At 38.0% G+C, this 1,153,433-nt stretch overlaps 6 protein-coding genes, 1 long non-coding RNA gene and 5 pseudogenes across 24 annotated transcripts; 5 read left to right on the forward strand and 7 right to left on the reverse strand.

Moving 5' to 3' along the window:
* Window positions 1–6,914: 6,914 nt before the first annotated feature.
* On the reverse strand, window positions 6,915–56,156 carry SLC25A32 (solute carrier family 25 member 32). The gene is made up of 7 exons (XM_059995024.1): window positions 55,807–56,156; window positions 20,358–20,508; window positions 18,439–18,524; window positions 16,993–17,153; window positions 16,505–16,618; window positions 16,033–16,178; window positions 6,915–8,257 (listed from the first exon to the last, which is right to left on the reverse strand). The coding sequence occupies exons 1-7, from the start codon at window positions 55,958–55,960 to the stop codon at window positions 8,122–8,124; spliced, it is 948 nt and encodes a 315-aa protein (XP_059851007.1). The 5' UTR covers window positions 55,961–56,156; the 3' UTR covers window positions 6,915–8,121.
* LOC132440271 (HMG domain-containing protein 4-like) lies at window positions 25,365–27,595 on the forward strand (annotated as a pseudogene).
* A 236-nt stretch (window positions 56,157–56,392) lies between the features above and the next one.
* Window positions 56,393–81,691, forward strand: DCAF13 (DDB1 and CUL4 associated factor 13). Its single transcript, XM_059995026.1, has 11 exons — window positions 56,393–56,550; window positions 58,279–58,478; window positions 59,054–59,161; window positions 62,669–62,758; window positions 64,339–64,494; window positions 68,225–68,302; window positions 70,417–70,499; window positions 73,521–73,685; window positions 77,356–77,491; window positions 78,741–78,904; window positions 81,108–81,691. Exons 1-11 carry the CDS (start codon window positions 56,481–56,483, stop codon window positions 81,193–81,195), a joined length of 1,338 nt encoding a protein of 445 aa, XP_059851009.1. The 5' UTR covers window positions 56,393–56,480; the 3' UTR covers window positions 81,196–81,691.
* Window positions 81,692–90,423: 8,732 nt separating this feature from the next.
* RIMS2 (regulating synaptic membrane exocytosis 2) lies at window positions 90,424–700,369 on the forward strand. 11 transcript variants are annotated; one of them, XM_059995029.1, is made up of 37 exons: window positions 90,424–90,738; window positions 92,276–92,354; window positions 109,090–109,137; window positions 114,524–114,592; window positions 117,818–117,900; window positions 138,723–138,882; window positions 140,399–140,503; window positions 144,706–144,902; window positions 255,900–255,932; window positions 256,334–256,420; window positions 274,909–275,119; window positions 334,026–334,336; window positions 428,811–429,736; window positions 453,530–453,738; window positions 455,225–455,344; window positions 457,693–457,792; window positions 458,718–458,841; window positions 460,400–460,446; window positions 463,729–463,841; window positions 471,814–471,861; window positions 475,531–475,661; window positions 480,287–480,458; window positions 482,534–482,687; window positions 486,629–486,697; window positions 488,917–489,073; window positions 490,707–490,823; window positions 499,404–499,469; window positions 515,511–515,690; window positions 516,596–516,705; window positions 557,481–557,581; window positions 578,548–578,720; window positions 623,910–624,151; window positions 694,614–694,755; window positions 697,584–697,696; window positions 697,994–698,095; window positions 699,505–699,644; window positions 700,151–700,369. In XM_059995029.1, the coding sequence occupies exons 8-37, from the start codon at window positions 144,727–144,729 to the stop codon at window positions 700,367–700,369; spliced, it is 4,893 nt and encodes a 1,630-aa protein (XP_059851012.1). In that variant the 5' UTR covers window positions 90,424–90,738; window positions 92,276–92,354; window positions 109,090–109,137; window positions 114,524–114,592; window positions 117,818–117,900; window positions 138,723–138,882; window positions 140,399–140,503; window positions 144,706–144,726. The 11 variants fall into 11 exon arrangements, with proteins under 11 accessions (XP_059851012.1, XP_059851021.1, XP_059851022.1 ...); XM_059995038.1 differs by lacking the exons at window positions 90,424–90,738; window positions 92,276–92,354; window positions 109,090–109,137; ... (9 more) ...; window positions 453,530–453,738; window positions 471,814–471,861 and adding exons at window positions 368,446–368,999; window positions 453,341–453,408; window positions 517,525–517,557; window positions 539,173–539,202; XM_059995039.1 differs by lacking the exons at window positions 90,424–90,738; window positions 92,276–92,354; window positions 109,090–109,137; ... (10 more) ...; window positions 471,814–471,861; window positions 499,404–499,469 and adding exons at window positions 368,446–368,999; window positions 453,341–453,408; window positions 517,525–517,557.
* On the reverse strand, window positions 198,801–200,646 carry LOC132413202 (PC4 and SFRS1-interacting protein pseudogene; annotated as a pseudogene).
* On the reverse strand, window positions 244,762–251,299 carry LOC132413385 (actin-related protein 3 pseudogene; annotated as a pseudogene).
* On the reverse strand, window positions 507,863–508,137 carry LOC132413386 (ragulator complex protein LAMTOR5 pseudogene; annotated as a pseudogene).
* Window positions 697,958–762,732, reverse strand: LOC132413208 (uncharacterized). Its single transcript, XR_009516636.1, has 10 exons — window positions 760,122–762,732; window positions 757,688–758,706; window positions 754,453–756,224; window positions 752,317–752,467; window positions 740,443–740,576; window positions 704,331–704,390; window positions 702,323–702,905; window positions 700,607–700,960; window positions 699,672–699,829; window positions 697,958–698,088 (listed from the first exon to the last, which is right to left on the reverse strand). It is a non-coding gene; the product is annotated as an uncharacterized lncRNA (long non-coding RNA).
* On the forward strand, window positions 725,422–732,935 carry LOC132413203 (histone-lysine N-methyltransferase SETD2 pseudogene; annotated as a pseudogene).
* Window positions 762,733–766,228: 3,496 nt separating the features above from the next.
* DPYS (dihydropyrimidinase) lies at window positions 766,229–921,767 on the reverse strand. Of its 7 annotated transcripts, XR_009516635.1 has the most exons (13): window positions 921,462–921,767; window positions 907,514–907,672; window positions 902,350–902,529; window positions 900,899–901,088; window positions 887,870–888,026; window positions 886,479–886,620; window positions 876,845–876,987; window positions 845,969–846,176; window positions 820,685–820,818; window positions 779,178–779,343; window positions 771,585–771,707; window positions 770,228–770,714; window positions 766,238–766,269 (listed from the first exon to the last, which is right to left on the reverse strand). XR_009516635.1 is itself a non-coding variant. In XM_059995041.1 (10 exons), the coding sequence occupies exons 1-10, from the start codon at window positions 921,723–921,725 to the stop codon at window positions 766,243–766,245; spliced, it is 1,566 nt and encodes a 521-aa protein (XP_059851024.1). In that variant the 5' UTR covers window positions 921,726–921,767; the 3' UTR covers window positions 766,229–766,242. The 7 variants fall into 7 exon arrangements, 6 of the variants coding, with proteins under 6 accessions (XP_059851024.1, XP_059851029.1, XP_059851026.1 ...); XM_059995041.1 differs by lacking the exons at window positions 770,228–770,714; window positions 771,585–771,707; window positions 779,178–779,343 and having other exon boundaries at window positions 766,229–766,269; window positions 820,723–820,818; XM_059995043.1 differs by lacking the exons at window positions 766,238–766,269; window positions 770,228–770,714; window positions 771,585–771,707 and having other exon boundaries at window positions 779,320–779,343; window positions 820,723–820,818.
* DCSTAMP (dendrocyte expressed seven transmembrane protein) lies at window positions 796,674–803,739 on the forward strand. Its single transcript, XM_059995047.1, has 3 exons — window positions 796,674–798,134; window positions 802,033–802,341; window positions 803,488–803,739. The coding sequence occupies exons 1-3, from the start codon at window positions 797,106–797,108 to the stop codon at window positions 803,560–803,562; spliced, it is 1,413 nt and encodes a 470-aa protein (XP_059851030.1). The 5' UTR covers window positions 796,674–797,105; the 3' UTR covers window positions 803,563–803,739.
* Window positions 921,768–936,357: 14,590 nt separating the features above from the next.
* On the reverse strand, window positions 936,358–1,020,464 carry LRP12 (LDL receptor related protein 12). Of its 2 annotated transcripts, XM_059995049.1 has the most exons (7): window positions 1,020,188–1,020,463; window positions 981,220–981,276; window positions 955,653–955,788; window positions 946,892–947,094; window positions 944,289–945,393; window positions 942,892–943,024; window positions 936,358–938,660 (listed from the first exon to the last, which is right to left on the reverse strand). In XM_059995049.1, the coding sequence occupies exons 1-7, from the start codon at window positions 1,020,264–1,020,266 to the stop codon at window positions 937,794–937,796; spliced, it is 2,580 nt and encodes an 859-aa protein (XP_059851032.1). In that variant the 5' UTR covers window positions 1,020,267–1,020,463; the 3' UTR covers window positions 936,358–937,793. The 2 variants fall into 2 exon arrangements, with proteins under 2 accessions (XP_059851032.1, XP_059851033.1); XM_059995050.1 differs by lacking the exon at window positions 981,220–981,276 and having other exon boundaries at window positions 1,020,188–1,020,464.
* Between the last annotated feature and the right edge of the window lie 132,969 nt (window positions 1,020,465–1,153,433).

Consider the following 1,153,433-nt stretch of genomic DNA (forward strand, 5'->3'; position numbering starts at 1 on the left):
AACCACCCATGGCGGTTTTAGGCCATCATAGGGAGAAACCAAGCCACATAAAAGAAGTCGAACCCATCCAAGGATAACTCCTTGGGAAGCTAGACTCAGAGGCAGCACACATGTGATCCACCACACTGTCCTCAGAAAGTTGTTCAGATCATATCTCATATCTGAATTAGGCTACGAAATTAATACTGGGAAATTGTGCCCGTGCAAACAGCCACCTGTGGGAATACCAGCTGGGTTTATGTATTCTTGCAAGTACTCAGTTGGGCACTAAAGGAAATCGGGCCCTGAAATGGCCAAATTGGGGTCCTTTTGACACTCCAAAATGCTTTTGAGTGTGAAGTTAAAGCCGGCAGTCTTCTGGATCTGTGCCTGCAACGTTTACCGGAAACAACAGTGGTAATATTTTTCTAAAATTAGATTAGCAGGGGAAAATATTTGGAGGGCTAGCTCCATGGATCCTTTGGAGAAACATCCAAGTTGTTAAAATTTTAGAGAGCTCTTATCTTAAGCTGTTGTACCTATTCTAATTGGTATGTAGATGCCCCCAAAGGCTTCAAAATTCCAAAATAGCCTCATTGAAAGATTTGTTGTAGAAGGCTACTGAAAGTAATGATATAAAAGGTACCTCTATCCTTCTTTGAGTACTCATTCTAGTAATCTTCTGAATTGCCTTTCCAGTCTGAAGACACTATTAAGTGGTTACCTTTAGAAATGGGACCACATGAGGCTGTAGACAAGCCTCTTCATATCAAAGGCCAAACTGAGGTTCATAGTTAAACCCACGGGAGGATCCTCAAAAGTGTTTGTAAGTGGATTCCCAAAATGGGAGGCCACCAGTCTGACTGGTGGAGCCTGATAGGAATTGATTTTTTGGGGAGGGGCACTTCTCCCCTAAGCTAAATGAGGGAAAGTAAAACATTCTAACATAGATGAATGGGTGTGTCAGTCCTTTGATATCATTGAGGTGGCCACCCAATTCTTTGAGGAAAAAAAACTGTCCTTGTTTTACAAGCCTAGTCTTTACAGGACCAGAGGTGTGCATCCAGAAATAATCCAAAGCCTACCAATCCTTTTACCACTCCCCAAACCTCCCCTATTTATCATAAGAGGCTTGTAAGTGTTGAGGGAAAAAAATTGTTTTCTGGCCTTATGGGAACAAAGTCATCCTAGAAGGAGCTTGCCTTTCTCCTCCTATGCCTTTGAGATGCAAATGTTTTACCTGATTTTTTCCAGGAACGCTTATCTCTGCTATGTTTTTAAAATGCAAATTCCAGGAAACAGGGTAGGTAATTTGGAACTTATCAAGGACAAATAGAAATCTTAAGTGTCTTTTCCATAAATAGTAGTAAAAAGTGTTTAGCCATAGACAGGTGACCTTGATTTGTTCCATCTGCCGGAAACCCAGTGTGTATCCAACCTCTTTTGTAACTGATCGATTTTATATTGTTGTACCCGATTCATGACTGAAATTTTGGGATGGGAGCTATGAGGTCTCTGTTGAGTGTGTGTACGTAGCTATATGTGTGTTGCAGATGTGTGTTGCAGATGTGTGGTATTGCCAAAATTCATTTGTAAAAGAGCTCTACTTAATTGGCTTAAAGGAAATTAAGTGTTTACAAAAATACTTGGAAATATAAAAGAAACTGGCCAGAATGAACTTCAGGTTCATATGATCTGGAAAATGTTCAGTATTGAATTAATATCTGATATTAAAGTTAGCCTAAGCTTGTTGGTTTGATTAATACGGACACGTCTTTAGAGAAGATGTTGCAGGAAAGAGTGGGGCACGAAAGGATGGTCATGTCCCAGGTCTCGGGCGAGTCTCTGGAACGGCCACCAAGTGTGGGTTCTTGGCTTCACTCAGGAAAGAACTCAAGAGCGAGCCATGGTAAAGTGAAAGGTTTATTCAGGGAGATACACACTCCATAGACACAGTGTGGGCCATCTCAGAAGGCAAGAGGCCATGGGAGAAACACACTCCACAAACAGTGTGGGCATTCTTGGAAGGTGAGAGGTCCCAGGGTATATATAGGGCTGTCAGTTTCTATAGGGGTGGGTAATTTCATAGGCTAATTAATGGGAGGAGTATTCCATCTATTTTGGGGAAGAGGTGGGGACTTCCAGGAATTGAGCCACTGCCCACTTTTTTGACCTTTTATGTTTGGCCTTGGAACTGTCATGGCACCTGCGGATGTGTCATTTAGCGTGCTGATGTGTCACAGTGAGCATATACTGAGGCTCAAGTCGACTCGTCTGCCATCTTGGACCTAGTTGGTTCTAACCAGTTTATGATGCATCCTTGGGCTATGTCATTCTTTTAAATGTTGTGCCCTGCCCCTTTCCTGTCTGAGTCATCAATATTAAATATAATACTTTCACTGTACCTAGGTTTACTAGAAATCAAATAAGACCTTATTACTGTTAAAGTTTGTCAGCAAGAAAAATAATGGTATGAAAACGTTTTAAGTAAATAAAATAGAGGTAAATAAGAGCTTTAGGTAAACTCTTTAGGAATAACTGTTTTGGGAATGTCTACTTTAAGGATAATATCTCCAGATTTTGGTAACCGGAAACAAAACTAAGTTAAACTACGAGAATTTCTTCACTATCTGGGTCATTACAAGTAGGATAAAATACTAGAACATTAATTGCTGGTCAGGCCTAAGTTTACCTACTTTTGTCTTATGAGAAACTGAAGATGTTTATTAGATACATGTCTTGTATCACATTGAAGAAAGAAATTCTATAAGAAGGTGTATGTTTCTAGAGGTTATAAAATACGTTCATAATTGTCAATCAGGAAATGCTGGTATGACAGTTTATAATTACTTGCTTCTTGGTTTTTGCTAGAGATTAAGATTTTAAGGTTAAGAATTATAAGGGAAACATTTCAGTATGCAAGGAAAGTAGGATGTGTGTTTTCAGCCAAAAAAAGAGGAATGAAAATGTATTTTGTTAAAAAAAGGTCATTTTGTCCTAGAGCTGGTTGTTTCTAAATGGATACATAAAGTTGTCAAATGTTTGTGGAAAGGGAACACAGAGTTTTGTATATGAACAGGATTAGCCTAAATTAGATAAGATTGAACTTAATTAAGAAAGTGAATTTTAAAAGTAAAGTGGTACAAAACCTGAATTTGGTTCTCTGAAAGGACAAAGTTTTCTTAAAATATTGAACTGTTTTTGATAATTGTGAGTTTCTTTGTGTTTAAGTGATCTGTATTTGCTAGTGAGATCTTCTATTGTCACTTTAGTTAAGTGAATGGGTGTTGTTTCACAGTGACCTGTGATTCTATTTGACCAAGTGTTGTAAAACTTCTTGATATTTTTGACAAACTTCCCAAAGATAAAATCCTAAATGAAGCTCATCTGACCTCTAGCTAATTTTGAAGTTTTCCAAAGGGTCCCTAGAATACCTCAAAATATTTGTTTTCTCTCCATCTCAGAGAGAGGAATATTAAACTACTTAGGCTTCTTTGGTATGTTAAATTACATGGGAAGCATTGTCAAATAGGTGGTGATGAAACTTCTTAGATTGTACCCTATGGGTAAATGTTACCAACATACATATTCTAGAAATTATATGGAACTCCTAAAATTCTGGTAGGTCCTGGTAAAAATTATATCAGTCATAATTTTAGTAATTATCTTAAATTGTTGTGTGTCACAGCAGTAACCAAGTTTTCCAATTGCATTATAATCAGGTCTTTAACCTTGACTTTTTAAGTCTTTTGACGTTTATAGGCAGTTATCATTGTACTCTTTTTGCAAAATACTTCATCTTCAAGAAGATCCACAGAGAGTACTTTTTGACGTGAACAGATTTCTGATAATTTTCACATCATACTGCTGAACTGGGTAAGAAATTAGAATTCTAATCAACTGGATGGCTTCATGTAACTGTTACCAGAAGATTAAGATCAAGGACTAGTCACACAGGAGTGGGTGAACAGACTATGGTTATAATTTTTGGTTTTTGTCTGAAATATTACTGGGTTTTAATCTGTTTTCCAGATATAAGGAAACCTTTGAAATATACCTCTGTAAGTAGAACTGAAACGTTATCTTTTCTACCAGATGCCTCCAGAATTTGGAAACGCTTAGGTTCCCAGCAGCTTTATCAGGCCTGTAAGGAAGGCCACCTCCTAAAAGGTACAGGAAGCTCACTGTATTTTGGGGACCTCGAGAAGAGAGGAATTCGCCTAAATCCATCACCCAAATCTATAGATATCACAGGTTGAATGTATGACATACCTTTGGTATGGGTTTCCTAGCCCTGAGGTTTTTAAAGTTCAATCTGAGATTCTTTATGAAAAGTTCCAGCACAGCCAATTTAAAAGTCTATGTGGTCAATTACCCAGACTTATTTTGCAAACAAATAAGTCTTAATTTGGCTATATTTTGTAGAAATGAGGGTACTTTTAGAGAGAAAAAGATTGTTTCAGTGAATACAGAATTCTAGTTTTGTTAATTGATGTCTGTATTTACTGGCGAAGACTCACTTCCCAGATAACTCCTTGTTAATTTAGTCATTAAAAAGACACTGTTTCTGAAGTTCTTCACAGTAATCTAACTTTGGAAGAAGATCAAGATGCATCATGACCTGCAACCAGGTTATGCATACTGGAAAAGACATCAGATAAAGGACTCTTTTGGGCCACTTCGGAGGGGACCTTATCAGACCTCTACAACCGAATGAACTGCAACTCCAATTTCTGACACCTGACTTAGACTAAGACCAGCACTACCAGACCAGGATGAGAATATTACATCAGAAGTAGACAGCTGACCCAAGATGCCAGAGCAGGTCGGTATACTGATTACTTTGACAATTGCTCACACTTTTGCTAATGAACCAAATGTATTTCTTGGGCTCAATCCCATGCAAGTTTCAAAAAAAAAAAAAATCAATCCAATCGCTGGGTTTGTGGCCAATAACCAGTACTCCCAGGTTGCCTTGGTGGATTTCTCCTCTCCAAAGCTCTAACTGGATGGTTCTTAGACATTTTATTTCAAACGAAACTCTAGCACCATGCAAGCTAACATTGCCACCAATATCACTAACTGATACCCTCTTACCTGACCAACTAACGGTGCATGTTCTGAACCTGGCCATAATACTCCTTTTTTATTAGATGTTGAATATTGGGTAGCTCCTAACAGGACCCAATGGATTTACTGAACAAGTTTATGACCTTGGCTCTCCCCAGGTTGGTTAAGAAGATAAAAAACTGGTTTCCCTTGGGCTCAAGGTCACCTATGGCTACCGTGGAAACAGCCCCTGTCAATCTGTAATGTGAGTACTCTGGTTACTACCAGTTTTCCAAATGGCATGAACATTTATCCATGATATTTGTTTACTCATCTTATGACCCATGAAGTGTCAGATTTCTGCTCTGAACAATCCTCTTCCTAGTTTAGGGGAAATATTAGGAAAATGGTTTTGTTTAGGAGGATTTTGGCTTAAATCTTTGCTAATGATATTGCTACTACCACCAATTTAGTTTGTGGAACTTATAAGTTGATACTTTCCTGCCTTTCATGCTGTGTCACCTACTCGTACTAAGATAATGTCTAAATGACTTGAAACTATAGATCACATCTGTAGTTCTATATAAAATAATGGACATACCCCACACACATGTGAGGAAAATTGGCTTAAGTCTTACTGGACAACTTAGAATTGAATGTCAGTCCTTGCCAAACATCCTGCTAGTACAACTCCCCCGAAAGGAGAGAATCGGGCCATTAAGACCAGGCATCAAGGGACAGGCAAGCAGCCATCCTGGTTTTGAGGGACCGAATATCTGATCACCTAACACTTTCTACTGAAAGATTATTTCACAATTTCCCCCCATTGATCATTAAAGGTCATATTTTATGGCAAGACAAGAAAAACTTAAACTTTTCTCTGCCCTTTGGTGGCCTCTCTCCCCACTACTGTGCATTGTGTATCGCATTATGCATCGGCCAAACCTTCCCCATTGGCAGAGATACCTGCTCAACCACAGAGAGCAACACTCTCCTAGCATCAGAAAGACAACTCCTTAAAAGACAGTATTCCTTCTTGATCTTGTAAGGGGCCAAGATGATGCTTAGACTTGGATTGTGTAAACTATCAACAACACGTCATCTAAATGTATAGCCTTCTGTCTCAACAAACTTCTATAACTGTGTCTTTACTTCACTTCTCAGAGCTTTCTGAGATGCTCTTCCTGGGTTGTAATATCCAAATTTGGCTCGAATAACAGTTTCCATTCCTTAGGTTGACTGATTTTTGTCAACATCTCATAGTGGCTTGCTTCCTCCCATATGTCAAAATGTTTCAAATACTACCTCCTCAGAGACCTTTCCTGACCCCAGCTGTCCTACCTGGCATAGCAACACTATTCCCAACTCCTTAGTTTTACTTCTAGCATTTAATATTTGAAATTATATTATGCATATTTATGTTTTGTCACTTCACACTAAAATGAAAATTCCCTGAGGGCAGGAATGTTTTGTAGCTCATTTACTGCCATATCCTCAATGCTTGGTAACATACATGGCACAGCGCAGGAAGGAGTGCTGTAACCGTTGATCGAGTGGAATGAATTCTCTTCTCAGAACTCGTGCAGGGCTTGTAGAAATCTTCTTGCGTGTTCTTAATCTAGAACTGTAGTTATTTAATGCTTATTCATCCCACAAGCCTGCATGCTCTCAGAGGACAGGAATTATGGCTTATTAATTTAGGGGTACACAGGAGGCATTCAAATAATGGCACTACCTCTAAAACTCCAAATATCAACTGCAACTTGTCTTTCCATACAGGGACTATTATCAGGATTTCATGTGAATAATAGTATTATTCAGAAAGAGGAAAATACATCACATTTAATTTATAATGCATTCCTCTGCATGTAACGAGATACAGTAAATACAATTAGGTACTTATCTTTATTTTTAAAACAAAGCCATTTTCAAAATATTTAAAAAAATAGACCTCTTTTCAAAGAACCATCTAAATATGGCTTTGACAGCCACAGTATTTTATTTATAACAAATAGATGGTACTGCAAAAAGCATTCATACATGTTTACGTAAATAAAAATGTTAGTATCATTCTGGCACCTTTTTGGGGCAGGCCTTTATATTTATAGAAAAATTACCGTAACTCAAAAGTAAAATCAATAATGGCCTTTACTGTAATTTGTATTTAAACCTGAATTTGAGCAACCAGTGTAGACTGGTAACTTATTTGGGATCTGGACTCACATATCTGAAATCTGAAGTAGAAAGCTAAAGCTTCTCATTTCCATACAGTTTATCAACAAATGTACCCCAGTCATTCTAGTATCTATATAAGGTGATCTATTAGCAACACCAGTAAAGTGATTTATAGACAAATATGCTAAGTAAGGGCTGACACAGCTGGATCCTAGTTCAGATTTTATAAAAAGACACTAAGTACCTATGCCGAAAAATAATGTGATCCAGGATTACATTTTAAATGATGAAAGAGCTTCTGGGAAAAAAAATTAGTGATGGAGTGACAACAGATGTCAGGTACTTCTCAAATTAAGAGAAGTACATAACTGCATTCCAAATGAATTAAAACAAAAGCACATTTACAGTGGATTTTTTTCCCCCACCAAACTTTCCCGTTTCAAAAATGGTCAGGATTTGGGCAACTTCTTTCCCAGCAAACACTCGAAACAGCAATGACATCTTTTAAGAAGCCTTTTTTTTTTTTGCTATTGCACAGAGGTTGATTTTAAAGCCAATACAGACAAATGAGTTCAGAAAAAGGAGCGGTCTTCAAATCCATTCAGCAAATGCTGCAAATCAGCTTCTACGTGGACAATGAAATGGAGAAAATCTGTGAAACTCTCCATTTGGTGTCAGTTTTACTGTCGTGTTGCTGGCAACCATTTCAGGTAGAGGAAGCCAAGTCCCATATGTATGGGGAAAGCAAAAGCAGAAAAACATTGTGAAGGCTTAGCAGTTCTGTGACTTCTAATGATTATAGACCGAATTCAATTATGAGCCATGTTGCTGTGCAGTATTCTTCTGAGTTTCATGTCTCAAATACAAAGGAGCACATGGCTGCCTTGGGCAGATGTACTGGAATTATCTTCCTTTAGTTTACTTTTTCTTTTCTCTAAGGCCAAGTAAAAAATGTGAGATATTTTCATATACCACAAAGGTAATACAGCAGGCTGGAGTCACTCTAATCAAATTGGGGGCAATTCCTTTGTAAAATCCACCGATGCCTTCTTTCCTTTAGAGAGAGAAAAAAAGGATATATACAGATATATACATATATACACATATATACTTAATTTCCTACAGAGCTAGCCTGAAGATAAAATCATAAACATCTTTCAAATGCCCTTAGATGTGTGAACATGTAACAGTATTAGCTGATCTAATGCAGGCATTAAACATCTCAAAACTAATAAAAATGCTAGACAACACTAAACATAGCACACAAAAATAAAACTTTATTTTCTTAATGCCTAGAATTGGAATAAAGCCTTGAAACTTTTCACTTACTTTCTCAATATATATATTTACTAAAGTGAACTGAATTTAAATGTTTAAATACTCTGTTCTGGCCTTTTAGAATTAAAAAGAAACGTGGGGATGTATACCTATAACAACTTAAACATCCCCACACTGAAGACATGCATGTCTTCCATACATGGAAACAAGTGTTTGCGAAAGTTCTGCTACCAGTAGCAGATGTGGGGCCTTTTTTCCTTTTCTTTTTTTAAATTGGAGTATAATTGCTTCACAATGTTGTGTTAGTTTCTGCTATGCAATGAAGTGAATCAGCTATATGCATACATATACCCCTCACTCTTGGACCTCCCACACCCCCCCCCCCCACCCATCTACGTCAACACAGAGCAAGGAGCTGAGCTCCGTGAGCTATATAGCAGGGTCCCATGAGCTAGCTATTTTACACATGGTAGTGTATTTATGTCAAACCTAATTTCCCAATTCATTCCATCCTCCCCTTCCCCCCGCCAACATGTCCACACGTCCGTTCTCTACATCTGTGTCTCTATTCCTGCCCTGGAAATAGGTTCATCTATGATTCCACATGCACGCATTAATATACGATATCTGTTTTTCTCTGACTTCCTTCACTCTGTATGACAGACTCTAGGTCCATCCACATCTCTACAAATGACCCAATTTTGTTTCTTTTTATGGCTGAGTAATATTCCATAGTATATATGTACCACATCTTCTTTATCCATGCATCTGTCCATGGACATTTAGGTTGTTTCCATGAGCTGGCTATTTACAAATAGTGCTACAATGAACACTGGGTTACATGTGCCTTTTTGCATTGTGGTTTTCTCAGGGTATATGCCCAGTAGTAGAATTGCTGGGTCATAGGGTAGTTCTATTTTTAGTTTTTTAAGGAACCTCCAGACTTTTCTTCACAGTGGCTGTATCAATTCACATTCCCACCAACAGTGCAAGAGGGGTCCCTTTTCTCCACACCCTCTCCAGCATTTATTGTTTATAGATTTTTTGATGATGGCCATTCTGACTGGTGTAAGGTGATACCTCACTGTAGTTTTGATTTGCATTTCTCTAATGGTTAATGATGTTGAGCATGCTTTCATGTGCTTGTTGGCAATCTGTATATCTTCTTTGGAGAAATGTCTATTTAGGTCTTCTGCCCATTTTTTGATTGGATTTTTTGTTTTTTTGATATTGAGCTACATGAGCTGTTTGTGTATTTTGGAGACTAATCCTCTGTCAGTTGTTTCGTTGGCAAATATTTTCTCCCATTCTGAGGGTTACTCTTCGTCTTCTTTATGGTTTCCTTTGCTGTGCAAAAGTTTTAAATTTCATTAGGTCCCATTTGCTTATTTTATTTCTATTTTCATTACTCTAGGTGGTGGGTCATAAAAGATCTTGCTGTGATTTATGTCAAAGAGTGTTTTTCCTATGTTTTCCTCTAAGAGTTTTATAGTGTCTGGCCTTACATTTAGGTCTTTAATCCATTTTGAGTTTATTTTTGTGTATGGTGTTAAGGAGTGTTCTAATTTCATTCTTCTACATGTAGCTGTCCAGTTTTCCCAGCACCACTTACTGAAGAGGCTGTCTTTTCTCCACTGTATATTCTTGCCTCCTTTGTCATAGATTAGATGACCACAGGTGCGTGGGTTTATCTCTGGGCTTTCTATCCTGTTCCATTGATCTTTCTGTTTTTGTGCCAGTACCATACTGTCTTGATATTGCTCCAGCTCTGTTTTTCTTTCTCAAGATTGCTTTGGCTATTAGGGAACTTTTGTGTTTCTATACAAACTGTAAAACTTTTGGTTCTAATTCTGTGAAAAAAAAAAAAGCCATTGGTAGTTTGATAGGGATTACACTGAATCTGTAGATTGCTTTGGGTAGTATAGTCATTTTCACAATGTTGATTCTTCCAATCCAAGAACATGGTATATCTCCCCATCTGTTTGTATCATCTTTGATTTCTTTCATTAGTGTCTTTTTTTTGTTTGTTTTTAAGACTGTTTGGAATTTATTCTCTTAAATAAGAACAGTAACATTTGTTAAAAAAAATTAAAAGTACAACACCTTACTTTCACAGTAACGGAAAAACAAAGTTACGCAATTAAATAACAATACCACAGGTTAAAAACAGAGGCAAACACAAGGCTTCATGGCAGGAAGCATGGAGGTGGACAGGCGCACCGTTCTGGCACAGCTCTGGCCTCTGTACCACGCCTGGGGACCCGCCTGCCGCCCTCTACCCCAAGCTTAACGGACCAGGAAAAGTGGGGTGCAGAATCCCTTAATTCACTGGTCAGGCCTTCAAGGCCATGCTGAGGGCCGTTTCTGGAGAGACTAAGGATTCCACTGTCCTACAGACATACTAAACACCAAGAGACACCAGGGAGTTGTGGTAACAGACCTGGGGTGGGGGGAAGGGGTAAACACAGGCCTGAAAGCAAAGCAAACCTGGGGTTCCTGAGCAAGAGCCCTGCTCCCCTGGTTTGTCTAAGTCACCTTTCTGGGGTTGGGAGTGTGCACTGCTCACTTTCTGAGACACTTGCCCCTGCGGTCCCCACCTCCCCCAGGGTGCCTGGCTACTCTGATCTCCCCAAACCCCGACCGGAACACTAAGCCAGGTCAGTGGCACAGTCCCCAGTGTAAGCCAGAACCAAGGAACAAGAAGCTTGGGAAAAACCTTCCCTAGTATTATTATTATTTAGGGCACAATACATAAACGTGTACTTGTATATATGAAACTAAACCAGAGCAAACATATGTGTGTATATATATAAATGTTCACACAACACCATCTACTTTGACTCTTGGGGTAGGGTTGGGGAGGGAAGCTGGATTCGGATTCTCTTTGCTTTTCTAATAGGCTTTCCAGAAATGCCTATAAGAGAAGAGGGCTTGGGAAGCAGTGGGAAGATCTCGTAACTTCCTCCTGATGGCAGGAACCCAGGATCGTACCGCGTGGCTATTCTAGCTGGTGTGGGAAATGCCTGCATTTCCTAATGGCTCATTCAGCATCCAAACTATGGAACCCAAAGGTGACCATGCAGGTGACCACGGGCATGCACCAGCCACAGCGAGGCAGCCTTTTATGTTAAGATCCTCTTTCCACAAGACGACAGACAACGAAGCCTTTCTCCCATCCCATGTCTGTGACCTGTACTGGAAGCAATGCTCTTCTGTTCCCTATGATACCCCAAGCCGGTACACTTCAGTTTTGGTTACCCGCTATGTGAGGTGTAAAGGGGATTCCTCTGGATGAAAAGATCTAAAAACCTTCAACCGAGGGTCTTGTATTCAACGAGAAAACATCCCACTGGGGTTTTTCTTTCTCTGCCTGTTGTTATCCAAATGTTTCCTCAAGTCAGGGAAGGTACGATGAGGCCAGGGTAAGAAAATCTGTGCCAGGTCCACTGACCTGCAGCAGAAATATAAGAAGCTTTTGAAACAAAGCATTTACTGATTTTGAGAACAGAAAAGAGGGTTTCTACATTAAAAGATGCTAAACCAGGCAGCAGCTGGAGGCCAGGTTGCCAGAGACAGATGATGCTGGACTAGATTCTAACTCGCGGGTTGTGTTTGTGTTTTTGGCAACAGCAGTCATTTTGGTGTAAGAGGAGAAGAACATAAGGGAAAAGAGGGAAATGCCCATCAGTGTCTTAGTTTTCCGAGTATAGGTCTTTTTGTCTCCTTAGGTAGGTTAATTCCTAGGTATTTTATTCTTTTTGTTGCAATGGTAAATGCGACTGCTTCCTTAATTTCTCTTTCTGATCTTTCTTTGTTAGTGTATAGGAAATTCAAGAGATTTCTGTGCATTAATTTTGTATCCTGCAACCTTACCAAATTCATTGATTAGTTCTAGTAGTTTTCTGGTGGCATCTTTAGGATTATCTATGTATAGTATCATGTCATCTGCAAACAATGACAATTTCACTTCTTTTCCAATTTGTATTCCTTTTCTTTCTTTTTCTTCTCTGATTCCGTGGCTAGGACTTCCAATACTATGTTGAATAATAGTGGTGAGAGTGCACATCCTTGTCCTGTTCCTGAGTGTAGAGGAAATGCTTTGTTTTTCACCATTGAGAATGATGTCTGCTGTGGGTTTGTTGTATATGGCCTTTATTATGTTGAGGTAGGTTCCCTCCATGCCCACTTTCCGGAGAGTTTTTATCATAAATGGGTGTTGAATTTTGTCAGAAGCTTTTTCTGCATCTGTTGAGATGATCATATGGTTTCTACTCTTTAATCTGTTCATATGGTGTATCACAATGACTTGCTGATACTGAAAAATCCTTGTATCCCTGGGGTAAATCCCACTTGATTATGGTGTATGATCCTGTTAATGTACTGTTGGGTTTGAATTGCTAGTATTTTGTTGAGGATTTCTGCATCTATGTTCATCAGTGATACTGGTCTGTAATTTTCTTTCTTTGTGACATCTTTGTCTGGTTTTGGGATCAGGGTGATGGTGGACTCATTGAACGAGTTTGGGAGTGTTCCTCCCCCTGCAGTTTTTTGGAAGAGTTTGAGATGGATAGGTGTTAGCTCTTCTCTAAATGTTTGATAGAATTTGCCTGTGAAGCCATCTGGTCCTGGACTTTTGTTTGTTGGAAGATTTTTAATCACAGTTTCAATTTCATTACTTGTGATTGATCTGTTTGTATTTTCTAATTCTTCCTAGTTCAGTCTTGGAAAGTTGTACCTTTCCAAGAATTTGTCCATTTCTTCCAGGTTGTCCATTTTATTGGCATAGAGTTGCTTGTAATAGTTTCTTATGATCCTTTGTATTTCTGTGGTGTCTGTTGTAACTTCTCCCTTTTCATTTCTAATTTTATTGGTTTGAGTCCTCTCTCTTCTTTTCTTGATGAGTCTGGCTAAAGGTTTATCAATTTTGTTTATCTTCTCAAAGAACCAACTTTTAGTGTTATTGATCTTTGCTATGGTTTGCTACATTCCTATTTCATTTGTTTCTGCTCTAATCTTTATGATTTCTTTCCTTCTACTAACTGGGTTTTCTTTGTTCTTCTTTTTCTAGTTGCTTTGGGCATAAGGTTAGATTGAGATTTTTCTTGTTTCTTGATGTGAGACTGAATTGCTATAAACTTCCCTCTTAGAACTGCTTCTGCTGTGTCCCACAGGTTTTGGGTCGTCGTGTTTTCGTTGTCACTTCTTTCTAGGTATTATTAAATTTACTCTTTGATTTCTTCAGTGGTCTCTTGGTTATTTAGCAGCGCACTGTTTAGCCTCCATGTGTTTGTGTTTTTTACAGTTTTTTTCCTATAATCTAATCTCATAGCGTTGTGGTTGGAAAAGATGCTTGATACAACTTCAATTTTCTTAAATTTTCCGAGGATTGATTTGTGACACGAGATGTGATCTATCCTGGAGTGTGTTTTCATCCGCTTTCAGATGGAATGTCCTAGAAATATCAATTAAGTCTATCTGGTCTATCCTGTCATTTAAAGCTGTGTTTCCTTATTTATTTTCATTTTGGATGATCTGTCCATTGGTGAAAGTGGGGTGTTAAAGTCCCCTACTATGAATGTGTTACTGTTGATTTCTCATTTTATGGCTGTTAGTATTTGCCTTATGTATTGAGGTGCTCCTATGTTGGGTGCATATGTATTTATAATTGTTATATCTTCTTCTTGGATTAATCCCCTGATCATTATGTAGTGCCCTTCCTTATCTCTTATAAGAGTCTTTATTTTAAAGTCTATTTTATCTGAAACTAGTATTGCTACTCCAGTGATTTCCATTTGCATGGAATATTTTTTCCATCCACTGCCTTTCAGTCTGTATGTGTCCCTAGGTCTCAAGTGGGTCTCTTGTAAACAGTATATATATGGGTCTCCTTTTTGTATCCACTCAGCCAGTTTGTGTCTTTTGGTTGGAGCATTTAATTCATTTACATTCAAGGTGATTATCGACATGTATGTTCCTATTACCATTCTCTTAATTGATTTGGGTTTGTTTTTGCGGGTCTGCTTCTTCTTTTGTGTTTCCTGCCTAGAGAAGTTCCTTTAGCATTTGTTGTAAAGCTGGTTTGGTGGTGGTGAATTTTCTTTAGCTTTTGCTTGTCTGTAAAGCTTTTGATTTCTCCATCGAAGCTGAATGAGATCCTTGCTGGGTTGTAGGTTTTTCCCTTTCATCACTTTAAATGTATCCTGCCACTCTCTTCTGGCCTGCAGAACTTCTGCTGAAAAGTCTGCTGATAACCTTACAGGGATTCCCTTCTATGTTATTTGTTGCTTTTCCTCTGCTGCTTTTAATATTTGTTCTTTAATTTAATTTTTGTTAGTTTGATTACTGTGTCTTGGCGTGTTTCTCCCTGGGTTATCCTGCCTGGGACTCTCTGTGCTTCCTGGACTTGGGTGGCTATTTCCTTTCCCATGTTAGGGAAGTTTTCTACTATAATCTCTTCAAATATTTTCTCAGGTCCTTTCTCTCTCCCTTCTCCTTCTGGGACCTCTATAATGCGAATGTTGGTGCATTTAATGTTGTCCCAGAGGTCTCTTAGGTTGTTTTCATTTCTTTTCATTCTTTTTTCTTTATTCTGCTCCTTGGCAGTTATTTCCACCATTCTACCTTCCAGCTCACTTATTTGCTCTTCTGTCTCAGTTGTTCTGCTACTGATTCCTTCTAGTGTATTTTTCATTTCAGTTATTGTGTTGTTCATCACTGTTTGTTTGTCCTTTAGTTCTTCTAGGTCTTTGTTAAACATTTCTTGTACTTTCTCCATTCTATTTTGGAGATTTTGGATATCTTTACTCTCATTACTCTGAATTCTTTTTCAGGTAGGTCGCCTATTTCCTCTTCATTTATTTGGTCTTGTAGGTTTTTACTTTGCTCCTTCGTTCGTAACATTTTTTTGTTGTCTTGCCTTTTTTGATGGGTGGGGCCGTGTTCCTGCCTTACTGGTTGTTTGGCCTGAGGTGTCTAGTACTGGAGTTTGCAGGCAGTTGGTTAGAGCTGGGTCTTGGCGCCGAGATCAGGACCTCTGTGAGACCGCACCCTGATTAATATTCCCTGGGGTCTGGTTGCTCGGGGGCTCCTCTCATCCCCTTAGGTGTCTGTGGTCCCCCACCAGTGCCTGGTAGGTGTCCTAGTTGTGAGGAGTCACGAACTCCGCGTCCTCCTAGTCTGCCATCTTGACCCCGCCCCCCCCTTGGGGCCTTCTTAATTCTATTAAACTAGGTTTTTTATGACTTCCTATGTTCAATGCCATTCAAATATTCTATAATACCTAAATTTTAATTAATTTGTCAAGGTACTTTCACACATCTCATTTGATTTTTATAAACAACTCTGTCAACCTAGATAGTCAAATTTTATAGATGAAGAAGTCGAGGCTCATGGTTTTCTATGGAGTAAATGGGATATGGGGAGGAAGGGTCCATCAGCCATGTTTTCACCACAGACACTGGTCTTTGCTATAAAACTAATGATGTCAACTGGACGGTTTAAGATTTACAAGGTACCTCCTAAGAGCCACTTTGATATACCACATACTCTTACCTCCATGTCTTTGTGATTACATCCAATACACCATTGTAAAACATGTGTTGATCCTGCAGACGAGCTCTTACAACTTGGTATGGGTATGTTGCTGCCACAGCAAATATTTTGGATAATGCTGCAACTGATATATATTCTACCGTGCTCTAAAATGACAACAGAAAACATTTGTTTTTCTTTAGGTAGGGTTTCTTTAAAAATATAGAAGTAAAATTTACATAGGGAAACCAACACTGAAGTGGATCCACAAGTGAAAAATACTGTTTCCCCTCTTGAAACAAGGTCGTTCAATGGGGTTCTATTTTTTACAGTTGTGTGCCATTATCCTGTAAAGTATTTAACTATAAATTAAATTAGTGGCAGAATCAGTACTTATCATCATAGCAATACTACCAAAGTAAACGTGACAAAATTTCCATCTATTAAATGCCCATAAAAATAAATACCAGTGTTTTTTCAAGTATCACCTTACCAACTGTGCTTCTGGTAATCTATTGGTATGTTGGTTGTATTTCAATTTCAACAATTCATATGCCATAAACTGAAGGGCACCATGTGATGTTCCAAACAGCCCAGGAATAAACCCCTAGAAGGAACAAGTGAAGAAAAAAAAAAAAAAAAAGCTAAACTAAGCGAGTTTCCAAGGGACCACAGCTTCCGGGGAGGGGAGTAAGGAATGAGTGACCTCAATGTGTGACTTAGAGAAATGGTTACTCAACAAAGTTTTATTTTAGACAGTCCTTCACACACCCACCAGTGTCACAATGATACTTCTTATGGTAATGAGGATAAACAGTTTAAAGTACAATTTCAATACAGATTTCGGTTGTCATTAAATTGTTCCTTGCCTAAGTCTGGTTTCTTTTCAGGACTGAGTACAGGTCATTCTGAACTCAGACAATAGAGCCAAGGGAAATTACAATTGTCAGCTATTAAAATATATTGATAACGATTCATTACCTTATACAATCCACGCACACCTTCATACTTATATATTTTCAAAAGTGTATCAAACATTCCTTTATATTGCCGCTGTGAGGCATTAACAACACCATCGTACTGTAACATAAGGCGAGTTTTTGTTACCCATAATGGGTTGGTAATGCAGAGGGTCATGGCTCCTGAAATCAGATTTAAATAATATTACTCAGCATACAGGTACTTTCTCACTTCTGACAAGCTGAATTAAGAACAGTCCATTTATATAAAGAATGGGGCTGTACCTGCAACAGCAAGGTGTGGTCCCTGAGGCACAGACCTAGGGTTAATGGGTAGACATAGTTTTTGGTGGTCTTAAAAAGTTCCCCATGTGGTTAGTGAGAAATAAATTTAAAAGGTGATGAAAATGTGAAACACTTTCCCTTTGAGGTGTGAGAGTAGCAAAGATGTCCTGGCTCCTAAACAAAGTGGCCTAGTGTGGAGAACAGACCGAGGTCCTGGGAAGCAGATGCTGATAAGGAGATATATATACTTAGGAGGAGGACACAGTACAACCCAGAGGGGCTGAAGATTAGGGGAAAAGGACCAGCAATCCAGCACCTCAATCATCTGTGCATGTGCACACGTATACCCACCCCAACTTTATCACCTTCTTCCTCAAACCCACTCAAAGTAGCCACAACACCGCAAAAATTAAATAACTATGTAATATCAAAAGAAATATTTACATTCTTTACAGAGAGTGATGATTTTGTTAAAAAAAAATTCAAATGGTTAAGTTTCTCATTTGCCAAGTTTCCTAAGTAGTCCTTTATTCAACAAGTATTTATGGAGTCCTATTGTGAGTCAGGTCTCTGCTAGCAGCTAGGTATTCAAAATGAGCAAGATAATTCTTGCCTTAAAAAACAATCAGTAAACATTAAGAAACCAAGGTGGGGAATTCCCTGGCAGTCCAGTGGATTCAGCACTTTCTCTGCCGAGGACCTGGGTTCAATCCCTGGTTGGGAAACTAAGATCCCACAAGCCGTGCAGCATGGCCAAAAAGAAAAAAAAAAAACCACCAAGGTAACAAGGTATCAAAGTAGGAGTCAAAAGACTTAAGAGTCCTACTTTGTTTTTCCTTCTGAATATTACACATACATAAGGCAATTAAACAAGACTATTTAATTGTTTAATTTGAAAACTGAAATCATATTTTAATGGAAGAAACACTATACCAAATCATCTTAAATTAGAGAGTCGTAACCTTTCTAAATATTATACCCTTTGAGACAAGTAAAATTCTTGAAATCTATCCAGAGTAATCCATTAGAATACTTGCCTTCTAAGAAATTTCATGTGATAACTGATTAGTATAGTTAGATGAGCATATTTAAACTCAGGTGTTCATAGGAAAAAAAGCAAATAAAGAACAAAAGTGAAAATCAAGTTGGAAGTTGATGTTTTATATTTCACACACTACCTTACCAGCTTCAGCAGCTGAGATGAGATATTCTGTTGCCTCTAACCTTTCTGCTCTTCCTTCTGTCTTATATGATTTGATGGCATTGTAACTAAAAGAATTAAACATGAACAGGTGTATAAATATTTGAATGGGTGACATAAAGCAGTAAATTCTATTTTAAAGTGTGGGTAACTTAAAAATACCTCAAAAGTAGAAGTCAATACGTAATCCAACTACAAAACAAGACCTTTTTCAAATAATGGATTTACTGGAAATGGTTTACCGTAAGACTATACCATCTCTCCCCCCAGATATGTAGGCTGGCAATACATATGTAAAATATTTTCATCACATGTTCAACCATTAATAAAAACAGCAAACAGGAAAACTGGAAGGGGGAGGGTATACTGGTGCAGCAATTGGGCAGACAAAAAAAGGGCAGCTAACTATTACGTTCAGATACTGTGGTTGGCAATTCTGATACATAAAACACTCCACGGATCCCACCTAACAGATTAACAAGGACCATAGTGGCACACAAGAAATCATAACAAAAGATAAGACAAACAGTACCATGAGAGATTCAGGAACTATTACTGATATCAGAGAAGGCTTTGTGTAGGAGGCAACACGGAGCCAGGTAAGGAGAGACGGGTGCAGTTTCAATAGGGAAACACAAGCATGAGCAAAAGTTATAGGGGTGGATGGGAAGACAGGGCAAACTGAGCTACACTTGAGTGGCACACTGACATTTACGCTTTACTTGGCAGAAAACAGCCACAAAATGCTTCTGAGTAAGGGAGTTAAATCACCTTTTTTGTCAAACTCCAATTTCCACTTTCCTCCAGGAAGAAGGCTTCAACTAAATAAATCTTTCCAAACTTGACCAATCCATTCTATCATAAAACAAGTATACTGTTTTATGATAATTTCAACACATAAACCTTACATGGCTTGGCCTTAGAAACTCTCTTTAAAGAACCCACACAGCTCTGAAATTATTAACATAATAAATTTTATACATACGGTTTCGCCCATCTAGGAATGTCTTACAACTGAAAATAGGAAAAATATTTAAACAATATTAAGGCTGATTTATATTTTGATTTCACTTAGGAAATATTTTAAGGTTGGTTTGTATACTGCCATAAGATTATGAGAGATCAAGTAAAATGTCAGACACAAAAGAGAAGAAGGCAAATATACCAGGTACTGATGTTTTCCTAAAAATGCGCTGTATTAAAACAAAAGCCTCCCCATTCATGGATTCAGTTTCAGATATCAGAGGCAAGCTCAGAGCAGCACGCACTCCTCCACTGCGGTGTGATAATACTTTGTGTCCATGCCCTTGTACACTCAACAACTTGAATATGGCTGCCACAGGTACTTTCTGTGGCTTCTTCAGTAAGCATCCAATATCAGTGATTACAAACGGTAATGATACCTGACAGTGAAGGAGTGAGGAAATGAATGAGCTACAAAGATGAAGGAGCAGGTCAAATAGGAGGTAAGAAAGAACATGCCTCAGACTCTTTCAGTCATGCACTGGCTTTGGCTTTCTGTTCCCATAGGGCTATCCTGTGATACATGTTCTTATGAGGACTCCAAGATCTGTCCTCTTCTGCTTTTCCAACTTCATTATGAATCAATGTATTTTGGGAAGCCACCTTCCTGAATCCATCTCACAGAAATGGCTTCTGGAAGAGTGTTTCTCCATCTCATCCTTTTACCTTCTTATTAATAACTTTTTTCCAAACTAAATGCCTCTGATAATAGCTTACAGAGAATGAGACTAATATGCCATTCTGCTCTTTCTAGCCCTTCCAATGCAGAGAAACTGATTAAATGACTCACCTTGCTTCACCAACTGATTTTTAAAAAAATCATTAAAAACATAAATTCCTTTTTATTTACTACTGTAAAATCTCCCAGACCTACTCACAAGAAAAAGTAGAGTCCCCAGGATAAGCCTGCACCCCACACATTTGGGGTTACTCCTTGGTAAAGTCCCCGTAGTCCATCAAGTTTCCAAATGGTGGTCAAGCAATGCAAAACTCCTTTATATTTCGGTCTCAGTTCCAATCCATCACTCACTGCAGTAAAGGATACACAGAGTTAGGTGGGAGCAAAGTTCTAGCTCTGAATTATATATAAACATGTAGATATCATACAATCAATCACAGAAAGGAGGTAAATTCAAAAGAAAAAAATTTTAGGTAGATAAAATTATTTTCCAGGATTTGATATTTTTAAATTAATAAATTCATATATTTATCTAAGTTTTAAGTGTGTAGTATACCCTCAATAAAAACTTGGATAAAGATGTGAGGAGCGATAAAGCAAATGTAGAGAATGGGATAAACTTTCCTGGAATACTCTCAAAAGTTCTAAATTAATAAAACATGATAGGGTAGAACTAAAACTGATACTACACACATTCTGTGTTACTTAAATAAGGAGAATTCAAATCTGTTTTGGAAGTTTAAAAGATAATGCTTATTTTAAATAACTTCTATTTCATGAAAGACTCCACAAGCCAATAAGAGATTGAAAACAATTTGTAGTATAGGGTTAATATATCTAATTTACAAAAAGGATTCACAAATCAATAAGAAAATGACAAACAGCCTCTAAAAACCTTATAGGCAAATTACATAAACTATCAATTCACAGAAAATTACTATGTGTAATTACACATAGTAATTTTCTGTGGATGGAACAGAAATGGAACAGAATGGAGAGCCCAGAAATAAACCCACCCACTTATGGTCAATTAATCTATGACAAAGGAGGTAAGAATATACAATGGAGAAAAGACAGTCCCTTCAGTAAGTGTGCTGGGAAAACCGGACAGCTACATGTAAAAGAATGAAATTAGAACATTCTCTAACACCATATACAAAACTAAACTGAAAATGGATTAAAGAACTAAATGTAATACCAGATACCATAAAACTCCTAAAGGAAAACATAGGCAGAACACTCTTTGACATAAATTGTAGCAACATTTTTTTGAATCTTTCTCCTAAAACAAAGGAAATAAAAGCAAAAACAAACAAATGGGACCTAATTAAACTTAAAAGCTTTTGCACAGCAAAGGAAACCATTGATGAAACGAAAAGACAACCTACCAAATGCGAGAAAATATTTGCAAATGATATGACCGATAAGTGGTTAATATCCAACATGTACAAACAGCTCCTATCACTCAACATCAAAAAAACAAACAACCCATGGCACAGGGGCTGGGTGCTGAAACACGGGCTGCAGCGAACAAACTGGGCGAGAGGACTGGGGTTGGCTGTGCAGAGACTGCCCAAAGGGACTGAAGTGTGGTCTGGGCCACAACAGGGTGTGTGTAGGGTGCAGCCCAGATCTTCCATAAAAGCCCCATTGTTAACACACACACACACACACACACACACACACACACACACACACACACACACAGACACACACACACAGTGAGGGGTGGGGCCCAGCCATAGCAGCCTCATTCTCAGTGTGCTCACAGCAGGTGTGGCTCCGCTTCTAGGAGCTCTGGGGGTGCGCAAGTGCCCACACATAGAGATGAGACTAAAATCTGAGCAGATCCCTAGTGCTGGAGACTTCAGAAGCGGGGCTGAAATCTGAGCCATGTCCCAGCAGCTGTGTGGATTTATGCTGCTGGGGCTCTGAAGGTGTAGTGCCTGTGGGACATTGGAGCATATTACTGGCACTGGAGCAGGTCTGGTGTTAGCACTGGTGGGCTTTGTGGGCACCTGCATGCGGAGGTGGGGCTGGGGTCTGGGCTGATTCCATAGCTCCCATGGGCGGATCCCTGTGCTGGACTTCAGTGGCTCTGTGCTGGCGGCTTTGTGAGCACAGCACCTGAGGGACATCCCGGCCAATTGCCTGCATTCCCAAGGCTGAGGGCAGTGCCAACAACACTGTACTTTGCGAGCTCACACAGGTGACACCACAGAGTGCATTTCCTGGTGGACAGCCCCTGAGGAGGAATACTCAGCAGCTCCTATCCCAGCAGGAGCAATCCAGTCCCACCTACCTCACACTGTAGCTTAGAATCGAATATGGGGGCTTCTACTCCAACAACTGGGGAGCAGACCCTGCCCCTGACAGGCCTGTGACAACCACAGAACAAACATGAGGTCCCGTTCATGATCCAGTGCAGGCTCTGGTTACTGCCACAACAATCACACCCCCTCTCAAGGGGATAACAGCCAGCACACACTGAGAAAAAGCAGCAGCAGGCATCCATACTAAAAACAGCCCTTGCACCAAAAATATTAGACTCACGCAGGCAACACAGGGATGCTCCCACATAAAAACAGCCTTTCAAGACCACAGTAGATAACTGTTTTTCCTAAACTCATAGTCAGAGAAATATAAATAAAATGAAGAAACAAAGAAACCACTCGCAACTAAAAGATCAAGAGACTTCCCCTGAAAGAACAAACAATGAAATAGCCCTTGCCAGTCTACTAGACCCTGAGTTCAAAAAGGAGGTAATAAAAATACTGAAGGAATTAAGAAAGGATACCAACAGAAATGCAGATTACTGTAAAAATGACATAGAAACTATAAAGAGGAGCCAATTAAAATTAGAAAACTCATTTGCCAAGAAGAAAGCTGAACTAAAGGCAATAAATAGCAAACTGAATAATGCAAAAAACAAATAAGTGATCTGGAAGACAGAATAATGAAAATCACCCAATCAGAACAAAAGACAGAAAGACACATGAAAACAATATATGAGACCTATGGGATAACTTAAAGCATGGCAATCTATGCATAATAGGGATCCCAGAAAGAGAAGAAAGAGAAAAGGTGATCAAAAATGTATTTGAAGAAATTATGGCTGAAAACTTCCCAAACCTAAAGAAGGAAATAGATATCCAGGTACAGGAAGCACAGATGGTCCCAAACAAGATGAACCCAAACAGACCTACACCGAGACATATTATAATTAAAACAGCAAAAGTTAAAGATAAAGAGAGAATTCTAGAGGTAGAAAGAGAAAAAAAGTTGATTACAAGGGAACTCCTGTAAAGCTATCAGCTGATTTTTCTACAGAAATGCTGCAGGCCAGAAGGGAATGGCAAGATATATTCAAAGTCTTGAAAGGGAAAAACGTACAACCTAGGATACTCTACCCAGTGGGATTACTGTTAAAAATAGAAGGAAAGATAAACAATTTCCCAGACAAGCAAAAACTAAAAGAATACAGCAATACTAAACTTATGCTAAAAGAAATACTGAAAGGTCTTCTCTAAATAGAAAAAAAGCAATAATCTAAAGGAAAGAGAATCACAATTGGAAAGTAAATCATTTAAATAAGATAAATGTTTTTTGTGAAAGCAATTATAACTATAAACAGATAAACATGAAGATGTAAAAGAGGCCATCAAAATCATAAAATGTGGGGAAGGGGAGTAAGAAAACATAGATTTCATTTTTTTTAAGAATGTGTTTGAACTTATATGACTATGAGTCTAAAGCAGGTATATAGTAATGGGTTAATGTACTTGAAAACCAGGGAAACCACAAATCAAAAACAACAGATTCACAAAAACCAAAAAGAACTCGTGCATAATTTTTAAAAACCCATCAAACCAAAAAAGTAGAAAGAAAAAGAAACAGAAGAAATACAAAGTCAACTAGAAAACAAGGTTTAAAATTGGAATAAATCCCTATCTATCAATATTTACCTTAAATGTCTATGAACTAAATGCTCAAATCAAATGACAGAGTGGCAGATTGGATTAAAAACAACAAGAACCTCCAATATACTGCCCACTTTAGAGCGAAGGACACACATAGATTGAAAGTGAGGGGATAGGGACTTCCCTGGTGAGGCAGTGGTTAAGAATCCGCCTGTCAAAAAAAAAAAAAAAAAAAAGAATCCGCCTGTCAATGCAGGGGACATGGGTTCGATCCCTGGTCCGGGAAGATCCCGCATGTCACGGAGCAACTAAACCTGTGCACCACAACTACTGAGCCCATGCACCACAACTACTGAAGTCCACGCGCCTAGAGCCCGTGCTCCGCAACAAGAGGAGCCACTGTAATGAGAAGCCCACGCACCACAACAAAGAGTAGTCCCCACCTGCCACAACTAGAGAAAGCCTGCACGCAGCAACAAAGACCTGACACAGCCAAAAAAAAAAAAGGGGGGATAGAAAAAGATATTCATGCAAATGGAAATGACAAGAACAGTGTAGGAATACTCATATCAGACAAAATAGACTTTAAGACAAAGGCCACAAAGAAAGATAAAGAAGAACAGTATATAATGATAAAAGCATCAATACAAGAAGAGGATATTACACTCAATATATATGCAACCAATATGATCACCTAAATACATAAAACAAATACTAACAAAGAGAGAAATTGCTGAGAATACAATAACAGTAGGAAACTTTAACATCCCACTGACGTCAATGGACAAGATCTTCCAAATAGTAAATCAACAAGGCAACAGAGATACGAAATGATACAATAGAACAGGTAGACTTAATTGATATTTTCAGGACATTATATGCAAAAAAACCCCAGAATACACATTCTTTTCAAGCATGTGTATTTCGGAATACACACGAAACATTCCTTAGCATATACCACATACGAGGACACAAAACAAGCCTCAACAAATTTAAGAGTACAGAAATTATTTCAAGGTCTGCGCTCTGGGCTCGACTGAGGCTCCCTGGCCGCTTGCGCTTTCCGCTCCTTCTCCAAGATGTTGGCAGTCAGCGCACTGAGGCAGGATCTGGGCGAGCCTCGTGAAGATTGCTTTGATGGTGATCACAGCTTTGAGGACATAGGGCTAGCTGCTGGCCAAAGCCAAGAAGAAAAGAAACGTTCTTACAAAGATTTTTTAAGGGAAGAGGAGGAAATCACTGCTCAGGTAAGGAATTCTTCCAAGAAGAGGTTAAAGGACAGTGAACTTTACTTCTTGGGGATGGACAAGCACAAGAAGAGGAAGCACTCCTCTGATGATTACTACTATGGAGGACAGTGATTCTTGTTCTGAGTGCCGATAAACCAGGGTGAAGGACGAGAGAGGTGGAGGGCTGGCATTTTGGAAGATTCAGCATAGAAGAACAGTCTTCATTTGTGATACACCAGATATTTTGTCTTTGGAATTGTCACAGAAGAAAAAGTCCAGCCTGCAATCTGCTGACACAACTATGGACCTGTTGAAAGGGATCACTTCCCCTCTGGCAAAAGGCACCAACCCCCCCCCCCCCGCCAAAAGACAGGAGAAATGTCCTCCAGTTCTTCAAGCCATTCAGAGAGTAAAAAGGAACACCACAGGAAGAAAGTCAGCAGAAGCAGTGGGGAGCTGTCCCTGGAGGATGGTGGTTCCCACAAATCCAAAAAAATGAAACTGCTCTATGTGAACACTGAGACACAGACCCTTTGGGAGCCTGATGGGTTGAAGATGAAACTTATTCTCTCACCAAAGGAGAAGGGAAGCAGCTCAGTTGATGAGGAGTCTTTTCAGTACCCCTCTCAACAAGCAATTGTGAAAAAATCCTCTAAGACGTCAGCTTGAGATGAGCAAGGTGCTTTACTCCTAGGACACGAGTTACGGAGCTTTCTGAAAACAGCCTGGAGGAAGTACAAGTCATTCTCAGATTCACGTTCGTCTCCTGGCCCTGAAGGCTATGGGTCTGATGCCTCCCAGTTCCCAGAATCCCACAGTGCTAACCTTGATCTTTCAGGGCTTGAACCTATTCTAGTAGAATCAGGCTCCTCCTCTGGCAGGGAGCTGGAGGCTGGGGAGTTAGTGATTGATGATTCTTACTGGGCAATCAAGAAGAAAAAGAAGTCAAAGAACAGCAAAAAGAAGGACAAGGAGGGCTTCCCTGGTGGCGCAGTGGTTGAGAGTCCACCTGTCGATGCAGGGGACACGGGTTCGTGTCCCGGTCCGGGAAGATCCCACATGCCGTGGAGCGGCTGGGCCCGTGAGCCAGGGCTGCTGAGCCTGCGCGTCTGGAGCCTGTGCTCCGCAACGGGAGAGGCCACAACAGTGAGAGGGGCCCGCATACCGCAAAAAAAAAAAAAAAAAAAGGACAAGGAGAAGCATAAAGAGAAGCGACACTCCAAGTCCAAGAGAAGGTCGGGACTTCCTGCTGCACCAGCGGGAGAGGTCCCAGCGCCGCCCGGCCCTCCGCCCAGCATCCCGTACACTGGAGCAGCCGCCCCTCCCCCACCGTTTCCTGGCCTCCACACGGATAGGCACAGTGAGAAAAAAAAGAGAGAAGGACAAAGAAAGAGAGAAGAAAAGCCAAAAAAGAACATGTCGGCCTACCAGGTGTTCTTTAAGGAGTATCGTGTAACCTTTGTCTGACCATCTAGGCATAGATTTTGGGAAACTGAGTAAAAAACTGGCTGAGGGGCTTCCCTGGTGGCGCAGTGGTTGAGAGTCCACCTGTCGATGCAGGGGACACGGGTTCGTGCCCCGGTCTGGGAAGATCCCACATGCCGCGGAGCGGCTGGGCCCGTGAGCCATGGCCGCTGAGCCTGCGCGTCCGGAGCCTGTGCTCCGCAACGGGAGAGGCCACAATAGTGAGAGGCCCGCGTACCGCAAAAAAACCCCACAAAAAACCCCCCAAAACTGGCTGAGGTGTGGAAGCAACTGCCAGAAAAGGACAAACTGATTTGGAAGCAAAAACCTCAGCATCTGCAACACAAACAGAACAAAGCAGAAGCTACAACTGTGAAAAGAAAAGCATCCAGCTCAGAAGGTTCCATTAAAGTGAAAGCTTCCTCTGCAGGAGTACTGTCGCCCCGAAGAAATCCGCACCCACCAACATGCTATTATTACCCGCCTTGCCAGACAAAGCCCCCGAGACAGAGCCTGTCGACGTGGCCGCTCATCTCCAGCTGTTGGAAGAGTCCCTGAGCCTCACTGGACACCACCTGCAGGAAACCGAGGGCATGGTGGCGGTGTCTGGCAATCTGTCAGTGCTTCTGGATTCCATCATCTGTGTGCTTGGCCCCTTAGCGTGTGTGACCACACGACTACCTGAGTTGAATGGCTGTCCCAAACAGGTCTTGTCAAACACGCTGGACCACATTGCTTACATCATGCCTGGACCGTGACAGCAGACTCCTGGGACAGAAACCTTATCTTGCCTGTTGCTGACTTGTGTATATGTGACTGTTGCAGATCCCTTCACTGGCCTCTGGGTGTAGATTTTAAATTTTTATATATATGCATAATGTGTGTGTGTGTATATATATATATATATATGTATAATGTATAATATATACATAGAACTGTAACTACTTTGCTTTTAATAATTTTATGAAATGGCAAAGGTTTAGCCAAGAGGAAACCTTGGTATGAATTTGGGCTTGGGATTATTTCTTCTCCTGTGGTGGATAAATCTGCCTTAAAAAACAATGTAACTTGGGGGCTGAAGGCTTGTTCTGGATATCAAGTGCATCGCTTTAAGGTCAGCCAAAATGTGATTTTTTTCCAAACTCAGTTGTACCTCCAGACCCATCACTGACCATTTGCCTTACCTGTCTTACAGTCTGAAATGCAACGGGAAAGATTATGGGAAGACGTTAGTTAACTGAAAGTACAAAGCTTTTCAACTTGAAGTGACCTAGGTGGGAGATGATAACATCATTCCCATCTGAAAGTTGTTGCGATGGCTTAAGTGAACTTAGTAGGGGGCTTCATCCGAATTCCTGCTCTACCAGTGTCCATGTCTCAAAACTTATTGTAATCATTGGTACCATTGGCAGCCTCAGTCGGAGCCAAGGAGATTTGTGAGCCCTGGAGAGGGTAAGGCCGTTAATGCCACGAGCTGAATGGACTATATTGTGAGCTGACCCACAGCATTTGGTCTGCAGAGCTAAGAGCTGTTATCTTCCATTGGCAGCGTCAGCTTAGCTCACAGTTCTGCTGCTTAGTTGCTTGGTGGGTGTGGAAGGTGAGCTTTGCCCAGCCTGATTCCTGGGTTCATCTCATTGGCTCCCCTGTTGGGCAGATACACAGTGTTCTGCATTCCACACTTAAGCAAATTGCGAAAAAAGTACTCTATTCTCATGTAGGTTTGTTTATGTGCATGTGTGGATGTGTTTTAATTATGTGTATTTAACTCTTTAAACTCTCTTAGATTTTAATTTATCCTGTAAATTTCTGTATATATAATTTAAAAACAAGAGCCTCCACCAGCAACAGCATGTGGAAGATACAGATTTGTCATTTCTTCCTCCCCTCCTTCCTCTGGTCTCCTCTGCAAACTCCAAATCATCTACACGTTCAGGTACTGTGCCTCGGAAAGGAATCATATTGGGATTCTAGTTCTTTACAACTGAACAGTGTCAAGAAACTAAATAAAAAGGAAGGTTACCATTCCCAGCTGCCCTTATTTCCAAAGAACCAGATTTTTGCTTCCCAGTTCCAAAGAAAACAGTTGAGGGCTTCAGGGTTGTTTTTAAATTTGGTTTGGGAGTCCACGTCAAAACCAGACTCTGAGGTGACTGCTTTCTTCCCTTGGCCTGGATGGAGCACCGCAGTATCAAAGTAGATCTTTGAGGAAAGTGCCGCCATCCTGCATCCTATTTAATTCCTTCCTTTCTTCCCACCAGTGTGGTCACAGGGCTGTTTTTCTTAAAGGTATTCTGGCTGCTGAATGCCATTCTCACCTCAGAGCAGTTTTGAGATTTAACTGGGGAAACAGAAGGAAACAGGAATGTTTGGGAACCAAAATCACGAAGAGCAGAAATCCTGGTTTGAGTTTGTGTGTTAGCACCTGTCCCACGCCTCCTCTGTACCCATGTCAGTTTCCTGTTTGACATAGAGTATCAAGGAAGGGCCTCAGAGACATGGATTAGTACAGAAAGAAGTCAATCCTACCATTGTCATTTGTATACATTAATAAAGTTCTGATGAGGACCTGATTTTTGTTTGTTTTCCTTTAAAATCCAACGCTATTGTATTTGTATTTAAAATTTGTACACATTTGTATAATCTGTTCCTTGTGGTATTTAGTACTGTTAGAGGAAAACCTTTGGATTCAAACCTTCTTGCAGTTTTTATATCATTGTTTTATTTTGTCTTTTAAATAAATTCTAGCAGTTTGATCCAAATCCCATTACAGTTGTATAAAGAAATAAAATTTTGTACTTACATTATTAAAAATCACATTTTTAATATTTGTAAAGAAAAAAATTATTTCAAGCATCTTTTCTGACCACTATGGTATGAAATTAGAAATCAACCACAGAAAGAGTACTGAGAAGAGAAAAGAAAAAGAAAAAAACCCCACGATTATATAGAGATTATATAGAGATTAAGTAACATGCTACTAAAAACCCAATGGGTCAACGATGAAATCTAAGAGGAAATTTAAAAATACCTTGACAAAAATGACAATGAAAACACAACCATACAAAATCTATGGGATGCAGCAAAAGCAGTCCTAAGAGAGAAGCTCACAGCAATAGAGGTTGTCCTCAAAAAGCAAGAAAAATCTCAAATCACCTAAAAGAAAAAAGGACAAACAAAACCTAAAGTTGACAAAAGGAAGGAAGTAATAAAGATAAGAGAGGAAATAAATTCAGAGGTTAAAAAAACAATAGAAATAGTCAATAAAACCAAGAGTTGCTTTTTTGAAAGGATAAACAAAATCGACAAACTTCTGGCCAGGCTCACCAAGAAGAAAAGAGAGAGGACACAAATAAACAAATTAAGAAATGAAAGGAGAAATAACCAACACCACAGAAATACGAAAAGGCCATAAGACAATACTATGAACAATTATATGCCAACAAAGTGGACAACCTAGAAGAAGTGGACAAGTTTCTAGAAACATACAGCCCAACAAAAACTGAATCAAGAAATAATAAATACTCTGAACAGAATGATCACTAAAAGTGAAATACAAACTATATAGAAAAAAACCCAACCAAACAAAACCCATAAACCTCCCAGCAAACAGAAGTCCAGGACTGGTGGCTTCACTGGGGAATTCTATCAAACATACTAAGAACTTATACCAATCCCTCTCAAACTCTTCCAAAAGAAAAGATACACTTAATAAACAAAAGTCCAGGACCAGATGGCTTCACAGATGAATACTACGAAACATTTAGAGGAGAGTTAACACCTATCATTCTGAAATTGTTCCAAAAAACTGCAGAGGAAGTAACAGTTTCAAATTCATTAAATGAGGCCATCAACACCCTGATACCAAAAGCAGACAAAAGAAAATCGCTAAAAAGGAAAATGATAGGCGAGTATCACTGATGAACATAGATAGGAAAACCCTCAACAAAATACTAGCAAACCGAATTCAACAATACATTAAAACGATCATACACCATGATCAACTGGGATTTATCCCAGGGATACAAGGATTTTTCAATACCTGCAGATCAATGTGATACACAACATGAATAAATTGAAGAGTAAAAACCAAAAGATCATCTCAATAGATGCAGAAAAAGCTTTTAACAAAATTCAACACCCATTTATGATAAAAAAAAAAAACCTCTCCAGAAAGTGAACATAGAGGAGACATGCCTCAACATAATAAAGACCATATATGGCAAACCAACAGCTAACATCATAATAGTGAAAAGCTGAAAGCATTTCCTCTAAGATCAGAAACAAGACAAGGATGTCCATTCTCGCCACTTTTATCCAACATAGTTTTGGACGTCCCAGCCATGACAATCAGAGAGAAAAAAGAAATAAAAGAAATTCAAACTGGAAAAGAAGAAGTAAAGTTGTCACTGTTTGCAGATGACATAATACTACACATAGAAAATCCTGAAGATGCTGCGAGAAAACTGCTAGAGCTCATCCATGAATATGTGAAGTTGCTGGATACAAAATTAATATACAGAAATCTGTTGCATTTCTATACACTGATAATGAAATATCAGAAAGAGAAATTAACAAAACAATCCCATTTACCACTGCATCAAAAAGAAAAAAAATACCTACTAATAAACCTACCTAAGGAGGCAGGGGAACTGTTTTTGAAAACTATAAGATGTTGATGAAAGAAACTGAAGATGATACAAACACATGGAAAGATATACCAAGTTCTTCTTGGATTGGAAAAATCAATATTGTCAAAACAACTATATTACCCAAGACAATCTACAGATTCAATACAATCCCTCAAATTACCAATGGCATTTTTCACAGAACTAGAACAAAAATTTTGTAAATTTGTATGGAAACACAAAAGACCCCAAATAGCCAAAACAATTGAGAAAGAAGAACAGAGCTGGAGGAATCACACTTCCTGACTTCAGACCATATTACAAAGCTACGGTAATCAAAACGGTATGGTACTAGTACAAAAACAAACATATAGATACATGGAACAGGATAGAAAGCCCAGAAATAAACCTACGCACTTATGATCAATTAATTTATGACAAAGGAGGAAAGAATATACGATGGAGAAAAGACAGTCTCTTCAATAAGGAGTGCTGGGAAAATTGGACAGCTACATGTAAAAGAATGAAATTAGAACATTCTCTAACAAAACATACAAAAATAAACTCAAAATGTATTAAAGACCTAAGTGTAAGGCCTCTTACAGGAAAACATGGGCAGAACACTCTTTAAAATAAATCACAGCAATATTTTTTTGGGTCCATCTCTTAGAGTAATGAAAATAAAGATGAAAATAAACAAATGGGACCTAATTAAACTCAAAAGCTTTTGCACAGCAAAGGAAACCATAAACAAAATGAAAAGACAACCCACAGAATGGGAGAAAATATTTGCAGATGATGCAACCAACAAGGGATTAATTTCCAAAATATACAAACAGCTCATACAGCTTAATATCAAAAGAATAAACAACCCAATCAAAAAATGGGCAGAAGACCTACAGAGACATTTTTCCAAAGAAGACATCCAAATAGCCAACAGGCACATGAAAAGATGCTCAACACTCCTAATTATTAGAGAAATGCAAATCAAAACTACGGTGAGGTACTACCTCACACCAGTCGGAATGGCCATCATTAAAAAGTCTACAAATAATAAATGCTAGAGAGGGTGTGGAGAAAAGGGAGCCCTCCTACACTGTGGGAGGAATGTAAATTGGTACAGCCATTACAGAGAGCTGTATGGACGTTCCTTAAAAAAATAAAGTTATCTTATGATACTACAATCCCACTCCTGGGCACATACCTGGAGAAAGCTCTCATTTGAAAAGATACATGCACCCCAATGGTCATAACAGCACCATTTATAATAGCCAAGACATAGAAGCAACCTAAGTATCCATCAACAGATGAATGGAAGAAGGAGATGTGGTACATATATACAATGGAATATTACTTAGCCATAAAAAAGAATGAAGGAATGCCATCTGCAACAACATGGATGGACCTAGAGATTATCACACTAAGTGAAATAAGTCAGAGAAAGACAAACTTATGATATCACTTATATGTAGCATCCAAAAAAATGCTATCAATGAACTTATGTACAGAACAGAAATAGAATCACAGACATGGAAACAAACTTGAGGCTGCCAGAGGGGATAGTGGGGAGGGGGGTGGGGAGTTTGGGATTAATCTATACACACTACTATGTATAAAAGAGATAAACAGCAAGGACCTACTGTATAGCTCAGGTAACTATATTCAGTGTCTTGTAATAATGTGTAGTGGAAAAAAGTATATGAAAAAAATATATGTATCTGAATCATTTTTTAAATAAATAAAATATTTAGGAATAAACCTGATCAAGGAGATGAAAGACTTATACATTGAGAACTATAAAATATTGATAAAGCAAACTGAAGACGAAAAATGGAAAAATATCCTATGCTCTTGGGTTAGAAGAATCAATACTGTTAAAATGGCCATATCTACAAATTTAATGAGATCCCTATCAAATTACCCATGACATTTTTCACAGAACTAGAAAAAATAACTCTAAAATTTACCTGGAACCACAAAAGAACCAGAATTGTCAAAACAATCCCAAGGAAAAAGAACAAAGCTGGAGGCATAACTCTCCGAGACTTCAGACACTACTACAAAGCTACAGTAATCAAAACAGTGTGGTATGGGCACAAAAACAGACAGATGGGTCAACAGAACAGAATACAGAGTCCAGAAATAAACCCACACACCTACAGTCACTTAACCTTTGACAAAGGAGGCAAAAATATACAATGGAGAAAAGACAGTCTCTTCGGCAAGTGGTTTTGGGAAAGCTGGACAGCTGCATGTAAATCAATGAAGTTAAAACACTCACTAACACCATATACAATAATAAGCTGAAACTGGCTTAAAGTCTTAAATATAAAACATGCCACCATAAAACTACTAGAATACAACATAGGCAAAACATTCTCTGACATAAAATCATACCACTGTTTTCTTAGGTCAGTCTCCAAGGCAAAAGAAATAAAAGCAAAAATAAATAAATGGGTCCTAATCAAACTTACATGTTTTTGCACATCAAAGGAAATGATAAACAAAAGGAAAAGATAATCTATGGACTGGGAGAAAATATTTGCAAATTATGCAGCCAACAAGGGCTCAATTTCCAAAATATACAAAGACCTCATACAGTTCAACAACAAAAAAACCAAACACCCAATTAAAAAAATGGGCAGAAGACCTGAACAGACATTTTTCCAAATTGGAAATGCAGATGGCCAACAGGCACATGAAAAGATGCTCAACATCGCTAATCGTCAGGGAAATGCAAATCAAAGTCACAATGAGCGATTACCTAATACCCATCAGAATGGCAAGCATCAAAAGGAACACAAACAACAAATGTTGGGAAAGTTGTGGAGAGAAAGGAACCCTTTTACACTGTCAATGGGAAAGCAAATTGGTGCAGCCATTGTGGAAAACAGTATGGAGGTTTCTCAAAAAAAATAACAAAACTAAAAACAGAGCTACCATATGACCCAGGAATTCCACTCCTGGGTACATATCCAGGGGGAAAAAAATAAGAACAAAAACACTCACTAACTTGAAAAGATACAGGCACCCCAATGTTCATAGCAACATTATTTGCAATTGCCAAGACATGGAAGCAACCTAAGTGTCAATCAACAGGTGAATGGATAAAGAAGCTGTAATACAATATATCTGCAAAATGGAATACTCAGCTATAAAAAAAATTGAAATTTTGCTATTTGCAGCGACATGGATGGACTTGAAGGGCATCATGCTAAGTGAAATAAGTCAAAGACAAATACTGTATGATATCACTTATATGTGGAATCTAAAAAATACAACTAGTGACTATAACAAAAAAGCAGTAGACTCACAGATATAGAGAACAAACTAGCAGTTACCAGTGAGTAGAGGGAAGGGAGGAGGAGCAATATAAGGGTAGAGGATTAAAATGTACAAACTATCAGGTATAAGTTGTAAGAATATATTGTAGTTTGAGGGGCAGGGCCTTGGGGGACTCTGGATGGAGTGGGTGGTGGAGGCGGTAGGAAGCGGAGCCCAGAGTGCCAGGAAAAGCTTGGACACTTTTCTACCATGCTGATGGCATTCTAAATATATTTGTCAGTTTTCCCAAATTTTAACTGAAGAAAGCCTTAAGAATTTATGCTTAAGGACTAAAGCGTGACTGCCAATTATCAGGCTTTCAGGATGAATCTGGAAAACCTCAGCAAGCTGGAACTCCTAACACTATTGAGTATTATCAAAGGAGAGCTTGAAGCAGGGGACCTTGTTATAGAAGCTTTAAAGAATTAGCTGAAAGAGTCTTGAGGTCTTCTCTCTGCCATGGGTGCAGGGGCTGAGGGCACAGCCAGCAGGCAGTACACCATGGGCTCTGAGGCAGCCCGCTGAAAGTTAAAGAAATATTAATAGAAGATGGCAGAGTAGGACTTGAGTTCACCTCCTCTCACAAAAACATAAAATTTACGATTAACTGCTGAATATCCATGGACAAAAAAGACTGGAACCTACCAAAAAAGATATTCTACACCCAAAGACAAAGAAACAATGAGACAGTAGGAAGGGTGCATTCACGATACAATCAAATCCCATACCTGCTGGGTGGGTGACCCACAAACTGGAAAAAAACTGTATCGCAGAGGTTCTCCCACAGGAATGAAAGTTCTGAGCCCCACGTCAGGTTCCCCAGTTTGGGGGGTCAGGCATTGGGAGAGGCCCCCACAGAGCATTTGGCTTTAAAGACCAGCAGGGTTTCATCGCAGGAACTCCACTCTTGAAGAGCACAGAGAAGGTCTCATGCGCCCTGGGACCCAAGGAGGAAGAAGTGACTTCACAGAAGCCTGGGCCAGACCTACCTGCTGGTCTTGGAGGTCTCCAGGGGAAGCAGGGGGCAGTTGTGGCTCACTGTGGGGACAAGGACACTGGTGGAGGAGGTACCAGGGAGTACTCACTGACGTGAGCTCTCCTGGAGGCAGCCATCTTGACACCAAGACCTGACCCCACCCAGCAACCTGTAGGCTGCTGTGCTGGGATGTCTCACAGCAAACAACCAGCATGGTGGGAACACAGCCCCACCCATCAGCAGACAGGCTGCCTAAAGTCTTCTGGAGCCCACAGGCACCTCTAAACACACCCCTAGAAACGGTCATGCCCACCAGAGGGACAAGACTCAGCTCTACCAACCAGAGGGCAGGCTCCAGTTCCTCCCACCAGGAAGACCGCACAAGCCTCGTAGACCAGCTTCACCCACCAGGGGGCAGACACCAGAAGCAAGAAGAATTATAATCCTGCAGGCTGCAGAACAGAGAAAGTTAGACAAAATGAGATGGCAGAGGAATATGTTCCAGACGAAGGAAAAAGACAAAACCCCAGAAGAACAGCTAAGTGAAGAGGAGATAGGCAGTCTACCTGAAAAAGAATTTAGAGTTATGATAGTAAAGATGATCCAAGATCTCGGAAAAAGGATGGAGGTACAAACCAAGAAGATACAAGAAATGTTTAACAAAGAACCAGAACAGATAAAGAACAGAGTTGAACAATACAATAACTGAATTGAAAAATAAAGTAGAAAGAATCAATAGCAGAATAAATGAGGCAGAAAAATGAATAAGTGACCTGGAAGACAGAATGGTGGAAATCATCGCCACAGAAGAGAATAAAGAAAAAAGAACGAAAAGGTATGAAGACAGTTTAAAAGACCTCTGGGACAACTTTAAACGCACCAATATTCACATGATAGGGGTCCCAGAAGGCAAAGAGAGAAAGGATCTGAGAAAACATTTGAAGAGCTAATAGCTGAAAACTTCCCTAGGGGCTTCCATGGTGGTGCAGCAGTTGGGAGTCTGCCTGCCGGTGGGGGGGATGCGGTTTCAGGCCCTGGTCTGGGAGGATCCCATGTGCCGCGGAGCAACTGGGCCCATGCGCCGCTGCTGCTAAGCCTGCGCTCTGGGGCCCGAGAGCTACAACTGCTGAAGCCCACGTGCCATGACTACTGAGGCCTGCGTGCCGTACAGCCCGTGCTCTGCGGCAGGAGAGGCCGCCGCAGTGAGAGGCCCACGCACCGCGGCGGGGAGTGGCTCCTGCTTGCCGTGGCTGGTGGGGCCAGCGCAGCCAAAAATAAATAAATAAATAAAACAAAAACCAAAAAACAAAAACAAAAACTTCCCTAATATGGGAAAGGAAACAGTCACCCAATTACAAGAAGCACAGAGAGCGAGCGTCACACAGGATAAACCCAAGGAGGAAAACACCAAGACACATTAATCAAATTGACAAAAATTAAAGACAAAGAGGAAATATTAAAAGCAACAAGGGAAAAGCAACAAATAACATACAAGGGAATCCCCATAAGGTTATCGGCGGATTTTTCAGCAAAAACTCTGCAGGCCAGAAGGGAGCGGCACAATATATTTAAAGTGGTGAAAGGGAAAAACCTACAACCAAGAATACTCTGCTCAGCAAGAATCTCGTTCAGATTTGAAGAAGAAATCAAAAGCTTTACAGACAAGCAAAAGCTAAGAGAATTCAGCACCATCAAACCACCTTTGCAACAATGCTAAAGGACACTGTTGGTGGGAATGTAAATTTATACAGCCACTAATAGAGAACAGTATGGAGGTTCCTTAAAAAACTGAAAAAAAGAACTACCATACGACCCAGCAATCCCACTACTGGGCATATACCCCGAGAATACCATAATTCAAAAAGAGACATGTACCACAATGTTCACTGCAGCACTATTTACAAAAGCCAGGACATGGAAACAACCTAAATGTCCATGGACAGATGAATGGATAAAGAAGATGTGACACATATATACAATGGAATATTACTCAGCCATAAAAAGAAACGAAATGGAGTTATTTGTACTGAGGTGGATGGACCTAGAGACTGTCATACAGAGTGAAGTAAGTCAGAAAGAGAAAAACAAATACCATATGCTAACACATATATATGGAATCTAAAAAAAAAAAAAAAAGGTTCTAATGAACCTAGGGGCAGGACAGGAATAAAGATGCAGACATAGAGAATGGACTTGAGGACATGGGGAAGGGTAAGGGTAAACTGGGATGAAGTGAGAGAGTGGCATGGACATATATACACTACCAAGTGTAAAACAGATAGCTAGTGGGAAGCAGCCACATAGCACAGGGAGATCAGCTCGGTGCTTTGTGTCCACCTAGAGGCGTGGGATAGGGAGGGTGGGAGGGAGACGCAAGAGGGAGGAGATATGGGGATATATGTATATGTATAGTTGGTTCACTTTGTTATACAGCAAAAACTAACACAATATTGTAAAGCAACTACACTCCAATAAAGATGTTAAAAAAAAATGCTAAAGGAACTTGACTAGGCAGAAGAGAAAAGGCCACAACTAGAAACAAGAAAATTACGAATGGAAAGCTTACTAGTAGAGGAAAACATACAGTAAAGGTAGGAAATCACCCCCACACAAATATGATATCAAAACCAGCAACTGCGAGGAGAGAACAAATGAACAAATACTGGAAATCCATTTGAAATAAAGATAACAGCAACTTCAAACAATATTGTGTATATAAAGACTGCTATAGCAAAACCTCATGGTAAGCACAAACCAAAAATCTACAACAGATACTCAAAAAAAGAAAAAGGAATCCAAACACAACACTAAAGATAGTCTTCAAATCACACGAGAAGGGAACAAAAAAGGAAAGGAAGAAAAAAATACCTACAAAAACAAATCCAAAACAGTTAGCAAAATGGCAATAAGAACATACATATTGGTAACTACCTTAAATGTAAATGGATTAAATGCTCCAACCAAAAGACAAAGACTGGCTGAATGGATATAAAAAGAAGATCCGTATATATGCTGTCTACAAGAGACCCAATTCAGATCTAGGGACACATACAGAATGAACACAAGAGTATAGAAAAAGGTACTCCATGCAAATGGAAATCAAAAGAAAGCTGGAGTAGCAATAGTCACATGAGACAAAATAAACTGTAAAATAAAGACTGTTAGAAGAGACAAAGGACACTACATAACGATCGAAGAATCAATTCAAGAAGATATATATCATATATCATATATATATACACACACATCCAACATAGGAGCACCTCAATATATAACACAAATGTTAACAACCATAAAAAGAGAAATTGACAGTAACACAATAATAGTGGGGGGTTTTAACACCCCACTAACATCAGTGTACACATCATTTAGACAGAAAATCAATATGGAAACACAGGTTTAAATGACACATTAGGCCAGATGGAGTTACTTGATATTTATAGAGCATTCCATCTGAAAGTAGCAGAATACACATTCTTCTCAAGTGCACATAGAACATTTTCCAGGACTGACCACATGCTGGGCCACAAAGCAAGCCTCAGTAAATTTAAAAAAAATTGAAATTTATTGAATTTCACAACATTATGAGATTATAAATCAACTACAAGAAAAAAACGGTAAAAAACCCACAAACACGTGGAGGCTAAACAATATGCTACTAAACAACCACTGGATCACTGAAGAAATCAAAGACGAAATCAAAAAATACCTAGATACAAATGAAAACAAAAACACGATGATCTAAAACCTACAGGATGCAGCAAAAGCACTTCTAAGAAGTTTATAGCAATACAATCTTACCTCAGGAAACAAGAAAACTCCCAAATGAACAACCTAACCTTATACCTAAAGCAAATAGAGAAAAGAACAAACAAAACCCAAAGTTAGCAGAAGGAAAGAAATCATAAAGATCAGAGCAGAAATAAATGAAATAGAGATGAAGAATACAAAAGATCAATGAAACGTAAAGCTGGTTCTTTGAAAATATAAACAAAATTGATAAACCTTTAGCCAGAGTTATCAAGGAAAAAGGGGCGAAGGCTCAAACCAAAATTAGAAATGAAAAAGGAGAAGTTACAACAGACTCCACAGAAATACAAAGGATTATAAGAGACTATTACAAGCAACTATATGCCAATAAAATAGATAACCCAGAAGAAATGGACAAATTCCTAGAAAGGTACAATCTCCCAAAACTGAACCAGGAAGAAATAGAAAATATGAACAGACCAATCACAAGTGCCGAAATTGAAACTGTGATTTAAAAACTCCCAACAGGGCTTCCCTGGTGGCGCAGTGGATAAGAATTTGCCTGCCAATGCAGGGGACACAGGTTCGATCCCTGGTCTGGGAATATCCCACATGCCACGGAGCAACTAAGCCCCTGTGCCACAACTACTGAAGCCCGCGTGCCTAGAGCCCATGCTCTGCAACAAGAGAAGCCACCGCAATGAGAAGCCCGAGCACCACAATGAAGAGTAGCCCCCGCTCGCCACAACTAGAGAAAGCCTGCATGGAGCAATGAAGACCCAACACAGCCAAAAATAAATAAATAAATATTTAAAATTTAAAAACAAACAAAAACCTCCCAACAAACAAAATCCAAGACCAGATGGCTTCACAGGTGAATTCTATCAAACAGTTAGAGAAGAGTCAACACCTATCCTTCTGAAACTGTTTTAAAAAATTGCAGCAGTAGGAACACTCCCAAACTCATTCTATGAGGCCACCATCACCCTGATACCAAAACCAAAGATACCACAAAAAAAGAAAACTACAGGCCAATATCACTGATGAACATAGACGCAAAAATCCTCAACAAAATACTAGCAATCTGAGTCCAACAACACATTAAAAGGATCTACACCATGATCAAGGGGGATTTATCCCAGGGATGCAAGGATTTTTCAATATCTGCAAATTAATCAGTGTGATACTCCACAGTAACCAACTGAAAAGTAAAAACCATATGATCATCTCAATAAATGCAGAAAAAGCTTTTGATAAAATTCAACACCCAATTATAAAAACTCTCCAGAAAGTGGGCATAGAGGGAACATATCTCAACATAATAAAGGCCATATATGACAATCCCACAGCTAACGTGTGAAAAGCTAAAAGTATTTCCTCTAAGATCATGCACAAGACAAGAATGTCCACTCTTGCCACTTTTATTCAACATAGTTTTGCAAGTCCTAGCCATGGCAATCAGAGAAGAAAAAGAAATAAAAGGAATCCAAATGGGAAAAGAAGTAAAACTATCACTGTTTGCAGATGCCATGATACTATACATAGAAAATCCTAAAGACGCCACCAGAAAACTACTAGAGCTCATCGATGAATTTGGTAAAGTTGCAGGACACAAAATTAACACACAGAATTCTGTTGCATTTCTTTATGCTAACAATGAAAGATCAGAAATTGAGGAAACAATCCCATTTACCATCACATCAACAAGAATAAAATGTCTAGGAATAAACCTAAGGAGGCAAAAGACCGGTACACCAAAAACTATTAAGACATTGATGAAACATCAAAGATGACACAAAACAGATGAAAATATATACGATGTTCTTGGACTGGAAGAATTAATATTGTCAAAATAACTATACTACCCACGGCAATCTACAGATTCAATGCAATCCCTCAAATTACCAATGGCATTTTTGCAGATCTGGAACAAAAAAAAAAAAAATCCTAAAATTCGTATGGAAACACAAATTCTTGAGAAAGAAAAACAGAGCTGGAGGCTTCAGGCTCCCTGACTTCAGAGTATACTATAAAGCTACAGTAAACAAAACAGCATGGTATTGGCACAAAGACAGACTTACAGATCAATGGAACAGGATAGAAAGTCCACAAATAAACCAACACACTTATGGTCAATTATGTACGACAAAGGAGGAAAGAAAATACAATGGAGAAAAGACAGTCTCTTCAATAAGTGGCACTGGGAAAACTGGACAGCCACATGTAAAAGAATGAAATTAGAACACTCTCTAACACCATACACAAAACTAAACTCAAAATGGATTAAAGACCTAAATGTAAGAACAGATACTATAAAACTCTTAGAGGGAAACATAGGCAGAACGTTCTTTGACATAAATCGCAGCAACATCTTTTTGGATCAACCCCCCAAAGAAATAAAAATAAAAAGAAAATAAACAAAGAGGACCTTAATACACTTAAAAGCTTTTGTATAGAAATGGAAACCATAAATAAAATGAAAAGATAACCCACAGAATGGGAGAAAATATGTGCAAATGATGCAACCGACAAGGGATTAATCTCCAAAATATACCAGCTCACGCAACTCAACATTAAAAAACAAACAACCCAATCAAAAAAGGGGCAGAAGATCTAAATAGACATTTCTCCAGAGATGACATCCAGATGGCCGACAGGCACATGAAAAGATGCTCAGCATCACTAATTATCAGAGAAATGCAAATCAAAACTACAATGAGGTATCACTTCAAAGCGGTCAGAAAGGCCATCATCAAAAAGTCTACAAACAATAAATGCTGGAAAGGGTATAGAGAAAAGGGAAAACTCCTACACTGTTGGTGGGAATGTAAATTGGTACAGCCACTATGGAGAACATTATCAAGGGTCTGTAAAAAAATAAAAATAGAGCTACCGTATGATCCGGCAGTCCCATTCCTGGGCATATATCCGGAGAAAACTCTCATTTGAAAAGATACATGAACCCCAATGTTCACTGCAGCACTATTTACAACAGCCAAGACATGGAAGCAACCTAAACGTCCACTGACAGATGAATGGATAAAGAAGATGTGGTATACACACACACACACACACACACACACACACACAAGAAATACTACTCAGCCATAAAAAAGAATGAAATAATACCATTTGCAGCAATGTGGATGGATCTATCATACTAAGTGAAGTCAGACAGACAAATATCATATGATATCGCTTATATGTGGAATCTAAAAAAAATGATACCAATGAACTTATTTACAAAACAGAAACAGACTCAGAGATTTAGAAAACAAACTTATGGTTACCACAGAGGAAAGGTGGGGGGCAAGGGATAAATTAGGAGGTTGGGATTAACATATACACACTATTATATATAAAATAATCAACAAGGACCTACTGTATAGCACAGGAAACTCTACTCAATACTCTGTAATAACGTATATGGAAAAAGAATAGATATATGTATATGTATAATGAATCGCTTGCTGTACACCTGAAACTAACACAACGTTGTAAATCAACTATACTCTAATATAAAATAAAAAAATTTGTAAAAGAAATAGTAATATTAAAAAAATATATTGTACAACATGGGGAATAAAACAAATATTTTATAAGTATAAATGGAGTATAACCTCTAAACATTGTGAATCCCTACACTGTACACTGTAACATGTAATATTGTACATCAACTACTCAATACAAAAAAGAAGCACTGAAAAAGTTTTCAACCTCACCAATAAAATACGAATTAGACAAGGTAGCTTTTTTTTTTCCCCTCCAGACAGAAACCAATTTTAAGGTTTGTTAATTCCCAGTGTTGGTGTGGGTATTTGGAAATAGACACTTCCATGGCCTTTCTGAGAGCAGTTTAACACTAATAAAAATTCAAATGCAAATTATTCTTTGACTTAGCAGTTCCATTTCTAAAAATATATCCTATAGAAATATAGCCCCAAATCTACAAAGATACACATAGAACGATGTTCACTGAAGCGTCTTCTGCAACAGCAAAAGTGAGAGTAATTTCAACATCCACCAATAGGGAAATGTTTAAATAAATTATGATACATGTACACTGTGGACTACTCTGAATATTTAGAAAAATTGAGAGCTATGAAACTAATAGATTGAAACACTGCATATGGTTAATAGTAGCTATCTGCAGGGAACGAGACTGGCTGTGAGTGGTTGTAGGGGGAGAATGATAAAGAGAATTCAACAATACAAATTTCATAATGTAAAAAGTAAACAAAGATGACATATACCTTTTGTAATAAAATAAAACAGCAGCCCTAGGGAAATTTTTATTTCTGTTATCCTTCACTCAAGAATATTTTCAGATGCTTTATATCTGCAACTGAAATAGAGTAATTTTAAAACCTTTTCCATGTAATAAATATTAAACCAGCATACAATCATTAAAAATGGCTTTTTGAAAAGCAAAACGTGTATGCTGCAGAACATTTACAAAATATAGAAGGAATAAAGAAAATAAAATCACAATGCCACCACTCCAAGATGACTACCCTTATGGTGGTATATTTCCTCCCTTTCTTTTTTTGTCTGTGGATATAAATGCCAGTTCTCTATCCCTAGACCAGACCTTTTGCTTATCTTCAGATCTACATAGATAAATGCAACTAACAAAAGTTGCAGTTTGAACATATCCAAAATTGAACTAGTATTCCCTATCCCTATTGCAGCTGCTCTTATTCTGCTGATCCATATTGGTCAATAAACAGAACTACCATCTACACAGATGCTCCAGACAGAAACCTGGGGACCATCCATGAACACTCCTCCTTTTACAACCTCTTACCAATTAAGATGTCCTGTTGATTCTGTATCACAAGTCTCTCCTGGACCCATTCACATCTCTCAGTTCACACTGCCATCACCCTACTTCAGGACACCATTTCTCAACTAGAAACAGAATTTAAATTAGCCTTCTTATATCCAGTTTTGCTGCCCCGCCCCCATTAATTGCACTGTAGGTTAGGTAATCTTTCTAGAAACATGCATTTCAATAAGTCATTTATCCACTTAAAACTATTCTACACCCCAAACAATAAAGAACATATTCCTTAACATAGTACATAAGGCCCTCCATCACTCTTCTGCAACAAGCCCCAGTCTCCTCTTTATTCTCTCCCTGCATTCAGTGATGCTGCCTTACGGAACTTACTGCATAGTGCCTGGCTCATTGAAGTTTGCGCTTCAAAATGTGTGATGAAAATTGCTAGAATGTTCAACAACTTTCAGCTCTTATACAGTCTCTGACCTTAACACTTTGGCACACGCTACTCTGTCTACCATGAACATTCTCTTCTTACCTATTCCTTCACACAGTTAACTTTGATTCCTCTTTCAGGTCTCAGTTTAACAATCATTTCCTTTGGGGATCCTTTCCTACCCTCTAGATGGGGTCAAGTTTCTCTGTTCCCATGGCACACCATACTTTCCCTACCACAATAAAACACTCTTCACTGCAATTATTAGTTTTTTTGTTCAATTATCACGGCTTCTCAGTAGCAAGATGCTCTGTGAGGGCAGAGACTACTACTTCCTCATTGCAATATGCCTACTCCTATCATAGTGCTTGGTACATTGCAGGCTCTCAATATATATGTGTTCAATTAATAAAGCCTGAGTATCTTCTGTTTCCTTTCCAGATCCAGGGTCCACCTCTCTCAACCACGTTCTGCTCCAGAAGCCTGATCTTGCCTTCTAGCTTCTAGCTGAGTTGGGTTACTGGGGAGCCCTGGCAGATCAAAGGGATGGAAGAGAGCAGATACAGATATTTATTCTTGCAGGGGTTGCCTTGGGCACGCTGCATTCCTCTACTGAAGGTCACAGCTCCTCTCAAGGTGGCTCTCTCTCAACGACTCTTTCTCCCTGTCCTTTGGCCCTTCAGGTGACAGCAGCCCAAACTGTTTCTAGCCCCCAATACTACATTATTCCTTACGGTTTTCCTATGATCTGCTTACATCTTTGTAAACAATCCTTTTAGGCCCCCCCATGGCCCAGAGCTATACTATTTTGAATGTGCCTTCTGTTTCCTACAGGGAAATGGCATGGAAGAGAATGCCAAATTTATAATCTTAATTATGTTTTTTATAAAATTGGTGTATCGTAAAATAAGGTTTCCAGAAGACTCGAAAGAAAAAAAAAACGATTTCAACAATGACATGATGGTTTTGCCTCTCACAGATATCCCATCATTTGTACAAACAGCCCTCTAGTTGACATGTGAATTGTTTTTTCCTCTTTGCTATTATTAAAAGGTCTCTAAAGAAAATTCTGTTCAACAACTTTTTTTCTTATATCCTTAGAATGGGAATTAGAAGGGGTCAAAGAGTATAAATTTGTTCAAATACACATAGAAACTGCCCCCCAGAAAGTTTATACAAATTACAGTCCACTAGTCATACTCAGGCATGCCCAGTTCACCGTCCCCTTGCCACTACTTTACTGTGCATACTGCAGCCTGGCAAAGAACCACTGACTGTTTACCAATGCCAGGCAAAGGGGGAAAAGTCAATCTCTTTCATCATTAATCTGACAATGTTACACCATGAAATGAGATTAAAGTACACTAGGCTTTGTTAGAAGAACTGGGTTTGATATCTAACTTCTCTAATTAGCTACTGGTCTTTTCTTCCTGAGCTTTAGTGTCCTCTTTAAGTGGGGATAAATATTACCTACCTTGCAGGTTGTCGTGAGGTTTATAAAAGATAAGTTTAAAAGCAAATAGCAGAGTTACTGGTTCTCAAGAAATGTTTTGCTGTGTTCTTTATAATCTTTCTGATGCTTCCCTTGGATTTTATGGCTCTCATTCTCCTGTATAAATGTCTTCTAAGTAAATTTTCCTTTCATTAATAAGCTCACAACACAAGTTCTCTCTTGAGGTTAAAAAAAAGCAAACAAAAAAAAATACAAACCACAAAACACCATCTTTCCTTTTCACAGATATGAACCAATGATTTCTTTGTTTTAAGAAGTCAACCCTAGAAGTGTAGAGTACGAACTATCTCAGTAATAGGCAACAACATTCTGTACCCTATACTTCCTTAATACTATAATCTTATCTACTTTATCATATAGTTAGGATCAAATCTTTAATTTTGAAAGATGTCTGCTTGTTCACAGATAATTATTTATTTAAAAAAATTAAGAAAATGATTTATTGACTATCACTGCCAGGCAAAGAAGGAATATAAACCCAAGTAGGACACAAACCCTGACCCTGAGGAAGATATAATCTGCAAGGCAAAATGGACAAGCAATCTCATTACAAAGTTATGAGCACCATGGTAAGCCTATGAAGTGCTATAGGAATATAGAGGAAACACGATCAACACTTGTGTATGGAGGAACTGGGGGGATGTAGGAGGGTGACAGGGAAAGTGGGAGAGCAGATACTGGGTAGAGCCCTGAAGATTGATTAGAAACTTGTCTTTGGGAAAAGGAGAGAAAGTTTATCTCTAGACAAGTGGAACAGCTGGTACAAATACATGAAGTATCACAGCGCCTGGCACTGCTGGGGAGAATACTGGGGGCATGGTTCAGCTGAAGTAAACAGCTGTTAGAGGGAAAGGTTGGTAGGAAATCAGCCACTAAAGAAGGGTAAGGGCCTGTTTAAGGACTGAATTGTGTCCTTCCTCCAGTTCATATATTGAAGCCCAAACCCCCAATGTAACTGTATTTGGAGACAGGGCCTTTAAGGAGATAATTAAGATTAAATGGGGTCATAAGGGTGGGGCCTAATTCAATAGGACTGGTGGGTCCTTATAAAGAGGAAGACACACTAGGAGTGCATATGCCCAGAGAAAAGGTCACGTGAGGACACAGCCAGAAGGAAGTCATTTGTAAGCCAAGGAGAAAGGTCTCACCCAGAAAGAAATCAACCCTGCTGGTCCCTTGATCTTGAACTTCCAGCCCCCAGAACTATGAGAAAATCATTTACTGTTGTTTAAGCCACTCTGTGGTATTTTGTTATGGTAGCCCTAGCAGACTAAGATAGACTTAATTGCAAAGGTTCTTGAAAATCACAAAAGAGAGTCTGCCTATGATCTCAAAGTCCCATATTTCTCAAACTTGGGTTCAAGTGTGCCTAAGATAACCAAATATGTGTTTAGAAAGGAGACCCTGGCACCCTGGGGGGAATGAATTTGAAGGTGGAAAACCTGGAAGCAAGAAAACAAGAGGCCACTGCAAAGTTACTAAGATGAAGAGGATCTGAATTAGGGCCTCTCTAATGTAGAATTAAAATTGCTATGTAAATAAAATACAGTAAATCCCCTACATACGAACAAGGTCCATTCTGAGAGCGCATTTGTAAGTCCAATTTGTTCATAAGTCCAACACAGTTAGCCTAGGTACCCAACTAACACAATTGGCTATACAGTACTGTACTGTAATAGGTTTATAATACTTTTCACACAAATGATACGTAAAAAACAAACAAAAAATAAAGAAAACATTTTTAATCTTACAGTACCTTGAAAAGTACAGTAGTACAGTACAATAGCTGGCCTACAGGGGCTGGCATCGCGTGAACAGGCAAGAAGACTTACTGACTGAAGGAGGGAGAGGAGGTGGGAGATGGTAGAGCTGAAGGATCCTCAGCAATAGGAGACGGAGGGCAGGCTGCAATCTCACTCACGCCTGACGCTGATGGCACAGGTTCTGGTTCCTTGCTGGATTCAATTCTATCTACCCTCTTGAAAAAATGATCCAGTGATGTCTGGGTAGTAGCTCTTTTTCCCTTGTCATAGATGACACGGTAGCACTGCACTGCATTCTGAATGCCTGCTGCAACCTTCGTGTACTGTTCTACATTCAGGTCCTGTGCCTCAAAAACAAACAGTGCCTCCCCAAATAAAGAAAAGAAAATCCCCTTGCCATTTCCTGCATCGTGAATCTCTTTGGTTCTTCAGTTACTCTTTCTTCCTCTTGTCTCTTCATCCTTTCTCTGGGCCTCCAATTCCATCAGGTCTTTATTAGTAAGCTCCTCGTTTTACACAGCAAGGAGTTCAGTGAAGTCGTCCTCTTGCAGACCTAGCTCCAGCTTTTCGCTGAGAGTCATTACGTTGCTCTTTGGACTCCATCCACCTTCTCAAACCCATGAAAATCATCAACAAACTGCAGGCAAAGGTTCTTCCAAACCCCATTCATGGTGACAGCCGTAACCTCATGCCAAGAAAAGTCAATGTTTTTTATGGCCTTGTAGATGTTATAGTCCCTCCAAAATTGTTGCAAGGTTCTTCCCGATTCATCACTCGCCTTTACTGCCTAACGAAAAGTGTGATGTAAAAAATATTTTTTGAAAGTCACTATAACTCCCTGGTCCATAGGTTGGATAAGTGATGTACTATTTGGTGGCAGATGGCAGATACTTTGACTTTGGGATGAAAGTTGTCCATGAATGGAGGGTGGCCCGGAGCACTGTCAAGCAGCAAAAGAATGTTGAATGGGAGATCCTTCTCCACGCAGTATTTCTCTACCTCTGGGATAAAGTGGTGGAAAAACCAGTCCTGGAAAATGGCCCGTGTAACCCAGGCTTTGGGGTTATTCTTCCATACAAGAGAAGCCCTTGGCTATGTTTTTAAGGGTCTTGGGTTCTCTGAATGATAAACTAAGAGAGGCTTCAGCTTCACATCACCGGAAGCATTGCCACCAGACAGAGTCATCCTATCCTTTGGTGCCTTATAGCCTGGCATCAACTTTTCCTCCTTACTGTTGTAATGTCAGTCTGGCATCCTCTTCCAGTACAGTCCTGTCTCATCCACATTAAAAACCTGCTCAGGTAAACACATGCCTTCAATAATTTCTCAAAGCGTTTCATGAAATTCCCAGGGAGCTACCGTATCTGCACTCGCTGCCTCACCACTTACTTTTACGTTGTGAGGTTAGCTCTAGCCTTGAACCGATGAAACCAGCCATGGTTGGCGTTAAAAGATGAGCCCTCTGATTCTCTGCTGTTTCTTCTTCAAGTCTTCATAAAGGCTTTTAATTTTCTCTTGAATCAGCATTAAGCTGAGCGGGACTCGACGCTGATGCTGATCCTGCATCTACACACCGAGAAGTTTCTCCATCTCCTCCATCACTTTTCCACGCTTCTTTGATATTATTGTCAACATCATCGGCACAGCAGACTTCACAAATTCCGTGATCTTGCCCTTGTTCTTTAGAATCATGCCAATGGTTGAACAGTTCATGTTATAAGAACGAGCGACGTCTACCATCTTTTTGCCTCGCTCCACTCTCTCAATTATTCACTTCTGTTTCCATCGTTATTACTTGGCGCTTCTTAGCAGTACCAGCTACATCACCACTGCTTTTACACCTGCTTCCGGACATCATGGGCTTGAAATAAAGATACTATACTACTGTACTCTACACAGCACTGTAAAGTACACAAAAGCACAACCACTTGTAGAGGGTGCACGCACGTGACGATGTATGCCAGACACGTGAACTTACATGATTGGACATCGAACACACATTCGCATCTTTGAAAGTTCACGACTTGAAGGTTTGTATGTATGGGACTTACTGTACAGTGAATACTTTTGGCCTAAATGGCCTCATAATTGTCTTAAAAACACTTGCCACCGAAGATTTAGTAGGTGCATCTAAATACCTCCTGCGTAACTGTTACAATGGCCTACAATAGTACTAAAAGATGTCAACAGACACAATTGGAAGATAAAAGTTTGCTGTGCAGGAGGGAGGCAAGATAGGGGACACTAATTTTTACTACCCTATTACAACCTGTTTCATTTGTTGGGTATTAGTTTTACCCCTCCTTTCCTCTGTTACGCTGAAGAGTTGGTAAAACCAATCCCCTCCACCTGTACTCTATGTCAGCATTTTGAAACCTGCAGATGGGTCAAGAAATTGATTGAGGAGATCATTAAAACAAAACAAAACCCCAAACCAAAACAACAAAAAACCCGCACCAACAACAGACTGGAATAGAAGACAATATAAATGACATCACAAGTAGTAAGGATAACTATTACCGTAAGAAACTTGTTTCAGTAATATGTGTACATGTGTGCTCGCACCAGATAGCAAAGATAAAATTTATTTCCTACTGAGGGCTGTGGCCAAAAAGTTTAAAAGAGACTGCTCTAGATTCTGCTTAGAACCCCTTAGAATTCTCACTCATTAGCTTCCTGTCTCCATCTCCAATCTCTTTCTCACTTTTAGTTTTTTCCCATCAAAATGTAAACACTAAAGTATCTCCTGAGTGTCTCCTCTCAGATCCCAGTGCCTCCATGTCAGTTAAGCTTCTGGAAGAGATAACTACAATCTCAGCATGGACTTTCTCACCTCCATTGTTTCTCAATCCACTGCAAGCTGGTTTGGGCCTCCACCTGCTACTGCAGGTTAAAGACCTCCAAGTGCACTTTGGGATTCCTCTCTATTTAACCCTTGAGCAGCACCTGACATCGTTTACCTCCTAAAACACACTTCTTTGGGCTAGTTTCACTCTCTCCTGATTTTCCTCTTACTTCTTTGGCCACTAAATTTCCTTTGCAGCCTCCTTCTCTTCTGCCCATCCTTTAAATGCTGATTTTTTTAGGCAGTCTTTCCACTCAACAGGGGTAGTCTCTCAATCTTTAAGTAGCTTCAATTTCTATCCCTGCGCTATGGTTTCCACATCTCTAGTCCTGATTTCATTCCTAACATCCAGACCTGGCTTCCATTTTTACATGGCATAAAAGATGTGTCAATCCAGAAGCTTAACTTTCTGGAATAATTTTCATTTCAACCTTTAGCATTTTACCCTTTAGTTATACCAAACTACCCACTTATGGTTTCAGTCTAACAGCATATGCTTAGTTATACCAAACTACCCACTGATGGTTTCAGTCTAACAGCATATACTATGAAATCAGACTTCCTGGGTTTGAACCCCAATTCCAACACTTACTGTGTGACCCTGAGTAAGTTACTAGATTACTCTGTGCCTGAGTTTTCTCATCCACAAAATGGTAAAAATAACAGAACCTAACTTTAAAAGTTACAGAGAATTAAGTGAGTTAATACATATAAAGCTCCTAAAAGCATGCCTGGCACATAGCAAACATTCGGTAAGTATTACTTTATTTATGCTACTGGGTCTTCCAATACCACATACATACAAAACTTGACTGTATGCTATTCTTGTTATGGGCTCTACATTTTGGTTCCTTGATTAACCTACAGATTAGGATTTCAGGTTATTTTAGAAAATTACTACTTTTATACCTCACTCACATTCTTTGTTGGGGCTCCCTCTCATCAATCTTGATGACTTAAAGTGTCATCTTGAACACTTTAAGTCTTGAAGTTATAAGGGGCCTCAATAATCACCTCAAGTGACCTTTCCACCCAACACAATAATATTTTCTAACCTCTGTCATCCAACTGCTGAACCACTGCCCATCATTGCCAGTTTCACTTCTGAGCACCAGCACTTTGCCAGGCCAAAATCTGCTTCCCTGTAATTTCCACCCAACCTCTGTCTGACCTTCAGATCACCTTCAATAAGGCAGCTCCCTTTCTCACATGGCAGTTCTTATACCTTAAGTCCCTCCCACCCCCTAAGTTAAACTAGTTCCTCCAGTCATTTCTCGTATGAAATGATTTCTAATCCTTTGACTACTCTGGACACCTCTGAGTTCCAATCTGTACCTGAACTCATTGAAATATTGCAGGTTTGGTTTAATGGTCAAGACTAACACCCCCATCACTAGGTATTATAATTTTATTATAAGGGCTTAATTTTATGAAAGCATAAAAACTCTAGTACTAATGCTGGTGGCCAGGCAACTATTTTGATTTCAGTTATTCATCTTCCTAAGTTTTCTTCTTTCTTATCACCATTTCACAGCCACACTATGGGCTTGTTATTACAAAGTTCTGCTTCAACTCCTAGATCTTTAATTTTGTCCCCCAATCCTATCTCAATCACGTCAGCCCTACTGGCCTCCTAATACTCTCACCATTTCACCAAGACTACCAATATTCTCAGGTACCAAGAATTCCCTTTTCTCAGGCACAGTTTGCTTCACAGCACTGTCTTAAACTCATCAGGCCAACCACACTATTCCTCAATGATCACCTCAACCATCACCTCTTCTGCTCTTACATAAAATGCTGCAGAAGAGAAATACCAAGTCATATAGGCCTGCACCTGCACCCAAGTCCAGAATTCCTGCCTTCATGTTCAAGCCACAGTATACCAGGAATTCCTAGAGGTACTGGGGTAAGTCGTTAAGTGCCAGAGGGTACTTGAGTTAGCCTGCCTGGATTCAAATTCAGATCTATCTTTACAAACTTGTGACTTGGGCAAGTTAGTCAGCTTCGATTATTCTCACCTGTATAACAGGGATAATAAATTCACAGGGTTGTTCAGAGTAGTAAATGATATAATGCAAGTAAGGTTCTTAGTTCATTGCTCTTGCTGCAAGTAAATGCTCAATGAATGTTCCCTGTTGTCATAATTATTATTTGTGTGTGCATGGTAAACTATGGAAATTATATGCCTCTGTGGGTTTTCTTCTAGGGAGAACACTCCATAATTTCCACTGATTTTCAATGGCTTCTTGCCTCCTCTCCAGCTGTCAAAAATTTTAGTCCTTCTCTGGGGAACCTCAAGATCTAATGGAGGGCTTCCCTGGTGGCACAGTGGTTGAGAATCTGCCTGCCAATGCAGGGGACACGGATTCGAGCCCTGGTCTGGGAAGATCCCACATGCCGCGGAGCAACTAGGCCCGTGAGCCACAACTACTGAACCTGTGCTCCACAACAAAAGAGGCTGCGACAGTGAGAGGCCCGCGCACCGCAATTAAGAGGGGCCCCCGCTCGCCGCAAGTAGAGAAAGCCCTCGCACAGAAACGAAGACCCAACACACCCAAAAATAAATAAATAAATAAATTTATAATTAAAAAAAAGGATCTAATGGAACATTTACAGATACACATATATATCCGTGGTCATCACCAATCTACACTTTTCTTTTTTTTTTTTTTTTTTTTTTTTTTGCGGTACGCGGGCCTCTTACTGTTGTGGCCTCTCCCGTTGCGGAGCACAGGCTCCGGACGCACAGACTCAACGGCCATGGCTCACGGGACCAGCTGCTCCGCGGCATGTGGGATCTTCCCAGACCAGGCATGAACGCGCGTCCCCTGCATCGGCAGGCAGACTCTCAACCACTGCGCCACCAGGGAAGCCCTACACTTTTCTTAACAGTCTATCTCTACTCATGTTTTCGTATTTGGATTTATTCCATTTTGTCCTTAATTTTATGTTGTCTACAATTACTTTTTATTTGACTAAGTCTCAAACCTACCATTAGAATTTAAGTTTTCTGAGGGCAAGAACTTTAGGTGCTTCTGTATCCCATACAGCAGTCTACAAATGTTAAAAGACCAATATACACCAGGTGAACAGAATACAATTACCTAACTCTTTAAGATAATCGACTTCTGATCTAATTCTCATGGTAGAAATTAACTTGTAGTAATGAAATAGAGCAGGACCCTATGGTCCTTTCCCCCCCACATCCTCCGCCTGCCTTTTGCCTGTAGAAAAACTTTGGTCAGTGAATAAGTTTAGGGCTTCCCTGGTGGTGCAGTGGTTGAGAGTCCGCCTGCCGATGCAGGGGACACGGGTTCGTGCCCCGGTCCGGGAAGATCCCACATGCCACGGAACAGCTGGGCCCATGAGCCACGGCCGCTGAGCCTGCGCGTCTGGAGCCTGTGCTCCACAACGGGAGAGGCCACAACAGTGAGAGGCCCGCATACCGGAAAACAAACAAACAAACAAACAAACAAACAAAAAAAAGAGTAAGTTTAATTAGAGAACTGAGAAAATATGGAAGCAAAGGAAAACGGTCAAACAGGACCAAATAATAATAATTTACTCATTCAGCAAAGTCAAGGACCTTTAGTTCCTCTTCAAGGGCTGTAGATAATATTCTGAGCCATATACTTTGAGCTGTTTTGTAGATACTGAAATGCTCGCCAGGTGGAAGAAGTTAACTACATGATGACTAGATTAGCCATGACATAAGCTGCCACAATTCCAAGAACTGGCCTCAAAGAAATGGGAACAAACCGACCCTGGAACTGAAGACTAGCTGTACTTAAAACAATAAAGATTATGCTGCACGACCAATTTCAAGATGACTGTCAGAGCTGCTTGTGTTGTTTCTACATGTAGCCCCCTCCCTCCGCCTATAAAAGGTCTTACCGACTGACTGTCCGGGAAGGGGGTGTGGGAATCAGTCTTTGGACACGAGCGGCCCTCCCGCCCCCAGATGCCTGCCTCTGAAATAAAGCAAACTTTCCCTTCCACCAACTTTGCCTCTTTATTGGCTTTTGAATGGCGAGCAGCCGGACCCCACTTTTAGTAATAGTAATAAGAGAACAGAAATGACAGAAAATACTTTCCAAATAAAGTTATCAAAGATCTTCTTTGAAGCTATCTTTTCCAGAATTTAACGTTGAGTTTATCTGTTAAAGTACTTTGTTAATTGCAATATACTTAATTCACTTAACTCAATGAAATTAATTCAATAAAGCCAAATAAAGAATACTATTTGAATTCTAGCTAGTTATTCCTTCACAGGACATTCCTTCACAGGACACCGTAAACACCAAAACCAAACTTTCAAGAGAATTCTATCCCAACCTCATTCCTAACCCTCTGCTAAGGATTACTCCCTACTCCAAGCACTTGCATTTTCCCTCTCAGCCCTGCGGCCAAACACGTGACTATCCTTAGCTTTCAAAGTACAGGTTTCCCTGGCTATGCGAAAGTAAAGCATGAAAGCTTTAATAAGCCAAAACTGCATAAAGCGAAGAAGCAATTACCGTAACACACACCTTGCTAATGGATGCACAACATAAATCCAGATAAAGCACAGATGCTCACAGACACAGTTCAAAGTTATGGCGGCTTGATGCTGTAAAGCGAATTTTCGAAAAGCGGGAGAAACCTGTACCTCCAAGGGTGAATTATTTACACCTGTGAGGGTTAAGCCCTAAAATGTGATAAACCCTTTCTTATTTTATAAATCAGGCTTTGAGTCCCACGTTCTATACCAATGAGAACTTTTCTCATACTTTTATATCCATATTCCTCATTCCTCAGTATTAGGGAAAGGGGACGACGTTTGCCAGATCACTTTACCAAACTCCCCTCCCTCAAATCTGGCCCCAGGCGAGCCCGGACAAACAGCATCTTCTTCAACGCTCGCCTCACCTGCCTTGTGGAAGAGGCAGGAGAGGCCAATGCCTCCGACTGCGTCTTTTATCACTCAGTTCGGGGTGACAGCAAGGAGAAGCCCAGGGTCTGAGCGGTTTCTTACCGGCGAAGCGGATCTTCACGAGATCCAGCGGGTGCAGCGCGAGGTTGGAAAGGACCCCGCCGGTAACGCCCGCCACCAGATTCTCGTACCGGACGTGGCGGAATACTGTGCTCCACGCCGACGACCCGGACGCCGACTGGCCCTGGCCCGTCATGGGCTCAGGGCCCGGTGATGCCGTGGAAGTGGGACGAGATGCAGTGGCCGCCACCGTGGCGACGGTCGCCACGCTGGAGCAGAAACCGCAGGGCACGAGCCCACTTCCGGAACCCGCGCGTGTAGTCACACGCCTGGGCGCGGGACGAAGCCTAGAGACCCAGGAGCTAGGGGTACAGAAGTGCGCTGCCGCACGCCACGCCTACCCGGAGGAGAGCGAGAAGGGGGCGGGGCGCCTCCGCCAAGTTCCCGCCCCGCCTCGCCCACCTCGGCGGCTGGCTTAGGCCGAAGGGCGTGGATGGGAGAACACCACTGAAGCACCGCCCCCAGCCAACCTTTGTCCGCAAAACTACGGAGCACCGCAGGGCCCAGCGAAACCCGATTTCCGCTCCGTGGAAGTCACGTGACAGGAAGTAGTCTAGAAGAAGCGGAAGTGGTGTGTGTTCGTGGAGGAGGAGGAGGCGGCGGCAACAGCAACTTGAAGGGGAAGGCTCGTGGAGTCGGGAAGAACTAGGAGCAAGATGAAGGTGAAGATGTTGAGCCGGAACCCGGACAGCTATGTCCGCGAAACCAAACTGGACTTACAGAGAGGTGAGACAAGTTAGTCGGGAGTCCACCAGGCTTGGATCTGGCCTCGGTTTCCACCGAATAAAGCTGGAGGGGAGCCTGGTGTTCCACTCTCGTTCTTTTCCTGTTCCTTTTCGCCAGGGCATAAAGCCGTTCTGGTACTGGGTAGCAGAACCCTTGTTTTCAAGTACTTTTTCTAATAACTTTCTCTAGTGGTAAGAGGGAAAGTTAGTTATATGGGGAAATGATTCCACCTCCCCCTTTCCAGCTGCTGCTCCTTGATTGTTCTCAGGTTCCTGTTGAAGAAAAGAGGAACTTGAGTGAGCCAAACTCGTGGATTGAAGGATTTAACAATTGAGCAGACCTTTAAACTTTTCCCGTTGCTCTAACTTTTGGCTAATTTACTCCTTAAAATTACGTCCTTCTGGATGTGGGAAGAGATAAAGGTGAAACGTAAAGCCATCAGTTCTCTCTTAAAAACTTGTGGAGAAGTTTGATGTGGGAATGGCTAAAATGAAATTAATGAGCTTTATTTTTCTGTTACTGGGTGTCTTGTTCCCCCATTAACATGCTGACTGCTTATGAATTATAACTCGTGATACCTAAGTGACAAGGGACCATCCATGTATGAACAGACTATTCTAAGCGAAGAGAATAACAGGTGCAATGCCTTAAGGCAGGAATAAACTTAAGGCATAAAAAAAGGCCATGTCTTCGGAGTTTGAGTAAGGGGTTAAGCCGTAGAAGGTGAGGCTGGAACAATATTTCACTATCATTGAGTCGTGGAGAATATATATATATATATATATATAAAATGAGCAATGCTAACTAAATATATGGTCTCTGCTCTCAAAATGTTTACAGGTTAAGTAACAAAACAGTAATGCTTCTAAAATGCAAATTAGGTTGTGTCATTTGGACTTGACATCATCCCTATTCCTTGAACTTGGTCCCATCTTCCTCTTCAGTTTCACCAGTGATTACTTTTCCCACAACTAGCTTACATTTACTCTTGCCAGTCTGAGTGCATTTCAGTCATTCTCTTTGGGGCATCTTGTGTCACAAGCCCTTACCCAGTTTCTCTCCTAGCTCTGGGAAGTTTTCTCTGAACAATAGTCTTTCCAAACTTATCCCCTGCACATTTCCCCCCATCCTGTACACACTTAAGCACTCTCCTTCTATGTTTCTGTCACATATTTTTATACTAATATCAGAGTTTTTATTACATTGCCTCGTTATTATTGTGACTATCAGTCTTTCCCATCAGACTGAGCTTGCAGAGAGTGGTATAATCGTATTTGGTTCTATATCCTGTATTTAGACATCACCTGGTACCTAGGAGTTGCATTATTAATGTCTGAATGAAGGAATGAGTGAATGACTGGCTGGTCACAGAATCTTGAGGTTAGGAAGTTATTAGTTACCTGATCTTGTTATTAGGGATCTTATTTCTTTTAACATCTTCCTATTTCTTTATAGTTTCTGGATGGAAGTGTTAATAGATAACAAAATGGAAAGATTGAAGTATTGGAGCTCTGTGAAACATAAAATAAAGAAGACAATTCCATGATTTTCTGGTAATTTTGGAAAGGTTTTGGACAAAGGGTCTTCAACTTTTGTATTCTCCACAGTGCTAGGCACAGTGTCCCTGATAAACATTTTTTGAGTAACAAATAGAATGATTAGCTGAGGAAGACCACAGGAAATATTTAATGTGAATTATTTTATTAAGAGGAATCATTCTTATTTCAGTTCCAAGAAACTATGATCCTACCTTACATCCTTTTGAGGTCCCACGAGAATATGTAAGAGCTTTAAATGCCACCAAACTGGAACGGGTTTTTGCGAAACCGTTCCTTGCTTCCCTGGATGGTCACCGAGACGGAGTCAGTTGCTTGGCTAAACATCCGAAGAGTCTGGCTACTGTCCTTTCTGGGGCATGTGATGGAGAGGCAAGTGTCACTCTAAACGTTGATATTTTAAACTAAAAATAGTTATATTACAAACGTTCTTCCTTTAGTTGTGCGTTACTGTGGGTTTTAACTGTTTTGATTTTATTTTTCTATGTTCTGTTTTCTTTTAATTCTCAATAGTAAATTCTATTTGAATTGGTAATTTCAGTAGTTTCTTATCTAAACCTAAGATATTTAAAATGTATAACTTAAGGCTATTTGACAGTAAGTAATAAGGCATGTTTACAGTACAGATATTTAACTGTGAGTTTTTTTCCACAGAGAATGTTATTAACAGTTCAACACTTAATTTCCCCACTCTGGCAAAGAAAGAAAGCTTTGAAACACTTTAAACTAGAATCAACAGAGTATTTAACAGGTTCAGTTTTCTGCTTGTTGATATTCTTATCCATAGACATTGCATTATTTTAATCTAGAGGATTTTGTCTTTAGCTGTCTGGTAGAGTGATTTACAGCCTTTTCAGTGTTGAATTTATTTTTCTTGGAATGTACTCCTGTGCCTGAACGTTTTTAATTTATATGTCACTGAAATTTCCTAGTATGCTTTATTGTAGGTTAGAATTTGGAACTTAACTAAACGAAAATGTATTCGTGTGATACAAGCACATGAAGGTTTTGTACGAGGAATATGTACTCGCTTTTGTGGGACTTCCTTTTTTACTGTAAGTATAATGCAGTTAAATCATTAACTCTTTTCAACATGTATAAACTGATGTAATTGAATATTTTCTGAGTTCATTTTCATGGTCCAAGGCCCTTTCAGAGTTTCACAATGCAAAATAACTTACTAAAACTTGGAAAAGTCCTGGTTTTCTTTATGTAATCCAGCCTTTTCCATACTTTTTATACATAATTACTTAACATATTACTGAACTAATATTCTATAGGACACTCAGAAGTGGGATTAAAACAAGATGAGTAGGGACTTCCCTGGTGGCACACTGGTTAAGAATCCGTCTGCCAATGTAGGGGACACAGGTTTGATCCCTGGTCTGGGAAGATCCCACATGCTGCGGAGCAACTAAACCCGTGCGCCACAGCTACTGAGCCTGCGCTCTGGAGCCCGTGCTCCACAACAGGAGAAGCCACCGCAATGAGAAGCCCATGCACTAAGAGTGGCCCCCGCTCGCCGCAACTAGAGAAAGCCTGTGCGCAGCAACGAGGACCCAAGGCAGCCAAAAAAAAAAAAAAAAAAGCCACTTTAAAAAAAGAAAACAAAACAAGATGAGTAATTTGTACTCCTTTGTCTGTTATTAATACATCATTGAAGGATTTTTGTGTATGATAAAATACACATAACATAAAATTTACCATTCTAACCATTTTTAAGTGTACATTTCAGTGGCATTAAGTACATTCACATCATTGTACACCATCACCACTATCACCTTCGCAGACTGAAACTCTGTACCCATTAAATACTAACTCCACATCTCCCACGCCTACCTCCCACCCCCGAGCTACCGGTAATCACTGTTGGACTTTGTGTCTCTGTGTGTCTCATTTATTTCACTTAGTATAATGTCCTTAAGGCTCATCCATGTTGTAGCATGTATCAGAATTTCTTTCCTTTTTAAGGCTGAATAATATTCCATTATATGTATATAGCACATTTTGTTTATCCATTCATCCATCAATGGACGTTTGGGTTATTTCCAACTTTTGGCTTTTGTGAATAATGCTATCATATACAAATACGTGTTCAAGTTCATTGAAAGCTTTTTAATAGGGGAGTGACAGAATCTATGCTGAGCTTTGAGATTTTGACAGCAGTAAGTGATCAGTTTGGAGGCTGTTTTAATAGTCTGCATAAGCAATAATAGTCCTGGGGAGTGAAAACAGTTGAAAGTAATTGTTAGGTTTAGGAACATTTTTATTTTGGGGATTAGAAACGGTTTTATGGAGGTATAATTGACATATAGTACTGTGTAAGTTTAAGGTGTACAGCAATAATGATTTGACTTACATGCATCATGAAATGATTATCACAGTAAGTTGAGTGAACATCCATCATCTCATATAAATACAAAATTAAAGAAATAGAAAAAGGATTTTTTTTCTTGTGATGAGAACTCTTAGGATTTAGTCTCAACAACTTTCATATATAACATACAGCCATGTTAATTATATTTATCATGTTGTACATTACATCTCTAATATTTATCTTATAAATAAGTTTGTACCTTTCACTGCCTTCATCCAGTTTCCCCCTTCCACCTATGGTAACCACAAATCTCATCTCTTTTTCTATAAGTTTGTTTTTCTGTTTTTGAAGTATAATTGACCTACAGCACTGTTAGTTCTTGGTGTACAATATAGTGATTCAATATTTCTATGCATTTCAAAATGATCACCACAGTAAGTCTAGTTATGATGTCACCATATATATAGATACCCATAGTTATTGACTATATACACTGTACACTTATTTTGCAACTGGAAGTTCATACCTCTTAATCTCTCTCACCTATTTCTCTCATTCCCCCACCCCCTCCGGCAACCACCTTTTTGTGCTCTATATTGATAATTCTGTTTCCATTTTGTTATGTTTGTTCATTTGTTTTTTAGATTTCACATATAAGTGAAATCATACAGTGTTTATCTTTCTCTGTCTGACTTATTTCACTTAGCATTATACCCTCTAGGTCCATCGATGTTCTTGCAAATCACAAGATTTCATCCTTTTTTTATGGCTGAATTATATTCCATTGTATATATATATAATACATTTTCTTTATCCATTCATCTGTTGATGGGCACTTAGGTTGCTTCCCTGTCTTGTATTGTTAATAATGCTGCATTGAGCATAGGGGTGCTTGTATCTTTTCTGATTAGTGTTTTTGTTATCTTCCAATAAATACCTAGGAGTTGAATTGCTGGGTCATACGGTAGTTCTATTTTTAATTTTTTGAGGAATCTCCATGCTGTTTTCCATAGTGGCTACACCAATTTCCATCCCCACCAACAGTGCACAAAGGTTTCCTTTTCTCTGCATCCTCACCAACACTTGTTATTTGTTGGCTTTGATAATAACCATTCTCACAGGTGTAAGGTGATATCTGATTGTGGTTTTGATTTGCATTTGCCTGATGGTTAGTAATGTTGAGCATCTTTTCCTGTGTCTAATTTGCCATCTGTTTGTCTTCTTTAAAAAAAAGTCTATACAGACCCTCTGCCATTTTTTATTTGAGTTGTTTTTTTGATACTCAGTTGTATGAGTTCTTTGTATACTTTGGATATTAACCCGTTAATGGATATATCGTTTGCAAATATCGTTTGCCTTTTCATCTTGTTGATAGTTTTCTTTGCTGTACAAAAGTTTTTTAAGTTTGATGGAGTCCCATTTGTTTCCCTTGCCTGAGGAAACATTTCCAAAAAAAATTAGTAAAATCGATGTTTACCTACTATCTTGAACATATCTGCCACATACCAAAGTCTAATTTACCATAGATTGTTGCCTTGCTTTCATTTGGGCTAAGGCGGCAACAGTTCTACTCACCATTTCTTTCACCATCTGTGCAACTGTCAGCTTAGTGAAAAGACAAGCAATGCCTTTACTAACACGAAAATAGTCTCAACCTCCTGGACCCCTGAAAAATTCTCAGGGTCCTTCAGAAGTCTACACTTCACAGTTTGACAACCTCTGACTTAATAGTTTCTGGAGTTTTGTGTCATGAAGAGAAGGACTTTACCCATGCCAAGATTTAAAAATGCCTTCTCTCTAGTATTTTTTATGGGTTTTGTTGCATTTTTTACCTTTTAAATTACCTGGAATTTTATTTTTATATAAGATGTCAGATTGGTTCATACTTCTTAAATGACCGATCTGATCTCACAATACCATTTTATTGTAATTCATTTTTCTCCCTAATTTGAAAAGTCATCTTTATTACAATAATGCAGTTTTTGCCATGTTTATGACCTAACTTTGTTTCTACCCTACTCTTCTTTTGCTCTGCTCATGCTGTTTTAAATTTTATGTACTTCATGTGTTTGTCACAAATCTTTACTATAACAAGGTGGGACATAAATGCATCAATAAATACAGTACTGGAAAGAATATGGTATGTGTTATTTTTTGAACTGAGAGGTTTATAATTTGATGTATGTGTTGGCAAGTGTACAGTTTATAACTTGTTCATTATCATCATCATCATAAATATTTCTAGGTTGGTGATGACAAAACTGTGAAGCAGTGGAAAATGGATGGACCAAGCTATGGAGAAGAGGAGGAACCATTGCATACAATATTAGGAAAGGTACAAAAATAAATTGACCCATACTTGGGCTATTAGAATTCTTCTCTTTTACCTACAATTATTTCATAATTTTAATTTCAAAAAAGATATAAATAAGAAATCAGACACTTTAGGCTGCAATAATTGACCTGTTCTAAGCAACATTTAATGCAATGAATGTCCTTTGCAGTTCAAGAATTTGAACAGTTCTTCGGTGTTCATTGCAGTAGGGTTCAGTTTCTGTTTTTAGCTAGAAGATGCAGTGAAATATTTCCTATAGCAAGAACATGGGAGGAAATCTGTAAAGGTCAGAAAAAAGTGCTTCAACTTCTGATTTATATCATCATGGATCTTTCACAAAGCTCAGAATTTCTTACTTGAAAGAATTCTTTAGGAAATGAATAAATGCAATAGTGTGGTTTTTGTATAAATCTTACTTACATTTCTTAACATTCTGCAAATCAGATGATATAGTTTAGTTATAGCTTAATAATTCAGATAATTTGGCCTACCCATGTTTTTTAATGCTTACGTTTTGATACTAAGTGAAATTCTGAAATTAGAATTAATCTTTAAATATCGCATCTTTAAAATCTCTTTGTCATTTCAGTATTATATTTAGTATATACTTAGGTTCTGCTTTTCAGGTTTCAAGAAGTTCTAAATGTTCTTTCTTTAGATGAGGGGTCCAGCCCATGATCAGGGCCTTCCTGTGTTCTAATGGTCAATCTAAGTGTTCTTGAAGGGACGTGGAGGTGGGATATTAGTATGAAATGGAAATAATTTGCAGATGGTAAAAAATTAGTAATTCGTAAAACAAAATTGGTTTCATTCTTGTAAAATGTCTTTTCTCTAGGAGTTACAAAGATTTTTGAAACATTTAGTGTTACCCCTTCTCTGTGGTATTGGGGGTTAATTCTTATTATGGAAAAGTTTGTAGGACTTGCCTTCATGAATAGAAAATAATTCTAAATCTGTGGATGCTGATAAGAGTTCTTAAAAGCTTAAAGTATTGGCTAAATAGTTCCCTTTAATTTGCTTTGCAAACATTTTTTGCCATACGGTACGAAGGTAGACTTTAAGCTGGTCCTGAATAGATGAGTCGCATATTTTTAAGTAAATAATACCAAATTTATGAGATTTTATTGCTTTCAACAGTCTTAGCATCCACGCTCGCCAATTTTATTTCTCCCCATAAATTTTAATGCAGTTGTCTGTATCTGTGTTTCTGTCCTGGGAATCAGTACTTCATATGTTAAATGTGGAATTAAGTTTTTTAGAAATTACCTTTGTGTTTCATTAGTTGGTTCCAAGATCCTTCAATACCCAATGATGATTTAAAAATTACTTCACTGATATGTATTCAAACTTAATTAAATACATCCCATGTTAACATTTTTCTTTGTTCCCAGAATGTGTGATAAGAAACATCATTTCTTATGGTAGAGTTTTCTCCTTTCAGTGAGGGCTTCAAAGAAACTTCTTTGTGAACTGGGATTTTCTTAAACAAATGAGAGTGTAGAGAAATATATTTAAAATATTCTGTAGATTTGAAGTACTAATGAAAAGACTCATCTATAACAACATCTTTGCTTTAAAAGACAGTATATACAGGAATTGATCATCACTGGAAAGAAGCTGTTTTTGCCACATGTGGACAGCAAGTAGACATTTGGGATGAACAAAGAACCAGTCCTATATGTTCAATGACTTGGGGATTTGACAGTATAAGCAGTGTTAAATTTAACCCAATTGAGGTAATGTTCCTTTTTGAAATATGTTCTGCTTATTGTTTTCTTATTATCTAGTAATTTCAGCTCTGTTTAGGAAACTTTTGAATGTATGATACAAGAATTTTCTGAATTTTAATGGTGTTCTAGCATTTGGTCCATTTTCCAGATTATATCTGAGTTCTTATACCTTTGGTCAGGTCTTGACATGTTTGCCTACAGTTATAGTCCCAGATACTAGTGTTCACTGTTAAGAGGTGGGTGTGTGCATGTGCTCGTGGGGGTAAAATCCACGTACACACTGTCCTGTGAAACTCCAGTTTTATTTGTGCCTTCAACACTCGATGTTCCACAGATTAACATCTTTCTACCTTTAGGAAAATGTTAATTTTTCTTAACTCTCTTGGAGATCAGAAGAAGGAGTGTTGAGCATTGTTTTCTTTAATTATTTGTACATGGCAGGGGCACCAGTGCTTCAAAATAATATGCATGGTTATTTTTGTACTACATGATAATTAGTTACATTTTTCTTTGCTCAGAAGTCTGAACCGTGATTCCTAATTTCTTCCAGGTCTAAGGGAAGAGTTAGAGATTAGCCTACTTTTTTTTTTATAAATTTAGTTATTTTATTTTTGGCTGCATTGGGTCTTTGTCGCTGCATGTGGGCTTTCTCTAGTTGCGGCGAGCGGGGGCTACTCTTCGTTGCGGTGTGTGGGCTTCTCATTGTGTTGGCTTCTCTTGTGGAGCACGGGCTCTAGACGCATGGGCTTCAGTAGTTGTGGCACGTGGGCTCAGTAGTTGTGGCTCGCGGGTTCTAGAACGCAGGCTCAGTAGCTGTGGCACACGGGCTTAGTTGCTCCGTGGCATGTGGGATCTTCCCGGACCAGGGCTCGAACCCTTGTCCCCTGCATTGGCAGGCAGATTCTTAACTACTGCGCCACCAGGGAAGTTCCTACTTATTGTTTATTCAGGTCCGAATTTGGGAAAGGAGGTTTCCCTGAAGGCAAAGCTATCCCCTGGACTCCAGACTTTTCCCTGAGCTTTTCCTGAATACGTAACGATTGATGAACTCATTTTCCAGAAGACTCAGTAAAGATGGCTTTTCCTGCAGAAAGAAAAGGAAATCACTGCATGTGTAAGCTGATTTTAGAAATTATCAGGAGATTATCTTGTTAGATGGTATCAGAGAAAATCCTGATCTTCAAGTTTTACACTCTTAGAGACCCTAACTGATAAAAGGAGGGAAAAAGGTTAAGTCAGAGTAGCAGCGTATTAAGACTGAGGTGCTGTGGTGTGATGTGAACTTGGCTTTGAGGTGCTGCTGAGAAGTCAGTCAGAGGATGCCCTCCTGCCTCCAGCACACACCTGCATATACACTTCTGGGAGAGGCTGCAGGTCTAGAGCAGGGGTTGCCAAGCTATGGTCTATGAGCCCACTGCCTGTTTTTGTTAAAAAAAAAAAAAAAAGTTTTACTGAAACACAGCCGTGCTAATGCCCTTTTGCTCATTTATTGTTTGTAACGGCATTTGCACTACAAAGTAAAGAAAGCACTGCAGAAACCATATGGCCCACAAAGCCTAAAATACTTCCTTTCTGGCCCTTTACAGAAAATGTTTGCTGCTCGCTGGTGCAGGGTATCTGTCCCTACTATATCTTCCTCACTCCATCCTCTGTCTACCTTCCCTGTGTTCCCCTTGGTTGTAGAAGTGAGATATGGCATGAAGGGGCAAGCCAGCTTTGCAGAGCCAGCCCAAGGTGACACTAGGCAGAAGCAGGTTACAAACACAAGCAACTTGTGGGAACATTTTATGTCTTACTTGTGGTGGACCTAGTTTGGAACTGTATTTCCTGCCAGCATGCCTTTGCATTGACCTTATGCAAGTCACAGTTTTTCTCTGTATTTGTTTATTTTTAAAATGAGATTAATTATATCTTCCATTGTGCGTCATAGGTTTGTTGTAAGCGTAAAATGTGATAATATATGTGAATATTTTTAAAAGGTGCTCCCCAAATTTAAGATGGTGGTGTTACTGCTATTTAAAAAAAAAAATAAACAGGAGGAACAGACAGATACTGATTCCTAGTTCTCTAAAGGGTAAATGAGATCTTTTGTTTCTCTGTTTTGGTGAACACCTGTGTCAGAAGAGCTGATGGCCAATTCTAAAATCATAATTAATTATTAGTGATGACCTAGCAACCATGTTTTTCAAATTTGCCTGTATAAAAACTCTATTTGTTCAGCTGTGTGTGAATGCGTGTTTTATTAACCTACGAACTGACTTAGTGGTAAAAGCAAATGGTGTGCATGTCTCTTACCCTGTATTAAACTTAATGGAAAGGGCGTGTTGCTATGAACAAATGGAGTGTATTTGTCTCCTAATCATTAATAATTAATTTTCTGTTAAAATATTGAAGCCTAGAATTCTCATAAAGCCAAAAGTTTATGCTGAGCAGTGCTACATTTTACAGTATGAAAGTCAGCTTTCCGTCTAGGTAGAATTTTTTGCTTTGTTCAAATTAAAGTCTTTACTTTTAGAAACAGAACCTGGTCAGACTTTGGAGTGACATAATGAGAAACTAAGAAAGGTTGAGAGGAGTCACTAACTAGGGGAAAGGCTCAGAGAAGAAGTGGTTTAAGAAGGAGGGTTTTGGAAAGAACTGAGAAGAGATCGTGATGGTAGCATTGGCTTTATGAGTTTTATTTGAACTATATACACCCATGTAGTAGGAGCTAGCAGGCCATACAGCTGCTTAGTAAATGACTCTTCTAGTTCCTGTTAATGCCTGCAGTAGGAATAATAGAGGCAGAAGCCAAGAGTTGTGTCAGGAACCATGGGTGAGGAGGAATGGTACTACAAAGGGTGGGATTTGGGACTCCATTGGTAGGTAGATGGCTTATTTTCACTTATGCCAAGGATTATGTAAGCACTTAGCACATTTATAACTGACTTACAAATAAATATTTTAAACATCTTGGAACAGTTGGACAAGGGACACACCTAGTTTATACAGAGAGTTAATAAACATGAGGAAATGTTTAACTGCTAATAAAGCAGTAATTTATATAGTAGGCCCTCCACATCCGCGGGTTCTGTGTCTGTGGTTACAGAGGGCAAGGGACTCGTGCATCTGTGGATTTTGGTATCCGTGGGTGGTCCTGAAACCAGTCCCCCACAGATGCCAAAGGATGACAGTATATAGGAAATATTGCCATACAGATATTATTTTTAAATGGCACTACCTATTGCTGCCCAGTTGCAGTAAAATTAATATATTTCCACATTGTAATGTATATTGGTACAACTCTTTGGAAAACAATTACTCCTAAATATCAAAAGCGATAAAATTGTTCATACTTTTTGATTGAGTAACGCCACTACTAAAATCTTACCCTTAGAAAAAGAAGAGCTAAATGTATGCAAATGTTTTTTGAAGTGTTATTTATAATACTGAAGAACAGGAAACAGGTCTAAGTTGAAGCATGGATAAGTAAAATATGTTGTTTTAAAATAGAATGCAGAATTATCTGTACAGTATCATCACAGGCATCTAAAGTGGGGATTTAACAATGAAAATACTTGGCTTAGGTTGCTGAGATTATGAGTGATTCATTGTACCCTCTGAAAATGGACTTTAATGTTATAACTTCGTATCTTAAACATAAACATTGAGGGTAATTAAATCATTTGTTCACTGAATGGACATGGTTTGCTGCCAAGCCTAGCTTTTAACTGATGATTGTTATACTTATTTTTAGACATTTCTCTTGGGAAGTTGTGCTTCTGACAGGAATATAGTACTATATGATATGAGGCAAGCTACTCCTCTGAAAAAGGTGAGTTTCAGTTTGTCTTCTGCTTTATACAGTTCTTAATGCATCCCCCTGTAAGTGGAGTGACTGAAAATATGGAGCAAATGTTTTTTCAGAATTAAAAAACTCTTTAATAGAGGTGTCCTTAGAACCCAAAATGATCATAATGGCATTCTCTCAATTTCCTGTTGCTTGTTAGAGACCCTTAAGTTTCCATGAGGTACTGTATCCTAGTCTTTGTGTCTTTCATAATGCCAGCAGATTTTAGGCATCTAGTTTGTATTTACTGAATTGGAAGTTCTTTTTTTTTTTTTTTTTTTTTTTTGCGGTACGCAGGCCTCTCACTGTTGTGGCCTCTCCCGTTGTGGAGCACAGGCTCCGGACGTGCAGGCTCAGCGGCCATGGCTCACGGGCCCAGCCGCTCTGCGGCATGTGGGATCTTCCCGGACCTGGGCACGAACCCGCGTCCCCTGCATCGGCAGGTAGACTCTCAACCACTGCGCCACCAGGGAAGCCCAAATTGGAAGTTCTTAAAAAAGTATTGCATCCTGTTACATCAGGCCCTGTGATTATCATATGACACATATGGTATTTTATTCCAGAAAGTTTTATAACTAATTCACATAACTACCTTTATTTGTTTAGTTACATGCCAAGGGGGTTGACGTTTTATTTAGACAAGCTCTGTCCTGTTCAAGGTGTCAGATTTCCCAACAGTTCTAAAGCAGTCATTCCAGGACTTAGATATCAAAGTTAATACAACCTTAAGTTGATTCTAGAGAGGGAGAGAAATATTGTTGGTAAAGAGGGGAGTGCCATTATAAGTAAAAAGGTATAAAGTTGATTTCAGGTGCTAGAATTGAGAGAGAGCAAGAAGAGCTAGACCTTGTTCATGTGCCACAAGTCCGATGTCCACACGTAACAGAAATGTTTTTAATATTTTTGTTGTTTCCTAACAGGTAATAAATTCAGAAATATTAGGAGTAGAGTATATTCCTTAAAGTTTGAACTATATAAATAGGATAATCTTTCCAAAGTATACTACCACTCCAATCATTTCACTCATTCATGTGATATGGAGGGAAGATCCTGCATGAACTTTGGTGTTAGACTTTAAGCAGGTAACTTAACCTGTGTTTCTCCTGTGAAATGGTGGTATTAGTAGCTACCTTGCAGCCCAATGGTAAGAATAAAACAAGATACTTAAGCATTTAGCAGAATGCTAACAAGAAGTACTAGTTTAATAATAGTAATTTCTACCTCCTTCACTCCTCCATTCTCAGTTGTTAATAATAGTGCTTCATTACTTTGAGGTTGAAGAAAAGAACTGTAGCTCTCAAGCGGCTCCAAAATCTGGTCCCAAATTGTATTCCATTTATTTATTTGCTTTAGTCAGTAAGGGTTTGTTACATGTATGTCACGTTGATGGATGCAGACATGCTATTTTCTGTTATTTCTCTGTTCTACCTACTAGACTATCAATGTTTCTTCTATCTTTTCTCTCCTTAATGTAGCTGTTCTCATTCAGGGGTTGTACCACCCCACCAAGTATATTTTTGGAAGTGTGGGAGCGACATTTAAGAGACTGTTACTCGCATTTAATGGGCCGGCTCCCGAGAGGCTAAATATCCTCCAGTGGACAGTCACATACAACAAAAGATTATCCTGCCCAGAATGTTCCTTTTGAGAAACACGATAATATTTCTGGACCTTCACAGATCAGCTCAAATCATGCTTATCTTTTGAAACCTTTCTTCTCCACTTTAACCCTAAGCTCACCATTAATTTTGCCCCTGATTTGATACTTGATTATTTGCTGCTTCACTGTTTATATTTTAACTCTTCTTAATGTGTATCTCATTTTCCTGACTAAACTATAAGCTTTTTGAGGTCAAGGGACCATTTATTAAGCATTTTTATATTTTTCAGTATTTAGCACTCTGCCTGTGTGTTCAGTAAACAATTATTGGTTTTCTTTTCCTATTGCATTGAGCCAAGTACTGTGCACATAATAGGTATTTACTAAAGTACTTGCTTAAATCAATGAGAAAAGAAGGAAGGGAAATGAAGTGGGAATTTATCCATTTTAGAGGGACTTAATTTCATAGTAATGGGTTAGTGTATGCTTCTTTTCTTAGGTCATCTTAGATATGAGAACAAATACAATTTGCTGGAACCCTATGGAAGCATTCATTTTTACTGCAGCAAACGAAGATTACAAGTAAGTTTCCCTCTTTAAAACTTACTTAATTTCTATCAGAAATAACTCAGTTGTATGCCTTACTAATGAAACATGTTTTCCTAGGTAGTATTCCTTCATATACTCTAGAAAATTGCTGTTTGTTTTGCTAAAAAAAAAATATTTCCCAAATTAGAGAAGTGCTTCTTAAAAAGTATTCTCAGTTTTCAAAATGATACAGACCAAGGATGATAAACTGTGATCTGTGGACCAAATCCTGTCTGCTGCCTGTTTCTGTAAAGTTTTATTGGAGTATAGCCACATTTATTTCTGTATGGAATATGGCTGCTTTTGTGCTATAATGCCTGAGTTGAGTAGTTGCAACAGAGACCATATGACCCACAAAGCCAAAAATGTTTATTATTTGGCCCTTCACAGAAAAAATTAGCTGATCCCTGACATAGACCATATAAATAATGGCTGAATCATACATGTTTTAAGAAACTAAAAATATCTGCCTACAAAGTGTGTAGCTCTTCAGGTAGTTGATACTCATGTGGTCATGTTATCAGCTACCACTATTACTTCAGTAAGACAAAAGGAAAAATAAAGTTTCAACCTTTACCTTAATATCTGCAGATATATTATTCTGTGACTTCATGTAAAGGTGACGTAGAAGCCTTATGTTCTTGACCTAGATGGAATTTTATGATTTCTTATATGCTGCTTTAAAACTTGTTGAAGCATTTGTCATCAGCTAACTTATTTTATCTTTGCAGTATCCCTGTAAGGTGGATAGGACATGTATGTTATTCCCTTTTTACAGATGAGGCTATTGATGTAGGGAATTTAATCTCCTGATGAGGAAAGAGTGTCTTATTCATCTTTTTTTATCCAAGCATTTATTGTAGTGCTATGCATATGATGGATTTTTAATACATGTTTTTTGGGGAAGGTGGAAGTTTGTCATTAGATTGAACTTTAGATCGTCTGTATTTAAGTTCTTTGTTCTTTCCACTACTCTTATTTATGAAAGCATAAGTTAGCTCAGAAATAGGACTTACTACATGATGTTTTAGTGGTACCAACTGAAAACATCTCTTATGACTTTCCTATACTAAAAAGAAGCGCAGTTGGACTCTCATTAACTAGCAATACCAAACCACATTAATTGAAGCCCTTTTTAGCCTTTTTCTCATGTAGAAATTAAAATAGAATTTACTAAAAAACAAAATTTTCTAAAACAAACCTGGTTGAGAAACACTGCTTTAGATAGGGACTGTAAAGCAGTTGTCAACTCAGAAACTTAACCTCAAAGATCAGTATGACCTTGGCTGACAATCCTGTGGTATGTTTGAAGATTATGAAAGAGAACAATGACTTGTCTCTTGATGAGAATTTCATGATATTTGGAAATTTGTATCATTAGCATCAGTGACTTTTCATAATAATCGTATTTAAAAGTATTCTTTTTGAAGTGTTAGGTCTTTTTTGTTTTAATTTTTGTTTTGAAATAATTTTAGGCTTACTGAAAAGTTACACAAAAAGTACCAGTCAGCCAATTTCCCCAAATGTTAATGTCTTACATCCCCACAGTTCAATTAGCAAAACCAAGAAATTAAGATTGGTACACTACTGTAAGTACAGACTTTATCCCATCACCAGTCTTTCCACTAATGTTCTTTTACTGTTCTAGGATCCAGTGCAGGATCCCACATCGCATTTGATTGCCATGTCTCCTTAGCCTGCTCACTCTGTGACTTTCTCAGTCTTCCCTTTCTTTCACGGCCTTAGTACTTTTGAGAAGGACTTTCTTGTCAATTATATTGTAGACTGCCCTTAATTTGGGCTTAACTGGTGTTTTCTCATTATTTCATTGAGATTATGCATCTTTAGCAAGAATACCACAAAATTGATATGCCCTTCTTGGTGCATCAAATCAGGGGTACATAATGTCAGTGTATCTTATTATATTACTGGTGATGTTAACCTTGATCACTTAGTTAACGTACTGTCTGCCAGTTTTCTCCACTATAAAGTTACTATTTTTTCCTTTTGTAATTAATACATGTCTTTGGGGAGATACTTTGAAATTATGTGGATATCTTGTTTCTCCTCAAACTTAATCTTCACATCTGGAAGTATTTTGATGTTGGGAACTTGGTCACAGTAATGCTATATTACTACTCTCCGTCATCCATGTTGGCTCATTTGAAGCTGTTTTTTTAGCTGTTGATTAAGAATTTTTAAACCTCGAAAATCATGAAGTCATTGTTTTTGCCAATTGTGTGCGAAGTATAGTTTTCTAATTTTAATAGACCCTTTGAAAAGCTGTGCTCGCTCTGATATATCACTGATGGAGTATAAACTATTGCAACTTCATTGGAAATGATTTGTCAACTCAAAAGACTTAAAAATGCTCATGTCTTTTCTACTTGTAGGAATCTATTCAGATCTAATTGAATCTGCCCCATTCAATTAAAAATTAAATATGAAAAATTAAAATTTCATTTAAGAATTAATTATAGTAAAATGTTGGAAACTTTATTAATAAATAGATTTATTTAAACAAATTATTTTAACTCATATTTACATATGAAAATATTAAAATATTCTCAGATTATTTAATGGATAAATGTTCATAATATGCTACATGAAATATCAGGATATAGAGCTTTATACAGTATTACCTTAATTTTATTAAAAGGTACATAGTTAAATAGTATAGTGAAAAGATTAGAAATAATTACACTGTGCTAACTGACTTTCTCTGGGTGATGGAATTAAAGGTAAGTTTTGTACTCTTCATACTCTTTTGAAGTTTGCACATTTTCTACAATGAGATTTATGTTTATAAGGTTGAAAGTGTGTAAGTGTAATCTTAAGGAATAATAAAAACTGTTGATATTTTCCCCTATCCCTTACCTGCTGTGTAAAGAATTGAGCTATTTATTTAGATGTGCATTATTGAGCCAGCAGTCTTATTTTCACTAGTGTCTCTTAGTACTACATACGCTTTTTTTAATAGAAATTTGTATCAAATAATTTAAAATTCTTTTACAGCTTATATACTTTTGATATGCGTGCACTGGACACTCCTGTAATGATACATATGGATCACGTGTCTGCGGTGCTTGATGTGGATTACTCTCCTACTGGGAAAGACTTTGTGTCTGCTAGTTTTGATAAGTCTATTCGAATCTTTCCTGTGGACAAAAGTAGAAGCAGGTATGTTACTACCGATAAACATTTGTTTTTGTTTGATTTTTTTCCTTGTCTTGATCATTTATCTTTTTTGAAAGGTTATTTGGTTGTGTGTATATGATGGAGCTCACACCCAGGTGTTGTGACTTGGGGTACCAACTTCCACTGCATCACCTATGGGTAAAACATCAGCCTACTGGGCAGTTTCTTCATTGAACAGGATATTATCTTTATATAATTTCTTTATATGAAATCTTAGTGTTTGCCTTAGAACAAAACCTTTTATTTTAGAATTATTTTTAAGTGTTTTATAGTAATTTTTTAAAATAAAGACTTTATGTTTTTCGAGGAGTTTTAGGTTTACAACAAAATTGAGAGGAAGGTAGAGAGATTTTTCATATATTCCCAGCCCCTACACATGCAGAGCCTATCCCATTATCAACATTCCTTGTGGGGTGGTACTTTTGTTACCTCACCAGAATGTAAGATGAGCCTACATCATAATCATCCCAAATCCATAGTTTACCTAGGGTTCACTCTTGGTATTATATATTTTATGGGTTTGAATAAATGTATAATGACATGTCCATCATGATACTATCATAGTATTTTCACTGCCCTAAAATATAGTAAACTTAAAATTTTTTTTAATTTGATAATGAAGAACTTAGATAAGTTTTTCTCTAATACAGTTTAAGAGCAGTTAATAACAATAATACCTTACATTTGTTATTTCTTACTTATTTATTTTTTATTTTTATTTTTTTTTTGCGGTACGCGGGCCTCTCACACAGAGCCTCTTCTTTAGAGTCACACAGCTCTTTTTTTGGTCATAGCCAATCTGCTTGTCTAACTCTTTGGTATTTTTACTTGTGATAGTTGCATCTTTCTCCCCTCTAATTTGAGGAAACCATATTAATTCCTAAACCTTTTTGTATAATCATGAATTGCTAGCAAATAATTGTCAGCATCGTCATGTGTATGATTTAAAAAGTGCTTGAATTGGAATCAAAAGCATACTGAGTGAGTGGGTATTCTGGTGACTTTGATCTTCATTCCCTCATCTCCTGGGGTTGGTTCCTATATGGCTGTTACAACTAACTTGATATTCTCCAAACTGTCATGAATGGTTTGTTGGGAATTGTTCAGTCAGGCCCAAGGCAAGGCTGAGAGTTTCCATTCTTCTCACCTCTCTGGAAAATGCTAAGAATCAAGAGAGTGTGGCCCTCCATCATTTTTTGGCACCAGGACATCCAAAGGTAGTAAGTAGGACAATACTTTTCTAACATGATGTATAAACAGTCATAAAGAACAAAGGAAGAGGATGAGAAATGGGAATGTTTAGGCACCTATGATCCCAAGAGCCCTGCAGCTGAGCTCCAGCTGAATTGTTCTGCAGCCAGTGTGGGCAGTTAAATGCAAGTCTAGTTAAAAGCTCAGATTATTCCAAAACTGTATGAAGTGAGGAGTTCTTATACACCGTTTCCAGGGAATTGCCTCCTGATGTCATTTGGAGACTTTGTAATCACAATTTAATATGTGTTACTTCCTGTTGGGTTTAGTTATAAATGGTATTCCTTCTGACCTTTGTCTGCTTGAAAGCTGCTTCTGGTTTGTTTCTGTGGTCTGCTCTAGTTTCCTATCATTACAAACATCAAATAACACAGGCAATACTTTGAATGATACGTTTTTTTTGTGGTTACGCGGGCCTCTCACTGTTGTGGCCTCTCCCATTGCGGAGCACAGGCTCTGGATGTGCAGGCTCAGCGGCCATGGCTCACGGGCCCAGCCGCTCCGTGGCATGTGGGATCTTCCCGGACCAGGGCACAAACCCATGTCCCCTGCATCGGCAGGCGGACTCTCAACCACTGCGCCACCAGGGAAGCCCGATATGTATTTTTAAAATGTTTTCCTTTGAAAGATCTTAAAGTAGTTAAATTGTATTTTAAAAGTAAATTTTGAGTAGGTTTTCAAAAAGTACAGTTAAATGAATATTTGAAGGTAAGCTTCTGTTGGGATTTCATTCAGTATTTACTTAGCAAACAAGTAAATTCAGTTGCATTCACACAGAACAATTCATTTATCTTGACTACGTGTATAAAGAATTTAAGTTTTTAAATGTATTTATCCCCAAATAGTATAACTTATAATGAACTTTATGTATTTATTTTAAGTACAAGCATAAACATATCTAGAAGTTAAGAACTCTATGTAGTTTACCATTAAGGAGGATTCTAAGTTGGTTAAGTGACTAACCATTGGATTTGTCTGGTCTAATACATGAACTAATGTAATACATGACTAGGTTATTTTTAATGGTTACCAAAGCCTAATCGAATTTCCTAATATTTAAATTCAATACGTTGCTTTGGGAAAAAAGACATCTTAAATAGGTAGAGGTTATAAGAATTGAGTCTTGTAAAAGCAGAGCATTGAGAGAAGAAAAAGCAGTCAGTGTCTCATCTACTTTTCCTTTTAATAGGATGTTCTTTCTAACCATACTCTCTTTTAGAAATAAATTTCTTATGGTCTAGCTACATGGTCATTCAAGAGCTCAAAATGTATCTGTTAGAAGCAGTGTAATAGACTAGTTTTGTGAGTGTACTTCAGAGATGTTTTTATATATATGAAATCTATTTGATTTCATCATCACATACGGGTTTTCTTTTACTGTGCAGAATTTGCTGAGCGAGTTTCCTTTCTCTCAAGTAGTCTGCATTTTGAATCACTTAATCCAGATATGGAAACTTTACTTCTCTAGAACTCTCATCCTTTTATTTTTTCTGACCTTGTCTTTTACTTGCTTTTTAATGCTCTGCTTAACACTTCCTGATATAGTATCTTCTGTGAATTCACTTAGTATGTTTCACAGCCTTCCAAATAGGTATGATATTTGACATCTCCATTTATTAAATGATCCTTATCTCATCACTTCTATAGCCCTCCATTTCTTTTCACATAATGTAAATCATCAGCTCTCGCTTCAATTAATTGAGCTTTTTATTTATTTTATTTATTTATTTTTTTTTTGCGGTACGTGGGCCTCTCACTGCTGTGGCCTCTCCCGTTGCGGAGCACAGGCTCCGGACGCGCAGGCTCAGCGGCCATGGCTCACGGGCCCAGCCACTCTGCGGCATGTGGGATCCTCCCAGACCGGGGCACGAACCTGTGTCGCCTGCATAGGCAGGCGGACTCTCAACCACTGCGCCACCAGGGAAGCCCAATTGAGCTTTTTAAACAATTTGACCAAAACAGAAATCAGACATTAGGATCAACATATCAGGATGTGCTCTTAGAGTGCCATTGCATTTATTTTTCAATGAAAAGAAACCCCAAAAAAGTGTGGTGGTTGACCTTATTGTTACAAAATTACTCCAGCGTCAATATATTTTATTTGTGTTATATGCCCTCAGTTATTTTGTGATCTTTTCTGGGCATCTAGTTTTGCTTAGTTTGTTTATACTTATTTTTCTTACTGGATTATAACATCTCTGAGGGCAGGAATTTTTAATTCCCCAACACTTAGAATAGAATCTTGTTAGATTGGTCCCATAAAAATACATTTAAATGAATTTTAATTTCTCTTTTATACACTTTTAGGACTCAAAAATGTTATCCTGATACTTGATAGGCAGTGGTTAAAGAAAATCTGTACCAAAATCCTAAGAGTTTTAACTTAATTCCTCTTCTATAGGGAAGTCTATCACACAAAGAGAATGCAACATGTTATCTGTGTAAAATGGACTTCTGACAGCAAGTACATTATGTGTGGATCTGATGAAATGAACATTCGTCTATGGAAAGCTAATGCTTCTGAAAAGTTGGGTGTGGTAAGACCCCATTTTCTTTCATTGTCATAAAGCTAGTTTCTAGATTTATTGAATATCATTATATTATAAAGAGAATTTATTTGAAATGTGTTAGTTGTGATAAAAAACAGGGTTGTATTGAGGTTTACTTTTTTCATGTCAAAGGCACCTTCAGAGGCCTTTGTTTTTTGTTTGTTTGTTTGTTTTGTTGTTGGCCACGCCGCATGGCTTCTGGGGTCTTAGTTCCCCAACCAGGGATTGAAGCTGGGCCCTTGGTAGTGAAAGCGCTGAGTCCTAACCACTGGACCGCCAGGGAATTCCCCCAGAGGCTTTTGTTAATTAAAATGTTTGATCATATTTGAGCCTTCTTGTTTTTTTGTATTCTCCTTGAGGTGGGGAGAGAAGATGTAGGGACTAGAGGCTTAGAACTTAGAACGCCCATTTCTTCTGTTAAAGGAATAGTAATCAGGCAAGTCAAAGGCTGCAAGTCTCTGTGAGGTATTTTAATATCAAAGAGACAGTGAAACACTTTAAAAAAATACACAGCTTCAGACTTTTTAAAAAGACTCAGTGAAAATATAACAAATATTACCATTGGCTAGGCTACCTCTGGGTTGTAAGTAATGGTTGATTTTTGTTTGTTCTTAATGTTTTTCTAAATGTCTCATGTTTTCATACAGGGTATTTATAACTGAAACAAATATTAAGTTTAAGAAGGAAAGGTTAAGTGTGGGTTATTTTCTACTTAGCTCTGGAAGGAAAATCAAGATATGATAAGTAGTAATTAAAGATAGTTTTATTTTAGGTTTAATGATTACTAAGTACTACACTATGCCTAGGTTTCAGTTCATCATTAAATGTTCCTCTAAATCAGATCATCCTTAACAGTTGTTAGACGAAGGCTAGTTATTACGGCATCAGATGCTTTCTTTTCTGTTTCAGAAGTTACTTTTACAGAAAAAAGTTTTTTTGAGTGATTCATTTAAGTGCTTTTACTATGCCTAGAGTGGTCCACAGAGCCCAGCTCCCTTGGCACTGCTCTTTTTCACTTGGTGGCATCCATCTACATTGTAGGCATGCTGCCTAAAAGGAGGTTCAGTGCTCGCAAACCTGGTATCACTAACATAACCTTGTAAAGGGTATAGTTACATTAGCAATTGGTCGCACGTCATGAAAATTTAGTTTTTTGGGGAAACATTGCTCCTAACTTTGTTGTACTGAAGCAAAACAAGCACACCATTCATTAAAATATCAAAATGCATTTTTTCAGCTTACGTCACGAGAAAAAGCAGCCACAGATTATAACCAGAGATTAAAGGAGAAATTTCAACATCATCCTCACATAAAACGTATTTCTCGTCACCGACATCTACCAAAATCTATCTACAGTCAGATTCAGGAGCAGCGCATCATGAAAGAAGCTCGTCGACGAAAGTATGTTTTGGAGCATTTGACTCTCTCTCAGTACCCTTTTCTAACTCCCCGCCTTGCATCTCACCAAAAACAAACAAAAAAAACGTGCCTTTCAAGGGAATAGTTCATGTGCTGTTGTGCATCAGAGGTGTTTTTTTGTTTTTAATTGGGGTATAATTGATTTACAATGTTGTGTTAGTTTCAGGTGTACAGCAAAGTGAATCTGTTACACACACACACACACACACACACACACACACACACATATCTCTATATCTCTATCTCCACTCTTTTTTAGCTTCTTTTTCCATGTAGGCCATTACAGAGTATTGAGTAGAGTTCCCTGTGCTATACAGTTCGTCCTTATTAGTTATTTGTTTTATATAGTAGTGTGTATGTGTCAATCCCAATCTTCCAGTTTATCCCTACCCCCCATACCCCCCTGGTAACCATAAGTTTATTTTTAACATCTGTAACACTATTTCTGATTTGTAGAAGTTCATTTGTAGCCTTTTTTTAGATTCCACATACAAGCAATATCATGATATTTGTCTTCCTCTGACTTACTTCACTCAGTATGAGAATCTCTAGGTCCATCCATGTTGCTGCATATGCCATTATTTTGTTCTTTTATGGCTGAGCAATATTCCGTTGTATATATGTACCACATCTTTATCCATTCCTCTGTCGATGGACATTTAGGTTGTTTCCATGTCCTGGCTATTGTAAATAGTGCTGCAGTGAACATTGGGGTGCATATATCTTTTTGAATTATGGTTTTCTCAGGGTATATGTCCAGGAGTGGGATTGCTGGTTCATATGGTAGCTCTAGTTTCAGTTTTTTCAAGGAACCTCCATATTGTTCTCCATAGTGGATATACCAGTTTGCATTCCCACCAACAGTGTAGGAGGGTTTCCTTTTCTCCACACCCTCTCCAGCATGCATTGTTTGTAGATTTTTTGATGATGGCCATTCTGACTGTGTGAGGAGGTATCTCATTGTAGTTTTGATTTCCATTTCTCTAATAATTAGTGATGTTGAGCATCTTTTCCTGTGCTTTTTAACTATCTGTATGTCCTCTTTGGAGAAATGCCTAGTTAGATCTTCCACCATTTTTTGATTGGGTTGTCAAAGGTGTTTTTGAATACTTCTCTGGGCCTTTTTCCTTTTCCTGATAAAAGGGGGGGCAATAGTCATCTCACATGGTGAGAATTTTCATTAACTCTCTTTGAGCATATGTTTAAAGGGCAGACAATGTCAGTGACTTATATCAAAATAAGAAAATGCTTCTGCTCATGCTAAAAAACTATTATAAATGGAGAATGTTTGTAAAAAATAATTTCCAATGTAGCTGGAACTAAGAGGTATTTTCCAGCTTAAAGACTGCGAAGAGGGACTTCCCTCGTGGCGCAGTGGTTAAGAATCTGCCTGCCAAAGCAGGGGACACGGGTTCGAGCCCTGGTCCGGGAAGATCCCACATGCCACGGAGCAACTAAGTCCGTGCGCCACAACTACTGAGGCTGTGCTCTAGAGCCCGCGAGGCACAACTGCTGAAGCCCGCGCGCCTAGAGCCCGTGCTCCGCAACAAGAGAAGCCACTGCCATGAGAAACCCGTGCACCGCAAAACGAAGAGTAGCCCCTGCTCGCCGCAACTAGAGACCCAGTGCAGCCAAAAAATAAACTAATTAAAAAAAAAAAAAAAAAAAAAAGACTGCGAAGAACATTTGCTAGATAAAAATTTGTCTAATATGCTTCATCATAGCATTTGGAATCTAACATTTTGGCTCTAAAGCGTAGCATTCCACCATCACCACCATTTCCCCTGTGGAATATTCTTCTCCATGCAGTCTTTGAATTCATGTGAAGTATTATAGAAATTCTAAGACAGAGTTCTTTTTTTCTTTTAATTAGACTATTCAAATGATTATTTTGTTGTCTTTGGGTAGATGTTGGGGTTGAGTCACTTTTAAATATTTTAACAACTGCAGCAGGTTTTTAAAGTTAGTAAAGGGCGCCGATAGTAAGAGAAGAAGCTAATAAATAAGTTAACAAAACTTGATTTCTAGCTGCTTTTTACCTAATCTCACTGTGAAAACTTTTTTTTTAAATAGATGGTTTTCCAGTGAAAGAAAATGCCTTGTGATTTTTCTGAGGAAGTTTTCTTTGGTTAAGATGATTTCTAGTAAACTTGCTTATATTTTGTGTATTTTGTTTTATTTCTAGGGAACTGAATCGTATCAAACATAGCAAGCCTGGATCTGTGCAGAGGGTGTCAGAGAAGAAGAAACGCGTAGTGGCAGTTGTGAAATAATATTTGGTATTCCTACCAATACTGATGTATAAGTGTTTGTTATGTTTTCATTCGTGAACTCTACAAATAAAAGTACTGGCTCTAGTATAACAATGAATGTTATAGTTGTATGTGTAGAGCTTAATCGTTGCACATTTTTGCTATCCTGAGAAATTATTTTTAAATGTGACCTGGTCAATAAGACTATCCAACATTTTATTCCTGATCTTCTTTTTTATTGCATTAAAGAATACAGTATTTACAAACTAACTTATTTTTTGCTGTTAGAAATTGCAGATATACTTTCGCTTTGATTTGTTACTTTAGACACTCTACGTTTGAATTTACATTTAAGACCAAACATCTCTTTTGTTACCTTTTAATATTACTTTAGATAATTATTGCAGTGATTCTTCCTAGGATTTCATAAACACATAGAAGAATTATGTCAACTTTTTTCATTAGTATTTATTTTCTGTGCTTTATTTATATTTGGTTTTTTGAGACATTAAAGATATCAGCCCACATTTATATAACTTTTTTTTTAACATCTTTTTTGGATTATAATTGCTTTACAATGATGTGTTAGTTTCTGCTTTATAACAAAGTGAATCAGTTATACATATACATATGTTCCCAAATCTCTTCCCTCTTGCGTCTCCCTCCCTCCCACCCTCCCTATCCCACCCCTCTAGGTGGTCACAAGGCACCGAGCTGATCTCCCTGTGCGATGTGGCTGCTTCCCACTAGCTATCTATTTTACATTTGGTAGTGTATATATGTCCATGCCTCTCTCTCGCTTTGTCACAGCTTACCCTTCCCCCTCCCCATATCCTCAAGTCCATTTTCTAGTAGGTCTGTGTCTTTATTCCCATCTTGCCCCTACGTTCTTCATGACCTTTTTTTTTTTCTTAGATTCCATATATATGTATTAGCATACAGTATTTGTCTTTCTCTTTCTGACTTACTTCACTCTGTATGACAGACTCTAGGTCCATCCACCTCACTACAAATAACTCAATTTTGTTTCTTTTTATGACTGAGTAATATTCCATTGTATATATGTGCCACATCTTCTTTATCCATTCATCTGTTGCTGGACACTTAGGTTACTTCCATGTCCTGGCTATTGCAAATAGAGCTGCAATGAACATTTTGGTACATGACTCTTTTTGAATTATGGTTTTCTCAGCATATATGCCCAGTAGTGGGATTGCTGGGTCATATGGTAGTTCAGTTTTTAGTTTTTTAAGGAACCTCCATACTGTTCTCCATAGTGGCTCTATCAATTTATATTTCCACGAACAGTGCAAGAGTGTTCCCTTTTCTCCACACCCTCTCCAGCATTTATTTTCTAGATTTTTTGATGATGGCCATTCTGACTGGTGTGAGATGATATCTCATTGTAGTTTTGATTTGCATTTCTCTAATGATTAATGATGTTGAGCATTCTTTCATGTGTTTGTTGGCAATCTGTATATCTTCTTTGGAGAAATGTCTATTTAGGTCTTCTGCCCATTTTTGGATTGGGTTGTTTGTTTTTTTGATATTTAGCTGCATGAGCTGCTTGTAAATTTTGGAGATTAATCCTTTGTCAGTTGCTTCATTTGCAAATATTTTCTCCCATTCTGAGGATTGTCTTCTGGTCTTGTTTATAGTTTCCTTTGCTGTGCAAAAGCTTTGAAGTCAAATTAGGTCCCATTTGTTTATTTTTGTTTTCATTTCCATTTCTCTAGGAGGTGGGTCAAAAAGGATCTTGCTGTGATTTATGTCATAAAGTGTTCTGCCTGTGTTTTCCTCTAAGAGTTTGATACTGTCTGGCCTTACATTTAGGTCTTTAATCCATTTTGACTTTATTTTTGTGTATGGTGTTAGGGAGTGTTCTAATCTCATACTTTTACATGTACCTGTCCAGTTTTCCCAGCACCACTTATTGAAGAGGCTGTCTTTTCTCCACTGTATATTCTTGCCCCCTTTATCAAAGATAAGGGGACCATATGTGCGTGGGTTTATCTCTGGGCTTTCTATCCTGTTCCATTGGTCTATCTTTCTGTGTTTGTGCCAGTCCCATACTGTCTTGATTACTGTAGCTTTGTAGTATAGTCTGAAGTCAGGAAGCCTGATTCCTCCAGCTCCATTTTTCGTTCTCAAGATTGCTTTGGCGATTTGGGGTCTTTTGTGTTTCCATACAAATTGTGAACTTTTTTGTTCTAGTTCTGTGAAAAATGCCAGTGGTAGCTTGATAGGGATTGCATTAAATCAGTAGATTGCTTTGGGTAGTAGAGTCATTTTCACAATGTTGATTCTTCCAATCCAAGAACATGGTATATCTCTCCATCTATTTGTATCACCTTTAATTTCTTTCATCAGTGTCTTATAATTTTCTGCATACAGGTCTTTCGTCTCCTTAGGTAGGTTTAATCCTAGATATTTTATTCTTTTTGTTGCAATGGTAAATGGGAGTGTTTTCTTAATTTCACTTTCAGATTTTTCATCATTAGTGTCTAGGAATGCCAGAGATTTCTGTGCATTAATTTTGTATCCTGTTGCTTTACCAAATTCATTGATTAGCTCTAGTAGTTTTCTGGTAGGATCTTTAGGATTCTCTATGTATAGTATCATGTCATCTGCAAACAGTGACAGCTTTACTTCTTTTCCGATTTGGATTCCTTTTATTTCTTTTTCTTCTCTGATTACTGTGGCTAAAACTTCCAAAACTATGTTGAATAGAGTGGTGAGAGTGGGCAGCCTTGTCTTTTTTCTGATCTTAGTGGAAATGCTTTCAGATTTTCACCATTGAGGACGATGTTGGCTGTTGGTTTGTCATATATGGCCTTTATTATGTTGAGGAAAGTTCCCTCTCTGCCTACTTTCTGCAGGGTTTTTATCATAAATGGGTGTTGAATTTAGTCGAAAGCTTTCTCCGTATCTATTGAGATGATCATATGGTTTTTCTCCTTCAGTTGTTAATATGGTGTATCACGTTGACTGATTTGCGTATATTGAAGGATCCTTGCATTCATGGAATAAACCCCACTTGAGCATGGTGTATGATCTTTTTAATGTGCTGTTGGATTCTGTTTGCTAGTATTTTGTTGAGGATTTTTGCATCTGTGTTCATCAGTGATATTGGCCTGTAGTTTTCTTTCTTTGTGACATCGTTGTCTGGTTTTCGTATCAGGGTGATGGTGGCCTTGTAGAATGAGTTTGGGAGTGTTCCTCCCTCTGCTATATTTTGGAAGAGTTTGAGAAGGATAAGTGTTAGCTCTTTTCTAAATGTTTGATACATTCACCTGTGAAGACATCTGGTCCTGGGCTTTTGTTCGTTGGAAGATTTTTTTTTTTTAATATTTATTTATTTATTATTTATTTTTGGTTGCATTGGGTCTTGTGCTGAGCGTGGGCTTTCTCTAGTTGTGGCGAGCAGGGGCTACTCTTTGTTGCGGTGTGTAGGCCTCTCATTGCGGTGGCTTCTCTTGCTGTGGAGCACGGGCTCTAGGAGCATGGGTTTCAGTTGTTGTGGCACACGGACTCAGTAGTTGTGGCTCGCGGGCTCTAGAGCGCAGGCTCAGAAGTTGTGGCACACGGGCTTAGTTGCTCCGCGGTATGTGGGATCTTCCCAGACCAGGGCTCGAACCCGTGTTCCCTGCATTGGCAGGTGGGTTCCCAACCACTGCGCCACCAGGGAAGCCCTGTTGGAAGATTCTTAATCACAGTTTCAATTTCATTCCTTGTGATTGGTCTCTTCATATTTTCTGTTTCTTCCTGATTCAGTCTTGGCAGGTTGTGCATTTCTAAGAATTTGTCCATTTCTTCCAGGTTGTCCATTTTATTGGCAGAGAGTTGCTTGTAGTAATCTCTCATGATCCTTTGTATCTCTTCAGTGTCAGTTGTTACTTCTCCTTTTTCATTTCTAAATCTATTGATTTGAGTCTTCTCCCTTTTTTTCTTGATGAGTCTGGCTAATGGTTTATCAATTTTATCTTCTCAAAGAACCAGCTTTTAGTTTTATTGATCTTTGCTATCATTTCCTGCATTTCTTTTTCATTTATTTCTGATCTGATCTTTATGATTTCTTTCCTTCTGCTAACTTTGGGGTTTTTTTGTTCTTTCTCTAATTGCTTTAGGTACAAGGTTAAGTTGTTTATTCGAGATGTTTCCTGTTTCTTAAGGTAGGATTGTATTGCTCTAAACTTCCCTCTTAGAACTGCTTTTTCTGCATCCCATAGGTTTTGGGTCGTCGTGTCTCCATTGTCATTTGTTTCTAGGTATTTTTTGATTTCCTCTCTTTGATTTCTTCAGTGATCACTTCATTATTAAGTAGTGTATTGTTTAGCCTCCATGTGTTTGTAGTTTTTACAGATGTTTTCCTGTAATTGATATGTAGTCTCATAGCATTGTGGTCAGAAAAGATACTTGATACAATTTCAATTTTCTTAAATATACCAAGGCTTGATTTGTGACCCAAGATATGATCTATCCTGGAGAATGTTCCATGAGCACTTGAGAAAAATGTGTATCCTGTTGTTTTTGGATGGAATGTCCTATAAATATCAATTAAGTCCATCTTGTTTAATGTATCATTTAAAACTTGTGTTTCCTCATTAATTTTCATTTTGGATGATCTGTCCATTGGTGAAAGTGGGGTGTTAAAGTTCCCTACTATGAAAGTGTTTCTCTCAATTTCTCCTTTTATGCCTGTTAGTATTTGCCTTATGTATTGAGGTGCTCCTATGTTGGGTGCATAAATATTTACAATTGTTATATCTTCTTCTTGGATCGATCCCTTGATCGTTATGTAGTGTCCTTCTTTGTCTCTTCTAATAGTCTTTATTTTAAAGTCTATTTTGTCTGATATGAGAATTGCTACTCTAGCTTTCTTTTGATTTCCATTTGCATGGAATATCTTTTTCCATCCCCTTACTTTCAGTCTGTATGTGTCTCTAGGTCTGAAGTGGGTCTCTTGTAGACAGCATATTTACGGGTCTTGTTTTTGTATCCATTCAGCCTGTCTGTGTCTTTTGGTTGGGAGCGTTTAGTCCATTTACATTTAAGGTAATTATCGATATGTATGTTCCTATTCCCATTTTCTTAATTGTTTTGGATTTGTTATTGTAGGTCTTTTCCTTCTCTGTGTTTCTTGCCTAGAGAAGTTCCTTTAGCATTTGTTGTAAAGCTGGTTTGGTGGTGCTGAACTCTCTGTTTTGCTTGTCTGTAAAGGTTTTAATTTCTCCATCAAATCTGCATGAGATCCTTGCTGGGTAGAGTAATCTTGGTTGTAGGTTTCTCTCCTTCATCCCTTTAAATGTGTCCTGCCAGTCCCTTCTGGCTTGCAGAGTTTCTGCTGACAGATCAGCTCTTAACCTTATGGGGATTCCCTTGTGTGTTATTTGTTGTTTTTCCCTTGCTGCTTTTAATATGTTTTCTTTGTATTTAATTTTTGACAGTTTGATTAATATGTGTCTTGGTGTATTTCTCCTTGAATTTATCCTGTATGGGACTCTCTGTGCTTCCTGGACTTGACTAATTATTTCCTTTCCCATATTAGGGAAGTTTTCAACTATAATCTCTTCCAATATTTTCTCAGTCCCTTTCTTTTTCTCTTCGTCTTCCGGAACCCCTATAATTCGAATGTTGGTGCGTTTATTGTTGTCCCAGAGGTCTCTGAGACTGTCCTCAGTTCTTTTCATTCTTTTTTCTTTATTCTGCTCTGCAGTAGTTATTTCCAGTATTTTATCTTCCAGGTCACTTATCTGTTCTTCTGCCTCAGTTATTCTGCTATTGATCCCATCTAGAGTATTTTTAATTTCATTTATTGTGTTGTTCATCGTTGTTTGTTTCATCTTTAGTTCTTCTAGGTCCTTGTTAAATGTTTCTTGCATTTTGTCTATTCTATTTCCAAGATTTTGGATCATCTTTACTATCATTATTCTGAATTCTTTTTCAGGTAGACTGCCTATTTCCTCTTCATTTCTTAGGTCTGGTGGGTTTTTACCTTGCTTCTTCATCTGCTGTGTGTTTTTCTGTCTTCTCATTTTGCTTAACTTACTGTGTTTGGGGTCTCCTTTTCTAGGGCTGCAGGTTCGTAGTTCCTGTTGTTTTTGGTGTCTGTCCCCAGTCACTAAGGTTGGTTCAGTGGGTTGTGTAGGCTTCCTGGTGGAGGAGACTAGTGCCTGTGTTCTGGTGGATGAGGCTGGATCTTGTCTTTCTGGTGGGCAGGTCCACCTCTGGTGGTGTGTTTTGGGGTGTCTGTGCCCTTATTATGATTTTAGGCAGCCTCTCTGCTAATGACTTGGGTTGTGTTCCTGTCTTGCTGGTTGTTTGGCATAGGGTGTCCAGCACTGTAGCTTGTTGGTCGTTGAGTGAAGCTGGGTCTTGGCTTTGAGATGGAGATCTGTGGGAGATTTTTGCCGTTTGATATTACGTGGAGCTTTGAGGCCTCTTGTGGACCAGTGTCCTGAAGTTGGCTCTCCCATCTCAGAGGCACAGCACTGACTCCTGGCTGCAGCACCAAGAGCCTTTCATTCACATGGCTTTTGTGCCGCCCTAGTCTAGAAGCTTATATATAACTTTTATAAACAATAATTTATAACATATGGTCAAGTCAAGATAATAAAACATCCTTTTTCTCAGCATTGTGACTTTGATCCATTTCTGCTAAATAATTTCACTTTAATCTCACTGAATTGTAAATAGTTCTGTGTACAAAGGTTCGTTTTTTTTTTAGTCATCAGTTTAATAAATTGTATTATAAATACATATAAGTCTAATTTTTAGGAAATTATAAGTTAAAAAGAAATTAAAAATCCAAAGCAAAAATATGTTGTTTAAGAATTCATATATTTAGGGACATCCCTGGCTGTCCAGTGGTTAAGACTCTTTGCTCCCAATGCAGGGGGCAAGGGTTCAATCCCTGGTTGGGGAGCTAATATCCTGCATGCTGCATAGCACAGCCCCAAAAAAACAACATGTATTTGTAGTAAAAATATTATAATATGCACAATGATGATAAGAGCAAAATCTGGAGAGTGGGAGAAGGGTACAGTCAGAGTGGGATACACAGGAGATTTCAACTCTTTTAATAAGGTTTGTTTTTATATATATAAATTTATTTTATTTTTGGTTGTTTTGGGTCTTCATGGCTGCACGCAGGCCTTCTCTAGTTGGCGTTGAGCAGGGGCTACTCTTCGTTGCGGTGCACTGGTTTCTCCCTGGGGTGGCTTCTCTTGTTGCAGAGCACAGGCTCTAGGTGCGCGGGCTTCAGTGGTTGTGGCACGTGGGCTCAGTAGTTGTGTCACGCGGGCTCTAGAGCACAGGCTCAGTAGTTGTGGCGCACAGGCTTAGTTGCTCCGCGACATGTGGGATCTTCCCTGGACCAGGGCTCGAACCCGTGTCCCCTACATTGACAGGTGGATTCTTAACCACTGCACCACAAGGGAAGTCCCGATAAGGTTTCTTTTTTAAGCTGTGTGTTCATTCTGTTGTTTTTTATGCTTTCTTGGATGTCTTAAATATTTCATCATGTTTTTCTCAAGGCTGATAATATCACCCATTTCCCTTTTAATCCTTAGGAGCTATTGTAGGCCTCGAATTACTTGATTGACAAGGTGAACAAAGTTCTCTGGGGCATCTGTACTGCTCTTAGTTTGGGTGTGGTTTCAAAGAAATAATGCAAATACTGGTCTGTAAATCTGAGCTTCTGTATCAGTTTGATTCCATCAAGAAGCAGATGCCTATGGAAGATACGTCGCGAGAGATTCATTGGAGGGAAGTGTCTTTGAAGCATAAAGAGGAGGTGCGGGAGGAGGCAGGCGGAGCCTTCCATCTGTACTGTAGGCTTGACTCCTGGGACAGGAGAGCAGGAAGGAAGGAGCACCGGCTAGGAAGAGCCTCAGACTGCAGTGCAGTTCTGAAAAGGGTTGGCCCAGGCTGTTGGGGTGTCCTCGAGCGCACGCTGCTTGTCAGAAGAGTCCCATGTTGTGCAAGAGCGGGCCAGCACTGGTACCCTCTCTGCGCTCAGTCAGTGGCAGGGAGCAGCCCTGGGGAAGCCTGGCCTTGCAGCGAATGCGGCGGTGAATCCAGAGCGGTGGTGGCCAGGACCCCTCAGCGGGGACTCAGTCAGCTATGCTTCCTGCAGCCAATTCTCTTGAAGGAATTCTGAATGGAGCATTCCTATAGCTGCACCCCTTGCACCCCACAGACCCACTTCTTGCAGGATTGGGGAGCAACTCCGTGATTTCTATGTACTTTGCTTAAGGAGGAGTTGAGTTGGATCATCAGTATCCCCTGTCACTGAAGGGCCACATCTAGTATTCATCCTGTCTTCCATCATCCATTTTAAATGTTCCTCATCCACAGCTGTCACCTTAGCAGGTTTTGGTGGCTTACCTAATGGTGTGACCTAAACCTTCATTCCTGAGGGGTTCCAACCTTTGCTAATCACACCCTTATCAGGCTGGGGTTGTTACACATATCCATTTACAACTGCAGTGGAGCGAGGGAATACCAGTAGGCACCAAATGGGTCACCTGTGTTCTGCACATAGTTCTCCCATCCCCCCGACTCCCGCTGAGCAACATCAGTGACCCCTGCCAGAAGGGTGACTGCTCTTCTAGCTTGCTGGTCCCTGGACATAGGAAGTCCAAAGTACCTTGGTGACAGTAATGGCATGTAGTTCAGTAGGACTTTTGCTGTGTACCCTAGTAAGAGTGTACCCCCTTTGGTGACCAATTCTTGCAACCCTGAAGAGCCCAGAGTTTTAGGAATGGTAAGCAGAGTCCTCCAGTGGGTCACTGGAAGTGATGGTAATTGGAGCCATCACTTGTATCCGAGAGATTTGATGCATATACTGCATCCTGAAGCGTGGTACCCCATCCTTTCAGCATGTTGCCTCTGAGCTGGTGCTTACGTTGTGTCTTCAGTAGGCCACTCCAGTGATCTGTGAGACTGCAGATTGTGTTTATGTGATATGATCAGTGGGTTCTGTGGTTGGGCCCACTCTCACTCCTTTGCTGAAATAGATCCCCTGGATAAAAACTGTTTTGGGGTGGGATTCATGCCTGTGAATTAGGCATTCTATTAACACCCAAATAGTGGTGCTGGCTGAGACTTTGTAACTCTGGTATCTGGCGATATCAGAATAGGTATCCCTGTGAAGTTGAATTGCTGGCCTTTCTAGAATCAAAAGGATCCAGTGTAGTCTAGATGACACTAAGTGGTCTGTTGTTCTCCTAAAGGTGAAGCACCATATCGGCATAGCATTAGTCTCTGTTGCCGACAGATCGGACAGTCAGAAACACAATAGCTAGATCGGCTTTGGTAAGTGGGAGTTCATCTGTTGGGCTCAATCATAGCCTCTCTCTTTGCCTCAAGCAATTCTATCCATGTGCCCATTTTGCCTCTTCTAGGGTGGCCAGTGTCAAATGATGGGATCATTTTATCTACTTGGTTGTTGATGAAAGTGCCTCTTCTATGGTGGATGCCCATACCCTCCCCAGAGGGCCAGCCATTGACCACTGCCCAGGAATCTCACCTAAGGCCACTTCTACATAAAACTATGAGCAGGTACCTTGCTCCCAGATTTTCTTTCACTACTGTCTTTCAAGGCCCACCCCTTTATATGTCTCTAATGCAGCCATGGTCCGTTTGTGTCTCATACCCACAGCTTGAGCCAAGCCAACCCACTGGTATTGGGCATCATCCTCCTTCAGCTGGTTGTACCCCACCTCCCCATATGGCCATAGGTACAAATGGGGAAAACAGCATTAATGCAGCTGTGATTGACATGTAGGTCTGAGCTACCTGCTCATTCGTCTTACTTGTACCCTCTGGTCTTGCTTGGGCTCAATCACATATGTACCACTTTTGTCTTCTGAGGGGCTGCTGCTGAGTTCATATAACTTTATATATCTTGGTGGGTCTGACTAAACTCATAACAGGCAGTTCTGGACACACAGTTACTTGGTGTTCATGGTCAAGCATGCTGTGTCTACCAGAGCTCAGCAATATTTTAGGAGCTATTTCTCAAATGGCTTAATTCGCTGCAGATGACACGGCTTTGCTCTGGAATCCTAGAGTCTTGTGTTGTGATTCTGCTGCTGGGGCTTGTCATAAACTCCACACTGCATCTCTCCCACCAGTGATGCTTCCTATACCGGAAGGTCTGCTGGATCTTATGGCCCAAGTTTCAGGGTTGCTTGCACCACAGCCTCCTGCAGCACTGTTTCCTGCCCTGGGCCCCATGCAAAGCTGGTAGGCTTCCATGTTACCCAACATATGAGCCAGAGCATAAATACTCCTAGATGTGGAGTATGTTACCTGCACAACTCAAAGGGGCCTGCCAGGCACAGTGCTTCCTTCCAATGCAATATTTTGGAAGCGATACCATGGCATGCCCCTGACCGCTAGACCTCTAAAAAGTCACTGAAGTGGCAGATCGCTGAACTTGCATAGGATTAATTTTTCACCCTCTTGACTGCATATGTCTTACCGAGGCTTCAAGGGTACTAGTCACTTCTGGCTTGTCCTGTCCAATCAGCAGAATGTCATCAATGTAATGGATACATGTAATGTTCTGTGGGATGTCCAGTCAGTCCAGATCTCTCTGGACTATGAGAGAGTGCAGGAGAGTTAACAGCCCAAGGGCAGAATTAAATGAATAGTATTCATTCCATGTGAATGTGAACTGTTGCTGGTCCTCTTTTTAAACTGAAATAGAAAATGCATTTGCCAGATCAATAACCGCATACCATGTACCTGAGGCCTAGCAACACGTTTGCTCTAGCAACGGTACTATGTCCATCACAGCAGTTGTGAGTGGGCCTGCTTGCATTGACATTACAGTCATTCTCCAGAATCCACCTGATTTGTGCAGGGGTCAGACTGACAAATTAAACAGAGATATGAAAGAAACCACACCTGCTCCTCTTCCTGCCCCCCCGCCCCCATATTTTAAGTCCTTAATGATGGCACTAATCTTCCCTATCCTCCCCACCCCCAGTGCAGTATTGTTTTTTATTTGCTAGATTTACCTTGGTTGGGAGGATGGGGTGAAATTTAAGAAGTTTTTTTACTTGTTTTTCCTTACCCTCTTACCTTACAGGGCAAGGATTCAATGTGGTGTTTACTCCAACTACATCATTCCCATTTATGCATTTGGGAACTGAGGAAACGACAACTGGGTGAGTCCTTGGACTTATAACTTACCCAGTCTATAAGTTAGACTTTAGATAGATCTTCATTTATTAAATGGCCCTCATGAGCTTCCATTCTAACAGGATCATGATGACTCTTTAGGTCTTTGGGAATCAAACTCTGGGTCCAAAAGTCCTTGCAATATCTAGCTATTCCCCCTTTCTCACAGTTCCCTGAGTAAACGGTCATAGGTCCTTTTGAGAAACCACTGTTGCGTATACTTGCTGTGGTTTTGCAAGGTCCTTCCTCCTAGGGACCCAGCCACCTCTCTAGTCAGTGGTTCCAGATATGAAAGCCGGCTCAGGTCTGGTAACTGAGCAAGAGCTTGCGCTTGTTACTGTGACTACACTTGGCCCCCCTACTCCTACAGTCTTGCCTTTTTCTGGTTGTAGGCATCAAGGAGTACCCTCATTGGATGCCCATCTGTTTTGCCTAAAGGACACCATGCTTTGTTTTCACAGTTCCCTGCAGATTAAGACTATTTGGCTGTCCCTCAGCCTTGCTGATCATTACAGCTTCCTGGCTTCTAATGGTGAAGCACCACCCCCTGACCTCTATTACTGGTACATATTTGGGGGCAAAGGTATGGTCACCGTAGATTTTAATGAGCCCAGCTCTGGCCTGCAGAGGAGAGCCAGCAACGAACATTTTGGTGATGCTGGTGCTCCTCTCACCAGCACATTCCTGTTGACCTTGGTGAATGTTGTGTCTTCTAGGCTTTCCCATGGAACATAATCGGTTTTAGCCTAACATAATAATATATGCATCCAGCATGCCAACTTCCTTCAGCTCTTCATTTCTTTGTTTATAGGCTACCAAAGCAACACAGGTGTTTCCACTTTGCTCAACATTGGCTATCACTTTCTCTAGGCTTCTAAGAGCCACACTTGTTTGCCCCGTCTCCTGAGTCCTTGCCAGGGTGGTAAATCCCATGAATTAAGAAAGTGCCCCCAGTTCAATGCATTCTTCCTTTTTCAGTGTTATGTTCCTGCCCCCTTGATCAAGCCCCCTTAGAATCCAATCCCAGCAGCACTCCCCTGGCTCCTGCCAGTGTACACATGGCTCCTTTGATGTGTAAACTCTTTCCTCTCTTGTCAAGGCCAACGTATCCCCAGACAAGAAATGCTGGAATTTAACTTTAGTTATTGGGCTGGCAGCATGCAGTGTAGATGGGGAGAGCTCCATACCTGCTGCGTTGCAAGGGAGAAGCCTCTGCAGTATCTTCCCATATGGGGAAGTGCTAGCCCTTGGGTGGACCACCTCTCCAAGTTCTAGGGATTCAGGGAGGTTTGCAGTGCCCCAATCCTTGGGACATCCTTAGAGATCTCCCACCCCATATTTCAAATTCCTGTTTTCTCTACCAGAGCCCTGTCCTCAGCATAACAGACCTACACTGGCTGAGCATTTAAATGTCTCAGGAGCTCTACAACTCTCATTAGCAAATCCTTTGTCTGCTTCTCAGCTTTGTCTGCACTCTTACTGCAGCAGCTGAGGGCCTCTTTGGAAGCTAGCAAAGCCTCTAGTCTCTGGCTCTCACACTTACATTTAATTGTTAATGGCCCTCTTTGTTGCTCTGCAGGGCACCAATGCAATTTAATTACCAGTGACTCTGCAATCCTTACAGGCTTTTTGCCCCTCCTATCTTTCAGATGCTTGAATCATCACACCTGCAATGGTAGTTTCCTTCATCAGGATATTTTTCTAGGTCATCACCACTGAAATCTTCAGCAGTTGGGCCAGAGGATAGTTCTTATCAGCCAGGCAGTGAGTGAGCCTATTTCCAAACTCCATCTTACTGTCTATGTGTTTTCTTTAATCACTCTCCGTATCACCTGGGTCTGTTCAGGTTGTCTGAGAAACAGACACCAATCAGGGTTAGACAAGCAGGAGATTTATCGGAGGGAACTGTGTGTGAAGGATAAAGGGGAGGGAACAGGAGTAGGCGGCAAGAGCCTTCCACCTGTGTTGAAGGCTTGACACCTGTGACAGGAGGTGGAAAGAAGGTCTGAGTAGGAAGCGCCTCAGACTGCAATGCAGCTCTAGGAGGCCTTTAGCCAAGCCAGTGGGGAGTCCTTGAGACAGAGTTGCCTGTCAGAGAAGCCCTGAGCCCCTTGATGACAGGCCAGCACTAAGACCCCTGCTGTGCTAAGTCACTGGCTGGGAACAGCCCAGGAAAGTGTAGCTCGACAGGAGCCTGGTGGTGGATCCAGAGGCTTTGCAGCTGGGGTTCTTAGGAAACGACGCTCCCCACTGCCAGTTCTCTTGAAGGAGATCTGAGTGGCACATTTCCTGTGGCTGCTACAGCCACCCACTTTCATTCCCATTGTCATTATGATTTCATACCGATTCGTATTTCTGTATAGGAGATCTCAGGTCACTGTTTAGTGCACAGTAATTTTTTTACTTATCCTGAAATTAATGTAAGTGAAAGTGCAGTTCATTTGTAAGGTGCTATTTAAATATTTGTCTTAAGTGATATTCACTTAAGTGATATTAATTTAATATTGGTTTTAAGTGAAAGTAACTGTTACATGATTGGGAGTGACCATGGGAGAGAAAGCAGCCAAGCTCAACACTTAGCACTTGGCATATAGTGGGTGCTCAGTGAGTGTTTGTTGACATAAAATAAAACCCAGACTTGGGTCCCTGGCAGAATATTTGCTTATGATTTTAGTTATGTATTTTCATGACTTAGCTCTTTTTCCTTAATGCCTTTGTCCTCCATAAGCCAAGGAATGCAGAATGTCCCTATGTAAGGAGAATGCTGCCTTAAAATATATTTTGTCCTGAAATAGTAAAAAAAAAAAAAAATTGTCCACATGCATGAATAAAAAAATGTGGCTCAATTTTTTGATGGTTCTAATAATAAAAATTAGATTTGATACAACAAAAAGTTGATTAAATTAATTGAACTATGCATTATAGCTGGTTACATTCTTTTTTTTAATCAATGTAAGTTGTGTTTTAACATTTTATTTATTTCTTTATTTTATTTTTTGGCTACACCGTGTGTTAGTTGCGGCACACAGGATCTTTCGTTGCGGTACGTGGGCTTCTCTCTAGTGTGGCGCACAAGCTCAGTAGTTGTGGTGCGCGGGCTTAGTTGCCACGTGGCATGTGGGATCTTAGTTCCCCAACCAGGGATCGAACCCGTGTCCCCTGCATTGGAAGGTGGATTCTTTACCACTGGACCACCAGGGAAGTCCCTGGTTAAACTCATTTTGATGAAAATATTCAAGGTATTTTTTGTCACCCATACCACACCTCAATTTGAATAAATTAATTGAAATAATTGATTAAAATTATTGAAAATATATCCATATACCAAAATTCAATCACATATTTAAAGTTAGGCCAAATAGATGTTTACAGGATACCTTTCTGATGTTATTGTTCTGTTGAAGAGTAATCACAGTAACTGAAACAGGACCCAGCCGTTACTCTTAAGGGACAGGGGATGAGAGTGCATATATCCGGTCATGTAGTTAAAAAACAAAGCCCCAGTTTTCCCTTTTGCTTGATTTCTTTTTAACTGTGCTATATTTTTTCTTAAATTTTACAAAACATAAAGGAGGACCACAGATTTTTTTGCTTATTGAAGGTGATGGGCAAGGGTATTCAGTGATGGAAACCCTAGTACTAGTACAGTGTTCTGGCCTATCCACAAGCCATTTGATCACTTTTGAAAATTTCCATGTTTGCCATCTTTCTTTCTCATGTTTACTTGAGGGCAGTGTAGAGGGAAATGATGGAGGGTGAATGGTCACAGAGCTTACTCTCAAGTATGATGATGGAGTTCTCAACTTGAAGTCAAAGAGAGAGGTCGATAAAATGAATGGACAGAAGCATTTTCTAAAAAACAGTGTAAAGTAATTATATATAGTATATATATATTATACTTGGCACATATATTGCAAATGTCTAGGGAGGGGGAAAACTTTATTCCTTTATTCCTCTGGCACTGAAGCTTAAAGTTCAATTTAAAAAACTTTTTTCCTCAAAAATGTTAAAGAAGAGTCTGGATTCACAGCTCCCAGACACCTGGGAGCAAGGCGTTTTACCTTTGGACCTGTGGTTCTCAACTGGGGGCAGTTGTGTTGCCCTGGGGACATCTGACAATGTCTAGAGACATTTTTTATTGTTACAACCAACTGGGTAGGGGTAGAAGTTTGTTGTAATAGGGGCGGGGCAGGTGCCACCGATAGCGGTCCTGCTCAGCCATTGGTTGGCACCGCGGTGGGCCTCTCCCCCTCCCCTTCCTCTGTATAAAAGGAGCCCGAATTCGGACTGAGGCAAGACGGTGTTTTGAAGTCTGCCATTTTCTCCGTCTGCTGGCTTTCCGATTCAAGGCGTTATTCCTTGCCCCCAACAACTCGTCTCCCGATTTATTGGCCTGTAATGTGGTGAGCAGAGCGAGCTTGGGCTGGGTAATACTGTCACTGGCATCTGGTAAGTAGAAGCCAGAGATGGATGCTGCTAACATCCTGCAAGGCACAAGACAGAACCCTCACAAGGAAGAATTATCTGGTCCAAAATGTCAATAGTGCCATCGTCAAGAGAGCCTGTTAGCCAAGCTGCTACCAAAATGCCACCAGGGATCCTTCTTTTTTAAATTAAAATGCAAAACTGCAAATTTTTAACAGTTTATATTTCATTAAGAAAAAAAAAAAAAGATTCCAGGCAACAAAGCTGATGATCATCGAGCAATATCTTATCCTTGCAGGTCATAAGAATGAGCCTAACAGGAAAGCGCATCCTTCCCTTACAGCTTCCCCTGAGTAATCAGTTTCAGTCACTGAGGCCAACCTTCAAGTGATTGACAAAGCTGAGTAGAATGGAAGTTTACTCTTTTTTTTCTCTCTCTCTTTCACCACTTGACTCTGATCTTTCTCTCTTGCTGTTTTTCCTGCTGGTGTTTTGGCTCATCTAAAATTTGGTTACACCTGAGCCCAGTGAAGGTCAGTGTGTATACCACCTAAAAAATGCAACACCCACAGTGTGCTGTTTGCTTGGCATCTTGTCGGGGCACTGGCTACTATTGACTTGAAGGGAAGTACCACCTGCTGAGTCACTGGATTGACCTCCTGCTACCACCTGTGGTTTCCATAGTGACCGTCTCAGTGAATTGCTCTCAACGGAACCTGACTGGTTAAAGACGAGCAATTTCCTGTAATTTGAGCCTTTTACTAATCTTGAAATGGAAACATGCTTTCACCATTCTGAAGAGTAGATTTTCCAGTCAAAATCTTTTGGAATAAAATGCACAGAGATGTTTGAAGAAGTGAGGTTATTAGGGTAGAACGCTGAGGGAGAAAATAAGAACGGTGGTGATATGAAAGTGTTGCTTAAGGAGATAGAGAAATGTTAGTAAATACAAAGGGTTTCCAGTAGCTCCTCAGGAAAGAAAAGTTGCCCCAAATACCTTGTTATTAAGTCTTGCCACTTAGTCACTGCCAGAACACTTACCTGATAGAACCAGAGGAAGCAGATTGTTATTCAACCTATTTTTTAAAATAATCTCCACTCCTCTTATTTTCAGAAAAAAGAAAGGGAAAAGAACAATCGATTCCCCTCACCTGCCACCCACTTGGCGATGTGAACATAAAACAGTCTTTTTGTCTTTTTCTTCTTTCCTTCCTTCTTCCTCCGTTCTCTTTTGCACCTCCTCCCCTTCCTCCTCCTCGTTCTTCATTTGCTTCTATGTTTTACAGTTACAGAGCAGATTAGGGAGAATTTTTCATTCTCCCTGGTATGTAGATGGTGTGACATCTACATCCCAGGGAGACTTAAGGACTAGTTATAGGTAAGGAGGGATAATGAAGAAATCAGGCATCTTAAGTCCTTAGAGAACATTCGTGGTCAGTTTGGATGTTTGAACAATGAATCCAAAATTGGTTGCTGCCCAGGGAACATTGATTATTTATACAGGGCCTTAAAGCCCCATATTAGAAGGTACTAAATAAATATTTAATTATTTGGTGAAAGAAATTTTAAAACATATAATCAGTGTTCTTCAGTTTTTTGGTATTATAACGTTCATAATAGTGCTAATGGTATATACAATTTAAAATAAGCATTACGTTTACTTTGATCCTGTTCCTTAAAGCTGTTGAACAGCTAGGGTTAAATCAGGGCCAAGAACTCGTTTATTGAACGAATGAATGAATGAGCATTCTCTCATTTAGTCAACATTTATTGAGTCCCGACAATGGGAGTGTGTGTTTTTAAGTTAGCCTCATGCTTGGGTCTCTTCATAAGCATTGAAGCTAATGTCCCCAAATGAACTCATTATTTTGCTCCAACTCCCAAGTTTTATCTCCTTTTTAGTTCCCTATTTCTTAATGGCACATCACCCACAGGGATACCCAGACAGAAAGCTAGGTGGAAGGAAGCAGATTTTATTAATAATAATCGTAATAGTAACAATAGCTGCTAATGTTTATGGAATTCTCACAACACTGCAAATGCTTTGCATGTACTTAATTTAAATTCATTTACTTTCCATTCTCCTAAGAACCCCCAAAAGAAGGCCCTTTGTAATCCATATTTAGTCTCTGTACTCTGTGCTCAATGTATGAAAGATTCTGAAAGGAGCACCATCTTTTTTTTTGGCTGCGTTGGGTCTTCGTTGCTGCACGTGGGCTTTCTCTAGTTGTGGCGAGCGAGGGCTACTCTTCAGTTGCGGTGTGTGGGCTTCTCGTTGCAGGGGCTTCTCTTGTTGTGGGAGCATGGGCTCTAGGCGTGGGCTTCAGTAGTTGTGGTGTGTGGGCTCAGTAGTTATGGCTCGTGGGCTCTAGAGCACAGGCTCAGTAGTTGTGGCGCATGGGCTTAGTTGCTCCGCGGCATGTGGGATCTTCCCGGACCAGGGATCGAACCCATGTCCTGCACTGGCAGGCGGATTCTTATCCACTGTGCCACCAGGAAAGCCCAGAAGCACAGTCTTAAAGGAGATGGACTTGTGAAAACAAGACATTGCAGTACATTTTGATGCCTTAGAGGTTACTACAGCTTCTCCCAAGAGAAAGGGGCTAGCTTCCTGCTGGGGAGGAAAAGAAGCCTCCAGAGGTGAATGATGACCACCCGAAGCCGCTGGTTCTGGCATGTTGCCTGGGTGAGTAGAAACACAGCAGGACTGTTTTCAAAATAAATCTGTGATCCCTCATTCAGATGTGTCACTATGAATGACAGAAACTGTTACAGCAATGCTTATCAGAAACCTATTACCTAGGTCAAATAATATATAAGGTTTAGGCTAATATTCTCTAGGGAGATAAGAGAGTTGAGGATAGGCATTTCACTAGGCACTAAAGATTAAGGGATCAGAAAGCACAAAAATTATATTGAGGGATCTTAGGGCAAGTGGTAGGTAAATATAAAGGTGGGTGTGAGCAGCAGAGGCGCCGAGCCAGAGTAGGGTGCGCTGCAGGTCCCGGTGGGTGACCCATGGCAAGCTCAGCCACCGGCCGGTGCACACACACGTGCCCATGTGTGCGAAGGAGCAGGGAGAAGGCTGGCCGCAGTGAAAAGGGAAGACGTCTTCCGATCTTTATGCCCATAACTCATCCAAACAAAGGAGGGAGGCAGGTTAACTTTTAGGGCCAGCTTCAAAAATAGGCCTGAATGATTTTGTGGTTCCCTCTGTCCTGCTCCCACTAAATAAACCATCTCGTTATTACAACTAAACACAAAGATTGAAAATACAGGGATTGGTTAATACATTGATCTTTTTTTGTTCTGTTGTGTATAGATTGAGGGTCATTTTGTTACAAGGAACAGTATTTTCCCCAAGGCAATTCAAGAAATTTGTGGGGAGGAATCTCACAGAAACCCAAGGACAGGACCCCCAGTACAGCTGAGCCAGATGGCCAGGACTCTGGAGCTGGGTGTTGGAGAGCCACAAGGAAACGAGACTCCTGCATCTGCTCTGCCTGTTCTCTACCAACTGGCGGCTTCTCCTTGCTTGTAATTGCTGCTTTTTTTGTAACTTCAACTCTTCAAGTCCACAGACGGCTGCCCCAGCCTGATTCAGCATGGCTTTCTTGACCCGTCAATTGGCTCCTTACCTCTATGTCTTTCAACTTCAATTCCTGAGAGAGGGAAATCCCTTAGTTGGGAATCACTTACTCGGGGGCAGAGTCCTTTGTGGCAGAGTCACGTCAGAGGCCCTGGCCAGCAGATCTGCCCTTGACCACTCGCATAGCATGAGCTAGAGGTGGGACGTCTTCAGAATGAGCTCTGGGGATGCAAGTCCCCCAAATGCTTAGTATGGTTCATTTAACCATCAAAACAAATAGCACTCAGTATTTTGCAATCATATCAGCAATCATATCAAAATAAACCCCATCAGTATTTCGATATGGGCAAGGAGGTGAAGAAAGTAGGAAGGACTTGGGAGTCCACAGTATGGGACAGGTCACTCCTGAGTTGACAGAAGGGCACAGAGAGAGGAGATTGATGTCAACCTTAGCTCACTTTGACTGCCTCTGCTTTCCTAGCTCCTCTACTCCAGGTCTCCTGATGCTCACCCAAAACATATCCCAGTCTTGCCTCTGCTGTATCTAAGTGAGGTAGGAAGTACAAGGGAGGCTTGGAATTCAGTTAGACTCCCTAGACCCTCAATGTCTCCCTGCGTCTGGTTGTAGATCCCAATCCTCCTTTCTCTCTCTGGTCACCCTGAGCCCTGGTGGTGAGTAATGGCACGGAACTCTAACTACTTCCTACTAAATTGGCCTCCCACGTGGCTGGATCCTGCTGGCCAGGCCCTACTTTCCGGTGTAATGGATGCTTTGGTATGTGTCTTGTCTGGTTCCTACACTGAACCACCACTCAGAAACCCTCCCTCCATGCTCTGACCAACCACTAATAAGCCCCTGAATGCTGCTCGAGCTTGCTAAACCACAGCACCTCTGAGAGCACTGGAGAATTACCAGCATCCACAGCCCCTGTGTTGCCAGGCCAGACCTTATTGTTGCTGCTGAGGTCCCAGCATGCCTTGCACCTGAGAACAAATTTTGCAGACTTCATAATTACCTCAAAGGGAATTTTATCTTCACCTTAGCAGGAATAAAATAGAAACTCTGTACAGAGGTGGTGTTGTCCTGCTAACACGTTCAGGAAGCCTTGCTTTGCATGATTTATGAAGCTTTTTGTTGGCTTTAACACCTTGAACTTCCTCATGAAGAAACGTTTCCCCAAGGATTCCTTAATCAAAACTTTACAATGTTAGACTTGCGAAAAAGTTCCCTTCAACAATTAGAATTTGTAGGGAATTTAAGCCCAAATATTGAGTTTGGCATGATGGTAGTACACATTCCTCAAAGCTATTGTTCTCAATATCCATAATTTTAATTTAAAAATTCATTTGAACTTACTTGTGTTATCACTGTACTGTACATAGAATCCCAAATATAAAAGTTTCAAACTCAAACACAACAACTAACTAGAACAAATATATTTGAGTCTAGTTTCAATTCTTTAAGGAAATAGGTCAGAAATGAATTTATAAAAAGCAGTCTTGTTAATTAGATTCTTGCCAGGTGAAATGCAAAGCTTTGAATAGCATTATCTATTCTGATTTATAATTAATGGACTCAATTTCTATTGTAACGAAGAAATTTCCTATTCATCCATCAGGGACTTTCAAATCACTATCATTCATTTTATGAAGAAAAAATGTGAAATAATCCTAGAGGAAATATATATTTTAAAAATAATGTTACAGGGGCTTCCCTGGTGGCGCAGTGGTTAAGAATCCGCCTGCCAATGCAGGGGCCGTAGGTTCGAGCCCTGGTGCGGGAAGATCCCACATGCTGTGGAGCAACTAAGCCCGTGCACCACAACTACTGAAGCCCGCGCGCTTAGAGCCTGTGCTCCGCAACAAGAGAAGCCACCGCAGTGAGAAGCCCGCGCACCACAACGAAGAGTAACCCCCGCTTGCTGCAACTAGAGAAAGCCCGCGTGCAGCAACGAAGACCCAACGCAGCCAAAAATAAATAAATTAATTAATAAAAATAATTAAAAAAAATAATTTTACTAGTCATGTTTTACTTAAATTGGAGTAAATAAGGTAGAAGAAATTAATTACTCCAAATCTGTTTATAATAACCATAATAACCAGTTAGGCCTATAGTACATGATTATAGGCAAAACACTATCCTCTCTGAGACTCAGTCATGTCATATGTAAAATGGGTATATAAAATGGATATACCTACACCTTCAGAGAGCTGAGGGTTTCTAATGAGACAGTGCCACAAGTAGACAAATGGCAGTCTTGACAAAGATGTGTGCTTCAAGATCTAAGAATCAAAGTCAAATGTAGACCTGGGTGGTGCTTATTATTTGAGTCAGCCAGTGAAAGTAACCGTTAGGCAGAATTTCTTTGCTGCCCTTGCAAATGCTTTTGAAATCCTTGGCTGAAATTCTACCCTTTCATTAAAAGAACACTTTAGTAAATTATCAGAAGCAGGGTGCAGTGGGCATTTGTCCTCTTTGTGGCTGCCCAGTATCTACTCTGATGGAATCCATTCTGTGTGATTATTGGAAGTGATGGAGCCAGACGTTCCCTTTCCCCATTCCCTTATGGGAAAAGCCAATTAGATGTTTCTGCCCAGCGCTTTGAATCTGGGGCTAGTGAAACTATCACACAGGGACAGTTTTGAATTCACACATGGAGGTGCATCCAGCAGCAGCAGAAGGCAAACATGGCTGTCATGTCCATTGAGACATCACAAACAGACGATTCTTGCAGTGGGAATTTGGCCTGCTCCCTAATTTTCCCTGGCTCCTCTCAAATTTCCAGCCTTGGAGTCTAGCCTTCCTGTCAATCTATGACCTATCCTCTACCTTTCCAACAAATTCCTTTTCTGCTGAAGTTAGCAATAGTCAGTTTCTGTTTTTTTAAGAACAAGCATATAGCTCTGAGCCAATTAATTCATTAGGAAATTACCATTTGGTAGTTACATTAGAAATAACTCTATTAATTTTTCTTAAGTAAATCTTGCCTTTCAGAGAATTAATTTTCTTTAAAAAAAGAAAAACAGTTGAGTAAGAATCCTACAAAGAATGGTAAGCCCTGTATTAATTTGGGTATCTTGCATATGAACTGCCTCTTCTGATTTCAATGGGGACTCTTTTTTGTTCCTGTTGGGAATGTATCTTTCCCTTTCTCTTCCCATTTGTAAGTCTGTCTTGCTTTTCTCAAGACTATTTTTTTGGGACTTTCGTGGTGGTGCAGTGGTTAAGAATCCACCTGCCAATGCAGGAGACCCAGGTTCGAGCCCTGGTCTGGGAAGATCCCACATGCCACGGAGCAACTAAGCCCCTGTGCCACAGCTACTGAGCCTACGTGCCACAGCTACTGAAGCCCACGCGCCTAGAGCCTTTGCTCTGCAACAAGAGAAGCCACTGCAATGAGAAGCCTGCGCACCGCAACAAAGAGTAGCCCCCGCTCGCCACAGCTAGAGAAAGCCTGCGGGCACCAACGAAGACCCAATGCAGCCAAAAAGAAATTAATTAATTTTTTAAAAAAAGACTATTTTTTTCTCATTGTTCAATCCCTGCCCTACTCCACATTCCTGCCACTGATCCACAGATTAGCCCCAGTTGGTCAAGGAAGAGAGATTCCATAGAGAGAGCACAAAGGAAGGGAATCTGCGGCAGCATCTGGGAAGGGGAGAAGGGGCAGGAAGGAAAGCCTATCACATTTCTACTTTAGTAAACTTCACTTTCCTACATTCCCTGGGCAGTTTCTGCTTTCCACTCTTGGGGTAGAGAAATGAGAAAGGGGTAAAGGTAGAAGAGGAAAGAAAACCTTGTTGCCATAACTCCTATCCTCAGCCCCTTATTTCCAACTAGACTGCAAAGACCTTTGTATTGTTTGTTGTTGATTTCTCAGCACATAAACAATCTAACATGCTAGACTGAGCTTGCTGAATAAATGTGATTGATCACTTCAACATGATTTATATAGATTCTTATTCTAGCTATATTAAGGCTTAAAATAAATTTTTATGAACTGGTTTGGGAAGTCATTCATGATTTGTAACTTATTCTATTAGAAATTATATTCCAAGAGTCAAATAGTAGTCTTACAAATAAACTTCTATAAGGCAAGTTCGGGTAGACTAGACACTGCCTTTCCAGTACTAATGTTGCCAATGATGATTTAGTAGGTAAAGGAGACTTCAGCTCAAAGTTGATTTGTGTTGATGAAGAAAATATTAACAGGATCTTAATATATGAATTGGCTAATAACTTTTCTCCATTTAAAAATTATCTGCTCGGGCTTCCCTAGTGGCGCAGTGGTTGAGAGTCCGCCTGCCGATGCAGGGGACACGGGTTCGTGCCCCGGTCCGGGAGGATCCCACGTGCCGTGGAGCGGCTGGGCCCGTGAGCCACGGCCGCTGGGCCTGCGCGTCCGGAGCCTGTGCTCCGCAACGGGAGAGTCCACAACAGTGAGAGGCCCGCGTACCGCAAAAAAAATATATATATATCAGCTCAAATTTTACCTTCATCAGTAAATCTGCACCAGAGAGCTAAAGTGAATTTTAGTAAAATATTTAAGAAGTGGTTTTGAAAGTGGCAAAGAAACCTCAGGAGCCTCCCTCCCCACAACCACCCACATTCCTCTTCCTACTGTCATCCTAGGCATCAATCCCTGCCTTCTCCTCCAGCTACCATACCAGCATCCTACACGCAACCTCCGGCTTCTTCTGTCTGCCCTGCAACTTGCTAGCATTGCTCCACTAATTAGTTTGATAATTACCCAGACGCTAGATTTCTACCTTTGGATGTCCCGGGCTCTTCCCTGTCTTTCCATTAGTAATTAAGTCCTAAGTACCTTCTAATTATCTTCGAGTCTTCCCTCTCCTCTCCATCCCTACTGTCAACACCCCACCAATCTAGCCTTCCACCAAACTTCACTCAAAGTACAATTAGGAAGCAAAGTCTTCCTAATAGGTCTTTTTACATAAATTTCTCCCTCTTCTAATTTGTTTTCTACCGTTTGGCCAAAGTAATCTTTTTAAAAAAGCAAATTTCACCATGACTCTCCTGTGTTGAAAAGCTTTTCCATAGCTGACTGTTGCCATTAGAATGAAGTCCAGGGTTCTCAACACGGTCTGCTCTCTCAATTAACATCACACCTCCACCTTGTGCCACACTCCTCCTCCATCTCTGCGTTCACCTAACTGAACTTCTCTCAGTTCTTTGATCACATTGTGCGTTCTCCTGCCTCAAAACTTCCACAGTGTGTTCCTTCTGCCCTCAGGGCTTGTCCCAAATTCTTCAGATTTTCTCAAGCACCATTTCCTAAGAGAAAACTTTCTGGACCCCATAGGGCAGGAAGTTCCCTCATTCCGAAATCTCTGGGCACGCTTCTCTGAGAGCTCAAAGGGGAAACAGACCATGTCTTATCCTCAGCTGTATTCTCAGCTCCCTGACTTGCTTTGTCACATCCCTGAAAAAACCCCTCTTCCCAATATCCTGAGTAGATGTTATTTCTTTCATTCTTTTCTCATTCGGACTCTCTCTAAGCGAAAGGTATTCAACAGTTAACCGACAGGCCTGGCAGTCAATGAGAGAGGTCTCTAATCAACCTATTTCAATAAGTAATTTTAGAGAGAAAGAATAGCACAGTAGTAACATCGTGGTCCCTCAAGTTAGACTGCTTGGGTTCAAATCCTGACTTTGCCAATCACAAGGAGTATAACCCTGGGTAAATTACTCAGCCTCTCATCCTGACTGAGTTTCTTCATCTGTAAAGTGGTAGGGATGTTGGGAGAATTAAGTGAAATAACATATGTCAAACACTTAGTGCCTGGCATAAAACACATGCTATGCAAGTATTAGCTATTACTTCTTAACCATGGACTCTGCACCACATTAGACTAACAAAGTTAGGCCTGCGAGGGGAGGGCTTATGCTGGTCTTGTTTAGTTTGGTTTTCCCAATCACTTGCCCAGTACCTAGCACTAAGCAGTTGTCCACTAAATACTTACAGCATGAAATCAAGTATGACCAAGTGAATGACTATCATTTGTTATACATCATCATAGTGGAGAATAGCAGAGAAGGGATCTAACTTTTACTGAGCAATTTCCCTAAGCCTCCTCTCCATATCTGAAAATGGTGGTAATATCTTCTTCACAGGAATCTTGTGAGATTTCAGTGACAATTGAGTATGTAAAATACTTATTCCAGTGCCCAGCACTCTTAGCTCACCACTTATGGGCTAGCTATTACTATTCTCCAAGTTTGGAAGCTAGTAGGTCTAACTCTTTCTTTCTCTCAGTTCCAATATTAGATTCTCACGTCTGCAACTTTGGCTGTCCTTCTTCATTATGGCATTTGTGACAAGATGATTTTCTGTCTTCTCAGCCTCTGATCGTTGTTGTAAAATGTCTATGAAAGGTCAGCAGACTCTTCTGCCTTCAATATTAGCCAACGCTTTCCGCGTCTGGAGCTTACTCCATCCTTATGGGTATTGGGAAGATAAATGGAAATGATTAAGATGTACTTTCCAAAATATAAAACATTGTACTATAAGAGTTTGCCAAAGGGAATTAATATAACCAGATATCTGTAGAAGAACTTTATGAAGACCCTGTGTATCTCTCAACCTTAATATCTAAGATTGTAGATACGATAGTCTGTAAACAGCATGTAAAAGCAAATTTATTAAAGTCTGGGACAACTGCATTACCAAGCTGTACACAGCATGTTCTTTCTTCAGACGCTGAGATAAATGAAAAAAAATGGTTGCCATAGAGATAGTTAAACTATGCCCTTTGGCTAGCAGATTAGAAGTCCATTTCAACCTGGGAGAAGAGAATGTATTTTGCCTTTCCAGTGATATTTACAGATTATTCCTATCACAATTGCAACCAAGTTATTAAAGCTCAAAGGCTAAACCTCTAAACATTGCACTTTATGAAGACTTTTGTTCTTTTGCTAAAACTTATTTTTCCATTAATGTGCAAACCTTAAAGCTACTATCTTTTTTTCTCGGAAAATGTATTTTTGAAGTTCTTCCCCCTAAGATGTTATTAAACTCTTCCTTGAAATCTATTCTGCCACACAGTTGGCTTCATTTCCTTTGAAGCTCATATTTTATTTTTGAATCATTTGTCAGAGGCAATATGTAGTATCACAAAGGATGCGCCAGCACAGGAAATGCTTATGAAGCATGGAAAACCCACTTAATAATAACTCATACTAATCAGTTAGCAGGAAGATTTGTGGGTGGTCATATTCAGATCCTTTTGTAGTCAGTTAGTCTGTTCTTCAAAATTAAGAAAGTCATTACAAATCCGTAGCTGGGAAAATCTGCCAGCTGACGCAAGCATTTCCTGCAGGGCGGCAGTTTGTCAAGGTTAAGCTTACTTTGCCTGGTTGGGTAAGATAGGTTCTGTGGATAACAAAGAGGAAGCTGGATTTGTTTTGGAAATTGAATGTATTTTATGTCATCATAAATCTGACCACTGTTCCCTAAAATATTGCTGCATAAATCCATTTCTCAGGTGTGATAACTTCAAAGAGATTTGTATTCCCTAGGGAAAAAATAATTTCCCTCCTTTCCTGGCATTGGGTATTCAGTCACAGCCTTCCATTGCCCAGGCCAAGGTTTAGGTAATTTCTTCCTTCGCTTATGCTGGTGGTGACTATTTATAATCTGTGTGTGTGTGTGTGTGTGTAAGTGTATGTGTTTAATTGGGCATTTACAGGGAGGAAGAATAGTAGGGACAAAATACTTGGCTAAAATAGCCTGAACTCCAAACCAGGACCCCTTAAATTTCTAAATTTGGGTGAGTAAATGATCATGTGCCTCGTTTCTCATCTTCCCCTCATCCCCAATCTCCACTGTCTTTCTCTTAAATGTAGGAAAACCAAACGAGTCAATATGCATGAAGATATTTTAGGACCTGAAAAGGAAGGCCACAGACCATTTAAAGTAGATCAGTTTTCCTTTTTTCTGAAATGAAGTGGAAACAAGCATCTTCACACTTTCTAGATTAAGAGAGTTGGAAAAGGAGTCATACATTGTCCATGTTCTTGTTATTATCCATAAAATCGGTTATTTTACTTCTCCATCTAAGAATCTTTTTAATGTTTGTACAAGGAAAAGTGTGGCAAACAATGAAATAAGACCAGCCTAAACCCATTCCCCGCCCTCTTCCCCATTCCCAACCTTCCACTAGGGAGGCTAGAAATGCTAAATATTTTCTTTCTACCAGGCTTACAGTTAGGTCTGGCCCTGTGACCTGTTCTGGTCAATATGGCATAAGCAGAGATCTACTGTGAGCCGTCCAGGAAAGCTTTTTTTTTCCTAAAAAGGGGCAGATGTGGCTGATGCCACCTTCTTCCTTCCAGCACTTATCCATCTTTCATTATGTCTTAAATGTGAACGTATCTGGTATGGTGGTAGCCATATTGTGACCATGAGTCCAAAGTATGAGGCTAAGTAGGATGGAATAGAAAGATAGAAAAGGCCAGGGTCATTGATGGCATCATTCAGCAGGAAATCTGACCTCCTGTCATCTAATTCTGTGAGACAAATAAATCCCTACTGGTTTAAGCTACTGTTAGTTTGATTTTCTGAATACTTACAGCCGAGAAAACATCTTAACTGATACCAGACTTGGTTTGAGTTTCAGTCTAACCACCTCCCACCCTACCCCAAAGGATAAACGTAACTTTTCATTTTATTTCTTGTCTATTTTAGGTGAGATTGTTCCATCTGTAGTGATCATTATAAGCTTTTTTCAATTCGGTAAGTAAACTCGACTTTTCCAAAGGATGGAAGAGAGGTGATAGTTTAGTGTTATGGAAACATTTGCACATTATCAAGCTGTGCATGTAACACAGTTCAAGAATCATCCTTAGGGTGGTAATAATTTTTAACCAGCTTGGGAAATGAGGCCAGTTACAGAAAAGAGCAAATTTGAAGTTAATTCCTTTTAATCAGAGGTTCAGGTGGCTCATATCAAAGCATTTCTTTGTGTGTAAGTTAATAAAACTGACTTCCATACAGTAGAAAGCACATCTTCCCTGTAAGGATTCTTCGTTTTTCTACCCCAAATCTGTATCCCTGGGAATAGAACCTGCTCTCCTGGCAGATTCACCTGCTTTTAGTAGAGTGATGTACAACTCTTCTAAAGCACTTCTCCTATTGATTTCCCCTGGTCCTAATTAGTACTCCTCAGAATAGTAGATGTACTTCTATAGTTTCTAAGCTGTCAGCTGCAGTGCCATGTATCTATCAGCTTCATCACCTGACACTATCAAGTTCCCCAGGATCTCCTAGTCACTTTGGATAGCCAGTCGTGTTCAAATTAATGTCACTTGTTCTGAACCAATTCTCCATCAGTTATGGGGAAACAGTGCTAAATAATTTATACTGCTATTTAACAGATATCAGCTAAACTTTGAGCACACACACTCATAAAAAGGATTCCCCTGAAAAGATAGCCTTTTATGGTTCTTTAGAAAATTATTCCAATTCAATGGGCTGTATACTCCATCAGAAGTCATGGCTATAACAATGGGGCATTCTGTTGATTCTGGCTTCACACTTGCATGTCAGATCATTAAGTAACAATCATCAACTGCTTTTGGTTTTAAACTGAGGTTAAATTCACATAACATAAAATCGACCAGTTTGAAGTGTACAATTCATCGGCATTTAGTATATTCACGTTGCTGTGCAACCACCACCTCTATCAAGTTCCAAAACATTTTCATCACCCCAAAAGAAAACCCATACCCATGAAGCGGTCACTCGCCATTACCTCCCTTCAGTCTGGAGCAAGCGCCAATATGCTTTTTGTCTTTGTGGATTTACCTATTCTGGATATTTAATATAAATGGAATCATTCAATATGTGACCTTTTGTGTCTGGCTTCCTTCAACTAGCATCATGTTTTTGAGGTTTATCTACATCATAGCAGGTATTGGTACTCTATTTCTTTTATCACTGTATTCATATACTACATTTTGTTTATCCACTTATTCATTGATGAACATTTGGGTTGTTTTCACCTTTGGGCTATTGTGAATAGTACTGCCATAGACATTTATGTGAGAGTGTTTGTTTGAGTACCTGTTTTAAATTCTTTTGGCTACATACATTGAAGTGGATCTGCTAGTCATATGATAATTTTGTTTAGCTTTTTGAGGAACCACCACACGATTTTCCACAGCAGCTGCACCATTTTAGTTATCCCTCAGCAAGGTACAGGAGTTCCAATTTGTTCACATCCTTACCGACACTTGTTTTCCTTTTTAAAAATTATATCCATCCTACGGACTTCCCTGATGGCACAGTGGTTAAGAATCCGCCTGCCAATGCAGGGGACACGGGTTCGAGCCCGGGTCTGGGAAGATCCCACATGCCGTGGAGCAACTAAGCCCATGTGCCACAACTATGAGCCTGCGTGCCACAACTACTGAAGCCCACGCGCCTAGAGCCCATGCTCCCAACAAGAGAAGCCTCCGCAATGAGAAGACCCGCGCACCGCAACGAAGAGTAGCCCCCGCTCGCCACAACTAGAGAAAAGCCCGCATGCAGCAGCGAAGACCCAACACAGCCAAAAATAAATAAATAAATTTACTTAAAAAAAAAAATTATATCCATCCTAGTGGATGTAAAGTGGCATCTCATTGTGGTTTTGACTTGCATTTCCCTAATGATTAATGAAGTTGAGCATCTTTTCATGTGCTTGTAGGCTATTTGAATGTCTTCTTTGGAGAAAAGTCTATATAGATCTTCCTCGACTTCTGGTGGGGCTATGTCCCAATAAACCCACTGTAAAGTGAAAATATCATAAGTCAAAAATGCATTTAATATACCTAACCTACTGAACATGATTCAGCCTAGCTTACCTTAAACATACTGAGAACAATTACATTGACTTACAGTTAGGCAAAACCATCTAACACAAAGCCTATCTTATAATAAACTGCTGAATATCTCATGTAACTTATTGAATACTCTACTGAAGATGAAAAACAGAATGGTTGTATGGGTACAAAATGGTTGGAAGTGTATCGATTGTTTACCCTCATGATCTCGTGGCTGACTGGGAGCTGTACCTCACTGCCAGTGCCCAGCATTGTGAAAGTATCCTACTGCATATTGCTAGCTAGCCCCAGGAAAAGAATAAAATTCAAAGTACGGTTTCTATTGAATGTGTATCATAAAGTCGAAAAATCACCATAAGTTAGGGATCATCTGTACATCTCTTTGCCCATTTTTTAATTGGTCTATTTATTTTTCTGTTATTGAGTTGTAAGAGTTCTTTATATTTTCTGGGTACAAGTCCCCTCTTGGATATGTGATTTGCAAATTTTCTCTCCAGTTATGTGTATTTTTTCAGTTTTTGACAATGTCCTTTGATGCACAAAAGTTTTAAATTTTTTTAAAAAATAAATTTATTTATTTATTTATTTATTTATTTTTGGCTGTGTTGGGTCTTCGTTTCTGTACGAGGGCTTTCTCCAGTTGTGGCAAGCGGGGGCCACCCCTCACCGCGGTGCGCGGGCCTCTCACCGCTGCGGCCTCTCCTGCTGCGGAGCACAGGCTCCAGACGCGCAGGCTCAGTAGTTGTGGCTCACGGGCCCAGCCGCTCTGCGGCACATGGGATCCTCCCAGACCAGGGCTCGAACCCGCATCCCCTGCACTGGCAGGCAGACTCTCAACTACTGTGCCACCAGGGAAGCCCCAAAAGTTTTAAATTTTGATGAAGTTCAATTTATCTATTTTTTTCCTCTATTGCTCATGCTTTTGGTGTCATAGCTAAGAAGCCATTGACAAACCCAAGGTCATGAAGATTTACCACTGTGTTTTCTTCTAAGACTTTTATAGCAATAACTACTTTTGTGAAGTTAGCCCAGCGTGACCACTTAAAAGAAAAGTAAAAATAAAGTTTATGTACTAACCTGCTCCAGACAGAGCTTATTTAGTGATAAAGACTTTGTTTTCAGTACTGTATAATTAGAAGTTGGTTCTGGATTTTGCTACCTAGCTACCTAGACATCACCTTGTTCTCTTAGCATCTAATTAACAGAGTTTGTTAACTGATGAGCTAAGTGGGCAAAAGACAGTTTAACAAGAAGATCAGCATAGCCCATGGAAGACAGGCAGATGGTTTGGTGACAAGAAGCCAGTCTCACCAAATGAAGGCTTCTAGCACAAACCAGTCTTTGCTATGTTTCAAAATACTCTACCTACCACATAAACTCATTTCATTTCTTAAAATACTCCATTAGTGAATATCTTTCATTGAATATCAAGGCAGAGCCTCCATTAGTAAGATGTTAGATGTAGCTTTGAGATGAGTAATAGGAACCCCTCAGAATGCTATCCAACGAGCAGAGCCAGCCTTTGGAAAACTGGACCAGAGATTAAGTTTGTCTTTAGTACCCGTTTACCTACTGAGGTTTCAAAGAAAGATAGGCTAGCCTTCTGATCAACCTGGGCCCCAACTATGAATGATTTTCTTAGTAGCGCCTCCACAGATGTTCAGCCTTGCAGGTTGAAAAATTATTTTTTTACTTCTTAAAAAATTGTTCAAGTCTAGGGGCAACTCATTCATTCTAACTTAACTCAGAAGAGGCTGATTTATAAGTTAGGATGCCAATTTCAGAATTTACAGAATTTATGTATATCCAGATGCCAACATTGGCTATTTGCTTCAACTTCTCTCTCTTAGTGGTAAATCCAATTGGGAGACAAAATGTTGGTGCTACATTTTGGTAGAAACTCAATAAGGATGTGTGCAGTGGGTCCAAGTAGGCTGGATCTTTACCTGTTCTTCATAGTATGTGGGTACTTGAATATAAATGTTAGTTGATTTTCTCCAAAGAGGGTCTGTCTTTCAACAGGTACACTGTTCATTCCCATCCACAGCTTTTCTTTATGGTGTGTTGTAGCCTGAATAAAAGCATATTCAGTGTATCCAGGAGCAATCAATCACTCCATCTACCTCTCTACATACACTTCCTTCCATACCAGGGGAGAGCTTGCTCTTCTATTAATCTAAAGCCCTCTTACAAATGGCTACCCACCCTGGCTTACACTTTGAGTAATCAGTGGTTTCAATAACTTAAAAATAAGTCCCTGAGCCACCCAAGTAGGAGGGAATTAATGATGCTATATTTTTCCTCCTTTTTCCTCTCAAAAGGGAAGGAACCTGAAGAAAAAGTTCTAAGTGCATTTAGTACTTACTTTCTTACACACCAAACCACAACATTACTGTAGACAAACAATATATTGATATACCTTAGGGTTTCTCAGAATGGGATCTGTGTATCACCAGTTGTACAATACACAGGTTGATTTATTCTGTCACACAGATGAAGAACTTTTAAGGTTATACATTTACGTTAATATATGTTAGAAAAAGATGTAACTAGCTTATCAAACTCATGGGGTCATAGATACTATTGTTTAGGATGAAGCTAAAGTGTGAAAAAAATTAATTGTTTTAAAGAATTACATTAAACAGAGTATAAGTGGTATGAGGATATGGCCAAGATGATAAAGGTAGTTCCCAAAGACTAAAATTGGGGAAACCCTGAACTTATTTCGTATATTAAGTAACAGTTCTAGCAGCATTTATGTAATCTGTCTTCATAGCTGATTTAATACATCCAACTAATCAAATGCTATTCCCTATCTTCTACTTAGGTTCTAAATGCTTACCCCTCAATTGCTTGACGTTACAAAGTATCAACTTCATTGGGAAAAAAAATGCTTGCTATATATAGCAAGCTCCACATGGGACGTCTTCTCCCAATTTTCCTCTTCATGCAGGCATTTAGATTCAGGTGTTATCTATAAATGCACTCCCTTGTGATTATGCCTCATCCTAACTTTCTCTTATCAGTAGGTCAGCCTTGCCTTTCTCTGAGTCTTTCTTTCTGTTCACCCACTCCTGAGCTGCATCTCTTGTGAAACTTCCATTTAGCAATTTATTTTCCTATCTGGCCATAAATGTACATCATTTTCCTCATCCGTGACATTCATATCCGCTCCTCTTCCTAGTTCTCTCTGCCTACTGCAACACTTGTTGAAAATAATAACAACAAAAATAGTTAGATGTAATTACTGGCTATTTTTATAAAATTAAGTGTACCTTGCCCCTGTTCTATTCTAGGTATAGTTTAACTAAATAATTGACATTGGTCCTCTGAAGCCAAAGTGTCCTGCCATCTGGGGATGCTGGGTAAGTCTAATATCAGCTTGCTCTCTTGCCTTCCTTTTCTCAGGTCTGAGGCCGACTTCCAATCCTCCTGTTATGACAGCACAACAAGAATCTGAGGCATTTGACAATATCACTGAGTGGACTAGTTTTTTGAGAAACCCAGTGACTTTCTTAATTGGACTAAGAGACAATAGCTCCATTCGGGACATGTTTTTAAATCACTGAAAGTGAGTCATTTTTGCAGATGCAGTCCTATCCAAATTTTTTAGTTTGAATATCAGAAGCTAACCTTTCCTTGACCTCTTCCCCAAATTTTGGAGCTGTATCCTTTCTGGAGCCTTGATGAATTACTGTAATCTCCCATGTGTTTCCTAACCATCTCTGCATCCAGGTCCTAGGCTATGCCCTACGATAGGGTCTTCCTGTCTTAATCAGGTGCCAAATGTAAAGCAGTCTTGGCTAACAAGATTTTTGATGATTAAACTTGTGACTGAAAAAAAGATAACCCTTCCCCAGTGAATGTGTGGATTTAAGGATCTAGTGCTCTTGTTCACATGGAAGCAAGAGTAACTGAAATGTAAATGGGCTTTATGTTTTATCAGGAGGGATAGGATGGGGGTAAGACAGGAATAAAGACACAGACCTACTAGAGAATGGACTTGAGGATATGGGGAGGGGGAAGGGTAAGCTGTGACAAAGCGAGAGAGAGGCATGGACATATATACGCTACCAAATGTAAGGTAGATAGCTAGTGGGAAGCAGCCACATAGCACAGGGAGATCAGCTCAGTGCTTTGTGACCACCTAGAGGGGTGGGATAGGGAGGGTGGGAGGGAGATGCAAGAGGGAAGAGATATGGGAACATATGTATATGTATAATTGATTCACTTTGTTATAAAGCAGAAACTAACACACCATTGTAAAGCGATTATACTCCAATAAAGATGTAAAAAAAATATAATTATCCATTTCAAAAAAAAAAAAAAGAGGGATAGGATGAAGGTTCTGGAAGTCCTGGAGGTAAAACTATGAGAGGAAAAGATGGATAAAATGAAAGGTAGAAGTTACTTAAAGAGACACTTGGGGAAAGTTCCAGAGGCATGAGGAACCAGAGCAGGAAGGACACTAGGAGAGTCCAGTGCGAGAAGTACATTAGCTTTATACAGATAAGTTGTCTAGAAAAGGCTTAGAAGGAGGAAGAAGCAGTTTAAATCACTTCACCTGAATAGGCCTAGGGCTCCTGAGATTAGAAATTTGATAAAGAGGTTTAAGATAGAATCCAAAGAGAACTGTTCAAGCAGTATCCAGAAGTTGCAGAGAGAAAGCTGTTTTCATTTGGGACCAAGGGCAGTGCATAGTGGCTAGAACTGAGCTGAATCACCAACTGACGAGGCAGTGAATTTTGAGTAACAGTCTGTTAAACTTGGGTTTAATGAGTTAAGAAGCATCAAACTGGTTTAAGTAGCCAGACTGTACTCCTATCACTCTGGATAATTTATATCCTGAAATTTTTGCACTGCAGAACAAAGCCATGCTGAAATGTAAGTGACTGACTGCCTGAGATGAGATAACAAGACTCAGAAAGGAGGGGAAATTAGAGACAAAAATTAATTAATTAATTAATTAATTAAAAGCAAAGCCACAGTCCATATGACAGGTGATGATGCCAAAACTTACCAGTCAGGGAATTCTAGGAAGATACTCTCTGGGGGTTATTCTGATACATTTTTGTCCCAAGGTATAAAAAAGATTATTTTGGGGTATGAGATCTTTCTAGTTCCCTCCAAATCATGTCTAGTCCTGAGAATGAACTGGAATGGGTCAAAATGTACCTTTTTCCCCAGCGCGCACTGAAATCCAATGTGTGACTGCAGCCTAGTGAAAAACGTTTTACATACATTTTCCTTCAAATCAGATTTTCCCTATGTCTGAGGTTAAACCAAAGAAACATGTTCCAATTCTTTATTCTCTTTCTACCGCAATTGCTCCATTCTTCCCTACAGGTAGAGGTTCATGTAGCCATATAGGTTTGGTGAGCAATGATATGTTTTTGATTAGTTGTAATTCAAATGACTTTTAAATTATTTTGTTGGCGGTGTGATTAAACTCCAAACACATTTTTCTTAGAGCTCCTCTTCCCCAAAGACCAATTCTGTTTTAGCATAGAGGATTTTTGTAGCCTTGTTTTTAAAACAAAGCTGCTGATTGAGTCCAGTGGTTAACACAAGCAACACAAAATTTTGACTTTAGAATGTGGAAAAGGTTTGGAAGTTATTAAAAGGAAGTGACTTGGGTGGTAGAAACAGCTCTCTAAGTGAACAAAAGAAAACAGGGCATATGACACTGTGCTATCTCAGAAATGGGAGACCCATACCCGTGTCCAGTGTCAGTAAAAGATGGCATCTGGTTCAGAGACAGCCATCAGCCAGATAAGGCAAACCTGGGGATACTCTCCTGGGCTCTTATTTAGTGCCCTGCCCTCACTCACTGTGGTGGGAGAAAACCCCAAGGGGCAGTCAGACAAGGGAAAAAGAGATGGTCCATATTGCAGGTAATAAGAACTTTGTAAACATACCCTTGGCAGCAGAAGTGCAGGCAGAAATTGACATGTAAGCCTAAGGAAGCAAGTGGAGTGGGTAGGGGTGATGGATAAGGCTGTTTTTGAGAAGGGAACAGCCACATAGAAAAGCTGCTACACTTTGTCTTTCATCTCAACCGTTTCTCAGTCTTTTTAAAAATTATTTATTTATTTATTTGGTTGTGTCGGGTCTTAGTTGCTGCTGCAAGTGGGCTCCTTAGTTGCGGCTCTCAGACTCCTTAGTTCCGGCATGTGAACTCTTAGTTGCGGCATGCATGTGGGATCTAGTTTCCTGACCAGGGATGGAACCCGGGCCCCCTGCATTGGGAGCGCAGAGTCTTAACCACTGCGTCACCAGAGAAGTCCCCCCCGTTTCTCAGTCTTGATTTCACACTGTTTTCTCTACATCTTCCCATAATGGTACTAATAACTGCCAAGCCTCATGATAGGAAATTGTTGGAAAAAAGCCACACTATAGTTGATACCTAAAACCTTTCATCTCCAAGGCAAATTGAGAACTCCTGTACCCCTCCTGCCTCCTCCAATTTCCTTCCCAAACATAAACACATATGTGCGCATGATATTCAAGCTGTTTGTAGTCCTTTGTGACTTTTTTCCCCCACCATGGTTTCACTGATGTTCATCTGTAAATGTTTTCTGTCCCTATAGAATGGCCCTGTTCAGACACCATGTACTCTCCATTACGCATATATTGATACAGTCAGTGGATATTCATGGAGAATAACCTGCAGGTGGGTGTGATCTCCCTCTGTGTCTGCAGCTCCCAGGGTTTCTAAACTCTCTCACTAGCCCACACTCAGCCTTTAACAATTCATTACAAAATTAGTTGTAGCCTTCTTACCTGCTTGTGCTGCACCTGGAGTTTCTCCCTTTTGTGCTCTGCCACGAGTGAGCCTGTGTTCTTGACCTCTCTCTCCTTGGAAGTTTCTGTCTTTCTTTGGATTTCAATGTACTTTTTTTGCCCTGTGATATCAGCTGTTTGATGGGCTTAAGAAAAGGTATGATTATGTTGATCGACCTGCTTTTCTTTTTATTAAGGTGGAAACAATATTCTTTTCAGCTCTCTCCATCCTAGATAGAAGTGGAATTATGTTTACTTTTAAATATATTTGATTTGGGCTGATGGCAAGATAAACATGCAGATATTTCTAAGAAGTAGTTACAAATGTGAGACATAAGACATGAAAATTCAGGTGTCACCTATAGATGTGGTCATCAGAACTGATAGAATAGATATTTTTTTAAAATTTATTTATTTTATTTATTCATTTTTGGCTATGTTTGGTCCCCGTTGCTGCACGTGGGCCCTCTCCAGCCGTGGCAAGCGGGGGCTACTCTTCGTTGCAGTGCGTGGGCTTCTCATCGCGGTGGCTTCTCTTGTTGGAGAGCACGGGCTCTAGGCGCGTGGGCCTCGGTATCTGTGGCTCATGGGCTCAGTAGTGGTGGCTCGTGGTCTCAGTAGTTGCGGCTTGCAGGCTCAGTAGCTCCGCGGCATGTGGGATCTTCTGGGACCAGGGCTTGAATCTGTGTCCCCTGCATTGGCAGGCGGATTCCCAGCCACTGCACCACCAGGGAAGCCCTAGAATAGATGATATTTTAGGGGAAGAACAAACTGGAAAAAAAAGCTAATGGTTGGAGAGACAGAATGAAATCATTAAACTCACTGTAAAAAGAATAATGTTTTGTATATTTGATGGCAGGTGGATGGTTGAACAAAATAATAATTATACTTTATAGTCTGCCATTCCAGTTTTATATCTGGTTTCCTGCTATCTGAGCCTTTTAGTTAAGCAGAACTGTTCCTAGAAAATCATCTGAAAGTTTTTCCTCTCTTCTTTCACAGCTAGTTAATATTGATACATCCTGGCTTTATCAGCAAAGAAAGAAATCACTAATTCTTTTTTTTCAAATTTCATTAATTATTTAAAATGGTGCTGCTCCAAATAGCTAAAGACTAACAAGAAAAACCAATGGTGATTCATTCATTTCCTCTGCCAGCCCAAGGGCTCATGATGGCAGCAGCATGAGGTTAATTCTGGAATCACAGGCTGCTTGCCTGAGAATTGTTAGTTTTACTGCTCTTCTCTTCTGGGTGGGGAGTTCCCACTGATTGCATATGCAGAATGGTAGATAAGAATTAGGCTTTCTAATTGGGAGTTAGGTATCTTGAGCAAAATTAGGGATGGTGTAGGTAGGGTGGATTAGGTTGAAATGACAAACCCTCAACACAGCCCTTAAAATATACACACATACTAGATAACAAAGCCAGTATCCACCCTCAAGAACAAGGTAAATCACCAAAAATCTGCAATGTCCTACTAGTTTTCTGGCAATAGCAGCATAGTATGATAATTAAAGTAATTAAGGCTCTGGACTCTGGGTCTAAATACTGGTTGCATCACCCGCTAGCTGTGTAACCTTGAAAAGTTATTTTGACCTCCCCAAGTTTCAGTTTCCTCTCATGTTATATAGGGGTTAATAAGCATAACAAACATGCATCAAATATATGCTATGTACAGTGTCTACTCACTTATTTTTTTATTTTGAGAGTGCATAGAATTCTTTATTTAGACAACAAAGTATATGTAAATATTTATTTTTGATTTAACAAACTGCAAGAAGGGTCAGAACAAAGTATTCTGACTTAAGCTCCAAAAGGGATAAAAAAGACAAAAAAGAGAGGCAAAGATAAATGGGACACAGTGAATAGGTTTAACACATGTAGCTGGAGTCCCAGGAGGTGAGAGAGAAGGGGGGAGAAGTTTATATTGCCAGACCCTTCTCTAAGCACTTTACAGATATAACCAATTTAATCCTCATAAAACCTCTATGAGGTAGGTACTCTTCTGGCCACATTCATTTTACAGAGGAGGAATCCGAGGCACTGATAAGTTAGGTAACTTGCCCAGGGCCACTTAGCTCCTAAGTAATGGAGCTGAGATGTAAACCCAAGCAGCCTGTTTTCACAGCCCACATTCTAAACCAGTCCAAACCTGAGGACATTATATGTATTAACTCATGAAATGCTCACCCAAAAGCCCTATAAGATAAGTACTATCATTATCCTCATTCTCTGGGTGAGAGAGGTTAGGTAATTTGCCCAAGATGACACAGCCAGCTAATTGATGGGGCCAGGATACAATCCCAGGCAAATCTACCTCTAAAGCCCACCGTCAAAATCATCATGCAGTATCCCCTCTCAGTAACAGTACCTACATCATAGCGTTCTTGTTCTTGTGAGAATTAAATTAAGTATTTAAAGCACTTAGCCCATTGCCTGGCACACACTCAGATGTTATGCCTACTACTACCACTGCTACTACTGTTACTGGTTACCCTCTGATGGCTTGTGGCACAAGGAGCCATTGCAGTGAGGCAGGAATAGCATCAATGTATAAGACCATACCTGATATGACACCCTTGCTCTCTTGCTTTCTCTTCCTAAGAAGAGGGTCTTTGCTGGAGAATCTTTGTATCCCTCTTCATTTACCTTCAACACCTAACTGCAATATAGCAGGCGACTGGATACCAGAAAAATTTTAGGAAAAGAGAAAGGGTCATAAATCTTTTGCTGGGAGTTTTTAAAATTTGATAGAATTCCAGTCTATCTTAACTGACAGCAAGCTAACACAGAATACCACATCCCACTTCCCAAATGATGCCAAGGCATTTATAACAGCAAGAAGTTTTGTATAATCTTTACTCTGTGCCAAGTACTTTTCTAAGTGCATGTATGTTAATTTACATATTCCTCAGAAGAGCCTTATGCGGTGAGTGCTATTATTCTGTCCATTTTATAGAAGAGGTTCCCAAGACCATACAGTCGTTAAGTGGTAGAGCTGGAATTTGAACCCAGTTTGGCTCCAGAATCCAGGCTCTTATGTTCCTCTTACATTGGTACTAGATTTAACACTCTTCCCATATTACTGACTACTGACATATCTTATAAAGGAAACAAAAGATTAAATATATAATTTAAAATACAAAGTAGGCATTTTTTATGAAGTTGTTTTTGGGTCCTCCCAAATTAAGGATGCCTCCCATCTCTGTCCATTAAATTGCATTTTGATTCTTTTACCTATAATGCTTTCAACCTTTCACCAAAGGTGAGATTCTTGATTTGTTCTGGATCCATTTGGGTGGGCTTTCTTGGCTATGGAATGGATAGAGGTATCTTCTTTCATCCACAGCCAAGCCTGTGGAGATAATCAGATGGGAGGTGCTGGGATGTTGTCCTCCTCTGCTTTTTTTTTTTGGGGGGCTCGCCACTCGGCTTGTGGGATCTTAGTTCCACAGCAGTGAAAGCGCTGAGTCCTAACCACTGGACTGCCAGGGAATTACCACCCCCCTGCCTTTTATTACTTTGCCTAGGGTAGAAATTGTTGGCATATACTAGCAATCAATGACAACCTCATTTCACCTTATTTGGGATCGTAAGAGATCAATTTCTCCTAATTTATTTATGAAGAAATATTTATAATACATATGTATTGTATTTATATAATAACATGATATAAATATCAATACATAATATATAATGCATATATTATTCTATATATATTATGTAGATTGTATATAATATAAAAATATGTGTATATATCTCAAAAGACCAAGCAGGGCTTCCCTGGTGGTGCAGTGGTTAAGAATCCGCCTGCCAATGCAGGGGACATGGGTTCGAGCCCTGGTCCGGGAAGATCCCACACGCGGAGGAGCAGCTAAGCCTGTGTGCCACAGCTACTAAGCCTGTGCTCTAGAGCCTGCGAACCACAACTACCGAGCCCGCGTGCCACAGCTACTGAAGCCTGCGTGCCTAGAGCCCGTGCTCCGCAACAAGAGAAGCCACCGTAATGAGAAGCCCGTGCACCGCAATGAAGAGTAGCCCCCGCTCACTGCAACTAGAGAAAGCCCGTGCGCAGCAACGAAGACCCAACGCAGCCAAAAATAAATAAATAAAATAAATTTATTGAAAGAAAAAAGAAAGAAATGAAACCACGATAATGCCAATGAGAAAATGGATACATTTTTGAAAATACTTTTAGAAATGAGAGGGCCTTTAGTATGGTACAAAGTACAGACTACATAGCAAAAGAATGATAATAAAGTTGACAACATAAAAAATTGAAACAGCAATATGAGAAAAATGCACCGTAAAAATATTCAAAAGAAAAAAGGCAAACTGGAAAATATGTTCTCAACACATAAGACAACAAAAGACCAATTTTCCTCATGTGCAATTAAGTTTAGAAATCAGTAAGAAAAAGACAAAAAAGGAAAAGCAAAGACATTTTGCAGTAACTCTCCACAAATGGCCAATAAACGTTTGTCATTCATAATTAAAGAAATAAGTATTAAAATAGCAGGAAGGTATTATTTTTCATCTATTAGACTGACAAAGATTAAAGAGAATTGTAGTACCCAGTGCTGCTGAGGGTGTAGGGAAACAAGCATTCCTGCACAGTTGGTGGGAGAATAAGTTTGTGCAACCTTTGTTAGAAGACAGCATTGGCAATTATTTAAAAATGTAACAGGGAATTCCCTGGCCATCCAGTGGTTAGGACTTGGTGCTTTTACTTCCCGGCCTGGGTTTGATCCCTGGTCAGGGAACTGAGATCCTGCAAGCTGAGAGGTGAAGCCAAAGAAAAAAAAAAAAAGTAACATACATCTACCATTTGACCTAGGAATTTCTTTTCTACATACCCTTGCATGAGTACACAAAAATGTGCAAAAAAATGTTAATTGTAGCTTTGTTTGTAATAGCAAGAAAACTGGAAATAACTTTAATGCTCATCAATAGAGGGTTGGTTCAATAAATTATGGAGCTCTGCTATAAATGGAAAACTATGCAAAATATTAAGGATGATGGAATCATACAGTACTAATATGGAAAGGGTTCCAAGGTATATTTTTAATTAAAAATGCAAATTGGTAGAACAGTATGTAAATTATGATCTCATTTGCCTTAAGTACATGCATATGCATAGACATGTTCTGAATGATTTTGGCAGAATCCGTTAATACTGGCTACCTCTCTAGAGTGGAACTGGGGATAGTGTGACTGGGGCTAAAGAGGAAAACTTTTGAATTTTCTTTTGCCATGAGTATAGTTTATTTTTAAGAAGCTACTTAATATAAATAGTAAAAACTTATACCACACCAATACTGTATACATTTCTAAATTTGTACAAATTCCTAAAAATTTTTCCTAAATCATAATCTTCAAATTTAAATTTCAGTTTTTCTGTGAGTCAAAGCATTAAGAATAAACAAAGGCCCAACTCATTTTATACAACACTGGAGAAAAAGTTAAAAACATGGCCCCAAGTAGCTTATAACCTTCCTAGTAAAGCTTTAAAGAAAGAAATATTTCTTACTTGCCCTAACTCTAAGGAGAGAATGATTTCAGAAATAGGACGCATCCGTGTTGTTACAGCCAGAGTAACTGAAAAAGGCCTCTTTCTGGCAGTGGGACTTGAACTGAACTTTGAAAATGAGACAATTTAGTGAACAGGGCAGCAGCAAGGTCCTTTCAGCAATACACTGGCACTTGCACAGTCAGTAAAGCAAGAATGGGCTTGGCATTGTGGGAGAAGTGCTTAGATAGATGTCCCTGTCTGAAATGAGTATATGTTTTAGGCGGTATTAGAAATTAAAATTTATACAAGGAGGGTGAATTTGGATGGTGGAGGGCTCTTATTTCTCCAAAAGAGAAGCTTGGCCTTGATACTCTAGGCAATGTAGATTCTTGAGAGGATGAATGGTGACATGATGGAAATAATTATTAGGAATATTAATCTGCTGGCCTTAATACAAGACAGATTGAAGTCTGGTGAAGTGGCAGTTGAGAAGGCAAGAAAAAAGTAAGAGTAGAGAAAATGGTTAAAGTAGAAAGAATTTAGTGACAGTATAGATATAGGGGACTCAGTGGAGGAGTCAAAGGTAGTTCGCATTTCTTCTAGTCTACAAGCCTAGAAAAATTGATTAAAATGCTCTAGGCTCTAGTCTACAAGCCTAGAAAAATTGATTAAAATGTTAATTGGTTTATTGAAGCTAATGAGGACCATATTTCTCCATCCTCTATGTACCTCCTGGGTATAATTTCTTCCCTTCAAATTCAGGAATATATATAGATAAAGATTTTTTTTCCCCAGCCATTTCTTCTGCCATTTTTTTCTCAGTTATATTTGTAAAGATCCAACCCACAATTCCCCCTGATTTCAATGCTATTTCTCTTTTATTTTAACTCCTCTAAACTTTCCTCTAACTGAATTTTATATCTTCTTTTACTATCTCTCAATATTATTTCAACTCTATTAAATCTCATGCTCCCAATTATTACTACATATTTGAAGCCATTAGGGACTTATCTTTTGTACCAGCCTAGCACAGCATCAAGTGCAGTAGAAGGTAATCATCAGGCACCATGGGGCTCTATAATTAAATTGATGGTGATGGTACTAGGCAAAGATGTCCCCATGTCTTTAGTCTTGTTTTGCTGAGATTTTCCTCACTATTTTTCTACCTCCTTCTCTTAGGGAAATTACATGAGTTAAGAGTGCTTAACTCATGCTTAAGAATGATCTTATAAACTTTGTAAAAATATGATGTGTCACGATGCTGTGTCACAACGCTTTTCTTGTAAAAGCTGAAACACAAAACCCTCTGAAGTTCTTTCAGTGAAAATTCTGGAAGGAAAATCTCTAGGAGGAGAAGCCAAGCAAATGACCCTAATTATTTCACCTCCATTTTCATCTTCCCTTGGGAAGATTTGTGCTGTCCCAATTTGAATTATGCTGGGTACCAAACTCTGGTCCAAATGTGAACAATATTTCCTTCCTTGGTTCTCCTTAGGACAGAATAAATAAGTGGTCATTTTGAAAACTTCACTAAATATTAAGATAGAACAAAAAATTAAAGGAAATAGCAAAAAAAAAACCCCACCTCAAGCATAAAAGATGTTTTTTTTTTAATTTATTTTTTGTCTGTGTTGGGTCTTCGTTTCTGTGCAAGGGCTTTCTCTAGTTGTGGCAAGCGGGGGCCACTCTTCATCGCGGTGCGCGGGCCTCTCACTGTTGCGGCCTCTCTTGTTGCAGAGCACAGGCTCCCAGACGCGCAAGCTCAGTAGTTGTGGCTCACGGGCCTAGTTGCTCTGTGGCATGTGGGATCTTCCCAGACCAGGGCTCGAACCCGTGTCCCCTGCATCGGCAGGCAGATTCTCAACCACTGTGCCACCAGGGAAGCCCAAAAGATGTGTTTTTGATTATGAAATAATTATAACCATACAGAAACCTTAAAGGATTAGATCAATTTTGCAAGCACGGTTTCCTTGCCTTTCATCTCCCTGCCTCTATATGACAAGGCATCTCAGTACCATCACACGAGAAGTGTTTTCATCACATACTGACTCATTCTTGGACTAAGGTTTAGGAGACTGGCTTAAATGTCTCAGATTAATTGGGGTCTTCTTACGCAGTTCAGGTTTCTAGCCTGAGGTGTATACCTTATCCATAGTGGATTATCAGAATTATAATATCTAAATATATTATTATAATATCTAAACCTTTCTGGCTGAGGTTAACAGATTTGCCAACTTCTTGAGCATTCTGTGAGGAAGTGGTCTAAAGGGTCATCATCATCATCACAAAGTGACTTAAATCATATCCCTATAACACATACACAGTAACAAAAGAATAGTCCTTTCATAGAAACACATGGGAATGAAGAAGGAAAAAACATCAGCAATCCTGCAGCAGAAAATTATGACCTCCTACACTCAGCATTAAAAAAGAGTTTAGGGGGCTTCCCTGGTGGCGCAGTGGTTGAGAGTCCGCCTGCCCATGCAGGGGACACGGGTTCGTGCCCGGTCTGGGAAGATCCCACATGCAGCGGAGCGGCTGGGCCTGTGAGCCATGGCCGCTGAGCCTGCGCGTCTGGAGCCTGTGCTCTGAAATGGGAGAGGCCACAACGGTGAGAGGCCCGCGTACCACAAAAAAAAAAAAAAAAAAGAGTTTAGTCATTTTTCTTCTTTTTCTAAAAAAGTAAAATTAAATTAAAAGGTAAATTAAAACTAAAATGAAGATGATCTAGGATTTGAAAATGTGAAGTGATGTTTTATCATTAACCAGATATATTTACTTTTTTTCAATACTTAGGTTAACAATAAAGGCTAAAAGCAAAAGGAAAAAAATAAAACCTCAGCATTTTAAATGAGGAAAATCACATTCCTATGCTTAGATGTTTTTCTTTCAAGTGTCAGGATTTTAGAGTCAAAATATTTCCTATTAATTGCTGGTTTATTAGCAGGGCTTATTGATTTTTAATTAGATTTAATAAATATTCAGTGGTATAGAAAGCACTATGCTAGAGGATAAGTGAATAATAAGAATAAGGCATTACACATACCTTCAGGAGTTCAAAATTCAGTGGGGAAGACAGAACAATTATTGGAACCATTACCTAAAAATGCATTTTTTAAGGTTTGAGAAAGAGAAACTGCAGTAGTTATTTGCATACTTATTGTTTATTGAAACTGTTTTTAGAAATGAGTTTTTTTTTTCATAACATGTTAATAATTCTCACCTCTATACTTTGCTATGTTGTTCTGGTGAATCTGACTTTATATAAAGAGGCTTCATTTGATTAGCATTATTAGGAGAATATTTAATAGAAAGAAAGCATTAATGATGTGCTAATGATCTCAATTTCTAAATAAAAGGTTGCCTCACAACTAGACAGCTGGATTTGCTTTCTTCTTTTGAAATGCAATGATTCAAGGAGAATTTTTCTAATTATTTCAGATCAGTCATATTTAAATTAAAAATGTAAATTAAAAGTTAAAATGCCAGCCAGCTGCAAATCTACAAGCAACAGTTGTACTGTGAAGCCTTTATTATTAGAGACATTAGATACACAAATTTCAAGTCATAACACTTCAATATAACATACTGTGTGGTTTCCATTAATAAAATATTTTGTATAGAAATAGCAAAATATTTTTATACAAAGCAGTGGGTCTGTCATCACTTCCATTTGCAAAAGATGAAGACTGTCAATAATTAGTCCTGTTTGCAAGAGCATCTTGGGTTCTAATGGTCAGGGGAGCAATAGAGAGGTCAAGGGAGCAGTTATGAAGTAAATGAACAGAATATGTTTTCCCTGATACCACGTGAGGAGAAACACTTTGCGAGATCCAAAGGAAATAAGAAACTTGAATTGAGATTATCAAGGCTAAGAAAGCCACTTGTGGAGGCGTAAATATAATCATCAAACAGAGCTATTAGAAAATCATATTGGCCTCAAATCTGAAAGTAGAAATGGGATTCCTATCACTCCCCTAATCCTATTTTGGGGAGCGACACTTCCTGAGTTATTTTACCCAGTGATCCATTACCTAGGTTGTTCCTCTCCCCCAGAATTGTTCTAAGAGCTGTGATACTCTTTTCTACCCACCCCACTTCTTTCAACCACTTAGTTCCACTTTCCAAATACATAGCACTGAATCCAACATTCAACTATTTTATCCCTCAAGGAGCTCTCTCTATATGTGCTTAGTGCTGAGTAGGAATATAGTGTCCCTGACTTCAGGAATTTATAATCTACTGAGAGAGGCAAGACATATACATAGTATAAAGCAAGTCAAAGCAGTGTTTATAGAAACTAACATCGTCAAAGAGATAGTCTTTAATTGGGCCTTAGGGATGGTGGAGTGGACATGCTTGGCTCCATAACCAATATTCATTATTTGCTTTCTCACTGTTAACAGCATTCAGACTTTAGCTTGGATAATGTCTTCTACCATAAGCTCAAGTATTTGGAGGGAACCTGATCCCACCTCAAGTTTCAGGGGGATTTGTGGTTGGTTTAATATAATCACTGGCACATTCCATTTCCCCTGGTCACATCATTGTTTGGTTGGGGCTGAGGATGGGGGATGGGAAGAGGAGACTATGACCCAATCAAGGTGAATTTCAGGACTCTTACTTGGAATACTGGGAAGAATTTCTCTCTTCCTCAAACAACAGGGTGCATGAATATGAAGCCTGGAACAACTAGAGCCATTGTTTTCCAGGTAGTAAGTCAGCCAGAGGGTCAAGGAAACATACAGACAAGGGCACTGCCAAGAGAACTGCAGAGAAACAGAGGTGGAGCCACTGGATCCAGCCAATCTAAAACCTGCCTTGGGACTTCCCTGGTGGTCCAGTGGTTAAGGCTCCGTGATCCCAATGCAGGGGGCCTGGGTTTGGTCCCTGGTCAGGGAACTAGATCCCGCATGCTGCAACTAAAGATCCCGCATGCTGCAGCATGCTGCAATGAAGATCCTGCGTGCTGCAACTAAGACCCAGCACAGTCAAATAAATAAATATTAAACAAATAAAATAAAACCTGCCTTGCCACCAGGCCAAACATTTCCTTATTGTTTAACCTAGTTTAAGGTTTTTGTTTGTCCGTTTGTTTTACATGTAGCTGAAAGCCTTTTGATTTCAAATAAGTAGACAAAAGAGGCTGACGTGTTCTAGGCATAAGTGGCATTGAAGAGATGCAAATAAGTCAGAAAGCCCTTGAAGATAAAGAGTAGACCAACATGTTTGGGAGGGAGGGTCTATAGAATGTAACAGTAAAGACAAGTGTAAAAAAAGTGGTTCAGAGGTAGATGCAGAAAAAGTTAAAACTCTGGCTACAGATTTTGGACTTGTTTTGTAGGCAGGATGAGTTGTTGGATTTTGATTGGGTAATGTAAGAATAATAAACATTTATTGAGCACTTAACAATGTGCCAGGCATATATATGTATTACCTCATTTAATTTTGAGCTCTTTAATGAGGTGCTGTCTGTTTCCCTGTTCAACAGATGAGGAACATGCTTTGTAACATGGTTGATAAGTGGTAGAGCTGAGGTTAGAATCCTTGCCTTCTGACCTTAGAGCTGGCACTCTGAACTGTTGCTTTACTCTGCCTCCTACATGTCATAGTAAAAGGGGTGTTTTTAAAGGTTGATCTGATAGCAGTGTACTGAATGATTTGGAGGGGAAAAGTAGAAGAGACTGAAGCAAGGGGAAATAGTTCTGGCACAAAATTTTAGAACTGAAGAGAACATAGTGACAACCTTGTCCTGTCCATTTTATCTTTTTAATTTTTGGCCGTACCACACACATGCCATGCAGGATCTTATTTCCTGGACCAGGGATGGAACCTGCACCCACTGCATTGGAAGAGCAGAGTCTTAACCACTGGACCGCCAGGGAAGTCCTAGCCCTATTCATTTTATAGAGGAGTTTGGGGCTCAAAGATTGTGATACCTAAAAGGACATAACTAATTGGTGGTATACAGAGTCCAAGTCCAGTGATCTTTCTCCGACTAGGATATTGCAATTATTTGAGTGGGATGTGATAATAACCTAGGTTAGAGTGGTGGCAATGAGAATAGTTTATGGGATATCTCTGAGATATGATAAAGAAATAATTGATAGTATGCAGGGGCTGATTACATATAAGAAAAAACATAAGGAGTAATTACAGATGTTTTTGACATTCCTGCCACAGAAGATTTGGGGCTGGGGGGTGGGAGTGGGAATAATGATTCCAATGACAGAAAAATAGAAGTTGGAAAAGGAACTTTTTGTTGTTGCTGGGGAAGGGATAGTGGATAAATTCTGTTTTAGGCATATTAAGTTGGAGGTGGTAGTGGAATCCTCAAGTATAAATACTTCATAGACAGCTGAGAATGAAGAAGTGAAATGAGAGACAGTTTTAGATATTAGTTTCATTGAGGTAGACGTTGAAACCAAAATTTTGTCATTAAACATCAAATGAGAGTAAAACAAAGTGTGGGCATTATTATTACTATTATTATTATTTTTAACCTCCTGCATCCACCTAGGGTCCTTTTAGTTACTTGAAAAAAACATTAGGGGAATAAACTTTCAGTTATTTTGATAAAACTTTTGAAATGTTTCTACTGGATTTGAATAAAAATCTTCCAATCAACAGTGGAGAAAGGTAAGCAATAACTTGCTTAAGGTTGTACCTTATCATGGTCATCAATTCAATACGTATTTGTATATTAGAAACTCTATTTATAAGGTAATTAATTCCTATGTGTGTATATTTTAACAGTAGGGTGGCCAAAGTCATTCCACTTTACTTTTGGTACTGCTTGCATTTTATGAAAGATTCTCATCTATAGTTTTAGAGTAAAATCTGAATATATCCCAATTATCCTTATACCATCAATTCTTTTTGAACCTATTTCCCTCACTTTTTGTGGCTGCAGTAAAAAGTAAAATTACCTTCATGCCACCATTTTCTTCCTCGTGCTTTCTCTAATGTGATCTTTATCTGTGAACTTGAAACATCATTTGCTCATTTTCACATTTCACAGTGTTTTATCAAGAAAAAATGGCTTGGAATGTAAGGATTTAAAAAAATAAGTTGATATAAATGAGAACTAAAAAATTATCTTCTTTTTCTGCTGACATTGTAAATATTATGGTTATTTCCCCAACATCTATTTCAGTCTTCCCCTTTTATGTGGTAACCACGTGGTTTGGGTAGGCCAAGCCTCTTGCTACGATGATGGATTCAGGTTAGTCACAGCTAAGTTAGCAGAGCATGGACTGCCCTGGCCCCAGGGATGAATGAGAAGTGCTCTAATCAGTGCACAGTTTAGAACTTCTGTTGAAGGGATATGGGAGCAGACTAGCTTAGGTATGAAGAGGCCCTGATTATTTTTGTCAGCCATATTATGTCAGTGAAAGTAATCATTGTTAAAATAAAGTCAACACCATGTACAGATTTAGAATGAAACCGAGTCCTTGATAAAACATAGCTAGACTGCTAGACCAATCAATTCTGAAACCTTATCCACTTCTGGATTTTCTAGGTAAATGAGCCAATAACTTTCCTTATTTGTCAGTTTGTGTCGAATTTTTCTGTATATATCACTGAAAGCATCCCATGAGGTAAAGCATTCTTTCTCTGTTGGTAAGCTTACTGTTGTTACGGGGAAAAGTCCTGGAATAGACTCTTTCTTTAAACCTCTATACTCAGTTTTTTATTCTTGACTAAACTACTCATGACAATTGCACAAGGCTTTAAAATTGAACCTTATTTACTTATTGCTTACATATGGGGAATAATGTATCTTTTATCAGTCTCACAGACTTACTTAAAAATGAGCTCATTTTCTCAAGGGTGTTATGATCTTGAGACGTCTTCTGGAATTTTCAAACCTTGGTGTTGTTTCTCAAAAGAAAACAATGTTGTTGAGTCTGCCAAGATCTCCTCACCTTCAAACATTCCTGTTTCTTTCTTTCTTTCTTTTTTAATGTCTTTTCAGATCTTCTGCCCATTTTTATTATTTTTTTCAATTTGAATTTCTTTAAAAAAATTAATTAATATTTTATTTTTGGCTGTGTTGGGTCTTCATTGTTGCACGCAGTCTTTCTCTAGTTGTGGCGAGCAGGGGCTACTCTGTTGTGGTGTGTGGGCTTCTCATTGTGGTGGCTTCTCTTCTCTAGGTGCGTGGGCTTCAGTAGTTGTGGCAGATGGGCTCAGTAGTTGTGGCTCGCGGGCTCTAGAGCACAGTCTCAGTAGTTATGGCACAGGGGCTTTGTTGCTCTGTGGCATGTGGGATCTTCCCGGACCAGGAATCAAACCCGTGTTCCTTGTATTGGCAGGCGGATTCTTAACCATTCTGCCACTAGGGAAGTCCTGTTCCCGTTTCTTAATTCATTGTCACACTTAAAAAAAAAATACTAAACTATCTTACAAATAAACAAAGAATAAAGATAATGGAATGCTTTTCCTAATGTTGACTCCTTGCAATACAGATGCCTAGATGATCCTCTATTAGTGCTGTCCAATAGATATTTCTTCTGAGATGAAAATGTTCTATATTGATGCTGTGCAAAATGGTAACCATTAGCCACATACAGTTATTGAGCACTTGAAATGTAACTAGTGTAACTGAAGAGTTGAATTTTTAAAAAATTTTTATTGAAATATAGTTGATTTACAACGTTGTGTTAGTTTCAGGTGCACAGCAAAGTGATTCCGTTATATATATATATATATATATATATATATATATATATATATATATACAGATATCCTTTTTTTGATTCTTTTTCATTATAGGTTATTACAAGATATTGAGTATAGTTCCCTGTGCTATAGTCGGTCCTTGTTGGTTAGCTATTTTATATACAGTAGTGTGTATATTTTAATCCTAAACTCCTAATTTATCCCTTCCCCCCTTTCCCCTCTGGTAACCATAAGTTTGTTTTCAATGTCAGTAAGTCTGTTTCTGTTTTATAAATAAGTTAATTTGTATTATTCTTTTTAGATTCCACGTGTAAGTAGATATGATATTTGTCTTTCTTTGTCTGACTTACTTCACTTAGTATGATAATCTCTAGGTCCATCCATGTTGCTGCAGATGGCATTATTTCATTCTTTTTTTATGGCCAAATAATATTGCATTGTGTATATATACCACATATTCTTTATCCATTCATCTGTTGATGGACATTTAGGTTGTTTCCATGTCTTGGCTGTTGTAAACAGTGCTGCTGTGAACACTGGGGTGCATGTATCTTTTCGAATTTTAGTTTTCTCCAGATATATGCCCAGGAGTGGGATCGCTGGATCATATGAAGAACTTATTTTTTCTTTTTTGGTTGTGCCATGTGGCATGCAGGATCTTAGTTCCCCAACCAGGGATTGAACCCATGCCCTCTGCATTGGGAGCATGGAGTCTTAACCACTGGACTGCCAGGGAAGTCCCCAAGAATTGAATTTTTAATGTTACTTAATTTTAAGTAATTTAGTAATAAATTAATATAAATTTAAATTTACTAGCCACCTGTGGCTAGTGTGGCTATGGCTAGTGGCTACCATATCAGACAACACAGCTCTAGATCAACCTTAGACTATTACAGAGTTAAATAGAAAAAAATGGCAGAAGATTGTTGTAGCCAAACAAGTGTAGTTTTTTTGGCTGCGCTGCATGGCTTGTGGGATCTTAGTTCCCTGACCAGGGGTCAAACCCATGCCCCCTGCAATGAAAGCACAGAGTCCTAACCACTGGACTGCCAGGGAATTCCCCAAACAAGTGTACTTTTACAGTCTTTTATTATCTTTGGGATGAAGTTCAACATTGATTTAATGAGATTTTATTCATTTAAATCAAATTAAGTGATAGAAATTCCCTGGCGGTCCAGTGGTTAGGACTCGGTGCTTTCACTGCCATGGGCTCCGGTTTGATCCCTGGTTGGGAAATTAAGATCCCGTAAGCCATGCAGTGCAGTGAAACAAAACAAAACAAACAGACAAAACAAAAACAACAAAAAAAAACCTAAACACCAAATTAAATGAGTTTACTGGATTCTTTTGTGGACTCTTCTCTCTCCCTCACCTGTCCCAGCTGATTGGTCACTAAGTCCTATTCTTCCTACATCTTCAGAATATCTTAAAGATATCACCTCCTTTCCATCTGCATTACCACTGTTCAGGTCCTATCTGACCTTTATTATCTTAACAGCTTCTCAATTTTTCTTTTTACTACCATGCTTGTTTCTCTCCATTTCACTTCCTACCTTTTTATAGAGTAACCTTTCCTAAAAACAATCTCACCATATCACTTCCATTCTTTAGAATACACTTCACACTTAAAATGTGGTCCATGGATCAGCAGTATAGGAGGCATTGCCTGGAGCTCATTGGAAATGCAGAATCTCAGTCTCCAGCCAAACTAACTGAATCAGAATCTGTATTTTAATGAAATATACAAAGGTGATTTTTATGCATATTCAAGTTTGAGAAGCACTGTTATAGGATGAAGTCCAAACTCTTTAACATATCATAGAGGTTCTGGTCTAGCTCAGTTTCTGGCATCATCTCCAGCAACTGCCCCTTTCCAATCTCTTAAAACCCATATTCAATGTTGTACAAAATAATTTGTAATTCTGAGTATTCACCTTTGTTCCACTTCCTAAAAAACTTTTTTGCCCTGATCTTCAATACCCATTTGAAAATTTTCTTTCTATGGTTTCTCATAAGAGTTAGGTGTATCTTCTTTGTACTCTACAGAATTTTATAGATACCTCTCTTACAGCATGTATCAAATGGATTCTAAGTACTTGTGTGTCTCTCGTACTACACTGTGAACTTTGATGTAGACATTATTTTTCATATAGCCATGCTGTTCTCAATAGTTCCCGATCCATGCTTGCTGTTTGAATGATATGTTTCAGAAGAGAGTATTAGATAACGGCAGTATTTCATACAATGGCTACATTCAAAAGGTAGAAAGAATCCTTATAGAGGATTTTTATTTTACAAGAGGAAAACTGAAGCCCCCAAAGTTGAATGACTTTCTCCAAGTTATTGGCATGGTGACATTCTTCTCTGCATATACTAGGCACCCCACAAAGTATCCAGCCAATAAATATGATAAACTTATTTTTCTCTCTCTGGTTTTTGGATGAACTAAATTTCCCTTGACTAAGTAAGGTAAAGACTCTAATAAACTTGGATTATTCTCTATCTCTTCTGCTTATCTTTTCCTCACCTTTCCCTTGTGGGAAATGACAGGACTCTTTTCTATCTCCTCTTCTCTTTAGTGTTATATGATGCTAATCAGAAAGATAGTGAAGTAATTAGGGATACAGTACCATCAGTACACAGCTGATAGTAAGCTTTGCATCTCCTTTCATCAGATCTAAGATGCGGTTTCTTGAATTTCACAGTGTCTGGCGGAGTAAAGGACATGGACGAAAGCAGTTGGATCAGGCACCATCTTGATAAGACCAAAGCAATCCTCATAGGTAGAGGGAGACATTTGAAGTATACAGCAGTCAGTTTACATTGCAAAGGATAAACCCACCCCTTGTCTCTGAAAGCCACAGTATTGTGGGAAATCTTGGATTGCAGGCTATTCCTACATGATTAGATTTTGGCCAGATTTCTACAGTCCCTTCCTACATGCTATCAAATAAAAAACATTATCTTTTCTTCTAGTTGGGAAGCCTCCTTTGACTTTATCTTCTTGCACTGTATTTCAGCCTATGTTGATGACTTGTATATCAATTATTTATTATGCTTGGCTTACAAATCCTAGGCAGTTTGATTCATTTTGCCATGATTCTTTGTTAAAAGATGGGCTCTGTTTTCCTGGTATTCCTTTTAGCTATTTCTGGATTCCAGCTGGGGTAAAAATCTTGTCCTAGGGGAGAATATAACTTAATTAGAGTGATTTACTTTTTAAAAATTTACTCTTTTGTAATGGAGAACTCACTAACTATATTTCAACCAAATTTATTAAATGTCTACCATATAGTGTGTTAATTACAGGATGGTTATGACATAGACCTTTCTTCTGGGAAATACTGTTTGAATTTTATAGAAATTTCTATACCCATTACGTATTGTACACCTGAGCCTAATTCATATTACACTAAGTATAGCATGACTGTAAAATTTGAGGTGCAAACTGTGATACTTTGAAAGGAGTTGCAACTAATAATTACACCTGATCAACAGATTAAACAAGGACTGTCCTGGGCAAACTGGGATAGTGTCGGGCAAACTGGGATAATGTCAGGCAAACTGGAACATTAACAAAACATTTGTTTCTGTTATAGTATTTTTTTTTGCATTTTAAGTATTATAGTTATTAGGGAGCATGTTGGGTTAAATATAACTATTTTATGATGCCTATTACACGCCAGACACTACAGTAAAGTATACTCAGATTTTAGTCAGGGAAACAGAATATATACGTATAGCTATATTAAACAATTGTGTATAGTGGCATGAATACTGGATAGAAAGTCAGGATACCTAGATTGAAAATTTGCCTTGAAATTGAATCTCTTCCTTTGGTCGAATCACTAAACCTCTCAGGCTGTCTTCTTACTTATAAAATGGAATGATACTTATTCTTTGTAGGATGGTGTGAGAAGGTGGTAAAAAAATGTGAAAGCAGCTAACATACTATCTATCCAACAAATAATGAATGCTTGACAATGAATGTCGATTTTGTTGATTTTCTTGTTTAATGAAAGGCAGCTAGAGTGGAAGTTAGAGACTCTTTTTTTCTTTCCAAAAACTTTTATTACAAAGAATTTTTTACTATCATCTTCCACGGCCAATTTCGCCCCATGCACACCCCGATCCATATTATTTTGAAGCAAACTCAGATATCACATAATTTCATCTATAGGTATTTTAGTATGTATCACTAAGGATTCTTTACTGTTTTAAAACATCATCACAATATCATTATTAACCAAAGAAAGCAACAATAATTCCCCATTATCATCAGGTACCTAGTTACTGTCCAAATTTTCAGTTCTCTTATAAAAGATTTTTTACTCTTTTTTTTTTAAAATCAAGGTCCAAATGAGGTCCACAAATCCTTGCACTTTGTTGATGTCTTTTAAGTTCCATTTAAAATATAGATTCCCCCCTCCATCTCTTTTTAATTTTTTTTCCTTGCAATATATTTGCTGAAAAAACTGGGTTTTAGGGAATTCCCTGGTGGTCCAGTTGTTAGGACTCTGCACTTCCGCTGCTGGGGGCCCAGGTTTGATTCCCTGGTCGGGGAACTAGGATCCCGCAGGTCGTGCAGCACGGCCAAAAAAAAAAAAAAGAAAGAAAAAAGAAAAAAAACAACAGTTGGGAAAAAACAAAAAAACCCCAAAAAAAACAACAGTTGGGTTTTGCCCTGTAAAATATTCTATAGAGTGTTCCACAGATTGCAATCCCATAGTGCAGTTTAATCATGTAAAAAATTTTATTTGCTATTAATACAAGTCTTGTCCAAGTAAGCTCTGTCATTAACATGCACATTTGTATGGCTTGTATGGTATCTCATATATTGGGTCTACTTGCAATTTTCAAAGATTCCTATGGTATTCCTACAATGTGCCTGAGTGGGATAGAAGCACTGTGTTTAAGAGAGCAGAGACTAGAATTGAGACACTTCATTGTGAATTCTGGTTCCACCACTCACTAGTTGTCTGAAGTAAGCCTCCCTTTTTAGGTTTCTAAAATGGGGTTAATATCTCAGTGGGTCATTGTTAAGATTAGGTAAGTGAAGCGCTTAGCATGCTATCTGACACACAGGATGGCTCTTAAGTGTTATAAATATTTTTTACAATGAGGATAGTAAAATTTGGCCTTGAATTTACAATGAAGTTGGGGAGATGGAACGGATACAAAAATTAAATAAGTATAAATAAATATAGTCAAAGTGGTCATGGAAACTGAGACTTAAAATGGAACTTGATGGAGGAATAGCTCTGAGAAGAGAGTTTTATTATATACCTGCTACTCTGCATGATGCTGTAAGCCCAGTTGTTCAGTCCTCACAACCACACTATGAGGGAACATTTCTTACCAGGTCATGCGTGAGAAGTCTGAGGCTCCAGGAGGTCACTATCTTGTTCCAGGTCACCAGTTAGTGGGGGACCATGGTGTAGTTTAATACGTTCCTCTGTTCTCAGTATTTCCTGTAAATTGGTAGTTGGATCTAGAAGATGTTGTGAATTCAGGATTGATTTTTTTTTTTTTTTTTTTTTGCCAGACAACTTCACAGGTTGTATAGTTTTTCCATCAGGAAGCACATAATGCCTGGTTGATTATCTTTTATGATGTTAACAGCTGTTGCTACTTAATTGATATTAAATGCCTAGATGTATTTTTTCATAAGGGTTTTATATTTATTTCTGATCTTATAAAATTCATTTGTTTTTTTTACTTCTGAAAATGGTCAGCATTGTAATTAAGATGAAGATATAATTAAGAGAATATTTATATCAGTTACGCCTATATGTCCCAACCTCCAATACTGTCCTATTTCACTTTAAAGATGTGCTCATTGATTGCTAGGAGGGAATAAAAATAGAAATAACTTTATAATGCTATAAGTGAAAGATGATTAGAATATGATTTTCCCAGACCTTTTTAATATAAATGGCTCTATGGGTTTTATGACATAATAATTAAGTAATAACCTCCTATATTGCTAGATACACAAAAAGTAATTAATAAAACTTATCTACACTAACATCCTTGAAATTTTTCATTACTTCTTGGCTTCAAATACCAATAATTAAACTGTACTAATCTGTAGCTTCTTTTCTAGGAACAAACAATGTATTCTTTCTCTGATGCTGTGCTCTTTTGTTAATCACCAATTTAATATTCTTATTTTTATTTAAAATTACAGTATGGTCCTATAGTCACAGTTAAGCCCTTTGAGTTACTTTTCCAATAATGCTGATTAATTTTTGATGAACCAGTCATATCCTTCCACCCAGCTCCTTGTCAAGAAATAACATGTTGTCATCTGACAACTGGCAAAGATTAACAGTCAGCTGTGGCCACTGCACTGACTGACTCACCCAGGAATTTAAACCATGACCTTGGCCTCATTATCATGCTGTTATAATCTACTGAGCAAAATAGCCAGAAAAATAAATTCTGAAGACAGGACGTAAAAAATTCTATTTGTATCTCCAAACCTAAACCACTGCACATCTGTGTCCTTTCAGCGATTCTCTTAGCAGGTGTTTTGGAAATGGATGAAGAATTGAAGGCAGGATATTCTCCTGAAAATCAAAGCTGATCATGTCAGTTCTCTGGCTACAGAAACCGCCACTGCCTGCCGAATGCCTATAGGACAAGTTCAAATTCTTCAGCAGAGCATATAAGGTTGTAGCATAATCTTGCCACAGCCTATTTTCCTAGCTTTATCTCTTGCTGCAACTCCCTGCTTCCCTCTCTTCATACTCTAGTAACAGTGATTTTTCTCATTGTTTTGTGACTGCTCATGTAATTGTGCATATATTCATCGAGTCTTTGTAATATATGAGACAGTTTGATAGGCCCTAGGGAAACTGGAGTGAAAGTCATATTCCTTGCCCTTAAAGAATTCATGGTCTAGTTGAGGAGGCAGACAGGGAAATAAATGGCTCCAACAGTGTGTGACAAGTGCTATCTGTGAGCAGGGTATGTGCAGTGCTAAGAGATCCTGGAGCAAACAGGAGGAAGGAAGAAAAAAGGCAGGCATGAGCACATGGTGGAGAAGACAAAGAAGTTAACTGACAGAGAGGGAGGTTATGGGAGAGGGGGTAGAAAGGGTGGTCCTAGTTGAGGGAATAGAAAGTCCCAAAGACGAGAAAGTACATATTCAGTAAAGTGCAAGTCAGTTGTCACGGCTGAAGAGGGGTGCACGTTCGTAGGCTGGGTTGGAGATAAGGCTACAGAGGTAGGCAGTAGCTGAATCCTAAAGGAACCTCTATTTACCTTGACAAAGAGTTTACATCTTACTTCTCTGCACCTGTGTTTCCCTCTTTCGAGGCCGCTTTTTCCTTTTTGCCCACCCAACTTAAACCAGTCATGGCAAATTCTCTCCCCAGAAATTCATTCAACAAGTATTTGTTGGAATACTTACTATATGCCATGTATTGTTCTAGGTGCTTGAGATACATGAGTAAAAATCCTACTCTGTCCCTGTGCTTATATTCTAGTAGGGGAAGTTAAAGGTTAATGATAAACGTAATAAGCTGGGATATTATTCAACTTAGAGTAAAAGTAAAGTTGGAGAGTGGCAAGTGTTATGGAAAAAAGAAAAAGTAGGGTAAGGTAAAGGAGACTGGAGTGACCGGGGGGCAGGTTGGGCAGGCTAGAGTATTAAATAGGATGGATAACTAAGCAGAAATATGCAGGAGAAGAGGAGTCAGCCAAGTGGATATCTTGGTGAATAGTGTTTTGGGCAGAAGGAACAGCTAGAGGAAAGCCTACAAGGGAGTAGTAGATGAGGTCAGAGAGGTTATGTGGGACTTGCAGGCCATTTAATGAGTTTAGTTCTGACGCAGTCAAGTGGGGAGCCACCACAGGGTTATGATCAGTGTAGTGATGTGGTCTGACTACCATTTTAGGAGGCTTTCTCTTTATGCTGTGTTGAAAAAAGACTGTAAAGCCACAAGGATAGAAGCAGGGAGATCTACTAGGAGAAAGTGAGATGATTCCAAGCATTGTGAGGCAGCCAGATCTCTTCGCAGAGTACTGACTCCTCAGTAAATTCTAGTGATTATTTCAGTTTATGATTTTAGTTTAGATATGCCTCCTATAAATTATTTAGTAGATTACAAGTAATTAGCCCTTACTCACATGTAAAAATGGAAGTCCACAGGCTTACAGTCTTCACAAAATTATGCTTCTATAGGAACTGAAGAAAGGGCTTACGTTTTGGAGTTAGTTTGTGGCCTGTCAAGAAGACCTTGAGAACTCAGTGAAGGATGAAGATGAAGATGGCTAGTTACTTCTAAAGGTAAATAAGAACAATGCACTTTCAACTCAACTTCAAATGTGTTCATATATTTGAGGGACATGCCCAAGTAAAACATAATGCCATACAAGATATAATGAGATGTGATAAAACATTTTAGGTAAAACACTAAACTGGAACAGAGAAAACAAAACACTTCTAAGATCCATATTGTAGTAAAATCGAGAGACCTTTGGAAGGTATTTCAGTTCTCAGCAGAGCAATCTTACTTTAAATTGGGCCTACTACTTTGAAAAGTAGCCCATTTGAAATTCTATAGGATTCTATCTATATGTTATATAAATACTGTGACAAATTTTTATTTTGAAAAGGTGTATGAGTCAGGATGGAAGATGATTTTAAGATGCTTCCACTGCTAAGGATTCCCTTTTTAAAAAAATTAATTAATTAATTAATTATTTTTGGCTGTGTTGGGTCTTTGTTTCTGTGCGTGGGCTTTCTCTAGTTGTGGCAAGTGGGGGCCACTCTTCATCGCGGTGCGCGGGCCTCTCACTGTCGCGGCCTCTCTTGTTGCCGAGCACAAGCTCCAGACGCGCAGGCTCAGTAGTTGTGGCTCACGGGCCTAGTTGCTCCACGGCATGTGGGATCCTCCCAGACCAGGGCTCGAACCCAAGCCCCCGGCATTGGCAGGCAGACTCCCAACCACTGTGCCACCAGGGAAGCCCTAAGGATTCCCTTTAATAGGAAAAACACATGTAGTTGTTTGTAGTAAAGAAATGTAAAAAGGAAACACACTTCTGCTTTATTAAATCCTGTAAGAAGTCAGGTGTCCCAGTGATACCAGCTCATGCACACTGAGTTTTATATGCTAGCACTGTCTCCAGGCAGGTAAGAGGCAGTGTGGGTTCTGAGAGACAGCTGCAGGCACCCAGCGCGCTTTGTGTCTGGTAGAAAACAGTCCCTGGCCCAGGGTGTGACCCTACTGTAAAGGAAGACAAAATCGTCCAATTTGGACAACCTGTTTTAGGCTCACATTTTATGTACTCAAAATAAGTATGCTATTTTAGCCTCAGGGTAGTCTGTTTCTGCTTGGGTTGATAGCTGGCTGGGGAGTGGAGGTGGTGTTACTTCAAACCTGGCTCAGAAACAGTTGAGTAAGGTAGAGCGTTCCACCCATCCTTTTTGTTTTTAGTTCTGTTCTCCTTTCTTTTAAAGGAGCTTTTAGTGTATTTCAGTGGCAGTGAGGGTTTCGAAGGCAAAGGTCACAGCTACATGTATTTACTGGTACCTGTCATTGCATATGAGTGGAAAGGAAAGTGTGGATGTTATTTAAAAACATTTAAATTTTAGGTAAAAAGAAAAATCAGTCTCTCTAGACGTGTTCTCTTTGTTTTCCACTTTCCAGTTTCTCCTCCATTATCTTTTATTGTAATGCACATAGTGTAATTCCCAACCTTTACTATATATCAGTCACTTGGGGAATTTTCAAAATATACCCATGACCAGGGTCCTAACCCCAGAGCCTGATTCATTTGCTCTAGGGTTACACTCAGCTGATATTTGAAAAAAGTGACCCAGGTAATTTTAATGTGCAGCCAGCGTTTAAAACCACTACGATTTCAAACAGGAGTAAAAGTATCTAGGTTCTAGTTGCAGTGCTGCCATTTACTAGCTGGCTGATCTTGGTCTTCTATTTCCCATAGGATAATGAGGTTGGATTAGAGATATATAAAAATTCTCTAACTCTACAACAAAATTACATAAATTGAGATTCATATGATCTCATCAAACTAGCTCCAAAGAGATGGAAACGGAATTATTTAGAGTGTGAGAGTTTGATTTGAAGTAGGTAATATACATACATACATACATACATACATAAAAGCACTTAAGTAAACTTTTCCTTCTTCCCAATTACAAGGGGTGGGAGAAAAGAAACATAAAACATTAATGTTTAGAAATCACAAGAGACTTATAGGGCTGCTGTGTCTATCCCCAGCTCTCTTAAGTTGGGAGCTAGTCAGGTGGTACGTGGGGAACAGAGGGAGGAGAGAGTTTGCTACACACCAAGAAGATACATATAATACAAACCCCAAAGGGCTTAACACAACTCATCAGAGCATAATCTGGTCCGGTACTAAACAGAGCTAGCGTGGAACGTGGGGTAGGGGTGTGTACATATACGTAGACACACACCTGCGCACGCGCGCACACACACCCCAACTCAGTCATGCACAGTGCTAGCCGAGAGCAGGCAGAAGGGCTGATCCCTGGCAACCCGCCCCCAGGCCTCAACCCCACCCCTCTCCACCAGCTCCCTGTCCCGCCCGCACCCAGAGGGTTGTGGGCCGGGCCCAGCCCCACCAATAACGGAAGGCAGCGGCAGCCACGGCCATCCTCCAGGAGCGGGTTTTCTGTCCACTCTCAACCTCTTTCATCTTACCCGTCCCTGTGCTCGGAAAACCGGACTCTGACACTAACCCCATACCCTGGCTTCCCTGCCAGTTTTCTCTAGACTAGGCCCTCCAAATAGAACCAAATAGAACCGAAGCCCTTGGCCCAGCAGCGGCTCATCCTCACCCTCCGGTTGATCCTTAATCCTTTCGCGCTCCCACTCGCAGCCTCTTGTCTCGTCCTCATCCTCACACCTGTCCCAGACAAACCCTATCTTCCCCAATCTCACCTCCCCGCTTCTCCAGGCTCTCCTACGCCCTCGGCTCAGCAGCTCTCCGAGCATTCTTTGCCATGGGGACCCCACGCCACGCTTACACTCTCCCTCCTTCCAGGACCCCTCCCACGACATCTCGAGAGTCCCTCCACGCGCTCACACTCTTTCACCTGCAGCCAGACACCATGCCCACCCCCCGCCCTCCCGTTCCAAAACCCTGGGAGCCCTCACTCCCGATCACACCCTCTCTCCGGACGCGACACGCCCCGCCGCCAGTGCCCACACTCCTAGTCTTCTGCCTCTCCAGCTGACCCACAGGGCGCCCCAACCACCTCGGCTCTCCCTCTTTCCTCTCTCCCGACGCAGGCTCGCACGCTCACATTCGCCACACCCCCGCCCTTGAAACTCCCGCTCCCCGCCTCCGCCCGGCTCACACTCTTAGCCTCACAACATCTCCCCGCCCGGCCCCAGTCCACAGATCGCGTTCGGGAGGGGTGGCCGCCGCCCGCTGGGCGTCCGCGGTGCCCGGGCCTCAGCGGCCGGGAGGTGACGCGGCCCGCGGGAGGAGCCCGGGAGGCGGAGGGGCGGAGGAGGTGCGGCGGCGGCATCGAGCGGCGGAGGCGGCGGCAGCAGCGGCGTAGAGAGCGGGCCCACCGCACCCACTCTACGGACCCTAGGGCGGCGGCGGCGGCGGCGGCTGCGGCTGAGGGACCCTGGGCGGGCGCGTGATGAGGAAGGACCGGCGACCGACCCTGCTGCGCGTCGGAGCTCGCTTGGATGCGGTCGTTGGCAGCCGCGTAGCCCTGGCCCCGGGACTCTCCGCCGCTAGCCCTTGTCATCTCTTCTCCGCTTTCGCTTACCCGCTCTAGCCCGGAGGGGTCTCTGGCGGCCATCCCCTGCCCCGCGGCCCTCTCCTCGTCGTGGCTAGAGGGGGGTCCTCCCTCCGCGGCGCCGGGAGCCCTGTGACGCGTCAGCCGGCTGTACGGCTCAGCTGCTTCTCTGGGAAATTAGACCCTGCTTCCTCCCTCCCCGCTCTTGCGCCCCTCCGGCTCGCGGGACGCTGCCTCTGGGCGCTCGGAGCGAGTTCCCCGGACTCCCCCGGGGGGCTGGGTCGCGCAGCCTCCTCTTTCTCCTCTCGAGCGGTGCGCGCACCCCCCGCCCCCGCCGCGGCCGTACACACTCGCGCCCCGGCCGGCGCGCCGCCCTCCTGCCCGCTCCCTCCAGTCACCCCACCCTTAGTCGTCCCCGCCACCTTACTCCACCACCCTCCCCTGCCGCTCCGCTCACTCCGCGTCCCGGCCCGGCCTCCCGCTCCTCGCTCCCTCAAACCGCTCACTTGCCAGCCCTTCGCCCCCGGGAAGAAGAAACATTTCTCGGAGCGCACTCATCAGCTCTCCCTTCCCCCGCGCTCGCCCTCCCCTCCCCCGCTCTTTCTATCTTGGAGGAGGGGGGCTGTCGCCTAGGATTGAAGGCCATTGATTTGTATGTATTTGTCCCAGCGCCGGAGGCTGCCCCAGCCGCCCGCGCCGGTGCCGCCGCCGCCGCCTCCAGTGGAGTTGCCTCCCTTCTTCCCTAGGGTGGTTAGACTCCACCAAATATGTCGGCTCCTGTCGGGCCGCGGGGCCGCCCGGCTCCCACCCCGGCGGCCTCTCAGCCGCCTCTGCAGCCCGAGATGCCCGACCTCAGCCACCTCACGGAGGAGGAGAGGAAAATCATCCTGGCGGTCATGGATAGGCAGAAGAAAGAAGAGGAGAAGGAGCAGTCGGTGCTCAAGTAAGGACCTGGCTCCATCTTCCCGCCTCCCTCCCTGCCCTCCGCCCCCTCAGTCGCTGCCCTGCGGCCGCCTGCGCGCCCCGGGTCGCCGCCCTCCCTCTCGCCGGCGGCGCCCGGGCCATGAGGGTTGCGGCTGGTGGCGGCCGCCGGGGCTGCTTTCTGGGTGTCAGAGCGCGGGGGTGTGTGTCGGGGAAGGAGGGCGCCGAGGCCGGCTGAGGTGAGGGTCGCGAGCCTTTGGGCGTTGTAATTTTCCCGGGCGTCCTGCTGGCTTTCCCCGCGGGCCAGTTCGGCTCCGTGGCCCCGGAGGGGTTGGGGCTGAACCCAGGCTCCGCGCGTCCCTTCTCCCTTCCCGCCGCCCCCGCGCGGAGGCAGTGACTGGGGCAAGGAATCCAATATGGCCGTGCACAGGTGCTCCCCGGCCGGGACCCCGGCAAAGGCGCGCCGGCCGGGGATGAGGGCGCCGCCGGGGCCGTCTCGTCGCCGCCTCCGCAGGGCGGCTCGGAGAGCAGAGCTGCCCACTGTCGTAGCGGGCAGGAGGGAGGCCGTGCGGGCGAGGGGCCTAAGCTCTGTCGCGTTTCGGGTGGGTGTGCGGCCGCCGCCATCTTCCACCCCCTCCCCCTCGGCGGGTTCTAACACCCTGCACTCTGCTGCTCTTCCTGTTTGCAACTAGTAAATCTGTTTAATCCTGAAGGGACTCTGAAGAGACCCTAGTTCCTCCCATTACTGCGCTTTGGGATGCTTCCTACCTTGTGAAGTTCTACTATTTGTGCTGATAGGCTAGGCAGCCGGGGTCTTGCCGAGGGTGGGACGGTAAAAGCAGCACCCAGTCGCCCGCGCAGTTTAGCGGCTGTGTAACTTCAGCACCAGGGAACTGTCCGGACAGATATCTGTAGCTTTGAGACTCCTTTTCTTGTCAGTCTGGCAAAGAGATTTGTTTCTGCACGTTTGCTTTTAAATGTTTTACGGTTATTTGATTTCTCAGTTACTACGTGAAAGAGAGTGCGCAGAAGATGTGTAACCCTTCTGATATTTTTCCAACTCAACTCTTTCATTTTTGCTTGAAATGCATTATTCATTAAGATATTAATTTGTACAGTTTATATGCCGAAGGTGCGACAGTTATTTTCTGTGTTATCAAATATACTTTTCCCATATTCTCCACAGAAACACATAGTTGAAAGTGTAAGAGTTCCTCTAGGAGGGAACTAACACACTGACCTCTGATCATTAACTTTTAAAAACAGGTTGTTGCATTCAGTATTCTTTAGCACTTACAAAGAAACAATTCTGTCTATACATACATATTTGCATATTTTAATGAAAAATATTCCTTTAAATAATATAATAACAAATGTATCAAATATATTTACATGTCCAAGAAAAATACTAGTTCTCAAAAATATTGAAGCACTAAGAGAGCAAATGTGCTCCTAACATATTAACTGAAATAAAGAAGAATTGCTTCTTCGAAACTGATTTCTGGGTTTGAATACTTGTTTGGGAGTGTGATTCATTAGTAGCCTCGAGAAATGAAAAAGGTTAAGAAATTTCAGTAGCTTATTTCAACTAATAATGAATTAAACATTATTTTGAAAAGTTTTTTGAGCATACTTCTAATTTTGCTCAACTTTACTATATATACTAACAATGCCAAGCTTTTTGATGACTTAGATTTGATATTTAGATATATGAATCTGTATTTTTCACTATAATTGCTACAAAATAAGTATTTTCAAAATGATGCTCAAATTAAATGTGGTTTTATTTCTTTGACTCACATATTTAGATGTAGAATGTGTTTTTATTTTTTTATGGTATGCTAAATCATGGTACTTACTGGCTAGTTCAGTATAGTTCCAAATCTATTTATTGTTCTAATATATAGAAATTTAAATGAAGTTTTGAGTACTGAATTAAGAATTACTCAAAATGAACTATATGTTATATAGTGTGAAAGGGTTTTCCAGGTAGGTACATGTGAATATATTACATTTCTATGTAAACCTACATACTGTGCAAATCATATAAAGTTTGTGCATTCATATTTGCATAGTTTAGGTAGAAACAAGCATTCTCTACACATATAGTGATACAGTATATGAAATTTCATTGATGAAAAATCTGTTCATATTTATTTAAAATATCTATTTGCATTTTTACCTAACTGAGACTTGGAAGGAGTCATACCTCAAAATGATCTACATGGTTTCGGAATTGTTTCTGTATTCATTTTAACAAGAAGCTATTTGGAAGTTAAAGCATAATATATTTGAAACTTTAATTTTTAATGTTCTTTAAAAATACTTTTGGCTTTTGTAATAAGCTAAGAGTAGGCAAAGAAAATGAGGAAAAGAATAGATAGACTTTATAATAGAATGATAATAGTGAAAGACATTGTTTTGAAGAATTTGACAATTTACTAAGTAATATATTTTCAATGTTGTTTATTAAGTTCAAATGCTATTTATAAGAAAAAAATAATACTAATATTCTTCAATGATTACTATTTCCCATTAAGTTTTAGGGGCCATTTATCTGGTCATGACTACACTTTGTTTCTCTTTAGTGATGTCCATTTAATTGCATGTTAACATTTATTCTGAGAGAAGGTCATGGGCAGAGAGAAATAAACTGAAATTCAAATTCATTTCTGCTGCCTTTTAACAACTATGTTAAAAAATAAGTTTGCTGTGTGAAAAATTGACACTGTTGCATGGAAATATTTTTGCATGATCTGTGAGTTTCAATATTCATGTTAAGTATTCATACAAAGTGGAGTGTGCCTACCCAAGGGCATCATAAGATGATGTATTGGATTACAGGAAGAAAATAATAAAACATATTTACATTTCTATTTGAAAAAGAAATTAAGCTTTACTAATACTTAATATATAGATTGACAGTGTGAAGATGCATATAATTTATAAATAAATATACATATTTTAAGAAGTTCATGCCTGAGATATTTTTAGTGAGAGAGGTGAGCGATCAAAACTGATTGAGACCACTACAGTAATCTCTCTTCTAAGGAGCCTGAATAATTAAAAACTATTTATATTTATTTAATCATTAGCAATTTCTTCAAAGTCTAGCTGAATATCCACATACTCTGGAAGTCTTTGGTCACCATCAAATAATACCATTTTACGTGTGAGTGAGATATTAGGCCTTTGGAAGCATTTTTATATTTCAGTAGATCAATAATTACTTTTTTTATCCTTATGTAAATTCCTTTAACAGTTTTAGTTTGGATAACGCAATCTATCAGTAAAATCTGTAATGTCCTTTTATTGATTAAAGTTTTTAAACCTTGTCTTTCAAGACTAAACTTCTTGAGGGCAAGAATAAAAACTTACCCTTCTTTTCTTCGGAGTTTGTATTTTGCAGCATCCTTAACACCTGCACGTGGTAGGTACCTAGTAAGCAATGTTGATTTAAATTGTAGTAATGTTCATTAACAAGTAGTTTACCAAACTTGTTGGGAAAATGAAATTTTTGGGACAAAAGTACATAATTTATTAAAAGTTTATATTTTTCAGGGAGTTTTTGTTGTGATATTGTGAAAAAAATGTATGAGGAAAGCAAACCTACTGAAATCAACAGAAAAGTATTCATTCAGTAAATACTTATTGAGTTTCTACTATCTGCATATAATAGTCTTTCAGATGAGGTGTTTTTGCAACAAATTAGAAATTATGTGCTTCTTGACGTGTAAATTATCTTTTCATTCTCAGTTTAGATTTTCTGTTAATGTCAAAGGGATAATTTGCTCCCCCAATAAAAGAAGATGATAAGTAAAAATTTCCATGATAGATCAAGTAATAATTTAGCATATATTTAAAACATAGGTAAGCAGTTCTAATTTCTTTTTAATAATTCAATTTTAAAAGTACTTTCCAAAGTCAATTTATAAACTCCTTTATTTAATAGGTAACACATAACATAATGTATAAAATTTCTTAGCTACCTATTTCCCCTAGCCAGAGGCAACTGCTGTTGTCAGCGTATTGTATACTCTTTCAGAAATATTCTATGCATGAGAGTAGATATGTGTGTATATCAAATACTGTGTGTCTGTATATGTAGGTATGTGTGTGCACACACGTGTGGGTTTATATTTGTAAACATAAAGAAACACAATGTGTCCTGCAGTTTACTTCTTAGGAGATCAATTCCATACCTGTGAATATATGTGCCTAATTCATTTTAATGGCTGTGTAATATCCCATTTTATGAATGTTCTGTAACTTCTTTAACTAGTTTCATATTCTTAGGTATTTAAGTTGTTTCTAATTATTTTGCCATTAGAAATAACGCTGTGATAAATATCTTTGTACATATGTCATTTCCCACATGTGTGAATATGTCTCTGGAATAAATTCCTAGAAATGGGATTGTTTAGTCAAAAGGTCATAAAATATAACTTTTATATTTTTTATAACTTATATAAAATAAAAATTTTAAATTTTAATAAATATTAAAAATAATAAATATTAAATTTCACAAAGGAAGTATGCATAAGTGACATATAATAGGGAGATTTTCACACATCCTTGTTCACTCAGTATGTGATAGTCCTTGCCAATGTTTTGATGAAAAATATGCCATTCTAGATTTAATTGCAGTTTTCTTACTATCAGGGAGGTTGAGAACCATTTGTATTTCTTTTTCTGTTTGTCATTTTTAATGATTTGTTGAATCTCTTTATTGTCACCTGTTTTATGACCTTGTTTATACCTTTTTACTAGTCAGGGTTTTTAATAATGTATTTAAATTTATTACTTTTTATTTTATGGCTTTTGGGTTTTGTGATATGCTTAGAATGATCTTCCTCATTCTAATATTTAAAATACTACCATATTTTTTCTTATAGCCTAATGAAATTTTAAGAGTCAGATAAATGATGTAACAATCATGAAGACTTAAATAAAAATCGTTATTGTACTTGTAAATAACCATGCTCATTGCCAAAACTTGAAACTCTATAGATTTTAAGGATTCAAAATGCATTCTAAAAAATGGATTGGCATTTTATGAGAGAGTACCTAGTAAATTCTTTATGTATATTCTATATTTTAAAGTAACTAGGACAATTAAATAATATCTTGTTGGCAATACATATTGATAAAAAATTGATTGTACAGTGTGATGAAGAGAGAGGTAGTGGAGGCAAGTGTGCTGGGCTAGATGGATTTCGACTTGAAACTTTATTTTACTAATTAATAACTGTAAGTTCTTGCTTACATTATTAAACTCTCTGAGCCCGTGTTTCCTCATCTGTATTATCTGAGTAATAACATCTACCTTGAAGGATTGTTGTAATCAATATAGACTAGTTAAGTGTCCTGGCACAAATAGGTGTGAAATAAATAGTTGTTATTAACTGATTATAGACAGGAGTCTCTAAGCCTTAATATTATAGCATTCCTGGGTGAAATTTGTCCCCCCTCCCCTTTTTTTGAGAGATTCTTTTCCTTGTCTACTGGGAAGTCAAAATATGCCTGGAGGACTTTTAGGTGACTTCATTATTTGTCTAGAAGGCTAAGAATGAGGAGAGGGAAGGTGATGAATTGGAAGCAGTTTCCTCAGCAAAAACCATTAATAAGGAGTCTGCTAACTAAGGTGTAGCAGTGAAAATAATACTGGCACCATGTTATTGGTTATTGCCAAGATACTGATTGTCCTAGGTGAATGTGAGGGAACTAATTTGTGGACATTACATTGTGGTGTTTCTTAGATTTGCCTGGATCAATTTTTCACTCTATTAGTAAATCAAAAATATGTATTTACTTATTTGTCTTATTCATATTATATATGAGGACTCAGAATCTTATCAGGTTAATCTAATTCTGAAGCATGGTTTTTAGAGTTTAGAATGCTCATCTCCTTTCCTTTGCCCCTTAAATACACACAATTTTTGTATGCCTTCCTCTTTCTCATCCTTCTGGACTTAGCTTCAAATTTGTCTCCTTATCTGAGCACTTTCCTGCCCATGCTTAGAAAGCATGGGCAGGAAAGCGCTTTCTTTTATCCTTCATCACATCTTTAATATTTCCCCAATTATTCTTATCAAAATTTACATTGGAATCTTTGTTTATAATCTGTGTACCCTGCTGGATTATAAACTCCCAGAGAACAGGCACCATGTCTGTCTCGTTTATCATTTCAGCCTCAGCTTCTAATCTAACACACTGCCTTACACATTGTAGCACTCAAAAATATTAGTTGGGGGGCTTCCCTGGTGGCGCAGTGGTTGAGAGTCCTCCTACTGATGCAGGGGACACGGGTTCGTGCCCCGGTCCGGGAAGATCCCACATGCCGCGGAGCAGCTGGGCCCGTGAGCCATGGCTACTGAGCCTGCGCATGTGGAGCCTGTGCTCCGCAACGGGAGAGGCCGCAACGGGAGAGACCACAACGTTGAGAGGCCCGCGTACCGCAAAAAAAAAAAAAAAAATTAGTTGGGGGAATGAATGAAACATTGGGAATTAAATGTTCACTTAGAAATTAAATGTTCATTTAGAAATTAAATGTTCATTTAGATAGTGCTTCCTTTCAAGGTAAAATTCAGTAATCTGAAAGAAAAAGGTTTGCTTAGGTAGTAGTGCCCTTGTTTTTGAAATGAAATGTTAAGTTTTAAACATACGTCCAGTTTTGCTTATTTTACTGGAAGCAAACTTATGGTATTTTTGTATGATTGCAGCTCATCTTTCTTTTGGACTAAGAGCATATCTGTTCTGACTAGAAACCAGAAGAATATTGTGATACATCATTTTCCATTTAAGGAATATTGCAAATTAAGGAATATTTTACTTTAAAAATGATTACTTTACTTTTAAAGCATTTGCAAATTTCCAGTATGTTTAACAGAGCTGAATGGTAAGGAACATACAGAATGTGTTGGTTAGAAATAATTCATTTCCTCCAGGAGTGGGCAATCCAAGGCCAAGCATAATCATATGAACACATAAAGATGTAAAGTGCCGTGAAAAAACACTGTAAAGTTGTTTTTAGCACATTATAACCATAGCAGAAAATATGTTAGATAATCCAGTGAGTAGTTTGTTGTCTCTTTGGTATTGTTTGAGGGTGTCAGACACTTTATTCTTTTAAAATTTCTAGAAATTTCACTCCTAGATATTAAAGATAGTAGAGACTAGAGATATCAATACTTTTGTATTCTCTAGTCATGTAAGGAAATGCAGACATCTCTGGGTGTTAAAAACACTTTTAACCATTATCAGCTAATCCTTGAGGAACTCACTGTAAGAACCATGATAAACCACAATTAAACTATTGCATAATAAGTGCTAGTAGACCACTGAGCACAGTATATCGTGGCTATATTCATACAAGAGGAGTGCCTGATCCAGTCTTGGGGAGATAGTATCTAGGCTGAGTCTCAGAGGATGAGTAGATGTTAGCTGGGCAGAGGAAGATGTTGCGAACAAAAATACTAAAACTCCCACATCTCTCTCCCCCAAAACTTTACCTTTCATTTGTAAAAGAGAGGCAGGGAATGGTGGAGAAACTCACTTGAAGTGGTTCAGAAGGTCTGGAGCACAGGGTTTAAATGGAGGTGTGTTAGTAGAAGAGACTGGAGAGATGGCAAGGTTCAGAGTTGAAAAGATTTTACATGCTATTCTTTGGATTTGGATTTAATCCTGAAGGCAGTAGGGAGTCCAGGAAGGATTTTAAGCACTGGCGCAATATAATCAGACTTTTGTTGTCAAACTACCTCCCCCTACCAGTTTTACAAGTACAATGGGTTGATGAGAATACGTAATGCTAGAGACAAGGGCAGTAGTTGGGAGACTCTTACAGTAATTTGGGTGATAAATGATGAAGATATGAAATAAGGCAGTCATGGTCGAGGTGGAGAGGCAGGACAGATTTTGAAAAATTTAGGAGCCAAATGGCCACGATTTGACAACTGTGTGTAAAGGGTGAAGTAAGCTCTTACGATGCCTGACTTGCTCAACTGACTGCTGTATACATAATACCTATTTGTCTTTGTCTGCTTATGTCACTGACTGTCAGCTCTCTGAACTCATCTAGTTTCAGGACCAGTGTTCTCTTGAGAGGGTGGTGGGGAAGTGGCTTCTTTTATTGTTTTAGTTATTTTAAAGAGCTTATAACATGAATATGAGTACTAGAAGTGACTACAACTTGGAATGTAGTGGGGGTAGGATGGGAAATAATAGAGCAGTAATAAAAAAGGGAGAAAGGAAAGAAGGCAAAGAAAAAGGGGAGAACAAGGTCAGGACTATTTGAATCCATTCCTAATAGGAAGGAATCCTAATAAATATCTTTGCTTATAATACTTTTTCCTGCTGGATATACTAACGCCGTGTAATCTTTTCCAGGTCTGTCTTCCTTTTATTGAACATTCCTTGCTCCCATTGACAATTTAGTCTCAGTGAATTTCTCACCAACTGGTTTTGTTTAATCCTTTGGGTGTTTAAAACTATTATGCAGTCTTTGTTGTATATGTTAGATTTAATTCGGGCAAACTTCCTTTTTTTGTATATCTTCCTATACCACTTCTGAGGAAATTTTGGAAATGCGGGTGTATTTTAGGAAAATATAGAGAGGAGATTAGCTGTGGAGATGACATGTTGCAGTTGATGACGATTCTTTTCCTCTTTATATGAGCTTACTGAATTATTGCAGAATTTATAAGTTTTGTTGGATTTTGTGATGGGAAGTTCTAGAAATAGGATTAGAGCTAGGATTATAGAAAGGGAAAAGTTGAGAACAGGTTTAGACCCAGGAGTGATATAATACTGTTTCACCTACTCTCTCTCTATAATTGTTACCAAAAAACTGGTGGGCAACTACATAGTATAAATTAAGCTAAGAATGAACAACTTTTATATAGTTTATATATTATGAACATGTATTATATCTATATTATATATACATGTCAAAAAGCTCTAATTTATATTTCCCATACAACATCCTGCAACTAGGCTTCTGGGATGCTAAAACTGGGGAAAAAGTATACACTAAATACTATAGCTAGATAGCAGAATAACCACAATGGTGTTTATTGGTATTTGATGCTTTGGTATTGTTCAGTTGACAGATGGAGATGATGCTCACATCCATCTTGTTTTGTTGGCGTATAAGGTGTCTATTACAATTGTAATGGTTTGCTTCTCAGGCACATACATGAAAAACCTGTTTAATCACATATCACATCACACATAATTCCTTTTGACTGAAAGCTGAAATAATTAATTAATGCTTTTATTGGCACAACATTTTTTTTTGTCGAAAATGAACTTTGTGGTGGAGGTAGCTAGGTGTTCATCAAAGATTTATATTCCTCTTTCATAGAGTTGTTGCTATGCAGTAGCTGTCTAGCCCTGGACTACCTTTTCCGGCTCCTCTTGTGTCTAGGTGGGTGCATGTAATAGAGCTCTGGCTGATGATTATCCTCCCCCTCTGCCCCCCAACCCTGCATTAGATTTTACGTGAATAAGAGATATACTCCTGTGTTAAGTCATTGTGATTTTGGAGGCATATCTTTTACTGTGGCTAATATCACCTAATCTAATACAAATTCTCTTATGATTACTGCCTGTTATTTATTTAATTTTGGAAAAGCTTTAAAGTTCACATTTGCACTGGTCGAATCCAGAAGTACTTCCATGGTACTGAATTTTACCATCACAGGCTGATCTCTCTTCAACGATTGTCTGGTCTAACCTAACCTAAGTTTTAACTCAGTCATTGATTCTTGAATACAGAATTTATCAGGAAGTGTCTTTTCCACCTGTCTGGTGACAATTGGGCTGTGTCCCAACTGAGGATTTGTCGTTGAAGTTTCGGGAAAGTACTTACACTGTATCTTAACAGAGATACTTGCTCTGGAAGCCAACATAGCATATAGACTTAATGATGAGAAAGAAAAATTCACAACGCTAAGGATCCATTTTAGAACAAATTGAAGCTTCATGTTAAAAGTTTTGCAGGTTGAAGGCTAATGGTTAAACTCCATCTCCAAACTCTTAAGGTTAGGAAGATTTACAAAACTGGGAGGTGAATTTTATAAGACCAGAGGGAGATATAGTTGAATGTTGTTGAACTTTACCACTGCATTTTACGTATTTTTCCATTCACTGCTCCAGATCTACTCCATATTTTTTTCCCACTTTGCTTTGTACTATAGGAGACTGACCTCTGTGGATTGCACCAGCAGGCTCCCTTGTTCTCTGACCTCCAGGTGGGTTCTGTTGATGTGAGATGTTGGCAGATTGGATGGAAGGAGAATGAGGTCAGGTTATTTGTTCCCAAGTTTCCTCCATACCGGTCTGGTGGCCCTCTTAGTATAGCTATTTTTCTTCTGGTTCTGGAAATTCCTTCCCACTGTTGCTAGCCCCCATACTGCACTGTCCCTTGTTGGTTTCCTTAAACCCTGCCCACACCTTTGTAAAACAGTCCCTTTATTAAACTCTCTTTAGTTACTCTGTTTGAATATCTGTTTCATCTGTTTCATCTGTTTCATCTGCCATCTGTTTCCTGCCAGGACCCAGACTGATACACCAGAGTTCAGTAAAAATTTATTGGGATTATGAATGTGAATGGACCGTGACTTTAGGTATTCACAACCCACTTCCTTCTATGTAATCATAGTAATCTTTTTACAAATCCCTCTCTGTGTCATGTTCTTTAACTCTTTGATTATGCACATCCTCTTACATTACCTGATATGCCGTTTTGTGCCTAGCTCCATTGCTGTGAAGAGATACATCTCTCTGATGTATTTCCGCCAGTTGGGTATCTCTCCTTTCAATTTCCATAGCACTTTGTAAATAATTATTTTATAATGTTTCAGATTTTCAATATCAGTTACTAATCTCTATGTTCTTCTTAGTATAACAGGTTTCTTTGATGTCATGGACCAAGTTTTAATCATCTTTTTATGCCCAAGGTAGTACTAGGCACGTAGTTGTGAGTCAATAAACATTTGTTAATAAAAGCTGGAGGTCATGGGAGTCATTCTAATTTCCTCCCTCTTCCTCAGCCCTCAAATATAATCAGTTACCAAATCCTGTCATTATTATCTCCCAAATATCTTTGAAATCTCTTTCTCTCCATCTTCATTGTCACTGCATTGTTTCATGCCTTTACTATATTTTCCTTAATTATTCATTTCTAAACACGGATCTTTTCTTTAGGCTCACTTTCTGTAATCCAACCTCTATAATAGTATAACTCTCTAACATACAAATTTAATGTTCTTAATATTCTTCAGTACCTCCCCATTGCATTTATGATATAGTCCAAACTTCTAGGTATATCATAGAAGTCCCTTTATGATGTTTTATCAACCTTTATATCCTGGCAGTCTTTCATGAGCACTGCCTGTTTTGACGGTATCAAAATATTTGAAGTGAGTTCCCTATTTTTTTTTTTTTTCCATCTTCTGTTGTAGTTTAGCATATACTGTTCTCTATGACTAGAAAGCCCTAGCCACTTTTCTCTGGCTAAGTCCTCCTAGGTCTTAACTGAGATTCATCTCAGGTTTCCAACCTTTTGGAAACTGGGTTAGATGACTCTCGTTTGTGCTCTTACAAACTCTTGTTATAGACTTCTATTATATACATTAATACTACATTAATGCTCAATAGCCAACATTTATTGAATTCTTACTGTGCTGTTGCTATGCTCTATTATATATGCATTATCTGATTCAGCCGCTACAACAATCTTATGAGATAGTTATTATTTTCCCCAGTTTTACAGATAAAAAAAAAATGAAGACTCCAGTTATATGCTCAGAGTTTTCAGTAGGGGGCGAGGATTTAAGCCCAAGCAGTCATATTCCAGAATTTGTACTCCTAATAACCACACCTTATTATGTTATAGTTGTTGACTTCTTCCTATTTTCTGATAGATTGTAGAAAAAGGACAGTGTTCCTAGTGGGTGGTCCATTGTAAGTGGATATAAATTTTTTTTGAATGAATGATTAAATCTGGCACTACCTAACTGACAGAGTGGATAGCTGCTAATACGTCAAGAAATGATTATCTTTAGGATTTAGTGGTCGCATTTGTAAGAAGTTTATTGTTACTTCTCTTGGACATGAGAACTATTGGTTATGGTGCATGATATTAAACTAACAATCAAGTAGTGGGCAGCAGATGAAAACAGTTGCGAACAAAATACATTTAATAAGTATTATTTTTTACATTTAAAAAACTTTTCATTTAATAAACATTTATTCAAGGATGTGAGAGATTAAGCCACCTTATGCTGGTGCACCAGTAGACACAGTTTTTTTGCTATAGTGTAGAGTATTTTTCTATTTGAAATAGTAGTTAGCATTTTAGAGAATTCCACCAACAAAAAAAATTCTCTGGACAATAATAATGGTGGTATCACAGGGGTAGGAAGCTTTGAGGACAAAACATCTTTGTTAAGACCAGGTTCAATGTCTAGAATATGAGGTGATGAAGTTGATTTCTAGATGATAAAGAATATTAGCATATGGTCAGTGACCAGTCTTCAAATATGTTAACAAGAATAAGGTAACATGGTAACAAACTTGAGCCAAAGAAATGAACCAGAAGGTGTGTGTAATAGCTGCTTCATTTGAGGTGATCTATGGCTAAGATTTCCTTAAAGAGGCTTTACCCTACCTATACCTCATGTTTAATTTCTTAAAAAATTTCCCCCTTACTTTGTAATTATGTTCTTAATGGTAAAATTCCAGTATATTTTTGTTGATATGATAGTGAGAGCTTAGAGTACTCCTAGAGATGTGTTGCTGTGGTACCATTGGTTGTCTTAGCTGAGATCTGAAGAGGAATGTGTAAAATTGAGGAAAGAGAAGTGGAAATTCAAGAGTATGAGACTAGTGTTCACTTTTTATCTTAAGCCTCTTCCATAGAGGGTTTTCTCTGAATTTGAATATATCTCTAGACTTGTAGCAGGAATTGAAGGAGGGAATTAATATTTCTTCAGTGTCTACTATGTACTAGGATCCAGGTTACAAAGCTTATGAGTAACAGAACACAGATCTGTACCTAGATCTTTCTAACTCCAAAACCCAGTCTCTTTCCATCACATTGCTGTTTAGTCTTATGGAAAGTAGTTAAGAGCCTAGTGCTGAAACACTTGGACTCTGGAGTCAGACAAGCTTGGGTTTGAATCCCAGCTCCGTTACTTGGTAGTTGGGCACCTCAGTGTCTTTATCTGTGAAACGGGGATAATAATACCTACTTTATAAGCTGTTATGAGGATTGAGTTTACATTTATAAAGCTCTTAGAAGAGTTCCTAGCACATAATAAACATCATGTGTGTGTTAAATAAATAAATTAGCTGAAAGAGGAAAGCATTGATAACTGTGGAGAATATCAATCCAGTTTATCTTCAATAAATACTTTTATGAATCCCCAATATTTTAATACCTGTTGAAAAGACATTGCTACTTCCTTTAATAAAGTATGACCTAGATCTTCCAAGGTTATAAGTAGTATCCCTTGTATTAACTAGTTTTCTACTACTAGCAAACTTAGTGGCTTAAAACAATACAAATGTATTATCATACGGTTCTGTTAAGTCAGAAGTCTGACATGGGTCTTACTGGACAAAATCAAAGAACTGGCTGTGTTTCTTTCTGGAAGCTAGCAGGGGGTGTTTCCTTGCTCATTTGGGTTGTTGAAAGAATTCAGTTCCTTGATGTTATAGGACTGAGATCCCCATTTCCTTCTTGGCTGTCAGCTGAATTGTGTTTTGACCTCCTAGAGACCTCTCTCCAGTGTTGCACATAGCTTCCTACATCTCAGAACCATCAGTGGGGCATTCAGTTCTCAAGATGCCATCTCTTTGACCGTTCTTCTGTCACTGCCTCTCTCTCTGTCCACAGCTGGGAAAGATTTTTCTCTTTTAAGGATTCATATGATTAGATTGGGCACACCCAGATATTGCAGAATAATCTTCCCATCTTAATCACATCTCTAAAATCTCTTTTACCATGTAAGGATACATATATTCACGTTCCTGGGATTAGAACGTGAACATCTTTGGGCAACCATTATTTTCCTTACATTCCTGTAGTAAGTGCCACTAGATATTAAGTTTGGATATATGTTTTTATAAAGGAGACATTGAGCTACTCTTATTTTTAAAAATGTATTTTGTATTCAGAGACACAAATTCTAGAATGGTATCTTTGAAATAATATTTTACAATAGGTTTTTTAACCTATTTTTTACCTATTTTACAATAGGTACTTTTCCATAGGTTTATTATACTTTATTGCCCTCAAATTATTGCCAATCTGCTCTTCACTTTTCATTTATTTAAGTTCCCTCTTGAATTAAAATACTGGTCAAATGGGAAGTGGGCTTGGGGGGTTGGGGGCAAGCAGTGAGAATTGTTCTTAGCTCTGCACATAAAGAACACTTAAGTGCTCTTCCTGAGTAGTCTTTTCCGTTAATAATTGGATTTATTTTTATAGATTGAGGAATAAATAAATTTATCATATGACTAACATAGTGAAGAGTTACTGAAACCTTTCCAAATGCAACATTTTCATTATCTGATGGCCATTTTAAAAGACTCAGTATAAACTTTATATTATAGTATGAGTAAATAAAGATTGGGATTTAATCTTTTGATGAGAATGTAGTTTCTCTTGGCATGTTTGGTTGAAGAGCCATTTCTTACCCCACAATAAATGTGCTTTCATATATTATTTTTATTTCTTATAATTTTTAGCCAAGAAGTCTGATTTAATGAAAAGATATAGTATGTAGTATGACTTAAATTTTATGTCTGGTTAAAATATAATCTATTGTTTTCACTTTAGTACATAAAATATTAAAAGTAGCTATGAAATAGCTAGAAAAAGAAAATAACCAAGGCTGTCCTTCAAAACTACTAACACAAATTCATGTTTCAGCATTTTTTTTTTAATATATGTTAGTAATTACCATTCTTTTTTTTGGGCTGTGTTCGGTGTTCGTTGCTGCGTGCGGGCTTTCTCTAGTTGTGGCGAGCAGGGTCTACTCTGTTGCGGTGCGAGGGCTTCTCATTGTGGTGGCTTCTCTTGTTGCGGAGCACGGGCTCTAGGCACGTGGGCTTCAGTAGTTGCAGAACACATGCTCAGAGGTTGCGTCATGTGGGCCCTAGAATGCATGGGCTTCAGTAGTTGTGACGCACGGGCTCTGTGGTTGCGGCTCATGGGCTGTAGAGTGCAGGCTCAGTAGTTGTGGTGCACGGGCTTAGTTGCTCCACAGCATGTAGGATCTTCCTGGACCAGGGATTGAACCCGTGTCCCCTGCATTGGCAGGCAGATTCTTAACCACTGCGCCACCAGGGAAGTCCAGCATATAGTTTTATATGTTGGAGTAGACTAGATAACAGAGTCCAGTCAGGAGACAGAAACTACAATAGTAATTTGAACAGGGAAATTTTAATATAAAGGTTTGTTAACTTGTAGCAGAGAACAGCCACCTCCTTTAGGGCTGAGGCTGAGTACTCAAGGAAGGAACAAACTTGGAAGAGGTCCCTTCCCCCATAACTAAGGCTGAAATTCAGCCCTTTTTGGAGGTCGTGGCAGTGTCCCATTGCGCTGCCACCAGCTGAGGCAAGCAGGCAGGAAATCATCTGTGGGGATGTTGGCTGCTGAGAAGATGGCTGGAGTGCTCAGGAAAGTCCCTCACTGGGGAGGCACCCATGGGTGTCCATGAAACTTGTTGGGATACTGCCTGCTGGGATGCTGCTGAAATTTCTGGAACGATGCCTGTTGGGGTGCTGTTGAAAAGTGCTAGGAGAGTGAGTGCCACTGGGTATCCTGTAAGCTCCTGGCAGCCAAGCATCGCAGGAAACACTACAGAACTCCCAGAACCAAAAAGAAAAGCCCCTTCTTCCTTTTGCTCTGGCTCCCTCTACTGACAAAACTTAACATTGTGCCAAGTGGTAAAGGAGAAATGGTCATAGAGTCCAGATCCAGTATCACCAAGTGGGACAAAGAAGGATGGATTAGGAGCTGAGAGGCAATACATGTATAAATTTATGGTAGGCTATGCTATCCTCAAATATCAGTAGCTTAAAACAATATAGGCTTATTTCTTTTTCATGCTATATGGTTTTTCTGGCTCAATTGGGGTCTTCACTCTATTGTCAACCCTGAGAGCAGATGAAGAGAGAGACTGGTGAATTGCAAGTTGTCTCTTAAAGTTTCCTCTCAGAAATATGTATATAACTTCTGCTCACATTTCATTGGCCATACATAGCAAGTTACATGATCATGCCTAACTCAGTGTAGAAAAGTGTAATCCTACCATGGATAGAAGCAGAATCAGAAATATTTGTTGAAAAATATAACTACCACAGGATTGGTATTAGAAAGTTTGTCAATCCCTAGGATAATTATTTATAATTCTGCCTTTAAAAATTGTTTAATTTGCTTTGTAGTTTTTAGGAATTTTAGTGAAAAATAGTATCAACGTAAAAATTGATGGTGCTCTTAACTTCTGGGTCAATGACCTCAAATCTGACAGTGACCTAACTCATTTGTGTAAAATAGTGAGGGTGAAACATATTTAAGCAGCAGGAAATATATTTTTTGAAGGTTAAGTACAGACTTTAAAATTTTGCATTTAAAATTTTTATATTAACTTATGCTTACATGATATTACATGAAATATGAAATGTGTCTTTTTATGCAGAAAAAGGTTTTTTCATTTATGGTCAGTCTTGGATAAGGAATAAAAAACAAGATTTGGGTATCTGGATTAGAGTCCTGGCACCATCATTTACAAGCTATGTTATCTTGAAGAAGTCACTTCAACTCCCTAAGCTCTGTAAATGGAGATCAAAAACACAGGTCCAAAATTCCTTAACTGAAACTTGTTTTGCCAGCTGTGTTTTATAATGCAGCTATTTTGGATTTTAGAAATGTAAAGGTGCATATGCCACGGAAATGTGTAACTCTTAGCGGGTCAGGACAGCAGCCCCTAAGCGAACACATTTATATTTCTCCAGTGAAACATGAATATTTACAAGTAGGTTAAATAAAGACTATATAAAGCCTCATGCTAATTCATTCAGATCAAGAATTTTGGCACAGACTCACAAAAAAAGCTCTGTTTTCAGAGCTTTTGGATTTTGGAATCATGGGTAAGGAATTAGGGTCTGTAGTATCTTTCTCATAGGGTTAAGGTGACACTGTAAATGAAAGTGCCTGTGAGCTATAAATTGCTATAACATGTTAATTGTCATAATCACAGTGGCCATTGATGTTATAACTGTCACCAGCCATTTAAAATATTCCTATATTGCTAGGTGCCTGAAAGATGGGAGGAAGGGGTGGAGTGGTAGAAGCTAGTTGGCAGGGGTCAGTTGTACAGGACGTTGTATGAAGGACTGGTGTTCAACTGATGTGTACCAGTACAGAGATACTAGTTATTAAAATATTGAATCACTTTAACCCAGATTGGTAACTTTTATTGGAGAATGTTACCTAATGATGTTGTCCAGTGCAATCTGTAGTGGTGAATGACATGTCCTCGTAACATTGCTGGTGTGGATTAATGTGGTCCTTGGAAGGCACATAGTGACTGGAGCTGGAGCTTTAGTGCCTGCCTAATACTTCAGCATTTCCTGTTGTTGGAGGTAATGGAACAGGCTGCAGTGCAGGTAGTTTCTGTGGCACCATTTTTTGGGGGAATGTCCTGAGGCACAGGGGTTTCGTGGGAAACACTAGCATCCATATGCTATGTGACAGTGACATGCAGGCAGCATGCCCAGTTGCCTTACAGCTGCAGCAAAGTGCTACTGGGTACCAGGGACTAATGACTGTCATTTTAATGAGAAAGATGTTGGGAAAAGCTTGGTATGGTTCTAAATATCAAATCACGGCCCCTTTAAAGAGATTAAATCAACACTTCTAAAACTTAACAAATGATTTGGAAATTATTTAAGTGACTATGTGTATAATTTATGGTACAACTCTTATTACAGTAGTCCCTTAATCAGCTGGGGATATGTTCCACAGCCCCCAGGGGATGCTTGAAACTGTGGATAGTACTGAACCCCATATGTGCTGTTTTTTCCTGTATGTAAGTACCTATGATAAAGTTTAATTTATAAATTAGGCACAGTAAGAGATTAACAATAACTAAAAATAACATAGAACAATTATAACAATATACTGTAATAAAGGTTATGTGAATGTGCTCTCTCAAAATATTGTACAAATTTAATGCTTTTTCCATCTTAACTTATCATTCAAATGGCCATAACTTTTGAAGTTTGAGGTGCGACAGCAAAACGAGTGCAAATTTCTTTTTCCTTCTTCACAATTTCACAGACAGAGAATTTGATCTTACAGTAAATCTTAGCAACCTCAGCATACAATTTTTTTCTTTCATTATTAAGTTGAGAACTTTCACCTTTTCACTTAAAGGAAACATATTATGGCTTCTCTTTGGCATTTACCAATTGCCAGCGTCGCTAGTCTTGTGCTCTGGGACCATTATTAAGTAAAATAAGGACTATTTGAACAGAAGCACTGTGATACTGTGAGAGTTGATCTGATAACCAAGAAGGCTACTAGGTGACAAATAGGCAGGATGAGCTGGGAAAGGGATGATTCACATCCTGGGTGGGACAGAGCGGGACAGCTTAAGATTTCATCACACAGTTCAGAATGATGTGCAATTTAAAACTTATGAATTGTTTATTTCTGAAATAAACATTTTCCCTTTAATATTTTTTGACTGCTGTTGACTGCGGATCACTGAAGCTGCAGTAAGCAAAACCGCAGATAAGGAGGGACTACTGTACACAGTAAACATCTATAGCTTATTTGGAAAAAAGAAATTTATTTATTTATTTTAAAATTTATTTATAATTTTTAAAAAACTTTATACAGTTTTTAAAAGTTAATTTCCATTTATAGTCATTTCAAAATATTGACTGTATTCCCCATGTTGTACAACACATCCTTGATCCTATCTTACACCCAATAGAAATTTACTTTAAATGTTAATTTATATATTTATTTGTATATTAATTTTATATGGTTGTATCAGTTGTTAAATATTTAGAACCATCTATGCTTGTATGCCATGTTAAGAAATTTGAATTTATATCACTGGCATGTTTGATTGCCATGAAAGATTTTGAAATAAGAGCATGTTAGGGCCTGTATATTCATAAATTCCATTGATTTAGTGTCAGAAAATCTAGCTAGTGTGAGAATTCTCACCAGTGTGTTTCCACCAGTATTGCCACTGTCTCGTATTCTGAGATCTTGTGTTTCTATCCTGGATTTGTCCTCTGTATAGTTTCAAAGTACTGTCTTAAAAACCAAATTTAAATCATTCATTCCCTAGCTTAAAGACCTCTTTAGCCTTCCTCTTGCTTTGGATAAAATTCAGACTCCTTACTTTTGTACACAAGTTCCTTCACAGTCTCTCCCCAAACTATCTTTCCAGCTCATCATCCACCTTTTCCTTTCATAGATCTTTTCTTTTAGGCATAAGATTTTCACTGTTCCTGGAGCACTGAAGTAGGGACCCTCTTATAAGGGGAGCATATATGGAATATATGATTTAGTGAATTAATATATCATATATACTATGTATCTTAAATATTTGAGATTGGGAACAAATCAGTGGTGCTTTCATTTAAAAAGTTATGCTAAAACTATCTTTTTTCTTTTTTTAATTAATTATTTGGCTGCACTGGGCCTTAGTTGCGGCACGTGGTATCTTTGTTGCTGTGTGCGGGATCTTCACTTGCGGAGTGTGGGATTTTTAGTTGAGGGAAAAAGATGTGAGATCTTTAGTTGCGACACGCGGGATGTTTAGTTGCAGCGTGCGTGATCTTTAGTTGTGGCATGTGGGATCTAGTTCCCTGACCGGGGATTGAACCCAGGTCCCCTGCACTGGGAGCACAGAGTCTTAGCCGCTGGACCACCAGGGAAGTCCCTAAAACCATCTTTGGAAGAGACTCACATACCACTAAGGACATAAAACTCTCATTACTCATTTTCTTCAACTTCAATAGGAAATCTTATGGAATTGTTTTGGAACACATGCTTCCAATCTGCCACCAGATTTTGCAGCAGGAATTTATATAACCATGCCATAGCTCAAACTGTCGTGAGACAGTTTACCATATGTTTCAATATTTCCAATGTTTTCAAACACTCTCCTCTTTCCCACCCTTTCCAGTTCACATTTCTCAGCTCTGTCCCGGCTTTTACCCTATAGTTCTCATTCATTTCTGTGATTCATGAATAATCTCTGTTATAGCCTTCCAGTTGAGAGTCAGTTCTCTACTGTTTCTCTTTTCCTGGACCCTTTTCTAGGCTATTAACATAAGCAATGCTTTATCCTAAGCTAGCACTCTTGATTCCTGCTCTAGGTTCAGCAGTCTAATCTCAGTCCTTTATGGCTTTGCTACTTGTCTTTTACCTCTGTTTAAAGTAATTAGAGTCAGAAACATTATAATTTAGAGCTGGCTGGTTCCTTTAACAATATAAGATGGAGTTCTAGTAAAAATTTCCCTCTTATGGATCCTGTTTTTGTCTGGTTAGAATTTAGGGGAATTTATATAGTCTAAGTCAATTCAGATAGCTTATATAAGTAGCCGGATTTTTATGATTGCAAATATTGATTTTTATTCTTATTTTCCTCCTTATTCTATATTTCCTTAGCTGGTTTCAAGGAGTTAAAGCAGTGCAGTGTGTAAGCAGCATAACGGGAAGGCTTTGGCATTAGTCAACTCTGGGTCATATCCTAGTTTGCCAGTTACTAGTTGTGTGACCTTGGGCAAGTCACTTAATCTTTTGGATTCTCTGTTCCTTTAACTATAAATTGAGGACAATAACACCTGTTTCATAGGGTTGTGGTGAGATGCAAGTACCTGTGTACCAGGTACACAGAAGGTTTATGATAAACATTAATAGGAAAAAATAAGTGCTATGCATTTTAGGTTACTTTTTCTGCTACCAATCTTGTGCTTGCCATCCCTATATGAAGTTAGATTCATTCGTTTATATGAAGGTCAATCTTGAGATTAGAAGATGAGACTAGAGTGAGAGGAAGTGAGAAGAACCTCGGTGAAATTCATCTGGGTATTTGTCCTTGAACATTTTCTTCACTAAAAGATCCTTTAGATTGAGTGTAGCAGATGGCCCTCTTGAGTCTGAAAGGTGGTTTTTTAAAATTTTTTAAATAAACAACATGCTGAAAATAGTTAATCAGAATCTCAGCTTTGCTCTATTCTTGTCATTAGTAACCTGACAATTGTATCTTAAAGTTTTTTTGTAACTAATTAAAAAGTAAGGGCTTACCTGGTGGTGCAGTGGTTGAGAGTCCACCTGCCGATGCAGGGGACACGGATTTGTGCCCCGGTCCGGGAAGATCCCACATGCCGTGGAGCAGCTGGGCCCGTGAGCCATGGCCGCTGAGCCTGCACGTCCGCAACTGGAGAGCCCACAACAGTGAGAGGCCCGCGTACCGCAAACAAAACAAAACAAACAAACAAAAGTATTAGTATTAAAACAGTTGTTTTTTAAAATTCTGCAAATAGCTCATCCAAATGTAAGCCCTGCTATGGACTTAGTACGTAGTTTGACAAGTGTGTATTTCAAAGATGTTCATAACTTTTTCAAATTGACCAGATAGTGTACTTCTAAATTTATATTAATTCTTTTTGGGAGAATGGATTCTCCTCCATTCTTGTTTTTAATACCTGCAGAACATTTAATTGCAATTACAGCAAAAAAAGTTCAGCATTCCAGTATTCATTTTTGCTGTATGTTTTGCCTTTTTCTCTGCCCTGGAGTCAAGCCAAATGTGGAACACAGCTTTATTTCCTGGATTTTAAAATTTTACTCATATCAGACAGCCGTGTTCATAGAATTTCTCTGGAGATTTAGGGATAATGATGATAGGGTTTCCACATAGTGGATAATTCAAAGTTGAATTAGACTCTCCCATTCTTAAAATGTCTCTGAGCCTTTTTCTGCCTATTTGGGTTCCAGTTTATGGCATATTGTTAGCCCTTCCTTCTTTTTGCTTTCCCTTTCTTTTCTCCTCCATTTGCTGCCCACTCACCTCCTCCCCACTCTCCAATTTCTATTACTGATAATTTATATATATATCAGGTTAGCTATGTTTTTTTGCTTTTGGTCATGCCACGTTGTTTGTGGGATCTTATTTCCCCACCAGGGATTTAACCTGGGCCCTGGGCCGTGAAAGCACCGAGTCTTAACCACTGGACTGACATGGAATTCCCAGGTTAGCCATGTTTTTTTCTTTCAGTCTATTCCCTTGAAGTTCCCCTGGATAAGCTACTGTGAAGTAGCTTATCCAGATATTTTCCTATTTTTTCTCTATTCTGTTGCAAACATTTTTCTGTAAATTGCTGTTTAGTTGCTCTTGGTTGTTTTTTTTTTTGCGGTACGGGGGCCTCTCACTGTTGTGGTCTCTCCCGTTGTGGAGCACAGGCTCTGTGCCCATGGCTCACGGGCCCAGCCGCTCCATGGCATGTGGGATCTTCCCGACCGGGGCACAAACCCGTGTCCCCTGCATCGGCAGGCAGACTCTCAACCACTGCGCCACCAGGGAAGCCCATCTTGGTTGGTTTTTAGGGGATTCCTTCAGACTACATGTTCACTTGGACCTGAATAATACTAAAATGTGGGTAAGAGTTTTACAGCATCTACTTAAGAGAAAGGTTAAGGAACACTAGATGAATTATAATTAAATTTCACCAATATTTTCCTTAGGTTTATATGGAGTAGAGTGATAACCTTGATTAATAAATCCTCTGAGGACATAGCTCTTAGTAAAATAGAAAAAAAATCATTAGTCTTGTGAAACAGGATTGTTGTGATTCTTGTGACCCAAAGACCATGTTTCTAATGACAATGCAGTTTCTATTTATCTGCCCAAGTTTGATGATAAAGAGGACTGGGCCACGGTACGATAGAGAACTTGTTGGAACCTGATCTCGGGTGGCCTTGGCCTGCAGCGGCTTGAAGCAGGATTTCAGTTCCTGGCCAGCGATTGAAGTCAGGCTGAGGCAGTGAGAGAACTGAATCCTACCATTAGACCCCCAGGGGCCAGTGGCCAGTGACAAGGCCCTGGCCCATCAGCTTTGTAGAAATAAATTTCCACAAAGAGATGGAGAGCAGTGAAACAACTAAGGTGTTTATTAGGAGGAAAAAGAATACGTGTGAATAGGCACACATGGGCGGGCTCAGAGAGAGAGCCGTGCCTTTGTGGTAGTTTGAATCACTTATATGGGGCATTTCTTCCAGGTTTCCTTTGGCCAATCATCTTGCTTTGCCTGGTTCTGAGTCTGTATTTGGTTTATCTCAGGGCCCTCCCATGTGTGTGCGCATCTCGTAGCTAAGATGGATTCCAGCGAAGAGGCCTATGGGTAGGTTGACATCACTCCGTTTTTGACCTCCAAAGAGCCTCTCTGCGCTTGTATAGTCGGGAAGGTCTCCTTGACCTCGAGAATGGGAAATATGTGGTCTCTGTCTGTTATCTGGGCAGGGCTCAGCTTGTCTCTTGCTCCTGCTATTTTGGAGAATCTGTCCACAGGGACAAACTCCACATGCTCAGCCTGGGGCCCATCTATCTCCTGCCTCAGAACCTATCTTGCATTCTTCCTAGTTTTCCCATTTGATACATTTTCCCTATTTGCAAATGACTTCTTTGGGCATTTACTGCCATCCTATTCTTTAATCTTCTCAATCTCTACCACTTAGAAAAAGAGTGATCAATCATTTATATTTTCTCAAATGGAAAATAATAAAAAAAGTAAAATTTCCAAGTGGCTAATAATAAAGTTATAACCTTAAGCAGATATGTATTTATAGGTTCAGCCAGTTATTAGTAAGTTATATGTATGAGAAGACAGGGCAAGAATTGTGTATGATGTATCACTGTATTCCTTTTTGAGGTTAGTTAGCATAATGCCTGACACATAGTAGGTGTTCAGTAATAAGTTAATGAAGGAATTAAAGACACCTTGTTTAAAGAGTTTCACGGTACTGATAGAAGATATGAAGGGGTATGGTGACAGGGAACTTTAGAGTAGCATTAGAAATACTCTAAAAGCTGACTCTGAAGGTAAACCTGAATTAATCATTTTGGTATAGCCATTAATGAGGATGTAGGGTGTGTGTGTGTGTGTGTGTGTGTGTGTGTGTGTGTGTGTGTATGTATGTGTGTGTGTGTGTGTGTATGTGCGTGTGTGTGTGTGTGAGAGAGAGAGAGAGAGAGAGAGACAAATGCAGAGACATACACACATGCATAGATACATATGGGGGAAGCACATGAGAAATGGTTTACTCTTCACCATAGAGGAGTAAGTGTGAAGGTCTTGAATCTTCAGTATCGATTCTGTGTTAATGGATTTCCTGCCAAACTGTACAGAGTATTTCTAATACTATAAAATTCCCTGTCACTGTACCCCTTCATTTCCTGCCAAACTGCCACCTTCAATTTTGGATTGAGCATCAACTTACTTGCCATCTATTATTTGCCTAAAAAAGATATGATTGACTTTGATTCTATCTGCTTTTCTGGATGCCTTAGGAGTAAAGGTGAATTAGAAGTAGAATGATCTACTTATAAAATAAAACCCAGTTTAGAATCATCCATATCATTGATTAGATTAATGATTTTCCAGGATTGTAAGTGACTCTAACCAATTGTTAAAACAAATATAAATCCTCTCTGGAGGAAGATAACATCATCCTAGGCCTCAGATAATTTCTATAGTTTTTACATAAAGTGTTTTGCATGCACACCAAAAATAACCAGTCATACAGGAGACAAGATCATATGACTGCAACTAAGAGAAACAAAGACCATAGCAACGGGCTCACAAGGGATTCAAATAATGGAGTTCTCAAGATAGTCAATAGATCAAGTAGACAAAAGATTAATAGTAACATAGAATATGTGAACAAAATGATTAATGTGCTGTACCTTATGACATATTAGAGCACTGCACCCAACAACTGCAGAATACATACTCTTTTCAAATGCACATGGAATACCAAAATTGACTATATGCTGAATCATAAAGCAATTCCCAACAAAAATCAGACAATTGAAATATACAGAGTATGTTCTCTGACCACAGTGCTGGAAATCAATAAAAAATTGATAATTAGAAAATTCGCATGTATTTAGAAATCAAGAAATCCACTTCCAAAAAATCCAAGGATTAAAGAAGAAAGCAAAAGAAACATTTAAAGATATTTTTACATGAATGATATTGAAACCACAACTTGTCAAAATTTGTATGATGCAGTGAGGGTCCTTTGAAGGTAATTAATAGCTTTAAGGGCATATATCATGAAATAAGAATGGGCGAATATTTATGATCTAAGCATTTATCTCAAGAGATTAAGAACAGAATCTCCAGCAAATTAAACCCAAAGAAAGCAGAATGAAGTAGATAATAAAGACAAGAGAGAAATTATTGAAAGGAAAAGCAAACCTAAAAGAGAGAATATCAACAAAGAAAAGGTTAATAAAAGTTAAAAAAAAGTATTACTGATAACACTGTTAAAAAAAAGTAAAGAGAGAAAATATGGAACTAACTAATACCAGGAATGAAAAAGAGTACATCACTGTAGACCCTATAGACATTAAGAAAACTAATTAAAGGCTATTATGATCTATCTTATGATGATACAGTTAAAATTCATCGATATGGACAAATTCCTAGAAAAAGCAACTTACTAAAAGCTTACTAAAATTACTACAAGAAGAAACAGAAAACTTGAACTATCCTATAACTCTTAATGAAATTGAATCTGTAACTTAGGGACTTTCTCACAAGGAAAACTTTAAGACCAGATGGCTTACTAGACATATAAGAAGGAAATAATACTTATCTTAAACTCAGACAATAGGAAAAATGAGAATAATTAAAAATTCATTTTATGAGGTCAGCAAAACTTTGATACCCAAACCTGACATTACTATAAAGGAATAGTACAGGTCAAATTTTTCTCAGGAATGTAGATGTAAAAAGCATAAAAAAATATAAATCTATCAGGAAATAAAAAAGATAATAGAACATGATTAAATTGTGTATATTCTGGGAATGTAAGGTTGAAAATCAACGTGATTCACAACATTAGCAGAATAAAGGAGAAAAAAACTGTGATAATGTCATTAGATGTAGAAGATGTATTTGATAAGATACATTATCCTTTTTTTTTTTTTTTCGGTATGCAGGCCTCTCACTGTTGTGGCCTCTCCCTTTGCGGAGCACAGGCTCCGGACGCACAGGCTCAGCAGCCATGGCTTACGGGCCTAGCCGCTCCATGGCATGTGGGATCTTCCCGGACCGGGGCACAAACCCATGTCCCCTGCATCGGCAGGCGGACTCTCAACCACTGCACCACCAGGGAAGCCCCACATTATCCATTTTTGATAAAAAGTCAGCAAATTAGGAATTGTTAGGAATATTATTAATCTGATAAAAATATTACAAGACTCTGTAGCAGATACCCTACTTATGTTAATATGTTGGAACATTCTCTTTGAGATAGGCAATGAGAAAAGGATGCCCACTCTCACCATTTCTGTTGAGTCCTAATGAGTACAATAAGGTAAGAAAAAGAAATACATTGTATAGGGATTGGGGAGAAAAAAAAAGCCTTTATTACTTGTAGTTGTTGGTATGGAGAGAATTTTAAAAAAAACAACTAAAAATATACTTTTAGAATTAATAAGGATTTTAGTAAGATTTCTGGATACAAAGTTCATATACAGGAATCAAGTGTATTTCTGTATAAACACAGCACCAGAAAATAAATCTAAAATATAATGATTTACATCAAATAACTAGAAATAAATCCAAGAAAAGATAATGCAGGGCCCTCATGCTGAAAACTATGAAACATTCTTTAGATAAATTCAATAGGATTAAATAATGTTGATTAAGTTGGAAAGCTCAATGTTCTTAAAATGTTAATTCTCCCCCAATTGATCTCAGTGTAATCCCAATGAAAATTACAGCAGTTTATTTTTTAAGTAAACTGATAGGCTAATTCTAAAATTTATGTGGAAATGCAAAGAACCAAGAACAGTCAAAGACACTCTTTTAGAAGAATAAAGTGAAAGCAGTTGCTATACTAGATATTAAGAATGCTTATGCTACCATAATTAAGATTTTGAGTTAATGGTGCAAAGGTTGACAAATACATCAATGTAACAGAATAGAGAATCCAGAAACAAAACCATAGATGTGTGGACACTTGGATTTAGAAAGGCACAGCAAAGCAGTGGGGAGAGACTGTCTTTTCAATGAATGGTACAAGGTCAATTGTGATATGCTGGTGGAAAAAATATTTATATTTTCCTCATACCTTACACTATTCCCAGATATCAATACCAGATCTAAAGGTGAAAGCATAAAAATAAAGTTTCTAAAAGATAATTTGGGAAAATAATCTTCATGACTTGGAATGTGAAAAGAATTCTTAATAGGAGAAAACAGTAACGATATAGCAAATGATCAGTAAATTGTATTATATTGATAAGAACTTGTGTTCATCAGAAAATACCTCCTAAAGAGTACAAAGCAAGTCAGAGAGTAAAAGGTATTTGAAAATTTGGGTGAAAATCATAACATGACTGGAAATACAGTCATAGTATCTCTTAAATATAGATATAGTACACATTATGTCAGATATTTTGTCTACTGACCTATTTCTTATATTCATTAGTACAGTTGCTCAGATGTGATCTTATGAAGTTCTTTTTTGCTGGTAAAGGACCTACTTTATTTAAGCATTATATTAAATAACAATATATTTAGTTCAAAGGGACTGTGCCTTTTTCTATTTTCTACTTATGACACTATAATAAAATGATCTGTATGTGTCTGTCTCTTCACTAGATCCTGAGCTACTAAAGATATTTGCTCTGTTTTATTTATTACTTAGCTTGAACTCATTATTGTTTGATACATAAATGAATAATACTGATTTAGGTTGGCAATGATAACCACTAGTGGCAAACTATAAACATGATTATTTTAAAGTCACAACTCAGGGCCATTTCTGGTTAGCCAAACTCAATTTACTCACATACTGGAAAGTCAGTTTTTATACCTTTATGTAGAAAATAGTGAAGCGTTCACACAGTCTCCTCTGAGAATTATGATTGTAAATAAAGAATAGAAGTAAGCATTGTGCTAGGAATCAGGTCATCTGGGCTCTAGTCCTACCTCTTCCATCCATTAGTTCTGTGGCCTTTCATACTTTCATTTGTAAATTTAAGAGGCTGGGTTAGATTATCTCTATGATGTTTTCCCCACTTTTAATGTGCTATAATTCTATCAATAGAAAAATATTTAATTTTTTACCCACTTATTGTATTATGAAGCTAATGAATTTTACTTTAGGTTTTTTATGATTATTGAAATATAGAACTTTTAAGAGTTTGAACAGTACATATCCAATTTCTGTTAATTCTTGTAACATTCACTGTTCTATGGTTATGACTTTAAAATTGTATCTGATACAGAAGATACATTTAGTATCAATACTTAATGTTATTTAAAATTATTTAAAAACTCTAAGAAATAAATTGGTCACGCTTTGAACAACAGAACATTTACTATAATGTTGATTGGCTTTATTGGATTCAGGAAACAGCATAGGTTTTAGAAGCAGACAAAGCTGGTATGGAATATTTCTTCTGCCATCTATCAGTTTGGCGTTTAATAAGTTATTTACCCGGAGGGACTGTAATTTAAGGTAATAGTATCTACCCAGGGCTGGGAGGAGTGATGAAACATACGAAGTACCAAATACAGTGGGTAGCCATAGTATTTACAGTTAATGATTATTTATTTTCTCTTCTGTTCTAGTCTCAATGCCCCAGGGGCTCGCTACCTGAGGCTACATAAAGACCAGAGAAATATTTAGAAATGACACACTATGCAATGTTCAATAATTAAGGTTAATTTAGGTATAAATATGTACAGTAAAGTACAATAATATGCAGATATAACTATTGTGTGCTTCTAGTGTTAATTTCCGATTATTCCCCATTAAGTTACGGAGAAATGCTCAGCCAGGTGAGGCTGAAGGAAATTGCTTTGTTATGGTCCCTATCAGATCGTCTTCTTTCATAGTTTGGGTCTTTATTGTCCACAAATATGATCCTCTGTTTCATTCAAATTACATCACAGAATTATGATTCATTATGTCTAAAATGTGGTCCTAAGAGTGAAGGAAAAACTTCCCTAGGACATTCTGATTTTTAAATCTCTCACTCCATTGATGGGTTTTGGCTAGGGGTTAGCAATTTACTGCCTATGAGCCAAATCTAATTCACTCTCATTTTGTATGACCTGTGAGAATGATTTTTACATTTTTAAGTGTTTAAAAAAATCAAAAGAATATTTTATGACTCCTGAAAACTGTATGGAATTCAAATTCCAGTGTTTATAAATAGAGTTCCTTTGGAACACAATCATGCTCATTTGTTTGTCTTGTTTATGGCTGTTTTGCACTTGTATGTCAAAGTTGAGTAGTTGAGACAGTGACTGTATGTGGCGCTCTCTTCACTTTGCATTCCTGGTTGTTCCATTCCAAATTGCAGTGTTGCAGTTAAAACTCAACAGTATTTTGAGTGCTATGTGTACTGCTGTACTGTAATATTTAGTTCTATTTACTTTTTACTGACCAGTGCATACCCATCATGTCAATACAATAAGAGAAGAAAAAAGTGACTTCAAATGTTGTACTTTTAAAGCATAGTAGAGTGGGTGGATTATTTTGTTATCAAGTTAGTTGACAAAACATTGTGTTTATTATGTGTTGATGCTATAGTTGTGCTAAAAGAATACAGTATATGTAGATATTACGTTACTAAGCACCTATCACAATATTCCCATCTAGGGAGAATTAGAAAATTTAAAAAATGAAGATGAGACTTGAGTCAAAAAGTTTCTGAATGGCTAATTTATTAGCCAGTCCATTTACCATGGTGAGTTAATTAAATCACATTTGATTGCAGCAACTGAAAAAAATGTACCCAGAGAAAATAAATTTGTTTAAGACTGTTAACGCTTTCAATGAGAACAGATTCTCAAAGAGTTGAGGGCATTAGAAGCAACATCTTATGGTGAATTGATAAACAAGACAAATGATTTTGAGTGCTTTTTCTTGGCTCTTGCCAAGTTGACAGGTTGTTACCGATACTGCTCTGTTTATTTGAAAAGTCAGTACTGTTTGAAGTGACTGAAGAATAAGCCTATATGAACAGTCAATGTGGAACAACAAGAGGCAACAACATTTTCAAAAAATTTGAGAAAACACTAATTCAGTATGACCTGAAGTGAAATCTGCTAAGATGTGTTAAAAATGGTGATGATAAAAATAAGTATAGGTTGAAAAAGGCTAAGTTGGACAGATTTACAAAGACTGTGAAAATATAAGCTGTTTAAAGCCCGTGGTTATTTACTGTGCTATTTATAAGTAGGTACTTTGCAGAAAATATTTGAATCATCATGGATTATTGAAGCAGTAGTGTCAACGGTGAAACTTCATTCCCACTTGAACCATTAGTTCTGTGCATTTTTGTCAGAAATAGAAATTGACTATCATGACTTGCTCTATCACATAGAAGTTTAATGGCTTAGAAGTGCTAAAATTTTATTACCATTTTTTGAGCTTAGGGCTCACATTTGAACTGTTTCTGCATGAGAAAAACACCCTTATCCACTGTTATTGAACACTGAATGGCTCTGGAAATTTGCTTTTGCTGCAGAATTGATAAAGTTTCTGAGTTCAAACTATAATTACAAGGCAGAACTGTGCTTATATGTGGAACGTATACTGTTGTAAAGTCATATCAGTGACAACTAATATTTATCACAAATAATTTCAATTGCTTTATATGCTTCCCATGCTGCCAAAAGTTAAAACAAGTAGGAAGCTCTCCATTCCCACACAAGTTTCCGGTGGATCTATTTTCTCAGCTCAAACTTTGATTCCAACAGCATTTTTCAGACTTTGATGCAAGTGCAAAAAATTTACATATTTAAAGCTTCATTTAACTATGCAATTGAAGAGCTACCACTCAAACTTAATCTGCAATGTAATGATGTGCTAAATGGCAAATATCAAGAGAAGAATCTAATTCAATTCCCTGCATCCTCTTAGTGAAGAATATAGTCAATTGAATCATATTCTCATGGATATGGATATCAGTACTTGATATTTCTTATCTGTGTCAAAAGACGTTTTTAAGATGAAATATGTAAAATTATATTCTAGATCAGCATTAACAGAAGAACATTTGCAATTGATTTGGATGATTTGGAGGACTAACTTTGAATCCCAACTAAGTAAAGTGTTATTCTCCCCACAAAAGAATTCTGTATATTCTCATTAATAGACCTATATTATTGCACTCAGTTGTTTGAATTTTGTCAATAGGAATTCTGTGGAAATGTGTTTATTCTCTTGTTATATTAGTAGTACATATTATCCCCAATTTTGTCCTTTGACCCCAAAGCCTAAAATATTTACTATCTGACCCTTTAAAGAAAAAGTTTGTTGACCTTTGATTTAGGCCAATAAATACTAGTAGATACTAATCTGAAGTCTGTACACTGTGTTGGCTTTCTTCTTTGAGTAATCAAGGGGAATCTTAAGCTTGAAATTTCCAGTTTGCTGTTGCCTCTTTCTTGCTAAAAGAAATTTTTTTGAGGAAACTTTGAATATAAATTGTTATTTACAACTTCAGAATATAATTATATATGGTTGGTCTCAACATTATCATGTCCTTTTTTGCATCATTTACAAAGTGTGGACTAACCAGAAACAACTTTAACTGTGGACAGAACTAGAACAACTATCTTCATCATCAGCTCTGAAAGTCAGAGCTCCTTTCTCCCAATGAAATTATATCCTAGCCTTGTCAGAATTAGCTCTAGTAGAGATTAGGCTAGTGGGAGTAGAGTAGGTATGGAGGGTTAGTATAAGTCCTTCTTCCTCCCTTGCTATGCAGCCTATCAGTTCGCCCTTAATTACTTCTAAATAGTCTAGCAATGAGCTATACTGCTAGAAAAGCCTTATCTACACCCATATTCTAAGCTTTGGATTCTGATATTAGAAACTACCAAGAGCCTTGTTCGTAAATGTGATTATTCATTCCATAAATGGCATATCAGCCTCAAATATATCTCCAGGATTTTAATATTATAATGTTTAACCCCATCATTGAGGTGATCACAGCCAAAAGAACTGCTTAGAATACCTGCAGAGCTTTGTCAGAGTTCTATGTTAGCTTTTGACTAGCTTCCAAGAGCCAGTAGTGAACCTTGGCCATATGGTCTGCTTCTGCACTTTTAGTTCTTGTCGAAAGGTGAGGCAAAAAATTGGGTTGATGATAGGCTTAGCAAAGGGTGATGAATTAGGCTTTCAGGTAGCTAAATGTGACAAGATGAGTAGGACTCAACTTTGACAATCTTCTGAATAAGCTTAGAGTGAAGGAGAGAAGGTGAAAAGGCATAAGGAGCAAAGTTAAGGAAGGGACAAAAATTTAGAGTGGCAGACACTGTGCTAGGTGCTCTACATGTATCATTTTATTAAATTACAGCAAAAAATCTGAGAGTGAGGCAATACCATGCTTTTTAAATTTTTATTTATTTATTTATTTATTTTGCGGTACGCGGGCCTCCCACTGCTGCGGCCTCTCCCGTTGTGGAGCATAGGCCCTGGACGCGCAGGCTCAGTGGCCACGGCTCACGGGCCCAGCCGCTCTGCGGCATGTGAGATCCTCCCGGACCGGGGCACGAACCCGTGTCCCCAGCATCGGCAGGTGGACTCCCAACCACTGCGCCACCAAGGAAGCCCCATCATATTTTGTTTTATTGGGAAGTCCAATTGTGTTTGATCCAAACTTTTTTCCTGGGGATGGAACTGCAGAGAATATTCTGATCTCTATTTTTGTTGTTAAACTTTAGGAGGAAGCTCTTTTGACTTTGCCTTAGTAGAAACACATAAGGGCACTTCTGTGGGTATGGGATTGAAGACAGATTTTACATAAGAAAAAATTTTTAAGTTTATTCATATATTTTTGTAGATGTGCTACATGTATAGAGGAGGCTTAAAGAGTTTCCATGGACCTATGAAAAAGCAATAAGAATGAATTAATGAGAAAATATTAATATGGTGTGTAGAAATAGTGAAAAAAATCTCAAGATATACACTGGTCAGACTGACTGAATAATGTCTATTTTTGAATTGTAAAGTTTAGAAAAGATAGAAGAAGGAAAGCCTCAGATGTTGTCAATAGTCTGTAAAACAAAAACAAACTAACAATTGATTAATTCACTGATCTATTCATCTAACTTTTATCTCCAGCATGCAATAGCATCTTTGCTAGGTGCTGGGGAATATAAAAATGAACAAGACATGGTCTTTGTCGTAATCTATCTAAGTCATGGTTTTCTCTTGCATTAAATTAGTTTATAATACTTAACTTTAAAGGATTTTTCTGTGAGTTTTACATAAGAGAATATATTAAAGTTTTTATAAAGCATTTGGCCACATAATAGAGATTCAGTTAATACCATAGTCTAGTAAAGGAGACCAAGAAGTGAACAATGATTGTAATTGTAATTGAGATATGTACAAACGGTATGGGTATAACTCCTCAGAGCAGATGGCAATGAATTCTGAAGAAGGCTGAACACAATTGGGAAACTGAGTTTTGGAAATGAAAACTTATAATAGTTCAAAAGGTGTCTCACAATGTACTTCCTTGGTGGTCCAGTGGGTAAGACTCTGTGCTCCCAATGCAGGGGACCTGGGTTCAATCCCTGTTCGGGGAACTAGATCCTGCATGCATGCTGCAACTAAGAGTTCACATGCTGCAACTAACAGTCTGCACGTCACAACTAAGAGTCCGCATGCTGCAACTAAAAGCCCTCATGCTGCAACTGAAAAAGATCCCGCATGCCACAACAAAAGATCCCGCATACAAAAACTAAAGATCCCACATGCCACAACGAAGATCCCGAGTGCTGCAACTAAGACCCGGTGCAGCCTAAAGAAGTAAATAAATAAATTTTAAGGTGACTCACAAACTGGAGAACACTTATACCACAGAAGTTCACCCACTGGAGTGAAGTTTCTGAGCCCCATGTCAGGCTTCCCAACCTGGGAGTCCGGCAATGGGAGGAGGAAGTCTTAGAGAATCAGATTTTGAGGCTAGCGGGGTTTGACTGCAGGACTTGGACAGGACTGGGGGAAACAGAGACTCCACTCTTGGAGGGCACACACGAAGTAGTGTGCGCATCAGGACCCATGGGAAGGAGCAGTGACCCCATAGGATACTGAACCAAACCTGCCTGCTAGTGTTGGAGGGTCACCAGGAGAGGCGGGGGGTGGCTCTCTCTCACTGTGAGGACAGGGACACCGGCAGCAGAAGTTCTGGGAAGTACTTCTTCGTGTGAGCTCTCCCAGAGTCCTCCAATAGCCCCACCAAAGAGTGCAGGTAGGCTCCAGTGTTGGGTCGCCTCAGACCAAACAACCAAAAGTGAGGGAACCCAGTCCCACCCATCAGCAGACAAGTGGATTAAAGTTTTACTGAGCTCTGCCCACCAGAGCAACAGCCAGCTCTACCCACAATCAGTCCCTCCCATCAGGAAAATTGCACAAGCCTTTTAGATAGCCTCATCCACCAGAGGGCAGACAGCAGAAGCAAGAACTACAACCCTGCAGCCTGTGGAACAAAAACCACATTCACAGAAAGACAGACAAGATGAAAAGGCAGAGGGCTACGTACCAGATGAAGGAATAAGATAAAACCCCAGAAAAACAGCTAAATGAAGTGGAGATAAGTCATCTTCCAGAAAAAGAATTCAGAGTAATGATACTGAAGATGATCCAGGACATTGGAAAAAGAATGGAGGCAAAGATCGAGAAGATGCAAGAAATGTTTAACAAAGATCTGGAAGAATTAAAGAACAAACAAACAGAGATGAACAATACAATAACTGAAATGAAAACTACACTAGAAGGAATCAATAGCAGAATAACTGAGGCAGAACGGATAAGTGACCTGGAAGACAGAATGTTGGAATTCACTGCTGCAGAACAGAATAAAGAAAAAAGAATGAAAAGAAATGAAGACAGACTAACAGACCTCTGGGACAACATTAAATGCAACAACATTTGCATTATAGGGGTCTCAGAAGGAGAAGAGAGAGAGAAAGGACCCAAGAAAATATTTGAAGAGATTATAGTCGAAAACTTCCCTAACATGGGAAAGGAAATAGCCACCCAAGTCCAGGAAGCACAGAGAGTTCCATACAGGATAAACCCAAGGAGAAACACGACAAGATACATAGTAATCAAATTAGCAAAAATTAAAGATAAAGAAAAACTATTGAAAGCGGCAAGGGAAAAATGACAAATAACATACAAGGGAACTCCCATAAGGTTAACAGCTGATTTCTCAGCAGAAACTCTACAAGCCAGAAGGGAGTGGCATGATAAAGTGATGAAAGGGAAGAACCTACAACTAAGATTACTCTAACCAGCAAGTATCTCATGCAGATTCGATGGAGAAATCAAAAGCTTTACAGACAAGCAAAAGCTAAGAGAATTCAGCACCACCAAACCAGCTCTACAACAAAGATAAAGGAACTTCTCTAAGTGGGAAACACAAGAGAAGAAAAGGACCTACAGAAACAAACCCAAAACAATTAAGAACAGGGTCATAGGAACATACATATCGATAATTACCTTAAATGTGAATGGATTAAATGCTCCAACCAAAAGACACAGGCTTGCTGAATGGATACAAAACCAAGACCCATATATAAGTTGTCTACAAGAGACCCACTTCAGACCTAGGGACACATAAAGACTGAAAGTGAGGAGATGGAAAAAGTTATTCCATGCAAATGGAAGTCAAAAGAAAGCTGGAGTGGCAATACTCATATCAGATAAAATAGATCTTAAAAGAAAGAATGTTACAAGAGACAAGGAAGGACACTACATAATGATCAAGGGATCAATCCAAGAAGAAGATGTAACAATTATCAATATATATGCACCCAACATAGGAGCACCTCAATACATAAGGCAACTGCTAACAGCTATAAAAGAGGAAATCGACAGTAACACAATAATAGTGGGGGACTTTAACACCTCACTTACACCAACGGACAGATCATCCAAACAGAAAATTAGTAAGGAAACAGAAGGTTTAAATGACACAATAGACCAGTTGATTTAATTGATATTTATAGGACATTCCATCCAAAAACAGATTACAATTTCTTCTCAAGTGCGCACGGAACATTGTCCAGGATAGATCATATCTTGCATCACAAATCAAGCCTCAGTGAATTTAAGAAAATTGAAATCATATGAAGCACCTTTTCTGACCACAATGCTATGAGATTAGCAATCAGTTATAGGGAAAAAAAATGTAAAAAACAGAAACACATGTAAAAAACAGTAACACAATACGTTACTAAATAACCAAGAGATCACTGAAGAAATCAAAGAGGAAATCAAAAAATACCTAGAGACAAATGACAATGAAAACACGACGATCCAAAACCTATGGGATGCAGAAAAAGCAGTTCTAAGAGGGAAGTTTATAGCTATACAAGCCTCCCTCAAGAAACAAGAAAAATCTCAAGTAAACAATCTAAGCTTACACCTAAAGGAACTAGAGAAAGAAGAACAAACAAAACCCAAAGTTAGCAGAAGGAAAGAAATCATAAAGATCAGAGCAGAAATAAATGAAATAGAAACAAAGAAAACAATAGCAAAGATCAATAAAACTAAAACTTGGTCCTTGAGAAGATAAACAAAGTTGATAAACCATTAGCCAGACTCATCAAGAAAAAGATGGAGAGGACTCAAATCAATAAAATTAGAAATGAAAAAGGTGAAGTTACAACAGACACAGCAGAAACACAAAGCATCCTAAGAGACTACTACAAGCAACTCTATGCCAATAAAATGGACAACCTGGAAGAAACACACAAATTCTTAGAAAGGTATAACCTTCCAAGACTGAACCAGGAAGAAATAGAAAATAATAACAGACCAATCACAAGTAATGAAATTGAAACTGTGATTAAAAATCTTCCAACTGGGACTTCCCTGGTGGCACAGTGGTTAAGAATCCACCTGCCAATGCAGGGGACACGGGTTTGAGCCCTGGTCTGGGAAGATCCCGCATGCCGGGGAGCAACTAAGCGTGTGCGCCACAACTACTGAGCTTGTGCTCTAGAGCCCTCGAGCCACAACTACTGAGCCCGTGTGCAATAACTACTGAAGCCTGCGGGCATGTAGAGCCTGTGCTCCACAACAAGAGAAGCCACCACAATGAGAAGCCTGCACACCGCAATGAAGAGTAGCCCCTGCTCACCACAACTAGAGAAAGCCCATGCGCAGCAATGAAGACCCAACACAGTCAAAAATAAATAAATAAATACATTTATAAAGAAAGAAAGAAAGAACATGTATATGATCCTAAGAAGGAAGGCTAAAGACAAACCCTTACCGTATACCAAATGCTATCCTAAACGTTTAAAAAAAAAAAATCTTCCAACAAACAAAAGTCCAGTACCAGATGGCTTCACAGGTGAATTCTGTCAAACATTTAGAGAAGAACTAACACCCATCCTTCTCAAACTCTTCCAAAAAATTGCAGAGGAAGGAACACTCCCAAACTCATTCTATGAGACCACCATCACCCTGATACCAAAACCAGACAAAGATACTACAAAAAAAGAAAATTACAGACCAATATCACTGATGAATATAGATGCAAAAATGCTAGCAAACAGAATCCCACAACACATTAAAAGGATCATACACCATGATCAAGTGGGATTTATCCCAGGGATGCAAGGATTCTTCAATATACTCAAATCAATCAATGTGATACACCATATTAATAAATTGAAGAAGAAAAACCATATCATTATCTCAATAGGTTCAGAAAAAGCTTTTGACAGAATTCAACACCCATTTATCATAAAGAATCTCCAGAAAGTGGGCATAGAGGGAACCTACCTCAACATAATAAAGGCCATATACTAGAAACCCACAGCAAACATCATTCTCAATGGTGAAAAACTGAAACCATTTCCTCGAAGATCAGGAACAAGACAAGGATGTCCACTCTCACAACTAGTATACAACATAGTTTTGGACATCCTAGCCGTGGCAATCAGAGAAGAAAAAGGAATAAAAGGAAAACAAATTGGAAAAGAAGAAGTAAAACTGTCACTGTTTGCAGATGACATGATACTATACATAGAGAATCCTAAAGATGCCACCAGAAAACTACTAGAGCTAATCAATGAATTTGGTAAAGTTGCAGGATACAAAATTAATGCACAGAAATCTCTGGCATTCCTATACACTAATGATGAAAAATCTGAAAAAGAAATTAAGGAAATACTCCCACTTACTATTGCAACAAAAAGAATAAAATACCTAGTAATAAACCTACCTAGGGAGACAAAAGACCTGTATGCAGAAAACTGTAAGACACTGATGAAAGAAATTAAAGATGATACCAACAGATGGAGAGATATACCATGTTCTTGGGTAGGAAAAATCAATATTGTGAAAATGACTGTACGACCCAAAGCAATCTACAGATTCAATGCAATCCCTATAAATTACTATTGACATTTTTTTACAGAACTCGAACGAAAAATCTTAAAATTTGTATGGAGACACAAAATACCCCGAATAGCCAAAGCAATCTTGAGGGGAAAAAAACGGAGCTGGAGGCATCAGGCTCCCTGACTTCAGTCTATACTACAAAGCTACAGTAATCAAGACATTATGGTACTGGCATAAAAAGAGAAATATAGATCAATGGAACAGGATAGAAAGCCCAGAGATAAACGCATGCACCTACGGTCAACTAATCTATGACAAAAGAGGCAAGTATATACAATGGAGAAAAGACAGTCTCTTCAATAAGTGGTGCTGGGAAAACTGGACAGCTACATGTAAAAGAATGAAATTAGAACACTCCCTAACGCCAAACACAAAAATAAACGCAAAATGGAATAGATACCTAAATGTAAGACCGGACACTATCAAACTCTTAGAGGAAAACATAGGAAGAACACTGTTTGATATAAATGACAGCAAGATCTTTTTGTTGTTGTTGTTTTTGTTTTGCGGTACGCGGGCCTCTCACTGTTGTGGCCTTTTCCCGTTGTGGAGCACAGGCTCCGGATGCGCAGGCTCAGCGGCCATGGCTCACGGGCCCAGCCACTCCGCGGCATGTGGGATCTTCCCGGACCGGGGCACGAACCCATGTCCCCTGCATTGGCAGGTGGACTCTCAACCACTGCGCCACCAGGCAAGCCCGAAGATCTTTTTTGATCCACCTCCTAGAGTAATGGAAATAACAAAAATAAACAAATGGGACCTAATGAAACTGCAAAGCTTTTGCACGGCAAAGGAAACCAGAAACAAGATGAGAGGACAATCCTTAGAATGGGAGAAAATTGCAAACGAATCGATGGACAAAGGATTAATCTCCAAAATATATAAACAGCTCATGCAGCTCCATATTAAAAAAACAAACAACCCAATCCAAAAATGGGCAGAAGACCTAAATAGACTTTTCTCCAAAGAAGACATACTGATGGCCAAGAAGCACATGAAAAGCTGCTTAACATCACTAAGTTTTAGAGAAATGCATATCAAAACTACAATGAGGTATCACCTGACATCAGTCAGAATGGGCATCATCAGAAAATCTACAAACAACAAATGCTGGAGAGGATGTGGAGAAAAGGGAACCCTCCTGCACTGTTGGTGGGAATGTAAATTGATACAGCCACTATGGAGAACAGTATGGAGGTTCCTTAAAAAATAAAAGTAGAAGTACCATATGACCCAGCAATCCCATGACTGGACATATGCACAGAGAAAACCGTAATTTAAAAAGACACATGCACCCCAGTGTTCATTGCAGCACTATTTACAATAGCCAGGTCATGGAAGCAACCTAAATGCCCATCGAGAGATGAATGGATAAAGAAGATGTGGTATGTATATACAATGGATTATTACTCAGCCATGAAAAAGAACGAAATTGGGTCATTTGTAGAGAAGTGGATGGATCTAGAGACTGTCATACAGAATGAAGTAAGTCAGAAAGAGAAAAACAAATATTATATATTAACACATGTATGTGCAACCTTGAAAAATGGTACAGATGAACCGGTTTGCAGGGCAGAAATTGAGACAGATGTAGAGAACAAACGTATGGACACCAAGGGGAGAAAGTGGTGGTGGTGGTGGTGATGGTGTGATGAATTTGGAGATTGGGATTGTCATGTATATACTGATGTGTATAAAATGCATGACTAATAAGAACCTGCTGTATAAAATATAAATAAAAGAAAAAGAATATTAAAAAAAAATTGAAATTCTTAAGAAAAAAGGAAGAAAAAAAACCAGCAACAGCAACAACAAAAAGTGTCTCACAAAAGTCCTACTTTATTTAGAGGTATTTTTGAGGATGTGACAGTTTTGGTAAGTCCTGATATATATATATATATATATATATTTTTTTTTTTTTTTTTGGCGGTACGTGGGCCTCTCACTGTTGTGGCCTCTCCCGTTGCGGAGCACAGGCTCCAGACGCGCAGGCTCAGCGGCCACGGCTCACGGGCCTAGCCGCTATAAAATAGGCATGATGGTACTTACTTCGTAAGGTAGTATTTACATGTCTGAAGTGGTAAGCAGTCAGTAAAGGGAAAGTATAATTTTTAATACTGTAGTACTTAGCAGTAGCCTAATAGTCCCTGATTTCTGGTTAATTATAGTTTTTGCCATCATCTTTTTCTTTAACCTTTCAACTAATGGGGAAATGCAAGTGTTAGTCTTCTGTGGCATATTTTTTTCTGTCAAATGGGGATGGGAGCTGTTTAGCTATATGGAAGTAACCCTGTGGCTCTCTGTTTGGCTCTGTGTTATATTTTGGTTATTTGCAAAAAAAGAAAAAAAAAAGGTAACTGTAGAGGTTTATGGCCAATGAGGTCAATTTCTGTTGTATAGAGAACATGTGGAATTAGCCTTATTGTAGTCCCCTAAAGCAGGAAAAATAATATTATTCTTATTTTACAGCTGAGGAAAGTGAGACTTAAGTTAGGTGACATCCAGAGTCATACTGGGAGAGCCAGGACTTGATCTAGGTTTTTTTGAGTTTACATCTGCCTCTCCTTCATGGGAAATTTTATATATTAGCTCAGCCAGCACATGCTATGTCCAGATCAAGTTACCCATAAAACTCAATATTCTGCAAGTTATCTTATTTCTTTTATGTTGTTGACAATCCATTACCTGGCATTTGGACATGTTCTCAGTGTTTCTGTGTTTCCGTCATATACCAGATATATATTTCTACAGGAAAAAAATGTTATTGATAAAAGTTAGGAGAACCAAAAAAACCACAAAAAACAAAAACTTACCTAACAAATAATGTGACGTGTTTAGCAGGGTTTCCTACTCTCATTCATTGCAACCTTATAGTATTCAGCTATAGTTTAGTTTTTGTTAGTAGACCTAGGGACCTAAAGATACTTCTATGGGAATATGCATTCTAGGTTACAAACAGCCAATTTAAGAAAGATAATTCTGGAGTATAATCTATTTGGAAGTTGGAGACAGTTTGCACAAATAGAGTTTGGATCAGTGGTACTGGAAATGCAAATCAAGATAGAAACCTTACCTTTATAGGATTGGTGAGAATAAAATGAAATAATATTATATATATATTATTATATAAAGTACCTAACATAGTGCTTGCCTCTGTAATTGCTAGTAGATTCTCAAAAAATGATAGCTCCTTTTTCCCTTTCACCCATAATACTGATCCTCAATGATTACCAACAGTACTTAATATAATCTCCATTCTGTCTCTGAACTAGGACAGAACAACCTTATCTTAACACCAGACTGCTAGCCAGTGTCTTGTCAAAGCCTTTCAAGGCTCTTCTTTTTATTTTTTTTTTACATCTTTATTGGAGTATAATTGCTTTACAATGGTCTGTTAGTTTCTGCTTTGTAACAAAGTGAATCAGCCATACATATACATATGTACCCATATCTCTTCCCTCTTGCGTCTCCCTCCCTCCCACCCTCCCCATCCCACCCCTCCAGGCGGTCACAAAGCACCAAGCTCTTCTTAACTGCCAGCATCAAATGGTTCATTCACTTTGAATAGACTGTTAACTCCTGAGAGTGTCGTATCCTTATTTTTCTTTCTTGGCATTCTCGGGAAAAATGTCCATGTGTATTCCTTCTGATTTTCTTATTCTTCCCCACCTTCAGGCAAAATGAAAAGAGTAAACATAGTTATATATTGGTGTTAGATGTGATATTTTAAAAATAAACTTATTTATTTTTGGCTGTGTTGAGCCTTCGTTGCTGCATGCGGGCTTTCTCTAGTTGCAGTGAGCAGGGGCCACTCTTCGTTGTGGTGTACGGGCTTCTTATTGCGGCGGCTTCTCTTGTTGCAGAGCACAGGCTCTAGGCACGTGAGCTTAAGTAGTTGTGGAACGCGGGCTTAGTTACTCCTCACCATGTGGGATCTTCCCGGACCAGGGCTCGAACCCGTGTCCCCTGCGTTGGCAGGCAGATTCTCAACCACTGCGCCGCCAGGGAAGCCCAGGAGCACAGTCTTAAAGGAGATGCACTTGTGGAAACAAGACACTGCAATATATTTTGATGCTTGAGAGGATACCGCAGCGGCTCCCAAGAGGAAGGGCCTAGCTTCCTTCTGGGGAGGAAGAAGCCTCCAGAGGTGAATGATGACCACCAGAAGCCGCTGGTTCTGGTGCGTTGCCTGGGTGATAATTTTAAAGCAACATGGTTTACATATCACTTAGCAAGCATTTATCACCTACTATGTTCTAGGCATTGTTCTAGAACTGTGGGACGCAGCAATGAATGAAACCATCAAATAAACCTATCGATAATTTCTACCCCTGTGGACTTTACATTGTATATCAGTGTTATTTCCGTAAGTAATGACAGTAACAATTTTCTGGCTCCATACATTTTTGCTTTTTTCTACACTCTTTCAGGTATAATTCAGGCCTAACAGGCCACAATTTTGAAAGTGTATGTAAGTTAAGCACAACAAAATAGTTTTATATGTATTTGTATGTATATTATATTTAGGTATTGTAGAAGGAGTATTGAAAGTGGGTAATCTGTGCTCTAGTTCTAACTCTCCTCTAACTAAATGTGCAGCTTGGCAGGTTATATAAACTCCTCCAACCATGTGTAAAATTGGAAGGAACTCTAAGTTTCCTTCAGCTCTAAGAAATTTTTGTGATTTTAAAGTTTTAAAAAAGGTATATAAAAAGTAGCTTCTCTATAGAATGTGTTATTATTCTAATGATAGTGTTATCTTAGTGCAGATCCAGAATTCAAACCTTATTCTTTATAAGTTAAAACTGTATCACCTACACCAACTATACTGAATGAGAAGCAAGGAGACTAGGTAAGAAGACTACTGATAAACCAAAATCCTTACCTCTTTGCAGTTTCTATACTTCAGCGTTTCTACTTAAAAATTTCCCATCCTGGTTATGGGTAAGGATTTACCCAAAGATCTGAATATGGAACATTCTCTTTTATGATAAATTCCCAACAACCTCAATATTGGTTAAATAGGTATGGTAAAAGCATATAGAACAAAAGATAATTTTTGGTAGAGAAGCACAATTTTAAATGATGCTACACATTCTTTAGCTTTTAGGTTTAAAGAAATCCCTTTCTCTGTTGCTGGCCACTTTTGCATGTTTTCAAGAATAGGTGAGGAGTGTGAATAGGAATTTAAAAAAACAACCCCATATCACCTAGCATAGTGCTAAGTACATGGAAGATATTCGATAAGTGCTTACTGATACTGATTCATTAGATTGTCAAGAACTGTGAAAAGTCTGAGATTTTACTCTACTTACAAGTTAGCCTGCCACAGTTTCATGGATGCTGGTAGAAGATATGAGACTCTGGATCAGAGAGCAAGGACAGTTTATTACTCACAGCAATAGCAGTAGCCAGAGCGTGATCATTTCTGTCAATCTCTGAACACCTATTCCCACATGGTGACATGAAGAGGGCCAGATAATACCTGCACGTGCAGTGGGTTGAGTTATAGCAGAGGAGCTCTGAGCCTCAGAACCTCAAATCTTTTATAACGTGGAATGAGCATGCTTGCCCTTTGCTCTGGAAGGAGACATCTTTTTCTTCTAAGGCTCTAACCATATCTGCCCTTGCCTTTAGAGGCACATCTTATCTTCCAGGTCTGTTTTCTATACCAGGAGTCTCCAACCCCTTAGACGTGGACTGGTAGCGGTCCACAGCCTGTTATGAACCAGGCAGTACAGCAGGAAGTGAGCTGCGGGCGAGTGAGTGAAGCTTCATCTGCCGCTCCCCATCGCTCCCCATTGCTCGCATTACTGCCTGAACCATCCACCCCCCCATTCCCCCCGCCCAGAAGGTTGGAGGCCGCTGTTCTATACAGACATCCTTGAGAAGACACTACAAAAGAATCAGAAGTCAGTGCCTCTGTTCACAAGATAGGCTGAAAAGAGAGACTCATGGAGAATTGTCTCCCAACATAAATTCTTTACTAGAGTTATTGTTATATTAAAGGATGAAAAGGCAAATTTAGATTTCATCTTCTTTATCTCTATTCACTAAAATACTAGAAACTGATAAACATGTGACATTTATTTAAAAATCTTCAGAGAAGAGTACACTCTGAAAGTAGTATTTAAGTAAATTCTTGAATGTTGTTGAATGCACACATCAAACATTTGACTATATTTACATTTTGAATCAAGGGGGATGGAAAGGGAGCTTATATAACAATTCAAGTGCTTTACATATAAAGTAATGAGACTGCATGTCAATGTCCAGGGATTTAGAGAGTGTTCAAAAACACAAGCTGAACATATTGTACAACCATGACATTTAAGATGTTTTAAATTAAAAAAGTTTAATTCAAGACTTTCATTCACTTTTTCAAATACCTTAATGAAATGAAACCCCAGATACTATGTTTATGTTCTTCTGAGGGTCTGTTAATGAATATAGATGTACCCCTTACATTAAGTTGGAATTGGTTAGCCACTTGACTAGTATTGTTTGCAAACAAACCAATAAACAAACAACAACAACATAAAACCCCGCAAACCAAAGACCAATGAAAACGAACCAGCAACCAAAATTACTGCCTGTATCTTTAAATTCTTATATGTGTTTTGGAATTTGTTTGACAAAGTTAAGTTGGTTTTAAAATTTAGCACAGTGACTCAGTTGCAGCTGTTCCAAATAATTGGTCATGAGCTTTTTATACTATCTGGCTTAATTTAACAGAGTACAGCTTCCTGCCATTTTTTCTTCTCTGTGATCCAGAATCTGAAATATACACATCTTAAGGGATTATATCAATTGTTCATATTTAAGAATAACAATCTAGCATTGGCTTTACGAAGAGCAGTTTTTATATACTTTTTATTTTAGATACTTTCATCTGGATAGACAAAATATAATAGGAATTGCAATGTATTTTTAAAATAAGAAACCTGTGCTCATTGTATGAATTTAGAAAACTCAGGCATATAAAGAAGTAATCCTTACACTTAGAGATAGCTACTTAAACATTTGGCATATGACCCAATAACTACGTCTTGACATCTGATTTACTAGTTTTGCAATGATTAAAACTATTTATATATTATTGTGGTGGAAGTCAATACATACATAAACAAATCACCAGTCCTGATTCAGTGAGAACCATTTCCCTTAAAAAAATATATATATATACTTCCTTACTCACATTAGCAACAACAGTACAACCACAGCAACAAAACAAAAAGATGTGCTCCTAATATATCTTAACAATAAACATTAGCTACTTGACAACCATAAAGAGGAGTTAGCACCTACCTGACCGGGTTACTCAAGACCTTTATATAGGCAGGTGTTTTCCCTCGGACTGTTTTCGTGTCCTCAAAGCACAGTTTATACTGTGGCACTGCAATGTTTAAGTCTGTTGCACATTTTTGGTCCTAATTCTCCTGTATAGAAGAGGAACATAACAGTTGTAACACATGCACTGAAGTTTATTTCTCTGTTCAACTCTTAACTCATGTATTTATTTGAAATATGATTATAGGGAAAAATGAGCTGGTTTTTAATAAACATATCAGATCCTATACCTTTGAATGGATATTTATTCCTTTAAAGTAGTCATCTTGGGAGACTATAGGTTTATTCCAACTATTCTGTCATTACTGTTTACATTTCTTAGGGATTAGGCATGGGCATCTTTTGTAAGAGTGAAAGCATGAAAGAGAGAGTAAAAGAACCGAAGGAGCAAGAGCATCAGCAGGAGAGTCCCACTGTTGTGTCCATCTTCATATTTTCAGCCAAACATTTAGAGAAGCCTCGTACTGGGGACTCTGGCTGGATCCTATTTAGACTCTCAACTGAGACTTGATGGACATATGGGCTAAAGACATGTATGTGTATAGAAGTTGATTATCTCTGATTAAGATTTACACCTAGCATCAGAATACATAGCATCGGTGCGTTGATTAGGGACAGAATATCCCAGGTACATTTTCACAAAGCTACCTTCCAGCAGCTCTCTTTAGTTCCAGTGGTTTTTGTTAAGATGTAGAGGTGCTAAAGTGAAGGAGGGAGAGAGAGGAAATCTTGGTTCTGATTTTGTGATATTATTTAGTTTTTCAGCAAATGTTGGCAATGTTAACGGAAAACCCGAACGAACTTTTTGGCCAACCCAATATTTTTGCCTCCTATAGAATTGTATTAATATGATTACTTAAATCTAAAAAATAGAAAATTGAGAAGACTGAAAGATAGAATTTTACTAAGGGTGAAAAAAGGTCAAGACTAGTGCTGTAGTCTTAGAGTGCCAGAAAGCAAGAAGAGGGCTCTCTTTCCCAGTTCTTTCAGGGATACTCCCAAACTTTATCATTCTCTTTGAATTTTCACCTCCTTTCCCATATTCTTCACTCTCAATTGGCGACCTGAATTCCTACTTCATTGGGAAAATGGAGTCCATAACACATGAACTCTCTCATTTTTATACATTCTACTGAATATTTGCTTGTATATATTGATTTACTTGTATTTATATTTTGTGGTGAACATTTGTTGGTTATTTCCCCCAGAATATTTTCCTATTCCTCCTAACAGTATCCGGTCTCCTAGTCTTACAGTTTAGGTGGTAGCTACTCTGGAACAGGATGTAGGGAATGTTCAAGAGCAGTGGTGATCTTGTTCTATATTCTTTCCCATATCCTCATTCTATATGTTGTTTTAATTATTCCTATTTTATACTAACCCTTCATTTTCTTGGCTAAATTCTTAATTGGTTCTCTCTCTCTGCCACTCTCTCTTTCTCCAGCTTTATTGAAATATAATTCATGTATACAAATCACTCTTTCAAAGTGTACAATTTAATATTTTTTAGTATATTCACAGTGTTGAGCCATCACCATGATCTAATTGTAGAACGTTTTTCTCTCCCTAAAAAAATCCCTGTACCCATTAGCACTCATTAACCCCTTTCCCCATCCTAAGCAACCATAACCTACTTTCTATCTGTGTGGATTTGCCTGTTTTGGACATTTTGTATAAATAGGATCATACAATATGTTGTCTTTGTGACTGGTTTCTTTCACTCAGTATAACTTTTTCAAGGGTCATCCATGCTGTAACATGTATCAGTACATCATTTCTTTTTTTTTTTCTGATTGGGATAAAATACACATAACAAAATCTATCATTTTAATCATTTTAAAATGTACAATTCAGTGACATGTAGTACATTCACGATGTTGTGTAACTGTCACAACTACCTAGTTCCAGAACATTTTCATCACCTAAAAAAGAAACCCTGTACCTATTAAAGTCACTCCCCATCACCCCCTCCCCCAGCCTCTAATTTGGCAGCCACTAATTTGGCAACCACTAATCTGCTTTTGGATTTGCTTCTTCTGGATATTTCATATAAATTAAATCATGTAAGGTGAAGTCTTTTGTGTCTGGTTTCTTATTTTCTTAAATTTATTTTATTGAAGTATAGTTGATTTACAGTGTTGTGTTAATTTCTGCTGTACAGCAAATTGATTCAGTTATATATATATATACACATTCTTTTTCATATTTCTTCCATTATGGTTTACCATAGGATATTGAATATAGTTCCCTGTGCTGTATACTGTAGGACGTTGTTGTTTATCCATTCTATGTATAATAGTTTGTATCTGCTAATCCAAAACTCCTAATCCATCCCTTCCCCAACCCCCCTTGACAATCACAAGTCTGTTCTCTATGTCTGTGAGTCTGTTTCTGTTTCATAGATAAATTCATTTGTGTCGTATTTTAGATTCCACATACAAGTAATATCATGGTATTTGTCTTTCTCTTTCTGATTTACTTCACTGCATATGATAATCTCTAGGTCTATCCAAGTTGCTGCAAATGGCATTATTACATTCCTCTTTATGGCTGATTAGTATTCCATTGTATGTATATATACATATACCACATCTTCTTTATCCATTCATCTGTCGATGGACATTTAGGTTGTTTCCATGTCTTGGCTATTGTAAATAGTGTTGCAATGAACATTGGGGTGCATGTATCTTTTTGAATTATGTTTTTCTCTGGGTATATGCCCAGCAGTGGAATTGCAGGATCATGTGGCAACTCTACTTTTAGTTTTTTGAGGAAATTTCATACTGTTTTCCACAGTGGCTGCACCAACTTACATTCCCACCAATAGTTTAGGAGGGTTCCTTTTTCCCCACACCCTCTGCAGAATTTATTATTTATAGACTTTTTAATGATGGCTATTCTGTGTGTGTAAAGTGGTACCTCATTGTAGTTTTTTTTTTTTTTTTTTGGCGGTACGCAGGCCTCTCACTGTGGTGGCCTCTCCCGTTGCGGAGCACAGGCTCCGGACGCGCAGGCTCAGCAGCCATGGCTCACGGGACCAGCCGCTCCGCGGCATGTGGGATCTTCCCGGACCGGGGCACGAACCTGTGTCCCCTGCATCGGCAGGCGGACTCTCAACCACTGCGCCACCAGGAAAGCCCCTCATTGTAGTTTTGATTTCTACTTCTCAAATAATTAACAATGTTGAGCATCTTTTCATGGGCCTGTTGGCACTCTGTATGTCTTCTCTAGAGAAATGTCTATTTAGATCTTCTGCCCAGTTTTTCGATTTCTTTTTGTTGTTATTGAGTTGTGTGAGCTGTTTGTATATTTTGGAAATTAAGCTCTTGTTGGTTGCATCATTTGCAAATACTTTCTCCCAGTCCATAGGTTGTCTTCTCATTTTGTTTATTGTTTCCTTTGCTGTACAAAATGTGTCTGGCTTCTTTTATTTAGCATAATGTTTTCAAGGTTCACCCAGGTCATAACATTTATTTTATTTCATTATTCTTAAATGAGAGGAGAATAGTCCAGTTAATGGATATACTAAATTTTATTTATTCATTAATCAGTTTTTATTATTAACATTAAAAAATTGATGTATAATTGACTTACAGTATTATATATTAATTTCAGGTGTATAACATGGTGATTCAGTATTTTTATACATTACAAAATGATTGCCATGATAAGTCTAGTTGCTATCTGTCACCATACAAAATTATTACAATATTACTGACTATATTGCCTATGCTGTACATTACATCCATGTGGCTTATTTATTTAGTAACTAGAAGTTTGTACCTCTTAATCTCCCTCACCTATTTCATTCATCCCTTCCACTCTCCCTCCCCTCTGGCAACCACAGGTTTGATCTCATTAGCTATGAGTCTGTTTCTGTTTTGTTATATTTGTTCTATTGTTTCAATTTTTATTTTCCATGTATATGCGAAATCATATGGTATTTGTCTTTCTCTGTTGGACTTATTTCACTTAGCAGAATACTCTCTAGGTTCATCCATGTTGCTGCAAATGGCAAGATTTTATTCTTTTTTATGGCAGAGTAATATTCCATTGTATACATATATCACATCTTTATCCATTCATCTATTGATGAGCATTTAGATTGCTTCCATACCTTGGCTCTTGTAAATAATGTTCTAATGAACATAGGAGTGCATATATCTTTCCAAATTGTTTTTCTCTTTGTTTTTTTGGGAAAAATAACCAGAAGTGGAATTGCTAGCTTATATGATAGTTCTATTTTTAATTTTTTTTGAGGAATCTCCATACTGTTTCTGTAGTGGATGCACCTATTTACATTCCCACCAACAGTTAACTAGGGTTCCCTTTTCTGCACATCCTCAATAACTCTAGTTACTTGTTGTCTTTTTGATAACAGCAATTCTGACAGGTGTGAGTTGATATCTCATTGTGGTTTTGATTTGCATTTCCCTGATGATTAGTGATGTTGAGCATCTTTTCATGTACCTGTTGGCCATCTGTGTGTCTTCTTTGGGAAAATGTCTAGTCACATCCTCTGCTCATTTTTAAATCAGGTTGTATGTTTTTTTGATGTTGAGTTGTATGAATTTTTTGTATATTTTTGATATTAACCCCTTATCTGGTATATTGTTTGCAAATATCTTCTCACATTCACTAGGCTACCTTTTCATTTTGTTGGTAGTTTTCTTTCTTTTTTTTTTAACATCTTTATTGGAGTATAATTGCTTTACAATGGTGTGTTAGTTTCTGCTTTATAACAAAGTGAATCAGTTATACATATACATATGTTCCCATATCTCTTCCCTCTTGCGTCTCCCTCCCTCCAACCCTCCCTATCCCCCCCCTCTAGGTGGTCACAAAGCACCGAGCTGATCTCCCTGTGCTATGTGGCTGCTTCCCACTAGCTATCTGTTTTACGTTTGGTAGTGTATATATTTTGTTGGTAGTTTTCTTGGCTCTGCAAAAGCTTTTCAGCTTGATGTAGACCCATTTGTTTATTTTTTCTTTTGTTTAACTTCCTTGAGAAGACATATCCCAAAAAAATTGCTAAGACTGATGTCAAAGAGCATACTGTGTTTTCTTCTAAGAGTGTTATGGTTTCATGTCTTAGATTTAAGTCCATAATCTATATTAAGCTCATTTTTGTACACTGTGTGAAAAAGTACGAAAATACTCCAGTTTCATTCTTTTGCATTTAGCTTCCCAGATTTTCCAACACCATTTATTGAAGAGACTATTTTTTCCCCATTGTATATTCTTGCCTCATTTGTCATAGATTAGTTGCCCATACAAGTGTGGGTTTATTTTTAGGATCTTTATTCTGCTCCATTGATCTATGTGTCTGTTTTTGTGCCAGTACCATAATGTTTTTTTTCTTTTAGTATTAGTTGTTCTTTCTGTTTGTTTGTGTTTTTATACTGCAGGTTCTTATTAGTCATCAATTTTATATGCATCAGTGTATACATGTCAATCCCAATCGCCCAGTTTAGCACACCACCATCCCCACCCCACTGTGGTTTTCTCCCCTTGGTGTTCATACGTTTGTTCTCTACATCTGTGTCTCAACTTCTGCCCTGCAAACCGGTTCATCTGTACCATTTTTCTAGGTTCCACATACATGCATTAATATACGATATTTATTTTTCTCTTTCTGACTTACTTCACTCTGTATGACAGTCTTTAGATCCATCCACGTCTCAACAAATGACTCAGCTTCTTTCCTTTTTAAGGCTGAGTAATATTCTATTGTATATATGTACCACAACTTCTTTATCCATTCATCTGTCTATGGGCATTTACATGGCTTCCATGACCTGGCTATTGTAAATAGTGCTGCAGTGAACATTGGGGTGCATGTGTCTTTTTGAATTATGGTTTTCTCTGGGTATATGCCCAGTAGTGGGATTGCTGGATCATATGGTAATTCTATTTTTAGTTTTTTAAGGAGCCTTCATACTGTTCTCCATAGTGGCTGTATCAATTTACATTCCCACCAGCAGTGCAAAGTGTTCCCTTTTCTCCACACCCTCTCCAGCATTTATTGTTTCTAGATTTTCTGATGATGCCCATTCTAACTACTTATTGTAGTTTTGATTTGCATTTCTCTAATAATTAGTGATGTTGAGCAACTTTTCATGTGCTTCCTGGCCATCTGTATATCTTCTTTGGAGAAATGTCTGTTTAGGTCTTCTGCCCATTTTTGGATTGGTTGTTTGTTTCTTTAATATTGAGCTGCATGAGCTGTTTATATATTTTGGAGATTAATCCTTTGTCTGTTGATTCATTTGCAAATATTTTCTCCCATTCTGAGGGTTGTCTTTTCGTCTTGTTTATGGTTTCTTTGCTGTGCAAAAGCTTTGAATTTTCATTAGGTCCCATTTGTTTATTTTTGTTTTTATTTCCGTTACTCTAGGAGGTGGATCAAAAAAGATCTTGCTGTGATTTTTGTCAAAGAGTGTTCTTCGTATGTTTTCCTCTGAGAGTTTTATAGTGTCTGCTCTTACATTTAGGTCTGAAACCCATTTTGAGTTTATTTTTGTGTATGGTGTTAGGGAGTGTTCTAATTTCATTCTTTTACATGTAGCTGTCCAGTTTTCCCAGCACCACTTATTGAAGAGACTGTCTTTTCTCCATTGTATATCTTTGCCTCCTTTGTCATAGATTAGTTGACCATAGGTGCGTGGGTTTATCTCTGGGCTTTCTATCTTGTTCCACTGATCTGTGTTTCTGTTTATGTGCCAGTACCATATTGTCTTGATTACTGTAGCTTTGTAGTATAGTCTGAAGTCAGGGAGTCTGATTCCTCCAGCTCGTTTTTTTCCCTCAAGACTGCTTTGGCTACTTGGGGTCTTTTGTGTCTCCATACGAATTTTAAGATGATTTGTTCTAGTTCTGTAAAAAATGCCGTTGGTACTTTGATAGGGGTTGCATTGAATCTGTAGATTGCTTGTGTAGTATAGTCATTTTCACAATATTGAGTCTTCCAATCCAAGAGCATGGTATATCTCTCCATCTGTTGGTATCATCTTTAATTCCTTTCATTAGTGTCTTATTATTTTCTGCATACAGGTCTTTTGTCTCCCTAGGTAGGTTTATTCCTAGGTATTTTATTCATTTTGTTGCAGTGGTAAATGGGAGTGTTTCCATAATTTCTCTTTCACATTTTTCATCATTAGTGTATAGGAATGCCAGAGATTTCTGTGCATTAATTTTGTATCCTGCACCTTTACCAAATTCATTGATTAGCTCTAGTAGTTTTCTGGTGGCATTTTTAGGATTCTCAGTATCATGTCATGTGCAAACAGTGACAGTTTTACTTCTTATTTTCCAATTTGTATTCCTTTTATTTAGTTTTCTTCTCTGATTGCCGTGGCTAGGACCTCCAAAACTATTTTGAATAATAGTGGTGAGAGTGGACAACCTTGTCTCGTTCCTGATCTTCGAGGAAATGTTTCAGTTTTTCACCATTGAGAATGATGTTTGCTGTGGGTTTCTAGTATATGGCCTTTATTATGTTGAGGTAGGTTCCCTCTATGCCCACTTTCAGGAGAGTCTTTATGATAAATGGGTGTTGAATTTTGTCAAAAGCTTTTTCTGCATCTGTTGAGATGATGATATGTTTTTTCTTCTTCAATTTGTTAATATGGTGTATCACATTGATTGATTTGCATATATTGAAGAATCCTTGCATCTCTGGGATAAATCCCACTTGATCATAGTGTATGATCCTTTTAATGTGCTGTTGGATTCTGTTTGCTAGTATTTTGTTGAGGATTTCTGCATCTATATTCATCAGTGATATTGGTCTGTAATTTTCTTTTTTTTTTTTTTTTTTTAAAAAACTTTATTTTAAAATTTTGGTTACAGTTTCATTTTTGTTTTCTTAACAAGTCTACTGTTTAATCTCTCAGGATTAAAAAACAATGATTAATCTTCTAAAGAACTGAACAACAAAGGAATGTCAAGGGGAAGGGCACAACTGCCCCATTCTCTGGGGGTATAGTAGCTACTCCAGTTTAACACCTAGCTTCAAAACAAAATGAATTTTTATATTTTCTAAATGAAATAATGTACAACCACCATCTTCATCTGAGCTTATTATAACTTTCAAACACAAAGCTTCATTTTAAGCTTGGTAAAAAACTTTTTTAACAGGAATGATGGCCGACCTTAGTATGTAGTGTGTATCTTACAGGAAATGTTTTTTAACAATCATTAACACAGTAATAATGCCATTAATGAAGTCCTCAATTTAGAATCTGGAACATTCTTCCATCAAGGGGGGGGAGGGGGAAATTCAGTCCAATGAGTCTGTCTCAAGATCTTCATCTCTTGTTTGCTCCACTTGTATTCTCTTTTCAGTAACTGGATTAATGCTTTGAGCCCAAAATGAGATATATTTTTTATTACTGTAGATTACATGTTGTTTGGTGCTCAGTTTCCATTTGTTCCTCTTGCTTGCGTTTTCTTTCTGCTGTTTCTTTCTCATGTTGGCCTTTCAGCATATTCCTTCTATGAGCAGTTTGAAAGTTTCTTCCACCTTTTCTCTTCTTTTCACCTTCTTGATCATCCCCTTCCTCTTCAGAATCAGAGGTTGATGTAAGCCCTGTTTTAGCTAAATTTTTCCTTTTTGATTCAACTTCTTTTTTCCCCTCTTTTTTATCTGGCTCTTTTCTTGGCTTATCTTCTTCCTTCTGGCCCTCTTCATCCTTTTTAAGCTGCTTTTTAGGTTGTTTTTCCTCTTGCCCCTTTTTCTTACTTTTGTCTTCTTCAGTTACCATGTCACTCTCCGAAGGACAGGGCTGTTTTACCATTTTGGGTCTGCCTCTTGGTTTTGGAATCTTGACTTCTGTAGCTGCAGGTCGTCCTCTTTTAGGACTCACTTTTAGATTAACAGATGCTGTTGCTGTAGTCACTACTCCTGCCTCCTCGGTTTCTACTTGTTTTTCTGCCTTTCTCTTTCTCCCTCTTCTGGCAGCTTTTGGAGTGGTTATGTCAACTGCTTTAGTCACATCCTCGTTGCTGGCTTTTTCTTCATGGTCAGTATCTTCCTTTGAAACACTAGTTTCTTTTTCTTCAACTTCAACATCAGATGACGCATTTGATTGTTTAGTTGATGCCTGTTGACTTGAAAATTTCACTTTCGGATTGTTATCTATCTCCCATAAACCTTCATTAAAGCCTTTTCGTTTATTTGGTTTGCCGTACTTTTCCTTATTTTCTGAGTAAGGAAATATGTCCTTTGGGCCTAAAAAAGCAGTCTCATGAGTTCCAAAAAAGAAAATGGGTAGTTTGTTTGTGGGTGGTTTTACAGCTCCATCAGGAACTTCATCTACTCGAGCTGGCCAATGAGGGTAACCTTTCATCTTGGCGAAGATGAGGTCCCCAGGTTTGAAATCGCGAGTCATGTTTCGGGGCCGAGGCCGGGGGTCCGAGCACAGGGAGGAGGTGTGACGGTGCGGACTGCGAGGGGATGCGGGAAGGCGGACGGCAGCCGAGGCTCCCGCGGCGGCGGGAGGGGGAGGATGCCTCGGGGTGTCCCGACGCGCCTGCCGGGGCCGCGGGCGCTGAGGCTGCGGTGGCGGGCCGGCCGCCTCTGCCCGCGTCCACGCAAGCCACCTGCGCCACCAGCTGCCGCAGAGGCGTCTCAACGTCTCCGAATAGCAACCGCGCCGCCGCTGCCGCCGCCGTCGCTGAGCTGCTCCCGCGCGGCTCCCCTGTAATTTTCTTTTTTTGTAGTATCTTTGTCTGGTTTTGGTATCAGGGTGATGGTGGCCTCGTAGAATGAGTTTGGGAGTGTTCCTCCCTGTGTAATTTTTTGGAAGAGTTTGAGAAGGATGGGTGTTAGCTCTTCTCTAAATGTTTGATAGAATTCACCTGTGAAGCCATCTGGTCCTGGACTTTTGTTTGTTGGAAGATTTTTAGTCTCAGTTTCAATTTCATTCCTTGTGATTGGTCTGCTAATATTTTCTGTTTCTTCCTGGTTCAGTCTTAGAAGGTTATACCTTTGTAAGAATTGGTCCATTTCTGCCAGGTTGTCCATTTTATTGGCATAGAGCTGCTTGTGGTAGTCTCCTAGGATGTTTTTTATTTCTGCGGTGTCTGTTGTAACTTCACCTTTTTCATTTCTAATTTTATTGATTTGAGTCCTCTCCATCTTTTTCTTGATGAGTCTGGCTAATGGTTTATCATCTTTGTCTTCTCAAGGACCAAGTTTTAGTTTTATTGATATTTGCTATTGTTTTCTTTGTTTCTATTTCATTTATTTCTGCTCTGATCTTTATGATTTCTTTCCTTCTGCTAACTTTGGGTTTTGTTTGTTCTTCTTTCTCTAGTTCCTTTAGGTGTAAGCTTAGATTGTTTACTTGAGATTTTTCTTGTTTCTTGAGGGAGGCTTGTATAGCTATAAACTTCCCTCTTAGAACTGCTTTTTCTGCATCCCATAGGTTTTGGATCGTCGTGTTTTCATTGTCATTTGTCTCTAGGTATTTTTTGATTTCCTCTTTGATTTCTTCAGTGATCTCTTGGTTATTTAATAACATATTGTTTAGCCTCCATGTGTTTGTGTTTCTTACGTTTTTTCCCCTGTAATTCATTTCTAATCTCATAGTGTTGTGGTCAGAAAAGGTGCTTCATATGATTTCAATTTTCTTAAATTTACTGAGGCTTGATTTGTGATGCAAGATGTGATCTATCCTGGAGAATGTTCCGTGTACACTTGAGAAGAAAGTGTAACCTGCTATTTTGGGATGGAATGTCCTATAAATATCAATTAAATCTATCTGGTCTATTGTGTCATTTAAAGCTTCTGTTTCCTTATTTATTTTCATTTTGGATAATCTGTCCGTTGGTGTAAGTGAGGTGTTAAAGTTCCCCACTATTATTTTGTTACTGTCAATTTCCTCTTTTGCAGCTGTTAGCAATTGCCTTATGTATTGAACTGCTCCTATGTTGGGTGCATATATATTGATAATTGTTATATCTTCTTCTTGGATTGATCCCTTGATCATTATGTAGTGTCCTTCCTTGTCTCTTGTAACATTCTTTATTTTAAAGTGTATTATATCTGATATGAGTATAGCTACGCCAGCTTTCTTTTGATTTCCATTTGCATGGAATATCTTTTTCCATCCCCTCACTTTAAGTCTGTATGTGCCCCTAGGTCTGAAGTGGGTCTCTTGTAGACAGCATATATATGGGTCTTGGTTTTGTATCCATTCAGCAAGCCTGTGTCTTTTGGTTGGAGCCTTTAGTCCATTCACGTTTAAGGTAATTATTGATATGTATGTCCCTATGACCCTGTTCTTAATTGTTTTGGGTTTGTTTCTGTAGGTCCTTTTCTTCTCTTGTGTTTCCCACTTAGAGAAGTTCCTTTAGCATTTGTTGTAGAGCTGGTTTGGTGGTACTGAATTCTCTTAGTTTTGCTTGTCTGTAAAGCTTTTGATTTCTCCATCGAATCTGTATGAGATCTTTGCTGGGTAGAGTAATCTTAGTTGTAGGTTCTTCCCTTTCATCACTTTAAGTATATCATGCCACTCCCTTTTGGCTTGTAGAGTTTCTGCTGGGAAATCATCTGTTAACCTTATGGGAGTTCCCTTCTATGTTATTTGTCATTTTTCCCTTGCTGCTTTCAATAATTTTTCTTTGTCTTTATGTTTTGTCAGTTTGATTATTATGTGTCTTGGCATGTTTCTCCTTGGGTTTATCCTGTATGGGACTTGCTGCGCTTCCTGGACTTGGGTGGCTATTTCCTTTCCCATGTTAGGGAAGTTTTCAACTATTACCTCTTCAAATATTTTCTCTGGTCCTTTCTCTCTCTCTTCTCCTTCTGGGACCCCTATAATGCGAATGTTGTTGCGTTTAATGTTGTCCCAGAGGTCTCTTAGGCTGTCTTCATTTCTTTTCATTCTTTTTCTTATTCTGTTCCGCAGTAGTGAATTCCACCATTCTGTCTTCCGGGTCACCTATCTGTTCTGCCTCAGTTATTCTGCTATTGATTCCCTCTAGTGTAGTTTTTATTCCAGTTTTTCTATTGTTCATCTCTGTTTGTTTGTTCTTTAATTCTTCTAGGTCTTTGTTAAACATTTCTTGCATCTTCTTGATCTTTGCCTCCATTCTTTTTCCAAGGTCCTGGATCATCTTCACTATCATTATTCTGAATTCTTTTTCTGGAAGGTTGCCTATCTCCACTTCATTTAGTTGTTTTTCTGGGTTTTTATCTTGTTCCTTCATCTGGTATATATCCCTCTGCCTTTTCATCTTGTCTATCTTTCTGTGAATGTGTTTTTTTTTCCCCCAGGCTGCAGGATTGTAGTTCTTCTTGCTTCTGCAGTCTGCGCTCTGGTGGGTGAGGCTATCTAAGAGGCTTTATGGGAGGGACTGTTGGTGGGCAGAGCTGGCTGTTGCTCTGGTGGGCAGAGCTCAGTAAAACTTTAATCCACTTGACTGTTGATGGGTGGGGCTGTGTTCCCTCCCTGTTGGTTGTTTGATCTGAGGCGACCCAACACTGCAGCCTACCTGGGCTCTTTGGTGGGGCTAATGACGGATTCTGGGAGGGTGCACGCCAAGGAGTACTTCCAGAACTTCTGCTGCCAGTGTCCTTGTCCCCATGGTGAAGCAGAGGAACCCTTTTCCTCTGCAGGAGACCGTCCAACACTAGCAGGTAGGTCTGGTTCAGTCTCTCCCCGGGGTCACTGCTCCTTCCCCTGGGTCCTGATGCGCACACTACTTTGTGTGTTCCCTCCAAGAGTGGAGTCTCTCTTTACCCCAATCCTGTCGAAGTCCTGCAAACAAATCCTGCTGGCCTTCAAAGTCCAATTCTCTGGGGATTCCTTCTCCCATTGCTGCACCCCCTGGTTGTGAAGCCTGATTTGGGGCTCAGAACCTTCACTCCAGTGGGTGGACTTCTGTGGTATAATTGTTCTGTTTGTGAGTCGCCCACCCAGCAGTTATGGGATTTGATTTTATTGTGATTGCGCCCCTCCTACTGTCTCATTGCAGGTTCTCCTTTGTCTTCTGATGTGGGGTATATATTTTGGTGATTTCCAGTGTCTTCTTGTTGATGATTGTTCAGCAGTTAGTTGTGATTCTGGTGCTTTCACACGAGGGAGTGAGCACACGTCCTACTCCACCATCTTGAACCAATCTGTGTTTTATTCTTTTTGATGCAATTGTAAATTGGATTGCTTTCTTAATTTCTCTTTCTGATAGTTTGTTGTTCATGTATAGAAGTGCCACAGATTTCTGTATACTGATTTTGTATTCTGCCACTTTACTGAACTCATTGCTGAGTTTTCATAGTCTTTTGGTGGTGTCTTTAGGATTTTCTATATATGGTATCATGCCATCTGCAAACAGTGACAATTTTATTCCTTCCTTTCTAATTTGGGTTCCTTTTATTTCTTTTTCTCTTCTGACTGCTGTGACTAAGACTTCCAATACTATGTTAAATAAAAGTGATGAGAGGGGGCATCCTTGTCTTGTTCCTAATCTTAGAGTAAAATGCTTTCAGGTTGTTATCATTGAGTATGGTGTGTTGAGGTATGTTCCCTCTATGTCCATTTTGTTGAGAGGTTTTATCATAAATGGGTGCTGAATTTTGTCAAAAGTTATTTCTGCAGCTATTCAGATGATCGTGATTTTTATTCTTTTATTCTTTAGTTTGTTAATGTGTTAGGTGTATCACATTGATTGATTTTGCAGACATTGAACCATCATTGCATCCCTGGGATAAATTGCACTTGATCATGATGTATGATCCTCGTATTGTGTTGTTGAATTCAGTTTGCTAGTATGTTGTTAATGATTTTTGCATTTATGTTTATCAGTGATATTGGCCTGTAGTTTTGTTTTCTTGTGGTGTCTTTGTCTGGTTTTCATATCAGGGTGATGCTGGCTTGGTAGAATGGCTTTGGAAGTGTTCCTTCCTCTTTGACTTTTTGGAATAGTTTGAGAAGGATAGGTGTTAACTCTCCTTCAAATGTTTGGTAGAATTCACCCGTGAAGCCGTCTGGTCCTGGGCTTTTGTTTGTTGGAAGTTTTAAAATTACTGATTCAAGTTCATTACTTGTAATTGGTCTCTCTGTTTTCTATTTCTTCTTGATTCAGTCTTGGGTGATTGTATGTTTCTAGAAATTTATCCATTCATTCCAAGTTGTCCAATTCATTGGTGTATAGTTGTTTGTAGTAATCTCTTATGGCCCTTTGCTTTATGATTTTAGGTGTTCCTATGTTGGTTGTGTTTATATTACAATTATATCTTCTTGTTGGATTTTGTAATGTTTTTCTTTGTCTTTTGTTACATTCTTTGTTTTGGAGTCTATTTTGATATGTATATGTATATATATTCCCCTGGTTTTATTTTCATTTCCATTTGCATGGAATAACTTTTTCCATCCCCTCACTTTTAGTCTGTATGTGTCTTTAGGTCTGAAGTAAGCATCTTATAGGCAGCAGTTTTCTTTTTTCTTTTTTTGAGTTTGAATTTTTTATTTTTTCAAACAATTATTATTATTATTATTTTACATCTTTATTGGAGTATAATTGCTTTACATTCTTGTGTTAGTTGCTACTGTATAGCAAAGTAAATCAGCTATATGTATACATATATCCCCCTATCCGCTCCCTCTTGCACCTCCCTCCCACCCTCATATCCCACCCCTATAGGTGGTCACAGAGCACTGAGCTGATCTCCCTGTGCTATGCAGCTGCTTCCCACTAGCTATCTATTTTACATTTGGTAGTGTATATATGTCAGTGCTACTCTCTCACTTAGTTCCAGCTTCCCTTTCCCCCCTCCCCTGTGTCCTCAAGTCTATTCTCTACATCTTCGTCTTTATTCCTGTCCTACCCCTAGGTTCATCAGAACCATTTTTTAAAATTTAGACTCCATATATGTGTTAGAATACAGTATTGTTTTTCTCTTTCTGACTTACTTCACTCTGTATGACAGACTTTAGATCCATCCACCTCACTACAAATAACTCAATTTCATTTCTGTTTATGGCTGAGTAATATTCCATTGTATATATGTGCCACATCTTCTTTATCCACTCATCTGTCGATGGACACTTAGGTTGCTTCCATGTCCTGGCTATTGTAAATAGCTCTGCAGTAAACACTGTGGTACATGTCTCTTTTTGAATTTTCGTTTTCTCAAGGTATATGCCTAGTAGTGGAATTGCTGGATCATGTGGTATTTCAATTTTAATTTTTTAAGGAACCTCCATAGTGTTTTCCATGGTGGCTGTATCCATTTACATTCCCACCAATAGTGCAAGAAGGTTCCCTTTTCTCCACACCCTCTCCGGCATTTATTGTTTGTAGATTTTTTGATGATGGCTGTGGTGACTGGTGTGAGGTGATACCTCATTGTCATTTTGATTTGCATTTCTCTAATGATTAGTGATATTGAGCATCCTTTCATGTGTTTGTTGGCAATCTGTATAACTTCTTCGGAGAAATGTGTATTTAGGTCTTTCACCCATTTTTGGGTTGGGTTGTTTGTTTTTTTGATATTGAGCTGCATGAGCTGCTTGTATATTTTGGAGATTAATCCTTTGTCAGTTGTTTCATTTGCAAATGTTTTCTCCCATTCCGAGAGTTGTCTTTCTGTCTTGTTTATGCTTTCCTTTGCTGTGCAAAAGCTTTTAAGTTTCATTAGGTCCCATTTGTATATTTTTGTTTTTATTTCCATTACTCTAGGAGGTGGGTCAAAAAGGATCTTGTTGTGATTTATGTCATAAAGTGTTCTGCCTATATTTTTCTCTAAGAGTTTTATAGTGTCTGGCCTTACATTTAGGTCTTTAATCCATTTTGATTTATTATTTTTGTGTATGGTGTTAGGAAGTGTTCTAATTTCACTCTTTTGCATGTAGCTGTCCAGTTTTCCCAGCACCACTTATTGAGGAGGCTGTCTTTTCTTCATTGTATATTCTTGTCTCCTTTGTCGAAGATAAGGTGACCATATGTGCATGGGTTTATCTCTGGGCTTTCTCTCCTGTTCCAGTGATCTATACTTATGTTCTTGTTCCAGCACCATACTGTCTTGATTACTGTAGCGTTGTAGTATAGTCTGAAGTTAGGGAGTCTGATTCCTCCCGCTCCGTTTTTCTTTCTCAATTGCTTTGGCTATTCGGGGTCTTTTGTGTTTGCATAGAAATTGTGAAATTTTTTGTTCTAGTTCTGTGAAAAATGCCAGTGGTAGTTTGATAGGAATTGCCTTGAATCTGTAGATTGCTTTGGGTAGTAGAGTCATTTTCACGATGTTGATTCTTCCAATCCAAGAACATGGTATATCTCTCCATCTATTTGTATCATCTTTAATTTCTTTCATCAGTGTCTTATAATTTTCTGCATACAGGTCTTTTGTCTCCTTAGGTAGGTTTATTCCTAGATATTCTATTCCTTTGTTGCAATGGTAAATTGGACTGTTTTCTTAATTCCATTTTCAGATTTTTCATCATTAGTGTATAGGAATGCCAGAGATTTCTGTGCATTAATTTTGTATCCTGCTACTTTATCAAATTCATTGATTAGCTCTAGTAGTTTTCTGGTAGCATCTTTAGGATTCTCTATATATAGTATCCTGTCATCTGAAAACAGTGACAGCTTTACTTCTTCTTTTCTAATTTGAATTCCTTTTATTTCTTTTTCTTCTCTGATTGCTGTGGCTAAAACTTCCAAAACTATGTTGAATAAGAGTGGTGAGAGTGGGCAACCTTGTCTTGTTCCTGATCTTAGTGGAAATGGTTTCAGTTTTTCACCATTGAGGATGATGTTGGATGTGGGTTTGTCATATATGGCTTTTATTATGTTGAGGAACGTTCTTTCTATGCCTACCTTCTGGAGGGTTTTTATCATAAATGGGTGTTGAATTTTGTCAAAAGCTTTCTCTGCATCTATTGAGATGACCATATGGTTTTTCTCCTTCAGTTTGTTAATATGGTATATCACGTTGCTTGATTTGTGAATATTGAAGAATCCTTGCATTCCTGGGATAAACCCCACTTGATCATAGTGTATGATCCTTTTAATGTGCTGTTGGATTCTGTTTGCTAGTATGTTGTTGAGGATTTTTGCATCTATATTCATCAGTGTTATTGGTCTGTAATTTTCTTTTTTTTGTAGTATCTTTGTCTGGTTTTGGTATCAGGGTCATGGTGGCCTCATAGCATGAGTTTAGGAGTGTTCCTTCCTCTGCAAATTTTTGGAAGAGTTTGAGAAGGATGGGTGTTAGCTCTTCTCTAAATGTTTGATAGAATTCACCTGTGAAGCCAGCTGGTCCTGGACTTCCGTTTGTTGGAAGATTTTTAATCCCAGTTTCAATATCATTACTTGTGTTTGGTCTGTTCATATTTTCTGTTTCTTCCTGGTTCAGTCTTAGAAAGTTATACCTTTCTAAGAATTTGTCCATTTCTTCCATGTTGTCCATTTTATTGGCATATAGTTGCTTTTAGTAATCTCATGATCCTTTGCATTTCTGCAGTGTCAGTTGTTACTTCTGCTTTTTCATTACTAATTCTATTGATTTGAGTCTTCTTCCTTTTTTTCTTGTTGAGTCTGGCTAATGGTTTATCAATTTTGTTTAACTTCTCAAAGAACCAGCTTTTAGTTTTATTGATCTTTGCTATTGTTTCCTTCATTTCTTTTTCATTTATTTCTGATCTGATATTTATGGTGTCTTTCCTTCTGCTAACTTTGGGTTATTTTTGTTCTTCTTTCTCTAATTCCTTTATGTGTAAGATTAGGTCGTTTATTTGAGATGTTTCCTGTTTCTTAAGGTAGACTTGTATAGCTATTAACTTCCCTCTTAGAATTGCTTTTGCTGCATCCCATAGGTTTTGGGACGTTGTGTTTTCATTGTCATTTGTTTCTAGGTATTTTTTGATTTCTTCTTTGATTTCTTCAGTCTTCTTTGATTTCTTCAGTCATCTCTTATTAAGTAGTGTGTAGTTTAGCCTCCATGTGTTTTTATTTCTTACAGAATTTTTCCTGTAATTGATATCTAGTTTCATAGTGTTGTGGTCAGAAAAGATACTTGATATGATTTCAATTTTCTTAAATTTGCCAAGGCTTGATTTGTGACCCTAGATATGATCTATCCTGGAGAATGTTTCATGAGTACTTGAGAATGATGTGTATTCTGTTGTTTTTGGATGGAATGTTCTATAAATGTCAAGTCCATCTTGTTTAATGTATCATTTTAAGCTTGTGTTTCCTTGTTTATTTTCATTTTGGATGATCTGTCCATTGGTGAAAGTGGGGTGTTAACGTCTCCTACTATGATTGTGTTACTGTCGACTTCCCAATTTGTGGCTGTTAGCATTTGCCTTTAGTATTGAGGTGCTCCTATCATGGGTGCATAAACATCTACAATTATTATATCTTCTTGCTGGATTGATTCCTTGATCATTATGTAGTGTTCCTCTTTGTCTCTTGTCATAGTCTTTATTTTAAAGTCTATTTTTTCTGGTATGAGAATTGCTACTCCAGCTTTCTTTTGATTTCCATTTGCATGGAATATCTTTTTCCATCCCTTCACTTTCAGTCTGTATATGTCCCTAGGTGTGAAGTAGATCTCTTGTAGACAGCATATGTATGGGTCTTGTTTTTGTATCTATTCATCCAGTCCGTGTCTTTTGGTTGGAGCATTTAATCCATTTACATTTAAGGTAAGTATCGATATGTATGTTTCTATTACCATTTTCTTAGTTGTTTCGTGTTTGTTATTGTAGGTCTTTTCCTTCTCTTGTGTTTCCTGCCTAGAGAAGTTACTTTAGCATTTGTTATAAAGCTGGTTTGGTGGTGCTGAATTCTCTTAGCTTTCCCTTGTGTATAAAGGTTTTAATTCCTCCGTTGAATCTGAATGAGATCCTTGTTGGGTAGAGTAACCTTGGTTATAGATTTCCCCCTTTCATCACTTTAAATATGTCCTGCCACTTCCTTCTGTCTCGCAGAGTTTCTGCTGAAATATCAGCTGTTACCCTTATGGGAGTTCCCTTGTATGTTATTTGTTGTTTTTTCCTTGCTGTTTTTAATATTTTTTCTTTGTACTTAATTTTTGATAGTTTGATTAATATGTGTCTTTGCATGTTTCTCCTTGGATTTATCCTGTATGGGACTCTCTGTACTTCCTGGACGTGATTGACTATTTCCTTTCCCATATTAGGGAAGTTGTCAACTATAATCTCTTCAAATATTTTCTCAGTCCCTTTCTTTTTCTTTTCTTCTTCTGGGATCCCTATAATTCAAATGTTGGTGCTTTTAATGTTCTCCCAGAAGTCTCTAAGAGCGTCCTCTATTCTTTTCATTCTTTTTTCTTTTTTCTGCTCTTCAGTAGTTATTTCCACTATTTTATCTTCCAGGTCCCTTATCTGTTCTTCTTCCTCAGTTATTCTGGTATTGATCCCTTCTAGAGACTTTTTAATTTCAGTTATTGTTTTGTTCATCATTGTTTGTTTGCTGTTTAGTTCTTCTAGGTCCTTGTTAAACATTTCTTGTATTTTCTCCATTCTATTTCCAAGATTTTGGCATATATTTACTATCATTACTCTGAATTCTTTTTCAGGTAGACTGACTATTTCCTCTTCATTTGTTTGGTCTGGTGGGTTTTTACCTTGCTCCTTCATGTGCTGTGTATTTCCCTGTCTTCTCATTTAGCTTAACTTACTGTGTTTGGGGTCTCCTTTTCACAGGCTGCAGGTTTGTAATTCCCGTTGCTTTTGGTGTTTTCCCCCAGTGGCTAAGGTTGGTTCAATGTTTTTTTTTTTTTTTTTTTTGCGGTACACGGGCCTCTCACCGTTGCGGCCTCTCCCGTTGCGGAGCACAGGCTCCGGACGGGCAGGCTCAGCGGCCATGGCTCACGGGCCCAGCGGCTCCGCGGCATGTGGGATCCTCCCGGACCGGGTCACGAACCCGTGTCCTCTCCACCGGCAGGCAGACTCTCAACCACTGCGCCACCAGGGAAGCCCTGGTTCAATGTTTTGTGTAGGCTTAGTGGTGGAGGGAACTAGTGCCTGTGTTTTGGTGGGTGAGGCTGGATATTGTCTTTGTGGAAGTTAGCAGGACCATGTCTGGTTGTGTGTTTTGGGGTGTCTGTGATCTTATTATGATTTTTGGCAGCCTCTCTGCTAATGGGTGGAGTTGTGTTCCTTTCTTGCTAGTTGTTTGGCATAGGGTGTCAAGCACTGTAGCTTGCTGGTCGTTGAGTGCAGCTGGGTCTTGGCGTTGAGATGGAGATCTCTGGGAGAGCTTTCGCGGTTTGATATTACATGGAGCCGGGAGGTCTCTGGTGGACCAATGTCCTGAGCTTGGCTCTCCTACCTCAGAGACACAGGCCTGACACCCAGCTGGAGCACCAAGACCCTGTCAGGAATACAGCTCAGAAGAAAAGGGAGAAAAAAGAAAGAAAGAAAGAAAAAAGAAAATAAAGTTTTTAAAATTAAAAATAAAAAAATTATTAACAACAGAAAAATGAAAAAGTAATTTAAAAAAGAAAAAAAAGCAAGCAAGAAAGAAGGGAGCGTCCAAACCAGAACCAAGTCTACCAATGATAACAAACGCTAAGAAGTATACTAAAAAGAAAAAAAAGAAAAAATGGACAGACCGAACCCTAGGACAAATGGTAAAAGCAAAGCTATACAGACAAAATCACACAAAGAAGCATACATATACACACTGACAAAAAGAGAAAAAAAATGAGAGCAACCAAATCAATAAACAAATCTACCAGTGATAAACTCTAAATACTAAAGTAAGATAAACATAAAACCAGAAAGAAATTAGATGCAGAAAGCAAACCCCAAGTCTACAGTTGCTCCCAAAGTCCACCACCTCAATTTTGGGATGATTCGTTGTCTCTTCAGGTATTCCAGAGATACATCAGGTTGTATCTGATACAGGTTGCATCCAGGGTACATCAGGTTGATTGTGGAAGTTTAATCCACTGCTCCTGAGGCTGCTGGGGGAAATTTCCCTTTCTCTTCTTTGTTCGCACAGCTCTTGGGGTTCAGCTTTGGATTTGGCGCCGCCTCTCCATGTAGGTTACCCTCTGGCATCTGTTGTTTGCTCAGACAGGACGGGGTTAAAGGAGCAGCTGATTAGGGGGCTCTGGCTCACTCAGGCCTGGGGGTGGGAGGGCTACAGAATGCGGGGCAAGCCTGTGGTGGCAGAGGCCAGCGTGTCATTGCAATAGACTGAGGTGCGCCGTGTGTTCTCCTGGGGAAGTTGTTCCTGGATCACAGGACCCTGGCAGTGGTGGGCTGCACAGGCTCCCGGGAGGGGAGGTGTGGATAGTGACCTGTGCTTGTACACAGGCTTCTTGTTGGCTGCAGCAGCAGCCTTAGCATTTCATGTCCATGTGTGGTGTCGATGCTGATAGCCACTGCTCGTGCCCATCTCTGGAGCTCATTTAGGCGGTGCTCTGAGTCCTCTCTCCTTGCGCACCATGAAACAATGGTCTCTTGCCATTTAGGCAGTTCCAGCCTTTTTCCCGGACTCTCTACTTGCTAGCTGTGGTGCATTAGCCACCTTCAGGCTGTGTTCATGCACCCAGCCCCAGTCCTCTCCCTGGGATCTGACATCTGGAGCTGGAGCCTCAGCTCCCAGCCCCGCCCTCCCTGGTAGGTGAGCAGACAATCCTCTCAGGCTAGTGAGTGCTGGTCGACCCTGATCCTCTGTGCTAGAATCTCTCTGCTTTGACCTCTGCACCCCTGTTGCTGCGCTCTTCTTGTGATTCTGAAGCTTCTCCCTGCCCACACCCCTGTCTCTGCCAGTGAAGGGGCTTCCTAGTATGTGGAAACTTTTCCTCCTTCACAGCTCCCTCCCACCAGTGCAGGTCCCGTCCCTATTCTTTTGTCTCTGTTTATTCTTTTTTCTTTTGCCCTACCCAGGTACATGGGGAGTTTCTTGCCTTTTGGGAAGTCTGAGGTCTTCTGCCAGCATTCAGTAGGTGTTCTGTAGGAGTTGTTCCACATGTAGATGTATTTTTGATGTATGTGTGGGGAGGAAGGTAATCTCCACGTCTTACTCTTCTGCCATCTTGAAGGTCTCTAAGTCTAATACTTCTTTTGGTAAATTTTTACCTAAATATTTTACTCTTCTTGATGGTATTTTTAAATGCCGTTGTTTTCCTAGTTTCCATTTTTGGAATGTTCATTGCTGGTATAAAGAAATACAATTGATTTTTGCATATTGGTCTTGTATCTTGCAATTAGTTCTAATTTACTCAGTTCTTAATATTCTTTGCAAATGTCATCTCTGGGAAGTATTCATAGTCCCTTCTGGAGTGAATTAGTCCATAACTCTTCTTTATGTTGCTATTAATCCCTACATGTCCGCTCGTTATACAATACACTATAATATTTTGTTATTGTAGCTTTATTTCTAGACCTCTCAGGTAAACCATTAGATTGGCTTTCTGTCCTGCTATTGTAACATACCTGTGTGCCACCGTTAGTGAGAAAGTTTGTCTCAAATATTTCTTACTAACAGTAGTTTGAAATACTGAAATTTGTGAATGCTTTACTTACTACTTAATCATAGCTAATGTTGAAACTCTGTGAATTCTAATTGTAACAACAAAATAAGGTTCATTTTTCTGTCTTTCAATGGCACTTATTCCCTCATCTTATTTATAATACCTATAGAATGGAGTTTTGCGGAAAAAAAGGTCAGCTTTGAAAAAATAGAGTTCAGGATTTAAAAAATTATCAGTCTTATTTCCTTTCTGTCATTGCTTATCTATCCCTGGTAAAATGACAAGTTTTGTTCTTTAAATGAGTTTACTGCATACACATGCATATCAAATGTTTTTATGAAAAAGTCTCTCCTACTCCATTCATTTTCAGATGCTTTACTTCCGTGGACATTTTTTTTCCAGGAAAAAATTTTGACGGGAGTGAAAATGTGTTTAAAGATGGAAAAGTTTAAGAATACTCCAGCAGACTGAGTTTTTTTTTTTTTTTTTTTTTGCGGTATGCGGTCCTCTCACTGTTGTGGCCTCTCCCGTTGCAGAGCACAGGTTCCAGACGCGCAGGCTCAGCGGCCATGGCTCAGCGGCCTAGCCGTTCCACGGCATGTGGGATCTTCCTGGACTGGGGCACGAATCCCTGTCCCCAGCATCGGCAGGCGGACTCTCAACCACTGCGCCACCAGGGAAGCCCCAGACTGAGTGTTTTAAGGGCAAGGAATTGTGTTTTATTTATTGTTAGCACAGTACCTGACACATAATATTTATCAATAAATTCATAGTTAAATCAGTGCTTCTACCTGAAAATCTTATATAGTTTTTTTCAAAAAATAACACATTTAATTGAGTACCTACTAAAGGCCAGATGCTATTGTAGATCCTGGGTTTCAATAGTGATTGGAACTTTCATGGAAGTTATGTTCTGGTAGGAAGAACTTGGATTCAGAATTTTAAGATCAAGTTCATTGTATTTGTTGACAAAACCTATTGCTTTTTCTGTTTTTATGAAGCCAATTACTCAAAATAGGTATTTTGGAGTCATTTTTGACTACTGTCATAGTATCCTAGTGACTCATGTCTACTTCTGATTTTTCCTTTTTTTTCTTTTTTAATCTGTCTGTATCTATTCTCACCCATTTTTTTATCCATCCTTTTCAGTGTTACCTTTAAAGAACATAGATGTGATCACATTATTATAAATTCCACTAAAGCAGCTCTCATGTATATTTATGCTCTGATATAGCTCCTGGCACATAGTAGGTGCTCAGTAAGTATTTACTGAATGAGTAAGTGAATGTCACTTATCTTCTTAAAAACTTCATGGATCCCTATTTTTGACAGAATAAAAGTTAAATTCCTTAACATGACATATGACATCCCTGATAACCTGATCAATTTACCTTTACAATCTTATCTGCATTATTCCCCTTTTCTCACCATATGCACACCAATTTGCTTGCGGTTTCTTGAAAATACTGTGAGAGGATATTAATGGAAACAGGTTATTAGAAGATTTGGTCAAGATTCTATGGTAACAAGACATTACCACTCGATTGTATTCAGCTCTTTATCATCTGTGTATATGGAGTAAAGCTGCTTTCCTTTTGTGTGTGTGTTTGTATGTGTGTGTATATATATATTGCAGCAACAAATAATTAAACCCAATTATTTGATATGTGTGTTTGTGTACATTTTCATTCATTTGTGACTTCTAGACATAAGATGTTGTAATAGTCAGTACTTTTTTCTTTGAATTAAAAACTTAAGTTAGGGGCTTCCCCGGTGGCGCAGTGGTTGAGAGTCAGCCTGCCGATGCAGGGGACACGGGTTCGTGCCCCAGTCTGGGAAGATCCCACACGCCGCGGAGCGGCTGGGCCTGTGAGCCATGGCCACTGAGCCTGCGCGTCTGGAGCCTGTGCTCCGCAACGGGAGAGGCCACAACAGCGAGAGGCCCGTGTACCGCAAAAAAAAAAACAAAAAAAAAAAACCCCAAAAAACTTAAGTTAGCATAAGGAAAAAAAAATATTGCAAGTCCTGTAAGTGATCGGATCTGGGGCTTCAAAGAATGTCTTTAGGACTCTCTTCTCCTCTATTCTCTTGGTTCTGCTTCCTTTTATTTGTTGGCTTCAAAAAATTTTTTTTCTATCTGCTCTGCAACTGACAGTGAGAGACTTCTGGCATATTTAGGCCACATTTTCCAAACTTGGCAATCTTACCATGTGTTTATAACACCAATAACAATAGTAATAGTAATGGTATTAGTAGTTAATAATAAAATGTATTTAATTCTTTTTATATGCCAGTTACTATGCTAAGTTCTTTATGTGTTTTACAGTATTTATCTTCATCTTAGCTCTGTGAGGAAAGTGTTATTAGTAGCTACATTTTAAAGATTAGGAAATTAAGAGATAGACCATTGTAATCATTCAGCTAGTCAGTGATAGAGCCATGAAATCCAGGCAGACTCTATGTGCTTACCACTATGCTATACTCTCTGCCCCGTATCAGCTCAGGGAAGAACTCATTGTCTTTGCTTTTGTAACATGCCCATTCTCAGCCCAGTTTCTCTGTGTAAAGAAATAATGGTCCCATATTTACTCAGAGCTGAGTTATCTACCTGGCCCCACTGACAGCCTTATTAGAACCCCATAGTGTGGGGTAGGGTCATTCCCTAAGAAAAGTGATCTGGGACACATAAAAAAAACCCACATATGTCCACTAAACGAACATTTTATTTACCATGCTGCTTAGCAACAGAGAGTTCCATATTAAACATTGAATGATCAATTGCAACTGTCAGAGGCCAACAGTATTATCAGTTTTGATTATAAACTTCTTAAATGTGTTTTTTTTTTTAAGTGAGGCCATTTGATAGTAGTACATTATTTGAGTGGTTAAATTATGAAAATCTTAGACTACTGAAAATTTTAAAACAAATCAGTTTTCACAGTTTCAAAATGCTTTAAAACTATCTGTATTTTACAAGAAATTTGATTTATGATAACCTTAAGTTTTAGATGGAAAAAAGGAAGATGAAGCAGATAAAATGATGACAAAAGATACTTTTCAAAATATTATTTATACTTCTTTAAAAAATATTGAAATCCAGTGTAGGTAAAACAAAGCTTGTTAAAGCAAGTGACTAGAATAACATGTGATTCACACAGAATTTGTCTTTTACCTCTACACAGATTTCTTTTAGATACTTATATTATTTTCAACTGGTATGTCAATATTGTGTTTACTTGTTTCAGGTTTCTGCATCTTTCCCATGATTTTCCTCAATTGGCCATTGATTCCAGTAAGCTTTTTTTTTTTTTCTTATTAAAGTCTTTCCTCTGGCTAGTATATGTAGACTTCATTCTTTTGTGAGGTCAACTGCTCACTTTTATTGTAATCTGTTTGAGACTATTGAAGAGACAGCACTTATTGGATGCTATTCACAGAAAAATTAGAGATTATATTTGTCCTAAGCTTCCCCAGTTTATTAAATATAAAGATATTTGGACCAAAGGTATTTCTAAAAACCACAATAATTCTGGTGTGGAATGCTTTTGTTATTTTTCTTACAGGAGTGAACCTTCAGTCCATAATTCCTTACACTAGTCTTTCCTTGTACATTTTTCAGTAACCCTTTATCACATAAGAACAGGTATCTCTCAATGTAATGTTGTTCATAGCCTTATCCTGAACTCTTGGCCCAGTTTACTATGATTGACTTGTTCCTATTTCCAGAGATTCATTTTCCTTTTTATTTCTTCACTTTACTCCTCTGATATGTAACTATAGTACTTTGATAACATTGTTAATGTTTGCATTCACTGCAGTTTCATTCTCTCTTTATAAGATGTCTTTGATTACCCTGTAAAAATATGCTTTTTGGTCCTGCCTGGTTCCTGGGACTTCCTAGTACTTGGCCTGGTATGTACACTTGCTTGAGCTTTAGTAATTGGCTAGTTACCAGGAAGCCCTTACTTTGGAAGATAAATGAATTGTTTACCTTAGGGGACTCTTTTATTTATATGCATACTTAGTGTACACTAAATGTATACTTAGTGCCTAGGATCTTCAGAGGATACAAAGGAGATAGGAGATATTTTTAGCCCCTGCTCTGAAGTACCTTTTAATCTAGACTGTTAGCCATATTACATTTAATGTTTATGATAAAATAATCATAATGTCAGCATTGTAGCTTTCTCAGTTTTTTATAAGGAAAAATCCCCAGTAGAGCCATGAGAATGCTTCCTTTTTTACTCTAAAAAGGTTCTAATTTATGTGACATTGGACTCATCCAGAATGTATAAACAACTCACACAAATCAACAAAACAACAAACCACCCAATTCAAATGTGGGTAAGGTATTTATGAAAATAATGGATAAAAGAGGTTATACAAGTGGCTAATAAACTTGTGAAAGGTGTTTAACATCATTAGTCACAATGGAAATACAGATTAAAAGCACAACAAAATCTACTGCGTACCCATCAGAGTGGCTGAAATAATATGACAATACCAAGCGTTGCAAGGATATTGAATAATAGTAATTCAGATACAGTGCTTTTGGAAGTTTAAATGAATTCAAATGCTTTTGAAAAATGAAAAAAAAAACCCCGACTAAAATGGGACATGTGATACTCCATGACCCAGCAGTTTCATTCCCAGGTATATATGGAACAGAAATGAGTGCATGAATACACTAAAAGAAAAGGCAAGAATGTCCATAGCTGCATTATTTGTAATGCTCCTATGTTAGTATCCCATTGTTGCTGTAATAAATTACCACTAACTTAGTGACTTTTTAAAGCAACACAAATTTCTTTTAGAGTTCTTGATGTCAAAAGTTCAGAATGGGTCTCACAGAGCTAAAATCAAAGTGTTGTCAGGTTTCTTCTTTTTGGAGTCTCTAGAGAAGAATCCCTTTGCAGCTTCTACAGGCTGTCCTTATACCTTGGTTTGTAATCCCATATTTCACTGCCTTTTCTCTTTTTGCTCCTGTTGTCACATTGCCTTCTTCTCTGACTTTCTTGCATCCCTCTTATAAAGATTACATCTGGCCCACACAGATAGTCTAGGATTATGTTCTCATCTAAATATCCTTAACTTAATCATATCAGTTCCTTTTCCCACATAAGATTACATATTCTCAGGGTCTGAAGATTAGGATGTGGACATCTTTGAAGGGTCATTATTTGGCCTACCTCAATCCCCAAACTGGAAACAACTTAAAAGTTCATTGAGAATAGAATGGATAAATGCACAGTGGTGTATTCGTACAATTGAATGCTGAACAGTAATGCAAATGAAAGAACTAATACTAAACCCAGAAATGTGGATAAATCTTTCACAAACATAACGTTTACAAAAGAAGGCAGATACAAAAAGAATATATACTTTGTGATTCTCTTTCTATAAATTTCAAAAACAGGTAGAAAGAACCTATAGCTATTGAAGTCAGCAAAGTGGTTAACTTTGGGAAGTCTTAATGACTGAGAGCACAAAGAGACCTTTTGGAGTGCTGGTAATAATCTAATGATTTTGGTTCTGATTACATAGGTGTAATCAGTTTGTAAAACGTAATTGATATGTACACATATGATTTGTGCACTTTTATATTATACTCCAGTAAAGGAACTCTGAGTAACTATGACTTCAGTTTATAAGTGTTTGATTAGGGGAATTACCAACTCTTTTCCAGTCAAATTTATGGAGTTAAATGCCACTGATGAGGGGGCAAGGGAGTGAGTTATACAGAGTAGAGAAATGAAATTAGATGAAAATGATGTTCAGGAAGAAAACATAGTTATGATTCAAGTAGAAAAACCAATTTTGGTGCAATAGTGACAGAATAACTAGAGAAGAGCAGTGAAAGAATATCTTAGGTTGAGTTACCGAGGAAGCAGATTCTGAGATAGAGATTTGCCTCCAGAAGTTTATTGGAGAGTGCCCTTGGTAATACCAGGGAGGGAGTGAAGGAAGCAGAACTAAGGAGAAGGAGAATTTGAACTGTGATGCAGTTGTAACAAGGCCCTTAACTGAGTCCGGGGGAGTTCTGGAGGTGGAATGGCCCTTCAGGGTTGCCCTGACTTGAGGCAAAGTTGCCGGGCATTTGCATGTCCTTATCCCTGGGTCATTGGTTGTGAGCTGCCCTTGGGAAGCTAATAAACTTGGATGAGGAAGTTCCCTTCAGCTGAGGGAAGTTTCTGGGGAGGCATTCCATTGTAAGCTATCAGCAGGCAATACTCTTGAAAGCACTGGCATATCACATGACTTTATCCTGAAAGGGTATCTGAACAGTGCACCACAGCATCCACCACAAAAAGGTACAGGTCTGCTTGATTAACAGGCAGTTTGACAGTTCTGGTGAAATACAAGCATTAAAAGAATCATATAACAATAAGAGGGAATAAATTAGGAAAATTATGTAATGGAAATATCAGATCTGGAACTGACTAAATTTCAGAAATCAGGTATAGTGAAGAAGTTGGGTGTATGTTGATATCCTCTATTGCGGTTTGGGAAGGAAAGGGAGAATTAGAATCCTAAAGTTGTGAAAGGAGCACCTAAGTATCTAAAGCAAATATAAATAGACCTGAAGGGAGAAATAGACAGCAATACAACAATGGTAGGGGACTTCAGTTCCCCACTTTCAATAATAAACAAATCATCCAGACAGAAAATTAATAAGGAAACACTGGACTTAAACTACACATTAGACCAGATGAACCTAACAAACATTTACAGTACATGATCAATACACAAAAATCAGTTGTGTTTCTATACACTAATAATGAACTAGAAAGAGAAATTAAGAAAACAACCTCACTTACAATTGCATCAAAAATAATAAAATACCTAGGATTAAATTTAACCAAACTGGTGAAATATCTGTACACTGAAAACTATAAGACATTGATGAAAGAAATTGAAGGCAACACATATAAATGGGAAGGTAGTCTGTGCTCATGTGTTGGAAACATTAATATTGTTAAATGTCTATACTACCCAGAGTCATCTATAGAGTCACAGCAATCCCTACCAAAATTCCAATGACATTTTTCACAGAAATAGAACAAACAATTCTAAAATTTGTATGGAACCATAAAAATAGCCAAGTAGGGCTTCCCTGGTGGCGCAGTGGTTGAGAGTCCGCCTGCTGATGCAGGGGACACGGGTTTGTGCCCCGGTCCGGGAGGATCCCGCATGCGTGGAGCGGCTGGGCCCATGAGCCGTGGCTGCTGGGCCTGCGCATCCAGAGCCTGTGCTCTGCAACGGAAGAAGCCACAACAGTGAGAGGCCTGCATACTGCAAAAAAAAAAAAAAAAAAAAAAAGCCAAGTAATTGTGAGAAAGAACAAAATTGGAGGCATCACATTTCCTGATTTCAAACTATATTACAAAGCTATAGTAATCAAAAGACTATGGTATTGGCATAAAAACAGACACATAGATCAGTGGAACAGAAGAGAGAGCCCAGAATAAACCCATGCATAAATATTGTCAATTAACTTATGACAGAGGAGCCAAAAATGTGCAATGGGGAAAGGATAGTCTGTTCAATAAATGGTGTTAGAAAAGCTGGACAGCCATATGCAAAAGAATGAAATTAGTCTTCTCTCATACTGTGTACAAAAACCAACTCAAAATGGCTTAAATACTTGAGCATCAGACCTGAAACCATAAAACTCCTAGAAGAAAACATAGGGGGTAAGCTCCTTGACATTGGTCTTGGCAATGATTTTTTTGGATATGACACCAAAAGCACAAGCAACAAATGCAAAAACAAACAAGCTGGCACTGTATCAAACTAAAAAGCTGCACAGCAAAAGAAACAGTCAATAAGAGGAAAAGGCAACCTATGGAATGGAAGAAAATATTTGCACATGATATATTGGATAAGGTATTAATATCCAAAATATTAAAGAACTCATACAAGTCAATAACAAAAGTACAAACAATCCAGTTAAAAAATGGGCAGAGGAATTGAATAGACATTTTTCCAAAGAAGACATACAAATGGCCAACAGATCGATGAAAAGACGCTCAACATCACTAATCATCAGGGAAATACAAATCAAAACCACAATGAGATATTACCTCACATCTGTTAAAATAGCTATCATCAGAAAGACAAGAGGTAACAAGTGTTGGCATGGATGTGTAGAAAAGGGAACCCTTGTGCACTGTTAGTGGGAATGTAACTTGGTACAGCCACTATGGGAAACAGTATGGAGGTTCCTCAAAAAAACTAAAAGTAGAACTACTATATGATTCAGCAATTCTACTTCTGGATAAATAGCCAAAGGACATGAAAACAGGATATCAGATATGTGCACTCCCAATTTTTTAAAAAAATTAATTTTATTGGAGTATAGTTGATTTACAATGTTGTGTTAGTTTCAGGTGTACAGCAAAGTGATTCACTTATACATATACATATATTCATTCTTTTTAAGATTCTTTTCTTATGTAGGTTATCCCAGAATACTGAGTAGAGTTTTCTGTGCTTTACAGTAGGTCCTTGTTGGTTATCTATCTTATATATAGTAGTGTGTGTATATTCATCCCAAGCTCCTGATTTATCCCTCCCCCCGCAGCATTTCCCCTTTGGTAACCATTAGTTTGTTTTTGATGTCTGTAAATCTGATTCTGTCTTGTAAATAAGTTCATTTGTTTCATTTTAAAAAAAAATTAGATTCCACACATGAGTGATATCATATGATATTTGTCTTTCTTCGTCTGACTTACTTCATTTAGTATGGTAATCTGTAGGTCCACCCATGTTGCTGCAAACGGATTTTTTCATTCTTTTTTATGTCTGAGTAATAGTCCATTGTATATATGTACTACATCTTCTTTATCCATTCCTCTGTCGATGGACATTTAGGTTGCTTCCATGTCTTGGCTATAGTAAGTAGTGCTGCAATGAACACTGGGGTCTGCACTCCCTATTTTATTGCACCATTATTCACAACGACCAAGATGTGGAAACATCCTATGTCTCCATCAATGGATGGGTGGATAAAGAGAATGGGATCACACACACACAGACACAGACACACACATACACAGACACAGACACACACACACGCACACAATGGAGTAGGAAATCCTGCCTTTTGTGACAACATGGATGGACCTTGAGGGCATTATGCTAAGTGAGATAAGTCAGACAGATAAGAAAGACAAATATGATATCACTTATATGTGGAATCTAAAAAAGCCAAGCTCAAATAGAATGGTAATTACCTGTGGGTGTGGGTATTGGGGAAGTGTTAAAGGGTACAAACTTACAGCTAGAAGATGAATAAGTTATGGAGAGCTAATGCACAATATAATGATTATGGTCAACAGTATCATATACTTCAAAGTTGCTAAGAGACTGGATCTTAATTTTCTCACCACACACGCGTGTGCACACACACACATAAAAGATAATTATGTGATGTGATAGAGGTGTTAGCTAATGTTAAGGTTGCACTCATATTGCAGTATATAAATGTATAAAATCAACATGTACATCTTAAACTTTCACAATGTTATATATATAAATATATCTCAATAAAAAACCCAAACCAAAACAAATAAATGAATAAAAATAATGAAATGGTTATTTTTGGTAACCTATCTCCTACTACTAGGTTATTTTATTTTTTTTAGCTTATTTTTAATATTTCTTTCCTACAAACCATGTGGCAGTGAACATGCTTGTACATTCTTGGATTGTAGGGTATTTGCACTTTTGCTCCTTTAAATTTTTCTAAATTGCTCTTTTGAAACTTTTCTTTGATAAAAACTTTTTTTTTGGTAAAAGTTTTTGTAATTTCCTACTTAATAAGTCAATTGATTAGGGACAATTTCTAAATTTTAAAATTGTTGATATTACTAGTGCTATATACATTTTATTTTATATAATATTTAATTATCTAAAATTGGTATTTGTTTTTATTCTGTTAGCTTGTTACTGAAATTTAGCTGTGAATAATTCTTTGCCAATTAATTTAGGTGTTCATCAATTAATATGATAGCTAATATCACATAGGCCTTTTAAAAAATTTGTTTGTGGCACATTTGCCTAATGATGAACTTGATTGAATAGGTTTTGGTGAATTTTACTAGGTGGTGAATTAGTTCTTCTCATAAATGTAAATGTCTGATTCTGATAAATTTAAATTTGACCTCAGTTTGAACGTTCCCTTAATTTGTTACATAATTGCTGATTCTTGTTCTTTTCTAAGAAATAAAAAAAAGCAAAAAGCCAAAAAACAAAACAAAAAACCTATCCAGTTATTTTTCAAAGACACAGCTTAAATATTGCCAAATGGTGATCACTTTGTAGCAACTGCATCAGTAATTTATTGAATTCTCTTGCAAATAGTTTTTTATTAGTAAAGACTAAGAAAAAGATAAATAAAAAAATTAGTTCCTTGTCATATAAATCTTAAAGTATTTTTCCAGTAAAACAGCATAGGTATTTTTATAACATAATTATATGCATGAAGTATTAAAGAAACTGGGAAACTGGATCTGTAAAGAATGTAAAACAATGTGGCAGAAATTAAATTTGATTCTAAATTCTGGCAGTCAAAAATTATCAAATAGAGGAAGAACATATGTTTATTTAGTCAGTTGAGCATTTCAGTTAAAATGGGTCAAAATTACTGACAGGAAAGAGATGCTAATTAATAGAGCATAATAAACCAAGACCGTATTTTTTAACTATACTGAGTTTTAACTGCATATAAAGTTCTAGTTCTCTGATAGCCTGAGAGAACACACATAATAGCACAGTTCCATGCCTTTCTGCTCTCATGCATGAGGCAGCCAAATGCCATCAGCCTTTTTTCCTTTCTGGCATAGCACATTATTTTCTGTTGGCCTTGTTTCCGCTTGTGTGCCTGCTTTTGCTTTCCCTTTTGGCTCTGGCTCCATTTAGCCTCCTGCTTCAGGTTCTACTTTTTTTTTCCTGGCTCTGTTTATCTTCCATTCTCTGCTTCCTTTGTCAGCCCAGTGGGTCCTACACCTCCTGCCTCTCTGCCTACTTAATTTTTATTTCCTTTTCTCCGCTCAGTGCTTATGCCTACCTTATGGCCCTAGTAAACCCTCCTCTTGTGACTTACCCTCCTCTGCACTCCTTTACATGGAGAATTACAATGATTTAAACCTATTGGGGGACCCAACAGCCTATCATATCTGCATGTGTAATAGGTGATTATAAAGGCACCTCGTGTTATTTGGCTATTTTTGAGTCTTAACCTGCTCTCCTAAACTCTAGGAATATTCTGAAGGTCATGAGGAACTCCAAAGATATGGATTTGGCCTGAGGTTATAAGGTATAATCTACATGTATTTACTGTAGGGGAGTGTTTTTCAAACTGTGGCTCATGAAATCAACTTAGCAGAAGTACAACTAGCAATTAAAAGAAACAGTAAATTGAAAAGAACAGACAATATCATTGTGTATTACACTTAGTAAGTATTTTGTCATGGAGTTTTATTATATGCACTTATATAAATGTATATACTATGTGTAAAATATATTTCTTACTGTGGGTCACGTTAAAAAATGTTTGAATGTCATTGAGTAGAAAATTTACTTTTGGTCTGGCTGCTTTCAGATGATATTTATTCAAAGAGATCATCCATATTGAAAGAGTGGGTTTGAACTAGATTTACAGTAGAAGCCCTTGAATTCTATCACAAAGCTTTGCATGAGCCCCAGAACAACATTACTGTATCTGAGATGCCTGACTCAGCACTTAATTTGGTGAAGCCACCATGGAAACTGGGATTGCAAAGTAATTCAGCAGCATGTGAAGCTCTGTTGCAGCTCCTTTCATTCTGTGCTACATTTAGAAGTGACCAGGTTAATAAAAGTGGGCTGAAAGATGTGCAGATATTGAAGTCCTTATTCATCTTCCTATTCATAGCTTACAAAATTAAATTCATTGAGATAATGAGTTTTTTGTCAGAAAAATATGCAGTAGGGGGATTGTGTACTATGTTAGGACCAGAAATTTGGCTGACTTAAGTGGTAGCAAATTTCCAACAAATAAGAACATAGCACAGGGAGATCAGCTCGGTGCTTTGTGACCACCTAGAGGGGTGGGATAGGGAGGGTGGGAGGGAGGGAGATGCAAGAGGGAAGACATATGGGGACATATGTATATGTATAACTGATTCACTTTGTTATAAAGCAGAAACTAACACACCATTGTAAGCAATTATACTCCAATAAAGATGTTAAAAAAAAAAAAGAACAAATAGTGTTAGAAGCAAATCCTTGTCCGTATGCTCTGTTCTGGTACCAGGACATTATTTATCACTTGCCTGAATGGGGAGTGTTCTTCGAACCTTATGCTATCATGAACATGGTTTTCAGCAGTAAGTCCTATTTTCAAAATATTTCAGACCAAGAGCATCTCTTCCATGGTCTAAGGTACAGAAATCTGAGGTTTCAGCTAAATACTTGCTCAAAAACTTGAGATAGGGACTTCCCTGGTGGCACAAAGGTTAAGAATCCACCTGCCAATGCAGGGGACACGGGTTCGAGCCCTGGTCCGGGAAGATACCACATGCCACGGAGCAACTAAGCCCGTGCACCACAACTACTGAGCCTGCGCTCTGGAGCCTGCGAGCCACAACTACTGAGCCCACGAGCCACAACTACTGAAGCCTGCATGCCTAGAGCCCGTATTCTGCAACAAGAGAAGCTACTGCAATGAGAAGCCCACACACTGCAATGAAGAGTAGACCCCCCGCTTGCCGCAACTAGAGAAAGCCCGAGCACAGTGACAAAGACCCAACGCAACCAAAAACAAAACAAAACAAAAAGAACTTGAGATAGAACTGCTGCTGCTTTTTTTTTTTTTTTTAAAGTTCTGGCTTTGCATGGAAGCAACCTAAGTGTCCATCGACAGATGAATGGATAAAGAAGATGTGGCACATATATACAATGGAATATTACTCAGCCATAAAAAGAAATGAAATTGAGTTATTTGTAGTGAGGTGGATGGACCTAGAGTCTGTCACACAGAGTGAAGTAAGTCAGAAAGAGAAAAACAAATGCCGTATGCTAACACATATATATGGAATCTAAAAAAAAATGGTTCTGAAGAACCTAGGAGCAGGACAGGAATAAAGATGCAGACGTAGAGAATGGACTTGAGGACACAGGGAGGGGGAAGGGTAAACTGGGACGAAGTGAGAGAGTAGCATTGACATATATACACTACCAAATGTAAAATAGATAGCTAGTGGGAAACAGTGACGCAAGAGGGAGGGGATATGGGGATATATGTATATGTATAGCTGATTCACTTTGTTATACAGCAGCAACTAACACAACAAGGTAAAGCAATTATACTCCAATAAAGATGTTAAAAAAATAAAATAAAATAACAACAACAAAAAAGTCCTGGCTTTGACCACATATAGTTCTATAGTCTGCTTCTATGCAGAAATAGCATGTCCAATGTAGGATCTTTTTTTTTTTTTTTTAAAATACATTACTGTCTTTACCATCTGTGTATCTTCTAGTTAAAATGTATTGCTCTTTCAGTTAACTTGAAGACCTACTCTTAGCCACCATAGCCTTGAATATTTTGTTCTCTCAGTTTTTGCCAAGGGCTAGAGAGAGACAGCTGATATGAAAGAGTTGTCTAAAAAGCATATTAAAAGTTTTCTTCTCCTTCTCCTCCTCTTTATTTTCTCAACAAGTACTACTACTACCAATTGTCGAGCACTTAATATGTGGACTAGGACATTCTATATGTTTCGTCTGTATTTTATTCAAATGTCAAATTGTGAAGTAGATATTGTTTTTAATCCCCATTTTTACAAATGAGGAAACTCAGGCTCAGAGAGAGAAGGGAATTGTTCAAAGTATCACAGGTTGCAGTGAAATCAAGATATAAACCTAGTGTGCCTGACTCCAGAGTTTATATTCTTAAAATTATGGTGATTGCAGCCACTCCCTTTTCTTCTCAAGCTTCCACAATTGTTCTCTATGTGAAAGATCAGCAGAAAGCTGTATAAATATCTAAGTATATCTTTGTACTGCCTACAAAGCTGATTCAATATTATGTTTTCGAAAATGGCCCAAGTCCCCCAGAATTAACAGCTGTGTCACTTCTACATGCTTTGGAATAATGTTATTGAGGATGTTGTTTAATATTTTGAACTATGTATCTCATTACATTTCTCTTTCATTTCCAATTACTAATTAGCTCTTTTATGTTTTTATCTTTTGTTTTGCTTATATCTTTCTGGATAATAGCTATTGTAACAAAACTCTGGCTTGTTATATCCTAGGTACTGTGCTAAATACTTTTCATGCGTTATTTAACTTAATTCTCACAACAACCTCAGGTATTATCCCTGTTTTTAAGATGGTAAGATCCCTGAGTCTTAGAGACGTTAAGTAACTTGCCCCAGTGACCTAGAAATAGCAGAGACTGGCTTAGAATTCAGCTTTTTGACTCCTAATCCTATGTTTTTGACACAATACTAGAATACTTAACCATGTTTTATTCTTTGCAACCACCTCACAAGGACAATATTATTTACCTGTATTTCAAAGGTAAAAGAGTTAAAATTTTCCACACAGCTAGAAAGTGTTGGAGCTAGGCTTCTGAGAACTAAGTGACCCCAAATCCTATACTCTTTTCGTTAAATTTATTGTAAACCACTTCGGAGTACTTTTATTTTAAGCCAATTCAATACCTTTTTGAAACAGGTGGAGGCATAAGTAAATTAATACATATAGAGCAGACAAATGAGGTATATATGGAAACACTTTCATGTGTGCCTAAAGAATGCTTGTTTGGTTGATTGGAAAAGGTAATATTGGTTTTTTCTTTTGTGAAGTATAGAAGAGCATAAAATGTGGCCATGGGGTACTAGACATTTCACTCTGCCTCCATTAAGGTGCTTTCTCCCTGAGTGTAGGCATCATTAGATTTATTATGATTTTTAAAGTAATAATTTAAAATATTATTGTGGCACGTTGATGGTCCTAATACAGCTGATATTATAAACCTAGGCTTATATCTGTTCTTTAAATTAGCTTACAATGATTTAGAGGTCTAGGGAGCTCTAATCTAATTTTCCACTATTACCCAGATGTCTGTGAATCAGACGTCACTGGTAAAATAAGCTTCAGTCAGGGAGACAACTTACTGCTTAGCTGTATCTATTAGGCTTGGTCATGTAGTAGCCAAGAGTCTTACTGCTTTTTAACCGATGTTAGAAGAATAGAATTACAGAAAGAGTGGTTACTAGACTCACTTGCTCATGTGTTATAATTTCTTCATTTCTTTCAATTTACATGAAGCACCGTGGAAATACTCATTTGTGTGTGCGTTCCTCCGTTGGTTAGTATTTAAGAAAAACAGACTTGCCGTGTTGAGTCAGTTCCATCTCTTTTGAGCCTAAAACATTGTTTTTAACAGTGATATCCTTGGATGATTCATTGGAACTCAGACTTATCCTTCGTAATGCTAGTCTCAAAATATACGGGATGTTACCCCACCCAGCTCCCCAGTACCCCGTCACTAACATTTCTTAGAAGGCATTCCTTGTTTTTATATTTTCATTGTATTTAGAAGGTGGAGTACCTGTGTTTTGTCTTGACAAACTTATTCTCACTTGAAAACCCAAAATCCGTCTGTAATATGGAGAATCCTGCTAAAAATCATCATGCTGTGACAGGGCAGTCAGTGCCTATTATTTGTTATTTTTAAACCTTCTGATATAAGGCAGTAATACCTCTTCGTGCCTATTCTCAACTTATCTCCTTAAACTTGATTAGAAGTCCCTTGTCCTCTGTTAACTATGTTCATTCTTTATTTAGGTTTTAGTTCTATCTCCATTCAGCCTCATTTTTTTCAGACTGAATTTTAAAAATCTGACCTGATTTCAGCTCCATTCCCTCAGAGATATCAATTGATCTTGCCTTGGATCTTTTATAACTACATATAATGTCTTTCTTGGGATAGAATGACTTAAAGAACATAATGTAAAATGTTGGTTTCAGTTTAGAAAAGAAAAGATACCATAATTCCTTTTGTTCGTGTCAAGTGCATTGATGATATTGTATTCTCGTGCTGATTCTGGCTGTAATAGAACACTGAGCTTTTCTGAATGATAGAGACCTTAGATGTGGAGAGATTTAAATTAATCCATCTAGTATTATATTACATATGATAGTTATATGTAATAATATATCTGGTATTCCAGTTGAGTGATTTTTCTAGATTTTATATTTCCTCAGGCATAGTTGCTATAGATTGCTTTCTTTCCTGTGTGTGGGCCGTACTTCTTTGTTTCTTTGCATATCTCCTAGTTTTTTGATGAAAACTGGACATAATACATTGTGATAGTTTTGGAATAAGATTCTCCCCCTTCCCCAGGGTTTGTTTTTGCTGTTTACTGTTGTTTGTTTGATGACTTTTCTGAACTAATTCTGTAAAGTCTGTTTTTTTTGTCATGGATGATCACTGAAATCTCTACTTGATTAGCTTGGTGGTCAGCTAATGATTGGACAGAGATTTCCTTAAATGCCGGCAACAATTTTTGCCAAGCGTCTCTGTGTGGGTGTTGAGGCATGCCTTCAACATTCAGCCAGGCAGGTTGACAACTCTGCCTTTGCCTTCACTTCCTGCTTGCATTGTCCCAAAAGTCAGCCAGAGGTGAGAGCTTAGAGCCTTCTCCTGTTTTCCTGAGCAGAGGCACAGTCCTATGCACGTGTGTGGCCTTCTAGAATCCCAGGAATATGTTCGAGCTTTCAAAGCCCCTATGAACATGTCATTCCTTTTAAACTTTTTGGTTAGTCTATTTTTTGCTCCGGTTGTTATCCACTGCCTCTAATTGTTTTTGACAAAGTCCTCCAGGGAAAAGGTTTTTTTTGTATTGGGCGGGCTCCAAGTCAGGTAAAATAAAGACAGCCTTGCAAATGGGGCTCTTCCAGGGTACCACCAGACAGGTCAAATAACGACACTTCTTTGGGAAGGAGGCTTTGAAGGCCCTCCAACCCTATTCTGCCCCTTCTTCCTGTTTTTTATTTTAGTGTGTATTCAACCTGTTTAGGTTAAATATGCACATCGTGGCCCACTTTTTTTGGTTATGGTTAAAATGGCAGTTTAGTTTTTGAAACCTTTCCAGTGTTCTTCTGCTTTGCCTTACTTATGTGTTATCCAGAGGCCAATGTGGAAGCTGGGTGGTATTTCACACTGTAGTTCTCAAACCTTTTGCTGTGTTAATTTTGGTTAGCTTTATGCACTGGCTGCCCATAGATCTGCTGAAGACTTCCTATGCAGATTTAGAAAATCCTTTCCTCTAATCCCTTCCTCTTGATAATCTTCCCTCAACTCTCCGGTTGGGAGGAAATGGTGTTCTGCCTCATGATTACATCATGGAGATGGAGGACAGGGCACTTATCTTCCTGCAGCACCCAGAGTGGGGAGAAAGGGGTACCATTTCATTATTGCAGGGCAAGGATGCAAGACAGGCTCTGCTCAGAGTCTGTAGCTGGGAGAGGGACCTATTTCCTTATTACAGGATGAGGATAGAAGACTGGGCTCTTCTTATAGTCCCCACAGCTGGGGAGGGGGTACTGTGGAGATGCTAGACAGGGCTCTTCTCATAATCTCTGCAGTTGTAGGGCTTAGTGGAGAGTGGAGAGAAGTAATCTATCTTTTTTCATGCTGTTTGCCTGGAGTAGGGCAGGTACTGTAAATGTTCTGCTGGACTGCTTTTTTCCTGATCCTTTGGCTAGAGATATCAGGCTTTTCTTGGGACTTTTGTTGTTGTTGTGCCTGCTGGTGTTTCTGGGTTGTGGATCTCTTTAGTGCTTATGTTAGGATATATAGGACATGGGGGGGAAAAAAAAGGCCTCAGGTATCTCATTCCCAGAGGTTTTCCTTGAGTCTCAAGGTTCTTATCCAGTCCACGTTCTTTTCTTTGTCTTCTAGTGTCTTCTGTCAGTTGCTTTTTGAATTTTATTGGGAGTTTAAAGATTGTAATTAGTAAGAGAAATCGGATGGTGTGTGTCTACTCCGTCTTGTCTGGAATTAGGCATAGTTACTTTTCGTTCTCCTAGTCTTTTGTTTTCTCACTGTATTTGTTTACCCCAGTGCATTTCCATTCCTTATATAATTTGGCAATAATATTACATTAATTACAAAGAAGTTACAGATAATACTGGATTATGAAATTGTTAGATGGGTCTAGTTAATATGTATCCAGGCTCTCTGTAACTTTGGAGAACCAGTAGCCATAAAAAGAGTTGCAAATTAGGTACCCAGTTATATAAAGAAGCAGGTGCATTTAGTTTTTTCAAAGGCACTAGATTAGCATAAATTTGAAGCAACTGAAGTATGCTTTATCTAAACGTAAAGCATAAAAAATGATTACTTTCTACTCTGAATAAAATGATCTCAACTCATTACTATTTTCTATTTTGATTTGACTATCATTATCTTACAGTGAGAGAACTCAGTTGTTCTCCACTGTAAAATTGAGAACTTTTTATTTTTTTGATGAACTTCTTAATTGTTATAATTTTTAGCTGATGTCCACATTTTTGTGGTTGCAGTCCTTTATTTGCCCTTACTTATGGACTTCTTTGTTATTATTACTATTATTATTGTTCTTTTCTTTCTTGGCTTCTGCTAGCGTATTACTTCTTCAGTGACTGCCCTATTAAGTTTCTATATAGATCAAAGAAGAATTGGCAGGAGCGAATGATTGTGATCAGTTAGTAATAGAAGAGGGTGACAGCTTAATAATCATGCTTTATTATGAATTGATTATCCTCAATCTATGAATCAAAATTCAAGTATTAAACTTAACAATTATCTTAATAGAAATATCTGAAAGAGACATCCTCATGAGAGTTAATCATAAATTTAAATCTATCCCCTATGTTTCTGATAATGTACCATCTGAAGTATTAAAATGTAGGGAAATTCATAATTCACTCATTCATTTAACATTTATTTTACACTTATTATATGACGGACATTGTGTTAGGTTTTGGAGTCACAAAAAAGAGTAAGACATGTTCCCTGTTCTTAAGGAGTTCATACTCTATTGAGGAATATAAATATTAAGAAATATTTATATTCCTGGTAGTGTGTATCCATGTGTGTATGTATGTGTTTGTATATGTATATATTTAAATGTATATATATTTATAAAATAGTATTAATATATAATATATAAAAAAGTATGTACATATATACATACATATATATATGAGTAGAATCATAGTAGAAGGCCAGCAGGTATGCAGTCTATGTATTTTATCAGTGTACAACTATAAATGTTAATGTCAGACCTGTGTACACTCAATAAATATTTGAAATGTTAACTGAATTAACATAGATGATATTTACTCATTTTGCTTTTTCTTAAAAATCATTATACCCATTATTAAAACTGTGATCTTGAAGATATCATTTAAACTATATGATCTTTAGTTATCAATATGTTAAGTTAGGCTTTGTTAGAAATAATTCTGCCTCTGTATGTTGTTGTACGAAATTAATGCATGGGAGAGCATTTTATAAACTCTAAGGTACTATGTTAGTTAATATAAAGAATCCTATACTTGACTTTGTGTATGAATACAAAGCCAAACAAAAGCAAAGTGTTCTATTTAAAATCCATTTTCTCATTTCTACCTTTGCAGTACTCTGACCTAGAATATAGCTCTCAAACTAGAATTTGAGTTCTTTGAGTAGCACCTACTCTAGTTCTAGACAGTAAGTAGTTCTAGGCAGTAAGTAGTTCAAGGCAGTAAGGATAGAGTAGTAACCAAGACAGATAATGACATATTCTGAGTCTTTATCTGTCTTGATTACTACTTTATCCTTACTGCCTAGAACTATGCCTGATATAGTAGGTGCTTAAAAAATATTTGTTGATGGACAGCTTTGCTTTGTAGTTAGAAGGTTTCATTATGCTCTGAAACAAACAAAACCCCTCAGCTCTTTACATACCTGTCCCTTCCCCCCCCCAAAAAAACATTGTATATGTTAATAGAAGAATGAACAGGAAAGGTAGCCAGTGGAAGCAGGAAACATTAATTATATAAAAAAGTGTGACAAAACATAAACTCGAGTTCTGTAGGTATTGCATTTGAATCCTGTACTTTCCTTGACCCCTTCACATTCCTCCCCCTAAAAAGGGAACGTTTTTCTGTACACTATTTTATTAATTTTTGTGTGGATATGTAGGTATAAATATGTGTTGCTTAAAAATTAGAAAATAAAGATAAGTATAAAGATGAAAACCACTCATAAGACTCATCTTTAAAATGAGGATAATAATAGTACTTCTTTTAGAGTTAAGAGGATTAAATGAGTTAATGTTAGTAAATTACTTAGAACAATGCCTAGTACATAGTGAATCACTATGTAGTTGTTTGTGTACTAAAATAGAATAAAATCCCAACAAGTGAATAACTTCCACTATTCAGATTATGCACATACACATATACGCCAGAGGTTAGATTATTTCTTTAAGAATTTTCACAGTGACAGTAAGGGAAAGAAATTCTGATAATGAACCTCGTTAAACAGCAAAGCAGAAACATGATCTTCCCCTTGGTTTTCTGAGAGTAAATGGCATCAACCAGTATTCAAATATAATTGGATTTCCTTTCTTTTTCTTATTGATTTGTAAGAATTCTTTGAATATTCTAGACATTAATGCCTTTTTAATGTTGCAGATATTTTCTGCCAGTGTGTTACCTTCCTGTTACGGTAGACGTCCCATGATGTCCTTCATTAAACAGACATCTTTAATTTTTATGTAGTCAGATGTATAATTTTTTACTTCATTGTCATATTAAGAAATCTTTATTCACTACAAGATGTTAATAAGATGTTTTCTCTATTTTCTTATTTTAGTTTTAAAGTTTTATCTTTCTCATTTAGTACTTTATAATCAATTTGGAATTTTTTTTTCTTTTAATGGTGTGAAGCAGGGCTTATCAAACTACAGCCCCCAGTCCAAGTCTGGCTCAAATCTGGCTGAATTTTTGTACAGCCCATGAGTAAAGAATGGTTTTATATTTTTAAATGTTTAAAAAATCAAAGAATAGTAACACTTTGTGATATGTGAAAATTATATGAAATTCAGTTTTTGGTATTTCATAAATAAAGCTTTATTGGAACACAGCCATGTTCTTTCATTTATGTATTGTCTATGGCTGCTTTTCTGCTAAAATGGCAGTGTTGAGTAGTTGCAACAGGGACTGTAAAGCCTGCAAAGCATAAAGTATTTACACTCTGGCCCTATAGAATAATTTGCTGACCCCTGGTATAAAGGTATACATAATTTCACTTTTCCTCTTATAGTGAGTTTCTATGATATTATCAACCAAGACATTGCATTTTTTTCTTCCATTCATTTGTGATACTGCCTATTTTACGGATTTTGTTTTCTTTAATCACTATGGCTTTGTGTTTTAGCCATTTAAACTGTAGGGGTCCTTAAAAGCGGGTTCCTTTTTACAATCAGCATCAACTTTTTCTTTTCTGGATTTAATTGATCAATATTTTCCTATTTGTGGTCCTTTTCTCTTAGGCATTAAGAACAGTCCCTCTTACACCCTTGTGCTGAAAGTCATCAGATGATGTTTATTTAATGTGATAAATCTGCCTAGAGGTAGAGGTCTGAACTTGGTGACCTCCTTTAGTCCCTTCCTTTTTTTCATTTCTTTTTTTTTTAAACTAAAAAGCACTCTGGTTTAATTCTTATGTGTGTAACAAGGAAGTGAGTCAACATTTATTGAGAGTCCATTATGTGCCACGCAATGAACCACATGTTTTTATAATATTCCAAACATATAGAAACGTTTAGAGTAATAAACATGTGCCATGTATTTTCATCCATTATTTTATTTAATTCTAACTACCACTCTATGAGGTAGCTAGCTATTTTAGTTCCCATTTCTACAAGTGGATTATAAAATGGTTAAGTAACTTCCCAGGTAGTGAACATTGGAGCCAATATTCAAACCTCAGTCTGCTTGACCCCAAAGCCCATACTCTTCCATATAAAAACTGAAAAATTAGATTGGAAGATCATGTTATCACCCTCTAATATGTCAGAACAAAGTCCTCATCATCCTCATTGTCTTTGAGAGTATCTTGTGGATAGGGTCAGACACTTAGTGTCTTTCTTTATTCCTTTTAAGTTTTTTTTTTCTGAAAAACCTCATTATTTTAATTGCTCTCATATGTTGTGACAGCAGGTTCCTTTGTCAGCCATATCCTGTTCAGAATAAATAACCTGTGCTATGCCAGCATGATTTATTGCTGCTACTTCCTTTCTTTATGTTTTGAGTCATTTTATCCTAAAAGGATATAAAGTGTTTTAGACATGTGCAAATGCCTGAGTGACTAGAGCAGTTCACCTGGCTGCTTGGCTACCTGCCTGTGGACAGTGCTTCATTTGATAGCAGAGATGGTAGGAGAACAAATTAGGATTTTTAAACAGGACCAGTATACTGAATCCTATCACCATTTCTCCTCTAACTACCTCCACAGAGAATTTACGGGTTTCAAAGGATCAGAGCACATATACGTACAATGCTTCGAGCAATCTAAGTCACCGTGATGAGGACAGAAAGAGCAGGTTCCCTTGCTGAACAGGTGTTGCTAATTGTAAATCCCTTTTCTTGGGTACTTTGAAAATGGATTTTACATATCTATGTGTAAGATTAATCTTTAAACTGCCTATAAGCATAGGGTACACTGGATGGTTTCTTCTTTTTTAAACCAGGTGATATCTTAAAAATATTATATATATTTTATTATGAGAAAATAGAATTACATTAGAGAAGATTTGGAAAACAGAGGCAGGAATCTACCCACAATCTTGCTACTCTAATAAAAACAGTAATGATATTTTGATGTATTTCATGCTTGTCTTTAAAAAAATCTTATGCATTAAAAAAACAAAAAACTTAGAGCTAATCTTGCAGATAATATCTTAATGTCTCTTTTGGACCCAAGGCTGTATGATTTATAATGATGATGCCAAGGATTTTCAAAATGTGTATGTTTGTGTCATGGACTCATTTGTTGCCTTGTCCACTCTGAATTATTAATTCTTATAATTTACTATGGAAAAACAATTTTTCATTCTTCATGATTTATTTGGTTTTCTCAGTTATAAAAAGTAATGACCTTATTGTGAGCAATTTTTAGATTTTTGAGAAATGTGTTTTTCTCTATAAATCTCTAAAAATTAATGATAGTTTTTAAAAAATGTTTGATGCTATGGCAAATTACCATGTATTTTGGATTGTTTCTCTATATACAGACACTAAATGTATCATTTGTGGAATCAATTATTTTTGGTTTCCCTGATAGCACAATTAAGTCGTACTCATATTTTATTATGTAATTTAGGAAGCTAGAAACTGTAGAGAGCCATTTTCAGTCTTATTTTTGCTACCATATATATATGACCAAAATGTACATAGAGGTCTCAACCATGCATCCACTCCTTCTGATATTTTTGAATGTTTACTGTGTGCCTAGCATTGTTTAAAATTCTTGTCCCAAAGATGAATAAGACATAATCTCTGCTTTCAGGGGGCTCACTTACATAAAATCATTAGGACTTTATGTGCTACATTTAGTTAAAATAAATGTTTTGGATATATTGGTTTACTATTTTATTGATTTATTTTCAGTACATATACATAATATAATACAATGCAATATAATACAAAAGTTATAAAAATATGTTGTGAAAAGTTTCTTTTCCAAAACTTTTCCCCATTTATCTGTTGTTCTTTGGTAAGGAGAATATATTCATAGAAATGAAATGTAAATAATTTAAAGGCAGAGATACTTGAAAAAGTTTGAATTTAGTTTTGAAAAGGAAATTCAATTTTGAAAAGTGTACTTCCGTTTATTGAGTAACCACTATATGCCAGGCACTTTCCAAATATCTTAATTAATCGATCTAGTCTTGTCACAATTTTATTAATTACAAATGGAGGTTCAATGAAATAAAGTAAGTTACTCATGATCACATGAATATCAAGTAACATAGCTAAGAAATAGAAACTAGTTCTGTCTAAATTCTCCTGAGCCCATTCTCTTTGTTCATCAGCTATCTTACACAAATTAATGCTTTGGAATTTCAATTGAGTTTACATTAAAATGTTGTTGTTTTTCCCTCAGAAAATGGTTAGGAAATAGATTTTTACACTAAACTGATAATGATAAACTTGAGTAACTAGTGAAAGAAATTTGGGAAAAAATGTATGAAGAAAAGATTATAGTTTTTAAATGATACAGTCAATATTTCATTGCTTGTGTTAACATAAAAGAATAAATAAAAATCATTTTGTCTTGAATTTACATTCCATTATAGATTTACTGTCATCTATATATTTAACTTACAAAAACATTTACGTTTGCATTCCCTGAGTAAATACTGTGTGGCAGTGGGGGAACATCTTTTGGTGTTAGGAGGAGAACAATTTGGCACTGAAAAGTTGTCACATATATAGTCCAGATTAATTATGTAACTTTTGTCCACTAAATTTAATATGGAAAGGACTTCAGCATTCATTGACCATCACTTCATTGACTAACAGCTTGACAAACGTTCTTTTCCATTATTCATAAGCATAGTGGCTCATTTTTACAGACAAAGGTAGCAATAGCTAAGGTTCTGGAACCATCATTTCTAAAGCACTGATTTGTTTGCTGTGAGTAACATGCAAAAAAATTGGCCCATTTATAGGTGTATACAAATGTTAAAATGTTTGGCATTATATAGGGAGTTATGTGGTTATTAATGGAAATGTTCATATTTTTCCCCTGAATATGTCCAGATATTTTCATAGATCTTGTGGCAGAAAGTGCCTGGCCCATTTTAGGAACTGAAAGAAAGCCAGAGTGACTGAAGTACAGATTAAATGGGGATCATGGAGAGATGTGGGCAGATGGTGTAGCAGCTTTAAGTGCTGATGCAGAGGTAGAGGCAGAGGCAGCAAGAAAGTTTTTGGTCTCTATTCTGTCTTATTTCATTTTGTTTACATTTATATTAGAGAGTAGAAGTCTTTCACTATGTGGTCTCTTTTCTTTGCCCCTTCTCCCTTTTTTGTAATTCTGGTATTATAAATATTTGGTGGCTTGAGTTTTATTTTAATATCGTTTCATAATATCCTTAGCCTCCTCTTTCTTTAGACATTGGTTCCCTTCTAAGGTCAGTGATATAGCTGGGCTGCTTCCTTGAATTAGATTTCCCAGAGCAGGATCTTCCAGACTTTATGCTAGAGGACATATGCTTGGCTGCTAGTACCATGTTGTTAAGTTAGAGTCTGAACATTCATTATATAAGATTTTACTTATTTTCTCTGTGTTCAGTATATTGCTTTTGCCCTCATCTCTTCTGGTATCCCCTAGTTAATCCCTCTCTGTTTTACCCTCTCCAGAGAAGATGCTGTTAAGCTTCTGCTGAGGCTGGGGAGAGGCATGGAGTGAGTGCAGGAATTTGGGTCCTAATTTTGTTCTTAAAGAGACTTTCAACTTGATTTTAGTCCCCTTTTTACTCTTCACTTCTAGAGATAGCTGGTGTAGCCAATTTTTGTGACTAATGGGGTTCCAGGACGTTAATTTGCTTCTTTGCTTTCTTCACTGCTACTTTAAGATTCGGCTTTGTTGGGCCTGCTGAAGTCAGTTACCACTTGTCTGTCTGCTTTGCAGCTCAGTAAATTTTGCTACCATTGGATCTGTTAGAGTCCAGGGCAGGCTGCCCCAAAATATGCCTCAATGCATATTGATTATTTTGAATTAAAGTGACGTGAGAAACAGCTGGTGAGAAAAAAAAATGATGTTTAAAAAAATACTCTGAGCTGCCTCTTTCCCCCTAAAAGCAGGAAATAAACCTCCCATGTGAAGGTATCCTCGCTATACCAGGAGGGTAGAAAGAAAGCATCCTTATCAACAGTTAGGGAATTCAAGGCTAAGAGACCTGTATAAACAAATTTTATTACGTCTTCATGAGCCTGCAACTCCAAGCACAAGTCCTTTTGTTTTATTAAATCTTCGCAAATAATTGTTTCTTTGTCTAAAAATGATAAATACACAGCCTGCTTTCGTTACTTCAGAGGAACCATTTCTATGGGACCTTCATGCATATGAATTAAATAGTTTTTTTTCCTCCTGTTAATCTGTCTTATGTCAATTTAATTATTAGGCCATCCAAAAGAACTCAAGAGGAGTAGGGGGGAAATTTCCTCTCCTCCCTGACAGATCCTAACCCATTCCATTGATAAACAAACAAAACACTATTATTGTTTCTTTGGGATAGTTTTTGGGAGAGAATGAAACCAAATGCTTGTGTTCATAACTCCACTCTTGGTTAATCTAATAATTTGAGCATAATAACTCTGGTTTATTAATTATATTCTATCTATCTACCTATTATCATCATTGTCTTTATTCTTCTCTCCCTCCCTCTTTCCTTCTATCTATCTCTCTATCATCTATTTTTGTCTACTTGTTTTAGCAGTTTCTGAGATGGCTGTGTTTACATTTTCAGTTATAATTGCTGATTTTTCTGTTTATTCCTGTAGATCTGTTTATTGCTTGATGTATTTGGGTACATATATGAGTATGATGGATATATTTTATTTTGTTGTTTGTTTTATAGATACAGATAAGTAATTCTTTGTCCCCGTAACTGTTTGGTCAGCTATCAGTCAGGGTCCAGTCAGGAGATACAAAAATTTCAAAAGGGAAGTTTTCATATAACAAGTGAACTATTTACAGGGAATTAAGTGCTAAACAGGGATAAAAGAGAATGCCCTAGGACAGAAGGAGTACTCAAGGAAAGAATAAACTTGGAAGCCAGGGTCCCTCCTCAAGGCTGGATTCAGAACTTGTTGGAGAGGACGGAGTTGTAGCCCATTGGATAGTGGAGAGGGGTTTGTTAGGTTGCCCTGGGCCAGAGCTGGCCACTGTCAGTAGGAAGGATGGTGGGAGGAGAACCACAGTCTGGGGCTGGCAGGTTGAAAGCTTTCCACTTGGGTGCTTGGCAGGATGAGGGTGGTGGGCAGGTTACCAAGGGCCAGCACATTTGTAGGTGGGAAACCCTCAACTGGAGGCTATTGGGAGTGAAACTGCTTTCTGGGGTATTGATGAAGTTCACCAAAAATCTGCTTTGGGGGAGTACTGTTGAACTTTATGGGAAGTGGGCTGGGGTACTGGCTGACTTCGTAGAAAGCTGCTAGCAAGTCACCTGTGGAATGTGCTATTGAATTCTATGGGAAACTGGATGAACAGCCTCAGAAATCACTGGATATCCACTCTTGGGGGTCTCTGCTGAACTCACCACTGAGAAGCCAGTTGGGATTCCCATGGACCTTATTGGAAAGCTGCCCATGCAGTGCTGCTGACCTCTAGTTTTGTTCTTAGAGTGTTTGCCATTATCTTGAGACCCATAGTCATGCTTACTTACACACCCAAATATAGTGCAGAGCTTTGCTCTTCTTTGAAAGCATGAACAGACAGTACAAAGAAAAGGAAACACATAGTAAAATAAGTGCAAATTAAAATTTCAATAGAATTGATAAAGATTAAAAAGTTGGATACATTGTCTTGTTGAGGCTGTGGGAACGACATTCTCATACACTGTTAGTGGAAATAGAAATTAATACAACTTTAGAGAGGGCAATTTGGAATATTGAACAAAATTTGAAGTGTTCCTCAATTCTACCACAAGGAAATTATCCTAAAGTTATACTTGCACATATGCAATGTGACATGTACAAAAATATGTTTATAATAGCAGAAGTTTAGCTATAATCTGGTTAAATAAGTTGTGGCATATCCATAGAAAGTAATAATGAATTCATTAATATAAATGTGATAATTCTATATGCACCAATACAGAAAAAAATCCAAGATATATAAGTAAGATAAAATTAAGGTACAGACCATTTGTGTAAAAATCATATGTCTATATGATATCTGTCAGAATATATAGAAGAAAATGTTGCTAACAAGAACATGAAGCAGGAGGAAAGCAAACAGAAAGCACACATTGTGAAAAAACAGGAAAGTACACGTTCTTTCTCTTCCAGTCTTGTAGTCTCGCACTAGCACCTCCTAATGGTAGAGCCTACTATACGGCCAGCTGACAAAGCAGAAGTGGGTGGTGGGTGATATCATAGCATCAGAATCAGAGTCAAGTGTAGAGGGTAGGTTTGGAGCTGAGAAATAATAACTCAATAACTGGCACATCTTATCTGTTTCAGAACTCCGATCAGATGGTACATGTTTTCTAGTTTGTTGTTCTGCTTTTTAAGTTGTAGGCCACAGTAGATTCAGCCTGCCACAGTCATGATATATTATCCTTTTTATATTTTGCTGGATTCAGTTTGCTGATCGATTAAGGATTTTTGCATCTGTGCTTATAGAGGATGTTAGTCAGTAGTTCTCTTTTCTTGAATTGACTTTTCCTAGTTTTGGTATCAGAGTAATAATGCTGGCTTTACAAAACAAGACGGAAAGTGTTCTCTCTTCTGTTTTTGAAAGGTGTGATTTTGTGAAAGATCAATATCTGTGAAAGAATTTTTTTTTTTTTTTTTCGGTACGCAGGCGTCTCACTGTTGTGGCCTCTCCCGTTGCGGAGCACAGGCTCCAGATGCGCAGGCTCAGCAGCCATGGCTCACGGGCCCAGCCACTCCGCGGCATGTGGGATCTTCCCAGACCGGGGCACAAACCCATGTCCCCTGCAAAGGCAGGCGGACTCTCAACCACAGCGCCACCAGGGAAGCCCGACTCTAGCTATTTAGTAGTTTAGTAGTAGATTTAGTAGTTTTCTGGTAGTGTTTTTAGGGCTTTCTATGTATAGTATCATGTCATCTGCAAACAGTGACAGTTTAACTTCTTTTCCAATTTGGATTCCTTTTATTCTTTTTCTTCTCTGATTGCCATAGCTAGGACTTCCAAAACTATGTTGAATAAAAGTGGTGACATATGCACGTCTTTAGACTAATATTTTTGACTCTCAACTCAGCACTGCAGGCAGGGTCCATTCTAGCCTCCTCTCCTTGGTTATTTGTAACTTCTTTCTCTGATAGTGAGAAATCTGGGACTCATTATCAGCCATTCATTTACTTACTGTTCAACCCTGGCAAACATGTAGATACTATCAGAATTGCTAACCTGTGCAATGTGAAACAACTTTGCCAATTAGATTGCAGAATTTATATATAGTTCTTTTTTTGTCTTTAGCGTTACAGTTTTCTAAACTGTCCTTTCCTAATGTTACTTAGGACAGCAACTTCCCCCCCATCCCTGTCAGTGAGGTTATGTTATAAATTTTCCATACAGAGATTCATTTGTCACATTCTGCATTCCATCCTAGGATTCTCCTGTCCTTCTGATTGACATTTTAGAAATTTATATATATTAAGGTTTACTCTTTGTAACTTTTTTTTGTGTTTTTTTTTTTTCCTGTGGGTTTCGCAGTCATGTATACAGCAACACAGTATCATACAGAATAGTTTCAACAGTTTCCCTAAAAATTCTTCTGTACCTCTTTGTTGTTAACTCCTCCTGGATCTTAAGGGAAAAGCTTTTAGTTTCTCATCATTCAGTCTGATGTTAGCTGAAGGTTTTTTTGTTATCAAATTGAGGACATTTCCTCAATTCCTTATGTGTTAAGAGTTTTTATCGTGAATGGTTCTTGGATTTTGTCAAATGCGTTTTCTGCATCTGTTGATGTAGTCATATGATTTTTCTTCTTTAGCCTGTTGATGTGATAGATTACATGAACTGATTTTCGAATATTGAACCAGTGTACCTGGGATAAACCCAGCCTGGTCATGGCATGCAATTGTTTTTATACATTGTTGGATTCAATTTGCTAATATGTTGTTGAATATATTAGCATTTGATCATGAGAGATGTCATAATTTTCATTTATTTTAATGTCTTTGCCTAGTTTTCATATAAAGGTGATGCTGCTCTAAGAGAATGAGTTTTAAAAGTGTTCCCTTGACTTCCTTTTCTGGGAAATTGTAGAGGATTGGTATCATTTCCTCTTTAAATGTTTGGTAGAATTCACAGATGGAACTGTCTGGAACCTGGTGATTTCTGCTTTGCAAGGTTATTAGCTATCGATTCAATTTCTTTAGTAGATGTAGACCTATTCAGATTATCTGTTTCTCCCTGTGTGAACTTTTGTAGATTGTATCTTCCAAGAAAATGGTCCATTTCATCAAAGTTATTAAATTTCTGGGTATAGAATTCTTCTTAACATTTTAAAAATCAGTTTTAATGTCATGGAATCAGTAGTGATGGACTGTCTTTCATTTCTGTTATTAGTAATTTGTGGCTTCTCTCTTTTACTTGACTAATCTAGATAAGGGTTTATCATTTTATTGGTCTTTACAAAGAGGGAACTTTTGGTTTTGTTGATTTTTATCTGTTGATTTCATATTTTAAATTTCACTGATGTCTGCTCTAATTTTTTTTTTTGAAGAAAATAGGCTTATTAACTTAAAAGAACTTGAAACAAGTATTCGAAAGAAATTTGTGCCTTTATTAGAATGGCGTTAGGCTTTAAAAATGACTAATTTTGGTAATCAAATGATTCATTTTTTTGAATAAGAAATGACACTAGAACTGCAATACTGGTCCAACAGTCTTATTTTTACTTTTCCTTTAAAGCAAGAAACAGAATGAGAGTTAAACAGAAAGTACTGGCAGGCATCAGTTAATCCAAGATAATAGCTTCTTAGTTCCAAAAGCACTTGCAAAGAAAACCATGGGGGGACACAAGGTATGAAAGCAATTCATAATAACTGGAATCCCTTGAGCGGGTGTCTTCACCAAGTGTCATAGGCTACTTTTTGAATTTGTCCTTTACTTGGTCACTTTTTTCCCTCAAATACTAACTTGCCTGTGACTTTTCCCTGAAAGTGTAAAAAGTATGAAATACAAACAAGCTCTTGCATTGTACACTTAGAAGTGTACAATTCAAGCATTACAGAGCTATCTACATACCCTCAAATCTTGGCTAATTCAATAGTATAGAACCTATCAGGGCACAGAAAGAACTAACACCTGCTTCTTTTTGTTACACATACAATTCAAATATTGAATCTGAAGAAAAACATTTAATCATTTTGTCTCTCCTCTACATTCCCATGTTGATAAACTTACTAAAATATTCCTGTGTAATTTAGTTTGGTCTTATTATTTCAAGTCAGGGTTAAAACCTCAAAACCAGCCATCCAGACAAAAAAGGCAATCAGAAAGATTATTTCTTCCTCACTTCCCTAACCCCAGTGACTGTGAAGTTAATTTTATGACTTAACTCCAAACACTGGATAGTGATGACAAATGCTAGGCCCAATTTCTTCATAATCCTTTTTGGCGTGGCATACATGGTAGAATTCAGGCGTAGAAGCCAGCATGGATCCTCCAAACCACATTGCATGTGACTGCATTTTGGGTGTGATGACTTGTACATCAATAGGTTTTTGTGTCAGTCTACCACCACTCAGTTCCTCACTTAATTTCAGCCTGGCATCTCCAGTTCTTTTCAAATCTCTTTGCAAGTGATGTCCAAAGTCCCTGATCCAAAGTCCCTGAACATGGTTGAATATCCAGAGAGGACAATATTCTTGTTGAGAGGATCTATGACATCAGTAGGACAATTGTGATTATTTACTTCATCTACAACTTCTGAGATAGGTTGAGTAAAGCCTGGATTAGCAAACTCTAGATGAAAAAAATGTCACGTTCCAAGAATCTCTCAATAACCAACCCCAATGGAGAATTCTTTCTTTGAGATAACATTGATTCCAGTATACTGTTTAATCCACTTTGCTCCATCTGTGTCATACTTGTTAAATTCTTTGACCAAATCTGGGCAGGCATAACTATAGTGCTCCTTTAACGTTCCCAAGGATTTCTCTGATGGATTCTTACTTTTCCATCTCTCAGCAATTGTTGAATAAAATATGTTATATTACATACATGTAAAATATGTTATATTACATCCTGTGTTATATACACAGCTGTTATATTACAGCTGTGCTTAATACAGCTGTCAATTACATACCCTTCAGCCACAGGGATGACATGGGTGACACTGTCTCCACTGTCTATTACTGTATTGCTCTAATTTTTATTATTTCTTTTCTTCTGCTTGTTTTAGATTTAATTTACTCTTTTCCCCCCCAGTTTCCTAAGGTGGAAGTTTATTTTATAGATTTTAGATCTTTCTTTTTTCCCTAACATATGCATCCAATGCTAGAAATTTCCATCAAAGCACATATTTAGCTGCATCTTGCAAATTTTGATACATTTTTATTTTCACTTCAGGTGAAATACATTCATAATATTTCAAATTTCTTTTGAGAATTCTTTGACCCTTGTGTTATTTAGAAATGTATTGTTTAATCTCCAGATATTTTTGGATTTCCTACTACTGTTCCGTAATTGATTTCTAGTTTAATTTGACTGTGAACTCAAAGCGTACTTTGTATAATTTGTATTCTTTTAAGTTTGTTGAAGAGTGTATTATGGCTTAGAATGTGGTCTGTCTTGGTGAATATTCCATATGAGTTTGAGAATAATGTGTATTCTGCTGTTATTGGATGAAGTACTATAGAATGTCAGTTAGATCTGTTTTATTGATGATGCTATTCAGTTCAGCTATATCCTTGCTGATTTTCTGCCTACTGGATTTGTCAGTTACTGATAGAAGTGTGATGTCTTTAACTGTAATAAAGGATTTGTATATTTCTTGTGCCTCTTGTATTTTGACATTTTTTTTCCTCTTGTATTTTGATATTCTATTGTTAGGCTCTGCAAATTAAGGATTATTATGTGTTCTTGGGAAACTCACCCCTTTATCATTATGGAGTGCCCCTCTTTATCTTTGATAATTTTCCTTGCTCTGAAGGTCACTGTCTGAAATTAATGTAGATTCTCCAGCTCTCTTTTTATTAGTGTTAGCATGGTATATCTTTCTTCATGACTTTACTGTGTCTTTCTATTTAAAGTGGTTTCTTGTAGAAAACACATTGTTGGTGCTCTCTCTCTCTTTATTTTTTTGTGTACTTTGACAGTTTCTACCTTTTAATTGGTCAATTTAGATCATTCACATTTAAAATGATGATTGATATAATTGGATTAATAGCTATCATATTTGTAACTGTTCCAATCATTGCCTTTGTTCTTTGTTTACTTTAGAGTTCAGCATTTTATATGATTTGATTCCATTTTCTCTCCTCACTTTGCATATGAATTATACTTCCTTTTTTAAAAATAGTATGTTTTAGTGGTTGCTGAAGAGTTTGCAACTGATTCAATAATTTATAACTAATCCAAGCCCTACTTTCAGATAACACTATACCACCTCAGGGGTAGTATAAGTACTTTATAAAAGAGTATTCCTAATTTTCCCCTCTTGTACGTTGAAAGTTGGTATCATTCATTTCACTTATCCCTAAGCTATAATCATCAAATGCAATGTTACTACTATTATTTTGAACAAACTTAGATCAATTAAGAATAAGAAAAAGAAAAGATTTTATTTTGCCCTCATTTATTCCTTCACTAATGCTCTTCCTATTTTTTATATAGATGTTTCCAACTTATATCATTTTCTTCTGCCTTTTTTTACACTCTTTGCAAGGCAGGTCTATTGATGACAAACTCCCTCAATTTTTCTTTGTCTGAGTAGGTATATTTCTCCTTCACTTTTGAAGTGAATAATTGCACTGGACACAGAATTCTAGGTTGGTGGGGTTTTTTTCTTTCAACAATTCAGATATTTTATTCCACTTTCTTTTTGCTTGCATGGTTTCTGAAGAGAAGTCCAAAGTAATTCTTATGTTTGTTTCTCTGTAGGTAAGGTGTTTGTCTTCTTTCTGGCTTCTGTCAGAATTTCCTCTTTGTCTTTGGTTTTCTGCAGTTTGAATAGGATTTGCGTAGGTGTAAAAGATTTTTTTTATATTAATTCTGCTTGGTGTTCCTCATGCTTCCTAGATCTGTGGCTTGGAGTCTGTCATTAATTTTGGAAAATTCTCAGTCATTATTACTTCAAGTTTCTTCTGTTCCTTTCTTTCTTCTCCTTCCAGCATTCCCATTGCATGTATATTATACCTTTTTGTAATTATCCCACAGTTCTTGGTCATTCTGTTCCATCTTTTTCTTTCTTTTCTCTCTGTGCCTTTCAGTTTTAGAAGTTTTTATTGACATATCTTCAAGTTCATCTATTCTTTCTCAGCTGAGTGTAGTCTACTGATGAGTCCATCACAGGCATTCTTCATTTTTGTTACAGTGTTATTTATCTCTAGAGCTTCCTTTTGATTCTTTCTTAAACAATTTATTTCTCTGCTCACAGTACCCATCTGTTCTTGCATGTTGTACACTTTTTCCATTAGCATCTTTAACATATTAACTGTATTTATTTTGCCCAATTCCAGTTCTCTGCCTTATCTGAGTCTGTTTCTGATATGTGCTTTGTCTCTTCAGACTGTTTTTTCTTGCCTTTAGAATGCCTTGTATTTTTTGTTGAAAGCTAGACAAGGTTTATTGGATAAAAGGAATGTAGTTAGATAGCCCAGTAGATAGTCCTTTAGTGTGGCAGATTTTATATTTATCTGGCAGTGTTTAGTAATTGGTGTAGCTGTGGTGTCAGAGGCTAAAAATTTCCTCTATTGTCCTTAAATTTTTTCCAATTTTTTTTTTGTGGTAAGGTATACAAACATAAAATATTCCATCTTAACCACTTTTAAGTGTATAGTTCAGTTTCACTAAATACATTCATAATGTATTTATGCATTAATGCATTACTACCAACCATCTCAAGAATGCTTTCATGTTGTAAATGTGTCATACACCATGACCAAGTGGGAATTATCCCAGTGATACAAGGATGGCTCAATTAGCTGTGAATCAGTGTGATCACATAAATCAATGTGATACACCACGTTAACAAATTGAAGAATAAAAATCATATGATAATTTTACTAGATGCAGAAAAAGCTTTCAACAAAATTCAGCATCCATTTATGATAAAAACTCTCAACCATGTGGGTATAGAGGGAAGATACTGCAAGATAATAACTGCTATATATGACAAACCCACAGCTAACACATCATACTCAGTGATGAAAAGTTGAAATCATTTTCCTCTAAGATCAAGAACAAGACAAGGACGCCTACTCTCACTACTTTATTCAACATAGTATTGGAAGTCCTAGCCACCGCAATCAGACAAGAAAAAGAAATAAAAGAAAATCCAGATCGGAAAGGAAGAAGTAAAACTATCACTGTTTGCAAATGACATGATACTATATATAGAAAATCCTAAAGATGTCACCAGAAAACTATTAAAACTCATCATTGAATTCAGTAATGTTGCAGGGTACAAAATTAATATATAGAAATCTGTCATGTTTCTATACACTAACAAAGAACTATCAGGGAAATTAAGAAAACAATCCCATTTACAATTGTATCAAAATGAATAAAATAGCTAGGAATAAGTCTAACCAAGGACATAAAAGACCTGTACTAAGAAAACTATGACATTGATGGAAAAAATTGAAGATGACACAAACAAATGGAAAGACATACTTGCTCATGTATTGGAAGAATATTGTTAAAATGACCATACTACTCAAGGCAATCTACAGATTCAGTACAGTTCTCATCAAAATACCAATGACATTTTTAACAGAACTAGAATAAATAATTCTAATTTTTGTATGGAAACACCAAAAACTCCAAATAGTCAAAACAATGTTGAGAAAGAAGAACAAAGCTGGAGATATCACAGTCCCTGATTTCTTCTAAGAATTTTACAGTTTTAAGTATTAAATTTAGGTCTTTGATTGATTTTGAGTTAATATTTACATATGATATTAAGCAAGGATCTAACTTCATTCTTTTTCATGTGGATAACCAAATTTTCCAGCACCATTGTTGAAAAGCCTGTCCTTTCCTCATGGAATGGTCTTGGCACACTTGTCAAAATCCAGTTGACTTTATGTATATATGGCATTTATTTCTGGGCTCTCTATTGTATTCCGTTGGTCTATGTCTGTCTTAATGCCAGTACCACACTGATTACTGTACCTTTGTTGTAAGTTTTGGAATCAGGAAGTGTGATTCCTGTAGCTTTGTTCTTACTTTTCAAGATTATTTTGGCTATTTGGGCTCCCTTGAGATTCCATATGAATTAAGGATGACTTTTTGTATTTTGGCAAAAACATCATTGGGATTTTGATAAGGACTGCATTGAATCTATAGATTGCTTTGTGTAGTATTTAGATATTGATCTGTGGTTTTCTTTTCATGTAGCATCTTTGTGTAGCTTTGGTATTATGGTATTGGTGATCTCAAACAATGTGTTAGGGAGTGTACCTTCCTCTTAAATTTTTGGGAAAGTTAGAGAAGGATTGGTATTAGTTCATTTCTGGTATTAGTTCATGCTTGGTAGAATTCACCAGTGAAGGCATCAGGTCTAGAGCTTTTCTTTGTTGAGATTTTTGATTAATGATTCAATCTTTTTACTAGTTAGAGGCCTATTCAGATTTTCTATTTCTTTGTGATTTCCTGGTATGTTTTGTGTTTGTAGGAATTTGTTCATTTCATCTAGGCTGTCCAATTTGTTGGCATAAAGTTGTTATAGTACTCTCATATTCCTTTTTATTTCTGTAGAACAGTAGTAGTGTTATCACTTCCATTTATGATTTTAGTAATTTGGTTCTTTTCTCCTTTTTTCTTAGGCCATCTAACAAAATTTTTCGTTTTGTTAATCTTTTCAAAGAACTAACTTTTAGTTTCATTGAGTTTCTCTATTGTATTTTTTCTATTTCATTTATCTCTGCTGTAATTTTTATTATTCCTTTCTTCTGGTGGCTTTGGGTTAATTTGTGTTTCTTTTTCTAGTTTCATAAGTGCAAAATTAGGCTTTAGCTTTAAGGTCTTTCTTGTTTTTTAATGTATGGATTGGCCAAAGAGTTTCTTCAGGTTTTTTTTGTATCACCTTACGGAAAACCCCAAATGAACTTTTTGGCCAAGCCAGTAATTGTTTATAGCTATAAATTTCTTGCTTTGCACTGCTTAACCACATCCCATAAATTTTGGTACATTTTTTTGTTTTGTTTTGTTTTCATTTGTCTCTGAGTATTTTCTAATTTCCCTTGTATTTTCTTTTACCCATTGTTTTTAAAGTATATGTTGTTTAATTTCTACAAATTTGTGATTTCTCTAGTTTTCCATTTCTCACATTATCCTGTTGTGTTTGAAGAACATATTATGGTGGCCAAAAATTTCATTCGGGTTTTTCCATACAATCATATGGAAACACCCGAATGAACCTTTGGCCACTCCAGTACTTTATGTGATGTCTACATTTTAAAGTCTACTGAGACTTAATTAGTGGCCTGACATATGGTCTCTCCTGGAAGGTGTCCCATTTCCACTCGAGAAGAATGTGTTTCCTGTTCTTGTTGGGTATTGTATTCTATATGTTTGTTTGACTTAGTTGGTTTATTGTGTCTTGGTGTGGGTCTCTTTGATTTCATCTTTTGGGGAATTTGTTCATTGTCTTTAATGTTTATATTAATGTATTTCATCAAATTTCAGAAAATTTCAGCCATTATTTCTTCAAATATTCTTTCTCCTCCTCTGGAATTCCCACATCAAACCAATGTCTGCTTAGTGGTGTCCCACAAGTCCCTTAGACTGTCTTTTCTTCAATCTGTTTTCTTTCTGTTCTTCAGATTCAGTACTTTTCATTGTTTCATCATCAAGTTCACTGATTATTTCTCTTCCCTCCTCAAATCTGCCTCTGCATCCTTCTAGTGAATTTTTCATGTCCGTTTTTGTACTTTTTTGGGAAGGGGGAAACTTTTCTGGTCTAATAATTGACACAAGGCAGATTAACAGAAAAAAAAATTAATTTGTATGCACAGAGGTCTCATAGAAATGGAACACCTGAAGTGACCAAGGCAGGCTGTTTATAAAAAAAAAATTAATTTTAGATAAAGAAACAATCATTTGTGAAGATTTAACAAAGGGGCTTGTACTTGTGGTAACAGACTAATGAAGAAGTCACACAGATTTTTTAATACAGCTTTCTTAGCCTTGAACTTCTTAATTCTGTTGATAAGGATGCTTTCTGTACTTTGGGTATGGGGGGATACTTTCACACTGGAGATTTCTTTCTTGCTTTCAGGGGGAAAGAGAAGGATCAGAGTGTTGTTTTCTTTTAAGTATTGTTTTTTTATCTTCTCACCGACTGATCTCAAGTAACTTTAATTCAAAATAATCTATATGCCATTGTGGCGTGTCTTGGGGTAGCCTACTCTCAGTCCCAACAACTTTCAGTCCAGAATCCTTTTTGGGTTCTTTTTAGGTTTTCTGTCTCTTTATTGGTATTTCCATTTTGTTCACACATTGTTTTCTTGACTTTCTCTACATTGTCAGTTCTTTGAGCATTTTGAAGATGATAGTTTTATTTTTTATTTTAAATTTTTTAAAATTAATTTTTATTGGAGTATAGTTGCTTTACAATGTTGTGTTAGTTTCCACTGTACAGCAAAATGAATCAGCTATACATATACATATATCTCCTCTTTTTTGGATTTCCTTCCCATTTAGGTCACTATAGTGCATTAAGTAGAGTTCCTTGTGCTATATAGTATGTTCTCATTAATTACCTATTTTATATATAGTATCAATAGTGTATATGTGTCAATTCCAATCTCCCAATTCCTCCCCCCAACCCCACCAATGTTCTTTTAAAGTCTTTGTCTAATAGATATGCCAGGTGTTTTTCAGGGACAGTTTTTGTTGTTCCTTTTTTTCCTTTGAGTGGCCCATACTTTCTGTTTCTCAGTATGCCTTGTGACTTTTTTGTTGGAAACTGGACATTTGAATCTAAATATGTGGTAACTCTGGAGATCAGATTCTCACCTTTCACTAAGTTTTATTATTTTCTGTTATTGTTTTTATTTTATTTTATTCTTTTGTGTTGTAGGCTGTCTCTGTGCTGAGGATCAGGTTGTGTTATAAACTTAAGGTCTTTTCTGAACCTGTTCCTTTCCCTGGGCAAATATGGTGACTTTCTGTTTTCTCTCATATACGCAGTTGCTTTTAAATGTTTCAGTCTTTAATGTCTGGCTTCTAAAAGGAGAAAAATAGAAAAACAAAGGTTGGTGGGGGGGAAATGCCCAGGCTCTTTAAAAATATCCTGGAAGTCACCTTAGCCAAAGGGGGAGGGGCTTGCAACAATGGGGGGATTGCAACAACAATGGTCACTTACCTCTTTGTAGGGACCTCTGAGATGAGAAGCAGTAATCAGGGATCAGAGCACAAATACGATATTTGGAGGACAGTGTCTTTTTTACCCACTCTTGCTCCTGCAAACTGTGTATAGGTTGCTCCGAGAACAGGTAAACAGCTACCTTCCATGGAGCAGGGTGGTAGGGGATGGGTAACTGCCACTATGCTAAGAGCGCAAATTGACTGAAATTAACAGCAAGGTACAGTCCAAGCCTTCTTCTGAAGTTGAAAGCCTCCAGTAGACTCCAGATTTCCAAATTAGTTATGTCAGACAGATTGTGTAGGTTGGGGGGGCAGATTTCTGTTGCTTTCTACTTTGTCATCTTCCAAAATCCTCTCTTCTATTGTCTTTACTTTTGTCTTTCTTTCTGTTTTGTGTTTGCCTAGAGACTTCTTACTAAATAGTGTTTAAAGCTTGCAGTTGTTATAGTTGTAATCCTGTTATTATTCAGGAACTCTAATGATTTGGTGGGAAGGTGTTGCTACAGGACAAGCATTCAACAGTCCTATAATTAGGTCTTATTCTTCTAGTGTGCCTGAGTTAGGTATTTGCCTTCCGCCATGCTGAAGGCTGGAGGGAGCTGTAGTTTGGTATTGTCCTTCTCCCACATAAAAGGCTAGAGGGTGATATAATAGGTAATTACCTTCCACAGGCTTGTTTGGTTTTGGTAAAATGCCAGTTGGTTAGGCTCTGGTAAAATATTTCCCCTTGAGTTTAGGATTGTTAAAAAGAGCAGAGGGCTCTGGGAGTATTTCAAAATGGTTTCTTTCCCTTCCTCCTGCTTGATGGAGGAGGAAATTTTTCTCCGATCTTCACAGTGAGCAACTGGTATGGCTTTTGGAGATAAAATTTATGGAAGTATGGTAGTATGCCCCAAACTGGGACTCCTTGGAATTTTAAACTCTCAATCTAGTCCACAGTGAGTCTCCAGCTATTGGCCAATTATAGTTAAAAGTATTCCAACAGACAATGGCCCCAGGTGTGGGCTTCTGCTCCTGGGCCTGTACTCTTGGTAAACTGTGATAGTCTGGATCCACTTGTTTGTTTCTCTAGTTTTCATGGCAACAGTTTGCCTGCTCTATGACCTAAATTCTTTGATGACTCTAAGAAGAGCTATTGATTTTCGGTTTGTTCAGCTTTTTTCTTGTAAGGGTGGGAGTGATGATTTCCAAGCGTTTTATGTATCTTATTGGAAACTGGAAGCCCCTCGTACACTTTCTGGAATGCAGGAATGTAGGAGTTCATTGTCAATAATGTTAATGTATTGTCAAAAAAATATATAATTACTTTTTAATATTACCAGTTCTTTTTTTTTTTTTTTTTACCAGTTCTTAAATTATTATCTCAACATGAATTTTAATTATGGTCTGATACTTTGAGGTTTGATTTTATCTAACATATTGGACAAAAGAAGAAAATTTTTATACTCTTGATTTAAAGACAAGATAAATATTTTTACCACCGTATTTATGACACATATTTTATTTGGGAAGCTGATGTAAATGTTTGTATATTTCACATATAGATATTTTACAAAGCCCAGAAATAATTTCTGAACTGGTAATTTAAATTTTTATGTCTATTAATATTTTCAAGTACAGATTTTGAAATTAGAAACTGACTTATGATTAATATAAATTTGTTTATGGTAAAAACTTTTGTCACTAATTAAGAGCAAATATGATTCCTTGTCGAGAATCACCCAGGACTTCTTTAACAAATATCTTCTCCTCTTTTATGTATTCATTTAAATATTTTTGTTTATCATGCATATTATTTGGTGAAGGATACTCTTGAATTGTTCTCCATTTTGATGAGCTGGTATGGTAATTTTTCTTTGTCATTATCTATATGGGTACTGTTTTGTTCTAAAACGTTAAGAGATTTTTGTATCTTATTCTCAAAGAAATAACATGATAAGTTTTCTAGGTAGAATCCATTGTCACTATAGTTTGCTTGTATTTGTGTGTTTCTATATTTGGTGCTAAATATAATATTTTACTATTAATCCCTTATATCTCTATTTAAATACTAAATGATGCGGCTTTAGCTCTAGGTCAAAACTATTGTACTTTTTGAAGTTTATGCAGAGAACATGGGATATTCTTTTTTAGTTAATATAGAGAAATATAAATACCAATTATATTCATTGGGACACAAAAATGTATAAGGGTATACATTTTCATTTATTGCTTATATCATTTAAAATAATAACACACTGAAAAAATCAATTTAATCTAAAGAGAATTTAATTTACAATGTTAATATAATTCCCTAATGAAAGTCCTAGATTTTGGTGACTCATTTTAGTTACCAATTCTTAGTCTTTCTTTGGGAAAGTAAAAGCTAATCAACTGATCACTGAGTCATAAGTTTATCTCTCAGGACCAGTCCCAGGCAAAGTGTGGGAAGCCACATTTCAGAGGCATCACCATCCTTGTGTTTTATCTTTCTCCACCTTTTAAATATCCAGTGCTATTTCAGTGAAACACCGAGTTGATTATAGGTTAAATGCATTTTTAGTCTGTTATAGTTATATGAATAATTTACTTTAGCTTATGAATATTTTAAATTTAGTATACATAATTATTTTAGTAGCTATTTTTAGGTATTAGATGCATAATCCCCCAATTCCTTTATCTGTTCCTTTGTGAAGTAAATGAATCCATTTGTAAGGCTTTTAAAATACATTTATAAAACCCTACATTTTATTTAAAATATTTATGCCTTTACTTCAATTTATATTAAGGAAGAAATTTTAAAAATAAAGAAGAAATCTGTTTATCTTCTGTAGACCAAATGTAACTGTGTTTAATATAATACTTTAAAATAATTATTTTAAATGCTTCAATATCAATATTAATGCAAATATGCAGAAAACTTGAGGACCAAATCATGGAATCATTAGGACAGGAGTAGAATTTTAATATCAGCCCTCTATTAAGAACAAATAATTCAACTTTTCCTTTTTGTGTCAAATTAATTCAAATGTATAATTCCAATTTATAGCAAAACATTAAGCTTTTCTATGTAACAAACCTCATTTTTCATTTTTATATGACCACAGATCTGTAGATAGAAATTTCTTCCTAGTACAGTGCACTCAGTTGTGCAAACTTATCTTTTTAGGGTCAAAGAAGAGCACAAACCACAACTGACACAGTAAGTAAATGTATTAAGAGTTCAGTAGGCTTGACTTCTGTACCTTTGCCACATTCTGCTTTCTGCACCTTGGATGGTATTAGCTTACACTAATACTGGATAGGCTGCAGCTAGTGTGTCTTCTGCTTTTTGACTCTCTGGCTTGTAAGAGAGCTGCCTGCAGCTTCTTACTTCATCTACATACTGACTAGATGTAGTTTTTTGCTGCCTGCTTGTGGACTGGTTAAGTATTCAAACTTAATTTCCCTATATTCTGACTGCCTGGATGATAATTGGAGCTCATATTTCCATTGGCTGTAGCTTTTGTGCCTGTGTATTTTTATTAGTATGGATAAGAAAACATTTGACCATTTGTTTTATTCATTTGGTTATTCAGTCACATTATTTGCTTATTTAAACAGGTGGTTTCCCTTTAGTGGGATCACTGAACTGGTAAATAACGTTCTCCAGCCCCAGCAAAAACAACAAAATGAAAAGGAGCCCCAGACGTAAGTAAGCTGATCTGTACAGACTAAATATTATCTCTAATAGCATAACATACTGAAGAGTATGTATTAAAATACTGCCCTTGGAATAACATTCCTCAGAAATGAAAATTGTTAGGTTATGAGTTTGATATTTTCACCTTTGATACTTCATATCCCATGGAAATATTAAAAGAAAACAAGGATAATTTATAGGGTAGTAAGAACGAAGAGGTAATTCTCCCCCCAACTTTAGTATAAATTATATAAACTGTATTTATCCAGTAAAATATCTTTCTCCAATATGCAGTATATTCCAAAGTATATTTCTTTCAAAAATAATTCCAGAAGACATTAAGAGGTATTTACCCCCCAATTCAATCTTTGGTCAAGTAGTTTTGGAAGGGTTCTTTTAAAAAAGGTTAAGAAGGTTTCTTTATTGTTATACTTCTGAGTGTCTAAATATGCTCCAAGGTATTAGAACATACAATATTAACTAAATTTATGTGACTATTGAATCCTGTTTTCACTGAATATTTCATTAGGTTATGAAACATAATTTGGGAAATCCAGCAATTTATTATCACATTGGTCTGAAACATTAAAAAATGTCAATTCCATTTATTTCAGTTATTAGTAGATTAAAATACACTCTTTAAGAAGTTGTTCATACTTGTATCTTTTTATCTTTGTGCAAGAAATATTATTTATGTTGTAAAGTGCAAGTTTCTTTGAGAATGTGAGAAAGATTGCATAGATTTAAATTCCACACTCCCCATGATAACTGCCGTCTTACTCAGAAATGCTCTTACCAGTCAGCCTCTGCACTTCATAAAAGTAGGAATTATGTCTATGGAGTAGATAGTTTGGTTGTATGAATGGGTAGATTGAAAAGTGACATGAGCTCTAGGAGAGAACAAGAATAACTGCCAGGAGCCTTAAGATGAAACATTCAGAAAAACATTCACATTTTGCCTTTAATGAAAATAGAAGATAATGTCTTTTTGTTTTGTTATTATTGAGGGTAATCCCTCATCCATTTTATGTTACCTTGTATGCATTTTATTTTAAATTTGGTCAGTGTTTCATTTTCAACTGAAGTAAAACTGTATTGTGATATGCTTCTCCTACTAGCTGATAATGTATTTCTACGGTTGGAATTGTTGCTGTATTTAAGCCAGTTGAAGTCAAGACCCGTATTTGTCTTGTCTACATTCTATCCTTGACATGTAGCAGAGTGACTGATCCATGGTAGGAACTCAATAAATGCGTCTTCACAACTGATTTTACATGTTTTACGCTTTTATGATGTAAGAATACTGTGTCCCAAGGAATAGAAATAAATTCAATAATCTTTCTCTAATCAGCAAAAATTGTATTAAAATTGCACACAATGTCATTGTTTTGCTGATTTTTCTCTAAGGCACTGAAACATAATAAGGTAGTAAAATCAATAGCAAAATATAACTAGATGCGACTTTGTCTCAATTTTAAATGATGTCAGTTATGTATCTTGTTTGTAGGTTTTAGAAAATAATCAGGATTGTTATGTTATTTAGTAGATTACAGTGGACATTAAATAAAATAGATGTTTTGTTAGTAACTTTAAAAAGCGATCACTGATTATTGAAACAAAATGACATTTGACTGGGATAAACAAAGATCAAGGCAAATTTGAAAAGCAATAGCTTTATTTCAATAATAAATATAATATAGTTTGCCTTGATTTTCGGCTAGGAAGATTGTAGGAGAAAAGACTAGTACTTTCCGATATTTTAAAAATTAATTCCAAATTAATAACTATTATTTCCATTAATGTTTCTTGGACAACTAATTCATTCTTCTTGTTCTGTGATTTATACAATTAAAAAAATCAGAACTAATAAGTTCTCTTAATAGCTACTTTCTTCATCTTACAATCTTATTGTGCTGAAGATTTTCTGATATATAATTTTCTAGGAGCTTTCCTTTTATCTTTCTGATCCACAGGTCGGGGTACTTCTGAATCTTCTCCTTTAATTCATCTTCTCTTTGATCAGAGTCTAGGACTTCTTATTTCTGAATCACCTCATTTGTTTCTCTCTTTGACTACCATTTGAGAAAGATAACATCCTATCTGCTTACTTTCTATTCACTCACCTATTAAATTATTTTGGAGAGTTGAATTCTAGGTATTCATTTTAATTTATAAATGTTAAAAAGTAGGACTTATGCTTTTCATATTCTGTATGAACGTTTTCACAGTAGAATAACTAAGTAAATATTCTGTCAGATAGTATTTAAAAATCTAATATTTCCTGAACAGTAGTTTCATTTTAATGAATTTCTATAAATCCCATGTTGTGATTTTCAAAGCTTTAATAATGTAGGTTCTTTGAGGTCTGTATTTTTGGAATTTGTTTATTTCATAGTTTTTTTTAAATGTAACAGGAATGTAATTTTGAACTTTGAATGTAATGTAATTTTGATTTCAGTAATTTATGTAAAAATATAGGTATACGTAGAACAAAGTATCCCATTTTGACTTTCCATAAGTACTGAGGCATAGAAAATGGATTGAGCCGATTTTCAGTTGTCAGTTCATTCATCTTTGCAGAAATTGCTTAATATACAAATTAAATAATTTTAAATTCTTTTCTTTCTTTCACTATTTTTTCACATTAATATTAAAATGAGGGAAAATTGTCTATAAAGATAATATAATATAGGTTATATGTAGGGTGTAAATGAGTCTTTGGGTAATTAAAATGGGCATATTAGGAAAAAATGATAAATGCTATTTAATGCAACTGTTATTTTAACTTGGTGTTGCCAATATGTAGCATAACATCAAAGGTAAGTTTTTTTAATACAGATTAATTAAACCAATCAATTGGATTAGTTTGATTTTGAATTTTCATGTAATAACTGTTTTATTCATGTTGTGACATGTTAAATAATAAATGTACTTTTGAGGGCTTCCCTGGTGGCGCAGTGGTTGAGAATCCACCTGCCGATGCAGGGGACATGAGTTCGTGCCCCGGTCCGGGAAGATCCCACATGCCGCAGAATGGCTGGGCCTGTGAGCCATGGCCGCTAAGCCTGCGTGTCCGGAGCCTGTGCTCCGCAACGGGAAAGGCCACAACAGTGAGAGGCCCGCATACCTCCCCTCCCCAAAAAATGTACTTTTGAAATATTAGGAAAATCTAAAATTTGAAATATTGGAATGAGATGGCCACTAATATAGTAATCCTCTGATAATGAGGTATTTTAATAGGAAAACGATGCTAAGGGGAAGCGTGTTAGCATAGACAAATCATAGGTGAAAGTTTTTAGGTAGCAAAGGGTTTGAGAGACACAAAGAAGACTAGTGTGGCTGTAATATAGTGGACAAGAGGGAGTGCGACAGGCAGTGAGGTTCTGAAGGTAGGACTCAGACAGGACATTGTTTCTCTAGAGAGTGAGAAGGAGTTTGGATCTGAATGTCAGTATAAAGGGAAGATACTGAAAAGTTTTAAACATGGGAGTCACATAATTTAATTTATGTATAAAAATCTGGCTGTTCTATGAGTAGAGTGAGTGAGGATGGAGGTTGCGAGAGTAATGAGGAGGCTTTTGTGAAGGACTTGGCTAGAGATTATGATGACTTGGACCAGGCTGATGATACTGAAGATGGAGGGAAGTGGATTGGGGATATATTTGGAGGTTGAAATGACATGATTTGTTAGTGGAGTAGATTTAGAAGAAGTTAGTAAGGAGGATGAGAGAACCAAAGAGGACTGCCAGAATTCTGATTGGAAGAACTCATTGGGTGGTGATACCATTAACTATGATCAAGAAGGGGAAAGGATGAACAGATTAGAGGTAGAAACTAAAACTGAAGTTTTAAATTTTTAAAGTTTAAGATGCTAATAAGTTAACCAGCTTTGAAGGAGAGATATGGATTAGCTGCAGATATAACTTTCAGAGTTGTCAGTATAATGCATAAAACTAGAAGAGGAGACAAGATGATGTAGGGAGAGAGTATGTGATGAAGAGCAGATAAGAAGGTCCAAGACTTAGCCCTGAAAATTCTCACACTGTGCATGGTACTAGGCATCCAGAGATAAAAGGACTATGGTTCCTGCTCTCAAATATTTCATATTCAAGAGGGAAAACATGCTGATAAGTAATTAAAAACAATGTGGTGGAGACTTCTGGTTTCCTTTTTGACATAGAGTTTGGAAGCTGTCACTCCCATCCTTACAATGAGAAAAATGCTGAACAAACTGAAAATCAACAACTCTTCTTAGATCCCAGAAAATTGAGGACACAGGACAAATCAATGCCCTGACAACTGAAAGAAGAGGTGAATAAAGAGAATCACAGCTTCCTGGGAGCAGAAACCACCGGAGCTAGGAGCTGGTAGGAAATTGAGGAAATACTGAAGGCTGAGTGTGGACTAACTTGAGTTAAAAATTCTTGGAAATCCACCTTTAGGGGATCCCCCACCCCAGTTTTATAAGCTTTACCCCCATGAACTCTACCAAGTTCTCAAGGTAAAGATCAGTGAAAAATTCCCTCATACTTTCACCGGGGGGATGGGAAAATTAACCATTTTGACATACTCCCAGAGATTTTCATTCTCAAAGGAAACTACTTTACCAGAGCCTAACCAACATGAGAGTAGAGAAATACCCAATTATTGTCCCCCTAACCTTCCTGTCTCTCCAAAACAGGAAAAGAAGCTGAGAAGCACTTGTGACAGTCACAGCCCAGGGGCACTAGCCCATGAAAAGACTAAGACTTATTTATAGGATTATAGAATGCTTCTCTTCCAAGTGTCAGTTTAGGGATCTAGGCTGCTTCCATCTTGTTGGCAAGCCAATTAGAACACATAGCTACCAGGACTGCTGCATCAGAGGAAGAGAGAGAGAATGGAAAACTCACATTTATTCTTTTTTTTTTTGAAGAAATAGAGACATTTTAAATTATTGTCAGTGATTACAAAATCTATCTCTTAATAATTGATAGAACAAGTAGACAGAAAAATCAGTAAGTATACAGAAGACCTGAACAATACTATCAACCAACTGAATGGAATGAATTTTTTTAGAACATTTCTACTCAACAACAGCAGAATACTCATTCTCTTAAAGTACACACAGAAATTTTACAAAATAGAACATATTCTATGAGCCATAAAACGTCTCAATAAATTTAAAAGAATTCAACCATAAAACTATGTGCTATGACCAAAATTATATTAGTTATTAATAACAGAAAGGTATCTTAAAACTTCTCAAATGTTTGGAAACTATTATGTAATCCATGTTTCAAAGGAAAAAAAAAGGAAATTCGTATATATTTTGAACAGAAATAAATGAAAATACAGCATATTAATATTTGGGAGATGAAGCTGAGGCAATACTTACAGGGAAATTTATATGATGAAAGACTTACACACATTTATTCTTTTTTTTTTTTTTTTTTTTTGCTATGCGGGACTCTCACTGTTGTGGCCTCTCCCGTTGCGGAGCACAGGCTCCGGTCGCGCAGGTTCAGCGGCCATGGCTCATGGGCCCAGCCGCTCCGCTGCATGTGGGATCTTCCTGGACCGGGGCACGAACCCATGTCCCCTGCATCGGCAGGTGGACTCTCAACCACTGTGCCACCAGGGAAGCCCTCACACATTTATTCTTAATTGTGTAAGACAGGAAGTGACATAGGTCACTTTTACTCATAGCCATTGCCCAGAACTTGTCACAAGGCTCTTAACTAACTGCAAGGAAGTCTAGAAACTCCATGTCCTCATGAAGAGAGGGAACTCTATATAGTGAGCACTAGTAACATCTAGTACAGTTAGTTTACATTTGATTCTTATTTATTGCAATGAGATGGATATTTCAGGATGCCAAAAGATAAAGACATGCCAAAAGAAAGCTGTAGTAGCAAAGATAACTCCAGTATTAGTCCACATTCTTGGTACTGTTGGTTCTTCTGAAACTGCTGTAAGTAATGACTTGAGATCAAGATCTAATTTTTACAATACTGAAGGATAAGGTTAATAATATGAAGAAAATTCAAATACAGAAGTATCCTCTCAAAGGAAGGAAATTTGCTGTATGTAGTGTTTCAAGGAATACCAATTCAATTTTGTCAGTGGGATTACAGGGAGATTTCTTTGTATTCTCTTAGGTGGCAGTGAAAGGAGATTAAAAATAGGTTGACAGTGAAAATATTATGAAAGCATACTGAGAAACCCTTAGTTGAACATTAGAGATTACAAAGTACAATAATAAATAGGATAAAGAGTAAACAAAATAATTTTTAAAGGGAGGAGCGAGATATCAGAAAATCATTCTTCTGTTCTTGGATGGAAGCTGTCTACTTTGGTTTGTCATCTGTTTGATCCAAGAGTCGTTGGTTAGCTCTTTCTCTCCAAAGACCATTTGTTTCTGGGGATTCTTAAGACTCTTTTATTTAAGGTCTCCTGATGGAGCAGATTTCCAACAGTCCATGCAAAATTGTTTGTGTCTTTTTAGTTGTGAAACGTAAGTCCAAAGATCAACATTTTGAGGCTTTTCTTGAAGTGCTAATTGTTAACATGACTTATTAACAGTCTTTTCCATCATAATCCTGAGGTAGTTTTTCCGTCCTATCTCTTCCAGAAGACTAAATCTGTAGGTTTCAGGTCATAGAGTGTTCCTTAGAAGGATGTTTTGGAAATCCTGCTTGTACCTGTTGATGTTAAGACTAAGTGTATCACGTGATTCCTTTGCTGTGCTTAATCATGTTAACTTGCGATAACGCTGACTCTGGGGTCAGAAGTGAAATACTAAATGCCTGGGCAGCCTATTATTAACTTATAAGGGAAAGCTGATAGATCTCCCCAAAAGTTGATTTTATTGTTTTGAAGGCTAATGACAATTGAAATTGAAGGGTCATTGAGAATATTGTTAATTTTACTTAAAAAATTCCACTTGTTTTTTTTCTACTTTTTCTTAAGCTTGAGGATGATATGGACAAAGATGTTTTCTTGTAAGCTACGTACTTCTTCTTGGCGCTTGACTGGTCAAAGCAGTTGATATGGACTTGTGAAATAGTGAAGGCAGTTCCTGCACATAAATATGTTTCCAGGTCCAACATAGATAGTCTTCAACCTGAGTGGTCTAAAATTGACTGCATTTGTCATGTATCTTAGAACCACCTTAAATTCCTTTTGGCTCAAAAAAGGGATTAATAAATAAAGAAAAATTAGGATGATAGATTGCTTGTTCAGAAAATGCATTTAGAAAAATTGATAAAATTACCAAAGTGTTTATTGCCAAGTAAAGTTTTTATTAAAACATAACATATGTAGTGAAAAGTGGACAATTTGAAAATATACAGCTCATTGAATTGTCAGACAGTGAATATACCTGGAAATCATCACTGAAAGCAAGAAGCAGAGCATTACCAGCCCTTCAGGATCTCTTCCTTATGCTTCCTTCCAGGGAGGACTGTCTACCACCCCAGGGGGTGGCTTTTATCTTGAATTTTTTCTAGCACCACATATTATTTTTGCCTACTTATATTTAGACTTCATACAAATAGAATCATATGGTATATTGTGTCTATATTATTTTGCTTAATGTGTTTGTGAGATCCATTCATATGATTGCATGTAGTTGTATTTCATTCATTCTCATGATTGTATGGTACTCTAGTATCTGAAAATACTACAATTCATTTATGTTTTACTATTTCTGTACATTGCAGTTGTTTCCAGTTTTTGGCTATGAATAGTGCTGTGATATACATTCTGATGCCATTATTTTTTCCTACTACTTTGGAAAATTTTGTAGGTATTTGTGAAAGTGAAGTACTTCAGCTATTTAAAAATATTTTCAAACGTTAAATCTAGTTACTATGTCAGGGTGTCTATGTCTCTAGTTTCCCATTTATTTATTTGATAATGCTATAGATACCGTTTCTTGAGCATGCCCTACTGTTTGATGTTTTGGTGCCTCTGCATCTGGCCAAGGAAGGGAGAAAAGGCATTCCAGGGAGAGGAACAGGGTGATATGATCAGATTTGTATTTTAGAAAACCAGTAGAGTTGTAATAGTCACTTAGGCAGCTATTTAGAAGTTCAGAGGAGAGACCTGCTCTGTGACTGGGGTGGCCATCTATATGACATATGTTTATTCTTTTTTTTTTTTGTGGTACACGGGCCTCTCACTGTTGTGGCCTCTCCAGTTGCGGAGCACAGGCTCCAGACGCGCAGGCCCAGCGGCCATGGCTCACGGGCCCAGCCGCTCAGCGGCATGTGGGATCTTCCCGGACCGGGGCACGAACCTGTGTCCCCTGCATCGGCAGGCTGACTCTCAACCACTGCGCCACCAGGGAAGCCCTATTCTTTTTTTAATAAAAGGACATTAGTCCGTTCTGTCAGCGGATTAGTAAAGCAGTGACTTTTATACTTTTTAAAAAAACTTCCATCCATAAAAAGAAATATATTTTGCACTATAACCCAGTATACACATACCTACATAGAAATATACATATATATGTGTAATAGAAACAAGATTTATATGAAATCTTACTTGCACTCTTTCCAATGCTATGATCTATTCTATTTCATTAAAAATCATGAGTCTTGGCCTGCTAAATTGATTTTATGTCCTTATATTGGGTGGTACTCTGCAGTTTGAAAAGCACTCTATAATGTGTGTGACTGCATTTAATGATCACATTTTATAACTGCATGCCATGAACTTGTAGAAAGCACAACTTCAAACTCATCATCTAATGAAAGTCAGTGTTATGGAAATCATGAAAGTACACTTGTAAGATGTATGGGAAAACAACAACAGCAACAAAAAGCTATGTGGCTGGGCATAAAATTACCAGGCACAGCAGGATTACTAGGAGCTAACAGATTGAAAAATTTCTGTTTTCTTAAAGAACTCAGAAGTGAAGAAATTTTACTTTGGAAAACAGTTCAATGAGTTGCTTTGGTGAGGATGGAGAAAATAGACATGAAAAAGTTGGATAAAACAGCTTTTTGAAATAAGAAAGTGGAAAAAGCAATATTTCTAAATTGATAAATTATTGTATATGTCTTTTAAATATTTATTTGTCATAAAAGTTTTAACTTAAATGTGAGTACATCTTTGACTCTTTTATCTGTATCAGGGATCTGCAAAATATGGCCTGTGGGTCAAATCCTGCCTGCTGCCAGTTTTTGTAAATAAACTTTTATTGGAACACAGTCAAGCTCATTTATTTGTTTATCTATGGCTAGTCTCACATCCCTTTGGCAAAACTGAGTAGCTGTGACAGAGACCCTATGATCCACAAGGCTTATAATATTTACTATCTGGACCTTTGCAGAAAAAGTTTGCTTACCTCTGATTTACATCACTGGAAACTTATGTATTTACCTTTATATTTATATTTATAAACTTAAATGTATAAGCTTATATATTTAAGATTGTTTAGACCTTTCATTGTATTTGGAGTTTGGTTCTGACAATGTTGTTTTGGAGTGGAACAAACAAAAAACCCAATGAAATAGAATGCAGAGTCCATAAATAGACATTTGCACATGTGAGAACTAAGTATATGATAGATTGCTATCACAAATCAGTGGAAGAAAGGATGGTCTTTTTAGTGGTGCTGGGAAAATAGAGTATACGCAAAAACTTAAAATTAAGTTCTTGCATCACATCACATATAAAAATAAACTTTAGATCGATTAAAAGCCTAAATGTGAGAGGCAAAATTATAAAGCTATTAGAAGAAACTGTAGAATTTTTTGTGACTGACTCAGGGGTAAGTAAGGATTTTTATTATAGCCAGCCACCAAAACCACGAACCATGCAGGGAGAAGCTGATGTATTAGAATGCAACAAAATTAAAGAATTCTGCTGAACAAAGAACAGAATTAGCCATCATTTGTCAGACTAGGACATTTGCTATGCTCAGCTTATAAAGAATTAACATACAGGCTTTACAGGGTTCTTTTGCAAATCAGCAAAAACAAATAAACAACCCCATAACCCCCCCACCCCGCCCCTGCCCCACCAGGAAAACCAATAGAGTTTTGGTAAAGGATGGCAGGAATAGATAGTTCACAGGTAGGGCAGTTCAACTGGCTGAACTTCATTAGGAGTCAGAAAAATGTGAACTTAAAAAAATAAAACATCAGTTCATATCTACCCAAGCTGCAAAATTTAAAAAATTGAATAATATCATGTATAGGCAAGGATAAGAGGAAACTGGAGCCTTCATACCCTGCTTGCAGGTGTGCTAACTGGGTTAAGCCATTTGGAGGGAACTTCAGAACTATTTAGTGAACTTGAGTATGTCTATTATATTTCTGTATACATATCTCAGAGAAAAACATATGTGTTTATAAATATCTCATTACAGAAATATTACAATTTATTGGAAATATACAGTAATGAATTATAAAGGGCCAACTTGTTTATTTACTAATTCTTTTTTTAAATTGAAGTATAGTTGATTTACAATATCGTGTTAGTTTCAGGTGTACAGCACAGTGATTCAGTTATATATATAAATCTATTCTTTTTCAGAATAAAGTGCCAACTTTTAAAAAATAAAGGGATGAATAAAATGTAAATAGGGAACATTATACAGCCATTAAAATGTGTAAACTTATAGTTGTTGGAGCTTGGATTCTGCAGCAACATTGAATTTGTATCTGGCTTTACTTACTAGCAGTGTGACTGTAAGTAAAAATAGCTTCTCTGTAGAATAGAATAATAGTAGAATATTTATAATAGTACCTATCTACCTGATACACAATAAGCACCATATGCATTAGCTATTGTTTATTCTATTTAGATTTTAATATAAAAATGTAAAGACTGGTTCCTGAGGGAAGGGAAGTCACATCGGGGAAGGGAAAATAGTTAATTAAAAAGGGAGCCAAGCATGGATCAGTGCAACCAAGCTCATGATCAACTCTATTTTGGATACCTACGGTTTAAAAATAGAGAAAGAAAATTTAAAAAAAGGTGTGCATTGTAATCTATCCTAGGAGGAAGCGAGAGCATGTATAAAATATAAATGCCCTGTAATGGATGCACCATAGTGAGTCTAAAGGGTGAGTGGCTTTAGCTGAAAGAGGGGAAAGAAGCAGTGCAAAAAATGAGGTTGAAGGGGTGAATGTGTGCGAGAACATTCAAGGCTTTGTATGTCTTCATAAGATTTTTCTTCTTCTTAAAAACAATCAGAAGCCATTAGCGTATTTTAAGCAGTGAGATAACAAGATAATTTTTCTGTAGTACGCAGAAGGGGAGAAGTGTGGATGTGAGTAGCCTAGCCAGGAGGCTAGGTGGGTATTGATGGTAACAAGGCCTATGGTATTGACAATGGATTCAGAGACAAGCAGAAGGATTCAAGACATATTTAAGAAGTAAAATTGAAAGGACTTAGATTAATTATGCATTTGAAGGAGGGAGATATTTCTAGAATAATTCTAGATTTCAGGCCTGCGTAATTAAATGGTGGCACAATTCACTGAAATTGTGCACTGGCAGGAACACTGGCAGGGAATTTAGTTTAATAGGAAAATTAGGAGTTCGCTTTGATACGCACTGAATTCCAACTGGCACTGAGACTTCCAAATAGAGATGTCAAGTAGGCAATTGAATATTGAAGCTCAGAGGAGAAGTTTGAGCTGAGCATTTACATTTATAAGTAATTTATATATAGGTGGAAATTGAAGTCTTAGGTGTGGGTATGATTGCCTAAGAAGACATAGAATGAAAAGAGAAGAGGGGCCTGAGTCTTGACCTTCAAAGGAGAGAGAAAATGAAAGGCAGTTACAGGAAGAAAACCAGGAGAGTGTAATGAAAGCCCAGTGGGCATGTGAACATAATTTCAAGTATTGTTGAGAACTCAGTAAGATGGAGACTAAAAAATTTGTCCATTAGTTTTAGATACAGGGAGATCCTTGGTAAACTTTGTGAGAATTAAGAAGTAGACTGGAAATTAGATTAGATTGATTGAAGAGTGACTGGGGTGAGGAAGCAGAGATAGAATTTGGCATATTTATAAATGGGAAGGGAAGAAATGCTCTTTTTGGCAAGGAATATAATTTAGCTCCCGAATCTGCCTGTACACCACCACTTCTACATATGGTAGTTTCTCGTTTTATAGGACTGGAAGGATGAATACACAAAATCTCTGTATAAGTCCTCTCTTATCGCCCCAAGCTGTTGTAGTCTAGTCCTATCTGAATTTCGGCTTCTCTCTCTCCCTTTGCTGCCTACAGCTGGGAAGATTTGATCCCATCCTACAGCCCTAATAATGCTGTAGTCTCTGGGATTACTACAGTTGTTATGTAAAAGAGTTTTAAATAGCTCTAATCTAGCACTTTGGGATACATAATTACTAATTTTTCTGCTAATGTGATTGGCCTTCTCCCTGTTTGTGAAATGGGGTTTCTACTTCCCTTGAGGCACTATTTTGTACAACAATTGACTTAACTAGATTTCTGCTTTTTGTTCCAATGTGTCTTGGTAACTTGCCTAATACTCCAGTGCCTCTAGAACTAAAACAAAACATTACTCTAATTTTCTTCTTCTTTCTCTGTTTCCCAGTGGGGTTCAGCCATGTGCTGAAAGATATGCCAGAGATCATAAGTGTGTACACAGGTATACAGTAGAAATGTATAATATACCTCACATATAGAAAGATAGTTCTTCTAAATGGTTGAGAGAAGCTATGATGCAGAGTTCATTCAGTGGTCCACTTAAAATCATGCTTGCTCTGGTACATGTTTATGAGCTTGGGTTTCCTGTAGTGGTGCTTATTTTGTGTTAACAGAGATTCACTTAAACCTGGTGGGAGATCATCAGGGAAAAACAGTATGTTGTCTGAAGTTATAGAAAAAAATTGAGAAAACTGGCACGGCTATTTGAATTTACTAATATTAGGTGTGAAAAAGGAAGTCTGCTTTTGTGGTTAAGTAGGTAAAAGGACTTACATAGGTCTATTTTTAATTTACCTACTGACTTTAGGTTAGCACTTTGAAACTAACTTTTTTAAAAGTCAGGCTTATTTGAGGTATAGTTTATTTGCAGTAAAATTCACCTTTAAGACATACACTTCACTGAATTCTGGAAAACATACATAGTTAAATATCTACCACCATAATCAAGACAGACTATTTCCTTCACCTCCAAACGTTCCTTGTGTCCATTTGTAGTTAATCCTCTTGCTCTACTCCAGCTCCTAGCAACCATTGTTCTGATTTCTGTCCTAATAATTTGCCTCTTTCTGAATGTTATATAAATGAAATCATATCATATAAAAGTGGGCAATCTGCGACTCATAGGCCAAATCTGGCCCACTGCCTGTTTTCAGTGTCCATAAATAATACTTTATTGGAACACAGCTATGCTCATTCATTTATATATTGCCATTGGTTGCTTTCTGGTTCATGCTTTTTAGATTTTATTGAAGGTATGCTTGTCTAATCTAGCTAAGTAGTCTTTGTTTAACCCAAGGCCTCACTTTTTGTCAATGTTTCCATCTAGAAGTTTTATAGTTATTGTCATTTTATTTAGTTCTGTAATCTATTGTTTACGGTTCTGTAATACATTTAGTTAATTTTTGTATAGGTGTGAGGTATGAGTTGAGGTTCATTTTTTTACACATGGATTTCCAGTTACTTTTTTTACACATGAATTTTCCGTTGCTTTAAAGGGTTATTCTTTATCATTGAATTACCTTGGTATCTTTTTAAAAAAGTAATGACCATTTAAGTGTTGGACTATTCTGGACTCTGTTAGATTCTGTTCTATTGTATGCGTGTTTATCCTTTGCCAATATTTGATTACTTCTGTAACTTTTCTAGTTAAGTCTTAAAATCAGGTAATGTGAGTCCTTCAATCTTTTTGTTTTTCAAAATATTCTGCCTATTCTGAGAGTTTTGCTTTTCCATACAAATTTTAGATTGAGCTTGTCGATTTGTTTAAAAAATTCTTTCCGAGATTGTGACTGAGATGACATTGAATCAATAGATCAATTTGTAGAGAATTGATATCTTAACAATATTGAGACTTCTCATTGATGAATACAGTATATTTCTACTATTAATTAGATCTCTCTTTTGATTCTTTTTATTAGTGTTTTATAGTTCTTACGAAAGATAGCCTGCACATATTTTGTTAGATTTATACCTTAGTCTTTTATTTTTTTTGATGCCATTGCAGATTACTTTTTAAAATTTTGATTTCCAACTGTCTATTGCTAGTATATAAAAATACAATTTTTTTTTGTATATTGAGCTTGTATCTTGTGAACTTGCTAAACTCATTTATTTATTATAGGAGATTTTTTTATAGTTTCTTTGGGATTTTATACATAGACAATTATGCCATCTGTGCAGTTTAAAAATTTTCCTTTCCAATCTCTATGGCTTTAATTTTTATTGTTTTTTCTGGCTTTGATGCATTAGCCAGGATTTCCAGTCCAGTGTTGGTTAGGAGTAGTGAGAGAGGAGACGTTGTTTTGTTCCTGATTTCAGGGGGAAAGCACTCAATTTTTCAAATACAATATGATGTTAGCTGTAGAGTCTTTTGTGGATACTGTTATTGCATTAAGGAAGTTTCTGTCTATTCCTAGTTTGCTGATTCAGCTGCTTTCTCAGCATATTTTGACATAATCATATGTTTCTTTCCCCTTAATCTGTTAATGTGGTAAATTATATTGCTTGAATTTAGAATGTGGAACCAACCTTGCATTCCCAGGATAAACATCACCTGTTTGTGATGTATTATTCTTTAACATATTTCTGGATTTGGCTTGCTAATGTTGGGTTGAGGATTTTTGCACCTTCTCATGAGGAATATTGGTCTATACTTTTCTTTTCTTATTATATTTTTGTATGGTTTTGGTATCAGAGTAATGTTGGCCTTAGGAAATTAGTTAAATGTTTCTTTCACTTTTACTTTCTGAAAGGGATTATGTAGAATTGGTATTGTTTCTTCCTTAAATATTTTGCAGGATTCATCAATAAAGCCATGGAGAACTGGAGTTTTATTTTTGAAAGGTTTTTAAACTATGAGTTAAATTTCTTTAATAGCTTTAGGACTTGTCAGGCTATCTAGTTCTTCTTGAGTGAGGTGTACTTATTTCTGTCTTTCAAGAAGATGTTCTGTTTCTCATGTAAGTTGTAGAATTTTGGGCATAGAGTTGTTTGTAATATTCTCTTATAATCTTTTACATTTAATTTTGTTTAACTGTGGAGTCTGTAGTGATGTTAACCTCTATCATTGTTGTAGGTAATTTGCATCTTCTCTCTTTCTTTCTCTCTCTCTCGATCATTCTGGCTGGAGGTTTATCAATTCTATTGTTTCTATTTTAAAAAGAATCAGTTTTTGGTTTCATTGATTTCTTCTCTAATCTTTTAAAATTTCCTTCCTTCTACTTTCTTTGGGTTTAACTTTCCTTTTTCTTTTTTTGAAACTGATTTGAGACTTTTTTCTTTTTGACATAAGCATTTATTTCTATGTCTGGGTCTGGTTTTCCATAAGATACTTCCAAGGAGTATCATACTCCTGAAGAACTTACTTCAAATCCCTTGCAGTTAAGGTCTTTAACATTTCTTTGCCTGAAACAGCCTTTATTTTGTCTTCATTTTTTTAAGCATAATTTCACTGCATATAGGATCTTGGGTTGATAGGTTTTTTTTGTTGTTGTTGTTACTTCCTGTCTGTGCTTTATAAAGATGTCATTCCAAAGTCTTCTAACTTGCATGGTTTCTGAAGAATAATCTTCTGTAATTCTTATCATTGGTTCTTTGTAAATAATATGTTATTTTCTCTGGCTGCTTTTATAGTTTTCTCTTTATGTTTGGTTTTTAGCAGTTTGACTATGATGTGTGTAAAAGTGTGTGTGTGTGTGTGTGGTATTTGTTCTACAAAGGATTCTCTGAAGTTCACGTGTTTGTGATTTGCTGCCTTTCATTAGTTTTGAAAAATTCATGGCCGTTATCCCTTCAAGTATTTCCTCTGTTCTGTTTGTTCTGTTTTCTCTTTCTTCATCTTCTGGGACTCCAGTTTTACATGTTAGATCATTTTAGCTCTTGAATGCTCTCTCTCTTTTTTTTTTTTTTCTTTTTGGCTACAGCACACAGCATGCAGGATCAGATCCCTGACTAGGGATCGAACCCATGCCCCCTGCATGGAAGCATGGAGTCTTAACCACTGGAACACCAGGGAAGTCCCTTGGATGTTCTTTTTTTCCTACACTTTTTTTTTCTGTTTTAATGTGGATAATTTTTATTGACTTATTCTCAAGCTTACTGTTCTTTTCCTTAGTTCTTTCAAGCCTACTCATGAGACCATCAAAGGAATTCTTCATCTCTGAGGACATATTTTTTATTTCCAGTATTTCCATTTGACTCTTACAGTTTCCATCTTTCTGCTTCAGTACCCTATTTGTTCACGTCTGTTGTCCACTTTTTTTCTCTATATCTTTTACCTAAATAATTTTAATCATTTTAAAGTCTGTGTCTGATAATCTTATCATCTTTGTCATCTCTGAATCTACTTGTAGTGATTATCTCTTGACAACGGGTTGTTTATTCCTTGTGTTTTTTTTCCTGAGTCTCATGCTTTTGAGTTGTATTTATGCCTTAAAGTTGGCATGCCTTTTCTGTCAGACTGTCAGTATTGGGGATTAAATCACCAATCAAGTCAGGGGTTCAGACAGGTTTGGATTTTGCTGTTGCCATCATTATCTTTAGTGCACTACTATCTTCAAATTCCTCTAACGTGAGCCACTGTTGCTTTTTGCTTGGGGTGGATGCAGGAGTACTGTAAGTTTTGTTTTGTTTTTATTGTTTTGCTACCCCTTCAGCCATTCCTATCCACTTATGTCACAGAGGGAGGGGGTCTCTCCCCATGTTCTTGCCCATTCCCCAGAGGTAGACAACTGGTGCGTATTTCTTGATCCTAGGCTTGTGATAGGGGCGGGGTGTTCTGTTGTGTGTGTTCTATCTTCCATCTTTGAACAGGCTTTGTCAACCTAGGCCTCAGGGATGAGGCTTGCTCAAGGTTTTTACTCCCTCCTTCCTGTGGAAGCAAATGTGCCTTATATCTCTGAATGGTTTGGGGCAGGAGTTTCCACCCCTCCCTTAGTGATAAAAGGCCTTTAATTTGTGGATAAGATCTTGGTTGAAGATGGTTTTTGTCCCTCTTTCATGGGAAGAGGGTTTTTTTTCAAGCTTTTCCCTAGCTGCAATGGATCTTTACCTTTGCCCTGGGGATGACAGAGTTTACTCCCTTTTCCTGTGGCTTATAGCTTTGGCTTTTTTAGGAGAAATAGTCTGGGAAAATGTGCCTGTGTCCTAGCAGCCACTAGTTAGTCACTTCTGTTATACCTGCATGTGCACCCCCAAAGGATTCTTTTTGTTCTCATGCCCTGCTCTCAATATGCCTGATGAATAACCAGTGGAGGTATGTGGAAGAGTGCTTGGGAGTGAGTGTGAACTTCCCTTGAGTCTGGGCCCCTAGCTATTCCAAACTGTCATGTTAGCCCACACTTGGCCTTTACAATTTGTTAAAGTTTTAATGAATTTCCTCTTACCTAATTGTAAGAGGAAACACCTCTTTCCCCTGTGTTCTGCCAAAAGAGAAACAGTGTGGCCCATTGCTCTTTGGAAGGGCTTGTTGCTCTTTGGAGTTTAGATTATTTGGTTGCCTTATAGCCTCAACTCTGTGAAGGGCTCAAAACAAGTTATGATATTTTAGATTATTTAGCCTTTTGTCCTTTCTAGGATGGGAGTGACATTATGTACAGCTTTGTAAATCCTAAACATTAGTTCTGATTAGGAACTTTGATTTATAAATCCAAATTATAGTTCTAAATATTTTAAATTATCCTTTATAAAGACAATGGAAGTGAGAAGTTTTATCACTATTTATTTTTAACTAGAAAAAATAAAGGCCTTACTTTTATTTGTACAGCCTTATTTGGTAGGCTTCTAATATTTCATAGTGTCTTTGCAGCCAACTAATGTCGAGACTATTGAATAGATTTAAACAGTTAGTGAGACCACTCATCCAATGTTCTCCCCTCTGTTTGGATTCTTAAGATCATTCCAATTGAGAGTCTGTCTCAATGATTTGAAGTTCATAGGTTTTGGTTTCACTGTGTAAGTCAAATCAGTCTTTTTGTGAAGCTAAACTGTTGAAAAATAACATTGTAAATATTTTACAGTATATGATTGAAAATATATTGCAAATGGTTGGTAGAAATTCTACAATTACAGTTCAAAGAAGTATCTTAATTGTATTGTTTCTTAAATTAGCATGTATATCAGAAGGCAGAAGGCAGAACTAGTTACAACACTTTTGTGATGTGATGTGCCATAAAAGATGTTATTCTATAAACAGAAAATTAAATTTTTATTCTGTATTCTCCTATGGATTTTTTTGGGTATAAAAGTGTGTCCACAGATTGTGGTAATTATTTTTTTTTTGAGACATCAGGAAACCAAATTTTTCTTATCTGTGTTCTCTGCAGAAAACTTCATCAGCAGTTTGAAATGTATAAGGAGCAGGTAAAGAAGATGGGAGAAGAATCACAGCAACAGCAAGAACAGAAAGGTGATGCTCCAACCTGTGGTATCTGCCACAAAACAAAGTTTGCTGATGGATGTGGCCATAACTGTTCATATTGCCAAACAAAGTTCTGTGCTCGTTGTGGAGGTCGAGTGTCATTACGCTCAAACAAGGTACAGAATGAAAATTACACTTCATAATTCTCTTATACTTAAGCTTATCTTGAATAAACTGGACAGCTGAAATTAATATTCAGGTTAATCAATGAATAAGAACCTTCCCTAGTGTCTTCAATTCAGATAAAATAATTAAAAAAATTTTTCCTCTGAATTAAAAAGGTATTTGTCTCATTGTTTATGTTCTTTAGCTTATGATTTTGTTTAGAATCATAGGGTCTTAGACTTTCAAAGATGAAGTGAATTTAGAGATCAATTGGCCTAACTCCTTATTTTATAGGTGTAGAAAACTCAGACCCAGAGACACTAAAATTCATCTTAAAGTCACACGACTGATTAATGTTTGGGTTGTGTCACAGCTTTTTCGATTACTTCACATAATTTTATAAACTTGGTAGATCTGCTCTTCCTTTGGCCTCTGTTTTCTTTCTTTTTGAAAGAGGCTCTTTAGCTTTGAGAGTCTGTGTTTCATAATTTTATAATTTTATAGCTTTTGAGGCTACTTTACTCTTTATTTTTGTTTTAACATTAATGAAATAAACATTAGATTATGGATTTAAAGAAGAAATGTTAAGGCTGTGTTTCACACCTGTACTAGATTTTTGTAGTTTATCCATCCACTTTAGGGAATATATTAATATTTCCCAAAGAATGCTATGTTGAAATAAGTAAAAGCAGTATTTTATATTGTTGTCTAAGTTCTTTATAATTTGTATTTATCCTCTTCGTAGTATTTTATCACTCAGTTCTTAGGTAGCTCAAAAATATGAAGCTGATGTCTTTACATACATTACTTAGACACAATTATGGGAATTTGTTCCCCTTTGTGATTTCATTTCTCCATTGTCTCATTGTTTCCCTTTTCTCATTGTTTTGTTTTGCCCAGAACTAATAACTTTTCTTTATTTTTCCTTATCTTTCTCCCTGGTTTACCTGATTATTTTTCTTTTCCTTGACTAGTTGCATTGGCTAGAAACTCCAGTGTAATTCTGATTGGAAATGATGAGAGAAGCTATCCCTATTTTGTTCTTATCTTGGAGAGAAAGCATTCAGTCTTTCACTATTAAGTATTATGTTAGCTATCAGCTCTTCATAGATGTTGTCTATTATTAATTTGCTGAGAGTTTTTGTTTGTTTGTTTGTTTACCTCAGGAATAGATGTTGGATTTTGTGAAATACTTTTTCTCCATCCATTGAGATTGATTATATGTTTTTTGTTAATATGGTGAACTACATTGATTGATTTTGAAATGTTAAACCAACTCTGTATTCCTGGAATAAAACCCATTTGGTTATGATGGATTATATCTTTTACATATTAATGGGTTTGATTAGATAAAATTTTGTTTACAATTTTTGCTTCTGTGTTCATGAGGGTTGATATCTATAGTTTTCTTTTCTTGCAGTGTCTTTCTTTGATTTTGGTATTAGAGTAATGCTGGCTGGATAGAATGAGTTGGGCAGTATTTCCTCCTCTCCAATGTTTTAGTAGAGTTTCTGCAGAATTAGTATAATTTATCCCTTAATATTTTGAAACCATCTGGGCATACAGTTTTATTTTGGGGGGAAAGTTTTTAAGTACAGTTTTAATTTCTTTAGTAGATATAGAGTTATTCAGGTTATCTATTTTTTTCTTGAATGAGCTTTGGTAATTTGTATCTTTCAAGGAATTTGTTCAGTTCCTCATAAGTTATTGAATTTATTAGCATCTTGTTCACAGTATTCCATTCTCATTCTTTTAATATCTGTATAATCTGTAGTGATGCTAACTCTTTCATTCCTGATATTGGTAATTTACATCTTCTGTCTTTTTCCCTGCTTAGTCTGACAGATATTTATCAATTTTATTGATCTTATCAAAGAACCAGCTTTTTGTTTTATTGATTTTTTAAATTGTTGATTTCATCTTTGATCTTTATTATTTCTTTTCTTTTGCTAACTGTAATTAATTGTCTCTTGTTTTTCTGGTTTCTTACGGTGGAAGCTGAGGTCATTGCTTTGAGATGTTCCTTCTTTTCTAATATAGGCATCATGTGCTGTCAATTTCCCCTAAGTACTGCTTCAGTGACATCCCCAAAATTCTGATATGCTGTCTTTTCATTTTCATTCAGTTGAAATACTTCCTAATTTTACTTTTCATCTTTGACCAATGAATAACTTAGAAGTATGTTATTTATTTTTTAAATACTGGGGGTGGATTCCAGAGATCTTTCTGTTAATGATTTTTAATTTAATTCGGTTGTGGTCCTAGATATACTTTGTATGCCTTGAATCCTTTGAAATGTACTGAAACTTATTTTATGGCCCAGAATATGGTTTATTTTGACAAATGTTCTGTGTGTACTTGAAGAAGGTGTATATTCTGCTATTTTTTGACAGTGTTTTTAAATGTCCAATAGGTCAAGTTGTTTAATAGAGTTGTTCAAGTCTACTATATTCTTGTTGATTTTCTACCTATTCTATCAATTATTGAGAGGGGTATGGAAATATATATCTATACTTGGATTTGTCCATTTCTTTTTACAGTTTTATTGGCTGTTGCTTTATGTATTTTAAAGTTCTATTTTTAGGTGCATAAACATTTAGCAGTATTACATCCTATTAAATAATTGACCCCTTTATAATTATTAAGTGACTTTATTCCTGGTAATATTCTTTGCTCTGAAATCTGTTTTGTCTAATCTTACTATAATCATTCCAACTTTCTATTGGGTAGTAGTAACATTGTTTATGTTTCCTGTTCTTTTACTTTAAACTAATTTGTGTCTTCATATTTGAAGTACTTTTCTTATAGGCAGCATATAATTGGGTATTGCTTTGTTAGCCAATCTGACAATCCCTGCTTTTCAATTGGGTGTTTAGATAATTTATATTTAATGTGATTACTGATATGGTTAAGTTTGATTATATCATTTTGCTCTTTTTCTACTTTTACCATCTGATCTTTATTTCTTTTTTAGTCTCCTTTTGGATTAATCAAGTACTTTTTTGATTCAGTTTTATCTGCTTTGTTAGCTCATTAGCTTTGTTGACTCTTTGTTTTGTAGCTTCGTTGGCTCTTTGTTTTATTATTTTATTAATTGCTTAAGGAGTTGTAATATACATCTTTAAATGATCACAGTCAACCTGAACTGATATTATACCATTTGGTGTATAGTATAGTATAAGAATTTACAATAGTGTACTTCCATTTCTACCCTTCTGGACTTATATTATTGGTATCATATAGCTTACTTTTACCTGTTTTATAAATCCCACAATACACTGTTTGTTTTTTGTTTAAAAGGCTTATGTTTTAAGGAGTTTTAAATGATAAAGAAATATTATGTATTTACTTGTGTTGTTACCATTTCTGGTAGTGTTCATTTCTTTTTGTAGATCTATATTTCTGTCTGGTATCATATTTCATCTGCCTGAAAGATTTCCTTCAATATTTGCTATAGTACGAGTCTGCTAGTGATGAATGCTTTCAACTTTTTATGCTAAAATTTTTGCCCTTGTTTTTTTTAAAAGATATTTTTGCTTGGTATAGAATTCTAGTTTAACAGTTATTTGCTTTCAATATTTTAAATATTTTTGCTTCACTGCCTTCTCCCTTTCACTGTTTCCAATTAGAATTGTAATACCATTCTCATCTTTATCTCTCTGTATATAAAATGTGTCTTTTTTGTCTGATTGCTTTTAAGATATCCTTTTGATCACTGGTTACGTGCAATTTAATTATGATGTTTCTTTGTTAATTTTCTTCATGTTTGTTGTGTTTGGAGTGTTTTTGAGCTTTTTGGATCTATGTGTTTATAGTTTTCATAGGCTGTATAGAATGTTGTCAATTTTTTCTTCATATATTTTTACTGGCCCATCCTCTCTCTCTTCTCCTTCAGGGAGTCCTGTTACCCATACACTAGGCTGCTTGAAGTTGTCCTACAGCTCACTTATGTTCTTTTTTATTAAATCAAATTTTAATTTTCTCCATTTTCATTTTGTTTATGTTTTATTTCTATGCCTCAGGTTTACTAATCTTTTCTTCTACAGTGTCAAATCTGCTGTTAATACCATTCAGTGTATTTTTTCACCTCAGACATTATAGTTTTCATGTCTAGAATTTCAATTTTAGATATTTTTATATCTTCCACAGTCTGGTTAACTTTTTGAACGTGTAGAATACACACTCTCTAATAATTGTTTTGAAGTTCTCCTATGCTAATTTTAACATCTTTGTCAGTGTTGGGTTAGTTTTGATTGATTATTCTCATTATGGTATGTGTTTTCCTGACTCTTTACATGCCTAGTATCTTATGTTGAATGTCAGGCATTGAAAATTTTACTTTGTTGGGTGCTATATATTTTTTCATTCCTATAACTCCTTGAGCTTTGTTCTGGAATGCAGTTAAGTTACATGGAAACAATTTAACTTTTGTATCTTGCTTTTGTGATTTGTTAGGTGGATCTGGAACAGTGCTCAGTTTAGCGCTAATTATTCTCTTCTACAGAGGCAAGGCTTTCCTGAGTACTTTAACCAATACCCCATGATTATGAGTTTTTCTTTTCTAGCTGGTAGGAACATCTACTGTTTTCTCTAATCCTTTCAGATGATTTTTTTCCCCCACTCCTGGGTATTTAATCACATTCATGCTCACTGATCATTACTAAGTTGAACACTTGAAGGGTCTCTCTGTAGATCTCTGGAGTTTTCTTTCTCTGTTCACCTTTCTCTTCACTGATAACTTGTTCAACGAAAGCTAGCTGTGCTGGCCTCCTCAGGCTTAGTTTGTTCTCTTCAACTTAGGATGTCTGCCAAAGTGAGTTTCAGCTGCTCTGTATTACTCTGCTGCCTGGAAAGCCTCTCAAAACAGTAACCTGGGGCAATTTTAGAGCTTATCTTGTTTGTTTCCCATATTTCAGCTGGCCTTTTTTGCCTGATGTCCATTGTCTTGAATACCATTCGTCATACATTTTGCCTATTTTTTGTTTGTTTGCTTGTTTCAGGCAGATGAAGGAATCTAGCCCTTGCTACCCCATTTAGGCCACAAGCAGAAGTCTGTAATGACGTCTGAATATAGTTTGCTTAAAAATATTTTTTCTGGTTTCTAACATATGGTCTCTTTATGCTGAGCAAAGTTCTAGTCAGTAAGTTAAGTACAGTGAAAAACTGGAACACCCCTTGAACATTTTTTGTATTGTAATCAACTATAAAACTCTATATATTGTGGATTAACGTGATGTGGATGATTTATGGAAGAAGAAAGGAAGCAGAGAGAGTAACCCCCACATTTCTCATATTTTTTCTTAGATCTGAGGGAAATGTTAGGGACTAAACATAAAAAATAATTTTCATTCATAATTTACTTGGGAAAGCATTCCTTTTATATGTGTGTGTATATATATATATATATATATATATATATATATATATATATATATGGCCTATATTCTAAATGGAAAGAATAATGAGTTTAATTTCTCTTTTCAAATTGGATCTTCCTACGTATACTCAGTTGCCTTATGTACTAGAAGGCTTTTGCTCACAATAGATACTGAACACATTTTTTTAAAAATTTAATTTAATTTTTTTATACAGTAGGTCCTTATTAGTTATCTGTTTTATACATATTAGTGTATATATGTCAATCCCAATCTCCCAGTTCATCCCACCCCCCCCACCCCCACTTTCCCCCCTTGGTGTCCATACATTTGCTGAACACAGTTTTTGATTTATCATAGCTCCAAAGGATTAAGCTCAGTGCATTTTGGTAAGATTATTTTTATGAAGTAGAATAATGACAATATAAATATTTTATAGCTTAAAATTTAATTATAAAGCAATTTAAAAATTATTTTAGTAATCTCCTAAAAGAACAAGATAAAATAATCTTTTGTTTTAATTTTAAGGTCTTTCACGTGCAGCCATCCTTAACAATTAATTAACTCTTCTGAGGTGTATTTAGGATACAGAGAGAATAAATGAAGTGCAGGACTATGGAGTACCAGTATAATAAGATTTTATGAAATACTGCTTTCATTTAGTTTCTTAAGATGATACTCCTTAATAAATTAAAGCTATATATTTAGTTAAATTGAAAAATAATGACTTTCTAAGGGAGATATTATTTTGTAATCATGGAATAGAGACTCTAGTGGTAAAGACATTAAAAGTAATTTACAGTCAGGATTATTTTAAGCTTCAAAGTGTGGCAACATTAATTTTTTGTTTCTTTTACTTTTTGGGAAAAATAGATTACCATCTCTCAATGGATAATCTAATTTTGAAAAAATAAAGAATATACTTTTTTTAGAATTATAGTGTTTAATTTGCAAATGTAACAGATATGGATTCTTTCACTATAAATTATCAGATTTGAAGCAGAATGAATGATACCTTTAGTATGGTTGTAAAAGAAAGTGATTCTTAAGAAAGTCCCTTAAAATATATTGATATATGTGTGTTCAGTATATCAGATGGTAAGTCTTTTAAAAAAAAATTCAAGTCACTGTAATTACCGGCAAGTCTGTAGTTAGTGTGCTTGTGTAATATATAATCAGTTCCCATACCCCAAATCAAACATATCATGTATGGATTTTCTGTTAGATTTTTATGAAATCACTGCATTCCAGTATATTGGTAAAAATTTGACATTCTCTAGGAACAGGGTGACTTAAGTTGAGACAACTAGGAGAACCAAGTTTTGTTCCTGCCCTGGTGTTACATGACTCTTGTTGACATATCACTTCATGTATTATTGCTTCTGTTTTAAAATCTGTAAAATGACAGCATCAATTTAAATGATTCCTAAGGTCTCTTCTGGGCTTAACATTTTATGATTTTTAAATTAATACTAGATTATTCATGTAATCCTTGAAAAGGAATATAGTCAGATATTTCTACTGCTTAAAGAATTTATAAAAGGAATTGAGACGCTTCATTAATTCTGTTATGTCAGTATGTCTAGTATATTGTGTGTTAAGCTTTGGCAGTGGTCTTGAAAGTGTACCTGATGTGGAAGGAAGGTTTTTTGGAGAGGAGACGAGTGCTAATAACTTCAAGGGCACATATTTCCATATGTATTTTCATTTTTTTCTTAAAATTGATCTACCTGAAAACACTTTTCTGTTTTGTAAATTTTTCTTTCCAACTCACTTTTATAAGTGGGTGGCTTCTACTCTTCAAAATAAAAGCATGCTCCTCAACCATACCTAATCTGAATTTTGGTCTTTATATAATATATTGCCTCAGGATGTAAAATTCTCTGGGGCACCAGGCAAAGTGACAAGGAGAGTTGCCGCTGGAGGAGAGTTGTCTTGAAGGAGAGATTCATGAGGGCAAAGCAGTGAGAAGTTTGTAAGAAACATGGAACGAGGCAGCACGTTATTTCATTCAGGCAACAGACTTTTGGCGAGACTCTGGTGCCTCATCTCTCTTTTTCAGAATTGGAATTTTGAGATGATTATCATGGTGACCCATAATAACACATTTATATGAATTTAAAAATGAAGTTGGACTCTTTTTGATATAAAGTCAGATTTGTGTGATGGTTTGGCAATGTGGACTAGTTTGCCAAATAGGTTATAAAGTAGACATTTTCTGTATATTGAATGAGATAAATCTGCAGCTCCAAGCTTTGATAAAAATATAATTAAATCACACCTACAATACACAATATATCTGAAAATGTATCCTTTCCAACTATTTAAACTTAAAATTTAAATGCTATCTTAAAAATGTGCGAGGGGTACCTGGTTTTAGAGATTTGAGAGAAGAGAAAAAATATTTGTAGACTATTGCTATATAACAGGTGCAAGGTATTCTTGGTTATTGGCAGACGTGCTTTTGAGAGTTGTCTTTGGTATCTCTTTGCTCCTAAACTCTTGGTGGAAAGTATACTGCTCAGTACCTAATGTCCTCATCAATAGATAAAGTGAGCTCCTTATCATTAGACAAGATGAGCACCAAGTTAAATAGATTTTACTTAGTATATATGGAGAAGATTAGTAATAGCATCTGAAATGAGTTCTGATCATAATAGGAGACTATATAGAGTTTAATAAATAAAGGAATTCAGGATATCACCAGAACTTTAGGATGGTAAAGCAGACACTAGATAGTGGAGCACAGTGGAAATAGAATCGCAGGTAATTGTGAGAGGACAGTTAGACATAGTCATGAATTTCTCTTTCCTCACCCAATAAATCTCATCTAATTTATTTTAAAGCATCCCCAACAAAAATACTTAACTTCAAACATAAGCAAAAACAAATGAAGTCCTATCTGAAGCAATTTTTTTTTAAGTTAAAAATAATTCTGGGGCTTCCCTGGTGGCGCAGTGGTTGAGAGTCCACCTGCCGATGCAGGGGACACGGGTTCGTGCCCCGGTCTGGGAAGATCCCACATGCCGCGGAGCAGCTGGGCCCGTGAGCCATGGCCGCTGAGCCTGCGCGTCCGGAGCCTGTGCTCCACAACGGGAGAGGCCACAACAGTGAGAGGCCCGCGTACCGCAAAAAAAAAAAAAAAAATTCTGATCCATGAAAAGAACATGAGGGGACTCAAGGAAAATTTTGGAGGTGACAGATATGTCTGTTATTTGATTGTGGTGATGGTTTCATGGATATATTCATAAGTTCAAACTCATCAAATTGTATACAAAAATATATGCAGTTTTAATATATCTATCTAAATAAATAAATAGTTCAATTAAAAAAAAAGGACATAAGCTTCTTCTTTTTAAGTCTTGTCTTTTAAACTCCCTTTCAATAAATATATTAAAATGCCACTGACTCTCACTTAGGCCAGAACAGACTATGCACTTCCTATTGCTGGAACAACGCCCTGATCTACTTCTGTAATTTTCAGCTTTTTGAATGGCACCACTATATGCTATATCACCTAAACTAGAAGGCCAGGAATCATCTCAGGTTTCTGTCCTTCACCATTCTTTCCCCACAAATTTTGCATTTTATTCTTTCCTCTCTGTCTACATAGACTACTAACTGCTCTCTTATTTGGGCTCTCATCCTCCATCACTTGGACTAATGTTAGTTTCCTAACTGGTCTCTTTGCTCCCATCTGGATTCCTCAGACACATCCTTCACATGCTGCTATGCTGATATCTGTAAAATGCAGATCTGATTATTTTACCTTCTGCTTAAAAGCTATTTAGTGACGCCTCATCTCTTCAGTGAAGTTTCTAATGGCATAAAGAGCCCTCTCCCTATGGTTTATTCCCTGCCTAACTCAAAGAATAAGCTTCACTGCATTCAATATACCCCGACTAAACTACACTGCAGTCCTCCCTTGATGTCCCATGTCCTTTGGGGATTGGTTCCAGGACTGGCCCCCCCACCCCATGCATAGCAAAATACACGGATGCTCAAGTTCCTTATGTAAAATGGCATAGTATTTGCATATATAACCTATGCACATCCTCCCGTATACTTTAAACCATCTCTAGATTGCTTATAATTCCTAATACGATATAAATGCTATATAAATAGTGGTAAATAGAGTGTAAATGTTATGTAAATAGTTACCAGTGTCGCATATTCAAGTTTTGTTTTTTGGAACTATTGACACAAATAAGCAATAAACAGTCTATAATAGGAATAGGAAAGAGTTTTCTTTGAGACACACTGAGGACTATAGCCTAGGAGACACAGATTCAAGAAGGACTTGAATTGTGTTCAGTCAGACTAAAAAATGGGGGAGGCTTATATATGGAAAAACTGCAAAGTTACATAAATCGCTTGTCAAGAATTAGGATTGGATCTGGCAAGAAGTAAGAGTGCTTACTAAGCAAGGATTGATTGGGGTCTGAAATGGTTGCATGGTTACAAAGGGAGACCTTGAGACCATAAGGTTGAAGCTGGTAACTGCTGGAAGATCTTGCTTTGAGAATGGCTGGTGGTGTCCTTGAGTTTGATACAATTCAGAAAATTCAGGGTCTCAGTGATGCAGGAACGTATCTGAAACCACATCCACAATAGTCACCCAGCTCTGATTTGAATGCCTGAACCAGTCACTTCGTTTTGATTTTTAATGGCTTTTCTTTAATGGCTAAAGCAGATGTACAATGCATGTTTGACAGGCCCTAAGACAGGCTGTTCTAGTTAGCATAAAGTTCAAGCCAAATCATGTGTAAGCCAGAATGACTTACCCATACCTCAGTATGTGAAAATTTCGTCTATCAGAGCTTTCTGAAATGTTTTTTCCCCAAATATTTTCTATACATGGTTGCTTGAATCCAAGGAAGCAGAAACCATGGATATACTTGTACTTCTCTTAAATTACCACTGTCTTTTATGTCTTTTGCTTTTGCTTACCCTGCTACTGTAATCTGAAATAATCTCTCTGCTTCCCCCCGGACCCCACTCCACCCACGACCCTTACCCACTTCATGAACAATTACTCATCTTTCTGGATTTAAGCATCATCTCCATGATGTTTTCTTTGGGTATCCCTTGTGAATTAACCACTCACTCTTTTGTGCCTCAATGAATTCTACAGACTTCTAATGTATTACTCTTAACATTTTATTATTATTGATTGATTAAATACTTGTTGAGTGAATGAATGGAGGAAAGAAATTGGGTGTACTTATCATGGGCATGTTATTTTGGGATAAGCTTTGTCTTTTGATCCAGCTTCTTGCTGCAGCTCAGCACTGCGATGATGTTTTCTTGAAGATGGTGGTCCAAACTTGTGGATGAATAAAAAGATAAACTTATACTGCCTATACAGCAGTGTGTAATTCTTGCAATTCTTGAAAAAAACAGTCCAGGCTTGAGAGAGAAGATGGAATATTACTGTAGTGGTGTGAAAGAGAGGTGGTTTTGGATTGATTATATAAGGTAGGCAAGAAGAGAGAGACAGGTGATGGTGGTATAACTCTGGAGAATGTACAACATTGATATATAGAGAGGGATATATCATTTTGGCAATACAGATGAGCAAGTAGTAGGAGAAAGACTGAATATCTAGAGAAGGAATCTGAGGGGAGCTGACATTAGTTTCCGAGGTGACTGGGGAACTAATGAAAAGTTGCACAAAGAATAGTTGTTGGCAGATGAAATTGCCGTATTTAGTCTGAAATGGTACTGTGACTACCAAGAGGAAATATCAGAGAGGAAAGAGAACGATAGAGCCAGTGATAGAAGGTAGATTAATACTTAAAGTACATTGATCTCGGGAAGAGGCAATGTGATTGCTTATCAGCAGAAGTGGTAAGACAGTAAGGATGGCCATAGGGAGAGTTGATTATGAGGAAAAAATGCTAAGTATAAAATTCTTTTAGAATATAAAATACAATTTTTAATAACTAAAGGAAATTAATAAATATAATTTGTACCATTAAAATTTTAATAAATGCTTTTGGACATACTCTAAGTTATTATTAGAGTTTTCATGTCTAGTAATTATGACCTAGAATCATTAATTCATCAATTAAATTATAGAAAAGATACATAAAGCCAACAGAGGACACTGGCATTATATAGAGGCAACACTGTGTGGAGGCTTCAGCTCAAGTTCTGAAGTGAGACTAAGCGTAAATCCCAGCTTTATCATTTACCAGCTATGTGACCTTGTATAAGATGCTTTGTCTCTCTGCCTCAGTTTCTTCATCTATAAGTAATAGAAGTAATAATAGTACATATCTTACAAGGCTATTGTGAGAATAAAATGAATTAATACTTGTGAAGCACTTAAACATGTACCTGGCACACAGTGGGTGCTTTAAAAGTGTTTTGCAATAATTTCTATGCTATTAGATTTCTTCTTACCTAACATATATATCAGGTACCATGCAAGATGCTTTCACATACTCTTATTCAATTAGATAATCATATTTGTAGATTGGATTAGTATATTCCTTACTGTATACCTAAACTGAGTATGTCATTATGAATATGTATGTAAATATATATACCTTATTTTAATCTTTAATCTTTGAATTGACCATTTAGTCTTTTCTTTTTTTAAACACAGACTAAGCGTAAAGCTGAAGTAAATATCCAAATGATTCAACTGAAGATTCACTTTTAACCATTTAAAAATATCCAGGTTTTCCATATGTTTAAAATTAAACTACTCCTCCACAGCAAGTTATTTTTTTATGTTTCACAGGAGATTTTAATCAGTCTTTGTCTTAAGGACCTTGATAATATTTTATATTTATACATTACCTTTGTTTTTCAACCAACTCAATTCCAGTTTGATTACTGATGAGATTAAAATCACTTTTGACAAATACAGTGAAACTTCTGACTTAAATTGTATTACTAAAATCTGATTAGAAGAGATTACTAGTCCTTTCACTTTGAATTTCTTTTCTTTGGAGGCCTGCCAGCTCAAAGAGAAGAACCATTTTGATTATGGGTCATCTTCCTCATTTTTCTTTTTTCCTTTAACAATTTCCTTGGGAGATTTTATTCACTTTCATAGCTTCAGATTCTGTATATATGCTGATGATTTATTGGTATGATTTCACTAGCCGGATTATTCTTTTGAGCTCCAGATCCACCTCTGTAGCTGCCTACTGAAAAATCTCTGCTTGGATATATTAATGGGCACCTCAGATTCACCTTGTCTATACTTGAAGTCATTATTTCCTCCCAAATCTGCTTTTCCATGTATTTTTTTCTTTCAAGGAATTGTCTTCTTATCCTCCTGGTTGCTTAAACCAGACTCTGGGAGTCCTTCTCTACTTCTTCCTCTTCCTCAATCAAGTCTTAAGGGGCCTTACTTCTTAGTATCTCCTAAACCAGTTTACTTCTCTCCTTTCCTCTTGCTACTACTATAGTTTATACTGCTATCGCATTTGTTTCTTACCCCAAATATTGCAAAAACTTCCTAACTGGTCTCTCTGCTTCCAGACTTATCTTCTTCCAGTCTGTCTGCACATTTTAGCAAAGTAAACACTTTATAAGTAGTAGCGAATAATGTTATGCCTTATTTATAAATCATATGGTAGATTTTGTATTTATTTTTTATCCTTATTGAAAGATAGTAAAGATATAATGGCAGAGTAATATTCATGTGTATATTGTAGCTAAGTTTTTCATGTGTATAACTAAAATTGAACCTGTATTATCTGCTAAGAGGGATTGACTATTAGCAAATTCATTAGTTATGACTTCATTTTTTCCCTTCTTTTTTAAAAAACTTCTGCAATGTGAGTTATTTTGTGAAGTATTGTGCTTCTAAGCTTTTGCCAGATATTAATATAGTTATTAATATAATTAATATAATATTAATATATATAATATATATATTAATATTAATATAATTAATATAGATATTAATATAACCATGGAGACTTTAGTTCAAACATGTCAGTTATAATTTAGTCATTTCCAGCTACTTGTGTCCAAATATGCCAAGCATGTTTGTGCTTCTGTGCTTCTTGCATATCCCATGTTCTTTGTATAAAATGTTCTCCCTCACTAGTCTTGCCGACATTCTCTTTATTACTTTAAAGGCCTGCTTACATCTCAGAAACTTTCTCTTATTTCTTTTTCCAAGTCTTGCTATCTCCTCAATCATTTGTGTTTCCACAGTGCTTTGTTATTCCCTTGCTTTCAGACATCTCTCTGTTCCACAGTAATTTGTTCATTTCCCTCTCACTACATTTAATTCCTTGATGGCAGAAACTGTCTTACTCATTTTTAATGTTTCATAAATCTAGTGTAGTGCCTGATACATAAATATGAGTGTTCCATAAATGATTTTTGTTGGACTAAATGGTTAGCAATAATTTTCCTTGACTGTGTACAATAGCTTTTATGTGATCTTTTGTAACAAATGAATCAGTCAAGAACACAGTATTGTAAAGGATGCAATGCTATTCCTTTGTACACAGTATCCTATGTTTTAATCAGCTAGAATATCAGATATAGAACTGTGTGTCAGACACTGTATTGAGAGCTTTTCATGTTGTTTAACTCTGAAAAAACCATATAAAGTAAATATTAATTTCCTGTTTTGCAGATAAGGAAGTAAAGGCCTAGAAAGCTTAAGAAAATTGCATAAGATATACAGCTAGAAATGTTTCAGACAGTGATGCCTAAAAACATATGATTTTAATTTGTAACTTATATAAGTTCTTATAATATATCAGGTCATTATTATTACATTATTAATTTACTATTATTATCATTATTTTATATTTAAATAAAGAGGAATGCAACATTTTTAAACTTTACCATATTTAAATATGTTCTCTTGACCAAATCATGTATCTTATTTATTTATTTAATATTCTTTTCCATTATGGTTTATTATGGGATACTGAATATAGTCCCTTGTGCTATATAGTAGGACCTTGTTGTTTATCCATTCTATATATAATAGTTTTCATCTGCTAATACCAAACTCTCACTCCATCCCTCCTTCATCTCCCCCTCCCTTGGCAACCACAAGTCTGTTCTCTATGTCTGTGAGTCAGTTTCTGTTTCGTAGATAAGTTCATTGCTGTCATATTTTAGATTCTACATATAAGTGATACCATATGGTATATATCTTTCTCTTTCTGGCTTACTTCACTTAGTGTGATAATCTCTAGGTCCATCCATGTTGCTGCAAATGGCATTATTTCATGCCTTTTTATGATTGAGTAGTATTCCATCGTATATATGTACCATGTCTTTTTTTTTTTTAATTGGAGTATAGTTGATTTACAATGTTGTGTTAGTTTCAGGTGTACAGCAAAGTGATTCAGTTATACAAAGTGATTCAGTTATACATATACACATATTCTTTATTTTTTAGATTCTTTTCTCAGAAGTCATGTACCTTATGTGTTATTTTATTTTCTATATTTATGATGTTGGGGAACTATGACCCCAAGTTACCAATTGTAATCAATAATATTTTATCTTTAATGACCGTTTCTACTTATTTATTCTTTTAAGTTATAAAGTTTAGAAGACCTAAATTAATGGAACAAAAAAACTTTTAGAAGCAGTATGCATAATTCATATAGAATTACATTTTGTCTGCTTTTGATAGTATATGATGAAATTGAAGATAAACAGTGATACTGTGTTTTATTGTCTTTGTACATAAAAGCTTTATTCCTTAACGTTTTTCAGTTTCTTTCTTTGAGTTAATTGAGTGTTTAATTAGGATTTTATTTGTCAAAAGAGCATTCTCCTTTCTCTGATGTTTGGGTATTTACTTGCTTTTATAGAAATTATTCTGTTTATATATCTTAATATATTCTAGTATATAACATGTTCTTGCTTGAAATGTATGGAAAAATTTTCCTCTTATAATATTTATATTTCAGTCAAAATGTAATTTAGACTTTTTCAGAAGTTTAATTTCACTATGAAATGAACTCTTAAAAAGTCTTATTCATTTTAAGAATGGGATTAATTATTTCTTTTTTGTTTTGTCTTTTCTGTCCTTTCTAACTTGCTTTCGTGGATATTCACACCAGGAGGACAAAGTGGTTAGAGTCTTTTTTCTGTCTGATATTATTTTTTTTCTTATTGTTATTATTACTAATTTTAATTTTGTAGTTACATTTAATTTATATATACTTTTAAGTGTTTTGTTACAGTTGTAGTGCATGATAATTGCTAAACATTAAGATATATTTTAAGCATGCTATCTGAATTTACTGAAAAACACATTTTATTATAGATGAAATTTTGATTATTTTACTTGATTTTTAAAGAGGCTTGCCTTTTTAAAATTTAATATGTTTTTAAAAGAGATCTTATAACATTCCTCATTGTGATAAGAATTCCTTTAATCTTATTATGTTCCCTAAACTAATCGTAGTACTGGTCAGAGTTTTTAAAATAAGGTTCTGAGTTAGTATAAAGATTCAATTTTTGTAATGAGTCACAATAACATTGAACATGGGTTTTCTGAAGTTTATATTTATAGTTGATTTAAGTATTTAGTATATCTTAATTTTTCTTAACAATATGTTTTAGAGATTGGTAAAATGGTAAAAATGGTAAGAAGATTGGTAAAATCTTATATCCTCATGTTGAATATTAGATATAATTAAAATTTAAATATAGGAATATAAAATTTGACAATACACTAGATTATAATAATTTGCTAATGTCTGCCTTTAGAAGTCTGATTTGAATTTGGATCTGCTCTGGAGCCTGGTGACTTCCTGCGAACAAAGATAAAATCTTTCTATTCTGATTCTTTACGATGAATCAGACTAAAACTTGAGGTCTTTTCAAACTTTCCAAATTCAAACTGGCATAAAACCCAAAGAGAGCATCCTTTAGCTGAGGTCTTCTAAACAGTGCCTTCTTTTTTGTCAGTTGGAGCCTTTTCATTCTCTTCTGTCTTCAGTTACTAGGTTGGAGATAATGTAGACATTAGCAAATATTAATGTAAGTTTAGAATGAACTCTCTGAGCAGAAGAAAAGATACTGTGCCTCATCCTCAACCCAGAGCAGGTCCTCTAGAAGACCTGCCAGCTTTCTACCAGTCAACTTTATTAGCTGACTCTCAAATAGTACAATTTAGGCAATTCAAAGCCTTTTAAAATCTCTGGTGCGACTTTTGTGTCCAGAGTTAACACAGGATATATGATGGTTTGATTATTGTCTGTAGTTTTCACAATGAATTCTGACATCTATCCCAACAATGAGACATAGTGATAGCTAAGCTACAGAAATGACTTCCATGTACTGACACAATTTCATAATGTAACAGTCTATATTTTAAGCCATGGATTGACTAACAGATAATACTAATTTTATGTGGATTTGGAACATTGCGGTTAAAATTTAACAGGCCTTTCAATGATACTCTTTCTGTAGCACTGTTCACCAATGATGAAGATGTTTTATACCTTTACTGTAATACTGTAGCCTCTAGTCACATGCAGCTATTGAACACTTGAAATGTGGCCAGCGTGACTGAGGAATTGAACTTTCAATTTAATTTTAATCAGATTTGAATTGTCATAAGTGGCTAGTGGCTAAAGGAAGCCGAAGTCCGGATAGCAAACATTGTATGACTATTCAATCTCTAAGGCAATTCCCTGCACACATAGTAGCAGTATGATGTGTATACTATCAGTGGAGATAAAACTGGACAGAACACAAGAAGGGTACACTGTCAATGCCAACCTCGTATATAGTCAAGAAGGATAATGGACAAGGGACATCCTTTCAAAGGGCAGAACAAGGGAATCTGGATGACAACAGTCAAGGGAGAACCTCCTAGATTGCTAAATCAGGACTTGCCAGATAGAATAACCAAGGAAATTTAGGTGTTGTTTGTGTAGGGATTGCTGTGTGCTATGGACAATTGGCTATGGTATATTTCTCATTCTTCCTGTTTTTGAATGAGAGTTTTTATTGCTTTTATATCATGTTGTATTGGGTGTGTTGAGAACAGATAACTTGTGAATTACAGTGATTTACAATATCAGTTGTTTATAATAATCTGCACTTGACCGTGATGGAAGGATTTGTTCTCCTTCACAGATCTTAGATTTAGAGCTAGGTTTTATAACTAAATGCAAGTTGGTAATTATCTCCCTTAGGGAGGGGGAATGTGTTACATGTAAACTATATGTATGGAAATTGTGAGTAGTTGAAAGCAGACTGTTCTAGACCCTGTTCAATCACTATCCTAACAGACATTTTCAACTTCCTTCTCTCTTGAAATCCCCAATAGAGGGACTTGAAAAATACAAAATCGTTTAGCTTTCCTTGCAACTGGGAATGGCTATGTGACATAGTTCTAGCAAATGAGTTGTAAGAAAATTTATGAGGGCTTCTAGGAAGTCATAAAAAAAATAAAGATATAGGTGGCGCTACTTTTTAATGAAAAAGTGGTGTTCTGAGCTTCACCAGCAACTTGTGAAGATGAGGGAAAAGCCAAGAGTATTTGAGTCATAAGTTATGACATTGTTGAGCGACTGATCCAACACCATCAGACACTTTTCCCGAATGTGAGAAAAATACCCATCCCCAATTTGTTTCCGCCATCAATAGTCAGATTTTCTGTTCCTTATAGCCAAAAGCATTTCTAAGGAAACATTACTGGAGATGCAGTATACAGCAGGGAAACCATATGAACATTTAGGGTTGTGCTTCAGAAATACAGAAGTAGAATAAAGAAGTATGTGTTGATCATTGCCCAGATGTATCTACTTTTGCCTCTATAAGTGTTTGAAGAAGCAGGATCACTTAACACATCTGCTCATATATAACACAGAACTTACCTCAGGTTGCAAACAGTAAATTAGTATGAATATTTTGTTCTTAGATATTGAATATTTCATTAATATGAATTTATTCTATTTCATATATAGAATCAAAGTAAAGGGCATTGAATTTTAAAAAAATATATAATTTAGATGTTTCTCAGATTTTTTAGGATGTGTGGAAATAAACTTTCATGGTGAATTATTTTCCATAAGTTAGGACATATACCTAACTGTTCATCTTTAAATAAATACTGATCTACTCATGTCTAGTAAGAGCATATAGTGAAATTATAGTTTTGGGAACAAAATGGTGCTCATTTCACTGTCTAGAGACATTATTATCTGTTTATATAGAGACCATTTTAATGAGGATCTTAAATAATTCCTCTTTCTCTTTTTACAAGTTATTAGTTCTAAGATATCAGTATCTCTTGAGACAACATTATTGACAGGTTATTGAGCTTTACTGTAAAAAATAATGTTATTAATTATATTGTTATTGAAATGAAGGGTGTGGAAGGATGATGTATGATCTATAGTATTTCTCACATTTCAGAAGTATAAAGGTTATCTGTTGGGCTGCAGCTGCAACTATGATATTCAGAGCAAGTTGCTCTTTGTTTTTACTGCAACCTGATACTTTTTCTGATTTAAGCACATTATTCAGGCTTCCATACCCTATGTGTTTATGTAGCTGCCCATTGTTATTCTCATATGGAGTTGCAATTTAGCATATACTTAAAAGTACTTTTCAAGTTATAGTATGTTTGATTATTCCATTTCAATCTGGGCAATAGCTAGGGAGCTGCATTCCAGTAAATACTGCCTTAACAGTGGTAGATTAATTTATTTACTTCTGCATTTCTATTTAATTACAATATAACATGTATAGGACCTTAATAAAATTGTTCTAGATATTGAATATAATAGCTCTGTCAGGGCCAACTCTTATAATAAAATTACCGGTTTAAATACTACTACTACTATTCTGCCTCTTTTACTGTTAGCCTGACAAAGACCAGAATTCTTACATGTGTAAGTGAACTATGAAAATCTTAGTCTCTTATAAAAAGGAATTAAAAACTTTACACTGTGAAAATCCTGTGAAATGAAATATCCCACAAGAAAATTATAAAAAACATATGATAAGTTAAAATACTGGTACAGATAACATGCTGAAGTCTTATAGAAGTTGATGTTTCTAATAAGAACTGATCTAAAGTGACACTCAGTTTGGCTCTGATAGAGTTCAGAGGATGTTGGAGGACTACAAAGTATTTACAATTGCAGCATAGATAACTTCTCGAGAGAAGGGGTAGATCATACGTTTTGATTATGTATTGTGCTACTTTTCAGTCTCTTGGATAACTTTTGCTCTGATCATGTTATTCCAATCATGTATACCATTCCATCCAATCTATAACTGAAAATGAGACCTATTTCTTTATCCTTTGTGGGAGTCCCATCACTACTAAGTGCTGTGAATGAGAGTTTTTGAGCTCCCGAAACAGAAGAGTGCCAGTGGCTGTATGATGTGATGGATTTGAGAGCTGAGAGTTAAAACTGAGAATTGGTGGTTGAATAAAGAGCCAGGATGACAACCAGGTTTTTTGCATTGAATGAGGATATTTGTGCTGAAGCCAGTAAGTATATAAAGGATGGAGGGCATATTTGAGGCAGGGAGGGAAGGCACAATGAGTTTAATTATGGAGATAGTGAGTTTGAAGAGCTTTTACAAAACCAAGCAAGAGATGTTTATTAATAATGACAGCTAACATTTATTAGACAATCATGTGTAAAGAGTACTATAGTAAACTTTTTAACATGTATGAGTTCATTTAATTCTCATGACAATTTTCATCTAACAGTGAGCTGTAGGAGAAGGCCTAATAGGGGCTGAGGTGCGATGCAACATAGTAAAGAACACAGACTCTAGTCTCAGAATTCCTGAGTTTAAAACCAGGTTCTATCACTTTGCTAACTATAGTATTTGGGCCAATCACTTTATCACTTTAAGCCTCATTTTCCTCATCTCTAAAATGGAGGTAATTTAACAATTAACAGTGCCTAACTCGTAGGGATATTGTGTTTGATCATTATTTTCTTCCCCAGGACTCTGAGGACCCTCTTTCCTAAGTGCAAAAAGGAAAGTAAAACCCACCATCATGTCCCAAAAATAAAAAGGAGGATTTATTATATTTTAACAGAAAAGATGAAATAGAACAAATATATGGTATTGGCTTGGTGATTGTCCTGTGATATTCTTAGTCATTGGGTCCAATGGTGATCTACCAGGTCCTGGAGGTATTCTTCCCCTATTGGCTCTGCTTGGTTTCTCCAAGGCTTTGGTTTAATTCATCTGACCAGGACAGAACCAGGAGAAAACTTGTTATGGGCTAGTTCTTCTTAGTATGGAGTTGCTTGTGAGTCCACTTCCCTGGCAGAATAAACTCATTTCTTATTTTCATGATCTTCTCCATTTTCTTCTTCCTTTTTAGCAGTCTCTGCTCTCAAATGCCCCTCCACCTGAATGGCACTTTCAGTCCCTTAATTCTTTCCTCTGGTCCCATCCTATCCTCCATTTCCTATGTCTCTCTAGAATCTGGTTCTTCACCACTGCCATGTTAGAGTATATACAAAATATTTATGCTTATTTTAAAGAAAATTATTTGTATTTGGATAAGTAATATTGGGATATGGTACAAAATTCAAAAGATACAAAAGTATATATAGTGAAAACTAAGTTTCTTTTCCATCCCTGGCCCTCAATTCCCCAGTTTCCCAGTCCCTCAGTTCTTTTCCCCATAGGCAACCGGTTATCGTTGTCTTCTGTATATTCTGACAGATATTATATAGACATATGGCTTTTACACAACTGTTCTGCACCTTAATTTTATCTCTTACTTGTACATCTTGGATTTTTTCTATTGGTGTGTATAGAATTATCACATTTATGTAAATGAATTCATTATTACTTTGTATGGCTGTCCCACAATTTATTTAACTGGATTATAGCTAATCTTTTGCTATTATAAACATATTTTTGTACATGTCACATTGCCTATGTGTAAGTATACCTGTAGGATAAGTTCCTTGAAGTGGAATTGTAGAACATTTTGAATTTTGTTCAGTATTCCAAATTGCCCTCTCTAAAGTTGTATTAATTTCTCTTTCCACTAACAGCATATGAGAATGCTCGTTCCCACAACCTTGACAACACAATGTATCCAGCTTTTTAATCTTCACCAATTTTATTGTAATTTTACTTTGCATTTATTTTACTATGAGTGATATGGAGCATCTTTTCATGTTTAGAAGCCATTTGTGTTTTCTTTTCTTTGTACTGTCTGTTCATGCTTTCAAAGAAGAGCAAGGCTCTGCAATGTGTTTAGGTTTTGAAATCATCAAAAGTACCTTTATTATTACTATGTACTCATATTGGATGAAGATGCTTTTTTTAAAAAAATTTACTTATTTTATTTATTTATTTTAGGCTGCATTGGGTCTTCATTGCTGGGCGCGGGCTTTTTCTAGTTGCAGAGAGTGGGGGCTACTCTTCGTTGCGGTACGCGGGTTTCTCATTGTGGTGGCTTCTCTTGTTGCAGAGCACAGTCTCTAAGTGCGGGCTTCAGTAGTTATGGCTCACAGGCTCAGTACTTGTGGCTTGCGGGATATAGAGCGCAGGCTCAGTAGCTGTGGCGCTACTCAGTACTGTGACGGAATTAGTTGCTCCGCGGCATGTGGGATCTTCCCTGACCGGGGTTTGAACCCATGTCCCCTGCATTGGCAGGCAGATTCTTAACCACTGTGCCACCAGGGAAGCCCAAAGATGCTTTATCAAACACTAGATGTTTCACTATGTTTTTTTTTTTTTTTTTTTTTTTTTTTATGGTACGCGGGCCTCTCACTGTTGTGGCCTCTCTCGTTGCGGAGCACAGGCTCCGGACGCACAGGCTCCGGACGCGCAGGCTCAGCGGCCATGGCTCACGGGCCCAGCCGCTCCGCGGCATGTGGGATCTTCCCATACCGGGGCACGAACCCGTGTCCCCTGCATCGGCAGGCGGACTCTCAACCACTGCGCCACCAGGGAAGCCCTGTTTTTAAATATAGGGTTGAAGAACAAAGGGGCTAGAATAAGGTAGAAAAAAATACAGTTCCACTCTGTTTTCAAAAATTTTATGATAATTTTCATGTTTTTTTCCCTCATGACCATTGAGAAACAATTTGTCTAGCAAGCTCATTGCAAAAGTAATTTATGTCTTAAATAAGTGCAATTTATGAACCATTACTATTAGCCATTTTAACTGTGTTTTATGACTTCCTGCATTTATTTTTAAAATGTTTCAAATATTTTGAAAACTTAAAATATATATAAATGTAGAGATGGGATTTATATTTTTAAAGATTAAAGGCAGGTTCTGTAGTACATCTGAAAGCTGTTTTCTTCTTTGATACTAAGTGTCAGGAAACATAAGGGAGATAAAACCCATGATGGGAGGTAGGTTATACAAAAATCCCTGTTGAACTGACACATTTGATTTTAGTCTAAGGAGTTCAAATAATGGGTATTTGTAACTAAGGAGGCATTTACTAATAAGTCCCTTTAATCAAAATCCTATTCCTTTAGTAGAGGGAGACTAGTTCTGATTTCATATTTTTCTTATCATGTAGGGGCTTGCATTTTTCTTATTCTTTACTATTCTTTGCTCATTTGTATTAGTTTTTTGTTTTTGAATGAGTCCTTTTTATGTTAAATAACGTAATTCTTTATGACATATGCTGCAAATATCCCAGTTGTTCCTTTTTCTTTTTCTTTTGTTTGTTTATATGTAAGAATGTTTAATTGCCTTGTAGTCAAGTTTATCTTCTTTTTTTTAGAATATGGATTTTATATCACACATAGTAAAACCTTCTCTATGCCAAGATTCCAAAAACAAATTCTCCCATATTCTGTCATGGCTTGTTTTTTGTCAGGGGGAGGTATTCAATTTTTTTAAATATTGAGGACTTCAACTTACTCAGAATTCATTTTGGTGTAGGTTATATGGTATAGATCAACTTTATTTCATATTGTGACCCATTTGTCATAATGTTATTTATTGAGTGATTCATTTTTTATCCCTTAGTATACATAGCCACCTTTTTCACATATGAAATTCCCATATGATTATGGTCCGTTTCTAGTCTCTTTAATCTGCACATTGATTTTTCTATTCTTGAGCCAGTACCAAGTACAACATGGTTTAATGACTGTACCTTTTCAATATGTGTTACTAAAACCTTGTAGCCTTTGTCCAGTGGCATGTAGGGAGTGGTGGGAGTGGGCCACCCTGGCCACAGGCAGTATGAGGTGGGGGGAGTGTTGTCTGTAGAGAATATTAAAAACAAAATAAGAAAGCTAATAATAATGGGCCTGCTTATTATTATCTCCATATTCAGGCAATTCTAAACCATTTAGTAATAAAATAATCCTTCCCTCTGGGGCAGATTACTTAAAATCCTTAAACCCCTTCCACTGGAGCTAGGTTCTTTACAATACTCTTCTTTTCTTTTCAAAAATTTCTTGGCTATTCTCTATTATTTTTTTCTTTTTAAAGAAAATGAAGTGTAACTTACAATTAAATGCACAGGATTTAAGTACAGTTTGATGAGTTACGAAAAGTATGTATATTCCTCTGTAACCATTGCCCTCACCAAGATGTATATTATTCCCATCCTCCTAGGAAGTTCACCCCCCTCTCCCAACAGGCAATCACCTTTCTGACTTCTATTACCATAGATAGCTTTGCTTGTTCTTGAACTTAATATAAATAGAATCATATGGTATGTACTCTCTTCTTTCTCTCAATTCAAAGTCTAGCGACGCATGTCATTGCCTGTAGCAATAGTTTGTTCCTTTTTATTGTGTGAATTGTGTGGATATACCACAATATGTCTAACCACTCTCCGGCTGAGGACATGGGGATTGTTTCTCTCCACCTTTTTTGGCTATAATTAATAAAGCTGCTATAAATTTTTGTGTTACGGGTCTTTTTGTGGGCATATATTTTTATTTCTCTTTGATAAACACCTAGAAGTAGAATTGCTGGGACAAGAAGTTAGATGTATGTTTAACTTTTATTACAGACAGTTTTCCAGAGTTCTTGTGTAATTTTACACTTCAATCAGCAATATAAGAAAGTTCTAGTTTCTCTACAACCTTGCCAGCATTTGGTGTTGTCAGTCTTTTCATTTAATTTATTCTACTGAGTATGAAGTGGTTTGGCTCTTATTTCCATTTCCCTAGTGACTAATGATTTGAGCATCATTAGTGTCTGTTGGCCAGTCATATTACTTAGCTTGTGAAATGTCCGCTTAACTGTTTGCCTGTTTGAAAAGTTCATTTTTTCTATTTATTATAGATTTGCAGGCATTCTCCTTATATATGTTTTGAATACAAGTATCAGATATATGTATTGAGAATGTTTCTACCAGTCCATGGCTTGTCTTTTCATTTCTTAATGGCATATTTTTGAGAATAGAAAATTTTTTATAATTGAAGTATAGTTGATTTACAATGTTGTGTTAGTTTCAGGTGTACAGCAAAGTGATTTCAGTTTTATGTACTTTTTCACATTCTTTTCCATTATAGGTTATTACAAGATATTGAATATAGTTCCCTGTGCTATATAGTAGGTCCTTGTTGTTTATCTCTTTTATATATAGTAGTGTGTATCTGTTAATCCCAAACTCCTAATTTATCCCCTCCCCCCATTTCCCCTTTGGAAACCATAAGTTTGTTTTCTATGTCTGGGAGTCCGTTTCTGTTTTGTAATTAAATTCATTTGTATCATTTTTTAAGATCTCATGCATAAGTGATATATTATATTTGTCTTTGATTTATTTCACTTAGTATAATAATCTCTAGATCCATCAGTGTTGCTGCAAATGACATTATTTCAGAGAATAGAAAATTTTAACTTCTGTGAAGCCCAATTTACTAACCTTTTCTTTCATGGTTAGTGCTTTTTGCGGCCTAAGGTATCTTTGCCTACCCCAGAGTTGCAAAGGTATGCCCTTGGCTATACTTGCTTATTTATTTTTCCTTCTATATATTAGAATTAATTTGTTTAGTCCTAAATAAATCATATAGGTATTTTTTTTACTGAGACCACATTTAATAATGGAAAACGTAGGAAAGAATTGTCATTTTTATGGTGTTAAGTCTTCATATTCAAAATTAGAATATGATTTTTGATTTATTCATCTTCCCATGTATCTCTCAGTAGCATTATTTATATTAATTTTGCATATTTCTCAATAGTTTATTTTAGAATTATAAGTGAAATAGTCCTTTTTTTAATCTTTATTAGAGTATAATTGCTTTACAATGGTGTGTTAGTTTCTGCTTTATAACAAAATGAATCAGTTATACATATACATATTTTCCCATATCTCTTCCCTCTTGCGTCTCCCTCCCTCCCCCCCCCCATCCCACCCCTCCAGGCGGTCACAAAGCACGGAGCTGATCTCCCTGTGCTATGCGGCTGCTTCCCACTAGCTATCTACCTTACGTTTGGTAGTGTATATATGTCCATGCCTCTCTCTCGCTTTGTCACAGCTTACCCTTCCCCCTCCCCATATCCTCAAGTCCATTCTCTAGTAGGTCTGTGTCTTTATTCCTGTCTTACCGGTGTAACTATGTTCTTCATGACATTTTTTTTTCTTAAATTCCATATATATGTGTTAGCATATGGTATTTGTCTTTCTCTTTCTGACTTACTTCACTCTGTATGACAGACTCTAGGTCTATCCACCTCATTACAAATAGCTCCATTTCATTTCCTTTTATGGCTGAGTAATATTCCATTGTATATATGTGCCACATCTTCTTTATCCATTCATCCGATGATGGAAACTTAGGTTGTTTCCATCTATGGGCTATTGTAAATAGAGCTGCAATGAACATTTTGGTACATGACTCTTTTTGAATTATGGTTTTCTCAGGGTATATGCCCAGTAGTGGGATTGCTGGGTCATATGGTAGTTCTATTTGTAGTTTTTTAAGGAACCTCCATACTGTTCTCCACAGTGGCTGTATCAATTAACATTCCCACCAACAGTGCAAGAGGGTTCCCTTTTCTCCACACCCTCTCCAGCATTTATTGTTCCTAGATTTTTTGATCATGGCCATTCTGACCGGTGTGAGATGATATCTCATTGTAGTTTTGATTTGCATTTGTCTAATGATTAATGAAGTTGAACATTCTTTCATGTGTTTGTTGGCAGTGTATATCTTCTTTGGAGAAATGTCTATTTAGGTCTTCTGCCCATTTTTGGATTGGGTTGTTTGTTTTTTTGTTATTGAGCTGCATGAGCTGCTTATAAATTTTGGAGATTAATCCTTTGTCAGTTGCTTCATTTGCAAATATTTTCTCCCATTCTGAGGGCTGTCTTTTCGTCTTGTTTATGGTTTCCTTTGCTGTGCAAAAGCTTTGAAGTTTCATTAGGTCCCATTTGTTTATTTTTGTTTTTATTTCCATTTCTCTAGGAGGTGGGTCAAAAGGGATCTTGTTGTGATTTATGTCATAGATTGTTTTGTCTATGTTTTCCTCTAAGAGTTTGATAGTTTTGGCCTTACATTTAGGTCTTTAATCCATTTTGAGCTTATTTTTGTGTATGGTGTTAGGGAGTGATCTAATCTCATACTTTTACATGTACCTGTCCAGTTTTCCCAGCACCACTTATTGAAGAGGCTGTCTTTCTCCACTGTACATTCCTGCCTCCTTTATCAAAGATTAGGTGACCACATGTGCATGTGTTTATCTATGGGCTCTCTATCCTGTTCCATTGATCTATCTTTTTGTTTTTGTGCCAGCACCATACTGTCTTGATTACTGTAGCTTTGTAGCATAGTCTGAAGTCAGGGACCCTGATTCCTCCAGGTCCGTTTTTCATTCTCAAGATTGCTTTGGCTGTTCGGGGTCTTTTGTGTTTCCATACAAATTGTGAAATTTTTTTTCTAGTTCTGTGAAAAATACCAGTGGTAGTTTGATAGGGATTGCACTGAATCTGTAGATTGCTTTGGGTAGTAGAGTCATTTTCACAATGTTGATTCTTCCAATCCAAGAACATGGTATATCTCTCCATCTATTTGTGTTATCTTTAATTTCTTTAAACAGTGTCTTATAATTTTCTGCATACAGGTCTTTTGTCTCCTTAGGTAGGTTTTTTCCTAGATATTTTATTCTTTTTTTTGTATTGGTAAATGGGAGTGTTTTCCTGATTTCACTTTCAGATTTTTCATCATTAGTGTCTAGGAATGCCAGAGATTTCTGTGCATTAATTTTGTATCCTGCTACTTTACCAAATTCATTGATTAGCTCTAGTAGTTTTCTGGTAGCATCTTTAGGATTCTCTGTGTATAGTATCATGTCATCTGCAAACAGTGACAGCTTTACTTCTTCTTTTCCAATTTGGATTCCTTTTATCTCCTTTTCTTCCCTGATTGCTGTGGCTAAAACTTCCAAAACTATGTTGAATAAGAGTGGTGAGAGTGGACAACCTTGTCTTGTTCCTGATCTTAGTGGAAATGCTTTCAGTTTTTCACCATTGAGGACAATGTTGGCTGTGGGTCTGTCATATACTGCCTTTATTATGTTGAGGAAAGTTCCCTCTGTGCCTACTTTCTGGAGGGTTTTTATCATAAATGGGTGTTGAATTTTGTCAAAAGCTTTCTCTGCATCTATTGAGATGATCATATGGTTTTTCTCCTTCAATTTGTTAATATGGTGTATCACGTTGATTGGTTTGCGTATATGGAAGAATCGTTACATTCCTGGAATAAACCCCACTTGATCATGGTGTATGATCCTTTTAATGTTCTGTTGGATTCTGTTTGCTAGTATTTTGTTGAGGATTTTTGCATCTATATTCATCAGTGATATTGGCCTGTAGTTTTCTTTCTTTGTGACATCCTTGTCTGGTTTTGGTATCAAGGTGATGGTGGCCTCGTAGAATGAGTTTGGGAGTGTTCCTCCCTCTGCTATACTTTGGAAGAGGTTGAGAAGGATAGGTGTTAGCTCTTTTCTAAATGTTTGATAGAATTCGCCCGTGAAGACATCTGGTCCTGGGCTTTTGTTTGTTGGAAGATTTTTAATCACAGTTTCAATTTCAGTGCTTGTGATTGGTCTGTTCATATTTTCTGTTTCTTCCTGATTCAGTCTTGGCAGGTTGTGTATTTCTAAGAATTTGTCTATTTCTTCCAGGTTGTCCATTTTATTGGCATAGAGTTGCTTGTAGTAATCTCTCATGATGTTTTGTATTTCTGCAGTGTCAGTTGTTACTTCTCCTTTTTCATTTCTAAATCTATTGATTTGAGTCTTCTCCCTTTTTTTCTTAATGAGTCTGGCTAATGGTTTATCAATTTTGTTTATCTTCTCAAAGAACCAGCTTTTAGTTTTATTGATCTTTGCTATCGTTTCCTTCATTTCTTGTTCATTTATTTCTGATCTGATTTTTATGATTTCTTTCCTTCTGCTAAGTTTGGGGATTTTTTGTTCTTCTTTCTCTAATTGCTTTAGGTGCAAGGTTAGGTTGTTTATTCGAGATGTTTCCTGTTTCTTAAGGTAGGTTGTATTGCTATAATCTTCCCTCTTAGAACTGCTTTTGCTGCATCCCATCGATTTTGGGTCGTCGTGTCTCCATTGTCATTTGTTTCTAGGTATTTTTTTATTTCCTCTTTGATTTCTTCAGTGATCACTTCGTTATTAAGTAGTGTATTGTTTAGCCTCCATGTGTTTGTATTTTTTACAGGTCTCTTCCTATAATTGATATCTAGTCTCATAGCATTGTGGTCGTAAAAGATACTTGACACAATTTCAATTTTCTTAAATTTACCAAGGCTTGATTTGTGACCCAAGATATGATCTATCCTGGAGAATGTTCCATGAGCACTTGAGAAAAATATGTATTCTGTTGTTTTTGAATGGAATATCCTATAAATATCAATTAAATCCATCTTGTTTAATGTATCATTTAAAGCTTGTGTTTCCTTATTTATTTTCATTTTGGATGATCTGTCCATTGGTGAAAGTGGGGTGTTAAAGTCCCCTACTATGAATGTGTTACTGTCGATTTCCCCTCTTATGGTTGTTAGTATTTGCCTTATGTATTGAGGTGCTCCTATGTTGGGTGCATAAACATTTACAATTGTTATATCTTCTTCTTGGATCGATCCCTTGATCATTATGTGGTGTCCTTCTTTGTCTCTTCTAATATTCTTTATTTTAAAGTCTATTTTTCTGATATGAGAATTGCTACTCCAGCTTTCTTTTGGTTTCCATTTGCATGAAATATCTTTTTCCATCCCCTTACTTTCAGTCTCTAGGTCTGAAGTGGGTCTCTTGTAGACAGCAAATATATGGGTCTTGTTTTTGTATTCATTCAACTAATCTGTGTCTTTTGGTGGGAGCATTTAGTCCATTTACATTTAAGGTAATTATCCATTTGTATGTTCCTATTCCCATTTTCTTAATTATTTTGGGTTTGTTATTGTAGGTCTTTTCCTTCTCTTGTGTTTCTTGCCTAGAGAAGTTCCTTTAGCAGTTGTTGTAAAGCTGGTTTGGTGGTGCTGAACTCTCGCAGCTTTTGGTTCTCTGTAAAGGTTTTAATTTCTCCATCAAATCTAAATGAGATCCTTGCTGGATAGAGTAATTTTGGTTGCAGGTTTTTCTCCTTCATCACTGTAAATATGTCCTGCCAGTCCCTTCTGGCTTGCAGAGTTTCTGCTGAAAGATCAGCTGTTAACCTTATGAGGATTCCCTTGTGTGTCATTTGTTGTTTTTCCCTTGCTGCTTTTAATATGCTTTCTTTGTATTTAATTTTTGATAGTTTTATTAATATGTGTCTTGGCGTGTTTCTCCTTGGATTTATCCGGTTTGGGACTCTCTGTGCTTCCTGAACTTGATTAACTATCTCCTTTCCCATATTAGGGAAGTTTTCAACTATAATCTCTTCAAGTATTTTCTCAGTCCCTGTCTTTTTCTCTTCTTCTTCTGGAACCCCTATAATTTGAATGTTGGTGCATTTAATTGTTGTCCCAGAGGTCTCTGAGACTGTCCTCAGTTCTTTCCATTGTTTTTTCTTTATTCTGCTCTGCAGTAGTTATTTCCACTATTTTATCTTCCAGGTCACTTATCCGTTCTTCTGCCTCAGTTATTCTGCTATTGATCCCATCTAGAGTATTTTTAATTTCATTTATTGTGCTGTTCATTGTTGTTTGTTTCATCTTTAGTTCTTCTAGGTCCTTGTTAAATGTTTCTTGCATTTTGTCTATTCTATTTCCAAGATTTTGGATCATCTTTACTATTAGTATTCTGAATTCTTTTTCAGGTAGACTGCCTATTTCCTCTTCATTTGTTAGGTCTGCTGGGTTTTTATCTTGCTCCTTCATCTGCTGTGTGTTTTTCTGTCTTCTCATTTTGCTTATCTTACTGTGTTTGGGGTCTCCTTTTTGCAGGCTGCAGGTTCGTAGTTGCCGTTGTTTAGGGTATCTGTCCCCAGTGCTAAGGTTGGTTCAGTGGGTTGTGTAAGCTTCCTGGTGGAGGGGACTAGTGTCTGTGTTCTTTTGGATGAGGTTGGATCTTGTCTTTCTGGTGGGCAGGTCCACGTTTGGTGGTGTGTTTTTGGGTGTCTGTGGCCTTATTATGATTTTAGGCAGCTTCTCTGCTAATAGGTGGGGTTGTGTTCCTGTCTTGCTTGTTGTTTGGCATAGGATGTCCAGCACTGTAGCTTGCTGGTCGTTGAGTGAAGCTGGGTGCTGGTGTTGAGATGGAGATCTCTGGGAGATATTCGCCATTTGATATTATGTGGAGCTGGGAGGTTTCTTGTGGACCAGTGTCCTGCAGTTGGCTCTCCCACGTCAGAGGCACAGCACTGACTCCTGGCTGCAGCACCAAGAGCCTTTCATCCACCCGGCTCAGAATAAAAGGGAGAAAAAGTAGAAAGAAAGAATTAGTAGAAGTAGAAAGAAAGAAAGAAAGAAGGAAGGAAAGAAAGAAAGAAGGGAGGGAGGAAGGAAGGAAGGAGGGGAGGAAGGAAAAAAGAAAGAAAGAAGATCAAGTAAAATAAAATAAAGTATGATAAAATATAATAAAGTTATTAAAATAAAAAATAATTATTAAGAGAAAGAAAAAATTAAAAAGAAAACAAAACAAAAAAAATGGACAGATAGAACCCTAGGACAAATGGTGGAAGCAAAGCTATACAGAGAAAATCTCACACAGAAGCATACACATACTCACAAAAAGAGGAAAAAGGGAAAAAATCATAAATCTTGCTCTCAAAGTCCACTTCCTCAATTTGGGATGATTCGTTGTCTATTCATGTATTCCACAGATGCAGAGTACATCAAGTTGATTGTGGAGCTTTAATCCGCTGATGCTGCTGGGAGAGATTTCCCTTTTTCTTCTTTGTTCTCACAGCCTTGGATTTGGCCCCGCCTCTGCGTGTAGGTCGCTGGAGGGCATCTGTTCCTCGCTCAGACAGGACGAGGTTAAAGGAGCCGCTGACTCGGGGGCTCTAGGTCACTCAGGCCGCGGGGGAGGGAGGGGTGCGGATGCGGGGCGAGCCTGCGGCGGCAGAGGCCGACGTGATGTTACACCAGCCTGAGGCGCGCCGTGCGTTCTCCCGGGTGAGTTGTTCCTGGATCACGGGACCCTGGCAGTGGCGGGCTGCACAGGCTCCCCGGAAGGGGGTTGCGGATAGTAACCTGTGTTCACACACAGGCTTCTTGGTGGCGGCAGCGGCAGCCTTAGCGTCTCATGCCGGTTTCTGGGGTCCGTGCTTTTAGCCGTGGCTCACGCCCGCCTTTGGAGCTCCTTTAAGCAGCGCTCTTAATCCCCTCTCGCGCACCAGGAGACAAAGAGGGAAGAAAAAGTCTCTTGCCTCTTCAGCAGGTCCAGACTTTTTGCCGCCAACCCCAGTTCTCTCCCAGCGCTCCGACAGAAGCCGGAGCCTCAGGGCCAGCCCCGCCCACCCCGGCAGGTGAGCAGACAAGCCTCTCGGGCTGGTGAGTGCTGGTTGGCACCGATCCTCTGTGTGGCAATCTCTCCCCGCTGTGCCCTCCGCATCCTTCTTGCTGTGCTCTCCTCCGCGGCTCCGAAGCTTGCCCCCCTCCGCCACCCGCAGTCTCTACCCGCGAAGGGGCTTCCTAGTGTGTGGAAATCTTTCCTCCTTCACAGCTCACTCCCACTGGTGCCGGTCTCGTCCCTATCCTTTTGTCTCTGTTTATTCTTTTTTCTTTTGCCCTACCCAGGTACGTGGGGGGGTTTCTTGCCTTTTGGGAGGTCTGAGGTCTTCTGCCAGCGTTCAATAGGTGTTCTGTAGGAGTTGTTCCACGTGTAGATGTATTTCTGGTGTATCTGTGGGGAGGAAGGTGATCTCCGCGTCTTACTCTTCTGCCATCTTCCCAGAAGCTCTGAAATAGTCCTTTTTTAAACTTATTTTTACATAGGAATATATTGATCTTTGTATGTTCACAGCCACCTTTCTAAATTATATTGTTTATTAGAGTTTTTCAGTTGTTTCTTTTGAGTTTTAACAGTACAAAACCATATGACTTGAAAATAATTATTTACCTCCTCCTTTCTCATTTCTTTCTTTTTTAATTGTATTAACCAGAGCCTTCAAAACAATTTGAAATAAAAATATATTCACATATGTAATTAGAGTAATCTATATAAGTTGTCATTTTGTTGCTTTTTAAAATTTACAATTGTATAATTACTTTCAAGTTCTCCCCCTGCACTCACTGCCCCTGTGCAAACATGTTTTCCATTTCCAGTGCAGAGTTTTTCCAGTTTTGTTTAGAGGTTTCTTGATGTACCAGTTTGCTACTTCATGGTCTTCTAAGGGTTATAAACCATCCAACTCTCTTTCTTGTCTTTTGCTAAGTTTTGGCCAGCTCCAATTCTACGGACAGTCACTGAGACATGTTTGTTGTAAGAATTTTGGGCCACTTACTGAGGAAGTGGTTCAGATGGGGTGGGGTGTATGGAGATAAAAAGGCAGATTTTTGTTTTTAACCTGATGTAAAATTCATACAAAGGCCAAGGAGGACACTGAAAAGAAATCATAAAATATTTTTCTTATTGATTTTGTCTTTATTTAGGATTTTTTTCTTCATCTATTGATATCTTCACATGATTTTTCTCCTTGAATCTGTTATGTGGTAAATTAAAATTCTTGGTTTTCATAAGTATCTTTGCATCCTTAGGGTAAAATTCACTTGGTTATGATATAATATTTAAAAAAAATATTTGGATTTTATTTGCTAGTAGTTTGTTAAGGATTTCTCTGTTTATGTTCGTGAAGGATATTGGTGTGTAATCTTCTGTTCTTCTCTGTTCTTTTCTGGTTTTGGTTTTAAGATTATGATGATTTCATAAAATGAATGGTTTTATTTCTCCTCTATTTCTCTGAAAGAGTTTGTATTATTTCTTCCTTAAGTGTATGATAGAATTCACCAGTGAGGCTGACTGAGTATAGAGTTCTCTGTGCAGAATTTCTAAAATTATATGTTCGATTTTTTAAAAGACATATAAAGCCATTCAGATTATTTCTTGTATGTTTCTGTTAAGTTTTGTTTTTGAGAGAATTTGTCCATTTTATCTAAGTTGTTGAATTTATTGCCTTTAAGCTGTTTGTTATAACCTCTTGTTAACCATTAATGTTGACATGATCTGTAGAGATGTCCCTTTTTCATGCTTGGTAGTGATAATTGGTGTTTTCTTTCTCTCTGTTTCTGTCTGTCTCCACAATCAGCCATGTAGTGGTGAATCAATTTTGGTTTTACTTATTAATTTTTTGTGTTGTTTTGTTTACTTTTTATTCAGTTCTTTTCTATTCTTATCTTCATTATTTCCTTTTTTCTACTTGCTTTGGGTTTATTTTGTTTCTTTTTCTATGATTTTAAAGTAGAATCATACCTTATTAATTTTATTCTGTTCTTTTCTAACATAGGCATTTAAAACTATAAATTTCTGACTAAGAACTGCTTTAGCACATACATTTTGATATGTGTGCTTACATTTTGTCATCAGGTAAAATATTAAAATTTCTTTCCTTACTGATTTTTTAATTTGATCTGTAGGTTATTTTAAAATATGTTGCTTTATTTCCAAGTATTTGGGTACTTTTTAGATATCTTACTGAGTTCTAGTTTTGTGCCATTGCAGTCAGAGAACACCTCTGTGAGGTTCTGATCCTTTAGGATTTACTGAGACAACATGTGTTGTTCCTTGGTGAATGCTCCATGTGTACTGGAGAAGAATGTGATTTCAGAGGACCTCAATCTATGGGCACCTTGTAGCCATTGTTGATCGTATAGCTCTCAAGCAGTTAAATTTCTTTTTCCAAGTTTTATTGTAAAATTTCTGTCCTGGCATCAACTTTCTTGATAATTTCTGGGTTTGTGTGTTCCTGGATCATGCTACAAATTACAAAGCTATGTGAAGTGCAGGACAACTTTTTCAATTCTCAAGGGAGACTTTCTTGTTAGTCCATCGTATAAGCAGAGATATACTTCCTTGTGCAGTAACTTCCTAATTATTCTCTGCTTCCTTTCTCCAACCCAGTCTCTATACATCTGCTTGGGTGATCTTTTTCAAAAATGCAACCAGATTATGTCATTCTTCTGCTTAAGTGCTTTCTCACACAGCTTCTTTCTGGGGCCTGCAGGGAAGGTGATTTGTGATCTGGCTTCTATCTCTTTAACATCATCTCCTACTGTTCTCCCCCTCATTGCATTTTATCCCAGGCATTTCTGTCCCTGAAGCCACAAAGCTCTTTCCTACCTATAGACATTTACATATGTTGTTTCTTCTACATGGAATGCATTTCACCAGCTTTTCACATGGAAGGCTCATCTCAGTTCACCTGTCATCACTTCAGAGAGGCCTTCTCTGACCTATGCTTTGTAGGGTATTATTCCCATTCAATACCACTTTCTGTCTATCATATCACTCTATTAATTTTCTCCAAAGCACACATGTATAGTTACCTTGTTTATTTTTTCCTACTTTATTTAATTTACTTATTTATTAACATCTTTATTGGAGTATAATTGCTTTACAATGATGTGTTAGTTTCTGCTTTATAACAAAGTGAATCAGCTATACATATACATATATCCCCTTATCTCCTCCCTCTTGCGTCTCCCTCCCACCCTGCCTTTCCGACCCCTCTAGGTGGTCACAAAGCAGCGAGCTGATCTCCCTGTGCTATGCGGCTGCTTCCCACTAGCTATCTGTTTTACATTTGGTAGTGTATATATGTCCATGCCACTTTCTCACTTCGTCCCAGCTTACCCTTCCCCCTCCCCATGTCCTCAAGTCCATTCTCTATGTCTGCGTCTTTATTCCTGTCCTGCCCCTAGGTTCTTCAGAACCATTTTTTTTTTCTTTTTAGATTCCATATATATGTGTTAGCATACGGTATTTGTTTTTCTCTTTCTGACTTACTTCACTGTGTATGACAGACTCTAGGTCCATCCACCTCACCACAAATAACTCAATTTTGTTTCTTTTTATGGCTGAGCAATATTCTATTGTATATATGTGCCACATCTTCTTTATCCATTCATCTGTCGACGGACACTTAGGTTGCTTCCACGTCCTGGCTATTGTAAATAGAGCTGCAATGAACATTGTGAATTATGGTTTTTTTTGAATTATGGTTTTCTCAGGGTATATGCCCAGTAGTGGGATTGCTGGGTCGTATGGTAGTTCTATTTGTAGTTTTTTAAGTTACCTTGCTTATATGTTCATTTACTTGTCTGTCTCCCCCACTAGACTGTAAGCCCCATGAGAAAAGAACTTGTCTGTTTCTTTATCACTGTGTCTCTAATAAGCAGCATAGGGCTTGGCACATAGTAGGGAGTATTCAATAACTTTGTGAATCTATGAATTATTAAGTGATTGGATGAAAGAGATATTTCCTGATATCTCTAAATTTTCCCTGCCCTCAATCCAAAATGAGCAGATGAAATAATAAAAAAGACATAAAATTAGATAATTATTTTATTATTTTTAAGAAATAACAGCATCATAAAGCCAATTGAAGTGGAAAGATTTTAAATTTCAATTACTTTGATTTAAGCTCCAGTATTATTTCAAATTTTAAAAAGTGATCAGGCATAACAAGTGAGCCTAGGTGAAACTGGGTGCATCAGTCCTGGTGATTCTTCTTCTGTTAATACCAGTTTTCTAATTTTTGGTTCAGTCATCATTCCAAGCAATTTTTAAAATCTGTGTTTCAGGGACTGGTAGTCTCTAGGAACAAAATATACTACTTACCTTAAGTCTAATCATAGATTAGGTCTTTTAAGTGCTATAGTCATGTATCTTAGAGTCTGTTCCACTTTTGAGGGTTGTACTTTTTATATTGCATAGAGGAACTGAACTGAAGCAGTCATAGATGAGAAAGGTATGTTCTGGTCTGCAGCCCTCGAGTACTTCATTGCAAGAGACTCTGGATCCAGACTTCCTGCAAGCCCACCAGAGTGTAATCAACTTGGGAGCTGACCAAATTCGAACTCTAAGAATAGCTCTGCATTAGCTCTAGCCAGCCACAGAGTAACTGAACTGGGCTTTCAGTGAATAGGCAGTGATCCCTCAGGGACTTGTGTCTGCTAGGGAGGATGAGCATTGGTAGCTGGCTTAACATTTTGTCCAGAATTTATTTTTAGGTATTTATCAGAAGAGAATTTGCTGAGTTGTTTGTGTGTGCCTTTTAAAAATGCCAGCGCGTTACGGCTCTTGGAATTGAGGGTACACTTATTTAGTTGAAGATGGCACCAAGTGAGGCTAGTGTTAACCTAATAGTATACAGAACTTATTGTGATGTTGAAAAAGCAGGGAAGTGGCCAATTAAAAGTTAGATAATGTTCACTAGGAATGCACCAAAAGTAGCCCATACAAGAGCCAGACAGAGTCCAAGAACCACTGATTTGATTAAATATATTTAGTTTGAGGAGAGGACAGGGTCAAGAGGAAGCTAATAATTGCTAATGGGATTTAGCTGTAATGGTCAATAAGACCTTTCATCAATAGGATTTTTTTCCCGGTTCTGTCCCTCTTTTTAACAAAACTTTTTTTTTTTAATGTAGTAAAATACAAAAACAAAATTTACCATCTTAACCATTTCAAAATGTACAGTTCAGTGGTATTAAACACACTCATAATGTTGTACAACCATAGGCATCGTTCATCTCTATAACTCCTTTTACCTTTTAAAACTGTAATTCTGTATGTATTAAACAATAACTACCCTCCACCCCCCACCCCAGCCCTTGGAAACCACAATTCTACTTTCTGTCTCTGATTTTGACTTCTCTAAGTAACTCACGTAAGTGGAATCATACAGTATTTGTCTTTTTGTGACTGGCTTATTTCACTTAGCATAATGTCATCAAGGTTCATCCATGTTATAGCATATGTCAGAAGTTCCTTCCTTTTTAAGGCTGAATAATATTCACTTGTATGTATATACCACATTTTGCTTATCCACTCATTTGTTAATGGACCCTTGAGTTGTGTCCACATTTTAGCTATTGTAAGTAAGGCTGCTATGAACATGAGTGTACAAATATCTCCTCAAGGCCTTGCTTTCAATTCTTTTGGGTATATACCCAAAAGTGGAATTGCTGGATCATCTGATAATTCTATTTTTAATTTTTGTAGGAAATGTCATACTGTTTTTCACAGTGACTGTACCATTTTACATTTCTACCAACAGTGTACTAAGCTTCCAGTTCCTCCACATCCTTGTCAACACTTGTCATTTTCTGTTTTGTTGATAGTAGCCATCCTAATGAGTGTGAATGGTATCATACAATAGTTATGATTTACATTTCCCTAATGATTAATGAGGCTGAGCATGTTTTCATGTGCTTCTTGGATATTTATATATCTTCTTTGGAGAAATGTCTATTCAAGTCCTTTCCCCATTTTGAATTGTTTTTTTTTTGTTGTTGTTGTTGTTGAGTTTTAGGAGTTCTCTACATATTCTGGATGTTAATCACTTATCAGATATATGATTTGCAAACATTTTCTCCCATTCTGTGGGCTCCCTTTTTACTCTGTTTTTTGATGGACAAAATTTTAAATTTTAATGAAGTTGCACTTGTGTTTTTTTTCTTTCATAGCTTGTCTTTTGATGTCATATTCCAAAAATCATAGTCAAATCCAATGCTGTACAGGTTTGTCCTATGTTATCTTCTAAGAATTTTATAGTTTTAGGTCTAGCATTTAGGTCTTTGATTTTTAGTAAATTTTTGCATGTGGTATTGAGTAAGGATCCAACTTCATTCTTTGCATATGGATATCTAATATTCTCAGAACTATTTGTTGAAAAAACTGTACTTCCCCCATGGAATGGTCTTGGCACCCTTGTCCAGAACCATTTGGCTATATATGTAAAGTATTATTTCTGGGCTCTCTCTTCTATTCCATTTGTCCATGTCTGTCTTTATGCCAGTATTGTACTGTTTGACTACATATTGTGCTTTGTAGTAATTTTTGAAATCAGGAAGTATGAGTCCTCCAATTTAGTTTTTTTTCAAGATTGTTCTGGCTATTTAGGGTCCCTTGAGATTCTGTATAAATTTTAGGAAGGGTTTTTGTATTTCTGCAAAAAATGTCATCAGGATATTGTTAGGAATTGCATTGACTCTGTAGGTCTCTTTGGGTAGTATTGGGATTTTTAAAATTAACATCTTTATTGGAGTATAATTGCTTTACAATGTTGTGTTAGTTTCTCCTGTATAACAAAGTGAATCAGCTATATGTATACATATATCCCCATATCCCCTCCCTCTTGTGCCTCGCTCCCACCCCCCCTATCCCACCCCTCTAGGTGGTCACAAAGCACCAAGCTGATCTCCCTGTGTTATGCAGCTGCTTCCCACTAGCTATCTATTTTACATTTGGAAGTATATATATGTCAGTGTTACTCTCTCACTTCGTCCCTGCTTCCCTTCCCCCCCTCACCTGTGTCCTCAAGTCCATTCTCTACATCTGCATCTTTATTCCTATCCTGCCCCTAGGTTCATCAGACTTTTTTTTTTTTTTAGATTCCATATATATATGTTAGCATATGGTATTTGTTTTTCTCTTTCTGACTTACTTCACTCTGTATGACAGACTCTAGGTCCATCCACCTCACTAAAATAACTCAATTTCATTTCTTTTTTATGGCTCAGTAATATTCCATTGTATATATACGCCACATCTTCTTTATCTATTCATCTGTCGATGAACACTTAGGTTGCTTCCATGTCCTGGCTGTTGTAAATAGTGCTGCAATGAACATTGTGGTACATCTCTCTTTTTGAATTATGGTTTTCTCAGGGTATGCCCACTAGTGGGATTGCTGGGTCATATGGTAATTCTATTTTTAGTTTTTAAAGGAAACTCCATAGTGTTCTCCATAGTGGCTGTATCAATTTACATTCCCACCAACAGTGCAAGAGGGTTCCCTTTACTCCACACCCTCTTTGGTATTAATTGTTTGTAGATTTTATGATGATGGCCATTCTGACCCATGTAAGGTGATACCTCATTGTAGTTTTGATTTGCATTTCTCTAATGATTAGTGATGTTGACCATCCTTTCATGTGTTTGTTGGCAATCTATATATCTTCTTTGGAGAAATGTCTATTTAGGTCTGCTGCCCATTTTTAGGTTGGGTGTTTGTTTTTTTGAAATTGAGCTGCATGAGCTGCTTGTGTATTTTGGAGATTAATCCTTTGTCAGTTGCTTCACTGGCAAATATTTTCTCCCATAATGTGGGTTGTCTTTTCATCTTGTTTATGGTTTCCTTTGCTGTGCAAAAGCTTTTAAGTTTCATTAGGTCCCATTTGTTTATTTTTATTTTTATTTCCATTTCTTTAGGAGGTGGGTCAAAAAGGATCTTGTTGTGATTTATGTCGTAGAGTGTTCTGCCTATGTTTTCCTCTAAGAGTTTTATAGTGTCTGGCCTTACATTTAGGTCTTTAATCCATTTTGAGTTTATTTTAGTGTATGGTTTTAGAAAGTGTTCTAATTTCATTCTCTTATATGTAGCTGTCCAGTTTTCCCAGCACCACTTATTGAAGAGGCTGTCTTTTCTCCATTGTATGTTATTGCCTCCTTTGTCAAAGACAAGGTGACCATATGTGGGGGTTTATCTTGGGCTTTCTATCCTGTTCCATTGATCTATGTTTTTGTGCCATACTGTCTTGATTGCTATGCCTTTGTTGTATAGTCTGAAGTTCAGGAGCCTGATTCCTCCAGCTCCGTTTTTCTGTTTTTGTGGTACGCGGGCCTCTCCCTGTTGTGGCCTCTCCCGTTGTGGAGCACAGGCTCTGGACGCGCAGGCTCAGCGGCCATGGCTCACGGGCCCAGCCGCTCCGCGGCATGTGGGATCTTCCCAGACCAGGGCATGACCCGTGTCCCCTGCATCGGCAGGCAGACTCTCAACCATTGCGCCACCAGGGAAGCCCAAGATTTTCTGTTTCTCTGTTATTTCTTTGTTTTGTTAGGTATATTTTTCGGGATTTGTCTGTTTTATCTAGGTTGTCCAATTTGTTGACATACAATTATTCATTTTACTCTCTCATAATCATATTTATTTCTGTAGAATCAGTAATGTCCCTTCTTTCATTTATGATTTTAATAATTTGAGTTTTCTCTCTTTTTAAAGAGACACAAATCTCTTTAATGTTTCTGTTCCTTTTTACACATTATTTTCTCTGTCTAGAGTCTCCTTCTCTATTTTGTCCATTTAACAAACTCACACAGATTCTTCCAAATCCAGCCTAGATATTTCTTCTTTCTTAAACCCTAATAGGATTTATCAGTCTTTGCTCAGTATCTTATGAATGTTATTACCATCCTTATCAGGTTGTACTCTAATTTATTCATTTACCTATATATCTCGCCTGTTGTTTTCCTGAGGGCAAAGATTGAATTTTGTTAATTTCTTTATCCTAAGCATTTAATACAATTACTAACAGATAGGCGATACTTACACAGTTGATATTCAAATTATTTTAAATCAGCAGGTCCTTTGACACAAACCAATCAGAATATATAACTGACTAGTCAGAATAGACAATGGCTATTATTCCATACTTTCATATACTGTCTGGGTATTAGTCCTGGCTGCTTAGTCAGTGCCTCTAGAGTGAATGAAATGGGCAAGAGCTTTTTTCCTTTTCCCCCCTTTTTAGGTAGTGATTGTTGTCCCTCCCGTATAATTAAAAGATATTCTTACTCTTCCCTAATACTGTTTTAAAATTAATAGAAAAGAAGAAGCTGAGAGAAAGAATTTTCTTTACTTCTATGGAAAACATTTTAATTTCTCAATTTCTTACTTTTCTTTGTATATACTTACTTTTTAATAAATTATTGTGCTCTGTAGGAGCTGTGAGGGAAAGAGGTTTAATGTTTTCATCCTTATTTTAACTCAAATGTAATTAAAGTCATCTCATACAATTAAGAAACAGAATAAATACACAACTGACTCATTATGCCCAATAGATAGCCAACTCTTGAGGTGAAAGCCTGGCCTCACTTGAGCTTGAGACTTTTCTTAGAACTGGGATATGTCAAGAATGAAAGGTGATGTGAGGAAGCTATGTTATTTTCTGGTTTATCCATAAACTTATGACTTCATCTCTGCATTAAACATTACCACCAAAATTCATTTCATATGGATGCAATTTGATTTTTTATGTCTTTTTATGGCAACAAATTCTTGCTTAGTAGAGGCAATTTAGAATTATTGATAAAAAATGAAAATTTAAGTGTATTCTGTATTATATTAAAAATAGTATTAATACCAAATCTACTTTTTCAAATTGCATACCACATGTACCTCTGAAAAGATAAAAAAGGATAGTCTTGAAAAACTATCTCTAAAGCAAAATTACGTATATTGAATCATTTTCGAGTGGTTTTCATTAAAAATGAAAGATGTATTTCCATTCTTAGAGTTCCTAAATACTGTAGCTATTGTAGTCAATACTACCACAGCCTTCTTGTTTATATTAACATGGTTGCTGTACTTGTGTGCCAGTTGGTAAGCATTGACAGGTGAGCATCAGAGAAACAAATTTTTTAATTGAGAACTTTTTGCTATGTATTTAAAATATATTCCATGAATTTTAAATTCCCAAACAGTATGCAGATATTCCTTAATAGAAAGAATAGATTGAATTTTCTTGCATTTAATGATTCTGAAATATGCAATATATCAACAACACTTATTTAGAAGCTACAAATGACCAGATACTGTGCCCAGGGATTATACAACTGGATAAGACACAGTCTTTCTTTTTCATGAGCTCAATTATCTGCATTTTTAAAAAAATCTAGAAGACAGAGCCTCAAATGGATTAAGTAATTTGCCCAGAGTTCCCCAACTAAGACAAGTGTCAGATCTAGGATGATTTATCTCAGGAGTTCCCTAATGCTTATCCTTTGATTGGTTTTATCAGAATTATCTTGGGAAGCTTTAAAAAAAATTACACATTTCCACACACACTGGACTGACCAAATTAGACTAGCTAAGGGTGATCCCCAGGATGTTTATTTTTATGATATTTCTCAGATGATTCTAATGCATAGTCAAGATTAGACAACACTGATTTATCTGACTCTAAAGATCATACCTTTTAAAACTTGAAGCACTGCCTTTCTTTCAGTATTAATACACTCAGAAATCAGTATGTCATGAATCCTAGATTTCCAAAGATAGAATATGTGTGAAGAATAAAATTGTATACAGAGAGCCTGTGGATGAAACCTCTAAGCAAGAAATGATTCATAAATATGAACTTTGTTCCTGGCCTGGAGAGCCTATTTGCTCTTTGTACCTTAACTCAGAATGGCTGGGAAATGATTGAGTTAGATACTGTTTGGTTTTTTTTTTTTTTGGTCAAAAATGTCAAGTTTATGGGCTTCCCTGGTGGCGCAGTGGTTGAGAATCTGCCTGCTAATGCAGGGGACACGGGTTCGAGCCCTGGTCTGGGAGGATCCCACATGCCCCGGAGCAACTAGGCCCGTGAGCCACAACTACTGAGCCTGCGTGTCTGGAGCCTGTGGTCCGCAACAAGAGAGGCCGCGATAGTGAGAGCCCCGCGCACCGCGATGAAGAGTGGTCCCCGCTTGCCACAACTAGAGAAAGCCCTCGCACACAAACGAAGACCCAGCACAGCCAAAATAAATAAATAAATTAAAATTTTTAAAAAAATGTCAAGTTTACATTCTCTTTACATGTTCAGGAATATGCTTACATGAGCAGTTTACATGTTCAGGAATATGTAGCTTTTCATCTCTTTTCATAATAATCACTACTATTAGGATTGTGGGGCAGTAAAGGGAAGGAGGGGAAGAATATATATTCTTTACATACCAAGTTGGAACTCACAATTTATTGATATTTTCTTGTAGAAACAATTTTATAGTGGTGATTAAATAGAATCTTAGTGGGTATTATTGCATAAGCCATGCTGACTTAACCTAGATTCCTGCTGGCTTCTTAGTAGTCAGCTGGTGGGGAAGGGAAGGAAGACCTCAATAGGCAAAGCCTGGGTTATAAGGGCTTGTTGTAGAGGATGGTCACCTACAGTCTACAGGACTCTGTTCAGAAAATATTGTGCATTTTAGCTCAATAGAAGATAACTATGGATTGGAGAACTTGATTAGTCTGAAGTTTGGGAGTGGAGGAGGCTGAATATTATAAGCAGTAGCTGAGACTGTAGTTCAGACATTGATCTTGAAATGTGTTTATATCAAGTCCCCAACTTAATTTTTTAAAACTTTTTACCTCATCACATATTTTTTTAAGATGACATCTAACATTTTCATTGTATGTTTAATTGGTTGCAGAGTATAATTTCTAGCATATTACTAATACCGACACATCATAGTAAAACAGTTATAGCTTCTTTAAAAGTATTTTCAAAATCATGTATCAGTTTGACAGCTTCCATTATTCTTAAAAAATCAAACAATGAACAAAGTCATTTGTAACAATTGAAAGTTTTCCTTCCTTGTTTTTCCTTGAAAATGTATTTACATTCCACTTCCCTCACAATATTTTATCCCCATATATTTTTCACTAGAAATCTTTTTAAAAAATCACCTTTTTATACTTTGTTCCAATAAAAACTATATATTAAATTAAATATTTAAAATATTTCAGTGACCATAAGGCTTAAAGTTTTGAAAAATTTCTAATGAATTGAGTTTATGATAATTACCAATAGTAAATATAATAATAAACTGTCATAAAAATTATTTTAAGTTATATGTCAGCTGACCACTTATTTAGTCTATTATTAATTCAGTTGGTTAAAATAACATTAATATAAAGTTTGATTAAAAATTATTAAATAGAAATAAAATTTACTAGAAATTTATTTCTTAATGAAATGGATGGAACTGGTTTTCTTTTAAAATAAATCCATATGTGAATATTACTTATTACAGACTGAGACAGAATGCAGCATCAATTCAATTTATATTTCTTTTATTTTTATAGATGCAAGTACTGAAGAAATTTGTTCACATTGACGACTAGAGTACATGACAAGAAATTTGTTCACATTAATGTGAATAGAGGTTTAGTTATAATGATTCATTCAATTCTTGGAACTCTTTCCAAATTATGTGACAAAAAATCTAGCTATCTACCATCAAAAGTTATTTTGAGTTATATAAGAACTGACCATTCATTTAGGTTTTTTCTTCAGTTTGTTCAAAGCAAGGAGTTGAAAACACCAGGCTTGCAAAATGATTTGTTACCCAGTTAGTGATTCAGTCTGTCAGTTTCTGGGAGTTATACTAAAAAGGCTTTACCAAAACTTATTAATGACTATTTATTCTTATTACTTTTTCACTTAGAGGCATCTTGTTTAAACCAGTATACTAAAAATGATTTGGAAAATGTTAATTTTAGTACCTACCAATTACAATTTACAGTGATAAATTTATTTTGCCTTTGCTTTAAATTATTTTTATAAATATCTTAGAACTGCATATTTAGCTTAGTTTATGGAAAATATGTAACATATGAGCTACTAGGTAAAGCTAGTCCTTGTCGTCAAACCAATTAGGCAAATGAAATTTTTTGAAAAATCTCACTTTATTTTTCAATTAAAAAAAGTTAATATTCTTGAATAATTTTAATGTGATTTCTTAAATGTGACAAAAGCTGTTTATGAGTAGACTACATTTACTCGTGTCACTTGAAAAAAAATTGAATGTTATATATTAATATTACAGTAATATTTCCCATTTTAATAATAGCATCTGATACTGAAATAGGGACTCAACTTTTGGCGGACAGTTTCTTTATGAATAGAAATGTTCTCAGTGAAGGGTTTAAAGTTACAGGTATTATCCATAATGCTATTTCTTGGGATTACTCACTGAATCACCTCCATTCATGGAGATCCTACGTTGCCAACTAAGCCCCAAACAGCCTGAATATTGGTATTCACAGTTTTGAAATCTCATCACCATTTGATTCCTGGGCAAGTTGCTGTGTGTTATAATTTCATCAGTTATGTTGTTTTTAGTAAAACTGGGAATGATTGGAAACATCTATAGATTAATCAGTGTGTAAGTAACATCTTCTGTCTACCACAGTTATTGTCACAATCTGCTTGCTGAAAAATGCCTCCTGAAATTTTATGACCTCTACAAAGTATGGCGGTATCTATAAAGGTTTAATAAAATTGTGCTGATGGACTTACCAGCTATCATCTTTTTAGCTATTCATTTGTGGAGCAGAATAATAACTTTTTTTTTTTTGATCATATGGGACCTTCTAGTTTTAACTGTGAGCAATATTAATTTGTAAAAGTTTTCCAAAGTCAGTCTTGATTTCTACTTGTAAATTTCTAATACCTTGAGTATTCTTCTTCTAACATTAACAGCTTTCTTTAAGGTTTGAATGTTTTGCAAATAAAGGATGTGTAGCAAGAGAGATGGTTTCATGCTGTTGTTTTACAATAATGTATCAAAAGCAGTCTCTCTTATGGTCTTTCTGGAGCAGTGCATTCTGTCACAGTTTGGAGTCACTTTCCCAGAAGGGGTATATATCCGAGGACATTTTCTTATATATTCTCATAACTCCCTTCTTAACTCTGAATGGATTTTAACAAATTGCAGGTTATTAAATGGCATTAGTTTATTTTTGGGTAGCATATCACAGGCTTTATAAGATATGATCTACTTTATTAGCAATTAAAATATTTTTATAAAGAACAGTGGCAATTAAAAATGATAATGTCAGTTGCTTCTTATCCTTAAATTGTATTTTTTAGTATTATTGCAATCAGAATTAGATTCTTGCTATGGCTTTTTTCAAAGTTTGTTCAGCCAGTACCGTCGTTAGTCATGGATGTATAACTAGCATCCCTAATGTTCTCTGAACACAGAAGAAAACTCTATGCATATATGCAAGTATTGGCATTAGCTGTTGACACAACTCCATTTATATCAATATCTCATCTACAAGTATATTGTTTGTATTATGAATATATGACAGGAAGTAGCCACATATTTCCTTCTTCTCAAGCTATTTGTCAGTTATCTATAATAAATAACTGCTATATTGAGAAACTAAGTTAAGAAAATCATGATTTCATGTATAATAAGACTGCTAGGTGAATTTGCTCATCTGCAGTTTCTATTCCATTGAGGTGATGCTAGTGTTGATTTGAAAATCTTCTCTTAGAATTGGTAACTCCAGATTATTGTCATGACAAAAAAACACATTACACTATAGTTTATTTACAACTTATCCAGTTAACAAGTTCATTAACAATATGACACAACTGGAGCCTCATTTCTGTCATCTCCTGTAAACAATAAGGATCTATATTTCAGATTCTTCTGGCTACTTTTATCTTGCAAACATAGACTACTTTATGCTCTAAGGAAGTATGGGAGAAAACGAAGTTTTATTTGGTCAGAGGGATCTAAAACTTCTCCATTAAGTGTAACCTTTGCTGAGGGTTTTTGATATATAATTTTTACCAACTTAAGGAAATGCCCTTTTATTCCTACTTTGATTTTCAAGGTAAAGAGATACTAGTTTTCCTAGGAGTTAATTTAGTATTCCTAGTTTTCTAAGTTACTTTAAACCATAAAATGGTATTGAATTTTATTAAATGCTTTTCTTCATTGATTGAGATAATCATATGATTTTTCTTCTTTAATCTGTTATATTGATTGCTTAACTAGATTTTCTGCTTTTGCACTATCCTTACATTCCTGGGGTTAAATTGTGGTTGATAGTGATATAACATGTTTTTTTGTTTGTTTGTTTGTCTTGGATTTTGTCATTTAAGTTTTAGTTTATGTTTTGACTCTACCTATATGTGAATGAAATTGGTCTGTGCTTTTCTTGTCTTATGTCATAATTAATTTGCTTCGTAAAATGAGTTATATGAGTTTTGTTCTTCTTTAAATTTAGTTTTGTGATACAATTTATATAGGATATGAATTAATGGTCCTTTAAAAGTGTGGTAAAATTCACCTGTAAAATTGTAGCAATTGCTCTAGGTAACCTTCTGATAAGCCTTCAACCCACCCCAGATGACACCTACAAATTGTTCCTGAACATACCAGTAGCTTCCTGCATCTCTCTGCCTAAGGGCATTTTATGGCCAAAGAAATAGGCTTAACATGAAGGAGAGGCATAGAAGTGCCAATGAGCTAGTAGATAATACCCAGCCTCCTTGCCTCTTAGTGGGATGATTCTAAGAGGGTTCCATCAAGACTAAGCTCCATTTGCCTCCAGAAATAATGTACTCTTTAATTGACTGTTTATTAGTTTTTTTTCCTTCCATGTTTTACTTCCCCACTCTTTCACTGTACTTCTTGGTATCATTTTTCAAGTAAACAAACTACTTTGCATTCAAATCTTTGGCTCAGGATCTGATTGTGGAGAAACCCAAAACAGGAAAAACCATTTTGGCCTGAGATTTTCTGCAGAAGTATTAAAATTATTTAAATTGAGCTATAATTCATATAACATAACATTCACCATTTTCAAGTGGCTTTTTGTATATTCACATGTTGTGCAACTATCACCATTACCTAATTCCAGAACATTTTCATCACCCTGAAAAGAAGCCCTGCGTCCATTAGCAATCACTCCCATCTCACCCAACACCCAGGAAACCAGTAATCTACTTTTTTTCCTCTATAGATTTGCCTATTCTGGACATTGTATATAAATGGATTTATGCAATATGTGGCCTTTTGTGTCTGGCTTCTTTCACTTAGTATGATGCCTTTAAGGTATCTGTGCTGTAGCAAGAATTAGTACTTCATTCCTCTTTATGCTTTAATAATATCCCATGGCATGGATTTATCATATGTTGTACATTTGCTCACCAACTGATGGACATCTAGGTTGTTTATACTTTTGGGGTATTATGAATAATGCTGTTAGGACCATATACTTACAAATTATGTGAACACATATTTTCAATTATCTTGGGTATTACTTAGTAATGAAATTGCTAGGTCATATGGTAATTCTATTTTTTAAGTTTTAAAGAACTGCCAAACTTTTCCACAGAGACTGTACCATTTTTTATGTGTAACATGAATGTACAAAGGTTACAATATTTCTAGACCTTCACCAGCACTTATTATTTTCTGTTTTAAAAAAACATTATATCTATTACAGAGTGTGTGAAGTTCTTTTGAGTTCATTTGCTACCACCACTGTCCACTGTAGACATGGCTGAAATCAGATGTGAACCAAGGAGTGCTAAAATAATCTGAAACATGAGACTTAGGATGGACTTCATGCAAAAAAATCTAATGTCCTAGGTCACAAACGGCTGGGGTTTGAATTCTGGCTGTATTACTTATCGGCTGGAAGACCTTTTCTATGTGACTTAACCTTTTCAATCTTCAGTTTCTTCATCCATAACTAAGGTGTAGATTAAATGAGATAACAAATATGCAAGAATTGGACGAGTGTCTAGAACATAGTGAGAACTGAGAAAGTTCTGTTCTTTGTTGTTGTTGTTAGTAGCGTCGCAATGGCAGTGGTAGTGGTTGTGGTGGTGGTGTTATTAGTAGTAGTACCAGGGTTGTGGCTAGAGCCTAGAGTTTGACTCACAGTCCAGTCTGTGCAAAGTGTGGTCTGCAGACCAGGAGAAGGAGCATCACCTGGGATGTTGTTAAAAATTCAGAATCCTTACCTCTCTGCCTCCAGGAATCAGAACCTGCATTTTACAAGTTCCCCTTGGTGATTGGAATGCACATTACAGTTTGAGAAGCATGGGTCTAGTACATCATTTTGCTATTCTCAACTTATCCGATGCAGTTCCCACAATTTTGTTTTTAATTTTTGTAACAGCTTTTTTGCAGGACAATTGTTATACAAAAAACTGCACATATTTAATGTATACAATTTGATGGCTTTGAACATATGCATACACCTGTGAAATCATCACCTCGATTGAGGTGATAAACATATCCATCACCTCCAAAACAAACAAACAAACACACACACATAATTAAATGTGATCTCTCCCTCACCCACAATAAAAACCCGAGTAGTATTCTGAAATCAGTTGGGTTAGATCAAAAGTAGGACATTGATTAAACAAGTCTGGAAACCTCTGAGGTAAGCTATACATATTTTACTTTCGTTTAAATATTTAAACAATTTTAATACATGTAAAATAATCTTAAAATACTTCGTGCATTTTGACTTTTGATTAGAAAAAATATATTTCATAATAATACTTGTATTTGGGAAATTCTTAAATGTTATTTTATTTTTTCCTTAAAGACAATTTCATGAGGTCCATGGTATTTGGATTATAGAAGTTTGCTAGGCAAACAGATTTTTTTTTTTGCAGTACGCGGGCCTCTCACTGTTGTGGCCTCTCCCGTTGCGGAGCATAGGCTCTGGACGCGCAGGCTCAGCGGCCATGGCTCACGGGCCCAGCCGCTCTGCGGCATGTGGGATCTTCCCGGACCGGGGCACGAACCCGTGTCCCCTGCATCGGCAGGCAGACTCTCAACCACTGCGCCACCAGGGAAGCCCATAGACAAACAGATTTTAAAGAAAGTAATGTATTTACATACTTATTGTTAATATATTAATTTACTCATTCATTGAACATGTCTTGGTGTTTTCTAGGTACTTGGGATATAGCAGTGAACTAAAATAGACAAACACCTCTTATCTTTCTGGGAAGTGTATTCTAATTAGGAGATGCACACAACAAATGAGATAAATAAATATTAGAAGGTTTAAGTGCCCTGGAGAAAATGAAAATCTAGATACTTAATTTTGGGTGATGTTGGAATTTTAATTTGGATGGTCTTGAAAAATGACAGTTGAGCAGCAACTTGAAAAACTTGAAAAAGATGAGGGAGCGAGCATTGCCGATATTTAGGGGAAAAGCAGTTTAGACTGAGGTAATAGCGAATACAAAGGTCCTGTGGTAGGGGCATGCTTGACATGTTGGAAGAATAGCAAGGAAGTCAGTGTGGCTGGAGCAGAACAAGTGGGTGAGAATAGTGAGACACAAAGTTAGTGAGATTGCAGAGGACCTTCTGTAAGGACTTTGGCATTTATTCTGAGCAAAATGGGGAGTATGAAAAGATTCTGACCAAAAAAGTGACATGACGTGACTTAACATTTTAAAACATTTTGAAGGTTTTGTTGTGGGATAGATTAATGAGAGTGAGAAAAGAGTGGCATCTAGGAGAACAGTTATGAGGATATTGCAATAATTTAGGCAGGCAATGGTGGTGACTTAGATTAGGGTGGTTTTGCTGAAGGTGGTGAGATGTCATCTCTGTAGATATATTTTAAAAGTAGAATCAAAACGATTTTCTAGTTGAATGTATGTGGGGTATGAGAGAAAAAGATTATTCCAAGATTTTTGGCCCGAGGCAAAATGGGAGGATGGGGAATTGCCTTTAACTGCTATGAGTAAGACTGTGGATGGAGCAGTTTGGGGGTGAAGGTCTGGAATTCAGTTTTGGCTTCGTTAAGTTTGAGATGAATCAAAATACAAATGCACTGAAACTAGATAAAAGTCAGTGCTTTTAATTTTGTGCTGTGATAGAGGTATGATACAGTTTATCTTTCACAGAATAGTAAATCTCCCTTGGGTGGGCCAAGTTTGACTTCCCTTACATTGAACTGTGTTTTGAAGTAGATCAGATGACTGTATGATTAGTGATGTTATTGCCTTTTAGCAGTTACAGGAGCAAGAAGCACAATTTGCAAAAGGAAGTTCATATAGTAGTGCATGGCTTCTGGAAATTTACTTGCAAGGATCTCATATAGTTTTATCCATTAATCTTAAAGTTTTAAAGAACTTTTCTTCTCTGAATTAATGCCCCTTCCTTAAAAATTTCTCTTTCCCAAGAGTGTTCTAGTGATTTCCATGCCACCATGTTTTGTTAGTGATTTGTTACTATTTCCTCTAGTTTTACACCTCTGATTCTTTTCAATTTGGATAAAGCATTATTTTCTAACCTTCATGTAATTATGTTCTGGCCTCTCCCTTTATAAGATGTCCCCTTCAGAAATTATGTCCTGTTCTCCATTTTAAATGAAACCTAGGTGAATATGCTTTATATTTTAGGAAAAATTAAACTTGCTTTCCTCCAATTTAAGCCATAATTTTACTTTAAATTTATTGAAATGATTTTATAGTTCTATAATTTATGAGCATAACTTTTAAGTTATATATGTTGGAAAAGGAAACTGTCAACTGATAGTACGTTTGTACTCTATTGAATTTTTGAGTAAGTTAACATGCAATGGAAAATAATTATTCTAATTCATACCATCACATTTTATAATGTAGAATAATGATACTCTTTCAACTCGCTTTTTAATTTTATTAAAGTTACTATATTTTTAACTGAAATTTATTTTTAGGGAAAAAAGTAGGTTAACAATGTAGTGCTAATATGCAAAGAAGCCAGTAGTCCAGATTGAACAAAGTGCTATAGCACAGACTAGTGGGAAAACTTAATAACTGCAGAAATGTTTACTTCCCTTAGAATTGCTGGATATACCTACTGCTTTAAGAATTGTCTTTTCTTTTAAAAACACTTAGAGAAATTTAAATTTAAAATGCAGTTGTAATTAAAATAAGATTTAAAAGTCAAGTATTTATTATGAAGGCAGCAGCTACTTATTCTGATAATAATCAATGTACAATTAAATTCTCCTCAATGACTAATTTACTTTGACAATCACTTCCCTAGTTTTTTGGATAAAATTTAATTTAGAACAGGGAGTTTATAAAATGAATCAAGTGCTTTGATGAAAAGAAAAACTAGAAACAACACTACAAAACATGTACAGCTAACTGGTTACCTTTTATGTAATCTGACTCCTTCACTCACACCTCTCCATAAAAAACAAAACAAAACAAAACCCTGGAAGTAAGCTGTATTGTATTTTAAAAATTATATTTGTATGCAAATTCATTAATTAGTTCTCAGTTAACTAATATATTTATGGTAAATACACATTTCCTTTTAGCGTGATTATGAGTATCAGTAAATGTTTTCACTAGTCCAATTAACCTTAACTGGTTCTCTCTTTTTTATTTTGAAATATTTCAAACATGTCGGGAAGTTTAGAGACTGCCGAGCAGTTATACAAATCTTAACATTTTGCCATCTTTTTAGTATTTTTCTTTGTTTTTTTTAGAGATAGAGCAGTTATCTCGAATACTTATCATTCTACATGCTTTTTTATTTGTAGTTTAGCTTAATATCTAAATACTGCTAAACCATATATAGTATTATTTTACAAGGTTTTAAACTTTATATTATGGATCATACTGTATATATTTTTCTGAAACTTGCTTTCTTTAACTCTGTATTTTGAGAGTTATCTCAAAATTTAGGTTCATCTAAATCTAATTCACTCATTTGCTGAATATAATTCTTCTGCATGAATATGTTAGTTTATCCACTGATTTAGGTTATCTAATATTTTTTCCTAGTAGAGGTGGTGCTCAATGAACATCCCTGTTCATGTCTTCTTGTAATTTCTCTAGGGTAGAAGTAACATTTCTGGATCATAGAGTATATAAGTAGCCATTTTCAGTTTCACTAGATATTGCACAATGGATCTCCAAACTGTTTTGCAGTCCTGGGAGGAATGTTTCTGAGTACTGGCTCCTCTACTTCCTCTGAAATGCTTGGTGTTGTCAGACTTTTAAATGTTGTCAAACTAATGGGAGTGAAATAGTAACTAATTTTTTAAAATTTGTAATTTTTCACTGATAAGATTAAGCTCCTTTTTATTTGTTTATTGGCCAGTTGGGGTTCTCTATGGAATTGTATATTCATTTCTTGACCTATTATTCTGCTGTAATGTTTGTCTTTTTCTTATTGAGCTATGGAAGATCCTCATATATTCTGAATGCATATCCAGTATAAACTGTATACATTGCAGTAAAACCTCTCTCAGATTGTGGTTTCTTCTTTTACTTTATCTTATTATATTACTATTCAAAAATGTTTAAACATTTTAATATAGTAAAGTTTAGTTTGTGCTTTTTGTATTTGAGTTAAAAATATTTTGCTTCTTGACATTTGTTCTAAAAGTTTGGAAGTTTTGTCTTTCATGTTTCAGTGTTTAATCCATTTGGAACAGATTTTTGTATATGGTGTGAGGTGTGAATCTATTTTTTCCCCCATTATGGACAACCAGTTGTCTTGGCTATATTAATAGTGTGTCCTTTCTCCACTGATTTGTAATGTGATCACTGGTATATGTGAGAGTCTGTTTCTAGAGCCTCTAGTATGCTCCATGTTCTATTTAGCACTTCTCTACTAATACCACACTGTCTTAATTTCTGTCACTTTATAATAAGTAGAGCAAGTCCACCTTAAATTGTTACTTATCTTCAGAATTATCTAGATTTTCTTATCTTTGGCTCTTCCATATTCATTTCAGAATTAGCTTGATAAATTCTGTGAAAAACATGGTAGGAGTCTGATTAAAATTGCACTGAACGTCATAGATTTAATTCGGGAGACTGACATCCTGGTGGTATTTGGTCTTCTTATTGCAACTGAGTATATCTTTCCATTTATGTAAGTCTTCTTTTAGACTCTTGTATACTAATTTTCTTTGAAACAGGTATCTTTAAACTTTTTTTATTAAATGTTTATGATTGGTTATTAGTGGTGTACTGAAATGCTGTTTATCTTTGTCCATCTTTGATCTAGGAAACTTACGGAGCTCTCTTATTACTTCTAATATGTTGTCTGTAGATTTTCTTGGATTTTTATGTCATAATCAAATGGTATTCACAATCATATAGTGTTTAGATAAGGACAGTTTTATTTCATCCTTCTTCTTGTCTCATGTGTGTGAGATTTACTAATAAGCTAGTGCCTTCAGGACAGTGTTGAATAGAAGTGATGATACTTGGAATCCTTAGCTCATTCCTGACTTTAAGGGAAATGCTCTTACTTTTCATCTTTAAGTATAAAATAGGATATAAGTTTTTGTAGATACCCTTTATCAGGCTTAAGCATTGCTTTTCTATTTGCTAGATTTTATTTTCACATGAATGAGTCTTACATTTTATGAACGCTGAATGGTTTTTCCGTATCAATATGACCACTTTTTTTCTATTTTAATCTATTAATGTGGTGAATTACATTGGTATATTTTCTAATATTAAACTATTCTTGTTATAATCTTCCCTTTGCCATGATAGGTTCTTTTTGTTCTTTATCATATATATTTGCTGTATGAAATTTAACATTTGATTTTAAGATCAATGCATCCATTTTTATTTGTGCTGTTGGCCTATAATTCTATTTTTATATTGTCTGTGGTAGGCTGAAAATGGCCCCTCAAAAAAATATCCATGCCCTAATCCCTGAACCTGTGAGTAACCTTATATAGCAAAACAAACAAACAAACAAACAATCTGTGCAGATGTCATTATGTAAGAATCTTGAGATGGGGAGATTATCTGCCTGGGCCCTTAATATAATCATTTGTATCCTTATAAGAGGGAGATTACACACACAGTGAAGATGTAGCAGAGAGAGATCTGAAGATGCTGTCCCTGAAGATTGGATTGACATGGCCACAAGCCAAAGAATGCTTGTAGCCATCAGAAGCTGACTGCCAGAAGAGGCAAAGAACTGATTTCCCCTAGAGCCTCTTGAATGAGCATGACCCTGTTGATACCTTGATTTTGGCCCATTGATACTGAATTTGAATTCAGACTTTGGTCTTCAGCATTGTGAGAGAATATATTTCTGTTGTTTTAGACCACCAGTTTGTGGTAATTTGTTACAGCAACCATAGGAAACTAATTACTGCCCTTTTCTGATTTTGCCATTAAAATCTTTCTAGTCTTATAAATTGCATTGGGGACCTTACCTTTTTTTCCCCCCCTTTCTATAATAGTTTGAAAAAGTTTGGGATTATCTGTTTTTTCAGTGTTTAGTAGGAGTCAAATGTAAAACCATTTAGACGCATTGCATTGTGTCTTCGTGGCTGCACGCGGGCTTCCTCTAGTTGCAGCAAGCTGGGGCTACTCTTTGTTGCGGTGCGCAGGTGTCTCATTGCAGTGCTTCTCTTCTTGCGGAGCGTGGGCTCTAGGCGCACGGGCTTCACTAGTTGTGGCACGCGGGCTAAATAGTTGTGGCTCACAGGCTTTGTTGCTCTGCAACATGTGCGATCTTCCTGGACGAGGGCTTGAACCCATGTTCCCTGCATTGGCAGGTGGATTCTTAACCACTGTGCCACCAGGGAAGCCCTGTGGACCAATTTTTTTCAAGTCCTTATTGAATTTGTTACAATATTGCTTCTGTTTTATGTTTTGGTTTTTTGGCTGCGAGGCATGTGGGATCTTAGCTCCTCGACCAGGGATCAAACCCTCACCCCCTGCATTGGAAGGCGAAGTCCTAACCACTGGACCACCAGGGAAGTCCCAAATATTGGCATATTTAGAACTGAAAATAATAATACCTTATAATTTTGAATCCTCTATGTCTTTGTATTCTTGGGGCCTAGATGTTTTTTGATAAATGATGACCAGCCACACTAATAGGCTCTAACCATGGTGATTTACAGGCATGTATATTTCTAAGATATTTTTAACAGCATTCATCATAAGATACATTTGCTGGTTAACTTAATTGGTTAAAGGGTTCCATTAACAAAAGTCCTGCTATTATATTCCCAAATTAGTTAAATTATTTTCCATGGACACAGACTTTACCTCTAATAGATGCTAATTATTTCACAGCCAACTAGTAAAAAGTCATCTCATAGCATGTGTATGTGTTTGTAAGGCATCCTGCAGTATCATCAATTTGCAAGGTGCAATGTGTGTAAAGGTTTTCAGCTGAAAGTGTCAGTCCCTGTAGTAATTTAAGTGAGTGAATTTAGGCTTCCTAAGCTTTAAAGATTAATAAGCTCTTAATCCAAGAGTAGGAGGAGATAGTAAGAGAAGGGTAATTTGTTGTTAGGATATAAGGATTACTAGAAGCCAGCAGTTTAGGAGGGCACATAGGATCTAGTCTGAAAAAGAGCAACCAATGTAGATAGCTCAGAGAGTATGGGAAAGGTATTAATACACAGAGAGTCAGACATCATCCTTCACACTTACAGTCATTTATCTTATATTAATATCTATTAGGTGTTAACAGATGAGGAAAACTAAGCCCATAATGCTTCCAAGTCTTTTTTTCATTTTGTGCTATATGGAAATGATGCTTTTGTACAATGAGTAATTTGTTTAAAATAAAGCAGAAAAGTTGAAATTCAAATTTAATTTATTTTAACAATATTTTCTGGTTCTATATTTAGTGCGCCTTTCACTTTTAAAAGATATCTGCAATACCTATAATTGCCACAAGATGGCATTGAAAGGCTGAAGATCTTGGTTGAAATTTGATTTTTGAGACGATTGATGAGTTAGATATATTTATATTTTGTATGTATTCAAACCAAAAGAAATTTGGACTATGATGTATTTTTTTAAAATTTGAGTGAGATTTTGGTATTTTAATATCAAAAATACTTTCTTATTTACTTTTAAAAATAAGATAGTCACAGAAATTGATGTTATTGCTGACTAATTCTTTTGGAAATGGATGAAACATAAATCTTAGTGTAATAGTATAAAAAATTTTATTATAATACATCCCCCAGAAAGACTTCAAAAGAATTCAAGTTAGCAAACATTTAGAGGGTCTTACTGTTCTATAATTTATAAGGTCTTATTATGCAAATAGAAGATATAGACCTTGCCCCCAGTGAGCTTTCAATTTAGTTGGAGAAAAGAGAAATGTATATACAATTTGAAGGGAGAACAAAATAAAAAAATGATCAAGTACAGTGTTGTATGATATAAACTATACAATGTGAACTGGGAATAATGAGAAGTTAAGCAAAAATTTTAAATGGTATTTTACAAAAGCATTCTTGTATCAGTTGAAAATACCATGTTGAAGTTTTCTTTTACTGCGATTATCTATATTATAATTTATTTAAACTATGAGGAAATGTTTAGCAATCTGGAGAGCTGTGTAAGATTCAATATTTGACATAAAACATAGAAAACACTTGAAATATTAACTTACCTTTTATTTCATGAATGTATGATTTTTTTTCTAATTGAAAAATATTTTTCAGAAGAAGGCGAAGGTTTTCTGGTCAAACAGATGTTAGTTTTAATATTCTTAGATTCCTGGAGTCTGAAAAACATATCTATTAAAAAATCAAGTGTAGAATGGTGGTTACTAGGGGATGGGGGGAGGGAGAAAAGGGAATTTGCTGTTTAATGGATATAGACTTTGAATTTTGCAAGATGAACATTTTGTAGATCTGTTTCACAGCAATGTGAATATACTTAATATTACTGAACTATGCACTTAAAAATGGTTAAAATGGTACATTTTATGTTAAGTGTCCTACTAAAGTTATGAGCAATTAACAGGTTTCTATTGAGGATCAGCAATGTTCCTAGCTTTATTTTAGTCATTAGGAGCTACTCAAAAGAAATATTTTAGTCATTAGGAGCTACTAAAAGAAATTAGGAGCTACCCCTTCAAGAAACTGTAATATAGTTGATGGTAGAAGATTAACCTAATATTAGTAGGTAATCTATTGAAGTCCAACATATACCAGGCATTGTGCCAGACGTTTTATATAAATTATTTCAATCCTCAAAACAATATAGGGGATGAATATTATTATACCTATTTCTCTATTTTATCGTTAAAGAAACTAAGTTTTATAGCTATGAAGGTTCAGTACCTTGTTGAAGGTTGCCAAGTTTCCAGTCTTGCAGTTGGTATTTAAACCCAAGTTTTTCTAACCTCAAAATCCATTTTCTTTGTATTATACTATGCCCCTATTTAAATACAAAGCAATTAAAGAATATAAATAAACAACTAGTAATTTCACATTCTAGTTTGGTGTTTCTACTGCCAGTAGATATTGTCAGCTTTGTCTGTTGACAAAATTAAGATATGTGATTTAATTAACAATAGCAGTTGATCAGGATTACATTTTAACTTCAGAAAGGATAACCATGTACTTTTTTTGTTAGCTTGAGTTGTTGTCTCTATTTTTATTTGCTTTTAACTTTTGGAAACACTAATTTCTTTTCCCTGTATATTCGTGTGCAGGTTATGTGGGTATGTAATTTGTGCCGAAAACAACAAGAAATCCTCACTAAATCAGGAGCATGGTTTTATAATAGTGGATCTAATACACCACAGCAACCTGATCAAAAGGTTCTCCGAGGACTGCGGAATGAGGAGGCACCTCAGGAGAAGAAAGCAAAACTGCATGAGCAGGCCCCGTTCCAAGGACCCTCAGGTGACTTATCTGTACCTGCAGTGGAGAAAAGTCGATCTCATGGGCTCACAAGACAGGATTCTATTAAAAATGGGTCAGGAGTGAAGCACCAAATTGCCAGTGACGTAGCTTCAGACAGGTAAACATTTTGCTTAATCTTTAGGTAAACATTATTTTTAATCTTCATTCCAAACAGAAATAAAAATACATGAAATGTTTAGGCAACAAATGTGTTGTCTAAATGTAATGTAAATGTCCATATGTTTTATAGAAATGCTGAAAGTGATGTTCAGGACTTGAGCTATTATAGGTTTGAACAGTCTTAGGTTTGATGTGGGAGTGTCAGGTTTTTCCAGAATAAAGAAGTGAAATGAAACAGGGAACCTAGATAGGTTATGGTCACAGGAAAGACAAACTGGCATAAGAGCAAGGGGAATGCAGAAATGTTTTTTTTAAGACACTTCGGAGAGGTTCAACTGATGGGACTAACTGGGAGAGGAATTAAGAGAATGGGGAAGACTAAGGATGCCTCCAAAGGTTCTACCTTGGGTTGACAGATGAAGTGGTCTTCCAAGCAGGTAAATATTGATGAAAGGGTTTCGTGAGTTTGATTTTTCCATGGGCTAACTCTGCTATTTACTCTTGGCTCAGTTCTGTGGGCTTCTCCATGTTCAAAGGGTTAGACTTTTTAAAACAGTGTTTATTGTTCTTAGAGTTCCTACTTTTGGAAGGGGGAGAATGAAAAGTTTTCTTGGGAAGATTATTTTTCTATACCACGTTCCTCTGTTTAAATTAAAAACAAAATCTGGTTTACACTATGTTTGTTATCTAGAATTGGCAGATACATTTACATGTGAACAAGTAGAAAGTCATGCATTTTGTGGAAAAACAAATCTAAACTGTACTTATAGGATGGTGGGTCCTGAGCGTTATCGAATGCAAGTCTGTGTGCCCGACGCACAGTGAGGCCAAAAAATACCAAAACGTCAGTTTGGAGCGGAGAAAGGTATATTGCAGGGTCATGCAAGGAGACGGGTGGCTCAGGCCCCCCAGACCCCAAACTCCCCGTAAGCTTTCAGCAAAACCCTTTTTTAGGAAATGTGAGGGAGGGGTGTAGTTAGTTGTCAAACTTCCTGGTGTCAGAACCTTTGTTCTTGAGGTCAGGTCATGGTCAGGTAACAATGTTCCTATAAACCTCCACCAAAATGAATGTTCTTCCCGTTCTGACAAGAAAGGGCAAAGTCCCAAGGCTCAAGTTTCTTCCTCCAGAGTCCAGGCCCTGGCTAAGAGGAGGGGGTCCCTGCGCGGGCTGTTACCCTGCCTGGGAGCGTTCATCCAGCACCCAGTCTGGGTCCTCCTGCCAGTGCCCAGGCCTGGCTGAAGAGGCAGATCTCAGCTGGTGGTGCCCTCAGGGCCGGGTTATCAGACCCTGCCCAGCCATCATCACTGAGGGAGCCAAGTGCCCAGGACCCAGCTGGCTCTCAGGCTTTTCACTTAAACTGGAGCGAATCACTTGTAGCAAATACCTGTCAGGTGAATTCCCAGCTCGCAACAATTGTCCTTCTTTGAGAAGAGCCCCAGCCACAGAGGTGGACCTGAACTAATGATGTGCAGTGTTCTTGCAACTTACCCTCCGGCCACCTCTTAGGGGGTTAGACAACTGATCTAAGCTGTACCAATTTTCAAAACTTGAATGGACAGACTGAAGCTGATTGAAGCTGTTACCTTAGTGGCAGTATCCACGTAATCCAGGTGCTGAGGCCTCCATTGACTGGGACCCATGGAGACTGCCGCCGCCATTAGGTCAAGGCCTGGGCCCAGCCAGTGGGCGGCCATGGCAAGGGCTCTGGAACTTTGCAGGGCACAGCCCTCAGCCTGTCCTGGGCCCCCCAGCTCACCCACCAGCGTGGCGGCTGGAGGGCCTCGAGCCGTGGGGAGAAGGCCACGATCCACCGCTCACGGCACTTTCTGCCCGGAGGATCACTGTGAGACTGACTGCTGGCAGAGCGGGACCTCTAACCGCTGTTCTAAGGCCTCGTGACGGCCACGCGCTGGCCAGGTATTAAGGGTGGAATGCTAAGGGCTGCCTGCCCGCCCCGCCCCGATTACAATTTGAAGGCGAAGAACAAATCTCTCCTTCAAAGTTAACATCAGATTTTCCTCAACACGAGTCCCGTAGTAACAAAAGTTGAGTTAGGTTTTGTGATGTAGACTCTCCTCCAACTTGAGGGCAACTGACCCCCGCCCATTTACACAGCGACAGCCCTTACCTGCCTTTCTTCGGAGCCTGGACTCTGGCTGCTGGCCTGAGGTCCGGCGCTGGGCGGGGTGGTGCTGCCCTCCAGCCGCTGTTGGCCACTTGATCAGGCTTCCCTGGCCCAACACCCTGCCAGGTGCTGGGGATGGAAAAGCTCAAGCCCCAAACCCAAACGAGGGGAGTGTTGGCCAAGAACTGGAGGGCTGTGAGCCTTCAGGTACGCAGGGTTGGGAGAGGGGCTCAGCTGAGCCCGAAGAACCTGAGCGAGGCCAGCTACCGACTGGACCGCGCCCCTGCGTCCGTGCCCCACCCCACACCAGCGTCCCAGCCTCTCCTGTGCGCGGCTTGGTGCGAGGCATACCCGCTCCTATTACGTGAGCACTCAGTTATGACAGGTAAGGTAACTGGGAGTCACTTTAGAGGGTGGCTAAAGCCATCACTCTGGTGTGTTGCTATGTCTTGGGAGAATAATAAAATGATGGCTGTGCCAGATCTTTTGAAAACTAGCAAAAGTGAAACAATGTAATCCTACCTTTGGGCAAAACAGTTGGTGATTTCATGGCTGGTGTGCTATGAACTCGTCTCAGTGCAAAATCTCAGGAACCCAGGAATTTTAAGGTTAGCGGACCATCTTAGATTGAGGACCACCTTAAGCACACAAAGATTTGAGAGCGGGTAGTTTATATGGAAGGCAATCCCAGGCACTTACCTGTAGGGAAGTGGGAAATGATCCAGTTAAGAGAAAGAATACAACACTGGATGCATTCAAGAGCAGGTAACCTCTTTCAGCAGCTGTGTCTTAATCTTACCGGGACTTTTGGGAGACCCGGTATCACGACCTCAAAGTTATCCCATATAATGGGCAAGGAGGCTGGGGATATTTATCCATAACTTTCCTTTGCTATTGGTCTAGGGCTGTTCCTGGGGTTGTTAACTCTCTAGAACTCATTGCTCAAGCATACTCCTGTGCCAGAGAAAGCACTCAGGCAGAATATTAAAAATACAGTAAGCAAACATTGCTATGTGGGGAACAGTGAAGGATACAGCAACGTGGGTTAAGACAGTAGCAGTGTCTGCTACACAAGGACTTTAGAAATCAAGAAAACTTGTAAAATGGCAAGTGAAATGGTCAAGGTATATGAGCTTGGGTGAAAAAAATAGATGATAACCAGTGGAGATAGGATTTTAAATGCATGAATGACAATAAAATGGATAATGGGAACAGACTCCTTCAAAAACTAGATAGCTGCATGAGATAGTTTCCTTTGGACTTTAGAGAGGTAAGTTTGGGAAGAAAAAAGGAAATACTAAAACACTGAATCACATAATCAATTAGTAAGTTTTGGAGTGCATATTGTCAGGAGGTTACGGATGTTAGAAATAAATACAACAAATTTTCGAGTAATTAATTCATCACTGTAGGGAAGCTAGAAGCATATCTCTAATCTTTGAAGAAGGTGGTAATAAGAACAAATATATTTCTTTCAATATTATCTCTTAATGGTTCTTTCAATGACAAACTACTAGCCTGAATAAACAGTAGAATCTGGAAGCAAGGTGTAGTAGTTCCTTTTTTTCTTTTGCCTTGTGCCTTTGACAGCTGTAACTAGTAAATGCACACTTTCATGACTCCTTGCTTTCTGAACCTAATACAAGTCAGACCAATAGCTTCTTTTGTTAATAAGAATTACTTTTAGTCAGGGAAGAAGTTAGAGCTTAATATCAGATTTGGTAGTTATGCCTAGAAAATGTAACTGGTTATAATTGTATAAAGTTTTATTTGGAAAGTACTTTCTCTTCAAGACTAATTTAATTCCCCTTATCATCAGCAAGAAAGAGCCTATGGTTTATTATTTTTTAAATGCAGATTCTATATTAATTTATTAGGCCTGTATCTTTGAACCTTTTGAATTGTTTCCCCTAGAGCAAGGGATCAGCAAACTACATCCCTGGCACCAAATCTGTGCCATCTGTCTTTTGTAAATAAAGTTTTATTGGAACACAGTCACATCTATTAGTTTACTTATTATCTATGGCTGCTTTCAGCTACCATTGTAGTTATAAGAGTTGAGTAGCTGCAAGAGACCATGTTATATGGTCTTCGTAGCCTAAAATATTTACTTTATGACCCTTTACAAAAAAATTTGCCTTTTCTTGCCCAAGAGAGTAAGTAGTTAGTTCTCTTAGTGGTGTTGAAATTTCTCCTTTCTTTGCTCATTTTCTTTTGTTACTATTTAAATTACTTCAGTTAAGCCTTTTTTCTTGTTAGCCTTACCTCCCGCTCCTCTCTCTCTCTTTCTCTCTCTCTGTCTTTGTCTCTCTCTCCCCATGTTTTTCTCCTTTCTTACCACAATGGGTCTTTCAGCAGTATTTGACTTGGACAGTAAAATGGAGCATCTCATAAAAAATATAACTTCCAGTTTAAAGTATTATTAGTAATTTGTTCTTCAGTACCATTCAGAAACCAGTGGCCTCAAAAAGAGAAACTTTGCTTTAATTAAATTTAAATCTATGAACCTAGAAGTATGTTTGAGAGAAGAGTGTGTTACATTTCCTTCTTTTTAGGAGCTTTAGTTTAATCTTTAACTATATACTGCAGTGGTTTTGACCTGTTTTATGACTTTTTACTTCTCTCATAGAAGTAAAGCACAGTGCTTTACACATAGACCTTTAGTATTTACTGAGTGAATGAATACCAAGTTGGCTCTAGACCTTAGCTTTGAGTTAATGAGTATTTACTTAATTCATTTATTCATAAAAATGACAAATGTTTATTATCAACTTAGGTACAAAATATTGTTAGAGATTTTCAAATATGTTTTTTTTAATTTCAAAATACGTATTGAAATAACCACTTTTTTTGTTATGTGCAGTTTGTTTACCCTCTCCCTTACTATGTGCCCCAGGAGTGCCCAGTGGTTTCTCAGCCTTTAATTTACATCCATATAACCTGACGATCTTATTAAAATATAGATTTGAATTTGATAGGTCTGAGGTAGTACCCGAGAATCTGTGTTTTTAACAAACTGCCAAGTGATGCCAATACTACTTACTAGTGGAGACCAGTAGCAAAGCACAAAGGCATCTAGAGATATATTAGGGAGGGAAGCACCAGTGTCCTTTAATAGCTCAGTGGCAGTTGTCCTTTGTAGCTCCGTCACTAAGAGGCATAACACTTAGTGGACCTTTGTGGTTCTTAGAGGCAACATCATTCCACATTTGAGTATACTGTTTTGACACATTTACTGAGTGGGGCACAGGTTGACCACATCCATGTAGGTGTAAGTATCTGACTCCTTTATTATGACATCTTGGGTTGTTGTGCCTGAGCATTTACTTATTTAAATATATTTTATTTTTTATAAATTATTTATTTTTCCTTTTATTATAGAGTTAGGAATATATATATGTCTTAAAAATTATGTGAATTCTTAGGACATTTTTTCCTCTGGATTTCCTTTTCAGGGTAGTAAAGGGGATGTTACAAAGAATTTGTTTTACAAAGAGGCTTTGGCCTGGAAGAGGGCTGTGAACCACTGGGTTAGAGGATCTAAGATGGGATTTAGAGGAGGGTGGGTGAAATAGCCATTTTTAAAACAATATTATTTTGTTAAAAAATTACAGAAAAACCAAAGTAAAACTGTTCTGCAACATTGAGTTGATGTTTTATACATTTGGAATTATTTAAAAGTTGGATGCTCGGGGCTTCCCCGGTGGCGCAGTGGTTGAGAGTCTGCCTGCCGATGCAGGGGACACGGGTTCGTGCCCCGGTCCGGGAAGATCCCACGTGCCGCGGAGCGGCTAGGCCGACGAGCTATGGCCGCTGAGCCTGCGCGTCCGGAGCCTGTGCTCCGCAACGGGAGAGGCCACAACAGAGAGGCCCGCATACCGCAAAAAAAAAAAAAAAAAAAAAAAGTTGGATGCTCATATTTTCCAAAGTTGAAAATTAATGAAATTTAGGAAACAGCTATTTGTTTTTTTCTTTCATGTAACATTTTACTATTTATTTATTTAGCACTTCCTAGAATGTTGGGAGAAGTTAAAAAGTAAGAAATATTATGACTAATTTGTATGGTGGAAGAGATACAAAAACTGGAAGTTAGAAGATATAGGTCCTGTTCTAACTTCTTCCCTTTACTGTTAGCATTTGTAGATGTATATCTTTTCTTTGTGTTTACTTTTCGATCTCTGAAATAGGAAAGGTGTTCTCCAAGATCTTGAAAAGACCTCCAGGTCTAAAATTATTTATGTTGTATTTTAAGGTCTTCTGCCATGGTATAAACTTGGAAGCATTCTCTTCCATTTTTTTCTTCCTCTCCTATAATTGATAGTCTTGTGTTCTATTAGTAGAGGATTGTACTCATTCATATTAAACTCATTATTATAATTAGTTTATTCAACAAATATTTATTGAATTTCGGTATAGATATTACTTGTTACCACATGGCCAAATAATTTCACCATGATTCATATTTATAATTGAATATATTGGCAATATTAGGTTAAATCTTCACTAAGAACATTTTCACTGTGATCTTATAACTGTATTACTGTGTAATATTTCTTATGCTATTTTCCCTACTTCCTTATTCTATTGTGAAACAAAAGTTTAAAAGTGATAGGAAAAAGTAACAGAGTTACCTGCTGTTAATGGACTATGAAGCATTTTTAAGAAGCATCACTACAAAGAAACAATATTTTATAGGCATTACAGATTCTTAAGTATTTATTTCTGCATTTTACTGCTTAAATAATGACACAATGAAAGTACTGAGAGACTACATTATGATTTTGTCTGGAATTTTAATTAGACAAGAGTGAAAAACAAAAAAGTCATATGACTAAATTACATCTCAGTGCATTTTGTTAGATGGTGAAAAATGCTACCAGGTGTAAGTGATGACAAGAGAGTAATACAATATAAACCGATTATCTTAGATCGAAAGTGTAAAGCTTTAAAGCAAGTTAAAACTTGTATAATGAATAGTTAACAGTTTGGTAATAACCATCATTTCTTTATTCTCTGTTACTGTTGACCTTCCAGGTATCTTTGTGAGCATTTGATTATTTTAAAGTAAAAGTAATAATTAAAATATATGTTCAAGACTTCTGCTATATGTATAGATGGAATAATAGGGCCTCGATTTACCTTTTTGCCCAAAACATCTGTAAAAATAGACAAACTATTTGAAACAATGGTTTTTAAGAAATTGGGCGTCAGGCAACAGAGGAGAATAATACCTGAGAAATGGGAAATAAAGCGAGCCTTATGATTGCCTTAGCATACTGCTTTGAGAGTTTCCAGGATGTTGCAAGGGAGAGGAGTATAGGCAGAGCCCAGAGGTCTTCCTGAGTTGAGGAGACAGTTCTGAGGTTATGGGGAGACCAAGGCAGCTGGAGTTTTCTAGAAAGAGTACCAGAGAGGAAAGAGCTGAACAGCAAGATATCCTGGAGATCTACAGATAATTCTTGTGTATTCAGTGGAGGAATGATTGGGACATGCATGTGAAGAAACTACTTGAGGCCAGGGAAAGAATCATCCAAAATGATTAGAGAAACACTGGCCTGCATTCACACAGGACCAAGAATAGTGTCTGTTCCCAGCAGCCAGACTAGAAAACCTCAAGATTCCTGGAACTCTGGGTAGAGTATTTTGGAAAGTCTTGCCTCAGCAGTGGGGAATAATCAATGCTAAACTGGGTACTGCTCTCAGACAGAATAACAAATCATAAAAACAAGACCTGAAAGGATCAGCCTGTTTCCAAGTAACTTAATTGCCTCCCAGAACAAAGTTCAAGAAGATTTATAGGAATACAAAAATATCCAGCACCCAACAAGATAAAAGTCGCAGTGTTTGGCATTCAGTCAAAAATAACCAGGCAAAACAGCCCGAAAGCACAATCAATAGTTAGAAAGTAATCAGACACTGGACATCAATCCAGAAGTGACACAGATATTAGAATGAGCAGGCAAGAACGTTAAAAAAGTTACTATAATTGTATTCCATATAATTTTAAAAGTTAAGTAGAAATATGTAATATATGAAAATAAATGCTAAAATGATCTAATGCTAAAATGAGATGAGAATTATAATATTGGAAATGAAAAATGCACTTGATGGGGATAATGGAAGTTTAGGTATTGAAGAAGAAAAGATTAGTGGATTTGAAAACAAACCAATAGAAATGATCCAAATTGAAACACAGAATTAAAAAATGAATAAAATAATTTAAAAAGTGAAAGAGAATCATCAACTAAGGGACAATATCAAGCAGTTAATATACATGTCCTTGAAGGGGGAGGAGAGCATGCAGAGTACAAAGAAAAATGTAAAGAAATGATTGCCAGAATATTTTCAGATTTCATAAAACTACAAATCTTTAGCTCTGAGAAGGTCTACAAACTCCAAATACAAGAAACATGAAGAAAGCTACACTAAGGCATATCATAATCCAGTTTCATAAAATAAGTAATAGAGAAGCAATCTTAAAATCAGTCAGAGAAAAAAGACATGTTTATATGTATAGACATGCTTACAAAGATAAAGATGACAGCAGATTTCTTGTTGGGAACAATGTAAGAGAGATGAGAATGAAACAAATGTCTTTAAAGTACTAAGAGATTTAAAAACAATAAATAAGCCATCAACTAGTATTTTATAGCAGTGAAAATCTTTGAAAAATGAAGGCAAAAATACCTTTTCAGATATACAAATGCTGAAAAAATTCATCACCAGCGTAACTGCATTGTAGGAAATGATAAACAGAGTCCTCTAGGCAGAAGGAAAATTATACCAGATAGATATATGTATCTACACAAGAAATGAAGAACAATGGCAGTGATAAATACATGGGTAAATATATAATCCTTTTTTCTTGTTACTTAAAAATGCTTAGAAGATAATAGAAGACAATGGAGAGTCTGTAATATGTACCCACTCATACTGACAACTAATTTTCAACAAAGGTACAACGGCAATTAAACAGAGAAAGGACAGAAAGGAGAAGAAGACTGAAAGCAGATTGTACTGTAACAATGAATATCCATTTAAAAAATGAAATTTGAAGCTTGCTTTTTTACCATTAAAAAACCCCCAAAATGGATCATAGCTATAAATATAAAAATTAAAAGTATAAAACTTCTAGAAGAAAATATAGAAGAAAATTGTTGTGACCTTGCTTTGGGCTAAAACTATAAAGCTGCTAGGAGGAGCCAGAGGAGACTATCTTCATGACGTAGGCAAGAATTTTGAGATAAACACAAGAAGTGCTAATTATAAAAGGCAAAAAAATGACAAAATAGACATCATCAAAATTAAAACTTTGTTCATCAAAGATACTAAGAAAATGTATAACCAAATTATACTTCAAGAAATTTCAGGAGAAAATATTTGCAATACATGTAGCTTAAAAAGAATATAAAGAGCACTTACATTTAAATAATAGAAATAAAAAATAACCCTAAAAAGTGCAAAAGTATTTTCTCCACAACAGAAATACACAAATGGCTAATAAACAAAGGAAAAATGTCCTATGTCTTTAGTCATTTGGGAGATGCAAAGCATGATAACCATGAGATACTTTGATGCACTCACTTGGAAAATTACAATTAAAAAAAAACAATGAAAAACCTGATATCACTTAACATCTGTGAAGATTTGGAGCTACTGGATCTCTAATACTTTGCTGGTGAGAGTTTAAAACATGTAAAATGGTACAGGTGTTTTGGAAAAGTGTTTGACAGTTTCTTATAAAATTAAATATACACTTGTCTTGTGCCCCAGTAATTCTATTTTTAGGTATTTACCTAAGAAAAATGGAATCATATGTGTACAAAAATACTTGTGTATTAAGGTTTATCGCAGCTTTGTTCTTAGTAGCCCCCAAATGGAAACTTCCCACATGTCCACCAATCAGGTGAATGGATAAACAGATTTTGGTAAATTCAAATAAAAGTATTGTTCATTAATAAAACTAGAGAACTATTTACATGCACAGAAACACGGATGTCTCAAAACCATTGTGCTGAGTGAGAGAATCTAGACATTAAAGAGTATATAATATACGATTCCATGTATATTAAGGTCAACAAGAGACAAAACAAATCTTCAGTGTAAGAAATCATAACAATGCTTTTGTTGGGGAAACTTCCTGGAGTGATGGAAATGTTCTGTGTCTTGAGAGGGATATGGATTACTAGTTGTATATATTTGTCAATAGCTATTGTAGTGTTGCACTTAAGATTTGTATACTTTTTACTGAATGTAAATTATATTTCAATAAAAAATTAAAAGGGAATTATGTGCATAATTGCTACATTAAATTGTTTAAATTAAAAACTTCCCAATTTTATTGAAATATAATTGATGTGCAACATTGCATTAATTTGTGTGCAATGTGATTTGATATATGTATATACTGCAAAATGATTTCCACAATAAGTTTGGTTAACACCCATCACCTCACTTGGTTATACATTTTTTTTCTTGTGATGAGAACCTTTAAGATCTTCTCTCTTATGTTTCCTACATTTTAAGATTGCTAGTTTCATTGAAATTTTATTGGTATTAAATACTTAAGATTTGTTGTGAAATTGCATCAGAAGTGGATGATTTTTCTTCATAATCTTTCAACAATGGCTCTTTTTAATAGATTCAGAGATGTCCATATTTATAGAATGCTGATAGTAGACCTAGAATCAAACCAATTATATTTAGAGTTTACTAAGTGTGGATTACATATGATGTACAGACTATGTGGATTGTTTCTATGAGCTGTCCGATGAAACGGTGACATAATTCTTATGAATCTTATTCAAAATGGTTATATGGGGTATGTGGCGAGGGAAAACTAACATGAAGATTAGAGGAGGTAGATAAAGAGATGTAAAGGGAAATAATTTTTAAAAGGAAACGACGTATAGTTAAGAAAGAGATTAGACTATAAATAGCCAAGGAACTAGAAAAGGTAAAATTCCGATGGTTGCCTTAGGAGAAAAAGAATCTTAATAACATGGAAGCCAGTGGCCTTATAACCTTTATTCCTAGATATTCCTTCTATAATTTTTAGAATATCAGATGAAACAACAAGGCAACAAAGATGACTAGATATTGGGTGGCACTTCCAGTAATTTATGCACATTCAATAAATGGTTGGTGCAGATGCTGAATGAGTGCAAACTGTAATACTAATGGCTTTGACGTGACCAGTGTCATTTCTGTAGCATCTTTGTCTTTTATTGGCAGAACGATCAATCAGTAGACATGAAGATATATAATGGCATGTTCTCATATAGCGAACACTGAAGAGATGTCTTTATTTTTAAGAATATGATATGAGTACCTGAAGACAAACTATGACTTTTTTTAAAAAGGATGTTTAACATATGAGAATTGGTTTGACTGTGTAGAAGTCAGATAGGCTGTTCACTCGGAATAAGTAATTTTAATAGTTTTAATGTCAATATTTAGGTGAAAGAAGAGAGTATTCCAGTTTCCATTGAATTAAGCTTGAACCATTGTCAAGTTTCTTTCATTTAAGTGACCTATAAGTAGAATTGCAATGCATGCCAGTTTGCCCAGGACAGTCCAGTTTACACCTGCTCTCCTGGCAGCCTGCATAGGTTGGCATTTGTCCTGGATTTTTTTATATGAAATATTTTATTAAGCGTTGCATTATAAGCTGGGTTGAGTTTGATAGGTCTCCACCTGGTACTTATAGCTTCTGACATGACTTCATTCTGTGTGGGATTCATGTGCAGTGAACAGAGTTCTCATCTGAAATACAGCCAGCAATAATCTATCTTTTCCCCAACTTTTCGGATACAAGGTAATGAACATTTCTCTTTTAAGGACAGGACGCACAGTGCTCGCTGACAAAATGAAGTGTGATTGAAAGGTCTCTGGTGGTGGTGTGAGAGGTATTTGACATTGCTGCCCCACTTACCCTTTGGCGTATAGGCCAGCTTTGTCATGGCTCATTCTTTAGCATTTGAGATGCAGGAATCAAGGTTTGTGTGAGACTTTAGAAAATTTAGATAGGTGCGTATGAAATATGTGCAAGAAATAGAGGCTGAACAATCTTGTACAATGTATGGAAAGTAGTCTGGATGTTTTTTTCTACAGTGGTATTGTCATTTATTGCATAGTGTAAACATAGAACTATTTATGTATTTTATTATTCGGTAATTTAAAAAACTTTTGCAATAAATATTTCATCAGCAAGGTGCTATAAAATGAAAATGTGTTTTAACTGATTATGTGTAACCTGTACAAAATTTTTGTTTCATTTGCCATCTACTAGGGGGCTCATAGTCACTGAATACGTGAATTCAAAAAAGAAAATAATATCTGGTAAAAAAGCAACATCTATTTCAAAAGTTAGTATAGTTATTTTAAGAAGAACCAAAAATGACAGAATAATACAGATACAGAGGTATATTTTATATGTCATGCTGTGAAGCATGACTTTTCTTTTACATGAAATGACTGTGCTTTAAAATTAATTTTAGTCATTTTGAATTCCAAGTTTCTTTGTGCACTCAAGAAGTAAATTATTGGCTTCATTAACAGAAGAACGCCATTGCACTGGTAAATGTTGACCTTTTAAAAAGCATTTTAAAAGTGGTGGTTAACAACTATAAGACATTGAAAATTTTCTCTACAAAAGTAAGGGAGGAATTGAACAAATTAAACAAATTTCATGATGCAAGAGTCATGTGTATCTTCTTCATCAATGTATTCCTAGCACCTCACATAGAAATTGATACGTAGTGTGCTCAGTGAACAGTTGTTGAAAAACTGAATGAATGGAATAATAAAATAGCTTAAGGAAAAGGGGGGATGAATTATAAGGATATTGGGATGTCTGACAGAAAGAACCCCAGGAAAAGAATGAGGATAGACTTTATGAATAATTAGAGTTATGGATTCAAATACTACAAACTGTATCTCAGCATCTTTTTTTCTATTTCTCAGCCTATCTATTCTATTCTTTGGCCTCTCCAAAATGGTTTTCACTATTCAGCTGTTCTACATGGTGGGAAAGATGACCACCAGTAGAAATTTGTTGAATAAATGAATGAAAGGAGTATTGTAGTAGCCTTCATATTGAAAATCAGTATATTATTGGCATATGTATTGTACGTAATGCTTGGGAATTTATATGATAAGTTAACTTAAAGAAAAGCGATATAGACAGATTGATTAGTTAAGAAACAAAACTTTGCTATGAAAATGCAGTTAAAGTCTGAGATAACACATAGTTGAACTAGGATTTATGCTACTTAGGGTTGAGATAGAGCATGAGTATAAACTCTTGCTATTTGAAGCCTATTAAAATGTCCCACCATTTTACTATATAAGAGTATTTTATATAGTGCATTGTGGTGTGACATTCAATATCAAAATTGTTCTTGCCAGTGGACCATAAAAAAATTACCTGGTCTAAAAAAGGATATAAATAGAATTTTATGTTTCATGCCTCTTAAACTGGGTGCAAAGTCAAGAGCAGCAACTTCTGAATTCATTCATAGCCTATAATTTTTTTTTTTTTTTGCGGTATGCGGGCCTCTCACTGTTGTGGCCTCTCCCGTTGCGGAGCACAGGCTCCGGACACGCAGGCTCCGGACGCACAGGCTCAGCAGGCATGGCTCATGGGCCTAGCCGCTCCGCGGCACGCGGGATCCTCCCGGACCGGGGCACGAACCTGTGTCCCCTGCATCGGCAGGCGGACTCTCAACCACTGCGCCACCAGTGAAGCCCTATAATTTTTAGTAAAATTAGATTAATTTATTTTTTCTTTATCAGCAAGTGTTAGGAGTTATTTTCTCCTAAATGACTTAGTATTATTCTGTATTCTTAGTATTATTCTATAGAGATAGCTTTGATAGCTACTTGAAAAATAACTATGGTAATTTGAAATATGGTTTAAGATCTTATTCCATAATTACTCACATTTTAGATTCGCATCTTCTTTTGAATTCTTGTTTTTTGAGTAAATTTTAAGACTTTCGAGATCATACGGAAGGATTGTCTTATGCTTCAAAGTGTATTTCTTCTTCTGTGTATTATCTCCCTCTTCTATATACCTATCCATACCCTAGCCACTCAGTTTCTTTTTCTTCTACAAACACTGTTACTATTTTTGTTAGTATTTTTATAGTTATTCTTGGCAAATATGAGAATATATTTTTACATATATAAATATTTACATATGTAAATATACAAATATTTTATATATAAAATATATGTACATATGTGTTCCTTTAAAGTGATAGCATATATATAGTATCCTGTTATTTTTTTTTTCATTTAATAACATATGTTTACCAGTACATAATGATTGTTCTTCATCATTATTTTTAATAGATGCGTCAAAATTATTTAGTCCCTAATGATTGACACTTAGGTTATTGCCAAATTTTTTTGCTATTACAAACACTGTTGTAATAAATAGTCTCACGTATATATGGATACATATATATGTTTATACTAAAATATTTTGTATAAGAGTAAATCTGTAAGATAAACTAAAATTTCCGGAAGTGGAATCACTTGGTCAAAAATTATGTGCAGTTTAATTTTTTTGTTGGACAAATTGTTTACTATAGAGAATGTACCAATTTATACTTCTATCCACAATTATTAGGAATCCTGTTTTCTAATTCTTTAGCCAATGCAATGTTATAAAACTTTTAATCTTTACCAGTCTGCATTATACTCTTAATCTTGCCTTCTTATATCATAAATAAGTCAAGTTGAGCATTTATGTATATGAACGTATAGATTTCTTTTTTCTCTTTGAACACTCTCTTCATATATCTTGCCCATTTTTCTGTTGAGTTGTTAGTCTTTATCTAAATGGATTTTTAGCATCTCCATTTGTATTATGGAAAATGACCCTTTGTGAAATGGATTGTATATTAATTTTCTAATGCTGTGTAACAAATTACCACAAACCTGGTGGCCTAAAACAACATAAATTTATTATCTCAGTTTCTGTGGGTCAAGATCAGGCTACAGGTTATTCTGGATCCTCGGCTCAGAGTCTCACTAGGCTGAAATCAAGGAGTTGGCTGGGGCTGCGATCTCATCTGATGCTCAGGGTCCTTTTCCAATCTCACTGATCGTTGGCAGAATTCAGTGCCTTGCAGTTGTATGACTGAGGGCCTCAGCTCTTAGAGTCCACCCACAGTTCCCTGCCAAGTGTCCCTCCCCGCAGCATGACGGTTATTCTTTAAAACCAACAAGAGAATCCCTGTGCTGCTCTGAGTCTCTCTGACTTCTCTCTCTGACCTCTATAAACTATCTTTTAACTTACTTGATCAGGCTTACGTTCCATAATTTACCTTTTGATTAATTTAAAGTCAGCGGAGTAGGTATCTTAATTATATCTAAAAATCACCTTACTTTTGTCATATAATGTAACCTGATCATGGAAGTTAAATCCCATCATATCCACAGGTTCTGCCCACACTCCAGGGAAGGGGATAACACAAGGTGTGTACACTGGGTGGTGGGAATCTTGGGGGTTATTTTAGAAGTCTGCTTACCTCAGATTGCAAATACTTTTTCCCAGTTTGTTATTATCTTTTGACTTTGCTTATATTGTTCTTTTTCCAGTGTATAAACATAAGTACACCTTTTACTGTAGTAGAATATTTTTTCTTATACGACTCTCCATATTTTAAAAAAATAGAGATATAATTCATTTGCAAAAAAATTCACCCCTTTAAAGTATAAAATTCAGTGGATTTTATACTTTAAAGGGGTGAATTTGTGCAACCATTACAACTATCTAATTCCAGAACATTTCCATCATCCCCCAAAGAAACTCTATACCCATTAACGGTTACTCCCCATACTCCCCTGCCATCAGCTCCCTGACACCACTGATCTACTTTATATCTCTATGGTTTTGCCTGTTCTGGACATTTCATAAAAATAGAATCATACAATATGTGGCCTTTTGTGTCTGGCTTCTTTCACTTAGCACAGTGTTTTCAAGTTTCATGCATGTTGTAGCATACATCAGTAGTTTGTTCATTTTATGGCTGAGTAATATTTAATTGTACGGATATACCACATTTTGCCTATCCATTCGTCAATTCATGGACATTTGAGTTGTTTCCACTTTTTTTGTCTATTATGAATAATGCTGTTATGCAGGTTTTTGTGTGGACATATGTTTTAGATTCTTCTGTCTTGTCTTTTTGATTATAGTCATCCTACTGAGTGTGAAGTTTTATCTCATTGTGGTTTTTAATTTGCATTTCCCTAATGATTCATGATGTTTATCATCTTTTCTTGTGCTTATTGATCATTTATTTATCTTCAATGGAGAAGTGTCTAATCCTTTGTTGTGGCCCTCTTCTCACTAGGATTAAAAAATATTGCTATGATTTCCTCTAATACCATTATGATTTTACTTTTACATTGTAAAAGAGTGAGCTGTCTGAAATTTACTAAAGTATGGTGTGAGATGCAGATCCAACCTTACTTTATTTTGCACATGATTACCCCTTTGGCTACTATATTTATTGAATGGTCAATCTGTTCTTCCCACTGATTTGAGATGCCATTTTATCACATATTGAATTATATGCTAGAGTTATATTTATAGGTGTTCTGTACTGTTCTATTGATCAGTTTGTTCAAAGCATGTATCTAGTTTCAAAAACCATTTTATTCCTTAAACAATCCAAACTATTAGTTGTTGAAAGCAAGAAACTTGGCAACATGAGCTTTAGTAATACCCTTAATTTCATAGTTATTTAACTGTCTTGTGGTGTATATTGGACTATGCAATGAGTGAATTACGAAGCAGTGGGAAAGTCCTGGAGAGCTGAAAGGTTATGTTTTTACCAATGCTTCTTCCAGTTATATAATTTGAATGTGTTAGTGGCCAGAGTAAAAATGAGAAGAGAAATAGCAGTTATGATAGAAATGAAGAATGAAAGTACTTTCCATGTAATATATTGCTGGAAATGCTATTGATAAGCCAAATGACAAGTAAGGGATCATCTCAGCTTTTGAATGATTAAAAATTAACCTGTATTTATAATTTTTGCCACCAGGTGGTGAAAGTACTTCTCAAAAGCAAGACAAGTTAATTCTGTGATTATTCCACCTGAACTAGATACAGAGTCGGTTGTAGACTAATACGTGGATTAAGCTGGCATTTGAGATTGTGAGATACAGTACTTCTTGTGTATCATTGCCTTTCATATTCAAATATGATATTTATCCCCAAAATGTTTATCTCTAGTTCTGAGGTCTTCATGTACCAGCCTTGTATTTTCAACTGCAGGTTGTGCAGTCTTCCCTTTTGTTCCACAAATATGTCAGAATCAAAGTGTTCTGCATCTTGTGTCTCTTTCCTTCCAAAGTAGCAGCTTTCTTGTCATTCTCTAGCCCTGCTGGTTGCACCACCAGTCATCCTGCTGCCCAAGTTAAGATACCTAGGTATTATTTCCTAATCCTCTTCCTCTTGATTTTCATATAAAGTTTTTGGGCAATTCCACTTTTGTTACTGCTCTGTTTAGGCATTAACTGTGTCTTGCTTTCTTTCTGACTTCCTGCTTCTCAGTTTATTTGCTTTTCTACATATTCTACTTTGTTTCCAGAATTGTGCTTTTTAAGTAGAGATATGATGAAGTCATTTATTTGCTCACTTTTGATGTCTTCCCATTTTGTACTTAAAGTTCCAATCCTTAGTTTTCTAAGGGAAATTAACATTTATTGAGTACCTACTCTGTTCTAGGCTCTGTGAAAAAAGTTAAGGCATTGAATTTTAATTTCCATAATGATGTTGTAAGGTGGGATTTAAGAGACTCCTTTTTATACTGCAATGATTTCTCAAGATTCCAAAATTAGAAGTAGAATTTCAATTGAAACATTGGTTTTTCTGGCTCAAAACCCTAGCATTCTACTTTTTTGTACGCGGGCCTCTCACTGTTGTGGTTTCACCCATTGCGGAGCACAGGCTCCGGATGCGCAGGCTCAGCAGCCATGGCTCACAGGCCCAGCCGCTCCGCGGCATGCGGGATCTTCCCAGACCGGGGCACGAACCCATGTCCCCTGCATCGGCAGGCGGACTCTCAACCACTGCGCCACCAGGGAAGCCCTCATTCTACTTTTTGAGGCTCACTATCATCTGTCCTTTCTGACCTCATCACTCACTTTTCTCTCCCCTCATCAACCTACAGCTACAGCAGATAACTAATGAATTAAAAAAATCCTTCATTCTTAAAATTATAAGTGTTTGCTCATGCTATTCCTCTTATTTAGAATTCTGTTCTCTCTCTAGATTTACACTAATTCAACAAATATTTATTGAGTGTTGATTGTGTGAGAGACAGATTTCTAGGTGCTGAGGGTATAGCAATGAACAAAATATCTCACAGAGATTGCTGTTCAGTTGGGGAAGACAAAAGAATAGGAAGTAACTAGTATACTGGCTAGCAGTACAGCTTGAGGCCTGTGCATTCGACTTCACGGGCTATGCAGAGAAGAACGCTAGAGGGAGCCATTCACGTAGATGTGAGTGGCACACCCTGTCGCTGGCACCTCCCAGGCCCTGCTACGGAGGAAAATAATACGGGGGGCGGGGGAGGAGGGATGGGGATTTCTGAGGGGGATGGTTAACAATTTTTCATTAGAGGTGAGGGAAGGCCTTAACATTGAGTTAAGACTTGAGGGAGGTGAAGGAGTAAGTCATGTAGATATCTGGGGGAGGAACACTCCAGGCAGAAAAATTGCAAGGGCCAAGATCCTTAAGTAAGGGTGTGTCTTGGTGTGTCTGCCTAAATCTTACTTTTTCTTCAAAGTCAAGGCCCCGTCTCTACTTACATGAAGCTTTCTTTTATTTTTTTCCCAGTAAGAATTATAGTTTTTGCTTAAACCTTTGTATATATGGTACCTTTATATATGTGTGTGTATACATAGACACACATATATATGTATATGTACACACACACACATATATATATATACATCTATACTTTGTATATTTTAGCACTTACCACTGTCTGACCTTTAGTGTACTTGTTATCAATGTTTTTTTTTCCTCTTTGTTTTGAACAACTTGAGGGCGTACTTTCTTTCATATCTTTGCATCCATGCATGTCTAGTTTAGGTTCTAGAAATTGTAGGCACTCATTGAATATCAGTTGAATTGGAATGAAGTGAAATAAATTGAATCATTGAAAAGACAAGCAGATAGCTATCTTTCCCATAACTTTTACCTGTTGCAATTATCCTGTGTTTAAAAACATTAAATTTACTTATGGAATCAAGTACTGCATTTTTCTGTCTCTTAGACTCTTTTTTTTTTTTTTTGGTAATATCTTTGTAAAAATATGTTAACCTGTATAAGAGAACTAACTATTGGTTGTTACATGTAAGATTGATCTCTAGAATTCTGTTGTTTCTTAGATACCTGCAATGATGATGGGGAATTTTAAGGGCTTTAATATATTTTAAAAGAAATTCTATGTCTGTTTGCTTTGACCGGTCACATTCTAACTTCACTTTAAAGAATTTGATTTAATGTATTGCTGTTTTCCATGTTATTCAATATATTTTTGAGTAGGGTGACCTATGTCCCATTTTGTCAGGGCCTATTCTGGCTTATACCTTTTTTCAAGCATAATTATTAAGAGCACCCATTTCACTTTCAAAAGTATCCTTGTGTGGAGGATAAATTACATGATCTCACTATTCTTCTTGGAGGATTTCCAGGTGATATCTAATGAAAACACTGCATAGTACTTAGACTTATGGAAAGTTCCCCATGGAACTATATTGTAACAAATATTACTTCAGGTACTTAGCCTACAATATTTATTGAGTATATACTTTATTTATAACACTAGTTTATACGGAGACAAAGACAGTAAAAGATGCACTGTGCCATAAGAATTTATTATCTAATAAGTAAGTCAGGATTAATGATGTAGTTATATAAACATAACTATTTGAAACTGGTAAAAACATGTAACAAAATATAACTTAGAAATGTATGGAAGTAGTCAGAGAATTAAATGAACAAATCTAAATGATGGAACAAAATAGAGCAGTTTAGGGGAAGTTTTGTAAATTTGTTAGAACTTCAACAGAATTTTAATGAAGGAATTTTAAAGACAGAAGAAGATAACAGCATGATATAAAAATAGTAGGAAAGCAAATTTGTGTAGTGTAGCTATTCCTAGATCATCAGTGTCAGTTCTGCCACTCTTTGTTTTATTTTGGTTCTCAGATGTAGTGAGTTTTGGTTATCCTACAGATCAGTTTATGGCACTTCAGTGATCTGTATAAGGCTTCTGTTGTGTTTCTTCACCTAAATATGTATCTTTGAATAATAAAAAGTGTTGCATTGTGTATGTATGTGTTTAAATTACATAAATGATATGGTGCTTTAGATCTTGCATTTTAAAAGATTGATACATGTAGGAATGTTAATTCATTGCTCCAGACTGCTGCATTATCTTCTGTGGTAGACAGAATGGTGGTCTCCGAAGATGTCTAGGTCCTGATCCCTGGGAACCTGTGAATATATTAGTCTGTGTGGCCAAAGGGACTTTGCAGATGTGATTAAGGTTATGGACCTTAAAATGGGGAGATTATCCTGGATTGTCTAGGTGGGTCCAGTCTAATCAGATGGAGAACCTCTCCTGACTAGGTCAAAGAGAAGAGATGGAAGAAGGAGAAGTAGAGATTCAAAACACATACCACTGGTTTTTGGTACCACTTCTGTTTATAACATGTTCCTGAATACAGTTGGGCCATTTTTGAGTTCTCTCTTCTGTCCTGTTAGTCTAATTACCTATCCCGTGACAGTACCACACTCTTTTTCTAAAAACTTTCTTTTGTGTTTTTTACATAGATGATTATGTTACCTGTAAAAAAGATAGCTTTATTTCTTACTTTTCAATTTGTAAGCTGTGTCTTTCCATCTTTTATACTGTTTGGTTAGTGCTTCCACTTCAATGTTAAATAGATGTAGTCAGAATGACGTCTTTGTCTTATTCTCAGTGTTAGGGTGAATCCTTTGAGTCTTTCACAATCAAATATGATGTTAATTATAGGTTTTTCATAGATGTTCTTTATGTCCTTCTATACTATTATTAGTTTGCTGAGAATTTTTTTTATTGTGAATGGCTGTGGAATTTTGTCAATTGCTTTTTTTCAGCCTCTATTGAGATGATAATATGATTTTTCTTCTTTGGTTTGTTTGTAGAATGAAATGACACTGATTGTTTTCAAATGTTGTACCAATCTTGTGTTCCTGGGATACTCCTTTTGGTCATGATGGTGTTACTCGATTTATTTATTGGTGGATTTGACTTACTAATATTTTGTTAGAGATTTTTCAGTTTATGTTCATGAAGGATATTGGTGTGTAGTGCCTTTTCCTTGTAATGTCATTGGTTTTGGTATCAAGGGAATGCTGGCCTCAGCAGTTAGGAAGTGGTTTTCTGTCTTCAATTTTCTGCAAATTTGTGTAGAAAGAACTTTGTATAGAGTTTGTGTAGAACTGTCATTATTTCTTCTCTAAATGTTTGGTAGAATTTGTCTCTGATGCCAAGGACCTGGGGTTTTTGTGTGGCTAGGTTTTTAAAACTATGAATTCAGTTTCTTCAATAGGTATAGAACTGTTCAGATTACTTATTTATTCTTGAGCATATGGGTATTTTTACAGTCTGGTTTTATAAGCCATGGCAGCTGTATTCATTATGGGAATGTCTCACTAATCATTTGAAAATCATTCTATCGTCTTCCTTTTAAAATACTGTAGACAGAATACTGTAGACAGAATAAGACCTTGTGGTAGGATACTTCTTTCCATTTTAACCTTTTCCATGTTCCCTACTGATCTACATCTTAGAACTATATTTATTCCAATTTCAACTCACCTTTATATACGCTGGTATCCTTGGGATAATTTCAGTGACCACTCCTCTGTGTCTCTGGCTGGATTTGGTGACTTTTTACTTTATATGTAATGACATTCAGTCATAATTACTTTGCCTTATAGAAGTTTTGCCTTTTAGTCTACTGTCTACTTGTTTTGTTCTTATTTTAAGTCTAGGGAAGTTGTTACTTTCTTTAGAGTATGACTTGACTATACTGGTCACTTTTGAAGTAGTTGCTTTTCAGTCATACTTGAAATATTATAAGCCAATATCCATTCTCCTAATCAGTGACATTTAATTGACTGAGACTCTACTTATTACTTACTCTTTCTTGAAAGTGTCTATAAATTCATTTTTAACAAGTTTCTTTTTTTTTTTTTTTGTGGTACATGGGCCTCTCACTGCTGTGGCCTCTCCCGTTGCGGAGCACAGGCTCCGGACGCGCAGGCTCAGTGGCCATGGCTCACGGGCCCAGCCGCTCCGCGGCATGTGGGATCTTCCCGGACCGGGGCACGAACCCGTGTCTCCTGCATCGGCAGGCGGACTCTCAACCACTGCGCCACCAGGGAAGCCCCTAACAAGTTTCTTTTGAGTGCCTTTTATTCACTTCCAAAATATAGCTCTATTTTGGTTTTGATAATGATATCAAGGAAAATGCTTTGTAGTAAAGTTAGAAGGAGAGAATAGCTAGTTAGACATTAAGATGGGGGGTAATTTATTAGGTATTGGTGGTGGTTTTGTTAGCAGCAGCACTTTTTTTTAAGCTGTTGCTGAGAAAATGATTGGTTAACACCAAAATGACCATTTTTGAGACTGTTTTTTCATTCCAACAATAATATGTATCTTGAATTACTTGGGTCACTCATGCAGTAAACATATAAAATTTCATAAATTGTAACAATTTTTAAGCTAATATTAGCATAAATGTTCATATAATCCTTTTACACAGATTTTTTTTTTTTTTACAGATATATTGGCAGTAGAAATGTATGTGTGAATCTGCACAGTGAGCTGTGGGAGTATATTGCTTCCAGCTTGGCGCTTATGACAATATTAATGTTATGTACTTACTTCTAGGGGGTTTCACCACCTCTCCCTTTACTCTTTGGCTCTCCTGATATACATCAAGTAAAGCAGTTCTGATGTTGGTCAAGGATGTGATAGATAAGGGCTATGAAATTGGACTGCCATATTGAGGTGGGCAAGGGTGAGTGTTGGTGAGTGTAGAAGTGTTTCTCAGATCTTTTAGTAAAGTGAGTAAAGTGGTAATCAATGAAAGTGCTTTGAGGTAAATGCCTGCTTCCATTTTTTGCACTGTATATTTTCATCTCTTATAGCTGATGTGATAAGACAGGCCTGAGATGAAACAATTGGGAAGTACCCTTTGGAAAAAGGGGAAGAAGAGTGAGACTAAGGAGCCAGCCACTGTAATTGTCTTATCTAGTACTGAAACTTAAGGAGCAAGAATAGTCTTTTCAAGGCTCATATAAAGGCTAGCATATCTCACTAGAGTTAAAAAATAGGGATTTGGAGTCCAAGCTTTAAATAAAAATAAAGATACATTTTCCTATTTGATATCTTTAATTGTTCAGGGATTCAGGCATCTAAATTCATCAATCCATAATAACATGAATAATAGTAGTCAGCATCATGGTGAGGTCTTTGAATTCTTTTGTACTCATTTACACTGAAATATCTGTGCTCATATTCTCTAACTTCTTGCATTTTACTATAGATAAACAATCCCTGTTCCAGTTATGCCTAGAACCTACATGTTTTTATCTACTCAAGAAGATTGCTCCTACAATTCCCTGAAATTGTGAGAGTATGGGATTGGATGGGGAATATTTAAACATTTGTAAAAATAAATGATTATAGTTCAGATTTTCAAGCTAAATATGATATGGAAAGCTAAATAACTTGAGTCATTTCCTCAATTTAAAATTTCATTTTATATTGGGAGCATGACTACTGCTTGTTTCTTTTAAAATAGAAACACTACTTGCAGAAAGTAAGTTTTCATATCTTTTTTTTTTTGGCTGCGCCTCACAGCTTGTGGCATCTTAGTTCCTCGACCAAGGATTGAACCTGTGCCCATGGCAGTGAAAGCACAGAGTCTTAACCACTGGACCATCAGGGAATTCCCTTGTTTTCTTATCTTTTATCATGTGTCAAATATAAGAGGCAGCAAATATAAGAGGCAGCTTAGATTAGAGCAATGATTCTCAAACATTTTGGTCTTGAGATCTCTTTACAATCTTAAAAATGATTGAGGACCTCAAAGAGCGTTTGTTTATATGGATTATATTTATTGATGTTTATCATATTAGGAATAAAAACTGAGAAAAAATTAAAATATATCTTTATTAATTAATTTAAAAATAACAGTAAACCCACTGCATATGGAGTAGATAGAATTCTAAGTTGAGCTGTGAAGAGTTTACCCTTCCTTTGGGTACGTATGGACCTTGTGACTTGTTTCTATCTAATAGAGTATGGCAAAAATGATGGGATAGTCACTTCTGTGCTTATATTACATTATGCAAGACTATGTCTTAGACTGAAGTAAGAGATTCTTCTGCTTGCTTTGAAGAAGTAAGCTACCATGTTGTGAAGGAGCTATGAGAGGATCACATGGCAGGCATATGTGGTGGAGTCTCTAGGAGCTGAGAGCATCCCCTGGCTGACAGCCAGCAAGAAAATGGGGCCTCAATCTTAGAGCCACAAGGAACTGAATTCTGCCATCATATGGGCTTGGAAAAGGACCCTGAGCTTCAGAAAGAAATGTGGCCTGGCCAGCCCCTTGATTACACCATTTAAACCATGCTTGAGTTCCTGACCTATAGAAACTGTAAGATAATAAATACATGTTTTGTTAAGCCACCACCAAGTGTGTGATGATGTGTTCTGCAGTAATATAAAACAAATATTTCAATATTTTAAATGAAAATGTAAATAAAAACTAACATTTCAAGTATTTCAAAAAGAAAAGAAAAATTTAGTGAGAAAATTGGCATTATTTTACATTTTTGCATATCCCTTTAATGTCTGATTTAGTGGAAGACAGCTGGACTCTTTTATCTCCTTGTGTATTTATTATCTTGAGATGTCACACATAAGGTAGCCTCTGGAAAACTCCACTGTACACCCATGAGAAAATGAAAGTCCAAAAGGCAAATAACATTTTAGTACTATTATGAATATAGTTTGACCCTGCAGATTCTCCGAAAGAGTCTTGGGGACCCCACTAAGGTCACTAGACTACACTTTCAAGATTTGCTAGACTGGAGATTAAATTTTTAGTAGTCTCCTGCTTCATCACCAACAGAGTATTTAAATATATACAGACAGGATTATAAAAGATAACCTAAAGTATATGAAACTCTCTGGTTTTGTCCTTGAGTTTGTCTATGCTCTGCTCCTCCTGATAAGTAAGTGCAAAAGATCTTCGCTGACTTTAGTTTCTAGCAGGAGTGGTAGGAATATGTTTAATATGTAGTGGATTGGGACAGGGGTTTTTCTTGAAGTGATCCTGGCATCTTTTGACTGTAGCCTCTACCTGCAAAGTTGCTGCAGCCATTGAGAAATTTGGTTTAAAACTCAGGAGCAGTTTTCAAATTGTATTTTTAAATTTGTAAGCAGTTTACAGAAATTCTCATTTTTATTTTTAATTATGTATGTCCATTCTTGTGTGTGTGTGTACAGTATTTAATAATGGTACTAGTGTGTATTTCTCTTAAGTGTTTTTGTTTTAATTTTGTGTGATCTCTTTTATCCCTAGGAATCCTAAAGAATGAATTAGTCTCATGCATCTCAAGATAGCTCAATACATGATAAATTGCTGTTGTCCTAAGATTTGGGATACAGTTTGCTGTTAGGAATATTAATATAGAATCTTGTGGATTTCTTCTTTAGTAATCTATGGCTACTCTAGTTTTTTCAAGCAAATAATGCAACAAAAATAAATAGTGTAGAGAATCAAAATTTTTATTACCTATAATCAACTATTTCTATGTCCGTGATATATACCTGAGAGAGGCTTATATATGTTATTTGACAGAGTTGGAAGTTCTGAGATATGATTTGGAGCTCTTTGTCTGGAAAGGTCTTTCAAGGTTTGTTTGAAGGTTATTGGTGAAACAGTTCACACTGTGCTTACCTAATTACACAGTGCTTGAACTGGAAAATTAAACTTAAGGGTGACCTCCCCTCTCTACTGATGCAACCCCCAGCCATTTTTTTCTTTTCAGTTCTTTCTTTTATTACATTTCCACCCGAGCATTCTTTTGTTTGTCTATTCTTATGTGTTAGTTCTGAACTTATTTTTTCTCAGTAGTATTTTCAAATTTGTATTGAGTTTTCCGTTTATCCAATCTTTAAAACTATTTTAGTCTTCCTTTTCTCTGTGTGAGAGTTGATTTGTGTTCATAGAGCAGGATTGACAAATTTTAGTTACATCTCTCAGAAAAAGTTTATATTTTTTCAAACAGCCAAGACTGTAAGACTACAGAATATATGAACTCAAAATTGTTGTGATGTAAAAATAACTTTTTCACTTCAGTGGTATATATCTGAAATTCATTTGTATAAATTATTTGACATGGTTGAAAGTTTTGAGGTTGATTTAATACTTCTGTCTGGAAAGTGGTAAGAAACCCATTTCTTCTGGTTGAGTTTGCTTAATAAGAATTAGAGTCATGTGAATGGGGAGAATTATGAATATTTGATTTTTTCATTGCAGTATTTCCCCCTCCTGCCTAAATATATTTTGATCCAGTGCTTCAGTGCATCTTTGTGTTTTATTCTCTCAAAAAATGTGAGATTTGGGGGTTATGTTTATGTCCAGGACCTACATTGGTTTTCACATAATCCTTTCTTTTTTACATTCTGGGAACAATTACAAACTGTAAAAGTAGCTTACATTTTACTTTATTTATTTTAAATTTATTTATTTATTTATTTATGGCTGCGTTGGGTCTTCCTTGCTGCCTGCGGGCTTTCTTTAGTTGAGGTGGGCAAGGGATACTCTTTGTTGTGATGTGCAGGCTTCTCATTGCGGTGGCTTCTCTTGTTGCGGAGCATGGACTCTAGGCGTGCGGGCTTCAGTAGTTGTGGTACGCGGGCTCAGTAGTTGTGGCTCGTGGACTCAAGAGTGCAGGCTCCGTAGTTGTGGTGCACGGGCTTAGCTGCTCCGTGGCATGTGGGTCTTCCCAGAACACGGCTCGAACCCGTGTCCCCTGTCTTGGAAGGCGGATTCTTAACCACTGGACCACCTGGGAAGTCCAATCATACCATTCTTCTTAAAACATTGTCTTTTATTAAGGCTTAGAGACCACCACACTTTCCTGATTTCCTCCTACCTCTGTGGCTTCTCCTCTTCTTTCTTCTTTATGCTTCTTCTTTACCTGATGACAATGTGGAACTTAGTTCCCTGGTATACCGTCTTAGACTTTTTTTTTCCACCTTGAACTTTCGCTCTGGGTGATCTCATCTAATCATTACTAACATGCTGATGCTTCCTGAATTTATATCTTTAGCTGAGAACTCTTTTCTGAACTCCATAGTGACATATCCAATTGCTTACTTATCTGGCTTTCTAGCTATCTTACATGCTCCTTAAATTCAACAACTCATCATCTTTCCCTTCCTTTTCCCTCAATCTGCTCCTCCTTTAGTGTTCTCTTTCTCAGCAAATTTTAAGATTATCTGCTTGATTACTTAAGAAAGAAATCTGAGAGTCATTTTTTATTCCTCTCTTGACCTTCATATACTACCTCCCACCCCTGTGGCAAATCAATCATTGTGTCTTGGTTGATTCAACATCTACCTTTTTAGTCTTTTTTTTGTCTCCATTTTACTGTGATCATTTTAATTCAAGCCAACTAATATCTTGGTTTGACTATCGTATCAACTTTCTAATTGATGTCCTTTCATCCACATGTGGTGAGATAATTTTTTGGTGTATTTATGATGTCTCCACTCCTCCCTTTTTTCATGATGTAACGAGTAGGAGGAAATTGCGTGAAAGAAAGGAATTGTGTATATTGTGTATATTCAATATCAATGTCCCATAATAAACCATAATGGAAAAGGATAAAAAAAGAAAGCAAGGAAAGAAAGAAGAAAGAAAGAAAGAAAGGGATTGTGGATGGGAACTCTTGGAGGCCACTATTATTGCACAGTATTTCATTTGTTCTCATATTTTGCTAAAACACACTTATAGTTGTGCTAATGATTATCATTTTTCATTTTCATATAATGACAATGTGCAGTCAGTATTTCTTTCCTGAAGAATCTAGGGATACTTGGAATTTACTAGGTAGTAGAGGTGCCTTCTGGAGGCAGTTTGCAAGCTTAAGTTGAGTGCTTGGAGTCCCAAGGCTATAAATATTTCCATACCGTCGTTCCTGGACGGTGGCGCTATTAGAGATGGAGTTGGATCTTATTCATATGGATATTGTTCCCTGAAATTGTAGTGTTGCTTCCAGTCATTCTCTTGATAATTATCAAGGGAATAATTACTTGGAACTAGCAGTCCTAATACTGGAGGGACTTACCAGAATGTATTTTCAGAGGTCTTGGTTCTCTTTCCTCTAACAGATAGAAGAACCTCTAGGTGTCAGAGCATATAATCACTCTGGATATTTTCATTCTAGAGTTTAACTCTAGGATTAGCACTCTACAGCCTGATTCTTGAGTCTGATAGGAAAGGTATTCCTGCTGCCAGCTTGTAGGTGTGGGGACTGCTCTGGTAAGAGCTGCTCTGGACTGTTGAAGCAGCTCTGTAATACTTCTAATAATGCAGCTTGATTCAAAGCACAGTAGGATTAGCCCTCATATATCTGGCCTAGAAAGAGGAGTTGGGGAGATGATAATGATGGTGGGACTTCATACATTTGTGGAGGCTTTCACTGTTTTCCCTTTCCTTTCGGAATTAGATGGTAGAAACTGTGGAGGCTGTTCTGCCTCACTGGTCAAAACTAGGGAGATAGATACAGAGTTCAAGCCCTGGGAAATGCTACAGAATTTTTTTGGTACATCAGAAAATAACTGAGGATCAACACATTTAAAAAAACTTACTGGGCTTCCCTGGTGGCGCAGTGGTTGAGAGTCCGCCTGACGATGCAGGGGACACGGGTTCGTGCCCCGGTCCGGGAAGATCCCACATGCCGCGGAGCGGCTGGCCCGTGAGCCATGGCCGCTGAGCCTGCGCGTCCGGAGCCTGTGCTCCGCAACGGGAGAGGCCACAGCAGTGAGAGGCCCGCGTACCGCAAAATAAATAAAATAAAATAAAAATAAAAATAAAAAAGATTAGAAAACACTGATTTGGGAGACAGAGTGGAAAAGGATAAAGCAATGGAACTGCCATAATTATCAAATTATGGCTTGGGAGGTGAGCAAGACGAACAGCTTCTATTGGCGAGGAGACAGTTTGGAAAACCTCAACACATTTTAACAGCCAGATATCTCCGTGTGAGATATGAAGAAGCACCTTCTCCTCTTACAGCAGGCCTGATGTAAAGAAGTTAGTACTAAGTTTTCTCATCTCATTTGGATGTTTCATAGTACTAATTAAATAATTTGACTTATTACAGGATTTTAGGAACTTATCGATAAAGAAGAGAATAGATACCAGTGCTAATGGGTATAGCCAATCATGGGAAAACTAATAATCTAGTATTTGATTTACTTGAGCATTGCTAAGCAAAAGTTTATGGGCTAACATCATATTTAATATATTATGGTTAATGAATGACTTCATTGTAATTGTAGAAGTCTCCACATTACGTAGGTTAAATTTTGGCTTTTCTTGTGGGTACTGTACCAAAAACTACAGCATAATGGAAAAAAAATTCTGTGATGTTTTCACCCAGAGATCATCAATATTAACATTTTGGTGTTTATGCTCCTAGTGTTCTCTCAGAATTTGAACATTTTAAAAGTTTTTACTACATACTACTAAATATTTCTCAAAAAGGTTCTATCAGTATACACTGCTGCCAGTAAATATGGTTTAAGAGTGCCCATTCTCTGACCTTCTGGGCAATACTTTGCCAGTTTAATAGGCAAAATAAATTATGTTTTTATTTTTATATGAAATTTGGGGATTACTTTTAGGTTGAACTTTTTAAAGCGTTGATTGACTTTTTTGCTATCATCTTTAATGAAATTGCCTCTGCTGCTCAAAGTTTCTTAACATCTCTTCTTCCTTGGGAACTCTAGTTAGCATTGTCATTTCCATTGAGGAGCTAAAGATTCTAATAGAACAGTCATAGAGAAAACAATTGCCAACAGCTACACCATTTGTGAGAGTTAATGCCTCTCTGCAGGACTAGATATAAGTATGGAGCTGACCTTACTTGAAGGACATTCTGAATTTATCTCATTTTTGCAGAAAGGTGTAAGCATAAGCATTGCATCCCTTCATTCAGCATCTAACGAACAGGGATATAGAAACTTACCCAAAGAAATTCTATAAATATTTTTTGCATGAATAAATATGATAAGTAAAAGATACCTAACATTATTGTTAGAATCCTGGTTCCAATAATTTGATTCCTTAGATAGTTCATAGTGAGGTTACTTCCAAGTACTATATACTTTATAGTTTATAAAATACATTTATATATATTACATGTTTTCATATAATAATTTTATGAAATAAGTGATGTAGCTTATTTTACATTTGAAGAAACCATAGTTCGGATATATAAAGTGAACATCCTGAAGTATTAGGGCTAGATAGTATTAGGGGTCAGTACTTAAATCCAGGCCATTTGACCTCAAGTGCCATGTTCTTTCTGTCCTTATAGAAGCCGCTGATATTTAAGTTACTTGTGAGCCTTCAGTATGTAGAAAATTTAAAACAAATATTAGCTATAAACATTCTTTATAATATTTAGGATATTTATAACAAATTACAAAGTCCATCCAATGAACAATGTTTTTGGTTGCAAATATTGGTCTTTCTTCTATTTATTAAGCCTTATAACATGATGTGGTAGGCTAAAACAAACAAACAAACAAACACAGAAGCTAAGAACCAAATTAAGCCCTGAGCAGTTTCCTGTCCTACTTATGGGATGTGAATAAAAAATAATTAAGTTTTCCATAAAATTTAGGCTTCTTATTTATTAAGCACCTACTCTATACTAGGCACTGTGGTAAACAAATAAATGTGGGCCTTAATCTCATGGAACTGAGGGTGAAAGACATTAAACATTCTTTTTCAAGTAAATATGTAGTTATACTTTTATCAAATGCTATGAAGAAAAAGTATAGGGTACAATGAGAGTGCATAACGGGAGACCTAATCCAGGTCAAAGAAAGTTTTTTTGAGAAAGTGACATTTGAGCCCTTAAGGATGAGTAGGAGAAGGTGAAAGGTGATAATGAGGTGGGAAAGTGGAAGAAATCTCCTCTGAGATATTGAAGGAACTGTGAGTAAGCCAACCAGAAGTGTGTGTTGTACAGTGACAGCTGGAAAATAAGGCTCTGAGGAAGGTCGTTGCTATATTGTTTACTTCAGAGAAACCATTTTGAGGCTCATTCGAGTAGTCTTTCTATTGCTTAGACCATTTTTGAAACTCTTGCTGTGAGCTTGCCTTCAAAGAAACTTTTTTTAACGACAGAGAGTGTTTTGCAGTGTAATCACCTTCTTATTTAATAGAGTTGCTTTAAATTGGCTTTTGATTATTTATAAAAATTGAATCTACCCACAAGGGGGAAAACTGTATATATATATATGTATATCACAGATGGTATAAACTTTGAAAGTAAGAATTTAAAAATGCATGTTTCCACTTATGGAAACTGACCTTTCGTAGATGTGAAAATCAACCTTGTAATCAGAGGCTTAAAAATTTGAAGCACATCAGGTTGCTTCTGTTTGAGTTAAATGGAAGAAACCCATTTAAAGTTACTTGTGAGCTGAAAAATTTGAGATGTTTGCTCTAACTGAAATATACTTGACTGGGTCACTGGAGGGTAGGTTTCCTGTTCATCTATGGAGACTGATCTGTTTACAAATAGATGTGCATATATGTCTGTATATGTGTATGTGTGTGCGCCCACGTGTGCACGTGTATAGAAGATAGAATGACAGGGAAGGAGCATGTGAAGTGGAGTCTGAAGCAAAGACCTTCATTCAGATACTCTATCTTTTACAAGCTGTGTGATCTTTAATCCCTTAACACCTAAGTTTCTTTTCATCTATAAAACGATAGCAACATTATCACTTACTCATAATGTTTTCTAGATATTAAAAAAATTTAGAAGTACTTTATAAGCCAAAAAATACTTTATGACTATTATGTGTATATTTCATAAATAGATTAGTGTGCACCTATAAAATTCTAAAATAATAAGCAAAATAGGAACACTCTTAGTTGAGGACAAATCCATAATTGAAGACCTTAGTTTATAAAAGAAGTAAATGATTTGTTTAAAAGTTTATATTATTACATGTTTACTTTGTATCATTTAAAAATTTATATTATTGTTTATTTTGTGTTATTTCGTGACATGTTTATTCATGTCAAAAAAGAATTCACCACTTCTAAAAAAACTTCTTAGTGTATTTAAGTGCATATTTATTGATAGTGGTATGTGTGTGAAAGGGGATAGAGGAGGTTAAGGCTAAAAGTTGAGGGAAAAAGGGCTAAAAGGGATGTATCTGTTAAAGAAATGTCATGATTTAGGAACAATTAGAGATCAATAAATATATTAATCATCTCTATAAGTGAGTTGATTTTTAAAATTTGGTTTTAAATTCACCAGAGCTACACCAGAGCATCTGTTGTAGAAAGATGGATGATTCTGGATATAGATTAACCTAAGATTTTATCTAAACCAGAATTACTCATTAAGAATGGATGGTGATCTGGGGTACTCTAAGACCACTGGGGCTGTCAGGAAATATCCTTCTGAAAAATACTGTGACCACCATTATTGAAATAAATTAATAATAGTTGATAAAGTCTCTCTGGCCTTCGTTGTGTTTTTTGATTTGTGAGAAAGTTCATATTTTATGTGTGCTGTTTAAGTGAGTTTTAATTGATAAGGTATAATTTTTTTCTAACATTACATAAATATCATGTAGTCACTATGTATGGCCTTTAGAAAGGACCCAGATTGAACATTGTTTACTTTCCTTTCATTGTTCATTTTCCTTTAAAAATAAATAGATGAAGACTTTTTTGTTTTGTTTTGTTTTGTTTTGTTTGCGGTACGCGGGCCTCTCACTGTTGTGGCCTCTTCTGCTGCGGAGCACAGGCTCCGGACGTGCAGGCCCAGCGGCCATGGCTCACGGGCCCAGTCGCTCCACAGCATGTGGGATCCTCCCGGACCGGGGCACGAACCCTTGTCCCCTGAATCGGCAGGCGGACTCTCAGCCACTGTGCCACCAGGGAAGCCCGATGAAGACGTTTTAAAATTAAACAAGAATTAAGACAACTAAGTACATGTTTTCCAAATGTCTCTTGAGAATTATGGCATTATAAATGCAGGCAATAAAAGCCCTATTGTCTGTTATATTTTTATTGCTTCATGATATCAAAAGAAGGATATACTACTTTTTTTTTCAAGTATTTTTTAAAAACTTATTTAATTTATTTATTTTTGGCTGTGTTGGGTCTTCGTTGCTGTGTGCGGGCTTTCTCTAGTTGTGGCGAGCGGGGGCTACTCTTCGTTGCGGTGCACGGGCTTCTCATTGCGGTGGCTTCTCTTGTTGCAGAGCATGGGCTCTAGGCACACAGGCTTCAGTACTTGTGGTTTGGGGGCTCTAGAGCGCAGGCTCAGTAGTTATGGCACGTGGGCTTAGTTGCTCCGCAGCATGTGGGATCTTCCCGGACCAGGGCTCGAACCCTTGTCTGCTGCGTTGGCAGGCGGATTCCTAGCCATTGTGCCACCAGGGAAGCCTACTACTTATTTTTTGAGTGTTCTGGTCCTATGCAGCAACCTGTACATTGATGAGACCTATATACTCTGTTGCTGGAGTTATTCATTTTTCAGGGAAAGAGAAAAGGGTTGGGAAATTTATAGTTTCTCTCCCTCTTACCTAGTAGTAACATTGAGAAGATACCTTGCCCCATTTTTATTACTTCTGAGATTTTATTGCTGGTAGCCAGATGTGCTGAAACTCCTGATGACAGCATCTATTCATTGCGTGTTTTTAATAGGCTGAGAGAAATATGAGTAGAGTACATGAAAGCAGCTCAGCTTCGCACTTCAGCTGGGAATGCCCAAAAAGCTTACTGCTGTTTAGAATTCTTGCTACAGTCAGGAGAAAGCCGAAAGCCGCACGGGTACTGAATCTTCTACGACTGAATTAGAAGAATAATGACTGTACAATTAACTATCAACCTCTGCTCATTTAAGCGCAGTTTTTACAGAGCTCAGGAGAAATATGGAACTTGATTGGCATGTTTTTATTTGATGGTGTCTGCAAATAGATGACTTTAAAGACAGGTGGTAAGGAAAAATAAGAGAAGGAAGAAAAAAGGAAGGAAAATGCAATTTGAGACATTGCGCCAGGTCTGCAATTCTGTTTTATCTCATTTTCATGGGGTTTTTTCATCCCCACCAAATATTTTACAAAATGAGCTTTTTGGACAAACACTGAACAATACAAGGTGGGTAAAGCTAAACTATATATTCCTCTAGTATTGATATTTTCAGAATAATAATCTTATATGTCTGTAAAATTGTTCAGTATTGAAATATTAGTAGTATAAGGGTGTTGTCTTTTTAATCATAAATATAAAATTTTATGTAGTTCTTAATTGATTTTAAGAAGGAAAATAAGCTTACCTCAAAGCACAAAAAGCATCTTAAATTTAACTAGCTTGACCTCTGAAACATAATACAGGCTGTTTCATGATTTCATTTTCTAATAAAATGATTAACTTAAAATGTCTGATAGACATTTTTCCTTTGTGATCACGCCAGTGATTACATTGCATATATAAGGATGGGGATATATAATCATATGTGATTTGTTGGAACATCTGAATTAGCAATCATGCATGCTCTTTATGAAACATGTGGAAGATGTTTTCTAGGTCTAAGACATTTCTCTATGCAGGGTAGATCAATAATCACTTTAAAACAAGCTATATTATGGAACTGCTAATAACGCTTTGTATTAGGTCAGCTAGTTTGGAAGGATGCTTTGTTATAAATTCCTATTGCTTTTTCAACCTGATCTTTTTTTGGGGTGTGTGTGTGTGTGTGTGTGTGTGTGTGTGTGTGTGTGGTGAAGGTTGTTAAATTATGGACATATGTTTTAGATGGTTTCTCTGGCTTACACTAAGAGAGATAGCCTATTAAAGAATGCTTTTAAAATGCTGTTTTATCACCCAGTTCTCCCCTCATTTAAGTTGTTTGCGTTTTGAGAATTTCTAATGTTATATACCTAGTGTAGAAAAGACCCCATTTAAACTAAATATATGTGGTGAAAGACTGAGAAGGAAATTCTGTGAACATGATAATGCACTGAAACCTTCTGGAAATTGAGGGAGAACTAAGAGTGCATAGAATATTGAATGGTTTTTGCTGGTCTCTTCCTTTTAGGGTCTCTGAACAATGTGAGGCAGCCTATTTTAGAGATTTAAAAAATACCTATTACACAGTATATGTTTTGATTTAGCAAATGAAAAGGAGGCTTTTAGAATTTGTTGACATTTAAAATGTTTACTGATGATAAATATATCTATGACCTTTTCATGGAATATAGAATAACGTATCTTTTTTTATAAAATTTCACTTCTTTCCCCATACAGTTCTCTTCAATTAACTAATTTGATTGTTTTTTACGTTTAGTTTTTGGACTAATTTAAAATATGTGAGTTATGAAATTCTGTGATATTCTAAAATAGGCTATCTATATTTTAAGATTTTTTTTTAGTTTAGTAATACATTGCTTGAGTATCTGTAATGATAAAAATAATCTGTATTGCATTTTACATTTACATGAAAGAGGCAGTATGGCTTTCTTAAAATTTCCATGATCTGAAGCTATCAGACTTTTAGGATTGGTACTCATCCTTTATACATCTATTCCTTGTTTGATTTCTGTTTCTTTTTTTTATGCCAAGAATTTATGTGTTAAAAATATTAATATTTCGGCTGGGTATACATTCACTTTAGAAGTGGTGCTATTAACAGCATGGTATGGAATTAGTTTTAAAGTATATGTTAGTAGTTTTAAAATATGAGAATATCTATTTTTTGAGGGAATCGTGTGCATCCCTATTACTATTCTTTTCCTTGGCCTCAAGTTTCTATTATTGTTGGCATGCTTATAATTGCAATGCTCTCATTATTAAAAAACCTGGAATTTTATGTTGCTGCAGTTAAACATTAAATTGTGAAGTTTCTAATGCTTCTGTGAGGCCAGTCTTATTTAACTTTTTTGATTTTTTATCTAAAATTATCTGAAACTACCAGTTAATCAATAAAGATTTATTCTGTTTTAGGAGGAATAAATCCCCTGCCTTTATATATTTTTGACTTCTTAGTCTTCAGAAAACATGAAATTTTTTCACATGTAGCTCTACTGATCTTCATAAATGCAAACTACTTGATTTACTTTTAATCAAGCAAAACCAGTTATACAAAGAGTTATTATTTTAGAAGTATCAAAGGTGAAAATAAGTTTATATGAACTTATAATTAATATTGCCACATATTCTAATGTCTTGGTTACTTTGGGTTCAGATCAGATACAGTGGACTTTTAAAATTCTTATTCTGCTTGGACACTGAATCAGAAAAGTAAGATGTCGACTAAAAATACCATTCTTGAAAAAATTATGCAACAAAGATGATATGAGTATGTCATCAGATGATGTGCTCTTACAACAACTTTAAAAATGTTTCTAAATAACAGGCCTTTCAACTTTGTGGACTGGACATAATAAAGGTCTTAAAGTTGAAGCATCAGTTCTATAACTGTCACTCTGGAAGAGCAGTGTTGGTTGTTATTACATTAATAATAATTGTTTAATTGGATTAGTTGAAATGGAATATTCAGTCATTGTATTGTGACATTAAGTATGATCTTTAAAGTGACAGAAACATAACATCGTAGATATGGACAATTGCATTATATTTTATTCTGAATTGCTTTCTAGGAGAAATTACTAGAATAGTACTATGTGTTAGTAGTAGACAATCTATTATCGAAAGGGAACTCTGTCAACTAGTTTTCTTGAGACTTTTTCTAGGTAACTAATCTTGTCCCTAAATTTGCAACTCAACTTTCATCAGATTTTCAGGTGGTAGGGCAGTTTACTTCTATGACATACAAGCAATAAAAGGTTAAAAATGAAAATCTCCCATAATAATTATTCCAAAAGCATTTCCAGGTTCAACTTGTCAAAGAAGCAAAGATTTTCAATACACAATAATATTTATGCATCAAAAGTCACTAAACTGGAGGTAACTATAGATTGTTAAAATATTTTGTTATCTAATGAATAATTGAAATATATTTATGAGTGAAAAAAATCAAAATATTTTAGATGGGCTTTTTGTTGGAAACCATATATAATGACCCTTATGTTTCAAACTGAAAGTTCTTAGCTGATTCTCTTATCATTGTGCTTCTTGAGTACCATTTTTGTGCATAAAGGAAGTGGAAGGATATTATCTTCTTTTACAGCTAAAATAAAACAACCGAAGGTCCAACAAGAAAAAAAAATTTGTGTTGGCATCCAATGTAAATCCACTTGATAGGTTTTGATAAAATGACACTTTAAATTCTTATTATCAAATTTTCTTACTGTAAACTCATTTTTCCCCAAATTAAATTATTTAATCAGGATACAAAGATAATTGCTTTTGTTACCAGCAAAAAGTTCTCAAGTACTAAATTCATTATAAAATCTAAATTTTGTGATCTTGTCTTTGGAAGCAAACAAAAATGTTGGGATGCTAGAAGGTATATTTTTAAGTGTTCAGGGCCTTGAGTAATCAATTGCTTTGAGCAGTATTTAAATAACGTAATAATGATGACTATCTTTTGTGATAATATTTGTGGAAAAAATGTACTTAATAAGTTTTTCCATTTTCAGATTTTTAGTAACATTTCTTGTATTTTCCTACAAACCTGTAATTATTTCTCTATCGCTAAATGTATGACAGTGAATTTGCTGTGATTGCTGGCCACACAGGGGCATAACAGGACTGCAATTTATTCAAAATAGATAATAAAATAGAGACAGTCTTTCTCTCCTTTCCATCTACATATAATGAGTTATGCAGGCTTTAATATTTAAAAGTAAGATTTAAAAAACCTACTAGATCAAAGAAGATTTGGATTTGTTGTTGTTTTCAATTACAAGTAAGGTAACCATATTATCTGATTTGCCTGGACTGGTCCCAGTTTATGCCTGCTGTCCCCCACTGATTATTATTAGTACTGCTTTTCTCTCTCAAAAGTGTTATTATTTGACAATAAATTACAGAGCCACTCTAATTATAAAACTGAAATGTAAAGCTTGAATTCACCTAGTGTAAACGGGCTCTTTTCCTCTGAAACATTCCCACAGTTCTAAAGCATTAATATTATTTTAAATAAAATTTGATTTTGCAAAGGAAATAATTATTTCATCTGGTAGTGTTTTTGGTCAGAAATATTTAGTCCTTTACATAGCATTTACTATTGATTTGGTTTATAATGAAGCCATCAATTTATGCTCAGGGTTTTTGGCACAGACACCTGTTATTCATCATGGCACATTAACGACTACTTTGACATTGAAAGAACAGCATGCTTACTTTTTATAGTTCTGGGAGTGCAGTCTGCACAGTGTGCATTGTTTGGAGTTGTTATGATCACAGCACAATCGATTTTCCATTATAGGAACATATTTCATGAACAGTCTGTATTCTGAAAGATAAAGCACCCAAGAGTCTGGTGTGAATGCGCACATGTGCATGCACATACCTACACACACATATATGTACATGTATAAACCTTGTTAAATATATAATTATTATGATAATAGTTATAGACATAAAGGTTTATTTTAACAATTGTCTCTTTATATTTCTGATCAGAGTGACTTTTGATTCCTAGATGTGTACCATTAATATTTTTACCAGAATGTTTATTGTGAATCTTAACCATATACCACAATTATTAGTATAGATACTTAATCTGATACTGATGTGCAGTCTCTAAGTACAATTTTCTCTAGTCAAAGAACTTTTTATAAAGTTACTGCTTTTGTTGATGACTGACATGTAAAAGTTAGCTATACTTTTTTATTATCAGCTTCTATATGATTGTAAGGAATCTGAGAAAACTCAAAGAAGATAATTACTGGTAAACTTATTTTGTTTAATTCTGGCATTATGCACTGAATAGTAAAGTGAATTCACTTCATATATGCTATGAGCTGTCTTCATATCCATTTATGAATTACTGACAAAGATTCATGTACCCAAGCAAAGAATTCCTAGGGCTGATCTAGGAACTTAGGTTCTGAATTTGAGAAGTTTTAAGGATCTCAGAAATGTTTGTGAGCACTATTTTGGGGGCAAAATGAAAAAAGCCATTGCACGTTAAAATTGTGGCATCTTAAACTATGAGGGATCTTTATTTTGTCTAGTGTTTTTCAAGCCATGGTTTTTGTTTGCCTTTTGATTTTGGCAGAGAACACTTCCTTTAAAATCTAACTCAATATGTAAAGCAGTTAAAAGTGGAGCAGCTCTGGTTTAGAAAGTGAGACGTGGGACCCAGATTAGGCTATAAGGAACACGATTTTCAGCTGCTTAAACTCAGGACTTCTTAGTTGAGTTCCTTTAAACTTTCCATTTCATTGGATGACCTTTGAAATGTCAGATATAGAGGTAAAGGAAAACCTCAAGGAGAGCTGCCATGTTTAGTCAGCAGTTGATTTGTGCCTGACTTTTCTACATATATTGTGGTAGCTTTACATTGTGCAGTGAACACAGGAATTATGTTCACATCTTGGGTCTGCTACTTGCTGGCTATGTGATATTGGTGAAGTCACTATACTGTGAGCCTCTTGAATTAGGGGCTATATATTTATTAACCTCTGAATTCCCACACTTATATCCCTCATGATTCTTTACGCTCAATACTGGCTCCCCTCAGCCTCCAGAACCAAATATTGTTCTGATTTTTTTTTCTTAGTATAGATTGTTTTGTCTCTTCTAGAAGTTCATGTAATTGAAACCATGTAGGTGATACTCTTTTATAAAAGTCTTTTAATCAGCATAATTAAAAAAAAATTCATCCATGTTGTTGCATATTGAGTAGTTTTTTCTTTCCCTAGGAGTAGTATTCTATTTTATGAATATTCTACACTCTAATATTAATCTCCTTGTGGACATATATTTTTATTTCTCTTGGATGAATACCTAGAAGAGGAATCCTTGGGTGATAGGATAGGTCTATATTTAGTTTTATAATGCCAGATCATTTTAAAAAAATAATTAAACTCTCACCAAATATGTTTGGTGGTTTCACACACTTTGCAACATTTGATGATATACATCTTTTTAATTTTTTGTCATTCTGGTGAGTTTATAATAGCAACTCCCTTTGATAGTGTTTGCCTAATGACTAACAATGTCAGGCACTTTTTTATATGCTCATTGGCCATTTGTATATCTTCCTTTGTGAAGTGTCTGTTCAAAATTTTAGAAAATATCTTCCTTTGTGAAGTGTCTGGTTTTTTAAAATGTAGGTTGTTTTTATTAATGAGTTGCAAAAGTTCTTTATTCTAGATATCAGTCATTTGTCAGATACATGCTCTGTGAATATATCTTGCAGTCTGTTGTTTGCCTGTTTATTTTCTTAGTAATTCCTTTAGATGAGCAGAAGTTTTAATTTTGATAAAATCTAATTTATCAGTGTTTTTCTTTTAAAGTTTTTGTTTTCTGTGTGCTGTCAAACAATTCTTTGCCAATCCCTAAGTCATCAAACTATCCTCCTATATATCTTTCAAAAGATTTATAGAGTTTTCGCTTTTTAATTTAGGTATACAATGCATCACATTAATTTTTGTGTGTATGGTGTGAAGTAGGGGTCAAGATTCATATTTTTCCTGGTTGATATCCAGTGTTTTACCACCATTTGCTGAAAAGACTTAAAGACTTTCTACTCTCTACTGGATTGCTTTGTCACCTTTGTAGAGGATTAAATAATTGTATAAATATGATTCAATTTCAGGGCTATCTATTTTGTTCCATTGATCTATTTGTCTATCTTTCTGCAGTATCCTAATGTCTTACCTTTATAGTAATCTTGAAGTCAGGTAGTGTAAGTTCTCCACCTTTATTCTTTTTCAAGATAAGCTGGATATTCTAGGTCCTTTGCATTTTCATATACATTTTATAATCAATTTGTTAATTTTGATTTAAAAGTTTGCTAGGATTGAGTCTAGGATTGTGTTGTATTTCTGTACATTGATTTAGGGAGAATTAACATCTAAAAACATTGATTTTTCCCTTTGGATATTTCTTCATTTATTTAGGTCTTCTTTAATTTATCTAAGAATGTTTTGTAGTTTTAAGGGTAGAGGTCTTGAATGACTTTTTTTCATAAGTATATAAAGTATTTGATCATACTATAAATGGAATTATTTTAAAAATTTCAGTTTCTAGTTGTTTTCTGCTTTTATGTAAATAATTTATTTTCAATATTAACATTGTATCTTTTGACCTTGCCAAATTTACTTATTAGTTTAATAATTGTTTTACAGATTTGTTATATACCCTATGTAAACATTCAAGTCATCTGCAAATAGATACAGTTCTACTTTTTTTTCCAGTATTTATGCTTTTTGTTTATTTTACTTGTCTTATTAGGACAAATAGTACAATGTTAAATACAAGTTGTGATAGTCCATTAGTTTATTAACAGTTTAAAAAAAGTTACAAATTTTGTAATTTTCCTTTATTATCTTTTTAATATCTATGGAATTGATAGTGATAACCCTTCTTTTATTTTTGGTATTGGTATTTTGTAATTCATGAAATTCGTCCTTTTACTTGATCGGTTTATTTTTTATTTTAGCTTTGTTGATTTTCTCTCTTGTTTGTCTACTATTTTGCTGATCAGTGTTTTTATCTTAACTTTCTTTTCATTCTGATTTTCCAATTTTGGTATTTTAGACCATTTAGAAGTCATCCCAGATATTTCATAATTAAAATTTTTTTCTCTCTTTTTCAGATTTTGTAATTTTCAAGATTCTTTCATAATCTCTATCAGATGAAAAGCTCATCTAGTGAATTTTTAATTTCAGAAATTTTATGTTTTGTTCTAAAATTTCCATTTGGTTATTTCTTATAGTCACTGTTTCTCTGTTGAGATTTCCCATCTTTTCACTCATATGAGCATATTGTCTTTACTTCCTTTAACATAGTTACTACAGTAGCTTTAACATCCTTTTCTGCTAATTTTAACATCCAGGTTTGCTCTCAGTCTCTGTTTATTGTTTTTTCTCTTAAGGATCATGATTTTCTATTTCTTAATATATCAAGTAAATTTTATTTATATCTTGGACATGATTAACAATACTTTATAGATAAAGACTCTGAAATCTGTTCTGAGTGCTGATTATTTTTAAAGCAGGAAGTTAATATGGCAGAGATTGAGCTACATACTTTGTTTTCCCCTGAGGTACAACAGCTGAAATTTTGGTTTAATTATTTTAATTTTAACTGAACTGTTTGAATTCTTCCTCTGCATGCATGAGATTTGGGCAGTGTTTATTATACACAGAATTTAATTTTTTCTTTCTTTAGCTTTCTTTTTGTCATTCTGTCCTCATTTTCTACTTGCTATATTTGCTCAAACTCTTTCCTTTGGTTTTTTGAGATAGTAAGACTGAGTTTTCTAATATGGATTTAGCCTTTAGGTATTGATTGGATTTGGCTAAAAGCCATAAAAATGGGAAACTCATCCAGTGTCATTCTCTTTTTCCAAATGTCAATTGCACCCCAGTGTCTGTCTTCTTTTTGTTACTCTCTAGGGCCTTCAAATAACTTTTTGTTCATATTTTGCCCAGAACTTATTATCTTTGGGATGGTTCATTTGATGGGAGCTGTTTGGCCATTATCAAAAGAGGAATCTGTTCTTTAGTATTTTTAATTGCATTTGTTAAACGCTATGCTGGCAGAAATTATATCTGTAGCTACTTTTGTAATCTCATCTTCATTCTCTGTAATTTGTTGTGATTTTTCCAAGTATCATGGGACAGTGACTGATTACGAACCTCATGTTTTAGTTAAATTATCATTGTATCATCAGAATATAGAGAGAATATGTAACTTTTAAATAGTCTTTCTTTTTTGAAATTAATTTTATTTTACTAAAATTTTTTTAATAACTATTTTTTCTTTGAGTATAGTTGATTTACAGTGTTGTGCTAGTTTCTACTGTACAGCAAAGTGAATCAGTTATACATATACATATATCCACTCATTTTTAGATTCTATTCCCATATGGGTCATTACCAAGTATTGAGTAGAGTTCCCTGGAAATTAATTTTAATAATATATTTTATTTAACTCAGTATATCCAAAGAATTGCCATTTCAACACATAATCAATATAAAATGATAAATGAAATGTTTTAAATTATGCTTTTTTGGTAAAAGGTCTTCAAAATCGGGTATGTATTTCACACTTGCAGAACAACTTGATTTGGACCAGCCATGTTTCAGATGCTTAGCATATATGACTGGTGGCTTAAAGTCTTTCTTTACTACTTTCCTTCATCCATATTCTAATGACTATCGCTAGTGGTAAAATATGAGCAATGTATGGATAGGCTTTCTTTATAGAAAGCATAAGATTGATATAACTGATCTAATTATAAGAGAAAATGATCAGATGTAATGAGGACACAAAAGCCATCATATTTCAATGATAATTTCGATAGGGAATTTTTAAAGGAAATTTGATGACGTTTGTGATGACAATGAGTAGGCTAAAGATGAAGCTCCTCTTTGTGAGAGTAGTCACCAGTTGATTCTTCAACTGGTGTCAATCACAATATAAAAAATAAAAATCGTGTGCTGAAAATTTGATAATTATTTGTAATCATGGCCCATTTTTTAAATTAATAATTTTTCCAATGCCACAGTGTATTTTTTGCATTGAACATTTTTCTGAACATTACTTCTTTGGGTCTGCTGAGTTGTATCTTAATTTTGAAACAAAACTTGGTGAACATAAAAATGGGATACATTACCTTTTCTCAAGAAATGGAAGTTTTTTATAAAACTATTTGCACACAATGTAAATCTGACGATGAAAATACACTTAGAGCAATGTGTGTTTCAAAGAATATTACCATATTTTCCATGAAGCCCACAGAGCTAGAGAAAATGGTCATTATATCCTTTGTCACTGACATTACAACAAATATATAGATGAGCAATATTAATGAAAAATAGTACCACAATTTGATAATACTGTCCAAAGATTATATGGAATTCATCACCTACATGAGCATATGAATCTTTTAATTCTCTCATTTTAGTTATTTTTATTCATGTTGGCTTATATAAAGAAGGTTCATTACTATATAAAACACTTAATATGGGTATTAGCTCTATATTACCACAAGATTAGTAGGTTAAAACAATACCCTTTTATTATTTGCAGCTCTGTAGGTTGGAAGTCCAGGTGGGCTCTGACTTCTCTATTTAGGGTTTCACAAGGCTGAAGATGTTGGCTAGCCTGGGCTCTTATCTAGAAGATCATGGGAGGAATCTATTTCCAAGTTCATTAAGTTTGTTGGCAGAACCCAGTTCTTTAGTTAACATCCATCACCACGCAGTTGCAATTTTTAAATCTTGTGATGAGAACTTTTCAGATTTACTTTCTTAGCAACTCTCAAATATAAAATACAGTATTGTTAACTATAGTCTCCATGCTGTACATTACATCCCCAGGACTTATTTATCTCATAACTGGAAGTTGGTACCTTTTAACTACCTTCCATTCTCTCTCCCGCTCCCCCCCGACCCCAACTGGCACCCACCCATTTCTTCTCAAATCTATGAATTCATTTTTAGATTCCACATATAAGTGAGATCATATAGTATTTATGTTTCTCTGTCTGACTTATTTCACTTAGCGTAATGCCCTCAAGGTCCATCCATGTTGCAAATGGCAGGATTTCCTTCTTTTATGGCTAAATAATATTCCATTGTGTTTATATAACACCTTTTCCTTATCTATCCATCGATGGACACTTAAGTTGTTTCTATGTTTTGGCTGCTGTAAATAATGCTGCAGTGAACATGGGGGTGCATATATCCTTTCAAGTTAGTGTTTTCATTTACTTTGCATAAGTACTGGAGAGTGGAATTGCTGATTCATATGATAGCTCTATTTTTAATTTTTTGAGGCATCTCTATACTGTTTTCTGCAGTGGCTGAAACAAGTGACATTCTTGCTAACAGCACTGAAAGGTTCCTTTTTTTCCACATTTATGCCACCACTTGTTATTTCTTGTCTTTTTGATAATAGCCATTCTAACAGGTGATATCTCTTTGTGGTTTTGATTTGCATTTCCTGATGATGAGCGATGTTGAGCACAGTTTCATGGACCTGTTGGTCATTTGCTGTCATCTTTGGAAAATATCTATTCAGATCCTCTGTCCATGTTTTAATTGGATTTTTCCCCATTGAGTTGTTTGAGTTCTTTGTATATTTTGGATATTAACTTCTTTTCAGACGTATGATTTGCAAATATTTTCTCCCATTCCACATGTTGCCTTCTCATTTTCTTGATGATTTCCTTTGCTGTACAAAAACCTTTTAGTTTGATGTAGCCCCACTTGTTTACTTTTGCTTTTTTTGCCTTTGCTTTTGTGGTCAAATTCAAAAAATCATTGCCAAAACCGATGTCAAGGAGCTTATCCTCTGTGTTTTTTGTTTTTGTTTTTGTTTTTGTTTTTTTTGCGGTACGCGGGCCTCTCACTGTTGTTGCCTCTCCCGTTGTGGAGCACAGGCTCCGGACGCACAGGCTCAGCGGCCATGGCTCACAGGCGCAGCCGCTCCGCGGCATATGGGATCTTCCCGGATCGGGGCACGAACCCGTGTGTCCTGCATCGGCAGGCAGACTCCAAACCGCTGTGCCACCAGGGAAGTCCATCCTCTGTGTTATTTTCCAGAAGTTTTATGGTTTCATATCTTACATGCAAGTCTTTAGTCCATTTGGAGTTGATTTTTGTGTATTGTGTAAGATAGTGGTCCAGTTTCATTCTTTTGTATGTGGCTGTCTAGTCTTCCCAGTGCCATTTATTGAAGAGACCATCATTTCTCCAATATATATCATGGCTCCTTTGTCATAAATTAATTGACCACATATGTGTGGGTTTGTTTCTGGGCTTTCTGTTCTATTCCTTTGAACTATATGTCTGGTTTACGCCAGTATTCTGTTTTGATTACCATAGCTTTATAATATAGTTTGAAATCAGGAAGTGTGATGCCTCCAGCTTTGTTCTTCTTTCTCAAGATTGCTTTGGCTATTCGGGGTCTTTTGTGTTTCCATACAAATATTAGGATTGTTTCTTCTTATTCTGTGAGAAATGCCATTGGAATTTTGATAGGAATTGCATTGAATCTGTAGGTTGCTTGTATGGACATTTAAAATGTCCATACTAAAATGCAGTATGGACATTTTAGCTATATTAATTCTTCCATCCCATGAGCATGGAATATCTTTCCATTTATTTGTGTATGCTTCAATTTCTTTTTTTTCTTTCTTCTCTTTTTTTGGCTTCAATTTTTTCATCAGTGTTTTTATAGTTTTCAGTGTACAGGCCTTTCACCTCCTTGATCAAATTTGTTCCTAGGTTTTTTTTTTTTTCCATGCAGTTGTAAATGAGATTGTTTTCTTATTTCTTAATTTCTCTTCCTGATAGTTTGTTATTAGTGTATACAAGTGCAATTGATTTTTGTATACTGATTTTCTTTGCTGAAGCTTTACTGAATTTGTTTATTAGTTCTAACAATTTTTTTGGTAGAGCTTCATATATATATATATATACACACACACACACATACATACACACACGCACACATATATGATATCATGTCATCTGCAAATAGAGACAGTTTTTCTTCTTTCTGCTTTGGATGCCTTTTCATTCTTTTTCTTGACTAATTACTCTGACTAGGACTTATAGTACTATGTTGAATAAAAGTGGCAAGGAAAAGCACCTTATCTTGTTCTGATCTTAGAGTATAATGTTAGCTGTAGGCTTGTCATATATGGCCTTTATTATGTTGAGGTGTGTTTTCTCTGTACCCACTTTGTTGAGAGTTTTTTTCATGAATGGGTGTTGTATTTTGTCAGATGCATTTCCCATGTCTGTTAGAATGATCAAGTAATTTTTTCCCTTCATTTTGTTAATTGCTGTATCATCAATTTTGTTAAATGGTGTATCACTTTGATTGATCATGGTATATGATTCTTTTAATGTATTGTTGAAGTCATATTGCTAATATTTTTGAGGATTTTGCATGTATGTTCATCAGGTGTATGGCCCGTTATTTTCTTTTCTTGTGGCTTCACATTTTCTATATCCTTACTAATTTTTTGTCCGCTTTCCATCATTTACCGAGAAAAGAGTGTTAAAACTTCCAACTATGATTGCATATTTGTCTATTTCTTATAGTAGTATATAATTCTTGCTTCATGTATTTTATTTTTCTGTTATTGAATATAGCAATACTTAGAGTTATTATGCTTTTTTAAAAGAATATATCCTTTATTGCTGTGAAATCTTCCTCTTTAACTCAGGTAATATTTTTTCTTAGATTATATTTTGTCTGATATTATTGAGCTGCATTGACTTTTTTATGGTGAGTGTGTGTGTGGAATATCTTTTCCCATTCTTTTAACCTATTGGCTTCCTATATTGTGTGTGTGTGTGTGTGTGTGTGTGTGTGTGTGTGTATGTGAGACAGAGAGAGATGGAGACAGAGAGAGAAACAGCATATGAGTGGATCCTGATTTTTCTCCAGTCGCACTTTTTTCATTGGATTGCTTAGTCTATTTACATTTCATATAATTACTAATGTAGTTGGACTTAATCTATCAGCTTGCTATTTTCTTTGTATTTCTTCTGTTGTTGTTTTTTCTCCTTTTTTAAAAATCCTTTTGTTTGATTTATTAATAAGTTTTTGGTATTCCATATTGTCTCCTCTAATATGTTTTTAACTATAACTTTTTAGAAGTGTTGATCTTAGAATTATAATATGCGTTCTTAGTTTATAATTCTACCATGAATTAATATTGTAACATTTTTATGCCATATATGAACCTTATAAAAGAATAATTTCATTTTTACCTCCATTGTACTTTTGCTATTGTCATTATATATTTTACTGTACACAAATATTAGAAACTTTACCATATATTACTAATTTTTCATTAAATTATCAACATTTTTTATTTTAAAAAATAATTTTTTTATAATTACCCACATATTTACTGTTTTTGGTTATCTTCATTCTTCTCTCCAGATACGGGCCTCTTTCTGGTATCATTTTTGTTCTACCTGAAGAACTTCTGTTAGTATTTCATGTTGTATGGGTGATCTTCTTTCAGCCTTTTTAGATTTAAAAAAAAATCTTTATTTTTGCCTTCAATTTTTAGAAGGGTGTTTAATTACAGATTAGATACAGATTTAGGTGAATTTTTTCTTTCTCTCTCAAGATATATCATTCTAAACATATGTCATTCTTAGCTTGTCATGTGATGTATCTTGAGGCTTGTCATTCAATTGTGTTTTGGCCTTCATTGTTCATGGAGAGAAGTCAGCTGTGATTTCATTATTTTTTTTCTCTATTGGTATTGTGTCCTTTTTCTCTGGTTGCTTTTAAGATAGCACTTTGTCTTCAACAGTTTGAAGTATTTAGGTGTGTTTTTCTTTACATTCTCATTGTGATTCACTGAGCTGCTTGGATGTATGGAATGATTTCAGTCATCAATTTTTAAAAACGTTGGTCATTATCTCCTTAAGTATTTCCTCTACTCCATCTGTTTCCCCTTTCCCTCTATGACTCCAATAATATATGTGTTTTACTGTTTGATACTGTCCTACCAATCTCACATGCTTTTCTGTTTTCATTTTTTTTCTGTTTCTGTGCTCAGTCTTTATGTTCTAGTAATTTGTTTTGAGTTCACTCTGTGCTGTTTTTATTCCATTCTACTGTTAAGCACGTGTAATGTATTCTATACTTCTCTTGTTGCATGTTTCAGTCTAGATTTGACACTTGGTTTCTTTTCAAGCTTCTATCAATCTGCTGAAATTCTGTTTCCCTACTGTATTCACCTCTGCATTAAATTCTTTGATGTATTCATTGTAGTTATTTTGAGGTCCTTGTCTGTTAATTGCAACATTCTGGCCATGTTTAGGACTCTTTCTGTTGATTTTTTGTTCTCTTGATTATGGATTCATCTTCTTGCCTCCTTGCATGTCTCTTAAAACTTCACTGTATGCTGAACATTGTAAATGATGCATTTTAGAGATTCTACATTATGTTTTCATCTAAAGAATACTTTTTAAAAAAATCTTGTCAGGGAGTAAAATTAAAGAGGATCACCTTGGTCTTGTCAAAGCTCAGTTTTTGGCTTTGGACAGTACTCATTCCTTTTTTCTTTGTCATGGGGTACTGCTCTTACTTCTAGGGTATGGTTTCTTACTCTTAATACCTGAATTTTCTGGTGTCTCAACTGGATGCCTTGGGTTCATCTCTCAGCCCTTAATAGGTGTGATCTCCCAGGCTCCTGAAAGCCTGCTTAAAGTACAGTTTAGGATTTGGGTAGGAACCTGAGTAAAAACTCTGTTTCTAGAGTTTCTTCTCTTAGCTCCCTTCTCTCTAGTAACCTACATCACGAATTACCACTGCATTAGTAAGCCTGATATCTCTGTTTTTAACACCAGATTGTTTCATATGCTTAGTAAGTACTGTGCTCTATGCCTGGGCTTCAATTCCTCATGCTCTAGTTGTGGAATTGTTTCCAGCCAGAAAGCTAGACTGAAGCTTACCTTAAATGGTTTTCCTTTCTTAGAATTTCAATCTGTGTCATGTCCAGTGCCCTAAAGTGATTGTGTAATCTATTCTGCCCAGTTATACAGTTTATGGCAAGAAGGAAAACCTTACACTAGCTACTCAGGAATCTGTTAATTATTTTATAATAATTTAATAAGCACCCATGAACCTTCCATCTCAAACAAGAGCTGGAACCTTGGCAATAATTTAAATCTAACCTTATCTTTATCTCATCCCATTTCCTTGACTTCTTAGGTTTGTGGCAGTTATTATATAGAACCCATGTTCATCATTCCTTAGGTTTCTTTTTAAATAGATTTCATATATATCTATAGATAGATTAATATGTATGTATTCTTAAAAAGCATTAGTGTTTTTTTCATCATATAAAGGTATTTTTTTCATGTAATTTTACATTGCATCATACTAATATGGGTTGTGGTAGTTCATTTATTTTGACTGCTGTATGATATTTCATAGTGTTACTTTATCACAATTTTTAACTCACTCTTCCACTGATGGGTATTTGGATTGTTTCTAAACTTCGCTATTGTGAAAAACGCTGCTATGAACATCTCTTGTAGTACGTGTGTAGGAGTTTCTCTTTTTTTCTTTTTTTTCTTTATATATATATTACATCATTATTGAAGTATAATTGCTTTACAATGGTGTGTTAGTTTCTGCTTTATAACAAAGTGAATCAGTTATACATATACATATGTTCCCATATCTCTTCCCTCTTGCGTCTCCCTCCCTCCCACCCTCCCTATTCCACCCATCTTGGTGGTCACAAAGCACCGAACTGATCTCCCTGTGCTATGCGGCTGCTTCCCACTAGCTATCTATTTTACGTTTGGTACTGTATATATGTCCATGCCTCTCTCTCACTTTGTCACAGCTTACCCTTGCCCCTCCCCATATCCTCAAGTCCATTCTCTAGTAGGTCTGTGTCTTTATTCCCGTCTTACCCCTAGGTTCTTCATGACATTTTTTTCCCTTAGATTCCATATATATGTGTTAGCATACGGTATTTGTCTTTCTCTTTATAACTTACTTCACTCTGTATGACAGACTCTAGGTCCATCCACCTCACTACAAATAACTCAATTTCTTTTCTTTTTATGGTTGAGTAATAGTCCATTGTATATATGTGCCACATCTTCTTTATCCATTGATCCGATGATGGACACTTAGGTTGTTTCCATCTCCTGGCTATTGTAAATAGAGAGGCAATGAACATTTTGGTACATGACTGTTTTTGAATTATGGTTTTCTCACGGTATATGCCCAGTAGTGGGATTGCTGTGTCATATGGTAGTTCTATTTGTAGTTTTTTAAGGAACCTCCATATTGTTCTCCATAGTAGCTGTACCAATTCACATTCCCACCAGCAGTGCAAGAGTGTTCCCTTTTCTCGACATCCTCTCCAGCATTTATTGTTTCTAGACTTTTTGATGATGGCCACTCTGACCGGTGTGAGATGATATCTCACTGTAGTTTTGACTTGCATTTGTCTAATGATTAATGATGTTGAGCATTCTTTCATGTGTTTGTTGGCAATCTGTATATCTTCTTTGGAGAAATGTCTATTTATGTCTTCTGCCCATTTTTGCATTGGGTTGTTTGTTTTTCTGTTATTGAGCTGCATGAGCTGCTTGTAAATTTTGGAGATTAATCCTTTGTCAGTTGCTTCATTTGCAAATATTTTCTCCCATTCTGAGGATTGTCTTCTGGTCTTGTTTATAGTTTCCTTTGCTGTGCAAAAGCTTTGAAGTTTCATTAGGTCCCATTTGTTTATTTTTGTTTTTATTTCCATCTCTCTAGGAGGTGGGTCAAAAAGGATCTTGCTGTGATTTATGTCATAGAGTGTTCTGCCTATGTTTTCCTCTAAGAGTGTGATAGTTTCTGGCCTTACATTTAGGTCTTTAATCCATTTTGAGCTTATTTTTGTGTATGGTGTTAGGGAGTGTTCTAATCTCATACTTTTACATGTACCTGTACAGTTTTCCCAGCACCACTTATTGAAGAGGCTGTCCTTTCTCCACTGTACATTCCTGCCTCCTTTATCAAAGATAAGGTGACCATATGTGTGTGGGTTTATCTCTGGGCTTTCTATCCTGTTCCATTGATCTATCTTTCTGTTTTTGTGCCAGTACCATACTGTCTTGATTACTGTAGCTTTGTAGTATAGTCTGAAGTCAAGGAGCCTGATTCCTCCAGCTCCATTTTTCGTTCTCAAGATTGCTTTGGCTATTCGGGGTCTTTTGTGTTTCCATACAAATTGTGAAATTTTTTGTTCTAGTTCTGTGAAAAATGCCAGGGGTAGTTTGATAGGGATTGCATTGAATCTGTAGATTGGTTTGGGTAGTAGAGTCATTTTCACAGTGTTGATTCTTCCAATCTGAGAACATGGTATATCTCTCCATCTATTTGTATCATCTTTAATTTCTTTCATCAGTGTCTTATAATTTTCTGCATACGGGTCTTTTGTCTCCTTAGGTAGGTTTATTCCTAGGTATTTTATTCTTTTTGTTGCAATGGAAAATGGGAGTGTTTTCTTGATTTCACTTTCAGATTTTTCGTCATTAGTGTATAGGGATGCCAGAGATTTCTGTGCATTAATTTTGTATCCTGCTACTTTACAAAATTCTTTGATTACCTCTAGTAGTTTTTTGGTAGCATCTTTAGGATTCTCTGTGTATAGTATCATGTCATCTGCAAACAGTGACAGTTTTACTTCTTCTTTTCCGATTTGGATTCCTTTTATTTCCTTTTCTTCTCTGATTGCTGTGGCTAAAACTTCCAAAACTATGTTGAATAAGAGTGGTGAGAGTGGGCAACCTTGTCTTGTTCCTGATCTTAGTGGAAGTGCTTTCAGTTTTTCACCATTGAGGACAATGTTGGCTGTGGGCTTGTCATATACTGCCTTTATTATGTTGAGGAAAGTTCCCTCTGTGCGTACTTTCTGCAGGGTTTTTATCATAAATGGGTGTTGAATTTTGTCAAAAGCTTTCTCTGCATCTATTGAGATGATCATATGGTTTTTCTCCTTCAACTTGTTAATATGGTTTATCACATTGATTGATTTGCATATATTATAGAATCCTTGCATTCCTGGAATAAACCCCACTTGATCATGGTGTATGATCCTTTTAATGTGCTGTTGGATTCTGTTTGCTAGTATTTTGTTGAGGATTTTTGCATCTATGTTCATCAGTGATATTGGCCTGTAGTTTTCTTTCTCTGTGACATCCTTGTCTGGTTTTGGTATCAAGGTGATGGTGGCCTCGTAGAATGAGTTTGGGAGTGTTCCTCCCTCTGCTATACTTTGGAAGAGGTTGAGAAGGATAGGTGTTAGCTCTTTTCTAAATGTTTGATAGAATTCGCACGTGAAGACATCTGGTCCTGGGCTTTTGTTTGTTGGAAGATTTTTAATCACAGTTTCAGTTTCAGTGCTTGTGATTGGTCTGTTCATATTTTCTATTTCTTCCTGATTCAGTCTTGGCAGGTTGTACATTTCTAAGAATTTGTCCATTTCTTCCAGGTTGTCCATTTTATTGGCATAGAGTTGCTTGTAGTAATCTCTCATGATGTTTTGTATTTCTGCAGTGTCAGTTGTTACTTCTCCTTTTTCATTTCTAAATCTATTGATTTGAATCTTCTCCCTTTTTTTCTTAATGAGTCTGGCTAATGGTTTATCAATTTTGTTTATCTTCTCAAAGAACCAGCTTTTAGTTTTATTGATCTTTGCTATCGTTTCCTTCATTTCTTGTTCATTTATTTCTGATCTGATTTTTATGATTTCTTTCCTTCTGCTAAGTTTGGGGATTTTTTGTTCTTCTTTCTCTAATTGCTTTAGGTGCAAGGTTAGGTTGTTTATTCGAGATGTTTCCTGTTTCTTAAGGTAGGATTGTATTGCTATAAACTTCCCTGTTAGAACTGCTTTTGCTGCATCCCATACGTTTTGGATCGTCGTGTCTCCATTGTCATTTGTTTCTAGGTAATTTTTGATTTCCTCTTTGATTTCTTCAGTGATCACTTCGTTATTAAGTAGTGTATTGTTTAGCCTCCATGTGTTTGTATTTTTTACAGATCTTTTCATGTAATTGATACCTAGTCTCATAGCGTTGTTTTCGGAAAAGATACTTGATACAGTTTCAATTTTCTTAAATTTACCAAGGCTTGATTTGTGACCCAAGATATGATCTATCCTGGAGAATGTTCTATGAGCATTTGAGAAAAATGTGTATTCTGTTGTTTTCGGATGGAATGTCCTATAAATATCAATTAAGTCCATCTTGTTTAATGTATCATTTAAAGCTTGTGTTTCCTTATTTATTTTCATTTTGGATGATCTGTCCATTGGTGAAAGTGGGGTATTAAAGTCCCCTAGTATGAATGTGTTACTGTCGATTTCCCCTTTTATGGATGTTTGTATTCGTTATGTATTGAGGTGCTCCTATGTTGGGTGCATAAATATTTACAATTGTTATATCTTCTTCTTGGATCGATCCCTTGATCATTATGTAGTGTCCTTTTTGTCTCTTGTAATAGTCTTTATTTTAAAGTCTATTTTGTCTGATAAGTGAATTGCTACTCCAGCTTTCTTTTGGTTTCCATTTGCATGAGATATTTTTCCATCCCCTTACTTTCAGTCTGTATGTGTCTCTAGGTGTGAAGTGGGTCTCTTGTAGACAGCAAATACATGGGTCTTGTTTTTGTATCCATTCAGCCAGTCTGTGTCTTTTGGTGGGAGCATTTAATCCACTTACATTTAAGGTGATTATTGATATGTATGTTCCTATTCCCATTTTCTTAATTGTTTTGGGTTTGTTATTGTAGGTCTCTTCCTTCTCTTGTGTTGTTGCCTAGAGAAGTTCCTTTAGCATTTGTTGTAAAGCTGGTTTGGTGGTGCTGAACTCTCTCAGCTTTTGTTTATCTGTAAAGGTTTTAATTTCTCCATCAAATCTGAATGAGATCCTTGCTGGGTAGAGTAATTTTGGTTGTAGGTTTTTCTCCTTCATCACTTTAAATGTGTCCTGCCAGTCCCTTCTGGCTTGCAGAGTTTCTGCTGAAAGATCAGCTGTTAACCATATGGGGTTTCCCTTGTGTGTTATGTGTTGTTTTTCCCTTGCTGCTTTTAATATGTTTTCTTTGTATTTAAGTTTTGACAGTTTGATTAATATGCGTCTTGGCGTATTTCTCCTTGGATTTATCCTGTATGGGACTCTCTGTTCTTCCTGGACTTGATTAACTATTTCCTTTCCCATATTAGGGAAGTTTTCAACTATAATCTTTTCAAATATTTTCTCCGTCCCTTTCTTTTTCTCTTCTTCTTCTGGAACCCCTATAATTCGAATGTTGGTGTGTTTAATGTTGTCCCAGAGGTCTCTGAGACTGTCCTCAGTTCTTTTCATTCTTTTTTCTTTATTCTGCTCTGCAGCAGTTATTTCCCCTATTTTATCTTCCAGGTCACTTATCTGTTCTTCTGCCTCAGTTATTCTGCTATTGATCCCTTCTAGAGTTTTTTTAAGTTCATTTATTGTGTTGTTCATCATTGATTGTTTCATCTTTAGTTCTTCTAGGTCCTTGTTAAATGTTTCTTGCATTTTGTCTATTCTATTTCCAAGGTTTTGGATCATCTTTACTATCATTATTCTCAATTCTTTTTCAGGTAGACTGCCTATTTCCTCTTCATTTGTTAGGTCTGCTGGGTTTTTATCTTGCTCCTTCATCTGCTGTGTGTTTTTCTGTCTTCTCATTTTGCTTATCTTACTGTGTTTGGGGTCTCCTTTTTGCAGGCTGCAGGTTCGTAGTTCCCATTGTTTTTGGTGTCTGTCCCCAGTGGCTAAAGTTGTTTCAGTGGGTTGTGTAGGCTTCCTGGTGGAGGGGACTAGTGCCTGTGTCCTGGTGGAAGAGGCTGGATTTTGTCTTTCTGGTGGGCAGGTCCACATTTGGTGGTGTGTTTTTGGGTGTCTGTGGACTTATTATGATTTTAGGCAGCCTCTCTGCTGATGGGTGGGGTTTTGTTCCTGTCTTGCTAGTTGTTTGGCATGGGGTGTCCAGCACTGTAGCTTGCTGGTCGTTGAGTGAAGCTGGGTGCTGGTGTCGAGATGGAGATCTCTGGGAGATTTTCGCCGTTTGATATTATGTGGAGCTGGGAGGTCTCTTGTGGACCAGTGTCCTGAAGTTGGCTCTCCCACGTCAGAGGCACAGCACTGACTCCAGGCTGCAGCACCAAGAGCCTTTCATCCACCCGGCTCAGAATAAAAGGGAGAAAAAGTAGAAAGAAAGGGGGGGGGGGGGAGAGAGAGAGAAACGGTAAAATAAAGTAAGAGAAAATAAAGTTATTAAAATAAAAAATAATTATTAAGGAAAAAAATTTTTTTAAGTAAAAAAAAAAACACGGACGGATGGGACCCTAGGACAAATGGTGAAAGCAAAGCTATACAGACAAAATCTCACACAGAAGCATACACATACACACTCACAAAAAGAGGAAAAGGGGAAAAAATCATAAATCTTGCTCTCAAAGTCCACCTCCTCAATTTGGGATGATTCATTGTCTATTCAGGTATTCCACAGAATCAGGGTACAGCAAGTTGATTGTGGACATTTAATCCGCTGCTTCTGAGGCTGCTGGGAGAAATTCCCCTTTCTCTTCTTTGTTTGCACAGCTCCCGGGGGCTCCAACTTTGGATTTGGCCCCGCCTCTGCGTGTAGGTCGCCAGAGGGCGTCTGTTCTTCGCTCAGACAGGACGGGGTTAAAGGAGCCGCTGACTCGGGGGCTCTAGGTCACTCAGGCCGGGGGGAGGGAGGGGTGCGGATGCGGGGCGAGCCTGCGGCGGCAGAGGCCCGCATGATGTTGCACCAGCCTGAGGCTTGCCGTGCGTTCTCCCGGGGAACTTGTTCCTGGATCCCGGGACCCTGGCATTGGCGGGCTGCACAGGCTCCCCGGAAGAGGAGTGTGGATAGTGACCTGTGCTCGCACACAGGCTTCTTGGTGGCGGCAGCAGCAGCCTTAGCGTCTCATGCCGGTCTCTGGGGTCCGCTTTTAGCCACGGCTCGCGCGCGTCTCTGGAGCTCCTTTAAGCAGCGCTCTTAGTCCCCTCTCCTCGCGCACCAGGAAACAAAGAGGGAAGAAAAAGTCTCTTGCCCCTTCGGCAGGTCCAGAGTTTTCCCTGGACTCCCTCCCGGCTAGCCGTGTCACACTAACCCTTTCAGGCTGTGCTCACGCCGCCAGCCCCAGTCCTCTCCCTGCGCTCTGAACCAAAGACCGAGCCTCAGCTCGCAGCCCCGCCCGCCCCGGCGAGTGAGCAGACAAGCCTCTCGGACTGGTGAGTGCCGGTAGGCACCGATCCTCTGTGCGGGAATCTCTATGCTTTGCCCTCTACTCCCCTGTTGCTGTGCTCTCCTCCGTGGCTCCGAAGCTTCCCCCTTCTGCCACCCGCAGTCTCCGTCCGCGAAGGGGCTTCCTAGTATGTGGATACCTTTCCTCCTTCATAGCTCCCTCCCACTGGTGCAGGTCCCGTCCCTATTCTTTTGTCTCTGTTTATTCTTTTTTCTTTTGCCCTACCCAGGTACGTGGGGAGTTTCTTGCCTTTTGGGAGGTCTGAGGTCTTTTGCTAGCGTTCAGTAGGTGTTCTGTAGGAGTTGTTCCACGTGTAGATGTATTTCTGGTGTATCTGTGGGGAGGAAGGTGATCTCCGCATCTTACTCTTCCGCCATCTTCTCCCTCTCCCTCAGGAGTGTCTCTTAGATATATTGCATTTTTATGTTCAACTTTGAGGTAATACCAAAGTGTTTTCTTACAAGTTTTTTAGACAATGATAGTTCAATGCATTCATAAGTGGGAACGAAACAATTCAAGAGTAAAACTTTAATAGAAAAAGTTGAACAATTTTAAACATAGCTATCTCCAGGAGGTGCACTTGTTAATTTGAGGAAAACAGTCATAGAATTAATGTATTTTAAATGAGTGTGCACATACTAGAAGTTTTCTTCCTCCCCCCATCCATTTCTTCCTTCCTCCCTCCCTCCCTTCTTCCTTCCCCTTCCTTCTTTCTTTTTTTCTACCAAAGCAAGTATAAAACTTTCCTACATCAGTAAGAGAAGACCTTTGAAATTGGAAGCAGCAGTGGGTGTAGAGCAGGCCTTAAAGAAAAAAAAGTTCTAGCATTTTTATGGATAAAGTCTCCAGATTGCTGAGAAAAACTGTGTTGTCAGTAGCATTATTAAATGAAGCTCATCTAGGTCCTTAATGCTGTCGCTTGGGAATTATTTAATTTATTCTCAATTAATTAGTTATCACAATTTCCCTCTCCTCTGCACACACCTCTATTGGGAAATGGATTTCTTCTGGATTTTTATCTTATTTTTATCTGAAGCAATAAATGCTAAATCTGTAAAACTTGTTTCCACATTTGAAATTGCTGCCTTCTTTCTTATTACCTCTGAAGAATAGGTTTTATTTTAAAACTTCTTTCTCTCCTACCTGATGTTACTTTATGAATTATCTTTTTTTATTTGGATGTTTATTGTAAAACACTGTAAAAAACTAGACTTGTCAGTTTTCTGTCAGTGTGCATGTCCATTATCAGCAATAAGATGCAAGCAAATGAATCAGAGTAAGATTTTCAGTCCTCACAGCCTGGCAGTGCCCTATCTCATTGTCGCTAGTGCAGAAACGCAGGTGAGCCTTGTTAAGCTAGTCAGCTGGTATCTTCCTCCATCGAATCTTACAGATGGTTCGGATGTTTCTTAGCATCTGTTTAAAATTCTCAAACTGCTTTCACCAAATTTGTTTGAATCCTATTTGTGGTTACACTTGATTATACATCTGTAGACATTTGAGGATTGGCATTAAGAAATAACTTTATGTCTGATACTTATCCGATACTAGCATTACTTCTAGTGCAGCTATAATTGAAGTGAAAAAATAAACAAAAACAAAGCTAAAAATGTATGAAATTAGGGTATTCAAAGAAATAAAGCTTAACTTCATTTTGTGTGGGTTCGTAAAATCTTGCACAAAAAGCAAACTCCCAGTTTTCTGTTGACTTCCTTTATACTTTCAGTGATTTAGTAACAGAATAATGCTTTTTGACTTCACCCATGTCAAATGAAAAAAGAATATAGATGTGGTTTTTGTTTTTGTTTTACAAATAAGAAAAAAGCATAGAAAAAACAAATGAAGAAAATATACCAAAATATTAACAGCAAATGCTTTGGGTTTTATAATTTAAAATATAACTAAAAAATAAACAAGATGACAAATTTTATGAAAATTAAATGAGCTAAAATATGTAAAGCATTTAGAACATGGCCTGGCAAATAATAAACACTAAGTAAATAATAATAGTAATGGTAATTATTATTATTTTTAAATTTATTTTATTTATTTATTTTTGGCTGCATTGGGTCTTCATTGCTGCGTGTGGGCTTTCTCTAGTTACAGCAAGCAGGGGCTACTCTTTGTTGTGGTGCACGGGCTTCTTAGTGTGGTGACTTCTCTTGTTGCAGAGCACGGGCTCTAGGTGCATGGGCTTCAGTAGTTGTGGCGAGCAGGCTCAGTAGTTGTGGCTTGTGGGCTCTAGAGCACAGGCTCAGTAGTTGTAGCACATGGGTTTAGTTGCTCTGCGGCATGTGGGATCTTCCCGGACCAGGGTTCGAACTCGTGTCCCCTGCATTGGCAGGCGGATTCCTAACCACTGTGCTACCAGGGAAGCCCATGTTAATTATTATTATTAATTACACCTTTTTCTCTATTCAGGATTTCACTCTGAAAGATTCCCTGAAGTCCAATTACTGGGTGAAAAGCTATCAACTTTTCTTAAGACTCCTCTTACTGCTGAATTGCTTTCCTAAAAGGTTAAGCTAATTACATTTCCAAATGAACATATAAAATTGCTTTTCATAATTGGCTTTGGTTGCTTTTATATTGTCCTACTTTTAATTTCATTGGTTATTAAATAGATTTTTAAAATACTAAAAATACCCGTGTACACATCTACATTAGTTTGCTAGGCCTGCCATAACAAAGTACCACAGACTGAGTGGCTTAAAAAACAGACATTTTTTTCTCACAGTCTGGAGGCTAGAAGTCCAAGATCAAGGTGTCTGTAGGTTTGGTTTCTCCTGAGGCCTCCTTCCTGGGCTTGCAGATGGCCACTTTCTTGCTGTGACCTCACATTGTCTTTCCTCTGTGAGCATGCATTCCTGGTGTCTCTTGGTGTGTCCAGATTTCTTTTAAAAAGACTCCAGTCAGATTGGATTAAGACACTGTTCCTAATTCAGACATTTCTACTATGGCATGCACTCATATGCTGCTAGCATGTTGTTATCAGTGGAATAATTCTGGCCAGAAAGAAACATAATGGTTAGTTAAGTAAAAGAGGAATAGGTAGATAATTCCAATCTGAATATACAGACTGCAGAATAAAACAAATGCAAGAAAGAGCAAGAGAGGTCATAGAAAGGAATTCATAGCCTTTGCAAGGATGTTTGATAATCATTTTCCAGGTTTTAACTGGATTGAGACATCCCTGGGCCCCAAATATGGTTCCATTATAGCAGGAGTAGTAGAAGGATTTGATCAAATCAAGTGAGATAAATGTTACCTGCCCTTCATCTCAAAGTTTTTATGTTTTTGATGCTTTCTCAGTAGTTTATCATCTACTGATTTGCTTCTTTTCCTGTTTTTCCTAATTTGGTGTCTTATGCACTGTTAGAAATGTTACCTGGCTTTTTTCTTCCACAACCTTTTCTGTGCAGATTCTTTTTTCTCTGCTTTTCTACCTTTGTGGAGATTTGCACAACCTTAGACAAAACTTAGCCATATTCTTTAATTTTAATCTGGAACCTTGACCCTGCTATCGGTATTAACTTTTGCTAAGTCCTTTTCTGGGGCACCAGGTATTCATAATTTTCTCCCTCCAACAAGGTAAAAAGCATCTGTTTTAAACAAAGGCAGCTATCAAGTACTTCATTTTACTGATATTTCTTAAGTACCTACAATTTTCCAAGTGCCCTATAGGCACTGGGGGGGAAGTTGGTGAAAAAGACAGTAACCAAGGCCTCTATCCTTGGAGAACTTACACTGTGACATGTTAACGCACTACAAGGAAAACGTATGTTTAAAAGAACCATTCTTACACTAGGCTTTTGGTTCCACCTTGATTCTGCTCTAACTGAAAAGTCACTTGCAGATGACTGACTCTCTCACTTCCTTTTTTAGTTTGTATGGAATCTGGGGCTTGAGGACTAGAAGTCAGAATATTGGTATTTAATTAATATTAATCTTGAAGTCTACTTTCTTCTTGCTGTCTTGCATGTAAAAAGTCCAGTTCAGTAGAATTTATGCCAAGAGTTAGAAAACGAAAAAGAGGATATCTTGGTGCAAGTTGTCTAGAAACAGAGCCTGACAGGAATGCAGGTGCATAGACTTTATTGAGTGAGGTTCTTTAAGAAAAAAACTATAAGGGAATGAGTGAAGTGGGATGGGGCAGAACTAGTCAAGGATGTGGTCTCAGGTTAAGTCTAGCCATTGGGGTGGGGGTCTCTTGAGCATGAATCATTCCTCAGAGTTGTTCCTCCTATCTACGTACTCCTCTCTCAGTCCCTCATTGGTTGAGTGCTATCTCTTGGATGAGGGTACCCTCCTGGGTGAGATGGCTGTCATCATTTGGGGGCATTTCTTTGGTGAGCAAGGGTAGCTGTGAGCTGTTAGCTGCCAACACTCAACAGCAGCTGGAAGATGGGTGCACTGACCTGACAAAGGGGATTTGGGCAAGCCACCAACAATGTGTACTTTATTGTATCCCTTTCACCATTTGGAGACAATTGCCTCTGACAATTAAGTTTAGTCCATTCAGGCACAAGTCCTCCAGGAATCTGTATTCACAGTTTCTGTAAAAATTTATAGGAGGGCTCTATCCTACCACTGCAGTTGACCCTATGGCCATAATTGATACTTATCAACTCCCCTTTTCCCCCCACTTCTTTTGGTCTAAGTGACTTGCCTGCTACATAGACTGACTTTCATAGTACAGTGGTACTTGCTGAGGCATTTTGGGCAGGAAAGGCAAACCCATACCTGAATGCCTGTTTGAACGAATTATAGGCCCTTATAGGGTGTAAAGTGTCCAGTGCGGCCAATTTATTACCAAACGTCCAGTTGTTCTCTTTGAAGAATGGAATCATATTGCAGGCATTCTGTCCTTGACAGGTCAGACATTCAGCAGATGAAGGAGTTTTATCAATCATGGTAAGAATGGAATATGCTGTTGGGTACATGCATAGCTTACATATCTGCCACCATGCCTTTATTTCACTTATGGAGTTGGGTGGGGTTGGTGAGGACAGAGGCTGGCCAATTCGTTGGTCTACTTGGTTATTTAATGCGTCTTTTGTAGCAGTTTTTCTCTGGTACATGTAATGTGCAGTACAAAGGTCCAGATACCTTTAGCTCACTCTCATAGTTCCATCTACATATCTCTTTATTGGAACTCCTTGTCTCACATCTTTCAGTCTTGCTTCTGTTCTGGCCCCTGATCCATCAGCTAAGCTATTCACCACTATCCATCAGTCCATCTGTTTTCTTCTCATCACACAAAGTGGATAAGCTCTGCCTGTTGAGAGGATTGCCCCTCATCACTGCTCTTCGGGGCAACCTTGAATCTGAGGTCCAGCAGCACTCCATTTTTAGCTTATACTCACGTACAGAGCTGGCCCATTCGTTATCCAAGCTCAGCCTTTTTCTTTCCTCTTCAGCTGATTGTAAGTGGATATGAACTTCAGGGGAAGCATTGACGCTTGGTAGCCTGGGCCACCTGTTTGGGCAACTTACTTGTTCCCTCTGGACCTGCTCAACCCTAATCCGAGATGAATTGCTTTCATTTTTTTATGGGATGCTGCTGAGCCTGTCGGACTTTATGGTTTGCTGGTCTCATGATGGGCTCTTCTGGATGTACGGTCACTTGATACCCCAAGGTCAGATGTTCCATCTCCTCTGGGACCCAGTAGCATGACAGAAGCAGTTTTTTGAGTGGTTCTCTGCTTTGATAGCATGGCCTTATTCTAGAATCCTGTGTGTTTGTGTTGCAGTTCTCCTATCGGGACTTCCAGAGACTCCACATGGCTTCTTTTTCGACCACAGGTATCTCTAGTACCATGGGTTCTATGGGATTGTATAGCAGCCTGGATCCACTGCAGATCTTTTTTTTTTTTTGCTCTGGGCCCTACTCACACTAAGCAGCCCTTTTTTTCTCTGCCAGAAAGGGTCAGAGCAGTATTCTCAAGTACAGAAAATGCCACCTTCAAAACTCAAAGGGTTCTAACAAATTTTAGACTTTTTTCTTAGTGTTTGGAGGTCCAAGGTGCAATCAACATTCCTTTATGTTGGAGATGTTCTGGAATGTTCCATACCCTTGAAATCCTAAAAACTTAAACTTTTGAGGTTTCTCTGTCACCTCCTCTTCTGGAATGCATGTACATTACCCTCAGGTTGCTGTTCTGGTCCAGTTAACATGGTGTTATCAAAGTAGTTGGCCAAAGTGATTTCTGTGGAACATGTATTTAGTTAGTAAGTTTCCTTCTGACTATATTATATCAGAGAGAAGGAGAATTAACATAACCTTGGGGTAAGTCTGAATATATACAGTTGTTTGGCCTATGTGCATGTGAATTGCATCTAATCCTTCTTTCTGATGGTGGAAAAATAGTTTCACCAAATGAATAACAACACATCACTTATTCAATATTGTGTTCATCAATTCTGGTAAAGATACCATGGTTGGCACAGCATGGTTGCATCTGGGGCTACTGCTTGGTGATGTTTACAGCAGTATATCATCATCTTCCATGGTCCATTTGGATTAGCAAAGGCCAGACTGGTAAGCTAAATGGGCAGATTACCGGGACCACCAATGAATCACCATTTACATCTTTGAGACTGGCCCTAGTCACTGACATTTCCCTCAGAATGCAAATTGTTTTTCACTTACTATCTTGACGGTGGTGGTGAGGTTACAGGTGCTCTCCAGGTTAAAAAACCAATCTTATGTTTCTGCCAATTGCTGAGTATATCCATTCTGATGATACATTTGGGAATCAGGTAAATAACCCCCGGCTGGGTCCACTGTGAGGCAGACATGGGCTGGGACTTCATTTATTATCTGACACTACATGCCCCTTCTCTAATTGGTGGGGGGTGGGTTATGATGGTGCTTTAGGTCCCTGGATATTAGTGTCCATGTGGATCATGTATCCACCCCTCAAAAGGTCTGGATATTCCCCTTTCCCATCATCCCCATTGACACTAGGGAGCCCAGTTTTCTAATAGCACCTTCTACTCTTAGCCTGGGCCTGTAGAGGATGGCCACCACTAGCTCATCAGCTATGTTCATGTCCCCCTTACCAGTGTATTTTTGTACCAAGTTGGTAAGTGGAATGTTCTCCAAGTTCTCCTGAGGAACATAGTCAGCCAGTACATTTTCCAGTCTTATATAGTAGAACTATTCCATCATACACACTTCACTAAGTTTTTTGCTCCCTCCCTCAACAATTTTCCAGGGCAGTACTGGCATCTCTATTTCATTTAATGTAAATCATCACTTTTAAGCTTTCAGGAGCAATCTAGTTGCATATTAATACCATCTGCTGTGGCCATTGCCAGAGTTAAAATCCTGTCTTATCTAAATTCTCTTATCTAGCTTTATATTTTACCCTCTTTGACTCTGCACTTCTAGGATTCACTGCCAGTCGTACTCTCCCAGTTCCTATTGGAATGTGTTAGCTAGGTTTGGTTTTGAGGTATAATCTCTTTTTATCCTTAGCAAGGCCAGCACTTTCTCAGTTGGGTTCTATTAAAATCTGACCCTTTCTGATCAGGTGGCAGATCCCGAGGGAAGCCAGCACAGTGCTGGAAGGCCCCTACCTCACTTGAGGCTTCTGCATAGTCTTCAATCAAGGGGGTGCTCCATCTTCCAGTAAGTGGAGGTGGGGAGGGTAGGTCACTTCCATAGGCCTAAAGGATTCAGGGAATCTGAGTTTCAGCGACCTCTTGTGAAACTACTTAGGGAGTCCCAGCTCAAGTCTCATGTTCCCATTGCTGCCCTGTCAGGGCCCTCACTTTGACATAGACAATTTGCCTAGGCTGAGAATTTAGACTTTTCTGAAATTCTTGCACTCTTGTAATTAAATTCTGAGCTAGTCTTCAGTTCTGTCTTTCTTCTGGCTTTAATGGAAGAGGACCCTTTAAATGAGGCTGGGGAGGCCCTCTGACTCTCACACTTTGCTTTATATTGGTGACTGGCTGCCCTGAGCTTGTCATTTTTTATTTTCAATGCATCTGACTGGCATTCAGCACTAGCCATCCAATTTCATTCCTTACAATTACTCTTTCTCTCATACTCCTCAAATGACAGAGATATTGCACGATCCAATGTATCCCCTTCTACCTATAATCCATTCCAATTCACTACAGGTGAAAATCTTTACAACTTCATTACCATTGCATGTCGGGGACCATCAGTATTGCACTTACACCAATAATAGGTTACTCATTTCCCGTTAGCCAGCGAGTGAGCCAAATCCAGAATCTTTCTTAGAGTCTCTCCTAGGTTCACTCCTGGTATTAATTGTCTTAGGTCAAGTTTATTAGAAGCAGAGACTGAGATAGGGATTTCTGTGTGTATGATATATTAAGGAACTGTTCTTCCAGAAAAACCTTTAAGGAGGTGATAGAAGCAGGCTAGGGAAGGGAAAAGAGCTGAAGAGGGCTGTGGTCTCAGGTAAAGCCTTGTCTTGGCCTAGCCTTCCTTAGCCTGGTTATGTGTATGCATGGGAAGGTGTATGTTTGGGGGCTTGGATCTTGAGTTAATCACAAGACAGTGTTTTCTCCTTTGAGGCAAGAGTGGCAGACTTTGGTATCTCCATCTCAGTAGGGGATTGGCTCTGGGCTATACCTGGGGAGGAAATGGCCATGCTACTTTCCAGAGGAGGTGACTCGTGTTAGTTGAGGAGGGCAGTTTTCTGAAGCGGGGGAGTGCATGTCATTATAGCAGCCAACACAGCAGCTGCAGGGAGGATTCATCAGCCTGGCGAAGGGGAGCTGGGAAGGACACTAACAGTGTCTGCCATAAGGAGAAAGAAAAATTATGTGCACTTCTTGGAATAAAGAGACTTAAGGATTGATTTCAGTGTTTTACCCTTTCATATAGAATTGGCTGTTTTGGCTAGAGAAGGAGGAATCTATATATTTCATAGAGTAATTAGTGAGAAAAAGTGTTGAGAGGAAAAATGATCTAAATATGTGTTTACATATAACTTGGGTAAAGAGGATGAATGTAGAAAACCTCAAATATTGAATGGATTTCATACTGCAAAGATAGCAATAGTTTAAAATTGGGAAATTTTTCAGTATCTTATCTAATAAAGTATTAACATTGTTTTTCACTCACTTTTCCAGAAATTTTTCTTTGTACTTGAAGATAATATTACTGATGGAATACTCACTGTTTAAATGTAGTTATTTAATCACATGATTACATATGAAAAATCTCCAAGATGTGCATCTGTAACTTGTTTGCAGAGGAAGAGAATAAAATACTATCCCATTTTAAGAAAACATTTTAATGAAATGGATATTTAATTTTAAAATGTAATATAAACTTTGTAGTGATAACAAATTGTCAATCAAATTCTCATTCCCTGACACTCGAGGTCCCTAAGTCATTGATGGCTCAGTAACTTCCTCTGGTGTGTGTGCCATTTGGAGTCCTGTTACAGAGACTGCTATCTGGGAGGAAGGATCATCTTCCTGTGTAGCTCCTTGGTGCCTCTTTAGCTCTCCAATGAATGCCAAAGACCAAATGCTCTGGTTTTTGGTGGAGGGTGAAGAAACTGGAGGCACCGTCATTCTGATCTTTTTATCTTTTGTAGCTGCCTATTCTTTCTGCATGACTATGACTTTCTAATTTTACTTTGCACTAAGGGAGCAGAGCTAAGAAAGTAGACTTGGGGTTTAGTAGGTAAGTCATGTATTTTTAATACGAATGATTAAAATATATTGGATCTGCCCTGTTGCACATGATCTTCTTATTGGAAGTATATTTAGAATCCTGCATTCTTTCTTATCCAGTACCTGCTACTGGATAAGACAGCTAATTCTTGAGTATAAAGTGCATTAACTATATTATTTTCTATATTAAATCTGCCATGTCTTTGAGTGGGGCAAGCTTCTGGTAACTTTTATATAAATGTTAAAGAACATCCTAGGCATTTATTCACTTTGTCAGAGTTTTGGAAAATTAATTTTAAACTCTCATTATACTTTATAGTTTCATATTATAAATTATTTACTGTCATACCTGATGTGAATTTTTACATTCAGGCATGAACAGCATTGCATAGTGAACAACTCTTTTAATATTCATTTAAAGTTTTCTTCTTTATGAAGTAATACGGTAGATCAAAAGGGAAATAAAAAGTTCAGAGTTATAGTCAAATAGTTATATATCATTTTTCTTACTGATATTTTTTAGAGCCAGGAAAATTGTTAAAATGGTTGTGAATTTTCTATTGGTATATTTTTGATAAGAATTATGGGCTAGTTGTTATTATGTTTTGCTAGTTATTTGTAAAGTTGCCCTATAATTTTGATAATTTAATAATATTTGTAATGTCCATAAAATATGAAAAAAGTCTGATAATGTTATAGGGAGGAGTCCTTGAAATGAGTGGAATAAGAAATCTAAGAAAAAGAATGTAAATAAAAAAGTTGTATTCTACATAGGTAGAACAATTAGCTTTCAAATATGTGACTAACAGTTGTGTATATTTTTTTCATTTTCTTCATGCTCAGAAAATAGTTTGACTTCAATATTCTTAAAATTGCTAGCTGCAGGCTGATTGTGTATGTATATGTGTGTATACCTGTGTGTATTATATGTACACACATACACATGTGTCCAGCCCAAAAGCTGAAGATTAAAAAGATGACATAGTTTGGTCTTAAATAAATAAAGCCAAAGAAATTATTTACAGTGATGTCAAAAATGGGACAGAATATATATTATGACTTCATTTTCTGTTTATATTCTTGATTGTACTGTAAGGGTAAATAAAACATGAAAATGTAATTGTACTTTTAGAAAAATCGTTAATTATTTTATGATTTATCACTGTAAAGAGCCAAGAAAAGAGCAGAGACATGTGAATTGTAGCTCCCTATCCTCTCCTGTGTAGATGCTGCAGGTGATATTGAGGCAGATGGATATTTAGTCTTCTACTGTAGTTTCTGTATCCTTTCCCTTACTCTAAGATAGGACGGATACTAATGACTTTTTCTCCCCGAAACACAATATTAGAGAATGAAGAGGCTACTTCGATGGTAAAACTATGGTAAAACATTTGATGGTAAACATTTGATGGTAAAACATTTTCTAGTTTGAATCATGCATCTTACAGAGAAGGGAGAGTAGAGGCCCCTTAGATGGATATTTTTGTCATTTATACATGGGTATAAATGGATTCAATCTGAGTGGTTCTTTATAACATACAGTTGAAATAGATAATTGTGGCTTGAAGAAATTTTCAGTGTTGAATAAGCTTAAATTAGTACTAAAAATGCTAGCTTGCGATAACGTAAGACACTAAAGTGGGTCTTTTCCTGTTGCTTTGGAATTAGAGACTGAACCTAATGTTGAACAAAAAAGCATTAAATACCCCATCATTAAACAAAAGTCCCGCCAGTTAACTGGGACCCAACACTTCTCTCAGGGTTTTCCAATATTAGATAAACTGGCAGCTACCTTGAGCCATCACCCCCAGGGGAATCTTCACTTTGCATAATAAGAAAGAGACCAGGAAGAGGGAAGTAGGAAGAAAGCAACTCGAAGAATGAATCTGGAGCCTAGTTGGGGAGTGCGGTGACCTTCTCCTCCCCTTTCTACCACTTTGGGAAGGAATATACTATCCCTCTCTACCAAAAACCAAGTGAAGGGAATCTCTGAGTTATTTGTAGCGATTAGAGGTTCTAATCAGGAAGGGGATAGATAGCATTCTATTCTCTGGTTAGCTAAGTACTTAGGTAGTTGAGTTATTGATCTATCTAACCTGTGCTTATTTCATCAGAGGAAAAGGGAATTGGAAAGGGAGTGGGAGTAGGGGGCATGGTCAGAGAACAGCCTGTATTTCCAAGTGAGGTAGAAGGGAATGTGTAAGAGTATTATTCATGATGGGCAAAGTTATGTAGCAGTAACAAGCAACTCTAAAATATCAATGCTTAACATAGAAAAATGTTTACTTCTTGGTCTTGTGTAGTATGGTATAGTGTGGTACTCTGAATAAGGGTGACTTTCCAGAGGAATTTCTTCACATGTGGTTCAGCCATACCAACTCCGTCATCTTGCAGCTGTTACTATCTAGTATCTGGGCAGAAGAAGAGACATTGGAGAATTGGGCATGGGCTTTTTTTTTTTTTTTTTTTACCACCTCAGCCCAGAAATGATACATTTTCCGTCAAAGCTCATTGGACAGGATCAATCACTTGGCCTCTCCCGTTGCAAAAGGGAGATAAGTACAGTCATCTGTGTGCTCAGAAGGGGAGGATACTTTGGTATCACAGGACTCTAGTAGTATCTACGACAGTGAATTTCCTGTAGGTCAGATCAACATCATTGAAGGTGGCTATACTTGAGCTATTCTAGATGTCATTATGGAATGAGAAAGGTAGATTCAACAGAACATAGTTGAATGCACTGATTGGAGAAAAATAATAACATTTTCATATTTATTCCCTGGCAAGCTGAGACAACTCACTAAATTGCACACGTAAAGGAATGGAGTGTCTTAAGACTACAGGTTCTGGAGTAAAACAAACTGGGCTCAAATTCAGGCTCTGTCACTCCCTCATTGTTTTCTTTTACTTAATCTGTCTGAGTTTTACTTATTTGCACAAAGGGTATTATAATAGAACTTTCTTCATAGGGTTGTTTGTTAGAAGTAAATGAGATGGTATAGTGAATTGCTATGCATAGAATTTAGCAGATAAGTATTCAATAAATGTTAATGGCCATCGTTGTTAGGCCTTTGGGAGCTTAAGGAAAGGGTAAACTAGGTGTAGAGTAAAAGATGTGAGAGAGGACTTCCCTGGTGGTGCAGTGGTTGAGAGTCTGCCTGCCGACGCAGGGGACACAGGTTCGTGCCCATGCCGTGGAGCGGCTGGGCCCGTGAGCCATGGCTGCTGAGCCTGTGCGTCCGACAGGCTCCGCAATGGGAGAGGCTACAACAGTGAGAGGCCCGCGTGCCGCAAAAAAAAAAAAAAAAAAGATGTGAGAGAATATGTTTCACAAATTAAAAAAAATTCAACATTTCTTTTAGGTTCAAGTAAAGATAGAAAATTTGCTTTTTATACTATGTAATCTCTGCATTCCCAGTGAGAAGAAACATCCAAAAACAATGCCTTTCATCACTGAGTACTTACTGTATGCTAGGCATTGTGTTAAGCACTGAATATATATTATCTCATTTAACTTTTTTAAAAGAGCTAGGTTTAAAACTGACTCTGCCTATTATTTTGTTAAACTGTGATCATATTTCATTTTTTATAAGCAATGAAATGTGAATGTAGTATATAGTTCCCTTGTGGAATAAGACAGAAAAAAATCTAATGAAATATATAACATCCCATGCATCATTATTAATTAGGCATATAGGTTAAACATTTAACTGCAAGTGCTTATTATTTTAAATCAAATCCATTAGTTTTTAGTTTTCATTTTATTTGTTAGTTTTGCCAGCTATTCAATTGGCTTCAAGAGTGACAGTTTCCCTGATACCATGTATCTTTCATGTGTGAGGGGTGTTCACATACAGCATAGTGTTTAATGCAGAAGCCCTAGAGCCTGAAGAGCTAGTGTTGTCCACTAACCAAAGACAACCAGGAACAGATCTCTAGTCAAAGAAAGTTGGGTCTTACTATTTGCTGCACAAGGAAGACCACACACCTTGTGAAATTGTGAGGTATCTTTGCCAGAAGGGGTCAAGGGAAGCTTGTTACAGGATTTGGGTTTGTATTAGGTGGTTTGGGAGAGCATTCAAAGAAATGGGGATCTATGTTGAATTGGATGCTTGTTAGAAAACAGGGGCAGTTTGAATATCTTAATTTTTATTTAGGAGGTGGGAGGAACAGAACCGTGCTAGCACTACTACTGGAGAAGAGCAGTAGTCACTTTGCAGCTAAGAGAGGGGAATGTTTGCTCATTTTGATTGCACAGTGTCTTTGGTTTTATCTCTGTTCAGATCTGACTGTGGAGTGGTATTGCTTTTGCCTTGTTCCATAATAGTCACAGAAAGCTCTTGTCTGATGGTGATATTCTATGAAATTGTTTACATTTACTGGGGGCATACAAGCCTAACCAATAGCAACTAGGCCAGCTACAAGCTGATGGCTGTAAGGGAAACTTTTTCTTTTACTAGTTTCAAATTCTTCCTGTACCATTTTCCAGCAGTGTGATTTTAGGCAAGGTAAATCACTCTGTGCTCCGTTTACACATCAGAAAAATGGGGATGATGATAATGGTACCTTCTTCACAGGATTATCTTGAAAGTGGATACGTATAAAATTACCTGGTACACAGTCAGTGCTCAGTTTGGCTAAACAACCACCACTACCACATAATGATAAAATCAATAATTTGATTGATTATAAAATATAATCTACCAAGTAGACAAAAGTGCTCATGTTGGCTAGTTAGGATATCTTCTCCTCTGTTCAGTGATGGAGGAACACTGCCAGATTCTTACTGTGCAATGTCATTTATGAAATACATTTACTCATTGGATAAAAGAATATGTATTTTTCCTACAAACTTTTTCCTTTTCTTCTGCTCTAAATCTTATTTATTCAGTCCCTCAAGAAATAAAATTCATAGACAGCTTTTGTTTCTTTTTTCTTACCTCCTGCATCAAATCTGTCAAAATCTTTCACAGATTTAGCCTCTTAAATATATTTTGTTTCATTCCTCCTTCCACTGCCTTAGTTAAGGACCTCATAATTTCTTACCAGAATCATTGGAATAATCCAATTGATCTCCCTGCCATTAGACTTGCTTCTGTCCCTCGGTTTAACCAGATTATTGCTTGAGTTAACTTGCTAACACAAAACATCTGATGACCTCCCCTTTGCCTACAGGATAAAAGCCTCAAAATGCTTAGCATGGTACACGAACCTTCTAAATCTTCACCCAGCTTTCATTTCTGGCCTCTTGTGCCACTCCTGAGTTTGATTCTGATTTTCTGTTTCTACTTAACTTTTTTCTGTATTTTACTTTTTGTGCCATTTAAAATTTTTTGTGCCAAGAATTACACATACATAACTCCAATAAATAAAAGAATGTAAAGGGATTTTGCATAATGTAAAAATCTAGAATAATGAAAAAATGAGAATAGTTCTTTATTGTATCTCAAGATGTAGATTCGGTTGTATAATATAGTGCCATCTAGTGGTAACTACTTTCAGTTTTCTCTATATAACTCGAGAACTTTAAATGCTCTTTGACACCCTCTTTCCCTGTCTGCTGTCATTACACTGACCACTGGATCTTTGGACATCATGCTTACTAAGGTTTTTTTAAGCTCTAACATGTTTTGATTTTATAAATACACTTAAACTCTGTCGCAACATGCAATTCAAACAAAAGAGTGTAGGATTGGGAGTGGAATGCCATATTCAAAGAATTGCAGAGATTTTCAGGTATCATTAAATTAAAACCTGAGGAGTTTGTTTTCCTATTTTTAGTTCTTTTGAAAAGTCAAATTAACTCTATAGTTATCAATGACTGAGAAAGAATTCTTTTATTCTCCCTTCTTCTCTTCCTTTCTCAAACAGTGACTGAACTGCTAAATGTCAGGCTCTCTATTATATATTCTTTGCACTAATGAAGGCTCAGATGAATAGTGGTAGCTCTTTGGCTAACCATTGCACTTTTTTCTAGGTTCTTGTTTAGCTGAGCAGTGGGGTATAACTAGTGGGGTGCTGGTAAATATTTGACAATCAGCTTTCCACAGGGAAAAATAAAAACCCCGGTTTGTAGCATTTGCCGATTTTCATGATGTAAATATTGCCAGCATGCCTGATTTTAAGCTGCCATTGTGACTTCACTGAACACAGAGTTGGGAGGAAATGTTTACAATGGGCTCTTGGCTCCAGTGCACCACTGGATAAGGAATTAAAATCTGCACTATACTATTCTGCCTCTGTCATTTGAAATCATTCTCCCCTTGGCTTATATTCATTAGATAACCTGCACCTATTTTCTGTTCCTAGACCTTTTCACCTATGGTAGCCTCTTATTTACTTGTTTATTTTCCACTGAAATGAGCCAAGTAGCTAATGACTCCGGATGCCTTACACTTCTTCCTAGAGACAAGTCTCTCTCTGGCCTCAGTTAGCGTTGTGTTTAGCTATACGTAACACAAATATCGTAAGTACAATGCTTAAATAAAGGAGTTTATGTTTTTCTCATGTAAAAACAAGACTGGAGATAGACTGCTCAAGGAAATCAACAGAGACCTATACTCTGTTTTTTTCTTTTCTTTCTTTTTGCCCTGCTACCCACAGTGTGTGGCTTTCAAACTTATGATTAAAAGAGGGCTGAGTTATAGGAAGTAGGACAACATTCCAGTCATAAAGGAGGAAGGGCAAAGTATGAAATGTATATGCCAGTTGGGTCTATCTCTTACTTAGGAATAATTAGCTTTGTAGAAGCTGTACTTAGTAAACGTCTATCTAAATATTATTTGCCTGAACTATGTCACATAACCACCCCTAGCCACAAGAGCGCCTGGAAAATAGTTTTTTTAGACTAAGCACATTGTTGATCTGAATAAGATTATGATTCTATTTGTAAGAAAGAAAAGACACAACCAACTGTGTCTGCTACATTCTCTTTTGCCTTTTGTCCTGGTTCACCCCTATGAACTTTATAAAGCTAATTCCCTACTATTGTCTCATCAACTAACAGTTTAAGCAAAGTGTATTTGGAACCCTAAATTATGAAGTCCTGTGTTCAGTAGAGCTGCTTTAACTTAACACAGTTCTAGACTTAAATGTTCCAGGGTTTTAGTAGATAGGATACCCTTTTTACTTATTCCTATGGTTCCTTCTACATGGAGAATGCTGCTCTAGAATACTATTCCTGGCTTCCCTCCACTTGCTATTCTACTTTGCCCTTGGGGATAAGGAATTGATTGAGTGTAAGTAGCACTTTCTGTTTCTTTCCTGCTTCTCTTGGGAACAAGTTGCTCACAGCATGCATTCTCTTCTGTTCCTGCCTTGAGTTTTACAGGGACAGGCTATAAAATAAATAGTCTTAGGGGTTTCCCTGGCGGCATAGTTGTTGAGAGTCCTCCTGCCGGTGCAGGGGACACAGGTTTGTGCCCTGGTCCAGGAAAATCCCACATGCTGCAGAGCGCCTGGGCCCCTGAGTCATAGCCGCTGAGCCTGCGCGTCCAGAGCCTGTGCTCTGCAACGGGAGAGGCCACAACAGTGAGAGGCCCGAGTACCGCAAAAAAAAAAAGCAGCTTGTTACCGTTGCTTGAGACTTGTCGGGGTGTGATTTGTTTTTATTGCTTTCTGGGCTTAAGTAGAATCAGTCTACTATCATAATTACCAAATGAAATGTAATATTAAACATTCAGTCTTGCGATTTTTGATCCCAGGAAAGATTTTGATCTCACTAAATGACTGTTTTTAGTGTAAAACTACTTTAAAGAAACCACATGACTACAGGGCACATGAGTCCCACTGTGCTGGCTTTTCACAAAGGAAAAACCAATTTTCATAGAAACAGAGTTCATAAGAATCATGACAGCTGATGAGAAGTAATATATAGACTTTAGAGTCTGTATTACAGATTGTGTGCCAGACAGGAAGATTTTAGTTGCAAGTAATAGAAAACTCAACTGAGACTGGTTTAGGAAATAAAGGGAATTTATTGGTTTACCTGAATCAAAACTCTGGAGGTACATGTTGCTTCAGGTGAGGGTTGATCCTGAATCTCATAGAATGTGACTTAGGATGCAATTTCTTTCTTTCTATTTATTTTTATTTTTGTCTTCTAGTTTTATTGACATATAACTGACATACAGCACTGTATAAGTTTAAGGTATACAGCATAATGATTTGACTTACATACATCATGAAATGATTATCACAATAAATTTACTGAACATCCATCAATTCATATAGATACAAAATTAAAGAAATAGAAAAGAATATTTTTCCTGTGATGAGAACTCTTGGGATTTGCTCTCTTAACAACTTTCATATATAACACACAGCAGTGGTAATTATACTTATCATTTTGTGCATTACATCTCTGGTGCTTATTTATCTTACAACTAGAAGTTTGTAACTTTTTTTAAAGCACATACTCATTTTTTATGATTAGCAATGTTTTTTAAACTACCTACACAAAGCATGAATACATCTACAAATCTCTGACGTTTTCATCTCCTACCAGAAGCAGGTCCAGATTTGTGGGCCCTGAAGCTAACCAAATTTGTGTGACCCTCTTGAAGAAAAGAAATCAAACTCACAAATTCAAAATTAAGTACAAAAGTCAATATGTATTTAGAAAGGGAAAATAAATCACAGAAATCACAAATTTGGAAGTCTGGCAAATACCACACACATCATAAAATCCAGAAAAAATAGCACAGTATTTTAAGTAATTGCCTGACATATTCTTTAATCATGGAAGTTTGTAATTTTTGACTGCCTTCATCCAATTCCCGATACCCCATTCCCCACCACAAATCTGATCTCTTTTTCTCTCAGTTTGTTTGTTTTTTTTTTTGCGGTACTTGGGCCTCTCACTGTTGTGGCCTCTCGCATTGCGGAGCACAGGCTCCGGACGCACAGGCTCAGCGGCCATGGCTCACGGGCTCAGCCACTCCGCGGCATGTGGGATCTTCCCGGACCGGGGCACGAACCCGTGTCCCCTGCATCGGCAGGCGGACTCTCAACCACCGCGCCACCAGGGAAGCCCTGAATTTGTTTGTTTTTGAAGTATAGTTGGCTTACAACTCTGTTAGTTCTTTCTTTCTATTTTTAATTGTCACTAAGTGGATACTGACTCCATTTTGAGAAGACTCCCCCAACTCATGACCCAAAATTGACTTCAGTAGCTCTGAGAGTTACATGACTTCTCAATCATAAAACAGGAAACCTGTGTCACCGCTGACAGGCAAATGTCCTTAAGAATCATTGTGATTGGACCAGCTTAGGTGGGATGATAAAATACATGATTTATCTGGAGGAATTTGTATTACAAAACATGTCTGCATTCAAAAGGAAGTCCTAACTCCAAGTGTCTAATCTGGTGACTCATCATCCTCATGGGTTTATCCCTCTTTTAATGTGGTGTTTAAAAGAGGACATCACATGTTTCAAATATTATAAAACCACAGAAAAACACTTGAAATTTAACAGACTTCTTTCACAAAGCTCAGCCCCACCAGTGGCTTCCATTGCATTCTGTTTCATCTCCTCTGGGGCCTAGCTCCAGCAAGCATCATACTTTTTTTTCCCCTGGCTGTAATGCATCATTGACAGAGGGAATTTGTAGAAGAGTGTGGGGGACAAGTTGATAAGAAGCTAAGAGAGCTTTATTGATGGGAGAATTACTTCAAGGAAAGAGCAGAATTATTAAAAAGAGGATGTTTTATGGAAGTTTGCTCTATTGGGTGCAATACTATCTTCTTCACCTCCTCAGTAAACCTTCCTTAAAATTTCCATCATGTTTTAATATTAAACCCATGTAGATATGTGGGTTTTGGGTAGACTTTCTGAGACTGGGAATGGAGTGAAAAGAATGCTGCCCCAAGATAAAATTATATACTACTTTCAACCACTTTTGAAGACAATCTGCTAAAGATTCCATTTGATGGTCTTTTACTGGTCTTGAAGAATTAAGGAATCAAGAGTATCTATTTCCAGAGAATATACTGCATATGTAAACAGTAGTGCTGATTGATGCATAATTTGAAGCAATGCAATATTTGATAACCATAACAAAGGAGCTCCAACATATCATGCTAGCATGCAGATGTTAGGTGCTGTTTTCTCTTTTTGAGAAAGAACATTCTGTTAACTGGAAAATAAATCTGGTTTCTTTAATAAATCTGATTGAGTCAGATCTGAATGTGCAGATCATTTAGAAATATTTTGTGTCAGTTCCTTCAGCTTTGTATCAAGATATATAACATGCTATGTGAGTATTGGTACATTAAAAATACAGGAATAATTCATGAAAAATTCGATTTCCACAAAAGTTGGTATAATGAAGTTTCCCACATTTAAATACAATATATTATTATTTTGTTTATTTGTTTTTGTTTTGTCATGGCAGTTACTCCAAACAGTACGGTGTTGATTTGGTTATCTTATCATGAATTCTCTTCCAGGAAAAATCTTGTTCAGAAAATGCTTTCTATGTACGTGCCACATTCTAAAATAAGTTGATTGTGTGGTATTCTCATGCAGATTAGTGGCAGGCTATTTGATAGAACTAGCTCTATTTTCAAATATTCTTTCTTTCTGCTATCAAGAAACAGCTTTTCTTTAACTCCTCACCTCTCCCTACCTCAGCAATGCAGTTTTCTCCACATTTCTGAAAAAGTCACTTGAATTTTTAAATCACTCTTAAAAATCAACAAAATTGGACAAAAAGATTCAATAGCTGGGAAAGTGAAGAGGTCAGTATTCTCAAAATTCATGCATCGGAGGCACATCTTTTGCTTGTTCACCTGAGAGTACTATTTTGAGTAATTTGTCAGTGTATTTTTCAAGGTAAAATGCAAAAAAGAAAACAAATCTTGTGAGTTTTGGCTAATCCTATTAAGTTTATATTGTAGATAGGTTGGGAAAGTTGGGTGGATGACATTTATTTTCATCATAGTGTAAAAAATACCTTGCTTGGGTAGCTTTATTTACTTATTCAATAAATATATATCGAGTACCTACTGTATGCCACGTATTTGGGATAAAGTGACCAAAACAATGATCCCTGCCTGTAAAACTTACACATGAGGAAGCAGACAGAAAACATGACACATAAAAAATATATCATAGAGAGGGCAGACAGCAGAAGCAAGAAGAACTACAATCCTGCAGAAGAACTACAATCCTGCAGTTCCAATTTTGTGGAACAAAAACCACACTCATAGAAAGATAGACAAGATGAAAAGGCAGAGGGCTATGTACTAGATGAAATAACAGGATAAAACCCAGAAAAACAACTAAATGAAGTGGAGATAGGCAACCTTCCAGAAAAAGAATTCAGAATAATGATAGTGAAGACGATACAAGACCTCAGGAAAAGAATGGAGGCAATGATCAAGAAGATGCAAGAATGGACATATATACACTACCAAGTGTAAATTAGATAGCTAATGGGAAGCAGCCACATAGCACAGGGAGATCAGCTCAGTGCTTTGTGACCACCTAGAAGGGTGGGATAGGGAGGGTGGGAGGGAGGGAGACACAAGAGGGAAGAGATATGGGAACATATGTATATGTATAACTGATTCACTTTGTTATAAAGCAGAAACTAATACACCATTGTAAAGCAATTATACTCCAATAAAGATGATAAAAAAATAAGTTTAGGGATGTTAAGTCACAGACATTCCTTTTCAAAGGGAGAACATGGCCTTAGATCTGAACTTATGAGTTGTTGTTCACTATACCTTCAGCCTCCCAAGGATTATAATCATCACATGAGAAAATAGGCAATTAAAAAAATATATATACAGCTTTTAAGCACAAAATTGAAACAGAGTGGGTATTATCATTAAAATGTCTACAATTGATTTCTGCTAGAATTGAGTTACCTGTATAGTTCATGCTGTAATACTGCAGAATAATTGAAGCATTACTATTATAATACCATTCATTCCATATAGAATGAGTGCTGACTGAATGCCAAGTCCTATACAAGGTGCTGCGTGCACAGTGGTGATCAGTCTCTGCATTTCAGCGGTAATCTCTGTACTTAGGTTTCAGTGGTCCTAAGCACTAAACATTGATCGTTTACTAGGATACTCACTATAGTGTAAAATGGCAGGCTGAAAACCCAGACCCAGAGCAGACAGAACAACAACAACAAAAAGATGCAAGAAATGTTTAACAAAGACCTGAAGAGTTAAAGAACAAACAAACAGAGATGAACAATACAATAACTGAAATGAAAAATACACTTGAAGGAATCAATAGCAGAATAACTGAGGCAGAAGAACGGATAAGTGACCTGGAAGACAGAATGGTGGAATTCACTGCTGCAGAACAGAATAAAGAAAAAAGAATGAAAAGAAATTAAGACAGCCTAGGAGACCTCTGGGACAACATTAAATGCAACAACATTCGCATTATAGGGGCCCCAGAAGGAGAAGAGAGAGAGAAAGGACCTGAGAAAATATTTGAAGGGATTATAGTCGTAAACTTCCCGAACATGGGAAAAGGAAATAGCCACCCAGGTCCAGGAAGTGCAGCAAGTCCCAGGCAGGATAAACCCAAGGAGAAACACACCGAGACACAGTAATCAAATTGACAAAACATAAAGACAAAGAAAAATTATTAAAATCAACAAGGGAAAAATGACAAATAACATACAAGGGAACTCCCATAAGGTTAACAGCTGATTTCTCAGCAGAAACTCTACAAGCCAGAAGTGAATGGCATGATAATATTTAAAGTGATGAAAGGGAAGAACCTACAACCAAGATTACTCTACCCGGCAAGGATCTCATTCAGATTTGATGGAGAAATCAAAAGCTTTACAGACAAGCAAAAGCCAAGAGAATTCAGCACCACCAAACCAGCTCTACAACAAATGCTAAAGGAACTTCTCTAAGTAGGAAACACAAGAGAGTAAAAGGATCTACAAAAACAAACCCATAACAATTAAGAAAATGGTAATAAGAACATATATATCAATAATTACTGTAAACATGAATGGATTAAATGCTCCAAACAAAAGACACAGTTTCGCTGAATGGATACAAAAACAAGACCCATCTATATGCTGTCTATAAGAGACCCACTTCAGACCTAGGGACACATACAGACTGAAAGAGAGGGGATGGAAAAGTATATTCCATGCAAATGGAAATCAAAAGAAAGCTGGAGTAGCAATACTCATATCAGATAAAATAGACTTTAAAATAAAGAATGTTACAAGAGACAAGGAAGGACACTATATAATGATCAAGGGATCAATCCAAGAAGATATAACAATTATAAATATATATGCAACCTACATAGGAGCACCTCAATATATAAGACAACTGCTAACAGCTATAAAAGAGGAAATCGACAGTAACACAATAATACTGGGGGACTTTAACACCTCACTTACACCAATGGACAGATCATCCAAACAGAAAATTAATAAGGAAACACAAGCTTTAAATGACACAATAGAACAGATAGATTTAATTGATATTTGTAGGGCATTCCATCCAAAAACATCAGATTACACTTTCTTCTCAAGTGCACACGGAACATTCTCCAGGATAGATCACATCTTGGGTCACAAATCAAGCCTCAGTAAATTTAAGAAAACTGAAATCATATCAAGCATCTTTTCTGACCACAAGACTATGAGATTAGAAATCAATTACGGGAAAAAAAGTAAAAAACACAAACACATGGAGGCTAAACAATACGTTACTAAAACCCAAGAGATCACAGAAGAAATCAAAGAGGAAATCAAAAAATACCTAGAGACAAATGACAATGAAAACACAATAACTCAAAACTTATGGGATGCAGCAAAAACAGTTTTAAGAGGGAAGTTTATAGTAATACAAGCCTACCTCAAGAAACAAGAAAAATCTCAAATAAACAATCTAACTTTACACCTAAAGGAACTAGGGAAAGAAGAACAAACAAAACCCAAAGTTAGCAGAAGGACAGAAATCATAAAGATCAGAGCAGAAATAAATGAAATAGGAACAAAGAAAACAATAGCAAAGATCAATAAAACTAAAAGCTGGTTCTTTGAGAAGATTAACAAAATTGATAAACCATTAGCCAGACTCATCAAGAAAAAGAGGGAGAGGACTCAAATCAATAAAATTAGATATGAAAAAGGAGAAGTTACGAGAAACACCGCAGAAATATAAAGCATCCTAAGAGACTACTACAAGCAACTGTATGCCAATAAAATCGACAACCTGGAAGAAATGGACAAATTCTTAGAAAGGTATAACCTTCCAAGACGGAACCAGGAAGAAATAGAAAATATGAACAGACCAATCACAAGTAATGAAATTAAAACTGTGATTAAATATCTTCCAACAAACAAAAGTCCAGGACCAGCTGACTTCACAGGTGAATTCTTTCAAACATTCAGAGAAGAGCTAACGCTCATCCTTCTCAAACTCTTCCAACCAATTGCAGAGGAAGGAACACTCCAAAACTCATTCTGTGAGGCCACCATCACCCTGATATTAAAACCAGACAAAGATACTACAAGAAAAGAAAATTACAGACCAGTATCATTGATGAATATAGATGCAAAAATCCTCAATAAACTACTAGCACACAGAATCCAAGAACACATTAAAAGGATCATACACCATTATCAAGTGGGATTTATCCCAGGTATGCAAGTATTCTTCAATATACACAAATCAATCAATGTGATACACCATATTAACAAATTGAAGAAGAAAAACCATATGATCATCTCAATAGATTCAGAAAAAGCTTTTGACAAAATTCAACACCCATTTATGAAAAAAACTCTCCAGAAAGTGGGATGGAGGGAACCTACCTCAACATAAGAAAGGCCATATATGACAAAACCACAGCAAACGTCATCCTCAGTGTGTTAAAACTGAAAGCATTTCCTCTAAGATCAGGAAAAGGACAAGGATGTCGACTTTCGCCACTATTATTCAACATAGTTTTGGAAGTCCAAGCCACAGCAATCAGATGAAAAAAAGAAATAAAAGGAATACAAATTGGAAAAGAAGAAGTAAAACTGTCACTGTTTGCAGATGACATGACACTATACATAGAGAATCCTAAAGATGCCACCAGAAAACTACTAGAGCTAATCAATGAATTTAGTAAAGTTGCAGGATACAAAATTAATGCACAGAAATCTCTTGCATTCCTATACACTAATGATGGAAAACCTGAAAGAGAAATTAAGGAAACACTTCCATTTACCATTGCAACAAAAAGAATTACGAAAAGAATTACCTAGGAATAATCCTACCTAGGGAGACGAAAGACCTGTACTCAGAAAACTGTAATACATTGATGAAAGAAATTAAAATGATACAAACAGATGGAGAGATATACCATGTTCTTGGATTGGAAGAATCACTATTGTGAAAATGACTGTACCACCCAAAGCAATCTACAGATCCAATGCAATCCCTATGAAGCTACCAATGGCATTTTTCACAGAACCGGAACAAAATCTTAAAATCTGTATGGAGACACAAAAGACCCCGAATAGCTAAAGCAGTCGTGAGGGAAAAAATGGATCTGGAGGAATCAGACTTCCTGACTTCTGACTATACTACAAAGCTACAGTAATCAACACAATATGGTACTGGCAGAAAAACAGAAATATAGATCAATGGAACAGCAGAGAAAGCCCAGAGATAAACCCACGCACCTATGGTCAACTTATCTATGACAAAGGAGGCAAGGATATACAATGGAGAAAAGACAGTCTCTGCAATAAGTGGTGTTGGGAAAACTGGACAGCAACATGTAAAAGAATGAAGTTAGAACACTCCCTAACACCATACACAAAAATAAACTCAAAATGGATTAGAGACCTAAATTTAAGACTGGAGACTATAAAACTCTTTGAGGAGAACATAGGAAGAACACTCTTTGAATTAAATCACAGCAAGATCTTTTTGATCCACCTCCTAGAGGAATAGAAATAAAAACAAAAATAAACAAATGGGACCTAATGAAACTTAAAAGCTTTTGCCAAGCAAAGGAAACTACAAACAAGACGAAAAGACAACCCTCAGAATGGGAGAAAATATTTGCAAATGAATCAACGGACAAAGGATTAATCTCCAAAATATATAAACAGCTCATGCAGCTGAATATTAAATAAACAAACAACCCAATCCGAAAATGGGCAGAAGACCTAAATAGAGATTTCTCCAAAGATGACATACAGGTGGCCAAGAAGCACATGAAAAGCTGCTCAACATGACTGATTATCAGAGAAATGCAAATCAAAGCTACAATGAGGTATCACCTCACACCAGTTAGAATGGGAATCATCAGAAAATCTACAAACAACAAATGCTGGAGAGGGTGTGGAGAAAAGGGAACCCTCTTGCACTGTTGGTGGGAATGTAAATTGATACAGCCACTATGGAGAACAGTATGGAGGTTCCTTAGAAAACTAAAAATAGAATTATCATATGACCCAGCAATCCCACTACTGGTCATATACCCACAGTAAACCATAATTCAAAAAGTTACATTTACCCCAGTGTTCATTGCAACACTATTTACAATAGCCAGGTAATAGAAGCAACCTAAATGCCCATCAACAGACGAATGAATAAAGAAGTTGTGGTACATATGTACAGTGGAATATTACTCAGCCATAAAGAGGAATGAAATTGAGTTATTTGTAGTGAGGTGGATGGATCTAGAGACTGTCATACAAAGTGAAGTAAGTGAAAGAGAAAAACAAATATCGTATATTAACACATATATGTGGAACCTATAAAAATTGTACAGATCAACCAGTTTGCAGGGCAGAAATAGAGACACAGATGTAGAGAACAAACGTATGGACACCAAGGGGGGAAAGTGGCAGGGGTGTGGTGGTGGTGGTATGAATTGGGAGATTGGGATTGACATGTATACACTAATATGTATAAAGTGGATAACTAATAAGAACCTGCTGTATAAAAAAATAAGTAAAATTAAATTCAAAATTTCAAAAAAATCCAGGGAATAAAAAGTGGGATAAAAAATGTATCATAATTAGAAGGTGATAAATGTTATGAAAAAGTTTAAAAAGTAAGGCAGGTTAATGGGATTGGGATTTGGCGGGTGGCGGTGGAGACAGAGATTGAAGTATTCAGTAGGGTGGCCAGGGTAGGCCTCCTTGAGACCACATTTCACTTTGAGAAAGTGAGATATGAGGGAAGAATTGAGGAAGCTCTCTCCTGACTAGCCGACTAGATATGTCTAGTGATATCTGGAGGAACAGCATTCCAGGCAGAGGGAGCTGCCAGAGCAATGGTCTTAAGTGAAAACATGCAGGGAAGCCAGCGTGGCTGGATCTGAGTGAGTAGCTGTTGAGAAGTACAGGGAGCAGTGGGTGCCGGATCCTATAGGCCTTGTAAGCAAAATAGGGAGTTGCTGAAGTGTTTCAAGCGTGGTAATGATATGATCTGACGTACATTATTGCTGCTGTGTTGAGACTGATCTGAAGGGGGATAGAATAGAAGCAGGGAGACCAGTTAGGAAGTTTTTCAGTAATTCACACCAGAAATACTGGTTAAATCAGGCTTGTACTGGTGGAGTTGGTGAGAAGTGTTTGGGTTCTGGATATATTCTGAAGGTAGACGCAGCAGAATTTCCTCATGGATTGGATGAATAACTAGAAGGAAAGAATAACGATTAACTGAGACAGAAAATGCCGCTTCTCCTTAAAACCACTGACCTGTATTTTCTATATTTTAAAACACTGTATGATTCTTTTTCTCAATAAGGAAATAAACCCTTAAGATGAAAATTAATTATATGCATGATTGATTTGCAGATAAACAGCATCTCTTTTTAAATTCGATATACACTTCTAGATATGTTTGTTTCATTTTACAGGAAAATATTTCTCTTCTCTGAATACCTATAGTTGCAGGCCCTAACCAAAAATCTGTTGCCTCTTTGGAGCAAATAGAAATAGGAGGAGAGAATGGAACAAGTGTATGAAACCAATAATTGAAGTTCAGTAGAGGGGCAGTAATATTAAAAGAATATAAATTTTTCAGTGGAAAATAGAACAAAATAACTCTAGGACCTTTCTCTGATGATTATGGAAGTTTAGATAAACTTATTTATTCTTTTTTTCCCTCTTTTATGTCTTCTATGTTGCTCATTGTACTTCTTTGTATTGATTCCAGTGAATCTTTATTGTAGGATTGTTTTTAAGACTGCCATAGACTTCGATAGAGCACATTAAAGAAGGGAAATAAAATTACTACAGGTTCAAATTACCTTCTAGTATAGAATGGTTCCTAGTCTTTGTGTCTCTTTTTGACATAGCAATTTTGGGAGGGGTAGTGGGGAAAGGGGAGTGGCCCAATGTGTTACTATAAGGGAGCATCATTTGTGCACCATTTTCTAGAGATTTGCATGTACTAGGTCTTCATCTTTCAAATATAAGTTGAAAATATTATCATGAATAAAATAAAATTAATTTAAGCTGGTATCTGATTCACAGAATCTTTTTGTTATTTTGTATTTCTGAAGTGGTCAATGGATACTAAAATTATAATATTCTCATGAAAACTTTTTAAACCCCGAATTGGACCTTCATAAATTTGAATGCATAAGAAGTACTTATCTAGGGAATAATTGAAAAAAAAAAAGTCAAAGTAAAGAGTTTGAAAAAGGACAAGATATTGGGTTGGCCAAAAAGTTCGTTCGGGTTTTTTCCATAAGATGTTATGGAAAACCCGAAGTTTTTGGCCAACTCAATAACTCTCAAAGGGGGAAGAAGAAATTGGAGCATAGAACAATCTGTAGAGAGTAAAGAGAAAGCAGCAGTGGTGCTAGAAATGATACGAAAGACAGTCTGAGGTGGACAGTCTGAGAGGAGCTAGAAGCAAGGTTAATGGGAGAGAGGAAGGGCAGCAGAGTGTGCATTACCATTGGGAACACATTGCCAAGAGCTCACTGAAGGGGTAAAAGTGAATGGAAGGAAAAGTAAAGAAGACAGTTCGCTATCATAGCATCACCTGTAATATTGTTTCTGAAATCTTCTGGACTTACCAGCTTGGAAGAATCAAAATACTATGTGGATTTTTTTTTTTTCAGTTTGAAATGAACACTGGGGTCTAAGTGGTTGAATTTTATTATTGGTTAATATTTCTGTAAAAATGAATTAACTTGCATTTCTAATTTTTATTGCATTTCTGTTTGAATAGTCTACAAGTCTGTATTAGGAATCTCAGAGGGTAAAAATGACTTTATCTGTCCCTATTCCCCACACCCTGCCTCCGCCTGCCCACCCCTTGTGCCCAATGTCTCCAAGGTCTACATTTTAGGAGAGAATTCTGTAGATGAATACTGCATAAGTAGTTGAATGGTGCTACAACATATTCCTAAACCCTCATTTAAACTTGAAATTTGGGAGACCAAAACACAGCATACTACTTTCGCATCTCTCCCTACTCTTCAAACACGGACTTTTTCTCAGTTTTATATAAGTTTATTTGGAATCACTTAAACATAATTCTCAGAAGTATAACATTAACATCTAGGTAATTGGCTTTTGGTAGAAAGGAATCCATGGTGTTATCTTTTTTTCCTATTTTTTAGTTTTTTGCATGACTGAATAGAGGCGTTGAAGTAATAAAGTGAGCAAAGCTTGATTTAAACTCAGTGTCTAACCAATTCTTAGCTCATGGAACACATTTTCAATTAAATTTTTATAGAAACTGCTACTTCCTGTTTTGTTACGCCTTTAGGGGAGCATTCTCTTTTTAGTAAAGATTAGGAAACTTCTTACTGAATAATTGAAAAGAAATGATAGAGTAGACCTGTTAAACCATCTCCATCTTTTACTATCACTCTACATTTTATAGTGAAAGCAGTGTGGTAGACATCAATAGCAAACACAACAAATCCTTTTATTTTAGAAATACTGTAATTCATATAGGAGAATGTGGTTTACAATTTTTGAATATGTCCGTTTTAAGTATAGTGCCCAGAAATGCCTTGGATGTAGGATGCATCTGGTGTTCAGTATTGTGAGGCTCTAATCAGCTAAGTACCATAATCCTTCTTACAGGGTACATTCTTACTTGACCTGAGCTATATACAGCCACATAGTAACGGCATTAAGGAATAACCTTTTTCTTAACAGTCCCATCACTAGAGGATTTTATGACTCCATCCGTGAATGAGTTTTGTTTTATGTGTAACTTTTTTGGTAATTGAGTTTTGAAATAAAATGATTGTGAGCAAGTAGAGACTTTCAAATCATCTGATTAAGGATGGCTCCTATGATTTTGCTAGAGATAGAAGGATTAAATGAAAGCACTGCCCGGCATAGTGCCGATGTATTTTTGTCAACATGATGCTTCATGCTCGACAGATGTGCATTGGTTGAGCGAAAGGTAAAAATATAAAAATGTGTTGAATACTGTGAAATGTAAAAAAAGATTGTTTTTTTTACATGTTTTATGATGAATATAAATTGTTTGATTTGTAAAAATTCCTTTTTGTAGGAATTATAGGAATAGAACCTACATATTTTATGTTTTACAGGATCGTATGCTTCTGTTAAATCCTTGATTTAATGTGTCTCAACAGCTTCAAATTTCAGAATTTGATTGCAATGTTATGTTTAAACTGTATGGCTAGCATTTTGTAATTGAATTAATGAAGTATTTCAATTTATTTAGCAACATCATGCCTTATTAAGCTTTTAAAAAGTTGGAGGTTTTTTCAGATTATTGACTCTTCAAATGTCATTTCTATTCTTTTATATATAAAATGACAATTATTTAATAATCTCTACTAATTAAACAAGAGTAAGAGATTTTCATATAGGTAGTGCTTAATTGTAATAACATAGATTTGAATTTACAGAAATTCGTAATCTTCAAATTCTTCACTCTTCTCTCATTGTCATTATGATTCTTAAAAATTGCATAAGTCTTAAGAGTTAAAAATATATGAATATTAAAACTTAAGTTTCCACGTAACCTTTCACTGTCCTTGTAAATGTTTTCAAATGTTTACTGGATTATATTTTCAGAAACTTGATGATTATTTTATAGTATATATGGTCAGTATTCTAGGTAGTATAATAACACAAACACATAGGATGTTAAAGATTGTAAATATTAAAATAGAAACTAATATTAAAAACATCATGAATTAGTATACAGTATATAAATTGAGACTGCCTTTGGGAAATTGTCAAAAGTGGCTTTAATTGGGAAAGAATCTTTTAATTTGGAGTTTCTCTATCAGTCAATATGATTTTTAGACATGGAATTTTAAAGAGACTAATTGGTAGAGTTTTTTGCTCAACCTATTATGCCTAATCAGACATTTATAATGGAGTGGGTGTGAATATACAGCTAGAATATTTAGAAATAGATTGAATAATTAGTCCATATGACAAAAAACTTATAAGCAGTGAACAAGAAATGCTACTGATTAAAGAAGATTTAGGGGCTTCCCTGGTGGGGCAGTGGTTAAGAATCTGCCTGCCAACGCAGGGGACACGGGTTCGAGCCCTGGTTGGGGAAGACCCCACGTGCGGCGAAGCCACTAAGCCCATGCACCACAACTACTAAGTCTGCGCTCTAGAGCCCACAAGCCACAACTACTGGAGCCTGTGCACCTAGAGCCTGTGCTCTGCAAGAAGAGAAGCCACCGCAATGAGAAGCCCGCTCACTGCAACTAAAGAAAGCTCGCGGACAGCAACAAAGACCCAACACAGCCAAAAGTAAAAATAATAATAATAGATTTAGGACATTTCTTTATGTGATTTTTCTATAAACTAGTTCCAGTTAAGACCACTATAATATGGTGAAAGAGAAAATAATTGTAGCAACCTAGGTTTTAATAAAGAGAAGTAAGATGAACAGATATTAGGTAAATACAAAGTGAATATAATACTGATATTGTTATATATTAGAACTAGAGATTGATGAATAGGAGTGAAAATTAAGGCACTACATAATGTCACAAATACATTTTATTCTAAAAAAAGTCATAATTCTGGATTCTGCCTTTTAATTTCTAAGGGTCTTTGAAGGATTAAGTGAAGTATAACATCTTAGATGAATTGCTACATTCTTCTGAATTAAAATTTATGGGTTAAATACTGTTAAATGCTTTATGATTGTCCAGAGAAGTGTACAGATTCTCACTATATTCTTCTTCATATTAAATGTTTTCCATTTGATAATAATAAATGCTAGGGCCTGCTTATAAAGGCCAGTAGGGAAAATAAAGGTTAGAGATATAGTACTTATATTTTCATGGATTTTCTTCAGTTTCTGAAATAATATAGTGTCTAAGATATATAGCAATTTTAAGTTTAAGAAAGTATATATGAAATAATTAATGATATGACTGGTAAAAATTGTTTTGATGAGTATTTGAATATTTTAGAATAACTGATAGCAGATTCATCATTGTTTGGTAAGAGTATTCTTAGAATAAAATCTTGCCTTGCTTCTAACATGGCTTTAATAAATATACTATCAAGTACTCTACCTGAAAGCATAGAGTTAAGTAACAGTGACAATAGTCATCCCAATTTCAGAAATTATGTTAAGGAACAGTGACAATAGTCATCCCAATTTCAGAAATCATGACCAGTGTTCTATTTTTACTTAAATCCAGTACAAATCAGCATCTACAGTCTGATTCACATGCTTCAGGCAAATTTTATAATCTCTAGAACAAAGTGATTGCTGGATTTAATATTGGATTCAGTTTTCCTAAGGTATGATCTTTAAAAAGCACTTAAATAGCTTGCTAAGGTCTAATTAATAATAGAATTTCTTTTAGAATTGAACTGTATAATGAATATTTTTATTTATCAATACAATGGAATATATATTTCCTGTGTTATAAAGGTTCACTATATTCACTTTTACCCTATTTACTTTCAAAAATTTATGTTAATTCCTCAGGAATGAAGTGTTGCTTTTTTTCTCCCCATTTCTGTCCATACCCAGCATGATGTTAAATGTATTACTAGAAATCCCTAATTTACAAAGAGATTTTTTTCTAACTGTTTAGTTCTAAAGGGATTGACACTCAAATTTTTGCCAAAGAAGTCATTTTATAAACAATAGTCTGAAGTTCAACAAAAGCCAAATTAACATACAATAGAGATAAATTACACTACTAATAATAGTAGTTTCTTCATTGCACTTAAGGCCCTATTACTGCCATGGGAGTAGTAGGGGAAAGAGAAGATCTAGACTATTTTAGCACATCAGTGGGTTTGAGTCAGAAAAAGAGAGCAAGCCATGAAAAGTAGAGATAATCTAAGGGAGAATTAATCGGTCGGTTCTTTAATTCAGAAGATTGAGCACCTACTATCTGCCATCCTCCTTAGACCCAGGTTGCCTGTTCTCTTGAAACTTAACATTTAAGGAGTATTATAGACATTTCTGGATAGAAATGGGTCAGATTACCTAGGGAAGAAGTGCAGTGAGGAAGAAGGCCATCATTAAGTTGACCGTCCTTCAAAATATCCAATTTTTCCCTGAACATTTTCTGAAATTTTTTACTTCACTTTCTTGTATGGCTTTAAGTTCCACATTTTAGAGATTAATTTGTATTAACAATCTTAGGCATGTAAGTATTTTTGATAATATTGTAAAACCAGTGTCCATTCATTCTGATTTAGTCTGCTTGTTTTTCTTTTGACTTTCAACTGAAATAAAATATAATGAAGTATTTACCAAATATGGTAAATTACAGTTTACTCATTTGGGAGCATGAAATCTTTTGAAAGGGAGGAGCATGTGAAAAAGGCTTAGTGGACTGCTTTTAGATGGGTTCTAGAGATGAACTACCCTGGAAAATCCTAGATTCAATAAAATAACAATTAAGAATTCAGTAAATTTATATTTTATAAAACAGCTTTGAGTAAAAAAAAATAATAATAAGGGAAAGAAAAGAAAAGAATAGCAATTTAATGAGAATACCCAAAACTTCTCCAGCAAAGCTGTATGTTTTATATAAATGGGCTACATATCATGTAACTATGCTCTTCAGGTCTTAGTTCAAATGTACTTTTTTAGAAAGAACTTCCTTATTGAAAGTAGCTTCACTCAGTCACTTTTTGTAATTCTACCCTGTTTCAGTTTTCTTCTATAGGACTTATTACTATATGAAATTACCTTAATTTGTTTATATGCTTACTGTCTGTCTTCCCTACTAGAAAGAACTTCTTGAGGGCTGAGACCTTATGTGTCATTTTTCTGTTGCATTTCCAGCAACCAGAATCATACCTGGCCCATAGTAAGCACTAAATAAATATTCGTTGAGTGACTGAATAAATACTGGAGGTACAAAGGTGTGTTAGACATAGCCCTTTCTGGTTCAAAATTTGAAGTCTAGTGGACAGTACAGAACACTAGTTAGGTAATTGTCTGTAGGATGAGTAGTAATATGCTGGGGAAACACAAAGGCACAAAAGTGAGCTCTAGCTGATGAGCTGCTCTTACTGGCCTATTGTAATGAAATAATACTGCTTTCATTTAGCAAATCACATTTTACTTCCTTTTTTATTATGTTTCCAAAATTCATATGCTTATATATAGCTATAAAATTTCCTATTCAGTCCACACTGAATTTTAAGGAAATTAAAATTTATTTTATTAAGCAATCGCTAAATGAGATTTAAAAAATTCTTTTCTTATGTACATATAAATCTGAGAAACACTAGCCTTACTCTTGAAACAGTATCAATTTGTTTATATTAAATTAGATTTATGAATAACACAGTTTTAGAGAAAATAAATTTATTAACTTAGATTGAAAAAACTTGTTATATTATTTTAAACATACTGAAATGAATTTGGATTCCTAACATAAATTCTACATCTAATCTAATGGATGTTAGATGGTCAGTTTGAGAAGGAACTAATTTAATTGCTTATTCTTTAGAGTTCCCTAGAGAAATTCTCACTTATCTCAGTTAGTATATATATTTTTAGTATAGTTAGTACTAAGTAGCTAGTTAATGAGATGTGAGTATATTGAAAATTGGCACTAGTCAGTTAATTACATCTTGATAAGAGCATCCTTATTTTTTGCGATGCTTTAAGCTTTCATTTAGGCATATTAACTGGATGAAGTTGTGGTATCAATATTATAAGATCATAATCTCTAAGAAATGAAAGAAGGTTTTAGAATCATTCAGCTTCTTATAAGGGTCATCTCTTAATCATTCCTGTATTCCTAATCTATATTATAGTGTGCGGCATTTAGTTCTTACCTAATACATATTTGTTAAAATAATATTTGAGTTAATGTGTATAATCTATGTCTCTCACTTTAAAACACAGACTCTCAAAGATTAAATGGCTTTATAGGTTCAAGTAACTGGTTAATAGCAGAAGTAGGACTAAGAAACCCAGATCCCTTAACTCTAGTGTTCTTTTCATGATACATTGCTACCATACTAGAGTATTTTTTCTTTATTCATATGTATAAAAATAATGACAAAAAGTAAAATGAATTATGCATGACAGACACATAAATAGGATATTATGTAGGTTAATACTGTATAATTTATTTTGAGTGCTCTGTTTTGATTGTATATTTTAAACTGTAGGAATCTATGGTATTATGTAACAATTGGAACCTAAAAGATTTGTAATTAAGTCCTAAATGTTTTATATGTAAATGTAAAAAAAAGCGCATACACTTGCTTAATCATAAAACATTTAAGGGAACAGGCCAGCTCCTTCATTTACTGCAGTACTTTTCCCTTTATGGCTCTAGGTTAGAGTCAACCCTAGCAATGCACATGTGTGAGATTTGAAAGGTAGAAGAGTTATAGAAACCATAATTGTCAAGCAGAGTTGTTGGCAGGCAGATAGGCAGATGTGAAAGTCTTAGTGGCTCCTAGATGAAACTCCTTTTAATTGACCACCCTAATGCTGTAGGCAGCTGAGGTAATTGGTGGCAAATTCCTCAAGGCTTTTCGAATTCACAGCAGTTTCCTAATGACCATTTTGAGAACCCTGTCTTTGGTTCTCCAGGCTAAGAACAGCATTATCTTCTCTGACCTTCATTCCTTAGCAGGTTCAACAGTTGTGTAGTTTTGATTTCTATATTGAAACGCTGACTCCCTGGAAAACCTAGAGTGACTTTTGTTTCTGTTAAGGAACCCTAACTGATGCATTAGCAGACTGCATTCCAGATATGGGGGAAAGGGACTAGGTGATACAAAAGAGGATTGAGAGAATGATGCTGCTGCTGGGTTGGGTCACTCCATGTGTATCCTTTCTCTGCTCTTTCTTTTGGAATCAAGAAAATATTGTCTAAGAAATTCTCAACTGAGCTATCTAATCTTGGTCATCTTTAACTTCATCTGACCCCACTATTTCATTTGTCCTGGCAAAATCTCTGTAACAGTTATTCGAAACCTTTTCTGTCATCTTCAGGATTCCAGTTCCATTGCTTCTCGTGGCTAGTGATTGCCATTATCTGAGTTTGTGCCAGAGAAGAGGACAGCGTGAATATTTTGTTGGCAAAGAGTATGATGTGTGATTGCAAGTTCTACCAGATTGTACTGGTGTTAGAGGGGCAGGTTGAAAACTTAACAAACACTCTTCTTCTGGGTCTGTAAGGACATATTAGGAGTCAGCTGTGAAGACAGAGAAGTGTCGTGGAGCTGGCCTTAATTTAATGAAAATGGAATAAAAATAGCAGATCTTTCTGACTTCTTTTTTAAATGAACAAATCATTATAGTTGGTATTTATTTAAATTGATTATCTCAAGTTAGAGCAGTAAAGGATTGGAGATATAATGATAAGATGAAGATTTAGATGAACTGATACTAGGAGTGATCTAGGTAGATGTTGAATGAAAAATGATTTTTAAGAGCCAGCCCTTAGTTTCAGTTGAAAGCATTCAACTCTTGAGCTGGATCAGTTTGGCTTCATCAGGTTTTCAAGTGACTATGAAATCAAGGTGTCAGGAATAGAGAGAAAGGAAGATGGAATTTTTCTAAGCTTCTGAATAACAATTGGGAGATAGCTTCAGTGTATTGAGCCAAGCAAAGAAATTAGAATAAAAGTTCTTTTGCTGCAGTAGAGTATGATGTTGATTATCTAATTTCAGGACCAATGTATATTCCATATGGGCGTGCCAGGCATTTAAGAAGCATATTAAAAGTACCTTTTAAATTTCCTATTTGAACTGAATAAAATGAATATTAGTAAAACTTTTGTTATGGTCTGATTTTTAAATGAAATTTTTAAAAAAGGAGCAAAAGAAGTATTTGAATTTATCCATCAACCTGCCAGTGAATCAGTAAAATGTGAAATTGCCTAAATTCTGCTCTTTTCCTCATTCTTTTTCTTTGGTTACTTAGGAAACGAAGTCCATCAGTGTCCAGAGATCAGAATAGAAGATACGACCAAAGGGAAGAAAGAGAAGAATATTCACAGTATGCTACTTCGGACAGCGCGATGCCTAGATCTCCATCAGATTATGCTGATAGGAGGTCTCAACGTGAACCTCAGTTTTATGAAGAGTCTGATCATATAAATTATAGGGACTCCAACAGGAGAAGTCATAGACATTCCAAAGAATATATTGTAGATGATGAGGATGCAGAGAGCAGAGATGAATATGAAAGACAAAGGAGAGAGGAGGAATACCAGGCACGCTATCGAAGTGATCCGAATTTGGCCCGTTATCCAGTAAAGCCACAGCCCTATGAAGAACAAATGCGTATCCATGCTGAAGTGTCACGAGCCAGGCATGAGAGAAGGCACAGTGATGTTTCTTTAGCAAATGCTGAACTGGAAGACTCCAGGATTTCTATGCTAAGGATGGAACGACCATCAAGGCAAAGATCTGTATCTGAACGTAGAGCTGCCATGGAAAATCAGCGATCTTATTCAATGGAAAGAACTCGAGAGGCTCAGGGACCAAGTTCTTATCCACAAAGGACCACAAACCATAGTCCTCCTACCCCCCGGAGGAGTCCAATACCCATTGATAGACCAGACATGAGACGTACTGACTCGCTAAGGAAACAACAGCACTTAGATCCTAGCTCTGCTGTAAGGAAAACAAAACGTGAAAAAATGGAAACAATGTTAAGGAATGATTCTCTCAGTTCTGACCAGTCAGAGTCAGTGAGACCTCCACCACCAAAGCCTCATAAATCAAAGAAAGGAGGTAAAATGCGCCAGGTTTCATTGAGCAGTTCAGAGGAGGAATTAGCTTCTACACCGGAATATACAAGTTGCGATGATGTTGAGATTGAAAGTGAAAGTGTAAGTGAAAAAGGTAAGCACTATATTCTAATCACACATTTTCCTGTAATTCATTAGATAAGGATTTTCTTTTTAGGTTGTATTTCTGAGTAGACATTTAATTGTTAGACATTTCTACTTTTACTTTTAAGTTCTTTAATGATGCTGGTTATGTGAAGAAAATTTCAAGTTATAAAAAGTGAATATTTTCAGTAATTCATGTAGTAGAAAAGTCTATTGACATTTTTAAGAATTGGTTTTTGCTTTGTTTCTGAAAATGTTCTTGTATCACTTGATGGCATATTTAAAAATACCTATTAGCTATAGTTGTAAAAATACCATTTTTTGTGTGTTTCCGTTTAAAAGGAGCAATATGTTTACTATAGAACATCTGAAAAATTGCTCAGTGTAAAGAATGAAATACAAGCTATCCACAATCCTTTCCCCCATATATAGCTATTGCTAATATTTTGTTGTATTTTCTTCCCTTTTTCCAATGCATGTGTATTTTACAAATCTACAAAATTGGTATCATACTATATAATTTTGTATTCTGATTTTTTTCAGTTGATATCATACAATTAACTTTTCTCCAAGCCTTTAGATGTTCTTCAGAAATGTTTTAAATGGCTGCACTGATGTTCTATCATAAGGCTGTACCACAAACTATTCATCTATCTGGGGTCATTGCAGTTGCTTCCAGTGGCTGGTATAAATAATATTATAATGGCTATCTTTATACATAATTTTTTGCCTGTTTTCTGAGTATTTCACAAATACATATTTGTGCTTTGATTCTTTTAAACTTTTAATTCAGATTACCAACCTGCTCTCCAGAAAGATTATAACACTCCATTCTCCTGTCAGATGTGCTTGAGTTTTCAGTCTTGATAAACCACATTTTTGCCATTTGAATAGACCACAAAAAATAGTATCTGTCGGGCTTCCCTGGTGGCACAGTGGTTGAGAGTCCACCTGCCGATGCAGGGGACACGGGTTCGTGCCCCGGTCTGGGAAGATCCCACATGCCGCAGAGCGGCTGGGCCCGTGAGCCATGGCCACTGAGCCTACGCATCCGGAGCCTGTGCTCCGCAATGGGAGAGGCCACAACAGTGAGAGGCCTGCGTACCGCAAAAAAAAAAAAATAGTATCTGTCATTTTAATTTGAATTTTATTGTGAAGATGAATGTTTTGTATGTTTATTGGTGTTTGATATATTCTTCTATGAATTGTCTTGTTCATTGCTTTTATTTCTTCTACCCATTGTCCTATTGGGTATTAATTAGTTTTGCTCTTATTGGTTTATAAGATATTTTTGTATGGTTAGAATTTAACCCATTTAACTGTCATCTGTTCCAAATGTATTTCCCATTTTGATGTTTAGCTACTAATTTTCTTTGGTCATTTGGAAATACTGAATTTAGTATAGCTAAGTCTTTGCATATTTGGTGATTTTTTCCCATTCCTTTTAACCCTAGAAACTCTTTATTCATCCCCAAATCAGTTGAATATTTAACTGTATACTTCGCATGTTTTTATTTATTTTTTTTAACTTTATAATATTTCTGTAATTTATTTTGGTGAATACCACAATACACCTGATAGATATCTAAGCATATTAAGAAGCTAAACTAACTCAAAATTAATTTGTAAGTGCATAGCCAGAAGGTAGATTTACAAATAGGAATAAAGGAGAGTTTTTTGTTTCTTGATAAATTGCAACATGTAAAATGTTTAAGATAGTAATTCCTTGTAGTTGCAAAAATATTTCCTTGTTAATTATGGATAAAACACTATGTTAAGCATTTGCCTAAAGAAAAAGGATTGAGAGAGAGTCATGGACATATACACACTAACAAACGTAGTAAGGTAGATAGCTAGTGGGAAGCAGCCGCATGGCACAGGGATATTGGCTCGGTGCTTTGTGACAGCCTGGAGGGGTGGGATAGGGAGGGTGGGAGGGAGGGAGACGCAAGAGGGAAGACATATGGGAACATATGTATATGTATAACTGATTCACTTTGTTATAAAGCAGAAACTAACACACCATCGTAAAGCAATTATACCCCAATAAAGATGTTAAAAAAATAAAAAATAAAAAAATAGAAATAAAAAAGAAAAAAGATTGTTTTTAATGGAAAACTTAGTATCCAAGAAACATATCTAGTATATATCAAGGGAAAAATATTTCAGATTTCAGTTTGTGGGATATTTGAGAGGGTGTTTAGCTAGCTGCATGAAAAATTAAAAGCAGAATTAAATTATAGACTAGTTGTTGAAGTTAGTATGGTAAATAGGAAACGTTAACCTTTAACTTACATTGAAGTCTCTGTTAAATTGAACTAGAATATAGTAGATGATGCCTAGATATTGCTATTTAGAATAGCTTTAAAATTTTAATGATGAAATTGGTTCAATGTATAGAAAAATACAAAGCTTTGTGAAGGACATATTGCTATTAATTGGTAAGAGGCATATCAGAGCAAATACCCTAATGGTGTTACAAATGTTTTACAAACCAATTTTATTTGACTTACAAAAGCATTGAAATAGCATAAAAGTTGGGTCTAAGTCTATTTCAGTATTTTGAGAAGTATACAGTAGATTCATTCATTCTTTATATCATTCAACTAAAAGATATTAAATATCAATAATTATAGTACTAGAGTATGAAACATGAACTATGAAAGCATTTCCTATCACCCTAGAATTGCAGCTTTGTGGAACAGGAGTAAGAACTGTGCTGAAAATTTGACTGCATTTATGCTAGCTGACTCATCCAAGAAAATTGTACATAGGATGGAATTTTGTTTTTGTTAGCTTGAACTTGGAGCTGTCTGTTTTCCTTTCTAGGATGTATCCATGAGAAGGACTTCTTGAGGAATTACTTGGGATATGGGGAGATGTGTTTCAAAGCAAAAGGGCAGCTCAAATTATTGCCATCCTTAACCCCATTCTCCCTGGTACTGCTTATCTGCCTCTTTTTGTAGGGCTTAGGTTGGTAAAGATCTCTTTCAGGAGCAAATAAAGTCAGCCTGACACAATAAGCATGGAATCCTAGAGTGCAAGAATGTTGTTAACTCTTTCAACAGAGGATCTAATTAAAAATAAGTGAAGGTTTCATTTCATAGGGATCTAAGATGCTCCTGATACTTTTGTCCAAGTCTTGAAATATATAATTACCTTAATTCATGGAATGGATTGTTGAATAAAATAGTAAGATCATGAAAACTGTGAACTTTAATGAATGATCAAGATGATAAGAAAAGTTAGACTGTATGTAAGATGAAGGACATCAAAAAAAGGAAACTAAAAGAGAACAAAAAGATGCTAAAATTCTAGGTTTAGAATAAATGAGTATGAATGGAATACATTTCAGTCTCTTCAAACCAAATGCATTTTAGATATGATTATATATGTAGAACCTAGAAAAATGGTACAGATGAACCGGTTTGCAGGGCAGAAATAGAGACACAGATGTAGAGAACAAACATATGGACACCAAGGGGGGAAAGTGGCGGGGGGGGTTGGTGGGATGCATTGGGAGATTGGGATTGACATGTATACACTGATGTGTATAAAATGGATAACTAATAAGAACCTGCTGTAAAAAAAATAAATTTAATTTAAAAATTTTAAAAAATAGATATGATTATATCTTATACAGTAGTACACATATTTAAAAGTGTGTGTGTGCATGCGTGAATGTGCACACAATGTTCAAAGAGTCAGCAGTTCAATCAAGTTTAAATTTTTTTCTTACAGGTGATTGTAAAAGCCACTTTATATCAGCATATCCTACTCTATACATGTTGAGAATTTTTTAAAGAAAAATTTTATTTCCCATGGGACCATTGCCCTTTGCTTTGTTATTAAGGATACCTAGGTTTTGATTAACCTAGAATTTGGGCCTCATATCCTATTCTTGAGATAGTAGAGGGGGCAAGTCTCCAAATTTTACTGAGGAAACAGGAAATATGTGTTTCTAATTTTAAACTTTATTTTTTTCAAAGAAATAATAAGTGACAATAAATTATATCTTTTTATATATTTGATTCAGCAAATTTAAGGAGCCAGTTCCAGCCACTAAGCTAGGTACTTGGATCCTGTGGTATAAAAGACATATGCCTATTTTTGTTTTGCTTTAATCTGGGAAAGTTTTAAAATTTCACCTTTATTTTTGGAGAATAATTTCTTCGGATATAGGATTCTTGGTTGACAGAGTTTTTCCCCCTCTCTCAGTACTTTGCATATGTCATTGCAGTTTTTTCTGGTGGTAAGAGGCTTACCTTCCGATGGGCTGCTGCTGTGTCTGCATAGTCTAATTGCCAGCTAGAGATTTGGACAGAAATTGTGATCAAATATTCTCAGCTTTTAAGGCTTTCACCCTCTGCTAATCAATCTGTGTGTAGTGTTGGGGACACATTCGGAGTTCAGCTAGTTTTCAAGTCACTTGCTTGGATTTTACTTTTTACCGGAGTATCTCAGGATCTACCCTGAACATGGTATAATTTCCTAGTCAGTATGATATGTGTGGAGAGTTTATCAAGTTTTCTTTCTGTGGGTTTCTCATTTCCAGGGCTTCCCTGTCAAATTCTGGCTGGTCTGCTATTCACCGTATGTGCGACTGCAATCTGAGGCTAGCTAAGCTGCTGGTTCTCTCTTTCTTTCCTATTGGGTTTGCTTCTTCTAGCTGACAGAGCCATGGATTTTCACCCCACCCCAAGTCAAGTAGCAAAGCTGCTGGTTTTCCCAGCCAGCCTTGTGCTGCTGAAACTATTGATCCTTTATGTATGTATACCAGAAGGGGGCTGTGGGAGCAGCTCCAGGTAAGAAGGTAACAGACTTCTGTTGTTATTTTCTGAAACTCTAGCATTTTTCTCAATTTTTTAATGTAGCTTTGTTTGATTTCCACAGCCATGCAATTGTTGTTCTTGACAATTTCATCCAAGCTTCTGCTTGGTTTTTTGTACCAAGAACTAGTTGACACTACAAGCCACTGAGCCAGAAGTTCTTCCTTTATCATGATTTTGTGAGTCTGGAACTCAGGCGGGGTTCAGTTGTGTAATTTTCTTCTTCATAGAGTGTTATGTGGAATATAGTCAAAAATACTGTAATAATTTTGTATGGTGACAGATGGTAATGAGACTTACTGTGTTGATCATTTTGTAATATATAAAAATATTGAATCACTATGTTGTACACCTGAAACTAATACAATATTGCAAGTCAATTATACTTCAATAAAATATAAAATGAAATAAAACAGGGATGTAATGTGTTAAATAAAAAATAAGGATGCAGGATGATGCATCCTTATTTTTTATTTAATCTTTACCAGTTGGGGAGGGTATTTTCAGAGGTTTCCAGTTGGCCCATTACGATAGTTTTTGTTTATTTGTTTGTTTTTTAGGCCCGCGGCATGCGGGATCTTAGTTCCCCGACCAGGGATTGAACCCGTGCTCCCTGCAGTGGAAGTGTGGAGTCCTAACCACTGGACCGCCAGGGTAGTCCCCATTATGATAGTCCTTAATCCCACAGGCCGAGGAATATTAGTTCTTCCAAATGCCAAATCTGTCTGTTTGGGGACTACTGTAATTACCACTGTTAGAACTTGATAAATTAGTAACAACACCTGTGAGGGAATAAGGGCAGAAAGACTTTGAAGAGGAAGTTAAATTGTGAACAGATACCTCAACCAATCCCACAGGAGTTTGAAGCTGGTGTAGATCTTCAGAGATGACCTAACTGAGGCAGGGGCCAGGAGGGCTCCATATGGCTGCCCCCTGGGGAGGGAGCATAACTTCTTGGGTAAAGGACTCAGCTATGAGCACTGAGCATGCAACACTTGGGGGCAGCTTGAGGAATTAGTGCAGTTCTGAGGGGTTCATACGGGTGGTATACAACAACATCCACTAAGATTTTGTTCTGAGTATTGTCCCCTTGTGTTTACAAGAGGGATATAACAATTTTAAGCATCCTGTACTCAAATACCCATTTGAAACTGAGAGAAACTTTTCTAGAAGCCTCTTCTGTATACTTCTTCATGTGTTTTTTGGGCCATAATTGTTACTCATGCCAGTTCCTAACTAATCGCTAGCAATGGAGTTAGAATTATCAAGATTGGCTTAGAGTTCATAGTTCTAAGGGGATAGGAAGTAATTGTTGGGTAGAGAACCAATTATGCCTGCCAAAAGTGTTCATTGTAAGGGTTATAATAGTGCAAAACTGGAGAAGTCTATTTGAAGTTTTGATAATTATGGAGGCTATGGTAGCAAGGAAGATTATCCAGGCTATAATGTAAACTTATTTTAGAAGCTGAATTAAAAGTTATATCTGCTATGTTAAAATGAGATATGCATATGGAACTAGAAAGAAATAAGGATAAATTAGAAGTTTGGGGGGCAACAGTTTGTAAAAAAAATTTTTAAGTAGAATTTCATTAGTATGGCCATAATGTTTATGTAATAAAAATGATAAAAGGAAACTGTTAACTAAGTTGTCTTAACTGTATTCCATCTTTAGTGATCATCTGCCATGCACTCTCAGAGTACGTATCAAAAAATATTGTGAATATAATCTTATGCATTAGGTAGGTCATGCTTAATGCCTAAAAAATGTGAAAAAAACCCTTTATTTACTTTATAACAACATTCATTTCCCCATAACATTTTCCTCACAACACCATCAAATTTTCTAAGGTGTTGACTTTTTTTATGCTTTATGCTTCATCTTTATATTTGCATTAAAATTCAAATAAAATTAAACTAGTCATTCATTTACTATCTCCTTTTGATATGCATACCTTACCCAGATCACATAGCCTCCCAGAATCTTTACAAGCTGGAAATAAGCATTTAACTTGTAACAGTCCTTTCAGGAAGTTTCTCAAGACTAACATTTTAATGGAATCTAATAGGACAATTCATTACTTGAGAAAACTTTTGACAGGCTACTTAAGTGATTACTATATCCAATAGATGCAAAACATTTTTTAAAAATGTTGATATCAAAATATAGCAAGAAGTCTCCTAGTTGATTTACCTTTATTTTCTGTCATATGCAATGCTACTCTGCACAAAAGAGGGATTCCATTATAGTGTAAAATGGCCACTAGCGCAAAATAAAAATTTCAAAAGGAAACTTTTCGTCTCCAAAATATCAGTAACATTAATGAATTAAGATCTCTGATTCACATATTCGTTTGCAAATATTATATAAAATAATAAATGCTTTTTAAGGTATGCTGTATAAAATTTTTCCCTTTTCTGCTTATTTATTAAAAACTGAAATGAATGCACTTGTGGTGTTGATATTACCAAACTGCTATATTGGAATACATTTATTTGTAGTGAAAATGTGTACCATCTTTAAATAAGACAACTTTGATTTTGAATTACAGGCCAAGCAAGTATATTCAAATGTAGGTATCAATAGTATATTCTGACCATTGGTTAACTTCTATTGATTGAGAAGTTTGACATTCACTTTGACAGATTTATTTGAATGAAATAGTAAACAAAAATAAACTAAATGCTGGCTAAATAGTCTTCATCTAATTTATTTTGAGACAACTGCAGTTGTTTCTGTGATCCAATTATACTTACCTGTATTTGGAAAAATTACTTGTCATTGCACTTTGCTTCTTTTATTACCCTTTTGCTGAGCTGGTTCATATGCCCCCACCATGTGCTCTGTCTCCCTCTCTGTCCTTCCTCTTTTTCTCTGTATCTCTCTGCTTCCCACTGAGGCTTTCCTGTTCCCCATCTCTTTCTCTTTTGCTCCTCTGTTATCTACCCCCACTTCATGCACTTGACACTTTTGTGTGGTGCCTTCAGTCAAGATTTGTTATATTTCAGGTAGTCTCGTAAATTGTGTATCCTTTTCTTTTAATCCAACCCACCTTTATAATATAAATCTATTTTGTTCAAATCACATATCGAGGAACAGATTCTATTAATTAAATACTTCTAACGCTAGAAAATTAGAAGGGCTAGTGTAGGTACTTTTTGTTTAATAGTAGGCTACCTTGAGAACTCACAGAAAAGGAAAATATGTTGTACAACCAAATGCCCATTCCCCTTCACCCCCTCCCCTGCAGATTCCCTTTTGGTAGACTTTATATGAAATTAAGATTGTATTTAAGTGTGAATTTCCCCATGACGCAAGACTTTTAATATCAGCTTGATTACCGCACACAATTTGAATTATATTAAGTAAGTAGTATTAGAAGTACATAATGCCACCATTCTATGTTTGAATTTACATGCTATTTATTAATAGTAGCCTTGACTGCTTTAGGTGTTGGAAAGCTTTTAAATTTGTTCAGAAAAAAGTATAACATAGTTATTTAGTTTTATGAATTATAACTGATAGAGCCCATTAAAACTCGTTGTCTTATTATGAAAATATATTGATTTAGGAAAGCATGCTTACCATTTGCTAATATTTTTTCCTGATTTTATTCTATTTTGTAGTGGTTTCCAGTAGTTAAAAATTGTATAAACATGATTTTAAAAATATTTGTAAGAGTGAAGACCCAAATCAAATGATTGATATTCAAATTATAAATGCTAAGTAAAGATTAGCAGAAGAGAAATGAAAATTAGAATTAATTAATAATGCAAAAGTCATTAAAGAGAAATAACTGTTAGGTTTCAGATATGATGAGTTTGGTAAGAATCTAGCTTAACTCATGAAACATGGTGATGTGAAAGAAAGCATATTTCTGCTTAAACTTCCATAAGATACAGATTATAATACCGATATTTTCTCAAACCTCACTCTCAAATTCTGTTTAATCAGTAGGAAAAAAATGTATTTCATGCCTATTGTGTGCCTTATGCTGTGCTAAGTGTTATGTGTAAGATGAGCACAGCGTGATCTCTGCTCGAGAGAGATGCATGTAAGCAAACAAGAGGAATACAATATGTTAGATATGAAATAATTTAATACGAGACATCGATGTAATTTAGAGAAGGTATCGATAATTCTACCTTGACTTATCAGGAAGGACTTTACAGAGGAGTTGCTATGTGCATTGAGTTTTGAAGGTTGAATAGAATTTTCCAGGAGAACAAAGCAGGTATCGGATGGGGATAGGTGGTCATTCTACACATTGGTGTATAACAATTATGTCAGTAAGAACAGTTTTTATGGAGAACTGACTGTTTGCCAGTCACTGCTTGACATTGGAGGGGGGCAAAGATGAAGAAAGACATTTCCTTTCCTTAAAAAATTAGTAAGCCTTTGAGGAGCTAATGTGGTTGATAGTTTATTAATTATCCTTTTTTAGAGAGAAGCAATATGGTATATTAGAGCGATGGGTTGAAAATACACACACCAGGTTCTTTTCAAGGCTTTGCCAGTGATCCCATTGTAATCTTAGGAAGGTTATTTAACTTTCTGGTCTTTAATTTCCTCTCAAAAATAAAGAAAATAGACTCAATGTGTTAAAAACTATGCCAAATGGAGCACCAGATTTCTTTTTCTTTGTTTTGAATTTTATTTTATTTATTTTTTATACAGCAGTTTCTTATTAGTTATCTTTTATACATATTAGTGTATACATGTCAATCCCAATCTCCCAATTCATACCACCACCACCACCACCACCACCCACCCCCAGCTTTCCCCCCTTGGTGTCCATACATTTGTTCTCTACATATGTGTCTCTATTTCTGCCCTGCAAACTGGTTCATCTGTACCACTTTTCTAGGTTCCACATACATGCGTTAATATACGATATTTGTTTTTCTCTTTCTGACTTCACTCTGTATGACAGTCTCTAGATCCATCCACCTCACTACAAGTAACTCAATTTTGTTCCTTTTTGTGGCTGAGTAATATTCCATTGTATATATTTACCACATCTTCTTTATCCATTCATCTGTCTATGGGCGTTTAGGTTGCTTCCATGACCTGGCTATTGTAAATAGTGCTGCAATGAACATTGGGGTGCATGTGTCTTTTTGAATTATGGTTTCCTCTGGGTGTATGCCCAGTAGTGGGATTGCTGGGTCATATGGTAATTCTATTTTTAGTTTTTTAAGGAATCTCCATACTGTTCTCCATAGTGGCTGTATCAATTTACATTCTCACCAACAGTGCAAGAGGGTTCCCTTTTCTCCACACCCTCTCCAGCATTTGTTGTTTGTAGATTTTCTGATGATGCCCATTCTAACTGGTGTGAGGTGATACCTCATTGTAGTTTTGATTTGCATTTCTCTAATAATTAGTGATGTTGAGCAGCTTTTCATGTGCTTCTTGGGCACCTGTATGTCTTCTTTGGAGAAATGTCTGTTTAGGTCTTCTGCCCATTTCTTGATTGGGTTGTATATTGAGCTGCATTAGCTGTTTATATATTTTGGAGATTAATCCTTTGTCCGTTGATTCATTTGCAAATATTTTCTCCCATTCTGACATTGTCTTTTCATCTTGTTTGTAGTTTCCTTTGCTGTGCAAAGCTTTGAAGTTTCATTAGGTCCCATTTGTTTATTTTTGTTTTTATTTCTATTCCTCTAGGAGGTGGATCAAAAAAAATCTTGCTGTGATTTATGTCAAAGAGTGTTCTTCCTATGTTTTTCTCTAAGAGTTTTATTGTGTCTGGTCTTACGTTTAGGTCTTTAATCCATTTTGAGTTTATTTTTATGTATGGTGTTAGGGAGTGTTCTAATTTCATTCTTTTACAGGTAATTGTCCAGTTTTCTCAGCACCACTTATTGCAGAGACTGTCTTTTCTCCATTGTATATTCTTGCCTCCTTTGTCATAGATTAGTTTTGACCATAGCTGCGTGGGTTTACCTCTGAGCTTTCTATCCTGTTCCATTGTTCTATATTTCTGTTTTTGTGCCAGTACCATATTGTCTTGATTACTGTAGCTTTGTAGTATAGTCTGAAGTCAGGGAGTCTGATTCCTCCAGCTCTGTTTTTTTCCCTCAAGACTGCTTTGGCTATTCAGTGTCTTCTGTGTCTCCATACAAATTTTAAGATTTTCTATTCTAGTTCTGTAAAAAATGCCACTGGTAATTTGATAGGGATTGCATTGAATCTGTAGATTGCTTTGGGTAGTATAGACATTTTCACAATATTGATGCTTCCAATCCAACAACATGGTATATCTCTCCATCTGTTTGTATCATCTTTAATTTCTTTCATCAGTGTCTTACAGTTTTCTGAGTACAGGTCTTTTACCTTCTTAGGTAGGTTTATTCCTAGGTATTTTATTCTTTTTATTGCAATGGTGAATGGGATTGTTTCCTTAATTTCTCTTTCTGATCTTTCCTTGTTAGTGTATAGGAATGCAAGAGATTTCTGTGCATTAATTTTGTATCTTGCAATTTTACCAAATTCATTGATTATCTCTAGTAGTTTTCTGGTGGCATCTTTAGGATTCTCTATGTATAGTATCATGTCATCTGCAAACAGTGACAGTTTAACTTCTTCTTTTCCGATTTATATTCCTTTTATTTCTTTTTCTTCTCTGATTTCTGTGGCTAGGACTTCCAAAACTGTGTTGAATAATAGTGGCAAGAGTGGACATCCTTGTCCTTTTCCTGATCTTAGAGGAAATGCTTTCAGTTTTTCACCATTGAGAATGATGTTTGCTGTGGGTTTGTCATATATGGCCTTTATTATGTTTAGTTAGGTTCCCTCTGTTTCCACTTTCTGGAGAGTTTTTATCATAAATGGGTGTTGAATTTTGTCAAAAGCTTTTTCTGAATCTATTGAGATGATCATATGGCTTTTCTTCTTCAATTTGTTAATATGGTGTATCACATTGATTGATTTACGTATATTGAAGAATCTTTGCATCCCTGGGATAAGTCCCACTTGATCATGGTGTGTGATCCTTTTAATGTGTTGTTGGATTCTGTTTGCTAGTATTTTGTTGGGGATTTTTGCATCTATATTCATCGGTGATATTGGTCTGTAATTTACAATGGACACCGCAGAAATACAAAGCATCATAAGAGACTACTACAAGCAACTCTGTGCCAATAAAATGGACAACCAGGAAGAAATGGACAAATTCTTAGAAAGGTATAACCTTCCAAGACTGAACCAGGAAGAAATAGAAAATATGAGTAAACCAATCACAAGTAATGAAATTGTGATTAAAAATCTTCCAACAAACAAAAGTCCAGGACCAGATGGCTTCACAGGTGAATTCTATCAAACATTTACAGAAGAGCTAACACCAATCCTTCTCAAACTCTTCCAAACAATTGCAGAGGAAGGAACACTCCCAAACTCATTCTATGAGGCCACCATCACCCTGATACCAAAACCAGAGCATCAGATTTCTGTGGTAATGTTTCAGGAACTGCTGAAGAAGGTCAGAGAGCATGGGTGACTATCAGGGATCTTCCACTTTGTTTCAACCAAATTTTGCTCTTAATCACTTTTATATTAGGGAGTTCTGTTAGGAAAGAGACTCCACTGCATAAAGAAGTGTGAAAATGACGACTTGATATTTTAGTTCATCAACAAATTTATTCAATTAATTTTTGTGTTCCAGGCACTTCTATGTGTGCCAGAGGCTACAACAGTTAAACAAACAAACAAACAAAAAATAGGCAAATTTCCTGAGGTCAAAGAAGTAGTAAGACGCCAGATCATGTAGGGCTTTGTAAGTCATTGCAAGAACTTTGGCTTTCATTCTAAATGAGATGAGAAACCAGATGACTTCATCTCATTTACCTTTTGAGGAGTACTCTTAATGCTGTGTTGAAAACAGATTTGAGAGGGGCAAAGATGAATTCAGGGAGACCAGTTATGTGGCTAATCCAATACCTAATGAGAGACGATGGTTGTTTGTACCAACTTGGTAGTAGTGGAAGTGAAGGGAGGTAGTCAGATTTTGGATATATTTTGGAAGTACAGGCAGCAGAATTTTCTGATGGTTTAGAGATGGGTGTGACAGTAAGAGAGGAGTAAGTTAAGGATTACTGCAAAGATTTTTGCCTAAGCAAATTGAAGCAAAGAGTCGCCATTAATTAACAAGGAAATTGTGGCAGACACAGATTTTTGGGAGAGTGCAGGGAGGATCAGCCATTCAGTTTCGTACATATTGTTCAATTTTCCTATTAGATATCTAGTGGAGGTGGTGAGTAACCTAGCAGATATACTAATCTGGAGCTCACTGGCATGGTTAGGTTTGGATACATACATTTGGAAGTCATCAATATATGTATGATATTTAAAGCCAGGCAGCTGGAAGAGATTACTAGGGGAGTATGTTTCTAGGAAAAAGAAGAGATTGCAGGATTAACCTGGGGAATACTCCCACAATTAGAAGAGGATGAGAAAAAGCCAGCCAAAGAAATTGAGACTAACTGGCCAGTGAAGTAGGGGGAAAACCAGAAGGAAAGTGATATCCCAGAATCCAACTAAAGAAAGGATTTCAAGGGGAGATCAGCTCGGTGCTTTGTGACCACCTAGAGGGGTGGGATAGGCAGGGTGGGAGGGAGACGCAAGATGGAGGGGATATGGGGAAATATGTATACATATGGTTGATTCACTTTGTTATACAGCAGGAACTAACACACCATTGTAAAGCACTTATACTCCAATAAAGATGTTAAAAAAAGAAGTATTGATTGTGTCAGTTGTTGCTTAGGAGTCAGATTCGATGTGGATTGATTGATCATTAACCACTAGATTTAGCAATGCAGGAACAGATTGCTCGTGTTGGTCACCTTGACAGGAGCACTTTTAGTGTAGTGGTGGAGTTGGAAGTCTGAAGTGGGCTCAAGAAATAAAGGAAAGGAAGGAATCGGAAATAGTACAGACAGCTCTTTTGGGGAGTTTTGCTGTAGAGAGGAACAACAACAAAAAAGGAATTGATGGCTAGAGAGAGGGATTTTTAAAAGATAGGAGATAAGACAGCATGTCTGTGTTCTCATAGCAGTGATAGCAAGGGGAAATTTGTTGATGCTGGAGAGAGAGAGGACAGTTGTTTGAACCTTATCCTTAAGTAATGAAAGATGATAGGATTTAGTGCATTAGTAGGTGGGATGACTTGCTAAAGGGACAGGAGCAGTGTGTTTATAATAATAGGAAGGAAGGCAGAAAATAAGAAAACAGATGCATGTTGTTTGATAAATATGGTTGGTTCTAAACCATATTTAGCGTGGAATGTCTCATCTAATTTTTTTCTTTTTTTCTGGAAATGGAAAAGGTTGCAGGACCATTATCTGAGAATCAGGATCAGGGGAGGAGGTTAAAGTTCTATGGATAGAAAAAATATGAAATTCTTTTCTAGGAGAATGGAGATGATAATGAATTAAGGAAATGTAGTACAATTACCTGGAAGCAATAAGAACTGACCTGGAATTGGTGGTTATAAATTTTCATGGCGACTAGTTAGTGTGGTTTTGTGTTTTTCTCTAGATATGTGTATATGTGTATATGTGTATTTCTTACTCATAGATTCACAGCTCCCAAGGTATGTGTCCTGAGAGAGACTGAGGAAGAAACCATGCTGTCCTTTTAAACCTAGCCTCAGAAGACAGAAGTGTTACTTCTACCACACTCTGTTGGTCCTAGATCTTCCTGGGTTCAAGGAGAGGGAATATAGACATTGTCCTCTCAGTAGAGGGATGTCATTGTCACATTTTAAGAAGAACATGTGGAATGGGGTATGTAATGGTGTAGCCACCTTTGGAAAATACAATCCACTCAAGTGTTTATCCCAATTCCTGGCACAGAGTAAGTACTCAATAAGTGTCATTATTATTATTAAATAAAACCTGAAATGGCCTCAATTCTGGATAAGTACCTCAGGGTGGTAGTGGTACCATAGCAGGTTATCATGTATAGTTATTCAATCAGTCTTTTATTCACTAATCACACTGTATTAGAAGGGAAAGGATCTTTGCAAAATGGTTCGCTTTGTAAAATGATTGGCTTCAGGTCATAATCCAGTTCATGGCCTGGATTTTGATTCTTGTCTTCTGATTCATAATTCTCTTTGAGTAGCTCTTGGGATTAAGTATAGTATTTCATCAAATCTACACATTTTCCCCACAGTTTTATCATCTCCGAAATTAGGACAGAATTGCAGCATTTTATTTTGTTCCCTTGGTAATACATAAAGCAATCAATGTTGTCTTACATCTGATGAAATTAGTTATGTGAATTGATAATAAAGATCAACAATTCCCAAAAATTTTTTACAATATGAAACATAATTCATACTCAGGCCTTAATGCTTTCCTACTGATGGACAATTTCTAATTTCTTTTGGTAGTTTTACTCCTTTCCTTTCCCTCTTACTTAAGACATTAACTGAGATTTACATTAATATAGATGCAAAGTTGAAATTATTCTAATTTAAGATTTACTCTATTTTAAAAATTGGTTTGTAAACTATGTTACTTTATCAGTAGTAGCATTACTTGTGACACACTTTACAACTGTGTTACAACATAGTGGTTGAGAACTACTGATCCAGATCATGAAACAATATCCAATTACAGATCTAGGAAAAGGTTACTTGTTAATAATCTACTATCTGCCATTTCCCAAATATATTATATATATTCATATTGGCAGCAGTAGTTTGATATATTCTCTTTTCTCTGCCAGGATTGTCCAGTTGTTTTCCTCTAAAAAAGTAAAATCCTCCAATAAGTAAAATCTTACTGCATCTCTCAAGGTACAGTTTAAATATCACCTCTATAGTGAAGCATTTCTTAAGTTTTAAAAAATCTCTCCCCTTTCTGAATAATCAACATTTTTCATGAAATGCCATAGTTTTTTCATACTAAGAAGCAAATTTTTTTCACATTATAACATTTTGAAAATATAAATTCTTTTTGCCATCAAATGCTTGGCATCGTTTAATGGTAGCATTTTTTCCTTTCTAGTGATATATAAAATAATTGTGCATATTTTAATTGATAGCAACTTAGCTGTAATGAAATAGGATAGCATGGATATATATTAAGGTATGTTACACTAAGCTGTGCTGTCGTATATTTTACCTGTCTGTCTACCTTTCTTGAATGTAAGTTTCTTGAGGTCCTATTTGCACCCACAGATCCTAAAACAGTTTCACACTGTGTAATCATTAAAATGAATTCTGATGTGTGTAATCTATACAATCATTTAATCAGTCACTTGTTATTAAAGAAGAATACATTGGTGATACCAAAGGAGCAAGATGTTTAAAAAATAAGCTAGTTATGGAGAATAATTTACCTTCCTATTTCAAATATTGCATTTTAGCTAGCTTTGGTTTTGTTTTGGAACTTGAGAGTTGGTTGAAGCGTATCTGGCCCCTTAGATCTACTGACTTTTATGGTTTGGTCCCTATCTTTAAAATCTGCTGCTTTCAGAGCTGGCAATGCATTAAGAGCACATTACCACAAACTTAGTGGCTTAAAACAACACATTTTACCACCTTACAATTTCTGTTGTTCAGGAGTCTCAGCATGGCTTCACTGAGTATTCTGTTTAGGATCTCAAGCTACAATTAGGTTGTTGCCTGGGCTGTGTTTCTGGAGGCTTGATGGGGGAAGAATCTAATTTCAGGTTCAATCAGATTGTTGGCAGAATTCATATCTTTGTGATTGGATGCAACTTGAAGTTCCTAGATGGTGCCCATCGTTCCTGAAGACTGCCTGCTCTTCCTTGCCACGTGGGCTGCTTACTTCATCAAGCAGGCAAAGGAGGCTTAGAGCAAGTTCACTAGCTAGGGTGGATATTTTAACAGTATCATGAGAGTGAGATTCCATCACTATGCCATTCCACCACCTTGATTAGGAGCAAGTCACAGATCCTTTACAAAGGCATAAACACTATGAGGTGGGGATTATGGGCATCATTTTAGACTCAGTTCTCCACACTCACCCCAATAGTTGTCTCTGAAGCAACTCCATGGAACACAGTTTGAAAACCATTGCCTTTGATAATATTCCCAATGTATAACTTTTTTTTTTTTTAACTTGGGCTATTAGTCTCCCTTAATACTGAATATTTTCCTTGAAGGACTTAAGCCTTATGATCAGTTTTAATGGCTTTCTTAGGGAAAATGACCCTCCAGGAAGGTTTCAGCATTATGTATCAAAGTATAGTTCTTGGAACACTTGTCCTATGGGAAAGGTTAGTGTTCCAAATAAGTTTGTGGAAACTGTAGATTACATAATTCTTGTACAGAAGCATATTGTCATTACTATAGGAAAAATTCTGCACTCAAGAAATCTATTTATTGCATTTAATCCAGAGTTTTCTAAGCTTATTTGACTAGAGGACCTTTATATCACTCAAGCCTATTAACATTTTGCAGAAGCAGTGTTTCCTGTTGGAAAATGCCAACACAAATAGCCTGACAAGCTGAGGAAGAAAGTAAAATACCAAGAAGAAAAATGAGAGGAAAAATAAAAGGGCCATAGATAAATTTTCCCTATCTATTTAGAATGAAATTATGATTATTTTACTTTAATAATGATGAAGATGGTCATGATACCATCAACATTGGCATGACTCTATAATTTGCCAAACACTTTCATGACCATTATCTTACTTAAGCCTCTCAACAATCTGTGATATCACGATTAATCTCTTTTTATGTAAATGAGGCCTAATGTATTATGTGATTTGCCCAAGTCATAAAATTAGTAAGGAGTGGAGCCAATACTTTAACATAGGTTTTGTGGCTTCAGCTATAAAACTCTTTCTGTTGCAACATGCTGTGACTTTATAAACATGATTAAGTTAAAAATAAAGATGTTGAAGAATACCTTTGTATACTATGTGATTTAATTGAAAACATTTATTAACCTAAACAAATGAGAAACTGTGACATAAAACAGTTTATAAATTCTTGCATTCATTTAATGACTGTAGGGAAAATGTTATAAATAGAATATCTGAACTTTTTTTCCTCTGTGCATCAAACACAACATGACACAGACACACGTACTATTGGGTTAGTTTATATTTTGCAGTAGAGATAAGTGAAGGAGAAAATCTTAGCCTAAGATGTGAATCTTTTCATTATTTTTAACCAGGTTTTATATTTAAATGTGTTTAATTCAAACTAATAGAATCACTGAATATCAGAGATCGGTAGGATTTAGTGATCTTTTAATGTAACTTTATTACACTGATTGTTCACTATATCATGCTAACAAGTGGTACTCCAGCTTTTCTTTGAACACTTCCAGTGATGGGATTATCAATACCTATGAAGGCAGCAACACATTATTTTTAACTTTTAATTTCAGAATAATTATAAATTTGCAGGAAATTGCAAAGATAGTACATAGAGATCCCATGTGCCCTTTACCTAGTTTCCCCCAATGGTTATATCTTGTTTAACTATAGAACAATATCAAAACCAGGAAATTGACATTGGAACAATGTGTTTGTTTAGGTTTGTGACATCACATATATGGATTCATATAAGTACCACTGTTACAAAGATACAGAGCTGTACCATCACAGAGATCTTCCTTATGCTGCCACTTTATATTTAGTAACACCTTCGTCCCTCCCCACCCTGTCCCTAACCTCTGCTAACCACTAATTTATTCTCTATTTCTATAATTTTATTATTTATACTATATAAATGAAATCATGTGGTATGTGATATTTTGTTATTTTCTTTTTCATTCAGCATATTACCCTTGAGGTGCATCTATGTTGTACGTATCAATAGTTTTTTCCTTTTTATTAGTGAGTATTATTCCATGGTATGGATATAACACAGTTTGTTTAGCCATTTGCCTATTAAAGGACATTTTGTTTGTTTCCACTTTTTGGCTGTTACAAATAAAGATATCCTTTTTTGTGAGAATTCTCATCACATAAAGCATTTTGCCTTTTGTCTTAAGTATGATCTTAACTAGGTTTTTGGTTGATGTCCTTTATTTATTTGAGCAAGTTCTCATTCCTTGCTTTCTATGAGTTGTATTTTTTATTTTAAATCATGAATTTTTTCTGCGTCAATGAATAGGATTATGATATTTTTTCTTTTGTAACTTGTGAATGTGATAGCTTACATTGATTTTTTTTTTTTTTTTTTTTTTTTTTTTGCGGTATGCGGGCCTCTCACTGTTGTGGCCTCTCCCATTGCGGAGCACAGGCTCCGAATGCGCAGGCTCAGCGGCCATGGCTCACGGGCCCAGCCGCTCTGCGGCATGTGGGATCCTCCCGGATCGGGGCACGAACCCGTGTCCGCTGCATTGGCAGGCGGACTCTCAACCACTGCACCACCAGGGAAGCCCTACATTGATTTTTAATATTCAACCAGCCTTGCATTCTAGCAATAAACCCCATTTGGTCAGAGTGTATAATTCTTTTTATATATTGCTGAATTATATTTGCTAATATTCTGTTAAGGATTTATGTGTCTGTATTTATGAGGGAGTTGGTCTGCATTTTTCTTGTTTGCCATTTTCTTTTTTGTTTTCTGTTCCGTTTTTTATTTTTGCTTTCTTTTTCTTGCCTTTCTATAGGTTATTTGAACTTTTTTAAAACAATTGCATTTTGATTCATCTGTAGTGTTTTTGAGTGTATTTCTTTGCAAAGATTTTTTTCTAGTGGTTGCTCTAAGTACTGTGTATACATATGTATAACTTATCACATCCTGCTGGTGTTGATATTTTACTAGTTAGACAGATGTAGAAACTTACATACTTTAAGTTCTTTTATCTTTCCCTGTTTATAAGGTAATTATCTTAAATATTTCTTCTATGTATGTTGAAAGGCATATCAGACAATGTATACTTTTTGCTTCAAACATCAACATAATTTAGAAAACTGAAGAGGAGGAGGAAAGCCTATTGTATTCACCCATATTTTTACTTACCATGTTCTTTATTCCTTCTTGATATTTTCAGGTTCCTTCTTTTTTTGTTTCAATTCAGGGTTGACATTTCTTTTATTTCAGCAATTGAAAAATATTGTGCCATTTCTTTCTGGCCTCCAAGGTTTCTGATGAGAAATTTTATCACTGTCATTGGAATTGTCTTTCCCCTTTAGATCAGTTGTTGTTTCTTTCTTGCCTCTTTCAAAACAGTTTGTCTTTAGTTTTTAGGTTGATTATGATGTGTCTTGGCACAGATTTCTTTGTGTAATTCTTGTTTGGGGGCTTATGTAGTTTCTTGAATCAGTAGGCTTACATGTTTTGCAAATCTGGGAAATTTTGTCATTATTTCTTCAAATACTTTTTCTGACCCCATCTTTCTCCTCTCCTGGAACTACAATGACATGAATCTTCTATTATTTTAATTATATATTATAATCACCAAAGTCCCTGAGGCTCTGTTTATTTTATTATTTATCTATTGTCTCTCTGTTTTTCAGATTGGGTTATTTCTGCTCTATTTTCAAGTACATTGTTGTTCCTCTGTCCTTTCCATTCTGTTCTTGAACCCATCCATTTGCTTTTAAAATTTCAGTCATTTTTCAAAATCTAAAATTTCCATTTTGTTCTTTTTGTCTTCCATTTCTTGTTCTAGAACTGGAAAGTTCAGCAGTACATTCTTGACTGCTACTAAAGGAAAAACATCTTAGTTCTGCCCTTTGAAGCTATGTAAAATAAGAATACTAAGTGATAAGTATTATTATCTAAATATTAGCAGTCCTGATAGTTCAGGACTACTTTCTATATATTTTCTATATGTATTGTATATGTTCTGATTACCTTATTTAATTCTTACAGTAACACTAATATTTACTCATGTAAGAAATGTTTACCGAGGGCTTACCTTATGTGACTTTTTTTGTTTGTTTGATATTTTTGCTTTAGCTTCAAATGGTCAGACAGCTGACTTCTTATTTATGTACAGAGGGAAAAACTACATTTCCGCAATTTTGGTAGTTTGTAGGCATACGGGAGAAGAGAGATTGCAAGCTGAAGTCTCACATCTTCACATAAACCAGCCAAAAAATTTTATTTATAGTCTCCATATTATATTTAATCCAATTCAGAGATTTATCAATACTTTGTTGTGGAACAGTGGTGTATTTCGAAAGAGTTACAGGTTTTCTGAAATACAGATATGCTCAGGGTTTTGGGTAGCCATAAAATCTTAATTGTCATTTGTGCAGTGAAAAGGATTGGGAAGCACTTCTCTAGTTAACAGGTTGAAGAATGTACTTTTTTCCCCTACAAATTGAACTTTGCATATGTTAATAGCGCAGCTTCATCATCCTACACAAATAAACTTCTGTGACTATACTAAAAACTATTGAATTGTACACTTTAGATGGGTGAGTTTTATGGTATGTGAATTATATCTCAATAAAGTTAAAAAAAAAAAAAGAATTGTCTCCTGTTCTTCTCAAACAGTGAGCTCAATCACCTGGTGGGCTTGTTAAACCAAATTTCTAGGCATCACCTACAGAATTCCTGATTAAGTCTAGGTGGTACCCAAGAATCTGCATTTCTAACAAGTTCCCAGGTGCTATTGATTATGCTATTTTAGGGATTTTGTGAACCATTCATCTACACAGAATTTTCCTACTTCCTCATTTTCCTTTGACTCTTCAGTTACTTCAGTCTGATTTTAATTTCATCATTCTACCCAGAGTGCTTTTTCTAACATCCTTCCTGATATTAATGTTGCCAAATCAAATGCATAATTTTCAGTTCCTTATCTTAGGTGATGTGTAGAAATCATTCTGTAGTTGATTTCCCCTCCTGTTTAAGAAATTCTCTTTCTCTTTGGTCTGGAGACCTCCATCTTTCTCCCTCCTTTCTTCTTTTCTGTCTCTACATGCTCTCAGTCTCTCTCTCTCATCTCAAATCAAACTCTGTTAGAATTCAATCTGGGTCCTCTTCATATCTTACCTTACTGTTTGTTTGTCCTTCTTAACACTCTTATTTCTACCTCCAAAACATCTCTCAGTTCCCTTTCTTACCATGTCTATTACCATCATCTATGTTCAAGCCATAATCACCTGTTGCATGAGTTATTGCAACTTTTTTTAAAAAAATAGATCTATTTATTTATTTTGGCTGCATTGGGTCTTTGTTGCTGTTTGTGGGCTTTCTCTAGTTGCAGCAAGCGGGGGCTACTCTTCATTGCAGTGCGTGGGCTTCTCATTGCGGTGGCTTCTCTTGTCGCGGAGCACGGGCTCTAGGTGCGTGGTCTCAGTAGTTGTGGCGCATGGGCTTAGTTGCCTCGCGACACGTGGGATCTTCCCAGACCAGGGCTTGAACCCATGTCCTCTGCATTCGCAGGTGGATTCTTAACCACTGCACCACCAGGGAAGTCCCGCAACTGTCTTTTAACTCATGGTGTCTTCCAACCTAACCTCTCTTTAGTATTTAGATTCATCTTTAAAAAATGTAAATCAGTTCATGTATCTTGCTTAAAATCCTTCAGTGAATGAAATTCATAATGTTTAAGATGGTATAAGAAGCCCTCTCTAAACTGGTCTATGTTGCCTCCCCAGTCTCATTTAGCACCATATTCTCCCTCAGTCTTTTTGGTTCAGACACACTGGTGTTCCATCAGTCTTTTTACAGTACCATCTTGTTACTTCTTCCTGGAATGCTCTTTCCTATGCTTTTCATCTGCCTTTATCTTTACCTGTCCTTTAAGTCACATATTTCAGTTCTCATCTTAAACATCACTTTTCTTAGAGGTGTTTACTGACCCCCAAATCTAAATTAGATGTTATTGTACTCTTTCAGTGTTTTGTACTCTCCTATATGACACTGATGATTTGTATATTGCATTTATCTCCATTCTGCTGCATGTCTCATTACCCCTTATGCTAGACTTAGCACAATGCATAGCAAATGGAAGGTGTTTACTAAATATTTTTAAATAAATGAAAGTATGAATAGAGCTTAAAAAGACATGTGCACATATAGATGAAAAAATTCTTTTTCAAAGGTAAGGCAAATAAGGAGCACATAAGTTTGGGAAATGGATATTCATTCTTAGTTGCCAATTACATAAATTGTCTGAAAAAATTATTTTTAAAGAAAATTTATTTTTTAGGAGAATGCAATTTCTGAAAAAAACCTTGAAAAATTGTTTCAAAGTAATATTAAGTAATTCAAGATATTTAAGGAAAGTTTATTTCTACTAATAGAAATTGAGTGAACCTGTTTTGTCCTTTTCATATAATCTTTTGTGTAACCAATTCTTTTTTTTTAATCACTCAAAATTTTTAGGCGGTTTCAGCATTATAAGGAATATCATACTACCTTCCAGAAACAACCTTTAAGTACTTCACTTTTAATTGTAGTGTTTATTAGCAAACCACTGTTTAATTTTTTAAATGTTCCTTAATCTTTGGAGAAAAAACTCATGTCTATATGCCAGCATGAAAAAAATAGCACGAGTAACAGACCTAGCTGAAAGTCTTTTTCTTTTTCAGAATATATAATTTTTTTTGTTTCTATTCCTGTTTATTATTAGCCTTTTCTCTTCTTGCAGCACTTTTGTCCTGTAGGGTCTGTCTAGAGTACATAAACTATATATTCTGTATTCTATAAATTTTAGTCATTTGAAATCTTAGCTTTCTCTTGGTAAATATAGTGAGTGCTACAGACAAAGTTCTTAAAACCGGAGAGGATCACACAGTTTAAAATGTTTATTATGTCTTTCTCTGTCCTTTCTTTTGCCGTCTCCTTTACTTCCCTCTTTTGTCTGTCTGACTCTCACAGGAGACATGGATTACAACTGGTTGGACCATACGTCTTGGCATAGCAGTGAGGCATCCCTAATGTCTTTGGTGAGACATGTGGAGCCTTACTTTTTAATTTCCGTTATCATTTCACTTTTCCTTTTTGATTTACACCTTTGCATGTTTTCTTTTTTGTATTTTTTTTTTTTTTTTTATCCCACACCTGTAGGGGACAGTCAAAAGGGAAAAAGAAAAACTAGTGAGCAGGCAGTTTTGTCGGACTCTAACACCAGGTCTGAGAGACAAAAGAAAATGATGTACTTTGGTGGCCACTCTTTGGAAGAGGATTTGGAATGGTCTGAGCCTCAGATTAAGGACTCTGGGGTAGATACGTGTAGTAGCACAACCCTTAACGAGGAGCATAGCCATAGTGATAAGGTACTGAGATTGTGGAGCCTGCCTTTTAACCTGCTCATTTGGTCTTCGTTTGCTCTCTGTCACTCATTCAAACAGAACATAATAAAAGGACAGGGCATTTCAAGGGTCAATGTAGCATTTCTTAAGGTGCAGAAAAGAAAAACAAAACCAAAACAAACTAACCAACCAAAATACTTCTTGCTTGCTTTGCTGTTTTTGTTTTTTGACGGCATACCAAAAATAAGTAATTGAAAATGAAAATTAGGAACAAAGGAATGTTTTGTTTATGGTCGCATGAAAGAACTTTGTAATGTTATTATATACCACAAATATAAAGAATTTTTTTGGATTGGCTTATTTGATTGCTTGCATATATTTTCCTTGGGATGAAAATTAAATTATCAACAGTTTGAATCCCAGGCAAAAGGGAGATGATTGGGTCTGTTTGCACAGAAAAAGTTGTTTTTCTTTTTTCCCTTTCACTGTCATTTTGCTCTTTTGTTATATTGTCATAGCATTTTAGTGTAGTATTAATTAGTATTAGAACCATTGCCATCTGCTTTGGTATTTATTATTTTGCTTTTACTATAGTGAGACTTTTGAAATCTTTTTACCATATAGATGTGATTTACTGGAACTTGTCTTTTGCCTGCTAAATTTTGCATGAAGATGTGCATGTTACTTTCAGATAACTGTGAAACTGTGATTACACAAATCATTTACTTTGTTATTTGATATATGATTTATAATGGAATGGTATCATGATTTATAAAAGGCTTGGTTCTGCCCTGAGATAAACTACTAATATTTTCAAAGTTGTTTAACAATGGATACCATTGAATTATCAAATAAAATTAATTTGCTAAATAGATCAGAGACCTGAAAGAATCAAGGACCCTCCAAAAAGTGAGAAATATAATCTATCATCACCTTTGAATTAGGCCTGTTTCTCCCATGAACGTTCATTTGGAAAGTTACTGGAGCTTGTGTATTTTTAATAATTTTAATCTAGAAACCTACTTCAAGAAAGCCCTCATCAGAGGTTCAAATTCATGTTTTAATATAGTGTGACCTTTTAACTTTTACTGTAATAAAGTCTTTCAAAGTCTTCCAAAAGTGTTTGAAGATTAAATGCTCATTTTTAAATGAGTTTGATTGCATAGAATTGCAGTCTCTTTTCTGCTTGTGAATTTTTAATCTTCAGTGTGTAGATAATTACAGTTTGCATGTGTTTTCAAGCTTTCTCAGATTTTGTAGAACTATAGAACTTCAGTATTGTGTCAGAGCACTGTTAGAATTTGCAGTAACTGGATTTTGAGAAAACTTGAGATTATTAAAATGAGGTTATAAACATAATCTAGTAAACCCTTTTGATCAATGTTTTGAATAAAAACTGGTTTGTGTAATCATAACACTTTGGAAGTTGCAAGTTTAGAGAGATTGCACACTAAGGGGTCATTTATCATAAAATAACATTAATTTTGTGTTTATTGATGCAATATGTCAGCACCCTGTGACGTGGCAGCCATCTAAAGACGGAGATCGTTTAATTGGTCGCATTTTATTAAATAAGCGTTTAAAAGATGGAAGTGTACCTCGAGATTCAGGAACAATGCTTGGCTTGAAGGTATGTGATGAAATATATGAGATGTTGCTCTATACTCATTTACAGATTAATCAGAAAAGCAAAAGATATAATAACACTATACCAATTTAGTGGGGTTTTTTTCTATTTTCAAGAATTTCTAAAAGAATTGGCACTCATTATCCAAAACCTTTTCATTTTCCAAGTATTATTTAAGAAGTTGCCATTATTCTACAATAATACTTATTTATATAATTTTGGAAAATAGAACTTGAGTTACATACTTGAGTTCTTCAAACTTATTTTACCTATAGTTTGTCCTTTAAGTCTATATATGTGTTTATATTCTTTTAAAATGATAGCTTCGTTCAATTATTAAATGTACAAACTTGGGAAATACATATATGTATTACATATTACATAGGAATGTAATTTTTGTATTAGAGTAGCAAAATGTGTGTGCATTTGTGTGTATTTGTGTGTGTGTGAGAGAGAGAGAGAATACTGTTTGAAGTCTGGAAACTCAAAAATATGTTAGGAGATTTAATATAAATATTGATTTATATTTTACTGTAAAATACCAGATAATTATTTGGTAAGTACACCAAAGAAAGCTCTGTTTATTTTTTGTGCATCTATAAGGTGAATTAAAAACTGAAATGCGAAGAGAGTAAATGTTTTAGAGTTAAGCCATTGCTACAGAAGTAGTTGTGTAGATTCCAGTAAGTGAGATATATTGGAAAACTTTGGTTGTAAATAAAATTGAGCATCACTTATTGGCTGGTTGCCATGCAGTTGGCACTCATCTGAGCACTTTATATCTATCATTTTATTAACACTCACAACAGATAAGAAATAAGCTTAGAGAGGTGTCATAACTTGCCCATGGTCTTAAGGATGGTGATGAAGGTGAGAATTAAATCCAGATCTGCCCAGTATACTGTTAGAGCAGTGTAGTATAGAGGTTGAAAAGTCTTGGCTTGATTTCTAGTTATAGCATTACTAGCTACATGACGTTAGGCAGCTAAACCTCTCAGCCTCAGACTCCTCATCTGTACAATGGAGATAATAATACTTACTGAATTATTATCTAATAAGACTAAATAAAGCAGTATTCAAACATTTAGTACAGTGCCTAGCACTCTCAGATTTCAATAATAATATAATCAGTATAATTATTATTATTAAAGTTTATCAAGCCAAGAAACTTTAAAAATATTAACACAGGGGGCTTCCCTGGTGGCGCAGTGGTTGGGAGTCCGCCTGCCGATGCAGGGGACACGGGTTCGTGCCCCGGTCTGGGAGGATCCCACATGCCGCGGAGAGGCTGTGCCTATGAGCCATGGCCGCTGGGCCTGCGCGTCCGGAGCCTGTGCTCCGCAACGGGAGAGGCCACAACAGTGAGAGGCCCGCGTACTGCAAAAAAACAAAAACAAAACAAAACGAAACAAAATTAACACAGGGATTTCAGCCCATAATATCTATATATATAATTTTCAGAACCAAACATAGGAATAATGAGTTAATATTGACTGAACTGCACCTGAGTGTAATTCACTGCACCTGGGGACTAAATACGGAATAAGATAAATCAATGATTTTTGAATTCTGTATTGTTCAGTCAATTTAGAAGAGGAAGAAAACTATTCTAGTCAGTGAAGTTGGTTACTATTATTTGCTTAAAGTTGATATATTGATTGAATGGCAGTTAATGAGAATCAGAGCATTAATTTTTAAGAGGCCAGTCTTATAGCTACACATATGACTTCACAGCATTATTGCTAACCTTTGTTTTTTCTTTTTCTGAAAGATATGTATTAATAGAAATGTAAAAGCAGAAAAATTGGGATGCAGATGATCTAAAGTTTACATTAATTCTGATGAGATTAAGTATATTTTGTAACTTTGTCAGGAAAAATGCATCATCATGATCATCATGCACGTTATCAATATGCCCAAATCTTACCAACTAATAAAAATTTTAGAAGATATGATAATATAGTAAAAGTAACAAAATATATATTATGACATTTGACATCTATAACTAGAAATGTTAATATAATTATATAGTACTGCAATAAGTTTTTAGAAATGACAAAAGTAAGAATTCTGTAATAAAGGCAAAAATTATAAATTGTTAAGTTGTTTCTAAGGTATGAATCATTTTCAACAAATAATTGATTAAATTGTTAAACATTTGGAATATGTAGAGTCCACACTTGGGACATGTACTCAGTTCCTATTAGTAACACTATATTATTTAAAAATTATTTTTAGCATATTAAACTATAGTTTCAAAACCTGCAAATTGTCTAGTTATTTTTTACTTGAATCTTCAGCTGTGTTCATCGAACAATATGCTTGTTTTAACATTTTCTTCTTTTAAACAGGTTGTAGGAGGAAAGATGACTGAATCAGGTCGGCTCTGTGCATTTATTACCAAAGTTAAAAAAGGAAGTTTAGCTGATACTGTAGGACATCTTAGACCAGGTAGGTTTCAATCTTTGATTATTTACATTTAAACTGTTAAACTTGAGTAGTTATGAAAAAGTTATCCTCATTTAGAAGTGACTTCACCGATAATAAAAAGTTCATTTAACTTATATTAATCTTTATTCATTAATGGAAAGTTGTAACTACTAGTTCTTGAGTCACATTAGATAAAAATATTTTTATATTTACTGATCTTATTTTTTTGCTGATGGATATTCCTAGTCTGTATCTAGGATTAGATTAACCTAATTTGTTTCCCATAAGCCTTCCTATTTCTTTTGAAGAACTTCCAATGTAATTTAGGAAACAAACTTCATGGATAAATACATATTTCCTGAAATGTGTCACTCCTTATCTCTTTGATAATGGATACTATTGAAGAGATCCTTGAGTGCCTTGGAGAGGATTCAGTAAGATGCATAGTATTAAGCTTTTTGCAAAGGAGTCTAGACAAGGTGCTCAGCTGCATGTATATTGAGAATCCTAGAATAAAGAGTTATAAAATTTTCAAAGAGGCAACTTATCTTAATAGTTTCTAGAATTGGAATTTCTATTGAGAAATCACAGAGACAAGAGTGATGTCACCAAGTTGGAGGCATAGGTTGTTCCCAACTTGCTTCCCCTTGCAAGAAACACAACTAACAACTATTCAGGGACAAGACATCATTGAGAAAATTATAGAAATCACAGATACAACTTTTATGTAATCTTTTCCTCTGACCCTTCCTTGTCCTTTTGTGTGAAATACACTAATCATCCTGGTCATCAAATTTTATGCCACTGGAGCTGTTCTCAGTATGTTTCTTATTCCGTAAAGGAATTTTGTTCTACAAAATTAATTGCAGTTTGAGACGGCTTTTGTTTCGAGTGCATTTTATGGGATTAGTTTTTCTAAGATTATCATTACTGACACACACTGTAGGTGATGAAGTATTAGAATGGAATGGAAGACTATTGCAAGGAGCCACATTTGAAGAAGTATATAACATCATCCTGGAATCCAAACCTGAGCCACAAGTGGAGCTTGTTGTTTCAAGGCCTATTGGGTGAGTTGGTTTGAATACTTCATACATGTATAAAGTTGACTACTATTAAATAATTTGTAATGTGCAATCCAATAATGTCTGATTGCTTTATAAAACTAAATTATTTTGAGGACAATGCTTTTTTCTCCTTTACTAAAAATACCTCACCAAAAATCATGACATCTTTTTATCTGATCATGCTAGAATATACAGTTAATTACAAAAGAAGAAGGGATATTTAGGTGTATTATTTTTATTATCTTAGTAGCTCAGGAAATGGATAAAAGAATTAGTGGAAGGGGACTGTAGTAACAATTACTTTCAAAAGAAGTTTCATAAGCTATGGTTCTCTACATTGTAAATATGAGAATCAACTATAGTCTATGAATTTTATGTATTTTTTCCAAAATGGAGATTTCATATAAAAAAGAGAGGGCTTAAGGACATTCTATTCCTAGATGGTGGCAACTGTTTAAGGAAAAACAACATCTTTAAGGTAACATAAAAAATAAGCAAATGTCGGGCTTCCCTGGTGGCGCAGTGGTTGAGAGTCCGCCTGCCAATGCAGGGGACACGGGTTCGTGCCCCAGTCCGGGAAGATCCCACATGCCGCGGAGCGGCTGGGCCCGTGAGCCATGGCCGCTGAGCCTGCGCGTCTGGAGCCTGTGCTCCGCAACGGGAGAGGCCACAACAGTGAGAGGCCCGCATACCGCAAAAAAAAAAAAAAAAAAAAAAGCAAATGTCAATTACTCTTTGACTTTTTAAGTTGCAGATAAATATAATCCTTTGTACTATGTTCCTTTCAAAAGTAATGAATCTGTCACATGAAATTATATCTATTTTTTATTTTGTCTTTTCATACTTTTGTAATGTGGTAAAACTGTACTGTATCAGCTTAGGGTATTAATCAAATATATTTCTTAGTGTTAAAGGATGCTCTAATCATATTTTTGTTTAATGTCTTAAATATTTTTGATGCAGTTTTCTGAATGAGCTTAACCATTAATATATGCCCCTCCTGGCAAATCTCAAACAAAAATGTACATACTTTTGGTGTAAATACAGTTACAAGGTAATTATGTTAAGTCCAATAAGAAACATGTTTGCATTTTTCTCAGTAGAATTATTATGTTTAAAAAATTTCAGTGACAATCTGAATATTTTAACTTTTGGTGATATTTTATTTGAATTTCAATGTTCTGATTTGAACAACAGCAGGTAAAAGAGTAGAATATAATTAAAATATATCTATAAAACTTACCCTGTTGAATATAGAAATTTTTTAGAATGGATAATTGTGTAGTGAAGCACATAGGAAATAAAGTATATATTTTTACAAATCTGCTCTAAATGCTTATGAGTTTTAATTCCTTTTAAGTAGTAGGGTTAGCCCAGAACACTTTTATTAGCAAAAAGTACTATGACTTATTTTTTTCCTTATTTATATAGTGCCGCTACAATACACAATTTTGTCCATTTTACATTGTCCTATTATAATATAGTTTGATAATGATCAAAATAGCAGTTGCTACTATTTGTTGAAACAATTTCTTGTTTTCTTCTTTTTCTGTCATTTCAGAGATATACCTAGAATACCTGATAGCACACACGCGCAACTGGAGTCCAGTAAGTTTCATTTATTTTAGAAGAAAATGTTATTAATAAAGTCGTTCATTATCAGGGGTCAAATGAAGTCTTTAATCTATTAATACAAAGTGAGAAATATAATAGTGTTGTTATCAAGTATGCAGTCATATAAAGATGGAAAATTTAGTATTATTTCATGTTATTGTGGAAAAAAGTATAAAAGTCTATAATATTTTAAGATTTTTTTTTAAACCACACTGGCTTAACTACTATGTATTTTTAGATAGCCTTATCAAGATATACTACTATAAACTGAATGTATTTAAAGTGCACAGTTAGGTAAGCTTTGATATACATGTGAGTCCATTATCATAATAAAAAATAATGAACATATCATCACTCCCCAATATTTCACTCCCTCCCCAAATTTCACCTAATTTTAAAATTTACTACTTTGTAAACTAATCCTCAGTAAATGAAGGGAATGCTTGGGACAATCTAGTGAATAATTACATATATTCTAATTTATATTTTGAGAAAATGGGGTAATAGTTCTGACTTAACAGAGTGGTAATGGAGCAATATAAGTTAAATATAAGTTAAAATAACATTAAGTATTTAGACACTTTTTATTACTTGTGTTTGAGTACTATTTCAGATACTAAGCAAATTTTTTCTGATGAATTAAGTTTGTTGGTTGATTGAGAGTAAGTCATGTTGTGAAAGAAGAAGGAGGAGGGTCACACTTTGAAATACATTGATCAGGATAGACATTGAGAAGGAAGGATTGGAGCAAGATTTGAAAGAGTGGCAGTCTGAGGGAAAAGCTCTCCAGGAACAGGGACCAGAGGTTCAATGTCTCTAAGGCAGGAAAGCCTACGTTGCATTTAAGAAAAAGCAAAAAGGCTGTTGTGGCTGCAAGAGTGAGCAAGGGGAAGAATGGCAGGAAGGAGGACAGGGAAGTAATGGGAAGCCAAACTGCATAGGTTTTATAAGGCACTGTAAAGACTGACTTTTACTCTAAGGGAAATCAAGAGCTACATAGGATGTTTTTGAGGAGAAACTTACGTTTTAAAATCAGGCTACTATGTTGAAAATAGATTAAATGGAGCGAAAGCAGAGAGACCAGTGAGACAACTATTTCAGTATTTGGTGAGATTATGGTAATTTAGACCATGGTGGGTGCAGTGAAGGTGGTGAGAAGTGGTTGGATTGTCTATACACACAACAATTGAGGATGTACTGTTAAAATAGATGTTATTTTTTTTTACATTGTATTACAATTATGAGTATACATTTAAAAAAAATCTTTACCAGAGAGGTGAAATCCTTTTAGAATGGCATAGCTCTAAACTTTAAAATATGATTGTATGACCTATTTGATTTAGTACTTTTGGCTAGTTGCTAAATCATTTTATCCAAAATAATATCATGATCACATAAAACTATAAGTACTAACATAATGATAATAATTATTATGTATAATAATATCATCATCATAAGCGCCTGGAACTGTGCTAGATGTTGTACCTACACTATCCCACTTAGTTTTCACAGCAATCTATGAAGTAGGTAAAATTTTCATTCACTTACATTATATCACTCAGATATTGTGTGAGCAGTGTGGAATCCTTTATCTTACTATAGCTATTTGAAAAGCCTCTAGGCTACATTTCCAAAATTTTTCCTGTAAGGACAGGGGTCCTTTTTCAAATTAGATTCAATTATTTATGCTTTAAAAGTTGAAGAATAGCTTTCTCCAAGGCCCAATTCTTAACCTTCTGTTTTTAGTTCCTCAGTAGATTTTTCTCTTCATATGGTTTTAATTGCCATATGACTCCTAAGTTTACATTATCAAAATTATCTATCATTGTTCCTTCATCTCTGGATGTTTAAAGAATATGTTCTAAGTGTCTTCCTGTTACTTGAAGCTTAGCATATAGAAAACTTGGCTTATTTCTTAGTATAAAGGCAGCATTCTTTCCAGTTCTAAATACTATTTAAGGTTTCACCATTACTTCTGATCCCAAGGCTTGCAGTTTCCCCTTTCATTTAACACTATACTCTCTCTAGAAGTGAATTTTATCCATTTGGACCTCCAATTAGGGAGACACTTTACAGTTTAATTTCTAACACTAATTATCTACTCAACATTTGGTCCCATCCACATATCCTGTTACCTGCTTTGCATTTCCCCTCGGACGTCTCTGAGGTGTCACAGGGTCACTGTGACAGGTTCCAAATTAACTTCTCCAGCCATTCCCTAACACACAGGACTTCTCCAGTGCTCTACAGCCCAGGGAATATCAGCACTGTCCTGTGCAGAGGACAAGACAGAAACATAGGGGACTTTCTTGTCTCCATATCTGGCTACAGGACTTGAAATCTTCATGTTTCCCCCTCTTTTTCGTTTATCTCTCATATCTAATTAGTTTCTGAGTCCTTATTTTCTAATTTTGTAATATTGCCTCAATTCTTTCTTTCCATTCCATTTTCTAGTCATTCCTGTTATTATTTTATTGAATTCCACTTGTTCTTAACTGTTTTCCATCTCACTCAATTCAGTCTACACTTTAAAAAGATGGTGAAGACATCTTCCTCAAATGCAGTTTTTATTACCTTACTCATAAAAGTTTAGCATGGATATTTTATTAGTGCCAAAATTTGTAGCCCAGAATTCCAGGCATTTAATTCTGTCAGTATCTCATTTGCCCCATTTTTGTTCACTTTCCAATTTGTTCCTTCCCCTCCATACAAATAAATTTGTACATATAACTTCTGGGTATTGAAGTTCTGCTTTTTTTGCTCTTCTGTATCTTTTTTTCATAGCCCCTCACTTCCTTTTTGCCCATCTAATTTATTATATTCTTCCAGATATGGTTAAAAATCACTTCCTGAAAACTTTTCACAGTTAGCATTCTAGTATTTATGGTTTTAACATTACAAGTTTAGACCATCTTTGAGTTGCTTTATTGATTTAGGTTTTGGTTTTTCCTCCCTAAGTTTCTATTTTAAATTTTTCCGGGTGTGTTATTGTAAGATATGAGTTTAGTACACACAACAGACGTAGTAACTAAGTTCTGAGGTCTGTCTCTACTATAATTGGCACAGAAAATGGTTTACCCTTGGTCTTGAGAGAATCCCTAAGCTGCACTTATGCTTTAAGAAACCTCTCTAAGTATATCTGGAACATTGTGGCTAAGAAAATGATGTATATAATGGCATTTTGTGTGCATTAAAAATAAAAGATACATGGTAAAGATTATTAAATACTAATGAAGAGCCATTGTTATTATTCTTTATGTATAATTACCATTTCAGGTTCTAGCTCATTTGAATCTCAAAAAATGGATCGTCCTTCTATTTCCGTTACGTCTCCCATGAGTCCTGGCATGTTGAGGGATGTTCCACAGTTCTTATCTGGACAACTTTCAGTATGTAATCACTAGATTAATTTCTCTTTTTGGAATATCAAGTAGTGTTTTAACTATATGATGGTATTTTTTTTGTAAACCAAGTTCTGTTTAGAATATAATTGTGCTTTTAACCATCAACTTTCTCATTCTTAGTAATTTTAATTAATCTAAATTTAATTATAATTATCTAGCAGAGTGCTTTCTTTATTAGAGTTAGATTTTCTGGAATTTAATGAGAATTAGAATTTGTGATGCTATCTAAAACGTTTTTCACCTTAGTAATATTATTCCAAAATTCAAAGTCATGATTTTTGCTCAACTAAGTAAATAGGGAAATATATAATAGATTACTGAGTATATCAGGTAGATTTCATAGTAAGTGATCCCTAATTTGAACATTTTATAATAAAAGTTTAAAATTCAGTTTACCATCATATACCCATATTAGAAGAGCTTTGCAAATTCAGGCTCTCACATTTTATTAATTTCTAAAATTTAAAATATTAAAATTTATCCAGCTATATTTTAGAAACAAACAGGTTAATATTGACACTAATTCTGTTGAGTTACTAAACTTAAAATTTTATAAGTATTAAAAACTACTTAGATTCTCAAAATTCAGACATTGAATTTTGGATAATTGTTAATGTTATAGTTAAAAACTAAACTATTCTTGGGCTTATATTTTAAGAGTAATTTCTAGCTTTTTGTTAAATCAGGTACAAAGTTTCTCCTTTTATTTTCTGGAGGAAGGAGAAGCGTTTGATTTTTCTGAAGAATTTTCATTAATTAAATGGAGATACAGGAAGTATAAGCTGAATTAACATAGTAAAAGTCATTAGACACATCTGTTCTGGGACTACTTTGATCACAAAAGTGGTAATAACAGAAGAGCTATGTAAGAAAGAAGATGAGATACTATTAGTAGATTGTAAATGTCTTACTAAAATAAATTTCTTCTCTTTATTATTTTCTTTTCCTTTCTCTTTCATAAACAGAGTGAGCTTTTTCATTTGAGGACAGTGGTGTTTTTTCCATTTTCCACAATAAGTAGCATCTTTTTATTTATTCTCTTACATATATTGACAGCGCAGATGTTGTCATTTATGGTTACAAATATATGTGTATTTTCTTCCACCATTTTAGAAAGTGCTAATAAATGTTAGCTTTTTTATTTTTAATTGTGGCTCCCTTTAAATATTCCACCTATAAATAATGCTCTGAGTGGCTGATGATGCCAGTATATAAATAAATGTGTGTGTGTGTGTGTGTGTGTGTGTGTGTATGTAGTTGGCTTCAGTTGGTGGATGAGGGAGCAGAAGTTAGACTTCCATAATAAGTAAGTACCACTTTGTTGCTTCTTTTGAAATCCCAAGGCTGTATTAGAAATTGGACTAGGAGGGGAGATTGAGGAGGATAGTGCAGGCATTTAGACAGATTTCAGATTCAACTACTTTTCCTCATGGTTCAAAGTGAATATGGTAGAAAGGTAAGACTGTTAAATATTGGGGGGAAATATAAACTTAAAAGTATGTGGTATTTGTATTTATAAGTGATGTTGGTTTAAAATCCATATAACTGTAATTTAAAATGAGTACCATTTTATCAATTTTTATGACTCAGAAGGAGTATGTTCCAGCAAGATAATGTTTATAAATATAATACGTATTGGTTTTGGTAAATCTAGAAAGCACAGATAAATAAATAAAAAATAAAAATCACCTGTAATCTTGCCACTAAAACATAATCATTCACATACATATAAAGTTTGAAACAAAACTGTAATAAATCTGTGTATACTATTTTGAAACTTGCTTTTTCACTAGTAATATATTGTGTACTTTTCCTTTAAACATTTTTCTTTAAAAATTCCTCCTAAAATGATTTTAATAGCTATTTAATACTCCATTTTAACTTAATTTGCTATTATAGGATATCTTGCTTGTTTCTAATTTATAGTATTTTAAATAATGATGCCATGGAAATCCTTGAATATAAATCTTGCATATTTTGTTAGGTCAAAATTCCTTTGTCAGAATAACTTTTCCAGATGTAACAATATGAAAGAAAAAAAAGTTTTAAGATTCTTGAAATCTTTTACCAAAATTTTTCTCCAAAATATTTTTACCAAATTAAGCTACAATTATCAATTCAAGTAATGTATTTTAAGATCTATCCCCATAATCCTAGTAGCTGAGAATACAACAGTGAACAGATAGCCATGGATTTTACCATCATGAAACTTAATTTTATGTTCATTCTTTGCATGCAGCAAGACATAAGCAAGATACCCTTTTGGATATAGTATTTTCCTTTATATTTAACCCCATTTCTGCCAACTGGAGACAATTTTGGTTTGCTCTAATGATGTAGAGGTTGAGAAAATATTTGTCCACAAATATCATCCTTTGAGGAAACTTCTAGGAAGTCACAAGGCAACATTATGATTCCTATATCCTTCTATTCTACCTTTGGGTATTTTTGCTTTTGGTGAGATTTTACCTGGGCCCTTAGCTCACTTACAAAATCATGACGTTACTAATGCCTGACAACAAAAATAATTTGTATGTTATGTGAGCTGACCTTCCTAATATATTTATGTCAGTTCATGGACTGATATTTTCTCAAATATATAATATACATATAATGCAAATTGTTATTTAAATTTTCATGCACAAGGCTGTTGATGACTGTAAAAAAATTATTCCATTTATTTCTTTTCCATGCTTGAATTGTGCTGCTACTTGTTATTATTCTAGGGCATAACTATGAAAGTGCCATTAATGTATTTGGTGAGAAAATTAGTATGAGCTCACGTTTATGACACCTGGACTGTATATTAGCCTTTCAGTGTCAGCACTCCCTTATGTTTTTTTTTTTTTTTTTTAGCTTTACTTATTTTTTATTGTAAACAAGTTTCTTTATAAATCTTGGAAGATTACAGATTGAATATTGTTATAATACAATCTCTGAAATTATGAAGGGGGAAATACTTCCACATTTGTGTATGCCTATGAACAGAGAATATATCCAGAGGAGTAAACCACCCTCAGAACCACGAGTTAACAGGAAAGATTTGTACAGGCAGCCAGGAATGATGATTTTGTACCCACGAAATCTAATGTGTGGCCAGCACTCTCTGGGCGTGTGCTATCTCACAGTTCTAGTTGAAAATCTTTAGTTCCAGGATCTAACATGGGATTTCCCTCCTCTTTTATTCATTAATTTTTAGTATCAAAGGATGTAATGGTAAATAAGGTACAGTCCTTGATCTCGAGTAGTGAGAGGTAAAGTGGGGAATAGAGAACAGAAAACACACCTTCATTGCATCGAGCACGTATGTTGAGAGTGGATTTATAGAAACAATTTTGAGGAGCACTAAGGAAGGGCACCAGGTTTTTACGGAAATCAATTTCCTAGGCAGTGAAACAATGCATCAAATCTGTTTCACACAGAAAAGCTAAAGTAGAATGCCATTTTTCCAAAATCAAATGTTACAACTTTTGTGTAAATACTGGAAAGAAATTCAGTTTTTCTGGCTTTCTATCACTCCTTCCCATTATTCAGGGTGATTGGAAATAAAGAGATAGTAAAATACTGAAGATTATTTTGTCATTGTATTTACCACTCCTAAAATTATGTTTCCTGGAAGTTCCCCATACAATTTATTTTTTTTTTAACATCTTTATTGGGGTACAATTGCTTTACAATGGTGTGTTAGTTTCTGCTTTATAATAAAGTGAATCAGTTATACATATACATATGTTCCCATATCTCTTCCCTCTTGCGTCTCCCTCCCTCCCACCCTCCCTATCCCACCCCTCCAGGCTGTCACAAAGCACCGAGCCAATATCCCTGTGCCATGCGGCTGCTTCCCACTAGCTATCTACCTTACTACGTTTGTTAGTGTGTATATGTCCATGACTCTCTCTCGCCCTGTCACAGCTCACCCTTCCCCCTCCCCATAACCTCAAGTCCGTTCTCTAGGAGGTCTGCGTCTTTATTCCTGCCTTACCCCTAGGTTCTTCATGACATTTTTTTTTCTTAAATTCCATATATATGTGTTAGCATACGGTATTTGTCTTTTTCTTTCTGACTTACTTCACTCTGTATGACAGACTCTAGGTCTATCCACCTCATTACAAATAGCTCAATTTCGTTTCTTTTTATGGCTGAGTAATATTCCATTGTATATATGTGCCACATCTTCTTTATCCATTCATCCGATGATGGGCACTTAGGTTGTTTCCATCTCCGGGCTATTGTAAATAGAGCTGCAATGAACATTTTGGTACATGACTCTTTTTGAATTTCGGTTTTCTCAGGGTATATGCCCAGTAGTGGGATTGCTGGGTCATATGATAGTTCTATTTGTAGTTTTTTAAGGAACCTCCATACTGTTCTCCATAGTGGCTGAACCAATTCACATTCCCACCAGCAGTGCAAGAGTGTTCCCTTTTCTCCACACCCTCTCCAGCATTTATTGTTTCTAGATTTTTTGATGATGGCCATTCTGACTGGTGTGAGATGATATCTCATTGTAGTTTTGATTTGCATTTCTCTAATCATTAATGATGTTGAGCATTCTTTCATGTGTTTGTTGGCAGTCTGTATATCTTCTTTGGAGAAATGTCTATTTAGGTCTTCTGCCCATTTTTGGATTGGGTTGTTTGTTTTCTTGTTATTGAGCTGCATGAGCTGCTTGTAAATTTTGGAGATTAATCCTTTGTCAGTTGCTTCATTTGCAAATATTTTCTCCCATTCTGAGGGTTGTCTTTTGGTCTTGTTTATGGTTTCCTTTGCTGTCAGCACTCCCTTATTTTGATTCTTTTTAAAATTTGTGTTCTAACATAATTTAGCAGTTTTCTTGTTTGGAGGATTACTTTTGTAATTCTCTCAATATTTTAAAATTAATTTACAGCCTTTGACTAATATTTTGATAGAGTGCTAAAATAAGATATAGCCTTTAACTTTTTTCAAAGTGAGGAATGGCTCAGAATTCTTTCTTTCTATAGGAACACATTAATTCTTGTTGACAAACATATTTTATTTTACTTCAGGGTCTGTGGCTGACTTATGGTTGCAATGTTTCCCTAAGTTACTTTGTTTTAATATTTTTCTGACTCCACTTTTAGTGATGAGCTTGTAAATATTGTACATATCCATTTTATATTCCCATTTAAAGGGAATAAGTCACTGAAGAATAGGCATGTGTCCTTTATATCTACTTAGAAACTCGATAGTCTTTTAAAAACTTTCTGTAAATGAAAGGTTTTTCTTTGAGCTTTTATCTTTTATATGTCATTGTTACAACCGTGTTATTTTAGAAGCATTGCATAAAAGGAATGCCCTGAAGTTAGTAGTGCTGTATAAAGTAGGAAGGACATTAAAAATACAAAATAAATTGTGGTGTACAAATTCAAATTCTTCATTTGTGTGAGGCTGAATTGTTATAAATATTATCAGATATTTCATGCTTAAAATAAATGAATTAATATTAATTACAAATTGCAGTGAGATACATAATACTTCATTTCTTTATGAAATATCTAGAATCTGAAGAGATAGAAAGCAGCTTAGTAGTTGCCAGAAATTGGGGCAATGGGGAAATGGGGAGTGACTGATTACTTAATAGGTACAGGATATTCTTCTGGTGTGATAAAAAAGTTTTGAAACTAGAGGGAGGTGGTGGTGACACAGCATTGTGGATGCACTAAATGCCACCGAATTGTACACTTTAAAATGGTTAATTGCGTGTTATTTTAATGTCACCTCAATTTAAAACAAGCTGACAAAACAAATTATGTTTATGTAGCCAAGTTTAATGTATAAGCTTACGGGTGAAGATTAGGTTTAAACTGGCATAGATTTTAGACAATTGATTTCAAAAAATCTGTGAGTTGCTCATTTGAGGTCATTTTAGAAGATGCAAAAAAGTTGACCTTAAAGGATTCCTTTATTTCAAAGTACTATTTCTTTCAAAGTAAATCTTTTAGTTATAAAGTAATATTTACTTGCAAAAACCTTTCATTACCTTGATATTTTTGGTCTAAAACAGGTAGGACAGGTGAGAAGGCAAGAAAAATAAGATCTTTTTCTAAATTGAGTGACTTGTTTGCCCTTTTCTTCAGCATGCCTAGTTAATCTCTATGAATTTCATATATCCCTTACCCATTGGCTAGAGAATTATCCATCTAGGGTTATACAGACAGATATCAGTAACACTCCATATCTAAACATTCCTTTCTTCCTTTGGAAATGTCTCCACACAAAAAGGAAGACATCTTAGACTTGAGACCTTCTTGGTTTTTGAAGAGAAAGATGACTCATGATTGAATGATAGTCTGCTTTTAAGGTTTGCTTTCTTTTGGGTTTTAGATTTATGTCTTAAACTATCTTCAGGGTCTGTCTGATGATCGTTGAATTCCACAACAGTCCTCCTAGTACCTATCATCTGTTTCCATGTAGCAGTGGAAAAGTCTGAAGCCTTTTAACTATTTACAGCTGTTAATTAAACAAGAGAGACATCCATGAGAAATGCGAGGAATGAGATGGAATCTTGGTGAAAGAACAAAGATTAAATGCCCTGAAATCCATTCCCAAACACAGAGACTTGCATCTGATTTTATTCCTCTTTTAGCTGTTAACATGCCTTAATAAAGGCACAACATTCTGATGATTGTGGTATCTCTGGAAACTGTTTCAAAATGAAAACAAAATAAGTTAGAAGAAGCAAAAAAAAGAAATCTGATTTTATTCTAAGAATTTGAAATAAAATGATTTAGTCAGAACTGAGCTTTATTTTCTTTTTAAAAAAATTTTGGCTGCGCTGGGTCTTTGTTGCAGTGTGCGGGCTCTGTTGCAGTGCATGGGCTTCTCTAGTTGCAGTGTGCAGGCTTTCTAGTTGCGACGCGTGGGCTCTAGAGCGCGCGGGCTCAGTAGCTGCGGTGCACGGGCTTAGTTGCCCAGCGGCATGTGGAATCTTAGTTCCCGGACCAAGGATCAAACCCGTCCCCTGCATTGGAAGGCAGATTCTTAACCACTGGACCACCAGAGAAGTCCCAGGGTTTTATTTTCTACCTTTACACTATCTTAGTTTTTGGTTGGGTGTGAGCAAGTCTATCTAGTCTTTTTAAAATGTCTCTGTTTCCTCATCTGCATATTGGAGATAACAGCAACTACCTCCCAGCATTGTTAGAGGCAATAAACTTGCAGTAACTGTCAGTAAAGGCTTAAAAAAATATGAAGAACTGTATAAATAAAAAGAAATGTGATATTATTGTCATTAATAAGTATGATTAGCTCTAAACAGTGTTATCTCAGATGGTGCACAATAAATGTCTGAAAATGATGTTTAAATACTAGAGCCTGTTATAGATTCTTAAAGTATGAATCAACTAATTATTCCAGTGTGTTCCAGCACACGTTTTATCTTTCTGTGTTTATTCTTTTAAGAAATGCTAAAGCCAACTTGGCTAATGTTTTTTAGACTTTTGTTAGCCATATTATCCCTTTGGAAAGTTACATGTATGTCCCTTTGGAAACATTACTTCTACAGATGACTTTTCACTAATAATTCTATAATGTATTTTAATCTGACTTCATCTTGGACTATGATTTTTTTTCTATGTTGTGTGTTCAAGGGTGAAACTTGAAATATCTTGACTTTGTATTATGTTTACACTCATTCTTTCAGAAAATATTAGCCCAAATCTGTTATTTTACATTCAGTCTTAATTCCTGTTATGTTGATTACATTTAAAAATCTGATTTAAAACTTCTAAGATTTTATATAGTTTTTATCTATTTAAGCATTTTGGGAAAATTAATTTATTCATTACATTGAACTACTTAATTTAGATATATATTGTCATGGAAAAATGTACTTAAGGGATAGTTGTATGTGTTTTTTACTTTTGGTCTCTTAGTTCCAGCGTGTTGTCCTTTTTGGTTTTGTTTTATTGCTTTTTTCTTTAATTTTGCTTACCAGAGCCAAAGCCTTAGTAGAAGAACAACGCCTTTTGTTCCTAGGGTTCAGGTAAAGGCCTTGTCTGCCTGATAGAAACTAAAGTTGTGTTTTAACCCTTATTTGTATGTTTTTGGAAAATGCGTAGTAGGAAAACTTTTTTTGGTGTGTTGCTCCAAACCATATTATTGACTTTCAAATCATTTTATGAGCCAGCTTGTAAAATTCTGCATGGGGATTAAAATACAATAAAAATTTAAAGAGACAATCTTTGTTAGTGGTTTTATATGATGGACTGAATACTGAAACTCATAGGTTTCTGGTTGGCATTTAATGTAGATTCCACTTACATTGGTAATATTGATAGAAATAGCTGATCTGATACTGTTGATATTTTCCTTTATTACACTAAGGTTGCTGTCTCTTTAAATCATTCATTATATCACTTAACATCTACATTCTCTTGCATTTTCCAAGCAATAACTCCTTGAGGAGATTGGCAAATAAATTTGTACCTTATCTAAAATATGAATTTTTTGCATGTTATATATAAGGGTCAACTTTTTGAAAGTATATTATTTTGAAAGAACAAAAATCACAATCCAAATAAAATATGTTGGGTTTATTTTGTTTACATTTTGTAATTGTAATTCCATTTAATTTTACTGTAATACTTGGGTACAAGTTGTTTGCCTCTTTTCATTAGGAAACCCTTATATGGTAAAGTAATGTCAACAAAGTTTTTTTTTTTTTAAAGTAGTATAATTCTTGCTTTGCTGCATGGTTTTTTTTGGTTGTTGCTCTTGTTGGTTTTTAATACTAATTTAGTTTAAATAAAAAAAATTGGAGTTCTAATTAACACTATGTAGTGTAAAATATTTACTTAGACTTATGTTCTGCTTGGGAAATTTAAAAGTGGTTACATGGAAATTGTATTAAAGCAATTAAAATGATATCAAGATTTTTATTAATGAAAATGAGGTAAAATAAGTATATCATATCTAGAATTGTGGAAACACATTTGTTTTATTTTGAAGAATCAACAGATATATTCTAATCATTCATTTAAAAAACACAGAGAAGATATTTAGGAATGTGATAAAGAATCTAGCAAATAAAATAATTCTTTTTTGATAGTTTAAAGTGGATATCTATTAAAAACTTCAATGCAAGTCCTGTAATATAAAATGAAAATTAAGGCTATTGATCAAATGCCGAGTTTGACAGTTTATTAAAAGGTATAATTTTGATAAAAAACTCAGTAAAATTAAACTGTGCCTGTTTCATATCTATATTATTTTTATATTTATATATTTATAAAGTATAATTTAATAAACTAAAGTATTAATATGAAAATATGAAAGCCATATGCCTAATATCTGTTTGTGTGAGAAATGAATATTATTAATAAGTGATCTTTTTGGTTTTCCATGGCATAAGAAAATCTAAAAATAATACTATTTATCAGGCATTTGAAGCATATATCTTAAATGTTTACCTGTAATGATTTTAAAGAAGCAAAAATATTGCCAGTGGAAATGACAGCAAAGGTAGTCTCAATCCCTGAAAAAAAAAAACTCACAGAAATCAATAATTTGCTCCAATAACTATGAGCTTAGTCTAGTAATACATTTTCTTTGTTTTTTAAATGTACTATTTATTGTAAAACAATTTTTTAGCCTTTAAGAAGTTTTTTAATATCATGGAAAATAAAGCCATAAGGTTTTTTGTTGATATAGAAAATAAAGAATATTAGAAGTTAATGTGGTTTTGGTTACAAATTTAGAGGAACCATGGTGCTCTCTGACAACACCTGTTTGATCTCATACATGAGACACTCTAGTATTTCTTACTTTTTTTCCCTCCCCTCATATCTTTTACCATAATGGTCTCTTTTTTCCATTTATCCTCATCTGTATCTTTGTTCTACTATTGTCAGGCAAGCAAATATTTGAACTCTTTTTTCTTTTTTTATAGGAATTAAAAAAAAATTATATTGGAGTATAATTTACAACGTTGTGTTAGTTTCAGGTGTTGAACTTTTTTTCCCATTTAAATGTCAGAGGTTTTTTTTCAGGTTCTTGGTCCCCTAGTCTAAGGCAGTGGTTCTCAAGCTCTAATGGCAATGAGAATCACCTGGAGCACTTGTTAAAATGCAAATTCCCTGGGCCCCATTCTGATTCAGTAAGTGAAAGGTGGGCCACAGGAATTTGTAACTTTCCAGATAATACTGTTGCAGGAGTTTTGTGAACCACAGTTTAAGAAACACTTGTCTAGAGCCTGTACTTACCAACTGGATTCAAAAAACTTTTTGTTACACAGCCTCAGGGTAATACCTGCGTTAAACATAAGGACTTAACATAAAGAGAAGTAATAATCATTTTAAAAATTTAAATGCTTGAGGACTAATTCCATTTGACCGAAAAGAAAAGTGTATAAATAATTTTATATACTCTTCTGGGCCATTAGTCTTCTGACTTAAAAGTCTTTCTCGGCCTCTCATTCTCTAAGATATGAAGTGAGGGACTCAACAAAGCCATGTTAGAATTGGAACTGAACTACTGATATATCATATATACATATATTTATTTGTATGATTTTTATGTAGATGGTCTATATTTATTTATATATCCTAGAGCCTGGCCCAGAGCTGACTGTCTGCTTTGGAGAAGAGAGGAAGGGACTGACATGAGATGTATATTTAAGTTTTTTAAACTACCGCAAACATTGTAAATCCAAGTTAAAAGAAAAAAATCAAACCATTGGATACACACACACACATACACACACACACATATACACATATAAAATGAAAAATACATATTACCTAAATAGAACTTTTTCCCAAATTCCAAATTTCCGATTCAATTTCAGTTTCAAGATAGTGGTCAGAGATGTGCTGAATTCTGAACCGAATGTGGATCAGAGCCATAGTCATCATAGATCCTGATATGGTAAAATCAACTAGCTAGGTGTGGGAGTGTGAGGTATGTGTGTGGGAGGTGACAATTATTAAGTCAAATGAATTCAGCAGCTGAATGTGAAGTTCTAATCCTTAATTATGGCACAGGCAAATTATTCTAATTTTCTCATCTCGAATTATAAAATATACGCTTATTATTCTGAGGATAAATACATTTGCTTCACAAACAAAAAAAAAGACTTTATGTCTGCGTAAGAAATTTTAAAAGACGAATTTATTACAGTTTTAAATACAAACTTAAGGAGTAGATTTACTAAAGCTTCTAGTAATTCCCAGTTACCTATAATTTTTGAAAGGTCTTTGCTGTGGTATAACATAAAACATTTGCTTAAAAATTCCCTATGAATGCCATATAAGGAACTTATCTATTCAATTCATTTTGAGCACTTATTCTGAACTCACTATTGTAGGGGAACCAAAATGAACTACCGTGATTCCTGCATAAAGGTAGACACAAAGCAATCCTATATAAAGTCCTTAGTTATGGTAGTGTAATTATTATGTGCATGTTAATAAGCTATCAAATTAGATTATAAAAAGTTCAAGTGATTTATCAATCAAACTAAAATATCTGAAATAATTTCTCTGTTCATTGAAGTTATTATAGCATATCCTTTTACCTTAACTGCAATTTACGAAGTGAAGTTTATATTCTGTGCTAATATTAGTGTAAGAGAATGGGGCAAAGATTGGGAATGTAAACGTTATGTTATATTAGTAAATGTTTAAACTGATAAATGAATATTTTTGCTTTTCAGATAAAACTATGGTTTGACAAGGTTGGTCACCAATTAATAGTTACAATTTTGGGAGCAAAGGATCTCCCTTCCAGGGAAGATGGGAGGCCAAGGAATCCTTATGTTAAAATTTACTTTCTTCCAGACAGAAGGTAGGGATATGAAACAAAAATAAATGTTCTTGAAAATAAATGAGAAATGTTAATAGCAGGAGGTGTTTTGATTCTGTATCATTTATTTTAAAATATCATGCCAGTTAGATACTTATGAAGTTTAATATAAGCATAATGATTCTTAAGAATCAAAATAGTGACAGTAAATACTCTGAGATTGTTTTAAAACCTATGTCAAATGTTTATAATATAGATTATTTTATTAAATATTTATTTTAGATTGTGTGGTTTACTTCTTAAATAATGTATTTTTTTTAAATCAAACTCATTAAAATTATGCTCCTTTAAGTCAATACATTTTTAACATAAACTACAGAGGCAGAAAGCTGGAAATGGTACTAAAGGATACTCATCATGTTCCTCTATAATTTTTACCTCCTTTTACTAAGATATTATTTCTCTATATTATGTAAAATTAGTGAATGTGCTTTATATTTCACCACCCATATCACCAAGGAATCTTTACCACTGGGCCTAGAATCAGCTACCTAAAGTGTCCTTTGCTTTGTGTCCATGCTAATCAACATACATGATATTGATCTATCCTGATTTAAATAGAGGAATCAGAATAGGAGAAATAGCTTTTCAAAAATCATATAATCATTCTTAATTTCAGACACATACAAAATAGAAGAGATTATTCAATAAGCATCATAAAAAAAGAAAGAAGTAATGCACCAATTTCCCTTTCCCCAGCTCTTCTGCAACACTGGTTTTCAGGGCTGGGCTGTTCATTTTTCTCAGGTTGGAAGCAGCTGGGCACAGATGTGATCTTAAACATATTTATACACGTTTGGACCCTCTATTACTCAGTTCAAGTTAAAAGTCATCAGTGTTGAGTGCCAAAGTATCATCTGAAGAACAATTTCAACAAAGAAAATAAAGGAAAGGAAGTAGGCAATTAGCAAAGGTCTTACACTTTATTTGATATATATTTTGAAATAAAATTTGTAAAATGAATTAGAAAATATGCAAGGGTGCCATAGCCTCTTAAGCTATTAGAAGCTGTGCCATATAATTTTATCTTACAAAGTTGACTCGAAGGAGGTTGTTCTCTAACAACTTAGGTTGTCTTTTGGAGAGGGATACACTTTGAACTGCAAGAGAAGAAGAGGATATGCAATAACTTAACTCAACTCCAGCTTAAACTTCAGTTGGATGACAGATGTCACAGCCATATTACCTACCATCCTGGATGGAGGCCAAGTCACTTGGCTTCTCAGAGCACAGTTTATTAGTCTAAGCATCCTTAGAATGCCATCATAAAAACTCGCAGAGAGCTTCCCTGGTGGCGCAGTGGTTGAGAGTCCGCCTGCCGATGCAGGGGACATGGGTTCGTGCCCCGGTCTGGGAAGATCCCACATGCCGCGGAGCGGCTGGGCCCATGAGCCATGGCCGTTGAGCCTGCGCATTCGGAGCCTGTACTCCGCAACGGGAGAGGCCACAGCACTGAGAGGCCCGCGTACCGCAAAAAAAAAAACAAAAACAAAAACAAAAAAAACTCGCAGAAAGTGCTGTGCTTTTATGCACACACATAACTTAAGTTTCTACTTATTCAGACCTTTGAAGAAAAATGCTTGCTTTTCAAGATGATAAAAGTCTCTCAAATTTTTGTTTTTTGGTTGACTACTTGTGTTTAGTTTTATTTTTTATACCTCCGCTCACTTTCTAAGCAGATAGAGGTCAAATGGAAGGGAAAGTCCCTTCAAAGACTCCTTTATATTCCAGATGTAGGGTTTTTATCTTTTCTCAATAGCAAAGAATGTGAGAAACGTTTGGATATTTTTTTCTCAGGTTATTTCTCAGCTGAGTTTTCTTGACAGTTATCAGGAATTTGAAGAATATTTAGGCAAGTTTGTAGCTCACTTTATTGATAGAGTTGTGTCAGGGTTTTATCCTTAACAGAAAAAAGAATTCTCTGGTCAACTCAAACAGCTACATTATCATCTCGACTTTTTTTTTTTTTTCTGTTGATACAAGTTTTTACACATGAATAAAGGACTATTTGTGCTTCTGGTATGAGTTATTTCTTTTTTCTTGACAATTTCTTGTGAGAAAAACTACAGGTCCCAAGAAGCCCATGGATACCAAAATCTGCAATGCTCAAGTTGCTTATATAAAATGACATAGCTCTGCATCTGTGGATACTGAGGGCCAACTGTACTTGCCTAAGTAAACAGAAAAAACAGTTGATGCCTTTTTATTGTTAAGAATTCCTGGAGGGACAAGTGAGGCTACATAGAAGGAATTTAGTCTAGAATGTCAGTATGTCAGTTAAGCCATTCAAAACATTTATTTTCTATATAATATGCTAGGTACCCTAAAAAATAGCTAGGTATGCTCTAACACTTTTTTATATCTTTTTTTATATTGGTTGCCAGTCAAAATATATTTTTCCCTTCATTTTGAGTAAAAATATCAAGTCTTTGCATGCTGTTAAATCAAATGGAAAACAAAAGTACTGGTAACATGAAAATAAATAGAAAAAACTTTAGTTAGATTTTTAAAAAAATACTTTCTCAACATTTTAATGATGTTGTTAGAGATCAATTATCTATTTTATTATCCTTAGGCTGCTATTTAAAAATATCTCTATAGCATGCTTACTGATCTTAGTTTTTAAATAATTTTAGCAACTTTTCAGTATTTGACTTATACAGAATGATCTTATTTTGAAGGCTTTAGTTATACTTCTTGAAAAGAATAACTCATTTACTTTTTTTGTAATTTGCTGAAGATTAGGTAACTTTCCATGGTTATTTTCATGGATTGGTGCTTCAATACACACAAAATTGCCTTATTAAATTGTAATCATATAAGGTAGGTTAGTGAGGAACTTCAGAGATAATCTAGTCTCCCTCCTATCCAGGATTAGAAATCCCCCCCCTAAAATAGTCATTCTTTGAGAACTTTTTTCACTCCTTAAGAGGAAGTCAAAGCTTATTCTTCTGTTTCCTTTCACGTTGCAGTATAAACCAATCTTGGATTAGATGGCAAGGTTCCCCCAAATGCTTTCTTCCTGACCTTGGTGGAAGGAATTTTATCTCTGACAGGGTTTCATAGTTCATTCTTTAATGGATAGAATATAAGTAGATGCTTTATAAATATTTGTTAAAATCTTAGAAGGAGGAAGTGACAAGAGTCATAAGTCATAGTCCTTGTCATTATTTCTCTTATTTAGGTATTTTTATTTGCAGTACCACTTCTTTTTCATAAATTTGAATGGAGATAAAATTTCCTACGTGGGTTTCCAAAGTTATTTTCCTATGGAGGCCTTAGAAATTAATAAAGATACATTGCTTTAAAATGGCTTTCTGCTACATTAAATATATATGCTTTGGAAACATACATGTTCTTGATTAAGTCAAATCTGTATTAAACATTAAGCTCTGTATTCACCTGGGAGAAGTTGCATACCCTCCCTAATTTGGAGGCACTCTGTCCCTTCTTAGTTCTCCCTGCTTCCTATTTCCCAACACTCTTAGAACTGTGCTGTGTTGAGAGAATTTGTAGAAGTTAATATGGTTCCACTTGGAGTTCACTGGCACTTCTCACTTCAAATAGGCTCTTCTAATAGCTTAACATTGCCGTCCTAGATGATTTTCTTCATTCCTATTCAGACACTGATCCTCTCTAATAAGCTAGAGTAGTGATCTCCAAGAAGAACGGATGTACCCAGGAGATGTATGAAACAATTCATTGGAGTTCATAAAGAAATACTTGAATTTTCATTTTCACCTATCTTTAATTCCTATTTTTGTATATTTACCAATGAATACAATATATTAGTACAATATAGTAATACGTACATATAATTTATAAAAATATGTGTATACAATGGAATGCGTAATCAAAAGCATTCACTTGGTAGAAATATGAAGTCAAAAAAATGTATGAAAGCTTCTGAGTTGGAAGTTCTGTCTATCAGGATGGCCAGCTTGCATTTCCAGCCCAGATTATAGTGGCTGCCTCACACAGAAATAATTTTACTATGTCTTTAAAGACTTGATAGATGTCAAATGAGCAAGTATGTATTAATTATACATAAGTGTGTAACTTGATAAGATGTAATTACAATTGCTTATTAGCTAAACTATATGGATGTAAAGTTGTGAACATCGCAATTCACCAAACTTATTGTACAAGGGACTTCCGTTAGTTTAAGTGAATAGTATATTGGTTACAAATACTAAGTACAGTATTTGCATTTGCATATGTACAAATACTAAAAGTACTACTATATGTAACTAACAGGTTAATTTCCAATTTAAAGGTTTCCAATAGGGCAATGTGTTAAAAAAAATTAGAGTTAAGATTCTTCAGTCTGGTTTTATTTAGAATTTGAGAAAGGTTAAGTTTTTAATTATCTATCACGGAAAATTTTCAGATTTATTGAAATATTTCTATTATTAAGTCATACTTATAAGGTGATATAATTATATACCTTATAAATTTTAATAGTAATTTTAAAGGTTACAGTATATTTAAGGTATGATAAATTTGTGGGAAAACTTCTTTCCTGAGAAATTTTAAATTAATAAATTTTAGGGCAAAAGTTAAAATGAAGATTTATATAAGCTCATATATTCTTATTTTTTTCATAGTGATAAAAACAAAAGAAGAACTAAAACAGTAAAGAAAACATTGGAACCCAAATGGAACCAAACATTCATTTATTCTCCAGTCCACCGAAGAGAATTTCGGGAACGAATGCTGGAGATTACCCTTTGGGATCAAGCTCGAGTTCGAGAGGAAGAAAGTGAATTCTTAGGAGAGGTATCTGGAACTATTTTAAAGCTTAGACTATTCATGTCATCCTGAATACTTTTGTTTATATGACTATCAGTAAAATATTATATTTTGAATAACTGAAACACCTAGACATAATTTAACAGAATGAATTTAGCTGCTGTTTTAAGAAAAAACTTATTGATGCCTCTATAGTACATGTATTTCAGTTTACTGAACCAATTTTACAACTAGTAATTAAATCATTTATTTATAGATCAGTTTTTCAGCCCTGTACTGTATCTGTAATGTGCTAGGGACTGAGGTATCAAAGGTCAATAAGGTATATTACTTTCTTCAAGGAATTTATAATCCACTGGGATACACACAAGTGAGTGAACAATTATAACATAGTATGGCAGATGCTCTTTCAGGGAAGTGCAGTAGGAATACATAATTGCTGTGCAGGGAAGGGGAAGTGGTCCATGGAAGGATCCACAGAGAAACTGGAATTTAGCATAGTCAAGGGAAGGAAAGTTCCTGCAGAGGGAATAACAAAATACTAGGGTTGCGGGGGTCTTGGACAACTGTATTGAAATGGGAAAAGAATGTGGTAAGAAATGAGTCTTGAGGGTTAAACATGACACCTTCATATATCATATTAAGAGTTTGGATATTATCCTGTAGATAATGGGAACAAATGACAGGTTTTAAAGAGACTAGCTTGATTGCATTTGTACTTGAGAAAAATATTTCTAGCTGTAATGTGGAGAATGAATTGGAGAGGGGCGGATGAGAGGCAGTTTTCCAGCTATTAACGTACTAAGAGAACTGCTTTCAGTTTTTTCAGTGTGGTTGGTTTTCCTGACTAAATTAAATGTAATACCATGGGAAAAGCAACAATCCATAGAAATATTAAACTGAATGTTGTTAGCTAAGGAATCAAAGAGTGGTAAACCAGTTGGAAAGAAGGGTAACATAATGACTAGGAGCAGAGATTAGCGCCAGATGACTGGTTCTGCATTCCTGACACTACTACTTCCTGGCCTTGGTCCTTGAGCAAGTTATTTAATATATTTGTACTTTAGTTTCCTCTTCAATCAAGTGAGAATGATAGTAGTATGCAATTCAGGGTTAGAGTGAGAATTAAATGTGTGTGTGTGTGTGTGTGTGTGTGTGTGTGTGTGTGACCATTTGGAACACAGTGCTTATAATTTTGAAAATGACTAGGGAAAATTTAGGAAGAATGAAGAGTACCTTAGTTGTTTTACATTTTTACCTCCCATAGCTAATAGTGATTTATCATCATATAGCAGTTCTCATATACTTAAACCAGACACTGTCATATTTGCACATGACTTTAAAAGAAAATAAAAAGAATCATTTATTTCTATGGACTGATTTCCTTTGTAAATTTATTAGATATTCATATTATAACATGGTTCATATTGAAAATCCATTCTTTTTTTTTTCTTTCCTTTTCTGTTTTGAATCCTTAGCAGCATGATATGTTAAACAGAATTTTAAGTAAGACAGCCTTTGACTTATATTACGGCTCTTTCACTAACCAATAATGTGGGCTTAAACAAGTTTTTTAACCTTTTTCAGCCTTGGTATCCTTATTTGTAAAAGTTGAATAATAAGACCAACCTAGTAATTTTTTCCTGAGAATTAAGATAACATATGACATGGTTCTTAACACACAGTAAGCACTTCTAATTTGTTTTTAATCTCTCCATTTCAGAGTTTGTGAAGGTTAAATTAATGAATGTAAATGAAAATGTTTTTTAAACTGTAAAATGGCATATATATACCAGTTATTATTACAGACTTTTAGTAGTAAGTGCCATTTATGTAATGGCATATTTAACAGCCTGTAGCAGATAGGTGTTCAAGGGTCTACAAAATAAATGTCTTAGATATTCAAAGCCATTAACTCAATAAGAAGTTATATATACTTATCTCTTATTTAGTTATTGTCAAACATATGGGCAATTCTGCAGCATAACCTTGCTTTTGACCTAATAGCATTACTATTATAATTATCATTATTATAATGAAACCATTTAAGAGAATTTCTATATTATTGTCATAAGACAGTCCTTTGTCTCTTGGCTTTGTAGATTTTAATTGAATTAGAAACAGCCTTATTAGATGATGAACCACATTGGTACAAACTTCAGACCCACGATGTTTCTTCATTGCCACTTCCCCACCCTTCTCCATATATGCCACGACGACAACTACATGGAGAGAGCCCAACACGGAGGTTGCAAAGTAAGTTTTCAGTAAAATTTATTGTACCTTTATTGAATTATCTTGAATGATATATATGACATAGAATTTGAAGATACCATTATGGGTATTAACAGTCATCTGTTAGTATTTTCATAGCTTTTATTGAAGCTTTTAAATTGTTTGATACACTCAACTGTATACATGTAGTACTCACTCATCACAGTATGACACACAATGAAGCATAGTTATGTTTTAATTTTACCTCTTAGAATCTAAAATATAGGAATGAGATAGCTAACGTAGTAGAATTTGGTGATGTACCTGTAGATATCTGAAATTATGATTTCCACTGTCATTAAGCCAAGTATTTTATGAATACGTAGGATAACAAGTATAGCATAGTGGTTGAAACCGTGACCATGAACATTACTCAGACAAACTTGAGTGTAAATATTAATCCTCTCACTTAAGAGTTGTATGGGGGCTTCCCTGGTGGCGCAGTGGTTGAGAGTCCGCCTGCCGATTCAGGGGACACGGGTTCGTGCCCCGGTCCGGGAGGATCCCACATGCCGCGGAGCAGCTGGGCCCATGAGCCATGGCCGCTGAGCCTGCGCGTCCGGAGCCTGTGCTCCGCAGCAGGAGAGGCCACAACAGTGAGAGGCCCGCGTACCACAAAAAAAATAATAATAATAAAATAAAATATACCCACAAAGGAAACACCAGACCATGGTAATTTTATAGATTAATTCTCTCAAAATTTCAAAGAACAGATTTTTTTTTTAATCTACACAAATTCTCCCAGAGAATAAAAAAGGACTAATTCTCAATATTTAGTTGGGCTAGTGTAACCTTGCTTCTAAACCAAAAGGTTAGTACAGGAAGGAAACAGGCCAGAATGAATTGTAAATAAAAATTGAAAATCCTTTATGAAATATCACTGAACTTATAAGAGACTTTCCTCGATCTTACAGAATGTAAATTCAGCAGATATCACTTTAAATGGATAAATATTAGAAAAATTCTATTTAAAATCAGAATTTAGAAAGAACTGTAAACTTTCTCTGTTTCTTTCCAGTATTATGCTTACTAGCATAGAAAGACAGGAAAAAGAAAGAAAAAAGGCATTAGGACTGGGAAGTAAATTGTCTCCATAGAAAAATTCCAATTAAACCATAATAAATTTATTAGAAGTAAAGAAAAAAAGAGACTTTAACAAGATGGTTGATTAACATTATTTTACAATAAAATTGCATTTCTGTTTATGAGCAATTAGGTTAGAAAACATAATTTTAACAGTATTTCTAATAGCAATAGAAATGATAAGATACAAAGGATAAATCCAACAAATGTGGAAAATTTGAGTGACTGAAGTTAAAAATTTCATAGAGAGATCTTAAAGAAAACTTAAATGAAGAGAATGCCATGTTCATGGCTAGTAAAACAATGCTGTAAAATATGCCATTTCCCCCTGAATTGATGTATTGATTCAATGCATTTCAAATCAAAGTCCCTATAGGATGTTTTTGTGCAGTTTGATAACCTGAATCTAAAATTTAAATGGAAGAGCAAAGGAGAAATATCAAATATATGAATAATTAGGTAAACGATTTGCTTTTCAATATGTAACATTGTAATAACAAAGACAGTGAGTTACTGGTTTATAGATAGACAGCCTGTACAAGGAAAAAGAAGTAGAGCACCAAACAGATCCTAGCAGATAGAATACATTTATTTATAGCAGAAGTGACATTGCAGATCATTGTGGAAAGATAGAATGATTAAATAAACAATGCTGAGATACGTGTTATCCATATAGAAAGTGAAGTTGCATCCATATCTCATGCCGTACAGAAACTTAGTTCAAGATGGATAGGATATAAATGCACAGAGCAAAATTTTTAAACTTTCAGAAGAAAATAAGGGTATCTCTGTGCTTGTATAAAAGCTCAGGAAATTTCTTAAAGAAATTTTAAAATTTCTTCTCTTTAAAAGAGAAGATTGATCCATTCAGTGACATTAAACTTAATTACTTGATTTCATCAGAATGTGACAAGATCCACATAGAACATAACTGCAATATATTTAGCCTCTATAGGATTAATATCAAAATAGGTCAAGACTTCCATCAGGAAAGTAATCAAGATTCTGAAAGGCAGTAGCATTTACAAACCATATATATACCTCACCTCCCACTCTCACCCGCACCCTCACACACAAGAGGGCTCATAAAGGCTGATAAAATGAACTTCATCTTTTGCTGGTGTCATTCTTATTTTACATTAAAGGCAGATCTGATCCTTGATCAATATGAAAAGCACGTAATCTTTATGCTCTGTACTGCACCTGGCACATTAAACTAATCATTGCTTTGTCCTTGATCATTTACAAGGTGAAATCTTGTTACAAGCTGAGCAATTCTTCTTACATCTCCTCAATAGCCTCATCTGTGTTATCCCTCCTTTCTCCCAAGTTCATTTAGAATGTATGTCCTAATTCTATAAATCCTTTTGTGAGCATTCTGTTGGGATGTTGTCAGATAATGTAGTTTCCATATTAACTGGTGCTATAAGAGCCTCAGATTCAATTGGGTCCAAAACTTTATGACATATGGATTTGGAAGGAAAATAGTAGTGAGTACACTCAGTGGGACGACATGACCAAAAATGATAGGTATTACCTAATCATTAAAGGGAGAAAAACAAGAACTGCAGTTCCTGGCAAAAAAGAAAGACTCCCTCTCCCAAGAAGGCAGGGATTACAACAAAATATAGAGAGAGTATTTCTAAGGGGAGGTTGCAAATGTTGGAGGGCATTCCTAGAACATTTTAATTATTGCTATTTTATGCAACATGAACTTTCAGTGTTTTATAAACCTTACAGGAAAGTATTTATTTTCTGATAACAGAGTTTAGTCTATGTAATGAGTAATGAATTATGTAAGTAGACGGACAAAACAAGTTCTCTTTTGAAATAGCAACACTGTCTTCATTTATCATTAAATATTTTCTGATACCAAAGAAGGGAAAAATGCTTTAAATAAAAGTTTCTCTTATGTAAGGTGTGCCTATTCCTGTAGGCACACCTCCATGTAGGTGTTTTCTCCATGTAGGAGAAAAGATAGATTAAAAAACAAATTATAACATGTTTATTTATATATGTGATATATGTCATCATTAAGTGTGAGGACAGTCTGCTTTAGCCATCAAAGCTCTACTTAATTCAATTTAATGTTATTTTTGCCATAGCATGATTAACGTTTTAAAGTTTTGTTATAGATTTGTGTTGTAAGGAAAACAGACACAGGGCTCTTGAATTATAGTAATTATTATTGTTCTGTCTTATGTTGTTTCTTAGAAAACATAACACAGTTCACAATGTGTAAGTCAGTTTGTGGATGACTTATTTCTCGTATTTTTCTCAAAGCAACAGAAAACAACTAAAGTAATAGTAAGGGAAGGACATTTAAGATGTCTTAAATTATGCTTCCTCTCCATGAGTGTGAAAAATAAAGATTGAAGAATTGGGTATATTTAATTCATTAGTCATGCATATTAGAAAAAGACACATGAATGACTTTGAATATAACATTGTTTGTATTTTGAAGTTTACTAGATTTAAATGCCTTTGTCTAAAAGCATCTAAAACTGACCTGATTGAGCTATTTTTGACTCGGCTTTTTGTCCAATAGATTTTATCAATCAGCATCAAATCACTAACATGTATTATTTAATATTTAATATTATTTCAGGCTTTAATCCTTTTAGGAACTTTATCTTATACATTTCAAAAATAATACCCTCACATAATGAAATATATGTAAAAACAGGTGTTTGTAAGGTCAAAATGACTTTTCTTCTCTCTCTCTTTTTTTTATTCTCAAGTATTCCATTCAAAATCCTTTCATTTGTTTTTCAGGTTGGTGAGGGTTTTTTTCCTTAAATGATCAGCAATTTTAATTATTGCTATTGTTTGCTTCATAGGGTCTAAGAGAATAAGTGATAGTGAAGTCTCTGACTATGACTGCGATGATGGAATTGGTGTAGTATCAGGTAAGAATTTCAGAATTATTTTATAGTGATAATAAGGAAGTGTGACTCGTCATTATTTACCAGTAAATATGTAAATAGATAGATAAATATAATGAGGTACAAAGGACTTGCCTCTTTATGCCCCCTCCCCTGAAACAGCCTATGGCAGTTTAAACTGAATAATTCTAGTTGCTGGAATACCTGTACCAGTTCTTAGATTGAATATTCTATTGAAAGATGTCTCATAAGTAATACCAATTTTCTACTTTCAAACTACTAAGTAATAAGGATTTCACTATAAATTTGAGAAGTTATATAACTGAAACTTCTTTATACTTCACTAACTGTGAAAAAAATCTTTCTAACATCACTAACATACCCAAGTATGTCAAATATTTGAATCCACTTTTTGAAATTTTTTTCAATGTTGTTATGTGGATTAGTATCAGGTGCAGCTACATTTTGAAATTATGGTGTTGTGGTTTAAAATATTGCCTCATTTATGGTTAGAAATTTATCTGATGATTTAATATTATAGGTAAGTAGCTATTTTTTAATAAATTCTGGCAAAATTTTTATATATATTATACTCAAAATATTATAAAAATGTTTGATTCTTCTTCTTCTTAATTAGCTCAGCAAATTTCATAAGCATAACTAATTTTATCATGAACAAAATATGTTTTATTGTATGTAAGACGTGCTGCAGTTGCATCAGTGACTGATAGTTTTTGTTGGACAGTTTTTGATAGAATATGAGTCAGTTTGCATGCTACCAGTGTACTACTTTTAAAAAACCCAATGACTATCTTTTAGTCTTTATTTTTTGCACTAAGGGTTAACAATATATTAATTCACTAAGACTGCAAAAATATTTTTCATGTTTTATGGTTTGTGAATTAAACCTTAAAAAGTCATATTTCTCATGATCTCTTGCTTGGAGATCGTTAGCAGTTTTTTCCTGCTTGTGTTCTAGTCCTTTAATTGACTTTTCAACTTCTTCTCTTTATTAAATATCTAGCCACATCAGATTTTTTCCACCCAAAATATTTTCCTTCAGGTCATTAAAGCTCTTTATCTTGATGCCATTTTTGGCATATCTCAATTCTTTTATTTTCTACTTCCAGGATGACAAAAAAATGATCATGTTATTATGTTTCCATTCTGTTAAAGGAACTGTATCTTTTGAAAAAAAACTTTTCAGGAATCATTCATTATTTTGGTTAATACTCTCTGGAAAAATTTTTGTTGTTACAGAATAGTATTTCACAAACCTACACAATTCAAAGTGTTTACCCTGGGTTCATTACTTTTTACTACCATGAAACATCATGGTTTCTTGTCTCAATGTTGTTATTAATTTTTTTACTATATAGTGAATCATTTAATAATCCATTCAGGAAAAAAGACTGCTGTAATATCCTATATGTTGTTATTTTGAAATCCAGTGTAATTTTTGAGACATGGTTTTTTCATCATATACCATATTTTAATAATGCATTTGAAAGATAACATTTCAAAAACTACAGTACCATAGTCCTGATTTTGATGTTTATAAAAAGGATATGGAGATAACTTCAAATGCTTGGAATATATCAGAATTTACATATTTACTTCAAATGGTATTCAGAGTGCTTTCTAATATTGTTTATTTCTTAAAGAAATAACTATAGAGTATAGAAATTAGAAACTTTTTGTCAAGGTAATCATTTTATTTATTTTATTTTTTTAAATAGATCTTTATTGGAGTATAATTGCTTCACAATACTGTGTTAGTTTCTGTTGTACAACAAAGTGAATCAGCCATATGCATACATATATCCCCATATCCCCTCCCACTTTTTTTTTTTTTTTAACGTCTTTATTGGAGCCTCCCTCCTTTATAATTGTTGAGAATTATTTGAAGCTCTTCTAGGTCAATGAAGAAATGAAAATGTTTTTAGAATAAACTTGAATCTTTTACTGAAGATTATTAACTGTGTAAAAAAGTTTTACTCTACCTAGCATAGGGCCTTGGACATAGTAGCTCTCTAAATATTTGAATATTTGTCTTTCCTTTTCAATTTAAGTGTTTATAAATTATTATTTTATCTTACTGTTATGCTTTATTCATTATGCTTTACATTTAGTATATTCAGAGCTTTTCAACTTCACTAACATTTTATGTTTTTTCAGTGAAATACAAAATACAAGAGATCTTAGTGTATAGAGAACTATAATCTTAATATTTCCACCTTTAGATTATCGACACAATGGTCGAGATCTTCAAAGCTCAACATTGTCAGTGCCAGAACAAGTAATGTCATCAAACTATTGTTCACCATCAGGGTCTCCTCACCGAGTGGATGTTATAGGAAGGACTAGATCTTGGTCACCCAGTGTCCCTCCTCCACAGAGGTAAGACAGCATAACATTTTATTTGTAAGATGATATTATAAGCCTATTTATCGTAAAATATTATTGGAAATTTTCAAAGATAATAAATTCTTGTAGAAAAAAGTTACTTAGGGAAAAACATACCTGCTATCAATAGCTTATATAATGAGAGTAAGATGAAATATGGGCTACTTTGTAACTTTAGATGACCTATATATAATTTTATAGTTATAGTTATAAAGAAGATCCAACTTCCAGTCTCATATATATATTGAGCAGATCTAGTTAGACTGAACTAATTATACTCATGAATGATATAGATATTGATAATTTAAGGAATTGGAAAAAAGAACATTTGATGGAGCTATACAATTAAGAACAATCATGAGAAGACTAAAAAGGAATGCATGGGCAGTGGGAAGAATTGCTTGGAAAATCTGCAACTCCAAGTCTTATGCTTAGTGCAAAACTCTGATCAATCCAGTTAAGTACAGAAAGCCTTAATGGAGTAAGAACCATGGAAATAATGTGTTTCCTAACAGGAAATATGTGCATAATTTCACATTTTATATACTTGCAATGTTTAAGGAAATTTGAACTCTTAGAATGACAGCCTTATAACACTTATTTTAAATGAGTAATTGAGTTAGTTTTAGGCATTTAGACTTAGAATTTTAAATTGTAATCTTAATTTTATACATGGTATTGGATTATTTAAGAGAAAAGTTTTATTATATTTATAAATTTAACAACTTATAAGGATATTAAGGACTTTAAAAGTGTTAATTTAGACAATTAATTGAAGAGAAAATCTAATATGTTAAGTTAACAAACATAGTTTAAAATGTTTGAAGATGTTGAATTAACTAAATTTATAAATGGGACTAAAATTATTAAAAGTCTTCTGAAAAGTAATTGTTTAAATGTGGTAGGCCTATCAGTAGAGTAATAAGATTTGTAATCTGAAATTTAAAGTGCAAGAGAGAAAGAGATTTTGAATTTGTAGCTTTAATAAATTAAGTCCTTTCTTGTTAAAAAAAAAAAAAGAATGCTTGACTTTTACCAGGGAAAAAGTATTTGAACATGCCAATAGAAAATTGGCATGGGTTTTAGATTAGATTCACCTGCACATAATAGAAAGCCCATAATAACAGGAGCTTATGTAAAAGGTTTATTCCATCATGAAAAAGAAGTATATAAGTAGACAATCCAGGCCAAGAATGGCAGCTTAAAAAAATAATCATTAATCAATTCTAAAGACATCAGTTTAGATTTTAAAAGAAATAGCAATTAATATCCCTAAAATAAGATCCACCAATATATTGTCTATAAGCAACATGCTGAACTCATTTTCACCATACAAATCTATTCCTCCTCCTGTGTTACATATATCGCTATCACTACTATACACCTGGGAGTCATCCATTCATAGTTTTGATAATCCTTATCTCCATCCCCATTGATATTAGCTTACTTTTATGTTATACCTCTGTTATAGCAGCAATCTCCTATTAGTTAAAACAAAACAAAAACCTTGGACTTGACATTACAGTGATTTTTGTCTTTTTCTACTATCTTTATTAATAAACTTTGTTTCTTAGTATAATATGTGACTATGGTCTATTAAGATATTTAATGGATCTTGCTATTTCAGTCGGAATGTGGAACAGGGACTTCGAGGGACACGCTCTACTACGGGACATTATAATACAATTAGCCGAATGGATAGACATCGTGTCATGGATGACCATTATTCTCCAGATAGAGACAGGTAAATATGATCAAATACTATTAGAGCTTATTATAATTGCTGCCTTCAGGAAGAAGGTATTACCATAAAATATTTTCATCCTGAACTTGGGTATTTCTTATCTTAGTTTCTAAAACCATATGCTTCCTTTACAATACCTACATTGATTCTTGTGATTGCCACATCATTAAAAAAAACTAAAGAAACAAAAATAACCTTTTGTTTGGTAAGAAAAAAAATTCATTTTGCTCTTTCAATTTTGGTACTTTGTTAAATCAAACCAGTTAAGTTAGTGAATTTGCACATGAGGTTATATTGATAATCATGAGGAAAACAAGATGTTTTATTATTTTTACCATATCATAACCAATTATCATATAGAAAAATACTTTCATGAGACAACAGATTTAAAGTCTTTTATATTCATCTGGGAAATAAGTGTGACTTTTTTTATATAAAAGTGTTAAGACCAGTTTGGTTTGTTTAGGAAACAGACACAAAAACTGATTCATGAAGAGGTTTTTCCTCATGGCTTTCAGTAAACCTTTTAAGCAACTTAAAGAATCATGCTTGTCAGCTGCTGTACTTGAGAGACTTCTCTGAATTTGCTCTATTAAATGTGATATACTTAGAAGTAATATGCTATGTTTCAATACATACGTTAATTACTACTAATTTTTTTAAGTTAAGCAAATTGGTTAACCCTCTAATTCATGGTTTGGTTACATATAAAATAGAAAATGCTATGATATATCCCCAAAACTATTAAGAGGATTTAAGATAAAGATTAGGATAGAAAGCTTAAATTACTATTCAGAGAATATTATGATGAAATAACACGGGAACTCAGAATTCTCTTTGTATGCATCCTAAACTAATTTTAGTAAAAACACTTGTGGGTTTTCAATCAATTGATATGAAAATTTGCTGTCAATATTTATATATTTAATTGTTTTATCTAAATCTAGGGTTATACTCAGTTCATGCTTATAATTTCATTGTGTTGGAGTACACTTTTCCAAAAGAAAAGATAGAGAATATCTTAGTCTTTAATAGTGTCAAACAAGTGTTGGCTTTTGTGTCTGAGATCTAAGAAGAAATAAGAACTTATTAAATTAATATCTTTCTTAGTGTTGAATGAAAGTTAATGTAATGTTTTCTTTTTCATTTATTTGACTTTTTCATAGTGGTCTGTGTCTTTAGGGGTAATTATAGGCATGCTACCTATAGAAATTGATGTTTATCAAGTACAATAATAGTGAATATGTTAGTGTGATTAGGAAGGAGTCATATTAGGGTGGATAAATGAGTTTTTTGATACCTAACAGAACTTAAGTAATTTTTGGAAATTATTTATGTAATGATTCATAAACTCCTTGTTCATTGAATGTTTGTTAAACAAATGATGAGGGAGAAAAGTCTGAAATGGCTTTAAATCTTCCCAGTTTATATAAAATGGACTTGATATTTTCTCGGAAGATAATACGGTATGGTCTAAATCTTGCAGAGAAGAATAGAATAAAGTTAACCTCTAGAATTATACTTACAAACAAAAATAGTCATTATCATATCAAATGCATAATATTTTATCAGTATTTTAAGACATATAGCCCTAAGGCTAGTGACCAGAAAAATGCTATTAAATCCTTGGTATTAGTTAATATTTGAATTAGTCATAATTGAAATGTCATATTTTCTTGTTTACTTTATAACTTTATGAATCTTTTAGTTTAGCAAAAATGTTCAAGTAATTCAGAAGTTTTGGGGAAAGATGATCCATGTGGTTTCATTGCTTTTGTGTTGTACATTACCAGATCATAATTACTCTTAATTGTGAGCTGTTTCAAATCCTTTTTGAAATAAATAAAATAGAATTTCATTTAAATAGGACTGTAAAACCATTTCTAATATATTAATTTTGAATTATTTTTGTAATCATTATTCATTAACATGAAGAATCAAAAATAAAAATACAGTATTATTCATGTAGGTAGTCTATCATATTATTAAACAATGGGTTCTTAATTTCTGTTTTATCCTAATATTCTAAAAGATTTTCTATAATAGAATGCATGTGAAAGCATTGTAATTTTTATGTACTATTTAGAAGGTAAGAATACTTTAGACCTCTTACAGTGAACTTTCATGAACAGCATTTTATAGAGTCAATCAATAATACTGTTGATTAAAAAGCCTAAAAGAGAATTTCCTTTGAGAGAGTAGGTAAAATTTAGGTATTTTGAGTGGTGCATTAACCTTTCTTGTCAGTAAGAATTGACACACTGACCTTAATAGTATTTCATGGAATGTACTTTTTTCATAGGATTTGGAACCAAATGGCATTGGGTTTGAATTTAAGCTTTTTGCCACTTGCTAGCGGTGTATCTTTGTGAAAACGAATCTCTTTAACACTTGATTTCCTTATCTATAAAATTAGAATATTAGTACCAACTTTATAGGGTTGTTGGGTAGATTAAGTGACATAGTGCCTCCAGTTGCATGGTACTCAAAAAAGGTGCCTTACTCTTAACATTTTAAAAGGATTTTTGGCTTACAAATAATTTACATTTTAATGTGCTTATCAATTAAGCAGAGAAATCAGTCAATTCAGGTGTTTTTTAAAGACGTTTGTAGAGAATATAGGACATGAGTTGTACCTTGAAAAAATGGGCATGTTTATTCAGGCAAGAACAAAAGCAAAGACACAGAGGCAGAATACACATGTACATCAGAAAGACCCAGTACGAAGGATGCAGGACTTGGAAACATATTGGAAAGTGTGAATGAAGATAATGGCTTTTACATTGGCTATATTGGGTGAGAAATGATGCTATTTGACATTAATTTGTAGTACCTGGTTAAACTTAAGGGTGTAACAATATCCTTTTCTTATAGGTAACAAAAAAAATTATATATAAAATTTTGATTGGATCTTTGCCCATCTCACTTTATTTTCATGAGTCAAATTCCTATTATGTTTTGAAAAGAAAGTAGGTTCATTACAAGTAATTCAGAAACTTGGATACAAGGATATTAACTAAAAATGATTAATTGTAATGGCCATCTTTCATCTTCCTTTTCATCGCCCATACTTTTTGTATCATTGTTTCTCTGGTAAATCCTGGTAACTACTACAACAAGGAACATCATTTTTCTGGGGCAAACCATGTGACTTTAGTATTAGAAATATTTCAAGAGCTTATTTGTTTATAGGAGTTAATTTACTATTAGAATAAGTGTGGAGTACTAGATACTATTTCTGTAGCATGTCAGAGATATCTTACAGTACATATTTTTATGTCTATCCTAGAGACCGAAATATATTGGTTGCATTTAATTCCATAGAGTATACTTTTAGCATAAAAAGAAAAAAAACATAACACTGGCAGAAGATATATTACTTCATAAACTTTTTTCTTCTATGCATTCAATGAATGCAGTTATATTCTAAAACGAAAAATGCCCTGTTATATGGATCTCTGAAATACCTCACACACATGCTATTTCTCTACTCTTTATCAGGCAACCAGCTACCAGAAAGTGCCAAACATACCTATAACTATTTATAGTCTTTTTGTGGTCCTTTCAGTTATAAACTATGAGAGAAATGCATCTCTGAAAGTTTGAAAATATAGAGAAAGTAAATGAAAAGAGAGAATTCATCGTACAAAAACAATACAACTTTTTATTCATTATATTTCAGGAATATATTTTAGCTTATTTAAATCATAGTATATTTTAGGAACTATAAGGTAGCAAAACAGTAACAATATCAGAGACAGAGCAGAAAGTTTGGAATTAGGTTGAGATTGTTGGAAACTTAGCTTTCAAAATCTACAGGTTACTTAAGAATAAGATTTTTATCTCCTTTTGCAGTCCTTTTTATGTATCTGCTAGTCCTAAAAGGTAACATTCAGGCTAATGAAATATATAGAAGGATAATTCATTAAAAATATAATTTTGTTTTGTCTTCAAAGATTATATTTCTTAGTAAGAATCAGAGTGTGTCAGGAAATTGGATCAGTAATCTTGTTCAGTTCTTTGAATAGTGATATTTTTTTCTCATGATTTGAGAATCTGTTACTTCATTTCTTTCTCTTTTTAAAATTTAGTCACTTTTTTAGTTTTCTATTTTATTCTTTTACAGTGAATTACAGCTCTGCTCAATTTTTTAAAAATTTCAAACAAATTGGATTAAATGCATTTTGTAATATAACAACTTTAACTCATTATGAATATTCATGCCTATTGCTTAGATTTTATAATATCTGTTAATTTGGGGAGAAAAGTAAGAATACTTTAATAGAGAAGTATAAATAAAATGTTTTTAAGTTGTACTAATTGGATGCAGCAAAGGACTTCTGTATCTTAAGTGGATTTTAGGGGGCTTACTAAAACAGTATGGTTAATTTGTGTAATATTCATAGATGCGTCTTTATACTTTTCACTCCATCTCAAGGGGGGATCATGACCAGATTAGGTTAAGAGGTATAACATATCTATAGAAAAGTATATAATCAGGGTTCTCCAGAGAAACAGAACTAGTAGGTTGGATAGAGAGAGAGGGATTTATTTTGAGGAATTGGCTCACATGAATATGGAGGCTGAAAAATTCTACCATCTGCTGTCTGCAAGGTGGAGACCCAAGAAATGGTGGTATAATTCAGACCAAGTCCAAAAGCCAGAGAACCTGAGAGATGATGGTATAAATCTCAGTCAGAGGGCCAGAGAGTTATGAGATGTCTAGCTCAAAAATGAGGCAGGAAAAAAGGGAAAAATTCCTCCTTCTTCTTACTTTTGTTCTACTCAAGCTCTCACCAGATTGCCTGATGCCCACCCACAATGAAGAGGGAAATCTACTGATTCCATCCTGAATCTCATCCTGAGACACCTTCACATACATACCCAGAAATAATGTTTAATGTGGACACCCCTTGGCCAATTAAGTTGACACATAAAATTAACCATCACAAAAAGGGAAATAAAACAAACTGTTGCTTGATGAAGGTGATTCCTGTAGAATGTTTTCTTTCGTGTTATAGAGACAAAATTAATTATAAACCTCCCCAAGGAAAATATTAGAAATTGGATGATGATATATGTGTTCTATGATATGAAAATTTTAACAAGCTTTGAATTTTACACATTTTTGTTACTCTTAAGTAATTTTCAGAGACAGTTGATTCCTTTTTAATGCAATAAATCCCAACATCACTACTGCTGGATTTTCTTTCTCCTCTTTGTAAAGCCAAGAAAGTCTCTTTTTGATACCATTTTCCCTATTTTCTTATACTACATAGGTTTGTAATTTTTTGTTTACAGTTCTAGAATGTTTCTATGATTATGTGAACAACTGCTCTCTTTGGACAGTAGGTTGACCATGAAAACAGTGTAATTGTGTTATACTTTTTAGTTCAACCCAAAATATATTTATTGAGTGGGTCAAGCATTATGCACAAAGATTTAAAATAGGCTTCCTCCTGGTCTAGATAAACAGATGATCCAACTGATTATACTAAGTAATTCATACCAACTAATTATACAGTATACCAACTAGTTATAAAATGTAGAAGACTGGGTGGCCTAAGCATAGTAGTGTTGGAACAGATTGGAGAGAAAATTACTTGCTTGTATCTATTGGAAAGACCTTCAAAGAGAAGTTGGACTTTAAAAATGAGAAGAATTTTGAAAGGCAATGAAGTGGAGACAGGGAGTATGATGGGCATTCTTGGATGAGTGATGAGCATGAACAGAGTCTGGAAGTCAGGAGAGTATGGGAAATATTTAGAGAATCTTAGGTAGTCTGTTGTACCTAGATAAAAAGTTGTGGTATGGGAAAAGGGAAGTAATAGGAGATGAAGATTGAATGTAGCTTACAACTTAGTTGGTGTACCATTTTAAAGAATATATACTTGTTTTTTGATATGGGAAGCCATTGAAGGATTTGGAGCAATGTGCCTACATGATCAGAAACATACTTCCATAGACAGAGTGGACCAGGAGAGGGTTGGATTCTGAAGGAAAGGAGACCTAATAGAAGGTTATTTCAGTGGACATGGTAAGCCTGATTTAAGGTAGTGGCAGAAGAAAAGGAAAAGAAGGAATAAATCTGAGTTATTCAGGCATTAGAATGAGCAATGTTTGTAAATCAATTGAATGTGGAAAATAAGGAAAATGGAGGAGTTAAATTTTGAGATTTTAAAGCTTGGTTTATTAAGTAAATATTTAAATCCTTAGTTGAAAGTGGAATTAAAAGAAAAGGAATAGCTAAAGTATTATATTAAATTCCAAAGGGGGATTAAAGAGTTATATATGAAACTAGAAGGGGCTTTAGAGATTATAGGGTACTATGTTCTAAAGAGGTACGTGAAGAATTGCTGTTGTAGGTAAGGATGAAGCCAAATGGGTAGGGTCTAAGCTTCTTCCTCCCTCTGTAGCAGTGCCATTTTGATTTTATTGAATTCCTAAATATTGGTTTTACATAAAATTTTGTTTGAAAAACAACTGGTCTTCCACTCAAAAAGAAAGTTGGAAAACTACTGCTCCAGCCCCCTTATTTCACAAATGTAGCACCAGATGTCCAAATAGGCCAATGTCTTGCTTGTCTCACAATTAACATGTGTTTTTCTAAAATGCCTACATGACACTCAAGCAGCCATGTGGCGATCCCAGGAAGCACCTGGAAATGTGAAACCCAAAGACAAATCAAGGCTAAACCAAAGTGAGAATTTACACTATAAAAACAAATAATATTATCCAGAAAGAAGGTGTTGGAGTATAAAGAAGGTCGAGGAACAAATCTTGGGAAACCACTGTCTCTGAGGAATAAAAAGAAAGGGAATCAGTAAGTGAAATGGATAAAGAAGCACTTAATAGGCAGAGACCGGACCAATGTGTACATGTTAAGAGCCTGAATTTTGGCTGAAGAAAGCCCTGAGTTTGAAACCAGTCCTGCTACTTACTTTACGGCCGTGCGCAAGCACTCACAGCCTAGTTTCTCTGTCTGTGGGAATACTAGACCCTATCTCAAAGAGTTGTTACGGGAAGCAAATGAGATCTAGACAAAGCTTTAATGGAGTATGTGGCACATAGTTAAGTGTTATATAAACACTATTTTTTTTCATTGAAGTATAGTTGATTTACAATGTCATGCCAATCTCTGCTGTGCAGCAAAATGACTCAGTTATACACATATAGACATTTTTAAATATTCTTTTCCATTATGGTTTATCACAGGATATTGAATATAGTTCCCTGGACTATACAATAGGGCCTTGTTGGTTATCCATTCTAAATTTCTAATAGCCAGAGAGAATAGTGTTTCAGAAACCAAGAGAGTGTCAAGAAATAGAGGTTGAAAATCATTGTCTAAAACCATAGATAAGTGGAGTGTGATGAAGATCAAGAGGAAATTAAAGGACTTTTTAGAATTTCACAGGTAATATTCACAGCTTCAAGAGAATGATAGAGACAGAAATCAAATCACAGTAAGCTTTAAGCATGAGAAGTGAGAAAGTGGTAGCAAGAATTGTAGATATGTCTAAGATGTTTTATGATGAAAAAAAGTCAGAGGAAGGCAAGGTTAGTGAAGTTTTATTTTTAGGATTAAGTGCAGTTGTGGAAGGGAAGGCATGAGACAAAAATGAATGAAGCAAGGTCATGTGGGAAGTAGGATTACAAGTAGAGGAATTGCCTCTTCGTTTGCTGCAAAAGAGGACAAGTGGAGATATAAATATATATGTACTCTATATTTAGAGGTGTTGAGAGAGACCAAGATTGGTTTCCATTTTTTACTGAAACATAATGATCATCTGCCAAAATTAAGTGTTTTGACATGAAAGACTTAAAAAAATAGAAAATTTTAGATCAGTGCTATAGAAAGAAGAGAATCAGCTACAGAAGGGTAAAAAGGTCAATGTGCTACTTTGATGGCTTATGGTAGTCATGAGGCATGAAGTGTAGCAGAGCCAATAGCATGTAATAAACATATAATAAACATAGTGAATGGAAAATGGATAGCATCTGATACATTTACAAAATAAAATTAGTATTCAATTAAAGGAATTTGAATCAGTTTGCTTCTTTCTAAATGGAATTTTATAAACTCTTTTAGTTACTTTTAATTAGTAATGATTGAAAAAGAAATAGCTACCTTATAAAATCTCCTAAGTGTGATAAGTATTAGAAATTACCTCTTTTATTATTTTTGTCTTAAGCTTTCTGGTTATTTTATTATTTTTCTCTTTCTACCTTTCCTCCTAAAAAATGAGAAAGCATCTGTATTGTATAACATTTTATAGATGGTGCTAAAGATGTTTGAGTGATAATTGATAAGATTTTATTTTGAAATATTATTTGTTTAATCTCAATTTGTTACATTTTCTTGTGTTTTGTTTTAGAATATTTAGCATATTTTAACCTTTAGCACTGCCATATTACAATGGACATTGGGAGGAAGGAGCAAGCTTTCCAGTAACAGTTTTCATTTGCTTTGCTTACTATCTGCTTATCTTTTTTGAATCTCACTTTTAAAAATTAAAATGTACTTTCTCATTTCTTTCCTGAGTCTCATTTATATTCTTGTTTCTACCATGCTTGCAGTCATTTTCTTACTCTACCTCGCTCCAGATACAGTCAGACCATTGAACATCATCACAGGGATGGCAGGTATATTTTTCTTACAATTGAGTCTGTTCGTAGAATTGCATGTGCCTATCTATTGATATGATATAACTCACTTCTATTTTTGTTTTTTATATATACATATATGGTTATTGATGAAACATAGAAGTATTATCCTTATAAAATAGTAGAAAATAAAGCATATATAAACACTTTAATTGTGTTAGGATGTCAAAAATATAGCTTCCCTTAATGGGCTAGGATCATCTCTGATGATTCTGAACATTTAACTCACCAGAAATTACATTTGACTCTTATTACATACAAAAGTAGAATAACAGTATTATTAAAAATTAATTGCATTTGACAGCCCACCTTCCTCTGCAGCACTAGTTGATAATTAGATATTTAGGCAGAACTAGTTGATTGGTACATATCTTAACAACCCACTTCCCCCACCTCCCTCTGCAGTCAGTCCTGGAAAGTGCTTAGGTTGGGCTGAGGTTTATGAGGGTAAACTCAGGTTTATGGTTACCTTGTCAAAGGTGGCTGTGATCTACTCATTGGTTATAGTAGATGAACCCAGATCCCTGGAGAATACTGAGTCTGTCTACCCAGACCCAGTATTTCTAGTCTACCACCATTCTCCTTGTACTGAAGGGAAATATAAATTACCTGGCATTTAACAGAAAGGAAGATTAGCTTTCTAGTTAATCCTAGAAGGAAATCGAGTGGGGAAAGAAGGTCTGTAAAGCTTGCAGTTTCTCAAGGCTAAACGTAGCTTTAGTGATTTGAGCCAGTTCAGTGACAACATTTTTAGGCCCGGTAGGCAGAGAAAACGGCAATAATAATGTGGTTGTGGATTTAGCTGTATAGATAAGGAATTATGTGCTGTACTCACTCTGACTATGGTTTCAAAGTGATTTGGGTTATGTGTGATCACTTTTATCCTATTAGTTTAGTTAATTAATAGTTGATAATGAAAGAGCTTAGAAAAAAATAATTGAAACTAATGGGTAAATTCCTAAGGATTGAATTCATTTAGACAAATGTGGAAGGAAACATAGAGATATCATCAATAATAAATTCCTATTTCAAATTTTGTGATGTCTTTCAGTAAATGTAATTGAAATTTAGTGCCTTCCAGTTTATTATATGATAGTGGTTATTGCTATATTTTATTTTCTTTTACATTTCTCAGTCTCTTTTTCTGTTATTTTGCTTCAATACTAAATAGTTTTTACTTTGTTGTTGTTAATGACTTTTATTTTTATTATTGCTGTATATTACATTCAGACTATTTTTTGGTTGCAATGATCATACATTTATCTTACAGAAATGTGAAAAGCAGTTTTATAATTTATAATTGGGCAAAAAACAGTTTTATAATCCTTATAATTGGGCAAGACCTTTCTTAAGGTGGGTGGCGTGAATGAGACATTACTGATTATAGGCTTATTCTTCTTACACTGGTATCTTTCCAGTTAAATATAAATTAAGATCATGAACCACATTAGTTTTTTATACTCTGTATTTTTCTTAATTATCAATAAGTAGCTTGTCTGCTTCATATCATTTATTCTTTCAGTAACCCAACATAGATAGAACCAGTTCTTTATCAGCTCTAGGTTGGTTATCAATTTCATATACTTACTCAAATTCTCAGTCTCAGCCTAGCTGGCCTATTTTGATAGAGAGATTTCTAAATTGTCTTTTGTGCCATAATTTAGTTTATATTCAGGAAATACAGTATCATTGATGTTTATATTAAAGTAATACAAGGTTAGAAAAATCAGTTTTAGAAAACAAGTTATCAAATAACTTACTATAAGATTTGCTGTCACTTAAATGATTCAAATCTGTGAGTCTAGTGTATACCTACTCTGGAAAAGTTGGATAGATTTTGTGAGAATGCAGTCTTTAGTTGCTTTTAAAAATATTACCTTTTATCGTTATTACTTTGACACATACAAAAGAATGTGTGCATGTTTCAAAGCATAGTAATAAAATAAGCATTTATGAATCTACTACCCGAACCAAGAACCAGAATATATGGTTGGTTATACTCCTTGCATCTACCTATAGGCTCCTTGCCTATTGCATTCGTATGCCTCTTCCAAAGAAGTAGTAAGTGCTGTACTGAACATTCAGCTTAATAGTTCCTTCCTTTGTTTTTTTTTTAAAGTGACTTTGATCATTTATTTCACTCTGCTAACTTCCTGAGTTACTCGGTCCCGCTGACTCCCACTTAAATCCACTATGAGATTCTGGGGATTGTTGAAAATATAAAAACTCTTCTAGTCACCTATCCCTTCTTCTTTATTTATTACTGTAACATTCCATGCTTCTTGTTTAACCCCTGAACCTTTGTAGGTAATACAACTGAACACAATCACCCATTTCCCTTACACATTGATATCATCTGTTGACCTCTTGGTTATGCTATTTTATGCATGTGGCTTTAGTTTTCCTCTTTATCACAATTTCTGCCATGAGCCTGAGTGCTGTTAGCATTCACCTGAATGATCTATTCAGCACCCACTCACTTCCTTGACCATCTCAAATTGGAGGTAGTGAACTTTACCCCCAGTTCTACTTCACTCAGTCACTCCCATGGCCATGCTCTGAATATTATCGTCACTTGAAATTGTTCTACCTTTGAAATCTTTTTAATTTTTTAAAAAAATTTAATATTTTATATACTTTTTAAAGGTTACTTTCCATTTACAATTAATACAAAATACTTCACTCTTGGACAAGAACTACACATGGTTCCTTCTTATTCTTTCATTGAGTTACTTTTAACTCATTGGTTCTTTTATCTCAATAGACAACTCCACTCTCTTTACCCATTTACCTTTCCCAATTAGTCTCCACTTTTCTTTACTTACTTACATATCCAGAGGTTGAATCCATTCTCAGAAATATCCTCAGTTCCCTTGCTACATTGTTCTGCTTTTACCTATTTGACAAAGTCCAAATGTGGATCAATCTCTGTCTCTTGCCAAATGGTTTTTTATCTAAATTACCCAAGTTCTCCCTAACTACCTACTTGAGAAAAAATAACTGAACATTTAAAGGAAAAGTGACCTCTTTATTGAGGATTGTGGAAAGAATGAAAAGAAATTGGCACCAACTTTCTAAGTATCCAGTTTCCTGGTCTAGATTTCAAGATGGCATTAACTATCATGGTCTGGGAATTCCCTTTCTGTGAATAAATATATGTTAATAGTTCCAAGTAGACCATAGTTTGGCTGTATGAAATCTGGAATTTTCTGAGTGGAATAAATGTAGTAAACTCAACATGGCATCTCCAATATGTGAAGAATCAGAACAATTGGTCTCTCTGTTTCATGTTTGTAAAATGAAATATTATGAGTGCTTTCTCTTTGGAACAGATGAAGAGAAGCTTAAATAATGTTTGCTAAACTTCTTTTATATTACTTCAGGAAACAAATATTTAACTAATATTAAGAATCAAAACTTCTTTTTCTTCTGAACAGGTTATGCTGACCAGTGCAAAATTATCTCTGATCATTGTGTATTTTAAAACACATTCAACATTTAAACAAACATATTTAGAATGGATATCAGGTTGCCTTTTATTGATTTCCCTTTAAGATATATCCTTTATTTCAATAAATATATCTTTTATATTTTAAAATTTACCCCCAGCCCTACTTTTCCTCCTAGTAATTATCTTTACTTAAAGCTATACATAGCATATTAAGGAATCACTGACATTGCTGGTGGACAACGTGGCAACTTTTACATAAAAATGTGATGGAGGAGATGACAACTAGGCTATATCTTAAAGGAAGAATTAGAATTATTTAGGGGGAGGTAAGGTAGGATGTTGGTGGAATTTTCAAGAAATATATGAGCAAAGTTACTAAAGTAATAAACACCGTGTTTTAGTGCTGTTGGAGCATTAGCCACAAGGCAGGGAATAGCAAGAAATGAATCTGGAATGATAGAGATAGTCCTGATTATGAATAACCTTGTATACTCTCTTAAGGAACTTAGGTCTAAGACTGTATGTGATAGAGGTACTTTGAAGAGTTTTAGTTTGGGGATGGCTATAATACATTTATTCACTCTAGAATAATTACTCTAGAGACTCTGTGGGTGGTTGATTTGAGAGAAAAGGGTATGGAAAAGAAAAGCACATACCGAGGTATTTGCCTTGTTCTAGGACAGCAGAAACTCTTTGAGGGCCTGAACTAAGTAAGGTAGTGGACGGAGAGATAGAAGATGAGAGTTAATCAATTAAAATCAATAATACTTGGTAAACAATGGGATTTGGATGTTGTGGGGGAACCAAGAGTCAAGAAACGCTCCTAGTCTTACAGCTTGGGTAACTGGGTGCCTGTGGTACCTTAAAAAGATGGGGGGAATTGTTAGGAGAGGAATCAGTTTCGGTGAGAGACAAGTTCAGTTTTGGAATTATTGAGAGGGCTAAGAGGAAACCTCTAGCAAGGAGTAAAATAAATAATTTTCAAGCTTAAAGTAGTTTAGTCTACGTAGAGCAATTTGCGAGTAAATTTACTACTAGTGGGAAGTAGCCACAAAATGAAAGTGAAATCAACCAGAAAGACTACCCATGAAATGGAGCCAAGGAGTTTTCCTCTGCCATGGGAAACATTATCATTTAAGTGGTAGATGAAGGAAGAGAAATTTCTGAAGGACATAGTGAAGGAAGAATGAGAAAAGTAAGAAGAATAGAGCTAAAAAATTAGAGTTATAAGAAAGAAGAAATAATGTCAGCAATAAAAATAATAAATGAAAAATGCCCATTGATTTGTCAAGGGAGAAGTCATTGGTGACTTCCACTGATGATTTTGGAAGGGTAGTGAGGGAAGAAAGGCAGAATTCAGTGGCCTGAGGCATGACTGAGAGATAAGAAAATAAATACACCAAAAGAGTGTGGAGGAGAAGTATTAGATAGGGGTATGTGATACCAGAGTAGGTTTCTTTCTTTTAGAATAAGAAATATACCCTGTGTTGATAGGCTTGGAGGAAAGAATGCTTTAGGAAAAAAAGATAGGTTGAAAACACAGGAAAAAAAGAGGATGACTGGAAGAAAGGTCTTAGAGCAGTAGGTAGGGCTAGCCACACAGGTGGAGTTTGTAAACATAAAGAAGCTCTTATTTACCATTGAGACAGGAGGAAAATAGATGAGAGAGTTGGAACTAAGTAAGTTTTTAAAGGATGTTAAATTGAAGGTAATTTTGTTTGATAACCTCAATTTTGTTGTTGCTGTAATAGAGATTACATGATTGTTTTTGAGACAAATTCCTGAGGATTCCCAGAGGTTGAATATGATGTTTGATTGAAAATGAGAAAGTTTAAATAGTTGTTGGGTAAAAACTGATGGGAACTGATTAAATATAAGTAAAAAGATTTTTGGTTATGCAACCACGGCAAATGTTGGAAACCATGAATTTGTAATGTGCCAACCTGTATGAATGTATGCTTTGCTTAAGCAATACCCAGTTGCCTAGATGTTGAAGAATCAGATTATTGAATTGAACCAATTTTAGGGTTTTGATGAATGTTTGGAAGATTTGGTATAAAAGGGAATCTGAGTGTTTTTATAGGAGGGGTTCAGATGATCAGTCACAGAGTCTAGGATGAGAAGGATGGAAGAAAAGCAAAGAGGGTGCTATATACTGGCAGGAATTGGTTGGACCAAGGAACAAAAAGTATCAAATGGAGATTAAGTAAGTTGGGAGTGAGATTATAAAACACCTGACAGAAATAATGATTGTCATCAGTTTGAGATATTGGAGTTTAATATTTCTGAGTTTAAATAGTTTCATTGGATTCTAAGATCCACAGTGTTTCCCTAGGAGGGAGCGCTGATGCAGGAAAAAAGTGACAATTATTGAAGTTTTGAAGATCCAAGAGTTGTGGTTCAAGATTATTGAACAATTTTCTGCACGTGCATTGAAATCTCCTAGCATTACCATAGGAATTACGGTAAAGAAGACAGCAGACACCCAATTCCTCAAATTATCAATGACTAAGGGATAGTGATTGGAAGTGGGATAGATATTAGCAACCTGAATTAATAATGGATCTTATAGCCAAGGGGCATGCTGAATAGAAATAAGGACATGTACATTACAGTGGGAGAGTAATGGCCAGAGTGTCTCTAGGGAACCAATCTCTCCTAAATCCATGGACTTTGAAATGTGAAAGAATAAGTAGCTTCTGCAGGTGAGAGTTACACTGGAAGGAGAGTCTGCAGCGTTGAGCTAAATGTTATTTAAGGTAGGGATATGCAGAAACCATTCTACAGAATGGTTGATGACGTAAGGAAGTTAGTTAACAGTGGATAAGGATTCTTGAAAATATAGCTAAGAGAATCAGAGAATATTAAAGTGGTACAGAAGAGAATACAAGAAATGAAGAATTTAGAGAGAAGATATCGGGGGCAATTGGGCTTGCCCTTTACTTGATACTAAGAATTACAGAGATAAGATGCTTAAATAGAAGTGATATACCTCAACTATCCTAAATTTATCCTAAGTTGTTTTGGTGCCAGAATTGGAAGTTGTTTTGGTGCCAGAACTGAGTTAGGTTCTGGGAAGGGTCTGACCTGAGGCTAGAGTAGTGCTGAGGGATGCCATAGCGTTTGAAGAGAGGCAGTGAATGGTCTTTTCTTAAGGTATTTGGGGCCATGACTAGGACCCTAATTAGAGAAAGGTTTCGGACAAAACTAGTGGAGTCACAGGAGGATGAGATTCCTGTGTGGAATGTAGAATGTTTTCCTGTAGATGCCCTATCTGAGAAGTATACTGAAAGCCCTTAGTGAATGGGATCAAATCTAAGTAATTCACACTTCCTGAGCTACCCCTCCCCTTTTTGCCTTAATTTCTTTGCATTGTTACAAACCTCCTTTCCTCTTAGAAGCATTTTCTTCTCCATCACAAGTAATCTATTTGTGTTTCTGACTGTACGCTTTCTTAATTTCTCTGGAATTTTCCTCCATTCATTATTTCTTGTTTCCCTTACATTTCAATCTCTCTTACTTTACTAATTTGTTTTTCCTCAAATTGTTGTTACGGAGGACTGTTGAAATCTCCTTGATAATACCTTCTTTCTATTCTGCCACACCTTCAAGCTCCCTTGAGAATGATCAGTTTCTCTCTCTTACTTGGGTCATGTTTCTTGACTATGTATTTTTACATATGCTTTCTCCACTCCTTCATCAGCTCCTAAGCATTAACCCTCTACAGTCTGACCTCTGCTTCCAGCACTTTATTTTAAATGATTTTCTCCATGGTTCTTATTTGCTGTATCTTTTTACACATATTTATCCTTGTTATGTCCTTGCATCTGCCATTATTAACCACTTCTCTTTTTAGCCTCTCTAATGAATAGTGAAATATTAATATAATACAGTGACTTCTCAAACTGTCTGATTATCTGACTGACATCTGTACAAGAATATTCTTGCAACGCTTCACAAATTTAAGTCCAAACCTGAAGTTACTCTCGTTCTTCCCAAGAATTCTTCTATTTCTGTTACTAGATCATCCTTTCATTTTGGAGGCTGGGAATTTCAGGCTCTTTCCTTGGTTTGTTCATGTCTTTCATTTAATTCATATGGTGATTTGCCAAACGTTATATAGAGGAAAAAAAAAAAAGCCATCCCTGGCCAAAGAAGTTAACAGGCTTTAGAACCAAGAAAGCACAATTCAAATTCCAGCTCAAAAAATATCTAATTGTGTGACTTTGACCAAGTTTCTGTGAGCCTTAGTTTGCTTATTTCTAAAATGAGAGAGATTGAATTATACAATTTCTGAGATTCCTTCTAACCTTAAAATTCTGTTTGTATAATTCTGTATATTGTATATTTTGTACATTGTGATTTATGTTTGTCATCCATACCTTCTTCTGTTTCCAAACTTTTACTACAAGTCAGCCTTTTCCTACTCTAATTCATTCCATACACTACTGCTGAAGTCATCTTCTTAATTCATCACTTAAAAAGTACCTTTGTTCAGAACTTTTTGGTCACTCTCATTGAAAATTAAACCCTGTCTTAACCTCTTAACTAGATGTTTAAGATCTCTATAAACTGACTCCAAGCTAATTTTCTAACATTTTACCACATTCTACTTTCTGTTATTTCTAGTATTTCCATTTGACTCTTTTTCTCCCCTCCAACCAGATTTACTGACCATAACAAAATTCTATATACAAAGTGATCTAGACCTGTTGCTTCAAAACAAGATCTTTTCTTACTAACATTTTGATAGGTCAGTCCATACAATGTCAAAAAGTGCTTACTCTAAAATTAATAGAAAAATGTCCAATGCATATTAAATGAATGACCTAACTATTGAAACTCTAATAACTCTTTAAGATAATTAACATAGGTAGACTGTAGTCCCTATCACAGGCTTCTGGAGAACTGACATGGGACGTCAGAAGGCCATTTTGTGCAATGCCACTGTGACGCCTTTGTGTTTCTGGATCATGATGTTCCCATTGTCTGATTCTAGACACAACACAGGAATATCAGTGGGGTCAGAGGTTAGCTTAGCTGCTTGCTGGGCTAGAACGATATCACCCAAGCCTGCTCATCTGACCGGGTCCCACGGCAGCCCAGGTTAAGTCCCTGTGAATCTGTGACCAGGGCTCCATCAATGGATGGATTCTGCACTGTGTCCTCCAAGTGCTACTCAGAAGTCGTCTTCATCCCACCCACTGTGTGCCAGGCCCAGGACTGCACAGCACATGGCGTCCTTCTTCACTACTGGCCTCCCATTTGACTCTTTTTTATGGTTGCCGTCTATCTGCTGATATTTCTTCAGCTTTTCATGCAGGAGATATTGTCCATCCTTTCTAAGATAGTCTTTAACATGCGAATCATATAATATTTTAAATTCCCTGCCTGATAGTCCCAACATGTGTCCTAGCTGAGTCTGACTCTGTTGATTGCTTTGTCTCTTGACAGTGGGACTTATCTTTCTTGCTTTTTGGTGTTTCTAGTAATTTTGACTGTTAGACATCATGTCATCATTAGTGACTGAGGCAGATAGTATTTGTGCCTGAAAATGTGCATACCTTTTGTTCTGTGTGTATGTATGTGTATTTAGGAGGGGATTAATCAGTCCTCTGACTACTACCTCTATGTGATTTGAACTGACATTATGAAGTAACAGCTAGGGGCAGCAGGCAGCAGTGTATATGAGGAGTTTCCACTATCCATGTAAAACTAGCAAACAAAAGAAATGCCAGTGAATTGTTCAAAGTTGACCAGTGAAACTTTTGAACATGGCACTCAGGTATTCTAGAGTGAGGAATATGCCTAATCACATTTACTCATGTCATACAATAGCAATGCATAATTTGGTTCTTTAGAGATACATCTTTAAGATGTTTGTTATTTTATGGAATCTTTGAGGACCTGGGAAGGGAAAACATACTATCAATGCTTTAGTGAGATAACTTGAATTTCTTACAGTTAACAAAATGGTATTATACTTCAACATCCACTGAAAACGGAAACTATTTAGTAAAATAAGAATTTTATAGATAGGTGATAATTATATCATCTCTCAGGATTTTGAAAAAACATATATATATATATATTTTTTGCGATACGCGGGCCGCTCACTGTTGTGGCCCCTCCCATTGCGGAGCACAGGCTCCAGACGCGCAGGCTCAGTGGCCATGGCTCACCGGCCCAGCCGCTCCGCGGCATGTGGGATCTTCCCGGACCGGGGCACGAACCCGTGTCCCCTGCATCGGCAGGCAGACTCTCAACCACTGTGCCACCAGGGAAGCCCCCAAAAAACATATTTTAAAGATGTATTAATTTGCTGTAGTTGCTGAGTAAATAATCTTGCTTATTTGTTTTGTTTCTGCTATTTTTGAAGTAAAAATGAAATAACATTGAGAATTATAACTACTATAACTGCTATTACTACTAATAAAATACTCAAAATATCCCCAAGATATTTATATTTTACATGTTTCTGTGTGTGCATGTCTACTAATACAATATATCTTTATTGTTCTGGACAAAATTGGGGTAATCTTTTCTTCTTGCTGTTTCCAACATTGACTATTTTTTAGAAAATACTTCTATAGATAAGGGAACACTTTACTTCTCTTTTTGTTGATAAAATAGGGTTATGAGAAATAGTAACATGTTTTTCTACATTAAAAGTGTTTGGTTTCTCTCATCAATATGTGTATTATTACCATTTTCACATGTTAGATTGTTATTAACTTGGCTGACCCTAGATATTGCTGTTATTTTTGAATAAAATCATTTACTTTTAACTAACATACAGAATTTAATGTTTAACTGAACAGAAATGTTCTGTAAAAAAAAAAAATGCTGTCATGCCCAAGGAAAATTAATCTATCTTCCTCCAAAATAATAAAATATTACTCTTCATATACATGGTAAATAAGTATTTCTGAATATGTACTTATTACCATGGTATTTTATGTACTTGCAATTCTCTTAACTTTGGAAGCAATGCTAAAATAATTTTGGAAGCAATGCTAAAATAATATAGAGTTTTTAAAAAGTTAAACTGTACCTTGCACAATATGATGACCATGAAAATTATAGAGTTGAATCATATAATTGCTGTAAATTACTTGATATGTTATACAAATATATAACATATTTTATATTAATTACCCTAAAATATCTCATTTTAAAATTCTGTAATATATTTATTTCTTCAATTATGCAGCTAATGCTCAGACAATCTCTAAACGTTGAAGGTGTTTTATCCAAAGTATAATGCTGCTGCTGTTAATCAGCTTACTATATTACATAATATAGATGTAGGGAAGTCATTTCTTGCCCCAAACATGAGATTATACTTCTTGTCCTTCAGAGATACATCCAAATTTATTTTTAAGATTTCAGCTTTATAAAGAAATAATTTCTTTATAAAAAAGAAAAAATAGTAATTCCTAAGTAGCTTTACTTTTTACAAGTCTATTTAAAAAAAACCCTATTACATTTACTTATCTTTACAGTATAAATGCAAAATAAGTCTGTCTGATTTAACATAGACTCTAAAGTCTGAGTTACATTCTAGGACAATTTTCATTGATATCTGAATAATACTTTGAAGCACTGTGATGTTTGTTTTTCATTTTTTTAGTATTCTTCTATCGTATTTAGAGAGATAGTCTACATTGAGCTTATGTTGATCTGGAGTTGTATCATTGCAATGGTTGTATATAAGTGAAAAAAAATGCTCACTGGCCTATTCTTTTCTGTTACGCTGCGTAACTCCCATGTACTTTGAGACTAGGAGAAGTAAGTAGCAAAGGTGATGAAATAAGTAGGAAGCTGTGCCAGATACCTGGAAATTAAAAAATCTTTCAAAGGCGACTATACGAGAGGAAAAATGATTGAAAACGTACAACTTCACTTGATCATTATAAAATGATTTTTCCCTTAGAAATCCTCATCAAATCTGCATGTACTATCATATGCTTTTAAAGCTGGGTTGTTACAATACTGGGTCTTGTTTCAATAGTGTCAGTCAATATAATTCAAAAAGAGTCATGTACCACAATGTTTACTGCAGCTCTATTTACAATAGCCAGGACATGGAAGCAACCTAAGTGTCCATCGACAGGTGAATGGATAAAGATGTGGCACGTATATACAATGGAATATTACTCAGCCATAAAAAGAAACGAAATTGAGTTATTTGTAGTGAGGTGGATGGACCCAGAGTCTGTCATACACAGTGAAGTAAGTCAGAAAGAGAAAAACAAATACCGTATGCTAACACATATATATGGAATCTAAAAAGGAAAAAAAATGGTTCTGAAGAACCTAGGGGCAGGACAGGAATAAAGACACAGACATAGAGAATGAACTTGAGGACATGGGGAGGGGGAAGGGTAAGCTGGGACAAAGTGAGAGAGTGACATGGACATATATACACTACCAAATGTAAAATAGATAGCTAGTGGGAAGCAGCCCCATAGCACAGGGAGATCAGCTCAGTGCTTTGTGACCACCTAGAGGGGTGAGATTCGGAGGGTGGGAGGGAGACGCAAGAGGGAGGAGATATGGAGATATATGTATATGTATAGCTGATTCACTTTGTTATAAAGCAGAAGCTAACACACCATTGTAAAGCAATTATACTCCAGTAAAGATGTTAAAAAAAAAAAAGATGTGAAGACACAGGGAGAAGACAGCCATGTACCAGCCGAGGAGAGAAGTTTAAGGAGAAACCAACCCTGCCAACTACTTGATCTTGAACTTCCAGGCTCCAGAGCTGTAAGAAAATAAATTCTGTGGTTTAAAAAAATATGAATTAGCTCTATTTGTGGAGTATCCTCTGCAAATGCTTGCAGTTTGGAATAGCAGCCACTAAATAAGCAGAGCTATAATCTGTATCTATCCAGGTAAATGGCACATACAAACTCTGAACTATTATAAACATATATATCAGAAAATGTAAACTATTTAAGAATAGAATTCTGACAGATATTAAATCACTTTTAAAAGACAACCAAATTATTTACCTAAGAAACATTTAAATATACAGGTCAGTGTTTCCTAACTTGTATATGGCTTGATTTTGTCAGTCTTGTAAAATCTGTTTACCCTTTTTAGAATAATATTTTGAAATACATAAGGTAAAATAAAGTAAATAAGTAGGATCACAAAGGAAACTATTTACATTGAAAGATAGACCCCAAATTCAGAAACCCAGGTAAACACTTAAATATTTTATGCCTTGCAAACGGTTATCTATTATTTCCCATGCCTCAGTTGCTACTATTCAAAATTAATTATTTATAAGTTCTTACCTTAAAATTAAAACTCACTAAGAATTTGGGTGGAAGTTGGCAAGTTTTATATCTCAGTTCCTTAAAGAACCTGCTATGAAGCTGGGTATTATATATGAGACTTAGGCATTGCTGCTTTCGATTTTCTCAGCAATAATCTTAGTTCTCACCTAGTAAGACCTTTTCTTACCCAACTGTGGGAGCAGGAGCCTATCTTGACCTTCTACTGTGTTATCAAAGTTTAAAATATGAAAGCTTTCCCCTCCCCTTAACTGTGGTGGAACATTTCAGTAAATTTCTACCTTCTACTGTGGTTCTTGTCATGTTCCACTTATTAAACAATTTTCATTTCACACTATGGAAATCATATAATTCATATTATTGATGAATATGGAAAGAAAATATAAGTAATATTTAAAACATTGATTATAATCTTCAAACAATGTTTTCACTAAAGAGTTTTTTTAAGGAATATTTCCTAAAGAGTGGCCTGTTTGCTGTAAAAATAATAGTATCCTTTCAAGGACATAGAACTTAGCAACACATTTGAAATAATTCTCTGGATTTCACTCACGATTATATATTTCAATTATTAAAAGATAGTGTCAAAGAAGTGTAAGTGTATATCCTGATATTTCACGTTCCACTCGGAAAAATTACTTGGTGGAATCAGAATAAATCAAATTTTGCATAAACAAGTGAAATATTAGCTTAATTTTCTGTTGGGATAGTCATAGATATTCCAGAAAGTTGTGTTACTACATGTTATGTAATGAAATAAGTTTATTACTAATTTAAGATAATAGGAAATATGAAAATAAATTAAAGATTGATACTTTCCAAAAATAGGTTTTAAGGAATCTAAGGTATATACATCCCTTTGATTCTGGTTACCTATTGTGTTGAATATATTCAAAGATATGTACACCAACAACATTTAACAAATATTGAGCGTATTTCTTTCTTTCTTTTTTTTTCTTTTTCTTTTTCTTTTTTTTTTTTTTTTTTGCGGTACGTGGGCCTCTCACTGCTGTGGCTTCTCCCGTTGCGGAGCACAGGCTCCGGACGCGCAGGCTCAGCGGCCATGGCTCACGGGCCTAGCCACTCCACGGCATGTGGGATCTTCCCGGACCGGGGCATGAACCCGTGTCCCCTGCATCGGCAGGCAGGCTCTCAACCACTGCGCCACCAGGAAAGCCCTCTTTTTTTAAAATAAATTTATTTATTTATTTATTTTGGGCTGCATTGGGTCTTTGTTGCTGTGCATGGGCTTTCTCTAGTTGCAGTGAGCGGGGGCTACTCTTCATTGCACTGTGTGGACTCTAGGCACGTGGGCTTCAGTAGTTGTGGCACGTGGGCTCAATAGTTGTGGCTCGCGAGCTCTAGAGCTCAGGCTCAGTAATTGTGGTGCATGGGCCTATTTGCTCCGCGGCATGTGGGATCTTCCCGGCCCAGGGATCAAACCTGTATCCCCTACATTGGCAGGTAGATTCTTAACCACTATGCCACGAGGGAAGTCCTGAGCATATTTATTTCTAAAGAGGAGTGTTCTTTCTAAAATAGTTTTTCAGGAACAAAAATAGAATTATGATTTCTTACACTATCAGGTTGCCTTTTCATTTCTCTCTTTGACTAGTAATTGAATATTGTATATGTATTTACATTTAATCTCAGCTTCTTTTCACATATTCTGGATACACTTATAAAAAAACTAAATTCTTAAGAAATCAATATTATAGTACATGGACTTAAAAATAGTTAAAAAATTATTTGCCTTACATGTTACCCTATGAATTGAAAGTGTAAGATAATCACAAGGTAACGTTGTAGAGTAAATCCAGTATCCAGTTCCTAAAGTCATCTAATCTAATGCCTACTGGTCCAATATGCCACGTAATTACTTACATTTGGGAAATTGTGTCATTTCTTTTCTTATTTTTCTTTAATTGCTTGTATTTTTCATTATCAAAAATAAGATTGAGAGAATTTATAGGTAAAGTGGAAGTCCTTAATACATTAATCTTGAGGGAGACTACTGCTTTCTTTACTGTCTATAATATATAAACATTTCCATTGCTGTGGTTACAACTACATGCAGGGATAATAGTTTCATTTGAAGTATACTTTGGAGTATGTGTTACTTTGGAGTTCTAGAGCCAAAGCTAGTGTTTTTTGGGTTGTTCCATACATAGTGGGGCTGGTGTTAGGAGACATTTACTGATTACATGTTAGATGTAAAAGCATTATGCTAGACTCCAGAGATACAAAAATTAGTATTGATAGGTTATTCATTTAAGTCTGCTACTTTTAAGAAGGATTAGGTTTTGATGTTAGATTTATTTGTGGTCAAATTATGTGAAATCACATTGTTTCAGAACCATTATTATTTCAATCAATTAATACCCATCCTGAATTGTGTTGGTTGGCATTGCTAAACTGCACTGAGATAAATGACATAGATTGGTTGATTAACTCCTTTTCTATACAGTGATTTTTCTTGTGGACCATGTTTTTTTGTTTTTTTTGTTTTTTTTGTTTTGTGGTACGCGGGCCTCTCACTGCTGTGGCCTCTCCCGTTGCGGAGTACAGGCTCCGGATGCGCAGGCTCAGCGGCCACGGCTCACGGGCCCAGCCGCTCCGCGGCACGTGGGATCTTCCCGGACCGGGACACGAACCCGTGTCCCCTGCATCAGCAGGCGGACTCTCAACCACTGCGCCACCAGGGAAGCCTTGGACCATGTTTAAATATGGCTACAGACTGCAAAGTTGCACAGCTTTCTCGTAACATTTTGATTCTGCTGTTTGAATGTTTTGGTGTATCAATACACGATGATTGTGCTGACAGCCATTTTATATCTTAGTTGGTATACTAATAAACAGGCTTAGGGACTTGAGAATTCGTGCTTTTATGGTTTTCTTTTCTCTTTTGAAAATGTTAGGAAAAGTCAAAGAATTCTTTTCAAACATTAGAATACTTCACATATTTCACATGTTCCATTTAGACAATTCATTTTGGAAAACAGTTTTTTTTTTTTTTATTATAACTGAGCAACTCCTATTGTCTTCACTGGGAATTGCTATTAAAGGCAGACGTTGGTTCCTTAAAAGTTCTTACGAAGTTTAGTGAGAATTTACTCAGAATACGTTGGGGAAGAGAACATTTTTTTTCCATACTCAATAATTTTAAACAATTACCTTTTTCAAAATCAGTTTGATGCATCATAACAAAATAGCAGAAGGGCACTAAAGATCAACTGAGCTGCTTTTTGACTAACGTTTCAGGGATTGTGAAGCAGCAGATAGACAGCCATATCACAGATCCAGATCAACAGAACAACGGCCTCTCCTAGAGCGGACAGCCACCCGCTCCCGATCCACTGAACGTCCTGATACAAACCTCATGAGGTCGATGCCTTCATTAATGACTGGAAGATCTGCCCCTCCTTCACCTGCCTTATCGAGGTGAAAGACAAATCAATCAGACTAACTTCCCCTTTGCCCCACCAGCACACCATTTTACTTTCCCAGCAGCTAAGTGGTCTCTTCTATCATCCTTGGCTGATCACTAATAACAATCGACACTAACCTTTTCAGTGTAAGCACACTATTTATATTCAGCGGATATAATAGTGTGTGACTGCCATTGTAATTTGTTTATTAACTGTCCTGACCTCATTTGTTTTGTGATTTCTCATTTATCAGGAGTCCTGGGTAAATCCCCACATAATGCACCTCATGACTATCATGTTCTCCTACAGAATGAGAAATTGTTTGTGTCCATTAGACATCACTTTTGGAATAATCATCATAATGACAATAAATAAAACTAGATTTTTAGTTTCTTTCTATCAATACTAATATCATGTATTAACCAATATCTTCTTTAGCTGAATTTTGAATTGTTCAGGGTTTTATTTGTAGTCTTGTGAGATAATTTCTAATAAAGGGATATCTAATATAAGCCTGAGCAAAAATCTCTTAGGATCAAGGGAGGGAGGTTAGTGTTAAGAATTTGAAATCTGGTAGAAAGAAATGTAAGCATTACCTTTCATTTTTTTGAGCTGCAGAATTCTCTTCTTGCTTTCATATGGATAGAATACTGATCTACATTAACAATTCCATGGATTTTACTGTAGGGTTTTGTGTGCATGTATCTGTGTATGTATGCATATTACATAAAAGTATAAACATCTTTTGCTATTTAGATAATCATTCAAATATCCATATTTTGTCCTACTTTCCTAACCTTTTAATCAGCAGCTAAACCTCTTTAAAATTGCACCATACAGCTGTCATATGAACCAAATGTGTTAAAAGTGTTTTAACTCATTCTATTGAAAAATGAATATTAATGATATATCTTGTAGGTCTCACCCTCGTACTGGGTCTGTCCAAACAAGCCCATCAAGTACTCCAGTGGCAGGACGAAGGGGCCGTCAACTCCCACAACTTCCACCAAAGGGAACATTGGAGAGAAGTAAGTTTTATTTCTATTTGTGTCATATAGGAAATACCCATGGAAGCTAAGGTGAATCAAGATTCTTTTCCACTACCTTTGTGTTAGCTTTCTTCTTTTGTCAGTGGAATATCTTAGCTGCATTTGCTAGTAGTTATATTTATAAATATATTTATAAATATTATATATTTTGCATTTAAATTTTATAATCTTTGCAGGCAAAAATAACCTATCATTATTGCTCTTGCACATTTTTCAAACTTTAATAAATGCATTTTAAGAAGTAAACTTAATGCTCTTAAATAAGCAGTTGGGTGATGTTTCTTTGCTACAACTAAGTTTATGTAATTGTTGATAGTTACATAAAGTTTATTAGTAACTAGCCAAATCAATTTTCACACACTGCAAAGGACTGGTTAGCTGATGCACAACAATGGTGATCCTTCTCAAAACTGGAGTACCAGAAAAAGGTAATCATGAATATACAAGAAAGATGCATGTTGTACTGATACCTTTAATACTTTCAAATTTTTGCATAAGAAGCACTATTTGCTTACACACAGATGAACGTACTCCCCAGACATCTGTAAATTCTTGGATAAAGGGCCTCTAAAAGCATGGATGATAAAATATAATAATTTTTAATGTCATTTTAAAAAATAGTCCCTTTATTTGGTAATTGGATGTGCTTTACCAAAACAAACAAACCAACAAACACATTTAAGTCACCATTTAACTTTTCTTTAATAGGTGATACATTCTGTGCCTTTGGAAATTTCTGTTGTTTTTAACCCCTGTGCTTTGGTTCCCTTTTTTGTTTTATTATTTTGTTTTTCCTAGACAATGGAGTCAAGGAGATAGAACCTTATGAAGGTCTGTACATAAAGGAGGGTTTGTTTTGTGCTGACAGCCTTTTTAGGGGTTATGTGAGCAAAAATAAACCCAACTGCAATTGATGTCCCTCCACTGTATAGACCTTTATTACAGTAAAATTACTTTGTTTTATGATTCCAGTAAAGTATTTGACTTTTGTCTTACTTGGAAAATATACAAAGGAGTTAAATTTTTTGATTCAATCAAGTAAGAATGCAAAGAATTTAACTTCTTTTAAATCACAAGGTAAAATTTTCTTTTTTAAAAAATTTGCTTTTTAAATAGAATTTGATGTTTTGTGTAAGACTTTAACCAAAGATATCAATTGCAGTCTGTGTTTATGTCATTGAGGATGTACACCTAGTCTAGTTATATTTATCATCATATATTTCATTTTGTATTTATGATGATCTTTCAATTATTAAATTTGGCTTTCTAGAAAAGAAAGTTATTGCATTAGATAGTGATTGTGCTTTGTATTTCCTGCATCATTTTTCATGTTGTAGCAAGACTGTTTATAGTGTAACAAAGTTAAATATGTACAGTTTGATTGTCAGTGCTACATTATGACTCAAGAGAAAATATTGAATCATGATATATGGAGTGTCATACATTTACCAGGACAGTAAAAATTCCTCTGCTGATTATAGAATTCTGCAATTGACTTTGTAACTTTGAAGAATTGTTAACTGTTTTATTTACTGATGAATCTCCAGCACATAGAATAATGCCTGGCACATTATAGGCCTTCAGTAAAGAGTTGTTGAATGAATGCATGAAATATTTATTTACAAATTGAAAAGCTACTTCAAATAGTGTAAAAAGTACCATTAAAATAATCTTGTAATTCTATATATGTTTATAGTAAAATTCATATTTGTAACACATTTTTAAGTGCATTGCATTTGAGCAGCAGTACTTTTATTGCCATACATAACTTAGAACAAGTTGTGATCTTGTTAGTTGTAGCTGAATGATTTATCAACTCCTATTTTGTGGTCCTTTTTATTTACTATGTACTGTGAACTATAATTGTAAACAACTCAGTGCTATCGTGACTAATGGTCTGTTATACAGCCTGATAAAAAGATATTAGCATTTCTATAGTTGTCAATTATTTACATAAAAATGGGAGTGTATAATTTTAAAAGTACTTTCCATAAGGAAAGTTCTGTAATACATACAGAATCTTTTGTCTTCTCTCCCCACAATTTTTAAAGATAGAGTTTTGACATCATTTGTTGGAATATGAAGTCAGAAACATAATTCATGCCATATTTTTTTCTAAATTCAGTTTTAATATCTTCTGTAGCAATAGTCCATTGAGATATTAGTTGTCCCATTCTTTGTAATAATAAATATACCAAAAAAACTGACATTAAAGCTGATATTTTTAAAAAAAATGCTGATATTGAAGGTCAGGGAAGTTTTTCATGGGCTTGTCAACAAACATTCTATTTTCTATCTGGTTTTGCCCTATAGAATCCATAAAAACCACAGTTTTCCTATAATGTCTCTAATTGTGATTTTTCCATTTTTATAAATAAAAGAGAGGAGAGTCAAAAACCTCTCTTATTCCTTCCAGTATGAAATAAAAGGATTTGGGGAGTTTTGGTTGTTTTCTTTTGCTTAAAAGTATGAATGATTTTAGCAGTGTTTTCATAAATATTGATATGAAGACTCCAGCAGATACATGATTGTATCTTTTCTTTAGCTTTAAAGGCAATATATAATATCTCCTTTAGAAGTCTTCAGCTTCTAACTGAAGTTAAAGGTATAACCCAAATTTGACTATGGATTAATGGTCTAAATTGAATTATGTTTGGATTATCTCTTAAAAAGTTTTCAGACTTTATAATTTTGTGACACTGTTTTAGAATCAAAGAAATGACATGTTTATTTTCTGATCCTGTTCAATAGCTGAAAAATGAACAAGTCCTAATTTAATTCCTTTTGACCTGGGATATATTTTAGTCTGTTAATTAATTTAAAACCTTATATATGTTGGTCTTGACAGTGGTACAGTATTAGTCATCTTCTTTTTGTCTGAGAGTCAGAGAAAATCGAAACAATATAATGAAAGTACAATGTACTAAACAACCGTAAGTCATTATTATTTTTAATTTACCCCTAACTTTGATGTGCTGGCATTTTATAAAAATAAAAACGAGTTTATAATATTATTTTTTGTTTCTCTAGAAGAAAAGTTATATAGTCTTATTTTTCTAAGAGTATATCAAGTTTATAGATGAAGTATTTTGCCTGTCTTACAGTTACTATATATTACAAATACTCATGGGCCACAATTTCTTTTTTAAATGAAAGTTATCATAAAAGGAGACAGTAAGATAATTTATTAACAGTATACTTATGTGCTTTCATAACATGTCAGAAACTCATTAAAAATAATCTATTTGTCTCCTTATTATCACTCATATCATGAATAATTTGAAATTTGTTGTTTTGTTTTACTTAAGAGTAACAGATGTACATATCTGGTCTTATCCTTTTCTTTACTTTTACTTTTGCATATACAGAAGTTAATGAAGTAACTGAGCATGTGGAAGAGCAGGGGGGAGAAAAGCAGGGTGAAGAGGTCAAGGCAGGTGTGTTTGACTGTGTGTCCAAAATAAATAATCAAATGTTTTAGAAGTATGACTTTTCTATTTCACGTAAGACTTTAGGCTCCAAATTTATAAATACAGAATAAAAAACAGATTGTTCAGTACTAATTTTAAAATAATTACTTAAAGTTATTAGTGGAAAGATATTACATGAGCTAGCTACGTAAATTATCAGGGTATTTAATTTACCCGTTTGAACATTCTCCTTATTGTTTAAATCAAACTGAAGTTATAGACAATGCCTCTCACTAAGATTTATACTTATCCTTTACCCCAGCCTTACATTCAGTTCATATATTTACTCAAAAATGTTTTCTGGGTACCTACTAAAACACTGTATTTCACTGAGTGTAGGTTCATTGAAGTTCTAGTCTCTTCTCTCAACAATTTTGATTTTTTAGAGGTAAATTACAAGTAAATATAGAGCAGAATATAAATTACAAAATTTTAGTTCTTGAAACTTTTAGAAACTATTATAATTTATCCATAAACTTTTTTTTCTAAATTAAGAACAATTAACTGTAGCTTCATCCTCAACCCAGCTCAGTATTGCGCTATTTATTGACAATCCTAATTTCTCCCCAAAGAGTCCTCCTTCTAAATGGAATGAAGACACTTCATTTTGGTGTTTTTAAGCCCCTATTATGTTTACATACCATAATTTTTGCCACTTTCTTTGTCAGAATATTTCTGAAAGTATTGTATTCATGAATGGTAGCATGTACTTTATGTGCCTTTTGTTCTCTCCTTTACCATCGTGTGAAAGCAATGTTATTATGTATATTGTGCATAAGATGTATTTTCATGGATGCATTCTTGCAGTAGTGTTTGTGGTTTAAGACAGAAAACCTCTTGAACTGCAATTGCAAATTTTTTAGGAGCTATTTTTAAAGTCATAAAGGTGAGAAAAATCATCAGAGTACATCTGGTAATGAAAACAAAGGCAAGTTTAGACGCATATTTATATCAATAAGAAAGTATAACTATCTCTGTTCTGAACATATCGTGTACTAACTACTGGAATGTCACACATCTTCCATTTTCTTGAAGTGCTATAGGAATAACATTTTTAGGGAATACTGTAAGAATGAATTTCATTTTAATTTAGCTGTGTGGTTAATGTTTCCCTGCTTGCCCGTTCCTATGTATCTGAAACTAGTCCATACGAATACCAAAAGGCTTTCATACTGTTCACAAATTGGCTTTTGCAGTAAAGTCATTGTTAACTATATCATTAGTTTGGGGACTTCAACAGTAATTAATATCACTTTTATTTATTTTTAACTTTATTAAGATAAAGAAGTCCATTTATTGAGCCAGTTTGTCGCCTATGCTTAATTCTCAAAATGAAATTGATAAATTACATTAGTTCTTAGAATAAAACCGTAACTACAATCTTCCTAACTTATTATAAAATGACTCGTTATTCCTCATTTTATTTTTGTTTTTATTACGTTTCTTATGGGCTAGGAAGGGTATACTTTGCTCTTCTGTTCATTAATGTGAGGTGTCATGTTAGTGCATGGATTTGTTTCTCTGGTGTGTGATGTCATCTTTTGTGGTGTGCTTGGTTTTTATTTGGGTTGTTAATGACCATAATTATTAATCACTGTTGTCTGTTTTCAATGTTATAAAGACAATGAGGGAGAAACACCAAGCCCACCTAATAATGGGAAAAAAGGCAAGTCTAATATGAAGTTAAGAGTGCCTTTCTATATATTAGACACTTTGTTTTGACATTTGTAATGTGCTTTCTTAAATAAGTATAAATACAAGTATAGTCCCAATTTAAGTTATCCAATATTTAAAGTGTATTCTCTTTTTAAAATACATTTCTGAATACAAAATTTGTTTCTGAAGTACCTACCTTATTATTGGATCCTGTTACAACCCTATTCTATTGAAATGTATGGCATTAAAAAGTTTTGCTTTTTTGGTCATAAGGAGTAAGATTCTGAGGAAGATAGTTACGGTCATGATATTATGCATTTAGAAAAACACAACATGCATATTTTTCAACCCAGAAATTATTTTAAAATTGAACTATTTAAAAATATTTTAAAGTAGAAATCAACTTAATTATGAGTTCAACAGTATTAAACAAACATTTGTGATATTTGTAGATTTTTCACAGTACTAAAACTAATATTTGTAGTTTTATACATTATTATATTGCCTAGGCAGTTTTAAAAGATGATTGATTTTAATACTTATATTTAGTTTTTCCTATAATTATAAGTGACAATTCTGTCATCCCCCACAACTAAGTTCTGTCAAAAACAGTAGGACTGATTTTAAAGCCAGCTAAAGTTACATTACATAAAATGCCTATTGTATGCATTTTGACCTAACTTTGTTTTCAAAAAGATTAAAGCTCTTTATAAAACAAGAAAAAAACCCAAAAAACAAAAAACAGTAGGACTGTATATGTTTTGCAGTAATTGATAATCAAATATAGCTGCACATGTTGATTTAGAATGTCAGCATTTTAAAATGGTTACATCAAAAAAAATCAGCCTTCTAAAATATCTTCTTATCCTAACAATTTCCCTTGTTATTGAGCCAAATTAAGAAATGCATAGTGTTGTGCTTCAGTAATTTAGTTGAAATGTCCTTTAGTTTTCAATATACTCTTTCTTCCCTGTCTTCATCTTTTATAAATAATGTCTACAATGTCACATTTAAGATTGATTTGGCACTAAAATAATTCTTCTTACTTTGGAGTGTTAATTATTCATTAATACCTCTCCAAGCATAAAATTCTTAAAATATGCTAGGTTATTATGAAAAGGTGAAAATAGTATAGCAAAATAAATAAAATTACATCACGTATTGTAATTAATGAATATTCTCCATAAAAAAACACAAAAATTTAACTGAGCTCCCAATGTCTGTTTACATATTTGTCATTTTTATCTATTTCTTGACCTCCATGAGTGGAGTAGGAAGATTTTGATTAAGGTGACACAATACCATTTCTTTTTTAAAAAGATCAGTTTGATTGTTACATTGAGAATAACCCAAAATAATTAAGATTAGAAACAAGGAGAACTATTAGGAGGCATTCCCAATAACCCAGGAAAGAGGTGATGGTGACTCAGACCAGAATGATAGGAGTAGTTGGATTCTGGATAGATATTAAAGATAGAACCAACAGAATTAACTGACAGGGTAGGAGAGATCCCATGATAAAATCCATGTTTTGGGCCTCAGTAATTGGGAAAATATGGAGTTTCTATTAATAGATTTGGTGGGACTATCAGGTGCTCAGGTTTGGTTATAAGTTAGAGATGCTGTTAGACATGTAGGATAGGATGTCAAACAGGCAGTTTGAAATATGTTCTGGATTTCAGGTTAGAGATTTGGACTGTAGTTATAGGTTTAGGATTCATCCTTACAAAGAGAGACTTAAAACCATGAGCCCCATTGGTATCACTGAGAGAACAAGCATAGGTAGCTAAAAGAAGAGGTCCAAGGACTATGAACCGAACTATTCTAACATTTAGAAGTTGAAACAATGAAGCAGGAAAGACTGAGGAGCATCAAGAGTAGGAGGAGAGGTAGTGGGGAAACCGTGGATTGTAGTGTCTCTGAATAGAAATAAAGAAAGTGCTTGAAGCAGAAGAGAATTATCAAGACTGTGAAATGATCACTAGATTTAGCAAATAGCAAGTCATTGTGCTAACCTTTATTAAGAGTAGTTTTGGTGGAGTTGTAGGGGGCAAAAGGCCAATTACAGTGGATTTGGAAGAGGAGAGAAATGGAGATGGTATAGGCACCTTTTAAAGAGTTTGGCTGTAAAGGGAAGAAAGGAAATAGAAATCTAGACTAAGAGGATAGGTCAGGGGAACAAGAATACATGAAAGATATATGGGAAACTTTATGTTCATCCTCTGACTTCTAAATCAAGATCTGCCAATTTGTTCTATAGAGCCATCTGGCCCCAAGCCATCTGCCTATAGTTTGCCAAGACATTTATCAGTGTTCTGTAGCTTTGCTCCTAGATTTAGAATCAAGACTTAGATTTGGAAGAAACCTTATAAATCTTTTAATAAAACAGCTTTTCTTTACTGATAAAGGAGTAGAATTCTAGAGGACAATTAGCTTTCTTCAGTCCACATAGGAGCAGACCTCTAGTCTTGACTCCCAATCTTGTGCATTTATATACCATGCCTTTTCACATGAATGGCACTCTCCTTGCATGTGTTTCAACCATTTGTTTTATTTTAGATATTAGTTAACAGTTTAGCTCAATTCAACCGATAGCTGCTATTTTTAGTTTGTTGTACTAGGTAGTCATTGAGGATGCAATGATCAATAAGATATATTTCCTGCTTTGGGGAGCTCCCAAGGGAAAAATAAAACAGTAATAATATAATGATAACAAATGAAACATAGTTGGTAAAATTATTTTATAACATGTCACTTACATACAGTCTCTTAAGATTGTGATACGTATAGAGGAGGTGAGTTTTGAGGTGTTATGGGCATTTTTTCAGCCCCAAATATTTCTCCCACTACTTGTGATAGTACTTAGTATTCTGATATTCTTTAATGGCTTAATTATTTTAATAATATAAAGCGTAGGCTTTCCAGAACACTGAAATGTAAATATTCCTTAAGGACTGACCCGAGTTATTATTACACACAAATTTCATAGGAAGCAAGTTAGAGCCTGTGAATGGAGAAAGTCAGGTGTAGGGAGAGAGATGATGGAAAATGTGGAAGAGCACTGGGTACCTTGGAAGGGTGATAATGATAAAATCTGCCTTGGACTAGCCCCTGTCTACTCTAAATAACATTCCTTGCTATGTAGATATGCTATAAATTAACTTTCTTAAATAATTTGGTATATTTAAATTGCTTATAACAATACTTCTCACATAATAAGTACTATTATTTCTTGCTATAATTTTGTATTTTCAGCACAGAATCTGAAAACTTTGGATTTAAAGTGAAACTAAACCTGATTATGATCATCACTCTGAACCAATTATTCAATACATATTACTTAGTAGTTTTGAGGAAAATAGTAACCTTGTTGCTATTCTTGATCACGTAGCTTGCATAAGAAACAGTACAAGGAGGAAAGAAATCAACTGGATTGCAGCATGAATTGTTGCATATTGCCCAACATTTGTACATTTCAATCCACATGTAAAACTCAACATGCAAATATTTAGCATAAGTCAAAATTGTTTAAACCATTTGGACTTTTCATAATGTTTAGAGAACTCCATTGGAAGTTAATAAATTGCATCTTAAACTCAGTTCTACTATTGAGCATATGTTCTCTGGCAAAGCTTTTAATTTCCCTGAGCCTCAGTTATCTCTTCTGTATAATAAACTATCCTGTAAGGATTTTTAACAGAAGCTAAGTGTTTTGGAGATATGGCTAATAAATTGTAAAGTCTCAAATCGTTTTGTTTTTAATTTATGGCTTATGTTGTTATTGTTGTTTGTTTTGTTTGGTTTTGGAAACTTAACAGGTATAACCTATTATTGTCTGTTAGTGAGCCATTTGCTGTGGGATTATAAACTAAACCCTAATATACTGCCTTCACAAGTCAAGTCCCTAAAGATATACAATGAGATGGAAGGAAAAATATTTTGTTCCTTTGAGTCTCAGTGTATAGTTGCCTACATTATAACCTAAAAATACAGGTTACAAAGGAACCAAAAATAATAAAATAATTTTGACGGTCTTTATAATGGATGCTTGCTTCTGTAAGCATTCAAGGAATTAGATAGCATTTAGGGTAACAGGATGTGCACAGGTTTTGTTTTGCTGCCTTTCTGTATTCTCATGAATGCTTCTAGAGTGAGGAGAATACCAATACCATGTCTTAATTTCCAAATTTGATATCTAGACAGGAATGGATTTTATAGTGGCATTGGTAGATATTTCCTAAGTACAGCATTCCCTGCCAACTTAGATAAATGACAATTTGACAAAAATTAAAATAGGACAGATTCAGGGATACTTTAAAATAGCAAGGAATTTATCATATATTTTATTCAATTACATCTGTCTTATGGAATAATAACTTGGTGACAATGAACACAATGGATTTGAAAGAGAAGAGACTGAGGGCATGTGACTATTTAGGTTATTTCAGTAGTCAATCATATGATGAACTCTATCACTTAACTTGTAAACAAGTATTTTCTAATTTCTTTTCCTAATCTTTCCTTTCCTTCCTGGAGACCATTCCTCCTTATTTTTCTTTTCTTCCCCTTTTTCTCATTTTATTTCTTCTAGACTTCCGAAGCCTCAATTGACTAATCAGATTTAGAGAGAACCCCTTCCACCTCATACATTTCTGCAAACTTCAGCCATTTTTCAAAACATGTCATTGTGGCTTCCTAAATACAAACCTAAGGCCATCTTCTGTTTGTTGAAAATAACATAATCTTAGGAAGGTGATATGGTACTCCAGAAAGAGCACAGGTTTTGGAACCTTGGCTCAGGGCCTGCCTTTTCTAGGGAACAACTTTGTGACTCTAGGCCCTTAACCCAAGTTAGTTCATCTGAGAAAAGGAAATCTTATCATATCTCTTTTGCTCCCAATATGCTTTTTTGAGAATCAAATGAGATAACGCATGTGAAATTGTTTGTGAACCAAGATACCTATTTAGTTCTTATCCTTATTAATCAGCTCTTTGTTTTCTTACCTGTAGAAACCACCTTATAGAAGGTCCTTTCTGTGTTTTATAGGATCAAATATGATGCTGTATGTGAAAGCAGATTGAAACACATAGTATTATACAAGTATAATCTTTTAATATAGGAATTTGTGCTCTTTAAATTGTTGTCTTGATGTAGGATTGGCTACATGGTGTGATGAAAACTAGCTGGAATATAGTTTATAGAAATGTGGGTTTTTAAAGTATCACTTAACCTCATAGTTAAGTCTTCATGAGTAAATTGTTTCTTCAAATTATCTAATAGTTATTAAGTCAATTTTTAAGCTTCCCTATCTACAAATTAAATTCGCAACTATTTACTTGATGCAGTTATCTCCCTTCTAGGATGTTTTCTGTACTTGAATGGATTTCTAGTTTGCATCTGAGCAATGTGACATATTCTTTCAAAGTCATACTTACAATTAAATTACATTATGCATTTTTCACTTTTACTCTTTGGTAGTAGATGTGCAATATCATGGGCTACCACTTTGTACTTAAATTTTAATTTTAAGATCTTTATTATTTAACATTAAGAAGACTTTTATTTTTTAAATTACCGTAATAGTCCTTTAATAGAAAAGACTATCTTTAAGGTGCTGCATACTTAGAGCTTTTTTGCTATTTTTTCTTTAGTGTAACTAAAACACTTTTCAAACAATTTGAGCATTTTCCTGACATAAAACTAGTTTGCTTTTAATTACATTAAATATTTTATTTTAATTATATGACCTATAAATTCAAATAGGGCTAGGTATGAGCTGTTCTTAGCATTGCTTTTTGGGTGATGAATCAATGAGTTGGTAGTCAGTTCTGTTCTTTTTATGACTTTAATTCTGTTTTAAAGTAGACGCTTGGGTTTCAACGTGGGATTTGATAATAGACACATTTAGAACTTCTGGAAAATCTTCTAGACTCAGTGTCTTAATTTTACCATCTCTGGTATAGGTTCTCCCATAAAACCTGACTACTCAGTGGTAAGAAGCCAGAGCAACTCTAATTTTAGAGCTGGAAATAACCTTAGAAATTTCAAGACCAGCTTTCTTACCTCAAATGTAACAAATTAGAGGCAGAGGGGCTGTGGCATTTGTCTAAGGTTATACCGCTAGTTAATGGCAGAAATGTTCCTGAAAGCCTCCTCAGCCCAGTAATTTATCTGTTACCTCCCTTATGTCACTGATAGCCTTGATCTAGGTCTTCTTTCATTGTTATATTGCCTGCTATTTTTAAATGGATGGTTATGAGTTTTTTGTTGTAGTTGTTACTGCCATATAATAGATTTTCTTCAACTAAAATGTTTGTCAATTCAGAGAAAGTGTTTAAAAATTAACCCTGTTATATGTTAAGGTATTTTCCTCCACACTTCAGACGATGCTTTTTACTGGTATATAGAAAGGCTGAACCATTTTCAAAACAAGCCATTTCTACTTCGATACACTCAATTTTACTTCAGAAGGTAGAGTGTCCTTCTTTTTTGGAACATCACAAACTTTATCAAATGGTGATATGTGAAACAACTTTTTAAATGACAAGTGTATAGGATTTTAGATAATTTTATTTTAGGAACAACCCTTTATTGCTTGTGAAATCTTAAATATTATATATTGATAGATAACCCAAAGTGCAGGTTATTCAAAATCAAGAAATACTGTATTATAAATGAGTTTATTATTTTCCTCAACATGGGGAAATTAGTCTGTTGTTTTTGTGTTACTACAGGTTAACTTTGGTTAAGGAGCAGATGATTCCTTTGTTCTTTTAGCTAAAGAGGGCTAAACTAGTCTTGGAATTTGCCGGAAGATTTGTATATTCTTTAAAGGTTTTAAGATTTTTCTTTCCACTAGCAGTTGATTCAAATATAGCATCTTTATCCAGATTGTTTACCACTTGGGAAAACTATATTGCATCTTTATCAGGTTATTTACCAATTAGGAAATCAGGGGGTCAACTACACACCAAAGTGTAAATTTAACTCCCAAAGCAAGAAGTTTGTTTCCTTGCAGTAACTGATTTATGTTGGACCAGAACAAATGTCCTTTATTAATAACATTTATTTCAGGTATAGGAACTGAAAAACCCTTACACTTAATGCCGTCATTTCTAGCAGTATAAGTAATCAAAGTGGTGTATCCAAAATCATCCATATTTGATGTTGCAGTATAGCATACTTTTTTTCATTTTCGATAGTGATTTTTATCTTCCTATTTATGTTTTGCTTAGCTTAATATTATAAAATAGGTTAGTATTCCACTATTTATGGCCAGAGGTGAATAAGTACCAGAGAATTGTTTATGGCATGGTGAAACTTCCTGGGGATTAAAATGTACATAGATAGTAACTGTCTACTTGACTTACTGCTTTAGAAACATGTGAGTAAAAAGAAAAGCAAGTGTATACTTAAGTGTTTATGAATGCTACTATGAGATTAAGATCAAATGGTGACCAGTGAGTCTTTTGATACATGACCTCCAAGAACCTACATGATCTGTACTCCCTCCACTTTCCATTCCATTACCTCTTTAACCTCGTCTTCTATGACTTTCCCTTTTGTTCACTCTGCTCCAGCCACAGAGACCTTCGTGCTTTCCTAGAACATGTCAGACATGCTCCCACCTCAGGACATTTGCATGTGCTGTTCTTCTACCTGTAATGCCCTCCCTAAATAACCATAGGGTAACTCCCTTACTTCCTTAAGTTTTTCACTCAAAACCTTCCTTCTTAATGAGGATTTCCATGACTAGTCTATTCAAATTTTCATCACACTCTGCACATTTTATTTACTTCTTACCTACTTCATGTTTGTCTTCTTAGTACTTATCAATATCTGTCACAAAATATTTTACTCATTTATCTTGTTTATAATTTATTTCTCCCACTAGAATATAAATTTTATGAAAGCATAGGTTTTTGTCTATTTTTTTTTTTTTTGCTGTTGTATCCCCAGTGCCTAGATATGCCTGGGTTATAGTAGGTGCTGAATATATATTTGTTGAATGAATGAATATTATATTATGCTACAGATAACTCCAAATGATTTTAGATAAGCCAGGTAACTCATATTCAGTGATACCAAACTGTTAATAGTTTTTATTGAAATAATATCCCATAGCACATACATTTTTCTGTTGTTTAACGAAAGTACCAAATATGGTAGTAAAATAAATAGCCATCTTATCATATACTAAAATGTTACAGATTTTCTCTTGATATATATGAAAATCTCTGCATTTTAGTTCCATATAAACATTTCATTTCACCACATTAAAGTAATGTTTAGCAAAATGTTTATTTCTAAAATAAAATTATTTAATATCAACTAAGAAGAAAACTTTATTTGACAAATCATTTAAATCATCGTTTTCTTCATATCTTCAAAAATTCTTTTATTGCAAATAGATTTTAGAATTTCCTGGAAGCAAACTTAAATGCTTTGGATTTTGAAATCTATAAAACAATTTTAAGTGTCACATTTCTATATTTAAAACATTAACTACGTACTACTGAAAGCTTATGGGAGAATTTAGGGGAAAAATATTAAAAAATAATTAGATCCCTGAAGTAATTTTAGGCTCTTATTACACAAATTATCTAATGTTTCTGACAAACTCTGATTATTTTTTTTGATTTATACTAGAAGTTACATGGGAAGACCAGCAGAAAAATGTGAATGGTACATTAAGTGATGACAAACCATTGCCACAAAAGAAACACGAATCTGAGCCAGGTTTGTCAGGATTTGGAAAGCCCCTGAAAGCATGAGGCGATAAGCATTGCATTTCATGCTTTTTAAATATGTGTGTGCTTGTTGTACCTCATTTTTCTCACTTTGGTGTGAACTTTAGACTGTGTAGAGTCTGTTTAGATTAAAGTGGTGAAAACTTTATTTCAAGATTTGTTTAGAAAACTAATTACACATATTTTTGGGAAAATAATTATTTTATTATTAAGATTATTTCTTTAAGAAAAAAATGACTCACTTAAGCACAAGTGATAACTTAACTTATATATTTGGTTATTTTGATCCAAATTAAACTACCCTCATGAGAGGTGCTTACGTCCCTAAAAAAGTACTATAGAAAGCTCAATATAATTTTTTTTAAAGTTTGTCTTCGTAGGCTATTCCTTATTTTTAATTGCAAATGCTATCGAGATATCTTACCAATTGGTAATGATTTATTTACAAATTCTGGAGCTAAAAATATTACAACAAAACCAAGGTGGAATGATAGCATAGTATTCTAATTCAATAAAGAGCCTCTTCAAACCATTAATTCTACCAATAAATTGAAATGAAGTGATTTTATTTTCTCTCTCTTTCTTCTCTTTTTTTGGGGGAGATAAGATTAATTAAGCAGAGGACAAAAACTTGAACCAGGAGTAAAAGGAAGAGAAGCAAAATGCAGAGATAACCAATCAACTTAATAATCAGTACTACTTTTAATCAGTAATTGGATGAGAGTACAATGAAAATTTCATTCAAAATTTTAGAATACAGATGGATTTTTTTATAACACTATCATTAAATGGCTGAGTCTATAGTAATAGGGTTAATGTATTTTCATGTGGTAACTTGGTTCATTTTAAATCTCTGAAACATGTAGTTTAAAATATGTCAATATATAAATTAAACTGATTTATTAACAAGTATTCATTGCTATCCTGTAGTATGCCAGGCATTATGGTAGGCACTGAGTTACTGCGGTAGATAAGAATGATGCCGCAATTGCCCTCATAGAGCTTACATTCTGGCAAAAATATGTAAGTTAAAAATAATTATAACTAAAGATTTAGTTATTATAATTGTGATAGTGCTATAAGGATAATAGGATGTTTTGAGAAAAAGTATTATGTTACATAAGTCTGGAGAGCAAGGAAAAATGCCATAGTGCAAATGGCTTAATCTGTGAATTCTCTTTTAGTGAAACAGTTACATACTGAAAATAAGTAAATAAACTGGAATTCACATTGCAAATTTAAATATATTCATGCAGTTGTAAGACAAATATCTTACCTGTTTTTTCAAATCTTCAATTAAGAATCACTTAGCTTATTTGGAAAATAATAATTAGCTTAATATATTTCAGAGGATTTTAAAAAGTAAACAAAGTATAAAATGGGTTTTATGTTATGATTTATATGACAAAAACTATTACTCTCAAAGTGTCTCCTTGCTGTGTTGTGTGATGTAGGTTATCCTTGGTCATAAATTATTATTTATTTGTCTTGTTTGCCATCATTTCTGATTACATGAATATGTTTGTGGCCATATATATCTACGGTAAATAAATTACATTGACTATTAAAGTCATGAAAGAATGCAATATTTGCTAAACATATTTTTAAATCTCACAAACAAAATTTTTTAAAATTTCCTTTAGATATTATTAATTTGTGTATTCTCATATATTGCATTTTTTTATCACTTAAGCCGTCTAACTGAATATAAACTATGTGCGCAGTAGAGGAAAATTAATGTAATTAGAGTGCCTTAATGTCATGGTTTAAATTGCTTATAGATTTTCAATCTTGGCAGTTATGCATTTTCCTATATACTGGGAAATTCCTGGAAATTCAAATCCTAAATGTCGTGAGTAAGTATGCAATATGCTAAGGCCGTATGCTGTGTTCAGTTTTAGTGTTCATAAATATTTTTATTTGTTTGTTTCTAAAAGTGAGGTAGGATATGTTGAGAATATTTTTAATTATTGAGACTTTGGAGTGATAGAATGGGAGGAAAATAGTGGGATATCAGGTGGGGCTAATTGCATTTCAATAACATGTTTAAGAGCCTGGGCTTTACAGAAGACATGTTTGGATTCATTCTTTGTTTTATATTTAGATACATCTACCATATTAATAATTTAGTAATTGTAATCAGGGTTTAAAACATAATTTTTATTCACTAAAATCTGAGATCATCTTCCATTAATAGTCAAGGATTCTTCATCAGAGGATTATTGTAGTAAACTTGTGGCATTAGAAAAAGTTTGTAAGGACTCGAACCCAAACCCAAGATGCAAAGTTAGCTATGTATCAATAACATATATCGTTATCTTTTCCTTTTGGTGTTTTATGAAAATCTATGCAAGAACAATACCTGGGAATTTTGCCATTTTAAGGATGTATACTAACAATTAAAGCATCACTTGAAATTTTTATTTATATGACTACAGAACTGGAGGACTAAATGGCATTATATAGACTAGAAAATGGGTTAACAAATACTTAAGATGAACTTTAAGTAATATGCATTAGTATCTGCTTCTTTTAAGAAAAATACATCTCTGAACTAGGCTGTTCTGAGAGAATTATGAGCAAAATGGGTGATTTTTTTTCCAGTATTTCTAACTTAACTGACAGCAATGTAGATGAAAATCCCTGGTAAAGAGAATGATGTTTATCATATTAGTATTTTTGATGTGATCATACAATATAAGAATTCTACAAATGATTTTAAAACCCAGATTTTATGGATGATGTTCAGAGTAAATCGCTAAATGTCTTCCTCATTTAGAATGTGGATTAGATTTTGTTTAGGCTGTGAAGTTAACAAAACATTCTTAATGCAAATCAAGGACATATGAGCATGGAAAATCTGTTGTTTATTTTCTCAATGAGCAATCTGATTCTAGATGAGAATACTATGGCCTACAGTAATGCAGTGTTATTAAACATTGAAAACAAAGTTTAATCTGTTGAAATTTATTATTTTCGCTTTGTGAGTTTATCTGTTCTTCTAGTAATTAGGACAGTATCTGGGAAAAGAGCATATTTTTTACATAAAATATTTTATCTCATATTTTACATAAACTCAAAAGTAGTGTGGTGAGAAAGCTAACTTCAGTTAGACTAAATGAATGTTTTAGAACTGATATAGTTCCTTAGTTTCTCCAAAATAAAAAAGTCTTGGACTTAAATAGTTTAGAATCTACTTTGAGATGTAATTATAAATGATTTCTGATATGTTTGATGATTACTTGATACTATTCATAAGAAGATTGCCCACCTTGATTTGTCATTTTCTAAGTAGAAGGTATGCTATATCTAGGAAAATCTAGAATTGACTTAGCTACTTTTTCTCTAAATATCCTGAATCATGACAATGCTACTCACCTTCCTGTTTCTTATCTGGAAAATAAATCCTTGTGTTTTTCTGGAAAAGTGAGGGCAATGAAACACTTTGCTGGGTTACTGTATGATTATACAGTATTTTGGAAATTGAAAATATTCAAAGTAACAAGCTGTGTTTTACTACTTGCTTTTGTGTGCATAAGCCCCTAGTTTTAGCATTGTTATGATTTAATGTATTAACCTTTAATTTTTTCCAACATGGGCATTTCCATATTGTATTCTTTATGTATTTGTAACTATGGTGAAGGTAGGGATTTTCTTTTACTTAGTTCAACCTTTGGAATTATGCTTTATAAAATTTATCATCAGGAAAAGTAAATATTTAAAGGTGTATTTTGTGGGTGAATTTTATATTTAAATTTTTTCTTGACTATTTTGGTGTTATGAACTCTTGCTTCCTTTCATTATTGAATAATTTGACACTTTTTTAAAGTAGAAGCAATTTATTTCAGTCTAACTCAATATTCTAATTTAGTCTTCAAATTAGATGCTAGTCTAATTCATCTAATCTGGTAAAAATAATCGAGGTTGTGTTCTTGGTCAATATTAGCAGGTTGGTAATTTCTGATTATTTCTGGATTGTTGTAGAATGAATGTACTTTATTTTTGGCAGAAGAAAGTGACGTAAAACAAGCTAAGTAAATATAGAACACAAATCAACTGACGGAATTTTGGCATTAAGTACTACTAACACCCTCAGATGTAAATACAGCATTGTTTGTTAACAAGGATGTTCTCCTGGAATAAAGTGAGATTTCATGATTTATGAATTTAGTTGCTCATTTAAAGTTAGGTCAGTTTCCTCTAAACATACAGATAAGTTTATAAGGCCAAGCCTGTACTTAAGTGACTTTCTTTTTTATGATATAGCATCCTATAGTTTAAAAATCAATTATTTTAAACACCCTCAACAAATACTCTAAGTATGTCTTTCTTCTGCATTTAAAATTGCATTACAAAAAAAAAATTGCATTACATGTCAGACTCTAAGGATAGAATCAGAAAAAAAACTGGCACAGCTAGAACTAGGAAACAAAACATTTAAAAGAGAAACATTTTTGTTAGCTTTAAAAATAGCTTAATATTTTAAAAGGTTGTACTTTGCTCATTTCAATAGGTAGGTAGATGCTTTTGTAAATGTTCAATAATTTTATGGTTGTTGGCAAAATTATGGAAAGTAATAATTAGTTTAGAAAATAAATTCAAATAACTTTGAGGAATTTTTCTACAAGATTTTTGTCACAGTGGAGAAGTTTTAGTTTGAAATCTGTAAACTTTGGTAAATATTTTGTTTTTATGTTCTAGGTCTGTCTTGATCTTTGTATCATTGAGGCGCCTACTAAGTAGATGCTTTTTTAGGCTTTATTTTGAAAGGTATCTTGCCTTCTCTAAAAGGAAACATTCTAAGGCTCCTATGACCTTTAAAAAGCCCTCATAATTATGATTAACTTTTAATTACGTGCAAGTTGTAATATACACTTAAAGTCTTGAGGCTTCTGTTTCTTTCTCTGGAATCTTTCTAAGAGAATACTTCCTTCTATACAATATATATTGATATTTACTCAAGTACAATTAAATCTGATAATAGAACCAATATTATGTCTGCTGTTAGTCAACAGATTTTCAAATAAATATCATATACCCTTGTTAAAAACTGCATTTATACGTAAACAGGCCTCATGTCTATGCCTTTTTAAATTAAGTTGATTACAGATTATTATTTCTGTTTGAACTTGAGATGTGTTCATTTGAAATATAATGGTAGTTAATACACTATATTGGCAAGGAAAATTTTGGTTTGCACAAAATTTTACATAAAAGCTGCTATTATATTCATCCTCATAAACTTACTTTTACACCATATAATTTAATGAAAATGAGTATTTTATTATATATCTGTTTATCTTCAGTAGATTTTTATAACTTTAAGGACCAATACAGGTTTATTGTGTGTGTGTGTGTGTGTGTATATATATATATGTATATATATATATAATTACTACTTTGCTTGATTAAGGACCATTCTTTTTACAGTTTGCACATTGATGGTACTTTAAATTTAAAAGTATTTTTCCAAAATAATTACCATAAATGGTATTTATGAGTTATTCATTATATTTTATTAATGTCTTTTAGTATAGTATATGAATATATTTTATTTCTCTTTTGTTAGCTCATGTGATGTAATGAACCTCCCCCAAATACTGTACACTCTTATTACAGTTTTTATATTTTCTGTATCTGAAACTAAGATCCAGCCATAGTTGTGACATAGTTGTGACCTAAGAGAGGGTATACTTTTACTATCTTTAATCACTCTAACTGGTTATTGGTTAAATGAAGTGTTGGAAAGATTTCTCATTAGAACTGCCATTAACAGCACTGAAAGTAGAATGTTTGACTGTGGCAAAGTAACAATTAAAGGAGAATTAGGGAGATAGGAAGAGTGAAGGGGGTACTCTTACCTCCTTCAAGGTTCACTGAAGTCTGAAATTCATTACAATAATATATATGAAATAAGTTTTTATAGTTTATTGCCATTTAAATAAGACCTAGATATTTAAAGGATATAGTTTCTCTTTTTAAATGTGGCTGGTTTAATACAAATAGTATATATTAAAAACTGTAGCCACGAAGAAGAAAAGAAAGTCAAAAAATTTTTAAATATATTTGGTATAATTGAAAGTTATACATTGAAATTTTATGATTTAAATTAGTATTCTATCTGCTAATTAAAGTTAAGTGATTTTTTATGTAAGATTAATTATGATCTATTTATTAATGGATCATATTCACATAGTGATGGAAAAATGATTTAATGGGCACTTTCAGTTAATAGTGAGATCCTGGTCAAAATCTTTCATTTTCATCCTTTTCTAAAATATAAATTTTGTATTATTTTCTAAAAACAATTAAATTGTTGGTGCTAAGTTACATATTCCTCACAAGAGTAAAAAGTATTGGTGAATTACTTGCATAGTTGTACCATGTACCTCTTTTTAAAAACATTCTAATTAATACTATGTAATAAAATGTCCAGTTCAGGTATCAACATAAAAAGATTTTTTTCCCTTACTAGACTTTTTATTTCACATGTTTTTATTGGGTCATATAGCATCTAGTAGAAAGAAATTTGACCTGGTAATCAGGAGACCTCTGTTCTATTTCTGGTTCTGCCATTGAACTTGTTTTATGACCTTGGGTAAGTCACTTGAACTCTATGTGCTTCAGTTATTCTCTATAATAAACTAATAAATGGGTTGGAAAGAAATTTGAATGTTTTGAATCCATACAACGTGAAAAATACTACCTCAATGCCATTATAAAATAGTCAAGGTGCGGGAAAATACTACGTAGTGAAAGGATATTTATTTATGTTGTTTTTATGTTTTCTGCAAAAAAATAAAATGTTTTCTTAGAGGTAGAATATACTTAAGCAGTTATTTCATCCAGTTCATACCAATTTCAATTTAGCATGTGTGGAAACTTCGTTAGTAGTGTGGTAAATGTGTATATAGGGAAATTTTGCCTATAAAACATAATGCAAAATATGATACAATTCAGCATTAACCTATGATGTTAATATAGCTCAGATTTTTCTATTTTATCTTCTTTGAGAAATGGGTGGACTGGGGATGCAAAAGAAAATATGGCATATAACATGTTAATGTAGGAGTACATTTCAGGAGGATAATACTTTTCTAGTGGTCAATCCTATTGGCAAAGTCTAGTTTGTAATATAATCGTGATGAGATTTACTGTCTAATTTTGAATAGGTCAAAGGTGTGCTCACATAATAATCAAAATGACATTGTTAAGTTTCAAAATGGTCATTTTTTTTCAGTTCTCTATAATAGGATTTCTCTTTTCTCTTAGAAAAAAAGTTTTGGATATCTCAGCCCTTCTTTCCTAGTGGAAAATTTTCATTTTCTCACTATTCAGAGAAAGAGATAAATTTGTTATTGGAAAGATTTCTCTCAAGAGTTATCATTTCAATATATCAATATTCCAAATATATTTTAGTATAACATGTTTTTCTATAAATCGCTCAGAAACTATGATACAAGTATTGCAGAAATGAATGTGGTGTTTTGAATTAAGAACTTTGTAATACCTAATTTGAAGCTAAGAAGGTAATTAAAATAGGACATTTTGGTTTTGTGTTATATTGTTTATCTGTATCAGTCACACTAATACTAACTCATTAATATCTTTTGGAAAAAAGTTTTCTTAGAATGCTCAGTTGAGCAGACATTTCCTGCTTAATCACTGTATAAAATGTCTTCTGAACTTCTCCACTACCAATGGGTAAAGAAGTGTTTCCAAAATATGTGCTGTATCTGTTATAGTAGATGTTGGACTTGGATGGGCAAATTTAAATGGAAACATCAATGATCTGTTATGTGGTGTCTGTAAGAATTTTCTGAATAAGTAAACCTCATAAGGGAATATGATCAAAGAAAATTTGTCTAAATTGAAGATTAACTTGAATCTTTAATATTTAACTTAAGCCATATATTTCAGCTACTCTTTTTTATAATGAGTTTTATTATATTTGTTACTCTCTAGAATATTTTTATAATAATATTTTGCTGTACTGAAGTAACTCAATGAATTATTGGCCTAATGGTCATACTTATTTTCATGTATGTACTCATCAATTTAGGAAACTTAAAAGGCACAGAAGTCTGATCAAGCTATTTTTATTGCTCTTTTTAAGATGATTCAATTAAGTTCTTTCCTTTCAATGATAAGTAAAAGTTCTAAAAGCATTTTCACAGATCTTAAATGGACTCAGTAATGTCTTAAACAATATGGTCATACAAGTAATGTTGTTTTTACTAATGGTATCTTTCTTCAGCATCACTGTTCAGGATTGGCTGTCCATAAATAATTGTAAACTTTTGAATCCTCTTTATTTCTACACTAACTTTATTTTTCTGATCCTGCTAACCCATAGTGGCTTAACCAGTTCACCATCAGTTCTTCCATATTTTTTTTCTTTTAATATGGTATGTATATGATTATATCTTCCCTACAACTGTGCACAGGATCTTTTCTCAAAATGATTTGAGGCCCTTTCCTTCAGTGTCACTTTTTACCTTTTGAGTACATCCACTCACATCCATCTCCTTTGTCTATGTCTGTCCATTACACGATGTGATCACAGAAGAAGTGGACTCCACAAGGAGAAGACATGCAGGTCTGTCTCTTCTACTGCTTTTCTTTGTTATTTTTCATTTATCTAACTTGCCTTAGAAATCTTTTACTGTTTTTTACTTATTTTATAATTTTTCATTCTCTTCCTATATTAACAAAATGTTAAATCTGCAGGCATTTTTATTTTAGATAGTTGTATATTCAACTTTTAACAGCAACTGCTCCAATTAGATGGATAAAAATAAAATGATTAATTTTATGTCATAGGTGTATATGCATTTTTTCCATAACTGGGTAACTAACTCCAGATTCACATATATGTATATTTATATATAGTCGGGTAGATTAAATTAATAAATTAATCATAACTTGTACTTCAGTTTATTTTAGGCTTAAAACTTGTTTTCAGCTTTTTAATACATAATTCTAAAAGTATTTTATTTTTATCTTGAGTTCAGCAATGTGCTAGATTATGGAAAATACTAAAGACCTAATATATGCCCTAAACAAGCTATCAGTATCACAGAGGAGTTAAAGTATGTGGGTAACATGCTGTGTTTTTGTGCTAATGTGGATGACTCTAACAATATATTCTACAAAGGTATAAAGGCAAATAAAATTTGCTTCAAATAGATGGCCAGACAAAGCTTCATGAAAGAAGTAACACTTGGACTAAAATTTGAACATTCATTCGACACATTTATTAAGCACATGCTGTGTGGTACTGTTCCAGGTGCTGGAAATAACAGGACACACAAAATGGCCCCCATCCTCATGGGCTTTTTCTAGTGTGAGTTTAACAAGTAAACTCAATAATATTATAGGTGCTATGAGAAATCTATATATACATGATTTATGTATATATAGACTACAATGGAATCACAAAGGATGGGGTTATTATTTCCACCTGAGCAGTATGGATATTAGTTCAAGAAAGACTGCACAGAAGCAATAATCCTTGAGTTGAACGTTAAAAACCAGAAATATGTTGGCCTTGTGTGTAGAGAATATGACAGGTAGAGGGAACAATGTGGTAAAATGGCTTCAAACAAGTTTAGACAAAAGAAGGCAGGGGATCTTTGCTGTTGTTTCCTCCATTTCTTTTTCATTTATTTCTGATCTGATTTTTATGATTTCTTTCCTTCTGCTAACTCTGGCACATATATACAATGGAATATTACTCAACCATAAAAAGAAACAAAATTGAGCTATTTGTAATGAGGTGGATAGACCTAGAGTCTGTCATACAGAGTGAAGTAAGTCAGAAAGAGAAAGACAAATACTGTATGCTAACACATATATATGGAATTTAAGGGAAAAAAATGTCATGAAGAACCTAGGGGTAAGACAGGAATAAAGACACGGACCTACTAGAGAATGGACTTGAGGATATGGGGAGCGGGAAGGGTAAGCTGTGACAAAGCAAGAGAGAGGCATGGACGTATATACACTACCAAACGTAAGGTAGATAGCTAGTGGGAAGCAGCCGAATAGCACAGGGAGATCAGCTCGGTGCTTTATGACCACCTAGAGGGGGTGGGATAGGGAGGGAGATGCAAGAGGGAAGAGATATGGGAACATATGTATGTTTCTGTATGAAGCAGAAACTAACACACCATTGTAAAGCAATTATACTCCAATAAAGATGTAAAAAAAAAAAAAGAATTTTAAAAATTAAAGCCTAGTTGTTTCTTTTCCAAAAAAAAAAAAGAAGGCAGGGGAGGGTTTCTGAAGATTGTGTAAGTTATTGAGGTGTGTAAAGCAAGAGAGAGACATGATCAGATATTTGTTTCTAGAAAGACTACTTTGGAAACTAGGTGAAAAATGGAGCGGAGCTATATAAGCAGAAAGATCATTTATAAGGATATTGCATAAATCAGTTAAGAGATCATAATGGGCTGAATCAATAGAGGCAGTAGATACATGAGAAGTTATTTAAAGATGTAGAATCTATAAGACAGTTATCGACTGGATATTACTGATGAAAGGAAAAGGAAGAATAAGATAATCTTGCGTGACTGAAATGTTTGGATATATGGTGGTATATTTTATCTTACAGGGAATATGGGTTGAACAAATATTTAAGTGCAAAATAAAGACTTCAGTTTGGGGATGGGTTAGTTTGAGGTTCCTTTGGAACATTTAAGTGTAAATATCTAATAGCATTCATTGGATGTATGGGTCTGGAACTCTGGAGAGAAGTCTGGGCTAAATTATTGCAATCACAGTATTCTTTTTAGCATGAAAATGATTCCCTTTTTTGTTTTGTTTCTTTGATTGTTCTGAATATTGTCCATTGGTATGTATTTCAAATTTTCTCTTCAATTCTTATTATATTTGCTTGGCATCTATACCATATTTTGAGTGCTGTGAGCTTTCATTTGCCATTTTGTTCTACTTGCATTATGTTCTAAAAGGTAAAGAGAAGTAACATTCATTGTAGGGGAAGTTTAACATAAGTGTATATGTGTATACATATAAATGCACATATAAACTGTTACCGAAATTCCTCCAAATTTTCAATTATTGATTTACTACCAAACTTCTCATTACATGTTCTATTTATTTTATAGATATTCTCTGTTCTTCATTACATCCTATATTTAATGGACTTAATATTATTAACAAAAGTCTAAGACACAGGTACTCAAGATTGCTCACTCATGGGGAGTTCTCTGGCAGTCCAGTGGTTAGGACTTCGCTCTTTCACTGCCGAGGATGAGGGTTCCATCCCTGGTCAGAGACCTAAGATCCCGCAAGACACACAGCATGGCCAAAGGAAAAAAAAAAAAAGTACAAGATTGCTCAGTCATGAAAACCATAACCCTAGTACACTGAAATCTTATCAGAAAATGAAAATCATTCAGTTTATAAGGAGGCACATAATGTCAACTCTATGTTCAATACTGTGTTAGATAGCTTAGATGTTATGAGAGACACAGTAGATTCGAGAAATTTTTTATATAAGTTTAAGCTTAACATTTTATTAAGTAATATTGTGATCTTTTAACCAAAAGCTCAAATGAAATATGTATATGTACATATATATAAAAACATCACATCATATATGAAAGCTACTATTGATAAAGTGTAATACTTAATTCTTTAAAGCCTATAAATTCTTTAAAGCCCATAAATAAGAGAAGAGAGTTAAGAAAGTTCATGGATCTTGAAATAATAGGAATACCCAAACATGAAATAAACATGGTTTTGAGCATTTCTTCCTTGTGTGGAGTGGTGTGGAGGAAATTGGAAAGATTATTAGAAGTCAGGAGATCTAGTTTTAGCCCTAATCTTGCTAGTGAACTGTGCATTAAGAACTTAATCCTGATTGTAAAATGTTACTGCTAAATTCTCAAAATATTATTCATGCCCTGTTAATACTAGGACATTCAATTTTACCTAGGCCAATTGTCCGGTTTAACTCTCTTTCATAAGAATATCTGTGTTGGAGGAAGTACTGTTCTGGTAAGAAACAGTCTGAGAAGCAGTATTAGAGCACAGACTATACAGCTAGACTGCCTGGTCAGTCTCACCACTTACTTGCTGTGTGATTCTGAGAAAGTTGCTCTCTCTGCCTCAGATTCCTCACCTGTAAAATGGAGATAATAATATTGGGTTGGCCAAACAGTTCCTTCGGTTTTTAAGTAAAAATAAAAGACACATTTTTCATTTTCACCAAGAACTTTATTGAACAACGTATTTACTGTTTTGTTCCACTACCTTCTGCCATTTTTCAGGCAACTTCATAATTCCATCTTCCCAAAACTTTTTATCTTTTTGAGCAAAGAACTGTTACAGGTACCTTTTATAGTCTTCCAGGGAATTGACATTTTTTCCATTAAGAGAATTTTGTAAAGACCTAAATAAATGGAAATCTGAAGATGCAATGTCTGGTGAATACAGTGGATGAATCAGAACTTCCCAGCCAAGCTGTAACAGTTATTGCCTGGTCGTCAAAGAAACATGCGGTCTTGCATTATACTGATGGAAGATTATGCATTTTCTGTTGACTAATTCTGGACAGTGCACAAATCGTTTTTGTGTTTCTGTTGTGTTTTTACCTTTCTTGAAATCATAAAGCATAATATGCGGAAAATGTTGCTCTTTTTCTTCCATCTTCAATATTAAAATGGCTACACAAAAATTCACCAACTTTGGTAAGTTTTTAAAAAATGCATGCTGATATGACAGCTGTCACAATAAAATCTAACAAAATTGTTTTGAATGAAGTTAAAGACAACTAAGTGCTACCAGAGCCGTCTTATGGAAATAACCAAACGAACTTTTTGGCCAACTGAATACTGCTACGTCAAACTGCTTTTGTAAGGATGAAATCAGTTAATATTTAATATGTAAAGCACCTAAAAACAGTGTCTGGCACATAGTAAGCACTATACAAGTGAAGCTATTATTTTATTATTGTATAAAACATATTAAAAAACAGTTTTTATTTTGAATCCACTGTATTGAAGCCAGTGCATTTTGATGTGTAAGCATTCTTTCAATGATATGATAGAAAGATAAAATTAATTTATTTTGTTTTATGCATTACACATATCTTATACTAGTTTGTGGCTACCAGTTTAGGAGCTAGTTGTAGTACAAAGTTGTGCATCAGGACTGCTACACCAGAAGTGAACGTTATCATTTCTGAGGCAAGAGAGTTGGATAGAAACAGCAAGAACATTGAACCCATTTAGGTCTGAATTCTAAACCAAGTTTTGTCACCTGCTAGGGACGAGACTTTGGGCAGCTTCCTATTAAACAGAATGAACTGTGGTGAGATTGAGTTAATTATGTTTAATGAAAGCATAAAAGAGCTTTTCTCTGGAGGGAGAAAGCCTTTCTAAGAATAAAAGCAGTGAAGTAAATTTAAAAAGAGAGATCTGACTACAGTGTCTCAGGTATAAACTTCAAAATATCAAAATCAGCATAAACAAGTTGAAAGGCAAACAACAAATTGTGAAACATTTGCAGCAACTCAGAGTATTAAAAGCCTTAACACCTGAATCACTTTGTTGAACAAATTATATATTCTATAAAACTCTAATAGAAAAATGGGCAAAAGACATATACAGACATTTCACTAAACAAGGAATTCAGTGATCAGTAAATATATAAAAAATACTTTATTTTTTTCATAACCATATAGGTGACTTTTTTTTTTTAAAGATACTATGTTTTACCTAGTTAAAAAACAGCATTTTAATGCTGGGGAGAGTATGGTAAAATAGTGGCAGCATAATTTAATATTTCTAAAAAGCAATTTTTTTAATATACACCAAGGGCCTTAAAAATATTTGCAGATTCTGATATGGTGCAAATAGAGATTCAGATAAAAATGTATGTACACGTTTCACTAAAGCATTATTTGTAGCAACAAAAAGGATGCTACCATGAATGTTAAGTAATGGAGGAATGGGTAAATAAATTATGATATATATCCAGCCATCTAACTGAATAATCTTATTGACATAGAAATGAGAAACAATTATTTCTATATTTTTTATAATTTGAAAAAAATTGAAAGTAGTAATACTTGTAAAGAACTTGTCATGGAGTTTTGTCCATACTAGATAATCAAAAAATGGTAGTTCTTTTAAATTATTACTACTAAAACAAATTATACCAAAGGTTATTTTTTCAGAAAGATATACTTATTTAGCTCTTCACTTATGATTTATGTTTGTTATTAGCAAAATCACGGGTTTTGCAATAGCGTTTTGAATCTAAATTTAATATATCAATAATCTACGTAAACAATGAATAAGGAGTTCAGATAATATACCCACTTCTAGGATTGTTTAAAAATGGAGAGAAAAATATTTTAATAGTAGAACTGGGCATTGGACTGTGCTTATTGACCAGTTTGGTTGTCTATCTGTAGCACGAGAAACAAGACAAACTACTTAATTCTAGATATTTTTAAAAAACAAATATGCTTTACTTAAAGGACAGTCAAACAAGTAATGTTTTATCCTCTATTGTCCTATTAAGGAAGCATGAATGTTGATGTAGCAGTAAAGTGTGAGATTTGAAGGACTCTGTGATCTTAGGCATCATAATCTCTCCAAGTTCCAGCTTTGTCTTTAGTGAAAGAGAGTTGATAATTTGTGTGTGTGTGTGTGTGTGTGTGTGTGTGTGTGTGTGCCTATGCATATACTTTCAATCCTCAGAAGAATAAAAACAAATGACAAGCCAAAATGAAAAAATTTCTATTTCAACAGTAAGCAAATGAATGCCAAAAAAGGAAAAATAAACAAAAAAACTGTGAGCTACCACTTTTCTCATATAGGATTGAAAGATTGTTTTAAAGATTAGATAAATTTTTCATAAAGTGTCTGGCAGGTAGCTAAAAAGTTACTTTTAATACATATGTCATGAATTGTTCAAACTATTCAAATTCCTCCTCAGTGTTTTTTGAACACCAATGTATATATTTTCTACTCAGAATTATAGTTAATTCTAGGTTTGCTGTGTAAATAATGATAGTCTTTATTAAGAGAGGAAGAAAAATCCAAAGCAGAGGTTATTAAGATACCTTTATAAAATACACAATCTGCAAGTTTGACTATGCCAGACGCATAATTCTATAGGTATCATAATGGCATATTAAACTATCATATATCACAATTGGCTGAATTAAAAGAGAGGTATTTCTGAAATTCTTATTCCAGTGATACAGAGGTATTTCACAGCCTGAAAATTCATTGTTCAACAAATATCTACTGAATATTTATTATATGTCAGGTAGGTGCTGGGAATATAACAATGACAACAGCAGACAAGGTCTCTCCCGTTGTGAAAATTATATTTTTGGGAGGGTTAATGGCCACTAAATTCGGTAAGTTTAGATAGTTATAAGTGCTATTAAAAACACTTATGTAACCTACTGCAACTGGAATGAGGAAGAAGTTATTTTAAATGGAGTGATCCAGGAAGTCTTGTCTGAAGAAGTAATATCTGAACTAAACCAGAAGAATAAGAAGAACCCAACTATGTAAAGGAGCCAGGAGATACATATGTAATTAAGATCAATAAACAAAAGATAAAATAAGGGCATTTAAATTTCAGGAGAATTATTATTTTTGCTGTAAAATTTTTTTTTTTTTTTTTTGCGGTACGCGGGCCTCTCAGTGTTGTGGCCTTTCCCGTTGCGGAGCACAGGCTCTGGACGCGCAGGCTCAGCGACCATGGCTCACGGGCCCAGCCGCTCCGCGGCATGTGGGATCTTCCCGGACCGGGGCACGAACCCGTGGCCCCTGCATCGGCAGGCAGACTCTCAACCACTGCTTCACCTGGGAAGCCCCAGAGCTATACTTTCTTCATTCATCTGTCTGGAAATCTGAAATATTTAAAACTCATCTGCCACTGACACTTAAATGCCTTTTCAGAAAAATGTTTTACAGTGGGGTTTCCCTGGTGGCGCAGTGGTTGAGAGTCTGCCTGCCGATGTAGGGAACATGGGTTCGTGCCCCGGTCCGGGAAGATCCCACATGCCGCGGAGCGGCTGGGCCCATGAGCCATGGCCGCTGAGCCTGCGCGTCCGGAGCCTGTGCTCCGCAACGGGAGAGGCCACAACACTGAGAGGCCCGCGTACCGCAAAAAAAAGTATAGCTCTGGATGGTAGTTATGGTTAAAATATATTTTTTAAATTATTTCAGTTGAAAGGAAAGTGTACATATTGTTAAGCCAAGTTAGTAAGCAAGTTATTTAATAAGTATTAACATATACACAATACTTGCTGAATATTCATAAATCATGGTAAAAGCACATCATGATTGTTTTCAGGTCACTTTCTTCCTCTTTGCTTGTTTAAAGGTCTATATTTTAATATCTATAAAAATATTGTAATACAAATGGGTTGGCATGAGCAACAAATAGGTTTAATATAAAAAAGGGTAAGTTGGCATGAATATATTGGAGATAATTGCCAAGGGAATGTAAATTAGGTTATAATTTAGTTGAAGAGAAAGATGTGACTTGACAGGTGGTGGTTTCTTTTATCAGCCTGCTTGAAGGCTTGAGGCGATGGTGTGTGGGATGTGAGGGTAGGTATGAAGAAGGGAACTAATAATGGGAAAGGCAAAGTTTAACGGAAAATGAAAGACAATAAATAGAAGTATTGCATTAATTAATTACATGATGCAACTGATGGGAAGAACCTAGTCATAGATCATAAGGTCATGCAGAGTGTGAAGGAAGTTGATTGACCAATTCAAAGTAAGGGATGAGAATCAGAAGGAATCTCTAAAAGGAAGATTACAGATTAAAAATGACTATATCACAGGTTAAGATTGGGCTCATAGGGAAATAAATTGAAGAAACATTACCAAAAAAGAAAATTAGTCAAAGAGGAGATTCAGCTAGAAACGAAAAAGGGAAGTTTTAAAAGGGAGAACATTGGGAAGAAAAAAGAATTAAACAAGAGTTGAGAGTGGTGTGTTGAGAGAGTCATTTCATGACTAAATATTTCAGATTATAAATTTTGGAGAACAGACCAATGTCAGCCACCTTACAAATTTTCTAATGAGTAAAATTGAAAAAATAATAAGTCCTACCACAAACAGCTGTGCTGATTGAGTAACATAATTATAACACATGCAAAGCTCTTAGCACAATTCCTGGCATGTACAGAGTATTACTATCATTGTTAAGAACTTAATTGTGCCAGAACATTAGTATCAAGTTCTAGAATGCAAGATTTTAACTGTGTATTTTTAAAAGCGTTGTTACATTTCATTTGCTATGCCTTGTTCAAATAAAATTTTAGTGTAAAAACATTATTGAAGAAAAATTAAAAGCTAGATCAAAATCTGATCAGTGGTTATCCGAGCTGGCAGAGAGGACTGACAGCAAAGCAACACCAGGGAACACTTTAGGGTGACAGAAATACTCTGTAGCTTGCAGCGAGGCTGCATGACTATATGTATTTATCAAATGTCATAGACCTTTGTACCTAAGTAGTGTGAATATTAATTTTTGTAAATTATGCCGTAATAAATCTGACTTTAAAAATTATTGAAAATATACAAAGTTAAAATGAATTTTAATATATTACTCAAACAGTACTAAATATATGCTAATAGAAAAACTTACTTAATCTAACACAACTCAAGCAATTAAGAGCCAAGTCCCACCCCAACACAGAGCATGGTAATGGATAGGGTTGACCTACAGCTTCAGAGAGAAAAGATGACTACAGCGGATGAGCTGGGAAACCAAGAAAGGACTAAAGCTTTGAGTCTAAAGCAGTGGTCAGTTAACCAAGAAAGATCAAGAACAAGCAAGGCAATTACCAAAGAAATAGATTCTGGATATTTTAGACATTTACTGATAACTAAAGGAAGAGCAGACATGAGAAGTAACTTTAACTTGTTTGGGACAAGCTGAGTTTTAGGTGCTGATGGGGATTTTAGGTGCATTTAGGCGATAACCAGAAATGTGAATCTTAGGGTTAGAGGAAAGGTGAAGGTAGGAACCCTCATCATGGAAGTGACAGTTGAAGCTGTGGATTTAGACAGAATCACTCAGGGATAGAATAAAACTTTAGGAAATGTATGTATTTGAAAGATGGACTGAGAAAGATGAGCCAACACAATGTCTGGTAAAGAGTGAACTAAAGGAGTGGCATTAAAGTGCACGGCCAAACAGTTGAAGGAGAGAATGTCAAGGATAGTGTAGTAATTATATCCAATGCTGCAGTGAGGGCCAGTAGAATGGTTCTGAGGAATGATCACTGGGTTTGGCAAATATGACATTTGGGGGAACCTTTGAGACATAAGTTTCATAATATCAGACTTAACTACAGTACTCAGTGATAAAGTTTTTCTTTGAGTAAAGTCACCGTGAAATAAGAGGGAACCAGCAGTAACCAGATAACATATTGCACTTGACTCAGTATTGGAGATACAGTAAGAGGCTCTCTACATTTGGGTATTCTAACTTTATAGCGCAAATATATAAGGCTCACTTTTACAGGCACAAATGCTCACATCATGTAAAAATCCATTGTTTTTATACTAGATACGGTGGGCCCCACTTACCAAACTTGGAATGGTGATGAATAATTGATGACTTGGAAGTTAATTCCACATACTATAGATTTTACTCTTGGGAGACCCAGTGTAAGAACTAGCTCAAACAAGGGGATTGGGAGGGTTTGGGCTTGGAGTAGTTGCAAAACTAGGACTCAGTGATCAAAACCAACTTGAACTTTGCATTTCCTCAATCACAGATTTCAGAAATGCTGTCAACATTTTGGATAATTTTAAGTCACTGTAGTATAAATTATTTTAATCCATTACTGAGTTTCCCACCCTTTGTAAATACTATTTTTAATTCTAGTTTATAAATTGAAAAATTCAGATACGGATCAGTTAAATAACTTACTCCAGTCATTTAAAGCTGGAATTTAAACTGAAGGAATCAGATTTGGTGCCAGAATCCATGCCCTTAACCTCAGGAAATGGGCATTTTATCTGTGACAAGGTGGAGAATGCAAGAGGGGACATTTTACTGCGAACAACATGAAAGAACAATACTAGAGGTCTAGGAAGAGGAGAGCAGGAAGAGAGGAATTCAGAAAGGGAACACTAATGTCAGTGGAGACCACTCAATCCAATTTGCAGTTTTATTTAAGGATCCTCAGTGCAACTGATATTACCGTGTGGGTATTTGGAAAGTTGAATGAAATTCATTTCAGTCTCTAACTTAGGTTAGTCTCTCCTGATGCCTCTTCATCTAATCCTCATCCTTCTTTCTCTGAGTGATCTCATCTAAATTTTATTCCTCTTTCTTCTCAGTATTGAACAGGAATGTTTTGTAACATGTCCCTAGTCATGAAATATTTAGGATGCATTTCTTTGAATTCTGAGGGAGTTGTATACTATGTGACATTAGTTGCTCCATATACTGATTCTTGTACCATTGACCAATAGTAATCAATATTAGCATCCTTGGAGAAAGAAATACAGCTTGATGTCCAAGCACAAGTACTACTTGAAAGCCATATATCTAAATCCTTCATTCAAGGGTATATATAGATTTATTATTAATTACCACACTAATATACATAAGAGAAATTATATGGGTCTCTTTTCCAGCATAGGTCTCATCCCAGTTTTTATATGATGGATATTTTTATTTTTTCATGATTTTTAAATTAACTGCCAATATTTCTAAGTATATTTAAATTTCTATTTTTTTCTAAACAAACAAATGTAAAGATGCATTTAAATTTCTTTATTATGCTCCTTTCATATCTTCTGTGCAATCTTTTGATGTGTGTAAAGAGTGGATGTAGTTGAAATATATCTTAAGGATATGTTAATTAGGCCCCAGATGTGGGACACAGTGGTCTGTGATAATTGTGTCATACCAAAACACAATAGGAGACAAGTCATACTCATGGTAATAATACGTGCTACTCTGTGGATTATCTCTTCCTTAATGTAGATTTTAGCTATCAGGGAAAAGTCAGAACATTCCAAAGTGCTGAACACATATGAGAAATAGTTTATTAACCTGATGAATCTGACTCATGTTTTTATCTTTTATCAATGGTTATTGCATTTTTTCTTAGAAGCAATTTTAATGATAATCATTGCATTCCTTCTTTAAGGCCTTTCATTTTAGGATTTAGTTTATCCTCTGAACTAAAGGTTATTTTAAAGATATAGGAATTGTGACTAACAAGTTTAAAATATTTAAGTTATTGGAAGGTTGCTAAACATTTTTTCCTAAAGATGTCACTGTACACCCTGCAACAAATGTATCAATATGTAGGTGAAACAGTTACACTTTAGCTAGTCTAAAAGATGCTTCTAGATTAGATCACCTTTATGATTTTTTTCCTGGGCAAAGTTCCTGGTTTAATGAGCTTTTCAATTTTCTCTTTCCCTCCCTTCCTCTTTGTTTGCCTTTCTCCTTCCCTCCCTTCCTTCATCCCATTCCTCTCCCTGCCTCTGTACACACACACACACACACACACACACACACACACACACACACACACACACATGCATACACACATTCTATAAAGGAAACTTTAATGAATGCAATACCAGGGCAAATAGAGCAAGAATTTCTAGTACACTTTACATTATCTATATTGATGAAGTAGGTATTACAATATAAAAGAACAAACAAACATCATTTGCCTTCAGAATTAACTAACCAGAGAGTTGTAGAGCAGAAGGAATCATAATGAGTATCTGGTCCAAAATTATTCATTTTACAGATGATGAACTTTATGCTCAGAAGGGTGAAATGACGTGCTTGCAGTTATAGGGCTCATGAAATTAAGACTCGAGCCCAAGTCTTGACTCTCACCTTCTAAACCAGTGCTGTTTTTAAGATTTTATTCAATCCTATGTATCATAAATATACTCATTACCCTAAATCTGGGCAATTCCAAAGCCCTATCAACTCTGTGATGATTACATCCTCTGTACTCTCCATGGACAAAACCCTGATCTTCCACCGTGATCCCAAGTACATCCTGATTTTACATGTTGAAACCTAAAATGGTGCTAAAATCCAAGTCCTCTGAATAATAAAATCTCAGTAAGTCTGTTCACTGAATGTAGATGTCAAAAGTAGACATACTCTGTTTCCTGAGATCAGTAGATCACTCCTTATAACTTATGTCCTAAAGTAGCTTGCATATTAGTTTCTTTTGACTATAGTGAAAGGAGTCTGAAATTTATCTATAACATCTCCTTTGAAGTATTATTTAATGAATATGGCAGAGAGTTAATAGAGAAACAGATACACAGGTAACCTAAGTATCTAAAACAGATCATAAAGGTTTAGAACATAATTCAAAAGACTATAGTGCATAACTATGAACCTCACAGTAGGACACAGTTTATAAGTTTCTAGAACTCTTATGTTTCATTTAATTCCACATTTTACTTAGGCAACTATGAAGTTCAGTTTTCCTGCATTCCTAGGAGCAAATAAGTAAACACATTATAAGAAAAATAAATTATATTTTCTTTCATTCCAAATGTGTTATTTCCTAGTGACAGCAGTAGAAAAATCCTCAAAGTTGATTGATTTTGAAATAATTATTCCTCAAAATTCGTGTATCTTAGTTGCACAGTTAAGACTAAGTTTATTTACACTTTGAAAGAAAATGCTTCTATTTGCCCTAGTAGTAATACAAAATAATCTGGTGCATAATTTTTAATTTTTTCACAATATTTATTTCCATATTTTTTCTCAATTTAATGTGTTCCAATATTTGTTATTCCCTGCAATACATCTCTTTTAACAAATAATTTAGCTAACAAAAGTGTACTTTTTATGTGATCTAGTATATGATAAAGTTTTTGTCTAAAAATATGAGAAAATTCATTGTAGCCAAGTGACTGTGAAGAAATCATTTTAAAGTAACTTCTTTAATTTTTGTTGCATAGTTTCTTAAGTCCTACACTTGAAAAAACTAATATGGAAAATTTAAAAACATGTCAGATCATTTTTTGTATTAACATTCATAAAAATTGGAAAGATCTGCACTTTATTGCATTTGGCAGTATTTCTTATTTTGTACCACTTTTAATCAATATACCCACAGCTTTTATTTAACAAATATTTGTCCCTAAGATAAATTAAATAATGAATCATTGCATATTTGCATCTTAAAAATTATTTAACGTTTATTTCCAAAGCATTCTATCAAATCATTACAAAAATACAAGGTTTTCAAACTGGATAATTTGTCCTTGTTCACATAAACATTATATTTTGTGTGTTTTTAAAATGTTTTTTCTGTATAATGTATAATCATTGTGGATACTTTATAAACTATATATTAACCCAAATAAAAAACCAAAAGCACTTATACTAACTTCTAATAACCAGTGATAACTGATAACTACTCTGGTGTGTAAATCTTAAATGTTTTTCACTCCATGTCTTTGTCTTTTTTGTCAATTTTGTGCATATATGTTTTTATGAATATATATGGTTTTTTAAACTACAAACTATAGTACCATATCCACCATTTAGTGTTTTATAATTACTAATTGCAGTGTCTTTATTTTATATAATTTATATATGTGAATGCACATGCACACTGTTCTCATCATTTTTTGTGAGTGTATAATATTCTGTAGATACACCATAAATGCCGTTAACTAATCCCTTATTTTGGACATTTGGAGTTTCTTTTCCCTGGCCTTTGCAATTATCAAACAATGGTGTAATGAATATGTATGTACATCTTTGCACATTGATTTATTTCTTTAGGAAAGATCCTGGGAAGTGAAATTCCAGGGTCAAAAATATGACCATTGTAAAGCCTTTTAATACACAGTACCAAATATGTTTTATTTTTAAATAATTTTCTTTTAATATTTGTACATCAGTTACTTTGGAAAACTTTCATATAAATGACCATTAATTTTTTTGTCAACAGCTAGTTTATTACTGTCACTCTGAAAAGTGTTTTTGCAGTTATTAGACTCTTGAAAGAGCAGGTAAAATAAAACCAAAGACAGTATCTTCTTTTTGAATTGTACTGCCTTTGAAAATAATATTATAACAAAGTATTACATATTCTTATCTCGATGCATTTTAACAATTTCTATTCCTATTCCTTTGACTTTTGAAAGACATCAGTAAACTGTTTTATACTCTATCCTACTGAATCTAGAAAATAAACACACAAATAGCTATGCTTTTTCTTGTGTAATTGTTACTTCAAAGTGAGAAAACAGCAGCATACACTGATTATACCTTTTTTTATTATACTTAATTTGGTACATGCCTAACTGGTGACTGTAGCATTTAAAGAGTACATGAATTTGCCCTTTTAAACTTTGTCCATTTGGAATATGTTATTTCTGTCACTGTCATCATTATTGTCCATAATCATCTTTTGTTTTGTTGTGCCTCTTCCACAGTGTTTGTATTTTTTTAGAAGAAAAGTTTGTAAACTAGGATTCAATAGGATAGTTATCAAAAATATTTTTTTCCTTTCTTTGATGATTTGGCAAAATATAGTTAATTTTATAAATAGATTTCTAATAGATAAGTAATATACTTCTTTAGCTTCAATCAGAAAAAGGCCTCAGATAATATTTTGATTTATGTTCAGACTACATTTATGATACCTCTGTATGTATTTTGTGCAAATACATTTTATTTACATTGTCATCAATTATTTTGATAGTTTCAACAAGGAATAATTTTTGTTGGAAATCTCTCACTATTAATAAAAATTTGATTAAGACATTGCACAAATGTCTTTAATTCTTAAATTTAACTGAAAAGCAAATTTAACATGTACCTTTACAAGGATAAAATTTAGAAGAAATCCAATTATAAAATGTAAATTTTTAATGATCACTCCACAAATTCTTGATGTATTATTTTGTAAAATTTTTAACAATGTAATTTGTTCTCTAATCTCAGATTATTTAAAGGCACATCTTAAGTTTTTTGAAGACATATAATAATCAAAGAAAAAAGGAATTACAGATGTGATTATTTTCATCAGAAACCCTCATGAAACAGATAGCCACTTAGTGAAATGAAACTTTTTAATCTCAATTAAAGGAAGACTTTTTTAAACCTGAAGCCAAATATTTATGTATTGATAGAAGAAAAGGATAGGGTGGAGAAAAGAGAAAAATCATTAAATTAGCCACAAAAATTTGGAATACTAACCAATGCAGTTTCTGGATTTAGATAAGGTTAATAGTCTTAAACTTCCCTGATGTTGTAATCATAGATTCTCTAATTTGTTTTCTGAATTTTGGTGTTCTTTCTTTGAGCTTTGCCGTTGGACTTGAGATTTTTCCCTCTTAAGATCCCCAGATTTGAGCATTTTGCTTAAGATCACAAGATGGGGTCACTGAGTCAGCAATCCTACAATATTCTGATCACTGTTTAGCTTCATTATGAATTGCATTATTGCCAGACCTATGTCCCTATTTCAAAGAAGTGTGGTGTGTGAAGCTGCTTTGGGACCCCAAGAGTGTGTGTGTTTGTGTGTGTTTGGAAGAGCAAACTGAAAACTATTGCTTGAAGTGTACTACAGAAATCACTGAAGGTGTACTGATGATCTTCGTAGTGTAAATGTAGAAACCTAAGCAACCACTGTCTTACTGTTGGTTAATATGGCCATTTTCAATTGCATCTCTGATTACAAAATCTACCTATAACTTAACTTTTTTTTTTTACTTGATTGCCATACCAACACAATAAATATGACTTTTTGGACACATTAAGTAGTCTTTTTCAGGTTCAAAATAACCACAATTAGTTTATTGGTTTAAAAACAGGTAAACCTCTTAAATGGCTTATGTTATTAAGATATTAATGAAATAAGAAATCATATTAAGATATTAATGAAATAAGAAATCATATTTTCTTAGTTTACTTGATTAATAATTTACCTTATACCAAAAAGAATTTGAGACAATTTGAATATTATACATTATCTAATAATCAGGAAGAATTTAATGTAGTGTCATAGGAGGTCGATGTCCAGGAAATAGTCTCAACATTAGAAAATGTATATATGTATGTACGTATGTATGTGTATATGTCTATATGTATATTTATTTATGTATATGTAAAATGTGTTTAAACTTTGTCTATTGGTGCTATTTATATTTAAAATACTGTTTTGCTACTATAATATCAAAATTAAACTTTTTAAAAGAAACTTCCCAAACACTTAATTTAGCTAATATTTTTTTCAGCATACATAATTTTTTGAAGCTGGGATGGCTTTTTTGTTCCCTTGCCCTTGGAGAAAATAAACATATTTATCTGAGAATATCTCTTGAGGTACAAACAATTCCAATATTGTATTTTAATAGAGTAATAGACATTATACTTGACCATATTTCACACTTATATCATGGAATCACTCACTTGATTTTGTGTATCATTCAACTGATATTAACATTTTATTTCTATTCCCCATTTTATAATTTGGCACAGAATCAATTAATCAAATCATTATTAAAATTTGACTCAAACTGTTTAGTTGATTTAAATTTGCTCTTTTACTTAGATGTCATATAATCTAAACTCTTTATACATTCTTTTAGTCAAGATTTTCTTAATCCTTTTTGAAACTTTTTCTTCCCTTTGTATCTTATTTTAATTATCAAATTTTACTTAAAATCTTTTTACTAGCAGTTATCAAATATACAGTGAGGTTTTTCTCAGGATGAGTATTAAAATACCTATTTTTGAATGGGCACACTTTTGTCTATATGTCTTTACTGCAGTTTTAAAGTTATGATCTTAAGCCAGGGCTATGTGTGTGTATGTTTACATTCTTACCTAGACCCAGTGTTTGTGGATTTACATGATGACATTTTATTGTAGAAACCCACTGAACCTACTAAGCTATGATTATTTTTCCCAGTTTGTAGGTTTGTAGCATACAATTGAGATTTTGTTTTTCCATTATGCCTATTAATGAGAAATGGAATTTCTCTATAAAATCTCTTTAATAAAAATCATAAATATAATTTTAAAGCACTTTTTCATGTTTGCTAAGGTTTTCTTACTGAATTTAGTTCTTATTCTTACCAAAGTTCTTAAAGACCCTCTTGATATCTATAGTTGATGTGTTTTGAGGAAGCACCTGTTATAGACAGCATTAATCTCATCTTATAATAGGCTTACTATCTCAGTTTCTCACCTCCTTACATTCTTTTCTTCCCCTAGAATGATTTCAGTAATACTTTGTGCCTTTATAGGCATGGTATGTTTTCAGGAGTATTATTCCAAGTGCCTCTTTCTTCATCCTAGTTCTAGAAAATTCAAGTTCAAAAGATCTTGATAACTGCATCCACACGTATGTTGGAGCAACCTGCTTTAATACATGGGACGATTTTATGATAATTCTAAATGCAGTTGTAAAATTGTATTTGAAACCAATGAGACTTACAACCTCTTTCCAGTAAATAATTCGAACCTTGATGAATTCGTTACAAGCCAAAATTCTTATAATATTACTATTGTCATATTTATGTGCTATCAAATATATTCTCCTGGACATATATGTACCAGAAGGTGTTTTCTGTCTAATGAAGATTTGTTGTCTTCTATTTACATTTGTTTACATTTTATTCAGATTTAAATTATTTCACATATTTAATAATCATGCTTTTATTCACCAACTTGCATACTTAAATAAATCTAAAAACTGACATTTAATTTGTACATACTACCTTGAATGAAAGTAATATATCAGCCTAGCATTTCTTCTTTTATACATCCTGTAAGTTGGGCTCAGAAATAAGAACTGAACATTAATTTTATGGGTTTTTTTCTACTCGATAGGTGCTATGGATATAGAGGAGAGAAATCGCCAAATGAAAATTAACAAATACAAACAGGTAGCCGGATCAGATCCCAGACTGGAACAAGATTACCAATCAAAGGCAAGACATTTTTCTTTTTAAAAGTTGTAAAATAATCAGTTAATCATATGAAACTGTTAGATTCTCAAACTGCTGAATGCAAATTAGTCAGACACAAACATATAATGCAATGGCCCCATGATATTAAATGCTAAAATTTATGATGTGTTTGTATACCAACTTTTAGGTATAGACTTGCCTTAATATTTAGAAAAATCATTATATAATATAGGAGATTAAGGAAATGAAACTCATAAATGATCTGAAGAACAAAGCTTTTAGAATTTTTCATTTTATAAAACCTATAAAGGCCCTAACACCCTCAAAAATGTTTAGGAAGAACTTCTATTATCATCTTATGGTTTTCCTACATATAGAATTTTTTTACTTTATAGCATTTTAATTCAATCTGATTTATTAATAAGTTATTGGAACAAAATACATACTCATGAGGTGTTATAAAGAATTCAAAAAGTTTTTTAGTGAGAATCTTTTTGAACCACTTTTTGGTAATAAATTGAGGTGTGAAGTCTACCAGTGTAGGAAAAAAAAGTATTATTTCATTGCTCTTGCCCTTCACTGCCTTTATATTTTCAAAACATTTTTAGGCTCATCATATTATTCATTCAAAGACTTTGCTCTGAGGTACCTATTTAAGATTTAACAAAAGAATGAAAATAGCAAAACTTATTCCTAACATTTCATTATTATGTGGTCTAATCATTGCAGTCATGTAATATTTGTGGTCTGTTATCTGTGTATTAGAGAAAAGCAATTTGGATTTTTATACCGTGAGGTCTATTTTATCCTTACCTTCAGTTTCTCTCAATTATAGCCCATTCTTCAGTAAAGATAAGACTTACGAAGTAAAGCACAACTGGCTATGCTGGATGTGCGTATGTGGTAGGTAGCATAGGTTTCAGTTTCTCCATTATACAACCTAGAGGAGGCAGATATTCTTACCTCAGCATCACCTTCCAAGCCACCAGTCTCTTCCCCAGAGTGCATGAATGTTGACTGATGTGGTGAATACAGGATTGTTCTGCTGTCCTGGAAATGGCACAGGCCTAATGCCAAGAGAAAGGTAAATTTAAAACAAACAAAAAATAGCCTTGCCTTTACTTAGCAGGTTTTAACTTCTAGAAATTTTATTCTAAAATGAAAATATGAATAACTTCAAATAGGTTCAGTGAATTTCACAGAAAACAGATTTGCAGTGATAGTATATTTCAGATACATCTCTAACCTTTTAAGCTTGGTATCAGAAATGATATCTGCACCTTTCCAGGTACTTTTAAAAATACTTCTGCCTAGGGCTAAATAGGAAGAAAGACCTGATCTTTTGTGGCATCTGCTATGCTCTAATCTCTCATTTATTCATATTATATAATCCAAAGACCAAGGCATGAAGTCCTGATAAAATAGGATATTAAAGCTTCCATAAACATAAGATAACACATATTTGTTTTGTTTGTTTATATCCCACTATACTTCAGGAAGGAATGTAGATGATTCTTAAAAATACATAAAATACTCTCAATAATATCGTCAGTGAAGAAATGAGTATCAAGGGAAAATGAGGTCAATAAAAAACAAGGTAACGCCAGAAGTAAAGCTTGTGAACAAAATGCATAGTGTGAGATCCTATACACCTGCTACATGTGGGGCTTATATTTTGACTGTGAGCTTCCTCACAAGCAGCAAAGGCAGAAAAGGAAACTGGGTCATTCATATGATTTACATTGTTCATACAATAAAAACAAGTTCCTTAGAAGCAATGCCAATGATTCTTGTTATGGATACCTGGCAGAAATTCATTACAAGGGATGGACCAAAGGAATACTAAAGAATGCCTGAGGCTTCAAAGTTTTATAACTTTGACACCAATTATTTTAGGTTAGAAAAAATTTAAGTCTTGGCAAAGGACTTATTATGCTAAGCAAATAATTTCCTAGGTATTCTCTAAGGCAGTGGTTTTCAAAGTGTAGACCCAGACCAATAACCTCAACATCACCCAAGGACTTTTGGAAATGCAATTCTCTGACCCCCTCCAGACCTACTTAATCAAAACTCTAGGGGTGATGTTCCTGGATTTAAAAAGCCTCCCAGGTGATTGAGATGTGGACTACAGTTTGAGAACCACTGCTCTAAGGTGGGCTGCATGTAAAATTTACTTCCAGGTAACTGAATGAGTTGACTTCCTCTTTTTAGGGTTTTAGCCAGAAGCCAGTGATGGATGATGGATGATGTCATTTAAAAATGAACACTTTCTTCTGAGAATAAGTGATCTGACTCCTTTACAAGGCCTCTCCTAGTATCTAACAAATCCTATGAATGTCAAGTACATAGAATTGTTTACTATTGCTGGAGTTGTGCACTCAGCCTAACCAAAAATGCAATCAAGTCATTAAGGTACAACTTTTGAAAAGGATCCAAAGCACGACTGCATTTTGTTCCACTACAAATTTCCTGATGTGGAACTATCTTTGCTGGGTCGTCTATCTGCCTATCATCCCTACCTCGATCTAACTCTCTCATGGATCAAAGAGAAAATTACAGAGGATTCTTTTCAGTCAAGCACATGTATAGATTTAGTTATTATTCATGTCCATACTAACAATTATTTAGATTAAAATTTTCAACTACATCCCCTCTCTTTTTAACTAGGGATATTCACCTTATATTTCCATTCTTTTCTTCCTTGTTTGAGAACAAGTGCCAATTAAATACTTGCTATTGAGCTATGCACTTTAATACATTAACTCTAATTCGTGAAAAGATCATTTAATTGGTAAGGGAACTAAGCCATAGAAAGGTTAAGTAATCTACCCAAGTTCACATTAAATCATGGAAAGTATTATTTGTAGCTAATCTGGTTTTCAATTTTGAGATAACTGAGATTAAATCCAAAGCCTGTGGAGCATATGCTATACTTATGAGCTATATTCCTGAAATTCTAGTGAAGCTATTAAAAGCTTTCATGGAATATAATTGTTAGCGAAATTTTTTTTTAAACTACACATTCCACATTTTAAATGGCATTGCTTCCCTGAATTTTTCAAGCATTCTGCACTGACAGTTGTAAACAATTCTTACTAATTTATAAAATATCTCCTTACTAATTCACTTTGAAAGTACCTGCAGAGCAATGCCTATTAAGTTACTGTCTTTCTAAACAGATTTTAAGTATATGAGGAAATTTGTAAGCAGACAGCCTATATTTAATAAAAGCATCAAAACCACATGCAGACATGATTCCTATTTAACCAGTGGATGATTTCTCAGGGCTTTTCCCCTCAAAACAGAATTTAACTATGTAGCCAATGCACCCTTTCATGCCTATTGCATTGTCTTTATCCCAGTTTACATGTGATTCATCTATTCTACTCTCAATATAATTTAAGAATCAACTTAAAACCAATGTTCTCTGCTCTTCTTTGGTTCAGAAAAACATGATTTGTTTATTACATTTAACAATGTGAATTATAATTCAGCATAGACCAACTACCCTTCTATGAGTTACATAATTACAATAATTAGCAATAATTGATAAACAATATAGGTATATCTGAAAATTAATATGGAGAATTTGATAATATTTATGTAAGTATATGATGTTTGCTTTTTAAATTAGCCATATTTAATGTTTTTAAATGAACTTGGAGGATATTTTTTAAAAGGGTAGTCCATCAGATTTCAACAGAGAAGCTACACAGTTTATTGATACCGTGTTTATTTGGAAATCAAAGCTTATTTCTCTGTAGAAAAACATGTTCCTTTTTGGTGGTAATGTTCCCACAAAATTATCACAAAAATATTTTACCCCTATTGTAGCACTTATAATCTTCTGTTTTCTTATTTATCACTCTAGAATTAAGCAAGATAGCCCATAAATTTTGCAGAACTTTTCAAATGTGGACCAGAAGTTCATATTAATCCATTTAACCTGCAATCTAATAGACTGAGTCAGTGTTCTGGGAGTGGAGCACAACACAGCAAAAGAAAGGGAAAAAAATAGTTTTTCTCCATTCTTTGTACATACCTGATCCTGGGCACTTGTCACCTTTTCTTCCAGGCTTCTTCTCTTGTAAGGATCCATTCACTGATGTCGAAGAGACATATTAGGAAGAAAGCAATCCCACTAAAGTAACTTACATTATAATATGAACTACACAACACAGAGATAGTTTTTAAAAAAAAAAAAAGGTCTGTAAATACAAATAAACCTCACACAATGGAGCTGTAGGCAGTATCAATATAAAAAAAATTCAGACTTTTGAAGGCAAAGTATTTTTGGCAGGTAGATCACCATTGTTAACTAGGCTGTTCCCTTAATTAGAGCTTACTTTCTTCTCAACACTGAGAATACACATTTAAGGCCAGCCTTAAGTGTTTTAAATTGACTTTCAAAACACAAGCAATAAGGACCAGAAGAGGGGAGACAGGCTGGGGCTGGTGAGGAGTGGCATCTATGGGCTGCTTATAAGTTTGGTGTTTGTGAATCAGGAGTACTTTAAGACTCTAATATCACCAAAATATGGCAGCAGTACTTGAGTACAGTGTAGGAGATGAGAACACAGCCTGGAGACAAGCAAACTCCACCTGGGTGACTTTCGGTAGGTTAACCTCTTACTCTCAGTTTCTTTATTAAAAAGGACTTTGAGATCTATTTCATACAGCGATGATTAGGAGGAAATGAGATAATGTATACACATGGTTTAGCATTTAGTAAAATGCTTAATAAATGGTGCTGATATTTGTTATTATTTTTTTATAACAACAGCAAATGTGCCATAGGCACCAGAAATGAATGCGACAAGGTTGAAAAGAAATGGTAAGGAAATAACTGAGCTGATGAAAAGGATTTTAGTGTAACTCAAATATCATTGAATGTTCCCTTTATTCTCGAATAAAGAGACTGAAGCAGCAGAGATCAAATTTAGGGGGAAAGAATTTATGAATCTTCAAAGAATATGGAGATAAAAAAATAAAAAGAGCCTGGAACGTAACATATGATGAGAATTACAAGCTAAATTACTGAAATTAAGAAATGATGTTATCAAGGTTGACATTCCATGAGCTTGGCTCTTGGCAAGCTGATTAACAGGTAGGCATATGGCTGTGGGTATGGGTATTTAAAAAGAAATACTCTTTAACAGCAGTGACATAAATGGATCTGAAAACTGAAAAACTAAATTTATAAAAAGTGAATTTTAAAATGTACATTAGGTGGCCTTATACAAATCACTAAGATGATACGTGGAAATACATGTATTTATTGAAAGTGAAGAAATGCAAGGTATAATTTTATAACAGTGATTGATATAAAATGCTAGGAGATTTTCTTTTTGGATAAGCAGAAAAGTTGAGTTTCTGGTAGCATATAACACAGCCCAATAATAGTACAATTGAGCTGGGCCTGGTGCCCGCTGGAGGAAGAGCTGCTCCATCATTGACTCTCAAGCTACCCAGAGAACCTGGTATTCTCATGAAACAGACACCATTGTGCCAGGGTTAGATGGAATCATGTGATACATAGAGCAAGAGAATTCTAATAGGAGTGATCTTAGTAACCCAATCTCTACCCTGCAAGGTCCTCAAGGAGTAGGTTAAGAAGTCCTGTGGGAAGTAATGAAGCATCGTTTCTTGGCATAAGCAGTTCAACTGCTTTATGAACAGAAGTAGGATTTAGATTTTCAAAAAAATTCCTGCTAGGCTTAAGTCTAGACAGATATCCAGCAGAATGGTTTCATTTTTTAAAAATCAGAATTAAGATCACCTCCTCATAGTTTCCATCCCAAACTAGTCAAGAAATCTAATCACTTACTGATGAAGATGCCAGGGAGAATGCCAATGGCTGCACCTGGATTTCTTCACTGAAACCTGCCATTTCTCTAAACGTCTATTCTACTTTGTCAATTTTCTCTGTTGTTGTGTTCATTTCTGTATAACCCTGCAATAAGATAGCTTCACGTTCTTTAGGAAAATTAGCAGTGTGCTAATAATAGTACCTACCTCATAGGATAGGTTTCAAGACTAAGTCTATTTATATGTTATGTATAACTCAAACAGAGTTTGGAATATAATAAGGAATAAGTAAATGTGAGCTGTCGTGTGATGATGGTGGGGTGGTGATGGTGATGATGATGATGATGATGATGGGGAAGAAAGAGAAAAAGAGAAATTATTTTCAACAGATACCCTGCTCTTACCAGGTCTATTTCTGTTGCCAGCAACAATCTGCTAGATACAGATTAGTATATCTTTAAGGTAATCCTAAAAAATAGGTGGGTGAAAAGGGAGGAAAGGTGTAAAAACTAATGATAATCTAAAAAGTTAAAAAGTGATTTGGGTTGTCTCATTTTTATCAGGTTAGTCAAATTTTTATCTACCACAAATTATCATTCTTGCCATTTCTACTCTTTAGCCAGCTGGAATGTACTTCAAATTTAACTTAAACATAGAGAGAGAGAAAATTAAATTTACACATAATTTATCTAAATCTATGATATGCACACACACATATCCTAAAGCTCTGAGCCAAAGGAGAATTCCTCTCCTCCATATTTTAGCTGATGGAAGCAACAACTATTTATTTCTTCCTTGTCTCACATCTACAAACATACCTCACTTTATGTAACAGACCCACAGTTACAAACTTAATAATAGATAATTTTAATGGAATTTTAGAAATTCTATAGTTTGTGACTAATCTTTGAATATAAAAGTTTCTAACTTTAGGTTTCTTTTTTCTTAACGTTTGCTAGGGCTGTCATAACAAAATGCCACAGATTAGGTTGCTTAAACAACAGAAATTAATTTTCTCACAGTCTGGAGGCTAGAATTCCAAGATCAATTGTTGGCAGGTTTGGTTTCTTCTGAGACCTCTCTCCTTGGCTTGGAGTTGGCCACCCTCTTGCTATGGCCTCAAAGGGTCATCCGTCTGTGTGTGTCTATGTTCCAATTTCCTCTTCTTGTAAGGACACCAGTCATATTAGATTAAGGCCCATCAGTGTGACCTCATTTTACTTTAATTACTTCTTTAAAGGCCTTATCTCCAAAACAGTCACATTCTGAGGTAGTAGAAGTTAGCACTACAACATATGAATTTGGGGGGTACACAGTTCAGCTATAACATATCTATACAAAGTAGTTACTGGTCTTTTAGTTTATCACCTTAATGCATTATGAAAGCATATTTGATTGTAATGTAAATATGTATTTTTAGGCAACTAACTATAGCTATTTTGTTTCAAACTTTTTGATTTTTTAAAATTGTGTTTACTTTCTCTATTTCTCCAACTACCTTCTTACATCCTAGGAGATTAAATATTTTTGTGTTTGCAAGTTCATTTTAAAAATTATTTTTCATAGTTATAAAACCACATTTAAATTTAAATATGTTTTTCTTAGCCAGACATTCAAGCATGTGTCTTCTTTCTTTACATTATATTTGTGAATTGCTACCTCATACTGTATAATCACATATCAGGCCAGGAAAACCACATGTCAGGTCAGGAAATATAAAAAAGATATTTTTAATTATGAAGAAGTCATTTGAGATGACTGGGACAGCAACTTACATGTTGTAGAACACTACAAAATTATGGAAGAAATTGTAATTTCTCTCTTTTTAGTAAATATAATGTTGCTGAAAACTAACAAAAGAAAGATCTTTAAATAAATTGCATCTAGCTGCTCTCTGGTAAAAGGGTCAGTCTATGGACAATAGCTGCTATTGCCAAGAGCATAATTTCTTCCTATATATTTCCTAAGAACACACAAGGGAAACATTTTTCTTTTACCTCCAGCAAAAATGGAACTTTATGCATTCACCTTTGCTTTCATCAAGCCTCCAGGGTTGCTGGTTTGCTGACAACTAGAGCGCCCTTTGGGGGGATACAAGGAGTGAATGATATGGGTCACCGAAGGGTGAGAGATCTTGCTTTATAGAATCAAGGAGGATAAGAGGAATAAGGAAGGAAGAAAATGTGATAAATAATGCAGAGACATTCTTTCCAACTCAAATTTCATGTAATTTAAAAGGATTAAGTATAGCCATATAAAAAATTACAAATATAAGAATATTCAAGACAACAGAGATATGAAAACATATAAACCCTCTGAACCAACCATGACATTATCACTTCCTAAAATACATATATTCTGTCTTATGTGGTGCTTATTTGCTTGTTTCTTACCTTTTTATTAAACTTCACACTTCTTGAGAATGGGGATATAGTTTATTCATCTTTGTAGTCTCTCCAGGGGCAAGTAAGGACAAGATATGAACTTCTGGAGAGGGTATGGGTAGGTTATTACCCAAGAGTCTAAAACAAATTTTCTAATGGACATATGATTATTGGTTTCTGTCTAGAGTTAATCATAATAGAAAGAATACTCAGAAAGAATTGGAAGACTTAGGTTCTAATTTTGATTCTGCCATTTATAAGACTTTGGATACATTGCCCAATAGTTCTTCACAACCCAACCTTTTTCTGTGTACAAATTCTGTGTTATCTATAAAGTGCTACCCAAATATATGGTAGTTTGGAGGCCATGTTGAAAAACATCATTATATATTAACACTTGGGTTTTAGGCAGCCTCATCATTAATTAAGCAAATCATTTAATCTTGTAGCTTAATCTTTAAAATTAGGTTTGAACTAGATCTTCTGTATTTCATTTCCTTTATCTAGTGTTGTCTCATTATTGATTCAGTAATCTCTGATCAGTGTCAGGCTCTCTACTCAATGTATTCTCACAAATGATTGAATCTACAGATTTTATAATTAACTTATGGCATAATAATTATGATTTATAGAATAAATGTATGTGTATAATGTTTTTGCTTCATACTTCACATTAAATAATTGATAACTAAGTTTGAATCGAGACTTAAGTCAAAACCTTTAGTCAATTAAGGCAATCAGTCAACTAGGAGGGCAGCATGGAGTCTTCCACATCTATAATTTCAGTTTAATTTGGCTAATTATAATTTGAACATATCTACAATTTTATTATGTAATAGCTTTGCTCATGAGCACAAAAACTAGTTGTAACTTTTCGTCAGTTGGAAGGATTACAGATATTATTTATTAGCAAAATTAATTTACTAATATCTTCCTAAACATGGAATTTTGATTATTTCTACATCATCAATTTTGAAAATTATAAAATAATACTCCAGACTGGAAATAATATAGCTAACCTTGGAATATATCTCTTATGAGAGAAGGAACTTTTGGCTGGTGATAATTTCAGGAGGTAGAAATATTGTATGTAAAAGAGTACAGAACTCAGCTTGGCACATGGGAAAGCCCAGTAATGGTAGCTGTTTTAATTATTTATTATAACAAGTGAGGTAGGAGTAACAAAAACTTTACAGTTGAACTCAGTTCTGATAGATGAACCAAAACCCACCATTCAATATAGCTTTCTGACTAACAAAGAAATGGCTATGATTTTATGAGTGACCCTTCTTAGGTCATTTTCATGACTAGGAATACTCACTTCAAGGCTAACAGTCTTCAGGATCAGTCATGTAAGAACATGTTACTTCTCAAGCCCATTTTCACTCTCTGCCAAAAAGAAAAATCATCGGAGTTTTAGATGGAATACGAAGGTGTTATTTCAAAATGACATAAAATGTCTTTTTATTCAGGTTAGTTTGTATTTTTTTTATTATTTAAATATCTTACTTGTTTAAAATTCATCCACATATAGTTATAAGTAGTAGAGTAGTGTTATTCCCATGCTGGTTTTGTATTCTGATTATACATGTCATTTTATGTAGTTTTCAAATTTCAGAAAAGGAAGAAAATCTTTATTTTAAAGAAGAAAACTATATGTGAATATTTTAAAAAGAAATGGCTTAGGTTCTAAATATGCTGCCTAGTATCCCATTAAACATGAATTTATGGTTCACAATTTATTTTGATGAAAAGAAATAGAATGACTTTAATATTGACAAGTTAGTTTTATAAGCTTAGTTAATTCATTTAACTTATTTCTCTCAATTTTCTCATCCATAAAATGAGGAAGGTAGATTACATCCTCTCTGAAGTCACTTTCAGCTTTAAAATACTGTGATTTTTTTTGAATGACTCAGTGACGAGTGAGTAACTAAAAGTATGTTTCAGTGCCAAATAATTTTCCTGGGCTTTTTTTCTTAAAGGATGGTTATATGAGTCCTCCTTTTTAAATATCTGAACGTATTTTGTTATCTCGGGGAACATTTAGTAATGTTTTCTTTCCTGCTACTCAGAACTGCATACCACAGGTATCTCTGAAGCTGATCAGCTTTAAGTCTGGATTCTGGTTCTGCAACATTAAAAGAAGAAAAATTACCAGATAAACAATCAAATAAATAATAATAAAATGGAGGACTAAGTGAATGAGGAAGGAATAAAGGAAGAAAGGGATAAAGGCAGGAAGAAATGCAAAAAAGAAAGAGGAGGGAGGGAGGGAGGAAAGGAGGAAGCAGGCAGGCATAATCCTTCCAGTCTAAGAATTCATAATTGAATTAGGGAAACACATGCACAAAAAGTAGTGCTCGTACAAAGTAGGCCGTGTTAAGTAGTACAATACAAGTAAATCATGCAAAGGAAAAATAAAATGAGAAATATTCATTTGGCTTGAAGAAATCTGGGAATACACTGTAGAATAAGACATAATGTGAAGGACATAACAGGCAGAGGGAGAGCTTAAGCAGAGTTATAAAAGCATATGAGCACAAGCTATGTTTTAAGGAACAGCTAGTAGTTCTTTAGAATAGAAACATTTAACAAATTGGGATACGTATTAAGAGGTAAGAATGGAAAAGTTGTCTGGGACCAGATTGTGGAGGGCTTTAGATCACTCAGTTAAAAATCCAGAATGTTCTTCTTTAAAATCATAAGCTTTGAAGATTTTTTTAAGTCACCAGTATCTACAAATCTGTGCTTTTAGAAGATACTCTAATGGTATACTTCAGATGAATTTGAAAAGGATGTTAAAGACAAGGAGTCCTATTCAGATGCTACTGCTAGAGTCTGAGCAAGACATAATTGTCGTTCCTTGCCATGTTTGACTGTTGACTCCACCCCAAATGGTCTTCATGCAAATCCAACCAATCCTACCCTACCTTCTCACACAAGGAGTAAGGGTAGTGGGCCTCTTCCAGATTTTCAACAGAATGTAATTATATCTGCCCTGTGCTTGAATTTGATCCATCAGGGCAATTCTCAGGCCCTTTTAGTTTCTTCAATAATATGTTGTTTTTCAGGCTGTTATTTAGCTCTGATTCTCTTAGATGCAAGTACCTTGAGTTACTTTATTACTTTCTAAGGTATTAATATTTGAAAGGGAACACCACTTCATATCCTCAATCCATTAATTTTTCTTGTATTTTTGCCCGTTATAGATTCCCAGGACCATGATCCTACTGCTATGTTCTCATGTCTTATTTCCGTTACAACTTTTGGGATGCTAGCCTGCTACTTAATATCTATAATATCACCACCCTATGTCCTAATAAAAGATATAACTATTCTCTAAAAAATTACATAATAAGCCACATAATAGTTAAAGATGTTTACAAAGAACTAAATGTCAGGAATTTTATGACTAAGGAGAGTTTATTTATGATATTTCCTAATTCTAGCTGGATCTTACAAGTCTATAATCCGAGGGCTTGGAGAAGCATTTAATCATAATATGGTATAATTGCTTTAATAGTAACTCCTTTTGTGGAAGAATAATGGACTCATTGGTTTTTCACTAGCAGCAGGCATTCTGTTCTACTCTCTCTGAGCTTGGATGTAAATGAAATGTTACGTATATCAGAATGAGATATTGTTATTAATACATTTAAGGGTCTGGGAAGAACAGACTTCTTGATTGAGGCAGAAATTTCAGATGACATTTGTTTGAGATATTACTGAAAAATAAATGGCATAAAAATAAATCTAAGACTCAGTAAAGCTGTGGAAAAAGAAAATTATTTACCTTATGTGGACACATCTAAAATAATAAATGGCTAAGTAGTAATACATATTATCTGTAAATTTAAAAAGTAATAGCTGTCAGATGTTGGGGAAAAGAAATATATAAAATATATGAAAGTTGTTTGTAAACCATTAAAATTATTCACATTTTAGTAATTATTAGTGTTATGGTCATGGATTGTTATGTTCTTTAGTTTAACTTTCCTTGATGCCAAGTATAAGCATAATTATAAAAACCAACCCAGGGGGCTTCCCTGGTGGCGCAGTGGTTGAGAGTCCGCCTGCCGATGCAGGGGTCACGGGTTCGTGCCCCGGTCCGGGAAGATCCCACATGCCGCAGAGCGGCTGGGCCCGTGAGCCATGGCCGCTGAGCCTACGCGTCCGGAGCCTGTGCTCCGCAACGGGAGAGGCCACAACAGTGAGAGGCCCGTGTACCGAAAAAAACAAAAACAAAAAATCAACCCAGGTTAACTGTTTCAAGAATGAAAAAACATGAGTTTCCAAGTCAGGTTTAATGTTATCCTACCCTAAGTAAATAAGCCAATCTGGTGTCAAAGGACAATGCCTTTTTTTTTTTTTTTTTTTTTGCGCTACGTGAGCCTCTCACTGTTGTGGCCTCTCCCGCTGCGGAGCACAGGCTCCGGACGCACAGGCTCAGCGGCCATGGCTTACGGGCCCAGCCGCTCCGCGGCATGTGGGATCTTCCCGGACCGGGGCACGAACCCGCGTCCCCTGCATCGGCAGGCGGACTCTCAACCACTGCGCCACCAGGGAAGCCCGAGAGTGTACCTTTTTACCATGAGGTCAGAACAGGCACAGAACAGGATGAATGATATACCATTTGGGTTAGCATTCAGATGTTCATAACAAATAGACAAAGTCATCTGAGTAAATAAGGATTCTTTTTTTCCATAAACAAGAAATTCAAGCAGCAGTTCAGGGCTGGTACTACTGTTTCAAAAGCCAAGCTCTCTGTTCTTAGAACTTGTCTTTCTGCTCCCTATTCTTACAGGAAGGCATTCATCCCCATTGTCACAAAATGACTACTAACGTAGGCTCATATGTAAACTCCAATCAGAAAGAAAAGCCAAGAGGGAAAGGCAAAGACCATAACAGCTAAGCCAGCCCACTGTAATCAGAAAAGTAATAGTTCTCTCCAAACTGTGTCCCCTAAGTTCCTGCTTATACCTCAGAGGCCAGACTCAAGTGAAAGGATCACCCTAGCTACAAGGGATCCTAAAAAATGAAGTTCTTTTCTTTTTTTGTTGTTGCTGTTAGACCACCAAAATAAATCTGATTCTTTTAGTAAAGAACAAAGGGGAAGAAAAAATATTGGTAGACATTCAACAGCAAGTGAGACAAATAAGTAGGTATAACAAACTCGATGAATATGAAAGACCAAGGACCCATTCATAAGTCCCAAGTAGCTTATTATCAAGATATTTGTTTGCATAAAATGAGTGATACTTCTTAACTGATTAGAATGGAGAATATTGGAGAGAGAGAAGTCAAAGATAACTCACAAGTTTTCTAGGTTTTAGTTGGTTATTAAGCCTATTAAATAATGGAGGGAATATAAGAGATACAAGAACAGCTGGTTTGGAGTGAAAGAGAATAAATTTGATTTGGACCACATTGAAATCGATGTACCTACAAAACAACATATGGGAGATGTCCTGTTAGATGTCCTGGAAATACAGGTCTGAAGCTTGGGAGAGAAGTGAGGGGGAAAGATAAGGATTTTTTAGTCATTACATGGGTAGATAATGGATTAGATCATTCTGTGGGAATTCGTATAGTGAAAAGAAAAGAAGGCTAAAGATTGAAATTTGGGGAGAATCTAATTTAAAATCAGGTTAGAGAAAGTGACGCTAGCAAAGGAGATTAAGAATAAACAGAGGCCTTCCCTGGTGGCGCAGTGGTTAAGAATCCGCCTGCCAATGCAGGGGACACGGGTTCGAGCCCTGGTCTGGGAAGATCCCACAGGCCGCGGAGCAACTAAATCCGTGTGCCACAGCTACTGAGGCTGCGCTCTAGAGCCCACGAGCCACAACTACTGAGCCCGCATGCCACAACTACTGAAGACCACGTGCCTAGAGCCTGTGCTCCGCAATAAGAGAAGCCACCGCGACAAGAAGCCCGAGCACTGCAACGAAGAGTAGCCCCCGCTCACTGCAACTGGAGAAAGCCCGCACACGCAGCAACAAAGACCCAATGCAGCCAAAAATAAATAAATTAAATAAATAAAATTTTAAAAAAGAATAAATAGTTAGAGAGATAGGGGAGAAACTATGAGTGACATTATCTGAGAAGCCATTATGGAAAAGTTTCAGGAAAAGAGAGGACTTCAACAATATTAGATGTAATAGCAAAATCAAGAAAGAAGACACTGCTGGCTAATAAATTAGGACATTTTTGGTATTTGTTTTTTGAGAACAGTTCTAGTAAATGATAGATTAGAATGGGGGAAGAGTTAAGGATTCTGAGAAGGAAAATAGTAAATGCATTTGTTAAAGGCAAAAACACAAGCTCTGCAGCTACCTGAGATTTCTAAACCTGGGATTTCATCGCAGAACTGGCCTTCCCATCTCTGAAAATTGTGAGGAATCAATGGAAGTAAATAAAGGATGAGGTTCCTTGAACAGCTAATTACTAAGAGACACAGAGTTCCCACAGAGCCAAACCTTTGAGAAAGTCATCATTGACTACTAGCATTAATTCCTCCTCTACAAATTCTCCAGGAAACTTACAAATTTCCTTCAGACCAAGGGACAGTGGCTCTTTAGTAAGTCTTTGCCTCCAAGCTAATGGCTACTCTGTCTGCAATTATGTTTCTTTATCTTAAGCTGTTATTGTTCCATCTTTCACAAGATGAGTAGTTTGCAGGTATGATATCTTGTTGTCCCGTACATCTTTTCTCCTAACAAGTCTTTGTGAGTCCTACAAATAACGCATTTATTTCTAAGCCCCCGCCCCTGGTGGTATGCACCAACTCTGCATTCAGTGACCATCTGGTAACTTGAAATCAGCCACAGTGGGAGTATTTAGCCTTCAGAAATGAGCCGACTCTGTAAATCAGAACTTTTTCCTTTTGAATAGCTGGTTGTTAAATACGTATAAGCACACCACTTCCTATCTGTACCCATCACAGAGAATGAAAGGATTAAGTGACTCAACTCTATTCAGCTATCATTACAGTAGTTTATACTCTGATTTGGTACTTCATACTGGAGATAATACCTCAGTATATAGCCCAGATAAAACAACCATTCCACTCATTTCTATTCATTAAACATTCATTGAGTTTCTAGTCAGGCACTACTGATCTAGATAATGGGAATACTAAAATAAATATGACAGTAATTATCCTCAAGGAATTTATAATCTAGCAGGATAGATAGATGGTAGATAAATAGATGATAGATAGATAGATGACAGATGATAGATAAGAGAGAGACAGAGACTGAGACAGAGAGACATGATAAAGGTATAAGAAAGGCATAAATTAGTTTAGGAATACTCAAGGCAGTGATTAATTCTCTTTGAAGGAATTAAAGAGTTTTCTAGCTGGGATTTCATTTGCAGGATACTGTTTACAAAACTAAATCTTAAATTAACCCTCAGTTTTCTGTGGTCTTTCCTCACTGTCTTCTCCCTCCAAAGTAGAGAACTTAACACAAAATACCTTCTTTAAGAGTCCTATCTAAAGAAAATTATCTATTTACAAGCAGATTTTTACACCATCAGCATTCAAATCAGACAATGATAAGAACTTTGGCTAGGACAGAGAAAAAATCATCTGGAAATATCTCCTCAAAAAGCAAGTACCTACAGTTGTGCTACTAACAAAACACAACTTCTACTCTCTTTGAATTATTATATGGAATAAAAATAAGATGATGCAAGTGAGAGCATCTTCTTGCTCTTATGATTGTTTCATTTACCACAGCGCCAGGACTCCCTCTGCTCTGTTCTTTTCTCCTCTAGACCCGCCAGACTGATATCAAGAGCCCTGCCCAGAAATTCAGCCCCCCTCTTATCTTCCAAAGATTATGTTTGCCTCAATTTTTTCCTACTTTTCGATCTACTCATGTTTTCTCTCTGAATATGATGTAAATATTCCTCCAAGTACTTCTTGATGGCCTAAAATATTTTTCTTCAAACGTGAGCTTTCTTGCTTCCCAGTATTTTGCCATAACCAATTCTTGGACTAGAGTTTTAGACAATAAATCGCAGTTTTATGGTGAGATTCAATACATTGAAGACAAGCAATGCTTAAGGACGTCTCATAGAGGTTCACGTACAAAGCTCAAATGACCTGAGTTGCTGAGATGCTGTAGAGAACTCAAACTAGGAAATTACTTAATCTAAGAACTTGAAATGAGTATATAGGAGAAAATGAAAATTTTATTTTAGAAATCTGAGTTTACTTTTTTCTCAGGAATATTATTATAAAATTTTGATAATAACTTTCCTTGCAGTAGAGCTCTGCTGATGTACTGTTGCTTTCCACTAATGTTAGATAAATAGGGAGAACATTAACTTTTCCAGGCCACTTAAGAACTGTAGGGTCTGGAACATCCCGGAGAACAATAATTTCCCGTAAATTTTTCTGCTTCATGATCTGCTTAATAGTAATGTACAAAACATCAAAATGTTGTCGGGAAAAGCTCCCTCACTGTCGTCCAAGACTTTAATGATCTCCAGTCAGCACAATTTTCAGCTGAGATCCTGTAATCCTATGCAGTAAACCTTCTTTGTTTGTTTCATTAAAGATAATGATGAGCACATCATCCATTGTTCATGTCAGCTGGAAACTAATAGATGCTAATTGTTTAAAGCATTTATTGTATAGTGCCAAAACAATACCAACCATTTCCTAAATAAATAACTTATTCACATTCGTAACTCATTACCTTGGTATAATAATAATTTAGCTGCTTCTGTCTCACTTAAATTATATAACTTTTGTTTTTCATACTTTAGGAAAAGCAAAAAGAATGAACCATTTTAAAAGTAAACTCCCATAGTAGGTCATTTATAACTTCGATTTGGGTTTTTTGTGAATTATATACTTAAAGATGCTATAATCTAAATGTATCCAAAATACGTTCCTCTGAAGTTTTACTTTTAAAACTTTTTCCCATTATTTCTCACTTTCCAAATTTCTCATTCTGTTGATCATGTGTCTGTTTTTAATGGAAGCCTGAGCTATATCCCAAAGGTAAACATGTTAGAAATAGACAGAAAAATGCATTTGGTACAAGCCTTAGGTAGACAACAAAATCATCATCAAACTAGAGCTTTTAGCTAATTTGTAGTTTTCCTTTATTTAAACTATTCCGTTCGGTGTCTTTTTATTTATGACCCGCTGCTTTCGGTGTTGGAAATGAGCAGCTGCTATGCGCTAAGCACACGATTGGGTATTTTGAATATATTATTTCTCTTACTCCTCACAAGAATCCTTAAAATGAAATTTATCCTTATCTTACTGGTACAAAAGCTAAACCTCCGAGTTTAAATTAAATTAAATCTTTGACTCTTAGGTGCTAAGAGACTTACAAAGATAAGGAAGATATTGTTCTGGCTTTTTGGAGCTTTTATTCTAATAGAAGGTTTGAAAACTACCAATAAATATGAATACACTCACACCCACACACAGACACACACACACACACACCTATAACAAGAGGTAGCATGTGATGAATTATATAAAGGCTTAAAACTATAGTATGTGGAATCTTATCTTTCCTTAAATTTTGCATATCCAAAATTTTAGCTCAGCAAACTAGATTATGTGAGAGGTCTTAGCCAAAGATATGTGCAATGTATATATACCATGTGTGTTTAAAAAAAAAAAATTCTTAAGCCTTAGGCTAACCTGTATGTACCTGTGAATCATAGCAACAGGATCAAAAGTCATGATGACCTGAAAAGACAAAGGCTAGAATATGCAAAGTCAGAATACCAACTACTGAAATACAAAAGTCAAAAAGCAGTTAGGATTCAGAAATGAAGGCAAAGAAAATCAGAAAAGAACCAATCAGGAAGACATGGGATACACAGGTACCAGGTGGCTTTGGATATTAGGATAAAGTACCAGAAGCAAATATTAAAAATGAGGCATCTTCTATGTCAACCAAGAAGTGTCATTTATTTCCTGCTGAGATAAAGCTATTCCTTATCCTGCAGTTGAGAATTAGTAGTTCCCTATGAAGCGATGGAATATGAATGAACCTGTCCAAACGGGCAGGTGAGGCCTGAGAACATACTAGGGGGAAAGTTTGATTTAATATTTTATTTTGCTTTATAAATATATTTTCTGAAATGTGTCTCTTAGATATATATAGAAATAGGTACATTTTATTATAGCTTAGAGCAGTCTTAAAATAATAAATTTACTCTTGGGTATTTTACCTAATATTTCTTTTGGTAAATATATTCCTGGAATTGATACTAAGCCAGTATTCAGCTACTATCTAATCATCATGATCATCATTGTCATCATTTGTCATTTATTAAACACTTCTTATGTGTCCAATATTGTGCTAAGCGCTTTATGTACATTATTTTATTTAATCCTTGCAGCAAACCTAGGAGATGGGTATGATTGTTGTCCACATTTTAACAGATAAAAAACTGGAACTCAGGATCACAAACCTAATAATTCATGTAGCCAAGATTCATACCAATGATTCAGTCTCACTCCGGAGCATGTGCTTTTCATGATTACATTTACCCTTAGTACTTCCTGAAGTTAAAAGTTGTGGCTTTTCATTTGCATTTAGATGATGTAGTAATCCCATGAGCAAAAGCAAGGAAAAAAATGTAATACCAAAACTGCTTTTCTATTCAATGATAAATTATTTTTAAAGACATAAATAGCAATATGCTTCTCCTTTTTATTATAAAATCTAAGAATGAGTAAGATAAAGTTCTCCCAATGCAGTGTAGTATTGGGAACAATTTAATAATTTTGAAAAATTTCTTGAAACATACATTTTTCATATATATATGAAATGTCCAAAAATGGAAATTACTTCCATTTGTGTCTCAACTTGAGATCAAATTTACTTTTAATAAATATCATGGAAAAAAATACATATATACACATATCCAACGTTATCTATGCTAGCCAGTATATACTGGCTATATATGTGTATATATTATATATATATTTTTTTTAATATAATGGTTAACATAGATAATATTGGATCCAACCACTGAAATGCTGTTCTAGGCAATGGCTGAAGACATTGTCATTTAAAGTAAATTGTTTTTGATTTTTTTTTTTTTTCTTTTCTTTGCGGTGCGCTGGCCTCTCACTGTTGTGGCCTCTCCCGTTGCGGAGCACAGGCTCCAGACTCGCAGGCTCAGCGGCCATAGCTCACGGGCCCAGCCGCTCCGCGGCATGTGGGATCCTCCCAGACCGGGGCACGAACCCATATCCCCTGCATCGGCAGGCGGACTCTCAACCACTGCGCCACCAGGGAAGCCCTAACTGTATTTTTTTTTGATAATTTAGAATTCCAACAAAGTCGAAAGTGAGAGTGGATTAAGAAAGGCCATATCTCATCTAATATAAATATATATTTCTAGGTTAAGGATTTGATTATTAAAATTTTGTGTAGCCTTCAAAATAATTCTTATATTTTACATTTAAAGAAAATGACCAGTTATTAACTCAAAAATATACAACAAGATACTGGGGGATCCTGGGGGAAAAAAAAAACAGCTCATTTGAATCTGATCTAATGTTTACGCTACACCCTACTGTCATTCAACTTGTCTTACCAAAATGTTTATATCTAGCTAATATTTTCAGTGAATTGTTGTTCATACAGAACTATTTATTAGGGTAATGATTATTCAAGTCACAGTAAATGGTTTATATAAGATAATCATCTTTCTAATGCTTTATGAAATTTGCTAGTATCTATGATTTAAAAGATCTCCACTGTGAAATTGACCAAGTAAGGATTTTTCACCATTATGTTTAAGAGCATATTTACAAAAAAAAAACTATTAGCAGATAGTCTCTTAACCTAGTAATAGCCATCAGGTAGTAATCATACAGTAATAATACTGGCTGCATTATTTTATATTATACCAGACACCACACATGTATTATTTCTAATTTTCAAAACAGCCCTGCAAGGAAGATATTATTTTCCCTATTATTTTATTAACAGTGTTTTAAAGGTGAAATAATTTGCTCAAGTTTACCCAGCTAGCAAGTTTTCCTTACTCCACGTTTTTCAGACTTCAAAACCTATTCTTTTTTACATTCCACATGTCATTAACATAAAGCATTTATGAAGGTTTTCAATTTATCAGAATATTTGAACACCCAGAACACCCTGCACCCTGGCAGATGACCATCTGATTATTTCAGTTCCAGAAAGTTTGAACTATTGTAAATAATAATGATTTTTTCTAGTACTTCTAGGATTCATCAAAATTCCAGCAACCATTCAGAAATTAAACTTGCTCTTTTCTCTTGGCTTTTCTTTAAAAAGTTAGTGTTTTAATAATTAGATTTTATATTATCTCTAGGTTTTCAGTGAAGCATAATGGATTAAAGAGAAAATTGATGCTACTAAAATTGGTTTTTATAAGTTACAATGGCAACTTCATCATACTTTTTTTTCATATTCAGAAATAAAAAAAATTTTTCTTCCTAATATTAAGCCAAATGTTTATTTCCCAGATTTTACCTAAATGTTCTTCCCTGAGGCCATTCCTGTTGTGAAACTGTTTTAATGGTCTTCATTGGGGTGTGGTAAAAATTCTCTAATTGTCATTGCTAAAAACAAGGGTTTCATATAAACTGAACTTTTCTTTTAGGATAATTGCCATTCACTTTTGTTTTATATGCAACTGAGTGGGGTTTTGCAGTATCCTCTGTGGACAATTAAAGTGCTGAAATAGGAGAAGCGAATAATTGCTTTGTGTGGTAATACTGACAACTTCTGCGTATTTGTCAATCTGTGTTAACAGTATCGATCAGGATGGGATCCTCATAGAGGGGCAGATAATATTTCCACTAAATCTTCGGACAGTGATGTAAGTGATATATCTGCGGTTTCAAGGACTAGTAGTGCTTCTCGTTTCAGCAGCACAAGCTACATGTCTGTCCAATCAGAACGGCCAAGAGGAAATAAGAAAATCAGGTGAGTAAGGGGACTTTAAGCAGGAAGTTCCTCTAAATATATTTTAGAAGATCTTTATTTTTCTTTGGATAAATGTAAAATCTTTTACTTCTAAAAGGTTAATATATATCATTAAGACAATAAGAACTTCTGTACAGATTACTTTTAATTATATTTTGGTCTCCATTTCAAACTTCTTGCACAGAAAAGTTTTACAGAACTTATAGCTATTGTCTTACTAGATTATTTGAAATAATATCATTAGGTATTTTTTCAATTTTGTTATTTAAAAAGTAATTCTTTTATTATATCTTTACTGAAATTAAAGTGATGGTTAAGTGAAGACCTGAATTTTTTAATATTCTAAGGAATATGAAAAATCATATTTTAGAGGGGATTTTTCCTAGCTGAATACATTTTAGTAATTCAGAAAACACAAGACCATTACTTTTTTAGTAAGGTGCTCTCCCATCCTCTTGAAACTTTTTATAAATGCATGGAAAAAATTCTCAGTTTCTCAAGAAAATTTATAAATGTAATGTATGTTTTTTAGTGTAATTTTCATTTATCACCCAACCTATAGACTTTATGGACACCTGAGCTAAATTAGTCTTTTTTTACTCCTATTGGATCAAAACAAAACAATAATGGAGAGACCACAATTTTTTCCATGCAACTTTGTAACAGGACAATATGATTTAAAAACAATTATGATTTAAGTGTTGCTTACACAGTGCTTCTCTGGTGTACACTGGAGAAAAAGTTTTCAATGCTTAAAAGATGTCATTTTTATTTATGTTTTAGTAGTTATCATTACTTTTCTATTTAATTTTGTATGCACTTTTTCTTGACTTTTTCTTTCTGTTTTGTGTTTATTTGCATGCCTTCAATTTATTTCGCTTTCAAAAGGCCAAAGGGAATAGAAGAGGGAGGGAAAGAAGGGGATAAGCATGAAGAGATAGTTCATGAGGAGGAAGAGGTAAAGGAAGAAAGAATTAATGAGAATGAGAAAGGGAAAGAGATTACAAAAACATGTAATAAGGAGAAAAACAGAGAATCAGGAGACGAGGAAAAAACACAAGATATACCTGAACAAGGGAAAGAAAAAGAACAGTGGAATAAAGAGGATTTGCAAAAGCAATTCTCGCAAGATGATGACAGGTAAAATTTGCTCATTTTCGTAGACATTTCCCGTTAGTAATGTCCTTTCTCCTACTCTTAAAAACTATTTTGCCATTTACATTTGGTTTATTTTCTTGTGTTTTATCTTTTAGCTTCTAATGCAACTAATTAATGTTAGCAAATTATTACCTAACAGATTGATTTATTAAACAGTCTTTAATTTGTATACCATAGCTCTGAGAGTCTGATTTAATTGGGTTTTTAAGTTCTTTTTGACTAGGTGGATCAAAGGTAAATTTCCCTTTAGTTTTTTTAGCATGAATTACTGTATATCTTCCTCATTTGTAGAGTCAAACCTTTAAAATGAGGTTCTGAAGGAGCTGAAAAAATGTAGCCTGCACTATAAGAAATACTATATACTAGAACTTTTAAAATGAATGGCAAAATAGGTAGCAAAAAGTAAGCTTTATTCTGTCTCTGAATAAAGAAAAAAGCAAGTCCCTTGCCTGTCATAGTTATCTGGTGGGGTCTAGTGCAGTTCTGATTCCTGAGGAAGATTGTGGAGTAGGAACAGTGGTCTTTGATACTCTGAGAAGATAGAGGCCTTAGGGCTTATTAGAAGGCAGACATGTTGACTTAGCCCCCTCTAGAAATTCATTCAGCTAGAGAAACTGCCAGAGAAGGAGCTTTGAACAGGGGAAAAGGGAAGAAACATAATCAGCAAGGCATAACAACAACTATATTTTCATTTTCATAACACAATGCACTATGTAAATATGAAACCATCTTTACAGTGCTGTACTGAAAGTCATGTCGGCACAAGTCCGCAGTAGACTCCATCCTTCTGCCTGAGGAGATGAGACCTGTCTAGTTACATTTCTCTGAGACTGAGAATTGCAAATCATGTGCAATTTGGAGGAATTTGGTTTTCTAGTAATCCATCCAGACCTTGATTTTGTGCTAGAATGCACTTGGCATAATACTCACCCCGATTGTAAGCCAAATTTTGCTTTATTGTATCTAAATCCAATCTCAGTTTGTGCTTTACCCGGACTTAAAGAGAAAGATAATTGGAATAAATGTTTACCCCCTGGGTATACAATTCAGTGGTCTAATTCTGTGACACTTCACCTTCTGTCTCAGATTGGTATATTTAACTATATCTGTGATCTATGAAGATTTCTATGTAACAGACACGAAACCTAAAAGTAAATCTTAAATTAGGCATATTTTGTGATTCGAGTCTAAACTAGTAATTTCAAGTCTATTTCGTTGTTTATCTAACTTTTGATAATTACATTACCTTATTAATGAAGAGCATTTGTCTGGTTTATTTGGCATTGGGTCATTTCATCATTAATTCACAGAGAAAACTTTCCAAGATTTCCTTGGAAAGAGACACAGAGTTTCCTTTCTTCCAAAAGCAGAGCAAAATGTGAGCCTCTAATGTGTTTTCCATTCTATAAACTGTGTAAAGGAGAACACATGAGCCCCTTGGTGTCTGCCTGGAGCCAAAAGCCTATGTTAGCATATCTGGCTTGGTGGGGAAAAGTTTGAAGAAGATTATAACCTTGAGTTCTCGATTTTTTAATATTACTTTCTTCACCATTTTCTTCTTGAAAAGACCACATTATTTTACACAGGAAAGGGAAAGATGGTATATTCCTAGCAATGAGTCATCAAGGCATTGTACTCTGCTTAAGTAACTATAATACTTTCGCAACTGTAAACCTTAGGGGGCCAGGCTGATGTCTCTAGGGAACATATATTCCATATGATGGCAAAAAGTGTCAACTGCAATTATTTGTGAGAAAATGCTGGTGTTGCTAATTAATTATTGCAGCATAGGATCTTGAATTTGCTTTCATTTCTCAGAATAAAATGAACAGTCTTTATTCCAAGAGAAGCTATGTCTGAGTACTGCCAGTAACATTTCGTTTTGGTAGTTGATGAACAGAATCATAGATTGTTTAAATGCCAAAAACAACTTACATGCTTATACAACATTATTGGAAATAATCTTATTCTATAATGCATCATTGACATTTACTTGTAATCCAAATTTTGTAGAGGAAAAAACTTTTTCTGACTTCAGGGTTTAAGTATCTATAGCAATGCTGGTATACTTAAAATTAACACAGTGACTACAATGAACCAAATCCATTTTAGTTGCTATTTTCATTACAGTAATTGTATCTCATTGTGTGATACAGAATTATGTTGTTTGTGTTATAGTAAGTCTATTAAAGTAAGTCTTCTGAATGTACTAGTAGGAAATGAATAGCAAAAAGTAAATTCAAAAAAGGTCCATTAAATATTTGAATATAATATGTTTTCAAAGTTGATTAATAAACAATACATTCACATTTAGCTATTTATATTTCCACACATGTATATTAGCCTGGTTAAATGCCCCCCTACTATTAATGATTATTTGGTAATCATTTCTAGAAAATCCAAAATTATATTTACCATTTAAAATATTTTTCTCACTCTCTGTACATAGGTATCTGTCTACATTATATCTATGTACATTTGCTGATTACATACCATATATATGTGGTAGGCTGGCCCAGAAAAAAAGTGTTCAGATGTAAGGAGAAATCATTCGTTCAACCAATATTTATTCAGAAAATTTGTCAGGCAATATATACTATGAACTGGGGGATAGAGGTGAAATTAAGCATTTCTAAACTTCTAAGCCTGAGGGTGAAGCAGTTTCTTAGACTTGTGTAGATGGATGTTTAAGGATAGCTCCATATCCAGAAAATTTCATCAAGAAACCTAAACTAATTCACAAGGATATTTGATGGAAGAATTTGGCACAAGAAGTGGAGATCTTAAGTAAATCTGCAGTGGAAGATAGAAAAACAAATATTGAACAGTATAGTATTGTCAAAACCAACAACATTTGGTAGCTTTGTGATCAGATTACTCATCCATTCCCCCAGGTTCTGTTCTGGGCATATAAGAAAAAGAAAAAATAATTCAAGAAGCTCGTTATCTATAAATTTTCATAGATAACCAAATAAGATATACCGAGCCTCAACAGATTGCCTGCTTCTCAGATCCTCTCATATTTTTGTATTACCCAGCTTTCCTTTTAATGGAAATGTTACAGTTTATAATGAATGCACTGCCTAAAAACTTTATGGCTTCATTATTGTAAAACAGGTTCAAGATCTACGGTAAGAGTGAAATATTCACACAAAGATTTGCATTAATGAAGACTACACAGAAAACATTTTGAGGATTTGTGTGAATCTGATATTTAGCAAATTTTTGTGCTTTACATTCTTACAGAAGAGTCAATTTAAAAATGATTATTTGTAAGGCCAAAATATAAATAAAAAGTTTCAAAAATCAAAAAAAAATTTAGTTCTCAGGCATGTCTATAAACGGTATGGAATTATGTTTTCTCTTTTTAAAGAAAACGTTCTTGAGATAGGAAAATGTTTTAAAGGAAAAAGATGGCATCAGTTCAAATGTTCATGAATAGCTGTTTTTAAGACTTAAGCCATCTAAATTATCTAGCAAAAAGTTCTTATAGTCTTTAAAAGGGCAAGCAGAATAATTGTTAATGAAATATTTATTACTGCTAACTTACAGATCAGAGTTACAGATCAGAGTTAAAATGTGATAATACATTTTCCTGACTATGTAATATAACGACGCGTACCGCTTATTTACTCCTATGTTATAGACCTCCTCTGTTTTATGATTGTGCATAAAAAGGGGACTTTTTAAAAAAACACCAAATATCACTCTTAGAATTTTGATCATGTAAGGACCCAGGAATTTGCATTTTTAAAACACCCCCCCCCAAGTGGTTATGACGCTGTCCTTCCTCTCTTTTGGGTTGCTTATATTTCCTAATGAATACTACGGTCAGCTTGCCAATTTGGGGGGAAAAAGGCAGCTGCGCTTTTTGACTGGGATTGTGTTTAATTAGATCAATTTGGGGATTATTGCCATCTTAAAAAATGTTGTCTTCCAATCCATGAGCACAAGGTGTTCCATTTACTTATGTTTACTTTCTCTGGATGATGTTTCATAGTTTTCAGGGAACATACACTTCTTTTTTTAAAATTTATTCCAAGTATTTTATTTTTGGTGCTATTTTAAGTGGAATTATTTTATTAATTTCATTTTGAGACTGATCATTGCTAGTATATAGAAACACAATTTATTTTTATAAATTGATCTTGAAACCTGCAGCTGTGCTGTATTCATTTATTAGCTCTAAAAGTTTTTAGTTAATTCTTTAGGATATTCTATATGAGATCATGTCATCTGTGAATCAAGATTACTTGATTACTTCCTCCTTTCTGATCTGAATGCCTTTTTATTTCTTTGTCTTGCCTAATTGACCTGGCTAAAACCATCACTACAATGTTAAATAGAAATGCTCATGGAAAGTTCTTAAAAGAAACAGCCTAGTAGAATTACTTTGCATTAGGTCTAAAAGCATTTTTGAGGATGTCTCCTGTGCCACTCATCCATCTTAGAATAGTCTATATGAAACTTTCTTTTAAAATTTTGTGAGCAGCTCTCTTAAAGAATAGATGTATCTACTTCACTGAAAACAAAACAATGTAATCCATTGTATGTTCTCTTTATCTAGTCTATCAGGAAGTTCAAGTTCATAGCCAAAAGACATGATAATTCCATTCACTTTCTTGAACTACATTATATTATAATCATTATATTATATATAATAATTGATATTTTTATTTTTGCCTCTTTTCTGAGGCTTTGCTCCTTTACGTCTATTTTATTACAATTGTGTTATGTAACTTTTTTAAAAAACTGCCTCAAATTGTATATGCTGCTATCTCGGAACAGTTTTCATATAGTATCCTGCCAACCTTTAGAATTCAACACCTTTACGTTCTCTTCTTGAAATGCTCTTTTCTCTGAGCTCTTGTGATTGTACATTCCTTTAGTTCTCTAACCATCTCTCTGATCACCTCTGTCTTCTCTGGGAGCATTCTCTCTGCCCCTTCCATGTTGACACTTTCCAGAATCCCATACTAGGCCTTCTTTTCTTTACGTGTTCTATCTTGATGCTGCCTTCTATTCCGTGGCTTCCAGTAGCATCTGTGTATTGATGGCTTCCAAAACTGTATTTCCAGCCCAGGTTTCTTCCTTAACCATCTGCCAGATCTATCCAGTCCTGTCCTTGCCATCTTCTTGTCTGTCCTGGGGGCGTACCAAACTCAGCATGTAAAATTAAATTCATCATACTGTCACGGAACAGGCAACTACATTTAATAACCCACTCCTCCTTTTGTGCTCTCTTTCTCGGTGGGTGGCACTGGCACCCTCCCATTTGCCCAAACCAGGAACCTAGGCGTCACTCGACTAGTCCTTCTCCACTGAGCATGATTCCCTCCCTCCAATCAAGTCTTATTAATCTTAATGCTTAATTATCTCTGAAGTATTCCATTTCTCCCTAACCCTATATCTACTTCTATAATTTAAGCTATTATCTCTTATGGAGATTAGTTTAGTAGTTTAGTTTCATAGATTAGTTTAGTAGGAAAATCTTGTCTTTTAAAAATAATAGCCCTTAAATCTGAACTCGTTATGCTAATAGCATAAAAACATGAGTAGTCAGTTTTTCTGAAGTTGTTCCTTTGTGAATTGTGTACTTTTAAAAGATGAATTTTATGGGATGTGGATATATCTTTTAAAATGCTCAGAAGTTCTCTGCAAAAAAAAAAAAAAAATCTGTAATTGGTGTTGCTTCTTCAGTAACTATTATGAGTGTAGTGGTGATGAAATGCAGATGATATTTTGTTTAAGGTTAAGTTTGTCAAGCATGTCTTTTTTTTCTATTCCAATACTTCTTAAGAGCCACCTTTCCTTAAAATGTTCATGGGGAAGCAGTGTGTTCAAGAAAGCACCAGGTTTTAGTTAAGACGGTAGTAAAAAGGGTTAGGAATGAGTGGTCAGGGGATAGCTTTGTAACAGCGCCACCTGGCGTTTCTTTGCTGCTGGTGTCACCACATTTTCAGAGCGGTCTTTACAGCTAACTCATAATATTTATACTTCAATACCACATCTCTATTCTTTGATATGAAATCGGAGATCAGTGTTAATTAAAATTTACTCCCACATCTTACATAAATTAATAGACTTATTCAAAGAGTAATTGAAAGAGACCTATTCAATTTAATTGACTTTGTAGTGTAATCGTTATTAGCAATTCTGTTAATTTGTATTTCTGTGGTGACTGGTTATTCTATCCTGTTATCACACAGGAAATCCTATTCAGAGATGCCTACCCAGATTCATTTTTACTGATTAATTAATTTCATTCTGGTTAGAATAGCAATTTAGGATTATATACATTTAAAATGTCCATTAACATTCATTTACATATTAACCTTTTGTTTTCTAGCATTACCACTACTGATTAACCTATAGGTAAATAATGTTTCTATTTACCTATCTGCTATAATGGATACAATTCATTTTTATTTATAACATTGTTAACGTTTATTTCTAACATTTTCCCCACTGGCTGTATGTTAGAGAGTAAAATAAATTTAGTGTGAAAGTAGAGAAATAATTAAATTGGAATGACTTCTACCATACAAAATAATAGCAGTAGAAAAAACTGCTGCAGTAGTTTCCATCATATTCAATATTTATTTTTACAAGCCAAAAAGGACGATTAATTCACAACTGTTATTCTAGACTACATGCAATATTCTGACAGTGACTCCTAATAGAACTACAGGTATCCCTCAGGATGAACAAATTTAACATATAGAAGTTTGATTTTTATAGAAATAATAAAAATAATATCAAGTTTGAAGTCAAAGGATTCCCGCGCATGAGTATTATTGTGTTAGATACCAGTATATCAGTACAGTGCGGTACTGTATGGTGTGGCTTCATTTTCAAATGCTGATTCTCCATATGGAAAGGGGGAGTCTAATCTTAAGTGATCAAAAGTCAAAAAAAGAAAATCCACAAACACCCATCCTGAGACTTTAGAACCGTAATGACATAATTCCAATCTTTAATTTTTAACCTTATCTTGATTTCAGTCTTTCACATTTACTGGCCCTTTTCCTCACAGGCTCTTGCTTTTATTCCTTTGTGTATATGCTCATGTTGCTTCTGGTGTCTAAAGCATAGTTTCTTTCTTTCTCTTTATGAGTAAAGTATCTGCCCATCCTTCAATATTCAAGTCAAATACAAATTCATCCAAGAGACACCTCCTCTGCTCTTCCTCCGTAATTTATCTAATATTCTTTTACAGTAACAGTTTCTCCTGTGGTGCTCATTTTCCTCCCCTGTGATATAGTTAATTATGTATGCATTTAATCTTCCATTGTTGACCATTAGTTAGCCTTTTGAGGATATGTATTTATCATTTTTATCTTTTTGTTGTCTTACCTCTCAATATCTACAATACCTCACACATAGTAGGCACTCAATAAAAGTTTGTGCATGAATGTGTGAATCAGTGAGATCATAATAAAGCAGTGGAAGTTTAGAGGTGTGAAGAGCTTCTGACATAGTGCAGTACCCAACATGCTCATCTCAATCTTCTCTGACAACAATGACCAAGAGTTCACTTTTTTCCCCAATGGAAAGAAACCTATTTATTTCAGAAGTCAGTGGAATTTACTTCAGAGGAGTTTGTTTTATGACACATATGTATTCCAGTCAGAAAAGATTTAGTTGGTTGGTTGGTTTACTGATTTGATATATGATGAATGATAATCATTATTTTATAGATAAAAATCCTGTATAAAGTCTAACAAGAATGGGAGAAAAACAGACAAGAAAAGATAGCAAAGGGTTCATTAGACAGTATTTGAAGATTAGACGAACTCATACCAGTCTAATGTGTCCCAAAAGAACGGTGTAAAATGAATTCTAAAATCCTATTGAAAGGTGCAAAGATGAGAGAAATGACTTCATTTGGGGATGGCAAAAATAAGAAACTTTGTAGATTAGTCTTCTGAGACTTTCTATCAAAATATTTTGAATAGATGATATGTAGCATTTAATACTGAAGTTATCTGAAGACAACTGCATATTTTCAGGACACTAAGTATTAACCAACTTAATTTTACTATTTCTGTTTATCATGGAGCATGAATTACTACCTTCCATGATGCACCTGTCATGTGCAGAGACTTAGCCTTCCAGTCTGGCACGTTGGGGATTGAGCTGGCTTGCTGTGCAAAGTTGTGAATAAGAACTTCATGCCATGTTACACTGACTCATAGTAAGCATAATGTCACTTATCCTCATCCAGAATTTATTTTTAGTATTATAAGTAATACCTAAGTCCTCCGAAAATATACATGAGAGATATATAGCATGACCGCTAAAACTTAGCTCTGGATTCAGACAAAACTGGGTTGAATCCTAGTTCTGCCAGTTCCTAACAATATAAACTTGGGCAAATAAAAAACACTTTCTTCACCTATATATTGGGGGTAATAATAATAATATTCTTGCAGGGTTGCCATTTAATAAGATTATATCCTGAAAGCTTCTAACATCATTCCTGGCACATGACAAGCATTTGATATATAATAGGGGTTGATAAAGAAAGAAAAGGAGAGGAGATGGAAAATACATTTATGAAATTCTCACTTTTTTAAGCTTTTAGATCTGCATATTTCATAGAAACTTTCCTATAACACTTTGCCAGATGACAATTCAGAATAAGACAGATCCTTCATATGTTTTGTACAAGAGAAAATAATTTCTGAAATGCAAAAAAAGATTTTATTATAAGATCATTTTACAAAGTAATAAATATAGTAGAGATTCTGGAAAATTTTTATGGGATGTGTTTCATAGTTTGAAGTGATGGACCTTTAATGGTCTTGGAGTTAAAATGATTTTATTCCTAAATTGCCTTCGTTTATTCAGCCAATATTTTTGAACATCTTCTATATGCCAGATTCTGTGCTAAAATACTGGTTAACAAGACCTAATTCCTTCCCTCAAAGAGCTTAAAGTCCAGAGGGGAGATAGAGAATTTTAATATGTGATTTGATAATGCTTACCTTTAGTAAAACATTTAGAATAAGTGAACTGAGGCAGGAAGAGACAAGTGATTCTTTCAGCATTATCCAGGATAGGAAAACAATGTCAGAAGAAAATCCACAATTTCTTATAAGCCACTAACCATTCAAAGTCTTTCTGAATTAATAGCTTAAGAACATATTTGAAGTTTGTCAAATAGTTGTCTTAGCTCCGATGCAAACCAAGCATAAGGCTTTTTAAAAATCTTTTAAAAAATACAATAATTAAAACATTATATATTATTTTTCACTTGAGTCTCCTAGGTTCTCCTCCTTAGTTGTTTGGTTTTTAATCTTCCTGCTATGTAAATCTGAAAGGGTCTGTCTCTAGCTAAAATCAGTCAGCAATGTACGAATATGAAGTGTGAATACTTAGAAATATAAAAACAAATCTTTTGAATCAATGCTTTCCAAGTGTATTTCCAGAAATTCCCATGAACTGATGATTAAAAATAACTGGTTTGAAGGTCAATAAATTTGTACTACACATGCTGTCCTTATCTTCGAGATTCATAGTATACATCAGCATTCTGAGAAGTTCTGCAAAAAAGTTGTGTTTAAGCCAGCATTCCCCAAACTTTATGATGGACTATTTTAATGTAATGTTTTCAAAATGTATTTGGGAAGTGTGCTTTGATCTCAATGACATGCTTTAATTTTTCATTTCTAACTTTGGCTTTCATTCTCTCCGTGAAATAAATATTTTTATTTTTGCTGAGCTTAAGCATAGAATTATGGTACAAAACTTGGGATTGCCCAGAAGAGATCCTTGGAGCTGCGAAAACTTACTATAAGGATTGATCTTGTCCCTAAAGAAGCAGACAGGTGGGACTAGGAAAAGAATTGTAAAATCAAATAGGAATTAGCAAATCCAACAAAAAGGAGAAGTACTATCCAAGGAATATGGATAAGATTTATCTTTCAAGTAATGGCAATAAGAGAGGGGATACATAGAAATAGCTTATATATTTCAGCAAATATCATGAACATTGATCATTTTGCTGACTTTTCATATATATTTTAAAGTTTAATTCACTCTATTGTTTAGGGAATCACTTCAAATAAAGCACTTAAGCGGCAATGTAAAGAGATGGAGTTGATGAGTGGCCCATTTTATATCTTTTTTATCCTTTTCTATACTTGCAATAACACATTTGCTTGGAACCATTATTTTCAGAGAGGAAAGGAGATTACAGGTGTAGAGCTTTATTTATGTCATATATACGCATGTGTGTGTATATATGTATGTGGGTGTGTATGTGTGTCTACATGCCATGCTCTAATCTAGCACACACTTAGTGAAAGTCTCCCAATTTCCCTCTATATGAATTACTTCATCTTACTCTAACTTGATGCCTTCTTATTTCTAATTTTCTAGACTCCCAGAGTTGGTTTTACATTGTTATTTAGTGGTCATGTAGTGCATGATTCCCATATCCAGTATTTTAGCACGTCATTAAGCTTTAGTATTTCTGCCATTAATTGGTATACATACTCTTCATTAAAAGAATTAAGTCTATACATTATATAGAATAAACAACAACCTTCTCTTTATGTTTAAGGATATATAAAATATTCATCAAGGTCTATCAATATAATAATCAGTAAATACTATAAGGGACATATTTATGTACTCGTTAATTTAATTATAGCTACTTCATTGTGCTAGTATACTTTCAAAGTCTCCACCACTTTATTGTTATATTGTTTTAACAAATAATAATGTTAGTATCATATTTGTAGAGTGCTTTATTGGTTAAAAACTGATTTTATATATCATACATATATCCAAATATGATATATATAAGTATATAATATAGTATATTGATGCATTATATACTTTAATATTATATGTATACATTATTTATATGTTATGTACACATTATTTATATATCATATATACATATGTATATAGGATGAGATTTTAACAGTAAACTTGAGAGGTTGACAGAGAGGTTTTTACTCTTTACATTTTGAGATGAGGATTCTCCTGGTTTAAGGTTCTGATCTGCTCTAATAAAATAAATTTAAAATTTGGGTTCAATCTGTACAAGTGGTTATCACTATAAAAATGAAAGGAAACTTTGACTTAGGCGTGCTGCTCTCAGATATTTAGGCGGTATTGAAATTTTAGCTTCATGGGAGCAGTGTCTCCATCTGTTCTGGCAGTGCTGTATCCCCAGTCCCCAGTCCCTAGTGTAGGCCCTCAACAAATACTTGTTGAAGAATGAATGGATCAACGAATGCCTAATTATTTCAGTATTTTTTAAAAATGTGTTTTTTGTTAAAACAGCTGAAAGGCAATGAATAAGAAAGACAATTCTAAAGAATATTTTAAAATATCAAATAATTAGATAAAATTAAGCGCCTTTTCCCACTATTCCTTTAACCACTATGAAATATTATAATCATCATATTCCTCTGCTTAATTACAATTTTTCTTATTAGTGATTCACAAAGTCTTAATGTAGAGCTTCTCTTTCATAGCTGGACTATAATACACAGAAAGCCACACATCATTATTGGAAGAGACTTTAGAAGTTATCTAGTACTCTGAACTTAGGAAGGAATCCTCCTGTATCCGTGGTTCCCAAACGAAGCTCATAAACATATCACTAGGAGAGCTTTTTAAAAACATAATTCTGTACCCTTGACATGAGCATTCTATTCCAGTATATCTAGATGTGATGACCAGTAACCCTATACAATATCATTAATGGTTGATTATCTAATCTGCCTGAAGAATTCGGAACTATCTAACCTTATAAGGCAGCATTATAGTCTTAGACATCTGTAACTACCAGAAAGACTTTCCTTAATTGAGCCAAAACCTACCTGCCTCTAACTTTAAAAAAATGTTCAATGTCTTAATTTGGAGAGTGATTATAAAAGTATTTACTTTATAATTATTCTTTAATCAAACATATGTCTTATGCACTCCTTTGTATTTATATTTCACAACTTTAAGAACATGAAAACAGGATTAGAAGAGGGAGTTGTGTCAGGGATTATCATCTCAGAAATGAACCAAGTTATATTTAATCCACTGGTTTTATATATAGATACACTATATATATATATATATATGAATATATAAATATAATCTAATAATAGAATATATAAATATAATCTACAACCAGTGGGATATATATAACCAGCGTTGTATATAAATATATATGCATATGATAATTCTTCTTTGGTGCAGTTCTTCATGTTTTTTATAAATCTTTTATGCTCCAACCCTAGACTGCTGATCTCAAATTATGTGGGTTTTTTTTTTCAATACAACAAACTATTCCCACTATCAAATTTTATTGAGGGCTACTAAAAGATGTTTAAGCAATTCATTGATTTTTTTTAAAATCCACAGTTTTTAGTCTTTTACCACAGTATAAAATAGGATAATGAAATAATAGGTCCTTTATTTAAAAAAAATAAACTAACCACAAATAAGGGAAATGTCAAATCATGATCTATTTGGTAGATACATTGTTATGCAGCTTGTGTAGTTAAGTTAATAAACCTAAATTTGTCTCTAACAAATACATTGTTCTGATATTAGAATTCCTAGTTTATGTCAAATTTTATTTCTACATGGGAAGTAATTTTCATGTTCTCCAAGTGTGTTTAAAATATTCTTACTGTTGTTTTAAAATTATTATTTACCTTTAAAACAAAAACAGCACATACCTAAGTGAAATTCTGTTTGGGCATTTTAAATGGTTTTTTTTCCCAGGATAAATGTTTGCCATGTTCCATTTATCTCTATTACATTTATATCTGCATTTCACTCACTATGAACAAATTGTTTCTCCATTTGAGGTTATTGCACAATTTAATATTAAATCAATATATCATACATCTTGTATTGAAAGGTTGAAAATAACTTCAAAATGTGAAAATTTACCTCTTTAGCACAATTTTAAAACATTAAAAGTTTGTAACAATGATTTTTAAAAAAAAAAACAGGAATGTGAAGATGAAAGAGGACTCACAGGTGTTCATCTCTGATATGAAAGACATTGAAAGAATTAGTTAATATATTTTATTTAAGAAATATATAAATTGTGCTATAAAACGTTTAAACTAGTCTTTTGTGTAAAGTCAAATCTAATCATTAGTAGTATTTAAGCCTTTAGAAATCTGCTCATAAATGTTAATATCTAATATTTCTGTTAGTCAAAGTAAGACTCCAGAACCAACTCCTTTACTTTGAAAAATCTGAGAGTTCCATTTTTCTGAAGTGATGGATTAGATATCCATGCCTTAATCATCAGGAGAGTTGCTTTGGAGAATAATAGACTAAAAATTCAATATTCCTACAATGCTTTTATTGTTCAATTTTGTTTTTTTCTTTTTTAACTTATTTAAATTTTTCATTTACATAAATTTCTAAGCAAAATATTTAAACCCTGATAGCTTTTTAAGTTTGTATTGAAGGATTGCAATTTTTTTTTTTTTTTTTTTTTTTTGTGGTACGCTGGCCTCTCACTGTTGTGGCCTCACCCGTTGCGGAGCACAGGCTTCGGACGCGCAGGCTCAGTGGCCATGGCTCACGGACCCAGCCGCTCCGCGGCATGTGGGATCTTCCCGGACCGGGGCACGAACCCGTGCCCCTTGCATCAGCAGGCGGACTCCCAACCACTGCGCCACCAGGGAAGCCCTTGTGTTCTTTTTGATGATAGCCATTCTAACAGGTGTGAGGAGATATCTCATTGTGGTTTTGATTCACATTTCCCTGACGATTAGCGATGGTGAACATCTTTTCATATGCCTGTTGGGCATCTGTATTTTCTCTTTGTAAAAATGTCTGTTCAGGTCTTCTGCCCATTTTTTAATCAAGGGTTTTTTTTTATGTTGAGTTGTATGAGCTGTTTATGTATATTGGCTATGAATCCCTTATCAGTCGTATCATTTGCAAATATCTTCTCCCATATTCCGTAGGTTGTCTTTTCATTTTGTCAATGGTTTCCTTTGCTGTGCAAAAGCTTTTAAGTTTAGTTAGGTCTCACTTATTTATTTTTGCTTTTAATTGCTTTAGGAGATGGATCCAAAGATACATTGCTACAATTTTTGTCAAAGAGTGTTCTTTGTTTTCCTCTAGGAGTTTTATGGTTTCCAGTCTTACATTTAGGTCTTTAATCCATTTTGAGTTTATTTTTGTATATGGTGTTAGAGAATGTTCTAATTTCATTAGTTTACATGTAGCTGTCCAATTTTCCCAGCACCACCTATTGAAGAGACTATCTTTTCTCCATTGTACATTCTTGCCTCCTTTGTCACAGATTAATTAACCATAAATGTGTGGGTTTATTTCTGGGCTCTCTATTCAGCCCCATTAATCTATGTGTCTGTTTTTGTGCTGGTACCATTGTGTTGATTACTATAGCTTTTTAGTAATAGCCTGAAGTCAGGGAGCGTGATTTCTCCAGCTCTGTTTTTCTTCTCAAGATTGTTTTGGCTATTTGAGGTCTTTCGTGTTTCCATACAAATTTTAAAATTATTTGCTCTAGTTCTATGAAAAATGCCATTGGTATTTTGATAAGGATTGCATTGAATTTGTAGATTGCCTTGGGTAGTATGGTCATTTTAACAATATTAATTCTTCCAATCCAAGAACATGATATATCTTTTCATCTGTTTGTGTCATCTTCAGTTTCTTTCATCAGTGTCATAGTTTTCCAAGTACAGGTCTTTTACCTCCATAGGTAGATTTATTCCTAGGTATTTTATTCTTTTGATGCAGTGGTAAACAGGATTGTTTTGTTTATTTCTCTTTCTGATAGTTCGTTGTTAGTGTATAGAAATGCAACAGATTTCTGTATATTAATTTTTTATCCTACAACTTTACCAAATTCATTGATGAACTCCAGTAGTTTTCTGGTGGCATTTTTAGGATTTTCTGTGTAAAATATTATGTCATCTGCAAACAGTGACAAGTTTTACATCTTACTTTCCAATTTAGATTACTTTTATTAGGACAAAATCTTTCACTTTTCCTCCTGACAATGTAGAAACAATTGCTCAGTGTTTCTGGTATTGACAAACTAGAAACAAACTATCTAGAATTGTAATTAGTTACAATTTACTCTCATGCTTTACCAGAAATAGGAAAGTACCATAAAAACTACCTACACCAGGATAACTGCGATTTCTTCTAAAGGCAACCTTCACAGAATTTTCTGCAGACTTATTAAGTGTAATTTCTGTGACTCCTACAGTTATAGTGTTCTAATACTAGTCTGGGGATCTTAAAGTCAAAAGGCTTAACAGGACCAAGTAGGTAATATGCGTGATTAAAATCAGATTTAAGGACGAGGTAGTGTTGGTACTCTGGCCAACTGGAAAGCGCATGCTCCCTTTGAAGGGGGAAATTGCTGCTCGACTTCAGCCAGTTGTTGGCACACAGGCGTGCAGGCGGTATTGCCAGATCTCATGTTTCAGGAAACCAAGACCCCTAATTCTTACATTAACTTTGTAAACCACTCTTCTGGACAAAGAAGGTGTACATCAGTGGGCCAGATCTGCTGGATGGGCCACGAGTTTGCAGCTGAAATAGTAATTATTGTTAAAATAATGACCATGAGTTACTAAAAGTTCCAAATGGTCAAAAAAGGAATAAATTACATTCTTCATATTGTTCTAAGAAAACTGCTCATGTGTTTTAGAACATTCTTTAGTAATGTATATACAGATTAATCAGAATATTGCATTTCTAAAATATTCATGTTAATGATTAGATAGGTAAGTTGATAGGTAGGTAAGTAGGTAGAGAGAGAGATGTTAGAAACAAATTAAACTCATTTTTCTCTGATAACAAGCAAAATAATAGGATGTTATATGGAATTATTGTGTATAATACTGTAAAGTCCTTAACAGATACAAAAGGAAGTTCTGTAATGGATTTTAAGTGTATAGGAATGGAGCTAATTATAGAAATGCTAAATAAGCATAAATAAATGATGCTGCCCATGTGAAAAACTGTGTTTTCTATATTTTATAATATGACTACTAGATTAAGGGGAAATTAAATTAAGCTTTATTGAGATTGTTAGAAAATGAAAACAGTTAAATTCTAAAAATTGTTTTAATAAAAGCAGCTCTTTAAAATGCAAAATTCAATAACTATTCTTGATTGATTTAGGGTTCATATGGTATACAGTGAGATAAACTGAATTTGATACTTTTAGCTAGTAGTTTTGGAATTTAGGAGATACTATTTAATTTACCATGAAAGAGAATGGTTTCCATTTTGTTTTTAACTCTGATCAAATGTGTGTCTAAAACCAAATAGGCATGGCATATTGCAACGTAGTAATTGTTATTATTTATAAAGATAAATAAGATTCCTTTAAAAAAAAAAGACCAATTTTTCTATTGTTCTAACAAGTATAAACAGTATATCTCTCATAATATACTTCTCAGATTTATTTTTTAAATGATAAAGACCTTTTCTTAATCACTCTAAGTATAATAAAATATTGCATGAATTTGGAGTAATTCAGTAACTGAATAACATCAATAACTGTGCTTTGGCAATCTGCTCACAGCTTTGCCATCTTTTTTTTTTTGTTTTGATCTAGTAACTCAGAAATTTATTTATGCAAGTTTAATACAGCTTTGTCCAAAATTCATCACACTGTACATGTTAATATTTAAATTATATAAATGATATATATGAGCATACAGTGTGTATATTGGCATATTTTCTTTATTTCATGGATATAATCTAATGCATTCAAACAGGTTTACAGTTTTAGGGTAATGGAACTCTAAATTTTTGTAGGAATATATACCTTTGAAAGAAAACTTGTCTTTGAGAATTTCCAGAGAATGTAACTATGCGCAAAATAATATTTACATTTTCTATTGATTGATTATGCAGAGTATTATCTTCTGCTTTAATCAACAAAACCCAATATCTTAAGATAAGCATTTGGGAAATTTTGTCTTCTCTCTTATACTGAATTCTGAGATCTCTACATAGCCTTATCAAATTTCTGGTTCCACTCAGGCTGCTCAATATCTGTACACATTTAAATATCTAAATGTATAATTTAAGGGAATTCTTAAGTTTTTGAATTGACTTCCTACTGGGACATTTATATTATGATTACACAGATTGTTTAGAATCATGTGAAGAGCACGGTAGAAATGGATTGCAGTTCTGGACAGAATATGCTATGAACTTCTATTGGCATTGGCTACTGAAGATTTCAGTAGAAGAAATGAATTATGAGAAGAAAGTAAAAATACTTCCAGTGACTAAGAAACCTATCCCAATGATAGAGGAGTTTCCTTTTCTTAACTCTATTTTATCTGTTTATTATGATAGATAAGAAATTTTAAAATTTTAGAATTCTTTATGTAGTATGAGAGTTACGTGTTACTATGAAGAAAGAACTTTATAAGGAAGAAGTTTATGAGAATGTCATAGGAAAAAACTTGATAAGAAGAGTCACTCTATTTCCAGTTGATAATTATAAATTCCTAGGTTAAAGTTTCATGGTTAATGTACATAAAACATATTTTTAAAAATTATTGTATAGAACCAGAACTTTGTATGTGCTTATAGTATTTTAGGCATGCTATGTGTGTGTGTGTATATATATATATATATATATATACACATACATATATATATATATATATATATATATATATATATATATATATAGCAGTTAAAGAAAAATGCTTGGCAAAATATACTTTACTCATAAGTTTGAAGAGTAAAATTTTCAATTAAGTTCAAAATGCCCCGGTGTTCACTTATTCATTAGGGTAAGATTGTCTAAATGTTAATTTTAAAAAAATATTTTTAAATTAAAAAATTATGGTATGTTATTCATTTTTGCTGACTTCTAATTTCCATTTCCCAGTGTTCTCTCTGAAACAAAATTTACAGCACAAATAAAGCGTGTCTGTTCTGGCCGTCAGCTTCTACTTGATTGGTGTCTGAATCAAGTGCTCCCAGGTTGAAGCTGAATAAGGGCAATTTAATCATTCTTGCCTGTCATATTGCTGCAGTCTTACTCAAAATAAAACCAATGGTGACTGAAAAATTGCAGTGACCTAGAGCCCGCAAAAGTGGCACACCCTTATCTTTTGATTGAACAGCAAAAGCAAGTGCATATATGGACAGAAATTTTGATTGAGATGAATATTCTGTCATGTTTAATAAAAGATTATTTTGGAACTCTATTTTTACTTAAGCATAGTAAAGCTCTTGTATTTTTAACAAATGCGGAGCACATTGTGATAAGCAGAGTTAATGTCCAATAATTTTCCTAGCACATTTCCATATGTTGTAGTAGAAACAGCATTCAATTGGATAGATTCTAATTCCATCTGGCTATTGGTACTCGGTGAGACCTGGGGCAAGTATTTTCATTTCTCAGTTTTTGCAGTCATATAGAGAGCCAACCAGGTGATCTTCAAGTCTCTTTCACCTACTGAACTCAGATTTTTATCATAATTTTAACTTTTTTTTTTTTTTTTTTGCGGTATGCAGGCCTGTCATTGTTGTGGCCTCTCCCGTTGCAGAGCACAGGCTCTGGACGCACAGGCCCAGCGGCCATGGCTCACAGGCCCAGCCGCTCCGCGGCATGTGGGATCTTCCCAGACCGGGGCACGAACCCGTGTCCCCTGCATCGGCAGGCGGACTCTCAACCACTGCGCCACCAGGGAAGCCCCCATAATTTTAACTTTTAAGTAACAATTAATGTAAGCATTTAACAATCTAAACTCCAAAGAATATGAGCTAGATCATAATTTATAACTTTGAAAAATGAATATTTTTTGCTTTTACCCAACAATATAAAGCATATTTATATTATAATTTGAATGAGCCATTTAATAACTCAATTAGTTATTGATAATTTCTTGAAAAAGTATCTAGTAACTTTTTCATCTGTGTTTTCTTCCCCATTTTATAATTTTGAGATGTGTTTCTAGACTGTGCTGTTCATGAGCGTGAAGACAATGTATTAGTCATTACTGTATCCATCAACCAAAAATAGTAGTTCATTCTCATTGAGAACTGTGTATTGCCTTAGATTAAACTTATTAACTAAAAAAGTTAAAGGCTATTCTTATTCACTCTTTTGGTTCATTTTATAACACAGAATGTATAATCAAATTAAGCACTGATTTTTATTTAAAACTTTTTAAACAAGTTTTCTAGGGAAAAACATTGGGATATTAATCTTACAATAGGCAGCAACAGTACTGTAAAACTAAAATACAAAAAGGAGGAGGAGGAAAAAAGGAAAAGACCTAAAAAATATCACATTTTAAAGTGTCCAGACATAATGAATTCCATTGCGTTGTGGGGGAAATATCGCTGCATATAGGTACATGAAGGATCCAGTCCTTTCCCTCTAGTCACCACTGAAATGTAGAAAGAAATGAACATGTAGATTAACTAAGTGACCCCTCTCCTTAACAGTATTTGACAGGCGAATGGACTAATTAACTTCCTTCTTTCTTGCCTTCTTTCTTCCCACATCCTCTCCTCTCTTTCTCTCTTTCCCTCCTTTTGTTTCTCCAGCCATTTTTTCAGTTGCTACATTTTGGCAATTGTGATAATTCCTGGAGAGGTACTGAGATGTATGAAAACAGTTCTTAATTTGAGGAAGTCAAAGCTAGTGGAGGACGTGGACACTTGAATAACTACAACACACTATTATAACTGCTATTATAAAGATATATTCAATAATTGAATATTTCATAGTTACATATATTAAATATTATAAAGTTACACATATTAAATAATCAATGATTCCTCCTTTTCCTTATGTAAGGAAGTATAAAGGGAAGACACACCAGTCAAGTTCTAAAGAGCAAATGCCCATTCCCAGTTTTACCATATTTCAGCATTTGCTTTATTACCTCAGAGTATTACTATTCCAATTAATCTGAAAATGGAGTTAGTTTGGTTTTAATAAGGTGCTGGACTGGAGAGATAGCAAGAAGGGCCAAGAAGGGAAAAATCCAAGACTATTACAAAAAATTAGTCAATAGGGTTTGATGATTGATTGGATTACTTCATTCATTTATTCAACAAATATTTATTGAGTGCTTATTAAATGCCAGGCCCTATATGCTTGGGATACAGTAATGAACTAACAGACAAAATTCCCACCATCATGGAGCTTGTATTCTGATGGAGGAGACTGACAAAGAAGTAAATATACTGGATGTGAGATGATGAGAGGCGAGGAGGACAGTAGTGCGCTAAAGGAGATGGAAACGTTGCCTCAATGCCCAGAGAACAGGGGAAGATCTGAATCCAGAAAGTTAGTGCAGGTTTGAGGATTCTGAGCTTTGTGTGGTGACTGAAATCAACAGGGATGAAGGGAATAGATAGTGAGATTAGTCCTGATAGCAGGGGTGAGGCTGTTTGCTGGAGTTGGGGTTTCTCAGCAGGAGCACACAGAGTTCCAGGGCCCACTTCCCTCAAGCCTGTGGTGTTGGAGGGGTGATCTTACACGTAGCCACTGATGCTCGGTGCTCCCTCTTGTCCTCAATGTAGGGAGCAAAGGGAAAGGGAGAGGTGGAAAACCTCAGTATTCCTATATTTGGTAACTATGACTGTTGAAAGAAAAGTTGGGAAGTTTAAAGGGTTAGTAATTTTGAGCAGATGAAGAGTAAAAGATTTTCAAATTCTTGAATTTTTAAAAGTAAGGCATGAAATTGGCCTGAAGCTAATCGGAGAGTGGATTTGCATCATTTCTGTTTAGATTCACACGTATAATCTGTTAAAAGGAAACAAGAAACCATCCATGTTATTGTTACTGAAATAGATATTATCTTCATGTTTAACTTTAGTTTTTAAAGCTATGGTAATAAAAATAAGTCATTAATTATACCACTTTCAGACTATTTTAAACTGTTTCCTCTGCAGACATTTAAATTTCCTATTACCCTATATACTTCCTGAATAGAGTGCTTGACTATCAAAAAATTATTCTTTTCCTTTCAGAATGCCAAGAAACATGAATCTAAAGAAAGTTTCTTGTACTGCGGAATAAAGGAACGAATATATGATTTACCAAATGACACTATATTTTGATATCTTAATTTTCAGTTTGCTAAGGTCTCTGCATTGTTGTCATGTTATTTTTGTATAATGTAATCTCACAAAAAATGTTCAATAAATTAGAGAGTGAAGTGGAATGACATTTTTAAGCAAAGAAAATATTGCATTTGAATATGGGAGTAACTAGATTTTTGCCATCTGAAAAAAATATATTTAATTACCTTTTATAGAATACGTTTATTTTATAATGCTAACCTTCATTCGATTTGTATATTTCTTGATTTTACTTAATCTAGGATCATAGGAAATGAAGAGGCCTTATGATGTTTCTACAACTCTAAAAAGTTTTTATTCCAATTATTATAAGCAATAATTCTGGAAAGTCTGAGTCACAGAAAAATCATTTGTATCCTTCAGTTTAGTATGGAATGCCCCAGATCATTCTACTTAGGCAACGTTTCTCCCATTTAAAAAATAAAAACCTCTAAGAATAAAGTTTTACACTAGTTATAAAAATAGTACTTAAGAATTGAAGAGTATGACAAGTATTATTTACACTAAATTTCTTATTATGGGAATGAAAGGAGGACAGTAAGCTGAGGCATAATAGTAGATGATTTTTTTTAAATAATATATTTGATATGCAAACTAGATTTTTCTGTTATTTCTTAAGTACATTCCATGTAGGAATAGGATATAGCCAAATGTAAAACATTGGTAGATTACAAAAAAAAATTGCAAATGATGGTTAACTTGTATTTTTTTAAGCAATTTTAATATATAGGTCTAAGTTTGCTTCATAGTGATTTAAAATTATTTTCAAAGCTCAAAATACAAATGGTCAAATGTTTAAAGCCTTCTGTGGTCAAAAATTATTTCAACTCCAGGAAAATAAGAGACTAGTAAGGTCAAAAATTTAATAAGACACAGAATACATAAAGTAAAATTAGCTAATTTCCAAATAAAATTTTTATATATAAATACATGAAAAAAATCCCAAAGTTGATTTTCTTATGTGTGGAATTATCAACCAAAGTGAACCTGTAAAATCATACCAACTGCTGTACCAAAAATACTATTTTATTTTTCTCAAAATTTAAAATCAACCAGTGTAAAAATATTTAATGATATACAGTCATATCTATACATGAGGGAAAAACAAACACTTTTTATCAAAATCATTCTTAAGTGTATGCGAATTAGAATAACACGAAGAAGCATCTAACATGACTCCAGGTGTATGAAGAACTAATTGAAGATAATGCAGATCATCATTTAGTTAGATGGTTCTAAAAATATGTGTAACTGGGGCTGGAGAAATCCAGTAATATCTGCTTGCTAATAGACTTAGGAATTTACCCATAAGATTCTATCTAAGCTAAAAGGCAAAACTAACTAAGATATTTTAATAAGGTCACTCCTTATTCTCCTACACCAGAGTTTCTTAGTGGTTTTTGTATGGTCACTTGCATTAGAATCACCAGAGAAACTTTAAAATGCAAATTTCTGGCTCTCATGCCAGAAATAGCATATTAGAATCCCCAAGACTAGGCTGCAGACTGTAAGCTTGAAAAGCTCTTTGGGTGATTCTGGCAAACACGAAAACTTAAGAACTACTCTTCTAATTCATCCGGAAACTGTGTACTTCATATACTCTTCCAACTGCACAATATTTATAATTCAAGAACAAAATTTACTGCTTGGCTCATTGCCCAGCTCACTTGAGGAATCTTCAAGTTTCTGGAATTATCCCCAAAAGCTTTGCCGATAGAGAAGCAGATTTGTCCAACCTGCAGTAAGAGAAGCTGAAAAGATTACAGTCAGCATTCTGTGATTTGTCAGTTTGCCCCATGGAGAACAAGGCACACTTTGACTTACTGGTCATGTCTATAAAGGTTTTGCCACTGAATATGAAAAAGAAGAAGTACAGGAAAAGAGATTGTATTAGAAGATAGCTAGGGGTGAGCAGTTGGAAGAGCAGTGCAGAGGCAGTGGAGGGGGTCAGCAGCAGACACTCAGAGGAGAGCAGCGGCAGCAGAGGAAAGACTGAAATCCAAACAATCCATATAATTGAGTTGTGCTCCCCGTGATACAGGACCGTGTTATGAACACATATAAATCAAGACATCTCGACCAATCACCTCTGAGTGATTGACGTTGAAAGGAAAGTAAGCGTCTCTACTTCTGGTCAAGTTGAAAGTCTAAATACTTCTAAATGCCAGTTGATTGAGAGATGTGTATTTTAAGAAGGTGCGCTTCATCACTTCAAGAGAGGCAGCACGAGCTCTAGGGTCATACTGACTTTGTTTGAGCCCTGATTCTACACCTTCCTCAAGTTTTCTTGTCTTTCATTGAGATAAAAATAGTACTTAACATCGTAGATTCTTTAAGAGGTTTAAATTAGTTGATATACATAAAACAGAACAGTGCCTAGCACATAAGTGGTTGCTGTTATCATTATTATTATTCAAACTAAGAGACAAAATTAACGTAACTTGAGTAAAATGACAGCAATCCTAAAGCTCTGGAAGGATGTCGTGGCATTGCAAATAAGGCATCCATTGACACAGGAGTCTCCTGAACAATCTTAGCGAGCTAATAAAATATATAATGACGGCCCGCTTCCACCATGTCACACGTCAGTAAATCGGGTGTCTCCAGTTTGAAAACAAATAAGAATTGACCATCTTTTCTTAAATGTATGTTAATCTGGTGTCAGAAAATTATTATCCTAGACCTTTCAAAAGGTCACATATTTAACCACTTAAAAACGCAAGGTAAATCTTTTCTGTGGGGAAAAGCATTCACAACTCCAGAATATTTGATGAATAAATGAATGGCTGTTGATCTTGAGGGTCTCTTCCAAATTTGTGAGAAATGAAGTTGTAATAGGCTCATCTTTGCTGGTCTTTCTTTGTATTGAAAAGTTTCATCTCCTCACAAGCAAGGTTTAGTGCTCCTGTGCTTGAAATTAGGAAGTAGACTAGTGAAATTTATTTCAGTGCTGTAACACTAGTATTTTCCTAATAAAAACCAACTTGTGGGGAGTTCCCTGGCTGTCCAGTGGTTAGGACTCGGTGCATTCACTGCCATGGCCCAGGTTCAATCCCTGGTTGGGGAACTAAGATCCTGCAAGCCATGTGGCACAACCAAAAACAAAAAAAAAATTTCTGTATCCTCCTAACTCCCCAGATCCAAAGACTCCTCCCTCCCTAGTAGGGAGAAATCGGAATTTTGGTCAATTTTTTACTATTTTCCTTATGTCTTAACTATGACTGATAAAAAGCAAGTCCACTCGAACTTTACTTACTGAAAAGTAATAGAAGTATGGAAGTTGAGAAATTACTATCAAAATGCAAAATAAGGGACTTCCCTGGCACTCCAGTGGTTAAGACTTCGCCTTCCAATGCAGGGGGTGCGTGTTTGATCCCTGGTTGGGGAGCTAAGATCCCACATGCCTCGGCACCAAAAAACCAAAACATAAAACAGAAGCGGTATTGTAACAAACTCAATAAAGACTTGAAAAATGGTCCACATCAAAAAACTCTTTTAAAAAAAAAGCAAAATAAAAGATTGACCCAACCAAAATAAGGTAAGCTAATGCATAAATGGAAAATAATGTTGTACTGGTTCTTCTACCTTTTTGCAACTTCAGTGAAACATAATTTCCAAACTCACTTGAGGGTATCAAAACTCTTCGATGGCTAGATATCAAATAGTGTCAGTGAAGTCAAGTGATGGGTATAAACTGATTTTAGAAAGAACATATGAGGTTTTATTAGTGGATGCATCAGACGTGCAATAGAGTACAGTGCTTCAGCAAATGGTCTCTAGAACCAGGTAAACCTGGGTTTAAATCAAAACTACTCGTCAGCTTGTCAGAGTGAACAAGTTACTTCCCAAATAGTCAAGTTTCTTTATCAGCAAAATGGAGATAATTACCCACCTTAAAGTTTGTTATGAATGTGAAACGAGATAAAATATATGTGAGGCGGTTAACACAATGGCTAGCATGCAGTGAGCATTCAATATGTTTGACAACGTTAGAAGCTGTTGTTTTTGAAGCAGTATGAGAAAGATATTTTGAATGCAACTGAAAATCCAAAGCATGTTGATGACATTAGTGAAAATAAGATTTTTTTTAAGGCAAGAAATATCCTTTGATAAAGTTGCTTTGGTCTTCGATTTTATATAGCAACACTTGCCTCCAGAGATAAGGGGTCAAAGAGAAAGTACAAGTTTTCAAGCCTATTTCCATCATGGCCACTGTGAAGCTAGTGCCCATTCAGCCCTAAGTTCCAAATTATCTGAAACTCAGAATAATAAATGATATTTATAATTATCCTAGTCATCAAGAAAAAGTTAAATGATTTCAGTGGCTTTTGTAAAAGGTAGGAAAATATATACCATATATATGTTAAATTTCAGTTCTGTTAACTGTCTAGAACATTCACTTCTTTCAGGCTAATTATTTCCATAAATATGTCTACTCTTGGCTATTCTAAAATATTGCCTCTTAAGGTTGTACTTGCTTTAATTTAAATTATAATTACTTCAGAAGTGACCTAAGGATTTACAAAAATGGAATAAAGTTGAAGTAAAACCATTAATTCAACAAAAATCTTCTGAGTATCTTACTCAATGCCCAATGCTGGTATATATAGTAAATGCTCACTAAATGTTAGAAAGAATGGATGAATGAGTAAATGAATGAAAGAGTAATGTGTGTAAGATATAGCATTATTTTAAGAGTGAAGGCTCTGGGACCAGACAGTTGGGTATGAATCCTGGCTCTTCTACGTACTATCTTGTCTGTGCACAGACCTTGGACAAGTTACTTAGCCTCTCAGTGCCCAGTTTTCTCATCAGTAAAATTGTGATGGTATTAACGGTTTCCTCACTGGATTGTTTGAGGATTACGTAAATGAAAATTAACAAACCATTTATAACAGTGACACATAGTAAGCACTGGTAATTATTTGCTAAAATAGAATAAAAAAGAAATATTAACTATAATTTTAAAGGTAAAACTTATACATGAAATGCCAACACTTTAAAGTCATGTACTACTAATTTAAAATTTCTAGGAATGAAGACTAGCTTGGTAACTCAATTGTAGCCAACTGATACTGACTCTGCCCATATGTCTCATATGCAGGCCTTTCCTTCACAGGTTGGTGACCTAGGAAAAGGGGGGGGGTGTCTGAATACAGTCTATAGTAACACTCACACATTGCTACATCAGATCACATCTTAGCCCACCTAGCCCAAGATTCCATAAGCAACAGTAAATATTCTCTCTTACAAATTGAAAAGGTATTTAGCTTAGTTAAAACAGGTGAAACAGGGAGGGTCTTCTGAGTCTGATGAAATGACAGCTCATTGGTTGTACCTGGGAAGATGCCCAGATGTGCCAGTTTTAGGAGTGGGAATGATCTAGCACGAAATTTACATTCTCCCCAGTTACCATCTGATCAGAAGGTCATACAGCCAACCCGGGCAAGAATGTGTTTATCCAGTTTTGAGGAGGGTGTTTAGAAGTTCCTCTGTGCTGGTGAGTTGGATATTTGAGTATCAAACAATTTCCAAGGGCATTTCCAAGGGTAATCTCTTTTCAAAGTGTTACCAAAATGCTACATTTTAAATAGTCAAGTAATAGGTCATTTTATCTTCTAATCTTTGAGGAATTAAGATATAAAAATAATCTTTCTCTGACATAACAGAATAAGTGGTACTATTTAGTCAGCTGTGCCCTATTTCATTAAAATTTTTGTTTATTTGATATGCTAGGCTAAATTTAGAGTGGCAAAACATCTTAAAATAGAGTGTTTTCACCTGTTTTAAATAGCATGGCTAAATGTCTTCAATTTGTAAAAGAAAAAATGTATTTTTTTTTTTATAAAATCTTAAGCTACATGGGCTAAAATGTGATCTGATGTAGCAATTCCTGAATGTTACTCCATTCTAGATCCAAATACAATTTCTTCCTTAAGTTATGTCTTACATCCCTACTTTAAAAAACAACTGAACAACAAAATGATACATTCTAGACTAGGCTGGTTTATGTAGAGACAGAACTGAGACTTAAGAACAAGATTGTATAACAAGTAAATAAAAGTATTTGCCGACATCTCACTGTATGCTTTAACTATCCGCACATCGTTGAAGATGTAAGCTAAATATAATGGGAGATAAAAGGATTAGTTTAAGTGGAAGAAACAAGGAAGCTGCTCCAGATTAGTGAAATGCTTTCAGTATCAGCATAGAAGCAAAAATGAGTGCAGTGTCCGGTAACAGCATGGTCTGCATGGGATGGAGGACTGTTGTGAAGCGTACAGATGGACAGAGGAGATTAGTAGCATTCTTAATGTATTATCTGCAATTCTTTATTATTTGGTGTCTTTAGCATTTACTTGACACTTACCATGTTTTGCCCAGGGTTATATGTTGTCTTTATGCTTCATTTAGCAAACTGAGTTATAAGTGGTTTTAGAACAAATGCCGTGTCTTATATTTCTTTATAATTGGCATAGTATTGACTCCAGTGTCTTGTACATAGTGTGTATAAAAATAAATTAATTGACATCTATCTATTTCTAAAACATTTATTAGGAAGTTTTGTTTTCTTTATCATCAGCAAATATTTACTGAGCACCAAAATGATTTATGGAACTTACTAGGATTAGGATTTAATTATCCCTACATTAGGATTTAATTATCCCTACATTACTAGGAGCATTCATTCATATAATGAATTTATTGAATTCACTTATTCAATGAATTCTTTCTTTAGATCTATTTAGTGCCAAGTATCAGGTACTGGGCTGCTGAAATACACTGAAAAATGAACTATCTGAGTTCCATTAGAGCAAACAATTTCAATATAATTTATATAATGGAAATATAATAAAACCCTGAGAAAACACTATAATTGGCGTCCGAAAGTCCATGATGTCAAATGTAATGTTGGTTCATGAAATGATGTGCACCCTTGACTTTCCAACTTAAGCAACTTGGTGAATAGTTATACTCTTTACTGAAACAGGGAAGACTGAAGGAGGAATATATTTGATAAAAAAGATTAAGTTCAGTTTGGGACACATCAAATTTGTGATATCCTGTGTGACAAGTAGGTGATTGGGTAGATAGTGCTGGAGTTCAGAAAAGTAGCTTAGTTAGCTAACTTAAGCTTAGAGATGTTTGGCATATATACAGATATATGTTTGTGTATGTATGTGTGTTTATATATAGGTGTAAATATTTGTGTATATATATTATTTTTAAGGTAAGATAATTTCTTCTGATAGTTTCATTTTCTCTATGAAGTGTTAGGAAAAGGTTTCTGCTAAGAGCAAAAGCAAAAGGGTTTGAGTAGCAGGAAGGAGTGCGGTGGTTATTGTGGAGAGTGGGGAGCAGGTGTGAAGAGTAACCTTTGTGGCTGATGACAGTGAATTATAATGGAACCAGTGTGTCCTACTGAATTTTGTTTTCTCAGCAATGCTCAAGCGTTGAGATGTAGGCATAGAAGAAATACATCGTAGCCTTCATCAAAAGGTTCTGCCGGTTGGATGCCATATAAAGAGGGATACTGAAAAAGTTGAGGGAATTTGCAAAAGAGTGATTGAAATGATAGGCTATAGAGTCTAAGCTAGTTAAATGTAAGTAAAGATGAGGGGGCTGATAATAGGCGAAAAAGTGAAGAAATTAAAGCTCTCGTAATACTGAAAAGTGAGAATACCTGATGAAATGAGCTAGAAAGAAAGGAGATAGAAAAGCCTCATAGCAAATTTCTGAATAAAGTTGGGATATTATTTTCCCCATTTTACATAATAGGGCAGCTGAGACACAAACTACTTTGATTACTCAGTTATAGCGTGAGTCGTACACTACATCTTAAATGTGAGTCTCCTGGTTAAATTCAATTGGCTTCCCAGTAGATAATTATTTTTCTTCCTAGATATGCAAATCATAGATATTTTTTGTTCAAGACTAGGAATCCTTGCCCTTAATAGAGTTGAAATACATATGTCTAAATAAGTATCAAAATAGAAAAATAGATTGTTCATTTTAGTGCATGTGTCGGCCTCATCTTTGTAATAACTGTTTGCTGAATATTCTTTTACTGCTTTATATTTTCACTTTCAATGTATTTATTTTACCTTTTGAGTGTCGTATTGTAGTTGTTATTTTTAGTATTAAGCTTAATATTTTGTCAGTGATAGCATTTGATTGCCTTTATAAGGTTTTTGCACTAGTCCATTTTATTCACAGCACAGCAGTAATTTCACAATTAATATCAAAGGGAAATGATAATTTACATAGGAAACTACACTTCATATCAAATATTTTTGCTGAAATCTATCTATGCCATTTTAAACCAGTTATCTAGAGCTGCAGCATCCAATAAAAATATAATGTGAGCCAAATTTGTAAGTTCAGATATTTGAGTAGACACATTAAAAAAATTAAAACGAGCAGGTGAAATGAATTTAATAATATTTTTTATTTAATCTAAAATATCCAAAATATTCTCATTTCAAATTTTAATTTATATAAAAAGATGAACACATTTTATTCTCTTGGGGGGTGTACTAACACTTCAAGGCCTTGTGTATATTACAGTGTATAATATATCTAAACAGTGTGTATATGACACAGCGCGCCTCAGTTTGGAGGAGGCACATTTCAAGTGTTCATAAGCCACATGTTGCTAGTGCCCATAGTACTGGGCAGTGAGATCTAGAGCCTTCAAAAAGTATAATTAAGCAAAGTAATACAAAGTCAAGCTCTGTGTCTATTTCTCCGGACAAAAGCATGGTTTAAGAAATCTTGGTAAGGAAAGATACATATTTGTTAGAAGAAAGAAAAATAGTTCTGTTTTAAATAAATAGACTTTCAAATTGCTACAAATTTCTGGTCCCTTTTAGAACAGCTTTATTGGTAAATCCTCTTTACCATAATTTTTTTCATTAAACTTTTTATATATGCCTACTTGCAAAAATATGTATATATGGCATAATTGTGTTTATTTAGATAAATTTGACTCTAAATGACTAATGATAAATCTTGGGCAATTTAATAGTTTCATAGTGTATTAATCTATAATGTAATCATTCAAAAGTTCTGAGGATTTGTAATTTCCATTTATGGAACATAAGAATTTTTAAGTATAAGGATTTAATCCTGTAGAATGTAATAAATGTTACATTTTAAATTTACATTTTTACATTTAAAATTTAGGGTTTCCACTTAATGACAGTTAGCAACATTATTGGTTTCAACATATAAATTCAAAATCCTATTATAAAATAAATATTCAGTGTAACATGAAATATAATATAAACACATCTGTTTTTATATATGTATATATAAATATATATATTTATATATGTATATATAAATATATATATATACGTATATATATGCTTATAACTGAATACTGTAAGAAATGTCAAGGTGAAAAAAAATACTTTGTATTCTCATTTGTGCGTGCAATTCATTATTCACTCATTCAAACATGAGTTGAAGTGGCAGGTTATGTTCATTAAAGAAAAGAACTTAATACTAGATAAATATCCATGAAAGCAGAAGTAGCCAATAAATAAACTGCAGAAGTATGTTTGAAACACGACATTTACAAATTGCTTAAATTCTATTTATCTTTATTATTTCATTTTGGTCAATAGATATTATCTACGTTATTTTCTAGGCTTTGGCTTCTCAAAGTTCATTTGAAAATGAAAGTGTATTCGTTTCATAAAGTAGCTAAGTACAGTGGAGGTAATAATATCCTTGAATTAATTTTTGTTGTTAGTTTTCAACACACACTTGAGAAAATAATACTTTAGTGTTTCATTTGAGCACTTTTGCCACAAATGTGCCCAGGTTACAGTGGAGACCCCGGGCATTATTTTAAAACCTGGACTCTAGCAGTGGACAAAAGAGATAAAGTTCTTGCCCCATACAGCTTCAAGTGGAAAGGTATATAATAAAAAGGTGAGAAGACTAAAGTTCAGAACAGGTTAAGAAGTATGCTCAAAGTCATGAACTATTAAATGATAGAAATAGGATAGAAACCCATGTCTGACTGACTGTGAACCTAAACTTACATTTCACCTCTTAATGAAATTGCCACATTTTGTTGCCTTGAATAAATCACTGATATTGTTGAAGTACATATCTACCTAAGAATCAAATATAAAACTTTTCCTTTGAGGGACCATGACCTAAGCTTAAGAGAACCTGAAAAGTAGAACTACCTCCTTACCCCAATATGAAGAATTAGGCCCATTTCAAATCTAATTTGCTTTTCTTTGAAGCATGTTGAACAGTAACTCTCTTAAAATACCTTATTTTTTGGCAAGCAAAATGTAAAACACCTAAAAAATCATTTTGTTGATTACTCCAACTGAAGAAAGTGTATAAAATACTGACACTTAGAGAAGCATAGATTTATTCTTGACATTCACACTGTATATTTTGCTTTGTTTGTTTAATGAGGGCAAAGATGCAATACTTAATACCTCACATTTATATCAGAAATTCTAAATATTAAAGAAAGCATACTTTAGCTCAGAAAAATTTAGTAATGCTTCTTTTTTTTTTTACACTGCATGGTTTTACCATGTTATTCTTTGTCTTTCAGTTTTATAATAATTGTAGAAAAACTTCAAAAACCATGCACTAAACTAAAAAATGTCCACCTAACTTCTCTATGTTAGCCCCAATTCCAGTGGATTTTCTAACCTTAAAAGACTAGCATTGTGTGTACCGAAACATGGTTCCAGAACAGAAATTCACAATCTTTGTAGAACTGATTGACTTGGAATCTAAAGGGAAAAAATAAGTTTAGATTTCTAAGAAGCTGAAGGCTTTCCTCTAAATGGTTCCAAGGAAGATTCAGTATATATGACCCAAGGACATCTTGTCATATTACTGTCATTGTAATCAGTGAAGGAGATTATAATCTTTCTGTTCTTGATGATTTCTGAGTGACATGTAAAGCAAGCTTATACTTGGTTAATGATGACTGGAACATTATCTACATGCATAAATACAAGCTAAGCAAATATACTAAATTAAATGATGTATTTGCACATTTTTACATGAGAGAATAATAACATTTTCCTTAGGGTGAACAAAGAGATAATGTCGGGAATTTGAAGACATTCGGTTTATCAACACTGCATTTAATCAAAGAGAAATTACCAGTATTCAGTAATACTGAATACCAGTAACCGTGGTTCTTGACAAGAAGTATTGTTATTTTACTGGGCCTGTGATGGTCGGACAGATATGGCCACAAGAGGAGACACAGAAGGGGCTCAGGAAAACAAAGTTTATAATAAACTTTGTCCCAAGAAACAGGAGGCATGCCACTCCAAGCAGAGCCATGTGGGAAAGCAGCAGGGTAGGTCAGGAGGCAGAAGGGGCAGGAGTGAGAGAAAAGTCAAGGACAGACCTTTATTGGGGGGGCAAAAAAAAAACAAGCTAGGGCAGAGTAAACAGTTGAAAATTAGCTAGTTTGAATAATTTCTGCAGGCTGGGCTTTGGGTTATAGGGGTGGTCTCTAGTTGCTTTGTACCAGGCCCTGGAATGATTTAGGGCAGGGAAATATTGTTTGGGTGTAAATGGGCCAGATAGAAGAGGTTTGTCTCTGGATTTGGCTAATTTGCATATCAAAGGCATGCTCCAGGCTGAGCCCTTTACTGTCTCTAAGAATTGGCTTGCACCTGAAGGGGTGATCTCTCCCCAGCCAGGAAGGTTTTTAAATTGGCAAAACATCATAATATCTTGAAAATAAAAAATATAATCAGTACACATACACGTGCATGCACACGCACGCACGCACGCTTTTTTTTAAACGTTTTTATTGGAGTATAATTGCTTTACAATGGTGTGTTACTTTCTGCTTTATAACGAAGGAATCAGTTATACATATATATATATATCCCCATATCTCTTCCCTCTTGCATCTCCCTCCCTCCCACCCTCCCTATCCCACCCTTCTAGCTGGTCACAAAGCAAGGAGCTGATCTCTCTGTGCTATGCGAATGCTTCCCACTAGCTATCTATTTTACATTTGGTAGTGTATATATGTCCGTGCCACTCTCTCACTTCGTCCCAGCTTACCCTTACCCCTCCCCGTGTCCTCAAGTCCATTTTCTAGTAGGTCTGTGTCTTTATTCCCGTCTTGCCCCTAGGTTCTTCATGTTTTTTTTTTTTAGATTTCATATATATGTGTTAGCATACAGTATTTGTTTTTCTCTTTCTGACTTCATTTGGTATGACAGACTCTGGGTCCATCCACCTCACTACAAATAACTCAATTTCGTTCCCTTTTATGGCTGAGTAATATTCCATTGTATATATGTGCCACATCTTCTTTATCCATTCATCTGTCGATGGACACTTAGGTTACTTCCATGTCCTGGCTATTGTAAATAGAGCTGCAGTGAACATTGTGGTACATGAGTCTTTTTGAATTATGGTTTTCTCAGGGTATATGCCCAGTAGTGGGATTGCTGGGTCATATGGTAGTTCTATTTGTAGTTTTTAAGGAACCTCCATACTGTTCTCCATAGTGGCTGTATCAATTTACATTTCCACCAACAGTGTATGAGGGTTCCCTTTTCTCCACACCCTCTCCAGCATTTATTGTTTGTAGATTTTTTGATGATGGCTATTCTGACCGGTGTGAGATGATATCTCATTGTAGTTTTGATTTGCATTTCTCTAATGATTAATGATGTTGAGCATTCTTTCATGTGTTTCTTGGCAATCTGTATATCTTCTTTGGAGAAATGTCTATTTAGGTCTTCTGCCCACTTTTGGATTGGGTTGTTTGTTTTTTTGATATTGACCTGCATGGGCTGCTTTTAAATTTTGGAGGTTAATCCTTTGTCAGTTGCTTCATTTGCAAGTATTTTCTCCCATTCTGAAGGTTGTCTTTTCCTCTTGTTTATGGTTTCCTTTGCTGTGCAAAAGCTTTGAAGTTTCATTAGGTCCCATTTGTTTATTTTTGTTTTTCTTTCCATTTCTCTAGGAGGTGGGTCAAAAAGGATCTTGCTGTGATTTATGTCATAGAGTGTTCTGCCTATGTTTTCCTTAAGAGTTTGATAGTGTCTGGCCTTACATTTAGGTCTTTAATCCATTTTTGAGTTTATTTTTGACACACACACTTTTAGACATTAATTTTTTAATACCCACTAAAATTGAATTAAGAAATACAAAAAATTTTCACTTGGAGCTTTGTTGTTTAGATATTTTTAAATATCTGTAATCATTGGCCTGTCAGTATGTGCTATTGATGAAAGAGCTCCTTCTTGGCTTTTTATCTCTAAGCCCAGAACCCTCATTTTCTCCCGAGCAAACAAGGACCTGGTAACTGATAACAACACTGTCTCAGAAAGCACAATGTGCTCTTCTTCATTGACAGTTCCACATCCTATGGCCCAGTCTCCTGAGCCCTGCTATCTGTTAAAGAGGACAGATGGTAAAAATCGCTATCTTTTCTGATAACAAAGGCTTTACTATAGCAATAATGCAAAGCTCACTAAAAGAATAATGTGTCAGGTGACATGATGCCACAAATTCTAAGAACTTGGAACAATGGAAGTTATTTGTGGTTCTCTACAAATTATTTTACCTGACTCCCACACATGCTAAGAAAGATAAAAGGGCAAGAAACAACTCCTTTTTGCTCAGTTATTGTCAGGCAAGTATAAGGAAAACATTGACAACTTCAATAAAGCAACCTTGTTTCTAAATATAAAGGAATAATGTATGGATAATATATATTTGGCCTCTTGAAAAAAATTCTAGAACGAGTTTTTGGTTTTGTTAATCCTTTGGGACTCCAGAAATTCTGGTAGATCCTTCTATATGAATTTGAAAGATTGATTTTAATTAGATATGGGAGTTTTATAGACAATAATTAAATTTAATCAAGATTTATAAGTTTAAAGTGTGTTTGATGCAATGTGATTACAAATGATGCAATGTGATTACGCAAAGTAGAGATTTTTTTTAACTTGGATTTGATTTGTAATCAAGTTTTTGAAAAAAAATCTGAGTATCCACTATTTTTCAAAATATGGAACTAATGTACTTTGTACTTTAGAGTCTGAGGAATTAATATCCTTAATCTATAGCCATTTATACATTTTGAAACTCAACATGTAGTGGTTTTATTTAGGTTAAAGTTACAGTCCAATAATATTTCCATATCATAGTTTAGCTTTCAGTGTTATTTTTAGCAGCATAATGTGAATTTTTATGTAGTGTAATCATTTCAATAGTGCAGAATATTCATTATTTGTTAAATACTCTACAAAACTTGGTACTCTGATTATAGAGCTGGATGATTAGCAAGAATAAATCAAGTTCTCAGTTTTTGGGGGTTTTTTTCCCACCAAATTTTAACAATTAGTGTTCCTTTGATATTAGTAAGAATGGTGAAAAGTGTAAACTGATCCTTGAAGTAATAGGCCAGTGAACATACCTTCTGATAATTTGTCATGTACTTTTTCATGTTATTGAAAGTACTATGTAATCATGTGGTAAAATCAGAAAAGCTGACATGAAAATGAATTAGAGGAAAGTCTATTTCTGCCTAAAATATTTACATATAGAAATAGTGAGGTTAGTTGAAAAGTACAGGTGAAACAATAGAAAAATTTAGGGAGATTATACACACATTGAATTGATGGGTTAGAATTATGGAATTCTGGAAACTTGTGAAGGGAGACATGTTATTGCTTAAAATACATATATCAAGGGAAATCGTGGGGAACAATAGGCAAAGCTGAATTAAAAAGAAAAAGAGGACTTCCATGGTGGCGCAGTGGTTGAGAGTCCGCCTGCCGATGCAGGGGACACGGATTCGTGCCCCGGTTGGGGAAGATCCCACATGCCGCGGAGCGGCTGGGCCCATGAGCCGTGGCCGCTGAGCCTGCGCGTCTGGAGCCTGTGCTCCGCAATGGGAGAAACCTTAAAATTTCAAAGAGATTAATTTTTAAAACCACATTAACAGGGGTATTATAGTCATAAAAATTTGGAGGTTAAAAGTACCTTAACAATGATCTTTAACCTCCTCATTTGCTAAGTTAGGAAAAGGAGGACCAATGAGTAAAAGAAACTTTTCTGGTAAACCATTACCCGTGTAGTTTTGGATCTAGAAATTGTGATAAGACAGTTTTATTAAACAGATATACAGATGGGTTCCTTCTATTCCCCTTTAATAAAATTCCTCACAGCATAAAAATTTAATGTTTTAAATCAAACTCTTTCACTTGAGTTTTTAAAAAACGTTTTCTCCATCTTGAAGGAATTTCTCTATTTCAATAGGAATTTCTCTATTTCAGTAGCTGCTTTCTTAAAGGTAAATTGTGCCCTCTAAACCTCTAAATCCATAGCTTTTCTTAAATGTTCCTGCTAATTAACTCTGCATCATTTGAAAGGTTCAACTTTCTTGAACCTCGTTCTTCTCTTGTCTTCTGTGGAATTTAACCCTATTCTATTTTTCTTATTTCTGAGAATGCATCTCTATTCACCTCAGTCACTCTTCTTTTTCCTAATCTTAAAATATAAGTATTTCTTGGACTGTCTTCTCAACCTTTTTCATTTCTCTCTCTTTACACTCTTGGCTTGCCTACTTAGGCCATCCTAGCTTCATCTGTCCTCTCCTGTTCAACAAATACTTACTGACTCCATCTGTCGAGCCCTGACTATTCCCTTGAACACTTGGCCTGAGTGGACAGCCTCCTCTTACTCAGCCTTTCCATCAGGAAATTCCACTGATTCTGGTGTTGATCATTTCCTAAATCAGTACCACCTGTGCAAACACTATACTCTCTAAGGATCTCAGTTTTCTTTAAGAGTTGTTGTGAGGATTACATGAGTTAATTCATATAAAGCACTTGAAATAGCCTCTGGAATATGGTAAATGCTTACTAATTTGAACTATGATTATATCTTATTCCCAGGTCCAGATGCTAAGCTGTATAGAAGTTTCCTTCCAGATAACTTTTACACTAATCTTTGCTTTCTATTAGTAATAGCAGTACAGCAGCCTAAGTTCTTATTTACTTTCCCAGTATTATTGCTATAAACTCCTAATTGATTTTTCCATAGCCAGTCTCTCCTGACTTTGTTACTCAAGACATATTAAAGTGTGCTGCTGTGATAAACAACCCTGAATTCTTAATCAACAAAAGTTGATTAATTCTTAATCAACTAATTGATTCAACTAATCAACTAATTCTTAATCAACTAATCAATCAATTAAGAATTAATTCTTAATCAACAAAAGTTCATTTCTGTCCATTATAGTCACTCAGGGGCTTAGTCTGATAGAGGCCCTGTCTTTCACAGTCCCAGGGGCAGAGGGAAAGAGAAGTTGGGGTTGAACACCACCGATTAAATGCTTCTCCGCAGAAGTGCTAGGACTCACTTCCACTAACATTTCATTTGTCTCAACAAGTCAAAAACCCAATCACTGTGTGATAGGCAGAGAGAGAAACATACACTTTTGATCTATAAAGTTTAAAATTTTTCCTTAAAGTAAGTTTCTTCAAACTCATGGCAGGGATGGGATCTGTTATTCAATGATTTGATGGAGAACTTATAAATTCAAGAGATAATAAAGATAGATAGGTAGGTAGGTAGGTAGATAGATGGATAGATAGATAGGTAGATAGATAGATAGATAGGTAGACCTAAGAGTTTAAATGGATTTATGAATGCTCAATTACTAAAGCAATCTTCTTATTCCTTTAATGATCTAGCCTTTATAAATTTGTCACTGTTTAAAGAAGGTAATTATGTTGTCTCCAAAATGTCCATTAATGATATATTTAGAGGTAAAATATTGGGCTGGATCCCAGGGCTCTTGGTGCAACCAACTCTGCAATGTTCTCAGACTTAGGGCCGCTCTGCTATAGTATCCGAATAGGCAGTTAAATAAGGGTAAGCAGTACTGGACATGTATTTATTCCAACACATTCAGGCTTTATCCTGTCTTGACCTCCCCTTATATTAGTATCCTCACCTTCACCCCATTCAGTTAACACTGGTTTTATAAATTTCCTCCAACAGCCAAGCTTCCTTCTACCCCTTGGTGTGTGCAGCTGCCCCCCTTTCAGTTTCGAATACTCTTCTCAGCGTGACTGGCTTCATCATTCAATACTCAGCTCAATTGTCTCCTCTGCCCAGAGGCCTTCCTTGACCACCCCATTTAATATTGTCCCTCCCCCACTTCCTGTCCCTTGTTACCACTGTATTCTATCTTATTTTCTTCAGATCACTTATCACTATCTGAAGTTGCATTTATTTACTTAATTATTGTCTTTCCCTACAACAATAGGAGGGAAAGCTCCATGAAGGCAGGGACATTCTCTTTTTTTCTCTGTTGTATATCTAACTCCAAGAACAGTGCCTGACACATAGTAGGTACAAAGCAAATATCTTTTAAATGAACGATCAAATCCTGGGAGTTGATCGTTAAAGGGAGCAAAATGTTAAAAGGGAGCAAACCTAAAAATAAGAAATAGCTTTTTTTCTTAAAGAAATCTTTAATATAGTGGCATTTTAGGCATTAGCCAGCTGTTGGGAAAGGAGTTTTGGAGATGACCGGCCTTCTTGGTGCTCCTTAAACTATCCTAAGTGTGCAGTGACCTGCTCTGTAACCAGCAAAGCGCTGCTTCCTATCATGAGACCCAAGACTAAGGAACATTTAAACAGTTTCATTACTAATAACTATAATCAAGGCAGATGTTTTTGACAAAAAATAATTTATTGATTAGCTAAATATTCTTCCCTAACTCTGGACATCAACTTTGTTACATAGACATACACGCACATACCCTCCAACACATTTAGATACTATAATAATACATTATAGTATGTTAATAGAATGCATTTATATACAGTACCTGCAGTAATGTTAAAAATACTAAATTTTAAATTCGTGTCATCTCCGGCAATCAAAGAATTAGCATGAGAAACTCAGTTTTTATATACTCTTCAGAGAGAGATGTTTTCTTGAATGTTTAACTTAATTAGGGTTTCTTGACGTTAGAGCTGGTCATTGGAATTTCAGTTATAAGCTAAAACCACATTCTTATGCAGCTATATTTGCATTTTACATGCTGATATATTTGCCAGTACATTAATTAAAAGGGACTGTGTCATACCATTTTTGTATCCCTATATTTGTGGGGATATATATTCAATAAACATTTGAATAAATGGTTACTACTTTACTAGCCGAAACCTGTAGATGGTCATTTGAGTAAATGGAAATATAGCTTATTAAATTGTAATATAGAATCATAATAATTTCAAACTCCACATTTTAGGAAAGAAATAACATTTAATGTAGAGAAAATGTTTAGTGAGGTGAACTTTAGATGGGAGCAGGGTTTGTTACCCTCCCTTCCCCCCTCCCATAAGGAATATGCCAGAATTCAAGGAATCGCACTCGAAATCCAGACCTCCACTCAATGCTGGCAACTGGTGCAATCGAATCTGAGTGATCATAGTGATAGGTATTCAGTGAGCTCTTGGCATCTGCCTCCAGAAACACAGGAATGGGAAGGAAAGGGAATTAAGTCTTTCAAGGTGGCATAATGTTTGGGAACTTGGCCAGTCTCACTGGGTTTTTTCCTCCTCTGTCATTATTCCTATTGTCTTCTAACTTTTAAGCCCTCTAAGCCCTCTCTAGCACCACTTACTAGCCTAAGATGTTATAAATAGTCCTACTCAAGTGTCTTTTCTGCCCCTGTGCTGCAGTTCTCATACTCCATTGTATGAGCTGCTGGGCCCTCTATACTTTATTCATAAAATTCTGTGTCACTCTAGTCTCTAATTCCTTGGGCAGGTTCTCTCGTAACCACCTTCCCAGCTCTCAATAAGATGAAATATTTTTTCATGACTGTATATTTTATTTACAGTGTTACTCTTATGCTCATACTCTCACAAACTCAGAGTTTGTCCTGTGTTTGCTGTTTATCTTAACAGCTAGACTACTCAGTTCTATTCATTCAAACCTATTAAAAATACTTTTGGCCTATAAACTTCATTTAGCTTAATCACATAGCTCCTATAATCCCGTAAATATGCTATTTAAGTCTTTGGAGAATATTTACAAATATTTTACCTGCCTTTCATTACCTTTCTCCCAATGATAGGTGATACTAGATTTGCCCTTTAAAAAATATTTTGGGGTACAACTTTCAACAACTACAATCATGTCATAAAATAAATCACTTGTATTGGCAATTTTACACATTTCAAGAATACTAAATATATAAAGTTCTTCATTATTTTTCTAATGCCAAAAATTAGAAAACATGCATAAAACAATATTTAGAAATGTGGAAACACTGTGTTTCTTTCTGGAATTGAGCATCCTATATCAATGCCCAGTATTATTGTGTAGTAATCTCTTAGAATTAGCTTGAAAGCCATGGTACACATTTAGCCCATGGAATGAACTATGCAAATTGAATTATTTGGCCTGTTTTCGTCCTTGATTGCTCTTTTCATTTGTCTGATTGTTTTAATTTTTTTCTTGTTACCAATACCTTTTATGTTCATTTTGGAAAAAACAAAATAGAAATAAAAAGCATAACTACCAACCAGAGAAAATTAAAACTATTTACTTTTAGCATGCTGTTCACAGTACATCCTTTAGATTTCTTGCTATGACACTTTTTTTCCCAAAGAACATAAACATCCTGAACATATTTTATTTTTCTTTATATTCCCTTAATTCCCCGCTTGTGCAGATAACTAGTAGATCATCTATGAATCCAGGTTTCCTGAACTACCCAGTTTATCAAGAGATGTTCATTTCTTTGTATATGAATTTCTTTTCGTTTGTTTGTTTGTGACAGTGTGTCACTCTGGGATTTGAATTTACCTGTGTCCCCTAGTAGTAGGGTAAATCCCTATTTGGTATGTGTGCCAGCCAAAGCTAAGTTGCAGATACCTGCTTCCTCTTACCCTTTCTCCCATATCAAGAACATATTTTACGTCAATAAATATTTATTTACAACAGCATTTTCAAAGGTACATTCTATTTTATTGATGAACATAACTTATTTAAACACCCTCTACTGTTGGACACTTATGGAGTTTTACCATGTGTATGTATGTGTTTTACTATTGTAATCAGTTCTGCAGTAAATACCATTCTTGCTAAATCTATGAACGTTGCCGTTTTCCCTTAGGATAAGTCCTAAAAGTAGTATTGATAGGTTAAAGGGTAGGCATGTTTTTTAAATGCTTTTGATACATATTGCCATATTGCCCTTCAGAAATCTGTCATTGGTACTACCACCAGCAGTATTGGAAAGTTACCATATTACCAGACCCTTACAAAATTTCTCTTTTAAAGTAATTGATAATGTAATGAATGGGTCTGTGCTTTCTTAACTACACTAAGCATTCCAAATGATCGCCCATGTTTACAGATTCTTTACTACAAAGTATTCCTTAAATAAAGAGTCACAAAACTATTAAAATGTTGGCTGATAGCTTGTTTGCTTGCAGTATTGTTTGCTTATAGTTTTAGGTGATGTCCAAGTGAGGAAAGTAAAGGAAACCAGTAGTGATAGCCTAGCCTCAGTCTCCCTCTCTTCAAAACACAGCACTGGAGAGCAACTACTCGTAAACTCATCCCTGGTGATCTCTAAGCTTCAAGGAGATGAGAAGTAGAACCATTTTACAAAACTTAGTAACCTTTTTTGTAGATAATGCATTATCAAAGTTGTTAGGTTGAAGAGAAGTATACTTCTTTAAAACCAAATGGTCATTAAAATACTTATCTATAATCTGATTTATCCATTCAGTTAGTATTTTATTATATCCTGCTTAATTTTGGCCAAGTTCTTTATGCCCTTATATCCAACCATGAGAATTAAAATGCAAAAATCACAAGGTACAATATTTTGAGAGTCTATCTTTGACTTCCTTGGTAGGCAGTAGATTAGGAGGTTCTTTTAGAAAAGTATGTTTGGGGTAAAAATTCCTACATGACAGGAGTACTAGTTATTGAGACTATGGAACATATTATTTTGAAAGTCTTAGTCTCAACTAAACTTTGACTTTCCTAGACTATGCCATGCCTTTTCTGACGATAGCATACCATAAAAGTCATATGTTGCATTTTTATGTTCATTTGCCCAGAATCCATGAAACAAGAGATACTTGGGGAGCAAAATGTTTCGTAGTTAAAAGGGACCTTATAGATATTCCAGTTCAGCATGTTTAATGGATGCTTAATGGGTGATGATGGTGCTGGTGGTGGTGATAATAATAAGGAGAAGGAGGAAGAGAATAATTTTGGGAGCTCTTATGTGTTTCCCATTCCGCTTAGTGCTTTACTTAGGTTCTTTCATTTATTAAATGAGGAAGTTAAGTTCCAGAAAGGAAAACAACTCTCCCAAGATCAGTCAGTAAAGCCAAAGATCAAACCCAGATTTCCTGGCTCCCAGTATAGTCCACTCTCCATTACATAGTGCTGGCTATATGAAAAACCAGTTTAGACATTTGAATCTCAGAAGTTTTAAAATTTATAATTATAAATATCACTTCTATTGATGCTGTTAAGTATTTACATATATAATACATGTTGAAGGGCTTTAACCTTATTTTATCTATTGTCTATATTCCCTAATATTAATTTTTATTTACTGAATTTTTACTTTAGACATATTATCCCTATTCTTTAATATAAGAAAGTACAATAAGATATTCTCTTATAAATGAGGAACCTGAGGGTCAAGTAGAGCAATTAACGTTTCTAAAGAAAGTCAGTTAAGTAGCAGCAAATCTGGGATTTAAGCCCCCATCTGTTGCCTCCAAAACTCTTTCTACTTTACTCTATAGTTGCTTATTGAAGAATAGCAAAATTAAACAAGCTTGGAAATGATTGATTTGGGGCATTGTAGAAGTGTTATACACTGTCTCCTCTCTTTCTCTCTTGTTTATTTATGCCTCATTTCTTCTTAAAACTAATGTGAAGTAATGTGAACAGTACAATTTACTGTCTTTTTAAAAAATTTCATACTGAGTCTTTTCCCTCTTAAATACTTGGAGGAAACGAACATAGGTTAATAAAGGTAACATGTGTTGAGAATTCCCTGGTGGTCCAGTGGTTAGGACTCCATGCTTCCACTGCCGGGGGCCCAGGTTTGATCCCTGGTCCTAACCTTTCAGTAGGTTTTACTCTAGGATAGAGGGGAAAAAATATTTTAAACATTTTAAAATGTTTAAAAGATTATTGCCTTCTGACCATATTGTCTAGAAAACTGGTAATGTTTCTTTCTTTCAAATGAATGCAAGAGGAAAATCTTTTCTTCATTTTTGGAATATAAACTTATATCAGTATATGAAAGTGTAAAGTGAAATAAATTATTTTTAATTCAAAACTAATGAAAACATCAATCCCTGTTAGAAAATTTAACAGCTGTTAGAAAAATCTTATTAATAAAATGAGAAAACTGAAAGAGCCACTCTTGGCAATAGAAGCTGTAATTTTTGCCATTTTTTGTAAAATTTCCCCACTCATCAAATTTCTCTTTGAAAGCTATAGTAAAGCAAATTCGAGAAGAATGCTTTGGAAACTTCTTTCATATGTTATATGGCTGCCTCAAAGTGTATTGCTCTTGCAGGACAGCATATTCTCTTAAATGAGCCCACTGGTTTTTCGCAAATATTTTTTTCCTGTGACCACGCAAACCTGTGCCTTCTTTGAAAGCAGAAAGGAAATCACATCTGATCTTGGATAGTTACGTTAAGGTTGGCCCTGAATAGTAAAACCCATTCAAGACCATGGTATTTGAAAATTTTTGAGTCCTAAAATATGTCCCACTAATGATATAATTGAATTATACTCCAGATATTTCATCTAAAATACCTTTTCTGTCTTTTCCTTTTTACTCTTGTCCTCACTTTTAATGATCCATCGGCCTACAGTGTCTTTACATCCAAAATGCAAAGCAGACAAATGGGCATCTCAGGGAAGAACATGACTAAAAGCACCAGCATCAGCGGAGACATGTGCTCGCTGGAGAAGAATGATGGCAGCCAGTCTGACACTGCAGTGGGCGCCTTGGGCACCAGCAGCAAAAAGCGGCGCTCTAGCATTGGGGCCAAAATGGTAGCTATTGTTGGTCTCTCCCGGAAAAGCCGCAGTGCTTCTCAGCTCAGCCAAACGGGTAGGCATTTTTATGTTACTCTTTTGACTTCCTAATTGAGTTGTAATTAATTAAAACACATACTCTTTTCTCTTATTTATTCTGTCTCAGTAATGTGTAGATGATGACATGTTCCAGAAGAAAAGGGGCATATTTTAAACTAGTTAACTTTTCCGAAAATATAACAATGACTTTGTTTTTCAGTGATCAGTGAACCTGCTTCTCAGTGAACCTTGGTTACTGTTCTTGAAATGCACTTAACGTCTTTTCTCCTCAGAGAGGAGTTAAGCTGTGGTCCTCCTGATTGTCAGTTGCTGGTCCTCTGTAAAGGTACTCTGATCTGTGAGATATTTACTTTTCTTTAGGTTCCTCAAGTTGGAACCAGCCAAGTTAATTTCCACTCCCAGCAAGTTACCGTGATGAAGATGACGCCACATATTTTGTATGAATAATATACTTCATTTATTGCTGACAGCCTAACTTCTTTTTCAGTTTGTAAGCAGCATTTACCAGTTGTATCAATTTTCTCACTGCAGTTTTTATTTCCCTGTTAACACTTCAAGCAGCAATATTCTCCAGCAGCAGGGATGGAGGAATTTTCTGCTGACAGGGAAGATACTCAAAGCTTTGCTACTTTAAAATTCAGTCTCGAATCACATCTGCAAAAATAAATTAGATACCACACTCCTACTCAGAAAAGCCACTGTTAGTAATTAAGAAATTTGTGAGTCAAAGCAATGGCTTTTTTCAAATGGGTGTTGATAATTAAGCATTAAGTCCCTGGTATCTTGGAAATAATAGCATATCTTCTACTTAACACACAAACAAAAGCATATAATATGGTGTTTCTTTTACAGCAAATAAATTATAGGCAAATGGATTAAATCTCATTTGTGCCTGAATACTAGGGTTCTGGTACAGAGAACATAAATCTACAGCACAAAAGAATTTAAGGATATGTTAATTCCTGGACCCGGCTAACCTTGGTTTTACAAACTGTAACAGTGATTCTGGAATTTGAGCCTTATATAATAGTATTATTTTGAAATAATTATTTGATGGCATTCCTTATATCCTGATTGTAACTTACTATATTTCATGTGATTATGTTAGAGTAATTTTTCACTTGGTGTTTTAAAATGTTACTTTGCATTTTAATATAGAATTAGAAATTTAATTTATGGACATAGAGATCATATTTAAAGGATTTTTTAAATTGCTAGCATTTACACATAATTAACTGTGTTGTGCTAAAATGATAGATGTTGGCCTTTTGAAATTGAGAGGTTTTTTTCTCTCGCAGTTAGAACTTTATTTATTGCATTTTTCTCTTTAAAACTTACAAACATTTGTAAACCCAAAACTGCTCTAAAAAAAGTCTATTAATCTAAAAAATGAAGAACCTAAAATAGGCACTGATAAAACTACAAGTTAGAGAATATGTGGTATTAAATGAAATAAATAATTCTATTCATTCAGGGGTTTGAGCACTTACTATGTGCCAGGCACATGGAGAACACAGATGAATAAGAAATCATTTATAACCTGAGTTGCTTATACTCTAGTAGAGGATAGATACTTCAACAGATTGCTTCAGGATCCTATGTCAGTGGTAAAACTAGAATTACATAGAAAGTGTGCTGAGTGCTCAGAGGAGGATTGTTTGAATTCCAAGAGTGAATACCTGGAGGAGATGTTGCCTGATCCAAGGCCTGAAAAAAGAGTGATTGCTAACCAGGTAAAGGACAATTAGAAAGGTGTTCCAGATAGAAACCGTAATGACAAAGGAATGGAAGTATTACATATACAGGAATGATAGGAAATAGATGTGATTTTAACAAAAAATTTTGGACTGAATGTGGCTAGAGGCAAGGTCGATAGGTCATGGAGAGTCTCATAGATCATATTAATTTGTAGGTGATAGGAAGTTTTAAAGGGTTTTCAGTAGAGAATTGATATGGATAGATTCGCATAATATATAATTTGTAGGCCATTCAGGCAGCCATTTACTTATCTAACAAATATTTTTTGAGCATCTACCATATGCTGTATTTTAAAGAAAACATGGGCAAGACGAGATCCTTCTCTTGGAGCTTATATCTAGTGGAGCTGCAATAAAGAAGTAAACCTAAGTCAGCATCTGGTAAAGAGGATTTTAGGATGAATTAGCAGAATAGTACAATATTTCAGATAAGAGATAAGATCCTGAACGAAGTGAGTTGTCAGTTATAATAAAGATAGAGAGGGGTTGATAAATTCAGGGGATTGTTAACAAGCAAAATTAGTAGTCAGTCACCCGATTTATTCATGGGTCAGATGTGGGGAGGTGAAGGAGAGAAGATTCTAAGGTAATCCCCATATTTCTGGCTTAACATCCCTGGATGGATGGTTGTGGTGCTATTAATGGATATTGGAAGTATAAAAGAAGGAATAGGTTGGGAGAAGGAGAGGTGTCAATTTAGGATACTTTGAATCTGAGATATCTATGGAACATCCAAGTAGAAATGTCTAGAACGTATTTAAATAAACTCTTCTAAAGCTCGTGTCAGAACCAGAGACATAAATCTGGGAGTTATAACGTTCAGAGGTTGCTTGAAACCATGAACATGAGTGAGACTGCCCAAGAAGAACACTGCAGATAAAAGAACAGTAGGTGAAGGCAGTGCTCTGTGGAAGATTAACCTTTTAGAATTGGACAGAGGAACAGGAGCCAATGAAGACCAAGAAGAAATTATCATGAAGAAAGGACAAACACTCTGAGAGAGTAGTGTCACAGAAGCTAAGAGTATAGAATGTTTGAAGAAGATGGTCAATATTTCTCAATGATCAATTTCATGTCTTCATAGTTTTGGCATTAATATCCCATATATCTTTCTTTGACAATATTTTTATTTAAAAATAGAGATCTGTTGACCATACACTGATTTGATTTTTATTGTCAAAAACACTGTGATGTTAGCAGATTTAAGAAATGTAGTTTAGTTCTTTGTTATATCATATAGCCCCTTCTTATGTATATAGCATAGCAGAAAATAACGTGTTCCTTTTTGTTGTTGTCTACATTTATATTCAGTAACATTATAATTGTTAAATTTTTTATCATTCTTAAAATGTGCAGTTGCATTCCTACGTACACAACGTATAGCTTCGACCTACATTGACAATAGAATTCAGAATATCTCTCATTTTAAAGCCAGAGATTAACTGTAGAATAGCCAACAGAGATTGTTTTGTAATTACTGGACTCCAAACTTCCAGTGGGTTTCTAAATTCTGTATTTCTGTGTATATGTCTCAAGTAAGGTTTTTATGTTTTCTTTTCTTAAAAATGCAGTAACAAGCTCTAACAGTGTTTAAAACTGAAATCTTCAAATTTAATACCTAAACTCTTTGATCATATGATAACATTCTCTAAAACAATGAATGGATTTATGATGTTGCATCTTACAATAGATCCTTTGTTTTGATTTTTCTGGCCTTTGCATGGAGATCTGCATGTAATTAATTTATAGTTATCATTTAATTAATGATATACCATAATATCTTCAACTTCTTAAAATGATACTCATTGTAAAAGTAAATATCATTTTACCAGTATGGATTTCAAGACCAGATAAAGACTGCTTACTTGACTTCTGAAGAGTAGAAAACTCAGCAAAATGGTATCTTTCTAAAGAATGTCGAAATTATTCTGGATTATGATTATGTATGATTATGTAGGATCAGTAATCATACATAAACAATAATTGATGAAGGGGAAACCATTTATAAAGATATGTTGGTTAATACACATAGTAGCTAAGTCATATCTCTCTTCTTTTCCCAGGCTATTTTGTATCCTTCTTTGACTGTTGAGTGGAAACTCACCATTTTTAAAGCTTAAATATATCTTGCTAAACATCACAACCTTGTAGAAAGCACATAGGGTGAATAAGGAGACTTGGATGCTATTGCTTACTCTGGGTTATATAAGATATCAAACACGGCCTCTTAAGAAAACCTGCCCAGGGGCTTCCCTGGTGGCACAGTGGTTGAGAGTCCGCCTGCCGATGCAGGAGACACGGGCTCGTGCCCCGATCCGGGAGGATCCCACATGCCACGGAGCGGCTGGGCCCGTGAGCCATGGCCACTGAGCCTGCGCGTCTGGAGCCTGTGCTCTGCAACTGGAGAGGCCACAACAGTGAGAGGCCCGCGTACCGCAAAAAAAAAAAAAAAAAAAAAAAAAAACCTGCCCAACACATCTGAGTCATAGAATGTTCACCTGACAGTTGTATTTAACACCTGCTGTCCTAACAGAGTTTTTATAAAGATAATACTTTAAATGTATAAGAAAATGCTTTCAGAACTTAAAAATCATTTTATAGATGTAAGCTATAAATAGCAAATTCAGCCTCATGGGGAATCAGGAATTCTATTTTAGACATGTCAATTTTGAGATGCCCATGAGACGTCTAAGGACAGTCATTCTATGGTTAGTTGGATATGCATCCATATTAGGTCAAGGCTAAGCATGTAATTTGGGAGTAATCAGCAGGTAATATTTAAAGCCATGGCACTAGATAATATTACTTTGTGTAACTTAAATCAGAGGAAAACTAAAGACAGAGCCCTGGTATATGCCAACATTTAGATATCAGGAAGAGAGTCCATTAAAGGAAACTTGAGAGAGAGCAGCCATTAAAGAAAATGAAAAAGAAGAATATGGTATCTTGGAAACCAAAGGAAGAAAATATTTTAAGAAAGCTGATCATCTCTGTCAAGTGCTTCTGGTAGTTCAGATAAGATGAAGATTGGGAGTTGACCATTGGATTTCGCAAGATGGAGGAATTTGGTAAACCTTGACAAGCCTTGCGATGGTAGACAAAGCCTGATTGGAGCAGGTTAACAAAAATGGGAGGTGAAGTAGAGTCCCTGAGAATAATTTCAAGAATGAAAATTAGAACACCTAATACTTATTGAGCACTTTCATGTGCTAGGCACTGTTTTAAGCACTTTGCATGTAAATCATTTAAATCTTACAATGTTATGGAGCAAGAATTAATTACTATTACCCTCATTTTATAGATGAGGGAATCAAAGTAGGCAGAAGGGGAGTAACTTCCCCAAGTTTACTTAACTAGTTAAGGGTGGAAGTTGGGATTTAAATCCAGGCAGTATAGATCTGGAGACTTCGTTCTTAATTATTCTGTTATAGTCTAGACCAGCACTGTCCAATAGAACTTTTAGCAGTGTTGGCATTGCTCTATATCTGCATTATCCAATACAATATGGTAGCCAACATGTGGCTACCATACAACCAACATGTGGCTATTGAGCACTTGAAATGTGGCTTGTGTGACTGAGTAACTGAATTTTAAATTTTTTTACATTTTTAATTTATATAATTTTAAGTAGGCACATATGATTAGTGACTACTGTGTGCAAATAAAAACAATTTCTAGGATTTTTGATAAAAAGGGAAATAAAAAAAATAGGACTATAGCTTGGAAGAAATAGATCAAAGACGAGTTTTGGTTTTTTAATGAGAGGGGATACTTGTGGGAACAACTGAGTGGGTGAGAGAGCTTCGGATCCAGAGCTTAAGTAGAGATCAGCTCTTATAACCTGTGGCCACTCAGGAATCTCTGCTCTTTTCATCTTGTAGTAATTTCTAAGCTCGCCCAGTACTTTATACTTCCTCTAATTATAATACTGAGTAACTGTAATCATTTATGTATTTGTCTATCTCTTGGCTAGACTGTTTTTTCTTATTTTGTACATCCTTCTCAGTGTCTGGTATAGTATCAAACATAGTGATCTCCGATGAAAGGCCCATGTACTCCTTTGGGGTTCATGATGAAGTTCTCTGGAGGATGGAACGAAAATGGTAGAATTTATTTTTCCTTTTAATCTAAAAGACAAAAAAGAAATTAAGCACTACCATATTTAATATATGGCTTCACCCTAGTTTTCTCAGTTGGTCTGGATGTCAGTCAGGTGTTGCATGCCTTTCTGGAGGTGTTAGTTTCCTTAACCACAAGAAAATGGGCAAGAGGCTCACAGAGATTCCTGCAATGAAACTGGATTAAGTGTGATACTAATACTGCAACTACACAAAAATGTAGTCCTGAAACTTCTACTCCTAGTCAGGCTTTTCGTTAGCCACTGATGAAATAAACAAAGTGACACTCTAAGATCTGACAAGAAGTCACTAAAAAATCCTAAGTTCTCAGGAAAATTAATAAAATACAGATTTATATCCACTATTATTAACAATGAACTTTACCCTACATTTATACTTTATATGATCTATGGTGTTTTGTTATGAAGTTTCTTTTTCAACTATGACATTATTAAAGCTAAGTATGAGAAAACTGAATTTGGAAGCACACCTTCGAGTTGCTCTATTTAGTAACTGACATAATACCAGCTGCAATAAAATATAAACCTTGAAAACTTAGTACAAAAGAAGTTCATTCATTGAGCAAATATCAGTCCAATGCAGTTATTCCCAGTGGGCCGGTGGCCTGCCCTCTGGTCATTCAGAGTTTGAGGCTCTTTTCATCTCGTGGCTCTACCGTCTTCTAGGGCCTTGGGGCCCTCTGTATTCAGCCAGCACATGGGAAGTTTTTATGGGCAAGATTTGGAAATAATGAAGTCACTTCTGCCTTTATTTCATTGGCTACAACTCAGTCACAAGGCTGATGCTAGAGAATGGGAGGTTGGGAAATGTAGTCTAGGGAATGCTCAGGAAAAAGAGGAAGCAGTTTTGTAAGCAAACCAATATTTTTAAAAACTATAATGTCCATTACTTCAAACATTTTTCTTGAGAGCATAAAGCCTTATTTTACCACTTGAAATAATGATTTGCAAATATTTATTGCATTTTAATCTTTTAAAATATTTGTATGTATTTTATGTTTTCTAAAAGTAAATACATAATTTATAATTTTCTTTTTACTGAAATGGAGGTGGTCTCTCATTGTAGTTCAGATTTGTATTTCCCTAATGATTAGTGATATTGAGCATCTTTTCATGAGCTTATTGGCTGTTTGTGTATCTTCTTTGTAGAAATGTATATTTGAGTCCTTTGCCCATTTTCTTTTTTTTTTAATTGAAGTATAACTGACATACAACATTATATTAGTTTCAGGTGCACAATATGATGATTCAGTATTTGTATATGTTGTGAGATGATCACTACAATAAGTCTAGTTAACACCTATCACCTTATATAGTTACAGGATTCTTTTTCTTGGGATGAGAACTTTTAAGATCTAATCTCTTAATAATTTTCAAATATGCAATACAGTATTATTATTACAACATTATTATTAGTCACCATGCTGTACATTACATTCCCATGACTTGTTTATTTTACAACTGGGAGTTTGTACCTTTTGAATCCCTTCACCCATTTTACCAATACCCCTGCCTGGCCTCTAGCAACCACCAATCTGTTCCCTGTATCTATGAGCTTAGTGCTTTCTGTTTTTTTTTAAGATTCCATATATATATCAAACAGAATGATATTTGTCTTTCTCTGTCTGACTTATTTTACTTGGCATAAGCCTGAAGGTCCATCCATGTTCTCACAGATGACAAGATTTCATTCTTTTCTATGGTTGAATAGTGTGTGTGTGTGTGTGTGTGTGTGTGTGTGTGTATCACATTTTCTTTATCCATTCATCCATCAGTTGATACTTAGGTTGTTTCCCTATCTTGGCTATTATAAATAATGCTGCAGTGAACATGGAGTACAAATATCTTTTCAAGTTAGGGTTTTCATTTTCTTCAGATAAACACCCAGAGGTAGAATTGCTGGATTATATGGTAGCTCTACTTCTTAATTTTTTGAGCAACCTCCATACTGTTTTCTTTAGGTGCTGCAGCAATTTACATTCCCACCAGCAGTGTATAAAGGTTTCCTTTCCTCCACATCCTCACCAACACTTGTTATTTCTTGTCTTTTTGATAATAGCCATTCTACCAGGTATGAGGTGATATTCTCATTGTGGGTTTGATTTGCATTTCCCTGACAATTAGTGATGTTGAGCATGTTTTAATGTACCTGTTGGCCATCTGTATGTCCTTTTGAAAAAATGTCTCTTCGGATCCTTTACCCATTTTTAAATGGAATTGTTTGGGTTTTTTACTACTAGTTCTCAGAGTTCTTTATGTATTTTGGATATTAACCCCTTATCAGATATATTATTTGCAAATATTTTCTCCCATTCAGTAGGTTGCTTTTTCATTTTGTTGACGGTTCCTCTGCTGTGCAGAAACTTTTTAGTTTTATGTAGTCCCACTTGTTTATTTTTGCTTTTATTGCCTTTGCTTTTGGTATCAAATTCAAAAAATCATTGCTAATATGGATGTCAAGGGGCTTACTGTGTTTTCTTCTAAGAGTTTTATGGTTTCAGGTCTTACCTTCAAGTCTTTAATCCACTTTGAGTTAATTTTTGTGTATGGTGTAAGATGGTGGTCAGTTTCGTTCTTTTGCATGTGGCTGTCCAGTTTTCCCAACACTATTTATTGAAGAGAATGTGCTTTCCCCATTGTATATTCTTGGCTCCTTTGTTGTAAATTAATTGACAAAAATGCATGGGTTTGTTCCTTGGCTCTCTATTCTGTGCCATTGATCTATGTGTCTGTCTTTATGCCAGTATTATACTATTTTGATTACTATTGCTTTGTAATATAATTTGAAGTCAGAGAGTGTGATGCCTCCAACTTTGTTCTTCTTTCTCAAGTTTGCTTTGGCTATTTGAAGGGCCTTTTGTGGTTCCATACAAATTTTAGGATTGTTTATTTCTGTGAAAAATGCCATTGGAATTTTGATAGAGATTGCATTGAATCTGTAGATTGCTTTGGGTAGTATGGACATCTTAACAATATTAATTCTTCCAATCAATGAGCACAGAATATCTTTCCATCTATTTGTGTCTTCCTCAGTTTCTTTCACCAACGTCTAATAGTTTTCAATGCACAGGCCTTTAACCTCTTTTGTTAAATTTATTCTTAGGTAATTTTTTCTTTTTGATGCAATTGTAAATGGGATTGCTTTCTTAATTTTTCCTTCCTGATAGTTCATTATTAGTGTATAGAAACCCAATTTCTAATTGGGCTTTATTTTGTTGTTGTTGAGTTGAAAAATATTTTTTATGGCAAAAAAATATAAACCTGTTTTTTAGATTCTTAAGGGTCACCTGTGTATTAATAACATTTTATATATAACTTATTTGAATTTGTCTGAATCCCATTGGACTTCAGATCCTTGATGGAAAGAACTATATCTCATTCATTTTCATATCTATGGTACCTAAGATGATAGCTGGTATCTACTAAATACTCAATATTTTTTTGAATGAATGAATGAACAATTCAGTGCATCTTTGTTCTAGACAAGAAAAAAAACTATATTCCTCCAAATATTAAACTGCTACACTGGAGTTTTAAAAGCTATAAATGATCATATAAATATATGTCAAATATTTCTTATTTCTCATCTCATATTCTAGTGTTTTGTTATTATTTTTTATGGAAAGAATAACAGAGCTCTTGAAAGATATTGTTAAGGAAGTATCCACTTACATCTACAAATTATCTTTCATTATCCCTTCTCAAGCCTAAATATTATACTCTTAATCAAATTATTAAAAATTTGCTAATGAATTCTTATGGTATTTTAATAATTTCCCTAAAGCACAGACATTACCATGCATTTATTCATCTCATTAAGTAAACATTTTTATCACTCTTTGCAAGGAAGGCATCTTAGTGGGTGCTATGGAAGACAAAACTTAACAAAATGGAGTCCCCACTCTCTCATAGCTGTTACACTCAATCTTAAAATCTACTAGAAGAAATGAGTTGTAGGCTTGAGTAAATATGAAGCAAATTGGAACATGATGAGGACAAGCAAGAGGTAAAAAGAATATTCTATAAGGGAGTGTAACAGAATGGAGAAAAGAGATTTTAGAGTTTTAGATACTAGAGCCCATCTCTGCTACATGGGCATGTTACTTAACCTCTCTAAACCTCCATTCTCAGCTGTATAAATAATGGAATCTGTCTTCCTACCTCATGAGGTTGTTATGCGCACTTATGAAAGCACATAAAACATTGTCCAACAAGTTCTCAATCAGTGGTGGCTGCGACTGTTAATATCATTAACAGTTTAACTGTTACTGTTAATATTATTATTATTATATTATCATTAGTATAGCAGTGGAAATGATTACTTTCAACACTGATGCCAAGGTGACAGTTGATCTGAGCCTTGAATTTTAAAGGTTGTTTAAACTTGTGAAGATGCCGGGAATAGGCATGGATATTTCAGACATGGGCAATATTAGACCCAGAGACATGGAAATGCAGTTTTTGTATGAGCAGAGCAAAGAGTAGTTGACACTTAGTGGGAGATGACACGAGCAATATAGGTTGGGGCAAGATTACAAAAAACTTAATGTCAGGCCAAATAGTTCAGACCGTAGAGTTGGCAGTAGGGAGCTATTGCAGGATTTGGAGCAGGGTTATGACAATCAGAGCTGGAAAGATTTTGTCAATAAAGACTTGAGATCAAAAATAAGAGACAGTTTTATTAGTTTAGAGCAGAGATGATGCAGGCCTAATCAATGGTGTATTAGTTTTCTGTTGCTGCCATAAGAAATCACCAAAAACAAACTTAGTTACCTAAAACAGTGGAAATCTACCACTCTGTCCGAAGTCTAGGTGATCTTGGCTGGTTTCTCTTCTCTGTGTCTTACAAGACCAAAATCAAGGTGTCAACAGTATTGGGCTTTTATTTGAAGGCTCAAGAGAAGACTCTTTCTCTAAGTTCATTCAGGTTGTTGGCAGAATTCTGTTCCTTTCCTTCGTAGGACTAAGGTTTCCATTTTCTTTGACACATGACCCCCTTCATCTTCAAGCCGACAATGTCACGTTGAATCTTTCTTGTGCTTCTAATCTCTCTGAGTACCCATTCGGCTGCCTCTCTCTAGCCAGAGGAAGCTCTCTGCTTTTAAGGGCTCATGTAATTAGATTGGGCCCACTCAGATGATCCAGGATATCTCTCTGTTTTAAGCTCCTTAACCTTAATTACATCTGCAAAGTGCCTTTTGCAATATAATGTAACGTATTTATAGATTCCAGAGAATAGTGCATGGACATCTTTAGGGACAATTCTGCCTATCACAAATTGATGATAGTGGATAGAGATGGAAAAGTGGGGAGATTCAAGAAATATTGTAGATATATTTTTTAATGTATTATTTACATCCTGTATGCTTCCTGGAGTCAATGCAAAATGGAAATAAAAGTTAACTTTCACAACTTACACTATCTGACCAAAGAACACATACCAGTTATTAAGATATAAGCTTTTTTTCTAATATAAAATTAAGAAAATAACCTGTCAGTCATTAAAAAGACATAATTAGCAATAGCATGAGTTTGTTCATTTTAATTTTCACAAACTGAGATATATAATTTATCATCCTCATTTCACATATTAGAAAACTGAGACTTAGAATTTGTATGGTGGGCAGATATACTCAAAGCTGGTACTCTTTATGTGACCCCACTGCTGCAAACAGAATGTTTTAATAGTTAGTTCTTTTCATTATCATTAAGAGGAAAAAAACATTCTCTTCAAAATAAAAGTTTCTCAGGGAACTACTTTTAATTTAATGTAGGTTTTATTTAATGTAATTGGACATAATTTTAAGATGTAAATAGCTAGAGGATTAGATTGTACATCCTAGTTATCAGTAAAGGCCCAATAAATAACTAAACCATAATGAGTTTAATTGTAAGCTCAGCAGCACATATTAAAAGAAGTCTTTTAATTTTATTAAAATTAAGTGCTTTAAGGTTTTTGAGCACAGAGTATAAACAGAGCATAAAAATCTAATTTTAAGTTAAAGCCCATTTTTAATGAAATTCCCATAGACTCTGAATAGGTATATGGAGCTAGTAGATGCTTTTTATTTGATGAGTCCTTTTTCTCTTACCCACTAGGAAGACTTCCAAAGAGACAGTTGCAGGTATTTGTTGGAAATGTAATAAAGCCCTAGCTAAGCAGTGTAAAATTCTACTAGGAGTAATCATAATTTGTTTTTTCAACATATGGAAGAAGGTAGGAGTGTTGGCTCATTGCCCCTTGGGCTTTGAAACCTCTTTGGTATCACAGACTTTATAGAATGAAAAACACTAAGGCAGAATCTATCTTTCCTCTCTGATGCTGCTCTAAGTAGACAAATCCTTCTAACTTTTTATTGTATGACTTTTTAAAAAAACTGACATTCCTATTCACTACCTTATAACATCTTAACATATTGTTTTTTTTAATTAATTTATTTATTTTTGGTTGTGTTAGGTCTTTGTAGCTGCACATGGGCTTTCTCTAGTTGCAGCAAACAGGGGCTACTCTTTGTTGTGGTGTACGGGCTTCTTATTGTGGTGGCTTCTCTTTGTTGAGGAGCATGGGCTCTAGGTACGTGGGCTTCAGTAGCTGTGGCACGTGGGCTCAGTAGTTGTGGCTGGCAGGCTCTAGAGCACCTGCTCAGTAGTTGTGGCGCACGGGCTTAGTTGCTCCGCGGCATGTGGGATCTTCCTGGACCAGGGCTCGAACCTGTGTCCACTGCACGGGTTGGCAGGTGGACTCTTAACCACTTCGCCACCAGGGAAGTCCCCATATTGTTATTTAATAAATATTTATTGAAATTCTACTCTGTGGCAGACACCATGGTATATATTAAGTGGGATCCTCTTCATATGGTATTTATGTTCCAGTGGGAAAGACAGGCCTTAACAAATAAATAAAGTAATAATTAGTCAAAATTACAAAGTTTGCCTTGATGGAAATGTACCACGTAGCATGAAAGCATATCACAGGAGATGCTAACTTAGTCTGGCTCATCTTTACATCCACCCCGGCTCTTGCACATAGTCGGGTTTCAACAAATGCCTATTGAATGATATGCACATCCGTACAGTGCCCTTCTGTCTTTATGTATGGTTTATTCAGCAATCTCCACGTTTATGAATATGGTCCACAAATAATCTCCCTGTGGCATCTGTGTGTGTTTCTGTTAAAAACAGTTGAAAGCTAGATGACCTTTTGAAAAGGGATTTAAATTCAACTGTATAGGATCTGAATGTGTATACTATGTATATTCTGAGGGAGAGAGGCAATAGATACCAGTTTAACCTAGATATATGCTTGGTTGAAACAGTGAGAAAGTGGATCCAGTATAATTCTCTTACACATTAAAGTTTGGTACTGACATGAGAATGTAATTTCTGTACCTTTTAGTCCAAAGAATGGTTTGGTTTGGTTTGGGTTTGGGTTTTTATTTTGTTCTAGTATGTGAGGAATCCATTGCTTTTTACTTGAAGCTTCATGATGGCTTACAAAATGAGATTGGGACAATAGCTAATAGTGAAGTATGAGATGAGGTGGGGGAATATACTGATGAGGCAATTGATGGTGAGGCAGCATGGAATGCGGAAGTAAGAAAAAATAGAAATGTGTAGAGACAGGGAAATAATTGCAGAAAACCACAGAGAACCTGCAGTGGGATGTGCTCATAACTGAGTCATTTCTACTTCAGCACCTTTCATCCAAACCCTCCTTTCTAAGGGAAAGATAGTAGCAAAATGTAGGAGAACAATGGCCACCAGCCTCCTCTTGTGTCTTCCTCCTTCCTCTGCCAGAGCTAATTTATCCTGAATTAGAGCTATCTGTGTCAAAGGGAAGATGTGTGACCAGAGGTTTCTTACTTCCTCGCAACCAGGCTGAATTCTTCTTTTAACCAGTCAGTTGTAAAATTATCTTTCAGGAAACGACAATTTGTTAGTTCTACTTCAATATGTTAAAATAGATTCCTTTAAAAAATACAAATGAGGGTTTCCCTGGTGGCGCAGTGGTTGAGAGTCCGCCTGCCGATGCAGGGGACACGGGTTCGTGCCCCGGTCCGGGAAGATCCCACGTGCCATGGAGCAGCTGGGCCCGTGAGCCATGGCCGCTGAGCCTGTGTGTCCGGAGCCTGTGCTCCGCGATGGGAGAGGCCACAAAGTGAGAGGCCCGTGTACCGCAAAAAAAAAAAAAAATACAAATTCTATTTAAGAATCTGCGTTCATTTGACTTCTTTCATTTTGAAAGTTTTCCCCCCAAAATAAGGACATTAAAAATTATTTTGCACAAATGAAAATACCTGTGTTTTAGAAACAAAATAGTAAATGTACTGAACAATGAGAGAGATGGCATACCATATAACTAAATACCTATAACTCTATGTTTGAAAGTTCATTTCTTATTTCCAACTGAAATGGAAAACTGAAGTTTATTTCCTTCCTCAAGGAAGTATAATATTTCTTCTTCCAAATCATACAGCACATGCACAATTTTAAGCCTACTTAGGGTCCTCTCTTTGAATCATATTCTAGAATTTAATCCAACTTACAATCAAATCGTTTTTTGTTTTATATTTTAAGTGATGAAGACCAAGTGGTTCACATTCTCTGTATAGTTGAATAATATTTCACATATTTAGATTTGAATTAGCCTTCTTATTCTGAGTTACATAATCTCAACTTCAATAAAATTTCCTCACTGACTGCATAATGGACTATTCCTCTTTTTAATCCTTTCAATCATATTCAGTATTCCCTGGATGTGTATTTATTCTGCATTTATCTTAATGAGTAGAAACTTGAACTGGAAAATATTATACAAATGTTATATAAACATACTGATTTTTTCATGGAATATTTGTGTGTCAGTAAAATCTTATGATGGCTCTTTGCTTCATTTTGAATAAGAGAACTGTATGAGTTCATTTAGTTTTAATCTGTTTTATCTTTTTGGTCTTTTATAGTTGCTAATTCTTTATCTATTCTTGGTGTAATTTGATTTTTGTTCTTGTAAGAGTCCCCATTTAGTTTCATTTTGTTTCCAATGAGATATTTTAATATACTAAGGTCAGTTAAAATTCCATTGCATTTAACTATTGCTTAAAATTTTAAATAGACTATTAAACTAGCACTGAACTTTGACTTTTTAAAAGTATTACACATTTAAAATATTCAGTCAATATGATTAACTGTGTTTCTAATAAAGTAAGAGTGCTGTGCAGGTACTATGGACTACTAAAAAAATTATACAAATTATACAAAAATTATACAAATCACAGACACATCTTCAAAAAGCTTAAAATCTATTAGGGAAGTTGTGTTAGATAGCATTTCAGTAACCGAAAATACTGTAAGATTTCAGAAAGATCACTTATGACTGGAATGAAATTTTGGATGACTTCTTGGAGGGTTTATGATTTGAGCTAGAATTTGAAGACTAAGTAGCCAGAATTTTAAGATTAATGAAATGATATAGGAGTGCATGTCAAGCATAGAAAACTTTAGTATTATAAGTTTAGGAAAACATAGAGTATGCATCAGAGAAATATCAGTGATCTAATTTGACTCAAGTGTTGGTTTTCAAACTTTTTTCTAAGCAGTTGGAGACCTTTTAATATTTGGAAGAGCCAGACAGTATAATCTGTAAGGGTGTTCAGAGGGGAGTATGGCATGCTCAAGGAACTAAGCTATGTTCAGGGTACCCAAAGCATAGAGTACAAGAGATAGGGTTGAGATGTGAGGATGGAGAGCTGGGCAGAGGACAGATCGTGGAATATCTTAAAAGTCATGTCAGGAAATTGAATTTTAACCTAAAACTATTGACAGTTTTGCTCAAGGGAGACTAGAGGTAGGGAGAAGCTGCTGGAGAGCTTTGCAGTGATTTTTCAAGGAAGGTAATGGCCTGGACCACCAGGTAATAATGGGGGGAGGGAGGATGTGAATGGGTGTGATTAGAAAGAATTAATAGAAGTAGATGGTAGAGGTGAGGCAGTGAGAGGAATCAAAGCCGATTTCTGAAAGTCTGGCTTGAGCAACTGGGTAGACAGTTGTTTTGCTATTTATTGAGATAGGCAATGAGAACCACTGAGGTTACTTTGATGAATATAAATCTGTATTAATACTTACTATTTGCCAGGCACTGTGCTAAGAGTTTTATATACACTGTCTTCAATGCATTATCTATTAATTATCTTTAATGTATTACCTAATTTAATCCTGAATAAATATTAGCTTTTAAGATGGAAGAAAGCCAGATCATCAGGGCTTTAAGGAGGAAATGGGTCGTAGAATCTGGAGGTCCCTGCTATAGAGAAGCTCTAGTTCAGGGGCTGGCAACCTATGGATCAAAGGTCAAATTTGGCCATGCTGCTTTTTTCTCGATAAGTAATTTTTTCATTTGATAAAGTTTTATTGGAACACAGCCAAGTCCATTTATTTACATGTTGTCCATGGTTACTTTTGTGCTATAGCAGCTCAGCTGAGTGGTTGCCAGAGAAAATAATGTGATCCAAAAAGCCTGTAGTATTTATCATCTGGCCCTTTACAGGGAAATTTGGCCAAGCCCTTGTCTAGTTTGTTGCGGGTGGGGATCCAAACATGATTTTATCCTCCAAGATGAGAAAAATCTTTTTATGATTGCACTTATAGGGAAGGGATTAATTGAAGATAAGAGAGGGAAGGACTAAGTGTAGAAAGAGACTCCCAAACATTTTTATTGGATAATTTTAAAATCTCAAATATAAAAAGACTTTAAATGTCACTTAGTCCAGCCAGCTTTCCACCTCCTGCTTAATTTTTAGTTCTTTCAAACTCCAAAAGGAGTTCTCTACCCTGGCAAAGCTGATTACTCCAGGAGTATCCAGTCAGGAAGTGTTGCTCCCTTGCTGTGAGAGAGTGGGGTTTTCCACTAAAATAACCTCGAAATTTTATCAGTGTCCATACATTTGCCATCTAGCACATTTGTCATACGCTCTGCATAAAACGACAGCTGTCCTGCTTACCACCTCTGCCTTTGGTTCACTGAACAATGCTTCCTCTCACTTTTGATCTTCTCATTTTGTTTTTCGGATTAATATAGCATAAGCATTTAAGATTGTTAAACAAGTATAACAAACTCAGTACACGTTAAAAGAAAAAATTATTTGCAGTGTTCCTTATCATTTCTCCACTTTGTCCAGAATGCTATTGGAAGATCCTTGTTTCTTACCCTGTAACCTAGAATTTTTATCTCTGGATTTTGGCAGTCTTTGAGAAAAATGACACGATCATAGCAGTTAAGCCATGCTTCTTCCAGATGTGTGTAGTTTAGCAAGTTCTGTTCTTTGTGGATAATTGTGTAATTAACGTTGAATGCTATTTATTTTAATAAACATCAGGTTATGTTACTGAAGTAATAGTCAGTGTGTTTTACTATGAATTTAGTCATGAGCTTCTATATTGTTATGAAACAAAAGTCTGTTTTATACAGAAGAAAAAAGTATAAGCTATTGCTTTCTTAAAATATTTACTGCTGTAGCTTTTGTGACTTTTTGTAATTGAATCTGATTCTAGGACTCTTAAGTTATGCATTATCTGTTACAGATAATGCGTAACATCAAAGGGAACATTTTAGCCATTACTAAAAATGTTTGACAAAAAGGAATCGAATAAGTGAAATTTAAAGCAGGCCCTTGTGAGAGTTGTTAATAGGTTCCTGAAATCTTTTCTTGGGGATGAAGGTTAAATGGCAAGTTGAAAAAATTTGAACTTAAAAAGGCCCATAGGGCTAAAAAAAAAAAGTTTAGGAATAATGTTAATATATCATCTTCTTGAGATCTGTTTATTTACCGTCAAATTCATTGAGAAAATGCTTTCCCTCTTAAGCCAAATGAAACAGAGCCAAGAGCTCATCTGGTACATAGCCCTCTGCCTTTTCAGTTTGTCTGTCTTCCTGTGAATGTGGTTTTCGTTCCACAGGCTATAGGATTGTAGTTCTTCTTGCTTCTGCTGTCTGCCCTCTGGTGGATCCAGTTTCCTCTTTTAATACAACTCTATAAATGACTCTTCTGCCTTCCTCTTCTGCTTTCAAGGGCTCACTTAATTACAGTGGGCTCATGTGGATAATCCAGGACAATCTCCTAATTTTAACATCAGCACCTAGATTAGTATTTGATTAAGTAACCACAGGATAGGAATCTTAGTGGGACATCTTTGGAATTCTGCCTACCACAGGACCCTAGAAACAGTAAGCTATATTTTATAAATGAGATTATCTAGTTTCAGTTAAAAATTAACATTTATTTGTTGTTGATATTACAAGCATTTGTGAAGTCATATTTAACTGTTCCAATCATCTCTCTACTATGTCTCAGTGAAATTAAGGAAAAAGTTGGACACTCAACCACACATACTTAAAACAGCGTTGGAGGAGGATCAGTGTGGTGGTGGCAACAGCAGTTAGCAGGAAAACCTCAAAGACTTTCTTGAATAGTAAGAGAAACTGTGCTCAAAATGTGCTTCTCCATGTAGAAATTCTTACAATATTGCTGGCTTGAGAAAACTGGGATTTTATTTTATTAAGGACATGAGTATCTTTGCAGTTGCTAGGGAATAACCATGATAAATGGTAATTATTAGATGTTTACCTGAATTGATTTTTGTAAATTTAAAATACAATCTTTAATAGTTTCCTTTTAATTGGTTTATTTGTTGTTTGAATTGAGTTTCTTGACTGTTGGACCATAGTCCTGGTATGACTAGTGGCCTTCAGGTTTTTGCTGACATTTGTGTCATTAGACATAGGAAGACTGGGTATAATAATAAGAATAGCTCAGGTTAATCTATAAAAACGCAAAGTAGATGTCTCCTACTAATTAAGAATCAGAATCTTTTTGGTTATCTTCTTATTTCAAGGACAACAGACATACATTGTAATAGTTCGGTAATAGTGACTATGTATGAAATATCAGTGCAATGGGATAATTGGATTTCTATAATGATAAGCTTCTGGTAATCACTCAATTCTTCATGCTCATGTTTATTATTTTATTGAATTGGATTCTAAGAAGATCTTTTCTGGATTTGTACTGAAATTTTTGATTTCTCCTATACTCTGACTAGCCTTTATTAATAATAATGCACAGGAGAGTCAGTTTTGGCTTCATAAACTAAAATATGGTATTTTATTCAGAATTTTATGTAACCACTAATTACTTACTACAACAAATTTTCTCCTTTAGAATTTGTATATCTATTTTGTTGTTAAGTAAACTGAGCCACTGAAGTAAGTGGATTGACTAAGGAAAATGTAATAAAATAATAGCACTTTATTTTCAAATTGTAAATCTCCGATGAATATGCATCTACTAAGTGTAATCATCACCTTGTCTGTCCAGGAAAACATGCATCAAAAATATTTGCTTTTCTGTGTTTCTATTTTAAAAAAACAATATTTGCTTTTCTTTTTTAAGAAACAAAATAATACAAACACCTATAATAGAAAATAAAAGTTGCTTCCTCACTTACCCACCTCCTCCCCTTTGATATCACCTCCCAGAGATAACCACTGTTAACATTTTGTTGCAGAAGCTAATCATCCAAACTTTCATCTATGCACCTTTCAGTATACACTCTCCACATGTTCTATTGCAATTTGCTTTGGGTTTTTCACTTCAAAATGTATTTTGGCATCTTTATATGTCAGTATGTATAGATTTATCTCATCTTTCAGGGAATTCTATTGACTACTCTTTTACCTCATAGATTTAACATAATGCTCTATTGAATGACATTTAGGCTTTTCTATTTAATGCTACAGTGAACATCCTTATACTGATCCTAGTGTTTGTCTGACTCATTTGTAGAGTAATTCCTGCAAGTAGAATAGGTAAAAGGGTGTGCTCATTTTAAATTTTGAAAAATATTGCAAATTGCTGTCCAGAAGCATTGTACTATTTACATCCTCTCCAAGAGAATATGAGAGAACTCATTTTTGCCCACTCTTGGCCATAGTAGTGTTTATTTTTTCTGTTTTTGCTAGTTTAACACAAATTTTCATTTAATTCAGTATTTAACAAACAATGCATTCTTTGATTATTGGTGGGGTAACAAATATTTCAATGTACTTATTGGTTTATTAAGCATTTTTATTTCTTTATTCCTGTGAAATACTGGTTCATAGTTTTTCCTAGTTCTGTGCCATCACATTTAGTAAACACTTTTCCTCTCCAATGCTATAAAAATATTATTATATTTTATTCTCAGGTGTGTCTATAAAGTTTTTATGAGTTTAGATCTTTGATGCAGCTGGAATTTCTTTTATAGATGATGAAAATTAGAAATCTAAGTTTATTTTTTCCACATAGATAGCTGGCCCTAGGTAATTAATTGAATAACCCAAACTTTATTTTCATAAAATCCCATCCTTTATATGTATCAAATTGTCCTTATTTTTTATTGTTCCTGGATTATTTTCTATTCTGTTCTATCAATTTTAGGAGTTAAAGCAGTACCATAATGTTTTAAATACTAATCTATCTTTATAATTCAGTTTACCAACTTGCGGGCAAGACTACCATTATTATTCATCTTCAAAATTCTCTCGTCTAAACTCCCATATTTTCTTGGTAAACTGTAGAGTTAAAGTTGCATTAAAATTTAGACTAATTTGGGGACAATTGGCATATTTATAATGTTGATTCTTCCTATTTAGACTCATAGTATGTCTTTCCATTGATTCAGGCCTTCTTTTAAGTCCTTCAGTAACATTACATAATTTTCATCATATATCTTCTAAACATAACTTGTTAATATTATTCCCAGGTATTTTGTAATGTATACTACTATTGTAAATACCATGTTTTTTTTTTTTCTATTACATTTTCTAACTGGTTATTTTTGGTATTCATCTGTTAAAATTATTGATTTAAATAGTGCTTTAAATCTTGTACCACCTAACTGAACTCTGATTAGTTAATACTTTTTTCTCATATACTTAATTCTTAGTTAATATTTAATTCTACTAGTTTTTTCTTTAGATTTCCTAAATACAACCTCAGATCTTCTGAAAATAATTTTCTGTCTTCCTCCAAGTGTACTTTCAAGGTGCATCCGCCCAGGTCTATCGCAGATTAATTGGAGCGTTGACTTGAGATATGTTCAGAAATTATTTTGCATTTGTTCCCTGCTACTCTAGAAAATGGATCAATATGACTCTCTGCTTTTTAAAAAAGGGAGGAAGTAGAAAAAGCAATATTTTTTCCTTCCCAACCCCAAATCTGCATTATATGTCATGTTGTCAAAAAAGAAAGCAAAATTGTTTTCCTTTGTAGTGTATCCTGTGTAGTTCTTTGAAGCATAAACTTTTATCTGTGATTTATTGCTTTTTAAAGTCATTGCACTGTTTAATGTATTGATATGACATTGGGCCTTTTGCCAATATAAGATCTATTTCCAGCTATCAGTGTTTTCAAAGGCATGAAAAGTAAATTTTAAAAATGAATTAACAAAGTGACAGGAACAAGGGCAAAAGTAATCAGAAAGAAGCATGCTTAATAAAGGCTTCTATGCCTGTGGCATTCTAACTTTCCTCATTTAAATGTGTTACTCGTTAAAAATGGACAATATCAGGCAGGAAAATGGAAAAGTTTTCACCTAAAGTATCATTTCTTGAAAAGTATACCTCAGAACAATAGGTCTCTGGATGCCAACAGATGTTAAGCAGAAAAATAGGGCTCATGGTCAAATAAGTATAGAAAATGTGGGTTAAACAGTTTTAACATGTGTTTTCTGTAATTGCAGGACTTCATAATAAAGTCCTTTGCTATGTTTATGTACTTTTTGACTTTTCGAAAGAAAGTTAGAATATGTAACTTCTCTCTGACTCACTTTGACCAACCCTTTGTCTGTGAAGCATATCTTGGAATTAATATCCTTGGAAAACACCTAAACATCCTTAAATTTAAATTGCAGCATATGTTTTTTGGGGTTTTTTTTTTTTTTTTTGCGGTACGCGGGCCTCTCACTGTTGTGGCCTCTCCCGTTGCGGAGCACAGGCTCCGGACGGGCAGGCTCAGCGGCCATGGCTCCGGGCCTAGCCGCTCCGCGGCATGTGGGATCTTCCTGGACCGGGGCACGAACCAGCGTCCCCTGCATCGGCAGGCGGACTCTCAACCACTGCGCCACCAGGGAAGCCCTGCAGCATATGTTTTTAAGAAAACATAGAGTTAGAAGTAGATGACAAACTTTTCTTTGATTATCTAGTTGCATATCTCTAGTTACATTTTACATTAAATGGATTGACTAAGGACTAAAATGGCCTTCTTAGCTGATTTATGTGTCTCTGCCCCATTCTTTCACTGAATCATAAAGAGACCACTCAGAACGAGCAGCATTGGTAATAAGTGAGATGAGAGGTGTAGTGGGAAGAAGAAAGATGCAATGATAGAGAAAAGGAATCTGGTGAAATAAAGGTACAGTGATCTAGCTGGAAATGATTTGGTCTAATCTTAAGTGGTACCTTTGGCATTATTGGGACGTGTAGCTTTGAAATACATTGTGGTGATAAAACATACTATGAATATTGTAATTATTTTTAAATGTCCTTAATGTTGTGTATGTAGAATCTGGGGATAACCTTGAGGGACATAGAGTAAGATTTATACCACAAATGATGAAAGCTACAACTACCAAAGGCAACAATTGAGAAATTTTTACAAAAAGGATTATTTATTTATAAAATAGAATTATTAATGTGAATATTAAGGGCAGAGTATATTGGGAAAGTGTCAAATAGGGCTCTGAGATTTAGTTTAGAGAAGTGTGTCCAAAAGAAATAGAATGTCAGCTACATCTATAAATTTACATTTTCTAGTAACACTATTGAAAAAGTAAAAGGAAACAAGTGACATTAATTTTAATATATTTTATTTAACCCACTATAGTTTCGTTGTATAATCAATAAAAATTGTTAATGAGCTATTTTACATTCAATTTTTGGTACCATGTATTTGAAACCTGGTATGCATTTTATATTTATAGCACATCTCAATTCAGACCAGACACATTTCAAGTGCCCATTTGCCATGTGTGGCTTGTGCCTGCTGTCTTGGACAGCGCAAGTTCAGACTCCTCCCCTTTGTAGATGTGCATATTCTTGAGCTTTGGCTTCCTCATCTGTACAATGGAAATAATATCCATTTCAATGGGTTACTATAAGAATCAAATTATAAAATGTATGTGAAGGTATTTTGTCAATTGTTTACTAATATTGATGATTTTTATAGTATGTCATGTTGCAGTTGCAGTTGTTCCAGAGATGCAACTAAAAGCACATTCTTCCTTTAAGCCTCAGAAAAAATGAAATAAATAAAGGTGTTGAAAATGAATCCATGAAAATATAGAAGCAACTACAACTTTCACCCCATATTGAAAGTTGTATTGCTGCTCTGTGTTCTATTCTTTCTGATGGAGTACAGCTAAACAAGATAAACCCTTTCACGTACTAGTCTTCGAAAGAATTAAGTTAGGAAAAAGTTGGTTTTCTATGGAAGAATTGGATTTTTTTTCTGTCTAAATATTTAATTCTGTACTCCTTATTACTTGGTCTACCAAGAAGTTCAAAGTTAAATATGAAGTTTAATTATAACAATTAAGTGGGACTTTATAGCAGTATATTTCTACTTGTTTATATTTTGCTATTTTTCATTCTTTTTTTCTACTTTATTTTACCATTATTTTTTCCACTTATCCTTCTTAAGTAAACTCGTATATTTTGTAAAACCAGAAATGTAAATAAATACAAATTTTACAGATTTTTAAAGTTAACAGGATAGACATTAATTAGAGAATTCTGAATACTAAAATATTATTCACACCAGAATGCAAAAGTTCCAGAATACCATGAAAAAAAAGAACATTATTTTGAAAATAAACTTTGACTTTTTTACAAAAAGAAAAAGCTAAGTTATCAAAAAATATAGAACTGAAATTTAGGAAATGCTATAGATAATCCTTTAAAAAATTAAATTCTGGACAGTCATCAGAATATAAAAGAATATGATTTTGTTGAAGGTGAGAGCCACTGCTTTTACCATAACTAAGTTTAATGATGTGTAATAGAATTAAATCTATAGTCTATATTTGATAGTCCCATTAATTATATATATTTTTATCATTAGAGGACTTTTGGGGAAAGCAGTAAGTAGTCTAAGTTCTGCAGATATAGATAACTTCTGAATTCTGCACTAGAGTTAAAAACTATGAAAGCAACATACTTTTGGTAAAACTTCCTATAACACTCAATAGTAGTCTTACGTTTTGGGGATCTACAAGGAGAAAACTATTGTTTTTTTCAGTTAACATTGAAGAATCTTGCTTTTAGTATGGGTTCATCTATAAAGATTATGAAAACATGGAAAGGTTCCCGGAAGGAGGGAAGGAAGGGAGGGAGGGAGGAAGGACGGGGGAAGGGAGGAAGGAAGGAAGGAAGGGAGGAAGGAAGGAAAGAAGGAAGGAAGGGAGGAAGGAAGGAAGGAAGGGAGAAAGGAAAAAGAGAAATAAACTGTGAGCTGTCTATGTCATAACTTGTACTCTACCTCATTATGTAGAAGACGGTATATAACGTGATTTTTTAAAAACAGGTCATCTATACACCAGAGACAAAAAAGATAGCAATTCTGTGACATGAAATTTAGACAGATGCTATTTCTGATGCCCTGTATTTATTTTCTCAAGGTTATCATGTCTACACTCTCCTTAGATTGCTCATACTGAATTAGATCATATGCTTCTCAAACACAAAGATTTTATCTTCTTTAGAAACTATTATTCTTAAAGAATCTACACTCAACCTTATGTATTTTATTTTTTATGTAATTTGAGTTACTAGTCACCCAGCTAGATTAAAAAACTACTAGAGAGAAAACGCCATTTACTCTAACTCTTTTACCTATCTTGTGATGTCTAAACCAGTATTTTTATTGGATAGTGTGACAGGTATGTCTTTCTGGATTGGTCATAAATACTCTTTCTTAGAGTATCAAGATAAAAGCGCTCACTGACCATGGTCCTAAGTCTCTATGATTTCTCTTCAATGTCAAGGTTTGGAACTGTTTCCAAATAGATCAAAGAAGTTTTCAGTGTTCTTGTAGTTGCTATTGAATGACTTTTTATTTTATTTTATTTTGGTTAATCCTAAAATATTCAGTAAAAAATTAAGATAAAATAAAGTGATGTACTTCCTAGAAATTGTTAGTAAAACAAAGATTGATTTTGGAAGTAATCAAGAACAAGTCATTTAAGACTCATCTACCTCCTTTGAAAAGTACTGTGTTTAGGAAACCTTTTAGTTTAGATATATGTACATACATACCATGGTAAGAAAGTAAGATTCTAGCAAATGTTTATAATAGAGAAGAAAAAAAGAAAATTCATGGACTATGGAATAGTTTTTTGCTTCACTTCTGCTGTTTTGCATATACCAATAGTACTAGTTAGCATCTGTTCCGACTGGTAAATTGTAAAGTATTTTCAGCATTAACCCTGGTTTGTGTGAAGTATAATTGCCTTAAATATTTATTTTTACACATATGAATAAGTGAAGATTTATTTATTTATTTTTATGCATATGAATAAATGAAAATGTGTTTAAATTTCTACAGTTAACATTTACATTTTATCCCAGTAACTTAATTTCAGCTCAGTAACCCCTGAGAATAAAGCATAAGATCTTGCTTAAGCCAGTAATTAATTATATTTCATTGCAAACAAAAATGATTTATTAAACTTTTATGTTTTTCCTTCCTGGTGATAGCAGGTTATACATAAATTTTTAAGTATCCCTGATCTCTGTAACCTTTCAAGCTGTCATTTTAAGTGTTCTTTTATTTTCTGATTAGAAGGAAGTGTCATTCGACATGTCTGAATAATATATAGGTGTTATTTCCAAAAGGCCTAAGGCCATTCATTCTTTTTAGGTTTGCCTGATCAGTGTTATCTGTAGCCCAAAATCCTGACCAAATTCACTAATGCAAATAGTAAAATTATATTTAAAGAGAGCCTTCAGCTAAGAGATATAAATAGACATTAAAAAGATTCATCATTAAAACTCCAAATGTAATCAAGATCTAAAGGTTAAACATAAATTCATGGTTTTCTCCCTCACTAAAGATCTCCTTAATTATATTTCTACCACTCTTTACTCTCAGAGCTCTGACTTCTAGCATTGCCAGGGTAGAAAGTGGGGAGGCAGAAAAAGTTGAGGAATTAATAATTCTCTTTGTCTATAGGGCTGACTACCAATGTTACTACATTCTCAGAACTCCAAGAGCTGAGAATGGCCCTTCATGTTAATAGTCAGGCCTCTGGCCTTCTGTGTTAATGCCTTCCACCAGCTACATCCTTTTGTTCTTTTAGGCCTCACCTGCTCATAGGTTGCTGAGCTGCAGTGTAGAAAGCTTCTCCACATAAAGTCAGATAGTTTCCAGCATCTGTATTAGAGAATATTTGATATTCCATCTCCTTGTCCTTTTACTTATTCAAGGACCAACTCAGGATCCAAAAAAATCCAAAGCTCTTCTGGCCAAAAAAAGGCCATACCCCTTGCTTGACTCTAGTAATCAACTGGTTTTTCCAAAGTGCGGGAAAGAATATGATTCAAAGAAAAATAGAGGGAAGAACCTATTTCCGCAGGGAGGTCTGAGAAAAAGAAAGAAAGGATGAGAAGACAGTACTGACAGACTGAGAAGTAGAACAAAGCCACAATTAGTCTTAAGTCTCAAGTTATGTGATTTTAATATGCTTTCTGTTACAAGAAGTCAAATGGTTGCCTTTGGAGCAAAGATAATCCATGCAAAAGTCGTTATATGACTCTTGCTTTTCCTCCATAGATTTCATGAGGCCCACTCCACAGAAATTTAAGTGTGGAAAATATATGTTCTTATAAATTCCAAAAGAATTCAAAATGTAGGCACATGGTTCTGTGGTTTGTCGTTCCTCTTCACTGTGAGAATTTCTATTCAGTGATTCTAATGTGAACAATATAACAATGATAATCTATAGTGTGTTTAAGAATAAATCTCAAGGAACATAGTGATGTGACAGGCAAATAATTTCCTGCTGCTAGTGAAATATCAATGCAGAGTTAAAATAGCCTTAGGAAATAAATCTGTAGGTGAAACTGAAACATTTCAAAGCAAGAGTCTTTTGTTCTATCACTATGTTTAGATCGACCATAGGAATGTAACTTTATTTTTATTTAGCTATGTACCTACTTGAAAACTAAATCTCTTGCTTTCAACATAAAAAGCGAAACATTGTGTGCTTCTTAAAGTTTTATTTTGAGGCATGAAATCCATTTTGTTTGGCTGAAGGTTTTTCTTTTATTCTTATATTTTTATTGAATTATTTTAAATGATTTTATGAATAATTAAGGAAGTAAAACATAATCATATTTGAAGTATATTATTTACTACTTAGAAATCGTGATATTCTGTAGAGGGTAAGACCAGCCAGACCCTTTAAGTCTTAATTTTGATAAAATTTATCAGGCTTGAATCCAACATGCTTCTCTTAACAGTGAATATCTTCAAACATCACACACTTCTTTGTCATAAATTCTTGTTACTAGAGGTTGAAATAATACGAAAGGGGTTTTTAATAACTTTTTTATTGTGAAATAATTATGGAAGTTTCAAAAATAATGCATAGTGTCTCGTGTATCCTTCAGCCAGCTTCCCCTGGTGGTAATATCTTCAATAGATATAGTATAATATCAAAACCAGGAAATCTAAATCGGTACAATAATGTTGACTAAACTACAGACATTAGATGTGATAAATGAATGTGAGAGGGAATCTAGAAAGTTTTCCATACTTGAGATATATGATTGATTTAGTAGCTATTGTAGTTTGCTCAGGCTGCTATAACAGAATACCATAGACTGGGTGGCTTAAACAAGAGGACTTTGTTTCTCACAGTTCTGGAGGCTGAGAAGTCCAAGATCAAGGTGCCAGCTAATTTGGTTCTCCAGTGAGGGCTCACTTCCTGGCTTGCAGACAGCTACCTTCTCACTATGTCCTCTAATGCCTGGGAGAGAGAGAGAAAGCAAGCTTTCTGGTGTCTCTTCTTATGAGGGCACTAATTCCATCATGAGGGCCCCACTCTCATCTAAACCTAATTACCTCTCAAAGTCCCCATCTCAAAATACCTTCACATTGGAGGGTTGGTGCTGCAACATATGAATCTAAGAGAGGGACACAATTTAGTCCATAGTGATGGTAGAAGCATTTATCAAAAAATGAATGAAGGCAAGGAGAGAAATACTATTTCCATCTTAGGAATGATGAGTTTTGACATTCCTATGGAAAAAGCTAGGAGGCAGCTGATACACCAATTGGGGGATTGGGTTGGGCTGCATAGACAGAATAGGAAATCTAAGAGTCATCAAACAATGATAGTTTATAAGATGGGAATTGATGGAGGCTAACACATCTGTTCAATAGAACAGTGCTTACTGGCTGGTAATGAAAGTTACAAAAAGGAGAGTTCAGCTTGGGTACTGTAAGGTTTTATGAAAGAAGTAGGACTTTGAGTTGTTTAAATAGAGAGGGTATATGTCTGTGTGTATATATAAAATCATCAAAGTATATAGTTGATCTATCTAATTTTTTACCTAGAGCTATCCTGAACTAAAAACTCCTCAAGATTCCCAGTATTCACTTCAGGATAATCTTGTATTCAATTCACAAAGAGTAAATAATAAACATATCTAGTGTCCATTATGTGCGAGGCATTATAGAACTCCTAGATAGTCAAATATAAATAAAATTTATATATTTCCTATGCATGAAACACTCAAAATCTATCAAATAAGTCAGATATAATGTGTGCCCCATCTGAGAGGTGTGAAATAATTAACATTTTAGTGGATATTGTGGAGAACTGTGGTATCCAAATGAGCATTTGCAATGTTTGCATGGGAAAAGGCTCACAATGAGTAAGTTTTTTAAAAGGACACAAAATTATAGGGTATGATTCAGTTTTAATTAAATTTAATTACAGATAATAAATACACCAAAATATTGTTTCCTTCATTCAGGTAGTGGAAGTATAAAGTTTATTTTTTTCATTAGACTTTTCAGTATTTTCCAGGTTTTCTACAATAAACCAATCATATTTAAAAATTATACATTCTTGGGCTTCCCTGGTGGCGCAGTGGTTGAGAGTCCGCCTGCCGATGCAGGGGACACGGGTTCGTGCCCCGGTCCGGGAGGATCCCACATGCCGCGGAGCGTCTGGGCCCGTGAGCCATGGCCGCTGAGCCTGCGCATCCGGAGCCTGTGCTCCGCAACGGGAGAGGCCACAACAGTGAGAGGCCCGCGTACCGAAAAAAAAAAAAATTATACATTCTTTTATATTCTTAAAAGAAATAAAAATAGCAGTTGTATAGCACTGCTAGTGAGCATGACTAGTCTTGAGAATTACAAATATTGAGCTTTCCTAAGTATTCCTCTATTGGTTTGCCCATGTCTACAAGTTGCTCAATCTTCCTTAACTTTAATTGCTTTATAAATAAAATTATATTTTTGTGTTTTAAAAAATAAATTGTGAGTCAGCTTCTTAATAGTTATTTTAAGACCAGTAAATAGCCAGAATTTTCCATAAGTTATCCTACAGTATAGCTGTTTCTATGAAAATCAGAGAAAGAAAAGGAAGCCTCCAGTGTGTTTCCAAAAGAAGAAATGAGAAAGAACTGGAAAAGAATATCTTCTATCTCCTTAAGACTTATAAAGCTCTTGGCATAAAGAAACATTCCAGAAGGTACATGCTTAGGTCTCTGATGGAGGACAAATCGTTAGGCTTTTGTCGCGAGGTCATTGGTCCATCTTCCAGACCTGGGGATGGCACAGAACTGTGCACCCTCTTAGGTGCTCCCTTTACCTCTGATACCCTCTTACTGTTGAACTGAACCTATTGTTTCTCTAGAGGTCCAAAAGAATGAAATAGTAGCATTATTTGATATCTAGCATAAACTCTGGAAAGTCCTGGCTAAATGTCAATATGGAAAGCAAGAAATATATGCTCCACATGTATATATGTTTCAAATATATATATATATGTAATATATATATGCAATTAATGCTGAATAATGGCTGCAAAATTATAATTTGAGGTGGTATATTTTTATTCATTATTAACTTATGAAACAAGCCAATTTTAATATGAATCTCTGAAGACAAATAAAAACTCATTCATCACTTTGCTTCAGAGATCATAGAATGCCAGAACTGGAAGGGACCATCTAATCCAACTACCCATTTGTTGCTTGAATCTTGTCATATCACCTTCCAGGGTCATTGTCCTATGCTAACCACCTCCAGTGACAGGGAACTCACTACTTAAAGATAAGGATACTTACTTCGTCTTTCCAAGAGCTTTGATTATGATTTGTATCTAACTTGCTATGACTTCCAATCATTGGTCTAGTTCTACTTGTTGGACTCGTGTAACTCATATGACATTTTTCCATATTTTCAAAGACAGTTCTGATGTCCTGCCTGAGTTTCCTTTGTAGTATTTACCCTTTTTGTCTTTACTATCCAAGTCTCCAAATGCTTTTATTCTACTCTTCCAAATGTATTCAAGTTTGCCTGTATTTCTCCTTAAGTTTGGCACTGAAAAGTGAGTAAGGTTCTGAGTGTGCAGTGACTACATCGACGCAAAATGGACTGTCATCTCCTTTCCTATAGATTTGAAAGTATTCATCTATTTTGGCAGCCTAAGAGCACCCTGACTTTTGGGAAAACTAGTTAACAGCACTACCATTTCCCAGATAATTTCAAACCATCAAAAATAAGAAAGATGCAGTTAACTGCTGTCAGGTTTTGCGTTGTTGTAGAGGGGTTGCAACTATTTTAAAAGCCTGTGCTTTTAATGCTTTCTCAAACGTTTGAGGAATGTTACATTTAATCTTCCTCTTTTCTGTTTGTGAGTGTGTTTTAATCTCCTTCTTTTCTGGGGTGGGAAAGAGTAGGGAAATTTGGTAATACATAGAATCAAGCAGAAATATCCAGTCAGTTCTTAATGATCATTTCTAAAAACCAGAAGAGACAAAGAGTCTGTTACCTAAAGTGTTCTGCTTTTTTGGAGTCTCTCTATTAGCAGGATCTAATTTTCATTATTGGCTACTAAAAAAAAATTAATCTGTGAAGTGAAACGTAGTCTGTATTCCTGTGGGATTTATGGTGGGCTTCTCAAGACAGTGAGAATCAAGCCTATCATATCAAGCCTTATTTTTGTAAAGATTGTGCCATGACTTCTGCCTAGGAAATGAATAGGCTCCTGCAAAGAATATAGCTGTTTGTAAATTTCCATTTTTATGAATCAGCACACTCTACCTAATAGGTATTTTGTGGTGAAATAAACTTCTAGTTACCTATTATATGTGTGTGTGTGTGTGTGTGTGTGTGTGTGTGTGTGTGTCTCAGGACCCTGGTTTTTCAGATCAGTAAAGATCTGATTTAGTAAAGTGAGGCACTATGCATACTAGAGTGACTTCTGTGCTTTTCCAAGAAATAATTGAGCTCAAGACCAATATAGAAAGAGGTTTGGAAGGCAATGTATTGAAAGTAACACATGATTAAAAGCCAGAAGAGATTATTTGGAAGCTTTAGCAGTTCCGAAGAAACTATTGTCTAAGTGCAAATTATCTTGCATTAATTAGTATTTAACCCTAAAATATTTGACTATTTCTAATCTGTTAATAATAAGCAATCAAATGGTGCAATGCAGACTTGTTAGTTTAGAGCTGATCAGCATAGCCCTATGGCAGAATCCTATTTAAGTAAATTATCTTATGTCCTGAAAAATAAGTTCATTTCCCAAGAAGAGCAGTTATCCTAGAAAAATGTTCATTCCCAGAAGAATTAAGTCTAATGAAAATTTTCACTGTAATATGTATGAACAAAAAAATGTAGTTTTACTGTAAAAGAGAAGCTAGGATGCTAAAGCAATTAAAAGATCCTTTGTTTGGGAAGTTTATTCATAGGTAAGAGTTCTTTCAATTGCAGGCAGTAGTGAATGGGCATTTATGAATTCTGGTGGAAAAATCAAGGATCAATAGTATCTGCACTGAAAGGATAGATAGGGTCATTTGTTCCATACTGTATATATCTCTTTTGCAGTACATTATTTGGTTCTAAGTGAAATACGTTGTAAATGCATACTTTGTGAAACTGTAGGTCAAATGCTATTCTGAATCATGTTGTAATGTTACATTACATGCTGAAGGAAAACTCACTGAGAGCTTTTGTGACTCCGAAATTCCAATATAAGAGAGCATAATAATCCTATTTCGATAGGAAAATTATAATATGCACACTTTAAATTTTAAAAGAGAAAAGCATTTCTTGCCATTTGAACAGTAGTATCTCTTTATCTTGCTAACAAAAAAAAGCTGAAGATAAAAATCTTTATTCTCTCCATTTTAAACGTAGAACCTAATACAAAAGGGGTTCAGCCAGTGCCACATGTGAGTATCATTGAAAACAGAATTGCTGCTCTATCTGCTTCACTTGAATGAAACCTAAGAACTTACCTTTCTTGAGATGAAACCTGGAATTTAACACTGAAAAGATCCATGTGAAATTTTTTTTCAAGATCTTAAGTTCAGCTTTTGGTTTTCTTTCTGTTAGCATGGGTCAGCCAATGTAAAATTGTACATTCATTCATTCCTTCAACAGATATTCCTTGAATACCTACTGTGTGCAAGCATAGTACCAGGTACTGAGGATACAGCAGTGAATGAGACAGACACATGGTACCCATCATCATGTGAATTAAGACCTGGCTGTAGAGACATTTAACCTATAATCACACTGTGGAGTGGTTGAAAGGAGTTAGCACAAGGAAACACTTAGGGAAACAGGGTGAAGAGGGGTCACACAGGTCCACACTGAGAGAAGAGTTTCTCTCTCCATCTCTCTCTTCCTTTCTCTCTGCTTCTGTCTCCCTCTTTACTGAATCCCCTTTAATCCCAATTTTCCTCCCTCCATCTGTTAAGATGGTTATTTTAATGTGTTTAATGTGTACCTTCAGTATATCTATGTGCTTTTATAAAATGTGCATTATTGTTTTATGTATACATATATGTGTTTGTGCATTTTAAAGTTACATTCCCTTTTTATTTTTCTCATTGAGCATTTTGTTTTCAGAGCATCTGTGTGTACATTTATTCCTATATTTCTAACTGCTGTGTAGTATGCTCCATGGTATGCATTTACCACATTTTTCCTCTCTGTTCTTCCAATGCTGGACATCCAGATAGACTCCAACTCCTGCCACCACAAATAACACTGAGATGAATATCCTCATTTATGTCTCCTTATGAGCCTGGGTGAGAATTTCTTTTACATATATCTATATATACCCAGAACTAGATTTATCGAGTTGTTCAGTGTGTGTTTAATTAATTTGGCCAAGTTCTGTCAGCCTTTCACCAGATCTCCTGCTCTAGTCTACTATCCAAACAGCAGTGCATAAGAGTCTCTATATCCCAGCATCCATGCCAGCAATTGGCATTACTTCCTAATTTTTAATATCTAATACAAGTATTTCTGATCATATGAGGGATAATTAGCATGAGTGATATTAGCAATGAGTGATTTCTCATTGTTGTATTAACTTGCTTTTCTCTAATAACTAATAAGTTAGAAATACCCATCAATCTTTTTGTTTGCTCTTATGTGAATTGCCTGTTTCTAACTTGCTCATTTTTTTTTGGTGGGGACTGCTATCTTCATCATTTTGGTTTTCAACAGTTTCTGATATTAATTCATTCTTTGGTTTGAGATACTACAGAAAATGTTTCCAAATCTATCATCTGGAAGGTTTTTTTTTTCATTATGAACGTGGTGGGGTAAAATCTGGAAGAATCCAGAATCCCTCAAACTAGACTCTTAACCATTAGGTAGTGTAGGCATAGTGCCTAGACCCTGTGAGGATCTTTAAATGGTCTTTCTCACAGTAGCTGCAATATTTTCCAGACTGCTTAGAGTAAATTCCCATAGAAAACATCAATATTATGAGAGTTTTCTTTTTTCAATGTTACCAAAATGCTCCTATATTCCACTTTTGTATTTGATTCTTTATTGCATATGATTACTCTGTAACCTTCAGATGCTGTGACTCCAAAATTCATCTTTTGGAGGAAGCAAGCTTTCTGCCAATAGTTTACCAGAATGATGAGCATTTAAGATTTCAGAGTTTACAAATGTTATTGTGCATTATTTATACTGTATGATCATATAATTTTTTAAATTTTCATAGTTTTGTAATCAATGATAATTTTTTTCTCAAAAACATCTTAATGTCAAGACTAAATGTAAAAAGAAATCAAACAAAGTGTGTTTTGAGCTATTACTACATATAAAATACTATGTTAGACATAGAGTAAGGGCATGAGGGTGAATGGAAATAAATTCAAATAAATAAAATATAACAGTGTCACTCTTAAAGTTCAGTTGGACATATTCACTCATTCATTAGCAAAAATCATTTATTGAATGTCTATTACATGGCACAAAAAGTTTCCTGTCATAGGTATTCAATAAGTACTTGAATGAATGAATGAATGAATGAACATAATTATGACATAGCTTTCAATACTGTGTAGTAGAGACAGACTCCAGATACTGTGGAATCTCAGAGAAGGAGCATTTACTTCCTCAGGAGATTAGAACTTGTTCCCTGGAAGATACCTGAACATATAAGTAGAAAATGTCTAGGTAAAGAGAAAAGGAGGGAGGAAGGCATTCCAGGTATCCCACCTTCAAATACATGTGGGAGGTAAGTAGTAGCCCGGAAGGTGCATGGCAGCTCACACAATCCAGTATTGCTAGAGCTGGGAGTGAGAGGCAGGAAGAAGCAAGAGAGAAAGAAGGATAGTAGGCATGCCTTTTAGGCCAAGAGAAGGAAAACCACTGCAAAATTTTTAAGCATAGCAATGTGACATGGGCTAACTTGCTATTTAAATAGATCATCTGGGGCTTCCCTGGTGGCGCAATGGTTGAGAGTTCTCCTGCCGATGCAGGGGCCTCGCTCCGCAACGGGAGGGGCCACAACAGTGAGTGGCCCGCGTACTGCAAAAAAAAAAAAAAGATCATCTGGCTTCATGAAAAATAGATTGAAAAGTACTTGGATTAAAGATAGAGCAACAAATTAGGAGTCTTATATAACAGAAGTGAGAGGTTGTGGGGCCTTGAACTTGGGATGAAGAAGAATCAGTTTCATAGATATTTAGAAGGTGTGAATTAGGACTTGATGAATGATTAGATATGGATGGGGGTGTGAAGAAGAGGGAGAAGTCAAAAATGACCCCAGTTTTCTGCCTGAGGGACTGAGTGAATGAATGGTACTGTCACTTGCTAAGAGAGGGAGTACAGAATTAGGAGCAAGTTTGGCAGAGGATGAGGCATTTGGGGATATTTTGAGAGGTTTATATCTCTAGAACTTTCAACTAAAGATGTACAGTAGGCAGTTGAAAAAGAAAAGTTCAGTAATAATGCAGGTAGACTATGATAAGTACCCAAAGAGCGAACGATATAAAGGGATTTCAGAGTAGGAAGGCATCACTATGGGCCAGGGGATTCAGAGAGCTGGTGGGATGAAACTGAATCTTGAAGGACAGACACTGTATATAAGCAGGGATGCAGGAGAGCATTCTGACCAGCACGCATTCGTGTCTGTAACAGGCTCTGTATTTACAAGGCCCCTGGGACCTTGAATTCATAAGCCTAGGATTAGGAGGAAGGAAAGTTGAACTGGATGGTGATGGAGATGCTATAGAGCAGGACCCTCTTCCTTAGCGTCCTGACTCACAGTCTGAAGTGTGCTGTAAAGAGAGATGTGATGAAACTGGGACCCACTTGAAAGGAAGTGGGGAGGGGCAAGGTGACAAGAGAAACTGCCTAGAAGTGGCAATATTCAGAGTCAGACTAGAAGCTCTATCAGTGATGCTGAGGGTCTAGAGGCTGAGGGTATGAGGAATCCAATAGCTTCCAGCTCCAGGATAAAGGAAGAGTCAGGATTGCACTTAGCTCTGGCGCAGCAGACAGGAGGCTTTGGACAAGAAGACGAATTCCCCACCCTAATAATGGGCTCACGTGAAAGAAAATAAGAAATGTGAAGCAAAAAGGTGCGTGGGGGGCAGTGAATAGAGTAGCAAAGTTTGATTAAAGCTGTATGTGTTTGAAAAGTAGGAGTGACATTGGAAAGTTCTTTTTGTCTGAAGCCCTGAATTCCAAGATGGGTGGAATAGATTTTGTGCTCTCAACTCGCTGAAGGTTTGTTTGTTATTTTTCTTAGAAAGAGACTTGATAATAAATCTATTCTACGAAAATGTACCTGGCAAAAATGTCCAGAATAGATTAAAAGGGAGGGACTGGAGGCAGGAATGCCAATGAGTGGGTTGTGAAAGAATCCAGACACCAATAAAGAAGTCTGGGGCCAGGTCATGGGGACTGGAAGCTGAAAAGAAGAAATATTTATCATATCAGTTTGTAAATCTGGGTTGGTACCAGCATCAGTAGTTATTTTTATCTTAAAACTATGCCAATGTGCACTGAAACGAAGTTTTAATCCTAGCATAAGAATTGATCTTTGAAATAATTTCAAGAACATAATTAGATATATTTGCTTTGTCCGTGTGTGTGTGTGTCTGTGTGTGTGTGAATGACATAGGTTTAGGATCATAAATACATACTTAAATTTATGGGAATTTAAAACTGCTAGGTGGATCAGTGCATTCCAACACTAATTTAGTAACAACACTTCAGTTTTCTATATTCTTTCAGAACTATCACAAAATTTTCAAAATATTCACAAAATAAACTTTAACTCACTTCAGTTTGATATGTGGCATTAATGATGTCTAGGAGAAGGAGATGGTCATGAAAGCAAATGAACAATTTGAGGGGTATAAGAATTCAGCATCACAGGTTTAAATGATGATATTGGATTAAGACAAACTAGAAATACAAGATTTTACATTTCTATTATATTTAATTAGGTAGAAAATGACACAGTTAATTTTTAATGTGTCCAGTGTTTAAAAAATTAGCTTGGCTTCTAGTACTGAACACTTCATATGATGAAAGTAAGAAACATATGTTTACTTTTGATTTGCTTCCTGATAAGTGGAGGTAATAAAAAATGTGTTCAGGGCATCCATTTACTTTGCTGAATTGGGTAAGTTAGAACTGCATTCGGTAGAGCCTTTTAAATATCAAAAAACATGTAATTGTAAGTAATGATTTGGAATGCTAATGCAGAAAAATCAATTTCAAGAGCCACATCCACGATATAGTAGTCAGATGATTCATTCACATTCACCACAGAAGCTGGTATGAGCAGTTTTCATTTTAACCCTTTTCTTTAACAGAATAATGAAATGAGAATTTGAGTATGCCTGTTGGTAACGAACAGCTCCTTTATCAGAATTTATTTAGGTAAAATAGTGTCCTTAGAAGCAAATCAGTGAACTAGGCCCCGATCATGGTGGTGGGCTCTGGGAATGCGAATAATATCATCAATAAAGTACAATTTCTGCACTTAAGAAACTTAGTCTTATGTATATAAAAATGTAGTGAAAAGTCTGGGGTTTTTCTGGCACGTGTGTTTTTTTAAGAGACTATGTAAATAATTTACCTTTTTTTAAACTGGAAACATAATATCCACCATTGGCATAGAAACACCAGCTGTTAAAACAGCAAAAGTAATTAGAAAATACCATTTGATTTATGGAAATTCACTTTACAGTTAAACTTTTATGATACAAAAAGACCTGGTTTATTGGGACATCAAAATTGTACAGGGTGTTTAAAAAAATTAGAATAGATCTAAATATGCTAAGTAAACTTCTTAAACTTTTAGGGAAAAAAATGAAAGCTTTTGAAAGCACTGTAAAGAGAAAGATTACAGGGGACTTAATCTATCCCAAAGGATAGGCAGCTAGGGCTGCCATAATAAAATACTACCGACTGCATGGCTTAAACAACAGACATTATTTTCTCGCAGTTCTGGAGGCTGGAAGTCCTTTCTCCTTGACTTGTAGAGGGCACCCTCTTGCTGCCTGTTCACATGGTTTTTTCTTGGTGCACACACATCCCTGGTGTCAGTTTGTGTGCCCAAATTTCTTCTTATGAGAACACCAGTCACATTGGATTAGGTTTGAACGCTTCATACAGCTTCATTTTAACTTAATCACTTCTTTAAATACCTTATCTCCAAATGCAATCACATGCTGACATGCTAGGGGTTGGGACTTCGGCATATGAATTTTGAGAGAACACAATTCAGCCATAACACCTGTGAAGTGGCATTATATATAAGAGATACGAATCACGATACATTTTCTTCAATTTACTAGGACCAAGGATGGAATGAAATGTAAAGGGTTGTGTCTCTAAGACTTCCATGACCCTGGAAGTACAGGAGGTTAGGAAGCATCTTTCCAAATATTTAGAAGAGAAGTATAATTGATTGACTTCATGTAAAGTTGTACTTATAGACAGAAATTATACCAGTACATTCTCAAGATATTTTCAGATCTTAAAGTTATTGTCATTCTTCCCAATCCCCCAAATACAAAATGATTTATCAGGCCTAGAAACTACAAAAAATTTGTGGTAGTAACACACAATATAATTATCCAGTTCTTTTACCAGAAACAAATTAATTTTGAGAATAGAAAGTTACATATAATTTTTAATACCACAAAATTTCATTATGTAATGTATGTCTATTATTATATTCAAAAAAGAATTACATTAGAAAAGATGTGTGAGAGGGTTTTTTTAAATAGTAAATTTCTTAAACTGTTATCATGTCTCATAAATATATTATGACCCAAATGCAGAAACCTATTTAAATGATCAGGTGGGCTCAGCACTTCCCTGGCAGTCCAGTGGTTAAGACTCTGCACTTCCAATGCACTGGGCACGGGTTCAATCCCTGGTCCGGGATCTAAGATACCATGCCACAAGGCGTGGTCAAAAAAAATAATAATAAAATAAATAAAATAAATGATCAGATGGGCTCTAAGTTAAGAGAGCAACTTAGGACCATATAAAACCAATTGAATTTTCAACACAAGTTCTAAAAGTTATTTTTCATGCAACTAGAAGCTATAATTTTAAAAATTACACTATATGAAATGATTGAAAGAATTCATCCACTAGGAACTACTTCTGAAGCATTCAGTTCAAACTTTGCCTTTTTGCTTTGATGATTTATGTACAGAATGGCTATAGCTACTTCTCACTGAGTAAGGGAAGAGGCAAAACCAATAGTTTGAATATTTTAAATTGACACTTTCCACATCTTCAAAGTTGTTCTACAGTCAATGTGGCAGGAGTAGTCGATGCAGCAAGACCCTCCGCCTTCCACTCCACCCACGTGAAAATGCTAGATAAAACATAGCAAAATCATTTGGGGACATAAATTTATCCTGAATCCATCTGGCCACTTGAATAAAATAAAATCTGTGAGCAGTTATTCACATATGGACTTACATTAAAATATAAATAAATGTACTGTACAGTATTCCACATTGTGGACCTGTTTATGTACGTATACAATGTTAGGGGGAAATTCTGAACTTCTGTAAATGCATGTGACACTTTAATAATCTTTGTGATGTTCACATCATAGTCATGAAGTAATGCAAACTACCTGATAAACTTATGTCCTGAAAGTGGAATGAATCACCTTGAGGTGGCTGCTTTGTCAGGCTTGGTTTAATCAAGAACCTGTCTTGTCCAACGTAATGCTGTTAGGTTAATGTGTAATATTTGTGTGTGGTGTTCTCCCTCTGCCTCAAAGGAGTGTTTCACAGAGGCTGGTGTTAAATTTCTTATATAGTATTAATGAAATTTGAATATGTTAAAAATATATGCACAGATAATTCTTTAACATACGAATGCCTGTCTGAAAAGCGGGCCCCAACCCCTCAACCTCCACCTGTAGAACACCTCTAGAACACCTGATTTTTAAAAGAAATTATTTGGCCTTTGTTCATTTTTAGAGGACAGAGAAAAGCTGTAACAGAGCTGGTTCTCAGGAGAACTGAGCTCAGAGAAAAATCTCAGGAGAGCCTTGTTTATATGTGAGAAAATGTACCAGTTCTTCCCTAAATTTGCCTAGGTATTTTTAAAAATCACTTAGCACTGCCTGAAATTTCACCAATTAGTTAAGGATATTGTTTGAAAATGAAAATATGTCTGAAAAATGAATCCATTTCACCAGTTCATGTTAATCTTAAAACCGGCCTGAAGGTAGCAGTGCTTCAAGAGTAGAAGTCTTAATTGGAAGAGGAGAAATATGGAGCTGATGATTTGGAATTTCTGAGCTTCACGCTCACTGTTAAATGAGATCATTCTCACAACAACCTACAAGGTCATTACTATTATTATGTCCCATTTACAGATGAGAAAACTGAGGCACAGAGTGTTTAAGTAGTTGCCCAAGGTCATACAGCTAGGAAGTGGAAGAGCTAGGATATATATCCAAGCCTAATTCCAGAGTTCACACCATTAACCACTGTGCAAATAGTTATGTAGATGGGATCAAATAATATAATAATATTATTAAATTATGAAATGTTAACTAATAATAATATACAATATTTGACAGCCTGTATCATGGTTCTGAGGTTCTGAGCCTACCACCACTGTTTTTCATCGTAAGAATGTGATACTTTCTCATCAGTAATAGCAGCTCACTGCATAAATGAGTCACAGGTTCTTCAGGGAAGCAGGTGTTAAGTTTTAAAGCCCTCTTGTAGCAAGTGATTGTTGTGTTAAATAATCTCCAAGTTGAGATACAGCTGTGAAGGATTCCTGGCCAGAGATGCAGTACCTTTCATGAGACCTGGAAAAACACATTTGGTAGGAATTGACTAACCTTTACATAGTTCTCTTTAAACTGCAATATGAGAAGCAAGGAGGAAAGGATCTATTTAAAATTGCAGAATACTTTCTGTAGTGGATATCACTATGGCAAAACAAGAAAAACCACAATGGAGAAAGATGCTCAGTGATTTTTAGAGTAAATAAGAGAAACTGGACACCACACAGAAGTCTTAATGGGTAATAAGGAAATCCATTTAATATGAAGAAGTAAATATAATCTTAGAGGGAGGTCATGCTGTGTGTTTGTGTTTTATGTAATTGCAGTGATAGCAGGGTAGTAACATGATCCCATATATATTTTTAAAAGATAATTCTGGCTGCTTTATGAATAATATCTTGAGGGTAAGAGTGAAAGCAGCTTGGAATAGGGTTAGAGAAATGGATAGATATGAGATCTATTTTAGAAGTAGAATCAATAGAGTCTGATGATGATTGGATGAGAGAGGCATACAGTATGGGAAAATAAGGAATAAAAGAGGTTGTTCAAATTCCTGGTTTGAGCAACCATTTGGCTGATGATGTCATTTATTAAGAGAAAAGATAAGAAAAGAAGTAGATTTCTGTGGGAAAGAAATCAAGAGTGTAGTTTGAGAGGTCTGTGAGATATTCTGGTGGTGATGTCAAATAGATGGTTATCAGCTCTGAAACTCAAATAAGAGGTCTGCACTCAATAATAAATTTGAGTGAATTCAAATGGTTTTTAAAACTGGAAATGGAGCTGATCATATAGGGGGAAAGTATAATGAGAGAAGGTGGTCCAGGTTGTGTTAAAGATGTTAAAGGTAGAAATTTGATAGAAGAGATGAAGTCAGCCACAGGGGTTGATGAAGAGATGCCAGAGAAATGGGAGGAAAACTCTAAGAATGTGATCCAATGGAAGTCAAGAGAAGGTAATGCTTTCAGACCAGAGAGTGGTCAACTCTGTAGAATGCTGCTCAGGGAGCCAGTAAGATGAGGACTTGAAAGTCCCATTGGACATGACAACATGGTGGTCATTTTGGACCTTCTAAAGAGCAGATTTATTTTCAATTTATTATATTTTTGTTGGTTTATTCTTTCTGAGTCATTTTATGCCTCTACAATTTAATGCCTCTCTGAGTGTGTGTGTAATAACCAAAGTAATTTTTCTTCAGATTTCCCCTTTAGTTCTATTTTCCTGTTGAATACTGTGCTTTTCCAAACTTGTATTTTAGAAATGTTAGTCCTATAATTTTTAAAATTAATGTCTCATGATCTTGAAAGTGTGGCATTATTATAATCCAAACAGGAATACTTAAGCTGTCTTTGTTTTGCTTTGGTGCTCATATTTTAAATGCTTTTGAGCTGCATACACATGTTCCAAATACATGCTAGTGCACATTATCTCTTTATTTTTAATTACATAGCATTACTTGATCTGTTTCCTTAGCTTTTCTCTATTTATCAGTTGAAATAGTAATAAATGAGTAAAAGTAATAGATTTAATCGATGGTCAGTTAATTAGTAAATGATACAGTTTACTACTTCTGCTGCTTAGCACTGTGCGTGGACATGGTGGCATTCAGTAAATATTTATTTAATATTGTTCAATAACAAATGTTTGGATGGTCAATTAGTTCTACTAGGCTGACAATCAGTTGTCTTTGTTAAACACTTTCAGTAGATTACCTTTTGATAGGAATATATTCATTGACCCTTTACATATATTTTTTGTGAACAATTTTTCAATGTGCAGAAATGTAAAAAAGGTTTAAACCCATAGTTTAACTGTCTAGGCTTCATCAGATCCTATCACTAATGGATGTGTAACCTTTTATCTTCCTTATACTTTAGCACGTAAGAAATGGGGAATAGCACTGACAGGTTACATAGAGATGTTTTAGACATGAATGTAGAGATTTTGAAAAAATACTTGAGAGAAACTCATTGTATAAAACAAAAGTATTATGCATTAGACTGACATAATATCTAAAAACATGGGAAAAACTAAACCACGGGAAATAAATGTCAGAAGCTGAGCGTTTGGAACTGTATGTGGAGTTTTCAGTAGACCAAAGTAATTGTTTTCTGTTTCTTGGACTGTCCCTTAAAATTGGAATAAATTATTTTCAATTGTAGTAGAAGATGTTAGTAAGCTCAAGGAGTGTGTAAGGGCTTGCTCCCTCTAGAATGACTCTGAAAGAATGAATTCTAATAGGTGTTTAACGTGAAACATTAAAATTCTAAGCAGTGGTCCACAAATGCAAGACAAACAATGAATGGAGGCCGGTACAGATAAGAAATTTACAGGAGAAGTTTTTTTTTTTTGCGGTATGCGGGCCTTTCACTGTTGTGGCCTCTCCCGTTGCGGAGCACAGGTTCCGGACGCGCAGGCTCAGCGGCCATGGCTCACGGGCCCAGCCGCTCCGCGGCATGTGGGATCTTCCCGGACCGGGGCACGAACCCGTGTCCCCTCCATTGGCAGGCGGACTCTTAACCACTGCGCCACCAGGGAAGCCCAGGAAAAGTTTTTATAGAGATTCTTATAATATTGTTGACATAACTGTCAATACTTGTTTCGTTGGCATTATTTTTTTTAAACTGGCACACACACAGAACATTATAGAAAATATAATTTGGAGAATTTTTCTTATAGTTATTGTGATCATTATAGTGAGAAATCCATGTTGATAATAGATTCTCATAGAGTTATTTAGTCTCCAGTGCTGTTTTACATTTTTCTTAATGGACTCCACTATGGAAAAAAACTATGATCTTCCTCACAAAAACTTGTATTAAAAGGAGTACTGTAATGTATGGACACAAAGAGGAACTTCAGTTATAGGGGGACATTTCCATCCCATCATCTAGGTCAAAAGTTCAACCACAGAGTGGTGTAAGCAAAGGAGACATGGTGGTTTGGTAAATCCAGGGTAATCACGGGATCCGAGTAATAATGAACGAGGTTGAGAGTAAAGTTGGGATAAGACTGTGGATGGAGGTGGGACTCAGATCTAAGAGTAAGGAGGTGAGTGGAGCTCTAGTTCTGCAAGGATGGGGGCAAACTGTGTCTTACAAGGTTGACAAGGGGCTTGTTCACTCGTGCTATGACTTCTCATTGACTCCTGAACTCTAGTGCTCTCTGACAAGCACCTTCTAAGTGGCCGTAGAAACCAGAAAACGTACCCTTTGTCAGCTGATCTTAGCCTATAATCTGAAGTTGAGAATAAAAATGAATTATTTTAATAAATGAAATTAGAAATAGAACCAAAAATGTTACATTGGTTTAAAATTGCAGTCACTTTGAATTGTGATAAAATATGTAACAATTACATTTTTTAAGGTCACTGTCCTTGTAAAGTGTCTTTCAGTGTTTATTCAGTTGCAGTACAAGATTTATTAAGATATAAAGTTTGTATTTTTGCCTCACCCAGAGAACCCCTGAAATGCTGCCTTCATAGTGTGAAATACACTATTATTTGAAATGAAATTAATAGTTTATAACAGTGAGTTGTGAAGCAATGACTTTCTTCTAGATGTTAGATCAAATGCCAGATAATCACAAAAAAATAAGTAACAGAACCAAAAATAAAGGAACTCAGAAATTCTACACCACAGTTTTTCTCTGTCCAAATGCTGGCTACACTGCAAATAAACATTTCTGGAAAAGCTTTTTGAATGGTGTGGCCAAATTTAAGTATGTATATATATACAGTTGCATATTTAGTTATTTTTTAGGCTGTGAATCGAGACTTCTGGCTCCTCCCTAAATGTCTTTTCCCAGTTTGGTGTCAAGTATGGGAAAGGAGGCTGGGATTTGAAACACTACTCTGTTAGGCTGAGTTGCAGAAGGAGTTGCCAAGCAGAAGAATCCAAGTTATAAAGCAGTGGTCGGGGAGAAGCATTACAGAATATCCCCATAACTAGAACACATACTGATTTGCCTTTTTATAATTACTTGCGTTTCTTAGAGATTTTTTGTATGACACCACAAATTTACCTCTTACTGAGACTGTTTTCTCTGGGAAATAAACCTCTGTCTTCTTAGACCTGAGCTTCTCATCTTATTGTGGGAGGATAAATAAAGCATATTAGATGGAACCATTTTGAATTGAATTTTAGGAGGGAAACATGTTTAATCTGTATTGCTGTTTCCTATTATGAAGTTTCATATCAACACGACAGATGAACTGTTACCTTAAAGGCGTCTTTAACACAGAGTACCTTAAGTGGGTGTCAGCTGATAATGAGTTGCTTAGTTTGGTTCCTAAGTCGGCCACTTTGCACACAATCTTAACTGTTTACCAAAGGTACTGAGCTCTGAATAGAACTTCCTTCAGTCAGCAATTCACTTATGCCCAATCTAGGTGATGTTTGACCTGGATCTGTATACCATGAATGTTTTTCCTGGGCTTTTTATTTTTGCAATATACTATTTAAAATCCTGCAATTTTTAATGCTTTGAGAGAATCCTCATTCTTTTTTACTGCCTTTGATTTTTAACAACTTTAAATAACTTTGTTATAAATTTTATGCCTTGATATATAATGAAAAATAATTAAGGTGCCTGCAATTTAAAAGTCAGCCAGACAATTAAGCCAAATTGCTGTGAAAAATGTTGTTTTCTATTTTTATATCAGCATGGTATCAAGCAGTTTAAACAGTGTATAACCATTTATATACAACAAACATATGATTCAGTTAAACTAAATGGTAATCAGAAGTCTTTTATGCTGTGTATGTTGAAGTGAATACATGAAGCTTTAGCCAGTAAAGAAAAAGAAGAAACAGTGACAAGTAGGAATTAGACTTAATTGTAATTAAGAGAATCCCTCTATTTTCCATGCAAACCTAATATTATTCTCATCACACTGTGGTGTAAGGAATAAATGAGTAATGAGTAAATGAGTAGTGAATGAATAAATTAATAATGAATGAATAAAGCAGTTTAAATGAACGCACTTTTTATAACTATTGTATAGTTACTGGCATTGGTACCTGAAATGTATATCTAATTTTTAAACCTTGCTGTGTATTTGGGCAGAATGTTTACACTCACAAAATTGTGATGCTATTGATCTCATAGTGATATGAGAAGTTGCTAGGTGATGTTCATCTAGAATCCCAAGGCATTTATAAATAGAAGAGATGTTTCTTCTTTTCTCTCAAATGTTTGAGAATGTTACATGAAGACTGTGTAAATTTATCACAAAGCCAGAGCACTGGCTGGAATAGTGGAAGAGAATATTGGAGCCGGAAGTTTCTCAAACTTGGAAACCATCCTTGCCATGATCACTGTCCTAAAGGACTCTGAGAGTTGGGTTTTTTAATTTAATTTTTATTTATTATTATTTATTTTTATTTTATTTTTATTTTATATTGGAGCCTAGTTGATTTACAATGTTGTGTTAGTTTCAGGTGTACAGCAAAGTGATTCAGTTATACATATACATATATATCTATTCTTTTCAAATTCTTGTCCCATATAGGTTATTTCAGAGTATTGACTAGAGTTCGCTGAGCTATACAATAGGTCCTTGTTGACTATCTATTTTATATAATAGTATGTATAGGTTAATCCTAACCTCCTAATTTATCCCTCCCCCAACCTTTCCCCTTTGGTAACACTGAATTGGTTTTCTAAGTCCATGAGTCTGTTTCTGTTTTGTAAATAAGTTCATTTGTATCACTTTTTAGATTCCACATATAACTGATATCATATGATATTTATCTTTCTCTGTCTGACTTACTTCACTTAGTATGATAATCTCTAGGTCCATCCATGCTGCTGCAAATGGCATTATTTCATTCTTTTTTATGGCTGAGCAATATTCCATTGTGTATATGTACCACATCTATCCATTCCTCTGTCAATGGACATTTAGGTCGCTCCTATGTCTTGGCTATTGTAAATAGTGCTGCAATGAACATTGGGGTGCATATATCTTTGAATTATGGTTTTCTCCAAATATATGCCCAGGAGTGGGATTGCTGGGTCATATGGTAGCTCTATTTTTAGTTTTATAAGGAACCTCCAGACTGTTCTCCATAGTGGCTGCACCAATTTACATTGCCACTAACAGTGTTGGAGGGTTCCCTTTCTCCACACCCTCTCCAGCATTTATTACTTGTAGACTTTTTGACGATGGCCATTCTGACTGGTGTGAGGTAGTGATACCTCACTGTAGTTTTGACTTGCATTTCTCTAATATTTAGCAATGCTGATCATCTTTTCATGTGCTTTTTGGCCATCTGTATGTCTTCTTTAGAGAAGTGTCTATTTAGATCTTCTGCCTATTTTTTGATTGTGTTGTTTGGTTTTTTGATATTGAACTGCATGAGCTGTTTGTATATTTTGGAGATTAATCCCTTGTTGGTCACATTGTTTGCAAGTATTTTGAGAGTTGGTTTTGAATAAAACAAACCAAAATATATCCACAAATATTTCTATTTAGTATAGAATTATTTGCTGTAGGGCGGAATAATCCAAAGTGGCAAAGGTAATTGACATCAATTGTGAAGACTGAGGTAGAGGTGAATTCCTATATTATCAAGAGCAAATGTGTATCAAGAAGAAAGAGGTTAATTCAGTCTGCAGTGTGGCTTTATAGCCTATCCTGAGCAATTCCTATCTCTTTTAGCAACCAGCCATTTCTGGGTTGACTGGATACACTAAATAGTGACAATGGAGTAGCAATAAGAGTCCTTTTTCTATCTCTTTTTTGCATATCCACTTCTAGGCCTTATTATTTGTTTGTTCCAATACTTCCCAAAAGGACTTACTTCGTCTTTCCTTCTCTTTATTAGTAGTAGTTTGCATTCTCATCATCATCACCTACATCATTTCTAGCATAGAAAAGGGCAAGGCTGCCAAAGGCATGAGTATGTTCCCAGCTGAACTAATCCATGGTCTAGACACTACGTAACTACTTCACAAAATAACCTTTTTATGCATTCACATCAGTGACCAAGCCTCTATTTCAAGAATAAACTAATTTAACATACTTTAAAATTTTGGTGATTTACTTTGGCGAGGAAACTATTACAAAAACTGATACATAAATGACATGTAACTTTCTAGCCCTGTTAAGAATTGATGAACTGAAATACATATATGGCTATGTAATATTAATATGTTTTGATTAAAAGGGCAAATATGGATTTAACATTGGTATATAGTTAGAATAAACATTATGGCTTTTAAATATATTTTTTCAATATTTATTTTATTTTGAACCAAATAATTTACTACATAGTTCATATTATATCTATCATCTATGTTTTGCATGTGTTTCATCTGTGCTTATGTATATGGTATGAGACACCTGTGATACAGTGTATAGGGCACTGAACCTGAAATCAGAAAATCAGTGGCTCTGCCACTTTCTAATTAAACAAGTCATTTAATATTATTGAGTCTTTATTAGCTCATCTGTAAAGAAGAAATAATGATGACACTCTCAGGATTGATGTAAGAATTAAGTGGCATAATTGGTGTGATATGTTTCATATTCATCAAATAGAATGCTATGATTTTTTTATGCAAGTTATATCAATCTATATATCTTTTCTTCAAAAATATGATTTTCTTGTACAGTAGTGGAATCTTGTTTCAAGGCCAGAATTTGCATTTAGAAAGCGATTAGTATGTATATTTGTGAGTCACTTTTTCTGATTATTTTGGATGAGTAAGAAAGTTATAAATATATTATAAATAATTTGAATACTAGACTATAATTGTTCTGGAATTACACTGTGTTTTATATAATGAAACTATATAGTAGCCCATCATTTGAAAACTACATCCAAAGCCATTTGAATGTACTTTCTGGTATGGAGGAAATGACACTTCCTATCTTTTATCAGTAGTTTCTTTTTTATGTAAATTTTTAAATTCCTTTAGGGTTGGTAGTTCCTATATCAGAATGGGATAAGGAATAGTAAATCAACTTTTAAAATATATGTAAACCAGAAATATTATTTATATAATATTTATTATATAGGAAAACAATTGAGCATAGGACCAAAAAAAGTGGAATTTTATGTTTTCTCAGTAAGTTCAGTATATTCCACAGGTTATCATTCAAGACTAGAAATCTCTTGGCCATTACTGTGGTTTGTCTCTCTGATACCTGTGTGCCAATAGTCTTCTTTTTCTTTGAAGCTTTCTTCCCTGAAATAAGGTGATTTTCCTCTTTAGTACTTCCTGTTTCTCTTTGTGTCATTCTTTTATCACTTATCTATAACTCTCAAATCCCAGCTCTAGGAAAAAATATCAAAAAGCTTCCCAGGACAACTTTGTTCTGAAACTGCAAGAGAGAAGTGATGCTCATGAAGAAACAGATGCATCTGGGCTATTCCAGACTAACCTCTTCCTGGTGCCTAAAGTCAGGTTATTAACATAGAGAAGGCAGGGCCCAAGCAACTTGAGTGTGACCGCTGATTGAGTTCTCAGATTCCCTGTCCCCATGCAGTCACTAGTAGAAACCCAAGATAATTCCCTTCCTAAGTGACTTTCAACTATCATTATGATGTCCCTGGGTGCCAAAATCAAACTTTTCCACCCTTGACCAATTTATTTTCCTAGGATTTTCCCACTTAGTCCCTCTTCCTTGAAACGTTTCTCTTGATCACAACTTAGTACACACATGTGAACACACACAGACACGCAGGGGTGCATACATATTCATGAAACAATACTGCAATTGATACAATAACTACACGGGCTACACTCTAATATTTTATTTCATTTTATTTTTTAGAATGCTGATCATTCTAATGATAAGTTATTTTCGTGACTCACTAAAAATTTGTGACCCACAGTTATAAAAAATACATCAGATGACTTAGATGACTTACAATAGTCCTTTCAGTTTCCAAAATTCTATGATTCTCTTTATTCTTAGAATGAAAGTTTCATTTAATGAAAACATTTCTATTCTCTGAATAAAAGCAATATGGTATGAAAAATTACTCATAGAGTTCCTGGTTTTATCAGTGTCTATTGAAATGCGGGTATTTTAGGAAGGTGAATAATGAATAGGAAATTGAACTAAGAGAGAATTGTAGGAATATTAATGAGAAACGACAAAAGCCTATCAGAAAAACAGAAGCGAGAAACCTGGATGATCCTAAGTCTAAGCAACCAAAAGCTGTTATTATGTTAGAGCACTCTTATTCGAAAGTTTCCTAATTTTTAGAAAGATTTGGGAGGATTATTACTTGAGTGCGTTGTTTTGTACTTCCTAAATTGTGATGTGCTATGGCCAAAGCTGTTAACATACCTAGAAGGCTCTGTGTGATCTGTCCCCTTCTCTGCCTCTTATCTCTCTGACCTCCTTTCCTTCCTACTCACTCCACTCCAGCTACCCTGGCCTCTTTGCTGTTCCAGGGACACACCAGGACATCATATCTTAGGGCCTTTGCACTGCAGGCTCTCTTTGCCTCAAACTAACTCTCTTCCTCACATATCCGAATGGCTTACTTCCTCAACTTCTTCATACATCTATTCAGATGTTGCCTTGTCAATGATACCTACCCTGATAGCTCTTGTTTAAATCGCAGACTGTCCCATACCCCTTAACTTTATTTTTTGCCATTTTCATTTATCTCCCTTTTAACACTATATAATTTACTGATTTACTGTGTCTTTCTCCCCCTACTAGAATATAAGTTCCATGAGAGCAGAGATTTTTATCTGCTTTGATCACTATATGTCCTAGGTGTTTACAAAGGTACCTGACATACACTGGGAGCTCAATTACTATTAATTGAATGAATATTTGTATTTCCCAGTACATCAAGCAAAGAACTTGTTCATATATAGTACTCAGTAAATATTTATTGTATGAAAGAACCATTTTAGATTGTATAATTTACATTTTACAGAACACTTTTGAAATCCCCTAAAACACACAGCCAACAATCAAGCTATGACATGGTTAGGACTGGAATCATTGTGCCCTACCTTCCCACCTGCCTAGATAGGGAAATTGAGAGGTCTAGTGACTTGTCTAAAGTTACAAAAAGTAGGACAGTCTTCTGACTTATGCTAAAATAGACTTACGGTTGCTTTATGTTCTGGGATAGAGATTTGCAGTTTGCAGAATGTGATGCTATTTCACTTATAAACTGTTTTGTTTGTGGTATGTCTGTGTTGCTTCCAAATTTATGTTAAGAGGATGTTACCTGTTATTTAGATGCTAAAGCCTTACAGTGTTCATTGTCATTCTTAGCAACAATAGGTAGCAGATTATCTAATCAGGAGGAAAAAAAAGCATTAAAAATTCACCAGATTAAAGCAAAATTGATAAACATCACAGTACTTTTTTAGTGTTGGTTCTTTTTCAGGCTCTTGATATTTTTTAAATCTTTTTTACCTTCCGTTGACTTTTTAATCTTTTTAAAAAAGAAGGTAAACGAGAACGCTTTAATTCTAGGTTTTCATGGGACCTGTTAAAAATTGGGGAGGCTTTGTTTTATGATTTGGAGAAAATTATTTCCTATCTATGCTTGAGGAACGTTAACAAATTTTAAGCGAGACTAAGTGACTACCAAAATTTGCCTGAGATAGTTCCCATCTGTGATGCCTAACGTATTGCGTCTCATTAACGACCATTCCCTGGTGTTAATCACGCGAGGAAAGGGAAAAAACGGAAACAGCAGGAGCTCCTCGGGGCTCAGAGTTGCCCAGAGCCTGAGGAGCGCGCTCCGGAGCTGCCAGCCCGCCTCCCCGTCCGGCTGCTGATTGGCGGGGACCTCAGCATCAGCAACATCTCCCTGCGAGGGGAGGGCGGCCAGACCGACTCGCAGCCGCAGCCTCCGGGCACCTCAGCTCCCTCCTGGCGAGACCTCGGACTTCCACAGCGAGCAGCCGCGTCCCCGCTCGCCACCGCCCGGATCCCCACCTCGTACCCCTCCCCAGAAGAGTGGAGGCCCCGGCAGCCAGGAAGGCCACGACTGGTCCGGACCGGGTTAGGGAGGCAGGGGCCAGTACCCCAGGGTCCCGCGGCAGCACCCCGGCCCCCGAAGCGCTGCGGTCGCCGCGCCTCAGCCGCCAAGACGCCTCGTATCTTGTACCGCGGGAAAAGCGGGTCTTCGTCCAAGATGGGCCGGCAGGGCTTGGGGGGCGCCGGCGCCGCGGGGCGCTCCATGCAGCGCTCCCAGAGCCGGAGCAGCCTCTCCGCCTCCTTCGAGGCGCTGGCCGGCTACTTTCCCTGCATGAACTCCCTGGAAGAGGAAGAAGGAGGTGAGCCTGTAGTTATTGTGTCTGTCTGTGTACATCTCGCATCTCGGAAAGTCGGTGGTTGGAGGGTTGACAGGGTTGGAGAACTCCAGGTAGCAGTGTCCCTACCCCCTCGTCTCTGGGGGACTGTGGAGCAGGAGACCCCCCAGAGCGCCAGCTGAGCCTAGGAGAAGTTCTGTTGATTGGTGATTTGGGGAACTCCACAGGCGCTGACTGGGAAGAGGCTTTCCTAATGAAGTTGAGTTAAACAGTGCTTGGCAGTTGGATGAGGATGGAGACAGGTGGGAGGCAAGGCGGCCCCGTTGGGTGCACCCAACTGTTTTGTTTTCGTTTACTCCCGCAGTCTTGGTATTCGCTTATGATTTCGAGGACAGAAATAATCAAAACTTAAAGGGAAAAGCAGCAGCAAAACTTTGAAACAGGAATCCCCGCCTGTGAACACTTAAGGTCCAAATGAGGGGAAAGAGTGATACAATGGGCAGGTCAAAGGTTGATAGTACTAAAGGAGGCTGGTTTGTGCTGTGGGCCTTTGGAACTTCGTTGGCAGGCACACTTTGAATCTCACCATTGGTTGTTTGTCTCTGGTGTTTGAGTGATGTCATTATAATTAAGCTAATGAGAAAAACGGCGAAGGGGACTCAAACTTTTCACCAAGAGACTTCAAGTCCTTTATAAAGTTTTCAAAACATTACGTTTTCTTTGTGAAGAACTTTCCTATAAGATTTAACAACTAATGCTAAAAACATAATTTGTAAATCAAAGTAAGAATTGACTGCTAAATAATAGCATCCCAACGTTTGAAATGCTGTTTATTAATTTATTGATAAGCTAGTTGCAAACTGTGTTCATCTTTGCACGCACATATATCCAGAGTGGGTTGGTTATCATCATCATGTTACCTCTATTATTGTATATATCATTGTATAGAATAGGATTTATTTTGCTTTTATTCTGTGACAATCAATGACCTCTTGCTAGGAAATCTGTAGTGACCCCTGATTTAGAAGAAACTACCTGCTCTGAGAACAGGTAGAAATATTTTTTTCCCCTATTTTTCCCAGTGGAAGGCAGGGAGGAGGAAGATGGCTGATTAATAATATGTCTGAAAAGTGTTCTTTAAGATAATTCACTAGTTAGAGCTATCCAGGTTTCTTCTAGCTTATTGTTGCAATATCAGTTTGCACTAGATCAGTACAGGTTTAATGGTAGGGTACTTCTCTATATAAATGTGACTTTTAATTTTCATACTAATCTTTTGCTGTTCTTGTTTGTACATTTACAGTTTGCTCGTTTTCTACTATTAAATGTTTAACATTTCAGGAAATGTAAGCAAGTCAAGATATTAGAAAATCAAATTGGGTAAATGAATGATCATAATTGTAGCTAAAACTTTCAGTATCAGCTATTATCCAGGCACTATTCTAAGAACCTGACATGCACTTAGTCTTTTAGGCCCATAACAACCTTACGAGACAGTGCTTTTATTATCTCCAGTTAACAAAGGAGGAAACTGAGGCAGAGAAATTCAGAAACTTGCTCAAGGTCCCCAAGATAGTAGGTAATAGAGTTAGCATATGAACCCAGGCAGTCAACAACACAATCTGTGCACCCAACCCAAGCTATATTTATTATTTGCATATACTTGGCCACAGTCACATACCTAGTAAGTGGTGAAACTAGAACTCAAAGCCAGGTGTGCCTAAAAATACATATTTAGATAAAACACATTATTATACACTCATTTCTCAATTTTTAGTTTTTACACCAAGTCTTCAGCCCTGACTTTGCTTCAGTTGAACTACCATCATTCTTTCTTAAGTTGTAGCTAGAGGTAATTGGATTTACAAAATGCCATCCTAAAAGCCTTTTTGAGACAAGAAAAACTTATGTAAATGTGAAATTTTTTCAAAATTTAAAGTACATTGACTTAACCTTGGCTCATACAGACTAATCCCAAAGGAAATTCCTACATCTACACATGGGAAATTGGAACAGATTTCTGTCCTATAATACGGTTTCTTGAGTCGCCAAGACAAAATGAAGCCAAAGTAAGTAACTAGAGAGGAGGCATTCCCCATAAAATAGAGGTCTTTCCACTGGGGTGTAGTCATTTTACAGCCAAGAGAAGAAATCCTAACTTTCTTCTTTGATTTTGCTATACTCCTACCACCCTTGAAAATCCTGAGATTTTTGAGGGTATTTCAACATACCCTGCAGAGTTATAAAAGTTAGAAATCACTGGCCTGGAGCAGTGCTTCTCTGCAATTATTTTCTCTTGAGACACCCACACAGGACACATAAAGTTCATGTGGATAACATACTCTCATAAGCTTACTCAGGACTATGTTATTATAGTCATAACTGTGAAACCCATCCTAATTTATAAAGAAAACCCATCACAACAGATGATTGTCACACTGGTTGAGAACAGCTTTTCTAAAGAGAGCAGTGGTCTACCAACCAGTGTGATTTGACTGAAGTAACTGATCAGTTCAGTAAGTCAATCTCATTTTACAGCTTCTCTCTCTCACTCTCACACACTCTCTCTCTTTTTTTTTTTTTTTTTTGTCTTTTCAGATACAGTGCAATAGCTAACTAATCTCAAATGTACCCTGCCTTCCAGTTCCATATGCTCATTTTATTCTTGGACAGCACATCCAGGCATTACCATTCTACACAAGAAGTGCTGAGAAATTTATTGAGAGACCATATTCTTTTCACTCATTCATTCATGCAGAAATATTTATTGAGGCTCTGAGATGTGTTAGTCGCTATGCTAGTCCCTGAATTAGCTGAATATGCTCCCTACCTTCTTAGAGCTCACAGTCTAATGGAGATAGATATTAATAGGAAGAACTATGTAATTAAAACTGTGACAGGGCTTAGGAGGGTGAAGTACAGAGCGCAATAAGAGATGATACAAAAACCTAATTGAGGAGTTAGAGAAGGGTAGGTACCCTGAGACAGTGAGGGTTAAACAGTGATAGCTCTCATTGCCTCCTGCACACTTTTGAAAGCAATTTGCCCAGAGTCCACGGCCAGTAAGTGGGGGAGCTGAGATCAAAACCCATAATCTGGCTCCAAAGTTTAAAATCCCAACTACTCTGTGTATTGTTTCTTCGTTATTATCCTGCATTTTCTTGTAATATGCTGTGTTTTGCAAATCAAGTACAATAATAATAGTTACCATTTATTGAGCACCTTCTCTGTGCCGTATACCTTTGATTTCATGATGATTCTTCAAGGAGATTATCATTTTCATTTTATATATGCGAAAACTGAGATTTAGAGAAATTAAACAACTTGGCCACAGGTTATAATCTCAGTGGGGCTGACTTAAGCGAGGAGGAAAGAGACATTCGTATAAGCAAAATAAGTTAAGATTGTTGACTGGTCTTTGTAGCATCTCTTTTGTTTGCTTGTAGTTCTTTTTTATTTTACTTTACTTTTTGTTCTTTATCTCGGGATATATTCCAGATAACTGTTCTCCAAATCTCTGGGTAATTTTTTTTTTCAAGTAAAAGTAAGGATAGTAGCACCTACATGTTCTTTAACTGTTTATAAATTATGTTTATTTATCATTGAGCCCTCTGAGATAAGTATTAGCTTCACTATATAAAGTACTTGGCCCCAACATTGAATCCACCTCCCTAATATAGAATATTACTGTATGTAGAATTTTTAAACATGACAGATAATTCTAAGAGAGAAGGAACCATTGAAATGGTTACCATTCTTAGCAGGAGAAGCAAGCCTCCCACCGACAGATCCAAGGGCGAATGGTATGGTCATATAATGTAGGGAAATTGCACACATCCTAATATTTGTAGATCTGGTTTCTCAAGCTATCTTAAAGTGACTTGTGTTTCTGGGCTAGTGATTCTTGTTCAGTAATGTACATATAATATGTGATGAATTTGATTTGCTTGATTTGATGGCCTTCCTTCTTTGTTTAAAATATGGCTTGGCAATTATACAGAAGAGATCCTATCATCTTAGGGTTATTTAACTGAATAAATTAACTTATTTAATTTCTTTTACATGCCACTATCTTGAAAATTAAGTTACAGGAAAATCATCTAAGAAACAAGAATTGTTTAAAAATCACCAGAAAAACTGAGGAAAGTATCTTTACAGGTGATAGTGAAGCTATGAGGAATTAATATAAAAGGAACTAAACAGACTGTTACCGGAAGACCTAGTTAACTATCCCCCACTCCTTAAGAGGCTACTACGTTATCTTATTCTAATCCTTTTGTAAATAATACACTTAATTCTCTTTTAATTTAATTTTTATTTTTTATTGAAGTATAGTTGATTTACAATGTTGTGTTAATTTCTGCTGTACAGCAAAGTGGTTCAGTTATACATATATACATTCTTTTTTATATTCTTTCCCATTATGGTTTATCACAGGATATTGAATATAGCTCCCTGTGCACTTAATTCTTAATAAACAGTCCCATTTGATTAAAATGGAGCTTAACACTTTGCCCATGCTTCACTGGAATAAAAAATTCTCCATACACTTAAATATAATCCTCCTAAGTACAGACATCATGTCTAGCACAGTAGGTATTCAGTAAGTGTCTATTAATAACAACAGTAAAAGAATAACAGTATATAGTTCTACCATTCTTTTCAAGCTGAATATCAATGTAACTGACTGCTAGCCATCATATTTATACTATTTTAAAATTATAACATGTGATCTAGACTTACTAAAATTCAGTGATCATAGTTTTTGTACATTTTCACAATGCCAATATTGGGGACAGGACATGGATAATAATAGTCCAAATACATGTCTTTTCTTAGGGGATATTATTTTTCCTAGATTATGATTGGTTATGTATAATAAATCATTTCTTATACGAGTCCACATCATATTCAACAATAGCAAAATTTTTATATTAGATTCTAGGTCGATAAAGTGAAGCAAAATATTTTGGAATTTGAAAGGATAAATCAAAGAACAGTTCCACTCAGAATGCTTATCAGATATTACATTTTTAATCTAAGATTCAGAATCTTTCACTGCCAAGTGTCCAAATATACCCTTAAAGTAATTTAAATTTAATACAAAAGTCAAGTTAAACCCCAATTTGCTATCATCCTTCAGCAGGTTCACTAAATTCAAAAAACTAGAAATGGGGACAAACTTTCCTATGAAGACATCTTGTGTATAATGACATAAAAGAAACCCACTAGTAAGTTTCACTAGCTGTAATGGCAGCTTCCAGTTGCTGCCAAGGACTATGGTTAAGTGCTCTCTGCTGGTCTTCATAGACCATTATTATTGACCAGAAAAGATGGTTCTGTATATTTGTTCTATCTCATGTTGTAATGGTATTTGATTGGAGAGGAGGGGATTTACCTAATGCCATGTATATACAATACTATTTGACCACTTGAAGAAAAGCTAACACAAAAATGATAAGTTCTACTTTTAAAGTATCAGTTCTTTTTTTCTTAAATTAATTAATCTATTTATTTTTGGCTGCATTAGGTCTTCGTTGCTGTGCGCAGGCTTTCTCTAGTTGCGGTGAGCGGGGGCTACTCTGTTGCCGTGCGCGGGCTTCTCGTTGCGGTGGCTTCTCTTGTTGTGGAGCACAGGCTCCAGGCATGCAGGCTTCAGCAGTTGCAGCATGCGAGCTCAGTAGTTGTGACTTACGGGTTCTAGAGCACAGGCTCAGTAGTTGTGGCGCACAGGCTTAGTTGCTCCACAGCATGTGGGATCTTCCCGGACCAAGGCCCAAACCTGTGTCCCCTGCATTGGCAGGCGGATTCTTAACCACTGCACCACCAGGGAAGTCCCTGCAGTATCATTTCTTAAGGTTTAGATTTTGCCTAATGAGACTGAAATGAAAGGGTCATTTCTTTTAGCTATTCCAGTGATCAGTTGTTCTCTTATTATTCCTGTAAGCCGAGGGCCAGGAAAGTAACATACATCAGTGAAGTAGGCCAGATATAATACAAAAGGGAAAATGCAGGAACTCTGAAGATCTGGAGAAAGCTTGTCCATCCAAAAAGGAATGGTGAATACTCAGTTCTAGCTAATTGATGCCAAATTGAATATCAGCCCGGGGTTGGCAAATTTATTCTTCTCTTTTCCCTAAGAGAAGCTATAAATCTGAATGTTTACTTAAAGCCTTTAAATTTTAAAATGTTAGTGCCTAAGTGAAAAACTTTAAACACTATTAATTGAACCCACATACCTACTGACCAGGTGTGGATTAAATGTGTGCCACCAGTTGGCACCTTCTGCCAAGGAAATGGTTCCTTCCCAGATTTTTTCAGTTCTTTTTCTTCCTTCCCATCCTCATTATCACCTTGATATCATTAGTCCTTGATAATTTAGGACTGAATTAGTCCATCTTTGAAATCATTTTCAGTTGAAGAAAAAGCTAACACAAAAATGATAATATCAGGGCTTCCCAGGTGGCGCAGTGGTTGAGAGTCCGCCTGCCGATGCAGGGGACACGGGTTCGTGCCCCGGTCCGGGAAGATCCCACATGCCATGGAGCGGCTGGGCCCGTCAGCCATGGCCGCTAAGCCTCTGCGTCCAGAGCCTATGCTCCGCAACGGGAGAGGCCACAACAGTGAGAGGCCTGCGTACCGCAAAAAAAAAAAAAAAAGATACTATCAGTTCTACTTTTAAAGTATCATTTTTTTTTAATTTATTTATTTTTTTATTTTTGGCTGCGTTCGGTCTTCGTTGCTGTGCATGGGCTTTCTGCAGTTGCGGCGAGCGGGGGCTACTCTTCGTTGCGGTGCGTGGGCTTCTTATTGCTGTGGCTTCTCTTGTTGAGGAACATGGGATCTAGGCTTGCGGGCTTCAGTAGTTGCAACACGGAGGCTCAGTAGTTGTGGCTCGTGGGCTCTAGAGTGCAGGCTCCGTAGTTGTACCATATGGGCTTAGTTGCTCCACAGCATGTGGGATCTTCCCAGACCAGGGATCAAACGTGTGTCCCCTGCATTGGCATGCAGATTCTTAACCACTGCGCCACCAGGGAAGTCCCCATCATCTTGATCTTGACACTACTGTCTCCAAAAACTTCAGTAGATTCCCATCTCCTACTAAATAAAACCTTTAGCCTAACATTCAAAGTCTTTCACAATCTGGTTCTTACATTCAGTTTAGCTTCCCTACCTTCCAAAGCCCTTTAGGAGCCCAGTGAATCAGTAGAACTAAGCTTTTTTGCTCTTTATCTCTAAATACAGTAGCTTCAGATTCAAAGTTTGGGGCGGTGGTGTCTGATCAGCAGAACCTCAGCCATTTACTCACGTCGTAATTGCCAGGCAGATTGGAAAAATGACAGCTGACAATTTTAGCTTCTACAGTTAAAGGATGGGTTATTTCTCATACATAGGAAGAGGGTTCAAATGCTGGTGAGCCAAAAACCCTAACAAATATCCATCTAATATATAGTTACCATTGCGGGGGGGAAACGTTAAGCTCAGCCTAATTACCTATTTTTAAGTCTTTAAAAATACTGGCTTGCTATTTGGTCTTTGCTCAATAAGGTAAAGTATATGTGGCTCTCTTAATTTTAACTTTTCCTGCAGATTTGGCCACCCGAAATATCTGTGGACATTTTTATTTTGCATATAGAACATAGTCAGTCCCTCCCCCAGAAAGACAACCTTAAAATGTCATCCATATACCATGCAGATTGAAATCTAGGATCTTTGAGTGATGTATGGTCCTCTCCTTCATATCCACATGTGCCTTTTCAGGTTATAGTGACCTGTAAACCTAAAGACGCAGTATCTGCCTCCAGTACATCCAATTTAAGTGGTAAAGCAGCAGCAGGATAACCAAAATAAAAATTTTCATCCACGGGAATTTTCCCACTTGGAGGGAATGGCGAAGATTGAGAGTAGAATACATCTCTTGGTTTACTCATCTGGGACCCTGGGTTCTGTTTTCTGGAAAGTGTTTCTTTGTCCTTTATTCTTTATGGCCACAAAGGTTTGCATAGAAGAGGGGGTTTCATAGTTTTCATAGCCCACTTCTTCCTAGTGCAGATTAGGAAAAAAGTAGGAGTTACCTTAGGGGTTGAACAGGCTTTTTTTTTAATTTTTTATTTTTTGGCCATGCTGCACACCTCCCCAACCAGGGATTGAACCCAGGCCCACAGCAATGAAAGCCTGGAGTTCTAACCACTGGACAGCCAGGGAATCCCTAAACAGGCTTTTGTAAATGGGCTAGTAATTATTTTTTTCTATACAGATCGTTCAAAAATTCAGGAGGCTGTTTGATTCCAGCCAGTTTCAAGTGTGAGTGACTCCAACCAAACACCTCATTGGACAAAGATTTTAAGCCTCGAGATTCTGTTCTTTTAGTTTCCACCCTCTGTGCCCTGCCTACTCCCTTTGTTCTCAATGGCAACCACCTTGATATCATCTGAAATCTGTGGGTTTGTGTGGGAAAGCAACCCCTTAATCCAGTTTGGCCAGCAGGCTCTCCCCATTTCTATGGCAAGGCCCCACTGTTTTGTTTTTTTTTGTTGTTGTTTTTTTTTTTTTGCTGTGCGCGGGCCTCTCACTGTTGTGGCCTCTCCAGTTGCGGAGCACAGGCTCCGGACGCGCAGGCTCAGCGGCCATGGCTCACGGGCCCAGCCGCTCCGCGGCATGTGGGATCCTCCCGGACCGGGACACAAACCCGCGTCCCCTGCATCGGCAGGCGGACTCAACCACTGCACCACCAGGGAAGCCCCTCACTTTTTTATATATAGTTTTCTTCCTGCAAGTTTAGGATAATTTCACATTATTCCAGTCATTTTTCAAAGAAGGATTTGTATAGCATTTTACAGTTTTCAAAACTTTTTCACAGAGCTTACAGTATCTGGTCCTTGTTTATCAGTACTCATTAAATACCACTACATTTCATATATTCTATGACATAGGCTAAGTCTGACCTCAAGTTTGCACAAAAGAACTCTGAGCTTTGGAAAGGGAGTTACCTGCCCAGAGTTTGCTAATGATCGAATAAAGACTTGAACTCATATCATCTGATTCTAAAATGGCATGCTCTTCTCACTACAAAAATGCTGCCTCAAAATAGCTAACTTGAGAGTTAAGAAGAGGTTCGTGATATTTCATGTCCATTTTTGAGAGAGAAACAGGCACAAATATCAGTGGGCTGATGCGTGACCAAGGACAGATGTCAGTTAAAAAAAAAGCCAAAAAGCAGGGGGAACAATTTTCTAAATAATTTCATTTGCCATAATAGCAATGTCAGGTAGTAGGAACAAAAAAGTACCATAAAAAAGACAACCCCCAAAAGAGTACAGTGAGAGCTATAATTTCTTATATTTAAATGTGTTAAGAATACCAAGATGAGGGACTTCCCTGGTGGTCCAGTGGTTAAGACTCCACACTTCCATTGCAGGGGGTGTAGGTTCAATCCCTGGTCGGGGAACTAAGATCCCACATGCCATGCAGTGTGGCCAAAAATAAATAGTCACTAAGTTTGGGGTGGTTTGTTATTAAAAAGAAAAACAAACAAAAAAACACCAAAATGATAAGCCTGAACTTTTATGGAAAAATATTAGAGTGGTCTTACTGCAAAAGAGTCATAAGCTTGGTTTTATTTCTTGCTAAAATAAGGATTAATAATTATTAACGATAGTAACAAGTAATAACAACAGGAGCAGAGTGTTCTAATTTCTGGGGTAGTCTCCTTCTCTTGTAAGGAGCCACCAAATTGTTTTCCAGAGTGGCTGTACCAGTTTGCACTGAATGAGAGTTCCTGTTGCTCCACATCCTCACCGGCATTTGGTGTTGTCAGTGTTCTAAATTTTGACCATTCTCATAGGTGTGTACTGGTATCCCATTGTTTTAATTTGCATTTCCGTGATGACATATGATGTAGAGCACCTTTTCATATGATTATTTGCCACCTATGTACTATCTTATTTGGTGAGGTATCTGTTAGGGTGTTTGGCCCATCTTATAATCAGGTTGTCTGTTTTCTTATTGTTGAGTTTTAAGAGTTCTTTGTATATTTTGGATAACAGTCCGTTATTGGATATGTCTTCTGCAAATATTTTCTTCCAGCCTGTGGCTTATCTTCTCATTCTCCTGGCAGGAGTTTTTGCAGGGCAGAACTTCTTAATTTTAATGAAGCCCAGCTTATCGATTCTGTATTTCATGGATCATGCTGTTGGTGTTGTATCTAAAAAGTCATCACCATACTCAAGGTCATCTAGATTTTCCAGAAGTGTTATAGTTTTACATTTAGGTCTGTGATTCATTTTGAGTTAATTTTTGTGAAGGGTTTAAGGTCTGTATCTAGATTCTTTTTTTTCTTTCTTTTTTTTTTTTGCATGTGAATATCCAGTTGTTCCAGCACCATTTGTTGAAGAGACTGTCTCTGCTCCATTGTATTGCCTTTGCTCCTTTGTCAAATATCAGTTGACTGTTTTTATGTGGGTCTATTTCTGGGTTCTATATTTCTGTTCCATTGATCTACTTGTCTATTCTTAAACCAGTACCACTGTCCTGATTACTGTAGCTTTATAGTAACTCTTGAAGTTGGGTAGTATCAATCTTCCAACTTTATTCTTCTCCTTCAATATTGTGTTGGTGATTCTGGGTCTTTTGCCTCTCCATTTAAACTTTATAATCGGTTTGTCAATATCTACAAAATAACTTGCTGGCATTTTGATCGGGATTGCATTGAATCTATAGATCAAGTTGGGAAGACCTGACATATCAACAATATTGAGTCTTCCTATCCATGAATATGGAATAGCTCTCCATTTATTTAGTTCTTCTTTGATTTTATTCATCAGAGTTTTGTAGTTTTCCTCATATAGGTCTTGTACATATTTTGTTAGATTTATACCTAAGTAGTTCATATTTTGGATGCTAATGTAAATGATATTGTGTTTTTAATTTCAAATTCCACCTGTTCATGCTGGCATATAGGAAAGCAATTGACTTTTGTATATTAACCTTCTATTTGGCAACCTTGCTGTAATCACTTACTAGTTCCAGGAGTTTTTATGTCGATTCTTTCAGATTTTCTACATAGACAATCATGCTGCCTGTGAACAAAGAGAGTTTTCTTTCTTTCTTCTCAATCTCAATACCTTTTATTTCCTTTTATTGTTTTATTGCATTAGCTAGAACTTTCGGTATGATGTTAAAAGGAGTGGTAAAAAGGAAAATTCTTGCTTTGTATCTGATCTTGGTGGGAAAGCTTCAAGTTTCTCACTATTAAGTATGATGTTAGCTGTAAGTTTTTTGTAGATATTCTTTATCAAGTTGAGGAAGCCCTTCTCTATTCCTACTTTGCTGAGAGTTTATATGATGAATAGGTGTTGGATTTTGTTGAATGCTTTTTCTGCACCTGTTGATACCATCATGTGATTTTTCTTTTCTAGCCTGTTGATGGGTTGCATTACATTAGTTGACTTTTGAAAGTTGAAACAGCATGGCATAACTGGGATAAATCCCATTTCATCATGGTGTGTAATTCTTTTTATACATTGTTGGATGTGAAGCTTCTACCCTAAAGTTACACAGACCAGTTTTGCTCACATTTCATTGGCCAAGCAAGTCACATGACCGCACTGAACTTCATAAATGAGGGAAATGTGAATATATTTAGACAGCCCTAATGTCTACCGTAATTGTGACCTCTACCTGTAGCTCACTTACTACTTCATAATAGCTGTGACAAAGCTGTTGGAATGAATGGATTTGTGTTAAACTCTGAAACAATTTTGGAAATCAACTGTTAATTTCTATTTATTTTAATTGTAAATGCCAATCCTGGATTAGCCCAAAAGAAATTGTCAGATATTTGTCCGTATTTTGTTTAAACTTTCTGAGATTTGAATTATGTTTATTATAGTAAGAAGCCCCGACAAACATAAGTGCACAAGCTTTTATACACAACTACAGTAATCTACTCATGAGTGTCCCCATATTGAGGTCTTGCAGGACCAAATAGGTAAATAAGTCAACCTCTTTATGTCCAGATGTAATATCTGCTGATGGGAAGTCATTTTTCAGAATCTACCAACCTGTCTTCAGCCTGTTTCCATAAATCACTTCCCATATTAACATCAAGAAAATCTTGAGTCTAAAGTGAGTCTGTCTGCAAAAGGGGATGAGACTTTCCAGGTGAGAGCAAGCGGGAATGGGTTCTGTGGACCCAAGATTTGGAAAGAGGTCGCCCTGACATTAAGTTAGGCATTTAATTGTGAGTCTCATCTTGGGGCTTAGGAGAGTTTTCCAATCAGTAGCAGAGAGGACCTTTTTTTTTTTTTAACCTCTTTATTGGAGTATAATTGCTTTACAATGGTGTGTTAGTTTCTGCTTTATAACAAAGTGAATCAGTTATACATATACATATGTTCCCATATCTCTTCCCTCTTGAGTCTCCCTCCCTCCCACCCTCCCTATCCCACCCCTCTAGGTGGTCACAAAGCACCGAGCTGATCTCCCTGTGCTATGCAGCTGCTTCCCACTAGCTATCTATTTTACATTTGGAGGACTTTTTGATTTTTGTTGTCAAGTCACTCAAAGGGTTTCGTGGGTTTCAGCATTGTTACAGGAAACTGACACTTTGGTTGTTTATTTACTCAAGTGGCTTTCTTTGAATTTAGAGGGTGCCAAGCAAATGAGTCATCAGACTAAGTAGAGCAGAATAACAAGGACACCTCCTGTGTTGCTTTATGCTCGTGATCTTTTGTAATTCAAAAGTTGATTTTTACCTACAGGCACCTTCTCCAAATATACTTCGGCTTAAAATACCACACCAGAATGAGTGGTTTAAGAACTCCGCAACAACGTAATCTGGGCCTTAGTTTTGTCGTTTGCTACCTGAGTATTTTTAAACATCTTTATACACACACACATATCATATATATAAATATATGATATGTATGTAGTGTATATATGTATATGTACTTTTTAAAATATATACTTTTTCTTATCATCGCTGTTGAGTTCTTACAGATAATTTCAGTTGTTCTACTCCTGTGGTCACAACAGGTTATTTTTATAGATCTCCCATTAAAAAAATAATCTAAAGAATTACCTGTTGTTGCTTGATAATTATCACAAATTTTTACCAGCTTAAAACAACACCCATTTATTAGTTCACAGTTCTGTAGGACACTTGTCTGGCAGGCCAGGACTGGGATCCTGCTTAGGGTATTGCATGGCTGAAATCAGGGTGTAGGCTGGGCTGAGTTCTTGTCCGGAGGCTCTGGGGGAAAGTCAGCTTCCAGGATCATTCAGGCTGTTGGAAGAATCCAGTTTTTTGCTGCCTGTCAGCTAGGCATTGCTGACGGCTGCTCTCAGGTCCTTCCCACATGGTCCCCTCCATCCTCAAGCCAGGAAAGGTACACCAAATCCTTCTTGTGTTTCAGATCTCCCTGATTGACTTTTCTGGAACCAGCCAGAGAAAGCACTCTGCTTTTAAAGTTTTCATGTGGATGTGTTAGGCCCACCGAGATAATCTTTCTATCTTTAGGTCAACTGGTTAGTAACCTTAATTATGTTTGCAAAATCCCTCTTGCCATGTAAAGTAACATAGTCATGGGGGCCATCTTACAATTCTGCCTACTATACTTTATATAGGCATTCTGTTATATAGATTCAGTTTTTAGGTTGAATAACAGGACAGCATTCAAAACATTAAATGTGAATCACCATAATGAATTATATTTAGGTTAAATTACTTTTATTGTGAATGTGATGCAAAGGATTTGTGGTATTGAAAAATACATACTTTAAAATAGATAGCTAGTGGGAAGCAGCCATATAGCATAGGGAGATCAGCTCCGTGCTTTGTGTCCACCTAGAGGGGTGAGGTAGGGAGGGTGGGAGGGAGATGCAAGAGGGAGGAGATATGGGGATATGTGTATATGTATAGCTGACTCACTTTGTTATAAAGCAGAAACTAACAGACCATTGAAAAGCAATTGTACTCCAATAAAGATGTTAAAAAAAAAGAAAAATACATAGTTTTTAAATAAGTCTATAAATATATCAGATAAAAGTACATTTAAAAGACATATTTTAAAAAGCTATTATAGGGCTTCCCTGGTGGCACAGTGGTTGAGAGTCCGCCTGCCGATGCAGGGGACACGGGTTCGTGCCCCGGTCCGGGAGGATCCCACATGCCGCGGAGCGGCTGGGCCCGTGAGCCATGGCCGCTGAGCCTGCGCGTCCGGAGCCTGTGCTCCGCAATGGGAGAGGCCACAACAGTGAGAGGCCCGCGTACCGGGAAAAAAAAAAATCTATTATAAATGCTCAGCATACGCCTAGAATTCTTTGATTCCATCAGATGACAGGGAGTAGCCTTATCTCCTCAATATATGCTATTAATCATGGTCTTGGTCATTCATTAATGACACAAACTCATAGACTTTAGAGCTAAAAGAGATCAGAGATCTTCTGGCACCCTCCCCCTCCTTTGTTCTTTTGTTTGTTTGTTTGTTTTTGCGGTATGCGGGCCTCTCACTGTTGTGGCCTCTCCCATTGTGGAGCACAGGCTCCGGAAGCGCAGGCTCAGCGGCCATGGCTCACGGGCCCAGCCGCTCCGTGGCATGTGGGATCTTCCCGGGCCGGGGCACGAACCCGTGTCCCCTGCATCGGCAGGAGGACTCTCAGCCACTGTGTCACCAGGGAAGCCCCCTCCTTTGTTTTTTTTTCATAAATGAGGAACCTGAAACTCGGAGAGGGATATGACTCAGAGAAGGCCATAGAGCCAGCTAGTCAGTGATAAAGATTGGCCTAGAATACATGTTTTCTGGTTTCCTTTCTGGTAGAAATAACAGTACCATTAATTGAAGATTTTCTATATAGCAGGCACTATGCTAAGCACTTTAAATATATTATTTTCCTTAACTGTCACAAAAATTATATCAGGTAGGCATTACTATTATCATTGCCATTTCACAGTTTGAGAAAGCTGAGTCACAGAGAAGGTAACTTGCTTCATGTCACCCAGCGAGTACATGATAGAGTAGGGATTCTAAGAGAAACAGTTGGACACCAGGGCCTGACCTCTTCACTGTTCTCTGCTCTTTCCACCCCACCAGCTGCTTCCAGCAGGGCCTTCCACATGGACTCATAGAGTTAGCTTAGTATCATCTCCATGGACAGCTGTCCAAGCTACCCATTGGTTATATTCTGACAACAAAATAGTGAATAGCAGAGAACTTGGAGTCGGGGAACTGTGTATAAACTCTGGTTCTGTCATTTTTTGTTTGGCTTCAGGGAATTGTGTAACCCGCTGGGACCCTTGGATACTGGATCTGTAAAATGGGGATTAGGAGAGTTGTTCTGTAGAGGACACATGTAAAAAGCAATCTGTAAACAAAAGGATTACATGCTCGTTGTATTGTTATTCTTTGCCAAATGGTCACTAGTTCTCATCAGCCTGTAATAGCAGATTTTCAAGTCACTTTTGCTGTGATAAGAGTCAGGCATTAAATGAAAACCAGTAGATTTTTGACACTGCAAAGGCCATGTCCTGAGACCTTTAGGAAGTCATGTTTTCTGTACTTATCCTCATTCTGCATTTTCAAACGTTACTGAAGTTGTATATCTCACTTGGTGGTGGTTTTTCATGCTTCATAGGCACTCTTCACAGGAAGCGAACGGTAAAGCTACACGGAGAGGCCAGGACTCAGCCATTGGCCTGGCTCCCTCACACCAGCCCAGCACCTTTCATGATTCCAGTTCATACCTGGACAAAATTTTACTACTTTTTTTTTATTAATTTTTTTTGGAGTATAGTTGATTTACAATGTTGTGTTAGTTTCTGCTGTACAGCAAAGTGAATCAGTTATACATATACATATATCCACTCTTTTTTAGATTTCTTTTCCATATAGATCATTACAGAGTAAGGAGTACCCTGTGCTATACAGTAGGTTCTTATTAGTTACCCATTTTATACATAGTAGTGTCTATATGTCATTCCCAATCTCCCAATTTATCCCTCCCCCACCCTTTATTCCCTGGTAACCATAAGTTTGTTTTCTACATCAGTGACTCTATTTCTGTTTTGTAACTAAGTTCATTTGTACCATTTTTTTAGATTCCACATATAAGCGATATCATATGATATTTGTTTTTCTCTGTCTGACTTCATTCAGTTTAATGTGGCCATTTGGGGATCACTCTCAAATGAAATCATAAATATTGAATGTATGGCTATCAAGGTCTACTCTTCATCCCCATCCTTTTTGTTATTGTTGTTGTTATTTCATCCTCTTTAAGTATATGTGTATTTTTTGCTATACTGTGCGAAAGTAAGTTGCAAACAATATAACATTTCATGTCTAAATACTTCAGTGTATGTATCTCCTAATGATAAGAAAATTTTTTATAACATATGCCACTATCTACCTAAGGAAATTAACAATTTTCTTATCCCATCTAATACTCAGTTCATATTCATATTTTCCCTACTTGTCCTAACATTGCTTTTAGTGTTTTGCTTTTAGGGTTTCTTTTTTTGTTGTTTTTTTTCTTGAAAAGAAACCAGTCAAAGTATACTTAAAGCATTTGATAGTTACATCCCTGTGATATTTTTAAAGCTGGAACAATTCCCCCACCTTGTTAGTTTGTTTTCATGATATTAACTTTAAGAGACTAGGTCAATTCTCTTGAACAAAATCCCATACTCTGGGTTTGTCTGATTTTGTGTGTGTGTATCCTTTATCTTGTTATTCTATCCTATTTTTGAAACCTTAGAAAAGTTTTAGAAACTTTTTAGAAATGTTTTTAGAAACCAACTTAGAAGTTGGTTGCAAAGACCTGATTAGAAACAGGTTGTGTACTTTTGTCTAGAACAACTTGATAGGTGCTACGGTGATTGCCCCACTATTAGTGCTAAGTTTGCTCACCTGATTAAGATGGCAATAGCCAGGTTTCCCAGTAGTAAAGTACCTGTTTTCCTTTAACAATTAGAACTAATTTGTGGGATGATTTTTTTGGCTCATATGAATATCCTTTTATCTAATGGCATTAGCATCCATTGATATGCCTTATTTGAATCACTTATTCCACTGGAGGTTGCCAATTGGTAATTTTAAAGTTTTCTCACTTTTTACATGTATTAACTAACCATTTCTCTGGAAGGAAGAGCCTTCCGTCATCAATGGGGGATGCTTTAGCTCCTCTCAGTAGTTCATATCAGTACAACATGTTTTACTATCAATTATCTAAAATAGGCTCAGATTAGGGAACTGAGTTGTAGATCAGTGATAACATTTTATATATACTTTTTAAAGCATTTTGATGTACATTAAAGTTGGAAGTGGAGAAGAGATAAAATTTAAAGCAGTGTTTCAAAATGGTGAGCAGATATTATAAGCGGTTTGATGGAAAGGATTTCCACAAGTCACTGTCAATATCACCAAATATTTATTGATCTAAAATGAAATTATTAATACCAGGCACTAAAAGAGCTTACCATATCCCAGAATACTAATGATATGAATAGTCAATGTGGATAAATATTTAGACCTGACAGGAAGTAAATTAATACAAGTAATTTGAACCATCCCCCTGTTGCTGCAGCTTCAGTCATCTCTCAGCTCCACATTCCAACATGCAAGGCCTTTGATAACTGGGGCTGTTTCTTGGATCCCCATCTGCCCATTTTTCAAGCCCAGCTCACGTCCCAACTCCCTCTGTGATGCTCTTCCTCCCTGACCTCTGCAGATGGCACTTCGCACCTCTGTCACCTCCGTGGTACTTGACTCAGTTTCCTGTTTGGTCTTCTAATTGGCTTCCATAAGCAAACCTCCTATTCAGACTGTTGAAGATCCTTAAGAACATGACTATCCATGACCAAAAATGTAAAAGCTCTTTTTTCACATGGCATTGCTGGGTTTTGCATTCCTTATGAGAACCTCTCTGAGAGTGACGAACAGATGTGAAAGTGTTATCAGGCGAGGCTCTCTCCTTAGTGTAGCTTTCTTTGCTTTCTAATACTGATCACCCTGCAAAAACAGGTTTTTGTGTGAAAGTTAAAGCTAGAATTGAGGATTACTCACCACCTATTCTTTGGAAATAATGTGAAGGCCTACTTCTTTGACTATGACAAAAAGAAAGAAAAAAGAAAAAGGCGTAAATTAATCTTGATTTAAATATTACAATGAAAACAAAGCTTATTTTACATAGCTTGAACCTTTTTGTTCCTTTTGTTACCAATTTGAACACTGTTTTAAAGGAAAATAAAACAATGGTATTTTGTGCTTCTTGAAGACTTTTTAGAAAGTTTTCATCCCTCAACAAGATGTGATTTGGAATACCTTTTCTCTCTGTCTCCTTCATAAAAGCATTTTGTATTTATGCAGGTTCTTCATCTGAGGACCTCAAAGCATTGGCTGCTATTTTTTGTTACCAGATGATGATGACAAAACTATCACCCCTTTTGTTTTCTGTCCGTGCAGAAGCCAGTGGTAAAAAGCTACGGAGCACCGTGCAGAGAAGTACAGAAACAGGCTTGGCTGTGGAAATGAGGAACTGGATGACTCGACAGGCAAGCCGAGAATCTACAGATGGCAGCATGAACAGCTATAGCTCAGAAGGAAAGTGAGTGATGGCTGGCTGGGCCGTGGTCTCCATGCCTTGCTGGAGACCTTCTTCTCTACCTCACTCTCTGTGCTTTCACCAAAGCTAACTCACATGCCCTATAGCACCATTTTAACTTTCACTGGCTGATTTGCTGTGAAGAAAACTTTTGCTTACCCGCCACTGAGAAATGTGACATATCTGGTTTTGTATATCAATGGAAATAAGTTGAAACACTTTATCCCCAAACCTAAGGGCAAGATGCTAAAATGTGACTGTCACAAATGGAAGTTTGCCCTACCTTGAAATAATACATAAAAGCACAGAAATAATAAGCACTTGTGCCTATGCCACATGTACGATGCTAATTTTTTAAATCTTTGCTCTAAGAGTTATTACTAAAAAATATAGAATATCGATACATACTTAGTTCCATCCAGTAACAAAGAGTTCAGATAAATGTAACAGCCAAAATGAAATGCCACAAAGTTGGTGAGCCTTTTTCCTTTATGTAGTTATCATGTAGCTTTCCCTTGACTCCACTGTGTCTGAGATATTTTTAAAGCATTTGTCAAGATTGTACAGCCCTGTCACCAACAAATTAAGAATTAGCAACTGCAGATCGTAGATGGGTGCGTAAAGGACATTAATAGAGGAGAGTGGGGTTTACTGACCTCATCTGTCATCACCATGGAAGCATCAGGTGCTTAGGCAAACATATGTGTCGTCAGTTCACAGATGTGAGGCCATAGGAGCAGCTGGCAGAGCGCTGATGATCTGCCCTAGGGATCATTTGTCTAGCACAGTTATATAAATACGAGATATATATGGTTTCCATACATTTATAAGTAAGGTTATATGGGATATTTATGGAACCATTAAAAATGTTCGGATTAACTGTATATTTGGGAATTAAGCAAGCTTGGGGGACGAAATAGATTTGACGTTAATCAAGGAAGTCTTAAAAGAGATGGAGAATCAAGTAAAAAAGAAATGTGCAGTGAGCACTCATCACTGCAAAGCACTGCGTTAGACACTGTTAGGGATATAAAAATGTTCAAACTATGACCCCTGTGCTCCAGGTGTTTATAGTCTTATTGGAGAAATGGGATGAATACTCATAAATTCATTCAACAGATATTTCCATACCTTCTAGTGTTCTAGGCACTTTGCTATGAGTTGGAGATATATGTCATACGAGGAAGCAAAAATCAGTTGGTGGTTAGACCATAGGCTTTAGAATCATATAGGCTTAAATTCTAATCTGTTTTTTGGTGCTATAGAAACTTGGGCAAGTTATGTAATTTTTTTAAGATTCATTTTAATTAACTGATTGAGTTTAACAAGTACTTACAGTATTTCAGGCATGGTTCTAGTGCTGGATATATATCAGTGAACAAATAAGAAAAAAACCCTACCCTCATCAAACTTACAGTCTAACAGATAAGATGGACAATGAGCTTGAAAAATTGTTCAAATAAAAGAAAAATTAGGAAAATATATAATATTTAATATATAATAGATTAGGTGGTATAAGTGCTAAGGAGAAAAAGGTGAGAGAAGAGATGGCAGAGGTTAAGGGTAAGGTTTTATGTAGGTTAGACAGGGAAAAGGGCACATTTGATTTAAAATCTGAAGGAAGTTAGTGAACACATGAATGTCTGAAGGAAGAACATTTCAGGCTGAAGCAACGCTGAGGCTGGAGCTTACCTGGCATCAGTAGTGGGAATGGCGGCACCGGGGAATGAGGGCAGGAGTAGTAAAAATCTAGGAATTAAGATATGGGGGGCAGGGGTGGACAGGTTGTATTGTCTTTATACATCATTGCAAGGACTTTGCTTTTACCCAGATCGAGATGAGAAACCAATGGAGGATTGTGAGCAGAGGCCTGACATTATCTGGCTTCAGTTTTAACAGATCATTCTGATTGCTGTGGGAGTGGAGAGAAAGGTGGCAATGGGGAGATCATTCAGAAGGCTGTCGCAGCAATACAGAAAGAGAAAATGATGGCTTGAAGAGAAGTCAAAAGATGGCGCCTCCTATATTTAGTGGCAAAATTAGCAAAGGAGACTGAGGAAGAATAGCCAAAGAGGAAAACCAGGAGGCTAGAGAGTCCAGGAAGCAAAGTGGAGAAAGTATTTCAAGGAAGAGGGAGGGATCAGTTGGGTCAAATGAGGCTAATATGTTCAATTAGACAAGTCTGGAGTATTAACGGTCAGATTTACCACTGTGGCTGTTAGGTAACCTTGATCAGAGAAATTTTGGTGGAGTGGAGAAAAATTGAGGAAAAGAGCAAGGAAAAACTGATTCGATTTTCAAAGGAGAATGAGAGGAAAGAAATTGAAGATGGTACATAGAGACAGCTCTACGAAGTTTCAAGGAGAGAAACGGGGTGGTAGCTGGGGAGGGAAGGAGGTTAGGAAAGGGATTTTTTTAAGGTGGAAGAAATAGCAGTGTGTTTGGGTGTTGATGGGAATGATCTGATCTGAAGACTTTCTTCATCGATAAAATGGGTTAAATAATAGAACCTCTGTCATAGTGCAGCTAAGAGATTCAATATGCTAATGCCTGTCATGGAATAAGTGCTCAAAGTGTACTGAGTGCTATACATAGAAATCACAGTTCATGCCCTCCAGACAAGGAAAAGAAAGGCACATAAACAGAGGCTTGCAATACAGGACGAGGGCTGCTAGAGGATAAGGAGGGAGAGCCATGGAGGTGCACTGGGGAGGTTGGGATCCAATTAATGTAAGTGGCAAAATAGTGGGACCAGCTGCTCCTGCCACGGAAAGGGGGCTAGATGGAAACAGGAGTGGAGGGTTTAATCCTGTGTGTTATTTTACTTTTAGTCTGATTTTCCCTGGTGTCCGCTTGGCCTCTGATAGCCAATTCAGTGATTTTCTGGATGGCCTTGGCCCTGCCCAGCTAGTGGGGCGCCAGACTCTGGCCACACCTGCCATGGGTAAGAATTTGTCACGTGATTCATTGTTTTTCTTTTAGATTATTGAAAATCACATTCTTTAATTTCATAGGATCTTTAACAGTATTATCAGGAATGAGTATCTTAGATTTAAACAAAAAACTTAGACTAAATTTTTCCATTTTAACTTGTATGCTTTTTAAAGTAAAGTATCATTGATAAATTTTTAAATATATTTGAATTTAGGAAAAGATGTAGGAAATGATGAAACAATGTTAAACCAAGGTCTTTGGCACAAACATTTCTCTCACTGTTTGTTTCTTCCTCACACGCCATTAGGTGACATTCAGGTAGGCATGATGGACAAAAAGGGACAGCTGGAGGTGGAAATCATTCGGGCCCGTGGCCTTGTTGTAAAACCAGGTTCCAAGACACTGCCAGGTAAGAACAGAAGAGATTCTTCTATTATTGTTCATAATCCACACTTTTCAATTCAGAGACTGTTTTTGATTAGATACTGGAAGCTTTGCTCTTAAATGATCAAGGATACTAATAAACGATACTGGAAGCTTTGCTCTTAAATGATCAAGGATACTAATAAATGAGACAGTTAAGTGGTAGTTTGTGTGTTTGTCCTGAGTGAGCACCCAGTGAGAGTGGCCAGATGGGGATAAGACAAGTCGTTAAGATAAACACATATATGGTAGAAACCACTGCAAAACAAAACCTATCACATTCATTTTGTATGACATGTACATAAGAAGTTCTTGTTAGCTAGTGTTTTGTGTTATTCTTCAGTTTATCTGGAGCTTCTAAATTCTCCTTAAGAATCCTTAGAGTCCTGGAATTAGAATAAAAATAGTTACAGGTTCCCAAAGTAGCATAAGCCCATATGTGAAGGACAGTCTAAGATTCTTACTTCCTGTAATATATAGAGAGGCACCATTATAAGTTTTTATTGTGATGTCACATATTTCATACCGAAATGTCATAATCTAAGGTGCTTCGAGCCATGGGGAATGCCACAGATTCCAGATGTCTGATGCAGAGATGTAGAGAACACTGGATCTGACGTATAGAACAATTCTGAAACTTGGTTTCTCACCTCAGCACCTCCACTGACTGAACTGTAATTTTGAATCTCTAGCTTCCCTGTCCCTGCAGAAATTCCAAATTGTAACGTATGTTGTTACCTATTGTACAACCTTGCGGTGGTGATTAAGACAGTTGTGTTCATAAACGTCTTGGCGCTTAGTCAACTGACTCTGCTAGAAAGAATCCTGCAGTTTGTACATGCACGAAAATGTTATGAAGAGTCTGTCAGAAAAACTTGAACCCGTGGTAGTCATAATTAGTTGCCTCTTCCTGGCTAATTTGAACATATTACATCAAACCCCACCCCTGTTGTGTACCCACACCATCAATAAATAAACCCTTTTGAGTGATCAATGATTTGTGGGGATGGGTGAGTAAAACAATCTAATTTCAAGCACGTTTAATTAGATTTAAGTATAGACACATGAAAAACTGAGCGAGACCTCTTTCTTGAAATTGTTAGGGACTGGAAGCATTTCTCCTTTTTTTAACGCGGTTGTTCAAATCCATATAACCAGTTGATGGCAAAATAGTAATCAACTCAGATGCTATGTTAACATTGCCTAAAACTACCTGAATGGCTGATAGTTATCTATTGTTTAGCTAATGATTTTGACGTAATGTGGAAAGGCCAGTGATTTTTGACCGCTGGCTCTTCCAGCCTAAGATTAAGCTGTGGCAGATGTCACCTGTAAGCTGGGTGTTCCGTAACCATAGCTCATCACTTAACTCTCCTCTGTGTTTTCTTTCCCAAGCACCATATGTAAAGGTGTATCTATTAGATAATGGAGTCTGCATAGCCAAAAGGAAAACAAAAGTGGCAAGAAAGACGCTGGAACCCCTCTACCAGCAACTATTATCTTTTGAAGAAAGTCCCCAAGGAAAGGTTTTACAGGTATTTACTGAATTATATATTCCTTACCTAAGAAAGTGTCTTCATGGAGTCAGACTTTGTATCCAACATCTTTTCTTATCACATCCTTTTCCACTCCTCACAGCTGAAATTCTTGGGAAACTTCAAAGTAGTGGCCAGTGCTATAAGGCTATACACACTAGGGAACTATCGATATATTCAATATCCTGTAATAAACCATAATGGAAATGAATGTAAGAAAGAAAAAAAAGCTATACACACTGTTGTTTCCTTCCTTTAAAGTGACTGTAGACTCGTAAACCCCCATCACACATAAGCTCCCATCTTCCCTGATTGCTCATGATCTGAACACTCCTGTAAAGTTTTCCTAACGTACCTTCGGATTCTAGCAAAGACAACTATCCCAGTAATTAAATACAACTACATAACTTGATGTTTGATGTCAGCACACTAACTGAATGTATTTTAGTTGACAAGCTTTTACATACATGATTATACTGACATTGCTCTTTTAATTTTGTCAACAGATCATAGTCTGGGGAGACTATGGCCGCATGGATCACAAATCCTTTATGGGAGTGGCCCAGATACTTTTAGATGAACTGGAGCTGTCCAATATGGTGATTGGCTGGTTCAAACTTTTCCCCACTTCCTCCCTAGTAGATCCAACGTTGGCCCCTCTGACAAGAAGAGCTTCCCAATCATCTCTGGAAAGTTCAACTGGACCTTCTTACTCTCGTTCATAGCAGCTGTAAAACTGTTGTCATAGCAACCAGCGTTACAAAAAAAGAAAAAAACCCCACAGGTCGCAAACCCTGGTAACACTGCATGCTTAATGTTGTGTCTTCTGAGCCTGTTTCTAGGGATACAAAGCGATCCTGTGTTCTCAGAGGAAGTTGCACACATTGTGCCCTAAAGAAGGCCCTCAGGTGAAAGAGCAGAGCTATGACGAACTATCAGGTTTGGAGTTCAATAACACTCACGTTTTGGTCCAATCTGAAGCCATGGATTAATCTCAAAGAATCAGTTTCATGCAACAAAAGCCCTTTTCAATGGCACCTTTATATTTTTATCATTCCTTTTTCTTCATTTCTCTGACCCCAAAGTCCTGTGATGCCACAGAAATGGAGCTATCCAGCCATTAAGCCATGTTACAAGTCAAGGCATGAAGTCCTAGGAAGCATCAGGTGAAAAGCAAGAGACCAAAGACTTGGTCCAGGACGAAAACGTCAGCGCTCCTCTAGACGGGAGCAGCCAGTCGTGTGACAGCGTGAACAGTGGCAGACTTCAGAGCTCCAGCAGGCATGGTACCCACTAATGCCAAGATGAATTGGACTCTGAAAAACAAAATTCTGTGGCTCCACTGTACTGAATGAAATTAAACTTTTGTTTGCATGGACACAGATTAGCTGAATACTTAAATTATTTTCTTGGGGCTGCAACTTGCAAAAAATAAAAATCAGCCATTTTCAACAATTTATATTATTTTTAAAAATAAATTTCACTAGTGCATGGTTTTAAAAAAGGGAGAGAATGCAACAGGGTGATACAAAGACACACCATGTTTATTCTTTAAAGTAATCATAGTCTGTGTTTTGGCAGACATTACAGAAGAAAATACTTTCTAGAAAATACTTAAAATTCTCTTCATGTGACAAATAAGTATAACATATTCAATTTATTTCCATGTTAAATATACAAATATTAAAGTTCAATATGTGCAAATTGTTCACATCTTTCTTCCTCTATCTCACTTTTCTTCTTCTCTCTCTTTTAAGCTTTTATTTTCTTTCTCCCTACCAGAGTGAACATTATGCTAAAAAATTACAAGTTTTTGACCTGATACTCTCTTATACCCCATGTTTGATTCAGAGCTGTAGATGCTTCTGAATCTCTGAATTTCTCAAGGCAGGGAAAAAACTAAGAGCTTTCTTTATTTCAAGCATGTTGAAAAGGATTTTGCAACATGACTTGGGAGTACATTAGAGCAAGTCAGCATGTATTTGATAAAGAAGATATTTGAACTTTTGCAATTTATTGTACAGTGCATGGTAATTTTATTTTCATCTTCAAAGTTCAGTTTACAGGAAAATCCTAAAATCATGTGGCCATTGTAATGTCTAATTTGTTTTTAGCACCAGCATTATTCATACAGGGGTTAAAGTATTATTTTTAGAAGGTCTTCGGTTTTGTGTTTTGTTTTCTAATTAATTAAAGCATGAAGCAATTCCTTTAGCCAATTTCCATTTACTATGTGAATAGAAACGCTAACAGTTTGGAGCCCTGAAACACAAGACTGTATTAATTCATTTATCCGTAGTAAAATTCAATTTTTCACAAATTATATTTCTAAAGAAATATAGCAAACATAAATTTGCAACAGATAATTTTAAAGCTCCAATTTTTAGGTGACTCAAAGAAAGTCAGTCTGCCTATTTACAGTTCTTTGATGCCATCACCAAAAGTCTACACCCGAATCCCCAAAATCAAACCCCTGCCTTTGGTTTTACAGACAGTTATTACCATTGGGTGGTGCTGCAAGGTCAAATTTCTCTTAAGTTCCCCGACTTAGGAGAAAAGTCACCGAGTAATGTAATAAACCACCCATATTTCTTTGTTTCTTTCTGTGCACTTTGATAACACATTCTTATAGATGGATTTTAACTTCTTGCCACAACTTTTGAAATCCACGTACATACCATTTGTTTAAGGCCACGCACAAAAATTGCTCTCTTGTGTTCCTTTTTAAGTTCAGTGTTGACCATTCAAAACTATCATGCTTGATACGGTGCAAAAGTTAAAAATGAGTATCACTAAAAATGCCTTCTCTTTATGTGGTGCAATACGAAATACACCGGGACTGTGTCTTGACATTCTGAGACCTACGATGGACCCAGGTAAAGTTGAAAAGAATGAATAAAACTCTACGGAAATAATTTAGACACTTGTGTACCAGCAACAATTGACTTACTAGACCTATAGTGTCTATACTCTCCCTTAGAATAAACGTTTACCATTTTCCTGATACTAAGATGCAGTCACATAATCTTTTGTGCATATTCCTATATAAATTATTTCTAATTTTAATAAGAAGGACATGACTGTATGGAATATTTGTACATACCTGTCATTATGCAGTATTTATTTTAACGTTGGTGTATTTTTTTTTTTAATTTTCACATGTCTGCACCTCGACTTGTGGTTTAGTCATGTAAATAGCACTATTCCAGTGACCACTGCTGCCCTGTACATAGTATGTTTTAAAAGTAAAGGGAATTCCAGCTGGAAAAAAAAAAGGGCAGATTAGTCCTGTAATGAACACCAACTAATGTAAAACTCAAATTCATTCTCGTGATGGTATTTAACACTTTAAATAAAACATTTTCTTTGCAGATGTTGTATGCATGGCCTTCTGACTTCTTCCCACACATTCCCAAGCCTGCTACAGCTCATTCCCTGAGCCCGCACATGATTTAAAGACAATGAAATCATCTTTTCCGCCTCTCCATAACAGAAGCAAACCGCTAGTCTTAGCAGATAGCCCTCAGTAGAGCACTTTAAAATGCCAAAGGATTTCGGCTCACATCATTAAAACTGGTTGCTTTTAAAAAAGATTATTGCAGAATTGAGGTGCTTTCTGACGAAATGACTCAGCAACTTACAGATTTAAACGAGTGAGATTTCTGAGTCAGTGTGGCCTCCACTGACAGCAGTCAAAGAGAATCACGCACAGGCTCTGCCATTCCCTGGTTGGAGATGGCGAGGGTGACAGTTGGCACTATGCTATGTGTTTCCACTGATGTGTCAGTTCAACTTTGTGGGGGACTGGGGTGGGGTGCATTTTCAGTTGGGGACACACACGTGGTAACCTGACATGGAGCAACTGATATATAACAACCTGTCCAAAGACTGGCTTCTATTGAGTGAGTATGAGTGGAGGAGAGGGTCTCTCCATACCCTTCTAGGGTGGTTCCTCAAACTGCGAGAAGGAACCCCAGCAGAGTTCCAGTGGAAGTCCTCCCCGGCTCTAAATTTAAGAGCGAGTTTGATTAATTAGAAATCCAACTGAAATCCAAACCTAGTTCTCTCTCCATTCCTTGAACCAGCCATTTCTTTCATTTCCAAGGACTCGATTCCAGCCCAGTCCCCCATATCTATCCCATATTTTCACGATTTAATATATACTCTCTGCTCTAGCAAGCTATTTGCTGTTCATACACTCCTAAAAATCTCCTTGCCTTTTTTATATGCCCTCTCCTGAAAAGCCCTTCTACTTTCTCAGAAGTGATCCATGTTAGTCCCTTCCTGCAATTCCTGGCTCAGGACTGAGCTCTCCTGTAGCAGTTCCTGACTAAACCCTAACCACATGGCTGCATCGACGCCAACACCTTCACCTTCCCAGGAACTCCAGACACTGAGGGTCCACAAGCAAAGATGAAGGACATGATGGTCACTATCATGAGGGCTGTGGGAGAACTGGCCAAGAAATCACCAAAGCTGTCTGTACTGACTTAACCTTTAACATTCTTGGCATAAAAATCACATTCTCTGCATGTTTGTCTCCACTCACACAGCTCATGATGCCTCAATATCCTCTAGCATCCATGGACTGAATGAACAGAAGTTCATACATCCACCTTTGGTTTGTGAAATGTGTATTGAGAAGCAGTGTGTAAAAGGGAATAAAAAACAAAAAAAACAACCTACGGCACTCAAATTCTTCATATGACTTAAGTCACTTAGTCTCTCTGGCAATCATTTCTTCACCTGGGAAATAAGGAGTTTGAGTTAAACATTCTTCCATCATTAAATCAACACTTTGACTAACTTATAATCTCCTTCAAGGAAGGAACCATATATGGGTTTTCCCCCCTCTTTTGTATCCTCAGTGATAAGAACAATGCTGGACACATAGATGTTCCATAAATATCGCCAAATTAATGAATATTTAGTCCTTGCTATTTTGAGACACTATTTCAGGCATTGTAGTGAACAGAAAAAGCATGGCCCTATCCCCATGGGACTTCCATTCTACTAAGGAAGACACACATTGGGTAAAAAATTACAAGTAAGATAACTTTCCAAAGGGGATAAAAGCTATGGGAATATACAGCAGTGTTTTAACCCAGTCAAGAGAGTCGAGGAAGGCTAGTATCTATAAAAATGAACAGGAGTTAAATACAAGGTGATGGTGGCAATGGGAGATGGGAGTTAGGTGAAGAATATTCCAGGCAGAGAGAACAGCAGCTGAGAAATTTGAGGGTAGGGAACTGTAACTCTACCACTTAGTAGTGTGTCTAAAGCAAAGATGAGTTCATACGAAGTGTTTATGAGTGAACAAGTGAATAAACAATACAGATTTCTGTAGCCTAAGCTATTTCTGAACCATTGAGGTTTTCCTTGAGAAGATAGTTTTAACTTAAACTTGATGCGAGGACTATTCATAAATAGTCATTGGTGAGGGATAATCCTCTATTATATTTAAGATAGTTCTCAGAATGCTCCTCAGTCCTAATCCCATTCAATTGTTAGATCTTTGAACATAGGAACCATGGTCTATAGCTCTGTACCCAGCATAGCACCTAGCTCAGCACTAAGCACATTACAGTTGCCCAATACACAGACTAACAGTGAATATCCCTTTCAGATATTCTCGGAAAGATTGTGGTTATCAACTTGGAAGATTCCCGAGTCCTAAAATTTATGTTCATAGTTTGTATACGGTGCAGTTAGAAAGACTTTAAACCTGTGGTGTTCTTAATGCCCGAGCACCAGCTTCCTGCCATTTTGCTTTGAGGTAGGGGACTATTTTGTTTAGTACGCTTCCTTTTCTGATCTATCCATAGTGTTCCCAAGAGACCTGCCATTTTCTAACTAGTCCCATTCTTCTGGCTTCAACTGATGGTGGTATAGGGGGTGCAGACTCCTAAAATGGGTCAGTCTGTACCCTGGCCTGTGAAGATGTGTTATTTTTTGCCTTGATACCAAAGAGGCAGTTCATCTCCAGTGACAGAAACTATTAGATGGGGGAAAAAAAAAAAAGGCCAGGAGCTGTCAGTGGCTATGTTTTCTGATATATGATGGAAATTGGATTAAGAAAGAGAAGAAAGTCAGCAAAGCCAAAGTGGAGGCATGAACTGAAGAGAGTCCTGCAGGTTTCACGTTCCTGGTTCCGTTACGACTGAGGATCGGCTGCATCTTTGCTCTTCCAAGAGAGCCCATACATTCAAGCTCTGGTTAGTTGGGTGCCTGCTATATGAAGTCACAAGTCCTAATTGATACATTTGGCCAAGGACAAGGCTGATGGAATCATAGAACCTTGAAGGAGCCTTTGAGGTTACCTAGGACAATCTCATAGCGTTAAGAGAAACCCTAAAAGGTGGCCATCAAACCTCTGCTTGCAAGTGGCTGGAGAGATAAATTCGGGAATATAGCTCGTTCCATGGTCTCTAGCAGACTCTCCTTTCTAGCACCTAACCTAAATCTCCCTTCTGGAATTTTGCACTTCCTGGGCTCAGTGTTACCAAGTCCAAGCTCATACTGCTCACCACACAACAGGCCATCTAATCAAGAGATGAGTTGTTGGGGCAAGGAATAGCGAAAAGCTGGCAGACCAAGAAGATGGTGAACTTGTGCCCCAAAGAACCATCGTGCCTGAGTTAGAACTCAGGCTTCTTTTATACTAAAAGAGGAGGGAGTAAAGTCAAACATTTCCTGGTTCTGGTCCATCTCCGTAGGGGATGTGTTAATTTCTTCCTGCCTGCAGTCATTCACAGGTGGGCCTGGTCAGGATGTTTCCTGTGAGCTAAACAAAGGTTTATTTTAGCTTAATGCTCATTACCTGGGAGACAGGGTTCCCAGAGATGGGCCACTATGTATAACCTAAGCTTATAGGCAACATACTTATAGTGATTAACTTGTAATAGAATACAAAGGTTCTTTCCTATTACAATTCCTGACTGCCAATGTCCACTCCACCAACTTGTGCGAAAAGGACGAGGACCACTCTGGCTACTTCCGGAGGTGACAAACATTCCTTAGAATATTTAGTCTGTCCTTTTATATATCTACAACTATCTGAACCTGATGAAGCCCGTTAGCACTTTGTTGTCTAATTTGTAATTGAACTTGGGTGTTTTGGTTCCAGTTCTTAGTACATATACTAAATTCCTGTGCTATTTATTTAGACAAAAATAAACAACTTGGTTGACCCTTCTCCAGCTACAATGAAATTCCCATCTACTTCAGTTAGATAGGCAGACCTGTTGGAGGCAAACTCATGAACAGAGATTAGTATAGTGCCCAAAGTTTCAACATCATTGGCAACTGCTAGGTCTTTTAAAGCATCTATACATTCTATCACCTGGGCAGACACCTGGAATGGCCTACCATTCAGTGTTTCAAAGGGACTTAATTTAAGCCTGCTACTGGGAGCCACTGATTCATAGCAGGGCAACTGGCAAGGCCTTATCTCAAGTTAAATTAGTATCCATTTTCTCAGTTTTTCCTATTGTGGTCTCCAGGATGAATGTAATTCCAATGCCTTAATCCAAATCAGGGGATAATTTCCTTAAAGAGGGCTTTAACCAATTAAAAGATACTGATTTTAAAAACGAATAACTTAAAACTGCCACACACAAAACAAATGGTCCACAAAAAATTCTCCTTTTTCTGAAGGTTTTACGATGAATTGTTGTTATTAACTAGTCTTTTACTATGAAACTTAAATGGCCAGTTGAGACCAACTGTTCTGAGACCATCTTTGACCACTGATTAAGACTGGGGTGGCGGATATAATATTCATTTAACCTTCTGAGCTTTCTGGGCCGACTTGGTGACCTTGCCAGCTCCAACTGCCTTCTTGTCCACTGCTTTGATAACACCTATAGCAACCGTCTGTCTCATGTCACCACCAGCAAAGTGGTCCACAGCAGGGTAGTCAGAGAAGGTCTCAACACAGTGGACTTGCCAGGAACCATATCAACATCACAAGAATTTGGGGCCATCTTCCAGCTTTTTCCCAGAATCATGATCAGTCTTCTCCTTCATCCCAGCAAACTTGCAGCTCATTCCCCACTGGCAATTCTACCCAGGGCTCCGGGTGTGGAGAATTAGGCACCAAGTACAAGGGAGCCCCAGGCCTCTCCATTCATCAGAGTGTTCCTTTCTTTCTACCATGTGAGAGGCTCCCGTCTTACTGTGTTTCTTCTCATGATTCAGCCTAGGGCAATCTGTTTTCCAATGTTCTTCCTCCTTACAGTAAGGACATTGCTCCTTACTGTCGTGGCTTACCTCCCTTTGGGTTACTCGCTTTCCTGGAATCCAATGCCACGGCCGAAAAATGGCATTTCGTTTTGCATCATCTTTCTTGTTTTTCCCTATTGAACACTTTAAAAGCAGCAACCACAGCTGAGTGCCAGGGGCCGCGTGACTTAGGAAGCAGGGCTGAAATCTCTCCCAGCGACTGCGTGAGCCACAGTTTAACACCTGTGCCACCAGCTTTGTAAATTCAGCGCCTGTGGGACATCCAAACGCACAACGGGTGCTTCTGCCACTGGGACAGGTCTGGCCTTAGCAGCCATGGGCTGGACTGTGCGGGCACGTGCACATGGGGGCTTGGCCAGGGTCTGGGCTGCCTCCATAGCCTTCCACATTGGGTCCAGGCACGCAACTGCTGTGGTCCTAAAGCCTGACTTCAGTGGATCTGTGCTGGTGGCCTTGTGAAAACGACGCCTGAGGGACACTAGGGCCGAGTGCTGGCATTCCCAAGGTTGAGGGTGGGGCCAAGGGCAGTGCAAACAACAATGTACTTGGTGAGCCTGCACAACAGATAAGAAGGTGACACAACAGCGCACACTCACTGGTCAACAGCTCCAGCGGAGGAATACCCAGGGGCTCCTTTCCAGTGGGTACACTCCAGTCCTGCCTATCTCATACTGAAGCTCAGAAACACGGCTCAGAAATGGATTGGGGGCTTCTACTCCAACAACTAGGGAGCAGACCCTGCCCCTGACAGGGCAGTGACAGTGACAGGGCAGTGACAACCACAGAGCAAAAAGGAGGCCCCACTCAATATCCAGTGCAGGTTCTGGTCACCAAAATACCAGTCACACCTCCTATTAAGGGCATAATGGCCAGCATACACTGAGGAAAGAGGCAGCAGGCATCCATACTAAAAACAGCCCTCGCACCAAAAACTATTAAACTCACGCAGGCTACACAGGGATACTCCCACATAAAAATAACCCTCCAAGACCACAGTAGTTAATTATTTCTCCTAAACTCACAGAGTAGGAGAACTATAAGGGGAAAAAATGAAGAAGCAGAGGAACCACACTCAATTGAAAGATCAAGAGAATTTCCCTGAAGGAACAAACAGTGAAACAAACCTCTTCAGTCTAATAGACACCGAGTTCACAAAGGAGGTAATGAAAATACGGAAGGAATTAAGAAAGGCTATTGACAGAAATGCAGATTACTGTAAAAACAAACAAACAAACTAGAAACTATAAAGAGAAGCCAAGAAAAATTAGAAAATTCATTGGCAGAGACAAAAGCTGACCTAAAGGCAATGAATAGCATGAGGAATAATGCAGAACGAATAAATGATCTGGAAGATAGGATAATGAAAATCACCCAATTAGAACAGCAGACAGATACCCAAATGAAAAAAAAAAATGAAAGAACATAAGAGACCTATGGGATAATACAAAGCATGCCAATCTATGCATAATAGGAATCCCAGAAGGAGAAGACAAAAGGGGATTGAAAATGTATTTGAAGAAATTATGGCTAAAACATCCCAAACCTAAAGAAGGAAACAGATATCCAGGTACAGGAAGCACAGAGGGTTCCACATAAGATAAACTCAAACAGATCTACACCAAGACATAGTATAATTAAGTTGGCAAATATTAAAGAGAGGATTCTAAAGGCAGCAAGGGAAAAACAAAGAGTTAATTACAAGGGAACCCCCATAAGGCAATCAGCTGATTTCTCTATAGAAACATTGCAGGCCTGAAGGGAGTAGCAAGACATATTCAAAGTCCTGAGGGAAAAATCTGCAACCTAGAATGTTCTACCCAGCAAGATCTTCATTTAGAAGGAGAAAGAATTTCTCAGACAAGCAAAAATTAAAAGAATACAGCAATAAAAAACATATTCTAAAGGAAATATTAAAGGTCTTCTCTAAAAAGGAAAGAAGTAAGAATCTATAGGAAAAATCACAATTGGAAAGTAAATCACTTAAATAAGCCAGTAGAGAGATTTTTTTAAAAATCTGTGAAAGAGATGATAACCACAATGAACAGCAAAAGGATGAACATGAAGATATAAAGGGGACAAAGTCATAAAATGTGGGGAAGAAGAGTAAAAAAAAAAAAAAATTGTAGAATTTTTTTTTTTCTATAATGTGTTTGAGCCTATATGACTATCAGTCTAAAGCAAGTAGATACAGAAAGGGGTTAATATACTTGAGAAAACAAGGCAACCATAAATCAAAAACATATAATAGATTCCAAAAAAACAAAAAGAAGAGAACATAGGCATAATACAAAAGAAAATCATCAAACCACAAAAGGAAAAAAGAAGAAATACAAAATCAATGGGTAAACAAGGTTTAAAATGGCAATAAATACATATCTATCAATAATTACCGTAAATGTTAATAGACTAAATGCTCCAATCCAAAGACACGCAGTGACAGATTGGTTAAAAAAACAAGAGCCGACAATATGCTGCTCCAAGAGACCCACTTTAGGGCAAAGGACACGCATCAATTGAAAGTGAGGGGATGGAAAAAGATATTTCATGCAAACAGAAATGAGGAGAAAGCAGGGGTTGCAATACTCATATCAGACAAAATAGACTTTAAAACAAAGGGCATAAAGAAAGATAAAGAAGGACACTATATAATGCTAAAAGGATCAATACAAGAAGAGAATTTTACACTCGTCAACATATATGCACTTAATATAGGAGCACTGAAATACATAAAACAAATACTAACAGACATAAAGGGAGAAACTGATGGGAAGACAATAATAGTAGGAGACTTTAACACCCCACTCACATCAAAGGACAGATCTTTGAGGCAAAAAATCAGTAAGGCAACAGAGATCCTAAATGATACAATAGAACAGTTAGACTTTATATTTTCAGGACAGTACATCCAAAAAAAGCAGAATACACATTCTTTTCAAGTACACATGGAACATTCTCTAGGATCGACCACATACTAGGCAACAAAACAAGCCTCAAAAAAATTAAGAGTGTAGAAATTATTTCAAGCATCTTTTCTAATCACAATGGTATTAAACAAGAAATCAACCACTGAAAAAGAAACGAGAAAAAAACCCCACTCACATGGAGACTAAACAATATGCTACTAAAAAACAAATAGATCAACGATGAAATCAAAGAAGAAATTTTAAAATATCTTGAGGCAAATGACAATGAAAACGCAACCATATAAAATTTATGGGATGCAGCAAAAGCAGTTCTTAGAGGGAAGTTCATAGTGATACAGGCCTTCCTCAAAAAACAAGAAAAATCTCAAATAAATATCTTAACCTACCACCTAATAGAATTACAAAAAGAAGAGCAAACAAACAAAACCTAAAGACAGCTGAAGGAAAGAAATAAATAAAATAGAGGTTAAAAAAAACACAATAGAAAAAAAATCAATAAAACCAAGAGCTGGGGAGGAGGAACCAAGATGGCGGAATAGAAGGATGTGCTCTCACGCCCTCTTGCGAGAACACCATAATCACAACTAGCTGATGGACAATCATCGAAAGGAAGACACTGGAACTCACCAAAAAAGATATCCCACATCCAAAGACAAAGGACAAGCCACAATGAGACGGTACGAGGGGCGCAATCACAGTAAAAATCAAAGCCCATAACTGGTGGATGGGTGATTCACAGACTGGTGAACACTTATACCACAGAAGTCTACCCACTGGAGTGAACGTTCTGAGCCCCACGTCAGGCTTCCCAATCTGGGGGTCTGGCAATGGGAGGAGGAATTCCTAGAGAATCAAACTTTGAAGCCTAGTGGGAATTGACTGCAGGACTTCAACAGGAGTGGGGGAAACAGAGACTCCACTCTTGGAGGGCACACACAAAGTAGTGTGCGCATCTGGACCCAGGGGAAGGAGCAGTGACCCTGAAAAAGACTGAACCAGACCAACCTGCTAGTGTTGGAGGGTCTCCTGCAGAGGTGGGGGGTGGCTCTGTTTCACCATGTGGAAAAGGACACTGGCAGCAGAAGTTCTGGGACGTACTCCTTGACGTGAGCCCTCCAAGAGTCTCTCATTAGCCCCACAAAAGAGCCCAGGTAGGCTCCAGTGTTGGGTTGCCTCAGGCCAAACAACCAACAAGGAGGGAACCCAGCCCCACCCATCAACAGTCAAGTGGATTAAAGTTTTACTGAGCTCTGCCCAACAGAGCAACAGTCAGCTCTACCCACCACCAGTCCCTCCCATCAAGCCTCTTAGATAGCCCCACACACCAGAGGGTAGACAGCAGAAGCAAGAAGAACTACAATCCTGCAGACTGTGGAACAAAAGCCACATACACAGAAACACAGACAACATGAAAAGGCAGAGAGCTATATACCAGATGAAGGAACAAGATAAAACCCCAGAAAAACAACTAAATGCAGTGGAGATAGGCAACCTTCCAGAAAAAGAATTCAGAATAATGATAGTGAAGATGACCCAGGATCTCGGAAAAACAATGGAGGCAAAGACTGAAAAGATGCAAGAAATGTTAAACAAAGACCTAGAAGAATTAAAGAACAAACAAACAGATGAACAATACAATAACTGAAATGAAAAATACAATAGAAGGAATCGATAGCAGAATAACTGAGGCAGAAGAATGGATAAGTGAGCTGGAAGACAGAATGGTGGAATTCACTGCTGCGAAACAGAATAAAGAAAAAAGAATGAAAAGAAATGAAGAGAGCCTAAGAGACTTCTGGGACAACATTAAATGCAACAACATTTGCATTATAGGGGTCCCAGAAGGAGAAGACAGAGAGAAAGGACCAGAGAAAATATTTGAAGAGACTAAAGTTGAAAACTTCCCTAACATGTGAAAGGAAATATCCACCCAAGTGCAGGAAGTGCAGTGAGTCCCATACAGGATAAACCCAAGGAAAAACACACCAAGACACATAGTAATCAAATTGACAAAAATTAAAGACAAAGAAAAATTATTGAAAGCAGCAAGGGAAAAATGACAAATAACATACAAGGGACCTCCCATAAGGTTAACAGCTGATTTCTCAGCAGAAACTCTAAAAGCCAGAAGGAATTGGCATGATACACTTAAAGTGATGAAAGGGAAGAACCTACAACCAAGATGCCTCTACCTGGCAAGGATCTCATTCAGATTCAATGGAGAAATCAAAAGCTTTACAGACAAGCAAAAGCTAAGAGACCTCAGCACCACCAAACCAGCTCTCCAAAAAATGCTAAAGAAACTTCTCTAAGTGTGAAACACAGGAAAAGAAAAGGACCTACAAAACCAAACCCAAAACAATTAAGAAAATGGTCATAGGAACATACATATCGATAATTACCTTAAATGTGAATGGATTAAATGCTTGAACCAAAAGACACAGGCTTGCTGAATGGATGCAAAAACAAGACCCATCTATATGCTGTCTACAAGAGACCCACTTCAGACCTAGGGACACATACAGACTGAAAGTGAGGGGATGGAAAAAGATATTCCATGCAAATGGAAATCAAAAGAAAGCTAAATAGACTTTTATAAATAGATATAAATAGATAAAATAAATAGATATAAATAGATAAAATATCTTTTATAAATAGATAAAATAGACTTTTAAAGAATGTTACAAGAGACAAGGAATAACACTACATAATGATCAAGGGGTCAATCCAAGAAGAAGATATAACAATTATGAATATATATGCACCCAAGATAGGAGCACCTCAATACATAAGGCAATTGCCAACAGCTATAAAAGAGGAAATTGACAGTAACACAATAATAGTGGGGGACTTAAACACCTCACTTACACCAATGGACAGATCATCCAAAAGGAACATTAATTAGGAAATAGAAGCTTTAAATGACACAATACCAGATAGACTTAATTGATATTTATAGGACATTCCATCCAAAAACAACAGATTACACTTTCTTCTCAAGTGCGCATGGAACATTCTCCAGGATAGATCATATTTTGGGTCACAAATCAAGCCTCAGTAAATTTAAGAAAACTGAAATCATATCAAGCATCTTTTATGACAACAATGCTATGAGATTAAAAATGAATTATAGGGAAAAAACGTAAAAAACACAAACACATAGAGGCTAAACAATACGTTACTAAATAACCAAGAGATCACTGAAGATATCAAAGAGAAAATTAAAAATACCTAGAGAAAAATGACAATGAAAATACGATGATCCAAAACCTATGGGATGCAGTAAAAGCAGTTCTAAGAGGGAAGTTTAGAGCTATACAAGCCCATCTCAAGAAACAAGAAAAATCAAAAATAAACAATCTAACCTTACACCTAAAGGAACTAGAGAAAGAAGAACAAACAAAACCTAAAGTTAGCAGAAGGTAAGAAAACATAAAGATCAGAGCAGAAATAACTGAAATAGAAAAAAGAAAACAATAACAAAGATCAATAAAACTAAAAGCTGGTTCTTTGAGAAGATAAACAAAATTGATAAACCATTAGCCAGACTCATCAAGAAAAAGAGAGAGATGACTCAAATAAATAAGATTAAAAAGGGAAAAGGAGAAGTTACAACAGACACTGCAGAAATACAAAGCATCCTAAGAGATTACTACAAGCAACTATATGACAATAAAATGGACAACGTGGGAGAAATGGACAAATTCTTAGAAAGGTATAACCTTCCAAGGCTGAACCAGGAAGAAACAGAAAAAATGAACAGACCAATCGCAAGCACTAAAATTGAAACTGTGATTAAAAATCTTCCAACAAACAAAAGCCTAGAACCAGATGGCTTCACAGGCGAATTCTATCAAACATTTAGAGAAGCGCTAATGCCTATCCTTCTCAAACTCTTCCAAAATATAGCAGAGGGAGGAACACTCCCAAACTCATTCTACGAGGCCACCATCACCCTGATACCAAAACCAGACAAGGATGTCAAAAAGAATGAAAACTACACGCCCAAATCACTGATGAACATAGATGCAAAAATCCTCAACAAAATACTAGCAAACAGAATCCAACACCACATTCAAAGGATCATACACCATGATCAAGTGGGCTTTATTCCTGGAATGCAAGGATTCTTCAACATAAGCAAATCAATCAACGTGATACACCATATTAACACATTGAAGGGGAAAAACCATATGATCATCTCAATAGATGCAAAGAAAGCAATCGATAAAATTCAAAACCCATTTATGGGAAAAATGCTTCAGAAGGTAGGCATAGAGGGAACTCTCCTCAACATAATAAAGGCCATATATAACAAACGCACAGCCAGCATCATCCTCAATGGTGAAAAACTGAAAGCATTTCCACTAAGATCAGGCACAAGACAAGGTTGCCCACTCTCACCACTCTTATTCAACATAGTTTTGGAAGTTTTACCCACAGCAATCAGAGAAGAAGACTAAATAAAAGGAATCCAAATCGGAAAGGAAGAAAAAGCTGTCACTGTTTGCAGATGATATGATACTATACAGAGAGAATCCTAAAGATGCTATCAGAAAACTACTAGAGCTAATCAATGAATTTGGTAAAGTAGCAGGATACAAATTTAATGCACAGAAATCTCTGGCATTCCTATACACTAATGATGAAAAATCTAAAAGTGAAATCAAGAAAACACTCCCATTTCCCATTGCAACAAAAAGCATAAAATATCTAGGAATAAACCTACCTAAGGAGACAAAAGACCTGTATGCAGAAAATTGTAAGACACTGATGAAAGAAATTAAAGATGATACAAATAGATGGAGAGATATGCCATGTTCTTGGCTTGGAAGAATCAACATTGTGAAAATGACTCTACTACCCAAAGTAATCCACAGATTCAATGCAATCCCAAGCAAACGACCACTGGCATTTTTCAGAGAACTAGAAGAAAATATTTCACAATTTGTATGGAAACACAAAAGACCCCGAATAGCCAAAGCAATCTTGAGAATGAAAAACACAGCTGGAGGAATCAGGCTCCCTGACTTCAGACTATACTACAAAGGTACAGTAATCAAGACAGTATGGTACTCACAAAAACAAATATAGATCAATGGAATAGGATAGAAAGCACAGAGATAAACCCACACACATATGGTCACCTTATCTTTGATAAAGGAGGCAGGAAGGTACAGTGGAGAAAGCACAGCCTCTTCAATAAGTGGTACTGGGAAAACTGGACAGGTACATTTAAAAGTATGATTTTAGAACAGTCACTAACACCATACACAAAAATAAGCTCAAAATGGATTAAAGACCTAAATGTAAAGCCAGAAACTATCAAACTCATAGCAGAAAACATAGGCAGAATACTCTATGACATAAATCACGGCAAGATACTTTTTGACCCACCTCCTAGAGAAATGGAAAGAAAAAAGTAAACAAATGAGACCTAATGAAATTTAAAAGCTTTTGCACAGCAAAGGAAACCATAAACAAGACAAAAAGACATCCCTCAGAATGTGACAAAATATTTGCAAATGAAGCAACTGACAAAGGATTCATCTCCAAAATTTGCAAGCAGCTCATGCAGCTAAACAACAAAACAACAAACAACCCAATCCAAAAATGGGCAGAAGACCTAATAGACATTTCTCCAAAGAAGATATACAGATTGCCAACAAACACATGAAAGAATGCTCAATATCATTAATCATTAGAGAAATGCAAGTCAAAGCTACAATGAGGTATCATCTCACACCGGTCAGAATGGCCATCATCAAAAAATCTAGAAACAACAAATGCTGGAGAGGGTGTGGAGAAAAGGGAACACTCTTGCACTGCTGGTGGGAATGTGAATTGGTACAGCCACTATGGAGAACAGTATGGAGGTTCCTTAAAAACTACAGATAAAACTACCATATGACCCAGCAATCCCACTACTGGGCATATACCCAGAGAAAACCATAATTCAAAAAGAGTCATGTACCAAAATATTCATTGCAGCTCTATTTACAATAGCCAGGACATGGAAACAAACTACATGTCCATCATCAGATGAATGGATAAAAAAGATGTGGCACATATATACAATGGAATATTACTCAGCCACAAAAAGAAACGACATTGAGTTATTTGTAGTGAGGTGAATGGACCTAGCATCTGTCATACAGAGTGAAGTAAGTCAGAAAGAAAAAGACAACTACCGTATGCTAACACATATATATGAAATCTAGGGGAAAACAATGTCATGAAGAACCCAGGGGTAGGATGGGAATAAAGACACGGACCTATTAGAGAATGCACTTCAGGATATGGGAAGGGGGAAAGCTAAGCTGTGACAAAGTGAGAGAGTGGCATGGACATATATACACTACCAAACGTAAAATAGATAGCTAGTGGGAAGCAGCCCCATAGCACAGGGAGATCAGCTCGGTGCTTTGTGACCACCTAGAAGGGTGGGATAGGGAGGGTGGGAGGGAGGGAGACGCAAGAGGGAGGAGATATGGGAACATATGTGTATGTATAACTGCTTCACTTTGTTATACAGCAGAAACTAGCACACCATTGTAAAGCAATTATACTCCAATAAAGATGTAAAAAAAAAAACAAAACAAGACCCATATATATGCTGTCTACAAGAGACCCACTTCAGACCTAGGGACACATACAGACTGAAAGTAAGGCGATGGAAAAAGTTATTCCATGCAAATGGAAACCAAAAGAAAGCTGGAGTAGCTATTCTCATATCAGACAAAATAGACTTTAAAATAATGACTGTTACAAGAGACAAAGAAGGACACTACATAGCATTAAGGGATTGATCCAAGAAGACGATATAACAATTGTAAATATTTATGCACCCAACATAGGAGCACCTCAATACATAAGGTAATTACTAACAGACATAAAAGGGGAAATCGACAGTAACACTTTCATAGTAGGGGACATTAACACCCCACCTTCACCAATGGACAGATCATCCAAAATGAAAATAAATGAGGAAACACAAGCTTTAAATGATACATTAAACAAGATGGACTTAATTGATATTTATAGGACATTCCATCCAAAAACAACAGGATACATATTTATCTCAAGTGCTCATGGAACATTCTCCAGGATAGATCATACCTTGGGTCACAAATCAAGCTTTGGTAAATTTAAGAAAATTGAAATTGTATCAAGTATCTTTTCTGACCACAACGCTATGAGACTAGATATCAATTACAGGAAAAGATCTGTAAAAAATAGAAACACATAGAGGCTAAACTATACACTACTTAATAACAAAGCGAACACTGAACAAATCAAAGAGAGGAAATCAAAAATACCTGGAAACAAATGACAATGGAGACACGATGACCCAAAACCTATGGGATGCAGCAAAAGCAGTTCTAAGAGGGAAGTTTATAGCAATACAATCCTACCTTAAGAAACAGGAAACATCTCGAATAACAACTTAACCTCGCACCTTAAGCAATTAGAGAAAGAAGAACAAAAAAAAGCCAAAGTTAGCAGAAGGAAAGAAATCATAAAGATCAGATCAGAAATAAAAGAGAAAGAAATGAAGGAAACGATAGCAAACATCAAGAAAACTAAAAGGTGGTTCTTTGAGAAGATAAACAAAATTGAAAAACCATTAGCCAGACTCATCAAGAAAAATAGAGAGAAGACTCAAATCAAAAGAATTAGAAATGAAAAAGGAGAAGTAACAACTGACCCTGCAGAAATACAAAAGATCATGAGAGATTACTACAAGCAACTCTGTGCCAATAAAATGGACAACCTGGAAGAAATGGACAAATTCTTAGAAATGCACAACCTGCCAAGACTGAATCAGGAAGAAACAGAAAATATGAACAGACCAATCACAAGCACTAAAATTGAAACTGTGATTAAAAATCTTCCATCAATCAAAAGCCCAGGACCACATGGCTTCACAGGCAAATTCTATCAAACATTTAGAGAAGCACTAACGCCTATCCTTCTCAAACTCTTCCAAAATATAGCAGAGGGATGAACACTCCCAAACTCATTCTACGAGGGCACCATCACCCTGATACCAAAAGCAGACAAGGATGTCACAAAGAAAGAAAACTACAGGCCAATATCACTGATGAACATAGATGCAAAAATCCTCAACAAAATACTAGCAAACAGAATCCAACAGCACATTAAAAAGATCATACACCATGATCAAGTGGGGTTTATTCCAGGAATACCAGGATTCTTCAACATAAGCAAATCAATCAACGTGATACACCATATTAACACATTGAAGGGGAAAAACCATATGATCATCTCAGTCGATGCAGAGAAAGCAACCGACAAAATTCAACACCCGTTTATGGTAAGAATGCTTCAGAAAGTAGGCATAGAGGGAACTTTCCTCAACATAATAAGGCCATATATGACAAACCCACAGCCAGCATCATCCTCAATGGTGAAAAACTGAAAGCATTTCCACTAAGATCAGGAACAAGACTAGGTTGCCCACTCTCACCACTCTTATTCAACATAGTTTTGGAAGTTTTACCCACAGCAATCAGAGAAGAAGACTAAATAAAAGGAATGCAAATCGGAAAGGAAAAAAAAACTGTCACTGTTTGCAGATCATATGATACTATACATAGAGAATCCTAAAGATGCTACCAGAAAACTACTAGAGCTAATCAATGAATTTGGTAAAGTAGCAGGATACAAATTTAATGCACAGAAATCTCTGGCATTCCTATACACTAATGATGAAAAATCTGAAAGTGAAATCAAGAAAACACTCCCATTTACCACTGCAACATAAAGGATAAAATATCTAGTAATAAACCTACCTAAAGAGACAAAAGACCTGTATGCAGAAAATTATAAGACACTGATGAAAGAAATTAAAGATGATACAAATAGATGGAGAGATATGCCATGTTCTTGGATTGGAAGAATCAACATTGTGAAAACGACTCTACTACCCAAAGCAATCAACCAATTCAATGCAATCCCTATTAAACTACCACTGGCATTTTTCACAGAACTAGTACAAAAAAATTCACAATTTGTATGGAAACCCAAAAGACCCAAAATAGCCAAAGCAATCTTGAGAACGAAAAACAGAGCTGGAGGAATCAGGCTTCCTGACTTCAGACTATACTACGAAGTTGCAGTAATCAAGGCAGTATGGTAGTGGCAGAAAAAAGGAATATACGTCACTGGAACAGGAGAGAAAGCCCATAGATAAACCCACACACATATGGTCACCTTATCTTTGATAAAGGAGGCAGGAATGTACAGTGGTGAAAGGACAGCCTCTTCAGTAAGTGGTGCTGGGAAAACTGGAGCGGTACATATGAAAGCATGAGATTAGAACACTCCCTAAGACCACACACAAAAATAAGATCAAAATGCATTAAAGACCTAAATCTAAGGCCAGAAACTATCAAACTCTTAGAGGAAAACATAGGCAGAACACTCTATGACATAAATCACAGCAAGATCCTTTTTGACCCACCTCCTAGAGAAATGGAAAGAAAAACAAAAATAAACAAATGGGACCTAATGAAACTTCAAAGCTTTTGCACAGCAAAGGAAACCATAAACAAGATGAAAAGACAACCCTCAGAATGGGAGAAAGTATTTGCAAATGAAGCAACGGACAAAGGATTAATCTCCAAAATTTACAAGCAGCTCATGCAGCTCAATAACAAAAAAACAAACAACCCAATCCAAAAATGGGTAGAAGACCTAAATAGACATTTCTCCAAAGAAGATATACAGATTGCCAACAAACACACGAAAGAATGCTCAACATCATTAATCATTAGAGAAATGCAAATCTAAACTACAATGAGATGTCATCTCACACTGGTCAGAATGGCCATCCTCAAAAAATCTAGAAACAATAAATGCTGGAGAGGGTGTGGAGAAAAGGGAACACTCTTGCACTGCTGGTGGGAATGTGAATTGGTACAGCCACTATGGAGAACAGTATGGAGGTTCCTTAAAAACTACAGATAAAACTACCATATGACCCAGCAATCCCACTACTGGGCATATACCCAGAGAAAACCATAATTCAAAAAGAGTCATGTACCAAAATATTCATTGCAGCTCTATTTACAATAGCCAGGACATGGAAACAACCTAAGTGTCCATCATCGGATGAATGGATAAAGAAGATGTGGCACATATATACAATGGAATATTACTCAGCCACAAAAAGAAACGACATTGAGTTAGGTGGATGGACCTAGCGTCTGTCATACAGAGTGAAGTAAGTCAGAAAGAGAAAGACAACTACCGTATGCTAACACATATATATGAAATCTAGGGGGAAAAAATGTCATGAAGAACCTAGGGATAATATGGGAATAAAGACACAGACCTATTAGAGAATGGACTTGCGGATATGGGGAGGGGGAAAGTTAAGCTGTGACAAAGTGAGAGAGTGGCATGGACATATATACACTACCAAACGTAAAATAGATAGCTAGTGGGAAGCAGCCCCATAGCACAGGGAGATCAGCTCGGTGCTTTGTGACCACCTAGAGGGCTGGGATAGGGAGGGTGGGAGGGCGGGAGATGCAAGAGGGAAGATATATGGAAATATATGTATGTGTATAACTGATTCACTTTGTTATAAATCAGAAATTAGCACACCATTGTAAAGCAATTATACTCCAATAAAGATGTTTAAAATATATATACAAGCAGCTCATCCAGCTCAATATCAGAAAAACAAACAACCCGATCCAAAAATGGGTGGAAGACCTAAATAGGCATTTCACCAAGGAAGACATACAGATGGCCAACAAACCCATGAAAGGATACTCAACATCACTAATCACTAGAGAAAGGCAAATCGAAACCACAATGAGGTATCACGTCACACCGGTCAGAATGGCCCTCATCAAAAAAATCTACAAACAGTAAATGCTGGAGGGGTTGTGGAGAAAAGGGAACCCTCTTGCACTGTTGGTGGCAATGTAAATTGATACAACCACTATGGAGAAGAGTATGGAGGTTCCTTAAAAATCTAAAAATAGAACTATCATACGACCCAGCAATCCCACTACTGGGCATATACCCTACGGAACCCATAATTCAAAAACAGATATGTATCACAATGTTCACTGCCGCACTATTTACAATAGCCAGGACATGGAAGCAACCTAAGTGCCCATCGACAGATGAATGGATAAAGAACATGTAGCACATATATACAATGGAATATTATAGCCATAAAAAGAAACAAAATTGAGTTATTTGTAGTGAGGTGGATGGACCTAGAGTCCATCATAGAGAGCGAAGTAAGTCAGAAAGAGAAAAACAAATACCATATGCTAACACATATATATGGAATCTTAAAAAAAAAAAAAAGGTTCTGATGGACCTAGGGGCAGGACAGGAGTAAATACGCAGACATAGAGAATAGACTTGAGGACACGCGGTGGGGGAAGGGGAAGCTGGGACGAAGTGAGAGAGTGGCATGGACATATATACACTACCAAATGTAAAATAGATAGCTAGTGGGACGCAGCCGCGTAGCACAGGGAGATCAGCTCGGTGCTTTGTGACCACCTAGAGGGGTGGGATAGGGAGAGGAGGGAGGCTCAAGAGGGAAGGGATATGGGGATATATGTATACATATAGCTGATTCACTTTGTTATACAGCAGAAACTAAAGCAACATTGTAAAGCAATTATACCCCAATAAAGATGTAAAAATTTAAAAGAGTATGTAGCTCATAGGATTAAATGGATTAATTCAAGTAAAGTTCTTAGCACAGTTCCTGGGCCAATAGACATTAGTAGGAGCAAGATCTTAGAGGCCATGATGAGGGGTTCAGATTGTATGAGAGACAGTTCTAGTGGTAGTATGGAGAAACAAGTAGAGACAGGCAAGAAGCAGGGATACTAGCTAGAGAGCTTTCACAAATATTCGGTCAAGAGCTGGTGATAGAGCATGGACCTGGTTAACGGAGTTAGAGGTAGTTCAAGTTTGGAGGAAACTAGAGCAGGGTTCATGGAGGGAAAATATCTAAGCTGAGCCTTGAAGGAAGATATTTCCAAGGGAACCTTGGAAAAAAGCCCAGATGACATGTCTTGAGCAGTGAATAGTCAATGTGGCAATGGAACAAGAAATGGAAGAGGAAGTTGAAAGGTTGAGACCCGAAAGATGAATACTTTCAGAGCCTTACTTAACCTGTTTATTTGATGCATAAAAGAGCAGTGAGAGAAATTAATAGAATAGAAAGACATGGCTATGTCTTAGGAGTGACAGAGGAAGACCAATCAGACAAGAGGATCAAAGAAAAAGGGGTTATCAACCATGTAAACATTTTAGTAGGATGAAGATTAATGCCACTGATAACTTGAGGCAGATTCAATTTGTAGTGGCTGAAGACAGATTGCAAGCAAATAAGCAGGTGGGGAAAACTGCAAGTCTTCATTTCACTACAGGCTCTTTCTTGGATTTCAGCAGATAAAGGTAAAGAACTTTAGCTTGAAAAAAGTACTAGGAGTCTAGGAGGGAGTGGAAGTGGCGGAGGCTGACAAAGGGAAAACCAGAACATGACTGTAGGAGAATGCTTGAAGATTAAGAAGCAGGGCAAGAGAAAAAACAAAAAGAAAAGTTGCTGGAGCTCTGTACCAGAGAATGAACATAAGGTACAGTGTGATCCAAGGCAATGATGGAAACCATGCTTTGTGAAAAGAAGGCTATCAAGCTTCAATATGTGTTTTTGCCATGGCAATTTTAGAGACTCATGTTTTTATATAAACACCACACTAAAGAAGGAATATCACAAGTGACTTCATGAATCATCAGAATGAGAATTTGCTCTTGAATGTGAACACTTTATTGAACATAATAAAATCCTCTAGATAAAATTTCACTTTTGTAGCAAGGTCTCTTTGATTATAAGATCACTTATAGAAATTAAATCATTTCATATTTTTTTACCTTTTTATTTTCTAAAAATATGTTAGGTAACATGTAGAAAATATGTGAATTTCAGGGTTACCTAGAGTCTTAAATTTCTTTGAGTAAATAGGAAATAGACTCTGGAAGTATCTATAATGAATACCTGTTATATGGCTGCCCAGTATCTATTTTTCTTCCTTCTTGGAGTAATAGCCTGAATTTCTTTTCAGTACCTACCCCGTCCCTCCATTCTCACCGTTGTGATTTGGAAAATGGGCCTCACCTGCCCCAGAGAAAGGCCCTGATTCATAGAGCCAATCTGAACGTGCCATCTCTGAATGTTTTGAAACGGGCACGATTACCTAAGTTGGTCCAATCAGTGACTCTTAGACACTTTCGCTGAATATATGATATAGATTCTCTGTTTCACAAAAAGGATTCATGTAATTCTTAGAGTTCCTCAAAGTCAGTTTAGGATTATGAAATGGGGGGTGGGCAGGAGGGAGGAGTTTGTCCAAAAACAGTCAACACCAGGGAAGTGACAGTTAAAAACTGAAAGAAACTAGGTTCTAAGTCACATTATGTGAGCTTCTAGTCTCACTCCTAGCAACATGTATCTCTGCAGTTTCAAAGGAAGTTAATCGGTTCGCTCTATGTAAGCCATTCTCAGTTGGGTTCTTCTATTAGTTGCTGTACTTGAAAGCTTCCTAGGTGACAGAATCTGTGATCTAGACCCTAAAGCCTATGTGTCACTTTTCCATCAGCTGTCAGGATGTTGGTGAACTCGTCTATGGAAACAGATGTCATTTTTATGAAAAGTGAGCATTTTGGGACCCTTATGTATGTTGTATAGGTTCTTTAAAACGTTCAGTTTTACAGAGAAACTTTTTTTATATAATAAAGATATTCAACTCACCATGAAAAGCATAAGAGACTTAGAAAAATAACTAAAACCTGCTAATAGTTGAAGGCCCAACTACACAAAAGTTGGATTTGAAGGTTGTCCCTTGTCTATTTTCTGACAGCAAATATTGCAGGATTGTTTGTTTATATTAATGTAAGTTTCAATATATGTTAATTATGAATAGAACAAGCCTAGAAAGTGGTAAAACCAATTCACACTCAACTTGTCAAAAGAAATAGTAATAAGCTTCTTCCCTTAAGTGAAGCTTGTTAACCTCTTCCCCACCCAGGTTCTAAAGTAATTCATAAGTAGACAAGAGGTATGTGGAACATGATGTATTATCTTTATTACTAATAACCCTCATTCTCTAATTTCAGCCTTATATCTGTGTAAAAGAGGGCTTCCTTACACTGAGCCCCATAATGATACAGACATACGCATCCAGCCACAGACAGCACTGGCCCCAGACTATTTTGCCGCCTGCCCTTGTAAGACTTATGGAGAAATGGGGCCCAATGCATGCTTTCTGTGAGCAGCTTATTCCCAAAGAGAGGGGAGAAAGTGCTACTCATGCTCACTTCTTTGTCCCAAACTCAAGCAAGTCATCACACCTCTACCAATCTAGGTCCAACCAGGAGACAGAACACGGTAAATTTAACCAGAATTGTTAAGCTATAATAGAGTGAAATAAATACAATTACCCCTCTGTATCCACGGGTTCTGCACCCCGGATTCAACCAACCATAAATTGAATTGCAGTAGATTGAATCCTCGGATGCAGAATCCTCCAATGTGGAGCCCCGGGGTACTGAGGGCAGACTGTACTACTCCATTTTATATAAGAGACTTCAGCAATCGCAGGGGACTGGCGGGGCAGGGGGAGCCTTAGGACCAATTCCTTGCTCATGCTGAGGGATGACTGCGTGTTGAGAACTCTTAACAGTACCCTAGGGCAGAGGGAGAGTACCCAAGGAAAGGCAAGCTTGGAGAGGATCCCCGTCTGGCATTCATACCTCTGATGGAATAAAATTTAAAGGCAGGACAAAAAAAATTAAACACAGAATTCTGTTTGGGCCTTCTCCCTCATGTCCAGTGTGCATCTGCATTACACATTAAGCAGAGCTCCTGAAATCTTCACGATCTAAAACAGAGAGAGATGATAAATATTTTAGCTACTCAAAACTTGAAAGAGATACTCGTTACATATCTTCTCGCTGTAGATCAGAGAGAGCGCGAAGGCGGAGCAGGTCTCGTTTTAGATCTGACAGAGGTTCTAGAACTAGATCATCCTATTCTTGGTCAGAACGGTCCCATTATGACAACTCTCATTATGATGGTCGTTACCATAGGAGTTCTCCTTATCGAAAGAGGGCATGCTAGTCTCAGCCATATACAGATAACAGGGCAACACAAAGTTCTGACTCGGATGGTTAGTATAAGAAGAGATACTCACGGCGCACCTCGTCTCCTCCTACCTCTTACAGAGACCTAAGGACGCCATCCTCCTATTCTAAATCTGATGGAGACTGTAAAACTGAGTCCTCTTACTTAGAGATGGAAGAAAGAGGAAAGGATTCTTCAAAATTAGAAGGAGAATCCAAAAGCACTTCAGAAAATGAAGCAATGAAAAGATGTTATTCTCCCACTAATGACCAGGGATTCCGACGCGGGTCATCATATTCCAAGCACGGTAAGAGTGCTTCCCGTTATAAATCTGCCCCTTCAAAACCTGCACCCAAGTCTGATAGATTTAAAAATTCTTTCTGTTGTACAGAATTGAATGAGGAAATCAAACAGTCTCATTCTTTTAATTTACAGACTCCTTGTTCTAAAGGTAGTGAATTAAGAGTGATTAGTGAAGTTCCTGAAAGAGAGAAGATTGGGTCTCCATCTCCACGATTAAATGATTCACCTACTTTTAAAAAGCCAGATGAATCACCTGTTTTTAAGTCTGAATTTATAGGACATGATAGCCACGATAGTACTAAGGAATTAGACTCTTTATGTAAAGTGAAGAATGATCAATTAAGAAGTTATTGTCCCACCGAATTTAATATAAATGGATCTCCTGGGGCAGAATCTGATTTGGCAACATTTTGCTCTTCTAAACGTGACACTGTTTTGATGTCTTCTGATGACAGTGTGACTGGATCAGAGGTATCCCCTTTGGTCAAAACGTGCATGCTTTCATCAAATGGATTTCAAAACATTAATAGATGTAAAGAAAAAGACATGGATGATACTCGCATGCAGCATAATAAGTTAGAAAGCCCATTTAGAGAAACAGAACCTCCAGTGTCGCCACACCAGGATCAACTCATATCTTTGCCAGTTATGACTACAGATTATTCCAAAACAATAGTTAAAGAACCAGTTGATGTGAGAGTTTCTTGCTGTAAAACCAAAGATTCAGATATATACTGTACTTCAAACAACAACCGCCCTTCTTTGTATCATTCCGGAGCTGAAAATACTGAGCCTTTAGTAACCAAGATTTCTTCAAATAGCTTTATGAATGTGCATTTGAAATCAAAAACAGTTATATGTGATAATGGAAGTCTGACAGATCAGCACTCAAAATTTGCATGTGGAGAATATAAGCAGAGTGTTGGTAGTACTAGTTCAGCTTCTGTTAATCATTTTGATGATTTATATCCACCTACAGGGAGCTCATGTATTGCTTCATCTCTTCAGAGCCTTCCAGCAGGGACAAGCGTAGACAGTTTAACTCTCTTGCAATGTGGAGAGAATACATCTCCAGTTTGGGATGCTGTGCTGAAGAGTAAAAGCTCAGAGTTTTTAAAGCATGCAGAGAAAGAAATAATAGAAGTAGCTGGTGGCCTTCCTGATTCAGGAAGAGGATTTGCTTCCTGGGAAAACAGGCATAATAATGGACTATCTGGGAAATGTGTGCAAAAGGCTCAAGAAGAAGGGAACTCCATACTGCCTGATAGAAGAGGAAGACCAGAAACCTCTTTAGGTGAAGAAGGTGGAAGAGGACATACACATACTTCTGATGACTCAGAAGTTGTATTTTCTTCTTGTGATTTGAATTTAATCATGGAGGACAGTAACGGTGTAACATATACCTTAAAATGTGACAGTAGTGGTCATGCCTCAGAGATTGTATCCACTGTCCATGAAGATTATTCTGGTTCTTCCAAAAGTTCAAGTGATGAAAGTGATTCGGAAGATACAGATTTTGATGATAGCAGTATCCCAAGAAACTGTCTTCAGTCTGTTGTGGTTGTGCCAAAGAATTCTACTTTGCCCATGGAAGAAACAAGTCCTTCTTCTTCTCGGAGCAGTCAAAGTTACAGACACTGTTCTGACCACTGGGGACGATGAGCGACTGGAGCCAAGGAGGCATTCATATGAGGAAAAATTTGAGAGTATAGCAAGTAAAGCCTGTCCTCAAACTGAGAAGTTCTTTCACAAAGCAACAGAGCAGGATTCAGAAATCTCTTACACAGCCCATCCAAAAACAGATAGATAATCACCTGTCTGAAATTGCTCATCCACAGAGATGGGGTTGATAGTACAAGTCATACAGACATAAAATCTGACCCTCTAGGTCATCCAAATTCTGAGGAAGCAGCGAAAGCCAAAATAACTTCTAGGCAGCAAGAAGAGCTACCAGTTTATTCTTCTGATGATTCTGAAGATGTCTCAAGTAAGTCTCGGCAACAGACCACTTTCCCTAACAGGCCAGACAGTAGACTGGGAAAAACAGAGTCAAATTTTTCTTCTTGTGAGATCTCCCGAGTGGATGGTTTCCATTCATCATTGGAAGAGCTCAGAAATCTAGGGTGGGACTTCTCTCAACAAAAAAAGCCTACTACCACGTATCAGCAACCTGACAGCAGCTATGGAGCCTGTGGTGGACACAAGTATCAGCAAAGTGCAGAACAGTATAGTGGGACACGTAATTCCTGGCAAGGCAATGGCTACTGGGATCCAACATCAGCAGGTAGACCGCCTGGAACTGGGGTTGTGTATGATCGAATTCAAGGGCAGGTATCAGGTTCCTTAACAGATGACCGTGAAGAGGAGGAGAATTGGGATCAACGTGGAGGATCTCACTTTTCAGGCCAGTCCAATAAATTTTTTCTGTCCCTTCAGAAGGACAAGGGGTCAGTGCAAGCACCTGAAATAAGCAGCAATTCCATTAAGGACTCTTTAGTTGTGAATGAGGAGAAAGACCTTTCAAAAAACTTAGAACAAAATGATAGGAAAGATAGAGGGCCTCTTAAAAAAAGGAGACAGGAATTGAAGAGTGATTCTGAAAGTGATGGTGAGCTTCAGGACAGAAAGAAAGTTAGAGTGGAGGTAGAGCAGGGAGAGACAGCAGTGCCTCTAGGCTCAGCATTGGTTGGGCCTTCGTGTGTCATGGAGGACTTCAGGGACCCAGGGCGGTGGAAGGAGTGTGCCAAACAAGGGAAGATGCCTTCTTACTTTGATCTGATTGAAGAAAATGTTTATTTAACAGAAAGAAAGAAGAATAAATCCCATCGGGATTTTAAGCGAATGCAGTGTGAGTGTACACCTCTTTCTAAAGATGAAAGAGCTCAAGGTGAAATAGCATGTGGGGAAGATTGTCTTAATCGTCTCCTCATGATTGAATGTTCGTCTCGTTGTCCAAATGGGGATTATTGTTCCAATAGACGGTTTCAAAGAAAACAGCATGCAGATGTGGAAGTCATACTCACAGAAAAGAAAGGCTGGGGCTTGAGAGCTGCTAAAGATCTTCCTTCGAACACCTTTGTCCTGGAATATTGTGGAGAGGTACTTGATGGTAAAGAGTTTAAGGCCCGGGTAAAGGAGTATGCACGAAACAGAAACAGCCACTACTATTTCATGGCCCTGAAGAATGATGAGATAATAGATGCCACTCAGAAAGGAAACTGCTCCCGTTTCATGAATCACAGCTGTGAACCAAACTGTGAGGCTCAGAAATGGACTGTGAATGGACAACTGAGAGTTGGGATTTTTACCACCAAACTGTCCTTCAGGCTCAGAGTTAACATTTGACTATCAGTTCCAAAGATATGGCAAGGAAGCACAGAGACGTTTCTGTGGGTCGGCTAATTGCCGGGGTTACCTGGGAGGAGAGAACAGAATCAGCCTCAGAGCAGCACGAGGGAAAATGAAGAAAGAACGATCTCGGAAGAAGGATTCGGTGGATGGAGAGCTAGAAGCTCTGATGGAGAATGGTGAGGGTCTCTCTGATAAAAACCAGGTGCTCAGCTTATCCTGGCTAACGGTTAGAATTGAAACTTTGGAACAGAAACTTACCTGTCTCAAGCTCATACAGAACACATATTCACAGTCTTGCCTGAAGTCCTTTCTGGAACGTCATGGGCTGCCTTTGTTGTGGATCTGGATGGCAGAACTACGTGATGGCCGGGAAAGTAACCAGAAGCTTCAGGAAGAGATTATAAAGACTTTGGAACATTTACCCATTCCTACTAAAAATACGTTGGAGGAAAGCAAAGTGCTTCCTATTATTCAACGTTGGTCTCAAACCAAGACTGCTGTCCCTCAGCTGAGCGAAGGAGATGGGTATTCTAGCGAGAATACATCACGTGCTCACACACCACTCAACACACCTGATCCTTCCACCAAGCTGAGCATAGAAGCTGACACAGACACCCCCAAGAAGCTAATGTTTCGCAGACTTAAAATTATAAGTGAAAATGGCATGGACAGTGCGATCTCTGATGCTACCAGCGAGCTAGAAGGCAAGGATGGCAAAGAGGACCTTGACCAGTTAGAAAACGTCCCTATAGAAGAAGAGGAACAACAGCTACGCACTCAACAGCTGCCTGAGTCTAAAGTTGATAGTGACATTGCTGTGGAGGCCATTAAGCTACCCACATCTGAACCAGAGGCTGACACTGAAATAGAGCCTAAAGAGAGCAATGGCACAAAACTAGACGAACCTATTGCTGAGGAAACACCATCCCAAGATGAAGAGGAGGGTGTGTCTGATGTGGAGAGTGAGAGGAGCCAGGAACAGCCACATAAAACAGTAGATATAAGTGATTTGGCCACCAAGCTCCTGGACAGTTGGAAAGACCTAAAGGAGGTATATCGAATTCCAAAGAAAAGGCAAACTGAAAAGGAGAGCACAGTAACCGAACGAGGAAGGGATGCTGTTGGCTTCAGAGATCAAACAGTTGCCCCAAAGACTCCTAACAGGTCAAGAGAGAGAGACCCAGACAAACAAACTCAAAATAAAGAGAAAAGGAAACGAAGGGGCTCCCTCTCACCACCACCTTCTGCCTATGAGCGGGGAACAAAAAGGCCAGGTGGCAGATATGATACACCAACTTCTAAAAAGAAAGTACGAATTCAAGATCGCAATCAACTTTCTACAGAGGAGCGTCGCAAGTTGTTTGAGCAGGAGGTAGCTCAGCGGGAGGCTCAAAAACAACAGCAGCAGATGCAGAACCTGCGAATGACGTCTGCACTGCCCTGTGGCTCTCTTGGCTACCATGTCCCTCATCACCCCTTTGCTGGCTACCCACCAGGTTACCCCATGCAGGCCTATGTGGATCCCAGCAATCTTAATGCTGGAAAGGTGCTCCTCCCCACACCCAGCATGGATCCTGTGTGTTCTCCTTCTCCTTATGATTATTCTCAGCCCTTGGTGGGACATTCTACAGAACCCCTTGCTGCCCCTCCACCTGTGCCCATGGTGCCACATGTGGCAGCCCCTGTGGACGTTTCCAGTTCACAGTATGTGGCCCAAAGTGATGGTGTGGTACACCAAGACTCCAGGGTCACCGTCCTGCCACTGCCAGCCCCAGGCCCAGTCCAGGGACAGAATTATGGTGTTTGGGATTCAAACCAACAGTCCGTGAGTGTACAGCAGCAGTACTCTCCTGCACAGTCTCAAGCAACCTTATATCATCAAGGACAGGCTGCTCCAACTGTCTATGGTGTGACATCACCCTATTCACAGACAACTCCACCAACTGTACAGAGTTATGCCAGCCAAGTCTTCAGTACATCCAGGGACAGCAGATTCTCACAGCTCACCCACGAGGAGTGGTGGTACAGCCAGCCACAGCCGTGACTACAATAGTTGCACCAGGACAGCCTCAGCCCTTCCAGCCACCTGAAATGGTTGTGACAAATAACCTCTTGGACTTACCACCCCCATCTCCTCCCAAACCAAAAACCATTGTCTTACCTCCCAACTGGAAGACAGCCCGAGACCCAGAAGGGAAGATTTACTACTCCCATGTGATCACAAGGCAGACTCAGTGGCATCCTCCTACTTGGGAAAGCCCAGGAGAGGATGCCAGCCTTGAGCATGAAGCTGAGATGGACCTGGGAACCCCAACATATGATGAAAATCCCATGAAGACCTCAAAAAAGCCTAAGACAGCAGAAGCAGACGCCTCCAGTGAACTGGCTAAGAAAAGCAAACAAGTATTCAGAAAAGAGATGTCCCAGTTCATCGTCCAGTGCCTGAACCCTTACTGGAAACCTGACTGCAAAGTGGGAAGAATTACCACAACTGAAGATTTCAAACACCTAGCTCGCAAGCTGACTCACGGCGTTATGAATAAGGAGCTGAAGTACTGTAAGAACCCCGAGGACCTGGAGTGCAATGAGAATGTGAGACACAAAACCAAGGAGTACATTAAGAAGCACATGCAGAAGTTTGGGGCTGTTTACACACCCAAACGGGACACTGAATTAGAGTGACCTTCAGGGCCAGGGTGGGAGGACGGGCAAGCTGGTAGGAGAGACTCTGGGAAGCAGAAATCCCGTGGGCCCTCTCTCCCCACCCCACTGTCAGGGCTATGCTACTGATGACACATCACCCTGGGGAATTCAAACCTGCAGAATGAGCTCACAAAAATGAGCTCCATCTACAACAAGCGGTCCCTGGTTGTGAGCTGTTGGTAGAGGCCATCTGAGGCAAGGGTTTAGGCCCTTGAGACCTTCCCTTCTGAGACCCCGGCCAGGCCTGACCCCACTCTCAAGGCTGGGCCTCCTCCTTGGCGGTGCTGTCAGCGCACAGACTCATGCGCATCCCCACCCACGACCCCTTACCCTGACGATCTCTATTATATTTTAATGTCTATGTGAATATATTGAAAATAATTTGTCTTTCCTGGTTTTTGGCTTTTGTTTTGCTTTTAAGTCTCTGCATTCTAGGATCACAGAAGACTTTGTAAGGATGGTTTAAGTTGTCCTGCAAGGTTTAATGTGTTATCATGTAAATATTCCAGAGCAGGCTGCCTTGTGGTTTCGGCCAGCCTTGTGCTATGTTGATAAGATTGATTTACTGCTTAAAATCACTTTACTTGGGCTTCCCTGGTGGTGCAGTGGTTGAGAGTCCACCTGCCAGTGCAGGGGACGCGGGTTCGTGCCCCAGTCCGGGAAGATCCCACATGCTGCGGAGCGGCTGGGCCTGTGAGCCATGGCCGCTAAGCCTGCGCGTCCGGAGCCTGTGCTCCGCAACGGGAGAGGCCACAACAGTGAGAGGCCCGTGTACCGCAAAAAAAAAAAAAAAAAAAAAAAAAAAAATCACTTTACTTTATCCAATTTTTACTGAACTTTTTATGTAAAAAATAGAATCAATTAAAGATAAAAAAGGATAAGTCTATGCCTTCAACTTCTAACAGGTGGAAGAGTTCTCAGTGCTTTCTGAGAATCTGCTTCCCACGTTATAATACTCAGTTTGGCTCCAACGGAATTCCCTTTTTCTTAACTTGATAGTTAATTGAATTTTGGAGAAGGTGCGGTTGCAGACAACCACTGGCTGGTGAGAAAGTTTGCTGGGTTGCCTGTGCCAGAACTGGTTTAGGGTCATCTGATAAACAGGAAACAATCACCTAGGACACAGGCAAGCCAAGGCATCTAAGCAGGTTGCTGAGACAGCTGGGAGGTTTCTGCAGGTGCCAAGCCAGAGCAGACATTGCCCACCTTGGAAAGGTCTCAGGAACAGCCCTGCAGGGGGCAGGAAAGTCAGGCCTGGTCATGCTTGGGAGTGTGCGTGGTGAGGGCTGTGGGCTGCTACAGCATGAAGCCAGAAGCACGCGGTGTGCCTCTTAAGACCGCAGCAAGGTGATCACCAAGGCTCCTGGGTTGGAGCTACAAGGTAGTCAAAGGACTGAGCACTCTGGGTGTGCAATTGGAGAATGAATTTGGAGCTGGGAAGCAATAAGTTCATAAGCAGCTCAGTCGACCCCTTTGACTTCTCAGCTTTCATATGCACCATTCTACACACATTTCAACGCCTGCCCAGCAAAGAAACTACATTTTAGCAAGAAACAGCTAACCCTCTGATAAGTGAAGTTCTTGCCCTTCCCCCAGGTAAAACACAAACCCCAACGGTCACTAAATCCATTGCTGCCTATATTAATTAGGCCTCAATTTCAGTCTTAGGTCCCACTAAAGACTACACTGTAAAGTTGACCTCCACCTAGTGTTATATAAAATTAAAATGGGAAGGAGAAGCTAGAATAAACACATACATATAGCAGAAAATATGCAAAGCTAGCAGCCCTGGTTTCTGTAGTTATTCACGAGGTCAGAGTTGACGTCTATAGCTTCCACCTTCACCCACTTATTCCCTGTTTTCCTTGCCCACAGCCAGAACCCACAGCTCCATCCAGATTCTTTACTGGTAGAATGATTCAATCCTTCCCTTCTGAATGGTCTGAATCCTCAATCGTCCTGCCTTTTTCCAGTTCCTGTAGCTTTCCATTGATCTTTACTGTTGGCATGGAAGTATTGAAGGGAACCTCAGAAAATCTCCTGGGTTCCAGAAAAAATCCTCCTTGCTTCCATTATAAAGGCAACCAATTTCCTGCGGTAACTGAGATCATAACACCAGTAGATTAACCTTTTTCACCTGTTGGTTCAGTGGTATAAGGAGTGTAAGATGGCCAGGGGGCAGTCTGTGGTAGGCAGAATTCTAAGATGGATCCCACAATTCCTGCCCCCTGGGGTAAACACCAGTGTAATTTCCTTTGAGCACTGTAGGGACCTGTAAATACCATTGGATATCACCTTCATGATTATACAACTATATGGCAAAAGGAATTTTGCAGATGAAATTAGGGTCCCTAATCAGCTGACTATAATTCAAAGGGAGATTACCCTGGGTGGGTCCAACCTATCTAATCAGGCAAGTCTTTTAAAAGCAAAAGTTCTATTCTCCAGGATAGATCACATGCTAGGCCACAAGACAAGTCGCAGTAAATTGAAGATTAAAATCGTATGTTGGGCTGCACCCCACAGGCCTGCAAGGCTTGTAGTTGCCAGCCTCAAGACTGAAGAAAGAGCCTAGAGACAGCAACAGAGACATCAGTGACTTATTGGACAAGGGATCTTACACACCTGAAGCAAGGTCCTGGAGCAACACCTCACGGGTTTGTGGCAGACAGCAAGCAGGATATGGCAGCAGTCTTTGCTACCCTGGGGAGGAGGAGGCTACCATTTATAGGGGGAATTAACGGTCAGGTTGGCTCATAAATCACCAGAGAGACCAGCAGCTGGGGCAGGAAGCAAGCACATAGGCAGTTACTAATTAAGCCCTATAATTAAGAAGATTGGATAGTCATGTGCGTGAAGCAGGTACTGGCTGAACAGGGGATACACAGAGCAAGAGGACAGTCATCTTGAATGGCATGGTCAAACACTCCACCCTCACATACCCTGTATGACCTCTATAATCTTGGCCCATACTTCTTCTGCTATATCCCCGAGGACAGGTAGGTAGAAGTACAACTGCAACCAAACACCACAAATGCGATACAGACAGTCCAACAGGTGGGCTTTGGAACCAGGAGCTTATCAAGTCAATTTTTCATGGACTCTCAGAGGTTGACAATGGCATTTCGCTGTACAGCCACCAATCAAACTCATTTCTCAGTGAGGCCACCATTGTCACCCAGTCCACAAACAGATTCCCTTCACTCAGAGTAGGGCAAGCTGCAAGATGTCTAACAGCACAATATAGGGAAGATCATGACCATTAAGCAAAATACAAGCAGTAACATCATTCTGAGGTAATGCCACCCCTGTCCACGCGTTTTGTCCTGGCCTGCAATACCATACCACCTGCCCACCCTCAGTCTCCACAGCCAGTGCCGAACACTGGAGAGGTGGTGTAACAGTACACAGGGTTAGTATAATGGTGCCTTTCTACAGTAGAGGCCTGGATTAATTACCTTAGTAATCTGAGGTGGGGCTGGGGAGAAGACAGGTGAAATCTGTACATCCCTTTCTGATCCTATTCCCCAATGGGACAGCAAACCCAAACCACTGAGGACTTACCTGCCAGTCCTCAGGGCTATTTATAATATGTTCCCCTGGGGATAGATCCTGTGAAGGGCAAAAATGAGTTGCTGTCCTGACTTGTAGTTGGCAACAGTCCTTTGGTAGTCAACAGTTGAACTCAAATGGTGTTGACTAGTTACCTCCAGGTTAACATGGCATCGGCACTGGGATAACTGCTCCTGGGATGTGTCCACGTGTTAAGAGTGAGTTTCCCACCTCAACTGTTGTTTAAGTAGTCTCTTCATAGCCCGGCAGCAGTGGGGTTGTAAGGCAGGTGGAAATGCCCCTGTACGTCCTTTGTATCGGCCCATTCCTGAACTTCATGGCCAATAAAGTAGATTCCTTGGTCACTATCAATGTCCATGGGGATCCTATATGTTGCATACAAATGAATAGTGGTTGTCTGCATGCTCAAAGGATCGGGTAGGTTTTTTGTAATGTCTTCCACCTGTTGTGATGTATCGTAGACTGCATATAGCTGTTGTTCCATCACACTCTATCATTGCTCTGCCCCCTTCCATAGTTGGGACCAGAAGCCCAAGGGCACTCTTATTATGTTGTTGTTGCCACAGATCTCAACAAAACACTCCCGGGTAACAGGCTATGCTAATTCACAAGTCTGTCTCTGAACTCATATCCCTAAAGCCTGTGTCTCTAATTGTTTAGGGGTGGTAGGTCAGGGGTATGCTTGTATTTTGTAGATAATCCAGGTCCTTGAGTTTTTGTCTCTATTCACCAGCCACCCCCGTGCAGTCAGATGAATGAGGAGCACTGGGCTCCTACTTTTAAACTGGGAAAAGACTGAGGTTAACAGGATATCATCAACATAATGGAAGAAAAAGACATCTCTCATGGTACACAGCTACCACAAGGCCCCACATGCTAGTAGATGGCCTCCTCCCGATCACCTCCACAACTTTCTGTTTCCCGTCCTTATGTCCTGACATCTCAGCTCCCAGGAGTTTTCTCACCCAGAGACAGCAACAGAGACATCAGGGATTTATTGGACAAGAGAAACTTACACATGAAGCAAGGTCCTGGAGCAACAGCTCACTGTGCGTGGCAGACAGCAGGCAGGACACGGCAGCAGTCTCCACCACTCCCGGGAGAAGGCGGCTACCATTTATAGGGTGAATTGATGCCAGATTAGCTCATCAATTACCAGGGAAACCAGCAGCTGAGGCAGGGGGCAAGGAGGTAGGCAGTTACTAATTAAGCCCTATAATTAAGAGGATTAGAGAGTCATGTGAGTAAAGCAGGGCCTGGTTGATGAGGGGAGGTACAGAGAGCAAGAGAACAGCCATCTTGAGGGCCTGACCATACATCATAGCAAGCATCTTTTCTGACCCAGTGCTATGAGACTAGAAATCAACTACAAGGAAAAAACTACCCAAAACACAAACACGTGGAAGCTAAACAATATGCTACTAAACAACCAATCGGCCATTGAAGACATCAAAGAGGAAATAAGAAAATACCTGGAGACAAATGAAAATGAAAACACAATCCAAAATCTATGGAATGCAGCAAAAGCTGTTCTAAGAGAGAATTTTATAGTGATACAAGTCTACCTCAGAAAGCAAGAAAAATATCAAATCAACAATCTAACCTTACATCTAAAGGAAAAAAACAATACCCAAAGTTAGTTAAGGAAAGATACCAAGATCAGAGCAGAAATAAATGAAATAGTGACTAAAGAAAAAAATAGAAAAGATCAATGAAATTAAGACCTGGTTCTTTGAAAAGATAAACAAAATCGATAAACCTTTAGCCAGACTCATCAAGAAAAAAAGAGAAGGCCCCCCAAAATAAAATGAAACAAAAAGGGGCAGTTACAACAAACACTACAGAAGTACAAAGGATCATAAGAGATTACAATGAACAACTATATGTCAATAAAGTGGACAAACTAGAAGAAGAGGACAAATTCCAATAAAGGTACAATCTCCTGACTGAATCAGGAAGAAGTAGAAAATATGAACAGATGAATGACCAGGAATGAAATTAAGTCTGTAGTAAAAAATCTCCCAACAAACAAAAAATCCCAGACCAGATGGCTTCACAGGTGAATCCTACCAAACATTTAAAGAAGAGTTAACATCTACCCTTCTCAAACTAGTTCAAAAGATTGCGGAGGAAGGAACTCTTCCGAACTTATTCTACGAGGCCAGCATCACCCTGATACCAAAACTAGACAAACAGAACACGAGAAAACAAAATTACGGCCAATATCACTGATGAACACAGATGCAAAAATCCTCAACAAAATATTAGCAAACTGAATTCAACAACACATTAAGAGGATCATACACCATGATCAAGTGGGATTTATTCCAGGGATGAAAGAGATTCAATATCTACCAACCCATCAGTGTGACACACCACATTAACAAACTGAAGAATAGAAATCATATGATCAGCTCAATAGATGAAGAAAAATCTTTTGACAAAATTCAACATCTATTCACGAAAAAAAAAAAGGCCACCTACTGAATGAAAGAAGATATTTACAAAGACAAATATTGCTTGGTTTCACTTATATGTGGAATCTAAAAAACAAAACAAATGAACAAGCACAACAAAACAGAAACAGAGTCATAGATTCAGAAAACAAACAGCTGGTTGACAACCAGAGATATCATGGCGATTATTTTGAAATGTATAGAAATATCGAATCACTATATTGTACAAAAGGAACTAACATAGCGTTGTAGGTCAATGAGGTTTCAAAAAGAAACAGACAAACTTATGGAAAAAGAGATCAGATTTGTGGTTACTAGAGGTGGGGACTGAGGGAAGGGGGAAGTGGATGAAAATAGTCAAAAGGTACAAACTTCCAGTTACAGAAATAAGTACTAGGGATGTAATGTACATGATAAATGTAATTGACACTGCTGTATGTTATCTGTGAAGGCTGTTAAGAAAGTAAGTTCTAAGATCTCATCAGAAGGAGAAAAATTTTTTTTCTATTTCTTTTATTTCGTATCTATATGAGATGATGGAGGTTCACTAAACTTACTGTGATCGCCATTTCAAGATGTACTTAAGCCCAATCATTATGCCATGCACCTTAAACTTATACAGTGCTGTATGTCAGTTATATCTCAAGGAAACTGGAAGGAAAAAAAAGTTTCATAAGATCCCATGCTGGCTAGGGTAGGGAGAACAGAAATTCTCCAACACTATTGGCAGGAGTGAAAATTGTCATAATAATTGAGGGTAAGTCAGTGATATATCAAAATTTGAAACATGCTTCCTCTTGGACCCAGGGATAATTTGCCCTACAAGCACTCTTGCAGAAATGCCCCAGGACATACTGTGTGTGCAAGGAAATTTCACTGCAGCATTGTTTGAAACAGCGGGAATAGAAAGCAATGTTAACAGTCAGTCAGTCACGAGGGTCTCGCTAAATAAATGATGACCTATTACCACAATGGAATGCTGTGCTGCTGTTTACGAGGATGAGGTAAACATACATTTGTCTACATGAAAAGACATTCTTGGGACTTCCCTGGTGATCCAGTGGTTAAGACTCTGTGATTCCACTGCAGAGAGGAACGGGTTCGATCCCTGGTCAGGGAGCTAAGATCCTGCATGCTGCACTAGTGGCCAAAAAAAAAACCCCCAAAACAAAAAAAATCCCACCAAAACAAGAACAACAACAAAAAAGATGTTCTTAATGTTAAATGAAAGATAAAAACATGTTTCAGAACACTAAAAAAGCAGAAGAGTTCTCTTGCTAGTCTGGAAGCAAAACAGCCAGGTTGAGATAGGAGGGGCCGCGTGGCAAGGCCCTGAGAACGACCTCCAGGTGCTGAGAGCCATCCCCAGCTGACAGCAAGAGAACAGGGACGTTAATCATGCAGCTGCAAGGCACCGAGTTCTGCTAACGACCACATGACCTGTGCAGAGGACCCTGAGCCCCAGGTGAGATTGCAGCCTCAGCCAGCACTTTGATTTCAGCACGGTGACACCCTGAGCAGAGGACTCAGCTCACCTGTGCCTAGATCCTTGACCCACAGAAACCAGGGGATAAAGACCTTTCTGTTATTTTAAACACATAGTCTCATCTTCCAATTCAGTGGAAACATTGTTGTATCCCCTGGCAGAAGCATTCCCTTATTAGATACTTAGATATCCAAACCAGCAGAGCTCAAAGTTGTCAGAACAGGAAGCAAAAATCTGCAAATGGGTTACAAGATGTAATAGTGAGAGAAGCCACTTGCACTTCTACCACTTGTATTCTGGCTATAGGAGCGAGAACACCATGTAATGCTTTCTGATCCAGAGCATATACTGCACCTGTAAGACAGAACCCCATCCTTTCAGGATGTTGTCTACCAACTGGTACCATCAATGAGTCCTCAGTAACCATTTCCCCTCTCATTTAGGCTAGTCACTCCCAGGTGATGGGGGATGTGGAAAGACGAGTTAATTCCATGGGACAAGCCCTATCGCTGCACTTCTTCGCTGTGACATGAAGTTTCTTGATCAGAAACAATGCTGTTTAGAGACTTACCTGGTGGTCCAGCAGTTAAGACTCTGTGATCCCAATGCAGGGGGGCCTGGGTTCAATCCCTGGTCAGGGACCTAGATCCTGCACATCGCAACTAAAGATCCCGCATGCGACAATGAAGATCCCACATGCTGCAACTAAGAACCAGCACAGCAAAAAAAAAAAAAAAAATTTTTATATATATATATATATATAAAAGAGACAATCCTGTTTAGAATGTAAGGTGGTGGATAAGGCATTCTTGTGAGTCCATGAATGGTAGTGCTAGCAGAAGCATTAAGGGCAGGGAAGACAAATCTGTATCCAGAATATAGGTCTATTTCCATGAGAACAGATCTCTGCCCCTCCATGATAGAAGGCAAGTGTAATCAGCCTGCCACTAGGTGACTGGCTTGTCCCCCTGGGAATGATGCCATATTAGAGACTCCAGGCTGGACTCTCCGTTGGCCCATTAGGCACTCAGCAGAAGCACTAGCCAGGCCAGCCTTAGTAAGGGAAATTACATGTTGTCGAATCCATACATAACCTCCATCCTTGCCACCTCAGCCTCTTTGTTTAGGGGTCTATTGAACTAGCGCTGCAGTGCTGGGGAAAGAAGCTGACTCACATCCATAGCGAGGTACTTTGTCCACCTCATCATTAAGAGCCTCTTGTGCAGTTGATGGCCTTTGGTGGGCATTCCATGGGACACAAATACCTTCACAGTCTGTGCCAATTCAAAGAAATCTGAACTAACGTTCTGGTCTCCACTCAATATGTCCTTAATCCCAGTCCCCATTTGTCACAGTTTTTACCCATCTTGGTTAACTTCTACCTGTCTTCAACATGATTTCATCTAGACCCCTCTCACCCACTTTTCCTTTCCAGGTTATTCTGAAGCAAATTCCAGACATCATATCACTTTATCTTGAATATTTCTGTATCTCTAAAATATAGGTGCTATTTTAAAATAACCACAATACTACCTCACACCAAACCCCCAAATCATTTTATATCAAATATCTATCAATGTTTAAACATCCTGAACTACCTCAAGCACCGAAATAAAGTCCAAACACAGAAAAGAGTTGATATCTATTAAACCTTTTAATCCATGTTTTCCTTTTTCTCTTTTGCTGCAGGATAATTGTTGAAGAAACCCAGCTGTCTTTCAAGTTTCCCATAGTCCTGATTTGCTGATTATAATCCTAATATGTCAAGTAACATATTCTTCTATCCGCTGTATTGCCTAAAATTTAACGGTTGTATCTGGAGGCTAAATCAGATCCAGGTCTCTTGTCTTTCTTTTTTTTCTTTTTTTTTTTTTTTAACATCTTTATTGGGGTACAATTGCTTTACAATGGTGTGTTAGTTTCTGCTTTATAACAAAGTGAATCAGTTATACATATACATATGTTCCCATATCTCTTCCCTTTCTTTTTTTTTTAAACATTTTTATTAGAGTATAATTGCTTAACAATGGTGTGTTAGTTTCTGCTTTATAACAAAGTGAATCAGTTATACATATACATATGTTCCCATATCTCTTCCCTCTTGCGTCTCCCTCCCTCCAACCCTCCCTATCCCACCCCTCTAGGTGAGGATCTGATCTCCCTGTGCTATGCGGCTGCTTCCCACTAGCTATCGACCTTACGTTTAGTAGTGTATATATGTCCATGCCTCTCTCTCGCTTTGTCACAGCTTACCCTTCCCCCTCCCCATATCCTCAAGTCCATTCTCTAGTAGCTCTGTGTCTTTATTCCTGTGTTACCCCTAGGTTCTTCATGACATTTTTTTTCGTAAATTCCATATATATGTGTTAGCATATGGTATTTGTCTTTCTCTTTCTGACTTACTTCACTCTGTATGACAGACTCTAGGTCTATCCACATCATTACAAATAGCTCAATTTCGTTTCTTTTTATGGCTGAGTAATATTCCATTGTATATATGTGCCACATCTTCTTTATCCATTCATCCCATGATGGACACTTAGGTTGTTTCCATCTCCTGGCTATTGTAAATAGAGCTGCAATGAACACTTTGGTACATGACTCCTTTGAATTATGGTTTTCTCAGGGTATATGCCCAGTAGTGGGATTGCTGGGTCATATGGTAGTTCTATTTGTAGTTTTTTAAGGAACCTCCATACTGTTCTCCATAGTGGCTGTACCAATTCACATTCCCACCAGCAGTGCAAGAGTGTTCCATTTTCTCCACACCCTCTCCAGCATTTATGGTTTCTAGATTTTTTGATGATCGCCATTCTGACTGGTGTGAGATGATATCTCATAGTTGTTTTGACTTGCATTTCTCTAATGATTAATGATGTTGAGCATTCTTTCATGTGTTTGTTGGCAGTCTCTATATTTTTTTTTGGAGAAATGTCTATTTAGGTTTTCTGGCCATTTTTGGATTGGGTTGTTTGTTTTTTTGTTACTGAGCTGCATGAGCTGCTTGTAAATTTTGGAGATTAATCCTTTGTCCGTTGCTTCATTTGCAAATATTTTCTCCCATTCTGACGGTTGTCTTTTCATCTTGTTTATGGTTTCCTTTGCTGTGCAAAAGCTTTGAAGTTTCATTAGGTCCCATTTGTTTATTTTTGTTTTTATTTCCATTACTCTAGGAGGTGGGTCAAAAAGGACCTTGCTGTGATTTATGTCATAGAGTGTTCTGCCTATGTTTTCCTCTAAGAGTTTGATAGTTTCTGACCTTACATTTAGGTCTTTAATCCATGTTGAGCTTATTTTTTTGTATGGTGTTAGGGACTGATCTAATCTCATACTTTTACCTGTACCCGTCCAGTTTTCCCAGCATCACTTATTGAAGAGGCTGTCCTTTCTCCACTGTATATTACTGCCTTCTATATCAAAGATAAGGTGACCATATAAGCCTGGGTCTATCTCTGGGCTTTCTATCCTGTTCCATTGATCTATCTTTCTGTTTTTCTACCAGTACCATACGGTCTTGATTACTGTACCTTTGTAGTATAGTCTGAAGTCAGGGAGCCTGATTACTCCAGCTCCATTTTTCATTCTCAAGATTGCTCTGGTTATTCAGGGTCTTTTGTGTTTCCATACAAATTGTGAAATTTTTTGTTCTAGTTCTGTGAAAAATGCCAGTGGTAGTTTGATAGGGATTGCATTGAATCTGTAGATTGCTTTGGGTAGTAGAGTCATTTTCACAATGTTGATTCCTCCAAAGTATGAACATAGTGTATCTCTCCATCTATTAGACCAATTAGAGAATGGACTTGAGGATATGGGGAGGGGAAAAGGTAAGCTGTGACAAAGTGAGAGAGTGCCATGCACATATATACAATACCAAACGTAAAATAGATAGCTAGTGGGAAAAAGCCGCATAGCACAGGGAGATCAACTCGGTGCTTTGTGACCACCTGGATGGGTGGGATAGGGAGGGGGGCAGGGAGGGAGACGCCAGAGGGAAGAGATATGGAAACATATGTATATGTATAACTGAATCACTTTGTTATAAAGCAGAAACTAATACAGCATTGTAAAGAAATTATACTCCCAATAAAGGTGTAAAAAAAAAAAAAACCAAGACCCATATATATGCTGTCTACAAGAGACCCACTTCAGACCTAGGGACACATACAGACTGAAAGTAAGGCGATGGAAAAAGATATTCCATGCAAATGGAAACCAAAAGAAAGCTGGAGTAGCAATTCTCTTATCAGACAAAATAGACTTTAAAATAAAGACTATTACAAGAGACAAAAAGGACACTACATAAGGATGAAGGGATTGATCCAAGAAGAAGATATAACAATTGTAAATATTTATGCACCCAACATAGGAGCACCTCAATACATAAGGCAAATACGAACAGCCATAAAAGGGGAAATCGACAGTAACCCTTTCATAGTAGGGGACTTTAACACCCCACTTTCACCAATGGACAGATCATCCAAAATGAAAATAAATGAGGAAACACAAGCTTTAAATGATACATTAAACAAGATGGACTTAATTGATATTTATAGGACATTCCATCCAAAAACAACAGGACACACATTTTTCTCAAGTGCTCATGGAACATTCTCCAGGATAGATCATATCTTGGGTCACAAATCAAGCCTTGGTAAATTTAAGAAAATTGAAATTGTATCAAGTATCTTTTCTGACCACAACGCTATGAGACTAGATATCAATTACAGGAAAAGATCTGTAAAAAATTCAAACACATGGAGGCTAAACTATACACTACTTAATAACGAAGCAATCACTGAAGAAATCAAAGAGAGGAAATCAAAAAATACCTAGAAACAAATGACAATGGAGACACGACGACCCAAAACCTATGGGATGCAGCAAAAGTAGTTCTAAGAGGGAAGTTTATAGCAATACAATTCTACCTTAAGAAACAGGAAACATCTCGAATAAACAACTTAACCTTGCACCTACAGCAATTAGAGAAAGAAGAACCAAAAACCCCAAAGTTAGTAGAAGGAAAGAAATCATAAGATCAGGTCAGAAATGAATGAAAAAGAAATGAAGGAAACAATAGCAAAGATCAATGAAACTAAAAGCTGGTTCTTTGAGAAGATAAACAAAATTGATAAACCATTAGCCAGACTCAGCAAGTAAAAAAAGAGAGAAGACTCAAATCAATAGAATTAGAAATGAAAAAGGAGAAGTAACAACTGACACTGCAGAAATACAAAAGGTCATGAGAGATTACTACAAGCAACACTATGCCAATAAAATGGACAACCTGGAAGAAATGTACAAATTCTTAGAAATGCACAACCTGCTAAGACTGAATCAGGAAGAAATAGAAAATACGAACAGACCAATCACAAGCACTGAAATTGAAACTGTGATTCAAAATCTTCCAACAAACAAAAGCCCAGGACCAGATGGCTTCACAGGCGAATTCTATCAAACATTTAGAGAAGCGCTAACGCCTATCCTTCTCAAACTCTTCCAAAAAGTAGCAGAGGGAGGAACACTCCCAAACTCATTCTACGAGGCCACCATCACCCTGATACCAAAACCAGACAAGGATGTCACAAAGAAAGAAAACTACACACCAATATCACTGATGAACATAGATGCAAAAATCCTCAACAAAATACTAGAAAACAGAATCCAACAGCACACTTAAAGGATCATACACCATGATCAAGTGGGGTTTATTCCAGGAATGCAAGGATTCTTCAACATACGCAAATCAATCAATGTGATATACCATATTAACACATTGAAGGGGAAAAACCATATGATCATCTCAATAGATGCAGAGAAAGCAATCGACAAAATTCAACACCATTTATGGTTAAAACCCTTCAGAAAGTAGGCATAGAGGGAACTTTCCTCAACATAATAAACGCCATATATGACAAACCCACAGACAACATCATCCTCAATGGTGAAAAACTGAAAGCATTTCCTCTAAGATCAGGAACAAGGCAAGGTTGCCCACACTCACCACTCTTATTCAGCATAGTTTTGGAAGTTTTACCCACAGCAATCAGAGAAGAAGACTAAGTAAAAGGAATCCAAATCAGAAAAGAAGAAGTAAAGCTGTAACTGCTTTCAGCTGACACGATACTATACATACAGAATGCTAAAAATGCTACCAGAAAACTACTAGAGCTAATCAATGAATTTGGTAAAGTATCAGGATACAAAATTAATGCACAGAAGTCTCTGGCATTCCTATACACTAATGATGAAAAATCTAAAAGTGAAATCAAGAAAACACTCCCATTTACCATTGCAACAAAACGAATAAAATATCTAGGAATAAACCTACCTAAGGAGACAAAAGACCTGTATGCAGAAAATTGTAAGACACTGATGAAAGAAATTAAAGATGATACAAATAGATGGAGAGATATGCCAAATAAACAAAATAAGAAATGAAAAAGGAGAAATATCAACTGATACCACGGAAGTACACAAAACCATAAAAGAATACTATGAACAATTATATGCCAACCAATTCAACAACCTAGAAGAAATGGACAACTTTCTAGAATCATAAAGTGCACCAAAACTGAATCAAGAAGAAATTATTTGAACAGACTGATCACTAGAAGTGAAATAGAATCTGTAATAAAACAGACAAACAAACAACAACAAAAGAAACAACTCCCTACAAAAAATGTCTAGGACCAGATGGCTTCAGAGGCAACTTCTACCAACATACAATGAAGAATTTTACTGATCCTTCTCAAACTCTTCCAAAAGTTTGAAGAGGAGGGAACACTCCCAAAGACGTTCTATGAAGCTGCCATCACCTTGATACCAAAACCAGATAAAGATACCACCAAAAAAGAAAATTATAGGCCAGTATCTTTGATTAATATAGATGCAAAAATTCTTAACAAAATACTAGCAAACCAAGTCCAACATCACACAAAAAACATCATACACCACAACCAATTGGGATTCTTCACAAGGATGGTTCAACGTATGCAAATCAATGTGATACACCATATCAACAAAAGAAAGGAAAAAACTCACATGATCATCTCGATAGATGCAGAAAAAGCATTTGACAAAATTCAACAGCGATTAATGATAAAAACTCTTACCAAAGTGGGTATAGAGGAAACACATCTCAACATAGTAAAAGCTATTTATGACAACCCACAGCCAATATAATACTCAACAGTGAAAAGCTGAAAGCCTTCCCACTAAAATCTGGCACAAGGCAAGGATGCCCACTCTCAATTTCTATTCAACATAGTCTTGGAAGTCCTAGCCTCAGCAATCAGGCAAGAAAAAGAAATAAAGTGTTTCCAAATTGGAAGGGAAGAGGTAAAATTGTCTCTATATGCAGATGACATGATACTGTACAGAAAATCCTAAAGACTGGCACACAAAAACTACTAGAACTGATAAATGAATTTAGCAAGGTAGCAGAATACAAGGTTAACATACAGAAATTGGTTGCGTTTCTTTACTCTAACAATGTAACAGCAGAAAGTAAAAAAAAAAAAAAAGTATTTTTTAATAAAACACTCCAAAAAAAAAATTAGGAATAAACCTGATCAAGACCATGAAAGACTTATATGCTGAGAACTACAAAACATTAACTAAAGAAACTAAAGATGATTTAAACAAATGGAAAGATATCCCATGCTCTTGGATTAGAAGAAATAAAATTGTTAAAATGACCATACTACCCAAAGCAATACACAGATTTAATGCAATCCCTATCAAAATACCCATGACATTTTTCACAGAACTAAAACAAATAATCCTAAAATTTATATGGAATCATAAAAGACCCAGAATTGCCAAAGCAATCCTGAGGAAAAAGAACAAAGCAGGAGGCATAGCGCTCCCAGACTTCAGACAATACTACAAAGCTACAGTAATCAAAGCAGTGTGATATTGGCACACAAAAAAAGACATATGGATCAATGCAACAGAACAGAGAGCCCAGAAATAAAACCACACAACTATGGTCAATTAATATTAGACAAAGGACTCAAGAATATAAAATGGGAAAAGACAGTCTGTTTTGCAAGTGGTGCTGGGGAAGTTGGACAGCTACATGTAAATCAGTGAAGAACATGCCTTCACACCATGCACAAAAATAAACTCAAAATGGCTAAAAGACTTAAATATAAGACAAGACACCATAAAGCTAGAAGAGATCATAAGGAAAACATTCTCTGACATAAGTCGTACCAACTGTTTCTTAGGTCAGTCTCCCAAGGCAATAGAAATAAAAGCAAAAATAAACAAATGAGGCCTAATCAAACTTACAAGCTCTTGCACAGCAAAGGAAAACATTTATAAAACTGAAAAGACCTACAGAATGGGAAAAGTATTTGTAAATGATGCAACAGACCAGGGCTTAATTTCTAAAATATACAAACATCTCATACAACTCAACAACAAAAAACCAAATAATCCAATAAAAAAAATGGGCAGAAGACTTAAATAGACATTTCTCCAAAGAAGACATACAGATGGCCAATAGGCACATGAAAAGATGCTCAACTAATTATTAAAGAAATGCAAATCAAAATTACAATGAAGGGGACTTCCTTGGTGGTCTAGTGGCTAAGACTCTGCACTCCCAATGCAGGGGGCCTGGGTTTGATCCCTGGTCAGGGAGCTAGATCCCACATGCCACAACTAAAAGATCCCATGTGCCACAACTGAGACCCAGTGCAGCCAAATAAATAAATTAAATAAATATTAAAAAAAAAAAACTAGGATGAGGTAACACCTCACACTGGTCAGAATGGCCATCATTAAAAAGTCTACAAATAACAAATGCTGGAGAGAGTGTGGAGAAAAGGGAACACTCTGACACATCCTTTATTGATAGCCCCTCAATATATGTGGGAATGTATATATGTGGGAATGTAAATTGATAGAGCCACTATGGAGAATAGTATGAAGTTTCCTTAAAAAACTAAAAAAAAAGCTACCATATGATCTAGCAATCCCACTCCTGGGCATATGCTCAGAGAAAATCATAATTTGAAAACATACATGCACCCCAATGTTCACTGCAGCACTGTTTACAATAGCCAAGACATGGAAGCAACCTAAATGTCCATTGACAGAGGAATGGAGAAAGTAGATGTGGTACATATACACAATGGAATACTACTCAGCCGTAAAAAAGAATGAAATAGTGCCATTTGCAGCAACATGGATGGACCTCGAGATTATCATACTAAGTGAAGTAAGTCAGACAAAGACAAATATTGTATGATTATCACTTATATGTGGAATCTAAAAAAAGATACAGATGAACTTATTTACAAGACAGAAACAGACTCACAGACTTAGAATACAAATTTTTGGTTACCAAAGGGGAAAGGTGGGGGGAAGGATAAATTAGGAATTTGGAATTAACATATTCACATTACTATATATAAAATACATAATCAACAAGGATCTACCATATAGCACAGGGAATTCTATGCAATACTCTGTAATAACCTATATGGGAAAAGAATCTGAAAAATAGATATATGTATAACTGAATCACTTTGCTTTACACCTGAAACTAATACAACATTGTAAATCAAATATACTCCAATATAAAATAAAAATTAAAAAAAAAATCTAACAGCAATTACTGCCAAGGTAAAAAAAGAAAGAAAGAAAGAAAAAAAAAAATCCTACAAAAAGTAGAGCCCAGACTGCTGCAATGAAGAACAAAATTCTATGAATGGATCAGAAGTTGTAATAGAGGTATAATTTATACTTCTTCACTTTCTTTTCCAAATGCACACATCTTAACTCTTGAAAAAATGTCACTATAGACTTTTTATTGATGTAGATCATTTATTCCAAGCCCTTCAGGTTGCCTCCCAGAAGGTACCAAAATTTGGGCATTTTGGAAATGTGTAAGACCAGTAGTAAATATATAAACGTGAGTTGATTGCCACAAGCGTTCTACAAGACAAGTTTCTAAATTTTATTAGGGTCTTCCCTGTATTTTTCTTTTATGCATATGTGACAGAGCCTATGAGACAGGCCTTTTCCTAGCAGCAAAGGAGTCTGGAGTGAGTTTATGGAATCCTCTTTGAGCATGCTCACCTGTTAATGTGAGAAGGGTTTCTCTAAAGATGTTGGCTGCAGAGAGAGAGAAAGAATTAGAGGGAGAGAGACAAGCAGAGAGACAGAAAGATCTATAACCTCTCATTTTACAGATGACAAAATGGAGACAAGGATGATCGTTGAAATTCAGGTTTTCTGCTCTGTTAGTGCTCTAGGATCACTGATATTATGATTACCCTTTTTGTTAGTTGCGTATTGGACAGTTCTCATAATATTTCTGTATGAATGTGAAAGCAAATGGATCTGGACTTCGTAAAATGGGCTAACGTTGACTAGTTTCTTTTTAAACATGTTTGCATTGAGAAAATGTATCCTCTAGATGTGAAGAGAGACTTAGAATGAGGAGGTCAGAAATGCAATCTCTTGGGGGAACATCAGTGCACAAAATGCACCATAGGAAACTACTATTCTGATGATGCTTTAGTCAATATGCTGGGGAAGGAGGTCAAAGGGGAAATACTAAATATGCTTTCGTAATTAAGAACATATAAAGATTACTTCAATGTTTTAAAGAATAGTCCATTAGTTAGGAAAAATATTTTCCCCATTTCTACTGGAAAAAAAAATTGGAGTTCAAGAAAAGTTCAAATTGTAAAAAGTGAGATATATGACTGATATAAATTAATAGCAATTTTTTAATACAGCACAACTGTATACCAAATAGAAGATATTTTATATCGTATAAATATATATTCATGTCTGTTATTTTTCTCTATTTTATTGTTTGCCATCTATATATTGTTATTTTCATAATAGATATAAACATTTTAAAAGTTATTTTGTTATATAAGGGGGCAAAGTTTTTTTTAAAAGAAGTTCATTTATGATTTGACATTGAATGTCAAGGGAAATGCAAGGCATGATACATTGACGCAAAGAGTTGTATTAATCTATTTTTGCCAACGAACTAGTCTGCTTATATGTTATGAACCATAAGAAGTATAGTAACAAATAAAAACAAAAAAGCACAGGGACCTCATAGTTCCCATTCCAAAGTTTCAGCCATGAATCAGGTACAACAATGTAAAACCTACCAGTTACAAAAGAGGTTGGATTCAAACTGGGTTTCTGGCAGATGGGACAAATCAAGGCCACCTGTCTAGATGACTAAACCCTTTTTACTAATATTTATGGAAAAGGCACTTCTACTTCTATTCGTAGCTTTTGGTGATTTTAGGAACCAAGTGGAACCTTTCTCTTCTTCCGGGGAATGTCCCACTCTTGGAGAAGAACAGACAGGTTTATTTACTTATTTATTTATTTATTTTTCCTGTTCCTTTCCTACATTTGACATCAGCAAAAGTTTTAAATATCACAACTGATTTGGCTGTAAATGGAGAAACAGTACCGAACAAAACAAAATGAAAAACCCAAAGGACAAACAGAAAATCCTAAATAAACCCTCAAGTTTGGTCTTGGGGTTTTATATATACAAATGACACAGGCGATCATACACAGCGTAATTAACACAGCAAGGATAAGCAGTACATGGTGCACAGAGTCCCAAGATAACCCTGCCTAAACACCTTGTGGAGATCCTAATAGGTACTCTGGCCACACATTTTTACAATAAAATATCATGTTCCTCTCACCCATGTGTTCATAGTTGTAATCAGATCACTTAACCAAAATGTGCCTCAGAGGACTTCAGGGATTGTTGAAACGTTCCCCATTTTTAAAGACAGAAATTCAAGACAAACAAAACACAAACTTCACACACAAATGCCAGCATCCAAACAGACAAATGAATCAGTTCACAAATCGGGGAGAAGTCCAACAACTCTTTCCTCTCTCCAACAGTGTACCCCACTCAAATGCAAAACGAATTGGCTTATTCCAGAGAAAAAGCCCCAAACGGAGAGAAACTAAAGTTCCCAGCTGCACACACTGGAGTGACTTACCCTACTGGATTGAGCTCGCCAGCTCCCGAATGCCGATACCTTGTTCCAAATGCCAAGCGCTGGGGTAGGCACTGCTACTTCAGAGAATTCTGAAGGGAAGATCCTCAGTACAAGTGGTCCCGGCAGATGCTAAGGCCTTACCTGAAAATTTTCCAACTGGGGCCGGCTATCCAACCTCTGCCTGGCAGGAGGCTGGAGAGAGAAACTCGGCAATGCAGCCCATTCCATAGTCTCTAACAGACTCCTTGCTAACGCCTAGCCTAAATCTCCCTTCTGAAATTTTACATTTCCTAGACTCAGTGTTACCGAGTCCAAGCTCATTCTGCTCACCACACGACAGACCAACTTGTTGGGGAAAGGAATAGCGGCTTTACTCAGAAAGCCAGGGGACTGAGAAGACGGCAAACTCACACCCCAAAGAACCATCTTACCTGAGTTAGAACTTCGGCTTCTTTTATACTAAAAGGGGAGGGAGTAAAGTCAAACACTTCCGGGTTCCAGCCCGCCTCCAGAGGGGATGTGTTAATTTCTTCCTGCCCGCAGTCATTCACAGGTGGGCCTAGTCAGGATGTTTCCTAAGAGCTAAACAAAGGTTTTTTAGCTTAATGCTCATTACCTAGGAGGCAGGGTTCCCAGAGATGGGCCATTTTGTATAATTTAGCTTATAGGCAACATCCCTTTAGTGATGAACTTGTAATGGAATACAAAAGTTCTCCCCTGTTACATTAGCACTACCTTCTAGAACTGTATAAAAAAGGGCTGATCTCTATTCCACATGATAGTCCTTCAAATATTTTGTTAGCTGTTTACTTTCCCCAGCTCTAAGAAAGCAGCAGAGCAAGTTAGCTAAAAGTACCAGTTCTAGATAAGAATACTTGAGTTCAAAAATGTGCTCCTTCATTTACTAGCTGTATAAACTTGAGTGAGCCACTAGCCTCTCTAAGTCGGCTTTATCATCTATGAAATGGGGAAGCAGGGATAACAATGGTACCTACCTCCCAAGGTTTTTGAGAGGATTAAGTGAGATAACATATTAATTCTAGACATGTAAGTACTCAGTAAGTATTAACCATTGCTGTAGTGATGGTGATTATACTTATTGTAAGGAACGGCACCAAAAACGGAGGAGAGCTTAAACAAGCTTTATTTGGGAACGCTCCCGGGCGAGGTTCACTGGTCCGAGAGAAAGGGGACAGAGAAGTCGCGCCTGGGTGCGGGCCGCGAACAAAATTTATAGGGGTGGATGCAGGGGAGGTGCTTGCTGTATGAAGCAGCCCTTTTTTGGTAATCTCTCGGGTGTTGTGGCAATGTCAGGTGTTGGTTACATCAGCCTTAGAGCCGTTGGTTCCGCCCCTTAGGGAGCGAGAAGACCAGTCGATTGCATCAGCCTCCTTGGCGGGGGGGTTCGGTCTGGCTCCCTGGGCCCTTCCCCGGACCTGCTGGCCTTACACTTATTACTACCACTATTGACTCTTCTCTCACCCCTGCACTTCTAATCCCTTCAACCATTTGTCATTTACTAGAAACCCGGTCATCTTGCTTGTACTTTTTTTTTTTTTTTTTTTTTTTGCTTGTACTTTAATATCGTCTCCAGAATTAAACAAAGGACCCCAGACGGGTACTGGCCCATGAAGAGTACTAGACTACGGCCCCTACTTCTATAAACACAGCCTAAAATTCTGTTGCTTTTTTCTGCAGCCACCTCACGTAGCTCTTTCAGACTGGGCTCAAGGTTAACCAAATCTCCCAGACCCTCCTTCAGTGAACTGCTTCCTCATTCTGTCCTTGTGGAATTTTGTTTCTGGCCAAGCACAGATATAAAAGTTCATTCTTGATAAATTTTTTTCTTATTGGGTTTGTCGAATATTCCAGCCTGCTAAAATCACTATGACTGTCCTAACTCTAGCATCAACTCTGAATTATTAAGACATCAAATGTATCAGCTTCCATTGCCAGCTCTGGTGTTTCCTGTCTTCATCCATGTCTTTGATAAAATGTTGACTAAAATAGGGTCAAGATCAAAGCTTTGTAATCCTCTACTGGTAATATTGCTGGATATTAATAGTTATTGTCATGTAATACCATTATAGTTTATAAGGTGCCTTTAATATACATAATCTAACTTAATCCTTATGAAATAAATAGTGTTATTATCTTTATTTTACACATAAGAAATCTGTAGTTCAGAGAGTTTACATAACGTGAGCAACGTCTCCCATCTGAGAAGTGGTATATCCAGATGCAAACCAGGGTCCTCTGACAACAAACTGAGTTGTTCGATCAATTATGAGACCACTTCACCTTACGTCATCCACCATGCATTTTCCCTCTTTATCCTTAGGCAATCCATAGGACCTTTCTCAAATGACTTATTGAAATACAGATTTACTACCTTTATTATATTTTCCTCCTACTGCAAGGTGCCAACAAAGCAGGGGGCGGGGGGGGGGAGGGGGAGGTGGGGAGGGAGGAAGCAGTTGCTGGTTATAATCATACCTACTTCTCTGAGTTATTATTTGGATTTGACTAGAACATGGATATGGTCTTGGCATAAAGTGGGTACTCACCAATGGCAGTTCTTTTCCTTATCGTGGAAACTCTTCCCCATCATAACACTCTTCCGACAGGTACATGCATAGGTGCTATTTATCCTCACTTATGGGATAAAGTGAGGATATCCTCCTTTTCTCATCAGAGCTCATCAGTGGAGCCTCTCTGTAATTAGACTTTTCATTTATATGTTTGCTTTATGTATTTCTGTTTTGTCTGCCTTTCCCTTTTCTCTTGTTGGAATATTAGGATGATTTGTTTTCCCTAGATTTTTGCATGCCTCTTTGGCCATTACCACTCCCACCAGGGAATCATCCTTATATCCTCTGCATTTTTCAACACGCCAGTAAAAGCTCTAGGACACATGTCTGATGATGACCAGTATCTTCTTTCCTCACTGTGATAAATATAAAACGAAATAGTGACTTACTCCCAAGAGTGTAAATGACTAACTTCTACTTAACAAACCAGTTTGGGGGTTTTTGTTTGTTTGTTTGTTTTAGAATTACACTCTATTGGCTGGTCCCTGGCTCTGCCACTTAGGGTTCAGCCTTGACAATATCATTTATATTCTGAGTCTCACTACCTACAGCAGCAAAATAGGAATAGTAAAACTATCCAATGCATTGGGTTCTCAGGAGGATTAAATGAGATTATGTAGAACCCACAGCATCATGAAGGTATAAAATAAGTGCTTGCAAATGCCAACTATTATGAGCATAAGCAATTAATTAGAATGTCCTGAAAACGGTTTCATTTTGTTGGTCTGTCTCATCGAAGGTACAAGCACTCCTAAGGAAACAAATAGTTTCCTCTGTACATTCAGGGCACCAGCTGCTGGATTTGGAGGTGGGTCTGCTGAGTTCCCTAATAGCAGACCTCGCCTAATCTCCCCTGGAGATGAAGATACCCCCAATAGATTCAGCAGCCCGCAGTCAGAGCTGCATACAAGAAAGACCCCAGTGAGGAATCTCAAGAAGGAAGGCAGCTCAGGGCCTTCTCAGAAGGGAGCAGCTGGGCAGACAGAGCTGAGCAGTTCTCCAAAACCTAGGACTTTAAAAATACCCTGGGAGAGTTCACTCCATATGGGCTGGCTCTGTGTGTCCTGGAGCATTGGAAATGGGAGGGGAAGTCCCTTCCCATGGAAGATAACACTAGATGGAAGCAGGGCGACCTCAGAATCCTCGTAGGCAGATCCTTGCATTCTGATCATGCAGCTTCTCTGGATGTTTCCTAAGCAAGAAATAGGTCAGGCTCTTTTCTGGGTCTCACCTCCAGAGTCTGGGCTCCCCTCTGTCATAGGTCTGGCTGGTAGGCTGCCAGAGACAACACACTTCTTGGCTTTCCACTCAAGGACAGCAGGGGCCGGCCCTGACAATATGCTGGGGTACACAAACCCTGAACCACTGATGGATGACTCAGGCCCTACCTGGGAAAGATGAACAGCATGGTAACAAGAAACTGTCTGTTAGGCAATCATAAACTTTTCTGAGCAAATTTCAAGCTCTTGCTGGAGAACTATTGAAAAAATGTGGGGAAAGGTGCATGTTGCCTAGTTCATTCTTGATCTGTGTGCTAACAGCCATGAAGCTTACATAAGTTGCTTGTAATACAGTAAATGAAACTAACCAAACAAAAATCAAAATAGGGCTTCCCTGGTGGCGCAGTGGTTGAGAGTCCGCCTGCCGATGCAGGGGATACGGGTTCGTGCCCCGGTCCAGGAAGATCCCACATGCCGCGGAGTGGCTGGGCCCGTGAGCCATGGCCGCTGGGCCTGCGCGTCCGGAGCCTGTGCAAAAGGGACAAATCTAAACAGCTATTTTTCAGCCTGTTATTCAGCAGGTATGCATTCATAAGGCCATACCAGGTGTGTTCAGTCAGGGCCCATTCTAATTGGTTGGCACCCTCTTCTAGTAGGTTGATTCTCCATTCTGATTGGTTGAGGTCTGCCTTGTGTTAGTTATTAAGTATTTGACTCTCACCAAAAATAACCAGTAATGTGGCACCCAAAAGATAAGTTGAACTTATCATACTCTTTCTCTCAAAAGAAAAACATTGAAAGAATTAGCCCTACAACCCAAAATTGTGGATCACAAAAAGCATGATTAAATAGAGGAAGTTAATTGATAGTAGAATTTTTTAAAAAGCTGACATATAAGACTGTAATTGCATCACAATCATGGTGTAGCATTATAGCTTTGCCAGGATGCTTTGACCAATCTTGAATTCAGAACCATCTGTCAGCTACAGACTGTGTGAGCCTCCACCCTATTTGAGATCTCCTCTTCTTAGATATCCAAGGGGTCTCCTAATCACTTCACCTGATTCCTCACATTAACCTCCCTCCCCCCAATTTAAGCTGCTTTGAATGAGTCTCTATTTAACCTAAGAGACAAGCTAAAACTGTAACATAATGTATAATTCAGAATATTTGTCAAGCCATGACATCAATATTTTATCAAAAATGTTCATACCAATATTTTCATTAAATACACACACACACACACACACTCTGCGTCAGTGCAGGAATAGGCCTAATATATTAAGAACAGATGAGCAATCTAAAAGCTAGAGACATGTTTTTTTCCATAAGATGGCTTTAGTAGCACTTAATTGTCTTTAACATCATTCAAACAATTTTGTTAGATTGTATGTGACAGCTGTCATATCCATGTGCATTTTAAAAAAACTTATAAAAATTGGTGAATTTGTGAGTAGCCATTAATATTGAAGATGGGAGAAAAAAAGCAACATTTTTGGCATATTATGCTTTATGATTTTAAAAAAGGTAAAAATGCAACAGAAATGCAAAAAAAATTTGTGCAGTGTATGGAGAAGGTGCTGTGACTGATCGAACGTGTCAAAAGTGGTTCGCGAAGTTTCGTGCTGGAGATTTCTCACTGGACGATGCTCCACGGTCGGGTAGACCAGTTGAAGTTGATAGCAATCAAATCAAGACATTAATTGAGAGCAATCAACGTTATACCACGCAGGAGATAGCTGACATACTCAAAATACCCAAATCAAGTGTTGAAAATCATTTGCACCAGCTTGGTTTGTTAATTACTTTGATGTTTGGGTTCCACCTAAGTTAAGTGAAAAACACTTTCTTTCCGCATGCAATCTTCTACTTAAACGTAATGAAAATGTTCCATTTTTAAAACAAATTGTGACAGGTGATGAAAAGTGGATAGTGTACAATAATGTGGAACAGAAGAGATCGTGGGGCAAGCGAAATGAACAACCACCTACCACACCAAAGGCCGGTCTTCATCCAAAGAAGCTGATGTTGTGTATATGGTGGAATTGGAAGGGAGTCCTCTATTATGAGCTCCATCTGGAAAACCAAACGATTAATTCCAACAAGTACTGCTCCCAATTAGCCCAACTGAAAGCAGCACTCGACGAAAAGCATCCCGAATTAGTCAACAGAAAACGCGTAATATTCCATCAGGATAACGCAAGACCACATGTTTCTTTGATGACCAGGCAAAAACTGTTACAGCTTGGCTGGGAAGTTCTAATTTATCTGCCATATTCACCATACATTGCACCTTCAGATTTCCATTTATTTTGGTCTTTACAAAATTCTCTTAATGGAAAAAATGTCAGTTCCCTGGAAGACCGTATAAGGCACCTGGAACAGTTCTTTGCTGAAAAAGATAAAAAGTTTTGGGAAGATGGAATTATGAAGTTGCCTGAAAAATGGCAGAAAGTAGTGGAACAAAACAGTGAATACGTTGTTCAATAAAGTTCTTGGTGAAAATGAAAAATGTGTCTTTGGGTTTTTTTTACTTTAAAAATGAAGGCAATTTTTGGCCCACCCAATAGAATTTACTCAGTTCTCTTGACCTTATGTCTTAACAGATGATATTGAGCAGTGGTTCTCAAACTTCAGTGCCCATCAGAATCACCAAGAAGACCTTGTTAAAATGCAAATGTCTAGGCCTTATTGCCAGAGTTTCTGATTTGGTAGGTCTGAGAAAGGGCTCAAGAATTTGCATTTCCAAAAAGGGTCCAGGTGCTACTGGTGCTGCTGGTCTGTGGACTACACTTTTAAGAACTACTGATGTGGAAAGTTCTCAGAGCAAGTTCATGTTTATGTTGGTCTGTATTTATGTTTCTCATCTTTAGAGAGTCATCAGCTCTGTGGTCACTCATTACTTTACAACACTATGTCATCTGTATTCCCAGAGTTAGATGATGAGAAGCTGATATCCAAGATCAAGGAGAAGGTTATAAAGGAGCCATTTCAGTAATAAGGATTTTTCCTGGAAAAAAAAATGATAGCAGGGAGATTTGAGGGTTTCCAGTTACTTCTCCAGTACTTACTGTGCTATAAATAAACAGCCTTAAGTATACAGTTGGGATCTGACAGTATTTCTTTAATAAACTACACTGGGAAAAGCTAATGATGGTGGGCCACAGATGTTTCTAATATTTAGGTGGTCATTATCACCAGCAGTACATCTCTAATTCACATCAAATGAAATTTCACAGCCCAGTGATGGCCCATTTTTTAATAGATGCAAAACCAAAAAACAACAATAACACTAATTACTGCCTAGACTTGATATAGCTCTCCATTTTGTCAAATTGTGAAATTCCCACATGCATTCACTTTGCTTAGTCACACAACTTTTCTGTGAATTGAGTCCACGTCCTGGTGCTTCTTCACTCAACTAATGTTTATGGAAAAACAACAAAAGTTAGGACCTGTGCTCTGTGGGGAAGCCAAAGGTGTTCAGGATATGGTGACTTCAAGGAGAAAAGGTTACTGTAGAGGAGAGGAGACTTCTGCAGAAATTACTGTGACAGCAAGAAGTGGAGCAGAGCAAGTAGCTGAGGACTCAGAAGAGAGTGGAGTCACGTTTTGGTTGGAGTGATCAGAGAAGGTTCTATGAAGAAAGTGGTAACTCAGCAGGATTTCAAAGGTGGACTTGGGTTTTGACAGGCATATGGGAAGAAAAGCAAGGACAGGGAATTAATTCTAAGTGCACCAGAGGCAAACTAGCTGAGTATATCCCATTTATAGTGAGTTAAGTAGTTCATTGCTCATGTAAGATCCATGCAAAGGAGTAGTGGGAGAGGAGATTAGAGGTGAGAAAAAAGGGGGTGTAAATGCTAGGTCAAGGATTGAGAGTTGATTCAGTAGACAACGGCGGCACATTGACTTTTTTGAACAAAAGAATAATATGATCTGGAATTTACCTTTATCACATTCATGAATGGCCAATGACAAAGGAAGAAGAGTTAATGGAAGCAGTGAGATGACTCAAGAGGTGTATTAGTATAGGACTGACCCAGGAGTGTACTAATCCAGGCAAGACCCAGGAGGCACCCATGGGAACAAAAAAGTGGGGTATAAATAAAGGAGAGACAAAATATGGTAACCGACTGTATAAAGTTTAGGTTTTGAGAAGAGTGTTGGTACCATTAACCAAAATAGAAAAGTCAGGGGGAGTGGTATGTTGCAGAGTTGGGGAAGAAAATGATAAATGTAAGTCTAGATATGTTAGGCTTATACTTCTGTAAGTAAAACCAGATGGAAATCTTAAAAGCAGCTGGAGAAGTGGGGACTGAGCTTCAGAAGAAAGTCAGAATAGGCCAGCTTATGCTGCCATAACAAGCAGCACTAAAAATCCTAGTGACTTGAAACAGTCATGCTTATTTATAACTCACACACCGTGGCCACCGCAATTCCGCAAGGAGACCCTGCTCATCAGGGATGCAGTTTCATGGAGGATCCATTTCCGTGTGTTCTCAGTGATCATGGAGACTGGGCAAGGGGAACATGGACAACCAGGAGCCAGTTAGAAAGCTGAGCAAATTTTAATCTAGTGTTAATTTGTGCTGCTTCTTGTGCACGATAGCAGCAGTAGTATCTCTCTCGGAAATAAACATCCCATATTACGATGTCTATGAATATAGGTTTCCTTTTCTACCCTCCCTCCCTCCTTCCTTCCCTCCTTTCTTTCCTTCTTTCCTTCCCTCCTCTTTCTTTACCTTTTTGGAAATCACTTATTGTATATAAGTTGTAATCCAGACCTCATGTATCAATGGGGAACTTTCAAATACAAATATTACCAATACAAAAAAAACCCAAAAAACTGCTGCCCGGAAATGTCACGTGCCTCTTTTCCCCTCACATTTAATTGGCAAAAGCAGGTCATGTGATCATCCTTGAGATCAGGAGAATGTGGATAAATAATCCTATATGTGCCTAGGGCAAAAGAACTACCATCTGTGCAACTGCTGTCCTGACTCCCATATGCATCATTTAAGACTGAGACCCTTGATGAAGACAGAGCAGTAGATACCGCCTTTGATGTAAAGAGGAGAGAGAGTGGAAAGCAAAACTCTAAGGACAGAAACTTGAGGAATACATAGGAAGAACACATACTTACAGAGGCAAAATAAAAACGCATAGAAAAGCAAAGGGCTCAGTTTACTAGGGCCACATTCACGAGAAGCATCTCAGGAAGGTTCCTCACTACCAAATCTGGAGATGAGTCAACAACATCCGAGGCCAAGGAAAGACCACTGAGTCTGACCTTGAAGGAGACATGGCTGACCTCCAAGAGATCTGCTTCGCGGAGGCGATGGGGTCAGATATGAAGCCAGACTGAGGAAGGAGTGATCGAAAGTGGAGACAGAACACTGGACTGCTGAAAAAAGGAAGGGAAATAAGATGCCCGCTTGAGGTAGCAGCAAAATCAAAGCTGCTTTTCTAAACGAAGTCTGGCAGGTTTTTATGTGTTCATTCAGCACATGTTTATTGAACATTTACTCTTGCCAAACACTGTTTTAGGAGCTGGGGAGTGAGCAAGATAAGCTTTCTGTTCCCATGAAGCTTATCTTCTAGTGGAAGCAGACATACAATAAACAAGTGAGCAAAGGAATCAATGAGTGAAAGAGATCATTTCCAATTATATTTAGTTCTGATAAAACTAAATAAACTATATTTAGTTCTGCCTTCTCTTATAGAAGGGAGTCACAGGGTGGGTGGGGAGTATGGCCTGAAGAGTATGTCCTAGACTAGTCAGGAAAGGCATCTCAGGAGGGGATAGCATCTCAGGAGGGGATGCTAAAGGATAGCGTCCTTTAGCATGTTGCCTCCTAAAGGACAAGAAACATCAGCTAAGGACAGATTTGCAAACAGTGTTCCACAGCAGGCAGAAGCTCTGAAGGAAAGATCAAGTTCTCATAAAAAATGGGGATTAGAAGAAACATTTTAAGGGACTTCCCTGGCGGTCCAATGGTTAAGACGTTGCCTTCCAATGCAGGGGGTGTGGATTCGATCCCCGGTCGGGCAGCTAAGATCCCACATGCCTCCTGGCCAAAAACCCAAAACATAAAACAGAAGCAATATTGTAACAAATTCAATAAAGACTTTAAAAATGGTCCACATCAAAAAAATCTGTTAAAAAAAATTAAAAAAGAAGAAGAAACATTTTAGCTAGCTGGTTGTGTGTGTGTGTTTGCATGTAAATACTTACAGCAAATGAAGGTCTAGAAGAAATTTGCCTCTCAATGCACAGGATTCATTGGTTTAGAAGGACACGCCTTCTCCTGCAGGCAACCTACCACAGAACCTGCTTCAGTTGCTTGGGGGAAATTGCTGCAGGGTAGAGATCTGCTGAGGCAGGTTCTTTTGCTTGGTGTATTATATTGTGCAGAACGTTTCTTTTTAAAGCTTTTGAACCAGGCTTCTCATGAAAATGCCTTTTATATTGGTACTTGCATTCTCTCCAGTTTCAGTCTTGCAAATTTTAGTCAAACGTTTGTATAAGGTCGACCTTTCTCACATGTGACTGTGGGTATAGGGAAGGTTTTCCTGGGCCTGCTCATGGATTTTTTCAAAAGAGAAGCTTAAACAAATCTCTGCTGAACTCTATGACCAGCCCCACTGGTCTTAGGAGGGCAGTCATCATGGCCATTATGATCTGAATTAAACCACCACTGGAAAAAAGTACATATATTTTAAATTGGGGTATGCCAGGGTGGTGGGATGATCTGCTAAAAGATTAATTTGTGTTAACTTTTTTCTGTTTATTCATAATATTTGTTTATTGTCCCCACTGCCCTCCCCTGCTATAACGTAAGTTCTACAAGGGCAGGAATATCTGTGTGTTTTGTGCACTGATGTTTCCTCAGTTCCTAGACAGTGCCGGGCACAGGGGAGATACTCAGTAAGTACTGGGTGAATTCGTGTTTCTTCTCTTTGTTGTGGCACCCTGGCAGGAAGGAAGGTTTTTCTTGGGCTAGTGCCAGAAGGTAGCCAAGTTCCTGAGTGAGGTGTTCTGTCCACCTCGAAAGCCCTACTCCCAACATGCAGAGAAAAGCCTCTGCTCAGAACAGCAGGCTGGAGATCAAGGGGGACAGAGGTGTGAGGACAGGGTCATGGGGACAGGACCAGACCTTCCCTGAGTCTTTGAGCACCAGGGATAGAGGGTGTCTCTTGCAGATTGCCAAGGAGAAGGAGGCGCCCCTACTGCATTCTGAGGGGAGAGGGCTAGAATGTATTCTTCTGATTTACATAAATTCAAAACTTCCAAAAGATATCTTAAAGGCCAAAATGGGATGAGAGGGTGGGGAACGTGGCCACAGTCCACATGTACTTTTTCCTCACATGCTTTGGGTATGGGGCAGAGTGTCAGGGCTTTCCAGTCATTTTGTCACCCCAGTCTCAAGACCACCCTGGAGGCAGGTATAAGTGCAAGCTCCATTTGGTAGGCAAGGGGACTGCAGTTTGGAGGACGGTTGAACCTGGAGCTGGTGGTGGCTAGTGTGGCCTGGAGAGGAAGGGCTAGAGCCACCGTAGTCAAGGACTCACAGAAGGGTCGTGAGCATGATCTCGGAGCTGTGGAGACTCACCCCAGAACAGGGAGGTCGCCCCCAGTGATGAGTGTGGAGGCCAGGGGCATGGCTTAGAGACAGGTGGGGCAGGTAAACTTGACTGTGGCCTTGGATCCCTGCTCGGTATTTCACATGGTGGCTTCGTTTTAATATGCCAGCAATTTGGGGAAATCTTGGCTCAGGAGGTTTCAGAAGACAAATTCTGCTTTCAGTACATGCGTTGATGGCGGGAAGTTGGCTTCAAGCAGAGCTCAGCAAGGGCAGCAAAGGTGCGGGTCAGAGAACCCCAGCCCCTGTGTAGCCATGCTATGTTCACAATCCCAGTTCAGTCCCACATTTCCAGTAGGAGAGAAGGAAAACAGAAGAGGGTAAGTGAATGCCCAAAGCCACTCTGCTAAATCTAATTTAAAACAGAAAAATCACCAATGGTCATTTTGGAAATGAGACCCTTTCCCTGCAGAGCTGGGCGGGGTCAATAGCACCCTTCAAGAGAGAGAAAAGCCCATCATTCCCTGGGCCTTCCGTGAAGCATCCTCTCGCCCGTGGGAGGCCAGGAGTGTGTCTGATTTTCCACCTTTCTGCTCCAACAGGCTGGGCACAGGCTCCTCGTTAGCAGAGAAGGGTGCAGAGGAGCTTGGTCTGCATGAACCTGTATTCTCCTGGCCTAGGTCACAGCCACATGCCTCCTTCTCCCAGTGTCCTGATGTTCCAGGAAATGTGCCAGGCAAATTCAGGGGGCTCTGACTTAGGGTGTGGGCTTGGGTCCATTCTTTTTTTTTTTTTTGAAGATGTTGCGGGTAGGAGTTTATTAATTAATTTATTTATTTTTGCTGTGTTGGGTCTTCGTTTCTGTGCGAGGGCTTTCTGTAGTTGTGGCAAGCGGGGGCCACTCTTCATTGCGGTGCGCGGGCCTCTCACTATGGCGGCCTCTCTTGCTGCGGAGCACAGGCTCCAGACGTGCAGGCTCAGTAGCTGTGGCTCACGGGCCCAGTTGCTCCGTGCCATGTGGGATCCTCCCAGACCAGGGCTCGAACCCGTGTCCCCTGCATTAGCAGGCAGATTCTCAACCACTGTGCCACCAGGGAAGCCCGGGTCCATTCTTTTTTTTTTTTTTTTTTTTTTTTTTCCGGGTCCATTCTTTTGTCTTCAGTCTCTTTTCCTTGTCCTCCTCAGGGCTGACCTGAAGGCTCAGCATCTCCAGGGCCAGCTGTGTCGCTCCTGTACTTGGGCAGAAAACCCGCTGCTTTTGGTGACTGACACTAGCAATGGCTGTGGGAGGAGACGTCAGACTCGGGCTTCTGACGAGACGGCCAAGGGTGTTTTGTATCTTCTGCTCTGTGAGCACGGTTTGTACTCACAGCGCTAAAGCCCTGTGTCAGATGGATACCCGCGTGCGACTCACGCTCGGCTGGTCGCTCCTGCAGAGAGGAGCGTCAGTAGGGACGTTGGTCCCAGAGAATCTATTTCCATGGGTTTGAAAAGCTACGGGGCTCTGGGAGCATTTGATGATTGAGAGAGATCAACACCATGTTTGCACCTTTTCGAGTCCCCCCTAGACAACCTGAACTGATATGTGAGAACAGAGAAAATTGGTTCCCAGGGAGACAATACTCAGGGTCAGATGACCCTGGCAGCCCCTCCCTCCTCTTTTCTATCTCTCCACATCCTTAGGGCCAGCACAATGTCGCCTCTAGAAAACATCCTCTGACCTTTATTAACTATGAAGATTTCTCTCTTCTCTCAGTTCCGATGCTACCTGCTATTTCAATTCCATTCAGCCTACGTTTACCAATCTCCTACTTTGTTCCAGGCAAATGAAAAGGACAGTGACACCATCCTACCCTCTCGGGGACTTGGAGGGGAGATAGGAATTCATTACTGCATCATAGTGCATTAATATACACTGCCTTAGAGTGTTCATTCAACTCAGCTGCATGTGTATATATTTATATTACATAGATACAGATATTGATATATAATTGGTTTTCCCATAAGACTAAGCATTTTGAGCATAGGGGATGTATGTTGTACGATCATTCCCAGTGTTCAGGGTATAAAGCAAATGTATAATAATTCCTTTTAAAATTGAAAGGAAATGAATTTGAGGTGGTAGAGCCCTATGGTCAGAGCATCTTCTGGAAGAAAACCAGCAAGTTATTCATGTTTGTTACAACTAAGCATTCATGGTTGGTTTCACTTGCACTTTTTCTGCTTGAAAATAACCCTACCACTTACGCAGTTAGAACAGAACAGAATCCTGCTGCTGATCTCAGGAATACCTTGCAGGCTGATTATTTCCAGGCTTATCTTTTCAAGGCAGCCAAACAGGCCAGTAAGGAGCAATGAGGGCTACTCATAAAAGGAAAAAAATTAAGTGGGATCCTTATCCCATATCATACACAAAAATAAATTCCAGGTAGATTAAAGATCAAGATGTAAAAGGAAAACCTAGATAATTAGAATATCTCTTTGTAATCTTGAGATAAGAAAGGCCTTCCTAAACAAGACAAAACAAAACCCAAAAAATTCAGGAGGCATAAAAAAAAAGATTGACAGATTTGAGCTTATAAAATTCAAAACTTCTCTAGTAAAGAAAGAAAAAAGTCTTTTTTTTTTTTTTAAGCCACCAAGTTGGAGACTATTATCCGCACAGATGGAGATCAGTAAGAAAGGTGAATTTTTTAAAAAAAGATAATCTAAAAGAAAAAAAGGATTTTAAAATGACATAAACAGAGAATTTATAAAAGTTTACAAATGGCCAATACAGGATACCTTTATTTTTGTCTCTTAAGGTAAGCTATGCTTTTATTGCTGTTAGTCTGTTTTTGTCTCCATCATAGCGAAATTCATTTTGTAATATGATTTCACAAAATATAGCACCATTCTGTTATTAAGATCTTTTGGAAAGAATTTTATCTTTTGGAGATATTTTACCTCTTTGCAGTCATCTAGAATCCAGGTTTCCTCTTCATGACCTAGAAAAGAGAGGAAAAGTTCACCAGGGCCTCAGCTTTGAGAAGCCACAAATGGAAAATAAAAGTCGGGGAGCATCATCACCATGGCAGCGCCTCCTATTCATTGCCAAAAGTGAAGCCTCTTTGACTGTCACAGGGATCCAGCATCCTCAACAGAGATGAGCTAAAAGTGTGCTCCTTAGTGGCTTGGAGTAAACAAAGAGTTTATTTTGGCACCAGTGATGGTTCAGACCTGTCTCATTCAAAGGCAAGCTGACTTCAAATCACACATAAAGATAGGATGCCATTGTATCCCCGGGCATCAGAGGCCTAAACACACTCACTTTCTCATTATCTGACCCCATTTCAGGGATAGTCACTTCCATAGCCGTGTGTTGCCTTGGTCACCCGGGCACACAGAGCTAAAGAAGAACTAGGAGAAATATATTTATATACCTATGAAAAGGGCTGTCAGGAGAGCTGAGAAGAGAGATTCTGAGAATTGGAAACTGACTTTGAGAGAAACAGGAACAATGGTAACTCAGATAATGAGCTATGAAGGTAAAAGTGCAACTTTGCTGAGTGTGATTGGAAAGAGAACTAAGAAGTGGATCAAGAAGGGTTGGGAATGTTTGTTAGTCATATGCCTGAGGTTGCTAACATCAGCTTTTTCTAACTCCCTGCCAGGGCTCAAGTGCTGGCAAAGTCAGTAGCACAGGGAAGCTGCCCTGTCATCCTCCCAGCCTTCCTCTTCCCTCCCTTGTGTGGAAACCATGACATCCAAAAATTATTGCTGGCATGTCTGGAATTCTTATTTTTCTTTCTTTCTTTTTTTTTTTTTTTTTGCAGTTCGCGGGCCTCTCACTGTTGTGGCCTCTCCCACCACGGAGCACAGGCTCCAGACGCGCAGGCCCAGTGGCCATGGCCCACGGGCCCAGCCGCTCCGTGGCATGTGGGATCCTCACGGACCAGGGCCCTGCATCGGCAGGCGGACTCTCAACCACTGCGCCACCAGGGAAGCCCTGGAATTCTTAATGAAACTTTTCTTATTTACCTTAACAAGGTGTCAGATACTAAAACAGGTATCCCACTCATGCTCCTACTTCATGAGTGTAAATATATTGGGCAAATCCTTGTCTGTCTTATTTTGCTGTTGCTGCCCTAGTATGAATGAACTCATCCTTCTTTCCTACTCCTTCCATGTCTTCTTCAGCATAATAATAACTGCTCAGTTGTTTATATTCATAAACATGTATATATAATATATGTTATTTAAATATGTACATGATTATATATTTTAGGGTGTGTTTTGTAATATAAAGTATACACATTATGTGTGGTTTAGAGAGCATTGTGGTGGTGACCTGGTGCAGAAAAGCTGCAGGAATCCAGGAAGGTAAGTCAGCACAATACAGAAGCAAGTAAACCCTGGGGGCATTGTGTGCAGCCCAGTGGTCTAGAATATTAGTGCCCAGGGGGATGGATTCAAAGGGGGGAGGCAGATCAAAGGCCACCACAAGTATTTATAGGTTTTAGAAAGAGTTACACCCACAGAGGAAAGGGAAATTAGAAACGCAGGAACCATTATGGCACTCAGAGACAAACAACAGGGACAACTGTCTGTCTTGACCTTAGACAAGTAACCCCTCTCCCAACCCAAGAACTGTCACTTAGGTGACTCTTGGCTGTTGTTCCCCCATTTGGCATAAGCAAACACTAGTCATGCTCTCAAGCCAGGCCTTAATTTTCACTGATAGAGTTGCAACAAATATGCATTTACAAAAAAAATCACAAAAGAGAAAATGAAACAATATTTCATGAATAAGAGTCAGAATAAAAAATAAAGACCAGAACTACAGAGACTTCAGATATTGGGATTGTAAAATATAGAATACAACCTGTTTAAAGAAACAAAGTAGGAATTAAAGACACTAGTAAGGAGCAGCAGGTATCAAAGTGATAATGTGCAGATGAAATTTGAAAAATATCCAAGTAGAACTTATAGAAGTAAAGACTATCATAAATGAAATATAAAATACTAATCAATGGGTTAAACAGCAGTTTGGACACAGCTGAAGAGAGAATTGGTGAACTGGAAGATAGGTCTAAATAAATTACATGGAAGAAGAGGTGTCAAAAGAGATAGAAAATATGAAAGAATGGTTAACAAACATTTAAGATAGAGTAAAAATGCCAATATACATCTAATGAGAGTTATAGAAGAAGAGGACAAAGAGAACTGGTAAGAAGCAGAATTTTAAAGCAAATGAGACTGCCCCTTACTAATGTAAAATGTTAATAATAGGGGAAATTGGGTGTGGGGTATATGTACTACCTTCTATCTTTACACTATCTTTGTGCTTCTGTAAACCTAAAATTGTTTTAAAATAAAAAGTTGATTAGCATATCTCCTCTCCCAGAGAGAGAGAGAGAGAGAGAGAGAGAAATTTTCCAAATACTATGAAAGACACAAATCTTCAGTCAGGAAGCCCTATGACTTCCAAGCAGAATAACTAAGAGGAAGGTAGACAAAAGAACGTACTTAGACACATCATAGCAAAACTGCAGAAATCAGAGGCAATGACATCTTTAAGACAGCCAGTGAGAAAGGAAAGATAACCACAAACAAGTGATAATTAGACTGACAGCTGACTTAGCAGCAATAATGGAAGTCAGAAAATTGTAAGACAATATCTTCAGTATGCTCAGATAAGATAGTTGTCAAGCTAGACAGAAATACTTAGCAGAACTACTTCTCAAGAACAAAGGCAAAATAAAGACATTTTCAGATAAACACTGAGGACGTTGACCTCCAAACGCTTACTAATTGAAATTCTAAAGTCTATACTATAAAGAGAGACAGAAAGAGAAAGAGAGGAAAAAAAAAAGAATCCTCAATAGGTCTGAGATACAAGAAAGAAGGGTAGGTAAAATTTTTTTTAAATTCTGAATTTGGAAAAATCTTACAATGATGTTATAAAAAAATAATATCTAGATTATGAGGTCAAAAAACAATGCTCCCCTTGAAAACTGTAGGGGAATCCTTACTTGTCTACACGGCTTCTGGTAGTTTGCGGGCAATTTTTGGCATTCCTTGGCTCGTAGATTGCTCCTTCTAGTCCTCCATGTTCACGTCATCTTCCTTCTCTGTGTGTCTCTCTGTGTCCAAATTTCCCCTTTTTATAAGGACATCGGTCACATTTGATTAGGACCCACCCTAATAACCTCATTTTAACTTGATTACCTGTGTAAAGACACTACATTCAAATAAGACCACATTCTGGGGTTCTAGAGGATAGGATTTCAAGATATTTGGGGGAGGGAGGGGGAACAAGTCAACCCGTAACACAATCCCAATTCTAACTGGTGGTTTTAAACTCCGGACTTCACCCTTGGTTCTAGTTGCTACTGCCTCTTTCTTTTCCACCTCCCACCCTTTCAAACCTCCAAAGCCAGTGGTGCCCATGGTTCCATGCTCCTACACTGCTTATTATGGGCTAATTTGTGTCCTCCCTAAATTCATATGTTGAATCCTAACCCTCAGTACTTCTGAATGTGATTGGAGATAGAGCCTTTAGAGAGGTGATTAAGTTAAAATGATGCCAGTAGGATGGGCTATAATCCAATATGACTGATGTCCTTATAAAATGAGGAAACTTGGACACACAGAGAAACACCAGAGAGATGCACAGAGGAAAGACCTTGTGAGGACACAGTGAGAAGGTGGCCATCTGTGAGCCAAGGACAGAGGTCTCAGAAGAAGCCAAACCTGTTGGCACCTGACCTTGGACTTCCTTCCTCCAGAGCTGAGAAATAAATTTCTGTTGTTTAAGCCACCGAGTCTACGGTATTTTGTTCTGCAGCCTGAGCTGACCAATCCACTGCTCAAAGCCCCTCCTGGCTGCATCTGGCAATGCTCCTGAGCACTCTCCCCAGGCCTAACTCCCTCCCCCACTCTGTGGGCTCTTCCTTGACTTACATCTCAGTGTGTGAGGTCCATGCAGCCATCTTCTCAGCTTAGGTAGGTGGCATGGCCACCCACAGGGTTACGCTCCCAACACTGTCCAGTGTGACCTTTGATGCCACAGCCCCTGTGGCTATGATGAGGGGCGATGGGAGCAGACGGAAGGAGGGATTCCAGCAGCTGCTTTGAGACTATTTATGGGCTCAGAGGATGTGAAAGAGGATCACGTGAACATCAGGCAGCTTGCTGAAGGAGAAGCGTGACTGAAAAGCTCCGTTGAGGCTTGAAACTCTTGTTTATTCCTGTAGGTCCAGCAATGCAGAAGGAAGGAAGCCGGCCCTTCTAGCCTCTTCTACCCCCACGTTGTCATCAGGCTCTGGATTTTTCCTTCCTTGGATTTCTCCTGGAAACAGCTTCCTCTACTTGGTGGATATCCAGATGTTCCCCTACCCCATGGGTCTTTCCTTCCTCTTCTGGTTCTCCACTTGTTTCCTGGCCTCTCCTGCATAACAAGGGTTAACACAGTAAAGAGCCTTGAGTGTTGAACAACTCACTGTTCTGGGCTCCGTGGACACAGCTGTGGCCAAGGTTGACGTCAGGAGTTTACATTCTTGTGCTCTGGAGACCGTAGATAAACAAACAAACAAGAAAACTTTGGGGGAGTCATGCTGAGAATTAAGATGGGGAGATGAAATGGCAATTGATCAGGGATGACTTTAGATCAGGTGGTCTTTGGAGCAGCTCTTGGGGTTGGGGAGCCGTTGACAATTTATGATTGACAGTACTCTTACTCGAGCTGTGAAAGCACCAGATACACAACAGAGTTCTGCCCTCCTGGCTCTAAGTTACAAACAAGTAAATGTTTGCTTATCTATACCAGACAGAGGGGGTAACCAGACCTGGTTAGAAAGTGAATAAAAAATGCTCCCAGGTCCCATTTCCTTTGTCTATTTAAAGGGAATTTTTAGCCATCTGGAAGTTTTCTTATCAGACATTTGATAAGGAAAAGGGATGTTTTGAAAGGTTGTTACCCAAGAACACATAAACCAGGAGAAATATATTTAACCTACCCTGGTACCTTCTTGAATTCCCAGACATTGAAAGGACATTTAAAAGTGACTCGGGATCCCAAAGCCAGGCACTGTCCCTTAGGCCCCAGCACTAAGTCCAGGGGAGCCCTTTCAGATGGGTACACTTTTGCCAAGGGTCTGAGGGCAAGGGCATGCAGCATCCCAGGTCTTACAGACATGCCCCGTGGAGCTCTGTGGCAGCACTCTGTGGGAGGGGCACAGCGGAGGGGGCTGGGGGCCATATGGGGAGCATAGGTGGTGCCAGGAGCAGCTGGAGCCTCAAGGCCTCCCCCCAACCTCACCCGAAAATGGCAGGAGAGAGCACTTGGCTCTTATCGCTGGTGCACCGATGTTCATTCCAGGGCCAACACACTGACCTTCAGCTCAGGAAGTGACTTCTTAGTCAATTGCTTCTTTGGAGGGACCTGCCAGGATTTGAAATGAAGCAGCAGTTCTTGTAACATCCAGTCATAAATCTAAATCTTTTTTTTTTTTAACTGAAGCAAAATAGTGAGATAACTTGACGTTTTGCATGCTTAAATTTAGAACAGATTATAGCAATTGAATACCCACATCATAAGCTGCTTCATTTGAGCACAACACACGTACCCAGGCTCAGCTTCATGTGATTTGAGTCTCGAGAGTGATTCTTCTTCTGCCAAAGTTTTTAAATCTTAGGCTGACTAGTAACTTTCAGCCTGAGGATGAGGCCACCTGATCTCCAGTCCTGGCCCTCACTTGGTTGAGCAAAGGTGCCTCTCTGGGCCTCAGGAAACCCCTCTCTGTGGTGGGCACACACTGTGTGGTGTGCACACATGGTGTGGTGTGCAACGCCCAGCTCTTATGCCCAAAGGGTATCATCCCAGATGACCACAGACAGTCTTTGGGATGATGTGAGTAGAGAGATCTATGAGATTATATTATGAATCTATGGCTAATAATGGCTATTAATAATAGATGCCACTCACCCAGTACTTCTCACATGCTGGGCACTGTTGGAAGCACACTTTGTCTTAATTGCCCTAGTTCTCATTCCTCATTTTACCAATGAGGAAACTGAAGCCCAGAGACGTTAAGTAACTTGCCCAAGCTCAAACAGCTCTAAGCGGGGAGCCAGGATACAAACCCAGGCATGTGAGTGCACCCTGTGCCTTCCAGCCTTTGGGTATCAGCCCTGAGATCTCCCCACCAGCACTGACATAGAGGGATGAGAATGGGATGGAGCTAGAGAGTGATGCTGACTCAAAGATGGCTCCTCGTGGGAGTGATGTCTCTGGGCCTGTCCCAGAGCTGGGGAGAGAGAGACGTGGAGGCAAGAGGGATGAATAAATACAAAATGGGTGATCCAATTTAGAAAAAAAAAAAAAAAAAATCATTGCCGCCTGACCATGAGCAAGGTGCAGTGTTTTAAAATTTCCCTTTCAAGATAATTGCTGTAGACCTTAGAAAAATGAATCTAATAGAAGAAAAAAAGAAAGGCAAAGGGAGCCTAGGGATTTGAGTATGAATATGCAGGTTTAAAACATCTTTTCCCCTTGAAATACAACCTCTTACCTTGCTGGAAAGTCCTGTTACTTTAGCTTTGTCTCAACTCTCACTCTAAAGGCTGGCTGGGCTTGTCAGTCAAGACCATCTGTGCTGGAATGAGGTTTCTTCCAAAGACCTGATTTTGATTTTCTAGGAGCTACACCTGACCTCATACACTTAAAGAGGAACGTCTTCATTTCTGCTTGCTGTCTCCCTTCCTGCCTAAATAGGTGCTTGCCTGATACCTACAGGCAGGACAGCGGGAGGCGGGTTATTGGGTTTTCGGAGAAACCATTTCCTTTTCGTAGGACATAGCTGCAGAACCCAGGAAGTGCAGAGATTCAGCCAGAGGTGTTTGCAGGCTTTGCCTGAGGACAAAACATCCAGGCCAAAGTGAAGCATTTAGTCAAAGCCAGTGGGCCTCGTCTTTCCAACCCTTTCTTTGTTTTTTTCTCCTACTCGAAAGTTGTTGGAATGAATTCACCTTTTGGTGGGTTTCCTTGTGGATATTTGTTTGGACTGACTGCATTCCTACGCATGCTTGTCAGTAGTTGCAGCCCTTCTGTGACCTAATCTGGGCCCAAATGATAAATATTACAAGGCGGGTGCTATGAAGATGAGGAAATGGGAGAGAGTGGGCTTCACAGAAAATTATGAGAGCCCCTGACTCTAGAGGCTTCCATTCAAATGAAGCCACCATCTAATGGTTAAACAGATCCATTTAAATAAATGCATAAAGTACAAGAGCGTCATCCCTCTTGTTGGAGCTGGACGATTAAATAAGACTGAAATAAAGATATTATTATTGATAATAACGGTAAACGACACCATTTATTGAGCATCTATTATGTGCTTGGCAACATTATCATGTGGGAGGTACTAGCTCTATTTGGATGACAGAAAGCAGACCCTGTGAGGTGCCAAGGTCACAGAGCAAGCAGTGGCGGAGACGCAGGTCCGAGTCCACAGTCTGTGCTCATGTGGCCCCAGATGAAGAAAATGAGACACAGATTCTCATGATGTGACTTACTCATGCACGGGTGCAAAACTTGCTAATGAATAAAGCAAAATAATAATAAAATGAGCTGGTCTGAGGACCCGTGATTGTCTGGGTTCAAAACTTGAGTTATAAATACAATTCCAATCATGAAACTCTCCGTATGACACTGGATAAGTTACTTAAACTCTCTGAGCCTCTACTTCTTCATCTCCAAAACGGGCTAATAATGCTTAGTTCATAGCATTGTCATGAGGCTTAAATTAGATGCACCATGCTATGTGCTGAACTCAGGACTTGGCATATGGTATATAATCGATAATGTTGGTTATTGTGCGGGTCTTCAGGGAGAGCAGGTGACTATTTGTCCAGGGGGCTTTTCTTGACCTTTTACACTCATGCCTCCACCTCCACTGTTCCCTGCAGGAGTCCTGCAGTGTCAGCCATTATGCTCTTACCCTGCTAACTCCCTTGAGGTCAGAGAAGCAGGTGGCTGGGGATGGAAGGCAGTCAGGACCTTGGCCAACATGCCAGTTGAAGGTCCTGGCCAATGGCCTTGACTTTGCCAGCGCTAACCTTTTTTATACCTGACAAGGCAAACTACCACGTGTCAGGTCAAGACAAGAACAGGGGTGCAAGGAGAGAGCCAGCCCATGAGATAGGAACAGGGGTAGGCCAGAGAGCCCCTGGAGGTCACTTTCAGCCCTATGATTTGATATTGGCATAAAACTGAATGCAATACATTTAACTCTGAGACATTCCCACCTCCCACCTGACCTCAGTCTGGGCAATCTTCCTGCTAGTCAAGAGGACAAACCATAAATCTCCCTGTGGATGGGAGTGCTGGGCGCACAATAAACTCTGCTGTCTCCCCTGTTTTCCAGAAAGGGTTGATGGATCCTTCCTTCAGCACGGTAGAATTTCAACAAGACAGAAATAGAAGCCAGAAAGCTTGTTCCTGTCAAAAGCTCTTAATATAATTATGAGAGTCAGGCCTCTCCATGTACCACCCCCCAGCCCACGAATAATTAGGGTGCGAGAGGCCGGGAACTGAATGGAGGTGGGGGAGGAGTGGGGAGAGACGCAGGCTGAGGACGTTGTGACTAGTGTAATGGCTGCTGCTTCTCTGCTGGGATGCCCCAGTCCTGCAGACTCCCTGGGAATTCTGCAGCTTCATAAAGGCTCCCCTTAGAGCTGGGATCATCCCAGGCAGCAAGTAGTGGCTCTAATAGTTTCAGCTGATGCGTTATGGCTGTCCCGCCTCAGCTCCCTTTACTGAAGGTTAGTTATATAGAGATATGCCCTCATCACCCCCGACATCCACAGTATATGCAGAAAGAAGGTGGCCGGGACACCTAGGCCATGGCACCAGGCTTCGGGTCTGATGGGGACCTCAGAGGCAGGCCCAGCCTGAGCATTCGGGCTACCAACGGGAAAGCAGAGTCCCTCTTCCCTGGAACATTTGCTTTCTGTTTAGTGTTTAATTTTCTCTCTGAAAGGCAATCTATGGAATGGAAAAAAAACAAAAACCAGTCCCTAAAGTCCATTCGAGCTTTCTCTTCTCCAGGTTAATTTCCATTCTAATGCTTATGTAGCTCCCGCCGCAGAGTTAGGCATTTGTTACTCTAATTCTGCTGCTATTCTCCCCAGGGTTTGCTGTTTTGTCAGGGCCTGTGCTGTTCCATTTCAGGGTTCGGAGCAGAATTACCGAGCTCAGTGTCAATGGAGGGGCTCAGGAGGGGCCCAACACCCAGGGAAGGAGCTCTCCATGGATTCTTTCTTCCCAGCCCCAGAGGGAGGCTGTCCTTTAGCTCTGCTGGCTGCCACCTGGCTCCAGAGCATCTATTCTACACTGGTGGTAAGGCGACAGAGCCCTGTGCTCTGTACATGGAACAGACTTGGGTCCCCAGAACCTGCTCGTCCATGATTCTGCACTTGGCCTCTGTTGACAGCGGTGCTGACGAGATCCTTAAGAGACACCTCAGCTTAGTCCTTAAAAGCACTCTCTTGAGTCAAGCTGGATTGCTTTGGTTTGAATCTAAGAACTGCCACTTATCAACTATGTGACTTTGGACAAGTCCTTTAACTTCTCAGTTTCACCATCTATAAATTGGATACCAACAGTACAGGGCATTAAATGAGTTACCATTGTTGTTAGCATTAAATGAGTTTGTAATAGATATAAATTGCCTGTAAGAGTGTCGGGCACAGAGTCAGGGTCAGCGGGTGGTGGCTATAATCACTATTACTGTTATTAGTCCCTCCTGGGGCTGGCCTGGCTGCAGAGGCAGGAGCTGAGTGCCCAGCAGGATGTGCCCTGCATCTCAGCGGGGCAGGGTGTGAAGGGGTGGCCATCCCTGCTGGGTCCACCGGATGCTAACTGCTTGGTACTCACACACTGGATTCTCCTGGATCAATGGGTGCTTCCATCCCTTCACAGCCTCCATGTTATTCCTCCAACCCACCTGGCCTGGGGACTCCTGGAATGTGACTTCTTTGAGGAGGACAGGCAGGCAGGGAGGAAATCAGGAATTCTGATTCTCATCCTCAGAGGGATTCAGTCCCTAGGCCAAGGCCACTCAACTAGTAAGTGGCATTGCAGGAGCTCACACGCACGCTGGCTTGACTCCCAGGGGCGCACTTGCCTACGAGGCCCCTTGGGGTGATGACCCTTTGGCCAGGGGCCGCTCTGTGTCATTCCACGCTGTGGAGTGGTGAGTGGTATGAACGGTTCCAGCAGTGAATCTCTGAAAACAGAAGTGAGGCTGTTTCATAGCCTCCAAAGGCTGGAGACAGGCTCTGGTTCGAGACTCCCCAGGAGGGAGAAGCTGGCCGTCTTTGAAGGCCTCACCGAAAGAAGCGCCCAGCCTCTCCAGACACAGGGTGAGCTGTCACCTTCAGGCCGAGTGGAGGACAGAGCCTGAAATGCCTGGTCACCAGTTCCACCCTTATGGGACCCAAAGCCTCACCAATCTGTGCCCCTGCCTGCTGGCAAGGGCCGCCAGTATCAAACCAGGGCCTGCTCCCTGCTGCCCAAGGGCCCTCCCTTCCGGGCACGTGTGGATGAACCCTCGGCTCCCACCAAATGAGCTTCCGGGCAGGAGGATGGGCAGCTGTCTCTGTCAGCCACCCCTCTGCAATTTCCTAACTTGTTTTGTGGCACGCTGCCAACTGCACAAGTTGGCTGCTACAAAGTGTAGAAATGCCAACTGGAAGTCCACGGGCACATCAGAGCTCCAGGCTGCACTGGGCCTCCGGCAAGCTGGGCAGGGTCCAGCGAACCCCAGGAGTGTGGATCTCCTGAGGGCTGTTCTCGGCCTTGGCGTGGTCAGACCTCCATGTCTGCAACCTGCCCCACCCCCATTCCCCCGCCCCTGCCCAGGGCCTTCCGTGCTGGACTCCCCCTTCAAAGAGGCCAGGCCCTTTGCCTGCCTGTGATTCTCTCCCTGTTCAGGCTCTGGTTATATCACCTGGGGAACGGCTGTTTTAGGCTGTATTTCCCTAGATCAAGAGTATTCCAGCTTTGTTCCCAGCAGGCCAGGCAGCCCCAGGGTGATCTAAGGAGCTGCCAGTGTCTTTGGTCACTTCCCAGCCATAACCTCCTCAGGTCCTGGCTTTCCTGTGATCTTTATGTACCATTATCAGCAAAGGTCAAGGATCTGGGCCCCTAAGGCATTCCCTTGTCAGTCTAGAGCCTTCACTGCCCCTGTTAAGAGATCCATCTTCCTGAGGCCCCTACAGAAGAGGAGGGGTGAAGTGTCGAGGACAGAGCCTGGCTTTTGGGCCAGATCTGGGCTCCAGGACTGGGATGTTGAGTAGCTCTGGGCAAGGGATAATTCTAGCACTCAGAATGCTCCCCACACAGTAAGGAGAGCAGTAGCTCCACTAACTGTCATTATGTGGGCAGCCCAGGCCACTGTGCACACTCAGTGTTCCTCAGATGCCTGTGAAACGGTTTCCCAGTAAGCCCATGACACCCAGGCTGCTGGTGAGCTTGGGCTCCTACTGAAAGCAGGCTGCGCTTGTTTGGAAGAAAGGGAAAGGAATGGCCTTGAACCTGGCCGCCTCCGGAAAGAGGTAGCAACAAAATCCAGAGCTTCCCTGAGCAGAAGAGCTAAGCATTGAAGGGCATGTGCAAAAGAAAGTGAAGAGGAGATAGCAAGGGCGCCACACATAACTGGCCTATTTTGCCTTTTCGTACATCCTCAGGCAACTTCCAGATTCTGGAGTTTCCTGCCCAGCCACCCTCCATAGACCCAGCCCCTCACTTTGCACCTCATTCATATCCCGTTGTTTCATGGTCTTGCTCTTTGCAGGGACAGCTGATTCCCAGCGCTGATCCTTGAGACTGCAAACACTTCTCTGTGTTGGGAGGATGGTCGGTAGAAACATGTGGTCTGCTCAAGGCATTGTGGAGGTTCTAAAGATTGGGAGTTCTATGCAAGAATTGGAGGAGGTGGACAGGCAGGACTTCCAGCTAACAAGCCTCCTGGGGCACTTTGGAATCCCACCACAGGCCTCTCTGCTGGCACAGTTGACCAGGAAAAAAAGTGAGCAGATGGACAGAGATGTGTGTGACTGAAAGATCAGGCTGTTAGGGCTTCCCTGGTGGCGCAGTGGTTGAGAGTCCACCTGCCGATGCAGGGGACACGGGTTTGTGCCCCGGTCCGGGAAGATCCCACATGCCGCAGAGCAGCTGGGCCCGTGAGCCATGGCCGCTGAGCCTGCGCGTCCGGAGCCTGTGCTCCGCAACAGGAGAGGCCACGACAGTAAGAGGCCCACACATCACCAAAAAAAAAAAAAAAAAAAAGTTCAGGCTGTTGGATGCATGGATTGGTCCTCTTGGATCTTGGGAGGTGTGCTGACTGGAAGAAAGGTTAGTCCCACAGGAGAGCCCGGCCCACCACGTGTCCGTCTGGCTGTGGGGCCCATACTGCCTCCTCCGGGGGCTGCCTGCATACAGAAAGGCAGGGAAGTCTCAAGGAACAAGATGCACGAGCTGGGCAGGCGTGCAGAAGCCAGCAGCACACCTGGGCTCCTTCCTGTCCTGGGGAAGCCTCACAAGGAAACAGCACCCCATACCCCAATTCTGTCCCATGAGAGCATCCCGAATACAATCACAGAAGAGGTATGTTGGTGCATTTTCAAGGCTACAGACATAAATTAGGCAATTTCCCTGATACCTGAACTGCCCCACATGACATCTGATTTAATTCTTCATAACCAGCATCAGTAACTACTGATCTCCAAAGCAATGAACGAAGCTGCCCAAGGTTCTGCCGAAGAAGGTGGGTCCTGCCCCAGCCAGAGGTGTTCTGAGCCGCCAGGTGCCACTTCCCAAGTCCCTCCCATCAGTTATTTCTGGCCTTACCTTATCGATCCTTTTAATAGCAGGCAGTAACAATTTATTAGCACTTTTCCAGAGTCTCTGCCTCCTGGCTAGATCTTTTGCCATCCTGAGAGCTGAAGTAATATTTCTTCTAAATCTAGCTCTCTTCAAGGCGCTACAGGAGGCCAGTCTGAGTGAGTCAGGGATGCTACAGAGAAGGAAGAATTAAGACATTTCCATTTTCCCACTGCTTATTTATGAACAAATAAATCTGTTGGTTACAACTGAACAACTGTATGGGGCTGGGGGGAGGGGACTACAGAGACCAGATGAAAACAAGCCATCTTTGATTTCCCTTTACAGAATTTAATTTTTTTAATTAAAAAAATTTTAATACAGTTTTAAATGTTACTTTCTACTTACAGTTATTACAGAATATTGGCTATATTCCCAGAGTTGTACAATACATCCTTGAGCCTACCTTACCCTCACTACCCCACCCCAGTTTGTCCCCCGCCCCGGTAATCACTAGCTTGTTCTCTCTGTGAGCTAATTTGATTTTTAAAAGTGGGTTAGGAGGTGAAAGGACAGCGCAGCTTGAGCCCGGTGGGTCGGGGGCTGGACTTCCCGGCAGCCCAGCCTCCCTGCCCTGCTCTTGTGACTCAAACTTTTGGTGCTTCAGTTTTACCCACGACCAAAACGAGGTAAGGAAGAAGCCACTTCCCTAACTCATGACCCACTAGTTGATTCCTGACTCCTCTCCTTCCGGAGAATAAAGAACTGCCGGGAAGGCGCTGACGGCCCGCGCGCCGGCAGGGGGCGCCCGACTGCGGGAAGGAGGAGAAATTCAGGAGTAACTGGGCCGCGGGGAAGGGGCCTCGGCAGCCCTTCTGGCTTCTCAGTTATCCTCCGGCCCCAGCCAGGAAGCAATCAGGGACTCGGCCTGGGCAGGCGTCTGGGGCCGTATAAACTCAAAGCGTTTATCCTGTTGGTGGCTGAAAGGAAAGAGGCCAAGAAGAGGCCAGGGACTAAGAAAGTCCCACTGTGGGACCAGCGCTGCAGGCTTTCGGGCTAGAGTTGCCTTTGGAACCAGAGTGACTGCTTCCCAGAGGAGGGACTGCTGGCCCAAGGCTGCTTCACCCTCCCCACGAAGGCCCTGCTCTGTTACCCTCCAGTCCTCTGCCCAGCACCTCCCACTTCCCAGAGCCGATCCACACCCCAGGCACCAGCTCCCCGCGCGTGCGCAGTGCCAGCCCTTGCTCCCACTATCCACCTGACTCTAATTTGCCCAGTAACAGACGTCACTGTGCTCAGAGCAAAACAGAGGCTCAGAAAGGGTAAGTGACTTGTCCAAGACCACACAGCTAGTAACTGGCTTCAAATGCAGTCCATCTGCTTTACTGTTTACTTATTTTTCCAATATTAATACTATAGTAAGTTACTGACATTGTTTTATATATAGAACTTTAATATATTTGTAAAATTATGCAATATATTAAATTATTTTATAGTTAATGACTATTTTTATTATTACTGTTGAGGTTTTATTTATTTTTCGAATAGGCAGTAGTGCATGCAATTCAAAATTCAAAATATACCAGAGGAATGCAGTGAAAAGGGACCCACCTCAACCTTTGTCTTTCAGCCGCCCAGGTCTCCCTCCTCTCCTAAGGAGCAACCACAGTTAATCTGTTTCTTGTGTATCTTTTCAGAGACAGTGGAATAGATAAAGATCCAGGGGTCTACTAGCCAAAGAATGTAGGCAGCCTCTAGAAGCTGCAAAAAGCAAGGACACAGATTCTTCTCTGGGACCTCCAGAAAGAGAAACAGCCCTACTGACCCCTTGATTTTAATCCCTTAAGACCCATTGCAGACTTCTGACCTCCAGGATAATAAGGGAATAAATCTGTGTTGTTTTAAGCCACTAAGTTTGTGACCATTTGTTACATCTATAGAAAACTAATATGAGTTCCCAGTTTATAACTTATCAAATAAATATTAGATTAAATATTTAAATAGGAATACCAAGCAAACAAAACTTGTGGGGAGAGTAGATCTTATAATTATGGCTTCAAAGACAGAGTGAAAGCATTTGTAAAAACCTCTATATATTAAAAATAAACCTATAAATGAAATTATCATGCAAGTTACAAACTGGAAAAATATTTGAAATGTATAAAATGAACAGAGAATCATCTTGAATGGTAAAGTTAAGGGTGATTTTCTACAATGAATGTGCTTTTTTTTTTTTTTGTAAAGAAGATACATATTTCAACAGAAAGAAATTGTTACTGTGGCAGTTGTATTAAAAATGAATTAGAGACAAGTATGGGCACTTCACCAAAGAAGATATAGGGATGGCAAATAAGTGCATGAAAAGATGCTCCACATCATTAGTCACTAGACAAACGCAAACTAAAACTACATTGATACACCACTGCACACCTATGAGAGTGGGTTAAATTAAAAAGACGGACCATATCAAGTGCTAACGAAGACATGAAGCCACTGGAGCTCTCACACTCTGCTGGAGAGGATGTAAAATGGTGCAACCACGTTAGAAAACTTGACAGATAAGCAGACACCTACCATACGATGCAGCCGTACCACTCCTAGGTATTGTCCCCAAAGAAAAGAAAGCATGTGCCCATACAAAGGCTTATATGCAAATGTTTATAGCAGTTTTATTTTTAATAGCCCCAAAGTGGAAACAACCTGTCCATCAACAGGTTTCTGGATAAACTAATTGTAGTATATCCATACAATGGAATGCTACTCAGCAATAAAAAAGAATGAACCATTGATATCTGCAACAACATGGAGAGATGTCAGAATAATTACACTGCATGAAAAAAGACAGACCAAAAAAAAAAAAAAAAGACTACATACTGTATGGTTCCATCTATAAAATTCTAGAAAATACAAACTAATCTATAGAGGCAGAAAGCAGACCAGTGGTGGCCTGCGGAAAGGGTGGAGTGGGGAGGGGAGAGAGGGAGGGGTCACAGTGGTGCACAGGGAAACTTCAGAAGGGGTGGGTATGTTTACTATTTTGCTTGTGATGATGGTCTCACAGGTGTACACAGACATTGAAACTCATCAAATTATGTACAGTTTGTTGTATGTCAATTATACCTTAATAAAGTGGTACTTGAAAATGGCTTGATCTTGGAAAGAGATGGAAGACACTTAAATACATAACACTAAGTGAAAGAAGCCAATCTGAAAAGGTTACATACTCTATTATTCCAACTATATGACATTCTGGAAAAGGCAAAACCAATGGAGGCCATAAAAAGATCAGTGGTTGCCAAAGGTTGGTGGGGAGAGAAGGATCGACAGGCAGAGCCCAGAGGATTTTTAAGGCAGTGAAATTATTCTGTCCGACTGAGTATCCACTATAATGGTGGACACATTTGTCCAAACCCATTGAATTTACAACACCAAGAGTGATTTGTAATATAACCTATGGACTTTGGGTGGTTATGACGTGTCAATGTAGATTCATCAGTGGTGACAAATGTTCCGCTCTGGTGTGGGATGTCGATGGTGAGGGTGGCTTGTGCATGTGTGGGACAGGGTGTACGGGAGAAATCGCTGTACTGGCTGCTCAACTTTGCTGCGAACCTAATACTGCTCTAAAAAGTAATGTTTTGTTTTAAAAAACTGGCTTGAACCATTGAATATGTTTTGTTTCTCTTAACAGGGCTCTGGGGGCAGAGGGGGTCAAGGTTTGTTCAGGTGCTACAGATGCTACTGAGGACACAGATGCTTCCCATCTTTGGGCTGTGTCTCCCCTGTATGGTTCCATCTATAAAATTCTGTTCTCTCTGGCGCTCCCTTCCTCCACCCTCTACCCCAGAGGGTTCAGTGATGCTCACTGGGGTTCCCACAGGCCTTTCTATATAACTTCATTGTCCTTCTGTCTAGACTGCCTTATGCGGGCACATGTCTTAACGGCCAGACATGAGCTTCTAGAACCACTCCTCTTTCATTAGGGGTGTCCCGGGACCTAGCCCAGTTATGCCTGAAAAAGTGAACTTGAATAGGAAGAAAAGCCGATGGAGCTAGAAGAGGTCCCGGAGAGGACACAAGGCAAAGGTGGGAGGTGGGAGGCAGTAGGCTAGGAGCGGTGTCAGTACAGAAGCGAGTACTAAACACTGGAAGACTTCAGTACTGAAGCAGCAGAAATGATCAAGATCTAGAATGACAAAGGACATCACTTGGATGAGCTCAGAAAAAATAGACCTGGGAATATCGCTCTGAAATTAAAAGGAGAGAGTTTTAGAACAGAGGTGGCACAGCTGGCCTCATGGGACAGAATTCTCTGTTCATTCAACATATGGAACTTAGTATCTCGAAGAGGTTGTTCAGGGAAGACTACAACAATTTTTAAGAGGTTAAAAGCTACTAAATGGACAAAGTGACCTCCCTTGTTAATGCCAGACCCTGCAACCTCACAAAACACCCTCTCCCGATCTCAGTTCTCCAGAGGTATCTTTGGGCTGGATGAATCACGTGCGTCTGAAGTGAGCCTCAGATTATCCATGCTTCATGGCTCATCAGATCAAAAATCACCTCTGTGGGGCAGAGATTCCTGATAGCAGGAGAAAGAACAGGAGATGCTCCTGGCCCCAGGATTGTACAGTCATTGCAGCAGTGACTGACTCTTCCTTGCCGGCCATCCCAGGCAGAATTCCAGAGACGCCCTGGAAGTTCGGGCCCCAGTCTTAGTTGGCTGGTGGCCAGCAGGCCCTAGCATTGGAATCAGGATGGTTCCTGCATATCAGGACCATTGCTGTTCTGAAGCCGTTTATCTGCGGCGTACAGACGCTCTCTAAAGGGTCCAGCCCACTAATTGCAGACTCAGAGTCTTTAAGGAACATTTGAGCTGAATCGGGTTGAGATTCTCCGCTGAGCATAGCTTTTCTATTCTCTAAGTTCACTGGAAGCACCGGAAAGAAATCTTGCAGCAATAGCTGAATTTCATTCACCTGCATCCCAGCCCCCCAGTCTTAAGCTGCACCCAGTTCTAGGTGTCTCTAAGGTCTAAACCCAATTGGCCATTTCCTCCCACTCCCAGCTTGGGCATTGCCAGGCGGCTCTCCAAACCCCTGGCTGCCCGTGATGGGCCCTGGGGTCTGGGGTCCTTCCCCCATCCCAGTACTTCTTCCAGCAGCTGCTCCCAGAGTTGCTCTCCTGGACCCAGCAACCTCTGTCTCCTTCCCTTCTCTTTGAGCAGAAGGCCCCCTCTTCTCTTTCCCCAAGAGGGCTGAGACCATCCTCACCAGCTTTCTTCCTTTTCTCCTCATCTGATCTCCTTTGTGAGCTTGATATGTTAAGTTTTCTCTGTTCTTCCGAAAACCAAAATCACTGCCTCTCTAGGACTTGCCTTCCCCTCTCCGTTTCCGTCCTCAACACAGCTACACAGTAACCTTTGGCTTGCGCCTCGCCTCCTCCTGGTTCCTTCCCCCACCCCTCTACTGAAATGGCTCCTCCCAGAGCACCAGTGACCTCCTGGTCACCAAAGTCTAGGGCCATTTCCAGGACTTTGTTCTTTTTCCTGCCCTCACGGTCACCAGCCTGCTTCCGACTCTCCTTCCCTGACTCTTCCCTGTCTTGGATCCCCAGCATTGCTTCCGATGACCCAATCAGCCAACCGCACTGCACTCTGGACCTTCTTGTTTGAATGAAAACATCTTGCTTCAAGGGCTCTCGTTACCTTCTGGACTAAATCAGCCCCCTGACATGATGGGTTGTCACAGATGTGGCCCCGGCAGGCTTGCCTGCATCACTTGTGACCGCTTGTCCCTAGCCCCGTATACTTCAGTCACATCCAGATTTTTGTAGCCCTCTCATTGGTTTCCATAAGCTTGCAGGTGCTGTTTCCTCTGTCTGGAATACCTCTCTTCCCACCACCACTTGCCTCTCCCCCTCAGTGGGGGAAGCCGTGCTCCTAATGCTTTTCCTGAATGTGTTCTATGCGCTTAGTGACTCGGCAGCAGCCTCAGCCCTTTGAGCGCCAGGAAGGTACCCTGCAGCCCGGTACGCAACAAACAGAGATCCTCAGTCTTCTGCTTCCACACTGGCTCCCTCTGAAAATCCTTTCCATCTCACAGTTTCAGCTTGCAGCTCAATTCAGCAGAAATGCTTGGATGCTACCCTGCAAGCACACGTTGGGCTAATTCTCAGCTCTCTGCCTTTATACCTCATGTCCTCTCCTAAGGCCAGACCCATGTTCCTGCCTGTTCGCAGGATGGAAAGTTCTGATCAGCACTGATTGCTTTCCTCTTTCTCCCCCAGCTACCAAATTCTGTCCATTCGCCCTTCACAGCCTAAACAGACAAACAAGCAAAACAAACAAAGCCCTATGCTTTGTCTTTCCTCTCTAGTACTCAATCTGGTTGTGACGGTTCATTTTCTGTGTCAGTTTGGCTAGGCCACAGAACCCATTTGGTCAAACATGAACCTAGACGTTACTCTGAAGGTGTATTTAAGATGAGATGAACATTTAAGTCAGCAGACTTTGAGGAAAGCAGATTATCCTCTCAAATGTGGGTGGGCCCTGTCCAATCAGTTGAAGGCCTTAAGAGAAAAAAGACTGAGGTCCTCCGAGGAAGAGGGAATTCCACCTGCAATCCACCTTTGGACTCCAGCTGCAACATGAACCCTTCCCTGGGTCTCCAGCTGCCGGCCCACCCCACAGATTTTAGATGAGCTGCCTCTACAATCAATCATGTGAATCAGTTCCTTAAAATAAACCTCTTTCTCTCCACACACACACCCTATTGCTTCTGGTTTTCTGGAGAACCCTGACTAATACACTGTTCTACCTCCTAACTCGGCTCCCTGTTCCTGCGTTCACTCCCCTCCAGCCCACTCCAATGATGCTCGCTGATTTTTTTTGTAATGTTAATTTGCTCACAAAATTTGCTGGAGCCCTACTGTTTATCAATGAATGGCTGTGTTTCCCAAACATCAGATGTTTGCGTATCTTCACCACATTTGACATGAGTTTTCAGTGTCTCATCTATACAGTTACTTGTTTTAGATTTTACTTTACACTGACCCTTCTCAGGGATGTTTGCATTTTGGCAGGAATGTGTGAAATTTTTTTTTAACTTTTTATTTTTATTGGAGTATAGTTGATTAACAATATTGTGTTAGTTTCAGGTGTACAACAAAGTGATTCAGTTATACATATTCATGTACCTATTCTTTTTCAAATTCTTTTCCCAATTAGGTTGTTACAGACTATTGAGCAGAGTTCCCTGTGCTATACAGTAGGTCCTTGTTTGTTATCCATTTTAAATATAGCAGTGTGTACATATCAAACTCAAACTCCCTAACTATCCCTCCCCCTTCCCTCCCCCCTGATAACCTTTAGTTCGTTCTCTAAGTCTGTGAGTCAGATTCTGTTTTATAAATACGTTCATTTCCATCATTTTCTTTCAGAATTCCACATATAAGCAATATATTATGATATTTCTCTTTTGCCGTCTGACTTACTTCACTCAGTATGACAATCTCTAGGTCCATCCATGTTGCTGCAAATGGCATTATTCCATTCTTTTTAATGGCGGTGTAATATTCCATTGTATATATGTACCACATCTCTTTATCCATTCATCTGTCGATGGACATTTATGTTGCCTCCACGTCTTGTCTATTGTAAATAGTGCTGTGATGAATATTGGGGTACAAGTATCCTTTCGGGCCATGTTTTTCTCCAGATTTATCCGAGAGTAGGATTGCAGGATCATGTGGCAACTCTATTTTTAGTTTCTTAAGGAACCTCCGTACTATTCTCCATAGTGGCTGCACCAATTTACAGGAATGTGGAATTTTTAAGATAAAAGCTCTTGCAGTCCCAATCAAAAAGTCCCAATCAATCTGTGGAAGGGTTTTGAGCTTTCCTAATTCCCTGCCACCACGCAAGGTCCTCTTGACTTGAAGCTAAATTTCTAAGATGGAAGGTCCCAGCAAGATTGAGATGCGTGGGACTTCCCTGGTGGTCCAGTGGTTAAGACTCCATGCTCCCAATGCAGGGGGCCTGGGTTTGATCTCTGGCTGGGGGACTAGGTTCCCGTATGCTGCAACTAAGAGCCTGCATGCTGCAACTAAAGATTCCGTGTGCCACAACAAAGATCCCGCGTGCCACAACTAAGACCCAGTGCAGCCAAATAAATAAATACATATTACAAAAAAAAAAAAAAAAGAGATTGAGACGCATGACACAGATTACTACGCCTCTCTTGAGTCATCAAGGCAGAGGTGGCTCCTTCATGCCACTTGTCTCTTCATCTGAGGTTGGGAGTGGAGATGGTGAACGTTTGGTCCCACCTCTGGGGGTAGGGATGGGGGTGGGGAGTATGAATGAAGGAAGAGGAAGAGGGCGAGAGACCACCCAAGTTTTCGTAACTCACTCTCTGACGTTTGAAAATACCCTATTTCATTATTTTCTAGGATTGATTTCTGCAACATCTATTCCGAGAAAAATATTAGAAAGGAACATGTCGTTTCTTTGCACCAGTTATCCCCTTTGTCAATATTAAACGACTTAGTCACTTCTCTGGGGAATTAAAGAGGTTGATTCATGGCTATGTGACCCTCTTGTCACTTCTGGTTCCTTTTTCCGTGTTCTATATCAACACTTAGAGCCCTAGGGAAGGGCCTTTTTGCACTCAGAGAAGAACCTGAGAGGAGCCTGTAAGTAAACTTTCAGAATAATCTTGATTTTGAAATTGCTTTTTTTTAATAAGAAAAAATTAAGTATTAGTAAATTGGAATAAACTGTTGAGACTAGAGGAAACTTTAAACCTCTGCCTCTATCCCCGACAGTTTACCTATGTACAGAAATCTCAGAAAGTCTCTGTTAACATGGGTCTGAGGGATCTGAATCCCTCATCTCAGGGAGGACTGCAGCCTGAGCATCTTCTTAACAGAACAGCTGTGTGGACGTGGGCCATCCCTGGCTTCTGAAGAACTGATCTGTTAGCCAGGCCTCGGGTCACAGAGAGGAGCAGGGCTGGCCCGGAAAGGCTGCCAGGCCTCACACACAGTGCCATGCTGGGCTGAATTGTTCCGTAGACACTCCTCTGTTTACCCAGTAGCTTTCATTAATCTTTCCTTCCTTGTGTGAAGGGTGCTTTCAGAGAGGAAGGCGTTCACTGGCTTTCCCAAGGCAAGAACGAGGAAAACAAAATTATGAGGAATTCATTTCACCTCTTGGCGCTGCTCGAGCTACTCTGGCAGGCTCAGAGAACACTGCGTTCCCGACCAATTTATAAGTTTGCAAGAGTTTTAAAAAAAGAAAGAAAGAAAAAGAGAAAAGGACAAGAAACGCTCTGTCCTCCTTTTGTCCCCCTTACGGGTGCTGGGCTTCTGCAAAATGCCAGTGCCCAGAGTGGGCTCAGCCACTCTCCTTTGCCTTTATTTCAGAGACTGTGGGCTGGCAGGACCCAAGGGAGCTGTGGTCCCCAGAGGTGAAGTGACTTATCCAAGGTCACATGCAGGCCAGACCCCAGGTCTCCTGTCTCCCTGCCCCGTGGTCTTTTTCTATCTCACTCTGCCCTTTCTCCAAATTCCCTTTAAAATGAGACTCCCATCAAGTCCTGAGGTCAATGAGAGGCTGATGTGTTCAGACAAGGTTCCCACAGGGGATTAGCAGAGCCGGTTGGAGGAGCGGAGATAGAACGTCGGCAGTCGGGTTTATTTTTCCCCAGGGTGTCTGCAGACTATACCTGGGCTTGTTGAGCATAAGCCATTGGCTTCTGCATGGGGAGCATGGTCAGAAGGAGCTGGTCTCACTTACTGGAAATCTCAGGATGTCCGACAAGGCGAGTGCTACCCACTTGGGGAAGGAGGGGAGCAATAGGGCCGCACTGAGTTCCTTGTCCTCTGGGTCCTTCCCCAAAGAAGGCTGCACTGGTTTCTCCTGCAACTGCAAAAGCTGTGATCCTGTGGGTTTCTGTCTGCCAGCGCCAGAGCGACACTGGTGATGTGCTTCTTCAATATCCCCTCAATCTTGAAGGCGCCCAGGGTGGGCCACTTTGGAGGCTCTAGTTATTATTGTCACAGCTGCTGACTGGGCCTTGTTATCTGAAGCAAGGATGCGTTCTTTGCACCTTGAGAGTTAATCTGTGCTCAAAGGAATCACAGGACAACACAGGAATGTTCATCGCCCTGACTCCCCAACAAAGTGGGCGAACAGGGCTCTGGGGCTGGGGCTGGGGGCTGGGAGCCTGTGTCCTCCGTGCCAGGGCTTTTGCTGCTGCCACTGACGTTTAATACCCCCCGGGGAAAACGATCAAATCCACTGCGTATGCACCTCACAGCCGGCGTTTGCTGGTGTGCGCAGGTTGATGGAGAAGCCTGGCCGCTTCTGTTTCCCATGGCAACAGCTCAGCTCTGCGTGAAAGCAGATGTGTGGGCTCAGGCTGGATACACAGACCGCACAGTTCTGCCTGGCTCCGGACTTGGACCAGGAGCTTCTCATCACTGCCCCCGTTCCTTAACTTGTCCCCTCCCACCCAGCCACACAAACATCCCTTTCATCCCGTGAAAGAGATTTGGGTCCTTGGTGATATTCTCCTGTGAACTGCAGCTGTGGTTTCCTGGCCCCGGGTTGTGGCACGAACTAGAGTTTAGGGATAAAGGCAGAAGAGTGGTAATTATTCTTGGGATATTGCCGTTGATAAAAGCAAAAAAGCAGGTACACGGTCCTGGAGAGACACTGATGTTGAGATAAACATTGTTGATAATGGAGGCACCGTAAAGAGAAACTGCAGGTTAAAGCGATCAGGTGAGCCTTTCAGCTGCTGCTGGAAGAAGCGATGGAGAGAGAGGGAAGGGCTCAATCCAGGAGAGCAAGAGAAGGGAATAAAATAGAGCTAGAGATCTTTGGGGAAAAAATATTCCCAAGGCATAGAGAAAAACCTTTATGCATGAGACTGGACTCTGGCCTACAGCATGATTTTAAAAGGTACCAGGGAATAAAAAGAGGGTAACTCAGATGACTGGAGAAGGAGGAGAGGAGGACGGCCGGGCAGAGAGAAGAGGGGGAAGTCACTTGAGGATTTCCCCAAACACCAAGGGTTGCAAACTGACAACCAGTAGCCAAAATCAGTGTCAGACTATTTAAAAATAACTTGAGCCAACCTTTTTTTTTAATCAGAGATGCTACCCAAAGAAAATTAGATTTCTGGCTTTTCTTAAAAAAAAAAAATCAGAAAATCTGGCAACACTGGGTCTGTGTACAGCCTCGAAGAAAATCTGCTGGGCTGGAGCTACTGCTCCTGCAACTTCAGCTGGGACATGGGCTCCCAGCCCCCCAGGACCCACTGCCCACACCCCTGCCCCCCAGGAAGTCTCTGTACCTCCTGATTTTCTTCACTCTTTACAGTGCCTGTCTGACCCCTGCAGGCGTGTAAAGGCTCAGTGCTGCCCACACTGCCCTAATTTACCAGCAAAGGGAAAGCCCCGACCCTAACCCCCAGCTCAGCAGAGAAGGTGGGGACCAACACTGAATGCTGCTCTCATCCCCTGGGATGAGACGGTTCAGTTGAGAACGAATGCCCTGCAGCCTAGACCTCAGACCAGGACGGGCCTGACACCGATGGAGATCTAGAGTCAGCTCTGGAGGGTTCAGTTAGGCTGTGCTGACAGAGGAGGTGGAGGACGCCCCATGCACATGACAACGCAAGGAGAGTTTATACCTAGAGCGTTGAATGGCATTTCAGGATTCGCGTATGATTGGGATCCTGGGAATACATTTCAACCAAATTTAGAAGCTACTCTTTGAGGATCATGGTAAAGAGAGTCTGAGAAACTTGCCTATCCTGAACCCTCAGTGCCACGTAAACACGGGTTAGAATCCTGGCTCTTCTACTTACTCGCTGTGTGACTTTGGGCAAGTTGAACCTCTCTGAGCCTCAGTTTCATCATCTAAAATATATCTATATAATCATACAGAGCTACTGTGAAAATTAGGAATAATGTATTTTGGATGCCGTTAACAGTGGCCAGACGCTTGGTAACAACTTGGTAACTATTATCTATCATTATTACTATTTTGCTTGTCCACTTTTCTAATTATTTATTTTATGATGCCTGAAGGCAAATTTGGTATGTGGGAAATTTTAACTCCGTTGCTTAGGAACTCTGGTAGGAATTTTAAAACAGATTTCACGAAAAGTCAGAAATGAGATGTTGATGTGATGGGAAATGTGTCACATTGTGGGAGAAAACTGGGGTCTCCCTCCCACTTCTGCCTCTAGTCCAGGACAGCCTCGGCCAGCCCAGTAGCCCCCTTGGATTTTCGTTTCCTCATCTGTGGAAACCAGCCGGCCAGGTGTTGCTCATCTAGAACTGTGCTGTTCAGTAGATAGACACCAGCCACATGTGACTGTTTAAATTTAAATTAATTAAAACTAAATAAAGTTAAAAATTCAACTCCTCAGTTGCACCAGCCCTAAGTGCTCAATTGTCACATCAGGCTAGTGCTGACCATGTTAAACAGCACAGATACAGAACGTTTCCATCACCGCTGAAAGTGCTATCAGACAGTCCTGAATTCTAGAGATTGCTACGCAGTGCCTGGTTCTCAGACGAGCAGCCTCAGTACCACCTGGGACTTGTTAGGAACGCAGACTCTCAGGGGCCAGTCTAGAGCTTTGAAACCAAAATCTGCATTTTGACAAGACTCCCCCAGTGATAACATACTCAAGTTTAAGAAGCTCTGACCTATAATATTTCTTCCAGCTCTAGAAGTAAAATTTAAGAATCTGGGTATCTGCCTGAAAAAGTCTTTGAGAAAGGAATAAGTAACCAGCTTGTCCAAATCCTGATTCCCTGATTTTTCTAAAAGGAAAGAACTGGGGCCATCTGAAGAAAGAAAGTTCAGCAGAATGACTGCACCTCTGCAGGAGCGAGAGGATAGCAATCAACAGACATCTAAAGGCAACGCGTCAAATATCAGTGCTGGGAGGGTGGTGCAATCCACCTCCTGCCTCTGAGCCTCTCATCGTTGGGACATTGAAGCCTTGCCTAAAGAGCTTCAGAGAAGGGACATTCTCAACTTGCTGTGGCAGCAAAGAAACAAGAAGAAATGGGTTGCATTTCCTAGGCACCTTATCTCCAGGGCATCTTAACGTGCTTGCCAAAGCTTCCCTCCTTAAACCTCACCAGGAAGGAGCTCAGGCAGGTCTTTTATTCAAGTAGGGAAAATGAGGAACAGAGATTGGTGAAGAAATCAAGGCCACATTCAACAGACTGGAACACCAGCCCTGAGCTTGTGGTCCAAACTCGCCTCTGTGGCTTGAGCTATAAGATAGGAGAGAAGGCATTTGGTCCTCTTGCTGCAGAAAGTTTTGATGTCTTTTGGTGACATGCTGTTTTCAGCACCAAAACAAAGGGGAATAATATTAGATCTTTTGCTTGTTAAGAAAATATGTGCCTCTTACAAGACAAAATTGCAGTAATATATCTTATTTAATTGTTATTAGATTTTATTGCCGAAGGCTAAAATTTTAATGTATCCATAAATCTGTTTCTCACTTGCAGAGAAATCTCTTTATAAAGAACACACTGTACAAGGATGAAGGCAAAAGGAGGGAAAAATGAATCTAAAATACGCATTATTAATTTTTTAGAAAGCAAGCAACATGGTACCTCATAAAGGATATTAGAAAAAAATAAGACAGCTGGGATTTTTGATTTGCTGTAGAGAAAAATCTGCTGATTTGAGAAACATTCTTACAGGGTAAACTATTTTGATGCAAAAAGAAATGAGCAGATAGAAATGGGTTTGTGATCTACAAATCAGCTCTTAAACAGTCACTGGCAGAAAGTGTGATGTGTTTCCAGCAGACACAGTGGGCTGAGCACCCTGTCACATGACGCAGAGCCGTGGAATCTGGGCATGGCTCAGGGGGCAGGGAGACCTGGTCTGAATTCTGCTATGCCACCTACTCCCCGTGTGATCGCTGACACATTTCAGCAAGCACCCTGAGCCCCAGTGTCCACTGTGTGAAAAGCAACCTCCAGAGGCTTTAGGGAGGATGCAGGGAGATGCTACATATAAAGTGCTCCTAGGACATAATAGACAATTATTATCTATTAGTGTACCAATTACTCAGATAATGGTTTGGGGTCAAATCCAAAGCCATACCAAAGAAAGCAAATGGGGACACACCTAGGAGGAGAGGCAGCACCTCCCAGTTTGCTGTGGTGCTGGCTGTCCTGCCCAGTGTCTGCCTGCTCTCCGCTGACTGATCAAGTCCTCCGACCCAGGCAAGGAAGCAGGGCTGACTCGCACTGGCAAGGCTGGGGACAGTTTAGGAGCACAGGGGCTATCAGTGATTCCTGGGGCTCAGAGAGGCACAGGAGTGGAGTTGGTGCACAGGAGTACTGCCAACCTCCAAATCAACCTCCAGTTCTGAAAGGAAGCAAGCTTGCAGGAAAAAAGAACTCTGTTCTTTTGCTGGTCCCCATTCTAAAGTCCATTTCTTCCAATTTCCTTTCCTCCGCATGGAGTAAAACCACCTTCTTAGGGAGGATCTTGAATCTTCTATAAGGCCAGTCCCACATGGTAATGACCCTTCTTCAACACGACGTCTCCCCGTATCTCTTCTCTGCACTGAACTTTCCCATTCAGATTACGTGCAGCAACTGCAAGCCCTCTATATTATTGCTGAAGACATTTCCACAGGTTTGTTCCTAACCTGCCTATTTCCCCATCTCATTTCTGTCCTACATTAACCCCATTCCGCCCGAACCCGAAAAGAGAGCCATTTCTTCCCTTCAGCTTGCTCAGTTCATGCCCTCCCGCCAGTGACTGGATACCTTTCTCACATTACCAGTGTAATTCACTGGCTCAAACGGTATTAAGCTACTCCATAAATCCAGCCCCAAAATATTTGATGTGAGAAGGGATTTATTTGAGTGTTTAAAAACTGATCAATGTCTTCGTTAAAATTCCATACATAAGGTATAATGCTCATTAGATATTTTCATGTCAATTAAGATAGCTCAAATTTATTTTGTATCATCCCAAATGAACCCAAGGCTCTCTGAGTGCATCACACGCCTAAATCTGCATGACTGACAGGGCAGTAGCAGCCCCACAGCACCTTCATTTTAGATCCGGGAAAAAAGAAAAGATGATTAACTCGGTGACAGATTATTCTCCTTTTCCTTGTAAGATTCTCAGGAGAGAACTGCACTCAGAGGTTAGGAATGAGGGAGGGAAGGCACAATGGTTACAGAGCTGAATACAATGGCCTCAGTCCAATGCCTCGTTTAAGTTTGGATGCCTTTGGTTTGCTTTCTTGTCTGTAAACTTAGAGCACAAGAAAATAGATGACTGTCAGAAAGTGATCTTATATAATGCAGTTCGTTGAAATTTCAGCCTGTCCATCAACCTAAGGTCTGTTTCAGTTAATAAGACCCATGGCACAGGATTGCTGCTTTTATCAGTGAACAATCACTGTGCAAAAAAAGCAGCACATAATTCAGGGGCTCAAAGTGAATAAGCGTTTCTTATTGCTCAAGTATCTGTGATCAGCTGGTGGCTGGGGACCGGCTGGTCTAGGATGCCCTATTTCACATATATGGCAGTTGACTAGCTATTGGCTGAGTTGATGGAATAGACTGGTCATGTTCCTCTTGTCATTCAGCAGCCCAACCTGGTATGACAGGATGAATGACCCCACCCCCCCTAGCCCCAGCCAAAGATGTCCATGTCCTAATGCCCAGAACCTATGACTATGTTACCTTTCATGGTAAAAGGAACTCTATATATGTGCTTGAGTTAAGGACCTTGAGATGGAGAGATTATCCTGGATTCCTTGGGTGGCCCCAGTATAGTCACAGGGGTCTTTTGAAGAGGGAGGCAGGAGGATCAGAGTCATGAGAGAAGATATAAGGATGGAAGCAGAGGTCAGAAAGAAAAGAAGATGCAACATTGCTCTCTTTGAGATGGAGGAGAGTCCACAAGCCAAGGAATAGAGGTGGCCTTTAGAAGCTGGAAAAGGCAAGCAAATGGATTTTCCCCTAGAACCTCCAGCCCTCTGCAGCCCTCTGGACCAGTTTTAGACTTCTGACCTCTAGAATTGTGAGAGAATAAATATGTGTTTCTATAAGCCTCTAAGTCTGTGGAAATTTGCTACAGCAGCCATAGAAGCTAAAATACCTGGACTTGTCAACAAGTTAGTAGTAGGGTTCCAAGAGAGGCAGGAGGGAATCACAGACTCGGGATAGGCATACTATTACTTCTGCCACATTCCATTGGCCGATGGTGTCACAAGGCCATCCCAAAGTCAAGGGCTGGAGAAATAAACCCCACCATGTAATTCTATTTCTCTCACTTCTTTTTTTTTTTTTTTTCTTTTTTTGCGTTACGTGGGCCTCTCACCATTGTGGCTTCTCCTGTTGCGGAGCACAGGCTCTGTACCCGCAGGCTCAGCGGCCATGGCTCACGGGCCCAGCCGCTCCGCGGCACGTGGGATCCTCCCAGACCGGGGCACGAACCCGTGTCCCCTGCATTGGCAGGCGGACTCTCAACCACTGCGCCACCAGGGAAGCCCTCTCTCACTTCTTGATGGGAGAAGCTGTAATGTCACTTTGCAAGGAGGTGTAGAAACTGAGCAGGACCCTGCAGGGCCTCCCCAGGGACACACCCCGTGTCCCCCACCTCTTGTTTGTAGAAAAGCTTTAACCTCATAGGCCTCCCCCCAAGTCCAAAGAGCAAATTTAATGAGAAAAGTGAGAAAATGCAGAAACAAAGGAAAACAGTCAAGTAAGACAAAATAATAAGAGTTTAGCCATAACACAAAGTCAAGGACTTTTAGTGCCTCCTCAAGGCTGTAGATAATAACCTGAACCATATCCTTGAGGTGTTTTGCAGACATTAAAACCCCCCACCAGGTGGCAGAAGTTACCTGCCCGTGACGATAAGCATGTAGACCCCAGAGGGGTTGGAACCAGAGGTTGATGATGTTAATTCCCGAAACATCACGCTGTTACCTCACCACCCACAATTAGAAGGATGTACCAAGCTGATCAAGCACCCTGCAACCCTCTCCCTCACCTTGCCTTTAACAACTCTTCCCCGAAAGCCACTGCGGAGCTCAAGTCTCTCTCTCTTTTTTTTTTTTTTGCGGTACGCGGGCCTCTCACTGTTGTGGCCTCTCCCGTTGCGGAGCACAGGCTCCGGATGCGCAGGCTCAGCGGCCATGGCTCACGGGCCTAGCCACTCCATGGCATGTGGGATCCTCCCGCGGGGCACGAACCCGTGTCCCCTGCATCGGCACGCAGACTCTCAACCACTGCGCCACCAGGGAAGCCCAGATCTGTTTTTTAAACCGTGTTTTTTTAATTGAAGTATAGTTAATTTACAGTGTTGTGTTAGCTTCAGGTGTATAGCAAAGTGATTCAGTTATGCATAAACATTTGTATATATATTCTTTTTCAGATTCTTTTCCATTATAGGTTACTACAAGACACTGAATATAGTTCCCTGTGCTGTACAGTAGGTCCTTGTTGTTTACCTATTTTATACATAGCAGTTGATCCCAAAGTTTTAATTTAGCTCCCCTGCACCTCCCCATCCCATTATCCCCTCTGGTAACCGTGAGTCTGTTTTCTATGTCTGTGAATCTACTTCTGTTTTGTAAATAAACTCATTTATATCAAGTTCAGGTCTTTTGAACACAAGCTGCCCATTCTCCTTGCTTGGTCCTGCACTGGGCACCTTGCAATAAACTCTGCACTTCCCTTCACCACAATCCAGTGTCAGTGGATTGGCAGCGAGTGGGCCCAAGTTTGGTTTAGTAATAGTGTAGAGACTGAGAAGGGTAAAAAATTACGGCCATTTTTTGCAATCAATCTATCATCGTGCCCTTTACAAAGAGGACATTTAAAAGCAACATCTGACCCTGTTTCTCTTTCATTTCCAGGGACACAGGGAGCATGGGTGTCTGGACCTCAGGCACCAATATCTTCCTCAGTCTTTGGAGGACGTATGTGTCTCCAAGGAGGCTTGGATGGACGGACTTCACCCGACATTTGGGCACTTGTTGTTTTGTTGCTTTCATTTCTGTTGGCCTCCTCTCTGGGGCCTTCTACTGGTTTCTGTCCTCGTTCATAGTCTTCACCACCTCCTGGATGGTCACGTGTGCTCTGCTGTGCTGTTCCAAGCACGCACGGTGTTTCCTTCTGCTCTTCTTCCTCTCGTGTGGCCTGCGTGAAGGCAGGAACGCTTTGATCACTGCTGGCACAGGGATGGTCATCTTTGGACACGTGGAAAATATTTTTCACAACTTTAAAGGTCTCCTGGACAGTATGACTTGCAACCTAAGGGCAAAGAGCTTTTCCATCCATTTTCCACTTTTGAAAAAATATACTGAAGCCATTCAGTGGATATACGGCCTTGCCACTCACCTAAGTCTATTTGATGACCTTGTTTCTTGGAACCAAACACTGGAGGTCTCTCTTTTTAGTCCCAGCCAAGCCCTGGAGGCACAGCTCAATGACACTACATACAAAGCCCTGCGTGTCTTGTACCAGGTGGTGACAGCGACAGAGGTGTTGTCTTCCCTGGGGCGGCAGCTGGTTGCCCTCACGGGGCTTCTGCTGGTGCTACTTGGCACTGGCCTCTTCATGAGGCGATTTTTGGGCTCCTGTGGTTGGAAGTTTGAGAACATCTACATCACCAGACAATTTGTTCAGTTTGACGAGAGGGAGAGGCATGAACAGAGGCCCTGCGTCCTCCCGCTGAATAAGCAGGAAAGGAAGAAGTATGTCGTCATCCCATCTTTCTGGCTGACTCCTAAAGACAGGAAAAACCTGGGGCTGTTTTTCCTCCCGGTACTTACCCATCTCTACATCTGGGTGTTGTTTGCAGCCATAGATTATCTGCTATATTGGCTCATTTTCTCCATCAGCAAACATTTCCAAAGCTTGCCAGGGCTTGAGGTTCACTTGAAGCTGCACAGAGAGGTAGGTGCTCGCAGGCCCGTCTCACTGTGTATCCCAGCTGTTTGCTGTGTGTTTGCAAAAGATCGTGAACTTCCCAAGGCAGGGCAGTGTCTTATTCCCCTCTGGATCCTCAGTGCCTGGCACGGAGCCTGGCGTGTAGGAAGAACACCCAAAATGCTGGTTAGATTGAGTTGAAACCCCAATGTTAGAGTATGAGAACATTCTGAACATTTTTGATCGCTGTATTAGTTTCCTGTGGCAGCCGTACCGCAACAGAGGAGACCATGCTTTTTGTTCATCCCACCTTTTCTCTTTTCCATTTTTCCCTGTGGAAATTGATGATTATGTAGACATTTCAGAGGATCTGGATACTGTCAGATACTTGTCTTATTTGTTTTTAAACCTAGCATTCTGCGCTACGTGGACCGTGCACACGTGTGTGCCTGTGTGCATGTGCACATGTAGCGCGTGTAGTTGTGTGTACCTGTGCACGTGTGCGTGTGTGTGTGAAGGTCATGCATGCTGGGTGGTGTGCACTAGCCTGGGCTGGTGAACACACCATCTACTGTTTCCATATGTCTGATTTTCCCTCCTCTTTATCGAGCTAGAATAGATTGTGCCTCTGCTGGGGAAATCTCAGAGGGGAAGGGCAGAAAGGGACCTGGAAACCCTCCTTTGAAAGCCCATTTCCTCCTGCTGCATCCACACTCTCCCTCCCCTTTTCTCCTGGCTCAGCAGGCACTGTCTGGCCCCTGCCCCGCCTAATCCTGGGCTGCTTCTCGGAGTTGATCACTCTGAGCCCTCTGTTTCCTCTGAAGTCTTCAGTTAATTACAAGAACCCTGCTGCTCTACATATCTGGAGCAGGGTGGATAATGGAAGCAGTGTTTCAAATGAAAGCCAAACAAGGTTTTCCGCCAGGCTTGATCCGGGGTGGCGGCTAGTAGAAGGGCTTCTCTCCTCCTCTCCCCCATAGTCCATTCCCCTCCTTAGTCCCTTTTTTGATCTTCCCCTCTCAGTTCTTCCCTCTCCTTCATCTTTTTGCTCCTCTCTCATCTATTTCTCTCTGAGCCAAAACCCATGCCTGTTTTGTGAATTCTCACTGTTTTAGATAGACGGGGGGAGAAAAGCAAGTCTGCCTTCCAAAAAAGGCCCAGAAGCTTTCCAATGACAATGTCCTGGCAAATACATTTTGGGGTCTTGCTGGGTCCTGGGGATGCAAAGTTGTCTAGACCGTGATGGCTGCCATCGAAGGGCTCACGTCCTGGCGGGGGAGACCACCACGTACACTCACAATGACAGCAGGGTGGTGGGCGCAGAACAGATGCGAGCACAAGACTGCTGTGGGAGCTTGTCTCAAACTCTCCTGCCGAGCCTGGGAGGCTGTGCCACCAGCAGCTCGCTTCCACGTAACTGGCAGTGCCCTGCCCTTATCCCACGATGACCTTGGAGGTTCCTGGTCTCTCCATTGCAGCAGATTTGCAAAGGAGAAGTCAAGCAAGAAAAGAAACATTGGCTCAAGGTATCTCCCACTTTTTTTGTTTTAAACTTTTTTTTTTTTTAGAAGATGTTGGGATAGGAGTTTTATGAATTTATTTATGCTGTGTTGGGTCTTCGTTTCTGTGCAAGGGCCTTCTCTAGTTGTGGCAAGTGGGGGCCACTCTTCATCGCGGTGCGTGGGCCTCTCACGATCGCGGCCTCTCTTGTTGCGGAGCACAGGCTCCAGACGCGCAGGCTCAGTAGTTGTGGCTCACGGGCCCAGTTGCTCCGCGGCATGTGGGATCCTCCCAGACCAGGGCTCGAACCCGTGTCCCCTGCATTAGCAGGCAGACTCTCAACCACTGCGCCACCAGGGAAGCCCCTCTCCCACTTTTATACAATTTTAAATAAAGAAGAAAAGTGGGAAATGACGTGAATAGACCTGGCTGGATAGGTGGACGCTGTAAGTAAAAATAGCTACAGTCGGGCTTCCCTGGTGGCGCAGTGGTTGAGAGTCCACCTGCCGATGCAGGAGACACGGGTTCGTGCCCCTGTCTGGGAGGATCCCACATGCCGCAGAGCGGCTGGGCCCGTGAGCCATGGCCGCTGAGCCTGCGCGTCCGGAGCCTGTGCTCTGCAACGGGAGAGGCCACAACAGTGAGAGGCCCGTGTACCGCAAAAAAATAATAATAATAAATAAATAAAGCTACAGTCGCTACTTATTGAGCACCTACTATGTGCCCAGCAATGGTCTGCATTAACTTTTCAGGACTGTCTGATACCAGAGTGAATCTTCCATCCGTTACTCAATACCACCTTGGCAAATTGTTTACTTGAGAGAGGCAAACACATTTTAAAACATTGGGGTACCATTTAGTACATTGCTCGGTATTTTGAGAGTTTGTTACCCTCCACCAAGCCCGTACAAGACTGTTGACAACCTTTCTGAAGCCCTGACTCCCAGCTGCAAAATCCCCGGTTAGATTCCTAGACTAAATAACTTCTTCCCAGACCGGACACCCGCTGTTTTCTTATTGCAGGATTTCTCATCACTTACTCAATCAATGTGTTTGTTTCTTCAACAGTATTGAAAAGAATGCATGCCTCTGCTCTGGGGACTGAAATCTCTCTATTTAATCGTAGGTGAACTGTCTTTTTAATAAGAGAAAAGCAGAGGCAACACAAATGCTTTCTACTGCTTAGCCACAGTGCTGGGGAAATTGCAGATCTGACTTGACATTTGTGTAGAAGTCCCAGGTTTGGGGGTTTCCAGATTTTTCACAGGTATTGGGGTAAATCGAAGGTGCGTGGTGTTCTCTGGGTGTGATTGGGTTCTTTTCAGAAGTCATTTTCCTCCTCTGCGCCCCAGGGCTCTAGGGTGTTGGAGTGATAATAACTTACTAAGTACTCCAGTCTGTAACGTTAATGCTCCATCCCCAAGGTGCTTAATTTACACTGGGAGTCGTTTATTCGTGGGCAGGATCTGGTCCATTAATTCCTGTTTTACCAAACTGGAAAACAAATCCACCAAGAGACTATGTGGCTTTCTCAGGTCAGGGAAAAGTAAGAGCTGAATCAGCACACGCGTCTCCTGCTGGTGGCTTGGCTGGGTGGCTCAATGTCATCTGCCCTCTGGGTCAGTTTGTTGAGGGCAACTGGCTTATTCTCTTGCCTTCAAGCGGGGAGGAATGCACCCCTCCTATCGTCTAAGAGAGATGTGAAAATGTCCTATTTTGAGACCTCTATAAATAGGATTTTAGAGACACTCTGAGTAAATATACTCTTCTTTGTATTCTTGCATCAAGAATAATTCCACCCCCCACCCCCCCTCCCCGCCACCTCAAGCTCTAGAAGGATGACTTAGAACATAATTTAATGCCTCCACATCTTTATGACCTTGTGGTCTGCTGACGAGGTGTTTGTCGAGATGGAGAGGCTATGACTGGGTCTTGAGGGGCTCTGCTACAAAAAAAACTTCTCCCCCAGTTGAGCAAAAACCATCTTTCGTTAGTCCCACATGCTCTGAAGTGTAGAAACGGGTGTTCCATAAAAATAAGTCATGCGGTCAAAATTAATAGGAGAATCGTTGGCTGAATTTAAGCAAATTTCTCTGCTTTCTTCTCAGCACCCTCAACAGTCTCATGGCCATCGTGACTCTCTAAAGAAAGGACAGAGCAAACAAACTTATCTGATATCCTTCTCTCAAGGAAATCTGTATTTCCACAATCCCACTTTGGAAAACTCTGCAATGGCTACAACTAAAATTCGTCCCTTCTCCTTTATTCCAGTCATAGCACATAAAAGGAGCTGGGATAGCCCCTTCAGCCAAAGCTCCCTGCATATTTTAAGATAAATGTTACGTGCTACGGGGCAGTATTGAGAAAGACAAGGACAGAGTATGAAAATGGCATGGATCTTGATGATTTTATTCTTTCGTTTTAGAAACAAGAAGCTCAAGACATCATCCATGATTCTTCATTTAATGTATCTCTGTTTGAACCCAGCTGCCTCCCTAAACCAAAGCTACTTCTGTCTGAGACCTGGATTCCTCTCAGTTTTATTCTTGTGATACTAGTGATGCTAGGACTGCTGTCCTCCATCCTGATGCAACTTAAAATCCTGGTGTCAGCATCCTTCTACCCAAGTGTGCAGCGGGAGCGCATCCAATACCTACATGCAAAGCTACTGAAGAAAAGATCAAAGCAGCCAGTGGGAGAAGTAAAAAGGAAACTGAGTCTGTACTTTACAAAGGTAAAGCCAAAATAGGGTTATAACCTGTAATTAGGGAAATTTTGATTTTGAAGGGCAAATGGAATTTTAAAGCACTCTTCAACTTTACATTAGGGCTTATATCCCCGGCAACAGATAGGACACTTTCGGGGTGGGGGTGGGGGTAGGTGAACAGTGACAGGGAACAGATGTACATGACTAAGTCCAGAAGACTCTGCAGCAATGCCCGTCCAGAGAATTCTATCAGATAGCCTTCAAAACACTGATTTCAAGTGAGTACATTCAGTCATATTGTAGAAAAGCTACCGGGAAGGCCCTCTCTAATGGCTGTTAAAGAACAATACCCAGTCAGAGTTACTTTACCGGGATAAATAAATAACAGAAGGGAAGTATCTACTACAGCTTGGTAAACTCCAAAGAATTTGCTCATTCTCCAGTATTACAAAATATATATGATGACGGCTTCCCTGGTGGCGCAGTGGTTGAGAGTCCGCCTGCCGACGCAGGGGACACGGGTTCGTGCCCCGGTCCGGGAAGATCCCACATGCCGCAGAGCAGCTGGGCCCGTGAGCCATGGCCGCTGAGCCTGCGCGTCCGGAGCCTGTGCTCCGCAGTGGGAGAGGCCACAACAGTGAGAGGCCCGCGTACCGCAAAAAAAAAAAAAAAAAAATATATATATATATATGATGAGATATATATATATATGTATATATTTATACATATATATGATAACATAATGACTTTCATACACATATAAAATGAACACTTGTCAAAGATTTCATTCAACATATTAAAGACAGAACAGTAAGAAACTCCAACCAATTCAAAGAACAATTTAAATCACACATACATACAGGCCATCTTGAATACCAAAATGAATTTGTTTAATAGATACAAAACTGGCTTCTTCTACAAGGGAGGATGGGAGGGTCAATTGTACTCTGCAGGGTGAAATTCATTTGCATGTGCATGGACAAGAATCATTTGCATTGTTGCCATCAGCTATCTACAGCTTACAGAACTGGAAAATAGTTCATGGACAATGAAAGACCGAAATAATCCCTAAGGATAAGCTTTCCCGGCCATTTCAAAGTCTTGTGAAAAGTTTGTGTCAGTGGCATTTGAAATGACCCTAATGCTCATTCATCCAGCTTCGTGTCTTTTCAGATTCATTTCTGGCTTCCAGTCCTGAAAATGATTGGGAAGAAACAAATGGACACTGCCAGTGAAGACAACCCGTGAGAGGCCCCGTGCAGCTCCTCAGCCACACTGTTCCAGCAATTCTCCCTAAGTCTACCGATTGTGACCCTTACTCATGCCCAGCAACAGAGAACTACACTGCATGGTCCTTCAGCGGTCTGAGGTTGCAGGGCCAAACTCCCTTTTTCCATAAGGGCCAAAGGGCTACCAGATAAATTGTTGTGTTGTCTGTCTCGCAAACAAGGCACACGATCTGGACTGTATCTCACTGTAACAGCACTATAACCAGGCCCTTCGAGGGGAGTCTCAGCATAGAGTAGTATTCAAAGAAAAAAACAGAAAAAAATTGGAAAAAATCAAAATCTCTACTGCAGGCTCACAAACAAATATCAAGGAGGACATACATGTATGATGCGAGCAAAATATCTTTAAATGCTTCTATCCCTTCTCTGCCCTTCTTAATAGCCTTCATAGCTATTTCCTACCCACAGCTGTCTGTCCTCCCCCTGCCCCCTTACTCAAGAACTCTTTCCAAAACCCATCTCCAGCAGCTCCTCATTTCTTCTCACCACCTCCTCTGCTCCTATCCTCTACTTTCCTGGATCTCTTTTGTTTTTCCTCTTCTACCAAAGCCTCCAGCCACATTCATTTAGAGAACACATTTATTAAAGTCATATGAGAGGCTTCCTACAATGTGCATCTTGGGCCTCTTTTTCACTATAATCAATGTACACTCTGCAGTACAGGGGCCTATTTCCCCTATATTCAAAATACCTAAGAGGGAAAAATACTGATTCTATTATCTCTAAAGTGCCAGAATGGGAAGAAATGAAGAAACATTAAAATTTTAAAACAACTTTTTAGCTTTTCATCTTGAAAATGTTTCAGCCTTACAAAAAAGTTGCAAAATACTAAGTACAGCATTCCATTTATCCATCACCCCTCATCCCCGAACATTAACATCTTACATTACCACAGCACAATTGTCAAAACCAGGTAAATAACACTGAAAAATGCACACTCTGCAAAACTCATTGGATTGTCACCAACTGTCCCACTAATATCCCACTAATGTCCCAAGGACTAGTCCTTGATCCAATCCAGGCTCATGCATGGCATTTGGCTGTCATGGTTCCTTAGTCTCGTCCAGTCAGGGACAGTTCCTCAGTCTGTCTTTCTTTTTCTTTCATGACCTTGACATTTCTGAGGAGTGCTGCCACTTATTTTGTAAAATGTCCTTTGCTTTGGGTTTGTCTGATGTTTCCTTATAAGTAAACCCAGGTAATGTATTTTTGGGCAACAACAGTACAGAAGCGCTGGCATGCTCTTCTCAATGCATGAGATCAGGGGTATGTGATGTTAATATGTCTCATTACTGGTGAGGTTACCTTTCTTCACTTAGTTAAGATGGGGTCCGCAGATTCTTCCACTGTTGAAGTTACTATTTTCCTTTTGGAACGAATAAGTATATTGTGGGAAATACCTTCAGACTATGCAAACATCCTGTTTCTCATCATACATTTACCCTCTAATTTTAGCATCCATGGAGGCAAAACTGGGCCAGCCAAATAGTGATTTTCTATTTTAATAATATCTTCTACATTTTAAAATTGAAATTCTACGCTCTCCCCAGAATGAAACATTTTTTCGAAGACCATATTTTGTTTTGGGCACCAGAGTAGGCATTTTACACATGATAATCCTGTGAGGTAGGTAGTATTATTTCTATTTTACAGATGGGAAAACTCACCCTCAAAGACCCTGACTTAGCTGGCCTGGGCTGGGGCCTGGGCCCTGGCATGTTTAAAGCTCTCAGGTGATTCTAATAGTTGGCCAGCACTGAGAACCATCATTCCAGGAAGTTGTACTGAATCGCAGGTCTTTCAACACAGGTCTTCAATGGTGAAATTTCTCTAGCATAAGGAGCCTACATTAGAAATCTGAGTCAGCATTTCCCAGTGTGTTCCTCAGACCACTAATCCCTTAGTTGTTCCATAAAAGAGTTATATGATGTCAATAAATCCACACAATCTGCCTTTCAACCTTGAAGATTCATAATGCATGTTGGCATAATTTTAAAACTTTGAGAAACCCTATAATAAAGAAATCTCATTTAACCTGTTTCACCCAAAATTTTCTCAAATTATTAAACCATGGAACAATTTTACCTGTAATAACTGTTAACAGCACATAGGACCAGTTCTACAGCCCTGATACTGATATAGTTGGCATAACTTTCAACCAGAAAAGATCTGAGAAGGTGAAGATGAATCTGAAGTTTTGGCTTTTATTTTTATTTTATTATTATTTTTTTTTTGCGGTACACGGGCCTCTCACTGTTGTGGCCTCTCCTGTTGCAGAGCACAAGCTCCGGACACGCAGGCCCAGCAGCCATGGCTCACAGGCCCAGCCGCTCTGCGGCATGTGGGATCTTCCCAGACCGGGGCACGAACCCATGTCCCCTGCATCGGCAGGCGGACTCTCAACCACTGCGCCACCAGGGAAGCCCCAGTTTTGGCTTATTTAAATATTCTGATGATTTTATGCTTTACTGTGTTTTCTAAAGAAAACAAAACTGTGTTTATTAAAATTATATATTAATAAACTAATACAATATGTGATTTTTTTTTTTACTCATTTTGCATTTATTCCTCCTACAGAGAAGGGATCTGCCCCACATTAACTAGGCAAAGAATCAACTGCTCAAGTTAGAATGCACACTCTCACCATACACAAAAATAAACTCTAAATGGCTTAAAGACTTAAACATAAGATATGACACCATAAAACTCCTAGAAGAGATCATAGGCAAAACATTCTCTGACATAAATTGTACCAATGTTTTCTTAGGTCAGTCTCCCAAAGCAATAGAAATAAAAACAAAAATAAACAAATGGGACCTAATCAAACTTACAAGCTTTTGCATAGCAAAGGAACCCATAAACAAAACAAAAACACAAACCACAGAATGGGAGAAAATATTTGCAAATGACAAGGGCTTGATTTACAAACAGCTCATACAACTCAACAACAAAAAAACAAACAACCCAATCCAAAAATGGGCAGAAGACCTAAACAGACATTTCTCCAAAGAAGAAATACGGATAGCCAATAGACACATGAAAAGATGCTCAACATCATTAATTATTAGAGAAATGCAAATCTAAACTACAATGAAGTACCACCTCACACTGGTCAGAATGGCCATCATTAAAAAGTCTACAAATAACAAATGCTGGAGAGGGTGTGGAGAAAATGGAACCCTCCTACACTGTTGGTGGGAATATAAGTCGGTGCAGCTGCTATGGAAAATAGTATGGAAGTTCCTCAGAAAACTAAAAATAGAATTACCACATGATCCAGCAATCCTACTCCTGGGCATATATCCAGACAAAACTATAATTCAAAAAGATACATGCACCCCTGTGTTCATAGTAGCACTATTTACAATAGCCAAGACATGGAAACAACCTAAATGTCCATCAACAGATGAATGGATAAAGGTGTGGTACATATATACAATGGAATACTACTCAGCCATAAAAAATAATGAAATAATGCTATTTGCAGCAACATGGATGCAACTAGAGGTTATCATATTAAGTGAAGTAAGTCAGAAAGAGAAAGACAAATACCACTTGATATCACTTATATGTGGAATCTAAATTATGACACAAGTGAACCTACCTATCTATGAAACAGAAACAGACTCACAGACGTAGAAAACAGACTGGTGGCTGCCAGGGGAGAGTGAGTTGGGGGAAGGATGGAGTGAGAGGTTGGGGTTAGCAGATGTAAGCTATTATGTATAGAATGGATAAACAACAAGGTCCTATTGTATAGCCCAGAGAAGTATATTCAATATCCTATGATGAACCATAAAGGAAAGGAATATTTTAAAAAAGAGTGTGTATATATATGTATAACTGAAGCACTTTGCTGTGCAGCAGAAATACATTATAAATCAACTATACTTCAATAAAATTTTTTTTTAAATCAACTGCTCAAGTTTTAGAGAAAATTGGATCCTTTGGCCTTTCGAAATTCTACTAATTAACTAACTTACTTATTTACCTAAAAATATCACCAATATCTACAGCAAACACTTGAACAGGGCACACAGAAGGTGCTGGTGATACCCAGACAGCTCTCCTTGGTCCCTGCCTTTGGGATGCTTCCGATCTAGTCAGGAAGACAGACAGATGCTTAGACAAAAAATAACAATATGTGGTAGCTTTTGTTAAGTGCCAAGGGCAACGGGCAGGCAGTGCCTTTAGGGAATCATGGCCAGTTTCTCTGCCCTCGTCTATTACGAATGCCCAGTTTACCCATCTTCTCTATGACAAGGGCACTGGAGGGGTTGGGAAAAGGGTCTTAATTTTCTTGAAACCAAACTACCTTTCTGAAGTAGCACAGTCTCTGTTGTTTCTAATGGACCGTGACTTTGAACAGTTCTCGCGACTTCTGGAGAGTGACCTGCTGTCTCTATCTGTTAGGCATGCTTGCCCTTACTCTGAAGTGCTTGTCCCTATTGGAAGGACAGACTGGCAAAGAGGTGTTGTCACAAAAGGCAATTTTGATCTTGAAAACAAGATTTAGACTTGCTCATTACGGCCAATCTAACGTAGGGCATAAAATGCTTATTTAATTGCAGCTTATCCACGTTAGATTTAAACAAATGGTTAGTTACATTTCTTGAGACATCTATTGTCAAGTGTGCTTTGTTAATCTTGTAGAGGAAGAAAAATATTGCCCCAGGTAATTTAATAGAACTTCCTTTTCATCTCTAATGTTAATGGCTTATAAAAGAGTATCACATTATGGTCTAAGTCACTATTTCTCACCTAACGAATCTCAGCTTGGTGGCTGTATTTTGTTATAAGCGTCATTATGGTGTCCTCATTGACTCCATATTTGTTGTCAGTTACGTTTCTCTTTGACAATAAGATACAGTAATTCTAAACACCTTCATAGTAATAGATCTCCTTTACTGTTCTACTCAGGAAGTAAAACCTTGTCCTTCCTCTTAGATCCTATATCTGCTGCTTTAGAACCTAATCAATCCTAATGATAATATGGGATATGTTGACATCTTCACACATCATATATTTTTGTCTTAATTAACCTAAGAGAAAGAAATTAAAATATCTTATTTCGGGCTTCCCTGGTGGCGCGGTGGTTGAGAGTCCGCCTGCCGATGCAAGGGACACGGGTTCGTGCCCCAGTCTGGGAAGATCCCACATGCCGCGGAGCGGCAGGGCCCGTGAGCCATGGCCGCTGAGCCTGCACGTCCAGAGCCTGTGCTCTTTAACGGGAGAGGCCACAACAGTGAGAGGCCCGCGTACCGAAAAAAAAAAAATCTTATTTCTTTTTTTTTTGAATTTTATTTTATTTTTTTATACAGCAGGTTCTTATTAGTCTTCAATTTTATATACATCAGTGTATACAAGTGAATCCCAATCGCCCAATTCATCACACCACCATCCCCACTCCTCCGCGGCTTTCCCCCCTTGGTGTCCATACGTTTGTTCTCTATATCTGTGTCTCAACTTCTGCTCTGCAAACCGGTTCATCTGTACCATTTTTCTAGGTTCCACACACATGCATTAATATACGATATTTGTTCTTCTTTTACTGACTTACTTCACTCTGTATGGCAGTCTCTAGATCCATCCACATCTCAACAAATGACTCAATTTCGTTCCTTTTTTGGCTGAGTAATATTCCATTGTATATATGTACCACATCTTCTTTATCCATCCGTCTGTAGATGGGCATTTAGGTTGCTTCTGACCTGGCTATTGTAAATAGTGCTGCCGTGAACACTGGAGTGCATGTGTCTTTTTGAATTATGGTTTTCTCTGGGTATATGCCCAGTAGTGGGATTGCTGGATCATATGGTAATTCTATTTTTAGTTTTTTAAGGAACCTCCATACTGTTCTCCATAGGAGCTGTATCAATTTACATTCCCACCAACAGTGCAAGAGGGTTCCCTTTTCTCCACACCCTCTCCAACATTTGTTGTTTGTAGATTTTCTGACGACGCCCATTCTAACCGGTGTGAGGTGACACCTCATTGTTGGTTTTGATTTGCATTTCTCTAATAATTAGTGATGTTGAGCTGCTTTTCATGTGCTTCTTGGCCATCTGTATGTCTTCTTTGGAGAAATGTCTATTTAGGTCTTCTGCCCATTTTTGGATTGGGTTTTTTGTTTCTTTAATATTGAGCTGCATGAGCTGTTTATATATTTTGGAGATTAATCCTTTGTCCATTGATTCATTTGCAAATATTTTCTCCCATTCTGAGGGTTGTCTTTTTGTCTTGTTTATGGTTTCCTTTGCTGGGCAAAAGCTTTCAAGTTTCATTAGGTCCCATTTGTTTATTTTTGTTTTTATTTCCATTACTCTAGGAGGTGGATTCAAAAAGATCTTGCTGTGATTTATGTCAGAGTGTTCTTCCTATGTTTTCCTCTAAGAGTTTTACAGTGTCCGATGTTACATTTAGGTCTCGAATTCATTTTGAGTTTATTTTTGTGTATGGCGTTAGGGAGTGTTCCAATTTCATTCTTTTACATGTAACTGTCCAGTTTTCCCAGCAGCACTTATTGAAGAGACTGTCTTTTCTCCATTGTATATCCTTGCCTCCTTTGTCATAGGTTAGTTGACCATAGGTACGTGGGTCTATCGCTGGGCTTTCTATCCTGTTCCATTGATCTATATTTCTCTTTTTGTGCCAGTACCATATTATCTTGATTACTGTAGCTTTGTAGTATAGTCTGAAGTCAGGGAGTCTGATTCCTCCAGCTCTGCATTTTTCCCTCAAGACTGCTTTGGCTATTCGAGGTCTTTTCTGTCTCCATACAAATTTTAAGATTTTTTGTTCTAGTTCTGTAAAAATGCCATTGGTAATTTGATAGGGATTGCATTGAATCTGTACATTGCTTTGGGCAGTGTAGTCATTTTCACAATATTGATTCTTCCAATCCAAGAACATGGTATATCTTTCCATCTGTTGGTATCATCTTTAATTTTTTTCATCAGTGTCTTACAGTTTTCTGCATACAGGTCTTTTGTCTCCCTAGGTAGGTTTATTCCTAGGTATTTTATTCTTTTTGTTGCAATGGTAAATGGGAGTGTTTCCTAATTTCTCTTTCAGATTTTTCACCATTAGTGTATAGGAATGCAAGAGATTTCTGTGCATAAATTTTGTATCCTGCAACTTTACCAAATTCATTGATTAGCTCTAGTAGTTTTCTGGTGGCAGTTTTAGGATTCTCTATGTATAGTATCATGTCAACTGCAAACAGTGACAGTTTTACTTCTTCTTTTCCAATCTGTATTCCTTTTATTTCTTTTTCTTCTCTGATTGCTGTGGCTAGGACTTCCAAAACTATGTTGAATAATAGTGGTGAGAGTGGACATCCTTGCCTTGTTCCTGATCTTAGAGGAAATGCTTTCAGTTTTTCACCATTGAGAATGATGTTTGCTGTGGGTTTGTCATATATGGCCTTTATTATGTTGATGTAGGTTGCCTCTATGCCCCCTTTCTGGAGAGTTTTTACCATAAATCAGTGTTGAATTTTGTCAAAAGCTTTTTCTGCATCTATTGAGATGATCATATGGTATTTATTCTTCAATTTGTTAATATGGTGTATCACATTGATTGTTTTGCATATATTAAAGAATCCTTGCATCCCTGGGATAAATCCCACTTGATCGTGGGGTATGATCCTTTTAATGTGCTGTTGGATTCTGTTAGCTAGTATTTTGTTGAGAATTTTTGCATCTATATTCATCAGTGATATTGGTCTGTAATTTTCTTTTTTTGTAGTATCTTTGTCTGGTTTTGGTATCAGGGTGATGGTGGCCTCATAAAATGAGTTTGGGAGTGTTCCTTCCTCTGCTATATTTTGGAAGAGTTTGAGAAGGATGGGTGTTAGCTCTTCTCTAAATATTTGACAGAATTTACCTGTGAAGCCATCTGGTCCTGGACTTTTGATTGTTGGAAGATTTTTAATCACAGTTTCCATTTCGTTACTTGTGATTGGTCTGTTCATATTTTCTATTTCTTCCTGGTTCAGTCTTGGAAGGTTATACCTTTTTAAGAATTTGTCTATCTCTTCCAGGTTGTCCATTTTATTGGCATAGAGTTGCTTGTAGTAGTCTCTTAGGATGCTTTGTATTTCTGCGGTGTCTGTTGTAACTTCTCCTTTTTCATCTCTAATTTTATTGATTTGAGTCATCTCCTTCTTTTTCTTGATGAGTCTGGCTAATGGTTTATCAATTTTGTTTATCTTCTCAAAGAACCACCTTTTAGTTTTATTGATCTTTGCTATTGTTTTGTTTCTATTTCATTTATTTCTTCTCTGATCTTTATGATTTCTTTCCTTCTGCTAACTTTGGGTTATTTTTGTTCTTCTTTCTCTAGTTCCTTTAGGTGTAAGGTTAGATTATTTGAGATTTTTCTTGTTTCTTGAGGTAGGCTTGTATAGCTATAAACTTCCCTCTTAGAACAGCTTTTACTGCATCCCATAGGTTTTAGATCATCGTGTTTTCATTGTTATTTGTCTCTAGGTATTTTTGATTTCCTCTTTGATTTCTTCAGTGATGTCTTGCTTATTTAGTAACATATTGTTTAGCCTCCATGTGTTTGTGTTTTTTATGTTTTTTCCCCTGTAATTCATTTCTAATCTCATAGCATTGTGGTCAGAAAAGATGCTTGATATGATTTCAATTTTCTCAAATTTACTGAGGCTTGATTTGTGACCCAAGATGTGATCTATCCTGGAGAATATTCTATGCGCACTTGAGAAGAAAATGTAATCTGCTGTTTTTGGATGGAATGTCCTATAAGTATCAGTTAAATCTATCTGGTCTATTGTGTCATTTAAAGCTTCTGTTTCCTTATTTATTTTCATTTTGGATGATCTGTCCATTGGTGTGAGGTGTTAAAGTCCCCCAGTATTATTGTGTTACTGTCAATTTCCTCTTTTATAGCTGTTAGCAATTGCCTTATGTATTGAGGTGCTCCTATGTTGGGTGCATATATATTTATAATTGTTATATCTTCTTCTTGGATTGATCCCTTGATCATTATGTAGTGTCCTTCCTTGTCTCTTGTAACATTCTTTATTTTAAAGTCCATTTTACTGATATGAGTATTGCTACTCCAGGTTTCTTTTGTTTTCCATTTGCATGGAATATCTTTTTCCATCCCCTCACTTTCAGTCTGTATGTGTCCCTAGGTCTGAAGTGGGTCTCTTGTAGACAGCATATAGATGGGTCTTGTTTTTGCATCCATTCAGCAAGCCTGTGTCTTTTGGCTGGAGTATTTAGTCCATTCACGTTTAAGGTAATTATCGATATGTATGTTCCTATGACCATTTTCTTAATTGTTTTGGGTTTGTTTTTGTAGGTCCTTTTCTTCTCTTGTGTTTCCCACTTAGAGAAGCTCCTTTAGCATTTGTTGTAAAGCAGGTTTGGTGGTGCTGAATTCTCTTAGCTTTTGCTTGTCTGTAAAGCTTTTGATTTCTCCATCGAATCCGAATGAGACATTTGCCAGGTAGAGTAATCTTGGTTGTAGGTTCTTCCCTTTCATCACTTTAAGTATATTATGCCACTCCCTTCTGGCTTGTAGAGTTTCTGCTGAGAAATCAGCTGTTAACCTTATGGGAGTTCCCTTGTATATTATTTGTCATTTTTCCCTTGCTGCTTTCAATAATTTTTCTTTGTCTTTAATTTTTGCTAATTTGATTACTATGTGTCTTGGCATGTTTCTCCTTGGGTTTATCCTGTATACGACTCACTGTGCTTCCTGGACTTGGGTGGCTATTTCCTTTCCCATGTTAGGGAAGTTTTCGACTATAACTTCTTCAAATATTTTCTCTGGTCCTTTCTCTCTCTCTTCTCCTTCTGGGACCCCTATAATGCGAATGTTGTTGCATTTAATGTTGTCCCAGAGGTCTCTTAGGCTGTCTTCATTTCTTTGCATTCTCTTTTCTTTATTCTGTTCCACAGCAGTGAATTCCACCATTCTGTCTTCCAGGTCACTTATCCGTTCTTCTGCGTCAGTTATTCTGCTATTGATTCCTTCAAGTGTATTTTTCATTTCAGTTATTGTATTGTTCATCTCTGCTTGTTTGTTCTTTAATTCTTCTGGGTCTTTGTTAAACATTTCTTGCATATTCTCGATCTTTGCCTCCATTCTTTTTCCGAGGTCCTGGATCATCTTCTCCATCATTATTGTGAATTCTTTTTCTGGAAGGTTGCCTATCTCCACTTCATTTAGTTGTTTTTCTGGGGTTTTATCTTGTTCCTTCAACTGGTATGTAGCCCTCTGCCTTTTCATCTTGTCTATCTTTCTGTGAATGTAGTTTTTGTTCCACAGGCTTCAGGATTGTAGTTCTTCTTGCTTCTTCTGTCTGCCCTCTGGTGGATCAAAATATCTTATTTCTGAGTGAGTAAGAACTAACTTTTTCACCCCAAGTCACTAATACTGACAAAGACCATTGAGGTCAATTATTTTATTATTATTATTATCATTATTATTATTATTTTTTTTGCGGTACACGGGCCTCTCACTGCTGTGGCCTCTCCTGCTGTGGAGCCCAGGCTCCGGACGCGCAGGCCCAGCGGCCACTGCCCATGGGCGCAGCTGCTCCGCGGCACGTGGGATCCTCCTGGACCGGGGCACGAACCCGTGTCCCCTGCATCAGCAGGCGGACCCCAACCACTATGCCACCAGGGAAGCCCTATTATTATTCTTGTATTTAAAACAAAATAAGGTTTAATGATAAGGTTAACTCATTTACTTTAAGGGAGGATACACACTAGATTGAATCTGATGTAAATGATTAGATTCACCAATCCCTCACACTGCCTCCAAGTAAAAAAAGTTAAATGTTCTCAAAAAGATGTTGGGTACTACTTATTTAAAAGAAATCTTTAACATTACCCTAAGACCATAATCATTAAGCCTTATGGTAATGGAAGAGGTGGTGGTATGCATTTATATAAGTATTAATACAAAGTTCATACATCAGAGAATTTATAAGGTCAGGTTTTTTAAATATTGGGTTGGCCAAAAAGTTCGTTCAGTTTTAAGTAAAAATACAAGACATTTTTCATTTTCACTAAGAACTTTATTGAACAATGTATTCATTAACCAAACGAAATTTTTGGCCAACCCAATATTACTTTCAAGGATGCCCAATATCTTTTTGCATTTACAAAAGTGCTTACATAAATAAAACATTCCAAACTTGTTTTAAATTATAAGCAAATTTGTTTAAAATTAATTATTGTAGAGATTTATTAATAACTATATTTGGCAAAGTTAGAGGGGGAACCTCAAAAGATGAAAAAGCAGCTTTGAAAAGATTCCCATATAATTATGGTAAATGCATGCAGAGCTTTTGAAATGAGAACTTTGTTCTTTTAAATAAAATGACAAGTTAATTGTTTGTTCTTAATAATATATCATGGGGAACCACTATATCTGTGAAGTTTAGTAAGCAAGAATTGAAGAGATGAATATAAGATATCTATTTGGACAGCACCGATTCGCAAAGCCAGTCCATGAACTATTGCAGGAGAGCACAAGAAACACAAGGAGGGTAACCCATGATATTCGTAAATTTATTACTCACATACACATTAGAAATCAATGCTGTGCTTGGTAGAGCTTATGCATAGCTCTTTAAGAGTTTTTTTTTTTTTTTTTTGGTTAAACAAATATTGTATTTTAAAATCACAATACAGGAAGAAAAAAGTCAATACAGATTCTGAAAATGAGCTGGACAGCGACTAGAAGGTGGCATGAATGAAAAAGTCAATGATTGCTGGTGAGATTGTGGAAGATTATTTTTCATATTTAGAGTTTTCTAATGTGCTATATTGTGGTATGTGATTAAGAAGCCAGACCTTCAGGCAGCAGCTTTTAAAGTATGCAGGTATATACAAATCCTATGGGACTGCAAGTGTATGCCTCGCTGGCCACCATCTCGAGGTGTCCCCTGGGGAAGCAGTCCCCCAAATTGGGACTCCAGAGGAGTGTACAAACTCCTGTCTGTGAGCTATATAGCAAGGCAGAGGGAGAGCGCAAAGATGCCTTACACTAGCCTACCTTCCCTGAGAGCACATCCACGTCCATAGAGCCCTATAGGTGGGCCTGCACCTCCAACCGGAGGTCCAGGACCAGCAAAGAGGCGGCACTCGCAGAGAGCCTGGGGAGGGTGCCTCAGACTGCTGTCTGTGCACTGCCCCAGGTGGCAGACCAAGAACCACCTTGCAGATTACCATACTCCCAGGGGACCCAAGGACGCAAGCACCATTGGCCAGCAGAGCCAGGCAATCAAGGAGTGGCTCCTGGGCGGCAGCCAGACACACATAAAAGCTCCGCTCAGGGTACCCTGGCCCCTGGAGGCTGCGGACGGAGAGCCAAGATGGCAGCCGCCAGCTCCCCCCCGGTCCCTCCCCCCGCCCCCAGAGCGCCAGCAAATGCCTGTCTGATCAGATGCCTGAGCCCAGGCCAACTCCAAGACCAGCACGTGGGCCTCTCCCCCTGCAAGTCCTGGCACCCTGCATCCACGCTTTGCCCTGAGCTTTGGGGCTGGTGCATCCCAGTGCGAACCCTTTAAGAGCCCAGTTCCGTAGAGCCTTGTGGGGCTTGTGGACAGAGCCCCCGTTAGTTTTCAAAGCTAGATGTTTTGGAGGCCCGTCTCTCAGGTGCAGATCTTAAAAGTGGGAGGTGCCCAATGTGGGGTTTAAAGCTTTTGCTCCTCAGTGAGAAGCTGCGGGTTCTCAGGGGTCAAGGGGTCAAAGAGGAGGAGGAAAAGGAGGAGGAAGTGGGGTTTCTGGAGAGACTGTATCCCAGCCTCTCCTACCGGGGGCTTCCATGTAGACCTTCTCTCGTTCGCTGGATGCTAGGAGTGCCTCAACCAGTTTTTAGGGTTTTTTTCAGAGGAAACTGTTCCATGTGTAGTTGTAAACTTGGTGTGTCTGTGGCAGGAGGTGAGTTCAGGGTCCTTTTAGGTCCCCATCTTGAATGGGAAGCTTGTAAATGTCTTTTATTTTTCTTAACAGTCCTGATTGACTTTTTTTTTTGGAGTATAGTTGATTTACAATGTTGTATTAGTTTCAGGTGTACAGCAAAGCGATTCAGTTATGTATACACATATGTCCATTCTTTTTCAGATTCTTTTTCCACATAGGTTATTACAGAATATTGAGTAGAGTTCCCTGTGCCATACAGTAGGTCCTTGTTGATTATTTATTTTATAAATATATAAAAAGCTCATTCAGCTCAACATCAAAAAAACAAACAACCCAATCAAAAAATGGACAGAAGATCTAAATAGACGTTTCTCCAAAGAAGACATACATATGGCCAAAAAGCACATGAAAAGATGCTCAGCATCACTAATTACCAGAGAAGTGAAAATCAAAACTACAGTGAGGTATCACCTCACACTGGTCAGAATGGCCATCATTAAGAAGTCTACATATAATAAATGCTGGAGTGAGTGTGGAGAAAAGGGAACCCTCCTACACTGTTGGTGGGAATGTAAATTGGTACAGCCACTGTAGAGAACAGTCTGGAGGTTCCTTAAAAAACTAAAAATAGAGCTACCATATGACCCAGCAATCCCACTTCTGGGCATATATCTAGAGAAAACCATAATTCGAAAGAAAAATGCACCCCAATGTTCATTGCAGCACTATTTGCAATAGCCAAGACATGGAAGCAACATAAATGTCCATTGACAGAGGAATGGATAAAGAAGATGTGGTACATATACACAATGGAATACTACTCAGCCATAAAAAAGAATGAAATAATGTCATTTGCAGTAACATGGATGGACCTAGTGATTATAATATTAAGTGAAGGAAATCAGACAGAGAAAGACAAATATCATACAGTATCGCTTATATGTGGAATCTAAAAACTGGCACAAATGAACTTATTTACAAAACAGAAACAGACTCACAGACATAGAAAAGAAACTATGGTTACCAAAGGGGAAATGTTGGGGGGGGGAGGGATAAATTAGGAGTTTGGGATTAACATATACACCCTACTATATATAATTATTTTATTTAATTTATACTATGGTAGAGGAACTGGTTAATAAAATGAATGTGTGTTGAGTGTGGTTATATATGTATACTTAAAAGCCTGTTATATTAGGCTAATGTAAACCCTGTACAGTGGGGAGGAAAGATTTAAATTAATGCGTGTCTGAGACTACCAAACTTTCAGGGTACAAAGTACCTTTTGATTTTAATTGCTAATGGTTGCAGTGACATTTTTAAAAGTTGGAAATGACAGGGAGATGAATAACAGGGTACAGGGGATAATAGACTTTTATGATCTAAATTTTGGGTGTCTATGAACCTCACTTTTTAGTCAAAAAGCAGAAGTTAGTCAGATTTGTATCTGAGGAAATTTTGCAAATGCAAATGAAAAGCAAAAAAAGCAATGAGAGAGATAAAAGCATAACTAAACACAGTAACTACGATTAAGGCAGAAAGTGCCTGCACTGCTTTACTGGACACTGAGGGAATACATAGTGTGGTGTGTGAGATGCCCTTGCCCCCAGCCTCATTCAGCAAAGACAAGGAACAATGTACCCACTGATCACCGAGTGGGACTCAGGAAGAGGACAGGTTAGAGGATGTAAGGGAAGACCAGGAAGGACTGAGACAAAGACACGGACATCCATCCCTTCATGACCTTACAGAGTAGTGGTTCCCAGAGCTGATTAATCATCAGAATTACCTTCCGAGGCTACAAAATAATGTAAAATTATGGATTCCCAAACCTAAACCCAGATATACTAACTAGAGAGACCTGGAAGGGTCCTGGGAATCTGTCTTCTAAGGGTCTTCACGGGCAATTCAGATGATGAGGCAAACTGGTAAACACTGCTTTAGAGAAGTGTAGCCAACTTTGGAGAGGAGGAATTGTTGATTAAATAAAAACACATCTATGTGGTATCTATGTAATTAGCTGTGTGGACATACACACAAGACCTCCATTCTACAAGTTGCTGCAGGAGCTATTAAATCCATCAAGTTTAGCCAATAATGCAAAATGCTAATTGTCAAAAAATGTACTATTATGTTCTGCAGTCCAACTCACCCACTTGTATAAATGAGCACCCAGAGGAAAACAAAACCCATGATGGCATCATGAATTAGACAATTGTAACTAGTATTTAACTATTTATCAAATATGATTTGGTATCCAATATTATTTTTTAATTCAACTCTTTCAATTTAAGGGATGATATATCACATTTTAAAAACAGAAGGTAACCTTGACTATGACAGTCACATGGTACAGAAGAAAGAACAGAGAGTTTTAGAATGGGGAAGGCTGGATTCAAACCTTAGTCCTGCTAATTATTAGTGACATGAACTTAGGCAACTCGGCTTTTCTCTCTCTTAGCCTCAGTTTTCTTATTTATAAAATGGGGCTTAAAAGAGCAATCTGATAGCATCTTTTTGAGAATTAAATGGGGTGACACATAAAAAGTCTCCCCCAATGAGACAAATAAATGTTAGCTCTTTCCTTTCTCTTTCTTCTTTCCCATTCTTCCCTGCCCAAGCCCACTTTACTCAACATTGACATTAGGGTCTGATACAAAAAGAATAAAAACAAAAAACAGAATTTCAACTAGGCTTGATATACAATGGAAACTGGCACACTTTTTTTGTGAAGGGACTGATAGTAAGTCTTTCAGGCTTTGCAGTCATGTGGGTCTGGTACAACCCCCTCACCTCTGCCACTGTAGTGAGAAAGCAGCCATAGACAATCAGTAAAGGAATGAGCATGGCTGTGTTTCAATAAAACTTTACTTGCACAAAGAAGCAGCAAACTGGATCTGGCCTACCTGAAATGCAGGAAGACTTTTCAGAAATCCATGAGTTGATGCAGGACATGATGCGATGTCAGAAAAAAAAGGGGCGGGGGATCAAAATCCCTCTTTCTTTTTCAAAGTTAGAAAAAAAAAAGTGGGATCAAAATCCCTCTTTTCCACCAACTAGCTGGATGACTTTGCAAAAGTCACTTCACCTTTCTGAACCGAATTTTCTCATCTATAAAGATGAAGGAGCAGGGATACGGAATCTCCAAGGAAGCTGCCATCTCTTAAGGTCTATGATTCTTCAGGAGACCACAGTCTCCTTTAGACAATCACCAATAAAGTGCCACCCAAGTTTCAGTATTTGATTTGTTTGTTCTTTCATGGTTGATCAATGAATCATAAAGAACAACAGATGCTCTTGGGTCCTAAGTATGATTCATTTGATGAAAGCGGGAAAAGATAACATTTGGTAAAAATAAATGTTTTCTCCACAGACACAAAGAAGCAATCGGAATAGTTATTATATTCTAAAGGTCATATGTAATTTCTTATGGTTTAAAGTCAGGCTGCAATGTCAGTTGCCTGAAGACCTGAAAATTGAAAGTCTTTCTTTTTCAAAGCACACAGTGCACTCACTCTAAATGTGATATATTAATTGGAGAGTGAAAGAAAATTGATCAAAATTCTTTTTCCAAAAGGAAACCATTGTAGTGATTGTACACAAAGAATGAGTGCTATGTCTTGCAAGTCGAAATGCTAATACATACCAGAAAATAAATAATCCGTTGTTTTAAAATATGATACAATGAAAGAAAAAGGTTGACTTAGAAATGATAGGAACTGACTCCTAATTCTGGCTCTGCTATTAACTAGCTCAGCCAAGGCACTTCTGTCTCTTGAGTCAATTCAGTCCTTAGAAATCATAATAGGTATGATTTATTGAGTCCTTACTAGATACTAGATATTGTTTCTGGTGTATTAGTTCCATTAATCCTCACCAAAATTTCATGAGGGGAGTTCTGACGCTGTTGTTGTTTTGTAGGTGAAGAAACCAAGGCACAGAGAGGCTAAGTAACTTGTCTGCACTGTGTCCTGGAAACAGTATTTGAACATAGTTACTTTCTACCATGCTGCCTCCTACAGCACGGTTTTGACCTATCGTTTCCCAGCTCAGAGATTTGCATCATAGGTCCTGGGGAGTTAACATTCTTCCCATCGGTCATTCACACTCCCCTCCAATCTGACCCCGCTTCTGCCCCAACCCTCCCTTTAGTCAAAAAGCTCTTCCCACCTGGCTTGGGGAGAGTCGCCTGCATTCCCCCTTCACACCTTTGCTCTCTTGGACCTCCTCATTGCACGCTCCAATCTTCTCTCCCCATTCACTTCCTCCCATTCTTCAAGTCCCGCCTCCTCAGGAAGTGAGTACTGTGGAAAGAGCATGGATGGGAGTTAAGGGAATGGGGCCTTGTCCTGGCTTTGTCACAGACTCTGTGTGGGAACTGGGAAATGTCATTTAATCTCTCTGGGCCTCAATTTCGTGATCGATTGAGTGTTGTACTCCATTTGAAATTTGCAAACGTATCAACTACTATTCTTTTAAGCAGTAAAGCCCCCTTCCTCTAAGTCACCTTTTTTTAAACCTATATATTTTTATTTTGTATTTTTTATTATGGTAAAATATATGTAACATAAAATTTGCCATTTTAGCAATTTTTAAATGTACAGTTCAAAGCCTACAATGTATTTTTTAAATAGAAGTATAGTTGATTTTCCATGTTGTGTTAGTTTCAGGTGTACAGCAAAGTGATCCAGCTTTCGTTTTCAGATTATATTTCATTATAGGTTATTACAAGATATTTAATATAATTCCCTGTGCTATGCAGTAAATCCTTGTTGTTTATCTATTTTATGTCTAGTAGTTTGTATCTCTAATTCCTTCTTTATATCACCAGTTCTTAACCCAACAAAGACAGAGGTGCCGTACTTGAAACAGAGGCTGACGACCTGACAGGGTGTGGGGAAGGGAAGGATTGGGAGTTTGGGACTAGCAGAGGCAACTATTATATATAGGATGGATAAACAACAAGGTCCTCCTGTGTAGCTCAGGGAACTATATTCGACATCCTGTGATAAACCATAGTGGAAAAGAATATGAAAAAGGATGTATATATATGTATAACTGAATCATTTGCTATACAGTAGAAATTAACACAACATTGTAAATCACCTATTCTTCAATAAAATAAATTTTTAAAAAATAAAAGGAAACTTTATAACACCACTGTAAATGGAAAAACAGTATCACCTTCCGTAAATAGAAAGTAACTTATATAAACATCATATATACATTATTTATTATATACCCATAGTTACATATATACATTAATATACACAATATATACATCTTAAATATACATATATAAACTATACATACCACACACACAGACATACACATTGAAAACAAAACAACATTATTACATTAACTCTAGCAAGATACTTGCCTGCTAAAGCCTGCAGCCTACTCTCTCTGTGTTAGCAGCTTGTAGAGCTCACGCCCCACTGAGGGGTGAGGGCCTGGGGTATTTAGACACCAAGTCCTACCAGTCCCTGACTGTGGGCTGCTGCTGCTTCTCGGTGGTATTTATTCCCTGGCACATCTGGCTTTCCTCAGTTATGAAAAAAGCCCCCAGGCAAAGAGATTTCAGAGTCTGGCCACTGGACAGTGGGAACGCACAGAAGTGGTGAGGCCTGGGGGGGGGCCGGGGGGGGAGGGGCAGGGCCTCCACACCACCTGTAACAGCTCTGTCTCCCCCCTCAGTAAAGTGAGAAGGTTGCCCTCCATGATGGCTGAGCTCTCTGCTGACGTCCAAGGCCTGCCATTGTCATGATGTGGTTCTCGTCCATAACGCATTGACAACCCTTTGCTTTCATTCCTGATTCCTTTTCTCCAATAAAATGCCTGTTCCTGGTGCAGGGATATTTATACAACTAGATAATAATTCTGCTGAAAAAATCAGCGTAATTCTCCAGGTGATCTACTGAAAAACTGTCATCACTGTACTTTAGAGTCCAAAAACGTCATGGATCATTAATTCATCTTTAATAAATGAATGATTTCTCTTTGAATATCTGCACCATTCAGCCATGAAATCCTAGATAAGTTCCAGAAAGCTGTGGCCCAGAACACCTTGATACCACTCAGAAGACTATTTTTAAGAATGCCCTGTGTGCAGGAGTCTTAACAGGGTGTTTTTTTCCTTCTCAAATGTTCTCTAGCTCGTGTAGATGACATTTATGCAACTCAGAGAAAGGTGTCTCAACAGGATTAGTCAGCAGCCAGTCCTTTGATGCAGCTTCTGTGATCTAGTTAAAAATAGGAAAAGAGGATGTTTTGCATAAGTCATCACCATTGCGCAGTATGGGAGAACTGACCACATTTTTGGTTTCCACATCCTGTTGCTTTATCTAAAAATAGATGAAATGTCTGTCCCTGACTTTCTGGACAAGACCTTAGCTTCTGTGACCTAGGCTCTCTAGTCCTTCTAGCCCCTGGGTTTCTTTGCCAGGTTGTTTTCACCCCTGCCATTAAGAGTCCCAACTCTGGCTTCGGCCTCGGGCTCAGGGCCTCTGCCTTTCCTCCCCTCCCAGGGCTGGCAGACTCCAGGGCCCGCAGGGGCCAGGTAGAGAATATAAGTTAGCGAAGCCGGCCAGGTAGATGGGCACACCAGCCTGTGCCTGCCTGCCTCATCTAAACAGAGGGCAGCTCTTCCTCCTTTCTCATAGATCCACTGGCTTGTCCCAGAACAGCTAGACAGCCAGAGTTTTAGAGGAGTTCGCTTACTCTTTTTTTTTTTTTAAGGCCTTTTATTATTTTTTAATTAATTAATTTAAGTTTTTATTAATTTTTATTGGAGTATAGTTGCTTTACAATGTTGTGTTAGTTTCTGCTACACAGCAAAGTGAATCAGCTCTATGTATACATATATCCCCTCTTTTGTAGATTTCCTTCCCATTTAGGTCACCACAGAGCATTGAGTAGAGTTCCCTGTGCTATACAGTAGGTTCTCATTAGTTATCTATTTTATACATAGTATTGTATATATATCAATCCCAATCTCCCAGTTCATCCCACCCTCCCTTCCCCCCTTGGTATCCATACGTTTGTTCTCTCCATCTGTGTCTCTGTTTCTGCTTTGCCACTAAGTTCATCTGTACCGTTTTCTAGATTCCACATATACTGCTTACTTTTTAACTGTTAGTAATCGATTAAAAAAATGTTTTTTGGCTGCGCCGGGTAGCTTGTGGGATCTTAGTTCCTAGGCCACAGCAGTGAAAGCACCAAATCCTAACCACTGGACCACCAGGGAATTCCCAGTAATCAATTCAAAAATTAATTTAAAAAAATAGAGTCGAGGTCAATCCATGAGCTGGTGGTTTGCAGCCTCTGCTCATATATTCTTTTTCGGGAACCGTGTTTGTTACCAGCCATAAAGCGGGGTTCTACAAAATCTACATGCTTCCGCCTAAAGCTTCCCACTTTCTTCCAGTCTTCTAATTTGGAAAGAATACAGGACGATGATAGGAGTCCTGGATTCTGACTTGGGCTCTGTCTGTCGCTGGCCGTAGGATTTTGGTTGAGTAGTTTCCCCTCTGTGGGCCTCAGGGTGACCCTTGGAGTCAATGACTTTGAGAGCCCTACGAGCTCTATTAGCTCATGAGGCAGCTAGATCCCCAACCTCATCACCCTCTTTCTTGCCCTTCTTAGTCTCAAACATCAACTCCCCATCACAATCAGTGACCCAAATATTTTCCAGATTTTCTCAGCTTAGGAGTCAGTTTTATTTGTAACTCTGCTTCTGTCCAGCACCCAACCAATTCCCTTGCTGCACATCTCTTGAATCTCCTTTTTTTTTCCAGTGTTAACTGCCACTATCATTTCGTTACCAAACCATTGCATTTGCTCCCATCCCTACTCCAGCTTCTCCATCAAGCCTCAGCTCTAGAACTCTTTCTCCCAAAACAACAAACAAAAAAATAATCTAAAAAGCAATTTGTGCGGAGCTTTTCCTCGGATGAGAATTTACAATGGTCATTTGTAATCCCCATTACTTATCACATCCAACCCCCAAGCTGCCTGCTGCCCTTGCAGATTAAGGAGTCAACTCAAGCAGTCATGTTTAATTCACTAGCTGGGCATGGAGGGAGGGTGCAAAGCTGTGCATCATGGTCAGGGGTGTGTCTCTCAAGCAGCCTCTTATCAGGATGTTAGGCATTCATTCTCCAGGAGGAGCTGTAAATATTTAGGCAGTAGCTCAAATATGATAGTCTAATATATTACGGCTAACAATGATACCAATGTCAGGGGAGGAAAAAATGTCTCTTTTTTTCTCATATCCAAGAAACAAACTGGGCAAATTCCCATTTATCCTTGGGGATTTGAACGTTGGAGGCAGGACAAAATTCCCAAGTTTCAAACTTCTTCTTTTTTTTTTTTTTTTTTTTTGCGGTACGCGGACCTGTCACTGTTGTGGCCGCTCCTGTTGAGGAGCACAGGCTCCGGACGCGCAGGCTCAGCGGCCATGGCTCACCGGCCTAGCCGCTCCGCGGCATGTGGGATCCTCCCGAACCGGGGCACGAACCCGTGTCCCCTGCATCAGCAGGCGGACTCTCAACCACTGCGCCACCAGGGAAGCCCCTCAAACTTCTTACCTTTATTTAGTTTTCCAGTGGTGAATGTATTGGTTTCCTAGGGTGCTGTAACAAATGACAAATTGGAGGCCTTAAAACAACAGAAATGTATGCGCTCATAGTTCTGGAGCCTGGAAGCTGAATTCAAGGTATTGGCAGGGCCATGCTTCCTCCAAAGTTTCTAGGAGAGAATCTTCCCTTGTCTCTTCTGCCTTCTGGTGGTTATTGAAAATTCTTCACATCCTTTGGCTTATGGCAACACAAGTCCAATTTCTGCCTCTGTCTTCACGTGACCTTCATCCTTCTGTGTCCAATATTCTCTCTTCTTTTAAGAACAGCAGTCGTATTCGGACCAAACCTAATCCAGTATAACCTCATCTTAATTTGACTACATTTGCAAAGACCGTGTCTCCAAATAAGGTCATATTCACGGATAATGGGTATTAGGACCTGAAGGTATTTTTGTGGGGGACACAATTCAACCCAGTACAGTAAACAACCAGCAAAGACTTTCCCCTACAAGAATCACCCCTTGGGGCTTCCCTGGTGGCGCAGTGGTTGAGAGTCCGCCTGCCGATGCAGGGGACACGGGTTCGTGCCCCGGTCTGGGAGGATCCCACATGCCACAGAGTGGCTGGGCCCGTGAGCCATGGCCGCTGAGCCTGCATGTCCGGAGCCTGTGCTCCACAACGGGAGAGACCACAACAGTGAGAGGCCCGCGTACCGCAAAAAAAAAAAAAAAAAAATCACCCCTTGTACAGTATGTCTGGTATGCGTAACCAACTCTTCAGAAAATATCTTCTACTGGGTTATAGCATAGCTGCACGGTTAGGATGAACTTTACACATCCTCTGATGCATTCTAACTCTAAATGCAGGTGTGAAAAGGGCAGGAGAAATCAGAATTGATTTTTTTTCCTTTTTTTTAAATTGAAGTATAGTAGATTTACAATGTTGTGTTAGTTTCCGGTACACAGCAAGTGATTCAGTTATATATATATTCTTTTTCAGATTCTCTTCTCATATTGGCTATTACAAAATATTGAGTGTAGTTCCTTGTGCTATATAGTAGGTCCTTCAGAACTGAATTTTTTTTTTCCCCTGCACAGCCAGAGGAAAGTTGTTCTATGGAACTTGGAAGTATATCTTAGCCACAATAAATAAATGTTCTGCTACATAGAGGCTCACTGAGCATTGAGGCAAAGACCTAAATGAAGGATCCCAGCAATACACTGAGCTGAGCCATGAGGGACCTTATAAGTGAGAGACACCAAATGTAGGAATCCATTTGGTGCTTTATGGGAAGGTAAGGAATGGTGAAAGGCCCCAACTGAGGAACAGAATGAGCTGCTGGACCAAGGACAAGCCTATCCACACTGGCTACAAGTGGCAGGTGTGTGGCAGACAGTTCTTCCAGCAGATGTGAAAATCCGCCTTGAAAAGAAAAGACGAGGTGATCCTGAACCGGCATTAGTGGGTCCCATCTGAGTGTTTCTTAAAATAGTTGACAGCTGAGAAAGAGACTAAGGTCAAGACACACTCTGTAAGTTGACCAAGATGGATTCTAAGAACAGATTAGCTAGATCTTTCTTCATTAAAGTGATGAAAACCATGTCGGGAGTCTTAAAACACAAATAGACTGGTCTAATAAAAGTGACACAATAAAATGAAATGAAGTGTGCCCTGTGACTCTTGTGCCTACATTTTCTTGGGATGGTGTTCAGATCTTCAGTACCAAGGGAGAGATTGCTGGTGGTCTGACCATGGCAGTGACCACCAGGGGCTAGAGTCCGCAGATGCAGGTGTAAGTTTGAGAGCCATACATTACTTCAGGAGCCAGATGCTTCTTCTGGAGATTCTGTCCAGGGCTTTAAAATATGCATGGAGAAAAAAGTTTTGAAAAGAGTCAGTGAAAATGGCTGACAAGGGAACTTGTTTCTTGGCAAGGAAGTTGTGGAGAAAATTGATATTTCTAGTTGGAAAATAAATCATGCCATAATGTGTTTAAATGCAATTTTTAAAGTTAATTTTCTGAGAAGACAATGTTCCCTTAATGTAAGACATTCTATATCAGACAGGATATAAACACGGCTGGGAACTGACAGGGTTAGAAATCTGAATAAGATACGGCAATGCCTCGTAATGAGAGGCAGGGTGAGTGTGGCATAATGAAGCAAGTTGCCATGGAAACAAGCCGCTAAGTGGAATGTGGCCACATCGAGCACATCTACCACTAAAGAGAAGGGAAGGAGACACACTGGGTGGCCAAGAGTTCTCAGGAGGGACCGTGAGGGTGGTTCCACATGAACTATCTGGCCCTAGAAAGAAAGCCAAACGCTGTCAAAAGCCACCAGAGGGAGGAATAAAATTCAAAGCTTATTGGGTATTTTGAACTTGGCCTTATTCTTTTGTCATTCATTTTTTGGTTCATTCCAACGAACATGGATCAAGTGCTTTCTGAACACCAGGCACTGTGCTAGGTAGTGAGGCTACGGAGAGCAATGAGACATAGTTCCAGGTCACAAGCAGCCTGCTGTCCTTGACTGCTCTCTGGATGGGCAAGACCTAAACACTGGCCTCATGTCCCGCTCTTGGGAATCAAGCTTCTCTCTGCCCTGTAGCTCTGGTCCGAATCTAGGGTGTCTGCCAAGTCTCCTTCCTGACGAGGTAGCATCCTTGCCACCCTGCCTAGGATTCCAGCTCCTCCTGAACTGACCTTCTTGGCTTCCAACCCATCCCCACGGCAGGTCCTTACACCTCCTGGCAGCCTTCTCTGCCCAGATATCCGTGCGCTCGTTCTGAACTCCTCCCACTGCCTCCTGCTGAGCTGTTTCAGAACTCGCCTGGAGTGTCCAACTCCTTTCAACATCTTGGTCCTCCCAGCTCAGTGCATCTTCTCCATGGGTTCTTGAATGCAGTCCTAGCCTTCACTTGGCATGCCTGTTCTTGGCTCTAGCTTTTACATGTGACACTCAATAGGGATGGTACAGTGACTCACAGTAAATGCTCACATTATAAGCTCTTCCCCAACCCCATTCCTCCATGTATCAGTGAACAAAACCTCCAGCTTCCTCCAGTGGGACCCAGCAACACCTCCTCCTTCTCTGGGGCCCCTGTTAAACTTCTTGTTCAGTTCTCAGTTATTTAATCCTTTTCTTGTCACCCTCCCCTTAAAAGCGTCCTTCTGTAATTACAGTGATCTCACCAGGCTATTTTCAAATCTCCCATGGCCTTTAGAATCTCTCTCATTCTGAATCTTCTTTTTACTACAAACCAGCTTTCCAGAGTAACTGACTTTTTGAGCCTGGCATTGATATTATCATCATATTATACTCATAACACTCATAATGTTTTATTGTCCACAAACTTCATTCAGTTCAAAGCAGTAAAGTAAGCAGGGCAGGTATTATCATTTCCATTTCATAGATCAAGAAATTGAGGTTCAGGGGTTTCCCTGGTGGCACAGTGGTTGAGAATCTGCCTGATAATGCAGAGGACACGGGTTCGAGCCCTGGTCTGGGAGGATCCCACATGCCGGGAGCAACTGGGCCCGTGAGCCACAACTACTGAGCCTGCGCGTCTGGAGCCTGTGCTCCACAACAAGAGAGGCTGCGATAGTGAGAGGCCTGCGCACCGTGATGAAGAGTGGCCTCCGCTTGCCACAACTAGAGAAAGCCCTCGCACAGAAACGAAGACCCAACACAGCAAAAATAAATAAATTAATTAATAAACTCCTACCCCCAAAATAAAAAAAAAAAAAGAAATTGAGGTTCAGAGAGGTTAAGTGACTTTCCCCAAGCCACACGTTGAGAAGTGATGAAAACCACCTTCTCATTCCAAATCCCAGGCTCCTTGCCCAGGTCATGTGTCCTCTGGTGCATGAAGCATAACTTTTGGGGCTCTGAGTCTTTGCCCACACCCCTCCCATCTTATTCTAAGAATCTTTCCTTCTTAGTGTTATACCATTGTCCTCCAAAGAATTTCAGTAAAGAGAAATACCAACTCACGCCTTCAATTTCCCCTCTTTCATTAGCTCCATGGCATAAAGGTAGATTCTAGGATCCTACAACTAAGATTCAGAAACCTTCATTTTTTTCCTTCTTTGCCTACAGGAAGGAGGAGCCGGGGGGGGGGGGGGGGGAGGGGGAGGAGGAGAAGGAAAAAACAACACAAAAACCACAACAAGAAAATCCTTTTTTCAGGAACTCCCTTGAAATCCCACCACTGCCGGCATAGTTCCACTCCTAAGAATATTAGTAATTTTTTGACTCCTCTCCCCGTAACATTTTTATTATGAGCTCCCTGAGGGCTGTGTCTACATCTTCTTAATGTAAACCTCTCTCCCTCTCAGCAGACCTAGAGCCAGTAAATATTGATTGGAGGGGCCGTGCCATGTTCTTTTAGAAAAGAGAAAGCAAGTCTTGTTACTAGAATTCCCCAGACAAGAGAAGTCTTTAGAGCGAGTTGCATCTAAGGTGTAAAGCAACTCTGAGTATTGTAAACCACTTACGAAAAGAATGCAGGCCTTGGGAGGAGGGGGAGTGGGAATAAATAATTCCCAAATGTCTGCCTGCAGAGGGGTGAAAGCTCAGCCTCTGTGCACCGGTGCCTAAGCGCATCCTGGAGACAGAGTTTTGGGTGAAGTAGAAAAGAACAGCTTTACTGCTTTGCCAGGCAAAAGGGGACATCGTAGGCTCAGGCCTCAAAAACCATGTGTCCCAAACTGGGAGGATTTGGTGAGGAGTTTTTATAGCAATGATTCAGGGGCAGAGCTGCTGCTAAGGATCAGGGTGTGTGCAGGGCCTGCACTCCTTTGATCTGGCCTCAGGTGGTCTCCTCCCTTGTCTCTGCATCCCCTCCCTTCCCTGATTAGCAACCGTTCAAACCTGCCCTTTGGAAGGTCATGGAGGCTGGAGTCTATTCCCTACAAACAAGAAACAGGGGACACTGAAAGGCTTCCGTGTCCAGGAGCCCCATTGGGTCCTGCTCTGTTTCAATAAGGGCCTAAAAAACGTTATATTAATGATCCATTGAGCACATTTATAGAAATCTTAAGAAAGAAAATGCCAAAGGTTCTGTGTTCTTGTGGAGACTACATCCTACTCTAAGGCAAAAAGCAATGCTTGAAAAAGCCCTGAGAATACTTCCTTACCCCAACAGCTTGTCATGGAAAACTCTGTTGGCCCCTAGAACCACAATGGCCAGTCCCCAGTGAACCTCCATTGGCGGATGGCCCTGGCTGAGCCAACCTCTGCTTCTGCTGCACTGTTCCTTTTCCTAGAATATACTTCCTCCTCTCCTCTGCCAGGTGTGACTGTCTTCATCAATAGGATTTTAAATCCTTTTCTTTCAGCGAACCTTTCCAAATTCAGACGCTTTCCTTTAAATCCCCTCGGCCACAGTACATTAATTTCAATTCACCAAGCCCATCGTGAAGGTCTGCCCTGTGTAAATCACTGTGCTGGTGTTGTTTGGGGCACAAGCTGTTAAGAAACTGTCCCTGCCCTCAAGGAACTTACAATCATAATGCAGTTGCAAATATTTTGTATGACAAATATAACAGAGTTATTTTATCGTGTTAGATTAGTGTATAGGCCGAGTTAAAAGGTGGGCAAATATATTTCACAACTGGCCATTTAGATTTTTACAAACTCCCCTGACACGCTACGGATAGCTCCTGAGATAAATGCCGTCCTGACCCCTGAACACAAATAATGGTTTGCTGTAGTGTTGATTTTCATTCGTGAATTATTTCTCTCTTCTTCCTCCATCACCATAATCTTCTTTGTCTTCTCTTCCCAAGATGAATTCATTGAGCACTTCTTTGTGTTACTCACTGGACTGTTGAGGGACAGTGGCAGCCAAAACTGAGGGGTTTGGTTTGTGTTCTATAAACAGTAGGTGTTTAATAAATGATAGATCCACTGCCTTTATTTCCTTTTAACTTGTCCGCAGATATTCTCCAAAAAGAAGGAAAGGGAGAGAGTGGGTTTGACACAAAGAAATCTCATGAATCTATTGGTGCCTTCAGGGGGTTCGATAGTAGGTAAGTGAGAAAGAAGGCTAAAAAAAGAGTAAAAGCAGGTGTAGGGGAGGGGCCACGAGGAGAGGATGAATCTGACCTTCCATACCATCTCAGTTAATCCTTTCGCCTCTTCCCTGCCAAGGAAGTATTATGAATTGTTCCCACCTTAGCAATGGGGAAACAGGCTCAGGAAGGTCAAGCATCTAGATCATCTGGTTCAAATCCAGCCTTGTGACTTTAAAGGCAGTGGCAGGACGACACTCTTTCCCCCACAAGACGCTGTCTCCTCTCCAGTGGGCAGGCAGAGGGGAGAGAAAACACTGAGAGAAGAGGGTCCCAGGTGTAGCCGGCAGATGCTGACATTGGGACCTGCTGGATCCACAGGTGTCACTTGAGAGCCAGGCTCTGCGCATCCCCCATATTTCTGCTTGTGCCCCTGCTGACTGCTCACATGTGCCAGGACCCAGGGCCACCATGCCCACTGAGCCCTCCCCAGGCCTGTGCTAGTCCCTCACCCTGTCCCTTCTCTCACTCCGCCCTTCCGGTCTTGGCTTCCATGCTCCTCCAGCTGCCAAGGGAGCTGGCATTACCAAGCCTGGTGAGCTTTCCCACAGAAGGAGAAGTCAAGACTTCGGCAGTCTCTGGGCAGCACGCTGTTTATTATTTCATCATGACACTGTTAGTAGTAATCCTAGCTAGCCCGTGCTGACCACGCAGTATGGGCTTTGTAACCCTCACAGCACCCTTGTGCATTAGGAAGATACCATTATTCTCATCTTATAAATGAAGATGCTGACGCTTAGTAAGATCAATTAAACTGCATAATAAAAAGGAGCTCAACTTCATTAGCGCTCAAGAAAATGCAAATTGAAACTCCAATAACTTTGACAAGAATCAAATTAGCAAAGTTAGTAAGTTGGACAATATCTAATGTTGGTGAGAATCTGGAGCAACAGAAACTCTTACACTCTGTTATGGGGGGCGTACGTTTCCACTTTGGAGGAGAATTTGCCAGTATCTAAGGGGAGAATGCGCCCACCTTCGGACCCGTCAGTTCCACCCCCCTTCACTCAAGGCATATATGTTAGGGAAGCACTCAGTGAGCACAAGGAAATAGGTACAAAAACGCTTATGGCAGTGTTGTTTATGATAATGGAAACAACCTAAATGTCTATCAACAGGAACATGGGTAAATAGATTATGGTGTGGTCATACAAGGAAACACTGTATAGCGATAAAATGGATAACTAGAGCTAGACCTAGCAAAACAAATAACTCCCAAACATGTTGACTGCAAAAAAGCAGAAACCAAAGAATACATACCAACAAACAAAGAAAAAACCAACACATACTATATAATGCTTTTATGAGATTTAACCACTACGAAACAATGCTTAGAGATATGTACACATATAGCAAATATATAAAAGATGCATTGTACATGGGAATAAAACACCAGATTCCAGACACTGGTTACCTTGGGGGAGGAAAGGAAAATGAATAAAGAAGCACACAGGGCTCTTCAGCTGTACTGGTAAAGTTTTCTTTCTTAAACAGGATAATAGGTATATAAGTGTGATTATGTTAACTTTTTTGCTTTTGGTATGTTTTGATAAATTCATAATGTATTTTAATTTTAAGAATTGTTTTTTAATTTTAAGAATTGTTTAAGGCCTCACAAATAGGAAATAGAAGTTTAGATCCCACACTTTTTTGTTTCCCAGTACATCATACTGCCCATCAGAGTAAGGAGTGAATATTTACCAAAAAAAAAAAAAAAAAAGCTACTAATTCCATCTAGTCTTTGCACAGACCTTGAGAATGCAATTGTTTAGTGACAAAGGGACCCTTACTTTGTATACCAGAGGCAATCCTGAAAAACAAGCTATTAAATATTAATAGCTTGAATCATGTTTTTCCATTGCCTTAGGTCACTTATTTAGAACTATGTTTCTACAAACATTTTCATGACAAAGCCTAAGGAAAGCAACGTAGGGATCCCCACATTCATTTCAAATGATTTTGTTAATGTAGAATCCTGAGGCTATTTCATTCTCCCAAAGAGATCCACCAAATACTAGACAACGAATCCGTTTCTTCATTTAAAGCCCCTTCACACTAAAATACTCCACAAAATTTATCCTTATTTTGTTGAAAGTTCTCACTTAGTTCATCAGTATCAATTCAGGAACTTAGCAGGAACTCCTTCATGTCCTCTGATAATTATCCATTGAATGCCCATCAGTTGGTGCTCTGGTAGATGCTGGGGAAATAACAGTGGACCAGACAGCCCTGCCCTGAACGAGCTTTCAGTTTCCTGGAGGAGGTCAACAAGTAAAGCAGGTAGATATAGTACAGTGGGGTGTGGTGCTGTGACGGGGTATATGGTGGCCTTGATATGGAGGAACAGAAAGTGGGACTTAACCCTATGGTGTTGGGTCTGGGGAAGCCTCTGAGTGAGGGTGATATTTAAGCTGAATTCTAAATATTGAGTGAAAATTGGCTTCTAGTTAAAAAAGCAATTTCATTCTTCTTTTCAGAGGATTCAGTCATCTTATTGTTTAATTTTTTCATCAACCAAAGTGGAGGAGAAAAGTCATATTTTAAAGTATCTCTTACCTGAGAAAAGAGACCTGTGATTCTTCCATAGATGTATTTCATCATCCTTTTTACTGTGTGTTCAAAACGAATCACAACTGAGTAAACTAGATTCCTACCATCCTTTGTCAAAAGTGTGACTACACCCCAGATCTAAGTGAGTAAGTTGGGGCAGATGTGTCTGCAGTGAGAACATAATTGCCCTGATTTTACTGCATGTTTTTAAAATCCCTCTTGGCCTAGTTACCCAGGAGAAGGAATATAAACTCAGCTTCTCTGCACACACAGAAGGATCAGAGCACAGACCAGGAAGCATAGGGGCTGGAAGGTATCACTGCAGCATCTTTCAGCCACGCTGACTCCATTTAATTCCCTCAAATCCTGCATTCATCAGTGTAATTGGATTATTTGCTTTGGAGTTATTGTAAGGTTGAGTATCCAGTTTGATTACATGGGGTTTGCTGAGCGACCGGATTTCCAGGAGTTGCGGAAGCAGATGTCTCTCAGGAAATTCTGAATCAAAACCAACCTCCCAGACTCCCCAGTCCCACTAGTTAAAAGAAGACACACATAACTCAGATAACAGGATATAAAATGAAGATCTAAATGTTTATTAATTACAATAAAGATCTAAATGTTTACAAATTGCAATAGAATGTAAAAATCACAGAGTTCGCTATTTTTAAACAAATGTAGCCATTAAAAAACTTTAAACAAGAAAGTGATTTTTAAAAATTCAAAGTAAGAAATCTGGCGTAAGCAAAGATGACATTTTAAAGTATCATCAGTGAATTTTCACACAGACTTTCCATCACAGTAATATTCACTTATATCTTCAATCTTACACAGCAACAAAGTCACAGTAAGAAAGACGGCAATTGCTTCTGAAGGGAAATCAAAGAAGCCTAGAGCGATTATTTTTTCAAAAGGATCTTGGGGAGTTGAAATAAGGCCCGCTTCTCCACGGGCTGACAACGTTTAACTGGGATGGGAACAGCAGCATCCTTTTCTCTGATTTTACCTTTGAACAGAATAAAAGGAACCCAGTGTAACATTCTCCCTCACAAAGAGATGCAGAACCCAAGCCTGACCCCCAAGAAATCCTATAATCAAAGTAAACATGAATCCCGCTCCTACAAATGCTGGTAATAGCATGTTACAGCGTTCAATAAAATGTCTTCCTCTTGCTAATCTTCCTCTGGATTTTTAACACAACCTTCCTGGATTGGAAAAATAGTTCCAATAGTCAGGAAATGACAACCAAGCTGCAACTGCTGGCTGTCCGGCATTACTAAAAACCTAACAGCATTCACTAATGAAAGAGAACACAGCTGGGAGTACACAGGGCCCCATTATACAAGGCTCAGGGTTTACGTAAGGAAGCATAGGTTATCATAATGTAAAAACCTGCAGTGCCTAACTGGGTTTGTATAAAACAAGTCCTTTGACAGACAGCGTCCCTAATTAACACAAACATCTCTCCCTGTCCATCTTGTCAACCTCCTCTGTAATCTTTTGCTGATTGCTACCTGCTGAAACATCTGAAAATGTATCACACGTTAAAAAGAAAAAACAAAGCCATAGAGGCTAGTGAAATTACAAAACTGGCAAAACATGTAGATTTCATGGAGTCAGTGGAAACGATGTTAGAGAAATGTTTAAATCACAGGAAAGCCATGGTGAAATAGGTACCTGGCAGAGCAGGACCAGAAAACAACTGGGGAAAAAAAAAAAAAACCCAGAAAAAGAAAAAGAAAATTGACAAGGATGATGATAATACGTGCTTCAAAAAGAAAGACTTGAATGTCAAAAGAGAAAACAGAGGAAGCACTCAAATGTTTTTTAAATGACCACATCTGTATTATTCTAAAACTGTGTGAAATAAGCTATCAAATCATTTTCGTGAAAAATTATACCCAAAGCAACATGATTCATTTTTCATTCCATTCTAAGTTCTAGAATATGGTTGCCTTTACAATACATAGATGCATTTCTTCCAGATAAAGTCCTAATCGGTTTATAAATTTTGACTATAAACTTGCACTCTCAGTTTTAAGTAGTGCCAGCCTTCCTCAATAACAGCCTCTCTCTGTGTTACCAGCCTCTCACTCATATTTGATTCTCTAGGCCTCTGTGCAATGTTTCCTAACGTCTCAGAGAATAAACCTCCAGCTAGCCCAAGGCCTTCTGCAACCTGGAGGCCTCATCCAAGTGTTCTGCGTCAAGAGGTCTTTTGTTAGCCTGCCCTTTGGCTGAACTGTCCTTGAGTCTTAGGTCACTTTGAAGTCTTTGACCTTGACCGTGGACTCTTTAAACACTAAGGAAGAAAGAGATAATGCTAATTTCATATGCTGTCAGGGAGGGAAACTTTCTCTGCCCACTATCCCTTACTGACAGCACCTGGTTCAGGAGTGGGCCTGTTTCCTGGTCCCATGTGTGGCGTCTTCTTTTGTCCCTCTGGATTTCAGTGTGATGACTTCTCCCTTATAGGGTTCACGCTCCACGGGGGTAGGCGTGCAAGTCTGAAACAGAACATTTCATTTTTCTCTTGTGGCTTGTTGACTTCTTGAATTCAAAGCTAAGTTCTGCTCCCTAAGTGAATTGTGAGACCAAAAACGAGCCTTGTGAATTATCATGTGCCTCCCATGCCCTGCCCTTTCACAGAAACTCCCGGCGACCTCGAGTACCCGCATTGCCCCACTCTTTCACTGGGGTTGATTTGCATCAGACAAAGGCCGAGGGAACACTTCCTAACAGTCATTCCTTCCACCGCAACTTTCACTGGGGCCTCTGCCATATCCTCACACATTCTGTTCTATAACCACCTTCCAGGCTTTTCCAACATTCTACCTTTTCTTGTAGTTTCAGTTCTAGGTGTCTATATTCCCAGAGTGTTTTGTTGTACGTCTCCTACGACTTTCAGCTTTTTGTTTCAGATTCTAGCAGTCTGTGTGTGTGTTTCCTCATTTTCCTGATAGTCCCCGCTTGTAACAAGCCTTCCACAGAATCTCCCATCTGGGACTATACCCCTTTGGTGCCCAACTGTGTAGCAGAACCCTGGATTCAGCTAGAGTTAATTCAGTGCTTGAGCAGACTTTCGAAATCAGGACTTTCTAAACAAAGGGATGCATAAGAACTAAATCCTACTGTTTGTCAATGTGGACACAAATTCACTGGCAAGTCAAGTAATTGCAAACCACAGTGATTAAGGGCATGGGCTCTGGAACCAGCTTGCCTGGGCATGTTACTTAAAACTGTGCTTCAGCTGTAAACTGGGGATCGTAATAGCTCCTAATTTGTAGGGGGGTTGTGAGGATTAAATATATGTAAAGCATTTAGAATAACGCCTAGCATATAAAAGCTCTTAAAAAATAAATATGTGTGTGTGTACGTTTGTGTACATGTCTTATTTTGACCACCAAAACTAATGTATTATAGTGATCAACCGTGTGGGCTTTGGAGAAAGGTAGGTCTGAGTCTGAATTCTAGCTTTGCCATTTACTGGCTGTAGGAAACTGGCAAGTTAATAAGCTCCTCTGAGCCTACTCACTCATGTATGAAATGCAAGGAATAAAACCTACCTCACAGGCACATGAGATTTCCCAGATACAAAGCATTTCCTTCCTTCATCCAGTAGATATTTACTGAGCACACACAAGCCCCAGATATTTTGCAGAGGACAAAGCAGAGAACAAGACAGAGACCGTGTCCCTACAGTGGAATTTGAAGCACACTGATCACTTAGTGACTAGGAAGACCCCTGCCCTCTGTGCACAAGTCCAAGCCTCTGTCCACTTTCTGTGTCTGGTTGGATGCTTTGCTGGACTTGCATCTTGGCTCGCTATCGACTCAGTCCTTTCCTTGACCCTGGATCCTGCCATCACCTTGAACACCGACATGGGGTGGCTGCCACCCAGTCCCTGGACATTGTAGTTACCTGGAGCCAATCCACACCTGAAACTTTAAATTAATTTAATACCCCACTCTCTGACCACATGCCCCGTTTCAGGTCTTTAGTCTCCATGTTTTTTCTTCTCCTGGTTTACTTTTCAAGCCCAACTATATATATGTACTTAAACCTACGGTGACCATATAATTCATCATCCAAACTGGGACACTTCTGAGCGTGTAAAGGGAAGGATGTTGGTGGGAAGGAGATCCCTAGTTGAGCTCCTCTCCTCTTTGTGTCACTTATCCTGGCCAGAGCTCAGTTTCCCTCATCCTCTCTTGTTCTGCTTTACCACTGATCTGCTCCCCAGGTTGCACTTCAGGAAATATTCAGGAATATTATATCCTGAATAAATATCTGCACTTTGCACTTTGTCTAAGAATCCCCTTGCGGCCGCTCAGTCACTGTACTAGCAATGCCACGAGGCCCCTCTTAGCCTGGCTGGTCACTCTGGTCACACTGCCCATCAAATGTCTCTGATCTGACTGGCCAGGTCTCACGTGCACACAGCCTTCCTCTTCATCTGCTGCTGAGGCTCGAGACAGGCAGGGACCGATTTCCCGCCAGGATGGCTATGGGCTGTCAACCACTCCTGCCCACACCGCAACCTCAGACAGACTGGCCCTCTCTGGGGAGGCTTCTGCTGCCCCACACTTCACAGTCTTCCCCTTTATAGACAAGTTGACAGGAATCAAAGACAATTTAAGTTCTGGTCTCAAGCCTTGCAGTACTTTCAACCTTTTAATATTTTCTTAGCCTTAGATGTGGTTACGTAAGTTCTTTAACGCTAGACCCAGGTCTTGTCCATCTTTGTACTGTCTATTGCCCCTGGCACTGTACTCTATATACATTTTAGAACCTCAATAGATGTTCACTGTGACGAAATGGAAAGGTGATGGCACTCGTTCCGCAGAATGTTAAGCCTTCCCTGCATTATTCCAGAGTTCGGCTGCACATGTTTTCTAAGCAGACTTACACTGCAGCTCTCAGGAAAAGTAGTCACGTGGCTTCTCTCTAGTGGCAAATGGAAAATCTCCATCTCAAGTGTGACGTGCCCAGCCCTGACATGGGCATCAGCATCTGGTACAACCAGTGCATAATGCTCAGAGGTTACCCTAGTGGTTGGGTCCAAAGTGGGCTTCTTTCCCAGGTATCCAGGATGAGTACAGTGATGACAGGGACACCATCCTGAGTCTCCCAACTAAATGCATACCTATTTCTTTCTTTTTTTTTTTTTTACTTATTTATTTATTTTTGGCTACGTTGGGTCTTCGTTGCTGCGTGCGGGCTTCTCTAGCTGCGGCGAGCGGGGGCTGTTCTTCGTTTTGGTGCGCTGGCTTCTCATTGCGGTGGCTTCTCTTATTGAGGAGCACGGGCTCTAGGTGCGCAGGCCTCAGTAGTTGTGGCACGTGGGCTTCAGTAGTTGTGGCTCGTGGGCTCTAGAGTGCAGGCTCAGCAGTTGTGGCGCATGGGCTTAGTTGCTCCGCAGCATGTGGGATCTTCCCGGACCAGGGCTCGAAGCCATGTCCCCTGCATTGGCAGGTGGATTCCTAACCACTGCGCCACCAGGGAAGTCCCTGCATACCTACTTCTTAGAGGACATTAATGCAGCATAAAGCTCACAGAAAGACCAGGATGAAGTATCAGAGGGTTCTGGGTTGAACAAAGTAAGCAGGTCTCTTCTCTTCTTCGTGTTCTAGTTTTCGTCTGATCTCACTGGTCAGCTTTCTCAGGCTCCTTTGCTGGCTCCTCCCCTCAGCCTCTGAAGGTTGGCAGCCCCAGAGCTCTTTCTCAAGTCCCCTCTCTTCTCTGTCTACAGTCTCTCTGGTGGCCTCAGACTTGTGTTTTTAAATAAATGTAGATGCCAGGATTCTTAAATTTTATGTCCAGCCCCAATGCCTCTCAACTTCTGGACTTCTTTATCCAAGTGGCTAACTGACCTCTTCACAGGGAGGTGTAATTAGCATCTCAAACAGAACTAGAACTTAACCACCACAAACTATAGTTGAAAGAGAAGTAGGATTAAAACTCTTTGAGCCCAGGGACTGCTGTCTTAGTTACACCTGTACCCCCGGCACCTGGAATATGGAATTGTATCTGGTGCTTAACAAACATTTGTTAAATGAAAGATTTCTTGACTGTAGGACTTCTTAGAACTTTTTAGATGATATTGGGCAACAGAATCACCTGAGGGTAGCATTATCTAAGATCACTTGAAAGCTTTTTTAAGGAGCACCTAAAAGAGACTAGGATCCTGAGCGCACACCTTCGGAAGACTGATCTGGGTGGTGACATTTTTTTCCCCCAGTACAGGCTGGCCAAAATTAGATGATCACACCCCACCAGCAGTTCTTCCCATCTTGATGGGTTTACAATCAAATAGAAAGGTTTGAGGGTAAAACACTGTGACGGGCTATCCTAAGTAATACGGGAAACGTGGATGGTACCTCACCCAGCAGCGTGCTGGTGGTCTACTTAGGTAGATGGGAGTTCAATTTGAGTTCATAGTATTTAATGATGATTGTCACTGTGGTGAGTTCATAGACAAAAATGGGAATTATATCACAATGTGAAGTGCTATGACTAAATATTAATTGCAATCACTATACCCGCATGATTGCAGAAATGTTTTTGGTTAGCTGATCAGGGAAAAGAGGAAGCTTAAAATTGATAGAAAATTTACCTGTATTGTCTGCAGAGAGTAAAATGCTAGGATGCTAGATTTTTCTGAGATTTTTAAGCCCATAGACAAGAATCCTGAACCTCAAGAAGTTACTAATACAATGTTGATCATGGAGGCTAAGATACTAAAATAGCGATAAAGACAACAGAAATTCCAAATACCAAACAGCAGACACTGACGTAACATCAAACAGTCCAAATGAGCAGCGACTCCCTGAGAATGAAATCCATGCCTGGCTGGTGAATTTACAGGTAGGTATTCAGTACCTGGTGAACTTCAAGGTTCTTAGAGGTCCTCACAGGACTGAGCTCTCCAGGGGACTATGAATCACTAGATTCAACAGAGGTGATCTATAACAATGAAAATTTGCATTTTGATGTTTTACAATCCACCAAACGTTTCCATTTAATCCTCAAAATACCCTGCGAGCTATTTCTCAAGAACAATGTGAGCACATAATTTGGTCATCAATAAGTATTTACTGGATGAACACTGAATGGTTAGATAAAACATGGAAAGAGAGTACTTACAAAGTCCCTGTATACAGTGATGTACTGGTAAGTGTTGACAGCCCACCTTCCCCTTTTCTCATCACTCCTAAAGCCCTGATTTATAGCACTTGCCTATTTCTGTTGTGTAAATGCTCTCACCATGGCTGATTTCAAGCTACCGACATCACTGAATGAGGAGTCGGGAAGGGATACATACAAGGGTCTCTCACAGCCAAAATGAGCTGGCTCCAACATATGCACGGCCTTTTGCAATTACTAGCAAGCAATCCGAGGAAATCAGAATTACGTGGCAGCTGGTGATATGAAAGTATTTTCTCTGGGCCACCACATTGAGAAAGACATTGATAAACTGTTATTTCGGAAATGGAAAACACCCATTTCAAGGACTAGATCGGCCATCCATTTAATTTTATCTTATCTAAAAGGCAAATTACGCTTATGGCTGCAAGGGCACAAGCCAGTCTAAAAGCTTTGGCGCAGTATTCTGAAACCATGCCTTACTCCATGAAGCTATTCCTGCTTCTCTAGAAGATGCAATGTGACCCTAATTTTCCAAAATAGATTGGGTTGCTTATTACTGAAAAAAGAGAAAAAGGGATGACTTGAAGAATGTCTATGCTTCCAAATTTTGGTAAAAATTATAATACTCTAAACACACAAAAATTCTAGGAATAATAAACCATTTGAGTTTAAAAAGGTTTTGTTTTTGTTGTTTTTGGTAAAGAAGGAACAGTAGGTAAGTTGATTTTCTTCTTTCAAAATGTACTTGAACACCCAAGCTGCTGTTACAGTGGCCCTCCGTGTGCACAGTTGGGTGAATACACGGATAGAGAGGGCCAACGGTATAAGGGACTTGAGCAGCTGTGGATTTTGGTATCTGCAGATACTGAGCACCTAACCCTATGGATACCGAGGGACCATGTACTGTTTTTCCTTCCTCTTATATTTTTCTTTCCTAAATCCCCCAACACGCTTCCTTAAGTGACTTTTTATATTGAATTGAAATATGTATTTTATTATGTAACACATATCAAATAAATTTTGATGTTTCATCTTCTGATTTAAATTTTTCCCCTTAATGATCCCCTGTTTAAATATTAAAATAAAGTAACAATTCCCTGAAGCTGTCAAATTGCATTAAAATGTCATTTCTCTCCTTCGAAATTCCTCACAATATCCGTTAACAGTGATAGCTGCACAGCATGATGCCAAGTTTCACTAAGTAATAAAATCGTGGATAAGAATCAAGTTCACAGACAACCCCACTGTTTGGGACGAGGCAAGAGGCAATCTCCTGTGTAAATTTATTTCCAGTCCTTTCTATGACCTCTGAAACTACAGTCTTTGCTCCTTCCATTTGCAATTTGTTTATTTATCAAACGCCTACTACATAGGAAGTACTGGGAATAAAAAATAAGTTCCTCGAAGAACTAACGTTCTAGCCAGGAGACCAGCTGAGTTCTGGGACTGACAAACACTGGCGTGTCTCTACAATCTGTGCTTTGGAGTCCAGAGTGGTAAGTGATTATTTTCTTGGGAAGGATAACAGGATAGCAGGAGAAATGGTATGGGCCTTTCCTGCTTGCCTTCAAACTCTTATCCTCACTTACAAAGAAATCTGAATGTTTCAAATGAAAACCAAAGTAAGAGCTCTAATTACCTCATGCGAATTTAAAATCTAGGATTCCTAACAACTCTTTTTCTTAACTTTAACGTAATATTTTTCTTCTATAAAATTATCTTTGCCTGATGGAGAGAAAAAAGGTCTGAAACATCTCCACACAGTCCCCAAACCTCATTTTATTCATTTTTTTGATACTTTTTCCACATCAACACTTTTTAAAATAATGCATTCCCCATGATTTGAGTTTCACAATCATTTTCTTCTGTTTTCTTGCTCTACAGAGGTCTCATGTACAGCGGGAATCAGAAAGGCCTTATCACACACCCTGGCTCTTACGTTTACTTACTGCTCAGCCCAGGGAAAGTTACTTAATCTTGCTGAGAGTCAGTTTTCTATTCTGTAAAATGGGGATGATAATATCTCCCACATGGCTTGTTGTGCAGGTTAGGTAAAATAATAAATATAAATTACACCAAATACACTGCCTGGCAGATAGTAAGTGCTCAGAACAATATATTGTAATACAACTATTACTTACTGCTATTGTAAAAACAATAATGCACTAGAATACCTAAAAAGTTGGTATCAGAAGAAAATATTGAGAAACTAAAATAACTCACAAAATTGAGAGTGAACTAAAAAATGATGTTAGCATTAATTTTGCCAATAAAATACCCAACAACGATTTGAAAAGGAGAACTGATGAAGCCAGTCATTCAGTGATCTCGGCATGTTTTCCCTACAAGAGGAAGACTTAGGCAAAGTCAGTCCTTTAAATACAGTCTGTCAGGGGTTCCCAGTTAGTCTAGTGTCCCTGCTGGTGGGCAACTGGTACTGACAGCCAGGAGCAGGCTCGTCCTGGATCCACTTCAAGCGTCACAGGATCCATCACCCAGTGCTGTCAGTACTATCTCTTCTAAGTCAACACTTATCTGTTTATCTGTTCATCCCTTGGATTCTACAAGTGTCATGAATGAACTAGCTGCCATCAAGGCCTCTCACTTAGATTTTTTCCCCAAACCTAGAATAATTTATCTCCCATTAACTCATTTAACTCAATCTTTATGGTTTACGTTATATGGTTTATTGCTTAAGTATATAGCTTTTGTAGTCAGATAACCAGAGTTTATGTTTTGGTCCTGCCATATACTAGTTGTGTGACATGACCAAGTTTCTTAATTTCCTGAAGCTTCAGTTTCCTAATATTTAAAGTGGGGGGGCTTCCCTGGTGGCGCAGTGGTTAAGAATCCGCCTGCCAATGTAGGGAACATGGGTTCGAGCCCTGGTCTGGGAAGATCCCACACGCGCAGCAACGAAGACCCAATGCAGCCAAAAGTAAATAAATAAATAAAGTGGGGAAAATAATACTCCCTCGCTCACAGGGTTGTTACAGTGACAGAGCCCCTAGCATTGTGCCTTGCCTTCAGTAAAAGCTCAGTAAATGTTAGCATTGCTGTTATTTACCATGTGATGTTTAGAAATACATGGAAACCTTATAGTCTCTACCTACCTGTCACCTGTCAGTGTCAATATTTACAAATTAACTCCCAGCAAAATAAATTGCAACCTTAAATATTTTAACTGAAATACAGTATATAAAGAAATGTCATGAAGAACCTAGGGGTAAGACAGGAATAAAGACACAGACCTACTGGAGAACGGACTTGAGGATATGGGGAGGGGGAAGGGTGAGCTGTGACAAAGCGAGAGAGAGGCATGGACATATATACACTAACAAATGTAAGGTAGATAGCTAGTGGGAAGCAGCCACATAGCACAGGGGTATCAGCTCGGTGCTTTATGACCAGCTAGAAGGGTGGGATAGGGAGGGTGGGAGGGAGGGAGATGCAAGAGGGAAGAGATATGGGGACATATGTATAACTGATTCACTTTGTTATAAAGCAGAAACTAACACACCATTGTAAAGCAATTAAACCCCAATAAAGATCTAAAAAAAAAAAAAAAGAATTGTAGCATCCTGAGAATTTAAAGCATTCTAGAGCACTTTTTTACTTAATCAAAGCTTTAGGAAGTGGTTAAAAAAAAAAAAAGGATGAATCTTATCTAACAAACTCTGAGAATCCACAAGCAAAAAATTTTCACAAGACTTTAGAGGAGAAATCAAAGAGACTACAAGACCCAAACGAAATGAATCGGAAAACAGCCAGAGAACTTTGGAAAAAGAGAAGTATATTTTAAAATGGAAAGAAGACACAGAAGCCTTAGAACTAACCCAAGGGTTACAAATTCTAAGGGCTACACGGCCAAGTTGGGAACATTAATGAGTGAAGCCTGTAGGTGAAAATCAGAAAGGCTGCCTCTGTGGGGCTTGGCCATCCAGCTCCGGCCTGCTCTTACCATGTGGGATTGAGGGTACACGGTGCCCCGCCTCACTCCAAACCCAGCAATTTAGATGGTTTTAGTCTGAAAATTCTGATATATTACTGTGTGTAGTGAAGTGAATTTTTAAAACTGTTTAAAACACTGCATGAGCTAAACAAACATTGGAAAATCCAAGACGTATTAAAAGGACAAACACCTCTTTTTTAACAGCTGGATTATAACAAGACTTGGAGGCCTCTATTATAAATTCGGTCATCAAAGGGGGAAAGCAAAGAGACTGAACTGATGTTTATTGACCTCCTACTAGTGCCTTACGTTTTAAAATCTCATTTGACTCTTGCAATCTGTTGGGGAGAAAACACTGTTGTCATTTTCCAGATGAGGAAACAGACCAAGGATGATAGAGACACTTACTCTTGGCCACACAGCTAGGAAAAGGGAAGCCAAGGTAGAATTCATATTTACCTTGACCTCAAACTCCGCCATTGCTCTGGTGGTCATTAGAATACACCTTGCAGACCTTCAACTACAGGGAGCTTGATGTTTCAAGGGACAGTAGTTGAGTTTGAACTCCATCCTTTTGTTCCTCGGAGGACATGCCTCCCACTGCCGTTCTCAGCCAATGACGGCACGCCACGTGGCTAGATGCAGGAGATGGCTCAAGGGCTGCTTGCAGGCCTTGCTCAACCTTTCTTGGTCTGCATAGTAGTCTAGGATGTTTCCACCACTTGTTTTTCTCCCTCTCTCCTTCACTGGGGCCAGGCTTGAATTGCAGGCTGAGGGCTCTCCCAGCCTCTCCCGGGCTCCCACCCATTTTCTCTCCCAGGTGTTTAAAAAACTCACACCTTTATCCATCTGGGTGGCTGCTTCTCAGAGGACCCTGACTAACAGCAATTGTCAAAAGGCCCACAGGGGCCCTACACTTGCCTGGAAAAACCTGACTTGGTCCATTAGGAAACCCGATAGACACCAATCTTCAAAAGAAACTGCATCCATCCAATAATGACTTTTTTCTTTGAAAGCTGTATTTGTTCATAACCTCTTCTAACACCCCATGAATATGTTAACCAATTGTATGTGACAACGCCATCACCAGCATCCAGGAGCAAGTGACAATCCAGCCCGTGTTAACAGCCCACTTAGCCCCAACTCACCTGGTCCTGCTGCTTGATCCGTTTGTAAATATATTCAGCAAATGGTTTACGAGGAATGAACTTCCCGTCTCCTGCTGTGACACTGAAAACTCCAGCTTCATACACCACTTTGCCTCTTGAAATAGTCACCAGGGGCACCCCATGGCACACCATGCCCTCGAAGATGTTGAAGTTAACAGCCTGATGATGAGTTTTTGCCGAAATGGTCCTGATGTAAAAACAAAGATGTTCCCGATCATTACCAGCTCATATGACAAATATGAAATATTAAAAGAATGACTTAGAAGAAAATTTAGCAACTCTATTAAGCCATAGCTTTATCACTGGAACAAGTGACTTTAAGAATAGAACATAGTATTAACATTTTATTGCAAAGTAATTACATTTTCTGAGAGAAAAACCCAGTAGGTCACTCTTTGCGGTGATTAATGAGGATGGAGTGAGTGGAAGAAGGGCATTGTCTCTAGTGTTTATAATTTTAAGTTATTTTTATGTATATGTTTAAAGAACAAAATATTACTTGTAAAATATTTCAAACATAGATGAGTATGATGAACACACTGACTCAATACCCCACTCTACAGAATTTTAACGTTTTGCAAACACAGTCGAGGTTTCCTCAATACCTCCCTGTCCCTCAAATTCCATCCCTGTCCCTCCCTTCCCAGAGGCAATCATTAATTGGTATTTATCTTATATGGCCTTTATTATGTTGAAGTAGGTTCCCTCTATGCCCACTTTCTGGAGAGTTTTTTTTATCATAAATAGGTATTGAATTTTGTCGAAAGCTTTTTCTGCTCATCTATTGAGATGATCATATGGTATTTATTCTTCAATTTGTTAATGTGGTGTATTACATTGACTGATTTGCATATATTGAAGAATCCTTGCATCCCTGGGATAAATCCCACTTGATCATGGTGTACGATCCTTTTAAGGTGTTGCTGGATTCTGTTTGCTAGTATTTTGTTGAGGATTTTTGCATGTATATTCATCAGTGATATTGGTCTGTAATTTTCTTTTTCTGTAGTATCTTTGTCTGGTTTTGGTATCAGGGTGATGGTGGTCTTGTAGAATGAGTTTGGGAGTGTTCTTTCCTCTGCAATTTTTTGGAAGAGTTTGAGAAGGATGGGTGTTAGCTCTTCTCTAAATGTTTGACAGAATTCACCTGTGAAGTCATCTGGTCCTGGACTTTTGTTTGTTGGAAGAGTTTTAATCAGTTTCCATTTCGTTACTTGTGATTGGTCTGTTCATATTTTCTATTTCTTCCTGGTTCAGTCTTGGAAGGTTATACCTTTCTAAGAATTTGTCCATTTCTTCCAGGTTGTCCATTTTATTGGCATAGAGTGCTTGTAGCAGTCTCTTATGACGCTTATCCCACTACCGGGCATATACCCAGAGAAAACCATAATTCAAAAAGACACATGCACCCCAACGTTCACTGCAGCACTATTTACAACAGCCAGGTCATGGAAGCAGCCTAAATGCCCACTGACAGACGATAAAGAAGGTGTTACATATATACAATGGAATATTACTCAGCCATAAAAAGGAATGAAATTGGGTCATTTGTAGAGATCCTAGAGACTGTTATACAGAGTGAAGTAAGTCAGAAAGAGAAAAACAAATATCATATATTAACGCATATATGTGGAATCTAGAAAAATGGTACAGATGAACCGGTTTGCAAGGCAGAAATAGAGACACAGGTGCAGAGAACAAACGTATGGACACCAAGGGGAGAAAGTGGGGGTGGGAGGGGTGGTGGTGGTGGGATGAATTGGGAGATTGGGATTGACATATATACACTAATATGTATAATAACTAATAAGAACCTGCTGTATAAAAAAATAAAAACTTTAAAAAATTCAACATAGAAAAAATTATACCTTGAAAAGGAAAATTATATCTTGAATTTCTTTCCCTTGGCTGTGGCAAAACTGGAAATTTGAGGACAATAAAAATAACAAAATGTGTTGAATATAATCTCAGCATATTTTGTCACGCATCTGCATATTCATCAGCATTCTCAGCATTTTATTAATACTTTTCAATCTTACACAATATGACTAATGACTTCTAAGCTGGATATTTGGAAATACTGGGTGTTCGCCTTTCCCTAAATCACATTAAATGGAAAAGGAAAAAGAAAATCTGGCAGCAGTGGATCATACAAGGGTAATCTGAAGTTTCTACAAGTGCTTGCTCTCAGGAATGGATTAAAGAAAAGTGCTTTGCTAAAAATCCCAAGGCTAGGTCAGAGGAATAGCAGCTAAAAGCTCCCCTGCAACCCTAATCTGGAGGGGCGGAGCTGGGAGACTCACAGTGCCACCTCCAGGGGAAATGAACGACACGACGCTGACCTGGTCCTGGGTTCCAGAATCCTGTACCCAATTATCTGTTTGGTTTCCACTCCTTAACACATCCAAACAGAATTCTTGATTTTCCATGATGACTCCAGCCCACACACTGGAGTTTGCTCCTCCCTTGAGTTTCTCATCTCAGTAAATGACACCCCCAGCCACCTTTTCTCACTCCTCAAACCATCATCAAGCCTGTTGGTTCTACCTCCAAAAAAAAAAATAAATCCCAAACCTGCCCATTTCTCTCCCCCTCCATGGCTCCCACCGAGTCCACGCCACCATAATCTCTCATCTGGACAACCCCCAACACCTCTTACTGGCCTCCATGTTTCCATTCTTACCCTCCTACACTCCTTACCATCCCCCCACAAAGATGCTCAAATCATATTTTAAAAATGAACATCAGATCAGGTCACTTTTCTGCTTGAAACCCTCCAGTCTGTTCCCCAAGACACATATAACTGTAGAAAAGCCCAGATAATAATAATCATGAAAAAGAATCTGCTCCCAATGAGAAATATCAGCATGGAAAAGAAAAAGATGTTCCTGTATGTCAGGTGGATACTTTATGACATTCTATTTCATCTTTATAACACCTCTTCAAGGTAGAGAGTATTGTCTACACTTGACAAGTAAATAAATTGAGATTTAGAGAGGCTACATAACTTGTCAAAGGACCTATGACTACTTTGATGAAACGGGAATCTTTTCATATTTTTTAAGTTAACATACAATAAAATTTACATTTTTAGTGTTAGTTCTATGAATGTTGACACCTGGATAGATTTGTTATCCTCACAACATTCAGGACACAAACAGTTCCATCGCCCCCCAAAACTCATACCATCCCTGTGTAGTCGCAACCTCCCCCCACGCGTAACTCCTGGAGATCCTTGATCTGTTCTCTATCTCTTGAGCTGTCTCTTTTCAAGAATGTCATGTAAATGGAATCACAGAGTATGTAACCTTTTGAAGCTGACTTCTTTCATTTGGCGTAACTATTTTGAGATTTATCCAAGTTGTTGTGTGTATCAATAGTTCATTCCTTTTTAATTGCTGAGTAGTATTCCAGCGTATGAATACCCCATAGAGTGTTTATCCATTCACCTACTGAAGGACATTTGGGTTGTTTCCAGTTTTTGATGATTATGAATACAGATATTATAAAGATTCATGTACATGTTAGGTGTGAACGCTTTTCTTAGTGTAAGTTCCCATGAGTGGCATCACTGGGTCCTATGGCCAGTGTATGCTGCACAAAAAGAGCTTCCGGTATCCTTAGGAACCAACTTACTGGTAGAGAGAAACATTTAAAAGGTTAATGAATCGGAGGTAGGTACAAATACAACAACAATAATTTCAAACACTAAGGAGGAGGGAAGAGTACTGATCAAATAGTAAGTAATGTCATTAAAGTAAGAAAATGGTTAAAGGGTTACTAGGTATAGAATGAGTTATGATAAGTTATGAGTTGGTGATGAAAGATACAAACTTAAAGAAAATAAATCTAGGAAACAACATAGAGGAGATTTAGACCTTCAGGCTAGAGTGTTGTTTTATGACCATCACAATCTCTCTGCGATACTTCCATAGTCTGGGCTACTGCTTTCCTGCATATCACAGTTACACTGACGGCAGAAGCTCTTGGGCTTATACTGTACAATGTTATATAAGCATGTCTGGACAGATGGATTAGTAAGGTTGCCATACAGAGAAAGTAAAATGCATAATAATTCATGATGAAATGGTTATATACAAGAATGGGAGGCAAAAAAGGGAAAACCCTAAGACATAAAACTTTATTTTTCCAAGCAGGAAGTTAAGAGTTACAGATGCTGTTAGGAAAATAATCTAACAGAAGAAATAAGTTCTATACACAAAAATTGCCATTACGATATCTAAACTATTGAAAAACTGAAGCATAACAATTTTCCAATGATTACTCAATGGAATATTGGACTTCTGTGAAAGACTAGAAATAAGAATACACTGGGGAAGCAAAGAAAATGGTAATTATATAATTTAAATGGAAAAAAAGTTACAGAAAGCATGGGAAAATACATATGCATGTGGACAAATGCAAAAGGAAATATACAAATTAAAGCGCTTGTGTGGCCTAGGAAAAAACAAACAAATATGAAAGCAAAAGATCTGTGACAACAAAATATCAAATCAGATTTCTCTGCCGCAGCCAAAACAAAGGTCATTTTTTTGACTTTCTCAGCGTTGGGGTTAGCAAGAGAAAGAAGGCAATTAGGCGACATCTAAGTGATTCTCTATAATAAGGCATTATGTCAATGAGGTCAAATTAACACAAAATGTAAATTCTCGGCATTATCACCAGCAGCAAAAAGAATGTGCTTCCACTTTCACATTGGAAGGTGTCTGACAGGGTGTCATTCCTCACCCAACTTTTTCCTTCCAGCCAGAGCTGCAAGTCTCCAGTTCTTTAGGAACTTCCACACTTCTGAGTCTTCCTTTTCCCCGGGTGCCCGTCTCACTGCTCAGATCTGACCCCTCCCTGCCCCAAGACTCTGCTCAAAAATCCTGGTCCCATGTCAATCATATCTCAATAAAGCTGGAAAAGAAAAGAAGAGAAGAAAATAGAAGAGAAAAGAAAGGAAACAGAAACAAAAGGGAAGGGAAGGGAAGGGAAGGGAAGGGAAGGACCAGCTTCTGGTTCCTAGAAGCTGACCCTGACAATCCATGGCAAAACCTTGCATTTTCCTCTGTGTTGTAGCATTATCTGAATCAATTGTAATGATCTCTTGATAACTACAGTGTTTTGGAAATAACAGAACACTGACCTACATGGAATGTAAACATCCAATCCTAAAGTTCTGTTGTTACTTAGCATTTCTGGTGAACTGTACAAGCTCATTAGTAATAAATAAATAAAGGAACATTGTTATAATTATCATTCTTAGTTGTATCTTATCCAGTTAGATGAAACATTTGTTTGATAACTAGAAGTACTTAGCAATACCAATATTATCAACACGATTAAGTCCGCAGCTAAGTACTATTACACCATGTCCTGGATGGTAATGCTGAAATACAGCTATGGAAGAGTTTGCCCAAGGATCATACAGCTTGATATTGAAGGAACCTCTGAGAGGTTGGAATCACTGCCACTTTTTGAGCATACTGGTATATCTGTAACCCCGTCATAAGAAGATTAAAAAAATTGTGGTACGTTTTCAATATTTGTTTTCAACAAAAAATAGAATGCAATATCATCATAAGGTTTATAAAATTATTACAAAATGTATTTAAAATTTTTTTTAATTAATTAATTAATTTATTTATGGTGTTGGGTCTTCGTTTCTGTGCGGGGGCTTTCTCTAGTTGTGGCAAGCGGGGGCCACTCTTCATTGCGGTGCGCGGGCCTCTCACTATCGCGGCCTCTCTTGTTGCAGAGCACAGGCTCCAGATGCGCAGGCTCAGTAATTGTGGCTCACGGGCCCAGTTAGGGCACGAACCCACATCCCCTGCATTGGCAGGCAGACTCCCAACCACTGCGCCACCAGGGAAGCCCACAAAATGTATTTAAAATCTATTCATTACTAGTGTGGTATGGGAGACGTGGTCCATTAGTGGAATGAACACAAGTTCAAAGTCACACAATTGCCTTTCTAAGTACACTTGTTGTTCCTTTGAACATGCTTCCTCCAAGGCAGAGGCCTTCTGTTCTAAGGCAGAAGCCAGAACATGCTTTCCCAGGCCCCTTTGCAGCTGGGGCCCAGTCATGTGACCTGGCCTCCTCCAAAATGGTGCCCCAGCACCATACTTTGCATGGCAAGCTGGTGACTCAGGAAGCAGGTGCTGCAGGATCCATGTTGGTGAAGGGAGAGATGGCTCAATCCTGTTTTTCAGGCCAGTTGTGACAGGGGTTTAGCACTAGGGTCCAAGCCCTGCCTCAGTGAAGCGATTCATGGCAACTGAGCCCAGGGGCAACACTGGGGCTCTCCACTGTCCTATGGTAGGCCTGGGGCATTGGTCCTGGCTACACAGCCTCTCAGCCTGGTCTTCTGGTCCTCCTGGAGATTCTCTGAGCCGCCCAGTTCTTTTAATACATTCTTCTTCTGTTTAAGCACCTAGCGTAGATTTCTCTTGGGTGCAGCTAAGAACCCTGCCTGGTCCATCTTTTTCTTTCAACCATCTTAGAAGAAAGCAGAAGCACACGTCTGGGCTCTAACTAAAAGGGATTCAGTCAATGGGCTAACGTGTTATCGTCCTAAGGTTCAGCGACACTGTGAGATAAATTGGAGCAGGTGACATGGAGCTTTGCTGTGCATTTCAGCCACACACGTGATCCTATTCTGAGAAATGCAGTGTAGCAAGCACTGTAGTTCCATCCCCTGGCATACATTCTCCCTTCCTCTGGTTTCAGCATTCCCCCAGTTTTTCTTTAAGAAACATCTCTCCGGGCTTCCCTGGTGGCACAGTGGTTGAGAGTCCGCCTGCCGATGCAGGGGACACAGGTTCGTGCCCTGGTCCGGGAGGATCCCACGTGCCGCAGAGCGGCTGGGCCCGTGAGCCATGGCCGCTGAGCCTGCGCGTCCGGAGCCTGTGCTCCGCAACGGGAGAGGCCGCAACAGTGAGAGGCCCGCGTACCGCAAAAAAAAAAACCGAAACATCTCTCCCCTATTGGAGATATCTGGCAAGATGGTTAGGCATGGCGCCCTATTCTTCCCTAGCCAAGAGAGGGGGAACTGCATTGTTTCCCAAGAATTTGAATCTTTGGTAGAATGACAAAAAAAAATTTTTTTTAAGTGATTGGAGGGTGCATCCCTGAACACAGAGCAATTCCTGCTGCAGGCTGTCCAGGGCTGCCTTGGACTCTGTTCTTTCAAAGCCTGGAGCACTGACTATTCTTTTGGTCTGTGAGCACCCCATGGCCTTCCCACAGAGTGTGTTTTTGCTCATCTGCGTGTAAGTTAGTTACTATGGTTTGCAACCAAAGACCCTGACTGATAAAGACCTTGTCCTTTGGAGAGTAATTCCTGTAATGAAGAGCCCATGGATGTCTCTGAGGCACAGTTCAAAAGGTTTGTGACTCAAAAAGAAACCAGGAACTATTTTCCACCAAATCTGTCCACAGAACAGATGCAAATGTGGGGCGGTGCTCTGATTCCACTCATAAGTAAAACCAAAGAGCTGTAAAATTCATCATCAAATATTTTTCAAATTTAACAATATGATAGTCAGGTCAGGAGAGTAGAGAAATACCTTCTCTCTAATTACTGATTGGATGGCTAGGCTGTTGGCCCGTCCTGGTGGTAACAGGAAAGATAGGAATGATTAAAACCTTCCCATCTGATAAGTGAAGCTGGGGTTCCTGGGCCATTAACTCTTCATTAGCAGATTCTCCATGGTCACCCTGCCCCAAGGGAAAAGCTGCTCTTTGTCAAACTCGCTTTGAGCTTGTATCAAACGGGCACATCTCTCTGCAGAGGGGTGTCAAGGTTGTCTTACTGAGTCCCAATTATACACATCTCCAAGGCTCAAGCCGACAGGAAAGCAGAAGCCTTGAAGATAACATTAAGCTATTTTTCAACTTTGTCTATAACTTTGATACCACTCACATCACAGCTGCAGAAAAACATTCTGTCCCTTTGCAAATAGCTTCCTATCAAAGAGCTGCGTGCTCCTATAGATGAGAAAATCACTGAAGCAAAAAAGCCTGCAGGAGACTGCCCGTGTGCATTCAAAGAGAACACTGGGGAAAGGAAGAGAATTTCTTAAAACAATGTGGGTCTTCCTGAACCCAGAGAAATGACTTGTTTAGGTATTTTGTTATATTTCCTCCAACTCAGCCACTCTGTCCATGGCATGGATGGATCCTTACCAGGTTGCCATGAGAACCAAAAAAGAAAAAAAAAGTTTGAAAGAATCATTATCAGGTCTATTAGTGGTTTCTTTAAAAATACACCTCATCTCTCTACATGTGTTATATGACATCTTGTATATTCAACATGAAGGAATAGTAACCATTTAAAGCTTCCCAATAGCACCGTGCAATAGACAAGGATGATGAGACACAAAAAGGTGAATAACTCACCCCATGTTACACAGCTAGTAAGTTCATGCAGCTCAGGGGAGATAAAAGGTTGGGCTCTTAACCACGAGACAGTGTTGCCCCTTGAAAGCTCTATGAGAAGCTACTGGGAAAGCATGCAGTCAGTGAAAACATTCTTCATCCACCAGAAAACAAATGGGAAGCAGCTCGTTCCTTACTTCCTAGTGTTTCTTAGTCTGTTTTCTGTTTAGTGGCAAGGGATTTAGGATGCTATTAAAAATTCCTTAAACTGAAATTGGTCATTCTCCACGTGATCATGATGGAAAATATTTTTTTGACGTGTGTTCCAACTGTCTATTTCAGACTCGTTCTTCTGTGAATTTCTTGGACGTGACAAGTTATATAAATGGGGAGCAAAGCAACCACATCTCTGGAAATGCTAAGCGGTGCTACTTCAAGTACATTCTCATTATTAAGCAAAGTTGCTGCTCACTGCACCCATCAATCTTCCATCCTCTATGCAGACTTCTGCACCACCTCCCACAGAAGAGAAAATGGGAATTGCTTCAGCCACATTATTAAATCTAAATAGGACAATAACTTGGAACTCTATTGGTGCTACATGGACGACAAAACAATACAGATTCATAATAATGCTGCCCAAACATTGGCTTAAAGAAATAAACTGATCAGGCAAGCCGGCTATTTTGTCCTTGGAGTTATGTCATCCAGGTCATGGATGGTGGTGCAGACCATGGTTAGATAAACTGGATTTAGATTCTAGAAAGTTGACCTTGGAAGTAGGTCTCACATCTTTCACCCCTTGTGCCCTGCACAGCACTGAGCAAATAGAAGGCATTTTAGATACATATTTGTTTATCTAAGAATAAGTTATTAGCAAATTTTGACATTACTACTTAACATAAATATTTCATGTTCTATATACTAGTTTTCAGAAAGTGGGGAATTAAAAATAATTTAGTGTCTTGAAGGAAGAGGAGCTGAGGGCTTCCCTGGTGGCGCAGAAGTTGAGAGTCCGCCTGCTGATGCAGGGGACACGGGTTCTTGCCCCGGTCCGGGAAGATCCCACATGCCGCGGAGCGGCTGGGCCCGTGAGCCATGGCCGCTGAGCCTGCACGTCGGGAGCCTGTGCTCCGCAACGGGAGAGGCCACAGCAGTGAGAGGCCCGCGTACCACACATAAAAAAATGAGGAGCTGAATGTGAATCAGCAAAAGCTAGCATGATACTAGGATGTATGTCTTATGAATATTAAACAGATAAGTGCTTATAGGTGAGGTACGATTATCAGCTTTTGGAAGGTGAGGCTGTTGGCCTAACATATTGGTAAGCGTTAGAAATAACTTTCTGGGGTGGGGTGTGGACTTGGTCTTGTAATTACATTGTCACCCTTCCTGGGAGGATGCCGTGCCCTTGGCAAGATGACATTGTTTGACAGACTATCTAGGGGCACAACTTGGGCAGAAAAAGATGTGGATTTTCTACACAGGAATAAACTGGGTAAAATTCACACAATATCCTTCTTGTAAACCAGAGTTGGCCAGGTATTTATGATTATATTCGGCTCTAATACCATATTTTAGGAAGAAAGAAGACTTCCTGGAATATAAAGGGAAGTCAGTGGGGTTCTCAATAAAGGGATGGAAAAGAGAACGCTGGATAACAGAAATGTCTGGGGCACTTCTAAACTTTACTCTTTTTTTTGAAAGGAAAAAGATGACCTATTTTCCCTCCATCCCTGCTGAGGAAAATAAAAAGAGGTAGTAAGCAGAAACGCTGGCAGATGAAATGTAGTTTGACACTGGAAAATAACTTCGTGACAGCTGGGAGTGAGGTGTGTTAGTGAAGAACGAGAGCAAAGCCTGTGGCCAGGAAAGAGACCCGTGGTCACAGGCGGCCAATGAACTGTGTGAAATCCACCAGGGTGGGCTACAGCACCTCCTCAAAAGTCAGAGAGAATTTCCGGCTCTGCAATCCTAAGAACAGAGCCCTGGCCTCCAGCATTCCCGAGAAAGTGATGAGGCAAACAGAACATCACATGATTCTATTTCCAAGTCACTTCAATTAGGGGCCCAGCAAGTTCCAGGTGTGGTCAATGTCCATTAAGCTATATTCTAGGTTCTTCCATGTGCACTGCCTCACCTAATCTCTCAAGAACTCATTATCTCCATTTAACAGACGAGGAAATGGAGACTGAGAGGGGTTGAGTAAATTGTCCGAGTTACACAGGAAGTATGCGGTTGGGAGGAAATAAACACAGGCAGGCTGACCCCCCATTCCACCCTCCTTCACCATGCTCCACCATCCGTGAGCACCCCCTGCTCCAACGATGAAAGCACTACATTCTTCACTCATTAAAAAGGTTACCAGAACACTTGGAATTGTAATAGTGAGTATCTGCTTTCCATCTGGGCAAGAACTCTGGTGACACCTAATCATCTATTTCCATCCTGGCGCACTGCAGCACTTCATCGACCCTTGGAAAACAGAGCATTTTGGAGGCTCTGCCAGAGTTAGCACAGCCCCAGAGTCCCCATTAGCGATACGGTTGTCTAGTTCAAACTTGACTGGACCCAAAAGGCAGCTGCCTCGAGGAAGCACTTGTCGGGTCACAGAGGCAGGCGCCGGGGTTAAACGGGGTCACTGCAACATCACCTCTGTCTGCCTTGAGTGGGCATGAGGCTCAAAATCCAAGGTGCTGATGCGGAAATGCAGCCGGTGAAACTGACTTTGCTACACCACCGAGCCAGCCTCAGGGCAACTCATCTGTAATGAAGCACAGAAAGAGAGCCACACCCGAGGAGGGCCTGACAAGCTACCTGCCACTGCAGAGAGACGTGCAGAAAGCCGCTGACTTGAGCAACCTGGGGTAGTAACCGCCAACGTTCATGGGGTGCTTACGGCCCTGGGCACTGTGGCAGAGAACCCACGTGTATTAATGCTCTACATACAGCCTGTGACATGGGCGTTATAATCAGGCCCATTTGACAGATGAGCAAATGGAAGCAAGCCAAGGTTCAGTAACCTGCCCCAGGTTACACTGTCAGTGAGTGGAGAGGCCAGATTACAAACTCCAGAGACCACACGCTAACCTCTGTGCGGTAGGTATGCCTTCCTTCCCTGCCTTTTTGGGCAGCTGTAACTTTGCAGTGTTTAAGAGGATAGACACAAGTCAACCAGGCCTGCTCTGAAGCCCAGCTCTGCCCTTTGCAGCTGTGTGATTTGAAGCAAATGAATAACCTCTTTGTACCCATCAGTGTCTTCACCTTAAAGCAGACAACCACACCACCAAACGTAAAATAGACAGCTAGTGGGAAGCAGCCGCATAGCACAGGGGGAGATCAGCTCGGTGTTTTGTGACCGCCTGGAGGGGTGGGATAGGGAGGGTGGGAGGGAGGGAGACGCAAGAGGGAGGAGATATGGGAACATATGTATATGTATAACTGATTCATTTTGTTGTAAAGAGTGGCATGGACATATATACACTACCAAATGTAGAATAGATAGCTAGTGGGAAGCAGCTGCACAGCACAGGGAGATCAGCTCGGTGCTTTGTGACCGCCTGGAGGGGTGGGATAGGGAGGGTGGGAGGGAGACGCAAGAGGGAAGAGATATGGGGATATATGTATATGTACAGCTGATTCACTTTGTTATAAAGCAGAAACTAACACACCATTGTAAAGCAATTATACTCCAATAAAGATGTAAAAAAAACAAAAAAAAACAAAAAGAAACAGACAACCACATTGATAATGACATCTAGGCCTCAGAGGGGGGAAGTGAAGCAGCGACCAATCTGCAGCTCAGATTATCTGTGGGCTCATCTGGTGTGAGAGGCCACCAGGGCTGAGCCTGCTTCTCCTTCCTCTGGATCCTCCATCAGCGGCTCTGACCCCTGCGCCCAGTGTGTGTTTGGCCCCATGACCAAAGTTTGACATCCACGCCACACCAGCAAGGGCAGAGGCAACAAGAACAGGCACTGGTGTCACTCCGTCCTCCCTGTGGGGCCCAGCTTGCGCTTGTGGTTCCACCTTGTCTCTGCACTTCCCACTTGACCTCCATCTTCCCCTCCCGATGGCCTAACCACTGGACTTCAAGCTCCAGCATCAGATGCAAAGACAGCAGCCTTGCAGACACTGATCAACCAGCTCCTACAGTTGTGAAAGGTCAAATCATATATACATATATGTATGTGTACATCTATGTATATATACATGTGCACATATATCTACACACACACATATGTATATATGCATGGGTGCATGTGTGTACACATCTGTATCTGTATCTGTATCTGTACCTCCAGGTGGTTCCACTTCTCTGTTTGAACCCTGATATATCCTGGATGGGTTGCTTCTGGGATTGTTTCTTGCAGGCATCTATCTCTCTTTCCTTGTCTCTTGCTTTGACATTTTCACTTGCTTTTCTTACATTTGCTAATAGCACCTCAGTGGCTAAGAGCCATGGCCAAGCCATCTATGATGAACATGACAATAATAATATTCAGTTGCAGCCTCTATTTCCTGCTTGCTTATTTGCCAAACCCTATGCTAACATCTTTTCACACATTATTTTATTTAATCCTTACAATCCAATGGAAGCAGGGCTTTTTAAATACCTATTTTATAAATGAAGAAATTGAGGCTCAGGGAAGCTGAGTAACTCACCTAAGATCATAAATAAGAGTCTATGTACCTCAAAAAACCACCATGGGCTTCCCTGGTGGCGCAGTGGTTGAGAGTCCGCCTGCCGATGCAGGGGACAAGGGTTCGTGCCCCGGTCAGGGAGGATCCCACATGCTGCGGAGCAGCTGGGCCCGTGAGCCATGGCTGCTGAACCTGCACATCCGGAGCCTGTGCTCCACAACGGGAGAGGCCACAACAGTGAGAGGCCCGCGTACCACAAAAAAACAAACAAACAAACAAAAAAAACCACCATGTATTTCCTCCCACTGTAAGTGATCCATCCAGAACACAAGTCTGGAGCAAAATGCACATTTATATGAAATTTTACCCCATCTTCTTCCAGAAACACTAAAGCACCTTAAAAGGAAAACATAATGTGAGGTAGGTTAATTAGTGATAAAAACAGAGCAGAGAAACTCTAGAAAAGAAGTTGGTACCAGGCACCTGTGGGTAGTTGAATTTAAGTCTATACAGGAGATTAAACTCATTAGCATAAATTTCTATGCAAAACCTTTCCCGCAAAATAGGCAACCAAAGAATGAATCAATTTTAAGGCATACTGTCATGTTTTCTTTTAGACTTTGTGTACAATTTATTCTCATAATTGCCAGAAACCACAAGTGAAGCATGGAAAGACTAGGAGGCTTGTCATATATTTAGGAATTAGAAATGCTCTTATATAAAACTGCAACAACAACTTGGGTCTTCTATCATACTGCTGAATGCCATGCTTAGGTCACTAAACTCTTCTTGTCTCTGGTTTATCACTTAAATAAATGAAGTAGAATTACTAATTAGGCTTACAATGTTACCATAAAGAAAGTTAGGTTCTAAGAAATGAGTTTCCTAAGTCCAGAATGATAAGAACACTATTTCACAGCTCTGACCTACCAGCCATACACAACTCTACTTGCTTCCAGCTTGAGGCAAAAAAGCAAATGAAATGAAGTCAACTTGGTGGAACATTGTAGAAAATCTCTATCCATCTATGTGTTTATCTCATATTCCATTCATTTAACATGTATTTATTGATCACTACTCCATGCCACACACTGTTCTAGGCACTAGGGATGCAGCAGTGAATAAAACAGACAAAAATCCCGACGGGAACTGAGCTCACACTCTAGTCAAGCCTATTTCTGAATTTGCAAGGACCTCTTTGTTATAAATATGACTCTAACATACAAACAAGGTCAATTTTTCAATAATAATAACATGCATATAGGTCCTTACAGTTTATGCAGAACACTTTCATGTAACTATAGCATTTATTTCTCAAAAAAACCTGGGGAGTTTGCAAGAAATAAGACAGCCCCTTTAAATGAAGAGACAAATAATAACACGTTACCAAATGAAAAATGAACAAAGGGCATGAACAGATATTTCTTCATAAGGAAAAAAATCCAATGACTAATAAACATGGAAAAATATTCAACTTCCTTAGTGCTCAAATGCAATTTGTAGCGGAAAGGTAAAAATTTTTACCTGCGAAAGTAACAAAACTCAAAGGGAAAAAAAAAAAAAGATTGTACCCAGAGTTGGTGAGGAACCATGAGGATGTAACCACACATGCAGAGAACCCTTAAATGCATATACCCTTTGATATAGCAATTCTGCTCTTAGTAACTCATCCAATAGAAATAATCAAAAATTTGGATTTAAAATAGCAAAAGAAAAAAAATTTTTTAAACTGTAAAAAGTAATCCAAGTTATAACTAAAATAAAGAAATTATATAGAGACCCTTCTCTGGAGACCACTGCCCCACAGGGTCAGACATCCAACACTGATTAATGGCCCTTTACAATGTGACATCTAAGGGGCATCTTACCTTAAACTGCAGGTACAACTGCACCCCACTGACACGCCAATCACAAACTAAATGTGAGGAAGTGGATATGCAGAAACAGGAGTGAAACTATGATTGACAAAACAATCTGGAATTCTGGAACTACTGTTGATTCATCTAAGCTTTTTTTTTTTTTCTATAGGCTCTCAATTTATAAAAGTCATTTACTTTGACACCTCCCTGCTAGGTAGTAAATCTCTCATGTCTTACCACTTTGTATGTGATAATGATAATGATATTAATGTTGCTTAAAGTTTTACTATATGCCATGCACCATGCTGAAGGTATTATCTCCTTCCAACAAGGCCCAGAGCTTGGCACTATGACTAGCGTATCTACATTACTGTGCGTCTGAGAGGAGACTGAGAATTGAAAAGGTAACTTGTCCAAGGTCCTGCAGCTAGTATTTGAGATTTGAATCTAGTAACCCGCTTCTGCTCTGAATCCCACGCCCCTTAACTACTGTGCCACACACCCTGACCTTTTACCTTATATTACAGTTATTTGAAGAGTTTTTTTAACTTTTATTTAATCTAATTAGGTCCTAAGTTATATAAGGGGAACACATTTCTCACTCAACTTTGAGTATGATATTTTGCACCCAGTTGGCACTCAATAAATGCTTGGGTCATAAATGAACAAAGTTGCAGTTGTTTTGAAGTCATTTCTGACTCCTTTACCTCATTCAACGTTCAATCTTTCTCCTGGTTGTCAGGAGAATTCTTCCTCCCGGGGGGAAAAAATGTCTTAAATCAAAAATTTTTCCCCCATTTTCCTTGCCATCATCTTGTTTGAGGCCTTATCCCCTCAAGCCAGACTCCACCAATAGCCTCCTGACCATTCTTCCAGACTCCAACCCATCCTGCGCACTCATAACCCTAAAATACTATTTAATCAAGGTTTCCCAACTGATGAGCCCAGATGCAAGATTGAAACGCTGGGATCCCAGGGTGACCAGGCGTGGGCAGAGCTCATAGGCTAGTCACCTTTGACCAAAAGTATTCTCCCAGGTGACAAGCAGTCCTGGTGTAGGCTGAGGTTGACGATTTGTCTGGACATGAGACTTTCAGCGCTATGGGAAAACTGGGAAGGTTCCAGGCAAACCAGGACAAGTTGGGTTTGCTATATTCTCCTCCCAGTCTCCAAATCCCTTTCTCTTTAGTGCCGCGTACTCTACAAATAACTATTTTCTGCTTATGCCATGTAAAAATAGGGAGGTACAGATTTAGATCAATTCAAATCCTCACACAAAGACATTCAATAGCTCGTGCTGCCTAGGAGAAAATCTTCTGTACTCAGACTACCATTCAAAGCCCTTGGCAGTTTGGCCAGGACTAATCTTGTCTCCAGCTGCCTGCCACCTTGACCCCTCTGCCCAGCCTCCTGGGTCTCCTGATTGCCCACTGAATTATCTTTTCCATTTTCCCTCATTTATCCCTGACTTCTCCATCTGGAGGGCTTTACTGCCCCCTGTCTACTTATCCAGAACCGTCCCCAAGGATTCAGTTAGGTCAAAGCCCTTTCCCAAGCCTAACCCAGTCTTCTGTGAAGGCTTGATGACCTCTCATTGGTAGGAGTCAAGCACATGAGACCCTCCCCACTTCTTGAACTGATTATTTATTTGGACCACTCATTGGTAGGAGTCAAGCACATGAGACCCTCCCCACTTCTTGAACTGATGTGTTGAGCGCTTCTAATTTTCCCCTTCCAAGAGTTATCTTACCCTTTCCCGTGTTTATATCTCGTCTGTCCAACCAGAATGCAGCCTCTTTGATGGCAGATGTTACATCTTACATTTATGTCCCTCACAGCACCTAGCAACACTATTTCTTATACAGACTGAGCACGCAATAAATACGTGTTTGTAGGTAACCGGTTAATACTTTCTCCTCCCATCCCCACCATGCGAGGAACTCAGCAACCCTTCCATACAGATAAATGCTCCTATTTTCTGTGTGTGGCTAAACTGCCTTTTTATTTTTCTGCCTCCAGACTCTTAGCTTTCCTTAAATGCCTGGGTAGGAGGATAGAACCAAGAGCAAAGTATAAACACGTCCCTCCTTGGTGATTAAAAAAAAAGGGTGGGGGGCAGAATCACATTGGGGTGGGGTGGGAGGAGGGGAGACAGGAAGGAAATACTATATCAGAAATGTAAAGAAAGCACCTTTAAGAAATTCTGGAGAGACAGAGCATTCCAAATATAGGAAAAGAGATAGAGCAAAGGTAGGGAGAAAAGGGCTTCACAGAAAAGAAAAAAATAAATAAAATGAAGCTGTCTATGTTAGAGTATGGCCAGAGAAACCTACAGAAAGGCCTGGCACAAACGCCAAGCTCTGTGTGAAGGGGCAGCCTGTGTTCCCCCCTCCAGAAGGCCGCCGGGGAGGTCACTGCCCAGCCCCAATTACAGGACTGAGGCCAGAGGCACACGGAATGATGGAAAATTTCCTTCAGGCGACATAATCTCGGCATAAAAAGCAATGCTGATCCATTTCCCTTACAGCCAAAAATAAATCAAGTTAGACAAAGGAAATTAGGCAATAGGTTTAACGCGACTCCAGCTGCAGCTGCAAAATCAGCTTCATGTACCTTCACTCTCCTTCCCCAGCTCTCTGCTTTGCACAGCCCGCTCTTCTGGGAGGGCACCGAGGAGGTGTTCTGCAGGCACAGGACATCTTTTAAATGGAAAATGCCCACTGTCCTCTGGTGTCCAAAGAATCCCCCAGCCAGCAGGATGTGCTGGGAAGTGAGATCCCCGAGTACTGGCAGATTCGCAGGGACCTATATGCCACGTGCGCACTTGTCACCAAGGACAGAGCACGCAGTCTGCTGCCCTGCAGCCCAGCGAGGAAGCTCTGACCCTGGATTCAGGGGTGCCCTGCTCAGCACCCCCAGCTCTCCACTCTGCATGAACCTATATACATACACATACATAGATGTGTATATATGGACATATAAACTTAATCTCAGTTTATACATGATAAAGTGGGGAAATCAGGGCCAACATGTATGTTTACGCAAAATATGTGAGGCTGTAACCAGGGGCCCTGATGAATAGGAAACCGTTATGTCTGTGTTCGTGTGTCTTTGTTTGATGCTAATATTCTGTATTTCAGGGGTTAGGGATGCAGTTAGAATAACAAAATAGGTGCAAAGCCAGGTCTACAGGTGGATATTTGCTGTGTAACCTCGGGGGACAGGAAGGGATCATAAGCCCAAGTTGTCTAACCCCACTTCCTACCACCCACACCCCATCTCCACATTCCATCCCACTCTGTTAGTGACAGCTGATCCCTGGAATGTCAGACTCGCAGCTCACAAAACAATGACTGCAGCCAAAAAGCAAAAGCCACCACCTCTCCACTAACCCTGCCCCTGCCACCCAAGTAAGGAGTGAGATTATGCCTCGCTTTTGTCTTCAGCTGCCTACTGTGGTCTTTGACACATGGCAGGGGTCCAATATATGGTTCTTAATAACTGAATAAATGAATGTGGGACAAGATAAGAGGTAATTAGGCGACAGGTTTAACGCGACTCCAGAACGGAAAGTTCTGCATTTACTTACAAAGAATTGAGCAATTTTATATCTTTCTACTGGCAAAAATTTGACAGCATTTGATGTAAAACAAATCAGGGACTAGACAGATGTCCTATAGAAACTCTCACACATGTATACAAGGATGTACACACTGTCTGAAACAGTGAAAGACTAGAAACAACCTAAATGTCCACCAGCATAGGAAGATATATAATTAATCATGCTATATTCATAAAATAGAATACGATACAGCAGTAGAAAGGAATGAAACACCTACACACATTTCGACATGGTTAGGTGCCAATAAACATAATATTGAGAAAGTTGCACAATAATATATATGGTACAATACAATCCATTATACACAAAATACACAAAATATATTTATTGTGTATATATTGTGCTTGGGAATGCATATATATATATATATATATATATATATATATATATATATGTAGTACAAATAGGAAGAAATGCATGGGAGTAATAAACATCAAATCCAGGATCCAAGGTATTTATTGGGGGGAGGGGAGGAGATGGGCTTGGGAAGGTTAATATACAAATGTTAACTGCATTATTCTTTGTGACTTTTGTTTATATTAAATATTGCATCTTTGAAGAATTATGGACACTGTAAATTACTATCTGCTCAAATGGACTTAAAAGTGTGAAACAAACAAACAAAAACCATTTAGCATAAACCTGTTATTTTAACATAAACACCAGAGAAGGCCCAATATAAGTTTTTATATTATTGACTGAATAAATGTGATAACATATTAGAACTCCACGCAATTGCTCACATTTCACATTTTTAACCTACAAATGGCAATTTCATAAGGTACATCACAGAAGAAAATGTCATAAGGGAAATGCAAAGTTCTGCACTTAGCTATAAAACCAATCAGCCTCACATGTTCCTGCTCTCGTGGTATTACAAGCAGAATCGGATCCAGTTCTGGGACTCGTATCTTTGTAGGATGTGGACAAGTGTGTGTCAAGAGAAGGGTGAGCAGAAGTGTGGTCAGGACATTGGGATTCTGCTAATCATGGACCTAAGGATCCACTGAGGGATCTGAGGATGCTTATCTGGTGATGGGATAACTTATTGGCGCCAGTGTCTTTCTTTCAATGTTTGATTGAATGAATGAATGAACTATTATCTGAGAATGTAGATACATTCTTCATAGCTTCAGAGGCCAAACATGTTAGCAGCTGGAAGGAGGGGATTTTTAATGCAACCAAAGTAAGAACATCCTAACAATTACAACCATCCCAGGAAGGACTGAACAGTTTGGTTAGGTAGTAAGTTTCCTAAAACTAGTACTAATCAAGCAGGGCTATAGAGAACTCTGTTTGGGGAGTTAATTGGACTTTGAGTTCCAAAGTCTTCTCTCACACTATGAGAACCAGTGCTTCTTAAGCCTGAGTGAGGAACAGAATCCCCTGGGGGGCTTGTGAAAACACAGGTTGCTGGGCTCTACCCTCAGAGTTTCTGAGACAGCAGGCTCCGGGAGGTGCCTGAGAATTAGCATTTCTAATAAATTCCCAGCTGATGCTGATGCTACTGGTCCAGGGAGCACACCTTGAGAACCCCCCACCTTTTCTTTTTTTTTGGCCGCACCATGCAGCACGCGGGACCTTAGTTCCCCGATGAAGGACTGAACCCGTGCCCCCTGCATTGGGAGTGAGGACTCTTAACCACCGGACTGCCAGGGAAGTCCCAAGAACCCCTGTTCTTAAAAAAAGAAAAAAGGTAAATTAGCTCACATTAAGGTTTTTTGTTTTGTTTTTTGAGCTTTCTTCAGGCCATTAGAAAAGACTGTGCTTCCCTAAATTACTAACTGCCTCCAAACAGACTTCCAATTGTCTTCTAAAGAGAACAATGCATAGTAACTGATGCTTTCTCCAAAGGCCTTTGTAGGAAGCCATGCTCTTTGCTGTGCTTTAAGAATATAAGGACGGGGCTTCCCTGGTGGCGCAGTGGTTGACAGTCTGCCTGCCGATGCAGGGGACGTGGGTTCGTGCCCGGTCCGGGAGGATCCCACATGCCGCGGAGCGGCTGGGCCCGTGAGCCATGGCCGCTGAGCCTGCACGTCCGGAGCCTGTACTCCGCAACGGGAGAGGCCACAACAGTGAGAGGCCCACGTACCACAAAAAAAAAAAAAAAAAAAAAAAAAAAGAATATAAGGACACTGGGATTCTTTTCAGGTACTGATACTAAATTTCCCTCCATCCATTTTCATTCCATCTTCTGAACCCTCCGTAACCAAGGGCCCATGTTTTTAAGATAACTGGCCAGAATTAGAAATGAGTCTGGGACCAAAACAGAGTCGTTTAACCCACAGAAGGATCCAATCTGGCTTAAGCCACATTCATGGCCAGGCCAGGTCTGGCAATGTTACTGGCCACTGACTCTGGAACGTATCCTTGTCAAGTACTGCTTTGGGGAAGGAGAAGGAAGAAGTGCCAAGAATTCTTTTTTTTTTTCCAACTCAGAGGGAAAAATGTAAAACCTGGATCTTGAACGTGTTTCCGAAGCAGATAAACAAAGCCCAACCAAAATTTTAAAATCGCATTTGTTCACTGGCCCGAGACAATTAATATCTGGTTTAGCACTCAGTAAATAATTATTGAGCTGCTATATATTCCTGGCACTGTTTTGGTACCTAGGGATACAGCTGTAAATAAGACAGGCAAATGCCAAAGACAGAAAAATTTATAACATATGTCAGGTAGGAAGAAAATACAGCAGGTTAGAAAAGCCTATGCCTTTCATACAACCACCATCCCTTGGTGCTTATTTGTTACCCAAATCCTAATGCTTAAAATAAACTATGCTTACTCTGGCAAAAGCAAATCGTCAACGATAGAATATGGGTTACTGTGGTCTGTCCCTAAGCCGCTTTTCCTGTATCATTTGAAGAAAATTGCAGCTATTAGTAGTGAAGTCCTTGGAAATCATTTCTAGTTCACTTGAAAGGTTCAGCTGCATAAGAACATGTTTAAATAAACAACCTGGAATAAATAGTGGTTAAAATTTCACCCGTATGTAATCAGCAAGCTAGCTTTTTTCATGCATAGTCCAAAACTTTTTTTTAAAAGCAAATGTCTTCCGAAGGTCACAAAATGGATCTTAGGTGGTTTGTTGAAACTGTTTCACTGCAAATAATTTTTCAAAGGAGTCAGCTCTGGGGGCACATGAGTTCTGATTTAATCAGGTTATCTTAGCCTAAAGAACCCACTAAGCTCCTTAATTTTAGTCATTCTTGCTGCAAGTTGCAGGTGTGTAAGAAACACAAGAGATGGAGCTTTTGCATGACATATAATTTTAGTCCTGTTTGGTCTGAAGTAAGTCATTACTGCTTTTGAATCACAATTATAGTTAATAAGAGCTCCCACTTATTTGATCAACTGACCATCTACTGCCACTGACCACCTACTACTACTGAGCACCTACTGCACGCCAGGCACTACTGAACATTAATTATGTACCATGCATTTCGGATATTTTGTTTTTTATTTCATTTATTATACCAAGCATTTTACGTACACTATCTTAAACACAACAATGCTATCAGATAAACGTCAACCATCATCATCATCCCTATTTTACAAATAAACAGGCTGAAATTCAGAAAAATTAAATAACATTCCCAAGGTCGCATCCAGTTAGTATGTGGCAGACAGAGTAGGAACTGAACCCCAAAGCCTTTCTCTTTACGCTCTGGTTCTGCTCCTGCCCCCAGCAGCTGAGAAGGTGGGCTGGATTTTGTGTGGATTAGCAAAAGTCATTTATTCCTCAAGAAACTTTGCTATCATTTGCCAGAAAATTGTCAAAATTACTCTATAAATCTATGGCAACTACTATGTGGCGGGTCCTCGGATAGCTGTGCAAAAGCAGAGCCTTGGTCAACCTTCACCTGACGCCAGGCTGCCCCCATGAACGTCTGCAAGACAACACGGTGAAAAAGCATGGCGTAAATCGTCTTCATGTCCAGCCACGCACATGGTACAAGGCCTGGGTCTCTCTCCCCTCCTCCCACATGATGCGATGGTGTGGGTTTGGGGACTGGGAGAGGAGTGAGTTATAAACAGTCTTAGAAACAGGCATTAAAAGCAGAGTTTTCAGGCTGACCAACATTTACAAGCAGAGACACGGTAGTTGTGTTTATGTGCCTGTGTGTGAGTGCGTGCTAGCATGTGTGTGTGCAAACGCTTCTTTTGAGAAGGAAGATGATAGTGTACAAATTAGTTAAATGATACACGATGTGCAACTTCAAGGGAAAATGCTTAGTAGCTTCCGTGAAATAGTCACTGATAACATAGCTGCAATAATCAGCCACAGTCGTCATCACTATGCACCAAAGGGCACCCTACTCCCTAGTTCTTCTTTTTCCCCACATCCCACACTCCCGACTAGCCAAGGATGAAACAGTCATTCTTCTCCTTTTCACACACAAGGCCCTCTCTAGAACTCAGGGGGGCACTTTCATTAAACTGCAAGTCATTACTCTTCTCTGAATATAGTTAAATTCATTTATCTCTATCTTCAATGAGAAAGGGAAGGAAATTAAGCAGGAAAGACAGCACAGTGCCTTCAAGAATGGTGTATTCAAGGTCGAAAGCCTGCCATAATTGAGTTAAAAATAATAAACGAAAATAACTGTGAGGAAAGTATGCCTGCTTTGCAAAATACAGTCCAGCCTAGAAGTCTTCATTAAATGTTCCAGTGCACACAGTGTGTTAGTGTGCTTGAGATTCTGTGAGATACCCTACCGCTCATAAATACTGAAAAGGGACAGTTGCCATGGTAACTAAGTGCTATTTAATGAATGCAGAAGAGCGGAAGCTCATAGGATAGTCTTAAATTGCCAGAACATGAGTTATTGCTGCTGCTATAGGCTTGCAAGTAACTCACATGCCATCTTCTCTAATAAGGTTTTTAACAAGTTGGCCAATTTGACTGGTCTCTGTATTTACCACATGATACCACAAGATTCTGTCTCGACACTACATGAAAATCATAATCCTGATTTCGTCCTCCTGACTCTAAGCTCCAAGATATCCTACAGAAATGGGCCAAACATTTGCATAGGCAATGTGTCCTTAAATTTCAAGCTCTGACCCAAGCAGTGATGTGTTAGGGCACAAGGCTCTGTCACAAGCAATGGGCACTGGCTCACAGGGCTGTCACACTCAATACAGCAGACTCTTTTTGCTTCCCAAACAGGTGAATGCTCCGCATGCACCAAACGCCGTTTGTTTTGATTGTGCAACGACACAGAAGAGCTATTGTAGCTGATTTCTGCAGGAACTTTTTACAGGCTAGTAACGTCTTAGGTAACCTTTCAACAGTGTCCAAACCTTCTCTACAGACGCCCACTCTCAATCCTCTCTCAGCATCCAGCACCACATGTCAGATAACCTCACCCTGGAATCATCGGCTTTTTATAAAGAAAAAGAAACATGGCTGCACTGCCTGTCTTTCCCTTGATCTCCTTCGGCAACTTTAATGCAGTCCATTTTTAAGGTTACAGATTGTGTTGCAAACATACTTCTACATGCCATTAATAAGTAATGAGAATTAGAAAAAAAAAAGAAGGGAAAACTTCTGTGTTCCATGAAGCCAAATATCATTAGCAAACGCATCCATCCTCCAGAGGCTGGCTTTTTCTTGCATAACCAGAAGCTTGAATGCCCTGGTTGGGTCCCTTGGCTCAATGTGGGCTGTGGGCGCCCCCCTCAGGCTCTGGGGTGAAATGCACATTGTTGTCATTTGACATACTAACTAGTCAGCAGGGCAATTAATTGCTTTTGCTAAAAACCTTTCAGGAAATTTCGAAGGAAAATTCTGTTCAAACTTTAATGTTGTGGTCAGACAGAAAGCCTTCACATCACCAGCCTTTAGCTAATATTAAAATTAGATAGGTAGAATCAAAAGGAGTATCTTGCAAGAAAAAAAACCTACAGATATATCTATTTGTTCATTTGATTAAATGATGCTTCTTCACTAGATGAGCTCTCTTTAAAATTGCCTGTGTCTGTAACGAACAAGATTAAAACTGGAGATAGGCAGCCCACGACCTCTTCATCCTCCAGTCCCCTTCCACAGCCTGAACCTGTGCTTTCTGCTTGTAATCCCTGGCCTTAACTGCCTCCACCCAGACCCTGCTACCAATGCCTCAGTCTACCTCACCTCCATGTTTAGCCTTGACTCTCAGGGTCAGAAGCCTCATTTCCTCTCCTCTCTAACGTGACCCTAGGTCCTATGCCAATGACTGCACTAGTGCAAGAATGATCTTTCCTCCCTGGGCTTCCGCGGCACCTTGTTTCTGCCTCCCACGTGATATCCTTAACACATTCCTCCTGAGGCTGAGACCCTTTGACTTTATCTCTTATCTCCTCTCCACAGACTGTCAGCTTCCCAAAGGCAGGGCCTGGCTCTTGTACAGCCTTGACCCTCATACCTGGCTCTCAGCGATGCTCCTTGCTGACTGAATGAAAGAACCAGGAAGATAGCTCTCTGTTAACTTCATTTTCTTCTCTTATTTATTACAAGAGCTGCTTAAAAAGCTAATTGCGCCCCAACCTCAAAAATGAAGGGAACACAAGGAAAAGAAGACCCGTGAAGCAGTTCTTTCTTCTTTTCTTAGAGAATCCTTTCTCCTTTATTCATCTTCATTCATTTCAACAATTATCGATAACCTGCAATACGTTAAAAGTGTGAGGAAGGGCTTCCCTGGTGGCGCAGTGGTTGAGAATCTGCCTGCTAATGCAGGGGACACGGCTTCGAGCCCTGGTCTGGGAAAATCCCACATGCCGCGGAGCAACTAGGCCCGTGAGCCACAACTACTGAGCCTGCGCGTCTGGAGCCTGTGCTCCGCAACAAGAAAGGCCGCCATAGTGAGAGGCCCGCGCAACGCGATGAAGAGTGGCCCCCGCTTGCCACAACTAGAGAAAGCCCTCACACAGAAACGAAGACGCAACACAGCAAAAATTAATTAATTAATAAAAAACTAAAAAAAAAAGGGAGGAAATGCTGTTCTTCTTACTTTTCCTCTCACTATAATTGTTGCTGAATAAAATCTTTCCAATTTTCCTTTATGTCATTTCTTTACTTTTCCTCAGCCTTATTGAACTGTAATTGACATATAGCATTGTGTGAGTTTAACGTGTTGATTTAAAAAAATAATTAATTTATTTATGGCTGTGTTGGATCTTCGTTGCTCCGTGCGGGCTTTTTCTCTAGTTGCAGAGAGCGGGGGCTACTGTTGGTTGCGGTGCGCGGGCTTCTCATTGCAGTGGCTTCTCTTGTTGCGGAGCACGGGCTCTAGGTGTGCAGGCTTCAGTAGATGTGGCGCACGGGCTTAGTTGCTCCGTGGCAAGTGGGATCAAACCCGTGTCCACTGCATTGGCAGGTGGACTCTTAACCACTGCGCCACCAGGGAAGTCCCTAACACATTGATTTGATATACACTTACATATTGCAAAATGATTACTGCCAAAGCACCTCCGTCATGTCACATAATTACCATTTCTTTTTTGTGGTTAGAACATTTAAGATCTACTCTCTTAGCAACCTTCAAGTATATAATAGAGTTTATGCCATGTCTTAATCACATCAATCTTCCATACAGTGTGGAACCTGTATCCTTCTCACTCACCCCTTCAACGTTTATTGTGTTTCTACTCTGTGCTGAACTGGGTCAGACTCTGGGGTTGTAGAATCAGTTAAAACATAAAACTAGAGCATAATTCCCCACTCCTTAAGTGTGGGCTGTGCATAGTGACTTCCTTCTAAAAAGTACAATATGGAAAGGGGAAGAAACGACTAATTGTACAGTGGAGAAAACAGACGCAGCTGATCCAGGTCAACGACGACAGTGAGAAGTCACGTTGATAGTAGGTACCCTTGAAAGATTGTGATGAAAATAGTACTTTGCCTCTATGGTCTTCCTCCCCAAACCCGTAACCCCAGGCTAATAACGTCAAAAAAAAAAAAAAAAAAAAAAGGAAATAGACATTCTGCAAAATACCTGACCAGAATTCCTCAAAACTGTCAAGGTCATCAAAAATAAAGTCAGAAACATACAGAACAGACTTGTGGTTGTCAAGAGGGAGGGATGGAGTGGGAGGCTGGGATTAGCAGATGCCAAGTGTTATATACAGAATGGGTAAACAACGAGCTCCTACCGTGCAGCACAGGGAACTATATTCAGTATCCTGTGATAAACCATAATGGAAAACAATATAAAGAAGAACATATATGTGTGTGTGTGTGTGTGTGTGTGTGTGTGTGTGTATAACTGAATCACTTTGCTGTACAGTAGAAATTAACACAACATTGTACATCAACTGTACTTCAATAAAAATAAGAAAATAAAGTCAGAAAAATTCTCAGAGACCAAAGGAGCCTAAGGAAACATGATGACTAAATGCCATATGGTGTCCTGGATGAGATCCTGGAATGGAAAAAGAATATTAGGCAAAAACTAAGAAAGTCTCAATGTATGAACTCCAGTTAATAATATCATATCAGAACTGGTTCATTCATTGTAGCAAATGTATCAGAGTAATGTAAGATAATCATAACGGCAACCCACTGTGGGGCATCTGGGAGTCTCTGTGCTAACTCTGCAACTTTTCTGTAAATCTAAAACTATTCTGGAACAACACGTTTATTTTAAAAAATGGAATTTAAAAAAAAAAAAGGGGCTTCCCTGGTGGCGCAGTGGTTGAGAGTCCGCCTGCTGATCTGGGGACACGCGTTCGTGCCCCGGTATGGGAAGATCCCACATGCCGCGGAGCGGCTGGGCCTGTGAGCCATGGCCGCGTAGCCTGCGCGTCCAGAGCCTGTGCTCCGCAACGGGAGAGGCCACAACAGTGAGAGGCCCGCGTACCGCAAAAAAAAAAAAAAAAATGGAATTAGACTTCAAGAATGTTAACGAGGGAGAAAGACAGTGAATAAAGGCTGTGACGCAGCATGGTCGGTAGGCGTGCGGCATTCCAGAGAACGCAGTCTGCGAGGCGAGGAGAGGCAGACCGTCACGGCCGGTGGGGTAGTGGCTGGAGACAGGGGGAAGCTATGGGTGACTTGCAGACAGTTAGTGAAGGCTTAAAATATTATCTCGCACCATACAGGTCCTCCTTGAGGTCATCAGCATAAATTTTGGTCAGGAACAGCCAGCTCAGATGAGCAACTTTCTCCTAACAAGCGGGCCAAGAGTAGAGAAGGCTGGTGCATTCAGTTTCTGTCAAATTCTCTCTTTTGATATGAACTATGATAAATGCACTTTCTCCTTCTTCAAATATGATTCCTTTTCAAAGGTGAGGGAGAAATGAGAACACTCAAACTGTCCGGTCTAATTCCTAGCAAGGTGGAGAGCCATGGGAAGGCCATTCCCTGTGGATCTTCTTTTTAACCCTACACCTGGGTATCTCCAGCGGTACCAGCCTTAGTCTCCTCCGCTGTTGTAAAGTCTGAGGACAACACCAGCTCAGGTGTAAAGCATTGTCTTCCTTAGACAACTGGACAAAGAAAAATGACCTGAACTCAGGGTTGTGAATAAGTCACTTCCTTTACTTACCGCATATATTGTTGCTTGGAGGATATTTATAGGCTGTGATTATGTCTCTTTGAGTCATGTTTTCAGACTATATAAATTTAGACCACTCTCTCACCAGTGTTAGCTACTGATTTCTATAACATTCTTTGTCCTCCTTTTCCTAGTCAGTTGTTTCAGAATAGCCCTTAATGATCCAGATGTTTAGTTCTTATTCTTTTTTAAGATCTACATATTACCTGCTTAATTTCCTTCATTTCTAGCCTAAGAATAACTAACTTAAGGTCAAGCTAAAAAGCCTCTGTGCTTTTAAGTTTCTATCACTTTCACTTATCGGTTCTCTAGTATTTCTTATATAATATCTGTCCTTCACTTTGTAACAGTAATGATAACAGAAAATTAAATATTTACATTTTTATATGTGTCTTTTAGGAAAATGATACATATTGGCATGTGATTACTAGTGCTGAGTCTTCTCTATTGATGTCTGCTTATTGTGTATAACTAAGCGCTAAGATTAGAAAACCAGCACAGCCCAAGAGCCTGATGTGTAGATCCTGTTCCCAGCTCATCAGTGCCAAGCTGGAGAACCCAGGCATGTCATTTAAGGTCTCTGAATGTCCGTCCACTCTCTCATCTGTAAGATGAGATATTAATAATTTTTATGCCTACTTCAGAAGGCTTTTGTTACAATCTCATGAGAAATGCAAAAATGTTTATATGAATCTTCTTGTGCATCTCCATCAGAGCTCTTGGGTCACCAAGTGCATAGTCACTGAGCAGTCATATTTCAAAAGGAATCTTTTTTTCTGAGAAGTTGCTCTCATCAGTGGGGCTTAAAATATTCAGCAATATCCACAGATGTGCTGTCATCCAGGCTTTGTTGTTCCATTTAGAGAGCACAGTCAGAGTAGATTTAGCATAATTCTTAAGGGCCCTAGGATTTTCAGAATGGTAAATGAGCATTGGCTTCAATTTCAAGTCATCAGGTACATTAGCCCCTAACAAGAGAGTCAGCCTGTCCTTTGAAGCTTTGAAGCCAGGCATTGACTTTTCCTCTCTAGCTGTGCAAGTCCTAGATGGCATCTTCTACCGATATAAGGCTATTTCATCTACACTGAAAATCTGTGGTGCAGTGTAGCCACCTTCATTAATGATCTTAGCTAGATCTTCTGGGTCACTTGCTGCGTTGCCTTGTGCTTTTATGTTACGGAGATGACTTCTTTCCTGAAACCTCATAAGCCAACCTCTGCTAACTTCAAACTCTTCTTCTGCAGTTTCCTCACCTCTCTCAGCCTTCATAGAATGGAAGAGAGTTAAAGCTCTGGATTAGGCTTTGGTTTAAGGGAATGCTGTGGCTGGTTGGATCCTCTACCCAGACTACTAAAACTTTCTCTGTATCAGCAATAAGGCTGTTTCACTTTCTCATCATTCATTCGTGTGTTCACTGGAGTAGCACCTTTAATTTCCTTCAGTAACTTTTCTTTTGCATTCACAACTTGGCTAAGTGTTTGGTGCAAGAGGCCTAGCTTTCAGCCTATCTCAGCTTTCAATTTGCCTTAATCATTTCTAGCTTTTGATTTAAAGTGAGAGACATGAAACTGTTCCTTTTGCTTGAACACTTAGAGGCCACTGTAGGGTTCTTAACTGGCCGAATTTCAATACTGTTGTGTTTCAGGGAACAGGGAGGCCCAAGAAGAGGGAGAGAGATGGGGGAACAGCCGTTTGGTGGAGTAGTGAGAACACACACAAGTTCACTGTCTTACAGGGGCTCAGTTCGTCCCCAAACAATTACAGTAGTAACATCAAAGATCACTGATCACCACAATCAATGTAATAATAATGAAAAAGCTTCAAGTACTGCAAGAATTACCAAAATATGATGCAGAGACACAAACCGAGCAAATGCTATTGGAAAACTGGTGCTGATAGACTTGCTCCATGCAGGTTTGCCACAAACCCTCAGTTAGTTAAAAACATGGTATCTGTGAAGTGCAATAAGGTATGCCTACATAGACGTCTGTTTACTACAACATAACCCTTAATAGACTTTGAATAAATGCATTTTCGGTAAAGGTAGAAGGTCTTATCGTATCCCTGTTTGCACACACACGCGTGCATGCACACACACGCGTGCATGCACACACACACACACGCAACGTTAAAGTATGTGGGATTTTCTCCATTACAGCTGCAGAGTTTATGAAAAACAGAAATCAGGATGCAGGTGTTGTCTGTGCCAACATCCTATAAGGAGAAATTAACAAAGCTTCAGCTTCTACTGAATACTTTTCTGAATTGGTGGAATCAGCCAAACCTGCGATACTCACATAGAATTATGGAAATTGGAAACAAAAAGCCGGAGTCTACTGGGAATGACAGGCTCAAGATGAACTCAGCTGGAAAATTTGGCTAACTAAAAGTGACATCCTTTGTGCTGGAATTTTTCTATCTGGAAGCTGTAAAAAGGCTGTAATTATTTCGAGTTGTCAATGCAGCCCTTTTCAAACTAAGCCTTTCCTTTTCTTCATTGCTCTGCACCTTTCCTCCATGTGAACTCAGGCGTTTGCCAAGCACTAAAGTGGGAAATTCATACTGGTTTTATACACACATGCATTTCCAGGGAATGGGAAGCAACACAACTTTTACATTCTCTATGCCAAGGAAAACAAAAGAATGTTTGTACATCAAAACCTTTATCTTGTGCATAGGCTCAAAATACCCGAGCCTGGCTAAATAAATCACCTAATAAGAAATGGCTAATTAAGGCCAATGAAAATTTCTTCGCAAGTTAGTGCTTTTTCTCCATGGAGAAGCCAATACAAAAACTTAGACTTACCTTGTGGCTTTTGGGTCCCAAATCACAATGTCAGCATCTGAGCCCACAGCTATTTTTCCTTTTCTTGGATACAGATTAAAGATTTTAGCTGCATTTGTGCTGGTAACTGCCACAAACCAGTTTTCATCCATTTTGCCACTGTGCTGTAAAACAATTCAAGGAAGAAAATACATTTCTTTTTCTGATAAATGATAAAACACTAAAAATCTCCTGTCAATCAAAGTACAAGAATTTTATCTTTTAGAACCAAATAAAATTGCACCTAATTTCTTATATCGTGAAGCCAAACACACCTGTGAATACTGATAAATCTTAAACAATCATAATGATAATGATGGGGATGAATGGGGTTATATATGGAAGCCTGAAGATAAGCTTTCAGAAACCTACCAGCTTAACAAAACAGCCCCATTAATTTTTCCCATTCTTTCCAAAATCACAGACAAGAGCTAAATATTGGTAACAATATTTCCAATTCTTGTTTAAAGTTTACTACCACCACCTACTACATTTATAATCTAGGCCTAAGATTTATGAGATGATCATGTAGACATTATGTGGAATATTACAGAGTTAAAATAAGATAGACCTATAATTCAGGTGACTACGCGTTTAGAAATCAACTAAGATTCAATTTTGTGCTACTGAAATTTACATGAACCAACAGGCATGGACTGTCTGCTGTAAGAGATTTTAATATGGACAAACTTCAGTGGGATGTGATCCCTCTAAAATGATTTGTTTTTAAATGTTGAGAATTCATCCCTATGTACATTTACATGGCAAGAGCATCCTTAAGGTTTATTTAATTATCAAAGAGTCCTCATCTCATAAAAACATTAAGAACCATGTCCTGAAAGTAATTTTCCCCTAAATAAACCATCTGAATGTTTCAGAAAATAACATAGGCTCCTGTATATTATGAAGAGGTATCCGATCACTTTAAAGCCATTTATACACTTTATATATTATGAAAATCTGCTGTAATGAAGGTACTCATTGTAATTCACACAAGTTCAGTGAAAGGTTGGACTGTTATCAAGAAAGTCTAGGCTTCCAGGAAGATGGCGTAAGAGTAAGACGCAGAGATCACCTTCCTCCCCACAGATACACCAGAAATACATCTACACGTGGAACAACTCCTACAGAACACCTACTGAACGCTGGCAGAAGACCTCAGACCTCCCAAAAGGCAAGAACCCCCCCCCCCCCACGTACCTGGGTAGGGCAAAAGAAAAAAGAATAAACAGAGACAAAAGGATAGGGACGGGTCCTGCACCAGTGGGAGGGAGCTGTGAAGAAGGAAAGGTTTTCACACACTAGGAAGCCCCTTCGCGGGCGGAGACTGCGGGTGGCGGAGGGGGAAAGCTTCGAAGCCACGGAGGAGAGCACAGCAACAGGGGTGCGCAGGGCAAAGCGGGGAGATTCCCGCACAGAGGATTGGTGCCGACCGGCACTCACCAGCCCGAGAGGCTTGTCTGCCGCCCCGCCGGGGCTGACGGGACTGGGAGCTGAGGCTCGGGCTTCGGTCGCAGGGAGAGGACTGGGGTTGGCGGCGTGAACACAGCCTGAAGGGGGTTAGTGCGCCACGGCTAGCCGGGAGGGAGTCCGGGAAAAGGTCTGGAGCTGCCGAAGAGGCAAGAGACATTTTCTTCCCTCTTTGTTTCCCGGTGCGCGAGGAGAGGGGATTAAGAGCGCTGCTTAAAGGAGCTCCAGAGACGGGCGCGAGCCGCGGCTAAAAGCGCGGACCCCAGAAACAGGTATGAGCCGCTAAGGCTGCTGCTGCCGCCACCAAGAAGCCTGTGTGCGAGCACAGGTCACTATCCACACCCCCTTCCGGGGAGCCTGTGCGGCCAGCCGCTACCAGGGTCCCGGGATCCAGGGACAACTTACCCGGAAGAAAGCAAGGCGCGCCTCACGCTGGTGCAACGTCATGCCTGTGTCTGCCGACGCAGGCTCGCCCCGCCCTCCGTGCCCCTCCCTCCCCCCCGGCCTGAGTGAGCCAGAGCCCACGAATCAGCGGCTCCTTTAACCCTGTCCTGTCTGACCGAAGAACAGACGCCTTCCGGCGACCTACAAGCAGAGGCGGGGCCAAATCCAAAGCTGAGCCCCTGGGAGCTGTGAGAACAAAGAAGTGAAAGGGGAATCTCTCCCAGCAGCCTCAGAAGCAGCGGATTAAAGCTCCACAATCTACTTGATGTACCCTGCATCTGTGGAATACATGAATAGACAAGGAATCATCCCAAATTAAGGAGGTGGACTTTGAGAGCAAGATTTATATTTTCCCCTTTTCCTCTTTTTGTGAGTGTGTATGTGTATACTTCTGTGTGAGATTTTGTCTGTATAGCTTTGCTTCCACCATTTGTCCCAGGGTTCTATCCGTCCGTTTTTTTTTTCTCTTAATAATTATTTTTTATTTTAATAACTTTATTATATTTTATCTTACTTTATTTTATTTTACTTTATCTTCTTTCTTTTTTTCCTTCCTTCCCTCTTTCCTTCCTTCCTCCCTCCCTCCCTCCTTTCTTCCTTTCTTTCTTTCTACTTCTACTAATTCTTTCTTTCTACTTTTTCTCCCTTTTATTCTGAGCTGTGCGGATGAAAGGCTCTTGGTGCTGCAGCCAGGAGTCAGTGCTGTGCCTCTGAGTTGGGAGAGCCAACTTCAGCACACTGGTCCACAAGAGACCTCCCAGCTCCACGTAATATCAAACGGCGAAAATCTCCCAGAGATCTCCATCTCAACACCAGCACCCAGCTTCACTCAACGACCAGCAAGCTACAGTGCTGGACATACTATGACAAATAACTAGCAAGACAGGAACACAACCCCACCCATTAGCAGAGAGGCTGCCTAAAACCATAATAAGTCCACAAACCATAATAAGTCCACAGACACCTGAAAACACCACCAGACGTGGACCTGCCCACCAGAAAGACAAGATCCAGCCTCATCCACCAGAACACAGGCACTAGTCCCCTCCACCAGGAAGCCTACACAACCCACTGAACCAACCTTAGCCACTGGGGACAGACACCAAAAACAACGGGAACTACGAACCTGCAGCCTGCAAAAAGGAGACCCCAAACACAGTAAGATAAGCAAAATGAGAAGACAGAAAAACACACAGCAGATGAAGGAGCAAGATAAAAACCCACCAGACCTAACAAATGAAGAGGAAATGGCAGTCTACTTAAAAAAGAATTCAGAATAATGATAGTAAAGATGATCCAAAATCTTGGACATAGAATAGACAAAATGCAAGAAACATTTAACAAGGACCTAGAAGAACTAAAGATGAAACAAACAACGATGAACAACACAATAAATGAAATTAAAACTACTCTAGATGGGATCAATAGCAGAATAACTGAGGCAGAAGAACGGATAAGTGACCTGGAAGATAAGATATTGGAAATAACTACTGCAGAGCAGAATAAAGAAAAAAGAATGAAAAGAACTGAGGACAGTCTCAGAGACCTCTGGGACAACATGAAATGCACCAACATTCGAATTATAGGGGTTCCAGAAGAAGAAGAGAAAAAGAAAGGGACTGAGAAAATATTTGAAGAGATTATAGTTGAAAACTTCCCTAATATGGGAAAGGAAATAGTCAAGTCCAGGAAGTACAGAGAGTCCCATACAGGATAAATTCAAGGAGAAATATGCCAAGACACATATTAATCAAACTGTCAAAAATTAAATACAAAGAAAACATATTAAAAGCAGCAAGGGAAAAACAACAAATAACACACAAGGGAATCCCCATAAGCTTAACAGCTGATCTTTCAGCAGAAACTCTAAAAGCCAGAAGGGACTGGCAGGACATATTTAAAGTGATGAAGGAGAAAAACCTGCAACCAAGATTACTCTACCCAGCAAGGATCTCATTCAGATTTGATGGAGAGATTAAAACCTTTACAGACAAGCAAAAGCTGAGAGAGTTCAGCACCACCAAACCAACTCTACAACAACTGCTAAAGGAACTTCTCTAGGCAAGAAACACAAGAGAAGGAAAAAACCTACAATAACTAACCTAAAACAGTTAAGAAAATGGGAATAGGAACATACATATTGATAATTACCTTAAATGTAAATGGACTAAATGCTCCCACCAAAAGACACAGATTGGCTGAATGGATACAAAAATAAGACCCATATATTTGCTGTCTACAAGAGACCCACTTCAGACCTAGAGACACATACAGACTGAAAGTAAGGAGATGGAAAAAGACATTTCATGCAAATGAAACCAAAAGGAAGCTGGAGGAGCAATTCTCATATTAGACAAAATAGACTTTAAAATAAAGACTATTACAAGAGACAAAGAAGGACACTACATAATGATCAAGGGATCGATCCAAGAAGAAGATATAACAATTGTAAATATTTATGCACCCAACATAGGAGCACCAACATAGGAGCACATAAGGCACATAAGGTATTTATGCACCCAACATAGGAGCACCAACATAGGAGCACATAAGGCAAATACTAACAGCCATAAAAGGGGAAATCGACAGTAACACATTCATAGTAGGGGACTTAAACACCCCACTTTCACCAATGGACAGATCATCCAAAATGAAAATAAATAAGGAAACACAAGCTTTAAATGATACATTAAACAAGATGGACCTAATTGATATTTATAGGACATTCCATCCAAGAACAACAGAATACACATTTTTCTCAAGTGCTCATGGAACATTCTCCAGGATAGATCATATCTTGGATCACAAATCAAGCCTTGGTAAATTTAAGAAAATTGAAATTGTATCAAGTATCTTTTCCAACCACCATGCTATGAGATTAGATATCAATTACAGGAAAAGATCTGTAAAAAATACAAACACATGGAAGCTAAACAATACACTACTTAATAACAAAGTGATCACTAAAGAAATCAAAGAGGAAATCAAAAAATACCTAGAAACAAATGACAATGGAGACACGACGACCCATAATCTATGGGATGCAGCAAAAGCAGTTCTAAGAGGGAAGTTATAGCAATACAATCCTACCTTAAGAAACAGGAAACATCTCGAATAAACAACCTAAACTTGCACCTAAAGCAATTAGAGAAAGAACAAAAAAACCCCAAAGTTAGCAGAAGGAAAGAAATCATAAAAATCAGATCAGAAATAAATGAAAAAGAAATGAAGGAAACGATAGCAAAGATCAATAAAACTAAAAGCTGGTTCTTTGAGAAGATAAATAAAATTGATAAACCATTAGCCAGACTCATCAAGAAAAAAAGGGAGAAGACTCAAATCAATAGAATTAGAAATGAAAAAGGAGAAGTAACAACTGACACTGCAGAAAGACAAAAGATTATGAGAGATTACTACAAGCAACTCTATGCCAATAAAATGGACAACCTGGAAGAAATGGACAAATTCTTTGAAATGTACAACATGCCAAGACTGAATCAGAAAGAAATAGAAAATATGAACAGACCAATCACAAGCACTGAAATTGAAACTGGGATTCAAAATCTTCCAACAAACAAAATCCTAGGACCAGATGGCTTCACAGGCGAATTCTATCAAACATTTAGAGAAGCGCTAACGCCTATCCTTCTCAAACTCTTCCAAAATGTAGCAGAGGGATGAACACTCCCAAACTCATTCTACGAGGCCACCATCACTCTGATACCAAAACCAGACAAGGATGTCACCAAGAAAGAAAACTACAGGCCAATATCACTGATGAACATAGGTGCAAAAATCCTCAACAAAATACTAGCAAACAGAATCCAACAGCACATTAAAAGGATCAAACACCATGATCAAGTGGGGTTTATTCCAGGAATGCAAGGATTCTTCAACATACGCAAGTCAATCAACGTGATACACCATATTAACAAACTGAAGGAGAAAAACCATATGATCATCTCAATAGATGCAGAGAAAGCTTTTGACAAAATTCAACACCGATTTATGATAAAAACCCTCCAGAAAGTAGGCATAGAGGGAACTTTCCTCAACATAATAAAGGCCATACATGACAAACCCACAGTCAACATCGTCCTCAATGGTGAAAAACTGAAAGCATTTCCACTAAGATAAGGAACAACACAAGGTTGCCCACTCTCACCACTCTTATTCAACATAGTTTTGGAAGTTTTAGCCATAGCAATCAGAGAAGAAAAGGAAATGAAAGGAATCCAAATCGGAAAAGAAGAAGTAAAGCTGTCACTGTTTGCAGATGACATGTTACTATACATAGAGAATCCTAAAGATGCTACCAGAAAACTACTAGAGCTAATCAATGAATTTGGTAAAGTAGCAGGATACAAAATTAATGCACAGAAATCTCTGGCATTCCTATACACTAATGATGAAAAATCTGAAAGTGAAATCAAGAAAACACTCCCATTTCCAATTGCAACAAAAAGCATAAAATATCTAGGAATAAACCTACCTAAGGAGACAAAAGACCTGTATGCAGAAAATTATAAGACACTGATGAAAGAAATTAAAGATGATACAAATAGATGGAGAGATATACCATGTTCTTGGCTTGGAAGAATCAACATTGTGAAAATGACTCTACTACCCAAAGCAATCTACTGATTCAATGCAATCCCTATCAAACTACCACTGGCACTTTTTACAGAGCTAGAACAAAAAATTTCACAATTTGTATGGAAATACAAAAGACCCCGAATAGCCAAAGCAATCTTGAGAACGAAAAACGGAGCTGGAGGAATCAGGCTCCCTGACTTCAGACTATACTACAACGCTACAGTAATCAAGACAGTATGGTACTGGAACAAAAACATAAAGATAGATCAATGGAACAGGATAGAAAGCCCAGAGATAAACCCACGCACATATGGTCACCTTATCTTTGATAAAGGAGGCAGGAATGTACGGTGGAGAAAGGACAGCCTCTTCAATAAGTGGTGCTGGGAAAACTGGACAGGTACATGTAAAAGTATGAGATCAGATCACTCCCTAACACCATACACAAAAATAAACTCAAAATGGATTAAAGACCTAAATGTAAGGCCAGAAACTATCAAACTCTTAGAGAAAAACATATGAACACTCTATGACATAAATCACAGCAAGATCCTTTTTGACCCACCTCCTAGAGAAATGGAAATAAAAACAAAAATAAACAAATGGGACCTAAAGAAACGTCAAAGCTTTTGCACAGCAAAGGAAACCATAAACAAGACGAAAAGACAACCCTCAGAATGGGAGAAAATATTTGCAAATGAAGCAACTGACAAAGGATTAATCTTCAAAATTTATAAGCAGCTCATGCAGCTTAGTAACAAAAAAACAAACAACCCAATCCAAAAATGGGCAGAAGACCTAAATAGACATTTCTCTAAAGAAGATATACAGACTGCCAACAAACACATGAAAGAATGCTCAACATCAGTAATCATTAGAGAAATGCAAATCAAAACTACAATGAAATATCATCTCACACCAGTCAGAATGGCCATCATCAAAAAATCTAGAAACAGTAAATGCTGGAGAGGGTGTGGAGAAAAGGGAACACTCTTGCACTGTTGGTGGGAATGTAAATTGATACAGCCACTGTGGAGAACAGTATGGAGGTTCCTTAAAAAACTACAAATAGAACTACCATATGACCCAGCAATCCCACTACTGGGCATATACCCTGAGAAAACCATAATTCAAAAAGAGTCATGTACCAAACTGTTCATTGCAGCTCTATTTACAATAGCCCTGAGATGGAAACAACCTAAGTGTCCATCATGGGATGAATGGATAAAGAAGATGTGGCACATATATACAATGGAATATTACTCAGCCATAAAAAGAAATGAAATTGAGCTATTTGTAATGAGGTGGATAGACCTAGAGTCTGTCATACAGAGTGAAGTAAGTCAGAAAGAGAGAGACTGTATGCTAACACATATATATGGAATTTAAGAAAAAAATAATGTCATGAAGAACCTAGGGGTAAGACAGGAATAAAGACACAGACCTACTAGAGAATGGACTTAAGGATATGGGGAGGGGGAAGGGTAAGCTGTGACAAAGCGAGAGAGAGGCATGGACATATATACACTACCAAACGTAAGGTAGATAGCTAGTGGGAAGCAGCCGCATAGCACAGGGCGATCAGCTCGGTGCTTTGTGACCACCTAGAGGGGTGGGATAGGGAAGGTGGGAGGGAGGGAGACGCAAGAGGGAAGAGATATGGGAACTTATGTATATGTATAACTGATTCATTTTGTTGTAAAGCAGAAACTAACACACCATTGTAAAGCAATTATACTCCAATAAAGATGTTTAAAAAAAAGTATAAATAAATAAGACAGAGAATGAATTTTAACCTCATCTAGTTATGGAAAACATGGAAATAATAACACATGCCTTTTCTAGACCACACTTCCAGATTACAAAGATGAGAAAGGAAAGTTAACTTTGGCAAATAAATATGTTTAGAGTCTCCTAAAAAAAAAAAAAAAAGTCTAAGCGAAGAGAAAGAAAATAAAAGTTATCTGGGATGCTTAGAATTAGAGTAGAGGTAGCAGGGGGTGGAGAGGACAATTGGTAGAAGATAGGGCTGTAGAGATGTTTTGAAGGTCCTTGCATGTAAATTAACTGTTCAAATGTCATCCAATAAGTAATGCTGAAAATTAAAGGATTTTAGAGAGGAAAGTAGCATGAACAGACCCTGGTGTTTGAAAGGCAACTCTGGTCTTAGAGTGTGGGATAGATTGTAGCAAGGCAGAGAGTGGAGGCAGGGGCACCAGCTGTGAGACTACTGCAATGATCCAAACAAGACATGGGCCTCAAAGTAGAATGGTGGACATGATGGTGGAAATAAGGAGGCATTTTGGAAATAAAATTGACAAGACCTGGTAAAACATTAGAGCTAGAAGTGAGGGGTATGTGTAAGGGATTCTGTGGTGTGAGATGTGATTAATGTGCCATTGAAGGGAGGGGTTCTGAGAGATGGGTGAGAATGGCATGACAATGGGGACCTCAGGTCTTACCAGGCAAGTCTCCACTGCTGATCTTTACAACTACACCTGCCAGCTGGCTGGATAGGCTAACATGAACATTTAGCCATTTGATTCTTCTTCATCCTCAGGTAGAAATTTTTAAATCATGAAATTAAAAAAAAATCTCTTTCTATATTTTGGATTATTATTTATGTAACCTCATATAGCAGTTTTTAAAACATAATATCCAAAAGTTCTTTAAAAGGGGCATCTACATTTTTATATGAAAAGGAGGTATGGACGTAATAAAAATTCTTGATGTCCTTTCAATCATTCGAAGTATTTATATCAGTGACACATGAGGAACTAGGATTCAAAAACATGGAAATCAAGTAGAAGTGCTATTACATTTCAAAGATTTCAAGAATAATCCTCTAGGTACCCAATCTAAATTTATACCCTAATGTCTGCATCATGGTGCAAAGATCCTCTAAACCATGCAGAGAAGAAAATTGTTTTTCATTATTATTTTGGGGGATGGCATGGTGGTGATGCTACTGTTGTATTCCCAGTTTCCACTCTAGTGAAAACAATCAAAAAACTTCTCTATGAAGGCTTTTGCCACTCTGGTCCTAAAATGGGCCAGATTCTGGCTGAAAAATCAGGCAAAACAGACTGAATCCTGTGAAACTCACCACGCCTTTTTCCCATATTACTAACATCCGGTCCTCAACACCATTCACTCCATTGGGAATCTTAGTAAAATCGTCCTTCCCAAGAGCTTTCTGGCAGGTGTTGAAAGTGCAGTGGTCAGACCCTGTTATGGTTAGATCACCACTGTAAAAGAGAAACACACAAGAGCAATAGGGGTGAGTAGATAGAATATGTCAGGAGGAAGCTACCATAACCTTCCCTGGTCTCTGGACCCCATTCTCAACTGACAGTCAGAAAACTGCAATGGAGAATGGGCAGCTTTTTCAAGTACATATTTCACCCATGCCTGCCTCTATTCCAGGAAACACTTTGGGAGAATAATACTCTTACATGAAGTATGATGAAGGATCGTGCTTGGGTCAGAAAAAGTGGGTTCTAGGCTCCATCACCTACTGGCTATGTGACTATGAGTTTGTCCAGTGCTCAGTTTCTCATCTAGAAATTGGTTATTATATATACTTGATGACAATTATTCAGGGTCACTGGCAATAACATAAGTGAAAATTTCTTGTGAGTACAGAACTACACAAAGGTGAACCAGGGTGATCCACATGAACAGAGGCAGCCCCTGGCCACATGGCAATGTTGTGATGAGCAGAGGTGGGACACTGGCTGAGGATGTTGAGGTCACGAGCAACAGGAATTGTGCTTTGACCTGTGAGTCACCTTGGGGATGTAGAAGGCTGAAGGAGGTAGGAGCCTGAAAGGAAATGGCAAGTGAACTCTTGGACAGTCTGTGGTGAAAAGCTCTTTTGTTAACTTGGATCTGAGTATCCGTGAATGGGGAATGTCTGAATGTCCATGAATGGTGTATTTCTCAAGAATAAATGATCAACATGTCTCCCAAAACAGCATCTGAAAATAGTTTGGATGGCCTTTCATGGGGATAACCTGCTCAGAGGGTAGGATTTTGCCTTTCACCTCTCCAGTGGCTCTGCCCTAGATCATCATCTCTTGTATCTATACAACAAGCACATCTGGTTCCTGGGTTGTTTCAGCATAGAAAAATACTCAAGACTATTCTGTATGATAAAAATAGGGCATATTGAAGAGACCTGGTCCTAGGCAGCAAGAGATAGAAAAGACAACGAAAACATCAGAGCAGAGGAAAATTTCAGTAAAAATGATCCGATTTCTCTGTGGCCAGGAGAGATTTTATACCACATCATAACACAATTAAGCCAATGCTTTTGGGTCTCCAGATGAAGGATTCCCCAGGGCCTGTGAGGTCAAGTAGGACAGAAGACTGGGAGGTCAATGGAAGGTCCAGATGGTAGGACAAGATCTCCTACACTCAAAACACTCAAGATTTGGGACCAGCAAAACATCTTCTTTTGGCAAAATACCTTACAATCATCTACTAAACTATTACTTAGCCAATAGATTCATGAGGAAGTCAGGCGTTGAAGGGTCCGGTCGTAGGGGTGGACCCATAACGTGATGGGCTGCATGGAGCCATTCTCTATTCCAGTAGTGAGTGCCATCTGTGCCGAGACCTGCTGCGATGGCTTCTCCATAGACCACCTTCCCTGGAAAGTTCAAAGGGAAGCGTTCAGCACCTCGATTTGCTCTTAAGAGAGCCATTTGACAAACACATAAATATTAGTCTTCTCTGTCCTACCTAAACTACAATTTACCTCTCTGATCAGGACTGAAAAGTAAAATCTACTGTTTACCGAGCCTTTCCTATGCTCCAGTCAGTGTGCACTGCATGCTGTGGTAGATGACTGTACCCACTCGCTGATATTAGGCTTGGCCTCATGGCTTCCTTTGGCCAATTATATATGAATAGAAGTAACATGTGCTGCTTCCAAGCAGAACCTGTTAGAGCCACAATGAGTTCTCCCTCTGTCATGAGACCAGTAGAAGCTGCTTCTTCAGGTGTGTCTCAGAATGAAGAGACTATAGAGCAGAGGCAGAGCCAACCGATGATGGATATGAGTATGAATAAGAAATAAATCTCTGCCATTGTAAGCCACTGATATTTTCAGTTAATTTGTCACTGTAGCATAACCTAGCAAAAGCTGGCTGAAATATGTGCCATTCTAATGGAATCTTCTCAAAAACCCTATCTGGAAAAAGCTATTATTATCTCCATTAAAGTATGAGTCCTGGGCAAATATCTAGAGAAAACTATAATTCAAAAAGTTACATGCACCCCGATGTTCACTGCAGCACTATTTACAATAGCAACCTAAATGGAAGACATGGAAGCAACCTAAATATCCATCAACAGGTGAATGGATAAAGAGGATGTGGTACATATATACAATGGAATATTACTCAGCCATAAAAAAGAATGGAATAATGCCATCTGCAGCAACATGGATGGACCTAGAGATTATCATATACTAAGTGAAGTAAGCCAGACAGAGAAAGAGAAATATCACATGATATCACTTATATGTGGAATCTAAAAAATAATGATACAAATGAACTTATTTACAAAACAGAAATAGACCCACAGACATAGAAAACAAACTTATGGTTACCAAAGGGGAAGGGAGGGAGGGATAAATTAGGAGTCTGGGATTAACAAATACACACTACTATATGTAAAATAGATAAACAACGAGGACCTACTGTATAGCACAGGGAACTATATTTAATATTTTGTAATAATCTGTAAGGGAAAAGAATCTGAAAAAGAATATATATATATATATATATATATATATATATATATATATATGTATATATGTGTATAACTGAATCACTTTGCGGTACACCTGAAACTAACACAGCATTATAAATCAACTATGTTTCAATAAAATAAATAAATAAAGATAAAACTTTTATAAAAGATGAGGTTAAGGCTTATAGGATTAAGTAACTTTTGTACAGTTAAATTACACGCACTCAGCATAGACGGGGTGGAGAAGGTAGGGTCTGAATCCAGGCATTTTGACTTGAGTGGTCCTAACCTCTACACTATACTATCCTGATGACAATGATCTTATGGTCATACAGAGTCCAACCACACTATATCTCTGTTGCAAGTAGACCGATCATCTTTGCACACCCTTAAGGTATAAACCTCCTCTAAAAACTTATGTTAAATAAAATAACACTCAGATAATAAAACTGTAGCCAGAACTGCATATTTATAAAATCATGCAAATGAGGCCATCAAAAGCACACAGTGTTAGAAAAGTTAATAGCGTGTAGTGAATTTGAATTTAAAATCAGGAGCCTATCTCTGATTAGCATTTGTCAGCATAATAGATTCTTTGGCATCCACCTGCTCATATCCAAGCAGTCATGAAAGAGAGTGCACAGAAAGGAGAAGCTGGCATCCCAATTACTTCACTCTGGTTAACCAGACGCCAGAGACTTGAGTTAAAATCCTGATATACAACTGAAATGCACTGATTTCCTCGGAGTCCTGACAGTGGATGGCCACCAGCTGCCTGAGTCATATCGAACTGGAACGTAGCACCCTATTACCTCACAGATCATTTCTCCCCCAAATGAGCCATCTTCCTCCAGTGAGCCGAGGGATTTGAAAAACCCTGAAAGCAAGGCTGCTTGAAGCCTAACCAACTTTGCCTCTTATGTAACCTAGCATCAAACTATTGTTGATAAAAGTTATCCTCCAAGAAGTTAGCCACGGCTAATATCCTTCACTTTCATGATATACACACACTAGATGAATCCCACCCCGTTTCTTACTGTCCTATTCCCAGAAAAGAGGAAATGCCGTTAGTATCTCCTTCTGGTGTACCGAACAAGAAGCAATCACTTTTAACATGAACTAAGAGGTAATGCACTATTTACTGGAGAGATAACAGGACGGGCATGGTATTTCATCTGCAGGTACAAAGAGACCTTCCTATTCCAAGAGAACTTCTTACGGATGCTTGGACAATGAAAAACTCAGATTCTTGATCTGCAATCACTTTACAAGTTGCCAACTCAGGATTTTTCCTGGTACTTCATTACAGAGGAAAGAGTCTTATCACATGTTCTGTTCAATCATTTGGCCCATCAAGGTGGTATGGGAATACAGTTCCAAAATTTCTACAATTTTAATAGCTCTCAGGAAAAATTAAAAGTGTCAGCATCGACCAGGAGTCTGCCAGGACTGTTCTGAAACCAGATGACAGGTAATTTCCTTGGAAGGGTTTAGCACCTTTACAATATGACGTGCCACTTTTTTGGTATATACAACAAGCTCTTCGTTAAAAGGGTTATTTTCAACTGTCTTCCCATTAATTTATCTGTAAGTACTTAAAAAAATGAAAAAATAAAAAAGTAAAAATTCCTAACTATTCTTCCCTGTATTTCACAATGGTTCTAAGACATTTTTCAAAGGACTAAACAGCATGCAAACTGTAAAAAGAAAACAAGGGGCCTGGATAATACATAAATTGAAGAATCAAACTAGATTAATTCAGCATAACAGTGGGTTCTGTTAGATTTGGGCCAGAAATAAAGTAGTAATAAACATATCTAATGTATGTATAGCACTCTAGAGTTTACAAATACAGCTTGAAGGTCATATATCTTACTTGACCTTCATGGCAACCCAAACACTGGTTTGACAGACAAAGAAACTGACACTCAATAAGACTAATTTGTCTATGACACAGGGGTAGTGAGTGGTACATTAGAATTAGAATCCTAGTATACTGATAACATACCATACATATGCAGTATGTTAGTAGGAAAAGTATCATTTTTCATTTCTTGGTAAAGAGCATGTTATTTTTAAAAGTCAACCATAAGATCTGTGGATGTGGTTAAGCAATTTTCCAATTTCACTTACTGGTTTGATTTACTACATTTAACAGGTTAGTAATGAAAAGTCCTATATCTGTCCTAGCCTGATACTCTCCTGATTACATTCGAGACCAGACGATTTCAGCAACTCCTGGCAGATAGTACATATCCATCATTAATATCCTCCCACTGTCTCAGCCAGTTTCACATTATGTTGTATCCTGTCTCCCCATACGTGTTCTCTCCTTCTTTCTCCATCATTTAGCTCAAAACCAAAAAAAAAACCTTCACTTATGATGCAATCTCCCAGTTAAAGGAGTTCTGCTCTCTGAGAGATTGTTACGATTTCCAAATAGTGAAACATGTCCAACCAACCAAAACTACCCCCCATCCCTGACCAGACAGCCCATTGTTTATTAGATGAAAGTGATAGAGCAGATGTTAACATCTTGTCTGAATTTGGGAGCAGCATTTAATCAAGTCATGGGATCTTTTAGAAAAGGTTGAAAGATGCAGAGAAGCTGGCATAGGTGGCCCGGAGTGGAAGCACCGGCTGCCGAACAGAAGGCCAAACGCTTTTATAAAAATAATTTCTCCCGGCTAGAAGGATAAAGTAGAACCTTCGGCTTCGTCTGGGTTCAAAATATTACACTTACAACGAAAGAAAATAATTGAGACGGAAAATATGTAGAAGCAGCATAATAAAGTAGATCACACAGATTCAGGTTCAAATCCTGATTTTGCTTCTAGTTGGTGACCTTGTGCATGATGAGTCATTGCTCTTGGTCTCAGTTTTTCTCATCTATGAAATGGGATCGTAACGTCCCTCTAGTGTGGCAATTTTGTGAGGATCAAACAACTTAACATATACGAAAATATCTAGCATCTTTCTGGGATCCTGGAGTCACTTCATGTTATGAGCTGAATTGTGTCCCTTGTCAAAATTCACATGTTAAAGTCCTAACCCCCAGGATCTCAGAATGTGATTGTATTTGGAGATAGGGCGCTTTAAAGAGGTAATTAGGTTAAAATGAGATCATTAGAAGTGAGCCCTCATTCAATACGACTGGGGTCCTTAAAAGAGGTAATTAGGTTAAAATAAGGTCATTAGAAGTGAGCCCTCATTCAATACAACTGGGGTCCTTATAAGGAGAGGAAATCTGGACACACACACACACACACACACACACACACACACACACAGAGGGAAGACAATGTGAAGACACAAGGAGGAGACAGCCCTTCCAAGCCAAGGAGAGAGGTCTGGAGCGCACGCATCCTTCCTTCAGTGCCCACAGGTAAACCAATGTTGCCAACACTTAGGTCTTGAACTTCTATCCTCCAGGACTGTGAGAAAATTAATTTCCGTTGTTTTAAGCCACCCAGTCTGTGGTACTTTGTTAGAGCAGCAAACAAATACATTCTACAAACGTTAGTTTCCTTATGGTTACACAATTCTTCTTCTTTTTTTTTTTAATCTTTTAAAATGGGCAGTCTTGAACTGCTTTGCAGTTGGACATAAGGTAAATCATCTTGTTCTAAATTTAAAGGACAAGGGATGTTCAGATGTTCATGCACAAGAAAGAAAAAGGAAGCCTGAGATTCAAATCCACCTTAACTCGGGCACACATCAACCCTTTCTTAGGAAAAGTACTGGTTACCAAGCATCAGCTCATCGTACGTGTGTGAGATTTGGTTTTCTCTATTCAGCACCAACAAGCAGGGGGCAGTGTGACCACATGGGCAGAGAGTGGCCTCTGTGTGGCCCTTTCTCCCTGTTAGTCCCCAAATACAAGAGAAATACGCTGGGGGGGCGGGGGGCAGAGTTTAAATAAAATGGAAAATAGGACATCTAAACCTGCCTGTGAGAGAAGTTTATATTTTACAGCAATAAGCCTGGAAAATAAAGCTTTCTACAACATGGAAAACCAAAACCAAAGCAAAGCAAAGCAAACAGAAAACCCCCAACCATCATGTAGCCCAGTTCACTGGAAGCTACCTGAGAACCAAAGTTATCTTAATCATTTTTGCAAATTCAATGCCAAAAGCACAGTGCCAAGCACATATTAGGTGTCCAATAACTTGGTTTTTTATGAAAAGCATAAAGAAAACATTTTATTAATAAGTTCAAGTGACAGTCATATTTATACCCTGAAGACACGAATATGGATGTAAAACAGAATGAGTTTTATTAAGGTAAATTAAAACAAGTTAAACAGGGAACTAAAAAACAGTATGGAAAATTTCAGTCATTAATTGGTAAACAAATTTATTATAACAGATATACACCAAAGAGAGCAGCAAGTAAGCTGCTGGGAGAAACTGCCACCATTCTAAGCAAAGCACCAGAAAAATAATGAATCCACGTGCATGCAAGTTCTACTGGGAGGTGGGAAGGAGAGGTGAACAATATGTCTTTTTAAACACTATTAATTCCATATGTCAATACACGGCAGAAAAGGAACATCAATACCCAAAGCTATTCAAACCAAAGTAAAAAGTACCTCTGTCACTGAAACAAATGACATATATGGACACATATACTATTTGCACAAAGACTAGAGTACAGTGAGTGAGAGAGGTCTAAGTGGTAGGTGGGAACTTCTATATGAGATACAATTTCAGCTGGTTTGTCCAACTTTATACTGGGGGTATGGAGCAAGGGAGGGGGGATTGTGCTTCTGGAAGAAAAGGATAATACTCTAGGGACAGCCTTCTGATTCACTTGCCTCATTTTTGCGAAAGTGGCTTCTCACAGTAAAGATGGGAACTAACCTAGTTACTCAACTTAGATTAACTGAGACTTGAAATAAGCATGAAATTGAAATTCCTTGCAAACGGTCAAAGGCAACTCAGCTTTCCATGGCTCGCATGTGAAAGCTTTCTTCTTTTCCCTGTAACCTGCTTTTCACTTTTTATTGCAGGTGCTGAACGCTAAAAGGAAATATCATGGTAGGGAAACCGCAGGCTTTGAAAGAAAGCTGATGGACTGAACATGCATTCCCGTCTCTGGCTTTCCAGTTCACATCAAACCCCGGTGAAGATGTACAACAGATGAACAAAATCCAAAACGGTGCTGAGAATAAAAGAGGAACCACGGCTGACCAGAGGTTATGATAGATTGTAGGAAGACAGAAAGCAGATGGGATGGCAATGCTTATTAAGGAAAGTAGAGGCAGCTACAGCTTGAACTCAAACGAGCAGAAGGGTCATGACAGACATTCCTCCTGCTGTGGGGAAGGGGATGAGCTGGGGCAGTTAGCCCTCATCCCGCCCTCTGCCTGGGGAATAAAGCTTTCTAAGGTGGTGATGATGCTACAGAGTGAAGCTCACCTGACAACCGAAGCTCACCAGTAACCACGCCCCCTCTACATTCACAAAGTTCACAGTCTCACTGTTGGTGCTCTCATTTGGGGGCGGGGCCTACTCACCAGCAGAGGGGGATCCACACCAGCTCCCTACTCTAATCACCTGAACTGTCCAGTCATGAATACAGACAGCCCAAGATCACCAGACACTTACAGAAAAAACAAACAACATAAAAAGAAGGGCCAAGATGTTTAAAAAAAAAAACTGAAAAATTGACTCAGCAAGAAACAAGATGATCCAGAAAACAGAATTTAAAAAAAAAAAATCTCTGTTAGTATTCTAATGAGGTCAAAAAGATCTCATCCATTGAAGGAAAAGTGTTTTCTTGGAAATAAATATATGATTACCAAAATGAAAGTTTATTAGACGGAAAGAAGAAGTAAACAAAATCCTTTCCTAAAATATAGAGCAAAAATCAGGTTTTTTTAAAGGTGAAAGTAGTTAAAGGACATGGAGGCTTAGTTCAAGAGGTCTTCTAGTGGAGTTCCAAGAGAGGAACAGAGAAAATTAATATGAAGGAAATAATAGAAGAAAAATGTTCAGAATCAAAGATCAGTCTTCAGATTAAACAGACATCTGAACATGAAGGTGAATTTTTAAAATCCTACTGCTAAACATAGTCTTAATATAAATTCTGGAAGTCTAAAATGAAGAGAAAATATAAAAATCTTCCAGATGGTGAAAAGAGTGACAAAAGGACATGAATTTCACTGGCATTTGTCTACGTATCAGTAACACTAGACGCCAGAAGGGAATGAAATGGTGCCCTTATAATTCACAAGGAAGTAACTCTGAACCTAGAATTCTATGTCCGTTCAAGTTGCAAACAAGCTTGAGGACAAAGAATCAGAAAATTTACCTTCTAACACTCTTCCTTTAAAACTCACATGAGAGGGACTTCCCTGGTGGCCCAGTGGTTAAGAATCTGCCTTCCAAGGCAGGGGACACAGGGAACTAAGATCCCACATGCTGCGGGGCAACTAAGCCCGAGCACTCTGGAGCCCGTGTGCCACAGCAACTAAGACCTGATGCAGCAAAATAACTAACTAACTAAATATTTTTTAAAAAAATCACATGAGAATCTTCACAGTGATTCAAGAAAAGGGGAGAGATGGGAACCAAGAAACAGTATATCCAACCTAGGATTCTGTGAAAAGAAATCCAAGGATGGCATCTCTACAGCTTGGAAAGTATAAAAATAAAGCAGAAAGCCAAAAGATTCTCCTCTTAAAAAAATATCTCTGCAAGAAGAGCTGATTCATTTCAACAGAAGCTGATTCCATTCAATAGAAGGTATGAGGTAGAAGCTGGAAAATCTTCATGATATAGTAAAGGAAGTGTACATGTTTCTTTTCTGAACCTATATTAAGAAGAGCTAATTGGAAAAATTCCAAGCCAAAAAAAAGACAAGACAATAATGGTCTAAATATGTAGCAAACTAAAATAAGGCATGCCGTTAATCTTATGGGAGTGTAGGAAGAGAAACCCACTTCACCTTGACACCTGGCCTCTCCAAGAGTTAAATGACATTAGCTTTCACTCTCAAGTTAGTGATATAAATTCCTCTGAGGTTCTCTTCTCCTGAATTGTTTCTACCAAGAAGAATATTTCCACAATCTTACAAGTTCTAAATTTTAGACCTAACCTATAGACAAAGCTTGGAAGACCTGATTCTAGTCCTAGAGCCAACTGAAAATGCTGTAACTCCTTCATGTAACTTCATGTAAAGATAATAATACAGCTGAAAGAAGTCAGGAGGGGGCAGAGAGGGTGATGCTGGGCCTCTCAACTCCTTTTCAGCCTAGTAGAGAATAAAGAGATACCACACACACAAAAATAGCCAAAACACATAAATTTAAGTAATATTACCTGAAGTGAACATTTACTACTAACAAAACTCAGGAGGTGAGAGGTAAGATTTATGTAGGCTAGACTGTTCTTTTTTCATCACTCAGAGTCAAGTGATACTGTCAAAAATTTATGTCATTGCTTACAAATTTATGGTTTAGAAATTTGAAGGAAACCACCAAAAAAATAGACATGGTTAAAAATTGCTAGTTCCAAGGACTGAGCTGAGAGAGAGAGAAGATGTTTACTCTTCACTTAATACATTCTTGATCATTTCCATTTCTGGAATGTTTTCTTCTTTTAACAATGATAAAAAAAATAACAAAATGATGGCAATATTTTAAATAAATTTGTTAAAAATGTAAGGCCAATAAACAAAACCAATTAAATATAAACTTGGTATCTGCATTTCCCAACTCTGTAAACTGATTTCTTCTGGAATAGAGTGGAGGGTAATAAAAAATGTGGGCTTTGGAGTTGGATAGACTTGAATTTCAGGTTTAGGACGTACTAGTAAAGTGATCTTGGGCTTAATTTACCAAACTTTCCCAAGCCTCAATTTCATCAGTCACAAAACAGTGATAAAATTTAGCTTGAAGCATTGTTATGACAATTTAAAAAAATATTGTATATTACAATGCAGTGGTGAGAAAATATATAACACAACTTGAAATGAGATAAAAGATATACTAAAATATGTGCCAAGCACATATTAAGCACTCAACAAAGTCAGTTGTTATAATCATTAACCCTCAGGTCGCTATCTCTGAAGGGTATATAGTTGGCAATTCAACAATAAAATCCAAGGTAATAAGAGCATTGAATTGCTAGGCAACTACAATAGAGACAATTACTAACTGGGTATCTTTTGTGCCTCCTTGGGCAGTGAGTCTCAAATTCAATACGCATAGGAATCACCTGGGGTTCTAGTTATAAGGGGACATTCTGATTCAGTGCATCTGGGATGGGGTCCAAGGACCTGCATTGCTAACGAGCTCTCACGGGATGTCAGCACTGTGTTCCAGGGACCACACTCTGAGTGGCAAGGCCCTAGATGATGGAATGGGCTGGCAAAGATATTTACAGATGTTCATATTACAAATCTATAAGGCTGAATTTTTTCTTCTTTAAACAAGATAACAATGAATCGATGTATCTTGCTCTTTTATGTTCAGAAATTACATTAGATAATAAATGCGTACATGGGACTTCCTTGGTGGTGCAATGGTTAAGAATCCACCTGCCAATGCAGGGGACACAGGTTCGATCCCTGGTCCGGGAAGATCCCACATGCCACGGAGCAACTAAGCCTGTGTGCCACAACTATTGAGCCTGCGCTCTAGAGCCCACGAGCCACAACTACTGAAGCCCACACTCTCTAGGGCCTGCATGCCACAGCTGCTGAGCCAGCGTGCTGCAACTACTGAAGCCCCTGTGCCTAGAGCCCGTGTGCCACAATGAGAAGCCACCACAATGAGAAGCCCGCGCACCGCAGCGAAGACCCAATGCAGCCTAAATAAATAAATAAATAATAAATTTAAAAAATAACTTTAAAAAAATAAAAATAAAAAAATAAATGCATACAGAGTAATCTTCTGTAAAAGCTCAGTGTGTCCACCAGCTCTTGTCACTCTGTACTCCCCGTGGACCTGCCCTTGGATTAGCTGATGCAGTCACCATGTGAATGGACTGACACTGCTTGACCACCTGTGAGAGGTCACATGCCAGCGATGGAACAATCTCTCGTGCTAATTTATTCTGGACCTCTGCTGCCTCTGACGATTGCACATTAGAGTATTTTCACAAGTGTTATTACGGTAAATCTGACTCAACTAGAGCATCTGGGCTGACGTTTTAAGTATTTCATGTTTACAACCCCTTTGCAAAGGGATTTAGCAACGTCCAAAAAGTAGATATGCACTTGCCCTTTGAACCATTTCCAGGTTCTCATTTCTAGGACTCTTCCCTGAGGCTACGCTTTTGTGGGAGACAGAATAATGGCACCCCAAAGATGTCCCCATAACCTGTGAATATGTTAACCCTACTTGGCAGAAGGGACTTCACCGATGTGAGTAAATTAAGGATCTTGAGATAGGGAGATTATCCTGAATTAATTAGGTGGGTTCAATGTCATCCAAGGACCCTTAAAGTAGAAGAGAGATCAGGATAATGCAATGTTCTCCATCCACCATTGCTGGCTGTGAAAATGGAGGAAGGGAGACAGGAAGCAAGGAATGTAGGTGGTCTCTAGAAGCTAGAGAAGGCAAGGAAGGGCATACCCCCTAGAGCCTCCAGAAGGAACACAGCTCTGCTAACACCTTGGTTTCAGCCCAATGTGACCGACTGCAGACTTCCGACCTCCAGAGCTGTAAGATAATAAATTTGTGTTGCTTTAAGCCATTAGGTTTGCTGTAATTTGTTACAGCAGTAATAGGAGACTAATACACCTTCCACAAATATGAAATAGCATAGGCAAAGGACATCACTGTGGTTTTATTTGTAACAGCTAAAGACTGGAAACGACCCAAATGTCCATAATTAGAGACTAGTTGAACAAATACAGTGGCATCCTCTGCACCTGTAAACAAGAATGAGGAAGCTCTCTATACCTAATATGAGCTGACCTTTAGCACATATTTTCAAGTAGGAAAAAACAAGATACAGCACACTATGGATTTTACCTTTCAAGTAGGAAAGAAAGAGAAATAAGAATATACATACGTTCCTTTTTCATAAAGAGAAACACTACAGGGTAGGCCAGAAATAAATTAATAAAAATAATTACTTATGGGTATGTGATGAAGAAGCTAGGGAAGGAAGCAAGATATCTCTGAGAATATATCTTTTATTTATTTATTTATTTTTTTTTTGAGAATATATCTTTTAATATATCACTTTGACTTTTGGGCCAGGTAAGTGTTTTCCATATTCAAAATATAAAATTATATTTAAAAATAATTTAAAATAAAATTAAAATATTCATATTTAATTTTAATAGTTTTCTGCCTACGATTTACATTCTAAAACCTTCCCTAGACTTACTCCGCTGCTAATGGAATTCTATCCCAATGCAAAATAAATACTCAAATCGAGAAACTGTTTCCTGACAGAACTGGCAAAATCACAGATTGCTGGTGGGTTAAGATTGACCATTTCTGCTGATTTTGCTATTTGTTAAACCATATTCTGACGTTACGGACCTGACTGACAGGCTATGGGACACGGTACACCACTTGCAAAGCAAATAGAGAAAACCAATTTCACAGAGCTAGCAACAGCGCCATCTGGTGGCAAAACCTAAAGCTATAACTTAAAATTGAAGTACAGATTCTTTTTGAAGTGGTGTGCTCTTTTATACTGAAATTATACTATATGTGGGGAAAAAAAGCAACCAGAAATGGCTGGTAGTAAGACCTTATTAACTCCTGTGTGAAACTGAGGTGACTCAATACATGATACTGATAGATTACATTTAAAAATGCATTTAGCTTGCACAAAATCCTTATTGAAACTCAAGCAACAAGAAGCAATTTTGAAAAAAATTATTTTAGTGTCAATTATAGACATGCCAAATCTATTTTCATAGTTTTTAAGATCGATGTTATAAAAATGCAGCCAGTTTCAGGTTAAAAAAACAAACAGCCAGGATGATTTACACAACTACTTCTGATTATCCGGGTTCCTAAAAGTGAGAGATAGAAACGACTACCACATCCCAGGAGGGTCTAAACTATTGACTAAAACACACCTTATTTGTCTCTCATTCTTCCTTTCCCAGTACAGGCTAATGAATAAAATTATTTCCATGTTCAATTCTTATCAAAAATAGGAGATTTTCTCCTTCTTTTAAGATGACTGTTTACACATAAAATTACACTATCGAAGTGAGGCCATTAAGCAATTTGGAGTAAACATAACTTTGCTTTAAAAATCTTATAATAATTGTCATAAAAACACTATTTGGATAATTGCTTCAATCGCGCCAACAATCAAGTTGCTGTGAGATGAATCAATTCGATTCAAAAGGAATTTGTGGAGCACCTACTGTGTGCCCTGCCTGACCCTGATTCAGGTACTGGAAGGGCTAGTGGAGGTGCCTAAAAGCCAGGGAAGCTTCTATAAAGTTCACTGGAGAGTTGGCAGTTAGTGGTGTGAAGGGCGGGGCTTGCGGCTGAAGAGGGCAGAAACAGACAGACGTGTAAGGCTGCAAGAACACAGAAAGGATGCTAATAAAAAGGGAGGAAGAAACGTTGGGATTGGGATTGACATATATACACCAATATGTATAAAACATAATAGGAACCTTCTGTATAAAAAAATAAAATTCAAAATAAAAAAGAAAGAAAAGTTGTGGGAATTCATGGGCAACTTTCTGATAAGCAAAAGCAGAGGTTGGCGTTATTTTACCTTACACTTTAGCTAACAGTACTAGTTGTAAGCGAGGCTACAGTTCAGGAATTACCATCCCTCCTGGCATCTGCTATCACCCTTGCTGCGGACTTGCTCATCACGTGCACGACGCACAGAGGGCAGTTCACGGCGCCGGCTATGGTGATGGCTCTCAGCGTGGCTTCTGCCTCCACCGCTTCTGGGCGGCCCAGCTCATGGCCCTCAGGACCCGTTATCCCCAAAGCCAACATCTTCTTTGCTCCCTAAAAAAGGCAGCAGGAACATACACACCGGTGAGAAAGGTTTACTAACGACAACTCCTACAATTTTGTTGTGAAACGAATGCACTGCCAGGCTTTTATTTTAGGTCTATTAGGTATAGGTGTGTGTGAATGTGTGCGTAGACAGTGTGTGTTTTGGGTAAAAATAATCTACTACTCTCAAAGCATATGTTAATTTTTCATATACATATTTCACAATCAAATTATTTTGATTGAAAAGGTGACAAAGATATGAGGTCTGTTCTAATCACAGTCTTTGAAAAGTAGTGTCCATATTTAAGACTTTTTATTGGTTCAGAACAAAATACAATAAAACAAAGTATTCTAGTCCCCCATATTATATCCTTGATGAAGCGACTCATGCGATTACGTAGTTAGTTCTATGTTTTACTGATTCATTCTCTTCATTGCCTTCTTCCCCGATCCACGGAGTGATATTAGACCAGTATTTCCTCTCTCCAAAAGGGTTATTCCTTCCTTACAAAAAAGTCCAGAAGTCAAGACTCAGAGTGTCAAAATGACTCACCTGGTGTCACACAGCTAGGAGGCGGAAGAGTCCAGTTTAAACCTGGTGTGTTTGAGCTTACAGCTCACGTTTTCCTCTTATCAACCCCCCTGCCCACCGCCCACCCCCCATCCTGGCCACGGGGCCTCCATCTCACTGACTTTAATGGGAACTGAGCCCAGGGAGACAGAAAGATCAGCTAATATAAAGGGTAAGAGACAGCTCTTTAAATCTTGCAGATGGTGTACCTTTGGGCATTAATAACAGAATTAACATGAGAAATATCATCTAGATTCCTCCGCAGCACATTTTAATACCCAGTTTCTGAAAAGAATGGGGCTTTAAACAGCTACCTAATGCACTGCTTTAGTCATCAGATTTCACCGATGTCCACACTTTGGCATTTTGAACCAGCAGCTTGAGCTACCTAAAAAAAAAAAAAAAAAATGCTGGGGACACAAAGAAAAATATTTGTGTTTTTAGAATAAACCTTGTCTGAGATCTAATAACTGATCTGAAAAAGGGAACTCCTCATTCCAATACATATGCCACCTGCAAAAAACTCAGAGCCGGACAGCAAGTAATTCAAGTCAAGCGTTTCCAAGCCACATAAAATCAGTTTCTGAATTTCCTTTCTTCCAATCCATTAAAGGAATTTACCTACCTGGGGCCAGTCGTCCTCACCTTAAGTTATGGCCATTTTCATTTCTGTGGAAGCTCTGGAAGGCAGTTACTTACCTCTGCAATTAGGTCTCCATTTTCTGCATGAACTTCAGCAATGGCTCCAATTTCCTTGCACCAGGAGAAGACCTTGTACAGCTCCACATCTCTCAGCATGTACAGATCTCTATAGGCCATAAACACCTTGAAGGAGTTCACACCTTTATCCTGGGTAAGGATTTTCATTTCTTCTTTAACCTAAAAGGGCACAAAACCCACAGCAGAATGTCACTCTTTAATTTAAAGATAATATCAGCATTCTCCAAATTCTTGCATTCAGAAGAAAGTGAAGTAAAATAAGGACATCAGTTGGACTCCAGAAAAATGTAATGAAGGTCTTGATCTTTCCCCTAGGTTAGACCTCATTTCATCTGATGAATTGCTGTTGTTACGATACTTTTATTTTTAAACGTTATTTATTTATTTTGGCTGCTCTGGGTCTTAGTTGCGGCAGGCGGGATCTTTAGTTGCGGCATGTGGGATCTAGTTCCCTGACCAGGGATCGAACCCAGGCTCCCTGCATTGGGAGTGCAGAGTCTTAGCCATTGGACCACCAGGGAAGTAAGTCCCTACAATACTTTAAATCATGAAACAGTTAATAGTATTTCCCCCAAATACTTCACTGTTAAACTTTATGAAATTCTCAGCATCTATCTCCTGATGAGAAGAAATTATTCTAGAACATGAAAACGAAGCCACTGGCAGCAACAGAGGCAATTTTGTCTCTAGAAGGAATCAGAGCTAATGTGAAGTAAGGGTTTGGGGTCAAATCTGAAACCTACAGGATGAGTTCAGAGATGCAGGTAGTGGAAGATGCAGACTGAGCCACTGGCAGCTCCTGGGAGTTGAGTGACTCTGGACCTGTCAGAAGCCTCAGGAGCCTTCTGGGTTGCCAACTAAAAGGTTCTGATCACCGATTCCGATGTGTGGAGGTGGGGAGGTTCCCCACCCTCACCAAGCGGCTCTCCAGACACCAGCTGGGGGGTATCCCACAATTAAACTCAATTTTCACACTATCTACCTGCACCAGGTACACTGCACTGTGTTCCGCAAGTTAAGGGTTCAGTGCTATGGGGTGTCCAGGTTGTCACCTGCACTTCTGACCAACTGGCTATAAGTGAGAGCTTCCCACAACCCCCTCCTCGGATTCAATTAATTTGCTAAAGCGGTTCACAGAACTCAGAGAAACATTTTACTTACTGGATCACCAGCTTATGATAAAAGGATACAATAAAGGATATAGATGAACATCTGGATGGAAGAGGTATGTCCTAGGGCAAGGAATGGGGAAAGGGCATGGGGCTTGAATGCCCTCTCTGAGAGCACCACTCTCCCCAAATCTCCAATTGCCCAGCATCCTGGAAGCTCTCCAAATCCTATCCTTTTAGGTTGTGGCGGAGGCTCAATTACACAGTCATGACTGATTAAAGCATTGGCCACTGGCGACTGATCCAGCCTCCAGCCCCTCTCCCCTCCCCTCCAGGTCAGCTGGGTGGGACTGAAATTTTCAACCCTCTAATAATACAGTTGGCTCCTGGGGCAATCGGTCCCCATCTTCAGGTGGGGTCTAAAAATCACCTCTTTACCATAATAAAAGACACCTTTGTTGCTGTCATCACTTAGGAAATTCCAAGGGTTTTAGGAGCTCTGTGCCAGAAATAGGGACGGAGACCAGATATGCATTTCTTATTATAAATCGCAACATCACACCAACGGTAAGGGACAAGTTAAGATCAAAACTAGCTTAGTAATTGCCCTTGCAGGTCCAATTCTAGTCTCAACAAAGACTAAAAACTTCAAAGGAAAAGTCAGAAGACAATCAAATAAAATTGCTTGAATTTCTACATGTTAAAAAAAAAAACCACACACACACATACATATATATAACATAAAATATAAAACAGAAATATACGACAAAACATAAAAATATATAACAGACAGGATTATAGCTCTTAGTTAATAAAAAATTTAAAAAGAGTTATTGCTTTTTCTACTTGATAAGAAAAACCCTAACATTCTAGGTAAAAAAATGTTACAGTTCAAACAGTAAATACAAATGACTAATAAACATGGAAAAAATGTTAACTTTCCTACTGATTAAAAAGTATAAAATAGGGACTTCCCTGGTGGCACAGTGGTTAGGAATCCACCTGCCAATGCGGGGGACATGGGTTCGATCCGGGAAGATCCCACATGCCACAGAGCAACTAAGCCCGTGCGCCACAACTGCTGAGCCTGTGCTCTAGAGCCCACGAGCCACAACTACTGAGCCTGCGAGCCACAACTACCGAAGCCCACGTGCCTAGAGTCTGTGCTCCACAACAGGAGAAGCCACTGCAATGAGAAGCCCACACACAGCAATGAAGAGTAGCCCCCGCTCACCAGAAGTAGAGAAAGCCCGCGTGTAGCAACAAAGACCCAACGCAACCATAAATAAACAAATAAATTTATTTAAAAAAAAGTACAAAATAAAACAACGCAATTTTTCCCTACTGAATCAGCAAAGTTTTAAAAATGACAATATCACATGTTAAGTTACTCACTTCCACCACTATTTATTCCTTTACTAATTTTCCTTACTTTCCTCCATAGCGCTTTATCACCTGGCATATAATATAGTTACCTGTTGATGGCCTGCCTCCTCCTCTAGAATTTCCACCCCGTAAGAGCAGGGCCTTTGTACAGTTTGTCCATTGCTATATCCTAGAATAGTGCCTGGTCCATAGTGGCCACTCAGTAGCTTTTTGTTGGATGAATAAATGCATGAAAAGGAACGGCAAACACCAAAATGCTGAGAATGGCATCACTGAAATGATGGAATGGGTTCCAAGATCCATTAAGCGACGACAGCAAGGGCAGGACTTGCGATAGTGTGCCTCATTTTTTTAAGCTTCTTTATAAGTTCATATTTTCTACCATGAGTCTATTACTTTTATAGTCAGAAAAAAATTGCTTTAAACGTTGTTGGAATATTCACACGATGGAGTTCCCAAAGGGAGTTATGATCTGCATTGCTCAGATGAAATACCTATTACTCCCTGAGTAGAAGAGCCTTTCTGAAGGTGGCCTCGTTAAACATCCCTGTCACCCACATCCATATCCATGGGTAAGTCTCACTAGACTGTATTGCTCTCGCACCATCAGCATCACCTGGGAGCTTGTTAGAAATGCAGAATCTCAGGCCCTGCCCCAGACCTACTGCGATGGGTTGACTGTGTCCCCCCCAGATTCATATGTTGAAGTCCTAACCCCCAGTACCAAATGTGACCTCGCTTGTGTAAAAAATTAATAAATAGAAACCTCAATTAAGCGGATGTCGGGAGACCAGAAGGGGGAGCTCTCACACCTGCATGTCAACACAGGGAAAAAAAAAAAAAAGACTCCTTTCTTGGCAAGGACTCAGCCAATGAAACGTCACGGACTCTTTGTTTACTACAGCCCCCCCAGCTTCCTTTCCCCCTCGAGGAAAGCCTGCTCCTTCCCTTGCCCTGCGGGGACTTGCACGTGGCTCGCCAAGCTTGCAGACCCTGAACTGCAATTCTCTGCTGATCCCAAATTAACCCATCTTTGCTGGAGAAATACCCAGCAGTCTGTTTGTTTCAGGTCAACATTTGGAAATAAGGGCATTGCAGATGTAATTAAGATGAGGTCAGCAGGGTGGACCATAATCCAATAAGATTGGTGTCTTTGTTAAAAGGGGAAATTTAGACACAGACACACACACACACACACAGAGAACATCATGTAAAGATGATGGCAGAAATTCAGGTGATGCTCCTTCAAATCAAAGAATACCAGAGATTGTCAGGAAACCACCAGAAGCTGGTGAGAGGCATGAAAGAGATTCTTCCTTACAGCCCTCGGAAGGAATCAACACTGCCAACACCTTGATCTCAGACTTTTAGCCTCCGGAACTGTGAGACAGTACACTTCTGCTGTTTCAGCCACCCAGTTTGTAGTTCTTTGTTGCAGCAGCCCTAGCAAACTAATACACTTACTGAACATAATCTGTGTTTTAACAATATTCACCAGGTAATCATTTGCATATTAAAGTGTGAGGAACACTGGTAAGGGCAAACATCTTCACCTTTGCTCTATCTTATAAAACAAGAGAGGGAGGAAAGGAGGAAGGGAGAAGGGAAAGGAGGAAGGGAGATAGAGAGGAAGGACGGGAGGGAGGGAGGGAAGAAGGAAGGTAGGAAGGTAGGAAGACCCTAAAAGCACGAAAGAGATCAGATGCCTCATTTAGAATGGCGTTTCTGGGGAAAAATTAACTTTTTCTCTGGACTATAAACCTTGCTATTACGTTTGCTGAACTATCTGTTAAAGACTGATTACTTGTTTTATATTAACTTGGTGTCTACAGTCCAAATTTTGGGAGGAAGGAGGGACATAAGTTACATGGTAACTTCAAATAAAGTCATCCCATGAGCCCTTTCTGGCAAAACGAGTTCTGAATTAAGTTCAATGTGGAAAAACATGTTATTGATTTAAACCACAAGTCAAAGTTCCTTCCAAAGTACACATACATGTTTTCACGGGAAAAAAAATAAACATATTTTAACGTCTCTCAAAACTGTCTTTTCTGTCTGAATCATGTTATCATTTCTGCCATGACCTAAATCATTAGCAGATACGGAAGGTTGTGTAAGCTGTTTTGAAATGCCTTGACCAGGTGTTGATGTTAGCAGAGCACCAGGTTAGTGCACAGCTAGGAGAAGGCCTTGAACACATTCCCAGTCTGTCCCTTCCTTGGTTTTTTCGCAGATATTAAAAACATTTGTAACTAAAGTTTCGATCTGTGGGAAAACACTGCTTAAAAGTGTCCTGTATTGTTAAGTTGAGAAGTCCAGTACTTAAAAAAAATTACATTTAAAGTATTTACAATTCATGAATTAAGTATTAGGAAAGTCTTTTGTGAATGAGTATAACGGATTTATCCTACCGCTTTCATACGCCTTAACTTTTTTTTTAGTTTTCTAAGTTGATAATACCTCACATGATTTAAAATTCAAACGGTACAAAAGAGTATGCAGTGAAAAGTCTTCCCTCCAACTCTGACTTCCAGGAAGCCACCAACATCACCAGTTGCTTACGTTTTGACATTGCCTGTTCCTTGACCTTTGCACAGAACAAGGACTAAAGGACTAAATGGAAGAAACTGGACCCCCCAGTGGTTCACCTGCTCGCTCCACCATGTCACCGCCACATGAAGGCTGTAGTCACAGCAGACTTTGGGATCAGCCCAGCTTCGCCAGGTCTCGAAGGCCTCGATGAGGGAGTGGCCTTTGTGAGGAATGGCAAAATCAATGATCATGGTGGTGCCGCCTGCCAGGGCAGCCTGCAATCACAGAAGAGTTTCAACAGGTTAGCCATCAGTTTTCTAGCTGAGTCATTTATCCCCTTGAACAACAGGCATTCGCAAGCACTTGGGCAAACTTGATGGGTCCGGGAAATTGCACAAAGATGCTGCCTGTTTAAGAGATCTAGAGAGACATGAATAGATGTTCCATAAATTAAAGTCTGAAGTATTAAAAGAGCTGGAATTGCTTCTGCAAAAAGAATGACACGTCTGATGAAATGAAAACGGCTTTGACCAAAGAAAATAGTGAAGGCTGTAAAGTAAAACCAAAATGGAAAAACGGAGAAGATTCAAACATTTTTCTTCTCAAGAAAACATCATTGCACAATCCACCTCATTAGAATCAATCTTGGTGAACTGTATCTCTAACTACACTGTGTTCCACACAGAATCCTGGGAGACTCACGTGATTCCCACCTGACCCTCATTCCCCACAACCAACTGGTGACTCCTTAATCTTTCCTTAATTCTCAACTGTCCCCTCTAATCCATCTCCAATGCTCTGGTCTTAACGTCACCCCTCAGCTTGATCTTTATGTCCCCAGTTTTGCTCTTACTTCCTCCAACGCAAACCCCTTTTTGCAATTAGGGGGAAATTCCAAAGCACAGACGTGACCCCTTGACTCCAAGACTTAAAACTGAATGCTTCTCACTGCCCCTGGAATAGCATGGAATCTTTTTAACATGATCTACAAGGCCTTGCACGATCTGCCTCGAAGCTGCTATTTCCCCTGGCATATTACACTATGTTACACTACAACTGGATTAAAAACTATTAAGTTATTAAATCATTGACTAATTACTGACTTTGATTTTATTTAAACTAAGATTAAAAGATGGTTAAATGTGTTTTTAACTGCTGTGTTCAGACAATGTAGGTGAAAAAAAAAAAAACACAGGCAGGGATATACTAGTGCACTGGTTAAGGGCGCCGACCAAAGAGGCTTATTGGTTCCAGGGCACAGCTCAGATTCAGCACTTGTCAGCTATGGTACTCTGAGCAATTCCTTAACCACTTCCTTCCCTCCTTCCTTCCTTCCTTCCATCCTTCCTCCTTCCCTTCCTTCCTTAATTCGTTCCTTCCTTCTTTCCTTGTACAGTATTGTTCTGTACATTCTGCACATTTGATCCCCAGAACTTATTCATCTTGTAACTGGAAGGCTGTGTCCTTTGATCAACAGCTCCCCATTCCCCCCATGCGCCCCGTCCCCAGCCCCTGGCAACCACCATTCTACTCTTGGTTTCTCTGAGTCTGGCTTTTTTAGATTCCACATATCAGTGAGATCATATAATATCTGTGTTTCTCTGTCTGACTTATTTCACTTAGCACAATGTCCTCAAGGTCCATCCACTTTGTCACAAATGGCAGGACTTCCCTCTTTCTGGATAATATTCCAGTGTAGACATACACCATATTTCCTTTATCCACTCATTCACAGATGGACATGTTAACTTATCTATATCTAGACTATTGTGAATAATCCTGCAATGAACATGCGAGTGTAGACAGCAATTTCTTAACCTCTGTGAGCCTTTGATTCCTAACCTGTAAAGTGAGGACAGTAATTGTACCTGAACCATAGGGCTGTTGGGAGGATTGAATTGGGGTGACGTATATAAAGTGCTTAATACCGTGTCTGACTCATGGTAAGCGCTTCATAGGCTTCAGCCCACAAGGAGTGATGAGCCTCTGCACCACTGCTTTAGAATCAGGCATTTCCCCGCTTTTCATACATTGACTCATCTCACCACCAGAAACATGGTCATGTTACAACAAAGAAGGGAGTGCCACCAGCTTCCCTCCCAGGTCTGCACCCCTGTCACCCTCCCCCCCCCACTAACGGCCCCCCAGACATGCCGAGTGCTCCCAAGGTCCCAGCTGCCACATTAGCTCCATTCTATCTCCTTGTTCTTGCTTACTGCAATGGATTTTTATTTTTCCTTAAGTCACTTGGTCCCACTCCAACTCTTTTTGCTCTCAAAAATCTCACTATTTATACAGGATCCTGTACCTTATCTTTAGATAACAATTGCCTTATGCATGGCAAAACAATACATATTTGCATTTCTTAAGAAATCCCTATTGGTATAATGACAATGCCAGAAAAAATTCCTTAGGCTCTATATTTTTATTTGAATGCAGATTAACCTTCTCACTTTCTTCCTTCTAAAATGTCTTCTCACAGGTACCCCTGGAGGCTGAAGGGCATTTTTCTAATAGTGCTGTTAATTAAAGTGTTGGAAGAAAGTACTTTTTTAGTGTCTACTGAACTAGAAAATCAAGCTTAAAGAGCAATTCTTTCCATATTAAATGTCTATCACATGCAGGATGTGGGGAAACTAAATACAGTGCTGGTAGAAATATAAATAAAATGATGCAGCCACTGTGGAAAATAGTTTGGCAGTTCCTCATAGAGTTACCATAGGACCCATCAATTCCAATCATAGGACCCATCAATTCCACTCCTAAGTATATACCCAAAAGAAATGAAAACATGTCCACACAAAAACTTGTACACAAATATTCAGAGCAGCATTATCCATAATAATCAAAAAGTGGCAACAACCCGAATGCCCATCTACTGATGAATGGATAAACAAAACGTGGTATATTCATACAATGGAGTACTATTTGGCCATACAAAGGAATGAGGTTCTGATGCACTTGCTACAACTTGGATGAACCTTGAAAACATGATGCTAAGTGAAAGAATCCAGTCACAAAAGATCACATATCATATGATTCCGTTTATATGAAATGTCCAGAAGAGATAAATCCATAGAGACAGTAAGTAGAATAGTGGTTGCCTGGAGCCAGGGGGCTTGGGGAAAGTTGGGGTGCTATCTAAAGGGTATGGGCTTCTTTCTGGGGAGATAAAAATGTTCCAAAATTGATTGTGGTGATGGTTGCACAGCTCTGTGAACATACGAAAGAACGTTAAACTGTACACTCTAAATGGCTAACTGGTATTGTATATCAATTACATCTTAATAAAATTATTACCAAAAAACTGTCTACCCAAGTAAGCCATTACAGGGAGTGAGTGGGCTGTTACACACAATGCAATGAAAAGTCTTCCCTCCAATTCTGACTTCCAGGAAGCAACCGACATCACCTCTTTCTTGTGTTTTTTGTGTTTTGTGTTTTGACACTGCCCATTTCTTGATCTGCCCATTTCTTGATCTTGTACAGAGCAAGGACTAAGGGACTAAATGGAAGAAACTGGACCCCCCAGTGGTTCACCTGGTCACTCCACCATGTGACACACTAATAATCAGACACACACAAATAATCAGACTGTCTAGAGGGGGAGACAGAAACAGGCACAAACAACTGTAATAAAATAATCAGATGGTATTAATAGGTAGCAAGTACACTTCCATAGTAAATGTGATATAGGAATTGCTAAAGGGAAGTTAAAATTGATAAGCTCCCTAGAAGAGGAAAAGACTCCTGGGAATTCAGAGGAAGCTGGGATTTGAATTAGCATTAGGACATAAATGTGCAGTTGCCAATAAGGGTAATAGTATCTAACTTGTAGTGAGTGCTTATTATGTGCCAGGAACTATACTGATGTTCTAAGTGCTTTCACCATCTCATGAGCTCTGCAGCAGGTCGCACTGTTAACTCCTTTTTAGAGTTGAGGAAACTGAGAACAGCACCGTGAAGTAACTCCCCACATCTCACAGCTAGAGAATAACAAAGGCAAGACTGGACCCAGGTCATTGGGCTCCAGAGCCAGTGCTTTCAGTAACAGTTGACAGCAGGGGGGAAACTCTGAGAAAAGGGTCTGTGAGGAAGCATCAGCAGAAGAGTGGTAAAGGGCAGAATGTACACGCAAAAGAGAAACAGACTCACAGGTAGAGAACACAAACTTGTGGTTATCAAAGGAGAGAAGGAAGATGGGGAGGGACAAATTAGAAGTATGGGATTAAGAGATACAAACAACTATGTATAGAACAGATAAGCAACAAGGATACACTGTACAGCCCAGGGAATTATACCCATTATCTTGTAATAGCCTATAATGGAGTATAATCTGCAAAAACACTGACTCACTGTGCTGTACACCTGAAACCAACGTACTACCGTAAACCAACTGTACTTTAAAAACAGATGACTGGGATGTGTGAAGCAATGGTTCCCAGAAGAAGGCAAGGCAGTGGCTGGCTGTCTGCGGGGGTGACGGGAGTCCAGGAGCTGATTTTGACTGCAGTGACTGAGAGGTGGCAGATGAGGGGCCAGAGGAGGGCAGCCGATCTGGTCTTTGGAGGGAGCATGAATTCCGTGGACACCCTGAGCATGAGGTGCTCGGGCACATGTCCACTCTGTGTGTTTACAGACAGAGAAACGCAGCCCTGATGCTGACGAACACTCAAACGCAGGAGAAGGACGTGGCAGTCACCTTGCAGAGGATGCCAGAGGGGTCCCAAGGTCAGGGGAAATAACCAGAGAGAGAGAAGCCACGGCGACATGCTCCAGAACATACCAACCCTTAGCAAGAAAACAAAACAGGTCTGAGCCACTGGCTGTTTCTGGGTGGAGTGATTACAGATCCTTTTAATTTTCCTCTAGTTACATTTTCTCTTCAATAGTTGCTACATTTTCTATAACAAAGCCTAACTTTCAAAAGAAGAAAAAATAAAGATTTTACATATATGTGATACAAATCCAGGTACGCATGTACATGCCATATAAATTAAGTAGCTCAACTTCGATGGGCCTCTTATGAGACTGAAGATGTGATGGTCAAATGGCCACTTTTTTTTTTTTTTAACTACAGCAAATTGAAATTACTGGGGCTATCATTTAAAAGCCCATAAATAAGGGTTTATCCCAGACGCTCTGTCTCCCTAATGAACAGAAAAGGAGCAGCCACTCGTCTTCTTTGGTTTCTTCTCGTTCTGTTTCTCCTCCCTAATTTCCTCCTTCTTCTCACCCCAAAACGGGAACAGATCTAGAAAAACTATAGTGCCTGGGACAGGACAGCCTGGGCCAATGCTAGGCAGTGGATTGATAACGGAACCTGTCTTTTTCCAAACCCCTGGGGCTTTATCCATCCACCTGCCGCAGGGATCCTGGCTGCTACCCTGGGACCTGGCAAACAGTGGTCGGGCACTGTCAGCGCCCCAGTCTCCTTTGAACCTCTTTCTTCCTCCTGCCTCTTCGGTTCTCTCTGGTTACCCAGGGTCCCTTGGCTGCCCAAAGTTATCTCAAACCCCTGACTATTACTTCAAGGTCTGAAATGTTCCCTTCTTTCCACTGGATCCGGGGAGCCACGTGCCAGAGCTGCAGTTCTGTAATCCCAATTAGAGGGGACACCAGGAGGTTTGTGAAGGAGACCTGCCCCTCCCGGGAAGTATCTGCCTCTTGAAAGAAGAGCTTGTTCAAATGCCCAGTCCTGGGTGAAGCATCTTACACACATTAGCTCATTGAATGAAGCCTTGCTATGGTCCCGAGAGGTAGAAATTGCTTTTCTTATTTTACAGTTGAGGATACTGAGGCTCAGAGAGGTCAAATGACTCTCCAGGGTCACACGGCTGGTGAATTCTCACTGGGAACATGGAGGAGGACACAGCTTTGAGCAGGAGCTCTTACATTCAGCCTACTCTGGGCCTCAACCCTAGGCAGGCCATTCCCCCTTATCCGATCTTCCACTTAGTGTGATCTGACTTCCAGCCTGTTGCCCCGGGTCATCAGTGAATCATTACTTGGAGAAAGGCAGAGGTTGGTAAAATGAATCAAGCATTCAGGAAACCCAAAGCCATACCAAGACAAAACAAGTCCCATCAAATTATAAATTCACAAATGAGACGCAACTGTATTAAGCTCACGTGATGTTCATCACTGCGACAACTGCCATTGAAATAATGCGCCCCTAAGAGTTATTACAAGGAAAGGCCCATATTAGTGCTTCTTGGCCTTCACACACTTGTTAGCCATGGGATAATTAACTTTATCCAGCAAACCAACTCATCCGAACACCTCATTCCTAGCCCACCTTGGATATTTTCAGTATTCATTGAATTGCTTTTAACATCAGATGCTTCTAGATCCACTTCACAAAATGTTCACCAGGGTCAACGTCTGAAGAATGAAGAGAGTTTACGGGAGGGGGAACCAGTAAAGGGTGAAAATTTCTTTCATATTCTTATACAAAACCTAATTGTTTCCTTTGTATTTATTGCTGATTGACTTCTCCTTTATTTGTCAGTCAGCCAAACAAAATGCGTTTGCCTTTTCTAATCTTGGCTCATAAATCAGTTCTTTCGGCTCCTAATTACTTTGGCTGTTCTCCCTTGAAAATCTTCCAATCTATCTAAAACCTTCTCTTGAGAGGAAAAGAGCATGTGCTGTCTTAGGTGGAAACGTGATAGAACATAAATTGGGATAAACTCTTAACCAAAAGTGGGGTCATAATATGACAGAACACAAGATTTTATTTAAGACTGTATTAGGTTGTAAATCATTATTGAAAGCATCCCAAAGATTTTCTTTCCTTTTATGGTGTCACTGAATTTTCATTTCTAAGCTCATCCTAGAACAAACAAGTAACTTTGTTTCACTAAAATTTATCAGAGGACCTGCTCGACCCAAATAACACAAAAAGAAATCCAGCAGTACCTTTGAGCCTTAGGGAGAAAAACAAGTGGCTGAATTTTCAGATTTCTCATAGTCACTAAGACTTATGAAAACAAACTTCATGATCCCAGTTCACGTTCCAACTCTAGAAGCATATCCAGCTTTGTAAAGATGTCCCCCACAGTGCCTCCCACACTCCTTGCCGCCCCAAATGTGAAACATTAATCACACCGTCACCCATCCCACTGTGCAAACCACAGACTCAAGAGGCACCCTTGACGTCTACCTGTTCCCTTCCCTACATCCCCAAATCCAATCCATCAGCAACCTATCCCCTCCCCTACATACTCCATGAGTCTCCATACTTCCTGCATCTGCACCTCCGTTGCCCTGTGCCACCCTCATCTTCTGACTAGACTAGACCAGCTAATCTGGGCCACTTCCAAGCTGTTATTGACTTCCCTCTGCTCTCAGGATGAAGAAAACAATTATTACACAGCCCATAAAGCCCTGCACGATCTGAGTTCCTTTCCACCTCAGAGAGACGAGTCACCCATACTCTTCTCTCCCTGTCCCCTCTCTACCTAGTCCAGTGACTCTTAACCGTGGCTGCACACTGGCATGGTCTAGGGAACTTTCATCTGGCTGTGTGGTTTCTAAAATCCTTCTATGAAAATGTTACTGTAGAATGTAGACTCTGAGCACACTTGAAAGCTGAACGCTCAGTTTTGTCCCAGGCCCATTACCTAATCAGCGTTAACCAGGACTTTTAACAAAACAGAATTACAGTCTATTTCTACATCTATGCCTCCAATAATTTCCTGTTTTTAAGAAAAGACTATGGTTTGTTTTATTTTAAGCTTTTACGTGTGAACAGATCCTCAGGGCTCAGGAACTCATGACTATCACTATAACGTGAAATTCCTCTATTAGATGCAATGAAACATAACAGAAAAATTGCAGTGTCCTCCCTCAACTGTTACGTGACATCTGAATAAAAGCACAAGACGGTGTTGAGGAGAAGGCTCTGGGGAGTGGCAGAGGCTCACTTATTGGAAATGCAGCCCAGCGATGCCAGCAATTAGGAATGGTGACCAAGCACAAGGGAAAACGCCAGGTCAAAACCTGTTTACTCAAAAATAGTCACAAATTGTCCAAGTTAAGTCTACAAGTCCAAAAGTCCACTGTATATAATTTATTATTAAAGCCAAGATAAATTAGAACCCCATATACCTCCAGTCTGTCTGCCATTGCGAGCAAAGACCACAGTTTGCATCTCTATAACCCGAACCATAATGCCTGGCACGCGGTGGGTTTCCAAGAACGATTTGTTGACTGAATTCATGGAACGTAACTATCAACTTGAAAATTCCTTGGCTTAAGGTTATTCCATATTAGACGGCAGTGACAAGGTCCAGAATGTGCCACTGTGGCATAAAAATCATTTTGAGCTGCAGGCATTTGAGAATAGGCTTTTTTTCCTGAACTCCCTTACCTGCCTAAAAGCAGAGCTTTTCAAAAGAACTGAATTGTCATAAATGCCTCTCCAGGAAGATGACTCTTACCACCTGAGACTAGAAGCCTGCACTGCACCTAAACAGACCTCGTCATGAACTATCGTATCTCCAGCTATTCCCCTAAGAACCCACTGGTCTTTCCTAAAAGTCATTTGTTTTTCCATAGGTGCCCTTCTTCCCCTCCCCTTCCCTTGTTAAGGTGATAAAGAAGTCCCAAATTCTAACCGCCTCCTTGAAGCACATTTTTCTGTGAACTTGCACTGAATGTACATGAATTTTAAAAATCTGTCTTTTCTCTTGTGAATCTGTCTTTTGTCAGTTTAATTTGTGGGCCCCCAAAAACTAAACATAAGAGGTTAGAGGAAAAATTTTTCTTTCCCGACAGCAACGTCAAGGAAACCTTGAATCCTGACCACCTCTGTCAGACACTGAAGGCATGCAGTCCAGATAAGTGAGGGAGAAAACAAGCAGTGGAAGTGGAAAGCATGCAAAACTCAAGTATGAAAACTGAAAGAAGGCAAGTCCCAGATTCTGTAAAATTCAGTGAAAGGATTCCTAACACACACTACCTTCAATAGGGCCAAAGCCCTATTTAGTATCAAGTGGTTTCAAATTAATCTTTGAGATGGTTTTATTTTCTTCCTCTGATTAGTGCAAAGAGTAACTTTGTAATCAGTAAATAGCCACTGAAGGAAATCACAGAATTATATACTCTTACAGCTGGAACATGGAACTTATTAACACAAGAATGTTCAAAGCTCAGCCTTACAAGCAATTAAAGAAATGCTTGTTTAAAAACATTAAGAAATTCTATGTTTTTCCTACTAAATTTGCATAGATTTTTAAAAAGTAAATATCCACAATTAGCTAGGACGCAGTGAGATGGGAATTAGCATGTATTGCTGGGAGGGGGGCATAAATTGAAGGGCAATCTGGATGTATGCGTTAGACTCCTTTAGGATGGATCGAACACTCACTGGCCCAGGCATTGCACCCTGAGAGGTGATTTCTACGTCAATCATGAGGAATCTGAGTGATAAATTACGTCACAACATTGTTATGCACAAGCCAAAAAAGCTGGAAGCCACCAAAATGTCCAACACGAACAAGATGGGAGTGGAGCTGTTAACAGTTGGGGAAACAGGATGAAAAATGGGTCGAGCACTTGAAGAGAAGGATAAACTTGGGCACCTGAAGTTTGAGGCGCCTGTGGGACATTCATTGTCAGATGGGCAGAAATGGAAGCCTGACGCGGAAGAGATACAAGACCAGAGAGAAAGATCTGGGACTCAGCCTCGGAGAAGTCAACAGGCCACAGAAATCACGTTCTCCGACAGCAGTGAAGGCCGTGGGTGAAAGGTTTAACGAACAAGGCTGATTCCAAAGTGTATGCACCATTTAGTAGAAGGAAAAATGTTTATACGTGCCCCCAAAAAGAAAAATCTGAAAGGAAAATGTTAAAAGCAAAATGTTGAAATTATAGATGATTTAGATATTATTTTTCTTTATACTCTTCTGTATTTTCCTTTTTTTTTTTTAAAAAAAAAGCAGTGTCTTCATTCAACTATGTATGATAAGTGAATATAATGCTCCAGCATTTTCCTGAATGATAAATATATGTATTTTTCATTACTTAAAAAAAAATTTAATCCGAGATGTTCTAACTATTGCCTTGTTTTACAGATATGGAAATGCTGACAATACCAGTAGAGGAAGTGACTTGCCCAAGGTCATGCAGTCAGCAAGCACAGCTTCTGAAAACCATCCTGGAGCTCCAGCAAGAAACGGAAAAAGGGATTTGGTTTGTAACCAAGCTCTCTGAATCACAGCTCTTCTACCAGGTGAGGAAGCTCTATAAATACAGCCATAAATATGTGCTTAATCATATACCTTCCACTGACTTATTGTAAGTAATCACCTCCATGGCATTTTACCAAAATGTTCCAGAGCAAAGTATAATCTTCTCTCTTGATAATTTTGAGGACTTTTTGTCCTTCACAAAAAAAGTGTTCTGCATTTTCTCAATTAAAAAAAAAAAAAAGATCCTTTTGCCAGCTACTGATGCTGTCAGGTTTTTAATGTGAGTCCACCCACTCCAAGCTGTATCTATGTCTGAATACAAATACATATATTTGAAGACTGGCCAAGTTCTTTTAATTCATTCTCTTATCACAGGATGTAGTAAAAGCAAAGTCATATTTCCTTCAAGTTTATCTCATTTTCAATACCCATTTGAATAAAAAAATCCCATTGTCTTTCACGATGGATACTGAATTACTGGAAGACCACTGTACATCTAGTCTAGACCAACAAAATGAAATATGATTTCTTTAAAGCAGAATGCTATTTCCATTACTTACATCAGATGGAAAGCTTTTACCTGTAATTAATAAATCAATTATAAGCTTTAAACCTACCTCTGACATGAATTAGATTTCCAAAATATGTAACCTTTGGTTGAACTATATTTCATTTTTAAAACTGGGGTCCATCACAATCTAGTGATCAATACATAGAACACCACAAATAGTATCCCTTGTGTTTGTCAGATATTATAAATGGTTAGCATTATGCTTGCAGGAAGCACACAGCTGTTGGTCTAACCTTTTGGGGCCCATCTCCTGAAAGCATGATATATCGTTCTTACTTTATAGCTTTCCGTACTTAAGGTACCCATTTCTGTAGCCTTAGGGATGATGTGGCTATAAATGCATGTATAAATGTCTCACAAACCCACACGGTGAGATGTGTATTTATTTTGACAAACTTAACTGCCTACAGTGTTGGGAAGGTAAAGAAGGGCTAGTGTATTTCTGAAAGATGACTTTGCTCTGTCTTTGACAAAAGACATCTCACAGTAACACACACCTTACATTCATAGCTTTTTCATCTACCTACTGCCATTCTGACGAATCTAAACATTAGACTTTTTTTCAATCATCATTTCAGAAAGGAAGAGAACCTAGTAGGTAAGAGCTCTAGGGATGGCAGGCAGTCCTGAATTTGAAGAGCCACTCTGCCACTTACCAGGTGTGCGACCTTGGGCAAGTGACTTAAGTTTCAGTTTCTTCAACTGCAAAGAGTAGACAATGGCACCTGGGATGGTTGGAAGACAATGCACAGCTTAGCACAGTGTCTAGTACATAGCACGGACTTGATAAAGTAAATGTTACTTAACAGTATTCATAAGATGCTTTTCATCTTATGAGGAGCATTTACAAAAGACTTCTGTGTCCCTGTTTCCCCAAACCAGAAACTCCATCAACATTGCCTTGGGAATTATCGTGAAGACTCTAGAAAAGAGGACAAAAGAACTCCACAATGCCCTTCTTTCAGAACTCAGGCCAATACTTTAACGCTCATGTCTATCTGTATTTACCTGGCTGGTTCCATTTTACGGAGCCTCATCTGTTTGTGGCATGGGGATGTCCTGGGATTCAACCAACCAATTCTGCAGTAGACTTTTGCAACTTTGCCCTTTTGTGAGTACTGTTTCATGTTCCACGTGAATTTAGTCTTTGCTAAATCTTTGACCTTATCTCGGACCATATCATTTTCTGCTTGTGATCCTAAGCTCATGAAAAACATGTTTTCCTTTAATGTTTTGACAACCTTTAAGTACAGAAACGCCTAGAGAATCAACTGGTAAGTTCTTTCAGATGGTGAGAACAGACTATACATAATACGCTACAAAAGCCTGCCTTCTAAGTATGGAATCGTAAATCTCTCCACACTGGAATCCCAGAATGGCCAAGAACAGATAGAAAACTAAGAACCCCCTCCCAGGGTCTTGGGGCACGCACAGATAAGCTTGAGAATGAGAAGGAATGTCCTGCCCTGGCAACACTCTAACCCCGCTTCTTGGCTGTTTCTGATCTAGAACCCTGATCAGAGAAAGGGAAATAATGAGGGGGAATAATGCTAGTGGGCCTGCTGACTGATGGTCAGCCACAGCAGCAGGTCCCCTGCCATCAGCAATGCACTTAGTGAATGACGAGTCTGTGATAACAGAAAGTGCATGTACTATAACTGAATACAACAGGTTACAAAACTTTTATAATACAGGTACACACATTCATACACACATGCACAATACAACCTCAATTATGTAAAATAAAGCACATGAAAACCATAAAGACAATACACCGAAACACTGGTTGTCACTGAGTGGGAATTATGGGTAATACTTTTCCTCTTTCTACTTTCTTATTATTTTTTTCCAATTGTCTATAATCGTGTATAGCTTGGATATCTAAAAAACGTATTTTAAATGTCGACATAAATACATTGAAATTTAGCAAATTTCACGTTTTAGCAAGAGAGAAAAATGAATACTCTTCACAACAGATAACAATCCTTCCTACAAACGACTTTGACCATTGTCCTGATGGTAAAGGTTGATAATTAGTAACTAGGAGGACGCTTTGCAAATATTGGCGCCAGCAGCCTGCCCCAGACCCCTCTCTCTGGGTCAGATGGTTCTTTTTTGTGTGAAACATTCTGGTCTATCCTAGAGGACTGGGGAACGTGGAGGGAGAGAGGTGTAGGGAGAGTGAAACTGTTAGAAATCGGTTGGGTAACGGATATATCCTCAAAACTGCTCTGAAAGTGTTTGCAGCCTGTACCTGCACTAAACAGACCGATCTGTTTCACACACACCAGGGCGTGGCCCACCAGGAAAAACCCGCGCATCCGTGAGTGACAGCTTAGACCTTAAGGATATCGATACTTCCACTTTGCAAGGAGCCGTTTCTCCCACCACCTCCCCAAACGCAAGCCTCAAGGAGGGTGTAGGTTTGGCTCCAGCCAAAGTGCTGCGGGCAGTTTTAACTTTATGTTCCTGTAAGGCTGCCCTGTGCATCTCCTTTGGTTTCGGGAGCTCTGAAGATCCGTTTAAGGTTCTGTTCATAGACTGAGCCTCCAAGCCTTTGTGTCTAGAGAAACCCAAGCCTCCCTCACCTGGGGACCTGTGATCTGATCCTCCTACACCATCAGTAAAGATGCAGGTGCTCAAACAGCAAGAATCAGGGTCTGTGTTTAATGTCCCTGGGGCAAGCACGTCGGAGAAGTGGTGGGGACAGGTCAAGTGTGAGTGCTGGGAGACCATTTCTGCAACAGTTCTCTTGGAAACCCTTGTCCACGTCGTACTTTTTCGGCTGGGGGGTGGAGGCAAAGACTGTGGACGCGTGGGCTCTTCACTATCACCCTCCGCGCACTGCCAACGTGTGAGTGACGCCAGTAACTTCTAGGTGAGTGGATTTTTCACTCGGTTTGGGCTGGGGATGGATGATGGGGACAAACGGCTGGGAGTGTCGACTTAAAAGAGTCTATCGATTTTATGGAGGCCTTGTGGACTTCCACAGAACACCCAGTGAAAAAGAGAGGTTCTGGGGGAGGGGTGCAGAGAAACGAGGGTGCGGGAATAGGCTGCCATAAACCTGCCAATTACCCAAAGAGAGAAGGGGGCGGCTTTGGCTGATGCCACCGAGGAGGGCCACCTAGAAGAAGGAAGCTCAGCGTGGGCGCCTTGACCCTCCGCGGCTCGCTCACGCCCCCTCAAACCCCCGCGCGGCCCGAGCCCGCCCAGCCAGGCCCCGGGGGCGCAGCCTCAGAGGCGGCCGAGGGCTCGGCGGGCGTCCCGGCGTGCAGGGCGCGGCGAGGCGTGTACCTTGGTGCCCTGGTAGAAGTCGTCCACGGACCGCGAGCCCATGAAGGGGAACTGCATGTGCGTGTGCGTGTCGATGCCGCCGGGCAAGACCAGCTTGCCGGCGGCGTCTAGGACCCGCAGCCCGGCCGGCGCGTCCCCGGGCGGCAGCAGGTCGCGCCCCAGCGCCCGCACCACGCCGTCCTCCACCAGCACGTCGGCCACCTGCGAGGAGTCGTCGTTGACCACGCGCCCCCCGCGTATCAGGAGTCGCGACGGCGCCGCCATGGCGAGCGTCGCACGCGCTGCGGGCCGCCCTCCTTCCGGGGGCACAGGGAGGACGCCCGGGCCGGGCTCCGGGTTTATCAAGGACCCGCTGCGAGGGGGCGGGGGAGGAGAGGCTCCACCCCCGGGGGGCTGGGCCTGCGTGAAAGGCTGGGGCGGACCCCGAGGTCAGCGGGCTTCAGACCTGAAAGTTCTGACGCCCTGAATCCAGGTGTACGTCCAGACCCTAGATGTACACCGAGATTTTTCCCTTCCAGTCATTGGAAGGGAAAAGTCGTGGAGGTAGTTTTAAAGACGAGGGACGTTTGTTTTCCTTTCTAAGAAAAGGCACTTTGGGGAAAAAATCTACCTCATTTCTTCCCTTTATAAAGAGTGTGTCTGTACCAAAACGCAGAGAGACAGGCAGAGAGAGAGAGGAAGGGAGGGAGACAGACAGACAGACACCACCAGCAACAATGAAAACACCCACGCCCCGAAGAACCACTTGATCTGGATTTCCTTTTAAATATTCTTAACTGTGCGAGGAGCAAAGATAAATGACATTCTCGTCCTCAAGGAGCTAAGAGCCAACAGTGACACACATACATATTTCAATGGATAACAATATATAAACCAGAAAATTCTGCCTTCGAGAGAGGCTAAAGATACGAGTTTAGAAGAAAGTGGGAGTTTATTTCTGCCTTGAAGGAAATCAGATATGGAAGATTCACAAAGAGGTATTTGAACTAGGACAAAGAGGACATGGACATGGAGAGATAAGGGCTGGGAAGAGGGATGATGTTCTGGGCGAGGGAACAGGCTGGATAAAGGCACAGAGAAGGTGATGGCAAGTTGAGTGTGACCTCCACGTGGTTAAGCTGAGGGGATAGGGTTGGACAGTTGTGGACCACCCCTTTCCTCCCAGGGGAGAAGGATGAAGAGTAGACAGAGCAGTGAGAGAGAAGGGAGCTCGGGGAGCCCTGCGTGAGGGACGACAGCAGTGCGGGGTTTCAGGAGCACCAAGATCGAATGCCATAGGAAGGGTGGGGAGTGTGGGGGACGTGTGCTGTTCCATCGTCTATTCTCATCCTCATTCTGCCAACAGTCACTGGAGTTTCTCTGGCAGGAAATCCTCCCCGTGCATTCTCAGAACACTCACCTCGGTGGAACTGATGGGACCTCCGGCTCTGGGACCGATCTGCTTATCTAAGCACTGCCAGTCACAGCAGGAAGTCCTCACGGCCACGGTGATGTGTTCAGGGATGACACGGGTCCCAAGAAGACTAACCGTGCTCAGTGAGAGCTGATGCTAACTTGTGTTAGGTTGAGCAGATGAAGAGCTTTCTCTTTCCTGCTGGACTTGAATCCTGGAGGGAGTAAAAGACAACAAGGGAATAGTCCTGTGAACAGAGCCAACACAGAGAACAGGAAGGAGAGATGGAGAGGGACTGCGTTCTCATGACACCGTTGGTGCTCCTGAAACCAACCATGCCTGATGTCCCCTCTTTCAGACTCTCCAGTGTTTGCTTCAGCTGGTTTACTTTGGTTCTTTTGTCATTTTCAACCGTCAACTGACAGAGGATGGGAAGGTACTTCGAGTTTGGGGAGTAGGTGGTCACATGTGACCTCGGAGTGATGACATTTTTAATAGTGGAATGCAAGGTGTTATTATTATCAAATTTCCTCAAGTCTCAGATCACACAAACCTCAAAATGATTAAAAATTAGGAAACATCAATAAAGTGCCATAGATTTGGCTGTCAAGCCAGGAACAAGAAGCCCAGGAAGGTTATGCAATTGTTGTCAAAAGACCATTGCGTAAAGGTGAAAAGAATACTAATACATATGCAACTCCGCCGAGCTCCACACATAACAGCCCTCTAGGAAAGTAAGACTGGGTCTCAGGGTGGCTGTGACATCCTTTCTGAAGCTCAGATGATGATTTCAAAGGTTTTTTTAATCTCAGACACTTTATATCACAAAAAGCCCTGTAACACAATGCAGCGTAAACTCTCCACGTTTAACTCAAACTTGATCAGAAAAGGGGATTTGTAGAATGTCACTGAAGCAGGAGGAAATAGCTCATCGAGATTCACTGACCGCACAGAAGAGAGTGTTGGGTAAGTTTAAGGAGAAAAGCTAGCTTCGCAGAAGGTGTCTTCCCCCTCTCTGGCCACCACTGTCCAGACGCCAGGCATGTCTAGATGCCGGATGTCATCCACCAGCTTGCCGGGTGGGAGGCGAGCAAACGTGCTCAGAGGGGAAGCTTGTCCTCAGAAACCCCTCACCTCCCTTTACTCTGCCCTACTCAGCCACCTCTGTACCTAGACACACGCGCCCTCAGTGGGCGTGAAACAAGTAATCCCAGACACGATGATCTTGGCACTGGAGGCAGGAAGCAAGACTCCTGCTGTTTTGCCTTCTCCTTGCTGGAGAAAGAATCAGTTTGATTGACTAACATACCAAAGTGTGTCTGAGGACCCATTACTCCTTAGAGGACTCTTTTTTTTTTTTTTTTTTCCGGTACGAGGGCCTCTCACTACTGTGGCCTCTCCCGTTGCGGAGCACAGGCTCCGGACGCGCAGGCTCAGCAGCCATGGCTCACGGGCCCAGCCGCTCTGCGGCATGTAGGATCTTCCCGGACTGGGGCATGAACCCGTGTCCCCTGCATTGGCAGGCGGGCTCTCAACCACTGAGCCATCAGGGAAGCCCTAGAGGACTCTTTTTAAAGGAGGCCTACAAAGGTTGTGAAAGCTTAACCCACAGAAACATACCTACTTTGAAGTGTAGGTGAGAGCAATTCGAAAGGAAGGCCTTCCCAGCCCTGACTGATGGTGTAAAGGGATAGAAAGGCAGAGCAGAAAAGGGTAACTTCCTTCACTGAGCGGCTCAGGGTTTTGGGGAAACAAATCCACCAGGCCCAGGTGTATTTAAGTCCTCCGCAGCCCTGGAGTCACTGAGTTTGCTTTCCCTACTCTCCAAACACACCCCTACTCCTACTCTAGGCCCCTGTGGCTATGAGGGGATTTCAGGGTATTGTTTCCCCTGGAGGAAAAGCTGTCCGTGAGGCAGAAAGAGCAGACAACGAGGGTGTGTGAGCCAGAGGGAGCAAGGAGAGAGGCGGCAGGGCCGGGCGTCTCCAATACGCCCCAGCTGGGGGCCGTGGGCAGGCCCAGTCCTCTGGCCCTCGCTGGGATGAGGTTATACCTGAATCAGCAATAGAAGAGGCGGGTAGGCAGCATGGATGAGAATTAGGAGTCTAATCCCGGCTCTGATGCAAAACTTCTGCTGTGAGTCCGGGCAAGGCACTTACTCTTAGGGCCTCTTATCTCAACTGAAAAACGAGGAGCTAAGTTGACAAGAGCTTGTAAAACCCAGCCTTTGCACTTTTAAAAGTCTTGTGATTCTGTGAACAGGGACAAGACGCCCATCCACAGAGTGCCTGGCATAGTCCTAGAGTTAAACTCTTCTCAGGTCTAGATAAGTGGACTGGAGACCAAGAAGGACTTGCCTTCTAGATTTGGGGCTCTTTTATTTCTGGTCCCTCCACTGAGGCAGAGGGGACGTGCTTGGAAAGGGTGGCAAGCACAGAGTGTAAATCCAGATGTAGGTCATTGGGGGATGAAGCTCGGTGGGACCTTTCGTTCATGAGCAGGGACAACATCTTTCTCTCTGGCAGCCGGAAGTGGTCTCTGTAGGACCAGAGAGAGAAAGCTGGCCACTGCACAACTCCAGAGGGCAGTCTTCCCTGAACCTCCCAGGCAGAACGAGGAAATAATAGCCCTGAATAACAATACCAGCAGCGGGAGCTAAGGTTTATTGAGTACTTGAATCAAGTCAGTACTGGGCCAAATGCTTCACATGCCTTACTTTACTTCGTCCTCCACAACACCGCTTTGAGCTAAATACTATTTCCCTGTTTAACAGATGAGCCTTTTGAGGTGAAATGACCTGCTCAAGGTCACCTAACAGTAAACGCTGGAGGTAAGCCTTTCACTCTGGAACCTGTAATTTACGCATTATGTGAGTCCAAACTCTAAAGCCAGGTTCAAATCCTGGCTGCATTTGGACCTCAGGTTACGTAAATGGATGAGCATAATCCCAGAATGAGCTCCTACATCCATCACGCTTTATACCTCTAGCACTTCTGACATGGGGCTGCAAAGCTGCTTCAGATTGTTATCTAAATATTGGGGAGCTGGTCTATGTGTTTGCTCAGATAACTAATGTCATGAGGGTTTAAAAAAAGTGCTCCATCCTGTAACAAATTAACAAATTTAGTGAGTCCAGATCTAACATACCAATACTGACCTGCCTTGGGGGAAAACTTTCAGGACATGCCACCTAGATAATCCAGGATGATCTCTTCATAAATCCTTAACTTTGCCACATCTGCAAAGTCCCTTTTGCCATGTAAGGTAACATTCCCAGGTCCCAGGGACTAGAAAGATATCTGGGTATCTTCGGACCCCGTAACTCAGCCTATGACAGTGCCTATCATTGTCCCCCTTGAACAAAAAGATGCTGCTTTCTCAAGGGATGGCCTAGGAGCACCAGGCTCGGCTCAGAGGTTTCTTCTGCCCTGTCAGCAGCACTAACGTATGCTTCCAGAAACTCTCTTGCCCCTTGACCTCATTCGTACTGTGCCACGGTTTCCAAGTTCTTTTGAACTTTCCTAGCAAAATATATTTCAGCAGTAAAGTAATACTTAAGGAAACAGAGGAAGTGCCCTCTTGATTAGAAAGAAGGTAATAAAGTAAAATTAAAAAGCTTGTACTTTGGAGCCAGATTTGAGCTCTGGTTTTATCACCTATCATCTGTGGATTCTTTTTTTTTTTTTTTTTTTTGGCTGTGTTGGGTTTTCGTTGCTGTGTCGGGGCTACTCTTCGTTGCAGTGCATGGGCTTCTCATTGCGGTGGCTTCTCTTGCTGTGGAGCACGGGCTCTAGGTGTGTGGGCTTCAGTAGTTGCAGCACGCGGGCTCAGAAGTTGCGGCATGCAGGCCCTAGAGCACGCAGGCTTCAGTAGTTGTGGTGCGTGGGCTCAGTAGTTGTGGTGCGTGGGCTTAGTTGCTCTGCAGCATGTGGGATGTTCCTGGCCCAGGGATTGAACCCATGTCCTCTGCATTGGCAGGCGGATTCTTAACCTCTGCGCCACCAGGGAAGTCCACATCTGTGGATTTTTGGTTAAGTTTCTTAATGGTTCTAAGCCTCTTGGTTCTTTTTTTTTTTTTGGGGTTTGTTGTTTTCTTTTGTCTGTTTTGTTTTGTCGTTCGTTTTTTGAATAGTGGTAGCAACCCATTAAGAGCTGTACACTTTAAATGAGATAATTCATGTAAAGCCCATAGCATAGTGCTTGTTAGATATTATTTTTAGCAAAACCAACTGTTTCATTTCTCTATTCTAGCATTTTCTTCTTATTAATGGTTTCACTTTTTAAAATGTAAGATCCACAAGCTTATGAAATTATTTTACTGATCTTGAGAAGAATTTTTTCCAGCTTTATGGAGATGTAATTGACATATAACACTGTGTAAGTTTAAGGGGTACATGTAACAATTTGATATATGCATATATTGTGAAACGTTTACCACAATAAGGTGAGTTAACACATCCATCACCTCACATAGTTACAACTTTGTGTACTGTGTGTGGTGAGAATATTTAAAATTTACTCTTTCAGCAACTTTCAAGTACGCAACACAGTATTGTTAACTCTAGTCACCAAGCTGTACATTAAGTCCCCAGAACTTATTCATCTTATAATTGGAAGTTTGTACCTTTTGACCACCTTCACTCATTTAGAGCCCTGCCCATGACAATCACTAATCTGTTCTCTGTTTCTATGAGTCTGGTTTTGTTAGATTCCACATGTGAGTGAGATCATGTGGTATTTGTCTTTCTCTGACCTATTTCACTATGAGCATAATATCCTCACCATCCATCCATGCTGTTGCAAATGGCAGGATTTCCTTCTTTTTTTCTGAATAATATTCCATTTGTTGACCTGAAACAAATAGACTGCCAGATATTTCTCCAGCAAAGATGGGTTTATTTGGGATCAGCAAAGGATTGCAGTTTGGGGTCTCCAGCCATGGCAAGCCACAGGGCAAGGGAAGGAGCAGGCTTTAATAGAGGGAAAAAGAAGCTGCGAGGGCTACAGTAAACAGAGTCCATGGCTTTTCATTGGCTGAGTCCTTGCCAGGAATGAGGGGGAGTCATTATTCCTGCGGGGCTCTGCTATGGAGGTGAGAGCTCCTCCTCTCGTTTCCCAGCTCTATTTGATTGAAGTTTCTGTTTATTAATACACACACACACACACACACACACACACACACACACACACACTATATATATATATGCCACATTTTTATCCATTCATGTGTTAATGGACACTTTTATGTCTTGGCTATTAGAAACAATGCTGCAATGAACATGAGAGTGCAGAAACCACCATCTCTGAGATTTCATTTTGATAAAGTTTTATTTTTTTAAGAGTCAAGAGTAAATCATTTAAAAAAATTACTTGGACTTTGCTACGTAGACCAAAGAGGGTTTGAATATGCATTTTATATATTTAAATTCTTAACAAAAAGTAAAGCACATAGGGCTTCCCTGGTGGCGCAGTGGTTGAGAATCTGCCTGCCAATGCAGGGGACACGGGTTCGAGCCCTGGTCTGGGAGGATCCCACATGCCACGGAGCAACTGGGCCCGTGAGCCACAACTACTGAGCCTGTGCATCTGGAGCCTGTGCTCCGCAACAAGAGAGGCCGCGATAGTGAGAGGCCCGCGCACTGCGATGAAGAGTGGCCCCCGCTTGCCACAACTCGGGAAAGCCCTCGCACAGAAACGAAGACCCAACACAGCAAAAATAAATAAATTAATAAACTCCTACCCCCAACATCTTCTTTAAAAAACAAACAACAAAAAAAGTAAAGCACATAGAGCAAAATCCATCTTTTCAAGTGTACACAGTACCATGAATTCTGACAGAAACATGCAGTCATGTGACCACCACCACAATCAAGATAGGAAATATTTCCATCACTCTGAAAAGTTTCCGGGTGCCCCTTTGCAGTCAGTCCTCTTCCCCCAGCCCTGGCCCCTGGCAATCACTGATCTACTTTTGTATTTTGTTGACCTGAGACATGGAAACAAAGTAAGTTGCAGGGTATCTTCTGGAGAGTTCAACTTCGGTTCTACAACTTAGTAAAACTCTTCCTACGCCCTGCTGTTGATGCTGTCAAGGTCTAAAGCTAAAAAGATTCAGAGGCGGACCTTATTAGGATTTACCTCAACTTTTCCAGGAATCCTGGGAGGTCCTGGGCGTGACCACAGTTGGGGCTGAAGCAGAGACAGCAGGTGCCTGTTCTGGAGCCCTCATGACACTGTTTACAGTTATGTAGACAGGACAGTGTCGAGACTGATGCCCCAGATGTTGGAGGCATCAGTGTAAAAGGAAGACCGTAAGATACAGAGAGACAGTAGTCAAGGTGCTGCCCCTTTTACCTGCACTTGTCCCACCCGGGCCCACACCCTCTGAATTAGAACCTTTCTGTCCCTGCACTGTCTGTGCCATCTCATTTTACACTTTATTTCTCTAATATAACTGGAGGGGACTAGATTTGTATATCTTCCTTCTTTATTAAAACTTTTGTTCATCTTAAACAAATACGTCTTGGGAGAAACTTACTGTTCTGCTTGCTGTGAGAGGTATTTAGTATTAGACAAGGCAAGTACAGTGAAAATGTGATTTAAGGTCAAGGATAATTCCAACTACCCGTCTGTTGTGTAATTGTACTTAAGGGCACTAATCTGTGAGCTTCTGGAAAATGAAAACTGCATGGTATTTATTTTTGTATTCAAAGACCTATCACAGGCCATGGTGACGTCTAAGAAGAGCTCACTGTGTATCTGATGTACTTCATTTCTAATCCTCAGGACAAATCTGTGGGGTAGGTCTTATCCTCTCAAACATCAGCAGAAGCTTCAGGAAGTGCCTTTCTCATTGGAACTGGAAGCAGTATGACTCTTTGCTGTATTATATTTTCACATTGCAAGGATGTGGAGAGATTGAAACCCTCATACATTGCTGGTAGGAATGAAATGGTGCAGTTACAGTGGAAATTGGTTTGGCAGTGCCTCAGAAGTTAAATAGAGTTACCCTATGACCCAGAAATTCTACTCCTAGGTATATACCCAGAAACTTGTACATGAATGTTTGTAGTAGCATTATTCTTAATAGTCAGAAAGTAGAAATAACTCAAACATACATCATTTGATAAATGGGTAAACAAAGTGTGATATATCTAGTACTGTGGTCGGTTCTCAGGAAGTACTCAGAACATGGATGTTTCTTTTCACTCCAAATCTAGGAAAAGGTTACGAAGAATTGCTTTGTGCACTTGGCTAACATCTCTCATGGCAACTCATGAGCTAGAGAAATGGAAGTTATGTTGTATGGTGAAATCTCCATTGAAAACAGCAATGATGTAAGTTCCAACCCAAGGAAAGTCATAAGAACCCAGTGACGCTGAAATTCACACAATGCACAATAACAAAGTCTATATTTAAGGTAAGTAAAGACTAAATCTAAAAGCCAAATTAGTTAAGGAATTTCTGTGTTCTTGAAATCAGAGCTCAGCAGATGAGAGAAATACAGATATTCAAGTGAAATTTGATACTGTAGTGAAATTGAGAAAAGTTTTTGAATATTGTTTATGTTACTCTAATTTTTTAATAGAAATAACTTCTCTGTATTTCTTTTATTTATACTCGCTCAACATATGTTACGAAGTCCATGGCGTGTAGCCACATCTTTCTTGGTCTGGGGCGCTATGGAAGTTCACAATTTTGGCCTTTTTATTATAAAATAAAGACGTCTGTGCCAAGATGCCACTCTACCTTGGTTTAGTGAATCTACTTTTCATTAAGATACAGCCATAAGTTGCCCTGTAATCAAGAAAACAGGACAATGATTACTATAAGAAATATGCTCTTAAAGCTCTACTAATATACAAAATGCGTAACACTCAGCGGAGGGGAGCTCGGAAAAAAGGTCATTTTTATTTGAAAATGAGTCTGTAATAATCACAATTAAAATTTATTTCAACCTCTTCTTTCTTTCTTTCGTTTAATCCTTACAGTAACCCTTAAGCCTGGATGTTAGCCCATTTTTCAGATGACACAACAAGGCTTAGTGAGATCAAGTGATTTATTGTTATAAAACTCCTAAAGTAGCAGAGCCAGGAGTCAAACTGTGATGTGTCTGACTTCAAAGTCCATGCTTTCCCACCACACTCTATTATTTCTCCTTAGTAAAGCTTACATATCCCTTTTTTGGAGGATATTAAGCTTCTTTGGGCTTTAGTTGCCCTCCAGCACGTGGGAAAATCCACTCCAATTGACATCTCGGTATCGTTACTTGAAATCACCCTGTGAATTCTTTTCAAGGTACTTCATGATCAGTAAACCATATGTGCCCTAGATTAGCACAGGGCAACTTAGTCTTGTCATGTTCTAGCACTGGTTTCTAAATTTTATTAACTCTCAAAACCCTTTGTTCAAATGAAATCTTATAGGAAAGCCCAAGACATAAACAGAGCTGCTGCTGGAAGAGAGAAGGGTGAGCAGTGCATTGATAACCTGACCATCATCAACTGTAGCCACATTTATGGTTTACCGAGCACTCACACTGCACTTAACTGTCACTATTTTAACTCACTAATCCTCATTAACTCTCATTTAATCCTCCCAACCACTGTTGTTATTCCCAACCTAAGAACCCGCCCATGAGTTAGGCATGTCTTACTCCGTGGGTGACGGAGAAGCCTACCACCCTTGCTTCATGGAACTGGGAAGTTGAGGGTGCCAGGCCAAGTCTGGTGCAGTTGCTCAGAGACATCAGGCTTCTTTTATCCTTTCCCCAAACCCTTAAAATGAGGCTTCTCTCCCTCTGGATGTTGAGGATGCACATTTGCTACAATGGAAGAACTAAGTGATCTAAAAATTACTAGGTTCTAGGAGACCCGTGAAGACTTTTCTCCAGATTCAGTCACTGTGGTAATTTCCTCAGGCCCCAAGCGCAGCACGATCTTGTTTCCTGGGTCTTGGAGCTCCCTTCAGCTCATCACAAGTGGGCTGCTACTGTTTTTTCTCCCCCTTTTCTTGCTCCCCTTTTGGCTTTGAGCTGCCGGTTCACTTCCATGATGATCCAAGGGGAAGTGGCCGCATTCAGAAGCACCTGGGAAGCACATCTTCATGATCTTTGGAAACCATGAATCATTTTGGACTTTTCACATACAAGATCTGATTTAATTCAAGCTTCAGAGATGTTCTCTGTTTAACATTCAGACAATGACAATAATAGCAAAGATGTAGTCCTTACAATGAGCCAGGCACTGCTCCAAGAGCTTTACATGCATTAATTTAATCTTCCAACAGCCCTATTATCCCCATTTATAGATGAAGAACTTAAGTACAAAGTGATTAAGGGACTTGTTGAAGATTGCATGATAGGAAGAAGCAGGACAGGCAATGTGGCTCCATTGTTTTTATCCACGATGTTGCCTCCAATAAATTAAAAAATATTTTACAGGTGGGCTTCTCTGGTGGCGCAGTGGTTGAGAGTCCGCCTGTCGATGCAGGGGACACAGGTTCGTGCCCCGGTCCGGGAGGATCCCACATGCCACGGAGCGGCCGGACCCGTGAGCCATGGCCGCTGAGCCTGCGTGTCCGGAGCCTGTGCTCCACAGCGGGAGAGGCCGCAACAGTGAGAGGCCCGCGTACCGAAAAAAAAAAAAAAATTTACAGGTTATGATAACATGTTGAAATAAACTTAGTTGAAAAATAACTGCTAATTGTTAACATTCATCAAATGCCTAAACATGCTTATCTAAATTTGCATCAATGCTATGATTTCTCATTCAAATATGCTACGGCAAATTGTTACACTATTGTATTTCTAATCAACTAAGATATGAACAATTAATGTACGTGACGTGACAGAGGAGCTAATTTGATAACCTTTTAGCAAATGAGCTTCTTACTGGGACTGTAGCACTGTTTTTCTGCTTAAAATATTAATTCTGGCAACTTGGTGTTTCTTATATATCAGGTACTGTCCTGGGGTCGATTACAGATGTCACAAATTCTTTGCTCCATCTACCATGGAGAGTGGAGTCTGTTTCTCTTTCTGTGGAATCTGGGTTGGCCTTAGTGATTCGTTTGACCAACAGAACGTGGCATAAGTGACATTTTGGGCCTTCGGAGACTAGCTCGTAAGAAGCTTCTGCAGAGATGTCTATCAATTTTTAAACAAGGGCCCACTTGAGTAAAATGAGTCCCATCAAGTTGCTGTCATCTTCTGCCTGGAGTTCAGCAGGGTGAGAGGGAATGGCCAAGCAGCTTGACTGGAGAGCAGCAGGCAGGTCACCGCTGCCAGCATTACTGGGTCTGTGGTAGGGACTCGATAAACACCTTGTGAATTCAATCTGCTCGTTCTTCCTTTATTCTTTTAACCTGTCGTATGCATTTATTTCCAGCTTAACGGTGGATGCTGGTGGTAAGCAGTAGTGGCAGCCAAAACCCCAAGAGCTTGTTGGAAGACTCCCCTCATCACGTGCTTATGTTCTCAGTCCTAGCGAGTGACACGAGCTGAGGCAGGGTTGTTGCCCCCAGAGCTCGTCTGACACAGCCCCTTGGTTCCCCCCACTTCCTTTATACCAACACTGGAGGTCTGACAGACAGACGGGTAAGACAAGACAAAGTACAGGAGGGAAGATCTAAATGACACATGATAAATCTGAGTAATATCTATTAAAATCTATATCCTGTAAACAGAGAATATACTTTTTTAAAGTGATCCTGGAAGATTTTAAAATTAAGAAAAGACAATAAACTCCCCACAGTAAATATAATACACATAACATTCTCTGATCCTGATGCTAAAACATAACAACTAATAAAAGAATCGGAAAACAAAACCACTACCCACACCAAACTGCCATTATCTGGGGGAAAAAAAACAGCAAAGAAAAAGGGAAAAAGCCTTCTTTCATACAACTTGCTGGTTAAGGAGGAAATAAAAACTGAAACTTCAGAACACTTAGAATATAATAGTAATGACAACACTAGTTCACCTAAGTGATTCAGCTTAAGCAGTACTCAAGTCCACACCTTAAATCTCATATTAATAATTAAGAAAAATAAAAATGATTAAACTGAATGCTAACTCACGGAGTTAGAAAAAAACAACAGAATAGACTAAAAAAAGCAAAAAGTAGGAAATTTAAGGAAATCAATTAATTGGAAAACAGAAAAATAACAGAAGAGATGTTCAAAGCATACCACTTGGGGGAAACAAGCAAACAACAACAAAATAGGTCAACCATTAGCTATCTTAATTAAGAAAACAAGGGAGCAAGCATAATACCTAATAAGGGGGAAAGAGCCATAGGCAGAAAAGAGGAGGGTAACTTTGCTCACCTCTAGGCAAATGAACTTGAAAACATGGACAAAATGGATGGTTGATGATCCTAGCTAAGACATAGAAACTACACAGACCAATTACCGTAACAGATACTAAAAGAGCTGTCAAAGAGCTATTGCTGAACATCCACCAACACCAGATAATTTCACTGAAATTTTAAGGAAGAGAAAATTCCAATGCTGTGCAAACTGTTCCAGAACTCAGGAAAAGGAAAAACATTTCCAATTTACCAGCATAAAATTAATAACAAAACTTCTTAAAGATAGCGTGCACGTGAACACACACACACACACGACTAACTGCACTGATGAATACAGATACAAATATATTAAATAAAATAGGAAACATAATCTGGAAATATATTAAAAGAATAATACATATGGTCAAGTAGAGTTTATTTCAGGAACGCAAGGATGGTTCAAAATGACAAAATATATTAAAAGGTCAAAGGAGAAAAATTGTATGATCATCTCCATAGAAAATGAAAAGGCATGTGATAAAATTCAACATGCATTCTTGACTAATTTATTTTAAAATAGGGATCAATGGATACTCCTTAATGTGATTAAATGTATAGATCTCAACCCAGTTCATTATAGCCAATATATTTTAACATTATTCTAGAAGTACTAGACAATGCAATCAAGACATAAAGAGGTATGCAAATTGGAAGACATGACTGTATAACTGGAAAACACAAAAGAATTAACTGAAGTACTACTACATACCATAAGAAGATGAGAGTCTGGTAGCTGGGTAGAAAACTAACATAAATAAGTCATTAGCTTTCATATATACTAAAATCAGACTAAATTATAAACAGAAAGGACTTCCTTAATAATGGTAACAAAAATAATAAAATTTCTAAGAACTCTTGAAAAACATGTACAAGATCTCTGTAAAGTAAAATGCAAAGCATCTGTGAAGGAAACAACAAAAAAGACTTGAACAAATTGGGAATCATTTTTGGATAGGGCACCATGGTTTAGATAGAAGCTTTAACATGATAATGATGTCAAATTTCCCCAAGTTGACCTATAAAAGTAAAACTGTCCAAAAAAAAAAAATGTACAATGGATTTGTTTTGTGGAACACAAAGGGTTGATACTAAAGTTCAAATGGAAAAATAAGCAAGAATATTTGAACATTTAAAAATTACTGTTATTAAAACAGTGTAGGACTGGTACAAAATAAGAAAGGCAAGTCAATTGAACAGAATGGAACTAGAGTCTAGAAATATATCCACATAATATGAAAATCTGCAATATGATAAAAGGGCCATTTCCAATAGCAAGGAAAGGACAGATTTAATAAACAGCCTTGCAGGAACTAGGTAGTTACCTAGGAAGAAAAACTGGAGCCTTAAATTCAGGATAGATCAAATTTTTAAATGTGAAAAGTCAAATAACAGAAATACCCAACTGTACTTTTAACATTCAACCAGTAGCAGATACACTTTTTCCCTTGAAAAAAAGTGCAGAAAAGGAATGCATAGTATGTTACAATTTGTATTACATCATATAGCATTTATACATATAGATACATTTATGTATCTATATGGTATTTCTGGAGGGTATACAAGAATTTGGTCTTGGTACCTATTTCTTTGAAAGGGAACTAGAAGATGGCTGTCAGGGATAGGAGAGAGACTTAATTTTTTTACCATTTGAATCAAGAAGATGTATTAGTTAATTAAACAAAGAAATTAAAATATATGCCAGAAAACAAAACAAAAAACCTATACATAATAGTATATAATTAGTAGGATCTAAACAAGGTTAATTTGGTAACCCAAATTCTGCCAGTAAAATATTGTATAGGGGTCTAAAATGTATCTGAAAATAATATAAAAAGAGAACTGATAGAGTTACTAACTCTTATAAGACACATCAATTAAAAGGCAGGTTTTTCAAAGGCAAAATAATGTCCAGGTCCTTAGGGATTTCTTTACGCTTGAGAACTGGTGTAAGCTACTACTTTACTATAAGGGAGTTAAGAAAGACATCCCCTCTTTAATTTTTCTTCTAGACACACTGCATATTTCATGGCCTGAATCTGTATATGCACCAAATGAACAAAAATAAAGAGAAACTTTGATTTCAAGTACCTCAAAGCAATACAAAAGTACCTCAAGGCAATACAAAAAATACAAAAGTATCTCAAGGCAATACAAAAAAAAGAAGTCATTTTAATTTTTGATACATATTAAAACATTTCAGTCAGTTCTTCCTGACAGCATAACACGACAAATACACAAGACCTCAAACATGCTTTAAAATGACATTCAGCAAAGTATTTAAAATGTAATAAATAGCAATAATCGCACACAAATACATTTTTCATACTCAAACATTAAGCTACTAAACAGACAGCTAAAGAATAAATAAACGGGAACTGACAATAAAAAAATACGCGGGGTTTTGCAATTCACTTTACTTAAAAAAGGGAGGTGATCTGAATGATTTCTTAATTTGCTTTTCAACATGTAGCATGATCCTCCCCTTATGAATAAAATATATTGAAAAAATCACTTTCTTACTATAATGCAGTTTTTAAATACAACAAATAAATATAAAACCAGCAAAGCAACCTCAAGTTGTAATAAAAATGCCCCCTCACGCTCCCCCTGTAAGCTATGGAAATATATAGTCATTATGATAGCAAATAATAGTATTTAAAGTGATAGTGCTTCTGCACTAAACTCATCTGAGACCTTGATATGATTTTAGTGCAAATCCCTAGGGTCCAATACAAGCATAACCCTGTATCAGGGAAAGACATTACCAGTTGGAACTTATCTTGTACAATTTTTGTACATATTTTATAAAGTTCAAGATTTAATGCATAGTAGAATATCTTCATCCGCTTAATTCTGTCCTTAAATAGAGATAAAAAAAGAAATGACTTGGGCTTTTTACCATTTGGTTTGTACCATATTAGAGTATTAAAGTCAACATTAGAAAATTTATAAAAGAGTTTTGTTTTTGCCATTAATTTATCTAACGCTATCTAAATTTCACATCATTGCATGTTAAACATAAGAGAAAAAATTTTAGACAAAGGTTTTTTCCCTTTGACAAGCTCATATTATGAAATCTAATAATGTTTAGACAGATGTTATACAAATAAAAACAGGTGAGAATAAGGACTTTTTCTCTTTTTATATTAACAACCTTAACATCTAGTATATTAAGTTACAAGATGTATTGGCAAAAGCATAAAGGGTTCAATTAAAAGAAGGTATTATTTTGAACAAAGAAACGTTTTAACATAGGATAGATAGAAACTGACAGTCAAATGAGTTTCAGCAGCCATATCTCTACTGCGAACTACAGTACCGGGATGAAAACAATTAGAAACAAATGGAAGAACATTACTGAACAATTTGAATACATAATGCATTTTTAGCTGCTAAAATAGTAAACTCTAACGTTTATAGAGTTACAGGTGTTTAATTTAACCATGCAGGCTAACATATGATAGTAAGAAATCACCCTGCATCTTTTCTCTTTTTAAATTAAAACTAGTTTAATTGTAAAGTTACAAAACAATGAATGGATATTGCTCCAACTTGTATCCAATCTCCCTGATGGGATTCTTGTACCTAACAAAGTAACAAAGCTTCATCATCACTTGTTTCATTTTTCAGCGTTGCTTCTAAGCAAGAGTCTGGTATCTGGGCAGTGTGGACAATACCGCAGCGCTCACAGGGGCCATCGCGATTACTTGGTCTTACTCCAGGGTCTGCTGCACTATATGGTTGTCTGAACCTTTGCCCTTGATCGGAGGCAAGATCAAGAAGAGGTCTGGAGCAATCATTCACATCAAAGTCTGAAGCTCCTTCAGAAACTGGAATTAGCATTTCGACATCATCATCTTCTTCTCTTCCACTTACCCCATTATCAAGTTGTCTCAAAGGGCTCTGGTTCTGACTTACGGAGCTTGATCGCCCTAATGTAAAACGTACCCAACGTAGCCCCTGAGTCATACGACTTAGCGCACTCGTGAGCTGGTGACGCGCCGGACTCACACTTGGGGGTTCCGCGCTTGTCACATCCCGTCCGGTCTCTGTGTGACCACCTCGGGTATTCTGAGTGGAGGAACTTCCACTTGCTCCCACTGTTGCTTCTACAGCTGTCGTGGGAGGGACTTTTTGAGGCAAAGGAGCTGCAACCCCGCCAGATGCTCCTACCGTATCTCTTCTCTCATTTTCTGTGTCTGTGTCGTCAGATTCCACAGAAAACAAACTTCTGTGAGTATGATTTCTTTCAGGTTCTCTGCTGGTACTCTGACTAGGGGCAACCTCATCCCCATCTGCTGAGACCAGAGCCAATGACCCTGAATGGCGTGATCTTGCAAAATTAAAAATACGATTCCAGATGTTGCTGGATCTGCCTGCCATAGGAAGTCTGATTGAAGTAAATCCGAGCTGAGACCGTACAGCTAGCCTCAGGTTTTCCAAAACAGAAGCCTGCAAAAAAAAAAAAGAAAGAAAGAAAAGATCTTAAGACAGCTAACAACAAGGTATTAAGATGGAAAACACCCTTCTATTCAGCATGTGTTGTGGATGAAAGTTCTATTACTCATTTTATGGTCTATGGAGGATGAATTAAATTCTCTCGATACAGGTTCACCTCACTCCAGAATCTAACCTATAACTTGAACCACTGTTCACTGTGTTTAAGATTTTCTTGATACCTCATTTTATATATGAACTTTAAAATGATGTTTAATGCCAATTACAACTGCAATTTTGTTTCAAAACTTCACATGGTAATCCAATCCTAGAAATGCACCAAAGACGGAAAATAAAATTATATGATACTTCTTTAGCTCGGAGGATAGAAGAATCTCTACAATAATTCTCCAAATGACCTAAAGGAGTGTGAAAACCAGGCTGTTTGTTTGTTTTTTTGTTTTAACACAGAACAAGTTAGACTTGATCTACAAGGTTGAAACCTTCCAAAACATGTAAAAATTATATCTCACAGTTGGTTCTCAAGGATTTGTTGAATGAGTGGATATTGAGGATTTATTTACATTGTCATAAACAAAGGAATTACTGTATTTGTAATGCAGCACAGGAAACAAAAAGCCAAAGAAATTAATTTGTTTATAGCACTATTCAATGGCATGAGACATTTGGGTTCCTTCTCAATCTTAAAGATTTAAGTCTTATTTTCTACAGCTTCATGTTAAACATAAATTATAACCTTATTCTTTGAAAATTGGTGATTTTTAATTAGTGCATATGGGAAGTGACCATATTGCCCAACTGAAAGAAAAATCATCTAGATTTTCTTTTTTCTAGGAATGACTACTGGATTTAAAAAAACAAAACAAAACACTACAGTATTTACAAAAACAGTCTTTAAGCTCCACCTAGTGGTTATAAAAAGGAGTAATCAAACTTGGACCAAACACAGCTTTCATCAATCTGGCATTTAGTATTTAAAACACAGTATTTCCAAGAAACAATGGTGAATTGATATACTCCCTTTCAAACGGTGATGCAGTTTCCCTCTGCCAAATGAATGGCTCTTGCCTTTCCCCCCACAGAAAAAAAGAAGGGAAGAGAATAAGAAGATGTGATAACATATGTTTTCCATCTCTGTTTATGACTGGTATTGAAGTAAATCCAAGCTGATACTGTACAGCTAGCCTCAGGTTTTCCATATAGATTTGTGATTTCCATATACACCCTTTGAACACAATCCCTGGAATATAACTCACAGAAAGCTAAGAAGCTACTATCACAGGAATCTTTCATAGTCTAGCCTTAGTAAATAACAGATTGTCAATAAGAAATCTGAATATCAGCACATAAAATTTACTATATGAATGAGTAAGGTTTTTCACCAATTGGGAATGTAACTATAAACTAACTGAAAAAAAAAAAAAAGTGGCTCACATCTCTTTGAACTCCATAGATTTGGTCCTCCTCATTTGGCATTCACGTTCTAAGGCTTTGTGTGAGCACTGTCATTAAATCCAGAAATGAATACAAGGCTCTTCAGATATCCTCCCCTCTTATGCAGCTGCCACCCACCATGCCTTCAGCACACTTCAAAGCCATCTTTAACAGTACAGTCTGTCAGTGAGATGAAGCTCTCTACCGGCTTCAAAGTCTGTTTAATTAAATGATTGCCAATTTAACATTAGATTCCACAAGGGGATCTCATGATTGTTTTAGGAATAATTTTATGTACTTCTTCAGTTTATGAAGCAGAAGAAAAGCATTCTTCAGAAAGGATTGCTATTTTGAATGAGTTGGTAATCAGAAGGTTATTTTTCTTTTCTTTTTTTTTTTTTTTGCGGTACGCGGGCCTCTCACTGCTGTGGCCTCTCCCATTGCAGAGCACAAGCTCCGGACGCGCAGGCTCAGCGGCCATGGCTCACGGACCCAGCAGCTCCGTGGCATGTGGTATCTTTCCGGACTGGGGCACGAACCCGTGTCCCCTGCATCGGAAGGCGGACTCTCAACCACTGCGCCACCAGGGAAGCCCTATTTTTCTTTTTAAAAACAAATAAGGAAATTTGATAATTTATTACCAAAAGTTTCAAACATAAGAGTGTAATCTCATTAACTGAATAAAATCTAGTTTCCCATTTACAAACATATTTTATTTTAAAACTTTGTTGAAGCAGAATTCCCTCACAAGGGTAAATTATAACCCTACAAAAATGCTGTACTAGGTAGTAAAGAATTGAAACCTTACCCAAAGTGAGGTCTGACCTTTGCCCTTTACTTCTGGGATGAGACCTCAGACCTTGGAATGTCATCTTTGACAGGAGTGTCATTGCGTGGAGACTTGGGCCAGCCAGAGAGTAGCACTGCGTTTTAGGTGGAGGCTCTGAGCCACACCAATGTGATGTAGCGTGGGAGTGCTGAGTCAGCAGAATCAGTCAACCTCTGGAGAGGCTGGAGACTGGGATCAGCCACGTGTGCCATTAATCATGCCTATGTGATGGAGCTCCAATAAAAACCCTGGACACCGAGTTTGGGTGAGCGTCCCTAGTTGGCAATGTTTTGTGCATATTGTCACACACCCGTGTCGAGAGAATAACACTGTCCTGACTTTATGGAGAGAAGACAATTGGAAGGGTCGTGTTTGGTACCCTGCTGAACCCTGTCCTACGCGTCTCTTCCTTTGGCTGATTTAATCTGGATCCTTTCCCAGCAATAATAGTTACACCAGATTATACTATTAAGTAAAACAGCTTTCAATGAGTTCTCAGTCCTTCCAGTGAATTATCAAACCTGAGGATGGTTTGGGAGCCCCTGAACTTAAAATTGGTTTTAGAAGTAAGGGCTGTCTTGTGTGGACTGTGCTCCCTCGAACTTCACAGTTGACTAACCTCTTGAAGGTAGCCTCAGGGTATAGAGGTGGGGTGATAGATGGTGGAGTGGGTGGATGGAATTAACCATCCTCTGAATTCCTACCTAAAAAGAACCCTTCCCCACGGCAGGGACTACAATACATAAAAACCACAATGTAGGGTTTTCCTATGTTGCAGACAAAATTCCAACCAGTGGAAGTTCTGAATTACTTACTTAGCAAATTACATCAAATTCTCACAAAGATTTCCTAAAAGACTCGAATAAGATGACCGACTGTAATTGGAAACCTATTTACCAAAAAGGAAATGGTCTTTCATCTTGAACAGAATTAAATTACTGGGAAAACAATGTTCATCAATTTTTCTTAATTCTGATACTGGGAACAATTTTTAGAAATGTTTCTGGATAAATTTACATTCTAAATGTAGAAACCTTAATGCCCTTAAGAACCCTGGCACAACTGTAAGCATTGAAAAAGAAATTTAAAAAGAAATTGCAGGGAACTATATTCGGTATCTTATAATAATCTATTATGGAAAAGAATCTGAAAAAGAATATATATATATATATATATATATGTATAACTGGATCACTTTACTGTACACTTGAAGTAGAAAATTGCTCACAAAAATTTAAAGAATTCAGAAACATTAATAAAGAATGAGTTACTATTTAAAGAAAATGATATGAATTTTTAAGCGCTGTAAAATCCAGCTGTGAAGAAGTTTTCTCTCAAGTCAGGTAGAAATGTTAACTTAATTTCAACAACTTTTATTTTAATCTAGCATGTTACTAATCTATTACTAAGCATATCAACTTTAGTATTTCTTTTTAAATCCTTGAAATAGTTCAAGTAGAAAATAAGTTGTCAAACTTTACTTTTGAATTTTAACACACTAAATTATCCTAAACAGTGAAATGCTTAAGAATCACCTAACCAAATCAGAAGTAAAGAGTGAAAAGTATACTTCTGAATTTGTTAAAATACAATGAAACAATCAGAGTTGACCCTTGAACAACATGGGCTTGAAATGCACGGGACCACTTATACGTGGATTTTTTTCAACAGCAAATTCTATAGTACTACATGATACATGGTTGGTTGAATTTATGGATGTTGAGCCCCAGACACAGAGGCCCGACTATAAAGTTACATGTGAATTTTCACCTGCACAGAGGGTGGGTGTCCCTAGCCCCCTCGTTGTTCAGGGGTCAACTGTATAATTTCAAATCCTCCATATATTTAATTCTTAACGTGACTGCAAAAATTCTGACCCAGTCAAGGATACTTTACCATTATATACAAGTATAGATTTCATTTTAAGAGGTACGGAAAGAGAAATAATAAATTGTAACATACTTGGTTAGGTGGACAAACAGGAAAATCTTCAACTGGTGGAATTAAACCCTGAGCAATCAACTGTCCATAAGAGGGAGGAGCTTCTCTTCTTAACAATTCTGCTTCCACTCTGGACAACTGTGTTTCAAATGATCTTTGAGAGAAACAGGGGGATGAAAAGGGTTAAAAAAAAAAGGCAAGCCAAAACAGTAATTTTAAAATTATCAACAATTAAAACAATTTGAATTTTAATATACTTGCTCATTTGTATAAAGCTTACTTGGCCAGCATTCCTACACTGAGAACACAAAGATGAAGCAGACAGTTTAGCCTCATGCGGTTTTACACTAGGGGCCTGGATCACTAAGTTTTAATAAGTTAGATATCCCCGTAAAAGATAAAAGTACTAGATCTTTAAACCCCTAAGAACATAGGGGCTTGAGACTTTAGGTGAAAGTATTTGAAAATTCTTAGAAGACACTTTATTCAGCAAGTCCAACACATTTACTTTTCAGGTAAGGAAAAGAGTGAAATGAGTCACCAAAACCCCTTCTGGAATAACTTGTTCTTAAACTCAAGGCCTCTGGTCTTCATTGTACTCTTATGTTGCAATGTAGTAAAACATTTTCTGGCCATTTATACTGAACCAAAGATAAGATGCACTTGGTTATTGTGATACTGTGCATCTATTCTTAGCTGTCTGGTATGTGACTTCTTTGTTGTATCTATCATTTGTAATTCTCCTGGGACTGACGGTCATGGTCTCCACAGGAGCTTTCTAGAAGGCCTCTCTGCCATCAACTTCTCCCAGGTCCAGTCTCTCCTCTACCACACGAAAGACAGCTCTCCCTGAAGGCCACTCTTTAACGCTGAACCACTTCTTACTTAACTGAGATCCTTCGACTTTTATACCACTTTATTTTATAGCTCTTACAACATTTATATTTTTTGCCATCTAATTCTACCCACCAATTCCTCCCTTCTAACTGTAAACTGCCCATGAGATTACTCCTACTCATTTCTCTATTCACCTGTATAATGCTTTCAACATAGAAGGTTCTCAAATGATCTGGAATTGTTGAATTAATATTTATAAAAACCGAGGTTAAAGAGCAACAACCGAGAATTACAGCTTGCAAAATTCCTGTAAGACAGATTAACCTGAAAACAGGAACTGATAAACACAGATTGGCTTTTTTCACCTCATAACTCTTAGTATTTATTTGTTTTTTAATATTCTTATTAGGCTTTTGAGTCATAGGCTTTTCATAGTCATTTTATAAATCATAAGAAGTATTTATTTCTCAACAATTTAACAAAAATATATTGCTAATCTCATTAAGAAATGTGTTGTAAATATTTGGGCCATGCTTTTACTGTAGAGAGCATAAGCAATATAGTTTCGTCTTGATACTGACCTTCGTTCAAACATTCTCAGAGAATAGAGCTTACAAGTACATCCCAAGGCAATGACCAGTAACAGGCCACAGATGAGGCTCCCTATGACGGCTGCAGTTATGACTCGGGTAGGCACGATTACCGGGCAATTCTCCTCATCGCTGCCATCGCCACAGTCGTCCTGAGAGTCACACACCCAGCTTTCAAACACACAACGATTGTTTTTGCAATGAAAATTTCCTGGCTGGCAAAAAAAGCAGTTTTTTTCATCGGAGCCATTTGGGCAATGATTCTGGTAGTTGCAGCGATCAGAACGAGGGTAACAGACGCCGTTCCGGGAACATGGGAACTCTTCCTTTTGGCACATGGTACAATTGATTTCATCCCTTCCGTTTGGGCAATGCCAATACCCATCACAGCGCTGCTGCTCCGTATAACACCCCCAGTTCCCTCCGCAGGGTATTTCCCATGGCAAACAGAAGCCGTCTACTTGGTAAGTAGCATTAAATCCCCTGGCAGCGTTGACTTTATCGGCACAGAAGTGTACCCTTATCTGTCCAGAAGAAGACACGACAGTGAGAGGCGCATGAGAATCAAAAGCAGTTAACACACGCAAAAGCTTGTGTGGATTCTCCTCTAATCCATCGTATATTTTGACATAATCACCATAACCAGTACCATCAAGTTTAAAGTCAGTGAAACGTAAGATGACTTTACGATGATCACCAGTGTCTATTAACCAGGTGCAATTGCTTCCGGGAGGATAAAAGTCTGGATAATTGGGAGAATTAAAAGTACCATAAAAATATTTTAACCACTGCCCACAGGTTGGCACATCACAGTCTATCTCATCTCCAAGGTCAAGGCAGTCAATGTTCCCATCACATTTTAAAGATTCGGGGAGGCAAGTGTAAACTTTGGTAAACCGAGATAGACACTGGAACTGGTTGTAAGCACAGGGTTGGAAAGAGGCAGATGTTGGAGGATTCACTTCTTTGGCACAGATCTCTTCATCAGAACTATCTCCACATTCGTCCATGTTATTGCATTTCCAGGCTGCTGGTATACACTTTCCATTACCACAACGAAACTGGTCACAAGCACAGTTTGGTTCCTCAGATTTCCCTGGGAGGACATTGGGAGGACGGAGATGGAGAGATAAGGAGGAAAACAACATACTCTTTAAAGGGTATATAACAGCAAGTGGCATTTTTATCGTAAATGTTGATTAGCCCAAATGATAGTTGGGCTTGATCAAAAAATAGGTTAAACTCTAATGGCAAATTAATATTGGCTTACTGATTACTCAACTATTTATTAAACATTTATGATTTGTTCCATGAAGATCTCTACAGCTACAAGAGAAAAGACCAATCCTGTTTTTGCAGAAGCTATTTTACTGCAGAACATTTAGTAAAGTGATGTAAGATACGTAAGTCAGTAGGATGTATTGCCTAAGAATTTCAAATACTCTATTGTATAAACATTTTGCAATGAAGAAAAACTCCTCTATAATAATCACTTTTTCAAATCCAGTTTTAGTATTCTTTTTGAGTTGTTTATATATATATTATATATATATATACAAACACATACACACAATATTTTGCTATGTGTATCATAGCATATTTTGCAAGCCCATTATTTAGACTCAAATTTTTGCTAAGATTATCATAAGTTAACTTTATTCTATTTCTAACATTTCATGTAACCACAACATGGTACTTCCATTTTATAACTGTTTTAATACAACTGCAAAATATTTTATGAATCTGAGCTAAAGGTATACATTTACTCAACAAAACAGTAAGGGGAGGAAGAGAGAAAAGAATGGAAATGTTTATAGAATTCTGATTATCTTAGTGGACCATCTTAAATATATAACAATGACGTAGGGAAAGAAAACCAAACATTAGATTCCTACAGTCCACGCTGATGATGTCGGCCAATGCTTACCTCTCCATTAACAACTTTTATTTACTGGCAAATAGGTGACAGAAAATGTGCTTCAGAACCTAAGTAAATATTACGAAGACTGTGCTTTTAATAAAAAAGAGAAAAAGCAGCGTATGTTGCTAAAGGAGACCACGTCATTTCAGAAAATGTAGAATGATTTTCAGCAAAAATTTACATAACTCTAATGCTCTGAGTTCTTCATATTTGTATGATCTGCTCACTCTTTTTGGATAAAGTTTAAGAACTAGCAAAAGAAGACTTCTGATACTACAAACTACGAAAGTGAAATTGATTATGTCTTTTCTTTGAAGGTGTAAAGACAAGGGTAATGCACACACACAAAAATACATTCTGAAGTAACTTGCAGGATACTGGTAAACACTTGAGGGGAAAAAGTTCCTTTTAAAATAAACGTATTCAAAATATTTAAAAAGAAAACTGACCTTAGTTTGTAAAATTAATCATTTTATTAGGATTATACAAAATGCCTTTTGGAGACCCGGATCTATGGTACCTGAACCTTTAGCCTCTAATTCCTCAATCTCAGCTGCCTTGAGGATTGAGTCACAATTAAATGGACATTGTTTAGAAGGCGAGTCCCAAAGTGACTGAGCAGTAAATACTATAGAATTCTGTTCCATATCCTTCTTCTTATTTAAAAACACACCTGAAAAGTATGCCAGTCTGAAACCCTTCCTAGAGATACTGTCATCGGAATGGAACCTGATCCAGACGTGGTCTTGTGAAGAAATATATGGTGGTGGGATTGTAGAACCACAGGCTCTGTAGCTTTCAATATTCTTGTATGTTTCTATCGTCAACCAGTCCAAACTGCATCTTCTGGACCCTTGAATATCAAAATCCTGAAAACTACAAATAAAAAGTCAGAAAAGGCTACTGAAAAGGAAATTTTGGAAAAAAATTTCATTAATAACACAAAGTAACTGGGGAATTTATTACAAGCCTCCATATATTCAATGATTCTCCTGGATCTTCTAGGCCCACGACTATATCATCAGCAAATAATAATACTGCTTCTGTGTTCCTAACATTTATATCTCTTTCCCAGATTCCAGAACAATACTTCTTCATAAGTAACACGAAATTCCAAAATAACGCTAAAAAACAGGAGATAGTTGGCACCTTTTTTCTTTTTCTTCTCCCTGTGTGTGTTTAGGAAGGACCACTTCTAATTCTTAGCACCCTAAGTTGTTCTGTTTGAACGACTCCATAATTCGATGAACTGAAGGACACAGAGGAAGTCTGCCTTCTCTAGATTAGACTGGTTCATCTGCTTGCTTAATGCGTTTATAGCTCCCATTTCAGGAGAGCAAACAGCACAAACCTGAGCCAAGTAAAAAAGTTAAAAATGAACAAACAAAAAACTTCTTCAGTGAAAAGCCCCTGAGTTTGGGAATACTTTTCTACATAAATGGTTTATAACCAAACATTATCTTGTAGTTCATAAAATACGGGCATGAATAAAGGGCAGAAAAGTCAAATAAGGACCACACACAAAATTAGCCACTGCTATGAAAGAAGAAAAAACAAAACAGCATTTTCTACTAACATGTCTCACCAAAAAGTGAGATTCCTGCCTTACGCCAAGTGATGATAAAGTTAATTATCCAGGGATTATTATACCAGGGTATTTCCTCTTTAAATATTCTGAGTAACTACAACAAAGGCTGACAATTTGACTGCTTCCCGTTTTTCACTATTATGAACAAGGCTGGAATCCTTATACATGTTCTCTCCACACACACATGAGTAAGTATTTCTCTAGGACAAATTTTTCTACAAGTAGAACTGCTAGGTCAAAAGACACAATTCCACTTTAAATTTGATAGCAACACTGAGAAAAATGTTTATACCAACTCAATTCCACCAAGTGTGTATGAAAAAGCACCTTATACCCCACAACTCTGGCAAAATGAAACATTTTACTTCTAAAGATTTGTTGCCAGTTAGGTGGATAAAATAGATTTATCATTGTTCTAGTTTGCATTTCCTTATTTACTGAAATTGAAACACTTTTTCCTATGTTTATTAGCTATTTCTATTTCTGTGAATCACCTTGTTATATCCTTCATACCTTACAATTTGTTCTTATTTAAGAGCTCTTCATATAGTATAAGCATGTATCTATTTGGGGCATGTATGTTACGCAAGATATACGTAGATCCACTCAAACCCTCATTCTCTCCAACAGCTGGTGCTGTCAGTCTTTCTTAATGGTATCTTTTACTGAGGAGTTTTTTTTTTTTTGAAGTATAGCTGACTTACAATATTATATTAGTTTCAGGTGTACAACACAGTGATTCGATATTTTTACACCTTATACACCATATAAAGTTATTATTACATATTGGCTACATTCCCCTGTGCTGCACATTACATCCTTGTAACTTATTTATTTTATACATAGTAGTCTGTACCTCTTAATACCCCTCACCTATCTTGTCCCTCTCCTTGATGTCTGTATCTGTGAGTCTGTTTCTGTTTTGTTATATTCGTTAATGTATTTTATTTTTCAGATTCCATATAAACTGAAAACATACAGTATTTGCCTTTCTCTGTCTGACTTATTTCACTAAGCGTAATAACGTGTAGGTCCATCCATGTTGTTGCAAATGGCAAAATTTCACTCTTTTATAGCTGAGAAATATTACATTATATCACAGCTTCTTTACCCACTTATCTGTTGATGGATACTAAGGTTGCTTTCATGTCTTGGCTACTATACGTAATGCTGCTATGAACACTGGGATGCATATATCTTTTCAAATTATTTTTTCAAATTTTCTTTGGATATGAAGAGTGGAACTGCTGGATCGTCTGGTAATTCTATTTTTAATTTTTTGAGGAACTTGCATACTGTTTTCCATAGTGGCTGTGCTGAACGGGAGAATATATTTGCAAATGATAGGTCCAATAAGGGGTTAATAATCCAAAATATATAAAGAACTCATACAATTCAATATCAAAAAAACAAACATCCCAATTAAAACATGCACAGAGGATCTAACATTCTTCCAAAGAAGACACACAGATGCCAAAAGGCACATGAAAAGATGCTCAGCATTGCTAATCATCAGGGAAATACAACTCAAAACCACAATGAGACATCACCTTACATCTGTCAGAATGGTTATTGTCAAAGCCATGTTGGCAAGGATGTGGAGAAAAGGGAACCTTTGTGCACTGTTGGTGGAGACGTAAACCGGTGTAGCCACTATGGAAAACAGTATGGAGATTCCTCAAAAAATTAAAAATAGGACTACCATATGATCCAGCAATTCCACTCCTAGCTATTTACTGGAAGAAAAAAACACTAATTAGAAAAGATACATGCACCCCAAATTTCACTGCAGCATTATTTACAATAGCCAAAATATGGAAGTAATCAAAGTGTCCTTTAATATACTTTTTTTTTTTTTTTTCGCTGCACCTTTTGCCTTTGTGGGATCACAGTTCCCTGACCAGGGACTGAAACAGGGCCATGCCAGTGAAAGCCCAGAATCCTAACCACTAGGCCACCAGGGAACTCCCAACTTTTAATCAACTAAGATTCATGAAATCAGGGACCTGATCCAGAACAAAAGAAATAATCAATAAATACCTCTTCACATATACACTACTAGGGGTTTGGTTTGCTAATATTCATTTAGGATGTTTAAAATACATTAAATACATTAAATACATAAAATACATAAAAATACATTAAAATACAAGTGAAAGTAGTTTTCAGTTTTTCTTTTTTTATGCTTCAGAATAGTTTATGTAACAAAGACACTGTTTACAAACCTGTGCCCTTGTGCCTCTTCAGAGTACAGATGATTTAGGGTAGAGATTTTCAATTTCTTCATGCTTTTTGGTTTAATCAGCTTTCCTAAACTCATTAAGTCAGTTTTGATAATTTAAGTTTTCTTAGAAATTATCATTTTATCTTGAAAGTAAAATTTATCATTGCAAAGCTTTACATAGTACTTTCATACAACTGGTTAAATTTTCATATCTGTGGTCTTTAAATTTGTTTGGATTTTCTATGTAGGTAAGTGTAGTATTGGCAAATAAGGAAAGTTTCACCTCTTCCTTTTCATTTTTTTATACCACTAACCTCTATTTGTTGGAACGTTGTATTGACTGAGGTTCAAGTACAAGCAGTGAAAGCATGTATCCTTGTCTTGGTCCTTAGTGCTAAAATTAACTTCAATATTAAGTTTGATTTTTAAATTTTTTAAACAGATAACTTATCAGGTTAAGGAAATTGCTTCTCTATTCATTTGGCAAAACTTGCCTGTAAAACTATCTGGGTGTAGAATCTTATTTTGAGTGTTGATTTAATTTCTTTAATAGCTATTGCATTCATTAGTTTTCTAATTCTTCTTGAATCAATTTTGGTAACACACGTAGAAAATGATTCATTTCTTCTAATTGTATAAAAGTATCAGTATAAACCATTCATGATATTCCTTTACGACTTCTAAAGTCTCTATTATTGTATTTATAACTATAGACACTTTTTTTAAAAATTTTTATTTGTACCTTTCCTCTTTTTTCTTCACTCTTGCCTTGAGATCTGTCTTTGTCTATTTTCCTCACTCTTTCAGAAAACCAGTTTTTGGTTATTTTTTCTATTTAATTATTTTCTGATCTTAACTTTATTTTTTCTACTAAAGATTTACCCTGTAGTTTTTCTTCTAAACTCTTGAGAAAATGCTGAGCTTATTTATTTTCCATCTTACTAATTTTTAAATCAATGCATTAAAGCTGTAAAATTTTCTAAGTACTCTTTCAATGTATTCCAACAGTTTTAATATCTAATACTTTCATTATGGCTACTTAAAAATATTTTGAGTTTCATTGTGATTTCCATCTTTAATGCAGAAGTTATTTAGGAATACGTTTCTGAACATATGGGGTTTTTTTAAATTGTTGGTTTCTAATTTAACTGCATTATGATCAGAGGAAATCTGAATGATGTAAAGTCTGGAAATACATTCAGAATTCCTTTATTTAATACATAATCAATTTTTAAATAAACGTCACATATGTCTTTGAAAGGAATGTGCATTCTCTATTCACTGAAATAGGTATAAACATTACACACCTATGTAATACATGCGTTACTGAATCAAGTTTGTTAGTTTTATCAAATCTTCTCCATTTTTACTGTTTTCCTGTTTAATGTATTAACTTCAGATTAAAACATATGTTTAGAAACTTCCACTGAATTGTGCACTAGTCAAACCTGGTCAAACTTGGTAACTCCCCCCACAGTCTGCTTTGCTTATGTTTTATGCTGTGTTATTAGGTACACAATGTTGAACCAGGATTTTACCTTCCTAGTGGATTATTCCATTTGTTACTAATACTTTGTGTCTTAAGGTTAATTACGACTGATGTTAACCTTCCTGCACTAGCTCTCTCCTGATATGTACTTCCATAGCTTATCTTTTCCTATCCTCATTTTTTTTTTTTTTTTTTGCGGTATGTGGGCCTCTTACTGCTGTGGCCTCTCCCGTTGCGGAGCACGGGCTCCGGACGCGCAGGCTCAGCGGCCATGGCTCACGGGCCTAGCCGCTCCGCGGCATGTGGGATCTTCCCGGACCAGGGCACGAACCCGCGTCCCCTGCATCGGCAGGCGGACTCTCAACCACTGTGCCGCCAGGGAAGCCCTCCTATCTTCATGTTTTAGACTTTCTGTTGGTGCTGTTTTAGGTATGTTCTTATTAAGCCCATCGGAGAGGAATCATATCAATCAACCAACCAATAAACCTGATTGGATAGTCTATCTTTTAAAGGTTAAGTGAGTTTTTTTGATTGAATAGCTTTTCTCTTTGGGGTGGGGAGTGGGGTTCTCATTTTCCTCCTTTCCTGTATTCTTCTGTATTAATAGGTTTTTGAAGGCTTTTTAAAAAAGTTTCTTTCCCTCTGCTTTGATTTAATAAAGTCCAAGTAAGAGTATTCAGTGTTTCTATTCTCTCAAATTCTCAAATTCAGTAGAAAAATTTACAACTTTATTTTCACCCATCTGTAACTGAAATTTAACATTTCCTTCACTTATGAATATGAACAACAAACCATGAATAGTTTTTTTTTTTTAAATAAATTTATTTATTTATTTTTGGCTGCGTTGGGTCTTTGTTGCTGCATGTGGGCTTTCTCTACTTGCGGTGAGGGGGGGCTACCCTTCATTGTGGTGCGCGGGCTTCTTATTGCGGTGGCTTCTTGTTGCAGAAAATGGGCTCTAGGCATGCGGGCTTCAGTAGTTGTGGCACATGGGCTCAGCAGTTGTGGCTCTCAGGCTCTACAGCGCAGGCTCAGTAGTTGTGGCACACGGGCTTAGTTGCTCCACAGCATGTGGGATCTTCCTGGACCAGGGATCGAACCCGTGTCCCCTGCATTGGCAGGTGGGTTCTTACCACTGCACCACCAGGGAAGTCCCATGAATAGTTTTTATAGTACCTCTCACACTGTCACCAATAGAAATCACAGATAATTTCATCTTATATTTCAGTTTTAATAGAGATCTAGAATAACTATTTACACTCAAAACCACTTTGAAATTATAATTGTTAAAAGCATGGCTTGCTCACTAATACGTTAATAAATAAGCATATATGTACTATCATATTATAAATTTGTAAAAATACCTGATAGCTATACTTCAGGAATAATTGGTTCCCTTTGTAATGCTATGTGTTTTGTTTTATAAATTTGAAAACATTCTGAGAAAGGATCTATAGGTTTCACCAAACTACCAAAGTGTTCATGGCATAAAAAAGGTTAAGAAAAAAACCCCAATATATTAAACTGTACAACACCTGTAGTAAATCTGTTCCAACTTGATTTTGTTGGCTGTTTTGGTTAGTATTAAAGTTTTTCAAACATTCTAGAAATTTGGGTTGCACACTTTTGTGAAAGATTTTTGGTGCTGTTTTTGTTTTGTTTTTAAAATTTTATCTTCTCCTACGTTCCCCCACGGCATGTTTTGTAGCTACCTCCACTTAGGTCTCCATCCCAAAACCAGTCCTAAGATGGTGGTTCAGAGTAGTAGTGTAGACCCGGTTACAGAGTCAGTGGGGACTTAGTTAAATTCCTACTTATTATGGTATGTCTCCTACCTTTCTAAGCTCTCAGCCCCATGAAAGTTCAAGCAGTGGTTAGTAGAAGTTTTTTTCAGCCTCCTTTCTTGAGCAAAATATCCTGACCCTACTCCTTGGCTTCAAGCAGGGAACCAGAATCCAATCCTCTACCTCCTGTGGATAAGGTGGCCTTTGTGGATTTGGGAAGATTTAAAGGGAAGGGATAAAAATGTTTATATATCACCATCTTTAACCAGTTTTATACGGAGAGGTCTAAATATTGTTTGTTCATAGTCGGTAATTTTAGTTTCTCTCTTTTATCTAGATTTTCATTATTTTAAACTCAGGAATGAATCTTGATTTTGTTTTTACCAAAAAGTTTTAAAACATCTGTCTAGTCTAGGTAATCATATACCTTTTCTGTGACTTGTTAATATGGTAAATTAATATTTCCTAATATTGACTCAATTGTGTGTCTAAATGAGCTGAATTTGATTATGGTATAAATTTCTTTTGAACAATATATTTAAGATATTACACCAATGTTCACAAGTGAAACCTGACTTTCTTTGTGTATTATGTGGGTGTGTCATCTTTTTAAAATTTGGTATTACCATGTTAATGGTTTCAATAAGAACTAGGACGATTACTAAAATTACTTTCTGATTTTATGAGGCTAGCTGTGTAAATCCAAATTTGTTAACTCCATCCAGAATTTAGGAACTCTTCCCTTAGATGTGGAGCTCACCTCCAATATTGTTCTGCATTTCACTATTTTGCTTGGTTTTTAGCGTAGCTTTGTGAAATCTCAAGGATCCAACACATGATCAGAACCAGATGGCAGGATTCCATGTCACCTCCTTTGTGCTGGCAAGAATTTCCAAGTTTTACATAACTGATCTGGTAGGCTGCAAATTTAATTTGGGGTTGGATTTTTAGGTTAAAAGAAAAAAAATCTCCAAAAAGTCTAGTTTTATGTTTAAAAAATATTTGGAATCCTTATGGTAAAATATTACTTTGTAAACACATTTGTGCTTAGTCATGTTATAAGTAACAGAAAATAGGCATATTGTTCAGATTCCAACACTGGTACTGCTGCAGAAGGATAACCTTAGTGGTACATCCTACCCATCCATCAAGCAAGGGATCATACTTCCCACAGAGGAGTGTTACAGCTTCCACAGAAGCTCAGCTCCAGTGTTCCAAAAGATGTGGCCTGGGGCAGAGAGGAACCAAAGAAAAACATACCATATGTCCCTGTTTTACGGCTGCCACAGAAAAAAGGGGATAGACTACAGTTGTGTTCCTCAAGAGACTGGTTTTCTCATTAGTTAATGAATATAAAAAAGGATCATGGAAAGATTCAAAAATAGGCTAAATTTACAATCTCATTTGTAAAAAATTGTGAAACTAAGGGATATGTCTATGATCTGCAAGGTCTCTTCCAAATCTAAAATTCCATGATCCTTACCTATAAAAATGTAATTAATGAAAGAATGTCAAAGATGCCTTTGCACTGTCTGTGACAGGAATGGCATTCTTAACTGTGTCATGGTTCTTTGTTTAGGTACACTATTTTTTTTTCTCCCCTTCAGGCAAATTTTTTTTTTTTCCTAATAGCTTTGATATAATTTCCTTAAGCAAGCAATATCTAGTTCCACTGAATGTTTCCTCCTTAACATCTTACTCCCACAGTTTTTCTCTGCAATTTTAAATGTCTGTAAAATAATCTTAATTTTCCTGATTTATATCATACTTATTCTTAGGATCTTAAACTTATGGTTATTTCCCCTAGGAGTATCTTTCATTTTGTATTCTTAACAAATGTTCTATTGTCTCAGTGCTATGAAAGAAAGAGATTTTTCTAGACACAGTATTTATCCATCATCAGCTTATTTCAAGTTTTATACACAGACGTAGCCTACAATCATGTTTTAACTCCTTATGGTAGAGGACTCTACTAACAAGACCAAGATTATGGGTTAGATCTCCAAGTGGATTACTGAGTCCTGTTTATTTGTCTCATGGCCAAAGATTACACTGTTGATCCTAATAAGCTGTTTTGCAAATGTGTACCTTTTGTTAAAAAATTGCCTAGAAGAATACGGATGGCTCAGTGCAAATTCATTACCGCCATTAGAAAATATTCAAAACACATGCCCTAATAAAAGAGGAAGAACGGGTTGCTATTCCTACCCTCAAGATGGTACTGATAAATATAATTTACTATATTTTCTGAAAAATCATCTACTGCATGTTGAGCAATGATACTTGGAAACTGAATTTATACTTTGTAATAAAATATCATACAATAATACAGGAAGGTATCTGAATTACCTTATAGTAATAATTTCCCCTGGGTTTGCCCTTATGAACCAGCTACAGTTGATTTTGGCAGGATATTCAGAAGGCCAGCCTGGGCTCGTGATTATACCACTTGGTACTTGAATTTGTTCTGGAGTTTCTCCACAAGCTGGAAGATAGTCAAAGCAATCTTAGCTAATTATTATACTTTAAAACAAAGCATTAAGTAAATCAGTATTTATTTTAAAAGAAAACTTCAGACATCAAATCATACACAATAAAATATAGTATTGCCGACCTTAAAAAGCTTTTATTATTCTAATGAAATTATTTTATTTTCTTCCCTTTTAGTCAAAGTATCTTATTCTAATTAAATACAACGTTTTAGGGAGGTGTGGAAGTTTTCAAATTGGATCTCTGAATAACATTAAAATTGTTAAATTGCTAGCGTTAGCCATGGAGATCAGTTGATCCATCTATCTTTTTTCAAAATTCACTTTTAAATTTATTTTATTAAAAACCAGCTAAAGTTCAACTTTACTGAACTACTTTTTGGGCACTTTAAATTAAAAAAAATCAGATAAATAGTATTCTGAACAAAATAATTAAAGGAAAGCACATATAAACATAACAGTAAGATGCTGGGTTGTTAAGAAGTTAGTGGATGATTGGATGAAGGCAGCAAAACATTACTTCAAAATTACTTCAAAGCAGTTCTTTAATTCATTCCATGAATACTTCGAAACTTTATTACAGGGTCATAAATGATTCCTAAATTATTTTAAAAATAAAGGCTTGAAATAGTCAGTGAGTAAAGTAGCATGATGTGGTTAGATATCTAAATATCCTAGAATAGAGAATAAATTTAAACTACTACCAACACTTTCCCTGTATTCTTCTCCTTTCATTATTTTGAACTCTCACAGTTCACATTTTACCAATCCAGAATTCAGCTGATAATCTGACAATTTATTCTCCCTTAATTTGTAAAAGAGTCACTGGTTACAAGAAAATGCAATGAATGTTTAAACCTTCAGGAAAATGTAAAATCTTGGAACCTCTTATCTGATACAATTTTGACAAACTGGATTAGCTTATTTTTAAAGTAAGAGCAGATTGGAAGGAGCAAATTAGAAGTGGGGAGAGCAGCTGCCTAAACGACCACTGTGTGTGTGTGTGTGTGTGTGTGTGTGTGTGTGTGTGTGTGTGTGTGTGTGTGTGTGTGTGTGTGTGTGTGTGTGTGTGTGTGTGTGTGTGTGTGTGTAACAGAGGTTACAGTCTGCTCAACTTAGGGTAATTATGCTAGGAAGTAATTTTACAAAGTTTGTATCCGTAATGATCAAAATAAAAGCAAGCTATATTGCTCAAAGAGTCAACAGTTATTTCTATAGAATAACCCACTCCCTGAAAAAAACATGCAGTCGAGGTTTTAAACCTCTGCAGGCTCATGCCTAAAATGTGTCTAGTCTGGAATTAGGGTATACCGCCAAAGGGATCTTGATTTTAATCACTTTTCAGACACAGAGATTCATGGCACAAAACACAAGGATATAATATATCAAGAGCCTAAGCATACATCTTATTGCCCACACACAAAGCTTCCAATTTTTTTTGTTAAATTTCATTAAGAGTAAAATTTCCCTTACAAAAAAGTATAATTTGATACTTTAGAAAAAGACTAAATTTATCCAAATGTGATTCTATTTTGGGCTTATTAACACTGAAGTGCCAGAGTTTTGCTTCCAACCTTGTTCTAATGAGTTATTATCACAATAATTAATGAAAAGATGCCTAAATCATTTATAAGACCTTTTTTCTTCCTTTACCTCCTCTTGCCAAAGCATTTTGTAGCAGCATACTGAACACATTCTTAAGTTCATGAAGATACAAACATACAAATAAACTGGCAAAAACTATTGTCGTCTCTCCCCCAGGATGTAAAACACTGTTCATTTTCATTAAAAGATTCATTTACATTAAAGAGAATAATACAATTTTGAGTTAAACTGTTTAACTTACAAGTATAACACTGTAAATGGCATATAAGTACTGAAATACTTATTAGCTGATCTAACAGCAGTGAGACACATCCAAAAACTGGGTGGGAATAATCTATGACAAAGCAAACAACTCTTAACCTTTAAATAAATGGAGATGGAGAGACTAATTATAGGGAAAAGCTAGAAATAATTTTATTATGTTTTGCTTAAATTTTTTTTCCCCAAACATCTGAGAAACCCATAGGTGGTGCTCTTATACCAAAGACTAAAGAAATTATGATCTGGTATGGGTGCTCACAAATACTGTTGTGAATATTTTCACACAATTGCCAAAGGACAAGACATACCACTCGTAAAAAAGAGTGGTTATTTTAAGATTCAGTATTTTACATTTCTAATTCACTTAGTACTTTTATAACATTATTTAAAAATATTAATGATTCTCACCAATCAAAAACAAAATTGTTTTCTCTTAATGGGTTATGAATACATATTTTGCTTAAATTTTGCAACATGACTGAGTTTGGCATTTTGTTTTAGATCCAGCCAGTGGCTTTTTATCAACATTTTTATACGTACAATATTAATACATTGGGCATGTAGATTAAGATACTCTAGCAGAACCATAACTTATTCCCTTTTATATATGAGAAAGAATAAATCCAAATGCTCAGTGTGATCAACATTAAAAATCATAAAAAAATTTCCCTCCCTTTTGAGCTTAGAGTTTGCCTACATATACTGGCAGATTTGGAATCAGGAGACCTAGATGCCATCTGTTCTATCTGCCACTATTAGCTTTGCCACAGAATAAACGACTAAACCTTTTCAAGACTTGGTTTCCTCATGTGTTAAAATAAGGAGTTGCTGTTTGGATATCTCTACGGTCTATTTCAGCCCTAAATTATGGCCCCCCTCATCATCATAATATATTTCCACTAGATTTCTGATACTTATCAGGATGCACTGATACATTTTTTTCGCATTTCATCACTTCGCATTTTCTCTTTGACCCACTGAGATCACACTTCCAATTCTTACCTTTACCCCTTAAGAACTGTGTTAGCAAGCAAAGGCCATCACTGAGCTCACCACCAAATCAAATGTACCCTCACTCCCAATGGTACCTGATCTCTCCAGAGCACCTGGCAGTGAATTTTTTCCTCTTGATACTGTACTACCTTGACTTTGCTGACATCACTCTTCTGGTTCTTCTAACTCAGACTACTCAGTGTTAGTTCTCTAGCACTAGATCCTTCTTCTTCAGAGAGCTCCTGATGTACTGGTGTACATGGTTCATGCCCAAGCCTTCTACTCTTCTCACTCTCTATGGAAGATCTCATTCACTCCTACATTTCCACTATGATCTATAGTTCATGAATTGAAAAATCTTTAACCCAGAGATTTTGCACAATCAAGGGCCCACTGGACATTCCAACCTCAAATTCAACATGATCAGAACTGCGTGTTTCTCAAATCCTTCTCTTTATTCTATATTCTGAACCGTTATTATCTTAGCCATCATATTTGGCAAAAGGAATAGTCATTTCACCTAATTCAAGTAAAAAGGAAACTTACTTTAAGAATACCACAAGCAATCTCAAGGATTTTTTAAGCACAGGAAATAAAGCTCACAGCAGCTAAAACTAGAAATCTCAAAGTCAGAACCTGAGGCTGCCTTCACCACCTCTTAAATCAAGGCTTGCTTTTTCTCCTATATATCTGCCCCAATCTTCCAACTGGCTTTCTGAGTCCTCTACTTTTCCATTATTTCAGTATCTCATAATGATTTCCCATTCCCAACTTATAATAACACTTCAGCTTAAGTATCTACCATCAACTGTAATTTCACTGTTTTCTTATTTTGTTATATTTATACTATTATTCATTTCATATTATACCCTTTTCCATAAAGGATTTGAGGTGACTTATTATTGCAATCAGTTTTTTTTTGTTTTTTTGCGGTACATGGGTCTCTCACTGTTGTGGCCTCTCCCGTTGCAGAGCACAGGCTCCAGACGCGCAGGCTCAGCGGCCACGGCTCATGGGCCTAGCTGCTCCGCGGCATGTGGGATCTTCCTGGACCGGGGCACGAACCCGTGTCCCCTGCATCGGCAGGGGGACTCTCAACCACTGCGCCACCAGGGAAGCCCCGCAATCAGTTTGATAATACTTAAGCATCCACTTCCTCAAAAAACTGCCTACCACATAGAGTGCTGCAAGAATTAAATACAATTATTTTGGTAAAGGAATTAGCACACTGCTTGGATTACAGCAAGTTGTTAATAAATAACGTCACAAGATATGCCGAATCAGATTGGTTGGCAGTAATGCCTGGAATGAGGTACTGAGATGATTGCTAAGGCAGTGTTCAGGCTAAATGGGAAAGAGGGCAGTGATTGTTCATTTAATATGTGCTGGGCACCATTACACTCTTGAAAGAATGGGAAATTATGCCACAATTAACTGGTTATCTGACATGGGTTGGGATACATACTCACAAAACATTGCTTTATGGAATGAATTTCTTTTTGCTCTAAAGAAAATTTTTATTTGGTTCTGCTAGTTTGAACCTCATCTTTCTAGATTTTGACTATACTCCAATTTAGGATGTACCAAACCTGACCTTCTCTTACCTCCATTTATTCTAGCCGTATCTTCTCTATTGTTTACACATAGTTATTTTATCAATAGCTACTGTCTGGTTATTTCTTCAATAGAGTTAGTTTATATGTAATTGGCAAATAGAGGAATCTTCTCAGTATAATGCAAAGTTGTGAAAGATCTTATTCCCAGCATATTAATGATTTGAAGTAACCAGGGGCAGGAGAAAACCCCTACAGAAGCACCTTCCTTTACTGCAAGAAGTGGTTACTTTTACTGGTTTAAAGAATTACTTGACTTTCCTTTATATTAAGCTAGCTTGGGAGGCTGCAAGTATAGACGGAGATGTGAACACCTTTCCCCACTATCAAAATAAAATAAAACACCTTAATTGATGAAGGGTATCTCCGAATTATGTTTTTAGTTTTGATTAAACTGGTCTCCACTAGAAGCAAATATCTTCAAGGAGGAAGTATGAACTCCAGAGTACATGGCTGCAAAGTATGGACTGGGTCTAGGTGTAAACGTCAGAAGATATCTGTGCTGCCATCTGGATCGATATTTTACTTGGTAGGGCTATACTTAAAAAGTTACACAGCTGGAAGCAATCTGTACCAACACTACCTTTCTCATAAGCCCTGTTAGTTTCGTGTTCACTTTTGCAGAATGTGAGATTTTCCAGGAACACACACATGGCATTATGGCAGGAATGACTATATTTTAGTCTTTGTTCATTTTGCTTCCTTAATATATCACTTAATAACCAGTATCAACTTTTTGTTCTCAGAACACAAATATCTACCAAAAAAAAATCTATTTAATTTACTTTAGTCAGTATCTTTCGATATAAACAAATGCTCATGTATTTTGGATGATGATGATGATATGTAACTCTACTTTTGATAAATTTCCCATAACTCCAGAAACAGAAGCTCCCAAATTAAAAGAGTTCTAAACATTCATTCAAAAAAGGTAGCAACTTTCAACTTGGATAGAGACTCCTTCACAGGAGAATGCAGTGATTAGGTTATCTGATTAGTCCCCAAAAGCCTGTTTCATTTGTAGTGAATCTAGTGTACAGGACATCTGGAATGAAAAATAAAAGAAAATGGCATTATTACAATGCTACTGGTTAAAATGCACTAAAAAGCTAAACTAAATATATACAGTTTTAAATTTACCATGTATGTTCTCAATGAAGAAAAGGAGAATTAACTGAAGAATAAATAGGTAGAGATTCTCTGATGGAGTTCTTAATAAGATTTTGACAATTTCCGGGTTTAAAACACAAAGATCCCACTGTATAGTTTAGAAAATAGGATAAAACTGATTGAGAAACACTCAAGACTTCTTCATGTTTATTCTGATACTTGTGCAATAGTCCCACAGAAAAGCAAATAACTATGGTTTTAAAACTAGATTAGTCCATCATACCTATTATCTTTAAAGCAACCATTTAAAAAATATAAACTGGTCCAACGACCCCTCCTTTAGAGGCTACATGGGAGAGAAGAGGGTAACTTCAAAGTAACGTCGAATAAACTGCCCTTCAATTTGAGATTTCATGGTTTTTAAAGCTTGAAAAAAAGAGGCACGCAAGGAAATTTATGGTTAGAAATGAGCTACTTTTAAAAGAAAAAGTACAATTTCCTGTTCCACACATGAAGAATTGGGTTTCTTTTCAAAACCGACAAGGGTTGTTGGCACTTTATGGCTAAAAGGGACCTGAAATCTTTGTGCCTTTGGTTTTAACAAACCACAAAACTGAAATGTAAGTAAAAATCAGCTATGTTTACTGACCACCTTAAGTACATAAGATACAATACGAAAAGCACAAAAGAGGGGCTAAGAGGGGCTTCCCTGGTGGCGCAGTGGTTGAGAGTCCCCCTGCCGATGCAGGGGACACGGGTTCGTGCCCCGGTCCAGGAAGATCCCACATGCTGCGGAGCGGCTGGGCCCGTGAACCATGGCCGCTGAGCCTGCGTGTCCGGAGCCTGTGCTCCGCAACGGGAGAGGCCACAGCAGTGAGAGGCCTGCGTATCGCAAAAAAAAAAAAAAAAAAAAAAAAAAAAAGGGCACAAAAGAAGAGAATGAAGAAAATTAATGCTCTCATGGACATTGAAGTTTCGTAAAAATGATTTATGCTTACTAACTGAATCCAAGAAACATAAACAGGTATGAGAACATACAAGACAATATGATCCTAAATGATGTAATGCATAAAGTAATTTAAAGCAATGCATCATAGGGCATGGGGTATTATTAAACAGAAAAAATAAGTCCTACATTTGGGCCTGCATTATGTAAGTCAAGTTTACTCGACTTTTAACATAGTATTTCCTTCATTGAAAAGAAGTAAAAAGAGCACATTCCAAATTAAAAGAATTTAATGACTCAATTCTATAGATACCAGTTAAGGCAAGATAGGCTACTGCTAAAAGAAGTGATATGATACAAATATTCTGTGAAGATTACTTTGCTGAACTGTAACCTGTGGGAAGGGAAACTGGTGAGGCAAAGAGATCAGCTAAGAAGCAAATATAGAAGCTCCACTACTTGTAAAATTTTACTTTATGACAGTTCCAGTATGAAACAAAAGCATGCTCACCCTGTTCACAAGCGAAGGACAGCATTTATAGTCAACCGTGGTCACTATCATTTGGCCATCTCGTTTTTCAGAGTATAGAGTGTTTTATAAATACTAACTCCATTTTGGCTGTTAAATACAAAAGCAATTCCACATGCTGAAAATACGAATAAGAAGGGTTTGATTCCAACGGAAATAAATGAAATTAATAAAATACCATCTTCAAAATAATAAATTAGTGAGCAAATGGTGACTGTTGGACAGCCATGTGGGATGAGAGTACGAATGAGTCTGAGGGTAATAAGTGAATCGAGCAATAAATGGCAAATGCTGTGCCTATGTAAGCAATAAAAGGCACCGAGACATGGGAAAATTAAAATGTATAGTTAGATGATTAGTATGGAAAGCAGACACCAATTTAGAAGGGCACCAGTTTGAAAACTTATGGCTAAGTATGGTGCACAGTGCTGAAGATGAGATTTTTGTTGCAAGTCAGAAGCTTATGGTTCACAAGTTCAAGGCCCATGAGTATACTCAAAATGAGGCGTGTGTGGTCAGGTCTGTGGGTCCCATGGCTGATGATAATGTTATTGCCTATCAGGCACTTCCTTTTCTTGTGTCTTTTCGCATTTAATTCTTATTATTATTAGTCCTATTTAACCAATGAGGAAAAAATGGAGGCACAGAGAAGTTATGTTCCTAAGGTCAGAAAAGTGTCACAGCTGGGATTGGACCACAGGCAGTAGGCTTCGAGCTGCACCCTTAACCACTAAGACACACTACTGCCCACTAGGGAGCTCCCTATGACACCTGGAATAATTATCAGGGGGTGGGCGGAAAGCTGCCTCAACAGAATTTCAACAAAGATAAAAACGGTCTGTTTTGGTAAAAAATGTCTTGGTCCTATATTAATGTGGAGAGAAAAGGTATAGGATCTATGATAACACAGAGAAAGAGGGTATCCTTACATTTAAAGCTTCTAAAGACTGATTCCTATTTGCTACAAATCTATATGGGGACTGCAGGCAGGAAGAAACTGCTTCTTAGTCTCTTTGGAATTAAAAAAATGACTTTGTAAACAGGATTCTAGAACTTTTTAATAATAAAACGTACATATATACATTAACTATAGGTTAGCTGATTAGGGAATGGGGCAGAATAGAAGCAATAAGGGTATGCAGTGAATGCTGAGGGAGCTATTTCAAAGGAAAGAGAAACAGAGAAGAGGAAAGTAGAGAAGGCTGGGTGATTAATGAAAAGTGGTTGTGTTCTTAAAGATACTTAATACTGGACAGATTGGTCAGAGTTTACAAAGCAAGCATACTTAGTATGAAGGCCGTGGGTCACTGACAACACAGGGCAAGTACCAAGTGAGTATCAGAATCTGCAAGATGAATGACGTGGAAGTACAAGAGTGGTCCTTTGGCAGGCTGTGCCCCGTATGACACAGCTCAGCCCTCAACTCAACAGGGAACCAAAGAAGTCCTGGCCAGGAAGAAACTTCTTCAGTTTGAAAATCCCCTTCTTGCAACTTGACTGGGCTTTTTTTTTTTTTTTGGCGGTATGTGGGCCTCTCACTGTTGTGGCCTCTCCCGTTGCAGAGCACAGGCTCCGGACGCGCAGGCTCAGCGGCCATGGCTCACGGGCCCAGCCGCTCCGCGGCATGTGGGATCTTCCCGGACCCGGGCACGAACCCGCGTCCCCTGCATTGGCAGGCGGACTCTCAACCACTGCACCACCAGGGAAGCCCTTGACTGGGTTTGTTGCTCGCACTTAGCATCTTGATTTCTTTGACTCCTTTAATACCTGAGCTGTCATAATGGAAATGTCAGAACAGTCAACACACTAAGGATGGACTGAGCTGGAAGGAGAGAGAGGTTGGACGTGATACTATCCCTGAGAATTACTCCAAATTTCATTTTAATTTTTTCAAGAAGTCAGCAAACTGAACTTTTCTTTTTAGGGAAATAAGTAGTAGCACTCTAACAGCAATATTTACTAGTCTAAGATGAGAAAGCTTTTAATTATCATTTAAAAGGTAAGAATCAGGGGGCACCTTCAAGATGGCGGAGGAGTAAGACGTGGAGATCACCTTCCTCCCCACAAACACATCAAAACTACACCTACATGTGGAACAACTCCTACTGAAACCTACTGAACACTGACAGAAGACCTCAGACCTCCCAAAAGGCAAGAAACTCCCCACGTACCTGGGTAGGGCAAAAGAGAAAAGGAAAAAGAGAGACAAAAGAATAGGGATGAGACCTGCACCTCTGAGAGGGAGCTGTGAAGTAGGAAAAGTTTCCACACACTAGGAAGCCCCTTCATGGGCGGTGGCGGGGGGGGGGGGCGTAAACTTTGGAGCTACGGAGGAGAGCACAGCAACAGGGGTGCAGAGGGCAAAGTGGAGAGATTCCTGCACAGAGGATCGGTGCCGACCGGCACTCACCAGCCCGAGAGGCTTGTCTGCTCACCCACCGGGGTGGGCGGGGGCTGGGAGCTGAGGCTCGGGCTTCGGTTGGATCCCAGGGAGAGGACTGGAGTTGGTAGCGTGAACACAGCCTGAAGGGGGTTACTGCGCCACGGCTAGCCGGGAGGGAGTCCAGGAAAAAGTCTGGACCAGGCTAAGAGGCAAGAGACCATTGTTTTGGGGTGCTCGAGGAGAGGGGATTCAGAGCACCACCTAAACGAGCTCCAGAGATGGGTGCAAGCCACAGCTTTCAGCGTGGACCCCAGAGACAGGCATGAGACGCTAAGGCTGCTCCTGCAGCCACCAAGAAGCCTGTGTGCGAGCACACGTCACTATCCACACCTCCCCTCCCGAGAGCCTGTGCAGCCCGCCACTGCCAGGGTCCCGTGATCCAGGGACAACTTCCCTGGGAGAACTGACTGCACTCAGGCTGTTGCAACGTCACACCAGCCTCTGCCCCGCATTCCATACCCCTTCCTCCCCTGCGGCCTGAGTGAGCCAGAGGCCCTTAATCAGCTGCTCCTGTAACCCCGTCCTGTCTGGGCGGGAACAGATGCCCTCAGGCGACCTACACACAGAGGCGGGTCCAAATCCACAGCTGAACCCCAGGAGCTGTGCGAGCAAAGAAGAGAAAGGGAAATCTCAAAGAAGAGAAAGGGAAATCTCTCAGCCTCAGGAGCAGTGGATAAAATCTCCACAATCAACTTGATGTACCCTGCATCTGTGGAATACATGAATAGACAACGAATCATCCCAAAATTGAGGCAGTGGACTTTGGGAGCAACTGTAGACTTGGGGTTTGCTTTCTGTATCTAATTTGTTTCTGGTTTTACGTCTATCTTAGTTTAGTATTTAGAGCTTATTAGCATTGGTAGATTTGTTTATTGATTTGGTTGCTCTCTTCTTTTAATTTTATATTTATATACTTTTTCTTCCTTTTTCTCTTTTTGTGAGTGTGTATGTGTACACTTCTTTGTGTGATTTTGTCTGTACAGCTATGCTTTTGCCATTTGTCCTAGGGTACTGACTGTCCGTTGTTTTTTTTTTAGTGTAGTTTTTAGCATTTGTTATCATTGGTGGATCTGCTTTTTGGTTTCGCTGCTCTCTTCTTTCTCTTTTTTTAATTACTGTTTTCTTTTTACTAATTTTTTTCTATTTTAATAACTGTATTTTATTCTTTCTTTCTTTCTTTTTCTCCCTTTTCTTCTGAGTTGTGTGGCTGACAGGGTCTTGATGCTCTGGCTGGGTGTCAGACCTGAGCCTCTGAGGTGGGAGAGCCGAGTGCTGGACATTGGTCCACCAGAGACCTCCCGGCTCCACATCAAATGGCAAAAGCTCTCCCAGAGATCTGCATCTCAATGCTAAGACCCAGCTCCACTCAACGACCAGCAAGCTACAGTGCTGGACACCCTATGCCAAACAACTAGCAAGACAGGAACGCAACCCCACCCTTAGCAGAGAGGCTGCCTAAAATCATAATAAGGTCACAGACACCCCAAAACACACCACCAGATGTGGACCTGCCCACCAGAAAGACAAGACCCAGCCTCATCCACCAGAACACAGGCATCAGTCCCCTCCACCAGGAAGCCTACACAACCCACTGAACCAACCTTAGCCACTGGGGACAGACAACAAAAACAATGGGAACTACGAACCTGCAGCCTGCAAAAAGGAGACCCCAAACACAGTAAGTTAAGCAAAATGAGAAGTCAGAGAAATACACAGCAGATGAAGGAGCAAGGTAAAAACCAACCAGACCAAACAAATGAAGATGAAATAGGCAGTCTACCTGAAAAAGAATTCACAGCAATGATAGTAAAGATGATCCAAAATCTTTGAAATAGAATGGAGAAAATACAAGAAACGTTTCACAAGGACCTAGAAGAACTAAAGATGAAACAAACAATGATGAACAACACAATTAATGAAATTTAAAATTCTCTAGAAGGAATCAATAGCAGAAAAAATGAGGCAGAAGAACAGATAAGTGACCTGGAAGATAAAATAGTGGAAATAACTACCACAGAGCAGAATAAAGAAAAAAGAATGAAAAGAATTGAGGACAATCTCAGAGACCTCTGGGACAACATTAAACACACCAACATTCGAATTATAGGGGTCCCAGGAGAAAAGAAAAAAAAAGGGACTGAGAAAATATTTGAAGAGATTATAGTTGAAAACTTCCCTAATATGGGAAAGGAAATAATCAACTCCAGGAAGCACAGAGAGTCCCATACAGGATAAATCCAAGGAGAAACGCCAAGACACATATTAATCAAACTGTCAAAAATTAAATACACAGAAAAAATATTAAAAGCAGCAAGGGAAAGCAACAATTAACATACAAGTGAATCCAGATAAGGTTAACAGCTGATCTTTCAGCAGAAACTCTGCAAGCCAGAAGGGAGTGGCAGGACATATTTTAAAGTGATGAAAGGGAAAAACCTACAACCAAGATTACTCTACCCAGCAAGGATCTCATTCAGATTTGATGGAGAAATTAAAACCTTTACAGATATGCAAAAGCTAAGATAATTCAGCACCAACAAACCAGCTCTACAACAAATGCTAAAGGAACTTCTCAAGGCAGGAAACACTAGAGAAGGGAAAGACTTACAATAACAAACCCAGAACAATTAAGAAAATGGTAATAGGTACATACATATCGATAACTACCTTTAATGTAAATGGACTAAATGCTCTCACCAAAAGACACAGACTGGCTGAATGGATAAAAAACAAGACCTGTACATATGCTGTCTACAAGAGACCCACTTCAGACCTAGGGACACATATGGACTGAAAGTTAGGGGATGGAAAAAGATATTCCATGCAAATGGAAATCAAAAGAAAGCAGGAATAGCAATTCTCAATTCTCATATCAGACAAAGCAGACTTTAAAATAAAGACTATTACAAGAGACAAAGAAGGACACTACGTAATGATCAAGGGATCAATCCAAGAAGAAGATATAACAATTGTAAATATTTATGCACCCAACATAGGAGCACCTCAATACATAAGGTAATTACTAACAGACATAAAAGGGGAAATCGACAGTAACACTTTCATAGTAGGGGACATTAACACCCCACCTTCACCAATGGACAGATCATCCAAAATGAAAATAAATAAGGAAACACAAGCTTTAAATGATACACTAAACAAGATGGACTTAATTGATATTTATAGGACATTCCATCCAAAAACAGCAGATAACACTTTCTTCTCAAGCGCTCATGGAACATTCTCCAGGATAGATCATATCTTGGGTCACAAATCAAGCCTTGGTAAATTTAAGAAAACTGAAATTGTATCAAGTATCTTTTCTGACCACAACGCTATGAGACTAGATATCAATTACAGGAAAAGATCTGTAAAAAATACAAACACATGGAGGCTAAACAATACACTACTAAATAACCAAGAGATCACTGAAGATATCAAAGAGGAAATAAAAAAATACTAGAAACAAATGACAATGAAAACATGACGACCCAAAAAACTATGGGATTGCAGCAAAAGCAGTTCTAAGAGGGAAGTTTATAGCAATACAATCGTACCTCAAGAAACAAGACATATCTCAAATAAACAACCTAATCTTACACTAAAAGCAATTAGAGAAAGAATTTAAAAAACCCCAAAGTTAGCAGAAGGAAAGAAATCATAAAGATCTGATCAGAAATAAAAAGAAATGAAGGAAATGAGAGCAAAGATCAATAAAACTAAAAGCTGGTTCTTTGAGAAGATAAACAAAATTGATAAACCATTAGCCAGACTCATCAAGAAAAAAAGGAAGACTCCAATCAATAGAATTAGAAATGAAAAAGGAGAAGTAACAACTTACAATGCAGAAATACAAAGGGTCATAAGAGATTACTACAAGCAACTCTATGCCAATAAAATGGTGGACAACCTGGAAGAAATGGACAAATTCTTAGAAAAGCACCACCTTCCGAGACTGAACCAGGAAGAAACAGAAAATATAAACAGACCAATCACAAGCACTGAAACTGAAACTGTGATTAAAACTCTTCCAACAAACAAAAGCCCAGGAACAGATGGCCTCACAGGCCAATTCTATCAAACATTTAGAGAAGAGCTAACGCCTATCCTTCTCAAACTCTTCCGAAATATAGCAGAGGGGGGAACACTCCCAAACTCATTCTATGAGGCCACCATCACCCTGATACCAAAACCAGACAAAGATGCCACAAAAAAAGAAAACTACAGGCCAATATCACTGATGAACATAGATGCAAAAATCCTCAACAAAATACTAGCAAACAGAATTCAACAGCATATTAAAAGGATCATATACCATGATTAAGTGGGGTTTATCCCAGGAATGCAAGGATTCTTCAATATATGCAATGTGATCAATGTGATTAATTAATGTGATAAACCATATTAACAAATTGAAGGAGAAAAACCATATGATCATCTCAAAAGATGCAGAAAAAGCTTTCGACAATATTCAACACCCATTTATGATAAAAACCCTCCAGAAAGTAGGCACAGAGGGAACTTACCTCAACATAATAAAGGCCATATATGAGAAACCCACAGCCAGCATCATTCTCAATGGTGAAAAACTGAAAGCAATTCCACTAAGACCAGGAAAAAGACAAGGTTGCCCACTCTCACCACTATTACTCAACATAGTTTTGGAAGTTTTAGCCATAGCAGAGAAGAAAAAGAAACAAAAGGAATCCAAATCGGAAAAGAAGAAGTAAAATTGTCACTGTTTGCAGATGACATGATACTACACATAGAGAATCCTAAAGATGCTACCAGAAAACTAGAGCTAATCAATGAATTTGGTAAAGTTTCAGGACACAAAATTAATGCACAGAAATCTCTTGCATTCCTATACACTAATGATGAAAAATCTGAAAGAGAAATTATGGACACACTCCCATTTACCACTGTAACAAAAAGAATAAAATACCTAGGTATAAACCTACCGGAGGAGCCAAAACACCAGTATGCAGAAAGCTATAAGACACTGATGAAAGAAATTAAAGATGATACAAACAGATGGAGAGATCCACGTTCTTGGATTGGAAGAATCAACACTGTGAAAATCATTATACTACCCAAAACGATCTACAGATTCAATGCAATCCCTATCAAACCACCAATGGCATTTTTCACAGATCTAGAACAAAAAATTTCACATTTTGTATGGAAACACAAAAGCCCCCAAATAGCCAAAGCAATCTTGAGAAAGAAAAATGGAGCTGGAGGAATCAGGCTCTCTGACTTCAGACTATACTACAAAGCTACAGTAATCAAGACAATATGGTACTGGCACAAAAACAGAAATATAGATCAATGGAACAGGACAGAAAGCCCAAAGATAAACCCACGCAAATATGGTCACCTTATCTTTGATAAAGGAGGCAGGAATGTACAGTGGAGAAAGGACAGCCTCTTCAATAAGTGGTGCTGGGAAAACTGGACAGCTACATGTAAAAGAATGAAATTAGAACACTCCCTAACACCATACACAAAAATAAACTCAAAATGGATTAAAGACCTAAATGTCAGTCCAGACAGTATAGAACTCTTAGAGGAAAACATACGCAGAACACTATATGACATAAATCACAGCAAGATCCTTTTTGACCCACCTCCTAGAGAAATGGAAATAAAAACAAAAATAAACAAATGGGACCTAATGAAACTTCAAAGCTTTTGCACAGCAAAGGAAAGCATATACAGTATTTTTTAAAATTATTTATTTTATTTATTTTTATTTTTGGCTGCACGTGGGCTCTCTCTACTTGTGACGAGCAGGGTTTACTCTTCGTTGAGGTGTGCGGGCTTCTCTTGGCAGTGGCTTCTCTTTGTTGCAGAGTACAGGTTCTAGGTGCGCGGGCTTCAGTAGTTGTGGCACACAGGCTCAGTAATTGTGGCTCGCAGTCTCTAGAGCGCAGCCTCAGTAGCTGTGGCGCCCAGGCTTAGTTGCTCCACAGCATGTGGGATCTTCCCAGACCAGGGCTCAAACCCGTGTCCCCTGCATTGGCAGGCGGATTCTTAACCACTGCACCACCAGGGAAGCAAAAAGACAACCCTCAGAATGGGAGAAAATATTTGCAAACAAAGCAAGTGACAAAGGATTAATCTCCAAAATATACAAGCAGCTCATGCAGCTCAATATCAAAAAAACAAACAGCCCAATCCAAAAAAGGGCAGAAGACCTAAACAGACATTTCTCCAAAGATATACAGATTGCCAGCAAACACATGAAAGGATGCTCAACATCAGTAATCATTAAAGAAATGCAAATCAAAACCACAATGAGGTATCACCTCACATCAGTCAGAATGGCCATCATCAAGGAAACTACAGAGCTTCCCTGGTGGCGCAGTGGTTGAGAGTCCACCTGCCGATGCAGGGGACACGGGTTCGTGCCCCGGTCCAGGAAGATCCCATATGCCACGGAGCGGCTGGGCCCGTGAGCCATGGCCACTAAGTCTGCGCGCCCGGAGCCTGTGCTCTGCAATGGGAGAGGCCGCAACAGTGAGAGGCCCGCATACCGCAAAAAAAAAAAAAAAAAAAAAAAAAAATCTACAAACAATAAATGTTGGAGAGCGTGTGGAAAAGAGGGAACCCTCTTGCACTGTTGGTGTTGAAGGTAAATTGATACAGCCACTATGAACAGTATGGAGGTTCTTCAGAAAACTAAAAATAGAACTACTATACGACCCAGCAATCCCACTATTGGGTATATATCTTGAGAAAACCATAATTCAAAAAAGTCATGTACCACAATGTTCATTGCAGCTCTATTTACAATAGCCAGGACATGGAAGCAAGGTAAGTGTCCATCGACAGATGAATGGATAAAGAAGATGTGGCACATATATACAATGGAATATTACTCAGACATAAAAAGAAACGAAATTGAGTTATTTGTAGTGAGGTGGATGGAATTTGTCATACATAGTGAAGTTAGTCAGAAAGAGAAAAACAAATACCATATGCTAACACATATATATGGAATATAAAAAAAAATGGTTCTGAAGAACCTAGGGGCAGGACAGGAATAAAGACACAGACGTAGAGAATGGACTTGAGGACACGGGGAGGGGAAGGGTCAGCTGGGACGAAGTGAGTGACATGGACATATATACACTACCAAACGTAAAATAGATAGCTAGTAGGAAGCAGCCGCATAGCACAGGGAGATCAGCCTGGTGCTTTGTGTCCACCTCGAGGGGTGGGATAGGGAGGGTGGGAGGGAGACGCAAGAGGGAGGAGATATGGGGATGTATGTATATGTATAGCTGATTCACTTTGTTATACAGCAGAAACTAACACACCATTGTAAAGCAATTATACTCCAATAAAGATGTTAAAAATTTTTTTTAAATTAAAAACTAAATAAAAGTTAAAAATCAGTGCAAGCAGAAAACTTTATATTAATTTATCACTCACACTCTGCAGACTCTTTCATTACTTGCAGACTTATTTCCAGAAATCATACATTTCTATGGCAAGCAGGATATCCTATATCCAGGAAATCCTATATCCAGAATGAATATTAAATGGATATTCATTCCTCTGTATTAGTACAGATACTTAAGAATGAACACAGCAATATCTTTATTCCTATTATTTTTAGTGATTTTTTTAAGGACCAAAATATTCACTTGGTCCTCAACTCTATTCAAGGCAGGTAATTCCTTGCTTTCTTAAAGCTCACTAATGTCCAGAACAAACAAATAATAATCAGAGGCTACCTGGCAGTAAAATAATATATATTTTAAAAAGTCAAGATAGGTACAAAATATGGAAAAAGATAGAAGGAAAAATAGAAAAAACAGTTTTAGTTCTAACAGGGTCACAGCACAATATGAGTAAGATCAGAAGAGTACTCTTAGTGGAACTAGCTAACTAGCTTTATCCTAAAATTTCTAAGGGCAAGAATAATTTTGAATTTTGCTAGCAAAGCATAAGATAAAATGAATACAGAAGATTCAACCTTTTCTATCTTTTTTTAGAAGGACATAAAAGGGCAATTTTTTTCCTGTAAGAGCATAAAAACGATTGATATGTTACTTACATTTTCTAAATTTAAGCACTCCGGGTGAACGAAATGCTAAGCAAACTACGACTTCTATCTCCTGAATGGGAAAAACTATTAATTTCTGAAGTTTACTGTGATTCTTGCTGGAAACATAGTAAGGCAGAATCAGCACATGAGCAAAGATAAATTGGCCTTGGAGTTCACAGTTTTCTCAGTCATTTCTATCAGCCTTGATATAGTTTTTGGTATACTCACATCTTCTTCTGAGAGTGTTCCAGTCTTGGTGTCTTCTGTCAAGAGTGATACCCAGAAACAAACCTAATATCAGACTGTGTTAGGGAGGAGTAAAGAACTATGATGGACTTTGTTCTGGATACTGTATCTCTATCACTGCAGCTTAAGATCAAATCACCCCCTAACCTGTATTGGTCTGTTAGTCAACTTGAAAACCAAACTTCAGTTTGCCTACCTGCTAAGTGACTGGCTTTTGCACAATAGATGCATAGTATCTTTAAATCTATGCCTTAGCAAAAGTACAAAAAATTAACATGATCTCACACTGAAGAATTATTCTCAAAGTGAAAAAAGGTTTATTCTCGAAGTTAAAGAATGGAAAAGAAAATGTCAAATGTTTGAATGCAACTTGTTTTTTACCTTCAATGGATCTGGCCCACTCACTTGAGCAGATAAACTTCACTTCTACCATCTAAGCATCGCACACTTCTGTCACATTACAACCTGTTCTGTCTATGGTCCTGGTACATTTAATGTTCTGCTGTTGGGTTTATTTATTGTTTATTATAGTAATAAACAATTATAAGATATAACAATCTTGCTATAAATATGTAATTGTTCAGTAAATATGTGACAACATATGAAATGTTATGGCTATGTAAATGCTTCACATAAAATATATTATTGTATAATAAAATGTTATAAACAATATTTAATTATATAGCATATAATGTTACATATAAAAGTATAATACATAACAAACATTTATAATATATAAACATTATAATACTATATACTATAGTACTATATAATACTACCATTACTTTCTTTTCTAAAAATTACAGGGAATGCTTTACTCCAAAAGCTGAAGTGTCTCAAAAATAAACTCTGAAGGCAGGCAATGCCTTTAAAAGTTAATAGTTCCCTAAACTAATGAGTTGCTGGTTTCTTAAAAAAATGTACTGTCTTGTATTCTCCACTCACTTTCTTCATTTGAAGGACAGTTTCTTGGGTTCACAATAAGTTCTATTTTTATATTCTAAAATCCTAAAAACCCTAAAACATATAAGCTTTCTTTTTTTCCTCTCCATTTGAAACATGGATAAAAGACACTGTATTGGACAAAAGAACTGGTGAAATTCTTTTTCATAAGCGTAGCAAGAGGTCCAGGTATTTAACTGAATAATTGAAAATAACATTAAAATAACAGGAAAGGTACAAAGGGCCACTTGCACCTGCTGCTTTATTCATGCAACTTTTCTATATTAAAAAAAAGCTGTAAACTGCTATCAAATAATTATAGTTTAAGCTTCATTTCCTTTCAGACTTTTTGTTTGGAAGATCTGAAAATTCTAGGATAATAAAAGTATTACCAGACTAGATGTTCTTCCACAGAAAGTTCAAATGACCGTACGATTATTTAACTGTGGTTAAAACAAAAGCCATTTTACTATAGTGCTCCACACTTCCGTAAAATGTTGCTAAACAATCTGTAAGCAAACTACTGCAATTTAGAAAATAATATCTCCTACTTTAAAAGGCCACAACTAAATTATTAGTTTAAAAAGGCTTATAGGACCAGCAGTGTGCTAGGCCTTTGAGTACTAGAATAGGAACTATAAAATGAAAAAACGCAAAAGCAAGAAAGGGTGATTTTGATGAAATAAAAATTCTGACAGAACATAGGAAGAACAACGCCTAACAACTACTATTTTCTATACTCTGTTAATTCAGTTAATACGAACAAGGATTAAGAAAGAAACTTCCCAAGCAGATAACTCTCTTTCTCCACACTCAGAAATTTCAGCCTTGCCTGACAAAAGATTTGAAGTCAAATGTAAAGTAGACTCAAGATCAGGCTAACCTCAGGTAGAGCTTTTAGCTGCGGATGTTATGAGGTACGAACATTTAGCAGCTGTATCACTGGTGAATTGGGAATAATGTGTTAAACTTCACACATAAACACTTTCTAGTCGAGAAAGCACATGCCCCAACACCTGTTCCTACTAGCAACCAGAAAATCTTTTTTGAATTTCAGGGTAGTTTTTGCCTAACCATGAAAGCCAATCCTATTCTTTTATTCTTTGCAATGTCACAACTCCAGGCCATGAATCAAAAAGAGAAATAAACAGTTACATTTCTGAACAGTCTGGGGAAAATAAATGGTTGGGACTTTAATAGAAACATAGTAAGAAAACAGTTAAACCGGAAAAACATGATTATATGCAGTGTAAGTGCTCTCATACCTTGCAGATAGCTGTGTAGATCAATACAATCCTTTTTGAAGGCAATTTGACAAAAGGTTTCTAGAGTCACTACATTATTTATGACGTTTGATACAGTAATTCCAATTCTAGAAATCTATGCTAAAGAAATAATCTCAGAGATTAAAAAAGGGCTATAATCTCAGAAATTAAAAAAGGGCTAAATATATATTAATATGTTCCTTGCAACATGATCCAGACTAGGGAGAACCCATTGGAAAAGAATCCATTGATACGTTTAAGAACATTACAATATAGCCACAGGATGGAAATTTTATACAGGCATTAAAATAACTATGTAAAAAATATATTCTATAAAATGTTAAGTAGAAAAGGCAGGAGATAAAATTAGTTACAATCCAAATGCATATACAATTACCTTTAAGGTATGCACAGAAAAAGTACAAATGAAGTAATTATAATATTATTAATTATACTAAGAATGCAGGGTTAATGGGTGATTTTCGTAATCTTTTTGCTCTTTTTCCAATTTTTCTAAACATTTAATGAAACTTGTATAATGCATAAACAGAATCTGTAAAAATAAGTAAAAAACTGATTTGGAAGTAATCAAGAGTAATGAGGAAATAATCAAATTATATCTAGAATTACACTTTTTTTTTTTTTTTTGCGGTACACAGGCCTCTCACTGTTGTGGCCTCTCCCGTTGCGGAGCACAGGCTCCGGACGCGCAGGCTCAGCGGCCATGGCTCACGGACCCAGCCGCTCCGCGGCATGTGGGATCTTCCCGGACCGAGGCACGAACCCGTGTCCCCTGCATCGGCAGGCGGACTCTCAACCACTGCGCCACCAGGGAAGCCCTAGAATTACACTTTTTTAAAAAAATTGAAGTATAGCTGATTTACAACGTTGTGTTAGTTTCAGGTATCCAGCAGAGTGATTCAGTTATACATGTGTGTATATGAATATATCTATTCTTTTTCAGATTCTTTTCCATTATAGGTTATTACATCTAGAATTACTCTGACCCAAATATAGATTATAGAGAAAATTCAATTAAAGTGGATACATATTAAAAATCAAAAATATTTGTTCAATGTCTGATCTAAAAAAGTTTCATTCTATGTAGCAGATGAGCAATACATTAGCTATTTTACATATTTAGACATTTAACAAAGAACATGAGGCATTTAATCTAGACATTTTTAAAAAGAACATTAAAATAGCCTTCCTATTGTCTCATATATACAATTATATTACTTGCAGTTTCTATGATATAATTTCATGATTTTCACATATTATTAGATTTACAAAAATACCATTTGTCTTTTCTCCTTTCTCTATTTTATAAATGAAAGCAGATTTTAATTTCCAAACCATGAAAAGTTCTAAAGAAAAAATATATAAAAAAGAATACTTTATCCAATCATTCTTTTCCATTATACAACCACTAGATGTATACTTTTTGATAATTTACATTGTCTTATGACAATTCCTATAGCATAAGAACCAGCAAAAGGACAAAAACATATCTCTAAGCAAAGATTTGAGGAGGAGGATGAAAATGACTAGAACGTTAGAAACAGAAACATATTACCTTAAGCGTAAGAACCCAAACTATACTATCGAGCAAAAATTGTTAATTCCCATAAAAATTACATGAATAAACAAAACTAAGTACTTAGTACTACTCACAATTAAATAAAGTAACAAAAATACGAAGTCATTTACTACACACCAGACATTGTAACGAGGCCTTTTAAATAAATTCATGATCCAACTTAACGTGGCCATTATTTACCATACGATTTACTACATTAAGGCCACATTACAGGGGCACTTTTCACATGTCTACTTTCTCCATTAAATGGTAAGTTCCTGTGGCAGTACTATTTTACTTACTGCTAACTCCCACCCTTCTTGGCACAAGGTTCACATCAGGTGTTTAATACATGCTGAATGAATTTAATTTGCTACAGATAGGGTGGCTCTGCCTCCCAAACTGTCCAGGATAGCTCTGGTTTTGCCTGTGGTATCAGCATTACTAAAAACAGTATACCCTTTTGCTTTCAAAATGTCCTGATTTGGACCACAAATTATCTGAAAATACTACTGCATGTAAGTTAAAATTCTTTCTAAAATGTCATTAAAATTTCCAGAATACAAAGAATGAATGAGCTAAGGCACTGAGCACTGTCAAATAAAGTAGCAGAGGCACTCGTGTTGCTCGCTGGTCTCAAGAGAAAGCAAGTCCTACGTTTAGAGATTCTTCCAAAAGCTAATTTTCCATTTATACTAGCACTGAAAGGACTCTCTCATTTCAACTGGGGATGCAAGGAATTCAGAAGGCTTATACTGTATCAAGCATTGCACCTTCTACAGTTCCACATTGACTAAATAAAGAAAAATTGCAATGAATCTGTATATCCAAAAGCACCTTTTGAGAGAGCATTCATTTATATTTTTAATGGTACGACTGGAATAGACTTCATGTTATTCTTCTCTCTCCACAGAAGAAAGATTTTATAAGACCAACCTTCAGAAAAACAGTAAGGCATAAATAAGGTTTAACTGAGCTCTGAAATTAAGTAATTTATTGACACATAAATACATTTAATTAAAACACTCATTTTGTTACGGGCTGAACTGTGTCAACCCCAATACTCCTATGTTAAAGTCCTAACTGCCAGTACCTCAGAATGTGACTGGATTTGGAGACAGGATCTTTAAAGAGCTAACTAAATTACAGTGAGGTCATATGGGTGAGCCCTAATCCAATATGCCTGGTGTCCTAATGGGGAGAGATCAGGACGCAGATACACACAGAGGGAAGACCATGTGAAGATAACAGGTAGAAGACTGCCATCTACAAGCCAAAGAAAGGTGCCTCAGAAGAAACCAACCCTGCTAACACCCTGATCTTAGACTCCTAGCCTCCAGAACTATGAGAAAATAAACCTGTAAATCCACGTAATTCAGCAAACCAATATTTTCAAATAACTAATTCATATTACGAAATGATGCATGGTGAAAAAAATACCCATTTAAAGGGCAAGAAAGGCCACTGGATTTTTGTAAAACAGAGAACAAAATGTTCACTGATATGGTTTCAGATCCTACTTGCAACTAACCTTTAAGAAACCACCACTTGCTGAGCTTTGGTACAGTATCAAAGAAGAATATTCACAATTATCTGAAAATGGCTATGGAAATACTCCTCTCTTTTCAAATTACACAACCGTGTGAGGCTGAATTGTCTTCATATTGTCAAACAAAGCAATATGTTACAAAAGGCTGAGTGTAGAAACAGATGTGAGAATCCAGGTATCTCCTTTTAAGCCAATCTTTAAAAGGTTTGCAAAATTATAAAACAATACCATTCTTCTTATTGATGTTTTTGTTTTGGAAAATACATTTTTAATAAAATTATGTTATTGATGTAAGCATGCAATAGACACTACTTTCATTAGCAAATGAATTAAGAAGTTTTTAAACAACTTCTCAGTTTTAATTTCTAATACAGTAATTATCAGTAGCTATAACCTACATAAACAAAAACTCTTTGAAGTCCTTGTTAGGAGCTGAATTGTGTCCTCCCCACACTCATTTGTTGAAGGCCTAACCCTCAATGTGACTGTATTTGGAAGCTAGGGACTTTAAGGAGGTAACTCATAAGGATGGGGCCCTACTCCTGTAGGACTGGGGTCCTTACAAGAAGAGGAAGAGACACCACAGGCCTCTCTCCCTGAGTGCACATAGAGGAAAGGTCATGTGAGGACACAGCGAGAAGGCACCATCTGCGAGTCAGGAAGAAAGGTCTTCAGACCAGAAACCAATCCCACCAGCGCCTTGACCTTGGAGGTCTAGCCTCTAGAACTGTGAGAAAATAAATATCTATTATTTAAGCCACTCAGACTTTGGTATTTTGTTATGGCAGCCTGAGCAGTCCCTGATATTGTTAAAAGCTTAAAAGGGGTCCTGAGAACAAAAAATCTGAAAATCACTGAATTAGACAGTAACTATTCAGCTGTGTAAATTAAATGTTTCTACACAACTTCTTACTTCATAATTACAACTTGGAAAAGTAATCATAATTTTCATTAGCTATCCAAAGTAGAAAAAGGGAGAAAATTAAGATCAACTGTAAACGAACCTTTTTTAACTTGACGTACACAACTGTATGCCATTTGAAAGCATATGAAAATGGGGAAACACACTGTAAAAGAATTAACGCAGGCTGCAAAAGCGCCTGCTTTTCATTTTCAGGAAACCAGGATCGTCAATCTGTTTGGCCTAGCACAGACTAACTCTTAGAGTACTTGTTAAGTCTATTCACTTTCTGAATATAAAATGAGACATAAAACAAAAGAGAAAAACATTCAGTTTTCCTTCATGAGAAAAAAATAACCAAAAAATTCCAAGAAGACATGAAGAAATCAATCAATAAATTGACAAATATACCAAGTGCAATTATTTTAATCACACAAAACTTATCAAGAATATAGGGAAATAATAAAATAATAGTAAGAAACTCAATTTCCATATAGGCAAAAAATTCAAGATTCTGCTCTCCTAGTAATTGTAGTTGATAATGCAAAATTGGTATCAAAGTTGTGGAAGTTGCCCAAGAATGAAAAAAAAATTTTTTTTTATTGAAGTGTAGTTGATTTAAAATGTTTTGTTAGTTTCAGGTACACAGCAAAGTGATTCAATTGTGTGTGTGTGTGTGTGTGTGTGTGTATACATGTATATATATTCTTTTTCAGATTCTTTTCCATTACAGTTTATTACAAGATATTGAATATATTTCCCCATGCTATATAGTAGTTCCTTGTCTTTTATTTTACATATTTAAGAATGAACATTTTAATAGTTATGGGCCCTTAAATCATTATTAAGTTATAAAAGCTTAGATGAGTGGAAAAAATGCATTTACCTCAACAAGTTTCTGAATTTCATGCACACAAATATGTTGTTGGGTTGCTTTTTAATAACATATAAATTGTGCACTCAAGTACTACAGTTTTATGCATAGTAGTATTTTTAATCTAAAAAATCAAGCAAAATGCTTAATTTCTAAGGCTCTAATGCTAGGAATAGCATTCAAAATTACATTTTAATAAATTTCATTTCATATAACTTTGTATGTAAAGAAAACACTAATTCAACTTGAGCTAACTTTTCTCTTGGCTCAGTGTTTGTATGGAAAAATAATTATGCAGTCCGTTTGGAAAAATATAATCAATCCATGGGCATGCAAGTATCAATTTTATCTTATGAGAATTTCTCCATGTTCCAGTTACTTCATTCCTTATTACATGCTGCAAAAAGCAGTAATAATTTTTATAGCCAAATATCACTTCATAAGATACCAGGTGGCTGTCAATATTTACCACAGAAGTCATGCATGAAATTTAAACATTACAAAAAATGACTTACCAGTTGACACTCCTGAAATATGCACATTTTCAGAATGTTCTGCAAGAGCACCATTTCCTAAAATTAAACATAATGAATAAACTAATTTCCAAGATAAAATTAAAAAAAAATTTCAGATTCTCCCTCTAATAGAAAAACAGGTGCATAGAGCTACTTGTAATATCCAGAAATGAAATTAAAGTCTCTTACAATAATCTTCAAAACAGTACTATGCAGCCCAAAATTATAATAGTAGTAGGGAAATCAAAATGTTTTGGAAATCACAGCAATGTAGTGTAATATAAAGGCCAAATATATAGATCTGATTAATACCAGAAAGAATTTTCTATCAAGTTAATAGTGAAAAGATAACTTAGTACTATTACCAGAAAAGAGACAATCACATACTTTTTAAAAACAGCATTCCTCTAAAAGCATGCTTAATTAGCCCAGAATGTGCTTACTGCTGGGGTCACACATGGTGTCCCATGTCCTATGTTCTGCATTACCTTCTAAATCCTTCAACATCTTCTCATCAACAACTCTAACAGTCTTTCGAGTAGGGACATGATTATACCCTATTTTGGTAGCCCCTGATTTTCTACACCTCCTACCACAAAGTTGGGCAAATGGAAGCATTCAAGTAACTTACTGAAATGAGTTACTAAGTGTCAGCTAGTAAAATAAAAGTGGTTTTAAAAAGACTCCCATTTAAAGTAGACATTATTTACTCCTTTAAATTAGTAAAGTGTCCCTCAGCTGTTCTTTTTAAAAATTTAATTTAGTTTTATTATAAATTATTTCCATCTACCTCTGTTCTTTTTCTTTCTACAAAGCTGCTCATCTTTACTTCTAAAGTTTTCTCTCTCTCTATGCATTAGGTCAATTTGGCAACAAAACAGTTCAGGAATCCAGCTGACAGAGAAAGAATTCTCCCTGGAGTGGGGCAGGGGAGGAAGCCAGGTGGGAGAAACTTAGATGGCAAAAGCAGAATTCTCTTGATGGTTCAAAGAGTAGAGACAATAGCAAATATTATAATTAATTACTTATCCTTTACAACCATCACACTTCTATGGTTGCTTGATTACTGTATAGCATCCCCCAATGCGCTAAGTTCTAGGACAGCAGAATCTGTGTAAACTTGCCGCATCACTGTATGCACGGTTCCTAGAACAGAGCAGGTGCTCAAAGAGCTAACAAATGATGAATAAATGAGGGAGTTCATGATGATTAAATGAAATCATGCCAATTAAGCACTTGATATAGTGCCTGACAGACAGCACTGAAGAGGAATTCATTTTTGTAACTGTGTAAAATATATTTTTACTATTACTAAAGAACAAAATAAGTGATAAAACAACCTTCGTAGTTCAACTACAGCTACAGCCTTCAAAATGAAAAGAAATGTTATGTTTCCCTCCATTAAAAATGATACAGTGGAAATGGTGACAAAGGTGTGTAAGCTATATTTATTACACAAATAAATCTGATTACAGTTATTTATTTAAGTACTGTGCATTAGTACCACAGAGGCCACAACTTATTTTTCCTAACAATGTTAAATGCTACAGACATAGAAATGAAACTACTAGAAAGCTCCCACATTATTTCTTTAATGTGTACAACCTATGAAAATTGGTATCCTAAACAAAATGGTATAAGAAACTGATTCAATAAAACAACTAACAAGATTTGCCAAAGGTCAGTATAAGTTGCCTAAACCTTTGCTACTTACAAGTATATCAGTAGTACTGGCATTACTGGGAGCTTATTAGAAATGCAGAGTCTCAGGCCTTACCCCAGATTACTGAATCAGAATTTACATTTTAACAAGATCATCCCCCACTCCCAGTGATTTGTATGCACATTAACATTTGCGAGCCAATGGCTTAAACCTTCTTACTTCTATAGTAGATACAACTCCAAATTAAAGCTGTGTAATTTGTGACCCTAAGGTTTCCAATATCCTTAAGGCAGCATATTAAATTATCCTCGGGAGAGTTTTAATATTAGATATATTTTATACATTAAATTTTTATTCTAATTCAGTAAACAGAGTAAAGATAGGCAGAAGGAAAACAATAACATAATGCAGTATCTAAGACTGTGGATTCTGGACTAGATTGCTAGGATTCTAACACCAGCTTCACTTCTTACTTGCTGTGCAACTTAGGGCAAGTTACATAACCTCTTTGTGTCTTACTTTCATCTCAAAAACAGAGCAGATAATACTTATCTTATAAGGCTTAGTAGAATTCTTTATAATAGAAAAAAATAGAACTTAATCTACATCTCCGTCAGCATGTAAATGAATAAACTAAAAACAGCCTTACAATAAAATATTCAAAAAACTGAATTAAGTAATTCTATATGTACTCACTTGGAAAGATATGCACATTGAGTTAAGTATGTTTCAGAGTAACATTAGCATATGCTCTAACTTTAACTTTTAAGTGATGTCTGTATAGTTACTGTGCACGTTACATAGGCATATGATATATGTATGTACATGCATTTGCACACACACACACACACAGAAGAGTCTAACGGTGTATACAAACTGAAATTAGAGCGGAAGTCCTCCTTTGTATACTCCAGCACCGACCGAATGTGCTACAACAGGCACAGAGTTCTTTAAAAGATTTATTCATATTATCCAAAAAAACAGGCGAAGAGACTATAGTTCATTCCCTGTCATTCTAAATAAAGAGGTCTGATAAATACTGTGTGAAATAAAATATTATAATTTCATAAGTATTATTCATGATTTAAAAAACTGAAATAACAGTACTTCAAGACATAAAACACGATACTATTGCTAATTTCCCACACATTTACTCTAATTTAAAAACAATCCGATTTAGAAGTTAAAAAATCAATGATAATTTCTAATAACATCAAATAACTATTCCTTTCTTTGAGATTACATTATTAGATATTTCTTACTCTAAGTATCACATGAAGTAAGTGGGCTACTTAATTTAGGTGTTCTGCCATTTCTACAAAAATGCCACTTACAAAATACAATTATTTCTATGTTATAATCAGAGAGCACCGCCCCAAACTGCTTTGTTGATATAAAGCTCACTATATTTTCCCTAATGTCCACCCCGAACTCCTGAGAGAAGAAAACCCCACACATACGAGGACGTACACACATCACCTCCTGACTTTAACTACATTGCAGCCATGCTAGACATTCTCATAGAAGTCCCCCTTTAAAGATGCCATATACTGGAAAAATATAGTCTGATAAAACATTACTTCTATAACTATGCATTAGCAGCTGACTAGTTAGTACACCAGCTAATTAACTAGCACTCCTAGAAAACAAGAAAAAGTTTCAGTATCACCTAAACCAGGAAATAATTTTTTACGACTTAACTCTTTTTTTAATCCTACTAACCAAATACCAAAGGTAATCAATTGTCCCCATTTATTATTCTTCTTGCCAAGCTGAAACATGGTTTTGTAGTTTTTTTACTGCAATACAAGAGAGAATCTTCTAAAAGAGATATGTGCTGTTTTAGGAAAAGAGGCCATAGGGTAGTGAGTTTGAGATCTGGAACCAGACTCTGTGGAATCAAACCTCAGCTCTACTGTTTAGTTAGTCATGAGTCTTAACTGAATGATTTCTCCTAAGATTTAGTTTGCTCACCTGCATAATCAGAATATCATCATTAACAGGATGTCTAAATCTATGGTCTCTGCATCCCTGTTGCTTTGTATCTTTCTTTGTTTATTGTTGTTCTTTTTATTTAAGAACTAAAGTTCTTAAAGAAGAGCTGATAAATACAGCTAAGATGTGATAGATACGTGCCAGCCAAATCCTAAGTGCCTCACAAGGCTTTCCTCAGCTCATCCTTAAAACAACAGTTCACTTTACAGGTGAGAAAACCAGCTTATAGCATCGTAGTAAGTTTTTCAAAGAGCTAGTAATTGGATGGATTAAAAATTCAAATTCACTAAGAAATTTGTGTTCCTTACTTTTTTTAAAAAAAGAATTTAGACGTGAATATACTTCTTGCTTGTAAAAGAAACAGTACTTAACTTTCAGAGTTAAAACCCACCTGCCACCAGCTATTCCAATTTGTTATGGGGGAAGGCCTGGTTTAAAAGTTAATGAGCAGCAGTTACAAGTAACTTATATGCTCAGCATCCTACAATCTCATTTTCACTGTGCAATAAGAACAGGTATCAAACATCAAAATATGTACACACATATATACACCCCCAACATCGTTCCTATTTTACTTTACTTAAAGAAAAAGTCCAAAATCCTAATAAGGCTTACCAAACTCTCCACCCTTCGAGTCTTCCCAACTACTCCAAAAGCTTCATCTTTTGTGATTCACTTTCCCACTCTATTTTCCTCTCCAGAAATATTAGATTTCTTTCAGAAAAGGGTCAGCTGTCTCTCTTGCCTTTGGACCTTTCTTTAATATATTCTTTATTTAGGAAGGCACCTCCTGATTCCCCCATACTAGGTTACGTCATTCTGTTGTAGGTTCCTAGAGTATCTAATACTATCACTTTTTGAAAATTTATCACACTTCTGTTATCTGTGTAAAGTCTATATTCCCCACCAGATCTTAATCTTGGTGGGGCAAGGTGGGGTGGAGAAGTGTGATGTGGGGCTGGGACATAGCTGGGTTTGTTTTGTTTTGTAACCCAGTGACTAGGAGAGAAGATACTCCATACCTGCTCAAACACATGAATGAATGGTAGGTTGATACATAAGTAAGAGGCATAGTCCCTGCCACCAAAGAGCTGGTAATCTATTGAGAAAATAATTTAAAACATCTGGAGCAGAAGCAAACAATATGAAACCAAACTAAAATTAGCAAGCTTCTTACTCAAGTAGGAGGCTTTTCTACTAAAAATGGGAATGGAAGATGGGAGTGCCCACCATGGTATTAGCCAGGGCAATTAGATAAGAAAAGACAATTATAGGCATAAGGATTGAAAAAGAAGAGGTAAAAAAAGAAGAGGTAAAACTACATCTATCTGTAGATGATATGATTGTGTATCTATTTAAAAAACCCAAGACAGTCAAAAGAAAAAGTTATAAACAATATGAAAATTAGTAAAGTAGCAGGATATAAAATAAGCATACAAAAAATCAAAAGCCTTTGTAAATACAAACAATGGCCAGTCAGAAGATACAGAAGACACAATTCTTAGTAGCAACAAAAAGATTTTTAAAAACTCAAACACAGAACTCCTGCTGATGGTCATGAGGGAACAATGGGTAATGGACCAGCTTTCTCCAGGTAGAAAGCTAGTGCAATAAAAGAACTCATTCTGATTTGTTTCCCTTTTCTCAGAGATCACAGTCTTACACTGCCTGTTGTCCCGTGTCTGAAAAAGTGGGAAAAAACATGTTAAAAAAAAAATTCAGACACAGGACAACAGGCAGTCCTAACCAAGAAGAATAGAAAGAAATCCACAGTGGACTTACTGTTGCCATTTTGTTCATTGTTTTCTGGCTTTTTTATAATTCCTTTGTTCCTTTTTTCTTCTCTTGCTCTCTTCGTTTGTGATTTGATGATCTTCTGTGGTGGTCTGATGAGATTTCTTTCTCTCTTTTGTGTATCTACTATAGATTTTTGCTTTGTGGTTCTCATGAGGCTTAAATATCTTATGTTTATAACAGTCTATTTTAAGCTGTTAACATTGAATGCATACTAAAGCTCTACCTTTTTAAGCCCCCCCATTTTATGTTTTTGATGTCACAATTTATATCTTTTCACCCTGAGTATTTGTAACAAATGTAGTCACAGTTACTTTTAATACTTTTATCTTTTAACCTTCATACTAGACTTACAAGTGATTTACTCACCCCCAACACATTAGAGTATTCTGAATTTAACTATACATTTACCTTTTCCAGTGAGATTTATACTTTATGTTTTCTTGTTACTAATTAGCACCCTTTCATTTCAACTTGAAGTCCTTTTAACATTTCTTGTGAGGTGGTATGGTGGTGAACTCCTTCATCTTTTGCTTGTTGGGAAAACTCTTTATCCCTCCTTCAATTCTGAAGGACAATTTTGCTGGGTAAACTATTCTTGGTTGGCAGTTTTTTTCTTTCAGCACTTTGAATGTATCATGCAACTCCCTTTTGGCCTACAAAGTTTCTGCTAAAAAATCTGCTAATAGTCTTATGGGGATTCCCTTGCATGTAACAAGTTTTCTCTGGCCACTTTTAAGATTCTCTCTTTAACTTTTTATAATTTAATTATAATGCATACAGCTGTCCGCTTGATGTTGTCCCATAAGTCCCTTAAACTATCTTCATTCCTTTTCATTCAAATTCCTTTTTTGTGTGTGTTATTCATTAAAGGATGCAAAATGCTGACCACAGGAATTTTAAAAAGTAGTCATTTCTGGTTAGGATGGTTATTGTATTAGATGTTGTTCTAGTATGCAGACCAAATTTTTCTAAATTGTGCAAAGGGTATAAGAGAATTTGTTAGACCCCTGTAGAAGCTACTAAGCATTTGCCTCTGACATTTCTACTATCAATCTGTAAAGGAAATAAGGTTTGCTAACATTGTTCTAACCAAATTCATATGGCTTGTACATTTATTTCCTTTCCTAGGTATTCATAAACCATTTCTTCTCTTTTGTATAATCTTCCCTAGAGCGATTATCACTAATTGCTGGTTTGTGGGATTCTCATCCCTTCTGCCCCAGTTTGGAAAATCAAAATTGCATTTCCTGTTTCCAGTCATCTGATCTTTCTTTCCTTCTCTCATTCCTTGGAAGTCTCAGCACCTAAGTCAGAACTCTTTAAGTTATTTAGAATACCTGAATGAACTCCTATAATCTTTGCACATATGGCCTTCAAGAAGGTTTTCAGATATAGTTACTCTTACCCTTTCGGTTTGAAGAGCATATTTGACAGAGGGGACATAAACATCACCAGTGTTACACCATCTGCCCAAGCAACAGCCCTATAAATATTTGTTATTCTTTATTTTACAAAGACATGTTTATAAGACCATTTTGTTGCCCTTGGTATTTTTGCTGAACTCAATCTTGCATTTTCTCTACATTAGTAATACTTATAATTTATTCTTGGTTAAATATCCTTTTTATCTTGGGGATATGTTCTTAATTAGTCTGAAGTCATTGAGGAACCACTAATTTCCTTAGATTTTTTTGCCATTCATTCCTTTTTGGGATTGTTTGTGATTTTAATAACCAGAAGTCATTTTTGAGAACTTAATACCATCCCTGGACTTTCCAGATTTTCATGTTGTGGAGGCATATTAATTTTTTTTCTAAATTACTTTAGAATCTATAGGGTTTTTTAAATATCTTTATTGGAGTATAATTGCTTTACAATGGTGTGTTAGTTTCTGCTGTATAACAAAGTGAATCAGCTATATGTATACATCTATCCCCATATCCCCTCCCTCTTGCGCCTCCCTCCCACCCTCCCTATCCCACCCTTCTAGGCGGTCACAAAGCACCAAGCTGATCTCCCTGTGCTATGCAGCTGCTTCCCACTAGCCATCTATTTTACATTTGGTAGTGTATATATGTCAATGCTACTCTCTCACTTTGTCCCAGCTTACCCTTCCCCCTCCCCACGTCCTCAAGTCCATTCTCTACATCTGTCTGCACCTTTATTCCTGTCCTGCCCCTAGGCTCATCAGAACCATTAGATTCCATATATATGTGTTAGCATACAGTATTTGTTTTTCTTTCTGACTTACTTCACTCTGTATGACAGACTCTAGGTCCATCCACCTCACTACAAATAACCTTCATTTCTTTTTATGGCTGAGTAATATTCCATTGTATATACGTGCCACATCTTCTTTATCCATTCATTTGTTGATGGACACTTAGGTTGCTTCCATGTCCTGGCTATTGCAAATAGAGCAGCAATGAACACTGTGGTACATGTTTTTTTTTTGATTATGGTTTTCTCAGGGTATATGCCCAGTAGTGGGATTGCTGCGTCATATGGTAGTTCTATTTTGAGTTTTTTAAGGAACCTCCATACTGTTCTCCATAGTGGCTATATCAGCTTACATAGAATCTATAGGTCTTAAGCTCTGATTGTGCCCAATCTCATTTTTTTAAAAGTGATTATAATATAGTTATTTCTACCTGGTCAAATAAGGTATAGAGTAGTACACTGTTAGGGACTGAATTGTGTCACCCAAAATTAATATGTTGAAGCCCAAATGCCCAATGTGACTATACTTGAAGATAGGGCCTTCAAGGGGATAATTAACATTAAAGGAAGTCATAAGGGTGAGGACCTAATCCAATAAGACTGGTTTCCTTAAGAAGAGATATCAGATATCTCTCTCTCCATCTGCACAGAGAATAGGCCATGTGAGGACACAGTGAGAAGGACACTGCAAGCCAGGAAGAGGAACCTCATCAGAAACCAACCCTGACAGCACCCTGACATTGGACTTCTAGCCTCCAGAACTGCAAAAAATAAATTTATGTTGTTTAAGCCACCCAGTCTGTGGTATTTTGTTATGGCAGCCCAAGCAGACTAATGTACACACTTTCCCCAGGTCATAGCTGAACTAATAAGATGTCTGCAAATGCCTTGAGAGTGTATGAAAAATTCAGTACATACTTCTGAAAACAGGCTTCATAGTGTCTAACAAATACCTATAATGAGACGTTTCGTGCAAAGAAAGGTTAAGAAGTCCCTTGGAGACAGAGTTTATTTTCTACTTTATTTAATTACTGGTATTCTAAAAGTATTACTTCCACAGCTTTTTAACTGCAGGTATTCATTTTGGATTTAATAGACTTTTATGAACTGGCCTGAACCCACCTGCCACTTAAAATAATAATGATCATTTACAACCTTACTTTTTATGGAAATAAACATTCTAATTTTCAAACCACATTCTACTTTTTTTTTTTTTTTCCCTGCGGTACGCGGGCCTCTCCCGGCTGTGGCCTCTCCCGTTGCGGAACACAGGCTCTGGACGCGCAGGCTCAGTGGCCATGGTCACGGGCCCAGCCACTCCGTGGCATGTGGGATCCTCCCGGACCGGGGCACGAACCCGTGTCCCCTGCATCGGCAGGTGGACTCTCAACCACTGCGCCACCAGGGAAGCCCAAACCACATTCTTAAAAGACATTTGGGAGTTCAATGTTCTTATGTTTAGACTTCCTATATTATGTTAGTAAGATTTTACATTGGAAATGTCTTCAAATAAGGGCATGATGACAATGAACTATTAGTCAAAGTACAAATACTAAACAAACACAAGTTCCCAGTATTCAGAGAATGCATCATATCCCTGAAAGGACATGCAAGACAGTTATGAATCCCACTGGTGAGTATCTCAGTGACAATGTTCATGCAGATGGAAATAATTTTCTTTATTCTAAAACAGTGTGAATCACTGATGTAAGAACCCACAAAACAAACTAGAAAGGGGCTCAGCTAAAGACTATTTGGGTTCAAAGGTTCCTACCTGTGACTTCGGTGGTTCACAAGAGTAAGTATGAAGGTTTGAAGGGATTCAGAAATCCAGAAAAAAACAGAATTACATTCCTATATTTCCAGTGAGATTTACTGACATATACTTCACACATAAAACTCACCTTTTAAAGTGTGCAATCCAGTTTTTTAGTATGTTCAGAAAGTTGTGCAACCATTGTCACTATCTCGTGCCTGAATGCTTTCACCACCCGCCCCCAAAAAGTGTACCTATTAGCAGTTATTCCTCTTTTTGTTCTCCTCCAGCCCCCAGCAACAACTAATCTAATTTCTGTCTCTATGGGGTTTTCCTATTCTGGACATTTCATATAAATGGAATCATACAATATCCGATCTTATGTGTCTGGCTTCTTTCGCCTTGCATAATGTTTACATGGTTCATCCATGTTGTACCACGAATCAGTACTTCACTCCTTTTCATGGACAAATAGTATTCCATTGTATGGATAAACCACCTTTTGTTTATCCATTCATCAGCTGACAGACATCTGGGTTGTTTCCACTTTTTTGCGAATACTGCTATGAATATCTGTGTATACAAGTTTTTGTGTGGACATATTTTCAATTCTCTTGAGGATACTCATAGAGTGGAATTGCTGGGCCTTTTGATAACGCTATGCTTATCTTTCTGAGCAAATGCCAAACTGTCTTCCAAATGGCTGTACAATTCTACATTTCCAACAGCCATGTGTAAGTGTTCCAATTTCCCCATATCCTCACCAAAATGTTACTGTCCACCTTTTTATTACAGCTAGTGGGTGTGAAGTAGTATCTCACTGTGGTTTTATTTACATTCCCCTAACGAGTAACGATGTTGAGGTTCCTTTCGTGTGTTTATTGGGAACTTATGTATATTCTTTGGAGAAATATCTATTCAAATACTTTGCCCATTTCTTAATTGGTTGAATTGCCTTTTTGTTGTTGTTGAGTTGTGAGTTTTTACATATTGTAAAAACTTATCAGATATATGATTCACAAATATTTTCTCCCATTCTGTAGTTTAATTGTTCACTTCTTGATGTAAAGGTGTTTTCTGATGTTGAAATAAGTGTTTGAGATACAGGTGTTGTTTGATTTTGAGACAATCCAATTAACCTATTTTTGTTGTTGTTGCTTATACTTTGGTGTCATATCTAAGAATCCATTTCCTAATCCAAGGTCACAAAGTTACCTCTATGTTTTCTTCTAAGAGTGTTATAGTTTTAGCACTTACATTTGGTCTCTGGCCATTTTGAGTTAATTGCTGTGTACAGTGTGAGATAAGGGTCAAATTCACTCCTTCACATGTGGATAACCAGTTGTCTCACCATAATTTGATGAAAAGATTATTTTTCCCCACTGAATTATCCTCACATTTTTCTGAAAATCAATTGATCATAAATGTATTATTTCTGGACTTTCAATTCTACACCATTGATCTATAATGTGTATCCTTATGCTAGTACCACACACTCTTGATTACTAGAGCTTAATATCATACTGATATTGATATTGTAGCTTCAGAAATTGGGAAGTATGAATACTCCAAGTTTGTTCTTCTTTTTTGATATTATTTTGGCTATTCTGAATCACTTCAATTTCTAAACGAATTTTATTTTATTTTATTTTATTTATCTATTTTTTGGCCATGCCACACGGCTTGCAGGATCTTAGTTCCCCGACCAGGGACTGAACCCAGGCCCTCGGCAGTGAAAGCGCGGAGTCCTAACCACTGGACCACCAGGGAATTCCCTCTAAACGAATTTTAAAATCAGCTTGTCCATTTCTGCAACGACAGCTGAAATTCTGATTTGGATTGTGATGAATCTGTAGATCAACTTGGGGGGTATAAACAATACTAATTCTTAACAATATTAATTCTTCAGATACATAAATATGATGCAATGTCTTTCCATTTATTAGGTATTCTTTAACTTTTTCTCACAATATTTTATAGTTTCTGAGTAGTAGTTTCACATTTTATTATATTTATTCATTTTATTCTTTTTGATGCTATTGTTAACGGAATTGTTTTCTTAACTTGATTTTCAGTTGTTCATTGCTAGTATATAAGAATACATTTTTTCTTGTATTCTGCAACCTTGCTGAATTTATTAGCTCTCATAGGTATTTATGAATTTCTTAGGATTTTTTATATACATGTCATGTTTATAAACAGAGATAGTTTTACTTCTTCCCTTCCAATTAAGATGCCTTTTTTCCTTGTCTATTTGCCCTGCCTAGACCCTCCAATACAATGGTGAATAGAAGTAGCGAGAGCAGACGGACATCCTTGTCTTGCTACTGGTCTTAGAGAGAAAGCTTGCAGTCTTTTACCATTAAGTATGTTAGCTGTGGGTTTTTCGCAGGTGCTCTTTATGAGGCTGACGAAGTTCTCTTTTATTGAGTGTTTTTATTATGAAATGGTATTGGCTATGTTTGTGTCTACCCTGTGATTTTTGTCCTTTATTCTATCAATATGGCGTATCACACTGACTGTCCTATGTTGAACCTTACATTCCTGGGAAGAATTCCATTTGGTCATAGTTTACCATCCTATTTATATACTGCTGGATTTGGTTCTCCAGTATTTTGTTAAGAGGATTTTTGCATCTACATAAGTAAGGGAAGGTGGTCTGTAGTTTTCTTTTTCTGGTATCAGGGTAGTACTGGCCTCAAAGGATGACTTGGGGTGAGTCTGTGACGTATATATATCCATCCATACACACACACACACACACACACACACACACACTGTGCTGCTACTTATGTATTTTACTCTCATTTACGGAAATACCAAGTATGTTGCTTTTGCTTCTAATTTTCTTCTTGGTTGATTAAATTTCATAGTTTATTACTGAACTGTAGGTTATTAGTTTGCTGATTACATTATAACATTTCTGGAAAGTGACTAGTGACCTGTTTTACTCAAATGATGTATCAGGCACAGTACCTACATGGTCAGCTTAGTACAGGAACAAAGTGTAACAAATAAAGGTGGTTTTCATTTCTTTCTTCCTTGGTTTCCCAACAGGCAAAATCTTTTGCAGTGTATGGGTGGTCTGTGACTGGGGTTGGGAGAGACAGTAGGAGAAGCCAGATGATAAAAAATGTTGGATTTTTTTATATCAACTCTATTTTATTTATTATTATTATTATTTTTGCAGTACGCGGGCCTCTCACTGTTGTGGCCTCTCCCGTTGTGGAGCACAGGCTCCGGATGCGCAGGCCCAGCGGCCATGGCTCACGGGCGCAGCCGCTCTGCGGCGGCACGTGGGATCTTCCCGGACCGGGGCACGAACCCGTGTCCCCTGCATCAGCAGGAGGACTCTCAACCACTGCGCCACCAGGGAAGCCCTCAACTCTATTTTAATAGTTGATGAAGCTGAAGTACAGAGAGAAGGGAAAGGCAGTTACCTTTTTAAAAACTGCCTTTAAAAAAAGGCAGTTACCTTTGTTGATGTATAATTTACATGCAAAAAGTTCACTAATTCCAAAATGTACAGTTTGATGGGTTCTAACAAGCACGTGTGGTACTGCAATCACTACTACAATCAAGACATACATTTCCAGCACCCAAACAAGCTCTCTGGGTCCCTTTGCAGTCAATCCCCTTCCCATACTCCTAAAACCAGACAACTAATGGTCATAGGCAGTCATCATTTATCAGCATTAGGCATTACATTGAACCCATGATATACTATTTAATCCTCCTCCTAAAGTCTTAAGAATAGATAGTTATCCCCACAATATGGATGAGGAAACTGACTCAGACCAAGTAAATCATGCAAGCTAGTAAACGGTTAGGGACAGGCTCAAATCCAGATCTACCTAATTCCAATGTTAAAAATTGAGTTTTAATTAAAAGATACGGAATTTCTTGACTTCCCTTGAAAAAATTTTTGTAACTGTCTACAAGTATTTGTCTACACACATCTACTGAGTTTGCTTCCTTTAGGAGAAGTATGCATATTTTTAGGTGCCCAACAGCCCCATTACCTTCTATGGTCATTCTGGCACTGAGCCAACGCCCTCTTAGCTCATTTCTGCCACTTTCCTGGTCTTTGTCAATACTTGAAATTGTGATCTGCGGTGTACTTTCTGAGTCCAAGTTATATGTGTAGGAAAATATATGAAAGGATACAAAAAACCCTGCTAAAAATGTTTACCCTACTCCCTTTACCCCATCCTCAAGGTAGGAAGAAGGGGAGACAGAAATGCTTAGCTTTCATTCTTGATACATTTCTACAGTGTTTGACTTTATTAAAGTATGTATTACTTCTGTAAATTAACTCACGTGGATTGATATTATGAACTAAAATGTTACCTTCTGAAAAAAAATTAACACAACATAAAATTCTATAGCTACAGTTTCAAGTTTTTCTTTATAATAATTAAAAGTGATTACAGATGATATCTTTTTTCTTAATATTATTGACAAAATGGTACAAGAACTATCACTTAATATAAATACTAAAACATTCATTGCCATCTTGTATAGCAGCAGGTCACTTTAAAAAATATTCGTATACATGAGATCATGAGATCCAATGATGAGAAGACCAATTTGTGGCTGCAACTTTCGTATTCTTGCTGATGTCACTAATAACACCATGGCATTTAGGCACAGACTAAAGCACACAAATAGAAACAGTGTTGCTTCTGCAATAATAACAAAGATAAATGATTCTTAATGTATTTGTATTAGACTGCAGGAAAAGAGCTTTTTAAGGGTAAAATTATAAAGAAAGCATAATTTTAAAACCAGTAAACATCGAAATTTTTAAAGTATACTTTTAACAACATTTAAAAGAAATCACTAAACTTAAAATCATTTTCAATACCATTTGTAGACTTATGTTTTTCTTGACATTCACCCTGTTGTCTTTTTTTGCATTAAATGTCCACACTGTTGTGTTTTTCCTACCTTTATTATTTATGAAGGATGAGATAGGTGATTTGTTTCTACTTCTAGTAATGTCCAGAGAACATGACATTGTGAATGGTTAGGTATTTTGTTGGTAGAGAAGACTGTTCTCAAGTTTATCAGAGGCTCTATCATGGGACCCAAAAACTGTAAGTCTAAAAGCACTTTGGATCCTGCAGTCTCATTAGCCCCTCTCTTTCCTTCCCTTTAAGATCTTTCCTCTGTCTGGTTCCTTTGTTTTCTCTTGACATATTAAGGTCTTTCTCACCCATAAAATAAAATCGTTTTTGCCAGTATACCTCCCTGTTTCTGCTTGCCTATCCTGGTCTTTACTTTCTCAGCCAAAAACTCTTTGAAAGAATCTACACTCACTAATGGAGCTTCCTTACCTATCATTTGCTCCTGAACTTTTGCCCCCAGTGCATTTCTGAAACTCATGGGGCAAAGATTACCAAAGACCTACCTATCAAACACAGTCCCCCAAAACATCAACTCTGAATCCAGTTTCCTGATATAGGAGAAAATCATGTAACTATGTGGAACTGTGTCATGATAAATTCATGGTTTCATCTTATCTGGATATTTATTACTGGAGTATAACCTTTTAATACAGCCTTATTCAGCTCTAACTCCAACTCCCTCAAAAACTACATTAGTCCTTTGAGCCTCCAAACCACTTCCTTGACCAATACTTAGTAAATTATCTCCCTTGCCAACCACTCAGAGGTCTTCTGGCATATTATCCCCTCCCTTTCTAGAAACTCTTCAGCACATACGCGAGTTTAAAGGTTTGAGTCCTCCACGTTGATATCTCTCAAATTTTTACCCATAATGAGAATCTTTCTCCTGAGGTGCAAATTCTTACTTGACACCCACCTCCCCCAACATTCACTGGGCACTTATCTTGTGCCAGTCACTGTGGTTGGTGCTTTTCATATACTATTTACTGACCTTTACAGCATCACTGTAAAATAGATACTACCGCCACTTTACATGCAGAGAAATTTAGACTCAAAAGAGGTTAAAGTTAAAAGACCTGCTCAAAGCCACACAACTGGTAAGTGGCACTGCCAGGATTTAGGCAAATCTGTCTAGCTCAAAGTTCTTACTCTTAAAATAACAAGAGCAGCAACTAATGAGTTTGGAATATGTGCCAGATGATGGTCTAAGCAATTTCCACGCTTCAGCACATTTAATCTTCATAATCACCCTACGAAGGAGCTGCTATTATTATTTCCATCCTAAAAGTTGTCTTTTAAGTTCCTACTGAACAGGAATTCGGTATTACCTTAACATTACCTAGCTATCTCAAACTCACTACATGTGAGATGGAACTCCTTTTATCTACCCTCAATCTGCTCCTCCTCTGGTATTCCTTACCTGGGTGAATGACACCAACATCTCCCACTTGTCCATAGAGAAACCTGGAAGTCATTCTTTACCATCCCCATCTTCCCCTTCGCACTATATAGTCAGTTCTCTTGATTCCTTCCAAACCTGCTATTTCCTTCCTTCATGTCACTGATATTTCAGTTTTACTGCATTAAACGTTAAGTTCCACGAGGACAGAAGTGTAGAATAACGTTTGGTTCACAGCAGACATTTGATAAATATTTGCTGAATGTATGAATGAATAAATGAATTAGCTTGCAAGCTTTGTACCTTTGGTCTTGCAGCTCTCTGATCCATTCTTCATAGCGCTACTAGAGATCTTTGTAACAGGCATATCTGATATGAATCTTCAGCTTATAAATCCGTAACTAGTTCAACTCCTTATACGTATTAAGAGCCTCTGAGACCCACTATAATCTGGCTCTTCTGTATCTCCTCGCCCCTAAATTTAATACTCCTTGTCTGCGTTTACCTAAAACACATATATTCTGGTTTCAACACAGCTAAAGTATATACAGTTTCTGAAACTGTGATGTTTTTGAACATGATGTTGTCTCTGCCTGGAACAGTCTAGCACACTGCCACCAGTTACCCGCTGAACTCCTTCAACTCAGCTCAGGAAACAGACCTCCATCCATCTCAGGATGAGTTAGGAGTCCTCCTTGATGGTCCCACAGGACATCACACTGGTACTGAGCTATAAGCATATCATCATTACCACAGTCCTTATCATCCTGTTTTGGGTTATTAATTTAACTGACCATCTTCCACAGCAAATTTTGAGTGTCCTAAGAGCAAAGAAAGTCTTGCCCCTCCTTTCCTTTTTTCTTTTTCTTTCTTTTTCACTCTCTTTCTCTCTGCCTTCCTAGTGCCCAGCAACCACATCCCAGTTTCTGACACAGAGTGAAACTTCAGTAACTGTTGAGTTAAAGAATCAAAATTACCAGATTTTAAGATTAAGCATGGAACATCCTCCATACAATTAGCCATTTGGTTCTCATTTCTAGTTTGCTCAGAGGGTAAGAGGAAAGAAGGAAAAGGATGAAGAAATATAAAGAGGAAGATAGGCATTCTTTCATTAGTGAATGAAGTTAAAAAGCCACGAGGGGAAAGAGAGACTTTAGATCCAACTGTCCACTTGGACAACAGGCTTTAGAGAGCTATTTCTGATCGCTGTCCTTCGAAGTGTAAAATATTGGTAAATGACTATTCAGAGCTCTTGAGTAGCTTCCGTCTTTATACTGTAAGGGACGCTACTCTGCATTAGCTTTAGCAACTTGCTGGTGGACAAGAGAGGACACTAAGCCAAAGGCAAGATGCTTTTACCATTTTTGATCTTCAATGACTCCTGGGTTCTTAATAGCTTATAGCCCATCAATCTAATAAATATATGTAAAGAATTCCCTTTTTTTCCTCTGAGCAGGTAGCTAGCTTTTCACCTACCTCTACTAAAGCTCATCTCATAACTTACCTGTTCTTTCACAGAATCTTAAAACTGTATCTTGCAGTTTATCCTGTCAACTAAGCATTTTCCTATAGAAGTATCATATATGAAGTTGAGGATTATCCTTTTCACATATCTTTAAACAATTATTCAATGTAAGTGTACCTATCCTTGCTATATAGGTATGTTTCCTCAAGTGAAAAAAGAGAAAAATATTTATTTACCTGGCGTGTATTTGTTGCTATAATATGAACTTTCAAAAATTTTAATTTACTTCATCATCAGAACAAATATTTGAGGTAGGTATTGTCTCCAGTTTACAGATGAAAAAACTAAACTTTAGAAATAGTAAACTACTTGCCCAAGGTGAAACGTCTAAGAAACAGTATCCAAACTTAGGTCTGTATCATTACACAGATCATGCATTTAATTCCTTCACTGTACTTTCTGAAATATAAATGGGTCATATTTTGAATAATGATTTTATCATTTGCAAAACACCTTCCTAATACGTATCTTTTAATTCTAAAACAATTCCAAGAGTAATTGATATTCCCATATTAAGACCCAGGAAGTTGAGACTCAGCAGTTAAATCGATAGGACTAAATCTCAGTTATTGAGAGTACAGTCAAGAATGGAATACCAGATCTCCTGCTACCAAGGCCAAAAGGTGCAGATCTAACCTTAATAGATGCTCCTCTAACCTTAATAGATCTAACCTTAATGATGTCTAGATACAGTGGAACAGAAGAAAACCAAGATTTGTACTTAGATTGACAAGGATTCCAAGAGATGAGCGAAGTTTAAAAAGATAGGTCAGTAGTTGTTAAAAGCAACCCAGAAGACCATACTAAAATCTATTATAGATAGTATACGACAGCATGATGACATGGTGGAAAGTATATGAGCCTTGACATCAGAGTCTTGAGTTTGACTCCTGCTTTTGGTATTTACTTACTTTCTTTTTTTCTTTTTGTGAAGCATGTTAAAGTACATGCCACATATCATTTCACCTCTATAAACTTCAATATGCATCTCTAAAAATATAAACATTCTCTTACCAACTACAATGCTCCTATTTTAACAAAATTAATAGTAATTCTTGATATCATTTAATATAGCCAGGTCATAATCAGGTTTCCCCGGTCGTCCCATAAATGACTTTTTACAATGTCTCCACATTTCCTTTGGTGAGAGTATTTAAGTCTCTCTTAACCCACAGTGATACTCCCTTATTTTCCATTTCACTGACTTGTTACAGAAACCAGATCAGTTGTCCTGTAAGAAGCCCATATTCTGTGGTGTCACTTCCTTTTGGTGTCACTTAACTTTGTTCATCTAGCTCAAGGGTCAGCAAACTTTTTCTGTAAAAGGCCAGATAATAAATATTTTAGGCTTTGTGGGCCATATGGTCTCTGTCACAACTACTCAGCTCTGTCACTGTAACGTGAAAGGAGCCATAGACAAGACTTAAGTGCAGGGGCTTCCCTGGTGGCGCAATGGTTAAGAATCCGCCTGCCAATGCAGGGGACACAATGCAGAGCCCTGGTCCAGGAAGATCCCACATGCCGCGGAGCAACTAAGCCCGTGCGCCACAACTACTGAGCTGCGCTCTAGAGCCTGCATGCCACAACTACTGAAGCCTGCAACAAGAGAAGCCACCACAATGAGAAGCCCGGGCACCGCAAAGAAGAGTAGCCCCCGCTCACCGCAACTAGAGAAAGCCCGTGCACAGCAACGAAGACCCAACGCAGCCAAAAATAAATTAATTAAGTAAATAAATTTTAAAAAAAGACTTAAATGCATCAGAGTGGCTGTGTTTCAATAAAACATTATGAAAAAGACAAAACAAAAAACATGCAGTGGGCTGGATTTGGCTCAAAGGCCATAGTTTGTCAGCTCCTGCTGCAGAAGCTTGATTTCATGCAGGTTCAACATTTTTGGCTGGAATTCTTCTTCAGAGCTGGTGCTGCCTGCTTTATATGTATCCCTGCAGGCTCACTATCTGCTTGCCCTATTTTTTATAAGTCTGAGATTAATCAATAGGTCCAGATAGGGCAGTCTGATCCCTTTACTGTAACTTCCCACACAACCATTTGTCTAATAGTTTCACTTATTGATGATCATAGCCTGAATAAATTATCTCATTAGGGGTGGAAAAATAATTTTCTAATCCTGCCATTCTTTATACATTCATTAGCTGAACTTCTGCAAAGAACTCTCCCTCAATAAATGTTATTTACTTACCCTGAAACACAGTTCATACAGAAAAAAGGGAGGATAAATGCTTAATTCTTTCCTTATAATTGTTTATTTTCAGAGTAGGAGTTAATGCCCTATTTGTTACCACTGCTATCTGGTAACTTGTTGAAGTGATGTGTGTGTGTGTGTGTTTCTTATTACAAGTCTGTTGTTATGAACCAAGGAGTTTTCTATATTCAACCAGCTATCTTTATTACTCTTTCTGATACTTAAGTTCTCTCATCTTTGGCCAATGGGAGCCTCTTTATATTGGTCCCTGTGTCCTTTTGGCATGCACCACTAACTAATCTTGGAGAGTTCCTTGCTTTTTGATACAACAGAATGTCCCAGGCTCATCTTTTGGTATTTTCTGCCCCAGACTGAAATCAGTCATTCACCCATGACCCTTGCATCCTTTCAATGAGGAATGGTATTTACGATGACAGAGTTCCAGCTGTGCTCAACGCTATTGTGCTGTTATTACAACATGTCACTGACGAGGGTATAAACAATATATAATCTTGGGACTTCCCTGGTGGCGGAGTGGTTAAGAATCCGCCTGCCTATGCACGGGACACAGGATCGAGCCCTGGTCCACGAAGATCCCACATGCCGCAGAGCAACTAAGCCCGTGCTCCACAACTACTGAGCCTGAGCTCTAGAGCCCGCGAGCCACAACTACTGAGCCCATGTGCCACAATTACTGAAGCCCATGCACCTCGAGCCCATGCTCCGCAACAAAAGAAGCCACTGCAATGAGAAGCCAGCACACGGCAACAAAGAGTAGCCCCTGCTCGCTGCAACTAGAGAACGCCCGCGTGCAGTGACGAAGACCCAAAGCAGCCAAAAATTAATTAATTAATTAAAAAAAATATATATATAGTCTTGAATTCATGGGCAGAAGTAAAGTAGTATACTCTTTCTGGAAAACAAACCCTAACTCTAACTGTGTGACCTTAAGAAATTATTTAAATTCCTCTATGGCTGAGTTTTCTGTAAACTGGAATTAAAACAGCGTCCATCTCACAGTTTTAATATAAAGATTAAATGAATTTACATATATATGGCATTAAAAGCAATGATTAGCATACGGTAAGCACTCTCTAACAATCAGGTACTATTTTTATTGAGAGCTTTGAAAATACTCCAATCTCTGACCCAGTAACTCCACTTTTATGACTTAACCATAAGGGAAATAATTTAAAAGTTAAGATAAAAATTAACGAAAGCATGTCAATTACAGTATTTATAAATGTGAACAAAACTGTGAACATCTAACGGTCACCACTAGGGAAACAGTTTATGAAGAAAAAGTGATATGGAAAAATGCCCAAGATATATGTCAAGTAATGCTAATAAACCCATCAGCCAAAGATACCATTTCTACTAGTCAAGTATGAACGCTTATTTCATTGCGCCCTAACCGCATTTTGATTTGTATGCCTTTATTGAACACTTTGAACACTTAACAGAACAGTTTGACTTTTACATATTTACTAAATTAGTATGTGGTATCTATTTGCATTTCTTTGTGAAGTTAATTTTTGTTTCTAATTTTATTAGCTATCCAATTACTATTTCTATAAATTATCTTTTGTCTATCTACTGAGAAAGAAAGAAAATTAACATTTTATATAGAAAGTATTTGCATAAGTTATTCAAAATGCTCACAACAAACCTTGAGGGCACACAGCATAAAATCAAATAATCCAGCATCTTGCCATTTAGAAATCTCAATTAATAGCAAACCAAAATTAATTCAGAAAACACTAATGATCTGGCATCTGTGGCTCATCTATCAGCATCACAAGCAGATGAGTTCTAGTAATGAATTTAAAAAAGCAAATATATCAGGAATTAATCAGTTTGCATATAAGCTGCATTGAGTTTAGGGAAGTCTCAGGGTAAAACTACAAAGCAGCATAGTGTAATGGTTAAGAGCACCAATTCTTTGTGGGTTCAAATACAAGCTCTTCCACTTACTAATTATGTGACCTTTGCTAAAATACTTAACTTCTCTGTGTCTCTGATTCCTTATATGTAAAGTGGAAATAATAATAGTATCTAAGTTGACAGGGTTGCTATGAGAAGTAAATGAGTGTGTGTGTGTATATATACATACACAAACACACAGTGATTAGAACACTGCCTAATACATAGTAACTGCTGTATGTTTGCTATTGTTACAAAAATGAGTTTATAAATTGATCCCTCCTTGTCTCCTACTACTTTGTAAAGCACAGTTTACTATTCAAATACTGTATTGTTTTGTGACTATTTCAAAATATTCCTACTTTAATTAGCTATGCACAATTTGGGTGATCAAGGTACGATTCTTTTTAAAGTGCCTCTGATGACACTTCTTTTTCAAGTGCCTCTGATGACACGATTCTTTTTCAAGTGCCTCTGATGCCAGACATAATATCCTAAAAACAAACAAACAAACGATAAAGCAATCTCAAGAAAGAACAACAAAGCTGGAGGCATCATGCACCTTGATTTCAAACTATATTACAAAGCTATAGTAATTAAAACAGTGTGGTATTGGCATAAAAACAGACACATACATCAATGGAACAAAATAGCCAGAAATAAACCCACACATGTACGGTCAATTAATTTACAACAAAGGAGCCAAGAATATACAATGAGTAAAGGATAGTCTCCTCAATAAATGGTGTTTGGAAAACTGAATAGCCACAAGCAAAAAAATGAAAATGGACCTCTATCTTTACACCATACACAAAAATTAACTCAAAATGAATTAAAGACTTGAACATAAGACCTGAAACCATAAAACTCCTAAAAGACAACACAGGCAGTAAGCTCCCTGACACAGGTCTTGGTGACAATTTTTGAATTTGGCATCAAAAGCAAAAGCAACAAAAGCAAAAATAAAGAAGCAGGACTATATCAAACTAAAAAGTTTCCATACAGCAAAGGAAATCATCAATAGAATGAAAAGGCAGTCTATTAAACGGGAGAAAATATTTGCAAATCATATATTTGATAAGGGGCCAATATCCAAAATATATAAAAAACTCAAACAACTCAATAGCAAAACAAACCAAACACTCAGACTACAAAATGGGCAGAGCATCTGAATAGACATTTTTTCAAAGAAGACATACAGATGGCCAACAGGTACATGACAAGATGCTCAACCTCATTAATCATCAGGGAAATGCAAATTAAAAACCACAATGAGATATCACCTCAAACCTGTCAGAATGGCTCTCACCAAAAAGACTAGAAATAAGTGTTGGTGAGGATGTGGAGAAAGGGAACCCTTGTGTGCTGTTGGTGGGAATGTAAATTGGTGCAGCCACTATGGAAAACAGTATGGAGGTTCCTCAAAAGATTAAAATTAGAACTACCATATGATCTATTCAATTCCACTTCTGGGCATTTATCTGAAGAAAATGAAAACACTAACACTAAAAGATACACTCACTCCCATGTTCACTGCAGCATTTACAATATTCAAGATATGGAAACAACTAAATGTCTATCAATGAATAAATGGATAAAGAAATTGTAGTATATATATTACATATATATGACAGAATAATATTCAGCCATAAAAAATGAAATCTTGCCTTTTGTGACATGGATGGACCTGGGGGCATTATGCTAAGTGAGAGAGGTCAGACAGAGAAAGACAAATACCATATGATATCTCTCATATGTGGAATCTAAATATATATATATGCGTGTGTGTATATATATTTCCAAGCTCACAGATACAGAAAATAAAGCAATCAATATAGATCATATACACCACAACTACAAAGGTTTCTAACCTCCCACAGCAGTCCTTCTCAAACTTGAATATGAAAGAAATCACCTGGGGATCTTGTTAAAATGGAGAGTCTAATTCAGTATCTGGGGCAGGGTCTGAGAGTCTGCATTTCTAACAAGCTTCTTAGGTAGTACCAATGCAGCTGGTTCAAGAACAGCACTATGAGGGATCATGAATGAGTTTTAAGGAGTTCTGGAATCACACATTATCACATACAACATTTTCTGTGACTGTGCATATGTAGATTAGTTTCTAAGGAAAGGACCTACGTACAGTTCTTACCATATTCTCACGAGCGGGGGAGCAAGTAGGGAAAGGGCAGGTAGAGAGTAAGAGAATTTGTGGGAGAGGTAACAAAGACACAAATCAGTTCCACTGCTAAATGAAAAAAAACTGTCATTATAAAAAGGAAAAAGTATTTGTAAAGGCAACTATTTTACATATGTACAACAATTATAACTTATAAGACTAAGCTGAAGAATGAGACAATTCTATATTATAGACAATTATATTGTAGAAAATTACAACTTAGAAGACCAAATTGAAGAATCTTTAAATTCTAGAATAAAAAGACAAGGATATAAAACTAAGAGAGAAAAAAGATACGGCCAGGATATCTACTATTCACTTAACGGGAGTTTTAAAAGTAGAGAACATAGGATAAAAGGCATTTAAAACACATATACGTAGGTATACATACATATACACACATACACACGATATATATATATATATATACCTATGTGCATATATTCACACACATATATGTACATGCACATGTATTTTAGAAAAGTATCTTTAGAACATACAACTAGATATGTTCAGATAAAATGCCCACCAAATACCAAACAGTAACAATGACTGAAGATACTAACAATGACTGAAGATACACAGGGGTGAAAATGGTAAACTCCAAAGATAAAAAGAAATTCATGATAAGCTTCCAAAGGAACAAAGGAATTACAATCAAAATGGGAACTTAAAGTTACAAGATGATAAAGTAACATACACAGAATTCTGAACAGAAAATATTGGAACCTGGAATTCTATACCCAGCCAAACCATTGTTCAAGTGTGATGGCAAAATAAAGAAACAATTTCAACTGTGCACACCTAAGAATACATACAACCACTACATATTTCTTAAGGGGGGGATAATATACAAGAATGTACTTCAGCAAAATAGAAATATCAATCCAATTAAAGACTTCAAGAAAACTGTCATGGGACAAAGAAAATGATAAGGGAGAGGGAGAATAAAACTTAAGGAATCAAAATAATTGCTGAGAATGAGGATGCAAATTTTACTGTAATTAATTGGGGGAAGTATTTTAACATCTTTTTTGTTTTCTATGTCTGTGTGTATATATGGTCTGTAAATAAGTTCACTTGTATCATTTTTTTAGATTCCACATATAAGTGATATCATATGATATTTGTCTTTCTCTGCCTGATTTGCTTCACTTAGTATGATAATCTCTAGGTCCATCCATGTTGCTGTAAATGGCATTATTTCATTCTTTTTTATGGCCGAGTAATATTCCATTATAAATACACGCACGCGCGCACACACACACACACACACACACACCACATCTTCTTTATCCATTCATCTGTTGATGGACATTTAGGCTGTTTCCATGTCGTGTATATTGTAAATAGTGCTGCTATGAATACTGGGGTGCATGTATCTTTTCAAATTAGAGTTTTTGTCTTTTCTGGAACTATGCCCAGGAGTAGGATTGCTGGATCATATGGTAACTCTGTTTTTAGTTTTTTAAGGACCTCCAGGCTGTCCTCCAGTGGCTGCACCAATTTACATTCCCACCAACAGTGTAGGAGGGTTCCCGTTTCTTCACACCCTGTCCAGCATTTATTGTTTGTAGACTTTTTGATGATGGCCATTCTGAGTGGAGTAAGGTGGCAGATACCTCATTGTAGTTTTGATTTGCATTTCTCTAATAATTAGCAACACTGAGCATCTTTTCATGTGCCTGTTGGCCATCTGTATGTTTTCTTTGGAGAAATGTTTATTTAGGTGCTCTGCCCATATTTTGATTGGGTTGTGGGGTTTTCTTGATACCAAAAATATAATTTATAAAATAAAAAATTGATAAATTGAATTTTATCAATTAAAAAAACTTCTGTTTTGCCAAGGCCACTGTCAAGAGAATAAAAAGACAAGCTATACAGCTGGGTGTGTGTGGGTGTGTTTGTGTGTGTATTGATATCTATATAGATATAAAAACTCTCAAAATTTAACAGTTAAAAAATAAACAACCAAGCCAAAAATGTGCAATGGACTTAAATACTTCATCCAAGGGGATACAAAGATGGCAAAAAAAAGTATATGAAAAGATGTCATCATTAGTCATTTTAAAAAATGCAAATTCACATCAGATGAGATACTGCTATTTACCTAACAGAATGACAAAAACAGAAAATACTGACAACACTAAGTGCCAGCAAGGATGCAGAGCCACTGGAACTTGCACACGTTGCCAGTGAGAATGCAAACTGGTACAGCCACTGTGGAAAATGGTTTGGCAGTTTCTTATAAAGTTAAGCATATGTGTATAACTTATGACCCAGCAACCCTACTCCTAATTATTTATCCTAGAGAAATAAAGCATATCTCCACAAAAACCCATATAGGAATGTTCACAGATAATTAATTAAATAGCCAAAAGGTGTTAACAACTCAAATGTCCTTCACCAGGTGAAGTGACCGACTGTGGTGCATCCATACAAAATGGCATATTGATCAGCAATAATAAACTGTTGTCCTGTGCAACAGTGTGGATGATCGCAAAGACTAAGCTGAGCAAGGGAAGCCAGTCTCAAAAGGTTACACACTGTACACTTCTATTTATTTGAAAAAGACAAAACTATAGTAATGAAAAATAGATGGGTGGTTATCTGAGATTATGGGTGGGGAGAGGATGTGACTATAAAAGATAGCAGGAGTGAGTTTTTTCGGGTGATGTATCCTGATTTGCACGGTAGCTACACAAATCTGTAATGTGTTAACATTCACAGACCTGAACACCAAAGGGAAAAAGAATTAATTCTACTGTATATCTTTAAAAATAAAAATGAAAAGATTAACAAACTAAACAATCATCTTAAAAGCTAGAAAAACAACAAAATAAACAAAAAAAAAGTGCAAAGAAATTAATCACATAGAAAACAAGAAAATTAGTAGACCATAAAACCAAGAGCTGATTCTTTAAGAAAACCTAAAATAGAGAAAACTGTGATAAGTGTGTTCAAGAAAAGAATGACAGACAGGTATTAGGAATGACAAACGTGATATAATCACATGTAGAAAATATTTTTGAGAGCACATTACTTACAACTTTAAAGCAAATGTGGAAATAGAAATGAAATTACAATATTCTAGGAAAATATGACTTAGTATTTTTAACAAAATTGGCTCAAAGAGGTAGAAATTGAAAAGATAAAGTTACTCCCCAAAAGTACCATGCCCTTATAGTTGCAGGGTAGAGTTCTAAAAAACCTATAAAAAACCGTAACTTCTATTATTTTAAATTTTGTTGTGGCAAGCCCCCTACTTAGGTCAGGGAACAAAAGAATAAATTTTTAAAAAATACACAAAATAAAAAGCGGGGATAAATCATGTATCCTAATTCGAATTCTCTGTAACACCCACATACTTCAATCAAATCCAGCACTCAGTTCCTTACTGTAATGCAGTGGAAGAAGTAATGTGGAGTTGAATCCTATTCATACTGAATTTATGCAATTTTATCTGTGCTCACTCATAGTTTTCATATGGCCCCTAAATACAACCATTTTATCTGGTGCTCAAAAAACTTCTGTACCAACGCTAGAGAGAAAACTGGATGTTTTGTACTTAATGAAAGTATGCTGTTCAGCACTGAATATTGTAAAACATGTATACTGTACTTGAAGATGATTTCAGAGAGTTTTAAAAGAACTATACTTTAGCCTTACTCACTGACATCAGAACCTAAACTGTGTGTAGTGATTCCACTCCAGCTGCACAAATAGGAGGCTCCCCCTCTATCTCCTACCCTCTTTAACAGCGTGAATAGTCTTACGTACAAGTAATCATGTCAGTGGAAACACAAGGTCATACCTTCCATAGTACTGGGGCCATATTTTGGTTAATGCTATGGCTGCTACCTTTTGAGCAAATAAGTGTGGTCTTAAAGTATAATCACCCCCAACAGACTAGAAGTGCCCATCTGGCAGAACACAGTGGTCCTTCCCCTGGACTTGAGCTCAGTCTTCATTTAGCATCTCCATTTTACTCCACAGATGCCTCCTTCAGACAAGAATTCTACTGCTCATACAACCAGTCCATTTCCACTAAGGTATCTTATATGCTTCTTTGGTTATAAGGCCCATTCATAAGAAGGGATTTACTTCTGACAGGCTCATCTGTATTACCTTGCTTAGTGAAACAAAATTTATCCTCACTAGGAATGAAAACATTTCTCCTGTCAGCGGGACAAGGCTGTTTATTTTTGCTTTCTTATTGTAACTGTAGCTATACAGGTCTCCTTCCCTAACCTGAAAAGGCAAAATAATCACAACTGGAACAGTAAATTTTTTTGCACTGGTCTTGACCACTGAAATCAATTTTAAAAGGTGTATGGATTATAAGTGTGTCTAAAAGAACAGATCAACAGATATGAAAATTGGGAAGAGGAGGGAGGAAATCAGGTCACAGGAGAGAGAACGAAAAGGGGTGCAGGGAGTTAGAAAGCTGGCAGTAACTACAGACTGATTTCATAGATACAAACACAAAGTCTTAAGAAAATTAGTCAATGTATTCCAGCAGATTAAAAGATAATATATCGTGGGCTTCCCTGGTGGCGCAGTGGTTGAGAGTCCGCCTGCCGATGCAGGGGACACTGGTTTGTGCCCCGGTCTGGGAGGATCCCACATGCCGCGGAGCGGCTGGGCCCGTGAGCCATGACCGCTGAGTCTGTGCGTCCAGAGCCTGTGCTCTGCAATGGGAGAGGCCACAACAGTGAGAGGCCCGCGTACCACAAAAAAAAAAAAAAAAAAAAAAAAGATAATATATCGTTACCAACTTGTTGTGGTCTATCCCATAAATGCAAAAGTAGTTCAACATAAGGAATCATATGAATGTAATTTACTCCATTCGTGGATAAACGAATTCATTTATTCAACAAATACTGTCTGGCATGATGCTAGGTATGATTCCCTCACATAATTCTGGCCCTCACAGATAACTTACGATCATCTTAGAAATGAAAACACTTATGTGTCAAAATTAAATATCTAATCTCAAAAACTTATTGTATACAGGAACTCATGTAATAGCTCCAATTTGATTAAGAATATCAGAAACCTATAGCAAACATCACACTTAAAATTTTGAAAGAAAGGGGATGGGAACCATTAAAACTAAAGGCTTAACAGATATCGACTGCAGAGTATGGACCTTATCTGGATCCTGATCCAAAGAGTTTCTAAAACTTCATGTTTATATGACAGCCAGGGCAATGTGTATATGGCTAGATATGTAATGATAATTAGGAACTGTTAACTTTTTAAGTGTGATAGTGGTATTGGACTTAAGGTTTGTTTTTTGAAGCCTTCACATCTTAGAGATACATACTGAAATATTATTAGATTAGGTACTTGGGATTTGTTTCAAAATCATTTGCGTTTAGGGAGTGGGTGGAGGAGTGGATAAAACAAGGCTGGCCATATAATGATCACTTGTTGAAGCTGGATGTTGGGTATATCAGGTTAATTATACTAGTGTCTCTACTTTTGAATATGCTTGAAATTTCCAAAGTACAAAGTTTTAAAATTGTTTTTAATTATCAAACACAATGGCAAAAAATCAAGCAAAAAAGAACAAAAACTAAATGCAAACACTAGAGAGAATCTACGTTATCAGAAAACCTTCTATGGATACTATTATTCAACATTATTCTATTCTTTTTTTTCCAAAGTTATTACTTAAAAACTTTTATTTGAAATATACATACAAAAATGCACTAATTGCAAGTTTATAGTTCCATGAGTTATCACCCCCAAAACCCATATCTGTGTAAACCACCGCTTAGGTCAAGATATAGATTTGACCAGCAGTCCAGAAGCTTCCATGGTACCCATCTCAATCACTACCCCCACCCCCGCCCAACCCCAAGAGGCAACTGCTCTCCTACATTAGTCTAACTTCTAACACTGTACTCATACGGTAGCTATAATTGTGTGCCTAACATGTTTTGATCAACATGTGAAATTTACCCACCCTACCTGCAGCGGTACTTTGGGGTTTTTTTCCTTATTTTTTTAAAATTTGTTCTTTTCCATTACCTTGTAATGAGAGCACCTTGTTCTCAAAATGTGGTCAGTGGACTCTTGGGAATTCCCAACACCCTTTCAGAGTTTAATAGAATACAGAAAGCTCACTGATTTCAGATTCCACATTGCAACTGAACTTTAAAAAACTACTTGTCAAGTTCTGGTGTAGCATCAAAGAATATTCACATTTATCTGAAAAGGCTACTAAAATTCTTCTCCCTTTACAATTATCTATGTGAAGCCAGATTTCTTTCTTATACTTCAAGCAAAACATGTCACAGCAGACTGACTGCAGAAGCAGACATGAGAAATCAGCTGTCTTCTATTAAGCCAGACATTACAGTGATTTGCAAAAATGTATAGCAACGCCATCCTTCTTACGAAACTTTTTTTTTTGGAAATTTTAGTGGTCATTTTACATATTTTTAAAACGTATGCTACTTAAGGTCACACGTAATGGGGTTGGTTTCTTGTCATTTTAAATGGGTTAATAAATATTTTAACAATCTCTCAACTTTAATTTACCATATTTAAAAACATATATATCTGTCACACAAAAAACATTCTTTGGATCCCCCAAGAACTGTGGAGCCCTGCGTCCCAAAAGTTTGAGAACTGCTGCTGTACGGTTTTCCCTTATGTGAATATACCATATACCATAATTTATTCATCTAGTCTATCGCTGATGGACATATGGGCTCTTTCTAATCTGGAATTAAAACAAGCAAGGATGCTATGAATATCCTTGTACGTGTCTTCTGACGCACGTGACGTCCCCACTTCTGTTGAGTTTATACCAGGAGCAGAACTGCTGGATCACAGGGCATGTTTACACTCAGCCTTAATAGATACTGACTGTTTTCAAAGTGGCTATTAAGCATTTGAAATGTGGTTAGTCTAACTGAGATGAGCTGTAAGAATAAAACCTACACTAGAGGGCTTCCCTGGTGGCGCAGTGTTTAGGAATCCACCTGCCAATGCAGGGGACACGGGTTTGAGCCCTGGTCCGGGAAGATCCCACATGCCGCAGAGCAACTAAGCCCGTGAGCCACAACTACTGAGCCTGCGCTCCAGAGCCTGCGAGCCACAACTCCTGAAGCCTGGGCGCCTAGAGCCCGTGCTCTGCAACAAGAGAAGCCACCGCAGTGAGAAGCCCGCGCACCGCAACGAGGAGTAGCCCCCACTCACCGCAACTAGAGAAAGCCCGTGCACAGCAACAAAGACCCAAGGCAGCCAAAAAAAAAAAAAAAAAAAAAAAAAATTTACACTGGATTTTGAAGACTTAGTATGAAAAACATAATGCAGAATATTTCATTAATAATTTTGTATTGGTTACATGTCAAAATGATAATATCTTAGATATATCAGGTTAAATACATTACTAACATTAATCTCACCTGCTTTTTTAAAATTTTTAATTCGGCTACTACAAAATTTAAAACTATGTATATGACTTACATTTGAGGCTCACAATATGTATCTGGTAGGCAGCGATGCTCCGGGGGGAATATAGAGAGGTAAAACAGGAAAATACCAAGTGTGCATACTAAGAACAGTCTGAGATGCTTAGGAGACAGGCACCTAGTTTTGAAGAACCAGAAAAGACTTCCCAAAGGAGGTAATATGTAAAGGAAAGCTGAAGGATGGCAGGAGTTAGCCTAGTGAAGAAAGTGGTGGAGGAAGGTAAAACCAGGCAGGGAGAACAGTGTGTGCAAAGGCCAGGAGACAAGAGAAACGTGTTCAGTATGGCACAAACACGGTGGAGGAGAAGGGCATGGTGGAGGGAGTGACAAGAGACAAGAAAGGGAAAAACTAGCTACATCGTGAAGGGCCTAGTGATGCTTCTATTTTAAGAATAGGGAACTATTGGTTTTAAGCAAGAAAGTTACATAATCATATCCTCACTTTAGAAGAGTCACTCTGCTGCTCCTCTGTGTGATGTGAGTGAATAAGGACTAGAGTCAAGTTGGGGCTGTTACAATAACACAAATTAAAAACTAACGAGCCTTTACATGAAGAGAACAGCAGCAGAGAGACGCAAACCTTAGGCAAAATCACTACTCTCAAAGCTTCAGTTTCTTCTAATAATACCTACCTCAGAGTTATTTTGAGGATTTAAGAAAAGCATCTTTTTGTAAAGGAGTTCTGTATTCTAACTCTTGGTAAAAGATTTTAGTATCACTAGAACAGGCAATAATAATTCCAAGAAACTGAATTCTATTTCAGAATATGCCAGATAAAAGATTCATGTCTTCTCCAACTTATTCAAACCTATAAGATACTTTAACAATCAATGAAATTAAGTCAGATAATTACATCTGAACGGTAAATTCCAACTACGACACATCCCACTGTGCTCCATTTAACCTCGATATGAAAAGATTAACACCAAATCCCATCTCTAAAAACTGAAATTCAAGTGAATTAAAGGTAAGTATGAAGTTACTCTCATTCAATGGTAAAAACATGAATGTAAAACGATTTCACTTCTTCACCAAACTGATACTAGCAGGGCAGGGCAGTGAGTTATAAAGTATTTGAGAGAACTAGAAAACTGTTCAGTTGGCTTCATTTACTTTGAAGTTTTGGGACCTTCTAAAGTTATATATTCTGTAAATAAACTATTCAATCCAGGGAAGAAAGGTAAAAGGTCACTTTATTTTTCCAAAAATGTTTGAAGTTCTCTAATCTGCCAATGCATTCTTTTTTTTTTTTTTTTTTTTTTTTTTGCGGTACGCGGGCCTCTCACTGCTGTGGCCTCTCCCGTTGCAGAGCACAGGCTCCGGACGCGCAGGCCCAGCAGCCATGGCTCACGGGCCCAGCCGCTCCGCGGCATGTGGGATCCTCCCAGACCGGGGCACGAACCCGTATCCCCTGCATCGGCAGGCGGACCCTCAACCACTGCGCCACCAGGGAAACCCCGCCAATGCATTCTTGACTCTTCTAAGACATAGAGCAATCTTTAATTGATCACTTAGTAGAAAGCATTTAACTTGGGCAAAAAGTCCTTGAAATCTAACTTTTATTCCACCCTTTCCTTTTTGCCTTAAATACTCTTAAAACACTGTAGAAAGTTTTGTTCTGTACTTATTTCATCCACAAAAATGAACAGTCCTTAGAACTGAGTTCTCCACAGAACCCTTCTTAAGCCTCCCCCCTTGTAACTTAAATCCCCACTCCTTAGTGTCATATGCTATACAACTATTCACACACAATATCCCTTCTTGAACTGAGTATTCTTAACCTTCTCTTTTCTAGATTAAAATAAACAGAAACTTAACTTCCTAAGGGTCTAAACTGATTTACTGAATTATGAAAACAGAAATCACCCACAACCTCTCAGCCCTTTTCTTCACTCTCACCTGATGATCTCATATCACTTTGAGAATTCTCCATCATCCTACTACAAAACCTACAGACCTAAGTCCACTTGAACTAATATTTTCCTCCTTAACCTCTTGTGACGAGAGAGGAAGCACCCCTTCCTTCCCTATCAAAGGGGCAATCCATACTCTTCTTTCCACCTCCACTGCTGCCACCTCAGTGTCTCTCACCTGCATTACAGCCGAAACCTATCATCCCACCTCTGCTCTTGCCTACTTCTCAACAATCCACACAGGGGCAAAAGCGACTGTTTCAAAACAAAGATCACACTACAGCATTTAAACTGTGTCAACAATTACACTTAAACCCAAACTCTTTACCATAGTTTCCAAAGCCCTGAGTCCCTGCCTAAGATTCTAGCCTCACCTTGTCACTCTTACGACCACTGTGCTCCGGCTACTGATTTTATTTGTTTAACTGCAACACACCAGCTCTTCCACATCAGCTTTTTCCTAATTCTGGGTCTTTCACGTGTTGCTCCCATGTGCAAGGCTCTCTTATCCCAGTCATAACATGGTTAGCTGTCCTTCAGGTCTTTCATTCTCCTCTACAAGGAAGGCTTCCTCTAACTACTCTGTGCCTGGTATTCACTTTGCTGTCTCCCGTTTGTTTTTTGTTAAAGCACTTACTACAAGTTATTCACTAGACTGGAAGTTTCACGAGGGCAGAAACCACCTCCACCAGGCTGTCGTGCCTTACATAGTGCCAGACGTAAGCAAGCGCTCGACAAATATTTGCTAAATGAATGGAAGAGTGAAGAGAGAGACAGGATTAGGTTGTGGTCCTGGCTGTACTACTTCCTAGTGCTTTGATCTTAGATAAGTGACAACTTCTCTGAGCTTCAATTTTTCTCTTCCATAAAAAAAGGAATAAATACCTTGTAGGATTTCTAAATAAGACCTAATAAATATTAACAGACTATGAATGAAGACCAACCACAGTATCTGAACTTAATTGAGTAAATGTTAGTTTCCTTCCCTTCCTTCTATAGTTTAGACAGAATTCCCTAAGCTAATTTCATATTGAAACTAGAGATAGATAGACAGGCAGACAGACCTATCTATCTATATACACATCTACTGTTGCATCTACTTAAAAGGACTAATGACATGCATCTGAACAGACAAATTGGTAACTTGTATTTGTAGGATCTAATCCAATCCTACACCTTAGAAAATGGAGAATAAGTAGTATACATCTTACTCACCCCTCCCACAAAGGACAGGGTGGAGTGAGGAGAAAATGAAGAGAAACCAAGAAATGGGAGGGAAAGATAACCTGAGAAATTAGAAATCATTAATTCAACCTCAATTCCTAAGTTTAGAACAACCTTCATTTACCTATAAAGACCTGTAGCAGGAACAGGATTAGTACTCATTGCGAAATTCTGAAATAAAACATTTTCTATTTGCTTAAATCTACATACATCTCACCTATATTAAAGGTATTTACCTCCTTTTTACCTTTCATTCTTTAAACTGTAATTTCATTGATAAGATGTAAAAAAAACACAACAAAAACCCTCCAAATACAAAAACGCCTCACATCAGAAAAACAAAAAGTTCTCATTGTTGCCTTAATTTCTTGATAAGCTTTAAATTTTCTAACCACAAAAATTAAGTCCTTTTTTCCCAAACATTTTTTTAAACTGCTGCTCACTTTTCAGCCTGACATCATTTTTATGTTTTCTTCAGAGATTATACTTTCTAGGAACGTTCTAAATCATTTACCATACATCATTCAGATCTCCTCCACATTCTCCCTGGAACACAGGTACCCCTCTGAGAGTGGTCATTTAATACTTTCTGCCTGGTAACCGCCTAGAATTTTGTGGAATGTGCTGCATGCCTTTATATTCTCCCTACGATATGGATATAATCTAGATTCTAAACCCAAGGAAGGGTTTATATTAAGCAATTAATTCAGTTTTACTCAACATATTTTATGTAATCAAGGCTGACTTTTTTAGAAGTAATTGGAATCTGGTTTAGATTTTTTTTCTCATGTTCTAGTTATTTCTACAACCTTTCTAAAATTGGAACTTCTAGCCTATCCTTAAACTGGAAATTTATAAAATCCTGCTGAAAGTTCCATAAAATTCACAGAGAAAGACTCACTCATTAGACATAAGATGCAAGAGTAAAAAGAACACGCTATGCTTCCACAACATCTAGAACAGCAGTGTGTACAGAAAGAATTTTTGACTATAATAAGCTGAAAACCACTTTAAAGATACATTTTTGTCATAAGTTCAGTCAGTACATGTCAGGGAGAGTTCTTACTGCTCCCAAAAGCTCTAGCAGCAAGTAACCGAAGACTTTACCACCTACAACTCTTCAAGGCTGCTGTAAAATGATATACAAATACAACAAACATTTAAAATTACATTTTAAGGCTTCATCTAGGGCAGTGCTTTTACAAACTAACAACTGTATTCTGTAAGTGGGTCCAAAATTACTTTATTGAGTCCAAACCAGTACACGAAGAAAGGAAGCAGGAGAGAAGGGAGGTGAAATAGGTTAAAAAACATCAGAGTACATCACAGGTAGTACCAGCAAGGATTATTTCATGAATTTTGTTTTGTTCTGTATACTGGGAGTAATATAAAATGTATTCTAGGTATTTTAATCTTCTAAAAAAGATTTGAGGGCTTCCCTGGTGACGCAGTGGTTGAGAGGCCGGCTGCCGATGCAGGGGACACGGGTTCGTGCCCCGGTCCGGGAAGATCCCACATGCCGCGGAGCGGCTGGGCCCGTGAGCCATGGCCGCTGAGCCTGCGCTTCCGTCCGGAGCCTGTGCTCCGCAACGGGAGAGGCCACAGCAGTGAGAGGCCAGCGTACCGCAAAATAAATAAATCAATAAATAAAAATAAAAAAGATTAGAAAACACTGATTTGGGAGACAAACAGAGTGGAAAAGGATAAAGCAATGGAACTGCCATAATTATCAAATTATGGCTTGGGAGGTGAGCAAGACTAACAGCTTCTACTGACGAGGAGATGGTTTGGAAAACCTCCACACATTTTAACAGCCAGATATCCCCGTGTGAGATATGAAGAAGCACCTTCTCCTCTTACAGCAGGCCTAACACATGCCAGCAAGGTCACAGCTGCCCCCACTAACTGTTCTTATCCCTTCAAACTTCCAATGGCAGAGGTCAACCTTTACCTTCTCCTAACTCTCAGGAACATTCGGTGCAGTTAAGCTACAGCAGCTCCTGAAAGATAATTGTTGGTCTTTGAACAACTACTCCTAGAAAACATTAACTGTATTCCATATCATAATCTAGAGTTTCAAATAAGGCTTTGGCATTCAGAAAAGTAACTTGGAAGTAAAACAGTCATACTATTCCACTAAAACAGTCACATTTATTAGTCACACAGTCCACTAAAATGGTCATGTGAAGAAACTAAGCACCAAAATAAAAAGATTACTTTTAAGGTATTTGAAATGTTTCAAAGATTCAAGGCACAACCTGGAGCCATTTAATATTACAGTTTAATAGATAAGAAAGAGTCACTCTGTGAAGGGTTGGTATTGGAACTGCCCAAATATCAGCCAATCAACCTGCATTTTTTTCACTGGGTCTAAGTTAAGGGTTACTCTGAATATTCAGTTGCATTAACAAAGGTTTCTCATTAGTTTTGAAGCCACTTTGAAAAAAACACACATTTTGCTGTATAAGGGACAGTTTCATAAATTACAGTGTATAGTTTTTCTAAAGGCTCAGAACAGGTGATGGGTACTTCTCAGGACGCATCCACTCATCACAACTACTGCATATTCAAGTAAAACAACCCCACTATTGTTATGAAAGCACACACACCCCCACCACACACACACTATTATTATAGCTGCTTCTTCTCTAATATAAATCCACACAGGACAGAAGAGGACAAAAAGTGCAGCAATAAAGAGAATTTCCCCAAATGCAGAGCGAAGGGTTCCTTTAATCTCTGCTCACAGTTTAGTGTCCCGCCTGGCTCACTACCTCCGTTTTCTTTATACTTTAAAACTTGCTGTGTGGCTTGAGATATCAACCCTTAGCATAATCACTTGCTAGTTTTATAATGTGACCCCACACTGTTGGAAAAAGGAGCTTCAGTCTTTGCCTACTAACAATTCCTCACTAAACACAAATTCCCAAAACATAAATATCTGATAAACATCTACCAGAAAGTCATTTTGTGTACAAGTACAAAAGGATGCACCAGGACAAATTCGGGGGTTCACAGCCTCTTATCCCTAGAGGCAAAAAGAATTTTAGTTCAAACACTAATGACATAGCTCTTAATGAAAGCAGAGCTAAAAGAACCTGTTTATTTATCCAATCTGATCACACATCACTAAGACTCAACTCTGATTATAGTAGAGGACAAAGCTGGACACTCTTAATCACCCTAGATTAAAGATGCCTCTAGCTTTCTGCTCTCTCCTGGGCCATTACACCAAACCTAAAGCAGAGCTACACCCACCTTCAGGCTAGAAGAAACACATAATAGCTTATTGATCTCTGGTGCAGACCCAAACCCACAAGTCACCAAGCAAGTAGGGATCACAGCCACTTGATGCAACTAACAATCAGAAGTCATGCACTGGGTTTTCTGTTCAAATAAGCACACCACTGGCAATTACCACATCAAATGTGGACCAACTCCTCCCAAACAAAAATAAAAATATATTAATCAGGTCAGGGAGCAATACATTCTGAACCACACAGAAAAACTACTATTTCTTGGTTGGCAGTAAATATCGATCTCAGTTCATTAAATTCTTCATTTCGTGTAATTTCTCAGGTTTTAAAAGTTACCGTGACATTCAATTCCATAGATAAATGCTTTCAAAAGAGATAATACTTGCTCGTAGATTACATGTTGACTGAACTTCATCCCCACCACCATTAATGGAATTAAGTGTTTGTGGCAAATGACTTAGACTTTTCAGAAGTAAAATTTACCAAAGAATGATAACTTCTAATTATTTTCTTCTGAAGAAATCAAAGCACCACTCCCAAAAGTAAAGGTTAACTGTGTTCTCTGAAACAACTATACAATGTTTTAAACTGATGACTAAAAACAGTCAAGCCAGAAGTGGAACTCAAAGTCTCTCAAGCAATGAATGTTCTTTCCAATTAATTCCGTTTAGCTCTTGTTCTGACCCCTGTGTACTACGTAAAGCTTGGTCCTTACTCATAGCCTCAGCCATCTCTTAACCTCAAAGGAATATATGTAATACAACCCACAGACTGGAATAAAGCAACAGTGACAACATTAGCGGACAATGATGGATGAAATGCCAAACGAACTGGGAGTCAGGGCAGACATGTACGCCCTAAGAGGGAGAGACTGAGGTGGGGCTGGAAACTATTTTCTGGCCTTCTCCCGCGTGCTGCTCCAGAGCAAGGGGCAGGATCCTGCATGCCCGGGATCAGCAGAGCCCCCGAAGTGCAGGGATGGGAAGAAAACAGCGGGCTGCTTTGCCAGGGAGTGGGGAAGGTGAGGGATCGGTGCGGTGTGAATTCCACTGAGGAGTGAACTTCCTGGCCCAGGGTGGGGGGGTTGGGGGTGGCAGGACGGTCCCGGCCAGCGGCGGGGGGCGACCTCCCTTTCTTTCTCCCACAGTCCTACATCTTTGTGTGTGTGTGTTATTCAAGGGGCTACGAGTCCCCGAGGAACCAGCCGGCCACCGTGGCCCTCCAGCCCAGGTCGGGAAGTCCATCCGCCACCCTCTAGCTCCCAGGGGGCTCCCCGGGTCCGGGACGCCCAAACACCCACCAAAACCCCGAGGGTCTGGAGACAGACGAATGGACCAAAGCATCTTCGTGTGTGGACACCCCCTCCGCTACATCCAACCCTCGCCGGGTCTTTGTCCCGCCGGCGGCCGGGGTCTCTGCCGGTTCCTCGGGGAGCCCCCTGTCCTGGAGGCCTCGGGGCCCGGGGTCGCCCCAGCTTTGTTCAGTCAGCGGGGCGCGAGGTCCAGGACACTTACCGTACACCCCGGCGAAGAAAAGCAAGACCAGCGCAGACCTCCACCGCGGAGACTCTTTTGTGCTCCAGCGACGGGCCATAACCACGGCAGATGGAGCGAGCGAGAAGGAGATGGAGGAGGCGGAGGTGGAGGCGGAGGCGGAGGAGGAGCTGGGGCCAGACGCCGCCGCCACCGAGCCCCCGGCAGCTCCCTGCGCTCTCCGCGGCGGCGGGAGGGGGAGGGGCCGCCGTCGCCGCCGCCGCCCGCGCGCGCTCCCTCCTTCTTTCTGCCTCCCTCCGGACCCCCTCAGCAGCTCGCCGGCTCCCACCCGGGGCGGCGCGAGAGTCCTCCACGGGACGGCTCTCCCGGGAGCCGGGGTAGCCAGCGCCGGTACGAGGTGAGGGGGCGGCGGACGCGCGGCTCCAGCCACGCGCCGCATAGGCTAGTCGGCGCCGCCACCCGCCAGACAGCGCTAGCCGGCACCCGCGCCCATCCGTGCGATCGGCAATCCCCTGGCCCGCCTGCCTTGGTTCCCACCCCGCGCTCCGCTGGACTTTCTAAGTCTCAGGGCCGCTTTCCCCGTGACAGAGGCCGGAGGAGCAAGGCAGTGCCAATAGATGAGCGAGCGAGAGAACGCGGGTCGATGGGTTCCCCCGGGCTGGGGAGTGGGGGTCGGCTTCGGCGCTTCGCTGCAGTCAGCGGTCTCGGGGCTGCCCCTGCGGGTTGTATGAGGACGTGTTGGGTGGCGGAGAGTGGCTGCGCGAGCGAGGAGAGTGGGTGTTCGGAGGCTGGGAACTTGGGAGTTACTCTCCCCTACCCCTTCCTCCCTTCCTCCACTTAACCCGCGCGGAGCTCGGAGTGGGTGGGCGCAGGTTAGTGCCGAGACCCCGGCCGCTGGTCGCTGGGAATGCCTGCTGGGGAGCTGGGGCTGGACGCCCACCCTCAAGGTGCCCGCGATGAGCCGGACAAGGTTGGAGTGCGGAGCACTTCCAGTCTGGCGTGGAGGTGGCTCTGACATCCCCCGGGGGGGCTGGAGACACCTCGGGGGTCGGGAAGTGAGAGAGGGGTTCACTCAGCGACCCGTGATTTCTCTAAACATCTTTCTCCATCCCAAGAAGTGTGATTCCTCCTTCCCTTACCTCTCCGTAGCACTTCCTAAATACAATTGTAGTGACACTGGCACGTCAGATCTTCCGCCTTGTATTTGTAAAGTGTTTGTCGACACGTCTCATCTCCCCTACTAGATTATCATTGACCTTTACATGCACTCTCCGGGCTATTCAAGGAAGACCTACAATGCACTATGCTGTCCAATTGACACAGGTTATCTCTTTTTCGTCTCTAACAACCTTGTGAGATAAATATTATTATCCATATTTTATAGATAAGAAAACGAGACAAGTTAAATTACCCAAGATAGTGTAACAAATGAATAGTTTGAAACAATTTTTCTTATTCCAAATTCAAGGCTGTTTCCTCTCTACTCTAGTGTACTCTAGCACAATGCTTAGTGCGTAGTAGGTAAATATTAAAATTTAAGATGAATTTCTTTGAAGGTACATTTAGTCTTTCCGTCTATCCGCTACCAATTTGTCCCCTTTTAGATTTTTCCCCCAGGAAATGGTATTGCAAACGGTGAAAAAATTATTAACAAACAATGCAAAACCCAATAATGACAAATCTTGTATCATTTGGCAAAACAAACAAAATCGAGAGCTCCAAAAATGTTTTGTACCCTCGCTGGAGAAAAAGGAGGAGCTTCAGTGTACTTCATTTAACAATCAACAGTTGTCTGTACTAATTTTAGGATTTGAGATTCTACTTGCTTGATTCTTGAGATCTGTTTCCAGAAATTGCGCTGCCATGACCACTGTGTTTAGAACAGGTCACAAACAAAATGAAGAGAGACTGCACGGCATCTTCCTCTCTCCACTTTTAGTACCAGTCAAGGAACACCAGTCCCAAGACAAGAGGCACATTGCTGTCCTCTGTCCCTTGACTCTTGTATTCACAACCCTCTCACCCTTGCACTTGCTCATCCACCCAGACCTGTCTTCTGAGACTTACCGAGTTCTCAAACCTTTTGGTCTCAGGGGCCCTTTAAAAACACTTAAAATTTGGTGAGGACTCCAAAGAGCTTTTGTTTATGTGAATCATAGCTACTGATATTTATCATTTAGAAATTAAAACAATTTTAAAATATGTGTAAATTTATTTAAAATAAAAAAATGCATTACAGGTTATCTCTATTTTCCAAAACAAAAAAAAAACAGTGAAATGTGTGGCATTGTTTTCATCTTTGTAAATCTTAATGTCTGGCTTAATAGAAGACAGTTGGATTCTCATATCTGCTTCTGCATCCAGTCGGTTACAATATGTGGTGTTGGTTGAAGTATATGAAGAAAATCCAGATTCACAAAGATATGTATTGATAATTGGCAAAGAGAGGATGTCATGTACCTCCCCAGGGTCCTCAGATAAAATTTTGAGAGCTGTTCATCTAGGTGTCTATCTTAACACCTTCAAAAATCTAAGTATTTTGTTTCTTGTTGGAAAAAAACCTGATAAATATTCATTCTAAGGTATTAGAAGCTGAGCGCTTCAGTGTTCACCACCAAGGGTATTTATGTTTCATAAGGGAACATTTTATTTATACAAAATCTAATCCTAATAGAATATCAGACATTGGTAAGCAGCAGGGCACAGATTAGGTATTCAGTATTACCCTTTTTATTACCTAATCTATTGAGCTGAGTACCTAGATGTCTACTCTTAGGCTAATATATCAAATAACTCATATATGAGAAAGCATTTAGAAGTTTATAAAGCTATATAAAGTGGTCAGTGTCTTTAACAGTTCTATTGCAGTAGGAGTGCTGATTTAACCTGGCCAGTGTTCTGATCTATACCCTATAAAGCATAAAGCATTCTCCTGAGGCTCATGTGGTTCTTAATCTCGGGGTCCCTGGATCTACAGATGTGTTTCAAGGATCCTGAAATTGTATGAAATTTTGTGCTTACATATTTTTATAGGCAGAAGATTTGTTATTTTCAGCAGATTCTTGAAGGGCTGTGTCAATCATTTAAAAAGAATGTTTAAGAAAAATTGAATGAGGTAACTACTTGAGTTGCTTCTTAATCCTTTTCCAAATGGTTCTCAAACTCCTCAGGTACATGCATTTGGGAGAGGAGAAGTTCATGGACTATTTCTTTTCCCCTTGACATATTCGGAAAAGAGCCACCCACCCACCCCCTCCACTTTATGGAGATGTACCCTTAAATAATCCTTTTGTTTTGATTTTACACTTCTCTTTCCTCCCTATTTGGCTATCACCATATATGATGGTTTAATTTTCACTCTTGTTACTAATAAAAATTCCTTCCTTCCTGGTGTAGACCCTGCTCCATTTAGTAGCCTTTGAGAACCTCGTCCACTCCCAGTGAGGTTAGAATGGGAATTTAAGTCTACCACTGAGCATCATCTTTTATTGGAAAGAAAATTGATGGTAGTGGTTTTTCTACTTGGCATGCTGCTAGGCAAAGCTGACTCTTTTAACTCCCCCTCAAAGGAATATTATTTTAAAAAAGAAAAACAAACTTGATAAACACATATAAATAACTAAGAAAATTTTTTTTAAAGATTGAAGTTAAATAAATGAGAGATCTTTACAAGCAAATTGTAATTTCCATTGGAGGTGAATAATAGAGGGTAGCAAATGAGATCCATCAATCTAGGCAACTTCTATACCAGTTTCCTAGCACATTTATTGTGGTTATTATTTATTATGTTCTGTGCTCTGACAGCATACCCCAGCACTGTACCAAGTAGTCAAAAACATAATCCTGGCTATAAACTAAATATCCCCAGTCCATACAGATTGACCTTCATGAACTCAACTTCTTAACTGCAAAACCTGATTGTACAGCATGCATGAATTTACAGGGCCAACAACATTTGTCTCTTGTAGCCATATGAATCAGTTGCACCTACCAAGAAAAAAGGAGGGAAAGGGGAATTAACTACAGACATTGGCTTTTATAAAGAGATACACTGAGTGTTTTGTTGTTTAACTGCTAGGTTTCAAAATGTACATAACTGTGTTTTTTAAGTTCTTCCCATGATTGATTGAGATTATGAACTGGAAATGCTTGTGGGATGGAATCTTATTCTCTACGAGTCCATCAGAAGTGAATTTAGCAACTGTGATGACAACCCAAGGACTCTTACATTGCTAATTTCAGGCATATACAACTTAACTGTTTGTAATCTGCCCAAGTGCAAAAAGGATTTGAGGTGCCCAGTGTTATTTGGCAATATAGTATATTGTAGTTATTAAACGTATAGGCCTTGAGAATTCAACAGAGCGGAGCCTGACCCAGGTGGTTAACCCTGGTCAAGTAACCTAACCTTACGTGCTTCATATTGCCACCAAAAAATGGGAAAATATGGGCGCCTCATTAAATTATCTGCATGCCTTAAATGAGATAATAATAATTGCTGACATATATTGAGTACTTACAGTATGCTACGCCTTTAGTTCTCAAACAATCCTATGATGTCGATACAATTATTACCTCCATGTTTCAACTGAACAGACAGAGAAAGGTTCAGTAGGTTTCTCATGTTTCAACTGAACAGACAGAGAAAGGTTCAGTAGGTTTCTCAAGAACACACAAATAGTAAATGGCCAGCATTTAAACTCAGGCAGTGTGATGCCAAACACGCACTTTTAATCATTCTACCACGTTTCATGTAAAGTACTTAATACAATGCCAGGCACTTAGTAGGTGCTCAATAAATGGCAGCTACTATTATTAAACATATAAATAACATAAGCAAAAGAGTCCTTATTCTCTAATCTCATACAATTTAAAATGCAGTGTAAGTAGTACTTTTCTGTCTTCCTTTTTCCTAGAAGTAGCCGATACTCCCCTGATTTGGGTTTAAGTTAGACATAAGCCTCTTTTAGATTTCTTTTTAAAAAGAAAAGTCAATCTTTAAAGTTTTATTTCCTTGAGTTTTGGAAAACATGAAGCAAGCATCAGATGAAATATAAGTCTGGTTTTTTGCTGCTTGAACTAAAATTTTTTTTCAGTGACCTTGTAGTCATTATTTGTAGTTTCCTTTGAAGATCGGAGAATCTTAGGTTGCTTATTGCCCTAATCTTCAGAGAAGATCTATGACAGATTTTTCTGATCCCGAAGAATACATCAAATCATATGAAACTGCTCAGTTATCAGGCCATGAAAACAGGTCATTTCTACTAAAGAATAGATTACTCCAGCGTCATCATGAAAAGAATATTCTCCTTGGAAATACCCAGGCAGGTTTGCATTTTGAATATGTGGCAGCTGTGATGGAAAAGAACAGTCTAATCCTTTCGATGTCTGTAGTCTACTGCTTCACTTGCACAGCAGGGGATGTGAAAGAAACGGTATCAAAAAGCATTTCAATACAAAAATTTTATTCTCATACTCCATAAAATGAATTAAGTGACTGAAGAAAAAAGTTAAACACTTCAGAACATTATGTCAGTTGGTTCTGGTCACCAGGGCAGTTAACTCTAGTCACCACAACTTTTTTCCACATTATGACTAGCTCTGCTTAAGTATAGACACTCCTGAGATGGAAACCCCAATTTAGAAATACTCACATATATAAAATTGTATAAACTACTTTAGCTCTTTAAATGTATGACTTAAGGGCAATTAATGGCAATTGGCAGGTAGAGACCAAGTTATATGACAGCTGCTTTAGCTGGCCCGTGAATGAGAAAAAGGACACAGTCCCAGAGCAGCTGTGCTGACTGTGCTCTCTCTGCATCAGATTCCCAGCGGTAATAACCTTCAGTATTCCAGGGACCAGGATATGTGGGAGGATGCTGTATTCCAAGAAGTCTGTTCTTAGTGTTATCCATCCTCATCAGAACCATTGACCTATTCCCTCAGGAGATTCCTAGTACAGGTTTCAGACCTGTTCTGGCAAACCACTTAATGGGTACCGCTCGTTAACTCAGAATTGAGACCTGGGACAGCCTCTGAAGATGGGAGAATTTACTAATCCCATCTATGGCCCCTGGACTGGCACATTTGCTCATCTGAAGAGTAGAACCAGCATATTCAGATTCTCTCATCTTCACTGAGGGAGGTGGATAAAGGAAACGAGAGAAAGCTCCAGTGAGACAGGGTCATTTATCTGTTGTGTTCACTGTATCTTCAGCACCTCGAAGGGGGCCTGTCTCCCAGTAGATGCTCAGGACACATTTGTTGAGTGAATGAATAGGGAGCTCAGAAATGAAATAGATCTCTGGGCGAAAAGGAGAAGCAAAGCTCTTGTTCAGTGTCATATTGAGGAGAAAGGACCCATGCTTGTCCTGTCATTAGTGCCCAGGTGGACTGCAGAGAAGGCAGCTTGCTTTGGAGCTCAGGCAAAAATGGAGTGAACCATCAATTCTTGGTCTTTTAGGAAGAGCCAATAAACCTCACTTGCAGGATGAGATCCATATAACCTTGTGTGCTGAGACTCAAAGATATTGCTTAATGAGGTTTAAAAAACCTTAATGAGGAGGTTAAAAAATATATTCTGGTGTTGAAGCCAGTTTTCTATAATTTTATTGCCAATGTTTAATATTTCCAGTATACTATAGGTTAACTGGACTTTTAGGCCTCAGCTGGCCTTATATGATCTGTAAGTTGGGCACTAATTTTATTGACTATTAAAATAAACAGGCCCTTTGTTCTCTAACCTAGTAGAAACCCTTAGAAAAGAAGACTTTTAAAAACGTTCTTCTTCAGAGAGCTGTGAACTAATGCCTTACTTCAGGTGTGCAGAGAAATTCCAATTCCATTGTCTATGAAGTTAAACTGTTCCTTAATATCAGTCTAAGAGGTGATGAAATCAGTGTCCAGTATGAAGTCAGGATCAGAGGGCAAAGAAGGAAACCCAGGTGGCCAGTATGAATTCAAGATTTGTTTAATGTATTTTGAATTTCTGGGTCATCAGTCAGTCCCATAATATAATGTAAGTACAAAGAGTACTTTCCAAATTCCAAAGTGAATTATCTTTATTTTTTTATCACTTGCTATTATCAATATTGTCTTCTGTCCATTTATATGTACTTGATAAAGTTGGTTGTTCAGCAAAATAAAATAAATACTCTCAAAATTAACTAGAATGTTGTTGGGATTTTAGTAATAATTCACTTTATGTTTTTGAATACTTGAAGTATGCTAAAGATTGTAAAGTGTAGAAATTCACATAACCTGACTCAATCACTTGATTGAGTGATTAAGGTGGAGGTCTTACTCTGTCAGACCAGTTATTACAGATACAAGGGAGCTAATAATCTAGTAGGGAAACAGATATACCAATAAGTATAAGCAATATTCATTCATTCAACAAATATTTATTGAGTGCCTACTATGTGCCAGTCATTTTTCCAGATGCTGGGGCTGCTCAGTGAACAAACATGACAACTGCCGTGACACAGGTACATGCACATAAGACACACCAGAACCACAGGGGAGAATCAGAGAGGGCCTCACAGAGGAAAAATATCTGATTTGAGAAACAAAGCGTAAGTAGGAGATTGACAATAAAAAAGGAGGCAGGCAAGGGGTGATGGAAAAGCATTCCAGGCAAAAGAAATCAAGTGGAAATAGGAAAGGAGACTAGGTTGTGTTCTGGGAACGTAAAGTAGTTTGTATTGCTGGTTTAAAAGTAGCGTGTGTCGCGCGTGCGTGTGTTGAGGTGGGGAGGAAACAAACATATAATCATAAATTACATAATAAATGACATGCGTAAATGTGTGTAGAATTTATTCTGTAAGATGCAGGAGAACCTTGAAAGAATTGTGAGGCAAGGAGTCCTGTTCCATCTATGATGGAGCCTGGAATGGGAGGGGAAGGGATTTGAAGTCCTGTCAGGAAGATATTGCAGTGGCAAGGAACAGGATGCACTTAGGGGTGCCTAGTGGCAATAGGAATGGAGAGTAGGTAACACCATCAACAGTTGATCAGAAGGTAAGAATCCATGACCCCCAGATTTCAGTTGAGCAATTGGATGGTAATACCTTTCCTTATGATATGGAATATGGGAAAGGGAGTGAAGTGGGGAGGAAAGGTGTGTATAACTTCGAGGAGCACATTCAGATAGAGAAGTCCAATACCATGTATCCCAGAGGAGAAAAATGGGCTCAAGATAGAAAACTACTGGTATTGATAAGACTACTTTTGGAGAGGATGAATTTTCCCTTAGAGAATATGAAAGACATCAGTAGTTCATAGAGTAGCGGTGGTAGAGGAACCAGCAATAGGAGAACGAAAAGAAATGGCCAATGGGTAGGAAGAGATGCAGAAAAGCCTGGTGTCACAGAAACCAAGCACAGAGAACTTTACAAAGAAAGGAGAGGTGAAAGGCCAAAGGGAGAGGTAAAAAGTGTCAGTGCTGAGGAAAGCTCAAGTAACAAAGGGCCAAGATGTGAAGAGGAACTGATATAACTGGCTACAAGAAAGTCTAGTGTACTTATCTAAAGATTTCTACAGGTATCTGTTTAGCCTTTCATTTAGATCAAAGCTGAATTGTTGGTGATCTATATATTCTGTTCCTGTATCTTCAAGAATTTTATCGTTATTTCCTCAGTCTGTTCTATCCAATCATTATCCATTTAGAATTCAAACTTAAGAATTTCTAAGTTCACATGGACCCTAGACACAAAACACTGAAGTTTATAAAGTTAGTCTTCGCCACCCAATACTCCATTTCTTAATTTCCCTTCTCCCCTCCTGAGCCCTTGCTTATATTCTCTTTTCCCAACTTCAGACTCCTGACATGTTCGTGTTTTCTGACTCTCAGCTTTCCTCCATCAAAAGTGATTCTCAGGGCTTGCCTGGTGGCGCAGTGGTTGAGAGTCCACCTGCCAATGCAGGGGACACGGGTTCGTGCCCCGGTCCGGGAAGATCCCACATGCCGCGGAGCGGCTGGGCCCGTGAGCCATGGCAGCTGAGCCTGCGCATCCGGAGCCTGTGCTCCGCAACGGGAGAGGCCACAACAGTGAGAGGCCCGCGTACCGCAAAAAAAAAAAAAAAAAAAAAAGTGATTCTCAGGAAAGAACTTTTTAAGCAAATAAGTCTTGAAGCCAGATATGGTATCTCTCCCAGGAGGACAGGGAGAAAATGTTAAACAGCTTTGGTGGATGTTTTGGGCTGGAATGTCAGTGGATGAGGGAGAGATCTGGGGCCAGGGAGGTTTTCCTGATTCCCCTCTAAGGTGACCTCTTACTGCAAAGCAACCCCTGCTTAAAGTAGAAGATACGGCAGTGCAAGCATGCCTAATTTTTCCTCCTAGAACCATACTAAACCTTTAGAAGATTGAAAGGTCACAAACATTTATTATGTCAGTGATGTTCTTTTTGGAAATTATATTTTTGGCTGATAGTATTTCAAGGTACTTAGTTGCTAACATAATAGCCAAGGCACACATATCCTTCATCTTGTTTAATGCCAATTACTCTGTCACTTTTTTGCTTGGAGCTATTGGTATAACTGCAAATGTGGTTGGGGACAGACAAGTTCAAGTCTGCAGAGGACATATTTCCATGTCCACTGAATCAGCTGTTTCCTATTGAAGTTTTTTACAACAATATTAATGACTGACTTCTGTACAGCCCAGTAGCTTGATCATGCTTTTAATTTAATTCAGTTGTTTAGCAAAGGGAAACAACCCCATTAATCATTTTTTAAGATTCAGTTTATGCATATGATATAGATACCATGTTTCCTGAAAGTGTCTTTGCTGAATTTTTTGATTAGAGAAAAAAAAGAGTAGCTCAGTGAATGAAAACTTTAATTGTTATGAACTTCGTTTCTAAAAGTAAAGATAAGTGACAAGAGGATTTGCCTGTTCTGATAGGTAATGGAAAACTATATTAACTTTTGCTCAGTATATCATTAAAATGTGTTATGCTTTCATGGATATGTTTGTATCTTATGTCAATTAATTAAAAGCTCCTAATCCTCTACTTATATTTAAGCCTCGGGTAACAAGGTTCCTAATAAATGCACTGTGTAAAAATATTCTCTTACAAAGAGAAAGGAAGAAGTGGACAAGTCCAAACATTTCCTCACCAGCAAAGGCCCAGTACCAGAGGCACGTATGGGTCCCAGCCAGAAAGCTTACCAACAAGTTCCTGAGGGACAGGAAGCAGTAGATTAGCAGTGCTTTCCATTTAAGTTCAATTTATGTTTTGTAAGAAATGCAGATGGAAGATCTTTAACACATCCCTTAATGGTCTGATAATAACTAGAGTATTTAAGGAAAAATACTCTCTAAGAAATAGAAACATTACTCCAAAGAAATGGTGAGAAATTGATCATGAGAAAAAGAAAGAACTAGACATAGATATGTAGGAATAGAAATAATCTACTTAGAGCCTGGTGTGATTTTATTTTCTCTGAGGTGCTGTCAAGGACCATTAAATCAAAGCAGCGGGGCTTCCCTCGTGGCGGAGTGGTTAAGAATCCATCTGCCAATGCAGGGGACACGGGTTCAAGCCCTGGTCCGGGAAGATCCCACATGCCACGGAGCAACTAAGCCTGTGCGCCACAACTACTGAGCCTGCGTGCCACAGCTACTGAAGCCCATGCACCTAGAGCCTGTGCTCTGCAACAAGGGAAGCCACCGCAATGAGAAGCCTGTGCACCACAACGAAGAGTAGCCCCCGCTTGCTGCAGCTAGAGAAAGCCTGCGTGCAGCAACGAAGACCCAACACAGCCAAAATTAAAAACAAATAAATAAATAAACTTATAAAAAATCAAAGAGGCATTTATAGAATCATAAGACTGTCAGAGCTGAAAGGGTCATCTCTAGTATAATCTCCTAGTTTTACAGGTGAGAAAACCCAGGCTCATTTATACAAGGGTGATAATACTCTGTAAATTCTGCTAGAGGACAGGCAACCTGAGAATAATGAGGATCTAGATGTAGACCGACAAACTTGGGTGGAGCTGGGGGAGGAAAGAGGGATTGGCTTCTGGAAAGGAAGCCCAATCTCATGGGAAGGACGTGGTATATGAAGGGTACAGCAACAGAGGCAATGTATCTTGGAAAAGTAGCTTCAGCTGGAAGGGCTGAGGCAGAAAGAATATTTCTATAGATGGATAGCACATAGCTGGTACTGGAGGCCAGCCGTTGGGAATGAAAAATTTGAGGAGGTAGTGAATCCTGAGCAGGTAACTCGCACCTTAGCTATTTATCTTCAATCCAGAGGCGGGTGTCCCATCCCTGGAAAGAAAAGAAGCTTCACTAGAGCAAGACAGTGCTTCGATCCCAGGAAGATATCTAACTGGAATGCCAATTAGGCTAAAATATATAATCGGCATTGAATTAACAGGATGTTTAAGATGTGTATTTGCAGCTTTAGAGCAAGAGAGATTCTCAGTACCAGGGCACAGGGTGAGACCTAATAGAAGCAAAGTAGACAAATGGTGTGCTCCAAGATGCTAGGATACAACTCCCTAAATTCCTCTTAAGAAAGGATTTTTCTAAGAAACTCTAGTTTGTAGAAATCCAGTGGTTCCAGCTGTGAGGGGAAGAGGGCTTCAAGTCCCATGAAAATACACTTAGTCACTTCTAACATTGCAGACCCGATGTCACGTAGAACACTTTTCTTCATTATCAGGTAACTTTTCACATTTAGTAAATGAACCTAATCTAGAGATTTCACTTGAGCAGTTCTCAAATATAACTTATATTGTCATTATAGGGATGGAGAATTAGAAGAAAACGTGTCCTTTCCTTCCTCATTAATACTACTGATTACTCTCAGGCATGAGTCTAATAATAGAACTTTGAATTGTAGCTCTTGCTTTTGTTTCCAGCAAAAAGAGAAAAGTAAAGAACAATGTAATTGGAATATCTTGCAAATTTTCAGATGAGTGGGATAGTCTGTGCTGTTGAAAATGAATATTATTCAGGTCAGCATTTACTGAGACCCTCCCATGTGAAGGGTCTTTGAACTGAAGGTTAACATGGTATGACGGTTCACGTTACGTGTCAACTTGGCTGGGTGATGGGGCCAAATTTGGGGTTTGTTTGGTCAAACACCAGCCCAGATTTTGCTGGGAAGGTATTTTTGGTATGTAATTAACAATTATATCAGTAGACTTTGCATAAAGCAGATTATCTTCCCTAATATGAGTGGGCATTGTCCAATCAGTTAAAGCCCTTAAGAGCAAAGACCGAGGTTTCCTGAAGAAGGAAGTCTCCTCAAGACTGCAACATAGAAGTTCTGCCTGAGTTTTCATCCTGCTACCCTGTGCAATTTGGACTGTGACATCAACTCTTGCCTGAATTTCTAGACTGCAGGCCACCTACTTTACAGATTTTGGATTTATCAGCCCCCCACCCCCCGACAATCATATGAGACAATTCTTTAAAATATTTATCTATCTACCTATCTGTCCATCCTATTGGTTTTGTTTCTCTGGAGAACCCTGACTAATATACGTAGCTTATTCTCACACTGAGAATCAAATTCAGAAAACTCTTCAGTATCTCAGGTAGCTTCATCTGGTTAGATAGGTAGCATTTGGAATTTTTTAAAGTGTTATCAGGAAAACAATACATCTGAAAACATTGTACTTCAGTTTTTCACGCCAAGACTTGATTAGCTTCGTCCAAATATGAGTCACAGTAAATTTTGCATCTGCTGAATCTCTGCCATTTTTTCCTTTCAGGAGCTCTTCAAGCCAAGTTTCAGTGGGCACATGTGAAAATATCTGTGAGGCCCTGGCAAATAGGGGAATCTGAGAATGTGAAGGGCACTTTGATGAGCAGCCTAGATCATCATGAATTAACTGTTGCCAAGTACTTATTTAAAAATAGTGTCAAGTTAAGCAATTGATTTATTGTTTGTTGTCGATCACAAAACATTTAATTCAAGTCAGGATTTAAAAAAATCCTTTTCCACTCATATTTTTATGATTTCTTAAAAGTTGAGGGACTTCCCTGGTGGCTCAGTGGTTAAGAATCCACCCGCCAGTGCAGGGGACACGGGTTCGAGGCCTGGTCTGGGAAGATCCCACGTGCCACTGAGCAACGAAGCCCGTGTGCCACAACTACTGAGCTTGCTCTCTAGAGCCCCCGAACCACAACTACTGAAGCCCCTGCGCCTAGAGCCCGTGCTCCACAACAAGAGAAGCATCTGCAATGAGAAGCCCGCGCACTGCAAAGAAGAGTAGCTCCTGCTCGCCGCAAATAGAGAAAGCCCGCGTGCAGCAATGAAAACCCAATGCAGCCAAAAGTTAATTAATTATTAATTATTTTAAAAAGTTGATGCAACCTAAAATGATCTCTTATCTAACTTACTGGTTTTGCGCATGAGGTACAGAAAAATTAAATGACTTTGAATGGTGATTTATTTTCAACCAGCAGCCAGAGTGAATTTTTTAAAACATGTCAGATCATGTTACACCTACATCCAAAATGTCCAAGGACTTCCCAACTCACTCTAAGAAAAAGCTAAAGTTCTTTAAGCTATACAACCTGCTTCTTGATCTGCATCTTCCCTCTCTGCCCCTTGGTTACCACTTTGACCTCATCTCCGTCCATTGTCTTCCTGGCTCAGTCTGCTCCAGCCAGCCCCACTGGCCACCTGGTTGTTCCCTGAACAAACCAGTAACTCTCCGACCTCAGGACAGAAATGAGTACCATTAACAAAATGTTCAGAAGAGCCCATTCATGCAGAAAAGATTGTAACTGATAAAATCCAGATGGCAGGCCACTAAGTACTGGAGGTGGCAGGAGCATGTTCAGGATCAGAGAAGTCTATCAACAGATTTTTTTTTTTTTTTTTTTTTTTTTTTTGTGGTATACGGGCCTCTCACGGCTGTGGCCTCTCCCGTTGCGGAGCACAGACTCCGGACGCGCAGGCTCAGCGGCCATGGCTCACGGGCCCAGCCGCTCCGCGGCATGTGGGATCTTCGCGGACCGGGGCACGAACCCGTGGCCCCTGCATCGGCAGGCGGACTCTCAACCACTGCGCCACCAGGGAAACCTTATCAACAGATTTTGAAAACCCTAATTTGTAGGAAGACTAAGCAAGGAATTTCAGTACCTCCATTTTGGGGAAAGTGGGAAACAAAACTAGGCGAGACCATTCATTCAGCAAACATACTGAGCACTTATAATGGGTCAAATACTTTAGGGTCTGGACATAAAACAATAGACACAGGGGACTCGATCCCTGTTCTTATAGAATGTAGATTTTAGTGGAAGAGGATACACAATAAAACAAGTAAATGTGGTATATGAGATCATGATAAATGTTACGAAGAATAATAAAGTAGGAAAGAAGGGTGGGATAAGGGTTGTCAGAGTCCGGGAAGGGTGGAGAGGGGAAGGTTCAATTTTATATAGTAAAAGCCCTGCCGAATAGGCAGCTAAAATGAAAAGAAGTGAGAGAATGAGCCATGTGTATATACGAGGCCAGAGTGTAGAGGCCTGGAGTTGTAAATTTGTGGGTCAGGGGACTGAATGACATCACCAAGGAAGTGAGGATCGGTAAGGAAAAGAGGGGTCCTTGTCCTTGGCACCTTCTTGTTTTGGAGAAGAAGAGGAATCAGCAAAAGAAAACTGAAAAGGAGGAGCCAGTGGAAGAAGCCCAGGAGAATGTCCGTATCCTGGAAACGAAGAGGAAGTGTTTCAAGTTGGAGAGAACAATTAACTGTGACAAACGATCCTAGTAAGTCAATTAAAATGAAGACTGAGTCTTGACCTTTAGATTTACAACATGGAGGCCTTCAGTGACCTTGAAAGGATTAGATTCAGTGGAGCGGTGGGGTGAAAACCAGAAGGGAGTGATCACAGCAGAATAGAAAGAAAGGAGTTGGAGACACCAAGTACAGACAACTCTTTGGAGGAGCTGTGTTGTAAAGGAGAATAAAGAACTGAAATGTTTAGCTGAAAGGGGATGTAGCGTTAAAGAGTTTTTTTAAGAAAACTTTTTATTTCTGAAAGTGGGAGAAATGACAGCATACTTTATGGTGTCGCTATGGAGCCAAAGGAGATGGGGGAACTTGATGAGGCAAGAGAGAGGGGGAGGATTTTTGGAGCGGGTGAGGAGCATGGGTTCAGTGGATAAGTGGAGGGGCTGATCCCAGGCAGGAGTTCACTGGGAGGAGGGCAGAATATATGGACAGTAGTATACACTATTGGGTGGGTAGTTTCTGGTGGTAGGAGCTTGAGAAAGTTCTTTTCTATTTGCTTCTACTTTCTCAGCCAAATGGGAAGCTGAGGGAGGATAGGGGAAAACACAATTTGTTGGAGTTTCTAACTTATCTTGTGACTGGGGAGTGAGAGAGAGACCATCTACTGAGGAAGGAAATGCATTATTGAGATAAATGCAAATAGGTATCTGAATTGGTTAGTTGGTTTCAAACAAAACTAAATGTGACTTAATCATGTGCTCCAAGCTGGGCACAAGTTCTCCAGAAAAGCAGATAATATTTATGAAATTTTACCAATAGGAAGAGAGAGAGAAGGTGGTGGGGAGAGATTATATTTTAAGGAATTGGCTCATGCTTATGTGACTGTGGGGCTGGCTGAAAGTCTGAGATCCACAGGGCAGGCTGGACACCCAGGAAGAGTGGGAATGCAGCTTGAGTCCAAAGGGAGTCCAGAGGCACAATTCCCTCTTCCTGGAGAAACCTCATCATTTCTCTTAAGGCCTTCAACTTATTGGTTGAGGCCCACCCACATTATGGAGGGTAATCTGCTTTACTTAACATCTGTGGATTTAAATGTTAATCTTATCTGAAAAATACCTTCACAGCAACATCTAGACTGGTTGAGCAAATCTCTGGGTACCATAGCCTAGCCAAGTTGACACATCACAGTGGTATAGTCTGAATTAACCAAACTGACCATCATTGAGTAACCATATTTACCAAAAGAACCATCACAGTGGTATAGTCTGAAGAAATGAGACTCAGAGTTAGAGGAAAATGAAATGGAAGAGAGAGGAAGAATGTTGTGGAAGCCGCAGTGGGGAGTGAGGAAGATATCCACCCCATATTCAGTTTGACTTAATGCTGGGTCAATTAGCTACTTAACTAGAGAGTTTTATTGTCCTGATATATAGGAATGAAGACTGGGTTTAGAATCAGGAACAAAAGTAGCCTAGCAGATAGGTATAACATGGTCTTTAATTGTTAGAGCACGTGGTCATTGACCTTCTAGCCGTATATGTTGAATATATTTGTCTAATAGTTATAGCAGTTTGCCTCATTTTTCCTTATACTACATATATACATTAAACAAGGTGTATATCACATGTAATAGAACAAATGAATCCTCTATGCTTCTTTTCATTGAATATGTATATTTTTGTATTTTCCCTACTTCCTGTTTTTAAAATATAAAAACAATTTTAGGAAAATGTCATGTGGTAATGAATACTGGGTGTTTGAGTTTAATTATAGCAACAATGGAGATGATTATGAACAATTTTCCTATGTCACCATAAATTCCATCATGGACAGACAGATGTGTCATTGTTAAAGTGAGATCCTACTTCTACCAACTTTACTACAGCAAATAGGACTGAATATCTCACTATATAACCCCTACCCTAGCCTAGCATGTCAGACCAGTCCAAAAGAAGTTACCACCCTGACTTTTTGGAATTACATTATGCTACATATATACTTCCCTTTTTAGCTTTGGATAGTAAATGTGTTTGTTATGATTATGGTGAGGGTCACTCATTGACTAAGTCTGATTTTCTTAGAAAGAACTATACATATAACTTACCAGTTGCTATTTGGCAAACCTACCAAGCAGAAGATTGTGCTTGTGAGACCAATGAACTTTTCATTTTGTAAATTTTGCTGCCATAGTCTTTATTTTGTTATGGTCACAGATTTGTTCCATTTCATTGTTGTTGTTTTTCCTGTTTCTTTAGAATAGGCTTTCTTCTTACTCTTGCTGCTAAGGTTTGAGATATGGTCTTCATGTATCTCTGAATACTATTCTCTTATAAGTACTATTTGAGTAACGATTTTTTTTTTGCAAGTTAGTTTTTCATAATACTCATAATAACCACTGTTTCTTAAATACTCATGCTGCCCTTTATGCCTACTACTGTTAATATTTATAATTTTGAATCTTGCAATTAAGGCTTAGAGTGGTGGAGTAACTTATGTAAGATGTCACAGCCAATAAATGGGAGAGCATGATTTGAACCCAAGTTTGTTGAACTCTGAAGTCCTTCCTCTTTCAACTCTGTCATGCTGCATACACTAATTCATTTTATCTTTTCAACAATAACCAGAACTGACATTTTTTAAAGCAATTGCCGTGTACCAATTTCATATATCTGGCATGTAATATCTCATTTAATCCTTCAACAGCTTTATGAGATAGGTAATATTATTACCCTTAATTTTTTGTAAAAGAGGAAATGGAAGCTCAGCGAGGTTAAGTAATGCAACCAAATCAAACAACCAGTTTCTGGTGGAGGTTGCATAAGGAAGGGAGATGTCATTATGATTCACATTTTACAGAGGAAGAAACTGATATTCAGAGAGAGCTGTGATTTGTTCATGTTTACAAAGCTGGTAAGTGACAAAATTGGGTCTTGTAGGTTCAAGTTTCATGGGTTTAACAAGAGTAGTAAAAATTATTTTTTAAAGGCTCTTGAAAGCTATGAGAGCTGTGTAGTGAGAACTCTAAGTATTTACTGTATATAAAACTTAAAGGAAGTGAATGCAAGTGAGGGATACAGAGGAAACCCATTAAGAGCACTGAAGAACCATTTCATACCATGAAAGATAACTGTGGACCGTTGAGAAACTAATAAAAGACAGTCCAACCAAGCGTGTAGAAATCAGAAATTGGGTTGCTCTTTGAAAACAAATGTCACTAGCAATTGCAAAGATATTTTTTAATCTGTGAAATAAGTATAACCTTTTAAGTCTACATCTTTCTTGTTCTCTTTTCTCCATGTTCAATAGACTAAACATGTTGGTCCGCTTTTTCAACATTTGAAATGCAAGCAATCATGACTTCATTAATATAATGCTATGAAGTCTGTAATCCAGAGTTGCAAGTTTGTAAGAACATAAAAGAGTCCATTTCTGAACCCCAAGTTCTTCCTAGCTCTTTTCTTTTTAGGAGTGAGTGTAACTATTTACTAGCAACAGTATGTTTTAGCAATAAAAGAATTATTGCTTAGGCACTTGATTTGAGTCCTGGTTATTTTGGTAATGTGCTATTTCCAGTAGCCGGGGTCCAGGCTGGTAGAAACTCTACCCTCATTCATGCACATGTCACACAGAACAAGAGCAAAATTTGAGACTGACAAAAAAAAATAATAATAATAACAAAGAAATGTGTACTCTTGAGGAGTTCAGATTTCAATCTTCAGAATGTCCAAATATTATAACCAATTTTTTAAAAAGGACTATGTTTGGTAAAATATTAATACAGTTACTCATCTGAAGGATTCTGTGTTACTAAATATATAATTGAGAATTATTGAGTGACAATATATAGGACACAGAGTGTGTTAACATTGCTGATCTTTTCGTTTCTATGTGTCAATAGAATCAATTTTGTGAAGTTCAAAACACAAACATAAGAAAACTGAACACAGTTTCCCTTGTTGATCTCTTCTAAGCTTCTTTGAAATGTGTGTACGTGTCTTTGTGTCAGTATAACAAAATTTTAAAGGCTGATTTGGTTCCTCTTGTCGTTCTTATGACAGGACAATTATTTTCAGTAAGATTATCCATCTTGTAAATGCATCTCTTTGTTTTATCAAATATGCTAATAAAATATATTTTATGTGTGATATTGGGTGTATGTTTATAGGAAACAAACGTGCTACAGTTCATTGGCATGTTAGTAGAAAAAGTGTTGGAATTGATCCATTCCGGATATTTAGCCATTTAAGAAATAATATTTAAAAACTTTACTAAGCCTCTAACAAGATATAACTCAACTCTTCAGAGTGTGAGGAGGATCAGTGTTGGAATTCCAAGAGTTAAAGTTCAAAGTGGAGGAAGAGAGGCCCATTGAGGTTGAGAATGTGTATCCAGAGAGAGTCTGGGAACTTATCATCAAAACAAAGCAAAATGGAGTCACCAAAGAATGAGGACCATATTTTAAAATCACAGTGACATTTTTTAAATATATTGGAGAAAGGCTGAGTATACCAGAAAATTCTCTACACAGAGAAAGATTCACAGTGGAATTTCCTAGGAAAAAGTGACTGATCTATTAACATCTTTAAAAAATTGTAAGAAAAGTGAACATGATGAAATTTTAGGGTTTAAAGAGTATGAAACGCTTCTTCAGGTGGCAAAATGCTGAACAAATTGAAGTAAATCTCCGGGAAAAAAGTGGCTGATGACCTTGTGCGGTCAAGTGTGAGATAATAATAGCAGTATGAACAGTAACCACGTGGTATGTGCCGGATGCTAAGCAAGGTGTTTGATGTACCTTGGCTTTGATTTTCACCAACACCCTTGCAGCTTCAGGGTGTTCGCCCCATAGGCAAAGGCTTGGGAGTCCAACAGTGGGGCTCCCGTAATGACTCCACACCTACCTGTTCTTGGGGGTTAGGCCAGTTCCTGTAATATTCTGCCTGGTTCTGATAGATCTACTCTACATTTTTCTACTTCTGAAGCGCTTCCCAGTGAATTTCCCCCTTGGATCATGTTATCTTTGATTTCTCAAGGAACTGTAGCTGAGATTAGACTGTGTCTGCAAGTAGCTCCTTGGTTGTTTTTCCTTCCAGTTTTATTGAGATGTGACTGACATACAGCACTGTGTAAGTTTAAGATGCACAGCATAATGATTTGACTTACATGCATCATGAAATGATTACCTCGATATGATTAGTGAACATCCATCCTCTCAAACAGATACAAAATAAAAGAAAAATAGAAAAAACTTTTTCCTTATGATGAGAACTCAGGATTTACTCTTGTAACTTTTACGTATAACGTACAGCAGTGTTAATTATATTAATCATTTGTACATTACATCCCTAGTGCTGATTCCTCCTATGACTGGAAGTTTGTACCTTTTGACCACCTTCATCTAATTCCCCCTCTTCCCATCCCCTGCCTCTGGTAACCATGATCCTGATCTCTTTTCTATGAGTTTGTTCGTTTGTTGAAGTATAATTGACCTATAACACTATGTTAGTTCCTGGTGCACAACCTTGTGATTTGATATTTCTATACATTGCAAAATGGTCACCACTGCAAGTAGCTCCTTGTAAATCTTGGTCTCTGATCTCTGCAACTGGGCACCTCCATTTCTGGCTCTTTTTTTTAATATTCTTTCCAAATTTCAATGAATTCTCTCTTACTTAGCTGCTCTCTCCCTTTGCTTATAGAACGTGGTACATGTTCTCCTGGAATTAACCCTGAGAATGCACTAAAAGTCAGAGCAAGCAATGGGTTGGATTCAGGTAGTCAAACTAGATTGAGGAAGGAAGAGAAAGTTAAGTAAGGCAAGGTCATGAGTGCTGGATAACATTTTCAGTAGAATCCTGGTGTGAGCTTGACTCCAGACCAGGGATGCCTTGAAAAGCATAGAGTGCCCATGTAAAATAATGTTGCCCCTGGTCTTTGCTGTCTGCACTTTATCCACCAGCAGCACTTGGGTGGCTCAGGGCCCGCAGTTGTGTAACTGTAGCCGGAGGAAGCACTCGAAGGTCGGCAAGGGCACAGTGTTCCTACGTGGGGCAGCAGCAGAGGGGCTGCAGTTACTGGAAGGGCCTTACTGGATTGTACAGCATATCTCCAGACAATCATAAAAATCCACTCTTGCTATCTGCCTTGGAAAACATTATTCAATGAGAATTTAATATTTCATTAGTGTTACAGTTAAGATTGTATTACAGTTTAGAGGCTGTTCGCTCATTCGGCAAGCTTATGTTGTTGTCAGTGTGTTTGTGCTGGGAGTAGAAGGACGAATACATTCTGGTTCTGACATCAAGGGACCTAAGGTAGGTTCTGGCATCAAGGAACTTAAAATCCTGTAGAATTATTTTACAGCGCAATGAAGTATTCGGAGTGGAATGGCAGATGTTGGCAAAGGAGGCGATGGAGGCATAGGGATGAGTGATCGATTTTATGGGGTGGGGAGGGTTAAGAAATCTCCACGGAAAAAGTCATCCTTGAAATGTGCCTGAAAAGTGAGTAAATGCTCTGTGAGTAAACAAGGGCCAAGAGACTCCAGGCCAAGGCATGCGGGTGAGCAGACACAGAAGTATAAAGAAGCAGGGCTTACAGGAACTGCAGTTTGAGAAAAAAACATTCTGACCATAACACGGTAGAGGGATAAAAGGGACATTAGATTGGAGGCAGGGAGAACCTTAGAGAACTGTTTCTAAGGGACTGAATAAGGCAGTAGCCACAAGGATGGAAAGAAGGAGTCAGATTGGAAAAATGATTTTGAAAAGGTAGAATCAACAGGACTTGGCTGTGGATTGGAATAAAGGACAGGGAGGAATCGAAACTGATTCCTAGATTCCTGGCTTGAACGACCTGATAAAGGGTCAGCTATTCACTAATAATGGGGAAAGTTCAGAAGAAAAACAAATATAGAATATAGCTTTGAGATGATTTTGAGATGTCTGTGAGTAATCTAGGCAGTAAAATTGGTATTTCTGGACCACAGGAGGGAGGTCTGATATAGAGGCATTGGATTTGGGTGTTACCGGCAGGTAGGTGTCAAGCTCTTGTAGCTCCAGGAATTGATAGATCACATAGGAGGATGTTAATATTGGAAAGCCATAGAGAAGTCATCCCTGGCAATTACCACCATTAGAGGACTAGAGAGGAAAGAGATATGGCAAATAAATCAAGGGGAGTGGCAAGATTAGTAGCATGGGACTCAAGAGAGCTATTTCCAGTTGACCAAAGGAAGAGTTGTTCCATGCAGGAAGATGTCAAGTGATGCACAGAGGCCAAGATTTCCAATAAAAAGAGATCAGTGTGTTAGGATGTCAAAGATGACCTCTACCAGAGCAGAGTTAGCAGAGTAGGAAGGGCAGAATCTTGACTAGAGTTCACTGAAGAATCAATAAGGGAAGAAAAACTATTCTTTGGGGAAGCTTGCTGAGAAGGGACAAAGATTACTGGTGGAGTGAATAAGCCAAGGAGTGAATATTTTCAAATGGAAACTTGAGCTGGTGTAGCCTTCTGAAAGGAACCTATGGAGAGAACAAGATGTTGAAATACAGGAGAAAGAGGAAATACCTTCACAGCAAGTTCCTGGAGATGAGAGGTAATGGACTCAGGAACCCAGGCAGAGAGGTTAACCCAAACCAAGAAGGATGCTTCTTTCTTTGAGACTTTGGGGGAGAAGGTGAGATTAGGCACAACCACAGTTCTTCCAAGAATCCTTTAAAGCATCCTGCAAAGCATTCTAGGCAGCATTTTCCTGATTGTTTTATTTGGATATACTGAATCACTGGAGTGTTTTCTTCAGGTTTTTGTTTTTCTTCAGCTATTTAATCAAATATTTGTGCTTGTTTATTCGCTATGATTTCATGTTTTTGATTTTTGTGAAGATGCAGTCTTTCTGGCACAAGCATTTTCAAATTAAGTGTTATTAAATCCACAAGAGCTGAAAAACACTGATTGCCAGCCTTAATGATCAGCCTTAATTCTCTCAGTTGTGTGAGCGTTAGTGTCATAAGGCAAATCCCAAATGTCTGCTTACAGAAATTCTTCTGTTTTAGTCTTTAAGAATTATAAAAGCAGAAGCTACTCTCCTTATGTAATTTTATGTGAAGTTTTCCTGAAAATCAAACCCAATCAAACCCTTCATCTCTGGTTACCTATAGTCTGTCTCTCCTTTCTTTCCTCCCTCTGGCTCCTTTTCTCTCTCTCCTTCCCTCCTGCTTTCCTTCCTCCCTCCGTCCTTCCCTCCCTTCCTTCCTTCCTTCCTTTCCAAATCACAGATTTATCTCTTTTCGTAAATAATCTTAGAATCAGTAGACCATTGCCAATTCCTTCTTTCAGACCTTTCGTGTTTCATGCTTTAATTGTGGGAACAGTCTCCCAAATGGTACTGCTGCCACAAGTCTTACTCCTCTCTAATCAACCTTCTATATGTCCATCAGCATTATATTTTTTAACACTTTTAAAAACACTTATCTGCCACATGGAAACTGCTTGTGGCCTTGACGGTGATAGTTTAGTGAAGTGAGGGCAGTGAAAGCTAGAAGGGCTGGGCTAATGACTTGTCTTACTCTCTTACTTTAGAGCCAAATATGACTCTCATTGACAAGAATATAGAGACCAAATGCATTTAAGGATTTTCATAATCAATCTCCAATTTATTTTTTAAGACTTGATCCTCTATGATATATCTTATCTTCTCCATATGTGTTTATAACTGACATTTTACACGTTTGCTGTCCTGGAGTAGTTTTTTTTCCCAGAACATTCCATGTTCTCTCTCATCCTCATGTTCCATTTTCCCAAAATGCCTCCCATTCTTTTCCACATTAAAAAAACAAACAAAACAACAAAACAAAAAACCTCCTACTTATTCTTTGAGGCCCAACTTAAATATCATCTCATCTGTAGTCTATTGTCATACTTTGCGTCCTACTGTATTGTCCTTATAGGAGGTGGCAGTAGTTATTTCAAAGAAAACTAAATAGATTAGGAGAGGGGTCCCTGTGGTTTCCACCCTGCCTTATTCTCAAGATAAAAAACTTCTGCTGACTCCACTGAAAGGAAGTGAGCTTTTATCTCAGAGTTCCATTGTAGTTGTTTACTTGTCTACTTCTCTTGCTAATTAATTTTTGTATTCCAGCACTTAGCTCATAGGAGACAAAAATAAATGTAGAAGAAATAACATTTAACCACACAAATAGGTGATCCCTAAGGATTAGCTTTGCTCCTGGATGGCAAGAGATGATAAGGAGAAGTCTAGGAGATCAGCTATCTCTAATAAGCAATATCGCACAGTTAGAGTTTGAAAGTTATTGCAAGATGTTTAGTAGTATGTAGAAGTGAGTGGTTTCTCACACTAGACAAACTTCACCATTAACCTAATTTTTATTAAACTGCACATGTGGTTTCAGGGCTTATGGGGCAAATACAGCTCAGCAGTTTTGGAAACTTGAGAAGAGTCCTGTAAAAGACTCTAGGTCAGTTCAGCCTACTGTGAGGTGAACCACTCTTTGAATCATATATTTTAAAGTCTTTTAAAACAGATACCACTTAGCAAGTATGTGTGTGTGTGTGTGTGTGCGTGTGTGTGTGTGTGTGAGGGATGCTAGCAATAATTTTGTTCACTAAAAGAAGACTGGCTATAATTCGTAGACTTGGTTGTTTTTTAAGTGCCAAAAGGAAAAACGACTCTACATAGCACAGAAACCAGATAGACAGAAAGTGCGTTTTTATGAAAGTTGCTGTTTAGCGGTATTAATAACAGCTAGTATGTTTAAGCACTTATTATGGACTTGTGACTCTATTTTTTGTTGTGGTGAAAACTAGAAAGTAAATTTGTTTCAAAAGAATATAAAATTATTTTAGAATGCTTTTTGAAAAGTTACTGAAAGATTAAAAGTGCAGAGAAATACTTCAAAAACAGAAGTAATATGGATAGGGATGAGACCTATCATATTTGAAAACAAATTTCAAAATGCAGTGTTTAAGACTATATGATACTGATGAAATGATAGACAGTCTGATCAGAGAAGCACAATATGCAGACCAGAAACAGATGCCATTATATATAAGAATTTAGTACATAACAAAAGAGGCATAACAAAGCAGTGGAGAACAAGCTGATTAGTCAATAAATGATGCAACAATTGGCATTGTTATACTGTGAAAAAACAGTCAATTTAATTACTCACTCTGCACTATACAGAAAAGTGAATTTCAGGCAGAAGGGTTAAATATAAAGTCAATTCATGGATAATCTAAAAGAAAATAGGATTTACTCTTTTTTTTTCTTAATTAATTAATTTATTTAGGGCTGTGTTGGGTCTTCGTTTCTGTGCGAGGGCTTTCTCTAGTTGTGGCAAGCGGGGGCCACTCTTCATCGCAGTGCGCGGGCCTCTCACTATCGCGGCCTCTCTGGTTGCGGAGCACAGGCTCCAGACGCGCAGGCTCAGTAGTTGTGGCTCACGGGTCTAGTTGCTCCACGGCATGTGGGATCTTCCCGGACCAGGGCTCGAACCCGTGTCCCCTGCATTGGCAGGCAGACTCTCAACCACTGCGCCACCAGGGAAGCCCCAGGATTTACTTTTTATCGGGCTTCTAGAAAGGGGAGGACTTTGTAAGCTTAGAAGCTAAAGAAGAAAGCACCATGGAAAAGGTCAACAGTTTTGTCTTATTCGTGTAGCTAAACGTGCACAGCCCTTTAAAAACCAGATTCCTAAATAAACTGACAAGCCATAGAGTAAGATGTTTTTAGCACCTTTAAGAAACAAAAGTTTAATATCTTTACTAAGGAAAGAATATATACAAATCTCTCTAAAATCTAACTTCACATATGCAAAAAAATGATAAACAAATATGGCAAAATATTTGACTTCATTAGCAACCAAAGAAATATAAATTAAAACAAGATTGAAATGCTATTTCTGCATATCAACATAGCATACATCAGAATTTACGAAAATAATGATGGAGAGGGTATGGTGAATAGACATTCTCCTACTATATTGGTGTTTATATAAATTGTTTTTTAAAATCAATTTAGTAGGGGCCTCCCTGGTGGCGCAGTGGTTGAGAGTCCGCCTGCCGATGCAGGGGACACGGGTTCGTGACCCGGTCCGGGAAGATCCCACATGCCGTGGAGCGGCTGGGCCCGTGAGCCATGGCCACTGAGCCTGCGCGTCCGGAGCCTGTGCTCCGCAACGGGAGGGGCCGCAACAGTGAGAGGTCCGCGTACCGCAAAAAAAAAAAATAAAAAATCAATTTAGTAATCTTCATTGAGCGAAAAACAGTCATATATTTTGACCCATAATTCCATCTCTAGGAATCTGTCCAAAGGAATTAATTGCCAGAAGCAAAATCAAAACAATCCCTATGGGAAAAGGTGTATCGCAGTGTTTGTATTAGTGTATGTGACCGCTTTAACAAATTACCACAAACTTGGTGGCTTAAACAACAGAAGTTTATTCTCTCACAATTTTGGAGACTGGAAGTCCAAAATCATTATCACTTGGCCGAAATCAAGGCGTCAGCAAGGCTGTGCTCCCTCCAAAGTCTCTAGGGGAAAATCCATTCCTTGCCTCTTCCAGCTTCTGGGGGCATCTGGTGTTCCTTGGCTCGTGGCTGCATCACTCCAATCTCTACCTCTGTGGTCACGTGGCTTTCTTCTCTTCTGTCTGTAGTCAAATCTCCCTCTGCATCTCTAAGGACACTTCTGATTGCAGTTAGGGCTCACCTGGATAATCCAGAGAAATCTCTTTACCTCCAGATTGTTACTTAGTCACATCTGCTAAAACCCCTTTTCCCCATAAGGTAACATTTACAGGCTCCAGTGATTAGGACTATGATATCTTTTTTTTTTTAAAGTATTTATTTATTTATTTATGGCTGCGTCGAGTCTTAGTTGCGGCACGCGGGCTCCAGAGCGCATGGGCTCTCCAGTTGCAGCACCTGGGCTCAGCTGTCCTGCGGCACGTGGGATCCTAGTTCCCCGACCAGGGATCAAACCCATGCTCCCCGCTTCGGAAGGTGGATTCTCAACCACTGGACCACCAGGGAAGTCCCAGGGCTATGATATCTTTGCGGGCATTTTCCCGTCTATCACAACGTGCATGCAGTAACTCTACAAATATTTGTGCAAGACACTGAACAAGGTATGGGAGTGGCTGCAGTAAACCGGGACATGGTACCTGCCCTCAAGGAACTTACGGTTGGGTGAGAAAGCCAGATAATAAACCAGCAATTGAAGTCTACAATGAAGAGAAGCCCATGGCACTAAAGGGACCTGAGTTTGAGGGTGTCAGGGAAGGGAGGCAGTAGCGTGTCATTTGCACCTTGAAAGATAAATGGACTTTGGCTGAGGGGTGGCACAGGGAGAAAGGAAGCCAATCAGACTTCCATACTTCATATGTCCTTTAAAGTCCAACATAGTTTAGTTCTCCTTCTGTGCACGGCACTGTCTTATGTTTGAACCTTCGTTCATCTTTGGGCCTCTACGCACGCTGTTGCCTCTTTGTGGAACACCTTGCCACTTCATTCTCAAACTCTGCTGGTCTTAGCCTGAGTGCATTGTGCTTTCATAGCACTCCCTACTTCCCCTGCCACGACCCTTAACCCAATTCCAGCTGTCCATTTACTTGTATAAATCCTCCATGAATTTGTTACTTCTGAGAAATCCTGGTTTTTGTCTGTCTTGGTTGCTATGGCAGTGCTGGCTTCCTATCTCCTAGTAGAGATCTGGCACCTAGCCGATGCCAATAAATATTTGTTGAGTGAATGAGTAAGTGAATGAATGGACACAGCTGGTGGGGACCGTTCGTCCCATTGATTAGCATTCACTTACCAATCCTTGGTTTTGCATTGAACTTTTACGAAATATGCAGCTTATCGAGGTAGACTGAACATTAGTTTTAACATAGGTCAGACAGATGCAGGTTCAAGATTAGTTTTTCCGCCATTCTTAATTGTATAACTACATATCACCTAACATCCTGTGGCCTTGTTTTTGTTTTTTGGTCTATAAAATTCCCAGCTTGGATTAAAACATTTCTAAGGTCTTTTTCTATCCTGCATTTCCATGATTCTTGCCATTTCCTAACCAGACCATTTCTTTGTTCGTGCACCTCTCTCTCTGTTTGGAAGGCCTTTTCTCCTCTTGTCTCCCTTGGAGACCTCCTAATAACCCCTTAAGGCAGAGCTCAGATATCTGCTGCTCCCACTTCTCCCCTAAAGCTGGCAGGACTCCTCACTCTTCTTCCCAGAATGCACTGCAAGCATCACTCTTATAGGATGTACCACATTGTACATAATTGCTTATGTGTTTCCTATCGGCATCCTTCCCCAACTCTTCACCCTCAAATAGGATGACAGCTCCCAAAAGCAGGCATGACATTTTCATGTTTTAAATCTCTTTGTATCCCTACTCCTGAGTGCAATTCCAGCATCAATTGACTTAATTCTTTTTCCTTTTCTCCCGTGTTACATATGAGCTTTTTAGAATACAGGGTAAGAAGGGAAGAGTGATTATACCATGGCAAGTCAGTAGCAACTGGGTAGCAGCGGTGCACTGCGATCAGGCAGCTTATACAACTGCTCTGGTCAGCTATGTAAGTTCAGTCCAAGTGGTTAGTTTGTGTAAATATAATTCTTAATATCTTATCATCAGTAGATGGAGTTGGCTAAGGCTGCTCAGAGCAGGGAAGGGATGCATAGCTCACTTCTTAGAAGGAAGTAACAGGTATTAACCTTTTTGAGCTACCTGGATCCATTTAGTGACTTACTTTTAGTAAATTGCTTAAATAGAAACTTAGTGACCCAGAAAGTTAGCACATCTGCCTAAAAGTAAGCAATTTACCCTCTTCTCAGTTATGGGATGAGTCCTTAATGGCCTCTTTAAATCTTAATGTCTTCCTCAGTGTGTGGAACGGCGTAGTCTTTTATGGTATTCTAACTTAAGCATTTCAAATCAAATGTATTTATTGAGCTCTGTGCAAATCATGGTGCTTAGCTGTAGGACGTACAAAGATGAACAAGATATAGTTGCTATCATTAAGGAGGGTATTATCTTATTTGGTACACAAGACAGATGTGTGATAAATTAAATAATAATACATGATTTAAATAACAACTTGAGAGACTCGTTGAAAAGATTTCACAAGGCAGTGAGTACTTAATTGGCAGATTAATTATTCAGTCTACATATAGCAGGCATTCCGGAGAGTGGGAACCCTTTAGGGTATGTAAGGCTTTCCGAAGAAGGAAGTATTTCCGTTAGGGCTTCAAAAATGCCTCATAAGGGAGAAGGAATTTGTATTATCTGGGGACGTGAGTAGGAATGGCCTATTACCTGGTAGGACAGGTAACACTCTCAGGAAGTAGTAGGTAGTGGGTTGTCTTAGGTTGTGCTGTTAACACAAAATGCCACATACTAGGTAGCTTATAAACAACAGAAATTCATTTCTTACAGTTTGAGAGGCTGAAAATTCTGAGATCGGGGTGCCAGCATGGTTGGGTGAGGGTCCTCTTCTGGTTGCAGACTTCTCATTGTATCCTCATATGTTGGAAAGGGTGAGGGAGCTCTCTCTTGGGCCTCTTGTATAAGGGTATTCATCTCACTCATGAGGGCTACACCTTCATGACCTAATCACCTCCCAGAGACCCCACCTCCAATACCATCACATTAGCCTTTAGGATTTCGACATATGAATTTTGAGGGACGCAAACATTCAGACCATAGTATAGATCAAACGCCAGGATCAGACATGGAAATTGCTGGGAGAGAATTCAGTCTGTAACATAGCATCTAGAGGGAAACAGCCAACAACATGTGACATAGTCTTGGCAAGAAGTCAGTATCAAGAGATCTTCCATAAAGAAGATGTCGGGGCTTCCCTGGTGGCGCAGTGGTTGAGAGTCCGCCTGCCGATGCAGGGGACACGGGTTCATGGCCCGGTCTGGGAAGATCCCACATGCCACGGAGCGGCTGGGCCCGTGAGCCATGGCCGCTGACCCTCCCTGTGCGTCCGGAGCCTCTGCTCCGCAACAGGAGAGGCCACAACAGTGAGAGGCCGCGTACCAAAAAAAAAAAAAAAAAAAAAAGAAGTTGTCAAGATAACTGACTGTACATAAATAATAGTTAATTATAGCAACAATGACAATTAAACAACAATGGCAGCAGCAGGAATCAATAATTTTGAGGTGTTTGCTAAGTGCCAGGCACATATACGTGATCTAATTTCCTGTATTCGTTCTTCTAATCCTCACTAATTTATAGATTAGCTACTAATATAATTCCCATTTTACAGAAGAAGACTTTGAGACACCAATCTACACGCAGATGTTACTTACCAGTCAAATGGCATAAAGAAACTCTGCCCACAAACAGTACCAGTAACTGGGCAAAGATTATCTTGGCAAACATCTAGCCCTACAAGGATCTGAGACTTTTAAGTAGGTTGTTAGGAGATGATTTAATACACAAGGGTCATTACTCTGGCCTGAATCATCCATTCACCATGTATTCATCAGTCCATGAATTTAAGTCACAACCACCCAGTGGTGCCTGTGCCATCTGACTAGACTTCTCGGTACTTAGACTCTGTTTCTGCCGGTTCTATCCTTCTAGCTCTGAGACTCTGCCTTGATTCCTGACTCCAACTTCTGTGCTGGTTTTGGATTCACTCTCTCCAGTCTTCAAACTCAGTATTTACCAGTAGATATTGACTTGACTATTGTCTTGATGGTTGGCCTGTTGGCCTGTCTCTAGCAGGAAGTTCTAGTTTCCATTCCAACCCCCAAACTCAGTCATGTGGGACCCAACACTCTCCTTACCCCGTATTCCACACAGGCCAACCCTACAGCTCCTTCCTCACTATTCTCCTAAGTGGAGATAGGGTAGATGGGAATATGAGTGGGTTCAGACATAAAAAATATTGATCTGTGTTTGGGAATCAGTGAATTTGCCTGGAGCAGAGCTCTTCGAGGGAACAGAGGGAGACAAGTCCGATATTGTCCATGGAGATTGAGATGGGGAGGGACCTAACTTGAAATACTTGAAATGTTACATTTCTAGCAATATAGATTTAATGTGAAAATAATCACAAAACTAACACAGCAATGTGTTTTAAATGCTCCAACTCTGGGTTATCTTTGCAAAATTAAAGTCACACGTGGGATCTATTTTAGGCAGATTTTTCTGTCCAGTTTCGAGGAACATATACAACTTCAGGATAGGTTAATGTTTCTTAAGGGGCGATTCTTTGAAATATCAGGCTCAGATACATAAAATGAAGATTCCTAGGTCATGCTCCCAGGCTCCTAGATCAGAAACTTTTGGGGGTTGGTGGTAGTAGATTTTGAATTCCCACCTCAGGTGGTTATTGAGTACAAGAAATTTTTAATGAAGGGAAGACCAATGAACACTGCAGCCTCTTGATCAGGCGTTACAGAAATGGTAAGAACTTTTGTGAGTCACTGTGATTCTAGTGATAGTTTTTGTCTCTTTAGCAGTATTGTTACTTAATATTTCACCACTATGACTCTGCTTTTTTATTCTCAGTCACAACCTCTGTAGCCCTTACAACTAGTATTCTCCTTTCTCCTACTTGTTACCTACTGATTTTTGCTTACTTATGGTTTCTACTACCTAATAGCTTGTACTGTCTCATACCTGTGCTTCCTGCCTTTTCTCTCGATTTCTGTCTGCTCTGCCTTTCCTCTCCACTGATATTTTTGTCATTGTCCAGGAGAAAGTTGCACAAAGCCTTAAATCAGAGATTAGGAGATCTCTGCATGAGATAATGCTCATAGTTTTTATCCATTTTTATTTTCCATCCTCATGAATAATTTTAATATTTGCAGGATTATAGAGGAAATACAACTGTGATTTATAGTTCCGAAGTTATGTAACTAAAATCACATAGTCTGTCGTGTTTTCCCCATCTCCCTCGAACGCTACACACGCCCTGCATTTAAACTCTACAATACAGATAACCTGATTTATTTAGTGGGTGACTTTCCCAGGTATAGCAGCTCTGTTAGCAGAGGTCTCATGCCTTTCACATGTCCCTTGCCAACCTTGCATCTGGTACCCATCCTCGTTGCAATTCACTGTAGCCAGAGTAGTTAGGTCACAAGGTCAGCTTTCCTTAAAAAAAGAAACCATGGACCAGTCAAGAACTTAGAACATAAACATCCCTCTCTGATTCATAGCCGCATTAGTTGAGTATTTGGTGATTTGGTGATAGCCCATTTAGTGTGTGTGTGTGTGTGTGTGTGTGTTGTATTTGTGAAAATATAGTCTAATACATCATTGCCTGCCTCAAGTATTTGGATTCACTTGAGGATGGCTCTGGACACAGAAGAAGCTCACGGTTGGCTACCTCCTGGGTATTTGTCACCACGGCTTTACAGTAGAAATGCAAAGATAGGGCTGAGCATATTCCAAAAGTCACACACTACTACTTCTCTATTCCATAGAGGCTGGATGCACATTAAAGATTCATGAACCTTCATTCAAGCTAAAAACAAGACAATAAAGTTGGTGGAATGATTCCATAGATATCAAAAAATCACAGGCCTATAGCTTCTTAATCACTTCCATGCTAGGTTCCTTGAGAAACCATGCATTATTATTTATAGCAGGCTCGTCAATTGATTATTATGGACTGTACTTCAAAAACATAGGAAGCCTTGATTTACAGGCATCTGTTTTCTCACAGTGGATGTGAAATGCTCGGGTCCACTGTGTTCATGAGAAAAGAAAAATTGTTCAACACATGTCATCATGGCCATATTACAGGAAGATCTAAATGGACAATTATTTTCCTGAACACTGGCTATTAAACACATTACACGGAGAGTGAAACCTTTATTCAAAAAGGACTGAGAAGTTTATATTCTGTAAAATCTTTTCTACCGGCATTACTGTGCGTATTTACTAAATACAGGAAGTTCCCGACTGTTCACTCAACAAATATTTATCAAGAGTCTATTATGTTCCAGACATTATGGGCCAGACACTAGCAAGGTACAGTCCCTCTTTCATGGAGCTTACCTCCCAGTGGAGGAGAGCCGGAAAAAATAAGATGATTTCAGATAGTGGGAAGTGGCAGGAAGAAAATAAGTTAGAGTAATGGACAAAAGAGTAAGGGGCATGGGGCTGTGTGGAGTACTTTAACTAGACAACTACTTTAACTAAAAAGGCCAAGAATGGATGCTTAAAGGAGATAAAATCTGAGCTGAGACCTGGATGGAGAGCAACTGGAACATTTATTTAATGCTGGTGAAAATACATATTAATACGACGCTTTGGCATAAAGATGGGAAGTTGAAGACACACACGCCCTATGACTTAGAAATTCCTTGTTCAGGTATAACTCAACAGAAATGTTAGCAAATTTGTGACAAGAATTATGTACAGGGACTGCCTGTCTACTTATACACTTAGTAATGATGTTCACATTTGTGCTAGCCTCATTAGAGCTCAACACTGAGGGTCTGCCGTTGGGAAGTGTTGTACAACATTTCTGACTGCTATTGACTTACTGAAAAATATATTGCTCCAAACACCCACAGTGTTTCACAGTCTCAAACTGTGAACAGCTCAAATGTCCATCCACACTAGAATGCATATATAAATTGTGTTACTTCATATGATGGAATACTTTACAGCAACGAGAATGAATGAATTATATCTACATACTCATCATAGATGCATCGCACAGTGATAAGTGAAGGAAGCCAGACACAGAAGAACACATGGTGTGTAATTCCATTTATATAAAGTTCGAAAAGGAGGCAAAGCTATACCCTAGGGTTTAGGGGATGCAAGCTCAGAGGGTCATCTGAAAACAGGCAGAGAGTGGTGATGGCTGTATAGGTCAGGATAGCAGTTATCCCTAGAAGACTGGGGTTAGTGCTCAGAGGTGGATGGGTAGGAAGCTTTGGGAGTGCTGGCAATGTCTGTTGACTTGCAGAATAATCCCCCTATCTTGACAGTCTCCATTGACCTGGGTTATAGTTATATAGATCTTCCCTTTGTGATGCCTCGTTGAACTCCACATTATTATTTTGTGCATTATAGGTATTGTATTTCACAGAAGAAAAAAATTTATAAAAGCACAACCTATGCATAACTGAGTACTAATTGTACAGTAGCATGAAAACAAAATCAAGGCTTACTACTCAAAATATTTTTTAAAAATTATCGATGAGATTTTAATCTTGCATTTAAGATGTTTCAATTATTAAATACAAATATGATTTTATCTACAATAGAAAACTCTTATACTTTATTAATTTTTAGTTTTCTACCTCATTGCTGTTTACCTGTGAAAGATGATGATGAGTGATTTATTCTTACCTTAAGCCATACCAGAAGGTATTCTATTAGATGAGCGACAAGAACAGAAAGTAACATTTTATATAATACCCTTTATGCTGAGAATGCCTCAAGGCACTTTACAGAGTAAACATTGGTAGTGAATAACCTTGAACAAATTTTGCCTTTGTAACGCATTTAAAACTCTATACGTATCAAATAAGGAAATGTTGGCCAGAATGCAAGGCTTCTGTTATTATTAATATTTATTTCCAAGCCTACTAGGGGTGTATATATAATAAAACACCATGCTGAAATAACAAAGGTCAACAAACATAAAAAAAGGTTTACCTGTCTACTTATCTACTTGGTAAGGATGTTCATATTTGTGATGTCATCACGATGCTTATTACTAAGTGTCAGGGCTTGGGATATGTTATACAACCGACAACTATTGATTCCTCTATAACTTAATGCCCAATCCACTATGATGCATGGGACTGCCAGGGTGTACAGCAATCTCGTTACAAAGGAAAACCCTGCATGTTTTTTCTTTGTTCTGTAATTTCTTTTTTACTGTGTGTGTGTTTGTGTGTATGTACATGCACATGTGTCTCCACAAAAAAGGTACTGTATTGATTACAGATTATCACCTAAAGAGATAAAATTGATTAGAAGCCCTTAGCCACCCTTGGTCTCTTTCCAGCATCTCAAACTTGGAGCTCAAAGTTTGCTAAGACAGGGGTGAACTAAATTGCATTAGGAACCCAGGTTCCCTCTAGGACAGAAAGGGTTGAGATGTCACAAAAAAGTGTTATAAAAACCTACTGAGGCAGAGTTGTTGGTCCTGAGTAAGGCCTTGTGCTAGAGTAGGTATAGAAACTTCACTGATAAAATTATGAGATAAAATTACTGGAGAAGGTAAAAAGACTCAAAACTAGAGGACTGGCTTGGGTAACGAGATAGATGGTTAAAGCACAATGATTTTTCTGGGGCCAGTGAGGCAGTAGACACCAGAACCTATGTATACCTGCATCCAGTTGGCAGACTTGAGCGCTGGGGAAGTGTCTGAGTAGCAGATTCTAAAACTGCAAGGCAAGGAACCCAGGCCAGAGAAGGGTCTTCCTCTCTCACTAAGAAGCACTAGTGCAGTCCTGTCAGGAGTCTCTGCCACAGGGGTAGCTCGCTCAGCTGCTTGCTTTGGGGGTGAACCAGCCAGGATTTATGCCCTTGGAGAAGCAACACCAGAAACAAATGGAGAATTGCTTCAGACAGTCTTGGGAAGGGGCTTGTCTGAGGCTGCTGTTCTGGGGAAGTGTGGTCCCTGGAACAGCAACGTTAGAATTACCTAGGAGCTCGTTAGAAATGCATGTTCAAGGTCCCCCTCCAGACCTACCAAATCAGCATCTCTGAGGGTGGGGATCAGCATTTTGTATTTTAATAAGTCCTCCAGGTCACTCTGATCAAAGGTAAAGGTTGAGAACCACTAACTTAGAGCAACCAGCTTATGGTAGAGATGGTAGAATCCTCTAGCTTCAAGGGTCTAACAAGAGTGTCAAAACCACCAGGAGTGGCCCTTTAAGTCTCTATAGGTGGTGACTATGAGCTCTTGTAGTGGTGACAGCATCAGCAATTAGTGATAACATCAGGGGCCAGCGTGCTGTCTAGGTGACGGTGGCACAAGCAGCATTGTGTTAACTTCTGGAGAAACCCAAACTTCACGCTGAGCTTCCGTCAGCCCGAAGGGAGCTTGGCTTCGATGTGACTTAAGGTTAGATCAGATGGAACTTTGGATTCTAGAAAGCAGTCTGGGGGGCTTTTTGAACATTCAGGAGAGGGGGATCAGGGAGGAGGAGAGACTGAACTCTTTCTAATCTGTGATGAAGGGGTCCCGGTGCTGCATGGTGCAGCACTGAGGGCTGTCTTTTGTACCTAAACCTGTAAGGGGAGATAGCCTAGTTACGCAAAGAGGTATCTTCATTTCCCAGTTTACATTTGCAGTCAGTTTGTTTAAAATGTTCAAACTTGAAACATCTGTATTGATTAATTCAAGGATCAGCCTCCCGATTTACGGTATTCCTGACTCCACATTGGCATTTCGAAGATGGCTTTCTGTCTAGCAGATGTCAGCAAGGAAGGAGTTGGTTCTCCTCTCTGGAGGCAGCCACCCAGGCAGAGCACTCAGTGGAAACATGCTGCCTTTACTTCCTCAGGAAAATAGAACTGAAGTCAACATCGCCTTCAGGAAGAAAACTTAATACTCACTACAAGAAACCGGGGCTTCCCTGGTGGCGCAGTGGTTGAGAGTCCGCCTGCCGATGCAGGGGACACGGGTTCGTGCCCCGGTTCGGGAGGATCCCACATGCTGCGGAGCGGCTGGGCCCGTGAGCCATGGCCGCTGAACCTGCGCGTCCGGAGCCTGTGCTCCGCAACAGGAGAGGCCACAACAGTGAGAGGTCCGCGTACCGCAAAAAAAAAAAAAGAAGAAGAAGTTTGAAACTTGGGAATTTTGTCCTGCCTCCAACGTTCAAATCCCCCAAGGATAAATGGGAATTTGCCCAGTTTGTTTCTTGGATATGAGAAAAAAACAGAGACATTTTTTCCTCCCCTGACATTGGTATCATTGTTAGCCGTAATATATTAGACTATCATATTTGAGCTACTGCCTAAATATTTACAGCTCCTCCTGGGTGAAAAAAGACACAAACTAAGACACATGGTCCAGGCTGCAGGGTGGAGAAGGGAAAGGAGTGACTGTGGGAGATGAGGTTGGGGGTTTTGAGGGATGTAGGGACATGAGATGGGAGTGGTTCAGAGAGAGATGGCAGGAGCTTGGACCAAGTTTTTCAGGCTGGAGGTGCTTCCCAGAGCTTTTCTGCTCTTTAGTGATCTCTTGATTCCTAACTTGCTGACTCTTAATCAGCTTTTCCATGACAGTCTTTTTAAAGCTGAACTTTCACCACAGGTTCCTCAGGTCTCTTTCCAGTTTTCAGGTCTGAGTTCTTCCAATCTGGAAACTCATGGCCTTCAGCTCTGGGGAAATCTTTAAAATTATTGCTTTGACAGTTGCCTCCCTCCATTTTAAAATCCTTTTTACTGTGAAATATAATATCAAGTAAAAACCATGAATTTATAATATGACATCTATTCATAAGTAAAGACCTCTCTGTCCACTGCTCAGGTCAAGAACTAGAACACCACCAGCATGTTAGAAGCCTGGGGAGACTAATTCAGATAGGACAGTCAGGGAGGATGCCTCTGAGAGAGAGCATTTAAAGAGAGATTTGAATTGAACTTGAATATCTGGGGGGAATGGCCTTCCACGCAGAAGGAACGGTAAGGATAAAGTCTCTGAAACAGGAAAACATTTGACATGTTCCAAGAACAGCAAGAAGGCCCATCAGGCTAAAGGAGAGTGAATGAGAAGTGTGGTGGGAGATGAGGCCAGACTGAGGCACAGAGCAGACCGTAGGGCATCACAGACCATGGTAAGGATTTTGGAGTTTATGTTGAGTATGATGGAAACCACTGGAAGATTTTTGAGTAGTATATTATATGATCCGATATACTACCTTTCAAAATGATCATTCAGTTTATTATGTGGGAAATTGAAAGAGGGTACAATGGGGGATGGGAGAGACGGGCCAGGAGGCTAGTTATTTTTTGTGTGTGTGTGGTACGCGGGCCTCTCACCGCTGTGGCCTCTCCCGTTGTGTGCGTGTGTGGGGGGGGGGGGGTGCGTGGGCACGTGTGAAAGAAGGGTAATTTTACAGAGTCACAGCCAGTGATGTGCTAGAGATGCTCCTATGGGCTTGTAAGAGCCAATTGTTACATTTTCAGGAGTCTTGCAAGTCCGTTATTAAACACAGCTTGAAATTAGCCAGGGTGGGAGCATTTACATCCGGGAAACTAGCAAGTGCTACAAGTCACAGCTCTCCTCCCCCTGTACCCAGCTCTGGCTGTTTAACATTTACTAGTTTATCACTGGATACAGTCCTGTTTAACTCAGTATTTCTATGCTCAAAGACTGCACAAACTATTACATCTTTTGTAATCTCATGAGAGATGAAAAATGACCTAGCAGAACCTATCACGTGTGTGAGCAGATGACAGGGAAAATGAAACTGTCCCTTCATTGTATGACCAAAACTTGAAACTTTCACGGTTTTGTGTCACAAACGTATTCTCTATATAGTGTCAATTTGGGGGGGGGGGGGCGGTGGTACATTCTACTGAGAGGACTGAAAAGGAGAAAGAGCTATGTTTTTCTGAAGTGAAACTTTTGACACTACGACCGTGCAAGCAATGTATTCTTTACCTTTAAAAAAACTACAATAAAATGCTAAGTGATTCAGATGTCAACTTATTCTTGAAAAACTTATCCGTTCCATAAATATTCATCAAGTGCCTACGATGTGTAGAAGAGGCTATAGTCGTAAACAGGATGAACACAGGTCTGCCCTTATGGAGTTCACAGTAAAACTGGGGAGACAGTAGGCAAATAATTACCTAAATGGCATCACATGTTAGGATAAAATTCAGAGGAAAAAGGAGGAAATACATGTAAAATGAAGCTTAAGCTTTAGGATGCAGTTGGCATTCCCCATGTACGTGTAAAGATGCTCAGGGGAAGTAGATTTTGACATGTTTTAAAAGCAAATGGGAGGCCAAGGTGCCTAGACTATTAGATGAGAAGGAAACTGGTACAATGTGAGGCTGGAGACTTGGGTAGGAACAAGGTCATGGAGGGCCCTTGAGAAGGGTTTAAAAATTTTGGACTTTTTCCTGAGTATAATGGGAGGCCCATAAAGGGTTTTAAACTGAGGAGTGACATGCTTTAAAAGATTGCTGGGAACTGCTGCGTGGAGAATGGATGGTACGGGGGGCAAGGCACAAAAACCATAATGAAAGATGGTGCTGCTGTGAATTGGGACAGCAGGAAGGTGTCTAGGGGAAAGTTAGTGGGATAATTATTATGAGGCCACTTACGCTGGCTGTCCTTTTTAATGACCTGGAAGAAGTGATAAAAAATAATTTGATTACTCTTGCAGGCAGTAATAGGGAATTACCCATAAAAGTGGAAAAAGACATAATTTTTAAAGCTCTAGAAAAATTATAACTAGTTAAGAAATAAAACCATATTAATAGTGAAGGTCTGTGTGTACATACATAAAGCATCTAATAATTCGTTGGCTTTCATGGAAAAATGCCTTGTGAACAACAGCACATCTTGTCCAGTGTTGTATTGATTCTGAGCGCTCTCTATTTGGTTCCAGCTAGTTCCTAGTGCTTTTACGTTCCACCTCTGCCAAAATGACTACTGACAATCTGTTTAGTGAGCTCGCAGGAGGATGGCCGTTCATGTTAAAAATTGGGAACAGCCTCACTTCTGCTATGAAAGAATCAAAAGAATCCCCTAAGGTATCCAGTCAGCAAGAAGCTGTATAAACAAGATGCCATCAAGAGTCTGCACAGAACAGAAATTAAAAATAATTATTGAATAACCCAACTGGCCTAGAAAGCTTTATATAATGTCTGCTGCTTCTTATAACGTTGAAGCATGGAAGAGTGATGAAATGCAACAATCCAATGTTCAAATCCCCAAAGAGTGAACATTCAGCCTTCATGATGTCCATTGGAGACAAATGAAAACTACGACTTGAATTGCTATGGAAAAAGCATTAATTTAAGTTAATTCATTGAAGAGAATATTCTGTTCCGTCCTTCCAAATGAAAGATCATTTACCTTCTGTTACATAAGTTTAAGTCACACCGACTATAAACTGGCAGCTTCTTGTCTTAATTCCACTTAAACGGAGCAGATGGTCGCTTAATGCAACCCATTTCATTCAGAGTCACCAACAGATGAACAATACGGTTAGTTTGGCGTATAGGGAAATTAATGTGCTGCTGACTAGTCATTAGGTTTGCAACTACAGTTTATTAATTTTGATTTTTATGACGATTACCTCTGTTACCAGTAGAGTAGGGTAAATGCCAGAGTGAGCCGTGTCCATTTCAGCCTCACCCAACCTAAAAATATTATTAGTGCTGCTACATTTTCTTTTCCTCAAGTTGAGAGATACATTTAAAAAATTAGGTTCTGTCCGAAGATAAATAATATAAACAATTTGTGATGCTGATGGTGTACATGGGATATGATGAGATTAGATGCTTGATTACAAACGTGGCTAATCCTGCACAGTCGCATGGTTTACAAACAAAGTGAGTTGGGTGAAAGATTTTTCAAATGCTGTAGTGAATTAGTCTCTTTGGAAAATAGTTTCATTCAGGCTTTGTAGGTGGGAGGCCATGAAATTACTGAACTGTGTCCTTTGGTGAGTTTGTTGGTCAGGACCCTGTTGGGGATCTGGTACCTTATAGTGTAACCCAGCGAGCAAGGTGGGGTCCTGGGTTTGCTACCATGAGGGGTACTTTCCAGGTAGTGCTCATTATAGTCCTTGAATAAGCTGTGGGAAGGAACAAGGGAGGGAGAAATGGAGGGAGAGGGAGGAAAGAGGAGGCCGGGGAGAGAATTCCTAGATAAAAGACAGCAGCAGACAGCTTTGGAGATTGAGTATTGGAGGAGCATGAAGGCATTTTAAATCCCATAATGTCTAGGTCTGAGTAGTAGCAGATGGAAAGATATATAGATAAAGCTCTGAAAATAATATTGGAGATAGTAAACTGAAATGCATACAGGAGCCAAGCAAATAACATAAATGTAAACAGGGACCAGGAGGGTCCTATAAAAGCGTGAAGCAGGCTGCAAGTAAGATATTGGTGTCTTTATTGCCACCAAGCACAACACCCATCAAGTTATGACGCCTTTTAAGACACAATTTGAGCTGAGAAAAAAATAACCCTATAAAACACACTGAGGTCGATTTGTGACCTCTAAGATTACGTGCTTAGAGTTTGAACTTGAGCAATTGCATGCAGTAAGAATTTTCTACAATGACTGAGAAAGCCCTGAAACCAGGAATTGTTCTTTCTCATGGAAGCAAGCAAGATAAAAAAAGACTAGTTCAGAATCATACTTTAAAGGCATGTGTGGCTAAGAGTTTTTTGTTGTTGTTTTTCAGTAAGTTCCCAAATGTGGGGGGATTAGAGTTAATACCAAGAGTTCATTTTATGTTATTTATTCTCTGTGTGTATGCAGTATATATTTGCCTAAGTTACTGCTTCAGTACACTTTCACAATTCATTTCTCAGCAAGGCATTAGTCATTATCAGCTCAGCCCTTTTCTGTGTAGTGTTACATTTCCAAGTTTAGTTTATTCCCCCATTGTCTCTGATTTGAATTCTTGTGATTTTGCTCTCACTAGTTTTTTGTTTGTTTTGCCTCCAGTTTCTATTTCCCCTATCTCATCATTTATAGCCACTTCCTTAGAGGGGACCTGGGACTGACCCAGTTGGGATTTCCATCAAGGGGACAGTAGTGGGAATTGAGTATGAGAAGGCAAGACCAGCACAAACTCTCCAGCAAAAGGTGGTCTGGAAATGAAGGGAGTAACTAGGCACATTGAAATATGAGTCTATTGGGGAATGTGGACAGTTAGATGTTGGAGAGTCCAAATACCGAGGTCAAAGTGCCAAAGATAGGGTTCAAAGTTGGGGGATGAGTGAAGAATTTAGAGTTGAGTAGAACTAGGTCAAGGGGTGATCATGTGAGGAACATACGAGGACGATCTGTGGTTCATGTCTATTGGTCAATGGCTGTGTGCATGGTGGTTGGAATGTCAGGCTGCGACTGAGACATGATATACATTATCCTCTTCACTATTGTTAAAGGGGACTTTCTAAAACATGAATTGCATCATGTAATTCCCTTTCTACAAACACACTTAGAATTCTGCTCGGAACTGTACTACCTGCCGTAAAGCTGTCTGATGTGGAGTTAACATCCTGGTGTGTTGCAATCAGCTATGTGTGTGCAGTCACATTTAGGTGTGTCTCATGTAATTTATTGCTCATAATAAAGTGCAGGAGTTTGTGAAGCATTTATTTTTTCAGTATGAATCAGAGCAGATCGATTCTCCATAGTTTGTCCGTCTCTCTTGCATCTGAGGTGGTTTCTTGAGCAGAAATGAAAGGTACAGTGTTACAAGTAAGTCTTGGGGAATTGCACATAACCTGAGGCCTGTCCTAGGTAGGCTGCAACCTTCTGCAAGCAACTACCTTTCCTAATGTGCTGATAGTTAGATATTAGAAAAGGTGATTGTGAATTATTATCGTGTTGGGCTTCTTCGAACTGTGGTATGCCCATAGGAGTGTGTCGTGAACGAGAATGTTATCTGTCACGTCTCTTTTGGAGAAAAACACATTGAGATCTGCTAGCAAAATCTAAGCTTGGTAATTTGAGCTGTCTGGCACAGCTTCATTTTTCTCTTCTCCCTACAGGTGTTTCAGACTCATCATTCTGCTTAGAGTCACCTCTCCATGCTTTCACTTGCTTTTCCTTTTGCCTGGAGTGGTTAATCCTGGGCTGCTGTATTGTCTAACTCGAGAGAGCACAATTTCCATTGTATTCTTGAGTTATCCTTTGGGAAGTGGGAGGGGGGATCGCATTCACACAGATGAACATTGCTCCGGAAGTTGTATTCGGGGGTGTTTTTCATTATGCTTCCTTTCTCTCATAGATCTGTTTATATACATATACATATATATATTTATATATATATAAATATATATTTATATATATTATATATCTATATATGTATATATATAATATACATATATAAATATATATATTTCCTTTAAAAATGTGTTATTAAAGTCCTCTTCCAAAATTATCATATTAATTATATGTGATCACCTAGCTTTTGAAATAAATCAAAGGTTTCTACACTTTAGAAAAAGAATCTACATGATTGAAAATTTCAGTGATATTACTATCACTTTTGAGCACTGAAGATAAATGCCATAATTTTATCTGATATCAAGTGCTTAATCAGATTATTTCTAGAGAACGTTCCAATTCTTTAGCTCTAGAGAAATTAGATAGACAATAGGGTATGATTCGGTTCGTGCCATAGTGTCATTGCATGGGGAAGATTGAAAGGGGGCCGTGATAATATGAGTAGCATGATATTGTCTAATATACATAGATTTTGGAGACAGGCAGACATAGATTTGAATTCCTGATAAATGACCTGGGAAATTTACTTAAGCACTCAGCTTGTCAGTTTTGTCAGTTTGTAAAGTGGGAATAACAGTACCTACACCACTGTTAAAGACCAAGCGAAATACCATATGGTTAAATCTCCTGTTGTTCTATGAAAGTGACTTAGTTATAAATAAACCTATTAGGCTTTTGTGTATATGACTCCCTCATTCAAACCTGAATGAAACTTTCTGTTACATGTTTTGCACATAAGGTTCTACCCCCTCCCCCCAAAAGGTTTATTTTTAAGTAGTTACCTGAGTTTAGATTTATTTGAGCAAAACAAGTGGCAGTGATGGGAAATTGAAGTTTACCAAAGACTAATTTGGAAAAAGATGCATAACTCTGGCTCAGGTTGAAAACACAACCGTTTAAAATGCAAACGCTGAAACCATCGGAAAGAAAGCCGAGGTATTTGTAACGCACAATGTTGAAACGGTATATGCTATATTGATTTCACTACTGAGTGGAGGTTTTGCTTTTTGCTTTGCTCTATGTTTTTAAAGGTTTTGTAATGTGAATTATAGATGATACCAAAGTATTTGCTAAGCCCCAAATAGCATTTCTTTCTTTCCATTTGATTTTTATTTTTGTTGGAAAGGCATGTCTGATGATGCTAAAACCATACATCTTTTTCGATAGTGGTCTGTTAGTTTTACTTAGTAGTAGCCAGGGCTGGCTTTTCCTTTTACAGTCGTTGAATGTTAAACAGCATTGAAAAATGTTAAGTTGTTAGATAACTGACTAGTTTTGTCGGAGCTCCTTTGGGAGGCTGAGAATTAGCCAGGCTTCTCACTCTCCTTTTCACACTCCATAGGGAATACGTTAATTCACTATTTACAGCAATGGTTTAATATTCCATTTCTTTTAATTCACGATTCACTTGGGAACTTGTGCACAAGCCCTGTGTAAGCCGATTTTATCCCATCAGGAATACACACCCAGAGGCACTTGCCCTGGTGTGGTGAGAGTGAATTCCAACCCTCCCAACTTCAGAGCCCTTCATGAAACCGGACACATAATAATAATAATAATAGTAAAATGATAATGATAATAATAATTATAATAATAGCTGGCTCAACAGATGTTTGTGGAATCAATGAAAACTAACCCCCATAATGGAATCAATGAAAACTAACTCCCATAATGCTTTGCTACGATGCTTCTGCTCACAAAACATACAAACTAATTTAATTCAAAGGAGATGGAGAGCAATGTTGTGTATGGGAAATCATGAATCCAGACCCGTTAGTTTTTCTAGTGAGGATCCTTGATGTTTCTTTCAGGAACAAGTCCTGTGAGATTCTATGACTCAGGAACATGGTGCTTCCCCTGAATGACAAGGCAGCATCAAGATCCTTCTGGGGCTTGCACTCTTTTTTCCTGGAGCCTTGATGTCACTACTTTTTATTCTCCTCATTCTTTCCTGACCCACTCTGTTTTTCTTTTTCTTATTTGGCCTTCCTGTTCTTATATTTCTGTTATTATAAAGATTTCAGATTTTTAAACTTTTATGAAAAAAATCCCACATGCGTACATTAAAAAAAACCATATCATAGCTCTGAGTTTCTCCCATGTTATCCAAAGCCACACAAATTGGTCGTTTTCTTTCAGGTGGATGGGAAGCATATGCTCTGTAGATGGCTACCATTGTTGATCAACTTACTCTGGCCTAGGTATTTTGTACACAGTTTCTCTTTTTGTCCTCACCACAAGTCCATGGAACAACTCTGAGGCATTATTATTTCCATTTACGGATGAGAATACAGAGGCTTATAGATGTAAAAGTCCTTTTCACTTGAGGACAGTACTTTGGTTTTTAACAGAGGTGGAAGGAAATAGAAGCAGACAGACAGAATGCTATGTCCAGACAAAATACTTCAGGACTGGACTCATCGTTATAGTTAACTTTCCATCTGTGATATAAGATGTTTCATTATGAATTTAAATGCATTAATTTTGCAATCCTATAAATATCTCTGAGCCATTCCAGGGGCTTTTGTAGTGGTTTTTATGTAATTCGTTGTTTTAATGTTCACTTCCCTTTCTTCCTGTATCACCACATACTTTCTAAAGTACTGAGGTCTCATCTCAGATGTTATTCCTCAGATCTGCTTTCTAAGATGGCTCTAGACCCCCCCTCCATCATTCTCTATTCCAATGTCCTATTTCACTTTCTTCGTAACTTCGATATTCAAAATCATATTTTTTAGTCATTTGTATCTCTAACTGAAATGGGAGCTGCTTAGGAGAATGGTCTTTATTTGTCTTATTCATCTTTGCATCCCCAGTCCCTAGAACAGTGCCTGGATGTATTATTGCATATTCTTCAAGATGCAGACTAAGATAAATAGCGTGACTCTGATCCTTAAATAGGCCAAGGCCCCAGAGGCCCCAGTCACAGACAGTGGAAGAGTCATAGCAGCATTCCCTTTTTGCCAGCTGCTGTGTTGTCCTTCCAGCTCAGCCTGCTAAGGTGGGTGTAATTAGCTTTTAGCATCTGTCTCAACAAGTGCCCAAGTCCCAACATGAAGTGATCATTATCTAAGTCCCTACAGGCTTCGCTGGTTTGTAAGACGCCAGAGCAGCCTCAGTAGTTACTCATAACTCCTGGGACATTAAATCAACCTGAACTAATTCTGGGGATTTCTGTTTCAATGTAGGATATTTGTAGATTGCTTTAAAAAGTGATCTAACTCCTGTATCTCTGTAGATGACCACATATACTGGCCCAGATAAAACCCTACCATTGGGCTTCCCTGGTGGCGCAGTTGGTTGAGAGTCCGCCGGCCGATCCAGGGCACACGGGTTCGTGCCCCGGTCCGGGAAGATCCCACATCCCGCGGACCGGCTGGGCCCGTGAGCCATAGACGCTGAGCCTGCGCATCTGGAGCCTGTGCTCCGCAACGGGAGAGGCCACGGCAGTGAGAGGCCCGTGTACCGCAAAACAAACAAACAAACCCTACTATTCACCAGGCACTAGGCTAATTGTTTTAATACCATTTAATTTCATCTTCAAACACATCTAAAAAGAGATACTATTATTATCCTCATTTTTCAGATGAGAAAACTGAAGCTCGGAGAGAATAAGTGACTTGCTTAGGTCTCACAGCTATTAGAGAAGGGATGCAAACCCAGGCTGAATGTTCCCAGCGTTGATACTTACTAATTGGCAAAGATGTGATGCTCCATTCTGATGTGGCCTCTAACCTTTAGGAAAATGGTATTTATGTGCTAGGAACGAGTGCTCAGTCTGAGGATGGGCCTAAGGGACGTTTGCTTAAAAGTTAAGGAAGAAGTCAAGTTTTAAATCATCATATTTAAGTCCTAAAAAATGAAAGTCTTATGCAAATCAATTTTTGAAAAGAGTTCATCTTTCCTGATTTGAATTATATATGTACTTTGGAGACAGATGGACTTGGGTTCAAAGCCTACCAGCCATTTAATAGCTTTGTAACCTTCAGTAGTTTTTTCTTTTATCCTCTTAAGACTTAATGTGGCTTCCAATACCAATCTTGCAAAATTTTTGCAAGGAGAGCAGCTAATTCAGTGCCTGGCACATAGGATAAGGCACAAAAGATGATTTCCTTTTTTAAAAAATTGCTTTTACTGAGGTAAAATTGGTATATAACATTATATTAGTTTCAGGTGTACAATACAGTCACTGAATATTTGTATACACTACAAAGCCATCATCGCAATAAGTCTACTTACCATCGGTCACCGTACAATTGATTCCCTTCATCCATTTCAACCACTGCCCTACCCCTTCCCCTCTGACAACCGCCAATCTGTTCTCTGTATCTATGAGTCTTGTTCTGTTTGTTCATTTGTTTTGTTGATTATATTCCACATATGAGTGAAATCATATGGTATTTATCTTTGAGTTCCTTTTCTTTAAGTATTGTAGTTGGGAATTTCTTGATTGTGAAATTTTGTTTTTCCCTAAAGTTAATGTTCTCCCAGTATTTATGTTAAAATTTTATTCCTATTCTTTTTATTTCTTGTCCCAGGTACTGTTTAAGAAATTAATTAATTTCCTAAGATTTATGTATCACTTCTCTGGAAAGTCTCTCGGCCCTCATACTAGCTGATAAAGTTCACTTTTTCTCTTCATTAAATCTTCTCAGACCTCTCCCTGACTATAGTCTTGGTTTAATGGCTTTACATTTCACACTGCTAACCATGCATGAATCGATGCCACAACTTCTGACGCTGTCCTAAAAGAGTCCCTCTCAAACCATACTTCTGAAAAGATGGGGCCTAAGACCTTGAGAGAATGTTCTTATTACTTTAGGAAGTTTGGATTGCTTTTGAATCATTTTTATAGCCTTTGTATAGATAAATTTGTGGTAAGAAGTGAAAATACAAACATGCAGTGGCTTAGTCATGGCCTATATCAGTGATGGAAACAAGGGCCCTTAACTTGGTTGGAACACACGAATCTGAGAGTGAATTCAGATAAAAACAGCTGACCCTGTGAGCCCAAGCAAGGCAAGAAGCTACCTCCGATATGAGAGAGGCAATAAAATGTGAATTGTCCGCAATATCTCTCTTGGAGTAAGAGCACATTCTTTATACTTGACAGGTTACATCTAATGAAATTATCCACAATTTTTGTTCTGTTCTTAAGGAAAAACAAACTATATAGCTTGCATATTTGTCGCAGATATTTCAGGACCCAGGTAAAAAATTATAATAAACTTTATCTTCTTTTTCAAACTTCTGTTTTTCCCTTGTTTGGGAAACCTTGGGTTCCAGGACATTTTTGTACTGCCCAGATCAATCCTAAATTATCAGGGGTGCAAAAGGCTGCCATGGATGCTAGAACCCAAGTACTACAATCCTTCTAACCCCACACCACCTAAAGACTGCCAATCAGCATTCTGCATTTTTATCTCCGGTGCTATTACGAATACAATTGGCTCTGAGGCAAGCCCTTGCATCTGTGCAGGAACAGAACTGCTAAAAAAATACTTAGGATCTCCTTTTATTGGTGGTGGGTAAGCACTATCATTCCCATATTACAGATGAGGAAATTGAAGCCCAGAGATGTTGAGTAAATTACTCAGAGATGCTGAGTAAATAGGTCACACTGTTCGTTAATTGCAAACTAACCGCACCCAAACTCAGAATGACCAACTGCCCCAGTTTTCTTGGGCCTGAGGGGTTTCCTGGGATGCAAGACTTTCAGTGCTGAAACTGAGACAGTCCTAGCAAACCTGGGTAGCTCGTCACTCTAGATGTCTGCTTTGAGAGACTCTATACTCTTCATCTGTTTGCCTTCAATTCTAAAATATTTAGCTCCCCCTAAAATATTTAGCTTGCCATATACTTCTGTATCCTCACCCACCCACTACCCTACCTTCTTCTACTTGTGGACAGTGGACTGCGCTCACCATTGCATTCACTGCGAGATTCCTACTGCAAACTGCATCCCATATACCCTCGTTTCTGGGCCGCAGGAAATCGACAGGCTGACAACTTATGTCCCTGTGGTTTTCTGGGCCTCTAACCCTATTGGATTTCCAGGCAGAAAATTGTTATTCTTCCTCCTTGGTGACAACTGTGTTGAGAACCTCAACAATTGCCCTCATTTCAAAAATACAATGTCTGTGAAGAGAAAGGAAGCTAAAAATCTCTGGGAATTAGAATCCCTCCATCCAGATACTCTGTGTCATGTTTTTTTTTTGTTTGTTTTTTTTCTTTGCGGTACGTGGGCCTTTCACCGCTGTGGCCTCTCCCGTTGCGGAGCACAGGCTCCGGACGCGCAGGCTCAGCGGCCATGGCTCACGGGCCCAGCCGCTCCGCTGCATATGGGATCTTCCCGGACCGGGGCACGAACCCGTGTCCCCTGCATCGGCAGGCGGACTCTCAACCACTGCGCCACCAGGGAAGCCCACCCTGTGCCATGTTTTAAGGATGGTTCCTGTTAACCTCAAATTGTCTGTTAGGGTTGGCTCAGCTGCTCTTGGCAAAGGAGGATCCGGACGGTGAAAGCTCCTGGCACCAACTCTTAGTGATCAAGGACTTCTTAGTAAAGAATCCTCCCTTAAGCCTCCTCTCTTTAGTAGATCCTATTATTTGTAACAGCTTTGGGAGATAACATTTGCTTATGGTGGAACATTTGCTTATGGTGGCTTCTTTGGTTGATGGTAACAACCCTCCTAACAGCAGCTTTTCTAAGATGTTGCTGGAGTCTTTTCCTTTTTCAGAAAACTTCGTACTTCCTCTATAGCTGATAAGTGAGTATGATGCTTAGTAGGTGCTAGAGCTCATATTAGATCCTCTAGTGAAAACCATGGTGCTCCATTATGCTCTAAGGTAGGGTTTTTCACTGTGGGTCCCTTACTCATTAGTGGGTAATAAATCAATGTAGTGGATCAAGACCAGTTATTTGGAAAAAGAAATTTAAAAACAATAGACTATAATAGAATAGAAAAATAAGAATACGTTCGTTGTATGTAGTAAGGATTGGTATTACTTTAAAAGATTTTTATTCATTATTTTACATATATATATTTGTGTATGCCTGTGAGTTCTCTCTCACACAAACATATGAAAGTATATATTTGCAATAAAAACTATACTTCTTACTGACTTACATAATAATTATTAAAAAGCTTCTGGAAATATTTTTGTAGAAAGATGTTCTTCAAATAGTAAAACATTGCAAACAATCCAAATGTTCACCGAGAGATTATAAGCTCCATGTATACCATATCTACAACGTTCACTGCTGTATCCCTCCAGAGTTTACCATCAGTGCCCTGTACATAGTACGTGCTCAATAAATATTGTTGACTATTACTGTTGCTGAGAGATTAAATGCATTCTGAAATATTCACAGGATAGAATTTAATGCAATTATGAAAATTATATTTCCAGTAATTTTGTAAATGTATGGGAAATATTCATAATATAATGTTAAGAGGCCATATGTTATATAAACGTATATACAGTTGTATGTATGCATCTGTGTAAAAGACTGCAAGGAAAAACACCAAAATATTAAGTATGCTATTTCTGGTTTAGTAAGATTATGGGTAGTTAAAAATTCATTATTCTTATTTATTTGTTTATTTATTACACTGAATAGGTTCAGAGGTAGTTCAGCTTCAGGCATACCCTAATCAGATAGACCAAATGATGCTGCCAGGAAGCCGTCCCTCTGTCTCTTTCTGTTCTTTTCCTCTGTGTTACCATCATCTCAAGGCAAGCTCTCCCCAAGGGGTGGAGGAGATAAGACTGAATAACAGCTTCAGCTCATTGTCTTCCAGCTTAGAGGCTGGAAGTGGATGATCTTTCCTGATGACAGAAGCCCCCGGACTGACTTTTATTGGTACAGATTGGAGTCTGCAGGTGTGCTCACCCAGAAAAGGGAGGTATTATGCCACCTGATCCCCAGATGAGATTGGATGCTGACCAGGCAAAAACAAAAACAAACAACCCTCCCTCCAAAAACAAAACCAAAGAAGAATGCTCACTACGTTAGTAACTCAATTAGTTTACTTGAAATAAACATCAAATTTAGAATAATGACACTCGCGAAGGCACTTTTTTCTTCCATTTGTGATTTTATTCAATGACAAATCTTCAGTGTTGATGCTATGCCGTTTATCACCACACTGAACCTCCCTCCTTGACTGCAGACCCAACATCCCCCCACTTGCTTGACATCTTTAGCTGAATTTCACACCTTCAACTCACTCAGAAATAAATCTCTTTCTTAAACACATGCATAAACAGACACACAGAACTTTTAAGTGTGTGTGTGTGTGTGTGTGTGTGTGTGTGTGTGTGTGTGTATGAAGTAGAGAGAGAGAGATGATCTGTGTGAATACTTGGTATTTTTAAATACCTTGTTGACGTATAGCTACTTAAATGAAGCAACAATTCCACATCAACTGATTCACTGGTAAAAAAAACAAAACTAACAAGCCAATGTGTGGGCCCATCAATGTGACCCTTTCCCCCCAAAATAATTAAAGGCATCATTATGTTTTGAGGTTAACAAGCAATGGGAAATAATATGATTTTCTGCTGGGTCTTCATAAGAAAATCTGTTAACCTATTTCTGGACGTCTGTTCAAACTGACGGTGCTGACGATTCCATGGAGAGAAAGGTTACGTGATGTCACCTTGGCCCAAGCGCTGGCATGCGAACCTACTGGCAAACCACAGCGTGTCAGGTCCCAGAAATGAGTCAGTTGAGATGGAAATGCCAATTAGAACAGATGTATACTCCTATTTTTATTCATCAACTTACGGAGCTATTCTGATTGTCACAGTGTATGTATTTAGGTTGGTGAGTTTTAAGTTTTAAATATGAAAATGTCTTGTTTCCTGTGACTCTTCAAGAGTGTGGTTCTGATGAGGGAAATATCAAGCTGTAGATCTTAAGAACAAGCGATAAAATGGAAATTTTGTCACAAGAATCCTCTACAAAAAATCGCAATTCTGAACGGAATTATTTTGTAGTACTCTCGTTTATTTAATTTCTTAAAATGCAAACTAAAAACATAAAAGCATTTTAATGTTTATTCTGCATTTTGTTAAACTCTTATCTAAAATGAAATAGAGGATGAGGAAAGACAATTTATCAAGATATGAGTATTTTCCTTCCTTCAAAACCAGCATTGCCTGAGGCCAAACTCATCATCTCCTGCCAAGACCAGCTCTTTTCCCTTGATTTCTTCTTTCCATTCCAAGTTTGATGATTTTTCAAATGTCATTTGCCTCTGTCTCAGCATACGGGTCTAATGTTGATCATGCTTTTCTTTATGAGTATGTGATGTGAGAATTAATCATGTTTGTGCTTAAAATGGAAAGACATTCACTTCTTAGCATTTGATTTCTTCCACTCATAATTTTCACTTGTCGCTGGCAAGTTACCTAGTAATGGTATGACTTCGAGGCCCTTTGAGCTTCTAAAGATGATGGGGGATACAGGCAATGAGGAAAATCGTTGATTATATTCCTGGTTTGAGTTTGGGGAGGAAAAGTTTTTCATCAAGAACAAGTTGAGTCCATAGGAAGGACTTTAGAGAGTGAAAATAGCACAGCTTTAAAAAAATGTTTCTACTGCTTTTGTTCCAAAAGATGCTTCCAAGAATCAGGTGAAGAACAATTTCTATTCATCTGTATAAATAGATAGCCCTAATAGTATTGTGGTAAGAGGGTAGTTTCCCTTCTGTAATGGTTTTTAATATCGGTCTATTACATTCTCTAAGCACTTGCTTTGCAATAGTCTTGTGTATCCCTTAGCTCTTCGGGCCATCAAAGGTTCCTGCTCCGGCTATAAAGCGTGGTACTTAAACGTGCACCAAGCCCTCACTATAGTTTCTCACCTACATTCTCCATGTTTGATAAGTCTCAGCCTCTCTCTTATTTATAAGCCTTCTGGCTTAGTATTACTGTTGCCACTGGAAGTCACTGTTGTTAGACCAAGAAAAGACATAGTTTGAATTTTTGACAGCTCAGATAAATGTCATATCAAAGCAATGTGATTATACCTAAAGTGTTTCCTGAAAATGTGGGTTACATCAAGGGACACAGTTTTAAGTTCAAGGAAGTTCACTTACTTAGGAAGGGTCCGACAGCCTTGGCCCCAAACAAGATTATGGGACATTAAGGAGGTGGTGGAAGAAGAGGTAAGCGCCCTCCCCTCAGTAAGCTGGGTAACTGGAACGATATTATTCCCAGCCTGAAGGATGTCCTCACACCTGTTCATAGCATTTCTCAGGGTCATTGGTAGCGTCTGGTGGCCCATTTCACTACAGTGCTTTGGTGGCTTGGCACGTTTTTTATTATTGTCGTGGTTTTGCTCAGTCTCTCATTCTGTCACAGCTGCACAAATACAAGTTTTCTAAATGGTCTCCTTGCCTTCTAATTGACCCTAATCAAACTGTGTTTTGCATGGCTGACCAAGTCATCCTTCAAAAAAGCCCCATCAATTTATTAATCCAACCACTCAGGATTCACTTAACTTTTATGGAGCACCTATGATGGGAAGGCCCTTGTGACAAGTCTAGTGAGGGAGATAGACTTGTACCCTGAAAATTACAAGACAATGTGCTAGGTATTTTATCTGATTAAAATGTTTTCATATTTCTTTACTGTTATTAAGAACAAGGGTTTAAATTCGTCTCCTAAGATAAAGGATCCTTCACGATATAAATCGACTCTACCCCACAGCCTTGTCTCCAGCCCTTCCCCCGTGTGCACCCCATGCGTCAACTACATAAAATGTGCTGATGTTCCTGGGACCTGCGCCAGGAACAACTGGCAAATTCTTCAACTTTTAGCTCAAGTGTCATTATCTCCTTTTTGACTCTGAGTTCATAACTCCGAAGCGGACTTAGTCATTCACTCCTTTGGGTTCTTGTGGAAAATTTTATATATCCTTTTTTTCTCATGGGTCATAAAATACTTTATTTCATTATAATGTCCACTAAATTGCGAGAGGCTTGAAGGCAGAGAGGGGAGTGCATATCATGCCTTTTATTTTCCCGATGTTTAGTTCAATGGCTGGTACGCACAGAATGCACAATGCATTTTTCTGAGTGAATGAATAAATAAATGAATGAATTATGAAGCCAGCTTTTGGATTTACCATTGGATTTGTTTTACACTCAGCACTGTTGAAATACTCTGTACCGTTAAGTGATTATCTTCTGGTGGAACACCTGGTAGAAATCTATAACTACGTTGGCCAACAGCTCAAAGTGATTAGTGCAACCGATTTACTGCAATTAGGAGGAGGACCACATTCCATAGAATTAAAAAGTGCATTGATTACACACCTGTACAACATAAAAGAGACTATGGGGGCTTCCCTGGTGGCACAGTGGTTGAGAGTCCGCCTGCCGATGCAGGGGACACAGGTTCGTGCCCCGGGCCGGGAGGGTCCCGCGTGCCGCAGAGCGGCTGGGCCCGTCAGCCATGGCCGCTGAGCCTGCGCGTCCGGAGCCTGTGCTCCGCAACGGGAGGGGCCACAACAGTGAGAGGCCCGCGTATCGCAAAAAAAAAAAGAGACTATGAAAACTGCAATAATCATGAAAGTATGTCACTCTTTCACTAATTAGTTAAATAGACCACCAGCATAGGTATTTCATAGAAATAAAGCCAGATAAAAGCAAAAGGTGAAAAGCAGGCTACAAGAAGAATTTAGAAGAATCACCAGACAAAGAATTTTTGAAAGAAGATGATATAATTCCACACACATGTCCATTCACACCAGTATAATCATTTTCAGGTCGTGTAGGGCATTTTTAGAGTTACCAGAGGCAGCTGGATTAGAGAACATGAAATTCCATGGAAAGCAACGTGCATACAACTTCATTTTGGAGTAGAATCACATCAGTGTATGTAGGGGTTTAGAGCCTGGACCCTGGAAGCAGACTGCCTGGGTACAAGTCCCAGCTTCACCCCCTTCTAGCTATATAATATTAAGAACGCTACACAAACTCTCTATTTTTCAGTTGCCTTGTCTATAAAATGAAGATAATAAGACATATCTCATAGGATTGTTGAGAAGATAGAAAGAGGTAAGCTCTCAAAAAATACGAGTTTTATTACTATTCATCGATTTCCTCTTTGGGTTTTTATCATATCCTATCTTTACCATTTCTTTTAGCATGTATTCTCACTGGGACTCCGCTCTTCCATAAGTTTTCCATATTGTATGTCTTTCATATAATCCTGTAAAGTTGCTACATCCAAGGCATTGGCATTTTCTTTTATCCAGGAAATGGTAATGATCATTGGTGAATGCAAGAGAAACACGAAATCCATTAGTAAACAAGGTCACAAGATGATTGCATTCTTTTACTCTTATTGTTTGCTGTATATTGGCTCAGAAATCCTTTATGTTGCCTACAAAGGCTGTGAATCAGCTATTATCACTGAGTTTAGGGCTAGATTAAGCACATTTAATTGTAACCGCATTAACAAAAAGCTAAGTGCTCAGAAAAAAATATTAAAAATATCCATGTAGTGATGATTGTATTCCTGGGCCTCATAATTAGGATGGGATACAATAATTATTGTATTGGTTAGGACTATATCCCGCTTTGATTTGACAATCAGAGTCAAACACATAGCAATCTTCCCTGAAATATATGAAAGGCCTGTTCTGCTGAATGACTCACTGCAATATTTCAAATAATTTCTTTTATGATCAAACTTGAAAAGTAAATAACTATTCAGATGATGAAGAGTTGATAAAAATAAAATCCAGGCAAACAAATGCCAACAAAGCCAGGCATTGTACATAGTAGGAAACATAAATTAAGATTTTGGATTTAATACTTACTATTTTGAATGGAAACATAGAACTGTGAACTATATACTGCTAGTATGTTAGAAAGCTTTACTCTATTTTTTGATGAGCTAGTTTATATCCAATTTTAAATGGTCGTTAGTGCAAAATTAGCAAAGAAGTTCTTCTGTAATCAATCTACCACAAGGACAAAGAGAACAGAAGAGAAGAGAACAGTAACTGGAAAGAAAACACAAGTGGCAATTGACTTAAAGACAGCTGAGAAAGTTAAATCCTAAGCTCGTAGTGGACAAAGTCAAGAAGTAACTCAATGTACTGGTATAATCTACGGAATCTTCTAAAGCCTCAGGAATTGGCATATCTGGCATTTATACCAGGTATTGTATTTATAGAAGTGTGAGGGTGAAGGTAGAAATAAAAACAGGAAGATATGTTGAAATTCTTTTTTCAGAAGTACTGTAGTTAGACCCTTAAAACCTATTCCTCAGTCTTCCTAGTTGTTAACTGCCGCCACCTTTACATCCCATCGTAGAGAAAACAGGAGATCTAGTTTACGACGATGTTAAAACCAAGAGTCTCTGGACTTGACACCCTAGGCACAGTTGAAGACTCAGGTGCTGTGGTAGGCAAAATACTGGCCTTCAGAGAGAACCACATCCTAATTTCCAGAACCAAGAATACATTAATGGCAAAAGGGAATTAAGATTGTAGGTGGAACGGAGGTTGCTAATTAGCTGACCTTCGGTTGGAAGTTGTCTTGGATTATCTGGGTGGGCCCAATGTAATCATAAGAGTCCTTATAAGCACAAGAGGGAGACAGAAAAGGGAGGATCAGAGAGACGGCAGCATGAGAAGGACTTGACTGCTATTCGTGGCTCTGAAGATGGAGAAAGAGATCACAAGCCAGGGAGTGTGGGTTCCTCCAGGAGCTGGAAAAGGCGGGGGAACTTTATTCCCACGCCATGTTGACTTTATTGCAGTAAAACCCTTTCAGATTCTGAACTATGTAACTGTAAGAGGATACACTTGTATTCTTTCAAGCCACTAGGTGGTAATTTGTCGGACTAGCAATAGGAAACTATACAGGTACTTACTGAAAACAGGAGGAGCGGATGAATATTTACATACTAAGTGCTGCAATATCCATTAGTCTTGGTCTAATGGTTTCCAGACTGGCAGCCAGGTGTTTGCCCTTTAGGCGGGAGCCTGGAAGAGTCTCCTCTGGGGAAGCTGATCAGTCCAGACAGATTACGGAAAGATGCTGACATCTGGGACTGACCAATAAAATGGATCAGTCAGGTCACTTTATGGGAAAGCCCACAGTTGAGAAGCACCACAGTGTACTCAAGTTTACTAAAGCTTTCGAGTTGTGTCATGCCTAAGGCTCAACAGACATTTCAGGAGAGCATGTACCAAGAAATTCACAGACCAAGACAGAGTCTGAGGGACTCCAGAGGAAGATTCTTGAGGAAATGGTATGAAGCAATGATGAAGCAGAGTAGTAAATAGGCAAAGGTCGGTGACAGGGGGTGGGAAGAAAGACATCCCAGTCGGAAAGAAGCGCGTAGTTAATCCCTGAGGAGAGCTGCATCCTGTTCTGGCGTAGGAGCTGAGAGTCGGCCATCATGACTAAAGCTTAGAGAGCTAGAGAGCAGGGAGGAAAGTAAAGGAAAAAAGCCAAGGAATAGTGTGAAGGGATAAAGTATTTGAGGCCTGAATTAGGGGCTTCTAGCAGTCCACAATCCAATCGGAGAAAGAAAACATTTATATACATACATACCCATACACATATGTTATATATACATAGTACATATATACACACAAATATACGTAATACTTACAGATGTATATATATAATATATTTTTATACATAAATCTCAACTGCTATCTGGTATTTGATATTATTTTTTTTCTGATGGAAGGATAGGAGAAGATAATGCAGGAATTATTTGTTCCTTTATATCAATATATAATTGAGGCAAAGAGAGGCCAGACCTTCATGAGACGTAGCGGCAGGATTGAGAAATGAGATATGGTCAGAGTAACATTTCTGGTGACCGTTCCCTGGGTCCCACATCTGTCAGGGTGTTGAGAGACCTGTGATAGGTCTATTGAATATTATATCTTTCCTCCTAATGTCATAGCTTTGTCGTACTCATTTATTCCCAGGATGGCTAAGAAGCAAAAATTCAATCTCATGGCATTTCTGCAGCTGGATGGTCTGGGATGTTTAGGTTTCTGGTTTGAATTGACTTTGCTACTTTTTCCCTGAAAGTTTTTGCAACATCAGGAGCCTCCTGTCTGGAGGGAAGGGAAAGCACTCCCTCTTTGGCAACGCATATGACACTGAATTAAAAAACAAAACAAAACAAAACTGGCTTTGGCCCAATGGAAAAAGAATGTTTCAACTCCCAGAAAGGGAATGACATAGGGAAAACAAAACAAAACTAGACCATGCTCTTAACCGTCCAACTGTGCCGTTAAGTGCATCAGAGTTTTAAGCGTCTGCAAAGCGGTCCCTGAATAATCTAGCTAATCTAAGGGAGTGGCTCCACATTAATTGTGACTCTTCAAATGGAGTAACTCTCCGTGCCCTTCTCTGGAGAACACACTGGAGAAAAAAAACGTGGCCCTTCTGACTCACCAGCTTGTTCTTAAAACAGCAACAAGAGCAGCAGCAAAATACTGGGTTTAGCTGTTGGATTTCTTGATGCAAGAGCTGCTGAAGGAGGCTGGGATCTGCAGCCAGCTTGAAGCTGTCAGCTTCATCCCCCACATCCTGACAGCAAATAGTGGTCACATTTTAGTCTGCCTACTCCTTATTTCTGCAGCAGTCTGACTTTTCTTTATGAGCACCCATCTCTTTGGAGATGTAGCGGTAATTTCACTGAACCTATATTGTGGGTGTCTAGTACAATGATTTGTATAGAGTAAGCCCCTCAGTAAACATTGGTTGAAGTGAATTGAATAAGATTGAAAAACTGAAAGGGTGAACTAGAAAAATCTTCTATAGACAATATGCTGTAAGCCTCCTTTAATTGTAGGCATTGTTATTACGTCAACGCGTTATATGATTGTATATTGATTCAATTGAACAAATATTTACTGAGCCTTCCTGGCCACACTTCACCAAGAGCTTGGAAAGGTAGAAGAGAGAGTAGTACAAATGATATTGAACAGATCCCTGGCTCTCATGGACTTTATAATCCAGCAGGACAGATGGACTAGAATGATGGTCTGTTTTTTAAAAATTGGGTAATAGAGACAGTTGGAATGTCCTTGAAGCAAAATCTTTTACTTTACTTACCCATAAAGTACCAGGTAAATGAAGGGGAAACAAGAGCCTAGTCTGAGATTGAGAAAAAAAAGAAACAAAAAGACAAAAAACGCCAAACCCAGGGTGCATAGTGTTTTCTGAGGGTAAATGAAATGCTCCTGGAGCCATGTCACCGAAAGCAAGGGCTTCTTGTTTCAGAGTGAAGACCTGACTCACAGGCTGGTTCCCTTCCTTTCCAATGTCTCCTTGACTCCCTACCCATTCCCTCATCTCTTCATGAGTAACTCCCTGGGGCTTTGGCATAAACTCTACACAAGGGAGTTACCCGGCAACCATGGTGCCCCTCCCCCAATCCTCCACGCCTCACAGACGCCCTCTGCTGGTGCGGCTCGCTCATGAACTGTAGTATTCAGGAATCCGTTTCAAAAGTTTGAGAGTTGTGAAAGGCTTTTGAACAAGAAAACACTTACGTTGGCCTTGGAGGAACTTGTCTTCCTGGGTGCTCAGTATTTCTTGAAACTGTGCCAGCTTTGTGGAGGCATCTGCCAGGCATTAAATGGAGCCCTCAAACCAGACACTGATGGGGTGACCCATGGAGCAGCCTACTTGTTTTACACTTTCTAGGGAGACAGGAAGCTACCATAATCTGCTCTTATCTCTTAAGCTGCTTCCAGGGACTTCCCTGGTGGTGCAGTGGATAAGACTCCGTGCTCCCAATGTAGGGGGCCCGGGTTCAATCCCTGGTCAGGGAACTAGATCCCACATGCATGCTGCAACTAAGAGTTTGCATGCCACAACTAAGGAGTCCTGGAGCCACAAATAAGAAGCCTGCCTGCCACAACTAAGGAGCCCCATGTGCTGCAACTAAGGAGCCAGCCTGACACAACTAAGACACAGTGTAACCAAATAAATAAATAAATATTTAAAAAAACATTTTAAACTGCTTCCAAATGGTTTGGAATCATGCTGCTTTGAGAACAGTAGTGAGCAACGCTAGTTTGTCTGTCCAGAGCCTTCTGGAAACAATCCCACTCTCTCTTGGGAACTGCTTTTCCTTGCACTCTAGCTATGCGGTTCTAGAGGGAGCTGCCATGTTCTTACCTGACATCACCTATCTCACCACAGCGGATGGTTCAGGTGTGCACCGATTATCCAAAATGGGCAACTCGAAATAATTCCTGGGATTTTCCTAACTGGAATTGAGGAAAGAGAGTGAGTTTCTCTCAGGCTGTGGGAGGCTTGGGGTAGGAAGCTTGCCAACTCTTGGCAGTTATGTTTTCTATTATATGGGATCAGGTGGTCTGCAGTGGGATAAGATACATGTGATACACGGAGAAAAGCAAAGATAAGAGCTACACTACAAGAATCCTAGTGGCTTTGAGTCCCCAGTTCCTATTGTTCGGGAGGCTTAACTCTGCATGGACTGGTTCTTTAATCCTTTCTTCGGTTAGAAATACATCAGTATGCTTCCAAATAATCTTTCACTCTTTGTGTATCCTTCTTCACATCGAGTTTTTATCACTTGCAACCTTTAAAAGAACTCTTATTAATAAAAGGATTTGCTCTAGCGCTGGCTCCTGTCTCCACTTCTTCTATATTCTCTCCTTTGCTTTTATAAGCCACCAGCAATTTTCATCCTTTTGTGTATAACTTTTTTAGTTTATTTCCTCTCCACTTCTCTCTGGCCTTATATTCTTTCCTTTCTCTCTCTCTTTTCCCTCCCTTCCTTCCTTCCTTCTCTCTCTCTCTCTCTCTCTCTCTCTCTCTCTCTCTGTCTGCCCAAATGCCCACTGTTCTTCCTTCCTGCTGAGTAATTATCATTCATTTTATGTAAACAACCAAAGACATTTTCAACTGCAGCCTGAAGGCCTTTGGAAGTGATTGTTTGCAGCTATTATTTGGGATTCTGTTAAAGGTAAAGATTCAGAAAATAGAAAGAAATGTGTTGCTCCTGTTGCTTATGATTCTTTTTTTTTTTTTTTGCTTTCTCATATTTGTTTTGCTTTTATTAAAAATCATGAAAGTATTTTGTCATTGATCACATGAATTTGTTGCATAAATACCTGTTTCTCATTTGTCCTTGTTGGTAAACTATGTAACATTAAAAGATCTATCTGAAGATGACTTTGTCAAAAAGTATCCCCTAAGAGAGTCCAGAGACTTACAGCTTAATTCTCCTTGGGAAGTACGAATGGATAAATGAATAAGTAAGTGAATGGGTAGGTGAATGAATGTATTTCCCCTAAACGAAAAGCAGATACCATCTTGGCAAAGCCTGATTCAGTATAAGACCCTCAGATAATTTACCAGGCTGTCAATTTCTTTCAGCAGGTATGCCTGTGCTATTTGACCAAAGATAAATACTCAGTAAATTCTCTGAGCTAAACCTGGCAATGGTATATTTGACAGCTTTAGATAGAGAAGGAAAACTATACTTCTGGATTCATCTCAGCCAGGAAAGGAAAGGAAGATGCTCAATACAAATATTTTAGCAAGTTACAAAAACAGTGAGAGAGAGAAAGTTCAGACTAAAAATAATCCTTTCTCAAATGAAACATCTGGCCACGGAGAGTCACGGATGCGGTATCCTTGGTCTAAAGGGACCTCTAACCCATATGACTTTAGACGGAGTTGCCACATGGATGGCAGATTAGGGGAAAAATAAGCCGGTTAAGGAGAAACTGAGGTAAAGAGAAAGGTAGTATTCAGGATATGGAGAAATTGGTACATCGTATAGATAGAGTACCCATTGAAATGTACATCAGAGCCACATTTGTGCAAAATACTCAGGTCACATGTCGTATGTCTTCTAACCAAACAAATCCACTTGAAAGAATGTGTACTAAGGAAAGTTTCAGGAGACTGTACAGACATCTGGATATAAGGATGTTGACTGGAGTGTTATTGTTAATAACAAGGAAACAATGGAAACAACTTAAATATCAACAAGAAGTTTGCATTATGGCATATCCATAAAGTGAATATTATGCAGCAGTTAACAATGATATTTATTGATTTATATTCATGAGCACGGATATATATTCAACATACATATAATTTTAAATGAAAAAGCAGATTTTTTTTTTTTTTGCGGTACGCGGGCCTCTCACTGTTGTGGCCTCTCCCGTTGTGGAGCACAGGCTCCGGACGCGCAGGCTCAGAGGCCATGGCGCATGGGCCCAGCCGCTCCGCGGCACGTGGGATCCTCCCACACCGGGGCACGAACCCGTGTCCCCTGCACCGGCAGGAGGACTCTCAACCACTGCGCCACCAGGGAAGCCCGAAAAAGCAGATTTTAAAGTGGTGTGTAGAAAGTGGTCTTGCTTTTGTTTATAAAAATATTAACATGTATATGAATTCATACACAGAAATACAGAATTTTTAGAATTCTGAAAAGTAGTGCCAGAACGTTTACAGTAGTTCTATCTGGGATTAGATGGATTTAAAAAGATGTTTGCTTACCTTAGTTTTCTGTTTTTATATAAGGAATGCAAGTTATTAGCATAATAATATAAGGTTTTAAAGGGGGAGATGGGGACCCTGCTAAGTCAATCACTTCCTGCCTTCTCACATTCCATTCTCAGGGACCCTACTCTCCCCACCAACTTCTCCTTACCCTCAGTCCCCGGACGAGGTAGGTGGAACCCCCCCCCCTGCATCCTGGAAATTTCCGCGGGGCCCTGGAACTGAGACACTGAAAGGCAGAGCCACGTGGTGAGTGTCAAGTCGAAAAGCCGTGCAGAGCAGAATCCAGAGTTAGCACTGGACCGGCCAAAGTCACACACAGGCTGAGCTGTGGCAGAGCCGACAGCCCCACAATAAGGCCTGAGAGGCAGCCTGCACAGAGGGAAGGGGTGGAAGGCAGATGCCAGAGGGGAACAGAGCTGAGAGACCTAGAGACCCACTGGGCAATGGAAGGCATAGCTTTACTATCACCCCCTCTCCCGTTCCTTCGTGGCCCGACGCTATGTCATTTCTGGCTTTTTTTAGAACATCTGTGAAATTGTTTTATTTTTTTTTAATAAGAATCCCTCTTACCCTAGGATTGGAGAGAGCTTATATTAATTGGGATAACCTTAATAAAGACAGAAAAGTGTACTCGGAAACAAGCAGCAGGGCAGGGCGGCAGAATGGACTCTGCATGGGCTGCCATCAACACACCACTGTCACCTTCAGCCTCTGTGCGAGGCTCACCAGCGTGTCCAGCACCGAGCTGGGCTTTTACTTTTTCATCCTTGGCCACAGCAACTGGGAAGCTGGGGCGGCAGTTCTCTTTCAAGGACCAGCTGGAATAAAACGAGAAGTAAAATCTTGATCAACGTTTCTCCTGAGGCAGCTGCAATTCCTGAGTCATATCTACCCCAAAATGTGGCTTTGTGGGTTTCCTTAAAGACTTTTGAAGGTGAGGAATTTTACAGGGCAGCTCTCCTTTTCAACACTCTGAATTCCGTTGTGCAGAACTTGGCCTGATATGCTTGACAGTCTTGGTGGAAAAAAAGCACTGTATAACTACATCATCAATATAATAATATAAATTGAATTAGAATGTTCATTCTGTTCTGCCGAGTTTCTTTCCTGAGCTGATTATGTCTGAAACGGCTTTTGTTACAAGCTTTCTCATTATGAGGAACTCACTGTCGTGTTCCAGTCCTCCATCAAGTACCACCTGTTTGGCATGTTCTACTCTTATTTTTTTAAGTAACCCATCATGAGGATCTGAAGCACAGAGTTATGGCATTAGAATTACAGCCTGCTGTTTCTCCTGATTACGTTTTTCTGTTAGTAAGTTAAGGTTGCATTTTGAAGAGTAAAGGATGACAGTTTGGATACTTGATTGTTGACGAGGTCAAGTCGTGGCCCAACAAATGATGATCTTAACGTTTTCTCTCACAATCCTCTCCTCGTTGCATAATTCATCTTTTATCCTTATACAGAAGTATTTACAGTGTCCTGACTCACTCGCCACTCAAGTGAACTGGACAAGTGTCTAAATTATGTATTGCTAGGGATGGGTCTTTTAAAAAAATATAGAGAGACTTTATTTTTTAGGACAGTTTTGGAATTACAGAAAAATTGAGGAGCTAGTTCAAGCAGGGAGTTCTCATGTGCCTCTCCCCAGCACCTCCAAACCAAGTTTCCCCTATTATTAACACTTTCATGAATATTGTACATTTGTTACAATAATGGACCGATATTGATACATTATTAACTAAAGTCCATAGCTTATTTGGATTTACTTCGTTTTTACCAAATGCCTTTTTTCTGTTCCAGGATCGCATCCAGGATACCATAGTATATTTAGTTGTCATGTCTCCATAGGCCACACTTGGCTGTAACGAAACCCAAAACAAATAAGAGCCCCAAAGAACAAATTCTAGGATGAGGGACACAGGTCCTGAGATTTCCCTTCTCCCTGTAACTCTCAAACTGGGCGTGTATCTCTCTTCCCTTACATTGGTCTGTCCCTCACCATTGGTAAGATAGGCTGTAATTTTCACACATGAAGACTAAAAAGTGAGGAATAAGAGAATTTTAAAATATATGGAAAAAACAGACAACTCAATAATAATAAATTCTCTGAATTATAGCTTTGTTACCTCCTATCCCGATAGAAGTAATCAACAGGCTTCACTCAACTCCCAGAGATCTTCATTCTAATGTAAGGTTGGTACCAAGGTATGGCTTTCCTCCCTCCTGGTGTCCTAGGTGGCTTGGTTTGGTATTGTCTGGTTTTGTCTGTGTTCCTGGCCCTCAGAAGGTCCTTTGATGCTCAGACAAATGCCAAAGTCCTTTCTGCACTAAAACTCAATGATTTTCTGCGTTTGAAGGTCTTAGATGATTTCTTCCTACTTAGTTTTAGTTTCTAGTTTGAGAAACTTGCCGTGGAGGACAGCCCAAGCTTCAGGGTGCCTGCAAAGTCTAAGGTCCTCTTTCAGAGGCCACGTTCCTTCCTTGTTGAAGAAAGGTGCCAGGCATTTCATCAGGCAAATACGTTCCCGTTGGCACCATGTGACCTTGGTTTGTCTTCTTGGCCGAGGCTGACTAGACCAGACGTGGCCATTGTGCCAAAGACAGTCTATAAGCTATGAGGTTGTGGAGCAAGAATTTTGTTCAACCAGAACAATGGAGACTACGTTGAACAAATCAGAATTTCTGAAAAGAAACCTAGAGAATGAAGGCAAATTCATAGGGCAGAAGGGCCATGAAAGATAGTGAATAACAGAAATGGTAGGTAAGCAGAAGTCCTGAGTCAACCAAAGTGATGAGTAAGTGGAGACCAGATGCCACAGGTAGTTGTTTGTCGCAGTGGGAGAGGTTCAAGGAGAGACAGGAAAAGGCTGACTCATTATACTAGTAGAATTCTATGAACTTCAGGGGCTGAGGGGGTACAAGGTCATCGGGATCTAGAATTGCCTGAGATCCCAAGCCAATCTCCCAGCTCATGAGATTTGTTCCTTTTCTGGGAGGCCTAATCGTTCAGGTATCTTCAGGTTGTCCTCACTTGCACGTGCATCCTTACATTATACAGGTCTTGTTCCTCAAGGAAACATAAGGGGGGTTAAAAGGTACACACGCCTTGTCTCCACTCAGGTTGGCAGGGGTTGTGTCCGCACTGCAACTGATCCAACCCTCTCCAGCTCAGCTTCTTTGCCCTGCACATCTCAGAGACATTCCAGATTGTTCCATAGAGGTTTGACCTTCATCCCCAACATAGGGAAGTAGCCTTATAAAAGCCCAGTTCATGCAACAACACTAATGTATGTCACAGGCAAAAAAGGTCGTACCCCCAAGATTTTCCACCCCCTCGCATTAGGTCCTTTGTTAACTGACTTACCACAATCAAGTCAAGTTATTCATTATTTGATTTCAGACTGCTTATAGGTCTTCCCTTCACCTGCCCTCTGATAATGAGTCACTAATATTTACATATGTAAAGTAGTATCCTCAGAAATGTACATGTGTTAATTCATTTAATCATCTCATCAACCCTCTAAGGAAGGTATATTCATTATTCTTTTTGTACGTAAGGACGTTAAGCCTTAGAGAGGTTATGTAATTGGTCAGAATTCACACATATAATAAATGGGAATTGACACGTAATCTGGTACTGGAGCCTTAGTTCTAAACCAGGGACCATGTGCTCCGAGGCCCATGGCCCAGTGACGCAGTCCTTCTTACGTTGTGGTAGTTGGTACTGAGGCTAACCTTCACTCGACTGCCTGCCTGGGTCTCCCTGAGGTCTAGACTCCTCATTGGCGTGCTCAGCCTGACTGTAGACAAATCCCTGATAAACACAGCTTAAGGGTGAATATTGTGGAAATAAACTAGAGGAGCACTTCACTCTAGAGTCATAGGAATTCAACCCCAATGTCTGCTTCCTCAAAATAACCTGTCTGAACCAGGCTGCCTCAATGTCCAGTCATTTCTGCCGTGGGATGATTCCACAAAGCAATGTTTCCTCCTAGGGATTGGTATATTTTTTCCATTTCATCTGTTCTTTTTCCCTGGACATCAGGGCTTACAAAGCAATGGGGCAGTGAAGGGTGTAGTCAGAAGGGATCCCACAGATCATGCCCTGTCCTCCAGTGGTGGTGAATTCCTGCTGAGTCCCTCTCCTCTGGGGTCCTGCTGCCCTGCATGGCTGTCTGTGTGGCGGGCTCTGGTGGGTGCTGTGATGGAAGTGGTCTGCTCTGTTTCCAGGAGCCTCCATTACAAAAGTTCCCATTTCCTAAGGGGTTCTGCTCCTCCTATTATGGTGATCTCTTTCCTAACATAGACAGAAGGGAAAAGATTGGTTCCAAATTATAAAGCTCGTCATGCCAACTTCAAGTTGTTCAAAGGTATTTTTTTTCTCTCTTAGGAATTCCCTACCTCCGAAGAAAGGCCCAGTGTTACAGGACTGTCAGCTTCCCCTACCCTTTCTGAGCAGTTTGGAGGGGAGAACTAGCATATTATAATGGGTGGCTGACACTATTATTCGCCATTCCAGGCGCTTCCCTCTCCCTTTCCTTATTGGACAAGCCCTTCTCCTACTGCAGGAAATGCCAGTTACTCTTTTCCCAGTCTCCCTTACAACTAGTGCATAGGCAAGTAACTCAATATTTCTTCAGGTCCCAATATTGGGACCTGAAGAAATGTCTGCTAAGAGTTTGGAAAAAGGTTTCTCTTCCTAGAAATGAAGAAGCATCCCTTTTCTCTTTTCTGTATATGATTTGTCAGCATGTGACCTCTGGAACCATTGCAGCCTTTTTGGGGTCATGAGGGAAGGCATCAATGTCACATTGTGAGTGCCAGAGCACAATGAAGAAAAGTATCTGGGTCCCTGAGCCATTGCACCCAACTTGGGACTTCCCTGCCTTGACTTACCTTATAAGTAAGGTAAGTTATAATGATGGTAATTATAGTAATCATTATTGTTATTACCAGCAGTAATGACAGCTGATACTTCTACAAAGCCTATTACGGACCAGACACATTTAATTATTATGTGACATTATAAATATCTGTATTGTTTGAACCACACCTTTTAGTTAAGTGTTCTGCTATTTGCTGCTGAAAACACCCTAATTGATGTGCTTGTCACTCTCTGGTCCTTGTTCTTTCTGAGCATTAGAGGTCTTCGAGAGACTTCCTCAGGAAGCAGGCTTGAGCCTGCACCCTCTAAAATATATGATCCTCCCATCGTGGGATGAATCCTCTTTTCCCAGGGTCCTTCAATGAAACCCCTTCTCCTGTAAAGCATCTTGAAGTCCACACACAAAGGGTCCTGGGAAACCAGTTGTGAACTTGCCCTGTCTTTATTTTCAGCCTGGTGATTGCTGAGTTACACAGACAGCAGGAATTTGTGCACATATAGTTCCTAGAGGACCACTCTCTCACAAAAACATCTGAAAATGAGGGCTTGGAGTGAGAATGGGGGAAATATTTCTAAGAGTCCTCTAATATTCTCATTCCCTTACTATAATATTTCAGAAAGTCAGTCAGGTTACTCTAAGGGCTCAGGATGCCCGGAGGAGCTGTAATTAGTCCACTGCAGTGAATGTTTATCTGCACATGTCTGCCCACGGCAATCATTTTCCTGGCTCACACATTCCACTTGACAATACTCTGCCTATATTACATAACTTTATATAATAAAGTAAATGCCATCACCAAAGAGCTCTATAAACTATAAACTATTATACAGATGTAATTTATGATGATCGCAAAGATTTATTCATTACCTGCTTTCAATATTACTGACTCGGGGTCCTAGGAATATATTTACATCCTAGTCTGTTTTATTACCTTATTTAGCTGTCAACCTAACCTGGTTTTCCACCAAATATATTGACTGTGTTAGAACCAGTCGTGTTTTCTTTCATTGCTTTTGAATATGTCTCACATTTTATTAATTATTATGATCAATGTTGGTCAACATTTCACAATTTACAGTTTGCTTTTCACGTATGTTAACTCTTGGGAGATTCATAACGACCCTCCTTAAAAATAAGAATAGGGAGGCTCAGACTTGTCCAAGATGACTCAGGAAAAAAACAGGGAAAGAGCAGTTTCTTCTGAAGGCAAGGAAAGTTCTTTCTTCTGGGATGTGTTGACTTCCCTTTGGATCATACACGGCTTTGAGATCAAAGAGGGAGAACAGGGGCAAGAGATTAGAGTTCAGTAAGGAAGGATGGCACGCTGACAACAAGCTAGGTAGTGTCTTTCAGGCTGGAGGGGGCTTGGGGGAGATCTGATGAACTGGTGATACCCTGAATGACCACATGGTGGACTTCAGTGGCTCCCGGGCAAGTTATTTGGGCAAGTTTCTTGCCTCAGTTTCCTCATTGGTAAAACAGAGTTCCCAATAGCACCCACCTCATAATATCGTTGGTTTACATGAGTTAGAACAGTGCTAACATAATAAGCACTTCATAAACATTTGCTAGTTTGGGTTCTATCCTGTTCTGAAGAACACTTAGTGTGGTTGAGGAGAGAGTAGGGCAACTCAGCTGTTTTCCTCTCCCTACAGACCCTTCCCATTTCTCTATCCTTGGAAAAGTTCGGGATAACATGTAGATTACAGAGCCTGTGTGTGAATGTCCTCAGGGATCATCTAACCTTGATTGTAAGCACCCTGACAGTAACGTGAAGCTTGAGCTTAAATGAAAACTGTAATAGTCAGCTCTGCTCACTGTTTAAAGTATTTCTTTAAAGAGCTTAATAGAGGGGAGCATCAGGACTCTTGGGCATTAAACACGTCTTCCAATGTAATATTTTAACAAGGTAAAGCAAGCCCTTGGATTAATCTTCCCTTAAACGACCCATGAGCTCAAGATGCAGAGAAAAATATCCTCAGAAAATTGTGGGACCTCTTTTTGAACCCATGTGTCAAATGCAAGAAAATTACAGGCGCTTGACTCCTAAACCCCATCAGGGCTGGCTTGGTCTCTCCTTAAAATCCTGAGACAAAAGTGACGATCCCAGAGGGAACTGATACTATTGCTTCTTTGTCGGCCCTTTTAAGGTTCTGAAGCAGCAAACTCTGGCTGGGTTTTTCTCAGGGGCTGGTTGGGGGGTTGGGCCAGTTGTGTCCACTGAGATTGTTCCCTGTGCCGGGCCCCATGGTGTGTCTTCACGCAAAGACTGTCTTTCCTCGGAGAGCTCCCAGTTTATTTTTAACAACTGGTGCCAGGACCTAGTGTTGTTTGCCTGTATCAGAGTGTGGGCAGCGAGGACGCACGCACGCAGTCTCAGAGCATGGGGGCCACTTGTCTGGGGTTAGTCATGAGGAAGTGGCTGCCACCTCCTCTGGCAGCCCTTTATAACCAAGCCATTTTAGGTTCCCTGTCCTTATGTATACAGTTTAATTCTGAGCTCTTTAGTATAATTTTGTCCTTTGAATTCCTTTATAAATTACAGCATCTTGTGATGATTGTTTTTCTTTCTCAGGAAGGAAAGGACTAGTACAGAAATCTCTGAAATGAGAGAGAGGAAAGGAGAAAGGATGAGGATAAAGAGGAAGAGGGAGCTGCAGGGGAGAGAAGAGAGGCAGCTATTCTCTTCTGTTTCTCCTTTATCTTGGACATTGAGACAGACACAGATGACCTCAGTGGACCTCAAAAGGCAGATGGAGTAGATGATTTCTGTGAGGTTTGATTTGGTAAGTTGGACATGGATTGTCCAATTATCCCAAATATCCTCTCCACTGTTTACTCTGATTTATTCCCTTGAGTTAAGCACTGCCTTTCTCTAAGATGCTCCTTAAAAGGCAAATCCTTCAAGAAGGCTAATCATGAAGTGTTAGATGCTTGATAAGAATGAAATTCACATATTAGTGGTTCCCAAATCTAGCAGATCACCCCAAGCCCCTGGGATACTTGTTAAGCATACAGATTCCAGGGCCTCACCTAGACCTGGGGAGGAGTTGGAATATCTAATGATGCGAATCTACATCTGTATTTATAAAAAAGCTTTTTAGGTATTTGAATGATTTGGGAATTTCTTACAGACTCCCAGGCATGCTTCTATGTCTGATTTGTCTTCCTAGGAAGCAAGGAAGGGCAAAGTAGCAGATCTGTACTGGGTCCTTTGGAAGAATGAAGGTTCTAGAAAGAAGGTAAAGGGGATCCTTTTTTTAAAGGCTGTGGAGGCTTCCAAAAACAGTTTGCCTACCTTACGGCTTTGCTCTAAATCAGCTGTGTCAGTGTAAATGTGCCTTCATTCAAAGCCATCTTTATCAATACAGTTTCATAAAACCATTGCAGAAGACTTTGTTTTCCACCTGGCAGTTCAAATGTTGAAGCCACTCAACAGGTTGATACTGATCCTCTGGCCTTGCTATTTTGCTGGTTTAAAGTAAGAACCAGTTTATGTCAGAGAAGACAGAGCTTAATTAATTAATTAAAAAGAACACGGGCATATTCATTTACACTCAGCAGGTTACTTCAGTTTACCTGTAGGTGTGATAATCACGGACGGAGGTCCTGGTGATGAAGCATCATCATTTTGGCTTCTGTTCCTTCCTTTCTCAGTTTCCTTATTTCTTAGACTAAAAGGAAGCGATTAGAGTAGATTCTATTCTTGGGGCACATGAAGGTAATGGGACTCCATGTGCTATTTTCAATAACTGAATAAGAAACCAGGGTTAAACATCGTATACTTATTTTGCAGTAAAAGTGCATGACCTAACAAAAGAAAAATCATGTTTCTCTGTTTTTCTGGTAATAAGTATTTCAGCTCATTTTTTTGAACACTGGTTCACTCATGTTGAATTGAAGTTATGATCTGGAGTTATACTGTTGATAAATAGATAAACAGAAAAGAAACAAAACGTTTGAAAACGTAGGGTCCATTTGTTCATTCATTTGGTTGTTTTAGCTAAAAGGAGGTTCAGATATCACTCCCGGGAAGCATTTAGATACCAGAATTTAAAATATTCCAAAGCCTTTGAAACACAAAGCAATGGGAGAAATATTTTAAATAGGGCACTTTCAGGCTTTCCTGGTGGCGCAGTGGTTGAGAGTCCGCCTGCCGATGCAGGGGACGCGGGTTCGTGCCCCGGTCCAGGAGGATCCCACATGCCGCGGAGCGGCTGGGCCCGTGAGCCATGGCCGCTGGGCCTGCGCATCCGGAGCCTGTGCTCCGCAATGGGAGGGGCCACAACAGTGAGAGGTCCGTGTACCGGCAAAAAAAAAAAAAAAAAAATAGGGCACTTACCATGAGCTCACAAATGGGAAATTCTACCACATTCTAAGCCCTCTGTTTTATGGTGGGGCTCCTATAGGAAGCAGATTCTGAGATGGAGACTTTCGAGCAGGAAGTTTATTGGGGAGTACTCGTAGGAGACACCCCAGTGAGGCAGTGAAGGCAGTACTTTGGGGCAATGCAGAAATCCTCAGCCAGTCCTACAGAGAGCTAAGGAACTGGGATGACCTTCAGAATGATGGCAATTTCCGGAGAGGTACTCAGCAGCTGAGCCATCGGTCCCGCAAACTCCAGGAGGTACATGGAAGCGCACCAGAGCGTCCACCCAAGATGGGCTCTGCTTTTGTGTGGTCACTGATGCTCTACATCCTGTGATACACGTGGGCACCCGTTCCCCCCACACCCCTAGGATCTGTGTTGTCACATATAACGTATAATGCCTTTTCTTTAGACTTCCTGGTTGCTGAAGAGCATTAACAGAACACATTAAGCTACTTTAAGATGCCAATTCTTTATGCGTTTTCATAGGAGGTAGGTCTCAGAGTTGAACACTCATGAATACTCTTACTGGTAATAAGACTTTGGCCATGAAGGGAAGGATGGGGCAGGGAAGAGAAACGAATAGTTACATGTACCTACCATATGCCAGGTTCTGTACTAGACTCTAGAGACAAAACAGTGAATTGGACACAGTAGGAATGCACAGATTTGCAAATTGGTAATTGCAACAAAGTGTTATGGGTGCTCAGAATGGAGTACGATTATATTCAGTGGAGACATAAGAATGAGTATGGTGAGTTTCCCGTGAGGAGTATTCAGGGAAAGTTTTCTATGAAATGTGAAATTTGAAATGCATCTCGAAAGATGACTAAATAGTGGCCAGGGAGTGGCACATGGAAAGATGTTCCAGATGGAAGAAGCAGGGTATGCAAAGCCATGGGGGCCTGGACTTGCTTGGGAAACTCCAGTCATTGTAACATTGTTGAAGCTTAGGTTTGGGGATATGTCATGCTAAGTGGCAAAGATTTTGAGAAGTGGGCAGATCAAAGAGGCTTTGATTTCTTGTCAAGCTCTCTGTATCTTGAAGGCAAACAGAACTTCTGAAAGATGTATGTGTATTTCCTCCTTAAAGGGAGGAGTGACATGATCAGATGTACATTTCTGAGAACTCACCTTGACAGTCACATCAGCACTAGGCTCAGGCAGATTGTAAACTCTTTGAGGGACAGGCCCTTTCGGTCTTCATTTTATATAAAGGTCATGCGAAATCAGGAAATAAAAGCTAAGACTAGGGCTTCCCTGGTGGTGCAGTGGTTGAGAGTCCACCTGCCGATGCAGGGGACGCAGGTTCGTGCCCCGGTCCGGGAAGATCCCACGTGCCGCGAAGCGGCTGGGCCCGTGAGCCATGGCCGCTGAGCCTGCGCGTCCGGAGCCTGTGCTCCAACGGGAGAGGCCACGACAGTGAGAGGCCCGCGTACCGCAAAAAAAAAAAAAAAAAAAAAAAAAAGCTAAGACTATGGTGCTTAAAATATGCTGACTTTGCTTCATTTTTTTTTATTAAATAAAAGCAAATGTGAGGACTCCCATTTATCAGCCCCATCCAACATTATAGTTTTCACTAAAATCAAACAAATCTATTCACCTTTGCCAGGCCACTTTAGAAATTCATGCTATTGCTTTCTGTTTATCCAGAAGCAGTCTAATAAAATTTAGACAGAGAATTTCCTTAGAACAAGTTTGACAAAGAAAGAAGCATTCTTAGATATACTGAAAATGTAGGTCAAAGAAGCAGTCATATATCCATCAATCCATTGACCCATCGATCCATTGATCCATCCGTTCATCTATCCATCCATCCATTCATCCGTATCTATCCTGGCCCACTCCAGGCGCTGCACAAAACGCCAAGGCTGACAGGATGAAAAAACTCGGCCTCTGTTCAAAGAGCTTAGAATCCAAGTTCAGAGACACATATATAAACAGATGATGGCAATACTACATGGTGATGTAAATGCTATTATAAAATAATATATTTTCAAATAAAATAGAAAATTTATTTTGAAAACATTAAGCACTTGAAATTGGAATACCAGGGTTTAAATTCCAGACGTGGGATTTACTAGCTAGGTAACCTTGACCATGTTATTTGACCACACTGTCATATAAGTTAAAAAAAAAAAAAGTGTACAAAGGAAATAATGATTGTACCTTATCCAAAGGAATCAATTGAAAAGCCATTCAAAGTATGAGCTCAGTAAGTTTGCTACATATAAGACAAGTACTTAAAACCCAAGAACATTCATATACACCTTTTGTGAGAGACAATCCGCCGTCAGTCCTAAGTGTCCGTGCATATTCTCGCCGGATATGCCAAGAATTCAAGGCCCCGGCCTGGCCATGCTTTACTCTGGCCAGCTCTCAGGCTTGGGTTTGCAGTAAGCTACTTTGAGGGATGAGATAACATCTCTACCCAGGGAAAAAGCCAGGCTTCCTTCTGCTCACTATTCAAGGGGAGGATACCCCAATCTCAGCATTCCTCTCCTGTCGATGCTGCCCACCGTGGGTGCTATCATCCAGGCCGAGCCCTTTGCTTCACGCCTTGGGGAGATGGAGAAGTCACATGAGCTTAACGCTGACATGCTGGCTACTGCTTCTACCATGAAGGGGAAAGTTCTTTTTCTGACCCGGCATTCTTGTGTCTTCTGCCAGCGTTCATGAAAGAGTAACAGGCTGGCATATTGGCTTGTAATTGGTGTACAATCTTAAACCTTGACTGCTTCTTGACAATAACTGTAATAGCTATTTAATACCATACATAAAAGAGATCTGTCAGCACCAACCAAAATATAGTATGTAGGGATGATTTATGGAGAAAGTACTTTTGACTTGTAAGAAGTCACCTTATTATATGTATGTGTATGTGTGTATGTATAGACATACTATATATAAACATACCATATATAACCCCATATGTTTCCTTTCTCTAGTCACCTGTGATAGTTTCTTTATTACAAATGTTTGTGTATCTATATAGTATATATACGTATTTGTACATATACATACGTACACATGATATATATGCTATGTGTATATTCATATGTATATAATGTATATATATACAAATACACATGTGTATATATGTACATATACACAAATACATACATGTAACACATACGTACAGATACATATATACATACATAAATATACATAAATACATATGTATCTAGATACACAAACATTTATAATAAAGGAAACATCACAGTGAATAGGGAAGGGACACACATATATATGTTTATATATAGTATGTTTTTACATACACACATGCACATACATATAATAAGATGTGAGCTTCAAAAGCTTGGGAGTCAGTGCTGCATTCAATGAAAAGATAGCCCCCAACAGACTAATAATTCAAAAGAAAATCCCTTAAAACACACTAAGCCTTATTTGATATGTAATCCTACCTACTAGGAAATATTTATGCAAAATTCCCATCAAATAAGCTCTTCTTTCCTGTTTTTTGGGCTGCCAAAATCAAATACAGGCTCTGGGGCAAAGGTTAATCACATCCCTTTAAGGGGAAAACCCTCTAAAATCTGATTGCCAAGTGTTAGGAGAAAGTTGTAAATATGTAGTAAGTTCTGAATTAAATTTAAGGCTATTTTAATTATAAAAGCATTAATGACAGCAGGAAATTTAATGAAATAGTGGACCATGAAATCAGTGTTATCATTTTAATACATAGAATATGACAAACTCTGTAAGATTCCTGTTCTCTTTCATGTCTATTACAATTTCCTTCTATTAGTTTCTACAAATAGAAAATTACATATAAAATTGAGTTTAACCAAATCTCTGAAAAAATCAGACAATCTGATTTGGTATTATATCACCACACTGAAATTTCATTTAATTTAGAAAGGGCTTTTCCTGGTGTTTTGAATACTAACTACTTTCCTAACAACACGTATGCAGCTCTGGGTTTGACAGGGGAATAATCCTTGTGCTGAACAATAGATCAAGATTTTAACAGACAGAAAGAATGAAGATGGATAGAAATGCAGGGCTTGACCCAACCTCCTATAGGAGAGATTTCAAAAGCATTTCTTGAAACGTTCTGAAAATATTTACTTTTCCTTATCATCTTACAAAAGGATTCTTTCTGTGAAAAAGTTGAAGATTCAGATGTCAGGCCTGACTGTCTCCAAATACAGCATGTCAGAGTCTCTCCCCTGTGATCTCTATGAAGAATAAAAAGCCTTAGAAAGTAGGTCTTCTGTGTTTTTACTATACTGACTAGTTGTTAGCATAGCGATCTGCTGTAAATTGGTAATGATTTGAGGTTTTCTAATCTTTCACACAGATGAGAAGTGTTTCAAAATGAAATATTTTAACCGTAGCTTAGTTTGTTTATTTCAGAGGGAAGGACTAAATCTAGCAGTTAGGAGAGAGGTGACCCTTGCAGGAAGAGTGCTGATTTAAAGGAAAGATGAGGGGGAAATCTGAGTGTTGATAATGTTCTTGACTTGGGTGCTGGTGACAGAGTGTGCAGTTGTGAAAATTGACTCCTATAATTATGATAGGATTCTATCATATCCTATCATATGATATGCAATTTTCTGTATGTATGTTATACTTTACAAAGATTTTTCTTTATTAGAAAATAATTGCCTTAACCTTTTCTGTTAAAAATACAGTTGCCTGAAATAATGTAAAAGTCTCAGGCAGTAAAAATTTCTAGGTTAGAATTAGTGGAAATTCCTAGGTTCGGTTTTATGTTGTACACCATAAAGATAAGATTAGAAGCAAATAATAGGATCCCTATCCCCTCTGAATCTGGCCAGTCCATTGTGACTTGTCCAATCTATATCCCAAGAGCCATCCAAAGAAAGTACCCTTAACCACGAAATCCTGCAGAATCCTAAAATGTACGCCTTAAAATGAAAGCCTAAGCGATTAATTTTATTTTGATTAGTTTCCAAGTTTGCAACTCTCTGTCAGCACCTAATCTGTATTGAATCCCATGATCTAACAGACAGTGAATCACTCACTCGTTTAGGCAAATTGTCCTTCTGAACATCTAGAAATATAACTCGCTCCAGCCCTTAAGGGTTTTTACACATCTGGCCAACTCTCTTCTCCCTTTTGGTTAACCCTATCCTCAGTGGTAGGGTAAAGTTCTATCCCCTGACTCTGGATTTTTAAGGAGATTACTGCAAAGTCAGGCTAGGAAGCAATGCATAGTAATAAAAGTAGCACAAAACCAAGAATCAGAACGAGAATCCATTGTTCCAACCCCCACTTGACTTTAATAGTTGTATGAACTTGTACAACCACTTTGTAAAATAAGGGTCACCTACCTGCCCTCGTGGGTTTATCATGAGGACTGAATACGATAATGTATGAGAATATACCTTGTTCTCGTAACAGCATAAACAGCAATGCAGGAGTTATGACAGTAAGGTAGCTTATACATTGTAAGCAATGTGTTTGTGCTCAGGGGCAAGGAGTTACTATCACTTTGAAAATATTTTTAGCTCTTCTCCTGTAGAGAGGTATTCACAACCACAGCCAAGGCACAGGAGGGCAGAACTGTTTTTGTTTCACTTCTGGCCACTTCATTAGGCATCTTTCAAGGCAGCGTGACTTAGCTAGGCTTGCAGTGCAGATGCCAAATGACAGCGCCAACCCTGTGAGACAGGACGGTCCTCCTCTCTCCTTCCAGATGACTGTCTGAAAGAATTCTGTGTTTGTCCTCAGTTTGCTGTGTTGGGAGCTTCCCAGATAACTGACAACAGTGGATTGTGACCACAGCATTTAGGTCATCAGAGGCATCTTGGAGCAAGTGTGTACAGAAAACATTAAACGAACTTAAGTTTTAAGCTCCGATGATAACGAGCAATGGGTGCTCTATTAAGAAACTGGGGTGGGGAAAAAATGACTTCTTGGGATTCTTCAATAGATTGAGACCATTCATTCATTTAGAGGTGGATTGGTTCTTGAATCCAGAAGACATTTGCTTGTGGGAAAATGATAGTATAACCTTGGACTATCTCCTGTGGAATCCTGGGGACCCCATCCCCACATAATTCAAGCAATGTTTTAAAAAATATTCCAGTCAACCCTGCTGGAATTCTGAAACTTGCCTCAAAGGGTTTGTAAGGTTACATAGCCCAGAGGGAGTTGGAAACTGAATTGAATTCTTTAGCTTTACAATTTCTTTACCCAGCTAGAGCTTTTTACATATGACATTATTTACTTCAGAGTAGTAGCCTCTTTCTTGTCCTTAAGTCCCAGATAAGCCATAAATAATACTTAAAGAATTACGAATGTAGAGAATAGACAGCTTAAAATAAACATAAAGATGTTTGCAATTCTCATGGAAAATAACAATTCTCTATTCCAAGGAATACAGGCCATAAATATGCCCATAGACCAGAATTCTAAAATTTTTCAGGGGAATCCGGGTGGCCAAGCAAGTTATATTGTTATCCTAGGGGCTGGATGGATGGAAGGTCATGTAACGTGTTCAAATGCTTTCTGCAGTTCTGTGTATTGGAAGAATGGCACGCTCATCAAAGTAGCAACCAAGCTATCCCATTTTTCGTCTTACTTCATTACATGCTTTCAGACGCTGCAGCTTTCTAGCCATAACCTGGCATGACCGGGAGAGACAGAAAAGAGGGGATAGATGGGAGGCTGTGGAAGAGGGCCTTACACTCCCACACCCCACCCCCAAGAAGGGCTAGGGCATTTTTTTAGGAAGGAGGGCCGGGGTGGGGGGTGCTTGGTGGGTAACCGAATATACAGAAAGAGTTGTCAGCCAAAGAACTGGTGTCAGGTACAGGTGTCACAGGTGTTGGGTAGAGAAGGCAGAATTCTCTGGGCTGTGATTTTCAGCAGCCAGTTACCACCCCTGCTGGCCTAATGCTGGCATCTAAGTCTTCATGTTGCATCCCTTGTGTTGCATGTTTGCTTAGCCGAGCTGGAGCTGCCTCTTTAAAAGTACAAATTTTCTCAAGAGAGGCAACTCATTAAGCCACTTAACACCTCATCATGAATGAATCTGGACAGGGGAGGCTGTGGGGGAGGGATTAGAAAGGGAAGGTGAGGGAGGCCAAGCATCAAACTATAAATTCATGCAGGGCCTTGCCCAGGGAGGGGAGGCCGGGGCGGGGGGGCATCTGGCAGAGGAGACGGCTTGCTTGTTTGACTGCACAGTCCCGGAGTAGTGTCCCGTCAGGGGAGGTGGTCATCAAGAGAGGATGGCCAGTGGAGGGGGGAGTTCCCTGCTTCAGGAGGGGTGCCTTCCCACCCCCACCCCATCCCCCCGCCTCCATTCTCCAACCCTCTCAAGCCTCTTACTCTTTCTGTCCTCACCCTCCTTATGGGTTCCTCCCCAACCCCTCCTGTGTTTGGCTCTCAGGCCCTTCTGAAGTTCACTCTGTGGCATTTCTGTGTGGGCACAGCCTTGTAACCCCTCTCTGGCCAGCTTGCTCACTCAAGGAGGGAGCAGGTGGGTGGGCAGGAGCTGCAGTGTAAGGGCTCCAATGAAACACCTCGATGGGATAAGAAAGGAAGTGGGCAATGTTGCTGAGAGGAGAGAGACCTGAAGGGCAACCGGATGAACATTCTAGAACACCGAAGGGTCCTTCACATGGGGTGGGGACCCTTGTATTCCACCCTCTCCGAAGGTCACACAGTAGAAAGGGAGATCGATAGCAGGTGATGGATCGTGGCTGGAGTTAAGGAAGGACTATTATCCTCCTTTCAAAAACCAGGGCAGATCAAGGGATCAATCCAAGAAGAAGATAAAACAATTGTAAATATTTATGCACCCAACATAGGAGCACCTCAATACACAAGGCAAATGCTGCAGCTGTAAAAGGGGAAATTGACAGTAACACAATCATAGTAGGGGACTTTAACACCCCACTTTCACCAATGGACAGCTCATCCAAAATGAAAATAAATAAGGAAACACAAGCTTTAAATTATGCATTAAACAAGATGGACTTAATTGATACTTATAGGACATTCCATCCAAAAACAACAGAATACACTTTCTTCTCAAGTGCTCATGGAACATTCTCCAGGTTAGATCATATCTTGGGTCACAAACCAAGCCTTGGTAAATTTAAGAAAATTGAAATCATGTCAAGTATCTTTTCCGACCACAACGTTATGAGACTAGATATCAATATCAGGAAAAAATCTGTAAAAAATACAAACACATGGAGGCTAAACAATACACTACTTAATAACCAAGAGATCACTGAAGAAATCAAAGAGGAAATCAAAAAATACCTGGCAACAAATCAAACTACCAATGGCATTTTTCACAGAACAGGAACAAAAAATTTCACAATTTGTGTGGACACACAAAAGACTCTGAATAACCAAAGCAATCTTGAGAAAGAAAAACGGAGCTGGAGGAATCAGGCTCCCTGACTTCAGACTATACTACAAAGCTACAGTAATCTAGACATTATGGTACTGGCACAAAAACAGAAATATAGATCAATGGAACAGGATAGAAAGCTCAGAGATAAACCCACGCACATATGGTGAACTTATCTTTGATAAAGGAGGCAAGAAGATACAATGGAGAAAAGACAGCCTCTTCAATAAGTGGTGCTGGGAAAACTGGACAGCTACATGTAAAAGAATGAAATTAGAACACTTCCTAACACCATACACAGAAATAAACTCAAAATGGATTAAAGACCTAAATGTAAGGCCAGACACCATCAAACTCTTAGAGGAAAACATAGGCAGAACACTCTATGACATAAATCACAGCAAGGTCCTTTTTGACCCACCTCCTAGAGAAATGGAAATAAAAACAAAAATAAAAAATAAACAAATGGGACCTAATGAAACTTCAAATCTTTTGCACAGCAAAGGAAACCATAAACAAGACGAAAAGACAACCCTCAGAATGGGAGAAAATATTTGCAGATGAAGCAACTGACAAAGGATTAATCTCCAAAATTTACAAGCAGCTCATGCAGCTCAATATCAAAAAAACAAACAACCCAATCCAAAAATGGGCAGAACACCTAAACAGACATTTCTCCAAAGAAGATATACAGATTGCCAACAAACACATGAAAGAATACTCAGCGTCACTAATCATTAGAGAAATGCAAATCAAAACTACAATTAGGTATCACCTCACACTGGTCAGAATGGCCATCATCAAAAAATCTACAAACAATAAATGCTGGAGAGGGTGTGGAGAAAAGGGAACCCTCTTGCACTGCTGGTGGGAATGTAAATTGATACAGCCACTATGGAGAATAGTATGGAGGTTCCTTAAAAAACTACAAATAGAACTACCATACGACCCAGCAATCACTACTGGGCATATACCCTGAGAAAACCATAATTCAAAAAGAGTCATGTACCAAAATGTTCATTGCAGCTCTATTTACAATAGCCAGGACATGGAAGCAATCTAAGTGTCCACCGACAGATGACTGGATAAAGAAGATGTGGCACATATATACAATGGAATATTACTCAGCCATAAAAAGAAACGAAATTGAGTTATTTGTAGTGAGGTGGATGGACCTAGAGTCTGTCATACAGAGTGAAGTAAGTCAGAAAGAGAAAAATACCGTATGCTAACACATATATATGGAATCTCAAAAAAAAAAAAGGTTCTGAAGAACGTAGGGTCAGGACAGGAATAGAGATGCAGGTGTAGAGAATGGACTTGAGGACATGGGGAAGGGGAAGGGTAAGCTGAGATGAAGTGAGAGAGTGGCATGGACTTATATATACAACCAAATGTAAAACAGATAGCTAGTAGGAAGCAGCCGCATAGCACAGGGTGTCCACCTAGAGGGGTGGGATAGGGAGGGTGAGAGGGAAACGCAAGCGGGAGGAGGTATGGGGATATATGTATACGTATAGCTGATTCACTTTGTTATAAAGCAGAAACTAACACAACATTGTAAAGCAATTATACTCCAATAAAGATGTTTCAAAAAAAAAAAAAAAGCCAGGGCAGGAGTGAGGGAAGGCTTTGTCTTAACCAGGGATAGACTGCTGGAAAAAGTAGGAGAAAAGAAATAATTTGTGGAGTGGAACAGTTTTCCAGTTTTTAAGGTTACTGAATGCTTTTTTGTGAATTAAATTGTATGCAAAACTCTAACAGAAGCTAACCTTCTCTGGTTGAGCTGGGGGTGGGCTGCTAGGAAGGCAGACCGGTCATTTCTCCTCATCCGCTGAGGCTCTCCTGAGGAATCCCACGCTTTCCTGAAACACAAATGAAAAATCCCTGGTTGAGCATTTATAGTTTACACAGCACTTCCTCATACTCTACCCCATCTGATCCTAAAAAGAGCCTTGGCGCCATTATCTCCTCTCTTACAGGAGAGGAGATCAGGCCAAGACAGATGAAGGAAGTGGCCACAACTTAACAAGTCTTGTACCAGCGGGCATTCCGGCTGCAGAGAAACTACCCGCTCCCAGCATAGCCTCCTGGGAGTTGTCCACAGACCTGTAAGAACCCCAGAGTCTCAACCTTCTGGAACCTCGGTGAGAAAGTCATACAGGCATAACTGCATCTGCTAGTTGTTCTATGTCCAAAACACAAAGCTGGCATCTCAAGCTACTGGCGACGATGGAAAGACAAAGAGCAAACAAGGACCGTGATCTTGACGTGTCTGCTGCTCTTTCTGCCACACAAACGGTCCAGAAATGGACTGCACCAGGGACACAGAAATCAGCCTGAAGGCTGAGAGAAGGGCTCGGGGAAACAGGAGGAGAGGACGAGGTGGCAGAAGAGCAAGCTGATGCTTCTAAACTAATGGAGAAAAGAGAGGCAGATGTGCAGTGGAAATGCTGGCTTGAAATTGCTAAAATCAGACAATAAACAAGGCAACATCTGTCTTGCCTAATTCCAGGCACAGTTTGTTCAAAATGAGATGCAGTTTCTACCTCTGTCACTCGCTCTAGGTAGACTCTCGAGGTCAGCCTCTTGTGGAACGGAAACGTATAATTGCAGTTCGGTTTTGAGCTTGGTCCACACCCCTACTTCTCATCTTGTTATGTTATATGTTATGTTATTTCTTCCTCCTTTACTTCCTTCCCTCCCTCCCTCCCTTCCTTCCTTCTTCCTTCCTTCCTTCCTTCCTTCCTTCCTAATTTTCATGCAGAATTTGCTCTGAGGCATTTTAACTGGCCTCAGCATCTTCCTGACTCTTTCCCCATTGGCCTTCCCACCCTCCTTTTAATCTACCCACATCTTTCTCTCCCTGAAACGCTTCTTCCTCTCTCTGTCTCCTCCACCTCTCTCTCCAAAGACAAGAAAAAACAAAGAGGGGCAGTAAGGGAATTCCACGACCTGAATGCTTTCTTCCCTGTGTTCTCTAGGGCCCATTATCAGGGGAAGTTGCTGCCCTGTAATTAAAACGCAGTATTGTATTTTCCGCATGTGCTGATATGTTTTAAAATATTCAAAACGGAATATTTTTGTCACTGCATGACAAAATATGATTTATGTGGAAGAGCAAGTCTGGTAGAAAGTATCTTTCTTAGGAGCAGGGATAGCCCGCAGGCAAGGGTAGAGACCATCCCAGGCTCCGACCTTTCTGCTGCCACAAACACCCACTGACCAGGGCTCTCCATCCTCCATGGGCAGCATGGAACAAAACAGGGGCACAGGGCCATTGTCCTGAGATCCCAGAGCAACATTTCCACGTGCTCAGCTGGGTCCTACAGACTCTGGACTCCCGCCTTGCTTGCCTAGGACATCTCTAGAAGTGCTTGAGAGCATAACCGATTTCTGGGGATGTGGCCTCTGACCTGCCTACACCTTCCCAGTTTTGCCTTTTCTTTCTGCTTGCCTACTGATCTGGTTTCTTACATTCAAGGTCTGGTAGCACGATATGTTTGTGGTACAGAAACATTGCACAGTAATAAGCATTTGTTAAGAGAAGAAAATAGTATTAATAGGCAGAAAACCATGATCATCAACCTTGACTTCCCTCCCTAGGGTTTATTAGCTTGTTAGTGGTGTCACTGCAACTTTGTTGCATATTTTTATCTCTTCTTTTCTCTGTCATTTACATGATGATCATACTTGAGCTTTTTTATATTCTACCTGCAAAATGTCCCTTGACTCTGTCCCCTCCTTTCCCCATCTTGGGTCACCGCCCCAGCATGGTCTCCTGTTACCGCTTATCTTAAACGATGCCATTCTGGGGTTCTTTCCCCTTTCCTATTCACTTTCCAGATCGTTTCCTAAAATCTGAGATATGATTCTATCACTCTCCAGCCTAAATATTGCTGCTGGTTCCCCACTGCTGGCATCGCATCCATTCCCCTAGCGACCTTCACCCAGCACACTTCCCAGTCCCACCCCCCATCCTGTGACCCCTTACCTTTCATCACATCTCAGCCCTTGTCTTGATAACAAGGCAGCCCCATGAGACCCCTCCCCTTGAACATGCTCTCCAATGGCCAGCCCTCATGCTTCAGGTCAAACTGTTTCCTTTTCTTGGAATATGTTTCCCCACATCCACTTGTCTAAACCCAGTGGAACATCCAAGGCAGAGCTCAAATGCTGCCTCTTCTGAGGAGTCCTCTTCTGTCAGCTAGGCGGAGTGAAACACCCTGCCTTCTGTTCCCATAGCACTTGGTTCATCCACCGCTTGACAGACCCATCATTTTCCCTGCTACAGTAGTTATTACTTACAGGTCTGTTTTTTTTCCTACTAGACCATGGTCTCTTAAAGATCAGGGGGTTTTTTGGGGGGTTTTTTTGGTTTTTTTTGGTGAGTGAGGTGTTTAAATATCCTTAGCACAGCTCCTGGTATCCAATAGGCAACAAGTGAGATGCAATTAGGGCCTTGGTGATTAAGGCCTGTATAGAGTGAGATTTGCTGACTCTGAAATCACCTGGTTACCCCTGCAGCTGGCACACATTAGGGGCAATGCCCCTTGGGATAGCCAGGCCCTGGAGGGGAAGCCCTTTCCAGCAACATAAGGTGAGTGGACCAGGGGGTTAAAATGGGACTTTTCCTGTCTTGGGTTTTGTCTGAAGTCTCAAAGCTGAGAACAGTGGATTCCAAGTATCTCCACATTCTAAGGCAGATGTTAGACCATTTTTGAAAAATTTGTAAAAGGGAGTAATAATAACTTGTTGTATCAGCAATATCTAGACTACAAAAGAAAACATTAAGAATTCATTAAGTGTTCTCCAAACCAGTCTCCCCAGTTTCATCCTTTCTCCCCTTTCTCCCTGGTATCCTTACCACAGCCACTAGAGTGATCCGGGGCAATTGCGCCTCTTGTCTCCTCAGAAACATGTAGGCGTGGGTCTCACCGAGTGGGAGCCCAAATCCTTGCAATGGCTTCTGAGGCCCGGCAAAGGCAGGTTTCATTTCCTCTTGAACCTCACCTGCTGTTCCACCTCCCCCTGCTCTCTCTGTTCCAGCCACACTTGCTCTTCTTCAAACCTGCCTCAGGGCCTTTGCACTGGCTTTTCCTGGCTAACCATCACACCTTCAAGTCTTCGCTTAAGTATCACTCTCTTACTGAGGCCTACCCCATCACCCTGTTTAAAATTGCAAGCCGTAAATACCAGCACTCCTGATTCCTCACGTCTTGCTCTGCTTTTTCTTCTTCCACAGCAGTAACACATTATCAGATTGAATTATTCATTACTTTCTGGTTCATTGTCTGTCTCTGAGGGTGGGGATGTTTCTCTTTTCTGTTTGTGAAGCACCCATTCTACTGATGAAGCACAGAATATGCTTGTTTTCTATACTAACCATTAGCTAAGTCAGGATTTCCAGGAAGGAGAGGATGGCTTATCCAGCTTACTGCCCATAACAACCATATTTTTCCTTGGATTTGACTCCGCTTTTCATGTCTGCTCTTGAATTCTTCAAAATGGCCCTTTCACTAAAATAATCTCTCACTGTTGTTCACTAGGATTTTAAAGAAGCTATTCAGAGTAGTTTTATCATAAAAGCAGTCTCCTTTGAGTTGTAGGTAATAAAAAAAGATTTTTTGTCTTGTTTTCCCCTTGCTCTATCTCATTTGTGTCATTTCAACGTCTCACCTTACTGCTTTCCCAGGTGGAAGAGATCATTCATCTGTGTGTTTTAACAGAAGACAGGGGGAATCAGTTGAGCCAACTGAGGCAAAAACCAATAGCTCTCGGAAGAAAAATTGTGGAGACCCATGAAATTAGTTGAATAGACTGGTCGACAAACCAATCTCTAAAACCAAGCTCGTAAAAACAGAAGATGAAGTAACTGTTGTCACAGATTTCAATATGTGCTCAAATCTCAGAATCACAGCTAGAAGCACAAATATTGAGTCCTTATGTTACCCTACAAATCAGAGAGATTTGGCGGAAGGACTGCAGGCTTGAAGCCAGAAGACTGAGCTGTACCCTGACTCATCCACTAACTCTTACATAGGTGTGGGCCTGTCAGTTAATCTCTACGTGGGGATGGTGACACACAGGTCATTCTATTTCACGGAGTTATGGAAAGATAAATGAGAAAATATTTGAAAAGGCATTTTGTTAAGTGCTCTATAAATATTGGAATCATTTATTCCAGGATTAAGGGGATTCGTTTATTAGCTTACAAAACAAAGACACTTAGATTCATTTGAATCTCCGTGAAAAAATTCAGCACTGCTCCATTTCCTTACACCGGAAGCAAATGCTCGTACTCTTACGGGTCTACATTCATCAACTAGGGAATCCAACCTTCAGATACCTTCCTTCACGCCAAGATTAAGAAACAGCAGCAGCAGCTGGAAAAACACAGAAGTATGAGTAGGAGATGAGGATTTCAGACTCCTTAAAAGTCTTCACCTCCATCAATTTCTAGATCAGCAGAGTTTTTCTTGCGACGGGTGTTGACCATATGGCATCATAAGTGTGAACCCTGAAGACCCCTCTACTCTCCAAAAGTTCTGCCATTGTTGCCCCCAAAACCACCATCAGGGATTCTATTTCTTTATATTGAGGCATTAACTTCTGCTCAAATCTCTTTGAACTGTCACACAAAAGAAAGGGGAAAATGAGGTCCAGAGTACCAGGTGACGCTTGAGAATTAGAGGCACTGGCTGCATAAAGAAAAGAATCACTTAAAAAGAGGAAGTGAGCAGATACTGGAGATCAGCCTTATCTCCTCTGATCATTACCCTGAGCTGTCCTGCAGACAACAACCCCTCCTGCCCCGACCCTGACTCTTTCTAAGCGTGGTGAAAAATGCTGGACGGCAGGCACTGAGGCACAAATGTGGGTTGTTACATTTCTCTAGATGTCTTACCTGCAATTTGAAGGCCAAACAGAATGTTCAAGATGGAGATCAGTTTTGTCCTTAGAGTGCCTTGGCTTTTATGGAACTCTGCCCGCGGACAACTGTCAGTGCTCATTCCTGCCAACATTTAGCACCATTTCTTTTCCTCTGATATGTGCTATCAGAGAAACATTGGGGGTTTTAGATTGCTTAGCTGTTGGCTCAGCTGTGAAGCATGAACTTAGTTCCAAGGGCCTGGATCTCTACCAGCTGTAACCAGAAGAGCTACCTTGGGATCTAGTACAACCCCTGGAGAGCCCTGATAATCTCTGGCTAGCATTGCTCATTGTAAGAGAAGCCTGGGGTATCCCGGAATTGATCTGGGGATGCTAATGCAAGCCTCTTTGGTCACTGGTTTGTATTTTAGGCTACAGATTTATATGTTGACTTGGTTTACATGAGGCTTGTCACTTTAAAGTGCTGCCTCCTTTTTCCAGACGAGGTTATGGAGGGTAGGGAGGGACGGGAAAGAAGGAAGATGAATCGGCAATGGTTGAGGCCAAAACATGAGATGAATGTTTTAATACGAGACTAAGCAGTTTTGTAAAGACCCAACTTTTGTGCTTCTTTTGAGGGTAAGTCCATCAAAGAAACACAAAGGTGATTCTTAGCTTTCTTCTGTCTGTGCCTATGAAATGTTATTTAAAGCTGTTGAAGAAATGTAGGAAGAAAATGGTTTTGAATGTCAAAGGGAACTCACGAAAACTAAAATTACAAACAACCAAAGTAATCAGTGCCACAGTAAGAAAATCAGTCATGTGAATTGCAAAGATCTTCCATGATCCCAAGACAAAGCCTTAACTGCTCCTTCTACGTGGAAAACATTGGAGTACAACTCATAATTCTCCAAGAGGGCTAAACCCAAGGCGATGATAAATGCTTACAATTAAAGGTACTTGGTAAAGTATTAATTACTTTTATCAGTCTCCCTTGGCTTCAAAGATGAGATGAGAATCTGTCTGGAAATCTAAAGAAAACAGGATTGAGAACAAAACAAAATTGTGACTTTGGAGAAACAATCAGCATTTTAAAATTGTATATAATCTTTCTGTCTTGCTTATTTGGCCAGTTTTGAGTACCCAAGGGGCTTCTCCTTTCCACCATGTAAATACTGCACTTGATTATCTGCGTGTTTGAGTTTATTTAGAAGTAATACAGTATAGAAATGAACAGCAAGGACCTTGGAATCAAACTGCCTGTGTTCAACTCTGCCATTGACTAGCTGTGTGACCCTGGTACTCCACCACGTACCTTTAATGGTGAGCATTTATCAGCACCTTTGGCCTCTCCAAACTCCAGTTACCTCATTTGTTAAAAGGGGAGAGTGTGGGACTTGCCTGGTGGCACAGTGGTTAAGAATCCGCCTGCCAATGCAGGGGACATGGGTTCAATCCCTGGTGCAGGAAGATCCCACATACCACGGAGCAACTAAGCCCACAAACCACAACTACTGAGCCTGCGTGCCCAAAGTACTGAAACCCGCCCGCCTAGAAACCGTGCTCCGCAACAAGAGAAGCCACTGCAATGAGAAGCCTGCACAACTGCAACGAAGAGTAGCCCCTGCTCGCCGCAACTAGATTCTCTCAACTAGAGGAAGCCCGCCTGCAGCAACAAAGACGGAATGCAGCCAAAAATAAATAAATAAATTTATTTATTTTAAAAAAAGGCGAGGAGGAGAGTGCCTGTTATGTACATAGTAAGTGCTCAGTTAATTTTAGGTATTATGACTGTAGTGAACACTACTGGTGCCCAGCCTATACTCCTTTTACCATGTATCCATCCTCCAGCTGTTTTCAGTGTTAATGCTGAAAGATCACAATTAATCCCTTTTTTAAAGACTTGCTCTTGTCAAGAGAGAGGAAACTCGAAGGGGAGATTGCAACACACCCTGCTCTCTGCTGCTGGCAGCCAGTGATTGACTGACATGGGTTACAAAAGGCTACAGGCCGTCCCCGCCCCCTTTGCCCTCCTTCACTTCCCAGCATGGCGCAGGCAGTGTGATCTCTCGAGATCACATTCTTGCTTAGCTCATTCCCTTTCCCATCCTGCTTCTCTCCCTTCCTTATGGGATATTTTTTCTCCCTAAAAAGCACTTCCTCCATAAAGTACTTCCTCACATGCACTTGAATGTCTGTTTCAGGTTTCTGGTAGCCTGACCCAAGACAAAAACTATACTTCTTTGATTTTTAAGCCACCCATGTTTTCACATTTTAACAATTCTGAAATCAGGATGTATCTTAAAATCACCGTGGCTTTGGCTAACATGGTTTAATGTCATTTTCTGCACATTGAAATAAAAGTGTGCAGAAAATCCTGGGGCAACAATGGAGCATCCTTTTGCTGCATTGCCAGCGTTCCTGATGGCAGAGGACCACATTTTCTGGAAGAACAGTCATCAACGGCTGAGTTGAAAAGTTGAAAAGTTAAATAGTCATAGTCTGAATGAGTGAAAGTTTTAGGAATATTTTAATCTATTTATTTTGCTTTTGTATGTTGTTTAAATGCGAAACAGTGATATGTAATAGGTTTTATCAAGCATAATTCTAGAAGAGCTCTTTCAATAACAAAACAATTTTTTTTTTTTTTTTTTTTTTTGCGGTACGCGGGCCTCTCACTGTTGTGGCCTCTCCCATTGCGGAGAACTGGCTCCGGACGCGCAGGCTCAGCGGCCATGGCTCACGGGCCCAGCCGCTCCGCGGCATGTGGGATCTTCCCAGACCGGGACGCGAACCCGCGTCCCCTGCATCGGCAGGCGGACTCTCAACCACTGCGCCACCAGGGAAGCCCAACAAAACAATTTTTAAATGATGATTATGACAAGGTGACATTGCAGTACAGTGGGAAAGTGATGGTCTTTTAAAAAAATGCTCTGAATCAATTGGATGTGAGCATTGGTCACTGGGACGTCCACATTCCTCTGTCTATCACCCAAATCAACCTCAGATGCCTTGTGGCATCTGTGTGAGAGATAAAACAATGCAACTACTGAAAGATATCACAGGAGACCATCTTCATGAGCTTGGGTTGGGGAAATACTTATTAAGCAGGACCTCAAAGGCTCTAGTTCTAAAGAAAAATATAAACACATTGGACTACATTAACGTTAAGAACTTTTCTTCAGCAAGACAAACCATTAAAAGAATGACAAAGCAAGTTATAAGGTGGGAGAAAATATTTACCCTATGAGTATCTGGCAAAGGGCTGTATTTCGTATAATAAAAGAACTACAAATCAATAATAAAACAGATATTCTAATGGAAGAATGGACAAAAGCATGGCCATATCTCAGATATGGTCAAGAAACATACGAAAAAGACTTAACTTTATTAGTCATCAGGAAAATGCAATTAAAACCATGATCAATAACACTACATCCCCACCAGAATGGTTAAAAAAAAAAAAACAATATCATATTGTGAGGTTGTGGAGCAGCTGGAATCCTTCCACACTGCTGGTGGGGCTGTAAGTTGCGCAGCCGTTTTGGAAACTGTTTTGGCAATATCTGCTACCTATCTACTCTGACTTCATGGTTCTTCTTCTAGGTACTCTATATACCCAACAGAAATGCATCTAAATGTCCATCAGATAAAGCATATAAGAATGTTTACAGCAGCACGGTTTGTAGTATCCCCAAACTGTAAATAGCCTGAACACCCATTCATAATGCAATGGATAATTATAATGTGGTCTATTCATGCATGGAGTACCGTACAGCAATGAGAATGACCATATTACAACTACGTACAGTAACATGGGTGAATGTTGTCAACATAACGTAGAGCAAACAAAGTCAGACTCAAAAGAGCACATAATGTACAATTCCATGTGTATAAAATTCAAAATTAACTAAAAATTATCCATGTTGTTAGAAGCCAGGATAATGGTTACCTTTGGAGGGAGGTAGTCACTGAGAACAGGCCTAAGGGTCTTCCAGGGATCTGGCAATATTCTAGCTCTTGGTCAGAGTATTGTTTACATGGGTGTGTTCACATCATGAAAATTCACTGAGCTATGTTTATGGGTTTCATGCTTTTCGATAAATAGGTAAAGTGAAAGCATTATGTCATTATTTAATTGGCAGCATTTCTCCCTTTTCTTAGCAGTATTAAAATCATAACGTGGGCTTCCCTGGTGGCGCAGTGGTTGAGAGTCTGCCTGCCAATGCAGGGGACACGGGTTCGTGCCCCGGTCAGGGAAGATCCCACATGCCGCGGAGCGGCTGGGCCCGTGAGCCATGGCCGCTGAGCCTGCGCGTCCGGAAAAAAAAAAAAAAATCATAACGTGTCATAATTAATGGCATCTTGGTTGACGTAAAATATGGTATTATTTTTATTATCATTGGTCAAGTAGTAGTATTTCCCTGACTTTGATCTGTCTCTTACTTCCACTTTTCCAGCTCATCTCAAGTGGTCCATGTGGCACCTCCAAGTCTCTTTCCAACTTTTTAAGAGTAGCATTCCTGTTCCTTAGCTGGCTGTATATTCACCTGGAGTAAATATTACCCTTCCCAGACTCCCCTGCACTAAGTGTGGCCAATGTGATTACGTTTCGGTCTTTATCAGAGGAAGCTGCACAGGACGGTGTGCCGGAAAGTGTTAACTGAGCAGCGCCAAGTTGCTCAAAACTTGCACATTCCCAAGAAGGATCTGCTCCGTGCCTGGCCCTTGGCTGCTTCCTGGGAATTGAGCTCTTGGAATGCGCTGACTGATAAGAGTGTTTTGCATGCTCTGGGCTTTCAATCACACAGTACCAGCTCATCTAGATATTTTGTACAAACAATTTCCTTCTGGGGTCTGGAGGTTCAGTGACTGCAATTAGTCCCACAGGCACTATAGGCCTACCTGACTGACACTAGCCCCCTCGACTCAGTCAAGCTTCCCTGACCAACGACACTTTGCAGGGGTTGCCACAAGTGATTGCTGGAAGAATTAAGTATGTCCCAGGGGACTCCACTGGGAGAGACTCTGGGAAGTTAGCACTAGGGTCCTCTGGATTTCACCCCCTGTTGAATTTGCTTTGTATCCTTTTACCATAATAAACCATAACTGAGTACAAAGACCTGAGGGACCAACGCAAATACAGAAAGCCCAGGTGAACTGCTTTTATGTCTCCTGGAAGATCCTGAGCCGTTATCAGAATACGAGCCTGTTACTGGTTTTAGTTTTGATATTTTCCCCTTTCCTATGTCTATCTTTGATGGATTTTCCACCAGACAATTTCTCTTTAAAAAATGTTTTTCCTTTTTTACCTCCAAGCTCTTTCGAATGAAACCTGAGTGAAAGCCAGTAAGTAAAATAAACATGAGGCAAGATGCTCTGAAAGAAGGGTGGTGACCCAGTCCTGCACTGTAAATCTGCCCTCTCCCAGCCCTGGGGAGCTCCGCTGAGGCGCTCTGGCCTCCTGAAATCTAGGACGGCGCCCAAAAGTGGTGCTGTATTCCCTTCTCCCTTGGATTCCACCCCACTCCTCAGCCCGACCCAGGGCTTTGCCGAGAACACTTTATTGAATGTCCCATTATTATTCTCTTCAACGCTCTCTCTCTCTTCCATCTGGGGTGGAAGGGAGACAGTGAGGCAGACAATTACATTGCTGATGTGGGATTTTTAGAGGAAAATCGAGGAAATTATAGGGACTACCCAGCTGTGGTAAAAACTTCTCACTCTCTTCCCACAGGACCCATTATTTTACAAACTGCAACGATTAAAAATGATTTATCCTCACTTGCTAACTTTACCATGCTGACAGATTCACTTGAATCCTACCCAGCTCTTAAAAAGAGTACAATGGTCAAAGCAAGTCCACTCTCAAAATGGCATGGATGGGATTTGATGACTACTACTTAGAAGGTTGAAATCTACGACCCCATCAAGGTCCAATCTTATCCCCCCAAGACCTCCTATTCTATTTGATCTTATTTCCTAGATCCTGTCTCCTACATCAGCTTATTTTTACCTCAGAATTTTCTCTCACCAAAGATGTCTCTGGACTTTGACCTATTAGTCCTCTCTTTCCAAATATGGAGGAAAACTCTTGAAGTTTTTATCCTTACCTTTCATTTAAAGGCATTCACTATGTAATTATACTCACTTTCTTCCTTTCTTCCTTTCCTGTTTCATCAAGAACAACAGTTACCTGAGATGAGTGATAATCCTGTAAGATTGACCCAAATCCTACTGGCTTGGTGAGCTGACAGCTTCTAGTTTGGCTTAATCTCCCTGTTGCCTTATTATCTTAGAATTTTGAAGAGCTGTGGTACAGATGAGGGTAAACAGTGAGGTGTCTATACAGTAGCAGCCCCGGGCAGATCTGAAGCTAATTACTGAAGGGCAGCAACTCCAAAGCTTGGTGTAAGCTTTGGGGATCTGACTTTAGAAGGGAACTACTATCTGGTTCACTTCGTTTTTTCACTTCACTGGCTGCGGCATTATACAATTAACACTTAGGAAATGGAAAGTTTTTGTTCTGGAGAAAATGCTCAGGAGACCTCCCGATAGTTTAGATGGTAGCAGAGGAGATGTCTTGAGTGTAACAAAAGTACAAATGAAGCAGGGATAAAATGAGTCACTTCCAAGATGCGTGTTTAAGAACTGGAGAGTAATGAGCTACTTTGAGGAGCTGCAAAGTGGATAATCTTACCATCTGGCTCTTGCACTAGGTGACTATATTTTTTTTAAAGGGAAAGCAACTGAGATTCTAGCTGGGTAGCTTTTTTTTTTTTTTAAACATGGTATAGAAGAAGGTTTTAATGTTTGGTTTTTACATTATAAAAGTAACTCATGCTTAAAAAAAATGTCATGCGGTGGAGGAGAATACTGCATAGTTCAGGGCAGACTGGGCTATGCTGTGTGTGGTCGTCAGCCTCCGAGATGGCCCCAGTGTAGTCACAGTCTTGAAATTCTCATCCTCCCGCGTGTGGGCTAGATTTAGTGACTCACTTCAAACAAATAGAACAAGCATAAGTAATGCGATACAACTTTGGAGATTAGGTTATAAAAAGACTGTGATTTCCATCTTGGGATCGTGCTCTCTCTCTCTCTCTCTTAAATCTCTCACTCTAGGGAAGCAAGTTGCCTTGCCTTAAGCAACCCTATAGAGAGGCCACTTATGTCCCTGGCCAACCGCCATCGCAGAGCTAAGACTTGCCAACAGCCACATGAGTGGGCTTGGAAGAAGATTCTCCTGCCCCAGTAGAGCCTTGAGATGTCTACACCTTGGCCAACACTCTGATTGCAGCCTCATGAGAGATCCTCAGTGAGGACTACTCCTGAGTTCCTGACCAGTGAGCTTATAAATATTTGTTGCTTCTAGCTGCCAAGCTTGGAGGGGTGGGGGAGATTGGTTATGTCCAATGGATAACTAATATGTTACGTTAATTAACTCCTAAATCTCAGTGGCTTTACACAATCAGCCCCTGCCCCCAGTACACACACTCACAGTCTCACACTGCATCTCTAGTTCAAGTTAAGTACCCGGCAAACCGTCCTCTGTGGGGACTTAGTGATCCAGGCTGCTTCCATTTTGTGGCAGGAAAATTGCTTGGAGGACTCACACCTTAAGTATCCCAGACAGAAAGTGATGTATGTCTCTTTTGCTCACGTTTCATGGGCAGGAGCCAGTCACACAATTCCACCGAAATGCATGGGAAAATGGAAAACTGCAGAAGCATATGGCTAGCCAATAAGAGTCAATGAGAATTACATGTTTCTGCCACATGCATAGCATAAAAAGTGAATATCCACTTTTCTCCTTTCATCAAATATTTTATATATTTTCATCAAATATTTTTCATCAAATATTTTATATTTAACTGCTTGAATTGTGGCCTTTCAGGTAAACACAATTATCCCACAAGCATATAGGCGTACACATACCATGTGTGTATATTATGTATACGTGTAACCATATATGTATATCAAACATATCATACATATGTCATACATATATGTGTTAAGTAGGATCAAGTTTCTACATCAAGCTCTGTCTCATTCTTGGTAACATCTGTTCGGTATTCTAAAGTAGGGATGTATCATAATTCATTTAATTGCTCCTCTATCAGTAAAGAATCATTTAATCATTTCTATAGTTGCAAAAATGTCTTAATAGCTCTATTTCCACCAGTTACATTTCTAACTTGTCCACGTGACACCATGTGCATGCATTGGAACCAGTCCACAGAGAAAACAAATCCTGTTTCCACAGCCCTTGCCTCACCCCCACTCTTGCTTGCTTTTTAAATAAAGGGCATCATCATGTTTTTCCCCATTTTTTAGGGACAGTGAGAGATGTTAGAGAGCTGGTGAAGTATTCAACTTCACTAGACATCATTCTGATATGAATATACGGAAAAGGGGCAGAAGGGCACTACCACCTATTAAGCACAAAGGGCTTACGCACTGTGCTGTGAATTCGTACACTGCTATCACTAAACCCTTATAGTGCTCCTGTGAAACACGTGATTATTATTTAGCTCCTGTGGTAAAAACCTCTTCATGAGCTTTAAGCATCCCCACCACACATACTCACCATGTCATTTCTTTTTCTTTTCTACTTTTTTCTTTTTTCTAGAATGCAGAGTTAATAGGCTGTGGCGATTGTTGCTTTTCTTATAAAGATCCTTGTGTCCTTTCCCAGAAGATAGACCATATGTAGTAAGAAAGAAAACATGCAGTGTTTGCAAATTTCCTGGGAAAAGTCTCTGTGTTTAAAAGTATGCTAGTTTGATTGCCATGTCTCTATTAAAGAACAAAACAACAAAAAATAAATATATCCCAAACGATGGGAGAGAGATATGACTGGCTGTCTCCATTGGTCCAGCATTTCCTCTTGGGAATCTATTAAAGGGCCAGAACATCCTCTGCCTTCAAAGCAGTTGCCAGATCGTGTCAAAGTCATATGAGGGTTGCAGGCAAACTCCTCTGGGTCTTTCTCTCTGACCAAGGAAACTGTTCCAGTTTCGAGGCTTGGGACTGCCAGACGGCAAAGTAGTTCAACTTTGGCAGAGAGATGGGAGCAGGGAGGGTAATATCTGAATTTCCATAGCGTTTTCTCGGATGGGAAATAAAGGGAAAGAAGACATCCTTGGCCTTGGCTCCTGGAGTCCTGCAATTTCCTACTCTCTGCACTAAACGAAATAAAGTGAGGCTCAGTCTAGGCAAAGAACCGTCTCCAATCCTGGCAGGGACTGAGATAGTATTACCATTTCAACTTTGTAGATGAGCAAACAGAGGCTTCCAGAGATTGAGGAACTTGACACCAAACTTGGTGTAATTACACCAAGCCACACAGGCCTCAGGACATGTAATTCACCTGCTCGGATTGCAGCAGGTGAGCTCTCCAGGCCTCTTAACATTTCAAATACATGACATAAACAGAGCTGTGGCCAAATTACACACATCTAGAAGAACCCTCCTTCCATCCTAACACCTGGAATGCTTTCTCTGGACAACTTAAAAATAAATTCTTACAGCCCTTTAGCTGATGAAGAGTTTGGGGAGCACTGGAGAGAACGTTCTGCTAAAGAATTTGATGTGTTCAAAGTAAATGAGAAGTTTAACTATAGACTTTCACCAGGTTTTTCTGCAAATGAAGGTGGTAGAGGATAAACTTTCGGCTGGATGGATATTATAATGGGTCTTGTTTTCTATGTATCTGCAGGATCCAGGACATTGAATGGAACCAGTTAAGGGGAACTGAAGCTTCCTCTCTAAACCAGTGTTAAATGGCATATCTGTGCTCAGATGGGAAGGTTATACAAATTAGGTAACATTAGTGAACGATTTTCCTTTTCTTACATAAAATTGGACTGTTCCTTCAAAAATTATTGTTTATCATTGCGGTGAGTGTGTGTGTGTTCTAACAGTCCATGCATTCATTATTTACTTAATAAATATTGAGTGCCTACTATGCAAGAAACACTGATGTAGTTTCTGGGAATAAAGTAGTGAACAAAAAAGACAAAACTTCTTACCATCTTGGAGCTTTTTTCATTCTGGTGGGGGAAGAGAATCAAAGCAATAATTAAGTAACTAAGTAGCTTGTCATTTGCAAAGAATTACTATGGAGAAAAACAAAGCAGAGAAGAGCAAATGTGAGTGCAGGGTCGGGGGTGGGGATGTTTGCAATTTTAAATAGAATAGTGAGGAGGTGACCTATGAACCCTGACGTGAGCGAGGGTAGAATGTTCCAGATAGAGGAGCAGCAAATGCAAAGGCCACCAGGAAAGGCTGGAGAGGCTGGGGAAGAGTAGAGTTGGGAGAAAAGTGAGAGATATGGCCAAATAGGTAAGGGAGGGGCCAGACAGGCAGGACGCAGAGGATGCTGTAGGACTGGAGCTTTCGTTCAGAACAGGATAGGAAGCATTGCAGGGGTTCCAGCAGCAGGCTGATAAGAGCTGACTTATCCCGTAACAGGATCACTTTGACTAACGTGTTGAAATTCAGCTGGAGGGAGGTCATTTGGAAACTATTGCACTAATCCAGAAGAAAAGTGACGGTAGCTTTTTTTTTTTTTAAATATTTATTTATTTATTTGGTTGCACCGGGTCTTAGTTGCGACACGCATGTGGGATCTAGTTCCCCGGCCAGGGATCGAACCCAGGCCCCCTGCATTGGGAGCATGGAGTCTTAACCACTGTGCCACCAGGGAAGTCCCAATGTGACGGTAGCTTTAATCAAGATCAGTATGGTGGGGCTTCCCTGGTGGCGCAGTGGTTGAGAGTCCGCCTGCCAATGCAGGGGACACGGGTTCGAGCCCTGGTCCGGGAAGATCCCACATGCCGCGGAGCAACTAGACCCGTGAGCCACAACTACTGAGCCTGCGCGTCTGGAGCCTGTGCTCCGCAACAAGAGAAGCTGTGACAGTGAGAGGCCCGCGCACCGCGATGAAAAGTGGCCCCCGCTCGCCGCAACTAGAGAAAGCCCTCGCACAGAAACGAAGACCCAACACACCCAAAAATAAATAAATAAAAAGCCATGCTTGTAAAAAAAAAAAAAAAAAAAATCAGTATGGTGACGAGGCAGCAAGTCCTTTGATTCTGGATATGTTTATTGACCTATTGAATGTGGGAGGTGAGAAATGGGGGCACAGATGACTCCTCCATTTTTGGTCTGAGCAATTCGATGGATGGAGTTACTATTTAAGGGCAATCAGGAGTTCAGTTTTAAACATGCTAAGTTTGAGATGCCAACTGGATATTTAATGATAACCTGAGTCTGTATTTCAGAGGAAAGTTTTGCACTGGAGAACATAGTTGTAGGCTGGTACTTAAGCCTTGATATCGATGAGCTCGCCTAGGAGACGGATGTAGACAGAGAAAAGAAGTCCCATGATTGAGCCCGATTTTTAAAATTACAACTGAAAAAGGCTTTTCTCTCTTATATGGGCGATAGAGTGGGGAATATATATTTAAAGTAACTTAGTTGTCCAACTATAATTAATAGATAACTGTCAATAAGAAATGGGCACACTATTTTTTCCCCTCTTAAATTATTTGCATTTAGGTATATGTGGAGCACACACAGGCAGCTTTCTAATCCTTTATCCCTTTATTTGCATAGTGTTTTAAAGCTTCATAATAAATTCACATGCATTATTTCATCTTGTCCTTGAAAACTTCTGGGAGATAGATAATATTGGTGGACATCCATAATGAAGCTCAGAAAAGAATATCTGAATTATTTACAACAGCCCTATTAGGAGGGCTACCGTCCTAATTGCCATCATCCCCAATGTGCAAGTGAGGAAGTCCAGACAGAGTGAGATAAAGGGAGTTGATCAAATTCAAGCTTTTCCAATATGTTAGCAATAGAGCTGGGTTTCGAATGAGTTTATTACAGTCAATGTAACTGAGTGCTGATGACAAAGAAGCGAGTCCCATGCAGCTCTCGCCTCTTTCCCAACCTCCTCTTTCCTCTCTCCTTGTTTAGGGCGGGGCTTCTCAACCTGAGCACCACTGACACGAGGTGCAGGATAATTCTTTGTTGGGATGGGGGGGGGGGGCTGGTCCTGTGCCTTGTAGGATGTTTACAGCATCCCTAACTTCTACCCACTGGATAGCAGCAGGGCACCCCACCCCCACTGTGGTGACCAAAACTGTCTCCAGGCATTGCCAAATATGCCCTGCTGGGGGACAAAATGTCCCTGACTGAGAATCACTGGTCTCCGGGCTCCACTCTGCTTACGCTGGGCTGGGAGCAGCCCCTCTGTCACCAGTTTCCCAGGGCAGCTGAGTGAGGGCGTCAGAGGCTCTGGGCTGCAAGCCCTCTGCCTGGAGCCTCCTGGGGTCCCAAGGCTGGCCCGCTGTGGCATCCCCTGCCTGGTGGGATCGCTGTATGGCCTCTTCCACAAGGCCCTCTCCTTTGCTAATTCCTGCCTCTAAGGAGGTTGCCCCTTATACCCTCATCTTATTGCCTCCATTTGCTCTGTTCCCTCCAGTGTCCAGGAAAGAAAGCCAAGGACAGGCCCCTGGCGGCTCTCCTCTGATTCCGTGTCTATTAGCTAAATGAACAGCAAGCGTATGTAGATGTTAAACTGCGGGGGAAAATGTTAGACACCGGGACTTGATTGGATTATCTCTGATGAGGCTAAGTCGGGAAGCGGATGGATATTTGTTGGTAGAAAAAAATCCTATCACGTCAATCAAAAAGCATTTACTGAATACCTAACCTAAATTTGCTTAGCACAGATGTGCCACGTCCCACAATGCTAGATGTGACATTTCCACATACCAATAAAGAAGCATGAATTTGGAATTTTACTCTAAGTATCTTATAGTTTTTTTATCTTTCTTATCTTCCCACCCCCTGGATATGCTTAGATTGCTTCAGAAAGCCTGGCTCCGTGCGCAGATTTTGTGTGTTGCAGTATATTCTATTGGAATGTTTTCTTTCAGACACTTGTGTCTGCCAAGTTGGTGACATTTCCCTCATGCATGCCTCGATGAGTCACCAAATGCTTATTGTTAAGCTGGGGCTTAATTTCTGCCCTGACTAACTCAGCTTCAGGCATCCGAACGTGCACGGACTGTGCTCAGGAAGTGGGTCCAGGTGCGGCTAAGGAAAGGGCAGGGAGATATCTGCAAAGGCAGAAAAGAGGGACCTTTACCAGTTTGCTTTCCGATTTACATTCATCAAGACAGTCTATTCCTAACGCAGAACGTGTTGTGATTTTGTGAAAGAATTGTTGCTCACTCCTCCCTTTTGATTTATTAGTAAGTGATCACCTGGATGGTGAAAAGCCTGGGATATCATTTGGTTGGCAACTTGAAGCACGTGTGAGTCTTCTCCCGTATTCCACTTTCTGGTTTACTTTTTGAATTATTTCCTTAGAGGAAGGTTTTCTTTATAGTCACCATGTGAATTATGCGGGTTACTGCTTGGTTTGCTATACGCTTCTGTATTATTACAGAGTCATGAGCTCCGGAAAAGGTTTAAATAGAGCAGCTCTAGAGCATTTTCCCAGGAGGGGTCTCATTTGGTACTGTGAGGTTTTCAGGAACAGTAACTGTCCCAGTTTTGTCGAAAAACCTTCTCCCTTGTCTATCTGCCACTATAAAGTTTGATAAAATTTCCCACTTTCCCAGCCTCCCTTTAAGCTAGACCTGGTTCAGGCACATGAGATGGGTGAGGGGATTTCTGGGAAGGATTTTTCCTCATTGATAAAAAGAGAGTAGTATACAAGGATAGTACTTTCTTACCACCTGGCTACCCACCTGCTTCCTCCCTTTGACTTTAGCCAAGTAAGATGGCTGCAGCTGTGACAGCCACCTTGTGACCATGAGGGCTAAGTCTTTCTTCAAGGGAGTTGCAGAGATGCCAGACCCAGCACCATAACATAACAGGAAACCCAACCAAAAGGGGTTTAAACCATAAGGACATGTATTGTTTCCTTCATGGTAGGTGTTTCCATAATCTACAGCTAAAAACAGCCTAACAACAGCTAAAGCTCAGTCTCCAAAGTTCAGAGAGCTAATGCTAAAGCCAAGGGATCTTCCCTACAGGAATTCTCTTCCTTTATGCCTCTCTGACTCTGTATATGTAGTGTATAAAGTTAAAGAAACACAAACTCCTTCTACAACTGAACAATAAGATGTATGGATAATAGTATAGAAAAAGATGTAATGTCAAATTATGTTTAATTGCAAGAATCTTTAAAATTGACCAAATCCAGCCAACAAGATAGCAAATGCAAGACTGAGAGCAGGTCCTACAGATGCAGATATCTATATAACACTGAAGTCTGAATTAAGGCAAAACAATGTGAGAGCTTTGCAATCTTATACTCTATGATTTAAATGACTTAATAATAATTTAATCTGCCCCGGTCTCCTTTAGATCCTCCTCCACCCTGAAGTCAAGTTGTGAGTGAGCACATTCTCTTATTATCCGCAAAATAACCAGCATAAACTGGGAGAAGTTGCCCAGTGCTCTGAGCCGGGTCCAGCCACTTCCCTTCGGCTTTCTGTATCAAGTCTCGCGTGTAGAAAATGAAACTCCTCTCTAACGTTCTGAGCTTTCCTGAAAGGACTTGGCCTTTTGTTCATGTTTTGCCTACATTAGAGGCAAACGTAAAGTTGGTAAAAGGCTTGGGTGTGCAGATGGCATTTTGAATATAATCCTTTAAGACACAGAACCTATGGGATTTGGAAATCAAAATTACGTTTGGACTGGCAGCTTGTATGCAGTAAGGTTCATCTCAAAGTAATTTGAAAGAGCTGAGATCCTAAGCTGCCTAAATCAGCCTTTTGAAAGGAAAAGACGAGCTCAGCAGGCCATGACTGTTACTTCAGCGACTACAAGATGCTCAAATGTGCCAAATCTAAGCGGAGTAACGCACTGTGATATGTTCAGAGGAAGAATTGGATTCCACAAGACAAGAAAGCCACTGGTAGAGACTTTTATGCAAGTTGATTAATAAACTTCTCCAAGGATTACACCAAAATCAATGGCTTCCTCTAGAATAATGTACAACAGGACGTGAAAACTCCACTGACAGCTGGCAGCAGAATTCATTGCAGGAGGGAGCTGGTGCAGGTAGGATGACTCACGGGGAACAAGGTGAGCTCTGGAGGGCTTGGGTATTGACTGGTCCTGCAGAAGCCTGGAAGGAAATGGCTAACTGTTCAACTCAAGGGGCATTTTTTGTGCTATTGAATGAGGTATGAGAGGAGAGGTGGATGGGAGGGAAGAGGCGCGAAGACATGTGTGAGGCTGAGCGACTATAGAGCATTAGGTAGTCCAAGCACAAGGGTGCTTGAAGTTCAACCTGAAGTTCTTTGAGATGTAAACTCGTGTTTGGTCTCCCTCCAAATCTCCAGCACAGTGATCTGATAAACACAAACACTGCCTTTGCGCATGCATGTTTTTTGTGGGATTTGAGGAAGGGGCTGCTTCTTACATCTGAATCTGGGCAATGCAGACCAGAGATAACAACCATGGGGTGGCAAGGCAATGAGTAGATTGAAGAGGTGGGAGCCAGAGGGGAGCATAAGAATTTAAAGGCACCCTTCCCCCAGCCACGTTTATTGGAACTGTCTGGAAATCATGGAGAGGGTTTGAGGGCTTGAGTAATACCATCCCATTACTTGCATTCAGACTTGTGAGGCCCCTATTGGACGGGGAGTTGGGCGTCTTCCTCAGGCTCTTCTGGTCGCCCGTGGGGTGAGCTGAGTGCGCTGTGGCTCTGATGCTCCTGCGTCCTGTTCTCTGCCCTGAACCCTGGCCAATGCGACCTGGCTTCAGGCTGGCCTTGGCTCATGCGGAGCCCCACGCAGAGCCTCTGCAGGAGGTTAGAAGGAAGGAGGAGAGTGAAGTCAGGGTCTCTATTCCCCTGGCCTCCTCCCTCTGAGGTCGCTCTGAAAAAAATGTGGCCTTGTCTGAAGATCACTTGCTTCCTTTTATAAGGGGACTGTCTTTCTTTCCAGGTTTCAATGACCATTCCTTGTCTTTCTACCTCAGCACTAGATGGGTTGATCAACCATCTTCGTTTGCTGGAACTGAGGGTGTTCCCAGGACATGGGATTTTGAGCTTTAAAACTGGGACAGTCCTGGGCAAACAGGGACAAGTTGTTTCCCCTACCCTAGGAATGGTTAATAGCTCCTCTGCTGTTTCTAACTTCAGGTTACTAAATTATCCCTTGGGGTGCCCCTACACCCCATCCCTTTCTTTGTAAATAGTCCTTTTGTCAAACAAACAAACACACTCTCCCGGAATTATTTTACTCAAGGGCGTTGTCTCTTTTCTGTTGGGACTTGACACTGGGTGTCCATGAATGCTCACATCCTCTCTACTTTGGTTTCTTCTACTGCCAAATAAAAGGTTTACACTAGAACATTCCCTTACATCTTTCTGGCTCCAACATCATGAAATTGTTGAAAAGAACATCATGATCTTTATCTCTCTCTTTTTAAAATTTATTTATGTTATTTATTTTTTATTTTTGGCTGCGTTGGGTCTTCGTTGCTATGTGCTGGCTTTCTCTAGTTGCAGCGAGCGGGGGCTACTCTTCGTTGCGTTGCGCAGGCTTATTGTGGTGGCTTCTCTTGTTGCGGAGCACCGGCTCTAGGCGCGCGGGCTTCAGTAGTTGTGGTGCACGGGCTTAGTCACTCCACGGCATGTGGGATCTTCCCGGACCAGGGCTCGAACCCATGTCCCCTGCGTTGGCAGGTAGATTCTTAACCACTGCACCACCAGGGAAGCCCCGATCTTTATCTCTTAAAATTTTGTAACTCTACTTAATTCATACTGTCATCTTCTAGGAATTCTGCCTAAAGAATTCTTGAGGGCATCCGATTACCAGACCTCAGCTGCGCCCTGGGGGAACTGAGATGCAGGGTACATAGTCCCGGCCCTGGAGAGGGTCATGTGTGGTCTACGGGGAGGGAAGGAGGAAGATGCCAGACTGTCAGCAGATCATTTCAGCACAATGTGCTACATATGTGCTAAACGAGATTTATACAAGGTGTCCTAGAAGCCCAAAGAGGGGTAGCCAACTAAGCCTAGGAGGTCACGGAAGGCTTCCTGGAGGAAGGGACACCTGAACTGAGTTTTAAATAATGTGTAGGGCCCAAGTGTTGGGGCAGAGGTTATGAAAAGGGCAGGCAGAGTATTCCTTGCAGAGGCCTGGAGGAGGCCAAGGACATAAGTCCTAAGAGGAATATGGGAGGATTTTGGGGTGGAGTAAATTAGCTGTTCACTTTGGGTGGAGCCTAAGATGTGAGGCAGGAGATGAGTCTGGAGAAGTAGGCAAGGCCAGATTATAGAGGGTCTGGCAGGCTGCTGAAGGAGGTGACCCTTTACCTTGTGGATGACAGACAGCCACTACATGATGGGCTTTGTCACTGAGCAGGGTGATCTAATATGTAAATATCCAGTTTCTTTCTGAAAATTAAATACAAAGAGCAGCTCTGAACCACGACCAACAAAAAATAATGCGTGTTCAGCAAACTTTCTGAGGTCTTGCTCGTACAATGGAACTTGAAATCTGCATTTTTAGTTCTATGAAATGATAACGTGATGCTGCTATTAGGAAAAGTCATCAAGCTCTGCCCCAAAAGCTTCTCTGAAGGGAAAATAGCAGATACTAGGCTTGATAGATTCACCTTGATTGTCTTCATTCCTTTACTTCAATATTCATTTTAGTTCACCCACTTTTTGAGGTTTTGAGGACAAAAAGCATATCTGATTTATATTTGCCTCACCAGCAAGTAAGACATTGTTTGGCACATAGAGAGGTCAATAAATATTTGTTCCGTGAAAAATGTCTGTTTCGGGCTTCCCTGGTGGCGCAGTGGTTGAGAGTCCGCCTGCCGATGCAGGGGATGCGGGTTCGTGCCCCGGTCTGGGAAGATCCCACATGCCGCGGAGCGGCTGGGCCCGTGAGCCATGGCCGCTGAGCCTGCGCGTCCGGAGCCTGTGCTCCGCAACGGGAGAGGCCACAACAGTGAGAGCCCCGCATACCGCATTAAAAAACAAACAAACAAACAAAAATATCTGTTTCATTGAGGACCTGCTGAACAGTAAGTACCAGCTGCACTAAGGCCAAGAAGTAGAGTAACAAGACCCAAAGTTTCTGTCCTCAGTACATTAAAGGCTGCGGGTGGACCTTGAATTGAACAAACCAAGTATAAAAGGACATTTTTGTTCTTTTAGTGAAATTTGAATGCGGAGTGGGTATTAGATGTAATCATTATTATTTTGTTAGGTGTAATAACAGCATTTGTGGTTGTATGACAAAACATCTTTTTCAGCATGGTAAAATTCAAAGTATTTAGAGTGAAATAACACAATGTCAGGAATTTACATTAAAATATTGTCACTTATGCCTCAAAAAGTTTGTTTAAAAACAAAAAAATATATAAATGACTGCCAAAACAAGAAAGAAAGAAGAAAGAAAGAAAGAAAGAAGGAAAGAAGGAAGGAGAGAAGGGAGGAAGGAGGGAGAGAAGGAAGAAGTTAGCTGGTTCCAGTCCAGGAGAAGCTTCTAGATTTGAAAACGCAACATTTGCAGTGTTATATACACTGGTGAGTAAATTCATTTTGTGACGGGGCGTGAAAAAAGCATAATTACAGTGTGGGTAGAGACCAAGAAGCATGAACCCCTGAAGACGTATATTTTGCGTCAGGTCTCTTAGGTTCATAACAAGAGCTCATTTCAAATTGAAGTCACCCTTTCCTGTTCTCTATTTTAGTAGAACAATGTTTCTCACTTCCTCTCCAAGTATAGCATCCTTTAGAAGAAACATAATGGGGTAAGACACTCTCTTGTGATAACTTGGTTACAATAAATAAAAATGGTCTGGGTAGTTATCTAGAGATGATGCTCCTTGGTGGCTAACCGTGTGACCCTGGTTACCGACAATAATAACATGATTGTTTATTTCACAAATTCATGAAAATCTTATGGAGTATCTACTCTGTCTTGAGTGATACATTAGACATGGCAGCAGAAAACAGGACAAGGTTCCTGCCTTCATGATGTTTACTTGCTTGGGGACTATGGTCATAGCTTACAATCAGCTTTTGTGTATGGGATTGTCTTCTTGGCTTCAATATTGAAAACAATGTGGTGAGGTTAGCTGCTGTTTATACGACCTTCCTTTCAAACGTAAGGGTGGGTTGGCTCACGCCTTGCTCATGGTCACGCTAATAAACGGCAGCAAGTATGATTCAAACTTGGATCTTCTCACTTGGAGTCCAGCCCTGTCCCCAGCGCACCACAGGCTGCTCTTTCTTATGTTGCATCTGTGAACCAAAATGCAATGCAGGTGCCACGTGCACGTGGCTGGATGTCTGGAAGGGGGGAGCAGTGCCAGCTCTTCTGGCCACAAGCACACGTTCTACTTGGAGCTGCTCTGTGGTGCAGCTCTGAGGGCGGCTCTGTTAACTACCAGCACATTGTGACACTTCAGGGGAGATTTTCTGTTACCAGTTAATTATCACTTACATTTGTCAAGAAGGGAAAAAGCGCCTCTCACATCTTATTTTAAAATATAAAAATCCTTGGAAAAGTTTGAGGGTGATTTGCTGCTCTTGCAGCACCACAGGCGGCCCCAGCCAGACCTGAAACAAGTACTGGCAGAAGGGCTGTCAGTGTGGTGCCCCTGAGGCACGCCATGGGGGTGGCGATCCCAGACCAGAGACTGCACACCGAATAAGATGCAAAAACACTGGTGAGTGCCTGGGGAGGGAAGAGCGAGGATGGAAATGGAAGAGATCTCAAAGCAATTAACTGGAAATGATTTGTACCCAGAAGGGTCGCTGATGCCAAGAGAATAAAGCCAGACACAAAAGACCACATATCGGAGGATTCCATTTATGTAAGATATCCAGAACAGACAAATCCATAGAGGTAGATAGAAAACAGATTAGTGGTTGCCAGGGGTTGGGAAGCAGGGAGGAAGGATGGGGATGCAGTCATGGGTCCTTAATGGACACAGATTTCCTTTTCAGGTGATAAAGATGCTCTGGAACCAGATGGTGGTGAAGGTTGCACAATACTGTGAACGTACTAAATGTCACTGATAGTAATTTTTATGTTAGGTGTATTTTACCAAGGTAAAAAAAAAAAAAATACACACACACACACACACACACACACACACACACACACTTAAAAGAATCATCTTACTGGTTGGTTAATCTCAAAACTATTATAATTTGGCTATATACCTGTTGAGTGGTCATCCAGATTTTACCAGAATATCTTCTCTGAGAAGAACATTGTCATCTCAAAAGTAAGCTTATTTCATTTTAGGAAGCCTTGATTGTTAGAAAGTTCACTATTAAAGTGACTTAAAAATCTACGAGAGCGAGAGTGAGAGAGAGAGAGAGAGAGAGAGAGAGAGAGGTTGCCCAGTGATTAGGATGGAAGGGTATCAGGTACCTCAGACATTTCCCCCATTTATATTTATATCTGTGCCTTGAGAGACTGCAGTTGCATTTCTGGGCAAAGGGCAACGGTCTTGCAAAGACAGCTGAGTGAAAGTGTGCTCCAATCTAGAGCGGAGTTGCTACATTTCAGGATGCAGAAGTTCTGTCTGGGATTATTCCAGACCTTGGACTGTAGATTATTCAAAATCTAACGTTATGGAGCACTGCACCTGACAGACAGGAAGCTAGGAAAAATTTCAGAATTTTCTGTTGGAAGAAATATACTCCCATGCTCGTTTTAAGATGAGAAAATATGTTCCCACCTGAAAAAAACGCATGAGAAAAACCACATTACCAGAAATGTTATGGGTTTTATAAGCAGATCTACAATACAAAGTCTTTAAATGATGAAACCCCCAAGGACTTTGATTTGACTTATTTATAATTTGACTTATTTTATTTTTTATTTTTTTTTTTTGCGGTACGCGGGCCTCTCACTGTTGTGGCCTCTCCCGTTGCGGAGCAACGGGCTCCGGACGCGCAGGCTCAGCGGCCATGGCTCACGGGCCCAGCCGCTCCGTGGCATGTGGGATCTTCCCGGACCGGGGCACGAACCCGTGTCCTCTGCATCGGCAGGCGGACTCTCAACCACTGCGCCACCAGGGAAGCCCCCAGCTCCCTTTTGTGCTTCTCACAGCTCCTCTGAAGTGCCCTCCCTTCTACCGGGTGCCAAAGAGCTTTGTGGCAGAACAAAGGAAGATGTGACTTTTGTCCCTGGGAACTAGTGCTGTTTTTTGTTTTGAAAGCCCTGCTTTTAGATGGTTCCCAGCATACGAACATTTGAACAATGTCTTATCTTTTATCATCATTGCAGTGGAAAAATACTAGCCTGAGGCTGTGGGCTGCTTAAAGCTGTCAGAGCCTGCCCACCTTTCGTATTTCGTGATGACATGATGACATTAGAAGCTTTCTGCCACCCATACTCAGATCTGACTCAACATGGGAAGAATCCAGAAATACCAGAGCAATTCAGGAAAAACGGAAGAGCAGCAAAGGAGAAGCCAAGAGGAGAGGAAGCTTTGTTTTAGACCCGGATTGAAGGAGACGGAACCAGGTTAAGACACAAAGGATGTGAAAAACATTTATCTTCCCCAGAAAGTGGTGAAAGCTGGGGAACACAGGACCCACGCAAAGCTCCTATTCACGGAAGCTTCGAGGCCTACGATTTTCTCTAACTGTGGGAGGGGCGGGTGGTTTGAGATGAAGGAGAGGCCCAGAACACAGTGTGATGGTGACAACTTTGCCTCTCCCTCCCTTCCTGTGGATTGATTAGGCAGGCGGGCAAATCGGTGTGCGAAGAATAGGTCTGCTGGATAACAGCTGCGTCAGTGACACGTTATGCAGTTCTGCAGGCACAAACTGATCTGCAGTCGCAGAGAAATGAAATTATATGAGGCCAAGGGCTCTGCGGTACCAGCTTCAGGGCTAAGCGTTGGCCTGGCCACTCTCTGCTCCCGGAAGGGTTTTATTTGCAGTCTGTCTCACAGCCTGCAGTTCCCTGCTGTGCCCTCCCTTAGCACGGAGGTGGTGTTTACTCACTCAGGTGAAGAGGACGTTTTAACTCTCCATCTTCTCCTCCAGCGTGCAGTATTGATTTTCTGCTGGAAGGAAGGAAGAAAGACCTTTCTTCGAAGTACCTTTGGAGGCAGAGTTGGAGAAAGGACCCGTATTCAGGGAACGTGGAATCTCTTTCTCAGTTGCAAATTGTGTTTGTACAATTTACTAGTCATAACAGGTTCATGTTTCACTGTTAGTTGTTCAAGAAAAATCCAACAGATTGAAGCTGCTTCATCCCTTGATTAGTCTGAACAAGTTCGGATAATTAGCTTGGCTAATTAATGCCTATGTCTAGTGTGCAGTTTGAGTTGACATATTCTGAAGGTCAGTGCCAGTTCAAAAATGTAGAAATAATTACTCCATAAAACTGGCATGAGGCATAGTTCCATGGAATTTCACCTTGAATATGCAAATGCTCTCCCTTTTGAAATGTGATTTACAAAAATGAGGAGTATTTGAAAATTCTCCCATCTGGAAATGCTTTTTTTTTTTTTTCAGGAGTTTATGGAAACCCTGATCCTGCCTTGCAGGCATAACATGCTTTCCAGTAACATCTAATAAAGGAAAAAAATTAACAGAGCTATCTCTTGCTCTAAAAACTCAGGTATATAGTTTGCTGAATTTGTCGTCTTGATAAAGCAGAGAATTAGTTTTTTATTACTTTGAAATTAAGTGCTCACGTTCAATGCCTCCCCATTGCTTCCCAAATTAAGTACAGATTCCCCAGCCTGGTTTTTAAAAGGCCTGAACCACATACCCAACCTCTACAGGCCAAATGGGAGATTGCAACGTACTTTTATTAAATATAAATACCACAAAATACTGTACTTAGGTGTCGGGGAAATTCCGGAGGCCATGAGTGAGAGGAAAAGACAGGAGATCAAAGGAAAAGAGATTTATCGATTCATTGATTCCTTCGAGGTCTATTTCCTGAGAAGTAACCTAAGGAGATGCATGGTGAATGGCACTCAAATGAATCATCAAATGAAAAAAATGTCATTAATAAGTTAGTGGCAGCTGGAGGTGGAAATACTAATTTACTCTGCAGCATGCCTTCTTTGTTTTGGAAAAGACCAACTTTGGTGGTGCCACGTAGTTATTAAGATGTTGGGCAGAGAATTCCCTGGCGGTCCAGTGGTAAAGACTCCGTGCTTTCACTGCCGAGGGCCCGGGTTCGATCCCTGCTGAGGGAAATAAGATCCCACGAGCTGTGCAGTGGGGGCCAAAAAAAAAAAAAAAAAAGATGTAGGTCCAATGTGGATTGGGACCAAGGAGGGTTCTTGGAGGAAGGGAACAAATCCCTTGGCGTTGAAGTTTAATGTTCTGTGTCTGATGGGTTGAAGTGACCATGATTGAGGACAGCTGTTTATAAATAAAGATCTCAAGAGGAAACTCACTTTAAGGAGGAAAGCAGTCTAGAGTGGTGGTCAAGGCAGCGCATCATTAGAAAAAGACACAGGGCATCAGGGCATGGCTGATGCTAGAACACCTCTTGGCCAAGGAGCGTGTGTGTGTGTGTGTGTGTGTGTATGTGTGTGTGTGTGTGTGTGTGTGTGTATGTGTGTGTGTGTGTGTAAACGTAAAGAGCTAGTCAACAACAGATTATGGCTTTGGAAGGCCAGGCCAATCACAGAGTTCTGTGAGCACTGCTGTGTGTGAGCCCAGAGGAGAGATGCTCCTCCAGATGTGCCCTTACCTGAGGAAATACCGTCACGGCAGCAAGTTCCTGTGGCCTGAGCACGACCAGGGGTGGACGGGGCTGCTCGGGGCTGCCAGAGTGCCTGGTAGAGGACAATTTTTTGGGCAGAGACTCCATGTTGCACAGCATGGGGCTTTTCAAAATATAGGCATGATTTTCCAGCTTATTGGAGTTCCTGACTTATCTTGTAGCTGGGGGGTTGGGAGGAGACTATCTATTGAGGAAAGCATGCATTATTGAGATAAATGGAAATAGGGATCTGAGGTGGTTGGTTTCAAAACAAAATTAAATGTGACCTAATCTTTCTTGTGCCCCCAAATGGGCAAATCAGTCAGGGCTCTTCACACAAACTCTATCTATCTATCTATCTACCTATCATCTATCTATCTATGTATCTATCTATCTTCTATCTATCTATCTATCTATCATCTATCTATCTATCTATCTACCTATCATCTATCTATCTATGTATCTATCTTCTATCTACCTATCTATCTATCATCTATCTATCTATCTCTCTATCTTCTATCTATCTATCTATCTATCTATCTTATCTATCTGGTCTATCTGTAGGAAATTATACCAATAGGAAGGGAGAGAGACAGAGAAAGAGGGAGAATTTATCTTATGGAATTGGTTCATGGGATTATGGGGGCTGCCAAGCCCCAAATCTACAGGACTGGCAGGAAGTCTGGAAATTTAGGTGAAAGTTGATGTTGTAATTTTGAGTCCAAGATCTGTAGGGCAGGCCAACAAGCTAGAAACTCAGGCAGGACTTCTATGTTACAATCTTTTAGGCAGAATTCCTTCTTCCTTGGGAATCCTCAGTTTTTGCTCTTAAGGCCTTTAAATGGTTGGATGAGGCCTACTCACATTAGGGAGGATAATCTACTTTACATAAAATCAGCTAATTGTAAACATTAGTATATCTACAAAACATCTTCACAGTAATATCTAGACTAGTATTTGACCAAACAACAGGGCATCTAGAGTCTAACCAAGTTGAACTATATAATTAACCGTCACACTGGGGAAACAGGACAGGCCGGCCATTTACCAAAGAAACTTCCAACTTGGTAATGGAATAGTAAATGTACCGCAAAACGAAGTATGCAAAGTAGTATGTGGTATGTGTCATAAAAGGGATGCAAACTAAGTGATATAGGGGTTCTGAGGAGTGGCAGTTAGCAGAAACCTGGGGGTGACCAGACAAGGACATTTTGGATAGAAGCAAAGGCCAGAACAGTTTCAGAGGAAAGTCTCAGAGGAAAGCATTGAATTGACATAGCAGAGCATAGCATGAGACATGTAGGAAAGCACTAGAAGACTGCAACAGACCGGACACTGAGACTTAAATGGAAAGAGAGGGGGGCTGGTGGGAGTTTCTGAACACGGGAGTGCTTTTGTATACAGTTACAGGGGGTTAAGTGCGTCATGGAAGATTTGATATTTTTAATATGGTAGAAATGTGATTAGAATTGTGCTCCGGGAAGACTACTATAATAAAGGTTTTCTGGATAAATGTGACAGAAAGTGATTCAGGATAAACAGTTGGGAGGCTCATAGCTATTATGCAGTGAAGGATGGAAATGAGGGTTGAAGCTGTAGTAGTTAAATTAAGGGGTCATGTTTTAAAGATATTACAGAAGTCAATCTATAGGACATGCCAGTTAATTGAGGGTAAAGCAAACAGGAATGGGAAGAGTAAAGGCAGATATTAATACTTCCAGACAATATGAATGAAAAAGTAAGGGTAATACTGACAGGACTAGAGAATTCAGGAAGAGAAACTGGTATGGAAGACAAGGTAATGATTTCATCTTTAGACATCTTGAGTTTGACATGCTGGAGGGACAATCTGGTGAAATGCTTTAGGACCCAGTTATAAACATGGTCTGGAACTCAGGAAGGAGGTCAGGATTAGAAATATATGTTTGTTTCTAACGATTCTCTAGGTTAAGGTATGTCTGTGATACTCCCATGCTGGAGTCTTTGCCCTTCCAGGCAAATATCACTTCGTATTTACAAGGACAATACCATAGAGTGGTTAAAAGTTTTTCTTTTGGCTTCAGTGGGGTCCTACCCAGTTATTTACAGACTCTGTAAACATTGGGGGTGTTACTGAGCCTCCTTCTGCCTTGGTTTCTTTATCTGTAAGTTGGGAACCATAACATCAGATGGTTGTATTTGCTAAGTTAATATGCATGAAATACCTGGCTGGGCTACTGTTACACTCCTGGGACTCTTAACAGAGGTGGCTTTCCTCCTGTGGCTCAGATCCGCAGCTGTGGATTCCAAGACAGCCTCCCTCTCCTGCCCACCCCAAATCTCACGTGAAACTCTTTTTCCTCTGCCAGTATGGGGTGCATTCACCTGGAGTGGTGAGCAAGTGCAATCCTTACCTGTCTGTCTATGGGGATTCCTCTTTATTCTCCTCTATACCTTGAGAGATGATGTGAAGGTTGGGTTGTACCCTTAGCCTGAGGATGTGTGTCGCTAGTTTAGATCCACTTACATAGACAGAAAAGAAGTTATCTTTATCTGTTCCCTGGAAGAAGAAAAATCGATCCTTAATCAGGCAAATGTACTTGTGCAGAGATGATGGGTGAAGCTGCAGAAGTGGATGGCATTGCCACTGGAGTGGGTATAGAAAAAGAAGAGCATCTAGAACAGAACCTTGGTGGATATGATCATTTTTGAGTCTTCTGTGAGAAGAAAACCTTGCTATAGTTATCACTAATAAGACAACCATAATTAATAGCAAGAGCCTTATTTCTTTTGTTCACCACTGTATCCCCAGCATTTATTCATTCAACAAATACTTATTGATATCTATGAAATATAAACCACTATAATAGGCATTGTACACATAGCAGTGAACAAATTAGGCAAACAATTTTGGCTTTCACGGAGCTTAGACTGTAGTAGGCACTTTAAAAAATACTTGTTAAATGAATGAATAAATATTTGAACAAGAAGCATGTCTGCAGAAAGGGGGCCCCTAGTATGTGCAAGCACTGCATTTGGTAGGCACTGGGAAGTCTGTAAAGGAATAAAGATGGAGGTGATTCTTGGGGGATGGACAGGATTTAGAGGAATGGAAAGAAGGGCGAATGTTCGGAAGACGGATGCAGGGAAAGTGCAGAGATGGGTATTTGCATAATGCCTTTAATGAGCAAGAAGACAGTGGCTGGCAAGTTTGGGGGAGCATTCAGCTCCCCACAGGAGTGGAGAGGCAGAGAGTAGAGATAATGAGGTCAAAGAACTTGACCTCAAGGTCAAGAACTTGTTGCAAAATAAAGAACATGAGGTTCCTATTTTGAGCTGGAGCCTTCAACCATCATCTCCAAGTCAACAAATTTGACCATTACAGCATTTGCTGGTCAGTAAGAAGAGGAAACTAACATCTGTTAAGCTTCTACCAAGTGCCAAACATTAGATCAGAAGCTATGTGTATATGGGACTTAAATGAATTTATCTCCACAACATTCATGTGCACAACCATCCTATTTCTTTTCTTATTAAATCAGGTTATACATGGATTGGCTCAGACCAGCCAGGGTTGGTGAGAAATTGAATTTCCGTTTTTGCTGGAGAGGAATAGGCTTCGGCTCCCTTGTGGGGCGGGGCAGGGGAAGCGCCGTAGCCTCAGGATCTGCCCAAGCCAGGAGCCTTAAAAAAGGGTTTCTGGTGTTTGGTCCACTGTTCCTAAGACATTTCTTTTGTGTCTCCTCTCTGCGTCAGGTTAGGGCCTGGACCATTGCTCCTGCCTCCCAGCCTTGAGGGGCTTGATGTCAAGTCCCCACTCATCCACTGGGGACCTCTGACAGGGCCTCTGCCATCGTTAGGAGCAGCTTTCTGGCTCTCCTCCCGGCCCCAGTCTTCTCAGTACCTGGGGTGGGACACTCGCTTCCTCATCAAAGCACCTGCTCCCCCGTCTCTCGTCCATAACTGCCCTCCAAGCATCCGCTCCTCCCATACTCTCTTGTGGGGAGGTTGTCTTCAGGGCAGCTCATGCCATCAAAGAAAAAGTTCTTTCCCTCTGTGGCCAAGAAGTCTAAGACACAGGCCTATTCTGCCAGGACATGGGAGGAGGAGGGAAGAGGGGAAAAAAGAAAAAAAAAATCAGTTCTTCATTTTCTGGCATTTCCTAGAGAAGCAAGAATAATACAAAAATTAATATGCCAGGGCTTCCCTGGTGGCACAGTGGTCGAGAGTCCGCCTGCCAATGCAGGGGACGCAGGTTCATGCCCCGGTCTGGGAAGATCCCACATGCCGTGGAGGGGCTGGGCCCGTGAGCCATGGCCGCTGAGCCTGTGCTCCGCAACTGGAGAGGCCACAACGGTGAGAGGCCCGCGTACCGCAAAAAACAAAAACAAACAAACAAAAATTAATATGCCAGTGTATTATATTGCCGTGTGCATTATCTCCTCTAATCCTCCAAATCAGAGCATGAGATAGGTACTGTTACTACGATTTTATGGAAGAATTAATTCATTCAATAAGTATTTATTCTCTCTGCCTTACAGTGTCCCAGGCTCTGGAGAACAACAACAACAAAAAACCCAGCAACAAGAAAAAATAGTGAATAAGACAGAAAAAATTCCAGATGAAGACACGAAGTCCCTGAAAGTAAATACTGTGCTTGAGATCACATAATCCATAAGTGGAAAAGCTACCATGAGCCCAGGGCTATTTCTCCAGAGTCCACACCAATTTATGCTGCTTTTGCAATATGAGCTATTCTGCAGAAAACTGCTTGGGCTTTTGACAGACTTCTTGGGAGAATAAAATGTGACATCACAAGCAGTGATAATAATAGTGCTAATCATGTAGTGATTGCCTACCGTGTAGCAGGCAATGGAAGAGATTGCCGGCAGTATCTCATTTAATTCTCACAAGAAGCCCACATTCTCACTTTTCATGGTTCAAGGAAACTGAAAATTAACAGCACGTTTCTTGCCAAGATCACTGGACCAGCATGTGAGCGAGCAGAACTTCAATCTAAACATCATTATTCCAATCTGGGGCGCTAAAGAGTACTGTCCCTCATCCTGATTGCCTGGGGGTCTTGTTAAGTTGAAACTTCTCTTTTCTCCCATCTTCGTTCTGCCTCCGGCTGGGAAACCTGTGCTGGGTCGGGTATGGATAGTCAGCTTCTCATTCTTGTTCCTCAGTTACGAACATCTACCGTTTTGGGTTTCTGCAGGTTTGGTTATAGAAGTCAGAGAGGACAGGAAAGGCTCAGGGAAAGTCTTACAACTTGATCCCTTTTGTGGACAGTGAATGTCCAGCATTAATTCTTTATCCCAACGGTCCCTGCAGCCGTTTCTTGGGGGTCCCCACTCTGGACTAGGCTTCCGGAGGTCCCTTTGGGTAGCCCAGACTCTATTTAGACTTCTCAGACATAACTGAGGGGCTGGTCCCTGCAGCCTTTAAACTCCGAAGAATACACGTTTCACTCTCTAAGTGGTTCTTATGAAGCCCCACATTATCTGGCTTAATGTGGCAAAGTGCAGGATCACCTCCATGTCTTCTGCCCTGGATGGGTGACCCAGAGGGAAGGGAAGAAACCTGACCCAAAGTCGTCCTCACTGACTGCCTCTGCAAAGGCTCAGTGAATTTCTTAGTGTCTTTTACACAGCCTGAATCTGGAGGGTGGGCTAAGGTGGCAGGAGTATCCCAGTGGGACCTGCACAGATTGTGAGACTATTTGGAACCTCTGCTGAAAACACAAAAAAAAGTGTCATTTCATATCCAGTTTGCATTGGTCCCAGAAGCTGCTTAAGGATGCATAAGATCATAGGCTTTGGAATCAAATTGCCCAGGTTTGCATCTTTATTCTTTTCCTTACTAGCTATATGAAGTGAGGCAATTCCTAACCTCTATGTATTTCTATTTTCTCTGCATATCCATCTATAAGGCAGGGATTCTAGCTACCAACCTCATAAGGTTGTTGGAAGAATATAGGAGGCAAATACGTGTTAACTGAAGCACAGCGCCCGCCACGTGGCTAACGTCCCCAAACTGAGCTGTTATTATTCTCACCACGTTGTCCTGTACATCAATTTCTGAGACAGATTGAAGGTAAACACTTCTGAGTGTAGAGCACAGGCTTTTGTAAAACCAAAACTCAAGAGGCAGATATAAGAGATAAAATACATATGACTTCTTTTAGAACTATGGCTTAATTGGATTTAGGGCTGCCATGATTTCTTTTCCCTTTCCAGAAAGGGAGTTTGCTGCCTAGTTGGGGCTGCTGCTGCTGTATTTCTTCCAGTGTGGTTGTTACTATTTTCAAGTTGATCAGAAGCAATGTGCCGTGGTAATTAAGACAGAAGACACCGGGGCAGTCAGACTTGGCCTCTGATCTCTGCTCTGACACTTAATAGCTACTATGACATTTTGCAAGTTACTTAATTTCCTCATCTGAAAAATGAAAACAATACTTGTGCTTACTTCATAAAGTTGTTGTGAGGATGAAATAAGATAATGTAGGTAAAGAGCCTGGCACAAAGGTGGGCTCAAAAAATGGTAGCCATGGTATGGTAGATGGTGCTAGAGTTTGGTTTTTGATCATGGATTAGAAGCAAAATGTCTTTTTTTTTTTTTTATCTTTATTGGGGTATAATTGCTTTACAATGGTGTGTTAGTTTCTGCTTTATAACAAAGTGAATCAGTTATACATATACATATGTTCCCATATCTCTTCCCGCTTGCGTCTCCCTCCCTCCCACCCTCCCTATCCCACCCCTCCAGGCGGTCACAAAGCACCGAGCTGATCTCCCTGTGCTATGCGGCTGCTTCCCACTAGCTATCTACCTTACGTTTGGTAGTGTATATATGTCCATGCCTCTTTATCGCTTTGCAAAATGTCTTTTGACTTTTGTTGTCAACAGATCTAAATCGTTAGAACTAATCTCCCCAAAGTAGGTTGGATCTGCTACAGAAAAATTCGAACATATTAGACTATGAACACACAATCTCAAAAGCTGACATCATGATTGGTGCTGCTGGAGAAGGGTCTGGTTGACTTATTGAGAAAGGCTCAGGTTTCATCTAAATCCCTAAAAATAGTGCTAGAAACAGGGACGGACCATGGGGGTCCAAGACCCCTCAGTGGGAGATGGAGAGCTCTCTGCTTTCCTCTCAGACTTTGCCAAATGTTTCTTCCACCTTCTCTTCAAAGTATGAGCCTGTTGGTCTCAAAGTCATCCTGGAAGGCCCTTCCCTCAGTCCAAATCCTTGGAATTTATCTGACCATTGGCTTAATCCAGTTCGGGTTAGGATAGGCATTTTGTGTCTATCCTTAGCTGTGCTCAGTTCTTTTTACCATCTCTTCCTCTTCAGAATATAAGGGAACGGCTTTGGGGACAGATGTAATGAGCCAGGCTCTGACTCTCTCTGCTCCACTCTGTTCTGAAGAGGTTCTGCCTAGGCTGCTTTCCTCAGAGAACGCCATCTAGGGTAGGTGTCATCAAGGCTTGTTAAATCCCAATATGCACTAATCTTATCTACTTTCTAGCAATATTTTCTTCCGTCCTCACCCTGTAGTTTCTAATCTGGGCTGGTCATGCCTGAGTGGTTTACCCAGAGGACACAACGATCAAATTGTTTCCTAACGCAAGTTCGTGCGCTCAGTGCACAACGAGGCCATAGAAACCAAAATGTCGAAGTTTGGAGCAGAGAAAAGTTTATTGCAGGCCCAAGCAAGGAGATCAGGTGGTTCTTGCCGCCCCCCCCCCCCCCACCAGACCCTGGCAGTGTTTTTTATTTATTTATTTTTTAAATATTTATTTATTTAGTTCAGGCACGCGGGATCTTTCGTTGTGGCACACGGGCTCTTTGTTGCAGTGCGCAGGCTTCTTTCTACTTGTGGCACGCGAGCTCTAGAGCGCATGGGCTCATCAGTTGCGGCGAGAGGGCTCTCTAGTTGTGGTGTGCGGGCTCAGTAGTTGCAGCATGCGGGCTTTAGTTGCCCTGCGGCATGTAGGATCCCAAGTCCCTGACCAGGGATCGAACTGGTGTCCCCTGCATTGCAGGATGGATTCTTAACCACTGGACCACCAGGGAAGTCCCCTGGTGGTGGGAAAAACTCAGGAAGTATGTATGAGATACTGTTATCTGAGTACTTCAGAGAGGAGCTAGAGCAGAGGGTGTGGGGGAGGGCTCTAACCCGAGAAGGCCCCATAGGGTCCTACTTGGTTACAGTATGGCCCTGCTGATTGGGTCAGTTGGGTTCCTGTAGATCTTCCTTCTGGTAGTGCACTTTGAGCTGGTATTCCTTCTTGTTGGTGATCCCTCCCCCAGGCCCCAGGGTCCTGGTTGTCCAAGGACCACACCCCCACCCAGGGCTTCTTGATGCTGCTGCTGCTTGGGGGACTGCCATTCTCTTTTGCACGAGTTATCTTCCTCATGTGCTTATCTTCAGATAAAGATTATTAAAACAATTAGGAGCTCAGAGTTTTATAATTTTTTTAGAGAAAGAAGTAGAGAAAAAGAAAGAGGGAGAGACAGACAGGGAGAGAGCAACTTCTCTACGACAAGAGGTCTTCTTGTCACATCAGACTCATCCGTAGAGCTTTTAAACACACATGCCTGGCCCCGTCTCAGATTTTCTTTACCAGATTTTTTTCTGGGCACCCATTTAAGTTTGTTGACTATGCATATTTGTTGATACCAGTCTTTCCACTTGTGTCGTTTCCCTCTCTGGATCCTCTGAGAGGTATGAAAGAGGCAGTGAGGTGGACTCAGCCACAGATGAAAGTTAGACAGGAGAGTGGATGAGGAAAGAACAAATGAGCAAGGATATTGAGGATGTGGACAAGGGGGTGATTGAAAGACATAAAATTAATAAAGATGGGAGAGCTATTGAAGATCCTGGTGAGGTCTCAGAATGGGTATAGTGAAGCTGGTTGTGCAGGTCACTGGAAGGAGAGGAGGATGTTATCAGAGTGTGACATTTTTCCGAATTAGGATTTCGGAGGGGAAAAATGCAAAGACAGGACAATCACTTAGGTATGCCATAATCAATATAAATGAGCCTCTGGTAATCTGGAAATGGAATGATTTCTCAATCACCCCAGGCTTTAATTCAGTCCTTACTTTCCCTCTTGGTTGCATTACAGTCTCTACTTAACCTCTGATTCCCTTATTTTGGTGTCTCCAGTTTATAGCTTTTCCCATGTCCCTTCAACTATTGACAGAACTTGGACTCTCTGGCTTTGAACCTCGAAGATAGATTTCTATCCTTCTATTGGTATTTCCTACTGCTGGCTGCTCCAAGGAACCACCTAAATGAATCTCTGGCCCTTACACTACATATCAACACTGATTCCTTACCTGGGTCTACCTTGGCCTTTGCAAACAGTATTGGGTACCAGGTTTCTTGCCTCAGTCCAGTGCTTTTCTTCCCACACACACACTGCCATGTTCCCCTACATACTTGAGAGCCTGGCTTTCTGTTTGTGACCAAGGACCCAGTTTCACCCTTTGGTCATGCACCCTTTAGAGCTCTCTCTTTGGGTTCCACTGACTCTCCCAGATCTTGCCATGAGTAGTGATGTGACAGCACTATGGGGGTGACCTGTCTGTTGCTGCTTTTTCTTAGCTTTTCTCTAGCTAAGTAGCCCTATTTGAGCTCAGCTCTTGAAATATTTCTGAGAATTTTCTCTTGCTTAACTTGTTTGAGATCAGTCAACTCAACTGATGTTCCTCATTCTTAAAGTGATCAATAAATGACTCAGGAAGCCACAGAAAAGACATTTAGTGTGGAGGCAGAAGATACATCCTCATGTGATACTGGTGCTGATTTGGGTAATTTTGCAGTGACTTGAGTCAGAATGAGAGTGTGCTGTGCTTTAGAACATGAACAAGGTGACAAGAAATAAGGTTAGCTGGGGCTTCCCTGGTGGCGCAGTGGTTGGGAGTCCACCTGCCGATGCAGGGGACGCGGGGTCGTGCCCCGGTCCGGGAGAATCCTGCATGCCGTGGAGCAGCTGGGCCCGTGAGCCATGGCTGCTGGGCCTGCGCGTCGGAGCCTGTGCTCTGCAGTGGGAGAGGCCACGGCAGTGAGAGGCCCGCATACCGCAAAAAAAAAAAAAAAAAAAAAAAGAAATAAGGTTAGCTGCTTTCAGGAGTCACTGGCACTCAGTCTATATTTGGAATCCAGGAACTTTTAGTGAAAAATGGTATTTCTTACCAGGCTCCATGCAACCTTACACTTAACCAACCCAGTCGTTAGACGTTAGTAAAAAGACAAAGATTTCTACCACAAACACATCTTCCCGGAGATCTAGGGTAATGGTAACAAGATGGCAACAACAAGGGATACACTTTGTTAAACTTCTGTTGTTTTATTGTTTAATTTACTTTAGACCTATGTGAGATGCTACTAACTAAGGCACTTGTAAATAACTAGAGTGGTAGAAAGAACGCAATCTTGAATGAGGCAGATTTGATTTTGAATTAGATTTGAATTTGATTTTGAATTAGAGCCCGCCCCTATGCACGATGTTATCGGGACAAGTTCTTACTGTCTCTGAGCCTCTGTCTCCTCACCGGTAAAGTGGAGGTATAGTACCTGCCTTACCCAGTTGGCAAAGTGCCTACCACATAGGAGATACTCGTGGACACTAGGGATTGGCTATTCAACATCCACTCCAAACGCCTTATGCGGTACCCCCTCATTTCAGAGGCCGGAAAGCTGAAAAGGAAATTTCTCAGACTCTCTTGCAGCTAAAGTTCTGGATTTGATTTCAGTTCCATCAACTACATGCACCCAAACAAGACTTGAATATGGATCAGAGTTAAGGAGAGAGAGAGAGATTGCAGGAGGTAAAGCGTCCGTTTTGCTGACACAGACTGTGACGGAGACAAGGTGCGAAGGAGTGGCTTTCGGCAGCAACAGTGTCCACTTTCCTTATTATGGGGATTCTGGGGGCTGGGAGTTGTTCCTGGAAGTTTAGTCTAGAGTTTGCTCCCCTAGCCCTTCCAGTGATTGCGGAAGCCCCCGAATACCTGATATAAATCTCTTTATGCTGAAATTGGTAATAGCAGTTTCTGCTACCTAAAACTGTAACTGAAACAAAACTGAGTGAATGGTAGCCAAACAGCAGCTAGGCCCCCTCCTTACAATGACATATACACTGAGCTATATGTAGGTTCTATATAGGTTGTAGGAAATGCAACAAGGAATGGGGCACAGTCCCCCTTCCTAGGGAGCTTATTGTTTTGTGGAAGAGACACACTTGCAAGTGAATACACCTTAAGATGATCTAAGCACCATGTTATCACCAAACTGCTTTGAGAACCGAAGGATGGGGTAAATAGCAGTGGGTTGGTGGGCTGGATCAGAGGGATGGCATTTTATAGCATTGGGAATAAATGCTATAACAAAAATGGGCAGAAGACCTAAATAGACATTTCTCCAAAGAAGACACACAGACTGCCAACAAACACATGAAGGAATGCTCAACATCACTAATCATTAGAGAAACGCAAATCAAAACTACAATGAGATATCATCTCACACCAGTCAGAATGGCCATCATCAAAAAATCTAGAAACAATAAATGCTGGAGAGGGTGTGGAGAGAAGGGAACACTGCTGGTGGGAATATGAACTGGTACAGCCACTGTGGAGAACAGTATGGAGGTTCCTTAAAAAACTACAAATAGAACTATCATATGACCCAGCAATCCCACTGCTGGGCATATACCCTGAGAAAACCATAATTCAAAGAGTCATGTACCAAAATGTTCATTGCAGCTCTATTTACAATAGCCCGGAGATGGAAACAACCTACGTGTCCATCATCGGATGAATGGATAAAGAAGATGTGGCACATATATACAATGGAATATTACCCAGACATAAAAAGAAACAAAATTGAGCTATTTTTAATGAGGTGGATAGACCTAGAGTCTGTCATACAGAGTGAAGTAAGTCAGAAAGAGAAAGACAAATGCTGTATGCTAACACATATATATGGAATTTAAGAAAAAAATGTCATGAAGAACCTAGGGGTAAGACGGGAATAAAGACACAGACCTACTAGAGAATGGACTTGAGGATATGGGGAGGGGGAAGGGTAAGCTGTGATAAAGTGAGAGAGTGGCATGGACTACCAAACGTAAAATAGATAGCTAGTGGGAAGCAGCTGCATAGCACAGGGAGATCAGCTCGGTGCTTTGTGACCGCCTGGAGGGGTGGGATATGGAGGGTGGGAGGGAGGGAGATGCAAGAGGGAAGAGATATGGGAACATATGTATATGTATAACTGATTCACTTTGTTATAAAGCAGAAACTAACACACCATTGTAAAGCAATTATACTCCAATAAAGATGTAAAAACAAACAAACAAAAAAAAGATCAATAGGTGGAAAGAAGGGAAGGGGTGAAAGGGGAGAAGAGAGCATTTCCAAATGAGGGGCCCAGTATTTGCAAAGGGGCCAAGATGTGTATGTGCTGTTTAGAGAAGCAGGAGAGGCTTGGTGGCTCTTGGGTGAGGCTGGGATGGGGCGGGGTGGGTATAGGACGGGGAGCAGTAATGAGTTTGAAGAGTTAGGTTCTGACCAGATTGTGTAGAAATATATGTGCCTAATTAGGGAATTTGAACTTTATCGTCCAGTGCTAGTGAGCCAGCAGGGATTTTGAAGCAAAGGAGTGAAAATAAACAATTTTTCTTTTTATGAGGAAAATTCTGGCATCAGAGTGGAGAATAAACTGCAGGATGAAGATGCTCAAAGGCAAACAGGAGGCTGTTTAAAAAAAAAAAGGTGAGAATGAGAGTGGCAGTAGTGATGGGAGGAGGGGCAGAATCTAGAATAGGTTTCTGAAAGAAAAATGTACAGAATGAAGAGCAATTAGATTGGAAGGAGAGAAAGTAGAAGGGAATGAAGTATGTAGTCAGAATACAGGGTTCAGTGGAGTAAGAACGTTGTTCATGGAAATATCCACGGTACCTAGAATAATGTCTAGCACTCAGTAGATGGTCAATAAATAGTTATTAGGTGAATGGGGTGAGCTACAGCGTCATGAACTGGATGATGAGATTATTTTTGGCTGCCTGTGGAGCATCCAGGTAGAAATGTTCACTGTGCCAATCTGGTGCTTAGAGGAGAGATCAAGCCTGAGGTTATAAACAGAAGTCTTAGAGAAGTTGAGCTTAGATGAGATGTTCCAGGGAGAATATCTCAAGTGCGGAGAGGGCTAATGGTGGACTTCCGGGATGCACCAGACCTTAAACAGTTGGCAGAGTGGGACTTCCCGTGAAGAAGCTTGAGATGCAGTGACCAACCACCAATCAGATCCAGACATGTTGGAAAGGTAGGTTAGGAGACATGTGTTGGTACATGGTGTTAACTCCGTGCTGAGATCGATTTGGATAAAATCCTAAAACAGCCCATTGCGTTTCTAAATTAGGTCTTCAATCTTTTTTGCTAGTCCCACTTGAATAGAGTCGTAGCGACAGGGGTCATATTGTTAATCGGTTTGGTACTGAATGGAAGGTGAGAGATTAAAGGGGATAAGTGTTGATTTCCATGTCAGGAAGTACAAGGGCAAGGAGAAGCAGAGGGAGAGAGTAGTAACCGGAAGAGAAGCAAGGCTCTCCTCTTTAGAAGTGGCAGAAACCCACCCAAAGCTGCTTAAGATGTGGAGAAAGAAAGTCGCTTCCCACAGCAGTAAACAAAGGATGTTGCAGACATCAGCCACCAGCCACTGCAGCCCCCCTACCGGTGCACCCTGAGGGGATTCAGAATGGAGAATAGCAGAATGCTAGCCCTAGATAGTTAAGGTGCCTATCAAAGGAATAATTTCAATCAGCCCAGAACCTGCATCTTCCCACACATAGAAAAGTGCTAAATTTATTAACTTGAGATGTCTGGTTTTCTTTAATTAGCAGTCATTTTTTGATGGTCTTTGTTGCAAAAACTCCTGTATATCCTGGCTTCTCCCCTACCTCTTCCGAATAGTCCCTCAGAGCTATCTGAGCGGCTGCCTCTCAGGCTTAAGTCCTCAGCAAGTCCGTGGAATAAAGCATAATTCTCAACTTTTAGGTTGTGCTTTTTTTTTTTCAGTGGACAATGGATGTAAAAAGTTTGGGGAGGGTTACTGGCTTATGTAACCAAAACATGGGTAGGGCAGGGATGCAGCTGGCCTAAGACCGGTTGCACGGGAGCTCTGACGGAGCCATCTTTTGGTCTCTCAGCTCAGCTTCCCTCTGTGTGCCAGTTTTATTCTCTCAGCAAACTTCTCTTTGAGGACTAAGCTACAGGCAAATTCAGCTTCCCACTCAGATAGTTTTACCACGAAAGACGAAAAAAACATTTCCCTTGCAGCTTTAGGGAAGCTAAAATTTAGGGAAAATTTAGGGAAGCCTTTTGGTTGGTCTTATGTGGGTCATGTGACTCACCGCCCATTGGACCAGTCACTGCGGTCAGGGACTTGTTCATTGGCCGTAGGATCACCATATAATAATCACTGGGACTAAGTTGGTGTGCTCCTGTTAGAAGATGGCAGTTCCCGTGTTGCAGTGAGGAAGGGTCAGGATGGGGAGAAATTTCCCCCCAAAAAAGCAGGGCAGGTCAAACAGGATCACTGAGGGGGTAGCTGTGACCCGGACATTTACGCCAAATGTTCTCTACTGTGAGAAACGGCAAACAGAATGCAGTAGATTGAGCGGTGCCTAGGAGAGGGGGGAAGCTAGGACAGTACATGCACATTTCTCGGGCTTCCCTGGTGGCGCAGTGGTTAAGAGTCCGCCTGCCGAGGCAGGGGACACGGGTTCGTGCCCCGGTCCGGGAAGATCCCACATGCCGCGGAGCGGCTGGGCCCGTGAGCCATGGCCGCTGAGCCTGCGCTCCGCAACGAGAGAGGCCACAACAGTGAGAGGTCCGCGTACCGCAAAAAAAAAAAAAAAAAAGCACATTTCTCTTTCAAGAAGACTGGGGTTTATTTATATGGAGAGTGGCCTCGGGGTGGGGGGGGGGGTGATTTATCTCTCCCTCAGAGTCTGAATATCCTCACAAAACATCGCCCCAAAACATACAATACAGGTAAAAAATTACGATTGCTAGGCAAATTTGGTCTGAAGGCCAATCTCCTAGCTCCTGCATTTGCTGATGAAAGGGAGAAGCTTAGTGGAGAGGATGAGATTAAGGAGACAGGAAATAGAGGAAGGGGCTCGCTGATGGAAGTTCTAGAAGCTGGAAGAGAGTATGTTTGGTTTTGAAGAGGAGAGTCATTTTGCCTCTAAGAAAGAATCAGAGGAGGAACATGGAAATATATAGATATTGATATCTATTGCTAAGGGGTTGCAAATATGTTTAGAGTGGAAGGGATGGAGGAGAAAATACTTCACGTGGCCTTCAGCTGCGTTGTGAAACGAAAGGCACAACCTGGCTTAAATGAAAGGGACCGTATGCATGGAGTCAGAGATTTGAAGAGAGTGGTTGAAAATACTGAACTTCCATGGTGGCGAGTGTGAATAGGAGCAGCCCATGGATAGAGGAAAGGATTTTTGAGCAGCTTTATGGAGCATTGATAATAAACCTGACTCAGTAGAAAGGGAGTATTAACTAAATTTAGTCATGAGAGCTAACATTTTTTGAACTCTTCCTATACACCAGGCATCTTGTGAAGTTCTTTATTGGAACTGCCTCATGTAATCAACTCAACCACAGGTGAGGGAACTAAGACAAAGAGAGGGAGAGAACTTGCTCAAGCTCATGAATTTGGAAAGCAGCAGAGATGGCATTTAGCTCCAGGCCTGTCTGACCTCGGAGTCGGAGCTCTCACCTCTACAGAACACTCTTCTTTGTGGCTGCTTTTCTCATTACATGCCCAGGTGGGCTGTCCACAGGCAAGGGATGTAGAAAGCTCAGGGCCCAAGTTTTATAGCTTCTCTTGGGTTGGATCGTGCAAAGAGCATTTGCATCCCAGCACTGACCTTCTTAGCATCGTGGCTTTGGGTAAGACGCTCAGCTTTTAGGAGCAATGAGATGGTAAGCTGCAGAAATGAACCAACTGGTTAGAGTCAGATGGAATATTTCAAGGGGCATGGGATTTAGAGGTAGAGAACCCGAATTTGAAATGGATCTGCCACCTTTCAGCTAGTTTAGGGAAAGTTATTTAAACTCTGTACACACCTTTTTTTTTTTTTGCTTCTCACTTTTGAATATAGGGCTGGAAATACGCTCTTGGCAGGAATGTGGTAAAAATGAGAGATTGTAAGTAAAGCATTAGAAGAGTGCTCAAATCTTAGTCCTTACATTATTGCCTTATCATGACAAGGTGGATGGGGGAGAGCCACTCGGCCCTTTGTCTTTACCAAGATAAGCCAGTATATTTGTGCTTTCTTATCTTCTCTCCTAGTTGTATAATACATAGACCAGTATTCCCAACTGGGAGCGATTTTGCCCTCCAGTGGACATTCGGTTCCATCGAAAGCATTTTTGAATATCACAGCTGGAAGGGAACTACTGGAATCTAGTAGATAGAGGTCAAGAATGCTATGAGACATCCTCCAGTGCACAGAACAGTCCCCAAGAAGAAAGAATGATCTGGCCATTGTACTGATGTTGAGAAACCCTGCTGAAGAGGACAACACTGATGAAATGAGGCCAGTAGGAAGAAACGGTGAGGCAGAGAGGAAGAAGAGGATATTTTGTTCCTTTAGATACGTGACGCAGGTTCATCAAGTAGAGCTTTAAAAAGCTCTGTCAGTGGAATATAAACAACCAGCTGAGCAAATGGCCTCCGGAATATTGCTGCCTTTTCCTTTTCCTCTTCCAGTTCTGACAAGAGTGGCTTGATTCGGAAAGCTCGCTGCCACTTCTCCTTGTTGTGAGGGAACACAGCCTGAGGACTCTGTCGTCGGCGTTGCTGGGTGTGCGATCAAGACTTCGACCACCTTTTCTGAACTGAAAATTGGGTTACCTGATGAGTCAAGTAGGAGCGTATCTATGGGGACAAGGTGACAGGACTTGTAAAATTGGGACGACCTGGAGCTTCCAGCTTGTGTCCTTGGAAGAGAGAAGACAGAAAGAACTCTGGACATGGAGCTGGGAGATCCAGGGAGAAATCTCCACTCCCCTGATTACTGGCTGCCTGATCCTAAGACAACCCTAATCTTCTCTGAGCCTCAGTTTCTTCATTTGTAAAATTAGAGTAATGATACTTCCCTCGGTGGTTGAAGTACACATGAATGCCAGGATGCATTTGAAAGTGCTTTGGAAATTGACTAGCACAGTCAATTAACATTGTTATTTAGGGTGTTTTAATAAATAGTACTAGTGACCTATATGAGGTGTGAATATAAAATAATAACAGTATATTTTCTATATAAAAATGTACATAGGGCTTCCCTGGTGGCACAGTGGTTGAGAGTCCGCCTGCCGATGCAGGGGACACGGGTTCGTGCCCCGGTCCGGGAAGATCCCACATGCAGCGGAGCGGCTGGGCCCGTGAGCCATGGCCGCTGAGCCTGCGCGTCCGGAGCCTGTGCTCCGCAGCGGGAGAGGCCACAACAGTGAGAGGCCCGCGTACCGCAAAAAAAAAATGTACATAAATGTAACCAGAACTTGGGTACCCAACCAAATATAGACTTCTTAGGGGCAGAATCCTTGGCTGCTTTGTTCACTTCCTGACACGTACGTCAGAGGAAAACCACATGAACAATGTTGGAGTCTTTCTATTTTTTCTTTGCAAACGTAAAACATATGCAAGGTAGCTGAGCTTTCCAATTAGCTGGCTCTCAGAATAAAGTGAGAAGGTGATACATGTAGGTACAATTATTATATGATTGTCAGCAATTCTGATTAAATACATTTTGGGTCAGTTTTTGAAAACAGAAAAGTTTGTCTTTGATTAAAATAAAATTTGAAAAACAACACCTCCTCCCTAACAGAATGTTCCTAGCTTCTTTTCCCCCTTCTTTTGTAGCTTATCTCAAGATAGAAAACTTTTGGGAAGGCCCTGTAGTTCATTCATGGCTTAGCTCTTACGAGTGAAAGTCTTCAGAAACGTAGAAGTTCTGGGTCACAACTGACTGTGTTGGCTGGCACTTAGGCTAAGTTTTACTATTTTTGCATAGTAGGCATTTAATAAATAATTGTTGAAGGAAGAAAAGGGGAAGACATGAGATCAGGCATGTGAAGTGGTTATCAGAATGCCTGGCTCATAGTAGTCGCTCAATAAAAGACAGATGCTTGGATTTGTAAACAATGAGATGCCCTGAGTAAGAGTATTAAGAGGAATGTGCTGTGGATTCTGAAGAAGACAAGAAGTATTCTAGGGGCTCCTATAAAAGCCTTTGGCCTCTTGGTAAAAGAGACAAGAAACTGCCTTGATTCTCCTTATTTTTATATTGAACCCAGACATGATGCCATTTGTGGCATAAAGTGACAGAGGTGAGGACAAAGGTCATATGTCAATGGTGGCTGAGTAAACGTCCACCTTCATAACAGCTTAATGGAGCTGACGTACCAGCCCTACACTGTTGACCTCCTGACTTGTGGTTGTGTGATTTGGATAAGCCACTAGATGTTGGCTCTGTCATTTTGTGCAGCCAGAAGGAATCCTGACAATCCAGCCACACTAGACTCAACGGGCACATCTGCCTGTGTGGATCCCACCACCAATGAGGTGCAGTCTTGAGATGGAAAAGCAAAGACATTCCCCTGTGTCTCCTTTATACTGGCCTTCAATTTTATTCGTTGGTAAGTTTCCAGGTACGTTTTTATTGATATTACACACAGGATTATCATTTCTTGAGCTTCCTTCTAGCTCTCATCTCATATTCCCCATGACTGTTCTTCAGGGTGACAATGATGAAGAGGATAATGTCTATATCCAAGTCCAACTCATCGCAGACGTTTGGGCCTCTCAGAGCCACATAAATTCACTCCTGGAACTGCCCTCTGGGCACCGACGAAGTAGGCGGGAATGTCAGCTCTGCCTACAGGTGCAGAGGTGATCTAGTCCAGGGGTCCCTTGGAGGTGCATCAAAGACTTACTGAGGTGGGTTGTCTTGTAGCGGTGCCCAGGAGGCCTGGATCCAACCTCTTCTTTCTCTCCTGTCCACTAGGATTTCCCCATTTTGATCTGTATTGCATAATGTACATTAGAAAAGGGGCTCCATGGCTAGACTCCATGGAGTCACAGATCAGTAATAAGAGGAACAGAGAGGTTAATCTAGCACTTACTAAAATTAATGGTTACCAAAGTGGATAGCAGCGGGGAGAAGTAAATTAGGCGGTTGGGATTAACATATACACACTACTATATATAAAATAGATAAATAACACAGACCTACTGTATAGCACAGGAAACTCTATTCATGTCTTGTAATAACTTATAATGGAAAAGAATCTGAAGAAGAATATCTCTATATATCTATATATATCTGAATCACTTTGATGTAACCTGAAACTAACACAACACTGTTAATTAACTATACTTCAATAAAAAAAGAAAAAAATCTAACATATACTTGTTGAGAGTCCACTATATATGCAACATCACTGTGGGCAGGTCTGTGCACTGTACAGATCTAGAGGCTGCAGTTCCCATACACTACAGTGTGAATGCCGCCCTGGAGTTGTGCAATGAGGCAGCCCTATCAACAGGTGCCATGTACATGATGAGTACGATAGTGTTCTTACCTTAAGGCACTAAGAATTGTCTGTAAGGAAGGAATGGGGAAGATACGAAGGACACACTGCAGTTCTTAGGTAGGGCAGAGTGAGATAAATATAAGACATCTCAACTCAGGATGATGAAAGTTTAAAGAGATAAAATGTACGAAGTGGGTGGTATCAAACAACTTTGAACAGGAAGCAATATTTAATATGGACCTTGAAAGAAAGCTAGAAGCATGTGTGGATTAGTATAGACTGGTACCACTGAAAGAAATCTTCACTGAGGATAGGTGATCGGTAATAGGTGAGTCCACAGCTCCTAGTGCATTCATGGGAAGCAAGGTTATTGTCCCCATTTTAAAGATAAGAACACTGAAGGAGTGAGGTTGAAGAATTTGCCCAAGGCCTTACAACTAACAACTGGGGGACACAGGATTCAAAATCAGATCCATTTGCTGTCTAAGCCTGAGCTCTCTCTAGGCTCGTCCTAAAATAATTTCAGGCAGAGGAGAAGGAAACTACTCTATAACTTGCTTTGAAGACTTAATCATCTAACCCTCATGGCAACCCCAGAAGGTCCTGCTGTTATCTCCACTTTAAAGCGACCCCCGAACCAGATTACACAAATTGGGGTCCTTGTGCAGCCTTGATGATGATCTAAACATCCTTGATTTCAAGGCAATACACCTTTCTCTAAAGCACATGGCCTCCTCACGTGAATAAAAAAATAAGGTTGGCAGTGGGGTGGGAAGGGAAGGATTGGGAGTTTGGGATTAGCAGATGCAAACCAGTATATATATATAGAAGGGGTAAACAATAAGATCATACTGTATAGCACAAGGGACAATATTCAATATCCTGGGGTAAACTATAATAGAAAAGAATATGAAAAAGAATCTATATATGTATAACTGAGTCACTTTGCTGTATAGCAGTAATTAACACAACATTATAAATCAAGTATACTTCAATAAAATTTAGAATATATATATATGGAAATAAGGATGGGAACCTGTGTGTGTGTGTGTGTGTGTGTGTGTGTAGAACGGTAGGTTATGTGACAGAAGCGGTGGACAGTGACTCTAGCATCCAATGCCAAGGTGAGGTGCTGTATCAGAAGCTGAAAATGTCAAGGACCTTCTTGCATCTGTTTTCTGTCAACAGCGGGCTCTCTGATGGCGTGGTCTTCCCTTTGGAAAGCAGATCCTGAGGCAGTGGCTTGTGTTCCTGCATTTATTCATGGGGAGGGACTCCAGAGAACAGAGGTAGGGACTGGGGGGAAGGAGGGGGGACCATCTAGAGGGGTGGTCTTGAGTTGATCACTGCTGTGAGAAACTGGAGCTCTGTTTGATTTCACTGAAGTCTCTGGAGGAGCCATGCAGAATGCACCCCAGTATTGTCTGGCCAAGGACACAGGCAGGTGGCGTTGCCCACCAGTCCCCAGCCCTGAGTGTTAAGCCCCGGCACTTCCGGTGGTTCACATGCTGGGCAGTATCCCGCGGGGTCCCTCCCACCGAGTGGAGAAACTCACGGTGCAGCTGAGGCGCGATGCTGACCACGCAACCAGGGCTGGAGTAAGAGGTGGGCGGAGGGGACGTGATGGGGGGACAACAGGTGTCAGGACGTGGGAGTCAGGATGGGAGTTTCCTCCAGAAGGGAAGCAAGCTTTAACAAATACAGACCCGATGTCGTTTCTTGTAGGATCCATTTATGATCTCTAAATAGGAGATTTATATGACGTAGTATGTAAATGCCAGAGAACAAGGAATACTGGAAAACAATTTTTTAAATTGTCATGAAATGTACACACACAAAACTGACCATCTTAATTTTATTTTATTATTATTTTTTAGCATCTTTATTGGAGTATAATTGCTTTACAATTGTGTTCGTTTCTGCTGTATAACAAAGTGAATTAATTTTAAATTGTACAATTCAGTGAAGTTAAATATAGTCACAATGTGGTGCAACCATCACCACTATCTAGTTCCAGAACTTCATCATCACCTCAAAAGGAAACCAAGAACCTATAAAGCAGTCGCTCGCTTTCCCACCCCTCTTCCTCTTGTCCCTACAACCCCGAATCTGCTTTCTGGCTCTACGGACTTGCCTACTCTAGATCTTTCACATAAACGGAATCATACAATATGTGACCTTTGTGTCTGTCTTCTTTCACTTAGCATAGTGTTTTCAAGGTTGAAAAACATATTTTGAAAGGAGTGTTTTTGTTGCCTCCACCAGCAATTTCGTCCTACTTGGAGGTGGAAGGCAAATCCTCCCTGCTGTCACTGCTTGCAGAACAGCGGCCCCTGGTGGACTACGGGAGAAGTTCGCTTGTCCACCTGCAGGCAAGCCCTGAGGAAATGAAGGTTAAGAGGGTTCGTTTAAAAAGGCAGGGGGATTAAAAAAAAAAAAAATCAAATTTAGCTTGTCCTCACTACCGAAGCCTTACTAAAGCAAGATCGCAGGGGGAAACATCTGTCAAACTGGTGTTAGCAATTGATGGTCATCAAGCTCTGTATTACAGGGAATCTGCAGGGTCGAGATAAGTGTACGGGGTCATTTGCATTGCTTGTGATTACTCCCGCGGGATAGGATGTCCTTGTAACTTAGCTCCAATAAAATAGCAGCTGCTTTGGAGAAATCCATACTTAAAGTTATGTTAAATACCCATAAATTAAACCTAAACACTGTTGTGCTATTACTTTGGTTATTAGTGGCAATCAAGTGTTTAAGTGCTGAAAATTGCCCCATCGAAATTCAAGTCCATGGCAACCAAGATAATAAAGAAGAAACATATTCTTATGTTGATAAGGCTATATTCGAAACTTGTCCTCCCTCAGTGAGACAAACTAAGTAGTTAAATAGATCTTCGGCCAAATATTTGTTCCTATTATTTGGTTCCTCTTCAGCTCTAGCATATTCCTAGGTGCATTTTCTCCTCCTGCCATAAAATGGACCCAGGGCAATAGAAGAGAGGCACGGGAGATTTTGTAGACAGCAGGTGGGAAGCCAATATTCACTAATCCTAATAAAAGCCTCCTTGTGTGTTGCTTCCATGGCTCCCTGAACTTCTTTCAGCAATTGCTGATTACTTAATTATTTTATATGTCTGTTCTTCCTCCATGGGGAGATGTGCTGAATAGTTATATCTCTGTATCCCTATCT

The sequence above is a fragment of the Delphinus delphis genome, chromosome 17, assembly GCF_949987515.2.
Source record: "Delphinus delphis chromosome 17, mDelDel1.2, whole genome shotgun sequence".
NCBI classification, from domain to species: domain Eukaryota; kingdom Metazoa; phylum Chordata; class Mammalia; order Artiodactyla; family Delphinidae; genus Delphinus; species Delphinus delphis.

Bases quoted from the DNA above. Each gene is read 5' to 3' on its own strand.
- DCAF13 (XM_059995026.1), top strand. From the start codon at position 56,481: ATGAAGGTGAAGATGTTGAGCCGGAACCCGGACAGCTATGTCCGCGAA. The intron at 56,551-58,278 runs GTGAGACAAGTT...TTCTTATTTCAG, and splicing joins CAAACTGGACTTACAGAGAG to TTCCAAGAAACTATGATCCT. The intron at 59,162-62,668 runs GTAAGTATAATG...AAATATTTCTAG, and splicing joins GTGGGACTTCCTTTTTTACT to GTTGGTGATGACAAAACTGT.
- DPYS (XM_059995041.1), bottom strand. From the start codon at position 921,725: ATGGCGGCGCCGTCGCGACTCCTGATACGCGGGGGGCGCGTGGTCAAC. The intron at 886,621-887,869 runs GTAATAGTTTAG...TCTCTTTTACAG, and splicing joins CTCATGAATCTATTGGCTAA to TGGTGATCTAACCATAACAG. The intron at 876,988-886,478 runs GTGAGTTTCACA...ATTGTTTTACAG, and splicing joins TAATATGGGAAAAAGGCGTG to CACAGTGGCAAAATGGATGA.
- SLC25A32 (XM_059995024.1), bottom strand. From the start codon at position 55,960: ATGACGGGCCAGGGCCAGTCGGCGTCCGGGTCGTCGGCGTGGAGCACA. The intron at 17,154-18,438 runs GTAAGGTAGTGT...ATCTGATTTCAG, and splicing joins CATCTCAGCTGCTGAAGCTG to GAGCCATGACCCTCTGCATT. The intron at 16,619-16,992 runs GTAATGAATCGT...TGTTCCTTCTAG, and splicing joins GTGTGCGTGGATTGTATAAG to GGGTTTATTCCTGGGCTGTT.
- RIMS2 (XM_059995029.1), top strand. From the start codon at position 144,727: ATGTCGGCTCCTGTCGGGCCGCGGGGCCGCCCGGCTCCCACCCCGGCG. The intron at 144,903-255,899 runs GTAAGGACCTGG...TTATCTTTTTAG, and splicing joins AAGGAGCAGTCGGTGCTCAA to GGTCAAAGAAGAGCACAAAC. The intron at 471,862-475,530 runs GTAAAGGCCTTG...TTTGCTTTTCAG, and splicing joins CTTTTGTTCCTAGGGTTCAG to ATAAAACTATGGTTTGACAA.
- DCSTAMP (XM_059995047.1), top strand. From the start codon at position 797,106: ATGGGTGTCTGGACCTCAGGCACCAATATCTTCCTCAGTCTTTGGAGG. The intron at 798,135-802,032 runs GTAGGTGCTCGC...CTTTCGTTTTAG, and splicing joins ACTTGAAGCTGCACAGAGAG to AAACAAGAAGCTCAAGACAT. The intron at 802,342-803,487 runs GTAAAGCCAAAA...GTGTCTTTTCAG, and splicing joins TGAGTCTGTACTTTACAAAG to ATTCATTTCTGGCTTCCAGT.
- LRP12 (XM_059995049.1), bottom strand. From the start codon at position 1,020,266: ATGGCCCGTCGCTGGAGCACAAAAGAGTCTCCGCGGTGGAGGTCTGCG. The intron at 981,277-1,020,187 runs GTAAGTGTCCTG...GTTTAATTTTAG, and splicing joins TTTCTTCGCCGGGGTGTACG to GAAATGGTGCTCTTGCAGAA. The intron at 947,095-955,652 runs GTAATTCAGATA...TTTTATTTGTAG, and splicing joins GGGGAAATTATTACTATAAG to TTTTCAGGATTTTGATATTC.